The 845,328-nt window shown below is 21.7% G+C and overlaps 230 protein-coding genes, 7 non-coding genes and 2 pseudogenes across 237 annotated transcripts, besides 2 other annotated features; 98 read left to right on the top strand and 141 right to left on the bottom strand.

Annotated features, from left to right (window-relative positions):
* Positions 1-488: 488 nt before the first annotated feature.
* Positions 489-1,626, bottom strand: PY17X_0952501 (PIR protein; the record flags this gene model as incomplete). The annotated part of the gene is made up of 3 exons (XM_022956718.2): positions 489-551; positions 639-1,487; positions 1,612-1,626. The coding sequence occupies 3 exons, from the start codon at positions 1,624-1,626 to the stop codon at positions 489-491; spliced, it is 927 nt and encodes a 308-aa protein (XP_022811016.1).
* A 2,861-nt stretch (positions 1,627-4,487) lies between these two features.
* PY17X_0952401 (fam-b protein) lies at positions 4,488-5,375 on the bottom strand (the record flags this gene model as incomplete). The annotated part of the gene is made up of 2 exons (XM_720308.3): positions 4,488-5,177; positions 5,307-5,375. 2 exons carry the CDS (start codon positions 5,373-5,375, stop codon positions 4,488-4,490), a joined length of 759 nt encoding a protein of 252 aa, XP_725401.3.
* Positions 5,376-7,610: 2,235 nt separating this feature from the next.
* On the bottom strand, positions 7,611-8,763 carry PY17X_0952301 (PIR protein; the record flags this gene model as incomplete). The annotated part of the gene is made up of 3 exons (XM_034637543.1): positions 7,611-7,673; positions 7,760-8,617; positions 8,749-8,763. The coding sequence occupies 3 exons, from the start codon at positions 8,761-8,763 to the stop codon at positions 7,611-7,613; spliced, it is 936 nt and encodes a 311-aa protein (XP_034493495.1).
* A 2,310-nt stretch (positions 8,764-11,073) lies between these two features.
* Positions 11,074-12,147, bottom strand: PY17X_0952201 (PIR protein; the record flags this gene model as incomplete). Its single annotated transcript, XM_022957226.2, has 3 exons — positions 11,074-11,160; positions 11,249-11,992; positions 12,133-12,147. 3 exons carry the CDS (start codon positions 12,145-12,147, stop codon positions 11,074-11,076), a joined length of 846 nt encoding a protein of 281 aa, XP_022811075.2.
* Positions 12,148-14,770: 2,623 nt separating this feature from the next.
* On the bottom strand, positions 14,771-15,955 carry PY17X_0952101 (uncharacterized protein; the record flags this gene model as incomplete). The annotated part of the gene is made up of 3 exons (XM_725510.1): positions 14,771-14,857; positions 14,946-15,815; positions 15,941-15,955. The coding sequence occupies 3 exons, from the start codon at positions 15,953-15,955 to the stop codon at positions 14,771-14,773; spliced, it is 972 nt and encodes a 323-aa protein (XP_730603.1).
* Positions 15,956-18,263: 2,308 nt separating this feature from the next.
* Positions 18,264-19,321, bottom strand: PY17X_0952001 (PIR protein; the record flags this gene model as incomplete). Its single annotated transcript, XM_022956697.1, has 3 exons — positions 18,264-18,350; positions 18,441-19,184; positions 19,307-19,321. The coding sequence occupies 3 exons, from the start codon at positions 19,319-19,321 to the stop codon at positions 18,264-18,266; spliced, it is 846 nt and encodes a 281-aa protein (XP_022811015.1).
* Positions 19,322-22,871: 3,550 nt separating this feature from the next.
* PY17X_0951901 (fam-a protein) lies at positions 22,872-24,274 on the top strand (the record flags this gene model as incomplete). Its single annotated transcript, XM_034637542.1, has 6 exons — positions 22,872-23,008; positions 23,129-23,375; positions 23,476-23,545; positions 23,666-23,775; positions 23,860-24,075; positions 24,233-24,274. The coding sequence occupies 6 exons, from the start codon at positions 22,872-22,874 to the stop codon at positions 24,272-24,274; spliced, it is 822 nt and encodes a 273-aa protein (XP_034493494.1).
* A 1,411-nt stretch (positions 24,275-25,685) lies between these two features.
* On the top strand, positions 25,686-27,158 carry PY17X_0951801 (fam-a protein; the record flags this gene model as incomplete). The annotated part of the gene is made up of 6 exons (XM_034637541.1): positions 25,686-25,816; positions 25,951-26,194; positions 26,283-26,352; positions 26,556-26,665; positions 26,746-26,934; positions 27,135-27,158. The coding sequence occupies 6 exons, from the start codon at positions 25,686-25,688 to the stop codon at positions 27,156-27,158; spliced, it is 768 nt and encodes a 255-aa protein (XP_034493493.1).
* An 847-nt stretch (positions 27,159-28,005) lies between these two features.
* On the bottom strand, positions 28,006-29,160 carry PY17X_0951701 (uncharacterized protein; the record flags this gene model as incomplete). The annotated part of the gene is made up of 3 exons (XM_724042.1): positions 28,006-28,092; positions 28,182-29,009; positions 29,146-29,160. The coding sequence occupies 3 exons, from the start codon at positions 29,158-29,160 to the stop codon at positions 28,006-28,008; spliced, it is 930 nt and encodes a 309-aa protein (XP_729135.1).
* A 2,389-nt stretch (positions 29,161-31,549) lies between these two features.
* On the bottom strand, positions 31,550-32,481 carry PY17X_0951601 (fam-b protein; the record flags this gene model as incomplete). Its single annotated transcript, XM_034637540.1, has 2 exons — positions 31,550-32,248; positions 32,413-32,481. The coding sequence occupies 2 exons, from the start codon at positions 32,479-32,481 to the stop codon at positions 31,550-31,552; spliced, it is 768 nt and encodes a 255-aa protein (XP_034493492.1).
* A 4,866-nt stretch (positions 32,482-37,347) lies between these two features.
* Positions 37,348-39,303, bottom strand: PY17X_0951501 (PIR protein; the record flags this gene model as incomplete). The annotated part of the gene is made up of 3 exons (XM_034637539.1): positions 37,348-37,851; positions 37,940-39,181; positions 39,289-39,303. The coding sequence occupies 3 exons, from the start codon at positions 39,301-39,303 to the stop codon at positions 37,348-37,350; spliced, it is 1,761 nt and encodes a 586-aa protein (XP_034493491.1).
* Positions 39,304-42,532: 3,229 nt separating this feature from the next.
* On the bottom strand, positions 42,533-43,648 carry PY17X_0951401 (PIR protein; the record flags this gene model as incomplete). Its single annotated transcript, XM_022956662.1, has 3 exons — positions 42,533-42,625; positions 42,714-43,505; positions 43,634-43,648. The coding sequence occupies 3 exons, from the start codon at positions 43,646-43,648 to the stop codon at positions 42,533-42,535; spliced, it is 900 nt and encodes a 299-aa protein (XP_022811013.1).
* Positions 43,649-45,905: 2,257 nt separating this feature from the next.
* PY17X_0951301 (uncharacterized protein) lies at positions 45,906-47,108 on the bottom strand (the record flags this gene model as incomplete). Its single annotated transcript, XM_724935.3, has 3 exons — positions 45,906-45,992; positions 46,081-46,956; positions 47,094-47,108. The coding sequence occupies 3 exons, from the start codon at positions 47,106-47,108 to the stop codon at positions 45,906-45,908; spliced, it is 978 nt and encodes a 325-aa protein (XP_730028.3).
* Positions 47,109-49,410: 2,302 nt separating this feature from the next.
* PY17X_0951201 (PIR protein) lies at positions 49,411-50,466 on the bottom strand (the record flags this gene model as incomplete). Its single annotated transcript, XM_022955292.1, has 3 exons — positions 49,411-49,500; positions 49,586-50,332; positions 50,452-50,466. 3 exons carry the CDS (start codon positions 50,464-50,466, stop codon positions 49,411-49,413), a joined length of 852 nt encoding a protein of 283 aa, XP_022813093.1.
* Positions 50,467-53,549: 3,083 nt separating this feature from the next.
* Positions 53,550-54,957, top strand: PY17X_0951101 (fam-a protein; the record flags this gene model as incomplete). The annotated part of the gene is made up of 6 exons (XM_022955294.1): positions 53,550-53,704; positions 53,844-54,090; positions 54,179-54,248; positions 54,370-54,479; positions 54,558-54,791; positions 54,934-54,957. 6 exons carry the CDS (start codon positions 53,550-53,552, stop codon positions 54,955-54,957), a joined length of 840 nt encoding a protein of 279 aa, XP_022813094.1.
* A 918-nt stretch (positions 54,958-55,875) lies between these two features.
* Positions 55,876-56,996, bottom strand: PY17X_0951001 (PIR protein; the record flags this gene model as incomplete). The annotated part of the gene is made up of 3 exons (XM_022955295.1): positions 55,876-55,941; positions 56,031-56,876; positions 56,982-56,996. The coding sequence occupies 3 exons, from the start codon at positions 56,994-56,996 to the stop codon at positions 55,876-55,878; spliced, it is 927 nt and encodes a 308-aa protein (XP_022813095.1).
* Positions 56,997-59,280: 2,284 nt separating this feature from the next.
* PY17X_0950901 (uncharacterized protein) lies at positions 59,281-60,391 on the bottom strand (the record flags this gene model as incomplete). The annotated part of the gene is made up of 3 exons (XM_719381.2): positions 59,281-59,367; positions 59,457-60,242; positions 60,377-60,391. The coding sequence occupies 3 exons, from the start codon at positions 60,389-60,391 to the stop codon at positions 59,281-59,283; spliced, it is 888 nt and encodes a 295-aa protein (XP_724474.2).
* A 2,560-nt stretch (positions 60,392-62,951) lies between these two features.
* On the bottom strand, positions 62,952-64,054 carry PY17X_0950801 (PIR protein; the record flags this gene model as incomplete). The annotated part of the gene is made up of 3 exons (XM_022957762.1): positions 62,952-63,017; positions 63,122-63,904; positions 64,040-64,054. The coding sequence occupies 3 exons, from the start codon at positions 64,052-64,054 to the stop codon at positions 62,952-62,954; spliced, it is 864 nt and encodes a 287-aa protein (XP_022810667.1).
* Positions 64,055-66,431: 2,377 nt separating this feature from the next.
* Positions 66,432-67,527, bottom strand: PY17X_0950701 (PIR protein; the record flags this gene model as incomplete). The annotated part of the gene is made up of 3 exons (XM_022957251.1): positions 66,432-66,518; positions 66,607-67,377; positions 67,513-67,527. 3 exons carry the CDS (start codon positions 67,525-67,527, stop codon positions 66,432-66,434), a joined length of 873 nt encoding a protein of 290 aa, XP_022810666.1.
* A 2,215-nt stretch (positions 67,528-69,742) lies between these two features.
* On the bottom strand, positions 69,743-70,762 carry PY17X_0950601 (PIR protein; the record flags this gene model as incomplete). Its single annotated transcript, XM_022956680.1, has 3 exons — positions 69,743-69,808; positions 69,895-70,629; positions 70,748-70,762. 3 exons carry the CDS (start codon positions 70,760-70,762, stop codon positions 69,743-69,745), a joined length of 816 nt encoding a protein of 271 aa, XP_022810665.1.
* A 2,293-nt stretch (positions 70,763-73,055) lies between these two features.
* On the bottom strand, positions 73,056-74,099 carry PY17X_0950501 (uncharacterized protein; the record flags this gene model as incomplete). Its single annotated transcript, XM_722745.1, has 3 exons — positions 73,056-73,142; positions 73,230-73,949; positions 74,085-74,099. 3 exons carry the CDS (start codon positions 74,097-74,099, stop codon positions 73,056-73,058), a joined length of 822 nt encoding a protein of 273 aa, XP_727838.1.
* Positions 74,100-76,928: 2,829 nt separating this feature from the next.
* Positions 76,929-78,005, bottom strand: PY17X_0950401 (PIR protein; the record flags this gene model as incomplete). Its single annotated transcript, XM_022955502.1, has 3 exons — positions 76,929-77,015; positions 77,102-77,884; positions 77,991-78,005. The coding sequence occupies 3 exons, from the start codon at positions 78,003-78,005 to the stop codon at positions 76,929-76,931; spliced, it is 885 nt and encodes a 294-aa protein (XP_022810664.1).
* Positions 78,006-80,839: 2,834 nt separating this feature from the next.
* PY17X_0950301 (PIR protein) lies at positions 80,840-82,020 on the bottom strand (the record flags this gene model as incomplete). Its single annotated transcript, XM_022957002.1, has 3 exons — positions 80,840-80,902; positions 81,007-81,870; positions 82,006-82,020. 3 exons carry the CDS (start codon positions 82,018-82,020, stop codon positions 80,840-80,842), a joined length of 942 nt encoding a protein of 313 aa, XP_022811172.1.
* A 3,080-nt stretch (positions 82,021-85,100) lies between these two features.
* Positions 85,101-86,288, bottom strand: PY17X_0950201 (PIR protein; the record flags this gene model as incomplete). Its single annotated transcript, XM_022955948.1, has 3 exons — positions 85,101-85,166; positions 85,256-86,134; positions 86,274-86,288. 3 exons carry the CDS (start codon positions 86,286-86,288, stop codon positions 85,101-85,103), a joined length of 960 nt encoding a protein of 319 aa, XP_022810678.1.
* A 2,351-nt stretch (positions 86,289-88,639) lies between these two features.
* PY17X_0950101 (PIR protein) lies at positions 88,640-89,813 on the bottom strand (the record flags this gene model as incomplete). Its single annotated transcript, XM_022957013.1, has 3 exons — positions 88,640-88,726; positions 88,816-89,661; positions 89,799-89,813. The coding sequence occupies 3 exons, from the start codon at positions 89,811-89,813 to the stop codon at positions 88,640-88,642; spliced, it is 948 nt and encodes a 315-aa protein (XP_022810783.1).
* A 2,329-nt stretch (positions 89,814-92,142) lies between these two features.
* On the bottom strand, positions 92,143-93,251 carry PY17X_0950001 (uncharacterized protein; the record flags this gene model as incomplete). Its single annotated transcript, XM_725865.2, has 3 exons — positions 92,143-92,229; positions 92,313-93,128; positions 93,237-93,251. The coding sequence occupies 3 exons, from the start codon at positions 93,249-93,251 to the stop codon at positions 92,143-92,145; spliced, it is 918 nt and encodes a 305-aa protein (XP_730958.2).
* A 2,809-nt stretch (positions 93,252-96,060) lies between these two features.
* Positions 96,061-97,123, bottom strand: PY17X_0949901 (uncharacterized protein; the record flags this gene model as incomplete). Its single annotated transcript, XM_718948.2, has 3 exons — positions 96,061-96,147; positions 96,237-96,989; positions 97,109-97,123. The coding sequence occupies 3 exons, from the start codon at positions 97,121-97,123 to the stop codon at positions 96,061-96,063; spliced, it is 855 nt and encodes a 284-aa protein (XP_724041.2).
* A 2,319-nt stretch (positions 97,124-99,442) lies between these two features.
* Positions 99,443-100,513, bottom strand: PY17X_0949801 (PIR protein; the record flags this gene model as incomplete). Its single annotated transcript, XM_022957026.1, has 3 exons — positions 99,443-99,529; positions 99,620-100,363; positions 100,499-100,513. The coding sequence occupies 3 exons, from the start codon at positions 100,511-100,513 to the stop codon at positions 99,443-99,445; spliced, it is 846 nt and encodes a 281-aa protein (XP_022811049.1).
* Positions 100,514-102,984: 2,471 nt separating this feature from the next.
* PY17X_0949701 (uncharacterized protein) lies at positions 102,985-104,202 on the bottom strand (the record flags this gene model as incomplete). The annotated part of the gene is made up of 3 exons (XM_722584.2): positions 102,985-103,050; positions 103,154-104,059; positions 104,185-104,202. The coding sequence occupies 3 exons, from the start codon at positions 104,200-104,202 to the stop codon at positions 102,985-102,987; spliced, it is 990 nt and encodes a 329-aa protein (XP_727677.2).
* A 2,940-nt stretch (positions 104,203-107,142) lies between these two features.
* PY17X_0949601 (PIR protein) lies at positions 107,143-108,244 on the bottom strand (the record flags this gene model as incomplete). Its single annotated transcript, XM_022957040.1, has 3 exons — positions 107,143-107,229; positions 107,318-108,097; positions 108,230-108,244. The coding sequence occupies 3 exons, from the start codon at positions 108,242-108,244 to the stop codon at positions 107,143-107,145; spliced, it is 882 nt and encodes a 293-aa protein (XP_022811050.1).
* Positions 108,245-110,600: 2,356 nt separating this feature from the next.
* On the bottom strand, positions 110,601-111,773 carry PY17X_0949501 (uncharacterized protein; the record flags this gene model as incomplete). The annotated part of the gene is made up of 3 exons (XM_721316.1): positions 110,601-110,687; positions 110,775-111,617; positions 111,759-111,773. 3 exons carry the CDS (start codon positions 111,771-111,773, stop codon positions 110,601-110,603), a joined length of 945 nt encoding a protein of 314 aa, XP_726409.1.
* Positions 111,774-114,618: 2,845 nt separating this feature from the next.
* PY17X_0949401 (PIR protein) lies at positions 114,619-115,801 on the bottom strand (the record flags this gene model as incomplete). The annotated part of the gene is made up of 3 exons (XM_022957053.1): positions 114,619-114,684; positions 114,775-115,650; positions 115,787-115,801. The coding sequence occupies 3 exons, from the start codon at positions 115,799-115,801 to the stop codon at positions 114,619-114,621; spliced, it is 957 nt and encodes a 318-aa protein (XP_022811051.1).
* A 2,352-nt stretch (positions 115,802-118,153) lies between these two features.
* PY17X_0949301 (PIR protein) lies at positions 118,154-119,273 on the bottom strand (the record flags this gene model as incomplete). Its single annotated transcript, XM_022957060.1, has 3 exons — positions 118,154-118,219; positions 118,309-119,154; positions 119,259-119,273. The coding sequence occupies 3 exons, from the start codon at positions 119,271-119,273 to the stop codon at positions 118,154-118,156; spliced, it is 927 nt and encodes a 308-aa protein (XP_022811052.1).
* A 2,312-nt stretch (positions 119,274-121,585) lies between these two features.
* On the bottom strand, positions 121,586-122,662 carry PY17X_0949201 (PIR protein; the record flags this gene model as incomplete). Its single annotated transcript, XM_022957066.1, has 3 exons — positions 121,586-121,672; positions 121,761-122,510; positions 122,648-122,662. The coding sequence occupies 3 exons, from the start codon at positions 122,660-122,662 to the stop codon at positions 121,586-121,588; spliced, it is 852 nt and encodes a 283-aa protein (XP_022811053.1).
* Positions 122,663-125,234: 2,572 nt separating this feature from the next.
* PY17X_0949101 (PIR protein) lies at positions 125,235-126,303 on the bottom strand (the record flags this gene model as incomplete). Its single annotated transcript, XM_022957068.1, has 3 exons — positions 125,235-125,300; positions 125,389-126,156; positions 126,289-126,303. 3 exons carry the CDS (start codon positions 126,301-126,303, stop codon positions 125,235-125,237), a joined length of 849 nt encoding a protein of 282 aa, XP_022811054.1.
* A 2,230-nt stretch (positions 126,304-128,533) lies between these two features.
* On the bottom strand, positions 128,534-129,566 carry PY17X_0949001 (PIR protein; the record flags this gene model as incomplete). Its single annotated transcript, XM_022957075.2, has 3 exons — positions 128,534-128,599; positions 128,685-129,431; positions 129,552-129,566. The coding sequence occupies 3 exons, from the start codon at positions 129,564-129,566 to the stop codon at positions 128,534-128,536; spliced, it is 828 nt and encodes a 275-aa protein (XP_022811055.2).
* A 2,599-nt stretch (positions 129,567-132,165) lies between these two features.
* Positions 132,166-133,273, bottom strand: PY17X_0948901 (PIR protein; the record flags this gene model as incomplete). Its single annotated transcript, XM_022957081.1, has 3 exons — positions 132,166-132,231; positions 132,321-133,121; positions 133,259-133,273. 3 exons carry the CDS (start codon positions 133,271-133,273, stop codon positions 132,166-132,168), a joined length of 882 nt encoding a protein of 293 aa, XP_022811056.1.
* A 2,501-nt stretch (positions 133,274-135,774) lies between these two features.
* Positions 135,775-136,807, bottom strand: PY17X_0948801 (uncharacterized protein; the record flags this gene model as incomplete). Its single annotated transcript, XM_724766.1, has 3 exons — positions 135,775-135,840; positions 135,925-136,674; positions 136,793-136,807. 3 exons carry the CDS (start codon positions 136,805-136,807, stop codon positions 135,775-135,777), a joined length of 831 nt encoding a protein of 276 aa, XP_729859.1.
* Positions 136,808-139,067: 2,260 nt separating this feature from the next.
* Positions 139,068-140,260, bottom strand: PY17X_0948701 (PIR protein; the record flags this gene model as incomplete). Its single annotated transcript, XM_022957089.1, has 3 exons — positions 139,068-139,154; positions 139,260-140,108; positions 140,246-140,260. 3 exons carry the CDS (start codon positions 140,258-140,260, stop codon positions 139,068-139,070), a joined length of 951 nt encoding a protein of 316 aa, XP_022811057.1.
* Positions 140,261-143,100: 2,840 nt separating this feature from the next.
* PY17X_0948601 (PIR protein) lies at positions 143,101-144,192 on the bottom strand (the record flags this gene model as incomplete). The annotated part of the gene is made up of 3 exons (XM_022957095.1): positions 143,101-143,166; positions 143,255-144,040; positions 144,178-144,192. The coding sequence occupies 3 exons, from the start codon at positions 144,190-144,192 to the stop codon at positions 143,101-143,103; spliced, it is 867 nt and encodes a 288-aa protein (XP_022811058.1).
* A 2,275-nt stretch (positions 144,193-146,467) lies between these two features.
* On the bottom strand, positions 146,468-147,486 carry PY17X_0948501 (PIR protein; the record flags this gene model as incomplete). Its single annotated transcript, XM_022956776.2, has 3 exons — positions 146,468-146,533; positions 146,617-147,351; positions 147,472-147,486. The coding sequence occupies 3 exons, from the start codon at positions 147,484-147,486 to the stop codon at positions 146,468-146,470; spliced, it is 816 nt and encodes a 271-aa protein (XP_022811026.2).
* Positions 147,487-150,042: 2,556 nt separating this feature from the next.
* On the bottom strand, positions 150,043-151,205 carry PY17X_0948401 (uncharacterized protein; the record flags this gene model as incomplete). Its single annotated transcript, XM_720585.2, has 3 exons — positions 150,043-150,108; positions 150,199-151,056; positions 151,191-151,205. The coding sequence occupies 3 exons, from the start codon at positions 151,203-151,205 to the stop codon at positions 150,043-150,045; spliced, it is 939 nt and encodes a 312-aa protein (XP_725678.2).
* A 2,492-nt stretch (positions 151,206-153,697) lies between these two features.
* Positions 153,698-154,889, bottom strand: PY17X_0948301 (PIR protein; the record flags this gene model as incomplete). Its single annotated transcript, XM_034637536.1, has 3 exons — positions 153,698-153,760; positions 153,865-154,737; positions 154,875-154,889. The coding sequence occupies 3 exons, from the start codon at positions 154,887-154,889 to the stop codon at positions 153,698-153,700; spliced, it is 951 nt and encodes a 316-aa protein (XP_034493490.1).
* Positions 154,890-157,215: 2,326 nt separating this feature from the next.
* PY17X_0948201 (uncharacterized protein) lies at positions 157,216-158,357 on the bottom strand (the record flags this gene model as incomplete). The annotated part of the gene is made up of 3 exons (XM_722517.1): positions 157,216-157,302; positions 157,392-158,237; positions 158,343-158,357. The coding sequence occupies 3 exons, from the start codon at positions 158,355-158,357 to the stop codon at positions 157,216-157,218; spliced, it is 948 nt and encodes a 315-aa protein (XP_727610.1).
* A 2,338-nt stretch (positions 158,358-160,695) lies between these two features.
* PY17X_0948101 (PIR protein) lies at positions 160,696-161,810 on the bottom strand (the record flags this gene model as incomplete). The annotated part of the gene is made up of 3 exons (XM_022958013.1): positions 160,696-160,782; positions 160,872-161,687; positions 161,796-161,810. The coding sequence occupies 3 exons, from the start codon at positions 161,808-161,810 to the stop codon at positions 160,696-160,698; spliced, it is 918 nt and encodes a 305-aa protein (XP_022811410.1).
* Positions 161,811-164,628: 2,818 nt separating this feature from the next.
* Positions 164,629-165,717, bottom strand: PY17X_0948001 (uncharacterized protein; the record flags this gene model as incomplete). The annotated part of the gene is made up of 3 exons (XM_722225.2): positions 164,629-164,694; positions 164,799-165,566; positions 165,703-165,717. 3 exons carry the CDS (start codon positions 165,715-165,717, stop codon positions 164,629-164,631), a joined length of 849 nt encoding a protein of 282 aa, XP_727318.2.
* A 2,294-nt stretch (positions 165,718-168,011) lies between these two features.
* On the bottom strand, positions 168,012-169,032 carry PY17X_0947901 (PIR protein; the record flags this gene model as incomplete). The annotated part of the gene is made up of 3 exons (XM_022958012.1): positions 168,012-168,077; positions 168,166-168,897; positions 169,018-169,032. 3 exons carry the CDS (start codon positions 169,030-169,032, stop codon positions 168,012-168,014), a joined length of 813 nt encoding a protein of 270 aa, XP_022811409.1.
* Positions 169,033-171,383: 2,351 nt separating this feature from the next.
* PY17X_0947801 (PIR protein) lies at positions 171,384-172,485 on the bottom strand (the record flags this gene model as incomplete). Its single annotated transcript, XM_022958011.1, has 3 exons — positions 171,384-171,479; positions 171,570-172,331; positions 172,471-172,485. The coding sequence occupies 3 exons, from the start codon at positions 172,483-172,485 to the stop codon at positions 171,384-171,386; spliced, it is 873 nt and encodes a 290-aa protein (XP_022811408.1).
* A 2,867-nt stretch (positions 172,486-175,352) lies between these two features.
* PY17X_0947701 (PIR protein, fragment) lies at positions 175,353-175,901 on the bottom strand (the record flags this gene model as incomplete). Its single annotated transcript, XM_022958009.2, has 1 exon — positions 175,353-175,901. The coding sequence occupies one exon, from the start codon at positions 175,899-175,901 to the stop codon at positions 175,353-175,355; it is 549 nt and encodes a 182-aa protein (XP_022811407.1).
* Positions 175,902-178,319: 2,418 nt separating this feature from the next.
* PY17X_0947601 (PIR protein) lies at positions 178,320-180,860 on the bottom strand (the record flags this gene model as incomplete). Its single annotated transcript, XM_034637535.1, has 3 exons — positions 178,320-178,433; positions 178,544-180,736; positions 180,843-180,860. The coding sequence occupies 3 exons, from the start codon at positions 180,858-180,860 to the stop codon at positions 178,320-178,322; spliced, it is 2,325 nt and encodes a 774-aa protein (XP_034493489.1).
* A 4,838-nt stretch (positions 180,861-185,698) lies between these two features.
* On the bottom strand, positions 185,699-187,858 carry PY17X_0947500 (PIR protein; the record flags this gene model as incomplete). Its single annotated transcript, XM_022956126.1, has 3 exons — positions 185,699-186,322; positions 186,411-187,736; positions 187,844-187,858. 3 exons carry the CDS (start codon positions 187,856-187,858, stop codon positions 185,699-185,701), a joined length of 1,965 nt encoding a protein of 654 aa, XP_022812304.1.
* Positions 187,859-192,037: 4,179 nt separating this feature from the next.
* PY17X_0947400 (fam-a protein) lies at positions 192,038-193,191 on the top strand (the record flags this gene model as incomplete). The annotated part of the gene is made up of 5 exons (XM_034637534.1): positions 192,038-192,048; positions 192,191-192,392; positions 192,482-192,739; positions 192,871-192,976; positions 193,079-193,191. 5 exons carry the CDS (start codon positions 192,038-192,040, stop codon positions 193,189-193,191), a joined length of 690 nt encoding a protein of 229 aa, XP_034493488.1.
* Positions 193,192-194,314: 1,123 nt separating this feature from the next.
* Positions 194,315-194,783, bottom strand: PY17X_0947300 (fam-c protein; the record flags this gene model as incomplete). The annotated part of the gene is made up of 2 exons (XM_022956124.1): positions 194,315-194,572; positions 194,703-194,783. The coding sequence occupies 2 exons, from the start codon at positions 194,781-194,783 to the stop codon at positions 194,315-194,317; spliced, it is 339 nt and encodes a 112-aa protein (XP_022812302.1).
* A 2,540-nt stretch (positions 194,784-197,323) lies between these two features.
* PY17X_0947200 (PIR protein) lies at positions 197,324-198,572 on the bottom strand (the record flags this gene model as incomplete). Its single annotated transcript, XM_022956123.1, has 3 exons — positions 197,324-197,389; positions 197,480-198,385; positions 198,519-198,572. 3 exons carry the CDS (start codon positions 198,570-198,572, stop codon positions 197,324-197,326), a joined length of 1,026 nt encoding a protein of 341 aa, XP_022812301.1.
* Positions 198,573-201,353: 2,781 nt separating this feature from the next.
* PY17X_0947100 (fam-c protein) lies at positions 201,354-202,227 on the bottom strand (the record flags this gene model as incomplete). Its single annotated transcript, XM_022956122.1, has 2 exons — positions 201,354-202,016; positions 202,147-202,227. 2 exons carry the CDS (start codon positions 202,225-202,227, stop codon positions 201,354-201,356), a joined length of 744 nt encoding a protein of 247 aa, XP_022812300.1.
* A 2,255-nt stretch (positions 202,228-204,482) lies between these two features.
* On the bottom strand, positions 204,483-205,673 carry PY17X_0947000 (PIR protein; the record flags this gene model as incomplete). The annotated part of the gene is made up of 3 exons (XM_022956121.1): positions 204,483-204,548; positions 204,655-205,530; positions 205,656-205,673. 3 exons carry the CDS (start codon positions 205,671-205,673, stop codon positions 204,483-204,485), a joined length of 960 nt encoding a protein of 319 aa, XP_022812299.1.
* A 2,789-nt stretch (positions 205,674-208,462) lies between these two features.
* PY17X_0946900 lies at positions 208,463-209,405 on the bottom strand (annotated as a pseudogene).
* Positions 208,463-209,405: a sequence feature (fam-b protein, pseudogene).
* A 1,847-nt stretch (positions 209,406-211,252) lies between these two features.
* Positions 211,253-212,410, bottom strand: PY17X_0946800 (uncharacterized protein; the record flags this gene model as incomplete). The annotated part of the gene is made up of 3 exons (XM_721498.1): positions 211,253-211,318; positions 211,404-212,273; positions 212,396-212,410. 3 exons carry the CDS (start codon positions 212,408-212,410, stop codon positions 211,253-211,255), a joined length of 951 nt encoding a protein of 316 aa, XP_726591.1.
* Positions 212,411-216,587: 4,177 nt separating this feature from the next.
* PY17X_0946700 lies at positions 216,588-217,667 on the top strand (annotated as a pseudogene).
* Positions 216,588-217,667: a sequence feature (lysophospholipase, putative, pseudogene).
* Positions 217,668-218,825: 1,158 nt separating this feature from the next.
* On the bottom strand, positions 218,826-219,303 carry PY17X_0946600 (fam-c protein; the record flags this gene model as incomplete). Its single annotated transcript, XM_718751.1, has 2 exons — positions 218,826-219,092; positions 219,223-219,303. The coding sequence occupies 2 exons, from the start codon at positions 219,301-219,303 to the stop codon at positions 218,826-218,828; spliced, it is 348 nt and encodes a 115-aa protein (XP_723844.1).
* A 7,502-nt stretch (positions 219,304-226,805) lies between these two features.
* On the top strand, positions 226,806-227,150 carry PY17X_0946500 (early transcribed membrane protein; the record flags this gene model as incomplete). Its single annotated transcript, XM_718746.1, has 1 exon — positions 226,806-227,150. One exon carries the CDS (start codon positions 226,806-226,808, stop codon positions 227,148-227,150), a length of 345 nt encoding a protein of 114 aa, XP_723839.1.
* A 1,832-nt stretch (positions 227,151-228,982) lies between these two features.
* Positions 228,983-229,624, bottom strand: PY17X_0946400 (fam-b protein; the record flags this gene model as incomplete). The annotated part of the gene is made up of 1 exon (XM_022956119.1): positions 228,983-229,624. The coding sequence occupies one exon, from the start codon at positions 229,622-229,624 to the stop codon at positions 228,983-228,985; it is 642 nt and encodes a 213-aa protein (XP_022812298.1).
* A 1,673-nt stretch (positions 229,625-231,297) lies between these two features.
* On the bottom strand, positions 231,298-231,978 carry PY17X_0946300 (acidic ribosomal protein P1; the record flags this gene model as incomplete). Its single annotated transcript, XM_722645.2, has 2 exons — positions 231,298-231,457; positions 231,779-231,978. The coding sequence occupies 2 exons, from the start codon at positions 231,976-231,978 to the stop codon at positions 231,298-231,300; spliced, it is 360 nt and encodes a 119-aa protein (XP_727738.1).
* Positions 231,979-234,569: 2,591 nt separating this feature from the next.
* PY17X_0946200 lies at positions 234,570-234,641 on the top strand. Its single transcript has one exon. It is a non-coding gene; the product is annotated as a tRNA-Gly (tRNA).
* Positions 234,642-235,174: 533 nt separating this feature from the next.
* PY17X_0946100 lies at positions 235,175-235,258 on the bottom strand. Its single transcript has one exon. It is a non-coding gene; the product is annotated as a tRNA-Leu (tRNA).
* Positions 235,259-235,911: 653 nt separating this feature from the next.
* Positions 235,912-239,955, top strand: PY17X_0946000 (uncharacterized protein; the record flags this gene model as incomplete). Its single annotated transcript, XM_722550.2, has 1 exon — positions 235,912-239,955. One exon carries the CDS (start codon positions 235,912-235,914, stop codon positions 239,953-239,955), a length of 4,044 nt encoding a protein of 1,347 aa, XP_727643.2.
* A 390-nt stretch (positions 239,956-240,345) lies between these two features.
* On the bottom strand, positions 240,346-243,908 carry PY17X_0945900 (CPW-WPC family protein; the record flags this gene model as incomplete). Its single annotated transcript, XM_022956118.1, has 13 exons — positions 240,346-240,894; positions 241,104-241,207; positions 241,356-241,385; positions 241,599-241,626; positions 241,788-241,798; positions 241,928-241,973; positions 242,097-242,127; positions 242,265-242,367; positions 242,503-242,588; positions 242,695-242,910; positions 243,040-243,064; positions 243,216-243,244; positions 243,409-243,908. 13 exons carry the CDS (start codon positions 243,906-243,908, stop codon positions 240,346-240,348), a joined length of 1,758 nt encoding a protein of 585 aa, XP_022812297.1.
* Positions 243,909-246,259: 2,351 nt separating this feature from the next.
* Positions 246,260-247,774, top strand: PY17X_0945800 (actin; the record flags this gene model as incomplete). The annotated part of the gene is made up of 1 exon (XM_722547.1): positions 246,260-247,774. One exon carries the CDS (start codon positions 246,260-246,262, stop codon positions 247,772-247,774), a length of 1,515 nt encoding a protein of 504 aa, XP_727640.1.
* A 1,912-nt stretch (positions 247,775-249,686) lies between these two features.
* PY17X_0945700 (casein kinase II beta chain, putative) lies at positions 249,687-250,418 on the top strand (the record flags this gene model as incomplete). Its single annotated transcript, XM_724686.1, has 1 exon — positions 249,687-250,418. The coding sequence occupies one exon, from the start codon at positions 249,687-249,689 to the stop codon at positions 250,416-250,418; it is 732 nt and encodes a 243-aa protein (XP_729779.1).
* Positions 250,419-253,122: 2,704 nt separating this feature from the next.
* Positions 253,123-262,227, top strand: PY17X_0945600 (uncharacterized protein; the record flags this gene model as incomplete). The annotated part of the gene is made up of 1 exon (XM_724687.3): positions 253,123-262,227. One exon carries the CDS (start codon positions 253,123-253,125, stop codon positions 262,225-262,227), a length of 9,105 nt encoding a protein of 3,034 aa, XP_729780.3.
* A 1,068-nt stretch (positions 262,228-263,295) lies between these two features.
* PY17X_0945500 (conserved Plasmodium protein, unknown function) lies at positions 263,296-263,475 on the top strand (the record flags this gene model as incomplete). Its single annotated transcript, XM_022956117.1, has 1 exon — positions 263,296-263,475. One exon carries the CDS (start codon positions 263,296-263,298, stop codon positions 263,473-263,475), a length of 180 nt encoding a protein of 59 aa, XP_022812296.1.
* Positions 263,476-263,662: 187 nt separating this feature from the next.
* On the bottom strand, positions 263,663-265,918 carry PY17X_0945400 (phenylalanine--tRNA ligase beta subunit, putative; the record flags this gene model as incomplete). Its single annotated transcript, XM_022956115.1, has 3 exons — positions 263,663-263,715; positions 263,840-263,959; positions 264,211-265,918. The coding sequence occupies 3 exons, from the start codon at positions 265,916-265,918 to the stop codon at positions 263,663-263,665; spliced, it is 1,881 nt and encodes a 626-aa protein (XP_022812295.1).
* Positions 265,919-267,837: 1,919 nt separating this feature from the next.
* Positions 267,838-269,507, bottom strand: PY17X_0945300 (syntaxin, putative; the record flags this gene model as incomplete). The annotated part of the gene is made up of 4 exons (XM_022956114.1): positions 267,838-268,614; positions 268,757-268,856; positions 269,134-269,174; positions 269,370-269,507. 4 exons carry the CDS (start codon positions 269,505-269,507, stop codon positions 267,838-267,840), a joined length of 1,056 nt encoding a protein of 351 aa, XP_022812294.1.
* Positions 269,508-270,634: 1,127 nt separating this feature from the next.
* Positions 270,635-275,293, bottom strand: PY17X_0945200 (uncharacterized protein; the record flags this gene model as incomplete). The annotated part of the gene is made up of 5 exons (XM_725160.2): positions 270,635-270,676; positions 270,785-270,901; positions 270,995-271,231; positions 271,524-271,607; positions 271,721-275,293. 5 exons carry the CDS (start codon positions 275,291-275,293, stop codon positions 270,635-270,637), a joined length of 4,053 nt encoding a protein of 1,350 aa, XP_730253.2.
* A 2,606-nt stretch (positions 275,294-277,899) lies between these two features.
* Positions 277,900-281,000, bottom strand: PY17X_0945100 (uncharacterized protein; the record flags this gene model as incomplete). The annotated part of the gene is made up of 2 exons (XM_718816.3): positions 277,900-280,795; positions 280,930-281,000. 2 exons carry the CDS (start codon positions 280,998-281,000, stop codon positions 277,900-277,902), a joined length of 2,967 nt encoding a protein of 988 aa, XP_723909.3.
* Positions 281,001-282,615: 1,615 nt separating this feature from the next.
* On the top strand, positions 282,616-284,020 carry PY17X_0945000 (thioredoxin-like mero protein, putative; the record flags this gene model as incomplete). The annotated part of the gene is made up of 2 exons (XM_718815.1): positions 282,616-283,592; positions 283,735-284,020. The coding sequence occupies 2 exons, from the start codon at positions 282,616-282,618 to the stop codon at positions 284,018-284,020; spliced, it is 1,263 nt and encodes a 420-aa protein (XP_723908.1).
* Positions 284,021-284,864: 844 nt separating this feature from the next.
* PY17X_0944900 (WD repeat-containing protein, putative) lies at positions 284,865-286,637 on the bottom strand (the record flags this gene model as incomplete). Its single annotated transcript, XM_718814.2, has 1 exon — positions 284,865-286,637. One exon carries the CDS (start codon positions 286,635-286,637, stop codon positions 284,865-284,867), a length of 1,773 nt encoding a protein of 590 aa, XP_723907.2.
* Positions 286,638-287,915: 1,278 nt separating this feature from the next.
* PY17X_0944800 (uncharacterized protein) lies at positions 287,916-289,670 on the top strand (the record flags this gene model as incomplete). The annotated part of the gene is made up of 1 exon (XM_725170.3): positions 287,916-289,670. The coding sequence occupies one exon, from the start codon at positions 287,916-287,918 to the stop codon at positions 289,668-289,670; it is 1,755 nt and encodes a 584-aa protein (XP_730263.3).
* A 411-nt stretch (positions 289,671-290,081) lies between these two features.
* On the bottom strand, positions 290,082-291,270 carry PY17X_0944700 (DNA-directed RNA polymerase III subunit RPC8, putative; the record flags this gene model as incomplete). Its single annotated transcript, XM_022956113.1, has 6 exons — positions 290,082-290,129; positions 290,228-290,277; positions 290,368-290,471; positions 290,622-290,685; positions 290,823-291,006; positions 291,160-291,270. The coding sequence occupies 6 exons, from the start codon at positions 291,268-291,270 to the stop codon at positions 290,082-290,084; spliced, it is 561 nt and encodes a 186-aa protein (XP_022812293.1).
* A 1,543-nt stretch (positions 291,271-292,813) lies between these two features.
* Positions 292,814-294,973, top strand: PY17X_0944600 (metabolite/drug transporter, putative; the record flags this gene model as incomplete). Its single annotated transcript, XM_022956112.1, has 9 exons — positions 292,814-293,225; positions 293,449-293,781; positions 293,870-293,983; positions 294,095-294,164; positions 294,256-294,318; positions 294,409-294,485; positions 294,581-294,640; positions 294,750-294,800; positions 294,900-294,973. The coding sequence occupies 9 exons, from the start codon at positions 292,814-292,816 to the stop codon at positions 294,971-294,973; spliced, it is 1,254 nt and encodes a 417-aa protein (XP_022812292.1).
* A 4,247-nt stretch (positions 294,974-299,220) lies between these two features.
* Positions 299,221-302,418, top strand: PY17X_0944500 (uncharacterized protein; the record flags this gene model as incomplete). Its single annotated transcript, XM_725659.2, has 1 exon — positions 299,221-302,418. One exon carries the CDS (start codon positions 299,221-299,223, stop codon positions 302,416-302,418), a length of 3,198 nt encoding a protein of 1,065 aa, XP_730752.2.
* A 1,702-nt stretch (positions 302,419-304,120) lies between these two features.
* On the bottom strand, positions 304,121-304,432 carry PY17X_0944400 (histone H4, putative; the record flags this gene model as incomplete). Its single annotated transcript, XM_022956109.1, has 1 exon — positions 304,121-304,432. The coding sequence occupies one exon, from the start codon at positions 304,430-304,432 to the stop codon at positions 304,121-304,123; it is 312 nt and encodes a 103-aa protein (XP_022812291.1).
* A 3,375-nt stretch (positions 304,433-307,807) lies between these two features.
* Positions 307,808-308,164, top strand: PY17X_0944300 (histone H2B, putative; the record flags this gene model as incomplete). Its single annotated transcript, XM_022956108.1, has 1 exon — positions 307,808-308,164. The coding sequence occupies one exon, from the start codon at positions 307,808-307,810 to the stop codon at positions 308,162-308,164; it is 357 nt and encodes a 118-aa protein (XP_022812290.1).
* Positions 308,165-309,411: 1,247 nt separating this feature from the next.
* Positions 309,412-312,582, bottom strand: PY17X_0944200 (WD repeat-containing protein WRAP73, putative; the record flags this gene model as incomplete). Its single annotated transcript, XM_022956107.1, has 12 exons — positions 309,412-309,450; positions 309,593-309,654; positions 309,743-309,819; positions 309,955-310,072; positions 310,242-310,350; positions 310,495-310,538; positions 310,706-310,755; positions 310,903-310,958; positions 311,139-311,219; positions 311,324-311,388; positions 311,615-311,948; positions 312,247-312,582. The coding sequence occupies 12 exons, from the start codon at positions 312,580-312,582 to the stop codon at positions 309,412-309,414; spliced, it is 1,371 nt and encodes a 456-aa protein (XP_022812289.1).
* Positions 312,583-313,507: 925 nt separating this feature from the next.
* On the bottom strand, positions 313,508-316,188 carry PY17X_0944100 (conserved Plasmodium protein, unknown function; the record flags this gene model as incomplete). The annotated part of the gene is made up of 2 exons (XM_022956106.1): positions 313,508-313,586; positions 314,141-316,188. 2 exons carry the CDS (start codon positions 316,186-316,188, stop codon positions 313,508-313,510), a joined length of 2,127 nt encoding a protein of 708 aa, XP_022812288.1.
* Positions 316,189-318,084: 1,896 nt separating this feature from the next.
* On the bottom strand, positions 318,085-319,122 carry PY17X_0944000 (40S ribosomal protein S4, putative; the record flags this gene model as incomplete). Its single annotated transcript, XM_022956105.1, has 2 exons — positions 318,085-318,867; positions 319,120-319,122. 2 exons carry the CDS (start codon positions 319,120-319,122, stop codon positions 318,085-318,087), a joined length of 786 nt encoding a protein of 261 aa, XP_022812287.1.
* Positions 319,123-321,234: 2,112 nt separating this feature from the next.
* Positions 321,235-321,979, top strand: PY17X_0943900 (centrin-4, putative; the record flags this gene model as incomplete). The annotated part of the gene is made up of 3 exons (XM_022956104.1): positions 321,235-321,547; positions 321,695-321,739; positions 321,834-321,979. The coding sequence occupies 3 exons, from the start codon at positions 321,235-321,237 to the stop codon at positions 321,977-321,979; spliced, it is 504 nt and encodes a 167-aa protein (XP_022812286.1).
* Positions 321,980-322,341: 362 nt separating this feature from the next.
* Positions 322,342-324,588, bottom strand: PY17X_0943800 (uncharacterized protein; the record flags this gene model as incomplete). The annotated part of the gene is made up of 1 exon (XM_718886.1): positions 322,342-324,588. One exon carries the CDS (start codon positions 324,586-324,588, stop codon positions 322,342-322,344), a length of 2,247 nt encoding a protein of 748 aa, XP_723979.1.
* A 2,631-nt stretch (positions 324,589-327,219) lies between these two features.
* Positions 327,220-328,743, top strand: PY17X_0943700 (uncharacterized protein; the record flags this gene model as incomplete). Its single annotated transcript, XM_718885.1, has 1 exon — positions 327,220-328,743. One exon carries the CDS (start codon positions 327,220-327,222, stop codon positions 328,741-328,743), a length of 1,524 nt encoding a protein of 507 aa, XP_723978.1.
* Positions 328,744-330,668: 1,925 nt separating this feature from the next.
* Positions 330,669-332,779, top strand: PY17X_0943600 (conserved Apicomplexan protein, unknown function; the record flags this gene model as incomplete). The annotated part of the gene is made up of 9 exons (XM_022956103.1): positions 330,669-330,699; positions 331,133-331,305; positions 331,393-331,502; positions 331,595-331,710; positions 331,828-331,870; positions 331,981-332,132; positions 332,295-332,395; positions 332,521-332,579; positions 332,737-332,779. The coding sequence occupies 9 exons, from the start codon at positions 330,669-330,671 to the stop codon at positions 332,777-332,779; spliced, it is 828 nt and encodes a 275-aa protein (XP_022812285.1).
* A 1,394-nt stretch (positions 332,780-334,173) lies between these two features.
* Positions 334,174-334,575, top strand: PY17X_0943500 (conserved Plasmodium protein, unknown function; the record flags this gene model as incomplete). The annotated part of the gene is made up of 1 exon (XM_022956102.1): positions 334,174-334,575. One exon carries the CDS (start codon positions 334,174-334,176, stop codon positions 334,573-334,575), a length of 402 nt encoding a protein of 133 aa, XP_022812284.1.
* Positions 334,576-335,064: 489 nt separating this feature from the next.
* On the bottom strand, positions 335,065-336,492 carry PY17X_0943400 (uncharacterized protein; the record flags this gene model as incomplete). The annotated part of the gene is made up of 1 exon (XM_726280.2): positions 335,065-336,492. One exon carries the CDS (start codon positions 336,490-336,492, stop codon positions 335,065-335,067), a length of 1,428 nt encoding a protein of 475 aa, XP_731373.2.
* Positions 336,493-338,071: 1,579 nt separating this feature from the next.
* Positions 338,072-339,475, top strand: PY17X_0943300 (apicoplast ribosomal protein S15 precursor, putative; the record flags this gene model as incomplete). The annotated part of the gene is made up of 4 exons (XM_022956100.1): positions 338,072-338,162; positions 338,390-338,688; positions 338,919-339,062; positions 339,197-339,475. 4 exons carry the CDS (start codon positions 338,072-338,074, stop codon positions 339,473-339,475), a joined length of 813 nt encoding a protein of 270 aa, XP_022812283.1.
* Positions 339,476-340,473: 998 nt separating this feature from the next.
* On the top strand, positions 340,474-343,047 carry PY17X_0943200 (conserved Plasmodium protein, unknown function; the record flags this gene model as incomplete). The annotated part of the gene is made up of 3 exons (XM_726278.2): positions 340,474-342,224; positions 342,783-342,854; positions 342,993-343,047. The coding sequence occupies 3 exons, from the start codon at positions 340,474-340,476 to the stop codon at positions 343,045-343,047; spliced, it is 1,878 nt and encodes a 625-aa protein (XP_731371.2).
* A 179-nt stretch (positions 343,048-343,226) lies between these two features.
* PY17X_0943100 (exonuclease, putative) lies at positions 343,227-346,048 on the bottom strand (the record flags this gene model as incomplete). Its single annotated transcript, XM_022956099.1, has 7 exons — positions 343,227-343,257; positions 343,374-343,481; positions 343,626-343,697; positions 343,790-343,869; positions 344,023-344,098; positions 344,184-345,115; positions 345,350-346,048. 7 exons carry the CDS (start codon positions 346,046-346,048, stop codon positions 343,227-343,229), a joined length of 1,998 nt encoding a protein of 665 aa, XP_022812282.1.
* An 835-nt stretch (positions 346,049-346,883) lies between these two features.
* PY17X_0943000 (conserved Plasmodium protein, unknown function) lies at positions 346,884-347,312 on the top strand (the record flags this gene model as incomplete). The annotated part of the gene is made up of 1 exon (XM_022956098.1): positions 346,884-347,312. One exon carries the CDS (start codon positions 346,884-346,886, stop codon positions 347,310-347,312), a length of 429 nt encoding a protein of 142 aa, XP_022812281.1.
* Positions 347,313-347,932: 620 nt separating this feature from the next.
* Positions 347,933-353,008, bottom strand: PY17X_0942900 (conserved Plasmodium protein, unknown function; the record flags this gene model as incomplete). The annotated part of the gene is made up of 3 exons (XM_022956097.1): positions 347,933-348,040; positions 348,284-352,130; positions 352,344-353,008. The coding sequence occupies 3 exons, from the start codon at positions 353,006-353,008 to the stop codon at positions 347,933-347,935; spliced, it is 4,620 nt and encodes a 1,539-aa protein (XP_022812280.1).
* Positions 353,009-354,212: 1,204 nt separating this feature from the next.
* On the top strand, positions 354,213-357,542 carry PY17X_0942800 (DEAD/DEAH box helicase, putative; the record flags this gene model as incomplete). The annotated part of the gene is made up of 1 exon (XM_722071.2): positions 354,213-357,542. One exon carries the CDS (start codon positions 354,213-354,215, stop codon positions 357,540-357,542), a length of 3,330 nt encoding a protein of 1,109 aa, XP_727164.2.
* A 232-nt stretch (positions 357,543-357,774) lies between these two features.
* Positions 357,775-360,609, bottom strand: PY17X_0942700 (DNA replication ATP-dependent helicase/nuclease DNA2, putative; the record flags this gene model as incomplete). The annotated part of the gene is made up of 1 exon (XM_721973.2): positions 357,775-360,609. One exon carries the CDS (start codon positions 360,607-360,609, stop codon positions 357,775-357,777), a length of 2,835 nt encoding a protein of 944 aa, XP_727066.2.
* A 1,068-nt stretch (positions 360,610-361,677) lies between these two features.
* PY17X_0942600 (protein kinase, putative) lies at positions 361,678-366,592 on the top strand (the record flags this gene model as incomplete). Its single annotated transcript, XM_022956096.1, has 8 exons — positions 361,678-365,015; positions 365,199-365,238; positions 365,444-365,770; positions 365,864-365,935; positions 366,074-366,121; positions 366,219-366,278; positions 366,373-366,462; positions 366,545-366,592. The coding sequence occupies 8 exons, from the start codon at positions 361,678-361,680 to the stop codon at positions 366,590-366,592; spliced, it is 4,023 nt and encodes a 1,340-aa protein (XP_022812279.1).
* Positions 366,593-367,071: 479 nt separating this feature from the next.
* On the top strand, positions 367,072-367,789 carry PY17X_0942500 (conserved Plasmodium protein, unknown function; the record flags this gene model as incomplete). Its single annotated transcript, XM_022956095.1, has 2 exons — positions 367,072-367,380; positions 367,592-367,789. 2 exons carry the CDS (start codon positions 367,072-367,074, stop codon positions 367,787-367,789), a joined length of 507 nt encoding a protein of 168 aa, XP_022812278.1.
* Positions 367,790-369,329: 1,540 nt separating this feature from the next.
* On the top strand, positions 369,330-370,265 carry PY17X_0942400 (U6 snRNA-associated Sm-like protein LSm4, putative; the record flags this gene model as incomplete). The annotated part of the gene is made up of 4 exons (XM_022956094.1): positions 369,330-369,335; positions 369,622-369,663; positions 369,828-370,038; positions 370,126-370,265. The coding sequence occupies 4 exons, from the start codon at positions 369,330-369,332 to the stop codon at positions 370,263-370,265; spliced, it is 399 nt and encodes a 132-aa protein (XP_022812277.1).
* A 1,796-nt stretch (positions 370,266-372,061) lies between these two features.
* On the top strand, positions 372,062-374,815 carry PY17X_0942300 (nucleic acid binding protein, putative; the record flags this gene model as incomplete). The annotated part of the gene is made up of 9 exons (XM_022956093.1): positions 372,062-372,685; positions 372,885-373,070; positions 373,193-373,283; positions 373,436-373,906; positions 374,006-374,122; positions 374,216-374,281; positions 374,371-374,448; positions 374,545-374,657; positions 374,756-374,815. The coding sequence occupies 9 exons, from the start codon at positions 372,062-372,064 to the stop codon at positions 374,813-374,815; spliced, it is 1,806 nt and encodes a 601-aa protein (XP_022812276.1).
* A 1,060-nt stretch (positions 374,816-375,875) lies between these two features.
* PY17X_0942200 (conserved protein, unknown function) lies at positions 375,876-378,919 on the top strand (the record flags this gene model as incomplete). The annotated part of the gene is made up of 8 exons (XM_022956092.1): positions 375,876-375,962; positions 376,171-376,504; positions 376,721-376,819; positions 376,912-376,967; positions 377,071-377,211; positions 377,335-377,397; positions 377,564-377,640; positions 377,794-378,919. The coding sequence occupies 8 exons, from the start codon at positions 375,876-375,878 to the stop codon at positions 378,917-378,919; spliced, it is 1,983 nt and encodes a 660-aa protein (XP_022812275.1).
* An 811-nt stretch (positions 378,920-379,730) lies between these two features.
* PY17X_0942100 (polyadenylate-binding protein-interacting protein 1, putative) lies at positions 379,731-389,354 on the bottom strand (the record flags this gene model as incomplete). Its single annotated transcript, XM_720210.3, has 1 exon — positions 379,731-389,354. The coding sequence occupies one exon, from the start codon at positions 389,352-389,354 to the stop codon at positions 379,731-379,733; it is 9,624 nt and encodes a 3,207-aa protein (XP_725303.3).
* A 4,491-nt stretch (positions 389,355-393,845) lies between these two features.
* PY17X_0942000 (uncharacterized protein) lies at positions 393,846-394,895 on the bottom strand (the record flags this gene model as incomplete). The annotated part of the gene is made up of 1 exon (XM_718895.2): positions 393,846-394,895. The coding sequence occupies one exon, from the start codon at positions 394,893-394,895 to the stop codon at positions 393,846-393,848; it is 1,050 nt and encodes a 349-aa protein (XP_723988.2).
* A 942-nt stretch (positions 394,896-395,837) lies between these two features.
* PY17X_0941900 (prefoldin, putative) lies at positions 395,838-397,057 on the bottom strand (the record flags this gene model as incomplete). The annotated part of the gene is made up of 5 exons (XM_022956091.1): positions 395,838-395,867; positions 396,035-396,089; positions 396,285-396,392; positions 396,547-396,651; positions 396,891-397,057. The coding sequence occupies 5 exons, from the start codon at positions 397,055-397,057 to the stop codon at positions 395,838-395,840; spliced, it is 465 nt and encodes a 154-aa protein (XP_022812274.1).
* Positions 397,058-397,680: 623 nt separating this feature from the next.
* Positions 397,681-400,710, bottom strand: PY17X_0941800 (conserved Plasmodium protein, unknown function; the record flags this gene model as incomplete). The annotated part of the gene is made up of 1 exon (XM_718897.2): positions 397,681-400,710. One exon carries the CDS (start codon positions 400,708-400,710, stop codon positions 397,681-397,683), a length of 3,030 nt encoding a protein of 1,009 aa, XP_723990.2.
* A 2,251-nt stretch (positions 400,711-402,961) lies between these two features.
* PY17X_0941700 (pescadillo homolog, putative) lies at positions 402,962-404,854 on the top strand (the record flags this gene model as incomplete). The annotated part of the gene is made up of 1 exon (XM_022956090.1): positions 402,962-404,854. The coding sequence occupies one exon, from the start codon at positions 402,962-402,964 to the stop codon at positions 404,852-404,854; it is 1,893 nt and encodes a 630-aa protein (XP_022812273.1).
* A 1,399-nt stretch (positions 404,855-406,253) lies between these two features.
* Positions 406,254-411,303, bottom strand: PY17X_0941600 (AP2 domain transcription factor, putative; the record flags this gene model as incomplete). The annotated part of the gene is made up of 3 exons (XM_022956089.1): positions 406,254-406,269; positions 406,420-408,470; positions 408,655-411,303. The coding sequence occupies 3 exons, from the start codon at positions 411,301-411,303 to the stop codon at positions 406,254-406,256; spliced, it is 4,716 nt and encodes a 1,571-aa protein (XP_022812272.1).
* Positions 411,304-418,980: 7,677 nt separating this feature from the next.
* On the bottom strand, positions 418,981-424,128 carry PY17X_0941500 (mechanosensitive ion channel; the record flags this gene model as incomplete). The annotated part of the gene is made up of 1 exon (XM_721292.2): positions 418,981-424,128. One exon carries the CDS (start codon positions 424,126-424,128, stop codon positions 418,981-418,983), a length of 5,148 nt encoding a protein of 1,715 aa, XP_726385.2.
* A 2,527-nt stretch (positions 424,129-426,655) lies between these two features.
* On the top strand, positions 426,656-428,287 carry PY17X_0941400 (uncharacterized protein; the record flags this gene model as incomplete). The annotated part of the gene is made up of 1 exon (XM_726265.2): positions 426,656-428,287. The coding sequence occupies one exon, from the start codon at positions 426,656-426,658 to the stop codon at positions 428,285-428,287; it is 1,632 nt and encodes a 543-aa protein (XP_731358.2).
* A 2,020-nt stretch (positions 428,288-430,307) lies between these two features.
* Positions 430,308-433,115, top strand: PY17X_0941300 (conserved Plasmodium protein, unknown function; the record flags this gene model as incomplete). The annotated part of the gene is made up of 3 exons (XM_022956087.1): positions 430,308-432,685; positions 432,883-432,919; positions 433,044-433,115. The coding sequence occupies 3 exons, from the start codon at positions 430,308-430,310 to the stop codon at positions 433,113-433,115; spliced, it is 2,487 nt and encodes an 828-aa protein (XP_022812271.1).
* Positions 433,116-433,746: 631 nt separating this feature from the next.
* On the top strand, positions 433,747-434,244 carry PY17X_0941200 (uncharacterized protein; the record flags this gene model as incomplete). Its single annotated transcript, XM_722639.1, has 1 exon — positions 433,747-434,244. The coding sequence occupies one exon, from the start codon at positions 433,747-433,749 to the stop codon at positions 434,242-434,244; it is 498 nt and encodes a 165-aa protein (XP_727732.1).
* A 2,234-nt stretch (positions 434,245-436,478) lies between these two features.
* PY17X_0941100 (uncharacterized protein) lies at positions 436,479-437,486 on the top strand (the record flags this gene model as incomplete). Its single annotated transcript, XM_720354.1, has 1 exon — positions 436,479-437,486. The coding sequence occupies one exon, from the start codon at positions 436,479-436,481 to the stop codon at positions 437,484-437,486; it is 1,008 nt and encodes a 335-aa protein (XP_725447.1).
* Positions 437,487-439,070: 1,584 nt separating this feature from the next.
* Positions 439,071-440,385, top strand: PY17X_0941000 (succinyl-CoA synthetase alpha subunit, putative; the record flags this gene model as incomplete). Its single annotated transcript, XM_022956086.1, has 3 exons — positions 439,071-439,112; positions 439,341-439,421; positions 439,519-440,385. 3 exons carry the CDS (start codon positions 439,071-439,073, stop codon positions 440,383-440,385), a joined length of 990 nt encoding a protein of 329 aa, XP_022812270.1.
* Positions 440,386-441,512: 1,127 nt separating this feature from the next.
* PY17X_0940900 (uncharacterized protein) lies at positions 441,513-442,541 on the bottom strand (the record flags this gene model as incomplete). The annotated part of the gene is made up of 1 exon (XM_720356.1): positions 441,513-442,541. One exon carries the CDS (start codon positions 442,539-442,541, stop codon positions 441,513-441,515), a length of 1,029 nt encoding a protein of 342 aa, XP_725449.1.
* A 2,424-nt stretch (positions 442,542-444,965) lies between these two features.
* PY17X_0940800 (heat shock protein DnaJ) lies at positions 444,966-446,627 on the bottom strand (the record flags this gene model as incomplete). The annotated part of the gene is made up of 1 exon (XM_722888.1): positions 444,966-446,627. The coding sequence occupies one exon, from the start codon at positions 446,625-446,627 to the stop codon at positions 444,966-444,968; it is 1,662 nt and encodes a 553-aa protein (XP_727981.1).
* A 2,150-nt stretch (positions 446,628-448,777) lies between these two features.
* On the top strand, positions 448,778-449,614 carry PY17X_0940700 (conserved Plasmodium protein, unknown function; the record flags this gene model as incomplete). Its single annotated transcript, XM_725580.1, has 2 exons — positions 448,778-448,961; positions 449,340-449,614. 2 exons carry the CDS (start codon positions 448,778-448,780, stop codon positions 449,612-449,614), a joined length of 459 nt encoding a protein of 152 aa, XP_730673.1.
* Positions 449,615-449,987: 373 nt separating this feature from the next.
* On the top strand, positions 449,988-451,343 carry PY17X_0940600 (tetratricopeptide repeat protein, putative; the record flags this gene model as incomplete). Its single annotated transcript, XM_725579.1, has 1 exon — positions 449,988-451,343. The coding sequence occupies one exon, from the start codon at positions 449,988-449,990 to the stop codon at positions 451,341-451,343; it is 1,356 nt and encodes a 451-aa protein (XP_730672.1).
* Positions 451,344-451,857: 514 nt separating this feature from the next.
* PY17X_0940500 lies at positions 451,858-451,948 on the bottom strand. Its single transcript, XR_002696569.1, has one exon. It is a non-coding gene; the product is annotated as a small nucleolar RNA snoR07 (small nucleolar RNA).
* Positions 451,949-453,151: 1,203 nt separating this feature from the next.
* PY17X_0940400 (conserved Plasmodium protein, unknown function) lies at positions 453,152-456,771 on the bottom strand (the record flags this gene model as incomplete). The annotated part of the gene is made up of 2 exons (XM_722291.2): positions 453,152-455,364; positions 455,601-456,771. The coding sequence occupies 2 exons, from the start codon at positions 456,769-456,771 to the stop codon at positions 453,152-453,154; spliced, it is 3,384 nt and encodes a 1,127-aa protein (XP_727384.2).
* Positions 456,772-457,875: 1,104 nt separating this feature from the next.
* Positions 457,876-459,598, bottom strand: PY17X_0940300 (conserved Plasmodium protein, unknown function; the record flags this gene model as incomplete). Its single annotated transcript, XM_022956084.1, has 4 exons — positions 457,876-458,150; positions 458,324-458,771; positions 458,939-459,352; positions 459,494-459,598. 4 exons carry the CDS (start codon positions 459,596-459,598, stop codon positions 457,876-457,878), a joined length of 1,242 nt encoding a protein of 413 aa, XP_022812269.1.
* Positions 459,599-460,409: 811 nt separating this feature from the next.
* On the bottom strand, positions 460,410-460,475 carry PY17X_0940200. The gene has a single exon (XR_002696568.1). It is a non-coding gene; the product is annotated as a small nucleolar RNA snR61/Z1/Z11 (small nucleolar RNA).
* Positions 460,476-460,809: 334 nt separating this feature from the next.
* On the bottom strand, positions 460,810-463,458 carry PY17X_0939900 (essential nuclear protein 1, putative; the record flags this gene model as incomplete). The annotated part of the gene is made up of 6 exons (XM_022956083.1): positions 460,810-460,853; positions 460,948-461,040; positions 461,399-461,504; positions 461,630-461,800; positions 462,139-462,510; positions 462,964-463,458. 6 exons carry the CDS (start codon positions 463,456-463,458, stop codon positions 460,810-460,812), a joined length of 1,281 nt encoding a protein of 426 aa, XP_022812268.1.
* Positions 461,192-461,287, bottom strand: PY17X_0940100. The gene has a single exon (XR_002696567.1). It is a non-coding gene; the product is annotated as a small nucleolar RNA snoR09 (small nucleolar RNA).
* Positions 461,955-462,032, bottom strand: PY17X_0940000. Its single transcript, XR_002696566.1, has one exon. It is a non-coding gene; the product is annotated as a small nucleolar RNA snoR10 (small nucleolar RNA).
* Positions 463,459-465,935: 2,477 nt separating the features above from the next.
* Positions 465,936-466,021, bottom strand: PY17X_0939800. The gene has a single exon (XR_002696565.1). It is a non-coding gene; the product is annotated as a small nucleolar RNA snoR12 (small nucleolar RNA).
* A 1,396-nt stretch (positions 466,022-467,417) lies between these two features.
* On the top strand, positions 467,418-468,221 carry PY17X_0939700 (ribosomal protein L36e; the record flags this gene model as incomplete). The annotated part of the gene is made up of 2 exons (XM_722415.1): positions 467,418-467,460; positions 467,923-468,221. 2 exons carry the CDS (start codon positions 467,418-467,420, stop codon positions 468,219-468,221), a joined length of 342 nt encoding a protein of 113 aa, XP_727508.1.
* A 671-nt stretch (positions 468,222-468,892) lies between these two features.
* On the top strand, positions 468,893-469,401 carry PY17X_0939600 (conserved Plasmodium protein, unknown function; the record flags this gene model as incomplete). The annotated part of the gene is made up of 2 exons (XM_022956082.1): positions 468,893-468,922; positions 469,186-469,401. The coding sequence occupies 2 exons, from the start codon at positions 468,893-468,895 to the stop codon at positions 469,399-469,401; spliced, it is 246 nt and encodes an 81-aa protein (XP_022812267.1).
* A 1,630-nt stretch (positions 469,402-471,031) lies between these two features.
* Positions 471,032-473,107, top strand: PY17X_0939500 (uncharacterized protein; the record flags this gene model as incomplete). The annotated part of the gene is made up of 1 exon (XM_718805.2): positions 471,032-473,107. One exon carries the CDS (start codon positions 471,032-471,034, stop codon positions 473,105-473,107), a length of 2,076 nt encoding a protein of 691 aa, XP_723898.2.
* A 1,462-nt stretch (positions 473,108-474,569) lies between these two features.
* Positions 474,570-478,521, top strand: PY17X_0939400 (pre-mRNA-processing factor 6, putative; the record flags this gene model as incomplete). The annotated part of the gene is made up of 2 exons (XM_718804.1): positions 474,570-477,735; positions 478,169-478,521. 2 exons carry the CDS (start codon positions 474,570-474,572, stop codon positions 478,519-478,521), a joined length of 3,519 nt encoding a protein of 1,172 aa, XP_723897.1.
* Positions 478,522-479,313: 792 nt separating this feature from the next.
* On the bottom strand, positions 479,314-480,416 carry PY17X_0939300 (conserved Plasmodium protein, unknown function; the record flags this gene model as incomplete). The annotated part of the gene is made up of 4 exons (XM_022956081.1): positions 479,314-479,751; positions 479,899-479,971; positions 480,132-480,198; positions 480,377-480,416. The coding sequence occupies 4 exons, from the start codon at positions 480,414-480,416 to the stop codon at positions 479,314-479,316; spliced, it is 618 nt and encodes a 205-aa protein (XP_022812266.1).
* Positions 480,417-483,651: 3,235 nt separating this feature from the next.
* On the top strand, positions 483,652-488,139 carry PY17X_0939200 (uncharacterized protein; the record flags this gene model as incomplete). The annotated part of the gene is made up of 3 exons (XM_724456.2): positions 483,652-483,922; positions 484,071-484,181; positions 484,583-488,139. 3 exons carry the CDS (start codon positions 483,652-483,654, stop codon positions 488,137-488,139), a joined length of 3,939 nt encoding a protein of 1,312 aa, XP_729549.2.
* A 2,253-nt stretch (positions 488,140-490,392) lies between these two features.
* On the top strand, positions 490,393-493,310 carry PY17X_0939100 (vacuolar protein sorting 35; the record flags this gene model as incomplete). The annotated part of the gene is made up of 2 exons (XM_724454.1): positions 490,393-490,497; positions 490,599-493,310. The coding sequence occupies 2 exons, from the start codon at positions 490,393-490,395 to the stop codon at positions 493,308-493,310; spliced, it is 2,817 nt and encodes a 938-aa protein (XP_729547.1).
* Positions 493,311-493,682: 372 nt separating this feature from the next.
* On the bottom strand, positions 493,683-494,772 carry PY17X_0939000 (mitochondrial ribosomal protein L11 precursor, putative; the record flags this gene model as incomplete). Its single annotated transcript, XM_724453.1, has 5 exons — positions 493,683-493,828; positions 494,038-494,119; positions 494,246-494,366; positions 494,469-494,568; positions 494,685-494,772. 5 exons carry the CDS (start codon positions 494,770-494,772, stop codon positions 493,683-493,685), a joined length of 537 nt encoding a protein of 178 aa, XP_729546.1.
* A 1,309-nt stretch (positions 494,773-496,081) lies between these two features.
* On the top strand, positions 496,082-497,875 carry PY17X_0938900 (actin-like protein, putative; the record flags this gene model as incomplete). The annotated part of the gene is made up of 4 exons (XM_022956079.1): positions 496,082-496,118; positions 496,358-497,292; positions 497,491-497,634; positions 497,855-497,875. The coding sequence occupies 4 exons, from the start codon at positions 496,082-496,084 to the stop codon at positions 497,873-497,875; spliced, it is 1,137 nt and encodes a 378-aa protein (XP_022812265.1).
* Positions 497,876-497,954: 79 nt separating this feature from the next.
* On the bottom strand, positions 497,955-499,493 carry PY17X_0938800 (conserved Plasmodium protein, unknown function; the record flags this gene model as incomplete). Its single annotated transcript, XM_022956078.1, has 7 exons — positions 497,955-497,999; positions 498,158-498,283; positions 498,484-498,543; positions 498,669-498,747; positions 498,982-499,116; positions 499,211-499,309; positions 499,432-499,493. 7 exons carry the CDS (start codon positions 499,491-499,493, stop codon positions 497,955-497,957), a joined length of 606 nt encoding a protein of 201 aa, XP_022812264.1.
* A 694-nt stretch (positions 499,494-500,187) lies between these two features.
* Positions 500,188-501,741, bottom strand: PY17X_0938700 (ES2 protein, putative; the record flags this gene model as incomplete). The annotated part of the gene is made up of 1 exon (XM_724451.2): positions 500,188-501,741. The coding sequence occupies one exon, from the start codon at positions 501,739-501,741 to the stop codon at positions 500,188-500,190; it is 1,554 nt and encodes a 517-aa protein (XP_729544.2).
* Positions 501,742-502,746: 1,005 nt separating this feature from the next.
* PY17X_0938600 (conserved Plasmodium protein, unknown function) lies at positions 502,747-504,360 on the top strand (the record flags this gene model as incomplete). The annotated part of the gene is made up of 1 exon (XM_724450.1): positions 502,747-504,360. The coding sequence occupies one exon, from the start codon at positions 502,747-502,749 to the stop codon at positions 504,358-504,360; it is 1,614 nt and encodes a 537-aa protein (XP_729543.1).
* Positions 504,361-504,907: 547 nt separating this feature from the next.
* Positions 504,908-505,957, bottom strand: PY17X_0938500 (uncharacterized protein; the record flags this gene model as incomplete). Its single annotated transcript, XM_724449.2, has 1 exon — positions 504,908-505,957. One exon carries the CDS (start codon positions 505,955-505,957, stop codon positions 504,908-504,910), a length of 1,050 nt encoding a protein of 349 aa, XP_729542.2.
* Positions 505,958-507,605: 1,648 nt separating this feature from the next.
* PY17X_0938400 (conserved protein, unknown function) lies at positions 507,606-509,514 on the bottom strand (the record flags this gene model as incomplete). The annotated part of the gene is made up of 2 exons (XM_022956077.1): positions 507,606-507,723; positions 507,830-509,514. 2 exons carry the CDS (start codon positions 509,512-509,514, stop codon positions 507,606-507,608), a joined length of 1,803 nt encoding a protein of 600 aa, XP_022812263.1.
* A 691-nt stretch (positions 509,515-510,205) lies between these two features.
* On the bottom strand, positions 510,206-511,093 carry PY17X_0938300 (protein transport protein BOS1, putative; the record flags this gene model as incomplete). The annotated part of the gene is made up of 1 exon (XM_022956076.1): positions 510,206-511,093. The coding sequence occupies one exon, from the start codon at positions 511,091-511,093 to the stop codon at positions 510,206-510,208; it is 888 nt and encodes a 295-aa protein (XP_022812262.1).
* Positions 511,094-512,823: 1,730 nt separating this feature from the next.
* Positions 512,824-513,387, bottom strand: PY17X_0938200 (conserved Plasmodium protein, unknown function; the record flags this gene model as incomplete). Its single annotated transcript, XM_022956075.1, has 1 exon — positions 512,824-513,387. One exon carries the CDS (start codon positions 513,385-513,387, stop codon positions 512,824-512,826), a length of 564 nt encoding a protein of 187 aa, XP_022812261.1.
* Positions 513,388-513,583: 196 nt separating this feature from the next.
* PY17X_0938100 (acylphosphatase, putative) lies at positions 513,584-514,328 on the bottom strand (the record flags this gene model as incomplete). The annotated part of the gene is made up of 2 exons (XM_022956074.1): positions 513,584-513,828; positions 514,184-514,328. The coding sequence occupies 2 exons, from the start codon at positions 514,326-514,328 to the stop codon at positions 513,584-513,586; spliced, it is 390 nt and encodes a 129-aa protein (XP_022812260.1).
* A 2,338-nt stretch (positions 514,329-516,666) lies between these two features.
* Positions 516,667-519,067, top strand: PY17X_0938000 (endonuclease/exonuclease/phosphatase family protein, putative; the record flags this gene model as incomplete). The annotated part of the gene is made up of 4 exons (XM_022956073.1): positions 516,667-518,424; positions 518,604-518,700; positions 518,824-518,912; positions 519,050-519,067. The coding sequence occupies 4 exons, from the start codon at positions 516,667-516,669 to the stop codon at positions 519,065-519,067; spliced, it is 1,962 nt and encodes a 653-aa protein (XP_022812259.1).
* Positions 519,068-519,633: 566 nt separating this feature from the next.
* PY17X_0937900 (conserved Plasmodium protein, unknown function) lies at positions 519,634-521,904 on the bottom strand (the record flags this gene model as incomplete). Its single annotated transcript, XM_718826.1, has 1 exon — positions 519,634-521,904. One exon carries the CDS (start codon positions 521,902-521,904, stop codon positions 519,634-519,636), a length of 2,271 nt encoding a protein of 756 aa, XP_723919.1.
* A 735-nt stretch (positions 521,905-522,639) lies between these two features.
* Positions 522,640-524,131, top strand: PY17X_0937800 (peptidyl-prolyl cis-trans isomerase, putative; the record flags this gene model as incomplete). Its single annotated transcript, XM_022956071.1, has 2 exons — positions 522,640-523,224; positions 523,376-524,131. 2 exons carry the CDS (start codon positions 522,640-522,642, stop codon positions 524,129-524,131), a joined length of 1,341 nt encoding a protein of 446 aa, XP_022812258.1.
* Positions 524,132-524,672: 541 nt separating this feature from the next.
* Positions 524,673-525,999, top strand: PY17X_0937700 (Josephin domain-containing protein, putative; the record flags this gene model as incomplete). Its single annotated transcript, XM_022956070.1, has 3 exons — positions 524,673-525,222; positions 525,314-525,375; positions 525,907-525,999. 3 exons carry the CDS (start codon positions 524,673-524,675, stop codon positions 525,997-525,999), a joined length of 705 nt encoding a protein of 234 aa, XP_022812257.1.
* A 371-nt stretch (positions 526,000-526,370) lies between these two features.
* Positions 526,371-527,096, top strand: PY17X_0937600 (conserved protein, unknown function; the record flags this gene model as incomplete). Its single annotated transcript, XM_022956069.1, has 4 exons — positions 526,371-526,392; positions 526,505-526,577; positions 526,705-526,794; positions 527,063-527,096. 4 exons carry the CDS (start codon positions 526,371-526,373, stop codon positions 527,094-527,096), a joined length of 219 nt encoding a protein of 72 aa, XP_022812256.1.
* Positions 527,097-528,610: 1,514 nt separating this feature from the next.
* PY17X_0937500 (conserved Plasmodium protein, unknown function) lies at positions 528,611-535,756 on the top strand (the record flags this gene model as incomplete). The annotated part of the gene is made up of 1 exon (XM_720340.3): positions 528,611-535,756. One exon carries the CDS (start codon positions 528,611-528,613, stop codon positions 535,754-535,756), a length of 7,146 nt encoding a protein of 2,381 aa, XP_725433.3.
* Positions 535,757-536,889: 1,133 nt separating this feature from the next.
* PY17X_0937400 (ubiquinone biosynthesis protein COQ4, putative) lies at positions 536,890-537,957 on the top strand (the record flags this gene model as incomplete). Its single annotated transcript, XM_721180.2, has 1 exon — positions 536,890-537,957. One exon carries the CDS (start codon positions 536,890-536,892, stop codon positions 537,955-537,957), a length of 1,068 nt encoding a protein of 355 aa, XP_726273.2.
* Positions 537,958-538,594: 637 nt separating this feature from the next.
* Positions 538,595-541,476, bottom strand: PY17X_0937300 (conserved Plasmodium protein, unknown function; the record flags this gene model as incomplete). The annotated part of the gene is made up of 2 exons (XM_022956068.2): positions 538,595-538,703; positions 538,811-541,476. The coding sequence occupies 2 exons, from the start codon at positions 541,474-541,476 to the stop codon at positions 538,595-538,597; spliced, it is 2,775 nt and encodes a 924-aa protein (XP_022812255.2).
* Positions 541,477-542,896: 1,420 nt separating this feature from the next.
* On the top strand, positions 542,897-543,472 carry PY17X_0937200 (nucleic acid binding protein, putative; the record flags this gene model as incomplete). Its single annotated transcript, XM_719823.1, has 1 exon — positions 542,897-543,472. One exon carries the CDS (start codon positions 542,897-542,899, stop codon positions 543,470-543,472), a length of 576 nt encoding a protein of 191 aa, XP_724916.1.
* Positions 543,473-544,770: 1,298 nt separating this feature from the next.
* On the top strand, positions 544,771-545,604 carry PY17X_0937100 (RNA transcription, translation and transport factor protein, putative; the record flags this gene model as incomplete). The annotated part of the gene is made up of 1 exon (XM_022956067.1): positions 544,771-545,604. One exon carries the CDS (start codon positions 544,771-544,773, stop codon positions 545,602-545,604), a length of 834 nt encoding a protein of 277 aa, XP_022812254.1.
* A 665-nt stretch (positions 545,605-546,269) lies between these two features.
* PY17X_0937000 (helicase) lies at positions 546,270-548,057 on the bottom strand (the record flags this gene model as incomplete). Its single annotated transcript, XM_720852.1, has 1 exon — positions 546,270-548,057. One exon carries the CDS (start codon positions 548,055-548,057, stop codon positions 546,270-546,272), a length of 1,788 nt encoding a protein of 595 aa, XP_725945.1.
* Positions 548,058-549,343: 1,286 nt separating this feature from the next.
* On the top strand, positions 549,344-553,102 carry PY17X_0936900 (conserved Plasmodium protein, unknown function; the record flags this gene model as incomplete). Its single annotated transcript, XM_720853.1, has 4 exons — positions 549,344-549,988; positions 550,104-550,169; positions 550,300-552,873; positions 553,037-553,102. The coding sequence occupies 4 exons, from the start codon at positions 549,344-549,346 to the stop codon at positions 553,100-553,102; spliced, it is 3,351 nt and encodes a 1,116-aa protein (XP_725946.1).
* A 799-nt stretch (positions 553,103-553,901) lies between these two features.
* On the top strand, positions 553,902-555,143 carry PY17X_0936800 (uncharacterized protein; the record flags this gene model as incomplete). Its single annotated transcript, XM_720854.2, has 1 exon — positions 553,902-555,143. The coding sequence occupies one exon, from the start codon at positions 553,902-553,904 to the stop codon at positions 555,141-555,143; it is 1,242 nt and encodes a 413-aa protein (XP_725947.2).
* A 415-nt stretch (positions 555,144-555,558) lies between these two features.
* PY17X_0936700 (conserved Plasmodium protein, unknown function) lies at positions 555,559-557,835 on the bottom strand (the record flags this gene model as incomplete). Its single annotated transcript, XM_022956066.1, has 9 exons — positions 555,559-555,614; positions 555,739-555,865; positions 556,006-556,090; positions 556,218-556,432; positions 556,611-556,810; positions 556,917-557,067; positions 557,168-557,234; positions 557,562-557,644; positions 557,731-557,835. The coding sequence occupies 9 exons, from the start codon at positions 557,833-557,835 to the stop codon at positions 555,559-555,561; spliced, it is 1,089 nt and encodes a 362-aa protein (XP_022812253.1).
* Positions 557,836-559,778: 1,943 nt separating this feature from the next.
* Positions 559,779-576,845, top strand: PY17X_0936600 (conserved Plasmodium protein, unknown function; the record flags this gene model as incomplete). The annotated part of the gene is made up of 7 exons (XM_022956065.1): positions 559,779-560,865; positions 561,043-563,469; positions 563,603-564,031; positions 564,238-564,486; positions 564,670-565,464; positions 565,595-566,341; positions 566,449-576,845. The coding sequence occupies 7 exons, from the start codon at positions 559,779-559,781 to the stop codon at positions 576,843-576,845; spliced, it is 16,131 nt and encodes a 5,376-aa protein (XP_022812252.1).
* A 399-nt stretch (positions 576,846-577,244) lies between these two features.
* PY17X_0936500 (protein tyrosine phosphatase, putative) lies at positions 577,245-577,910 on the bottom strand (the record flags this gene model as incomplete). The annotated part of the gene is made up of 1 exon (XM_720943.1): positions 577,245-577,910. The coding sequence occupies one exon, from the start codon at positions 577,908-577,910 to the stop codon at positions 577,245-577,247; it is 666 nt and encodes a 221-aa protein (XP_726036.1).
* A 4,175-nt stretch (positions 577,911-582,085) lies between these two features.
* Positions 582,086-582,646, top strand: PY17X_0936400 (conserved Plasmodium protein, unknown function; the record flags this gene model as incomplete). The annotated part of the gene is made up of 2 exons (XM_719198.2): positions 582,086-582,349; positions 582,554-582,646. 2 exons carry the CDS (start codon positions 582,086-582,088, stop codon positions 582,644-582,646), a joined length of 357 nt encoding a protein of 118 aa, XP_724291.2.
* A 1,208-nt stretch (positions 582,647-583,854) lies between these two features.
* PY17X_0936300 (uncharacterized protein) lies at positions 583,855-584,898 on the top strand (the record flags this gene model as incomplete). The annotated part of the gene is made up of 1 exon (XM_719199.1): positions 583,855-584,898. The coding sequence occupies one exon, from the start codon at positions 583,855-583,857 to the stop codon at positions 584,896-584,898; it is 1,044 nt and encodes a 347-aa protein (XP_724292.1).
* A 728-nt stretch (positions 584,899-585,626) lies between these two features.
* On the bottom strand, positions 585,627-587,288 carry PY17X_0936200 (ubiquitin-like protein Dsk2; the record flags this gene model as incomplete). The annotated part of the gene is made up of 4 exons (XM_719200.1): positions 585,627-586,390; positions 586,621-586,749; positions 586,884-586,979; positions 587,144-587,288. The coding sequence occupies 4 exons, from the start codon at positions 587,286-587,288 to the stop codon at positions 585,627-585,629; spliced, it is 1,134 nt and encodes a 377-aa protein (XP_724293.1).
* Positions 587,289-589,051: 1,763 nt separating this feature from the next.
* PY17X_0936100 (uncharacterized protein) lies at positions 589,052-591,277 on the top strand (the record flags this gene model as incomplete). The annotated part of the gene is made up of 1 exon (XM_721406.1): positions 589,052-591,277. One exon carries the CDS (start codon positions 589,052-589,054, stop codon positions 591,275-591,277), a length of 2,226 nt encoding a protein of 741 aa, XP_726499.1.
* A 1,049-nt stretch (positions 591,278-592,326) lies between these two features.
* On the top strand, positions 592,327-593,433 carry PY17X_0936000 (conserved Plasmodium protein, unknown function; the record flags this gene model as incomplete). The annotated part of the gene is made up of 1 exon (XM_721405.1): positions 592,327-593,433. The coding sequence occupies one exon, from the start codon at positions 592,327-592,329 to the stop codon at positions 593,431-593,433; it is 1,107 nt and encodes a 368-aa protein (XP_726498.1).
* An 870-nt stretch (positions 593,434-594,303) lies between these two features.
* Positions 594,304-595,365, top strand: PY17X_0935900 (glyoxalase I, putative; the record flags this gene model as incomplete). Its single annotated transcript, XM_721404.1, has 1 exon — positions 594,304-595,365. The coding sequence occupies one exon, from the start codon at positions 594,304-594,306 to the stop codon at positions 595,363-595,365; it is 1,062 nt and encodes a 353-aa protein (XP_726497.1).
* A 955-nt stretch (positions 595,366-596,320) lies between these two features.
* On the bottom strand, positions 596,321-598,423 carry PY17X_0935800 (conserved Plasmodium protein, unknown function; the record flags this gene model as incomplete). Its single annotated transcript, XM_022956063.1, has 1 exon — positions 596,321-598,423. The coding sequence occupies one exon, from the start codon at positions 598,421-598,423 to the stop codon at positions 596,321-596,323; it is 2,103 nt and encodes a 700-aa protein (XP_022812251.1).
* A 1,682-nt stretch (positions 598,424-600,105) lies between these two features.
* On the bottom strand, positions 600,106-601,692 carry PY17X_0935700 (mitogen-activated protein kinase 2, putative; the record flags this gene model as incomplete). The annotated part of the gene is made up of 1 exon (XM_721402.1): positions 600,106-601,692. One exon carries the CDS (start codon positions 601,690-601,692, stop codon positions 600,106-600,108), a length of 1,587 nt encoding a protein of 528 aa, XP_726495.1.
* A 2,715-nt stretch (positions 601,693-604,407) lies between these two features.
* On the top strand, positions 604,408-605,122 carry PY17X_0935600 (dynein light chain Tctex-type, putative; the record flags this gene model as incomplete). The annotated part of the gene is made up of 2 exons (XM_022956062.1): positions 604,408-604,905; positions 605,006-605,122. 2 exons carry the CDS (start codon positions 604,408-604,410, stop codon positions 605,120-605,122), a joined length of 615 nt encoding a protein of 204 aa, XP_022812250.1.
* Positions 605,123-606,353: 1,231 nt separating this feature from the next.
* Positions 606,354-607,648, top strand: PY17X_0935500 (rhomboid protease ROM1, putative; the record flags this gene model as incomplete). Its single annotated transcript, XM_022956061.1, has 4 exons — positions 606,354-606,420; positions 606,639-606,818; positions 606,911-607,354; positions 607,503-607,648. The coding sequence occupies 4 exons, from the start codon at positions 606,354-606,356 to the stop codon at positions 607,646-607,648; spliced, it is 837 nt and encodes a 278-aa protein (XP_022812249.1).
* Positions 607,649-608,574: 926 nt separating this feature from the next.
* Positions 608,575-611,040, bottom strand: PY17X_0935400 (GTPase-activating protein, putative; the record flags this gene model as incomplete). Its single annotated transcript, XM_022956060.1, has 11 exons — positions 608,575-608,691; positions 608,819-608,980; positions 609,111-609,180; positions 609,300-609,396; positions 609,493-609,607; positions 609,776-609,862; positions 609,965-610,046; positions 610,149-610,217; positions 610,408-610,497; positions 610,642-610,747; positions 610,917-611,040. The coding sequence occupies 11 exons, from the start codon at positions 611,038-611,040 to the stop codon at positions 608,575-608,577; spliced, it is 1,119 nt and encodes a 372-aa protein (XP_022812248.1).
* A 1,326-nt stretch (positions 611,041-612,366) lies between these two features.
* Positions 612,367-614,217, bottom strand: PY17X_0935300 (RAP protein, putative; the record flags this gene model as incomplete). The annotated part of the gene is made up of 1 exon (XM_721396.1): positions 612,367-614,217. One exon carries the CDS (start codon positions 614,215-614,217, stop codon positions 612,367-612,369), a length of 1,851 nt encoding a protein of 616 aa, XP_726489.1.
* Positions 614,218-614,828: 611 nt separating this feature from the next.
* On the top strand, positions 614,829-616,040 carry PY17X_0935200 (conserved Plasmodium protein, unknown function; the record flags this gene model as incomplete). Its single annotated transcript, XM_721395.2, has 1 exon — positions 614,829-616,040. One exon carries the CDS (start codon positions 614,829-614,831, stop codon positions 616,038-616,040), a length of 1,212 nt encoding a protein of 403 aa, XP_726488.2.
* An 802-nt stretch (positions 616,041-616,842) lies between these two features.
* PY17X_0935100 (conserved Plasmodium protein, unknown function) lies at positions 616,843-617,799 on the top strand (the record flags this gene model as incomplete). Its single annotated transcript, XM_721394.2, has 1 exon — positions 616,843-617,799. The coding sequence occupies one exon, from the start codon at positions 616,843-616,845 to the stop codon at positions 617,797-617,799; it is 957 nt and encodes a 318-aa protein (XP_726487.2).
* Positions 617,800-620,411: 2,612 nt separating this feature from the next.
* Positions 620,412-623,609, top strand: PY17X_0935000 (serine/threonine-protein kinase Prp4; the record flags this gene model as incomplete). The annotated part of the gene is made up of 9 exons (XM_725786.1): positions 620,412-620,700; positions 620,914-621,241; positions 621,363-621,591; positions 621,728-621,964; positions 622,087-622,397; positions 622,491-622,597; positions 622,741-622,964; positions 623,076-623,307; positions 623,443-623,609. 9 exons carry the CDS (start codon positions 620,412-620,414, stop codon positions 623,607-623,609), a joined length of 2,124 nt encoding a protein of 707 aa, XP_730879.1.
* A 192-nt stretch (positions 623,610-623,801) lies between these two features.
* PY17X_0934900 (glycerol-3-phosphate dehydrogenase) lies at positions 623,802-626,236 on the bottom strand (the record flags this gene model as incomplete). The annotated part of the gene is made up of 8 exons (XM_022956058.1): positions 623,802-623,972; positions 624,120-624,272; positions 624,474-624,623; positions 624,744-624,875; positions 625,019-625,189; positions 625,480-625,671; positions 625,811-625,900; positions 626,093-626,236. 8 exons carry the CDS (start codon positions 626,234-626,236, stop codon positions 623,802-623,804), a joined length of 1,203 nt encoding a protein of 400 aa, XP_022812247.1.
* A 1,318-nt stretch (positions 626,237-627,554) lies between these two features.
* Positions 627,555-634,880, top strand: PY17X_0934800 (conserved protein, unknown function; the record flags this gene model as incomplete). The annotated part of the gene is made up of 1 exon (XM_022956057.1): positions 627,555-634,880. One exon carries the CDS (start codon positions 627,555-627,557, stop codon positions 634,878-634,880), a length of 7,326 nt encoding a protein of 2,441 aa, XP_022812246.1.
* A 562-nt stretch (positions 634,881-635,442) lies between these two features.
* On the top strand, positions 635,443-636,288 carry PY17X_0934700 (conserved protein, unknown function; the record flags this gene model as incomplete). The annotated part of the gene is made up of 3 exons (XM_022956056.1): positions 635,443-635,692; positions 635,930-636,026; positions 636,192-636,288. 3 exons carry the CDS (start codon positions 635,443-635,445, stop codon positions 636,286-636,288), a joined length of 444 nt encoding a protein of 147 aa, XP_022812245.1.
* A 440-nt stretch (positions 636,289-636,728) lies between these two features.
* PY17X_0934600 (conserved protein, unknown function) lies at positions 636,729-638,857 on the bottom strand (the record flags this gene model as incomplete). Its single annotated transcript, XM_022956055.1, has 12 exons — positions 636,729-636,838; positions 636,955-637,055; positions 637,162-637,202; positions 637,296-637,317; positions 637,392-637,457; positions 637,553-637,598; positions 637,719-637,751; positions 637,861-637,938; positions 638,030-638,099; positions 638,300-638,362; positions 638,481-638,617; positions 638,722-638,857. The coding sequence occupies 12 exons, from the start codon at positions 638,855-638,857 to the stop codon at positions 636,729-636,731; spliced, it is 903 nt and encodes a 300-aa protein (XP_022812244.1).
* Positions 638,858-641,575: 2,718 nt separating this feature from the next.
* On the top strand, positions 641,576-644,815 carry PY17X_0934500 (SET domain-containing protein 7, putative; the record flags this gene model as incomplete). Its single annotated transcript, XM_022956054.1, has 7 exons — positions 641,576-641,690; positions 642,058-643,215; positions 643,385-643,540; positions 643,674-643,778; positions 643,924-644,365; positions 644,514-644,601; positions 644,756-644,815. 7 exons carry the CDS (start codon positions 641,576-641,578, stop codon positions 644,813-644,815), a joined length of 2,124 nt encoding a protein of 707 aa, XP_022812243.1.
* Positions 644,816-645,496: 681 nt separating this feature from the next.
* Positions 645,497-646,915, bottom strand: PY17X_0934400 (falcipain-like protein; the record flags this gene model as incomplete). Its single annotated transcript, XM_721807.1, has 1 exon — positions 645,497-646,915. The coding sequence occupies one exon, from the start codon at positions 646,913-646,915 to the stop codon at positions 645,497-645,499; it is 1,419 nt and encodes a 472-aa protein (XP_726900.1).
* A 1,559-nt stretch (positions 646,916-648,474) lies between these two features.
* Positions 648,475-649,735, top strand: PY17X_0934300 (AP2 domain transcription factor, putative; the record flags this gene model as incomplete). Its single annotated transcript, XM_022956053.1, has 4 exons — positions 648,475-648,770; positions 649,043-649,259; positions 649,406-649,454; positions 649,587-649,735. The coding sequence occupies 4 exons, from the start codon at positions 648,475-648,477 to the stop codon at positions 649,733-649,735; spliced, it is 711 nt and encodes a 236-aa protein (XP_022812242.1).
* A 507-nt stretch (positions 649,736-650,242) lies between these two features.
* Positions 650,243-651,031, bottom strand: PY17X_0934200 (peptidyl-prolyl cis-trans isomerase, putative; the record flags this gene model as incomplete). The annotated part of the gene is made up of 3 exons (XM_721805.1): positions 650,243-650,734; positions 650,827-650,901; positions 651,020-651,031. The coding sequence occupies 3 exons, from the start codon at positions 651,029-651,031 to the stop codon at positions 650,243-650,245; spliced, it is 579 nt and encodes a 192-aa protein (XP_726898.1).
* A 2,957-nt stretch (positions 651,032-653,988) lies between these two features.
* Positions 653,989-656,115, top strand: PY17X_0934100 (palmitoyltransferase DHHC9, putative; the record flags this gene model as incomplete). Its single annotated transcript, XM_022956052.1, has 10 exons — positions 653,989-654,055; positions 654,271-654,420; positions 654,521-654,645; positions 654,779-654,961; positions 655,117-655,153; positions 655,252-655,292; positions 655,495-655,563; positions 655,663-655,701; positions 655,785-655,848; positions 656,012-656,115. 10 exons carry the CDS (start codon positions 653,989-653,991, stop codon positions 656,113-656,115), a joined length of 879 nt encoding a protein of 292 aa, XP_022812241.1.
* Positions 656,116-657,021: 906 nt separating this feature from the next.
* PY17X_0934000 (uncharacterized protein) lies at positions 657,022-660,157 on the bottom strand (the record flags this gene model as incomplete). Its single annotated transcript, XM_724931.1, has 3 exons — positions 657,022-657,212; positions 657,448-659,904; positions 660,079-660,157. 3 exons carry the CDS (start codon positions 660,155-660,157, stop codon positions 657,022-657,024), a joined length of 2,727 nt encoding a protein of 908 aa, XP_730024.1.
* Positions 660,158-661,275: 1,118 nt separating this feature from the next.
* PY17X_0933900 (serine esterase, putative) lies at positions 661,276-665,688 on the bottom strand (the record flags this gene model as incomplete). The annotated part of the gene is made up of 1 exon (XM_724929.2): positions 661,276-665,688. The coding sequence occupies one exon, from the start codon at positions 665,686-665,688 to the stop codon at positions 661,276-661,278; it is 4,413 nt and encodes a 1,470-aa protein (XP_730022.2).
* A 1,666-nt stretch (positions 665,689-667,354) lies between these two features.
* On the bottom strand, positions 667,355-668,797 carry PY17X_0933800 (pyridoxine biosynthesis protein PDX2, putative; the record flags this gene model as incomplete). The annotated part of the gene is made up of 7 exons (XM_022956050.1): positions 667,355-667,476; positions 667,588-667,642; positions 667,839-667,952; positions 668,059-668,183; positions 668,328-668,382; positions 668,480-668,587; positions 668,696-668,797. 7 exons carry the CDS (start codon positions 668,795-668,797, stop codon positions 667,355-667,357), a joined length of 681 nt encoding a protein of 226 aa, XP_022812240.1.
* Positions 668,798-669,407: 610 nt separating this feature from the next.
* On the top strand, positions 669,408-670,717 carry PY17X_0933700 (peptidyl-prolyl cis-trans isomerase, putative; the record flags this gene model as incomplete). The annotated part of the gene is made up of 6 exons (XM_022956049.1): positions 669,408-669,485; positions 669,572-669,624; positions 669,736-669,844; positions 670,058-670,179; positions 670,365-670,405; positions 670,617-670,717. The coding sequence occupies 6 exons, from the start codon at positions 669,408-669,410 to the stop codon at positions 670,715-670,717; spliced, it is 504 nt and encodes a 167-aa protein (XP_022812239.1).
* Positions 670,718-670,930: 213 nt separating this feature from the next.
* On the bottom strand, positions 670,931-672,202 carry PY17X_0933600 (guanine nucleotide-exchange factor SEC12, putative; the record flags this gene model as incomplete). The annotated part of the gene is made up of 1 exon (XM_724925.1): positions 670,931-672,202. The coding sequence occupies one exon, from the start codon at positions 672,200-672,202 to the stop codon at positions 670,931-670,933; it is 1,272 nt and encodes a 423-aa protein (XP_730018.1).
* A 2,659-nt stretch (positions 672,203-674,861) lies between these two features.
* Positions 674,862-676,223, top strand: PY17X_0933500 (folate transporter 2, putative; the record flags this gene model as incomplete). Its single annotated transcript, XM_724924.1, has 1 exon — positions 674,862-676,223. The coding sequence occupies one exon, from the start codon at positions 674,862-674,864 to the stop codon at positions 676,221-676,223; it is 1,362 nt and encodes a 453-aa protein (XP_730017.1).
* Positions 676,224-676,890: 667 nt separating this feature from the next.
* On the bottom strand, positions 676,891-679,209 carry PY17X_0933400 (uncharacterized protein; the record flags this gene model as incomplete). Its single annotated transcript, XM_724923.2, has 1 exon — positions 676,891-679,209. The coding sequence occupies one exon, from the start codon at positions 679,207-679,209 to the stop codon at positions 676,891-676,893; it is 2,319 nt and encodes a 772-aa protein (XP_730016.2).
* A 1,371-nt stretch (positions 679,210-680,580) lies between these two features.
* PY17X_0933300 (dipeptidyl aminopeptidase 1, putative) lies at positions 680,581-682,626 on the bottom strand (the record flags this gene model as incomplete). The annotated part of the gene is made up of 1 exon (XM_720723.1): positions 680,581-682,626. The coding sequence occupies one exon, from the start codon at positions 682,624-682,626 to the stop codon at positions 680,581-680,583; it is 2,046 nt and encodes a 681-aa protein (XP_725816.1).
* A 2,793-nt stretch (positions 682,627-685,419) lies between these two features.
* Positions 685,420-688,631, bottom strand: PY17X_0933200 (ClpB protein; the record flags this gene model as incomplete). The annotated part of the gene is made up of 4 exons (XM_720722.1): positions 685,420-687,828; positions 688,042-688,130; positions 688,268-688,388; positions 688,521-688,631. The coding sequence occupies 4 exons, from the start codon at positions 688,629-688,631 to the stop codon at positions 685,420-685,422; spliced, it is 2,730 nt and encodes a 909-aa protein (XP_725815.1).
* Positions 688,632-692,129: 3,498 nt separating this feature from the next.
* Positions 692,130-693,917, bottom strand: PY17X_0933100 (conserved protein, unknown function; the record flags this gene model as incomplete). Its single annotated transcript, XM_022956048.1, has 8 exons — positions 692,130-692,239; positions 692,388-692,445; positions 692,590-692,730; positions 692,819-692,902; positions 693,029-693,110; positions 693,223-693,319; positions 693,410-693,442; positions 693,863-693,917. 8 exons carry the CDS (start codon positions 693,915-693,917, stop codon positions 692,130-692,132), a joined length of 660 nt encoding a protein of 219 aa, XP_022812238.1.
* A 906-nt stretch (positions 693,918-694,823) lies between these two features.
* PY17X_0933000 (conserved Plasmodium membrane protein, unknown function) lies at positions 694,824-698,375 on the bottom strand (the record flags this gene model as incomplete). The annotated part of the gene is made up of 5 exons (XM_022956047.1): positions 694,824-694,975; positions 695,083-695,192; positions 695,310-695,367; positions 695,607-695,645; positions 695,807-698,375. 5 exons carry the CDS (start codon positions 698,373-698,375, stop codon positions 694,824-694,826), a joined length of 2,928 nt encoding a protein of 975 aa, XP_022812237.1.
* A 1,906-nt stretch (positions 698,376-700,281) lies between these two features.
* On the top strand, positions 700,282-701,541 carry PY17X_0932900 (ubiquitin carboxyl-terminal hydrolase UCH54, putative; the record flags this gene model as incomplete). Its single annotated transcript, XM_719599.1, has 1 exon — positions 700,282-701,541. The coding sequence occupies one exon, from the start codon at positions 700,282-700,284 to the stop codon at positions 701,539-701,541; it is 1,260 nt and encodes a 419-aa protein (XP_724692.1).
* Positions 701,542-702,610: 1,069 nt separating this feature from the next.
* PY17X_0932800 (conserved Plasmodium protein, unknown function) lies at positions 702,611-707,251 on the top strand (the record flags this gene model as incomplete). The annotated part of the gene is made up of 1 exon (XM_719598.2): positions 702,611-707,251. The coding sequence occupies one exon, from the start codon at positions 702,611-702,613 to the stop codon at positions 707,249-707,251; it is 4,641 nt and encodes a 1,546-aa protein (XP_724691.2).
* A 1,318-nt stretch (positions 707,252-708,569) lies between these two features.
* PY17X_0932700 (conserved protein, unknown function) lies at positions 708,570-708,956 on the top strand (the record flags this gene model as incomplete). The annotated part of the gene is made up of 1 exon (XM_721822.2): positions 708,570-708,956. The coding sequence occupies one exon, from the start codon at positions 708,570-708,572 to the stop codon at positions 708,954-708,956; it is 387 nt and encodes a 128-aa protein (XP_726915.2).
* Positions 708,957-710,965: 2,009 nt separating this feature from the next.
* PY17X_0932600 (conserved Plasmodium protein, unknown function) lies at positions 710,966-712,000 on the top strand (the record flags this gene model as incomplete). Its single annotated transcript, XM_721823.1, has 1 exon — positions 710,966-712,000. The coding sequence occupies one exon, from the start codon at positions 710,966-710,968 to the stop codon at positions 711,998-712,000; it is 1,035 nt and encodes a 344-aa protein (XP_726916.1).
* A 250-nt stretch (positions 712,001-712,250) lies between these two features.
* On the bottom strand, positions 712,251-714,053 carry PY17X_0932500 (tyrosyl-tRNA synthetase; the record flags this gene model as incomplete). The annotated part of the gene is made up of 1 exon (XM_721824.2): positions 712,251-714,053. One exon carries the CDS (start codon positions 714,051-714,053, stop codon positions 712,251-712,253), a length of 1,803 nt encoding a protein of 600 aa, XP_726917.2.
* A 349-nt stretch (positions 714,054-714,402) lies between these two features.
* Positions 714,403-715,744, top strand: PY17X_0932400 (peptidyl-tRNA hydrolase ICT1, putative; the record flags this gene model as incomplete). The annotated part of the gene is made up of 6 exons (XM_022956045.1): positions 714,403-714,510; positions 714,604-714,680; positions 714,812-714,867; positions 715,024-715,094; positions 715,262-715,330; positions 715,664-715,744. The coding sequence occupies 6 exons, from the start codon at positions 714,403-714,405 to the stop codon at positions 715,742-715,744; spliced, it is 462 nt and encodes a 153-aa protein (XP_022812236.1).
* Positions 715,745-716,478: 734 nt separating this feature from the next.
* On the bottom strand, positions 716,479-717,325 carry PY17X_0932300 (GTP-binding nuclear protein RAN/TC4; the record flags this gene model as incomplete). The annotated part of the gene is made up of 2 exons (XM_719426.2): positions 716,479-717,005; positions 717,208-717,325. 2 exons carry the CDS (start codon positions 717,323-717,325, stop codon positions 716,479-716,481), a joined length of 645 nt encoding a protein of 214 aa, XP_724519.2.
* A 2,864-nt stretch (positions 717,326-720,189) lies between these two features.
* Positions 720,190-722,847, bottom strand: PY17X_0932200 (uncharacterized protein; the record flags this gene model as incomplete). Its single annotated transcript, XM_720553.1, has 1 exon — positions 720,190-722,847. One exon carries the CDS (start codon positions 722,845-722,847, stop codon positions 720,190-720,192), a length of 2,658 nt encoding a protein of 885 aa, XP_725646.1.
* A 1,635-nt stretch (positions 722,848-724,482) lies between these two features.
* PY17X_0932100 (conserved Plasmodium protein, unknown function) lies at positions 724,483-728,395 on the top strand (the record flags this gene model as incomplete). The annotated part of the gene is made up of 2 exons (XM_022956044.1): positions 724,483-728,017; positions 728,124-728,395. The coding sequence occupies 2 exons, from the start codon at positions 724,483-724,485 to the stop codon at positions 728,393-728,395; spliced, it is 3,807 nt and encodes a 1,268-aa protein (XP_022812235.1).
* A 938-nt stretch (positions 728,396-729,333) lies between these two features.
* Positions 729,334-729,926, top strand: PY17X_0932000 (AP-1 complex subunit sigma, putative; the record flags this gene model as incomplete). Its single annotated transcript, XM_022956043.1, has 2 exons — positions 729,334-729,515; positions 729,641-729,926. The coding sequence occupies 2 exons, from the start codon at positions 729,334-729,336 to the stop codon at positions 729,924-729,926; spliced, it is 468 nt and encodes a 155-aa protein (XP_022812234.1).
* A 627-nt stretch (positions 729,927-730,553) lies between these two features.
* On the bottom strand, positions 730,554-733,112 carry PY17X_0931900 (uncharacterized protein; the record flags this gene model as incomplete). The annotated part of the gene is made up of 1 exon (XM_720556.1): positions 730,554-733,112. The coding sequence occupies one exon, from the start codon at positions 733,110-733,112 to the stop codon at positions 730,554-730,556; it is 2,559 nt and encodes an 852-aa protein (XP_725649.1).
* Positions 733,113-734,898: 1,786 nt separating this feature from the next.
* PY17X_0931800 (insulinase) lies at positions 734,899-738,708 on the top strand (the record flags this gene model as incomplete). Its single annotated transcript, XM_719404.1, has 1 exon — positions 734,899-738,708. One exon carries the CDS (start codon positions 734,899-734,901, stop codon positions 738,706-738,708), a length of 3,810 nt encoding a protein of 1,269 aa, XP_724497.1.
* A 485-nt stretch (positions 738,709-739,193) lies between these two features.
* PY17X_0931700 (uncharacterized protein) lies at positions 739,194-740,114 on the bottom strand (the record flags this gene model as incomplete). The annotated part of the gene is made up of 1 exon (XM_719403.1): positions 739,194-740,114. The coding sequence occupies one exon, from the start codon at positions 740,112-740,114 to the stop codon at positions 739,194-739,196; it is 921 nt and encodes a 306-aa protein (XP_724496.1).
* Positions 740,115-742,807: 2,693 nt separating this feature from the next.
* Positions 742,808-744,454, top strand: PY17X_0931600 (uncharacterized protein; the record flags this gene model as incomplete). Its single annotated transcript, XM_722569.2, has 1 exon — positions 742,808-744,454. The coding sequence occupies one exon, from the start codon at positions 742,808-742,810 to the stop codon at positions 744,452-744,454; it is 1,647 nt and encodes a 548-aa protein (XP_727662.2).
* Positions 744,455-745,765: 1,311 nt separating this feature from the next.
* Positions 745,766-747,226, bottom strand: PY17X_0931500 (uncharacterized protein; the record flags this gene model as incomplete). Its single annotated transcript, XM_722570.2, has 1 exon — positions 745,766-747,226. One exon carries the CDS (start codon positions 747,224-747,226, stop codon positions 745,766-745,768), a length of 1,461 nt encoding a protein of 486 aa, XP_727663.2.
* A 1,190-nt stretch (positions 747,227-748,416) lies between these two features.
* Positions 748,417-752,790, bottom strand: PY17X_0931400 (myosin light chain B, putative; the record flags this gene model as incomplete). The annotated part of the gene is made up of 18 exons (XM_022956041.1): positions 748,417-748,447; positions 748,573-748,626; positions 748,740-748,831; positions 748,959-749,111; positions 749,270-749,317; positions 749,438-749,785; positions 749,899-750,003; positions 750,121-750,249; positions 750,384-750,438; positions 750,675-750,757; positions 750,859-750,955; positions 751,071-751,154; positions 751,325-751,458; positions 751,669-751,777; positions 751,921-752,060; positions 752,272-752,335; positions 752,462-752,493; positions 752,659-752,790. The coding sequence occupies 18 exons, from the start codon at positions 752,788-752,790 to the stop codon at positions 748,417-748,419; spliced, it is 1,890 nt and encodes a 629-aa protein (XP_022812233.1).
* Positions 752,791-754,023: 1,233 nt separating this feature from the next.
* Positions 754,024-756,054, bottom strand: PY17X_0931300 (actin-related protein 2/3 complex subunit 1, putative; the record flags this gene model as incomplete). The annotated part of the gene is made up of 7 exons (XM_022956040.1): positions 754,024-754,332; positions 754,544-754,686; positions 754,769-754,838; positions 754,916-754,973; positions 755,094-755,190; positions 755,388-755,691; positions 755,869-756,054. The coding sequence occupies 7 exons, from the start codon at positions 756,052-756,054 to the stop codon at positions 754,024-754,026; spliced, it is 1,167 nt and encodes a 388-aa protein (XP_022812232.1).
* Positions 756,055-756,611: 557 nt separating this feature from the next.
* Positions 756,612-758,150, top strand: PY17X_0931200 (conserved protein, unknown function; the record flags this gene model as incomplete). Its single annotated transcript, XM_022956039.1, has 7 exons — positions 756,612-756,950; positions 757,197-757,246; positions 757,418-757,563; positions 757,692-757,717; positions 757,789-757,842; positions 757,925-757,958; positions 758,053-758,150. The coding sequence occupies 7 exons, from the start codon at positions 756,612-756,614 to the stop codon at positions 758,148-758,150; spliced, it is 747 nt and encodes a 248-aa protein (XP_022812231.1).
* Positions 758,151-758,434: 284 nt separating this feature from the next.
* PY17X_0931100 (proteasome 26S subunit non-ATPase) lies at positions 758,435-759,391 on the bottom strand (the record flags this gene model as incomplete). The annotated part of the gene is made up of 1 exon (XM_719910.1): positions 758,435-759,391. The coding sequence occupies one exon, from the start codon at positions 759,389-759,391 to the stop codon at positions 758,435-758,437; it is 957 nt and encodes a 318-aa protein (XP_725003.1).
* Positions 759,392-760,782: 1,391 nt separating this feature from the next.
* PY17X_0931000 (tRNA m(1)G methyltransferase, putative) lies at positions 760,783-762,047 on the top strand (the record flags this gene model as incomplete). Its single annotated transcript, XM_719911.1, has 4 exons — positions 760,783-761,385; positions 761,523-761,591; positions 761,715-761,774; positions 761,901-762,047. 4 exons carry the CDS (start codon positions 760,783-760,785, stop codon positions 762,045-762,047), a joined length of 879 nt encoding a protein of 292 aa, XP_725004.1.
* A 93-nt stretch (positions 762,048-762,140) lies between these two features.
* Positions 762,141-762,613, bottom strand: PY17X_0930900 (conserved protein, unknown function; the record flags this gene model as incomplete). The annotated part of the gene is made up of 2 exons (XM_719912.1): positions 762,141-762,193; positions 762,277-762,613. The coding sequence occupies 2 exons, from the start codon at positions 762,611-762,613 to the stop codon at positions 762,141-762,143; spliced, it is 390 nt and encodes a 129-aa protein (XP_725005.1).
* Positions 762,614-764,163: 1,550 nt separating this feature from the next.
* PY17X_0930800 (uncharacterized protein) lies at positions 764,164-765,093 on the bottom strand (the record flags this gene model as incomplete). The annotated part of the gene is made up of 1 exon (XM_719913.1): positions 764,164-765,093. The coding sequence occupies one exon, from the start codon at positions 765,091-765,093 to the stop codon at positions 764,164-764,166; it is 930 nt and encodes a 309-aa protein (XP_725006.1).
* A 1,857-nt stretch (positions 765,094-766,950) lies between these two features.
* PY17X_0930700 (ubiquitin-protein ligase, putative) lies at positions 766,951-772,194 on the top strand (the record flags this gene model as incomplete). The annotated part of the gene is made up of 1 exon (XM_022956037.1): positions 766,951-772,194. The coding sequence occupies one exon, from the start codon at positions 766,951-766,953 to the stop codon at positions 772,192-772,194; it is 5,244 nt and encodes a 1,747-aa protein (XP_022812230.1).
* Positions 772,195-773,367: 1,173 nt separating this feature from the next.
* Positions 773,368-774,877, top strand: PY17X_0930600 (AP-4 complex subunit mu, putative; the record flags this gene model as incomplete). Its single annotated transcript, XM_022956036.1, has 3 exons — positions 773,368-774,261; positions 774,367-774,555; positions 774,650-774,877. 3 exons carry the CDS (start codon positions 773,368-773,370, stop codon positions 774,875-774,877), a joined length of 1,311 nt encoding a protein of 436 aa, XP_022812229.1.
* Positions 774,878-775,741: 864 nt separating this feature from the next.
* On the bottom strand, positions 775,742-778,690 carry PY17X_0930500 (uncharacterized protein; the record flags this gene model as incomplete). Its single annotated transcript, XM_721271.1, has 1 exon — positions 775,742-778,690. The coding sequence occupies one exon, from the start codon at positions 778,688-778,690 to the stop codon at positions 775,742-775,744; it is 2,949 nt and encodes a 982-aa protein (XP_726364.1).
* Positions 778,691-782,326: 3,636 nt separating this feature from the next.
* PY17X_0930400 (conserved Plasmodium protein, unknown function) lies at positions 782,327-783,316 on the top strand (the record flags this gene model as incomplete). Its single annotated transcript, XM_719737.2, has 1 exon — positions 782,327-783,316. One exon carries the CDS (start codon positions 782,327-782,329, stop codon positions 783,314-783,316), a length of 990 nt encoding a protein of 329 aa, XP_724830.2.
* A 1,750-nt stretch (positions 783,317-785,066) lies between these two features.
* Positions 785,067-789,017, top strand: PY17X_0930300 (uncharacterized protein; the record flags this gene model as incomplete). Its single annotated transcript, XM_725889.2, has 1 exon — positions 785,067-789,017. The coding sequence occupies one exon, from the start codon at positions 785,067-785,069 to the stop codon at positions 789,015-789,017; it is 3,951 nt and encodes a 1,316-aa protein (XP_730982.2).
* A 1,216-nt stretch (positions 789,018-790,233) lies between these two features.
* Positions 790,234-793,922, top strand: PY17X_0930200 (uncharacterized protein; the record flags this gene model as incomplete). Its single annotated transcript, XM_725888.2, has 6 exons — positions 790,234-792,385; positions 792,523-792,659; positions 792,836-792,896; positions 793,106-793,206; positions 793,317-793,370; positions 793,758-793,922. The coding sequence occupies 6 exons, from the start codon at positions 790,234-790,236 to the stop codon at positions 793,920-793,922; spliced, it is 2,670 nt and encodes an 889-aa protein (XP_730981.2).
* A 1,406-nt stretch (positions 793,923-795,328) lies between these two features.
* On the top strand, positions 795,329-795,976 carry PY17X_0930100 (phosphoglycerate mutase, putative; the record flags this gene model as incomplete). The annotated part of the gene is made up of 1 exon (XM_022956035.1): positions 795,329-795,976. One exon carries the CDS (start codon positions 795,329-795,331, stop codon positions 795,974-795,976), a length of 648 nt encoding a protein of 215 aa, XP_022812228.1.
* Positions 795,977-797,938: 1,962 nt separating this feature from the next.
* Positions 797,939-798,468, top strand: PY17X_0930000 (conserved Plasmodium protein, unknown function; the record flags this gene model as incomplete). The annotated part of the gene is made up of 2 exons (XM_722497.1): positions 797,939-798,103; positions 798,394-798,468. 2 exons carry the CDS (start codon positions 797,939-797,941, stop codon positions 798,466-798,468), a joined length of 240 nt encoding a protein of 79 aa, XP_727590.1.
* Positions 798,469-799,767: 1,299 nt separating this feature from the next.
* PY17X_0929900 (CorA-like Mg2+ transporter protein, putative) lies at positions 799,768-801,233 on the top strand (the record flags this gene model as incomplete). The annotated part of the gene is made up of 2 exons (XM_722499.2): positions 799,768-800,014; positions 800,152-801,233. 2 exons carry the CDS (start codon positions 799,768-799,770, stop codon positions 801,231-801,233), a joined length of 1,329 nt encoding a protein of 442 aa, XP_727592.2.
* A 953-nt stretch (positions 801,234-802,186) lies between these two features.
* Positions 802,187-804,615, top strand: PY17X_0929800 (tRNA nucleotidyltransferase mitochondrial precursor; the record flags this gene model as incomplete). Its single annotated transcript, XM_722500.2, has 2 exons — positions 802,187-804,424; positions 804,535-804,615. 2 exons carry the CDS (start codon positions 802,187-802,189, stop codon positions 804,613-804,615), a joined length of 2,319 nt encoding a protein of 772 aa, XP_727593.2.
* A 251-nt stretch (positions 804,616-804,866) lies between these two features.
* Positions 804,867-813,133, bottom strand: PY17X_0929700 (DDRGK domain-containing protein, putative; the record flags this gene model as incomplete). The annotated part of the gene is made up of 6 exons (XM_022956033.1): positions 804,867-804,929; positions 805,023-805,223; positions 805,428-805,565; positions 805,680-805,727; positions 805,831-812,869; positions 813,021-813,133. 6 exons carry the CDS (start codon positions 813,131-813,133, stop codon positions 804,867-804,869), a joined length of 7,602 nt encoding a protein of 2,533 aa, XP_022812227.1.
* An 855-nt stretch (positions 813,134-813,988) lies between these two features.
* Positions 813,989-817,114, bottom strand: PY17X_0929600 (conserved Plasmodium protein, unknown function; the record flags this gene model as incomplete). Its single annotated transcript, XM_022956032.1, has 1 exon — positions 813,989-817,114. One exon carries the CDS (start codon positions 817,112-817,114, stop codon positions 813,989-813,991), a length of 3,126 nt encoding a protein of 1,041 aa, XP_022812226.1.
* A 1,880-nt stretch (positions 817,115-818,994) lies between these two features.
* Positions 818,995-819,231, top strand: PY17X_0929500 (conserved Plasmodium protein, unknown function; the record flags this gene model as incomplete). Its single annotated transcript, XM_718651.1, has 1 exon — positions 818,995-819,231. The coding sequence occupies one exon, from the start codon at positions 818,995-818,997 to the stop codon at positions 819,229-819,231; it is 237 nt and encodes a 78-aa protein (XP_723744.1).
* Positions 819,232-819,235: 4 nt separating this feature from the next.
* Positions 819,236-819,604, top strand: PY17X_0929400 (heat shock factor-binding protein 1, putative; the record flags this gene model as incomplete). The annotated part of the gene is made up of 1 exon (XM_718652.2): positions 819,236-819,604. The coding sequence occupies one exon, from the start codon at positions 819,236-819,238 to the stop codon at positions 819,602-819,604; it is 369 nt and encodes a 122-aa protein (XP_723745.2).
* A 1,133-nt stretch (positions 819,605-820,737) lies between these two features.
* On the top strand, positions 820,738-822,298 carry PY17X_0929300 (palmitoyltransferase DHHC3, putative; the record flags this gene model as incomplete). Its single annotated transcript, XM_022956031.1, has 6 exons — positions 820,738-821,186; positions 821,346-821,463; positions 821,621-821,782; positions 821,971-822,032; positions 822,121-822,151; positions 822,248-822,298. 6 exons carry the CDS (start codon positions 820,738-820,740, stop codon positions 822,296-822,298), a joined length of 873 nt encoding a protein of 290 aa, XP_022812225.1.
* Positions 822,299-822,698: 400 nt separating this feature from the next.
* PY17X_0929200 (conserved protein, unknown function) lies at positions 822,699-827,688 on the bottom strand (the record flags this gene model as incomplete). The annotated part of the gene is made up of 3 exons (XM_022956030.1): positions 822,699-826,950; positions 827,248-827,476; positions 827,685-827,688. The coding sequence occupies 3 exons, from the start codon at positions 827,686-827,688 to the stop codon at positions 822,699-822,701; spliced, it is 4,485 nt and encodes a 1,494-aa protein (XP_022812224.1).
* Positions 827,689-828,879: 1,191 nt separating this feature from the next.
* PY17X_0929100 (conserved protein, unknown function) lies at positions 828,880-829,768 on the bottom strand (the record flags this gene model as incomplete). The annotated part of the gene is made up of 2 exons (XM_022956029.1): positions 828,880-829,143; positions 829,568-829,768. The coding sequence occupies 2 exons, from the start codon at positions 829,766-829,768 to the stop codon at positions 828,880-828,882; spliced, it is 465 nt and encodes a 154-aa protein (XP_022812223.1).
* A 563-nt stretch (positions 829,769-830,331) lies between these two features.
* Positions 830,332-834,986, bottom strand: PY17X_0929000 (tyrosine kinase-like protein, putative; the record flags this gene model as incomplete). Its single annotated transcript, XM_022956028.2, has 2 exons — positions 830,332-833,714; positions 833,894-834,986. The coding sequence occupies 2 exons, from the start codon at positions 834,984-834,986 to the stop codon at positions 830,332-830,334; spliced, it is 4,476 nt and encodes a 1,491-aa protein (XP_022812222.2).
* A 2,972-nt stretch (positions 834,987-837,958) lies between these two features.
* PY17X_0928900 (WD repeat-containing protein, putative) lies at positions 837,959-839,724 on the top strand (the record flags this gene model as incomplete). Its single annotated transcript, XM_719072.1, has 2 exons — positions 837,959-838,118; positions 838,223-839,724. 2 exons carry the CDS (start codon positions 837,959-837,961, stop codon positions 839,722-839,724), a joined length of 1,662 nt encoding a protein of 553 aa, XP_724165.1.
* A 271-nt stretch (positions 839,725-839,995) lies between these two features.
* PY17X_0928800 (uncharacterized protein) lies at positions 839,996-841,546 on the bottom strand (the record flags this gene model as incomplete). The annotated part of the gene is made up of 1 exon (XM_719071.1): positions 839,996-841,546. One exon carries the CDS (start codon positions 841,544-841,546, stop codon positions 839,996-839,998), a length of 1,551 nt encoding a protein of 516 aa, XP_724164.1.
* Positions 841,547-842,517: 971 nt separating this feature from the next.
* PY17X_0928700 (circumsporozoite-related antigen) lies at positions 842,518-843,302 on the bottom strand (the record flags this gene model as incomplete). Its single annotated transcript, XM_719622.1, has 2 exons — positions 842,518-842,906; positions 843,182-843,302. The coding sequence occupies 2 exons, from the start codon at positions 843,300-843,302 to the stop codon at positions 842,518-842,520; spliced, it is 510 nt and encodes a 169-aa protein (XP_724715.1).
* Positions 843,303-845,328: the final 2,026 nt, after the last annotated feature.

Raw genomic sequence — 845,328 nt, 5'->3', positions numbered from 1 at the left:
AACCCTGAAAACCCTGAACCCCTAAACCCTGAACCCTGAACCCTAAACCCTGAACCCTAAACCCCTGAACCCTGAACCCTGAACCCTAAACCCTAAACCCTGAACCCTAATTATGATATATCACAATATGAATTAATATACGCAATATAAACATTTTTTTTTATTCATATTAAATCGATATGAACACTAAATTATATATATTAGAAATTATGAAAAAATGTTATACAACCCCATTCATATTAGCTTATAACCCTCCTTGGTTGCATATTTGGGCTTTTGAATTTCATTTTGTGATTAAACATACGGAATGATATATATTTAATTGGTGTTCAAATTATAAAAAATTAATACAATATAATACTTAACCCTAACCCACAACATAAAAACAATATAAAAACTATGATCAAAAATTACTTCGAAATAGACAATTCCTTAAAATAAATCAATTGTCATATTCAGAATAATTTATTAATGATCAGTTTTCTTCTTTATTTTTTTATCTTTTTTCTTAAATGTTTTTGAGATCGTTTCCGAAATCCAAATAACGAATACTAATATAAAATGTTAAGAAACGTATGGGTTTTTGTTAATAATTGCACATATTTAATGAAAATATTTTTTAACTCCTTATTATTTACCTTATAAGAAATTCCTAAAAAAATTGATATTGCAGCAAATATCGACACAACTGGAATTAATTTGCTTACTATCGACGAACTTGATGATGTAACATCAGAAATTTGTCCAGGTTCTCGAGCTTCTCCAGTTCGTTCAGTAATTTGTCCAGTAATTTGTCTAGTATCTTGTGGTGTATTTGTCTCTGTAAGAGATGGAAATTTGCTATCTTTATCATCTTTACATTCATTTTTTAAATTATCATAATCATTTGATAGTTTAGAAAATATTTCTTTATATGGACTACTATCAGTAATATCAGAATCTTCATTAAGTGCTTTATATTTTTCAACAAATTGATTAGCTTTATCCGAACAGTTCTTGCAATTTGTTTTTTCATCATCAAGTTCATTATACAAGTTACATAATGATTTAAATGGATCATAAAATTTAGATATAATATTAATATTCATACTTAAATAATTTTTTTTATCTATGAGTTCCTTATAATTCTTATATTCACTGACATCTTTTATTCCCGTGATATAATTATCACGATTCACTATTTGATAATTATAAAAATCTTTTATATTGTCATGGTCTTTACTTCCGCCCAGGTTTAACATATAACTTAACCATATCAAAATGTAATCAACAATATCGATGTTTTTTTTTGCAACAGAATTAAACAAATCAGAACTCCCAAAGAACGCACGAAACAAATATAAACATACAGTACTAATTTTATCGAACTTACTATGACATTGACTACTTTGACAATAATTATTTAAAACTCCATCATCTTTAAAATCACAGCCTTTATTACTCAATGTATCGGGAAAATCCTCCCATACTTTCTTGAACTGTTTACACTAAGAAACATTTAAAAACAATTAATAAAAACGCGAATTATTAAAATAAATTTTAATGATATTTATATGTAATACAATATAAAAAAATGTAAAGGAAACTATTATTATTAAAAAATGCATATACCAATTCTTTATTCATTATAATGGGGTTTTATTTTTGATTTGCAAATTGGGTACAATCATCCTGTTTTTATATACACTCCACCAAATACGTGACGCAAATGTTTAACCCAATATATAACATCTGTCTGTAGTTAAATATGTAAGTTTTTCAATAATTAAATTAATATAGAATAATAAAATAATGTTATTATTAAAAAAAGGTTTTATTAGTGTTTATGCTAATTAGCTAAGTTACCTTAAATAGAGAATTGCTTAATAAACTTTTGATTAAATATATTATGCATTTTATACAATAAATACTATTCTTACTAACATTTGGTATAACTTTATTATAAAAATGGATATCTTTCTATAAAGAATTTAAAGTATGTTTGAACATAGAAAAGGTATATATTTATATTTTATGTTTTGATGATTGTCCTTCAAAAAATTAAATGCTGTATAAATCTAAAAAAATAAAAATTATATTATTACTATAATCCTTAAAGTATATAAATAGTCATTTTTTTAAATATATTAAATATTTACATACTTATTTCTAATACAATAAACCACTGTTTTATTAAAATTATAGTATTTTCAAATTAAGTTATTTTACTTACATCTATATGCAAATTATATAAATTTATATTGTTTTTAATGAATGTAGATAAATTCATAATTCATTTTAATAAGTTCTATAACTTTATTTTTATTCCCACATATTCCAATTTAGAAGTATTCTTTATTTAGTAATTTTATAATGTTTTCCATATTTTTCCACCGTTAAAGCGGCAATTAGCACTGAACCCGTATTTATTATGCTATTCATAAGCTTAAATAAGTTTTTATATGTAGATCGTTTTTAAAATAATACTTAGGAAATTTTAAATATATAACACATAAATAAGTATTGATGAAATTTAAGTGTAATAGAAAACTATGAGTTATTAGATTATTGTCCTTTTAGATAGGAGAGATAAGGGATGTATGCTTTTTTAAGACAAGGATATATCCATATAAGATTTACCTATTCTACACAGTTTAATTATTTCTTATATTTTCTACCATTAAAGTTTTTAATTCATGTATAAATTAAAAATATCTTAGAATTATTAATATTATTTTCCTTGGTACTGGTAGTCTAATGTTATCACATTAAAGCATACTTAAATAAATGTTATAATATTTCATTTGATCTTGTATACATACAATTTAATCTGATAACACCTTTAATAATATATATAATGAATTTATACCCATATAGTGTATCAAATAAACATAATACATATGTTCGTATTTAATACTTTATCTATTGTTATTACTATTATTATTGTTACTGCTATGTAACTATATAGTACAACGGAACAATTAATGCACTCAATAAGAATCCTTTAAATCAATGTAGAATATTTCCGTATTTTATTGTTTTAAAGTATATATTTTAGAATGTATATCATATTGTAAAACATTTTATTTAAATTATAGATTTATATTTTGTATATATAATAACCTAATAAAAATATTATTTCAAATTAATTATTACATACTTTTGCTGTATATTTTGCATTAATATATAATTGTATATATTTCCAAATTTAACATATTTCAATATTAGTAGTTGGTATAATATTTTACTATATTAGATCAATAGCGATATTCTATATATCATATTATTTATAATTATTAGAACTATAACATTATATTTAATATACTTATGTTTTTTCAATTTACTATTTATAACATATTTCCAATTTATTTATACCTCAAAATATAAAATTTACAAATTAATAGTGATTAATATGTTAGTATACCTTATGATAAATAAATTATGCCGTATAAATCAATTTCTATTAATACAAAAAGAGAATAGTAACTACAATTAAAACTTCAAAAAATATTATATAGTTCAATTTTTTATGTGTTACTAAATACGTTAGAACCATAATAATATCTATAGACAACGTTATATTGTCGATATATACCAACCTATACTTTATCACTATCTATTATATGTCCCCAATGTCCTTAATTAACAATAATAATATGCCCATATAATGCACAGCAATATTCAAAACCAATTATCTTATAATTCATATCCACCTTCACATATAATGCTATTATTACAACATATATTCCCGTAATACAATTTAAATCAAAATAATAATGACACAAATAATAACTTTTACTAAATAAAATTTCCATAAAATTAAGAAACATATTATGATGTGCATAATTCAATATACTCCCTCATTAACAAGTTTTATATAATAGACAATTATCATATACCATGATATCACTTCATATATGAAATATAAACATTTTATTTTAATCATATTAAATCGACATGAACACTCAATTGTATATATTATACTTTATGGGAATTATGGTATTGCCCCTTTCATATTAGTTTATACCCCCTTTTTGATTGCATATTTAGACGACATCCCGTAATTAAGTATACGAGGTAATAAATATTGTCAAATTATAAACAAACTAATAAAAATATAGTCCTAACCCAAAACAGAGATTACATAAAACAAAACTATAACTTATAGTACAGAACCCTGACACAAAATACGAGTTTCCCAAAATGCAACTCTAAACCTCACCATAGCTTATAATTTTATTAATAAGTGCGTTTATATTAATAAATTCAAAATCCATTAATACATAATATATATCCATGAAAATATGGACAAATGAGATTTTGACAAACACTAAACAAAGATAAATTAATTATATATTAAATTAAATGTATATAATGAAACATACAATTAAATCATATTTCATTATTCTATATAACGTAAACAAATGTAACTTTTATGCCAAAAAATATTAAATATACTATTTTTAATCATTTAAACAGGTATAATAAAACATAATAATAAAGAGTGATTATTTTGATGTTTTTGATTTTTTGGGTTTTTTATATACTTTCATGATTAATTTAATGTATTGACAAGACCTAATAAATGTTTCAAATGAAACCACGGAACATAAAACAGTAAATGCGATAGGAACGGTTCCTGATATTATTATCACCAAAGAAAGAAAAACCAACAATATTGACCTCAATTTTAATCCTTCGTACAATTCGTTTATCTTTCGTTTATTTTTATAAGTATTAACACTACTTAAATTGGGCTGTCTATATTCTCTCTCCAAGAAATTTACTTCGTTTTTCAATTGGTTATAGTCTTCACCTTCTGATACATAATTATTTTCATCTTTTTTTCTTATTCTTTTATTTTGTATCACTTTTGTTGTTATTCCACTATCCCCCATATTATCAATCTCTTTTTTTACTTCTTTTAATTCTTCTCGAATTTTATAAATTAACTTTTTAGTTCTTTTATCTAACTTATTTAAATCGGGTAATGTACTCTTGTCTTTATGATTCTTTATATATGAATTTATAGCATTTCGAATATGTATAATTTCTTCGTTATCATCATTGTACTCATTAAGTTGTTTTGTAAGACTAAAAGTTGATTCATAAAAATCATTTAAATCGAACTCCTTTTCTACATCTCCTAATATTCTATTGCTTCTAAATTTTATTATATTCCTTTCATCCCATATTTCCTGCAAAGAAATGAAATATTTATTAACATATTTCCAATTAATTTTAATTGTTTAACTTAAATGTTTTACAAATAGATACAAACACTATAATCAAATATTAATAATAAATGAAAATAATCTGTAACTTACATTTTTGGAATATTCAAAAGAACAAACAACAATTGAAAAAAGAACGTATTTTAAAATATTCACTCTCATTTTTATCTTTATTTATTAAATAATTGAAATAATAAATGTAGTTTGAAATAATGATGGTAACTTCATATTTATTCACAAAATAGTAATATTTACTACTTTTTTCTTCTTAAATTTATCAATAAATATATCTATAAAAAAACTATGCAATTTATTTCATTTATTAATTTTTTCAATTTCCAACAGAATTATGCAACCGTTGTTATATTAATTAAAAGTATTTATCGATATACATATTATTATGTTATTTTTTTCTCAAAAAATACACCATTTTTTATATTTTTATTATATATATATACAACTATTTTCCCTAAAATTTATTTTTTGAAAATTTGTTATACAAATCATTTTTTAATACAATTTATAATACATTAGCATATTTAGTGATATGGTCCTAATATTTTATGAACTTATATATTTCCATTATTCCTTACATATGAGAAACTAATAAATATCAATTAAAATAATAACATATTAGATACATATATTTTTTATATGAATAAATACAAACATATAATGAAAACATTAACAAAACATCATTCTTATTTACATTTAAATGGTTTTTTATTATAATATTTCTCCAATTCTAAATATTAATAATATTCTCCACTTTATTTTCCCATTTTTTTGTAAAAATATATTTTTTTATATATTACCATGGAACCATTTTATTTATAAATATATCTCAGAATATACAACATCAAATATATTTTTTATATTCAAATAATGTAAAATATTCATATTTCCAAGTATACCTCCTATAAATCACAATGCATATATCAAATCAGAAAATCAAATACAATTAATAAGAAATCCTTTATTTTATCCTATTCATTAAACACATATTATAGTATATTTAATAGTTAAACATTATTTTGTCTTTATTTTTATAAATATTATTTAAATATAACATAAATATAGTACATTTCCTCATATAAAAATAGGCTAAATCAACCTCAATATTCCTCACATATATTAAACCCATAATTATTTGTACTAATAACTGAAATCCAGTTTATTTAGTATTCTTTAAATTTATACACATTTTAAATTTGACTTCAAATATAAGTTAATTAAATTTATCATTCCAAAGAATCTTACTTTTATAAACAAAAAAAATAAATTAATAAATGGTGCAGGATCGATCTGAATAAGTTTGTATATATTAATAATCCCAGTTTCTTATCGACTCGATTTATAATATTTTTCATCTTTTTTTCTTACTTCCCCTTCTCCTCCAACTCATAAATACTAACATAAACACTAATGTAAAAATCACAAAAATGTATAATATTTTCCAGTGGATAAATATTTTTTAAATATTATACTAATTCCACATGATCTTATACATAATTCCTAAAATAATGGATCTTAAAATAAATATACTTTTAACGTAACTTATTTCACTTATATATATTTTCTCCAAATGCCACTTTATACTTTTATTCCATTTACCATTCGGTTCAGGTGTTACTGAGGAAGGAAATCATAATAAATTATTTTCCTCCAATTCCATTTTATTTCCCCCATTTTATTATATTATGCATTGTAAATATTTAAATCAACGTTTTCTTTTTGGATCAAATCGATACTTTGGAATAATCTTTCTATATCTATTCCAATATTCGACCGATTGACCCATAAACCATCAACACAAAATTAACAATAAAATACAAAAAGTAAATAATTCATCAGATTTACCATAAGTTATATCAACACGAAATTCAATTCTTATAATTTATAAAAATATATTTCTTTATTGCTCTTTTTCAGAGTAATCATCATCCTCATTGTTTCTTACATATTTAGACTTAATATAAATATTAAAAACTACAACTTATCTTATACATATTATTATATCTTATTTCCTATATATATTTAAAACAATTCTTTAAACTAATAAATGTTATCAAATTATAAAAAAATATTCAAAATTAAATGCAATATAACACTTAACCCGAATATGGGGTCCATAATGACAAACTCAACCCTGACCCACAACATAAAAACTGTTTAAAAATTATACAAAAAAAGTATAAAAATGTTATAACTATATATATATAACATTATATATTATTGGTTATATTATTTAATTATTATTATAGACCCAATAATTATGTTCAAAAATTATGGTAAAAAATTATTTTCAAATAGACAGTTTCTTAAAATATATTAATATTATTACTATTCCTGAAATAGTCACTATTTGAATCCCATATTAATGATCCATTTTCTTCTTTATTTTTTTAGCTTTTCTCTTAAATGTTTTTGAACTCTTTTCCGAAATCCAAATAATGAATACTAATATAAAATTTTAAAAAACATATAATTTGTTTAATGTTTGCATATATATAATGAAAATTATTTTTTAATTCCTTATTATTTACCTTATAAGCAATTCCCAAAAAAATTGGTATTGCACCAAGTATCAATAAAACTGGAATTAATTTGCTTGTTATCAACGAACTTGATGATGTAACTTCAGAACTCGGTCCAGAACTCTCTTCATAACTTTGCACACCTTTTTCTTCTGTTTTTGTCTGGGTAAGGGATGGAATATTGCTACAATCAACGTCATTACTATCATAATGATCTTTTAAATTATTATAATCATTTAATAATGTAGACAATACTTGTTTACATGAACTGTCTTCACTAATGCTAGAATTGCCATTAAGTTCATTATATTTTTTAATAAATTCATTATTATCATCCAAAGCATTCTTGCAATTTTTACTGTCATCACCAAGTTCTTTATACAAGTTACATAATGATTTAAATGCTTCATAAATTTTAGACATATTTCCAATATTAGTACTCAACAATCCCTTTCTTCCATTTATGATTTCCTTATAATTTTGATAACCTACATTATTTTTTAATGACGTACTACAATCTTGATCACCTTGTTTACAATTAGTATAATGTGTATTATTATCTATACATTTAGTGTAAAAATCATTTAGATTCTTGATTCCGTCATACGTCTTTTGATTTAGTTTATAACTTAACCATATCATAATGTATTCAACTGTACTGATATTTTTTTTATTTTCCACAAATAATTGCTCAAACAACCATAAACATCCAGCCTTAATTTTATCGAAATCAGTCGTACATTCTTTTCCCCCTGAACCTTCATTAGGACAATAATTCTTAGCATTCCCTAATTCATGAATATCATTACTTGTAGATGTGTTTAATTCATCGGGTAAATAGTTTCTCAATGTATCAAAATTTTCACACTAAGAAAACATTTAAAAAAATATAATAAAAATATATGTTAATGAAATTCTTATAAAATAAAATTTAATGAAATTTATAAATTATATAATATCGACAAATATAAGCAAATTATATTAAAAAATGCAGATACCAGGGTTTTATCCATTGCAATTTTATTTTGTTTATAATATGTAGATTATGTAACATCATATTTTATATATTTTATGCTTAATAAATGACAAAATAATTGAACATAGCATAAAATTGTCTATGATTAAACATTTTATTATCATTTTTAATATTAATTTAAAGATAATATGGAACAATATAATAACTTTACGGTAGTTAGATAAATTATCGTGTTTTGGGGATGTTTAATACATGTTTTACCATATGTGTATAGATACAATTTTACATTAATTGTTATCCTTAATAACACTCATATGAGCATTATTATAAAAATTAAAGCAACAATGTAACGAATTAAAAATACATCTCTTATACACATCCTTTAATATGGAAAATAAACAACGCCATATTTTTTGTTTAATAAACGGTACCCCAAAACTAATATACTGAAAAAATCGGAACAATTAAGAAACCCATTATTACTATAATCCTTAAAGTATATAAATAGTTATTTTTTTAAATATATTAAATACATATATACTTGTTTCTATTACTATATACCATGTTTTATTAAAATTATAGTAATTTCAAAATAAATTGTATTTTTCCCTTTTTTAATTGCATATACTTAAATTTATATTGTTTTTATTTAATATATATCCATTCCAATTATAGTTAACATTTTCAATAACTTTATTTTTATTCCTATATACTTCAATTTATAAATATTTTTTATTGTGTAATTTTATAATACATTTTCCCATCGTTTCCATTCTTTAAAACACCAATTAGCACTGAGGCCGTATTTATAAGCTTAAATAACTCTTTGAATTTAAATAGTTTTTAAAATCATACATAGTAGATATTTAATATTAATACATAAATAAGTATTGATCCAAATTTTAAAGTATAATATAAAACTATGTTTGATTAGGTTGTTATATTGCACTTTAAGAGGAGAGAGATAAGATATATTTTCTCTTTCAGTATATAAATTTATATAAATATTCATTAAATGTTCTACATAATTCATTTTATTTTATACATTTTATTGTATAGTTATCAATGTATATACATTCAAATAATTTATTAAAAATACTATATTTTATTAATTCTACAAAAAACTATGATAATATAATATGGAATAATAAAATGATATTTAATATTAATTAAATATTTAACCCTTTCTCCATTAATCCATATTTTTATAATATAAAACTACAAATTCCAAATTGGATCATTAACAAATATATAATGTATTATTATGTCTTTTCGATAATATTAATGTTTAATTATATTAATTTTCCACAAAAAACAATATTTTAATATTACTAGTAGAGCAATTTATTATATTATATGTATAGGTATATAATATTACGTTATTCTATCTATCATATTATTTATAATTATTAAAACAAAATATGATAAAAAAATTTATTAATATACATATATTTTATTTTTTAACTATTTTAAAATATAATTTATTTATACCTCAAAATTATAAAGTTCAAAATTAATAGTGATTAATCCAATAGTATACCTTTATAGTAAATAAATTAATGTATATATTAATAACTCTATTATTTGAATTTAAAACTTTATCATAAAATAAAACTATATATAATCGAAAATTAAAAGGATAGTATACATATATCTATAATTTAATTTTTTACTAATATGCATATTTTTATTGATTATTAAAAATGTTAGGTGCATAAAACATTTATAGATAATGTTGTATTATCGATTCTCGATCGATATTTTATGAACATCTATTATTACAGTTCAGTTGGATAAAATGATTTGAATCTAAATAACTATGATACAAATCATAAGTTTTGCTAAATAAAATTTTCACTAAATAAAAAAACATATTATGATATGCATAATTCAATATAGCTCTGGGTTATCAAGTTTTATATAATAATCAATTATGATAAAGCATAATATAAATTCATATATAATCAATATCTATATTAATATATGCAATATAGACATTTTATTTTAATCATATTAAATCGGCATAAACACACAATTGTATATATTATACTTTATGGGAAATTTGGTATTGATCCCTTTCATGTTAGATTATTCCCCTTTTGGTTGCATATTTTAACTTTTTAACTTCATCTTCTGATTAAATATACGTGATGATACATATATTAAATTAGTATTAAAATTATAAAAAATTAAATGCAATGTAATACTTAGCTCTAACCCGAATATGGGTTTCACAAACACAACCTTGACCCCTAACATAAAAACTATATAAAAATTATGCAAAAATTATTTCCCAATAGACAGATTCTTAACATATATTAATCAATATTAATCTTCTAATCATATATTATTGATTCATTTTCTTCTTTATATTTTTTATTTTTTCTCTTAATTTTTGTTTTTGAAATCGTTTCCGAAATCCAAATAAAGAATACTAATATAAAATTTTAATAAAGTATGTTTTGTTTGTTAACGTTTGCATATATTTAATGAAAATAATTTTTAAATTCTTTATTATATACCTTATAAGAAATTCCCAAAAGAAATCCTATTGCACCAAATATCGATAAAACTGAAATTAATTTGTTTCCTATCGACGAACTTGATGATATATCTACAGAACTTTGTACAAGAATGTGTTCTGTTCCTTTCGGTTGAGAGGACGAAATATTTTTACATTTCTCTTTTAATTTATTATAATCAGTTGATAAAGTAGTCAATAGTTGACTATAGGAACTATCATTATTAAGTTCTTTATATATTTTATCAAATTGATTATCATCGTTCAAATATTTATTGCAATTTTTATTGTCTTCATCAATTTTAGTATACATTTCACATAAAATTTTAAATAACTTATAAAGTTTAGACACTTTATCTTTAGAAATATTCATCAATTCTTTTTTTTTATTTATAGGATCAATGAAACTATTATACTTTTTGTGTTTATCTACATTTACTTTATAAAAATTATTTAGATTGGTAATGCTATCATCTTGAGTACTCTTTAGGTTTAACATATAACTTAACCATAGAATAATATATTCAACAACATTCGTATTATTTTGCACATTATACGATAACCCAGAACTCTCAAAGAATTGATTAAGCAAATAAAAAAATCCGGCATTAATTTTTCCGAAATCACTACTACATTCGCCATTATAACAATAACTATCTAAGAAATTTTTTTCTTTAAATTCATATTCTCCGTTGGTGCCCAATTCATCGGGAAAAAACTCCCATACATTATCGAACTTTTCACACTAGGAAAACATTTAAAAACAAATATTAGAAATGTATATTATTGAACATTTGATTAAAATAAAATTTAATGATATTTATATGTAATACAATATAAAAAAATGTAAAGGAAATTATTATTATTATTAAAAATTGCATATACCACTTTGGCATCCATTATAATGGGATATTATTTTTGATTTGTAAATTGAATAAAATCATGCTGTTTTTATATATACTATACCAAATATGTGATGCTAATACTATAACCCTATAAATAACAACTGTCTGTAGTTAAATATATTATAAGTTTTTCAATAATTAAATTAATATAGGATAATAAAATAGTAGTATTACTAAAATCATATTATACTTATTTTATGACAATTAGCTAAATTACCTTAAATAGAGGATCGATTAATACAGTTTTGGTTAAATATAAATATGATGCATTTTATGCAAAAAATGTTATTCTTACTAACATTTGGTATAACTTTATTATAAAAATGGATATACTTTTATAAATAATTTAAAGTATGTTTGAACATATAAAAGAAATATATTTATATTTTATGTTTTAATGATTGCCCTTCTAAAACTTAAATACTGTATAAATTAAAAAAATAAAAATTATATTATTACTATAATCCTTAAAAGTATATAAATAGTAATTTTTTTAAATATATTAAATATTTATATAGTTATTTCTAGTACTATATACCATGTTTAATTAAAATTATATTATTTTCGAATTAAGTTGCATTGTTCCCTTTTTTAATTGCATATAAATAATTTTAATATTATTTTATTTAATATAGATAACTTTACAATCTATGTTAACGAGTCCAATAACTTTATTTTTATTCTTATATAATTAAATTTAGAAATATATCTTATTATATAATTTTATAATATATTTTGCACATCTTTCTCACGGTTTAAAACGGCAATTAGCACTGTAACCATATTTATATGCTTAAATAAGACTTTTAATGCATATTTTTTTTAAAATAATACTTAGTAGATATTAATTATTAACATATAAATAACTATTGATGCGAAATTTTAAGTATAATAGAAAACTATGTTTAATTAGTTTGGTATATTTTCATTTTAGATAGGAGAGATAAGGGAAGTATGCTTTTTTAAGACAATTATGTAGCTATATAAGATTTACCTATTCTATATAGCTAATTATGTATTGTATTCCTTTAACATTAAACTTTCAGTTCATGTATACATTAAAAATAACTTAGAATTATTACTTTTTTAAATATATAGTTTGCTTTTATATTTTATAATAAACTATATTTTTAAGAAAACTATATAATTATTAATATTATTTTGCTTGGTAATGTTAGTCTAATGTTATCACATTAAGCATACTTAAATAAATGTTATAATATTTATTGGATGTTTTGTGCATATAATTTTAATCTTATTACAAGTTTAATAATATATATCAACGTATTCAAATCAAATGAATTTAATGATTTGTTCGTATTTAATACTTTATCTATTGTTATTACTATTATTATTGTTACTGCTATATCACTGTATAGTACAACGAAATAATTAATACGCTTAATAAAATACTTTAAATCAATGTATAATATTTCCTCGTTTCATAGTTTTTAAATCAAGTATTTTATAACATATATTATTTAGCAATAACAATATATTTGTGAATTTTATATATATAATAACCTAATAAAAATATTATTAGTTCAAATTAATTATTACATACTTTTTATATATACTTTTCATTAATATATAATTGTATATGCTTCCTAAATTTAACATATTTCAGTATTATTTATTGGTATAGCATTTTACTAGTTTATATGTATAAGTATATAATAATAACGCATTATATCTATGATATTATTTATAATTATTAGAATAAAATATGATATTAAATTTTATTAATATATTTATATTTTTTCTTTTAACTATTTAAAAAATAATTTATTTGTGCCTCAAAACTATAAAGTTTAAAAATTAATAGTGATTAATCTAATATTATACCTTTATAGTAAATAAATTAATGTATATAGAACGATTTCTATAATTTGAATTTAAAACATTAGCATAAAATGAAACTATATATAATCGAAAGTTAAAAGGATAATATGCCTATATCTATAATGTAATTATTTATTAATATGTACATTTTTATTTTATTACTAAAAATATTAGATACATAAAACATATTTTATAGATATCGTTGTATTGTCGATACTCGATCGATATTTTATGAATATCTATTATTACAGTTCGTTTATCAAAATATAATTTAAATTAAAAAAAATGATACAAATAATTTTTGCTAAATAAAATGTTTTATCAAACAAGGAAACATATTATGTTATGCATAATTCAATATAATTATGGCTAACAAGCTTTATATAATAAATAATTATGATATATCATAATATGAATTAATATATGCAATATAGACATTTTTTTTAATCATATTAAATCGATATGAACACTAAATTATATATATTAGAAATTATGAAAAATGTTATACACCCCCATTTATATTAACTTATCCCCATTTGGGGTTGAATATTTGGGCATAATCTCTTGATTAAACATACGAGATGATACATATATTTAATTAGTGTTCGAATTATAAAAAATTAATACAATATAATACTTAATCCTAACCCAAATATGGGTCCCGCAAGAACAACCCTGACCTACAACATAAAAACAATATAAAAACTATGATCAAAAATTACTTCGAAATAGACAGTTTCTTAAAATAAATCAATCGTCATATTCAGAATAATTTATTAATGATTCATTCTCTTCTTTACATTTTTTAGCTTTTCTCTTAATTTTTGTTTTTGAAATCGTTTCCGAAATCCAAATAACGAATACTAATATAAAACGTTAAGAAGTGTATGATTTTTTGTTAATGTTTGCATATATATAATGAAAATAATTTTTTAATTCCTTATTATTTACCTTATAAGCAATTCCCAAGAAAATTGGTATTGCACCAAATATCGATAAAACTATAAATAATTTACTTACTAGTGATAATTCTGATAATGTAACCTCAGAAAATTCTCCATACGATTGTTCAGATCCTGTTACATAATTTTTTTTAGAAGTTTGTTCAGAACATTCTGCATCAGTTTCTTTTGTATTTATCTCTGGAAGGGGGGTATCACCTTTATATTTGTTTTTTAAATTATTATAATCATTTGATAATGTAGAAAATGCTTGACAATAGCCGATATATTTAGTATTATTAGAATCATTAAGTTCTTTATGTATTTTAACAAATTCATTAGCTTTTTCCGAACATTTTGTGCAATTTGACGCGTTTTCATCAAATTCAGTATACATTTCACATAATAATTTAAATGCTTCATAAAATTTAGATACATCATTACTATCCATACCAAACACATTTTTTTTATCTATAAGATCCTTATAATCATCATAATCAGTAAATCCATTTATTTTCGTCTTATACTTATCACAATAATATATGTATGTACTATAAAAACATGTTGTATTGTCTTTTTCACTTTCCTTTAGGTTTAACATATAACTTAACCATATCAAAATGTAATCAACCATATTGATGCTATTTTTTGCAGGAGAGGAAACCACATTACAATCCTTAATGAATTCATCCAGCAAATATAAACATCCAGCACTTATTTTATTCAAATCACTTTGAGAAATATTATCACATAAATGATCTGAAAGTTCAATATCATTACAATAATTATTTGAAAATTTATTATTATCATTAAATTGATATTTTCCACTACTGTCCAATGTATCGGGAAAAGCATCCCATACATTCTTGAACCTTTTACACTATGAAAACATTTAAAAACAATTAATAAAAACGCGAATTATTAAAATAAAGTTTAATGATATTTATATGTAATACAATATAAAAAAATGTAAAGGAAACTATTATTATTAAAAAATGCATGTACCACTTCCTTATTCATTATAATGGGGTTTTATTTTTGATTTGTAAATTGAGTAGAGGCATGTTCTTTTATATGTACTGTACCAAATGTGTGACTCAAATGTTTTAACCCAATATATAACAGCTGTATGTAGTTAAATATATTATATGTTTTTCAATAATTAAATTATTATGCATAATAAAATAATATTATTAGTAAAGAAACGTTATATTTGTGTTTATGCTAATTAGCTAAGTTACCTTAAATAGAGAGTTGCTTAATACAATTTTTATTAAATATATATGTAATGAATTTTATACAAAAAATGATATTCTTACTAACATCTGGTATATATTTATTATAAAAATGGATATCCTTCTATAAAGAATTTAAAGTATTTTTGAACATAGAAAAGGAATATATTTATATCTTATGTTTTTATGATTATCCTTCAAAAACTTAAATACTGTATATATCTAAAAAATAAAAAGTTATATTATTACTATAATCCTTAAAATATATAAATAGTCATTTTTTTAAATATATTAAACTTTTATATATTTGCTTCTAATACTATATACAATGCTTTATTAAAATTATAATGTTTTCAAATTAAGTTACATGCTACATTTTCTATGAAAATTAAATAAATTTATATTGTTTTTAATGAATGTAGATAAATTCATAATCCATTTTAATGAGTTCGATAACTTTATTTTTATTCCTATATACTTCAATTTAGAAGTATATCTTATTGTGCAATTTTATAAACTATTTTATGCTTATTTTCCATTCTTTAAGACAACAATTAGCACTGAACCCGTACTTATAAGCTTAAATAAGTCTTTGAATGCATATTATTTTTAAAATAATGCTTAGTAAATATTAAATATTAGCATATAAATAAGTATTGATGGAAATTTTAAAGTATAATAGAAAAGTATGTTTAATTAAGTTATTATATTTCACTTTAAGAGGAGAGAGATAAGATATCTTTTCTCTTTTATTATTTAAATTAAGTTGAATATCCGATAAATGTTCAGCATTGTTCATTTTTATCTTATATATTATATTGTTATAGTTATCAATGCATATACATTCAAATAATTTATTAAAATTCTATATTTTATTAATTCTATGATAACGTAATGTTGTTTTAGATTAAAAAATTATTATTCAATAAAAACTAATAATATAATATGCGTTAATATGGAATAATGAAATGACATTTAACACAAATTGAGTATCCTTTTCTATATTTATCCAGTTTTTTAGAATATAAAACCACATATCTCAATTTGGAAATTTAACAAATATATATATAATTATATCATTATAATGTATTATTATGTGCCTTTTCGATAATATTAACATTTAATTATATGAAGTTTCCACAATAAAACAATATTTCAATATTAGTTATTACTAGAGCATTTTATTAAATTATATGCATAGATATATAATAATAACGCTATTCTATATATCATATTATTTATAATTATTATAACAAAATATGATATTAAATATTATTAATATATTTATATTTTTTTAACTATTTTAAATATAATATATTTCTAATTTATATATACTTCAAAACTATAAATTTTAAAAATGAATACTGATTAATCTAATGTTATACCTTTATAATAAATAAATTAATGTATATATAAGTATCTCTATTATTTAAACTTAAAACTTTAGCATAAAATGAAACTATGTATAATCGAAAGTTAAAAGGATAATATACATATATCTATAATATAATTTTTTATTAATATGTATATTTTTATTGATTATTAAAAATGTTAGATGCATAAAATGCCTTTTATAGATAACGTTGTATTGTCGATTGTCGATCGATATTTTTATGAAGATCTATTATTACAGTTCAGTTGGATAACATGCTTTAAATTAAAATAAATATGATACAAGTTATAAGTTTTATTAAATAAAATTTTCATTAAATAAAGAAACATATTATGATATAGCATAATATGAATTAATATATGTAATATAGTTATTTTACTTTAATCATATTAAATATATATTAACACTTAATTATATATATTATAATTTATGAAAAAATTTTATGTGACTCTTTTCATATTAATGGTAGTACCCCTTTTGGGGTTGCATATTTAGGCTTTACCGCGTGATTAAACATATGTGAATGGTCATATATTAAATTAGTGTTTAAATTATAAAAAATTAAATGCAATATAATACTTAGCCCTAACCCGAATATGGGTTCCACAACATAAAAACTATATAAAAATTATACAAAAATTACTTCCCAATAGACAACTTATTAACATATATTAATCATTATTAATATTCGAATCATATATTAATGAATCATTTTCTTCATTATATTTTTTATTTTTTCTCTTAAACATTGTTTTTGAGATCGTTTCCGAAATCCAAGTGACGAATACTAATATAAAAATTTTAAAAAATATATAATTTATTTATATTCACAAATTAATCAGTGATGAATATATTGTTTAATTGATTTATTATTTACCTTATATTCAATTCCCAAGAAAATTGATAATGCAACAATCATAAATGCAATTGGAATTAGTGTCCTTTTTATTACGAATCTTCGTGAATATGTTGGAAGAGTTGGAAATTGATTACATTTATTTTTTAAATTACAATAATCATTTGATAATGTATATAATAATTGATTATAGGGGCTGCCTTCACCATTATAATAATCTTCATTAAGTGCATCATATGTTTCAACAAACTTTTTAGCTTTTTCTAAATATTTATCGCAATTTTTCTTTTCTTCATTAACCCCAGTACAAATGCCACATAATAATATAAATGCATCATAAAATTTAGACATATCATTAATATCAATACTCATCAAATCTTCTTTTATATCTACAAGTTCATTATAAGTCTTATAACCAGTAACACCATCTATTGGGGTGTTATACTTCTGATCATTATTTATATATGCTTCATAAAAAAGGTCTATAGTGCCGTTTTCATTAATTTTGTTAAGGTTTAACATATACCCTAACCATATCAAAATGTAATCAACAATATTAATCTTTCTTTTTGCAACAGAAGTAAACTGGGTAAAACCCGCAAAGAACTCATCAAACAAATATAAACATCCAGCATTAATTTTATCGAAAATACCATCACATGATCCATTATCACAATAATTTTTCAATTTTTCATTAATATTTGCACTATTTCCTACAATCACTTCATAAGATAACCATTTCCTTACATTCTCGAACTTTTCACACTAAAAAAACATTTAAAAACAATTAATAAAAACGCGAATTATTAAAATAAAGTTTAATGATATTTATGTAATAAAATATCAAAAAATGTAAAGGAAATTATTATTATTAAAAAATTATATACCACTTTAACATTCATTATAATGGGATTTTATTTTTTATTTGTAAATTGAATAAACTCATGCTGTTTTATATACAATGCCCCCAATATGTGACATAAATACTTTACCCCAATATATAACAGCTGTCTGTAGTTAAAAATATATGTTTTTCAATAATTAAATTAATATAGAATAATAAAATAATGTTATTACTAAAAAACGGTTTTATTAGTGTTTATGCTAATTAGCTAAGTTACCTTAAATAGAGAATTGCTTAATACAATTTTTATTAAATATATATGTAATGAATTTTATACAAAAAATGATATTCTTACTAACATCTGGTATAACTTTATTATAAAAATATATGTCCTTCTATAAAGAATTTAAAGTATGTTTGAACATAGAAAAGGAATATATTTATATCTTATGTTTTGATGATTGTCCTTCAAAAAATTAAATGCTGTATAAATCTAAAAAAACAAAAATTATATTATTACTATAATCCTTAAAGTATATAAATAGTCATTTTTTTAAATATATTAAACTTTTATATACTTGTTTCTAATACAATAAACCACTGTTTTATTAAAATTATAGTATTTTCAAATTAAGTTATTTTACTTACATCTCTATGCAAATTATATAAATTTATATTCTTTTTAATGAATGTATATAAATTCATAATTCATTTTAATGAGTTCTATAACTTTGTTTTTATTCCTACATATTCCAATTTAGAAGTATTCTTTATTTAGTAATTTTATAATGTTTTCCATATTTTTCCACCGTTAAAGCGGTAATTAGCAATGAACCCGTATTTATAAGCTTAAATAAGTTTTTAAATGTATATTGTTTTTAAAATCATACTTAGTAAATATTAAACATATAAATAACTATTGATGCAAATTATCAAGTATAATAGAAAACTATGTGTAATTAGGTTGGTATATTTGCATTTTAGATAGGAGAGATAAGGGACGTATGCTTTTTTAAGACAAGGATGTAGCCATATAAGATTTACCTATTCTACACAGTTTAATTATTTCTTATATTTCCTACCATTAAAGTTTTTAATTCATGTATACATATTAAAATTGTTCATTTAAAATGGCTTAAATTATTTTCTAAATATGCAGTTTACCTTTATATTTTATAATAAACTATACTTAGTTCTATAATGTAAAACTATATTTTAAGGAAACTATATAATTATTAATATTATTTTCCTTAGTATTGGTAGTCTAATGTATCGCATTAAAGCATACTTAAATAAATGTTATAATATTTCATTTGATCTTGTATACATACAATTTAATATGATAACACCTTTAATAATATATAATGAATTTATATCCATATAGTGTACCAAATGAACATAATATATTAATCTAATATTATTATTGTTGTTACTAATGGTATATCACTGTATAGTACAACGGAACAATTAGTGCACTCAATAAAAATCCTTTAAATCAATGTAGAATATTTCCGTATTTTGTTGTTTTAAATTAACTATTTTGGAACATATTATTTCGCAATAACAATATATTTAAATTATATATTTGTGAATTTGTATGTATATAATAACCTAATAAAAATATTATTTCAAATTAATTATTACATACTTTTTCTGTATACTTTGCATTAATATATAATTGTATATGTTTCCCAAATTTAACATTTTTCAATATTAGTAATTGGTATAATATTTTACTATATTAGAACAATAGCGATATTCTATATATCATATTATTTATAATTATCAGAACTATAACATTATATTTAATATACTTATGTTTTTTCTTTTAACTATTTTAAAATATAATATATTTATACCTCAAAATTATAAAGTTTAAAATTAATAGTGATTAATATGTTAGTATACCTTATGATAAATAAATTAACGTATATAATGCAACTTCTATTAATACGAAAGAATAGTAGCTACAATTAAAACTTAAAAAATGTTAGAAGCATAATAATATCTATAAACAACGTTATATTGTCGATATATATCAACCTATACTTTATCACTACCTATTATATATTAGTGATATGTATAATTAATCTTAAAAACATACGTATTAATATGAAGGTATATTATATTGTAGACAATTGATACAAATGAATCATCTTATAATTCATACCCACCCTCACATATAATCCTATTATTACAACATATATTCCCGTAATATAATTTAAATCAAAATAACTTTTACTAAATAAAATTTTTCATCGAACAAAAATGCATTGCATATTATAATCTCCATAATTCAATATAGCCCCTGATTAACAAGTTTTATATAATAGACAATTGTCATATATAACCAATATTTATATATCTAATATATTATTTTAATCATTTTAATCATTTTAAATCTATATTAACACGCAATTCTATATATTATACTTTATCAAACAAATATTATCACCTATTTCATATTAATTACCTATTTCATATTAATCACCTATTTCATATTAACCACCTATTTCATATTGATCACCTATTTCATATTAACCACCTATTTCATATTAATCACACTACCCCTTTTTTCGTTGTATATTTACACATCATCTCCAGATTAAACATACACAATCATAAATATATTTAATTATAAAAAAATTAATTATAAAAAATTTAATTATAAACAAATTAATTATAAAAAATGTGATTACAATATCCCAGAACCACAAACAATCAACCATCGAACATAACCTTGACCCATAATACATGAACACCTCGACATTAAGAATATTATAATTAAAAAACAAATTAATTACATTATATATTTCTTGACTTTACAACTTTATGTTTCATTATTTTATTTCATATTTTACTTCATATTTTATTGTATTTTTTTTAACTTTTAATACTATATTTTGTTATTAAAAGGAAAATTATAATTTGCATTAATTTATAAAAAACATAGCCGTCAATATTGCTACCAATAAATAATTTTTATAAAATTAACAATTTTGCTAGAAAAATGTTTAGTAAAACTTGTACTAAAAGTGATACAAAATCACAAATGTATAATTATCACACTATTATTATGATGAGGTAAAAAATGTTGTTATTATAGTAGTATTAGTAATATAGAGAATTAAATGCATTCCTCAGATTAAATTAATTATTTTAACATAATATTTATATTACTATGCTTTTTTATTTATTAGTGTAAGCAATATGTGATTCCATACGTAATGAGCTGTTTTGTAATTTTAAATTGAGTTTGATCAATCATAAAATATGTGTATTCATAATGCTATATTTAAAAATATCAATTATATAATTAAAGTTATTTATTTTTCATATTCATTATTTATGAAAGATTCTTTTATTGATGTCGTTTTGTGGTTGAATTATTTAAATAAAAAATATATTAGACTTATAAATCTGATAAAAGCATACAAATTTGACTTTTAAATAATAATTTGTATTTTTTAAAATAAATATTTGTTTTTTATGCTTTATTTGAGAAAATTATTTGCTTCAATTTTAATTATATTTGTTCTGTTTTGAGTTAATTTTTAATTAAAAAAATACTAATATATATTTTAATAGTTTGTTTGTAAAGTCCCCGAATGAATAAGTTTTATATTCAAATTGTTTTCTTTCTTTTAATCATCCCCCTATATGTGAATAATAAAACCCTTGCAACCGAGCTTTCTCCAAAAAAAGATACAAAACACAAATCAAAAAAAAATAAAAAACGTTATACGTAAGAAAATACTACAATATATATATTACATATTTCATTATGAAAATATTAAATGTGTACGTCTTTGCAAAAATACAATACCTTTATTTTTGGACGCATTAAAAATATGTTCTTTTTTAGCTATGATAATACACAAGAAATATATGAAAAAAACAAGCACCTATTATATACCGATATCAAAGAAACTAAAAATGCATGCAAAGTTATGAAAGAAGCTTTAAGACAATTAGAATATCATGTTACAAATACAGTTGATTATGGATTATATAATATATATTATACTGACTATATGCTTTTTGATGATATAAAATATCAATATAATACAAATGTTGAAAAAAAACAATATATAGTTGATAATCCGAATAAGGTATCAATTAACGAACAACATTAAAATTTATAAACCAAATTGAAATTAAAAAATGATTATAATATATATATATATATATATTTCTCTTTATTTCCATTAGTATAATAAAATAATAAACAAGTATTGGAATCCCGATCATGCCAATTTGTTCAATGATGATAATGTTAAAAGTATACAAAACATAAATAATTACCCAAATTAACATATTATTGTTACTATTTATTCTTTCCCACATATTCAAACTCATCATATTTTAATTATATCTATGCAATTTTATAATATACTTTTAGGAAAAATTGTCCGTGTATACAATCCAAATTTAGTAATAATACAACAACGTTCCAAAACATGGCCATGGTCTCGTCAGAAATATTTTTATGCTATAGCTGCAAAATTTAAAGTAAGGAAAGCTTTCCTCTTCTATTTCGTTGTAAATCATATTATTCACAATAATTTATGCAATATATTTTTATTAATTTTGTAGATATCAGAAAACAAAATTATAATTGTCATGAGCTCAGCAAATATAAATGATAACAACTGTAAAAATAAAAGAAATTTTGAAAACATAATAGTAAAAAATGCAAATTTATTCGAAGCTAACATTGATTCTGAAGATGATATTAGAAATGGAAAATTAAAAAAAATTTTTGTTAACTTAAGTGGACACATTATTGAAAAAAAAACGGACCGTATTTATGTCACCTATTTCGAATCTATAAGCGGTATACAGATTTTAATAATAATTTATTTCAACAATTGTTAAAAAAATATGGTTTTAAATAAGTGTAAATATTTATAATTTGCAACAAATTTAAACATTTTATATATTCACCCATTTATGTTTTTTTTCTTAGGTTGGTGAACATGCTTACAGTTCCCTAAATCCATTAGTGTGAAAGCTTTATATTATTTTATATATATATTTTTCACCACCGTAATATTAGAGAATTTATGTTAATAGAACGATTTATTTTCATGAATGGTATTTATTTAAATTACCATCATAACATATTTTTTTGTTTTATGATTGTTTTTTTCTTGTGTGCTATTTGTTTATCTCTTTTAATATTAGAATGTATCTATATGTATTAATTTTTTGAATACTACAAATAGAACTGCTATAACTTATGAAGATCTTTTATTTGTCATATTCCTTTCATTTAATAATTTCACCCTTTTTTGTTTACAAACATGGACATCATCTCATTATTAAACATACGGAATGAAACATATAATTAATTAGTGTTCAAATTATAAAAAATGTAATTACAATATCCCAGAACCATAAACAATCAACCATCAATCATAAACATAATTTTCCCCCGTAAAAAATTAACACTCACCCATTAAGAATATTATAATAAAAAAACAAATGAATTACATTATATATTCTTGACTTTGCAACTTTATGTTTCATTATTTTATTTCATTTTTTATTTCATATTCTATTTCATATTCTATTTCATATTCTGTTTCATATTTTACTTCATATTTTATTTGTATTTTTTCTAATTTAATATATACTTTGTTTTATTATTAAAAGGGAAATTATAATTTGTATTCATTTATAAAAAGGCATCGTGTCAACATTACTACCAATAAATAATTTTTATGAAATTAACAATTTTGCTAGAAAACGTTTAGTAAAATTTGTATTAAAAGTGATAAAAAAATCACAGATTGTTTGATTCTCATAATATAAATTTTATCATACTACTATTATGATGAGGTAAAATATGTTGTTATTATAGTAGCATTAGTAATATAGAGAATTAAATGCATTCCTCATATTAAATTAATTATTTAATATAATATTTATAGTACTATAATCTTTTATTTATTAATATAAGTATATATGCATTTCCATACGTAACGTGATGATTTATAAATTTTAGACTAAGTTTAATCAATTATAAAAATATAAAACTTGCGTATTCATAATGCTATATATTAAAAATATCATTTATATAATATAATTAAAATTATTTATTTTTAGATATTATAATATAAGGAAATTATGGATCATAATATTTTTGATATTCATTATTTATGAAAAATTCTGTTGTTAACGTTGTTTTGTGATTGAATTAATTAAATAAAAAATATATTAAACTTATCAATCTGATAAAAGTATTCAAATTTGTTGTTTAAATAATAATTTGTATTTTTTAAACTAAATATTTGTTTTTTATACTTTATTTGAGAAAACCATTTGCTTCAATTTTAATTGTATTTGTGCTATTTTTTGAATTTTTAATTAAAAAAAATAATAATATATATTTTAATATTTTGTTTTAAAGTTCAAAAATGAATAAATTTTATATTCAAATTGTTTTTTTTCTTTTAATCATCCCCCTATATGTGAATAATAAAACCCTTGCAACTGAGCTTGTTCCAAAAAAAAATACAAAACAGAAATCAACAAAACGTTATCCTACGTAAGAAAATACAACAATATATATACTATATATTACATATTTCATTATGAAAATATTAAATGTATGTCTTTGCAAAAATGTTATAAATACAATAACTTTATTTTTGTACACATTAAAAATATGTTCATTTTTAGCTATGATAATACAAAAGAAATATATCAAAAAAACAAACACCTATTATATACCGATCCCAAAGAAACTATAAATGCGTACAAATTTATGAATGACGCTTTAAAACAGTTAGAACATCATGCTACAAGTAAAGGTTATACACGTTGTGGTGGAATTCCTTCTGAGAATATAGTTTTATATAAAAAAAAACATAAAAAGCATACAAAAATTAAAAAAATTGAATATATAGTTGATGATCCGAATAAGGTATCAATTAACGAACAACATTAAAAGTTATAAACCAAATTGAAATTAAAAAATAATTATAATATTTATTTTTCTTTACTTCCATTAGTATAATGAATTAATAAACAAGTTTTGGGATCCCGATCATAGCAAATTTGTGTATGGAAGCTCGGCTAAAAGTATACAAAACATAAATAATTAGTCGAATTAACATATTATTGTTACTATTTATTCGAAATTTCGTGATTTATTATTGTTACTATTTATTCGACATTTCGTGATTTATTATTCCTATTGTTATATGATACTATTTATTGTTTTCCATATATTCAAACTCATAATATTTTAATTATATTTATGCAATTTTATAATATGTTTTTAGGAAAAATTGCCCGTGTGTATACTCCAAATTTATTAATGATACAACAACGTTGGAAAAAACTTCCGTGGACTCGTGAGAAATATTTTTATGCTATAACTGCAAAATATAAAGTAAGCAAAACTTTCCTCTTCTATTTCGTTATAAATAATATTTTTCGTATTATTCAAATAAACTTTTATTAATTTTGTAGATATCAAAAAACAAAACTATAATTGTCATGTCTTCAGCAAATATAATTGATAACAACCGTAAAAATAAAAAATATTTTGAAAACACAATAGTAAAAAGTGCAAATTTATTCCAAGCTGAAGTTGATTCTGAAGATGAGATTAGAAATGGAAAAATAAAAAAAAGCTATGTTAACTTAAGTGGATACATTGTTGAAAAAAGAAAGAACCATATTTATGTCATCTATATCGACTCTATGAACGGTATACAGATTTTAATAATATAATAATTTATTTCAACAATTGTTAAAAAAATATGGTTTTAAATAAGTGTACATATTTATAATATATACTATAATTTGCAACAAATTTAAACATTTTATATAATCATCCATTTATGTTTTTTTCTTAGAATGATGAACATGGTTCCATTTAACAAAAATGTATTATTGGAAAAGCTTTATATTACTTTTTCCCCCATGAATAACCATATATTTTTCACCACCGTAATATTAGAAGATTTATGTTAATAAAATGACTTATTTCCATACATAATGATTGCTTTAAATTACCATCATAAAATGTTTTTTTGTTTTATGATTGTTTTTTTCTTGTCTGTTATTTGTTTATCTCTTTTAATATTATAATGCATCTATATGTATTCATTTTTTGAATACTACAAATAAAAATGTTATAACTTATGAAGATCTTTCATTTAATACTTATCACCTTTTTTTGTTTACAAACATGGACATTATCTATAAACTAAAATTTGGGGGGATATCCCATATATTTAAACGATTCTTTATTTGTAAGTGATATTTGATCTTAATACCATTTATTGTAATGGAATTAATGAGGTGATCAGAATGATTCAATGCAAATCTTACGTTATACGTAATAACTTTTTGTATTGCTATTTAAAGCATATTGCCATTGTAACACCACATTGAGAAATTATACTATTAAATAAAACATAAATGGAGAATAAAAATATTCATAACATGACCATTTTATGATATATATAATTCAATATAACCCTAAACCTTTAAAACAATTCCTTAAACTAATAAATATTATAAAATTATTCAAATTAAATGCAATATAACACTTAACCCGAATATGGGTTCTATAAACACAAACTCAACTCTGACCCACAACATAAAAACTATATAAAAATTGTGCAAAAATTATGACCAAAAATAACTTCGAAATAAACAGTTTGTTAACATATATAAATCATTATTATTATTCCTAAATTGTCACTCTCTTCGAATCATATATTAATGATTCATTCTCTTCTTTATATTTTTTAGCTTTTCTCTTAAATGTTGTTTTTGAGCTCTTTTCCGTAATACAAATAACGAACACTAATATAAAATGTTAAGAAGTGTACGATTTTTTTGTTAACGTTTGCATATATTTAATGAAAATAATTTTTAAATTTCTTATTATTTACCTTATAAAAAATTCCCAAAAAGATTGTTATTGCACTGAATATTGATAAAGCTAGAATTAATTTCTTTACTATCGAAAAGCTTGATGATGTAACATCAGAACTTTGTATGTTATATTGTGTTGTTTTTATCGATGAAAGGGATGGAAATCCATTACATTTCTTTTTAAAACTATCATAATCATTTGATAAAGTAGACCATACTTTACTATATGAACTGTCTCCACTAATGCTAGAATTTCCATTAAGTTCATTAAATTTGCCAACAATGTTATTTGCATATTCCAAATATTCCGTGCATTCTAGATTGCCTTCATTAGATTCAGTAGGCATTTTACATAATAATTTAAATGCTTCATAAAATTTAGATATATCTTCAAAATTAATGCTCAACAAATCCTTTCTTTTATTCATGATTTCCTTAAAATCATTATATCCCGTTTTTTCTTTTAATTTATTACTACAATCTTTACCATAACTTTTACAGTTAGTATAATTCTCATTATTTTCTATATGTTTAGTATACAAATTATTTAGGTTGGTTTGTTCATCGTTCTTTAGGTTTAACTTATAATTTAACCATATCATAATGTATATAATAAACGATTCAACCTGATCTTTACTTAAATCATCAAGCCTATTAGCAATATTTTTATTGAACAACCATAAGCATGCAGCATTTATTTTATCGAGCTCAGTAATGCATATGTTGTATTTTAAATTCCCATTAGGGCAGTAATCCCTAATACCTGCTATATGATGAATATCATGTTCTTCAGTAATTTTTAATTCATCGGGATAATGTTCCACTAATATACGAAACCTTTCACACTAAGAAAGCATTTATAAAAGTATAATAAAAATATATGTTAATGAAATTCTTATAAAATAAAATTTAATGAATTTTATAGATAATATGACATCGAAAAATATAAGGAAAAGAAATTTTATTAAAAAATGCAGATACCAGGTCATAATCCATTGTGATTTTATTTTGTTTATAATATGTAAATTATGTAACATACTATTGTTTTATATATTTTACGCTTAATAAATGACAAAATAATTGAAGTCTAATATAAAATCGTTTGTGTTTAAATAAATTCCTATCATTTTTAATATTAATTTAAAGGTAATTTGGAACAATATAATATTTTGATGGAACTTAAATTCCCATAAATTAAGGTTATTTTGTGCATTATAGGTTATATGTATATAAGTTTACACATAAAATTACTATCCTTAATAAAACTCATATGGACATTATTATAAAAATTAACATTGTAATGAATTTAGAATATATTTTCTTTTACATATGCTTTAACATAGAAAATAAACAACATCATATCTTTTGTTTTAATAAATGGTGTCTCAAAATGAATATACTGAAAAAATCGAAACAATTAAGAAATCCATTATTACTATAATGTTTAAAAGTATATAAATAGTCAATTTTTAAAATATATTAAATAGTTACATGATTGTTTCTTATAATATGTAATATAGTTTTTTCTAAAATTATAGTATTTTCAAATTATGTTGCATGTTCCATTTTCTATGCAAATTACATAAATTCATATTATTTTTATTTAATATAGATAAATTAAAAAGTAATTTTAATGCGTTAGATAACTTTATTTTTATTCCTACATATCCCAATTTAGAAATATACCTTATTGGCTAATTTTATTATATATTTTCCCATCTTTTCCATTCTTTAAAACAACAATTAGCACTGAACCCGTATTTATAAGCTTAAATAAGTCTTTGAATCTATATTATTTTTAAAATAATACATAGTAAATGTTAAACATTTATTATGCCTTTCTATTAATATTAAATATTAATACATAAATAAGTATTGCTGGGAGTTTTAAAGTATAATAGAAAACTATGTGTATTAGATTCTTATATTGCCCTTTAAGAGGAGAGAGATAAGATATATTTTCTCTTTTAATATATATATTTAGATAAATATTTGTTAAATGTTTCCATAGCTCATTTTTGTTTTATGTATTCTACTGCTATATTTATCGATGTATATACATTCAGATAATTTATTAAAAATTCTATACTTTATTAATTTTACGATAAAACAATGCTATTTTAGATTAAAAAAAATGATGATTCACTAAATAATGATAATATAATATGTGTTAATATGGAACAATAAAAAGGCATTTAACGTTAATTAGTCTTTAACCTTTTCTCCATTGCCCATATTTTTAAAATATAAAACTACAAATCCCAAATTGGATCTTTAACAAAATATATAACATTGATACGTTTATAATGTATTATTCTGTGTCTTTTCGATAAAATTAACATATTTCAATATTAGTTATTGGTAGAGTATTTTATTAGATGTATAGTCATATAATAATAACGCTATTCTATCTATTAAACTATAACATTATATTTTATTAATATTCTTATATTCAAATATATTAACTATTTTAAAATATAATTTATTTATACCTCAAATTTTAAAAATGAATAGTGATTAATATAATGTTCTACCTTTATGATAAGTTAAATACGGAGCAACTTCTATTAATACAAGAAGATAATAGTAACTACAATTACAACTTCAAAAAATGTTAGGAGCATAATAATATTTTATAGACAATGTTATATTGTTCAACCTCGATCAATATACCATACGTCTATATTTTATGATTATATATTATCACAGTTCAGTTTGATAAAATGATTTAGATTAAAATAAATATGATACAAGTTATAAGTTTTACTAAATAAAATTTTAGTCAAATGAAGAAACATATGTGTTATACATAATTCGATATAACCACAGATTAACAAATTCTATATAATAGGCAATTATTATATAGATAATTCAATATAACCCTAAACCTTAACATTTACAAACCCCAAATATTATCAAATTATAAAAAGTTACTCAAAATTAAATGCAATATATCACTTAACCCGAATATGGGTCCTATAAACACAAACTCAACCCTGACCCACGACATAAAAACTACATAAAAATTATGCAAAAACAGTAAAAAAGTAGTACAAAAACAATACAAAAATAGCACAAAACACATACTATACATATGTAACATTATATTTTATTGATTATCTTCAAGAATAAACACTTTCTTATATCAATCATTATTACTATTCCTGGAATAAACACTACTCTTCGAATCATATATAATGATTCATTTTCTTTACTTATTCTCTTAAATACCGTCTTTGAACTTGTTTAACAAATACAAATAATATATGCTCTCCATAGATAGATATATAATCACTTTATATAATATATATATCAATATGTAACATCAAATATATTATTTTTATTCATTTGAAAAAGTATAACAAAACATAATAATAAAGAATCCCTATCTTGATTTTTTTTTTTTTTTGTATGATTTATATTCTTTAAAACATAATTTAACATATTTACAACATTCAATAAGTATTCCAATTGAAAGAATTACATTCATAATAACAAATACAAAATAAATCAACCCGGGTACCAATAACGACAAAACAAGCAGCGTCAACACCACCCCCCTCACCATTAATTTTTTGGTCAATTTTGTTAACTCTCGCTTAGTTTTTGATTCATCTTCGATTTTTGGATCGACCTCATAATGCTCATTCCCCACGATATTTCTTTCATTTTTCAATTGTTTAAAGTCTTCTTCTTCTTCTTCTTCTTCTGATACAGGATTATTTTGTATCGGTTCTATTGCTAATTTATTATTCCTTATATTATCAAGCTCTTTTTTTGTTTCTTCTATTTCTTTTTGAAGTTCATCAATTAACTTTTTAGTTTTTTTATCTAAACTATTTAAATCGGGTAATGTATTATTTTCTTTATGCTTCTTTACATGTGAATCTATAATATTTTGAAGATATTTTATTTCTTCGTCATCATCATTGTCGTCATTAAATTGATTTGCAAGACTCAAAGTTGATTGATAAAATTCATTTAAGTCGAATTGATTGTCTGCATCTGCTAATATCCTATTATTTCTAAAATTTGTTATATTCCTTTCATGATATATGTTTCTCTCATTTACAAGGTATAATTCCTGCAAAGAAATGAACTATTTATTAACATGTGTGTAATTAATTTTAATTAACTTAAATGTTTTACCAATACATCAAACAATAATATAAGGTTAATGCAAAACAATAAATACGAAAACTATAATGAAATATTATTAATAATATAAGAAGATAGTGTGTAACTTACATTTTTGACATATTCAAAAAAACAAATAAAAATTGAAAAAAGAACAAATTTTAAAATACTGACTCTCATTTTTAGCTTTATTTATTAAATAAATGAATATATCTATAAAAAACATGGAATATATTTCATTTATTAACTTTTTCCACTTTCTATAAAATTTATAATTGTTATAATCAATTTCGTTATATTCATTAAAACCATTCATTGATATAAATATTAACCTTTCTATAAAAGATACACAATTTTTAATATAATTTATAATGCATTAGTACATTTAGTGATACGGCTCTAATATATTGTGAACCTTTATATGACAAACTAATAAATATCAATTCAAATAATAAAATATCACATACATATATATTTTATATATTAATACACACAAATGCTTTCTTATTTGTTATACTCCAATTTTTAATTTTATTTAATAATATTCTCCATTTTACTTACCACTTTTTTGTAAAAATATTTTTTTCATAGATTCCTATATAATCATTCTGTTTATAAATATATCTCATAATATACATCATCAAATAACAAAAATAATACACATGGAACCAGTTTATTTTTATCCCAAATCGAAAAATGAAATATACTTAATCATATTTATTTAACAGATTCTAAGACACCTTTCCCATTTAAACAATATTGTGACTTTTATAATCAAAGACAAACAAATATTATAATTCCATCATATAGAAAAATTATTTTTTATTATGAAATATGAAACAAACTCTTGACATGTACCATATATATATTATAGACAAATTTACTATTTATATTCTTTAAATTTGACTTCAAATATAACTTAATTAAAATTATCACTTTGGATAATTTAGTTTTCTTTTATAAACAAAAAAAATCAAAAAAAAAAATAAATTAATAAATGGTACAGGGTCGGCCTCCATAACTTTCCGTATATTTAATAGTGATTTTTCCCCCGTGAATGGGGTTTATAACAGATGTTTTCATTTTTTTCACATCAACTGATTTTATAATTATTGCATCACTATTTCTCTCCATTTTCAGCTCGGTTAAAAATGAATACACACTTTCATTACAAAACCCCGTTATAGTTGAAGGGAAATCCTTCATATCAAATGATGCCATTTATTTTCTTTCACCGTTTAATCAAATACGAAAAAAGCACAAAATTTTAATATAATTCCAAAATCCCTTAAAATAAAACCAGATGAAACACAATCATTTCCGTTTACAACATTATTAAACACCATACATATGATTCGATATCCAACATCAAAACAACAATTTAAATCAAAAAAACATAAATCCCTATTCCGAATTCGCCGAAAACATTTTAATTACAAACCATACTCATAATATGATAAATATCAATATATCCCAAAGAAATTCAATTATTAAAAGAAAAATAATTTTATACTGATTTAAAATATGTAACCAGTCTATACAAATAAACATTTTAAAGAAGTTTATTATGACGAGTTTTAAAAAATTCATCCAAAAAATCCATTGTATCAATTTTCTCCCCAAATAAATCCACAAGGTGTTAATTATCACCAGTTTAATCAATTAGGTGATAATATACAAACACCATCTGGATATTCATTTAATTTTAAATATAATGCATCATTGCAAAAAGTTAAAAAGTATATCCATCATTTCTTTATTTTCACCATTATATGAACATCACTTCTTTATTTTTATCATTATATGAACATCACTTCCTTATTTTCACCATTATATGAACATCACTTCTTTATTTTCACCATTATACGAACATCATTTCTTTATTTTACCCCTTTACAAACCCAAATTTCCATTCACCATAACAATATTTATGTACATTTATATAAACTTTATTCAAAATCTAAGAAATTAATCATAAACAACGAAGATGTGTGCAATTTTCCAACATTATTCATTTCTTCCACTATTTAATGATACAATAACATAGTTACTTTCCTATTTCATTTTAATGATCCTAATTTTTTGCTTGTTTACTTCCCCATTATTAATTAATATCCTTATTCAAATAAGATAACACTATATTTGGAAGAATACATTTCAATTCCAATTTCTTTCGTAATTTTGTTTAATTTTGTTTTAATTTATTGACCACTATTATAATAATAATCAAACTTCAATAACCATTACATACATTTTTATAATATTATTTTACACACTTACCACCATTTGAAATCAAAAATAGAAAAGTATATATCTACAAAATGATCAAAATTTAATTATTGACTTTATATTTTTCTCATTTCACAAACATATTATCACACCTATAACATTTAAACACTATATCACCTTTATTTTTACATATCTCAATCAGAGTAAAAAATACAACAAATAATTTAAATACAAAATCCCATCATATACCAAATATATTGATTAATTCCCTCCTTTTTTAATCAAAATATACAGAAATTTGAATTATAATTATATTATAATTTTCTTTATAGATATTACACCACTATATTTATAATAATGAACAAAATATATCTGACTTATTTAAAATTTATATACCTTTTAAATTGGGACCCATAAATCTGCAACATTAAACCGGGACCCTGGACATTTTTTAATTACCAAAAAAATTAAATATTCCTATCTTAATATTATTTATTGGATTTGATTTTGTATTTTATTGTTATAATAAACTCTTATAATTACATTAATTCGCTTTATACATTTATTATATTATACCTTTTTTACTTATGCGAAAATGATTTAACAAAAGCATTATATTGTTGCCTTTTTATTGCCAATAAATGTATTAACCCCAGGATCCAATAATTATGTTGAAGCAAGCCCAGAAATTATAAACAAAATAAAAAAATGCTAAGTCGTTTATTAAAAATAACAAAGCTGCAGTTATATCTACTTTATTTCAACATTAGCACTAACATTTGGTGTAATCCGTTATCAAAAGAATGAAATTACTAAAAAATAATATCCAACAGTGAAACAAAACACTCAACTGTTCCACCGAACACACAATATCATATAATAAAAGTACATCATCAACAATAAAAAGTGATACCAAACCATCACCATATAATTATACCGAAACATAGTACCCACCAATATCACATTGTAGTTACTGATTCATATTATATATTTTCATGATATATTATGAGAATAAACCAAAAATTCAAGTATATCACACACTCTGTAAAAATTAATTGATATAATTGATATAGTTAAACAAATGTCAATAATTCGAGACATTTAAGTATCTTTATGTTATAAATCTCCCTTTTTTGTAACATTTTATTTTAATTTGTATATCCCATATATATTGTAATCATATATTGGATTTATTAAAATGTGTCAATATTTTATATTGCAATTCAAAACTTATATATATCCGCATCCTTCCTTTATAATGATTTAATTCCGATACACCATTGAAAAACCTTTTTGTTTTCCGATATTCCCCCATTTGTTACCATAAAAAACATATTCCTCATGTAATACTTATATGTCCTGTTACTTGTGTCATTTATAATAAAAATAACCCCTGATTTATTCATTATTCCCAGTAGCATCACGACTTATTGTTTATTCCCAATGGTATCACGACTGATTGTTTATTCCAAATAGTATCATGACATATTTTTATTTGTAAGTGATGTTTGATCTTAATACCATTATTGTAATGGAATTAATGAAGTGATCAGAATGATTCAATACAAATGTTACATTATATGTAATCATTTTTTATATTGTTATTTAAAACATATAATACCAATGTATTTTATGCATATATATACACATTATAATAAACCAACTAAAACATTTTTGCTTTAAAAAAAAATTATATACATTCATAGAAAAAATAAAATATAACATAAATGTAGAATGAAAATAAGCAATTTCTTTAAATAAAAATATTCATAAAATGAACATATTATGATATATATAATTCAATATAACCATGAGCCCTGATCCCTGATCCCTGATCCCTAAACCTTTATTCCAATCTGAAATTGATTCTGAAGATGATATTAAAAGTGGAAAATTAAAAAAAATCTTTGTTAACTCAAGTGGATACATTGTTGAAAAAATAAACAAATATGTTTATATCGACTATGTAACCGGTATACATATTTTAATAACTTAAAATTTTATTCCACATTTTGTTTTGTTATTTCTTTATCCTATTTTACATTTATATAAATGTAAATATTTCCAATATATGCTATTCATCCACACAAAACTATAATATTTTCTTTTATATATTTATACATTATTGTTTTTTGTTCACAGATTACTATTAATACCCCTATTATTGGAAATTTATTAACTGAAATAATTCACTCACCACAAATACAAAATATTATGAGATTATGCATCATATTTTCCATGGAATAAATGTACATTTATCATAATGTTTTTTATCATCTTAATGTTGTAATACATTATTAATAAAATAAATATCCTTTCATATATCCTGTCTATTTAAATTATTGCCATAACCACATTTTTTAATATACTTTGTTTCTGTACTATTTCTCTTATTTTCATTATTTTTATACAACACCCCATCGTTATTATCAACCTTATAAATTATTAACTATATCAATCAAAATCCTCTAACTCATCTATTAATGATTTATTTTATCTTTCTTTTTTTTCTCTTAAATTTTATCTTTGGAACTCTTTCGAATTCCAAATGATGAATACTAATATATTTTTAGAGTTATAAAAAAGGAAGTTATAATTGAAATCAAATAAATCAGTCATACAACACTGTTTTATATAGATTAATAAAATACATATATTTATATTATAATATTACAAAAAATACATTTTTTAATTGTCTATATAAGCCAAATTACTTATATTAATATGCAGTTTAATTATTATTTTTAATACTTATATTGAATTTTAAAGTCAGATTCAAAGAATCTGAACCCAAAACAAAAACTATAATTATATTTATTATTCTAAAGAATCGCCTTTTCTTTTATAAAGATAAAAAATAAACAACAAAAATAAAATTATAAATGGTACAGGATCGGCCTTCATAAGTTTATATATATTTAATAATGGATATTTTCCCCAATAAGTGGAATTTATAAAATCCTTAGTCTGTTTTTTTTTAGATGAATTTATAATTATTTCCACTTTTTTCTTTCGATCATTTGAGTTTATAAACTGTTTATCCTGTTTTTTGGGAGTAGATGAATTTATAAATTGTTTATCCTGTTTTTTGGGAGTAGATGAATTTATAAATTGTTTATCCTGTTTTTTTGGAGTAGATGAATTGGTAAGCTTTTTATCCTGTTTGTTTTGACTAGATAAATTTATAGTTATTTTCATTTGTTTTTTTCGATCAGTTGGGTTTATAACTTCTTCTGTTGTTTCATTTGTATCAAACATATTTATAGCCTTTTTCATCTTTTTTTTTTTCTTTGATTTCTTTCTCCATCCAAATGGCAAATACTAACATAAAATTATGAAAAACATATAATATTTTATAGTGAGGAAATATTTTAAAAATTGTATACTTCACAATTTTCTTTTTATTTACCTTGTACATAATAGCTAAAGCAATGGGTATTAAAATAATTAAAATTGAAAATCCCATGTTCTTGTATACGTTGAATGGATTATCACCCATTTCGGTTGTTCCATCTCTTGCTACATTGGATACTGGAATTTCGTGTTCAGTCGCTGATCTTGACAATGTTATTTGAGATGCTTCGCAACCCTTTTGATCAGAATCTCCTTTTTCAGATAGACTTTCTTGAGATGATGGTGGATTACTCCCTTGGTCTTTTTCCTCAGATATACAATTATTTGGTGCATAAGTTTCTATTGCTTTTTTAAGTTCTTTATTCACATGATTAATCGTGTTACCAGCAAAATTTTTTAATTTACCGTAAAAATCTTCTAACGTTGGGAACACATTTTCATATAAGCTATTTCCAATATTAGTAAACATTTTACTAAAAAATAAACTATAAAATTCAAATGCACTTTTTAAATCTATATTTCTCGAGGTATCTTTCCCTTTCTCTAAATCCTTTTGTGTCTTCACTTCATTGAACGCCACACCTATAACTTTCGATGAACTTTTTGCTTCTTTACCTAATTCCTCACAAGTTTTTATTCCTGCTATCTCTATAATTTCTGGAAAATTTTTTTTGGTATCATTATCTTTTTTAAATTTCTCATAAGCATTTTTTAAAGTCACCAATACATTACAATAATATTCATCTTCAAAAAATTTTTTTTTTTTTAAAACAAGTTGTATGTATAGTTTTATCCAATCATTAACAAATTTTGAAAAATTGGAGCAATTTGAAGGATCGGTGGTATGTTTAGTAATTGCATTACACAACTCATTAAGTAACCCATAAAGTTTACGCATTCTATGAATTTCAAGATTCATTAGTTTGCGGTTTTTATTGATTTTATCATGATATAGTTGATACTTTTTACTATTTCGTATAAACGTGACATGAAAATCTCCTACGCTTCCGTAGCTCCCTTTTTTAATTAGTTTCATTTTATTACTTAACCATAGCATAACATACGTGATATATTCGTTATTTTTATTTTCATATTCTATATTTTTATTCAAAACGGATAATTTATGAAGTAACATTATAGTAACAGCGTTAACTACTTCACCGATAGTATTACATTCTCTTTTCCATGGTTTCTTGTTAGTTCGACAATAATAATTGTATTTATTAGAAGTTTTATGATCCTTCTCGAAATCAAAACCATCAGGCAAAATTTGATCAACAAATTTAAATGCTTCACACTAAGAAAATATTATAAAAATTAATGAAATATTATGAAATTTAAGTTAATTTATAAACAATGCAAAAACAACAAAATAAAATTCATTTTATTAAAAAATGTATATACCACATGGGAACTCATTATGCTGGATTTTATTTTTAATCTGTAAAAAAATTGTCATAATATTATTGTGTACATAAGGAATGTATTATAATAAAATATGTTATCCGGTTAATGGTCTTCTATATAATTAATATATATATTTAAAGAGGTTCTATTAGTTTTAATACTAAATTAACATGCTATAATAATAGTATTAAAAAGGTATTTAATTTTTATTTATGACAATCACTAAATTTCCTTAAGAGGTTATTTGTTTAACATTTTTATCATATCTATATATAATACATTTTATACGTAATACAACTTTTTTAAATAATATCTTGAATAACTATATTCCACAAATTCATGGAATCTCGTAAAAAAAATAGATTAAATTTGTTTCATATAATAATATATTTATATTATAGGTTTACACATGAAAATAAATATATATTCGCTACTTTTTTAATAAGGAAGTTTCAAAAGTTATTTTAATTTATTTTATTATTTGAATGTCAAATATTTATATATGTTATTATTCTATATTGGATGTTGCATTTTTTAATATCATATCTAATAATATAAAACAAATTACTTATTTAGATTACAATATTTATAGAATAGGTTAACACTACTACTTTTCTAAATATATTATATGTAGTTCGTATTTATAATATATAATAACTTTATTTATACTAAAATGTGCTTTATTAAATAATTTTAGATGTATCTTTTTAAAACTTGGATAATATAAAAACTAATTTTAATTTACAAAAGAATCTATATGAAATTCTTTTCATGTAGTTTACTTAAATTTTATAGGTTTATAATTTTAACATTTGCTTTTTATTTAGTGGCGATAATAAATTTTTAGAAACATTATGTGAATTTCCCATGATAGTGCACATTTCTACTTATAATATAAACATATTATATACTACATATTTTATAATAAACCATTTAGTTCAATATAGAAAAACTATATTTTTAAGAAAACTATAGAATCATTAATAAAATTCATATTATTTTTTTGATGTTGTTAATTCTAATATTATCCCATTAAACAAATACTTAATTAAAGGCTATAATATTCATTTGATATTTTGTGCATACAATTTTAATCTTATCTCCCGTATAATAATATATATGACTACTGTATATCCATGTGATAGAATTAAATAAACATAATACATTAATCTAATATTAGTATTGTTGTTACTAATGATATATCACTGTTTACTACAATGAAATAATTAATGCACTCAAGAGGAATAATTTAAACCAATTAATAATTTTCATTGTTTCAGTGTTTTAAAATATAACATTTTAAAAAATGTATTATCTCGTAAAAACATTATATTTAAAATATATATTTATAAGTTTCTGTATATATAATAATCTAATATAAATATTATTAGTTCAAAAAAAATAATTACTATCTATTTTTTCGATATATTTTATATTAATATTTAATTATATGAATTTTTCACAATATAACAATATTTCAATATTAGTTATTGTAAAATATTTTATTATTTTATATGTATGTCATATAATAACAACGATATTCTATCTATCATATTATTTATAATTATTAGAACAAAATATGATATTAACTATTTTAAATGTAATATATTTTATACATTTCATAATTCATATATCCTTAAAACTATGGAGTTTAAAATGTAATGGCGACTAATATAATAGTATACCTTTATAGTAAATAAATTAATGGGTAGAAAACTATTTCTATAATTTAAATTTAAAACTTTAGCATAAAATGAAACTATATATAATAAAAAATTAAGATAATATACATATATCTATATTTATTTTTTTATTAATATGCATATTTTTATTGATTATTAAAAATGTTAGATGCATAAAATCCCTTTTGTAGATAACGTTGTATTGTCGATTCTCGATCGACATTTTATGAATATATATTACTACAGTTCGGTTGTTAAAACACAATTTAAATCTAAATAAATATGACACAAATAATAAGTTTTACTAAATAAATATTTTCACAAAATATAGAAATGCATTATATATTATGATGTCCACAATTCAATATAACTCTTGATTAACAAGTCTTATATAATAAGCAATTATGATATAGGATAATATGAATTCATATATATTCAATATCTATATTAATATATACAATATAAATATTTTACTTTACCCATATTATATCTCTATAAACACTCAATTATATATGTTATAACTCATGAAAAAAATGTTACACAACCTCTTTCACATTAATGACTATGCTCCTTTGGGTGGTGCATATTGGGGCATATTTTGATATTAAACATACAAGTATAGTATATATATTTAATCACCATTTATAGATAAATAAATGATCACATTATAAACAGATTAATAAAAATATAACCCTAACCCAAAGCATAAATTTCATAGAACAAAACTATAACTTATAATACAGAACCCTGACCCAAAATATGAGTTCTCCAAAATGCAACTCTAAACCTCAGCATAGCTTATAATTTTATTAATAAGTGCGTTTAAATTATTCCATTCAAATTCATTCTTCCATAACTCCATTTATCATTCGGTTCAGGTGTTACTGAGGAAGGAAATAATTTATTATGATTTCCTTCCAATTCCATTCCATCTCCCCCAGTTTCTTATATTATGCATTGTTAATATTTAAATCAACGTTTTCTTTTAGGATCAAATCGATACTTTGGAATAATCTTTCTACATCTATTTCAATATTCAACCGATTGACCCATAAACCATTAACACAAAATTAACAATAAAATACAAAAATGCATAATATAGTTCAACACATTTACCATTGAGTTGTATTAACACAAATCCAATTCTTATAATTTATCAAAATATATTTCTTTATTGCTCCTTTTCATCCTCATTTTTTCTTACATATTTAGACTTAATATAAATATTAAAAACTACAGCTTATTCTATACATATTTTTAATAACTTTTTTACTATATATATATTTAAAACAAACCTTTAAACTAATAAATATTATCAAATTATAAAAAATTAAGTAAAATACAATACTTAATCCCAATATGGGTCCCACAACATAAAAACTATATAAAAATTATGCAAAAACTGTACAAACATATAACATTATATTTAACTGGTTATATTATTTAATTATTCTTATAAACCACAAAATTATGGTCAAAATTACTTATTTCAAAATAGACAAATTCTTAAAATATATCAACCATTATTACTATTCATGGAATAATCACTGCTCTTCGAATCATATATCAATGGTCCATTCCTTCTTCATTTTTTTTAGTTTTTTCCTTAAATATTGCTTTTTAAATCGATTCCGAAATCCAGATAACGAATACTAATATAAAATGTTAAGAAACGTATGATTTGTTTATTACTGTTTCTATATATATAATGAAATTTTTTTTTTAATTTCTTATTATTACCTTATAATAAATTCCTATAAAAACTATTATTATACCAAAAATCAATAAAAGTATATAAAAATTGTTTTCTATCAAGAAAATTAATGATGAAAATCCATATATTGGCATATAAATCTTTGTTTTTATCGATGGCAAGGATGAACTATTGTTATTTTTCTTTTTTAAATTATCATAATCATTTGATAAAGTATATAAAATATATAATATTTTACGATATAAACCATTTTTAGTAATATTAGAATCACTGATAACTCCTTCATAGTTTTTAACAAACCCATTTGCAGCTTTCTCACATTGATCGCAATTTGGGACGTGTCCAGCATCGGTAACATGCATATTACATAATGATGTTAATGCATCATATAATTTAGATATAATGCTCTTATCCATACTTAAAAAATAATCATTTCTATCTATAAGATCCTTATAATTTTTATAAGCAGTAACACCTTCTATACCCTTTTTATAGCTCTCGTCACTGTTTATATATTTATTATAAAATTCATTTATACTTTTTTCTCCATTTATGGTTTTGTTTAACGTATAACTTAACCATATCATAATGTATTCAACAATATTGATGTTACTTTTTGCATTAGATTTAAAATTATCAGAATCCTTAAAGAATTCATCAAACAAAAATAAACATCCAGCATTAATTTTTCCGAGATTACTATTACAACTATCATTAGTACAATACTTATCGAAATTTTTTCCACTATTAAAATAATGGCTTCCTCCTGTGTCCAAATGATCGGAAATCGAGGTCCTTACAGTATAGAGCAATTGACACTAAGAAAAAATTTAAAAACATTATTATAAATGTGCATTATTGAAAATTTTATTAAAGTTTAATGATATTTATATATAATACAATATCAAAAAATGTAAAGGAAAACATTATTAAAAAATCCATATACCATATACCTATCCATTGTGATGAAATTTTATTTTTGATTTATAAATTGAGTAAAAGCATGATGTTTTATATACACTGCATCAAATATGTGACATAAATACTTTAACCCTATATATAACAACTGTCTGTAGTTAAATATATTAAAAGTTTTTCAGTAATTAATATAAAATAATATTATTACTAAAGAAATGATGCATTCCTGGTTTATGATAATTAGCTAATTCACCTTAAATACAGGGTTGTTTAATACATTTTTTATAATATGTATATAAATTTATACATAAAATTATTATTCTTAATACCTTTCGGTATAATTCTATCACAAACTTATAGTAGCATTGTAATGAGTTTAAAATATATTTTCTTATACATATGCCTTAATAAAGAAAATAAACAATATCATATTTTTTGTTTTAATAAATGGCATCCAAAAACTAATATACTGCACAAATCGGAATAATTGAGAAATATATTATTGCTATAATCCTTAAAAGCATATAAATATTATTTAATAAGATTGATTAAATTTTTATATACTTGTTTCTTATAAAATATAATATATTTTCTCAAAAATTATAGTATTTTCAAATTAATTTATGTTACTTCTCTATGCAAATTATATAAATTGATATTATTTTTAATAAATATAGATAAATTAAAAAAAAATTTTAATGCATTAAATAATTTTTTTTATTCGTATATACTTCAACTTATATGTATACCTTATTGGGAAATTTATATTTTATTTTACGCATAATTTCCATTCTTTAAAACAATTAGCACTTAACCCATACTTAGTATGCTATTTATAATCTTAAATACGTCTTTGAAAGCATATCGTTTTTAAAATAATGCTGAGTAAATATATAACACATAAATAACTATTGATGGAATTTTAAAGTATAATAAAAAAATATTTGTAAATAGGTTATTATGTTGCCCTTTAAGAGGAGAAAGATAAGATATATTTTCTCTTTTAATATATAAATTTATGTAAATATTCGCTAAATTTTATGAATTGTCCATTTTTATCTTATATATTCTACTACTATAGTTATCAGTGTATACGCATTCAAATAAATTGTTAAAAATTCTATATTTTATTAATTATATGGTAAAATAATGATAATATAAAACGCGTTAATATGGAATTTAACATGAATTGAGTCTTTAGCATTTTCTTTATTTATCCAGTTTTTTATAATATAAAACCACATATCCCAAATTGGACCTTTAACAAATGTATAAAAATGATACCTTTATAATGTATTATGTGTCTTTTTGATAAAATTAATATTTAATTGTATAAAGTTCCCGCAATAAAACAACATTTCAATATTAATTATTGGTATTTTATTAGATTATATGTATAGTCATATAATAATAACACATTTTATCTATCACATTTATAATTATTAGAACTATAACATTAAATTTTATTAATATACTTATGCTTTTTCAAATAACTACTTATAATATATTCCCAATTTATATATACCTCAAAATATAAAGTTTAAAAATTAATAGTGATTAATCTATTATTATACCTTATGATAAATAAATTATGGCATATAAATCAATTTCTATTAATACAAATGTAAAATACAAAAGAATAGTAGCTACAATTAAAACTTAAAAAATATTAGAAGCATAATAATATCTATAAACAACGTTATATTGTCGATATATATCAACCTATACTTTATCACTATCTATTATATATCCCCTCCTTAATTAACAATAACAATATGCCCATATAATGCACAACTATTCAAAATCATCTTATAATTCCTACCCATCCTCACATATAATGTTATTATTACAACATATATTCCCGTAATATAATTTAAATCAAAATAACTTTTACTAAATAAAATCTTTCATCAAACAAACAAATCCATTGTATATTATAATCTCCATAATTCAATATAGCCCTGATTAACAAGTTTTATATAATAGACAATTATCATATACCATAATATCACCATTTTATGATATATATAATTCAATATAACCCTAAACCATGGAACATTGGAAACCCTTTATCAACATTTACAAACCCCAAATATTATCAAATTATAAAAAGTTACTCAAAATTAAATGCAATATAACACTTAACCCAAATATGGGTTCTATAAACACAAACTCAACCCCGACCCACAACATAAAAACTATATAAAAATTGTGCAAAAATTACTTCCTAATAGACAGTTTCCTAAAATATATAAATCATTATTATTGTTCCTAAATTGTCACTCTCTTCGAATCATATATTAATGGTTCATTCTCTTCTTTATATTTTTTAGCTTTTCTCTTAAATGTTGTTTTTGAGATCGTTTCCGTAATATAAATAACGAACACTAATGTAAAATGTTAAGAAGTGTACGATTTTTTTGTTAACGTTTGCATATATTTAATGAAAATAATTTTTAAATTCTTATTATTTACCTTATAAAAAATTCCCAAAAAGATTGTCATTGCACTGAATATTGATAAAGCTAGAATTAATTTTTTTACTATCGACAAGCTTGATGATGTAACACCAGAATTTTGTACAGAATCATGTTCAGAATGATCTTCATAACTTTGTACGTGATTTTGTTTTATTTTTATCGTTGGAATCGATGGAATACCCATACAACTATTATCATCATAGTCCTTTTTAAAACTATCATAATCAGTTGATAAAGTAGACCATATTTGACTATATGAACTGTTTCTAGTAGCACTAGAATTTTCATTAAGTTTTTTAAATTTGCCAACAATGTCATTTGCATATCCCAAATATTTCGAGCATTCTAGAGTTTTTTCATTAAATTCATCATGCATTTTACATAATAATTTAAATGCTTCAAAAAATTTAGATATATCTTCAAAATGAATGTTCAACAAATCCATATTTTTAACTATGATTTCCTTAAAATTATTATATCCCGTTTTTTTTTTTAATTTATTACTACAATCATCATCACCATTTGTACAATTAGTATAATTCTCATTTTTTTCTATATTAGTATAAAAATCATTTAGGTTGGTTCCTTCATCTTTCTTTAGGTTTAACTTATAATTTAACCATATCATAATGTATATAATAAACGATTCAACCTGGTCATTACTTAAATCATCAATCCCTTTAGCAATATTTTCATTGAGTAACCATAAGCATACAGCATTTATTTTATCGAGTTCAGTCTTACATTCTGTTTCCCCTGATTCTTCATCACGGCAGTATCTAGCAACATTCGTTATATTATCAAAATTACTTCCATCACCAATCTTTGATTCATCAGGATAATGTTGAATTACTACATTAAATTTTTCACACTAAGAAAGAATTTATAAAAGTATAATAAAAATATATGTTAATGAAACTCTTATAAAATAAAATTTAATGAATTTTATAGATAATATGACATCGAAAAATATAAGGAAAAGCAAATTTTATTAAAAAATGCATATACCAGGGGGTAATCCATTGTGATTTTATTTTGTTTATAATATGTAAATTATGTAACATAATATTGTTTTATATATTTTACGCTTAATAAATGACAAAATAATTGAAGTCTAATATAAAATCGTTTGTGTTTAAATAAATTCCTATCATTTTTAATATTAATTTAAAGGTAATTTGGAACAATATAATAGTTTTATGGAACTTAAATTCCCATAAATTAAGGTTATTTTCTGCATTATAGGTTATATGTATATATGTTTACACATAAAATTACTATCCTTAATAAAACTCATATGGACATTATTATAAAAATTAACATTGTAGTGAATTTATAATATATTTTCTTTTACATATGCTTTAACATAGAAAATAAACAACATCATATCTTTTGTTTTAATAAATGGTGTCTCAAAATGAATATACTGAAAAAATCGAAACAATTAAGAAATCCATTATTACTATAATGTTTAAAAGTATATAAATAGTCATTTTTTAAAATATATTAAATATTTACATTATTGTTTCTTATAATATATAATATAGTTTTTTCTAAAATTATAGTATCTTCAAATTAAGTTACATGCTCCATTTTCTATGAAAATTACATAAATTTATATTGTTTTTAATGAATAAAGATAAATTCATAATCCATTTTAATGAGTCCAATAACTTGATTTTTATTCCTACATATTCCAATTTAGAAATATACCTTATTAGATAATTTTATTATATATTTTCCCATCTTTTCCATTCTTTAAAACAACAATTAGCACTGAGCCCGTATTTATAAGCTTAAATAAGTCTTTGAATCTATATTATTTTTAAAATAATACATAGTAAATGTTAAAAATTTATTATGCCTTTCTATTAATATTAAACATTAAAATATAAATAAGTATTGATGGGAGTTTTAAAGTATAATAGAAAAATATGTGTATTAGGTTGTTATATTGCCCTTTAAGAGGAGAGAGATAAGATATATTTGCTCTTTTAATATATATATTTAGATAAATATTTGTTAAATGTTTTCATAGCTCATTTTTGTTTTATGTATTCTACTGCTATATTTATCGATGTATATACATTCAGATAATTTATTAAAAATTCTATACTTTATTAATTTTACGATAAAACAATGCTATTTTAGATTAAAAAAAATGATGATTCACTAAATAATGATAATATAATATGTGTTAATATGGAACAATAAAAAGGCATTTAACGTTAATTAGTCTTTAACCTTTTCTCCATTGCCCATATTTTTAAAATATAAAACTACAAATCCCAAATTGGATCTTTAACAAAATATATAACATTGATACGTTTATAATGTATTATTCTGTGTCTTTTCGATAAAATTAATATATAATTATATGAAGATTTTACAATATAACAATATTTCAATATTAGTTATTGGTAGAGTATTTGATTAGATGTATAGTCATATAATAACAACGCTATTCTATCTATCAAATTATAACATTATATTTTATTAATATTCTTATATTCAAATATATTAACTATTTTAAAATATCATTTATTTATACCTCAAAATATTAAGTTTAAAAATTAATAGTGATTAATATAATGTTCTACCTTTATGATAAGCTAAAGCGTACAAATCAACTTCTATTAATACAAGAAGATAATATTAACTGCAATTACAACTTCAAAAAATGTTAGGAGCATAATAATATTTTATAGACAATGTTATATTGTTCAACCTCGATCAATATACCATACGTCTATATTTTATGATTATATATTATCACAGTTCAGTTTGATAAAATGATTTAGATTAAAATAAATATGATACAAATAAATATGATACAAATAATATGTTTTACCAAATAAAATGTTTCATCAAATAAAAAACATGTTGTGTTATACATAATTTGATATAACCATAGATTAAACAAATTTATATAATAGACAAATATGATGTAGCATAATATGAATTCACATATAATCAATATCTATATTAATATATACAATATAGACATTTTTTTTAATTATATTAAATCAGAATGAACACTTATTATACTTTATGAAAAAATGTAATGTGACCCTTTTCATATTAATGGAAGTACCCTTTGCGGTTGCATATTTGGACTTCTCATTATTAAACATACAGAATGAAACATATATTTAATTAGTATTCAAATTATAAAAAATTAAATGCAATATAATACTTAACCCTAAACATGGGTTCCACAACATAAAAACTATATAACAATTATGCAAAATTATTTCCAAATAAACAGCTTCTTAGCATATATCAATCATTATTACTATTCCTGAAATAGTCATTACTCTTCGAATCATATATCAATTAACCATTTTCTTCTTAATGATTTTAGCTTTCTTCTTAAACGTTTTTTAACTTTTTTCCGAAATCCAAATAACGAATACTAATATAAAATGTTAAGAAGTAAATGATTTTTTTGTTAATGTTTGCATATATATAATGTTTTTTTTTATTTCCTTATTATTTACCTTATAAGAAACTCCCAATAAAATTGATGCTGCAACAAATATAATTGCAATTTTAATTAGTGTATTTTTTGTTACTGAACTTCGTGGACAAGCTACAAGTGATGAGACATAACCACACTTAACACTATTATATTTCTCTTTAAATTTATCATAATCATTTGATAAATTATACCATAGTCGTGAATAAGAACTTCCTTTAGAAATATCCAAAGTATTTTTAACTTTTTCACATTTTTCAAAAAATTCTCCAACATTTTCTAAACATGGCATGCATTTGTTGTTTGCATCAACTTCAATATACATTTTACATAATGATTTAAATGGATCATAAAAATTAGATATATCTTTAATATTCATATTCATCGATTTTATTTTATTTTTTATAACATCATCATTAATCTTATTACTACCACTATTAGTAGCTATATGCTCATTATATTTACTATTTTTTATTATATTTTCAGTATAAAAATCGTACAATTTGGTCGTTCCATTTTGTGTTTTTTGATTTAGTTTATAACTTAACCATAAAATAGCATATTCAGCAAGTTTATCATTCTCTAATTTTTCATGATTATCAATACCATTAAATAAAGTTACCAATGCTATAAAAGTAGAAATAACTTTTTTGACATCAGTATCACAGTTATTATCAGGGCAATAATCCTTAGAATAACCAATAGAATTATATCCTCCCGGGATTTTCGGATCATTAACAAAATTATCAATCGCACCAATTATATCACACTACGAATATATTTTACGAATTAAACAAAAAATGTATTAATATAAATGTTACTAAAATTAAAATTAATATAATTTGTAGGAATGCAACATACGAATAATATAATAAAAAATATATATACCACTTTATAAGACATAATGAAATTCTGTTATAATTTGGAGATTATGCGGGGTGATGTTGTTTATATATATTGCATAGAATATATGGTATATTTACTCATGATATTTACATATCAATTATCTTTCATTAGACATATTATTCTTAATTTTAACTTCATATAAAATAATAATATATTAATATTACTAAAATATTATACTCATTTTATGGCACTTAGCTAAATTACCTTAGATAGAAGGTTGCTTATACACTTTTGCCATATATATGATGCATTTTATACAAAAAAACAATTCTTACTAACATTTGGTATAACTATATTATAAAAATGGATATACTTTTATAATGAATCTAAAAAATGTATACTATACATATGCTTTAATACAGAACACAAACAACGTCCTAAAACTTAAATACTGCACACATATAAAAAATTAAGAAAGCTATTATTAGAATCCTTAAAGTATATAAATAGTCATTTTTTAAAATATATTAAATATTTACATGATTGTTTCTTATAATATATAATATGCTTTTTTCTAAAATTATAGCATTCTCAAATTTAGTTACATGCACCGTTTTCTATGCATATTATATAAATTTATATTATTTGTATTTAATATAGATAAATTAAAAAATAATTTTAATGCGTTAAATAACTTTATTTTTATTCTTACACATTCCGTTTTATAAATATAATATATTGGGTAATTTTATAATATATTTCCCCATCTTTTCCATTCTTTAAAACAACAATTAGCACTGAACCCGTATTTATAAGCCTAAATAAGTCTTTGAATGTAAATTTATTTTAAAATAATACTTAGTAAATATTAAATATATAACATATAAATACCTACTGATGAATTTTAAAGTATAATAGAAAACTATATATATTAGGTTTTTATATTACCCTTTAGTAGGAGAGAGATAAGATATATTTTCTCTTTTAATATATAAATTTATGTAAATATTCGTACATTTTATGGATTGTCCATTTTTATCTTATATATTATATTTTTATAGTTATTAATGCATATACATTCAAATAATTTATTGAAAATTCTATATTTTATTAATTCTATGATAACATACTGTTGTTTGTAATTAAATACGATTCACTAAACATTGATAGTATAATATCCATTAATATGGAATAATAAAATGACATTTAACATGAATTGAGTCTTTAACCTTTTCTCCATTCCTCATATTTTTAGAATATAAAACCATATATCCCAAAGTGGATCTTTAACAAAATATATAACATTGATACCTTTATAATGCATTATTATGTCTTTTCGATAATATTAATGTTTAATTATATGAAGGTTTCACAATGAAATAACATTTCAATATTAGTTTATATGTATAAGCATATAATAATAACGCATTTTGTCTATCATATTATTTATAATAACTAGAACTATAACATTAAATTTTATTAATATACTTATATTTTTTCAATTTACCATTTATAATATATTTCCAATTTATATATACACCATATCATTAAAACTTACAAATTAATAGTGATTAATCTACTATTATACCTTTATGAAAATAAATTAAAGCGTACAAATAAACTTCTATTAATACAAGAAGAGAATAGTAACTACAATTAAAACTTCAAAAATGTTAGAAGCATACTAATATCTATAGACAACGTTATATTACCGATATATATCAACCTATATTTTATCACTATCTATTATATGTCCACAATGTCATTAATTAACACTAACAATATGCTCATATAATGCACGGGAATATTCAAAATTATAACTTTTACTAAATAAATCTGTTCACCAAACAAAGAAATGCACTGTATATTATAATGTGGATAATTCAATATAGCCCCTGATTAACAAGTTTCATATAATAGACAATTATCATATACCATAATATCACTTCATATATAACCAATATTTATATATCTAATATACTATTTTAATAATTTTAATCATTTTAAATCTATATATTATACTTTATCAAAAATATATTATCACATATTTCATATTAATCACACTATCCCTTTTTTCCTTCTATATTTACACATCATCTCCAGATTAAACATACAAAATCATAAATATATTTAATTATACAAATTTAGTCATAATATATTTAATTATAAAAAATGTAATTACAATATCCCAGAACCATAAACATAACCTTGATCCATAATACATGAACACCTCGACATCAAGAATATTATAATTAAAAAACAAATTAATTACATTATATATTTCTTGACTTTACAACTTTATGTTTCATTATTTTATTTCATATTTTATTTCATACTTTATTTGTATCTTTTTTAAATTTACATATTCACTGTTTTACTATTAAAAGGGAATTTATAATTTGTATTCAATTATAAAAAGGTATGGTTGTCAACATTGCTACCAATAAATAATTTTTATAAAATTAACAATTTTGCTCCAAAAATTTTATTTAGTAAAATTTTTACTAAAAGTGATAAAAAAAAACACAGATTGTTTGATTCTCATAATATAAATTTTATCATACTACTATTATGATGAGGCGAAAAATGTTGTTATTATAATAGTATTAGTAATATTAGAATTAACTGCATTCCTCATATTAAATTAATTGTTTAATATAATATTTATAGTACTATGATCTTTTATTTATTAATGTAAGTATATGTACTTCCATACGTAATGAACTGTTCTATAAATTTTAAATTGAGTTTGATCAATTATAAAATTTGTGTATTAATAATGCTATATATTAAAAATATCACTTATATAATTAAAGTTATTTATTTTTAGATATTATGATATTGTGAATCATTACATTTCTGATATTCATTATTTATGAAAGATTCTGTTATTAATGTTGTTTTGTGGTTGAATTATTTAAATAAAACATATATTAAACTTATCAATCTGATAAAAGTACCCAAATTTGTTGTTTAAATAATAATTTGTATTTTTTAAAATAAATATTTGTTTTTTATGCTTTATTGGAAAAAATGATTAGCTTCAATTTTAATTATACTTGTACATATTTACGAGTTGTTAATTTTTAATTAAAAAAATACTAGTATATATTTTAATATTTTGTTTGTAAAGTTCCAAAATGAATAAGTTTTATATTCAAATTTTTTTTTTTCTTTTAACCATCTCCCTATGTGTAAATAATAAAACCCTTGCAACGGAGCTTTCTCCAAAAACATATACAAAATACAAATCAAAAAAATTTACAATATTCAAATCAAAAAAATCATATCCTGCGTAAGAAAATACAACAATATATATAATATATATTATATATTTCATTATGAAAATATTAAATGTATGTCTTTGCAACAATGTTATAATATAAATACAATAACTTTATTTTTGTACACATTAAAAATATGGTCATTTTTAGCAAAGATATTACAGAAGAAATATATCAAAAAAACAAGCACCTATTATATACCGATCCCGAAGAAACTATAAACGCGTGCAGATTTATGACAGAAGCTTTAACACATTTAGAACATCATGCTACAAGTAAAGATGATTATGTATTATATGGTAGAAATTCTGTTTACTATATGTTTTTTTATAAAAAAAAACATCGAGGTCATACAAATGTTAAAAAAATTGAATATATAGTTGATGATCCGAATATGGTATCAATTAACGAACACCATTAAAAGTTATAAACCAAATTCAAATTAAAAAATTATTATAATATTTATTTCTCTTTACTTCCATTAGTATAATGGATTAATAAACAGGTTTTGGAATCCCGACAGTAGCAATTTTTTGTATACAGGCTCGGTTAAAAGTATACAAAACATAAATAATTACCCAAATTAACATATTATTTTTACTATTTATTCTTTCTCACATCTTCAAAATCATCATATTTTAATTATATATATGCAATTTTATAATATGTTTTTTAGGAAAATTTGTCCGCGTGTACAGTCGAAATTTAGTAATAATACAACAACGTTGCAAAAAATGGCCGTGGTCTCGTGAAAAATATTTTTATGCTTTAGCTGCAAAATTTAAAGTAAGCAAAAGGTTCTTTCTATTTCGTTATAAATCGTAATTCTCATATTATTCAAATACACTTTTATTAATTTTGTAGACATCAGAAAACAAAACTATGATTGCCATGGCTTCAGCAAATATAATTGATCACAACCGTAAAAATAAAAAATATTTTGAAAACAAAATAATAGAAAATGCAAATTTATTCCAAGCTGAAATTGATTCTGAAGATGATATTAGAAATGGAAAATTAATAAAAATGTTTGTTAACTTAAATGGATACATTGTTGAAAAAAAAAACAAATATATTGAAATCACCTATGTCAACTCTGTAAACGGTATACAGATTTTAATAAATAATAATTTATTTCAACCATTGTTAAAAAATATGGTTTTAAATAAGTGTACATATTTATAATTTGCAAAAAATATAAACATTTTATATAATCATCCATTTATCTTTTTTTTCTTAGAATGATGAACATGATTCCATTTAACAAAAAAATATTATTGGAAAACCTTTAGATTGTTTCCCCCCTCATAAATAAACATATATTTAAATATATTTTTCAGTACCATATATTAGAGAATTTATGTTAATAAAAATGTTTATTTCCATGAATGGTATTTATTTAAATTACCATCATAACATATTTTTTGGTTTTATGATTGTTTTGTTCTTGTCTGTTATTTGTTTATGTCTTTTAATATTATAATACATCTATATGTATTAATTTTTTGAATAATACAAATAAAACTGTTATAACTTATGAAGATCTTTCATTTAATAATTATCACCCTTTTTTGTTTACAAACATGGACATCATCTATAGGCTAAAATTTGGGGGGGTATCCCATATATTTAAACGATTTTTTATTTGTAAGTGATATTTGATTTTAATATTATTTATAGTAATGAAATTAATGAAGTGATCAGATTATTCAATACAAATGTTACATTATGTGTAATATTTTTTTATATTGCTATTTAAACCATATAATACCAATATATTTTATACAAATATATGTGAACATTATAATAAACTAACTAAAACAGTGTTTTCTTTAAAAAAAAATCATATACATTCATAGAAAAAATAAAATATAACATAAATGTAGAATGAAAATAAGCAGTTTCGTTAAATAAAAATATTCATAACATGACCATTTTATGATATATATAATTCAATATAACCCTAAACCTTTAAAACAATTCCTTAAACTAATAAATATTATAAAATTATTCAAATTAAATACAATATAATACTTAACCCTAATTCACAACATAAAAACTATATAAAAATTGTGCAAAAATTACTTCCCAATAGATAGTTTCTTAAAATATATTAATCATTATTACTATTCCTGAAATAGTATTACTCTTTGAATCACATATTAATGATCAGTTTTCTTCTTTATTTTTTTAGCCTTTCTCTTAAATATTGTTTTTGAGCTCTTTTCCGTAATACAAATAACGAACACTAATATAAAATGTTAAGAAGTGTACGATTTTTTTGTTAACGTTTGCATATATTTAATGAAAATAATTTTTAAATTTCTTATTATTTACCTTAAAAAAAATTCCCAAAAAGATTGATATTGCACTGAATATTAATAAAGCTAGAATTAATTTTTTTACTATCGACAAACTTGATGATGTAACATAACAAATCTCTTCAGAACTTAGAATATCACTTTCTTCTGCTTCTGTCGGGGTAAGGGATGGAATTTTGTTACAACCATTGTCATTACTATCACAAGAACTTTTAAAATTAATATAATCAATTGATAATGTAGACAATACTTGTTTATATGAACCGTCTTCATTAATTGTAGAATCGTCATTAAGTTCTTTATATTTTTTAACAAAATTTTTAGCATTTCCTAAAGATTCCTCAGATATTGTGCTGTTTGCATTAAGTTCAGTGTACATGTTACATAATGATTTAAATGCATCATAAATTTTAGATATATTTTTAATATTAATATTAAACATTTTCTTTCTTTTATCTATGATCTCCTTATAATTTGAATATCCTGTATTACTATTTAATAAATTACTACAATTTACACCGCCTTGTTTACAATTAATATAATGCCTATTATTTTCTATATATTTATTGTAAAAATCATTTAGATCCTTGGCTTCGTCATACGTCTTTTGATTTAGTTTATAACTTAACCATATGATAATGTATTCAACTGTACTGATATTTTTGTTATTTTTCACAAACAATTGCTCAAACAACCATAAACATCCAGCCTTAATTTTATCGATATCTGTCTTACATTCTGCTTCCTCTGATTCTACATTAGAGCAGTAATACTTAATGTTCTCTAAATTATGAATATCATTACTTGTAGATGTGTTTGATTCATCGGGTAAATATTTTCTCAATGTATCAAACTGTTCACACTAAGAAAACATTTAAAAAAGTATAATAAAAATATATGTTAATGAAATTTATAGATTATATAATATCAACAAATACAAGCAAATTTTCTTAAAAAAATTATATACCAGTTTATAATCCATTGTAATTTTATTTTGTTTATAATATGTGGATTATGTAACATCATATTATTTTTATATTTTACGCTTAATAAATGACAAAATAATTAAACTATAATGTAATATTATATGTGGTTAAGCATGTTATTATCATTTTTAACATTAATTTAAAGATAATATGGAACAATATAATAACTTTACGTTAGTTAGATAAATTATCGTGTTTTGGGGATGTTTAATACATGTTTTACCATATGTGTATAGATACAATTTTACATAAATTGTTATCCTTAATAACACTCATATGAGCATTATTATAAAAATTAAAGAAACAATGTAACGAATTAAAAATACATCTCTTATACACATACTTTAATATAGAAAACAAACAACGCCATATCTTTTGTTTTAATATACTGCAAAAATAGAAACAATTAAGAAACCCATTATTACTATAATCCTTAAAGTATATAAATAGTTATTTTTTAAAATATATTAAATACGTATATACTTGTTTCTAATACTATATACCATGTTTTATTAAAATTATAGTATTTTCAAAATAAATTGCATATACTTAAATTTATATTGTTTTTATTTAATATATATCCATTCCAATTATAGTTAACATTTTCAATAACTTTATTTTTATTCTTACACATTCCGTTTTAGAAATATACTTTATTGGGTAATTTTATAATATATTTTGTCATCCTTTCCTTAAAACAAATATTAGCACTGAACCCATATTTATAAGCTTAAATAAGTCTTTGAATGCATATTATTTTTAAAATAATGCTTAGTAAATATTAAACAAATATACCTACTGATGATATTTTAAAGTATAATATAAAACTATGTTTGATTATGTCATTATTTTACCCTATAATAGGAGAGAGATAAGATATATTAGCTCTTTAATATATATATATTTATATAAATATTATTTATGTGCTCTACATTGTTCATTCTTATCTTATATATTTTATTGTTATAATTATCAATGGATATACATTAAAATAATTCGTTAAATTTTCTATATTTTATTAATTCTATAGTAAAACAACAACAATATAATATGCGTTAATATGAATAATTAAATGATATTTAACATGAATTGAATCTTTAATCCTTTCATCATTGATTCATATTTTTATAATGTAAAATTACAAATTAAAATTGGATATTTAACAAAATATATAAATTGATACCTTTATAATGTATTATTATTTGCCTTCTCTATAAAATTAATATCAGTATTTAATTATATGAAGGTTTCACAATATAACAATATTTCAATATTAGTTATTGAATAATATTTTACCAGTTTATATGTATAGGCATATAACATTAACGTTATTCTATCTATCATATTATTTATAATTATTAGAACAAAATATGATAAAAAAAATTATTAATATACTTATATTTTATTTTTTAACTATTTTAAAATATAATTTATTTATACCTCAAAACTATAAAGTTCAAAATTAATAGTGATTAATCTAATAGTATACCTTTATAGTAAATAAATTAATGTATATATAAGTATCTCTATTATTTGAATTTAAAATATTAACATAAAATAATACTATACATAATTGTTATTTTAAAGGATAGTATACATATATCTATAATTTATTTTTTTATTAATATCCACATTTTTATTGATTATTAAAAATGTTAAATGCATAAAATGCCTTTTATAGATAACGTTGTATTGTCGAATACCGATCGACATTTTATGAATATATATTATTACAGTTCAGTTGGATAAAATGATTTGCATCTAAATAAATGTGATACAAATCATAATTTTTGCTAAATAAATTTTTCATCAAATAAAGAAACATATTATGATATGCATAATTACATATAGCTTTGGGTTATCAAGGCTTATATAATAGGCAATTGTGATAAAGCATAATATAAATTCATATACATTCAACATCTATATTAATATATACAATATAGATATTTTGTTTTAATCATATTAAATCGGCATGAACACTCAATTATATATGTTATAATTCATGAAAAAATGTTATGTACCCCTTTCATATTAATGGAAGTATCCCTTTTGGTTGGATATTTGGATTTTTTATTTCATCTTGTGATTAAACATACGGAATGAAACATATATTTAATTAGTGTTTAATTATAAAAAATGAATACAATATAATACTTAATCCTAAACCGAATATGGGTTCCACAACATAAAAACAATATAAAAACTATGATAAAAAATTACTCCCCAACAGACAGCTTCTTAACATATATTAATCATTATTAATCTTCGAATCATATATTAATGATTCATTCTCTTCTTTATATTTTTTATTTTTTCTCTTAATTTTTGTTTTTGAAATCGTTTCCGAAATCCAAATAACGAATACTAATATAAAATGTTAAAAAACGTACGATTTATTTGTTAACTTTTGCATATATTTAATGCAAATAGTTTTTAAATTCCTTATTATTTACCTTATAAGAAATTCCTAAAAGAAATGCTATTGCACCAAATATCGATAAAACTGTAAATAATTTGTTTCCTATCGACGAACTTAATGATGATTGTGCAGAAATGTCTGTTGCTATCTCTGAAGGAGATGAAATATTACCAGATTTACCTTCTTTACATTTCTCTTTTAATTTATTATAATCAGTTGATAAAGCAGATAATATTTTACTATAGGAACTATCATTAGTAATACTAGAATCTTCATTAAGTTCTTTATATTTTTTAAAAAATTCATTATCATCATCCAAATAGTTCTTGCATTTTTTATCTCCTTCCTTAAATCCATAATACATGCTACATAATGATTTAAATGGAACATAAAATTTAGACATATTTTTAATATTCATATTCTTGATATTTTTTTTATCTAAAAGATCCTTATAACTAGTATACTCCGTAAAACCTGCTATAGAATTTGTATACTTTTGATTATTTTTTATATCTGTATTATAAAAAAATTCTAGACTGTTGTTTGCTTCATTTTCTTTTAGGTTTAACATATAACTTAACCATATCATAATGTAATAAAAAATATCGTTTTTACTTTTTTCATCAAAGTTAAACGAATTAGAATCTCCAAAAAATCCACTAAGCAAATAAAAAAATCCAGCACTAATTTTTTCGAAATCACTATCACAACTATTACTACCACAATAACTATCTAAGAAATTTCCTTCTTTAATTTGATACTTTTTATCACTGGTCAATTCATCGGAAAAAAACTCCCATAGATTCTCGAACTTTTCAGACTAGGAAAAGATTTAAAAACATTTATTAGAAATGTATATTATTGAACATTTGATTAAAATGATATTTAATGATATATATATAATACATTATCAAAAAATGTAAAGGAAAATATTATTATTAACAAATCATATACCACTTTCTTATTCATTATAATGGAATCTTATTTTTGATTTCTAAATTGAATAAAATAATCCTGCTTTATATACACTGTCCCCAATATGTGACGCAAATACTTTAACCCTATATATAAAAACTGTCTGTAGTTAAGTATATTATATGTTTTTCAATAATTAAATTAATATAGAATAATAAATAATATTATTACTAAAAGAACGTTTTATTTCTTTTTGTGACAATTATTTAAATTACCTTAAATAGAGGGTTGCTTAATACATTTTTGATTAAATATAGATATGATGGATTTTATACAAAAAATTATATTCTTACTAACATCTGGTATAGCTTTATTATAAAAATGGATATACTTTTATAAATAATTTAAAGTATGTTTGAACATAGAAAAGGAATATATTTATATTTTATGTTTTAATGGTCGCCCTTCTAAAACTTAAATACTGTATATATCTAAAAAATAAAAAGTTATATTATTACTATAATCCCCAAAAGTATATAAATAGTAATTTTTTAAAATATATTAAATTTGTATATACTTTTTCTTATAATATATAATATATTTTTTCTAAAATTATAACATTTATAAAATAAGTTGCATTGTTCCTTTTTTAATTGCATATACATAATTCTAATATTATTTTTATTTAATATATATGCGTCCAATTATATTTTAACATTTTCAATAACTTTATTTTTATTCTTATATAATTAAATTTAGAAATATATCTTATTATATAATTTTATAATATATTTTGCACATCTTTCTCACGGTTTAAAACGACAATTAGCACTGAAACCGTATTTATAAGCTTAAATAAGACTGTTAATGCATATTGTTTTTATAATCATACTTATTAAATATATGACACATAAATTAGTATTGATACAAATTTTAAATTATAATAGAAAACTATATGTATTAGATTGGTATATTGCACTTTGAGGGGAGAGATAAGGGAAGTATGTTTTTTTAAGACAAGAATGTAGTCATATAAGATTTATTTATTCTACATATTTTAATTATATTTTCTACCTTTAAAACTTTCAATTAATGTACATAATAAAATTAATCATTAATAATGACTTAGAATTATTTTCTAAATATATAATTTGCTTTTATATTTTATAATAAACTATATTTTTAAGTAAACTATAGAATTATTAATATTATTTTGCTTGGTAATGTTAATTCTAATATTATCGCATGAATACATACTTAAATAAATGTTATAATATTTCATTTGATGTTTTGTGCATATAATTTTAATCTTATTACAAGTTTAATAATATATATCAACGTATTCGAATCAAATAAATTTAATGATTTGTTCGTATTTAATACGTTTATCTATTTTTATTGCTATTATTATGTTTACTGTTATATCACTGTATAGTACAATAATATAATTAATTCACTCAGGAGGAATACTTTAATCCAATTAGTATTTTTCCTTGTTTCATTGTTTTAAATTATAGTATTTATAACATATTATTTAGCAATAACAATATATTTGTGAATTTTATATATACAATAACCTAATAAAAATATTATTAATTCAAATTAAATTAATTATTACATACCATTATACTTTGCATTAATATGTAATTGTATATGTTTCACAAATTTAACATATTTCAGTTTTAGTCATTTATACAATATTATATATATATTATAACAATAACGTTAATTTTATATATCAGGTTGTTTATAAGTATTATGACAAACTATAACATTAAATTTTATTATATACTTATATTTTATTTTTTAACTATTTTAAAATATAATTATTTATACCTCAAAACTATAAAGTTTACAAATTAATAGTGATTAATCTACTATTATACCTTTATTATAAATAAATTAAAGCGTATGAAGCAACTTCTATTAATACAAGAAGATAATATTAACTACAATTACAACTTCAAAAAATGTTAGAAACATAACAATAATTTATAGATTATGTTATATTGTCGATTCTTGATCGATATTCCATGCATCTATATTTTATGATTATCTATTACTGTTCAGTTGGATAACATGATTTAAATTAAAATAAATATGATACAAATAATAAGTTTTACTAAATAAAATTTTCATCAAATAAGAAACATTGCGTTATGAAATATTCGATATAATCACTGATTAACAAATTTTATATAATAGACAATTATGATGTTGAATAATACGAATTAATATATGCAATATAGACATTTTTTTTTAATCATATTAAATCCATATGAACACTCAATTATATATATTATAACTTATAAAATATGTTATGTAACCCCTTCCACATTAATGGTTATATCCACTTTTTGGTTGCATATTTAGACTTTATATGTGATTAAACATACGGAATGATACATATATTAAATTAGTATTTAAGTTATAAAAAATTAAATGCAATGTAATACTTAGCCCTAACCCGAATATGGGTTCCAGAAACACAACCCTAACCCACAACATAAAAACAATATAAAAACTATGATCAAAAATTATTCCCCAATAGACAGTTTCTTAAAATACATCAATCTGCATACTCGGAATAATTTATTAATGATCAGTTTCTTCTTTATTTTTTTACCATTTCTCTTAAATGTTGTTTTTGAGATCGTTTCCGAAATCCAAATAACGAATACTAATATAAAAATTTTAAGAAAAGTTTGATTTTTTTGTTAATTTTTCCATATATTTAATGAAAATAATATTTAAATGTAATATTTTTAATTCCTTATTATTTACCTTATAAGCAATTCCCAAGAAAATTGGTATTGCAACTAATATCGATAAAATTGGAATTAATTTGCTTGCTATCGACGAACTTGATGTAACTTCAGAAAAATGTTCAGAAATTATTGTTTCTATATCTGGAGTGGATGGGAAATTTTTACATTCTTTTTTTAATTTATCATAATCAATTAATAAATTAATCAATACAAGAGAATAGGGGTTATCGCCAGTAATTATACAATCTATTATAATTTTTTTATATGTTTCAACAAATTGAATAGCTTTTTTGGAATATTCCTCGCAATTTGAGCTATTTGTATCAAGCTCATTATATATGTCACATAATGTATTAAATGCATCATATAATTTAGATATAATGCTCATATCCATATTTAAAATATAATAACTTATATATATAAGATCCTTATAACTATTATGACTACTAATATAATCTAGATTTTTAGTATACTTATTACCACCTTCTATATATGTATTATAAAAAATCTCTATACTGTCGTTTTCTTGAGTTTTGGTAAGGTTTAACATATAACTTAACCATATCAAAATGTATTCAACAATATAGATGTTATTTTTTGCAACATACTCAAACGCAGAAACATCCTCAAAGAATGTATCAAAAAAATATAAACATCCAGCATTAATTTTTTCGAAATCACTATCACAACTACCACCAGTACAATACTTTTTGAAATGTGTATCATCTTTAAATTGATACATTTTCTTATCGTCCAATTGATCAGGAAACCATTTCCTTACATCCTGGAACTTTTTACACTAAGAAAACATTTAAAAATAATTAATAAAAAGTGTATTATTGAAAATTTTATTAAAATAAAGTTTAATGATATTTATATATGGTCAATATCAAAAAACGTAAAGGAAATTATTATTATTAAAAAATGCATATACCACGTCCTTATCCATAGTGATGGGATTTTATTTGTAAATTGAGTAGAATCATGCTATTTATATACAATGCATCAAATATGAGACGCAAATACTTTAACCCTATATATGACAATTATCTGTAATTAAATATATTATAAGTTTTTCAATAATTAAATTAATATAGAATAATATAATAATATTATCACTAAAAAAACATTTTATTCCTTTTTATGATAATTAGCTAAATTAACTTAAATAGAGGGTTTCTTACACACTTTGCCATGTGTATATATGATGCATTTTATACAAAAAATGCTATTCTTACTAACATTTGGTATAACTTTATTATAAAAATGGATATACTTTTATAATGAATTTAAAAAATATATACATATGCTTTAATATAGAACATAAATGACGTCATAAAACTTAAATAATGCATAAATATATAAATTTAAGAAAGTTATTATTATTACAATCCTTAAAGTATATAAATAATTATTTAATAAGATAGACTAAATATTTATATACTTGTTTCTTATAATATATAATACAGTCTTTTCTAAAATAACACTTACAAAATAAGTTGAATTGTTCCATTTTCTATGCAAAATACATAATTTTATATTGTTTTTAATGAATGTAGATAAATTAAAAAATAATTTTAATGCGTTAAATAACTTTATTTTTATTCCAATATATTTCAATTTCTAAGTATCCCTTATTGGGTAATTTTATAATATATTTTACGCATAATTTCCAAGGCTTAAAACGACAATTAGCACTGAACCCGTATTTATAATCTTAAATAAGACTTTAAGTTCATATTGTTTTTAAAATAATACTTAGTAGAAATTAAATATTAGCACATAAATAACTATTATGTAAATTTTAAAGTATAATAGAAAACTATGTTTGATTATGACATTATTTTACCCTTTAATAGGAGAGAGATAAGATATATTAGTTCTTTAATATATATATTTATATAAATATTCGCTAAATATTATACATAATTTTATCTTATATATTCTACTGTTATAGTTAATGTATATCGTTCAAATAATTTATTAAAAATTCTATATTTTATTAATTCTATGGTAAAACAGCGACAATATAATATGCGTTAATATGGAATAATCAAATGGTATTTAACATGAATTGAGTCTTTAACACTTTCTCCATTGATTCATATTTTTAGAATATTAAACCACATATCTCAAATTGAATCTTTAACAGATATATAGCATTGATACCTTTATAATGTATTATTATGTGTCTTTTCGATAAAATTAATATTTAATTATATGAAGTTTCCACAATAAAATAATATTTTAATATTAATTATTGGTATAGTATTTTGTTATATTATATATATAGGTGTATAATAACGCTATTCTATCTTTCATATTATTTATAATTATCAGAACAAACTATAACATTAAATTTTATTAATATACTTATATTTTGTCTTTTAACTATTTTAAATGTAATATATGTATACCTCAAAATATAAAATTTAAAAATGAATAGTGATTAATCTAATATTATACCTTTTGGAAATAAATTAAGGAGTATAAAGCGATTTTTATTAATACTAATTAATTTTGATACAAATGTAAAATACAAAAAGAGAATAGTAACTACAATTAAAACTTCAAAAAATGTTAGAATCATAACAATCTTTTATAGGTATTGTTGTGTTGTTGAACCTCGATCGATATTTTATGAATCTATATTTTATGACTACCTATTATATATTGGTAAATGTTTAATTAACAATATAAATATACCCATTAACCTGAAGGTATATTATAATGTAGATGAATAATCAAAATGAATTTTATTATAATTCATACCCAACTTCATATATAATGTTATTATTAAAGTTATATTGGCGTAATATAATTTAATTTAATTTAATTTAATTGTAGCACAAATTATAAGTTTCACTAAATAAAATTTTCATCAAATGAAGAAACATATTATGTTATACATAATTCAATATAACCACATATTAACAAGTTTTATATAATAAATAATTATGATATAGAATAATATGAATTGATATATGCAACATAGACATTTTATTTTAATCATATTAAATCGATATGAACACTCAATTATATATATTATATCTTATGAACAAATGTTATACAACCCCATTTATATTAGCTTATATCCATTTGGGGTTGAATATTTGGGAATCATCTCTTGATTAAACATACGGGATGATACATATATTTAATTACTGTTTAAATTATAAAAAATTAAATAAAGATGTAATACTTAGCCCTAACCCGAATATGGGTTCCACAACATAAAACTATATAAAAATTATGCAAAAATTATTTATTTCTCAATAGACAGCTTCTTAACATATATTAATCATTATTAATCTTCGAATTATATATTAATGAATCATTTTCTTCATTATATTTTTTATTTTTTCTCTTAATTTTTGTTTTTGAAATCGTTTCCGAAATCCAAATAATGAATACTAATATAAAATGTTAAGAAGCATACGTTTTCTTTGTTAATGTTTGCATATATATAATAATTATTTTTTTTAATTCCTTATTATTTACCTTATAAGAAATTCCTAAAAAAATTGCTATTGCAACTAATATCGATAAAATTGGAATTAATTTGCTTGCTATCGACGAACTTGATGTAGCTTCAGAAATTATGTTTTCTATATTTGGAATGGGTGGGAAAATATCACAATTTTTTTTTAAATTTTCATAATCAGTTAATAAATTAATCAATACATAAAAATAGCGGGGATTTTCACCATTGTTATGATCTATGATAATTGTTTTATATGTTTCAACAAATTGACTAGCTTTTCCCGAACATTGCGTGCAATTTGAGTAGTTTGTATCAAGCTCATTATATATGTCACATAATGTATTAAATGCATCATATAATTTAGATACAATGCTCATATCCATACTTAAAAAATAATAATTTGTATTTATAAGATCCTTATAATCATTATAACCACTAATATATTTTATATTAGTAGTATACTTATTACCATGCTCTATATATGTTTTATAAAAAGAGCCTATACTGTCGTTTTCTTCAGTTTTGGTAAGGTTTAACATATAAATTAACCATATCATAATGTATTGAACAATATAGATGTTTCCTTTTGCATCATTTTGAAACGTAGTCTCATCCTTAAAGAATGTATCAAAAAAATATAAACACCCAGCATTAATTTTGTCGAGATCAGTATCACAACTACCACCAGTACAATACCTTTTGAAATGTGTATCATCTTTAAATTGATACATTTTCTTATCGTCCAATTGATCAGGAAACCATTTCCTTACATCCTGGAACTTTTTACACTAAGAAAACATTTAAAAATAATTAATAAAAAGTATATTATTGAAAATTTTATTAAAATAAAGTTTAATGATATTTATATATGGTCAATATCAAAAAATGTAAAGAAAATTATTATTATTAAAAAATGTATATACCACGTCCTTATCCATAGTGATGGGATTTTATTTTTGATTTGTAAATTGAGTATGATCATTCTATTTTATATACACTGCATCAAATATGAGACGCAAATACTTTAACCCTATATATAACTGTCTGTAGTTAAATATACTATAAGTTTTTCAATAATAAAATAGTAGTATAACTAAAATCATATTATACTTATTTTATGGCGATTAGCTAAATTACCTTAAATAGAGGGTTGTTTAATACACTTTTGATTAAATATATATATGATGCATTTTATACAAGAAATGGATTCTTACTAACATTTTGTATAACTATATTATAAAAATGAATATACATTTATAATGAATTTAAAGTATGTTTGAACATAGAAAAGAAATATATTTATATTTTATGTTTTAATGAATGTCCTTCAAAAATTTAAATACTGTATAAATCTAAAAAATAAAAATTATATTATTACTATAATCCTTAAAATATATTAACTTTTATATATTTGCTTCTAATACTATATACAATGCTTTATTAAAATTAAAGTATTTTCGAATTAAGTTACATGCTACATTTTCAATGAAAATTACATAAATTTATATTGTTTTTAATGAATGTAGATAAATTCAAAATTCATTTTAATGTGCTCAATAACTTTATTTTTATTCTAATATACCTTATTGGATAATTTTATAATATATTTTCCCATCTTTTCCATTCTTTAAAACAACAATTAGCACTGAATCCGTACTTATAAGCTTAAATAAGTCTTTGAATGCATATTATTTTTAAAATAATGCTTAGTAAATATTAAAAAATAAATAAGTATTGATGCATATTTTAAAGTATAATAGAAAACTATGTTTAATTAGGTTGTTATATTACATTTAAGAGGAGAGAGATAAGATATATTGCTATTTTAATATATAAATTTAGATAAATATTCATTAAATGTTTTGCACTCCTCATTCTTATATTATATATTTATTGTTATGGTTATCAATGTATATACATTCAAATAATTTATTAAGAATTCTATATTTTATTAATTCTACAAAAAATAATAATATAATACGCGTTAATATTGAATAATAAAATGATATTTAATATTAATTAAGTATTTAACAACTTCTCCATTAATCCATATTTTTAGAATATAAAACTACAAATTACAAATTGAATCATTAACAAATATATAATGTATTATTATGTCTTTTCGATAAAATTAATATTAAATTATATGAAATTTCCACAATAAAATAATATTTAATATAAGTTATTCGTAGAGTATTTTGTTATATTATATATATAGGCGTATAATAATAACGCTATTCTATCTTTCATATTATTTATAACTATTAGAACAAAATATAACATTAAATTTTATTAATATACTTATATTTTGTCTTTTAACTACTTTAAATATGTATTTCCAATTTATTTATACCTCAAAATTATAAAGTTTATAAATTAATAATGATTAATCTATTATTATACCTTATGATAAATAAATTAAAGCGTATAAAACTTCTATTATTACTAATTAGTTTTAATACAAATGTAAAATGCAAAAAATAATAGTAACTACAATTAAAACTTCAAAAAATGTTAGAAGCATAATAATATTTTATAGACAATGTTATATTGTCGATTCTCGATCGGTATTTATGAATCTATATTTTATGTTTATCTATTATTACAGTTCAGTTGGATAACATGATTTAAATCAAAATAAATATGATACAACTCATATGTTTTACTAAATAAAATGTTTCATAAAATAAAAAAACATATTATGATATGCATAATTCAATATAGCTTTGGGTTATCAAGGCTTATGTAATAGGCAATTATGATATAGATAATATGAATTAATACATGCAATATAGATATTTTATTTTAATCATATTAAATCGACATGAACACTCAATTATATATATTATAACTTATAAAATATGTTATGTAACCCCTTCCACATTAATGGCTATATCCACTTTTGGTTGCATATTTGGACTTTTGAACTTCTTATTGAAATTAAACATACGGAATGATACATATATTGAATTAGTGTTCAAATTATAAAAAATGAATACAATGTAATATTTAACCCTGACCCGAATGTGGGTTCCACAACATCAAAATTATGCAAAAATTATGATAAAAATTTATATATTTCCAAATAGACAGTTTCTTAAAATAAATCAATCGTCATATTCAGAATAATTTATTAATGAACCATTTTCTTCTTTATTTTTTTAGCATTTCTCTTAAATGTTGTTTTTGAGATCGTTTCCGAAATCCAAATAACGAATACTAGTATAAAATATTAAGAAACGTACATTTTTTGTTAATTTTTCATATATATAATGAAAATAATTTTTAATTTCCTTATTATTTACCTTATAAGAAACTCCCAATAAAATTGATGCTGCAACAAATATAATTCCAATTATAATTAGTATATTTTTTGTTACTGAACTTCGTGGACAAGCTATAAGTGATGAGACATTCTTACATTTAACAAGATTATTATAATTACTTTCAAAAATTTTATAATCATTTGATAAACTAGACAATAGTTGTAAATAAGAACTTCCTTTATTAATATCTAAAGCATTTTTAAGTTTTTCATATTTTTCAAACAATTCTCTAGCATTTTCTAAACATTTATTGCATTGGTAGTCTTCTGCACTAATTTCATTATACATGTTACATAATGATTTAAATGCATCATAAAAATTAGATATATCTTTAATATCAATATTCATCGATTCTATTTTTTTATCTATAATATTCTTATTAATCTTATTACCAGTAGATGTATTTTCCTCATATTTACTATTTGTTTTTATATGTTTGGTATAAAACTCGTTTAATGTAGTGGTTCCATTTTGTGCTTTTTGATTTGGTATATAACTTAACCATAAAATAGCATACTCAGCAAGTTTATCACTCTCTAAATTTTCATCCTCAAACATTTTTAGTAATGATATAAAAGTAGAAATAACTTTGTTGTCATCAGTATCACATTTTTTATCAGGGCAATACAAATTAAAAAAACTCTCATAAATATCTTGTTTCGAGTTGTTTGGATCACCAAAAACATAAATATCAGCCGCATTAATTAGATCACACTACGAATATATTTTACGAATTAAACAAAAAATGTATTAATATAAATGCTACTAAAATTAAAATTAATATAATTAATAGGAATGCAACATACGAATAATATAAGAACATGATATATACCAATCCCTTAGACATTATAATGAAATTCTGTTATAATTTGGAGATTGTGAGGGATGATGTTATTTATATATATTGCATAGAATATATGTTATATTTACTTAAGCTCTTTACATAGCAATTATCTTTCGTTAGACATATTCTTAATTTTAACTTCATATAAAATAATAATACATTAGTATTACTAAAATCATATTATACTTATTTTATGACATTTAGCTAAACTATCTTAAATAGAGGGTTGCATAATACATTTTATACAAAAAATACTATTCTTATTAACATTTGGTATAACTTTATTATAAAAATTAATATACTTTTATAATGAATTTAAAAAATATATACTTATACATATGGTTTAATATAGAACATAAACAACGTCATAAAACTCAAATACTGCACAAATATAACAAATTAAGAAAGTTATTATTAGAATCCTTAAAGTATATACTTGTTTCTTATAATATATAATATAGCTTTTTCTAAAATTATAGCATTTTCAAATTAAGTTACATGTTCCATTTTCTATGCAAATCAAATAATTTATATTATTTTTATTTAATATATATAAATTAAAAAATAATATTAATGCGTTAAATAACTTTATTTTTATTCCCATATACTTCAATTTGTAAGTATGCCTTATTGGGTAATTTTATAATATATTTTACGCATAATTTCCACTCTCTAAAACAACAATTAGTACTGAACCAGTATTTATAAGCTTAAATAAGCCTTTGAATGTATATTATTTTTAAAATAATACATAGTTAATATTAAATATATAACATAAATAAGTATTGTTGCAAATTTTAAAGTATAATAGAAAACAATGTTTAATTAGGTTGTTATATTACCTTTAAGAGGAGAGAGATAAGATATATTGCTATTTTAATATATAAATTAAATTGAATATTCACTAAATATTTTGCACTGTTTATTCTTATCTTATATATTTTATTGTTATAATTATCAATGGATATACATTAAAATAATTCGTTAAATTTTCTATATTTTATTAATTCTATGGTAAAATGATGATAATATAATATGCGTTAATATGGAATAATAAGTGACATTTAATATTAACTGAGTATTTAACCTTTTCTTTATTTATCCAGTTTTTTATAATATAAAACCAAATATCCCAATTTGGATCTTTAACAAATATATGACATTGATACCTTTATAATCTTCTATTATGTGTCTTTTCGATAATATTAATGTTTAATTATATTAATTTTACACAAAAAACAATATTTCAATATTAGTTACTAGTAGAATAATTTATTATATTATATTTATAGGGGTATAATAATAATGTTATTCTATATATTATATTATTTATAATTATTAGAACAAAATATGATATGAAAATTTATTAATATAGTTATATTTTATTTTTTAACTATTTTAAATATAATATATTTCTAATTTATATATACTTCAAAATCTTTAAAATTCAAAATCAATAGTGGTTAATTTAATATTATATATTTATAGTAAATAAATTAATGTATAAAGAACTATTCCTATTATTTGAATTTAAAACTTTAGCATAAAATGAAACTATATATAATCGAAAATTAAAAGGATAGTATACATATATCTATAATGTAATTATTTATTAATATGCATATTTTTATTGATTATTAAAAATGTTAGATACATAAAATGCCTTTTATAGATAATGTTGTATCGTCGATTCTCGATCGATATTTATGAATATCTATTATTACATTTCAGTTGGATAACATGATTTAAATTAAAATAAATATGATACAAGTTATAAGTTTTACTAAATAAAATAAAGAAACATATTATTATATGCATAATTGAATATAGCTCTGAGTTATCAAGGCTTATATAATAGGCAATTATGATATTGCATAACGCAACTTCATATATAGTCAATATATATATTAATATATGCAATATAGACATTTTATTTTAACCATATAAAATTGGCATGAACACATAATTGTATATATTATACTTTATGAGAAATATGGTATTGGCCCCTTTCATATTAGATTATTCTCCTTTTGTTTGCATATTTTGACTTTTGAACTTAATCTTGTGATTAAACATACGGAAATGGTAAATATATTTAATTAGTGTTTAAATTATAAAAAATTAAATATATAATACTTAGCCCTAACCCGAATGTGAGTCCCACAAACACAACCCTGACCCACAACATAAAACAACATAAAAATTATGATCAAAATTACTTCCAAATAGACGGTTTCTTAAAATATGTAAATCATTATTAAAATTTATGGGATAATCATTCTCTTCGAATCATATATTAATGATTCATTCTCTTCTTTATATTTTTTATTTTTTCTCTTAAATATTGTTTTTGAGCTCGTTTCCGAAATCCAAATAATGAATACTAATATAAAATTTTAAGAATATTATGATTTTTTTGTTAACGTTTCATATATTTAATGAAATTAGTTTTTAAATTCCTTATTATTACCTTATAAGAAAATCTCCAAAAAATTGTTATTGCAATAAATATAAATGCAATTGAAATTAGTGAATATGTTAGATGGGATGGAAAATTATTACATTTACTTTTTAAATTATCATAATCATTTAATAAAGTAGACAATATTTGATTATATGAATTGTTTCTAGAAATACTAGGATCATTCTTAAGTTCTTCATATTTTTTAAAAAATTTATTATCACCTTCGAAATATTTCTTGCAATTTTTATTTTCGTCATCAAATTCAATATACATTTCACATAATAATTTAAATGCATCATAAAATTTAGATACATCTTCAAATTTAATATTCAAAAAATCTTTTTTTTTATCTATAAGGTCCTTATAACTGCTATAAGCATCAACACCGCCTATAATATTAGTATACTTATCATTATTTATATTTGTGGTATAAAAATAGTTTAGACTCTCGCTTCCTTCATTTTTCTTTAGGCTTAAAATATAACTTAACCATATCAAAATGTATTCAACAAGATCGATGTTGCTTTTTGCAACAGACTCAAACACAGAAGAATTCTTAAAGAATCCATCAAGCAAATATAAAAATCCAGCATCAATTTTTTCAAGCTCATTAACACAATTTTGATTACTACAATACTGTTTGAAATCATTATCATTTTTAATTTGATAGCTTTGGTTACTTGGTTCATATGTAAAATTTGTCCAAACATTCTTGAACCTTTCACACTAAGAAAACGTTTAAAAAGTATAATAAAAATATACGCTAATGAAACTCTTATAAAATAAAGTTTAATGATATTTATATATAATACAATATCAAAAAATGTAAAGTAAATTAATATTATTAAAAAATTCATATACCACTTGCTTATTCATTGTGATAGAATTCTACTTTTAATTTGTAAATTGACCCCAATTATGCTGCTTTTATATACGATGCATCAAATATGTGACGCAAATACTCTAACCCTATAAATAACAACTGTCTGTAGTTAAATGTATTATAAGCTTTTCAATAATTAAATTAATATAGAATAATAAAATAATATTATTACTAAATAAAAGTTACATTACTTTTTATAACAATTAGCTAAATTACCTTAAATATAGGGTTGCTTAATACATTTTAAATTAAATATAGATATGATGCATTTTATACAAAAAAGGCTATTCTTACTAAAATATGGTATAACTTTATTATAAAAATGGATATGCTTTTATAAAGAATTTAAAGTATGTTTGAACAAAGGAAAGAAATATATTTATATCTTATGTTTTAATAATCGCCCTTCTAAAACTTAAATACTGTATAAATTTAAAAAATTAAAAATTTTATTATTATTATAATCCTTAAAAGCATATAAATAGTTATTTAATGAAATAAATTAAATTTTTATATACTTTTTCTTATAATATATAATATTGTTTTTTCTAAAATTATAACATATACAAAATAAGTTGCATTGTTCCCTTTTTTAATCGCATATATATAATTTTATTATTATTTTTATTTAATATAGATAAATTAAAAAGTAATTTTAATGCGTTAGATAACTTTATTTTCATTCCTATATACTTCAATTTATAAATACTCTTTATTGGGCAATTTTATAATACATTTTGCCATCTGTTTCATTCTTTAAAACGACAATTAGCACTGAAACCGTATTTATAAGCTTAAATAAGTCTTTGAATGTATATTACTTTTAAAATAATACTTATTAAATATTAAATATATAACACATAAATACGTATTGATGAAAATTTTTAAGTATAATATAAAAGTATGTGTATTAGGTTGGTATATTGCACTTTGAGAGGAGAGATAAGGGAAGTATGTTTTTTTAAGACAACGATGTAGCCGTATAGGATTTACTTATTCTACATAGTTTAATTATGTTTTATATTTTTTACCATTAAAACTTTCAGTTCATGTATACATTAAACATAACTTAGAACTATTATTTTTCTAAATATATAGCTTGATTTTATATTTTATATTTTATAATAAACTATATTTAGTTCTATGATGAAAAACTATAAAATTATTAATATTGTTTTTCTTGGTAATGTTAATTCTAATAATAGCACATTAAAAAAAATACTAAGTCAAAATTGTATGATTTCATTTGATGTTTTGTGGATATAATTTTAATTTTATCGCTCGTTTAATAATATATATAATTAATTTATAGCCATATAAGTGTATCAAATAAGCATAATATATTTGTTCGTATTTAATACGTTTATCTATCGTTATTACTATTATTATTGTACAGCTATATCAATGTAAGTATAACGGAATAATTAATGCGCTTAATAAAAATACTTTAAATCAATGTATAATATTTCTTCGCTCACAGTTTTTAAATTAAGTATTTTAGAAGATATATTATTTCGCAATAACAATATATTTAAATTATATATTTATGAATTTGTATATAATAACCTAATAAAAATATTATTTGTTCAAATTAATTATTACATACTTCTTCTATATAATTTGCATTAATATATAATTGTATATGTTTCCAAATTTGACATATCTCAACTATAGACAGTTATACAATATTATACATATATTAGAACAATAACGATATTCTATTTACCATATCATTTATAATTATTAGAACAAACTATAACATAATATTTTATTAATGTACTTATATTTTATTTTTTAACTATTTTAAAATATAATTTATTTATACCATAAAACTATAAAACTTAAAATTTAATAGTGACTAATCTAATGTTATACCTTTATAGTAAATAAATTAATGTATATAGAACTATTTATATCAATATAAATTAAAACATTAACATAAATGCAAAGTTTTGAAATGAAAAAAGTGGGTATTACATATATTTATAATTTATAAATTTATTATGCATATATCTATAGTGTATTTTTTATTTATTATTAAAAATCTTAGATGCATAATAAAATTTTATAGACAATGTTGTATTGTCGATTCTCGATCAATATTACATGCATCTATATTTTATAATTATCTATTATATATTAGTAATATGCTTAATTAACATAGAAAACACACATATTAATCCGAGTATATATTATAATGTAGATGAATATTCCAAATGAATCGAATTATAATTTATATTCTGATATATAAAATTATTATACTGTCTGGTTATAAAAATACGATTTGAATCAAAATAAATATGGTACAAATCATAAGTTTTACTAATAAAATTTTCATAAAATAAAGAAACATATTATGACATGCATAATTCAGTATAGCTCTGGATTATCAAGACTTATATAATAGGAAATTAGGATATTGCATAATACGACTTCATGTATAGCCAATATCTATATTAATATATACAATATAGATATTTTATTTAATCATTTTAAATCAATATGAACACTCAATTATATATACTGTAATTTATGAAAAAATGTTATGTGCCCTCTTTCATATTGAAGGTGATACTCCTTTTTTTGGTTACATATTTAAACTTCATCTCGTTATTAAACATACGGAATGGTACATATATTTAATTAGTTTTCAAATTATAAAAAATTAAATACAATATAATACTTAGCCCTGACCCACAAGATAAAAATTATATAAAAATTATGCAAAAATTATGACCAAAAATTATTTCTAAATAGACAATTTCTTAAAATATATAAATCATTATTAATATTTCTGAAATAGTCACTCTTCGAATAATATATTATTGATTCATTCTCTTCTTTATACTTTTTATTTTTTCTCTTATATATTGTTTTTGAGCTCGTTTCCGAAATCCAAATAACGAATACTAATATAAAATATTAAAAAACGTATAATTTTGTTAATTTTTGCATATATATAATGAAAATACATTTTTAATTCCTTATTATTTACCTTATAAGAAATTCCTAAAAAAAATCCTATTGCACCAAATATCGATAAAACTGTAAACAATCTGTTTCCTATCGACAAACTTGATGATGTGTCTCCAGATTTTAGTGCAGAAATGTCTGCTGTTATCTCTGGAAGAAGTGCAATATTGGTACTTATATTTTTTAAATTATCGTAATCAGTTAATAAAGCAGACAATATTTGTTTATATGAATTGCCATCAGTTTTATTAGAATATCCTTTAAGTTCTTGATATTTTTTAACAAATTCATTCGCATTATCTGACAAATTTTTGACATCTGTATTCGCTGCTTTATTAGAATACATACTACATATTAATTTGGATGCATCATAAAAATTAGACATATCGTTAATATTAATATTCAACAAATCTTTTTTTTTATCTATGAATTCACCAAGACCTGAAAATTTATAGGCATCATTTATAAATTGTTTATATTTACCACTATCAATTACATGTTTATTATAAAATTCGTTGATTTTGGTGGTTTTATGCTCTGAGTTTTGATTTAATTTGTAACTTAACCATAAAATAATATATAGAAAAAATGGCTTAATATCATTTACGTGATCACCTTTCTTTGGATATTTAGTAAAATATTGTTGAAGTAACCATAAAAATCCAATCGTAATTTTATCGATTTCAGTATTGCAGTTATTATCAGGGCAGTACTTTTCGTAATTTGTAATTCTGTCAAGTTCAATTTCTCCCTTTTTATTTAATTCATCGGGTAAATGCTTCCTCAAAAAATCAAAGTTTGAACACTAAGAAACCATTTAAAAAAATAATAAAAATATGTATTAAGAAAATGTTATTAAAATAAAACTTAATGAAGTCTATAGGAAATATAATATCAAAAGGTGTACATACTAGACTATCATCCATTATGATGGAATATAATTTATAATCCTAGGTTAAGGGGATATCATATTATTTTTATATATATATACTAAAATAGGTAATACAATTATTTAATCCTATATACAGGAATTATTTGTAGATAAAAATGTTTTTATTATTATTAATTTCAATTTAAAATTAATGTGGAATAATAATATTATTACTAAAAGAATATTATATTTTTGTTTATTGGTAGTTAGATAAATTCCCTTATTTGGGGTATTATTTAATACATGTTTTATCATATATATATATAATACAATTCTGGATAAATTATTATCCTTAATAACATTCATGTGAGAATTACTATAAAAATTAAAGTAACATTGTAATGAATTTAAAATATATCTTCTTATACATATGCTTTAATATAGAAAATAAACGTCATTTCTTTTGTTTTAATGATTGCCCTTCTAAAAATTAAATACTGTATAAATCTAAAAAATTAAAATTATATTATTACTATAATCCTTAAAAGTATATAAATAGTAATTTTTTAAAATATATTAAATTTTTATATACTTGTTTTTTATAATATATAATGTAGTTTTTTCTAAAATTATAGTATTTTAAGGTTAAGTTATATGCTCCACTTTTTATGCAAATTATATAATTTTAATATTATTTTTATTTAATATATATCCATTCCAATTATATTTAACATTTTCAATAACTTTATTTTTATTCCTACATATTCCAATTTATAAATATTCCTTATTGGGTAGTTTTATAATATATTTTGCACATATTCCCCACGGTTTAAAACGAGAATTAGCATTGGACCCGTATTTATAAGCTTATATAAGTATTTTAATTCATATTGTTTTTAAAATAATACTTAGTAAATATTAAATATATAACACATAAATACGTACTGATGAAGATTTTTAAGTATAGAAAATTATGTGTATTAGGTTGGTATATTGCACTTTGAGAGGAGAGATAAGGGAAGTATGATTTTTTAAGACAAGGATGTAGCAATATAAAATTTATTTATATTTTATATTTTCTACCATTAAAACTTTCAATTAATGTATACATTAAACATAACTTAGAATTATTACTTTTCTAAATATTAATTTCCTTTTATATTTGATAATAAACTATATTTAGTTTTATGATGAAAAACAATATTTTTAAGAAGACTAAAATTATTAATATTATTTTCTTGACAGTGTTAATTCTAATATTATCGCATTAAAGCATATTTAAATGAATTTTATAATATTTCATTTTATCTTGTATGCATACAATTTTATTCTTATTACAAGTTTAATAATATATATAATTAATATATATCAACATATTCGAATCAAATGAATTTAATGATTTGTTCGTATTTAATACTTTATTTATTGTTATTATTATTATTATTGTTACTGCTAGATCACTGTATAGTACAACGGAATAATTAATGCCCTTAATATAAATACTTTAAATCAATGTATGATATGTCCATGATTCATTATTTAAAGTATAACATTTTGTAACATATATACTACCTCGTAAAACGATATAATTATAATACATATTATTAATTTATATATGATAACCTAATAAAAATGATATTAGTCCAAATTAAATTAATTGTTATTTGCCTTTTCGATAAAATTAATATTAGTATTTAATTATATGAAGTTTCCACAATAAAACAATATTTCAATATTAGTTATTAGTAGCGAATTTTATTAAATTGTATGCATATATATATAATAATAACGCTATTCTATCTATCATATTATTTATAATTATTACAACAAAATATGATATTAAATATTATTAATATAATTATATTTTTTTAACTATTTTAAATATAATATATTTCTAATTTATATATACTTCAAAACTATAAAGTTTAAAAATGGATATTGATTAAGCTAATAGTATACCTTTATAGTAAATAAATTAATGTATATATAAGTATCTCTATTATTTGAATTTAAAATCTTAATATAAATATAAAGAAAATGATATTATATATAATCGAAAGTTAAAAGGATAATATACATATATCTATAATATAATTTTTTATTAACATGTATACTTTTATGTATTACTAAAAATATTAGATGCATAAAACATATTTTATAGGCATTCTTGTACTGTCGAATCTCGATCGATATCCCATGCATCTATATTTTATGACTACCTATTATATATTGATAATTTGTTTAATTAACAATAAAAATATTTCCATTAACCTGTAGGTATATTATAATGTAGACAATTGTTCCAAATGAATTTAATTATAATTTATACTCTGATATATAATATTATTATACTGTTCGATTATCAAAATATGATTTAAATTAAAACAAATGATACAAATAATAAGTTTTACTAAATAAAATGTTTTATCAATAAAGAAACATATTGTGTTATGCACAATTCAATATAAATCGGGGTTAAAAAGCTTTATATAATAAATAATTATCATATATCATAATATGAATTAATATATCCAATATAGACATTTTTTTAATCATATTAAATCGATATGAACACTAAATTATATATATTATAAATTATGAAAAAATGTTATGTAACCCTTTTTTGGTTGCATATTTGAACTTTTAACTTCATTTTCGATTAAACATATAGAGATGGTACATATAATTAATTAGTGTTCAAATTATAAAAAATTAAATAAATATATAATAATTAATCCTAACCCGAATATGTGTTCCACGAAGACAACCCTAACCCACAACATAAAAACAATATAAAAACTATGATCATAAATTACTTCAAATAGACAGTTTCTTAAAATATATTAATCGTCATATTCAGAATAATTTATTAATGATCCATTTTCTTCTTTATTTTTTTAGCTTTTCTCTTAAATGTTTTTGAGATCGTTTCCGAAATCCAAATAATGAATACTAATATAAAATGTTAAGAAACGTATTATTTTTTTGTTAACGTTTACATATATATAATTAAAATAATATTTAAATGTAATATTTTTTAATTCCTTATTATTCACCTTATAAGAAATTCCCAAAAAAATTGAGATTGCAACAAATATCGATACAACTGGAATTAATTTGCTTACTATCGACGAACTTGATGATCTAATATCATAATTTTGTGCAGAATTAGTTGCAGATTTTTGTTCAAATTTTTGTTCAGAAGTTTCTTCAGGAATTTTTATAGTATCTTTCGGTGTGTTTATCTCTGGAAGTGTTGGAAACTTGCTTCCTTGAGCATCTTTACATATATTTTTTAAATTATCATAATCATTAGATAGTGTAGACAATAATTTATAATATGGACGACCTTTAGTAATATCAGAATAGTTATTAAGTTCTTTATATTCTTCAAAAAATTGATTAGCTTTATCCGAAATTTTTTTGCAATTTGACGTGTTTCCACCAAATGTAGAATACATTTCACATAATGATTTAAATGCTTTATAAAAATTAGATATAATATTATTATTCATATCCAACAAATCCTTTTTTTGATCTATGATTTTCTTATAACAATTATAAGCACTAACACCATATATTGTATTTGTATAATGCGTATTTTTTTCTATATGCTTAGTATAGAAGTCGTTTAATTTATTGATTCCGTTTTCTTTTAGGCTTAACATATAACTTAACCATATAATAATGTAATAAACAACATCGATATTATTTTTTGAATTATCTTTAAACGCATTATGATCCCCAAATAATGCATTAAACAAATGTAAACATGCAGAATTAATTTGTTCGAGATTATTATCACAACTATTATTATTACAATACTTTTTGAAATGTTGACCATCATATAAAAAATTATAATTTCCATCATCTTTCAATTCATCGGGAAAATAAGTTCGTACAGATTTGAACTGTTGACACTAAGAAAAGATTTAAAAACAAATATTAGAAATGTATATTATTGAAAATTTTATTAAAATAAAGTTTAATCATATATATATAATACAATATCAAAAAATGTAAAGGAAATTATTATTATTAAAAAATGTACATACAATATTTTTATTCATCGTGATGGAATTTTATTTTTGATTTGTAAATTTAATAAAATCATGCTGTTTTATATACACTGCTCCCAATATGTGACGCAAATAATTTAACCCTATAAATAACAGCTGTCTGTAGTTAAATATATTATAAGTTTTTCAATAATTAAATTAATATAAAATAATAATACAGTAGTATTACTAAAATCATATTATACTTATTTTATGACAATTAGATAAATTACCTTAAATAGAGGATTGATTAATACTGTTTTGATTAAATATAGATATGATGCATTTTGTACAAAAAATGGCATTCTTACTAACATCTGGGATCATTTTACTATAAAAATGGATATACTTTTATTATGAATTTAAAAAATATATACTTATATATATGGTTTACCATATGAAAGAACCAACGCCATATCTTTTGTTTTAATAAATGGTGCCCCAAAAACAATATACTGCAAAAATCGAAACAATTAAGGAACCCATCATTACTATAATCCTTAAAGTATATAAATATATATTTTCTAATATATTTTAAATATTTATATACTTGTTTCTTATAATATATAATATAGACTTTTCTAAAATTATAACATTCATAAAATAAGTTGCATTGTTCACTTTTTTAATTGCATATACATAAATTTATATTGTTTTTATTTAATACAGATAAATTCATAGTACATTTTAATGATTACTATAACTTGATTTTTATTCTTATATACTTCAATTTAAAAATATGCCTTATTGGGTAATTTTATAATATATTTTGCCGTCCTTTCCATTCTTTAAAACAACAATTAGCAATGAACCCGTGTTTATTATGCTATTTAAATGTGAATTGTTTTTAAAATAATACATAGTAAATGTTAAGCATATAAATAACTATTGGTGACGTTTTAAAGTATAATAGAAAAATATGTTTAATTGGGTTGTTATATTACCCTTTAAGAAGAGAAAGATAAGATATATTTGCTCTTTTAATATTTAAATTTATATAAATATTTGTTAAATGTTCTGAATTGTTCATTTTTACCTTATATATTTTATTATTATAGTTATCAATGTATATACATTCAAATATTTTATTAAAAATTATATACTTTATTAATTCTGTGATAAAACAATGTTGTTTGTTATTAAAGATGGTTCATTAAATAATGATAATATAATATGCGTTCATATGGAATAATAAAATGAAATTTAACATTAAATGATCCTTTAACCCTTTCTCCATTGATCCAGTTTTTTATAATATAAAACCACATATTCCGAATTGGATCTTTAACAATAATATAAAATTGATATCTTTATAATGTATTATTATATTTCATTGATTTTTTATTCAACAACACAACTTTTAATTATAGGAAATATCCACTTTTATATTTTTTTTACTGAATATGCATAAAAAACAATTATATTTTGCAATGTATGATAGAGACGTAGAGGGTCACTGTTTATATTTTTTAAAAATATTATTATGAATTTTTTCAATAATAAATTATTTTATAAAATATATTTTTTTTATTCATTCATTATATTATTAATTATTTTATTCTTATAATTTTAGAGAAATATTATAATGGAAATCAAATGAATTGATTAAACAACATCGTTTTATATAGATTATTAAAATACATATATTTATATTATAATATTACACATATATATTTTTTGATGATACTTATGAGTTTATTTACCTATAATAATAATAAACGAATTTACTTATTTGTTATTTTTAATATTTATATTGAATTTTAAAGTCAGAATCATAAACATCTGAGCTTTGGTTATTTAACAAAAAATATAAGACATTAATTAAATTTATAATTCTAAAGAATTGTGATTTCTTTATAAACAAAAAAAATTAAAAAAAAAAAAAAAAAAATTAATAAATGGTACAGGATCGCCTTGCATAAGTTGGTACATATTTAACAATGGAGATTTTTCCACAAACGGAATTTATTGATTTTTTAGTCTGTTTTTTTTGATTAGATGAATTTATAATTATTTGCATTTTATTTTTTTCCATCAGTTGAGTTTATAACCTCTTTCATGTTTTTTTTTTCTTCAATCCCTTTCTCCATCCAAATGGCAAATACTAAAATAAAAATAGTAAAAATATATAATATTTGATAGTGAAGAAATATTTTAAAAATTGTATACTTCATAACTTTCTTTTTATTTACCTTGTACATAATTCATAAAATAATGTGTGTAAAATAAATATACCTTTGACGTAACTTTACTTCTCTCCCTTATATATATTTTCTCCAAATACCACTTTATACTTTTATTTCATTCAATCCATTCCTACATCACTTACTTCATTTATCATTATGTTCAGTTGTCACTGAGGGAGGAAATCATAATAATTATTTTCTTCCAATTCCCTCTCTCCTTAATTTCTCATATTAAATGCTGTAATTATTTAAATCAACCTTTTCTTCTAGGACCAAATCGATGCTTTGGAATCATCTTTTTATATCGATTCCAATATTCGATAAATTCCCCCATAAACCAATAACTCCAAATTAGCAATAAAATACAAAAAGACATAGTTAAACACATTTACCATTAATTTATATTAACAAAAAATAAAATTCTTATTTGCCAAAATATATTATTTTATTCATTCCTTTTCATATTCATTTTCATCCTTATTTTTTCTCTTACATATTTAGACCTAATATGAATCTTAATAATTATAACCTATCCTATACATATTTTTAATAATTTATTTCCTATATATATTTAAAACAATTCTTTAAACTAATAGATGTTATCAAATTATAAAAAAATATTCAAAATTAAATGCAATATGACACTTAACCCTGACCCACAACATAAAAATTGTTTAAAAATTATACAAAAACAGTATAAAAATGTTATAAATATATATATATAACAATATATATATTGATTATATTATTTAATTATTATTATAGACCCAATAATTATGTTCAAAAATTATGGTAAAAAAATATTTATTTTAAACTAGACAATTTCTTAACATATATCAATCATTATTACTATTCCTGAGATAGCCATTACTCTTCAAATCTTATATTAATTATCCATTTTCTTATTTATTTTTTTAGCTTTTCTCTTAAATGTTGTTTTTGAGATCGTTTCCGAAATCCAAATAACGAATACTAATATAAAACATTAAGAAGCGTATGATTTTTTTGTCAACGTTTGCATATATATAATGAAAATAATTCTTTAATTCCTTATTATTTACCTTATAAAAAATTCCCAAGAATATTGGTATTGCAACAATTATCGATAAAACTGGAATTAATTTGCTTGTTATCGACGAACTTGATGATGGAACTTCAGAAATTTGCTCAAAACCCTGTCCATTCTGTTCAAATATTTTTCCAGAACTTTGTACACCATTTTCTTTTATGTTTATCGGTGAAAGGTGTGGCATATTGCTACAATCAACATTATTCATACTACAATAATTTTTAAAATTATGATAATCATTTGATAATGTAGACAATACTTGATAATAGGGACTATCTTTAGTAATATTAGAATTTTTGTTAAATTCATCATATGTTTTAACAAATTCTTTAGCATTTTCTAAACATTTCTCACAGTTTGACTCTCCTGCACGAAGTTCAGTATACATGTTACATAATGATTTAAATGCATCATAAAATTTAGACATATCCCCCAAATTAATACTCAGCAATTCCTTTTTTTTATCTATGATTTCCTTATAATTTGTGTATCCTGTTGTTTTTTGTAATTTGTCACTACAATTTTTACCACCATTATCACAATTAGTATAATACGTATTATTTTCTATATAATTAGTATAAAAGTCATTCAAATTGTTGATTTTTTGATCATTTTTTAGGTTTAACATATAACTTAACCATATAATAATGTATTCAGCCATGTTGATATCATTTTTATTTTTCAAAATCAATTGCTCAAACAACCATAGACATGCAGCATTTATCTTATCGAGCTCAGTCTTACATTCTGTTCCCTTTGATTCTCCATTAGAGCAATAATTCATAAAATTCCCTAAACTTTTAAAATCTAAATTTGTAGACTTGTTTAATTCATCGGGTAAATATTTTCTCAATGTATCAAACCTCATGCACTAAGAAAACATTTTAAAAAAGTATAATAAAAATATATGTTAATGAAACTGTTATAAAATCAAATTTAATAAAATTTATAAGTAATATAACATCGAAAAATATAAGGAAAAGCAAATTTTATTAAAAATTTTTATATACCATGGTATAATCCATTGTAATTTTATCTTGTTTATAATATGTAGATTATGTAACATCATATTATTTTATATTTTTTACGCTTAATAAATGACAAAATAATTGAACTATAATATAAAAATATCTGTAATTGATCCTGTTATTATCATTTTTAATATTAATTTAAAGATAATATGGAACAATATATAATTTATTGTAGTTAGATAATTGCCTTATTTTGCGGGGTGTTTAATACATTTTTTATCATATGTATATATAATACAATTTTACATAAATTGATTTCCTTAATAACATGTATATGAGCATTATTATAAAAATTAAGCAACATTTTAAGGAATTAAAAATATATCGTCTTATACATATTTTTTAATTTAAAAAATAAACAACGTCACATCTTTTGTTTTAATAAATGGTACCCCAAAACTAATATACTGAAAAAATCGAAACAATTAAGAAACCCATTATTACTATAATCCTTAAAAGTATATAAATAGTTATTTAATAGGATAGATTAATTTTTTATGTGCTTGTTTCTTATAACATATAATACAGACTTTTCTAGAATTATAACATTTACAAAATAAGTTGCATTGTTCACTTTTTTAATTGCATATACATAAATTTGTATTGTTTTTATTTAATATATATTCATTCGAATTATATTTAACATTTTCAATAATTTTATTTTTATTCCTACATATTTCATTTTAGAAATATACTTTATTGGGTAATTTTATGATATATTTTGCCATCCTTTCCATTCTTTAAAATAACAATTAGCAATGAACCCATACTTATTATGCTATTTAAAATCTTATATAAGTATTTAAATGTAAATTGTTTTTAAAATAATAAATAGTAAATATTAAACATTTACTATGCCTTTCTTTTAATATTAATTATATAACATATAAATAAGTATTGATGCAATTTTAAAGTATAATATAAAACTAGGTTTGATTAGGTTGTCATATTGACCTTTAAGAGAAGAGAGATAAGATATATTTTCTTTTTTAATATATAAATTTAGATAAATATTTGCTAACAGTTCTACATTGTTCATTTTTATCTTATATGTTTTATTGTTATAGTTATTAATGTATATACAATCAAATAATTTATTAAAAAATCTATATTTTATTAATTCTATGATAATGTAATGTTGTTTTAAATTAAAAAATTATTATTCAATAAAAACTAATAATATAATACGCGTTGATATGGAGTAATAAAATGTCATTTAACATGAATTGAGACTTTATCCTTTTCTCTATTATCCAGTTTTTAAAAATATAAAACTACATAGCTCAATTTGGGTCTTTAACAAATATATAAAATTGATACCTTTATAATGTATTATGTGTCTTTTCAATAATATTAATGTTTATTATATGAAGGTTTCACAATAAAATAATATTTCAATATTAATTATTGATATTTTACTAAATTATATGTATAGTCATAATAATTACGCATTTTATCTATCATATTATTTATAATTATTATAACAAAATATGACATTCAATTTTATTAATATACTATATTTAATTTTTTAACTATTTTAAATATAATATATTTCCAAATTATATATACTTCAAAACCATGAATTTAAAAATTTATTGTATAACGAACTTATTGTTATATCCTATGATAAATAAACTAAAGCGCATAAAGCAACTTCTATTATTACTAATTTTAATACAAATGTAAAATGCAAAAAGAGAATAACAACTACAATTAAAATTTCAAAATATGTTAGAAGCATAACAATCTTTTATAGATAATGTTGCGTTGTCGATTCTCGATCGATATTTATGAATATATATTTTATGAATATCTATTATTACAGTTCAATTGGAGTAATATAATTTAAATCAAAATAATAGTGACGCTGCTTATAAGTTTTACTAAATAAAATTTTCATAAAATAAAGAAACATATTATGATATACATAATTCAATATAGTTATGGGTTATCAAGGCTTATATAATAGGCAATTATGATATTCCATAATACAACTTCATATATAGTCAATATTTATATTGTATATATTATACTTTATGGAAAATATGGTATTGGCCCCTTTAATATTAGATTATTCCCCTTTTGGTTGTATATTTTGACTTTTGAACTTCATATTGTGATTAAACATACAGAAATGGTACATTTTAATTAGTGTTCAAATTATAAAAAATTAAATGCAATATAATACTTAGCCCTAACCCGAATATGGGTTCCACAACATAAAAACTATATAAAAATTGTGCAAAAATTGGGACCCAAAATTACTTATTTTCAAATAGACAGTTTCCTAAAATATATAAATCATTATTACATTCCTGAAATAGTACTATTCTTCGAATCATATATTAATGATTCATTCTCTTCTTTATATTTTTTATTTTTTCTCTTAAATATTGTTTTAGAGCTCTTTTCCGTAATACAAATAACGAACACTAATATAAAATGTTAAGAAGTGTACTATTTTTTTGTTAACGTTTGCATATATTTACTGAAAATAATTTTTAAATTTCTTATTATTTACCTTAAAAAAAATTCCCAAAAAGATTGTTATTGCACTGAATATTGATAAAGCTAGAATTAATTTTTTTACTATCGAGAAGCTTGATGTACCATCACAACTCTCTTCAGAACTTTGCATACCATTTTCTTCTGTTTCTGTCGATATAAGGGATGGAATTTTGCTACAACCATTGTCATTACTATCACAATATTCTTTTAAATTAATATAATCATATGATAATCTATACAATACTTGATAATAAGGACTACCTTCATCAATATCAGAAACATTATTAAGTTCATTATATTTTTTAACAAATTCACTAGCATTTTCTAAAGATTTATTAGATATTGTGTTGTCTGCATTAAGTTCAGTATACACGTTACATAATAGTTTAAATGCATCATATATTTTAGACATATTTTTAATATTAGTACTCAACATGTTATTTCTTTTATCTATGATATCCTTATAATTTGTATATCCCGTATTCTCATTTAATTGGGTACTACAATTTCCACTATCATTATTACAATTAGTATAATGCGTATTATTTTCTATACAGTTAGTGTAAAAATCATTTAGATCCTTGGCTTCGTCATACTTCTTTTGATTTAGTTTATAACTTAACCATACGATAATGTATTCAACTATACTGATATTACTTTTTTTATTTTTCACAAACAATTGCTCAAACAACCATAAACATCCAGCCTTAATTTTATCGATATCAGTCTTACATTCTGTTTTCCCTGATTCTCCATTAGGGCAGTAATACTTAATATTCTCATTTTGATTAAAATTGACTGATTCATGTTTTTCTAATTCATCGGGTAAATAGTTTCTCAATGTATCAAACTGTTCACACTAAGAAAGAATTTATAAAAGTATAATAAAAATATATGTTAATGAAATTCTTATAAAATAAAATTTAATGAAATTTATAGATTATATAATATCGACAAATACAAGGAAAAGCAAATTTTATTAAAAAATGTAGATACCAGGATTTTATCCATTGCAATTTTATTTTGTTTATAATATGTAGATTATGTAACATCATATTATTTTATATTTTTTACGCTTAATAAATGACAAAATAATTGAACATAGCATAAAATTTTCTATGGTTAAATATTTTATTATCATTTTTAATATTAATTTAAAGATAATATGGAACAATATAATAATTTTACGGTAGTTAGATAAATTATCGTGTGTTTGGGTATGTTTAATACATGTTTTTCCATATGTATATAGATACAATTTTACATTAATTGTTATCCTTAATAACACTCATATGAGCATTATTATAAAAATTAAAGCAACAATGTAACGAATTAGAAATATATCTTCTTATACACATGCTTTAATATGGAAAATAAACAACGTCATATCTTTTGTTTAATAAACAGTACCCCAAAACTAATATACTGAAAAAATCGAAACAATTAAGAAACCCATTATTACTATAATCCTTAAAGTATGTAAATAGTTATTTTTTAAAATATATTAAATATGTATATACTTGTTTCTAATACTATATACCATGTTTTATTAAAATTATAGTATTTTCAAAATAAATTGCATATACTTAAATTTACATTGTTTTTATTTAATATATATCCATTCCAATTATAGTTAACATTTCCAATAACTTTATTTTTATTCTTACACATTCCGTTTTAGAAATATACTTTATTGGGTAATTTTATAATATATTCTGTCATCCTTTCCATTTTTTAAAACACCAATTAACACTGAAACCATACTTATGAGCTTAAATAAGTCTTTGAATACATATTATTTTTAAAATAATGCTTAGTAAATATTAAACATATATACCTACTGATGATATTTTAAAGTATAATATAAAACTATGTTTAATTAGGTTCTTATATTGCACTTTAATAGGAGAGAGATAAGATATATTAGCTCTTTAATATATATATTTCGCTAAATATTATACATAATTTTATCTTATATATTCTACTGTTATAGTTAATGTATATCGTTCAAATAATTTATTAAAAATTCTATATTTTATGAATTCTATGGTAAAACAACGACAATTTAATATGCGTTAATATGGAATAATAAAATGATATTTAACATGAATTGAACCTTTAACCCTTTTATCATTGATTCATATTTTTATAATATAAAACTACAAATTCAAATTGTATATTTAACAAAAAATATAAATTGATACCTTTATAATGGGTTATTATTTGCCTTCTCTATAAAATTAATACTAATGTTTAATTATATGAAGGTTTCACAATATAACAATATTTCAATATTAGTTATTGAATAATATTTTACCAGTTTATATGTATAGGTATATAATATTACGTTATTCTATTTATCATATTATTTATAATTATTAAAACAAAATATGATAAAAAATTTATTAATATACATATATTTTATTTTTTAACTATTTTAAAATATAATTTATTTATACCTCAAAACTATAAAGTTCAAAGTTAATAGTGATTAATCTAATATTATACCTTTATAGTAAATAAATTAATGTATATATTAATATCTCTATTATTTAAATTTAAAACATTAGGATAAAATGATACTATACATAATTTTTATTTTAAAGGATAGTATACATATATCTATAATTTATTTTTTTATTAATATGCATATTTTTATTGATTATTAAAAACGTTAGATGCATAAAATGCCTTTTATAGATAACGTTGTATTCTCGATTCTCGATCGATATTTTATGAATATATATTATTATAGTTCAGTTGGATAAAATAATTTGAATCTAAATAAATATTATACAAGATATAAGTTTTACTAAATAAAATTATCATCAAATAAAGAAACATATTATGATATGCATAATTCCATATAGCTTTGGGTTATCAAGGCATATATAATAGGCAATTGTGATAAAGCATAATATAAATTCATATATAACCAACATCTATATTAATATATGCAATATAGACATTTTATTTTAATCATATTAAATCGGAATAAACACACAATTGTATATATTATATTTTATGGGAAATATGCTATTGATACCTTTCATGTTAGATTATTCCCCTTTTGGTTGCATATTTTGACTTTTTAACTTCATCTTTTGATTAAACATACGGAATGATACATATATTAAATTAGTGTTTAAATTATAAAAAATTAAATAAAGATATAACACTTAGCCCTAACCCCGAATGTGGATTCCACAAACACAACCCTGACCCCTAACATAAAAACTATATAAAAATTATGCAAAAATTACTTCCCAATAGACAATTTCTTAAAATATATCAACCATTATTACTATTCCTGAAATAGTCACTCTCTTCGAATCATATATTAATGATTTATTCTCTTTTTTATATTTTTTATTTTTTCTCTTAATTTTTGTTTTTGAAATCGTTTCCGAAATCCAAATAATGAATACTAATAAAATTTTAAAAAACGTATAATTTGTTAATGTTTGCATATATATAATGAAAATAATTTTTAAATTCCTTATTATTTACCTTATATGAAATTCCTAAAAAAAATGCTATTGCACCAAATATCGATAAAACTGTAAATAATCTGGTTGTTATCGACGAACTTGATGATGTATCTTCAGAAATTTGTACAGTTTTTTGTGCAGAAATTTTTGTTTTTTCTATCGTTGGAAGAGGTGAAGATTTGGAACATTGAGTATTATTATATTTATTCTTAAAATTATCATAATCTTTTGATAAAGTAGACAATAGTTGATTATAGGAATTGTTTCCAGTAATACTATGATCTTTATTAAGTTCATCATATTTTTTAACAAATTTATTAGCTTTTTCCGAACTCTTTGAGCAATATGATGTTTTATCATCAAATTCATTATACATTTCACATAATAATTTAAATGCTTCATAAAAATTAGATATAATCTTTTTATCCATATCCAAAAAATATTTTTTTTTATCTATAAGATCCTTATAATTTTTATACTCTGTAACATCAGGTATAGAATTTTTATACTTATCATTATTTATAGTTGTTTCATAAAAAAATATTGGATTGGTCTTATTTCCTACTTGATTCTTTAGGTTTAACATATAAGTTAACCATATCATAATGTACTCAACAATATTGATGTTACTATTTGCAACAGACTTAAACAATTCAGAAGTCCCAAATATTTTATTAAAAAGATATAAACATCCACCATTAATTTTTTCGAAATCAGTATCACAACTATTACTACCACAATAACCATCTAAGAAGTTTTCTGTTTGAAATTGATAGTTATTACTACTGTCCAATTTATCAGGAAATTTATCCCATAGATTCTCGAACTTTTCACACTAGGAAAACATTTAAAAACATTTATTAGATATGTATATTATTGAACATTTGATTAAAATAAAGTTTAATGATATTTATATGTAATACAATATCAAAAATGCATATACCACTTCTTTATTCATTATAATGGAATTTTATTTTTGATTTGTAAATTGAGTAAAATAATGCTGTTTTATATACACTCCCCCCAATATGTGACACAAATACTTTGGTCCTATATATAACAACTGTCTGTAGTTAAATATATTATAAGTTTTTCAATAATTAAATTAATATAAGATAATAACACAGTACTATTACTAAAATCATATTATACATATTTTATGGAAATTATCTAAATTACCTTAAATAGAGGGTTGTTTAATACATTTTAGTTAAATATAAATACGATGCATTTTATAAAAAAAATGCTATTCTTACTAACATCTGGTAAAACTCTGTTATAAAATATATATATACTTTTATAAATAATTTAATGTATGTTTAAACATAGAAAAGGAATATATTTATATTTTATGTTTTAATGATTGTTCTTCTAAAACTTAAATATTGTATATATCTAAAAAATAAAAAGTTATATTATTGATATAATCCTTAAAAGTATATAAATAATAATTTTCTAAAATATACCAAATTTTTATATACTTGTTTCTTATAATATATAATATAGTTTTTCTAAAATGATATTATTTTCGAATTAAGTTGCATCGTTCCCTTTTTTAATTGCATATACATAATTTTAATATTATTTTTATTTAATATATATCAATTCCAATTATATTTAACATTTTCAATAACTTTATTTTTATTCCTATATAATTAAATTTAGAAATATACCTTATTATATAATTTTATAATATATTTTGCACATCTTTCTCACGGTTTAAAACGACAATTAGCACTGAAACCGTATTTATAAGCTTAAATAGATATTTTAATGCATATTATTTTTAAAATAATACTTAGTAGATATTAATTATTAACATATAAATAACTATTGATGTAAATTATAAAGTATAATAAAAAATATGTGTATTTATGTTGATATATTTGCATTTTAGATAGGAGAGATAAGGGAAGTATGCTTTTTTAAGACAATTATGTAGCCATATAAGATTTACCTATTCTATATAGCTAATTATGTATTGTATTCTTTTAACATTAAAGCTTTAAATTATGTATATATATTAAAATTATTCATTAAAAATGGCTTATAATTATTTTCTAAATATATAGTTTGCTTTTATATTTTATAATAAACTATATTTATTTTGATTATGAAAAACGATAAAATTATTAATATTAACTTTCTTGGTAGTATTAATTCTAATATTACCACATTAAAAAATATTAAGTCAAAATTGTAATATTTCATATGACCTTTTATACGTATATTATAATATTATCAAATGTTTAAGAATATGTATAATGAATTTATATCCATGTAGTGTATCAAATAAACATAATATATTTGTTCATATTTAATACTATATTTATTGTTATTACTATTATTATTGTTACTGCTATATCGCTGTATAGTGCAACGTAATAATTAATGCGCTTAATAAAAATACTTTAAATCAATTAGTAATTTTCTTTGTTTCATAGTTTTTAAATTAAATAATTTAGAACATATTGTTTCGTAATAACAATATATTTAAATTATAAATTTAAAGTTTTTATATATTAATAACCTAATAAAAATATTATTAGTTCAAATTAAATTAATTATTACATACTTTTTCTATATACTTTGCATTAATATATAATTGTATATGTTTCCTAAATTTAACATATTTCAGTATTATTTATTGGTATAACATTTTACTAGTTTATATGTATAGGTATATAATAATAACGCATTATATCTATCATATTATTTATAATTATTAGAATAAAATATGATATGAAATTTTATTAATATTCTTATATTCAAATATATTAACTATTTTAAAATATAATTTAGTTATACCTCAAAACTATAAAGTTTAAAATTAATAGTGATTAATCTATTATTATGCCTTTATGATAAGTAAATTAAAGCGCATAAAACTTCTATTAATACTAGTTAATTTTAATACAAATGTAAAATACAAAAAGAGAATAGTAAAACAATTAAAACTTAAAAAATATTGTATATATAGTGCAATTATTATATATTATTAAAAATGATAGGTGAATAAAACATCTTTTATAGATATCGTTGTGTTATCGAACCTCGATCGATATTTTATGAATCTATATTTTAACTACCTATTATATATTGGTAATATGTTTAATTAACAATAAAATATATTCATTAACCTGAAGTTATATTATAACATAGATGAATAATCAAAATTAATTTTATTATAATTCATACCCAACTTCATATATAATGTTATTATTAAAGTTATGTTGGCGTAATATAATTTAAACTAAAATAAATATGATACAAATAATAATTTTTACTAAATAAAATTTCCATCAAATAAAGAAACATTGCGTTATGAATTATTCGATATAATCGAAGATTAATAAATTTTACATAATAGACAATTATGATGTTGAATAATATGAATTAATATATGCAATATAGACATTTTATTTTAATCATATAAAATCGATGTGAACACTCAATTATATATATTATACTTTATGAAAAAATGTGATGTAGCCCTTTTCATATTAATGGAAATGCTCCTTTGGGAGTACATAATTTTAACTTCATCTCAAAATTAAACATACGGGATGATACATATATTTAATTAGTGTTCGAATTATAAAAAATTAAATAAAGATATAACACTTAGCCCTAACCCCCAATATGGGTCCCACAACATAAACACTATATAAAAATTATGCAAAAATTACTCCTCAATAGACACTTTCTTAAAATATATAAATCATTATTACTATTCGTGAAATATCCACTACTCTTCGTATCATATATTAATGATTCATTCTTTTCTTTATATTTTTTAATTTTTCTCTTAATTTTTGTTTTTGAAATCGTTTCCGAATTCCAAATAACGAATACTAATATAAAATGTTAAGAAGCGTATTATTTTTTTGTTAACGTTTACATATATATAATGTAAATAATTTTTTAATTCTTTATTATTTACCTTATAAGCAATACCCAAGAAAATTGATACTGAAGCAAATATAAATGCAATTGAAATTGCAATTGCAATTACTGTATTTTTTATTATTGAACTTCGTGGACAAGCTACAAGTGAGACATTCTTACATTTATCATTATATTTCTCTTTAAATTTTTTATAATCATTTGATAAACTAGACAATAGTTGATAATAAGAACTTCCTTTATTAATATCTAAAGCATTTTTAAGTTTTTCATATTTTTCAAACAATTCTCCAGCATTTTCTAAACATTTATTGCATTCGTAGTCATTTGCATCAATTTCACTAGACATGCTACATAATGATTTAAATGGATCATAAAAATTAGATATATCTTTAATATCAATATTCATCGATTTTATTTTTTTTTCTATAACATCCTTTTTAATCTTACTATTACTATCAGCATTTATTTTCTGATTATAACAACTATTTGTTTTTATATTTTTATCATAAAAATCTTCTAATTTGGTCGTTTCATTTTCTTTTTTTTGATTTAGTTTATAACTTAACCATAAAATAGCATATTCCACAAGTTTATCACCCTCTAAATTTTCATTATTATTATCATTAAGTAATTTTAGCAATGCTATAAAACCAGAGCTAAGTTTTTGGTCATCACTATTACAGCCATTATTAGAGAAAGCTACTGTTAACAATTGCGTAGAATTATATTCTCCTGGGTTGTTCGGATCATCAACAACATATTTATCCGCCACATTAATTATATCACACTACGAATATATTTTACGAATTAAACAAAAAATGTATTAATATAAATATTACTAAAATTAAAATCAATATAATTTATAGTAATACAACATACGAATAATATAAGAAAAAGGATATATACCACTTTAGAATTCATTATAATGAAATTCTGTTATAATTTGGAGATTATGCGGGGTGATGTTATTTATATATGTTGTGTTTACTTAAGTTCTTTACATAGCAGTTATCTTTCGTTAGACATATTATTCTTAATTTTAACTTCATATAAAATAATAATACATTAGTATTACTAAAATATTATACTTATTTTATGACATTTAGCTAAACTATCTTAAATAGAGGCTTGCTTATACACTTTGTCATATGTATATATGATGCATTTTATACAAAAATACTATTCTTACTAACATTTGGTATAACTTTATTATAAAAATTAATATACTTTTATAATGAATTTAAAAAATATATACTTATACACATGCTTTAATATAGAACACAAACAACGTCATAAAACTCAAATACTACACAAATATAAAAAATTAATAAATCTATTATTACTTAATCCTTAAAAGAATATAAATAATAACTTTTAAAAAAATATTAAATACTTATATACTTGTTTCTTATAATATATATTATAGTTTTTTCTAAAATAATAGCATTTTCAAATTTAGCTACATGCTCCATTTTCTATGCAAATTACATAAATTTATATTATTTGTATTTAATATAGATAAATTAAAAAATAATTTTAATGCGTTAAATAACTTGATTTTTGTTCCTACATATTCCAATTTAGATGTATTTTCTATTGGGTAATTTTATAATATTTTTTACGCATAGTTTCCACTCTCTAAAATAACAATTAGCACTGAACCTTTATTTATTAAGCTATTTATAAGCTTAAATAAATCTTTGGATATAGATTATTTTTAAAATAATACTTAGTAAATATTAAACATATATACCTACTGATGATATTTTAAAGTATAATAGAAAACTATGTTTAATTAAGTTATTATATTTCACTTTAAGAGGAGAGAGATAAGATATATTTGCCATTTTAATATATATATTTAGATAAATATTTGCTAAATGTTTTACATAGTTCATTTTTATCTTATATATTTTATTTGTTTAGTTATCAATGTATATTTATTCAGATAATTTATTAAATTATATATTTTATTAATTCTATGGCAAAACAATGCTGTTTATGATTAAAGATTATTCATTAAACAGTGATAATATAATATGAATTAACATGTAATAATAAAGTGACATTTAGCATTAATTTAGCCTATACCATTTCCTCTATTCATCCAGTTTTTTAAAAATATAAAACTACATAGCTCAATTTGTGTCTTTAACAAATATATAAAATCGATACCTTTATAATGTATTATGTGTCTTTTCGATAATATTAATGTTTAATTATATGAAGTTTCCACAATAAAACAATATTTCAATATTAATTATTGATATTTTACTAAATTATATGCATATATATATAGTAATAACGCTATTCTATATATCATATTATTTATAATTATTATAACAAAATATGATATTAAATACTATTAATATAATTATATATTTTTAATTAGCTAATAATATAATATATTTCTAATTTATATATACTTCAAAATTATAAAGCTTAAAATTAATAGTGATTAATATAATGTTATACCTTTATAATAAATAAATTAAATCGTATGAACCAACTTCTATTAATACAAAGAAGATAATAGTAACTACAATTAAAAATTAAAAAAATCTTAGATGCATAATAATATTTTATAGATAATGTTGTATTGTCGATTCTCGATCGATATTTATGAATCTATATTTTATGATTATCTATTATGCATTAGTAGTGTACTTAATTAACATTAAAAATATAATCATTAATATGAATCGAATTATAATAATACCCAATCTCATATATAATGCTATTATTACATTTCAATTGGCATAGTATAATTTAAATTAATTGTAGCACAATTTATAAGTTTCACTAAATAAAGAAACATATTATGATATGCATAATTCAATATAACCAAATATTAACTTTTATATAGGCAATTATAATATATCATAATATGAATTAATATATGTAATATAGTTATTTTACTTTAATCATATTAAATCGGCATGAACACTCAATAATATATATTGTAACTTATGAACAAATGTGATGTAGTCTTTTTCATATTAATGGCAATGCTCCTTTGGAAGTACATATTTTTAACTTCATCTCGAAATTAAACATACGGGATGATACATATATTAAATTAGTGTTTAAATTGTAAAAAATTAAATGCAATATAATACTTAGCCCTAACCCGAATATGGGTTCCACAACATAAAAACTATATAAAAATTATACAAAAATTACTTCCCAATAGACAACTTATTAACATATATTAATCATTATTAATATTCGAATCATATATTAATGAATCATTTTCTTCATTATATTTTTTATTTTTTCTCTTAAACATTGTTTTTGAGATCGTTTCCGAAATCCAAGTGACGAATACTAATATAAAAATTTTAAAAAATGTATAATTTATTTATATTCACAAATTAATCAGTGATGAATATATTGTTTAATTGATTTATTATTTACCTTATATTCAATTCCCAAGAAAATTGATAATGCAACAAGCATAAATGCAATTGGAATTAGTGTCCTTTTTATTACGAATCTTCGTGAATATGTTGGAAGAGTTGGAAATTGATTACATTTATTTTTTAAATTACAATAATCATTTGATAATGTAGATAATAATTGATTATAGGGACTATCTTTACCATTATTATAATTTTCATTAAGCTCATCATATTTTTTAGCAAAATCATTAGCTATTTCCGAAAAACTATAGCAATTTAGGCCTTCTTCATTAACCTTAATATATATATAACATAATAATACAAATGCATCATAAAATTTAGACATATCTTTAACATAAATACTAATAAAATCTTCTTTTTTATCTATAAGATCCTTATAACTATTATAAGCAGTAACATTACCTATTTTATTGTTATACTTCTTATCAGTATTTATATATGCTTTATAAAAAGGCTCTATACTGGCACTTTCTTCATTTTTGGTAAGGTTTAACATATAACTTAACCATATCAAAATGTAATCAACAATATTGGTGTTTCCTTTTGCAACAGAATTAAACAATTGAGAACTCCCAAATAACGCATCAAACAAATATAAACATCCAGCATTAATTTTTTCGAAAGAATCTTCACATAATCCTTTATCACAATATTTTTTCAAATTTTCATCAATATTTGTATTATTTCCTTCAATCAATTCATGTGGTAACCATTCCCTTACATTCTTGAACTTTTCACACTAAGAAATCATTTAAAAACAATTAATAAAAAGTGTATTATTGAAAATTTTATTAAAATAAAGTTTAATGATATTTATATATGGTCAATATCAAAAAATATAAAGGAAATTATTATTATTAAAAAATGGATATACCACTTCCTTATTCATTATAATGGGGTTTTATTTTTGATTTGTAAATTAAGTAGAATCATGCTGTTTTATATACACAGCCCTCAATATGCGACGCAAATACTTTAACCCTATATATATAAAACTGTCTGTAATTAAATTAATATAGAATAATAAAATAATATCATTACTAAAAAAAGGTTTTATTCCTTTTTATGATAATTAGCTAAATTACCTTAAATAGAGGGTTGTTTAATACATTTTTGATTAAATATATATATGATGCATTTTATACAATAAATGCATTCTTACTAACATCTTGTATAACTATGTTATAAAAATGAATATACATTTATAATGAATTTAAAGTATGTTTGAACATAGAAAAGGAATATATTTATATCCTATTTTTTAATGATTGCCCTTTAAAACTTAAATACTATATATCTAAAAAATAAAAATTATATTATTACTATAATCCTTAAAGCATATAAATAGTCTTTTTTAAAAATATATTAAATACTATATACTTGTTTCTAATAATATATAATATAGTCTTTTCTAAAATTATAATATTTACAAAGTTGTATTGTTCCATTTTCTATCCCCAATACATAAATTTATATTGTTTTTAATGAATGTAGATAAATTAAAAAATAATTTTAATGCGTTAAATAACTTTATTTTTATTTCCATACACTTCAATTTGTAAGTATGCCTTATTGAGTAATTTTATAATATATTTACGCATAATTTCCAAGGTTTAAAACGACAATTAGCACTGAACCCGTATTTATAAGCTTAAATAAGCCCTTAAGTTCATATTGTTTTTAAAATCATACTTAGTAGATATTAAATATTAACACATAAATAAGTATTGATGCTAATTTTTAAGTATAATAGAAAACTATGTTTGATTATGTCATTGTTTTACCCTTTAATAGGAGAGAGATAAGATATATTAGCTCTTTAATATATATATATTTATATAAATATTCGCTAAATGTTATACATAATTTTATCTTATATATTCTACTGCTATAGTTAATGTATATCGTTCAAATAATTTATTAAAAATTCTATATTATATTAATTCTACAAAAAACAATTATAATATAATACGAGTTAATATGAATAATCAAATGGTATTTAACATGAATTGAGTCTTTAACCATTTCACTATTGATTCATATTTTTAGAATATAAAATCACATGTCCCTAATTGGATCTTTAACAAAATATATAACACCGATACCTTTATAATGTATTATTATGTGTCTTTTCGATCAAATTGATATTTAATTATATGAATTTTCCACAATAAAATAATATTTAATATAAGTTATTCGTAGAGTATTTTGTTATATTATATATATAGGCGTATAATAATAACGCTATTATATCTTTCATATTATTTATAACAATTAGAACAAAATATAACATTAAATTTTATTAATATACTTATATTTTATTTTTTTAATTATTTTAAAATATAATTTATTTATACCTCAAAGTTATAAAATTTAAAAATTAATAGTTATTAATCTATTATTATACCATTATGATAAATAATTTAAAGCTTATAAAACAGCTTCTATATTACTAATTAATTTTAATACAAATGTAAAGGAAATACAAAAAGGGAATAGTAACTACAATTAAAACTTAAAAAATATTGTATATAGTTCAATTTTTTATGTATTACAAAAAATGTTAGAAGCATAATAATATTTTATAGATTATGTTACATTGTCGATTCTTGATCGAAACTCTATGCATCTATATTTTATGACTACCTATTATATATTGGTAATATGTTTAATTAACAATAAAAATATACTCATTAACATGAAGTTATATTATAATGTAGACAGTTGTTCCAAATGAATCATCTTATAATAATACCCAACCTCATATATAATGCTATTATTACAGTTCGGTTATCAAAATATGATTTAAATTAAAACAAATGATACAAATAATAAGTTTACTAAATAAAATTTTAATAAAATGAAGAAACATATTATGTTATACATAATTCAATATAACCACATATTAGCAACTTTTATATAATAAATAATTATGATATATCATAATATGAATTCATATATAATAAATATCTATATTAATATATACAATATAGACATTTTTTAATCATATTAAATCGATATGAACACTAAATTATATATATTATAACTTATGAAAAAATGTTATGTGACCCTTTTCATATTAATGACAATACCCCTTTTTTGGTTGCATATTTAGGCTTCAGCTCGATATTAAAAATGCAGAATGGTACATATATTTAATTAGTGTTCAAACTATAAAAAATTAATACAATATAATACTTAACCCTAACCTAAACGTGGGTCCCACAACATAAAAACTATATAAAAATTATGCAAAAATTACTTCGGAATAGATAGTTTCTTAAAATATATTAATCATTATTACTATTCCTGAAATAGTCACTACTCTTCGAATAACATATTAATAGTCCATTTTCTTCTTTATTTTTTTAGTTTTTCTCTTATTTGTTGTTTTTTAGATCGTTTCCGAAATCCAAATAACGAATACTAATATAAATGTTAAGAAATGTATTATTTTGTTGTTAACTTTTCCATATATTTAATGAAAATAATTTATAAATATTATATTTGTAAATTCCTTATTATTTACCTTATATGAAATTCCAAAAAAGACTGCTATTGCACCAAATATCGATAAAAATATAATTATTTTGTTTATTAGTGACGATCCTGATAATTCAGTATTAGAACTAAAAGTTATTTTTACAATATTTGATTGTTCTGTTTCACTCGAGGATTCAATTGTTTCAGTTACTTTAGGATCTGATATACCACCATTTCCAGCTGTTTTAGTTGCTTTAGTATCTGATATCTCACCATTTCCAGTTGTTTTTTTTGTTGGTAATGAAGGGAAATTTGTTGTTTTACTATAGTAATCAGTACCTTTTCCAAAATTAGTATAATACCTGGATAAAACAAGTAATATTTTATTGTATGGGCTGCCTTCATTATTATTATTATCATTAAGGAGTTCTTTATATTCATTAACAAAATTATTAGCATGTTGTAAAACATTGTTACTACTTTTTTTTATATCACTATTCATATTACATAATAATTTAAGTAATTCATAAAATTTAGGCATATGACTAATATTAATATCCATATATCCCTTTATTCCATCCATGACTTCCTTATTATATCTTTCTTGATAATTAATTTTATGGTCAGTGTACATCGTGTTTTTTTCTATATGCTTAGAATAAAAATCTTTTAATGTGTTGATATTATTTGGTGGTTTTAGGTTTAATATATAACCTAACCATATCATAATACATGTAGCATCATCCATAAGAGTATTATTATCAACTGAAAAATCAGATGTACTGAAAATGTTATTAATTAACCATAAACATCCAGCATTAATCTTATCGATATCACTGTCACAATTATTATTAGGACAATATTTCTTAAATGATCCAGTACTAAAATTATAATTTATAGAATCTTTTAAACCATCGGGAAAAAACTTCCAAAAAGTAGCAAAGTCTCCACACTAAGAAACAATTTTTAAAAATCAAATAAAGATGTCTATTAAAATGAACTTATTATTAATTTATAGATAATATAATATCAAAAATCTGTAATAACAAACATTTTTATTCAAGAAATTATATGTACCACTTTACTAATCGCCATATTGGAAATTTGTTTTTGAAGTATAAATTAACATCATATTAATTTCATATATATTCCATCAAACTAGGGGACGTAAAATTGGATTCTTTGTATAAAAATTATCTGTATTTAACCACATTTTATTTTTATATTAATTTAAAAATAATGTAAAGTAATAATACAATAGTAACATCATAGTAAATTAATAAATAATTTATATAAATTAGCTAAACTTCCTTAAATTGGAGATATTTAATACATTTTGTTCATATGTATAACATTATTTATGCTTAAATTTATGATTATTAATAATATCCATTATAAAAACTTAAATAATTTTGTAATGAGTTTAAAGTACATCTCCTTATATTTATGTCTCAATATAGAAAAATTCAAATTTGTTTCTCATGTTTTAATAAATATATTTATGTCTCTGAACCTGTAAATATGTAAAAATTAATAAATATATTATTACTATAATTTTTAAAAGTATATAAATAAATATTTTATAATATATTAAATTCTTATATACCTGTTTCTAATACTATATACCATATTTTATTAAAATTATAGTATTTTCAAATTAAGTTATGTTACTTATATCTCTATGCAAATTATATAAATTTATATTGTTTTTAATGAATGTAGATAAATTTACAATTCATTTTAATGATTTCTATAACTTTATTTTTATTCCTATATACTTCAATTTAGAAATATTCTTTATTGAGTAATTTTATAATACACTTTGCATATTTTTTCACTGTTAAAACGACAATTAGCGCTGAACCCGTATTTATAAGCTTAAATATGTTTTTATATGTAGATTGTTTTTAAAATAATACATAGTAAATATTAAATATATAACATATAAATAAATATTGATGCAAATTTTAAAGTATAATAGAAAAATATGTTTAATTGGGTTGTTATATTACCCTTTAAGAAGAGAAAGATAAGATATATTTACTCTTTTAATATTTAAATTTATATAAATATTTGTTAAATGTTCTGAATTGTTCATTTTTACCTTATATATTTTATTATTATAGTTATCAATGTATATACATTCAAATATTTTATTAAAAATTATATACTTTATTAATTCTGTGATAAAACAATGTTGTTTGTTATTAAAGATGGTTCATTAAATAATGATAATATAATATGCGTTCATATGGAATAATAAAATGAAATTTAACATTAAATGATCCTTTAATACTTTCTCCATTGATTCAGTTTTTTATAATATAAAACCACATATTCCGAATTGGATCTTTAACAATAATATAAAATTGATATCTTTATAATGCATTATTATATGTCATTGATTTTTTATTTCAATAACACAACTTTTAATATAGGAAATATCCACTTTTATATTTTTTTTACTGAATATGCATAAAAAACAATTATATTTTGCAATGTATGATAGAGACGTAGAGGGTCACTGTTTATATTTTTTAAAAATATTATTATGAATTTTTTCAATAATAAATTATTTTATAAAATATATTTTTTTTATTCATTCATTATATTATTAATTATTTTATTCTTATAATTTTAGAGAAATATTATAATGGAAATAAAATGAATTGATTAAACAACATCGTTTTATATAGATTATTAAAATACATATATTTATATTATAATATTACACATATATATTTTTTGATGATACTTATGAGTTTATTTACCTATAATAATAAACGAATTTACTTATTTGTTATTTTTAATATTTATATTGAATTTTAAAGTCAGAATCATAAACATCTGAGCTTTGGTTATTTAAGAAAAAATATAAGACATTAATTAAATTTATAATTCTAAAGAATTGTGATTTCTTTATAAACAAAAAAAATTAAAAAAAAAAAAAAAAAATTAATAAATGGTACAGGATCGCCTTGCATAAGTTGGTACATATTTAACAATGGAGATTTTTCCACAAACGGAATTTATTGATTTTTTAGTCTGTTTTTTTTGATTAGATGAATTTATAATTATTTGCATTTTATTTTTTTCCATTAGTTGAGTTTATAACCTCTTTCATGTTTTTTTTTCTTCAATCCCTTTCTCCATCCAAATGGCAAATACTAAAATAAAAATAGTAAAAATATATAATATTTGATAGTGAAGAAATGTTTTAAAAATTGTATACTTCATAACTTTCTTTTTATTTACCTTGTACATAATTCATAAAATAATGTGTGTAAAATAAATATACCTTTAACGTAACTTATTTCACTATATATATTTTCTCCAAATACCACTTTATACTTTTATTCCATTCAAATCCATTCCTACATCACTTACTTCATCTATCATTTTGTTCCGTTGTCACTGAGGAAGGAAATCATAATAATTATTTTCTTCCAATTCACTCCCTCCTTAATTTCTCATATTAAATGCTGTAATTATTTAAATCAACCTTTTCTTCTAGGACCAAATCGATGCTTTGGAATCATCTTTTTATATCGATTCCAATATTCGATAAATTCCCCCATAAACCAATAACCCCAAATTAACAATAAAATACAAAAAGACTTAGTTAAACACATTTACCATTAAGTTATATTAACAAAAAATCAAATTCTTATTTGCCAAAATATATTATTTTATTCATTCCTTTTCATATTCATCTTTATTCTCATTTTTTCTTACATATTTAGACTTAATATAAATATTAAAAATTACAACTTATCCCTTACATATTTTAATAATTTATTTCCTATAAATATTTAAAACAATTCCTTAAACTAATAAATATTATCAAATTATTAAAAATTAAATGCAATATAATACTTAACCCTAACCCCAATATTGGTTCCGCAGACACAACCCTGACCCACAACATAAAACAACATAAAAATTATGATAAAAATTACTTCCAATAGACAGTTTCTTAAAATATATAAATCATTATTACTATTCCTGAAATATTCACTCTCTTAGAATCATATATTAATGATTCATTCTCTTCTTTATATTTTTTATTTTTTCTCTTAAATATTGTTTTTGAGCTCGTTTCCGAATTCCAAATAACGAATACTAATATAAAATATTAAGAAATACACGATTTTTTGTTAACATTTGGATATATATAATGAAAATAATTTTTTAATTCCTTATTATTTACCTTATAAGAAATTCCTAAAAAAATTGCTATTGCAACTAATATCGATAAAATTGGAATTAATTTGCTTGCTATCGACGAACTTGATATAACTTCAGAAACATGTTCAGAAATTATGTTTGTTATATATGGAATGGATGGGAAATCTTCACATTTTTTTTTTAATTTATCATAATCTTTTAATAAAGTAAGAAATACATGGAAATAGGGTTTATCTTCAGTAACGTCATGATCTATGATATGTTTTTTATATTTTTCAACAAATTGACCAGCCTTTTCCGAATATTTCTCGCAATTTGAGTCGTTTGTATCAACCCCATTATATATGTCACATAATATGTTAAATGCATCATATAATTTAGATATATTGTTCATATCAATACTTAAAAAATATTTATTTTCATCTATAAGATCCTTATAACCTTTATAACCATCAATATATTTCATATTATTAGTATATTTAGCATTATCCTTTATGTATGTATCATAAAAAAGTTCTATACTGTTGTTTTCTTGAGTTTTGGTAAGGTTTAACATATAACTTAACCATATCAAAATGTATTCAATAACATAGATGTTTCCTTTTGCAGCCGTTTCAAACGCAGAATCATCCTTAAAGAATGTATCAAAAAAATATAAACATCCAGCATTAATTTTTTTGAGATCATTATCACAACTATCATCAGTACAGTACTCTTTGAAATATTCATTATTTATAAATCTATAGCTTCCATTACTCGAATCATATTCTAAATTCGCCGTTACATTCTTGAACTGTTGACACTAAGAAAACATTTAAAAACAATTAATAAAAACATGTACTATTGAAAATTTTATTAAAATATTGATGATATTTATATATGGTCAATATCAAAAAATATAAAGGAAACTATTATTATTAAAAAATGCATATACTATATCGGCATCCATTATGATGAGATTTCATTTTATATTTGTAAATTGAGTAGAATCATGTTATTTTATATACGATGCACCAAATATGAGACGCAAATACTTTAACCCTATATATAACTGTCTGTAGTTAAATATACTATAAGTTTTTCAATAATTAAATTAATATAGAATAATATAATAATATTATCAATAAAGAAACGTTTTATTCCTTTTTATGATAATTATCTAAATTACCTTAAATAGAGGTTTGTTTAATACATTTTTTATTAAATATATATATGATGCATTTTATACAAGAAATGCATTCTTATTAACATCTTGTATAACTATGTTATAAAAATGAATATACATTTATAATGAATTTAAAGGATGTTTGAACATAGAAAAGGAATATATTTATATCCTATTTTTTAATGATCACCCTTCTAAAACTTAAATACTGTATAAATTTAAAAAATATAAATTATATTATTACTATAATCCTTAAAAGCATATAAATAGTCTTTTTTTAAAATATATTAAATATTATATACTTGTTTCTAATAATATATAATATAGTCTTTTCTAAAATTATAATATTTACAAAGTTGTATTGTTCCATTTTCTATGCCCAATAAATAAATTTATATTGTTTATAATGAATGTAGATAAATTAAAAAATAATTTTAATGCGTTAAATAACTTTATTTTTATTCCCATATACTTCAATTTGTAAGTATCCCTTATTGTGTAATTTTATAATATATTTTACGCATCATTTCCAAGGTTTAAAACGACAATTAACACTGAACCCGTATTTATAAGCTTAAATAAATCTTTGGGTGTAGATTGTTTTTAAAATCATACTTAATAAATATTAAATATTAACACAAATAATTATTGATGAAATTTTTAAGTATAATAGAAAACTATATGTATTAGGTTTTTATATTGCCCTTTAGTAGGAGAGAGATAAGATATATTTTCTCTTTTAATATATAAATTAAATTGAATATTCGTTAAATATTTTACATACTTAATTTTATCTTATATATTCTACTGCCATAGTTATCAATGTATATCATTCAAATAATTTATTAAAAATTCTATATTTTATTAATTCTACGATAAAACAATGATAATATGATACGCGTTAATATGGAATAATCAAATGACATTTAACATAAATTGAGTCTTTAACCCTTTCACCATTGATTCATATTTTTAGAATATAAAACCAAATATCCAAAATTAAATCTTTAACAAATATATAAAAATGGTACATTTATAATGTATTATTATTTATCTTTTCGATAATATTAATGTTTAATTATATGAAGATTCATAATAAAACATTATTTCAATATTAGTTATTGGTAATTTACTAGATTATATGTATAGGCATATAATAATAACGCATTATATCTATAATATTATTTATAATTATTGAACAAAATATGATATGAAAATTTATTAATATACTTATATTTTTTCAATTAAATACTCATAATATAATTATTTATATCACAAAGTTATAAAGCTTAAAATTAATAGTGATTGATCTAATATTATACCTTTATGGTAAATAAATTAATGTATATATAAGTATCTCTATTATTTGAATTTAAAACTTTAGCATAAAATTAAACTATATAAAATCAAAAATTAAAAGGATAGTATACATATATTTATAATGTAATTTTTTATTAATATACATATTTTTATTGATTATTAAAAATATTAGAAACATCATAATATTTTATAGACTATGTTACATTATCGATTCTCGATCGATATTCCATGCATCTATATTTTATGAATATATATTATTGCAGTTCATTTGCATAACATGATTTAAATTAAAATCAATATGACAAAAGTTATAAGTTTTACTAAATAAAATGTTTCATCAATCAAAGAAATGTATTGTATATTATGATATAAATAATTCAATATAACTCTGGGTTAACACATCTTATTTAATGAAACTTATTATATAGCCAATATCTATATTAATATATACAATATAGACATTTTATTTTAATCATTTAAAATCGATATGAACACTCAATTATATATATTATAACTTATGAAAAAATGGGATGTGCCCTTTTTCATATTAATGGCAGTATCCCTTTTTTGGTTGCACATTTAGACTTCAGCTCTGGATTAAGAATACGGAATGACACATATATTTAATTAGTGTTTAAGTTATAAAAAATTAAATACAATGTAATACTTAGCCCTAACCCGAATATGGGTTCCACAACATAAAAACTATATAAAAATTATTCACATATTTTGATCAAAAATTATTTTTAAATAGATAGATTCTTAGATATATCAACCATTATTACTATTCCTGAAATAGTCACTCTCTTCGAATCATATATTAATGATTTATTCTCTTCTTTATATTTTTTATTTTTTCTCTTAATTTTTGTTTTTGAACTCGTTTCCGAAATCCAAATAACGAATACTAATATAAAAACGGTAAATGAATTATTTTTTTGTTAACGTTTGCATATATATAATGAAAATAATTTTTAATTTCCTTATTATTTACCTTATAAGAAATTCCTAAAAAAAATGCTATTGCACCAAATATTGACAAAACTATAAATAATTTGCTTGTTATCGATGAACTTGATGATGCATCTTCAGAAATATGAGTATAAATTTGTCCGGTTTGTCCAGAATATTGTTCAATAGTTTCTACAAAATTTGCTGTTTTTTCTATCGTTGGGAAGGATGAAGAATTGGAGCATTTAATATCATTACATTTCTTTTTAAAATTATCATAATCATTTGATAAATTAACCAAAATTTGACGACATGAACTGTTTTTGGTAATATTAGAATCTTCCATAAGTTTTTTATATTTCCCAACAAATTCATTAGCTTTATTTAAATAATGCTCGCAATTTGGATTATCTTCATTAATTTCAACATACATATTACATAATGTACTAAATGCATCATAAAATTTAGATATAATTTTCATATCCATATTTATCAAATCAATTTTTTTATCTATAAGATTCTTATAACTATTATACTCCGTAACACCTTTTATAGACCTTTTATACTCATTATTATTTATATATGTCTCATAAAAATATTGTAGATGGGTCTTATTTTCTACTTGTTTCTTTAGGTTTAACATATAACTTAACCATATTATAATGTATTCAACAATATTGATGTTATTATGATAATTAAACGCAGAAGCATCCTTAAAAAATGCATCAAGCAAATATAAACATCCAGCATTAATTTTTTCGAGCTCATTAACACACCTATTACCACTACAATACCCTTTTAAATTATTTTCAATAATAAGTTTATAATTTCCATTATTGTCCAATTGATCGGAAATCGATTTCCTTATAGCAAAAAAATTTCTACACTAAGAAAACATTTAAAAAAGTATAATGTAAATATATTTTAATGAAACTCTTATAAAATAAAGTTTAATCATATATATAATATAATATCAAAAAATGTAAAGTAAATTATTATTATTATTATTATTAAAAAATGCATATACCACTCTCTTATCCATTGTGATGAAATTTCATTTTATATTTGTAAATTGAGTAGAATCATGCTATTTTATATACGATGCACCAAATACGTGATGCAAATACTTTAACCCTATATATGACAATTGTCTGTAATTAAATATATTATAAGTTTTTCAATAATTAAATTAATATAGAATAATAAAATAATATTATTACTAAAATCATATTATACTTATTTTATGGAATTAGCTAAATTACCTTAAATATAGGGATGCTTAATACAGTTTTGGTTAAATATAAATATGATGCATTTTATACAAAAAATGACTATTATTAATAAAATATGGTATAACTTTATTATAAAAATGGATATACTTTTATAAATAATTTAAAGTATATTTGAACATAGAAAAGGTATATATTTATATTTTATGTTTTAATGATTATCTTTCAAAAACTTAAATACTGTATAAATCTAAAAAATTAAAAATTATATTATTACTATAATCCTTAAAAGTATATAAATAGTTATTTTTTAAGATATATTAAATTTTTATATATTTGTTTCTTATGATATATACCAATATTTTATTAAAATTATAACATTTATAAAATAAGTTGCATTGTTCGCTTTTTAATTGCATATACATAATTTTAATATTGTTTTTATTTAATATATATAAATTAAAAAATGATTTTAATGCATTAAATAGATTTATTTTTATTCCTATGTATTTCAATTTATAAATATACCTTATTAGGTAATTTTATAATATATTTTGCACATCTTTCTCACGGTTTAAAACGACAATTAGCACTGAAACCGTATTTATAAGCTTAAATAAGTATTTTAATGCATATTATTTTTAAAATAATACTTAGTAGATATTAATTATTAACATATAAATAACTATTGATCAAATTTTAAAGTATAATAGAAAACTATGTGTAATTAGGTTGGTATATTTGCATTTTAGATAGGAGAGATAAGGGAAGTATGCTTTTTTAAGACAATTATGTAGCCATATAAGATTTACCTATTCTACATAGCTAATTATGTCTTGTATTTCTTTAACATTAAACTTTCAGTTCATGTATACATTAAAATAACTTAGAATTATTACTTTTTTAAATATATAGTTTGCTTTTATATTTTAATAAATAATATTTTACTGCATGTTTTATAATAAACTATATTTAGTTTTATTATGAAAAACTATAAAATTATTAATATTAATTTTCTTGGTAGTGTTAATTCTAATATTATAGCATTAAATCTTACTTAAATAAGTGTTATAATATTTCAATTGATGTTTTGTGCATATAATTTTAATCTTATTACAAGTTTAATAATATATATCAACTTATTCGAATCAGATGAATTTAATGATTTTTTCGTATTTAATACTTTATCTATTGTTATTACTATTATTATTACTGCTATATCACTGTATAGTACAACGTAATAATTAATGCACTTAATAATAATACTTTAAACCAATGTATGATATTCCTGCGTTTCATAATTTTTAAATCAAGTATTTTAAAACATTTATATTATTTCATAAAACATTATATTTAAATTATATAGCTGTGAATTTGTATATATATATAGTAACATAATAAAAATACTATTAATTCAAATTAAATTAATTACATAATTTTTATTTATACTTTGCATTAATATATAATTGTATATGCTTCCTAAATTTAACATATTTCAGTATTATTTATTGGTATAGCATTTTACTAGTTTATATGTATAAGTATATAATAATAACACATTATATCTATGATATTATTTATAATTATTAGAACAAAATATTATATGAACTTTTATTAATATACTTATGTTATTTCTTTTAACTATTTTAAAATACAATTTATTTATACCTCAAAACTATAAAGTTTATAAATTAATAATGGTTAATCTAAGATTATACCTTTATAGTAAATAAATTAATGTATATATAAGTATCTCTATTATTTGAATTTAAAATATTAACATAAAATAATACTATACATAATTGTTATTTTAAAGGATAGTATACATATATCTATAATTTAATTTTTTATTAATATGCATATTTTTATTGATTATTAAAAATGTTATATGCATAAAATGCATTTTATAGATAACGTTGTATTGTCGATTCCGATCGATATTTTCATGAACATCTGTTATTACAGTTCAGTTGGATATCATTATTTGAATCAAAATAAATATGATACAAATCATAAGTTTTACTAAATAAAATTTTTCATCAAATAAAGAAATATATTATGATATGCATAATTCAATATAACTCTGGGTTAACAAGTCTTATATAATAAATAATTATGATATATCATAATATGAATTAATATATGTAATATAGATATTTTATTTTAATCATATAAAATCGGCATGAACACTCAATTATATGTATTATAACTTATGAAAAAATGTTATGTGACCCTTTTCATATTAATGGAATTACTCATTGGGGGCGCATATTTGGGCTTCACCTTGTGATTAAACGTACGGGATGGTACATATATTAAATTAGTGTTCAAATTATAAAAAATTAAATGCAATATAATGCTTAGCCCTAACCCAATATGGGTCCCACAAACACAAACTCACCCCTGACCCACAACATAAAAACTGTTTAAAAATTATACAAAAACAGTATAAAAGTATTATAACTATACATATATAACATTATATATATTGGTTATATTATTTAATTATTCTTATATACCCAATAATTATGTTCAAAAATTATGATAAAAAATTATTTATTTTCAAATAGACAATTTCTTAACATATATCAATCATTATTACTATTCCTGAAATAATCGCTAATCTTCGAATCATATATTAATGAACCATTTTCTTCTTTATTTTTTTAGCTTTTCTCTTAAATGTTGTTTTTGAGATCGTTTCCGAAATCCAAATAACGAATACTAATATAAAAATGGTAAACATATTATATATTTTTTGATAATCGCATATAAGTAATCACGAAAATAATTTATAAATTCCTTATTATTTACCTTATAAAAAATTCCTAAGAATATTGGTATTGCAACAATTATCGATAAAACTGGAATTAATTTGTTTGTTACCGACGAACTTGATGGTGTAACTTCAGAACTCATTTCAAAACTCAGTTCAGAACTCGGTTCAGAAATGTGCACACCATTTTCTTTTGTTTTTATATCTGGAAGTTTCGGAATATCGCTACAATCAATATTACTATTACCACAATATTTTTTAAAACCGTTATAATCATTTGATAATGTAGACAATACTTGATAATAGGGGCTATCTTTATTATAAGCATCATTATTATTAAGCAGATTTTTATATTTTTCAATAAATTCTTTAGCATTTTCTAAATATTCCTTATTTGTTGTGTCGTTTGCATCAAGTTCAGTATACATGTTACATAATGGTTTAAACGCATCATAAAATTTAGGTATATACTCAAAATTAGTACTCAACAATTCCTTTCTTTTATCTATGATTTCTTTATAATTTTTATATCCTGTATTATCTTTTAATGACTTACTACAATCTTTACCACCTTGTTTACAATTAGTATAATGCGTATTATTTTCTATATATTTAGCATAAAAATCATTTAAATTGGTAATTCCTTCATACGTCTTTTGATTTAGTTTATAACTTAACCATATGATAATGTATTCAACTGTACTGATATTTTTTTTATTTTTTACAAACAATTGCTCAAACAACCATAAACATCCAGCCTTAATTTTATCGAAATCAGTCTTACATTCTTTAGTGTTTCCTGAACTTCCATTAGGGCAGTAATCCCTAATATCCCCATTATTATGAAAATCGTTTTTTGTAGATGCGTTTAATTCATCGGGTAAAAAGCTTCTCAATGTATCAAACCTTTTACACTAAGAAAACATTTAAAAAAGTATAATAAAAATATATATTAATGAAATTCTTATAAAATAAAATTTAATGAATTTTATAGCTTATATAATATCAACAAATACAAGGAAAAGCAAATTTTATTAAAAATACATATACCAGGACATTATCCATTGTAATTTTATTTTGGTTATAATATGTAGATTATGTAACATCATAATATTTAATATTTTTTACGCTTAATAAATGACAAAATAATTGAACTCTAATATAAAATTATCTGTAATTGAACATGTTATTATCATTTTTAATATTAATTTAAAGATAATATGAAACAATATAATAACTTTATAGTAGTTAGATAAATTATCTTGTTTTCGCGGGTGTTTAATACATGTTTTACCATATGTATATAAATACAGTTTTACATAAATTACTATCCTTAATAACATTCACATGACCATTATTATAAAAATTAAAACAACGTCGTAACGAATTAAAAATATATCTTCTTATACATATTCTTTAATATAGAAAATAAACGTCATATCTTTTGTTTTAATAAGTGGTACCCCAAAACGAATATACTGAGAAAATCGAAACAATTAAGAAACCCATTATTACTATAATCCTTAAAGTATATAAATAGTTATTTAATAAGATAGATTAATTTTTTATATACTTGTTTCTTATAACATATAATACAGACTTTTCTAAAATTATAACATTTACAAAATAAGTTGCATTGTTCAGTTTTTTAATTGCATATACATAAAATTGTATTGTTTTTATTTAATATAGATAAATTCATAATCCATTTTAATGAATCATATAACTATTTTTATTCCTATATACTTCAGTTTAGAAATATGCTTTATTGGGTAATTTTATGATATATTTTGCCATCCTTTCCATTCTTTAAAACAACAATTAGCAATGAACCCATACTTATTATGCTATTTAAAATCTTATATAAGTATTTAAATGTAAATTGTTTTTAAAATAATAAATAGTAAATATTAAACATTTACTATGCCTTTCTTTTAATATTAATTATATAACATATAAATAAGTATTGGTGCAATTTTAAAGTATAATATAAAACTAGGTTTGATTAGGTTGTCATATTGACCTTTAAGAGGAGAGAGATAAGATATATTTTCTCTTTTAATATATAAATTTAGATAAATATTTGTTAAATGCTTTACATAGTTCATTTTTACCTTATATATTTTATTTGTTTAATTATTAATGTATATACATTCAAATAATTTATTAAAAAATCTATATTTTATTAATTCTATGATAACGTAATGTTGTTTTAAATTAAAAAATTATTATTCAATAAAAACTAATAATATAATACGCGTTAATATGGAGTAATAAAATGTCATTTAACATAAATTGAGACTTTATCCTTTTCTCTATTATCCAGTTTTTAAAAATATAAAACTACATAGCTCAATTTGGGTCTTTAACAAATATATAAAATTGATACCTTTATAATGTATTATGTGTCTTTTCGATAATATTAATGTTTAATTATATGAAGTTTCCACAATAAAACAATATTTCAATATTAATTATTGATATTTTACTAAATTATATGTATAGTCATAATAATTACGCATTTTATCTATCATATTATTTATAATTATTAGAACAAAATATGACATTCAATTTTATTAATATACTATATTTAATTTTTTAACTATTTTAAATATAATATATTTCCAAATTATATATACCTCAAAACTATGAATTTAAAAATTTATTGTATAATGAACCTATTGTTATATCCTATGATAAATAAACTAAAGCGCATAAAGCAACTTCTATTATTACTAATTTTAATACAAATGTAAAATGCAAAAAGAGAATAACAACTACAATTAAAATTTCAAAATATGTTAGAAGCACAACAATCTTTTATAGATAATGTTGCGTTGTCGATTCTCGATCGATATTTATGAATATATATTTTATGAATATCTATTATTACAGTTCAATTGGAGTAATATAATTTAAATCAAAATAATAGTGACACTGCTTATAAGTTTTACTAAATAAAATTTTCATAAAATAAAGAAACATATTATGATATACATAATTCAATATAGTTATGGGTTATCAAGATTTATATAATAGGCAATTATGGTATTCCATAATAAGACTTCATATACAGTCAATATTTATATTGTATATATTATACTTTATGGAAAATATGGTATTGGCCCCTTTCATATTAGATTATTCCCCTTTTGGTTGTATATTTTGACTTTTGAACCTCATATTGTGATTAAAGATATAGAAATGGTACATTTTAATTAGTGTTCAAATTATAAAAAATTAAATGCAATATAATACTTAGCCCTAACCCCAATATGGGTTCCACAACATAAAAACTATATAAAAATTATGCAAAAATTACTTCCCAATAAACAGCTTCTTAACATATATCAACCTTTATTACTATTCCTGGAATAATCAATACTCTTCAAATAATATATTAATGATCCATTTTCTTTATTTTTTTAGCTTTTCTCTTAAATATTGTTTTTGAGCTCTTTTCCGTAATACAAATAACGAACACTAATATAAAATGTTAAGAAGTGTACGATTTTTTTGTTAATGTTTGCATATATTTAATGAAAATAATTTTTAAATTTCTTATTATTTACCTTAAAAAAAATTCCAAAAAAGATTGATATTGCACTGAATATTAATAAAGCTAGAATTAATTTTTTTACTATCGAGAAGCTTGGTGTATCATAACAAATCTTTTCAGAACTTTCCATACCATTTTCTTCTGTTTCTGACGATGTAAGGGGTGGAATATTGTTACAATCAATGCTATTACTATCACAATACTGTTTTAAATTAATATAATCATTTGATAATGTAGACAATACTTGGTAATATGCGTCATCTTCAGTATTATCAGAATTGTCATTAAGTTCATTATATTTTTTAACAAATTTACTAGCATTTTCTAAATATGTCTTATTTTCTGTGTTGCTTCCACCAAGTTCAGTATACACGTTACATAATAATTTAAATGCATCATAAATTTTAGACATATTTTTAATATTAGTACTCAACAAATTCTTTCTTACATCTATGATTTTCTTATAATTTGGATATCCCATATTATCTTGTAATTGCTTACTACAATCTCCACTATCATTATTACAACTAGTATAATGCGTGTTATTTTCTATATATTTATTGTAAAAATCATTTAGATTATTGATTTCGTCATACTTCTTTTGATTTAGTTTATAACTTAACCATATGATAATGTATTCAACTATACTGATATTTCTTTTTTTATTTATCACAAACAATTGCTCAAACAACCATAAACATCCAGCCTTAATTTGATCGAGATCTGTCTTACATTCTGTTTCCTTTGATTCTCCATTAGAGCAGTAATACTTAATATTCTCATTTTGATTAAAATTGACTGGTTTATGTTTTTCTAATTCATCGGGTAAATAGTTTCTCAATGTATCAAACTGTTTACACTAAGAAAACATTTAAAAAAGTATAATAAAAATATATGTTGATGAATTTATAGGCAATATAATATCAACAAATACAAGCAAATTTTATTAAAAAATGCAGATACCAGGGTTTTATCCATTGCAATTTTATTTTGTTTATAATATGTAGATTATGTAACATCATATTATTTTATATTTTTTACGCTTAATAAATGACAAAATAATTGAACATAGCATAAAATTGTCTATGTTTAAACATTTTATTATCATTTTTAATATTAATTTAAAGATAATATGGAACAATATATAATTTATTGTAGTTAGATAATTGCCTTATTTTTGGGGGTGTTTAATACATGTTTTACTATATGTATATAGATACAATTTTACATTAATTTTTATCCTTAATAACACTCATACGAACATTATTATAAAAACTAAAGCAACAATGTAACGAATTAAAAATACATCTCTTATACACATGCTTTAATATGGAAAATAAACAACGCCATATCTTTTGTTTTAATATACTGCAAAAATCGAAACAATTAAGAAACCCATTATTACTATAATCCTTAAAGTATATAAATAGTTACTTTTTTAAATATATTAAATACGTATATACCATGTTTTATTCAAATTATTGTATTTTCAAAATAAATTGCATTTTCCCCTTTTTTAATTGCATATACTTAAATTTATATTGTTTTTATTTAATATATATTCATTCCAATTATAGTTAACATTTTCAATAACTTTATTTTTATTCTTACACATTCCGTTTTAGAAATATACTTTATTGGGTAATTTTATAATATATTTTGTCATCCTTTCCTTAAAACAAATATTAGCACTGAACCCATACTTATAAGCTTAAATAAGTCTTTAAATACATATTATTTTTAAAATAATGCTTAGTGAATATTAAACATATATACCTACTGATGATATTTTAAAGTATAATATAAAACTATGTTTAATTAGGTTCTTATATTGCACTTTAATAGGAGAGAGATAAGATATATTAGCTCTTTAATATATATATTTGTATAAACGTTCGGTAAATATTCTACATACTTAATTTATCTTATATATTATATTGTTATAGTTATCAATGTATATCATTCAAATCATTTATTAAAAATTCAATATTTTATGAATTCTATGGTAAAACAATTATAATATAATATGGAATAATAAAATGATATTTAACATAATTGAGTCTTTAACAGTTTCTTTATTTATCTATTTTTTTTGAATATAAAACCACATATTCAAAATTGAACCTTTAACAAAAACATAACATTAATACCCTTATAGTGTATTATTATTTGCCTTCTCTATAAAATTAATATCAGTATTTAATTATATGAAGGTTTCGCAATATAACAATATTTCAATATTAGTTATTGAATAATATTTTACCAGTTTATATGTATAGATATATAACATTAACGTTATTCTATTTATCATATTATTTATAATTATTAAAACAAAATATGATAAAAAATTTATTAATATACATATATTTTATTTTTTAACTATTTTAAAATATAATTTATTTATACCTCAAAACTATATAGTTCAAAATTAATAGTGATTAATCCAATAGTATACCTTTATAGTAAATAAATTAATGTATATATTAATAACTCTATTATTTGAATTTAAAACTTTATCATAAAATAAAACTATATATAATCGAAAATTAAAAGGATAGTATACATATATCTATAATTTAATTTTTTACTAATATGCATATTTTTATTGATTATTAAAAATGTTAGGTACATAAAACATCTTTTATAGATAATGTTGTATTGTCGAACCTCGATCGATATTTTATGAATATCTATTATTACAGTTCAGTTGGATAAAATGATTTGAATCTAAATAACTATGATACAAATCATAAGTTTTTCTAAATAAAATTTTCACTAAATAAAAAAACATATTATGATATGCATAATTCAATATAATCCCTGATTAACAAGTTTAATGTAATAGTCAATTATGATATTCCATAATATGAATTCATATATAATCAACATCTATATTAATATATTCAATATAGACATTTTATTTTAATCATATTAAATCGGCATAAACACACAATGTATATATTATACTTTATGGGAAATATGGTATGTGACCTCTTTCATGTTAGATTATTCCCCTTTTGGTTGCATATTTTGACTTTTTAAATTCATCTTCTGATAAAATATACGTGATGATACATATATTAAATTAGTATTTAAATTATAAAAAATTAAATGCAATGTAATACTTAGCCCTAACCCGAATGTGAGTTCCACATATATATCCTCAATCTTGACCCACAACATAAAAACTATATAAAAATTATCCAAAAATTACTTCGAAATAGACAGTTTTTTAACATATATAAATCATTATTATTATTCCTAAATTGTCACTCTCTTTGAATCATATATTAACGATTCATTTTCTTCTTTATATTTTTTATTTTTTCTCTTATATATTGTTTTTGAGCTCGCTTCCGAAATCCAAATAGCGAATACTAATATAAAATTTTAATAAAGTATGTTTTGTTTGTTAAAGTTTGCATATATTTAATGAAAATAATTTTTAAATTCTTTATTATATACCTTATAAGAAATTCCCAAAAGAAATCCTATTGCACCAAATATCGATAAAACTGAAATTAATTTGTTTCCTATCGACGAACTTGATGATGTATCTTCAGAACTTTGCATTGTTTCTTTCGGTTGAAAAGACGAAATTTGTTTACATTCATTTTTTAATTTATTATAATTAGTTGATAAAGTAGACAATAGTTGATTATAGTAACTATTTCCATTATCAGTATCACTATCAGTAAGGAGTTTTCGATATTCATCAAAAAATTCATTATCATCGTTCAAATAGTTATTGCATTTTTTCTTGTCTTCATCAATTTTAGTATACATTTCACATAAAATTTTAAATAAATTATAAAGTTTAGACACTTTATCATTAGAAATATTCATCAATTCTTTTTTTTTATTTATAACCTCAATGAAACTATTATACTTTTGATGATTTTCTATATATAATTTATAAAAATAATTTAGATTGGTAATGGTATTATCTTGAGTATTCTTTAGGTTTAACATATAACTTAACCATAGAATAATATAATCAACAACATTTATATTATTTTGCACATTATGCGATGACCCAGAATTCCAAAAGAATTGATTAAGCAAAAAATAAAATCCGGCATTAATTTTATCGAGATTACCTTCACATTTATTATTATTACAATAACCATCTAAGAAATTTTGTTCTTTAAATTCATATTCTCCTTCATCCAATATATCGGAAAAAAACTCCCATATACTCTTAAACTTTTCACACTAAGAAAACATTTAAAAACAATTATTAGAAATGTATATTATTGAGAATTTTATTAAAATAAAGTTTAATGATATTTAAATATAATACAATATCAAAAAATGTAAAGGAAATTGTTATTATTAAAAAATGCATATACCACGTCTTTATCCATTGTGATGAAATCTCATTTTATATTTGTAAATTGAGTAGAATCATGCTATTTTATATACGATGTCCCCAATATGTGACGCTAATACTTTAACCCTATATATAGAAACTGTCTGTAGTTAAATATATTATAAATTTTTAATAATTAAATTATTATACACAATAAAATAATATTATTAGTAAAGAAACGTTCTATTTCTATTTATCATAATTAGCTAAATTACCTTAAATAGAGAGTTGCTTAATACATTTTAGTTAAATATATATATAATGAATTTTATACAAAAAATACTGTTTTTACTAGAATATGGTATAACTTTATTATAAAAATGGATATACTTTTATAAAGAATTTAAAGTATCTTTAAACATAGGAAAATAATATATTTATATCTTCTATTTTAATGATTTCAATTCTAAAACTTAAATACTGTATAAATCTAAAAAATAAATAGTTCTATTATTACTATAATCCATAAAAGTATATAAATAGTAATTTTTTAAAATATAATAAATATTTATATAGTTATTTCTAATACTATATACCATGTTTAATTAAAATTATATTATTTTCGAATTAAGTTGCATTGTTCCCTTTTTTAATTGCATATAAATAAGTTTAATATTATTTTATTAATATATATAACTTTACAATCTATGTTAATGAGTCCAATAACTTTATTTTTATTCTTATATAATTAAATTTAGAAATATACTTTATTAGATAATTTTATAATATATTTTGCACATCTTTCTCACGGTTTAAAACGACAATTAGCACTGAAATCGTATTTATATGCTTAAATAAGACTTTTAATGCATATTGTTTTTAAAATGATACTTAGTAAATATTAATACATAAATAACTATTGATGCAAACTTTAAAGTATAATATAAAACTATGCGTAATTAAATTGTTGTATTTACATTTTAGATAGGAGAGATAAGGGAATTATACTTTTTTAAGACAAGAATATAGCCATATTAAATTTACCTATTCTATATAGTTAATTATGTATTGTATTCCTTTAACATTAAAGCTTTCAATTCGTGTATACATTAAAAATGCCTTATAATTATTTTCTAAATATACAGTTTGCTTTTATATTTTATAATAAACTATATTTTTAAGAAAAATATATAATTATTAATATTAACTTTCTTGGTAGTGTTAATTCTAATATTATAGCATTAAATCTTACTTAAATAAGTGTTATAATATTTCATTTGATGTTTTGTGCATATAATTTTAATCTTATTACATTTTTAATAATATATATCAACTTATTCGAATCAGATGAATTTAATGATTTTTTCGTATTTAATATTTTATCTATTGTTATTACTATTATTATTATTGCTATGTCGCTGTATAGTTCAACGGAATAATTAATGCGCTTAATCAAAATACTTTAAATCAATTAGTAATTTTTTTGTTTCATTGTTTTAAAGTATAACATTTAGAACATATTATTTCGTAATAACAACATATTTAAATTATAAATTTAGAGTTTTTATATATATAATAACCTAATAAAAATATTATTAATTCAAATTAAATTAATTATTACATACCATTATACTTTGCATTAATATGTAATTGTATATGTTTCACAAAATTAACATATTTCAGTTTTAGTCATTTATACAATATTATATATATTAGAACAATAACGTTAATTTTATATACCAAGTTGTTTATAAGCATTATATCAAACTATAACATTAAATTTTATTATATACTTATATTTTATTTTTTAACTATTTTAAAATATAATTATTTATACCTCAAAATTATAAAGTTTACAAATTAATAGTGATTAATATATTGTTATACCTTTATGATAAATTGAAGCGTATAAATAAACTTCTATTAATACAAATGTAAAATACAAGAGAATAGTAACTACAATTAAAACTTAAAAAATGTTAGAAGCGTAATAATATTTTATAGACAATGTTATATTGTCGATTCTCGTCGATATTCCAGGCATCTATATTTTATGAATATCTATTATTACAGTTATGTTGACGTAATATAATTTAAACTAAAATAAATATGATACAAATAATAACTTTTACTAAATAAAATGTTTTATCAAATAAAGAAACATTGCGTTATGAAAAATTCGATATAACCGCAGATTAACAAATTTTATATAATAGACAATTATGATGTTGAATAATACGAATTAATATATGCAATATAGACATTTTTTTTAATCATATTAAATCCATATGAACACTTAATTATATATATTATAACTTATAAAATATGTTATGTAACCCCTTCCACATTAATGGTTATATCCACTTTTTGGTTGCATATTTGGACTTTATATGTGATGAAACATACGGAATGATACATATATTTAATTAATGTTTAAATTATAAAAAATTAAATAAAGATATAATACTTAGCTCTAACCCGAATATGGGTTCCATAAACATAACCCTGACCCTATAACTTAAAAACAATATAAAAACTATGATCAAAAATTACTCCCCAATAGACAGTTTCTTAAAATACATCAATCTGCATACTCGGAATAATTTATTAATGATCCATTTTCTTCTTTATTTTTTTAGCTTTTCTCTTAAATGTTGTTTTTGACCTCGTTTCCGAAATCCAAATAACGAATACTAATATAAAATGAAGAAATATATGATTTTGTTTGTTATTGTTTGCATATATATAATGAAAATAATTTTTTAATTCCTTATTATTTACCTTATAAGCAATTCCCAAGAAAATTGGTATTGCAACTAATATCGATAAAATTGGAATTAATTTGCTTGTTATCGAACTTGATGTAGCTTCAGAAACATGTTCAGAAATTATTTTTTTTATATCTGGAGTGGATGGAAATTTTTTACATTTTTTTTTTAAATTGTCATAATCAGTTAATAAATTAATCAATACATAAAAATAGCGGATATTTTCACCAATGTTATGATCTATGATAATTTTTTTATATGTTTCAACAAATTGATTAGCCTTTTCTAAACTATTATCGCAATTTGAGCTTTCTGCATCAAACTCAATATATATGTCACATAATGTACTAAATGCATCATATAATTTAGATATAATGCTCATATCCATACTTAAAATATAATTATTTCTATCTATAAGATCCTTATAATTTTTATAAGCAGTAACATCATCTATATTCTTATTATACTTCTTACCACCATTTATATATTTATTATAAAAACTCGTTCTATTGTCAGCTTCATTACTTTCGATCAGGCTTAACACATAACTTAACCATATCAAAATGTATTGAACAATATAGATGTTTCCTTTTGCAGCATCTTCAAACGCAGACTTATCCTTAAACAATGTATCAAAAATATGTAAAAACCTAGCATTAATTTTACCTGCATTATCATCACATTCTACATCATTACAGTAATCATTATCATTTGTAAATTGATAGATTATACCATCGTCCGAATTGGAAATCACGTTCCTTAAAGGAAGTAACGTTTGACACTAAGAAAGCAGTTAAAAACAATTAATAAAAACAAGAATTATTAAAAATTTTATTAAAATAAAGTTTAATGATATTTATATGTAATATAAAAAAATGTAAAGGAAACTATTATTATTAAAAAATGCATATACCACTTCCTTATTCATTATAATGGGGGGTTATTTTTGATTTGTAAATTGAGTAGAAGCATGTTCTTTTATATGTACTGTACCAAATATGTGACGCAAATGTTTTAACCCTATATATAACAGCTGTATGTAGTTAAATATATTATATGTTTTTCAATAATTAAATTAATATGGAATAATAAAATAACGTTATTACTAAAGAAATGTTGTATTTGTGTTTATGCTAATTAGCTAAGTTACCTTAAATAGAGAGTTGCTTAATACAATTTTTATTAAATATATATGTAATGAATTTTATACAAAAAATGATATTCTTACTAACATCTGGTATATCTTTATTATAAAAATGGATATCCTTCTATAAAGAATTTAAAGTATGTTTGAACATAGAAAAGGAATATATTTATATCTTATGTTTTAATGATTTCAATTCTAAAACTTAAATACTGTATAAATCTAAAAAAATAAAAATTATATTATTACTATAATCCTTAAAATATATTAAACTTTTATATATTTGCTTCTAATACTATATACAATGCTTTATTAAAATTATAATGTTTTCAAATTAAGTTATGTTACTTACATCTCTATGCAAATTATATAAATTTATATTGTTCTTAATGAATGTAGATAAATTCATAATCCATTTTAATGAGTTCGATAACTTTATTTTTATTCCTATATACTTCAATTTAGAAGTATATCTTATTGGGCAATTTTATAATATATTTTGCCATATTTTCCATTCTTTAAAACAATTTGCACTGAACCCGTATTTATAAGCTTAAATAAATCTTTGAATGCATATTATTTTTAAAATAATACTTAGTAGATATTAAACATATAAAAAATTAATAAGTATTAATGCAAATTTTAAAGTATAATAGAAAAATATGTTTAATTAGGTTGTTATATTGCCTTTAAGAGGAGAGAGATAAGATATATTGCTCTTTTAATATATAAATTTAGATAAATATTCATTAAATGTTCTACATAATTCATTTTTATCTTATATATTTTATTTGTTTAGTTATCAATGTATATACATTCAAATAATTTATTAAAAATTCTATATTTTATTAATTTTACAAAAAACAATAATAATATAATACGCGTTAATATTGAATAATAAAATGATATTTAATATTAATTAAGTATTTAACTATTTCTCCATTAATCCATATTTTTAGAATATAAAACTACAAATTCCAAATTGAATAATTAACAAATATATAATGTATTATTATGTCTTTTAGATAAAATTAATATTAAATTATATGAAAGTTTCACAATAAAACAATATTTTAATATTAACTATTGGTAATTTCTAGATTATATGTATAGGCATATAATAATGCATCATATCTATAATATTAAACTATATTGATATACTTATATTTATTTTTTAACTATTTTAAAATATAATATATTTATACCTCAAAAATTAAAAATTAATAGTGATTAATATAATGTTCTACCTTTATGATAAGTTAAAGCGTACAAATTAACTTCTATTAATACAAGAAGATAATAATAAATACAATTAAAAATTAAAAAAATCTTAGAAGCATAATAATATTTTATAGATAATGTTGTATTGTCGATTCTCGATCGATATTTATGAATCTATATTTTATGAATATCTATTATATATTGGTAATATGCTTAATTAACATTAAAAATATAATCATTAATATGAATCGAGTTATAATTATACTTTAATAATAAAATTATTATATTGTTCGGTTATAAAAATAAGATTTAAATTAAAATAAATATGATGCAAATAATAAGTTTTACTAAATAAAATTATCATTAAATAAAGAAACATATTATGATATGCATAATTCAATATAACCACATATTAACTTTTATATAGACAATTATGATATAACATAATATGAATTAATATATAGTCAATATATATATTATAACTTATGAAAAAATGTTATACAACCCCATTTATATTAGCTTATCCCCATTTTGTGTTGAATATTTGAGCATCATCTCTTGATTAAACATACGGGATGATACATATATTAAATTAGTGTTTAAGTTATAAAAAATTAAATGCAATGTAATACTTAGCCCTAACCCGGATATGGGTTCCACAACATAAAAACTATATAAACATTATGCAAAAATTATTTCGAAATAGACAATTTCTTAAAATATATAAATCATTGTTACTATTCCTGAAATAGCCACTACTCTTCGAATAATATATTAATGATCAGTTTCTTCTTTATTTTTTTAGCATTTCTCTTAAATGTTGTTTTTGAGATCGTTTCCGAAATCCAAATAACGAATACTAATATAAAATGTTAAGAAGCGTACGGTTGTTCATTAATGTTTACATATATATAATATATTTTTTTTAATTCCTTATTATTTACCTTATAAGAAACTCCCAATAAAATTGATGTTGTAACAAATATAATTGCAATTGTAATTAGTATATTTTTTGTTACTGAACTTCGTGGACAAGCTACAAGTGGTGAGATATGACTACATTTAGCACTATATTTATGTTCAAAAATTTGATAATCTATTGATAAACTAGACCATAGTTTAGAATATAAATATCCTTTAGTAATATCAAAAGAATTTTTAAGTTTTTCATATTTTTCAAAAAATTCTCCAGCACTTTCTAAACATGTCTTGCACTGAGTATTTTTTTCTGGACCAAATTCACTATACATGTTAAATAATGATTTAAATGGATCATAAAAATTAGATATATCTTTAATATTCATATTCATCGATTTTATTTTTTTTTCTATAACACCCTTATTAATATTTTTACTAGTATCAGAAGTTATATGTTTATCATAACAACTATTTGCTTCTATATAATCAGTATAAAACTCGTTTGATATGATCGTTTCATCTTCTTTTTTTTGATTTAGTTTATAACTTAACCATAAAATAGCGTATTCAACAAGTTTTTCACTATCTATATTTTCATCATTAATATCATTAAACATATTTAGTAACATTATAAAACCAGAGATAATCTTTTCTTCATCACTACTACAGTTACAATCAGAGAAAAACATATTTAATGTATTCCCAGAAATATTTGTTCCCGAGTTGTTCGGATCATCAACAAAATATGTATCGATCGTATTAATTGATTCCCACTACGAATATATTTTGCGAATTAAACAAAAGAATGTATTAATATAAATGTTACTAAAACGAAAATTAATATAATTTGTAGGATTGCAACATACGAATAATATAAGAAAAAAGATATATACCACTTTATAAGACATTATAATGAAATTCTGTTATAATTTGGAGATTATGCGGGGTGATGTTATTTATATATATTCTATAAAATATATGTTATATTTACTTAATCTCTTTACGTAGCACTTATCTTTCGTTAGACATATTATTCTTAATTTTAACTTCATATAAAATAATAGTACATTAGTATTACTAAAATATTATACTTATTTTATGACATTTATCTAAAATATCTTAAATAGAGGGTTGCTTACACACTTTTCCATATGTATATATGATGCATTTTATACAAAAAATATTATTCTTACTAACATTTGGTATAATTTTATTATAAAATTAATATACCTTTATAATGAATTTAAAAAATATATACTTATACATATGTTTTAATATCCAAGATAAATGACGTCATAAAACTTAAATAATGCACAAATATAAAAAGTTAAAAAAGTTATTATTATTACAATCCTTAAAGTATATAAATAATTATTTAATAAGATAGACTAAATACTTATACACTTGTTTCTAATACTATATACCATGTTTTATTAAAATTATAGTATTTATAAAGTTGTATTGTTCCATTTTCTATGCAAAATACATAAATTTATATTGTTTTTAATGAATGTAGATAAATTAAAAAATAATTTTAATGCGTTAAATAACTTTATTTTTATTCCAATATACCTTATTGGATAATTTTATAATATATTTTACGCATAATTTCCACGGTTTAAAACGACAATTAGCACTGAACCCGTATTTATAACCTTAAATAAGTCTTTGAGTTCATATTGTTTTTAAAATCATACTTAGTATATACTAAATATTAACATATAAATAACTATTATGTAAATTTTAAAGTATAATAGAAAACTATGTTTGATTATGTCATTATTTTACCCTTTAATAGGAGAGAGATAAGATATATTAGCCTTTAATATATATATTTATATAAATATTTGCTAAATATTATACATAATTTTATCTTATATATTCTATTGTTATAGTTAATGTATATCATTCAAATAATTTATTAAAAATTCTATATTTTATTAATTCTATGATACAGTAATGTTGTTTTGAATTATAAAATGATTATTCACTAAACACTAATGTGAATAATAAAATACCATTTAACATGAATTGGGTCTTTAACCATTTCACCATTGATTCATATTTTTAGAATATTAAACCACATATCCCAAATTGGATCTTTAACAAATATATAAAAATGATACATTTATAATGTATTATTATGTGTCTTTTTGATAAAATTAATATTTAATTATATGAAATTTCCACAATAAAACAATATTTTAATATTAATTATTGGTATAGTATTTTATTATATTATATATATAGATGTATAATAATAACTCTATTCTATCTTTCATATTATTTACATTTGTTAAAACAAAATATAACATTAAATTTTATTAATATACTTATATTTTGTCTTTTAACTACTTTAAATATAATTTATATATATTTCAAAACTATAAAGCTTAAAAATTAATAGTGATTAATCTAATATTATACCTTTATAGTAAATAAATTAATGTATATATAACTATTTCTATCAACATTAATTAAAACTTTAACATAAAATGATACTATATATAATCGAAGGTTAAAAGGATAGTATGCCTATATCTATAATGTAATCTTTATTATTATACATATTTTTATTATATTATTAAAAATGGTAGATGTATAAAACATTTTTTATAGACATTGTTGTATTGTCGAACCTCGATTAATATTTTTTGAATCTATATTTTATTATTATCTATTATGCATTGAGAATATGTTTAATTAATGTTAAAAACACACATATTAATGTGAAGGTATATTATAATGTAGATGAATATTCAAAATGAATTTTATTATAATTCATATCCAACTTCATATATAATATTATTATACTGTTCGGTTATCAAAATACGGTTTAAATTAAAACAAATGATACAAATAATAAGTTTTACTAAATAAAGTGTTTTATCAAATAAAGAAACATATTGTGTTATGCATAATTCAATATAGCTTTGGGTTATCAAGCTTTATATAATAAATAATTATGACATATCATAATATGAATTAATATATGCAATATAGACATTTTTTTTTAATCATATAAAATCGATATGAACACCCAATTATATATATTATAACTTATGAAAAAATGTTATGTGGTCCTTTTCATATTATATTATGCCCTTTGGGGTTGCATATTTTAACTTTTGAACTTTATTTCCTGATTAAACATATAGGGATGATGCATATATTTAATTAGTGTTTAAATTATAAAAAATTAATACAATGTAATACTTAATCTTATCCCGAATATGGGGTTCACAAACACAACCCTGACCCACAACATAAAAACTGTTTAAAAATTATACAAAAACATTATAAAATTATTATAACTATACATATATAACATTATATATTATTGATTATATTTAATTATTATTATAGACCAAATAATTATGTTCAAAAATTATGGTAAACAATTATTTATTTTCAAATAGGCAGTTTCTTAAAATATATCAACCATTATTAATATTCCTGAAATAGTCACTACTCTTCGAATCATATATTAATGATCCATTCTCTTCATTATTTTTTTAGCTTTTCTCTTATTTGTTGTTTTTGAAATCGTTTCCGAAATCCAAATAACGAATACTAATGTAAAAATGGTAAACATATTAATATTTTTTGATAATCGTATATAAGTAATCATGTAAATAATTTATAAATTCCTTATTATTTACCTTATAAGAAATTCCTAAAAGAAATCCTATTATACCAATTATCGATAAAACTGGAATTAATTTGTTTGTTATCGACGAACTTGATGTAGCTTCAAATTTTTGTCCAGAATCTTGTACACTATTTTCTTTTATTTTTATCGGTGAAAGGGATTGAATATCGTTACAATCAACGTTACTACTATTACAAAATTCTTTAAAATTATTATAATCGTTTGACAATGTAGACAATACTTGATAATAAGGACTATCTTCAGTAATATCAGAAACCTCATTAAGTTCATTGTATTTTTCAACAAATTTGTTAGCATTTTCTAAATAGCTCTTATCTGTTGTGTCGTTTGCATTAAGTTCAGTGTACATGTTACATAATGGTTTAAATGCAGCATAAAATTTAGAAATATTTTCAATATTAATAGTCATCAAATTTTTTTTTTTATTTATAAGTTCAATATAACTTTTACACCCCGTAAAATCAACTGTAGACTTTTTATACTCTTCGCCTTTATTTATATATTCATCATAAAATGTATTTACATTGTTGATGTTATTATCATTTTTTAGGTTTAGCATATAACTTAACCATATGATAATGTAATCAGCAATATTGATATCACTTTTTTTATTTTTCACAAATAATTGGTCAAGCAACCATAAACATCCAGCATTTATTTTATCGAGATCAGTATTGCATTTCTGATTAGGGCAATAATTCTTAATATTCCCATTTTGATGAAAATCGTGTGTTGTAGATTTTCCTAATTCATCGGGGTAAAATGCCCTTAAAGTACTAAACCTTGTACACTAAGAAAACAATTAAAAAAGTATAATAAAAATATATATTAATGAAATTCTTATAAAGTAAAATTTAATGATTTTTATAGCCAATATATTATCGACAAATACAAGGAAAATCAAATTTTATTAATAAATACAGATACCAAAACAATGTCCATTGTAATATTATTTTGTTTATAATATGTATATTATGTAGCATCATATTATTTTATATGTTTTACGCTTAATAAATGACAAAATAATTGAACTTTAATATAAAATTATATGTGGTTAATCATGTTATTATCATTTTTAATATCAATTTAAATATAATATAGAACAATATATATGTTTATGGTAATTAGGTAAATTGCCTTATTTTGGGGGTTGTTTAATACATTTTATATCATATGTATATATAATACAATTTTGCATAAATTATTATTCTTAATACCTCTCCGTATAATTTTATAATAATTATAAATATATCATCTTATATATATGCTTTAATATAGAAAATAAACAACGTCATATCTTTTGTTTTAATAAGTGGTGCCCCCAAAGTAATATACTGCACAAATCGAAACAATTAAGAAATACATTATTACTATAACCCCTAAAAGTATATAAATAGTTGTATTTTTAAATATGCTAAATACTTATATACTTTTTTCTTATAATATATATATAGTTTTTTCTAAAATTATAACATTTACAAAATAAGTTGCATTGATCCCTTTTTTAATTGCACATATATAATATTATTATTATTTTTATTTAATATATATGAATTCTAATTATGTTTAACATTTTCAATAACTTTATTTTAATTCCTACATACTTCAATTTAGAAGTATACCTTATCGGATAATTTACAATATATTTTACGCATCTTTTCCACTGTTAAAACAATTAGAACTGAAACCATATTTATAAGCTTAAATAAGTCTTTGAATGCATATTATTTTTAAAATAATACTTAGTAAATATTAACAAATAAATAAGTATTGATGCAAATTTTAAAGTATAATAGAAAACTATGTTTAATTAGGTTATTATATTTCACTTTAAGAGGAGAGAGATAAGATATATTTTCTCTTTTAATATATAAATTTATATAAATATTCGTTAAATTTTCTAGATTTTCATTTTTATCTTATATATTTTATTTTTATAATTATCAATTTATATACAATCAGATAATTTATTAAAAATTCTATAATTTATTAATTTGATGAAAAAACAATACTATTTTGAATTATAAAATATGATTCATTAAACAATGATAATATAATATGGAATAATAAAATGACATTTATCGTGAATTCAGGCTTTAGCCTTTCTTTATATAACCAGTTTTTTAGAATATAAAACCACATATCCAAAATTGGATCTTTAACAAATATATAATCATTGATATCTTTATAATGTATTATTTGTCTTTTCGAAAAAAATAATATTTAATTATATTAAGTTTTCACAATAAAATAATATTTAATATAAGTTATTCATAGAGTATTTTGTTAGATTATATATATAGGCGTATAATAATAACGCTATTCTATCTTTCATATTATTTATAATTATCAGAACAAACTATAACATTAAATTTTATTAATATACTTATATTTTGTCTTTTAAATACTTTTAATATATATTTCCAATTTGTATATACTTCAAATTTACAAGTTTAAAAATTAATAATGACTAATCTGTTATTATATCTTTATGATAAATAAATTAAAACATATAAAGCATCTTCTATTAATACTAATTAATTTTAATAAAAATCTAAAGGAAGCACAAAAAAATAATAGTAACTACAATTAATAATTAAAAAATATTGTATATATAGTGTATTTTTTATGTATTATTAAAAATGTTAGAAGCATAATAATATTTTATAGACAATGCTATATTGTCGATTCTCGATCGATATTCTATGCATCTATATTTTATAAATATCTATTATATATTAGTAGTGTGTTTAATTAATCTTAAAACCAACGTATTAACATGAATATATATTGTAATGTAGATGAATATTCAAAATGAACCATCTTATAATTAATACCTAACCTCATATATAATCCTATTATTAAAGTTATGTTGACGTAATGTAATTTAAAACAAATATGATACAAATTATAAGCTTTACTAAATAAAATATTTCATCAAATAAAGAAACATATTATGATATGCATAATTCAATGTATCTCTGGGTTATCAAGGCTTATATAATAGGAAATTATGATGTTTCATAATACAACTTCATATATAGTCAATGTCTATATTAATATATGCAATATAGACATTTTTTTTAATCATATTAAATCGGAATGAACCCTCAATTATATATATTGTAATTTATGAAAAAATGTTATGTGGTCCCTTTCATATTGATGGCAGTACCCCTTTTTTGGTTGCATATTTAGGCTTCAGCTCTATATTAAAAATGCAGGATGGTACATATATTAAATTAGTGTTTAAATTATAAAAAATTAAGTAAAATACAATACTTAGCCCTAACCCGAATATGGGTCCCACAACATAAAAACTATATAAAAATTATGCAAAAATTACTTCGAAATAGACAATTTCTTAAAATATATCAACCATTATTACTATTCCTGGAATAACCAATACTCTTTGAATAATATATTAATGATCAGTTTCTTCTTTATTTTTTTAGCATTTCTCTTAAATGTTGTTTTTGAGATCGTTTCCGAAATCCAAATAACGAATACTAATGTAAAATGTTAAGAAGCGTACGGTTGTTCGTTAATGTTTGCATATATATAATATTTTTTTTTAATTCCTTATTATTTACCTTATAAGAAACTCCCAATAAAATTGATGCTGCAACAAATATAATTGCAATTGTAATTAGTATATTTTTTGTTACTGAACTTCGTGGACAAGCTACAAGTGGTGAGACATTCCTACATTTAACACTATATTTTTTTTCATAATTTTTATAATCATTTGATAAACTAGACAATAGTTGATAATAAGAACTTCCTTTATTAATATCTAAAGCATTTTTAAGTTTTTCATATTTTTCAAACAATTCTCTAGCATTTTCTAAACATGTCTTGCATTCAGTATTTTCTTCTGGATCAAATTCACTATACATGTCACATAATGATTTAAATGCATCATAAAAATTAGATATATCTTTAATATCTATATTCATCGATATTATTTGTTTTTTTATAACATCCTTTTTAATCTTATCATCATTTTTAACACCTATATTCTCATTATAACAACGATTTGTTTCTATATGTTTGGTATAAAATTCGCTTAATGTAGTGGTTCCATTTTGTGTTTTTTGATTTAGTTTATAACTTAACCATAAAATAGCGTATTCAGCAAGTTTATCACTATCTAAATTCTCACTACTAACAATACCATTAAATAAAGATAGCAATGTTATAAACTCAGAGGTAAGTTTTGGGTCATCATTGCTACAGTTATTATAAGAGAATAATCTATTTAATAAACTTCCAGAAGTATGTTCTCCCGTTATTGTCGAGTCATCAACAAAATAATTATCAATCTCATTAATTATACCAAACTACGAATATATTTTGCGAATTAAACAAAAAATGTATTAACATAAATGTTACTATAATTAAAATTAATATAATTTATAAGAATGCAACATACGAATAATATAAGAACACGATATATACCAATTCCTTAGACATTATAATGAAATTCTGTTATAATTTGGAAACTATGTGGGATAATATTATTTATATATATTGTATAAAATATATGTTATATTTACTTAAGCTCTTTATGTATCAGTTATCTTTCGTTAGACATATTATTCTTAATTTTAACTTCATATAAAATAATAATAAATTAGTATTACTAAAATTATATTATACTTATTTTATGACATTTAGCTAAACTATCTTAAATAGAGGGTTGCATAATACATTTTATACAAAAAATACTATTCTTACTAACATTTGGTATAAATTTATTATAAAAATGGATATATTTTTATAATGAATTTAAAAAATATATACTTATACATATGCTTTAATATAGAATACAAACAACGTCATAAAACTCAAATACTGCACAAATATAAAAAATTAAGAAAGTTATTATTATTAGAATCCTTAAAGTATATACTTATTTCTTATAATATATATTATAGTTTTTTCTAAAATAATAGCATTTTCAAATTTAGTTACATGCTCCACTTTCTATGCAAAATATATAAATTTATATTATTTTTATTTAATATAGATAAATTAAAAAATAATTTTAATGCGTTAAATAATTTTATTTTATTCCTACATATTCTAATTGAGAAGTATTCTCTATTGGGTAATTTTATAATATTTTTTCCCATCTTTTCCACTCTCTAAAACACCAATTAGCACTGAACCCGTACTTATCAATATATTTATAAGATTAAATAAATCTTTGAATGTAGATTGATTTTAAAATAATACATAGTAAATATTAAATATTACACATAAATAAGTATTGACGAAAATTTTAAAGTATAATAGAAAACTATGTTTAATTAGGTTGTTATATTCCACTTTAAGAGAAGAGAGATAAGATATATTTATTCTTTTAATATATAAATTAAATATTCGCTAAATGTTTTGCACTGCTCATTTTTATCTTACATATTTATTGATATAGTTATCAATGTATGTACATTCAAATAATTTATTAAAAATTCTATATTTTATTAATTATATGGTAACGTAATGTTTTAGATTAAAAAATGAGTATTCAATAAAAACTAATAATATAATAAGAATTAATATGGAATAATAAATTGACATTTAACATGAATTGAGTCTTTATCATTTTATCCATGAATCCAAATTTTTATAATATAAAACTACAATTTCTAAATTGAATCTTTAACAAAAATATAATCATTGATATCTTTATAATGTATTATTTGTCTTTTCGAAAAAAATAATATTTAATTATATTAAGTTTTCACAACATAACAATATTTCAATATTAGTTATTGGTAGACCATTTTACTAGTTTATATGTATAGGCGTATAATATTAACGTTATTCTATCTATCATATTATTTATAATTATTATAACAAAATATAATTCGAAATTTTATTAATATACTTATATTCTATTTTTTAAATCTTTTAAAATATTATTTATTTATACCTCAAAATATAAAGTTTAAAAATTAATAGTGATTAATATATTATTATACCTTATGGCAATAAATTAAAACGTATAAAACAACTTTTATTATTACTAATTTTAATCAAATGTAAAATATAAAAAGATAATAGTAACTACAATTAAAACTTAAAAAAATATTATATATAGTTCAATTTTTTATGTATTACTAAAAATGTAGAAGAATAATAATATTTTATAGATAACGTTGTATTGTCGAATATCGATCGATATTCCATGCATCCATATTTTATGAATATCTATTATTATAGCTCAGTTGGATAACATGATTTAAATCAAAATAAATATGATACAAGTTATAAATTTTATTAAATAAAATTTTCATTAAATAAAAAAACATATTATGATATGCATAATTCAATATGCCTATGGGTTAACAAGTCTTATACAATGACGGTTATTATATAGAAAATATATATATTAATATATGCAATATAGAAATTTTATTTTAATCATATTGAATCGGCATGAACACTCAATTATATATATTATAACTTATAAAATATGTTACGCAATTCATTACATATTAGCTTATTCCCCTTTTTGGTTGCATATTTGGGCTTTCGAACTTTATCTTGTGATTAAACATACGAAATGATACATATATTTAATTCGTGTTCAAATTATAAAAATTAAAGATATATTACTTAACCCTAACCCGAATATGGGTTCACAAACACAACCCTGACCCACAATATAAAAATTATATAAAATTATGTAAAAATTACTTCCAAATAGACAATTTCTTAAAATATATTAATGATTCACTCTCTTCTTTATATTTTTTAGTTTTTCTCTTAATTTTTGCTTTTGAAATCGTTTCCGAAATCCAAACAACGAATACTAATATAAAATATTAAGAAACATATGATTTTTTTGTTAACGTTTGGATATATTTAATGAAAATAATATTTAAAACGCTATATTTTTTAACTCTTTATTATTTACCTTATAAGAAATTCCTAAAAAAAATGCTATTGCACCAAATATCGATAAAACTGTAAATAATTTGTTTCCTATCGATGAGCTTGATGATACATCTTGAGAAATTTGTTCTAATCTTTGTAAAGGTTGTTCAGGATTTTGTTTAGAATTTTCTACACAATTTTTGGGTTTTTCTATCGCTTGGAAGGATAAATTGGAACATTTAACATCACTATGTTTCTTTTTAAAATCATCATAATCATTTGATAAAGTACACAATAGTTTATTACGGGAACTGTCATTAGTAATACTAGAATCTCCATTAAGTTCATTATATTTTTTAACAAATTCATCAGCATAATTCAAACATTTATCACAATTTGGTTTCGTTTCGTTAAATGCATTATACATGTTACATAATGATTTAAATGGAGCATAAAATTTAGACAATTTTTCATTAGTAATATTCATCAAATCATTTTTTTTATATATAAGATCATCATAATTACAACCATCAACACCATCTATAGTATTTTTATACTTATCTTGATTTTTTATATATATTTCATAAAAATTTTTTAGAATGTTTCCTTTTTTATCCTTTAGGTTTAACATATGACTTAACCATATGATAATGTATTCAACAGCATTGATATAATTTTTTGCATTATCCTTAAACACACCAGAACTTCCAAAGAATTTATTAAACAAAAATAAACATCCAGCATTAATTTTATCGAGAGGATGATCATGATCACATTTATCTTTAAAACAATAACTATTTAAAAAATTACCATCTTTAAATTCATGATATTCATTAGCCTTGGTCAATGTATCGGGAAAACCCTCCCATACACTCAGAAAGCTTTCACACTAAGAAAACATTTAAAAACAGTTATTAGAAATGTATATTATTGAACATTTTATTAAAATAAAGTTTAATGATATTTAAATATAATACAATATCAAAACATGTAAAGGAAATTATTATTATTAACAAATGTATATACCACTTGCTTATTCATTATGATGGAGTTTTATTTTTGATTTGTAAATTTAGTAAAATCATGCTGTTTTATATACACTGCTCCCAATATGTGACGCAAATAATTTAACCCTATAAACAACAGCTGTCTGTAGTTAAATATATTATAAGTTTTTCAATAATTAAATTAATATAAAATAATAATACATTAGTATTACTAAAATCATATTATACTTATTTTATGACAATTAGATAAATTACCTTAAATAGAGGATTGATTAATACTGTTTTGATTAAATATAGATATGATGCATTTTATGCAAAAAATTTTATTCTTACTAACATATGGTATAACTTTATTATAAAAATAGATATACTTTTATAAAGAATTTAAAGTATGTTTGAACATATGAAAGGAATATATTATATCTTCTGTTTTAATGATTGCCCTTCTAAAACTTAAATACTATATATAACTAAAAAATAAAAAGTTATATTATTACTATAATCCTTAAAAGTATATAAATAGTTATTTTTTAAGATATATTAAATTTTTATATATTTGTTTCTTATGATATATACCAATATTTTATTAAAATTATAACATTTATAAAATAAGTTGCATTGTTCTCTTTTTAATTGCATATACGTAATTTTAATGTTGTTTTTATTTAATATATATAAATTAAAAAATGATTTTAATGCATTAAATAGCTTTATTTTTATTCCTATATATTTCAATTTATAAATATACCTTATTAGGTAATTTTATAATATATTTTGCACATCTTTCTCACGGTTTAAAACGACAATTAGCACTGAAACCGTATTTATAAGCTTAAATAAGACTGTTAATGTATATTGTTTTTATAATCATACTTATTAAATATTAAATATATGACACATAAATTAGTATTGATACAAATTTTAAATTATAATAGAAAACTATATGTATTAGATTGGTATATTGCACTTTGAGGGGAGAGATAAGGGAAGTATGTTTTTTTAAGACAAGGATGTAGTCATATAAGATTTATTTATTCTACATATTTTAATTATATTTTCTACCTTTAAAACTTTCAATTAATGTACATATTAAATTTAATCATTAATAATGACTTAGAATTATTTTCTAAATATATAATTTACTTTTATATTTTATAATAAACTATATTTAGTTTTATGATGAAAAACTATATTTTTAAGTAAACTATAGAATTATTAATATTATTTTGCTTGATAATGTTAGTTTTAATATTATCACATTAAAGACATACTTAGTTGAAGGCTATTATATTTCATATGATGTTTTCTGCATAAAATTTTATTCTTATTAAAAGTTTAATAATATATATAATTAATATATACCAACGTATTCAAATCAAATGAATTTAATGATATGTTCGTATTTAATACTTTATTGTTATTACTATTATTATTGTTACTGCTATTTCACTGTATAGTACAACGGAATAATTAATGCGCTTAATCAAAATACTTTAAATCAATTAGTAATTTTTTTGTTTCATTGTTTTAAAGTATAGTATTTAGAACATATTATTTCGTAATAACAATATATTTAAATTATAAATTTAGAGTTTTTATATACATAATAACCTAATAAAAATATTATTAATTCAAATTAAATTAATTATTACATACTTTTTATATATACTATTCATTAATATATAATTGTATATGCTTCCCAAGTTTAACATACTTCAGTATTATTAATTGGTATAATATCTTACTAGTTTATATGTATAAGTATATAATAATAAAGATATTATATCTATCAAATTATTTACAATTATTATAACAAACTATAATATTAAATTTTATTAATATATTTATATTTTTTCTTTTAACTATTTTAAAATATAATTTATTTATACCTTAAAATATAAAATTTAAAAATTAATAATGATTAATCTATTATAATACCTTTATGATAAATAAATTAATGTATACAGAATTATTTCTATAATTTGAATTTAAAGCTTTAGCATAAAATGAAACTATATATAATCGAAAGTTAAAAGGATAGTATGTCTATATCTATAATGTAGTTATTAATATGTATATTTTTATTGTATTACTAAAAATGTTAGATACATAAAAAATCTTTTATAGATATCGTTGTGTTGTTGAATCTCGATCGATATTTTATACATCTATATTTTATGACTACCTATTATATATTGGTAAGTGTTTAATTAACAATATAAATATACCCATTAACCTGAAGGTATATTATAATGTAGGAAACCGTTTCAAATGAATCAAATTATAATTATACTCCAATATATAAAATTATTATACTGTTCGTTTATAAAAATACGATTTGAATCAAAATAAATATGATACAAATAATAAGTTTTGCTAAATAAAATGTTTTATCAAATAAAGAAATACATTGTGTTATGTATAATTCAATATAGTTATTATTATCAAGTCTTATATAATAAATAATTATGATATATCATAATATGAATTAATATATGCAATATAGGCATTTTATTTTAATCGTATTAAATCCATATGAACACTCAATTATATATATTATAACTTATAAAATATGTTATGTAACCCCTTCCACATTAATGGTTATATCCACTTTTTGGTTGCATATTTAGATTTTATATGTGATTAAACATACGGGATGATACATATATTTAATTAGTGTTCGAATTATAAAAAATAAAATAAAGGTGTAATACTTAGCCCTAACCCGAATATGGGTTCCATAAACATAACCCTGACCCTATAACTTAAAAACAATATAAAAACTATGATCAAAAATTACTCCCCAATAGACAGTTTCTTAAAATACATCAATCTGCATACTCGGAATAATTTATTAATGATCCATTTTCTTCTTTATTTTTTTAGATTTTCTCTTAAATGTTGTTTTTGACCTCGTTTCCGAAATCCAAATAACGAATACTAATATAAAATGAAGAAATATATGATTTTGTTTGTTATTGTTTGCATATATGTAATGAAAATAATTTTTTAATTCCTTATTATTTACCTTATAAGCAATTCCCAAGAAAATTGGTATTGCAACTAATATCGATAAAATTGGAATTAATTTGCTTGCTATCGACGAACTTGATGATGCAACTTCACAAACATGTTGTTCAGAAATTATTTTTGTTATATCTGGAATGGGTGGGAAAATATCACAATTTTTTTTTAAATTGTCATAATCAGTTAATAAATTAATCAATACATAAAAATAGCGGATATTTTCACCAATGTTATGATCTATGATAATTTTTTTATATGTTTCAACAAATTGATTAGCTTTTTCTAAACTATTATCGCAATTTGAGTTTTCTCCATTAACCCCAATACAAATGTCACATAATGTACTAAATGCATCATATAATTTAGATATAATGTTCTTATCCATACTTAAAATATAATTATTTCTATCTATAAGATCCTTATAACCTTTATACCCAACAATATAATCTATATTATTAGTATACTTACCACCGGCATTTATATATGTATTATAAAAATGCTTTCTATTGTCATCTTGATTACTTTCGATCAGGCTTAACACATAACTTAACCATATCAAAATGTATTGAACAATATAGATGTTTCCCTTTGCCTCCGTTTCAAACGCAGACTTATTCTTAAAGAATTCATCAAAAATATATAAACATCTAGCATTAACTTTATCGGTATCATTATCACAATTTCCATTAGTACAGTGATTTTTGAAATCTACATCATCTGTAAATCGATAGCTTACAACATTGTCCGAATTGGTAATCACGTTCCTTAAAGGAGCGAACGTTTTACACTAAGAAAACAGTTAAAAACAATTAATAAAAACGCGAATTATTAAAAGTTTTATTAAAATAAAGTTTAATGATATTTATATGTAATGCAATATCAAAAAATGTAAAGGAAACTATTATTATTAAAAAATGCATATACCACACTATCATTCATTATAATGGGATTTTATTTTTGATTTGTAAATTGAATAAAACCATGCTGTTTTATATACACTGCATCAAATATGTGACGCAAATACTTTGGCCCTATATATAACAACTGTCTGTAGTTAAATATATTATAAGTTTTTCAATAATTAAATTAATATAGAGTAATAATATAATATTATTACTAAAGGAACGTTTTATTTCTTTTTGTGACAATTAGCTAAATTACCTTAAATAGAGGGTTTTTTAATACACTTTTGACTAAATATATGATGCATTTTATACAAAAAGACTATTATTAATAAAATATGGTATAACTTTATTATAAAAATGGATATCTTTCTATAAAGAATTTAAAGTGTTTTTGAACATAGAAAATGAATATATTTATATATTATGTTTTAATGATTGTCCTTCAAAAACTTAAATACTGTATAAATATAAAAAATTAAAAATTATATTATTACTATAATCCTTAAAATATATAAATAGTCATTTCTTAAAACATATTAAATAATTATACACTTGTTTCTAATACTATATATCATGTTTTATTAAAATTATAGTATTTTCAAATTAAGTTGCATTGTTTCCTTTCTATGCAATTATATAAATTTATATTGTTTTTAATGAATGTAGATAAATTCAAAATTTATTTTAATGTGCTCAATAACTTTATTTTTATTCCTATATACTTCAATTTAGAAGTATATCTTATTCGGCAATTTAATAATATATTTTGTCATATTTTCCATTCTTTAAAACAATTTGCACTGAACCCGTACCTATAAGCTTAAATAAGTCTTTGAATGCATATTATTTTTAAAATATTGCTTAGTAAATATTAACATATGAATAAGTATTATTAATATTTTAAAGTATAATAGAAAACTATGTTTAATTAGGTTGTTATATTACCTTAAGAGGAGAGAGATAAGATATATTGCTATTTTAATATATAAATTTAGATAAATACTCATTAAATGTTCTACATAATTCATTTTATCTTATATATTTTATTTGTTTAGTTATCAATGTATATACATTCAAATAATTTGTTAAAAATACTATATTTTATTAAATCTACAAAAAACAATAATAATATAATACGCATTAATATTGAATAATAAAATGATATTTAATATTAATTAAGTATTTAACTCTTTTTTCATTAATCCATATTTTTAGAATATAAAACTACAAATTCCAAATTGAATAATTAACAAATATATAATGTATTATTATGTCTTTTCGATAAAATTAATATTAAATTATATGAAGGTTTCACAATAAAACAATATTTCAATATTAGTTATTGGTAGAATATTTTATATTTTATATTTATAGGCATATAATAATGCATCATAACTATAATATTAAACTTTATTAATATACTTATATTCTATTTAACTATTATAAAATATAATATATTTATACCTAAAAATATAAAATATAAAATTTAAAAATTAATAGTGATTAATATAATGTTCTACCTTTATGATAAGTTAAATATGGAGCAACTTCTATTAATACAAGAAGATAATAGTAACTACAATTACAACTTCAAAAAATGTTAGAAGCATAACAATAATTTATAGATTATGTTATATTGTCGATTCTCGATCGAAACTCTATACATCTATATGTTATGAAAATCTATTATACATTAGTAGTGTACTTAATTAACATTAAAAATATAATCATTAATATGAATCGAGTTATAATTATATTCTGATAATAAAATTATTATACTGTTCGGTTATAAAAATACGATTTAAATAAAAATCAATATGTCACAAATAATAAGTTTTACTAAATAACATTTTCATTAAATAAAGAAACATATTATGATATGCATAATTCAATATAACCACATATTAACTTTTATATAGGCAATTATGATATAGCATAATATGAATTAATATATGTAATATAGTTATTTTACTTTAATCATATTAAATATATATTGACACTCAATTATATATATTATAACTTATGACCAAATATGATGTAACCATTTTCATATTAATAGCAATGCTCCTTTGGGAGTACATATTTTTAACTTCATCTAGAAATTAAACATACGGGATGATACATATATTAAATTAGTGTTTAAGTTATAAAAAACTAAATGCAATATAATACTTAGCCCTAACCCCAATATGGGTTCCACAACATAAAAACTATATAAAAATTATACAAAAATTATTTCCAAATAGACAGTTTCTTAAAATACATCAATCATCATATTCAGAATAATTTATTAATGATCAGTTTCTTCTTTACTTTTTTAGATTTTCTCTTAATTTTTGTTTTTGAAATCGTTTCCGAAATCCAAATAACGAATACTAATATAAAATGTTAAGAAGCGTACGGTTGTTCGTCAATGTTTACATATATATAATATTTTTTTTAATTCCTTATTATTTACCTTATAAGAAACTCCCAATAAAATTGATGATGCAACAAATATAATTGCAATTATAATTAGTGTATTTTTTGTTACTGAACTTCGTAGACAAGATACAAGTGGTGGGCCATTAATACATGCTAAACTATTATAACTATTTTCAAAATTTTTATAATCTTTTGATAAACTTAACCATAGTTGTAAATAAGAACTTCCTTTAGTAATATCAAAAACATTTTTAACTTTTTCACATTTTTCAAAAAATTCTCCAGCATTTTCTAAACATTTATTGCATTCAGTATCTGTTTTTGCACTAATTTCAATATACATGTTACATAATGATTTAAATGCATCATAAAAATTAGATATATCTTTAATATCAATATCCATCGATCTTATTTTATTTTCTATAAAATCCATATTAATATTATCATTATTATTATTATATATTTTATCCTTATAAAAATCATTTGTTTCTATATGTTTAGTATAAAAATCGTTTAATGTGGTGGTTCCATTTTCTTTTTTTTGATTTAGTTTATAACTTAACCATAAAATAGCGTATTCAAAAATTTTATCACTTTCTAAACTTTCAAGATTATTTAGTAACGTTATAAAACCAGAGATAATCTTTTCTTCATCACTACTACAGTTACTACCAGGGCAATACGTACTTAAAAAACTTCCAGAAATATCTTCTCTCGGGTTGTTCAGATCATCAAAAAAATATTTATCAATATCATTAATTATACCACACTACGAATATATTTTGCAAATTAAACAAAAGAATGTATTAATATAAATATTACTAAAATGAAAATTAATATAATTTATAGGAATACAACATACGAATAATATAAGAAAAAAGATATATACCTCATTATAAGACATAATGAAATTCTGTTATAGTTTGGAGATTATGCGGGGTAATGTTATTTATATGTATTGTATAAAATATATGGTATATTTACTTAATCTCTTTACGTATCAGTTATCTTTCGTTAGACATATTATTCTTAATTTTAACTTCATATAAAATAATAATACATTAGTATTACTAAAATCATATTATACTTATTTTATGACATTTGGATAAACTATCTTAAATAGAGGGGTGCTTATACACTTTGCCATATGTATATATGATGCATTTTATGCAAAAAATACTATTCTTACTAACATTTGGTATAACTTTATTATAAAAATGGATATACTTTTATAATGAATTTAAAAAATATATACATATGCTTTAATATCGAAGATAAATGACGTCATAAAACTTAAATAATGCACAAATATATAAATTTAAGAAAGTTATTATTATTACAATCCTTAAAGCATATAAATAGTCTTTTTTAAAAATATATTAAATACTATATACTTGTTCCTAATAATATATAGTATAGTCTTTTCTAAAATTGTAATATTTACAAAGTTGTATTGTTCCATTTTATATCCCCAATACATTAATTATATTGTTTTTAATTAATGTAGATAAATTAAAAAACAATTTTAATGTGTTAAATAACTTTATTTTTATTCCCATATACCTTATTGGATAATTTTATAATATATTTTACGCATAATTTCCACGGTTTAAAACGACAATTAGCACTGAACCCGTATTTATAACCTTAAATAAGTCTTTAAGTTCATATTGTTTTTAAAATCATACTTAGTAGATATTAAATATTAACATATAACTAACTATTATGTACATTTTAAAGTATAATAGAAAACTATGCGTAATTATGTTGGTTTATTATCCTTTAATAGGAGAGAGATAAGATATATTAGCTCTTTAATATATATATTTATATAAATATTTCCTAAATACTATGCATTGTTCATTCTTATCTTATATATTTATTGTTATAGTTATCAATGTATATCCATTCAAGTAATTTATTAAACATTCTATATTTTATTAATTCTACGATAAAACAATCCTGTTTGTGATTAAATACGATTCATTAAACAATAATAAAATAACATTTAACATAAATTGAGTTTTTAACATTTTCCCCATTGATTCATATTTTTAGAATATTAAACCACATATCCCAAATTGAATCTTTAACATATATATAGCATTGATACCTTTATAATGTATTGTTATGTGTCTTTTCGATAAAATTAATATTTAATTATATGAAGTTTCCACAATAAAATAATATTTAATATAAGTTGTTCGTAGAGTATTTTGTTAAATTATATATATATAGGCGTATAATAATAACGTTATTCTATCTTTCATATTATTTATAATTATCAGAACAAACTATAACATTAAATTTTATTAATATACTTATATTTTGTCTTTTAACTATTTTAAATGTAATATATGTATACCTCAAAATATAAAATTTAAAAATGAATAGCGATTATTCTAATATTATACCTTTATAGTAAATAAATTAATGTATATAGAACTATCTCTATTATTTGAATTTAAAACTTTAGCATAAAATTATATTATATATAATCGAAAGTTAAAAGGATAGTATGCCTATATATATAATGTAATTATTTATTAATGTACATATTTTTATTGTATTATTAAAAATGTTAGATGCATAACATGCCTGTTATAGATAATGTTGTATTGTCGAACCTCGATTTATATTATATGAATATCTATTATATATTGGTAATATGTTTAATTAATATTAAAAATATACTCATTAGCCTGAAGGTATATTATAATGTAGATGAATATTCAAAATGAATTTTATTATAATTCATATCCAACTTCATATATAATATTATTATACTATTCGGTTATCAAAATACGATTTAAATTAAAACAAATGATACAAATAATAAGTTTTACTAAATAAAGTGTTTTATCAAATAAAGAAACATATTGTGTTATGCATAATTCAATATAGCTATGATTATCAAGCTTTATATAATAAACAATTATGACATATCATAATATGAATTAATATATGCAATATAGACATTTTTTTATTCATATTAAATCGATATGAGTACTAAATTATATATATTATAACTTATGAAAAAATGTTATGTGGTCCTTTTCATATTAGATTATGCCCTTTGGGGTGCATATTTTAACTTTTGAACTTTATTTCCTGATTAAACATATACGGATGATGCATATATTTAATTAGTGTTTAAATTATAAAAAATTAATACAATATAATACTTAATCCTATCCCGAATATGGGTTCCGCAACATAAAAACTATATAAAAATTATGCAAAAACAGTATAAAATTATTATAACTATACATATATAATATTACATATTATTGATTATATTATTTAATTATTCTTATAGACCCAATAATTATGTTCAAAAATTATGGTGAAAAATTATTTATTTTCAAATAGACAATTTCTTAACATATATCAATCATTATTACTATTCCGGAAATAATCACTAATCTTCGAATCTTATGTTAATCATCCATTTTTTTCTTTATTTTTTTAATTTTTCTCTTAAATGTTGTTTTTGAGCTCGTTTCCGAAAGCCAAATAACGAATACTAATATAAAAATGGTAAACATATTATATATTTTTTGATAATCGCATATAAGTAATCATGTAAATTATTTATAAATTCCTTATTATTTACCTTATAAGCAATTCCCAAGAATATTGGTATTGCAACAATTATCGATAAAACTGGAATTAATTTGTTTGTTACCGACGAACTTGATGGTGTAACTTTAGAACTTAGTTCATAACTCGTTTCAGAACTCGGTTCAGAAATTTGTGTTGTTTTTATATCTGAAAGTAGCGGAATATCGCTACAATTGGCATTAATTCTAATACAATATTTTTTAAAATTATTATAATCATTTGATAATGTAGACAATACTTGACAATAGACGCTATCTTTAGTATTATTATGATCGTTGTTAAGGTTTTCGTATTTTTTAACAAATTCATTAGCATTTTTTAAATATTTCTTATCTTTTCTGTCGCTTGCACTAATTTCAGTATACATGATACATAATGATTTAAATGCATCATACAATTTAGGCACATACTCAAAATTAACATTCAACAATTCCTTTTTTGTATCTATGATTCCCTTATAATTTGTATATCCCGTTATTCCTTTTAATAAACTACTACAACTTGCACCATTATTATCACAATTAATATAATATGGATTATTTTTTATATGTTTAGTATAAAAATCATTTAAATTGTTGATTCCATCATACTTCTTTTGATTTAATTTATAACTTAACCATATAATAATGTATTCAAGAATATTGATATTTTTTTTATTTTTCACAAACAATTGCTCAAACAACCATATACATCCACCATTTATTTTATCGAGATCAGTCATACATTCTGTTTTCCCTGATTCTCTATTAGAGCAATAATTCTTAATGTTCCCTAAAGTATTAATATCACTAGTTGTACCTTTGCTTAAGTCATCGGGTAAAAAGGTTCTCAATGTATCAAACCTTTTACACTAAGAAAACATTTAAAAAGGTATAATAAAAATATATGTTAACGAAACTCTTATAAAATAAAATTTAATGAATTTTATAATATAACATCGAAAAATATAAGGAAAAGCAAATTTTATTAAAAAAAATTATATACCAGGGTATAATCCATTGTAATTTTATTTTGTTTATAATATGTAGATTATGTAATATCATATTATTTTACATATTTTACGCTTAATAAATGACAAAATAATTGAACCATAATATATAATTGTCTGTGGTTAAACATGTTATTATTATTCGTAATATCAATTTAAATATAATATAGAACAATATATATGTTTATGGTAGTTATATAAATTGCCTTATTTTGGGGGTTGTTTAATACATTTTTTATCATATGTATATATAATACAATTTTGCATAAATTGTTATTCTTAATACCTTCCGGTATAATACTATCATAAAATTAGAGTGATATTGTAATGGGTTTAAAATATTTCTTCTTATACATGTTCTTTAATATAGAAAATAAACGTCATATCTTTTGTTTTAATAAGTGGTGCCCCAAAAGTAATCTACTGCACAAATCGAAACAATTAAGAAATCCATTATTACTATAACCCCTAAAACTATATAAATAATTGTATTTTTAAATATGTTAAATACTTATATATTTGTTTCTTATAATATATATATATATATATATATATATATATATAGTTTTTTCTAAAATTATAACATTTACAAAATAAGTTGTATTTTTCCCTTTTTTAATTGCATATCTATAATTTTATTATTATTTTTATTTAATATATATGCATTCCAATTATGTTTAACATTTTCAATAACTTTATTTTTATTCCTATATACTTCAATTTATAAATATTCCTTATTGGATAATTTTATAATATATTTACGCATAATTTCCACGCTTTAAAACGACAATTAGCACTGAACCCATATTATAAGCTTAAATAATTCTTTGAATGTAGATTGTTTTTAAAATAATACATAGTAAATATTAAACATATATACCTACTGATGATATTTTAAAGTATAATAGAAAACGATGTTTAATTAGGCTGTTATATTACTATTTGGTAGGAGAGAGATAAGATATATTTATTCTTTTAATATATAAATTTAGATAAATATTCGTTAAATGTTCTGCACTACTCATTATTATCTTATATATTTTATTGTTATTGTTATCAATGGATATACATAAAAATAATTTATTAAAAGTTCTATATTTTATTAATTTATATGGTAAAATAATGCTATTTAAGATTAAAAAATGATGATTCATTAAACAATGATAATATAATATGTATTATTGAAATGGCATTTGAGATTAATTGAGTCTTTAACCCTTTATTTATCCAGTTTTTTATAATATAAAACTACAAATCCCCAATTGGATCTTTAACAAAATATATAACATTGATACCTTTATAATGTATTATTATTTATCTTTTCGATAATATTAATGTTTAATTATATGAAGGTTTCACAATAAAACATTATTTCAATATTAGTTATTAGTAGACCATTTTACTAGTTTATATTTATAGGCATATAATGATAACGCTAATTTTATATACCAAATTGTTTAAAGTATTATAACTATAACATAAAATTTTATTATATACTTATATTTTATTTTTTAACTATTTAAAAATATAATTTATTTATACTTCAAAACAATAAAGTTTAAAAATTAATAGTGATTAATCTGTTATAATACCTTTATGATAAATAAATTAATGTATATAGAACTATCCCTATTATTTGAATTTAAAACTTTAGCATAAAATTATAATATATATAATCGAAAGATAAAAGGATAATATGCCTATATCTATAATGTAATTATTTATTAATATGCATATTTTTATTTTATTACTAAAAATGTTAGATACATATTAATATTTTATAGACAATGTTATATTGTCGAATCTCGATCGGTATTTTATGAATCTATATTTTATGATTATCTATTATATATTAGTACTGTGCTTATTAATGTCCAAAACACATATATTAATCCGAATATATATTGTAATGTGGACAAATATTTCAAACGAATATAATTCATACCATCATACATAATAATATTATACAGTTCGTTTATCAAAATATAATTTAAATTAAAAAAAATGATACAAATAATTTTTGCTAAATAAAATGTTTTATCAAACAAAGAAACATATTATGTTATGCATAATTCAATATAATTATGGTTAACAAGCTTTATATAATAAATAATTATGATATATCATAATATGAATTAATATATGCAATATAGACATTTTTTTTAATCATATTAAATCGATATGAACACTAAATTATATATATTAGAAATTATGAAAAAATGTTATACAACCCCATTCATATTAGCTTATACCCCTCCTTGGTTGCATATTTGGGCTTTTGAATTTCATTTTGCGATTAAACATATGAGATGGTACATATATTTAATTAGTGTTCAAATTATAAAAAATTAATACAATATAATACTTAATCCTAACCCCAATATGGGTTCCGCAACATAAAAACTATATAAAAATTATGCAAAAATTACTTCGAAATAGACAATTTCTTAAAATAAATCAATCGTCATATTCAGAATAATTTATTAATGATCAGTTTTCTTCTTTATTTTTTTAGCTTTTCTCTTAAATGTTTTTGAGATCGTTTCCGAAATCCAAATAACGAATACTAATATAAAATGTTAAGAAGCGTATTATTTTTTTGTTAACGTTTACATATATATAATTAAAATAATATTTAAATGTAATATTATTTAATTCCTTATTATTCACCTTATAAGAAATTCCAAAAAAAATTGATATTGCAGCAAATACCGATACAACTGGAATTAATTTACTTACTATCAACGAACTTGATGACGTAATATCAGAATTATGTATATGTGCAGAATTTTGTTCAGAAGTTTCTTCAGAACTTTTTACAGTTTGTTCAGTATGTTTTATAGTATCTTGTGTGCTTATCTCTGGAAGGGGTGTAAAATTGCTATCTTTACTACCTTTACATTCATTTATTAAATTATTATAATCAGCTGATAATATAGACAATATTTTTTTATATGGAATGTTATCAGTGTTATTATAATCTTTGTAAAGTTGTTCATATTGTTTAACAAATTTATCAGATTTTTCCGAACATTTTTTGCAATTTGTCGTCCTTCCATCAAATGCAGAATACATTTCACATAATGATTTAAATGCTTTATAAAAATTAGATATAATATTATTATCTATATCCATACTCAACAAATCATTTTTTTTATCTATGATTTCCTTATAACAATTATAATCACGAACACTTTGTATATTTTTATTATAATGCGTATTTTTTTCTATATGCTCAGTATAAAAGTCGTTTAATTTATTGATTCCGTTTTCTTTTTTTAGGCTTAACATATAACTTAACCATATAATAATGTAATAAACAACATCTGTGTTTTTTTTTGCATTATTTGTAAACGAATTCAAATCCCCAAAGAATGCATTAAACAATTTTAAACATGCAGAATTTATTTTTTCGAGGTTATTATTACAAATATTATTATTACAATACTCTTTGAAATGTTGACCATTAGATAAAAAATAATAGTTTCCATCACTTGTCAATTCATCGGAAAAATATGTCTGTACAGAACTGAACCATTGACACTAAGAAAACATTTAAAAACAATTAATAAAAACGCGAATTATTACAAATTTTATTAAAATAAAGTTTAATGATATTTATATGTAATACAATATCATAAAATGTAAAGGAAATTATTATTATTAAAAAATGTATATACCACTTTCTTATTCATTATAATGGAGTTTTATTTTTGATTTGTAAATTGAGTAAAATCTTGTTGTTTTTATATACTCTACACCAATATGTGACGAAAATGCTCTAATCCTATGTATAACAACTGTCTGTAGTTAAATATATTATATGATTTCCAATATTTAAATTAATATAAAATAATAATACATTTGTATTACTAAAATCATATTATACTTATTTTATGACAATTACCTTAAATAGAGGGTTGCTTAATACATTTTTGATTAAATATAGATATGATGCATTTTATACAAAAAATGTCATTCTTGTTAACATCTGGTATAATTTTATTATAAAAATGGATATACTTTTATTATGAATTTAAAAAATATATACTTATATATATGGTTTACCGTATGAAAGAAAAAACGCCATATATTGTGTTTTAATAAATGGTACCCCAAAACCAATATACTGCAAAAATCGAAACAATTAAGGAACCCATCATTACTATAATCCTTAAAGTATATAAATATATTTTTTCTAATATATTTTAAATATTTATATCTTGTTTCTTATAATATATAATATAGACTTTTCTTAACTTATAACATTTATAAAATAAGTTGCATTGTTCACTTTTTTAATTGCATATACATAAATTTATATTGTTTTTATTTAATATAGATAAATTCATAATCCATTTTAATGAATCATATTACTTTATTTTTATCCTATATACTTCAATTTAAAAATATGCCTTATTGGGTAATTTTATAATATATTTTGCGCATCAGTTCCACGGTTTATAAAATTAGCACTGAACCCCTATTTACTAAGCTATTTATAAGTTTAAATAAGTCTTTAAATGCAGATTATTATTAAAATCATACTTAGTAAATATTAAACATATAAATAACTATTGGTGACGTTTTAAGTATAATAGAAAACTATGTATATTACTCTTTGGTGGGAAGAGATAAGATATATTTCCTTTTTTAATATATAAATTTAGATAAATATTCGTTAAATGTTCTACAATGTTCATTTTTATCTTATATATTTTATTGTTATAGTTATCAATGTATATACATTCAAATAATTTATTAATAATTCTACGATAAAAAATGTTAATTCAGATTATAAAATGATAATTCATTAAACAATGATAATATAATATGGAATAATAAAAAGACATTTAACACTTTCTTCATTGATCCAGTTTTTTAAAATATAAAACTATATATCCCAAATTGAATTTTTAACAAATATATAAAAATGATGTCTTTACAATATATTATTATGTGTCTTTTCGATAATATTAATATTTAATTATATGAATGTTTCACAATAAAATAATATTTCAATATTAATTATTGGTAGAGTATTTTGCTAGTTTATATGTATAGGCATATAATAATAACGCATTATATCTATAATATTATTTATAATTATTAGAACAAAATATGATATGAAAATTTATTAATATAGTTATATTTTATTTTTTTAAAATTTTAAATGTAATATATTTATACATAAAAACTATAAAGCTTAAAAATTAATAGTAATTAATCTAATATTATACCTTTATAGTAAATAAATTAATGTATATAGAACGATTTATATTATTTGAATTTAAAATTTTAGCATAAAATGATACTATACATAATTGTTATTTTAAAGGATAGTATACATATATCTATAATTTAATTTTTTATTAATATGCATATTTTTATTGATTATTAAAAATGTTAGGTGCATAAAATGCCTTTTATAGATAACGTTGTATTATCGAATATCGATCGATATTTTATGTATATCTATTATTACAGTTAGTTATCAAAATCATATTTAAATTAAAACAAATGATACAAATAATAAGTTTATTAAATAAAGAAATATATTATGACATGCATAATTCAATATAGCTCTAGGTTAACAAGTCTTATATAATAAATAATTATGATATATCATAATATGAATTAATATATGCAATATAGACATTTTTTTTAATCATATTAAATCCATATGAACACTCAATTATATATATTATAACTTATGAAAAAATGTTATGTGGCCATTTTCACATTAATGACAGTACCCCTTCTGTAGTTGCATATTTAGGCTTCAGCTCGAGATTAAACATACAAGGATGGTACATATATTTAATTAGTGTTCAAATTATAAAAAATTAAATGCAATATAATACTTAGCCCTAACCCGAATATGGGTTCCACAACATAAAAACTATATAAAAATTGTGCAAAAATTGTGACCCAAAATTACTTATTTTCAAATAGACAGTTTCCTAAAATATATAAATCATTATTACATTCCTGAAATAGTACTACTCTTCGAATCATATATTAATGATTCATTCTCTTCTTTATATTTTTTATTTTTTCTCTTAAATATTGTTTTAGAGCTCTTTTCCGTAATACAAATAACGAACACTAATATAAAATGTTAAGAAGTGTACGATTTTTTTGTTAACGTTTGCATATATTTAATGAAAATAATTTTTAAATTTCTTATTATTTACCTTAAAAAAAATTCCCAAAAAGATTGTTATTGCACTGAATATTGATAAAGCTAGAATTAATTTTTTTACTATCGAGAAGCTTGATGTACCATCACAACTCTCTTCAGAACTTTGCATACCATTTTCTTCTGTTTCTGTCGGTATAAGGGATGGAATTTTGTTACAATCAACGGTATTACTATCACAATAATGTTTTAAATTAATATAATCATTTGATAATGTAGACAATACTTGATAATAGGCGTCATCTTCAGTATTATCAGAATCGTCATTAAGTTCATTATATTTTTTAACAAATTTACTAGCATTTTCTAAATATGTCTTATTTTCTGTGTTGCTTCCACCAAGTTCAGTATATATGTTACATAATAGTTTAAATGCATCATAAATTTTAGACATATTTCCGATATTAGTACTCAACAATTTCTTTTTTCCATCTATGATTTCCTTATAATTTGTATATCCCGTATTATCTTGTAATGACGTACTACAATCTTGACCACTTTGTTTACAATTAGTATAATGCCTATTATTTTCTATACTTGTTTTGTAAAAATCATTTAGGTCCTTGATTCCGTCATACGTCTTTTGATTTAGTTTATAACTTAACCATATGATAATATATCCGACATTATTGATATTACTTTTTTTATTTTTCAGAAACAATTGCTCAAACAACCATAAGCATCCAGCATTTATTTTATCGAGATCAGTCTTACATTCTGTATCCTCTGACTCTTCATTAGAGCAGTAATCCTTAATATCCTGATTTTGATTAAAATCGACTGATTCATAGTTTTCTAAGTCATCGGGTAAATAGTTTCTCAATGTATCAAATTGTTCACACTAAGAAAACATTTTAAAAAGTATAATAAAAATATATGTTAATGAAATTTATAGATTATATAATATCGACAAATACAAGCAAATTTTATTAAAAAATGCAGATACCAGGGTTTTATCCATTGTAATTTTATTTTGTTTATAATATGTAGATTATGTAACATCATATTATTTTATATTTTTTACGCTTAATAAATGACAAAATAATTGAATATAGCATAAAATTGTCTATGGTTAAACACTTTATTATCATTTTTAATATTAATTTAAAGATAATATGGAACAATATAATAACTTTACGATAGTTAGATAAATTATCGTGTTTTGGGAATGTTTAATACATGTTTTACCATATGTGTATAGATACAATTTTACATAAATTGTTATCCTTAATAACACACATGAGCATTATTATAAAAATTAAAGCAACAATGTAACGAATTAAAAATACATCTCTTATACACATGCTTTAATATGGAAAATAAGCAACGCCATATCTTTTGTTTTAATATACTGCAAAAATCGAAAGAATTAAGAAACCCATTATTGCTATAATCCTTAAAGTATATAAATAGTTACTTTTTTAAATATATTAAATACGTATATACCATGTTTTATTCAAATTATTGTATTTTCAAAATAAATTGCATTTTCCCCTTTTTTAATTGCATATACTTAAATTTATATTGTTTTTATTTAATATATATCCATTCCAATTATAGTTAACATTTTCAATAACTTTATTTTTATTCTTACACATTCCGTTTTAGAAATATACTTTATTGGGTAATTTTATAATATATTTTGTCATCCTTTCCTTAAAACAAATATTAGCACTGAACCCATACTTATAAGCTTAAATAAGTCTTTAAATACATATTATTTTTAAAATAATGCTTAGTGAATATTAAACATATATACCTACTGATGATATTTTAAAGTATAATATAAAACTATGTTTAATTAGGTTCTTATATTGCACTTTAATAGGAGAGAGATAAGATATATTAGCTCTTTAATATATATATTTATATAAATATTTGCTAAATATTACACATAATTTTATCTTATATATTCTACTGTTATAGTTAATGTATATCATTCAAATAATTTATTAAAAATTCTATATTTTATGAATTCTATGGTAAAACAACGACAATATAATATGCGTTAATATGGAATAATAAAATGATATTTAACATAATTGATTCTTTAACAGTTTTTTTATTTATCTATTTTTTTTGAATATAAAACCCCATATTCAAAATTGAACCTTTAACAAAAACATAACATTAATACCATTATAATGTATTATTATTTGCCTTCTCTATAAAATTAATATCAGTATTTAATTATAAGAAGGTTTCACAATATATCAATATTTCAATATTAGTTATTGAATAATATTTTGCCAGTTTATATGTATAGGTATATAATGTTAATGTTATTCTATCTATCATATTATTTATAATTATTATAATAAAATATGATAAAAAATTTATTAATATACTTATATTTTATTTTTTAACAATTCTAAATGTAATATATTTATACTTAAAAACTATAAAGATTAAAAATCAAAGTGACTAATATAATATTATACCTTTATGGTAAATAAATTAATGTATATATAAGTATCTCTATTGTTTGAATTTAAAACATTAGCATAAAATGATACTATACATAATTGTTATTTTAAAGGATAGTATACATATATCTATAATTTAATTTTTTATTAATATGCATATTTTTATTGATTACTAAAAATGTTAGAACCATAACAATCTTTTATAGACTATGTTACGTTGTCGATTCTCGATCGATATTTATGAATCTATATTTTATGTTTATCTATTATTAAAGTTCAGTTGTATAACATGATTTAAATTAAAATAAATATGATACAAGTTATAAGTTTTACTAAATAAAATTTTCATAAAATAAAGAAACATATGATTATATTCATAATTGAATATAGATTTGGGTTATCAAGGTTTATATAATAGGCAATTGTGATAAAGCATAATATAAATTAATATATAATCAATATCTATATTAATATATGCAATATAGACATTTTATTTTAATCATATTAAATCGGTATAAACACACAATTGTATATATTATACTTTATGGGGAATATGGTATGTGACCTCTTTCATATTATATTATTCCCCTTATGGTTGTATATTTGGACTTTTGAACTTCTTATTGAAATTAAACATACGGAATGATACATATATTTAATTAGTGTTCGAATTATAAAAAATTAAATGCAATGTAATACATAGCCCTAACCCGAACGTGGGTTCCACAAACATAACTTCAACCCCCACAACATAAAAACTATATAAAAATTATTCACATATTTTGATCAAAAATTATTTTTAAATAGATAGATTCTTAGATATATCAACCATTATTACTATTCCTGAAATAGTCAATCTCTTTGAATCATATTTTATTGATTCATTTTCTTCTTTATATTTTTTATTTTTTCTCTTAATTTTTGTTTTTGAAATCGTTTCCGAAATCCAAATAACGAATACTAATATAAAATGTTAAGAAACATATGATTTTTTTGTTAATGTTTGCATATATATAATGAAAATAATTTTAAAATTCTTTATTATTTACCTTGTAAGAAATTCCTAAAAGAAATGCTATTACACCAAATATCGATAAAACTGTAAATAATTTGTTTGTTACCGATGAACTTGATGATGTATCTTCAGAACTTTGTATAATTTGTTGTGCAGAATTTTCTGTTTTTTCTATCGGTGGAAGAGGTGAAGATTTGAAATGATTACTATTGTTATATTTATTCTTAAAATTATCATAATCTTTTGATAAAGTAGACAATAGTTCTTTATAGTAATTATTATTAGTAATAACAGAATCTTGATTCATTTCTTTATATTTATTAATAAATTTATTAGCATTTTTCGAACAGTTTGAGCAATATGGTGTTCTATCATCAAATTCAACATACATTTCACATAATAATTTAAATGCTTCATAAAATTTAGATATAATATTTTTATCCATATCCAAAAAATATGTTTTTTTATCTATAAGCTCCTTATAATTGCTATACTCTGTAACACCATTTATAGAATTTTTATACCTATTATTATTTATAGTTGTTTTATAAAAAAATTGTAGATTGTTATCATTTCCTGTTTGTTCCTTTAGGTTTAACATATAACTTAACCATATCAAAATGTAATCAACAATATTGATGTTACTATTTGCAACAGACTTAAAAAATTCAGAACTCCCAAATATTTGCTTAAAAAGATATAAACATCCACCATCAATTCTTTCGAAATCACTTTCACACTTATTACGATCACAATAACTATCTAAAAAATTTTTTTCTTTAAATTGATAGTTATTACCACTGTCCAATTCATCAGGAAATTTTTCCCATATACTCCTAAACTTTTCACACTAAGAAAACATTTAAAAACAAATATTATAAATGTATATTATTGAACATTTGATTAAAATAAATTTTAATGATATTTATATGTAATACAATATCAAAAATGCATATACCACTTCTTTATTCATTATAATGGAATTTTATTTTTGATTTGTAAATTGAGTAAAATAATGCTGTTTTATATACACTCCCCCCAATATGTGACGCTAATACTTTGGCCCTATATATAACAACTGTCTGTAGTTAAATATATTATAAGTTTTTCAATAATTAAATTAATATAGAATAATAAAATGATATTATTACTAAAGGAACGTTTTATTTCTTTTTGTGACAATTATTTAAATTACCTTAAATAGAGGGTTGCTTAATACATTTTAGTTAAATATAAATACGATGCATTTTATAAAAAAAATGCTATTCTTACTAGCATCTGGTAAAACTTTGTTATAAAAATATATATACTTTTATAAATAATTTAAAGTATGTTTAAACATAGAAAAGGAATATATTTATATTTTATGTTTTAATGATTGTTCTTCTAAAACTTAAATACTGCATGAATATAAAAAATAAAATGTTCTATTATTACTATAATCCTTAAAAGTATATAAATAGTAATTTTTTTAAATATATTAAATTTTTATATACTTGTTTCTTATAATATATAATATAGTTTTATCTAAAATTATAACATTTACAAAATAAGTTGCATTGTTCCCTTTTTTAATTGCATATAAATAATTTTAATATTATTTTATTTAATATAGATAACTTTACAATCTATGTTAATGAGTACAATAACTTTATTTTTATTCTTATATAATTAAATTTAGAAATATACCTTATTATATAATTTTATAATATATTTTGCACATCTTTCTCACGGTTTAAAACGACAATTAGCACTGGTCCCGTATTTATAAGCTTAAATAAGTATTTTAATGCATATTATTTTTAAAATCATACTTAGTATATATTAAATATTAAAATATAAATAAGTGTTGATGCAAATTTAAATTATAATAGAAAACTATGTGTAATTAGGTTGGTATATTTTAAATTTAGATAGGAGAGATAAGGGAAGTATGCTTTTATAAGACAATTATGTAGCCATATAAGATTTACCTACTCTATATAACTAATTATGTCTTGTATTCCTTTGACATTAAAGCTTTAAATTATGTATATATATTAAAATTATTCATTAAAAATAACTTATAATTATTTTCTAAATATATAGTTTGTTTTTATATTTTATAATAAACTATATTTAGTTCTATGATGAAAAACTATAAAATTATTAATATTATTTTTCTTGGTATTGTTAATTCTAATATTAGCACATTAACAAAATACTGTTAGAATTGTATTATTTCATTTGATGTTTTGTGCATACAATTTTAATTTTATCATACCTTTAATAATATATATAATTAATTTATAGCCATATAACTGCATCAAATAAACATAATATATTTGTCCATATTTAATACTTTATCTATTGTTATTACTATTATTAGTGTTAATGCTATATCACTGTATAGTACAACGAAATAATTAATTCACTCAAGAAGAATACTTTAATCAAATTATTATTTTTCCTTGTTTCATAGTTTTTAAATTAAGCATTCTAGAACATATATTATTTCGCAATAGCAATATATTTAATTATATATTTGTGAATTTGTATATATATAATAACCTAATACAAATATTATTAGTTCAAATTAATTATTACATACTTTTCATATATACTTTTTATTAATATATAATTGTATATGCTTCCTAAATTTAACATATTTCAGTATTATTTATTGGTATAGCATTTTACTAGTTTATATGTATAAGTATATAATAATAACGCATTATATCTATGGTATTATTTATAATTATTAGAATAAAATATGATATTAAATTTTATTAATATATTTATATTTTTTCTTTTAACTATTTTAAATATAATATATTTCTAATTCATATATACTTCAAAACTATAAAGCTTAAAATAAATAGTGATTAATCTAATATTATACCTTTATAGTAAATAAATTAATGTATATAGAACGATTTCTATAATTTGAATTTAAAACATTAGCATAAAATGAAACTATATATACTCAAAAGTTAAAAGGATAATATGCCTACATCTATAATGTAATTATTTATTAATATGTACATTTTTATTTTATTACTAAAAATATTAGATATATAAAACATATTTTATAGATATCGTTGTATTGTCGATTTTATATCGATATGTATGAATCTATATTTTATAATTATCTATTATATATTAGTACTGTGCTTATTAATATCCAAAACACATATATTAATTCGAATATATATTGTAATGTGGACAAATATTTCAAACGAATATAATTATAATTCATACCATCATATATAATAATATTATACAGTTCGTTTATCAAAATATAATTTAAATTAAAAAAAATGATACAAATAATTTTTTCTAAATAAAATGTTTTATCAAACAAAGAAACATATTATGTTATGCATAATTCAATATAATTATGATTAACAAGCTTTATATAATAAATAATTATGATATATCATAATATGAATTAATATATGCAATATAGACATTTTTTTTAATCATATTAAATCGATATGAACACTAAATTATATATATTATAAATTATGAAAAAATGTTATACAACCCCATTCATATTAGCTTATACCCCTCCTTGGTTGCATATTTAAACTTCATCTCGTGATTAAACATATGGGATGGTACATATATTTAATTAGTATTCAAATTATAAAAAATTAAATGCGATATAATACTTAGCTCTAATCCCAATATGGGTTCCACAACATAAAAACTATATAAAAATTATGCAAAAATTACTTCGAAATAGACAATTTCTTAAAATAAATCAATCGTCATATTCAGAATAATTTATTAATGATCAGTTTTCTTCTTTATTTTTTTAGCTTTTCTCTTAATTTTTGTTTTTGAAATCGTTTCCGAAATCCAAATAACGAATACTAATATAAAATGTTAAGAAGCATACGTTTTCTTTGTTAATGTTTGCATATATATAATGAAAATAATATATAAATATTATATTTTTAAATTCCTTATTATTTACCTTATAAGCAATTCCCAAGAAAATTGGTATTGCAACTAATATCAATAAAATTGGAATTAATTTGCTTGCTATCGAACTTGATGTAGCTTCAGAAATTATTTTTTTTATATCTGGAGTGGATGGGAATTTTTCACATTTTTTTTTTAAATTGTCATAATCAGTTAATAAATTAATCAATACATAAAAATAGCGGATATCTTCACCAATGTTATGATCTATGATAATTTTTTTATATGTTTCAACAAATTGATTAACTTTTTCAGAAGATTTCTCACAATTTGAGTCGTTTGTATCAAACTCAATATATATGTCACATAATGTACTAAATGCATCATATAATTTAGATATAATGCTCATATCCATACTCAAAATATAATTATTTTTATCTATAAGATCCTTATAACCATTATAACCAACAATATAATCTATATTATTATTATTATACTTATCACCTTCATTTATATATTTATTATAAAAACTCGATCTATTGCCAGCTTCATTACTTTCGATCAGGCTTAACACATAACTTAACCATATCAAAATGTATTGAACAATATAGATGTTTCCTTTTGGATCCTTTTCAAACGTAGACTTATCCTTAAAGAATTCATCAAAAATATGTAAACATCTAGCATTAACTTTATCGGTATCATCAACACAATTTCCATTAGTACAGTGATCTTTGAAATCTACATCATCTGTAAATTGATAGGTTACACCCTTGTCCGAATTGGAAATCACGTTCCTTAAAGGAGCGAACGTTTTACACTAAGAAAGCAGTTAAAAACAATTAATAAAACGCGAATTATTAAAAGTTTTATTAAAATAACGTTTAATGATATTTATATGTAATACAATATCAAAAAATGTAAAGGAAATTATTATTATTAAAAAATGCATATACCACTTCCGTATCCATAGTGATGGGATTTTATTTTTGATTTGTAAATTGAGTAGAATCATGCTATTTTATATACACTGCATCAAATATGAGACGCAAATACTTTAACCCTATATATAACTGTCTGTAGTTAAATATATTATAACTTTTTAATAATGAAATTAATATAGAACAATAAAATAATATTATTACAAAGAAACGTTTTATTTCTGTTTATGATAATTAGATAAATTACCTTAAATAGAGTGTTGCTTAATACATTTTTGATTAAATATAGATATGATGCATTTTATACAAGAAATTCATTCTTACTAACATTTTGTATAACTATATTATAAAAATGAATATACATTTATAATGAATTTAAAGTATGTTTGAACATAGAAAAGGAATATATTTATATCCTATTTTTTAATGATTACCCTTCTAAAACTTAAATACTGTGTAAATCTAAAAAATAAAAATTATATTATTACTATAATCCTTAAAATATATTAAATTTTTATATATTTGCTTCTAATACTATATACAATGCTTTATTAAAATTAAGGTATTTTCGAATTAAGTTACATCTACATTGTCTATGAAAATTAAATAATTTTATATTGTTTTTAATGAATGTAGATAATTCATAATCCATTTTAATGAACCCGATAACTTTATTTTTATTCCTATATACTTCAATTTAGAAGTATATCTTATTGGGCAAGTTTATAATATATTTTGCCATATTTTCCATTCTTTAAAACAATTTGCACTGAACTCGTACTTATAAGCTTAAATAATTCTTTGAATGCATGTTATTTTTAAAATAATGCTCAGTAAATATTAAAAATATATATCTACTGATGATATTTTAAAGTATGATAGAAAACTGTATTTAACTAGGTTGTTATATTACCTTTAAGAGGAGAGAGATAAGATATATTGCTATTTTAATATATTAATTTAAATAAATATTTTCTAAATGTTTTGCATAGTTCATTTTTATCTTATATATTTTATTGTTATAGTTATCAATGTATATACAATCAAATAATTTATTAAAAATACTATATTATATTAATTCTACAAAAAACAATAATAATATAATATTGAATAATAAAATGATATTTAATATTAATTAAATATTTAACAATTTCTCCATTAATCCATATTTTTAGAATATACAACTACAATTTCCAAATTGAATAATTAACAAATATATAATGTATTATTATGTCTTTTCGATCAAATTAATATTTAATTTATAAAGGTTTCACAATAAAACAATATTTTAATATTAACTATTTCTAATTTCTAGATTATATGTATAGGCATATAATAATGCATCATATCTATAATATTAAACTTTATTAATATACTTATATTTTATTTTTTAACTATTTTAAAATATAATATATTTATACCTCAAAATATAAAGTTTAAAAATTAATAGTAATTAATATAATTCTACCTTTATGATAAATTAAAACGTATGAAGGAACTTCTATTAATACAAGAAAATAATAGTAACTACAATTACAACTTCAAAAAATGTTAGAAGCATAACAATAATTTATAGATTATGTTATATTGTCGATTTTCGATCGATATTACATGTATCTATATTTTATGATTATCTATTATACATTAGTAGTGTGTTTAATTAACATTAAAAATATAATCATTAATATGAAGGTATATTGTAATGTAGATGAATATTCAAAACTAATCGAATTATAATATATACCTCATATATAATAATATTATACTGTTCGGTTATAAAAATACGATTTAAATTAAAATCAATATGTCACAAATAATACGTTTTTCTAAATAAAATTTTCATTAAATAAAGAAACATATTATGATATGCATAATTAAATATAGCCACATATTAACTTTTATATAGGCAATTATGATGTAGCATAATATGAATTAATATATGTAATATAGTTATTTTACTTTAATCATATTAAATCGACACAAACACACAATTGTATATATTATACTTTATGGGAAATATGGTATGTACCCCCTTTCATATTAGATTATTCCCCTTTTAGTTGCATATTTGAACTTTTGATTTCATCTTGTGATTAAACATATAGGATAGCACATATATTTAATTAGTATTCAAATTGTAAAAAATTAAATGCAATATAATACTTAGCCCTAACCCGAATATGGGTTCCACAAAATAAAAACTATATAAAAATTATGCAAAAATTACTTCGAAATATACAATTTCTTAAAATATATCAACCATTATTATTATTCTTGAAATAATCATTACTATTCGAATAATATATTAATGATCATTTTCTTCTTTATTTTTTTAGCATTTCTCTTAAATGTTGTTTTTGAGATCGTTTCCGAAATCCAAATAACGAATACTAATATAAAAAATTAAAAAAATGTACGATATTTTTGTTAAAATTTGCATATATAATGAAAATAATTTTAAATTTCCTTATTATTTACCTTATAAGAAACTCCCAATAAAATTGATGCTGCAACAAATATAATTGCAATTGTAATTATTATATTTTTTGTTACTGAACTTCGTGGACAAGCTACAAATGGTGAGACATAATTACATTTATCACTATATTTACTTTCGAAAATTTTATAATCATTTGATAAACTAGACAATAGTTTATAATAAGAACTTCCTTTATTAATATCTAAAGCATTTTTAAGTCTTTCATATTTTTCAACCAATTCTCCAGCAGTTTCTAAACATGTCTTGCATTCATTATTTTCTTCTGGATCAAATTCACTATACATGTTACATAATGATTTAAATGCATCATAAAAATTAGATATATCTTTAATATCTATATTCATCGATCTTATTTGTTTTTCTATAATATTCTTATTAATCTTATTATCAGTAGATATATTATCCTTATATTGACTATTTTCTTCTATATAGAAACTATAAAAATTGTTTAATGTGGTGGTTTCACTTTCTGTTTTTTGATTTAGTCTATAACTTAACCATAAAATAGCGTATTCAACAAGTATATCACCATCTATAGTATCATCATCAAGCGTATTTAGTAACATTATAAAACCAGAGATAATCTTTTCGTCATCACTACTACAGTTACTATTAGGGCAATAATAATTTAATAAATCCACATCAAAAATTTCTCCCGAGTTGTTCGGATCATGATCAAAAGATTTATCGACCAAATTAATTGATTCACACTACGAATATATTTTACGAATTAAACAAAAAAATGTATTAATATAAATGTTACTAAAATTAAAATTAATATAATTTATAGGAATACAACATACGAATAATATAAGAAAAATGATATATACCACTTTAGAAGACATTATAATGAAATTCTGTTATAATTTGGAGATTATGCGGGGTGATGTTATTTATATATGTTGTATTTACTTAAGCTCTTTATGTAGCAGTTATCTTTCGTTAGACATATTATTCTTAATTTTAATTTCATATAAAATAATAATACATTAGTATTACTAAAATCATATTATACTTATTTTATGACATTTAGCTAAATTAACTTAAATAGAGGGTTGCTTACACATTTTGCCATATGTATATATGATGCATTTTATACAAACAATACAATTCTTACTAACATTTGGTATAACTTTATTATAAAAATGGATATACTTTTATAATGAATTTAAAAAATATATACTTATACATATGTTTTAATATCGAAGATAAATGACGTCATAAAACTTAAATAATGCACAAATATATAAATTTAAGAAAGTTATTATTATTAAAATCCTCAAAGTATATAAATAGTAATTTAATAATATAGACTAAATACTTATATACCTGTTTCTTATAATATATAATACAGTCTTTTCTAAAATAACACTTACAAAATAAGTTGAATTGTTCAGTTTCTATGCAAAATACATAAATTTATATTGTTTTTAATGAATGTAGATAAATTAAAAAATAATTTTAATGAGTCCGATAACTTTATTTTTATTCCTACATATTCCAATTTATAATTATACCATTTGGATAATTTTATAATATATTTTACGCATAATTTCCACGGTTTAAAACGACAATTAGCACTGAACCCGTATTTATAATCTTAAATAAGTCTTTAAATGCCTATCGTTTTTAAAAGCATACTTAGTAGATATTAAATATTAACACATAAATAACTATTATGTAAATTTTAAAGTATGATAGAAAACTATGTTTGATTATATCATTATTTTACCCTTTAATAGGAGAGAGATAAGATATATTGCCTTTAATATATATATTTATATAAACATTTGCTAAATATTATACATAATTTTATCTTATATATTCTACTGTTATAGTTAATGTATATCATTCAAATAATTTATTAAAAATTCTATATTTTATTAATTCTATGGGAAACAGCGACAATATAATATGCATTAATATGGAATAATCAAATGACATTTAACATGAATTGAGTCTTTAACCATTTCACCATTGATTCATATTTTTAAAATATAAAACCACATATCCCAAATTGGATCTTTAACAAATATATAGCAGTGATACCTTTATAATGTATTATTATGTGTCTTTTCGATCAAATTAATATTTAATTGTATTCAGTTTCCACAATAAAACAATATTTTAATATTAATTATTGGTATAGTATTTTATTATTTTATATGTATAAGCATATAATAATAACATTGTTTTGTCATATTATTTACATTTGTTAAAACAAAATATAACATTAAATTTTATTAATATAATTATATTTTGTCTTTTAACTACTTTAAATATATATTTCCAATTTGTATATACTTCAAAATATAAAATTTAAAAATTAATAGTGATTAATCAAATATTATATCTTTATAGTAAATAAATTAATGTATATAGAACGATTTCTATTAATATTAATTAAAAATTGAACATAAAATGATACTATATATAATCGAAAGTTAAAAGGATAATATACATATATCTATAATTTAATTTTTATGTATTACTAAAAATGTTAGATGCATAAAACATCTTTTATAGGTATTGTTGTTGAACCTCGATCGATATTTTATGAATCTATATTTTATGACTACCTGTTATATATTGGTAATATGTTTAATTAATCTTAAAAACATACATATTAATATGAAGATATATTATAATGTAGGCAATTGTTCCAAATGAATCATCTTATAATAATACCCAACCTCATATATAATGCTATTATTACATTTCAATTGGCATAGTATAATTTAAATTAATTGTAGCACAAATTATAAGTTTCACTAAATAAAATTTTAATCAAATGAAGAAACATATTATGTTATACATAATTCAATATAACCACATATTAACAAGTTTTATATAATAAATAATTATGATATATCATAATATGAATTAATATACACAATATAGACATTTTATTTTAATCAAATTAAATCGACATGAACACTCAATTATATGTATTATAACTTATGAATAAATGTAATGTAGCCTTTTTCATATTAATGGCAATGCTCCTTTGGGAGTACATATTTTTAATTTCATCTCTTGATTAAGAATACGGGATGGTATATATATTAAATTAGTGTTTAAATTATAAAAAATTAAATGAGATATAATACTTAGCCCTAACCCGAATATGGGTTCCAAAACATAAAAACTATATAAAAATTATGCAAAAATTATTTATTTCCCAATAAACAGCTTCTTAACATATATTATTTGTCATTTTCTTCTTTATTTTTTTTATTCTTTCTCTTAAACATTGCTTTTGAGATCGTTTCCGAAATCCAAGTAACGAATACTAATATAAAAATTTAAAAAAATGTATAATTTATTTATATTCACAAATTAATCAGTGCTGAATATATTGTTTAATTGACTTATTATTTACCTTATATGCAATTCCCAAGAAAATTGATACGGCAACAAATATAAATGCAATTGGAATTAGTGTCCTTTTTATTAAAAATTTTCGTGAATATGTTGGAAGTAATGGAAAGTTGCTAGATTGAGCATCATTACATACATTTTTAAAATTATAATAATCATTTGATAATGTAGATAATAATTGATTATAGGGGGTGTCTTTACCATTATTATAATCTTCATTAAGTTCATCATATTTTTCAACAAACTTTTTAGCATATTTCAAATAATTCTTGCAATCTGGCTGTTTTGCATCAAATATATTATACATATTACATAATTCATTAAATGCATGATAAAATTTAGACATATCTTTAATACCAATACTCATCAAATTTTGTTTTTTATTTATAAGATCCTTATAACTACTATAATCAGTAACACCATCTATTTTCTTATTATACTTCTCATCATTATTTATATATTGATTATAAAAATCATTTAGATTGATGATTCCCTCATGTGATTTTAGGCTTAATATATAACTTAACCATATGATAATGTACTCAACAATATTGATATTATTTTTTGAATTAATATTAAACGCGTCAGAAGTCCCAAAGAGTTCATTAAACAAATGTAAAAACACAGCATTAATTTTATCGAGATCACTACCACATATTTTATTATTACAATATTCTTTGAAAAGGACATCACTTATAAATTTATAAATTCTACTATTCGGTTCATATATAAAATTCGTCCTTACATAAACGAACTTACGCCACTAAAAAAACATTTAAAAAAAATGATTAGAAATGTGCATTACTGAAAATATTATTAAAATAAAGTTTAATGATATTTATATATAATACGATATCAAAAAGTGTAAAGGAAAACATTTTTATTAAAAAAAATGTATATACCATATGTTCACTCATTATAATCAGGTTTTATTTTTGGTTTGTAAATTGAGTAGAAGCATGTTCTTTTATATGTACTGCACCAAATATGTGACGCAAATACTTTAACCCAATATATATCAGCTGTCTGTAGTTAAATATTTTATATGTTTTTCAATAATTAAATTAATATAGAATAATAAAATAATGTTATTACTAAAGAAACGTTCTATTTGTATTTATGCTAATTAACTAAGTTACCTTAAATAGAGAGTTGCTTAATACAATTTTTATTATATATATATGCAATAAATTTTATACAAAAAATGATATTCTTACTAACATCTGGTATATCTTTATTATAAAAATGGATATCCTCCTATAAAGAATTTAAAGTATTTTTTAACATAAAAAAGGAATATATTTATATCTTATGTTTTGATGATTGTCCTTCAAAAAATTAAATGCTGTATAAATCTAAAAGAATAAAAATTATATTATTACTATAATCCTTAAAATATATAAATAGTCTATTTTTTAAATATATTAAATATTTAAATACTTGTTTCTAATATTATATATCACTGTTTTATTAAAATTATAATATTTTCAAATTAAGTTATTTTACTTACATCTATATGCAAATTATATAAATTTATATTGTTTTTAATGAATGTATATAAATTCACAATTCATTTTAATCAGTTCTATAACTTTATTTTTATTCCTACATATTCCAATTTAGAAGTATTCTTTATTTAGTAATTTTATAACGTTTTCTATATTTTTCCACCGTTAAAGCGGCAATTAGCACTGAACCCGTATTTATAAGCTTAAATAAGTCTTTTAATGCATGTTTTTTTAAAATTATACTTAATAGATATTAAATATTAATATATAAATAACTATTGACGAAAATTTTTAAGTATATATAAAACTATGTTTAATTATGTTGTTATATTGCCCTTTTAGATGAGAGAGATAAGATATATTTTCTCTTTTAATATATATATTTAGATAAATATTCGTTAAATCTTTTACATTGTTCATTTTTATCTTATATGTTTTATGGTTATTGTTATCAATGTATATACATTCAAATAATTTATTAAAAATTCTATATTTTATTAATTCTATGATAAAGAAATGCTATTTTAGATTAAAAAAATGACATTTCATTAAACACTTATAATAGAATATGCGTTAATATAGAATTATAAAAAGACATTAACACTAATTGAGTCTTTAGTTTTTTCTCCATTTATCCAAGTTTTTAAAATATAAAACCATATATCCCCAATTGAATCTTTAACAAAATATATAACATTGATACCTATGTAATGTATTATTATGTGTCTTTTCGATAAAATTAATATTTAATTATATGAAGTTTCCACAATAAAGAAATATTTTAATATTGGTTATTAGTAGAATATTTTACTAGTTTATATATATAGGCGTATAATAATAATGCTATTCTATCTTCCATATTATTTATAATTATTAGAACACAATATGATATGAAATTTAATTAATATACTTATATTTTTTCTTTTAACTATTTAAAATATAATTTATTTATACCTAAAAACTATAAAGTTTAAAAATTATAGTTAATAATTTAATATTATACCTTTATAGAAAATAAATTAATGTATATAAAGCAAATTTTATTAATACTAATTAATTTTAATACAAATATAAAGGGAATACAAAAAGATAATAGTATCTACAATTAAAACTTAAAAAATATTATATATAGTGTGATTTTTGTTGTATTACAAAAAATGTTAGATGCATAACAATCTTTTATAGACTATGTTATATTGTCGATTCTCGATCGATATTCATGAATTTATTTTTTATGATTATCTATTATATATTATTAGTGTGTTTAATTAACATTAAAAATATAATCATTAATATGAAGGTATATTATAATGTAGGTAATTGTTCCAAATAAACCGAATTATAATTTATACCATGATATATAATAATATTATACAGTTCGGATATCAAAATAAAATTTAAATTAAAATAATTGTGATACAAATTAGAAGTTTTCCTAAATAAAATATTTTATCATATAAAGAAACATATTGTTTTATTCATGATTCAATATAGCTCTGGGTTAACAAATCTTATATAATAGATAATAATGGTTCTTATGTATATTAGCCAAAAATAGTAATAAAATATATATGAACTAATTAGACATAAGTATTATAGCTTATAAATATGTTATGCGATCCCTTTCATATTTGCGTATGCCCCTTGTTTGTTGAATATTTGTAACTTTTGAACTTCATCTCGTGATTAAACATACGAGATTGTACATATATTTAATTAGTGTTCAAATTATAAAAAATTAAATGTAATATAATACTTAATCCTAACCCGAATATGGGTCCTACAAACACAATCCTGACCCACAACATAAAAACTATATAAAAATTATGCAAAAATTATGATCAAAAATTGCCTATTTCCAAATGGACAGCTTCTTAAAATATATCAATCATTATTAATCTTCGAATAATATATTAATGATCAGTTCTCTTCTTTATTTATATTCACAAATCACTCATTGCTGAATATATTTTTTAATTGACTTATTATTTACCTTATAAGAAATTCATAAAAAAATTTCTATTGCAATAAATATTGATAAAACTATAAATAATTTGTTTGCTATCGACGAACTTGATGAAATAACTTCAGAAGTTTGTGTTTTTTCTATCGTTGGGAAGGATGAAAGCTTGGAACAATTAACACTACTGCATTTTTTTTAAAATTATTATAATCAGTTGATTAAGTAAACAATACTTGATAACATGGACTATCTTCAGTAATATTGGGATCTTTGTTAAGTTCTTCATATTTTTCAACAAATTATTTAGATTTTTTTAAATAATTTTTGCAATCTGTATTTTCTTTTTTATACTCACTATACATATTACATAAATATTAGATATAATTCTCATATCCATATTAATCAAATCTTTTTTTTTATTTATAATATCCTTATAATCAGTAGCATCTTTTATAGCCTTATTATACTTTTCATCACTATTTATAAATGTACTATAAAAATATTTTAGATTGTTGGTTCCATCATTATTCTTTAGGCTTAACATACATCCTACCAACATCAGAATGTATCCAACATACTCCTTATTGTTATTTTTAAAATTCATTATGTTTCCAGGAATTTTGTATGCTTCAATAAATAAATGCATACACAGAGGGTTAAGTTCATCAAAAATCCTGTTACATTTATATTTTTTTGATTCTCTACCAAAAGGGGAATACCAAATGTAAGGTTCATTTTTCGAACGTATTGTATCCAAATAAAATTTGTCTTTATTAAAAAGATGATCAACATTTTGAAATATCATACAGTAAGAAAATTTATTAAAATAAAGTTTAATAATAATATACAGGCAATATATCATATAAAATTTAAGGTGATCGTTTTTATTTAAAAATAATGTATTTACCACTTAGACATTGTAATGAAATTTTGTTTTTAATCTGCATATTAAATGACATCGTATCATTTTTATATAAAACCTATATACTATACCAAAATAAGTTATACAATTACGTGTCTTTCTATATAAAATTTTTAGTTAATCATATTGTTAATCTTAAATTAGTATATAATATAGTAGTGTATGGGGAATAACATATTTATTTTTATGATAGTTTAGATAAATCTTCTAAATTTTCATTCTTTTGAAAAGCTTTGATCATATGCATAATATCATTACACATATCTATATAATCTCGGAATAATAATGTATATCATTGTATTTGTAGGTTTACATATGGGGACAAGATGTATTATATATTAGTTTTAATAAAGTGATTCCAACCTTATATGACTGTAAATATATAAAAAAATAAAAATGTATTATATCTCATTATTCAATATAATTTATTGATATTCGTTATTATTTTGTAAGGAATATTATATCTTTTAGTATTAGCTCTAGTAAATATGACATACATTTTATTTAAATTATAATACTTAAATATTAACTTAGTGTTATTTATTTTTCTAAATATATTACACATGGTTTTATATCTGTTTAATTTATCCATATTAATTAAAAGCATTTTTCATAATGTGCAATAAGTTTGTTTTCACCCTAATATTCCTTTATACACAAATACATTTAATGAATAATTTCGAGTGGGGTATTTTATGTATCTTTACAGAATTTAAAAAAACAAATAATATTCAGTTAGACTAATCGAGGTGATTATAAACTTAATAAACCACAGTATATAATTTCGATTTGTAATAATAGTTTGTATATTATACTTTCCATTATTTTAACCATTAACAAATAAGAAAACTTATTATAGTCTATAAAATGAAGTTGTTTTCATATATTTTTCTTAAACCAATTATTTCTTAATTTTAGAATTTATTCATACATTAGTTTAATAATCAATTCATTTGGAAAGCAATATAACATGGTTTTACTTTTTCTTTTGTAATTTTCTGACAATGACCTAAGTAAATATTATATATTGGATATTTTCTAACAAAATTATATTTAATAATAGGAAAATGTTCATTCAAAGGAAACTATATAATTGCTAATAGAATTAATAATACATGATTTGATAGTGTTAATACTAATATCATCACATTAAAGCTTAAATAAATGTTGCAATATTTCATGTGATATTTATGCACACAATTTTGATTTTGTCACCCGTTTAATAATATATATAATGGATTTACACCCATATAGGTATATCAAATAAACATAATGCATTTGTCCGTATTTAATAATATATTCATCTAATATTGTTGTTGTTTTGGTTATAGCATTGTATACTACTGTGGCATAATTAATGCACTCAATATAATTAATTTAAATAAATGCAGAATATTTTCATGATTCGTGTATGTATAATAGAAAAAATATAATACTCAAACATATTAATTGGAATATAATTTTCCCATAGTATTTGCATTATTATATAATTATATTATTTTCTTGAAGTAAATAATATTTTTATGTTTAGTCAATAACACAATATTTTATATGTACATATATTCGAATAATAACCCTAATTCTCTATACCCAATTTTTTAATTTTTATAAAAATTATTAAAAACAAAATACATTAAGAAATTTTATTAATATACTTATATATTTCATTTTATTTAATTTAAAATATGATATATTTCATAGTTATATATATAACAACAAACCTTAAATGTTGATACGTTATATAATATTAAAATTTTATGCCAAATAAACAAATAATATAAAACAACTTATATTCATGTAAATTAAAATTTAAAAGAAGCATAAAATATTTAAATACAAAAAAATGAGCATTATTTATATTAAATTTTAAAAAAGTTATTATACATACACTATAATGTATTTTTGATATGAATACATGTATTAAGTATAATAACAAATTCCACATTAGTAATATCATTTGCATAAAATATTCATGTTGTGTTTTAATCATATTTAAATTGTAAGGACAAATCAAATATGAGTATTATATTTTATGAAATATGTTTCCTTTATGGGAATCTATAATATTAATATTCATTTCCTGTTTGTGTTAAAATATTCTTCACATAGATGCTTCAAATTTTGGAATATGACATGTATATTTTTTATTTTTTATAATGTATTACTATATATATTTAAACTGTGTTTTCTATTATAATCGAATTTAGAAAACTTTCATAGACAAATAAATATTATCACATTATAAAAAATTAAATAAAAATATAACTCAAAACCCTGCCATATAATTTTCCTCTATATGTTTCTATATACTTAATAATATCATTATCTTATCACCTCAATTTATAATTATCCCATTGGTTATTTTCGATGAATGCATTTCAACTTTTCGGTATTATTTTCATCACACATTTTTCTGATCTTTTTCATTTTTTTTTTTTTTTTCTCCTTTTTTCTCCGCCCAAATCCTAAACACTAACATAAAAATAGTAAAAATATATAGTTATTTGTCTTTTATGTATACATAAAATATGTAGTAATACATATTTTTTAATTTTCTATTTAATAATTTTTTATCTATTTACCTTATACATAACTGCTAACATAACGAGTATTGCAATAACTATAAATGAATATAAAATTAATTTGCTTTCTTTAAATAAATTTACTGGAAATCCTTTTTCAAATATGCCATTTTGTACCTTGATTTCAGATATGTCTCTTTGTACGTTGATTTCCGAAGGAATTTGCCCAATTTCTTGATAATATGTTATATTGATAGAATCCTTTGAGGAATCTTTAGGAGCTAGAATTGGTGTTAATTGTTCAGTTGCAATTATTTGTCCTTTACTTTCAGTTTCACTTATTTTGCCTTTATCTTCAAGATTTGTTTCGTGGATTCCACCTTCAGAATTTATTTCTTGGCTTCTACTTTCAGGTTCTTTTTCTTGGCTTACACCTCCAGGATTTGTTTCGTGGCTTCCACCTTCATGTTGTTTTCCATGGTTTTCATCAGTTTTTTTGTCAATAGATTCTGTCGATGAAGATAAGGGCATTTCTGATGGGCTATCAGATGGAGGTAAATCATCTTCCGAATCTTCTAGTTGAATGCTATTATCAACTGATGGTAATGTAACAGTTACTTTATTTGATTGAGTAATTAAATCATTAGCAACATTATTAAATACAGAATAACCCTTTGTTAAGCTAGTTGATGCACTTTCATATAAACGATTTCCATATTTAGTAAGGTTTTTATAAAAAGATGAAACATGCAGTTTATAGAAATCATATAAAACATTCGTTTGTGTGATTTTTTTTATAGTTTCATAGCTCGTCAATGAGTTTTCTTGTTTATATGCAGGTTGTGTCAGATTCTCTATATTTTGTGCCCCTGGCTGTGATAGTGTCTGTGATTCTGACTGTGATACTGTCTGTGGTACTGGCTGTGATATTGTTTGTGATTTTATATGTGATCCTAGCTGGGGTTCTGGTCCTGGCTCTTGCCCCAGCTGTGATTCTATCTGTAGTTGTGATTCTAACTGTGTTGGTGATTCTGTCTGTGGTTGTGATTCTGTCTGTGGTTGTGGTTCTGGGTGTGTTGGTGGTTCTGGATGTGTTGATGATTCTGTCTGTGTTGGTGATTCTGGCCGTGGTTGTGGTAATGGTGGTGATTCTGAATGTGGTTGTGGTTGTGGTTGTGGTTGTGGTTGTGGTTGTGGTTGTGGTTGCGATTCTGGTGATGGTGGTGGTTGTGGCTGTAATTTCGGTTCTAATTGAGGTAGTTCTTGAGATAGTGCTTGATCTTTTGTTTTCGGTGACAAAATTTCTTTTGTTGTTTCTATAGAAATTCCTTGAAATTTTCCATTATTTTCTGGTTCATTTCCTGAAATTTTTGATGCACCTTCTGAAACTGATTGTTCCTCTCTTTGGATTGATCTTTGATCCACTGTATTTTGTAGTTTGGTGGGTTCTACAATATTCTTCTCTTCGGTTTTATGATCTTTTTGCTCCTCTTGAGTGTTGTTTTCCTCCGGAATTTCGGATATATCCTCATCTTCCAATTGATCATTTGGATCATCGAAGTCAAATATGTTTAAATTGTCCGTAGAATGTGAATCTTTTTCATTCATTTTTGTAAGTTCTAGAAGACGTTTTTCTATCTTATTTTTTTTATCAGTATCATTCTCAATAGCCAAAGTTCTAAAGTCGTCATATATTTTTTTTAATTTGTCCAATAGATGTAGCTGTGAATCATGTTTAGAAAAGGCCTTGTAAATTTTTCTATATTGATTAAGACACTTGACAGAATACGTATAAATTTTCTTATGTTTTTCATTATTATTATTATAATATGAAATTATATTGCATATATGTTTAAGTAACGTATACAATTCATTCATATACCTAAGATTAGTATCTTTCACACCTCTTACATCATTTAAAATATCCCATTGTCTAAAATTCCCCATAGATGTCTCTAAATATTTTTCATAAGCCGAACTTAAAGTAATTTTATTGACGTCGGCATTTTTTCTGTTTTTAGCTATCTTAAATAAATTATGAGCTAACCACATCATAAAATGTTCATAATAACCGCTTTCTTGATTGTAAAAATTTGTAAACAAATACATGCTCAAGGCACCAATACTTTCAGCCCTATTTGAGCATGGTTTATTATTGGGGCAATATTCACGATATTCTGGCGAGTTGTTAATTTTTGTTTGTATCCCAGTACTACCACTCAAAATTTTATCAGCTTCAAGAAATAACTCACACTAAGAAAATTATATATAAATTAATAAAAATATGTATTCATACAAAATTTGTTGAATAAAATTTAATGTTATTTGTAGACAAATCAAACACAATAAAATTACTTACCACTGTTTCGTCGTCCATTGTAATGAAATTTTGTTCTTTATATGTAGATTGACATCATATTGTTTTTATATAAAATATATATCCTGTAAATGATTCTCCTATATCACATTTATAGTATTAAACCCATTGAAAATTTTAATAATAATTTAAAATTAATATGGAATAATAATACAATAATATTAATAGAGCAATGTTATATTTACTTTTATTATCATTTACTAAATTGTCTTAAATTATGGTTGATTTAATACATATTTAACCATATGTATATATAATACAATTTATGCATAAAATCAATATTACTAATAATATTATACATAATCAATTTTATTATAAAATATTAAGGAATTTTATAATGAATTTAAAAAATATATACATAAACATATGCTTTAATATAGAACATAAACAACGTCCTAAAACTTAAATACTGTATAAATCAAAAAATTAAGAAAGTTGTTATTAAAATCCTTAAAAATATATAAATTTTCATTTTTTAAAATATATTAAATTTTTATATACTTGTTTCTAATATTATATATCACTGTTTTATTAAAATTATAGTATTTTCAAATTAAGCTGCTACATGTTCTATCCAAATTACATAATTTTAATAGTATTTTTATTTAATATAGATAAATCCATAATCCATTTTAATGAGTCCGACAACTTTATTTTTATTACTATATACTTCAATTTAGAATTATACTTTATTGGATAATTTTACAACCAATTTTGCGTACCATGTCCACTGTTAAAACAACAATTAGCACTAAACCCGTTTTATTAAACTATTTATAAGTTTAAATAAGCCTTTGAACGTAAATAGTTTTAAAATAATAATTAGTAAATATTAAATATATAAAATATAAATAACTATTGATGCTAATTTTAAAGTATAATAGAAAACTATGCATAATTAGATTGTTATATTTACATTTTAAATAGGAGAGATCAGATAAGCGTGTTTTTTAAGATAAAACTGTTGTCATATAAGATTTACCTATCCTACATAGTTTAATTATGTTTTATATTTTTTACCATTAAAATTTTCAACTCATGTATACATTAAAAATAACTTATAATTATTTTATAAATATATAGTTTGCTTTTATATTTTATAATAAACTATATTTAGTTCTATGATGAAAAACTATAGAATTATTAATATTATTTTGCATGGTAGCGTTAATTCTAATATTGCAACATTAAAAAAACACCAAGCCAAAATTATAACATTTCATTTGATTTTTTGTGCATATAATTTTAATCTTATTACAAGTTTAATAGTATATATTAACGTATTTGAATCATATTAATTTAATGATTTTTTCGTATTTAATACTTGATCTATTGTTATTACTATTATGATGTTGTTTGTATATCATTGTATAGTACAACGAAACAATTAGTGCACTCAATAAAAATCCTTTAAATCAATGTACAATATTTCATAGTTTCATAGTTTTTAAATAAAATATTTTAAAATATATATTATTTCGCAATAACAATATATTTAAATTATAAATTTAGAGTTTTTATATATACAATAACCTAATAAAAATATTATTAGTTCAAATTAATTATTACATGCTTTTTCTGTATATTTTGCATTAATATATAATTGTATATACTTCCCAAATTTAACTTATTTCAGTCTTAGTCATGGATACAATATTATATATATATTAGAACAATAACGACATCCTATCTATCATATTATTTATAATTATTAGAAAAATTGTTAGAACAAAATATGATATGAAATTTATTAATATACTTATTTTTTTCTTTTAGCAATTTTAAAATATAATTTATTTATACCTCAAAACTATAAAGTTTAAAAATTAATAATGATTAATCTAATATTATACCTTTATAATAAATAAATTAATGTATATAGAACAATTTTTATAATTTGAATTTAAAACATTAGGATAAAATGGTACTATATATAATCGAAAATTAAAAGGATAGTATACATATATATATATAATGTAATTTTTATGTATTACTAAAAATGTTAGATGCATAAAACATCTTTTATAGACAACATTGTGATATCGATTCTCTGTCTATATTATATGAATCTATATTTTATGACTATCTATTATATATTGATAAGATGTTTAATTAGCAATAAAAATATACCCATTAACATGAAGGTATATTATAATGTAGACAATTGTTTCAAATGAATATAATTATAATTTGTATTCATTTATAAAAAAACATGGGCGTCAATATTACTACCAATAAATAATTTTTATAAAATTAACTGCACTTCTCAGATTAAATTAATTATTTTAATATTTAAAAATATAATAGATATGTTTTATATAAAAAACTATCCATTATCAAAGAAATTTTGTAAAGCAAATGGAAAAAAATATATATTTTTATATTATTTTCTTACTTTTATATTTTTATTTTAAATGATTGATTTTCTATCAGATAAAAACAGCATTGTTTTTTTCTATTATATATAAATGTAAGTATATATGTAATTCCATACGTAACGGGATGTCTTATAAATTTTAATTTGAGTTTAGTCAATTATAAAAATATAAAACTAGCGTATTCATAATGTTATATATTAAAAATATCATATATATAGTATAACTAAAATTATTTATTTTTAGACATTATAATATTAATGATATTTTTTATATTCATTATTGATGAAAACTTCTGTTATTGATGTCGTTTTGTAATTGAATTAATTAAATAAAAAATATATTAAACTTATAAATATGATAAAAATATGCATATTACCGTTTAAATAAATTGTTTTTGTACTTTATTGGAGAAAATCATTAGCTTCAATTTTAATTATACTTGTCCAGATTTTCAAGTTGTTAACTTTTAACTAAAAAAATGCTAATATATATTTTAATATTTTGTTTGTAAAGTTCCAAAATGAATAAGTTTTATATTCAAATTGTTTTGTTTCTTTTAACCATCTCCATATATATGAACAATAAAACCCTTGCAATTGAACTTGGTCCAGGAGAAGATGCAACACCCGAATCAACATATCATTATCTTACGTAAGACAATACAACAATATATATATATTACATATTTCGTTATGAAAATATTAAATATACGCCAGTACAACAATGTTATAATATAAATACAATAACTTTTGTACGCATAAAAAATGTCCATTTTGATCAATGATAGTCCAGAAGAAATATATGAAAAAAACAAGCACTTATTATGTACCAATTCAGAAGAAATTATACAAGCAGGTGAAGTTGTGAACGAAGCTGTATCACAATTAGAATATCATGCTATAAGTATGGATGGTTATGAATTTTTTAATAACAATCCTAATAGTAGTATGCCTTTTTATAACAAAAAACACCAAGACTATATAAATATTGAAAAAATTCATTTTAAAGTTGATGATCCCGATGATGTATAAATTAACAAACAATATTAAAGTTGTATACCAAATTAAAATTAAATAATTATTATAATTTATATACATATATTTCTCTTTGTTTCCATTAGTATAATGAAGTAATAAACATGTTATGGGATCCCGATTATGCCATTTTTTTCAATACTGACTTTGTTAAAAGTATACAAAACATAAATAATTAGTCACATCAACATATTATTGTTACTATTTATTCGATATTTCGTGATTTATTATTGTCATTGTTATATGATACTATTTATTGTTTCCCATGTCTTCAAACTTATAATATTTTAATTTACATAATGCAAAATTATTATTTTTTTTTAAAGTTACCCGTGTGTACAATCCAAATCTAGTAATGATACAACAACGTTACAAAAAAAAATTCGGACGCCGTCAAAGATATTTTTATGCTTTAGCTACAAAGGTTGAAGTAAGGAAAACTTTCCTTTTCTATTTCGTTATAAATCATATTTTTCGTATTATTCAAATACACTTTTATTAATTTTGTAGATATCAGAAAACAAAACTATAGTAGTCATGAGTTCAGCAAATATAAATGAGCACAACCCTTCCAATAAAGAATATAAAAACGAAATTGTAAAAAGCGCAAATTTATTCAAAATTGACATTGATTCTGAAGAAGATATTAGAAAAGGAAAATTAAAAAAAACGTTTGCTAATTTAATTGGATATCTCATTGAAAAAAGAGACAGATATATTCATATCATCTATGTTGGCTCTGTAAGCGATATACAAATTTTAATAATATAATAATTTATTTCAACAATTGTTAAAAAATATTGTTTTAAATAAATGTGCATATTTATAATGTATAATATAATTTGCAAAAAATTAAACATTTTATATATTCATCCATTTATTTTTTTTTTCTTAGATTGAAAGACATAGTTACGGTTTCCTAAAAGCATTATTGGAAAAGCTTTATATATAAACATATATTTCATATATATTTTTCAGAACCGTAATATTAGAAGATTTATGTTAATAAAACGATGTATTCTCATGAATGGCATTTATTTATTGTTTCTATTGCTTTCATTTTTCTTATAAAACTCAAAATTTTAATTAAAAAATAGTTATTTTCAAATAATGAATACTAATATAAAATGCCAAGAAACCTATGATTTTTTCGTTACTAAATAATTTTATAAACTAATATATTTTTAGAGTTATAGAAAAGGAAGTTATAATTGAAATCAAATGAATCAGTCATACAATACTGTTTTATATATATTAATAAAATACATATATTTATATTATAACGTTACACAAAATATATTTTTTAATTGTCTATATAAGCCAAATTACTTATATTAATATGCAGTTTAATTATTATTTTTAATACTTATATTGAATTTTAAGGTCGATCCAAAGAATCTGAACCCAAAACTATTAATTATATTTATTATTCTAAAGAATCACCTTTTCTTTTATAAACATAAAAAATAAATAACAAAAATAAAATAATAAATGGTACAGGATCGGCCTTCATAAGTTTATATATATTTAATAATGGATATTTTTCCCAATAAATGGAATTTATAAAATGTTTAGCCTGTTTTTTTTGAGTAGATAAATCTATAAACTTTTTATCCTGTTTTTTTTGAGTAGATAAATCTATAAACTTTTTATCCTGTTTTTTTTGAGTAGATGAATTTATAAACTTTTTATCATGTTTTTTTTGAGTAGATGAACTTATAAATTGTTTATTCTGTTTTTTTGGAGTGGATGAATTTATAAATTGTTTATCCTGTTTTTTTGGAGTGCATGAATTGGTAAGCTTTTTATCCTGTTTTTTTGGAGTAGATGAATTTATAAACTGTTTATCCTGTTTTTTTGGAGTAGATGAATTTATAAACTTTTTACCCTGTTTGTTTTGAGTAGATAAATTTATAATTATTTGCATTTGTTTTTTTCGATCAGTTGGGTTTATAACACTTTCTGTCGTTTCATTTGTACCAAACATATTTATAGCCTTTTTCATCTTTTTTTTTTTCTTCGATTTCTTTCTCCATCCAAATGGCAAATACTAACATAAAATTATGAAAAATATATAATATTTTATAGTGAGGAAATATTTTAAAAATTGTATACTTCACAATTTTCTTTTTATTTACCTTGTACATAATAACTAAAGCAATGGGTATTAAAAGAATTAGAATTGAAATTCCCATTTTCTTGTATACGTTGAGTGGATTATCACCTATTTCTGTTGTTCCACCTCCTGCTACTTCGGATACTGCATTTTCTGGTTTCGTCACTTGTCTTGACACTGGGTTTTGAGAGCTTCCTTGATCCCTTTGATCCAAATTTCCTTTTTCAGATGTGCCCATAGATAATTGCGATGTGGCAATTTGTTCCTTAGGACCTGATAGTGATGACGGTTCAGATGGATCAGATGAGTCAGATGGATTTTCTTGAGATGATGATGGTTCACCTCCTGTTTCTTTTTTCTCAGGCATACAATTATCTAATATAGGAGTTTCTATTGTTTTTTTAAGTTGTTCATTCATATAACTAATCGTGATATCAGCATAATTTTTTAATCTACCGTAAAAATTTTTTAACGTTGGAAATACATTTTCATATAAGTTATCTCTAATATTAGTAAACATAATACTAAAAAATGAACTATAAATTTCAAATGCATTTTTAAAATCTATATGTCTCGAGGTATCTTTGCCTTTCTCTAAATCATTTTGTGTCTTCACTTCATTGAACTCCACTTTTAGAACTTTCGATGAACTTGTTGCTTCTTTACCTAATTCCTCACAAGTTTTTATTTTTTCTATCTCTATAATTTCTGGAAAATTTTTTTTGGTATCATTATCTTTTTTAAATTTCTCATAAGCATTTTTTAAAGTCACCAATACATTACAATAATATTCATCTTCAAAAAATTTTTTTTTTTTTAAAACAAGTTGTATGTATAGTTTTATCCAATCATTAACAAATTTTGAAAAATTGGAGCAATTTAAAGGATCGGTGGTATGTTTAGTAATTGCATTACACAGCTCATTAAGTAACTCATAAAGTTTACGCATTTCATTAATTTTAATTCTCATTATCTTTTTTTTACTATTGATATTATTAATATATTTGTTATAACGTGTATTATCGTCTATAAATGTGACATAAAAATCTCCCACGCTTCCGTAGCTCCCTTTTTTAATTAGTTTCATTTTATTACTTAACCATAGCATAATATACGTGATATATTCGTTATTTTCATTTTCAGATTCTTTATAATATTTTCCATTGAATAAGTTATTAAGTAATAATAAAGTAGTACCGTTAACTGCTTGAGCGATAGTTTGACATTCTCCTTTCTCTTTTTTCTTGTTATTTTGACAATAAGTATTATATTTTTGATTAGAGTCATGATCCTTCTCGAAAAGAAAATTATCAGGCAAATATTCCTCAACTTCTTTAAATGCATCACACTAAGAAAATATTATAAAAATTAATGAAATATTATGAAATTTAAGTTAACTTATAAACAATGCAAAAATAATAAAATAAAATTCATTTTATTAAAAAATGTGTATACCACATTGCGCGTCATTATGCTGGATTTTATTTTTAATCTGTAAAAAAGTTGTCATAATACTATTTTGTACATAAGGAATGTATTGTAATAAAATAAGTTGTCCGGTTAATGGTCTTCTATATAATTAATATATATATATTTAAAGATATTCTATTAGTTTTAATACTAAATTAACATGTTATAATAATAGTATTAAAAAGGTATTTAATTTTTATTTATGACAATCACTAAATTTCCTTAAGCGGTTATTTGTTTAATATTTTTATATCTATATATAATACATTTTACACGTAATATAAATTTTTTAAATAATATCTTGAATAACTATAATGCACAAATTCATGGAATGTCATAAAAAAAATAGATTAAATTTGTTTCATATAATAATATATTTATATTATAGGTTTACACATGAAAATAAATATATATTCTCTACCTTTTTAATAAAGAAGTTTCAAAACTTATGTTAATATAAATATATAAAGAATTATAAATATATTATTACTATAACTGTTAAAAGATATTTTAATTTATTTTATTATTTGAATGTCAAATATTTATATATGTTATTATTCCATATTGGATGTTTCATTTTTTAATATCATATCTAATAATATAAAACAAATTACTTATTTATAGAATAGGATAGCACTAGTATTTTTCTAAATAAATTATACGTAGTTTGTATTTATAATATAATTAATATATATATATATATATATTATAAAGCCATTTTATAATATGTAATAACTTTATTTATACACAAATATGCTTTATTAAATAATTTTAGATGTATCTTTTTAAAACTTGGATAATATAAAACTAATTTTAATTTATAAAAGAATCTATATGAAATTCCTTTCATGTAGTTTACTTAAATTTTATAGGTTTATAATTTTAACATTTGCTTTTTATTTAGTGACGATAATAAACTTTTAGAAACAATATAACCGATTTTCCCATTATAGTGCACATTTCTACTTATAACCTAAACATATTATATACTACATATTTTATAATAAAAAATTTGATTCAATATAGAAAAACCATATTTTTAAGAAAACTATAGAATCATTAATAAAATTAATATTATTTTTTGGTGTTGTTAATTCTAATATTATCGTATTAAAAAAATACTTAGTTAAAGGTTATAATATTCATTTGATGTTTTGTGCATACAATTTTAATCTTATCTCCCGTTTAATAATATATATGACTACTGTATATCCATGGGATAGAATTAAATAAGCATAATATGTTAATCTAATATTATTATTGTTGTTACTAATGATATATCACTGTTTACTACAATGAAATAATTAATGCACTCAAGAGGAATAATTTAAAACAATTAAGAATTTTCCTTGTTTCAATGTTTTAAAGTATAACATTTTAAAAAATATATATTATCTCGTAAAAACATTATATTTAAAATATATATTTATAAGTTTGTGCATATATAATAATCTAATATAAATATTATTAGTTCAAAGAAAATTAATTATTATATATTTTTTCTACATAATTTATATTAATATTTAATTATATGAAGTTTTTACAATAAAAAAATATTTCAATATTAGTTATTGTAAATTATTTTACTATTTTATATGTATATATATATAATAACAACTTTAGTTCTATTTATCATATTATTTATAATTATAAGAAAAATTATTAGAACAATTATTAGAACAATTGTTAGAACAATTATTAGAATAATTATTAGTACAATTATTAGTACAATTATTAGAACAATTATTAGTACAATTATTAGTACAATAATTAGTACAAAATATGATATGAAATTTTATTAATATACTTATCTTTTAACTATTTTAAAATATAATTTATTTATACCTCAAAACTATAAAATTTAAAAATTAACAGCGATTAATCTATTATTATACCTTATGATAAATAAATTAAAGCATATAAAACAATTTCTACTATTACTAATTAATTTTAATAAAAATGTAAAGGAAATGCAAAAAGAGAATAGTAACTACAATTAAAACTTTAAAAAACGTTAGAACCATAATAATATTACATAGACGATGCTTTGCTGTCGATTCTTGATCTATATTTTATGATTATCTATTATAGATTGCAATATGTTTAATTAATCTTAAAAATATACCCATTAACCTGAAGGTATATTATATTGTAGATGAATGTTCAAAATGAATATAATTATATGTTATAACCTCACATATAAGATTACTATATAGTTTGGTTGGAATTTTATAATTTAAATAAAAATAATAGTGACATAAATTATAAGATTTACTAAATAAAGAAACATATTGTATTATACATAATTCAATATAGTTACAGATTAACAAGTTTTATATAATAGGCAATTATGATATAGCATAATATGAATTCATATATAGTCAATATCTATATTAATATATACAATATAAATATTTTACTTTAACCATATTATATCGATATAAACATTCAATTATATATGTTATAGCTTATGAAAAAATGTTATACAACACCTTTCATATTAATGGTTATGTTCCTTTGGGGGTGCATATTTGGACTTATTTTCGATATTAAACATACAGATATAGTATATGTATTTAATCAACATTTATAGACAAATAAATATGATCAAATTATAAACAAATTAATAAAAATATATCCCTAACCCAAAACATAGATTCCATAGAACAAAACTATAATCCACAGTACAGAACCATGATCCAAAATACGAATTCCCCAAAACGCATCTCTAAACTTGAAGCCTAATCCCAAACAAAACCAAAAAAGTAATGCATAGAGAAAAATCATTTATTAATCATTTTATTTATTATTTTGTATCTAATTATCTTCATTCTTAATTAACAACATTCCTCAGACGTAATTTAATGTATTTTATATAATGCAAATATATTTTTAAGAAGTTTATTTTTTGTATATTTTATATAACGTACATTTTTATGAAAAAATATAACATAACGTTTTTAGGGTTTATAAGATATCAGAAAATATTAAATAATAAAATGTATTAACACATTTGTTTTTTTGTCTTCACGATTTAAAATATTACGAAAGGTTACCCTTAAACACACTATATTATATACATTTTGAGGATATTTAAAAATATAAATTCAGTTTGTTTTCTTCTATTTTGGATAGTTTTTATTTTATTAATTTATGCTAAATATAGAGTATATATTGACTCAATTGTGATCATGATTTAAATTATAAACACATAAAATGAAAAAATTCACTTTTTAAATGTTTATAAAGTTTACAGTTAAAATTTTATCATAATTTTTAGCAATATGCTATTAATTGTGTACTTGCTATAATTAAAAAATTATATTAATAATAATATATATAGCCTTTTTTATTTATGCCAACTTAAATATACTTGTTATTATATCGAAAATAAAAACACATTTTTTGGTTGTTTTTTTTCATTGCTTTTATAAATTAATATGCTATGCATATTGATTTGCTCATTATTATATTTTAAGTAAAATAATTATATAAGTCATTATTTATAAATAAAAAAATAATATATAGCAATTATATATTTTAAATATATATATTTTCTTATATCATATTTTAATTACCGAAATTATGAAAATTAAATCGAACCAAAAATGTATTACCGAAAAACAAACAGTATATAATAATTTGTATTAATATTATTGTCAATTGCAATTTCATCTGGTTGCATGAAATGCTCGAAAAAACTTCGAAATAAGATAAAGAACTATAATTATACATTTTCTCCATTTCTTATAATTTGTTTACGGTTTGTTATATTATTATAATGACATGTAATTCTCTTAATATTATTTGATAGTAATGTAATATGTATAGAGAGTTTGTATATATAAATTTGTGTAAAACCATAATATGATTTAGTATAGTGTATTTGTTTGTGTTAATAATATATATATTTGAAAACTAAAATTTTAATTATATGTGTATGGGGATATATATTTTTTATGCAAAAAAACAAAGACATTTAATATTAAAAATGCCTTATTAAAAGGAAAAGTAATATTTATACATAATTTTAGTTGTGTCAGATAATTATATTACATAATATTGGTAATGAAATAAATTGAATTGAATAATCCTGAATTAAGAAATACAAATGTGATTTAGATGGTGATCCTAAGAAAGATTGTCTCTGTAATAAAAATGGCTTACTTTTAAAAACATATGGGTGGCTAGTTAAAAATGCTATAGAAATTATATTGTTAATACATGGATTCAAATCTCATACTCAATTAACTTTTATGAAAATAAATTTAAAAATGCCAAATCACGATGAAGGCTTAGTAGTTGACACTGATGATTACTATATTTATATAGTTGGATTGAAAATTTTAATCAAAATGGCTATTCAGTATATGCACTAAATTTGCAAGGACATGGTGAATCACAATCATTTGGAAATTTAAGAAGCAATTTTGATTGCTATAATGATCTAGTTGACGATGTAATACAATATATGAATCAAATTCAAGATGAAATCTCAAATGATAATCAAACGGGTTATGAATTTCATAATATAGTAGCAACTAAAAAAAAAGGCTTCCTATGTATATTATTGAGTATTCGATGGGAGGAAATATTGCTTTATGAATATTACAATTATTAAAGAAAGAAAAAGAAGATAACATTAATGCTAGAGAGGAAAATGATAATAATATGGTAGAATATATTGTTAATGATATGGATAATTCTAATTATCATGCTATAGAAGATATGAATAATACGCATTTAATTGTCAATTCTAATGATTATGGTTCCAATAGTTCATGTGCTAGTACCTCTGATACGGCAAATGCTAGTACTAGTGATAAAGATGAAGGGTGCTATAATTATTTAGATATATTAAAGGTTGCGTATCTTTATTTGGTATGATTATATTTAAAACAATATGGAATACTGGAAATAATTCATTTAAGTATTTTTGTTTACCTATAATAAACTTTATGTCTCGTATCGCACTTCATGTACTAATTCCCCCAAAACTTCATTATAAAAAGTCCGAATATTTTGCTAAAATATATAAACATGATAAATTTCTAAATGATAAAGGAAGAAAATTTAAATGTATTTCTGAGCTTATAAAAGCAACGATCACATTGAATTGTAATATTAATTATATGTCAAAAGACATTCCTTTATTATTTGTGCATTCAGCATAAGATAGTATTTGTTCTTATAAAGGGACTGTTTTGTTTTATAATAAAGCAAATGTTAAGAAAAAAGAATTACATAGTGTTGATGGTATGAACCATTCTACACCGAAAAAGCCAGAAAATAAAGATATTTTAAAAAAAATATTGAATGAATTTCTAATTTAAAAAGGAATGATAAAGATGAAATAGAAAATGGAAAAGAAATTTAAATATAAAATGTCTGTTAATAATGTTTATATTAATTATTGCTTTGTTTTTTTATAAAGATAAATATAACTTTTTCGATTAATTTTTTAAGTCAAAACAAAAAAAGATAATAATAAATATATTATATCCTTTTGCATTATATATATGTTTTTTGTTATTTCAAATTTTTTTTTTAAGTTAAATTTGTATATAGTGATTTTAGATGCTATTTGAAGCTATATATATAATGTGCAGTTATATATAATATTAATTTGTGAATTAATACGAATTAAAATTAATTATTAATAACTTTACTTATAATTAGCTTTTATTTTCTTATAATTAATAAATGATTAATTAAAATAACAATAATTTACATTTATTATTTGTTGTTTCTTTATATATAAGGCAATTTTAAGGCCAAAAAAACGAAGAAAAAAATTTAGTATTAGAATATAATTTGAAAAATAAAATGTTGTTGAAACACTTTAAATTGGATAAGTATTATTACATAAACTTGTGGAAAAACATAATTTAGATCTGTATACATTTTTTTTTATACAATAATATTGCTTATTGAATGTATGTATTTCATAAGGAAAATAGACAACCGGTTTCTTAAATTAACAATAGAATATTTTTAAAATTAATAATATTACTATTTTGTATATGTAATATAGATTTATTTATAATGTATTTAGGTTATTCTGATCGTGTAAATGTTATTTCATTTACTGTGTTTGATACAAATATATTTTGTAAAATGATCAATATTAAAGCAAACATAAAAATAAGTTATAAGACATAATATACGTTAAAAATCAACAATTATCTATTTTATAAATATGCATATAAAATATAAACATATGTATATAATATAAAGTTATACGTACACAAATAATAAATACTATGATTATAGAAAATGGATCAATCTTATTTCAACTATTAATTATTTTCGGAACATTCTTTTACAAGTTATATACAATAATGCAAATAAGTCAAAAGATTTTCCATATAAATATATGCGTCTTCTATTAACAATTTATAATAAATAAATTGTATTTATTTTAACATTTATATAATCACCCATAAACTTGAAATATTATTCACTTAATACATAAGTGTATAACCCCGTATCATCTTCAACTTCACAACATAAACCACAACAAAGTGGAACGTATTTGGGAGCGTCCTTATCGTAATTTCTGTAATACTCAATACAATCATCTTTATCATCAATAGAATCTTTATTATTGTTATTATTTAATTGAATTTTGCTTTTAGTTTCTGTACCATTTTTTTTGTTACTTCTCTTTATTTTTTTAATAGCCCGAGTGATTCTACTTCTTAATCCAGATTCCTTAGACCGATTATACAAGAGAATAAATATAATAATGTATATATGCGATAATATATACATCACAACATGTAAATAACCACTATTATATAATTTTCTAAACATTAGTTTATATTTTGTTTTGACAACTTACTTTCTGCTCAGAGCAATGTATGGATACAGTCAAAAGGACATACAATACGATACAAACTAAACTAAATATCCTTTTATTCATTTTATTATTAATAAAAAGTGTTTATTGAAGGAATACGCTTTAAATAATATATATTTTTTATTCTTTTTCAGTTTCTTTTTATCTATTATTGTTGTAAAACAATAATTCTATTATTTAATATTAGATTATTAGAAATATATTCTTATACAATTTGCTTAATTTTAATTTATATAAACAATTTATTTCATATTTATGAAAGTAAATTATAATAAAGTTATATATTACTTCTATTTTAAAGGATCCACAAATTTATAATTTTCCAATTATAAGTGAACAAAATTTAGTACATTATTTTTACTTTAATATAAATAATAAAAACAAATAATAAAATAAATAATAACAATAAATAAATAATATAATTTATTTTAAATGCATAAAAATATATATAACTATTTCTTCTAAATACTAAAAATGTATATGTATTCTGAATACTATTTGCTTGTTTGTCCCACTATATTAAATATAACAAAATTATTTTTAATATTTAAAATATAAATAAATTAATGCACTAATTTATATCCGTATACCATCATATAAATATATAATAACTTCTATCGCCAGAGATATAAACATGCAATTGCGTAAATTTTTATATTTATGTTTTTTTTCTAATAACAACCTATTTTCGTAAAGATAACATTATTTTAATTATAAACAAATAAGTTTATGTAACAAATTCAATCTAAAATATATTTTTTGCATATTTTTATATAAATAAGTCTTTATTATAATTTAAAGGCTCATTTAATAACATGTTATATAGTTTATAAACTTATATTTTCCTATTGTAATTTGTCTACATGGAAATTAATATATATTAATTATAGTAATAAAATACTAGATACATATATATTGTAAATCAATATATGCAAATATATGAAAAACAATTAACAAAAGTTGTTGTTTGGATCTAAATGTATTTTTATTTTTATAATTTTCAAACGTTTAATATTATTTAATAATATTCTATATTTTATTTTTTTTCGTTTTTTAAAATATATGGCTTCCATAAATATATTTGTAATCATTTTATTTATATAATATACAATGTGAAATATATTATTTCTATTAAAATCATATAACATATTCATGTTTTCAAGTATATCTCGTATAAATCACAACGAATAATACATATGAAACCAGAAAGTCAAATACACATAATAGTCAAATGCTTTATTTTTTCGTATTCATTAAACACATATTATAGTACCTATAATAGTCAATCACTATATTGTCTTTATTTTTATAAATATTATTTAAATAAAACATAAATATATTACATTATTTATCATAGAACATTTCCCAATATAAAAAATGTATTCTATATTTTTTATAAAAATAGGGTAAATATACCTTAACATGGCTCCTATGTATTAAATCCTAATTATTTATACTAATAAATGGAATGGGATATATTTATTATTGTTTGAATTTTATATTGTCTTTTAAATACGGAGCCATATATTTTTAATACTAAAATAAAAGTTAATTAGATTAATAGTTCTAAAGAATTGTCCTTTCTTTATAAACAAAAAAAATTAACAAACAAAATAAATTAATAAATGGTACAAGATCGGCTTGTATAAGTTTGTATATGTTTAATAATCCCATTTTCTCATCGACTCAATTTACTATATTTTACATGTTTTTTTCTTACTTCCATTTCTACCCCAACTAATAAACACTAACGTAAAAACCACCAAAATGTATAATATTTTCCAGTGGACAAATATTTTTTAAATGTTATACTAATTCATAAAATAATGGCTATTAAAATAAATATACATTTAACATAACTTACCTTCTCCTCTTCAAATATATTTCCTCCAAATAACACTTTATGCTTATATTCCATTCAAATTCATTCCTCCATTACCATTCGGTTCAGGTGGTACTAAGGAAGAAATCATAATAAATCCGTTTTTTGCAATTCTACTCCTCCTATTTTCTCATATTAAACATTGTAATTATTTAAATCAACGTTTTCTTCTAGGACGAAATCGACACTTTGGAATCATCTTTCTATATCGATTCCAATATTCGATCAATTGCCCCATAAACCATTAACCGAAAATTAACAATAAAATGCAAAAAGACATATCCTAACACATTTACCATTAAGTTATATTACGACGAAACCAAATTCTTATAATTTATCAAAATATATTTCTTTATTGTTCCTTTTCATAGTAATCTTCATCATCATTTTTTCTTACATATTTAGACTTAATGTAAATCATAAAATCCCCACCTCATCCTATACATATTTTTAATAACTTGTTTACTTTATATATTTAAAACAATTCCTTAAACTAATAAATTTTATAAAATTATTCAAAATTAAATACAATAGAATACTTACCCTAGCCCGAATATAGGTTCCACAAACACAATCTTAACCCAAAACATAAAAATTATGCAAAAATTTTGATCAAAAATTACTTTCAAATAGACAGTTTCTTAACATGCATCAATCGTTATTACTATTTCTGAAATAGTCACTACTCTTCGAATCATATATTAATGATCCATTCTCCTCTTTATTTTTTTATATTTTTTCTTAAATATTGTTTTTGAGATCGTTTCCGAAATCCAAATAACGAATACTAATATAAAAATTTAAAAAAATGTATAATTTACTTATATTCCCAAAATACTCAATGCTGAATATATTTTTTAATTGTCTTGTTATTTACCTTATATGTAATTCCTAACAAAATTAATGTTGCAACTAATATAAATGGAATTGGAATTAGTTTGTTTATTACCAATGAACTATATATTGTCGTTTCAGGATCTGATAATTTAATTTCAGAATCTGATACTTTAGCTTCAGAACCTGGTATTTTGGTTTCAGAAATTGCTTTTGATGTTTCACTCGAGGAGTCATCTATTTGTGTTCCTTTAGGACTTGATTCAGAAACCTGTGCTTTTTTTTCCTTTTGAAGTTCTGGAAATTGATTCCTTATATATTCAACATTTAATATACTTTTTATATAATTATAATCGTTTGATACAGCAGGTAGTACTCGTTTAAATAAATTACCGCTAGTTTCATTAAAAAGAGTATTATAATTTTTAGCAAAATTATTAACATATTTTAAATATTCCTCGCTATTAGTCCTCGACTTTGAAAGCTCATTATACATTTTACACATATTATTAAATGCATCATAAAATTTAGACATAATTTTAATATCAATATCCATCAATTCCATATTTTTATTTATAATGTCAATATAAGTTTTATATTCCGTAGGATTTTCTATGGACTTTTTATACCTATCGACATTTTTCATATGTTTATTATAAAAATCCATTAATTTATCGATTCCGTTTTCTGTTTTTTGATTTAACTTATAACTTAACCACCCTAAAATGTATGTAACAATATATATATTGTCATTTGCATTATTCGAAAAATCTGTACTATCATTATATAATTGATTAAATAACCATAAACACCCAGCACAAATCTTATTGATATCCTCATTGCAGTTCCTATTAGGGCAGTAGCTATTGAGCGATCCACCTTTAAAATTATATTCTCCAGAATTCAATTCATCAGGAAAAATTGCCCTCAAAGTAGTAAGCTTATCACACTAAGAAGCCATTTAAAAAAATAAAAATAAATATTAATGGTATTTTTATAATGTCAATTTTACTATTAATTTATGAGTAATATAACATCAATAAATGTAAGAAGATGCAAATTTTATTAAAATGTGTATATACTATATCGTTTCGCCTTTTAAAAAAATAATCTTCTTCTTTCAATTGATTTCCCATGATAGTCCTTTTTATATAAAATATATAATCTGCCTCAAAATAGGTGATACAAGCATTTGAGTTTTATATATCAATTATTTGTAGTTAAACATGATATTATTATTCTTAATTTCAATTTAAATTAATATGGAATAATAATATAATATTATTACCAAAATAATATCATATTTTTGTTTATGGTAATTAGATAAATTACCTTATTTTGGGAATTGCTTAAACATTTTTTATCATATGTATATATAATACAATTTTGTATAAATTGTTTTCCTTAATAACATTCATATGAGCATTATTATAAAAATTAAAGTAATATTGTAATGAATTTAGAATATATCTTATATATATGCTTTAATATAGAACACAAACAACATCATATCTGTGTTTTAATAAATGGTGCTCCAAAACTAATATACTGAAAAATCGAATCAATTAAGAAATCCATTATTACTATAATCCTTAAAATCATATAAATAATCAATTTTTAAAATATATTAAATATTTATATACTTGTTTCTTATAATATATAATATATTTTTTTCTAAAATTAGAATATTTTCAAATTAAATTGCATTTTCCATTTTATATGCAAATTACATAAATATGTATTGTTTTTATTTAATATAAATAAATTCATAATCCATTTTAATGAGTTTTATAATTTTATTTTTATTCCACATATTCCAATTTAGAAGTATTCTTTATTGGGTAATTTTATAATACATTTTGCCATATTTTACATTCTTTAAAACAACAATTAGCACTGAACCCGTATTTATAAGCTTAAACAAGTCTTTGAATGTAGATTGTTTTTAAAATAATACTTAGTAAATATTAAACATATATACCCACTGATGATATTTTAAAGTATAATAGAAAACAATGCGTACTTAGGTTGTTATGTTGCCCTTTAAGAGAAGAGAGATAAGATACATTTGCTCTTTTAATATATAAATTTCGTTAAATATTCATAAATGTTCATTTTTATCTTATATATTTTATAGTTATCAATGTATATACAATCAAATAATTTATTAAAAATTCTATATTTTATTAATTCTATGATAAAGTAATGTTGTTTTGGATTATAAAATGATTATTCACTAAACACTAATGTGAATAATGAAATACCATTTAACCTGAATTGACTCTTTAGCCTTTTTCCCATTGATCCAGATTTTTATAATATAAAACCACAAATCCCAAATTGGATCTTTAACAAAATGCATAACATTGATACCTTTATAATGTATTATTATGTGTCTTTTCGATAAAATTAATATGTAATTGTATATGTTTCCTAAATTTAACATATTTCAGTATTATTTATTGGTATAGCATTTTACTAGTTTATATGTATAAGTATATAATAATAACGCATTATATCTATGATATTATTTATAATTATTAGAACAAAATATGATATGAAATTTTATTAACATATATTTTATTTTTTAAATCTTTTAAAATATAATTTATTTATACCTCAAAACTATAAAGTTTAAAATTAATAGTGATTAATTTAATATTATACCTTTATTGGAAATAAATTAATGTATAAAGAACTATTTCTATTATTTGAATTTAATACTTTAGCATAAAATGATACTATATATGATCAAAAATTAAAAGGATAGTATACATATATCTATAATTTATTTTTTTATTAATATGCATATTTTTATTGATTATTAAAAATGTTAGATGTATAAAACATTTTGTATAGATAACGTTGTATTATCGATTTTCGATCGATACTCATGCATCTATATTTTATGAATATCTATTATTACAGTTCAATTGGCATAATATAATTTAAATCAAAATAATTGTACACAAGTTAGAAGTTTTAATAAATAAAATTTTAATCAAATGAAGAAACATATTGCGTTATGCATAATTCAATATAAATCTGAGTTAGCAAGGCTTATATAATGAAAATTATTATATAGAAATATCTATATTAATATATGCAATATAGACATTTTACTTAACCATATTAAATATATATTAACATTCAATTATATATATTATAACTTATGAAAAAATGTTATACACCCCCTTTCATATTAATGGCAATACCCACTTATTGGTTACATATTTAGACTTTAGCTAGAGATTAAACATATGGGTATAGTATATACATTTAATCACCATTTATAGATAAATAAATATGATCAAATTATAAACAAATTAATAAAAATATAATCCTAATTCAAAACATTGGTTCCATAGAACAAAACTATAACATATGATACAGAACCATGGCCCAAAATATAGGTTCCCCAAAACACAACCCTGATCCATTTCATATATATATCACCATCTATTATTGACTCAATTAAATAAATTTAATACATCTATGAAATTGTTTATAGTATTATTCTATTAATAAACTTCAAAAAATGAAATTTCGTCAAATTTTACTTTCATTATACAAAATATAAACATATGTATAAATATAAAAATATATGCATACAAATAATAAATACTATGATTGTCGAAAATGGGTCAATTTTATTTCAATTATTAATTATTTTCGGAATGTTCTTTCATGAATTATATAATATAAATAAGTATAAACGGAAAAATTCATATAAATATATAATAAAAATATATTACATTTATTTTAATAATTATATAATAAAAATATAAACTTAAAATATGAGGCTGTATATGTAGAAAAAATCAGCATAATTCATTCGTATACAGGCGTCACATGTCAAACATTGTAGTTTAAGTGATAATTAGAAAGAATTCTTTTGTTCGCTTTCTAGTTCGATATCACTTGAATACAATTATTATATGAAAATAATTCTCTTGGTTTTCTATTTGATGATAATTTTCCAATTCTTCTTTTAAACGTAAAAAAAACTCTAAATGTTCTGGATCTTTTACAGGGATTTCATGCAGCATGTTTTTCACCACCAATGTTACCTTAGGAATAGAACTATTATTATTTGAAGATTCTTTTTCTAATTCTTCTTTTACACGTAATAAAGGCCATAACAGTTCTGGTTTTTTTGCAAGTATGATACTCAATTTTTTTTGCATCTTCAATTCTTTCTTAGGAATAGATTTATTTTTATTTGAAAGCCTTTTTTCTAATTTTCCTTTTAATTGTAATAAAACCTCTAAAAGATTTGGATCTGTTGCAGGAATGGCATGCTGAAATTTTCCCAAACACACTGTTACCATAGGAAGAGCATTGTTATTTGAAGATGTGCCAGCTGTTTGATTACATGAATGAGTTAAGGGTACTTTTGTTCTTTTATTTTTTTTATTTCTTTTAAATATATTAAAACAATTAAATCCACTATCACCTTCATCATCTTTAGAATTGTTATTCATTAATTGTGTTTCGCGTTTAGATTCTATATCATATTCTTCGTTACTTATGTTTGTTTCTTTAGTCCCACGAACACTTTTATTTCCTAAATCAGATACCTTAGATTGATAACACAATAGAATAAATATAATAATGTATATATGCGGTAATATATACGTCACAACATGTAAATAACCATTATTATATAACTTTCTAAACATTAGTTTATATTTTATTTTGACAACTTACGTTCTGTTCAGAGCAATATATTGACACAGCCAAAAGGGTATATAAGGTGATACAAACTAAACTAAATATCCTTTTATTCATTTTTTTATTAATAAAAAGTGTTTCCTTGAGGCAGTACGGTTTAAATAATATATATGTTTTATTCTTTTTCAGTTTTTTGTTTATCTATTGTTATTGTAAAACAATAATTCTATTGTTTAATATTACAAATTGTTTAATTTTAATTTATATAAGCAAATTATTTGATATTTATAAAATTATATATTGCTTCTATTTTAAATCATTCACAAATTTATGATCATGTAATTATAAGTTAACAAAATTTAATATTATATTTTTACTTTAATATAAATAATAACAATAAATAAATAATATAATTGAATTTAAATGGATAGAAAAATATATATAAATATATGTTCTAAATACATAAAAATTTATCTACTTGTTCTGAATAGTTTTTGTTTATTTGAACCATTATATTTAATATAACAAAATTATTTTTAATACTTAAAATATAAATAGACTAATGCACTAATTTACATGCATATATCATCATATAAATATATAATAACAGCTATCATCAGAGGTTTAAACATGCAATTGCTAAAATTTTTATATTTATAATTTTTTTCAAATAACAACTCATTTTCTCAAAGATTGCATTATTTTAATTATAAACAAATAAGTTTATGTAACAAATTCAACCTAAAATATTTTTTTTTCATATTTTTATATAAATAAGTCTTTAGTATAATTTAAAGGCTCATTTAATAACATATTTGATACTTTAAACTTACATTATTATATTGTTTGTCTACATGCAAATTAATATATATTAATTATGGTTAGAAGATATTAGATACATATATATTTTATATGTGAATAAATACAAATCTATAATGAAAACATTAACAAAGAATCGTTGTCGTTTAAACGGTTTCTAATTTATTATATTTTATTGTTATATTCCTCCAATTTTAAATATTACTTAATAATATTCTATATTTTATTTACACTTTTTTGTAAAAATATTTTGTTTTCATAGATTGATATGTAATAATTTTATTTATATAATATATCTATGAATATACAACATCAAATATATTATTTCTATTAAAATAATATAAAATATTAATATTTTTAAATGTAATTCAAAAAACAATCAATTACAATATAAAATCACAAAAATAATACATATAAAACCAATATATTTTCATCTAAAATCGAAAAATTAAATATAATTAATTCTATTAACTATTATTTTCATCATATTCATTTAACAAATGTTAAGACACTTTTGTATTTAAAAATTACAATATTTTGATTTTTATAAATAATAATTAAAGACAAATAAATATTATAATTCAGTTATAATATAGAATTTCATAATATATAAAATTTATTTTATGTTTTATTATAAAATAAGAAACAAACTCTTGACATGCATCATATATACACAATACTTCTTTATATTAATAGACAAATTTACTATTTATTATTATTTAAATTTATATATTTTTTAAAATTGATTTCAAATATAAGTTAATTAAATTTATCATATAAATAATCGCTTTTTCTTTTATAAACAAAAAAATCAACAAAGAAAATAAATTAATAAGTATATAGGATCAGCCTGCATAAGTTTGTATATATTTAATAATCCCATTTTCTCATCAACGCAATTTACAACTTTTTTCATCGTTCTTCCTTAATGCCCCTCCTTCTCTTCCAGTTTTTCATATTATGCATCGTAATTATTTAAATCAGCGTTCTCTTCTAGGACAAAGTCGATACTTTGGAATCATCTTTCTATATCGATTTAAATATTTGATCAATTGACCTATAAACCAATAATCCCAAATTAACAATAAAATACAAAAAATACATAATTCAAAATATTTACCGTTAAGTTATATTAACACAAAATGCAATTCTTATAATTTTTCAAAATATATTTCTGTATTGTTCCTTTTCATAGTAATCTTCATCATCATTTTTTCTTACATATTTAGACTTAATGTAAATCTTAAAATCTCCAACTTATTCTATACATATTTTTAATAATTAGTTTCCTATAGACATTTAAAACAATTCCTTAAGTTAATAAATATTATCAAATTATTAAAAATTAAATACAATATAATGCTTAACCCTAACACGAATATAGGTTCTATAAACATAACATCACCCCTGATCCGCAACATAAAAACTATATAAAATTATACAAAAATTACTTATTTATAAGTAGACAGTTTCTTAAAATATGTTAATCATTATTACTATTCCTGAAATAGCGACTACTCTTCGAATCATATGTTAATAGTCCATTTTCTTCTTTATTTTTTTAGCTTTTCTCTTAAATGTTGTTTTTGAGATCGTTTCCGAAATCCAAATAACGAATACTAATATAAAATGTTAAGAAATGTATGATTTTTTTGTTAACGTTTAGATATATATAATGAAAATAATATTCTAAAACGCTATATTTTTTAACTCATTATTATTTACCTTATAAGAAATTCCTAAAAAAATTGCTATTGCACCAAATATCGATAAAACTGGAATTATTTTGTTTACTAGTGACGATCCTGATAATGTAGTATTAGAAATTGTGGTTATCATTTCAATATCTGATTTACCCGTTTCATTCGAAGATTCAGTTGTTTTAATTTCTTTAGAATCTCCTACATTAACATTTTTTGATGTTTTTTCTGTTGGTAATGAAGGGCGTTTTATTGATATATCATTATAATGTCTGCCTGCTTCAATATTATTATAATAATTGGATAAAACAAGTAATACTTTACTGAATGTACTGTTTTCAATATTAGTATCATCATTAAAAAGTTCTTTATATTTATTAACAAATTTATCAGCATGTTCTGAAATTTGACTACTATTTTTATTCGTATAACCAGTATTCATCTTACATAATAATTTAAGTAATTCATAAAATTTAGACATATCATTAATATTAATATCCATATATTCCTTTGTTTCGTCTATAATTTTCTTATAATTGTTATATTTTTGATCATTAATTTTATTCTTAGAGTACTCCTCGTTATTTTGTATATGGTTAGAATAAAAATCGTTTAATGTGTTGATTTCATCATGGGACTTTAGGCTTAATATATAACCTAACCATATCATAATACATACTATTTCATCCTTATAAGTATTAGAATCAAATGCAGAACCATAATCACCGAACATATCATTAAATAACCGTAAGCAGCCAGCATTAATCTTATTAACATCACTTTCACAATTATTATTATTATTATGGCAGTATTCATTAAAAAATGTACTTTTAAAATCATATTCTTTAGATTCTTTCAATTCATCGCGAAAAAACCTCCAAAAAGTATCAAACTTTCCACACTAAGATAAAATTTAAAAAAATCAAATAAAAGCGTCTATTAAAATGGATGTATTATTAATTTATATATAATGCAATATCAAAAATGCGTAATAACAAACTTTTATATCAAAGAAATTGTATGTACCATTTTACTAATCGCCATATTGGAAATTTATTTTTGAACTATAAGCTAAGTATGTCATATTAATTTCATATATACTGGATTAAAATAAGGGACATAAACTTGGATAGCCTATATAACAATTATCTATTGTTAAACACATTTTATTTTTAGTATTATTTAAAATTAATGTAAAGTAATAATACAATACTAACACCATAGTAAGTTTATATATAATTTATCAAAATTATCTAAACTGCCTTAAATTGGAAATATTAATATATTGGGGCCATATGTATAGTATAATTTATACTTAAATTTATGATTATTAATAATATTCATTATAAAAATTCAAGTAATTTTGTAATGAGTTAAAAATACATCCCCTTATATGTATGTCTCAATATAGAGGAATACAAATTTGTTTCTCATACTTTAATAAATAGGTATATACCCTTGAACCTATAAACGTTTGAAAATAAATAAATATATTATTAATATAATCCTTAAAGTATATAAATAGATATTTTCTAATATATATTAAATATTTATATACTTGTTTCTAATACTATATACCACTATTTTATTAAAATTATAGTATTTTCAAATTAAGTCGTAATGTTCCTTTTTTAATTGCATATACATAAATTTATATTGTTTTTAATGAATGTAGATAAATTGAAAAAAAAATTAATGCGTTAAATAACTTTATTTTTATTCGTATATACTTCAATTTAGATGTATACTTTATTGGGTAATTTTATAATATATTTTGCCATATTTTACATTCTTTAAAACAACAATTAGCACTGAACCCATACTTATTATGATATTTATAAGCTTAAATAAGTCTTTAAATGTAGATTCATTTTAAAATAATACTTAGTTAATATTAAATATATAACACATAAATAAATATTAATGCAAATTTTAAAGTATAATAGAAAACTATGTTTAATTAGGTTGTTATATTACTCTTTAAGAGGAGAGAGATAAGATATATTTTCTTTTTCAGTATATAAATTTATATAAACATTCGCTAAATGTTCTAAATTGTTCATTTTTATCTTATATATTCTATTGTTATAGTTATTAATATATATATATATATATTCAAATAATTTATTAAAAGTTCTATATTTTATTAATTCTATGATAAAGTAATGTTGTTTTAAATTAAAAAATGATTATTCAATAAACACTAATAATATAATACGCGTTAATATGGAATAATAAAAAGAAATTTAACGTTAATTAAATCTTTATCCTTTTCTTTGTTTATTCAGTTTTTTAGAATATAAAACTACAAATGTCAAACTGGATCTTTAACAAAATATATAACATTGAAACCTTTATAATGTATTATTATGTGTCTTTTCTATCAAATTAATATTTAATTATATGAAGGTTTCATAATATAACAATATTTCAACATTAGTTATTATTATAACATTTTACTAGTTTATATGTATAGGCGTATAATAATAACTCTAGTTTTATCTATCATATTATTTATAATTATCAGTACAAAATATTATATGAAATTTTATTAATATACTTATATTTTATTTTTTAACAATTTCAAAATATAATTTATATATACTTCAAAACTACGAAGTTTAAAAATTAATAGTGATTGATCTATTATTATATCTTTATGGGAAATAAATAAAAGCTTATAAAACTATTTCAATTAATACTAATTAATTTTAATAAAAATATAAAGTAATGAAATAAAAATCCAAATATTATATATTGTTAAAATTTAATATTATATGTATATTTATAGTGTATTTTCTATGTATTACTAAATATGTTAGATGCATAATAATATTTTATAGACATTGTTGTGTTGTCGATTCTTGATCTATATTTTATGACTATATATTATATATTGGTGACATGTTTAATTAATCTTAAAAACACACATATTAATCCGAATATATATTGTAATGTAGATGAATATTAAAAATGAATATTAAAAATGAATTTTATTATAATTTATACCAAACTTCATATATAATGCTGTTATTACAGTTCAGTTGCTATAATACAATTTAAATTTAAATGAATATGAATATGATACAAATTATAAGTTTTTCTAAATAATATTTTCATCAAATAAAGAAACATATTGTGTTATGCATAATTCTATATAACCATAGATTACAAATTTTATATAATAGGCAATTATGGTATATCATAATATGAATTCATATATATTAACACTCAATCGTATATATTATACTTTATGGAAAAAATGTTATGTGACCCTTTTCATATTAATGGCTATCCCTTTTGTGGTTGCATATTTAGACTTCATCTCGAGATTAAAAATATAGGGATGATATATTTAATCAACATTTATAGAGGAATAAATATGATCAAAATTTAAACAAGTTAATAAAAATACAGTTCTACCCCAAAACATAGATTCCATAGAACCAAAATATAACCCATAGTGCAGATCCCTAAATCCTATATATACCTTATAATCTTATTAATATATGTTTAAATTAAGTTTATTTAAAATAATTACAAATATTAACTAAAAATTAGTAAATTAAAAATCCATTAATATATAATATATATGCATGGAAATAAGGACACATGAATTTTTGACAAACACTAACAAAGATAAATTAATTATATATTAAAACAAATATATATAATAATAGAAAAAACAATTAAATCAAATTTTAGTATTCTACAAAATATAAAAAGTGTAACCTTTATGTCATAAAATATTAAATATATTATTTTTAATCATTTAAACACGAATAATAAAACATAATAATAAAGAGTGATTATCTTGATTTTTTGGGTGTTTTTTATAGATTTAAGCTAAATTTAACGTGTTTCCACCATTTCTTAGTTATTTCAGCTGAAATCAGTCCAACTAAAATCATAAATGGTATGAATAGCTTTTCTGATATTTTCGCCATCGAACAAGCTCCAATAAACAACAGTATCCTTTTCAATAATTGGTTGATCCATTTTTTCTTATCCTGATTAGTTTTTAATTCCTTATATTTTTCACATGATGTAACTTCATTATATTCATCTTTAAAATTATCTTCAGTCTCCAAAATATTTTCAGAATTTTCCAATTGTTTAAAGTCTTCATGTTCTGATACAGAAATATTTTCATCTTTTTTTATTATTATTTTATCTTGTATTGGTTTTATTGCTAATTCACCATTCCTTTTACTATCAAGCTCTTTCTTACTTCTTCTAATTATGTTCGAAGTTCATCAATTAACTTTTTCGTTTTCTTATATACATTATTTAAATCGAGTAATATATTATTTTCTGCATGTTTCTTTATATATGAATTTATAGCATTTCGAATATATATAATTTCTTCGTTATCATCATAGTAGCCATTAAGTTGATTTGCAAGACTCAAAGTTGATTGATAAAAATCATTTAAATTGAATTTATTGTCTACATCTGCTAATATCCTATTAATTCTAAATTTTATTATATTCCTTTCAAGACATATACTTCTCTCGCTTACAAGATATAATTCCTGCAAAGAAATGAAATATTTATTAACATATATATAATTAATTTTAACTGTTCCTTTAACTTAAGTGTTTTACCAACACATGAAACAATAATATAAAATTAATGTAAAAGGAATAGATACAAAAACTATAATGAAATATTATTAATAATAAAAGAAAATAATGTGTAACTTACATTTTTGGCATATTCAAAAAAACATATAATAATTTAAGAAAAAACATATTTTAAAATACTGATTCTCATTTTTAGCTTTATTTATTAAATAAGTGAAATAATATATGTAGTTTGAAATAATGATACCTTCATATTTATTCAAAAAATATTCATATTTATTAGTTTTTTGCTCTAAATTTATGAGTATATATATACTATGAAATTTATTTCATTTATTAATTTTTTTTCATTTTCTATAGAATTAATTTATGTAACTGTTGTAATAAACTTCGCTATGTTCATTAAAAGTATTTATGGATATAAATATTATATTATTTCTTTTTTCAAAAAATAATAATTTTTCCATAAAATGTAATTTTCCCATAAAATATATTTTTTGGGAATTTGTTATACAAATAGTCTTTTGATATAATACATTGATATGTTTAATGATACAATTATAATATTTTATAAACTTATATTTTTCTATTATTGTTTACATACGAAAAAATTAATAAATATCAATTTAAATAATAAAATATTATTAGATACATATATATATTTTATATATGAATAAATACAAACATATAATGAAAACATTAACAAAGCATCGTTGTTATTTACATTTAAATGGTTTATTATTTATTATACTTCTCCAATTTTAAATATTACTTAATAACATTCTATATTTTATTTACCACTTTTTTGTAAAAATATTTTGTTTTCATATATTGGTATGTAATAATCTTATTTATAATATATCTATGAATATACAACATCAGATATATTATTTCTATTAAAATAATATAAAATATTAATATTTTTAAATGTAATTCAAAAAACAATCAATTACAATATAAAATCACAAAAATAATACATATAGAACCAATATATTTTATCTCAGGTCGAAAAATTAAATATACTTAATTCTATTAGCTATTATTTCCATCATATTCATTTAATAAATGTTAAGACATTTTTTGTATTTAAAAAATATAATATTTTGACCTTTATAAATAATAATTAAAGAAAAAGAAGTATTATAATTCAGTATAATAGATAATTTATTTTATGTTTTTTTATAAAATAAGAAACAAGTCTTGATCTGTATCATATATATACAATGCTTCTTTATATTAATAGACAAATTTACTATTTGGTATTATTTAAATCCGAATTCAAATATAAGTTAATTAAATTTATCATTCCAAAGATTTGTCTTTTCTTTTATAAACAAAAAAATCAACAAACAAAATAAATTAATAAATGGTACAGGATTGCCCTGTATAAGTTTGTATATATTTAATAGTCCCATTTTCTCATCAACGCAATTTACGACTTTTTTTATCGTTTTTCCTTACTTTTCATTATTCTTTCCCAGTTTTTCATATTATGCATCGTAATTATTTAAATCAGCATTCTCTTCTAGGATCAAGTCGATTCCAATATTTGATAAATTTCCCCATAAACCATTAATCGCAAATTAACAATAAAATACAAAAATTCATAGTATAGTTCAACACATTTACCATTAAGTTATATTAACAAGAAATTCAATTCTTATATTTTGTCAAAATATATTTCTTTATTGTTCCTTTTCATAGTAATCTTCATCTTCATTTTTTCTTACATATTTAGAATTAATGTAAGTCTTAAAAAGTACAACTTATCCTATACATATTTAAAACAATTCCTTAAACTAATAAATATTATAAAATTATTCAAAATTAAATGCAATATAACACTTAATCCTAACCCAAATATGTGTCCCGTAGACACAATCCTGAGCCTCGACATGAAACACCATAAAAATTATGCAAAAATTATGATAAAAATTACTTCCAAATAGATAGTTTATTAACATATATTAATCATCGTTACTATTCCTGAAATAGTCACTACTCTTTGAATCATATATTAATAGTTCATTTCCTTCTTTATTTTTTTAGCTTTTCTCTTAAATGTTGTTTTTGAGATCGTTTCCGAAATCCAAATAACGAATACTAATAGAAAATGTTAAGAAGCGTACAGTTGTTCGTTAATGTTTACATATATATAATGTTTTTTTTTTAATTCCTTATTATTTACCTTATAAGAAACTCCCAATAAAATTGCTATTGCACCAAATATCGATAAAACTGTAACTAATTTATTTACTAGCGATGAGCCTGACAATGTAATGTTAGAACTTAGGTTTGTCATTTCAGTGTCTAATTTATCTGATTCACTCGATGTTTCAGTTGTTTTAATTTCTTTAGGAACTTCTTGATTAACTTTTTGGGCTCTTTTTTCTGTTGGTAATTGAGGAAGATCTATTGATATACTACGAAGAGCTTTGCTTTTTTCAAAATTATTATAATAATTGGATAAAACAAGTAATACTTTACTGTATGAACTGTCGTGAATATTATTATTATCATTAAGGAGTTCTTCATACTCTTCAACAAATTTATTAGAATATTTTGAAAAATCGCTATTATTTTGTTTCGTATAAGCAGTATTCATATTACATAACAATTTAAGTAATTCATCAAATTTAGCCATATGACTAATATTAATATTCATATATTCCTCTATTTCATCTATGATCTTCTTATGACTTTCATAACCTGAATTACCAGCGTCATGCTTAGTGTATTCTTCGTTATTTTTTATATGACTAGAATAAAAATCTTTTAATGTGGTGATATTTTCAGGTGGCTTTAGGCTTAATTTATAACTTAACCATATCATAATAAACACAGTCACCTCCTTATAAACATCATGATAATGTGAAATACCAGATACACCGAAAAATTGGTTAAATAACCATAAACATCCAGCGTTAGCTATATCAGTATCAGTACCGCAATTTTTATTTGGACAATATTTCTTAAATATTCCTCTTTCAAAATCATATTGTTTCGAATCTTTCAATTCATCTCGAAAAATCTTCCTTAAAGTATCAAACTGATTGCACTATGAAACAATTTTAAACAAATTTAATAAAATGTCATTAAAATTAAGTTTATTAGTGATATATAGATAATAAAATATCAAACAATGCAATAAATTAAATATTGTTAAAAAAATAAATATACCAAACGATCAGCCATTATAATGGAATTTCATTTTTAATTTGTAGGTTAATCTGCATCATGTTATTTTTATATAAAATATATATATTGACAACATATATTCTGTAGATGAGTCCCATATATCACATTGATCGTATTAAACACATTGTTATTTTAATAATAATTTATAATTAATATGGAATAATAATACAATAACATTACTAAAGGAATATTATATTTACTTTATTGACATTTGCTAATTTGCCTTAAATTATGGTCGGTTTAATACATATTTGATCATATGTATATATAATACAATTTATGCATAAAATTATTAATAATAACATTCTACATAATTATATTATCAATTTTTAAGGAAATTTATAATGAATTTAAAAAATATATAATTATATATATATTTTAATATAAAACATAAACAACGTCATATCTTTTATTATAATAAACAGTGTCCTAAAACTTAAATATTGCACAAATATAAAAAATTAAGAAAGTTATTATTATTAAAATTCTTAAAAGTATATAAATAATCATTCTTTTAAATATATTAAATACTTATATACTTGTTTCTTATAATATATAATATAATTTATTCTAAAATTATAATACTTGCAAATTAAGTTGTGTTACTTACATCTTTATACAAATTACATAAATTTAATATTATTTTTATTTAATATAGATAAATTCATAATCCATTTTAATGAATCCGATAACATTATTTTTATTCCTATATATTTCAATTTATAAATATACCTTATTGGGCAATTTTATAATATATTTTACGCATCATTTCCAAGGTTTAAAACAATTAGCACTGAACCTGTATCTATTAAGCTATTTATAAGCTTAAATAAGTCTTTAAATGCATTTTTTTTAAAATAATACTTAGTAAATATTAAATATTAACACATAAATAACTATTGATGCAAATTTAAAGTATAATAAAAAACTATGTTTAATTAGGCTGTTATATTGTCCTTTAAGAGGAGAGAGATAAGGTATATTTGCTCTTTTAATATATAAATTTAGATAAATATTTGCTAAATGTTCTAAATTGTTATTTTTATCTTATATATTCTATTGTTGTAGTTATCAATGTATATACATTCAAGTAATTTATTAAAAATTCTATATTTTATTAATTCTACAATAAAACAATGCTAATTTATATTATAAAATGATGATTCATTAAACAATGGTAATATAATATAGAATAATAAAAGACACTCAACGTTAATTGAGTTTTTAACCTTTTCTCTATTTATACAACTTTTTAGAATATAAAACCACATATCCCAAATTGGATCTTTAACAAACATATAACATTGATACATTTATAATGTATTATTATATGTTATTGATTTGTTATTTCAACAATATGACTGTTGATTATAGGAAGTACCCACTTTTATACTTTTTTTACTGAATATTTATAGAAAATAATTGTATACAACATATAACAAGGACTTAGGGGGCATTGATACATTTTTTAAAAATATTATTATGAATTTTTTCAATAATAAATTATTTTATAAAATATATATTTTTTAGTCATTCATTATATTAGTAATTACTGTTATTCTTATAATTATAGAAAAATATTACAATGGAAACCAAATGAATCGATTAAACATCGTCGTTTTATATAGATTATTAAAATATATATATTTATATTATAATATTACACATAAATATACTTTTTAATTATACTTATGAGTTTATTTACCTATAATAATGATAAACAAGTTTGCTTATTTTCATTTTTAATAGTTATATTGAGTTTTAAAGTTAGATTCATTGAATCTGAACCAAAAAATAAAAGTTGTTAATTATATTTATTATTCGAAACAATCGTCTTTTCTTTATAAACAAAAAATTAACAAAGAAAATAAATTAATAAATGGTACAGGATCGAGCTACATAAGTTTGTATATATTTAATAATGGAGATTTCCCCCATAAACGGAATTTATAGATTTTTTAGTCTGTTTTTTTTGAGTAGATGAATTTATAATTATTTGAATTTGTTTTTTACCATCAGCTGAGTTTATAACTGTCTTTTTCGTTTTATTTACACCAAACAAATTTAGAACCTTTCTCATGTTTTTTTTTCAATTCCTTTCTCTATCCAAACGACAAATATTAAGATAAAACTATGAAAAATATATAATACTTTATATTGAGGAAATATTCTTAAAAAAATATATTTAATAATTTTATTTCTATTTATGTTATACATACTTAACAAAATAATGGATATTAAAAGAACTATAATTGAAATTCCAATTTGTATTCTTTGAGTATATATATATCACCTATTCCTGTTGTTTCATTTCCTTTTACTTCGGTTTCAGAATTTTATGGTTTAATTACAGGATTTATCATTGATATTTGAGGTTCTCTTTGACCGTTTTTTTGATTACAATTTTCTTTTTCAGATAAATCCTGAGGGAATTACAGTGTGCTAGTTTGTTCCATATAACTTGGTAGTGAGGTATGTGATGTTTCTGATGAAGTTCAAGGTGTATGTTTTTGATGCTTTTTTGAGTCATTAGGTGTGGGTAATTCATCCCATGTGTCTTCTAATCCAAATTTATTATCTCCTGAATTATCAGAGGTATCTACTTTTTAGAACCGCTACTTATATGATATATAATGACTTTTAAAAAACTACTAGATTCTTTGAAAGCATTTTTTATATTAGGTAATGTTGTATTATATAAATTGTGAATATGTTTAGTTGCACCTATAAATATATTCTTAATCATTTCAAACGAAATGACAGCACTATTTAATTATTCCATGTTTTTTAATGTGGCCCTAAAAATGGATGCTCCAATATCAAACGGTGTCCTTGGTGTACTTTGAGTTCCTTTTGCTCCTGGAAAATCATCTTTATCTCTTGAACATTTCCTGATTCACCAATTGATTCACATCCTGAACCTACTTGATCACCTTGCAAAACATCTTATCCATCACCTGAACCACCTAACACTGAGACCTTATATAGATTTTGAGAATGTTTAAAAATAGAGATTCAATTTTTTTTGTTCTTTTATGTTTAATCGTTTTTATTTTGTTAATTTATGCTAAATATAATAGTATATATATTGACTCAATTGTGATATAATCTAAATTATAAACACATAAAATGAAGAAATTAACTTTTTAAATGTTTATAAAGTTTACAGTTAAAATTTTATCATAATTTTTAGCAATATGCTATTAATTGTGTACTTGCTATAATTAAAAAATTATATTAATAATAATATATATATAGTTTTTTTTATTTAAACCAACTTAAATATATTTGTTATTATATCGAAATAAAAAAAAAATTTGGGTTGTCGTTTTGTTTCGTTGCCTTTATAAATCAATATGCTATGCATATTGATTTGCTCATTATTATCTTTTAAGTAAAGGTATTATATAAGTCATTATTTATTAATAACAAAATAATATATAGCAATTATATATTTTAAATATATATTTTTTCTTAGATCAAATTTGAACTATCGAAATTACGAAAATTAAATAAAAGAAAAAATTAATTACCGAGAAACAAACATATAATAATTTGTATTAATCTTATTATATCAATTGCAATTTTATCTGGTTGCATGAAATTCTCGAAAAAACTTCGAAAATAAGATAAAGAACTATAATTATACATTTTTTTCTGTTTCTTATAATTTGTTTACGATTTGTTATATTATTATAATATACATGCAATCTATTAATATTATTTGATACTGATGTAATGTGTATGTAAAATTTCCATATATAAATTTGTGTAAAACCATAATATGATTTAGTATAGTGTATTTGTTTGTGTTAATAATATATATATTTGAAAACTAAAATTTTAATTATATGTGTATGGAGATATATATATTTTATGCAAAAAAACAAAGACATTTAATATTAAAAATGCCTTATTAAAAGGAAAAGTAATATGTATATATATTTTTAGTTGTCATATATTATTATATTCCATAATATTGGTGATGGAATAAATTGAATTGAATAACCCTGAATTAAGAAATACAAAATGTAATTTAGATGGTGATCCTAAGACAGGTCGATTCTGTAATAAAAATGGTTTACTTTTAAAAACATATGGGTGGCTTGTTAAAAATGGTATCGGAATTATATTGCTAATACATGGATTAAAATCTAATACTCGACTAACTTTTATGAGAAAAAATTTAAAAATGCAAAATAACAATAAAGGTTTAGTAGTAGACAATAATAATTACTATATTTATAAAGATAGTTGGATTGAAAATTTTAATCAAAATGGTTATCCAGTATATGCACTAGATTTGCAGGGGCATGGCGAATCATAAGGATGGGAAAATATAAAAGGCGATTTTAGTTGTTTTGATGATCTAGTTGATGATGTAATACATTATATGAATCAAATTCAAGATGAAATCTCAAATGACAATCAAAATGATGATGAATCTCATGATATAGTAACAAATAAAAAAGAAAAACTTCCTATGTATATTATTGGGCATTCGTTGGGAGGAGGTATTGCTTTAAGAATATTACAATTATTAGGGAAAGGAAAAGAAGATAACATTAATGCTGGAGAGGCAAATAACTATAAAAAATGTAACATCATGTTAGACAATTCTACTAATATTAATGAAGTTGACAAAGATATGTATGATATCAATAATTCTAATGATTATGATTTCGATAATTCATGTTCTAGTATCTCTTCTACGACAAATACTATTGCTAGTGTTAGTGATAAAGATCAAGAATACTATAATTATTTAGATAAATTAAATATTAAAGGTTGCATATCTTTATCTGGTATGATGAGATTTAAAACTATATGGAATGCTAGAGACGATTCAATTGAGCGTTTTTATTTACCTGTAGTAAACTTCATATCTCGCGTAGCGCCTAATTTACGAATTCCGTCAGGATTCTGTTATAAAGGCCCCCAATATGTTGTTAATATATTTGATTATATTTTTCGAATTAACAGTGGAATCAAATTTAAATGTATTTCTGAGCTTATAAAAGCAATGATCACATTAAATTGTAATATTAATTATATGCCAACAGATGTTCCTTTATTATTTGTACATTCAATAGATGATAATGTTTGTTATTATAAAGGGACTGTTTCGTTTTATAATCAAGCAAATGTTAGTAAAAAAAATTTACATATTGTCGAAGGTATGAATCATTTTACAACGACAAAACCAGGAAATGAAGACATTTTAAAAATATTATTGAATGGATTTCTAATTTAAGAAAGGATGATGACGATAAAATAAATGATAAAATAGAGATGAAAAAGAAGATGAAACAGAAGATGAAATATATTATGAACTAGATGATGAACTAGATGATGAAATAGAAGATGAAATATAAAATTTCCCTTAATAATATTTATATTAATTATTGTTTTGTTTTTTTATAAACATAAATGTAACTTTTTCTATTAATTTTTTAAGTCAAAACAAGAAAAGATAATAATAAATATATTATATCCTTTTGCATTATATATATGTTCTTTGTTATTTCAAATTTTTTTTTTAAGTTAAATTTGTATATAATGATTTTAGATGCTATTTGAAGCTATATATATAATGTGCAGTTATATATAATATTAATTTGTGAATTAATGCAAATTAAAATTAATTATTAATAACTTTAATTATAATTAATAAAAGATTATTTAAAATAATAATCATTTACATTCATTATTTCATGTTTCTTTATATGTAAAGCGGTCTTAAGGACAAAAAAACAACGAAAAAAATTTAGTATTAGAATATAATTTGAAAAATAAAATGTTGTTGAAACACTTTAAATTGGATAAGTATTATTACATAAATTTGTGGAAAAACATAATTTAGATCTGTATACATTTTTTTTTATACAATAATATTGCTTATTGAATGTATGTATTTCATAAGGAAAATAGACAGCTGGTTTCTTAAATTAACAATATAATATTTTTAAAACTTATAATATTACTGCTTTGTATATGTAATATAGGTTCATTTATAATATATTTAGATTAATTTGGTCGTGTAGAAGTTATTCCATTCACTATGTTTGATACAAATATATTTTGTAAAATGATCAATAATAAAACAAACAAAAAAAACAAGTTATAAGACAGAATATACATTAAAAATGCACAATTATGTATTTTATAAATATGCATATAAAATATAAACATATGTATATAATATAAAATTATACGTATACAAATAATAAATACTATGATTATAGCAAATAGATCAATCTTATTTCAACTATTAATTATTTTCGGAACATTCTTTCACAAATTATATACAATAATGCAAATAAGTCAAAATATTTTCCACGTACGTAAATATATAAGCCGTCTATTAACAATTTATAATAAAAAAATTGTATTTATTTTAACATTTATATAATCAACCAAAACAACCACAGCATTTGTCTGATTCTTTATCGCTGCCATAATTTTCTTCATAATTTTCTTCATAATCTTCACTATATTTTTGATAATTTTTATAATAATCATCATCATCATCATCATCATCATCATCTTTATCACCAATAGGATCGTTATTATTGTTATTATTTAATTGGGTTTCGCTTTTAGATTCTGTACCATTTTTTTTGTTACTTCTCTTTATTTTTTTGATAGCCCGAGTGATTCTATTTCTTAATCCAGATTCCTTAGATCGATCATACAAGAGAATAAATATAATAATGTATATATGTGGTAATATATACGTCAGAACATGTAAATAACCACTATTGCATAATTTTATAAACACTAGTTTATATTTTGTTTTGACAACTTACTTTCTGTTCAGAACACTGTATAGATACAGCCAAAAAGAGGTACAAGACGATACAAACTAAACTAAATATCCTTTTATTCATTTTCTTATTAATAAAAAGTGTTTCCTTAAAGCAGTACGATTTAAATAATATATAGGTTTTATTCTTTTTCAGTTTTTTGTTTATCTATTATTATTGTAAAACAATAATGCTATTGTTTAATATTACAAATTGTTTAATTTTAATTTATATAAGCAAATTATTTGATATTTATAAAATTATATATTGCTTCTATTTTAAATCATTCACAAATTTATGATCATGTAATTATAAGTTAACAAAATTTAATATTATATTTTTACTTTAATATAAATAATAAAAATAAATAATATAATTTATTTTAAATGCATAAAAATATATATAACAATTTGATCTAAATACATAAAAATGTATATATTTGTTCTATGCATTTTTTATTTATTTGAACCATTATATTTAATATAAAAAAATTATTTTTAATATTTGAAATATAAATAAATCAATGCACTAATTTATATCTATATATCATCATACAAATATATAATAATTGGTATCACCAGAGACATAAACATACAATTGCGAAAAATTTTATATTTATATTTTTTTCTAATAACAACCCATTTTCGTAAAAAATATATTACCTTAATTATAAACAAATAAGTTTATGTAACAAATTCAATCTAAAATATATTTTTTGCATATTTTTATATAAATAAGTCTTTAGTATAACCCAAAGGTTCATTTAATAATATGTTTGATACTTTATAAACTTATATTTTTCTATTGTTGCATGTCTACATCTAAATTCATATATATTAATCATGGTAATAACATATTATATACATATATATTATAAATCAATATATGCAAATATATGAAAAACAATTAATAAAAATTGTTGTTTTCATCTAAATGCATTTTTATTTTTATACTTCTCAAATGTTTAATAATATTCTATATTTTATTTTTTTCCGTTTTTTAAAATATATGGCCTCCATAAATATAAATGTAATCATTTTATTTATATAATATACAATTCGAAATATATTATTTATATTAAAATAATATAACCTATTTATGTTTTCAAGTATACCTCGTATAAATCATAACGAATAATATATATGAAACCAGAAATGCAGTACATTTAATAAGAAATGCTTTATTTTGTCGTATTCATTAAACATATTATAGTACCTTTAATGGTTAAGTATTATATTGCCTTTATTTTTATAAATATTATTTAAATAAAATATAAATATAGCACATTAGCTATAGAACATTTTATCATATAGAAAATGTATTCTATATTTTTTTTTAAAATAGGGTAAATGAGCCTTAATATGATTCCCACATATTAAAGTCCTAATTATTTATACTAATAAATGAAATGGAATTTATTTATTATTGTTTGAATTTTATATTGTCTTTTAAATACGGAGCCATATATTAACACTAAAATAAAAGTTAATTAAATTTATCATTCCAAAGGGTTGCCTTTTCTTTTATAAACAAGAAAAATTAACGAAAAAATAAATTAATAAATGGTATATGGTCAGCCTACATAAGTTTGTACATATTTAATAATGAAGACTTTTCTCTATAAATGGAATTTATAGATTTTTTAGTCTATTTTTTTTGAGTAGTTGAATTTATAATTATTTGAATTTGTTTTTCTCCATTAATTGAATTTATAACTTTCTTTTCAGTTTTCTTTCCAGAAAATAAATTTAACATTTTTCATCTTTTTTTCTCTTCGATTTTTTCCACATCCATAATATAAATACTAACATAAGAATAATAAAAATATATAGCTATTTTCTTTTTTATCCATATACAAAATTTGTGTAATACATATTTTTTAATTTTCTGTTTAGTAGTTTTATTTTTATTTGCCTTATATATAGTAGCTAAAGTAATGGGTATTGCAATAACTATAACTGAAAATACAATTGATTTTTGTTCATTAAATATATCTCCTGAAGATACTATTTCCATATATCTTCTTTTACATTGATTGTAGAAGGGTGGTGTTCAGTTCCTTGATCAGATACTATATTGTTGGAACCGACTATGGGTTATTAGGTTTTACTTTTTTGGTCTTCATTTTGTGTTATGTCTCGATTTTTTGGGGATGTAACGATTGTATCAGTGATTGTGAAGATATGGTGTTTTTGGTGAATCATTAGGGAATTGCTGAACATTTACTGGAGCTTTTGATTTAGGGCTATTGTCATTTGATGGAGATGTATCATTTTTTTTATTTTGTTAAATAATTATATCCCTAACAAAATTATTAAATATAGAATAACCACATTCTAAACCAGTTAATACTGTATCATATACATCATTGCCCCAATTAGTATGGGTTTTATAAAAATATGAAAAATCCGGTTTAAAAAAATTAACTATAAATTTCATGGAGTCTATAATGCTTATTATACTTGATCGTTCCACCAATGAATCTTTTTCTGTAGTATCTTGGGTTATCTGTTCATTTGGTGAATTTTTTTGTGATTTATCTGAACTTTGGCTATTTTCTAAAGTTTGTTCTGGTTTTGTTGTGGTTCTTTTTGTGGCTGTCGTGGTGATTGTTGTACCTATTCTAATTCACTTCAGGAATTTTTTGTTTATTATTTATCTCACCATTTTTATTTCCTTATTTAACACCCTGAGTTTATGTTTTTTCATTCGTATCTTTTTGTGAATCTGATGTTTCCAAATTGGATGTAGAATGTTCATTTATTTTGTCTATCTCTGGAAGCTTGGGAGGCGCATTATTTTGGGGATTATTTTTATAATAATCATTTATAAAATCATTATAAACATTCTTCAACATATAATATACATCAAGATATAAATTATAACTGGTGTCAATATCGGCATGATTACTAAATTGTTTAAACTTTTCAGCGTAACTTTTAACAGATTGGTAATACCTCGTGGAATCTTCTAAGTGATAAATATTATCATCATTATTAGAATTTTTTTACATATTTCTTTAAGTATGTAACAAATATTACTCATAAGATCAGTATCAATTTCTTTATTAAACAAATCCATTTTATGTTCACCATATTTTTTATCTTCTTCGTACCAATCACCCTTTACTATATGATTATTAAAAAAATCATTTAAACCAATGGATTTTCTATTCTGTTTATTTGATATTTGTTATAATTTATAGCATGTCCACAACAAACCGTAATTTACATTATGGTCTTTCTGATCTCCATGCTCCTCATCAGATTCAACGTTACCAAATAATTGCGATAATAAATATACAAATGAAGCGCTAACTTTATCAATATCAGAATTACATTTTCCATATTCTTCTCCTTTTTTAGGGCAATAATATGTGTATAATAAATCTTTACTATCAAGTTGCTTTACATTGTTATCTTCATCTGGTAATTGTTTATATAAACTATTAAACATTTCACACTAAAAATTAATTTTTTTAAAATTATAAAAATATATATTAATGATAATTTTATTAAAATACAATTTATTAGTAATTTATAAGAAAATTAACATAATAAAATATATATACCACATGAGCAGACATAATGGAATTTTATTTGGCATTTATAAGTATGTTATGTTATTTTTATTGTAAGACTAATATGATAACCCACAATAGATGACACAGGCACTTGGGATTTATATACAACTATTGTATGTTGTTAAATTAATATTTAAATTATAATATTTACAAAATAAGTTAGATTATTCCATTTTATAAATAGGTTATATATAATGGATACAGATTTTTTATTTATCTATGTTGTTAAAAAACAATTTAAAGTGTGTAATAACTTTATTTACATCCAAACATTTCTCTACCCATAAACTTTATTTATTAATATTTTATAGGCATAATTTATATACCCTTATATAAGTTTAAAAACTTATAGAGCACATAATATAAACTATTCAATATAATTAAATTTTAAACAAATCATGATATATAAAGAAGTTTTAAAAAAGTATTTAATATATATTATTCTTTTTCACCCATATTAGCTGTTTAATATATAAATAAATCACAAATCTTATTTAAAATTATAAAATAGACTAAACCTAATTATTATTATTCCATTTACTTTTAAATTAGTAATTTTATAATATTAACATAACTTTTGGTTAGTTGGTAATTATAAATTTTAAAAACAATATAACACGGGTTACTATTTTAGGTTCATATTTATATGTATTACCTAAAATGTATTATGTATTGAATATTTTATAATATCATATTAGTTTATAATGTAAAAATATTATTTTTAACGAGAATTACGGAATTATTAATATTAGTTTGCTTGGTAGCGTTCATTCTAATATTAGACATTAAAAAAACACTAAGCCAATATTGTAATATTTCATTTGATATTTTCTGCATACAATTTTAGTATTATCATATCTTTGAGAATATATAAGACTACTGTCCATCTATTCGAATCAAATACAATAATATATTAATCTAATATTATTATTGTTGTTATTAATGGTATATCACTGTATACTATATCATGGCAATAATGCATTTAATAGTACTTTAAATCAATGTATAAAGCTTCTATATTTCACTTCTTTAAAGTATTACATTTTAGAATATATATATTATTTCGTAATAACACTATATTTAAATTATAAATTTATAAGTTCGTATATATATAATAGCCTAATATAAATATTATTAGTTCAAAGAAAATTTATTATTATTTGCCTTCTCGATAAAATTAATATTTAATTATATGAAGGTTTAGCAATAAAACAATATTTCAATATTAGTTATTAGATTATATCTATAGGTGTATAATAACGCTATTCTATCTGTCATATTACTTATAATTATTAGAATAAAATGTGATATGGAATTTTATTAATATATTTATATTTTTTCTTTTAACTATTTTAAATATAATATATTTATACCTCAAATCTTTAAATTTTAAAAATTAATAATGATTAATATATTATTATACCTTTATAGTAAATAAATTAATGTGTAGAGAACTATCTCTGTTATTTGAATTTAATATTTTAGCATAAAATGATATTATATATAATCGAAAAATAAAAGGATTGTATACATATATTTATAATGCAATTTTTTATTAATATGCATATTTATATTGATTATTAAAAATTTAGATGCATAAAATGCCTTTTATAGATACCGTTGTATTATCGATTCTCGGTCGATATTTTATAAATTTATATTTTATGAATATCTATTATTACATTTCAGTTGGATAACACGATTTAAATAAAAATAAACATGATACAAGTTATAAGTTTTACTAAATAAAATTATCATAAAATAAAGAAACATATTATGATATGCATAATTAAATATAGCTCTGGGTTAACAAACCTTATATAATAGATAATAAGGGTTATTATGTACAGTTAGCCAAAAATTAGCAATAAAATATATAATGCGAAGTTATAATATTGCTACATTTAATATATATGAACGAATTAAACATAAGTATTATAACTTATAAACTATCTTACGTGTTCATTTTCATATTAATGACAATGCCCCTTTTTTGGTTGCATGATTGGACTTTTGAACTTCATCTCGAGATTAAGAATGCGGAAATAATACATATATTTAATCACCATTTATAAACAAATAAATATGATCAAATTATTAACAAATTAATAAAAATATGTCCCTAATCCAAAACATTGATTTCATAGAACAAAACTATAACATATAGTGCAGAACCATGGCCCCAAATACGGATTCCCCAAAACGCAACTCTAAGCCTACCCTATATATTTTCAATGCTTTTTCGTTCCACACCAATCAATATTACACTTTTTTGCAAAACAAATAAGATGTATGCAAAACAATATATCGTTAAAAATGTTTTTATTGTCTAATAAATTACAATCAATTATTCACTATTTTCAAATATTCATTATTTAATGTGAAAACTATATAATATCATATTTATAAAAATAAAAATAATTTATGTATCTGTGGTGAAAATAATAATTATATTGCCACCAGCTTTTATATTTTTGGTGTAAGTGATAAATATTTATTGATGTTAAATTAATTTGTAAAAATAAACAGGTTTTTATAATTGTTTTAATACAATTCATAAGAATCAATAACGTTCATTATTTTATTATATATGTATATAATAATCTTGAGTATACAATCAAATTATTAAATACTAAAAAATTATCCAAAACAAAATCAGGGTACATACTCGAACAAAAAAACTGAATCATAAATCCGAAATTACAAATATGCGCATAGATTATAATGCATTCATATTTATTTAATATAGTAATGGCAGCAATTTGCTAAAAGTATTGTATTTATTTATATATTAATTGTGTATATATTTTCTTATTTGTTAGTTTATTACTAGCTTTTCTTTATATTATTTACGTAGGATTAACCCATTTTTACATATTATTATAAAGTACTTCCCCATATTAATCTTATAAAATTATTAAACATACCATACTATATATATATAAACGATAATAACATTAGTATTATTTAAAAATAACCACAAAACTTTAACTATTATAATTCATTGATTTTATTATTTGTTTAACGTTTTATACGAACTATGTCATTATAACAATGTTATTTTATTATATTAATCATTTATTATCGCTATAAATTCCATGAGAGATATTTATGAATTAAATGCTTTCAAAACAAATGATACTAAATTGAAATATTTACAAAAATTTTAATATCATGTATATTATATGTACATTTATATATAATATTTAGTTAGCTAGCTATAAATTATTTTTTTAGTAACAAGTGTAAATGTAATATTTTAAAACAACACCTTATTAAATTTATATTTTCTTATTTAATGCAGAACAATTCTAACAACAATAATTTATAGAGAATATTTAATTATTACTATATATTTATCATGCAGTTTTTTATATACACTGTTGTTTTTTTTAATTATTTTTATCTTTAAAGTTTTATACTGTTACCAAAAAAATATTCAATATTCACTAACTATATAATTTTAATATTTATTAGCTTTAAAATAGTATAAAATTATCTTGATAAAAATTATTATAAAAAACTTATAAAGGTTAGCAATTAATAAAGCAATATAATATCATTTAGCATGTAATTCAAAGATAAGTGAAAATGTTATTAATAATGTGCAACCAGATTCAATCAATATAATAAAATATAAAGCCGTTAAGAAAACAAATAATAAAAAAACTAAAAAACCACAAATGTTGTATTATGGATATATTTCTATATCACAGCTTCACAAAACAAATATATTTTTATTTAAGTTTATAATTAAAAAAATTTATATAGTATAAATACCATAATTTTTTTTATATTTTAAAAAACATTTTTTTTATTTTTTAAAAAACATTTTTTTAATTACTAAAAACCTTAAATATTGCTATCTTAATATTATTTATTCCATTTTATTTTTTATCTTATTGCTATAATAAATTCTTATAATTGCATTAATTCGCTTTATATATTTATTATATATTTTTCCTATTATTAATATTATTATAATCTTTTTACTTATACGAAAATGAAATTAGCAAAAGCATTATATTTTGTTGCCTTTTTATTGGCCATAAAAGTGTTAACCCCAGGATCTAATAATTATGTTGAAGCTAACCCCCCAAATTCAGATAAAGTAGCCAATGGTGGTGATCGTACACTTATTAAAAAAATTAAAGATAACAAGGTTGCATTTATATCAACAATAGCCGCAACAGTAGCACTAGCAATTGCTACTACACTTGGTGTAATGCATTATAAAAAGAATGCTAAAGAAAACGATTCCGATGATGATATAAAAATAATACCCTTAAGTTACCCACATAAAGACCCAGGCAAACCAATTAATTATGAAGGTAACCCATTCGCATAGGAGCCAATACAAATCCATAAATACCATAAAATAATGGAAAACCATCACCATATGATATTACTCCAGGCTCATATCGCTATAAATTACGTGATTTGTAGTTTCTGATGGATATTGTATACTTGCATATCATATTATGACAGTAAACCAAAAATTCAAGTATATCCCATACGCTGTAAAAATTAACTGATATAATTAATATAATTAAACAAATCAATAAGATGCCAATAATTCGAGATATTTAAATATCCTTATGTATAAATTTGCCTTTTTTATAACATTTTTTTTAATTCTTATGTGTCATATATAATAATATATTTGATTTATTAAAAAGTGCCAATATTTGCGATTCAATTCCAAAATATATGTATTTACGTTTTCACAATAAAATTATTTAACACCAAAGTCACATTGAAAAAACATTTCATTTTCTGTTTTTTTCCTTTTATTAGCATAAATTCTTTTTGTATTTTAAGCGTACTTTCATATTATTAATATTAAAAAATATATTGTGCATATAATATGTATATGTGCTGTTTTTTGTGTTCTTTATAGTAAAAATAAACCATGATAGATACTTTTATCTGTAAGTTATATTTGATCGGAATATAATTTATAGTAATTAAATTAATGAAATTATTAGAAGCATTCAATCAAATGTTACATTATATGTAATAATTTTTTTATATTGTTATTTAAAACATATAATACCAATATATTTTATGCACATATAATGAACATTATAATAAACTAACTAAAATTGTGTTTGCGTTAAGAACCAGGATTGATATGTACTAATAGAAAAATTAAATAAAATATAACATAAATATAAACCATATAAGATAATATTTATTTATTTTATTTTGCTACTGCTGTAGAATGACGTTGGGAAAATATAAATATTAAATTAAACATATATGTAGAATAAAAATAAGAAGTTTCGCTAAATAAAAATATTTATAAAATAAAATAAAAGTATTGTATACTATGTTTTTTGATATATATAATTCAATATTATCCTAAATTATGATTAACGCATCTTATATAATAAGCATTTGTAATATTACACATTAATTATTAGTATTATTATTATATATGAATAGCCAATATATAATATTAAAATATAAAATAACAAAATTTTATTTTAAACATATTTAATATTTAAGTTATATGAACATACCATATGCACGTTATAATTTATGAAAGATCGCTTTTATACACGATTTTTTCATATTAATGTTTATCACTCTTTTATTTCAAATTTAAACTTAGCTTCTAGGATAAAAAATATGGCGTAGTACATTTTTTTCTAGTAAATTATTACTTATATATATTTAAAAAAATACTACTCCAGTAAGCATTACCAAACTTTAAAAAACACAATAAAAACAAAATAAATAGTTCAAAACATGAAACCAAGCCTATATAGATAGGTATTGAATATGTTTATAATCCTATTGATAGATATATTTAAAATTATTTTTTTAAAGAAATATAAAATATAATTATACAAAGTTAGAAATTCCTTAAAATGGATAAATTAAAATTTGCATTAAATAAACAATTGTATATACATAAAAATATATGGAAATCATCTCGTAAAAATGCCAAGACAAATCCATTATATATTTAAATAATTTTATAACAAATAATTGTAACAAAACAAATTATCTAAAGCATACTTTTTTGTTTTATAAAATATAAACAGGTGCAGTTTCGATGCCATAAATATCCAAATATTTTACTTTTGTATTATCTGGAAGAATTGCTATTAAATTTTACAAATATTATTTTTAATTATTTAAACAAATATAATAAAACATAATAAAGAATGACTATTTTATCATGCGTGATTTTTTTTTGAATAACTTTCTGAGTTTCCATAGCTTCTTAATGGTGTATTTCGCTTTCGGTAATAATAAAATAACCAATGGTATTGCTAACCCTCCTGAAAATAAACACATTAATGTAACTGCAAATAGTAATACATGATTCTTCATGAAATCTTTGTACGTTTCATTAAAGCTTGAATCACACTTGACTACAGCATAACTACTTCCTGAAATAACTTCATTATATTTATTTCCAAAGTAATTATTATCTACATTCAAGATATTTTCACTATGTTTCAGTTCTTTTAAATCTTCAATTCTCGATACAAGGAGATGAATATCCTTTTTTATTATCCTTTTATCTACATTTGATTCCACTGATAGTTCATATTCCCCATTATCATCGTTTCCTTTTTTCGATATTTCTAATTTGCTCGCAATTTCATTAATGCATTCTTTCACTTCATTTTCTATATCTTTTAATTCTGATAATATATCAATATATTTAGAATCCTTTGGGCTCAATTTTATAGTTTTATTAGTATATATTTTTTCTTCTTCACCACAATTGCCCCCATCATGCTTATCTAAAATGCTCAAAGTAGAATCATAAAAATCATTTATGCTGAAATTAGTTTCTTGCATATGTTAGAACCTATTATTTCTAAAATTTATTGAATTTTTTTGAGAATTATATTCTTCTCTTATATCGTATTAATACTTCAAAGAAATAAAATTTATATTACCATGGTTTAATATATTTACATAACATTAAGCTTATAGTTTCTTACATTTAACGTAAATCTTTTATAAATACATATAATAATAATAATAATAATAATAACAATATTAGTAATAATAATACTCATAATAATATTAGTAATAATACATAAATAATAATAATAACAATAATAATAATACTAATAATAATACTAATAATAGTAATAATAATAATAGTAATAATAGTAATAATAATAATAATAGTAATAATAATAATAATAGTAATAATAGTAATAATAGTAATAATAATAATAGTAATAATAATAGTAATAATAATAATATAGAGGTTATGTAAAATTAGCATATAAATGAAGAAAATAACATGTGCTCAATTAGCCAAAGGAAATAGCTTAGATTTTTAGCATATCCCAAAGAACCGATAATAATTCACAACATTATTTAAAATATCGGATGTGGTAATTTTTAACTTGATTTATTTATTTATTAAATAAATTTATTGTATATAGGATGCAAATATGCCTTGATATTCATTCTCAAAATAACTATATTTATTATTTTGTATATTATAAGATTTATGAATATATTAATATACATATAAGGTGCTATTATATTCATTCAAAATAAAATAATATTACAATTTATATTTTAATCATCATTTGAATTCACCACATAAAAAGCTATACTAAAACGACTTCAGCATGCGCTATATATATATATATAATATAGATATATAGATATGTTATTTACTTATCATATATCTTTCCTTAAAATTAAATATACACAACTACATATAAATGCACGTTTTAATATTTATAAGCACTTTTATAAGATAAAAATTGTATTTCGTCACTTTCAGTAGTATATAAACAGTTTGTTGTTATTTATCATCCATTTTTTTGTGACCATTTAATTAGGAATAAAAAGTATATTTTTTCTAACGATGTATTATTTTTTGATGACATTTAATGTTTTACTTTAATAAATGTGATATATATTTCTATATTTTTGCTATTTTATTACGGAGCGTATTATTGTTCTAAAAAAACGGGATAGACGTATGAAATCATTTTTCATCCTCATAAGTTACACACAGTTTTCGATATATTAACTTATAATAAACAATTTGTATTTTTTTATAACTTACTATTACATTTGAATATAAAAAAACGTCAAATGCAATAAAACATTACCATTGTTTATTTATTATAAAAAATTTTAACATATGCTTATAGCACACATATAATCTTTTCGTTTTTTTCAATATTTTAATTATACATAAAAATAATATGCATAATGTAAAAGTTTTGTCGCGTTTTACTTTACAATAATGATAATATATTTTTTTTTACTTCCTCAAAGTTTTAAAAAATTAATATAATAAAAAAAATTATATAATATATATGTAATTACATTTACATAAAATATGCAAATGGACATACTTTCTTTTCTATTTATAAAAATGTGGAAGAAAAAATACATACTGTTATTATTACATAATAAATACATTAAGAGCCTTTCTTCTACAAACTTAGAGTCCTATTTTCCTAAATCCTTTCCTATTATATTTTGTAATAAGTCTAACCGAATAATGAAAAACCTAAATCATCTTCTTCTTCTTCCTCTTCTACTTTCTCTTCTTTTTTAGAGTCCTTTTTGCCATCATCAGCATTTTCAGTGGCAACTTGTGCTGCAGCTGCTGGAGCACCTCCACCAACACTTAAGTTGCTTAATAATCCTCTGCAAAAAATAAGAATATCATATATAAATTTATATTAAAACGGATACATATGTATACAAAATTATGTAATATGTCACACGGAAATAATGCTCTATTCCTTTACGATATAATTATAATATATGCACAATACATAATATGCTCAATATATTACATCCAAGGGATATACATATATTAAGCTTCTAATTATAATATATAATACACATGCAAATACATATACTCCATAATACTTCAAGAGCAATGAAACCTTCGTTATATACATATACATTCATAAATAATCACTATATATATAATTTTCTTTTCCCCTATATTCTTCTACTTACTCAATATCTTTTCCTTTTAATGCCTTTTCAAAAAGCATTGGTAAGTATGGTAAAACTGTATTGTTTGATTTTTTAATAAGCTTTACAATATTTTCATTAGTTATGCTCATTTTTTCTTCATGTAATATTAAGGCTGCGTAGGTACATAAAAGTTCCTGTTTTTCGCATTCAGGTAATTCTGCTACTGGGATGGCTGCCATTTTCTGCTGTTTATATAATTAAATTTTTGGAAAATAATAATATTTTGAAATTCAATGAAATATATTTAATTAAAAAAAATTTATGTTGTAATAATTACATATGCTCTATAATTGTAAATATTTATAATTTTTTTTTTTAAAAAAAATTACATTATATAAAAAAATTTAAAACTTATTTTTTATATATGCATATAATGATTATTATATATAATATTCCTCTTAAAGATATAATACCATATTTATGAAGAAATAAAAATAATGCATTTTAATGTACATATATATATTAAATTAATACGCTTTATATAAAAAATAAATAAAATAAAATAAAAAGTACGCGTTGCATAAATATTATATTAGTGTATCAAAGAGGTTATATTTTTCAAGTGCTATACTATGTTATTATGTAAGCAATTACATAAATATAGATACATCGCCGATTAACCCAAGCAATATATTATTCAAAATGTTTGGAAATATTTTTGGAGTTTTAGTTAAACATTAATATTATTATATTAAGTCATATAAAACAATTATAGATAATATCACGCATATATGTTAATAATTAATATACTAATTATCAAAGCCTTATCCCAATATATTTCAGGTTTATATTAAAAAATATGTCATCATTTTTTTATTTTATATATTAACCTAATTTCCTATTTTTTTTTTTTTTTGCATTTTTATTTATTTTTACGAATAAAATGAATAATATAAAAACATTATAATACAAATTACAAAAAAATATGTAAAATAAATTGAATAATTTTGTTAGATGTTTTTTTAACTGGTACAAATGAATTATTTATGTTTTTATTAAAAAGTGTCATTAATAATTTAACATAAAACGAATAAAATAATTAGGAACCATACATACATTTTTTGTTCGCAAATTTTATATTTTGCATATTGTATTTAACATTATATTATATATTAATTATAATGCGCTATAAACTGATATAACTAATTATGAGGCTTTTAATATCCATAAAACTGTTTATTAAAATTCAAAAATAACACAACTCGTAATGTCTCTTGTAAACTTCAACGTTATTTTAAACATATTGGATAATTAAAATGTGTTGGTATTCATATATGTATCGCATATCAGATTAAATCGCGTATTAGTTTTGTATATTATTGCTAAATAAATTACTATAACTATTTTTCTTATTTGTTTCCATATATCATATTTATTACAACAAAATAACAGCCATATGCAAACATATTTAAACCTTTACAAGGAAAGCACATCGTGCTAATTAGTTATATTTTCTTATACCGACTATTAAGCTTACACATAAAGCTAAAAATAAAAACCATAATTTCTATTTTATGGCAACTATTCGAGTTTTATAATAAATTGAAATCAAATAAAATTATAATTAAATGATTATAATACATCGTTGCCTATTGAAATAGTTTTTCACTAGTCTAACTTATAAAAATATATATATAGCAATACTAAGTTATTATTACTTAATTTTTTGATATGCTACATATGAAGGATAAATCTAATTTATAATTTTTTTTTCGTAATATTTTGTATATATTAATACAACATTAATGATTAATGCATTTTTTGGGAAAATAAAAATAATACGAGACGTATAAAATATTAATTGCATATTTTCCCTTTTTTTAAGAATAAATATTTCATAATGCCTATATTATAAAATTTTAATACCATAAGTTTCCATCCTTTAATTTATTATAACCCATATATCATACTATTCATATATTTTACCTTTGATTTACATATGTGATTTGAATTAACGAAAATATGATATAAAAAATATATATATTACAAAGTTTATGTATTATTCTCAACCCTTTATTCATATCATCCTTTTCAAATTGTCTATTTTAATGATTTTATTAATTTGCTAAAAAAAATTCACACCTTTGTTTATAATATGGATATGTGCAACATCACAGAAATGTATTTTTATTTCTAGAAAAATATAATTCATAATATAAAAATTCTTAATATTTTTATTATATATCATTCAAATATAATAATTGTAATATTGACTTTTTAATATACTCTTATATTTTTTTAGCTTTATTAAAATACATACTCATTTATCAAAGGAGGTATACCACATGTGTGTATACATGCAATATGTACTTGTGATTAGTTTCAAATAACATTTAATTTTATAATTAATATGTAAATCATTTATGTAAATACAGTGGATATAATTAAAGTTATATCAAAACTATTACAACTAAAAAATTAAGAAATTAAGAAATTAAGAAATATTCCAATGAAACAACTTTTTCTTGTTTTAATATTTAATATATTTCTAAATAACAGAAATATATTTTTTATGAGTATAACTAATAACAAAAAATATTCTTCTTTGAATATACAGTTTTTCTAAATACATGGAATATTATTAAATACAAATATAGGATGATATTATACATCATTAATTAAACTGTTTACAAATATGTATGCTTAAGAGTTTAGAAATATTATATTTTGTTGCAAATATTAAAAATTTTGTACCTATATAATAAAAATTAACCCCGTTATATTTATATATATATACTTATGATAAAATCACTAATATTTAGTAATTGTAGCGTCAATAGTCTAACGGCCATGATACCTGCCTTCCAAGCAGGTGACCCGGGTTCGACTCCCGGTTGACGCAAATAAAAATATAATTTTTTCTTTATGTTTTTTTTCCATTTCATTTTTTTATTAACACATGAATGAATTATTAATTTATACAAAATAACGAAATCAAAAAAAAATTCAAAAGGTTAAAGTTTATTATATTTTCTACATATCACTAAAAACCCATTTTATAAAGTACTCTAAGAAATTTATCAGTTACCATGCATATCGGCATAATATTTCCCTTGTATGTATTATTGTTATATCATGGGTAAACATTTCACATAATATTCGACATGGGATATAGCCTACTACCTTTAAAATAATATTATGCACATATAATGAATGTTAATAAACGTAATATGCATATAATTTTATTACTTGTTAATAAATGTATAAATCGAAATAAACTTTACTATCATTTTTTTTACAAATATAAAATAGTCATAATATTATTATCATTATTTTTAAACATAAAATAACATATTACTCATTGTTCATAATTACTATTTATAATATGTTTTAATTATATATATAGAAAATTAAAAGATTTTAATTTATTTAAAATGCACGAAATGGGGTTCGAACCCATGCGAACTTACGTTCATCAGATCTTGAGTCTGACGCTTTAGACCACTCAGCCATCCGTGCTTAGTTTAGTATTACATGCTTTAAAATTATTAATAAAATTATTTTAATCTATACAATAAAGATATTTTCATATATATATAATATTATATATTTATTATTTTTTAAAATGATTACATTTTTATTTTTTATTATATTTCTCCATTATATATATTTTTTGTTCTTTTTCCCATTCACCATTAAAATAAACCCATTTTAAATTATTTTTGTTAGTTTTTTTTGTTATGTTTCTATAATAATTTGTAACCCTGTAATGCATACCATTTTTCAGTATTATCCATCTTTATTTTTAGTATTCTTATTATTTTTTGTTTTTTTCAAAGTGAAAAATATTTTTTAAATTATTTAATTTCGTAAATTTAGCAATATTTTGAGCTTTATTTTTAAGATGCCTATACGTAGAAATACAATAAATAACTGACCCATATATGCATATATATACATGGGAATGTATCACTTTTCATTTTATATTAATTAATATTTCAATTATATTTGACTATCAAAGTAAAGTGTGAAAATGATACAATATATTAAATTACTTCAGTAAGCACACATCTGTGTATTTATCCCCCGTCTCCACCAAAAATATTATACACTTTCTTTTGGATAGCTTTAATGCTACATTTATTTTAATTTTTTTATAATAAAACGAAAATATGCCTAATATAACTCTACTAAAATGTATGCTTGTTTTCTTGCTATTAAATAATTATTTCATAAATCATTTTAATTGTGCCAATTGTAAAAACTTGAATACTTTATGCATACACAATACGAGTCTTAGAAAAACGGTAGAAGTAAAAAGAAAAGAAGCAACGAAAAATCAAGTAAAAAAAGCAGAAGTAAATAAATCAGATAAATTAAATGTTCAATGTAGTCCCCCACAAAACATATATTTATCTGATCGATCAGAAGATAAATATTATCTTAATAAAAACAAAAACAAGACTCAGATAATTCATTTTGGTAATGCCCTTCATGAAAAATATGAAAACTTACCAATAGCAAATAATAATTATAATGAAATAATTATATCTAAATATAATACAAAGAATAAAGAAAATGCAGAGAAAGATCTATACACAAAGCACATAAACAAAAGACGCCACATTAATGGAAATCCGATAAATTTTAAAGTTTTAACAAGTTTATATAAATGGATTAACTCAAAAAATTTACGCAAACATATACAATTAAAAACTACAAAATTAGATAAGAAATCACCCCTTTATATGAGCATATATAGCAATTATGGTCTTACAAAACCCAAATTACTTTTTATTAATTACTTATCAACAAAATATAAGAATAATGGGAAAAATAAATACGTGAAAAAGTATCTTAGAAAATATGAAGAATTGTATGAAAAATATACACCTGAATTAGATGAACAAAATGATACCGATGTAATATCACAAAATAACCGAGAACCCATGTCGAATTATTCCATTGATGATTTTTTAATACAAAATAAAAACAAAAATTATAAAGTAACATTAGTCTATGATTATATATCAAACTTACATAACAATGAATATCAAAATGTTGAAAGTGTAAATAATTTTATAAAAAATAATGAATTATTTGATATAAATGAATGGAAAAAAAATAATAAACCATATTTAATATATAAATATAAATACAAATATAAAAATCCAATAAATAAACAAATCCAGTTTTATGAATATGATTATTGTATTCCTAAATTAATAACATATGAAGAAGATATATCTACTGAACCCAAATTTGTATCACCTAATCTTAATTATACAAAATGTTATAATAATTCACCTATAAATTTTTTAACAACTAGTGGATTTAGTAGTCGTAATATTGATACATTTGGTAAAGATCGAAATAAAATATATTCATTTAATACTCCAACAGATGTTAAAAGAAATATATACTTTAACGATTTGATCAAAATATCCTCTTCTTACAACCAACACTTTTTTCACAATCTTAACTTTTTATTAAATTTGTACACACTACAAATACTTATAAGGGACAAAACTGCTATAGAAACAGATTATATAATTGACAAATTTGATCAGCTAAAGGATAAACTAATACAATTAAATACTCACAATTCCCTCAAACACAATAATAATAATAATAATAATAATAATAATACCGAACCATCTTCACAAAAATATGAAAAAGGGAATTCTCAGGATAGTGATTCATTTATAAATTCTCATTCTAAAACAGACCAAGCTACTTCTCAAAATTCTGATTGCCATTATGAGGATGTAAATTCCCCACAAACTTCTGTCAACTTTGAAGATAATATTAAAATTAATGGGGAAATTTCCTCTGATGAAAATTTTGAAAAAAATGAAAATACAAAGAACGAGATTAATGATAATTACGACAATGAACTGGATAGAGAAATATCACGTCATCTTACTCATAAAAAAAGCTTATTTGACGATAAAATTCAAATTTTTAAAAATAAATATAATGAAAATATTTTAGAAGATACGGATTTTATTAAATTATGGAAATATGATCAAAATGGAGAAATAATTGAAGCACTTAATCAAGTACCTGTACCAAAAATCTATCTAAATATTGATGCCCCCAAATATTGTTTATGGAAAATTTTACAAAATTCTGGAAAAAATGCATATAGTGAAATCCCAACACCTAATAGAAAATTAGAAGCATGGAGGCAACAAGTAAATTTAAAATCTTTTTATAAACAAAACTTTGACACAAGTATAAGTTTAAGAAATATTTCAAAAGAAGAGTTATCTAATTTCAAAATGAAAATAGTAGAGTCAACAAATCAGAGTGAAAAACACCATTCTGATCAATCCACTCAAATAAATTATCAGGAGCACGGAAAAGATAATCCTCAAGATGTTGACAAGGATAATCCAAACTTTACCAATGATATTAACAATGAAAAAACACATAAAAAGAATTCTGAATCCGACATTTTCCAAACAGATAAAATAACATCTAATGTGTCAACTGATGAAAAAGGAGAAACACAATATGATGTTAAGGGAAATAATTTAGATACTGAAACCAATGATGAACAATCAAAAGTAAATAAATTGAAAGAAAAACATAAAAAGGCATTTTATACTCTTGTTGTAAGGGATGGAATAATTGACGAAATATTATCCGATGATATAAGCATTTTAAAAAAGTTAAATCAAGAACTTAAAGAAAAAAATGAGTTGAATAAAGAAAAAAGTAACGATTTAAATGCCACAGAACAACGTGGAAATGAACAAATTGGTCCAAATGGTGAAAAAAGAACAACGTCAAAAATATTCGTAGGTAGTTTTTTTAATATAAAAGACCCAGAAGTCGAATATTTGATAAATAAAGAATTATATTTCATACCAGAACACACAAACTGGTATAAAAAAAATACTCAGCCATTTGTTCGAGGTCAAATCGGAAAACAATCTAGAAAATTTGATAATGATTACCCAATTTATGATTATAGAAAAAGTGATTTTGGTATGGCTAAATTTTCTGCATTAAACTTAGCCTCAATTAAAGATTGCGCAGTTCTTTATCTAGATAAAGATGTAGATTTGAGCGATAAATTTTTTCATATTATATTTATATCCACTTCAAAAAATGAAGATGAAAATTTGAAAAACGATCAATCTTATGTAGTTTATGAAAATATTCCAACTGATAAACAATCACCGAATTTGGAAAAAAAACAAACATCTGATGAAATATATAATGAAGATGAGGATCATGAAACTATCGATAATATACTTCAAAATGATCAAACCAACAATTCAAATGTAGAAATAAATCATCAAGATGATAAAGAAAATGAATCAAACTCTATCACAAATAATATTCAAAAAAATAATAATTACAAAAAAAACGAAATAACAAATTCTACACATAACCCAGTAACAAACCCGCGATTAGTCCTATATATTAAAGAAAATAGCAAAATAAATATTCACGAATCACATATATCATTAAATAATAATAATGGAGGTATGGTTAATGCCTTTTCAAGAATATATTTAGAACAAAATTCGAAGGTTAATCATATTTTATCGCAAGAATTAGGGAAAAATGTATGGTATTTTCATAATGTTTCTGTACAAAATGGAATAAATTCAAATTATAAATTTGTTGATATACTTTTGGGTAGTTTATCATCACGTGTTAATTTACAAATTGAAGGAAATCAGGGATGTAAGCAACAAAGCTATGGTTTATCTTTGTTAGAAGGTAAACAAAATATAAGTCAATATGAAATGTTTCATCATGAGCACCCTTCTATGCAAACAGATCAATTATTTAAATCTCTGGTTTCGGATACAGCACATTCAGTTTGGAGGAGTAGAGGAAGAATTGAAAGAAATGCAATAAAAGCTAAATTAAACACATTGTGTAGATCGGTTTTATTAAACCTCGGTGCTAGTGCTGTAGCTATACCAACATTAGAAATTATACCAAGTGATATAGAAGAAGCTAATCATGGAGCAACTATAAGTGATTTAGAGGAGGAACCAATTTTCTCATTAATGTCAAGAGGAATCGATACAAAGATTGCAAGACAAATTATGATGAAAGCTTTTGTAAATGAGATTCTTGAACATGTACCTGATGAAAATCTTAAAAATAAAGTTTATCAGAAAATCTTCAAATTTTCTCAAAAGTACAAAGATGAATCAAAAAAAATATTACGTATGACTAATCTATAATTATCTTATGATAAAATTATATATTCTATACAGCACATTGATGCCTATATACCTTTAAAAAAGTTGAACCCAAAATATTCGTATAAATATATATTATCGCCATACACATATGTAAATGTGTATTCCTTTTTCTTCCTAGAATATATTTTTTCTTATTTTTTAATATATTTTATTTTGTTTGCTTTATTTTTGTTTTTCTTATTTTTTAATATATTATATTTTGTTTATTACACTATATTATTTTTTTGAGTTTATAAATTTATTAGCCTTAAATGTTTTTAACTCTCATAATATTAATTAAAAAAAATTAATAACTTCCAAAAAATGTAGAAAATATTTTTTCAAACTTCATCTACATATGCACTTATATGAATACCAATTAAAAAAGAACTATTCTAAGGTGATCCATTTTTTGTTTGATATATCAGCTCCCTTGAGGATTTTTTCTATTGTACTTGGATCAATAGAAAGATCGTGCTCTGTTTGTGGAATATCTTCTTTTTCTAAATTTCGAAATTGAGCTTCACAGACTTCTTCAAAACTATACTTTTGTTCAAGAGTTAATGATAATAATTTTTGAGGTCCTTTACATGGCCCTTTATATTTCTCATTTGGATGGCACCCTCCTTTATATTCCCCTTCATTTATGTATTCAAAATTTATAGGGCATTTAAAATAATCTCTTTCTGAATTTTCAGCGCATAACCATTTTACATTACATTTTTTACTAAACATTTCTTTTTCTTTAGCATTCATATAATCAAAATGAGTTATTATTGGGCAGTTTATAAGTGGGGTATATTCCTCTGGCGCTTTACACATACCAGAGTTCATTAAATTTACCCATCCCCTTGGACATGCATATATATCATATCCGGATGTGCATTCTTTTTTACATGGCCATCCAATTCCATATTTAGACGAAAATTCTGCTCTTTGCTATATTTTTTTTTTCGTAAAAAAATGAAAAAAAATAAGGTGAAATAAATTAATTCAGCTTCGTACGCAATAAATATATATATATATGCTCAATACGAACTGATATGTATCGACTACAATTTAAAGATATACATTAGGAAGACACATGAATTATTATAATCATTCTACGAAAATTTAATTTCTTCTTTCTCTTTTTTTGTATTATTTACTTGATAAGTCATGTGACTAATTATTTCTGCATCTTCTTCTGAAATCAATCCTTTAAATTCTTCGGCAATATTGCAAATATCTTTGTCAGCATTATAAGACCATCCTGTCGTTAATGTTTGTAATTAAATATATAAAAATTCATAAAACATGTGTATACGTTATTAGCAATAAATAAAATTGAAAAATAACACATAATAAAAATAAATAATTTATCCCATTTAATTATTTTTCCATTAGTATAAAACTTTAACCTTTTGGACAAACTATTGAGTAATCCTTTTCTGCAAATAAAATTTAAAAATAGCCATAAATACATATTGAAAAATAATACTGTCCAATCGGATTATTTTTCGATTTTTGCTAATTTTTTTATTATGTCGATTTCAAATTTGCGTTTTTTAAATATTGAGACATTAATTATACCACTAACTATTATATATATATTATCAAGGCAATATATAATGTGTACACTTTCTTTTTTCTAATAAGCTTACCACAGGATTGTTCTTTACATGGCCATACCTAACCAATTCATTCAATAATTAGCACAAGAGCAAAAAATACATTGTTGCAATCATTAATATATTTGATAATTTTGTTTTCTTATTATAGTTTCTATTTTTTTGCATATTTAATATGGTTTTAACACTCATTATTAGTTACATATTATTTTTTTATAGTACCACTTTACATGCTAATAAAAAAATAAGGCAAAAATTAATTAAATAGAATAAATAAAATAGTGCAAAATATATATTATTTTCATTTTATTATATTTTTATTTCATTTATATTTTCGTGTATTTCCAATATATCAACATTACCAGAAGAAAATTCCTCCTTTTCATTTTGTGTGAAAGCATCAAAATCCTAAAAATATAAATTTCATTTTAAATCGTTAGAAATATATCCTCATACATATCATATTACATTTCAATTAGATTCATATATCTACATCACAAAAAATGTAAGAATGAACCACCAGTGTCTTACCACACTTTTACTACATCCTCCAGCATAATTCCTTCAAAAAAAATATATGTATATTATATAATAAAAAATATTTATCCAAACATGGAAAAAAATATAATAACGCCAATTATTCCCAATATTGACGTTACTATATTTGTATTAATAAATATTTTTTAAATATATGCATACTCTGGCGCTTCGCATTTTCCAGAATATATCCAATTTTCGGGACACTTTTTTGAGTAATCTCTTTCATCGTTACCACATGATTCATTAAGACATGACCAGGAAACTATAAAAAATTATACATATGTGTATCTATTTTTTATCATTTTAATTATTCGAATTTTTGTTTAACCCTTTTTAATTTGTATGTAATCTATATTCTTATTTTTTAACAAAACATATACATATAAATTAATATCACCATTACAGTCCCTTGCTATCACACTTTTTTCCTTTGCCGTTTTGGGTTCGAAAGTCATAATATGGGAACATGGTCCAGAATAATTTCTTTTAAAAATACAATTATTAGAGAAAAAAAATATATATATTCCTAGTAACTATTAAATTATTTTATGTAATATAAGCTATGTATTTTTTCTACTATTTCATATACTTAGGTGACATGCATTGGGTTTCTGATATTTGTTCCCAAACAGAAGGGCATATTTTTGAATAATCCCGCAAACATATTTTATCATGCATTATTTTTTTAGATATCCATTTTCTTTCTTCCAAATCATCAAGTAATAATTTTTCCAGAGTAACTGGAATTTTTATATCTATCAAATCGTTGCTTAAATTTGAGGGTGTCTTTGTTTCCTCATAATGGCTAAAAGCATTTTCAAAAAAAATAAATTCATACATATAGCATATACATGTCTCAGTAACTTATAATCACATTTATGATACACATATTAATTTGTTTGTTTATTTTTCTTTGATTTTTTTTCTGAATAACCTTTCCAAGTTGTCTTTTATCATGGCTAATAATTATTTAAATAGCAATGTCAATATATATAAATGGGAAAATATAATAAAATAAAAAGAATCCATATAAATATATTGTTTACAAACAAACATGCGAATTTATATCTGTATAATTTTTATTTTTGTATTTTATATATTTAAAAATACCTCCCAATTCGTATCCCATATCTATCTCTCTTTAAAGGTGTAGCAACAAATTCGAAAAAAATGCGACAAAATAAATACGACAAAATAAATACAACAAAATAAATACATTATAGGTAAATTATTAAATGGATACATAGTTGTGTAGATTTACTAAATAAAGACTAAAATTAAATACATTTTTAGAATAAATTACCGTGAATCTTCATCTTTAGTTTCTTCAGGAAGATCTTCTGCAGTTATATGCATAGCTTGTGGTAATGTTTTTTTTTGGCGTTTTTTCTTTTTTTCCTCATCTTCGATATCTTTTGTTTTTTTTGAAATACTAGCTACATTTTTAATGTTACCAATTTTTTTTTCATTCTCAATTTTTTCTTTTATTGTATTTTCATCTATTTCTTCAACGTCAGGTAAATTCAACCTTTTGGTAGTTCCATATATTATATTTGTCCCTTCACTAAATTTTTTTATTTTTCCATTTTTTTTAACAACAGTATAAGAATTAACCGTTCCATTTTTAGGCAATTCCCATATATGATTATAATTCACATCCACAAGTTTGATTGGTCTTCCTTTGTTATCTAATTGATAAACTCCACTTTCAACATTTGGATATTTTTTTTTTAAAGAAATCTTTAACCCTATAATTTTTTTAAAAATACATAAAGCTAAAAATATAATCACAATTTTTTTCATTATTCTTACTATTTTTTTGTTTTGTCACTTGCAACAACAAGGAGACATACACTTAATTAGAAAAATTTATGAGTAGCTAATTGAGAGATTGTACACATATATTATATATAAATGTTAGAACCCTTTTCGACGAATTATAAATACATTTTATTTCAAATTTACAAACTTTTCAAAATCTTTGTCTAAATATAAACAAAAAGTGTTTCTATACAAACGCCTATGCACAAAACAAGTATAAGAAATTTGCATGGAGAAAAATATATGTTTCAACAAACTTATTTTATATATCTTGAATATATCGGAAAAAATACCAAGATACAATTAAAAAATTATATTTATGATTTATTATAAATAACAATTTTCTTAAAAAAAATACAAAAAAACATATAGAAAATTATTTTATGTTTAAACATGATAATTGTGTCTTATTATATTTTTTCAGTTTTCTTTATTTTTTTTACAGATAGTTTATACATTTAAGTATGTTTTATCTATACTATAATTATGTTGTCTCTTATTATATATGTATGTACACACTCGCATATTTAAGTACATTTATTTGTGCATTTTTTTATACTTTTACAATTTTGCTTTTATTTTATCTTACATAAATTTTTTTCAATTTTTTTTTCCATAAAATTTTAAAGAATTTTACAATATATCAAGCTACTAATATGACACATTTATTTTGTTAATTCTTGAACATGCTGCATTTTTATAACAACATTTCATAGTTCATTCAAATTTTTTTCATGTTTTAATGACACTAAAATTGAAAAATAAATAAGCAAAACCAATATAGCTAATTCATTTTTTGTTAAATTACAACGATGGCAATGAACAGAAATGGAAAATAAAACAAAGTTTCATCCTTTTATGTATCTGCAATGTAAATATATCAAGCCGATCTTTAATACACACGCATTTAAAACCTATTAAAGATCCTATTGGATATTTTCCACATTTTAAAGTATACAACACAAACCAAAACAAAATTAGCACTCCTATATAATCGGGTATACAACGAAAAATAAAAGTTATGCACAACTTTTTTATAATTTATGTGTTAATATTTTAAAATTATAGATTATTGTCCTTTTTTTTTTGATATAGCAACATTTCAACTTAGTATACAATTATTAGTATCCTTACAATTCTTAATACCTTATGTAAATTTATATACTTACACATAAATACAAGGCATATTGTTGAACTAAAAAAAATATTTATTCCTTTAATTTATTTCTATACAAAAAATAAGAAAATAAAAAATTTTAAGTCAAAAAAATATGACTATATCTTTCGATGATTAACCTTATTAAAATATTTTCAAAATACATTATAAATAAAAAATATATATTAATCTTCTAATAAATGGGTGTATATAAATAATATATTATGAAGTATGCATACTATATATATATATATATAAAATATACCTCTCTTAAAATTGAGAAAATTTATAGCTTAATAAAAATACCATTATCATTTACTTTTAGTATATATTTTTTTCCTTTACATTTTTATTAATATATATAAATATATTATTTTTTTCTTTTTCCATATAAGTATGCTTAATTGTTTATAATAAAATTAATAAGCAGCTATATAAGATTTGTAACATTGATGATGGTTTATTTTTAATGTATTTTTATAAAGAAATCCATGTTTTCCCATCATCTCATCTAAACAAATTTTTTAAATTCTCAAAAGAAGTAACAAAAGTAAATATGATTGATATAAATATATTATCTTAAATTTTTTTGTCAAATGCTAATTAATGATAAATAGTTAAATTCATATATGTATGAATGAAGATTCAGTAATATAAGAAATATAGTAACAGTATTATTATATCCGATAAAAATATACTAATTCAGACACATACAATATATAATTTTTATTTTGTACTGTTTTATTATTTATCTATATACATAAATAAGTAACATCAAACTAATAAGCTCTTGAATTTATTATATTGTCTGCATGTGTATCAATTACATCCATCAAATCTTGTAGCAAATTTTTATAACATATTTCCTTAGTTTATAATAGAAATCATAATGAAAAACGATTAAAATAGTATAAAAAAATATACAACTCTCTATATAACTTGTAGCATACCATATATATATGTGCACATGGTAATACACGATGATGCATATGCTTTTATTTATAAAATGTTAAAAATAAAACATATATTCAAAAAATGTGCTGTATATCTTGGTAATATATATTTTTAATGGAATTATTTTAAGAAGAAATAAATAAAGCATATATAGTTAGCCAGAAATAAAAAAGAAATTTATATGTCCCATCCTAATTTTGTAATAAGTAAAACTTCATGAAAAATGTACCAAAACATACAAACAATAATTCTGGATATCAATGATGGGGAAATGAGGGCAGGATATTCTGGAGAATGCTCCCCCAGATATAAATCGAATCTAATTTTAGGATTACCTGTAGGTCATAATGCAACATTAAAACATACTATATTCCCATTATTTCCAGATGTAAAAAGAGATAATGTCGATTTATTATATGGAATGAAATATATATATAGTGATAATAATAATAGTAAATATGATATAAATTTTGAAGCTATGGAAAAGTTATTTGAAGATATATCAGGAAGTAAAGCATTAGATGTAAATTTTCAAGATCATCCTATTTTATTAACAGAACCTAATAAAATAGATTCTAAGTATAGAGAAAAATTTACAGAATTAATGTTTGAATCATATAATGTATATCAAATGTTTTTATCCAAAAGAAGTGTTCTAGCTTGCTATGGATGTGCACGAACATCGGGACTTGTTTTAAGTGTAGAAAAAAATTGTACAAATTTATGTGGAATGCAAGATGGATATATATTTCAAAAACATATAGAAGAAGTTCCAATAGGAGGTGAATTGCTTGATAGAATATATTTTGCATATTTAGAAAATATTAAAAATATTCAAATATACCCTTCATTCTGTATTGATAAAAGTACTAATACTGAAAAAAAAATCAATGAAATTAAAATTTTGAAATGCCCATTAGTTACTAAACCTTATTATTTATGGGGTTCTCTTCATGTAGTTAGCAAAATAAAAGAAGCACTATTCAATGACAATCAAAATGTCAATGATAAAAAAATAAAATCAAATGACCCAACTAATACTAATACCGCTAATATTATCAACAACGATAATAATAATAATGACGATGTGTATACACTCCCGGATGGAAATATAATAGATAAAAGAACTAGTAATGAAATGAAACTTATATTCCCATATATTTTTTTCAGAAAAAAATATAACCAAAATACTATAACAAAAATTAATGGGGATTCCTCATTAAATAATATGGATTTTAATGCATTTTATGATTCTTTAAAATCTTTAAAACTTCCAATTATATATAAATATAATTATAAAATAAATAATAATAATTCTATAATTGAAAAAATACCTGATAATACAGTGGATAAAACATCAAATTTATGCTATTCTGATGTAATAGAAAACTATTTTGAAATTTTTGATGGCTTACAAGATTTTATTAAAAAGGGAATTTTATCATTTATATCTTCAAATATAACTCTTGATGAGGTTCTTAATTTTTTGATTGTAACTGGAGAATCTACAATGTTCCATAATTTTGTCGGATTACTAAAATCATATATTCCATATATAGATACAATAAAAGGAAAGGCTACAAAACTTATTTATAGTAAAGGTGCAGATAGAAAATACAACACTTTTATAGGGGCATCTATTTTATCATCTTTGGGATCTTTTCCACAATTTTGTATGACCAAAAGTGAATATGAGGAACATGGGGCCAAAAATATTATCGAAAAAAAATGTGTTTAACCGTTATGAAATATTTTAAAAAATAAATTTAAGAAATTAATTACATTCCCGCTAAAATTAGTGCAAGCACACATTTATACAAATATTTGCATTGCACACAAAATAAATCAGCATTTATCGATTGACACACCTACATCAAATATTTTTTATATTTCATTTCTTTTTAATTCAAATTTTTTTTTTTTTATCTTTCTATATATGCATGTATTTGAATTTTTCGTTCACCTTATTTTTTTTTTTTTTTTTTTTAATTCACTTTTTTAATATTTTTTGTTTTTATTCAATTTATTAAAACAAATTAGTACTTTACGCCATACTATTTTAATTTATTTTATAAAAAAAATACAAAAAAATCACAACTTCGTACTAATCAAGTTTCATTAAATTATTACTGTCACCATCTTTTATCGTTATTATTATAATAATAAAATAAATACTTAGAGATATTCATCTTAATAATGTCCTGGTTGTAATAATATTATACCGTATTTAGGAAAAATGAAAGACAGAAAACAGTGTTAATGCAATTAAAATATAAAAAGTTGAATCATATTATATTTTAATACCATTATAATTTTTTACCATACTGTGTATTATATCATAATTTAGTAAAATATCTTTATTTATTTAATATAATATACACATTTTACAATAATAGCTAGTTCCTTTTACCTCCAAAATAAATATAAGAACATATTAAAATGCAAAACATAAATATGTATACTCTTATGAAAACATGTATTAATGTAGACTATCAAATATGAAATACGTATGTAATATACACATCCATATTCCTATAAATAAATTTACATGTTTTAGGTTTAAGTAAATCCAAGCTTCTCTATTATTAATTTTTTATTAATAGCCACAATGCCCAACAAAAATGAATGATAAAATGAATGATAAAATGAATGATAAAATGAATAATAAAATGAATGATAAAATAAATGATAAAATAAACGATAAAATAAATGAAAAAATGAATAAATAAAATAAAGTATAACAGTTTAATTTTTTAACATATCAATAATTTTTATAAAAAACGTTATATTTACAATATAAAAAAATATATGCATATAAAATTTTTTTTTAACGATATACGCAGAAATATAAAAAAAAAAATTACATTCCTTAGTAATCACTACAAAGGGATTTTTAATTATATATATTTTCCTCATTAAAATAATAAAATTTTATATCCTTATTTACATTTTTAATTCATTTATTTACTCATTCATTTTTTATTTTTCTAATATCATTGTTAAAAAAAAAGGGGTTAATAAAATGGAATTCATTATCACTACTTAATGTTTAATATAATATGATAGATATGTCAAAAAAAAATATAAGCATTCCCGCTTCACCCCACAAAAATCATTTACATTTTATAACATGATTATAAATATGTATTAGTCTCATAGATATACAATTATTTTGCTTATCTATATTCATATATTTTGCATTATTCTTATTTTTTTTTTTTTTTATAATGTATTACAAAATGTATTTTCTGCCCTTTATATTTTAAAGGATAAGAAAAAAAAAATAACTGCGCCAAGCTGTTATTGTATATAGCCTATAAATAAATATATATATAAATATATATATATATTCGATAATATTTACACTCTTTTAAAATTATAAAAGCATACCCAAATTAAGCTAAGTGTTAAAGCATTGTAAATCATCTTTAAAATAAAAAAATCAGTTTTATCGAAGCATATAAAAATATAAGGGAACAAAACATATATCAAACAATTAATTAAAAATCCAAAACAGTTGGACATTTTCAATTTTTTTTTGTAGAAATATACGCTAGATTTTACACATATACATATATATATATGTATGCACTTTTATATACTTGTAGAGAAAAGTAATCATAATAATATATAAAAACTTAAAAAGCAAAATGAATATTAGTGACTCAAACAAAGATGGGAAGGATTCAAAATCTGATAAAAGTACATCATGGGTAAAATGGTTTAATAGTAGAGTTATAAGTAATTTTTTGGTTGTAGTAGATAATGAATATATAGAAGATTCTTTTAATTTATATGGACTTAAAAATGAAATACCAAATTTTAATCATTTATTATCTATCATTACAGGAGATGCTCCTGATGATGAACATGCAAAAAATTCTTTAGAAAAAGATGCAATATGCTTATATTCTTTAATACATGCAAGATTTATTACAACCCCAAAAGGACTATCTTTAATGAAGGATAAATATATTAAAGGAGATTTTGGCCATTGCTCAAGAGTTAGTTGCGCTCAACATAATGTACTTCCAATTGGTTTATTTGATCAAGTTAAAATTGCTAAAGTTCATGTTTATTGTCCTTTATGTCAAGAAATATATAAAATACATGATGATAAAATATACTTAGATGGTGCATTTTTTGGGACATCATTTCCTCATATTTTTTTACAAACATATCCATATTATTCTACATTAAAAACACCTTCATATTGCACATCAAAAATATTTGGATTTAGTGTTTATCATAATTATACACGAACAGAATATAAAATTGCCAAAGGTGAATTTGGAAAAATATCGAAAGATAACTTCCTTAAAAAAAATCCGAAATATTTAAAAAAATTAAAAAAGGAAGAACTTCAAATTAAAGATGCTTAGAAAATATTAAGTTATTTTTATATATAATATTTTGTGTTTCATATTTTGCACACAAAAATTAGTATTTTTTTTCTAATATTATTTACATAAAAAAAATATATATATGTATATAGCATTGCTAATACATTATTTGATTACACTTTAAAATAAATAATGTCTAAACATGCCTAATGTGCATATATCATTTTTTTCTAAAATATACATATTAAGTAAATTCATTGTTTATTTTATTATGTAATTATCTATTTTTTCGATATATTGTATAAATAGTTGAATGAGGTCATTCAGCTATTTGTAAATAATTACTTTTTATATTGTTTAAAGTGTTTATGATGTTTTAATGGCATTATATTTATTATACATATATGTTTGCATATTTATATGGTTACATAAAACCAAACAATTTTTCAAAATATATATTTTGTAATACAATTAGGATAAAAAAAAGATAGAAAAAAAAACAAATAATACACACATTTCCCCCCTATAATAAAAAACCCCATACACTTATTTAGATTTCTACAATATATCTTATCATAACATTTACTTTTTCTCATTAACTTTGTTTATCAACTAACATTATTATATTTATAAAAATATATTATCATTATTATTCTTAGTTCTAATGTATATGCTTTTTAATTTAATAATATGAGAATTATAAAAAAAACAAATTCTAGGGGGGAAATTAAAGTGGATTCGCATAATCCTTAAACGAAATATTCTCATAACATAAAACCATGGTAAAAGCCATTGATTATTCTTATAAAAATATTAAGAAATATATTAACTTAATCATTATGTCTGTACATTTATATATATATAACTGCATATATATGATAAGCATTTTTTCTACATAAAAATTGTGGTTTCTCGTTATTGTATTTGAGAATAATATACCCCTTTTATTCCTTTTCATAAAATATCTTATTACTAAAGTTCAGAAAAATTATATATTTTTTAATTTTAAAATAAAAGCATAACAAATTATATGTATAGGCTAACGCAAAAAAAATAATCTTTAACATATGTATTAAAAAAATAATAAGACTTATATTTATTTTAAGTGATGAGTATATATAATCATAATTATAATCAATTTTAACTGTCCCTATTTAAACAAATAAAATCACCGTAGTTGAGTATAGGATAGAACATTTGTTCATTCTCTTACTGCTCACAAAAAATATAAATATAGAACAAATACATATATAAAAATATATCTACACACATATATATACATGTATGAACATAAAACATATGTACACAATATAAATGAACTTGAGTGGAAAATTAATGTCATAAGAATATTGTATATGTATTTTGGCAAATAATATTAATTATTTAAATTGGAGTATAAAAATCATCCCAAAATAAACTAAAAATACACACATTAATAAGATTAGTTAAAAAAATATATATTGTTAAATAAATACCTAGAATTAAAAAGGGGTCATATATATCCCTAATATATACAATATAAAATATAAAAACGTATGAAGCGAGTTACGAAATTGTACTACTTTTTTATCCCCTCGTTTCCTGTTAACATTAAATAAACATGACAAAAAAAAGAAAATAATCATAAAAAATATTGCAGAATTTACACTTTTAATCTTTTTATATATATTATTTATTTTGCAAATAAAATAATAAAAAACGCTTTTACCAAACCTAATATAACATGAAAATTGTTATGAGAAATAATGTATAAAAAAGGAAAATACAATTCAAAAATCGTAAACCTTAAAAAAAGGTATATAAATATTCACCATATTAATAAGCAATTCATAAAATGTAAAAGAACAGTGTATGCGCAATTATGAACAAATTATTACCTAGTTTATTTATCTACAAACGTATGCCCACAATTTCAACTATACAATGTGTTATATGTATAATAAATATTTGTATACAATATATACTTATTAATATAATACAATATATATATATATATACATAATTAATATATTTTTAGTGCATATAAATGTACTTATTTAATTCGTAAAAATATTGCTAATTAAACCCCAATATTGTATACATATACTAAGGACATAAATTCCTCTACGGTTTTATTCACATGCATTAAAAAAATATAACTTAAGTATATTTTTTCTGTATATCCCCAAAAAAAAAAATGTGGTCAAAAAAAATATTATATATATATAATTAATTTTATAGGAAAAAAACATTCCCAATAAAATTAAAAAAAATTCTCAATTTTTTTAATATTATTTTCCTTTTTGGTGATATTCATATATAGTTAATGAATATAACATAACACCAATTTATAATCCTGCGTTTACTTTATATGTAAAGTTTTCATAAAATCATAATAACTACGCAGTTATAATAAGTTAAAAAGGGAAAATGAAAAGAAAAAAAATATATTTTTCTATATGTGTGTGCATATATATTGTATATATATATTTATAATCATAAACAAAATAAGGCAAAAAAAAATACCAAAAAAAAATAATAAAAAATAAAATAAATAAATAACCTCCAAAAAAATAGAAAACAATCCAAACAAGCCAAACATACCAAACATACCAAACTTAGCAATCACAGCTGAAATTAAAAAAATAACAAACACACCAAATCGTGTAAACGCAAAAAATACCACATAACAAAACACAGTCAAATACCCATATATATTGTTCATACCATATTGAGGTAATTACAATAAAACATGTGCTAAAAAATGAATAACAATTTTAACATTAATCTTCAGATCGAGGATGGAATCACCAATAAATATGAAGCCGAAGTAAATGGCTATTTTGCTAAATTGTACACAGGGGAAATAACAGTCAACACAATGATAGATATCATGAAAAATCTATCATGCTCCCCTAAAGGATCGAAAAATAACGATATTTATAAATCGATGCTATTAATCTTATTTAATGAGTGCAAATTCTTTCCTAAATATCCAGTAGAAGAATTAGATATAACTGCACAATTGTTTGGAAAATTAATTAAGCACAATTTATTAATATCATATGGTAATACTTTATCTGTTGTATTAAAATGTATTTTAGAAGCTTTAAAAAAAGGATCTGATTCTAAAGTTTTTAATTTTGGGATAACAGCATTAGAGCAATTTGAAGACTCTTTAATATGTTACCCTGCCTTTTTATCTTCCTTAATTCCATTACCTACTTTAAGGCAATATAATCCGCAATATATAATCCATTGCAATGAATTATTAAACACACTTCCAGAACAGTTTAGAACTCTTCCATATATAGATGCTTCTACAATACTTAAGATAAAACACATCTCTGAAATTAGTTCTTACAATAATATTTCGAACACAAATATATCCCATATACCTAACAATGAAATTAAAAAAATATCTGTAACAAATGTAAATAATTTAAAGAATATCAACAATTTAGTTCCACATTTATCTACCATAGATGTTCCAAATCAAACTACTACTAATTTTATTACCCATAATAATCTTAGTGATAATAATATCGAAAATAGTGTCAATAATAATATAATTTCTGAACCCCACAATGATAACAATAATGTTAACACTATTAATAACTCAAATCGAACAGCTAGCTACATAAGTAATAATAATCAAACTCAATTTACCAATCTTATGAATAATATTTTGAACCAAAACAATACTACTACTACTACTAATAACAATAACAACCTTAATAATGATAATATGCTATTATATATTAACAATATTCTACCAAACCTCTCAAATATAACAGATAAAAATACTATACCATCAAATATAAATAATTTACAAGCCATTAATAGAAATAATCCAATATATAAAAATAAAAACGCCAATATTAATTTAAATGCTATATCAGCCATTAATAATATTAACAATCTTAATAGTGCATATAATATTAACTTATTAGACAATAATCCCTCTTCTAATATATTATCACCAAACTCAAATAGAGTCTATCAAAATAAAGGTTTTATTAATACAAACGAACCAACACATATTAATAGGAACATAAATCTAGTAACAAATAATATGACACACAATAAAAATTTGAATTCTACAAACCTCCTAAATAATACTAATCAAATTAAAATAGATATAAATATGCCTAATGGTGGAGATACCTCTCAAAATATTCCCACAAATTCAAATATCATACGAACAGATAATAATAAAAATGAAAATAATTATACAAGTAATATTCCTCATTCTAATAATAAAGATAATGCTGAACAAACAAATGGATGCATAGAAATATTTTATAATCAAGTTCAATTAAAATTACCTTCGAATTTAAATTCAAAAAATATTAGTGGATTTGGGTTAGGTCAAATCGAATGCTTATTGGATAATACACATATATCAAAAAGTATTATTATTCCTTCTTCTGTAATTGTAGGAGAAATATTTAGTATATTCAATACTTTATGTTTACTTAATATCGATGAAAAAATAAAAATATTAAAAGATGTTATGCAACCCGAATATTATAGTTGGCTAGCTTTTTATATCGTAAAATCCAGAGTTTCAAAAGAAGTCAATTTACATAATGTTTTTTTAGAATTCATTGATAAACTAAGTTATCCTATGCTTATAGAAACTATTATTAATATGACTTATGATTATATACTCATTTTATTTAAATATATAAATGAATTAAAAGAAGTTAGTGCATTTAGAACTGTACTCAAAAATTTAGGTTCATGGTTAGGATTTATAACATTAGGTAGAAATAAACCGTTAAAATCAAAAATATTAGATTTAAAATTAGTTTTATTTGAAGCTTATGATAAAGATTGTTTAGTATGTATATTACCAATGGTATGTAAAATATTAGAATCTATTAAATTATCCAAAAATTTTAAACCGCCAAATCCATGGACTACAACTATGTTATGTCTATTAACAGAAATACATGAATTACCAAATGCTAAAACATATATTATATTTGAAGTTGAAGTTTTATTTAAAAATCTATCATTAGATATACAAGATTATCAAAATAAAACGGTTCTATTAAGTAGAAGAACTCCACAATATAATCAAAAAAACGATTTTAATATAACCGATCAAAACAACACAAATTCTCCTATTTTACAAACAAATATAGATATTAAATCACATCCAATAAAAGCAAATATCACAAATTTTATTTCAACTAATGATAATAATACAAACAATGTGAATAATAATTACTACAATTATAACAATATCACAAATTGGAATAACCCGAATTCAAGTATTGAATCTAATAATATTTCTGAAAATGCACTATTAGAAGAATTTGAAAATCTTACTAAAAAAAATAACCAAAACAATAGAATCATAAATCAAGACAAATCTGATTATATAAATAAAAATAATAATCAACAATTATTAAATTTAAAAAATATAATATCTCATTGGAATGAATATAATGCAAATAAAAATAATCCTTTACAAAATGATCAAATTTTAGTTTCTTCATTTCCTCCTCCAGATATTAAATCAAATAATTCAAATACTTTTAATAAGGTATTTGCTAATATTTCTAAAGCATATAATTCAATAAATGATCAAACATTAAATAAAATTGATCCCAATATTATTAATAATTATAATATTTTAAATTCATCTATAAATGGAAATATATCGAATATGTCTAATGATCATAATAAAATTAATAATAGTAAATTTTTTCAAAATTTATGTAATGCTACAATTATATCTCCATCTATAGCTTTGTTTCAAATACAACCAAATTTAAAAAAAGTAGTTCCAATAGCAGTTGATCGATCAATTAAAGAAATCATATCCGCAGTTTTAGAAAGATCAGTAGCTATATCATGTATTACTACTCGAGAAATTATATCTAAAGATTTTTGTTTAGAAAAAGATCAAAATATAATTCGAAAAGCATCACATATCATGACAGCATCATTAGCTGCATCACTTGCATTAGCTACATGTAAAGAACCATTAAGAATATCATTAACTCAAAATTTACGAGAATTATTACAACCTACTAGTACAAAAGATTGTAATGATCAAGTTTTAATAGAACAAGTTGTGCAAGTTCTTAGTGCAGATAATTTAGAATTAGGATGTAATTTAATTGAGCAAGCAGTTATTGAAAAAGCAATAACAGATATTAACGAAGCTTTAGCTCCAACTCTTTTAGCAAAACATATAACAAATGAAAATAATAAAAAATTAAATGATTCTGTTAATATTATAAACAGTAAAAAAATGCAAATCGAATTTGCCGAAATTTTAAATTTAGGAACCCCTATAACAAATAATCAATTACAAATTTATAAAGATTTTATAAATATGAACCCATTAAAAAAATTATATTCTTCTCCTAAATCATTAACATTAATTTATAAAAATTCAGATGAAATAAATCCAATAAATACACAACAAAATGATCAACAATCATCTATTATTACTAATGAAAATACAAAAAATGATATGACAATTCCTAATTTAGGAACAAACTTAAATATAGATTATAATAATATAAATAATAATCTAGAATTAAATCAAAATGAAAATAATATAAAAATTACACAACAAAATAAATCTATTAATACATCAGCGATATCATCTAATCATAATTTAAATAAAGTTTTAAAAAAATTAGAACTCGCAACTAATCAATTAAAAGAAACAATTAAAGATATACTCATGTTACCACCAATATTATTTAATATTAATAAAAAAAAAATTATTGGTAATATTAATAAAATTAGTTTATATATTTTATATAGTTTATCAGTTGATAATAATCTATTTAATTTAATTAAATCTATCCCTGAAATAGCTTCATTAACTCATCATAAAAATGAAACTATTATTTCATATACAAATAGAATATGTAAATTTCTTTTTGAAATTGCATTACATAATTATAATAAATCTCAACAAGAATCAAAATTAAATGATATGACTGGAATATATATGGAAGTATTTTTATGTATATTAGAAAAATTAAAAATTAAGTGTCCTATTGCAAAAGACCATATATCAACTTGTGTAATCAAAACTACGATAAGTCTACTAAATGCCCCCATTAATAATAACACAAATAGTGCCAGTAGCAATGGTGGCAATAGCAATAGTGGCAGTAATGAGGAAGGCAATGCTCATAATATTAAGGACCCCGAAAAAAATAACTCTCTTAATTCGGAAAATTCAAAAAATTCAGTAAATTCGGTTAATTCAGTAAATTCGGAAAATTCGGAAAACCCAGAAAATGCGCCCAATCAAAAACCGAGTGAATCAAACAGAGATAATAATAAAACTAGCAATAATTATGAACAGTTTTATAAATCCAATGCGAATATTATAGCGGGCTTAATTAGATATAACCTAATTGATATCGATCAATATAAAACATTTTTAGAAAATCAACTAGCCAATAAAATTAATAACAATAATGCAATAAAATTTATTATTTTTTTGCTAAAAAATATTTTAATTGACTTTCACATATATAGATATAACTATTTTAAAAATATTTTTGATCATCTTAATAATATAATAATAATTAACTCTAAAGAAAATAATACTAACCAACCCTCAAAAACTAACAAAGACACTAAAATAGATAATACCATTGATCTTAATGCAAACATATTTTATAATAACCCTGATAAACCAATTGATATAATCTCAGCAATTAATGAATTAACTAAAGAGGCTAAGCACATTCAAGAAAAAACTAATTCTGTAATCTTTTCAGATTATTTTGACATATATGATGAATTTTCAAAAACAGATGATGAAACAGAAAAAGAAGATCCAGAACCAACTGACAACTCAACTGAAAACCCTAATCAAGTTATTACCAAATTGAAACCAGAAAAAGTTGAAAAGGCTGAAAAAGTTGAAAAGGTTGAAAAGGTTGAAAAAGTTGAAACTAATTCAAATGACCCTGAGATAGAATCCCAATTAAACTCCGAAGTTTCCCCTAAACATGAAGAAACAAAATTAGAAACTAAAAATAAAAAAAACAAAAAAAATAAGGAAGAAAAAAAGGAAGAAAAGAAGGAAGAAAAGAAGGAAGAAAAGAAGGATGATAGTACAACTATTGCAAAAACAGAATCAAATGAAATCTCCTTATCTCCCTCAAAATCTAAAGATATTCCAAACAAAAAAAACACTGAAAATATAACAGAAAAAAATGAATCAAATACTGAAAAAATTATAACTGATGAAAATACTATTAATAAAATCGAAAAAAATAAAGAACATATCAATGATAAAAATGGAGATATAAAAAAAAATGAAAAAAAAAATTATAAAAAATATCTACAAATTTTAATGAACCCACAAAACTTAACAACATTAACACAAATTATCGATTTCTGTCTAAATAAAGATTGGAATATAATACAAACAAAAAAATATAATGATGGAATTAGAGATAAAGGTGTTGGGGGAGTTAGAATCGTTCCTAAACCACAAAAAGTACCAAAACAACAACAGCATATTATTAGTTCTATTTTTATGGAATGGGTTAAATTAAGTAACATCAAAAATGTTGATAATCCAAATCAAATTTATGTTAAATTTTTTCAAAAAATATCAAGTCAAGGTTTATTGCAAATAAATAATTCAGATAATTTTTTTACGACATGTATTTATAAGGCTATAGAAAAAGCAGAATTATATCTTGACCCATATTCTGAAAATTTTGAATGTTTTCAAAATGAAGAATCAAAAGAATTATTTACACATGTTTCTACAAATTTAACTAATTCAAATTATATGAAAGAGAATGATGATACAAAAGGAATACAATCTGAAACTGAATTAGCTTCAGATCTTTTATCTAAACAAGATCCTCAAAATGAAAATTTAAAACGAGAATACGATGAAAACGAATCAAATGTTGATAAAAAAAATCAAAAAAAAACAAACCTTATTGAAGAAGAAACAGAAAATGCTAACCATTCTAAGGAAAAAGATAAAAAAAAAAAAAAAAAAAAAAATGAATATACAGATCCAAAATCTAAACCAACCGAAGAAACTGAAATGGACAAAAATAAAGATCAATATAAAGAAAAACAAAACAACGAAACTAACAAATATTGCGAAGATTCAGAAGATAATCTCACAGATGCTGTATCTACTAATTTAACTTTTAATTCTAACATCTCAAATTATGAATTCTCTTTTTCTGATGATGATAATTTTCATTATTTTGTAAACAATAGTGATCGAAATAGTAGTAATACAAATAAAATGAAAAATAAAAAAAAAGATACTCTTAATTTTGTATACTCATCTATAAACAAATCAATGACTAATGATTCAACTTTAAATTCAGATAAAGATCTTGAAAAAAATAAATTATATTCTGATGTACTTAAAGAAAATTGTAATATTACTGATCAGAATAAAGACAAAAATGATGGAAACAATACAACGAAAATAACAAAAAATGAATCAAATAATACTAATTTAGAAAAAGAAAATAATGTAAAATCAGAATCAAATAACCCAAATAATATAAATGATAAAATAGAACCACAAATTGATAATGATACAAAAAAAGATTTAGAAAAACATACACAAATTACAAACATATTAGATACATCATCTATTGATGCACTAGCCAAAATGATAGTATCAATGATGAAACTAGTAGATTCACAAAAAATTACACCATATTTATTATTACAAAAAGTAATGAATATATTTTGCAGAATATTAGTATATGAATGTAGAAAAAAAAAAAACAAATTTAATCAAAGACCATATTTTCGATTATTTTTATCTATTTTAATTGAAATAAATAAAAATGAAAAAAATATTGAATCATATAATAAATGTATATTAGCATTAGGATATTATTTACGTATATTAAATCCATTAAGAGTTCCAATGTTTGTTTTTGCTTGGGTCGAATTAATAAGTCATAAATTATTTTTACCAAAAATATTACAAACATCAAAAGGCTGGCATATATATAATAAATTAATAATATATCTATTTGAATTTTTATATGGATTTCTAAAAAATTCATATTTAACACAACCAATTAAATTATTATATAAAGCAACACTAAGAATATTATTATTATTACTTCATGATTTTCCAGAATTTTTGTGTGTATATAGTTTTTCATTTTGTAATTCAATATCTTTAAATTGTATGCAATTAAGAAACATAATTTTATCTGCTTTGCCACGAAATACAAAATTACCAAATCCATTTAACCCAAATTTAAAAATTAATTTATTACCTGAAATTAAAACTCCACCAGTAATATTAAATAATTTCACATTTATACTTATTGATTATAAAATTAAAAAAAATGTTGATGAATATTTTATAAATAAAAATTTGAATCATTTAAAAAAAATACACAAAAAAATTATGATCAAAAATAAAGTTAAATCATTTTATTTAAAATCAAAATATAATATACCTCTTCTAAATGCTTTAGTTTTATATATTGGTATGTCATTACCACCAGAAATATTATCTTTTCAAAAAAATACTGAAATGCATCAACATCCAGCTTTAGAAATTATCTTATATTTAATTTATAAATTAGATATGGAAGGAAAATATTATTTATTAGCATCAATCACTAACCATTTAAGATATCCAAATTCACATACTCATTTTTTTTCTTCTCTATTATTATGGATATTTAATATATCAAAAACAGAAGCTATCAAAGAACAAATTACAGGAATATTGTTAGAAAGACTTATAGTTAATAAGCCACATCCATGGGGATTATTAGTAACATTTATGCAACTTATAAAAAATCCAATTTTTAATTTTTGGAATTGTTCATTTGTTCGTGTTTCTCCAGAAATTGAAACTCTTTTTAACACAATAGCTAGCTCATGTATGTCAAATAAAACACAACCCTCCACTCCCCACAATTCTAATAATAGTCCAAATCATGCAAATCACCTAAACAGTGCAAGCCACCTAAACAGTGCAAGCCACCTAAACAGTGCAAGCCGCCTAAACAGTGCAAGCCGCCTAAACAGTCCAAACAGCATGCCTAACCAACCAAATGATTCCAACACATCTGCATATCAATATAATCTTAACAATGAAAATATTCCTAATAACGAATTTAATAAATATCTCTCAAATATTTCGAATTCCATACAAAATAACAAACAACCAATTTTAGATGAAAATAAAGATAAAATAAAAGAATTTTATAATAATATAAATATGAATCAATTATTGCAAAATTCTAACGAGAAAAATAATATTAATAATACTGATTTAATTAGGCAAATTCTAAATTCAGAAAATGTTAATTTAAAAAATTATACTACAACTAATGGGCCTACTATTACTCCTCATGTTAAATTCACTAACCAATATGATACCAATTCACACCCAAATGACATAACAAATAATATAAAACAAAAACAAAATGTTATTAATAATTTACACACATATAATATAAATTCGAATAATAACAATAGTAGCAATAACAATAACAATCACATTTTGAATGCTTCGTTTTATAGAGATATTGGAAATTTGAGTGGAATAAAAACAAATAATAATTCACAAAACAATATCGAATTATCACAAAATAATCTATTCATTAATAACCCCTACTATTTTCAGGATAAAAATATTATGTTAGATTCACATTTACAAAATAATATTAATCAAATTAAAAGAAATCCAAGATTAAATAACTCACAAATACATGAAAATAATGAAAATGATTCAAATAATATTCAAAAACATTTTAATTTCGAAATAAATAATAAATTAACAGATCAAAATAATAGAGATTTTTTCAATTCAAATCATTTTTATGACTCAAAACCTGATTACTATAACTAATCAACTCATACAAACTCTTCTTAGAATGTAATATATATGTACATGTATATATATTATTATTATTATTATTTTATTTTTTTTTTTTTTTTTTTTTACTTACACATGTATGTATGCACATACATATATTACAATTTTATACCATTTTAAAATTAGTCTTATTCATCATCGAAGAAAAATTTATTATCCTTTGCATACATACATACATACATATATATATATATATATACATATATATATACATGCATTTATTTTACTATTTTTTTACAATTTATAATTGTATTTTTAAAATAGCAGTTTTGTAATTTTTTTCAAATTCATATTTTTTTTTTCCCATTTTTTTGTTAAACTTTTAAAACACAACAATAGTATCGATAGTACTAGTAGTATATAATTATAAAATGCGTTTATTTATTTTTTCTACATTTCTACAATTTTTCTACAATTTTCCTACAATTTTAAAATACCACATATAAACCTCAATACACACATCCATTCCGTTTTAATAAAAAAAAAAATATATATTTCCGAAATAACGCTAGGAGGAAAATAAAATTCCCCTGATTTTTACTATCATTTTAATGTTTTCATTATTCTATATCTTTAATAATATACATGAAATGTAATTTTTATGTGTGCAAAAATATTTCAAGTTTATTATTAAGCAAAAAATTTACAAAAATATATACACATATGAGAAATATGAATCCCGCTTTGTCTATCCATACGCATGCCGTATCGCTGCTTAATGTCTTTCATTAAATCATCGAAATAAAATTAAGCAAAATTAAGCAAAATTAAGTAAAATTAAGTAAAATAAAATAAAATCAAATAAATAATTACAGTATATTCCCAATTATATACAAACTAGCTTATTTCAAAATATGCAAGCTTGTTTATCTGATATATGATCAATCATAGACTTGCCAATAAATATACATATATTAATCACCCCAGTTTTGAAGCATTATTTTGTTACTATTATTGTTATTATTACTTTATTTTTTTTATTATTTTTTATTTTATTTTTTTTTTTTTTTGTCACCATTCTCATTTCTCCAATCCTTTCAAATGGAAGAAAACAGCTTCGAATTTAAAAAGGTAGAAAAAATAAATTTAGATTCCTATGAAATTCCAAAATATTTCGAAGAAATCTTATCAGAATTTGTAGCTAAATTATTACAATCTCATCCAGATAATGTATATAAATTTGCTTTTAATTATTTTGATCAAAAATCAAAGAATCTGTAAAAATAAGAAAATACTATAACCCTATACTCATCTTCTCAAAATAATCCTACACTCATCTTCTCAAAATAATCCTATACTCATCTTCTCAAAATAATCCTATACTCATCTTCTCAAAATAATCCTACACTCATATCTTTTCAAAATAATCCATAACATGGGAAATGCTTTATATATTATTGGTTCCGAGTTAAATAAACAAAACGTTAAGAAGTGCATCCAAATTTATCTCAATTGCGGATACTAAAAAAAAGGGAGATTAAATGTGTGATGTATAACAAGCTCTACATTTTAAATGGATATAATTTTTTTCAACAAAATAAAATACAAATATAAGAGACGATATTCATTTTTTTTAATCAATAACCTGGAATATTTATAGAAAAATTTTCCAAAACATTAGGATGTATTACTCCCATAATTCCAAAAATCAAATTCTGAGGTCGCAAAACTATGTTAACAACACGCTCGTCAAGGAATGAAGGATCTTAAAAAAAAAAAAAAAAAAAAAAAAAAAAAATTATAAAGTTAATATTTTAAAAAACGGAAACTAGTAACACAGCTAGCTAATTCGTCATATGATGCCACATTGCAAAATAAACAAAATAACTCCAAGAAAAGGTTGAGAATAATACAATCATTCATATGTATGCATGTATGCATGTATGTATGCATGCATCCATTGTACATATTTTTCGCGCTAAAATGGCCTTATGTAAATATCTCAACCAATTTTACCATTTATTGAAACCAAGTCATAGTATACATCAGATCGAATTTCAACTTTTTCCTTTCGTTTTTCCTCGATTTTATAGTGACTAAATAACTGAAAATCTTTCAAAATTGATTCTAAAACCCCATGAATTTCTTCTAACCCAGCTGTTACCTTATCAGCAAAAATTATAGATAAGTTTCTTTTATTAAATGCATTCGTATCCGTTTTATTATTCATAGTATATGATATATCCCCAATCTCAAAAAAACGTAATGGTAATTCTCTATGTTTATTTGCTGCCACAAATTTTAACAAATTTACAATTAGAGATGTTCTAACAATTTCATATTCAGATGTTTTAGAGTTCATTATTTGTACAGGAGGATATAAAGGATTATAATTATTTACAAGTTTATCATCAAATGATGTATCATAATTTATATGTTTCCTAAGCATCCAATCATAATTTTCCTTTAAAGATAATAAAGCGTTTGTTATCACCTCCGTATAACTACATTCTGTCATTGAATTTCTAAACATATCAGAGACCGTATTTAATAAATGCTTTTTAGATATTTCTATAGGTTCATATTTAATATTATCATAACCATATGCTATTGCTATATCTTCAACAATATCACAAGCATGCATAATATCTGATCTATAAAATGGAACATTCACCTCAAATGTAGTATTATCTAATACATCAGTTACAGAAATCATCATTTTTTTTAATAATTTTTTTACATCATCTATAGTTATATCTTTTATTCCAGATAATTTACGAACATATTCTATATCACATGTTAATTTTTTATTTTTAAAATTTGGATATAAATATCTATTTCCTTTTTCAAGCTCATGATGTTCATTATATAATACTAAAATAGAATGGATTGTATATTTAGGTTGAGAATATTCTGATAACATAGAACAAATAATGTTTAAACTTATTTCTAATTTATTTAAATCAATACCTGTACATTCAATAAATATATTTTTTGTATCTAATGTAATTTTTGTATGATCACAATTTATTATTGGAGGTAATGATAAAATATTATTTTTTGAATCTACTATTATTGGATATTTATCAAAATCTTTCAAAATTTTTAAATAAGGTTTTAAATTTATATTATCTTCATAAAAATTAAATAAATCACATCCATTTAAATTTCTATTTTCATTTAATGGAATAAAATTTATATTTTTTTTTTCTTCAAATTTATATTTAACTGGGAATTTTATTTTATCATAATCATGTATACCAATAGCTAATACTGTTCTCTTTTTACCAATATTGTGATGTAATTTTTCTTGTAATTCTATAATATTATTATAAATTTGATCATTCATTTTTATGTTTTTTAAAACACATGATACAACATATCCTCGTTTATTGTCTACAGATGCATCTACTTCTAACACATGTTTCTCATTTACCTTATTAATTTCACAATTATTATCATTTCCAATATCTTTAATTATATTATATTTTATATCTTCATTAATTCCTATGAAATTCTTTAAAGCTCTACATAATCCTTCAACACATACTAAATCATATCTATTTGCAGGCACTTCAATTTTGTAAATTTTTTTTCCATTTTTTATTTCAACATCATCAATTTCTAACCCAAACTCAAAACAAATATTTTTCAATTCTTCCTCGTTTAGCTTCTTCCCTAACTTTTCTATTAAATCTTCTTCATGCGCAGAAATGGTTGGCATTTTGGATACACTAGTTTGGTATTAAATTTGTTCGCACTTTTTTCTGTTTTTTTTCTGTTTTTTTTCTGCTTTTTCCATGCAATGCAGATATAATTACATACAAAATCATAAAGCATACATTAACTCGCTAAAATATTCAACTGCTCAAATTGAGAATATTCATATCTATCATTTAATATAAATATATTATAATAATAACTTATAAAAGCAGCAAAACAAAATTTACAATACTTTTCAATAAGCCAAACAAAAATATCTATCATTAAAAATTTTATTTTGTATCCTTATCGATTAAATATAATTCTTTTTTTTACCATCCATAAATTAATAATAATTTCTTTTCTTTTTTCAATAAAAAAAAAAAAAAAAAAAAATATATCCCATATTATCAAATTTATATATACATTTAAATATGCACAAATATTTGTATACAATTTCTTCAATTTTATTTACCTTTTTTTCAATTACCCATATTTTATTTTTTATGTAATAATAATATTGTGGAATCCCACAAAAATTAACTACAATTATTCAGAATGCACATTGCAAGGTTTCAATCTACTTCTCTTAAATTAATTTATTTTATTCTAACATAATTATTTTTTTTTAAATAAATACATCCTTAATTTTGAAAAATTATTAATTATATAATATAGTACAGTACAGTATAGTATACCATTTCCTCATTCACAGCAAAAAATACATATGCCCCAAAATATTCACGGGCATATAGCTTTCACAATTTATTTCGTATATTATTTAGGTTTTATTTATAAATTTTTTTATTTATTTTCAGTTTTATATTCCTTCTAATATGATAAAATTATGACTAAATCAAAATGTGAAAATAACAAAATGGAAACCAAACTGGCAAACAAATGGCAACGCTCTTCTCTGGTGTAGAATCTCATATTTATTAATTCCTTTTTTATATCATATATTACTAAAATATAAATAGTTAAACATGTTTTTAATATATCCACGAAATTATTTTTATCAAATATCCTATTATTTATATATTCATATCCATGCATTAATAAATATCCACATAATTTGGATGTACATGATATTTCCTCCCTTTTAAAGAGTTGAATATAAAAAAAGGAAAAGCCAAAAAAAAAAAAAAAAAAAAAAATATACGTCATTATATAGTAAGAGTTAAAATGCCAGTCATTATATAGTAAGAGTTAAAATGCCAGTCTATTATATAATCAAAATTAAATTTGTTTAAAATGACATAACATGTTTGTATATATAAAGACACGGATTGTTAAAAAACGGAAACGAAATAAAAAAAAAAATATTTAAAGTGATTAAGAGATTGCATTTCGAATAGTAAAATGTTAAAAGGAAAATTATTATAATGAATAAAAACTATTTGCAAAATAAAAAAATAAATTATGAATAAAAAATATTTGCAAAATAAAGGAAATATGTCTAACTGGATTCCCAGATATACCATAAAAATAAGTGATTATAAAATATGTAAAAATATTTTCTAAAAAAAAAAAAAAAAAGAAATCCGAAGATAGCTTTCTCAGTATACATAAATACGACATCCACAACATTAAATCTTCAATTCAAAAAAAAATTATAAAAATAACGCTTAGTAGAAACTATCGTATTTATTAACATATTTTCATACGAATTACAAATATTTTGTAAACTATCATTCTATACAAATATATATTTCATCTTCAAATGATGGGAATATAAAAAAAATAAAATAGAATGATTCTGAATCACCAGCATTCTTTTTGTTCCCTATTTTTCTATGTGAAAATATGGTTACTCTTAATTAACATAGATGTGTATTATTGATTTTAAAGATGATTTAAAACAAATAGTAACCCCAATATATTAATGTGTATATACATTTGAATGGTTCTATAAAAATTTAAGCATTCATTTATTCTATTTTATATAATCTTAAAAGTTACCAAAATGATTATTACCAAAATTATTAAAATAATAAAAAGATAACTAATACATCGAATACTTGTAGAATATCTATTTCTAGTAATTTCAATTTCACGACCAGACATCATAATATTATCATGAGTGGTAACCATTTGAGAATCTATATTATCAATAGTTTCACCTTGAATATTTACTTGATCAAATAACTCTTTATATAATTCTTGAATATTTATTATATCACCATGTAATTTTTTTATTTCTTTATTTTTTTGATTTAATATCTCATGTTCAATATCTGTAGTATTTATCGATACAAATTGTTTATCATTATAATATTCATTTTTTTCATTTTCTAAATATTCTTCATTATTTTGTAATAAATGTTCATTTATATCATTTTTATTATCTCCTGAAAATATATTATTTTTATATTTTTTATTATTATAATTTTTTTTTTTACTAAACCCAGTTTCTAAATTTTCATGTTCAAAATTTGGTCCGTTTTTATAAAATGTATCACTATCTTCATTTTCATAAAAATTATAATCATAAATATTAACATCTAATTTATCTCTATTTGAATCATAATTAAAATTAGATTTTCGCGAAAAGTTGTTATATCCATCATATTCTTCATTTCTATATCTCCTATTATTTTTATTAGACATATCATTTATTGCTGTTTTATTTATATAATTTTTTGATGCCTTTTGAAAATTATCAACTGCTTTCATATATGAGGCAGACAGCTTCTGCATAACTAGCTTTATACGAATCTGTTACAATTTTTATAAAACAATCAAGTATATTTCAAAACAAATAAATTAACAAACAAAATAAATGCTCTAAAATTGTATTATACAAATAGCCATGCACATACATACACTATATTTATCAAAAATTGTCTACAAAATATACCTTCTCATTTTGCGGAAGACTTTCTATATTTCTAGAGTACTTTTTCAATTTCTGTTGTATTTCTTCTATTTTTATTTTACCATTTTGCACCAATTCTTGCCTAAACGAAAAAAAAAATTCATACCTCATTATTTTTTCTATATCATTAATTATTAAATAAAAATGTTAACTAAATACATACACTCCATGGTATTATATTCATTGCAATTTTTAATTATATACAAATATATTGTATTATTTAAATATGCCATAATACTTTATATTGTAATATTACTCCTTATAGGAAGCAAGAGAATGCAACATATGTATGTATTATGTAGCCATAAAATAACATGTGTACTGATCGTTCATACGTTTTTCCCTTTTTATATACTTACACTTTCTCCGAGTTTTCTATAGAACACTCTTCATCACTATTCTGAAATGGATAATTAAAAAAAATTATAAAATATATTTTTCCACAAAAAAATAGATATATGCATATATTTTTTTCTAATACAATCTTTCAGCAATTTTAGCATAAAATGGAACTTTTAACATTTATGAAAATTATCACAAAAAAAATGAACAAAGCTACAAACGAACGAAGCTATGAACGAACTATATTTCTTACTATTCTTGAAATTTTGGAAGTATAAGATTGTATAACTCCTATTGCATTTTGAATTTCGTCATTAAATTCATAATTGTTGTAACCACTTCTCTGGGGCATTTGGTTACCAGTTTTTTTCCGCGTGTTGGAATATGACATGTTTTAAAAAAATGTCAGAATTTTTAAATCGGAAAAAGGAATTTGTTAGAAGAAAAATAAGCCAAACTATAATCAACCAAAGTAATAATAAATAAATATAGTTCCCAAAATTATCATAAAAAATAATACTTAAAAATAAAATATATAATAACAATAATAAAATTCTTATATAACAATAATTTGCAGATAATGCCGTATACCATAATATATATATAATATAGATATATGCATATAATATATATCTAGGAACATTTTTCGGGATGCAAATTATATAAAAAAAAACTATTTTCCATTTAAAATTTTTTATACATATAGGCAAAAAAAAATATAAAAAAATAAAAAAAATTCATTAGTACATTTATTTTTTGAAGAAAGGTCTTTGTAATTTATTTCTTCTTTTGTAGTTGCCATAATTCGATAGTACATATTGTTATACAAATTAGGCCTATTTATGGCCCATACTTGAATTTATTTAATTTTTTCATTATTATTTTCAATATTCTTAGTTATCAATAATATAGTATAAATTTTAAGCGACCAAATTTTGGCATATGTAAAGGAAAAAGAAAAAATAAATTATAAAAAAATAAATTATAAAAAAATAATGTTTATAAAATTTTAAGCTAATTTGACAATTTAAAAAACATGGGCAAAAATTTGAAAAATTGTTTAAATATATAGAGATTTGTATATATCAAATATCTGCATGATTGTGTATAAATATGTAACATAAACATTCCTATCCACATAATCAGAGAATATTCATACAATCACATGCAAAATAATACTTAAAATTTCATATATTTATCAGAACTTAGAATATCGAACAAAAAAAATATATATATATATATATAATTATTATTATATAATAAAAATATACAGCTATAATGTAGTAAAAAATATATACTAGTAAAATATTAGCAACAATAAAATATATTAACATGTCACAAATTAATGATACAATAAGTTAAAAGACAATCTATTTTTTCTTGCATATTAATAAAACAAAAATTAAAAAAAAAAAATGTACATATATATATTAGCTTTATTTATACTGTAAGCTTATAATGTGAAAAATTAATATTGCATGGTCATAAAAAAAAAAAAAATAGCTAATATTTTCCAAATTAACCTCTCCTTCTTTCCTTACTATTGGAAGATTTTACATTCTATAGAAAATAAAACGCACACACATATATGTATTTTATTTATGTAAAATATATACAATAAAGGATGTACATACATATACATACATATCTAGCTTATTGCTTTCTTACCTTTTTATTTAATTCCATGATAGCATCGACAATCAGTCGACACCTATATTCAATATTTTCCAGTGGGGTAGTTGCATACTTGAAAAAATTGTAGGTCTCAGCCCAATAATATGGTGTCTACATAAAAAAAATACAAACAAATGTGTCTCACACATAAAATAAAATATAAAAATTTCGCATTGTTTTTTCGCATTTTTTTTCGCAACTAACCAAAATATGAATACTCTTTGTTTGAACCACACCCTCCTGATACAATAGCCATAGCAATATTTTATTTTCTCTTTCGAAATAAAGAATCTCTTCTTCAGATACCTTCTCGGGCACATCATTTGTTCCCCCAGTTGTATTGACCGACTCGGGTTGAATATAAACATTTTCGTAACGAAAATTTGGAGGCAGTTCCAATTTGTCAATTGTGTCAACGCCATTAGAAAGTTGCTTTTCGACCTAAGATTGGTACATGTGAAAGAAATAAAACAAATAAATTATTTATATGCATGGTGAAATATAAACCTCCCAAAAAAAATGAGTCAAGAATAATAAAACAAATAAATTATTTATATGCACGATCAAATATAAACATGAAAAAAAAATGAATCAAGAATAATAAAACAAATAAATTATTTATATGCATGGTGAAATATAAACCTCCCCCAAAAAATGAGTCAAGAATAATAAAACAAATAAATTATTTATATGCACGATCAAATATAAACATGAAAAAAAAATTCAATCTTACATAATTTGCTATCATATCGTTTTCTTCCTGTATAATCTGTTTCTGTAAATCGGAGTTTCGAATTTTCTCAAACAATCTTATACCCTAAGGAACAAATAAACCATTCAAAAATATAATAAAAATAACAATATGACGAATTCATAAATGGAAGTATTCACGTACAATATGTGATAATAAAGCGACAAACATAAACTTACCCCTTTTACTTGATCATATTTCCTAAAGAAAACCTTCAAATAACTTTTTATATCTTCCATAGATTTTTTTGAATTGAGAAAATATTTCTCATATATATAATCAAGGTTATCACATCCATGAATTATTAAGGCACTCATTAATTTATTAAATTCAGCTTTATTCCATTTTGCAAATCCTTGTTTTAATAATTTCTGCTTCTCTATTTTTATTTCTTCAATATCAATAGTTGATATATCATCATTTATATCTTTTTTCACTTTTTTATTTTTATTTTTTTTATTATTATTATTAGCAGTTCCTACATCTCCATTAGAATTAGGAACTAAATTTTTTTTAATAAAATTTATCATATATTCATAACAATTTTTCACATTTTTTTCCCTAAATTTTATCATATTTAATTTTTTTTTCGTCTCTAGCAATTTAATAATTTTATTTTTATAAAATTCATTGTCCATATCTTTACTTCCACTATTTTTAGAATCATTGTTTCGGGTTTCACTACTTCCCACATTACTTTTACTATATATGTTTACAATACCATTAAACTCACCTGACTTTTTATAACCTTCATTTCCATCCTCATCAATATCCTTAGATACATCCTTCTCTTCAATACTATCACCAATATTAGAATCATTCAGAATATTTGGATTTATAAGATTAATCAGATTATATATATTTTTTGCATGATGTGTTAAAAATTCATGTATATTAATTATTTTTTCAAAATCTTCTTTTTCAGTTTGTGATTCAATAATTTCTTTAATTTTTTGTTGATTTATATGATAATTATTCCATTTTTCTTCAATTTTTTCTAATTCATCTAATTTTTCATTATTAAAAAATTGAAAATCATGACCTCCTCTTGCTTCTGCTTTCCATCCATAAAGTATTGCTTTTTTTTTATTCGTTTTTGTACATGCTGTATTCATAACTTTCCATTTACTTTTTCGTTCTCCTAAATCTAAAAATATCATATGTTTTTTATTATTTTTTAAAAATTTTTTAATAGTACTTGATTTATTTAATTTTTTTTTTTTTTTTTTTTTTTTTTTTTTCTTCTTTTTTAAATTTTCATCTACTATTCCATCTTCCCCAATCTGATTATCTAAATTATTTCCATCTCCACCTTCTGATTCATTTTCATCTTCTTCATCATCATCATCTTCATCGTCATCCTCATCACTTCCATCTTCATCACTTGAATTATCTGATTCTTCTTTTTCCAAATTGTTATACATATTTAATCCACCATCCAAAGATATATTAGTTAAATCAAAAATATTTTCAAGATTTTTTAATTTTTTTTCAATCTCAATAGTTCTTTTTTCAGCATCAGCTAAAATTATATCAATATCTTCATCAGAAATTGAAGATATATCTTGTGTTTTGTAAACTTCTGGAGCTCCAAAATTTAATATATCATGTAATTCTTGTTTATTATTTTCTTTATTATTTAAATTTAATTTACCTTTTTGTATAATTAAAGAATCTAATTTTAATTTTTTTGCAGCTCTTTCAACTATCTTTTCTTCTACTGAATTTTGAGTAACAAATCTATAAACAATAACTCGTTTTTTTTGACCTATTCGATGTGCTCTATCCATTGCTTGTATATCCATTTGTGGATTATAATCTGAATCAAATAATATAACTATATCAGCCGTTGTTAAATTTATTCCAATACCTCCTGCTCTAGTTGATAATAAAAAAATAAAATATTTACTATTTGGTTCATTAAATTTATTAATTCTTATTTGTCTTTCATCTCCAACAGTTGAACCATCAATTCTTAAATATTCATATTTTTTCCATCTACAATAATCATCAATAATATCTAATAATCTTGTCATTTGGGAAAATAATAAAACTCTCGAATTTTCTTTTTTTAATCTAGGTAATAATTTATCTAATAATGACATTTTTCCAGATGTTTCAATAAGATGATTCCCTTCAATATATGGTGGTTCTTCTATTCCATCAAATAAATATGGATGATTACAACATTTCCTTAATTGCATCAAAATATTTAACATTTGATTTTTACTACCTGTCATAGCATTAATAACATCTATATTTTTACTCAATATATCTGAATATAATTTTTTTTGTAATTTTGACATACCAACAAATATATATATTTCTCTTTTAGGAGGCAAAGATTGTTCTACTTCTACTTTTAATCTCCTAAGCATAAATGGTTTCAATATTGTATGCAATTGTGTTATTATCTCACTCTGTTTATTATCATTAGTACTTATTTTTGATATATTAAATAAATTATCAAATTCTTCGGAATTATCAAATATTTTTGGCATTAAAAAATTTAATAATGACCATAATTCTTTTAAATTGTTATGTAAAGGTGTTCCTGTAATTAATAATCTATTTTCTGATTTTAAAAAACGCACAGATGAACTTAAAACACTTTTATCATTTTTGATTCTATGTGCTTCATCGATAACTAAAAAAAACCAATCTATATCATATAAAGCACTTTTATCTTTTATAACTATTTCATAAGTTGTTAATAATACATCATAATCTGAATGTAAAACTGTTTTATTCAATTCTTTTCGTTGTTCTTTACTTCCATAATATTTAAATGGTTTCATTTCACTACACCATTTTTTTATTTCTTCATACCAATTATCCAAAGTTGATCTTGGACATATTATTATATTTTTTCTTTTTATATTTTTATTAAATCTTAAATAACATAACAAACTTATTGTTTGTAATGTTTTTCCTAACCCCATCTCATCTGCTAAAATACCATTTATTTTATGTCTATACAATTGATATAACCAATTTAGACCTTCAATTTGATATGGTTTCATAGTTCCACTAATATTTTGAGGTTGTTTTATAATAAATGTATCATCATCATCATCTGCTTCTTTTAATAATACATAATCTTCTTCTTTTTCTGTCATTGCACATCTTCTATTTTTATCTTTTTTATTTTGTAAATTAATTTGGACTCTTTGCCCCGATAACTTTTCTGTATATCTTTTTGTCTCTGCTAATAATTGTTCTAATTTTTCTTGTAAATAATTTACTTTTTCCTCGCTCATTTCTTCGCTGATTTCGTTTTCACCTTTACCATTTTCATTTTCCACTTTTTCATTTTCATTTTCCCCATTTTCATTTTCATTTTCCCCATTTTCATTTTCATTTTCCCCATTTTCATTTTCCACTTTTTCCACTTTTTCATTTTCATTTATTTTTCTCCTTTTTAATTCGTTGCCATCTATTTCATTATAGCATTGCTTCTCTTTGTTTAACTCGAATTTTTCGTCATTGCTATTCCAATTATTAGACTCTAAAAAATTTATACTATTATTTATATTATTATTTTTATTTTCGTTATTCAAATTTTCTATGCTTACGTTTTTATCGTTCGAAGAAAATTCATTTTGACAATTATATGAGGCGACTCCATGTTCATCATTTATATTATTTTCATCATTTATATTATTTTTCACACAATTTAATCTCTCTCTTTCCTCATTTTCTTCCCCATCATTATTATTGCCTTTAAAATAATCTCTTACATTTCTAAACATTTTGGAGTATAGACACAAACAAATTTACACAAATTTACATAAATTTACATAAATTTACACAAATTTATATAAATTATCATAAGTATATTGTTAATAAACAAAGATTGTAAAAATCAATATGCACACACATTCATATAAATATTCTTATTTTTTAAATATATAAATATATATCCTTTTTTTATTATTCGTTATTTATAATTAATCAATTATTTTTTAATACTATTTTATTTTGTTGTTATTCTGTATGCTTATTTTTGAATTTAAAAATAATTATATTTTGGAAATTCAGGAAAATTTGCATACACAAATATGTACATATAAAAGCATATAATATATATATATAACATTCATACATACAAACAGTTTGGTTTTTCACATTTTTAATAATAAATATTTTCATATAAAAAAAAAGTTATTACAACAACCACATTGCTTTATTGATTTTATACATTTTTTATAAAATAAGCAAAATACTATATTTAATCTTTTTGTCCTTTTTTTTTTTTTTTAATTTCATATAAATTAAAAAAATAAAAAAGTTTAATATCAATCTTAAAACATAAAAACAAATTTATTTTATAATTCCAAAAATTTTACAACAGAAATACACATTTATATATGACTTATTCGATTTAATTTGAATCTTATAAATTGTGAAATAACAAGCTAAATAATTCGAGTACGTATATAATATTATTTTTTTTTTTATATTTTTTTTTTTTTTTTTTTTTTTTATGTCCCTAATTATAAATATATAATGTGCATATATATAATATACAAAAAAATGTATTTTCAATATATATGCATTTAAATGTAGTAAAAATATTTTATATATATATTTACAAATAACATTTGCATATATTTTTCACTGTTATAAAATATAAATTTATTTTATTTTTTATTTAATATAATATATTAAAATGTATGTATATTTTGTAATATCTACGTATTTTTTTTTTTAGTATTATATTTTCCCTTAATTTATCAAAACTAATAAATATGCATACAAATAATGTATTCATATACTATTTGCATATAAAATTCTGATATATAAATATATATATGCTTAAATATTTTTCTAAAAATATATTTTAAAAAAAACAAAAAGAATACGAAAATGGTACATATAAATTATACACATATAATAACCACATATTATATATTATATTATATTGTATTGTATTAATTATATATTTTTTTTTTAGTACATTTTTAAGAACATATATATAGAATAAGCTATGGTACTTGATATAAAAATTATGCATATTTTTACTCAACTATTTATTCACATAATTTTTTTAATATTTAAAAAAAATATATAACTATATACATATTATACATATTGTATACATTGTATATATATACGCACTTTCAAAAGGCCATAAACAAATTTAATATTTTTATAGAAAATAAAAAAACATTCATCCCCCCACTTTTTTTTGTGTTTTGTTTTTCATTTTTCCCATATATTAACCATTATTCATTTTAGGAAATATTTAAGAAAAAAAAACAAAAAAAACAAAAAAAAAACAAAAAAAAAACACTAATTTTATTTTTTATTTTTTATTTATTAAAAAAAAAAAATTATATAGAATAAAATATTAACTATTATATATATCCCTTTTTACATACAAAACAATATTAGTTTGTTCAAATAAAACCCATCCTATCTTATAATTTTTTTCGCTCATAAATATATACATGTACATATAATCTATCTAACATTTATATAATGTATCGATTTATCCACAAACAATTAACCAATATAAAAATATAATATGTTAATACTTCCCATATCTCTATGTGTATATAATTATTTATTTTATTCCATTTAAATATTTTTATCAAGTTGTATGTTTCTCTTTTTCGCTTCATTCTGTTCATTTCAAAATTGGGCAAAATATATTCATGCAAGGTTTCCCAAAATAAAAAAAAATAAAAAAAAATAAGAAAAAATAAGGAAAAAATGTAGAAAAAAATGTAGAAAAAAATGTAGGAAAAAATCGTCTCCCAAATGTGCCAATATACTTTATCTTATATACACACAAAAATTGCAAACTATTTTAAAATGAATAAATAAAATAACTGGTTTTTCATTTATTTATAAATATAACAAAATTTCATACTCTTTCCTATTCCTCGTAAAAATAAAGACATACAAAATTTAAATCATATTCATTTTATTCTCTAAAAAGGAACACAAAATAAATTATGTATATATAAATATATTTTATTTCATATCTATATTTATAATAACCAATAATCATAATTCCAATATTATTACTTTACATACACAATATCAGATCCTCATTTTTTTTTTTTTTTTTTTAAAAAATAACTTATAAAAATATTTTGATTTAAATAATTCATTTTGTTTTTTTACTAAATTTACGAATTAATTTGAAAAAATAAAAATAAATCAACACTTTTTTAAAATATACGAATTAATCTCCAAATGTGGAAGTCATATCAAGTATATAGATACACAAAAAAATAACAAATTTCACAAGTATGCCATGCATATATATGTAATATATATACATACATACTACATATGCAATATACGTAATATACTATGTGGATGTGCACACTGTTTCCATATTGTGTCAATTCTTCCCACCATTTCGTGAATCATCATTTAAAAAATTATTATAATATTGCATATAATACTTTTTATATTCATTGTTCATATTTTCTGACCCCATTTTAATATAATTCAAGGTAATGTTTTTATTTGTTGCTATATCAATAATTTGAAAAAAATATTTTCTAGATATAGGATCTGTTTTCAAATTAAATAAACGAAATATTTTATTTAACAACAAACCAATTTGATTAACAGATAAACCATAATTAATCATGCTATTATATATTTTAAAATATTTAAAAAAAAAAAAATAATTTTTTATTAATGATTCTTTATTTTCATATCTTAATTTTTCTAATAAAATAGATTCTTGGATTATTTCAGATATTATTATTAAAAGACATGTTTCCCAAAATTTTATATCATTCCATAAAACATGTTCATATAAAAATCGATATAAATAAACTTTCTGTTTTTCATCAGTTTTTTTCACAGATTCTGTTTCTACATTCATTTTAACTCTCTCACGCATTTCAATTCCTGTTTCATTTTTATTCTCTTCAAATATATTTATCATATTTTTACAATCCTTATTTTTTACTTCATCTTCTTTTTTAATATTATTTTCATCTATATCACTATCCAAATTTATTTTTATATTTTCAAAAGTAGAATCATTTTTATCATTACTATGACTTATTTTATTACTTTTTTCAAATGTATATTTTTTCAGTAAAATGTTAATATTTATATTTTCATTTACATCTACTTCAAGATATAAATTTTCAGATGCTACTAAAATATACATTGCTGACCAATAATCGAAATATTCATTACATGCATCTAAAAATAATAAAATAACTTTTGTAAATATAACCATCGATTTTCTGTTGCTAACTTTCTTCTCCTTCACACCCTTTTCTGAACCAGCTATTCCTGAACCAGCTATTCCTGAACCAGTTATTCCTGAACCAGCTATTCCTGAATCACCTCTTTCTGAACCACCTCTTTCTGAACCACCTCTTTCTGAACCACCTATTTCTGAACCACCTCTTTCTGAACCACCTATTTCTGGGCCACCCTCTTTAATGAACCGCATCAGACATTCGCAAAATATAAGTCGATTGTTGTATGAATTAAAAAATGGGCCAATATTAAACTCAGATAATACATCAAAATTAGATGCAAAAATATTCTTCAAATAAAAAATAAAAAACAATCTTATATTTTTTAAGGAGTTAGAACTATTTGTTAAATCATAATTAGAATTACATAAATAATCGTCATCATATTTATTATTATTTCTCATAGAATCTCCATTTTTATTACTCAACTGAAATATTTTTTTTATATTTAAATAATTGGCTTCTTTTTCCATATCAATGTCACTATTAGTTTCATGATTCATTTTGCTATTTTGTATATCTCTCTCCTCACCACTCATCTTTTGATCTTCCCCACCACTCATCTTTTGATCTTCCCCACCACTCATCTTTTGATTTTCCCCACCACTCATCTTTTGATCTTCCCCACCACTCATCTTTTGATCTTCCCCACCACTCATCTTTTGATCTTCCCCACCACTCATCTTTTGATCTTCCCCACCACTCATCTTTTGATCTTCCTCACCACTCATCTTTTGATCTTCCCCACCACTCATCTTTTGATCTTCCTCATCGCTTATCTCTTTATTTTCTTCACCACTCATCTCTTGACTAGCTTTACGATTTTCTTGACTGACCTTTTCTGCCAATTCATCACCTTTTCTATTTTTCTTAAAAAATATTATATCATTAAATATACCAGTTGAAATAACACTCGAACTATTTTCATGTTCTTCTTTAAATTTATCAGAATATGCATTATCTGAATCATAAGATTTTCCAGATCCAAGCACAGTACATCCATCTTCTATAACCCACTTTTTATATGTATTCACATTAAAAAAAGATAATAAAATATTACTATATTTATTTTTAGAAGATATATTAGAAGTATTATCATCTATATCATTATATGATAAACTTGTTTTATAATCTTTTCGAGAAAAATGATTTATTTCATCTACGAAATCTATTAACATTGGCCATGAAACAACGTTATTATAAAAAATTAATTGTTCATTTTGTTTTTTATTTAAATTTTTTTTTTTTAAACAATATTCTTCAATCTCTTTATATGGATCAATATCTTTAAAAATGTCAATACAAAGATTAACATCATATTGTACATTTCTAATATATGACATTAAAAAAATTAAATATTTCATAACATTATCTTTTAAACATGCAATACGTTTATAATCCATAGATTCAAGAGAATATAAAATATTTTTTAATCTTTTTTCTTTTTTTTCTTGTATATTATTAATATTATTAATTGCATGTTTATATTCTTCTTCTCTTTTTTTAGCTATTAAATATTGTTTGATACAATTATTTGATAATTCAATTCTTTTTATAGGATCATAATAAAAACTATTATGAAAAATGTTTATAGAATTAATTAATGATCCATATGAATATGCACATCTTTCTATATATTTTAAGCTTTCATTTTTTGCTTCTTCATCTATTTTATTATTTTCAATACCATCTAATTTTATATAATTAAATACATTTTTATGATTTGTTAATGTTGAATTTAATGTATTATTTATTATTTCGATCTCTACATAATTAACAAATTCTTTTATTTGATCACATCTTCTTTCTATGTTTTTTTTTATTCCAATGATTCCATTTTTTATACCACTAGATTCATTATCAAACTCTTTAAATATATTACACAAATTACTTAAATTATGTTCATATTCTTTTTCAATTCTTATCATTTCCTGAAATAATTTTTTCAAATTCTCAAAACATCTACGCCCCTCGTCTACTCGATCCAGTGCCTTTACCCAATCGTCCATGCTACAAAAAATAAAAAATAAAAAATAAAAAATAAAAAAATAAAAAAATAAACTGACAAAATGAAATGCCAAAATAAACTGACAAAATGAAATGCAAAATGAATGCCAAAATGAAATACAAAATGAGTAACGTACAATGCCTTTTCAAAGTTGTTTAATTTAGGCTCTTGAAAATCAGCATTATCTTCCTTTTTTGATTCTCCCATTTTTCTACATTTGACCAAGTTCGATAAAACAATAATATTCAATATTTATATAAACTAGCCAAAGAAAATAAGATATCCCCAAATCTATAAATTATATTTTGTCTTTAAATCAACTACACAAAAAATGTTCAAAAAAAATACATTATAAATATTTAAGTATAGTAGCTATATATTTAGCACTTTAAAAATAATGCAAAAATAAACATGTTCAACATGTTCAGTGCAGTCTTTATCATTTCCTCTAGTCAATGCATAACCCAATTATGTAGTTAAATATTTATATATACATATACATATATACACGTTTGCACAAATTTATATCCTTTTTTACATTTCTTAAAAAAATATTCCTTGTTAACCTTCAAGGAATACATGAAACTAAATCAACAGTTTGACGTTTTTCAAAATATATCCATTGAAATAGGGTTGTAAAAAAAAAAAAAAAAAAAAAAAAAAATATTTTATAAATAAATCAAGGTTCTTAAATTATTTCCTAGAATCGTAATAATTTCAAAATGGAAAAAAATATCATAAATTTTTTTTATTTTTCCAACAAAGATAATGTTATATCTAATATATAAAATACCTAACAATCATTTATCACTATAACTTAACATTTTTTTTTAACGAAATTTATTTTTTCATAATTTACATATATTTTTTATTATCCATATTTTATATTACAAAAATATAAATTCAATTTGTTTTATTCATTTTCCATTATTAGTTTTTATATATAACTTTATATTTTTTTATATTTATATAATACCAAATGTGTAAATTTTATAAAATAAGTTTAGCCTATTTAAAAAACACAAGTGTAGAATAACCAAATAAAATTATTATTCTTCTACGAACCTAAACAAAACCTTTCTATCAATTTTCTCTTATTCCCCCCCAAAAAAAAAATACGATTTTTATAAAATATCATACCCATGGTTTATTTTTTATGGAAAATATTTCCATACATACATTTATTTTAATATATAATTATTTATGTGCATATAATAACCCTATTTAAAATACAAGCGCCACATAATTATTTTATATTATATACATATTTCTTTCTTTCTTTCTTTCTTTTTTTTTTTTTTTTTTTTTATTAATACATAATTTTTTTTTTATTTCACTTATATTTTTTATTGATCTTATGCCCTTTTTTTTATTATATTATTTTTTCACATATATAAATAATAACAATAACAATAGTAATAGCAATAGTAATAGTTATATGCATACATACCGAATGACCATAATATACCATTTTTAAAGAATACATTTTTACATAATTATTTGTTATACCTATTTTTTTTATTTAAAAATTACGATATAAAAGTTCACCCTTCATGCTCTATGCCATTTTTTATGTATGATCAAATAACCATATATACGCATTGATGCTATTTTTTTTAATTTAAGTTATTACATTTGCTATCGATTTTTAATACTTTGTTTTTCCAATCTTAAAACATATTCTATTTTATGAATGGAAAAAAAATACTTATCAAACGATAGCTTATAATAGAACAACAAAATACAGACCAAATATAATTCAAACATATAAAACTGAAAAAAAAAAAAAAAAAAAAAAAAAACTAGCCAAATTTTTGTAAAAATGGCCAAGCTATATCTTCTTTTTTTATTTGCTATCCATTTATGTAGCTCTTTTATTAGATCATCAATATTAGAATCAATCAAACATAATCTTCAAATTGTTAATAATCAAAATTTTAACACAGTAATAAATAAATTCAGAAATGAAAAAGTTTTTTTTATATTATTTTTTAAAAATTCAAATAAAGATATAAAAAATGTTATAAAAAATTATGACCATGTTGCAGAAAAATTTAAAGGAATAATAACATTGTGTGCAATAGACTGTGATTCAAATTCTCGATTATGTGAAGATGAATTATCCTTATATGTACCAGAATATAAAAGTAGCAATACACATCATCTTTTAGTATATCCAATAAATCCAATGCCTAAATTTGAATTTAAAGATGAAATAAATGAAGCAAATGTAAAAAAATATACTTATCTTATACCATCAAAAATTGATATAATTAAAGAAACCAAAGATTATAATATTTTTCTTTCAAAACATGAAAATATGCCCAAAGTTTTAATTTTCAGTAATAAAAAAAAACCTAATTATGTTCTTAATGCTTTGAGTAATAGTTTTAATAAAAAATTATTGTTTTGTTATATTAATAATGAACTTGATGAATTAGTCAAAAAATATAACATTAAAACATTTCCATCTATAATTATGTTAAAAAAAAATAAAGTAGTAGATACATATAAAGGAAAAAACAATTTTATAAATATGTTTGATTGGTTAAATATACATTCAGAAACTTTTGTTATGGGTGGTGGATTTGATATATCACCAGGAAAAACTAACTATAAACCATGGAAATTTGAAGCCGTACCAAAATTTACAAAACTATCACATGGTGATATATGTTTTAAACAAACAGACAAAGGTTTGTGTGTTATATATTTGAAAGAAGGAGACAAATTAGATAAATCTGAAGAAGAAATGCTCATTACCTTAAAAGAAAAATTCAAACCACAGATGAGTGGACGGTACTAATACTAACCAATCTTTAGATATAATCCACACTTATATATTTAACTAAATATAATTCATTCATTTTCATTCATTTTCATTTTTTTCATTTTTTTCATTTTTTTCATTTATTTTCATTTTTTTCTCCTTTTCTCGCAGCGGTGTAAATTTCCGATATATGTGGATTGATATAGCTACTGAAACAAACTTTCGATCACTTTTCGAATTAAAAAAATATCCATCTGTTGTTGTTTTTAATCCACATAAAAGAATTAGATATGCAAAAATCAATGATGATTTAATAGCTACAAAAGAACATATAGAAAAATTATTAGAAAAAATATCAGGAGGTGATGCTAAATTTACTATGTTAAAAGGACAAACACTACCTGAATTTGTTCTCAATGAAAATGAGGATACTTCACCTGGAAAAGACGAATTATAAAATAGCTAGCTAGCTAGCCAACTTTTTTTTTTTTATAACACACACATGTGTGTGTACACAAAGTACATATTACATATATATATATATATATATATCCCATTTATGTAATTTATAAGTTTCCAATTTTATATGTATATTTATGTACATATTATTGCACCATTCAACAACCTTTCACCGTAAATTATGAATATAATCACCTTTGTGTCTTTTCTCAATAATTTTTTTTTCATATTTATATTCTTATTTTTAATGACTTGTTCATATTTTTATGTTATATACTTTAAAAAGATTACGTTGGGTATTTTTACGAAAGATAAACCACCTATACTACTTCAATTAACTAATAACTTCAAAAATTCCATTAATGTACCAATCTAATTAAATAATATAATTTATTCAATATAGCCCTAAAGTTTTTCTATATTATTTATCTTTTTATTTTATTCACGATACTAATGAAATTAGTAAAGCTTTTATTGCATAAATTCAAAGAAACGACAGAAAAATAAAAGGTCACAAACATTTAGGATATATAAAATGATGTTAAAAAAAATTAACACACAAAAACAAAAAAAAATATTGAAAAATCCTAAATAAACACAGCTATATTGAAAAATCCTAAATAAACACAGCTATATTGAAAAATCCTAAATAAACATAGCTATATTGAAAAATCCTAAATAAACATAGCTATATTGAAAATAGTATAATAACCAAAAAAAAAAAAAAAAAAATAATTCAATTATGAAAAACAAATATCGTTTTCTATATCAAAAATATAAGTATATTAAAATAAATTTCTATTTAAATGTATTAAATGGTGTGTATTGTTCCTAACCTTTGTTTATTGTTTCATAACATAATCTTGAACATCCCAACATTTAACAGTCTGATCCCAAGAAGTTGATAAAATAAAATTGTTAGTCCATTCCATTGATGAAACTCGACTTTTATGATTTAACATAGATAAATTGGGGTATGTTATTTTTATTTTTTTTTGATTATTATTAAATCCATAAACTTGATTTGAAAAAAAATCAGAATTAAAAATATTATTATTTGTCTTTATAGATGAAATCATACTATTTCTATTATTATCATATAATACATTTAGATAATTTTTTTCTACCATTTTGTTATTTGTATTAAAAATATTACTTTTGTATATAATAGTTGGATTAATAGATGAACCGCTATTTAATTTATTTTCAGATTTTATATTTTTTTTTCCTGATTTTATATTACTATTACTATTACTATTTGTTTCCTCGGTTTTATTTTCACTTTTTAAATTTCGATTTCTTGATAATTTATTAAAACCATCTGGTTTGTTTTTTACAGAATTAAATAATTCATGTTTTGAAATAACAGGCACATATTGATCACTATTTATTTTTACATCTGATCCTATTCCCTTTTTATTCATTTTTTCATTTCCTATAATTTTATTAGTACTTATATTATAGTTACTACTTTTATTCATCAATTTTATTGACTCTGATATTTTCTTATTATCATCTTCAGATATAATACAACTTGAACCCTTATTAGACACTTTTATTTTATTTAATTCTAAAAAATTTTTACTAGGTTTTCGAATTTTAGATGCATCGCTTTTTACACTTAATATTCTATTAGTATTATCCAAAACAGATGCACTACAACTTAATGAAGCAGCATATTTATTTGTATAAGAAAAGCTTTTATTACATTTCCACAATTTTATACATCCATTATCTGAAGAAGAACAAAAAAAATTCACATATTTTTTAGAAAATGCTAAAGAACGTATAGGTGATGTATGCCCAACATATATTTCAACAGGATTATTTTTTTCAAGACATCTAATATCAAATTTTTTTATCAAACAATCTGATCCTCCTGTATATATATAGTTATTACAATTATATATAGTATTAATTGAATATTTTGAATGTAAATTTTCATTTATATATATAGGATTATTTTGTTGCCTAGAATCTATAAATAATACTTTTCCTTTATATGTACTAAAAATATGAAATTTAAAATATTCATTATATGTACAAAAATTTTGACAATCTTCTTTTATTTCTTCATATTTATAAATATTTTTTTTACTATTTATATCTAATAAACATATACAACCATCTTTACTTCCATAACTTATTTTATCATCATCAAAATAATTAATACAAAATATAGATGCACAATTTGATGAATACACTTCTATATTTTTTTTTTCTCCTATATTTTTTTTTACATTCTTTTTTTCAATTCGCTCTTCTTCTATTTGTTTCATATTTATTAAATATATATTATCATTATCATTAGTAGTTCCTACACATAAATTTTTATCTTTAGAATTATAGCTAGAACATAATATTGAATTATACAAATTTATATTTTTAATTCTATTTTTATAATCTAAACTCCAAATACAAACTGTATTATCATGGGAAGTCGTAACAAATCTGTTTTTCTCAATTAAATGAATCCCTTCAACTGAGTTTGTATGTCCTTTAAAACTCCATACCGGTTTTACATTATATTCTAGCTTTTTGTCCTCAAATAAATTTTCATTATTTTTTATTTCGAACATATAGTCATCACTCGATACCCAATTCCTGATCCCCATTTTTTGTCCTTACTAACCAAAACAAAAAATGCTGGAAAATTCAGAAAAATGTTGGAAATATCGGAAAAAACCCAGTAAGATATACCTCTTTAGCTGCAAATATTTTCCCTGCCCAAATGAATCTATCTATATTATTCGACCCTAATTTAAAGGGAGAAATATATTAAACTATAATTTTGTAAAATATTAAATTTTATCTATAATATGTACATGCATATATTTGAAGGGATAAAAATTGCATATTTTATTTTTCTCTTTATAAATATATAAATTTTTATACTCTCATTTGTATACAATATTTAATTCATTTTATTCATATTTTTATTCCTCATTTTCAATTTATTTAATATAATAAAAAAAAATATATTTTTATATAATTTACGAAACTATATACTATACTTTTATTTATTTTCATGAATAAGACACACAAAAAAAAATAATATACACATATTTTTTTTCTCTCAATGTAGACATAAATATATAAGGACTTCCCTCGAATAATATTATACTCTCACATTTATATATTATTATAATTTATATTTTAAATTAAATAACTATTTGTGTGTATACATCTGGAATTATTTTTCTCCAATTTAGAAAATCTATCAAATATTTTTACTTCCTACATTTTTACTTCCTACATTTTTACTTCCTACATTTTTACTTCCTACATTTTTACTTCCTACATTTTTACTTCCTACATTTTTATTTCCTACATTTTTATTTCCTACATTTTTATTTCCTACATTTTTATTTCCTACATTTTTGTACATCTACGATTCATGGATTTTATTTAGCCTATAATTTCTCCATACATCGTAAAAAAAAAAAAAGCACACCATTTATTCTTTATTATATGTCTATGTATATATAAATTATTGAAACTTAAAATTTGCATTTTTTAATTATAAAAATAATAAATCGAAATGAATATTAATTTTCTCTTTTTTATCATGCACCTTTTTGTCTTTGTTTTTTTTCCATTTCAAACTTAAATAATCATTATTTTTATATACTTATCTTTCGAATTTTTATTCCTATTCCAACTTTTTTAAATACATTTGCATGAATAAATATATTTATGTGTCCTATTTTGGCTTTATTCTACATTTCTGATTGAGCTGAAAAGTAGGCAAACTTATTATAGACACACGAATAGGTAGGCATACAAATAGGTAGGCATACAAATATATAGTCGTCGAAGTAGACAGGCATATAGCCAAAATAAACCCAATTCAAAACAGCCACTCTCGCAAACCAAAATTATGATTAAGCGAAATGGAAAATAATCTAGCGATATCTTTGAACAACGCTAAGGATTATCTAAAAAAGAAAAACGAAAATGGACAATCTGTATATGAACATATTTGTGATTTAATTAATTATATAATTTTAGAAAAACCAGATAAATGTTATGACAATTTTGAAATAATATCAACACAAGTAAAAGAAAATAAAAAACATATTTATAAAAATAATAATGGAAACTCAAAAAACATATTAAAAGAAATCGATCAAACTAATTCTACATTAGATAATTATATATTAAATAATTATATAAAACAAAAAAATGAATGGATGCAAAAAATAAAAAAAATAATTGAGGAACTAAAATACACAGAAAAATATAATGAAGAAAATATTAAGCCAATAAAATTACCATTTTCAATAAATTTATTTCATCAAATAGAATTAATAAAATGGGCTGGTTATCAAATAAATACTAATCTAATATTTTATATTGAAAATTCTATAAAAAATATTTTAAAAAAAAATAAAAATTCATTAATATCTTTAAACTTTTGGGGGATCCTAAAAGGAATAAATAATGATTATTATATTTTAGAAGGACAACTTAAAAATTATAAAAAATCTTTATCTACTTTTAATAAAAAAAAAAAAAAAAAAAACAGCCAAAGTTCAGCAAGCTCAACAAGCTCGAAAAGCTCGAAAAGTTCGGAAAATTCAAAAAATTCAAAAAATTCAAAAAATTCACCTGACTCAGTCAGCTCAAATGAATCAACAAGTTCAAATTCAAATTTGTCTACTACACCAAACACTTCAGAAAGTTATAATAGTGATGAACAAAAAAGCCAAAATAAATCAGAAAAAAGTCATATTAATACAAATAATGTAAAATCTTTATACACAAAAGAAGAATATCAAAATTTTAACAAAAAAATAAATAAATATGTCTATTGGGTTTCAATTAATGGTACTAATAAATGGGTTTTGTTAAAACCAACTACTCCTGAGTATATAGAAAAAACAAACAAAATTAATAAAATGTTAACTGGAAATATTAATCATATTATTACATCTTTTCCAAATATTCAAATAAAAGAAAAACATTACTTAAGAGCTCTTATCTCAATAATTTCATCTTATACATGTATATCCCCAAAAAATTATTTTATTTTTAAAACAGAAGAAAATTCAGAAAAAAATGAACAAACAGATGATGAAGAAAATGAAAGTAATAAAGAAAATACCCAATCTAGTGTTGTCAGTGATGAATCAGAAAAAAGTGAAAATGATGATAATAATTCTGATCCTATTATAAATTATAAATTTAAATATGATATAAATTTATTATCAAATATCACAAATTGGGTATATTCTAGATATCATTTTTTACCAAATGGACATATCGTATATCCAAAAATTAAATCAAAAAAAGAAAAAGATGATAAAAATTATAAACAAATTATAAATCTAATTAAACAAACACCCCCTTTAAAAATACTTAGAAAAATTAAGGCACAAAAAAATAACCAAACAAATATATATACATGGAAAATTAAACATCTTAATCATGGTTATTCATATGGAATAAATAATAACCACTATGATATAATTATAATTTATAATTTTGTATTTTATGGTGCTTTTACAATATATTGTAATAAACAACATTTTAATTTTTATATTGGAACTGGTATTAGGTCAAAACATGCTTTTATCCACACTTATCAACCAGACAAAATATATTCAGATAATAGTGAATTATCCGAACAAGACCAAATAGAATAAAATTATTATTAAAACTGTATACATACATATATATATGTATATTTTTACAACTTGTTAGAACTATTATCATACATGACTCTACCATTTGTTCTACTAATATCTCACCTTCTTCTACAACCTTTCATTTTATGTTCATACTCACATATATATATATATATATATATACATATATTTTTATTACTTTAAAATTATTTTATTTATCCTTATTTTGCACACTATTATATAAAATAATTTTTTTTTTTTTTTTTTTTTCCAAAGTTTAAAATGTTGTCATATATAAATGAAATTCACGGAAAAACTTGTCATCAAATTAATGATATTTAAAATAAGAAAAAAGTGTATATATACATATCTGATTAAATTTAAACAAAAAATTAAATCTTCATAAATTTTAGTCCTCAAAAATAAAGACTAATTCCACCACTTCACAAGCCCTAACCCATCTTGTTGCACACTCCCCTAAAAAATGGCAAAATGTGGCAATATGGCAATATGGAAAAATGACAATGGCAGCAAATTGCTACAGTTGCACACAAAATTAATTCCCTTAAACTTACTGTTATTGACATAGACGGTATTGATTCATCTTCGTTAAGCTCGTTAGGGTCTAATATAAAAAAAATAAGTAATATTTGGAAAACATATCCAAATAAAATAAAGAAAATAGGTATGCTTTATAATGATTTTTATTATATACCACTAAAATATGTCTCTAAAATTCTTATTCTTATTGGTTCATTTTTTGTATAAAAACATTTAATACCCTCGTATGTCCAATACCATTCATTTTTCTCATCATCACTGAAAATATTTTTTAAAAATTAAGATAAATAAAAATAACAAAATAATCTAATGCAACTGAAACATCAGGAATTCAAAGCCAAATTATAATTCCTTTATAATTAAAAAAAAAAAAAAAAAATTATTTAAAAAAATAGCTAGCTAGCTTACAATTCCTTTGGTTCCTTTAAATATGCCCGATTAACTCTTATATTTTCGAAAAAGCCCAAACTAACTGTATGGATAAAAATATAAATAACAACAGTCCAAATATGGTAACAAATGAATGAACAAATGAATAGCATTACATGCTTATATTTGTCTTATTTTAAAAAAAATTAAAAAAAAAAAAAAAAAAAAATTAATTGTAACCTATGATACCATTGTGATCTGAAGATTTTACATAACCTTCTATAATTTCGTTTTCATATGGGTGGAAAAAAACTAAACGAAAAATCACATTTAGTCTGATTGTTCCACATCCTTTTAATATTTCTTTATTTTTTATTTCCAATATATCATATAACCCAACACACAATCCAGCATTTTGCACCACCTGTTAAAAATAACAAATTAAAAAATAACAAATTAAAAAATCAACAAATTAAACAAAAGTATACACACGAATATAGTGTTATATATACGTGCTATATACATGTGCGTATAATTTTTTTTATCGTTTATGTAGTATGCAAGCAAAATGTTATACCTTATCTACATATTTTGTTCTTAATAAAAATTCTATAATATTTTTTATTTCATTATCATTAAAATGAGCTTCAATGCTTATAACGTCTTCTATACGAACAAGAGAAAACATTCTATATGACGGGAAAAAGAATATATGTAGATATATACATGTGCAAAGATGAATATATTTTTATTTTTTTTTAATTTATATTCTATTTATAAATGGTTATATATGTAATATCCCTAACACATATTACACAATCGAATTCTTACATAAAAGGAAAGGGGCTATAAAGAAGAATGAAAAAAAACAACTATTCTACAAAAATAAAATTAATCTGAACATTTTAAAATTATATCTTTTCGATTTTTATCACATTATTTGGATTATCACTTTTTAAATATCTATTTTGTTATACATATTTCATTTTTTTTTTTTAATTCATTTTTTTTTATATTTATTTTAAACAATAAAAATTCACATTCACACGCTAAAATTGTTTTTATTGTAATTTTTAGATATTTTTTTTCCCCCCAAATTATTCATATTGCATATGTAAAGAGAGCGACGTATAATTTTATATCTACAAGCGACGGTTAGTGATTCACTGTGTTTGTTTCTCTTTTGTGCATATTTATATATAAAGAAAATGATTATTTTATCAATGTTTTCTATTTAGTTTTGTTATTATTTTTATACATTTTTTCATGATTTTTATAACTTAAAATATTTTATCTTTTAAAATTATTTTGTATACTTTTAATAAAAGCATGCTTTCAATTTTTAGGAAATATAATATATTACATTCCCTTAAACAAATTCATATATAAAATATAGCTAATGTATTTATAATAATTCGTATTTCCTACTGTTACTATTTTGGCTACATTTTTCTTATTTTGTTATTTATCATAAAAATTATATTTTTTTTTAATTTCATTCCTTATATATATATTTTATCAAATTTTTTTTTTACTAATTTTTACTTATAAAAAGTAACAACGATATATTTGATTAACCCTAGCTTCAAAAAAATGATACGGTAATTATACTATAGTGTATAAAAAAGAGAAAACTTATAATTTTATATGTGTATTCATGTTTTATTAACAAAATGAAAATATCTCATATTTCCGTTTATCCCTTATTTATTATAAATTTGGTGTATCTATCCCTTACACATATATCTACATACTTTAATATATACAACATACTTTTTATTGTTATTGGGATTGTAATTAGTATAATTGTATTTGTTTTTTCCTTCAAATATATCTTTAGTACTATACACACACATATTCATATTACATTCATACACACATATATATATATATATATATCATCTTATTATTGTCTTAAATTATATTTTCCACTCTTTTTAGACCAAAGGAAGTGAGCGATTTGTCATAATTTTTGAACAGTTGAAGAAAATTTTCTTTCTTTTTTATAAATTTGTTAATTTTTTGAAGACGTATTTAAACATACACGTGTAACATAAGAGATAAGCAACGTTGTTTTTAAATTATTATTATTTGTTCATGCTATTACTATTTTTGATTTTTTTTTAAATAGAATAGCATAGCTTTATTTTACCAAATTTTTGAATAAGCAAAAAATAACAAAAAATAACAAAAAATAACAAAAAGTAACCAATATAAATAATGAGTTAAAAATGAAAAAATGGATGGAGGAACAAAAATGGCACATAAATATTATATTGATGTTTTTTCATCATTTTTTTGACCGGATTAACTATTCAATGAGGAATACCTTTTTACATGACCACTATATATTTTTAAAATTTAAAAAAAATAAAATAATTGGTTTGTTATCAATAATTAATTCATCGGTATGTTTAGTTATATCCCCTTTAATTGGATATTATTGTGATAAACATAAAAAAAACAGACTTAAAATTTTACGATTTATATCTATATCATATCTACTAGTTAATATTATACATTATATGTTCATTCGAACAAATAACTTAAATTTAATAATTCTTATAACTGCGATTTCAAAAATGTTGCAAGAATCTTCCCATGTAATAACCGAGTCCATTTTTATAGAAAGCATAGAAAAGGGTAAAAATAATTCACACCAATTTATAAGATATTATATTATTTTCATATAATTTTATTTATTTTTTCCAAAATTACATGTACAGTCATATTATTTACATAAATTTTCGATACTCTACCAATTATCTACTGTTTTATATTAACCTGGTCATATATTTTAGAATGTTTACATTAACAAATCATACAAATATGTAAATATTCATTCCATATTTTATTCCATGTACAGGCAAAAAGAGTATAATTTTTACCTACCAAAAACTCATTAGCACAGTTGCAACAATGCTAGGACCATTTTTTTGTCTGATTTTATTTTATTTGTATAACGATAAATGGAATATTACAAATATTTTTATCATATTTCAATTTTCTATATTAACAATTCTTCCCCAAACAATTATAAGTTTTTTATGGAAAAATAATACTGTTAATACATTACCAAAATCAGAAGAAATAAGTTTGATAGCCAAACAAAATGAAAAACCCAATTTATTGTGGTTAAAATCAAATCACGTCCCTTATATTGTTTTTGTATCACATATTATTACTTTGGCAGGGGCAGGTATTATTTTGCATTAAAAATCTATCCATGTATGTGTGCATGAATATTTTGTCACATTTTTTTTTATATTTCTCTATTTTCATTACAGGAATGACGTTTAAATACTTTTCATTATTTTTAAAATCCGAATATAAAGTATCCCCCATTTTAATGTGTGTTCTCAATATTCTCATTCCCCTTCTCTTAACATTTTTTACTTATCGTAAGTTTAAATTATATCACAATTTGTATATACACTATAAAACATTATTTTATTATCCTATTCATATCGTTATTTGTCACATTCCTACATTATTTTTTCTCCCATTTTTAGTTTCCCAAAAATTATCAAAATCATTAGGGCGAGCACAAGTTTCTCTATTTTTCACAACTATTGGTTTTATGTAATTATTTCAAAAAAAAAAAAAAAATAATTCACTATTCATAAATTATAATATTTTATTATGCCCATCCATATATTTTTATTTTAATCAGATTGCTTTGTTCTTTACTACATATACAAAATTATCAAGATGTTCTCAAAGTTCATGTTTTTAGGTAATTACACATGTTATTTTATTTTTCTTTTCTAAGTATATAATAAAATATTATTCACGATCATTATTAATATTATTTTTATATTTATAGGAGCGTATTTCAAAATTGTACAAATTCAATCGATAAAAGTATTCTCTACGATTTTATAGATACTAATAGGCATACAGGTTTGTTTAATAGACTAGACTATTCAACTTTTTATTAGTTTTATTTTATAATATTTATATGTATATCTTTATTTTTATTTTTCAATTTTTTATAGGAAGATGGATGGGTATACAAAGCTTATATTACTTAGTATGGTCTATTAGTGCATATTTCGGTAAAATATATATATAACTAAATTTATACTATATTTCATATTTACCATTTTGTTTATTATTTTTATTTTTATTAAACATTTTATCAATCATATCATTTTTAACTTTCAGGAGGTTGGTTATCCGATATATCTTCATACAGAAACACATTTAAAATAACGAGTAATAATTTTGATCTCAATTTTATACTGCCTTAATTATTTCACCAATTTTATCATAATTTTTTATCCATTATATATATATTTTTTTTTTACATTTCAGCATATTTCTATTTGTTATCACTAATAATATATTCCCCACTTTTATGGCTTGTCCCAATTAAGGAAACAGGATAAAATAATCGAACAGAAATGAAACAGAGCATCACATTTTTACCCGAAACAAAAACATCACATTTTTACTCGAAACAAACAAGCAAATTAAGATATGTCGCGACCACAAAATTAAGCTAAAATTTATTTCTTCAAAAAATCATGATCTTTATTTATTCATAAAACTTGTTTGATAATATGAAGATGGTTATACACTTTAATTTGTTTTATATAGTTTATTAAACAAATATACACACATTTATATATGCATGTGTACAAATTTTTATTGTCATAATGAAAAAATATATGCTGATATCTAAAGCATTCATATATTTAAATATCCTTTTTTTTTTAATTTCTCTATATTCACAAATAATTAACATTTAAAGTTCATAATATTTAATACTATGCACTTCCTATTTTAAATTTTTTAATTTTAAATTTTACATTTTTTTTTTTTTTTTCACATTTTTTTTCACCTTTTTTTTCACATTTTTTTTCACATTTTTTTCACCTTTTTTTATTTCTTATTATGTCTACTAGTTTTTTTCCATATTTATTACTCAATTTTTTAATGGCTAATTATTTTTAATTTTTTTTATTCTTTCTATTCCATTATTTTTTATAAAAAACATACAATACATTTTTATATCTGAACAAATTTAATTGTTTTGTTTTTTAAAAACAAAAATTATGATATAAAAAATGAAATATCAAATCTCAAAAAAAAGAAAATAATATATTTTATACAAGAGACATTTTGCAACACCACTATCTCTACAACCACAACCATAACCATAACCATAACCATAACCATAACCTTTAATTGACAAAATAATAACCTAATAATAATAAATACCCTAATAATAATAATAATAATAGCAGAAAACACTACCCATTTTGTGTGTGATATGAATTGTTTTATTCTAAAAATATTTATACCCATAAAATAAATGAACAAAAGCTATAAAGAATATATTAAATATATTTTCATTTAATAGTACTTTTTTATTTTAAATTATTTTTTTAAAACAATATGATATTAACCTATTCGCACACAAAATATACTCATTTTATCACGGTCTTATTATATCACCATTATAATTATAATCATATATCTATGAATAAATATTATATTTATATATAACAAAATGGTAAATGCATAAATAATACTAGTATTAGAATTATTTTTTATATATTTTACTGTTTTTTTCTCTTTTAAATTTAATACTATTATATAAATTATTATTTATAGCTAAATTTAATATTTATAAAAATTATGAACAAGCAATATTTTTTAGGTGTCTATAACCAAAAATATAGACATGTTCATATTTTTTTTTATCAAAATCGAAAAATATTAATTTATCGCTGTTTCTTTTTTTTTTCTATGCGTCATTTTGGTGATCGCCATTTTTTCATTCTATTTTTGTGCGTTTTTATTTTATTACATAAATGGGAATACAATTTATGCTATATATAGTCAAAATACAACTATAATTTTTTTATTAATTTTGCTGTCAATTTTGCTGTCAATTTTGCTATCAATTTTGCTATCAATTTTTTTATCAATTTTTTTATTAATTTTTTTATTAATTTTTTTATTAATTTTTCTTATTGTTTCATATTGTTTCATATTGTTTCATATTGTTTCATATTGTTTCCTTTTTTTTTTTTAATTCTAGTTTTCGTTAAATGTGAAATAAATCATTCTTATCCTTAAACTTATATACATCAAATTATAAAGTACCTGACTGGTCATTTATTTTTAATATATTATGGTAGCATTTTTTTTTAAGTGCAAAATGGGGAAATGCTATCATGCCCCCTGCACAAATAACTTTCGAAAAAAAAAAAAAAAAATAGGATCAAAGTAAAATTTTCAAAGCACACCTTTGGAATTTTTGTTTCTTTTAAATTTAAAATAAATAATTCCCAGAATTTTAAAAAATTAATATAAATAATAGTAATAAAATTATTTGTGAAAATAGGTGCAGTCAATTTTTCTTTACATGTCTATAATTATACACATTTTTTTTATTTCCTATTTATCATTTTATGTTTTTCATTTTGTTTTTCATTCTGTTTTTCATTCTGTTTTCCATTTGGTTTTCCATTTTGTTTTTCATTATCACCACATAATTTAGTCGTGTCTACAGAATAGATGCCAATTAAAAAAATATAACTTAATCAAAAATTAATACAAAACTATATTTCCATTTGCGTTTTTATCTAAGTATTTTATATGTACACCCTAGCAGCTCAATTATATGCATATGATTCTTTAGTACATAAATATATAATGTTTCCATGTGTGCAATGATAAATATTCTATTTATAGTTTTATTTTTATATTTTTATATTTTTATATTTTTTTATTTTTATATTTTTAAATTTATGTTACCCATTTTAATCTTTAATTTTTTTTTATAATTCATAAATATTTCCCCTCCACCTAAATGTTTTAATGTTACTATTTCAAAATCATGGATATTTACAATATCATTGTCACATTTATTTATTCCATCTAAGAATATAAATAATATATGTAACATGCACATAAATATATATAATTTATATTAATTTTATTACTATTATTTTTATCATATAATAATGTCTATTTTTTTAATAAACATCTTGTATATATATATTTCATATTATTTGAGCTTTATTTTATGCATTTTTGTCTATTCATCATTTCTATAATTTATAAAATATACTTAGTATTGTATATCAAAATTATAAATAAATACACAGATAGAATATATCTTTGCATAAACCCTTTTTTTTCTTCTTCTTTTTTCTTCTTCTTTTTTCTTCTTTTTTTTTCTTCTTTTTTTTTCTTCTTTTTTCTTCTTTTTTTTTCTTTTTTTTTTTATCTCTTATACAAATCTAGAAACACTTTTCACATATTCTTTTATTTTCATTTTGTTAATAAAAATTAATTATATTTGTATTTTCATAATATATGCACATGATTATATTCCTACATTAGTTCATCTTTTACATAATTATATTTTAATACAAATTTTTTTTGTGTTATATTTTAAATCTTAAGACAGTTCATAACTTCATATATATTTATTTATTTTATAATTTTTTTAATTGATAAAATTATAATATTTAAATGCAACCATGTTATGTCTACCCTTTCTAAAGTTTATTCTATCCATTTCCCCATCTTTCATTTTTATACTCTATACTAATATAATTTATACATAATATTTTTTTTTTTTTTTTTTTCACAAATATGTATACATATTTAATTGCGCGCTTGGATAAAGCATAAACTATATGATTCGGTAGAATAACTTTTTTTTTTTTTTTTTTTTTTTTTTAAAATACTATTTTAATATATTCATAAATAATTAATTTTTTTAATTTTATTACATTCTTTATTAAATAAATATTTTTTTATACATCACTATTTGCCTGAACACATTCATACGAAATAGATAAATCATATATCCATACATTGTCACATTTATTCTTTTTCTATTTTAATATTCCATCTATGTTTTTAAAATATCTTTGTGAAAATTCTCCAAAAAAAAATGTAGACATAAAATTAGTGTATATATATACATAATACATATATGCGTATAATCATTAGACAGGCTTTAAAATATATGTATATGTTTTAATAATTATATTACATGATTAGTTAAGCAGTTTTATCTCCCTTTTAAATAGCTTTCCTTTAACTTTTGTACCCATTTTGTATGCATACATATAATCGCAATACATATATTTTTATCTAAAAAATTTGATATTTGTCTTATTATCATTTATGCATACATATATACATGTTTCCAATCTTAATAAATATAATCTTTAAATTTATATTTTAAGAAAAAGATAGTTAAAAAAAAAAAAAAAAAAAAAATGCTTTTTATAAATATTAGATCATTTAAAAAAAAGGGTATCCATAAAACCCCATGTCTATATGTACATGCACATTTGTTTTGATAATTCTCTACATCTTTAATTTTTTTATAAATAAATATGAGATAAATTATAATGTTATTACCAAAAATAACAAAGAAAACCCTTCTCAGTGTCTGAAAAGTATGCATACACATGTACATGTACATGTACATGTATATATATATATCTATTAAAGATTGTATCATACAAAGTTGGAATAATTGCATAACACCAAAGCGTTAGAACTATTTCATACTTGCGCAATATAAAAATAAAAAATATATTTGTTTGCAAAAATTATTTTGCAATATATAGTGTATCGGTTATACATTTTAATAAATAAAATGCTGAATCATATTGGAAAAAAAAAAAAAAAAATAAAAAAACTGATTAATGAAAAAATAGAAGATTATTATATAATAAAAGGTTTCTTACCAATATGTGAAGAATTCTTATTAAAAAATTATAAGCATTTGTTTGACGATGTTATAAATAAGTATGAAGAAAAAACAAACAGCCAGCATGGCAATAAAAATGGCAATAAAAATGGTGATATAAATTGTAGTAAAGATTGTGATAAAAATTGTGATAAAAATTGTGGTAAAAATTGTGGTAAAAGTGGCAAAGATGATGCACATCAATTTTGTACAAAAAAAGAGGAAACGATTCAAGCCAAACAATTTAAAAATACTAACATTATTGCACCTTCAAAAAAAAGAAAAAAAAATTATGAATCAGACAGGCAATATGATGCTATAAATCAATATAAAAAAAAAAGACAAAAATATAATTCTAACAAATTTAATCTATATGAATGTTATGTAAAAATAACCAAAAAATCTTTAAAAGAATTTGACTTACCATTTGATCGAGCTGTTTTATTAAATGCTATTGATAAACAAAATAACACTAAAAAAATTATAAAAATTATAAATAAAAAAAAAGCATTAATTGCATTTGGAGAAACATGGACAAATATGATAGAATATATTTTTTCAATTAGTCAACATAAAAATTTAATGAAAATATATGATATATATGATGATGGAAAAAATTTTTATTTAATTATGGAAAAGTTAAGAGGAAAAGAATTATTTTCATTCTTAATTTATAAAAAACAAATAAAGGAAAATGTATGTAAATATATTTTAATGCAAATATTACAAGCTGTTAATTATTTACATTATCACAATATTATACATAGAGATATAAAACCCGAAAATTTAATGTTTCGAAATAAAAAAAGAAAAGATAAAAATTATGAATATAATTATGAGCTAGTACTAATAGATTATGACACTTGCCAATTTATAAAACCTCAGACAATTTCTAATTCACTTCCAGCCCTACCAAATGCAGGCATAAAAAGTGGCGGCCTAACGAGTGGTGGCCTAGCGAATGGCGGGGTAGCGAATTCCGGAGCAAGCAAGCCAAGGCATATTAAGCTAGTCGGGACATATGGATATATAGCGCCTGAAATTATAAAAGGGTTAAACTATTCGATAACATCCGATATATGGTCTATAGGAATAATTCTGTACATATTGATTACAGGTATTACACCACTTCCCATGTGTTTTATGGTTAATTATAGGAATACAAAAGAGATATTAATGAAAAAAGAAAAAAAAGGAATAAATTTTAGTTTATTATCTTTTAATAATTATCCGTTAGCCAAAGATTTATGCCAACAATTTTTACAATTTGATCCAAAAAAAAGAATCCAAAATATAAATATTGCTTCTTATCATCCATGGTTAAGATTTTATAATATGTCTAAAAATATATACATGACTAATTCATATAGAAATAATGATTCACATAACACATTGTCTTTTTATTCTAACAAAGATAGATGCAATAACGTTACACATTCGATCTCTGATGCTGTTTCTCATTCCGTTATTAACAAAGAAAATAAATACAGCATGCCTCTTAAACATATAATGCCAGTGCATTATCATAAAGCTTTTAATTTGAATCATAATAATAAATCCGAATCACCAAACAATTTTTTCATTTATAGTAATATAGAAAAATTAGGTACCTTAAAAAATAAAAAAGATAACAAACAATCAGAAATATATACATATGAACCTATAAATCAACTAATTTATAATAATAAAATAATAAAACCAGAAATGTATAATTATAATTTAAATAATTCTACACATGTATCAAATATTGTAAAAGATTTTTATCCAAACATGATTCAAGAAAAAAATAAAAATATATTATTACATAATCTACATTTCAAAATTCAAAAAAATAATACATATATAAATAAATATAGTTTTAAACAAAACTATTCTAATAATATTTATGATAAAAATTCAAATGGATATAAACATTTTATACATTTATTTCAAAATATTATAGAAAAAAAAAAAAATAATTTATATAATTTTTCATCTATAAATTTAAATAATAATTCAATACCACTTACATATACAGGCTATAAAAATCATATATGTATACATCCCTTTTCTGATTCTTATATAAATAATTCTCAACAATTTATTAATAATTATATTACCAACCCTAATTTATATAATTCAAATATATCTCAACCTCAAAATCGATCACCAAATTTAACCACTTCTTTATATTCAATTGGCTATAAAAGCGGCTCAAGCCAAAAAGTGAATCAAGCAGAAGCAGAAGATGCAGGAGATGTAGAAGAAACAGAAGATGTAGAAGAAGCAGAAGATGTAGAAGAAGCAGACGATGCAGAAGATGTAGAAGATGTAGAAGTAGATGGCGAACCAAGAGACAGACTATATCGCAACACGAACAGATTGGGCAATTTCCAAGCAACCAACAAATATAACGATATAATTAAAAATTCAGAAAATGAGTCTGACATTTTGTATGTACCCAAAATAAATCAACAATATATGGAAGATATATATACAAACGTAAATTTCCAAAATGACAATAATTCAGTTACAATACCATATAATATTACAGATCAAAATTTTTGTCATATATTTTATTCTAGATATCCTCAAAATAATAATGATATATTTAATAACACAAATGAAGAAGATAAAAAAATATTTTGTCCAATACATAATTATATAACTAATAATTATGATAATTTATATAATCCACCAATAAATAAATTTAATTCTTCTTCTATATATTCTAATAATACAAATAACTTATTTTATTTTAATAATAAATATAATAATTTTTATAAAAATGTGTTAAACAATATTTATTTATCTTCATCAAACGATGTAAATTGTTTCAATAAAATAAATAATTATAATAATGATATTATGAATAAAAATAATCTTATTTTAGACACCTTATTAACAAACAATGAACCATTTAATTATCTTCATCTCCAAAAAAATAATAATATTTATCCATATCAAGATATTTCAAATAACAATTATTCTTGTATATATACACAAAATAAATTAACAAAATATATTAATAATCATCCTTCATATATTATTAACACAATACATACTAATCAAATATCATCACAAAAATTAAACACCTTAAATAAGTCAGCAAATAAAAACCCTTAAAAAAAAAAAAAAAAAATAAAAAAATAACGGAAATTTAAAATGGATAATTCGTATATACATATCTTATACTTTAAAAAAAACAATTACTATTTTACTTTTTATTATCAAGAATGTTAAATCAAGTCTTATCAAATATTTTTTTTTCTTTTCTATACTACTGATATATGAAAAGGAATATATTTTAATCAAATCCAATTTTGTACAATTTTGTACAATTTGTACTATTTGTACTATTTGTACTATTTGTACTATTTGTACTATTTGTACTATTTTGTACAATTTTGTACTATTTGTACTATTTGTACTATTTTGTACTATTTTTTTTTTTTTTTTTTTTTTTTTTTTTACACACAAACACATAAAAAATGAATATAATCAAAATTTACAACTAATTTATGTACATACACATATATACACACATATATACACACATATATACATACAATATATACATACAATATATACACATATATATAGATCATCATCTATGCAGTTTTAAATGCTAACAGAAGGTATGTCATTTAAAACAATGTTATTTTATTTTTTTCCCATTTTTTTTTGTCATTTACTCTATATTTTCCTTTTAATTATTATTTGTTTTATTTTATTTTTATAATCTTCCTCATTTTTTTTATTTAAAACCCTTTATACATTCATCTTTTGTATATTTTGTTTATCTCCTATATATATACACTCCCTTTTAAATTAGCCACATTTTTACAATCTTTTGGAAATATTTCTTATTTTTTCTTATTTGTTCAACCAACTATGCTTCAATTCAAAAATTATTTTCCCCACCATTTTTTCCTCCATTTTTTCTCTCCATTTTATATACCCCTCTTCATAATACGCCACAAAAAAAAAAGAAATAAAAGGAATACCCCCCCCCTTTCCATTGCCTCAATCGCTGTATGACCAATGTTTACAAAACCAAAACAAAAATACGTACCATACCTTGCACACAAACAAAATTGCATTTTCACTAAAATGGAAAAAAATATACTAATTTATACACCCCTTTACATAAATTAATAAAATAATTTATTTACATACACATTTTCATATATTTAAAGACAAATTCAACCTAACAATACACAAAAACCTTTCCATGTTAATTCAATAATTAATTTTATTGGGACTTAAAAATATCCAAAACATGATAATATATTCCTTTTGAATATTTATTATAAAATTACAAATTTAACTACTACATTTCAAAGTTGAAAAAAACAATTTGTTTAAAAAAGTTATTATATATAAAAAAAAAAAAAAAAAAAAAAAAATATACACACACATACATACATAAGGGAATAATATATAATGGCTTCTAGTGAAGCCTAAAAAAAAAAAATTATATTATTTTCATAAAAAAATGTAAAATATAACTTTATTATAATATAATGTGGATAAAAAAAAAAAAAAACTAAAACAAAAAAAGAAAAATGATTTTTTCCTTTTTTTTTCTTTTTTTTCTTTTATTCCTTTTCATTATATTCGCTTTATTTAAATTCAAGTATTTAATGATATAACAAATAAGTATTTTTTTTATATCAATTAATAATACCAATATAACATGTCTTATTCAATACTACATTATATATATAAAAACATTAAAAAAATGTTATATATACATAATAAATATATTTTTTTTTTAATCTTGTTATTATTAATGGGATATTTGGGAATATATTTTTTATTATATTTAACCACCAAAACCATATAAAGTTCTTCCTTGTCTTTTTAATGAATAAACAATATCCATAGCTGTGACTGTTTTTCTTTTAGCATGTTCTGTATACATAATAGAATCTTTAATTACATTTTCTAAGAAAACTTTTAATACACCTCTAATTTCTTCATATATCAAACCAGAGATACGTTTAACACCACCTCTTCTTGCTAAACGTCTTATAGCTGGTTTTGTTATTCCTTGAATATTATCTCTTAATATTTTTCTATGTCTCTTTGCTCCTCCCTTTCCCAAACCTTTTCCTCCTTTTCCTCGTCCTGACATTTTCGCTTAATATATAATTAAAAGTTAAAATAAAAGGAAAATTTTAATTTAAAAAAAAAAAAAAATATAATAATATTGAATAATAACACGAAAATTATTGTTATATTTTTTATTTTGGTATTTTATATTAATTTTGTATACATATATATATTTTTTTTTTTCAATTTTTTCGACAAATTATTTTTTTTGGAAAAAATAAATTTAATATTTTAATTTATTTTTTTTCTTTTTAATTTAAATTTTTATTTCATTTTTTTTTTTTTTTTTTTTTTTTTTCATCAGAGTGCAAATAAATATTTTTTTTTAGTGGGTTATCCTTTTTTTTTTTTTTTTTTGATTGAGTTTTGAGTCGATTTTATTTTAAATGGCTTTATATATATACATGTAGCAATTTATTATTTATGTATCTTCGTGTATTTATAATATGTACATAATTATCGTGAGTCTAATATAATATAGTTACGTTTATATATATATTTTTCCGTGCTTTTAAAAAAAAAAAAAAATATTATTTTTTTTTTCCTATTTGAAGGGAGCATATTAATAAAAATGCAATTTGCGATTTTTATTAAACATTGCAAATCAAGGACCCCCTGAATGTATATTGCCAAAAAAAAAAAAAATATTTATAATCATATATATATGGTGTGTTTTTTTTTTATTCCGTATGCATTTATGCGAATTTATGCATTATCATCACTTTTTTGAAAATTCCGAAATAATTAAAAAAAAAAAAAATAATAATCAGATATATATATATTTAATACTATGTATATCCGTTTTTTTTTTTGTAAAATGATCATAACAATTTACACATTCTTTAATAAAATACATCATCCATTTATTTGCTAATCATATAATTCTATGTGCATAATATAAATATTTATCATCCATGCCAATATATTATACTCACTATTAGCGAATATATTAGTGAATATATTAGTGAATATGTTGGTGAATATGTTGGTGAATATGTTGGTGAATATATTAGTGAATATATTAGTGTAATAAATTGCACATTGCTATATTCATATTATATAAAATATATTAATTTTTACTTTATAATTAATTTAATAATATGCACTGGTTTCTCTTATTTCACTACCTTTTTTCTCAAAAAAATTATTTATCTATTATATTCACATGTCTTTTAACGTAGCTTTTTTTGCATAATTTATTGTAAAATTATCAATTTTATTTTTCCCATTTAAATAAAAATATGCAAAGGTATCATACTAAAAGGAAATAACATAAATAAACTATCATTTAAAACATTTGCACACACACAAAAAAAAAACTTTTAATTTATTAGAAAATGAGATTGCGAAACAATGACGAACTAATTCATTTGTATGTTTTACTAAAATTGTTATCACATATATACAAACGTTATCACATATATACAAACGTTATCACATATATACAAACGTTATCATATGTATACAAACACGGTTTTATAATCATAAGTTTTCCATAATATTATGTACAAATTATGGCTGTTCTCATTTTTTTATTACATTTGGCTAGTTAAAAAAAAATAGTCAGTATTATATTATGGCTATAATTAGCATTATATCTTATTTTTCTACAAAATTAATTCAACATTTATCAAAAAAAGCTAGTTGATATACAATATGTTTCCTTTTCGAAAATTATAATACCCTTTTATAAATTCCATACCTTTATACCATGCCTTTATACCATACCTTTAGACACTTTGCTTTTATTTAACTATTATTTTGCAATATTTACAATAGTGAAACAAATAAATGGCTAATAATGCAAATTGAACAATATAGGAAAATACACATATATATACATATATATATGTATACACTTTGAGTTTTAATTATTTCGTTTTTTTTAAAGGTCATACAAATATACATTAAATTTATAACTAAAGTATTTTCTTTCAACCTTAAAAATGTTTAAAACGATTTTTTTATACAAGTCAATCCCTATGTGTTTTTTGAAAAAAGAAACAAAAAAAATTTATATCATCCTATCTAATTACTATTTTCATTAAAAAACCAAAGTCTAATTGTTAAAATTACAAATGTGTGTGTGTGTATTTTTTGAGAATACAAAATGAAATAATCCATATTTACCACTTATCCAAAAAAGAATAATAATTTCGAAAATGAGTATTAAAAAAAAAATGAACTAATGATAAAGCATGCATATACATTTTTCACCTTTTTAAAATTCTTATAATTAAACATCCACTAAAATATCACTTGATAATTAATAATATCATAATTGCCAAAGTTTTTTTTAATGATTATATTTCACTCTTAACTATACATAACTTACTACGAATAAAATTATTATACAAGTTTTTTTTTTTTTTTTTTTTTTTTTATCACATATTAATTGTTCATTATCATATCAATCCTTTTTTACGATCACACACCTCATAAAAGTTTAACGCATCTATCTTTTACTTATTTTTAAAAATAATAAATACCGAAATTCCCGAAAAATAAATAAAAAAATCAATGATATATTTTCAATATGCAACATAAATTATTATATCAGTGTGTAAAATGTATATCTAAATTTATTGACTCGTATAAAAACAAAAAGTGATATAAAAAACGATATAAAAAATAAATATAATACGTTATCTGAGTTTGAGTTTCAAGGGGTGTTTGCAATATACACTTTGAATTTTTTTTGTTACGCTGTATTCATTTGAACAAAAAACTCATTGCCGAAATAAATAATGAAATAAATAAGAAAAATATAATGAAAAATATAATGCATACGTATATACACGCAATATAATCATTGACATTTTTCTCGTCCATAACAAATTTCAGCATATAATTACATGCACACAAAAAATGGATATTGCATAAAATAATTCAGAAATATTTATTTGCCAATATGCATTCACATTTTTTAATAGTATTATCAAAAAAAAAAAAATATATATAGCGAAAATATGCAGCGACCAATTTTTTTTTCTGCATGTGCATACAAAAATATCGTTAAAAAAAAAAAAAAAAAAAAAAAGAGCATAATAATATTAACGTATTTTCTATGTGTACATATAAAATGAATTAAAAATTCGTATTTTTTTTTTTTTTTTTGCAAACATTATGCACATAACATAATATTAATGCATTGCAAAAAAAAAAAAAAAAAAAAAAAAAAAAAAACATAAAATAAATAAACAAAATATACGATAAAAATATATTTTAAAAATAAAATATAATATTTTAAGGATTTTTATATTACAGAAATATATTATATTATTTTTTAAATAAGTAATTTCTTTACGTAAAATTTTTATTCACTTTTTTTATTTCTTTTATAACATATTTTTCTTTTTTTTACAAATAACTCTTTATCTCATTAAATTATATCAAAATGGTATCCAAAAAGCCAGCTAAAGAAAAAAAAGCAACCAATGGTGCTGCTGATGGAAAGAAAAAAAGAAAAAAGTCAAGATATGACAGCTATGGACTTTACATATTTAAAGTTTTGAAACAAGTCCACCCAGACACTGGTATTTCAAGAAAATCCATGAACATCATGAATTCTTTCCTTGTTGATACTTTCGAAAAAATCGCAACTGAAGCATCAAGATTATGTAAATATACAAAAAGAGATACATTATCATCCCGTGAAATCCAAACAGCTATAAGATTAGTATTACCAGGAGAATTAGCAAAACACGCCGTATCTGAAGGAACCAAAGCTGTTACAAAATTTACCTCCAAATAAATTTTGTTAAACAGATTTACATAACCATATTTAGGAAAAAAAAAAAAAAACAAAAACACACACACAAAAAAAAAAAATGACACGGAAAACACCTGAACATGTTAATGTATTACATTAACACGTACATGTATGACAAAAAGAATTATATAAAAAGAGAAAAAAAAGTGAAATCACATTAACAAAAGAAATGAAAGATTAGTAATATTTTCCACACTGAAGAAATGTTTAAAAAAATAAGAAAATAATAATAAATTTAAAAGAAATAAAAATATTGTTTATCATATTTATATGGTAATAATATATATTTTTTTTATTTTTATAATTTTATTTTCTTTCATTTTTTTATACATAATATATAAGGTAAATCACTTTATATCAGCATATCTCATATATATGTATTATGAACTGTTATTTATATAATGAACTATAACATATGCTATAAAATTAAATATATATAAAAAGAAAAAAAAAAAACAACATAATTACAATCAATATATTTATATATATAATATTTATATTATGATGCGCTAATGTTTATATGACAAGAATTACAAAAATATACAATTATTTTAGTGTTTAATAAAAAAATTCAAATGTTTTGTTTTCTATATTTTAAAACATTAAAAAAATATATATATGTTAAAATTAAATGTATTCTTATATACATTTAACTATTACATTTACATTGCTTCTATATACATATTTGTATATATGGCACAATGATATTCTAATAGTATTTTTTTGAAGGCTTCACTAGAAGCCATTATATATATTTCTCTTCTGTATCTATGTGTGTACAATTTTTTTTTTTTTTTTTTAAGCTTTATCATATTATTAACTTTTTTTATAAATTTTGTTTAAGGAATATAAATTTTTCACATATTACAATGATCATTTAAAAAATCAATAAATCTTTTTGGTTATTTTCCAATGATAATATTCATTTTATTATTAATTGGACAGAATATTTCTTTGACATTTTTGTCTCATTTTAACATGTTATATATGGTTTATTTTTTTACAAAAATTAAAAACCTTTAACATAATCACAGTTAATCAATTTGATTGTTTTTCACCATCGTATTAAAAAGTTCACAATAAGTGAAAATCATTTTATTTTCGTAAAAAAAAAGAAAAAAAAAAGAAAAAAAAAAGTAATTATATTTTAATCTAAATAATACAAATATTTGTTATATATTAGTTGACTAAAATACTTAAAAATTAGTATATTTTATTTTGCCTTATTTTTATGACTTTCTTTTGTTATGAAATAAAGCCAATTGGGTCTGCAAAGAAAATCAATAAATGGTTATCAAAAATCCTTGTGTTTACAATTAATTGACATTAAAACTAAGGAATAAACTAACGTATATATATATATATATATATATATGTATAGTCTCTTTATTTTTCACTTTTTATATTTACTTGGCTTTTTGCTAAAAGGGCAGTACCATCAAAATTCATTTGAGCTTCTTTACATATAAACCCTATCAATAGTAAATACACACAAAAATTGAAAATAAAAAAAAAAAAAATAATATTTTATTTTTAAAACAGAATATTATTTTTGTATACCATTTGGCATTTGAATAACTGTACTATCATTAGGCATCCACACAAATAAGTAAGGTGTATTTGTTGTGATTAAAAGCCTACGAAATTGTTAACAATATTATTATGTTAATATAAAAAAATATAAAAGCTACATGTATGTATGTATATATATATATATATATATATATATACATTAACCAGCTTCACGAAATAAATAAATAATTCGTTTTAACCTTGGTTTGTATAATATACTGTCCCAACGTATGTTCATTATTTTTTTTTGGTGTTGTAATATAACTATGCAAGAAAAGTTTTCAGAATAATAAATCCTTACAACATTATTGTAGTTTTCTGAAAAAGTATATAATTTTTTCACTCAATTTTAATTTCTATCTCTTTATTTTATATTTATAATTTTACTATAACACAAGCAAGTCCATAACTATAAGCCATAACTATAATCCATAATGATGAGTCATAATTATATGCCCGTGTTTATATTTAGCTAGCTTAGTCATACCGCTTACAATGGCTAGATAGCATCCGCATATGCTGACACATAAAAATGATATCCCGATTTTTGTTGTCATATCAGTCTTTATATTTTTTGTAGTATCATTTATTTTTGTCTATGAAAAAATATAAATAACATTAATTCATTCTTAATCTTAGATATGTACTAACAAAACTATCACATATTTGTCTTATACTAATGAGGTAAATAAAATGAAATAAAATGAAATAAAATAAAATGAGCTTAGTTTTTCACTTACTGTTTCACTTTTTAATTTATACTCTCCATGTATTCCTTCTGATACTGTTTTTTTTGATTACATTGGTATTAAAAAAAAAACAAAAAAATGGTCTATTTATCAAATATATAAATAATTTTTTTTTATATTTTTATATTTTTTTATTTTTTTATTTTTTTTTTTTTTTTTTTTTGCTTAGTGTTTCCTTTTGTCTATTTTTTATTGGATATACTGTTAGTGTAAAAAGAAAAATTGTCATCCCCTTCTTTATCATAATTTGTGCTATTCATACAAAAAAAATATATTTATACAATCAATATTATCAACTATTAAAGTATAACCATATAATTTCCGATCTATAAATATTTTTATATGTAGTATTGTAAGGAATGTATTTTTATTTTTTAAAAGATATATAAATTTAATTACTTTGATAATACAAAATTGGGTATATTTTTTTTAGAGATATTTTCTTTATATATTTTCTGTAAATGTGTAAAGTAGAAAAAATGTATATATTTTTTAGTCATTTTTAGTCATTTTTAATCATTTTTAATCATTTTTAGTCATTTTTAGCCATTTTTAGCCATTTTTAGCTTAAACATTCCATTAAATATTATATGAATATATACTAATTTGCTTAGTTCACAAACAAATTGTCATACTAGCTTTTCATCCATGGTAACTGTATCCTCTAATAATAAATTTTTTACTTCTTTTAAATTTTCGGAACTTAAAACTTTGACCTAAAAAAGAAGATAATCTCATGCCTATATATTGCCTATATTTTATTGGCTATTTTTTATTGGCTCTAATTTATTGGCTTCATTTGTTTTCCCCTTTTCCTTACTTGTTCATTTTCCATTCCAAGAAACAAAAAATTCTTATGGCTACTTTTCGACAATACGTTTATGCCTATTTTTTTAAGACAAAGAAAATATAATGGGATTGTTTTAATTTCACACAAATATTATGTTAATAAACAATTAGATATGTATATATATCAAAAATGTTGCACTAAAATAAACATGGTTGTGTCTCATGATAAGTTCATATCCATTTACGAATCCGCAATAAATAAATACATAAATACATAAATAAATACATACATGTATGCACTTATTTTCTTAAATTTGTTTACATGGTAATTGCGATAAATAACTATAGACATATAATAATTCCCCATCTATTTTATACATGTGCAGTAATTTAGCTTTTTCACTATGAATTATAATATTATCCGTTTTGGAAAAAAAAATACAATTAGGCTCGTAATTAATACATTGTATAGTGTTTATAAATATACAATTGGGAAATGATATCAAACAAATTTTATTTTTCTTATTATTTTCAGTTATGCATGCAAATATAGTTTCATCATCATTTAAACAATAGTTTTTTTTTTTCAATTTTGCATCTTTAATATTTAGTAAGCACATTTCTTCCTTATTTCCGTCATATATGCTTATATATTTCTGTACATAAAAAAAATAACCATTTACATTTTTTTTATGTGCATATTAAAAATATATTCATATTTGTATAGACATATATTTATTTATGCATAACCGAAAAATGGTTCAGCACAAATAAGACCAACCAAATACCACTACCCAAAACTATTAAACCATAATTATCAGATATTTTAAAAATATGAAGAAATTGTTCTCGAAAAATCACACACATACATAATATCATATGCACATGCATAATATTATATGCACATACATAATATAATATGCACATGAATATATAATGTTTTTTTTTTATTACTTGTTCATATTTTAAAACACATATATAGTTATATTTGTTAATAAAAAAAGAGTGTGTATACTTTTGGAAATAATCTTCAATTTTATAAATAACATCATCATCATAAAATGAGTAGACAACAATACATCCTTTATCTTTCATTAAAACTAAAAAATGAACATTGTCATTTGAGAACTCTATATAATCAATTTTGTAACTAGTTACATAAATCTTGTTTATGTTCAAATTTTCAATTTCCATTAAAAATATTTTATTATCAACAACATATAATAAGAAAAGGCCATTTTTTGAAAAAAAACATAAATTACAATATTCAACTTTAGCTAATTTCATCATTATAGAATTGAACTAACAAAAAGGAACAATGAATAACAAATATTGCTACTAAACATTATATCAATTACAATAAAAATATTATGGCTGTTTTGGTAATATAAATATGTTTTTTTTTTTTTTTTTGTCCCTTTTTTACATTAACATGTTCAGATTGTTTGCTACAATATTTTGTTTAATATATGATTTTATTTATGCCAATTTTTTTCCATATAGTGAGACATGTGAAAAATAGCACAAAAAAAAACTATATAATTACATTTCACATTAGTATAATTTTTGTTTTTGATTTTATCAAATTTTATATATTTCATTATTAATGTAAATCAAGTATAATTTAAAAACATATTTCTAATAAAAGTATCTCAAAGAAAAAAAATAATGCTTACACATTAGAACATATATACACAAATATATACATATATATATTATGCACATAATGTGAGGATATTGTTGTGAATAATGACAGAAAAATGAAAAAAATCGAAAGACGGAATAATATATATCCATAAAATAAATAAACAATGACATAATATAAATAAAAGAAAAAATAATATAAAAATTCCCCATTTTCATACATAATAATACTAAAAAATAATATTTCATTACCTTTATTTATTTTATTTCTTTTTAAATAATAAAATTGCACAAATCATAAATATGCAAGACATGAGCATTTTATATATATTTGCTATTCTATGTCTTTACATATTCAACTATATGTATGCTTATTCTTATAAGGTTTAAAATAAAAAATAAAAAATTCATTAATATATACATACATATGTGCAATTTGACTAGTACCCATCTTATTTATACATACAAGAATATGCTTGGATTAGTTTTCTCCAAAAAATGTAAAAATGTTTTTTTGAAAGTACAAACTTCCTTGACAAAATACTAAAAAAAGAAAATTGTGTGAAAAAAATTATTCACCTACTGTGGATGGGCAACTATTTTTCGAATTGGAAAAGAAATCATGTTCCATTTTGTGTATCTTGTACTTGCTAAAAGGGAAGGGAAAATGAAGTGAAAATGAAGTGAACAAAATATGGAAAAAACGAATGAATGTGGAAAAAACGAATGAATGTGGAAAAAACGAATGAATGTGGAAAAAACGAATGAATGTGGAAAAAACGAATGAATGTGGAAAAAACGAATGAATGTGGAAAAAACGAATGAATGTGGAAAAAACGAATGAATGTGGAAAAAACGAATGAATGTGGAAAAAACGAATGAATGTGGAAAAAACGAATGAATGTGGAAAAAACGAATGAATGTGGAAAAAACGAATGAATGTGGAAAAAACGAATGAATGTGGAAAAAACGAATGAATGTGGAAAAAACGAATGAATGTGGAAAAAACGAATGAATGTGGAAAAAACGAATGAATGTGGAAAAAACGAATGAATGTGGAAAAAACGAATGAATGTGGAAAAAACGAATGAATGTGGAAAAAACGAATGAATGTGGAAAAAACGAATGAATGTGGAAAAAACGAATCAAAGAGACCCATGACGACACGTGCATAAGATTCACATAAATTTTCGATGATACTTACTTGGGGAAAAGGTGTCTAAATACATTACATATTATTACAATTATACAAACAATAAATGCAATAATAAGGATTAAATCATTAAAACCATTTATTTTTATATCTAAAATAATATCCCCAGTAGAAAGGACATAATTTTTATTTCTTACTATATGATAAGTACGCTGGACAAAATTTACATTTTCAACAAAAGATACTAAAAGTATATTTCCATGATCGTTAAAATGTTTCAAATATGAACATCCTACTGTTTCATCATTTCGATGTTTCAAATTAAAATATTGTGTAAAAAGACTTGCAAATTGTCTAGTTCTAATAGTATAACACGCTATATTTCCAAAATAATCTTTACTTGAATTTTCGACTAAATCAATAACTTTTCTTGTATATACATATTTACTACTATCCCCATAACGAGACAAATCATCTATTTTTATTGACCATATTTTATTTCGAGTACTAACATATACAGCTCTTGAATCTCTATTTTGTGATGTTGATATATAAATATGATTTTCATATTCATTATCTTTATTTTCATTTGGTATAGTAGATATACATTCACATCTAACAAGGTGATGTGCTGTACAACGATATATATTTAGTATTTTATCATTATTATTATTATTTGATATATAATAAAATTGTATATGATTATTCATACCAATAAAAAGAACAAAATCTAATACATTATCTAATTTAAAAAATGAATATAATTTATAATCTTGTAATATTACTAAATAATTTATTTTATCATAATAATAAGCTGTATACGTATTTATAGAACTTATATTTTTTATTTTTTTTTTTTTTAATTTATCTATAATATTTTCTTTAGATACTTTTATTTCATAAACATTTTCTAAATTACCAAAACAATTATAAAGTTCTCCTTCACTAATTAATATACGATTACATTCTTCATAATTTATTTTTATATATTCTTCATTTGTATGTTTCCAAATTAAAAAATTATTATTTTCATGTACATTATATGATTGTTCATTAGTTAAAAATTTGTTATGTTGATCAATTTCTTCATCTGTATAATCAAAAATATTTTTTCCTAATAAATTTTTTTCACTATCATTATTTCCACCACCAAATATATTATGTATGCTATATTTATCATTTTTTTCATTTTTATCTTTATCATTTTCTAAACCCATACTTAATAAAAGTGTTTTTTTTAAATTACAATTTGTTGTTTTCACATAAATATAATATAAAATATTTTTTACATCCAAATTAATATTTGAAACATTTTTTAAATGTGTTTTAATTTTTTCAATTAATTCGTAACCACTTTTAGTTATAAGTTTATTATTTACTATAGATAATCTATTGTATTCTGCATCTTTTAAAAAGCTCATTCTAATTTGATTATCATTATATATTGAAGGAAAACATAATAATTTTTCAGATATAAATTTATCACCACCAATTTCACATATAGAACCTCTTTCTACAGTGGTATTAGTATGATCATTATCTTCATCATCTGAATCATCATCTTCTTGAAATTCTTCATCTATCAAATCTGGATTCTTATTATCATCTTCTATAGAATGACCATTCCCCCAATCTGGTAATACTTTTACAGAAAATTTTTCATATTTAATAGATTTATTTTTATTACTACTTTTATTTCTCATAAAAATATTAAGACCTGACTCACTATAAAATATATCAGAGATTTTACATATTATTCCTTTTTTGCTATTTTTTAAAATAACTAAATTACCGTCATTATATTTAAACTGAAATTTTATGTTTGCAGGAGGTTGATATTTAAAATAACTTATAATATTTGTATAACTTTTATAAAAATATATTTCACTATCTACATTTATTTTTCCTATTTCTGATGATACTATATCAGGTGTATAATAATTTTTATCTATATATATGTATTGAAAATCTTCATTATCATTTTGATTTGGATTATCATCATATACAACAGTTGCTATTTTATTATTATCCCAAAATGAATATATAACATTAGGTAAAAATATTGCAATAAATGCACTTATATTTATTAATTTTTTCATTATTAACTTTTATTTTAAATTGTAAAACAGCTTTTTTTTTTTTTTTTTTTTTTTTTTTTTTAAATTCCATAGATTTATTAATAAAAATGTGTGTGCAAATCATTCAAAATAAATGTTCATATTTTTTTTTTTTTTTTTTTTTTTTATAAATTGTCTGAAAATTTATATTATATTTTTCAAAAAATAAACAAACGAAAAAATAATAATAATATAATACATACACATATATGTATCCCTTTTTATTCTTATTTTGAAAATTTCGCTTTTTTTTTATATCACTAAAAATATCAAAATTTTAAGACGTTTTATTTAAAACTAAAATAGCCATATATATAATAATTCGTCTAAAATAAAATTAAATAAATCAAAATAAAGAAAATGTAATTATGTATTTTATTTACCCTTCTCTTCTTTCTTTAAAATATAATACAAACTTGTTTGATAAGTTAAAAAAAAAAAAAAAAAAAAAAAAAAAAAAAATATTATTTTCCCTAAGATTTTATATAAATAATAATGGGAAAAAGATCGAGCATATATAGTATAGATATATAATTATTATTAAAAATTAAAAATAAAAATTAATTTGTGTTATTGTAACATTACTACTGCTATGTTATTATAACATTACTACTGCTATGTTATTATATTATTTTTTCAACTTTTTAAACTTTTCAATTTTTTAATTTTTTATTTTTTATTTTTTAATTTTTAATTTTTCAACTTTCCAACCTTTTTGCGCTTCCCCACGCTAAGCCTAAAAATTTTATGCGTATGTGGCTAGCCAATGAAGTGAGTAAATACATAAAATACATAATGCTGCTTTATCATTTTTGCAAAATCAAAATTATGCATATGTAATGTATATTATATGATTTGTATTATACGTATTTGTATGTATTTTATTTATATTTATACGTATTTGTATGTATTTTATTTATATGTTAATTGCGTATTATAACTTTTATACGCAGCAATTTCAAATTTATTGTTAATGCAATAGCTAATATTAATTTTTTAATTATTTTATGCCAAACTTATGCTAAGCATATAACAATGGCCGAAGTACAAATTATATATTTTTCAAATGAAAAGAAAATTGGAAACAAGAGACATGCGCCATTATTACTATCGCCTCTTATCATTATTACTATCGCCCCTTATCATTATTACTATCACCTCTTATTATTACTATCACTTCTTAGTATTACTATTACCATTTTATATGCGGTGTGATACCATAAAAATTAATAATTAAGATCAACAAAATATATGCATACTATGCAATTACTATATTTTATATGCACACACAAATATTTGGCCTTAATATTTTTTTACTGAATTTTAGGCAACCTTTTCAGCCATTGTGATATTTAAAAATATTGGAAATATAAAATTATTTATAATACTATATAAATATAAAATTTATAACAGTTACAGCGCATTAAGTTTTTTTTTTTTTTTACATATAAGTAATATATATATACATTTTTATTTTTTTAATCTTTGCCTGCTCGCTCTTATACAAGATATACGATAAGGCATATAAAGGAGCAAAAAATAATAAAATATAATGTAAGCGAAATGAAAAATGAAAAAAAATATTCACATTCTAATTTCATTAAATCTTAAAAGCTTTATGGGAGGTCTCTCAAATTCGTCTCTTTTTTGGCGTCAAAGGAATATTCATCAGTCATATCAAAGGGCATATATTTTAACATCTCAATATTTTTTATTTTTTATTTTTTTTTCGATTTTTTTTTATTTTTTTTCCACACCTTATGGGTGAACCAAATATTGCAGAACAATCTAAACGAGTATACATATTAGTGTACCCCCCCTCTTTTCTTCTCATTTGTGAATGTCAAATTATGATAAAGTTTTTATATATTTTATAATTTAATTATTTTGTGCTTTTAATCGATTTCTTCTTTCTTCAATAATATCTAATTTAATACCCTTTTCTCTTGGCAAACTGATATATGGTTTTGTATTATCTCCAATAACAAATATATTGCTTAATCTTGTAGCAAATACTTTACCTCTACTATCTTTTACATGAATAATATCATATGTTCCTATATTTTTGTCAATAGATAAAATAGTTCCTACTCTTCCAACACTATGTCCAGCAGTAACCATAACCATATTACCAACTTGAAATTTTAAATGTTCCAAAACTTTTCCTGATTCTAAATCTAATCTTATAGTATCATTAACTTTTACTTCAGGATGTATATATGGTATACTTCGACCATCATGAGTAATGGCAATTGATAATTTTCCTTTTCTTAAAATTATTTTTTTTATTTTACATAATTTATATTTGCTTTCTTCATTTGTAATTCTATGAGGAACAAATCTACCTTTTACATCATATAATAATCGAAAAAATTCGTTAGATTTAGTAATATGAATAACATCCATTAGTCCTACTGGGAATGTACAATCTGTTCTTGTTTTGTTATCAACTTTTACAATCTTTTGAATCAAAATCATTTTTACTTCATCAAAAGTTAAAGCATATTTCAAGCGATTTCTTAAGAGAATAACTAAAGGTATACTTTCGAGCAATTTGTGAGGCCCACTACTTGTTTTAGGAGCATATTGGCCATCCATTTTGTTAAGCATCCAGTGGGATGGGGCGTTAACCCTCTTCATGTGCTTTTTTATTCCTTTACCCTACAAGGTTAACCAAAAAGTGAGAAATTGTGTCATGCACAGCTAATCATGTACAGCTAATCACGTACGCATGAACATGATAAGGATATAATAATTTTTTTTTTTTTTTTTTTTTTTTTTTTTTTTCATAATTAATCATTGTAAATAAACCCACAATACATGCAATACATACAATACATACAATACATTATGTTTCTACATATTATTTTTTCCATTTTTTCTTTTTCTTTTTCTTTTTCTTTTTTATATTACCATTTTTCACGAATATTTTCAAATAAGATAGTGTTTTGGGAAATTCTTTAAATATATATATTTTTTCGAAATAAAAAAAAGTTGTTAAAACTTCTTAACAATTTGTGTTTTATATAATAAAAATAAATAATAAATTTAAAAAAAAAATTATTTATTTGGAAACGATAAAAAAAAATTAAAACTATATACCTCTTTTTAATTTAAATATATATATATCAAAGTATTCTCACTCTATATATTTATTATTTATAATAATCCAAATATAAAACTTTTTATTGTTCATATATAAAAAATTATTACCCTTACTGGCACTACTATGTATGTATATATTATGTGATACTTTTTTATGCGTATATATATATTCTCTTATTTTTTTTCGCACTAAATTATATATTTATTATTATTTTGTACATTTCCCCACCATAATATAGTAATGATATAGTAGTGATATTAATAGGATATTTATTTTTTGTTGGCGCCCTATTATAATATAATATACGCAATGTTATATAAAATTTTTATTTTTATTTTTATTTTTATTTTTATTTTCATTTTCATGTTTTCTGAAAATATATAGGCATAAGTATGTTAATATATATATAATATTTATTTATGTAAAATATAAGAAATTTTATTTAAGCATATAGAGGAATGGAAGCTATACCACTTACGCCACCTCTATTGCCAATAAAAATTAAAACAAATAAATAAACAAATTAAATATATATATAAAATGTTATATAATAAATATATATGTATTACTACATTTTAATGCTTATTTTTTTGAATTAAAAGAAAAATTTATCACAATTTTATTCTTTTATTTTAAAATGTTTATAATGTCAAAATTAGCCAAATTAACCAAATTAACAAAATTACCCAAATTAACAAAATTACCCAAATTAACAAAATTATCCAAATTAGCCAATTCAAATATTTATTCCCCTCCTAAATGAGCAAGGGGTCATAAAAAAAAAAAAAAACAAAGGGCAAAAAATGTTAACTAAAAATCTAAAATAAAAATACAAGATAAATAATAACAATGATATAAACATTTTTTGTTTTTTTTAGAATTTTATATTTTTTAATATAAAAGATAATACTTTAAATTGAAGAGATATATATTTTTTTTTTTTTTTTTCATACCATTTGGTAGCTTATTAATATAGCAAAATAAAGTAAAAAACACATGTAATAATATGTTGTATATAAATTATATTTTCGAATAATCTAAACTAAAATATTGTTAAAATTATTCCAATAAAATAAATAACAAATAAAAATTACATTTTTAAGGGTGTATGTATAATGTATATTTTTTTCCCTTTTGGAAAATTGGGTGTAAAATAAAGTCCTCACAAAATAATGCATATATTAAAAATGTTGCAAAATATTACAATTTTTTGTCAAACTTGCTACTTATTTTATGTTAAAATAAAATATTTTGTTTGGTTGCCTCCAAAAAATATTGAGTATAAAAAGGTGTTATTTTTTTGGTATGTTCTTGTTATTTTATTAGGTTACAAATTTATCATTTTTAAGTCTAAATTGTTATACGGTTTTATAGATATATATTACATTACTCTTAATTTAAAATGACTTATTTTTAATTTATGCAAAAGTAAAATTTTTCTTATAATATTTACACATTTTTATAATAAATTGTGCAAATATTCTTTACCTATTTTTATTATCCTAAATAACTTTCCCTTTTTTTTTAATTTCAAATAAAACTGTTTACTCGAAAGGTGTATCCAAGCAAAGGGGCACACACATTATACATTTTGCACTTAATTTTACACTTAATTTTATATATTTTACACTTAATATTTTTACATTTTTTATATTTTCACTTAATTTTATACATTTTTTGCCACGTTTAAACAAAAAAGCGCATATAATTAATTATGCATACTGAATATTTTCTCCTTTTATAAATTAAAAAAAAAACGAGACACATTCTCACCATATTTAGTTATAATTATTTCGTATCATTTTTTTTCTTTGTTATAAATATTATTTGGAATTATTTTTAAATCACGATTTTATATTAATTTTGTTAAGTGATATGTATCATAAGTTAAAAAAAAGACAAAAACAAACTTAAAAATTATGATGGAATTTGAACAGAAAATAGAAACAGAAACAAATGAAGATATTGAAAAAGAAATATATGAATGCTTCTCATTATTTGATACAAATAAATGTGGTTATATCGATATTAGAGAATTTTATTTTGCTCTAAAATCTCTTGGTTTAAATTTTAAAAAAGAAAAAGTAAAAAAATTATTTTTAGAAATAAAAAATAATCTTCATGATAAATTAACATTTGATGAATTTTTTGACATTGCATCAAAACATATAAATACCAGATATAATGATGAAGAAGCAAATAGCATGTTCTCTTTGTTTGATCCTTATGATACAGGTATTATACATGCTTAGATATACATATCTCCTACCGTATCTCCTACCGTATTTCATACCGTATCTCCTACCGTATTTCATACCGTATTTCCCACCGTATTTCCTACCGTATTCCTCACCATACATCTCACCCTTTTTAAATGTTTAGGGAAAATTACTTTGGCTTCCTTAAAGGAAGTTTGTAAAGAGATAGGTATAAATAACAAATTAAAAAAAACAATATAGTTAGATAATATAAATATATATGAATATAACTAGTTGGTAATGTATTAATATTTTATCTATAGGGGAAGAAATTGAAGAATCTGAGCTAATACGGATGATAGAATATGCTGATAAAAATAATGATAAAGCTATTGATAAAAATGAATTTAAAAACGTTCTTTTTACTAAATGGAAAAATGAACAATTAAGTGATTTGGATTCCGATTAAAAATGCAAATTTTAAAAATTGAGAAAACGAAACATGCGCTAGTTGAATTAGTCATTGTGAAGGAGGAGAAAAAAAAAAATAAAAAAATAAAAAATAAAAAATAAAAATAAAAAATAAAAATAAAAAAATAAATGAACGAATGAATGAAAAGAAACAAAATCGTGCGCTATGCAACAGTTCGTGGACTGACGAAAACATCAAAGTGGTGCCCCGGTAGTGCCAAAATGTTACCAAAGTGGCGCCAAAATGTTACCAAATAGTGCCAAAGTAATACCAAATAGTGCTAGCGCCGTGCCAAAACATTACCAAACAGTGCTAGCGCCGTGCCAAAATTTTACGAGATAATAAATGGGGGCTTGCACTTATTCATGCAAATAGTAACTTATTGTCGAGGCGTTTTCAATGCTCATAACTATACTATCTACTTCAAAAGATTGGTGATAATTTTCATCGAACAATTTAGCATAAAAATTTATTTGTGATCCGGTTTCTTTTCCATATGCATCATAATTAGTAGCAAAAACAACAGTATGAGAATTTTGTAAAAATATATAACCATCTTCTGTTATATGCAAATCTTCTTCATTTGATGTGGCCAATTTTGCTATTACTTCATTTTGAGGATATTTGTTTTTTAAAGTATTTAACATATTTTTATGAACATAAAAATAATTTAATAATGTAGAAACTGGACCAACACGTTGATTCGGTTTTTCCAAACTTAACCACTCATCAAACATCCATTTTTTTCCATTTTTTTCTAATTTATATATAGATTTTTTATTATTAGAAAGATATATATAGTTGCTTTCTTCATTTTTTTCATTTTTATGAGTAATGTATGAAATATATTGAAACAATTCACTATTTTCTTTTTTTTTTTTGTAAATATTATAACATTGATATGATTTATTTAATTGGTTTATAACACATTTATTAACATAATTTTTATTTTTATCATTACATGTTACATATATTATGACCTCAATATCTGTACTATTATATTTGTCTATTGCTAATCCAAATGGTTCTGGTAAACTTATTTTTATATTTCCATTTTTTAAATATATATAAATTAAATTGTTTAATGGATATGATAATAAATGTACACCTTTTCCAGATTTATAATCAAAAGCTATATAATTTTTTATCCCATCAAATATAATATTACCACTATAATTATCACTATATGCTTCTAAATTATTTAAACTACTAACATAATTTTTTTGAGAATCATAATAGCATACATCATCAAAAATTTTATTTTCTTTTGGGCATGTACTTGATGATATTACATTAGGAGATGTTGAAAAATTATTATCTATTTTTTTAATTGGAATTTTTTTTATTTCATTATTATTTTTTGATATTGATTTAACATTTCGAAGATCTATACTTCCTTTATTTATTGTACAATTAAATTGATTTGACCATAATACTTCTAACATATATTTTTCATCTTCTATATTTTCTTTATTTTCATTATTTTCATAATTTTCTTTATTAGGAATATTTAAATATTTGGGTTTATTATTTTTTAATTGCTTCATCCATAATTTCTGTTCTTTTGGATCTTTACGACTATCCATAGATATAAATATATCATATACACTAAAATACATAGGGTTAATATCAGAACTATACATATCTATAATATTATATATTTCAAATTCTTTATTATTGCTTGTATTTATATTTATTAAATAAACACAATTTTCTGATGAGGGTTTATCTTCTAATATTTTTTTTGTATTCACAATTAAATAATCATTAAAATGATTTGTCATTGGATTTAAAATCATTTTAGAACTTAATCCTAATATCTTTTCATTTTTATTTGCAAAAGAATAAATATTTATACCTTTTATATTATTATTTTTTTTTTCTTTTCTATCAATTATAACTTGATAAATATTTTCTGCATTTTCAGCTATATATAAACGATCTTCAATAATACTAATTGAGTTAACAACGAATAAATTTTTTCCATTTAATTTTTCAATTACATCTATTACATCAATAGAACCTGTATTATTATCATATTTTACATGAGCAATAAAATATTTTTCTTTGATTGTACATATAATAAAAAATTGATTTTCAATAATATCAGATATTATTCCTGTATAATACATTTGATCATTATTAAATATTTTATCATATTTTTCATCATTTACATTTACCAAAAAAAATTTTTTTTTTTCATTATCAAATTTATATATATCTACATCTACTATAACTAATAATAATCCATTATTAGCAGCCATTCCTGTTATATAAAATTTATCATTAAAAGTTATTGGTCCTAAATTTATATTATTTTTATATAAATTTAAAGAATTTTGAAATTCTTGTTTTATATAATATATTGTTTTTTTATTTTGTTGAATATTATTATCAATTGTAATATATGGTATACAATATATTGGGAAATTTATTAAATATTCTGTTTCTAATTTGATTGATTCTCCATCATTTATAACACGAATACTAGAGATGTTATTTAATTGTTCTGTTAAAATTAATTTTCCAGAATGCTGTATATTATATTTACATCTACCAATATTGGCAATGTAAGCCAATGCCAACACAATCAGATAAAGCATCATTTTGAATCAAAATTTTATGATCTCTATTAAGTATAAAAAATTATAAAATATGTCTGAAAATATCTTGACTTTTATTTATTTTGTCCTTCCTTTTTATACACACTATTATAAATGTCTTCTCAAATTATATCCTTGTATTACTATATTAAACAAACTGTGTATTCAACTAGCTAAAACCACAAATAAATGATGAAAAATGATGAAAAATGATGAAAAATCAATTCTATATATATTGCCTGCACAGAAATAGAATCAAGTTAGCCACTTAAAAAAAAACATAAAACTGGAAATAATCACTACCACATAGCATGTACTGTATATCATTACATATACCATTACATATGCACACGTACACGTTTTTATTTGCTCATTCGCTATGGCTTCTATAAAATCTAAACACGTTTCGGTTAGAAAAAAAAAAAATTGTTTCTTAATTAAAAAAAATAAAACAATGGCAATGAAAATGAGCACTTTATTTTATTCACTCTCTTCGCCTTTTATTATATATGTAATTTTTATTTTTTGGAATTTCTTCAAAACAATAAAACGGCTTTAAACAGCTTTTAATTTTCTACCCTAATCAAAAATTCCATTATTATTTCATCATTTATATATGTATTTACATTAATTTTTTTTTTTTTTTTTTTTTAGCAAATAAAAAAATCAAATTGATATTAATTAGGAGAAAAAAAAAAAAAATTGTAGAACTATAAAAATCGGAAAAATGTGAGAAAAAAGTATAAATATGAAAAAAGAATGAAAAGTAAAAAAATAGAAAATTATTTTTTATTAAGGCTATCTATTATTTTTATTTAATTAACAAAAGCAATATGCACATAATTTTTTTCTCTACATTTTTTCCCGTTATTTTTATTTAATGCCGTTTCAAATTATGCAACAGATTTTTAGAGCTTGAATAAAATTTATTACCATTTTATTTAGGCTGTATATTGCCATAAATAAAGCAAACCAAAGTAAGCAAAATAAACCAAAATAAATTGTTACAAAATAAACCAAAATAAATTGTTACAAAATATACCAAAATAAATTGTTACAAACCCAAATATTACAATTTATAACCTAATATATTTTTCCCCTTTTTTTAGAAAATATATTTAGTGTTAATTAGTTTCTATTTTTACAAACAACCTTACAACGACAATCTCGAATAGAAAAATGTGAAAAAAAATGTGAAAAAAATGTGAAAAAGTGTGAAAAAAAAACACCTAATAAACAAGTTTAAATAAGCTAATTATTAATTCTTATACAACTTTAATAATGCAAATCATAATCAAATTTTTTTTTTTATGATCCCCCAAAATGGGAAAACTTTTGTATAGCCACAATACTCTTTACGCACAAATCAACTATATAAATTGTTTACACTTTATTTTTTTTTTGTTGAAAAAAATATATGTTATTTCAAACACATATTTATAATATACAATTATCTAAACAATCTTTATATGTTCATTTGTTCTTTTCTTTTTAACACCAAATAAATTTCACAAAAAAAAAAAGTAGAAATTCTTTATATTTTAGTAATATAATAATATTTAACTATATAAGCTATTTTTGTATGTGTACAAATAGACATATAAAACGGGAAATGGATGAAAATGGATGGAAATGTATAAAAATGGATGGAAATGTATAAAAATGGATGGAAATGTATAATGTATACATGTGCAAGTGTATAATTTGCAAATGCATAAAAGTGAAACATTTTATTCTTCCTATAAATATATGGCACCAAACAAAACCTCAATATTATATTTTTACTATGAATAAATATAATTCTTCATTTTTTCACAAAACTTAACAAATGAAATATTACATATTTACATAAATAATATTGTATGGTTTAAAAATATAAATGATTATCATCATTATTGGAAATGTTGTTTTTTATGAAATTAAATTATAAATTATTTTAATAAAAATATATTTAAACAATTATATATTATTAAATCTGCCATAAATTAAAAATAAAATTGTTGGAAAAAATACATTTAATAAATATAGCAACAAAATAATTATTGAAAAAGTAGTGGAGAGAAAAATGTATTTTACCAAGCCTTCAAATAATAACGTGTTATAATTTTTGCCTATATAATGTAAAATTTTTTTATGGATAAAGCTTAAAAAGGTTGAGAATAAAACTACAAATAAAACTAACAAAAAAGGAAATATATGTCACACATATTTTAAAAGAAGGGAAAAAAGAACAAATTAATGGACTGAAAAAACTAAAAGAAATTTTTTTGTATATTTTTATTAAAATAATTAAAAAATATTATGCTCTTTGTACTTAAAAATATAAGGTAACAAAAATTTTATATTATTTTTATTAATTATAAGAAAAATATATTTAAAAAATAAATACATATATTTCTATTTTGGGACGAAAAAAAACTATTAAGATTAAAAATTTAATGGCTTATTAAAATGTACCCATAAATTATTTATACATATTAACAATCATGCACACATAAAATGAACTAAAAAATCACCAATAAACAAAATACCATACCACCATTTTTATGTCATCCGTTTCGTATACACATGCACATGCACATATACATACTATCATTATTGTCATTTCTGTTTTCTTTTTGGTAGATTGAACCAATGATGAAACATGGAAAAGGCGAGGATGTATTCAAATATATTGAAAAAACAAATGAGAAGAATCTCTATCGAATAAACAAAGGACTTGTTCCTGGTATGAATGTAGAAGGGAACATGTATGTAAATGAGAAATTAAAATTATTAATAGATGAAGAAATAAAAATGTATCAATTAAATAAATCCTCTACATTTCTCCCTGCTGTAATACAAATAGCTAATGTATCGACTCTTCCCGGAATTGTTAAAGCTTCTATTGCATTACCCGATGTACATGCGGGTTATGGATTTTCAATTGGCAATGTTGCAGCATTTGATATGAATAATGAAAAAGCTGTTATATCTCCAGGTGGGGTAGGGTTTGATATAAATTGCGGAGTAAGATTAATTCGAACAAATTTATTTTATAATGATATTAAAGATAAACAAGAAGAATTGGCTCAGCTACTTTTTAATCATATACCAGTAGGTGTTGGATCTCAAGGATTTATTTTATGTAATCAAAATAATTTAGATGATGCATTATCTTTAGGTATGGATTGGTCAGTTAAAGAAGGATATTCATGGATAGAAGATAAACTAAATTGTGAAGACAATGGTAGAAGCTTATATGCTAATAGTGATTATGTATCTGTTCGAGCTAAAAAAAGAGGAATTACACAAATGGGCACATTAGGTGCTGGAAATCATTATGCAGAAATACAAATCGTTGATGAAATTTATGATAAAAAAAGTGCTAAATTAATGGGAATTGAAAAAAAAAATCAAGTATGTATTATGATTCATTCAGGTAGTAGAGGATTGGGACATCAAATTGCTACTGATGCCTTAATAGAAATGGAAAAAGTTATGAGCAAATATAAAATAAATGTAATAGATAAACAATTAGCTTGCACACCTATTCATTCACCTGAAGGACAAAATTATCTAAAAGCAATGGGAGCTGCTTGTAATTTTGCATGGATTAACAGATCTTCTATGACATTTTTAGCTAGACAGGCATTTTCAAAAGTATTTAATCAATCACCTGATGATTTAGATATGCATGTAATATATGATGTTTCACATAATATAGCAAAAATTGAAGAACATTTTATTAATGGTAAGGTACAAAATCTACTTGTGCATAGAAAAGGATCAACTAGAGCATTCCCACCATTTCATCCATTAGTACCTTTAGATTATCAATATTGTGGTCAGCCAATATTAATAGGTGGTACAATGGGAACATATTCATATGTATTAACAGGAACTGAAAAAGCTATGGAAAACACATTTGGATCCACATGTCATGGGGCAGGACGAGCTTTAAGTAGAAATAAAAGTAGAAATTCATTATCATATTCTGATGTATTAAGTAACTTAAAGGAAAAAAATATATCAATACGAGTTGCTTCACCAAAATTAATTATGGAAGAGGCACCAGAATCTTATAAAAATGTTTCAGAGGTAGTTCAAACATGTCATGATTCAGGAATATCTAATAAGGCCTTTCGTCTCAGACCCGTTGCAGTCATAAAGGGATGATATATAATTTTAAATTATGCATTTACAGGGTAGGTAATTAATCCGCTTCCTCCTAATCATAACCCGTTTTTTCTTTTTAATTGGAATTACAACTTTATTTTGTTTTTTTTTTAAACCATGATTCACATATCTGCATAACCATAAGAAGGGGGTACATACACATCACGTCCACATATTTGACCATGCACTTCAATATTTTGAATTTGTTTAATTTTTATAATTAAAGAAGAAGAATTAAATATAGCTATGTTGTTCATATATATGCAAAAAATATACACTTTTTGCGAGTATACAAGTAAACACACACCACATATATGTAATATGGAGTGTCTTTAATTAAACTATCATATGTGAGTGAGTATATATTCGCGCATTTATCAAAAATTGTATTATATTCTTTAAACCTTTTTCCATTTTTAATGAAATTATTTACGTCCTTTTGAAGGTATCCATATATATATTTTTTGATTTTTTTTTTTGTGAATATAATGTTTATATTTTGTTAATATATTTTTGCATAGCGTGGGTACCCATATTTTTTCAAAACCTTTCACAGATATATCACGTCAATTATACACATAAATACGTAAAATTTATCAACAATATAAAACATGCCTATTTTTTAATTAAAATTTTATTCTTTTTCCTTTCAAAAAAATAACATACTCTTATATAAGAAATTAATTTATACTATTTTTTATTAAAAAAATAAAAACTAGCTTTTATATATAAAATAAGCTATAGGTAGCCAAAAAAATGTGTGTTTTTTTCGTTTTTTTTTCGTTTTTTTTTTTTTTATGTTTTTCACAATTAGGGAACAATATTTTTTCCACTCTGTCTATTTACCCAGGTTTTAAAGTTGAACTACAAATATTCCAAGTTACATTTACCAATTGATATTATATTGTATCACTTTTGATTTTTTTTTCAAGTCATGTGAACGTTTTATTCGTTATACACATGCTTATAACTAACTTACAAATAGCGATTATATATATTCGCATAAATAATTTTTTTTTTTTTTTGGTTAGTGTCTGGCTAACTTTTTTATTAACAGCAATAATAAAAGCTATAAAAGGAATGTATATTAAATTTAAAAAAATACAATAATAAATACTGTGTAATATTATTTTCCAGATTTTGGAATATAGAGAAAACATAAAATTGGATACATAAATTTAAATGTAAATGTAAGTATATATATAATACACGTATTATTCATATTAATAAACTATAATATGATATATTTTCCACAAACGACATATATACTTCAATATATTGTGATATAAATTTGTGAACAAATATAATAAAATATCACATGTTATTTGAAATTTATTATTCTTAATGATAAAATACAAATTAACAAAATTCAGGATTGAACAAAAATTAAGTATATAAATTTAAATTATATTTATTCATGTATTATTATATATACGTGTATGTATATTTAAAAAAAAAAAAAATTAAAAATAATTGAGTCACAATCAATATTATTTATATTGCATACTATTATATACATTTATGCAAAGAATAGAAAAATTAAAAATGCAAAATTAATAAAAAACAAAAAATAATATATAACTAAGAAGTAAATTTTATATAACAAAATAATTACAAAGAAAAAGATAAATTATAGCATAATGTACAAAATTCTATCTGTCGCAAGCAGGAAAAAAAAAATAGTTGATTAGCCATAATGTATACAATCGTATTAAATATATATGGGCGTATGCATGGTGAATTGTTTTATGTATCATATTAATAATAATAATAATCATAATAATAATCATATATTATAATATACGTTTTATTATACATTTTCATACTTGTTGAATTTATTTACTTTATATACATGTGAATATCAAAATATTAATTAAAAAAAAGAAAAGGAAATCGAATCTCCAAAAAATTTATATAAATCAAAAATGAACTGGAAAAAGGCTTTAAGTTTAGCAGGTAAAAATAACACTTTTATATAGAAAATTGTATATATATATATATGCATATTATATATCGATGTTTGGCTTTCTTTCATTTTACACGTTAAACAATAATATTCACTCCCCTTATATAATAATATGTATATTGCATTTTGTTTAACTCATCAAGATGCCGGTTCACTATATAGAATCGCGCAATCGTACAAGCCTATAATATATAAAGTGTAAAAATAAGATGGAGTGTGAATAACAAATAAAAAATAATGAAACTGTGAAATATAACTTCTTTGTTATAACATTTTAAATTGTTTTTATTTAATTTGTTGTATATATCGAAACTTTTATGAGTGTAATAAATGTAAATATTGCTTTATTAAGGTGTTTTTTATTGGTTCATTATTTGGTAATGTATTTTATTTTTTTTAATCATTTTATATCAATTTATACAGGCGGAGCAGCAGCAGTTGTTGCCTTGACGTATATGCTAATGAAAGACGATGATAATGATGATGAAAATGATACCACCCAAAAAAAAAATAAATCAGGAAAAGATTCTAATAGAATAATGAAAGGAGATTCGGTAGGTGTATTGATTCATGAACATACACTATTTCGTAGATGTGTTTATTTTATATATAAAGAATGAATTATGGTATATACACATATTTACATCCATAAATAATTTCTCTTTCCCTTCATCCCTTTTTAGATGACAAGAGAAGATTTACTTCAGTTATTAAATGAAATGCTTAAACTGCAAACAGATATGAAAAATATCGTAAAAATTTTAATTCAAGTTGCAAAGGATAACAACTATGAGTAAGAATGCTTACGCATATACCTCCGTGTGGTTATTATTTTTATTACTGTTTATTCTCTTTATATTTTTATCTTTTCATTCCATTTCGTAGCTTTATGACGGTTTATAATGAAGCAAAAAAACATAATACAATAGACCCATTAGGAAAATATCAAATTGAAATGCCTGAGTTTGACAAGGTTGTCGAAAGCTATCACAGTGACCCAGGTAAAAATATTGGCTAGTCGAATATACTAATTTAATCAATTTATTTGTATAAATATTTATAATAATTTAATGTATATGCTCAATCTTTATCGTCACTATTTATGTTCCTTTTTATAGAGGTTAAAGAGGCGGTTTCTAAACTTATGACATCCCAAGAAAAGTAATAAACAATACATATATGAGCATGTACATTATGACATCACGATAATTTGTTGTGGCTATTCTAACTATTATATACATATTTATTTTATTATTATTATTATTTTTTAGTTACTATTCAAACATCAGTGATTCAGCAATATTGAGTGTCGACAAAATTATCGAAATACACCATTTTATGTTAAATGAGTTATATAAGATCGATCCAGAATTTAAAAAAATTCCCAATACAAATGAATTAGATCCAAAACTTATAGCATTAGGTAAATTAGCGTTTTTTTTTTTTTTTTTTTTTCTCTGTTGTGATAAATATTTACATCGGCTATTATTATGCAATTTTTTATCAAATGCATATATAATATATATTCTATATATCCTATATTATAATAATTTTCTTTTACCTTTCGTTTGCTTTTCTATTACAGTTATTCAATCTATAATTAGTGCAAGAGTAGAGGACGAATTCAATTTAACATCAGAAGATGTAGAGGCCTCTATTGCAAATCAACAATATGCATTAACATCAGTTAGTCAAAATGAACACATATTTATATTCACTTTGTTATAAAATGACAATTTAATATGCTATCTATATACTCTTCTAACCATTCTATCGTTGTACATTTTTTTTTTCTTTTCACAACTTTATAGAATATGGAATTTGCAAGAATCAATATACAGATGCAAACTGTTATGAACAAGTTTATGGGGTAAGCACATTTGAAATATATATGATAAATAAATAGTTTTATAATATTTTTTGGTAAATATTAGCTAACATAATATGCACATTTTTGTGTATAATGAATAAATTATATTTAATTTAATTTAATTTCATTTTTTTTTTTTTTTTTTTTTTTTATTTAGTGACCATTTTAAATTTATGTGTGATAGGGAAGGAGGCTATTAATAACAACTGAAATACAACATACATTTATTTTTGTTTTAACTAAATTCAAAATATAATTTAAATAAAAATATATATACGCAGATATTTATATAATATAGGTAATAGTGTGTAGTTATTTATTGCTACTTTTACTTATCAGAAATAAAATATAATACCTTATTATTTTTTTCATTTGTTCCCATTTTAAAAGAGAAAGGTCTTCAAGGTTATTATATTTGAATGCAAAGAAATATATAATATGTATTATCTTGTTTATCGAAATGGATTTAATGTATAAAAATGCATAAATACAGATAGATGTATTATCTGTACACACATATATACATGCATGTGTGTGTTTGTAATACCTTTTGTATTTATATGTATTATCATATATTCCTTTTAAATGGCTGCTTACTAAATTTCAAGTTTTAATTATAATTTTTATTTATTTATCTCATTTTTATTATGTTTCGATATATATATATATAATATTTAAATTTAAAACAACGGAACTATTACTTTCTCTTATTGTGTGTTTTTTTTTATTTTTTTTAAAAAAAACTTAACAAAATTTTAATTAGAATAAAAAAAATATTTTTATATGTATAGTAGAAACTCCTTATATATTTTTTAAATAAGCCCTAACGAAAATTACAATCAAAAAAGGTTTTATTGTAAAAGCTTGCATTGTTCCAATATATGCAATGGTATATAGGCTATTGTATATGCATTTTTTTAATATTTTTCATTTACATGCTCTTAAAGATCCATGCAATTTATAATATAATAATATAATAATATAATAATATAATTTTCATGGGTAAAGGGGGTTACTTATACAAGTTTTTTTAAATATAGCAGAAATGCCGACTGTTCTATAATTTAATTGTCTTTTTTTTTCCGAAAATTGGGTGATATATGGATGTGCATAAAAATATTAACAGTCATATAAAAATGACAATAAGCACAAAATAATATGAACAGTCATAAAAAATGACAAAAAATTACATAAAAAATGGCATAAAAAATGCCGTAATAAATGATATAAAAAATGACGTAATAAATGACGTAAAAGTGAGCAAACATAATAAACTACTTAACATAATATACACCTTTTTATTAATATTAAAATAAATTGTTTAATTCATTTAACGTTTTTAATTACTATATTTATGCATTTGCATGTCTAATTTTGTCATTTAATAAATAAATACATATACGATTATATACTGATTTATGAATATATTGGACGAATAGTACACCTTCAATGATATAAACATACAGAAAGCACAAAAATATTAATTTTTATATTTTCCCCAATTCACAAAATATTTAACAAGCTTGGATAGATATAATCTGAAGTATACAAATTCAAATAAAACCAAAATTTTATTCCTTTTGTATTTAAAAAAATGGCTAATATAAATATTGATAAACGAACACTTGTATTGATATTTGGATTGGTGGGATCAATTTTGGGATTCATAATTGGAATTTTATTTGACCCAGCTAGTTATATGGTGGGGTATTATATATTTATAACTATTGCTGTAGTGGCTTATACTATAATTGTTTATATATACCATAATAATTCAAGAGATTATATTTTTTCATATGGAATATCTACAATATGGATGTTTGTAATATATATATTGGTCAATATTATAGCAACCACCACACATACAACTTCGGCTTGCAGACACAATACGAATAGTTGCGGTTTATTTATTACGTATTCTATATTTGGTTTTATATCAGCATTTTTGTTTTTAGCTGCATCATATTTTTCATTTAAAATAACTTATCGTTGGTAATAATTTTGAAGATGAAGAAGATTTTTTTTTTATATTTATTTGAAATAAATATTATTCATTATTTTATACAAAACGTATACATATTTTTACTATTTTTTATTAGAAAACTTTATGATTTATTCCTTATAAAATTGCAACGTTCGAAAATTTAATAATAGTATAAAATTGTGTTTTTTTTTTTTTTTTTAAGATTTACATTTTACATATAGTTGATTATGAATAAAACAAAATGGAAAGGGGGAAAGAAAGACATGCATATATTTCTTACTTTTGGAAGTAGAAATCGTAAAACTTTAAAAAAATAAGAAACAAAATGGAAAGAGATAAAATAATGGAAAAGGTGAACGTGTGTAAATGCATGTATATATAATATTATGCCTTTTTTTCAAAAAAAAAAACATTGTTATTATATTTTCTAATGCTTTGCAACATGCATATAAAGGGAATGGTAATATAAATTAAGTGATATTTTTATTTCTAATTCACATTTTAATTAACAAATTTGTTTGATTGATCAGCTACTCTATGAGCTGATGTTTTAGCATCCATAAATAATTCATCTGCTTGTTCAATATGTTTAATATCAATAATAGATTGGCCTTCTAAACTAGCTATAATTCTAGATGGTTCTAATAATAGCATAGCAAATCGTAAAGATGATTGAATGCCAATTTTTGCTAAATAATTCATTCCTTCTTCACTAATATTAATTTTTTCTGTATGTGCTCTTAATGCTAATATTTGGACAATCTCTTTTAATGTATATGGAAATGTTTTTATAATAATTATTCTATCTAATAAATCTACTGGTATACCATGAGGTTCAATATTATCTGTTCCTTTTACAGTACATATGCCTCTATTTGTAGCCATAATAACTATAGGAGCTAATGGTGATTCAATTGCTCTATTTAAATAAGAAAAACATTCTATGTCTAACATATGAGCTTCATCTATATATAAAACTCCTGGAATAATTTCTGCCATTCCCATTTCAAGAAATTTATTTACTGTTTTATTTATTTCAACTCTTAATTTTTCAGTTATTTCAGTTTTTTTTGGTCTTAAATATGAATTTAATACTGATGCTAAATCTTCACCAACTGTTGGATTAGCATTTGCTAAATCTATATCATGTAAAGAAATTTGTTGAACAACTTCTTTTTTTTTATGAACCTCACCTTTAGGTAATGAAACATATTCATCAAATTCGATATCATATTCTTTAGAATACGTATTACATCTACCTAATCTTTTTACATGTCCTGTATTTACTTCAATATATATAACATCACCAATTTTTATTTTTTCTCTAACAATTTGTTCATGTATTTTAGGTGCTAATCTCAAAGATTTAGTTCCTTTAACTGTTTTTAATGTTATTATAATAGCATTAATTTGTTTTGCTTTATTTTGAGAATATAAACATTCATTTTCTTCAACAATCATATCAATAACTTCTCCTTCATATACTAATTTTTCTTCTTTTATTTTTATATGTATACTTTTTCTAAATGCTTCTAATATAACTTCGGTTTTTTTTATTTCATTACTATACACTTCGGATCCAGATAAAAAAACAAATGGCATTTTTTTATTTATTTCTCTACTTATACCTATTGCTAATGCACTTTTACCGCTTCCACTCGGACCCGCTAATAATATACATTTACCTGCTAGCTTTTTATTTTTTATTAAATCAACAAGAAATAATGCTGCTTCTCTAGCTTTATATTGTCCTATTAAACCACATGTATTATCAAAAAACATTGAATATTTTTCATCACTTAAATTTATTTCATCTTCATGCATATAAATGTTTGTATTTACGCCTAACCCTTTTATATGACTGTGAATATTTACTCTCTCTTTTTTCCCATCATTTGATATATTTATATTAGACAAATTTATTTCCATTTTTTTATGCCAAATGTATTATATTCCACAAGGTTTTCAAAACTGTTTTTTTTTTTTTTTTTTTTTTTTTTTTTAAAATAACCACAAATACGGAAAAGAAAAAAATGCCAAAATGAGTTATATGCACACAGAAATGTTAATTAAGCATGCATGTGAATTATTAGTCATAGATAGAAATATAAAGCTGCAGAAAATATTTTCTCCAGTTTTGCTTTTATAAACCATGTTCATGTGTATTTACCATAAAATGTTGTAATTTTCTTGTAAACATTATTTATACATATCTTCATAATACTTCTTTGATTATTGCAAACTCAAATTGTTAATTGTAAAAAATATGTGTTCATCTTTTTCTTTATTATTATTATCTCTTCTTCTCTTATTCGCAAGAATGAAAACTGTTAGATATGTACCCCCCTTTTAATTATTTATTTAAAGTATAAAAAATGTCTAATTAAATATAATAAGTTTTTATTTTTGAACCAAATGATCTTCATTTATTTAGTATATTTTACAGTTTTACATTTTACAATTTTTAGAATGCTTCAAAACCAATACATTATATGATTTCGATTTTTAGTCATATATATTTTTAATGTGATGTATGGGTAGTTCAAAAAAAACTCGTTTAAAGCTGGCTTTATAGATTGAACAAATATATATGCTCATATATATTACTAGCAAATATTTATTATTATATACATTACTAGCAAATGTATATGCTTATATACATTACTAGCAAATATCTATAAACAAAAATTTTATCTTGGTATTGCAAAGCTTTTCCAAAAAATAATATATGAAAAATGGTAAAAATGTTAAAAATATAAAAATATAAAAATGGTAAAATGTTAAAAAATATTAGTGTAAGTGCAGCAGTATAATGGCATTACTTTTTTGCTTTCCATGAAATTATAGAATAATGCCAAACTGACTTATTGCTTGTATTTATAGTTACCAAATATAAAAAAAATATAAAAAAATATAAAAAATATAAAAAATATATTAAAAATATATTAAAAAAATATAAAAAAAATATAAAAAAAAACAACGGATGGTAAATATAAAATAATTAGTTCATTTAACATTCGTTTTACTAAACAGTTATATGCTATTATGCAAAACGTATTGGAAAAAAAAAATAAAAAAAATAAAAAAATAAAAAATAAAAAATAAAAAATAAAAAAAGTGTATATATTTTTGGCATATGTTCACACATAATACATTCAATTATATTTTCTCCTCTTTTTCTTGTTTTTTCCTGCTCTTTCCTACCTTTTATGATATGTATTAAATATGCCAAAATATTTTATATACTTCCATTTTTGAGAATAGTTTGTTCTATCTTTTAAATATTCCCAATAAATATATACATTATAAAGGGACATAAAAATCAAGCCATTTATTTAATCTTCCAAAAAAAAAAAAAAAAAAAAAAAATGGATAATAAAGTGTGTATTATAATGAGAGAATAATATATAGTAAAATGTTATAACCATTAATATTACTTTGTTTTTATTTTAGCTTATTTATTATTTTATATTTTTATTAACTATTATTATGAATAAAACAAAATTAAATGAGAATAATAAAACTATCTTTAAGCTTTCTATTATTACTATGCCAATTATTCATTTTTAAAATAGATCTTTTAAATGGATTTCATACTGGTAAAGTTTAAAGAGTCACTCAAATATATCTACATTATTTTTTATTTCGTACATATTTATTTGTTTCAAAATTAATTGACTAATTATTTGATGCATACTAGCTTGTTTTGTTGGAACTATTTTTCATATCTTCCTAAGACTTAAAAAATTAATTTTGTTTTTCATTTCACATTCGAGTGTTATACTAAACATTTATACATATAAATATACATGAACACATTTAATAGGAAATGGGAAAAAATATTTTTATTATAATTATGGACAATTTATAAATTTACCAAATTTTTCAATCCACAATAAAAATATATACAAAGGAAAATATATATATCATGGAAAACGTTCAGAAATATTGAAAGCAAATGAAAATGTATCACCATCACCCGTTAAGGATAATACAACTAATAATAATATGATTGGAAAAAAAGAAAAACAAAAATCTGAAATTAATAATATTTTAAAAGAAAGTGAAAATGTGACTATGGGTCGTTCCTTTTCCTTTAACATGGATATGTTATCTATCAAGCCGGTAGAAAAATAAGGATGTATTATTGTTGTGAGTGTATGTAGTGTGAGTGTATGTAGTGTGAGTGTATGTAGTGTGAGTGTATGTAGTGTGAGTGTATGTAGTGTGAGTGTATGTAGTGTGAGTGTATGTAGTGTGAGTGTATGTAGTGTGAATGTTGGGCTGTGTTAATATTGGGCCACCCGAAGGACAATAAAATATAATATCTATATTTGTTTACATACACTTTTCAGGAACTGTTAAAAGAACTCATTACTCAAAAATACAGGAAAATGTTTGAGAGACATGATAAAGATTGTGGAAGTAGCGAAATACAAATCATAATTTTAACATTTAAAATTTATTTCTTAACTGAACATATGAAAAAAAATAAAAAAGTAAATATCTACAATTTTTTTTTTTTTTTTTTTTTTTTCAAATTTTTATCTCATATGTATATTCCTAAGTATAATTAATTTGTTTGAAAAAATAATACGATGATATGTATGTATACTTTTTTTATGACTGTTAGGATTTTGCATGTTTGAGAGGGCTTTTCAAATGTGTTAGCAAACGAAGAAAACTACTTGTATATTTGGGACGAAAAAACAGAGAATTGTTTAATAAAATTACAGACTATTTTAAAATAAAAAAACCTTTATTACCTAGAACAGCAGAATATTATTCTAAAGATTTAAAATATATACATTTTAACAATACAAAAAGATTTAAAAATAATAGTGAAAAAAAGAAAAAAGATAAAACGAAAAATAAAAAAGTTCAAACGGATAAAATTATATTTGGAAATTAACTAATTTTTATAATATTCAAATAATTTTAATATTCGTCTAATTATTTATTTACAAAATTCACAAACATTTCCAATAATCATATTTTGCTACATAAGCCTTTAAACCAATATAAACTTAAAACAAATATTTTAAGTTTCATCATTTTTTTTGTTTTTACCAAGTTTTTATTATTTTCTCCATCATTTTTTTTACTATGCTTAATGTGTATTTTTACTCTTTTTATTTTTCAAAAAAATAAATTTCTACACGTATATTTCTACACATTTATACATATATTTCTACATATATTTCTACATATATTTATACATATATTTATACATATATTTATACATATATTTCTACATATATTTTTCTACATATATATTATTATTATTTTTTTTTTTTTTTTGCCACACCGTATTCACTTTGACAATTTTGAGCATCCAACTCTTTTCGTTGTTAATTTGTTCCAAACTTAGAAAATTATCATAAGCATTGATTTATTTTACTTTTATTTTTTGCTTATTTTACTTTTATTTTTTGCTTATTTTACTTTTATTTTTTCTTATTTCACTTATATTTTTTCTTATTTCACTTATATTTTTTCTTATTTCACTTTTATTTTTTTATTCCACTGTTGCAAAAGCTAGTATGCTCCAAAATAGTTAACACGCTAAAGATATATTATAAAAAATGTTTAACATAAATAAATTAATGTTGATACCTGATAAATATTCCACGTATTTTGTTTATCATAGTTGGCATATATAGTTATAATTGACTTATTGTTTTTTTTTTTTTTAAATTAAAATTTTTCCTTTTTAAATAATATTCTATTATTTTTTTTTTTAATTTTCATATGAAAACTCATTTTATTTAACCTATTTTATATTCCAAGATGACATAATATTTATGTATTTTTTTTTTTTTATTTAATTTGAATTTTATAAATATGTAAAATTTTTGTGTATTTTTATTTTCCTTCTTTTTTCACTTTAGTGTTTGATAATATGACAAAATGAAATGGTTCAATATTAAAAATGTAGAAGCAATAATTTTAAAGCTAATAGTCATTATTTTATATATTTTTTTAAGTAATGAAAAAATAAATTGTAAGAGAATAGGAACTCTATCCAACTCTAAGCATAATTTCAAAAACCTGTTTAATATATATAGTGTAATAAGCAAAGATGTTGATATAAAAAATAAAAATAAATATATCCAAACAGCCAAAGATGGAATAAATATATATGAAAAGGATAATAAAAAATCGAGGGTATATTTTTTGCCTTTAATTTTGCAAAAATATGAAAAAGATCAAAATGGCCAAGCCAAAAACGAAGGCAAAAACGAAGGCAAAACCAATACACCCATGGATAATGAAAAAGAAAATATAAATAATAAAACTGTTGAAAAAAATGATGAAAATCAGACAAAAAATACTGAATATACAACTAGCCAGATTAACCAATCTAATAAACAAACCGCATTTGAATATCTGGAAAATAATTTAATAAATGTAAAAAACGAAATAAAAAAAATAACATCATATATAAACGATTCCGACTTTTTAATAGTTCCAATAAATTATAATGATATATTAAATGAACATATATTTGATATTAAATCATTTAATAATTTTGTAAATTCCATAGATACAATATTTATTTTAAATAAACAGCCAAAAAATAATAATTATAATGTCATATTTTTAATACACAATTATGATAATAAAAATGGTAATGAGGAAAAAATTGAAATTATGAAAATATTTAGAATGTTTTTAAAAAATCATTGGAAAGAAAAATATGAAATATATATTAAAGATTTTTTTTTTTTTCAAAATAATAATATAATTGATATAGACAAAATAGAAAAAAGTATAACCCCAGAAATTGTACATATAATAAAACGTGATAAAAAAAATAGTAGTCTTATTGATATTAAAAATTTAAAAGAAGATAACCATTTTTTTAAAACTTATAATCCTAATGTACTTAGAAATATATCAAAAAAAAACTATTTTTTTTATAATTTTTTTTCAAATTTAAAACATGATATATTACAAGAATATTTAAAAATATCTAATAATCTTAAATTAGATATTTCATCACTCAAAAATATTGAAAAATTAGACATTAAAAAATATATGGATAAAATTGAAGAGTTATTAAACATGTTTGAAACATTTCAAATAAATAAAAATCTCATAAATAATTCAACTAATTTTACTCAACTTAAAAAAAAACAATATTATTATTTACTTGGAATAATTTTAACTGATTTATTAGAAAGATATGAATATAATTTAGAACAAATTAAAAATTATTTATATCAAATTTATAAAGAAAATATTAAAAAAATTAAAATAACTTCCAATATAATATATGATTTAAAAAGAGAAATTGATTTAATTGATAATTTATTTGAATACTACAATTCTAAAATAACATTTTTACACTATTTTAAAAATAAAGCTAATAATTTTGAAAATAATGCTAATAATTTTGAAAATAAAGCTAATTGTATATACAAATATAACAAACTTAAGCTTTTACAATTATTAAATGAAACAACAAGTGATATTGTTAATTATTATATTTCTAAAGGTTTATATGTTCGTGATTATTATTTTAATTCATTAATATTTTCAAAGAAATTTACATTCCTTAATTATTTACTCGAATATATTACTAGACATTTCAAAAATAAAATTAACATTAATTTTAATTATCTCTCCCCAAATGCTTTTGGATTCTCATCATACAAGTAAGACACCTCTTCATATACTACCCATACATATACATATACATATAGATAATATATACTCTTTCATATTTTTGTTCAATATATAAATTCACTATTCAAGTTGTGTGTATATGTGAGCTATTAAAAAAAAATATACACATGTGGTAAAATTGGCTAGCTGGCTAGCTATTATTACTGAGGCCTTTCTACGATAAAAAATATTTAATATCTTCATTGGGAATTTAATTATCTACTAATTAACTAAGCTATCTATGGTCTCCTATTTTGTTTTGTTTACTTCCAAATAAATGCTTTACCACATTAAAAATTTTATTTCAAAATAGTGAAAAATTATTAAAGAGCTTACATTCGAACATACATATATAATTATGTATGTACTTTTTGTGGGCTTTGTTTAATAGTAACATTTATCAAACACAAATTTAACATAAAAAAAGAGAAGGGAAAATAAACACAAAATAAAGAATAAAAAAAATGCACACAACATACATATGTGCATGCATAGTATGAAAATAAATAAATATATATATATACATACATACATGTATTTTTTTTTAGGGACGACATATCAATATCACCAAAAAAGGATGTTATGATTACTTCAAGCGAAATAAATCAAGTCGAAAAAATGTAAGTTAAAAAAAAGGCATGTCAATTTTTATGCACAATATATACACTAGTTTGTCTGTCTACTAATAATTATTCATGGTTTTTCATTTTTTATTTTTTATTTTTCCTTTTTATTTTATTTTATTTTATTTTTTGTAGAAATATTCCTGCGAGCCCTTACTCCAAAATGCTATTGTCGTTGGAAAAAAAATAGCTCGACAAATTATTTGCATTTTCTTTATTTGATTGGATAATTTTTATGTTATATTATTTTAACTATATAAACATTATATCCCATTTTTTTATTTGCAACATTTATATTTTTTTAAATTTTTTAAATAAAATAAACCACCTTTTCATTTTATTAAAAATTCTGTCACATTTTTTGTATTCCTAGTATCGGTGCTCTCGACCATTTAATTCTCTAAAATACAAAAAGAAAAAAATATCATAATTGGTATGTAAAATTATTTAAATTTTTCTATATAAAAAGGGAATTCTTTTGCTATTTAAACAATTGTATACTATATATTTGTATACCTTAACTTATATTTAAGCCTCGATATTTTTTTGCTTTTTTCACTAATAATTTTATTTATCATATTGCAATTTATGAATGGCAAATGAACTATATATTCCCAAGTCTCTCTGCAAATATTAAAATTAACAAAAGTAAAAAAAATTAAAAATTTATCTTATCATATATATAATTCCGATCATATTAAAAAAAAAATATAAAGATCATCATTTTTCTATTCAAAGATATCCATTTAATTGTTTTTAATTAATTACTTTTTTCCATTTGGGTCGATTTTAACATTATCTGGAAAAAAAGATTTGACTTCATCTTCTGCATAAACATTTCTGAAAAAGACCAAAAAGGAATAAGAATAAAATGAAAATATTCATATAAATAGTGCATTATTATATCTTTGTTCACTCGATTTTTGACTTACTTATATGGATCTGGAAGGAGGTTTTTGTCCTTTTGTGGAAGTACACTAATTAGATGTGTGTATGCTGAATATGGTTTCCCCTAAAAAGTGGGAAAAATGAAAAAAAATGGAAAAAAAAATGAGAAAAAAATGGAAAAAATGGAAAAAATTGAAAAAATTGAAAAAAATGAGGAAAAATGAAAAAATATGTGCATACACCGGTTTAACGGGACCATTTTATGAATCATTGTTACCTTTTCAAAAAAAAAGTCTGATTTTTCAAAACTTAACAAATCGCTACATAGTGGGGCATAGTGATATGGGTATTCCCTTTATAAGCAAAATAAAAGTAAAAATAGTGATAGAAATAAAAAATAACATATAGTTTGTTTAAATTTTTTTTCTTTTTCCTTACCAATGCCAACTTGCACATCCAAAATGATAATAATGTAAATTCCAGAATAAACCCTCGATGTATTTTTTTACAATTTGTTGTATTTCCTTAGAATCACTAACCCCAAATTTATGAAAATAATAATAAGATTTATATTTTTTCTCATCAGTAAATTCTGGAATATTTTCATTAATTCCTCTTTTTTTAAAATATTGAAACTCTTGGCCACTTAATATTTTTAAAACTATTTTTAATCGCTCTATATGTACTTTATCTTTGTATGTTATATAATTAGAATATTTATAGATATAAAAAATATAAGAATTAAAAATTTCATTCATAGAACCCTCATTTATATCTATATTTGGTATATGTGGTAAAAAGTCATTACCAACAAGAAACGATAAAAATACAATATCATCTACTACTCTATTTATACTAAAAATTATATTTTTTTCTTTTTTTAATTTATTTATATATGTAGCTATTTGTGTCTTTATTGAACTTCTAAGTTTATATATATCTAATATTTCAAAATCATAACTATTTAATTCATCATAATGTAAATAATAATCATGTGTGTATTTATGTGTTTTATTAAAACAGTTATTTAGTGATTCATTATTTGCCATATTTTTATTTTCCTCAGATTTATCTATTTCTTTTGATTCGCTGTTTATTGTGATATTTTTTGATTCGCTGTTTATTGTAACCTCTCTTTCACTACTATCAACTTCACCTGAATCTGACTCACTATTAACATTAAATTCAGACTGCATCTTTTCAATATTATCTACCACATTGTTATGTATAGAATCATTAGTTAGCTTAAATTTGTCTCTCAAAATAAAAATGTTATTTAAATGGGTAACCAAAGATAACATAATTAAATCTGCATCCAATCCATAGATGCAATGGTTCCAGTTTTTGAAGCTGCTGTCGTTCTTGCATTTCTACATTAGCATGGTGAAAAAAATGGAAAAAAATGAGAAAAAAATGAGAAAAAAATGAGAAAAAAATGGAAAAAAATGGAAAAAAAATGGAAAAAGATGGAAAAAAAAATGAGAAAAAGATGGAAAAAGATGGAAAAAAAAATGAGAAAAAGATGGAAAAAGATGGAAAAAAAAATGTGCTAAAATATAACACACATGTGAGCATACATATTTTTACAATTTCTTATAAAGTACCTCTCTAATAAACTTCAAAATTTTATGTTCCCCTTCGCCTGGTACATCAGAACCAGAATATATAATATCAAAATTAAAGACTTTTTTTTTTTTTAAAATTTTGAACCATTTATTTAGGGATAAATTTATCTTATACATAAAATCTGTCCCAGTAGTTATACAATTGGGATTAAATAAATTTGTAGTTTTTGAATTATCATTAATTTTAAATAAACTTAAAAACCTTCTTTTTCGTTGTTGATTCATTTTAGCTTTTGGTGAAACACCATCAACACCAATATACACTAATTTTTGGGGTTTTATCAAATAAAATAAATTTTTTAAATAATGTAAAATATTAGAAAATAATTCATGTTCATCATGTATAGGTAATGCATCTTTATTAGCATGGGTACAATGATGAATAACACCATTCATATCAATATAAAAAATATCAACTTTTTTTTTCTCTCCTTCATTAATTAATTCTTCTCTAACAGTTGGATAATAAGAAGTTAGCCATTTATACATTCTTGGTATTCCATATAATTTATTATATTCTTTATTTTTTTCTTTTCTATTTGGAAATTTGCTCTTTTTTATATTTAATATATCCATATTCCCAGTAATAGGCTTAATATAATACATGTTTTTTATCCCACATACTGAATATATCATTTCATTAATTAGCCATATTATAAGTCCTATAAATAAGATCATTCTTTCTGTTCATACTTTAACGTGTTATTACCTTTTTTAATTCACACATTTTTAAACAACTAGCTATTCCAAAAAATTATAAAAAAAAAAAAAAATAAAATAATAATAATAAAATGTACAAAATTAAACCATCAAAATAAATTTCTTAATCTCTTTTTCCATTTGATTGATTATTTAAATTAAAAAATGAAATTTATTTTTTTTAAATCAATCTCTAAATATGTTTGAAATAACATCATGATCATTTGTATGGTCAAATAGAATATTTTCGACCAGTTTCCTTTTCATATACAATTCTCAAATTTTGGGGAAAATATAAACATAATTTATTATATATATTTTATAATTAGAACAAAGAGACTAAAATTTATATCAAGTTAATACATGTTTAAGGACCATATAAAATAAGTTGCTAATTCACATTATTTTTCAAAAAAAAAAAAAAAAAAAAAAAACGCACACTAAAAAAATTGAGAAAATATGATAAAATAAATGAAAATTCGAAATATAATGCATAATACTATAATAATTATACATGAAAAAAAATTTTATATAAAGGCTTTAATGAGATAATATAGAAAGCATATTAAATAATCTTATATTGTGTGTTTCTTTTTTTTTTTAACGTGATTTTCAATAAGAGTATTATCAATATTTCTTTTCTGTGAAATTGTTATTAGATTATTTTATTTGTTTTACACTTAATAATGTAGAATAATTAAATGATATTAAAAAAAAAAATTTTCTTATTTTCTTATTTCTTATTTTTTTTTCTTATTTTTTTTCTTCTTCCCAACAAAAATAAAACAAGTCTCTTTTTGTATCATATCATCAAATGAAATCAGCGGGAAAAAATTTATGCAAATATTTCTGCAGAAAATGTAATAACTATATTTTTTATAATGAGGCATGTGAATTAATATTTAAAAAGATATACCCACAATATAACAAAATATACTATAATAAAAATGAGCTAAACAAAAAGGCTACTACTACTACTACTACTAATAATAATAATAATAATAACAATAATAATAATAATAAAGGAAATAATAAAGGAAATAATGACACACTTGAGACAGAAAATTTAAAACTCTATGATAATTTATATCGACAAATTTATAGTAATGGATTATGTGGTGTAAATAAACAAAGAAACGATTTTCTAAAAAAAGATAATGTTTATAATATGCTTGATTTTCTTAACAATGGAGGAATTAAATGCACAAAATGTAACAAAGATAATATGTGGTATATGAAATGATGATCAACCTTTTGATATATACTCAATATTATATGAACATAAATAAGACAAATTAATAAAAAAAATTATTTTTTATATGTATGCACATAATATAACCATAATATAATTACATTTTTTTTTCCTTTTTTATCCTATAATATAATCTCAAAAAAATTGTTAAATTTCAAACGAATATTATTTATTGTAATTATTAGTTATTAATAAAAATAGAAAAAGGAAAATAACAAAAACATGCCCCATTAAGGAGAAATATCGAACAAAAAAAATGACATAAAATAAATAGTAACATAAAATAAATAGTAACATAAAATAAATAGTAACATAAAATAAATAGTAACATAAAATAAATAATAACACAAAATAAATAATAACACAAAATAAATAGCAACATAACCAACAATATTAAGTAATAAATTGTTGTAAAACTAAGAAAAATAATGATATAACAAATGCGGATAAAAACATATTTTTAAAAATATTCTCATATTTATACGCATACAATTTTCTACATGTACACGATATTAATTATCCTTGCCAAGTAATAAATAATGTCATTTCAAAAATGAAAAGAAAAAATGTTAAAGAATATAAAGGACTGGAATAATAGCAGACTTGCCAATTTAATTATTCGTATCCTTTAAATTTTGTATGCTTAGAAGTATTTTTTTTTTTTCAACATCGAACATTTTTTCCTCCTCAATTTTTTTTATACATATTTGGACAAACTCCTGCAAAAAAAATGTAAAGAAAACAAGGGAAACATAGATATAGCAAATTATTCATAAATATCTACAAGCATAAATTTTTATATAAATATATTTATATAAACAAAATTGTGTATGTATGCTTATAATCCGGTCTAGAGAATTATACACATTATATAAAAATAAATTTTAAAACCTCTTGAAAATTTCAGAATAAAACTGTTTTTTTTTTTTTTTTTTTTTTATTTTTTTTTGTGAAGAGCTCACCTTTATTATTCCTCGGGTAAAATCATCGAGAATATATATATTGCTTATCAGGGAATATGTATCAATTATTAAATAAATATAATTAAAAGAAGTAAGTATTTTTTTAACAATTAAATTGTATTGATGTATTATATTTTCTACTTGAACAAAATTAATATCTTTAGTTTCGTTTATTTGTATTTTTTGATTTAAGAAAATAAAAAAGCTATATATTAATTTTATTATATCAATAATTTCGATCTTATATTTTTTATTAGCATTACTTATATATATTTTATTATTTTCATTCGTTTCATCAAAATAGTTTTTTTTTTTATCAAGAATATATGAAGTATAATAAATTATTTTTTCCATTAATTTATTTAAAAACTCGTTTGACAAACTTATTCTTTCATTTTTAAAATTTAAAAAAATATCTTTTCTTAAAATATGTCCTACGTCATTTTCCACTACCTTAGCCACATTATTATTATTATTATTATTATTATTATTATTATTATTAGAATTTTCTAAACTTGCGTTGACACCATTTCCTTCTATTGTAGACGTATCATTTACTTCAGAATTTTTCAACTTGGGTGAATTTTTTTCTTTTATTTCAAACAAATTTTCAGTTTCGACAATATATAATGAGCTAGCTATATTTAAAAAGTCATTAAATTTTTTATTTTGCTCCAAATCGCCTGTACGTTCAGAATTATTTTCACTTTTATCATACAAAAAAATAGTGTCCTTTATCGACTTTTTATTTACATGTGCCAAGGAATGTAATAAATAGGAAATTTCCTTTAATGTAAATACATCGATAATACCTACACAATTATGAATAGCTTCATACAAAAATTGAAACCCGATTTTTATCTTCTTTATAAATGTGTTTACATATATACTTATTGTCATAGTATCCAATGAAGTTTTAAAATATGATGAATTTTTCTGCAAAAAATTTAAATCCTGATTATATTCATCATGTTCGCTAGTACTATTTTTTATGCCACTTTTTATACCACTTTTTATTTTTTTCACATTATCTGAAGTAGCATTTTCGCTTTTTAGGTTCCCATTTTGTAAGTACAATTTAATGTGCAAAGAAAAATATATAGAAAATAAATAAAAAAATCTTAAATAATGTTTTTTTTTGACTACATTTTTATTAAGTGCAGTCATAGCCCACATTGCGGATCCTAAATTCTCATATTTAATTTCATTTATTGAGATGTTAATATTTTTCAATAGTTCATTATATTCTACCAAAATTTCATTATTATTTTCCCCGTTTTCATTGGGTATACTATTATATCCCTCCTCGATATTAACATCGTTACTTCGAATAGAAGAGATATCATCTTCTTTATCCAGGAGAAAGCCTATATTTGCTTTTTTGTATACATAAGTTGGAAATTTAACAATATTTAGGAAAGCATCAAATTTATTAAATATATTTTTATGTATATATTTAAATCGTGCCAGTAAATAAATTAATTGACAAATATTTGAAGATTTCCATTTTAAGAATGAGTCTTCAATAATATAACATAATGTTTCCAACATTTTATTAACATGTTCAGAAATAAATTCTAAATTATTATTTAGACTAATATAATTTAATAGTCCTTGTAAAAAATGTATAATATCATTTGAAGTAAAATAATTAAATCGTGTTATATTAATATATTTTAATGATATAAAAAATATTCTCTCTAATTTATTTTTATTAATTAAATAATAATTTCTTCCTAAATAATTTATAAATATTGATAATTGTTTTGGCATAATTACATTATGCAATTCTATATTTTTATTATTTTTAAAAAAAGTTCGTGTTTCTTTATCATATAATTCTTCTATCCCTTTTGCATTTATTATATATATATCATTAGTTGCTATATAGCTTGGATATTTTGTATTATTTGTAATAGAATCATTTCCATAAATATTCTCAAACCGTTTTATCGATTTTTCAATACTATCTTTAACATTTTCTATTAATTTTCTTTTCATATTTGAATTATATAATTTTGTAAATTTACTTAATGCCAGTACATCTAAACATACATCTGATTTGGTAGATTCTTTTCCTGTTTGGAGAGAATCAAGTGTGTGCATTTCTTGTTCGGTATCCTTTTGATTATCATTTTTATATTCAGCACTGTTATTTATTCTCTCAAAATTGTCATCCTTTTCATAAGTGTCATCCTTTTCATAATTGTCATCATTTCTATCTGAAATATCAGGTATGGAATCTTCGCTCTCTAAATATTTTTCTACATTATCATTTTTTTTTTCAGAATAAAATTTTTTAAATTGAAATATGCTAATATTTTTATTTAACCATTCATACAAGTATTTATTTTTTAGGTCTAATTTAATTAAAGAAACTAAGGAACTTTTTAAACAATTATAAACAAATATAAGTTCATTTTTATATTTCATTGTTATTTCGTCTCTTATTTGTATTTTATCTATTTTTTTATTATCAGTATAAAGTATATTGGTATTATCAGTATTTTCCATATCTATAGGAATATCATTTTGATTATTTATTATAAAAACAAAATAATCTACATATTTCATTAATACATCATTACATACTATAATAAATTTCCCTAAAATTTTAGTATCTAACATGTTATAGTTATTATGATAATTCATGTTCATAATATTTTGATTTTTTAATGGATAGAATATTTTAGAAATACATTTAATTAATTTATACATTTTACTTAATGTTTTAACTTGAAAGATGTCTTTATTTTGGCTATATGTATTTATATTATTTTTTTTAGAATATATATTTTTTAGATTCTCAAAATTAAATAATTTTGTTAATATATTATTTTCTAAAATTATATGAATAATTTTGTTTAATAATAATATACCACTATTTAACATTAATGTTTGTGATTCAAATATTATGAATGGTATATATACATAATATTTTTCTTTTAAATATTTTAGATTTTTACATAATTTTATATAAATATAATTAAATATCTCAAATATATTTATTACATCTTTTTTATTTAGTTTAAATTTGTTCATAAAAATTACCATTTTTTCATTTATATATTTGTCTTTTGTTTCTTGATTCTTTTTATTTGATGTGTTGTCTCTCTCTATGTTTTCTTTCATTTTTATTATCTCATTTTGTTCATTTTTTAAGTTTAAAAATAAATCTGCATTATCTATCACATTAATATGTTTACTATCATCATTGTTAAATGTGCTAATTTTTGAATCATTAGTTGCAATATATTTGTCATTATTTTCTTTTTTGTAATAATTCAAATGGTTTTCAATAATTATATTAATATATAATAATTTTGTAATACTCCATATAGCCCATAATGCTTCATCTATTGAAACATTATTTTTTATTTTATTTAAATTTTTAATAATTTTTGAAAAAAATAATTTAAAATTATTAAGTATCAATATAATTGAATCTGTATATTTAACACTATGAATAACATTTTCAGAATTATTAGAAGTTTTAACTACTTTTAATAAAATTATTGTTATAGCCCATAAAATAGATGTTATTTCATATGAACAAAATTTATCTATATTATCTATTAATATTTTTAAACATTTATTTATTACATCATGTTCAATTTTTATTTCATTTAATGTTTCAGATTTATTTGAAATATTATTATTTCTTATTATTATCTTATCATTTGTTAGTTTTATTTTTAAATGGTTTTTATTTAAGCTTATTGATAATTTATGTAACCATTGTTCTATACACATATAATTAAATGCATTATTATTTATAGCATTAAAAAAATTTGAGAAGTTTTTTTCTTTCCATGATTTATAAATATAGTCTTGTAAGGCTAGCGATCTGTTAAGAAAAAAAAAATAAAATATAAAGTCTCAAGTGTTAATAATACTTCGAACTGACAAATCAGATATATTCACACACATATGCTATCCAAATTATATGTAAAAATGTAAAAATGTAAAAATGTAAAAATATAAAAATGTAAAAATGTAAAAATGAAAAAATGTAAAAATGTAAAAATGTAAAAATGTATAAAGGTGTGTAACATTTTACCTATTCTCGTATTGGTTTATTAAAAATTTTTTCATATTTATATTTTGTATATCAACAACATTTAGATTATCTGTTTTCCCTTTAGTATATTTGGTTCCATTTAATTTATAAGTTTTATTTTTTTTGTTTAAATTAATATATATCTTTCCTTGAACCATTTCATTGTTCTTTCCAGAAAATACATTTTTATTATCTTTCACACTCTCAATAGTTTCTTTTTTTTTATCATTTTTTAAGTCAGCCTCTTTATCAACATCTTTATCAACATCTTTGTCAACATCTTTATCAACATCTTTATCAACATCTTTATCAACACCTTTAGTAGACATCATTTCTTTTTCTCTCGATTTGTCAAAAAATTTTAAAACGAAAATACCATTATGTATCGATTTTTTATTTTTTTGTCTTTTGTATAATGAGAAATTACTATAATTATTTTTAAGCCTATCAAATATGTAACTGTTTATTAATTTTACATTTTTCTTATAATTATTATTAATAAAGAATGGACTTATTTTTCTCATATAATAATTTTGATTGCAACCATTTTTATTTTCTTGTAAATATAGTTTATTTTTTATTTTTTCAAATTTTAATGAACAAATCCATTTTATATTACTTAGTATAAATAAAAAAAAAATAAAAAAAATCTGAAAAATTATCATTTTATGTTGCTTTATTTATTTATTTCCATTATTCTGTACAAAACTTAGAAAGCATGAACAAACCTATACACAGTTGGATGCATTCACTATACAGACATTTTATTTCATCTTTATATTTCGCTAGTCATATTTATGCTGTTATGTATTTTTGCTAATTATACTTTTTCTGTTTTCTTTTTTCTGTTTTCTTTTTTCTGTTCTCTGCTTTTTTTTCTTCTTCATTCAAACTTTTTCTAGTATAGCTATAAAATCCAAATACTCGAAACGACAAAAAAGTGACAAATTTGGCAAAGCTAACAAACTGGGGAATTAACAAACTGGGAAATTAACAAATTGGGAAATATAAAGAGATGGAAAATATAAAGATGGAAAATATAAAGATGGAAAATATAAAGATGGAAATATAAGGAGATGGAAGTAGCTCATAGGGCAAGCACGAACCAATCTGATAACACTAAACTGACGAAAAAAAATGAAATATTTTTATAAGTTTGTTCTTAATTAAAAATAAATAAATATATCAAAAATATAATACATATATGCAATTATACATTCGTATCTACATGGGTACATGACGTTATATTGTGTTATTTGAAATGTTTATATATGTATATTATATATGTATATTATATATTATGCTATATATTATGCTATATATTATGCTATATATTTAATATACATTTTTATATATTATGTATATATTTGTATAATCGAGATAAACTGAGAAAAAATAATTACTCCATAGTTGTTCACTAAACATTGTAAAGAAATTAATAAAAAAAATAATAAAAAAATAATAAAAAAATAATAAAAAAATAATAAAAAAATAATAAAAAAATAATATAAAAATGAAAAAAATCTGTTTTTTTTAAATATAGATACATTTATAGAAAGGAGAAAAAATGACATATATATGTATGTAATTCCATAAAATATAAATTATTTTTTTCAAAAAATGGATATTTATGGAGTTTGAAAATATTAGAAAAATTCCTCAACTTTTTTCTCCTTTTTTTTTAAAAAAAATGCACAAAATATAATGTTTGTGTTCTCTATCTACACTACACCATTTTAACATTTCAAACAAATAAATGAGAGTATACATAATTTATATTCCCATTTATTTGAAATAAAATTTTGAACATGAAGTAAAAGTCTACCGTCGAAATTTTGTCAAATAAGGAAATAAACAAAAAGTTGAAAAATGAAAGAAAAATTAATAACAGTATGGAGACAAAACATTATGTTGAAGCGTCCAGTCAAGTTTATTTTGCATTTGAAGGAAAATAGATACATTCGAACCCGTAGGCAATCAAATGTGATTCTAAGCAACGATAATGCAAGTGTGGAAAATAATGGAAGTGTGGAGAGTAATAGAAATGGTGAACAAAATATATACAAAGAAATGACCAAAAGGCTATATAAAAAATATAACTATTATGAAATTGGAAGCAACCCAAATAACATTAACAAAAATTGTAAACAAAATTATTCTTATATAAACGAATTAAATATCCATAAAATGTTATTATTAGGATTAAAAAAATTAAATATTGCAAAACTTAATGATATGCAAATTAACACTTTTCTAACTATTCAACAAGGGAAAGATGTCCTTTTAAATTATCCTGATGGGTCAGGAAAAACGTTAGCTTATATTTTGCCAATTTTAAATAATATTTATTTTATTCATGATTATTTAGAAAAAATAATTTTAGACTATCACGAAAATAGTTCAATTTCACAAAATTATAAATCAAATAATAAATTTAACATATATGAAAAAATGGGAAAATATTTGCTTAATTATTCTTATTATAAAAATAATGCCATTTTAGAAGACAACACTATTCAAGTACATAAAAAAATGAATAAAAAAGAAAATTATAATTTTAATTTAGTTCCAAAAAATTTTGAAAATAATCTACTAAATCAAAATGATGATAATAGTTGTAAATTTTCCAAAAAATATGGTAGACATTCCAAAAAAAATAATTCCCAAAAAAACGAACCTATTTTGAATCAAATAAATTGTCAAAATGTAGATTTAAATAATATTAGTATTATGAACAAATTAATTGAAATCATAAAAATAAATAATATCAATTTAAGCAATTTGAATAGTCTTGAAAAAAATAAAAGTGAGTTACAAATATTGAATAGTATCTTAAAAAGTGGAAAATTAGAAAAAAAAAATAACGTAATTTCGCCAAACAATGTAAATTCGCCAAACGATGTAAATATATATGAACAAACTTATAGATATCTAATTCAAAACCCATTGCAAATGAACAAAACTGTAATCATAATTACAATAAATAAAGACAACATTACTCAAATTATTAGTTTTATAAAAAAAATTGACATATTAAATAGAATAAATATTCAAACATTAAATGATATTCCATTTGTAGACATAGAAAAAAATATCGAAAAGGAAAAAATAAATGATAATACATTAGAACCCAAAAATAACGACAATACATTAGAACCCAAAAATAACGATAATACATTAGAACCCAAAAATAACGACAATACATTAGAACCCAAAAATAACGATAATAATTATAACCAATTTAATGTTGGTAATTTACAAGTTGAAAATATAAATTATCTTAATAATCCAGTTTTATGTAATAAAGAAATAATGTGGTTAGTTTCAGATATTTTAATAACAACCCCAGATATATTTCTTAATTCATATAAAAATAATGGATTCAAAAAAAATTCAAAAGAAACTATAATTCCATCTATTATAATTTTTGATGAAGTAGATATGCTTTTCCAAAATAATGCTTATAGAAATACAATAATGAATATTTTTCAAATTATAAAAAAAAGACCAGAAATATATAACCCACATATAAATATAAGTGAACAAAATATTGAAAATATAAATAAAGAAATAGACAAAATTTTATTAAATAATTCTAAAGACAAAAAAAATGAATTAAAAATTGATACAAATATTAGCCAAAATAATACTTTAAAAAATAATGAACAATCTTTTATTCAACTTATTTTTATATCATCTACTTTACCATCTGTTGGGCATACTACAGTTGGAAGTATGCTGAATGAAAGATTTAGTAATCTGGTTGATATAGTAAGTTGTTTAAATTATAAAATTCCTAAAAATATACAAACACAATGGATAGAATTAAATAAAGAAAAAATAATTAATTTATATTTATTCAATACACAAGATAAAAATAATAAAATCGAACAAAACTTACAAGATTTATCTTTATCAAATAAAATAAACCAACTAGAAAATTATTCATTTGAACATAGACTCGATATTTTAATTTATATTTTAAAAAAATATCATGAGCTAACAATGGAACATATCAAAAATGGACAAAAAGTAAAAGAAAAAAATTTAAACAAATTTGAGTTAATATATAAATTCCCAATTTATAAAACAATTATATTTGTAAATAACATAAAAGATTGTTTTAAAATATATAATTTTTTAAAAAAACATAATTGGCCTGTATATATTTTTCACAAAAATTTATCTATAAATTCTAGAATACAAAGCTTACATAATTTTTCAAATGCAACCATTGGAATATTAATAACTACTGATTTGTTAAGTAGAGGAATTGACACAAAAAATGTTGATCATATAATTAATTTTCATTTTCCAAGTGATGTTATTACATATATCCATAGGCTTAGCAAAATAAATCGTTTAAACTCTGACATAAAAAATTTAAAATTAAAAAAAAATAACATTACATCATCTCAAGACAGATTATTTTTAGTGACTAATTTGATTTCATCCACAAATATACAATTAGCTAATTCAATAAAAAATTTTGATAATAATAATATAAGTTTGTTATCATTATTTTCTAGAAAAAAATCTTTTAAAATGAAAAATAAAAGAAAAGATTCTGAAACAGATGCAAACAAAAAATACATAGATGTTGATTCAATTCAAAATATTGAATTAGACATTAATGATACGAAATTTAATCAAATGCTTCAAATTATTCCTAATGAAAAGGATAAAAAAAGTAAAACCTCAACTATCTTTCCATCAACAAACCAACAAAATAATATTTCAAAATGTGAAAAAAACGATTATTGTCATAAAATTGAAACATATTCAAATTCGTCTACTACAGATACTACAACATCATCATATTCTATTGATTCGAAAAATCAACAGATTCAAGCTCCTTTTACAATGTTCTCTCTAAATCAAGATGAATACAAAAGTGATGACGAAAGTGATGAGGAATGTTTCGAAAAAAATGATGCTAACTCAAAATATAATATCTATCAGAATATAATATCTGATGTCAAACGGCCATATAAAGAAAGCCATAATTTTAGTAACAAATATTCTGAGAGAAAAAATAATAAATTTCCTTCATGGGACAATGTTCAATTTGATCATCAAAAATATGTGATTGAACGATTTAAAAATAAAGAATGTCATTTGATGGGCCAGGTAAAAAGAGGAAAACTTATTTTGAACAATTTCGAAAGTAACAATAATGACGATGAGTTGTTGTTTTAAATTGGAAACCTCATTTGGCCCCATCTTCATCCCAATCTTTAGCCCAATCTTTAGCCCAATCTTTAGCCCAATCTTTAGCCCAATCTTTAGCCCAATTTTTAGCCCAATTTGTGGTGTTATTTGTTTTTCCACTTTTGCTCTACCCATACACCCCTTGTTTTAAATATTTTTTTTGTGTTAAAAGCGTGTATAATATAACCACTTAAAAAAAAAAAATTTGTAAAGATGTATATTAGAATGTACATAAATCGATCATTGATTCTACATCTATAAGTTCATTGACAAGATATACTTTTCCATAATTTAAAACAGTTTCATATAATTCATTTAAAACATCATCATTGGAAATAGTGTTTGAATTTCCAACAATAACTACATGTCTTTTAGCTCTAGTAATAGCTACATTCAATCTTCTATAGTCTTTTAGAAATCCTATATTTTTAAAATAATTTGAACAAACTAATGAAAAAATAACAATTTCTTTTTCTCTTCCTTGAAATGAATCAACTGTAGATATTTCTATTTTTTTATATTCATTAATATAATTTTTATTATTAAAAAAATTATCATAAAATATATTTTTTAAAATATTCATTTGTTTAGAATAAGGTGTTATAATACATATATCATTTCCACATATATTATCTATTTGAATCATAAATTCTATTAATTTATAAATAAAATAAGCTTCTCCAATATTACCTCTAGATTTATTATTTAAATTTATAATCTCATCAACATTTATTTTTACAATATTATTTAATTCTTCATCATTTAATTTGCATAGTTTATCTTCTTCGCTATCTTTATCAATAACATTATATTTATCACTATTTTCAATCTGTCTTTTTATTTTTACTGCATCTATTGCCTCTAAATTGTCTTCTCTTTTTTCTGATTCATTCCTGCTTCCTATCCCTTGTTTGTTGTCCTCGCTCTTCACATCAGTTTTGTCACCCTTCACAATAGTTTTACCATTTTTTTTTTCGCTAGTTTTTGTCTGGCAACCTTTCTTTTCCTTTATTTCAAAATTGATCATGTCCTCATTTTTGGTGTCGTCTAAAAATTCATCAAAACCATCTGTCTCTATCCAAGTAATAGGATAGTACTCATACTTTTTTATTTCAACTTCTGAATTTATTTCATTTTGTTCTTCACATGAATTATCAATAGAGTTGGAATTTTTTCCGTTTTTTCCATTTTTTTGATTTTTTTTACTTTTTTGATTTTTTTTGTTTTTCGCCCCTTGTTCATATTCACCATTTTTCAATTGCTTATTTTTATTTCCTATGATACCATCAACTTTGATATTTTTGCATGACTCGTGTGAATTTAATTTATTTTCATAAAAAATGTTATTTGACCAAATTAAAATGTTATGATTCATTCTATATTGTATATTTAACAAAAATGATATATTTTCTTTATATTTATTTACCAAACGTTCGAACATTGTAATATTTAATTTATTATGATTTTTATTATATTTAATTAATGGAGATAATTGTTTGTGATCGCCAAATAAAAATACATTTTTTTTTGCCAAAGAAATTGGTATATAACATAAGGGTTCAGTACATTGACAACATTCATCTATACAAACAACATCAAATAAAAAATTTGACATTTTGACAAACTTATTTAATTCATAATTTGAACTACTAGAACATGTTGAAAATACAACATTATTTTTTTCTATTAATTCTTTAAAAAATATATTTTTTTTTTTTTTTTTACTTTTATTTAATATTTTTATTTCATATTTTAAGTTGATTATACTTCTTTTATCAAAATTTCCTTTTTCACTTTTTTTTTTTTTTTTTAATTTTAAAATTTCGGATTTTAACTTTTCAATATCATTATCTATATCTTCACACATTTTATAACTATCACATTCTTTTATTTTTTCATCATAACTATAGTTCCATAATGTTTTTTTAATTTTACTTTTTAACCCTATACGAAAAACATTTTTTATTTTCATCTGTACACATTTTTCTAGTATATTATCTACTGACACATTACTAGGCCCAGTTATTAATATTTTACAATTTTTATTTTTTAATAATTGAAATATAATTTCACATAAAACGGTTGTTTTTCCAGTTCCTGGTGGCCCATGTATACAAAAAATATTATCAGAATATAAACAATGGTATACTGCCTTTTTTTGACTTAAATTTAAATTGGGATTTCCCCAACTTGTTTTATTACACTTGTAAATGTAGTCTGCCAAACTTTTATCTGCCAAACTTTTATCTGCCAAACTTTTATCTAAAGTGTTTTTATCTGAAGTGCTTTTATCTGACACGCGACTAAGCAATGGAGTGGAATTTGGCTGATTAGTTTCATCCTCTTGGTTGTACTCAGAAAAAAGAGACAATATTTTTTTTAGAAAAGGGTTTTGAGTTGGAATTTGATCTAAAAATAGAATTTTTAATATTTCATTTGGATTTTCTAACGATTTTTTGATTAATTGAATAGCTTGAATTTGTCTATTTGTTGATATTTCACTATTAATTAAACAAATATCAAAATAAGATTTTTCAGATAACATATAAGGATTTGAAACATTAAGTTCTTTACATAACATATCTATATTTTTTATTAAAATATTTATTTTATTTTTTTTTATTTTATTAACTGTACATGTATATATGCCTATATTATCACCCATTGTTACACTATTATTCACATTTTTACCATTTTTACAATTTTGATCGTTATTAATTTTATATTTTTTTCTTTTTTTTGAAAAATGTATTACACTTCCTTTACTAAATAAATTATGATTAAAATTTTCTAAATTGTCATCATCGCTTAAATCATTAGTGTCTATATTTTTTTTTTTTTTTACTAATTTTAAAATATAAGAATTATTATTCCCTCCATAATGTTTCATAACATTTTTAATTGTTAAATTATTTAATAAAATTCCTTTTTCAACTAATTCTTCTTTATTTAAATGTTCATAACATAGTTCGATTTCTTTATTTTCATAAATATTTTCCAATTTAATTAACTTTTCAAAATAGTTCAAAATCTTTGTTTTATTCAATTCCCCCATTATAAGTCGTCTATTATTATTTTTTTTTTTTTTTTTTTTTTTAAATCATAAAACAACCTTTATATCAAAACACACAAATAAAAACTGTGAAAGTGTTCTAAAAAAATGAAAGATATAAATAATTGGATAAAATAAAATTGTTATAGAAAAAAAAATACACAAAAAAAATTAAAATATTTATTCACAACTTCAAATCCTTTCCATTTTGAGGTAAGTTTGTCAAAATATTGGCGGAAGTGTATGTATCAAAAAGGGAGGTATACTTTACCCTTGATTATGTTTATTACATTTGATTATTACATTTGATTATTACATTTGATTATTATATTTTTTATTTCATTTTTTATTTCATTTTTTATTATGTTTTATATTTCATTTTTTATTTCATTTTTTATTGTTTTATATTTTTTTTTTTACATTTTCCATCACTTTTCGTTACTCCAATTTTAAAACGCCGGTAACGCTCATCTCAAGCAGAGAGGTAGAAATAGAAAAAATAAAATAACAAAAAAAAAAAAAAAAATAAAACAAAACAAAACTGAATAAAATATAAAAAACGTAGCTATTATATACACAAAGGGAAGTATCAATCAAAACTATACATATACATATGGTATCTATATTTATGCATAAATATGTTTGTGAACAAGATTTCTGCAACTTGGCACTAGAATAATGCAAAAGATATTAAGGAGAATTAAATAAAATTGAAAATAAACAAAAGGATAGAAATATTAAAATAAAAGGGCTAAAATAGAAAAGTTGAGAAGAAAGAATATCGCCAAACTTTCATGGTTGGTATTCAAAAATAAAAAATTAAATAATTACATACATTCGAATAGTAATAAATGTGCAAAATATATAAACTATAAAAATGTTTATTTTATTTAATTTAATTTTATTTTATTTTATAATTATAAATATTGTATGTATGTATGTAGTATTATGTATGCATGTATGAATGCGTTTCGTTTGATTTTTAGCAAAGTGTATATTTTTGTTATTTTTTTTTCTCTTAAATGATTTAAAATAATGTTATATACTAAATTATAATTATAGAAATATATAATGGGAAATGGTAATTCAGTTCAAGCAAAAAAATATATAAAATTTGAAAAATATTATTATGTTGGTGATTTGAATGTAGATAATTTACCACATGGGAGGGGGTTAATATTATATGAAAATGGAGATTCATTTTTTGGACATTTTATAAATGGTAAAAAACATGGGAAAGGAATATATATCAATAAAAATTTAACAAAATATATTTCAAAATGGAAATATGATAATATTTCAAATAAAGTTAAAGTTAAACAATTTGACAATGATACTGTTTATTTATTTTATTATAAAAATGGTCTAATTGATCATTGTAAGATTTATGACTATATTTCAAATAAGAAAAAAAAAAAAAAAAAAAAAAAAAAAAAAAAAAAAAATGATACAATACTAGAAGACACTAAAATACAAAATTGTAAAGAAAAATCTTTTGTTAATAAAAAAGACGAAATTATTGATAAGGACTTTGAAAAAGATGATAGTGATAAAGTAGATAATTTTTCAAATAAAATAAATCTTGAACAATCTCAAAATAACATGTTAAAATATAAAAAAAAAAAAAAAAAATTTGATAAAATGAACTATTTAAATGATTCCATATTTTATTCATCATGTGAATCTATTTCTAAATCAATAGGTTCAGATTATATTTCAGATTTTGAAAAAAAAGAAAAACAAATAAATAAACAAGAAGAAGACAAGTTTAAAAAAACGAACGAAAATTATATGAATCATAGCGAAAACACTAATTCATCATCTAACTTTGAAAATAACAAAATAATGAACATATCTGACGAAAGTATTATTCTAAGGCTAAATAATTTAATAAACAATAATACAGATTTAAAAATAGAAAATTATGAAATGTGGAATAAAGAACAAGTAGCACAGTGGCTTACTATGTGTAAGGTTCCTATGAAATGGGCTTTAACTGTTTATAAAAATAATATTAATGGTCAAAAATTAAATAACCTAAACTTATATTTTATAAGAAATAAACTTGGAATATTATCATATGGACAATCTATCAAATTTTTACAACTTATAAAAAACCTGCGCGTTACGGCTTACAACACAAGGCTTGCTAATACGTTGAACTTAGAAGAGTATGAAATTTACCTAAAAAAAAAAATGGAGAAAAAAAAAATGAAAAAAAAAAAAATGAAAGAAAAAAAAATGGAAAAAAAAAAAATGGAAAAAAAAAAAATGGAAAAAAAAATGAACGAAATGAACGAAATGAACGAAAAGAAAGACGGCGCAGATACAGCGACAACAAGTAGCCAAGCAGAAGACTTTCAGAAAAATAAAAAAAAAATAATGAGTAATCAGACTAAATCAATGATAGACCAAAAAAATGATGACAATAAATCGTTTTCAGATAAAATAAAAAATGGATTCTTCAAAGGAAATACAAATATAAAAAATTTACAAAATTTACAAAATTTAGTAATAAATTCAATATGGAATAAAAGTAAAGATGAATTTAAAATTCCAATTAATGAAAATAATATTCCTATGAAAATTGAAAAAGGAAAGGAATTAAATACTAATGACCAAAGTACAGGAAAAAAAAAAAAAAAATTAAAAAAAAATAAATATATTAATCATGTTCAAAAAAATATATCTATGTTAAAAAAATTACATAATACATCTAATGAATCACAATCAAGTAATGAATCCATCACACAAACATTATCTACATCTTCAGAATCATCTTTTACAAATATACATTCTGATTTGTCCTCGAAAATCTTATTTCACGACAAACGGGAATACACATCTATTGAATCAAATGAAGAAAAGAACCCAAATAACCCGAACCTTTCTCTTAGTATAAATTCTAAAAATGAAACTAACTCATTAAATGGTTCAAATCCAACAAAATTGCTACCAAAACAGCCCTGCTCGCTAGCTTCAGAAAATATGGCAGAAAATATGTCAGAAAAATTGTCAGAAAATATGGCAGAAAATATGGCAGAAAAATTGTCAGCATCATCATCATCATCATCATCAGCATCAGCGTCAGCGTCAGCATCGTCATCATCAGAAACTTCTTCGTTTTGCTCCGAACATAGCGAGTTAACCAACTTTCATAATAATAACAAAATAATAAAATATAGCAACAATATATATATCAATAGCAGTTTGGCATTTTCATACATATATAGCTTTATAATACCACCAGAAGATTTAACATTTTTGTATCAAATACAAAATTATTATATTAGAGATGTAGAAAATGATTTGAATCGAAACGATCAAGTAGATTTTTGTGATAGTTTTAACTTTTACAAAAATTTTGAAATTATTAAAAATAGAAAAATAAACCCTGATGATAGAATGTGCTCATATTCATCACATCATTCTAAATTCGAACAAAATAAAAATAAAAATGATTTTAACTATAACGATTGTAAAAATGAAAGAGAAAAAACAAAACCCCAAAAAATGAAAAGTAGAATATTTAGAGGCAGATATATGGGTAAAGATGTAGCTATAAAAGTTTTAGTTGGAAATATAAAAAATTTTACAAAATTTCATAAAGTATTATATAATTTATATATTTTAAGACATACTAATATAGCATTAATAATGGGTGTTTCGATTAGTTATCCTTTTGTTTTTATAATATATGAATATATAAAAAATTTATGTCTATTTTCTTATTTGCATTGTATAAAATATAAACATATTTATGTAAGCAAGCTATTAAAATATTATCAAAAAAAATTGAATAGCCAAAATTCTCAACAAAAAAATAATACAATTTTTAGTGATAGAAAATATTTATCAAATGATGATAATGGAAAAAATAAAATCACTAAAAAAAACAATTTAAAAGATGAACAGATTTATTCTCCATCAACGTCAATTAAATCTTTAGACACTAATTCATCTAATATGAATAATAAAAAACTAAAAAATAAAAATTCTAATGAGAAACGATATATAAACAAAATAGATTCCATGTTCAGAAATAAAAATAATATATTGTGTGGTAATTATTATTATTTATTTAGAAAAAAGAAAAATAATATGTCTATATCAAACGAACATAAAGATAGTGATCGAACAAGTTTCACAAATGAGTCACAAAAATTATTAACAAATAAAATATACAAAAAAAAAATAAATAAAAAATTGAACTTTAAAGCTAAAATCAAAATAAATCGTCCATATTCCTTCCCACCACTTCAAGAAGATTTTAATTTTTATTTAGAAAAAAAAAAAAAAAAAAAAAAAATTTTATTTAGTTATCTAAAAACGCATTCCTATTTTAAATCGAAGAAATGTGACACCAGAAAAAATAAGTTGTCTGATCACCAAATGATGAAAATTATCATGTAAAAAAAAAAAAAAAAAAAAAAAAAAAAAAAATAATAATAATAATAATAATAATAATAATAATGACAATAATAATGGCAATAATAATGACAATAATAATGACAATAATAATGGCAATAATAAATTACTGCCCTTTCCTATAACACGCACACTCACAATTACATTCTTTTCATTTCCATCAGAGACATCACCCTAGCTTGCTCTTATTTGGAAAAACAAAAGGTATTATATTTGTGTATTAACTATTTCATTTCTTTATTACATATACATAAAATGTGGATATGTGCACACTAAAATTATATAAAACCTTATACATTTTTTTTCTCATTTTTTTTCTCATTTTTTTCTCATTTTTTTTCTCATTTTTTTCTCATTTTTTTTCTCATTTTATTTGTACATGTGTATATAACCTTATTAATACAATAAGATACGGTGGTTAAATTTAAAACCAACTAACATTTTACTTGACGAATCTCTAAATGCAAAGATATCAGATTTTGGAATTAAAGAAATAGAAGAATGTCTTGATATAAATATTGATTATTCTTATATAGTTTTTCCAAATAATGTAATAAAATTTAATAATAATCATTTCAAAAATAAAATAAAAAAAATAAAAATTGTGAATAAGGGTTCAGAAGATATGCTTCATGTATTTAGTTCCAAGAATCATATTTATAAATATAATACACGAAAAATAGATGTGTCTTCAAATAACCATGATTCATCTGTTTCTTTTTGGACAGCTCCTGAAGTAAACAAAAAAAACTAATGCATAAATATATTATACCCCTTATTTATTTACTATAAAATTAACCTATTTTTAATATATTTATTTTATTTATAGATATTAAAGAGGAAACAAAATCCAAGTTTATATTCAGATGTATATGCTTATGGTGTTATATTATGGGAACTTGTAAGGCTAAATAGGATATCAATTAAATATTAAAAAATAAAAAAGATAAAAAAATGAACAAATTAAACAAGCGTTATCATGCTAAATATGTAATGAGCAAATATAATTCCAAAAAATATTTTTATTTATTTTTTTCAGATGACAAATAGTGTTCCTTTTAATTATCGTTTTAAATCTCATCTTTTGGTATAAACATATGTGAATTCTTATGAAAAATATAAATAAAAATTTATATACATTTCATATTTATCCATAATATCGATTTATTATTATTTTATTATAGGCTTCAGTTGGATATGCCAAAGAAACATTACCCTTTCAAAATATTCCACCTTTTATTAAAGTATTATAAAAAAATATCAATATAAACTAAAACCCCATTTATTTATATCCAAAAATGTTGCAATTTTTTTTTTTTTTTTTTTTTTTTTTTTTAGAATTTAATAAAGAGTTGTGTTAATAGGAACAAATATAAAAGACCTACATTTGATAGAATTTTGATTGAACTTTCAATGATATACGAAAAGGTATAACTTATAAATAAACGGTGTTTTCACCTTTTCATTGTTTTGATTGTTTTGATTGTTTTGATTTTCCCCCTCTTTTCAGATTAACCCTAAGGAAGAGGACGCTTTGATGTCTTTTATGGATGGATAGCAAATGTGTTATAACAAAAGTTAAATAAATTTTACTAAACAAACTAAATTATTAATTGATATACAAATACCTATTGGAATTTGTTTTTTTTTTGTGTTAATTTTATTTGATTTTTTTGAGGTTTTGAAATTAATAATTCATCCCTTATTATATACCAATATTCTCCATTTTTCCTAATTTTTGTGTAAGTACACTTAAACTACAATAACATATATATTTATGTTTTGTGTGTACCTCTTTAATTAGTAGTATACTTATATTTAACATTATTATATACGAAAAATATATAACAAAATTAAGTTTTGATTTTTTTTTTTTTTTTAAATTATTTTTTCTCCAAACACAACGAATATACAACATAAACAAAATATACATATATATATTATGCATATTTTCCCTTTTTTTTTCATATATATAAAAAAAAAAGACAATTATATATTTATAAAAATATAATTTTTTTTAGCTATTTTTAAGAAAAAATGTCTAACTTTTATGAAAATGATGATGATGTTCTTCAAATGATACAACAAATAAAAAAAATTACTAATGAGTCAAAAAGAAAATTTGAACATGAAATAGATTATTTAGTTAAAGATACAAAAAATTGTTTAATTAGTAGTGTTAATCAAGAAAAGAATGCTATAAAACATACAGCAGAGGAAAAATTAAATAAATATCGTGAAAATATTTTAAAACAGGAAAAAAATATTAAAGAAAAACATAGAATATATCAAAAATTGAAAACTGAATTAGCTGAAGTAGCAAACAATTACAAAAATAAAATTAAGGTTATTTATTTAATTATATTAAATATTTAATTACATATAGTGTCCATTTATATACATTTCCTTATATATAATTTACACACCAATATGCTTATACATTTGTATTTTAAGATAAACTTTTTTTTTTTTTTCACTTTTTTTTTTTACTTTTTTTTTTTCACTTTTTTTTTTTTTCACTTTTTTTTTTTCACTTTTTTTTTTCTTGACTTTTAAGGACTTCTATAAGGAAACAGAAAACATCATAAATGTTTATGAATCTGAAAAAAAAGAATTAGAGACATTAGAAGATAGAGAGTGGAAAGAATTAAATAGTCAATCAATTGAAATTCTAAACAAAACCAAATCTAAAATATATGCCAATAAAGAAGAAACTAATGAAAAACTTAGAAAGGTTTTAAAGTCAATACTTTAATATTAGTGTTTTTTTTTTTTCGATTTATTTAATTTTATTTGTTCTTCGTCTATCCGTTTATTCAATTATGCAATTATGCAATTATTCAATTATTTTATATTTTATATTTTATATATTATGCCACATTTTTTATATTAAAAATTTTGCTTAATTGTGAAATGATCTTTTAAATTATAAGTTCCTTAATAAATATATATATATATATTTATCTTAAAAATTATCCCAATAATACTACACTTATTGACATATCTCAATGTATATGCCAAAATATATTTCTTTATACATATATAAAAATATATCAAGTACATTGTTAAGAGAAAATACCTTATCCATCATATCTTTATTTTACTTTTTTCCGATCATTATTTTATATTCCTAATTTGTAAAATGGTTACAATATATCAAAAAATATAGTAAAAAAAATTATATACAATATATGCACATGATTAAATATTATTTAACATAAGGCAAACAATGAATTTGTTCTCCAAACAAATAAAATATTTAATTTATTTTATTCCTAATTTATTTATTTTATTATTTATTTTTTTTACATATGGAAAATAAAAGTTATATGAAAAGAAGCCATTTAAATTATACACGCGTATAATATATTATTTATTATGTACCTTAACATATTTAATTATATAGTAAAAAAGGGATGTTATATTTCTTTCTTTTCATGGTCTATAAACTGTAGCTAAATGTTTCTATCTATTTTAATTTCAAATTATTTTTTAATATATTTTCTTTTTTTTTATCTTTAGATTTTATATATACATATATATTATTCAACCTGCATTATATATATATGTACAATTTTTCTCTTACTACCATTTTTATCTTTCCTTTATGCTTTTTTTTTTATTTATTTTATACAATTTTAATAGTTAACAACGAAATTTACATATACAGAATGTAATTAAAACATAAATAGTTAGTTCAATTACAAATTTAATTGTATTATTTTATATTCAATATTTTTTGGTGTTAAGAGCGTGAAAAAGTAGCTTAATTAAAAAAAAAAGTTAAAATATGTAATACACATTTTTATGTGTTCATATTTTATTTATGTTTTGTATATGTACTACATTAATTATTAAAAGCTTTTAAATGGAAAAATTTACACATTGATAACTGTTTGTAGTTATATAATATTAAATATGTATCATATTGTTAAAAAAGTAAGAAAATAATTTATACTTATTATTATAGACATATTATAATATATGAACTTGAGTTAGTATATCTATATGCAACTATTCAAATATTAGACATTGTCAAGAAAAAAAAATATATTGAAAACATGTAAGATTACATTTGTTTGATTTTTTTTTTTATTATTCCATGCCTTATATACTTATGCTAATATAATGATGCTTATCAACATCAAAAATATATTCATATGTTTTATTATATATTTTACCACTAAAATAATATAAATATATCTTAACATTTCATTATTTAATATTAATTTTTTTTTGTTTTCTTTTTTATTACAGAAAATATCCCAAAACAATTAATATTAAAAATAAGGACTATGGTGGTAAGAACTTGCACACTTTATGGGAAATATTTCCATATACTATATATCAAAAAAATAATATGTACATATAAAATGAAAATTATTTAATAAAAATAATGAGAATATTACGCATTAGTGTTGTATTTTTTAAGATAATTATAATATATATATTGTTCTATATAAAAAAAGGAAAATAAAAAGCCCCAATATGTTCATAGTATTTATATGATTAATAATATCCCATTATATAGCCATTTCTCAATAATTTTTTTTTTTTTTCTTTTTTTTTTCATTTTTTTTCCCTTAGTTTCCTTTAACTTTGTTAAAATGCTCTCAAAATCAACCAGTGGTAATATATAAGAATAAAACAAATTATCACAACATTGATTTTTTAATTGTCTAACATTATTTACATTTCTTTGAATATGCTATTATTTTAATAGCCAACTAGCCATTTTATTATTTTTTTTAAGTTAAAATTTTTTTTTGTTATAAATTTTATGACTTGTTCAGATGGTTGAGCTAAAGAATGGAGAAACTTATAGTGGCTTTTTAGTATTTTGTGATCGATTTATGAATTTACATATGAAAAATATAATATGTACATCAAAAGATGGAGATAAATTTTGGAAAATATCTGAGTGCTATGTTAGAGGAAGTAGTGTGAAATATATTCGAGTACAAGACCAAGCTATAGAAAACGCCATTGAGGAAACGGCTGAGCGTAATAAAAAATAATTAATATTTGAATAAAATAAAAAGTTTATAAGACATTATTATTTATATTTTTTATTTTTTTTTGTATTTATAGAAAAATCAAGAAATGCCGGAAGAGGTCGAGGTGGTGTAAGAGGAAGTGGACGCAATAGAGGTCGAGGATTTGGCAGGGGAACAGACAAAAGAGGTGGAAGAGGTGGAAATATAAGAGCAGCTGGGCGAGGAGGATATTAAAATTAAGATTTTTTTCATGTATATATAAATGGGATGTATCGATCAACTTCTTTCTTTCTTTCTTTTTTTTTTTTTTTTTTTTAATTTTATATATTTTTTTATTGTTTCCTATAACACCATATATATTTATTAAAATACGTGGTTATTTATTTAACACCATTTGCTAATTATTGTTGTTATATAATAATGCAAAATAATGTATAAAAATATCTCTATATATACATTATAAATATATTTATTTGTATATATATTGATATTAATTCTATATTGGTTAATTTGGCACTACATTCTGATTATCCTTATATATAATTTTCTTTAATATTTTATTTATTTTTAAATAATAAAAACTATTATATCTTATTTAATAAATATCATTAAAAATACACATTTCAATTTGAATAAATAAACCTTTTATTTTACTGCAATTTATGTTGTAACAAAAAAAAGAAAAAAGAAAAAAGAAAAAAATAATATACTTATAATGCGCATGTACAATTCGAGAGTTATAGTATATGTTATATGTCCTTGCATAATGAAAATGTATAATATATATTTATGTGTGAATTGGAAAGGAATGTATATGTAACGATATTATATATAAATAAGACTGAATTTTGTTACAAACTTTTATTGAGTGTATTTTTAAGGCATTTCTTTTTTATTTTCAAAATTATTTTATTAATATTATTAATATATATATATGATAGTTTTGTTTTTAGTCTATATATTTATTTATAGAATATGGTATTCCTTGAGGGGGATAGAAATTTTGATAAGGGTCCCCAAATATATAATAATTAAACTGAAAAGATTATCATAATTTTGAATTGATTTCAAAAAAATTAAGAATAAAAATAATAAATTAGAATATTTAAGATAGCCAAAAAATAACATAATCTTTGTTAAATTAGCATATATATTTATATTTTGTGTCTTAAATATATATAGCTAAATGTATGTTTCATTTCCCTTTTTCTCCCAAATCAATAATTGAACAAAAAAATGAACAAAATAGAAAATAAAAAATAAAAAAAATAAAAGTAGAAAAATAGCAAAATAACAAAATAAATAGCAAAATCGTGCTTATTTATTTTTGCTAATTTTTATTATTTTTTTGTTTGTTTGTTTTCCATATTATGTGAAAAATTCAACCCTCAAGTACTAATTTACACAAAAAGTGTACTTAAGAAGATTGAGAAAAAATTAATAAAATAGTAACTTTTATTATGAAAAGAAAACAGAAAACAAAAATAAAGAAATAATTATTATTTTTTTCAAAATAATAAACATTGAAATAGTAAAATAAAAATGTCAATTTAATAAAAACGACGGAGATACGACTATACTGGTTTTATGGTGTATTCTTATTCACAAAAAAAAATGTATATATATATATATATATATATATATATTAATAATATACCAAAATAAAAACCATTAGGAATCCTTGGATAGCCCTATATATAATAATACAAAAATTGTTCGCATTTTTTTTGTTTAGTGTGATATGTACATTATAAAGCCCAAGTTACTATATGTTTATTAATAAATGAAATATAGAGTCATATATATTAATAATAGCATACATAAATAATAAACTAGCAAATTTGTGAAGCAATGTAACAAGGAATTAAGCTTTTTCTTTACTCTTATAAATATTTTTTTCAAAATAAATTTGAAACTAACAATGTACATGCATGGATAACTAACAATATATATATATATACATACATATATACATATTTATATATATGCATACATATTTATATACATGTTTCACCAACTGAATAATAAATATGGCTATGTCAAATTGTAAAAATATAGAGGAAAACAATATCAGTTTTAATAAGGACAACGAAGATGAAATGGATAATGATTTTTTTAAAAAAAAAAAAAAAGAAAGTGATAACTCAAAATTTGACAATAATAATAAAAATATAAATTTATTTATTAATGAACAAGATAAGGAAGTTTATTGTTCAGAATCAAATGGAAACACCGATATGTGTATTAATAGTTATAATCTAGAATACACAAATGAATTAACATCATGCTATAAAACTTCCGAAAATAATACATTTTTAATCAATAACCAAGAAAGAGAAAATACACATTTAGAAATGGAAAAAAACAATATTAATGACATAAACAATTTAAATATATATAAAAATGAATTAGATAATAGGATTAAAAGAAAAAATAATCCTCTAAAACAAAATAAAGAAAATAAAAAAATTAAAAAAAATTTTAACAATGAAATAAGACCTATATTAAATGATTCAAATATTCAAAATAACTCTGGTTTTGTGTATGATATAAATAAAACTAATAATACTACTATATCAGATACAAAATGTGATAATTTCAATGAAAGCATAAAAAAAGATGTTATCGAAAATAAAGCAATTTTAGTAGAGGAGGTATATAATAGCATACTGTCTTATTAAATTCGCATATTTCACAAATTAATATTAAAGCTGTACATTTCTTTATCACTTTTTATCACTTTTTATCACTTTTTTTTATCACTTTTTTATCACTTTTTTATCACTTTTTATCACTTTTTTATCACTTTTTTATCCCCTTTTTTATCCCCTTTTTTATCACTTTTTTATGAAGGCCCTGAAGGACTACCCCAGAATATTCGTAACGAGACTGCCATTTGAAGTAAACAAAAAAGACCTTGAAAAATATTTTTCAAAATATGGTAAAATTATAGATATATACGTTTCGAAAAACCTATCAAACAATAAAAATAAGGGATTCGGATTTGTTTCTTTTGAGAATCAAATTTCTATGGACAAAGTAAGTTGCACTCCTCATTATTCATATTTTTTTACATTATTTTATATTTTTCTATAATTTTTTCCATAAAAGCAGAAATATATATACATATATATATATATGTGTGTGTGTGCATTGCTTAGGCACTCAGTGAAAAACTACATATCATTTGTGGGAAAGAAATAGTTGTTGATATTGCATCAATGAGGGATTCAAAATCTAAACATTTTTTTTGTAAGACATGAATATTCGCAACCAATTCATATATATACATATGTAGTTCCTTTATTCCCCATTTCTACATTCTCTCATTTCTAAGTTAAAAATTGTTTTTCATTTTTTTTTTTTTTTTTTTTTTTTTTTCTCTCAAAATATATGCCCCTTAGATCATCCATCTGACCATTATTTGTCAAAGGGTTCAAAAAATGAAAAAAAATATACAAAAAAAATTCAAAATAATAATACAAATTTTAATCCATATCTAAATATACAAAATAATATTAACACAAGAGATATTTCACAAAATATGAGAAATGATTTTTTCATGAACAATTATTATAATATATACTCTAACAATAATGATAATACATCAATTAATTTATTAAATCATAAACCTATTTTTAAAAATAATAATATTCCAATTCCATATTTTCCACCATTTGGATATAATACTGACCCAAAATATTTAAATCAATTGCCATATTCAAATTTCACAGATTATGCTACTCCTGATTATTACTGGAATCATACACAACCATATAATTGGAATAACTCATATTTAAATAATGAAAATATTTATAATTCGAAAAATATGGAATATCCCTACTATTTTTCCAATCCTCAATATATAAATCAAGGTAAAGATGAAAAAAATTATAATAATATCAGACTGTTATATATATATATATATATTTTTTTTTTTTATTGGTTTTGATAATTACACCTATTTTTATTAGGCGCCACTATTTTGAAAAACAAAATGACTAACCAAAATACAATGTTTGAACAAACTAAATTAACATATCCTACTAATATGCCAACATATAGAGGGTACAGAAATAATCATCCATCATGTAAGTAAAAAATAAATTATCATTTTTATCATTGTTATTATTATTTTGACTATTTTTTAATTTCTTCATATTTATATTTTTGACTATCTATAGTTATTCGTAAGCCTGGTGGCGAAGAATGGAACAAACGGGCATATAAATTATTTGTCACAAAATTAAGTAAATAAATAAAAAGATTATATATACATACATATATATACATTATTCTCATTCCTCATATTTCCACATTTTTTCTCCTTTACCTTCAGATAGTATAACTACTATTGAGACCCTTCGAAATTATTTCGAAAGTTATGGAGAAATCATAGATATATATATGCCAAATGGTTATTTGAAAAAAAAAAAAAAAAAAAAAAAATAAAATAAAATAATCCCATTTTGTGTGTATTTACTGTTTTATTTATTGATATATTATTTTTTAGACGTATCTACGAACAAGCCCCGAGGGATAGCTTTCGTTACATTCCTAGACAGTGAATGTGTTAAGAAAATATTGTCAAATAAAAATTATAAACATATTATTGATGGAAAAGAAGTAAATATAATTTATCTTTTTTTTGTATTGTTCGACAATTTTTTCTATTTCATATATTATTAATATATTGTCGTTATTCATTTTTTTATTTAAAATAGGTAGTTGTTGATTTAGCAGATCCAGAAACAAAAAGCAAAAAAAATTTATGTTACTCTTGAAGTTTATTATATATAATTAAAATTCTTTTCAAATATTTGAAGTAAAAATATAGTTTTTATTTAACCTTTTTTTCATATAATTTTTATTCTTTTTTGTTTTTATTTTATTTCATAAATCTATAATTAATATAATAGAATTTGTTACTATTTATTTCAACACATTTATGTGTCCTATAATTCATACCATATACATCTTTTATATATCATTTACACATATAAAAGCTGTATCTCTATGAATATATATTTATTATATGGTCAAAATTTTATTTTATTTATTTTAGCTACATATATTTCTCATCTTTTCCGTTTTTTTACATTTGCTCTATGCAAAATTTCTATTTTATCATGATAATATAAAATATTTTTTATGTTTAAAATATTTTTTTATTAAATTCGAAGAGTTCGAAAAAGTTCGAAAAAGTTCGAAAAAATTCGAAAAACTATTTTTTTTATTTTAACTTTTTTTATTGATTCTAATTTATCACTTTTTTATTTACATTTTTCTTGTTTTTTATTTATTATAATTTCACATTGTTTTCCAATTTTAACATATTTTATGTACATACCTTTGTGTATACTTTTCCACAATCTTCGCACAAAAATAAATTTTATCATTATAGAACTACCGCCCTTAAACCAACATTTTTTAAAACTAAAATCATTTACAAAAAAAAAAACTGTATACTACCTTTGAGTCTTTACACCCTTATATTAAATACCAAAATATGGCGATATTTTTAGGGTATTAAACTATATATATATAATATGTATGTATATATATATATAATATGTATAAATAGAAATAGGCCTTTTTTTTACTCTAAACCAAATAAATATGCCAATTCTTAGTAATATAAATACTACTATCCAATGGATAATATAATAAAAATAGTCATAAATTAAATATTAAAATTAAGGTGGTATATATAATATATTTTAATAGTAATGAATATACAAGCTTGTTGCTTTAATGTAAAATAGGAATCAAGTTGTGTAATAACATAATAGTATTATATCATCAAATATTGTTTTCTTTATTTCCTTAAAAACTTCCTTTAAAATGGATAAAACTAAAATTGAAGCCCTATTTATATATGATGAAGATATAGAGAAGATTGATAAAACAGTTACTGATGAGGATCTACAGGTACAAAACACACATAAAATACTTGTCAATAAATATGCACATGTATGTATATTTTACTCATTTATTAAACAAAAATCATGGAAATAATTATCCAATATATATATATTTAAAGAGAGTTCTTAAATTCACACACTCATTTACAAAATGAAAAGTGACTGTGATATGGTTCCACTTATTCATCCTTTTTTTTACTTAATACATATCATAGGCAGAAAAGGTGCTATACTATTATCCTAACGAAACACATGATATGTCAAAAGTAGCACATGCTAGTGCAATGGAAGGAATATCAGTATTTATAAAACAGTTCAGCAAATCTCATTTAGATCATATAATAACTACCACAAATTTAATGGTTATAGAAAAATGGTATAAGCGTGTGTTTATTACCATAGTTGCAAAAAATACATGTAAAAATAATAATATGGAAAATTTAGTATGTAAATTATTACATCACATTTTAAAAAACTTCATTTCGATATTTACTTTGCTACATGGTCATATACGTAGCTTTCTGAAATACAAGAAATATAGAACTTCGGGTAAAAAACATATTAAATATGTATATGTATATATATATATATATATATATGTCAAAATGCTGCAAATTGTTTAAATTATTTAAAGAGTGAAACATAAGATGTACAATTCCATACCTTCCTCTCCAATAATAATATAAACATTTATAATTTGTTACTCATACAAACATAGAATATATAAACTAATATTTTTCTTTTTTTTCATGGTTTGTCTATCAGAAAATATAAATAAAAAAAAATTATTGCAAAACATTTTAGACGATTATGTCTTTACATACATAAACGCCATTAACAATGAGACATTGAGTATATACAATGGTAAGAAAATTCTACATGCTTTAATTCGATCATATATATAACTAAATATGTGATAACACTTTATATATGTTTCTTTAAACACACTTTTTTAGAACTTCAAAGTTTTTATATGTTCCCTGTTGAAAATCATATTTACATTACTGTTCAGGTAAATTTTGTTTTTAGCTAGCTATTCAATAAAAAAAAAAATGCACACACACACGAATACACATATATGTACATATTTTTTTTTCAATCACTCATTATTATAGAATTTAATTTCATCATTAGTACTTACGCATAAGCGAATAAAACATGGAGCCTTATTTTATGAAGGATATTTTATTTATTCAAGTTTACCATTAGAAGAAATAAAAGTTATTTACAACTATTTGGTTTCCTATAACGGAATTGTTAGATATATATAAATATACTTTCTATGTGTGCAACTACCAAATATATTTTTTCATACAAACATTAAAAATGAGAATATATATTATATACATTAATTATGTTTTTTTCTTTATTTATTTAAGGTCAACAATTTAAAGTTAAACCAATCCCCCTTTAAAAAAATTGCATCATCTGCTGCTACCAACGTAATTTACAATTTTATGTATTATAATTTATTCATATTATTCTCTTATTTTTTAGCTTAATATACCCGGATTAACTGAAAGTTTTATATTTTTCTTATTACATTTTTTTTAATTTTTTTAAATTTTTTAAAATTTTTTTTAATTTTTTTTCTTGGGCTTATACTAGACAAACGGGGGGCTATCAAGCTTTGGACGATGCAACTCAGTAGAAGATCAAAATGGATTTCTCCTAGGAATTAAAAAGTAAGAAAAAATTAAAGTGTTAATTTTTATAAATTTATTTGCTACCCAGCATATACCATTTTATATACGAAAATAAATACATATATTTATTTTGGAAAATAGTTGAAATAATATACACATATATGTGCTCTTACTTAATCAATATGAATACAGATCGTCCGTATTTATGCCAGTTATAACATTAGCAAAAAAAAAAAAATACAAACTAGTTGCATTTATATTTAAGGGAATATTAATAATTTTATTAATCAAAGGTAGCATAATAAAGGATGAAGATTTTGATATTATAATAGATATACAAAATAAATGGAAAAATGAAAATAAAAGTAATATATTTAATTTAAATAGATTAAATGATCAGTTACAATTACAATTTAAAAAATATATTAATAGAGATGATGCTATTAAATATTTTTATTACAATAAAATTAACAATTCTGTAAAAGCATCAAATAATAATAAAAAATTTACTCCAGAAGAATTACTTTTAGTATCCCATGTTCATCATTTATTTGACACATTTGAAACGAAACAAAATAAATTCAAATCAAATAAGATTAAAAAATCAAAAAGCGAGGAAATAGAAAAAGTGTCAGAGACAGAAAACAAAAACAAGGAAACTGAATTATTCATTGCTCAAAATAGTGACGACAAAAATGATAATGGCCTTGATGAAAATGCAAAAACAATCGAGGCAAGTCAAAAATCAGAATCGGGAACAAACCCAAAGGATTCACCCAAAGAAAAAGATGGACTAACTGAACCGGCTAAGAATAATAAATCTGAAAAGACTGAAAAGACTGAAAAGTCTGAAAGTAATTGGGAAAAAGCAACAAATTTATTAGAAAATAAAATAAAAAATTCCAATATTATAAACACAAAAACAGAAGCAGAAACAGAAAAAAATACTCAGCCAGTTACAAATAGTTCTATATCTATTATAGAAAAAGAAGAAGCCCCAAATAATCTTAAAACTAATGAAACAATAACCGAAAATTCTCAAAATAATAATACTATACAAAATAAAAAATGTGAAAAAAAAAAAATAAAACTTGTCTTTAACCCTGAATTAAATAAAAAAATATTTGATGATGTTAATTATGATCTAAAAATTAAAAAATATTTTTTTAAGGAAGCAAATTCTCCATGGCTATTTGGGAAAAGAGAAATGAAAAGAGAGATTTTTATGTTTCTTGATGATAACAAAATGTCTCTTACAAAAGCACAAAATTGTGCCGATCAGATAATGAATAGTAATTTTTCTAACATATATATTTGAATTATATTTCTACATATTCAATCTGATTAATAATTCATTCTTAATCATAATAAAAGAAAAAAAATACGACTACTCTAGTTCACATACTCTTATTATGTTGCAATTTTTTTCTTGTTTCTTTTTTACACGTCACACAACTGTGCAGGTATATCCTTTATTTATGTTTATTATTTTTTCCCTTTTTTTTTTTTCTTTTTTTTTTTCTTTTTTTTTGCTTTTTCAACATTCGTACACAAATTATACCAACCCACTAGAGACGCACATGGTGCGACATTTCGTGCACTTTATTTGTTTTGAAATATTTTATAAAAATTCCATACAAGGAATATAAATCATACATGTGTATATATTACATATATGTATAAATTTCTTTTATTGAATAAAAAGCAATTTTAAATGTTGGAGAACAAAATAATTTTGAAGAAAACTTGATGATATTTTTAAATATACAAATATTTGCATGCCCATATATGAGCGAATTGTATGCATCTAAAAATGAGAAATTATGAAAATGTGGAGATGCAAATAAAATAATGTTGTGGAATCACAATGGATATGTACACATTTATTTAAATAATAGAAAAATGAAGAAAACAAAATGAAGAGGGCAAAATGAGGAAGGCAAAATGGGGAGGGCAAAATGACGAGGGCAAAATGACGAGGGCAAAATGACGAGGGCAAAATGACGAGGGCAAAATGAGGAAGGCAAAATGAAGAGGCCAAAATGAAGAGGCCAAAATGAAGAGGCCAAAATGGGGATGAGGAAATTGAATAGGATCGATAAAAAAGCGAAATATTTATTCGCTATTTCTTATACAACATTTTTGATTTCATTCAATGCATCTACATCATAAAGAATATGATCAGTATCATGTTGTTCAACTGCTTTTATAAAATTTTTGGCTATAAATGGCAACAATGGATAATCTTCTTTTGTATATTCATAACTATTTTCATCATTTTCTAAAAAGAAAGATTTCCAACACGATTTAAAAGATACTAAATCTATTTTATTTGCCAAAGCTGTTGTAACTAGCCAATTAAAATAACTTTCACTTCTTTCTAAATATTTATTACATGCATATTTTTTTAAAGTTAATTTTAAAATGGTATTCTGAAGTTTTTCATTATATTTTGAAGGAATATTTAATTCTTCAAATTTTTTTGTTAATTCATCCCATTCACTTATATTTGTAGATAATTCCATTATTTCTTTAATTTTAGGAAGATAATCTTCAACATATGAATAATCATTTTGTCCATTTTCATTTGCATTAGAAATATCATTTGACATTTTATTATTTTCATTTGCTTTATTCGAATCTTTATTGTTTTGGTTTTGGGTTTGGTTTTGATGTTCATTAATTTTATTTACATCTACACCCCCTCGAAATGACGAATCTTGTCCCGAACCACTAGATGTGTTATTATTTTGATTCTTTTTCAAATTAAAAACTCTTGAAAAAAAATTGCCTTCATTTTTGTTTTCTTTATTCGTAAACATTGAACTCAAATTGCTAAAAATGCCATTATTATTGTTATTATTATTATTGTTATTATTATTGTTATTATTATTGTTATTGTTGTCATTTCCCATATATGCTTGATTTTTATATGACATATTATTTTTTGATGTATTTTCATAATAATTGCCACCAGGATTATTATTATTATTATTATTACTATCAGTATTAAATGGTCCGGTTCCATCACCAAAATGGGTACCAGTATTTTGTCCGAATTTTATATCATCCCCCATCATTTTAGAAGATGTATTTTTATTCTTCATAATATTCATTGTCATTTTTTTCATATTTTTATTTGGATCCATATTTTTCATTCCAGTATTTCCCATGCCTCTCATATTCATTTGATTGTTCATTCCATATGGCATATTATTATTATTTCCCATTCCTCCATTAGCATTATTATTATTATTATTCATGGCATAGTTGGAATTTCTAAGCAAATTATTTCGCATGTTATTCAAACTACTATTCATTTTATTTTCATGATAATTATTTGAATTATTATTAGAAAAAATTCGATTATTTTGATCAATTGTTTCTTTTAATATTTTATCATGTAATACACTTAAAGTTGTTGGACCCTCTAATTTATGAGCAAATTTTTTATTCCATTTTTCATTTCTATTATCTATAACATCTTTAATTAAACATCTAACACGGAATAATATACTTTCATCATTTACAATTTCATTTAATTTATTATATAAATTTTTCACTTCTTCTTGATTTGATTTTTCATGTGTATCTAATATTTCACCAACTGTATTTAAAAACATACATAATGCTTCTAAATGTAGATTGCCTTCATTAGTATCATTTTTTTGAGAAATATAATTATCTCTTTTTTCTAATAATTGGTTAATACATACAAAAACAATAGGTATAGAAATAATTCCAGATTTAACCAATTCTCCAACAAATAACATATTTCCTCTTACTTTATTTTTATGCATTTGCTCAAATTCAAATTTTTCATCATCATTTAAATGACTAGGAAATTCTATAGGTTTTAAATTATTTTCAAAACTATCTTGACATTGATTTATCAAAATTTTTTTAAATTGAACTACTGATCCATCTTCTAATTTCATACTATGAAAATGTATATTTAATTTTTTACATAATTGTACATACATTTGTACAAAATGATGTTGAGTTACTGCTTTTTCAAAAACCAATTTCATTAGCCCAATTATTTCTTCAAGTTTTGATATATCTACTAATATTATTTGTTCATATAATAAATCAAATTTTTCAAATGTTAATTTATTTAAAATACCTCTTAATTTTCTCATTAGACATGTATATTTATCAGCTTTTAATTGACTTTGTTTTACTAGCCAACTATTTTCTGATATTGTTGGTTTAGAATTATTACTACTACCATTTTGTTGTCCTGTATTATTATTTCTCCATGCATCTGGTGATTCTACTGCTCTTGTAGAATCAAAAAATCCTTTTAATTTATCACCATCTCCTTTTCTCCATTCAAAACTATTACCTTGCCCATTTTTTCCTCCATGATTATTTCCACTATTATTATTTATATTCAAATTATTAGGATCATTATTATTACCATCCATATAATTCATATTATTATTATTTATACTATTTAAATGCATATTATTTTGCATATTTTTAGAAAAAGCATATCTCCACCCATCATCTCCACCTTTCGCATTATTCGAATTTTGATTGTTTTGCATATTTTTTTCATAATTATTATTATTTCCTCCTATATTATTATTATTAGAATTGTTTCCAACATTATTTCCAGAATTATGAATATTGTATTGATTCATTTGAGAATTATTTATATTATTTCCATGACTATATCCTGAATTGTTATATCTTTTATTGTTATATGTATTAGGAACTTTTCCATCATTCATATAAATATTGCTAATATTAGAATTGTTATTATTATTATTATTATCTTCATTTGAATTTATATTATTGTGCATATAATTATTTCCTTTATAATGTGCATCTGATGTATTATCTTTGGATAAAACGAAATTAAAATTTTCACCTCTTAAGCTCCAATTATGACCTAAATATATTTCTAATAAATCAATTTTTGTAAACCTTTTTTCTGTTTGCCATTTTTCGATTTTTTTTTGTTTTTCTTTTTGTTTTGGATCTAACACATTTTCATAATTTTTACTATCTTCACCCTTTTGACAATTTTGACAATTTTCATCCTTTTCATCCTTTTCATCATTTCTTTCTTCTGATTCTACATTTTTATTATCACTTTTTTCCTTATTTTCTACGTCCTTTTCATCATCATTTTTTTTAGATTTTTCACAATTTAATTCTTCTGTTTTTTCTTTTTCTTTATTATTCAACTTATTATTTTCTATGTCCTTTTCATCATCATTAGTCTTAGCGCTAATTTCATCTTTTCCCATTTTTTTTTTTCCATCTTCGTTAACATTCATAGTTATTTTATCATCACCAATATTTATTTTATTTTGTGATACATCTTTTGAGGCAAGTTTGTTTTGTTTTATTTCTTTTTCTTCAATTTCAATTTTATTAATTTTATTTTTAGTACCATCAAGTTCTTCAGTTGCTATATTTTCTGCATCTTTATTAGATGCACTCATTATTTCTTTTTCTCCGTTCTCTAGCTCATTAACAGTTTCTATATCACCACCTTTATTATTGCTATCGGTTTCTTTATTCTTTTTCTCCTCAATTTCTTTATTTGTTTTCTCTTCAATTTCTTTATTTTTTTTCTCTTCAATTTCTTCTCTTTCTACATTCTTAATTTCATCTTCTCTTTTTATTTCATCTTTATCATCTTCTTTTGTTAATTCTTCTTCGTTTATTTCACTTTTATTATCATAAGTTGCATTATCAGTTTGTTCCTGTTTCATATGACTATTATCATCGATTCTTCTTAATACTTTACCATTTTTGTTGACATTACTTCCCTTTTTGTCAGTTTGATCTGGCTTGTTATTATTATTACCAGTCGATTCTTTTGAATCTTTTTTAGGTCGACGTTTTGCCATTTCAGCAAAAGATATTTTTCCATTCCATAAGCTTCCTTTATAATTATTAGATCCCGTTTTATTATTATTATTATTATTATTATTATTATTATTTTCAGTAGATGTATTTGTATTGGAATTATTTTCTCCTTCTGCTGGATATTTATAACTACTTTTTGCTTGATTAAATATATTACTTTTTTTTCCTTTTGCATTATCATCTAAATTATTTATTTGACTATTAATTTGTATTTCATCTTTTCCAATTTCTTTATTTTTATTTACATTGCTATTAACATTATTAGATTCATTTTTTTTCACTAAATCTTTGTTATCTGCATTTTCCTCATCTACATAATTTTTGTCATTTATATTAGCAGTTTGTTTTATTTCATCTTTTGTAATTTCTTCAGTTTCTTTTTTTTGATTCATATTATTATCACTAGTATGTGTATTAGTTTTTTTGTTTTTTTCAACATCTTTCTTATCTTCATTTTCATTATCTTCCATTCCTCTATTATGACCACTACTACTATTTCTAGCAGAAGCAGATGAAACATTTGGAACTATTTTTTCTCCAATTTGTTTTATTTCAACATTTTTTATTTTTAATTTTTCTCTTTGTCTATGTGAATAGCTATTATTATTTCCACTTAAATTGTTTGAAATATTTTTTTTATCGTTATAGTCTATTTTTTTATTACCATTACTGGTTACACCAATACTGTTGCTATTGACATTGCTACTACTATTAATATTGGCATTGCTACTACTATTAATATTGGCATTGCTACTACTATTAATATTGCTATTAATATTGCTATTACTATTGCTATTACTATTTTTGTTTTTATTATCAACACCCTTTGGTCTGTTAGAATCCTTATTTCGAGCTTCTTCGTTAATGTAATTTTTATTACCAGAATAGTTTCCAATTGTTTTTCCTTTTATTTTATCATCAGCTCCACCACTCTTTTTCACTCCTTTATTATTACTATCATAACGTTGGTTAGTGTTGGTTGTACTACTTAATAGATGTGATTCTTTTTTTGCATCTTCTTTTATTTCAGCATTTTTTTTAGATTCTTTATTTGTGGATAATAATGGTGTTTCATTTTCTTCATTTATTTGTGGTACTTCTCCATGAAACCCTTTTCCATATCCAGCTCCTTTGTTATAATTTCGACTATTACTATAATTATGATTTGTATCTCCTGTATTTCCATTTTTTACAGAAGATGAAGATGATGGTGCTGGGTTAGTATTATCTGGTTGTGGAGTTGATACATTTATCTTTTCATTTTTTTTTTTATTATTAGGATTCATTTTAGCTATTTTTACCCATGATGAAAATTCCATATTCTTTTTATCACCATTCTTTACATTCTTTATATTATTATATCCTACTTTATTATTTGCATTATATCCAGTTGTATTATTTTCTTCATTACTTGGATTGGTATTAGAATTTTTATTTCCAGCTTCATTAGTTTGGTTATTATTTATTTCTGCATTGTTACTACTATTGATTTTGTTTTCTTTTGTATGTTTATCTTCTTCAGGTTTTCCTTTTTTATCATTTGTTTTATAACCTAATTTCTCTGTTTTATTACCTCCTTCATCATATCTAGTATTACTACCTCTTCTATCAGAACCTGTGTTATACTTACTATTCGAATAACTTCCATGTTTGGTTGTACTATTATTGGTTCTTGAATTAATGTTGTTAGATGTGTTGCTATTATTTGCACCATATCCTTTTTTAACCCAATTATCACCTTGTTTTCCATATCTACCACTGTTATTATTATTGTTGTTATTTGTATTATCCTTTCCTGCATCTTTTTTAGATGTATTGGTTCCACTTTTATCGTCAACAATTTTGTTGCTTCCATAATTTCTACCACTTTTATAATCCTCTTTATTGTTACTAGTGGTAACAACATTTTGATTTGCTATAGTATTACTATGTCCTTTACTATTTTTATCATTTGAGCTATTTAAATAATAATTGTTTTTTCCCTTATAATTTCCATATTGGAAATTCTCTTTGTTATTATTCGTTTTTGTATTGTTACTTTCGTTTAAATCAGATACCACTTCCTTTGTTGCATCTCCAGATACTCCTGCCTCTTTAGTATTATCATTAGATGTATTAACATTATTAGTAGTATTTCCAATTGTAGATGTAATAGAACCTCCTCCACCAGTAGTAGAAGTATTTACACCATTTCTATTATAAAAATTATTACCACCTGTTATATTATTTGATTCTTCTTTTCCTCCTTTATTATTATATGAACCCTTTGAAGTAGCTGAATTATTTTTCATTGTATTACTTCCATTATAATTATAGTTAGTATTAAAATTATCAGTTGTATTATTTATCAAATTGTATCTACTATTATTTTTTTTATTATTTTCATGTTTCATTCCATAATTATAATTATTTAATACCTCATTTCCATTTCCCATATTATTTTTCATTGTATTTTTATTTTCTTTATAATTATTATTATATTGCTTATTGTTTGTACTACCACTAGTTGTATTGTTATTATTATTTGTTCCAACATTTTCAGTGTTATTATTATTCATTCCTCCAGTTCTATCATTATAAACATTTTGTCTTTTTTGTTGTTTGCTAATATTTCCAGTAGCATTCATTCCCCCTATACTCCCAACTCCAACAAGCCCTACCATTCCATTACCCATATTCCCTACATTTCCCATAGGAACATGATTACCTATATTATGTATATTATTTATATTAGGGTTATTTAATAAAAGCCCATGATTCATATGTATGCCATTTATATGCATTGGATTATTTATATTATCTATATGATGATGAGGAATAGGAACATTAACTCCTGGATTTATGATGGAAGGGTTTAGGCCTATAACATTTCCAGTAGTATTTAAACTACCATTATTATTATTATTACCATTAGAAGGAGAATTGTTATTTCCACTATTATTATTTGTATTATTATTTGCATTATTAGATGTATTGTTAGAATTAGTAGATGTACTACCATCTGTATTTATTCGCATAACACCAGGTTGCATAGTATTATATGCAGAATTGAAAACATATCCTGCTCCTCCAATATTAGCAGAAATTAATGGATTCATATTATTATTATTTGAATTTATATCATAATTATTCTCATTAATATTATTAGGGCCATGTAAATTAACATTGTTACCAAAATGATTAAACATATTATTTCTTCTGTTTGTTTGCCCCATATGATTATATGGTAATTTCATTGGAACATTATCAGCACTATTTAAAAAATGAGGATCTATGTGATGATGACTAGCCATATTTATTGGTCCACCCGTAGCTAAAGGTCCTGCACCGGGTAAACCACAAGATATAAAATTATATGGATTCATATTTAAGTTTGCATTTTTTTGAACATTAATTGAATTATTACCAAAATGATTATAAACTGGAGGTTGTGGAAAAGGTAGGTCATGATGTATATCCCCATTATTTGTACCAGCCACCCCTCCACCTCCATATGGTATTGGAGTAAAAATTGTTTGATGGCTAGATAAACCATTTGGATGATTATTAATTAAATATGGAGGATTCAAATAAAAATTATGATGATGTGGATGATGATGCATCATTGAATTATTACCTGGGAAATTTTGATGTGCATTATTATTATTACTATTATTGTTACTTGTGCTATGTATATCTGAATTATCAAATCCATTAGAATTTTCTGAATTGTTCATAAAATTATTAGACCTTAAATTTTTTCCTCCTTCTAACATATTATGATTTAAATATGTTGAATCTATGGGCCCTGTTCCTCCTAAATTTTTATTACCTAGACCAGTTGTATTATTATTACTATTATCTTCTGTATTAATACCATGAATATTGTTATTATTATTGTTATTATTTACTTTGGAATTGTTTCCAGATATAGAAGTTAGATGATTATTATTATTTTTGTCAGTAAATTTTTCATTTCCATCTACACCATTAAATTGTGCTCCAAGGGGTGTATTTGTATTTCCAGCATTTGTATTATTTTTATTAACAACAGAATTCGAACCTACAATACCCCCAGTTTTATTATTATATCCATTTAAATTCGAATCAATAATTGTACTAGAATTATTATTACTAGAATTTTGAATTCCTAATAAATTACTACCTGTTGTATCATTATTTATATTTGTCATATTATCTATTAATGGAGTTTGAATCATAATATTATTATTATTCCCTAACCCATTCATATTTAACAAATTAACATTTTGCATATTACCAAAAGAGTTATTTGAAATATCATGATAATAATTACCCCACATTAAATTATTAAATTGTAAATTACCTTGAACAGATTTAGTAGATGGTACAAATTCAGGTGCATCAGCATTTAATGAACTTCCAGAAATTGTACTACTACTGTTTGTGTTACTAATCAAAGATTTTGTGTTCGATTTTTTTGTTTCAATATTATCATTACCATTTACATTTTTATTTGTTTTTTTTACATTTGAATCCCCATTTTTGTTATTATTTTCTTTTTTTTTTATCTTATCATTATTATTATTATTATTATTATTATCATTACTACTATTGTTTTTGTCTTTATCCTTTTCATTATTATCATCTTTATTATCATTTCCATCAGGATCCGTTCCATTACCACCCCCATTACTATTACCTGTATTGTTATTATTTCCTGGTCTATTCCCAGAACCTCCTTTGTTATTATTATTATTATTCCCTGAACTATTACCATAACTATTTTTATTATCGCTTTTATTATTATCGCTCTTATTATTATCGCTCTTATTACTATCATTCTTATTACTATCGTTCTTATTACTATCATCGTTTTCCGCAGCATTATTATTACTACTAGCGCAATTGCTTATTTTACCATGAACAGTGGAGTCGTTAATTTTTGTATTCTCACTAATTTGAGTTATTTTCGATTCTTGAGTAATATGACTATTATTATTATTTACATGATCACATTTTTCATCACTTATTTCAATTTTATTATAATCATTACAAGACTTAGAAAATATATGGGAAGGATTGGCAACACTAGATGGGTTTTTTACAGTATCTTGACTGTAACCCATTTCAGATATGATTTCACTATTACTACTACAATTATTATTATTATTATCATTATTAACAGTAATAATTGGTAAGGTTTCATTTACATTGGAAATATTAGATGTATCCTGAATCTTAAAAGTTGAGTTATTAACAGAATCATTATTTTTAATAAAATTATTATGATTACCTTGTGAATTATTAACATGTTCAGATTTTTTCAAATCACCAATGTTATTACTTCTGTTACTATTAATAGTAGCATTATCATTACTGCTATTATTGTTATCACTACCCTTTTCAAAGTCCACTACACCATTTTTACCTGACAATGACATGTTCATTATAGTATCATTTTCCTTCTTTTCAAATTTATTTAAAGCCTCATTTTTATTTGTATTATCATCATAATTGTTATTACTATTGCTACTATCATTCCCTATCGTATTATTAACCTCTTTAGCTTGAAAATTATAACCCATGCATTTGGTACTGTTACTCGATTTTTCGAACTGTCCATTTTGCATGTTATTATAATTAACATTGCTAGCTAAATTGCTTTTTATTGAATTTGGAATGGTTGATGAATTGTTGTTATTATTATTATTTTCATTATTATTAGCTTGCACTTTAGATTCACAAATATTATTAATATTATAATTGTTTGCGCTCTTTTTTCTATTATCCTCTTCTTCTTTATTATATGTTTCTTTAAAACAAACCTTATTATTTAAAATAGTTTTTTCTTTACATTCCGAAGAGCTATAGGATGATGCGATATTTAAAAGTGTGTTTAACATTTTGCTCCACAAATTATTATAACTATATTATCCTTTACAATTGCTTATATATAATATACGTATATATATATATATCTAATTTACCCAATTATATATATATATATATGGGGGTCAAATAAATTTGCATACGTATATATTTACTCTAAGCGTATTATAATTATCCTTTTTTTTTTTATAAAATAACAAAAATTAAAAATGAATATATACACATATATTTATATATGTGTGAAAATAACAAAAAAAAGAAAAAAAAAAATGAAATTTAAGCAAACTGGAATAAATAAAATTACATGAGTATTATATAATTATTTCTTTTAATTTTGTCAAGTGATGTTGTTAAGCTTAATTTATTCACAATCTCGCTTTCTCATTGCTTTTGATTTATTTTTTTTTTTTTCTTTTTCTGTTTTTTTATTTATTTTCTTGAAATAAATATTCTTTTATAAAATTGTATTTCACATATAATTATATATTTATTTAACTATTTTATTTTCTACAAATAACAGATAAAAAATGTTGCATACATATATTATATATATACATTGAATATATAAATTTGCACATATATTCATATACATATATATAATAATAATAATACATATTTTTATATACGTTTACATATACGTATATATTTATTAATTCTTAATAATGGAATAAAATGGAGAAAAATCAAAATTTTTTAATTACTCATAACATGTAAAAAATACAAATTATTAATCTAAATATTATGATAATACAAATAAATAACTTAATGTAAAATGTATAAGTTTGTACAAAAATATTAATAAGATGGCTTTATATTTTTAAATTTAAAATTATTCACAATAATTAAAAAATAAAAAGGAAAAAAATTTCGAAGTATGCAAAGATAAATCATATATATTTATACAAGGAAAAAATGTCGTAATTATTATAATATAAAATGAAGTCCCAATATATCTAACTTTATTATTATTTTATATTCCTTTTATTCTCAAAGCTTATTATTATATTTCCAACTGATATCGATACAATAAAAAATTATTACTCATAAAATGTTAAAAAAAAAAAAAAAAAGGGGGAAAATATGTTATATAAATATGTAAGTAAGCCTATGGATATAATAGCATGTATACATAAAACTTATTAAGCCCACGTTATATATATATATATGTAAAATGCATAAATAAAATATATTATGATTGAAAATAATGTTTCATAATTTAATACAACCATAAAACTGTTATGTATTTATTATAGGAAAATAATTTAACACTTTAAAATTTGGTAATATAAAAATATTTAAAATAGAGAATGCACATACATAAAAATACAATACATCTATAATTGTATAAATATAAAAAGTTAATACACATTTAATGTATGTAATTTTTGCATACATATAAAATCACGATTTCCAATGAAAAAAAAAAACTAAAAATAATAATTTATTAAATAAAAACTGCTTGTTTATATATATAGAATTATTTGCTATACATTAATATACATATGCATAATGTATACAATCTTATATAGGCTTATATATATATATATACACCTTTTTAATCTAAAGTATGGTCATTAATGTATATTTAGTTGTAGTGAATAATATATGCGCATATATGTATAATGTACTCTTCTTTTTATATATACTTCCAAAATTTATTTACGATAAATATAAACATATATGGATATAATAAAATGTTACAAATATAGTGTGTGCATATAAATATTTATAGATATAGATGAATAAATATTAAATGGGAAAACATGATTTGACATGTATGATATTTCATAAAATGATATACATTTTTATATAATCATCAAATATAATAATAAAATTATATACATCTATTTATAGTTTTCTTCATGTACGGTTATGAATAGGAATCCTAAAACGTGATATTTTAAGCACATATGTATGTATATATATATGTATATATAAATATATATACGTATTAATACGCACGCATATAATTGTATTATAATGCTATAAATAGTAGCATACTTGCATATATACAAATATAATAAAGTTAATAATTAAAAATAATAAATACTCTATTTATTAATTCGCACACAAATTAATTTAGATCTACATAAATATGTAGTAAATGAATATATAATTAAAATGAAATGAACGAAATGAACGAAATGAACGAAATAAATGAAATGAAATGAAATGAAATGAAAATTGTAAAGAATCTACTTTTTCATTTATTTTTCTTTTCTTACTATAATACGTTTCTCCTTAAAGTTAAAATATATAAGCATGTAGTAACCCAAGTATATGTTTTTTTTTTGTGATGTTACATATAAACTTAGGAATACTTGCAAATATATATATAAGAATGCAATTTCATTAATGTAACCATAAAGCATGTATACTTGTTCTGTTTATCTTTTATGTATAAATCAATATATATTCATATACATGCATAATCTATATTACATATATATATATATAAATATATATACATACATATGCATATAAATATACACAAGTATATAGTCTATGTAGCTGTTTACGCACTAATAATTTTTATGTTGAAATATTGTGATAATATTTTATAAAAATACATATAATTTGTTACAGTCTATACATGTATAATATATATATTTATATATATATTAGAAATGCAAAAAATATATATGTATAAATTTTATAAAATACATATTCTTTTTTCGTCATCTTCCGTTTATTGGCTCCTTGGTATATTTCAAAATTCTCTATAAAAAATTGGAAAATCTTTCCTCCTTTTTATAATAAATTGTATTCATCTTTATATTTTCGATTTTGTTCTTTTTTTAAGTATTTTATATAGAGAGAGTTAAATCAATGAACATATATATATATATGTATGTATATATATAATATTATATATAAGCATATATATATGAATAAAAAAAACATATAAATATATATATGAATATTTGATTATTAACCATTTTACATATTTTATTAAATATATAAAAGTAAATTATTATAAAAAAATATATTTTTTCTTTATGTTTTTATTTATTATATATAAAAATATATTCATATACTTTTACTTAATTTTGTAATATACAAACGCGTGTATAAATGTTACAGGTATACACGTAAATAAGTACAATAATTAAATATAAGAAAAAATGCATGTAAAGAAAGTATTAAATATTTATATATATATATAATAATATATATAATAATATGTATATATTAAATTTTTTGTGCACAAAATTTTTAAGTAAAAAATATTTCTTATTTGACCTTTTTACGTTATTTTTTATAAGCATAATATGTACGTATATTTTTAAGATATATATAATTCATAATATGCTTTAATAAATTCATATACACAAAAAGCTACAGTGATAAATATATACATGCATACTATATATTATATATTCACTAAGCTCTCAAAAAAAGTTACATAATAATATTAAAAATTTGTAGGAATACTTTATATACACAAAAAAAATATATATATATATATTACATTATATATATATCTATATGCAAACATTTCAATATTTATATTTTTTTTATGTACTCTTTATATAATACCGTTTTAGTCACGTTTTTATTAAAAAATTGTTTTTAAAATATATCACTAACTTTTTGTGTATGTTATTTTAAAATATTTCCTTTAAATTAAAAAGGCTATGCATAAATGTACTTTTACATAATTGCATAATTTATGATTGTTTATTTTTTAATCTTAATTTATTTCTTATTATGTCATTTTAATGAGATTAAAAATCATATCCATAAAGGTTTAATTTATATACAATATCACCCAAATACAAAATTAAATACGTATAGTAAAATTCTCAATGATAAGGTAGTAACACTTATAGAGTATCCATGAATTACAACAGTTCCCGTGCCACGCTCTATATATTTTCATTATTTGGTATAATTAAGCTAATATTATATTTTAAAAAAGAAATATCTTTTAACAATATACAAATTAATTTATTTTTCATATAAATTTAAACTATGTATATATATAATATATATATGTAATATATATATATAATCAAAATAGTTATACAATTTACATCATTTTTATAAATAAATACCTACAGCTATCATACGAATATAAAAATAATTTCTTAAGAATTGTAAACAAAAAGTTATATCTTAATATTATTACAAAACGATGTAATATATTTATTTATATTGTGTATGTACACATAAATTAATTTATTGATTGGTTTATTTATATTATTGGTATTACAAAAAAAAACAATGAAACAGAAAACATTAACATAAGAATTCACATGAATTCAAATATATTATAAAAAATGCTTATGAGCATGTAAGACAACAACAAAAATGTGCATTAGTATATGAAATGTACATTAATATATGAAATGTACATTAATATATGAAATGTACATTAATATATGAAATGTACATATCTCTACAGATAATGCATTCTTTTATAATCTTTAAAAATAATATCATCGAAAGTCATATAATTAAACAAAATGATTTTTTATTAAAAATTATGTAATAAAATATTTTTATTTTTCTTCATAATCTGCTATTCCACCTTCTGTTATAGCAAATACAGCCTCGCCTTCAGGCAAAACTGGAGAATCATAAATTTTGCAAATTCGACTTTCACCTCGACCTTTTCTTAAATACAATCTTGTTTGGCTTGCGTGTGCAATTATATTTCCACCAATTGGAATTTTTTCGTGCCCTCCAAACATACTCATGGCATCAACTTTTGCAACAACTTGATTAGTTATTATTACTGCAACCCCATATATATCAGCTATTCGTTGTAGCCCTCTTAAAAACCTGCATAAATGTGATTGCCTATTAGCAAGTTCTCCTCTTCCTGTATATTCTGATCTGTATAAAGCGGTTGCTGAATCCACTATTAATAAAGCAAATCTTGTATCTGCCATCATTGCACTTGCATCTATTAATAATTCTGTTTGATGATCACAATTATATGCTTTAGCATATGCTATATTATTTAAACAATCTGTTGGGTGCAAACCATACCTTTTAGCTATAGCTACAATACGTTCAGGTCTAAATGTTCCTTCTGTATCAATCCATAAACATTTACCCTCACCTCCAGACTGTTCAATTGGTAATTGACATGTTATAGCCAATGTATGGCAAAGCTGACTTTTTCCAGTACGAAACTCTCCAAATAATTCAGTAATCCCACCAGTTTCGATTCCTCCTTTTAATAAAGCATCTAACTGTTTTGATCCAGTTGTAAACTTTATTAAATTTTGTCGAGCATCATGGTAGTCTATTGCATTGCAAAAACCAGAATTACATAATTCTTTACATGCCTTTTTTAATTTTTCTGCCTTTTGTTCACTTATACCTTTAATGGAACATAATGTACGCATAGGGGCATATGCTACACATTCGACAGTTTGCAAACCGCCTTCTTTAAGTAATTCTAAATCTCTTTTAACAAATCCTTTTGCAAGTAATTGTTCTATTTTCAATGGCCCCGTATATAAATGTTCATCGACGTCTTCTGTAGTACTATTGTCACATGTTTGTGAAATTGTATCTTCTTTTGCATTAGCTGATTTCATTGCAGGCATATTTAAAAATTAAAAAAAAATAAAACAATATAATAACAATTTTTTCAATTTGTATGCTTGAATAGCAAAAAATACTTACACAAAGTTAAAAAATGAATGTATTTTTGTAGATTTGTGGGTCTTTATTTTTGTTGTTTTATGGTATTCTCTGCATTTTTATTTTTATCTTTAAAAATCGAAGAATTTAATTATTACGTGTATGATATTTATATTCATAAAACTATATGCCCACTTTTATAATAAACAAATATTTATTTTTAATTCTCACCTAAATATATAATTTTAAATAAATAAGAAATAATTAAAATAAAAAAAAACCATTAACACACTAATATATATATTCAAAGCTTATGGTCAAATAATTAAAATAATAAATAATATATTTTATATTGGAAAAAAATAATTTTTCCTTTATTTTCATTATACTTTTTTATTGCCATGAAATAAAAAAAAAAACAAATTATTATTATTTTATATATTTTATATATTTTTTTATTATGTAAAATAAAATAGCTACACATTTACACTTTTTATTAAAAAAATAATGACTTGTTCATATATTTTAAGCTATTTTAGGGGGCAAAAAAAAAAATATTAATAATAATTTAACAAAACATTTTTTAGTTTATTTTGTCATAACTTTAAAAGCATGTTTAAAAAAATAAAAAGCTTTATATAAAATTAAAATACTGTATTCTGAAATATATCTAATAATATATTGTTTATATATTTTACAATATTTTTCTTTTTAATATAAGCCTAAGCATTCACAAACTTACAGACATATTTAATCAACTATATTAAAAAAATAACCATGCTTTGGTATAAAAAAATATATATATATATATTGAGGAAAGGTGACGGATAAATCCATAAAACATAAAATTTATTGTCATCAAAATTTATTTTCAAGAACGTCTTCTTACCAACCATTCACGCCAAATTTGAAATTGCCCTCATTAACTGTAAAAAGTAACATAAAAAAAATAAAATCAATGTTAAGATTATATATCAAGTAAAAACAAACAAATTATTGTATCAGTTATTGGTGTATATTCTTAATAAATTTAATCGAATATATACGAGTTTTATGAAAAAATAAATATAATTTTATTCATAATATTAATTACTATTTGTATGTGGGCCTTAATCTTAGCTATTTCCTTATTCCAATATGTTAATTTTCTATACAAGGAAAAGAGTTGTAATATAAATGTCAAACATATGCACCTTATATAATACCCCAGTTTTATAAAAGCTATTACACACATATCTTGGGATAGTTAACACATTTTAATATAAGTGACATACACATATAGATGGGCCAATATAAAAACAAATATGCATCAATAGAATGTATGTATCGCTTTTTATTATTACTCCTCATAAAGATTTATTTTTTTTTTTAAAAAAACTATGGCACTTTCAAGACTCATCTCTAAGTAAAATTCGTAGCCTATCTGGATAAAAATCTTATTTTTATCGAGTCTGTTGAAAAAAAATATATATATATATATATATGTATGATTCACGCTAGAATAATAATATATTGGTTATATATTATGTATGTGTATATGTGTGTGCATCATTAAATACACCAGAATAAAAACAACACAAAGGGCTCATTTTAGTTAGTACTTACATGTCTGCATACACGTAACTATCACATCCTAGCTCTGTGAGTGTTTCGATCTCTTTTTGATCTTTCATGTCGATGAGTAATTTCAAATTTGCCACTAAAATTTCCCTATAAATTAGTAATATTATAAATCAGTTATTTTAAAAAAAATATATAAGATAATTTTTATAAAATATTATAATTCATTTAATAAAATTAGTATCTTTGTATAATTTAATCGTAATTCCATTCATTATTCAAAAAATGGGTATTACAAACTCTCTTAAAGTATTTTTCTTTTTATAAATGCATACAAATGGTAGAGAAAAATTATCTCCTATGCATTAGTATGTATATTTTTTACTAACATATCAAAAATGTCTTGCAATATTTCATCCCTCTTTTTCTGTCGCTCTCTAAGGTGTTCATGTAATACATCATCAATAAAACTTTCACTTTTCAGAATAATTTTTTGAAAATCTTCATTAGTTTGCTCATTTATAGCTGCATTCCCTAAAGCGTCATATAAATTCATTTTTTATTATTTTTACTTTAAATTTGAACTAATAAAAAACATATTTTTTGAAACCACAAAAAAAAACAGTAATTGCCTAATTTATAATTAAAATTCTAATTTGTTTTGTAGATAATATATTTTGTTGTATTTGGCTAGGTGTGGACGTTACAATAAAATTTTATATATTTATTATTTATTTCGATAAATAATATCATTAAATAGAAATATGATTAATTTAATTATATTTTCCCTTTACAATCGAACAATTTTATTCATTATTTTATTATAATCCCTTATTTTGAAAAAATACATATTAAAAAAATCAGCTAAAATTTGGTGTAATTATATCCCGAAATATTTATTACATAAAAAAAAAATACGAAAAAATTAAAAAAGACCATTTAAAATATACCATATGAAAATAAACAATGAAGATATAAATAAAAGCGCCAAGAACAGTAAGTATAAAGAAAATTAAGTAAAATCATACGAATATATATATTTTTTAATTATGAAAAAAGGCATTTTTGCCACGAAAAAAAAAAAATAAATATTAATAAAATTGGAATTGTAAAAATAAGTTATACCTTTCTTTACAATTTCCACAAAATATAATATTTTTTTTTTTTGGAGAGGAAAACTTAATTTTCCAGCCATTCAAACAGCACGAAAAGTATCTTCTCATATACTTCATTTTGCGCACCAAAAGTTTTCAAGTTATTTTTAATAGCTATGATTTTGTTCTTATATATAGAACAATTTTTCTTTATAATATCATAATTGTTTTTTGTATCTTGTAGAGTGTGAACATTTTTAACAGCATTTTGAAATTTTAATAATTCTTGAAATCGATGTTTTTTTTCGAAAATTAAAACCTTTAATACAACATCAAATATATTATATTGTTGATTTAAATTTTGTATACAAGATTCTTGTTCCTGTATTTGGTTTATTAAATTTTCATAAGATTGTGTAATTTGGTCAAAATGAGTATATAAATTTTGTCTTTTTTTTTTCTTCGTTTTAATATTTTTTTTTATCATTGAAATTTCATGTTGTATTTTAAAAGAAACATTAACACCATTTTCAAAATTTTTTTGAAAAAGTTCTTTTTTATCATCAAGATCATTTCTTTTATTTAATGCTAGTTTTATATTTGCTAAAATACTGTTTTGTTTTTTTTTAATATTTTCTATAAATTCATTTTTGTGTTGTATTTGTTTTTTCAAATATATAATATCTTTATTTTCTTCATATTGTTTTATTATTTCTTGGAGTTTTTTTTTTTCACGAATTTTATTTTCAAAAATAAGAATTTGATTTTCATAATCTAATAAATTTTGTTGGTATTTGTCTTTGTCATTTTTTAATTTAAATATATCATTTTTTAATTTATTTTGAATATTTTTATATTTTTCTTTTTTGATATTTGCATTCTCATTCCATTTTAATATATCATTATTTATTTTGTTTACTTTTTCAAGCATATCATTATTTTTACATTCAAATCGTTCTAGTTGTAATCGAATATGTATAATATTTTTATTTATTTTTTTAACTGAATTTTGCAAATTGTTAAAATTTTCTTCAAGTTCACATTTTTTTTGTCCTAAAATTAAGTATAAATCATTTCCTTTTAATATTTCTTCATTAATTTGGTTATTTTCATTTTGTATTTTGATCATTTCTGATTGTTTTAAAAACCAATCTTTTTCTAACATTCTACTTTTTTTTAATATTTCACTAATTTCTTTATTCAATTTTTGTATTTTAATTTCAAGAGTTATTGGTACTGTACTATTGAACCCACTTCCCTGAAAATTATTCCCGTCTAAATTTTTTTTATTCATTTTTTTATCTAATTCTTCATTTAATCTGTCTACTTCTGTTTGTTTATTTTCAATTATATAATGATTTTTTTTAATAACATACTCATATTGTGTTAGTAAATTATTTTTTTCAGTGAACTCTTTATTCAGTTTATTTCTTTTGTTTTGCATATTTTCAATTTTTGTATTTTCCAAAATTTGTTGTATTTTTATTCGAATAATTAAATTTTTATAATTTACAATTTCATTTTCTTTTTTAATAATATCTTCCTTAACATTTTTTATATCATTTTTTGTTTTAGAACAAAAATGGCTAGTTTTGATTTTTTCTGTGTACATAGAAATAATGTTGTCTACTTCTTTATTAATATTATTTTTCATTTCTTTTATTTTATTTTCATTATTTTGGATATTTTTATTTATATTTTTAATTTTTTCATTTAAATTTTCACATTTTTTTTGTTCATTTTGTATATCAATTTTTATTTTATCATTAAAACTGGAAATATCTTCTACACATTTGTTTAATTCTTTTTTATTTTTTTCAATTTTATGGATTTTTTTTTTTAATATTTTTAACTCGATAAGCAAATTTTCTCTTTTCTCTTTTTCTACATTATTTTCCTTTTTCACTTGTTCATTATTTTTTTCTAATTCTAAAACATTTATTTTTAACATATTTAACTTTTTATGAATTTCGTCAATTATTTCATCTCTTTTCTTCATATTATTTATTGAATCATTTAACATTTTTATAATATTATTTTTATTTTTTTGTATAATTTCACGTTCTCTTTTTTCATCATTAATTAAAACTTGTAAATTTTTTAATTCTGTTTCGCTATTTTTTTGAAGATCTTTTTTAATATTAATACATGTTTGTATTTCATTTATTTCATGATTCATTTTGTTAATTATATTTTCCCGTTTATTTATTTTTATTTCTTTTATTTTATCTCTCCCTTCTTGAGATAAAATAACATTTTCATTTACTTTAGTTTTATCATAGATATTTTCATAATATTTCTTCAAATTATTTAATTCCAAAAGATTGTTATTAAATTTGTTGTATATTTCAGCATAATAATTTATTTCTTTTTTTAAAGACATCATCTCATTATTATATTCTATGTTCACTTTTTTGTTTTCATTTATTTTTTTGGTTTTGTCTGATTTTATATTTTTTATAGAATTTATTAATTCCTTTTCTCTTTTTTCTAAATCATCATTTTCTTTATTTATTCGAAATAATTCCAATCCTAAATTATTAACATTTTCTTCAAGTTTATTTTTTTCGTATATTTTTATCCTTAGTTTTTCATCTAACAATTTTCTTTTTTTAACTAGTTGATTATATAGTATATCTTTTAGTTTGCTGAGTCTACTATTATTTAAAATATTTTTTTCTTTCCCTTTTAAATTGGTATATGTTTCTGATATATTTTCGTTATTTTCAACCCACTCTGTTTTAGATGAGCTACTATTTATAGTATCTTCAAGTTTATCTATACTTTCTCTTTTTGTTATTTTTTCATATCTCTCATCCTTCAATGATTCTATATTTATATATTGTGTTTTTTCATAATTATACTCTTCATTTTTATTACTCTCAATATTTATATCACCCTCATTTGTATATATAGTTGCATATTTTTCCTTGTTATTTTCTTTCATATTATAAATGTCTACATTTAATTTTTCTTTTTTTTTTAACATTTTTTTTGGATTTTTATTTTCTTTATCTACAACTTTAATTGTTTTGTCGCATTCATTTTTTGATTCATTATATTTTTTTTCTTTTTCGATTTTTTTATCTATATTTATATCATATATATTTTCCATATTTTTTCTTATCGACAAATTATATTTTGAAAATTTAATATATAGACAAAAAATTATGAATTTCTCTCTTTTTTTTTATCACATTAGTATCATTTTTTTTACACAAAAATATTAAATAAAGTGTATAAAAAAGACATACAATTTAAATCAAGTAAAAAATAAATATACTAAATTTTTATATTTATAAAATTATATCATATCTTTATAGAAATATATATCACATAATCAAAATGGTTATAATAACACACAAAATGAGAAATATCTCAATTTTATTTTTGTTTCTTATATTATAGGAATAAATTACTAAAAAATATATATATATATAAAAATTCATAATTGCATATTAAATATTTTTACATATATATTTTCCCTTGAAAATAATTTAGACAAAAAAAAGAAATAAAGAGAGAGAGAGAAAAAAAAAAAACTGATATACGGGAAATATACATAGCATCACATTTTGAGAAAATATTTAGTTTCACTTAAAAAATCAAAGAAATAAAGAGAGAGAGAAAAAAAGTTTCTTTATAAATTATACAGATTTATCATAGATATATTATATAATGTATAGATTAATATATAATATAAATAATTAAAATTCACACTTAAATTTATTTATTAATTTAGTTTATTTTTAGTAGACATGCAAAATATATACATATATATACCCGTGGTCTATCTCATAATCTTTTTGATTTTATCATAATAATTTAAAAACATATATGATTAATTATATAAAAATTAGCTAATTTTTTATACTAAATTAAGGATAAATATTTTCCATAAGTACCACATTAATATTATTTTTTTTATTCCTCATTTTTTATTCGTTCGAGAATGAAAAAAAAAAATCCGATAAAACAAATTGTATCTTTTCATTATTCTCATATTTTTTGTAACCAAATATGTATATTAGATAGTTTTAAAAAGGAGGTTATGTATATTTATGTGTGTGAATCGAAGTTTTCAGAAAAAATAAAAAAATAGAAAGCTCAATTAGTATACTATACAAATATAAGGATATGTATAAATATATTACCACACTTGCTTTCTAACTAAAATTTGCATATTCTTACAACCTGTTATATCTCATAAGTTTTGGGGATAAAAGTATGTCAGTAAATAACGCATTAAATAACGCATTAAATAACGCATTAAATAATGCATTAAATAAATAAATAAATATATATATATATGTATATGCCGAACAAATCTTTGGTAAATAATATATTTAGTTCTCAATTTATGTTTAATACATTATTTACCCTAAAAGCTAAAACTTGCGTAAGGTGGCAGTCAAAATTCGCAAAAAATTCGTAAAAAAATTAATACTATCAAATAATAGCAATTTCGATATAACAAACTTTTTTGTGCTTTCATTTTTTGCGCTCTCATTTTTTGCATAACAACATCATTAAATGGCGCTTAACGAACAAAATAATTTTTCAAAATACAAATATGCTTTACTGGTTGTGTTAATTTATTTATTTTAATATTTTTTATTATATTTTTTATTATATTTTTTGTTATATTTTTTTATTTATTTGTTTATTTCGCAAACATTCGTGTAGTTTTCAACATTTTAAGATTTTTTTCAACGTAGCCACAAAAATATTGGCAAGCATTCATTTTGGATATTATATTTTTTTTTAATTTTATTATATTATTATTTTACCCATGTTACGACTTTTTTATTCTTACTCTTATATTTTTTTTTTTTTTTTTTTTTTTCAAATATTACTAATTTTGAAAGGGAATTAACTTAAAAAATAAATTATTTAATAAATTTATTTTACTTATTAAACAATTTAAAATACATTCATATTCAAATATAGGAAAGGAATAATAAAGTGATAAAATATAATATATTATTTATACTGATATAATTAAATATATATGTATATGTATATATATATATAAATATTTAATTATATCTATGGGCCTATGAGAAATGTTAGGCTGACGATATAGCCTACCAATTGGGATACTATATATAATAATAATAAATTCGAAAAAATATATTTATATGTACACCTATATATGGGGCTTATATAAAACAACAACATCCTATACAATACTATACAATTAAATAATTGATATATAAATAAAAGTCTATCAACCCAACTGTACATATATTTGTTTGAGTATTTGCTGCAAGCTCGATGTATTTTAGGATACATATCACATCTAACTAATGAAATAATTTTGAAACTTGTTATATTAAAAATTTAATTTCTGAAAATATCCCAAAATGCATATTCATAAATTAAAAGCTAAGATAAAAAAGAAACATCAGGAAAAATACCTGACAAAAAAAAAAATACAAAAAAAACTATTTTTAAATGAATCCGAATTTCGAAGACTTTGCATATTTAAAGGTATATATCCAAAAGATTATAAAGATATACCATTAAAATTCAGAAATAAATTTTATAAAAATAAAGTATATTATACAAGAAATGATTATAAAAAATTAAGTAATGAAAAAATTATACAAGATTTTCGAAAAATAAAAACTAGTTTAAAAAGATATAAAAAATATAAAATAACATTAGAAGATAATGAAAGATGTAAAAATATTATTAAAAATTTTCCAAAATATAAATTAGATCATATAATTAAAGAAAGATTTCCTATATTAGTATATGCAGTTGAACAGTTGAATGATGCATTAACTGCTATAATTGCTTATTCATTTTTACCATCAAATGAAAATATAGGGATTAAAAATAATTTAATTAATCAAAGTATAATATTAAGAAATCAGTTTCATTATTATGCTTATAAAACAAATAAAATTAAAAAAGGTTTTATAAGTGTAAAAGGGTATTATTTACAAGCAGAAATTTTACAAAAAAAAATTACTTGGCTCATACCTCATATATTTACTCCATATTTTGATAAATCTATTGATTTTAAAATCATAACAAATTTTATAGAATATTATGTAACTCTTCTAAGATTTATTCTTTATAAATTATATAGATTGGATGGTATGTCTTATCCCCCTAAAGAATATAAAGACCTTAAAAATGAAAAACTAAACCACTTATCTTTTGATAAAAATTATATCACAAAAGAGCTTTCCAATGAATTAGAAACTAAAGAGTCTACAGAAGATAATATAATCGAAGAAAATGAAAAAAAAACGAAAAATGGTAAGACAGAAAACTGTGAAAAAAATGATCAAGAAAATGAAAAAAAAACGAAAAATGATAAGACAAAAAATTGTGAAAAAAATGATCAAAAAAATGATCAAAAAAATGATCAAAAAAATGATCAAAAAAATGATCAAAAAAATGAAATGAAACAAATAGAACATGATATCATTAACAATGATAATACTAAAAGTGTCAAAAATCTTTTTAAAAATCATATTTTTTATATACATAGTAATATGCCTTTTGATGTTTTGTCAATCATTATCTTATCATGTGGTGGAACCATTTGCTGGAACTCTTTATATTCTCCATATAAATATGATGATAAAAGTATAACACATGAAATATTAGAAGTCAGTGAAGAAAATAAAAATACTCAAGATTCTAATAAAATAAACAATATAAATGAATACACATATAAAAGAAGTTTTATACAACCACAATATATATTTGATTGCTTAAATTCAAACATGATATTATCTTGTGAAGATTATAATATTAACAAAACACTACCTGTACATTTATCACCTTTTATTGATGATGATAATTATAAAGATTTAGTAAAAAAAGATGAGTATACTATAAATAAAATGTTAAGTGAAGATCCACAATATAACAAGAGTATTCAAAAAAATAAAACTAACTCAGAAAATAAATACAATAATTATAATGACAATGAAAATGATATGTCAGAAGATGAATATAATAACGCTATTCGACAAAAATTGCGAAATGATGCATTAAATAATCAAATGGAGGCAGAAAACGAAAATAATTATAATCCTCAAAATGATCTAAAACAAGAAAATGATTTATTAAATGTACAAAAAATAAATAATCAAGAAAACATAAAACGAAATAAACTTGCTTTGAGCAAAAAGAAGAGAAAATTATATAATAAAATTGAACAAGCAGAAAACAGACAAAAATTAACTATAGAAAAATTTATAAAAAAAAGCAAAAATAAAAAAAAGCAAAAATAAAAAAAGCAAAATAAAAAAAAGCAAAAATAAAAAAAAACAAAAATAAAAAATCGTCAAAGTAATTACAAATATAATTGTTTAGCTGCAATAAAAAAAAAAAAAGCTAGCTACTCAACTAGCCAATTACAAAAAAAAATATTTTCTAATTTTTTTTTCATTGTACAACCCACTATTGTGTAGGTGTAAGGATCATTTATTGATATTTATAAAAATGTAATAAAATATTGCTATTTTCTATATTAAAAATAGTCTGATTTGTGATATAATCAAAACAATGCGCGGAGAATAACTGTTCCAATTTTCCATTAAACATGCATATATATATTTGTTTATTTACATGTAATAGTTTCACATATTCTACAGTGATAAAGCGCAGTAGTCTTTTCACTTAAAATCTTTTGTTTTATATGTTCATTATCTTATATTCATTTATTTATTATTTTATTTTATTTTATTTTTTTTTATTTTTTTTTATTTTTTTTTTCATTTATTCTATAAATTTGGTACCCTTTTTAATTAACCACACCAATGTGTTAAAATAACAAAATTAAAAAAATAAAATCATATATACAATATTTCTTAAATTATTTCTTAAATTATTTCTTAAATTATTTCTTAAATTATTTCTTAAGTTATTTCTTAAGTTATTTCTTAAATTATTTCTTAAGTTGTTTCTTCAAATAAGTAAACTTATTCACACATAATAACAAATGTGTTTATAACTTTTTTAAGCTTAAATAAGAGAAACATAATTTAAGTTAAAATTATAATTCACTCTCAAAAAAGCAATACATTATTAGACTGATAAGCTATTATGTCATGATAAATTTATTAAAATATAATTACAAATATATTAGTTTATTTTTTAATGCTGGCATTAGTAAATAAATACAAATGCTTTAAAGCGATAAGTAAAATTAGGACAAAATACGCAAACAAACGCATAAGAAAAATAAATAAATATATAAAAATAGAGAACAAAAGACAGAACATCGCATGACAATAACATGAATAAAGATAATATAAAAGACAAAATATAACGCCAAATGAGTATGCCACAATATAAATGTGTATATACTCCTTTTATTTATAAATATATTCATATAATACTCAATACATACAATAATTTCACTTAGCGGATAAATAAATATATATACATGTATTATATTATTTTTTAAATTTAAGTCATGATTAAAAACAAAAAATAACACAACTTTTATAATCTCCGTTTTTAACTAATATTTAGAATATTAATTCTAACAAATTAACAACTGATATTTAGTAAAATCAACTTTTATTACTTGATTCAAAATAGTTTCAATCTTTTTTTCACTGAAAACGCTTTAATATGATAATATTGCAATATCCCAGATACAAAAAATAAATTTCTTTACAATCATTATTCATCATATCCCCTAAAAAAAAAAAAAAAAAATTTATATTATAAATTATGCATATATTTATTTATTCGATTTATGAATATATTTTTGAACATTGGCAAAGCCTCTATAAAATTATTCACCACATGAAAATTAATAAATGAAAATTAAAATTTTCTAGCATACTTATTCGAGAATCCTAATGAGTTTGATAAAATCCTAGAAGCATTTAATGATTGTTTGGTATCCATCATATTATTATTATTATTATTATACGAATTCATAATTAACGAATTAGAAGGATAGTTTATTGAATTTTTTGATGGACTATTATGATTATTTCCATTATTTTCTACACTTAAACTTGATCTAATTAAATCAATTGTATTAAAAGCATCATCATTTTTATCGTTATCAATAAAAAAATTTATATTATCACTATCTACTCTTAAATAATTATCTCGATCTAACATATTATCAACGCCATTATTCCCTTTATTATTAATATCCATATGATTTAATTTATTCATTTTTTTTTCACTATCACCTATTAACCCTTTTCCCATAGAATTAGTTAATTTACTATTCATCAAACATGTAGTTTCATCATCTTCATCATCATTTGAATATAACAAATCCTCATCATTTATTTTTCCATCTTTAGTATAACAAATAGAATCATCGCTATTTGAATTTTTTCCTCCTTTAATATTAATACTTTTTCCATTACTTTTTGATAAATTATTTGAAACAAGACTATTTTTTTTCTTTCCTTTTTTAGCATCTGCATTTTTTAAATCAGTATGATGTTTATATTCTTTTTCCCATTCAGTTCTTTTTAATATTGATAATTTTCTTGCCTCATTATAACCATATTTGCTTACACTAAAACTTGTAAATAATCTTTTATTATTAGCTATTTGAAAATAAGCATTCCATTTACCTACACCTCTTGGAGATTTTGAAAAATATACTCCTTTTACTTTATCATCATTTGGATTTACGCCAGCTGGCATTTCATATTTTAATTTTCCATTTGCATAATTTGCATTACTTACAGAAGAAACTATAGTGGATGATTGTTTTAAAACTTTGCCACCTTTATTATTATAACTTCCATTATTATTGGCAAAATTATTATTATTATTATTATTGCCTGAAGATGCATTTTTATTCATATCTAATCTTCTAGTTTTATAACTATTTCCAGTTTCTCCTTCACCATTAATATTTTCTGATCTACCTCCACCTATACTCATAATAAGATCATTGTTATCGTTATTACTTAAAGATAGTTCAGATCCATCAACACTTATTTTCGAATTATAATCAGTATTATAATCATAATTATTATTTTTTTTAGCACTATAATTATATCTATATCCCATACTATTTAAATTGTTCGAGTTGTTATTATTATTATTATTATTTCCATTATTATTGTTTATAATGTTACCATGTTGTAATGAATTTTCAAGAAGATTACTCGAATTATTTGTGCTCATAATAAAATCATACAAAGCATTTGAACTTATATATTCTGAACCATTTTTAAATCCTGACAACTCATTATTTCCTTTTTTATTTAAACTTTCTTGTGATAAATTTAATAACTCTTTATAACTCTTCACATTATTTAAAGCATTATTTTTGTATGAACTATTTTTTCGAGAATTGTAACCATGCCCACCATTATTATTATTATTATTATTATCATTCATTCCTATATCATTAATATCTTTTTTCCTTAAAAAGTCTTTACCACTATTATTAATATTGTCACCATTATTCATATTGTTATTTCCGTTTTTGTTATTATATCCATTATCTTTTTTATTTTCCATAAAATTTAATTTAAGTTTCTTTAAAACGTTACTATTACGTAATAAGTAATTCAAATCATTGTAAGAATTATTATTATCATTGTTAATGTTATTTCCCTTAGTTGAAGGATATAAAGAATCTTGTTTTCTTTTTTTCGATAACATATTTTGAATAATGTTTGACAAAAAGCTATAATTATTTTCATTTCCATTTGTTTCACCTTGATCTTTATCAAACTTCACATAATTATCTCTCTCGTTATAATTACCATCTTCCGTGAATCGACACTCATCCATATACTTGTTTAAATCAGTGTTTCTATCATATTCTGTTTTATGCTTATTTTCAAAATATCCTTTTATATCCTTCATATCTATATCTTCGTTTGTTCTATCATGATGATGATCTTTTTCCTGTAAGAAAATGAAAGAAGTGTATATATATGTATAATTTCGTGTATGTACACAGCGAAAGAAGAACAAGAGCTATTGAAATAACCCCGGTTCTCTATCACAATCTATCACAATCTATCTCAATCTATATATATATATATATTTATTCATTCATGCATGCATGTGATCATATAATGGAACATACCTCTAAACTACCAGACGTGTTTAACCGAGAGTAGAAAGATTTTAAAATGTTGAGGTCAATTGGGTTTATATCCGTGTCTTTTGGACGCATTTTCTCATTTTTGCACATATTTGCATACTCAGATAAAAGCATTTTAAAATGTTTAATGGTATTTATATTATTGTTTCCATTATGATTATTGAGATCAGTCGCGCCAGTTGAATAGCTACATGCACTATACATATTATCACTATCCTTTGAATTCATCTTATTAAAATTTTTATATTTTTCAACTACTTTTTCAGCTTCTTGTATATAATTATTATTATAATCATTAAAAGAGTTATAATCAATACTAACATTTAATTTGTTTAAAATATTTTGATTTGAATAATTATTTTTTTTTGTTTTGGAAATTAAAACATTAGAAGATGAATTATAATTGTTATTTGTATTGCTTAAGCCAGAATGTCCATTTCTGTTATTATGTTGATGGTTATTTAATAATACATTTTTATTATTTGCATTATTATTGTTTAAATAATTATATAAAAGGTTGTTAGCATAATTTGTTGGTAAAGACTCACCACAACCATAGTTATTCAAATTGTCATGATTACATCCACAACTGTTTCTAACACCACCATAATTATTATCACTATTATGATTGCAATGTAATAAGTCTTTTCCTTTTTTAAAATCATCAAATCCATGAGTAGTATCATTAAAATTGTGTATATTATTTTTATATCCACTGTTGTATAAAGATAAAATAGTGGATGATTTTTCATCTGTATTATTTTGGCTATTCAAATAATAGGATGTACTAAAATATGGATTTCTTAATGCCAATTCATGCATTTCATCAACAATTTCTTTTGTTAATTTTTTTTCAACTTCTTCTATTATTCGTTTATGCAATTCAGTCTTATCAAGTACTGTATTTGTAGTACTACTAGTATTATTAGTGTTATAATTCTTATCTGATGATATATCTTCCTTATTTTGTAACATTTTAAAATGCTTTATTATTTCTAATTCTTCAATACACTCTATTAGAGAATACATAAATATGCTTTTTATAGAACATATTTTAATGTTAGAAAAACAGCATAAATATATTTCTAAATTATTAGGTTCAACATTATTTAATATGTTAATAAAATGATATTCAAATGATTTATTAGTTTCACTCCAAGCTGTAATTAATCTTTTTAAAATTCTCAAGTAGCTTAAGCATATTACTTTGACTTTTTTTATGTATTCATTTTTATTTATCGATTCTTTCATACTAATATTATTATCAACGAAACATCGATGATGGTCACAATTTATATGATCTCGATGGTTGTTATTGCAATGGATTTTATTATTCACATTTCCATTGTAATTATTTATATCATTGCATGGCATATTATTATTACTAGTATTATTATTATTATTATATCCCATCATTGAATATGTATATTTATCTATTAAATCTTTTCTCTCATCATTATAAGATTTTCTTAATGGAAAATTTAATCCATTATCATTATTATCATTATTTTTTATATTCAATATATTATCCATTAATGCAAGTGCTTTATTTTGATTTATTGATCCATTTTCTGCATTTGTTTTTTTTGACATGATTCCTTTTATTAAATATTCTTTTAATTTTATGTTATTTTCATTATCATCATTATTTACATTATCTATATCATCATTTCCCATATTATTTCCAGATTCCTTTTCTTGAAATACAAATTTTTCATATTTATCTTTTTTTTTATCATATCCACAATCTTCATTAGGATTTGCATAAGTTTCATCAAAATTCTCTTTAGAATTTTCTTCATAACGTAATTTTTTTAAATAAACCATTCTATCGTCATGTTCACAAATATTATCGTTACTATTATTATTACTACTTTCGTTATTATGAATATCACTATGATCACTGTTTTCGCTAGTATTAGCACTATTTGTAGTGTTATTAATAATATCATTAACAACTTTTCCATTTCCAATTGGATTGTTAATGTTTTTACTATTATTCACATTTTCATTAAAATGCGATTTTTTATTAATTCTTGATTTCATATATATATTTTTTTCATCAGGGACATATATAGATCCGTTTTCGTCATCTTCTTCTGTTCCTTCTTTTAATTGTTCATTATCAATATTTTTTTTAATATTTAAATAATATTTATCATCATTATCATCATTATTGAAATTATCTTTGTTTTCATTATTTTGTCTTTTTTCAAGCGTTTCCATTTTTATTGATTCAAAACTAGCACTATCATTAATGCTATCATATTTTCTATTTAACACTTTTGTGATGTCTTTATTTGTATGTTCTTCATTATTACATTCATCGCTTTCAGTTATTTGTTTAAAGTTTTCATCATCATTTGAAAGTGTAACTGCCTTTGCAATATTATTAAATGATCTACCATTAACACTTTCTATACTCTCAATATTAATAAGATGTGGAGTTGTTGTTCTACTAATTGGATAGTTATTATTTTGTTGGTCTGAATATTTTACATAATTATCAATTTTACTTAAGGATTCCTCAGTATATGTAATTTTCTCATAATTTGTATTTTCGCTTTTTTCTTTCTCATCCGCTTGGATTAATTTTTTATTGGTATTAGAACTAGACCTTAATGTAAACATTGTTATTAAGTTAAATTCGGAGATAAATATAAATAAATGAATAAATAAATAAATGAATAAATGAATGAATAAATGAATAAATACATAAATACATATAATAAATACTATATATATATGCCATAAATATTGTGCACACGCACACACACAATTTGTTCTATATTCACATACAAAATATGCAATATAAGAAAACGTATGAGAATACACAATAAAGTAAAACGCTTATTAAAAAAAACCTGAGTACAAATAGAAATTTATAATATTATGCAACTCTAGGTATACACTTAAAAAATAATATTCATTAAAACAATACAAGTATGTATACATATATATGCATATTATAACGTCTATTTTTTTCTACATAAGCATATATATATATATATACGTATATATATATATATATATGTTATTAATAATTATATCTTTATAAAAGTATACGCGTGTATACACAATGTATACAATAATATATTTTTTATAAAGTCTATGTTTTAAAAATAAAATAAATAAATAATAAATAAATAAATAAAAATATATAAATATATAAATATATAAATAAATATATAAATATATATATATTATGCATGCACATGCTTACATAATTATTTCCAAGCATTAAAAAAATGACTATATATATGCATATATAAAAATATTTAAAAAATATATATATATATATATGTTCTTAATTTGCATATTATAAATAAATAAAAATACATATAACCAATTTTAAAATATTATAGCTTGAAAAAAAAATACATATTTTTTTTTTTTTCTTAAATAGCTAAAAAATATAAAACAAAAAAAAAAAAAAAAAAAATATATTAACATATAATAATACGACAACAATAACGAGGGTTATATAATAAAATTGACATACATATAATAATATATATGAAAATGCCTAAAATTAAAAATACAATAAAAATATGTATAAAAATTATGACAATTATATAAAAAATAAAAATACTTGTATGTATATATTTATTATAGAATTTTACAACTGTGCATACATAAGGCTTATATGCAACAATTTAGTTTGTTCTACAACACTCTTAAAAAATTACCAATTGATCAATTATAACAATTAAAATAATGCCATGCATTTACATATAAATCTTTTATTTGCATAAGCATGCGCATATAAATGTATTTGTATATATCTATATATCGACACACATTTCATTACATGCGCATACATATTTTGTATTTTAATAATTGCGGAACAAAGTATTATAATACATATAAATAATATATATACAAGTAAATTAAATAAAGTCAAACTAAAAATGATAGGTTTAACTTCATTATAGTTTATACACATTTAATGTATATATTTAAATCACATTTTTTCTCACTATAATTATAAACTTATTATACAAAATTTTCATTTATTTGTCATGTGATTTTTAATTGAATACAAAAAAATACATATATACACCGTATATATATCTAATATTTTACTACTCTTTAATAATATACTTTAAAAAAATGTAAGATTCGGTTTATAATATTACATCATTATGAATGTATATAGATAGTATAATAAATAGTATATATATAATATGTGTTTTTTTGTAGATATAATAATATTATATAGATTTGTAGAGCAAGAAACCTATTACTATTATTATCTATATTAGCAAAAGAATAATAAAATATATATATGACTTAAAAAATATGACAAAATGTAAAGAATAAATTATAAAACATAAATGCCATAAAGATTAGGAGAGTATATATATAAATATATATATATACATACATATATATATTATATATATAATATATATAGAGTAAATTGTATTCATATGCCAACAAAAATAAAAAATAAAAAATAAAAAATAACTTTACATTATATTATTATCGATTTTTCATGTATTTATTAATAAATATGGCATAAATATTATTATGTATATTATTAATAAATATTTTTTTTACTACAATATACAACTTTATTTTATTTTCTTAAATTATGTGCATACGTATATTATATTAAACACATCCTCACAACAAAAATATTATTGTAGAAAAAAAATATATTATCTTTGTATAACTATTTGATACTAAAAAAAAAAAAATAATAATTGAAAAAACATGTAAAATATGTTATATAGATAGATACATAGAGAAATACTTATTTTAAAAAATGTAAATAAAAAATAAAAAAAATAAAATAAAAATAATACATGTAGTTATGCATTGCGTGATAAGAAAGGGATATGTATAATGCATTTAATTATTTACATGTAAAATAAAAATATGCAATTTTCTATTTTTTATCTATTTTATTATGTAACTAAATCATAAAATGCACAATTATAAAAATAAAAAAGCGTATAGTATGTACATAATAACATCAAAATTATTATCTCATCGGTATCCAATTTCAAAAAAAACAAAAAGTTTATTTACATGTAAATTAATAAAATTTCAGATAAAAATTATAAATAAAATAACATTATTTATACATGTATGTTTCTATACTACATATAATTATTCATCCATATACATAGATAAAATATGTATCCGTAAGCATATTTTATATTATAAATAATAGCATATCACTTTAATAAAAATATATTTTAGGGATACCTTATTTTATAATGTGACATATGCATACATAACAGTATGTAGAGAAGTAGTATATATAATATTATTTTTTTTTTTTATATAATGCTCAATATGAAGATAAAAAATACAATCACCATAAAAAAAAATCACATAATATAAGAGCAAAAATATAACATTTTTCTTTATTATTAAAAAAGTATAATAATAATAATAATAATATTCAACACTTTTGGCAAAGATAAAAAAATACTAAATAATTATATTTTATGTGTTTTATATATTATTATAAAATGTTATATATCGGTTTTTATGAAAAATTGTCGTTGTTTACCATTCCATATATAATTTATTACATATGCATTTATTTACATATAATGAGTAAATATATATGCTACACCAAACAAAATACTATATATAATATGTTTACAAAATATGTTTGAAAGAACAAAAACATACATACATATAAAATAACTGATATAAATTGTAAAAAATAAGGAATATAAAATTATATCAAATTTTAATCAAAAAGTAACATAAAAATATATAGAAGTAATATAAATATATCGTAAAATAATATTTATTATGTTTTTCCGTTTTTCGATGGGGTTGGGTATATTTGTATAGCATGTTTATTTTTTATTTACCATAAAAAGGAAATAATTGTTCAATCATATGCATGTTCCTTTTCCACATGTGGAGAAATGTATATTTATAGTGTTAATATATGCAAATATATAATTGTATATTTATATATATTAGTCTGTATGTAAATATTAAATATGTATATATATATATATGTTGTAAACAATATAATACGTATTTTATAATATGAATGCTATATTATCAACATAAAAAAATAACATAAAAAAAAATAATAAATGTTATCATTTAAATTTACAACAATCGAAAAAAAATATGTTCATTTAATTTTTCTACAACCGAATGTTATGTAAAAAAAATTGCGCATTCTATATTTTTTTTTGTTCTATTTTTTTTCATAAACAAAATATTAAAAAGATTCCTTATTCCGTGTGCATGTAATAATATTCACATACAAATATGAATATTGCAAAAATATATTTTTTATAAAAATATTACAAATGTATGAATAAAGAAAAATTGTATAAATTTTGCATGCAGCAGGATGTTATAATAATTGTCAATGTGTGTTTTCATGCACCAAAAAAACACATGTTTTTATGCAGTTATGTTGAAAAAAAATTATGTTAAAAGCATAAAAAAAAAAAAGTATTCATAAAAATAAAATGCATTTGCTAAAAAATAGATAGCTTTATGCTATATCATGGCATAAATATGTAGCATGTGGAAATTTTATATTCTTTATGTTTTAAATAATATACACATACACAACACCATATATGTTTTGTATATCAAGATATAAAATTTCTTATGAAATAGGTGCACGTTATTTTTTTTAATATGAAAAATAATTTATGAAAAAGAATAAAACAACATTTAAAATAATATAGTTTTTTTTGAATACATATATATCACTATGTATTTACACATTTTTGTAGGAAACATGCAAAAAAACAAAACTGCAAAAATTATCTTTTAAAACATATATAAATGCATATGATATAGTTATTGCATATATTTTAACTGCAAAATAATTATTTAACTACCATATGAATACTGCTCTTTATAAAAATATTAAAAAAATTATAGAATTATATATCATAAAAAAAATACAATATAGTATACACATGTATTATGCATATTTATATTAATAAAATAGCATCTTCAGTATTTCATATGCTGCATACTCAAATTTAATGTTATCATATAATATGCATTTTAGTTATTGCATAAATTTAATACTTCTACAGACATATGCATATATAATAATGTGTATGCATTTATATATTTTAAAGAAATACGTTTTTTTATTGCAATTCTACTCTCTTTTGATTATCCTTTTATGTTTATATTTTATGCACAAAAAAATACAAATAGGAAAAATATTAAAATGTAAAATAAATCTGTATTCACATAAATATGCATACGAATGTGGTTAGACGGGTAGAACAAACTGCAACCACATAAACATAAATAATTGCAACCACATAAAAATAAATAATTGCAACCACACAAACATAAATAATTGCAACCACATAAACATAAATAACTGCAACTATTTAAATGGAATAATAAAAACGTAAAAACATTATAGGTTAGAAAATATTAAAAGTAATAAAAGCATAAAATAATGAAGTTTTTATCGTATTTTCAAAAGTTCTTTTTTTTATTTTTTATATTTTTTTTATTTTTTATACAAAGCAAAGGGACGAACATACATAATAAATTAAAACTTATATAAAACACAACTTTAGCATATATGTTTCTATCTCATATTTTATTAGTATTTCCTTGAAAAATACTAATAAAGCTAAATAACAATGTGCACAAATGTGTATAATATATATAATTATGTTAAAACCACAGATATATTTTAATATTTACAACTACTAAGGAACATATAAAGTGTTATGCAAATATACTTGAAACAATTTTCGTAAAAATTATATTAAAAAATAAACAATATTTATATAATAATAACTAAAATAAAAAAAAATTAACTAATATCACTAATGGTACTTTATTGTAAATGGGATATAAATTTATTATATGTAAACTACAAAACTGTAGGAATTATATACAAAACAAAAACAAATAAAAAAGTACTAATAACAATTTATAACAATAAACAATATTAAGATTATGTCAAATAAAACTTTAAATCCTTTACAATGGTTACTGTATATAAATTCCTTTGTATTGATTTTATACTATTTTTTTTTTTTATAATTATATTGATTCTAATATATATAAAAAAAATAACAAATAAATTTATAGGATTTAAAGAATATTATATAAGTATGGTTCGAATATATATGTAAAATAATTTTTATTTTATTATAATTAAAGATGTAAATCTAAAAGGTTGATATAAATCGGAAACAACATTTTTTTTCAAATAGACTAAATAATGTTCTATAAATAAAATTAAAAAAAAAAACTATAAATATGTGGGTAATAAAAGCGTGTAAAAATTATATTTTTTTTTATTTATATTTGTTTATTTTCTTTTTTTTTTTTATATAGTAGAATTCTTTTTATTGCAATATAATATTTTCGACATTTTTTTTTATTTTCAAATGTGTGCATATATTTTTCAACAACATCAGTTTTATTCTGTGTGTAAAAAAATATTCACATAGACGCACATGCTAAGATATGTATATAAAATTATAAAAATGCTATAAATATGAAAATAAATAAAAGTGAAAAACACATTATAATGGCAATATATAATATATATTAAAAAATATTTTGATAAAATTTGTTATTTTTTTATAATATTAAATGTTGCATGTGTTTATATATGTGATTGGAGAATTTTATTTTTATAACGTCATTTTTTTTGGTTCATTATTTGAAATTCACAATTATATATATATTCTTTTACTATTGGTGTGCAAAATATATTATTATTTTTCTATTTTTTTTTACGCCTATTATATATATATTCTTATTTTTGTCAAACAGTTTGCATAAATATTATACTTAAAACCTTTTGTGTTAATATATAATAGTTTGGACATTTTGTATTTTTCTTATTTGAGAATTTTTTTTTTTTTTAATTTTTCAATGATATTTTGAAATAAAAAAGTAAAAAAATACATAATAAACGAAAAAATAAAAATAGTGAAATATAGTTGTAATGTTATTTACAAAAAAATTAATTACAAAATAACGTAATTTTCAAACGACCTTTTCGAGATATTTATATGCTTTTAATTTTTTTTTTTTTTTTTTAAGTTATAAATCTATATTTCAAATATTTTTCAATTTTCACAATTGTTAAATAAATATGTAATTATTTTTTATCATAATAAGAAATAATATATTTTTCTCCAATATAATCATTATTATAATTTTCTACTAAATATATAATTCTTTTTAATTATAGTAAAAATTAAATTATTATAATAAATAAAATTTTTGTAGAACCGTTGATTTCGATTACCCAAAATAAATATGTGTGTAAATATGCGTATATGTAAAAATTCGAAATTTTATAATTTATATAATAACCGATTTAATGTAATAATTCGAAATTTCATAAGCATGATAAAAATAAAATGCACTATTTATTTATATCTTTTGTCTAATTATTCGAAACCAATAAAATATTCGCTTACTTTTAATAAAGTTAATTTACACAATTTGTCTAAATTATTAACTTTTATGAAAAAAAAAAAAAAAAAGGTAATACACCAAAAAAGGAACATATATATGTTATTTCACATTTTATAAAATATTAAAGAAAAAGCAAAAAACGAAAAATATGCTTTTAAGGGTATACATACATTTTAATGTTATATATTCTCATTACAAATATATCTTTCTGTTTTTATACATGCAGAAATATATATATATATTTATATATATTTATATATATTTATAAAAATAAAATAGTAATATATTTATTCTACGCTATATTATATATGTGCAACATCTTCCCAATTAAAATAGCCATAGCAATGTGGTAGTTGACCGTATTTTAAAAGTTTAGAATATTATAGAAAATAAAAATTAAAAAAAAATTGGTCCATAAATTAAGGGGATTATGAAAAAAATAAAATTATAAAATAATAAAAAATAATTTCACTTTAGACGAATAAAGTAAAACTAGATAGACAATTAACAAATTAGTTAATCATAAATAAAATCCACATATCTGTAATTAATTATTGTAAGAATATGAGAATAATAATTTGAAGTCACTGATAAAATGAGAAAAAGCATGTGTAAGCATGTATATTTGTAATTAAAATAGGACTGAAAATAATTTAAAAATAAACACAATTTTCATAAGATTTTCAAATAAAATAAAAAATGAAATTACAAACGAATTCAAAAATTAGACATATGTGTACATATTATTTAATTCAAACAAAGGCGGAAAGTTAAACACTATTGAAATAACTTTTTTTTTTTTTTACGCCACTGAAAATCTTTTATTTTGAGAATTAAAAATTTGAATTCATTCACATATATACATGCCCATATATTTTGGAGATTATCTTATTTGTTTTTTTTATTAATACTATATTTGGTCGTGTATTTTTTAATTTGTTTATCATTGTTTTCTTCAATATTTCTGTAATGAAGATTAGAAAAGTGTTTAACACATTCAAAGCTATCATAACCAGAAGAACTATCATAAGATAAATAATTATTATCATTACAATTTATTTGTTCTGTATATTCTTCACCATATTGACTCTTTGGCCCCATTCCTCCAAAATAGTTATTATCTCTATTGTTTCCATTATTGTCTATATAACCATTATTAAATTTGTCATATTCATTTATATAACATCCTTGTGTAATGCCACCAAATTTATTACATGTAGTAAATGGTTTTTGTGTGCATTCATTTTCGTTTAGCCCATTAAATTTAATTTTATTTTTTTCTTCAATATTACAATATTCTCCATTTTTTAAATTCGAGCATTTATCCACATCATTTTGTCTACCATCTATAACGTTATCTAATTCTGTTATCCTATCACGATCTTTGTTATTATTATTATTCCCCATATTTTCCAAACAATCGGTTTGTGCATTTTTTAATTTCATTTCCTGAGATGAACAATTTACGCAACTTGTCTTCATATTAAGTTCAGCATTTGTGTCACAAATTTTCTTCGCACTATCAATTAAATTTGCGTTTTTATATTTTTCTGTATACATATTAAAATTACCATAATATGTCGAATAGTTATTTGGGAAGTTATTCATTGGAGTTTTAACAAATCTATTCGAATTAACAAAATATTCATTTCTTAAATCCTGATTAATTTTTCTAAAATTTTGAATTGTTTTTCTATACACCAACCCATTTTCATTTTTATTCAAGGAAGATATATCCATATTGTTATTTTCATTCAAAGTTATATTATTATTTTGGCTGTTCATATATATGGACATATTATCATCACAAATAGGATATACATTTCTATTATTGTTATAAAAAAATGTATTATTATTATTGTACATATTTTCATATTTTTCTTTTTCTCTAAATAAATTATTATCATATATATCATCATCATCATCATTGTCCTTTCCAAAGGAAGATGATAAAAACATTCGGCTATGTTTAGCTTCTGAAGCAAATACTGCTTGTTTTGAATCTTTTGGAGGGGAAGTGTAATAATTACCTTGTTTATTTCTAGAATTGTTTATATTGCTATTAGTATTGTTATTATTGCTATTATTAGTTATAACATTTAAAGGAGCAGTAAAACCAACTTTTTGTGTTGGTAATCTATAGGATATACTTAATAATCTTAATTGTAGTATTATAAAATCATATATATCTGTTCTTAATTCAAATACTTTTCTCCAATTTCCCCATCCTTCTACACATTTAATCCAAAAACTTATTTCATAAAAATGACCAGGTTGCAATGAATATCCAAAATATAAATTTTTGGTTTTACAAAAATCACTAGGTCTACTATCAACTAAAAATTGTAAACTTTTTCTTAATTCTTTTAATACTAATAATGGTGTATTAATATCTACTTTAAATGATATATCTATATATGCATTTTTTGATCTACTTTCATTATATATTTTTGCATTACTTAATTTGGAATTTTCATATATAACAATTTTTCCTGTTGTTGTTTCAAATTCAGTAGTATATGTTTTTATTTTTTTAATATACATTGCTTCACCTCCATCTAATCTTATTCTATCTCCTATATTATATGGATTAGAAAAAGCTATAAATATAACTGATGTTATAAAGCTTGTATACATATAACTTAATATAACTGTTACGGCTGTTATAAAAGCTGCCCCTGTAACAATAATTGTATCAGCTGAAACACCAAATATAAATAACAACACAACAGATGCTAAAAAAGACATTAATATTGACATTAATCTTCTAACTAATTTTAATATACTTTCTTTTCCCTTTAAACTTTTTATAAATTTTTTTCTACATGCTATTGCTCTTTTTATTGCAGTTCTAAACATAATTATATCAATTTTTCCATGACCAGATAAATCAAATTCTTTCATAAATTCATCTGTTTCATCTGGCTTTAAAAATACTTCAATCATTTCTTTTGTTATAAATTCATTTCCATTTATATTTAATTGCATAGGACTTTTAAAATTAGAAACAAATGGATCATCTATTTCTAGTGATATATCTTTTTTTATTTTACTAAATCTTTCTTTTTTATTTTTTCTTAAACATAAACAATTTGAAAAACGAGTTTTTTTATTTTCTTTTAATCTTTTAGCATTTCCTATATCACTCCTTTCTAATATATTCAAATCATCATTTAACAAACGAGAATTATAAATATATGTATTTTTATTTATTGAGCCTCTTAATTGTCTACTACTTTTTACCAAATCATTTCCATTAACATTTTTTTTTAAAATAGGCATTTTCTGAGACATTACATTATTTTTATTAATATCTCCTACCCCCCCAACTGCAAAACTATTATTCTCTTTTTCCAAATTATATAAATTATTTTCCATTGTGTTTTTATCTTGGGAATTATTATTTTCCTTTAGAAATAAGGAAGAACCAAATTTCTTATCTTTATTAAACATCAATTCATTTTGTTCATGTTCTTTATCATTTTCCAATATATCAATGTTTAAAAAATTGTCTTTCGATTGAGAATAATATTTTCTATCTTCATCCGTTTCATTTATTCCTATTTCACAATTGTGCAACGAATCAGATGTACATTTTTTTTTTAAAACATCATCAATAGTATAATCTTTTATCTGAACAGTTATACTTTTATAATTTTCTATATTTGGATAATAACCCTCTTCATCTTTTGTTATTTCATCTACACCAAATTTATCACTTATTTTTATACTTTCATCTCCTGATATATTCTTTCCACTATTACTATTATTATACTCTTCATTTACAGATGCTTCGTTAGATATATCTCCTTTTTTATTTGCTTCCATATTTTGTATATATGATAAAGACGGAGTAATACAAATATTAAATTTTGTTCCTTCAACAGTTATGCTTTCTTTAGATTTTTCTCCTTTTTCTTCTACTTTAAGTTGCATTTTATCTGGATAATTTAATTCTCGTGAATCTATTTTTTTGTCTTTATATTTTTCTGATTGTCCAAAAGTTTTTAACGTACCAATTACATCATTTTTATTATTTACTTCAGTTTCTTTATCATCTTTTGAATATTTATATAAATGTTCATATTTTGTTGGATTTTCCCTTAATCTATTTTTCTTTCCTCTTGAATCTTTTTCTAATATTTCCGATGGCTTTATTACCCCATCATCACCAATCAAATTATTTTTTTCTACAGATTTTTCATTTCCCCTTTCAATATCACCATTTTTATTTGTGCTAATACTTTTATTTCTTTTTTGTTTTCCTCTTGTTTTATTTTTTCCCCCAGACTTTCTATCATTTTCATTTCTATCATTTCTATCATTTCTATCATTTCCATTTCTATCATTTCTATCATTTCCATTTCTATCATTTTCATTTCTCTCATATACATCTTCATCATCTCTCAATTTACTACTTTTAATATTTTTATCAGTTCTCCTATTTTCGGTTCTTTTATTTTCCCTTGTTTCGAAATTGTCCTTATTATATGTATTCCCTAACGGTGCATCTTGATCAATGTCATTAAAAATATTTTCCAAGTTAATTTTTTTTTGAGTCCTACTATCAGAATCAACTTTGTGATTATTTAAACCGTCTCTATTTTGATATGGAAATGAACCTTGTAATTTTACTCGAGTATGATCCTTATTTATTTTTATACTTTGAATGTTCCTATTTGATGACATTGCTTCAAAAGATACAATATTCATTGGTGATTCTGTAAATGCATATGTGTCATTTTTTTCTTGATAATACATTTTTAAAGACATAATAATTTGGCGAAATAATATATCAGATCCATTTTTAATTGATTCTTTATTAGTTAGGGATATACTATTATTTAATAAGAAAAGTATAGGATGTGTATTAACAACATAATGACAAGCTAGCCAATTTTTAATAGATGAAGATTCTGATTTTGCAATATTTTTAGGTTCAAAAATAGATGGTAATAATAATTTCATAGCATTATGTTTATTTTTATTTAATGATATTTTACAACATGTACAATTTCTAGGTAAATTTTTAAATAATAATAATTCTGCTTTATCTTGAATAAATTGTTTACTCATATCATTTGTTTCTAACTGTCTTATTACTTTTTCATCTTGATATAATTCATGTCCAAACAGAGATCGAATATTTTCTTGTTTGTCAGCTATAAACATAAACCATTCAATATTAAATCGACGCAATATACCATATTTTCTTAAATATCTTTCTAATAAATCATGAGCATTCATCAAAAAACCGAGTTCAAATGTAAAGGATATTATAGATAAAAATAATGAACGGGCAGCAAATACTATATATAATAATAATGGAAATGTTATATACCAATGTATTGTACTTAAAAACATAAAAGGGTTATCAATATCTTTATATCCAAAAATTCGTAATATATAATAATTTCCATTTTCGTTTGTTCCACTTTTTAATATCATATTACTACGCCAATATATTATTTGAATAGCTGACCAAAATAAATAAACGATTTCTGGATCAACTGTATTATAAAAAGCGGAACATAATGCACTAGGCTGTAATAATTTTTCTATAATTACTTTTTGAATAATAGCATGAATTATCATAATTATTGAAAAAGATGCTATATTAACAAATAATATAATAAAACAAGAATATATACTACCAAATATAAAATCTCTATTATATTTTGGGTCTAATATCTGATCAGTTATATTAGGTTCAGATAAAGAACTTAAACTTATACACACTATAACCAAATTCATTATAAAATGCATAAGAAACCATATCCATGGTGACAAGTTAGGAAATATAATTGTGAATATCTTAAATAATATATCTCCAAATGTTTCACTTTCTGTTTCATCATCTTCTTCCTCTTCTTCTTGAATAAATTGAGGATTATATGATGATTTTTGAATATATAAATTTAGTGCGTTTATCCTATCTTGCCTATTCATATATGATCTCGACATATCCATCATTATTGATTGCGGATACTTTGTCTTCGAAGCACTTTTAAAGTTTTCATCTTTCATTTCGTTCATTTTGTTCTACTTTTTTTTTATCATAACAGAAAAAAAATATATGCACATAATTCGTTTATTTACCTTTTCCTTGTATATTATTTTAACATTTTTTTTCTTTTTTGTGGGAAGGATTTAAATCGCTTATCCTTCGCCAATTAGGCACTGTAATGGCATACACTTATTCATATATATAATATGTACATATACATACATACATACATACATACATACATACATACATACATACATACATATATTTGCTTCTCTTATTTATTTTTTCGTGAGAATATAATACATATATCTATTACATATATGAGCATGCACAAACATTTATGTCTATTTTCACACCGTTTTTCCTCACATATAAGCTCTCTATTTTTTGAGTAAATATATATATGCGTCTTTAATTAGTATAATATTTTTTTTAAAACGTTAACAAAAATTAAATTTCCCCCCTTTCACTCTAAAAAAAATTAGACAATTATTTTCTCTATCATAAGAGATATGCTTTTCTCTTATAAGTAATAAAAACATAATGACAATATTTTAATAGTATTCCTATTGAATGCTTGATATTAAGCTAAAATTATATGCATTACTAATAGCCCATCCCTTTGGGATTCAGACGCACATAATGCAAAACACGGGAATATATTAAATATACACGAAATTAAGAAGTTTATCTAGGCATATATATATACACACACACATATATATATAAATAAATATAAATGTAAATGTATATTTGCCACAATTATGCTTCACCCTTAGGAGAAAAGTAACATAATGCGGCTGCCATAATATACCCCCCTTTATGTCTTCATATTCCCCATTAATATGCATATAATAATATATATATTATAAATATTTATAAAATTAAATTCGTATTATACATGCATAATATAAAAAGTGTAAGATTTCATCAAATGTTACGTATTAATTTTGAAAATTAATACCACAAAAGCAAAAAATATAATTATTTTTTTTAATAAAAATATATATAGCTATAGAGAAATAGCCAATACAGTAAAATAGTTAATTAAAAAAAATGTCTAAACAAACGGTTTAACAAATGATTTTAGCAAAAATATATTCGTTTCACATAATATATAAGCATTCGTAATTTCATATTGGTATATTGGGTATCTTCCTCACCAACAAAAAAACAAACAAACAAAAACAATTAAATGCTTATATAATGCATATATTTATTTTCATTTTAAAATATTCAAATTATAAGAAATAATTCCTTAAAAAAAATATATCACCACTTATAAAGTGTAGAAAAGTAAAACAAGAAAGAATAAAATGTAAAATAAAAACAAAAAAAAATACACAAAAATATTACATAAAAATGTAAGACACTGTTACACATATTTTTATAAGCTGTTCATAAATTTAGCTCTTACCAAAAAAAAAAAAAAAAAAAAAAAAAAAAAAAAAAATTTTAAATTAAAGCGTGTACAACAGCCGTATTTTCTTATAAACCCTCTTAATCATTTTAAAAAATTACAGTTAAATCATTTTTTTCATTTTCTCCCTACAAAACAAAAACTGAATAAATTTAAATTCTTAAATAACATACCTTTATAAATACCGTAATATTCGTATTATCTTTTTCTTTTTTATGAACCATTATTATTTTTGTACCCTTATAAATAATTTTAAGAAACCTACATATTTTATCCCGCACATATTATACATAAATAACTTTATATACTTGTCTAGTTTATCATAAAGGGTTAAAATATAATATATAAATTGTAGAAAAGGAACAAAAAAAAATTAAAAAAACATCAATCAAATTCCTTTTTTTCTTTCTTAAAATTATCCACAATATAACAATATCATGCTAATACATTTTTTTTTTACCACCTTCAATATACCAAATATACACTAAAATTTATTAGCAGAATAAGAAAAAAAAAAAAAAAAAAAAAAATTTAATAGGAATGATATTTTTTAGTATATGTTTATTTTTTAACTTATAATTAGCGCATATATATATGTGAAAATAATTTTTTTTTTTATCAATAATGTTATTATAATTAAAAAAAATTATATAATATAATATAATGTTTGTTTTTTTGCATATATTTAATATACAACTTCATGTTTAGCTTTAAGATAACAAAATTATAATATAGTAATAATAATTGTAAATAATAGCAATAATAATAATAATAATTCGTATAAAAAATTTTCAAAGTACAAAATAATATTCGCGGTTAAATTATTCATTTTTAAAGGAATAAATAAATTGGAAAAAAGTATTTTTAGGAATTGTAATTCCATAAAAAGATATATACAGATAGCAAATAAATATAGAAGTCCGAATTTCATAGCCAGAAAAAACACAATTCCAGCGTCGCAAAAATAGTACAAAATAATGAAATGTATTATTATGAAAAAATTTATATATCATTTTAAAAAAATATAGATAAACAGATAAATACGCATATAATAAGTAGATTAATTTATCTATATATACGGATATATATTTCACATATCTCAATTAATAAGAGATAAAGGTATATAAAATATAATGGAGGCAGATGATAACAAAGATATAGAGGGACCATTGAACGATTCAAGTTCGTTCGATAAAAAAAACCCTTCCGAAGAAAATAATGTCGAAAGCTTTAAAAAAAAGATGAAGGCTATGATGAAGCCCCCTTCTAAAAAAAAGAGGAAAATCAACGAAAGCTCAAATTCACGGAAAGAAAATAATGATGGCGAACAAGGTCAGAACAATTTGAATGAAAGTGAAAATGAAAATGAAAACATGAATGAAAATGAAAACATGAATGAAAATGAAAATATGAATGATAGTAACAAAATCAGAAAAAAAAGGAAAAGGAGTATCAAATTGAAAAAGTTAAATAACGATGACGATAAAAGTGACCAAAGCAATACTGATGAGGATAATGAGCATAATGAGGATAATGAGCATAATGCGGATAATGCGGATAATGAGCATAATGAACAGAATAAAAGTAGCGTTCAGACTAAGGATGACATTTTTGGAGATGACGATGAAAGTATTGAAGAAGAAGATAATGGAAATCACATGTTACAGAAAAATGATAAGTCGAAAAAAAAAAAAAAAAAATCATCAAAAAAAAACACATTAATATACAGTGAAGCCGAAGAAGGAGAAGATGAAAGTGACGATTCTGATGATTTTGACGATTTTGAAAATGAAGATTTAATTAATGACAATGATAATAATAATAATATAACAAAAAATAAATCAAATAAAAGAATGCGTAATGAACTTGGTATTGTTGAATATGATGCAGAGAATGGTGATGATACTATAGATATGAATAAAATGGAAGAAAAAAAAAAAAAAACCCATTTTGATGAAATATTAGAAAATTTAAAATCGAAACGAAAAAAAGTTCAAAAAATATCTGAAGATGATGGATTACAATATTGTGAAAATGTTTTAAATCAAATGATTTTAATGCATGAACAAGATATACAAAATGTAAAAGAAAAAAAACCTGCAACAGCTAAACTTCAAATAATTGATGAAGTTTGTAAAATATTAACAAAACCTAAATGGAAACCATTTTTTATGAAATTAAATATATATAATGTTTTAGCTTTATGGTTAATGCCATTGCCAAAAAATACTCTTCCAAATTTTACTATAAGAACAAATTTATTAAAAGTCATACAACAATTACCAATAACAATTAAATCATTAAGGGGTAGCCAATTGGGAAAAATAATGACATTTTTGCATACTCATAAAGATGAAACAGATGAAAATAAAAAAATTATTAGAAATATTCTACAAAATTGGATGGGCCCAATTATAGGAATAAATGCAAATTATAAACAATTCGCAAAAGAAAGACAAAAACGAATACTTGAAAATCCTGAATATCATAAAAAAATACTTGAAAAAGCCAAAACACTAATACCTGATTCTATATCTATAGAAAAAGAAGAAGAACAAAATGAATTAAAAAGACATGCTTCTATACCTTATAACAGTGAATGTTCATTTTTAATTAATGTTCCTTCTTCTATACCCGATATTAATAAAAAAGTTTTACCAAAAAGCAGAATTAAAAAAATGGCTGATAATATGAGATTATTAAAACGAGTAACAAAATCACAAAAAGTTTCAATTGAAGGAAAGGGAGTAGCAGCTGCACCCTAATTTTTTTTTTTTTTTTAGCTCTAACAAATAGTAAATAAAATGGGCTGAAAATTAATTATATAATAAAATTCCAATTTGATAGTTTAATGGTGATAAAATACTACAGAAAATTTAAAATCCTTTACAACTGGTTATGTGCGAATATACCCACGATTAGTCATAATAATAATTTAATATCTTTACTATATATATTACATTAGTGCTTATTATATTGCTTTGTTATTACTACATTATGCCATTTTATTTTTATTTTTTAAATTTAATATTTTTTTTTGTTTAAACACATCATTAGATATATAGTGCATATCTTCAAAATGCTGTGTATTCTATAATGGAGCAATAAAATTCTTTTATGGATTTTTAAAAATATAAGATTATATAAATAAATATTTTATCACAAAATATTATTATTTTTATAATTCTTAGTTTTGTAATCATTTTATTCATTATATTATATTTATTATTTGTATTTTTTAAATTTATCCTTTGAAAATATTTATATGATAAACTACCTAATAACCATATTCCAGTGTAATATATTTTTTTAATAAACATGTAGAATTAATTTACATTTTATAGAAAGAATATAGAAATGGTTTATTTGCGTAGTTTTTCGACTTTTTGGTCCTTTTTATTTTTTGTGTGTACATGTGTGCAAGTATGTATATACATACATATTTTTACCGTAATGCCGTTTATCCGTTGCTAATAAAATATTATAACAAAATAGCGTAATTTCGCATTTTTTTTTAAATAATTATTTCATATTTAGTAAATTTTCATGTATGGTATGTTTGAGGATCTTATAATACACTGATCAAATTTTGTAGGAAATTAAAAAATTCGACAAACAAATTATAATAGTTAAATTTTTATACAACAAAAGACATATCTATATATTGGTCATAACATATCTACATTTTCGCGTGGCGCACACACATGTTACTATATTTTTTCTACATCCATTATATTTTTATGACGTTTAGAAATTTATAAACATGCATTCAAAATAATTATATCGTTACATTTTTATGTGCACTTGTTGTGCATTATATAAATATGTGCCAAAAATATTTATGTATACAACGTATCAGCAAAATCGTTAAAACATAATAATAATATAAGGACTCCTAAAAATATCTTTTCAAATTAACTTCTTTTTTAAAAACCATCTTTAAGATTTATTTTTAAAATCGCTCATTATATATTATTTGCAAAGACATATACATACATATATATATATACATACGAAAGTCTTTATATATCTATATTTTATATTTTTTGTGGTGCTGTTGTTTAAGAACAATTATATAAATGCTTAAACAATATAATATTTTCACTCCGTTGAAAGTTTAACTTTTTTTAAGCTCATACATTTCTCTATATAGTGATTTATATGTACTTATTTGAATTCAATAATAATTTGAAGTAATATATATTTATACATTTTTTAATTAATTAATTTTATTGAATATTTATATGTTTACTTTTTTTGTCTAAATATTATATTATTCCAAAGTGTATACACACAGGAAAACAAAATAGTAGAACAGATTAATATTCGTTTATTTGTTTTTAAATTATTTCCAATACTATTTCATTTATTTATATTATAATAAAGTAGACATATATGCATTTATAGATAGTTGCATATATTTCTACATACATAGCTATGCGAATAATTAAAAAAGAGAAAAAAAGCTAGCTATCAAAAAAAAAAATAAATAAAAAAATAAAACAAATAAAATAAAAAAAAAAACAAATAAAATAAAAAAAAAACAAATAAAATAAAAAAAAACAAACAATTAGAGGTTACCATTTCGTAAAATAGTAAACTCTGATTAATGCAAACTAAAAATTAAAAAGACTTGTAAATTTTTTATAACTGCATATGTATGTATTACAAATGTACAAATTTTTACCACAATAATAAATTTTTTTATATACAAAAATAAAAATATACGAATTAAAAAGCCTAAATAAAACAACGATATCTATAAAAATAACAAGGAAAGCAAAAATGAAAAATCGTCTAATAAAAGATAATGTAGAAAATAGTGAAGTGTGTAATACAAAAAAAAAAACTAAGGACCAAATAGTTATAGACTATGTGTATAAAAATATTTTTAACAAAAATATATTTCTTAACATTTTTAAAAGAAATAATTATAATGGAATAGAAAAAAACAAAACCATAACAAAAAAAGACACAAGTAATATAGATATTGAGAAAAGAAAAGAAGAAATAGAAAATTATAAAAAAGAAAAAAATGATAATGAAGAATATTTATTATTTTTAAGTTATGTGTATAATGATTTAATATCCTTTATAGAAAATGATAAAGAATATCATCTTAAAAATTCAGAGTTCTTAGATATTGAAGATTTAATTATAGACATATGTGGAAATATATGTCACAAAAGTTTCAATAATATAAAAAAAATATTTACCAAATCGCTAACAGATCAAGATAATGTTTATAATGATATGAATGATAAATGTATAGATGATGAAATAAACGAAAATAAAAATTTTAATGAGCCTTCTTTTTTTTTTATACCACCAATGGAATTTATTGTTTCACATATTTATAAATTAAATTCGAATTTGAATAATAATTATTTGTGTAAAGAAAGAGAAGATATGCAGACATTCATAAAAAATAATGATTATGATAAAAAATGTAATATACTAAATGATATATTAAATAATGAACCACCACTAAAGACTAAAGAAGATGAAATACAAAATGAGTTTGAAAATGAAACTAATAAAAAAAAAAAAAATAGTATGTATATATATCTTAATAGAATAAATGATAAATTTGTTTCAAATTCTAGTCAAGATGAAAAATCAAAATTTTCTTTAGAAAAAGAAATCAAAATAAATGACCATAAAATTAATGATTCAATATTTTACTATCCATATAAAGAAATAAATGAAAGCTCTGATTATACACATGATAGTGATGGCTATAACAGTAGTAGTCAAGATGAATTAATTTCCGAAAGTATAAATAGCTTAGAAACATTAAATGAGCAAATTTCCAATAAAGAATCTAGACATGATACATCTCAAAATGGAATAAACATATCGCATGAACAAAGTGAAAACGAAATACTCAATGTGTCTAACTTCAAAGAAAATAAACTAATTTCTAACATTTCCATGAATGAAAGAAGTTTATATAAAGAGAATAACGAAAGTGAAACGAATAGCAAACATGTAGATAATTTAAATAACTATCACTCATTAAAAGGTTATGATTCTAACAGCATATTCTCAAAAAGTTTCAATGTTGCTAATGCTGGCAATGCTGACAATGTTGATAATGGTGATGATGATGATGATAATGGTGATGATGATAATGGTGATGATGATAATGATGATGATGATAATGGTGATGATGATAATGGTGGTGATGATAATGGTGGTGATGATAATGGCGATGATGATAATGGTGATGATGATAATGGTGATGATGATAATGGTGATGATGATAAAATAAATATAGATCATAGTATACATAAAAGAAATGAGCCAGAATTACCAGAAGATTTTATTATATCCTATAGATACCAAGAATCTGAGCACAAAGACATAGATACTTACAAGTGCAGCAATAAAGAGGAAAATAAAAATGGTTGTCAAGAAGAAAGGGATCCAGTCTATACCAATCGAGATGATGATGATGATAATGATGATAATGATGGTGATGATGATAATGGTGATAATGGCAATGATAATAATGACAATGATAATAATGACAATGATAATAATGACAATGATAATAATGACAATGAAAATGATAACAATTCAATAACAAATGAAGAAATAAAAAGAGTTGCAAATATACCAAATAGTATAAACCCTACTGAAACTCAAAATGTTTTAGGTACTTATGAAAATAATAATATAATGACAAACATTGAATTAGCAAAAATAAATTCGAATAAAATGATAAAATATACAAATTATGATGATCCTCAAATTAATAATGTGGGCATAGATTATGAAGAAAGAGACAACACCATAAAAGATAACATTATAATTAACAGTGATGATAAAATAAAAATGTGTGAATATGATAAACAATCTTTTGAAAACAAACAATTAATAATTAAACACAATGAATATTATGAAAAATTAAATAAAATGTTAATAAATAAAAAAGAAAAAATATATAAAGAACAAAAAGAATATACAAAAAATAATAACTTACATGATGATTATTATTATTTTAAATATGTAAATACTTATGAAGATAATTTAAATCCATATTGTTATACTAAGATATTGAAAAAAGCAAATATACAAATAACTCGATCCCCATTTCCACAATTTTTAAGGGATATACAAATATACAACATTCCCACGAAAAAAATCAGACTAAAAAAGTATACACATACATGCATACATCTCCAAATGCACATCCATGTTTATAAGTTGACTTCTTTGCTTATGCTTCAATGTGAAATATAAACGTATTTATCGAGTCATATATTCACATATTCACATGTTTATATATTCATATATTCACATATTTACATATTCATATATTCACATATTTACATATTCATATTTTTTTTCGCAGAACAAATATTACCTTAAAGACCGAAAATGTAGGAGTGGTAATATCTTTAAAACACATTTAGAAGATTCTTTTGTTTGTCTCCATTTATTGTATGCATGTTTCTCGATTTTAGACAAAAAAAATATGCACGGCATTTCTCTATTTTTCTTTTTTCATTATAGGAGAGTAAAACCGCAAATAGCGGAAGCAAGCGAAATAAAATGAAAAAGAATAAGAAAAAGGAAACAAAATAAAATAAAAATTAACATATAAAAAAGAATGAATTATCTAGGTATACATTATTATAAAATAAAAATAGTTTATGCTTAAATTATATATACAAAACATGGATAAAAATATATAATCTTTCTAATATATTTCCCAATTTTCAGATTATTTCACTGTTCTATATTTTATGATATTTCTTATTTATTTTGTAATATATCTTGTTTTTTTTTTTTATGAAAATCAAAAAAAGTTGCATTTTTTTTTCATATTAAAAAAATAAAAAAAATTATTCAATCCATTAACACTGGAAATATATTTTTTTTGTGTTTATAGATTTCTCTTTTATATAATTTGTGCCACTGTTTTTATAGAATTTTATTGCTTTAATTTTTTTCTAAATTTTTTAAAAAAATAAAAATGATCATAACAAAATTCTGCATTTTTCCCATAAATAAAAATTATAAACTATATTTTTAGAAGATATATTTTTAGAAGATATATTTTTAGAAAATATACTTTTATATAATATATTGTGATCAAATATTGTTTAAGCAAAAGCCCACGAAGGGAAAATATCAAGTGCAAACTGCACAAAATAAAACCTGTAAGTTCGTACTATATACATATACATGTTACACTTGGGTATGTATAAATAAAATGAGAGTAATAATTCAAAGAGTGAAGGGTGTAGTATTAAGTGTTAACAAAGAACAAGGGAAGGGAAGCGAAAACGAATTAGAAGTTTTTAGTAAAATAAAAGAAGGGTTAATTTGTTTTATTGGAATTCATAAAAATGATACATGGAATGATGCATTATATATAATTAGAAAATGCTTAGGATTAAGATTATGGTCATGTGATAATAAAACATGGGATAAAAGTGTGAAAGATATGGATTATGAATTATTGCTTGTTTCACAATTTACTCTTTTTGCAAATACCAAAAAGGGCAACAAACCAGACTTTCATTTGGCTAAAGAACCAAACGATGCTTTAATTATGTTCAATAAAATTGTGAATGAATTTATAAAGGAATATAAAAAAGATAAAATTAAAACAGGAAAATTTGGATGTTACATGCATATTGAGGCGATTAATGATGGTCCTGTTTCAATTATTATTGACAGTCATGATGTTAATTTAGATCGTAGTTAGCCCCCTAAAAACAAAATGACCAAAATGAACATAATAAAATTAGCACTATTTCACACTTGGCAAATGCAAAATAAAAAAACGAATATTATAATTATATAAAAAGAAATATTAATTCTATTTCTTTTCCTAGCCAAATGTATAATACCAAAATGTCTTAGTGTGATTAGTCTATGTTAAACCTTGAATTCATTTTTTCTGGTATGTATATCAATAATTAATTTTTTCATTGTTCATATAAATATTCTATGAATAATGACATACACACACAAAAAAAATAAAAAACTTAATAAAATAAAATAACCCAAAATGGGTAACATCATCCTATGTAATATTCTATATGTATACAGATGATAATAATGATAATAACAATAATAATGATGGTGTAATAAGTAAAAATATATAACTAGCTAATATTGTTGATAAACACATTAGCAGATTACGAACATAATATTATAAAGGAAAAAATAGAATAAAATAAAATGTCATTAATTATATAGAAAGCTATATATATGTTATACCAGTATATCCAAGCAAATATATTTTACTATGTATTAAATTGCATACATGCTTATGTATAATATACTTGCACATGTGTGTGTATATTTTTTTGTAACATAAATATTATTGTTTATTAAATTTATATAAAAAAATATATAATTATTCATAATTTTTTTATCATTGAATATTTTCTTTCATTTATGCTTGCATATGGACATATATACAACCTTATTTGAAAAACATGGCAATTTTAATTTGTAAAATATTTAGAAAAGCAACCAAAGGAAAATTAATAAAATATAAATAGTATATTTTCCTTTATCACTTCCGAATATATATATTATTATTTATATGGGGTTAAAAAAAATGTAAGTTCCCCATTATATATAAATTTTGATGGACTTAAATTATCTTTAATTCATATATACACATTAATTTAAAAATATCTATATTTTCTTTTCTTTCATGAAAGATTATTTTACCATTTTCTTATCCTTCGTTTTATTAATATCTTTTGTACAAATTTATAAAATTGGTAATAATTTAAATTGTAAATAAAAATAGCAAAAAGGAAAATTGACATGTCATAATAATCAAATAGCTACAAACCTAGGACAAATAAAATGCATTTTTTTCACTATTTTTTAAATTAACATAGTCTTATTTAGCTTTCAATATAGTTTGTTTTATATTGACTTTGATAGTTCATAAGTTTTTACTAAACATATATAAATGACATTTACAAATAGAAGGCAAAATAGCGGGTGCAGATAAAGCTACATTATATAAATATATTATATTATTCTTAACTGTGCTTTACGACAAAAAAAAAAATATAAATACTAAGCCATAGTAATATATTAGTCTTATTGTGCTATTATTATTTTATTTTTATTTAAAAAAAAAAAAAAAATTATCCTACTCCATATATATACCTTATTTGAAATAGTATACATAAAAAAAATAAAACACCCATATTATATATATATTATATATGTATATATATATGTATATATTTTTTGGCATAGGCAATAATTTAATTTGTATATACTTACATTATATATATTATAAATTATATATGCTAAGAATACTTAAGATAATTTTCATGTGGATCCATAATATATATCAAATTGGGATAGTGTTTTTTTTTTTTTTTTTTTTTTTTTTCTTTTTTAATAAACATATATCTTAATATATTTTTATAATTGTTTTATTATCATATACTACGTAAATATAAGATAAAACAAAAAGCATACATCCATATAAATATGTATGGATTATGGATTTCTCATAAGAACCAATTATTTTATTACTTATTAAAAATTTTGCTTTTTATTTTCTCTATATAGTTTTTAAAATTCAAGAAAAAAACATCAGTAGTCAAGTAAAAAACAACAGTAAGAAGATTATACTTATTTTATAGTACTAATATATATATGTTTAGAAATTATTTATATCCTATGCATATTTTTTAATTAACCAAAAATTTCTATTTTTTTTTTACAATCTGTTTCCATTACTTTTGGAAAGTACATATTTGAATATGTTTACATGGATTAAATTAAAAAAAATACACAATTTTTAACATTTGATATAAACAAAAATTTAAGCTCGTTTTATTAGTGCTTTGAAAATAGTTCGATATATATATTAATCTAAATATATATCTGTGTTATTATTTTCCCTTTTTTGGTAACATTTTAACTAAATATATTTTGATATAAAATAAAGAAATAATGACTACAAACCAAATAAACAAACGAATATACATACCTAAATTTTATGCGGATGCCAATATTCATAAGCCTAAAGAATATTATGATTATGACAATTTAGAACTGCAATGGAATAAGCCTAATCGATATGAAATTTTAAAAAAAGTTGGAAGAGGAAAATATAGTGAAGTATTTAATGGATATGATACTGAATATAATAGACTATGTGCAATAAAAGTATTAAAACCTGTAAAAAAAAAAAAAATAAAAAGAGAAATAAAAATATTACAAAATTTACATGGTGGACCAAATATTATAAAACTACTAGATATAGTAAAAGACCCAGTAACAAAAACACCATCTTTAATTTTTGAATATATCAATAATATAGATTTTAAAACATTATATCCTAAATTTACAGATAAAGATATACGTTATTATATATATCAAATTTTGAAGGCTCTTGATTATTGTCATAGTCAAGGTATAATGCATAGAGATGTTAAACCTCACAATATTATGATAGATCATGAAAATAAACAAATTAGATTAATAGATTGGGGACTTGCTGAATTTTATCATCCTGGTCAAGAATATAATGTTAGAGTAGCTAGTAGATATTATAAAGGACCAGAGCTTTTAATAGATTTACAATTATATGATTATTCTTTAGATATATGGAGTCTTGGATGTATGTTAGCTGGAATGATTTTTAAAAAAGAACCATTTTTTTGTGGACATGATAATTATGATCAATTAGTTAAAATAGCTAAAGTTTTAGGTACAGAAGATTTACATGCATATTTAAAAAAATATAATATTAAATTAAAACCACATTATTTAAGTATATTAGGAGAATATGAAAGAAAACCATGGTCTCATTTTTTAAATCAATCAAATATGGATATAGCCAAAGATGAAGTTATTGATCTTATAGATAAAATGCTTATTTATGATCACGCAAAAAGAATAGCCCCTAAAGAGGCTATGGAACATCCATATTTCAAGGATGTACGTGAAGAGTCATAAATTCAGCAATTAATTTAAAACTATTTATATTTCACACAAATGTACTACTACATGTTATATATATATATATATATATATATTGTCTTTTACTTGAACCCCTTATGTTTAGGATACAACACATTTTTTACATAGAACGCTCTAAGGATATATATCTCATTTTACCAATATGTGTATCCACATTTGTGTAAATTAGTATATATAAAATAAATTAAATATTGTTTATTTATATTCCCATTCACACGTTTATTTTTATGCGTATATTTGGATATATTAAAATATATGCACTGTAACTATTCCCTTTGGGGATACAAACATATTATGATTTTATTTTTTTTTTTTTTTTTTATTCCTCATTTTTATCCATAAACTTATTTAATTAAACAATACTACACATATATAGCATATATTATAGCTACACATTACATGTGTACATATGCTTATTTTTTCTAAGCAATTCCTCTTTTTTATTTCAATTATTGTTAAGTTGAGCGGGAATATATATATATATATATAATACTATATATATAATGCATATATACTTAATGCATATATACTTAATGCATATATACTTAATGCATATATATATAATGCATATATACTTAATGCATATATACTTAATGCATATATACTTAATGCATATATACATAATGCATATATATATAATGCATACATTTATTATCATTATTGTATCCAGAAAAAATCAGGCATAGCGACTTGTCTTTCCTCTAATCATAATAGTTGTATATACACACGCACACACATAAATAAATATATATACATATATATATACACGTTTATATATAAGCTTTCTGTTTTGTCTATTGTTTATTTAAATTTCTAAAAACAGCCAATTTTATTAAAAAAAATTATTTTTATAATTATAGATAGTATATCCATTAAAATATAGCAAAAGGCTATAACTAGCCATTTCAATAGTTATTAAAGTGAAATTTTAATGATTTTTTAAGAATATTCAAAAAATATTAAATAAAAAAAAAATAATTAAATATGACAGATTAAACCGTTTGTATACAATAAATATTATAATGTGTAGTTTATACAAGTGTATTTTTATTTATTATCACTTTTTTTTATATGTAAAAATATTAATTTTATACAAGACTTGAATAATAAGAAAATTGGTAAAATATTTAAAAGCTTTTTATTTTTTTCAAATGTATATATAATATTTGAATGAAATAAAAAAATAGATATTCATAATATAAACATATCATTATATCTTGGTGAGATACTTATTTTCCAACTTTAATAAATCATAGAGATATTTATTTTAAAATTAATATGCACATATATTTATATGGGAACTCACATACACGCATATAATAATTTATAAGTTAACTTTTACTATGAAAAAAAAAAAAAAAAATATATATGCCTAGATCATTTTGCAATATTTTTTCATTTCCATGTTTTGATACTTAGTCAAATCTTTATTTGAATTTTTTTTTTTATTTATAAGTTATTTATTGTTTTCCATGCTATTTTTAATTTTTTTATATGTGAAGTGAAAAACACACAGTAATTAAAAATGCTCTTATCCCTTTTTCCCATAAAGTTAAATAAATGAAATATTCTAATATCAAAAATTTGTGTTTCCCTTTAAAGGTAATCAAAATATGTATACACTATTTTTCATAATTTTTAAATAAAAGTTAAAAAAAGTTTCACACAATAGTAGTTATATTATGAAAAAATATTTGACCAACTAATGTTGTATGCACACACAATATATCATTATGCAAAATATTTTCCACGGCCACAAAAAAAAATATATACATACATACACATACACATGCACATACAATATTTCACTTTTTTGTAAACACTTCACAGGGACGAAATTATTCTGCTACCAGCAAAGTGTTTATTGATAAAAACACAACAGTAATATGTCAAGGCCTTACAGGGAAACAAGTATGATTTTTACATGTAAAATTGATGCTTTTGACTTGTACTACTCTTTAATTTTATTATTAACATAATAACTAAATAATATTTTTCACTTTTTCAGGGTAGTTTTCACACAACAGAGGCACTAAAATATGGAACGAAAATGGTTGGTGGTGTGAACCCATCAAAAAAAGGAAGTACATGGGCAAGTATTGATAATAAATACACATTACCTGTTTTTGGGTCTGTTCTTGAAGCTAAAGAAAAAACAAACTGCTATGCATCAGTTATTTATGTACCACATCAACATGCTAAAAATGCAATTATCGAATCTATTGAATCTGAAATACCATTAATTGTTTGTATAACAGAAGGTATATGCCAACATGATATGTTAGAAGTAAAGGCATGTTTAAATATGTCAAAAAAAAGCCGATTAATAGGTCCTAATTGTCCAGGAATTATAAAACCAGGCGAATCGAAAATTGGAATTTTACCATCACATATTCATAAAAAAGGTTGTGTAGGAATTGTAAGTAGAAGTGGTACATTAACATATGAAGGAGTAAATCAAACAACAAAAGTTGGTTTAGGTCAATCTACTTGCATAGGTATAGGGGGAGACCCATTTCATGGTACAAATTTTATTGACTGTCTTAAATTATTTTTAGAAGATGATGAAACAAAATGCATATTATTAATTGGAGAAATTGGAGGTAATGCAGAAGAACAAGTAGCTGAATGGTTAATAGAAAATAATGTTGATGATCCAGAAAAAAAAAAAAAAAAAAAAAACATATTTGCATTTATAGCTGGTAAATGTGCACCTCCAGGAAAGCGTATGGGTCATGCTGGCGCATTGATTAGTGGAGGTAAAGGAACAGCTGATGGAAAAATTGAAGCTTTAAGAAATGCAGGTGTTCATGTTGTTATTAATCCTACTAAAATAGGCGAAGAAATATATAATGTCATGAAGGATATAATATAAATTGTCCAAAATAAAATAAAGTAAAAATCGAGGTGTACCTTTGCATATGCATAATGGGTCCCTTTCACCATTTCTACATTTCAAAAGATATAGAAATATTTTAATTCCTTTTTAAAGTTATTGTAATATTTTATATTACACCTACATATTATTTTAAGGGGGAAAATAATAAAATGAACAAAATCTATCAATCACTATTCCATATAACAACTTTTATAGTTCATTTTTATTTGACCTAAATAGTTATGTTAGGATTAGTCCTTACATTAATATATAAGCACATATAAGTCAATGAAAATATGCAATGTGCTGTTTTTTTTTATTAGTTCTTATTTTTTTTATTGTTTATTTTATCTTTTTCTTTTTAAGTTTCAAATGTACAATATTATTATTTTCCTTATGGTATACTTAATAACATATCCAATTTTAATTTGTGTAAAATATTTGAAATCATTTTTTTTTTTATAAAGGATTACCATTTTTTATGCACACACATGAAATATTTTCAGACTAATTTGGAATCAATTTATAATTCGTTAATTCTCGTAAATAAAGAAAAGTTAAAGTTGTAATCAGATTGAGGACGAAATAACATTAACAAAATATATGTTACGTCTTTATGATTATATATATATGCGTATAAGTTTTGTGCATTATTGACGTTGAAGTAGAGTTTAGAATTTTTATATATGAAAATTCGAAAGGACAGTGATGAAAAAAAAATATATACTTATCCATCTATTATATATATATATACATATGTATACGTAAATATAAAGGAAAATGACACGATATGTAAATGCATATATACATATATGCGCATATGGATAATATAAATGTCAATAGTTTGCAACTAAACAAGAATATAAGCTCGATCTCTTTACAAAAATATTTGAGTTTTACTTCTTTTCTGTAGGATCGATAGTTATCACCTTTTAAAAAATTTAATTAATTTTTTTAAATATTTCTTCGAAATTTATCAATAATGTTGATTTAAAAACAACTGACCGTAAAATAAAAAAAAAAAAAATTTCAAACATATATATTTCCATATATATATGACCGTGCATGTACATAATATCCTATGTGTACATTTACACAAAATACACACACACATATACAGTTATTTATAATTCATCGGTGATGTTTTGTTTGTCTGATCCATCGGAAGATTCATCATCGCTATCTTTATCATCAGATAAATCATTATCAAGGTTTAAGCTATCATCACCCATTCTATGTTTTGATGATGGTAATACAACATTTTTACCAATATCTAATTTAAAATCTTGAGGATATCTAATAACATCACCATAATCAGTTAAAGATGTTACTGCAAATTTTAATGCCTTTTCATTCCATAAATCAAAAGTAATTGGTTTTCCTTCAAAAATATTATCTTTGACATCATTTAAACCTACAGAAGCAGCATCATTAGTTGGGTCAAAATATACTTTAACAATTTCGTCTCTGTCTATAAATCCATCTCTATTTGCATCAAAGAAGTTAAAATCATCTAATGCTAATTCATCATCTTTTTTCATATTTATATCATCAGATCTTGTTTCTTTAAATTCTTCAATTGATATTTTTCCATCTTTATTTGTATCATGGTGTTCTAAAATTTCATTAATTTCTAATTCTTTTAAATCGTTATCTTTCATTGGATCTATTAACAATCCAACTTCATTTATATTTAATTTATTATCTTTATCTTTATCAACAATTTGAAATCTTTTTAATAAACCATCTGCATGTTTTTCAACTTCTTTTGGATCTAAATTTTGGGAAAATGCATCATTTAATTCAGGTAATGAAATAAAACCATCTTTATCTGAATCTATTTGTTTCATTTCAATTTGTACTTGTTTTAAAAATACCTCATTTTTAACATATTCAAACCATGAAGTTATTTCATCATCACTAAGTACTTTATCTTGGTTCTTGTCAATTACACCAAACAATTTTGTTAATCTATCTTTTACTTCATCACCAGTTAATCCAAAAATATCATTTATTTGAACATCACTTAAAGTACTTAAATCTTCAAGCCCTTTCATATCTGTATATTTCATTGGATTATCCATTGCCTTTGCATAGTTGGTTAATAGGTAAAGCAACGATAGTACTGATAAACTATACTTGTATCCCTTCATTTTTATAACAATTTTTTTTTTTTTTTTTTTTAAAAATCAATTATAACTTTATCCTTTTATTAGATATTTTAATTTAGTTGAATTGTGTTACCTTTCAAAAAAAAAATAACAAGAAAAAATGTAAAATTAATATAGAAATGAGATTAAGCGAATTACTTTCTTATTATTATCAATATTATCGTAATTGCATATATATATACAGTTTTAAGTTATTATGTACTAAGTTTTTTTTTATTTACCTTAATTTTTTGGGGTTTGTTAATTACGGTGAAGCAAAATAGGTGAAAAAATAAGATAATGGTGAAATTACGTAAAGTTTTTTTTTTCGTTTATTTTTAATAAGTAATAATAATATTATTACATTTATTTAATATCCCTATTGCAATAGTATTATTATATGTGCATTCTCAATTTTTTTTTTTTTTTAATTTGTCAAAACATAAATTTATTCTTTGTATGATAAAATAATTGTGTAAATGCATAAACATCAAAACGAATAATACGAGAACTTAAGCACATCATCATATGCAGTGATTTTTTTATTTATTTATTTATATGTAGTAGGGAACGTTACGGTAATAATTAACATGAACGTGAAACAAAGGCAAGCTCCTATAAAAATTAATTTATAAAAAAAATTAAAAAGCTCATTTTCAATCGTATTTTTCTTAGCATATTGTGCATGCTTAATTTTACGATTTATTTGTTTATGTGCATCCAATCCAGTTTTATAAAAATGATAAATTTTACAGTATAAGCAAATCTTAAATACACCCTATTATAATTATAAATGGTATCATATTATATTACATAATAAGTACCAGCCCATATATGAATAAGAAAATACCTAGTGCATTACCTAAATAAATAAACAAATTATTACAAATAAGGAATAATTATATATTTTTTTTTCTTTTGGGTATTCCCTCTTCCCTATTAAATTTCAAAGTATTTAGGATTTCTGTATGACAATAATGATATTTTGTTTTTATTTTCATTTATACCAAACAAATTAGCACAAACACATTTAAATAAGTGCTATACACTTAAGAAATATATTATACATTATATTAGTTTTTACAGTGAAAAATGCTCTATAATCTTTAACACATGTGTTTAATATTTGTTGTTTGGTTAGTTGCTTTTACTTTACACAATGTTTGCTTGCATGTTAAATTATGTTCTTATAATACGATTCAAACGAAATTTATAAATCCATTTACATACTATATAAATGTATAGAATTTATTCTCATTTTCCCATCAAAACATAAAGTTTAACACATTCTAATGTGCTATATTATATTCAAAAAAACATATTTATTGTAAATCGTAATTAAGCATATAAAATATTTCAAATACTTTTCATTTGTTATGTACAATAAATAAATAAAATATAAAAATAAGTTTAAAAAAAATATTTAAAAGTAGGATAAATTTATATTGCTTATAGAATGTGGAATAGTAAAATATATATATATTCTTATTTAGTCCTATTTTTTCTATTATTTTTATAAGAAATATATATGTTATAAAAACTATGTTATTTTATAATTACTATTTATATATACCATAAATACTACAAATGTTAATTCGGTCTCATATGTGTGTGAACACACATAAATATAGGAAGTAAATAAAAAATATGAACAAAAAAAAAACTAGCTACATTATGTATATACAGCTAGTTACATTGTGCATATAAATTAGCTCCATTATACATATAAAGCTAGTTTTAATGTGTATATACAGCTAGCTTTGTATTTTTTTTTTTTCATTTCAAATCATCTTTTTACTCGTATTATATATTTTAAGTTATTCTGATGATAATAACAATAAATTTAACAAATAAAAACTTGTCACATAAATTTAAAGATTTAATAGAATAATAAAAAAAATATTCCATCAGTGATGCATTTAATCATCACATATATCAATATAGAATTGTCCTTAGGATGGCAGTTAATACTATTGTTGTAAGGAAAATCCTCACGACTGTGTGTATCATATAATCACACACATAACTCATATAAAAAAAATAAATAAAAATATTATAATAAACAATGGTACTCTATATTGGTGGGTTAAAATCGGAAGTGTCTCCATTTGTATGTGTGCACACATGTATGTATGAATTTATATATGAAAGTGTACAAACAATAATGATACTATAATATAAAAAAATCTTCACATACAATTGTATCGAAGGAAAAAGTTTTTGTATATGTTTTAACTAAAAATGTGTGCTTGTAAAAGCGTGTGCGTGTTCGTAAACAAATGTGTAAAATATTGGCATACAAAATCGCCAAACATTTAACAACAATTAAAAAAAAAATATTAAATATATATAAAAATAAGATAAATATGATAAAGTCAAACACCGCATGTGTGTATGGATAACTAATACATACGAGTTATTGTTTCTTTATAATTCATCATAATATGAGCTTTTCAAAAAATTCAATCCCTTTTTGATGTTTTGATTAATTGACAAACCTCCACTAACTACATTATCGACAAAATTGAGAACATTATTGTAATTAACTTCTCCATCAAATACCCTAAATCTTTGTCTTTTGGGTCTGAATGCAACTAAAATTAAGCAATTCGGATGTTTGCATTCATTTGTTAATCCAAAAGAATCAAGAATATGTGGTTGGTTAAAAATGTTAATATACAAAATTTTCAAAGGATCATTTGAGAATTTTGTTGCTACTTTTTTGATATCTTCATCAAGGCTTTTATAATTTTGATTTAATAGTTTTAATATAAAAAAACAAATTTGTGAATCTTTTTCATTACAATGACCCGAATCATATTTTTTTTTGGTTAATTCTTGATATGAGGTAATATGACCATATAAATTATTTTTTAATCTATGTTGTGCAACAATGTGACTTAGTTTTAATGATAAAATGTTAAAATCAACAGTTTTTAAATGTGTTAAATCTCCTTCCAAAGTATCTATATCTTCAATAAGTAATATTGATGGTGTTTTTATATTTCTTTTTTTAAATATTTTCATAATAGTATAATTAGTATCATATACAATTCCTATATTTAATCTTTTTTCAAATTCCATGGATAAAACTTTAAGCATAATAATGTTATCTTTATGTGATATAAAAAATAAAACTTTAGGTATATCTGCACTTTTTGTTAAAAATTTATCGAGATTTTTTTTATTTTTAATTTCTGTAAATGAATATGGAATATTATTATTTATAAAATTCTTAACATTATCTTCAGTTTTACTACTATATAATGTTTCATATGTTTTATTTTTTTTAATTAATATTATATGCGGTAATGACCTTACTTTATATTTTTTACATAATGCTTTCTCTTCATCACAATTTATAACTGCAAAATTTATATACCCATCATATTTTTTTGATAACTTTAAATATATTTTTTTAAATGATATACATTCCGAACTAGAAGAGGAATAAAAATTTATAAGTAATGAATAATTTATATCATCAATTATTGAATTGGAATTTTTACTATTTATTTTTAATACTTCATTTTTATATATATCTTCATAATATTCTTCTTCAAATGGATGGCGACCACCATATCTTGGTCCTGAATTATTATATCCTTTATTTCCTCCTGAACTAAATTTGAAATGAAAATTACCTCCTGAATTTCCACCTCGACCTCCACTAGCAAATTGTCTAAATATCTCATTTACAACATCCTGATCAAAAGGAAATCCATTTCCAAATCCACCTGGCCCACCTCCTGGACCTCCTGGTCCTCCTCCAAACCCTTGAGATGCTTCAGCATAATTTTCTCCATACATATCATACATTTTCCTTTTTTCAGGATCAGATAATGTCTCATATGCATTTGCAATTTCTATAAAATCTTTTTCCTTATCTGGGGCTATATCAGGATGGTATTCCTTAGCTAGTTTTCTATAAGCTTTTGAAATATCTTCTTTTGTTGCATTTCGTTTTAATCCTAATCTTTTATAATAATCTACTCCCTCAGCACATGTCAAAAAAAATGACAATAATAACCAAATAATAGAATTTAAATTTGTTATTCTTTTCCTTTTCTTTTCATTTGTTGCATTCATTATATTCCCCTTTAAAATGAATAAATGTTTTTCGTGGTGTATTCAAGATCATATATAAGCAAACTTGCGCGCGCATGTATGCACATATATATTATTTTTTTGTTTATATACGTATTTACTAGAAATATATTCGTAAGTATTCTCACGTATATATTTTTTTTTAGTAATCTAATTAAGAGACCTTTTCTTATCCACTTCCCTCAATTTTTCGGAAAAACATATAGTTTATATGGACATTATAATTATATATAAATATATTACTTAATTATGTTATTTATTTATTTTTTATTTTTTTTTTCTGTACCCCTGTTTACAATCTCGCTTAATTGCTAAACTGTAAAAAATTCAATAACGGTTTTTCTGTGTTTTCTTTTATTAATTTTTTTGAATTTATACATTTAAATGTTTATGATATAATATCTTTTTTTTTTTTTTTTTTTTTTTTTATTTATATTTATTATTTTTCACAATGCATATAGTAAAATTATAGTATATGATTTGCTAAAATATCATAACATAGTATATATATTATTCTTTTTGTACCTAATAGAATAAATTATTTTTTATTTTTTTTAATATAAACATTGTCATTTCGCCTTGCACACATAATATAAAAATATAAAGAATGCCCCAATATGTATAATTTTGTGAATGAATAAATGAAATATTAAACTGGATTGGTAATATTACTTTTAAAATGATAATAGCAATTTATTTTGGGGGACCAAATAAGAAATTCAAGTTTAAAAAGGACCTATTTTTTTTTTTTTTTTTAAATTATATATATATATATATATACATACCTTTTTCCATATAGAAAAACCTTTAAGCAATAAATACTATATTATATACCTTAAAGTTAAAAAGATCGGGAAAATAAGAAAAAAAAAAAACTTATAGTTTTATTTTACTGACATTTGCTTTCATATTACCATTCCCTTATATACTATATTTTATGTAATATAAATATATTATAATTATTTTACATATAGAAATAAAAATCAAAAAAAGCAAAAAAAAAATCATTATGATTGTTAGGTTTATATAAATATATCAGCAAATATGTTTATCTTGAATTCTCATAGATTTTATTATATGATCTCAATTATTTATAAATTAACAAATGAATAAATCTATATAAGGGCTTGTCTTAATTTTATGAAATATTCATATTATTTTTCTCTTTTATTAAATAAAACTATCTTATTAATTTTTGACAAGTTTTTTTTTTTTTTATTAATATATGAATGATGTGTGAAATTTTAACATCCTTTTATATGAATAAATAAATAATGAGTATACAAAATATTATCCTTCATATTATATAAAACATGATTATCATAAATGAAATATATTTCAACAACACTAATAAAATTGAGGATAAAAAAAATGTTATATAAAATAAACTACATCAAATGTTTTAATCAAATTATAATATTTAATTGTCTACGAAATAATAAGCAATGTTATGTTCATAAAAAAAAAAAAAATAATTTCTTATATATATATATATATATACAGGGATATACCAACATATTTTTTAAGCATAAATACTATATAAAAAAATTATATATTTTTTGTTAGATCTGATAAATGCTTAAGGTTGTATCCATATAGTTAATTATAATATTTTAAACAGTTTAAGGGAAATGGTAAAATTAATAATTCCCCAAAAAGTTGCAGTACTACACATTGTGCGTTATGTTGATTGCAACACGTCCGCATAATTTATTAAGTATAGAGAAACGTCACATAACTACATGCATACATACATACATATATATATATATATATATATATATATATATATATATATATACATATACATATTGACTAACGTTTTAAACAAAAATTTCCAAACACTTATGGATAGGACGCAGGATATTTATTAAAACATTATTTTCTTATTTATTATAATTTTTTTAGCTAATATGTTGGCTTTACATTATCAAAAATGAGTTATGAAAATACATTTGCTCATTTATATTAACACATTTTATTAATATTTTTATTTATATTAATTAATTGAATTTCTTAACATATCTTATGTATTGTTATACGAATATGTCAAATGACAGATCATATGCCTATATATACTTATTTAGTTTAAAAAAATCTCTTAAAAAAATATAAAATAAAATAAAATAATAATGGGAAATACTAATTCACAAAATGACCATAATAACAAAAGTTTAATGTTACTTAATGATAATTATCCTCATATATTTCCAAAAATAGATGAAACTAACTATACAAAAAATGTTATAGACACACAAATTGTAACTTATAATGATATTGAGATTGTTAAAAAAGCTAACATAATAGAAAATACAGGTATATACAAAAAAATTAAATTTAAATTAATAAAAAATATATAATAACAGTACTACGCTTATTATTTTGACTAATGTTAAATAGTGTATCATATATGCATAAATTTTTATTTCCTAATATTATATAAATGTGTCCAAATATACATGTCCAACTATACATGTCCAACTATGCATGTCCAACTATGCATGTCCAACTATGCATGTCCAACTATGCATGTCCAACTATGCATGTCCAACTATGCATGTCCAACTATGCATGTCCAACTATGCATATCCAAACATATTCATACCTATTTAAAACACCTCATAAAACCCCTAAAAATAATATAATTTTTTTTTTTTTTTTTTTTTTTTTTTTTTCATCACTCTCCTTTTATAGAAAATGAATATAATAAATTACGTAAAAAAATCATTGATGATTTAATTAAAGAAAACGAAATATACATAAATAGCCAAAAGGAAACATTAAATAAATTCAAAGATCCAAATTTAAAAATTACAGAAAATAATAATGAATGTTTTTATGATGAAGATAAAATATATAATTGCCTTAAAAATATGAATCAATCTACATCCAATTTTGTTAATTTGTATAGCCGATGTTGTAGATATTTGAGAAACTATGAAAGTTGTGTTCAAAAAATACAAATTTAAACAAATTTTTATATTTTTTTTTAACTATTTTTCCTTAAATTTTTTGTTTTTAAATATTATATTATCTTATTACAACTAAATTAAATAGTGCATATTTTTTTTTGTGTATTATTTTATACATATCCATAATAGGCACAAACATAAAATGCTTTATCATCATTTGTATTCATAAGTAAATTAAAACATTCTAAAAAATAAATAAATTTTATAAAATTTAAATAAAATATAATTTTCGCTACATTAGCTATCTAATTTAAATAGCTTATATCCATTTTTTATTTTACCCTTTAATTTGTAGCTATATATATAAACATATACATACATAAACATATACATACATATGCAGCATATCTATTCACCATTTTAAGAAAAAATGGAAGAAGATTTTAACATTGATGAGAATTATATTAAACAATTATCAGAAAAATATAAAAATGTTGAACATCCTTTATTTATGGATGAACTTCCAACAAATATCGAAGAAAATGAAGATTTGTTAGCATTGTACAATTTAATAATAACTGATGAAAATGAATTAAGTTTAGCCAAAAATTATAAAGAGGTAGGTAATGACTATTTTAAAGATGGGGCTAAATATTTTGAAGATGCCATAATAAGTTATACTAAAGGTATTGATGTATTGGAAAATTATCTTAAAAAAAGGGAAGCAGATCAATTAAAAAATAAAAAAATAATGAATAAAAGTAAAAACGATTCACAAAATGGTTCTAGTAAGCCAAACGATTCAGCTAGCTATAAAAAAAAACACGAAATTGGTGGCAATAATAATGGAAACGAGCAAAATGAAACCGAACAAAATGGAAACGAGCAAAATGAAACCGAACAAAATGGAAAAGAAAAAAATGAAACCGAACAAAATGGAAACGTTGATGGCACTTCTCTAAATCTAAATAGTCCGAAAGAAGAAGATATTATATGCATAAAAGATATAAACAATTTACTTTCAGATTTATACTGTAATAGGGGTATTACTCATTATAAAAAAAAAAAATACATAAAATGCTTAGATGATTGTAAAAAGGCATTTTCATTTAATAATAAAAAATACAAAAGTGTTTATTACAGTATTTTGTGTTCATATTACATAGGTATATATAATGATGCATATGAATATATAAAATCTTTTGATGAATTATTACAAGATGAAGATATAAAAAATAATGTAAATTTAAAAGATTATTTAAATATAAAAAAGGAAGTCACACAAAAATATGAACAATTTTTAGAAAGAAAAAAAAAAAATGAACAGGAAAGAAAAATTATGGCTAAAAATGAAAAAAAAAAAATCAATGTTATTCAAGATATATTAAAAAAAAGAAATATACAACTTGTTGAAAATTTATACAATGATAATAATAATATTGTTCCTGTGTTTTATTTAGATGAATATATGTATATACATTTTACTGTTTTTCTAATATATATAGAAAATAATATTATTGAAACTATTTTAGATTTTGCAGAAAATCAATGTATAATGGATTATTATAGTTTTATTAAAAAAAATCAAAATACAGATATACTTTATTGTTATATTGAATTTCCAGATGATAAATATTATATGATAAAAAATGATTCATATATTTGTGATGTAATTAATAATATTAAATTATTTTCAAAAATTATGGCAATCCATATTATTGAAAATGAAGAAGCAAATCGTTTTTTCAAATCCAATAGAAATGTTGTTTTTTTACCATCACCATAAAATTGTTAAAAGGGAAAGAAACACACACATACACACACGTTTGCTTTTAATATTATTATCTATACATTTTTTTTTTTTTGATATATTCAAAATTATATTTATTTTTACACATTTCACAATTTAATTGTGGAAAATAATTAGACTTTTTTATTTGTCAAATCACAAATACATATACAACCTTTGTGCTTTGTGAATGATACACTATTTTTTTGTAATCAATTTTTGTAATAAATTTTTGTAATCAATTTTCGTAATCAATTTTTGTATATTATAATTCATTATTATTTATCAAATTCGTATATATTTATATTTTTTTTGTTACCAAATATATATATGCACATAACTTATGGAACCACCACCTCTTAGGAAATATTATCATCTTAAAACTTTTTTAAAAAAAAAAATCAAATTATAATTGGAGATAAATACACATATATGTAATGTATGTATGGATCCTTCATACAATTCCTTTTCGCTTTTTTTTAAACCAAAATATTATTTTTTTTTAAAGAAAATGTAATTCTTATCAGTTCCAGCGATTTTCTACATTAAAGTTTGACTTTCATTCAGTCCGCCCATCGCTCAAAAGTTATTCATCATTTAAAGAATTATTTTCACAAAAAAATATATTTTGGTTTAAAAAAAAACGAAAAAATTATATATCCCCAAATTTATGCTTTTTTATGTTCCTCAAATATTATTAACATTTAAAAGGGATACAAAATTAATACATTATTTATCATATTGTTTTTATTCATTTATTAAAAAATTAAACTAATATTTAAGTAAAATGTTAAAGAGGTTAAAATTTAAATAAGATAATACAATTATTTCTTTCGAAATATATTATAAATAAAAATAGTTAAAAAATATACTAATATTAATTATTATATTATTTTTAAATTTATAAATATATTTATATTATTTTTTAAGAATCAAAATAATTAAAAAAAAAAAAAAAATATATATATATAACTGAAATACATTATTAATTATTTTTATCTTATTAATATGTTTATTTTATGAACAAAAGGATTTTTTTATTTTTTAGCTAGTCAAAAAAAAAAAAAAAAAAAAAAAAAAAAATGTAATACAGTAGAATTGTAATAGAGAATAAAGGGGCTAACTTTTGTTACTACCCCCCAAAAAAAAATATATGTATAATGTATTTATATATATATATATATTTTTTAATTTTTATTTTTTCATATATATTTACGCTAAAGGAATACAAATTGTTTAATATATATCATATTCTCGAATAATTAATTTGAAATTTAGTATGTAGTATTACATGCACGTTCATACAATTCTGTATTTGGATATGCATAAATATGTGCACAAATTAAGAGTTAGTATAAAATAAGAATGTATTCACTACTCAAAAAATATTTTTTTATTTGCATATATATACCACATAACATAAATAAGTTAAAAAATTATTAAATACCAATCAGGTGATATATTTACACTTATTTTTCGTTTTATTAAATACTTGGTCAAGTTCCATATTGTTTTTTTTGAAATGAAACAAAAAATATATACTTTAGACACATCCCATAAATGTATAATGTTTGAGAAGCTATTCTATCATGCGCATAGATATGTAAGTCTATGCTAATATACATATAATTATGATAAAAATAATTTTAGTTCTAAAACAAAACAAAAAAAAAAAAAAAAAAAAAATAGCATAATAGTACAACAACAGAGTAACAAGATTATAATTTATATTTTCCATTATGAAAAAAAATATGATAACGTGCATATATTTATAGGCACATTCATATACATGCTTAATGATATGTTCATGAGGAACATTTCGATACAATAGTACCCAATGAAAAAGAAGGTGTGTATATGTCACTTTGCTTATATTTCAATAAAATTTTTGAATTTAAGACTTTATCCTTTATAGTTCTTTGAACTACATTAAATGTATCATACAAACCTTTGAGTTTTTCTTTAATTATATTTGTATCAATAGGATTTGGTATATTGGTTATATTAATAGTTTTTTTTTTATTATGTTCTAATAGCTGTTTAGAGTACTTAGATATAATACGTTGAAATCGTGTATCATATTCTGATTGTATTTCTTTTAATAAATTTTTATATTTTAAATTTATATTTTCATAAGATAACAATATTTTTTGTCTTATGTATCTAAAATAATCTATTATTTGTATATGTATATATCTTTTATTATATTGCATTAATGTATAAGCCTTTATTAAATACTTAGCTGATAAATTTTCCAAGTTATCTCCTTTTTTTAATATATCTAAAAATTCAGGATCATAATAATTATATTTTACTTTTTTTATTGGATATGGGGAATCAATGTTATTTTTAAAAAAACTATTACTTTTTATATCATAAGATGTATTGGTGGTTATTCTCTTTTTGCTTTTACTGCCTGAACATGGTTTATCTATGTAATGATTTGGACTTAATTTATTTTTATTTATATCTTCACCATCATTATTTGAAAGAGTTTCATTACTTGGTTCATCCTTTCCTATTATGTTCACAATTTCTGAACATTCCTTTGTTTCTGAAATGTTATTATTTAAGTATATTTGTTTATTTCGAATGTTACATTCTTCATCATTTTTATTTTGACACGATTCCTGCAAATTTATTATATTACTTTTTTCATTTTCTTTATTAACATATTTTATTTCTTCATCTAATACTTCATTTTTAGTTCTTATATTTTGGCTGTATCCTTTATTCCTCTTCTTATATTTACTTAAGCTTTGTATACATTCAGTAAGTTTTTCGTGTTTTTCATCATAATTTAGCAATGTTTTTATTATTTCAGCAGGTGATTTTATCGGATTACATTGTGTGTTATTAAAATCATTTTTTCTTTTGTTTTTTTTTGAGGTTTCTTTATTGTCACATTCAATTATTTCTTCTTTGAAAAGCCCACAACTTTTTATATTGTCATTATTATTTTCGCATATATCATTATTTTTGTTGGCAAGATCTATTTGCTCACATTTCTCACTTTCGATACTTTTATAATTATCCGATTTGATTTCATGTTCACAATTTGTATCATAAATAATACTATCACATTTTTGTGTACTATTTTCACTAAACAAATTAAAACCGTTAGTATTATTGTTATTATATACTTCTGAATTTGAACCTCTTTTAAGTACTAACTTTTCTATAGAATTATCTTTTATTTGACTTGGACTTTTAACATAATTAAAATTTTCTTCTTTACATTCATTTTGAATTTGTTCATTATCATCCTTTAACTTATATTCACTATTATAATTATCGAAATTTTCTCTATTACTTTCATATATACATATCTCTTCATTATTTTCATTGTCTCCTTGTTTTATAATAAAATCTTTGGATGTTGCGTAACTAATTTTAAGCATTTCTGTATCACTTTCATCATTATTCTCGAAAATATTTGATTGCTCTATTTGATCATCACTAATATTATTATCTTCTATATTTCCTTCTGATTCTGTGTATATATTTTGTTTTTCCACATCTTCAATATATTCATCACTGTATTTATCACAACTTTGGTTGCTAATACTACTTGTATCACTATCTTGAATATTTTCTTTATTTTTACAATCCATATAATTTATTGACATATTTAATGGCATTGTTTTTTTTCCCATAGATATGTTACCTTTTAATAAACATATTTCTTTTGTTGTTGCAAAACTTACTTTTCTTCGTTCAAGTTTTTCTATACAATTAAAATATATATCTTCTGCTAATATTTGATTTTGAGGATCTCCAAGAATATTACTATTTTCATTATTAATTTTGTCTACATCTGTTTGGTTTTCCTTTATATCTTCTGATGTGGGTCTTTGGTTATTCTTATCGTCATATATAACATTTTCAATAGTAGATAAATTTTTTATAATTTCAAAAATGTTATCTTTAATAGATTCTGTATTAAATCTTATTGATATTTCTACATTCTCAAGCATCTTATCTTCAAACTGTTTTCTGATCCTGTTGGAAATTACACCTGTTTAGAATAACCGAAAAAAAAATAGCGAAAAAAAATAGCGAAAAAAAATAGCGAAAAAAATAGCGAAAAAAATAGCGAAAAAAAATAGCGAAAAAAAATAGCGAAAAAAAAATAGCAAAAAAAATAGCAAAAAAAAATAGCGAAAAAAAATAGCAAAAAAAAATAGCAAAAAAAAATAGCGAAAAAAAATAAAACAATTTAAAGCACGAGGCAACAAACTACACGCTTCTTACCTAAAGCATCAGCTTTCTTAAACTGAAAAATGATTGTTTTCGAATTGGGGTCTGTTTTTATTTTTACTCTATCATATGACAATACTATAAGTAACTGATTTTGTGTATTATAAAAATAGACATAAAAAAAATTTAATAATAAATTTCCTTTATACCCTTTTGCTGATAAAATAATTTTGTCGTTTTGATCGGTTTCTACATCAGAAATTGTGTTAAAAGTGCTAAGAAAAAGATTATTATTATTAACATAAATATATGATGATTCTTTTAAAGTATCGATATTTATATTATTTTCTTTTGTTATAGTTAAATAATAAGTTATTTTTTTATTTATTAAATTGTTTATATTGTCTAAAATAGATTCATTTGTATTCCCTAAAATGCGCTTTTGCATAACCTTAAATAAAGATAATATTTTTTTTTTAATTTCGATATCTGGAATTAATTCAAACTGATTTATAATATTTTCAATATGATCAGGTATTATAATTGTATTTGATAAATTCAAACAAGTTTCTTTTCCAATTGTTTCAACTAAATTAATATGATTTATGGATCTAAAAATAAAAAGTAAAACATCAAATCCGATTTCGATTATTTTTATTCTTGAACATCCTATTTGTGTAGAATTTGAACTTAAATTTTGATTTTTTAAATTATTAATACTTTGATTCATTAATGATAAATGATAAGATAATATATGCAATAATGATGTGTAAAAAATAGCTAGCTCTTTGTCATAATTTTTCCATATATCCATTATATTTATATTATTATTTAAATCCAAAATAAAAAAAAAAAAAGTTCTTTCAAATAACAAAAATGAATCCTTTAAAAAATATGTCTCATTTAAAAATACATTTAAAATAATATTTAAATTTCTAAAAAACTGTTCATTTATTTCTTCTTTAATATTTATACATTTATTTATACAATATCGAATAAAATACATGCATTCATCAGATAGTAGTATTAAATGGTTATTCAAAGATTTTATACATATATTTATTATTCTATCTATTACTTTATAATTATAAGTAAAATTAGATTCTATATCTATTTCTATCAAATCATGCAAAAACATAGACAACGATAATTCACCTTCTTCTTCAGCTTCATTTAGTTCCTGGATTATGTTTTTGTTATATTCCTCTATATCTATATCATTCATTTTGAAACATTACAAATAATAAGCTTATATATATATATTAAGTTTCGATGTATACCCTTTTCTTTTTTTTAAATTTATTTAATTTCAAAAGTGTGTTACAATCTATGAGTTCATATATGACATGTCTATCTACTCACTTGAATTGTTAACTTTTTTATTAAATAATATATTTAAAAAAAAAATGTAGTAATAATAAATATAGCCAGAATAATAATAAAATAACAATGATATAAAATCAAAATTATGTATAACAAAATATATCAAATTGCCAATTAGAAAGTGGAAAAATGTTTTACACCATTTCTATATATGTATATATATATAACGAAACAAAATAAAAATTAAAAAAAAATTTATTATGAATTATTGTTACAAAAAAAAAAGCGACTTCATTTCATCGTCACTCTATTATTTTTTTTTTTTTCCTTCTAATTTTTACTTTTAGTAATTTTCTTATTTTGACTTAATTTTTTTTTTCCACAACTTTTAGACAAATCATTAGTTTTCCAACGTTCCATAAATTATATGCGCAAATTTTTACCAACAATGGTATATTAATTGTATGAATAATATTATACTAGTTTTTTTTTTTTTTTTTTTTTTTTTTTTTTTAATTCATAAATACAAAAGTACACTACGTAATTAAGCTACTTCCACATACGTATTTTATGCGATAATTATAATAATATGGGAAAAAATAATGAAAATAAAATAATGAAAATAAAAATAATGAAAATAAATAATGGATAAATTTATCATTTAAATTTTTGGGTATATAATCATAATTTTTAAATCTACTAAATTTAGGCAAAAAAAGAAAATAGACATACATATATATATATTGTGTAATAGAACTATTTTTATTTTTTAGCTTCATAGATCATAGTTATATTTTTAATATATTTAAAGAAAATATTCTACATCACTTTTTGTTAATAAGATTTGAAACAACATGATAACTGTTTCACTAATTATTTTCCATATAATTTTAGTAACCTTTTTGGAAACATACAAAAAAAATAAATATGTATTTTGTACTATACATGTGACATATAGTAAATAATACTCTTCTTACACACACACACTTTTTTTTTTTTTTTTATTTCACTTTTTTTTTTTTTTTTTAATTTTTTTTTTCTTTTTTTTTTCATGTTTCCCAAATAAATTTCTTTCCTTTACAGCTCTGATGTAAGATTGAATAACAATTGCTGCATAATTATGTTTATCTTCTTTTTTTTTAATTATTTTATCTCTTTTTTCTGCTAGATCTTTTAAATAATTATTTTCATCTTGTTCTATCTCTTTTCTTTTTATAATACCGTCTAATTCATCTTCTTGAACTTTGCTTTTTTGAAGCTCAGTATGATAGTATCCAATTTCTAAGGAAATAAACAAAAAAGTATCCAAAGTAAAAAACTGATAAATTCAATGCATCCATATATGGATAAAACAATATTAACAAGGTTTAGTAAACCAATTGAATAGATAAAAAAAAAAAAAAAAAAAAAAAAAAGTTGAAATATAGTTTTATGAACAATGTGATGTAGAATACCTGCATCTATTTTCCTAATTTCAGAATCTAATGAATCTATATAATTTTGTATATCTAATTCTAATAAATTATTTTTTTTTACTAAACTAACTTCTAAATCTTGATATGTTTTAATTTGATTTTCATATAAATTTTTGGTTTTTTCAAATATAGTATTAATTGTTTCTAATTCTTCTGGTATATTATTTACAGGTAAAGTATTTAATAATTCTTTTATTTTTTCATCAGACATTTTTTTTAATTTTTGAATTTCATCTTCTTTATTTATTAAAATAGATTCTAAGTTTTTTATATCATTATAACTTTTATTTCGAATTGTTTCTAATTCATGATTTAATCGTTTTTCTTCATCTCGCATATTATCTTCTTCTTTTTTTAACTCCTCTAAAATGTTTAATCTATCATATTTTTCTTTAGCCGTTGTTTGAAATTTTAGTAAAAATGTTCCCTATAGATGTGTAAGAACCGGACATAATTATGTATCTAGCAGTACGTGTATTTTACTATTTTTACTATTATTACTATTATTTTTTTATTATTTTTTTTATTTTATTTTTTTTTTTTTCGAACAAATCGGTATTCTCAATTTCGTTACAACCGCTTAACCTGTCTTACCTTTAAATCTTTGATAATATGACGAAACTTGAAAAAATCATGATTTTCTTTATCATTTAGTGGTTTTAAAACCTTTACTAAATTATTATTTCCTTTAAATATTTTACATAAAGTAGATGAATATTTTTTTATTTTTTCAATCAACTCTTTATTTTCTTTATAATTCGAAATTTGTTCACCCTCACTGCTGTCACTGTCACTGTCACTGTCACTGTCACCGCCACTACCATCTTGATTTTCATCTTGATTTTGATTTTGATTTTGATTTTGATTTTCTTTTTCTTTTTCTTTTTCTTTTCCTTTTGATAAATCAGTGTGTTCATATAATTTATTTAATTGTATGATATTCTTAAAATATCGTAAAAATTCTTCCGAAGTTATATTCAAGTCAACTTCGTTTATTTTTTCTAAAACCTACGTTTTTATCATCAAACATAAAATAATTTTTTTATTATTTTTATAGTCACACCACGTAGACATATATTTATGATATTTTTTGGATAAATATGTCCATTTTTTTGCATTTTTTTGCATTTTTTGTGATTTTTTTCTCACCTCTTCATTTATAAGAGATAAATTTTTTATTTTTTTTTCAAAAATCTCTATAACATTGTATAAATTATGTGCTTCCGTACCAATGAACTTATCGGGGTTTATCATTTTTCTCTACTTTTTTATATTGTCTTTTATTTTTTCTATATTTTTCAATTTAGCTTTTATTCAAAAATAAAAAAAAAATATATCATTGTTCTTATAATATTTACAAATTTAATATTAGCATAATAACTTTTTATATAAACATTTCCTAATAATCCCCAAAAAAAAAATATGAGAAAAAAAGGAAAATACAAATATCAAGGATATATACACATGTAGTGCACACATAACACCAAATATATCATGACTCTTTAATTTTTTTTTTTTTTTTTTAAATCATAAAATATAGATTACTAAAAATTATTATTCTCTATTATATAGATAATATGTTCAGTGACCCCATATCCCTATTTATATATTTTAGCTTAAAATAACAAATCAATATATTTATTGCACTTTATTTTTATATATAAAAAAAATTTTATTTTTCGATTTTTTATTTTAAATCAGTTGATAACAAAAACATTTTTAAAAAAGGTATGCCAAATATATATAAAAGAAGAAAAATGTAAAAAAAAATGTAAAAAAAAATGTAAAAAAAAATGTAAAAAAAAATGTAAAAAAAAAATGTAAAAGAAAAATATATAAGGATAGTGTTTTACAAAATTTTAATTATGTTAATGTTTTCCCCCTAAAAAGTAAAATAAAGAAAAAAAAAAATTATAATTATATCATAATTATATTATAATTATATATTTATTTATTTATCAAAAAAAATACATCCACATGTTTGCATTAGCTTAGATATACTACAATCAAATATCACACAAATATATATATCTACATATTTTATAAATATATAATTAAAAATATTAAATCAGTTAAACAATTTGTCTTCATTATTATCAGAAGCAGAACTGATTATGTTTCATCATTTTAATATTTTTAATATATCTATTATGCGTGTATAGTATGCAATCCAATTATCACGATTTTTAAATACTAGCAATAGTTTACTATCTCAATATATTTATTATAAAATTGAGCATTTATAATATTTTTCAAAATGTTTTACCTTCACATAAATAAAACTAAGAGGGAGAAGCACAAATATATATATATATTTATTTATATATATATTTATTTATATATATATTTATTTATATATATTTATTTACATCCTTTGCAACACCTTCATGGGCTTTTTAAAACAAAAAAAAAAAAAATTTAATTAATTTTAGGAATAACCCCCTATTATAATATATAATTTATGTCTACACATTATTTATTCCAGCATCCATACTTAAATTGCTAATTTCTGTAAAAATGATAAAAAATGATAAAAAATGATAAAATAAAATCAAAATTAGTGAATATTTTTTATTCAAAAATGTGGATATATGAATTATTACGATTAATAAAGTATGCGGGTGAATATATATGCTTTAATATTTCACTAGTTATTTGATGGTGGTTTTTTTTTTTTAATAATATTTTTAATTTTGCTATCTGCTCATCATTTACTAAGCCTGTTGGAAATAAAAACAAAAATGTCCATGTATTATCCATGCATGTATGTGTGCAAAAATAATAACAGTTGGTATTCACAGTTTGAAATTTACAAATCGTTTTCGCGTAAATTTATTATAATATATTATTTATTTTATATCAGATAGGGATAACTGGTTAAAAAAGTTATCTTCAAAATTAGCAAATTTTTCAGATGCCAAGCGTACGATTTCATCATTTAAAATAAATAAATATTATATACAACCACTTTTATGTGACTATTTCGTATAACACTTAAATAATACAAAAAATACAAAAAAAACGTCAAAATTATTTCCTATAAATAGTTCATACCTCTATAATTCTGAATTAGGGTTAATAATGATTTGTGCCAACTTATTGTTAATGGGTTAGGATAATTTTCAAATGTTAGAAAATAATTAATTGATTTTTCAATAAACTATAAAAAAAAAAAAAAAAAAAAAAAAAAATATATATATATATATATATACATTTTAGAAATAGCTTAAATAAAGGTAAACACAAATTGTGTTAGTGTTACATTTCGCATTTTTGAATACTTACTTCTTTAGAAAAAGCATATTTTTTATTAAAAAAAATAGTTAAAATATATGAAATATGAGAATTCCATTGAAACTTAAAAATATCATTAAGACAACAAGTTACAATATTTATTGATATACTCATTTTTTGAATAACACTTCCAAATATCACAATTTGTTTTTTAGTAGAATCCTGTAAATAAATATATAAAACAAAAGCATGACATGACAGATAATAATACACACACAAAAAAATGTTATCATATATTATACAAAATTGCACTATATATATATATATATATATATATATATATATATATATAGCTATATAGCTATATTTGCGGTAATTGCTAATTTTAATCAGTTTGGGGCAGTACTATTGTCTTCATTTTTTTTATTTAGACAAGGACTAATCATCATATAAAATTTATTCCGCATTTTTATTTGCACACAAACAAAATATGTAGAGAATATATTTCATTCCCTCTAATATATGTACATAAAAATTTACATTATAATAATTTTTCTTACTTTTAACAAAACTGGATATAAAAGACCTTTAAACCATGCTTTTGATTTATATAAAGATTTGATTAATGCTTTATATAAAAAACCATCAAGCTTTTTGTTTAATTCAATATTTTCTAATATTATTGGTAATAAAATATTTTTATAATATATACATACATCTTTTTCTTTTAGACCAGATGAAAATAATTTTGTTACTTCAAAAGTTGCTTGTGTTGTCCATTTTTTTGGAGTTGTTAATAAAAGTAATTCATACCATTTGGGTGATTTTACTAATATTGTAAGGGCTTGATGTAATTTTCCTTTTTTATAAATTGCTAAATGTTCCCCTACAACTTTATAACATTTTTCAACCATTGTATCTATCTTCGTTTTCTATAATAAAAAAAAAAAAAAAAAAAAAAAAAAAAATTAATACAATGCAATTTAACCACTAATAAATAAACATATACATATATATATATACACACCATCAGATTCATACACACACAATAAGATTATATTGTGCACAAATTTGTACTGCCTAAACTGTTTATAATTTTAAAACATTTTAAGCCCTGATTTTTGCCCCAATGTTATTTTAAGCAATTTTATTTTTATTTATTTTTATGTATTTTTATTTATCGCCCCCATTATTTTGCACTTTTAAAAAATAGTAGGTGCGATAAACAAAAAAAACAATAATAAATAATCGAGACAATGTTGTACATATATGAGAATATTGTATTCTCTCATATGCACACAAAATAATATACATTGAAAATAAAACTGCTCGAAGAGGGAGAAATATATTTTACAATAAATTATTTATACAATTTTTATTATTACCTGTTCAGGAGACTTATCAAAGTCAGTCAGTTTATTATTTGAATTGTCTAGAATATTTCCTTCCCCCTTATAACCATTTTTATTGATTTTGATGTTTAGATCTTCTATTATGTCATTTGGTTCTTCATAATTATTATTCATATAATTTTGATTTAAATTTATTTCATTATCATCATATAAATTTGTATCATCTATAACTTCATCTTCTATATCATCATTAAACTCTAAAAATTTATCTTCTTGAGAATTGATAAAATCAATTAGATCATCATCATCATAATCTGAATAATCATTTTCATTTGTTATATTTGCTAATTTAATAATTTTATTTAATGTGTTTTTTTTTTTATGTTTTTCTGTTATTTTTTTTGTTAATTTTTTGTTTTTTATTTTTTGTTTTTTTAATATTCCATTTTTTGAGACTACAACATTTTTTAAATTCTCTTCAAATGTCCCAGCATGCTTTTGTTTTTTTCTTACTTTAATCTTCGCCATTTTATTTATATATTTATTTTTTTTTTTTATATATTTATTTTTTTTTTTTATATATTTATTTATTTTTTATTTTTATTAATACATAAAATATAATAGTCAAATTGCGGGATATTTTTTAAATTTATTAATAAAATTAAAAGCTGCTATAAAACTAATTGTTTGTGGCAGCTTGGGAATATTATTATTTACATATATACGCAAATGTAGAATTTATGTTTTAATATTTTCACAGAAAAATTAAACGAATGGAATAAAACATTATATATTGTATGTACATAAACAAGTTAAATGCAAATATAAATAATATTTTCCCTTACATAAAAAATTTTATATATTCATATTATTCTTTAAAAAAATATTATTTATATACATAAATAAAATAAAGAAAAGTATAATAATAATTATTATCACAAGGTACATACAAATACAAAAAAAAAATTAAATAAATATATTATATATTTTAAATAAAATATTGCAATGCGCAATTAATTAGTTTTATTTTTTCGCCTTTTTCAAATAAATCAATTTAAAAAACAGCATATTTATTATAGGGGCTACATAAAAATTGCACTTAAATTTACAACTACGTTATGAAAAAATAATAAATAAACGCTAATTATTATTTTATATTATTATTATATTATTATTATAATATTATTATTAATAAAAAGCGTTTTTTATATTTTTATAGTGTACATTTAAAGGGTATAGTTACAAAAAAAAATATATATAAATAATAATATATTGTATATAATATGGAAAAAACAAATTGCTTGCTTTAATGTGCGACATATTTAGGATTATATCTTATAAACATATAATGGTACATTAAAAAACTTTATAAAAAATAATTTTGTAGAAACAATTATCAAAAAAATTTATTTATTTATTTTGAAAAATATATTATTTGGTTTGAAAAATATATTATTTATTTTGAAAAATATATTATTTATTTTGAAAAATAATTATTTATTTTGAAAAAAATATTATTTATTTTGAAAAAAATATTATATATTTTGAAAAAAATATTATATATTTTAAGCATATTATAGCTATTTTAAGCATACTATACAATTTTAAGAATACTTTGTTATTTTAAAAATACTTTAGTTATTTTTATGGTTTTTTGTTAAATCCATTTTAAGTAACATGCATTAATTTGTTAGCTTCCTATATTCACATATATTTTTTTTTTTTTTTTTTTTTTTTTTTTTTTTTTTATTTCCATTTTGGCTAGCCCAAACAACAATAGTGATATAGTTGTATAATTGGTCAATCCGGTGCTTAAAATTATTTGTAAATAAAATTAAACCATTTTATTTTATTTGACAAAACTTATTAATTTCATAAAGGTTAAAAATAACTGTGTAATAAAAAATATGTCATCATGAAATATTAGTGATTAAAACTTGGTGTATTCTTTTAAATATTGCTGTTAATAATGTTTATTCCTTAGGCTATTTTTCCCCAATTTTTTCACAATTTTTTCACAATTTTTTCACAATTATTCTATAATTATTCTACTATTTTTCCACAATTTTTTCACAATTATTCTACAATTTTTCCACAATTTGTTCACAAATATTCTACAATTATTCCACAATTTTTCCACAATTTTTCCACAATTTTTCCACAATTTTTCCACAATTTTTCCACAATTTTTCCACAATTTTTCCACAATTTTTCCACAATTTTTCCACAATTTTTCCACAATTTTTCCACAATTTTTCCACAATTTTTCCACAATTTTTCCACAATTTTTCCACAATTTTTCCACAATTTTTCCACAATTTTTCCACAATTTTTCCACAATTTTTCCACAATTTTTCCACAATTTTTCCACAATTTTTCCACGATTTCCCATTTTGGTCAAATACGTATCTTTGCAATTTAATACATAAAATTGAAAAAATATATATACGTATTTTATTTACTATGCGTATAAGTAAAAAATATAAGAAAAATTGTACAGGATACCAAACAGAAATTGCTATTATTTTTTTTGTTTCCCTTCTTACTATTAAAGTTGACATATAAATAAGTAAATTGTTTTATATGTTTTTAAAAAAACCAAAAGAATGACCTAATGTTGTAATTCCCACTTTTTATGAATAAAATGCTTTTCAATTGCTCTTAAAAATGTGTTCATATATTTCCTCACCCCCCAAATAATAATCAATATAAATTGAATAAAAGTTTGCTTATTACCAATTTTATGTTGTTAATTATATAAAAAAAGAAAAGTTTATCATTATCTTATTCTCTATATATTTTGTTCTTTCTTAAGGAAAACCACCAAAATGAAAATAAAAAAAAATTAAGACCTTTTATTAGATTAGCATAAATATTATATAAATAGATATTCAATTATATCACCCACCCACACACACGGATATGTTTAATTTTCCATGAAATGTAGTATTTTTGTTTAAACATTTAGTTATTTTTTCCTACTTTATTTTTTTTATTAATATTATTTTCTCAGATTATATATATAGTATCATCAGCTATATTTTTATATCAGACATATGCTTGTCAATAATTTTAAAGTTCATCATAGAAAATAAAATTAATAATAAATTAAAAAAAATTAAAAAACCATTTAATTTTTTTTATATTTCGTTTAAAAAATTTAAGGATATATACATATATGTGGTGATATATGTTGTGATGTATGTGGTGATGTATGTTGTGATATAGTGGCGTGTGTGAGTTGATTTTTATGAAATTGAATATTTAAATAATAATTTACCAAATATTCAATAACAAATTAATCATAAACACTTTTTTTATATACGAGTAATATACATAACTTATAATACAACTATAAAATATATATAGTTTACATATATAATACATAGGATATATAACTAATTAAGTATTTTGCAAACTCATATATAATATATATTTTAAGTATTAGCCAATTTTTCATATATTTTTTAAATATAGAGCTACAATATTATATTATTATAATACAATATTTACCCATTTTGCTCTTTTATATTATAATTTAAAAAATTGTTAAATATGATAAAAACAAATTTAGGAAAAAATTCAATTATGAATTATTATTTGAAAGTAAGGAAAATGTTTTCTACATTATAAATTTTTTTATTCACAAAATTTGTTTAATATTTTATAAAAAATAATATATAATTGTATAAAAAATAATATATAATTGTATAAAAAAAAATATTATAAATATTTAATTTCATTACTAACAAATTGCAAGTATTATTTTACAAAAAAAAAAAAAAAGCTTATATGAATAATAAATAAATGTTATAGCTATTAAGTAAAAAGGGGACATACATTAATAACCACTGATAACACTAATATACAACTATAAAATAATAATAATAAAAATAATATAATATATTTATTTGTAGTTAATATATATCATTATTATGCATACTTTCGAGAAACATAAAAGTGTAGTAGTAGCGCTAATAAAAACTTAAGGGCATATACTAAATAAATAGTGTATATAAATAAACCCATAAAATAATGATAAAATATAATGATAATAAAATATAATGATAATAAATATAATAATAATAATAATGATATTATTATATACGTATTATGCATTTCCTTATTATTAGAAAAAGCCCCTTAAGGTCGTAAAATTTATATATTTATATTTTTTCCCACTATATTTTGTCATTTTTTTTTAAGTGAAATATATACAATAAAAGATTATTTTTTATAAGGGGAAAAGGCTAAATATACTCATTTGTATAAGTATTTTTTTTGCTATTGGTATTAAAAAAAAAAAAAATAAAAAATAAAAAATTTGGATAATATTAAAAAATTATAATTTAACAAATTACATATATATAATATTTATATGTATAAATAATAATATTTAATTATACTCTTCGTAAAAGAGTCAATTATCAATTTATTGAATTTAAAAGTAAAATTTATAACATTTTTTTTTTATCTTAATTAATAAAATGGGAAGAAAATCAACAATAAAACCTTCAACTGGAATAGCAGGTTAGTTTTATTTATATAAAAAATTATAGATTATTATATTCGTATATATTATGTTTATAAATGGAAAATAATTCTATTTTATATCTAACCAATATACATATTTTATGTTACAATGTAGCTTCCCTTTAAGTACATAAATATATTTATTCTTATATATCAACCATATGTATGCAAACGTGTATGTATATTATATATATGTATGTATACATGCATATACATACACGTTTGCATACATATTTAACGCATTTGCATATATGCAACACCCCATTTATATGACATGATAAATACTAATATAATTTACAATTGTTTTGCACGGAGATATAAATTAAATATCACAATATCATACATATCGTAAATATATTATACTATTGTTTGAACATCTACATGCATATATTATGAGATGATTGCAATATATACACATATCCAATATACATGTGTTTATTTTTTTTTTTTTTAATTCAGTTGGTTTTAATAGCGGACATATAGTTACTAAAAGGAGTGTTAAGAAAAGTATAAAAAAAAAATCAGTACCAAAAAACAAAGATTTAATAAATGATGTTGTTAGAGAAATAGCCGGATTTAGTCCTTATGAAAAAAGATTAATTGAATTAATAAAAGTAGGAACATCAGCAGCAACTAAAAGAAGTTTGAAATATGCTAAGAAAAAATTAGGCACACATAAAAGAGGAAAAGCAAAAAGAGAAGAAATTCAAAAAATTGTTATGATGCAAAGAAGAAAAGCCGCAACCGATAAACACTAAAATTGGGAAAGGAAGAAAAAATAATATTATTTATATAGTATTGTTACTACTTATATAGTTTTTCATTACTTATATAGTTTTTCATTACTTATATAGTTTTTCATTACTTATATAGCATTGTTATGATGGTGATTACGAGTTATTTTTCCTCATCTTTTTAAATCGTATATAAATTAAAAATTAGCTGCAAAATGGACCCATTCTATTATATATACAAATTTTTTTCAATATTGTTAAATTCGTTATTCTTATTACATTGATATGTACATTTTTGTACTATAAAAAAAATTCATAATATTTTTCTTAAATTTTATTTTTTTTCCTTTTTATATACTTAAAAACTATTTCACGTTAATTATATTTATTACACACATGTTTTTTCAACTATATAAATTATATAAGAAATAACATAATTTAAAAGAAAATATTTAAATGTAAATTTAATTCTACTAATCACGATAATAAAAATAAAACCAACTAAAATTAAACAAATTATATATAGAATAACAAAATATAATATATAATTATTTATTTTGTATATATTTTTTAGTATTTTTTTTAGTATTTTTTTTAATATTTTCATAACAAGCACGTTGTTATTATTATTATTATTATTATTAGCGTTGTTTGAAAAGCTATAAAATTTTTTTTTTCAAGATTTTGTGATAAAAATGAAAAAAGCTCTTTGGGAAAATGGTGTAGTAATGCCTTATAAAGCATACAACGAAATTTGCATTATTATTACTCTTAAAATTTGTATTATATTTTCATTTATTTTTTATTGTTCTCAATAAAAAATTCATCTTCTCTGTATATCGAGCTATAAGAAATATATATATTTTAAAAGCTTGGGATACATATATATAATATATGAATATATGTATATTTCTTAAAATACATCATTTTGCATGTTTAAATTGGTAAAATATATTATATATGTTTTTTTATTCTCATTATATTTTAGAAAATATCCTTTGGTGCATTAGGAATAATTTATTTTCTTTACTTAAAACGGTATTTGATTCAAGAGTGGGATATTTATCAGACAAAAAAAAGGGAACGAGATGTTAATACAAATAAAGTTCAATTTTCTGAAGACAACGAAAATATAAAATTCATTTTGGATGAAGAAAAAAATAAGACATACAGAAGGAAACTCGATTACAATAAAAGGGAATGAATAAAACTTTTTCCATATGTTAATATATTTATTTAAAAAGAATGAATGAAACATATTTTCTTCATTATCTATACTGAAATTTAGTAATAATCAAGATACAGTAATTATACAAATAGGACATTTTTTTTTTTTACATTCATTAATATATGTAAAAAGACTCTCTATAAATAATAATTTTTATTATTTCTCATAAATTTAAAATATTTTAATCTGTTTTTGTTTTTTTTCTTTTTCTTTTTACCGTTTTTTTTGTGTGTAATGATAATAACTTTATTTTAAAAGTTACAATTTATTTAGTACAGCTTTTTTAGTCAACATACACCCCAAAAGAAACGAAATAAAAAAAATTAAAATAATATTAATTTGTACATGTTGAAAAATGAAAATATATTTATTTTAAAGATTTTATTTAAGGAAATTATCATTTATGTCTTTTAAAATTAGTATGTTTGAGGGGGAGGGTATAAATTTTATTATTAAAAAATACGGATTTAAATTTTGATCAATACTATTTATTTAAATTTTGATGAATACTATTTATTTAAATTCCATTGTTTTGTTAATGTCTAATTGTCATGTTCAGCTATTTCCCTGTTTATTCATTATTTTGATCATGTTAATAACAATCGTTAGCCAATTGTTGACATAAAAAACATACAACGAACTATTTTTAACTGTTATACGTATAGTAAATAGCATATAATTTTCTTTGTGATTTCCACTTTATACATGCGCTTATTCCCATATAATAATATAATAATATATGAATTTTATGCGTTTTTGTTATTTTTGTTATTTTTGTTATTTTTGCTATTTTTGTTATTTTTGTTATTTTTGTTATTTTTGCTATTTTTGTTATTTTTGTTATTTTTGTTATTTTTGCTATTTTTGCTATTTTTGTTATTTTTGCTATTTTTGTTATTTTTGCTATTTTTGTTATTTTTTGTCTTTTGATATACCACCTTTTATTGCCACACCATATATATAACTTCTCAAGTTTGATAAAATAAAAATTTGTATACGTCTTTTATACACTTTGCATTTTTTCATATAATAAAAAATATTACACACGTGCTAGCCATATATATGTATTGTAAAATAATAAGAAATAGATGAAAAGAGAAAGGAATACCAAAGGATAAATAAAAAATAATAAGCCCCAAATAATAAATAAATAACCAAACAATCAAACACCAAAATAAATAAGTAGCAAAACACAATTTCAAAATGAAAGAACAGAATATTACTATTTTTTTATAAATAATTTTATATTGTGTGTGCATAAAAAAATATTCTTGGTGTATGCATGTACATATTTTTTTTTGTAATTTTGTCAAAAAAATTATTAACGTTAATAATATTTTTATCAAATTTTTTATTATTTATTATTAATATTCGAATTATTAGTGTAAATATTTGTGTAATTAACAATTTTATTGTCTTTATTTTATTGAGTGTGAATATATTTCTATTTAATACACATTTTGTTATTTCCGTATAATGCTCTCTTTCACGGAAAAAAACATGTATTTGGAAAATAAAAATAAAAAACAAAAATTTGTAAAATACCAAAATATACTGGATAAAAATAGAGAAAAAAAAAATTATTATATAAAAGATAACAAGCTAAATGGAAACCAATACAACAACCAAGGACAATGAAAAACTTTTACGGTTTTCACATGGTGTGATATTAGAAGAAGGACGAAATATAGTAAATGTAGATAATAATAAATATTTAAGGAAATATAAATGGTGGGAAGGATTTACAAAACCAAAAGATGCCTTTAATCCTCAAAAAACAAAAGGATTTTTAATTTTAAAATTACATTTACATGAATATTTAAATAAAATATCATCTGTTCGATCTAATAACGATGATGAATTAATGTATCCTTATTTAAAAATATTATTAAACAATGTGGAAGTTTATAGGTCACGAATTTTGGATAATAATATAAACACATGGGATGAAGAATTGTATCTGGAAATTCATTATATTAAGGGTAAAGTAGAAATACAATTATATGATATGGATGAGACAGATGAAATAGTTGAAGATGAATATATTGGCAGTGCACTAATTGATTTAACATATTTAAAAGTATCAAAAGAATATGATATGACCATAAAATATATAAACCAAACTGCAACAATAATAAATACACATACTTATAAAAAGGACATATCAAATAATACTAATATAAATAAAGAAAATGAAAAAGTTATTTCCAAAAAAAATGATGAACAAAATTATAATACACTCGAAAAAAATAGTTTTAGTAATAATAACATTAAAAGTTTGAAAAAAACATACAAAGAGCCTAATGAATATAGTGTTCGTATAATTGCAAAATTAATAAATAAAACAAAATACAATGTTTTTAGTTATATATTAAATTCTATGTCATCATTAAATTATAGATGTATAGATAAAACCAGAGGAATATTAGATGCTGAGTTAAATGTAAATAAGTTGTATGAAGAATTAAAAGTTATTAAATTTAATGCAGATACAATTTGGATACCATTTTATTCTATAATATGCAATTTTACTTCTTGGAAAACACCTGTATATTCAGTATTTTTTGTTATATTTTTTCTACTATCTTTTATATTTTCCAAATTATTTATCTCATTTTTTTTATTAGTTTTAAGTTTAATACTTTTTATTTTAGTATCGATTGTTAGAGAAAGTTATAAGTTAAGAAGGGAAAAAAATAATAAAGTCATAAAAGACCATGCCCAAAAAAGAAACAAATATAATTTTATGCACATTTTGAAACAAAAACAAACTAATCAAGCTAAATTATTAAATAAAAAAAATGGAAACTTGAGTACCTGTGATAGTATATCGAGTGGAAGTATAAATAGTGACAATTATAATAGTGAAAATTATAATAGTGATAGTTCTATTAGTGATAATGAAAGTTGTAGTAGCTCAAGCAATAATAGTATTGATAGTAATGAAGAAAATGGAAGTATTAAAAGTTTTTTTATGGAAAATAGAAACAATGAAGATTCTGGTGAGGGTTTATTAGATTCTAAAAGTTATACTGAATCAAATGAATTGAATAAAAATATGCGAATTAATAATGTAGGAGAAAATGAAAAAGATAAAGAAAAATATAAATTAGATACAACCAAAAATAAAAACAAAAATATAGATTCTAATAATGTAGACAAAAATAATAATAACAACCTTTGTAGTGAAGAAAGTAGTGATGATACATATGATTCTGTGAGTAGTTTATCTAGATATATGGATGATGATAATGAAGATAATTATGATAAGAAAAAAAGATGCAATAATGATAATGATAATAATACAAATAAACATTCAGAAAATAATTTACAAATTATTAAAACATTTATTTCTAATCTTATTGATGATGATATTATAAATAATATAAAATATTTTCATTATATGGTTCATCGTTTTTCTATATGGTCAAATACATTTTATTATATTTTAAGAAAATTTGGTTATTTCCTTATTATTATTACATTACTATTTTCATGTCTCAATATTTATTTTTATTCATTTGTTTCAAGATGTTTAAGATCTATAAGTTGTTTTGTTGGGTTTGTTTTGTTGACATATAATTTTAAACCAACTCATGTTGTATATAAATTTTTTTTATGCATCTATGAGTACTATATATTGAAAATACGCCGAAGAAATGTTGACATATTTACCATTTAAATATGCTGTGAAAATATTTTTATTTATTTTTCCAATACAAACTATTTTGCATATTTTATTTGAAAATATTATTTATATAATTACATGATGTTAGATAAGTTGCCTAATGAACAGTAACCTATGAATTTGTGCTTACATGGGCGGATGCTTACATGGGCAGATGCTTAAATAAGGAGCATTTGCCCATTTTAAACATTTTTTGGGGGAACGAAGAATAATGTTCAGAGGCGAATTTGCTTCGTTCATGGAAAATTTATTTCGGTCATTTTAATTTACAATCTTATTGCAATATATTTGGAACGAATAAATATTAGAAGGTGGTTATATATAAACATTTTCATATATTATATAATTCATAATGTATTTTAGGTTCATTTTGATAAGCTTTCTTATTATGTAGAAAAGGGTTTTGCATTATGATCAATAATTTATATTCGAAAAATAGAAATAATTATTTCATATAATATAGTTAAATGAAAAAAAGAAAGTCAATTAGATACACATTGTAAAATATATATGAGTTATATGTAAAGACAATAATACATTGTTAATAACATTGGAATGTTTCAAATAACAATTTTTGGATAGATAAAAAAAGTATAATTGATATTTATATAATATTTAAATATAAAAACTTATAAAATTAAAAAAATATATATATTCTCAATTAAATATCCATGTGCCTATGGAGAATGATGAATACATAAATTTGGTAAAAAAAAAAAATTACAATTTTTATATCACAAAAAATTATATACGTGAAAAAAAAAAAAAAATAATTTTTTTTTGATGAATATTTTGTAAATAAAAGCTTTATGTTAACAAAAAAATTGATTTAGTATGATATATATAAGAAGTTTTTTTTTTTTTTTTTATGTTATATTATTTTATAAAAAAAATAATTATATATGTACTAATTTTAAAAGTATAGTTAGGAGTATAGTATAAGAAGATTAAAATTAAAGGATTTTTTTTTTTTTTTTTTATCATACAAATTAATAAATATGTTCAATAGTATAACTATTAAGTGAGTTGGAACCAATTATTTTTATTTAGGATATAAGGAAGAAACAGAATTATAGAAAAAAAAAAAAAAAAAAAAAAAAAAAGTTAGAATAAAAGGGAAGTTATTATTTAATATGAATGATTCTCTCAAAAAATAATTATAAAGACAGAAATGGCTATACACAATTAACAAGAACAAAAAGAAAAAGTTAAACTAATAAATTTGTTCCGCAACCTTGAGGATATATATACATACATGCATACATAATTTTATACATTTTTGTACATTTTTATTTTTAACTCCATCAAAAACGCACTCATTACAATCTCTGATTTTTTTTTATGTTTCCCTATCTAACAAACGGTGAGGTGCTCATATAAAAATGATTTACATTCCATCGCCCCCTTCCGAGCAATAGCTACATGTTTTTTTTACTAGCATAAATAGATCGAAAATATGAAGAGCATAAAAAACGGAATGTATAATTTTAATACATCAAAAGAGGACCCATTTGGAAAAGCACCAGCTGGATATGTGGCTGGGAAGGGAAGAGGAGTAACAGGTTTTTCCGGAGGTGTTAGTAGAGATGATATTACAGAAGATAGAGATAAAAATGATTATTCCGACTTTAACTATGATGAATTTCATGGTTATTCAGAATCATTATTTAAAGATACTGAATATGATGAAGAAGATAAAGAAGCTGATGATATTTATGAATCTATTGATTCTCGTATAGATGTGAGAAGAAAAAGTAGAAGAGAAAATAAATTAAAAGAAGAAATTTTAAAAATGAGAGCACAAAAACCAACTATACAAGAACAATTTAGTGATTTAAAAAAAAATCTAGCTAATGTTACATTAGAAGAATGGGAATCAATACCAAATGTTTTAAATTATTCTCGACAAAAACAAAAAAAAATGCCAAAAAATTATTTACCAGCTCCAGATAGTCTTATTATGAATAAATTAAATGAATCAAATTCACATCTAAATTATTCTGCATCTTCAGAAAATAATAATGGTCTTAAAACGCCTCTAGGAATCAAAACCCCTCTTGGAATCAAAACTCCTTTAGGTCTCTATACACCTATAGGTTTAGGTTTCCAAACTCCTTTTCTAAGAAATTCAAAAAATTCAATAAATACAGGTATTGATACACCCTTATTTGGAAAAAATAATAAAAGTGGTTCAATTAACAGTGGAATAAATACACCATTTACTCTCTCTGGGTATGCAACACCATTTGCAATCTCTGGATATACAACACCTTTAAATGCTTCAAATATTAGTGGATATAATACACCAATAGCAAATGGAGGAATTAATAATGGAAGTAATGGAAATATGTTATCTTTAAATGATTTAGGCGAAGCTAGAGGCACTGTACTTTCTGTAAAATTAGATGAACTTATTGATAATGTAGAAGGACAAACTGTTATTGATCCTAAAGGGTATCTAACAAATTTAAATGCAAAAAATTTAACTAATGATTCTGATATAGCAGATATTAACAAAGCAAGATCATTGCTAAAATCTGTTATAAATACAAATAGAAAACATGGTCCTGGATGGATTGCAGCTGCAAGAGTTGAAGAGCTAGCTCAAAGAAAAGATAAAGCAAAAGAAATAATTATGAAAGGTTGTATTGAATGTTCTAAAAATGAAGATGTATGGTTAGAGGCTGTGAGATTAGAAGATAAATTAAGTGAATCTAAAATAATATTAACAAAAGCAATAAAAAATATTCCTACATCTGTTAAATTATGGTTAGAAGCATATAAAAAAGAAAAAAATGTTCAAGATAAAAGAAAAGTTTTACGAAAAGCAATTGAATGTATTCCTAATTCAGTAGTTTTGTGGAAAGAAGCAATTTCTCTTGAAAATGAAAATAATGCATATATTTTACTAAAACGAGCTGTAGAATGTATACCTCAATGTATAGAGATGTGGATTGCATTAGCAAGATTATGTAAATATAGTGAAGCACAAAAAGTTTTAAATGAAGCTAGAAAACAGATTCCAACAAGTGCAGAAATATGGATCAATGCATCTAAATTAGAAGAGAAACAAGGTAATATTAATATGGTTGATGTTATTATAAAGAGATGTATAGAAAATTTATCTCAAAAAAATGTAATACATGAAAGAGATAAATGGATCAAATTTGCTGAAGAATGTGAAAAATCTGATTTTTTGCATACATGTCAAAGTATTATTAAAAATACTATGAATATTGGTGTTGAAAATTTAAATAAAAAAAGAATTTATAAACAAGATGCACAAAATTGTATAAATAATAAATCATTACATACAGCTAGATGTATATATAATGAAGCTTTAAAAATTTTTAAAACAAAAAAATCTTTATGGTTAGATTTAGCTAATTTAGAATTAACACATGGTAATCAAACAAATGTAGATGATGTTTTACAACGAGCTGTTAAAAATTGTCCACATTCTAGTGTTCTATGGTTAATGTATGCAAAACAAAAATGGTTAAATAATGAAATAGATGCAGCTAGAAAAATATTAGCAGAATCATTTATGCATAATCAAAATACAGAAGTAATATCATTAGCAGCTGTTAAATTAGAAAGAGAAAATAATGAATTTGAAAGAGCTAGAATACTTTTAAAAAAATCAAGAGTACAATGTAATACTCCAAAAATATGGATGCAATCTGTACAATTAGAAAGATTATTAGGAAATTATAAAGATGCAAAAGAGCTAATTTATGAAGGTTTAAAAATTCATAAGAAATTTGATAAATTATATATGATAGCAGGACAAATCGAATTGGAAATGGCTAATTTAAAAGAAAAAAATGTTGAAGATAATAAAGAAAACCATCTTAATAATGCTTATGATAAAGCACAACAAATATATCAACAAGGTTTGAAATATTGTCCAGAATCTATTAATTTGTGGTTATGTGCTATTGATTTACAAATTACTAAAAAAAGCTATACATCTGCTAGAGCATTAGTAGAAAAAGCAAAAATAAAAATTAAAAACATACATTCATTAAGTGTAAATACCAAAGTGTTAAAAAATAAAGAAATTATAGAAAGTAATGAACAATATATACATGATGAAGAAATAGGAAATAATTTAAATCACACAAAAAATGATGATAACAATAATGATAATATATCAAATAGTAAAAATGAATTAGAAAATAAAAATATTAATGTAAATGCATCTGTAAAAGTTATTGAAAATTATGATCTACTTTGGTTAAAACTTATTGAAATAGAATTGTTATGTAATAACATAAATATAAATCCTATAATTTCAGAAGCTTTAAAAGAATGTCCAACTTCTGGAATATTGTGGTCAAAAGCTATAGAATTAGAAAATAAAAATTTACAAAATAGTAAATCTGTTACAGCTTTTAATAATTGTGGAAATAATTCTTATGTTATTTTAATTGTCGCTATTATATTTTGGAATAATTATAAAATAGGTAAATCAAGAAAATGGTTTTACAGAGCTATTACTTTAAACCCTTCTTTTGGTGATGGGTGGGCTACATTTTTAGCCTTCGAAATTGATCAAGAAAATGAAATTAACCAAAAGGATATAATTAACAAATGCATAAAGGCGGAACCCAACCGAGGTAATGCCCGCTGCGTTTACTACTTGGAAATTTTTACACCGTTCATATTGTATACACCGTTCATATTTTATACACTGTTCATATTTTTCTACAATGTTCATATTTTTCTACACCATCCATATTTTCTACATTGTTCATACATTTTCTACACTGTTCATACATTTTCTACACTGTTCATACATTTTCTACACTGTCCATATTTTTCTACACCGTTCATATTTTCTACACTGTTCATATTTTTCTATACCGTTCATATTTTCTACACCATTCATATTTTTTCTACACTGCTCATATTTTTTCTACACGGTTCATATTTTATACACTGTTCATATTTTTCTACACCGTTCATATTTTTCTACACCGTTCATATTTTTCTACACCGTTCATATTTTCTATACTGCTCATAATTTTTCCGTTTTTACTTTCGATGCAGGATATATGTGGAACAAAATTACAAAACGAATAGAAAACTGGAGACTGAATTACCCACAAAAAATGTACAGATATATTAAAGAGCGTTTTCCTCATGTTTTAAACAAACCAATTTCTGACACCATATGGAAAATTATCAATGACGAAAATGTTACTTTACCTACTATAAAAACGGAAGATAGTTCCAAAACTGCTGAAAATTCAGAACCGATTCAAAAGTCAGACGAAAATACAACATTAGATCAACCAAATGATGAGGATGCTACATTAGATAATTCAAAGAATAATAAAAGAAAAGAAACAAATTCGAAAAATACCGAAACAGCGAAAAAAAATAAAAAAACAAAAAATTAACAATTCAAGTATTTTTTTTTATTGCATAATTTATGATAATGAAATATCAAATAAACATTATCAGTTATTGACATATATACTAATTTTGCTTTTCCAATATACATTCATTAAAATTTTTTTGTTTTATTAAAAAAAGTTACAAATTATTTTGAATATAAAAAAATTATGCACATGTACATATATGTTTGCTACTTATGTATACAATTTTTTATTTTGTTATTTCATTTTTCTTACTTTTGTATGCTTTATTTTTTTAAATGGCTACAAAGTGTAATAACTTGTTATTATTGTTTTTTGATTAATTTTTAAAATATTCAAATAAAATACACATAAACCCAAAAATGTAAACAAATATGCACATTTTTATTTATTATCACAAATGCAATGATAGGTGTGTGTGTGTAGTTATTACAAAAAAAGCGAATTTCGCTAAAATTATTAATTTTTTTGAAAACAAATAATCATATATTAAAAAAAAAGGCGAAAAAAAAATTATAAATAAAAAAATATAAATAAAAAAATTATAAATAAAAAAAATATATAAAAATTTCATATAACATTTTTTGTTTGTGGAAAAAATATCAAATATTGAAAAAGGACATTGATTTTTTTTTTTTTACCACAACTCATTTGTGAAAAGAAAATATTTCGACCTAATTATGTACAAAAAAAAATATGCATGTCTGAGTGAATGCTTAATTTTATAAAATGTGGAAAATATATTATTCTACTGTTGTGTTATTCCAAGGTTAATTTATTCTTGTATCTTTTTATTTCTTATTTTATATACTATTACATTTTTTTCCATTTTTTTTTGTTCTTTGATTTATTCATCATGAAGTTGTTATTATTATTGGCCACTTTTTTTTTATTATAAAAGTTATTATTACCTAAGTGGTTATTCATTTTATGTTTCTCTTTATTTATTTCTTTGTGCTTTGATTTAAAATCGTTACAATTTTTATTACTATTTTTATTATCACTATTTGTGTGACTATTATGATTGTCTTCCTTTTCATTTGGAGAGTTTTGGGGATAATTTTCACAAAATGCACTTATTATACAATTATTTTTTTTCACAAAAATAGAATACTTAAGATTTTCATCTTTATTATTTTTTAATTCTTCATCTTTGTCATTATCATTAGTACTTATTTTTTTTGCACAATTATTGTACATATTTTCCCACCACATTTTGTCGTGTTCTTCATTTTGTTCTTTATATCCCAGCTTTTAAAAAAAGAAAAAAAAAAAAAAAAGAGTCAAAATTAATAAGTAAAAATAATGGATAATACTATAACTAATTTTATTAACAAAATTATAAGCTATATCTACATTCAAGTGTTTATATATATATGCATATACATTTTTAATTACCCCATGTTCTCCATATTTTTTGATTTTCATAATATTAACATCCCCATTCTCGTTTTTCCCTAACCCTTTGCCTCTATAAAAAAAAAAAGAAGAAAAAAAAAAGTATATACATATGAAATATCGTTTGATTATTTCACAAAATAAAAAGACAAACTTTATCATAAAGTTTTAATTGGCTAAGTCTTATAATTTTTTTCTTTTTTTTTGTTGTATATAAATATGTATGTACTTACTTTTCCCATCCAAATTTTTGAAGAATGTACGACCCGAATTTTGACTCCACGGGTTTGGATTGATTTTCTATAAAACAAAAGAATGATGTTATAAATATGTGGTTGCATATGCATATTTTTTTTTCCTTTTTTGGAAAATAAGTAGAAAGACAACGATATAGATATATGTATAAATTATTAAAAAAAAAAAAAAAAAATTGTGTATTTTTGCACACAAACATTTTAGTTGTTCTTTTTATACTTACGAATATCGCATAATAATTTTTCATAATATTTTTTTGACATTTTTTGTCGAAATTATTTTCGACTTAATAAAATAAGTAGTTTCCTAAAATCTTGGAACTATATGTATATATTTTTTTTATCTTAGATTTGGGTTATTTATATTTTAATAATTTTTCAAAATAGTATGTGAAAATAATTAAAAAATATTTCTTATTTTTATCAAATTTATGGTTATGCATCCACTTCAACAAAATATACAACCATTCCCTTTTCTGTGCTTTTTATGATAACATTCATATTTATAATTTTAAATAAAATCTAAAAATTAAGAAAATACTGAAATTAAGAAAAATACTGAAAACTTAAGAAAATATTGAAAAGCTTTGGGTGAATTATAAGGCATTTTAAGTATTATTTTTTTAATTTTTTTGTTTTTTTTTTATTTTGTCAACTTATACAAATAGAACTATCTTTATAAAATGATGATATAATACAAATTTGTGATCATTTGAAGTTTTAAACGAATACTGAATTTTCCAACAATTTATTATTACTCTTTATTTATACATTTTTTTTTGCTTTCTATAATCATATATAAAATAACCAATTTCTTTATTAATAAAAAATATGACTTGTTCATATTTTTATTGTTATATATAAAATTCAAATTTATTTTATATTAACATATTTAAAAAAAAAAAAAAAAAAAAAAAAAAAAAAATTGATAATATATATAAATACGTTTTGATAGCAGAATAAACAAAAAAACAACTTTTTATGGTCTGTTTTTTTTTGTTCTTTTTCTGTATAATTTAATATAAAAAAAAATACTATAAGAATGTGAAATAATATATTCAGGTATATATTTATTACTATATTACTACTATATTACTACTATATATTACTACTATATTACTACTATATATTACTATATATTATTGGCCTGTATTTGAACTCCTTTTGTATGTCTGTGTTTATAATAAAGTTATACTTAATGATGATTTATTAATTTTTAAAAAAAATATAAAATAAGGAAAATGAAGAAAAAAAAAAAAAAAAAAAAAAAAGAGTTAATCTTCAGATTATATATTACCATTATAATATACTCTTAAATGCTATAATTTTATGTACTTTTAAAATATAAAACATTTTTACACTATATAAAAAAAATGTATATAACTATCCCTTGACATTCCTTTATATATAAATACCTATTTATGATAAAAAAATTTATTTTGTTTTTATTTCTTTATTATAAACATAATAATTTTATAATAAACTGGGTCCACCCCCAAAAAAAAAAAAAAATATTAAAAATATTAAAAATATTAAAAACATTAAAAACATTCAAAATATTAAAAACATTCAAAATATATACTTTTAATTTTCCTATTAAAAATACCACATACTTATCCTATTATTATAAAAGGAATAATTTGGTCACAATAATTATTTACTGATATGTGTATATATACTTACTATACATATTTTTATATTTTTAAATACATAGTATATATTTTATTTCATGCTTTCCTTTTTATATGTATGTATGTATGTATATATATTTAAAGGGGAATTTTAAAGCACGTATGAATTGCTAAAAAATTTCCTATACATAATAAATTATAATATAAAATATAATAGCATATATGGAATAATAAATTATAATATAACGGTGATATATATATATATATACCCAGTTAAGAAAATCAAATAATTTTAGTAACATCACATTGAATTTAAAATAAATTGGTAGAAAAAAAATATATAACAAATATTTATCATCAATAAATAATATAATAAAATAAAATGCCAATTTTGGATATATAAAAACGTTATTTAAAAAATAAAATATATATTTATTATAATATATTTGTACCACATAATATTGTGAAACCTTTATTTATATATTTTACATTTTATATTTATCATATATATATTCTTATACTACCTTTTAATCTTTTATATTAAAAATTAAAAGAAAGTTGAGAACAAAGAAAAATAATATATAAAATTTATGTTAATTAAAAATAAATAAAAAAACAACACAAATATATTGTCATCAGAGTTTCGGAAAGAGATACAAAAAAAAAAAATACTTAATAATAAATTATAAAAAATAACAAGCCCTGAATACAATAATTTTAAATACATAAAATTGTTAGTTTCACATTAATTTATACATCAACGATCACGTTTTCTTTACTATTCTTATTAAGTTTTTTACAATTAAAAAAAATATAACATATAATAAATTATTGTAAAATACTTGCAAAAGAAGAGCTTAATTATTAGCAAGTTATTTCCAACTCACCCCAAAAAAAAAAAAAAAAAAAAAAAAAAGAGCCTAAATTTATAAAATATTTATTTATTGCTAAAAAATGGATGTTATAAAAAGGAATTAATTCTTACGAAATATTAGATGTGGAGAGATTTTCAAATTTCTTTTTATTATTTTCTATTTTCCTTAATATTACATTTATTTTAATATATGTAAACGAATTGGAGCTGGAAATATTCGAATAGAACCCCAAAAGGAATAACACAAGTTTTAATAACTTTGAAAATAATTAACTAGTTAATATATATCTATTCTGTATGTATTTGCCTATATAATAAATAATACCAACTAGCCATTTTCAAGATATATTCTTCCCTTTTTCAATGTGATGGATCTTATAAAAAAACAAATGAAATGAACGAATTATATATTGTAGTGGAAAATAATTAAAGATATTTATAATAAATAAAACTATAAGGACATAGAAACTTCATTTAAGCACATTATAGAAACTTCGTTTAAGGATATTATATCAATTTGATTAGGAACAATAGTAACAGTTACTCATGTGTGTATACTTTTGCAAAAAATAAAAGAATGTTTTTATATAATAGGGAAAATATATTAATAAGTTATTTAAACACAAAATTCAATAAATTATATATTTATATGTAATGTTATAAAAAATAATAAAAATTGTGGAAAATTATTTTTTTTTTTTTTAAATATCATATTTATATAAATTAAAATATATGTAATTTATTAAAGAGACCGAACAAGTTAAAACAATCAAATATACAAATTCGATAATTAATCTTATAATTAATTTTTAACATACATTCATTTTTTTTATAATAATCGCTAGCTAAAGATATATAATTGTTATTATATTTTAATTAAAAATAATAAAAAATAATAAAATATATTATAAATATTGCAAAATATTGCAAAATATTACAAAATATTGCAAAATAAATAAGCTTGAACCAAATTTCGTAAAATAAAAATACAAAAATGAGCACCATGGTTGAAAGTAAAATGGGAATGCAAGGGGAAAATGATAATCAATGTAACAGTAATAATGATCTAAATAAAGAGAGTACTAAAAATGATGTTAATATAAATGAGAATAACACAAATATAAACCCTGATAATGATAATAATAATAATGCAAACAAAGCCAATACAAATAATGATAACAATGATGATGAAAAGAAAGAAAAAGAGGAAAATAAAAGTAGTAACCGATGGGCTGATATGTGTGAAGATTTTGATTCACCATTAGGTATAATTTTTTATTACATATTTTTTTTGTAGTATAAAAATGTGTACATAATTTTGAAAAGATCGTTATATCCTCAATATAATATACATACATATACATACATATTTATGTTACATCTTGTGAACAATTGTTTATTTATCCTTTATAGTTGACACCTATAATGATGATAATGCCATGAAAAATAAAACGCTGGATAATAATTATAGCAATGGTGACGTTAATAATCCCAAGCCAAATTATTTTATTCCTTCGAAAAATGGTAATTTTTTTATTATTACTGTTATTTTTAAACTTAAAAAAAATAGCTAATATATGAAGAAAAATCGCCAATTTTTATTTTATGTGTGCATTAAAATGGTCTATATTTTATCTACCTATTTTGTACATGCTGACAATTTTTATTACAACCATTTCAGCTGTAATATAGCTATTTTGTTTTTTTTTTCACATTTCCTACATTTTTATGACTTGTTCATAATTTCTGCATTTTTACGACCTGTTCACAATTTCTCACTTTTATGACTTGTTCATAATTTCTCATTTTTATCGCTTCACAATTTCTCACTTTTATGACTTGTTCATAATTTCTGCATTTTTATCGCTTCACAATTTCTCATTTTGGGCGCGTTTACACACATTTTTTTCTTCACCCTGTCGCAGATATGAATAACTACTCAAATATCTACGAAATATACGTCCGAAATCTTCACATAGATATCACAAAAGAAGAGATCTACACTATGTTCGAAGGATACCGAATAAAAAGAATTAATATTTTGAACAAAAAAGGGAAAACAGCAGCAGCTTATATCGAATTTGACAACGCAGAAGATATGAACAGGTCATTGGAATTAAATGGAAAAATGCTTTATTCAGGAAATAATACATTTGAACATGGTACAATTTCAGTTATAATTAACAAGGATAAAACAAAAGCTTTTAATTTAAATCAAAAACAAAATAAATTTAAGAAAACGACAAATAGAAATAACAATTTTGGTAATGTGAGACAAGGCAATAATATTATGAACAATTATAATAATAATAATAACAATGCAAATAATAATGGTAATAATAATATGAACGGTAATAATATGTTTTCGTTAAATAACAATTCATTTTTTAACGATAACAATAATAATAATAATATGAGAATGGGAATGAAAGGAGGAAATGATAATTTGAATTCAAGTTTTAGTTACAATAATATGAAATCAAATTACATGAATAATCAACAAGGGATAAATAATATGAACCAGTCAAATAACAACATGCACAGTCAGAACGATAACAAAAATTCGAATTCTAATTTTGCCTTTAAAAATATGAATTATCAAAATAAAAATGCAAATGCAAATGTAAATGCGAATGCGAATGCGAATGCAAATGCGAATGCTGATAACACAACTGCTACACCTGAACAACGAAAAAAATTAGTTTTAAAAAAAAGAACAGTTCCTTTGGATCAAAATAGCTATATTGCCAATCCGAACATTTTTGGGGAAGCAAAACCCGTTGATACTAACCCAGATAAAATTATAAGTGAGAGTATATCAAAAGAAAAAGATAACAATAGTGGAGATGAAAATAATAATAGTAATGAACTAAAAATTGAAAATCAAGAAGAAGAAGAATCTGGAATGAAAATGAACAATGAAAATAGAAAAGGGATGATAAGATCTAATTCGAATAAAAATGTTTTTAATTATAAAAAAAATAATAATTTAAATAAAAATTCTAATTATAATAATTTAAATAAAAACAATGGAAATAGTAATAATGGAAAAAATAGTAGTGCTTCAAAAAAAAATATATTTATGTCAAATAAAAATAATTCAGGAAATAATACTAATATTAATATGAAAAATAATATGAACAATTTAGATAATTCTACAAATCTTAGTGGAAATATAAATTCGATCGGATCTGATACTAATATGAAAAGAATGAATATGAATAAAGGCTTTAAAAATTTAGATATAAATAATAATGCACATGAAAATAAAGGATACAATTCGAATGTTGATGCAGAAGCAAATCTAAAATCGAGCTATAACAAAAGTTTAAACTATATGAACAGTTATAATGATAGCAATGGTAATAGCAATGGTAATAGCAATGGTAATAATAGCAAAAATGCGTTTTCTACATTGCGAAACAATTTAAAGTCAGATAAAAAAAATGAAGACGGATTACATCTAACCAAATCAAAAGATTTAAATATTATTAAAAAAGATGATAAAGCTAATATAAAAAATATAATTATGAAAAACATAAAACGTGAAGATGGAAACAATAAAAATAGTTCTAACATAAGAAACCATTCAATAATTTCAAGTGCATATAAAAATAGTAGTAGTAATAATGAAGATGGACAAAATAATATGAAATTTTCCAAAAATTATAATAAATTTGGTTCAGATAATGAAACAATAAATAAAGATAATCATAATTTAAGAAAGGGTAATGAAAATAATTCGAAAAAAAATGAAGATGGTTTTGAAAACATGAATAGAAATATAATAAAAGGGTCAGGAGATGGAAATAATTACAATAAAAATTCAAATTCTTATAATTATAATATCGAAAATTTATATGATAATTCTTTAAAATATGTAAAAAATTCGAATAATTCAAATAAAGCAAAAAAACTAACTTCGGTTAAAACAGTTAAGGTTATCACAACAGAAAAAAAAAATGAAGAAGAACATAATAAAGTATTTGATTCTAAAGATAAAAATAAAGATGATATAAATAATGATATAGGAAATGGTAATAGTAATTATGGTAATAATAATGAATCCAATTCTAATAATAAATATTATGAACATGATAATAAAAAAATAGATAATAATTATGATGATTCATATAGAAGTAATAATGATAATTATACATATGAAAGTGAAAGTTCAGAAAATGCTAAAGATATTACTAGTAAAAATTTGAAATCAACATTATTGCAAAATAAGACAAAAAAAAAAACAAAAAAAAAAATTAATAACAATGATAAAGAAGAAAATAGTAATAGCAATAATAATAATAATAATAATAATAATAGCAATGTAGGTGATGAAAATAATACACAAAAAAATGCAAAAACTCAAAAAATTGATATTTTAATTAAGCCAAATTTGAAAAAAGGAGAAAATATTTGGGAAGCCCGAACAAACTTATTAGGAGAACACAATGAAAATAATAATATCATAGATAATGATAAACATTCTTGTTCACATTCTAGAAGAAGTCGTTCCCATTCAAATAAACTAAGCAGAGCGAGTAGCAAACGTCGCGATTCAAGTGTTAGGAGAAGAGATAGATACAGTAGGAAATATGATAGAAGAGAAAATAGAAGAGATGAAAAAAAATCTGACCGAAAAGATGAAAGACGACACAGTAGAAGAGATCGAAGTAGAAGAGGTGAAAGCAGAAGAGGCGAAAGTAGAAGAGGTGAAAGCCGAAGAAGTGAAAGAAAAGATGATAAAAAAGATGATAGAGATGATAGAGATGGCAGAGATGAAAGAGATGATGAAAGCAGAATGGGCGAAAGCAGAAGAGGTGAAAGTCGAAGAGGTGAAAGCCGAAGAGGAGATAGAGATGAACATAGAAGAAATTATGAAAAAAGAAGTAGCAGAAGTAATAATTATGAAAAAAGAAGAAGTAGTAAATATGAATCAGTAGATAAAAAAACTTATGATAGTAAAGAATATAATTCATCAGATGATAAAAAAAAACATCGAGATTCTAATGATAAAATAAGTTATAAAGAAACATATGATAGATTAAGTTATAATGAAAATTATGAAAAAAATGGAAAAGATAATAACTATAGAGATAGTTATCATAGAAATAATAATTATATAGATTATGAAAAAATGGATAATAAATATTTTTCTAATAATTATAATTCTATTAGACATAAAAATTATAATAATGGAAATAAACATCATAATTTTCATTCTAAAATTAATAATTATAGTTATTCAAATAATTATAAATCTTCAAATTATTATAATAATAAATATCCATCAAAAAACAGTTCATATTATAAAAGTACAAAAGGTCAATTAAAAATAAATGAAAAAGAAAAATCAGAATCTAAATCTGAAATTCAAGTTATTCCTAAAAAAGCTATTGTTTCAACTGTTAAAACAAATAATGTTTCGATAAAAAAAAATCGATATGAATGTTTGGATGATGGTGATGAAAGCGATAAATAAATTTTCAGAATATGTAACCCCTTTTTTACAAACCCATCTATATATGTATAATGTATACATGTGATATGTGTGTACTGCATACATGTGGTGTGTGCAAATGTAATCACATTTTAGCTAGCTTTAAAAAAAAATGAATATTTTTTATTTCAAAAATTTATGAGAGTTCTTGTGTATATTTATTCTATTTTTATCATGAAAACGAATTTTATCAACCATTATCTTGTATACCACTTCGATGTGTGCTATTGTGCTGTTTTACCACTTTCTGTATACAATATGGTAATCTATAATATCGATACATTCACATATGTATGCATTCACATGTGTATATAAAGTATGCATACGTGATTATATATTATTTGTGTGTGTATGCGTTATTTTCGCACAATTTAAATAAATATGGCATTTTCCATTTCTCATTAATATATATCTTGTATATAATAATTAATACGTGGCGTAAATATATTCGCTACTCATGTACCACATATATCTTTCGTTTTTCATTCATTCATTCATTATTTATTCATTTTATATTTTTTTTTTTAACGTACATATTTTTATGTTAACCATAATACCACAAATCAAGAAAAAAAAAAAAATCTTTAACTTTATTATTATGTTTATAAATATTATTATTTATTGTTCTTTATAAATAATTTTAACTAACATTCTGATAAATCATATATAATTATTTTCCCATTTTTTTATTGTCTATTTATTATCTTATTAATATTAAATAGCGCACAACTTTTTTTATAATTTTGCATAAATATGGCATAATTCGACAGGGCAATGTAAAATACAAAATGAACGATGAAAATGTAAGATAAAAGTGTAAGATAAAAATGTAAGATAAAAATGTAAGATAAAAAATTCAAAATGAACGATAAAAATGACTCGTTGAGAAATTGTGTGTGTGACATATCTTTGGTTCCTTTTTTATACAATAAAAATTTAAGAATTAAATTTTACATTTTTTTTGTTAAGTGTGAGTATAAATATAATCACTTTTTATGTATCCACACTAAACATGGCTAAAATTGGCAATGATATTGTATTGTATTATGTTATATTATATTGTATTGCATTGCATTGTATCATGTTACATTGTATTATGTTACATTTTTACTTGCTTATTTACTAACATATAGGCAGTAAACTATGCAACATGTATTATAGTGCCAAAATAAATGGCATGGTAATAATAACAATAATATAGTGTTAAAAATGCTGCCAAAAAAATACAATTTGGTAAATGCGAGCGCATATATACTTGAAATATTTATGAAATAAACTGTGCCTTTTGGTGATTTCCAAGCACAAAATGATGAAAATGGCAAATGAAAATGGCAAATGAAAATACCAAATAAAAACACCAAATAAATGATAAATGAATGCATTTAAACAAAGTTGACTGCATAGTTTTTTTTTTTTTTTTTTTTTTTTCCCATGTACATACATTTTTTCGGACTTAAATTTTTAACATTTTTTTATGAACGAAAATATGTTTATTCTCAAACATTACACATTTGTGCAGTTAAACTAAAAAATTATAATTAGGTAGTAAAATTTATTTACGATTTTCATATTTTTGTAAAAAAAAAAAAAAATGTGAGTTATTAAAAATGCTTATTGTTAAAAAAAAGGACTATCATTAGTTAGAAAATTGCAATAAAAATAAAGAAAAAAAAAAAAAAAAGAAAAAAGAAAAAAAAAAAGAAAAGAAAAGAAAAAAAAAAGAAAAGAAAAAAAAAAACGAGATGGCTTGCCCTTTTTTTGCAAGAAATATTAAGAATTAGAAATATTTTTTTTCCATTTTTTTTCCCATTTTTTTCGTTTTGAACGTAAAAAGTGGCATCAGCACTTTCGGATTCCAAACACATGTTTATATGCCCAAAAAAGTTTTAATGATTCATCAAAAATATGTTTGAGAATCGTCTATTCTTTTAGTATGCATATTTAATTCCCCATTGAGATGTGTACTTAATATAACATTCATCTTTACCTTGCTTATATTGCTTTATTTTACCTTGCTTATATTGCTTCATTTTATATTGCTTCATTTCACCTTGTTTTAAATAACGAATCATAATTACACAATAGCATTTTCACACGAATTAAATTACTCAAATAGATGGTAAGCCTTTAAAGTAGGGCTTATACAGAAAAGTTTAGTAACGAATTTGTGTTTATTTTTCAGAAACATACCCATTTTTTACACACATTTATAACTGATAACCAAAATAAGCAAACATGAATTCATATAAAGAATCTAATCATGTAGTAGACCAAAAACGATTATTGGATGAATGCATTTTCGTTGTTAAGGAGCAAAGTTTTTTTATGAAACAAGCTCTGGTAAGCTAGCCATCATTTTCGCCACTGTCCACTTTCGCCATTTCATCATTTTCATCATCTCATCATTTCATCGTTTCCACATTTCATCGTTTCACTTTTAGGATAATGGCTCCCTACGAGATACTCTAAAGCATGCATCCAACATGCTGTGCGAATTAAAAACGACAGAATTGTCTCCGAAATATTATTATGAATTGTACATGTTAATATTTAATGAGTTGCAACATTTAGATAGTTTTATAAATGATAAAAAAAAACATAAAAAAAAATTTATTGATATATATGAAAGTGTGCAGCATGCAGGAAACATAATACCTCGTTTATATTTGTTGATAATTGTTGGAAGAAATTACATAAAAAATAAAGATATAAAAGCAAAATATATTTTAAAAGATATGACAGAATTATGTAAAGGTATACAGCATCCATTAAAAGGATTATTTTTGAGATATTTTTTGATACAGATGTGTAAAGATAGAATACCAGATACAGGAAGTGAATATGAAGAATCAGGAGGAGGAAATATTAATGATGCATTTGAATTTTTATTAACAAATTTTTATGAATGTTTAAAATTATGGAATAGAATGAATGATAAAATAATACCAGTTAGTGGAAATACATCTAATATAGATGATAATGTTTTAAAAAATAATAAAATTCAAATTTCTAAAGAAAAAATGGATGTTAAAATGTTAGTTGGTTCTATATTAGTTCGAATGTCACAATTAGAAGGAATGACAAAACAATATTATATAGAAAAATGTTTACCAAAATTATTATTATATTTATCTAATATTAATGATTCAAGAATCCAACAATATATATTTGAATCTATTGTTCAGGTATTTAGTGATGAATGTCATTTATATAGTTTAGAAATATTATTAGATTCTATTTTAAAATTAAATAATTCTGTTGATTATAAAAATATACTCATTACATTATTAAAAAGGTTAAGATCTTTTATTGAACATAATAAATCTGATTTCCCAAAAGAAATTGATATATTTAATTTGTTTTATAACCATCTTGTTATATATGCTGATAGAACTATAGAACAATGTAGAAACGAATCTGATGGTTTTAATAATGTACAAAATAACTTAATAAATATTAATGATAAAGTTTGTAATTTAAATAAAAATAACGAAGATATAGATGTGTCTCAAAATGTAACTAGACTTAATGATCAAAATATTCAAAAAAATTCTATTATTGTAAATGATAATAATAATAATAATAAAAATGTTAAAAAAAACAAAGAAGAAACTGTTCAAATTATAATAAAAATGCTTCAAGTTTTATATGAATTTATTTTTTTATGTATATGTATGTATGATAGTACAAGAATTAATGGATTATTCGAATTAGCATATAAAATAGTATCAAATGTTAATATAAATGATGATGAAATTTCTGAACAAGTCATAAATATTATTGTTTTACCATTTAACCATTTAGGAATTAATGCACTAAAAGCTAAAAATATTAAAAATTTATTAAATAGTATAAATGATAAATATAAAAAAAAATTAAGTTTAAATATTATTGATGCTATTATAGAATGTAAAAATAAAGAAATCATATATCAAAATGTTGAAGAAATGTTAAAATTTATTTCATGCATTTTTTATGATGATATTATATCGACCCCAAAAAAAAATATTAATAAAAAGGATCCGTTTAATTTTGAAAATAATTCAATTATATATACATCAGAAAAGATATCAAAATTTTTTCATATCATTACAAACACAAATGATATAGATCAAAAATATAACACATCTATGTTATTTTATAATTATATATATGATAGTATATATTTCAGTCAATTACTTCCTAGTATCATATTTACTTTTTTAAATTTGGTCACAAAAATAATAGATATTGGAACATCTATTCCAGAAAATAATGAAAATATAAATTTATTAGATTCTGAATCAAATAAAAAACGTGAAGACACATATTATGATACATATCTTAATAATTATACAAATAAAGATGTTAACACAAATTCTAATTTTTATCTACAAGAAACCGAAATTTTAAGTGAAGATAAAATTAATCAATATAATAAATATGCAAAAAATATTTTCAAATTTATACATACTAATTTATTAACTATTTCAAATGATATACCAATTTTAGCATTTAAAATATTTTTACTTACATCTATAGTAGTAAATAAATATGATAAATTTATAAATGATTATTCTTTTATATCTTTTGATAATATTGAAGATATCTGTTTAGAATTTATTACACAAGCTTTAATAATTTATGAAGAATGTATAAATTTATCTTCTCAACAATTTGAATCTATTATATGGGCTATTGGTATATTAACATCACATATTAATTTATTAGATAATGAAAATTATAATAATATAGCTCTAAAATTATGTCAACATGCTAATAAATTATTAAAAAAAAAAGATCAATGTATTGGACTCTTAATGTGTTCTCATTTATATTGGGAAAATAAAAAATATAGAAATAGTAAAAAAACTTATGAATGCTTACAAAAAGCTTTAAAAGCTGCAGAAATTGCTATACAATCAAACAGTGATAATATATTTTTATTTGTTTATACTTTAAAAAAATATATATATTATTATGAATTATCAAATATAGAAATTACTGAAAACAGTATTAATTATCTCATTAGCATATGTCAAGAGTATTATTCTGATATTTCTAAAGATAGCTCAATTAATCAAGAATATTTACAAATTTGTAAGGACATACAAACTAAGAAACAAACTAATCAAAATCTTTTTGAGAATGTTAATGTTTATTTGCCTAGTTAATAAATAATCACAAAGTTATAATGGATTTGTTTTCTTCACTATATCTAATAATCCACATTTTTTTTTTTTTTTTTTTTTTTTTTTTTCATTTTGTATATAAATTTCAATGAACTTTCATTTTTTCAAATAAGGAATAAATGTTTTTCCTGAATATATAATGGTATAGAAATGACAGATGCCAATTTTCTTTTCATTTTTTTACTTGACTTGTGCATGCTAATAAGTTAATACATTCATCCTAATGCTTTAGCTAGCTCATATATTTTGTCTGATTAATAACCTACCAGGGTCGTGCTTTCGAATAAAAAATTCGAAGCGTTGTGATAGACAATTCGAAGCGTCGCGATAGACAATTTGAAAAGCATAAGATATTTATTTCTTTGACCTTTTCTGAAATTTATTTTTTGTTCTAATTTCCTTTTTAATATTATCTAATTGATTAACATCAACAAAATATTTTTTATTTTCTTCATCATTCAGTTCTCGACACACTTTTATTCCCATGCTTTGACATGTACCTAAAAGTAAATATAGAAATAAAAAATATTAAATATGACCATATCAATATTTATCTATATTGACAATACACACTTCAGGCTAAGATATATCAGATATTTGTTAGGATGTAAATGTGAATAAATTTGACACTATTCTGTTCATTTTGTTCATTTTGTTCATTTTTTTTCATTTTTTTCCCATTTTTTTTTCATTTTTTTTCACTTTTTACCGATTATGTATTTGCATATACTTTTAATTGACATATTGATCAGAGGGGGATCCATGCGCTTGCACTTCGCGATGTGGAAAACCTGCACATGATAAAATAGGCAACGAAATGGAAAAAAGCAAAAAAAAACAAAATAAATAATATTAAAAAAAAACAAAATAAATAATAATAATAATAAAAATGTGTAATTATGACGAAATGAGCATACTTCTGATAAAGTTATAGCGCCAACAATTTTGTGTTTTGGAGCATAACTAAAAATAGGAACCCTTGCACATCTTCTGATAAACCATACAACTGTTGGGGTTCTCAAATAAAATCGATATGTTCTATAATGGCAAATAAAAATATATAATATGTATTATAAAAATGAAATATAAATAGAATACTATTATATTAACAAAATTTTACACACTTTCACATATTCGTACCGGTCATTAAGTGGTTCTAGTGTAACTTGAATTGGAACATTCTTTGATATGCTTTTTGTTCTTTCATTAAACTCTTTAAAAAATGTCATCATATTTATACCTATAAACATTTCATAAGTGTACATATAAACATTTCATAAGTGTACATATAAACATCTCATAAGTGTACATATAAACATTTTAATTTCTCATATTTATTCATGTGTGCAACTTTACCTAACGGTCCGAGGGTTTGTCCTATACTCGCACTTGGCTTAGGAGAGCCTGCCAAGACGATTAAATTAAAACGTCCTATTCTTGACATTTTATAGTTACTATATTTAATTAATATAAAAAAAAAAAATGAAATTATGAATTATATATTGACTTGAATATGTAAAATATAATAGAACTCACAAGTTGGGAATTCTATTTTTTTTTTTTAAAACTTACAATTTTAAAGCTTTTTAGGATAAACATTTTTTTTTTTTTTTTTTCATTGTGAATGCTCGAAATATTTCTAACTATATATATATGTATTTTTTTTAAAATGATATATTTCTACATAGTCAAAATGATAAGTTATGTTATAAAATAATACTCACCACAAAAACGAAACAGGAAAATGCATATACAATTATATATACATATTGTATATATATTTATATTTTTTTTATTTTAACCAAACTTTTATGATTTATTTTGTTGGCATATTTATGAATGTACATTCTCTTATACTTATTTTTATTCCCTTTATCAGTAAATAAATAATATATATTAAAAACAATTTTTTAAATCACGCCAATTTTAATAAAAGTTTGGTAACTTTTATATTCCTACTTGATAATTTAATGTGTGCATTTTCATAATCACCATTTAATTATTATAGATTTTTTTTTTTTTTTTTCCAGACCATTTATTATTCTATTATTTTATTATTCTATTATTTTACTATATTTTACTATATTTTACTATATTTTATAATTCATATTTTTATTCCTGGAAATGTGAAACAATTGTAAAGAAATTCTTAACTTTCGAACAATACGGTTTATTGGGGTCATGTGAGAAACGGGTAATGCCTTTTTCCCATACCATTTAGGAAAAATAGGAAAAATTGTAAAGGCAATAAAAATAGTGAACATAGCAAAAATAGTGAACATAGTAAAAATAGTGAACGTAGCAAAAATAGTGAACGTAGCAAAAACTGCGTAAAACACAAAGGGCAACCAAATAACATGTGTGTATGCCCTCTTGTTTTCACGGGGACAAATTTTCCATAACTTTCCAAATGCATATATGAAGCATGTATTACTAATAATATTAATTTTGATAATATTTCATTATTTTTTTATTGATTTATTTATAGCTTATTGATTTATTTACAATCTTTCTCTTTATTATTTTCCTTTCTTTGAGTTTAAAATTATTGGCCATTTGGGGTGTTTATTTTTTCATACCATTTATCTTTTCCTAATTTTTGACTTTTTTATTGGTTAACAATCTAAAAAAAAGAAAAAAATGCAAAACTGAGAAATAAAAAAAAAAAAAAATATATATACACATATACACCAAAATAGTCTTACTCAGACAAACATAATATTAAATAACTAAACATACATAACCTTATACGAATGGATAATAACACAATTATAATTGACAATGGCTCAGGTAATAAAATTATTGCATGTGCAGGCAAATAAGTTAATTTATTAATTTATAAAAAAAAAATACCTTACTGTTCAGAAAAAAAAGTTACATACAAAAATACCTTACTGTTCAGAAAAAAAAGTTACATACAAATTAATACCATCCCAAAATACCTTACTGTTCAGAAAAAAAAGTTACATCCAAATTAGTATCGTATCAACCTCAATTTCACTATTTTTTTTTAATTTTTCAATATATAGGCTATATGAAAGTAGGATTAAACACAAATACTTTACCGACAATAGTATTCCCCACAGTAGTTGGAAATTCGAAAAATAAAGATGTAAGTCAAACATATGTAGGAGACGAAGCATTTTTTCGTGAAAGAGAGTTATCAATATATAGGCCATTCGACCATGGGCATATATCTGATTGGGATTTGGCAAATAACATATGGGATTATGCAATAAATTGTGTCGATCCAAATAAAAGTGTAAAAAGTGTATTATTAACTGAGCCACCATTATGTTCTATATCTCATAGAAAAAATATGGGAGAAATATTTTTTGAAAATTTTGGGTTTGAAAATATAAATATTTCTGTATCTGGCTTGATGTCTATATATGCAGCAGGTTTAACCACAGGTTTAGTTTTGGATATTGGAGAAGGAGTTACACAATGTATACCAATTTTTGATGGATATATAGAAAAGAATTCAGTTATTCGTTCTGATTTTGGGGGGGAAGAATTAACTATGTTTATGCAAAAATTAATTTGTGATATAGGCTATAATATGACAACAAGAAAATCATATGAATATGTAAAAATTATGAAAGAAACATTATGTTTTTGTTCATTAAACCCACCAAAAGATCAATTAAGAGAAGATTTGACAACGACATATACATTACCTGATGGTGATGTTTTAAGAGATGGATATAATACTATAGAAATTTCACATGAACGATTTTATGTTCCTGAAGCTTTATTTAACCCACTTTTATGTCATAGAGATAATTTAAGTATTTCTGATATTGTATGTAAATCTATTTTATCGTGTCCTATTGAAAATCGGAAAACTTTAAGTAGTTACATTATTTTATCGGGAGGATGTTCTCTTTTTCCAAATTTAGCTGAACGATTAGAACGTGAAATCAAAAATAATTCACCTGAAAATGCCAGATCTGCAGTAAAGGTAATTTTTAAATGAACAAACTTTGTCTCCACTTTATGCAAACACCTTATGCAACCACCTTATGCCACCACTTTATGCAACCACCTTATGCAACCACCTTATGCAACCACCTTATGCAACCACCTTATGCAACCACCTTATGCAACCACCTTATGCCACCATTTTATGCCACCATTTTGTCTCCATTTTTAAAATTAGGTACATGCTCACGAAAATAGAGGGATTATGGCCTGGTGTGGTGCCCAAGTATTTTCACAACCCGAATTGAGAGATGCTCAAAGGGGAGTGTGGATATCAAAAGATGAATATGAAGAAATAGGGGACAACATATTTTTGATAAAAGTAAGAAAAATAAGAAAAATAAGAAAATAAGAAAAATAAGAAAAATATGAAAAATATGAAAAGTATGAAAAGTATGAAAAATATGAAAAAAAAAAAAAACAAGTACAGCATGGGCAACATTGGGTAATGTCCTTTCCTGAAATCTCCATTCTATTTGTATGTATTTTTTTTTTGCTTTTCAATCATATTGGCTTTCTTTATTTTAATACTTTTTTTATAGGCAACTCTAAAGCTAACCTAGTTCAATTTATTTTTCCCATTTTTCGATTTTTCGATTTTTCCATTATTTGCTATTTCATTATAGCACCCATGAAGAGTTTCTATTTTTTATCGTCCCGTTTAACTTTATTTATTATTTTTTCTTGCTATAAAAATCAAAAAAAATGCAATTTTTCGAAAATAAGTCTGAGATATAAATTTATTCACTTAAAAAAAAAAGACAAATAATTATGTACATATTTTATTTTAATTATGTACATATTTTATTTTAATTATGTACATATTTTATTTTAATTATATTTACTTGATTTTTTATTATATTTTCTATTTTATAATTATAGACTCCTTTTTGTGCCTTTGTTGAAATTAAATGATGCAAATTTTTTGCAACGTTATGAATTTTAATATCTTTTATTTTATTATCATACATCTAAAAAATGAGGAAAATAATATTTATTGACTAATCACATAAAATTATGTTATTTCTATAATGTTATAGATTTGACATTTTTTTTTTTTTTTTTTTTTTATTCATAGTGTTATTATATAAATATTCAATTTTTATATATTTTTGTGAATGTATTCATTTCGAATTTATCATAAATTAATCTCAAAACTTTTTTATCATACCAATTGTTTTATCCTTTTCTCTTCGATTTCGTATAGCATTTTATTTTTTTGATCTTTTACCTATATTTAAAAAGAAAGTAAAATATAAAAAAAAAAGATAAATCAAATAACTACACATACTTCAATTGTCTTTCATTAAAAATATAAATATTTGAATATATTTGCACTAGCTTGATTATTCTCACGTATCTATCGATCTCAATGATATTTTCTTTCCACTTATAATAATTGTGAATGTATTTCCTCGAGTAGAATCCACGAAATCTGTGTTCATATAAAAGGGGCGAAAAAATCAGAAAACATCAGAAAATATCAGAAAATTTCAGAAAATTTCAGAAAAAATGACAATTTTTTTTCCTATATACTTAAAAGAGTCAAAATATGCTTATCACGTTTTTTCCACATTTTTCCATTTTTTTCCATTTTTTTTCCATTTTTTTCCATTTTTTTTTCCATTTTTTTTCCATTTTTTTTCCATTTTTTTCCATTTTTTATTACATTTTTTGTATTTTGGTGGCGTTGTCTGATAAGTACATGTTACGTTGGTCGTCTAACTTTTCTCGTTTTAATTTTTTTAGTAAATATTTGCATCTTAAAATTTCTATGTTATTTCTTATATTATTTAAAAGATGTCTAACATGATAAAAAGAATATTGAACAACTATCGTTACAAATATATACATATATGTATTACTTTTTCGAGGGAAAATAATAAAAAAAAAATTACCTATAAATTATGTTTGTTTTTCTAACTAAGAATCCTCTAAAACATTTTTGTATCACAAGTGCAGCTAGGCGCTCTTTTTCCGAATTTTTCTTTTTTTCTCTATCAAAAATTAATATTTTTTTCAACTATTTCAACTTTTTTCAACTTTTTCCAACTATTTCAATTTTTCATCTTTTTCAACTTTTTCCAACAGGAAAAACGTGCGGTTTTCTAGTTGTAACCTTAAGAGGGCCTTATAGTCATGTGATATATTTCGATAGTCCATTAATTTTATTAGATCCATAATTTTAAGGAGTTATATATTGAGGTATACATATATATGTATGTATATGCGTTTTTTATTTCTTTAAAGCCAGAAATATTTATTTGAGAAAATTAAAAGACAACTAAAAAATTGTCCTTTTACATTGCAGCTAGCTAAAATAAATTCTACCAATTTGAAATCATCATTTAAGGCTTAAAAAAAATGAAATATATATCCAAGTATGTATAGAAAAAATATATACATAAATATAGGATACAAATTAAAAAGTGCCTATCAATATTATTTAATGTAGGCAGTTAATCGTTTCATAAAAATATAATTTTCAATTTATTAAAAACAAAAAAAAAAAATCAAAAAATAACAATGCGTGAAAAAAAATTGCTTGTCTCATTTTGTAAAGCAAATAGTTTTGCAAAAATGAATAAAATTTTTGAAATCATTAACAAAAAAAATGAAAAAAAAAAAAAAAAAAAGAGAACTCCAACATTTTTAATAATAAACATAACATAAAATTATTTATAAAATTCATGTGAAAATAATAATATAACTAGGTAATTATCTTTGAATTTTTTTTTCAACATCCTCAGTATATTTAAAATTCCCATAATAGATAACAAAATATAGTCTTATATATATGTATCAAAAGATAATTTGAAATATATCCAATAATTTAGTATGTGTATATTTTTATGCATATCCCATATATATAACTTTATTTTTTTCGTAAAATTTGTGATGCTAAAGATGATTTTTGGCTTAACTCATTTAATCTCTTTTGGCTTTTTCTTGAAAGAACATAACTTCTAAATGAAGTGGTTGACATACGAGAGCTTGTATTACATGTCTTTTTAATTAACATATTAAATCTTTTTTTTTTTAATATTTCTTTATTATTATATTTTACATCTCTTAAACTATTTTGTAATTTCTCAGCAGCTATTTCTCTATTATTTAATTTTTGTAAAGTAAATTCATTTTTTAAATAATTATCTATATCACAATTTGATGATTCTTCATTTAAATTTGGATAATCAATTTGATTTTCTTCGCCATTTTCTTCTTCGCCACCATTTTCTAACAATATTGGAGTGTTCATAATTTTCCCCCATGTAATAATTGGGCTCTTATCTAAACCTTTTCCAGCTTCTATTATTGGAGTCTTGACATATTTATATCCATTTTTTTCTTGTAATAAATTAAAAACACCTTTGCTAATCATTTCTTCTTCTTTATTTTCACGATCTCTATTTAATAATTTCATTTGTTTAATTTCTTCACATTGATTTATTTGATTTTTAATATCTTCATTATATTCATCCGAAAATCTGGTATTTTTATAAGCTATTATATTTTTATTTTTACCTTGCCTGTTCAGAATATTTTCACTCGATTTATAGCCATACGAACTTTTCATAGGATATAATTCATTTTCTGATTTATTCATATGAAGCATATCACATTTTATTCCCTTTTTTGTACATTCTTCAATATAATCCATTTTCATATTATATTCATTTCTTTTAATTATAGAATACATATTTTTTTCTATATTTTTATTTTTCATATTTTTTAATAAATATTCAAAAGATTTATTATCTTCTGATGTATATAATTTTTGAAAATCACTTAATTTCATGTTTAAATTTATTTTATGTTTTTTACCATTTGGAAGGATAACTAATTTATATTTTGAATTTTTATCATTTTTTTTTTTTTTTTTTCCTTCAATACAACTTAATATATTATTTTTATTACAACTTTGTAAATCATGTGACAAATTTGTTTTATATTTATCCATAAATTCATAAATGCTGTTGTTATCTTCATTAATAAATGTATTTGGAGAAGGGGGACACAAACTATTACTCTTATTATCTATGTCATTATATTCTTTATTATTAAATTCATAATTGGTTATCATTCCCCTTTCATTTTTCAAATTATATAAATCTGGAAAAAATGTCTTTTCTATCAAATGTTCTAAAACTTCTAAGTAATCTTCTTCCATTAATACAATATTATTATTTTGATTTTTGAAATAGCTAGCATCGTATTCTACTATTTCGTTATTTTCAAATAAAATAATTTTTTCATTTTCATTTTCATCATTCTCTTTTTTCTCTTTTTTTTTGGAACGTATAATTTTTAAATTTTTATCATCTTTCAATAATATTTTATTTTCATTTTTCCTATCTTTTTCTACATCATTTTCTTTATCATTTAGACTTTTATTATCATCCAAATAAGTTACATCCCTATTTTCCATAGTATGAAATTTTATTTATTTCATTTAAATTTTCACAAAAATCCATATTATTTTATAATTAGTCTGTTCACATTTCAATTGGTGTGAAATATAACATTCCTTGAAAACATGTACAAGTTTTTCACATAAATTATCCACGAGATGGTTTAAAATATTCAAGGATGATTTTATATTTTAAGTATTATTCTACATATGTATAAACATGTATATGTTTTTTGAGGGTATATGTGCTACTTATATTTATATCTTCAATTACATTTCATATAAAGTAGGACAAACTAGCCAATAATAATTTAACACAAACTTCAAAAAGAAATCATAAATTATTTGATAAGGCTTTTTTTCACTGGAATTTTTTGTTACGCTGTTTTCATTTACTTTGATTTCGTATATAATATATATATATATTATATATATTATATATATATACAAATCACACTATCCCATTTTTTAATCATAAAGGATAACAAAATATAATGCTACATAATTATTTATGTTTTCTCCTTATTTTATTTATGATATATATATTTTTTTTATTAACAGTAAGAAATAATAATGAAAAAATATTTCATGTTAATAATTTAGGCTTAAAAAAAAAAAAAAAAAAAAAAAAAAAAAAAATTATATGCATATTAAAAATTTCGTCCTTACATGTACATAATATAAAACAACGGATTTGTCGTATAATAAAATAACTTGTTTGCATAATTTTTGAGACTTGATACAATTTTTTTAAAATTGAAACAAATTATGAAAAAATGGGAAAAAGAAAGATATAATATGTATAATTTATGAAATATGCAAATTTATAATTACGCAAAATGTACATTCTTTTTTCTATTATTGTTCATATAAATCGCTAGTTATATAATCAAGAAAAAAAGGAGAATTATGTAATAAGTAAATAAATAATTATCAGTATAAATATTTAAATTTTCAGAAATAATAATCATTATTTAATTAAATAATTTTTATATTTTTTTCATATTTATTTTAAATAAAATAATGAAATGTAGCGGAAAAGTGGGTTATTTTTTGAATTTGAAAAAAGAATATGGAGACAGGGCTGAAGTGCTGATGAAAAAATTAGAAGAAGGGAAAACAGTCCAAGCTGCATTTATAAATGATTTCATAAAAATAGATTATATTAATATATTCAAAGTTTTATTGTATATGATAAAAGATAAAAAAGTGAAAACAAGTTTTGGTGGTTTATTTGTCGATGAAAAATATGCTAATTTATTAACCTATTCTGATACTTCAAAAAATAATAATATATCATATGAAATAATAACACGAAATAACTGCAAACATAACGAAGATTCTGACTCTATAGATTTTGTTCCTCAACTGAATTGTGACGACATTGTGGAATATAACACTAAAGATGATAATGCAAAAAGCGAGTTATATGAAAAAACTGAATCAAATGGGGATTATAAAAAAATAACAATAAGTAAATCAGAGCTACTAAATATAGATGGTATTATAAAATATGATGGAATGATTGAAAACGTAGAGAAATTAGCATATTATTTAAATCCGTGCTCATTTTTATCTGCTTATTTTTTAGACGTAAAAAAAAATGAAAATGTATTAGATATGTGTGCAGCCCCAGGAGGGAAATCTCTTATTATTGCAAATAAATTATTTGGTTTTGACATTTCACCTTTAGATCGAATTAATAACATCAAGATTTTAGATGATAAATATATTGAAATAAATTGTTGTATGAATGTTTTAAATTATTACAAAGTAAATAGGAAAGGCTGTCTAGTTATTAACGAATATAATAAAGGAAGATATGAAAGATTAAAACAAGTATTATATAAACATTTACCAAATGATTTAATAAAATCAGGTAATTTACATATAACTAACTATAATGGACTTCAGTTAAATTCATTTATTAGATTTCAAAAATTTCATAAAATATTATTGGATGTTCCATGTTCTACTGATGAACATTTAATAAAAAAAGGGACAAATGATATAAATAAATGGACTTTTAATTCTATTAAAAATAATTCTAATATTCAATATGATTTACTTGTTAATTCATTTCATTTACTTCATAAAAATGGAGTTATAATTTATTCAACATGTGCATTATCTCACTATGAAAATGATTATAATATTGAAAAATTTATTAAAAAATTTAAAAAGGAAGTTCAAATTTTAGATTTTTTAGAGGATGAATACGAACGAGTTTACAAAGAGGAAATCATGCATAACCACACCATCGAAAATGATACTCATATGTCTTGCCATTGTAAAATGGGAACACCTGAACCCTGCACAGGTCATAATAATGCCAATGTTTCATGCACAGATCATAATAATGCCAATGTTTCATGCACAGGTCATAACAATTCCAACATTTCCTGTACAAATCATAACAATCCCAACATTTCCTGTACAAATCATAACAATTCCAACATTTCCTGCACAAATCATAACAATCCCAATAGTTCCTGCACAAATGCAAAGAATTTTTCTGAATTTAAAAAAAATACAAACTTTTTAAAATTTTTCGAAAAAACAAAATATGGTTATATTTCTCTTCCTGACAAATCCCCTTTTGGAATTTTATACATTTGCAAAATTAAAAAAATATAAATATTTCCCATTTCATTTCTCTAATAAATGTGTGGGTGTATATATATACTTTTTCATGTGATAGTTTCTTTAATAAAAGTGACTTGTTTTGTTTTGTATTGTTTTTTTTCGAACTAACTAATTTTAATCTATAAATTTTTAAACGTCGCTTAAGGCGAGCTTGTAATTGTTTGCATATAAATACGTACAGAAAAAAAAAAGTATAATAAAATATTAAAAGAAATAAAATGAATGTTATAAAGAAAATAATAAATTGCACACAACTACGTATATGACTAAAGGCTTCTTCTCGAATCGGGTATGGAAGTCAGTTTAGCGTTTTAATTATGTACATATATAATATATCAATTTTTTACCTAGTTTAAGTGAAAAATTGTGATGTCATAATATAGGAATAAATTTGAGTCTGGGATATGAGGCCAATTTATGAACGTATATAATTTAAAAATAAAAAATAAACGATAGAAAAAAAAAAAAAAAAAAAAAAAGTTTAATAAATTCATTATTTATGTTAATATATGAATTAGAATATTTATAAAATAGTTAGTCATTTTTTAGATGAGGAATATTTTAATATGGCTGTATTTGCATTAATAATAAATGCAATAAGTGAAATGCTTTTGTCATATGAAGATTCTGAAAGATATGAAAAATGTGATGATAATCTTAAAAAATAATATTTAAGTTTATTATCATATTTACTATTTAATAAATATTTAATAGTAGTTTCAAAAATAAAATTAACAGGTATTTGACAAGTTATTAAGCTTTGTATTTTTGTTACACATTCTTTTATTTTAACTTGTGTTGGATTTACAAAAACAAAATTACATAATTCATTTATATAAGTATGAGCTACTGATATAGAATGATGAGGTTTATCTGAATTTGAATAAACGGTCATTTCTAATGCCATAATACATTTTCTTAAATTTCTTCCATGTATATTAATTAATGTTTTAAAAAAATTTGTTGAATTATAACTTGATGATACATTTTCATTATCACATATATTTTTTAACACTGTAAATATTTCTTCTTCAGTTGGTAATGGTACTCTAATACATATACATCTACTTTTAAGTGGTTCAATAATTTTTGATAAATGTTCTAGATGTAATATAACTCTAGCATTTCTTATATATGTTTCTAGGGTTCTTCTTAATCCGGCTTGTGCTCCTTCACTTAAAAATTCTGCATCTTTAAAAACAAATATTCTATACATTGGTTTTTTTGAAAAAAAAGATGCACTAGATTTATAACTACATAATTCTTTAATTATATTTTGTACTATAATTTTATCTTTTGTTCCTAATTCAAAACATTGTAATTCTAAATGATAATTGCTTTGTATTACATTTATATTTATCTTATTTTCTGTATTAGTTATATTTTCTGGCCGACGAATTATTTTTTCATCTTTAAAAATTTCTTTTATTAGACAGTCAATTCTTGTACTCTTACCCCCACCTGGTGATCCATAAAATATTATATGAGGCAAATCATTATGCACACTTAATTTTTTTAAACGTGTTGTTATATCTTTGTGAATATTTAATTCGTCAAGGCTTCTCGGTGCATATTTTTCTAACCACATTCTTGATATCTCAAAATGTAGAAATAATATTACAGAAAAGGTACTTATTGATGATAAAATAAAATAATTAAATATCGTTAGCAAAAAAAATACTTCCACATGTGTGTGTGCTAATTTCGACTTAATGTATACACATAAAACTAAATGAATATAAAAATATAAAAATATAATGAATATGATAAATATAATGAATATAATGCTAACTTATAAAATTAAATTATAAAAAGTATCAAGCCCAATATAAATAAAATAATCCCAACATACAAGACCTTAATTAATCAAATTCTCTAGCGTTTTGTTATATCTATCTAATATATCTTAAACATTAAAAAAGTGTATTTTTTATTATGATTGAACGAAACGATAGATAAATAATTAAATACACACCTTTGGAAGTCAAGCTGGCCCTTTATTTGTGTATCACTATTGCTGCTATTACTCTATTACTGCTATTACTGCTATTACTGCTATTACTGCTATTATTATTTTATTTTTTTATTTTTTATTTTTTTTTATTTTTTTTATTTTTCCCTATCGAGGATAAAAGGATGTATATAATAAATTTTGTAAAAAATAAAGGCTTACATATTTACGATTGTGTATATTATGTTTTTTTTTTTTTTTTATATTATCGAAAAATATATTGATATTAAATTTGTTTAAAAAAAAAAAAAAACCTCTTTATAATTGGGGTTTATATATAGGGAGGTATGGAATGGGACAGTGTGTTTATTTCTCCATATTTGATATGTATATATTATTTTTACTATTTTAGAAGATAATTAAATTTTTTTAATTGCAAACCGATTAGAGAGACTGTAAAATATAATAAATGAAGAATAAAAAAATATATACACATATATATACATCCATATGTGCATATGGTTTTAGCATAAGCTTATTTCACATTTATTAATAAATTCGCTACATGATTGAGATAAAAAAATAAAATGTACACTTTTTTTTTTTTTTTTTTTTTTTTTTTTTTTTTATTAATTCTTTAAAATGTGTTATAAAAATATATTTTTACACAATGTTATTTTTATATAATATCATTTTTATTTTTTATTTTTATTTTTTATTTTTTATTTTCACACTAAGATAGCTAAAATATGATGTAATACTAAAAGGTAATAATAAGTCCTTGCATATGACAAAATATATATAAATAATAAAGACGTGATTAAAACTAATTTGTGGAAAAAAAATAATAAATTATCAAATGGTAACATAAAATATGCTTCCTTTTTATCCATAAGCAAAATGACAAAAAAAATAAAGGAGAAAAATAAGGGATAAAATAAGGGATAAAAAAAGGGATAAAAAAAGGGATAAAATAAGGGATAAAAATAAGGGATAAAATAAAGGAGAAAAATACGGGATAAAATTCGATTGTTTAAAGCAAAACCATTGTTCATGTACAAATTCGAATATAAACATTTGCATGAACTGCGATACAGTCACATGTGCCATTCCCATTGTCATTGTCATTGTCATTGTCATGATAGTAATAGTGCAGTGACAGTAATAGTAGTGATAGTAGTGATAGTAATAGTAGTGATAGTAATAGTAGTGATAGTAATAGTAGTGATAGCAGTGACAGTAGTGATAGCGCTTGCTTGTGTGTAAATGAGGAAGTGAATTTTTTTTAGAAATTTAATTTCTCAGCTATATTTTTATTTTTTTCATGTTCTCTTTTCATTTCTTTTATTCTGTCTTTTATAATTTGATCCCTCTCGTCGGGCACGCAATCCAGTCGGCGGTAGCTAAAAGGTGGAAAAAATAAAAATAATATAGAATATAGTATTTGCCCAATTTTATACAAAACATTATATATGTTGATAAAATAAAATAAAAGCGAGACTAAATTACCTAATATCATCCGAAAGGTCTATAAGCAACTTAGCATATTTATCAGATTGATCTGAATCATGCTTAATATAATTTGATTTTATAATAAATTTTTTAAATATATTTTTTGCTTCATGTATATTTTTATTTTTCCAATTTATATAAATTTGTTTTAAATATTTTGATTTTATAGATTTAAAAATATGATTATTTTCATCTACAATTTGTATAATTTGTTCTAAAGATTTATTTATTAAATTTATCGAAAGTTGTGAAATTAATTTATTAAAACATTCTCTTTTTAAATTTATATAGTTATTTATAAAATCTTTATATATCATATATTTATCTTCATCAGATAAAAATATTTTTTTATAATTTTTGTTATTTAATATATCTTCTGAAATTAAACCAGCTTCCTCAAACTTTTTATCTTTTAAATTTTGATGCTTATGAAAATATTCTAAACTTCTTTCAATGTCTGGATATTTTATTTGTTCATGCAAAAGGGTAGTAAATAAATTTTTATCATTTTTGCAATTTTTATCATTTTTGCAATTTTTATCATTTTTGCAATTTTTACCGCTCTTACCGCTTTTACCGCTTTCCCAATTTTGGCCATGGGTCTCAAATTGGGCACTATTACGTTTCTTATTTATTTGACTTTTATTACGTTTTCGAGATTCTAATATTTTTTTACTAATAGTATCAAAAAGTATATTTTTTTTTTCATTAGAAATTAATTCATATTTTTTATTTTTAACTAAAGTATTTTTAATTTTAAACCATACACCTGTATTTTCTGTTTGTAAAAAATCCCATAAATCTTTTTCAAATTCTTCTTCTAATTTAGTTTCTTTTTTTTTTATTAATTTTTCTAAATAGTTATCTAATAATTTATTTCTTGTATTTTTCCATTTGGTACTATAATTTCCTTCATATTCTTTTTTCCCCTTGAGCAAATTTATTACCTCATCTTTATTATTATATATGTTATCTATTTTATTACTATATATATTATCTAATTTATTTTCCAACGTTTTTAACAAATTTTGAAAGTTTTGAATTAACATTTTGAGTTGGTCATTTTTGTCTTGTCTGATTTCTTTTATTAATTTGTAAAAATAATCTTTTCTTAAATCTTTGGGTACTTTTAAAAATCTATTATCATATAATATATTTCCTAAAACATTTTCATATTTACAAAATTCATTTATTTTTTTTTCAATTAGCAAAGATTTATAATCTTTTATTATTTTTTCCATTTCTTCATCTTCTTTATTTATATATTCACTATTTTCTTTTTGTTCATAATTATTATTATTTTCTACATCATCATTTAAATTTTCTTCGTTAATTAATTCTGATATCTTTTTGGGACATTTCCATGTTTTTTCGTTAGTTCTTTTATTAAAATAAAATTTATAATTCTTATTAGTTTCTATAATAAACCACCCCTTGCTCTTTTCTACATATTCCCAACTTTCTGGGACCCCTACAATTTGCTCTTGAATTTCCTTTGGTATCTTTTTATCGCCATCGTCATCGTACTTATCATACTTATCAGCATCATCATTGTTCTTTACTTCGTTTGCTTTTCCCTCATTTTCTTTTCCCTCATTTTCTTTTCCCTCATTTTCTTTTCCCTCATTTTCTTTTCCCTCTATTTTTGTATCACTGCTGCTAATATTGACCCCCGTTTCCATTTGCAAACATACTAAGCCCTTTCCTTATAATAATTTTTTTTTTTTTTTTTTTTTTTTTTTACTTTACATTTTCCCAAAATATCTTTCAGTTTGCATATAAAACTGGCTATTTTTTTTTTTCGAAGATTGAAAAAATCGTAATACTCAAATTTAAATAATTATATATTCTTTTGTTTTATACTTATTTTTTAATCATTTTTTTGTGCCGTTTGATATGAAAAAAAAAAAAAAAAAAAAAAAAAAAAAAAGAGGGATGTAGTGGATAGATATATTTCGGGCTTAGTATATAAAGCCAAGAGACTAAGGTGATAAATTTTTATTATCATAAATAAAGTTTGGTTATAAATTTTATATATGAAAAAATTTTACTGAAAAAAAGGAAAAGGTTTGGCAAGCTATGCCACTATCATAAAAAAAACAAAAAAATAAAAAAATAAAAAAATGAAATAAAATAAAAAAATGAAACAGTACAAAACAGTACAAAATAACGTTGCAAGTTGGACAGTGATATGAAAGGTGCCATCACAATTGCAAAATAATCATAACTGAGAAACAAACATAATATTTTCCACTTAAAAAAAGAGTATTAATTATAATGTATTACTGGAAAATATAAAAAAAACATAAAAGTGTGATAAACGTGTGGTAAACGTGTGATAAACGTGTGGTAAACGTGTGATAAACGTGTGCATTATCGCTTGAAATAAGAATATAAAACATAAAAAAAAATCGAGGATAAAATAATTCCAACAATTACAATAATTAAGTTTTGTTTATCTGTTTTTTTTATAGTACTAATTAAAGATGAAGATAATCCAATATAATTATACATATCAATAACTTTTTTTCGAACCCCTTTTAAAAATTTATTTTGTTTTCTTAACATATCTAAGGTATTAAGACCCTGAACATGAAATATATTTAAATTATTTTCAACGTCTTTCAAAATTTCTCTTTCTTTATTTAAATAGCTAATTGTATTATCATCATTTTCGAATTTTTTTTTTTTTTTATTATGTGAATATCCTAAATTTCCATTGCTATTATTATTTCTTATTTGCTCTTGTTTTCTTAAATTTGTTTTATATATATTGTCCAAAGTTTTTATATAAGCATTTGCTTCGCTATTTAATGTTTCAATTCTTTTTTCCCAAATTATATTTTTGCTATTCAAAATTTCTCTGTTATTAATATTTATAAATTCAAAAGTATTTTTTAAGGTTTCTACATTTACATAAAAAGAATTTGTTAATGCATTTATTTTATTTAATGTTATATTATTTGGTGTTGTATTATTGCTAGGTAGTATATTATTATTCTTATTGTACATGTTATTGTAATTATTATATGAACTGTTCATATTTTCTTGCTTATCATTACTACTAATAATTAAATTATATGAATAAAATAAATTATAATTTTTTTCTAATTCTTTTCTAATTTTTATTATTTTACTATATATATTATTTAAATTCGACTCTTTTATTTCTTTATCATCATTTCCTTGGTTATTTATCAAATCTGTCTCTCCTATATCATCCCCCAAAAATGGTTCATATTTATACCTCATTTTTTCCATTAATTGTGTGCATTTATACTAATTTCATTTCAATGCTAATTTAATCATCTATTTTTTCTTATATCCTTATATATATATATATATATATATATATATATATATATATTCAGGGAGATATATTTATTTCATTTATATTCTTCTTCTACTTTCTGTATTTATTAGTTTGTATCCACATAGCCGTCTTAGTCTTATCCTTGTTCTATGTTTTAACATAATTTTTATGAACAAAATTAAAAATGTTCATAATATGTTAATTTTTTTTTTTTATATAATTTATTAACAATTTGGAACATTTCAAAAATAACTTGAGTAATATATTTTAGTATTTTACAAATTACTAATTCAAAAAAAATGCAAATAGTATAAAATTAAACACAACAAAACCCCTAAATAAATTTAAACGAAATATTGTACTAAATAAACCATAATGCTAAACAGATTTTTATATCATAATAAATACAGGCAATGTAATATAGCATAATATAACATAAAAACATATATACATGAGAAGGAGCGAAATTATGACGTTAACTTGGCGCTACTCTCGAATGAAAAAAAAAAAAAAAAATAATAAATAAATATATATATATATATGTATATATATTATATACGCATATAATATTATATATCATAATAATTTTTAAAATTCCCAAAAAGCATTTGAAATAAACTATGACAGAGATATATTAAAAAAGAGTAACACCCAAATGTTAACAAACAATTTCCATAAACATATATTTAAAGGGACGCAAAATACGCATATATAAATTGTGCAAAAATATATATATATATATATATATATATATATGTAATATTTCACATTTCAATGTTATATATAATCCAAAATATTATGACCTGTACATGTAATAATTGCATACTGAATAAATATCCTGACCCCCAAGTATTTTCACAATTCCAACACAAAATAGCTTAAAAAATTGAAGAAGAAAAACTTATTTTATATCACATGTGTGCAAAATAGTAAGAATAAAAATTAAATGAACAAATATATATAAGCACATATGAAAATTCATATAGTAGCTAATAAATATGTCCTAATTGAGGTAAATTATATCAAAACAAAATAAAAAAAATAAATATATCAATTTTTAAAATAAAACTGTTAATAAAGTTACAAAATATTAAACATAGACGACTTAAATATTTTATATAATTCCTCTTTCTCGTATTAATACATTTTTTCTTTGTTTTTTAAAAAAATCTACATTAACATTTCAACCTACCAAAAGTTTTTTTTTATATTTAATTTTAACACTAGTACATATTTTGTATGAACATGTTATTTGGTAAAAAAAAAAAAAAAAAAAAAAAGAGAAAAAAAAAGAGAAAAAAAAAAGAGAAAAACAAAAGAGAAAAAAAAAAGAGAAAAACAAAAGAGAAAAACAAAAGAGAAAAACAAAAGAGAAAAAGGGAAACGTCCTTATTAGTTTATTTAATGTAAAACTTGATAAATGGTCACATAACAAATTTTTTAAAATATTTTAGACAGGAAAATAAATATATAATATGTTCATTTTATTATTAAAAATAAAAGAAAAATATGATAATAATTTCTTAATTTTGTAATTAATGATATATATTCCTTGTTACATTGGAAAAAAAAAAAAAGTAAAATTTAATCTTATAAAACAATGTATATATAAGCCACTTTTTTTATAAAGAAAAATGTTAAAATAAAAGATTTAATTTTTTTTTTTTTTTTTTTTATTTCACCAAATGTTTCCATTACTTGCTATGTTAAGATCTATATTTAAAAAAATATATTTAAACATATCATAATTTATATATAAATTATTAATATCAATTGAAGAGAATTTATTTTCCGTTTTTTTTTTATCAAGATAATCTTCAAAATATATATTTTTTTCTATATTTTCTTTAAAATATTTATTATTAGTAAAATATAAAATCATATTTATAATATCTTCAATATTTATGTTAATATTAAAATGGTGTAAAGTTTTTTGAATTTTCTGAATGTTTATTAGATTTTCCAAATTTTTATTATAATATATAATTTCATCATAGTTATCTATTTTTTTAAAACTGATTTTTTTTTTTATTTTATGTTTCATTTCTTCTTCTAACATTTTATCATCACTTATTTTGTTATCAATCTTAAGAATATAATTCCATATATATTCTATTTTATTATCTATAATATCTTTAAGTTCGTTATCATCACATTTTTCATAAATTGTCTTAATTTTACCACCCCGTTTTCTTAACGTTTTTTCCAAGTTTTCAACGTTAGACTTTTTTTTTTTTTTCATTTTGTTTCAAAAATAAGCATAGGTTAACCAAGCTTACCAAAAGTGTTCTAAGCACAAAACGGAAACGGAAACTATATACCCACTTTTGTTAATGCCCACTTTTGCTATATACCTACTTTGCTACATGCCCACTTTTGCCACAGTTATTATGTCTACAACTAAATTATGGCAATGCAAAATAAAAAGGTAAAACTTATTATCTCTTTATATAAAAATTATTAGTTGAATATGTATCAATAGTTTTTTCATCTGTTATTAAACACTTATCAATTCGTGATAAAGGGCTACCTTTATTTGTCAAAAAAATTTTGAATCTATCTAATAATTCTTTATTTTCACTTTCGGCAGTTCCTATTACTGTATTTTTATTGGTATTTTGTACATACCCTTTTATATTTAACATATCAGCTTCTAGTTTTGTATATTTTCTAAAAAATACACCTAAAAAAAAATATAATTATTTTTCATATTATTTTTATGTGTGCATATATATTAAAAATAAATATATAATATACATTTTTAAAAACATGGATAGTTAGAAATAAATTATATAAAAAAAAAATTAATCTTTTGATCATAATATATTTCTAATTAAATATTTTTTTATTTAAAAGAGAAAATAAAATATTGATATAATATGGGCATTGTCTATATTCCTCTTTTCGAATTTCTACACTATTTCTACACTATTTCTACACTATTTCTATACTATTTCTATACTATTTCTATACTATTTATTTATTTTTTATTTTTTTTATTTTTTTTATTATTTTTTTATTTTTTATTTTTTTCAAACCTTGAACCTTTCCGAAAACTTCAAAATCAAACTTATATATCATTTTACTATAGCTAGTAAATTTTTTTCTTGAATAATTATTGTTTGTTAAATATTTAATCTTTGGAAATAAAAATAAAAAACTGGATAACAAATATATTCGCATATCCACTATTTGTGTGGCAATAAATTTGACTTAAAATTGGATACAAAATGGGAAGTATCAAATTGAAAGTCATATAAATAAATATGATATATATATATAATCAAGTAGACTAATTTGTTCCCATAAAAAATATAAAATAATTTATTCTATTTTATTTTATTTGCCAATACATTTTGATATTCTCTATATATACACAACCTTCATAACCATTGTTATTTTGCCATTTCATCATTTTATTTTTTTTCACATTTTTTATTTTATTTTTTTCCACATTTTTTATTTATAAATTTATGGTTAAATTATAAATTTGGTGTGACATTCAAGCTGATGCCGATAAGTTACGAAGTTTTTTTTTTAAATTATATAAATGTTAAAAATGTTTATTTTTTTGCATATACCTTTAAATAGACCGTTTCAGAAAAAAAAAATAAAAAATATAAAAAATAAAATGTATAATATAAAATTAAAATAGGTAATATAATATATAACTATTTGACACTAATAATTAAATAAAAATCATTTTTATGATAATAAACAATTAAACAAGTTTACTTTTTTAAGTCACAATATTTTTTAAATTTTATTTATTTGGTTATTCCTTCTTTTCCAAAGTTATACAAAATAATATATATTTTTACTTACCACTCATATACACATGAATCGCATATTTATATGTAGATTATTTTATCTCATTTTCAATACATATCAAATAGGCATACTATAATATATAGTATGTTTTTTTGTTTTTTTTTTGTTTTTTTTTTGTTTTTTTTTTGTTTTTTTTTAATATAAATTAATTAGGGTTAAAATTTTGAATATGCTTAGTATTTTTTTTTTTTTGAAAACAGAAATAAAATATATGTAACAGGTATATGAGTTTGACTTGTTTCCCTCCTTTTTTGTTATTTTTGCTATTTTTGCTATTTTTTCTATCTTTCTATTTTTGTTATTTTTGCTATTTTTGCTAAAAAGGTGTTTTAAAAATGTAGGTAAAGTTATACATTTTGGTAGCTCCCTTGCTCTATTAACAAATCTTTATATATACATGTATATACATGCTAGTATATACATGCTAGTATACACATGCTAGTATACACATGCTAGTATACACACACATAAATACATGCATAACATATAAATATGGAAAATATAAAATATGTTATTTATTAAATTATAAGATGAAAATTCTACACATATTTTCTTTACAAGTATTTATATTATATGTAGAAAAGACAATAAATTCAAAATATTCTAAAAAAAAAAAAAAAAAAAAAAATATATTAATACGGTACATATAAATAACCTTTTAATATCACTATAAAATTCGTTATCCTTAAAACCAGACAAATATATTCTCTTTTGTTAAATTCACACTTTTAATATGTATTAGTTGGTAAAAAATAAAATAAAGTGAAAAAAAGTGAAAATATGCAAACCCAGACTTGTTTTACTTTGTTTTGCTTTATTTTATTTTGTTTTTATTTTATTTTTATTTTTATTTTTTCATTATGAATTGTAACATGTATAAATAAATATACAATTCTACATGTGTGAAATGTTTTATTTTCGTAATTAAAAATTAGACAATATTTACCTTTCTATTTTTATAAAAAAAAAACAAAGCAAAAGCAAAATGAAACAGTCATAAACAATTAAAGGTGGGTGTTATCATAAATGAAAAAATAATTTTTTTACACGTATTTAAATATCGGGATTTTTTTATTTTAAAATAAAACTCAAATTATTATTTTCACATGATGTGGTTTTCAATATCATATATTTCTTTTTTTAAATTTCTTATTCATTTTTTTACAACATGCTTGGAACATTGTATTTTATATATTTTTTTATTCAGTATAATTTATTTATTTTCACTGCTTATGTTTTAAAATGATTTTATCATTTTTTTTATAATTTTATTTTTATATCTTTGCTCTTGTTTCTTGCTTAAACAAATAAATAATAAACATAATATATGTATATATATGTGTGTATATATATGTGTATATATATATGTGTATACATACATAATGCAATTTTATTTTAACTTTTTGTAAATAGCGGAATAGAATTAATCTGCATTTCTTTAAGCCTTATAATTGTGAGCACATTTTATGCGAAAATTTTGAAAAATTTGTGAAAAATTGTGAAAAATTTTGAAAAATTTGTAAAAGTTTTGTAGACTTTAAACAGAATAAAAGCAAACCCTCCTTTTGATATGGTTACATAAATAGGGAAGTGGAAAAAAAAGAAAAAAAAAAAAAGGCCCAAAAAAGAGGCAAAAAAAGAGGCAAAAAAGAGGAAAATTTACAGTGTATGTTTTGATAATTGGAAAAATATGAAAGATAACCAAAACGAAAATAATGATCAAGTTGAAAATGAAAAAAATAAAATAATTTTCAATATGAAAGAAAAAAATAATACAAACATTTTTAGTTGCATTCCAAACAATTGTAAAAATGTAAGTTTGCAAAATAGTGTCGTAAAAAAATTTCCATTAAATAAATATAGAAGTAGAAGTGAATCACATGGACATATAAAAAGTAATAGAATTTTTATGGATAGTATAAAAGAAAGAAATGAAAACAATTATGATAAAAATGAAAAAAAAGAATCTTTAATAAATAAAAAATATCAAAAAAATGAAATTGAAAATGTGTCCATTTTTGATACTAAAGGAAATATTAAATATAATAATAAAGATAAAATATGTATTCGAAATAATGAAAAAAAAAAAAAAAAAAATGATAGAAAAACTGTAATGGGTTATAATTATTTTACAAATAGACAGCAATTAATTAGTAGCGAAAATATAAACATTATAAAAAATGTCCCAATAAGTATTTATGTTGGAACATGGAATTGTGAATATTCAGATTTTACAAAAGGATATGAATATGAAAAAAAAAGATATACAACAAATTATTTAAATGAAAATAATAAAGATACATTATATTCAATGAAACTAGATGATAGATATACTATGAGATCTATAACTCCGCTAATTTATATTGACCCAACTATAAAAAGGAATAAAAATAATGATAGTGAATATTGTGACGATCTTGCCAATTTCAAGTTGGCCAATAAAAATGGGGAAAAAAATGGGGAAAAAAATGGTAAAAAAAGTAGCGATTATTGCATATATACACCAAATAAACAAGTATATCCTAAAAAGAATATGTCAAACACAGCAAACATATCTGTTGACAATTCGAATAAAAGAAAAACAATAGGAATAGAAACAAGTATTAAAAATTGTAATAAAATATCTGGAAAAAAAATAAATAATTTACAAAATTATAATTCACAAGAAACTGAAATATTTTCATATTGGATATCACCATATTATGATATATATGTCATATGTTTACAAGAATCAATTTCAGATAGTATAATTGAATGTTTATCTATGTATTTAAAAGAGATAAATCAAGAAACATATGAATATTTACCATTAGCAGATTATAAATTATCAGGATATGGAGATGGAGCATTTTTGCAAATGAAATCAACAACGATAGCTGCTTGGGTAAGAAAATCTAAACTTCATCCAAAAGGACCAGTTAAATTATGTGCATCTAAAACTATAGCTTTTAATAAATTAAATAACAGTAAAGGATGTGTATCTATATTATTAAATATATATAATCAATTTATTTTATTTATTGGATGTCATATGCCTGCTAAAGATCAAGAATTACGACAAAAATCAAGAGAATTTATTTTATCAAAATTAAGTGAATATTTTAGTAATAAAGCAACATCAAATTTTAAGGATGTTTTTCATCATGTCATATGGATGGGTGATTTTAACTTTAGAGTCCATGGAATACAAATAGAAAAAGTTGTTCATTATCTAAAAACAAACAATTTAAAAGAATTGCTAAAATATGATGAAGCAAATTCACCCTATTCATATGATTTATCGATAAGTTTTCAAGAGCAACAAATCAATTTCTTACCAACATATAAAAAAAATGGGAATAGACCAATAATTGATAGAAGTGATTCAAATTGGGTAGAAAAGGAATACAAATTGATTCATAACATTAAATGGTATAAGGGAGGAAAACAGGAGCCCCGCATTCCCTCTGTATGTGTTAAAAAATTCATCACCATTTATCAACATTTTTATCACCATTTTTATCACCATTTTCAACATTTTCAACATTTTTCACCATTTTCAACATTTTCAACATTTTTCACCATTTTCAACATTTTCACCATTTTTCACCATTTTCACCATTTTTCACCATTTTTCACCATTTTTAGTGGACAGATCGGGTATTTAAATGGTCCTGTGATAAAACTCAAAACTGTTTGACATTCGTCCCGAATACTTACATTTCCCCAATACCCAAAGAAAAATGTAACCAACAAAAATACCGCTATCTACATAAATACGCAATTTAAACCTTTTTTTTTTCAATATTTTACACCATTTTTCAATATTTACACCATTTTTCAATATTTACACCACTTTACCTTAAAGGCATACTGATGTGCAGCGACCACAGCCCCGTTTCGTGTTGTTTTCAAATGTATAAAATGTCAAATGAAGAGGATATTCCTTCGACAAAAGTAATAATTAATCTAAAAAAAAGAAAAAAAAAACAAATAGACAAATCTGAAATCACCAAACGTATCTAAACATATCTTCTATGCAAAATTTTCATTCATATATATTCACAAAATCTTAATTTTGTATCCTTTTTCAGAGCATTTGGAAATTTTAATTATTCACAAGTTTTTACTTTTGCATCCTTTTTCAACATCAAGAAGCTCCATGTTCCGTTCCCCTTTGTTAAATTTCTCTATTTTTATTATTTTTTTTTTTTTTTTTTTTTGGGGACTTTTTGTATATATTATTAATTTTTATATTTTCATGACATACACATATATGTATATAAAAATAAACCCGAAAAAAAAATTGATTAAACAAATGTTAAACAATGTGTTAATTCATGCATATACCAAAAGGGGTAATGAATTAAAAAATATTCAAATAAAAATGATGATCATGGCGATCGTGATAGCAATGAAAATCGTGATAGCAATGACGCAGACGGAGTTTCATAAAATTGCTACACATAATAAAAAGACGAAATTATATAAAATGGTGATGATATTGTTATAAATTTATTATCATTTTGAATGAGGGAAATAACATATTCCACTTTTTTTCTCTTCCAACTTTGGCAGATTTGCTTTCCCTTTTTCTCTTCCAACTTTGGCAGATTTGCTTTCCCTTTTTCTCTTCCAACTTTGGCAAATTTGCTTTCCTTTTTCCTCTTCTTTATCATCAGCCAATTCGATTGCGCGTGTCTGCAAGAATTAAATAAAGAGATCCATTTGCCGTAATCATAAATAAATGAAGAGATGTTTGGGTCGACATTTCTTTAAAATTTTTATCATGATTAACAAAATTATATTCGTATTTATGTATAGACATGACATAGTGAAGTTTGCTGATATTTTGTATATTATTTTTTTTTAATAATTTATTTAATAAGGAATTAAAAATATTGAATATGTTAGAACTATTTATTAAGCCATTATTTAAAATGATTTTTTGTATTTCATTTTTATTTTGTTTTTCTTTAAGATATATTTTAGATTTATTTTTAAATTTTATTTTTATATCTAAATGTATTTTGCCTATATATTCAACTAAATAATTAATAAAATCATCAAAAAAATTTTCTTTTTTTTTTTCAACCCATTTTGAGTTTATTACATTCCTTGGTTCAGTTTTGCTTTTATTATAATCCATAATTTTTAACAAAGATTCTTTTTCCAAAAATATTTCATCATTTATAAAGTACTGTCCTTGGTGTGTTCGTAAAAAATTCAAAATTTTTTCAACTTTTTCACCATTCTCAATTTTTACACCATTCTCAATTTTTACACCATTCTCAATTTTTACACCATTCTCAATTTTTTCAAATTTTTCAATTTTTTCAATTTTGTCACCATTCCCAATTTTTACACCATTATGACTACTCGATACCCCACTTGAATGAACTTGTTTGCGACTTTTAGTTTGTTCGTCACTATTTCTTTCCTCTCTTTTAATTTTGGAAAATTCAAATAAACTATCATCACTAGTGTCAGACAAATTTTTATTTATATAAAACGTTTTATTATTTATATGATGTATGTTTCCTTTTTTTTCATAATCCATACTATTTAAATTATTATTTTTTTGTGTATTACGATTTGAGTGTCTTTGTGTATAATATATATCATCTCTGATATTTGGGTAATTATTTAATTTATTATTTTTTTTATTTATAGTTTTGTTTTTTTCTAACCAAATAAATAAATTATTATATATGAAATCTACATTTAATTCGTAATAAAAATTATTTAATTTTTTATTTTGTGAAAAAAATAAATTTGTATTTTTATTAATTTCATTTTCTATATTATATTTAAAAGATGATGTTAAACTATTAGATAAATTATTTGTACTAAAAATATCTTTATATATATCTGTAACAGTATTCAATTGATTTAACATATTTATGTTTTCATTGTTATTAATAGATGCCATGTTTAAATAGTTTTCTTCACAAATATTATTATTTAGTGATATATCATCGCTATTTCCTTTATATGTTGTTTCATGATATTCAAGATGTATTGGATAAATTTTTGCATCTTTATTTTTTAAAAAAGTGGCACTTAATTTGTTTAGAAATTTGTCATTCTTACCATCGCTGAAATTGTCATCATCATTCTCATCTGCATTATCACCATCGCTGGCATGGCCATATGTAGCTATTAGATCTACTGGATACGTATTCGATTCCGAAAAAAAAGCTTTATATGTTTCTCTCATTTTATATTTTATATTATACATTTTGTAATTTTCCAAATCTTCGTTGTTGTTTTCATTTACCTTGTTCACCTTTTCATGGATATTACTTTTTTCGAAATTTTCATATTTTTCAATTTTTTCAATTTTTTCGAAATTTTTATCATCTTGGTTATGAGTGTATTTATTTTTGTCGGCAATTTTTACAGAATCGTTTTTTAAATCAATTACAATCACATTTGAAAGCCCATTTTGATCTTTATATAAATTTGTATGTGTTATTAAGCTTAATTTTGTTAAATCATTAATACATAAATATAAATAATTATTGTCCATATATATTTTATTATGATATTTTGAATAACAATTAATTAGAATTTGTTTATATTTCTTACAAATATTATTTATATAATTGCTTGTAAAAAAAGTAGATAAATAGACGTTTTTCAAAAGATATGAAATTTTATTTTTGATAACATTTTTATATATATATTCTGAATTTATGGAATCTTTATTATTTTCTGTGAAATTTGTTAAAATAATTTGACTATTAACTAAATTATTATTTAATATTTTTACAAAATTATTCAAGTTTTTGTTTTTACGAAAATATTTTAAGTAACATATTTCTTCATTTCCATTTTCTTTTTCTGATTTTGAATAATTTATAAGATCATTAAGATTTATTGTTTCAACTGTTGTATATATTAGTCCCGTGTTATTTACATTTTTTTCATTATTAATGAAATGCATTGCTTATATTTCCAAAAAAATACTTAACAAACATTAAGTTTGCATAAAAAAAACAACACAAAATGATAGTTTCTATTTTTTAGGAATTTGATGGGCACATATAACAATGTGGAACAATCTTAGGGCTCGTTAATTGGGGCTTCTCTGCTTATTTTGGCTACTCTGTTTATTTGGGCTATGCTTATTTATATATTTTCTTATTTTTTATTTTTTATTTTTTTATTTTTTATTCCCTTATTTTTTATTTCCTTATTTTTTGCAACAAATTTGGAAACATTTATGCACATATTGGATGTAAGGCTTCGGCTTAATTTGCATATCCTCTTGTGCATCCCCCCCTAATCTTACCCATTTTTATTTTTTATTTTTTTTATACATTTTACACATTAGCCATTTTATTGAAAACGCATTTCTATCTCATTTTATTGAAAACGCATTTCTATCTTATTTTATTTTTATACATACCATGCGTTTATCCACTACTACGTTATTACATTATATTTTCTATTTTTTTTTTGATTTTTTTTTTTTTTTCGATTTTTTTTTTTTTGCTTAATTTTCCTAATTTTCATTCATTAAAATGGTGACATAGAAATATATATATAATAAAAATGTTAGTCCGATTTTCTTGATTTTTTCCACTTTGATTTTATAATTTTTTTTTATTATATATATTTTTTGATATATCTAGCCAAAGCGAAAATAAAAATATTTAATAGTAATTTTAACATTGAAATGACTATAAACACATCAGAAAATGTTTACAAATTTGTGAAAGATTGTATAAAAATAAAAGAAAAAATCGAATGTATAAATAAAATAAAAAAAGACCAAAACCAAAAAGATGAAAAAAATGAATTTATAAAAGAGATACAAAATAAAACTTCAAATAAATTATCAAAATATAATGTAGACTATTCAAAATTTGAAAATTGTATAAAAGAAATCGAAGCAGAAGAAGAGGAAGAAGAAAAAGAAAATAGAAATATTGAAGAAAAAAAAAAAAAAATCTTAAATAATCGAAATCCATGTTCTCATGATCATTCAAAAGAAAGACAATTATATGAAAAAAAATCAACAGAAAAAATAAAAGCATCAAATATTTTTAATGAACATGGAAAAATAGCATTTAATGAAAAAAATTATAAACTTGCTTGTCTTTATTTTAGAAAAGGGTTAATACAATTAGATTATAGTTTTCCTGAAAATAAAGAAGAGCAAGATAAACAAAATGATTTGGAAATAAAACTTCATCTCAATATGGCTCTAACATATTTAAATATGTCTGACTATTATAATTGCATTAACGAATGTTCTATGGTAAAATTAAATATGTGGAAAAACCTGATGTTAATATGTGCATACACATGCATGCATACTTGCCTGTACATCTCCTATTGCTTTGTTATTACTACTCGATACAAATTTACAGCCTGGTCTTGTGCTTTATTTTGTTTTTTTTTTATTACAGGTTCTAAATCTAGACAAAAATAATGTAAAAGCATTTTACAGAAAGGGCCAAGCTTATATGAGTCTGGATTTATATAGCAAAGCAAAAGAAGAATTTAAAAAAGTTGAAAAGATCGAACCAAACGATAAAAATATAAAGAAATCTTTATTAGAATTAGAAAGAAAAATATTGATTTATGATAAAAAAAAAAAATTATTATGTTCTAAAATGTTTGCATCAAATAAAAATAGTTATGATAAAAATAAAAAAGAAATTTCTACAAATATTTGTGATACACACATTGATAAAAATAAAAACAATTTTGGAGAAAAGGATAATATTGGAAACCAAACTAAAAATAATAATAATTACAATAACCTTAACGATTTTCCTAAACATAAAATAATAATGAATAAAAATAATACAATCGAAAAAATAAATAAAGACAGAAATTTAAACATAAAAAATATATCAAATAAAACCACTGATAATAATTCATATAATCATAAGGATCAAGACTATTTATTCATGTTAAATAATTCCAAATTTTTTGGAAAAAAAAAAGAATTTTTTTTAATAAACGATATATTTATATATCTTTTTATTTGTTTTATATTATTACTATTATTGTATATATTAACTTTTATTGTTATTTTTTATAAACATGCCTCAATGATTATATTATTATCATCATTGTTAATATTATCTTTTATTTGTATATGTATATATATCTACAATAAAAATGTATATATTAATATAACACATAAGAAAACATAATTTGGATTTTTAGCTATATATATATATATATCCGATTTTGATATATGGGCATATGAATGTATATTAGTTTAATATAAGTTTTTTTAGAAAATTGCAAAATAAAAAAGAAAATACATAATAAAGTTTGTTAAAATTAATATGTTTACAATTTATTGGCGATTCTTTATTATATACATAAAATTATTTTTGTTATTTTGCAAAATTTAGGAAATTATTATCTTCCTATTTATTATTGAAGCAGGTATTTCATAATCAAGCAAGGGAATAAATAAAAAAATATAAAAAAAATATTAAAAAAATAAAAAAAAAAAAAAAAAAATGCACATGTATAATACCATGTTTAGTTACATATACAACGTGTTATTAATTTTTGAAAATACAAAACCTATGATAAGTTTAACACATTTGAGTTGTTCCAATTAAATAAAAGAAACACCATGATCACACTTTAGCATTCAAAAAAGTAGTAAATTCATATTATCATAAAAAAAAAAAAAAAATTTATAAAGTTTGTATTTTTTTTTTTTTTTTAATCATCAAAATGTGTTATTATAAAATACATAAAATTGAAACGGAAAATGGACCAATAAATGTATACTTTGAAAAACAAAGTAAATTATATTGCTTACTTCATACTACTAATAATATATTACAAGCACATATATATTCTCCTCAAGATTTTCGAGAATTTGAAAACAACTTTGATTACACAAAACTAAATAGTAACATATCAGACAATGATAATAATATAAATGAAAACAAAAATAATAAAAAATCTAGTGACCTAAATATAAAAGACAAGTTGAACTATGAAAATATTTTTTCCTATTTTAAAAGAGGAATTAATTATTTTGGAAATTTTAATATTGACGTTTTTTATTTTTTTGTAAGTAAACATAATATTGAATTACATTGGGTTGACAATAAAGAAATATATAAAAAATTAAATCAAAATAATAATTGTCTTTCACTATTTAGTGATAGTGTTTTAAATGATCATAAATTAATTGCTTTTGTAATAAATATGGTTAAAATAAATTTTTTAAATATTTATAATCATAGACATTTTTACACAATAAGAAAAATTTCAGGTATACAACTATTCATTATTTTATATTTATTTACATGTAATTTTTTATAATATTTAAAATAAATTAGACTATTTATTTTGTTACCTTATAGGCATGTGGTTTGTCTTGGATTCCTCGCGCAGTAAGCCCATTCTCTTGCCTACTAGCCAGGATGTAAATATCGAAAAAAATGATAAAATAAAAAAATAATAAAATAAAAAAATAAAAAAATGCATACTATATATATACACTCGTGTGACATTATATTTGCACACAAATAAAATACCAATATAATACTTATTATCTCAAATTCCAGCATACACCATTTTTACTACAATAATAGTCGACATAAAAATATTTATTTTTTTAATTTTAACATGTTTCTCATTCCTTTTTACATACCAAAATATGCATTAAAAAAATATGTACATATGTATGTATTTATTTATTTATTTTTCCTCCCCCTTTTTATACCAATGTTTTAAATTAAAATACATTTATACAATTAAGAAGAGCTTATATACAACTTTATTTACAATAATATATTTTCTACCACGCTTTTATATTCTTAAATTTCGTCTCTTAACTAAAAATTCTCCACCATGTATTATATTTTGTGTTAATTAAATTTGGACGTATAAATTATATATGCATCCTTACACATTTTAATTTTTATTTTCCTTTTTTCCTTCAAATATTTTTCAGATGAACAAACATTTAATTAATATAGTAAAAGATAATAATTTCACTAAACATGATAATTATATTATACAAGTTTTTAAAAATTATGAGAAATAACACCAAAAATATTATTTTTAAAAATTATGCATGCGCAAAACTTTTTTTTTAATAAAAAAAAAAACATTTTTAATGCTAGCGCTTTGAAATGCTTATAATACGTACATATAAATATATATGCATATTATATATTTCATCTTTTTTTTTTTGTTTTTTTTTTTTTTTGGAGTTATTGATTTATAAATTTTCCTTTTAACTATTTTACTTAATATTTTTTATAAAACACAATAATTATTATATATTCAATACAATATATTTTTAGCTATAAAATATTAATATCTCAAATTAATAATAATAATATATAGAGAAAAAAAAATAAAAAAGAGTTATAAAATTAGTAATGCTTATTGGAATTTGAAGAAACAACAAAAATGAGTGATAAATCCAGGCGAAGTAAAAATATTTGCTATGTATATGCATTTTGGAGATTGAGAATTGTATATGTATATATAATTTTACAAAAGGACAATAAATGCTATATTCTTATGCTTTTTTAAATTTATAGGCTTTCTCTTAGGAATTATTATAATACTAATATTTTGTTCATTTGCAACATTCGAGCCGTATAGATACATGTGGTAAGAAATAGTACATTTTAACATTAACCAGAAAAACTATAATTTACATAGATATAACATTATATGTGCATTTTTATGATTAAGTACAATATTTCCAAAAAATATATATATTTTTTTTTTATTTCAGGATATTCCTAAGCATATGCGTATCTGTGATGCTAATAATTGACATAATGTTTTTTGGCCCTGATAAATTTATATATGATCCTTTTTATTCGTAATTAAATACTACAAAATAAAATATACAACAATATAAATATGCATACCCATATATACCTATGCTACACTTATGCATGGATTATGAACTTGGAGATAAAACTTTGCATTTTTTATAGAATATTTATTAAAGCATATATATTATATATAGAGAGTTTACTATGTAAAGACTTATTGTGTCTCATACTATTTTATGTATTTATTAATATATCCAACCCATGCTATTTGTAATGTTATACCTTTTTTTTTTTTTTTTTTTTTTTTTGAAGGAATTGGGAGAAGACGCATATAAAAGACTTATAAATACATAATAATCATTTTTACATTATTGTATATATAAATTATCGATATACCCCATTTTATATTTTTAAAGAATTTATATTACTATTTTGTTTATAGTGTTTCTTTTCAAGAATTTTTTTCCGACTTTTATTTTATACATTAATTTTTTTGTTATATATTCATTATTATTTTTATTTTTTTTTATGTTATTATTTTAATATATAGTTGCAAATATGTTTGTTAACAATTATAATAAATAAATAAAATTAATATAAAATAAAATAAAGTATATAATATTACATTGGGATAAGGGGAGTACAAAAAATACATTGTGTAAAACCTTTTTAATAAGCTATGGAGAATTAAATAGGACATAGCAAGCTGAAATCATGCAATATAAAATTTATAAAATTAATAAAATTACTTATTTTTTAATTATTTATTTTATTATATATTTTTAAAATATTATGAACATGTAATAAGAAAAATAAAAAAATAGCGTTAAATGAAAAAAAATATACAAAAAATACGGAAAAGCTATGTACTTTTTTTTACCTTTTTTTTTTTTAATAATAATATAGTATTAAAATTCATAATATTTTAATGATAAACTACTATTTATTATGACTATGTTATAAATTAAGTAAAAAAAAAAAAAAAAAAAATATGACCAATTAATAATTTAAAAAAATAATATATAAAAGTGTGTATGCTAATGTATTTAAAAAAAAAATATACATATATTTTCTCCCATTCCTTTTTATTATATGTATTTTTCTTTATATTTTTCTTTTATTTTTCTTTTATTTTTCTTTATATTTTTATTAAATATTTTATTTTGTTTTGATTTTATTATGTATTTCAATTTTTAATGGCATCAAAAGGAAATATTAAGAATTTTTAAAGTTAATTTTAATTCCCCAAAAAAGGAATACATGCATGCTATAAAAATATTATATGCATATATTCCACACTTACATGGTGAAATACCACAAATATATCATTAAAAAAAAATCATAAAATAAAGCATATAAATCATTATTATATATTGACTCGAATATTCTTACCGTATTGTTATTAAGCTATGCATATATTGCTATACTTTGAAGTATAAAGCAACGTAAATATATAGATGGTAAATGCCATGTAATTTATTCAATAATTTTACATATACCCATATTATATTTATTTGGATATTTTCATATATATGTATATATGTACATCATTTGATTAAGATTTCTTTTTAATATACATAATACATAGATACAATGTATTCATGTTGAATACATAGTGTTATTTTTAGTATTTTTTATTTTTTTAATATTTATGCATCATTTTAGTTCATAAAACGGATGTGTAAACTTGTATAACAATTGCATAATTTAAAAATTTTGTATATAGTATTCGTTTTATTTATTTGAATTTTTATTCTGTTATTAGATTTTCGTTTACCTTTATTTTGTGTTCAATTTCTTATACAATTCCATTTTTTTTGTTATTCTTTTTATACTCATGTGTATTTTTTCTTATAAATAATGTTCAACGACGATATAAAAAATATTTATATAAAAAATCACATCAAGAAAATATATATTGTAAAAAGACACAATGAAAATATCAATACCGAAGAAAAGAAGAGCAGTGTTCTTTACAAAAAATTTGATGATTTTATATCTATCCTAGTAAACATAAGAAAACATGACAATCTTTTAAAAAAAATAAAAGCCAATATAAATGATTCAGAATCTTCTAAAATATTATTGGATTATCTAGATTTTTATCTCAACAACTTTGGTTATAAATTCCATTCCTTTATTATAGAATATAAAAATGATTCTTCAAATGGTGACATAAATAATTGTTATGCTATAAGTAAATTATGTAAAACTGACATTGAAAAAATTGTAAAAAATTCGTATTCTCGAGTTTTGTATAAATATGATAGCATAAAATATTTATTGTATTATATAAAAAAGCATACATTATCGTTCGAAAATGTTAATCTCAATTTTATGAAATTATTAAGCAAATATTTGTATGTTTCATTAAACCCATTGAACTTGCTTATTTTTGTATATTTAAAGATTTATAAAAATGGAACGAAAAATAGTAAGGAATTTTTAGAAGACAATGCGAAACAACATAATGACACAAACATAATTCAAGAGAATAATACAAATGGGGACAATTCATTAGTTGAAAAAAAAGATATACATCAAATAAATAATAATTTAAACGGAACAAACAATTATATCGAAGATAGTGATTTTTTTTGTAACGAATTATTTTCCTATATGTGTTCATATGGAGAATACATTATAAAACGTACAATAATAAGTTGTTACAGTGAAATATATAATAATCATAAACATGTAAAAGGAAAATTAAAAGTATATAAATGGACAAAAAATTATATTGAAAATTATATAATAGGTAAATTATGTTCACATTATTATTTTCTAAATGGTCAAGTTAATAATGGTATTAATAAATATATTTACAATGCATATGCAAATAATTTAAATGAATATATTAAGAAGTATGAAATATTTACAGAATTTAGTAGTGGTTTTAAAAATATTAATATGTCAAATAGAAAGTTTTCATATATATATGAATTAATTTTATTTTTATATTTTTCAAAAAAATGCTTATATCATTTAAATGATAATATTAATTTTGTCTATCAACTATCTCTTTATGTTTTATATAAATCCATAAAAATGATTATTACGTATTTATATTTTAATTTGCCAGAATATATGTGTCATTATTTTTTGAATATCTATGTAATGTTTTTTAAAAAAAAAAAGGGAAATATGTCATATATAATGAAAAAAATGAAAAAAAATTACAGAAACATTATGATCCATGTTAATAAGCAAAATAAGTCATATATCAGAGCAAAACTGTGTAATTCATTCCTAAAAAATCGAACTATCAATGGTAATATTGTCACCAACTTTAGCAATGATAAAAATAATGATGATGAAGAGATTGGACAAAAGGACACAAACGAAAATGAAAATGAAAATGAAAATAAAAATAAAAATAACAAAAGATTGGAAGTTATCAGGAGTAAACTCCAAAGTTCTGAAAATAAAAGAATAAAAAAAGCATTAAGTCTTACATATTTTGATATAAATAATTATGATAAAAGAAAAGACAAAATAGAGGGATATCAATTAAATAAATTCTTAAAATTCCATTCACATGGATCTATTATACAACTGAAATATAACAATGAAGAACAACTTCGAAAAAAGGAGAAAGAAAAGAAAAAAAATATTTCCCCAAAAAATGAACAAGAAGAAAATAGAATTATCACAGAAATTGACAAATTAGATATAAAAACAAAAAATCAAATAAATGGATTGATATATCCAAATAAGTTTGAAATTATAAAAAGATATTCATTATTATATAATATCTATTACAACAAAAATTATGGCACAATTAATAATTCGCTAAAAAATATTTCTTTAAATGTAAATCATAAGGGAGATGAGGAAAAAAAAAATGAGAATAAGAACAAAGACACAAATGATTCAGCAAATAATAAAGGTGTTGTATACAAAAATAAATGTAATATATCTTCTAAAAATAAAAATATTCGTAACCCCAAAGTAGCAAATACTGTTTTTAAATCGATTTTTGGAAACATTTTTAAGCAAAATGAATATTTTATATGTAATATAAATATGGATAATATATCCTATGAAAATGGTCAAGATAAATTAGATACTTGTGTAGATGAAAATCAAAAAAATAATAAAAATGAAGATACACAAAAATTACAAAAACAGCTTGATGATCCTGTTAATACCGATTTAAATGATTCCGAAATTATTTTAAATGAAAAAGAAAACATGGACATTTCTTTTCCAAATCATGTAACTCAATTTAATGATCAATTAGACGAAAACCAACTAAAAGAGCAAATTGATAATGAACATGTCGTAATAAATGAGAACCATAACGTAGAAAAAGAAAATGAATTAGGAGATCAAGTGATAAAAGAGGACAGTGCGCAGGATGAGCTGAAAAAAGAGGGCAGTGCACAGGATGAGCTCAAAAAAGAGGGCAGTGCGCAGGATGAGCTAAAAAAAGATGTTGTAGAGGATCCTATTTTAATCGACAGTGCTGTGAAAGAAGATCCAATAAAGACGCAAGCAAATACGACATGCCTCAATAACAATGAAAATATTATAAATGAAAGTATTATAAATGAAAATATTATAAATGATAATATTATAAATGATAATAGTTGCAAAAAGGAGATTGGAAAAGAAAGCAGTGATCATATTGTAAATCAAAATAATGAAGAAAAACATTTAAAAAGAGTTGCAAAGAAAAGTATTTATTACATGAGTGAAACGAGCAGTTCTGATGATTCGACAGATGATGAAGATTATGTTATTGGAAAGAAGAAATCGAAAAAAAAAAAAAGCAAACGGAAAAAGAAAGATAAAAAAAATGGATCTAAATCAGCCCAAAAGGGAAAAAAGAAATCATCTGAATCCGAAAAAGGAAAAGAAAAGGAAGATGAAACAAATAATAGAAGGAGCAAAAGATTAATGAGCACCTCAAAATGTGTCTATAATACTTCTGATACTTCAAAAGAAGCGAATCTAAATAATTCTAATACAAATTCAAAAATGGATGAATCTACAATAAAAGTACATGATAAAAAAGAGAAGGATGTTAAAGAAACAGACAAATGTGTGAAGAAAACAAACGAAGTAAAAGAATCGAATGAAAATGATCAAGAATTAAAAGAGGAAGAAAAAATAGATAATAACGAAAAAGTGAATCAAAACAAATTTGAAACTAGTAATAAAAATAGTGATATAAATGATGAAGAAAATAATAAAGATGATAAAATAAAAAATGTAATAGAATTTGATAGCATTATTAGTCATGATAATAATGATATAGAAAGTAGTAATAAAAATGTTATAGATAGTACAAATATAGAAGAAGATAATGATGAAAAAGGTGAAACAAAAGACTCTGAAAAAAATACGAAGGAAAATATTGATGGAGATGAAAAAAATACGAAGGAAAATATTGATGGAGATGAAAAAAATACGAAGGAAAATATTGATGGAGATGAAAAAAATACGAAGGAAAATATTGATGGAGATGAAAAAAATACGAAGGAAAATATTGATGGAGATGAAAAAAATACAAAGGAAAATATTGATGGAGATGAAAAAAATACAAAGGAAAATATTGATGAAGATGAGAAAAATACAAAGGAAAATATTGATGAAGATGAGAAAAATACAAATTCGCTTAAAATAAAAAATAGTAAAAATTTAATATTCGATTTGTCACTTAGTGATAGTGAACATGACATCCTATTGGTAGATACAAGAAGTAATAAAAAGAAAGATCAAAATTTTTATGAAATAAAAGAAACAAATATTTCAATATCAGATGATGAAAATGTTAATAACAATAAAAATTCTTCAATAAAAATAAACGATTCTTTAGTTGTTAATAAAAATAAAATTAAAAATTGTGACGATGATGATAATAATGATATAGATATGAAAAGACGAAAAACAGAATATATACGATTACAAGGTGATTATGATCTAATAAATGAAAAAAATATAGAAATATATAAAGAAAATAAAGAACAAGAAAAGCCGTTTTTAGATACATGTGAAGCATATTTAAATGAAAAAGTAGAAGATAATAAAAAAATACAAGTACAAACTAATGTAAAATTTATTGTTATATATTTATTTGATCATTTTATTGTAGGAGCTATTAATTTAATAAATCCATATAATATTGCTGAAAAGGAAAGATATAACCATTTTACACAAATTCAATCAAATATTAATGATATAAATTATACACAAATATTTAAATACAATTCTAATAGTAATCATAGTAGTGATACAATTTTTACAAATTTTGAAGTTCAAGGAACTTTAAAAAAAAATACAGAAATACATTTATTAAGTATAAAAAATGAAAAACGAGTACTAACTATTTTAACAAAACATGGTAAAGGCATAAATGGTTGTATATATAAATGTTTAGTGAATGGGAAATTAATGGCTTGTAAAATTCAAAAAAAATTATATCTCGCCAAAAAAGAAATATACTTTTCTTATATATTAAAAGCAAGGCGATCTAATAAATTGATCAAGTATGCAAAGCATGGAGGCAAGCATGATGGCGGTAAAAATATTTTTTATGAAATTCTTAAGGAGCACGACAGTAGATATATATTTCCTGACGAATTGCATTACAAGGCAGTTGATCTTCAAAAAGGAAATAGTAAATATACAAAACTTTTACAATCTTATTACAGAACTAATAATAATGAAGTTAGTGATATCGAAGTTGGAAATTCTCTGTTACTTATGAATACGTTCAAAAATGTGAAAACGGTAAACGATATTATAAATTATTTTATAAAAAAAAATTATAATTCTATAAATGAAGAATTTATTTTATTTATTGTATATCAAATGGTAATCGCTGTGTTACAATTGCATCTATTAGATGTTGTACATGGAGATATTAAAATAGATAATATTTTAGTATCAAAAGGTGATAACCAAAAAAGTGATGAAAAAGACAATGAAGAAAATGAGTCTAACGATAGCAAGTTTAAGGAAATGAATTATATGAGAAATAAAACAGGGCTAAAAAAAGAAACACCTTATTCAGATAAATGTGATTCTAGAAGTAGTTATAATAATGAAGGAAAAATTAAAAAAAAAAAAAATAAATCTACCGAATATTCTCAAATAAATGCAGAAAAAATAATTGATTGTTTTTTAAATTCCGAATTAAATAAAGATAGTGATAAATCTTTTTTAAAAAAAAAATTTCCTGTAAATTTATTTTTAGTAGATATTGGACGAGGGATTGATATGAAAAATTTTAAAAAATATCTTTTTTATGGTGATAAATATTGTGATTGTTATAATTTTTTAACAGATTCAATATTTACTTATCATATTGATTTTATAGGAATAGCTCAAGTAGCTAGCTGTTTATTATTTTATAAACATATAGGAAATACAAAATATAAATATGAAAATAAAATAGAAGATAAAACAACTATATCTGTTAACAATTTTGATATAACATATATGACACATAATTCACATTTTCTCAAAACTAACATTAATAGAAATAATGATCATGCAACAAAAATTAGTAAAAATAGATATAAAGAATTAGAAAATTTTATAAAAATAAAAGAAAAAATGTATAGAGAAAATGACCAATTAAATGATAAAAATAAATCAAACACATTACTACATAACAATTTTAAATACGATACTATTTCGGGAACTAAACTTCGAGAAAAAAATGACATTTCTAATAGTGCTATTAAAAGAAAGAGAAGTCCTAATGATAATGAAAATATTGCTAATAAAAAAATAAATTGTGAAAATGGAAATTGCAAAGACAACGATTTAAAAAAAAAAGACCAAAATAATGTAGAAAATTTGGATGATATTTATTTCATGGATTATTTTAGAATTTTTCCAATAAATAAAAAAATAAATGAAAAAATTAACAACTATTTTAATCAAATTAAAAAACAAGGAGATAACTATTTTGTAGAAAAAGATGAAAAAAAAATAAAAAGTTTTTATGTAAAATTATTATTAAGTAAAAAAAAATATGCACATTTTTGGGAAATTTTTTTTCATGTATTATTAAATTTTTGTAATGTATATGAATTGGATAATATAAAATATAATTCTAATGACATTAATTCAATAAATGAAGAACTTGACATAATTTCTAACAAAAAAATTATTAACAAAGAAAATAATTATTATTTTGATTTTGAAAAAAAAAACTGGAATGAAATTGACTGTAAAAAGGACAAATCATATGATACTTTTAATCATGATAAAAATAAAAAATATGAAAATTCAACTAGCGATAATATTTTAATTTCTCAAGATAATGAAAATATCAAAAATAAACTTAATAAAAATACAAAGTTATTTAATTTAAATACAAAAAAAAATAACAATGTAATTGATATATGTACTAAAGACACTACCTCAAATAATGAAAATAGTGATGTGAAATCTTCTTTATGCAATATAATAAATAATATAGGAGACGAAAATAAAACTAAGAACAATACAAAGGGTGACACATATAGTGATAAAGCATCGAACAGTTCAAAAAATGATAAATTGGATGAGCGAAATAAAAAACCAAGCGACCAAAATGGCATAAATAATGACAACAATAATAATGGTAACAATAATAGTAGCAGTAATAATAAGTACTTTTTTATACAGAATTCCATTTCGAATCTTAAAGTAATAAAAAAAACTGTTCATAACAATGTTGAAAAAAATAATACAATAAACAAGGCTCAAAATAAAGTATACAATTCTACTGATAAAGACACCGCAAATAATAAAAGGAAATTTTATTTTTTTGAAAATGAACAAAATAAAAGGAAATGTAGAAAATTAAATAATAAGAAACTATACAATAACCAAAGTGATAATAATGATACTAAAAAAACGACAAGATATATTAACAAACTTTTAAAAAAAAAAGCTATAATTACACTTATAACCATAAAAAATGCTATTGAAAACATATTTGAAAACACAGACTCTCAAGATATTTTGCATAATGAACTTGATTTCATATCCACTATTATCTAAACTAGCCATTTAAAAGAAAGAAGATAAACAAATTATAATATTGTCGAAAATTATGGAATTGTTAAACTTAAAGCTATTTTGATAGCTTTGATGGGAAAAATAAATAAATACTCAATATCATTTTTCTATAAGACTTCTTTTTTTTTTTTTTAGGGAGAGAAAGCAATTATTTACAATTGAAGTTACATACACATTTTTTTTTTTTTTTTTTTTTTTTATGTTTATTTTTTTTCCGACACTTTTAATTCATATATTTTTCCATTTTCTCTTGCACACATTTTTTATAATATGATTTTTTTTGCTTTCTCTCCCTTAAATTATATACATAGAATATTTATATATTTTTTTTTTTCAATTTAATATAATCACACTTAATGTATTCTCATGCAGTATTTTCTCGTTCGGAATATTGTGATTGTGTTTATTATTATTATTATTATTATTTTATTTTTTTTTTTTACTTATATTTTTTGTTAAATTTATTCGAATATGCCTTATGATGTAAATCTACAAAATCCAGTTATGTTTAGTACATATATGGATTGTTCCTTTTGTATTTTTTTTTCGTTTTTTTTTTTTTGCTATATATATGAATATGTAGTACTGTAGTAAAAAAAAAGCAAAAAAAAGCAAAAAAAGCAAAAAAAGCAAAAAAAAATCATAGAAATATAATTAAACTTTATTTTTTATTTAAAACTAATTATTATAGAATTAAGTATATATTAAAATAGTTAATAATATTTATAACGATAATTTTTTTTGGTGGAATATTTAGGGGAAATGTTACAAATTTAATTTAAAAATAAAAACGATACAAAAAAGGACTGCCCATATGTATGAACATCGGAAATATTATATATTCGATCCTTTTATTGGATCAAAATTATGTGAAAAATAATTTGCTTATATAAATGTGCTAATATATGTATATGCATAATTTATTTGTGAGTCCTTTTGAGGGGTTATATATATGCCTGTTTTTTTTGTAAAGTTCATACATGATATTTTATTATATTTTTCGAATTATTGTTACCTATTTGATCAGATATACAAATATGCATACTTATATTTTTGTTTCTTTTTGTAAAAACAAATCGTTTTAGTTTTATGTCATTTATTCAAAGTGTAGTAAAATGAGCAACTTTGCAAAAATATTCCAATCAAATTGGATAGATCTAAATAAGTTGGGAAAGCTTGAAATATTTTTAAAAACAATATTAGGAATTTATAAAGCACCAAATAGGACACATTTATTAGCACATGCAGCAGATATATCATCTTTTTATGCAGTTAAAAATATTTATGAATATATGAAAAATGATGATGAAGGAAAAGAGATATTAAAAAATAAACCATTATTAATAAGACAAGATATCCAATTTAATGAATTAAAAAAATTGCCTAAAAATACTTTGGGTTATAAATATATGGAATTTTTAGAAACATATAAACTTCATGCACATGATAGAGAAGTAGCTCATTTTTTTGATAATATTAATTATTCATATATATTAACAAGATATAGACAAATACATGATATAGGCCATGTAGTTTATAATTTAAATATATCAATTGAATCAGAAGCTGCATTAAAGATGATTGAATTAATACATACAAAATTGCCTATAACATTACTAGCTATTTTAGTAGCACCTTTTATGTCACCTTTATATCGGTTTCAATACATATTTAAAGATAAAATTCCTCCAAATTTTCTTAATCCCAATTTTGATTATACATATAAAGATGATTATAATTATATAGATGAATTATCATTAAAACAATATGTATATAATTTAACAGAATATTTTCATATTGATAAAATAAATAATAATTTATTTTTTCAAAAATTATATAAATATTATTTTGACAATTTAAATAATTCTAATCATATTCGAGGTACTATTATTTATGGATATAATAATGAAAATAATAATGATATAATTTTTGATGATATAAATAATGAATATATTTTTTTAAAGAATCCGGAAAAAAATTATTTTCTTTTTAAATATAAACCTAGACAAACATTATTAAATCAATTATATCCTTGGGCATATATGGCTGGAATGGCTGCAAAAAAACCTCTTCATTCTATTCATATTGAAAATTGGCTAGACAAAGATATTGATATTTTTAGAAAAACATATAACATAATTCCCCTTCCTGACCACTTGAATTTAATGTCTGGTATTAACTAACCCCACAGAAAACCATAAAAAATTAAGAAAACTTGGAAATAAAAAATTAAGAAAACTTGGAAATAAAAAATTAAGAAAACTTGGAAATAAAAAATTAAGAAAATTTGGAAATAAAAAATAAGAAAATTTGGAAATAAAAAATAAGAAAATTTGGAAATAAAAAATAAGAAAATTTGGAAATAAAAAATAAGAAAATTCAAAATATCATAAAAATGAAATTCATGGTAAATAATACATAGAATTATTTTATTCCCAGTTTTACTTAACAAACAATAATCTATATATTTTTTTTTGTTTTTATTAAGGAAAATCATACAAATATATTTAATTTGGGTATATCCTGATATTTTTGTAATAACAGAATATCCTATCCTCTAATTTAGTATACACATTGTGTACATACACACATGTATACGTAATAGTTTTATGTTTTGTTCTAATTATAATATTTTATTTATAAATAAAGACATTAATTAAAATGCAACAAAAAAAATTAAAAAAATTTTAAAAAAAATTAAAAAATAAAAAAAAATATTCAAAAAAATTTAAAAACATATTTAATATTATTTTTTTTTTTTTGCAAACTTAAAAGCATAAATTGCTTAATAATTAATGTTCAAATATTTTATCAAAATTTTCAAGGGTTTACATTTCTTTTATTCAACTTAATTGTTGAAAATAGTTTATTCTTCATTTTGTTAATTTCAGCATGTTCCTGTTTTATATTCATTCTTTTTTTCAATCGTCTAAAAATTAAATAAATTGAAAAATTTAAGGATATAAAAATATGTGTATACATATATGTGTGAGATGAAACAAATATAATAAAAGATATTGTTTTAAAATATTTTACCTGATTGATTTTTTTGATTGATATTTCCCCCTTACTATAGATCCAGTTCTCAAATGCTTTTGATAATTATTATACAAAATGTACATATGTATATTATTATATTTGTCTATATTTTTTATGTCATTTTTATTTTTATGTATTATATTATATATACTCTCAGGAAGGGACATAATATATCCTCTTTTACTATATAAATAATTTTGAATAAAAAATTTAATATCACCAATATTTTTATTAAAATTTAATAAATTATTTAAAAAATCGATCAATTTATTTTTTGTATTTAAAAATACATTTCTTTCAACAATAAATGTTATATTTGTATATTCTTTATTTTTAAAACTTTTTTTATATAACTTTTTTTCCATAATATAATGTAACGAAGCAGATATAAAATTATGTCCATATTTTTCATAAATATGTTTTGCTTCCTCTAAATGTTTATCACTTTCTATATTAGCACTTGTAATTTCATAGATCAAAAAATTTAAGAAATTATTTTTTATATTTCTCATTGAGGGTAACTCATAATTTGTAAAATTAAAAACATTATCTAATATTTTATATTCTTTATGATCTTTTTTTTTGTTATAAAATAAAATGGAATATATCTTTTCGGTGGTAAAGGCTGAGACCTCTTTTTCTAAAGCATTACAAAATTTATTTGCACTGTCATTATTTGCACTGTCATTATTTGCACTGTCATTATTTACACTGCCATTATTTACACTGCCATTTGCCCTGCCATAATTTCCAGAAATGTTTCCGTTTCGACATATTTCGTTAGCATCATTAATATAAGCGCGGTCCTTTCTAGTTGCTTCATCTTTATTTTTATTTTTTTTTACAAACCCGTCAATTAATAAATCTATATAAGAGCTGATATTTTCTGGAAAATTATAATGTATAAAAAGATTAGCATTAATCTGATTAAATTTTTTAATATTTCGATCATCAGTAATTAAAATATAATTATTATTTTTATTAAAATTGCTAATAATATTATTTTTTAAATTATTTTTATATGTATTAGATATAAATATACAGGGCATATAAGAATTAATATAACTATAAAAAGAGTATATGTCGTTTTTGTTATAATATATTACAATTTTTTTATCTTTATTTATATTTAACATATAAAATAAAACTAAAAATTTTTTATCATCATTATAAGGTATATTTACACTCATGTGTGTGCAATTATTTTTTTTATAACTATTTAAATTAAAATAATGAAATCGATTTATTTCATTAATTGGTATATCTTGTTTTTTGTGATTTGTTTGATCTTGACTTATATTATTAATAAATGAATATTCAATTAATGATTGTGTTTCATAATTTATTCCATATTTTATGTTTTTTAAATAATGTTTTATTTCTTTTATTACCCATTCATCATGAGCTTTGTTCAATAACATGATTTGTAAATTTTTATAAGATTTATCATTTTCATGATTTTTTTTGTAAATTTTTAAAATATTTTTTAATAAATTTGATTTTTTATTTTTATAAATTTCATATATATCATCTATAACTATAAAATTAACATATTCTATTAATATGCTTAAATCATAATCATCTTTAAAATTTTCTAAATTTATTAAAACCATATTATATAAAAAAATATTATTTGACATATTACTAATACTTTCTTCATTTGAAATTATATATGTTAATATATTTACATTTTTAAAATTCATTATGGTTTCATACATTTCAGATATTTTGTTTTCTGAGCATCCTACCAAAAGAACTTTATTTTCTTTATCTATTTTGTCACACTTCGTATCGCCTTTATTATCGCCTTTATTATCGCCTTTATTATCGCCTTTATTATCGCCTTTATTATCGCCTTTATTATCGCCTTTATTATCACATTTATTATCGCCTTTATTATCGCCTTTATTATCGCCTTTATTATCGCCTTTATTATCACACTTCGTATCACCTTTATTATCACCTTTATTAGTCTGTTTGATATTATCATCCATATTTTTATTCAAATATTTTTTTTGAATTTCTATACTATTTGAATATTTACTTTTATTTACATTTTCTTCTATCCCCATTTTCCTTTTGTCTATTTTACCAACTTCCCCTTTAACACTTGTATTAATATTGGGATAAATCGAATTAACCTTAACAGATTTATCAGCACATATTTTATAAAAGGAATAAAGAATATATGATAACATTGAATCGGAATATAATATATTAACAAAAATATTATTATACTTAAAAAATTCAATTAATAAATATTGATATGTATATATATAGAATATATTATTTTTATTTAATATTTCTCTTATATAATCATTTTTTATATTATTTGTTTCAATAATTTCTGTCTTGTCATAAAATTTTACTTTTTCTTTATCTTTAAAATTTATTTTATTCAAATATATATTTTTTTCAAAACTTTGCTTCCTTTTTTTTATATTTTCTTCTTGATATTTTCCCTCTACAAAATCGTTCGAATTTTTTTTTTTTTTATTTAAAGATATAATAAATTTTTTTTTATCTCGTTTATTATATTTTCCAATTATTCCACTAAAGTTGTACCATTGTATTCCAAAAATATTATTCTCAATTTTCTGATCATTTTGAAAAACTCTCTTTAATTTATCATTTCCTAAATACCATATTCTTCTATTTAGCATATTATATAAATTTAAATAAAAGGAAAAAAAAAAATATAAAAATAATATGTATTATATATTTTTAAGGAAATTTTTTATTTTAAAATGAGTTATCAATATATATACTCCATATATGCATATGTCTCTGTGTTTTGTTTAAAATCTTTCCTTTTGTTTTATAAGCCATCTCTATAAGCATATTGTACTAACACCTTTTATTTTACAGTTTTGAATTATATTTTTATATTTCTTTCTTATCATAAATTGTAATAGTGTGTATTGTATAGGTGGCTCCTACATAAGCATGTATGGGCTGTTCTGTATATTTTCGACTTGTTTAACTTTACCATATATAGAAAAATAAAACAATAGCAATAGTAATAGCGATGTAATAGCGATAGTAATAGCAATAGTAATATCGATAGTAATAGCGATAGTAATAGCGATAATAATATGGGTCAAACTATCACAGTATGCCTATTCTAATAATTTTCCATACTCTTTTTATCAAATGCGATATATATATATATCTGGGGCCTAAACATGAAACTCTCTATTTTTTTAAATAACATCCTCTAAAATATATTTATAACTTTTTTATTTATTTCAAAAATTGAGCATATAAAGGACAGTAAACTAAAAAAAAAAAAACAAATTTAAAATAAAGCAAATTTAAAATATAGCCAATTTTAAATAAAACAAAGCATGTGTAAGAATAATAAAATAACAACAAATAAATTCAAAACAAATGAAAGCTATTTGATCCTTGCATTTTCTATGATTGCAGTGAACTATAAAATTCATATCAAAAAAAATAAATCTATAAGAAATTTCCCAAATTGTGAATTACATACATATATTTTTTATTTATCATTTATTCACTTGTTTTTACATTAATATATTTATGTATGCATTAAAATGTTTGTGCAACGCCATATATAAAAAAATTCCTAGTTTTTGCGTAAAAAAAATTGTTAAGGCATTTATTTTTTTTTGTATTTATTTCAAAAAGAGGATTAATTATGTAATAATATAATATTTATATAAAAAAAATATTTAAGAATTGAATGTTTATTATTAGTATATGTAGAATATATACATTATATGAATGTGCATCCGCCAGTTTGATCTTTACGTCAATAAATAAAAATGATTGTAGTTTTAATATATTTAAGCACATAATTATTTTCCCACTTTTTAAAAGCTAAAATTAAAAAAAAAAAAAAAATTTTAAGATAAACCAAGGAAATCGATATAGATATATTATTGTGACTGAACACATTGCTCGAAATAAATATATGGATTGAATATTCCTTTGGACTGAAGATGATATATATTTTCTCAGGCATATAAATTTATTCCCATATTTATACATATATACACACACACTTAAAAATTATAAAAAACATAAGTAAAATATTCACAACGGTATAAAAAAAAAATGTCTGGCACATTCACAAACTTAAATATCGAGAGCGGTTATTTTAATGATGAATTAAAAGAAGAAAATAACGAGGCCAATTTTATGCATACAAATATTAGTATGTTAATAAGAGCATATAAAAGAGATAGAAATAAACTAACCATTTGGAATAAAAAATTAAATCTTATTAAAATAGTTGGATTTGTATTAAGTATTGAAGAAAAAAAAGAATTTATAATTTATACAATTGATGATACTACAGGATATATAAAAGCAAAATATCTTTTAACATATTCTTTTAATTCCTCACATGAAAAAAAAAATGATATAAAAATAAATGATATAATACAAATATTTGGGGTTTGCAATACTATTAGTATAAATGAGGATTTAAGTATATCCATAAGTTCTATTAATAAATTGAATTCATTCAATTATTTATGTCACCATCATTTGTTAGTATTTCATAATTATTTAAAATATTTAGAAGATAAAAAAAATATAAAAGAAGACGAAAAAGTACAATATGACGAAGATGAAAATAGCAACACACAAAATAATGCCAACCCATTCTTTAACTCATTTTTCTATTAAAAAAATGAATATTGTACCTTCCTTTTTTTTTTTTTTTACTTTTTTACATTTTTGATTGATTTCAAATGGTGGTAATTATATGTAGCAACATTTTTGTAAATTATATAGAATTTTCGTTCTTACCCTCATTATATTTTTTAAATTTATAGGCACATAAAATGGGGTAGGACACTTATTTGTAGTACTTTTCTTACATATATATTATAATGGCGATATTTATAAACTAATTTTTTTTTTTTTTATTTCACTGCCTATATATTTATATATGTTTTTTTTTTTTTTTTTTTTTTTTGCTATATACTGTTTTATTCTATCCCTTTCATTTATTTTCTCTGCCCAGCCTTTTCAATCGTTTTTTGTTCACCAAATATAAATTATTATATTTTTATGTTTTTTTTAATTAAAATATTTATAAAATATTATATTATTTTCATAAAAAAATAACACACCACTTTAATAAATTTTTATTTCTATCCACAAATTTATAATTACCTTATTTAAGTATAAAAATATTTCATATATTTATAATGTTGTTATTACACCTGATAGCTCTTTTTAAATTTGTTTACAATTAAAATTTTTATATATTCCATAATACAAATATTAACAATTTACGAAGGTATAATAATTTTGTTTATGCAAAATTTATCATCACTAGAGCTATAATATATTACATGCATATTATATGTTAATACCTAACACATAGGATATGTCATATTATTTCCTTAAAATTCTATGAATTTACTTGATATAATAATTTAAAAATTAAAAAAATTAAAAAAATTAAAAAAAAAAATTTATTTAAAAATTTATAGCTAGTGACACGCCATTTACCGCTTTATTTTTTTTATATTATTTTTTTTTTTTTTGAAACATTTCATGCTTTTTAAAAAGTATACACAATTTTATCGAGAATAAAGAAAATTCGCCTTATATAAATACTATATTTTGAGTTATTTAAGAGAAAAAATGCATATCTTAATACTGTTATAATAAAAAATATTTTTTAGTGCAAATAAACTTGAATGTTTATATATATTATAGTATAGTATAAACATTGTGTACATATTGACTCGCCAATATATTTTCCTACAACTCGATTTGTACATAATTTCCATATGTACTATATCTTAGTCCGAATACAAGTTGTATAGTACAAGCCTTTCGATACATATAACAAAATACATTAACAGATATTTATTGAATAAAGAATTTCTTTGGATATCAATCTTAACCACTTTATATTTTTAGAAATTTATTCCGATCAAATATTTCATAGATTTTTTATTTTAAAGAAAATGAATTCATTGAAAAGAAAGCTCGTGTTACTTGGGTATGAATCGTATGATATCGAAAAAGACGATTTTTATTGCATGATTTTAAAAATCGAAGAAGAAAAAATTAGATTATATAAACCCAAAGAAAGGGAAAAACTTAATTACACAAAAGAAAAAAACTATATTGAACATATATTAAAATATTTAAAAAAATTAAATATAAATATAACAAATATTAATAAAACAAATATTAATGAAATAGAAATAAAAAAATATATTTTAAACAATTTAACTACGTTAGCATTACTTGATGAATATAAAGATTTGACATGTTTTGACGATGATACCGAGAATGATGAATATAAAAATATTCAATCGAATGATGAGCAAGCTAAATATATAGAAGGAAATATTTCTGATCAAACTATTACTAATTTTTTTGAATTAAATTACATGAACATTTGTGAAAAAGAAGAATTTGAAAAAAATAAAGACAAACTAATAATATTGATTGATACAATTAATGACATATTTAAAAAGCATGATATACCATTGTTAAAAAAGGATGAAATAATTAAAAATAACGAAATATACAATGTTATATCTGCTCTACATTTATTAAAGGAAAAATTAAAAACTAAAGAAAAAATACAAAATGAAAATTATGAAAATTTATTCAATTTTAATATTAATGTTAATAATAAAGAAATGGCTGATTTTGTTTATATTTTACGATATATATTTAATGAAAAACTAAGAGATAGAAAAACACATATCAAAAATATTCTGAACGAAACGCAAATCCTGACCTATAATCCTATAATAGACATAAAACAGGGAAAGGTTGGGAGGTAATGTTTAGTAATTAAATTAAGGAGGGATTAGCCACGTCTGAAATATGATCAATGAACATTCGAACATATATCCTTGTGCATATATTCAAATCGGAATATTTACACACACACATGTTTATCTCGATCTATATACATTCTCTAAGCATGCTAATATATTTGCATAAATTAAATTTTTGCATGAAAATACCATTTTTTAAAGCGTATTTTTCTTTTTTCTTTTTTAAATTGCTTTATTTTTGTATCCTCAACACATTTGTTTCGTTTGAAAAAAATAACAATAAAATTAAAAAAAATGTATAAATTAGTTAGGAATAATCGTAAAAAAAAAAAAAAAAAAAAAAAAAAAATAATAATAGTGCCAATATTGTGCATGTTTCACGTAAAAATTAAGAATTAAAAAAATGAAACTGCAAAGAATGGGCAATTTAAAAAATTAAAAAGAAAAAAAATAATAATTTTAAAATGACACATAAAACAATTCAAAATCAGTCGACAAAATCATTTATACATATAGTTACACACGAGAAAAACATTTAAACGGTTTTACCCATAAATGGTGTATTATTAAAAAGGTGAAAATTTCAAAGTTTATTTTTAGTTGTTTATCATTAGATATGTTTTTTTCGTTACACTTAATTGCACATAATGTCTATTCCATGAAATACTTCATATTTCTGGGAGCACTTCAACATTTTCTATATAATCAGGTAGATATTTTTGAACAGCTTTATATTTCTTTATATGCTCTTCAAATGTAAGAATTTCTGGTTGGTTTGTGTATATATATCTATTTGAAGTATTCCTTAAATGGAAAGGTACATCAAAGCTATATTCATTACATATTTTTTTTGCATTTTTTTCAACAACATATATATAGTTACTTTTTGAGGATTTACATAAAACAATAACAGCATATATTAGAGCTGTTTGACATTCAGGCATTCCTATAGCTTTACATGCATAATGTGTATTAACACAAACTGATAAAACTTTATGATTTGCAATTCCAATATCTTCAGATGCTATTCTTATTAATCTTCTACATATATATAATGGGTCCTCTCCATTTTTTAATGATTTTGTCAAATATAATATTGCTGCCTTTACATTTCCTGCTCTTATACTTTTATGTAAACCTGATATAAAATTATAATGATCTAATTTATTATCATTACATGGAAAATTTTGTAAAAAGTTTTTAATATTATTTATTTGTATAATTTTTTTGTTCGGTTCAGCATTAGATCCTTCACTGAAATATTCATTATATCTTTTTACTTTCACTTGTTTTATCATTGTATCATTTTTTTTTTCTATCCCATCTTTATTTTCCTGTTTTTCTTTTTCTTGTTTTTCCTTTTCTTTCATTTCTTCTAATCTCATATGTTGTATAGCAAAGTCAATAATATTTATGGCCACTCTTGCATCCCCAGAAGAATGGCTGATTATAACATTTAATGCATTATCTTCAATTTCGATATTTAATTTATTTATTATTCTTTTAATGATTAAAGCTAATTCAATTTTATCATATGGACTCAAATATAAATATAAACATCTAGAACTTAATGAAGCATTTAATATATTCATAGGGTTATACAAACAAGTAGCTAAAAGATAAAAATAGCCTTTTTTTAAAACTAATAATAAATGTTCTTGTTGTGGCTTATTTAATCTATTTATATCTTTTATGCATAAGATCATTCGTCTTTTAGACAATTTATAATTTATTATAGATTGATCATATATTCGTCGTATTTCAGTATTGAAATTATTTAAATGAAATAAAGTTATAAATAAATTATGAGTTTTATTCTTTATTACATTTATAAGAGATGATTTACCAGAACCTGGTGGGCCACATAAAATTAAATTAAAATTTAAATCTTCATCTAATATTTTTGTTAATAATGGATTTCTTTTACTTCTTATCTCATTTATATAATCTTCTTTATAAATTGGTTGATATAGTTTATGTAATGGCAAACTATTGGGGTTTGTGTTATTTGGATTTTCATCTTGCTCTTTTTCATTTATTGCATTACTATTTGAATTATTTAAATCTGACGCTTCTTTTGATTTCACCTTTAATTTAAACAAGTCCTTTCCTCTATCCTTTTCATTTTTTGATTGATCATCAAAATTTTTTAGGGTTCCTTTATTGAATTCTTTACCTTCATTTGTATTATTATAGTCTGTTCTATTTCCATCGTGGGTATCTACATCATCTATATCATTTAAGTTGTCTTCATATCCATCATATTTTTCTTTTTTTATTTTCAATATATTTCCATCTTCCTTTTTTGTAAAATTAGTCATATTGTTTTTATTTACATCATGTTCTTTTTCATCTTCTTTTTTTATTCCAATTGCCTTTTTAAAAATCCCAAATTTATCCAAAGTGTTTTGAGCCTTTATAAGATTTTTTTTCACAAAAGGCGATTTTCTCTTCATTGTTTAAAAAAAAAAACTTTGTTCATATATCCGGAAGGTTTGGCTAGCTAAACACCATTATTTGTGGAATGGGGATGTATAAGCTTTGAAGTTAGCTCATTACAGGGATGAAGGAATAAAACAAATTGCATGTGTATATGCGTATATTCAAGTATATGTATATAAAAAAAATGGAGCCAAATTTTTCACTGATAAGTGTTAAAATAGTGATATGAGCTGAGAAAATAGAAATAACAAATGTGGAGGGAGATAATTCTAATGATGTATTTAAAATATGATTTAAACAATTAAATGTATTTTTATCTACATTTATATGACTATATTATAAAATTATTATTGTCACTATTATTATATATATATATATATATATATATATATATATTTTTTTTTATCAATTCTATTGTGGTGTAACTATTATTTTCATTTACATATAAAAAAACAAAGTAAACAAAATAATAAAATACAAAAATGATAAAATAAATACCTGCACCTTTTATTATTACTCTTCGTATTATATGTAATTAAACATTATTTCTTTTTAGTACAATTATTACACTGCTACGGTTTTATAATTTTTTTTTTCTCATAAAACTTATATGGAAATTAAGAGAAAAAAATAATACTAATAAAATAAATCGAAGAACAAAAAAAATAAAAAGGGGAAAAACGAAAAAAAAATAAAAAATAAACAAAATAAACAAAATAAAAAAAACATAAAAGAAAAGAAAAAAGGAAGAATTATTTATGTATATATATAGCAAATGCTCATATCTTGTCTCAATTAAAGCGTCCCGTTTTTTCTTTTTTTATTATAAAATGAGAGAAACGTATTATCAATTATCCACAAAATGTATACTATAGGAATATTTATATTTTTTTTCTCTTTTTTCCGTTGTTAAATAAATAAATAGGGTAAAATGGTAAATTAATTAATCCTCTTTGTACTTTATTTTTGTCATTGTCATTTTATTTTTTATATAATTAAATTGTCTTTATTATACTTTCTTCTACCTTTCCGTATTCTCCTGTCCATCCAATTTTTTCTCTCCTTCTCATATTCAACTCTCTTCTTAATCATAATTCTTGTTTATTCATAAAGCTACAATAAGAAGCTTTTTGGTCAATATATAATCATATATTTGTAATATTTTTTATTGTGTCTGTAACAATTTTCGCACATATATATATGTGCACTTTTGTACACCTATGTACATATACTTTGTACATATTATTTGTACACATATTTTGTACATTTAATTTTCCATTTATTATTTCCTGATACTAAAATGAGCAACACTATTCATGAGGAAAATATATGTCATGTGCTTTTTCCAAAATGCATGGAAAACCATTTAGAGCTGTTGAACAATAGAGAAAATTCAGACAATGACGAAAAATTAAATTCGTTAAATTTTATTCATGAAAAATTAATAGATTTTTTTAACAAATGTAATGATGACGAAAAAAAAAGGTTTTGTGTTTTTTTTCATCACTATTTATTTCGTTCATTAAATATGTGGATTAATGACGAATTTGATGAATGTAGGATATTTGCTCTTAACATATATTTTTTAATTGAGACTAATTTGAACGATATTTTGTTAAATGAAATTTTATTTAAAAACATTGAAAACGATAAAAATAATTTTCTTCTAATTTGTGTAAATAGACTAAAAGAAGATGAAAACCAAAAAATCGTTGAAGAGAAAGAAGAAATACGATTAAAAATTTTACAATTTTTAAAACTAATTATTAACAGATATAAAAATTACCAAACAAATAAAGATATGCTTAATATTTATATTTACATTCAGGACATTTTAATTGCATTAAGTCTTTTAATTAACGACCCTTTTCCTCTTATAAAAAAAACTTCCTTTGAAATTTTATCGGAGCTTAATTTTGAAGAACCTCAAAAAGAACTTGTTCCAGTAATTAATATAATACATCATTGTTCATACACATGTGTATATTTATTACTTTGTTTTTTTTACTTATTTCGTTTTTCACACAAATAAAAATATTTGCTTTATTACATGTTTATAGTTGTATAGAAATATTTTAAAAAAATCGCTAACTAACTTATCAGTTAGGAATCATGAAATTCAGGAGGTAATAATTCACATAAAAAAAGAAACTATAGAATAGTGTTATAATAAAATTATAATTTAGATAACATAATTTTGAATATATAGACATAGACACTTATCTGTTTTTTTCATTTTTCTTTACCTTATCTTAGTTAGCCCTAAAATGTATAAAAAGGTTTATGTCCTTTGAATGCAACAGGGATATTCTTAATGAAACGACAAAATGTTTAAAAAAAGTTTTTTTAAAAAAATATGTAAATGTTTTATTTGAGGTTGCAGATTGTATTGAAGTATGGAATTTAAAAATAAAAAATTTAAATAATATTGAAATAGCAAAATTGATATTTATCATTTTATTATGTATGAATTCAAATATTTCTTTATCCTTAAATGAAAGGTGTTATGAGGTTTTAGTTTCAATATCTAAAGCAAAGAACTTACCAATTTTAGAAGGCAATGCAAAAGAAGATATAGATAATTATTTAAATAATTTAAAATATAATTTAAGAAATGAAAAAGATGAAGGATGTGAATATATTAACAGTACTAATAATGATTATGACAATAAAAAAATTAAAAAAAAATATGTATATTATGATGACACAAATGTAGACATATATGAATATTATTTTCAGAGTATAAATAAGTTTAGTCATATATTATTCACATCAAACATATTAAATACAACTTTAAATAATTTTTTTATTAATATTAAAAAAGAACTTTTTTACGAAATTATGAACAATGTAAAAAATTCTTGGACAGATAAAGAAGATTTATTTGCTAATATAATAAATACATTCTTATTATATACATATTATGATATTTCATATTTTATTAAAAATATTATATTATTTATTTACAAATCACTAGTACATTTTAAATGCATAGATTATCCTACAACCCCGTTACTAATAAATGATATATTAATGTTATTAGCCCAAGACAAAAAACCAAATTTAGAAAAATATTATTATGAATTTGATTCTTTTTTATATATAGCAAAATTTATCTATCTCATTATAACATGTGGATATTTAATGTCTGTACATGATCTTGTTTTTGAGATGGCAAAAATATTATTAGGAGAAAATAACAAAAATGCAGTTTTAAAATTCTTACAAAAATTTAATAAGGAATCAATATCAGAGGCTAAACATTTGGAGGGGACACACAATAATAAAACATTCATGCAAAATGAATTTATATTTCAAAATGAAAATTTTCACAAATACCTACAAAAAGTATATCATATGACCTTTGAAAAAAAAAATGAAATTATAATAGAGGAAAGAAATAACGAGGAATCTTCTGTTTATTTTAAAAGAGATTTTAATTCCGATCAAGCTCATCAATCGTTTGAAGAAAAGAAAGAGGTTGATTCTGAAAATGATATAGATCGATATAATACAAATACAGCCATTCAAGGATATACCAATCATAGTAATGCTGGTGGAAATACAGGAAATGAATTAAATGAGGAAAAAAGAGGAAATGAAAATAATAAATATGAGGAAGATATAATAGTAGACACTTCAGATATTTGGCTTAATGATTATTGCGAAAATGAAGTAACAATGGTATATGGAAATAAAAAAATTATATTGATGATGTTGTCACAACTTTTATGTGGACATTATATAAAATCATATACCACCTCAAGCAAATTAAATGATGAATGCATAAATTTAATTTTATTTTTAATTAATGAAAATATAAATTATGAAAATTTAGACACTTTTCCATATATTTTAATAACACTAAAACTGTTATTGCATATTATTAAAAAGGAGTGTAAACAATATAGTAAAATAATATTTCATTTTTTAATAATTTTACAATCAAATGATCAGAATATTTCACATAAAGAAATAAATAAAATAATTGAAAAAATTGAATATTATAATGAGACAAATAGAACACATTTTTATAATGAAGAATATATATTTTTTATACAAAATATAAAAAATATAATAGACTTTAATAATTTTAATAATTTCAAATATGTTATAGATTTTTTAAATACATTAATTTGTAATATTACTGAAAATGTTGTCATAGAATATTCATCTCATTTAATTGACTTTTTTACCTTAATAATTAATCATGAATTATTACCACCCTTGATGAAATCAGAATTTTTATTATTTTTAAATTTATTCTGTTCTAAAGATATATTCCCTAATTTCTTCTCAAATAATTCAGAATATTTAATTAAAAACATATTACTACCATTATGTAAATGGAAAAGCGGATTAAACGAAGCTTGTATAAGAAAAGGTGCATTATATTGTATTAGGGCATTATTCAATAAGTACAAAAAAATACACCAAACTGATATTTTTAAAAACAGTATTTTAATAGAATCTTTAATAAGGGTATTAAAATCCAATATTGATGATACATGGAATAATGAAAATAGAGAAATATGTATATCTATATTTTCCCAATTTTCTGAAAATATTAATAATAATAATATCTTACTTGATTTATTAAATAGTTTAATCAAGTTGTTAGATGATTCAAATAAAATCATTCGCAAGTCTTCCGCTTTAGCTATATATACACTTATTCAAAATAAGTTTTTAATATTATCTGATGATCTATGTAAAAATATTTTCCCTATTTTCTTATTACATATGGATGATGATTCTTCAAGTATTAGTGAAATAATATATAACATTCTTTCTATTGGGAAAAAAATTAACCCCCAAGTTTTATTAAAGGTACTTTTTTTTTTTTTTTTCATTTTTATTGCATTTTTCATTATGCGTCTTTTATTATATACCTACACACTTGGATCCAATTAATCAAAAAAATATTATACTCCTAATTTATATTCGCATAATTAAAACTACATTAATATAATGACATTTTCCAATTTAACAGGAACTAGAGCATACACAGGAGAGTACACCTCATGCCAAGAAATTCAAACAACAGTTAATGAAGTGAAACATTATTTCAGAATGTAATCAAATTTAACCATGTGTCTCTTTCTCTCTTTATGTATATTTTTTTATAAATACGCGAATGAGAACCCCAGACACAATTTTTCATATTTCTCCTTTCCTTTTGTATTGAATCATCACATAGGCAATATTCATATTCAAAAAATTCATTGAATAATATGTATATACTTTTCTACATGTAATGACTGAGTCTTTTATATTTTGTTTTTTTCATATCCTTAATAATAATAAACTTGATGATACTTTTTCCAATTAATATTGTAAAACAATTCAACAAAATATATTAAGACCCTTGTAAATTTTGTCGTTTTCTAAATTAATAAAATAAAATTATAAAAAAAATTAATAATACGACCATTTCCTATATGCGAAAATGATAAGCCCACTGTGTTATATAACTTATTTATGCTTTTTCCAGTAAACAAATAGGCAGAAATATATTATATAAATTAAAATGGCATAAAATAAAAAATTTATAAAAATAAACGATTAAAATATTAAAGGGCTCAAAGCTTAAAAATATGAGGGTTAAAAATAAAATAATAATAAAAAAAAGAAAAGTAGCATTGGAAATGACAATTTGTTCCAAAAGAGAACAAGTCGAAAAAGGAAAAAATAATAAAATAATAAAATAAATATATAATAATGATTAGTTGATTATATGAGACATACGTATAATAAGGAAACACTTAATTAAAAATGCCACTATAAGAAATATAAAATATTCAGCAAAATCAATGAAAACAACTTAAGTGAAATGTTGTATAAAAAAATAAATGACAATGGAGAATTTCAAAAATAAATGCAAAAAAAAAATACCAAAATGTGAAAGTAACCAAAATGAAATAACTGACACAATTCAACTTTATCGAAATAAACTTGTCCAACCTAACTATATAAAACTATTAATTATTCCTGATGAAAATTTATTAAATTTTGTAGAAAATTTCATTGAATTAATATTTAATGAATATTCCTATATAAATACAATTAACAAAATGAAAATAAAAAAAAAATGTATTATTATAAATATATTAGAAGCTCAAAAAAAGTTTTATGAGTCTAATATGACTGAAAACCCCATTTTTAATTATAACATATCTGATGAGAAAGTAGATAATATATTTAATATGTGTAATGGAGAAAAAATAGATTTTAATTTATTTCATGAAGCAAGAAGAATAATACAAATAGTCAAAGATAAATACACAACTTATGATAATTATGAAAATTATATTTTTGGTAATGATTTAGTCACAAAAGAAGAATTTAAAAATTATATATTTAAATATTTACAAGATAATAATGTTAAGAATAAAGTTAAAGTTGAGTTCAAAGAAAATTTAATATCAGCAATACAAATTTTTAAAAAAGACAATAAATACATTTTACAATTGCAATGCCAAAATATTAAAAAAAAGATGATGTATTTTTTGTGTAACCATGAAATAGCTACACATTTATTAAGAATGATAAATCATGACAATAACAATTTAATCCAATGGAATATAAATCCATGTCATGTTACTGAAGAAGGTTTAGCTGTTATTAATTCTATGTATTCATTAAAACAAAAAAATAATTTTTTAATATATCCTGCTTTAAAATACTTAACTGTCTGTTTAGGAAAATTTTATAACTTTTCGAAACTTTATATATTTTTAAATAATATTATAAAAGACACAGATAAATGTTTTAAAATTTGTGCCCGTGCTAAAAGAGGATTAAGAGACACATCTTTCCCTGGTAGTGTATATCATGATCAATTATATTTTATTGGCTCTTATAGTATATTAAAATGGTATAAAAATATAGATTTTCAGTTATTATATTCTGGAAACATTGGTCTAAAATCTTTAGCCAATATTTCAAAATATGTTAATGTAAAAAATAATATGCTACCGAAATTTTTATCAAACCAAACAGAATTAAATGCTTATTTAGAATTTTTGGAGAATTTATCTTGCATAAACGGGATAACACCTGAAACATGCAATTTTATCACGATTGAAAAAAATAATTAATAATTAGTTCATATTTTATTCGTTGCATTTTGTTACACACAAATAAATGTATATATTTATCGGATATTGCTAATAAAATTTTAATCATATTTTATTCGAAATTTGGATATTTATCACAAATTGTCGAAAGGTATATGTATCTACCCACAAGTATTTATAAATACAGATATATATATTATTAATATTTTAAATTGTGATAATTAATAATAATAAAAAATGTTTGCTCATTATTTTTTGTCTTTTGCATATTGAAATGATATTTATTTATATACAAACTATCTAAAAAATATTAATATACAGCGCAGCAAATGATGCAAACATTTATTTCACAAAAATTATCGTACGAGGGAAATAAAACGATATTGAAAAGCTGTTGACATATTTTTTTACTTTTTCAACTATTTATATTCTAATATTAATTGTTTTTTCCTTTCCCATTTCCATTGTATGTAAAAAATTCGATGCTTTCATCTGAAAATATATGATAATTTATAAGGACACGAAAAGAGATCCATTAATTTATAAAGGAATATACATTTTTGAAAATACATATATATGCTTATATTAACACAGTATGTATATGGTATATTTTTACTTAAATTATATTCCACCGCTTTTATTTGATTTCCATCTTTTAGTGGTATTTCTTTTTTTGCTTTATTAATTATGTATATTGTATCTTTTATATATTTATAGATCAAATCTAGTTTTTTAAGTATTTCCTAAAATAGAACAAATATATATATATTATTGCATTTAAGTACTCATATAATTAATAATATATATTCACTACTATCTCGAAATTTTTATTATCATTCTTTAATTTTTGTTATTTGTGTATTATATATATTTTTTTTCTAACATCCTCTAAGTTGTTAAAATCGACAGTATCTATGAAATAAGGATCTTCGATTATGTCTTGGGCTTTATTTTTCTTTTCAGAATTACTTCAAAATAATAGGAAAAGACAATAAATTTCATATGATTATTAATTTGTATAAGCAAAGTATTTACATATGTACGAATACATATTTTTAGTAAAAATAAATTAATATATTTTCTTTTATTTCATACACATCATCTTTTTTAATGTTATAATGTCGTAATTCAGGTAAAAACGAAGAAAATCGACTTAAAAAATTGTCGATACACGAAATTATTTTGTACAACAATAAGGCATCTTTATTATGCTCATTTATGTTTTCTTTTAATTCTTCTTTTATTTCCTTTTCATTATTTATAATTCTTTCAGATTCTTCTTGGAGTTTCTTATATTGTGTTTCCTTATTCTGTATGTATGAATTTGTAAAAGGAAATATACATAAGGTTGTTAATTTTATATATTTCCCCCAAATTAATGAATGTATATATATATATATATATATATATGCATGGAAATGTGCACACGAATATAAACTCCTGATGCCAGCAGCAATAAAAATTTCATTATCAAAAAAAATTATTTACCATTAAAATTAAATTGTTTTTTTCCTCTAATTCTTTAATTTTTTCCTTTATTATATTTATTTTTGCATTTAATTTTTCCTTTTTCTTTTTTATGAATTTCCTAGAACTGAATATAGTCTCCAATCTGTCAAACATATCTAATTGAACAAGCTCAGATGGATTATCTTTGAATTGGTCTAGAAAGCTAAGACTTTTTTCCCCTATAAATTTTTTTTTACATATATTTATAAATGATATTAAAAAAAATCATTGAAAATTTATTAGTAATTTGCTGTACTCTCTTTATATTTATTTTTATTTCTTTACTTTCTAAGGTTTCGTATCTGGCTTTTTTAATTCGTTCGTGCATGTCTCCAATATTCAATTTAAATTTTTTAATTTGTAAATCATATAGCTTGATTTTATTTTCCTTGTTTTTTATTTTTTCTTCTAAAATGATTTGCCTGTCATAATTATCCTAAATTTTAATTATGGTTGTGTATGTCTGTATTTTTATCAATTCCATTAAAAAAAATTTTTAGAGTAATAATTTTTTTGGAACAATTTATTTTTATTACTTTCATTGCTTGCTTATATTCTTTTATTAATTTTTCTTTATTAGCATTGTATCCTTTTTCCTTAAAACTGTTTTTTTAAATGTGTATAGAATATGAAATATTATTATATAAAATTTAAAGGCATATTATTTGTTAAGAGAATGTTGTATATGGTAATACATTCCATTGAATCAAGTGTTATAAACAACGGTGAAATAAAAAATATTGCTAAGCAATTTTATCTTTCTGTATATATATTTATGGCTGTCTATAATATGCATGCATATATGAATATAAAAAACACAACACCATATTGTTCATAAAAACCAAATAGACATTTTATTTTAGTAATATAGGACCCATTATTATGATTTCGATATCTATAAATAGCATATGTAAATATAATTTTTTTAACCTAAAATAATTTTCCTTTTCGTTGAATATTTGTTTAATTTCCGCACATTTTCTACTTAAATCTTTATTTTTACATTTTAAATCCTAATAAAAGTAAACTTGGGACTCAAAGTATAAATACAGTACATAAGAAATTACATATAGATATATTTATATATAATATTGTTTACCCTTAAATTCAATTTCTTTTTTGTTATTAAGGGTATATCGAGATTTTTATTAATTGATGCTGACGTTTCAGCATTATCATTACATTGTCCCTTAATATTTTCCATTTTATTTTTTCTTCCTTATATTCACAATATTTTTAAGGAATATATAACAAATTAATAATAAGCAAATTTATATAAATACATAATTGAAATAAAGATATGTGTATTTTTTTTATACCAAAGTATTATTATTTTTACCATACACAATTAATTAATAAGCCGTATTTTCATTATAAAAAAGGAGGAAAGAAAAATAAAGAAAGGAATTTCTTATATCTCTTATAATTCTATATTCCATACATATCTTGAGTTCCCAACTCTCATGGAGACCTTATTTTTTTTATGTGTGCATGAAATATTTTTGCGTATTCTCATATTAGTGGAAATATATCAAAATTTTTAATAATTTAAAAAGTATAAAATAAATAAAAGAGTATAAATTAAGAGAGTGTGAAATAAGGAATATAGATCGAGGAAAAGAAAGTTCTCATTTAAAATAAAAAAATATTTTTAAGGTCAACGACAAGCCCGTTTATTGGACCTATGCAAAATGGTGCATATAACATTGAACTTTTTTTGTAAAGATGTGTGTATAGAGATGAGGAAGAAAAAACATGGTAGAGAAAATATAATAAAATGCATGTAATTATATTCAATTGAAATTATAATGAAGATCTATATTTAATATTGTTAAAAATATTAATCAATAATAATTTATTATTATAAAAAATTATTGGTGCTAACATATTAAAATGCTTATATAGGTATTTCTGTAGGTCTATTTTGTTGCTGCCTTATGTCTTGTTTGATATAAAATATTTATGTAACTATATCATTGCAATGATATTGTTTTTATTATCATAAGAAATACTTGTAATTTTATATATATATTTTTACCTTATAATATAAATTACATAAAAACAATACATTATTAATTGGAATACAAACTATTTTATACCAACTTTTTTAAAATGATTTTATCGAAAATTTTTTAGTATTATATAATTACATATTTATTAACTTTTTTTCATTTTAGACTTATGCGCATGAATATGTATATTTACACATATATGTATGCATGGCTTAGTCATAGTATTGTCACAAAAAATGTGAAGGATCAATGTTAAGTAGTTATTTGTAAAACATTATTTTTCCCCTTTTTTTTGAACGGTGGTATTGTTTTGTTTCATTAATTATTTTTGTTAACTACATATATAGTTATAATTTTGTTCTTTCCTCATATTTACTACATAAATTTAAATATATGATTAGAAATATAATTATTTAATTACAAAAATATAAAAATACTTTTAAAAAAATGTTCTCAAATAATAAAAGAATAATCATTTGTGAGCTATTATTTTTTTTCGCTTATTTTCTAAAAAATGGTAATAAATACTTGCTGTCTTAATAATATTCGATTGATAAATTATGGAAATATTCTAAGATTTTACGAAAACATATGTCTGCACAACTCACCTAGTGCAATAATCCATAACAAAATATACATATAAAATCATATACATGTATCGATTAATTTACTTCGTTTTATTCTTCGCCTTATTTATCAGGTGCTCAATGTAGCGATATATTTCCAAGGAGTCTGTTTTTAAAAAGGGTAATAACGAAGAGAAAAGGTTTAATTGAATAAGTTAATATTAACACAAAATTAAGAAAAAGACACCATTATTACACTATAAGATCATGATGTTATGAACCCATAAATAAAGCACCAATTCTTGTTTTCCTATAGAACCACCCTTCCAATCTAGTGCATATTTTTAAAGATACCAAAGGTGAGGGAATTCAATATATATATGTGTTACTATTTGTTAAATTCAACTTATTCTCACATCTTAGTTTTCTTGTATCTACTACATGAAATGCCACTGTTTTGTTCATTCATTTTTCTTATTTATTGAACCCGCTAATATTTCAATTGATGTCTTATTTTTCTATCACTACTTTTATATTCTGATTATACTACAGATGATCAACAAGAAAGTATGACGATACAAAAATATTCTTACGATGGCTTTTTGAATTTGCATAATGAACTGCTAAACTCAAATATGAGTATAACCCAAGAAATAAAAGCAAATAACATGTTAGATGCTATTGAGCATCTTGATGAATATCGTATTCACAATGATAATATATACGAGGTGTTTACAAACTCGTGTTCATCTTTTGTAGAAAAAATATATACAGAAAATTTTTTAGGAATAAATAAGTCATTGATGTTACTTAATGAACTATTAATAAAAGAAGTAAAATATTTATTATTACATAAAAATGAATTAATATCAGAAAAAAATCAAATAGATGAGGAAAATTTTAAAAGAGACTTAGTTGATAAGTTATATGATGAATTTTTACAACACGAAAAATCTGAAAAAGATCAAAATATATTACTTTATTTTAATAAAATTAACATGGCATATAAATTAAGGACATTTCTAGATTTATATTCTGCTTACACACCAGAAGCTCACGAAATAATATTGAGTTTAATACAAATAGATGCATCTAAAATCACTATAAATTATATTGCAATTTTAAACAATTTCGAAAATATATTAAAATCAAGCGATCCATATATATTATTAAAGGACTATTTTACTGGAGATGAAAGTATTATAAATATGTCCTTAAGAACATATTGGACCTGTCTAAAAAATTTATATTTATATTTTATATCATATAATTCTCACATTTTACAAATATTAGGAGACGATTTTAAAAATCGAATTTTTAAATATTTAGATAATGTTATATGTAAGAAAGAAAGAAGAATTATAAATAATGATGAATCAAATTATTTTCTTAATATATATAATTTTTTTGATGCATTTTCATCTCTTATTATATCAAAAGTTTATAATTCTAAAGTTATTATTTTAAATGAAAATGGCATTCTTATATCTATACTTATGAATACCTTGCCAGATAGATTAATTCAATTAGTATCAAATAAATATTATTCTGGTACTTTAATTCCTCATAGATTATTTTTAGATTTTACTTACCTTTCAGTTCATAATAAATTCTCTATTTTAAATTCGTTGAAAAATTTTGGAATAACATCTATAAGTATGAACAATACCTTATTTCTTCCATTTGACACTAATTACACTTTGTCTAGCGAAAATACTTTTTATTTATATTTTTCATTATATACTCAGTTTCATTTGTTAATTTATATATATATATATATATATATATATTTAATTCCTTTTTTAATATATTCACTATTAATCTTTTCATTAGCCAATGTCCTATACAATCCTTCAGAAATCACGATAACTTCTGTAACTTCAAAGGAAAATGAAACAATAAAAAAATCTATAAAGGAGGAAATATTAAACAATCCCAAAAAAACAAATAGTGATAAAGACAACCCTAGTTTAAATCATTATAAAAATATTGGCGATATTATTAAAGAATATGATGGAACTAATTTAGTAACTGAATATCATATATATAGGTTAATGTTAGATGTAGCTAAAGGAAATTTGAAAAATTTAAGTTTATTATTTTCTATAGAAATCATAAATTATATTGATGATCATTGTGAAGATGTATATATGGAAGACGACGAGTTAAATAATTATTCATCGAATGATAATGGAGGAAGCGATAGTTCCAAAGATAAAAACAAAGAAGAAGAAGCAGAAGAAGAAAAAAAAGAAAAAAAAAAAGAAGCAGAAATAGAAAAGAATATGGAGCATATATTGGAAAATGATATATCATATTATAATGATATAGATTTTCAATTTCATCATTTAAAAGAAAAAAAAGATGAATATAAAGATGTGTTGTATGATAAACCCATAGAATACGCTTCAAATAGTTATCTAAACAATAGTGAGGAATTAAAAATGTTATATCAATCTCTATCGAAAACTGAAGAAAATAAAACTGATACTTTTAGTAAACAGATTGAAACAGATGGAAATAGTAATGGAAATGTTAATCGAAATATTAATGAAAATAGTAATGGAAATGTTAATCGAAATATTAATGAAAATAGTAATGGAAATGTTAATCGAAATATTAATGGAAACATTAATGAAAATAGTAATGGAAATGTTAATCGAAATAGTAATGGAAATAGTAATGGAAATTCTAATCGAAATAGTAATGGAAATGTTAATCGAAATAATGGTGAATATATTGAGCCTATAGTAATAATAACCAAACGAACCCCCAAAGGTAAATCCAAATACATATCAAATAATCCCCAAAATATAAACGATTACACTAATTTAGAAGTAAAAAACACTACACAAAAAACAAAAGAACAAGCATCTAGTGACTATAATGATAATTCATCATTTCCTTCTGAATTATCTTTCTTAAATAATGAGAGTGCCTATAAACATATGGACTTGAATCAAAATGAAATACCAAATTACTTTTCAAATATAATAAAAAGAAATTATGAAAAATCTTGTTCAATCAATCAATGTGGGCTTAAGGTTGATGCACCATCAGATTATTCCGAAAATGTAATTGACCATTACACGTCTCCAACAGAAATGAATTTTAGTGAAAAATCACATATAAAAAAAATTCCAGAAACTGAAAAAAAAAACGAAAAAAAACAAAATGTAGATAAAAATAAAGACCAAAATATGGAAACTGAACAAAGTATGCAGTTTAATGACTCCGATATAGTAGTAGATACCGATAGCGATGTGGAAAATAAATTAAAAGGGCTATATGAATTTCCGATAAGCCCCTTTCAAAATATTAAGGGGAATAATAGCAATAATCCCAGTATGGATAGTATAGACACAAAAAATACCACCTTAAATTCTAATTCTACTACTAATAGCACTAGTGATGATACATATTTTGAAAAAAATGTGAGGGAAATGTTAAACAGTGCAGTGTTTCTAAAAGATATATGTAAAAAAAAGAAAAAAATTTTAAACATAGAAAAATTAAGAAGTATTGAAGAATTAAAATATGATTTATTAAGAACAAAGTATGGTATATTATATAAGAATTTATTATTTTTAAACGAAAAGAATTTAAAAAAAATATTTGAATCTACCTTTTTTGATTCAGATCAAATGAAAGATTCTATTATTAGAATTATGTCTGCATATGAAATAGGAAATTTAAAAAATATTTTAAAAGTTAATATGAATGATTTAAATGAATATTTTTATCAATCAAAAAATATATTTAAAAATAAAAAAAAGGTTTTATCATTTTTTAGTTTAAATACTAATCAAAATGTTATAAATAAAATAGAGACAAAATTATATTCTGTATTTACAATAGTATGGTTGCATTATACAAATTATTTAAGAAAAATATTAGATATATTTTCACAAAATGAATTAAATATTCTATCAAATATGTATTATACACTTATGGTAACTAATGAGGATAATCATCATCTAAGTCTTCTAAATTATTTCGGGTTTACAGATGTTTTTATTATGTATATATTATTTGTAGGATTAAAGAAAAATATCCATTATATAAATCAAAATAAGTCTTATACCATTCAAAATAAACAACTTAGAAATATAGACCCTATACAAATATCACGTGGGTATGATGGATATTATTATATATTTAAAAATATGGTTGCTACAAAAATTTTGGACTCAAGCCAAGGGATTAAGTATAAGATCAATGCTGGATTCACTCTGAATTTTTATACTGTTAAGAATATAGGTAATCCTTTCACATATATAAAATGGGTTTTCAATACATCTACAGCACTGTATATTATGAAAGAAATGCACACATATATATACTTCATTGATGCATGAATCTCATTGATAATTTTTCTTCTTTTTTCTTGCAGATAAATACAATTCTGAAAGTATGATAAAAATCAAATTTGAATTAAGCAATGATAGAAAAATATCTGTATCGAAAAAAATTTTATATGCAATACTAGACCCTATAAAATATGAAGAATTCACATATAACAAAAAAGACAGTAATATAATTGAAAGATATCCATCTCTTGTAATATATAGAAAACATATTGGAGATACTATTAATGATATATCATCTTTAATTACTGTTATCATATGTGGAAAATTATATAAATTGAATGAGGTCAAAGCATGTATAGAAACAAAAAATGTTTTTCCGCTCTTTACCAAAAAAATAAATTCGATTATTCATAATTTTTATAACAATAGCATTAGTTTTAAAAGCACTGCTTTTATTTTAAACAAAGACTCTTATAATATTTTCAGCAATTTTTATCATAATCCAAAAATACGTAATAAATAAATTTTAAAAATAAAAATAAAAGTTGAATAAGGTGTAGAATTATTAGATTTATATTTATTGTGGGTTAGAAATTTAATATTTTGTAAATGTTTAATTTTCTCACGACTTCATTGTGATACTATATTCGCTTCATTCTATTACTATTTTATCATTTTATTTTATTATTCATTATTTTATCTTTTTTCACGGCAAAAGTTATGGATACCCTGATTCAGCATCTAAAAGGAATGACACAAGAGATAAAAAAACTGTCTAGCGAAAACCAAATAAGATATAATTTTTCCTTTGTTTACAATTTGATAAAGGTGTATATACTAAGTGGAACTACTCCTAACAATGAAACAAAGGATTATTTATTTTCGTTAGAGGAAATTATTTTTAAATACAAAATATATAGCCAAAAAATAGCCACTTCCATTGTTAATTTAAGTAGAAAATACCCAGGTATATAAAAATTATAAAAAAAAAATTTTATTTACATAGATGTACATGTACTGTTTTATCTGTAATATAATTATCACATTTTCCAAGTATATATTTATACCACATTTTATTGGAGTCATTTTCAACAAAATTAACTACTATGATATGAACTTAATTTTTTTTTACACACATTTCTCTCCTCAGGCAACCAAAAATTTATAAAGACCATAAACACAATTTCCCTAATTTTGTATAGAATAAAGATAGAGGAACTTTCATCACATGTTGGTAATAATGAATATCCTGCGTTTCAGAATGAAATATTGATCCTCGATTTAATGGATATAATAAATATAGTTGTATTTTTTAACAAGGTATTAAATAAAATTATAAAAACGGATGAACTGGAAAGATTAGTAGATAAAGACAATATAATAAAAATTCATATAGATGAAATAATAATAATAGTTGAGAAAATATTCAATAAATGTGAAAATTACTTTTATGATATAATAGACAATAATATAAGAAATGCTATAATAAATATCTTATTAAAAAAAATGAAACTTACATTTATTTATTATAAATATTTTTTTGATAATAATATTGAAGAATTATCTTTAAAATTTATTAATAATTTAAAACAAAAAAAATCATTTATTATGTTTTACGAACCAAATAATTATTATTATCCAATTGAAATTTCTTATGGTAAAATAAAAGATTTTGAACAAATATTTTTTTTAGATTTAATTGAATATAATTATTCTAATAATAAGACTTTTCACAATAAATATTCAATAGAAAACAAAAAAAAAGAACCTAAACAAATTTTGTTAAAATTAATTAAAACTACTAAAAGTATATCTTTATTATATCATGTATTTAACATTCCTAAAGAATATAATGATAATCTATTTGATATAATCTTTGATATTGTCAAACAATCTTCTGTCTATAACACATTTGTTCAGAAAAGTAGACTATGGGGTCACAATGGTAAGATATATGTGTAAACACTGTTTTACGAAATAATATCGTATATACATGCATTTTGCATATATACTACATCTTTCCTATATATACATGCTTAACTTTTATTCTCCCCTTTTTAAACCCCCCTTTGAAGTCCCTATAGAAACGCATTTTAAACTTTATTTTGCAAATTTCCGAAAATTAATTAGGTACTATATAGAAAGTAACAAAATAGACAAATTAATAAATTCCATGCTAAACTATAACGAATCTGATGTAAATATAGAGCGTTCTAGAGAAGAGGATGAAAAAATAAAGAAAGACAAAAAAAATGATCTATATAGTTGCATAAAGGAACAATGGTTATATAAATACAATTTAAAAAATATGAAAATATATCTGCCAAATATTAAATTAAGAATTAATTTGGATCCACAAGATATAAAAAAGTGTGTTAATAAAAATTCTAGTTATTCTCATTTAGGAAAGCTAACTGATATTATGTTAAATATATTAGTTTATGAATTACATAATATTTTTAATGCGCAAAAAAAAATGAATTTGGTATTTTCGACTATGGATATAGAAATGCAGGATATTAGCAGTAAATTGTTATTTAAAATAAATAATATATTAAATATTAAACAAAAAATATCCCTTTTTTATTATTCAAAAAATGCTCTAATGCATTTTACTGAAATATTAAGTTATCATTATAAAGAAAACATAACATTATACTCAGAAAATTCACAAAATGGGTATGATATGCATTCTTTTAAATCTCAAAAAAGAAGAGAAAATAGGCATAAACAAATTGTAATACTTAAGAAGGGGAATACATTCAGAGTATACGAACAAAATCCTATTTTCCAAAATGGTGTATATAGTTTGCAGAACGAGGGTAAGACACAAAAAATGGGAATACATTGTTTGCATACCTAATAAAATAAATATCTCACCATCACATTTCTTATATTATCCACATGTATATCACGTTTTTTTATTTAGCTTACTTTCTGATGCACCACGAAAAGGTAATGAATATAAAGGATTATCTTGAGTCTTTAGAAAAAACATACTCAGAAACACAAATGTCAGCTATCGAAGATATACATTTAGTTATAGTAAATAACATAAACGATCAAACAGATATTAATAGTATTCATAAAATGATTGAAGATTTAATAAAACATAAAGATGTTGGATCTCTAAAAACTAATATATTAGAAAATTTGATTGATTTAAATATATTAAATAATAGAAATAATAGGATTCGAAATAATTATTTGAATATATTACATTTAGAAATATTTTCTTTATTTTCTTTTGGCCCATATCATAATATATATAATTTATTAGACGACTTATTTTTATATGATAATAAATTATTAAACTGGTTCAAAGGATGGATAATATTAAATAATAATATAAATTATAATGATCATAATAATTTTAATCAATTATTATTTATATCTTCTCTAAGATATATGATAAAAACATTGAATATGAAAATTAGTAAAAAAACATTAACAAAAAAATACTTCAAATATATACCTAAATTATACGACAAAAAAAGGGCCAGAAATATAAACTTAAACTTTGAAGAAATTAAACCAAATTCAATTTTAAAAAATGAAAATGATTACAAAAAAGAAAATTATAATAGTGGTACGGATAAAATTTTTTTAAATCGTGTCAAAGAATATAGAATTAATTCTAAACTTCGAGATAAAATTTTAGAAGAAATAGACAAATACAAATTTTCGATATCATTAGACCATTATAAACAAGATTATTATTTTTTATCTTTAGTAGGTTTAGGTTATTCATATATTAACAAATTTAGTGAATTAAAATTAGGTCTATATAAACCTGTTAATATTATATTAAACAAATTGTATAATATATTTTATGTTACTGAATTAATAGAAACTGTAAATGTATTTGTAAATGTGATTGTAAATATTTATAAAATCATATTTTATAATAATAGTAAATATATAATTGAAAATGGAAAAATAAAATTAAGTAAAGAAAAAAAAGAAGAATTAGCTAAATTTATCTTATTAGAAGAAAATATAAACATTGAGTGTCTACATAATCACATTCACAAAGGTCATAATTTTTTTACTCATGATAATTCTGATGATACAAATTATTCATTATCTAATAATGAACATTATTTAAATTATGTAATAAAAAATGTATGTGATTTTTTCTATTCTGTTTTTAATTGTTTTCATGATAATGCTTGTTTTTCAAAAAATGAAAAATATGCTAAAAATATTATAAATATATACCTCAAAAAAACTGGATTCCAAAAAAATATGATATGGTTGATGCCATTTTTATCAAATCATTTTAAAAGTTCATTAGTTATATTATATATAGAACCAAATGATACAATTACTTTATATAAATATCAAGATAATACTCCTACAGAATTTAGCATACAAATACTAGTACACAATGGCAAAATGTCTTTAATACTTCCTACCTATTTTATATACACAAATATAATATATATGACTACTACAATATTTGTAGAAAATGAAAGACATATTAGAAGTGTTTCAAATATTAATACTAATAATAATGACTCCACTGATATAATTAATAGTAATATGGAACCGTTGTACAGAACAATACAAGAGTGCAAATTAATAAGTGATGAATCTATAATAAACACACAAAAGGCAAATCATTACTACAATACTTACTTTGATATTATCGAATATAAATTAAATGCACTAGTTTCTAATAAAATTGGGCTATATAACTTCCTAATATCTATAAGAGAAGATATATTAAATTTTAAATATTTTATGTTTTATAAAAATTTAATACGATTTTTAAGATTGATGGATATACTTCTAGAAGTTCTAAGTTCAAATATGCAAATATATTCTGACTTTATATATTTTCAAGATATATTAAACACACCCAGTAGTTTAATAGAAAGTTCTATTAATAATATAATAACATTTTTAGAAAAAGAAAAGTTTGACATTTTCACCAAAAGTCAAAAACAAAAATATTATGATATATTATTAGAATATTATAATAATTATTATTATAAAACCGGAGTATATTTAAAATTACTTGATTTTATTTTGAATAATATTAAAACGGATTTAAAAATGAATCCAGATTTTGTTATTATTGATCCGAATAATAAGCATGAACAAAATACTAAACAAAGAAAAATTTATATGCTCAAAAATTTTGAAGATTTAATTATTTGTGAACATATAAAAATTGTATATAATATTATGAAATATGTAGAAATCTACATAGACAATATAATTAATAATGTTATACATAAGACAGAAAAAGAAAATAATGAAAAACCCTCATTAAATAAAAAAAAAATATTACGAGAATGTTGCTTAAAATATGATTACAATGAATTAGGAGCAACAGAATTAACAAAAAAGTATTTTTCTGAATTGGAAAGAAAATTCATAAAAATTTTGAATTATTCCGAAAGTTTACAAAAATTATCGAATGAAGAATTGGATTACGAAGAATGGTATTCTATTGCATCTAAGTTACAATTAGAACAATTTAAAAATAATGAGCTAATATATTTTAAAATTTTGAATCAAAATATTTTTTGGAAAGATGGAGCTAAAAAATGCACCTCAGAATATCTAAAAAGGTTGAAAGCGAAGGGATTATACATAGATCCAAAAACTGTGAAACTGATGAAAAACCCTAAATTAGTCTTTTCTGAATATAAAGATACTATTTACAAGTCGAAAATTATCAGAAAGGGAACAAATTATGATTCAATGAGCAATACAATCGATGGAAACATCAATTCTTTTAGTTTAAAAGTGATAAACAATAAACATTATGCCATTTCCTATTTATGGGAATTTATAAATATTGAGATTTGTATTAATGGAAGTAATAGCAATTTTGAAGATATAAAATATAAATTAAAAAATAATAATAATTTGTTAAAATATATGAAAATATTAACCGAAGAAGATATATATAATTTATTCATTGCAATAATAACATTTCATAGACTTATTGAATCAATAGATGAAAAAACTTTTAATAAATATAAAAGTTACAGAATTAGTAATATGATATTTAATGAATTAATAGATAGAGGTATATATATAGCTGGTGATTCGTTAATATCAAGAGAATATGTAGAATCCATATTTGTTTATAATTTATGGAAACAAAATATAAAATATGTTAAGGTTAGTAATGTATTAATTAAACCACCAATTCCTGTGAAATATGCAAATTATTATTCCTCGTCTATAATATTTAAAACACTCCGTTTTGTTTATTCAAAGCCTAAATTTAAAATAAAATTAATAAATATGATATCTTATATTATATATAATATTTTCGAATTAGACACTGTTAAAAAATATATAATTAATACAATTTCTTCTGAAGGAATATTAAGAGGTGGATTTGATATTATAAGACAGATTCTATTCAAATTAAATATAGGTATTGATGGAATTATTACTATGTATACTGCAATTTTTATAAATATGTATTATATTGTTGAAAATTGTTATATACAAGATATAATTGAGAATATAGATTATAGACGCATGTTTTCAAATTTATTTTTTTTATTACATAATTCAATAGAAGAATGCTATATTAAAATATTATTAAACTTAATCTTCGATAATTCAAATCTTTTAAAATTTATAAATAAACATGATATAAAAGTAAAAGACATTATTTTAAAGTTTAAAAGAATTTTTTTACTTAACTTTGGAATTTATATAAATTTTTTTCAACACCTATATGATAATATTGAGGCGAAATTCATAACATATATAAAATATTATGTTACCAAAATTCTAAATGATTTATTGCCAATTAACATTAATACTATTGAAAAAAATTTTCATACTGAAAAAGAAAATGTCAATTTACTTGAATTTGTTCCATTTCATGATGAAGAAAATCTTCTACTTATTTATACAAACATTATTACTCTTGTAAAATATGAGCCTTTTATTCAAAAATTCAAAACAAAGGCAATTAATAAGCATAAAGAGCTTTTTTCGAAATTTAAACAAATAGAAGTATCGAAAACTGCTCTTATTGATATTATGTATAAAAAAGCAAATGAAATTGCTAATTCTAAAAAAAATAATTTTTTTAAAAGACATATTAAGGATATTCCCAATCAAAATAAAGATATAAAATCGACTGATTCCCAAAGTGGTTTACTTTCTACTATAACGACTTCTAGAAAGGATAAACAAGATAAATCTGTCAAACTACCAAAATTGGAATCTTCACTGTCTTCCGATAGAAATCAAAATGCAAAAGAAATAGAAATATATAACATTATCCAAACAGATACATATAGAACATTGAGCTGCTTAGAAAAAATGTTTATATATGCCTTTGATATTTATAATAATTATGATTTATCAAAACATAAGACAAAAATGTGTAGTTCTTTGCATACCTATGATTGGGTAAAAGGAATACATAGAGTTATAATAAAAAAATTAAATAACATTGCACATAGTGTATATGGATATACTCATTATCTCCAATTGTTTATAAAACTTAATGAAGTCATATGTAAAGTAAATTTTAAAATTAATATGCATGGAAATGTAAAAAAAAATAAATATATATATTTTTTAACTAAAAGAAAATATAAAAATTCAATAGTAAGTTATAATATATTTAGAAGACATAATCAATTATGTTTTTTACTTATTAAACATAGAACCGAAAATGATAAAAATATCCATATATGTTATGATGCAGAAATTATACCATTTTACAAAAATAATAATATATCCAAATATTTTAATGATTCTTTTACAAATATAAATAAACTAAAAAACAAAAGTAAAATACATGAACATGCAGAAACTAATGAAAATGATAATATAAATAGAAATGAAAATTATAAATATCCATTTAACTTGATTGATAAAAACAACACTCCCCCAAAACATAAAATCGGTGCCCTTGTACAAGAAAATATGCATTCAAAAATGGATAAACAAAAAAGAGGTAAAAAAAAGAAAGGCTATATTTCAAAAATAAATAATCAGGAATATAATTATCCTAAAAGAGAAAGTGATTATGAAGAGGATAAAAATATATCACGAAGAAGTTTGCATCCTCGTGGAACTAAACCTAAGAGAATAATTGTTAATAAAATTAAAAGATGGAGAGAAAATGTTAACAATAAAAGTGAAAAAAAAATACTAAGTAATACTTTTAAAATTGTCAAAAAACCTTTAAAATATATGGGTAGAAAACCAGAGAAAAAAAAATTAAAAAAAAATGAAAAAGACATAGGTTTAAACAACGAATATGATAATATAGAAAAAATTAACAATGCCTTAAAACATTTCAATGATAAAAAAATTATTAACCAATTGTTAGAATTTGAATATTTTCATTCTAATAAATGGTCATCAAACATATTTAATTTAACTATTGATACAATGGATGGGGATAATGAAAATATTAAACTTATTTTAGAGGTTGGAAATTATAATATTAAAATTTCATATCAAGTATATATTAATAGTTATAATAATAAAGAGTCTTTTCATGAATTAAATAGTTTTATTAATAAAAATAACATAAGAAGTGCCATAACAAAAAAATTAAAGAAATACTCAAAATTAAATTATATTATTAAAAATATATTTATTCTTAATAAAAATATTAAAAATGTGTCTTATGAAAAAATAAATACAGATTTTAAATCGGATATTAACAATTTTGATGGAAAAAATATAATTAAAAAATTATATTCAAAAGATAATCAAATATATCAAGGAAATATAAAAGAACAACCAAACAAGCATAACACGGGAAAAGACAAAATTGAAACGAACCCTCAAGTTTTAGAGATACTAAAATTTTCATGGTATAAAAACAAATACGAAAGAAGCACATGCACGCTATTAGTAGTCAATGCAATTAACCCCCTCATATTAAAAGGGGATTATAGTCATGACACTTGTAATACAAATGAAAATATTGAAAACGTGATGAAATTCATTGAAAATACAGAAGTTAAAGCCGAAAGTAATTATGGTCAGAAATTTCACAATCTCAACGACCCAGGGGGAATAAATGAAGATGATGATAATGAAAGCATTCAAAGTAAAGATGATAGCGAAGAAAGTGAAAACGAGAGCGATAGTAACAGCGAAGAAAGTGAAAACGAGAGCGATAGTAACAGCGAAGAAAGTGAAAACGAGAGTGATAGTGACAGCGAAAAAAGTGAAAACAAAAGTGACAGTGGCAACGAAGAAAGTGAAAACAAAAGTGATAGTGGCAACGAAGAAAGTGAAAACAAAAGTGATAGTGGCAACGAAGAAAGTGGAAATGATAGTGGCAATGAAAGTGATATCGACAGCGAAACCGAGAATTCTGGTGTACACAAAATGAAGTCGGGAATGTACGTAAAATATAAACGACATAAAAAACCCAAAGTACAAAAAACTAAAAGAAATCCTCGGGAAGAAAACTATTTTTCAAACTATGAAAAATATTTTAATAAAATATACACATTAAGTGAAGAAGAAGTTTTTTTTATAAAAAGAAGAATGGACAAACAGACAGCAATGGTAAAATATAGGCTTATATTATTATCTATAATAATAATTAAAAGCAATAATTTAAATACATTTAAAAAAATGAATAATATTAGTAATGAATATTTAAGGGATAAATATAAAACATATAAAAACATTGAATATAACCAAAATTATTTATTCAATAAAAAATATGTCTATATTGAAAATAAACATTATATAATAAAAAAAAAGTTGGAATGTTTAATGGAGTTAGAATTTTATAAAATTTTAAAAACATCCTTAGAAAAAAATAATATTTTACAACAATTTCTAAATGATTTAACTGTTGAAGTTTCAGATATAAACAAATATTTTTATAAACATAATTATACAAGTAATTCGAATATCCATTCTTCTAGCTTTTACTTAGATCAATTAGAAAATATAAAATTTTTATGTCCTATTTTATATGAGTTAAAAAACAAAGAAATAATTGATTTGAAAAATACTTCTAAAATTGATAGTTCAATAAAATTAACTGAGAACGAAAAAAAAAATCAATTAATTGAATGTGAAAAAAATGTTGGTTTTTTTGGAAGTAATATTTCTTTTTTCGGTAAGCCCTTAGATGACTTTATAGGAAAACGTCCTATTCAAAACATTGCAATGTTTTCTTATGAATGTGAAAAATCTGTTTTTAATGGAAAAAATTTAAGCGAATTAGATAATTATCATAAAAATTTTTGTATAAATACTATTCAAAATGAACTAAAAAACGATGATAAACAATTTGGTAATATTAACACTGATTGGGGAGATATGTTATTTAATGCATTTTCTTCAAAAAAAAATAATAATAATGCAGGTTATAATTATAATGAAATAAAATGCTTTGGATTTGCAGACAAAGACGAGCTAAAAAAATATGAGAAAAAAAAAGAAGCAAAATGCCAAATCGATATTTTAAATAAAACAGTTAATGTTTTACAAAATCTTATTGATAAATATTATATAATAAAAAAAGACGGTATACATAATGGAAATGCATATAATGTATATGTATTATATAAAAATATATATACTGTTATGTTATACAAATTAATGTATGAAGCACGATCATTTAATCCATTACGTATACAACAGAGATTAAATCCAGTAGGAAATAACTATACTAAATTATTATATAAAAAAAATAAATCTTCTAATTTTGCAAAGCGAATTTTTGAAAAAACGAGTACCTTATATTTAGAAATTGAATTAATATATAATGAGCATGATTTTTTAAGAAATGTCCATTTTCCTAGTGAATCAGTGGATATACTTATGCACAACCATAAGCCATTTACCGAAGATGCATATGGATATGGACTATCAGAAAACCCTAATAAAATACTTAATGAAGGTGAAGAAAATACAAAATTATATTTTTTTTTTGTTCTTTCTTTATTAGGACATTATCCAGAAGTGCAAAAATATATTTTGCAAGCTTCTGAAAATGTGGATATGATTTACAACTTGTTAGATATAAATCTTGATGACATACAAAAAAATAAAAATATAGGAAATCAAAAAAAAATTCCTAAATACGATCATTTAAGAAATGCACAATCAGAGCAAAATATTGATTTCCGTGATCAAAGTGAATCAAAAGAAAAAATACAGAAACAAACTAGTAGAGGAAAAAGTTTTTTTTCGAGTCCATATACAGCTGCGTATAATTATTTATTCCCCGAAGGAAGTGATCAAGGGAAAGAGGATGATAAAAAAGATGGGGATAAAAAAAAACGAGAAAAACCTAAAATAGAGGATTTTGTTTGGATGGGGAAAGATCAAATAGACGACATTAAAAAATTAATAGTAGAACATAAATTAGTGGATATATTTATAAAAGGAAAAAATTTAATAAATTTTAAAAGTTTTTTACAAAATGATAATTATTTGGAAACATTTAAAAATTCTTTAGAAAATGAATTAAAAAAAAAAGATTTTTGTCACCATTTTATTAAAACAACTCCACCATTTAGTTTCAATAATTATAATGTTCATCATTTATTATTGTTTGCATTTTATTATGGATTTTCTGATATTATAAGAATAAGGAGACCATATATAAATTTAGAATATAGTATAAACAGAACAATTGATAAAAATGAATATATATATTCATATAGAACTCAAAATTACATTCATTTTAATTTAGAACCAGAAAAAAGAGTTTTACTAAATAAAATATATGAACAAATTGCAAAGTTTACTTATAAATCGGCTTTACAACATATATATAATAATAAAAATAGACAGATTTTATTTGAATTTAATAAAGCCCAAAATGAACAATTAATAGATATTATAAATACTAGTATCAGCAAAAAAGACAATATAAATATATACACTAAAAATAACATAAAAGAAATTACAAATGTTATTAAAATATTTGTTGAAAATTATATTTTAATTTTAAATAATTATCCATCTAATTTTGGTCTTAGTAAGCATTCTTCTTTATATGATAATTTTGTTAAAAATATTAAAAAGTTATTTTTTTCATTTAACCAGCAAAATAATATAATATATATTATTACTCAAAGAGATATTTATTATAATAAACAAGTAATTAAAAATAAAAAATATAAAGAAAATATTATTAATATTATTAAACGACTTTTAGATTTTGTATTATTAGCATCTGCAAGACCATATGATACCAATTCTAATATTAAGAATGATACATGTTTAAATGAAAAATTGTATATAGGGAAAAAAAATGCTATTAATATTTCTAATGTTATTTCAGATATTACTTCTGATATTAGTCCTAATTTACCCAACCCTTCCACTATTAACCCATCTTCAAACATAGACACTGCAACTACTAGCAGTGTAAATTTTAGGTATATAAAAAATCCGAACGAACAGCAATACAGCTTTTCTGAAGATCCAAGAAAAAAAAAAAAAAAAATCGTAAGCAAAGCAAGCCTAAATAGTAGTGTAAAAGAAAGTAATACCAATAGTAGAGGTAAAAGTCTCAAATGTTTCGTATTGGTAAATTATTTATATCGAAAAGTTCATAATATATACTCAGGTTTAGTGGATAAAGCTATTTCTTATACATTTACTTACGGATTTGATTTGTTCGTAAAAAATAGTATATATCTTTATGACCAAAAAAAAAGTCTGGTATATAAATATATAATTTATTATGTTAAAATGTATGTTATTCAAACTTTAGATATGATATTTTTAGTTGTACGTGATTCAGAACTTAATGTTTCCTTAACAAATATAGACTCAATTAAACATAGTATATTCGATATGTGCTTATTTAATATTCAGAATTTATCGGTTCTATCAAAAAATATATTAAATATTATAAGTGAAGAGAAAATAGAACATATTCTATCAGATTTAATTACAATTATACATATAAATTATACAGGAAATTCAAGATTTATTGAAAATTTAATTAAAAATATTAATCTAGCTTTATCAAAAAACATAGCATTAAAAAAAATGTTTGGAGATTTTATTTCATATCTTTCTATTTCGTCTATACAAACATTTGAATTGTTTTTTCATTCGAAATATAAACAAAAATTAATTAATATTATTATTACATTTCTTAATAAAATATCAAAAACAATATCAAATATATTAGAAGAATCTTTTTTCCAGTCTTATATTTGCACAAATATAATTAGATTAGGGGAATCATTTATAAGTGAATTTAATGAAGAAAATACTGTCTATCGATTTTTAATGGATATTGGAGACATTAATTATATGGATATTATTATTTCTTATGCATATAAATATTTTCCAAAAATAGTAAATGACTTTATGCAAGATTAATATTTTCGAAAAAAAAAAACATAAAAGTTTTCTTTTTAATTATTTTTTTGGCGATAAATTTTCTTCTCTTTGAAGAGTTTGAATAGATAATATATCCCCATTTTTATAACTCATTTATTCATAATTTGTTTGCATTTTTATATTGTAATTTTTTTTTTGTATGAATTAAATTTTAAATTAGTTGCAATATATTATATACATGTACACTCACACTTATGGTATTTATAATATATGTGTGAATATAAATATACATATATAATTGTTAGTTTACAAAAATTACATAAATGTATTTAATTATATAATAATTAAACACATGGCATGCAGTAACACGCTCCCACATATATGTAATTACGAAACGCTATAATTTTAATAAATTTATTACGAGAAAAAAAAAAAAACTCACATGAAATGGCATTTTCTCAAACAATTTTTTTTTTTTTTTTTTTTTTTATACGTTTTTAAAAATTGCAATTGTCTTTTATTAATTGCACCCTTTCTTCTATCACGTATAAAAACAATAGCATCAATAGGATCCATACCAAATTCAATAAGAACAACAGAAGCTAATACAGGAGCTCTACCTAATCCTGCAACACAATGCACTGCAACTGAACAATTGTTTTTAATTACAGTATTTACTATATCAAGCCAACTATTAACTATATCAGCAGTCGGGGCGTCTCCATCCGGAAATATTAATTCATGCACATTTATACCGGCTTTTTTTATTTCCTCATCATCATATGTTCTTTCACAAGTTCGCACTAAATCTGTTACATTATAATTTCTCATTTCTTTTATATATAATGGTAATAAATCATTAGTAGGGGCATCTAAAATTAAAATTTTTATTTTCCCATGTTCAATCCTAGTGGGGTGATTTAAAACCGGATTCAAATAATCTATATTAAAATTCATATTTCCATAATATTGTTCGATTTCAAAATATTTTTTGTTCACATAGTTAACATACATATCACAATTACACACATTGTTTCCGGCATCTTCCTGGTTGACTCTGCATTGAGGGTTGTGTAATAATCCACTATTAAAACAGGTAGCCATTTTGCGAAAATTAAAAAAATATATATATAAAAATTAAGATTGCTTATATATTATTTTTATCTTCTTGTAGTTATAGTGCAAAATATGCATGAATTTGTATCTATTGTACGTATGTCAATGAAATGGGTATACACATAAATTTAGAAGCCTATACGCACATTACAGTGATCCACTTATGGAATCCAAATAATCTGTATCAGTAGAGATATTTCTTAAATACTAATATATTCAAGTTAGATTCCTCCATATATTCGCCAAGTAAAACTAATATATATATATAGCTAGATAGTGGGCTAATGTAAAAAAAATATAAGATAATTGGGAAACATTGATAAAAATAAAGAGGTAGTCAAAATAAATGGACATAAGTAAATGCTCTTAAAAATGAATCCAATATAAATTATAATAAAACGGGAATATATAGATTAAATAAAAATGAAAGCAATTTTCAGAAAAAAAAACATGTTTTATTTTTTGATGGATCCTTGAAATGACATAAACAATCATATAAACAAATACATATAAATCGATGACCATATAATATGGAATAATTATTATTACTAATTAAAGTATATCAAATATTTACATAAGTATATATATGTATATATATACGTGTGCGATCTTAATTACTTGCCTGCTTATATATACTTTTGAAAATAATGTATGTATATATGTAATACAAAGTTATATTTTTATGTATCTAACATACATATGTATATTTCGAAATAATATGATGATTAATGTATATAGAAAAAACAAATAAAATACAAGCACGCGTATATGTGAATATATTATACATAAATAATATGTATTTAAATATGTTTAATAAAAATACAGGCGAATAATTATACATATATATAAGCAGGCCAAAATATTAATAATGTAGATTTATCCAAATTTTTTATACACTAAAAATATATATATAAATGTAATGCACAATAATCGTATAATTACTATGTATAACTTTTTAGCTACATTCCCTTTTCAAAATTTTTTTCATAATAGATTAATAATTGTAGATTTTACAATACTATGAAGAATACACTAATCATTGTAAAAATATAAATACTACCATTAAATTAACAACTACACATATGTGCATATATACAGTACTATTATGCATATTTTAATATTATGTATAATTTATTATGCATTTATCTATATATTGTTTCATGCAAATATGTAGAAGGGAATACTTAAAACTATGTAGATTCGTGGTGGCATAAATATGTACTTAATATATTAAATGAATTTTAAGGTAGAATTATAAATTAATATATAAATATTAAAATATTTACTTATATATAAACAATGCAAATAAATATTCAATAATTTGTATATAAATAATTAAATATGTATATATATATATGTGTTTTAAATATGTAATTATAATTTTACTACTCCTAAAAGCAGTGCGGTTTTGCACACGCACTGTAAATATAAATAGTTCACATTTCCGCAAATAATAAAATGGTTTTATACTTCTTCTAAATTTATTTTTTCATATGATACATATAAAATGTAATTCGCTTGTTTATAAATGAATGAATATATATATTGTTTATTCTGCAAATGATATTTATATTATTTCAAATTGTTTCTCAATCTACATGTATATATATTAATATTCTTTTGATATTTTAAAAATATGTTTATTTTAAAAAATTATGATAATAATATAATAGCTCTAATATGTTTAAATCTAAATTTTTATAATAATATTTGTGGTATAATTTATTAACATGAAAAAAATATGCTTCAATAACTCTTATTAAATAGTATGTATATAAGTTCGTTTTTTGGAGTTTGCCTTGCAATTACTTCAATATATATGTATAGGATGTATCAAATTAATCTATGTGTTCAACATTAATAGATATTTTCATATAATTCATTCTCTTATTTATAATTTACAAAATTGTATTAATGTGTGTTTGTTTTCCTTTTGTTTTATGTATGTTGCATTTATTACTTATTCAATTTGTGCTCATATAAATAATTTGTATAATTTGCTCATTATCATACTCCAATGAGTTAATAAATATGTATAGAGATATATTATGTATTATATAAATTCAATTAATGACTGGTTTACAGATGGTGATGCAGCTAACGTATGGATTCATAATATGATAAAATATATTATACTAACTTCATATCTTCTATAATAAAAGTTTAATGGATTCAAAATTTAACATGCTTTTTATTGTTATGCATATACTTCGTTATAGCTTGTCCTGTTTTATCATATTTTATATTTTCACAAAAAAAATCCTTTTATTTTTTTATCCTTTTTAGTATTATGGCATATCTCTTAACACACTTCTTTTAAATATATTTCTTTCCAATTTTAGAAAACAAAATCTGAATTCTCTTTGTGCATAAAAATGTTTTTATAGTATTCCTTGTTTCCATTTAATTTATTTAGAAACGGATCTGAAGCAGCTGAAATTTAAGTCTTCGGAAAATCTAAATATGATTTTATGCATATTAGGTAATATGAGTATTATATATATTATGGTGGATTGAATAAAAATTTTCTTGGGTATTTATTAAGGAATGTGCAAGAAGGGGGACTTATATATTTATTAATATGGGTATCCAATAAAAATATATATATATTATATTAAACTTGAATAAGTATAAATAGTTATATAATAAATTGTGTGCTAATATTATTAATATATAAATATATTTTTTGTTGACTGTATTACTGTTTTATGTTTTTTTGAAACCTTTTATTTTTTGGGGTATTTACTATCGAAAGAATGATGATACATGACTTTCTTTCTTTTCTTTTTGTTTTTTTTCATAATTTGTATTCAAAGCAATGGTATATTATTTTTCTGATTTTAATACTTTTTCATTTAAATAAATTATGAGATATTGTTATCTAAATATATGTTAATAAATATAAATGTATACTTATAGCCTATTCGTTTGCATTGAAAAAAAATCGAAAATTGCGTATGAATATCGATGATTTATATTTTTTCTTTCAAGAATTATTTATATGTATAGTTAACTTCAAATTCGTAATATTTTGATTTCTTATTTTATAAAATTTTAAAGTTTGATATGTATATACTTTAATATATATATATTTGATATGATATATTATTTATATAAGATAGTTATATTATATATTATTTGTATATTATTTGAAATTATAATATTAGTATATTATTATCTATGCTATATATATTATTTGTATTGTATAATTTATTATTTTTATTTTTGAATGCAAAAATAGATATAGTTTGTTTTAAATAGCAAGTAATTATTGTTTTTTTAATATAATGTATTTAAAAAAAATTATTATATTAAAGAAAAAAATATATAAATAATTAATATATATATTTTTTTAATGTTATATACATATTGCGCAATAATTTTTTTATTATAATGAACTTATTTTTTTATAATGTGCCCAGAATTTAAATAAAAAAAAATATATATATAATATATATATATATTATATATATATATATAAATATATACAATATATAAATATATATATATATATATATATTAAAATTTTTTTTTGGTAATATTGAACAATTTATGTACTATCTACAAGTATAAGGATGTTTTTTAAATTATGTTATATATTAATATTTAAGAAAACATATATACTATTGATAAAAATTCATCTTTTATATGTTATCGATATATAATGAAGGTAGTGTAATTCCAAAATTAAACATTAAAAAAAAATATTTTATACATCATAATTTATATGCTGCACAATTAATATTATATAAAAATGAAAAATTTAAGCAAAACGCATGGTCAACTCAAATAAACATAATGCATATAAAATTATACTTTTGAAAGTAAACAAAATAGAAAATTATTAATATATTTATAAGCATAATAAAATTATCTTACTTTCTTTTATATATTGCTTATTATTTTATGAACTTTCGAGTATAGTGGAACAAAATTATATAATTCTCCATTTTTATTTAACTATATGGGATTTCTCGTTTTCTTTATATCAACAATTGTTTATATACAAATACAATTTGCATAAATATAAACACATATTAATTGCACTTATATTAGCTAAATAAAAATAGTATACTTTCCTTTATAACTGTAGACAAAATAAAACAATAAAAAAATTAAAACATTTGAATAAATAGTGAATTAAATGAAAAAATAAAAAAAAAATGAGTATTTTCAAATTTAACATCCCTATTAAAAATACGTTTCTCTTATCAAAGAGTACAATATGCTCCTTAAAATTGTCTCACATTTATAATAAAAAAAATAATTTTGTAAAATATGGTCAATTAAAATATGATTGTAATGATAACTTAGCCGTAACTAGAGACAATGAGGCTTTAAAATATTTAAACTTCCTGAATAACAATTTTTTTTTATCCAACTTAAACAAAAGCGAACAGAATTATGTCGTCAAACAAAAATATCAGGTTTAATACTATACAATTATAATTACATATATGCATCATTTATATATGTGTTTGTGTGGTATGTAGTAATGGTGCAAAATATATAGTAAACATATTATTATTCAATTTATGAATATGTTGACAATTGTTATATACTGTATATATATTATGTTATTTGAAATGTGTTGTATAAAATCGTCGCTTCCTTTTTCTTTTATGCCACAGGATATATTGAGATTTAAAAATAAAAAAACAAAGTTAGCTTTGAGAAGAAAAAGAAAAAGGATGGGTGAGCGTGTTAGTTTGAGATATCGATGACATAATTACGTGGTTAAATAATGTCATATTTAAACATTTTTCAATTAAAACACATTATTACAATTACTATTTGATTTTTTTTAGTTATATTTTTAATTCAATTGTTTCGTTTTTAATATTCAAATATATTATTTTGTTTAATTTTTTTTATTAAATAGTGTGTATAAATATGTATAGTATATGCATGTCTACAATCTCATAAAGATCTGTTATATTAAGATATATATGATCATATACACACATATGCACATTGCATATCCATGTTTAGGTTGCATTTTTACTAACTTCCCATATTATTATTACAACTTTTTAAATTCTTCTAAAGAATCATCAAATGCTTAAGCCATACGAGGCTATGTTACAATGAATGTATTCAATATATATATGTTTTTCTTTTTATTTTTTAATACAACTACATTATTTATGTAAAAAATTAACACCTTAACAGCCATTAAAAAAAATGTATACACTTAAACATCTATCATGAAATAATTATCCCTATTATTATTCGATTTTGTATTGCTTTCTTCGGTTGGTAAAAGAAAAAACATATGAATATCTATAAATACGCATAAATGCTATGCTTTCATTGGTTACTAATAATGGAAAAGGGGTTTCCTGAGTTGTATATGAATATAAGTTTATTAATTTCACATAATAAAAATATGTTTATTAAATGTAATTATTCTTTTTTGTATCATTTTCTCCGCTCCATTTTATCGGTACATATTGTTTAGTATAACGCATTATTTATTAAAACAATTTAACATTAAAAAAAAAATTCGTCCTTACAATTATTCACACTTTTGCACATATTTATTAGATTTTTTAAGCATGCACAATTGTGTAATACACTTTATTAAAATATTTTTTTTTTTCCTTAAAAAAAATTATATGTACAAAAGTAAAAAAAAAACAAAGATGCATTAATAATTAGTCAATATATATATTTATCAGTTATTTATGTTTTATTGTGTTTTTTAGAAAAATTATTGCATATACGAAATTTTATTCAGCAAGTTTAGTAGAGCAAGTAAATATAATTTGATAACTATGTGAGGAAATAAGGAAAAAAAAATATATACAGAAGAAAGAAATAGATATAGCCGATTTAACGTGCAACTTTGCATATATTCATTATTTTTGAAAATTGAAGCACATAATACAAACATATACTACATATTATTTACATAAATAGTGAGATAAAAATGATGGGCGTAGGAAAATCACAAAAGGGGAAATTTTCGTTTTTTAAGAAAGGCCTCAAGGAAGGGTCAGGTCTTTACAACTTTTTAAATGGGTTATTTTGTGTTAGTGGAATATATATATTTTTTTTAATTTTTGGATATTATCAAGAAAAAATTCCAACTTTAGGAAAAGGAAAGGATAAATTTTATTACAACATATTTTTAATATGCATTTTATGCTTATCAAATAGTTTGGGTAGTTTATTATCTATATTTACTAAAAGCATGCTAAATAATGAAAAATTTTTACGAAGTATGAAAAAGAATATTGATAAATATTTCATAACACAAATAATGCTAATATCTATTACTTATTCTATAGCAATGATAGCCACAAATTATTCATTACGTCATGTAAATTTCCCAACTCAAGTTCTTGTAAAATCGGGTAAAATGATACCAATAATAGTTGGAGGTTATTTATTTTTTGGAAAAAAGTATCCATATTATGATTATATATCTGTATTTTTAATTACAACTTCATTAATCATATTTAATTTATTAAAGACAAACACCACAAAAGAAATGCATCAAACAACATTTGGAATTTTACTTTTATGCATATCACTAGTATGTGATGGATTAACAGGACCAAGACAAGATAAATTATTGAGTAAATATAATGTTAACTCATTTAATTTAATGTTTTATGTTAATATTTTTGCATTTTTTTTTAACTTAGTTGCTTCATTATTAATTGAAGGTGCAAAACCATATGCATTTTTAGCTAAATATCCAAGCTCTTATTATTATATATTAGGATTTTCAATAAGTGGAACTTTAGGTCAATTCTTTATATTTTATTCTCTTAAAGTATATGGTAGTTTATATACTAGTTTATTTACAACACTTAGAAAAGCTTTAAGCACAGTTGTTTCAGTATACTTGTTTGGTCACGTTTTGAAACCTTTGCAATGGATTTGCATTATTGTTATATTTTCAACACTTATTATACAAAACTATTTGAAGAAAAACACCAAAAAACATCATAAAAAAAATATGTAAGTTCCGAAAAAATGTATAACAGTACTGCATAAAAAGTTGGAGAATTCTTTTGTATTCATATCCTTTAAATTTTTTCTCTCTTACCAACTTTATATTGCACATTTTTTTTTTTACGACTTTTATTTCTCGTTTTTTTTCCATTTCGTTTCGTACTTTTTTATTACATTATATTGCATTATATTATATTTTTTATGTTTGTGTTCAACTTCATAAAACATTTTCTAGTTTCAATGGTGAAACATGCCAACGAAAATATATCCCATAAATAGTATGTTATTACGACTGTTGTGTCCATATATGAAAATTTAGATAAAATTAATATATTTTTTTTAAAGTTTATATATACAAAAATGAAAAAAAAATTGGGTAAAAGGTGGTGCAAATAAAAATTTACACTATTATACATGATACAATGCAATATTAAATAGCAATCGAAAATTTGCATCTCTATATAAAAGATGATGAAAAATATATACGTTAAAATAGGAAAAACACATGAAATTATTGATTTATTTTCTAATTATTTGAACAAATTCAAAAGTGGCCTCATATAAAGCATGTATATATAAATTTGTATATAAGTTATAATTTGTCTATATTCTACCCCAAAACATAATATAAATAATACCCATAAGCAACTTTTTTTCTTTTCCGCATATATGCATGAAGTGGGTATCAACTTTCTTTACACAATATAAAATAATGGATTTTAATATTACTCATACAAATCAGTTAAATCCCCTTTCTAAAAGGCGTGTAACTGCAGAATTAACATCTCCTCCAGTTTCTTGCAAAGCTTGGATATTTGCATCATTGTCAATAAATCCCATTTCTTGAAGACTTACCAATTGAGAGGCATATCTTTCTTCAGGTGGCCTATTATCAGTTACATTTGGTGTATTCAAATTTAAATTTTGAGCTAAATTTCCAAAATTAAAATTTCCTAAATTAGGGTTTCCTCTCATAACTTGTTGAAAAGTTTGTAATAATTCAGGAGATTGAAAAAGGGAATTAAGATTATTGGCATTATTGCCATTAGAACTATTTAAGCCACCATTTGGATTGGCATTTGCAAAATTACTTAAATTACTTAATAAATCTTCCATTCTTAAACCTCCTGGATTATTATTGTTGTTATTATTATTATTATTATTTTGATTATTGTTTAGTGCACTTTCTATTTGTAAACCTGCTTGTAATACTTCAGGTCTCATAAATTCTCTCAACAAGTTTGGATTATCCAACATAGGTTGCATAAGAGGGCTTTGAGAAAACGTATTTCTTAATAATGGGTTATTTGATATTAAGTTTGTAAGCATTTCCGGATTGTTACTAAGTTCATTCATTAATGATCTAGCTAATGGGTTATTTAATAAAGAACTTATACTTTCTCTATTAAATTCACCATTTCCATTTGGATTTAACATGCTTGCTAAATTTCCATAATTGAAATTTCCATCTCCAACTCCTTGTCCAAAGCTATTCATATCAACTGCGATTCGAAAAAAAAAATTTTCAATTGTAGAAACAGAACCACATAAACTTATACGAGTGTTTACACGTATATAAATGATTTACATATTTAAAAATGAAATGAGAAAAAAAATGGAAAATTTCCAAACAGCATACAAGCATATTTATATACATTAGTATATCAAAGGTGTATATAAAATATGCTTGATACAATTCATAAGCGCATTAAAAGTATGTATAATTTTATACCTCCTGCTCCTCTTTGCATCAACATTTGTACCAAGGGATTGTCATTAAAATTGTTTAAGTTTTCATTTATACCTTGGTTTTGATCTGTTGCTGAATTGCTTTCCTTATTATTTTCTTTTTCGGCTTCAGCTAAAAAAAGTTATAAATTTATGCATGTATAAATATTAGTGCACATATAAATCGTTTTCTTAATTTTTATTTCATGTAGTATATCTTAAAAAATATTTTTTGCTAGGGTTGTATTTTTTCATTTTTATGCTTACAGTCCTTTGCTGGAACAGAACTACGAACTAAGTGCATTACATTTCCATCAGCTACACCATATAAAGTTAATGGTTCTTTGTCTTTTAATATTTTCCCTTAAAAAGAAAAAAAAAATACAAATAAATATATATGAAGCTCAATATTGTAAGCATTCTGCATTTATTGGCATTCCAGCACATTGACTAAATGAATGAGAATTATTAACAACACACATTATATTAATATTTCCAATATTATTGATATTTTATTTAATATAAACCTTTAAATATAATTCTCTGAGACTCAACGGGTATATCTACATGTTCAGCACATTTTTGTTTTAATTCCATGACCGTTATTGTCGGTTCAATTGATATTGTAAACTCTTTACCTCCAGTAACTTTAAATGAAACATTAATAGTCATTTTTATTTCTTTTAATTAAAATTATTTTAAAGTTTATTTAATTTTTCAGTAACAAATTTTGTACAATTTTATGCATATATACATGCGAATATTTACAATTTATTTTTGAATATAAACATTTATTTGTTAAAATAAACAAGCTATTTTCTTCAAAATATGTTTACTATTTTATATTACTTTAAGTTAAATTTAATAAATATTTTATAAAAAAAATTATATATTTTTTATCTTTTTATAATATTTTTCGTAATTATCAAAATATAGAATATTATAATTATCATTAAATGTTTTTTTCTGGTGTGCTATTTTATGTAGTAAAGATTCGTATTAAATATTATTATTATTATTATTTATTTTTTTATACGTACAAAATGGAAATATATATATAATATACATATATATATGTATGACGGGAAAAATGCAATATGCGAAATATATTATACAAATTGTAAATGTATATAATTTTAATCAATATAATATATACGAACGAATAGTATCTATATATGGAAGTATATGTATATGTTATAATTACAATAACCGTTTTACTTTGTATTGATAAGTAAATTAATATATACTTAGATATGTACTACTATTAGTATTGTCAGTATTATTATATATATATATGTGTCATTCTATTTTAATAGGTGTTTTTAATTACCTAACATTTAACATATTTTTTTTTTCGAAAAAGGATGTAAATATATAGTAAATTATTTCGTAATTTTATAAATTGTTTTTAAATAATATTATAACTAAAACAGGAAATAATTATAACACATTCCTTTAACTATTGTATACATTTTTTTGTTCTTTTTAAATAGGAAATCAAAATAAATTTAATGTATTATATGTGCATATATATATATATAATGATAATGGCATACATCTAGAAGCATTATAAAGCCAACAAAATTCATTAATTTGTTTGATTTATTCAAAAAATTAAGAAACATGGATAATTAGGTATTTTCACATATTGAAATCAATTGGGATTAAACTCTTATTTTTTGATACACATTAATAGTGTAGAATTAGTATGTAGTATCCCACCCCCAAAATATATCACATCAAACAAAATAAAACGAATATAACTTCATAATTTATGATTGTAGATAAATAATAAGCAATATATTTTTCCTTCTTTTTATATTAAAAATATGCTACTTAACCAGAATAAATTATTCTACTAATTGAATCTATGGATTGAAAAAAAAACACTTCTTTTAAAAAAGGGGAAAATAACAATCACTTAATATGATGTTCTATTATTATTATTATTATATTTCATGATACTATTGTGAATGATGGTTTAATAAAAATAATTTTAACCGAGCCAATGCAGCATATTAGAATAATGCATTTCAATGTGTAGACCCATTAAAAAAGATATATGATAAATATAAAATTAGCAAACTATTTCAAATCGTTAAATTAATATAACAAAAATGATATGTCTATACTACACAAAATTTAAATTTTGTAAATAAATGATAAGAAATTAACTTGAAATTCGCTTTTTGAGAGAAAAATAAAATCGTTCCTTTTTTGTATTTTGAAAAAATAAAGAAAATCTTAAAAAGAAAAAAAGGTTAGAAGAGGGGATAACCCACATATTTGCAACTTTTATTTATATATTTTTTTCTTCTCCGCAATAATATCATTATATGGATTTATCCTAATTTACATGTTTATTCCTTTTATTATAATTTTCCTTAGTTATTTTATTCATATATATCATCCTAAAATCCAACACAAGCTTCGAGATGAGTAGTATCCTAAAAATATTAAAAGTTGCACATATAGGAGAAAAAAGACATTTTACATATATAACAAAGGTCAAATTAATTAACAAAAAAAATACGGAAATTATAGTTTTACACCCAATTTTTAAAGACAAAAAAAGCAGTTCTAAAACTTTCAATGAAATAATTTATGATGCTCAGGAAGCTTTGGGATTAGCTCGATCAGCGGGGTTCAAAATATCCCATGGAATTTCTATGCCATCAGGGGGTTGGGATTATCTATCATCACCCTCTAACATATGCAATAATAATAATAATACAGTAGAAGATGAAAATAATTTATCTTTTCAAAAAATAATACATACATATAAAACTGGAAATGATCAGGATGATATGAAAGAACATGGTGTATCAACTGATGTTTGCTATAAACAATTTGAAAACTATGATAATACAAAGGAGAATGATAAAAAAAATAATAAATTAGTTAATAATAATGTAGACTCAAAAAATATTAACAATAACATGAATAAAACTCATGATAATAACAAACCAAATGAAAATATTTATGGGGATATGATACATCCAAAATATGAAGACGTAGAACGTAAAATTGCTGAATCTATTTTAATTAAAGTTAATCGAATAGACAACAAATTTTATTTCAATAAAGGAAAAATAAATGAAATTTCTAAATATTATCTTAAAAATCCAACACCTTACATATTTATCAATACAATATTATCACCTGAACAATTTCAGAATTTAGATTTTCTATTTAATAGTATATTAAAAAGTTATCATGATGAATTAAAATTAAATAATAAGAAACATATGGAAACAAATTATTTGTCATCTTCAAGATTATTAGAATGCAATTTCGATAATGAATTTTCTGATAATATGAATGATAGTAATGACATTACTATTAATCGTTCCACTTATTTTGACATGTATAATAATTATGTAGATGTGGAAGATGTGGGAGATGTAGAAGAAGATTCAGAAAAAGTGGAATTGATTGAGGATGAAGAAGTAGAGAATTCAGAAGACATAGAAGAGACCTACTCATACGAATCGAGTATTGAAATTGATAAAAAAAACCCAAAAAAACATATACCACTATATGTAGAAATTTTTGACCGATATAGCATCATTTTATACATTTTAAAAAGTAGAGCAAAAAGTAACTTAAGTAAATTACAACTGGAACTAGCTCGAGCCAATTTTATTTTTAACACATATTCTGATAACAATAGATCAAGAATTAAATATATAAAGTATATTGAGAACAATGTTTTAGGTAAATCTTTTATTGATCAGGAAGATAAATATGATAAACAAAATATATTTGATATAGATAATAAAAAAAAAAGTATAAAAATGGATTATGAATATTTAGGGTATAATTGCAGTTTTATAAAAAGTACAGAAACATATAAAGAATATGAAAAAAGAATAATTAATAACATTTATAATAAATTAAAAAAAGAATTAATAAAATGTAAAAATAATAATAATTTACAAAACAATTCAAGGAAACATAAAGCTTTAATTGCAATAGTAGGCTATACAAATGTTGGAAAAACAAAATTAATAAATTGTTTAACAAATTCAAATTTAAAAGCTAAAAATTTACTCTTTCAAACTTTAGATAATTCATATAAAAGTTTAAATATAGCTAATAGTCATTCTACTATATTTATTGACTCAGTTGGTTTTATCCAAAATGTTCCATATTCGTTATACGAATCATTTATGATATCATTAGAAGCCATCAAAAATGCTGATATTATTATTCATGTAATTGATGTTACTCATCCATATAAAGACGAACAAAAAAAGTGTGTATTAGACACTTTAGTAAAAATAGGAATAACAAATGAATTTATAAAAAATAATATTGTAGAAGTGTGGAATAAAATAGACAAATTATCACAAGATCAATTATATAATTTATATAAAAATAAACCAGTAAATGTTTTACCCATTTCTTCGAAACATGGAACAAATTGTGATGTTCTTATAAATATAATACAAAATTTAGCGAATAAAATAAAAAATGTTCAAGTATTAACTCTTTCCTTTCCAACTAGTCAGGCAAAGGAAAGAATTGATTTTCTCATGAAAAAATTTAAGGTTGTTCCGGGTTCAATTTCGTATTCTTCTGATGGAAACACTACTTATATTAAGTTAGTTGAAAACCCAAACAACTTGAAGAAATATTACGAGAAATTTAAAAAATAAACTAGTTCGATATAATGTTTGTAAATATGCCTTTATGGATTCATATCGTTTCACTCAATGTATCAAGTCCATCTGCATGTTAATATTGCGGGAGGGGATGTTCAAAATAAAATAATATAATAATAAAATAATATAATAACAGATTAATATAATAACAGATTAATATAACAACAGATTAATATAATAACAAATTAATATAACAGATTAATAAAAGTGTTCAATCCCATTTTGAGGATATGCCAAAAGACTGACGAGAAAATTTGATAGTGATAATTCAATACTCCCACTGAATATATAATAGTATTCCTACAAATTTGGGAAGTTTTAAATATTTCCATTCTTTAACTGCACAAAATGTAAAAATATGCTACACCTGCATATAATATATTATCCATATTATCATGTGAAAAAAAAACAAATAAAAACTCGTTCAATTTAATGGCAGTATACCATGTTTCGTAAAACTTCACCATCATAATTTATGATTTTACTTTGATTGTACATTATATTTACTTTTTTTTATTAAATAAAAAATATTCCATATAAAACGAAGAAATAATGTGAAAAGAAAATCAGCACAATTCTTCGTATTATTAATATTTTATTTTTTGTGTAACAATATTTTATAATCATATTTTTATATAAACGACCCAAAAAAATATAACATTTTTTTTGGAGAAATAACTCTTATTTGCACCTTTAATTTTTTTTCTTTAAATATTCCATTGTTCTACATAAGAATAAATGAATAATACGCAACATATAAATATATGCGTTGCTATAAAAAAATTACAAAAAAATAAAAATAAAAAGTTAAAATAATCAAAAAATATTGAACCTTTACTATGGTGAATTTTTCAATTAAGTAAGTTCCAAAAATTATACCACTCTTTTTATCTAACTGAAAGAAGAAAAAAAAAATTGCTATTTTATTTTCCTTTCACTCTACGTAAAAATAGCATATAAAATACTTATTATGCGCATACAAATTCAGATTGCTATATATTATTTTCCAATTTTAATGTCTGTAATATATTTATAAAAAAAATATGTACAATGAAAATGCTGAAGAGAAAAATGTCACATATTTTCACGAAAATCGAAATAATTTCTCCAATTTAACAGGGAATGAACAATTGGATAAAAGGATTGAATATTTGTGGAATTTGGCATTATCGAGTGTTTATGAAAATGCAAAATTATCAATGAAATATGTTAGTTTAATTAAAAAAATTACTAAAAGCGCATTGAATTTTGATAATATATGTTGCCATCACTGCAATTTAATATATATTCCATTTTACAATTGTGAAGTCAAACAAGTGGGCAATAAAAACATAATCCTATACCAATGCCGACTTTGTAACAGCAAAAAAAAAATAAATACATTAAATTTGTCTAAAAATGATAAAAATAATTTAAACGAATTTCCAACTCAATCCAAAAAACATATGGTTCCCCAGGAAAGAATCGGATTTTTCTTAATCAATGAAATTGAAGAAAATGCAATAAATCACAAAACAAATTCAATTATTTCGAATGTCGAAGATCAAGAATGTGAAGATAATCCTATCGAAAATTTAACCGTGGATCAGGACGATAATGATTTAAATAATGAAATAATTGACAAACAAATTTATAATAAGATTACAGAACATAATAATACAGAAATAACTAAAGATAGCAATATTGATATTACTGTTTCAAATGATTGCAAACCTAATGTTATTGAAAATGAAAATTTAAATAACCAAGATATTGCTTATGATGATATTAGCAATTTATTTACAATTGATTATGGAGGAAATAATGTCTCAAACGAAAAAGGCAGCACTTTTTTCGCTAATATCTGTAAAAGCGATGAAAAGGTATCGAACAATATCCAAATTAATAATACCATTAAAAATGTGAATGAATTAGAGGGAAATAATAATGCTACAAATAAAATGCAAGAAAATATACAACATTCTAGTAATAATAACATTACCAAAACTAATGAACTACATAACATTAAAAAAAATAATAATTCGAAGAATTTTAATAATCCAAATAAGTCTAATAAAAAATCAAATATTCCGAATAATGTTATAAATGATAACCCATTAATTTTTAATAAGCCCAAAAAAAAAAGGAAAACTATTTTAGACATACTATAAATTTCTTATATTCAATTCAGCTGTTCTCATTAAAAGAAGCATGCAATTGATAAATTCTAAGTTTTTCTTTTTTTTTCGTCTTTTTTTGTATGTTATATATTTTTTATCCTATTTGATATAATTTTTAAATATTTGTTTCATTATTATCCACGCCCCCAAAATAGTATAATAAAGTTTATAATTTAAATAGTTCAATCTATTAAATTTCTTTTGTTTTTTTAAAAAATTTATTTGTAATTCATACTTTTATAATAAAATAACATGTTTTAAGTAAAACCTTTAAAATATAATTTTACAATGATTATTTATTTCGTTTATTTTATTTACTTTGGTTTACATTAGAGGTTTTACCATGTGTAAAATTTAACTCCTTAATAAATTTTTTTATTTTAAGAAATATAAAAAAATAATATATAGCATATTTAAAAAAGTGAAAATGAAGTGATATAATTTATATTAATTTTATTCAAGAGGACGTAAAAATATTTAGATTTGCTAGCCCCACTTCGCATTAGTGATGTTATTGCTGTTGTAATGCTTAATTTTGAAATATTTTTTAATTATACATATATATAATATGTGTATAATATGTGCTCATAAATTTCCCTTTTCTTGCTTTTATTCTTATTTTTTGTGAATATACTAATTTTCGTAAAATTTTTTATGCAAATAAATATAGAGTAAAAAACCATGTTTATTTTTCCCGCTTTAAATGTAGAAAATTAAAGCATCTCTCCATTAATATATATATATATATATACATAAAATATCGCCAATCTACTTTATACTTTATTTTGTAATTTTTTTTCAATATATTTAAAAGTAACATTAATTTATCCCATAGGAATAAATATAAAAATTAGCATCAAAATGGAAGACAAAAAAGGATTAATACTAGGAAAAAAGTATAACGTGACATGGCAACAAACTATGTTACGCATTAATAACCCCAAAGAAACTGTAGAGTTTTATGAAAAAAATTTTGGCATGATAAATATTCACACATATCATTTTAATGAATATAATTTTTCTTTATATTTTATGATAACACCTCCATATGATGAAGATGAAAGAAAAAAACTCCCAAAACCTAATACAAAAGAATCAGAAGAATATTTATGGAACTTAAATACTGTATGTTTAGAACTAACACATAATCATAATAGTAATGAAACCTTAAGTAATGGAAATAATGAAAATGATAAAGGGTTTGGTCATATTGCATTTAATTGTGAAAATGTAACTGAATTTTGCGATTACCTTTTTAAAAAAAAAAATGTGAAATTTCATAAATTACCGCATGAGACAAAAATGAAAACTATTGGATTTGCATTAGATCCAAATAATTACTGGATAGAAATAGTAAAACGTTCAAGTGAAGTAAAATGGAAAAATAATAAAAATATTACCAATTTTTCTCAGACTATGATAAGAGTTAAAGATCCAAAGAAAAGTCTATATTTTTATATACATATATTAGGTATGAAATTAATATATACAAAACATACAGATTATTCATTATATTTCTTAAAATCAAGCTACGATAATAATGATAATAACTCATTAAATTACCAAAATTCAGAAAACAGTGACTACAATTTTGATTTATTGAAAAATTCATTTCAATCAAATGAAAATTATGAGAATTTTAAAAGTTCATGGGAACCAGTTTTAGAATTAACTCATAATCATGGGACAGAAAATGATGAAAATTTTGCATATCATAATGGGAATACAGAACCAAGAGGGTTTGGTCATATAGGATTTTTAGTGGACGATTTACAAAGTTATTGCAAAGAATTAGAGAGTTTAAATATTCCTTTTAAAAAAAAAATTAACGAAGGTTTGATGAACAATATTGCTTTTATTTATGATCCTGATAACTATTTAATTGAACTTGTACAAAGAGGCACATCATTTGATCCAAAGTAGTGTGAATAAAAGAATCAAATTTGGAAAAAATATTAGGAACAATTTAAAAGGATATATAAAAACACTCATATATTTTCTTTTGGTGTTTTTACCATCTGATGAATAGAATATATCAGTGTATGTCATTTATGCCAAAGCGATTGATATTTATCGCTGTTTTATTTTCTATTAGCATTGTTCCAGGAATAGCACAATGATAAAGCAAGAAACATATTACACATTTGTATATAGAAAATATATACATTCTTGCATGCATCCTGGACAAATTTAAATAAATTCATATTATGAGATATACGAATAAATTATATTTTCATTTATTTATTTTTTTTTTTTCAAAAATGTAAAAAGTTGAATCACGATGAAGAACATGAAATTTTTCATCCTATTTAAAAACAAACAAATGAAATTAATAAAAACAAATAAATAATAATAAAATATTATTCATGCATGCTTAACGATATGCTTACAATATATCTATTTTCATAACACGATTATAATATCGTTAAGTATACTGAAAAAAAAGACAAATATAAAAAAAATTAAATTGATATAAAAAAATAGGCAATGAAATGGATTGGAAACATGAAAAAAAAAAACGAAACAACATGATTTGTATTCACTATTTAATTAAGGCAATGTTTAAAAAATACACTAAGAATTGAAAATAAAATTATACAGTATATATAAATTAAATTGTAGTATTTAATGTATATTTAGCTACTTACCTTTTTTTTCGTATATGTAAAATATATAAGACATGTAAGCATATATTCATGTATATCTAAACATTACATATACATTTTTACGTGTAACATAAAATAATTGATTACAATATTATAATATATGAAGAGTATACAACTGTATATGTGATAATATAGGGGGAATATATGCAATTAATTTGAACTGCTTATGTAATGTATTAACATATATTCATATGGATTTGCATATATACATATCAATTTATTGGGATTTTATCACGTAAAATATTATACATATCATGTGTATGTAAAGGAGAATGGAAAGAAGGTAACTTAATTTGAGTATTTGTATCAGGATAGGATGTCATCCCTATACTGTAAAAATTGAAATAATTTTTATATAAAAATAGATAAAAGAAAAAGAATATCGAAAATGCTGAAAAAAAATATGCAACAAATATTTCATTTGTTGTATGAAAATATTTAGCTGTGTAATAACTTGTATATAAGAAAAAGCAAATAAGTATATAATAATAATACATAATACATCTTAATAATAATATACATAATTTTCTATTATATCTAAAATGAAAATATTCGGAATTTATTTTTTGATGCTTGATAGTGTATTGAATTGCTTTAATTTCAAGTGATATGATAAATAATAACGTTGTAAATAATATAACGTGATCTGAATAGTCAAATATGTGCATATAATCTTCTTCTTTAAAATAACGAAGCTCATAAATTATATATTGAATTATCGATGGAATGAAATATAAAATAAATAAACGATACATTATTATAAAAAAATATATACAAAATCTTCGGCAATGAACAAGAGTTATGGGGAATGGGGAAAAAAAGACGTGAATACAGCCAATAAATATTATTAAGTATAAAAATATTCCATTATAATAATATCTCAATATGTTACTTATTATTTTGCTATAAGTATAGCATGGTGTGTGTAAAAAATCATCAAGAAAAAAATATAAAGGGATATTTTTTAAATTCTTTAAATATTTTCTTTTACACATATTTAATCCTTTTAAATTTTCTATGACTTTCATTTTTTTTCTCAAATTATTCATAAAAATATTATATTTACTAAAATTTCTCATATTTTCAATTTTAACATATAGATCATAATATTCTTCATAAGTTAGATGATCGCTTATGTAATCCTTTGGATTTTTTTCTACTTTTAAATTGCTTGTGTTTTGGGAATAATTAGTTATAATATTTTGGTCTTTACAAACACCAAGATACATTTCGTGTAATATATTTACTAGTTCCTTTTCATTAAAATATTTATGTATATGCTTAATTAATAGTGTTATATCATTTATATTACCATTTTGTATATTCTTAAAGCTATTTTCATTATGTTTGCTAGTATTTTGAATCCCATTTTTTTTTTCTTCATCATGACTCACCTTATTATCATACCTATTATTATTACCTTCCCGTGTTATGACTCTAAAATTATGGTTTCGACAAATATCATTAAGATAAATATAAAACAATGATTCTACATTAATATAAGATTTTTTATACGAATCATTTCCATTTTGCAACAAATAATTATAGTAAGAATATTTAGCAATTTCTTCATTTTTGTAATAATTGAAATTGTTTTGTTTTATTAGCTCACTATGTACAATACCTACATCACCATGTTTTTCATTATACATAAAAGCATTTTTAATTTCGTTATAAATAAATGTATAAATTTTATATATATACATTTTATAACTTAAAATTATGTTATATGGGTTGTCGATTTGAGAAAATGTGTATTTTTCTTTATTTAAGCATATAAATAACTTAATATTTTTATTTTTTGCTACTTTTTTTGTCTTTTTTATCTCACTTTTATTACTTTTTTCTCTAGTAAAATAATATTTAAAATTTATATTTGAAAGATAATTATCATCATTGTTATCTATTAATTTATTCGTATTTTCATAAAAAATATTTTTTTTATTTACACCTGTATAACTTGTGTAATTAGTGCTATACACACACGATGACACATTTTGGATGTCCTGCATAAGTTCATATAAATGTTTTTCCTTAACTTGAACTAATTTAAACGAAAAATTAAAAGAGCCAATCAACAATACAAAAAAATATAACACAAACAAAAATAATTGAAACAAAAATATATTCTTAGTACTGATGATTATTCCATCTGTGTTCCTTTCATTATTATTATTATTATCATCATCGTCCCCTTTCTTTTCCCCTTTTTCATTTTCTCCATTCTTATTTATATCACATTTCTTATTTTCTTTATTTGTGGAATTTCTATCAACAATGTTTTTACTATTAATGGATTTTTCATTAATATCCATATTGCTAATATGAGATAATATATATACTTATTAATTTAAATGATGTGAAAAAAAAAAAATTTTAAACAATAATAACGCAAAATTGATATTCTATTACTTTTTTATTTTTATTAATTCGATTAATGGCCTTAAATACTAAGTTACAAATTCAATATAACTTTTATACCATCATTTTATATTATCTCCTTTCTAATACACTACCGTTTTTCTTTTTTTTCCCTTTTTCCTCATAAAGAGAAAATCACAAAAACGAAAAATGAAAGCAAAAAAATTGAAGAAAAAAAAGCTCAATTACTTTTATTGGTGTGAATATAAGTACGCATACAATGCACATAAATGTGCACGTATATATATTATTCATTTTGCATATAGATATAATGCATGATGGCGTTAAATAAATATAAGAACATATATTTTCTTAATACCCCCAATTTGTACAATAATACACTTTTATAAGTATCCCAAATATTTTATAATGGGGAAGAAAATATTATAAATTTGAGAAAAATGAAAAAAAAAAATGAAAATAGTCAAAAAAAATTATATAGTAAAAATATGGGTATGCTCAAAGAAACAATAATCCGATCGATATGGGTAAAATGGCACACATTATTTTATTACTTCAATTCCATCATTTATAGGATTAATTTTTGTAATATATTAATTTAATAAGATTTTAATTTTCTATTATTGTTTTTTTCTTTTTTCTTGATAACTTTTTTTATTGTTTATACACGATTTTATAGTGCACACTATTATTTATGATACTTAAATAATTTTATAGAATAAGATAAAATATTATCATCACAAGAATAATAAAACAAAAAAATATTAATGTTATTATGGGCGCATATTTACTCTTCGATTCGGGACACAAATCACTGTATGTTGTTTGTCCCCTGATTGAATTATTTTATTCGTTATATATCCCAATTTCATTATGCGAAAATAAAATGATTGAAATTGAACCTTTAATGAGACACACTCACATTACGATTGAAACACCACAAATAAATACATGTATTTATATATTGACCAAATTATCGGAATTACTTAAATATAATGTGTAAAATGTGTTAATAATATGATTGATGGAATTAATAATGAATTGGGAATATGAGCATTCGTAGAATATTAAAAAATTATATAAATGAAAAAGCATTTCTCAATAATTAAAAAAAAATTTTAATGAAAGAAAAGTGTGGAAAAATAATAAAAATTTATATGCGTTTAGACATACATATAACGTGGAAAAAACTGTGTTTCTCCCATTTCATAAAATGCGTGTTTGTGCAACTAATGAGGCGTAAAAAATACCCCCTTTAATTTGTTTGAGTTTCTGAACAGATTTAACATTATAAAATAAAAGTTAATTAAAAATTAAGAATAATTGAATGTAGCATAACTTGGTCTAGAAATGGGGGAAACTTTCAAAATAGTTCATCCTTTTAACATTATATAAGTTGAATTACATATAGAAAAGCCATAAATTACAGAAACACAATGTTGAAATTCAAAAAATGCGCAAAAAAAGTATACGATTTGGCAATATATACTAATGTAGTATTACAGTTAGAATTGTTTTACATCCATTTGCAAGCAGTTGTGTAAAGGCCTAGTTCGATGTTTTATTGATAGCAAGCTCAGTTTATTGGGACCTTTCTCGACGAAACATATATATATTAACTACTAGGTTCCTCATTGTTATAGAAATTACTTTCGTGTATAGTAAATGCAGAAGGTATAACTAATTCAGGATGAAAGGATTGCACTTCTTTTAAAAATATATATCTCAATTGTGTTTCAGATAAAATCATCCAATCATCAAAAGGAAGAATAATTTTTTTTGTTGAGAAATTTTCTAAATTTTTTTTTCTAACATCTTTTAGATAAGGATGATCTAAAGCTTGGTCAATTGTGATTCTTTTATTTGGATTAAATTTTAACATTGATTCTAATAAATTGATTCCATCATCTGAAATAGATGGGTATTTTTGCTTTAGATTTATAGGTTTTCTGTGCGGGAACAATTTAATATATTTTATAACTTCAGGTTTTTTAATATTTTTAAGATCATCTTCTGTAGGTGTACCTATGATATTAAAAATAATATTTAATTGGTCTCTATTACTTTTCTCATGTACTTTTTTTGAATTACGGTCTGGAGATAGTGGAAAACAAGAAGATCCTGGAAATAAAGGAAATCTATTAGTGGGATCATTAATATGGCTTTGTAACATATTTAATAGTTCTGCAAAAATACAACCAGTAGACCATATATCTATAGATTTAGTATAATTTTCTTGTAACAATATTAATTCAGGGGCTCTATACCATCTAGTAACTACATGGCTAGTTAATTGTTTTTTTAAATTTTTATTATGTGGTCCTGGTTCTTCATTTTCTTCTAAATCATTTACTATATTAACATCTTTTTCACTATTTATCGTTCTAGCTAAACCAAAATCACATACTTTAACAGAACAATCTTGGTTTAATAAACAGTTAGCTGGTTTTAAATCTCTATGGATAATACCTGATTCGTGAATAAATTTTTCACCTAATAATAAATTATATAATATAGTTTTTATATGTTCTTCTGTCAAAAATATTGGGGTTTTAAATAATTTTTTTAAATCTGAATCAGCTATTTCTAATACTATATATAATTCATCAAATTTTAATAAATCTTCAGGTATTATTAAATCATATAATCTTATAATATAATCACTTTTTAGCCTATTCAAAATTGTTATTTCTCTTAATATTCTTTTACAATCAATTAAATCTTCAAACATTCGATTTACCTTTTTTATTGCAACATTTTTTTCTGTATTTTTATCATAAGCTAAATATACATACCCATACGACCCTCTTCCTATTAAATGCTTAATTATGTAATTATCTGGTACACGCACATTTTTTATAATAGCTTCTTTTATATTTATTTTTTCATCTTTTCCTTTCTCATCATTTATTTTGCTAGTTTTATTGTTACTATTATTTTTGTTTTTCTCGTTATTATTGGTTTTTTTTGTCTCGGATGCGTTGTATTCCTTTTCGTCAGACTTTTTATTAATATTGTCGTTATTTTTTATATTTTCTTTTGTGTTCTCATTTATGTATTCCCCATTTTTATCTTCTTCATTGCTATCTATATATGTGCTATCATCATTTTGCATGCTTAAACATTCTGAAGCATTGTTTTTTTTTTTTGTATTTTTTTCCTCTCTTTCAATTCCAGAGCATTCTTTTTTTTTTTTCAACATTTTGAAAAAAAATTTACATTTATACGTAAAAAAGGAGAATGTGCGTATCTATTTATTTCTTCAATGTATATAATATTATTCAGGTAAATATATATTATATGACCGTATGCGAAAACGCTAAAAACAATAAACGGGCAAAAAATATATGGATTGACAAAATCGTTATTTTAGCTATTAAAATTATATCCTCTCTTTTTGAATACATATTATTACTATTATTTATGGATCGATTTAGTATTTCCATATATGCATTTTTTTTCATGCTTTTTATACCGCAAGAATGCATACATTCATAATATACATATTTATGAAATTATTGTGTGTAATTAATAAATATATGATAAAAATAGAGAATTTTTTTATTTTCAAATATTCCATAAAAAAAAAAGCAATTAAATATAGCGCGCAATATGTTTATTAACAAAGTGAAATTGCTTAATATAGTATCTATAAGTTTCTACATAAGACAAGTATATTTGAGATTATAGCGAGGATCATAATAATATATAAGTATAGATAATTGAATATGATGCATTTTTATATGAAAATCAATACATATATTATTAAAAAATTAAAATAAATAAGAAAACAAAGTTTACGCAATCGAAACACAGAAAAATTGGGAGACTATAAATCTATTTGCTATAAGTTTATGATATAAGCATTCTTCATAAATCCTTCAAAATGTTAGCTCCTTTTTTCATAATAACTATGTACACATATTTGTATACCTATTTTTATAATATACTACAGATATATCTACATTCTTTCTTGATATACACACATGACTTTTTCTTTATTTGTGTAGTAAATTATAAAGTTCTATAAATTTTATATCCCTCATTTTGTCGCTATTATCAGTATTTCCCGATTAAATAATGTGTCTATTGTTTGTTATCATAAAAAAGGGAACAAATTTAGAAAATTTAATTAAATAAATAGTATTTAAATGCAGAATTGGGGGCTCAATGAAAATACAATATAATATTTTCATTCATATTCCTTATTTTAAATTACATTAGCGAAATATGTAGAATGGAATATAAAAATTTTGACAGTATTCATATAGCATGATGTCTAGTAGACACAAAATTAAAAGTTCATCAGGTTTAGACGTAAAAAAATATACATTTGTGTAATATTGGTCAAAGCTTTTATTTTTTGTGAAATATAATACCATTTATGGCTGTAGATTAATTGTTTCCCATATTGATTTAGGTTTATTTGTTTTATATATTAATTATTATAATGATCATTAACCCGAGTACTTGCTTTTAGGTTGTTTAATTTAACTTTCTAATACTAAAGCAAGTAAATTATTTATTTTTTTTATTTATCTTTTATGAAATACTTTTTATTTTTTTGTTATCTTTACGGTAACATTATTGTGTGAACAATCAAATTAAAAAATATAATTAACATAATAGTAAATTATTAGTAATACAATATAAATAGAAATAAAAATGTAGTATACAATAATAATTATAATGATAACATATTCAATAAAATAAAGATATGATATATTTATTACACCGTAATTTGTACTTCTAAGAAACGAGAAAATAGCAATGTTTGGAACAAAGAGACAATTATAATTATAATTTTTATGTAAATATAACTATCATAATTAATTGGCTTAATAGTGTTTAAATACTCTTTTTATTACTCATTTCTATATCTTTTAATTTTCGATTTTTATAATTTAATCTTTGATTTAAAAAATTTCTTTCAAATCTTATTTCACTTTAAATGTATCAAGAAGTATATAATTAAAAAATTTTACATACATATATAATATGTATATGTAGAGAGATATATAATATGCGCATTTATTTATTGGCCTAAAACTTTATTTTCTATGGTGATTCTGTTTATTCAACATAAAAAATATATCCATTCCTAGTATTTGTTACTTTTTTTTATGGGTTCAGAAAGAATGTATTCCTATAACATGCACTCATGGTATAAAATATTTTCCCATAACATTTCTTCATTATTTATTTTTTTATTTTTTACTTTTATACAATGTAAAAATTTTAATTTATTTACAATTATGTAAAATTTTTAATTTGAAAAAAAAGGATAAAGATGAATTATTTTGTCTTTATATGATTGTTCATTATAAGACAATAGCAAGATTCATATTTCCCTTCATTTCATATTTATATATATACATATGCATACATTTTTCCACTCTCACAAGCTCTAAGGATAATGAAAAAAAATATAAATTTTTCATAAAAGGAAAAAATAAATATTTTTCTTTAAAAAATCGTAACATTTTTTATAAGGAGAATATTTAAATCATTATATAAATATATTTTAGCAGTAGTAAGTTTATATGTGTGCAAACAAATTATAGTTAATAAATAAATATTTCTTTTATAAATTAATTATTCAGATATTGTAATTAGACACAGTGCGATTATATCATCACATATATATTCATACGTATGTATATATATCCAAGGAGTGTATTTACTACCTATCAATCTTGCATATACGTACACGAATATAATAACTCACTTGACACCTACGATGTATGTTTCCCCTTTGACTTAGACATAAGAGAAATATAAATTTAAAGGGGAAAACTATCCAGAAATTAAGAAAATAAACAAAATAATAGGTCGGCCACTTAGCACACCGATAAACTAGCAAATAGGCAACGAAAAATTCCGTGTATGGGATTTTTATATAATAACAAGTTATAATATGATGGAAGGGATCAAAAAAACTACGCCATCAAATCTGGATATTAATGAGAATGAACAAAATAATAAAGATGAAAACAAAGTAGATATGAATGGGTTTTGTTTTTTTGTAAACACATGCGAAGAAAAATTAAACGAGTTTTTGGAAAATTATTTTTGTAATAAAACACATGAAGAATTAAAATATACTGAAGAAAATCAAGGAGCCAACAAATGTATTAATAACTATAGTGAAAAAAATAATAATAATGCAGAAAATAATGATAGTTATATTTCAAGTCATAACGTCAGTAGTAACACTATTGACAATGGAGACAATAGTGATAATGATTCTTCAAATGAAAATGAAAAAAATTATGAAAAAAAAATTATTAAAAGTAATTATGACAGGATTGCCATAAATTTGGTTGATACAGTGGAGCAATTTATGGAACCTTATGTAAATGAGAGATACAAAATTATTGTTCACGCTATTATTGGTGAAAATAAAAAACAAGGGGTAAAAAAATGCAAAAAGATATAAAAGAAATTGTCTTATTTTTTCTATAGCACAAAATTTTAACATTAATTTTCTTTTTCGTTTTTTTTTAATCTTATAGATACATATCGCGTCCAAATCGCTTTGGAATGTCGAAACGGATAATTATATTTCCGCAAAATATGTTAACGATTTTATTTTTGTTACTGTTATGGTTTTCCTTTTGTATAACGAGTAAATTACAGAATAAATGAACAAACAACCATATACATATATGCGTTATAATTAACTTAAATTTTACTTCCCTTATAGGAATATAATTTTGTTCGATGATTTTATATTTTTTTTTTTTATTATTTTTTACTTTTCTTTTACTTTTTTTTATAATATATATTATAAAAAAAATTGTATAAAGTGAAACCATATAACCATTATTTTTTGTATGTAGTGATCATAAAAAAAACAACAAATTTATTATTTATTAATACTGCTAAAATATATTTATTTATTATGTATAACACCCCTATCATCATATTTCATCCTTAAACAAAATATATGTAGTTAATGCTTATTATTAAAACATAAACAATTGCAGCATTAAAAATAAAAGATTAATTCATCATTAATAATATCGAGCAACAATGTCTGACAAGGGTGAAAAAAAAATTTACATGCGTCAATTATTTGTTTATTTTTTTTATTTTTATTTTAATTCTTTTTATTTATTTAATAGTCTTTTTCCCAATTAACCATAAAATAATAAATCTTCATAAAAAATTTATTATATATGTATATTATAAATTTAAATGAGATTGGGATTAATTAAGCAAGCTTCCGAAAATTTTATACAATTAGCCATTTCACACACATAATAGTATATTTTGATATATGCATATAATTTTGTAGATTACTTAAATCAAGGTTCTTTTTTTTTTCTTTTTGTGTCCTGGTTTGTTTATATTTTCATTTGTACTTAATTATATTATATATACTAATAATATTATCATTTTGTTCCCATTTCATTCTTTATTCATTTTTTTAATTAATATTATTTGTACGAGAGTTTGATTATACTAATTATGCATTGTATAACATCTCTGTTTTTTTATTTACACATTTTATATTAATATATATATATTCGTTGTGAATATAATTAGGAAAATAATATATACACACAATTATTACACATATATAGTATATATTTGCCACATATACCCTTTGAGTTTGAACTTATTTTTTAAATTTCATACATTTCGAGGGTACTTTATATATATGTTAATGCATTTTATAATTATTTTTTCATAATATATTTTTTTTTGTGTATATTATATATGATTAATTTGTGAATTCTTAATTAATTTATATTTTTTTTATTTTAATTTATAATTATTACCGAGTGTTTCTTCCTTTTTCATTGTTATTTAAATAAAAAAGAAGTAATTATTGATAAAAAAAATTAATAACAGAAAATGAGTAACATCCATACATTAGCAGAGTATAGGGATGTGGATGGCGAGAATCTCCCATTCAATAGAAGTATAAAAAAGAATTATAAAAATAATAAAATGCATAAAAAAATATACAATATAAATTTCTTAATTGTCTTTCAATATAATTAATTTTGTCCATAAAACTTAACGTTTCTGTCTCATACTTTTTTAATTCGAATATGCACACCCATATACATAAGTACATGCTTATATATATATATATGTCGATTTATCTATGTTCACCTTTTATTTTTATTTTGTAAGCACCAGGGTATTATGCGTCGCAGAGTAGTTTTATTCAAAGATCAAAACCTATTGACGTGGTTAACTTGATTTTCCCCCATTTTACATGGAAAAGTTTTGTCATAGCTGTTTCCATAATACAGATTATCGTTTTTATAATATCTCTTAGTATAAATCCTGGAGAATTTTTAACTCCTTCTGGTATGAATTGCATTGTATATTTGTTTACACACAAACAAATTCATTGCTTTTGTATCCATATGATATATTTATCATTTTTACTCCCCTTATAGGCAGCACATTAATAACACTAGGAGCAAATGTTGGATCAAAAATAAAAAATGGAGAAATACATAGATTAATATTGCCTATATTTTTGCATGCAAATATATTTCACACATTTTTTAATGTGTTTTTTCAATTAAGAATGGGATTTACTCTTGAAAAAAATTATGGAATATTACAAGTTGCGATTTTATATTTTGTATCGGGGATATATGGAAATATACTATCATCATCTGTTACATATTGTACAATAAAAGTGGGTGCAAGTACATCAGGCATGGGGTTATTAGGAATAGTAGCATCCGAACTAATGTTGTTATGGCATATTATTAGACATAGAGAAAGAGTAGTATTTAATATCTTGTTTTTTACGTTAATTTCCATTTTATATTATTTTACCTTTAATGGATCAAATATAGATCATGTTGGTCATTTAGGAGGTCTTTTATCTGGTAAATTTAGAAACACAAAAAATCATGAAAGTCTTTTCACCAATCATGTTTTTGTACATATATATGTGGTGATGTCATTGTTACTTTTGTTTTATATCATAATTAATTTGTTTTTTTTATTGTCATAATTTTTTTTTCCCATTATCAGGTATATCTATTGGAATGCTTTATAATGAGAAGATGGAAAACAAACCAACATGGTATAATAATGTAAAGATTGCTTCTTATGTATGTTTAGTGCTGCTAGCTATAATCCCAACTGTTGTTTTGTTTGCTGTTCCTCGTACATGCTAGAAAGTTATAGTAAATATGCTTTGTTCCAAAAAAATATATATATATGCCCATTTTGGCATATATATAATATAAAACATATTTATTCCGCACATAATAAGCGACCATTTACACACCTATGTGATTAATAGATTCAAAATCCATACAATAAAAATTTAATGAATTATAATAATATTAAAAACATATGCTCATTCTTTAATTTGCTCCTTTAATTTTTTATAACCATTTTTTAATTTCTAATAATGATAACAATAGTAACAATTTTTTAAGTTATTATATTTATTTACCATAGTTTTTTCATTCATTCTCTTTTTCTTGTATTTTTGTATTGCCCTTTTTTGTTAAATTTTAAATATACAGAAAAAAACAACTTTTTTTTTTTTTTTTTTAATTTGAATATATGCATAATTATAAATCTATTTGTGGGCACATATAATTTAATTAATAATTTTGAAAACTTAAAACAATATTTAAACACTAAGCGTCATATGTCTTTATTTTTTAACATGTTTTCTATGAGTTATGTGTTTCTATGAGTTATGTGTTTCTATGAGTTATGTGTTTCTATGAGTTATGTTTTCTTTTGTGTTGGTGTTTTAAAAATATATATGTCAAAGTCAATAATAGACAATCCAGTTTATTAAACTAGACTCAACGATACATTTAAAAAAATATTAAAGCTAAAAAATTATTTAAAAATATTAAATAATTTCATTTTTACAAAATAAGTTGATTTTATTAAGAATGCTATTTAAAAATTAAATAATCATCGAATATTTGTTTTTTCCATTGTCACATCGAGATATTTTTTCATTAAACAAACGAAAATATTTATAACTTAAAAAATTATAATATAAAAAAAATAAAACGACAAAAAAAAACAAATAAAAATCGGTACAAACATATATACATAGGAATAAATATGAATTTTAAGGGACAGTTCTCTTAATAATATCATCAGCTTTCATCCTTAATTTTTTGATTTTTTTTTTTTTTAATGACCCTATTTCCTTGAAAGCGGTATGCATTAATTTATCAGATTCCACCTGCACAAAATATTTCAAAAAAAAATAAAAATAGTTTGTGTTTTTACAACTAATTAATCAGTTAGTGTAACTGGAGAAAATATTTATATATGTTATCCATGCTTTTTCATTATTTGCATATTCTTACCATATTTTTAGTAGATTCTTTGAATAAATATAAGATGGATTCTAATGAATTTGATTTAATTAACTTTTCTTGGTTCATTTTAAATAGAGCTAAAACAATTCGGAAAAGTATTTTATCACCCTCATAGAATAGGCAATCCCAAATTCGTAAGGTGGTTGTAATCTAAAAAAGGGATTCACATTTAATTATATATAACAAAAATGACATTACATAGGTATATATATATGCACACAGCTGCTTAATATTATTATATTATAATTTTTTATTTTCATTTTCATTTTCAAATGCTAACCGGAAAGGCTGTGCAAAATAAGCACAAGAGCCACTCAGAGCATATCCAAGATACATCAACATCAAATTCTCTGTGATAAGAAATAAAATTATAAAAATGAAGTAATATTTATATATATCTAATTAATTATATTTTTCTCGATATAGAAAATCATTTAAAACAACACTAATATGTGAATATATGACATACTTCATATGCATGTAGATATTCGGAAATTTTATTTTAATTAATTCTTCTATAACAATAATATCTCTTCGTAATCCTCTCATTTCATGATTATAATAATCTAAGCGGAAATAAAAAATATATATATATATATATATATATAAATATAATAACTGTATGGATATATATGTGTCGATATATCTCTCTATATACTAACCACTAATGTTTATTTTTTTGTGTGAATAATCTGAATCAATTAATTGGACAATAGACCAAAATGCTAGTTCTTCTTTTAAAAATAATAAAGTAATAGCCGCGATAAAATTCATACTCTGAAATTGATAGGAACAAATTATAATTTTATAAAATCAAAAAAATAAATAAAAAACTAAAGGGATTATTATAATTACATATGTGTACATAGGTTACCATATTTCAATTATACATAACTACAAATCATATAAAAACAATAAATTATGCAGATACTCAAATATAATAACCTGGCAATAATTAATTTTGGGCTTATATATGGCAAATGCCCGTAACACATTCCTCAGTTTAGTTAGCCCTTGAGCATTTAATTGATACTGCGAATAAACAAAATACATATACATTTCATGGAAATAGATATATTATAAATAATTAGAAAAATATATATTTTTATAAAACTAATTCAAAAATATCCATACATTTTTATTATGTGGAAAAGTCCGAAGCATGTCCAATTCAATCTGGCTAAGAACTTTCGGTTCGATTTCACTATTTAAGCATCTATAAAAAGGATAAAATATTATGAAAATTTATATAATGTTTGCACATAGTCATTCATATATCCAAATAAAACATATTTTCATTATTTTTTTTTAATATTACCTTTCGTATATTGTTGGGTACTTTGTATATAAAACCACACTACCCAAAAGGTAAGGCCATATATTCATTCTATATGCACAACAAAAATATGATATAAAATATATTGGTGATAATCGTAAAAATGTTACGAACATAAAAAAGTGCATAAAATAAAATTTAATGTCTATAGATGTATATTTTGGTCAATATTTATATCTGTATAATCTATTTTTGTTTAATATTGACATTTTTTTTTCTAAATTAAGTTGGTTAAGTATACCTAAATTTATCGGGGATCCCTTTTCGAATTAGTTTTTTTAGATAGTAATTTTTTTTTATATCTCTCTTAACTGTAAAATATTGTTGCCATCTGCACAAGAAATTAATGATTAACATTTTTATAAATAATATATATTCTCTAAAATAAATCCTCATACACATACATATGCGAAAATATGTATATATAGGTATGTAATATATTTTTTGACGTTTTATATATAAAAAAGTGTAGTACTTTTTTTCAATTTTCCTCTTTCTCTTTTCTAGTGCTTCCTTATCAATATCTTCCACAGAAATTGCTTCTCTACTTTTCTCAAATCCATAATGATCATATTCATCATCTGAAAATATAATTATAAATATAAATGATGGTACCATATATTTTTCTATTTCATCTAAACATGTATAAAAATGTATAAACCGTGTTTAAACGCTTCCAACCAAATTATGGCGTTGTATACAACTATAACATAATGCATTTTTTTAATTTTTTTTTGTTTAATATTATACCACTAATGGAAGCTAAACATTTATTTGATTCAGGGTTTTCATTCGAAAAAGTGTTATCTGAATCAAAATTATGGTTCTTATTTAATTTAATCTTGTTTTTTTCTTTGAAGAAATTTATTCTCATTTTTTAAAAATTACACTCCTTTAAAAATCATTTTCAACATGTTAAAACCTTTATACATGTTATTATGTTTTATATAGTTATATATATTTTTTAATAATATATATACTTTCTTACATATTTATATGTTATAAGAAAATTTCATATAAAATATGTTTTATATCTATGAAAGTGCCTATAAAGATTTATACACCTAATCACAATGCCATATTTATTATAATATATTTAATTAATAGTCCACCAAAGGAAATTATACTTTTAAAATTAACACTACTGTTTTTTTCGGGATTTTTCTATAGCAATAATGATATACCATTTGAAACGTATTGTTTAAAAAAATTCTTATAAAACATATTCTAAAAGTAATTTTTTGTTAACAATTTTATTATTACAAAAAAGTTAAAATAAACTAAATATACTATTTATTTATTACTTAAATTCTTTACCCATTCTTATACAATTAATACATGTATATAATATATAAATTAATGCAATTTTCAGAGAACATTCCCATTTCGATTTTTACTGCATAATTCACCCTCTCGTTTGATATTAATTGAATATCCATATAAAACATATTTGTGCATTCGTTGAATACTTTACATAATTATGAAAGGTACTAATATAATGTTTTGTAAGTATTATAAAATTAATAAGTATGTATTTTAAACATTGAAAGGCTAAAAACAAAAAAACACATAATTTGTTATTTTCCGTTAGTAATAATATAAAAGGAAAAAACCACGAAAATAGGTATAATGTTATAAAAAAAAGTATTATTCCTTTTTTCTTTTAAGTATATGTTACATATACAAGGAGGTGGAATGAATAATGTACATGTATATATAGATATATATATTTATATATGTATAAGATAGACCTATTCTTATATCCATTTATATTTATTCCACTAAAGCCTGTAATATTTTAGAACAATTCAACAGAATTAGCTACTTATACTTATTAGTAAATAAACATTAACGCAGTTTCGATGATATATTTTTTAAAATAATATTTATAAATATTCTATGTGAACAAAAAATCAAATAATAAATTATACAAAAGTAAAGAAATTTTGAATTCGTAATAATAATAAAATGAACTTATAAATTGAAAAAAATAAAGGCTTACACACATGTGTAAGTATGGAATATGCCACTAAAATAAAATACAAACATTGAAAAATAGGTACATTAAATATATGGATTTTCAACTTGAGAATAGTAACTGATTAGTTGATACAGCTTTGGACGGAAATTAATATTGTCCTCTCAGTTAGATATACCCAAAAACTGTTTCCTTATTTTTCCATTAATATGCTTATTATTTTTAATATTGCATCTCTGATACAGGTGTGTAGTTATAAAAATAGTTTGATATATGGACGTTTTTGTTTTTTTTATGATACCAATTAATATAAGGGAGACTCCACCCTTCAAATTGGTCATCAAAATTTCTTCGATCTCTTAAAGAATAATATCTATTCATACGTATATATTCAAATCTTGTTCTTCTTGCTTTCATTCTTGAAAATTGATAATAATGTATTTTAGCTATTTTATAATTCATAGATTTAATAATATCTAATTGTAATAACTTTTCTGAAGTTAAATCAATTGTTTTAACATAATAATGATGATAAGAAAAACATAACCATACAAGTCTTTTATCTTTTTCTAATATGTCGAATATTATTCCGCTTTTATATACATTTTTAATATGTGGAATTCGAAGTTTTTTTAAATGCCATGATACTTTTTCATTAAATTTTCTTTCCTTTATTTTTTTTTCTCCAACATCTAATATATATATATTTTTTAATATTTTTTTTACATATTTCGGTAAACTATCATAAAAATTTCTTTTTTTATATCTTAAATAGCTCCTTATTATACAAATATTTGTGTGCATATTTTTATTTTCTTTTGTTTTATTTAGTAATAAATTTATGTCAGTCTCATTTTTTAAATCATTACAAAGTTTTAAAAGCAGTTTATAAATAACAAACCAGTTTATATAATCTTCTCCAAGAATAAAATAAGAATATATAAGTTTCGTGCAATCTACACTAGTTAAATCCAACTTTATTTTTACTTCATGTGGAATTTTTTCTACATTTTTATCACTGTCCATATTATTTTCGTCATTTTCACCATTTTCATCATTTTCTTCCACATCCAGCACGTCATATAACTCATCATTCATCTTATTCAATAACATATAATCCATTCTAGACAACAGGCTCAGGTAAAACAACGAATTAACCAAAAGGTCTTTATTTAAGTTATTTTTTTTTTTAATAGATTCTATAATTTTATCAACTATAATATGATTTTTATATTTTTGATTATATAAAGTTTTTAAAATAAGAAGTATTTCTTCGTTATTATCTATAAGTTTATCTTCATCAGGATTTATTTCATAACAATTATTTAATATATCGAATAAAATCAAAAATAGTTCATCATTCATAACCTTTACATGATTATATACTTCAAAAATTGTAAAAATTAAATTTTTATTATCATAATTTTTTTTTAATTTTTTCAATAATATAATTAACTTTTCACTTAATAAAGATAAAATATGAAAGTCAACTATTTTTTTATAAAACATTGCCATGATATACACTAATACATTTTTTATTTCATTTTCAATATCATGCATTGGTCTACCAATGCTACTTATGTTGCAATTATTCTCTTTGATATATTTTATGGCATTATCTATATTATCAACTTTACTAACTGATTCCCCATTTATATCATTTTCTTTTTCTGATTCCAAACAAATGTGTAAGTAATAATCCATTTTGTTTGTTTTTATATATTTGTTTATTATATCGCACAAACTTTTTTCACATTTAAAAACCTTATTCCATATATTACTTAATTCATATATGTTATTTTTATCACTACATCTTGTTATGCTTAAATCAATTAAATTTGAACTAATTCCGTATTCTTTTTGAATGTATTCTGTTATTTTTTCATTATCGTTTATATTCATTATACATTTTTTCTGTTCTTCAATATCGTCATGCTTCCTTACGTTACTAAACCCTCTTTTGAAAACGTACTGATGCAATATTTTCCCATTGTTTATGAATTTTTTAAAAATTATTTTATCATTTTTTTGGGACCATCTTTTAAATATCACACTTGTGTATGATACTATCATTGTAATCTACAATACTTAAAATAGGGCATCTCATTATCAATTCAAATGTGTGATTATATTTGACATTCATAACGTTATTTTTTACATTATAAATTATTTTTCATGAAACGGGTGATATTTGTATACTTGTTCATATGTTATATCTTTTTCTAATATCGTTATTTATTTTTTTAATTTTTATTTATTTATATCACTCTTTACTGTACATTAACTTGTTAAGCACTTTCTGTAATTCATTATTCGTATATAAGTTTATTTTTATTTCGTTTTAATTTAATGTTACATACTTTAGTTTGCAAAATTGTTTATTTTTTTTATATATTTTTTTTATTTCGTTTTATAGTCTTGGTTTATAATCTTTCTATGTATGAATTTTTTTTTGACCGTAAATTTTTTAAATATAAAATTTTTTTTTTTTCATAAACTATTTTTTTAATCTTTACGTATGTAGATATATACAAATCGCATATTCTCTAGTACAATTTTTTATCGAATTTATTACATTTTTTATAATTTGAAACAATTACACGAATTTTCATTGAATTTCGTGAAATTACGGATATATATTTGCATACACATGCTAATACATAAATCTCTATATATTAATATATATGAGCATAACTTCCATGGAATTTGATCAAACGCAAATTCGACAGCCCTCCGAGAAAATCAATAGTGTGGATTATATTGATAATAATGAGAATAAGAGTGACTTCAATTTGGAGAAGGAAATACATAATATCCTAGTTGTGTTTGGAATGGTCACAGAAATTATACTTTCAGATAACCACCTCTTAGAATATGTAAGCTTCAATGACATATATAAAATATTGCTTTGTATATTTAGAGCTCGTTACGAGGATATATTAAATGGTCTACAAAAAAACACTGTGAAAAATGACGAAAAATATAAAGAGGGGAAAATAGAGAACGAAACCCCAAAAGGGGATGAAAGAGATTTACCACAATATAATGATTCACATAAAAAAAAAATTGAAAATATAAACAAATCTAAAAATAATAAAGTTAATGATATATATGGAGACAATGAATTAGCAAAAGAAATAAAATTAAAATTTTCTCAAATGTTTTATGGTTCACCTGACAAAAAAACAAATGGCAATAGTAATAACAAAAATATTATGCGATTAATACCTATGAATAGTTTAAATTATATTAAATATGCAATAACAGGTTGTATATATTTACATGGGAAAATATCAACCCGAAAATTGTCATTGAGACATATATTAAATAGCCTTGATTTTAATCTCTATATATTAAATAATTACATGAATACAGAAAATAGCTTAACAGCAAATAGTGATTTAAAAACATTAGCTTTTATTATTAATCAATACCAACCTATTGTTAAGGAAAATATTTATAATGAGAAAGAAGAAAGTCTAAAAATGGAAAAAGCTAGTTTATGTGCATCATCTTTTAATATATCAAATAATATATTTAAATACTCTTTATTATTTGAATTAATATTTATAACTAGATCACCATTTATTATTAACAAATTTATATATTCAGTTTTCAATGACATGCTATGTATACCAAATATAAATAATAAATATAATGATATTGTTATTGTTATATCATGTATTTTATTTGTTAACCATTTCTTTTATCATCTTAATCATCACCATAAAATGGCTTCTCCATATTTTAAGTTAATTAAAAAGATGTATATGTCTCAAGTTGAAAAAATTATTAATATTTTTATACTTTTAAATCCAACTACCTATGCATCAGAAATGAAAAATGTTATTTCTTTGGTCAAAGAAATTGCCAACTTATATTCTATTACCTATTGACAAGCACTTATTCCGAATTAATACACACACATATGTCTATCCCCCATTTGAATGAGGCGATATATAACTACCACTAATGCTTATCATTCTTTATTCACTATGAATTCGTTTTTTTTTTGTTTACCTTTGTGTACTTATTCACTCTTACTATTATCCATTATTTTTAGTTTAGCTGTTAAGTATTAGTTTTCCGCATATACTTAAGAATGCCTAATTTGTTTATTTTATTATTTATCAACATATTATTTTGTTACTATTTTTTTTTATTGTGTTTTATTTTTATTTTGTTTTATTTACATTCCTACTTTGCAGTGGTAATAAATTAGACAAAATTAATACACACTTAAGTCACTTATAAAATTAAAAATATTTTGAATTCTTTTCGAATTATTACTCTTACGATTGTTATTGTAGTTTTTTCCTATATAACTATTATTATCTTCACTAAAATTTTATGGGCTTGTTTCTTTATTTCCTTTTATGGATTTTTTTGTTTTGAAAACTCTTTTTAGATATATCTCTTTATAAATTTATCTTTATTTTCTCAGTGCATGCACATAAGCATATTCGCAAAAACTATTATATATTTTTTTTTCATACCCCATAGGATAAGGATATGCAAAAATATAAATAGAAGAAGACAAACAGGGTAATAAATATTATTCAAAATTTTAATAATTTTAATAACTATTGGTATATCAGATGTCCTTCCGCTTTTATTTGTTTTCTTGTATATTTATATCCATATATATACACATGTATATTATGCTTTTTTAACCGCACTTCTTAATAAATTATTTTGATGCATGTTTTTCCAAAAAATATGAAAAATTCGAGTTGTAATAAAAATAAGAAAACTAATGAAAGGCAAAAAGTTTTAGATTTTCCAAATGATCCAAATGAGTTTGAGAAAAGTAGTGATTCAGATAAAGAGATATCGGTTGTTAATAGAACGATAAAATCTAAAATATTTATGTCACTAGATAAAGATATTAAAAATAATAACAAAAATAGCACAAGTAAAAATAAATATGGAAATAATTCCCCAAAATTAATACAAGGGAGTATACAAAAGGCAAAGAAAATTGATGAAGCAGAATTTACAGAAAAGAATAAGACATTACCATCATCAAATAAATTATCATCTTCTCTTTATTTGGCAAAAAAAAGTGAAAAGTCTTTTATACCTAAAAAGAATACTATTATTAACGAATCTGGAATATTAGATACTATAAAAAAATCAGATGATAATTGCTTAGAATCAAAATGTAATATTTATGAGACAAAATCTATTGGGATAAAAAAAGAAACATATAGACATAAAAATAATGGAGAGTTAGAGTATAGTGAAAATAATGCACATCACAAACTTGATAACTCAATAAGCCAATCTAAAATAGATGAATACAACAATGGATCTGATGAGCATTTTACAGAAAATTATTCTTACAACAATTTAACAGAAAATAATAACAGTTACTATTATCCCCTAAAAGATTATAAAATATCTCATCAATCAAATGATAATAATTACATTTATAGTATAAATAAAAATTGCGTATTAAAAAATGAACCAAATAATGATACTAATAGCGAAGTTATCAAATATGGGAAATTTGAACTCGATGAAATAAATAAAGAATTAGAAAAAATTATTGAAGAAGAAAATGATATACACGAAAAATTAATATATCTCACTAATAAAGAACTTGATATAACTTTAAAAGTTAAACAAAAAAATAATGAGAAAAACTTGTAGAAAAGGGACACCCAAAAAGGAACACTATAAATAATATATCAGTAATTTTATTACTCCAAAGTATAAAAGCAATGCACACAAAAGACGAACGAAAAAAGGAATGACCAATAAGGAATAAATAAGTGCATGTGGATATGAAAAGAAAACATAATACGGGGAAAATAACAACTCCCGTATGAGGATTGCTATAAAAATGATACCTCTATTTTAATTATTTTGATTTATTATCATTATTATTATTTTAATGTTGTAAATACGGCTAAAATGTCAATATTCGATTTCTACGTCATGTAAAAATAGCTAGCTATTATGTAGAGAAATTTTTTTGAGCAAAATGGTAGTAAGTGTAAATTTTTGTTGTAATTTGTATTTTATGAATTATTGGGGAGTTAATGTTTTAAAGGGTTTATATTTGTATATATACACTCATTATACTTACTAATTATGAAAATATGATATAAAAGAACTATGTATATGGGATACGCTATGATGTATGCTCATAAATATGCGTGTATAGGAAGATCATAAAGTCTTTTATTTTGACAAATATAGATATAGGATATTTGTTTATCATACCTAAAAGGCTTATTAATATGTTATTTCTTTATTATTTTATATTCTGTGAAAATATACCCATTTTACTCTTAAATTATGTTCATATAAAAAACTATTACAAGAGTACCATATACTAATTCATACCAATAAATTTGTATTGAAAAAAAAAAATAATTAGACGAATAAATAGTTGTTTTTTTTTGTTACTTTATTTTTCTTCGTTTTTTTTTTTTTATTTACTCAAAACTTTTTTACTCATAAGAACCAAACACATTTTATTTTAGTTATTTTTTCAATACATATTTTGTCAACTAACTTTTCACTTTTTTTAAGTAATATTATTTTCAAATTGATAAAAATATATACAAAAAATAAAAAAAATTTATGAAAATATGAAAAATGAATTCCATTATGTGCATATTAAAAGGTAATTATATGTATACGCAATTTACTTTTATTTCATGTATACAAAATTTAACTTGTTTACTAAATAAAAAAGTAATAATAAATTTATTAATTATATATATATATGTTAATAGTCATGCGCTTTAAATATACGATTGGATGATACAATTATGCAAAAATATAAATATATATACAAATCGCATTACAAAAAATATATGGGAATTATAAATTATTCAAATGAATATATATTTACATATAATACATCCAAATTATGCTATATGCTCGCAATTTTTTATTTTTATCTTTTTAATTTTATATTTATTAAAAACAAAAAGTGTATTTTTTTAAGAATAACATATTATAATAAAATAACATTACTACAGAGCATAAAATAGGAAATAAAAAACAGAGAAATGAGGAAATTGTCAAAATATATGGGTTTATAGCGAACAATGATATCATATTTTTTAAGACACTCATTAATAAACAGAAAGTGAAATATTTTACTCATTATGATTTAATTAAAGACCAACAATACTAATTAATTACATATTAAACATAAAATAATAATAATCGAGTTAAAAGAGTCATAGATAGATATAATATATTGTATTTTTTTTCCTTTTTAATTTTTTTATAATATGCATATGTATGTAATTCTGCGAACACCCATACATGCATACATACTTGTGTAATTATTTTCATTGAAATATCCCAAATTTAGTTACATTTAAAATTTATATATTAAGGATAAAAGATGATAAACTAAAGCCACTCCTTTCTTTTTTTTTGAACGAGTAATTTTAAAACCGTTGGGAATATAATTATATATATACATGCATGTAGAGATACTGCTTCGTAGTTGTATATGTACATGCTCCCATATATATACATGTAAAGACGTGTTTATATAAAGAATATTTATATTTTGTATATATGTCTTTTGCATTATTATACCCTTTATGATTTTTGTTATATATATATATATATATATATATATATATATTGATAATACATTCCTATCTATACATTTTTCATATGTTATACATGTTTATGAAGCACATTTGATATATTTTTTTATAAAAATAAAGTCATTGTCGTTGTTTTTATTATCTAAGTTATTACAAAATTGTAGATAAATTATTGGGGATAAAATTATAAAATAAAATACATAAGTATACTCATACTTATGTATATATTATTTTTATATTGAAGAAGATCAGCACTAAAGTAAGGTATTCGTTTTTTATTACACCTTAAGATGCATTTGAAAATATGCAAATATTTGTGAAACATATGAAAAGATAAAAACGAAAACGATTACCCATTCCGTGTGCTTACTCAGGTAGCCACAAATATATTCATCATCATTTTTCAGAAATTGGGCATATTGCATGTATGAATGAGTTTACATATTTATATATCCCAGGAAATTTTATATATTATTTATACGCAATACACCTTTATATAAACAATCATACATTAGCATCCTCATTTATACGTGAATCCAACAAAATATATCTTTACATGTACAATTATAAATATTTTTTTCTTTCCTTAATTCATATTGAATATAAAGTAGATGACAAAATTGGCGACTATATATTGCAAAACAAATTAAATAATAATAAAAGTTAGCAAAATAAAAAAACATGCCTAAAGATAAACGCGGAAGAATATTTTTTAATTCACACGGATCAGATAATGAAAGGGATAATTCTAAGCGCTCAAAAAGTGGCCACAAATCTAACTATTCAGAGATAAGTCCCCATAATGGTTCAAATAAAAAAAAAAATTATGAAAAAGAAAAAAGTAAAGATAAATTAAAAAATGATAATACGAAAACTTCTAAAGAAAATATAAACTCATTTAGTTCTCCTAATTCTACTAGTAGCATTTCGGATTTGAACAACCTTGATTTCGATTTATCCAATGGATCATGTAAGTTTATTCTATTCGATCAAATCCTTTACTTCTCCCATTTCATCAATATTATATTTACATTTTCTTTAATAATATACATATTTTTCAACTTTGAGAGAGATGCATGTAAAATATGCTTGTTTGTGCCACTATTTTTCTGCTATTATTTCATTATGAACAATTTATTTCGACACTTAATAAATCTAATATATATATGATTTTTTTTTATAGCTTCGAATAGTGAAAATGAATTTAAAATTCTTAAGGAAAAAGAAAATGAAGACAAATTTTTAGAAGAAAGACGCAAGAAAAGAGAAGCAATAAAAGAAAGACTGAAAAATATGATGAGCGAAAATAATGACAACAATAAAGAAACTGATGTTAGCACAAATAAACAACATACTGTTTCAAATAATAATGATAAAGAAAATGAAATTAGTATTAATTCAAATGCAAAAATAAATGAAAAATGTGAGAACACTTTCACAACTTGCAAAAAAAATGATATGTCAGAAAGTTTAAGTGAAATGCCATCTATGCTAGATGATATTGAACAAAAGTATGTTTTACTTTAAATTTAATGAACGCAAATTTGTTATAAATAAGAATATACATTTATGCATACTATAAATGGTTATATATATATTTTTTTTTTTTTTGTGTTTTTTTTCTTATTTTAGTGAAGCAGCTTGTATATTTGCTCCCAACAATGAAGTTATCGAAGAGACATGCTCTTCTTTATCTTCTGATCATGAAATAATTGATGACAAAGTTCCTAATGAAAAAAATGAAACAATGAAAGAATCTAATGATTTATATACTGATTTAAAAAAAAAAATTAATGAAGAAAAAATAAAAATTCGAAATTTTATAATTAAGCAAAAGGAATTACATGAAAGAAATAAAATGGTAGATAAATTTTCATAATTTTTTTATAAATAATATTTATGTATTTGTGATGATCTTTCCATTTATTCTATGTGTTACACACTTTTTCATATTATATGAATTCATTTATTTTCGAATTTTGTTTTAATTTTCACAGAATGGTGACGATCCTGCATATATTAATAAGAGAAAAGAAAACAGTGAAATGAATAATAATGAAAGTATAGGCTTTCAAGAGCAAGAAGATGACATTGACAACGAAGATGTCGATATGTTTTCCAGTGAACAAACAAATAAAAAGAGAGCAATCGAAAATATCAGAATAACCGATTATTATTCTGCAAACAATGCAAATTTATCCGATAATTGGAATGACTCCGAAGGGTATTACAAGGTATGTATTGAAATTTCTTCTCTCTCTATATATGTGTGTATATACATGCAATTATGCATTTGTTGTACAAGTATGAATAACCAAGCTTCATTATATATACATTTGTGTTACCTTCTTTTTAGGCCATTGTCGGAGAAGTTATCGATAATAGATATAGTGTTGTATGTGAATTAGTCGGGAAAGGTGTTTTTTCAAATGTTTTAAAATGTTATGACATGACAAATAAAATGCATGTAGCTATTAAAGTTATTCGAGACAATCATATGATGCATAAAGCTGCAGAAAAAGAAATATTTATTTTGAAAAAATTAAATGATTACGATAAAGATAATAAAAAACATATTATTCGCTTATTAAGAAGTGTAAAATATAAAAATCATTTGTGTTTAATTTTTGAATGGATGTGGGGAAATTTACGAATAGCCCTTAAAAAGTACATATAAGAAAATATTAAAAAATATATTATATTAGCATATTTTACATATTAATTTTTCTAATTATATATTTTTTTATCTTTTTTTTTTAGATATGGTAATGGACATGGACTAAATGCGACCGCTGTACATTGTTACACCAAACAATTGTTCATAGCCCTAAGGCATATGCGTAAATGCAGAATAATGCACGCAGATTGTAAGTTAAAAATCCAAAATATATAATTTTCAATATAAAATAATTATAATGTTTATATTATACCCCTAATACATTTTTATACTTATGTATGTACATATTATGTATATTTATTTTATTTTATTCTCACTACCCAATTTTTGCAGTAAAACCAGATAATATACTTATCAATGAAAAATTTAATGCTTTAAAAGTATGTGATCTCGGAAGTGCAAGTGATATATCAGAAAATGAAATAACCTCATACTTAGTTAGCAGATTTTATAGAGCTCCCGAAATTATATTAGGTTTTCGATATGATAGCCAAATTGATGTATGGTCTGCAGCAGCTACTGTTTTTGAATTAGCCACTGGAAAAATATTATTTCCTGTAAGACACACATTAAAAAATAATATAAAAAAATATAACATAATGAATACAAAAAATGTATCCATTTTTTCACAGGTTCTCAAACAGTCTTTATTTTATTATTTTTTTTAGGGTAAATCAAATAACCATATGATAAAATTGATGATGGAATATAAAGGAAAGTTTTCCCACAAAATGATTAAAGGTGGTCAATTTTATTCACAACATTTTAATGAAAATTTAGATTTTATTTATGTTGATAGAGATCACTATACTAAAAAAGAAGTAGTAAGAATTATATCTGATTTGAGGCCTACCAAAAATATAACTTGTGATCTTTTGGAGCACCAATATTGGTTGAAAGGTTATTATAATTTTTATATATGGAAAAGAAAAATCATATACATTATTCATTTATAATTATAAAATAGTGATAATGTAATATTGAATTAATAGCGAAAAAGTATGCACATGCTCAATACTTTATTTTTTTTTTCAGGAAATAGTCCAAAAATGCAATTTTTAAAAAAAAAAATAAAGCAATTAGGAGACTTATTAGAAAAATGTTTGATGCTAGATCCTTCCAAAAGATATACACCAGATCAAGCATTGCAACATCCATATTTAAGAGAGTCAATACATTACTCAAAAATGCAAAATGATTGATATGAATTCCCCCAAAAAATAATAAAAAATCTTTTTTATTGTATCATTTATAATAATATGTGTGTTGATGTCCATTGTATATATATATATTTTCATGCTCACTTCGCTTTTGTTTATACAAACCTTCTTTTTTTTTTTTAATAAAATGAATTAATAATTTATACTATTATTTATTCTACTTTTTTTTAACATTTATTTTCTATATTTAATATGTCTTAATTTTTTCGTTGAAAGAACACTAGTAATACTAGACGGATTTTTATATCCAAATGCTATTTCGTAAATTATACTGAATAATGGAAATTCGCTTTTTAAATCACGATTCTCCAGAATTTTATATATCTCCTTTGATGTGTATACTCCCTATTGTAATAAATATTTTATTATATAAAATGAGGGAAATATAAAAATAAAAAACGTTATAAATATTTATGTAACGTATTATTTCACACTTATGACATTTTTATATATATCATATTTCAATTTTTTTTTCTTTTTTCGCAAAAATACCTGAAGTTTTTGCCCATTTAATAATTCCGATTCAATTTTATCCCATGAGTCTTGGCCATTTCTAAAGGCAAATTCGGTTGCACATTTTACGTTTCGACCTCCTAAACAGGTCGCTATAACATCGGCTACACCACAGCTATCTAAAAAGGTTTCCTTAAAATTGTGAAATAAAAAAATGAATGAAAAAACGTTATAAAAGTTGCTCCATTGGATAATTTATGCATATATATGACTGCTTCATTTTCATTCATATGTGATTAGGATGATAACATTTATATACATTTACATTATGATTATATTAAATTTGGCATTTTATTTATATTTTCTTTTTTCAGTTTTTCATCAATTGCTTACATCTAGAACATTTGGAAAAAATAATTTTGCAAACTTTTTCATTTCCTCCAAACCAATTCTAATAATAGCAGATTTGGTATTATAACTTTTTTTGAATGCCTCTGAAAATCCTACTCCTAAAGCAACAACATTTTTTAATGCTCCGCACATCTTGACATAAAATTTTTTATAAAATTGTAAAATAAATTATATATTTATTATAACAAAATTTGTGTGTTAGGGGATGTATCTTCATGTATATTACATTTATATATGGAATATAGTATTTACCTCGACACCCGATTTGTCCTGTATGCAATTTATTTTAAAATAATTTCGGTCAAATAATTCTCTCCATATTTCTGCAGTTTCTAAATTTTCGAAACCTATTGTAGCTTCGCTAAAACTTTCTGTAGATAATTCCTAGAAAGTAAGAAAAATATAATTCAATCATTCTTTTAGTATAAACTTTATAATATCATATCTGCCAGATTGGAAATAGATATAATTATATATTTATAGTGTTTTTATTTATATTTAAAAAATTGTTTAATACTATAATTTACCGAAGCAATGTTTGACCCAGATAAAACAGAGCATTCAATATTTAGCATGTTTTCTATTATATTTGACAATAACATAGGTTTATAGTCACATATTTTTATTCCTTTCATTAAACTTATAGCCTTTGCGGTGCTTTTAAGATTTTTATTTTTCAAAATTTCGCTTAACGTTGTCTAAAAATAGGAAAATTATAAAAAAGTAGAATCATATCTAAAAACCTATGTTTATAAAAATGGAATACATTTCAATATAATGAAAAATATGATAGCATGATATGATAGAAAAATATGAAATTGTATAAATTATAAAAATATATTGAAATTTTTTACGCATTAAAATGTTAAATATTCGATAGTTATTTATATATTTAAAGAGAGAATCATATGAATAAGCATATGTGATTCACAAATAGAAATAACAAATTTGTTGTAGAATAATATATATTTTTTTTAACTTAAATTACTTCTAAATATTGGTGAGGAACAACAAAAACAAGTAAATCTGCATCTTCAATAACTTTATCGATATCAGGAATAGCCACAATATTATTTGGTAATTTCATCCCTTTCATATATTTTACATTTTCTTTTGTCTTATTTATTATATCACTTAACTTTTCGTTGTCTATAATTTCTTCATTGACATACATTCGTACCTAAGCACAATGCACAGTAAGAGATAAAAAAAAAAAAAAAAATAAAACCAATATTTATAGTGTCTATATTTATGTAATAGTATTTAGTTGAAAACTAAGAGTATATACATATATATATTTTTTTTTTCCCCATTTTTACAATTGGGTGGAAAATGTTCGATCTTTGAGTATTTTCAGATATAATTTTCGAAATGACTGTACCCCAACTTCCGCTACCTATAATAGATACCTTAAGTATGCATAAGAAAAAGGAATTGTTAAAGGGAAAAAACAGATAAATGCATATATATACAAACATATTTCAACGCGATTTATTCATACATAAGAAATTTCATTGTGAATACATGGATTTTTTAACATATGAAATTAAAATGTATAAAATTTGTTACATATAACAGATGAACAAAATATAATATTTTACTTTCAATGGTCCATTGTGCTTAACAGTTGGGGATATAACATTTTTATTTATAGGATTTACTGAACTACCAGAATAGCACAGAACTACATTAATAAAAATGATTGAGTAAAAAATATATCTTATAACCATTTTTTTATAAAACATAACTATATGAGTTGTTGCATATATAATAATTACGTATTTCTCTTATTTTATTTGTTTTATATATTAACTATCAGTATATATATATTTTACACTAATTACAATGCATTAACATAATGTACAATTTTTGTGGAACATTTTTTCCTTTTGCTATTTTATAAATTGTATATTTTTATAAAGATCAATAATATTATTGCATATGCAAAAAGATATTTATAAGTGTTGAGATGAAACAAATAAATTAAAAAAAATGTGCAACATGTTCAATCTGTTTATTTGATATACCTACATTTATAAAAGAGACATAAAATCCTATAATTAATTAGAATAATTCGTTACGTTAAAATTTATAATATATTTATCCATTGAAATTATTGTTAAATTAAAGAGAACAAATTATGTATATATTATTGATTTCAAAAAATATAGAGAATGTGAACAGATAACTGAAAGGTGTGACAATTTTTTCGTATTTATTATTTATTTTACATACTTTATTGTTATTTTATTTTTTGTGTCATATTTTCCTTTTGTAGCTTGTATTTTTGTGAAAATTATCCTCAATTGCCATTATGTGTGCTTTTAATAATATATCTTTAAGTATACATAATTTTGTATAGTGTACAGATTTGTACTAATTTATGATATATTTTTATTACCATCGTTTATATTATATTATGTAAAAAATATATGTATGTTTTTAATCGCTTTGCATTGGACTCTTGATATATTTTTTTTTCCTTTTTTACTTATGATTTATTATTATTTTTTTAATGATATTGGAAAATATTTTTTTTGTATATTTTTTTTGTATATTTTTTTGTATATTTTTTTGTATATTTTTTTCGTATTTTTTTTCGTATTTTTTTTTATATTAATACAAGTGTGTGGTATTTCAAAGTTTTATTTCTTTGGGATGCAAAAAAAGAAGACAATAAATAAAAACGAGTACAAAAATGAAACAAAAGATGAAACAGAGTGATTAAAATAAATTCACAGAATATTGCAAATATATATTTTTTTGTTTTCCTTTTAATTATATTGTTAATCACTTGTCTTTAATTTTTTAATACATACATATAATAATATTTTATTCCGTTTTTAGTTTCTAAATTTTCATGATAATTTTATTAAAATTTGAATAATTCGAATGGATATACATGTTAAAAAAAAATAATAAACTAAGCTTATTTTGTAAAAAATGTTTTTGTCTTTTAAATTTTTTGAAACGGGTAAACAAAAAAAAGTATAAAAGTAATAAAATAAAGGGGGAAAATAAAGCAGAGATACATAAAGAAGCATTACAAAGTGTACAAACAGGATGCAAGAAAAAAATGATAATGAATCAGAAAGTAGTAAAAGCTCTGAAAGCTGTGAAAATAGCAGCTATGAAATTATAAACGAGGAATTGCAAAAACCCAAAGTTAAGGATGATAATATTTTTAATTTAGAAAATAAAAAAAGTAATATTAATTATGATAATGATTTAAATAATAGTGAAGAAAAAATAGAAAAAAATATAACATTGTCAGATAGTTCTATTGCAAGTTCTTCCAAAAGTTCCATACCAGAATCAGAGGAAAATGAATCATTTTCAGTTTATTCTCAGGATTCGTCAAATTCAAGTAAAGAAAATATGCCTAATGAAAATGATAAAACAGAATATGAATATATGAAGAAAAGTATAAGTAAAGAAAGTTTCGAATCGAATGAAGACAAATCTCATGTTTCAAAATTAAGTGTTGAAAAATCAGATTCTTCAAATATAAGTAAAATTAAATCATCTTCCTCAAAAGTAAGTGAATCGAACAAATCTATTGAATCAAAATGTGTGCCACCATTTAGGTTAGAGGATGTTAAATCAATGCAATCTGAATCAAGTATAAATGAATCCAACATAAGAAATTCAAATATCACTGAAATGTTAAAAGATGAAGAAAATTGGGTTAAAAAAGAAAATTGTATAATGCATGAAACAGAAGCAATGGATAAAAACAGTGAATATAATTTAAGTGATAGTTTTAATGTCTCTTTTAAAAGTGAAAATACAGAAAAATTATTCAAATTGGTAAATAATTTATACGAAAATACTCAAAGTGATAATGGATCATCATCAAATTATTCAATAAATTCTTCAATGTCAAATATTTCTAATATTAATAAAGAAGGAAGTTTAGTAAATTTATTTATAGAAAAAATAAAACTAAATAATACTTTAAATAATTTTAATAAATATAAAAATGCATTTTGCGTATCTTATTTTGTATATGAAGATCCTATGGAAATATTCAGTTTATATCAGGGTATCAATTGGTTACCAGAATTAAAAAACAGGTGCACTTCATTAACCCAGATAGAATATATATCATCAAAAAATATTAAAAAAAATCGCTCATCTGCTTATGCTAATTTTTGTCAATCTATAAACTTAATAAATAGAAAAAATGAATATTTAAATATGGAAGATGATAATATTTGTTATGTCTTTATTTCATTAGTTGGGGCAAATTTAGACAATTTTCAAAAGTTACATTATAATAAAATGTCTACTAAAAATATTCCTTTAAAAGGAGATAAACAAAATATTATGAAAAATGAAAAAAACAGTTATATTACTAATAAATTTGATAATTTTAAAAGGGGAACTAACTTAATGAAAAATATTGAATTTGAAATAGATAACAATTCAAATAAGCTAGATGAAACAAAAGAAAACTGGGTTCAAAATGATATTCCAGAATTTAACTCAGAAATCATGAATGAATATAAAAAGGAAATTAGAAAAGTAGACTTAATGGAAAATGGCAAAATAATTATAGAAAAAAAATATGAAGATTATCTACAAATTTTATGCTCTACTATAATTCCAATAAACTTACTAGATACAAAATTTATAAATAAAAAAAATAAAATATATGATAATTATAATATGTATCCTCATTATGTTATTAGAATTATATTAAACAACTATTTGGATTCATTTAAAAAAAATGAAAAAGTAAATTTGTTTCATCTTATCAATAAATATAAAAATGAGTTTACTCCAATTGGTAGAATTCAGCTCATTGCTAATATTAGGAATGAATACTATACACCTGATAATTGTGATTTATTTGATGCATCTAATTTGAATAACATGAGAGATAAAAATGGGCATAAATTAATAAATAAAATATTGAAATATATAAGAATATATAAAATAAATGAAGATAACCAAGAAAATAAAAATAACATGTATCAAAATATAAATAATCTTTATTGTGCAGTAGAAGAATATATAAAAAAAGAAAAACAATTCTTTAATCAACCTATTTCATACATAAAAGAAAATCTTAATAAATTTTACGATGATAAAAAATACACAATGATGGAAAAAAAAATGGTTCGATGCATATTATCAATGTTAGAAGTGTCGGGGAAAAAAGGAAAGTATAACAAATATAATAATCGCGACGGAAAAAATCGCAAACATTTTCGACCAAATGAAATAATTTGTTCCCATATAATAATTTATGTCCATTCTTTGTCAAATATAACAATAAAATTGAGCACGTTGAAGGATTTCATTTCTGGGAACAATTTTTACTTATTAATATTTTGGAACGAAGAAATAATAGAAGAAAACAATATTGATAAATTAAAATTTAGAAATTCAAGAATTTTAAAATTAAATTCTGAAGATCAAATTGGAGTGGATTCAGTTTGTCTAGATCAGGAATACAAGGGTTTTGACAAACAGGCAACTCGAGATTATTCTAATATATACAGAAATAGTAACATAGTAAATATAAATTTGGCTTTTAATGGTTATATAATATTGCCATATAATCACAATTTGAAATATCCTGAAATAAATATTATACTATTTCACAATGACATACCTATATTAGATTTACCCGAAAATATTAAACTTAATAATTTATTTTTAAATAATGGGAATCAGATAAATAGGTCTCTTAAAATATATACACCTTATAATGAGCAGAATAAAAAATATTTTGCTATGGATAATTTTTGCCCACAAATTAAATTGTCTTTTTATACCCATCCAAATAATACCAATTTATGTAGTTCATCGAAATACAAATCATTATATAAAAATACAATGAATTGTGACATAAACGATAACACATATGCTTCTTATTCTGCTCCTAAATTTAATAAAAATGGACAAATTTATATATTTTTTGATGATATTATTGATAATTATGCCGCTAATTATATTTTTAAAAATGATTCTATATTGAAAACTGGGAAAGATAGTTTCTTTATACCTATTATTCATGAAACCAAAAAAGCAACCATTTTGTGCCCCCCAAATAAAAATTCGATAGAAAAAAAAAAACAGATAGTTCAATTTTCGAAACAAAAAACAAAAGAATATAGTAACAGAATTAATGATAAAGATTATTTAAATATAGTAAAACGAAATGACATACATAATTTTTATGAGCGTAATGGAGACATACATATGTATGATCAAGACAACTATAACAAATATGTGCGTTCAATAAAAAATAATATTATAGATTTCGTAATAGCAGAAGGAGAGGGGTTACAAGGTGGAGAAATAAATGAGTGGCTTTCATTCTATGTATATACAAAAAATCATAAAAAGAATAATGTTTATAGTGGAGAAAATCTTAAAATCCGATTACAAGTAGAACCTGTTGGACATCTAAAATCAGAATACGAAATAGATAAATATAAAAATAACGAATTTGATAAATATATTGATAATCAAAATAATTCAGAGAACATAAATTGTTATAAATGCAAAAATAAATTAGCTGGAGTTGATCATTTTTGCTATAAATCATTTAATGAGATAAACGAAACTATTGAGTATAATGTTGAAGATTTAAAAAATGGTATTTATAAAATTTTATATAAAATAAGTAAAACTGGAACAAAGAAGTTACATATATATTGTGATGGAATAAATATTATCGGATCTCCTTTTGATATTAAAATATTTCATTCAAAATCTCATTCGAAATTTACTAAAATATTAGGAACAGGAGCTACACGATGCTTAGCTACTCCATTACTCGATTTGGAAACACATTTTGTGAATAATGATAATTTGGAATATAATGAATTAAATGACCATGATCTTAATTTAAGTCATAAAAAGAATGCAAAAGTTGACCATAATATATTGCAACTAAAATTATTTGATCAAAAGATATCAGAAATGGAAGCAAAAAATTCAGAATCTCCAAAAAAACGATCAGTTTCCCCGAATTTAAAAGAAACCAATGTGAATGACGAAAAAGAGAAACACAAAAAGACAATCGTAAATGATGAAGAAAATGAGGAAAAGAAAAAAGAAAAAGTTAATGAGAAAACTGAACGAACTAATGATGAACATAATGATGAAAAATTTTACGAAATTACTGTTATTAATAAAGAGGCATTTCCAAACCCTGATATTAATAAAAAAAATGAAGAAAAGGATGAAACCAAATTGTCTTATCTTTCTGAACATGGTAATATGGTGAAAAATAATGAAAATATAATGATGAATAATAATATTATAAATATAAATACAGCAAATAAAGAAAAATATAAAAATTTGATGAAAAAAATGGAAATTGTGAACTCTTTTACTATAATCTTAAGTGACATCTATGGACAAAGAATACGAATCGGTAACGATAATGTTAAAGTAGTTGGTAAAAAAGGGGCTCATATTAAAAATGTTATTGACAATAATGATGGAAGTTATAAAATAGAATATGTAAGTTATTTTAAGGGAGAAAATGAAGAAACGTATATGAACACAAATAGCAATGTAAAAACAACTGAAGATATTAATGGTAGTTCTTCATTTGAAAATAAATATCGAAAAATACAAAATATAAACCCAGAAAATGTTATAGAATTTTATAATGAATATTTATTTCAAGAAAAAAAATATTATGATAATATCATAATAAAGGAGTTTGAAAATCAGTTTAATAATATCCCCATATATTGTCAAATACATATATATGTAAATGAGGTAGAAATATTTGGTTCACCAATTAAACCCATATTTATGAACATTCATAATATAATTCAGTTTTATAATTTATATGATCAATTTACTTACTCTGGTTTATTACTCAAAAATTTCGAATATTTATTACGAACAAATAATTACAAAAAATGCATGAACATGCTATCTAAATTTTATGGAAACTTTTTGGATGAATACAAATTGGGTTCAAACAATAGAAATTGCGATGTGCACATGAATAATTTTTTTCCTCTCAAACATCAACAAAATCAGAATACAATGTTTTCCTATGAAAATATAGGAAATGAATCATTCTTTTTTAAAATACCATTGAATATTTTAGATTTTAAAAAGAATGGATTAATAAATGATGGTTTATTAACAGGAAAACCGATCTGGAATTTGGAGGCAAATAAGTGTAAAGAGGAATTATGTGAAAATATAGAAAAATTCAAAAAAGTAGACAATGATATCTATAATATGAAAAATGGAAAATTATGGGGAGATAAATATAATGACAATATTAGCACAGAAACTGAGTCATATTTCATAAATGAGTGGCTATATATGTATTTGCAGAAAATGGAATTAGACAAAGTCGATAAAAAACAAAGCTTTAGCCTGAACTTGGCATATTCATTAAGCAATATCATATTGCATCATTTAGTTTATATGAAAAAATATAAATATTTTATAAATTGCAAGTTATATGAACATGATCTAATCCAAAATAATATATTAGACCAATTTAAAAAATTACTAGAAGAAGAATATAATAAAATGTTTGCTTATCAAACTAGTAATATTATAAATTATTGCAAACAAATAGGAAATGTGAAATTTAAAAGTCTTGAAGAATTAATAAAAGTATATAAAAATATATCATATGAATTAAAAAAATTAAATAAAACTGATTTAGCAAATGATTTTGATAAATGTTGTGAGAATATGTGTGAAGAGTTGTATTTAAAAAATATCGAAGCAAATTTAAAAAGAAAAGAAATAATGTTAAATAAATATGAAGATATAATCAATGAAAAAATAGAAAAAATAAATAAAATCAAATCAGAGCTAGAGAAATATAAAGAAATAAATAATAATAGTACGAATGTTGAAAAAGTATTAAATATATGCAATGTAAAAGTTAATAAAGCAATTCAAACTTACGATTATTTGTCTTATAAAAATGGATTTTTAAATGGTCTAATAAAATCTAGAGAAGAAAATGAAAATAATAAAAGTGACAATGCTAATTACAAACAGGGTTATTCGAAAAGCTTGGAAAAAAATATTTCAACTATGGTGAGAGAACATTGGAAAAATTCATCCCCTTATGACAAGTTCACTTCTATTAAAAATGTATTAAAGAGCTGCCCAAGACTAAAAACAACTTTGGAAGAAACATTTAACTATTATAGTTGTAGTAATAATAAAAAAAATAATAAAATGAAAGATTTTCAAATTAAAAAAATCCAAGAAATAAAAATTATAGAAAATTTAGACAATTTAAAAAAAATTGAATTAAATGAAGATAATGTACTTGTACAAAATGAACTATTAAATACTTCATATTTAACATATAATGCATACATATTATTAATAGCTGATCTTAATTGTAGTAAATATTTTATAAAAGACGTAGACAATGTTTTATGGTTATTTGAAAAATTTTCAGTACAACATAATAGTTATAAAAATTTAAATAATCCATATAAATTAATGCGAGTTATCCCAAAGTATTTATTTATTCCATTAATTAGAGAATTGGCTTATTTAAATATGTTATATATTATTTCTGAATTTGTTATAATAAATGATGAAGATCAAGATATATATTTAAAAATTAACCACCCATCTAGACTATCATCATTTTATCATTTTATTAAACATTCATTTATCGATTTTTATGAAAACTTAAGTTCTCAACAAAATTTCCAAAATTTTAAAGAAGACCTTATAGAACCATATGATCAACAAGATGTAAAAAATCAAAATGAAAAAAATGATACTGCACAAATACATATAAATCTTCACGAGTTTGAAACATATTTTAATAATGAATTACCATTAGTTGTTAAGCATAAAAATTTTGAAAAAACATTCCCGTTACTTTTTGAATATTATGCAAAATTTTCGATTTCTAGGGATTCGAAAAAAGAACCTAATTCTTCTCAAAATGATGTTCATTCATCGAAAAACACATCTACTAACCATAATAAAAATAATAACGATAATAGTATCAATACCAATGATCAAATCAACATGCAAACAAAAGATAATTCAGAAAATAATAATAAATTTGTCTCAGTTGCTATGTTTATACGATTTTTACGAGAATTTGGTATAATTCCTCATTTTTTTAGCAATAATGTTGCAATAAAAATTTTAAACTCTTTTATGAAAGACAAAAAAAAATTAGATTATAATGATTTTTCTCATGCTATTATTTTATCTATTTGTGAATGCGTTAAAAAAAATATCCTTGCTCAATATAATATGCTGAAAATGAATAAACAGCTTGACTCAAAAATTGAGACTGAAAAAATTTTTAATCAAAATTATATTTCCTATGAAACAAAGGAGTTGGTTTATCTTTTTGGATTATCCGATCTTCGCATTGTAAAATCGAAGATAAATTCTTGAATATATTTACACACATTTTTTTAATTTATTTATATCATATATTATAGATTTTTTTTCATGTATATATATGTACCTATATATGCATATGCATGTATGTACAATTTTTTTTTGTATTTTTTTTATCCTTTTCCCAATACAACATTTTTTTATATGAATAAGTGCTACATAGCGAAAATTATTTTTGCTTCGTTTTAATGAAATGCTATGTGTAGTATTTTTTTTTCTTATTCCCCCTTTTGAAAAAAATTATCTCCATTTTGCTAAAATATTTTTCACACAATATATATTAACATGCCCTTCAGGTGAACATATATTTTTTTTAAATTAATATATATAATATATTTATGAAGGTATTACGGATTTATAATTGCTATCCTTTCTCCATTCGGGATGCGAAAATATTCCTACAAAACGATAACTACATTCTTAAAAACAAAGCAAAGGCGTTACATGGAATAAAATAAAAAAAAATAGTACTCATGGGTAATAATAGTAATAGTAGTAATTAATTGGAATAATATTAATAATAATAATAATATAAAATAGTAGTACTTAAAAAATAATGGGTGTTGTGAAACTTATAATTGAACAGAATAATGTAAAGCGTTTAAACCAGTATAACAGTGTGCTTGACTTTTTACTGTCATTATACAAGCTTACTAGTTTTAAGTATAGCTTACCAAATTTCCAAATAAATAATAATACCCTCAAAAAAAATGCTGATAATATTTTCATAAATCGAACTAATGAATATTTAAAAAAATTATTCGAATCGATTTCTACGTTATATTGGAAAGGCAGAAAATGGAAAGGTATTGAAAAATTAAAAAAATAAAAAAATAAAATAAACTAAATAAAACTAAATAAAGCTAAATAAAACTAAATGAGTCAAATTCGGATAATCTACATAAGAAAAGCTTTAATCATACAAATGATCATCACAATGAATTAATGTTACTCTCAATGTAGACCTAATACACGTCTCATAGAAAGCGGAATACACTTATTGTACAAACATTTGCCATATTTTTAATAAATAATTTTTATAGGTACATATTGGCCAAGTAAATGGAAGTGGTACCATCGACATGGGTACTGGGCAACACGTAAAAAACTTCTCTCTTTTGACAAATATAGGCCATACCGGTAATTATATAAACAAAACCATAGTAAAAACAGTAGAAAATCATATAAAAATAATTTAATTCAAACCATAAAATAATAATGTATCTAATCATAAATTTGTGTGTGAACAAAAAATGGTTTAAAAATACTAGCATTTTTTGATGTTATAATTTTCTTCTTTTGTAGATATCATGAAGTTAAGGGGTATGGAAAAAAAAAACTAAAAGATTGGCAAGATTTTTCGTATTATAGGCCATTAAAGCAAGCAACAAAATTTTGGTGAGCCATGATGTGGTTATATTAAATAGACTTATATATTATTCAAGTTGCATCTCATAATATTTTAATAATGAACATTTTTTTAATTTTACAATTTGTATACGCCGTTTGTGTGTGTATTATTATAAAATTCTTTTATACATATATGCATTCATACATGTATATATATCTTTTAGCATCATTTTTTGTATAATTAAAAAAAAACCAACCCAATTTTATTAGTTGAAAAAAAAAATTATAATTTTTATTTTAAAAGCACAAGCAAAGAAGCATTTTCCCCTTTTTCGAAAATTATAAACAATTAAAAAAAAAATAAAAGACTGGTTATATATTTTCATATTGTATATACTTCTTGAGCTAAAAATAAACAAATAAACATATTAATGTGTCCTTAAATCGATATAATAAGCTGTTATTTTCCTTTTTCTTATCTATTATTTTTTTTTATTGGCTTGTTGCAAATCCATTTATTAAATTCGATGGGGATATTCCTTCTCTCAATTTTAAAATGACTCTATCAGGATTTTTAACTCTAGATTGTCTAGGAATAATAACTTTAAAAAAAAATCATATAGGCAATTAAAACATTTTATTCATAGTAATAAATATAACATTATCTTTTAATTTGTTTGTATTTTGTTATTTCCAATATTGTTAATTTATATTGTACCATTTACATGACCATATGACCCAGTTTTTACATCTGCTAAATCGGAGACTACAGGTAAATCCGTTAGCATAGTTAATATTGATCCACATATCCATCGATTTCTGTTTTAAAATTAAGAAAATTTACATTTATAACTTTTTCTATTCATCATTTATCAATTAAATTTTATATAAACATATACAATTATCTATCTATTTATAAATAAACCTATCCGATGTCGTTTCCCTTTGTAGCAATATTAAGGTAGCCTATAATGTGGGTGTGTGAAAAAAAATAAAATAAATCATATGTACATGCAAAGTAAAGAAAATCACGTTTTATCCAGCTAAGAATAATAATACCATTGGAGTTCCAAGCTTTTTCCTGTAATAAAAAATATGCATATGTATATACTGCAAATATATATTCACATAAGTTCACATATTTATTTATATTACATTAGCTGCTTGTTTTCAATCCTTGAGGCAAGTGATTTTAGCCTTCCCAGAGACTTTATTGCTAATCTGAGGTGCCAAAGGACAAATAAAATCAACACAATCAATCTAAATAAACAATAAATATTCGAATTAATAAATATGTGTATGTATATGTTTATTACCGTCCGCCTGCCAATACCCTTGCCGTTAAGCTAGTTATTTCCTTCGCTGTGGTCACAAATTCATCGGGTACGAAAATGAATAAGCAGAAAATGAATATGCGTATATATATTTGTGGATAAATATTTATTATTAGACAAAGTTATATTTACGAATTTATTCTTTAACCATTATGATAAACTTCTTTTATGTCTTCAAGAGCTATATATATGATTTTAAAATACAGAAAAAAAATAATTGTGCACATTCAAAAAGCGGAAAATAATTTGAAGATAATATATTTATAATGAAATAAATCTATTCCACTTACCATCGAACGTACATAACATTTGTTCTTGCAAATTTTTAATTGATTTACATGCATTTACATCAGGTAAATTTTCTATACCTATAATATATTTTATTTTAACCCACAAAAACTACCTATATATATGTTTTACATAGTATATATGTAATATAATATTTAAAGAGCATTTAACCTAATGTTTCTAAGGTTTTTTTGCTTTTATTAGATAGAGTAATAATGTCTTGAAGCCATGGTGGTATTTCCTAAACATTTATAAAGGAAATGGGAAATAAAATAAATGATAATATAACAACAAAAATATAAATAAAATTTTTAAACAATTTTTGAAACATTCTAAGTAAGAGAATTAAATAACATCCCCCCCCAATAATATAGTTAATGATAATATTACATAAATTATATGCATATGTTTTGTATATATTTATTTAAATGAAAATATTACGTAATACATTTCATTTTTGAAATAATAATTATCAGATCCTTGATCAGGGTATTTCATTTTATTCTATAAAAAATATAATTGAATTAAAATAAATTTATTTTTGTCATTGTTTAATTGTTGCTATATCTGTTATCATAATTTAACTTTTTATAACTATTTAAATAATTAATTAATCGTATACTATATCATCCATCAGCTCTTTAGCATCTTCGTTCATTTCAGATTGCATAACATTATCTACATTCTCATCAGGAATATTATACCGATATTTCCTCAATCCTAAATTTAGTTTTTTTTTGGATGGTAAATCTACTGGGCCTATAAAAGACACCCCAATAATATATTGTATGCTTATCCTTAAATAAAATAATAAATAAAATTTTACTCCAATATAGGAATTTCTATTTTTGTTTTTTTCATACCGTTAGGTATATTTCCTGTGGCCAACGTTGCAAAAACAACAGAGCTTTTAATTGAGCCCAATGATTCACTAAATAAATATGGCTCTATTATTAAATAGTAGAAAAAAAAATTAATAATTTTTATAGTAAGATTCATTTTTAAATAATTGAAAAAATATTACTCTTCCTTAACATTTATTATTTATTGTGTCTACATGTATGTGTATCGATTACATATATGTAAAATTATTTTATAAGAATAATTTATGAGAATTTGTATTTATTTAATAAAATTGATTTGGTCAAACAATTATCGTTGTATAAGTATATGCATGTGCTTTATTTTATTTATTATTATATTTTTTAATATATATAAAATGTGTACATACCAAGCAACGGATTTAATTAATATAGTATATGTATATATATACAAGGTATTATAATGCTAGTTACTCTTGAAAAATATGTTAATATATTTATTTAAAAAAAATAACAACATATACTATATTTTCCACGGTGTTACATTTGGATACATTTCAGATATTAAAATAAAGGAGAACAAAAAATTAAAAAAATAATTAAGAAATGAAAATGATATTTATGTGTAAATAGCCCTTTGGTATGTATAACATATTATGCATAAATTACAAATTCCTTTAAACCTTTATTTAATATATCATATGAGAAGGAAAATATTTTATGACTATTAAAAAATAAAATGGAAAACTTTACACAATTGCAACGATACCAACAAATTAACCCTTTTAATATAAAGCATACGTTGAATATTTTGTGTCTATAATTATATTTAATGAAAAATTTCTTAAATGCAAAATAAATTACCTTATTTAGGAATAATATGTAAGATTTGCAAAAAACATGTACATGGTATATATATATATATATCAATTCTTTCCTTTTTTGGTATGATAATACTATTAATTACTATGATTAAAAATCATCATTCAAAGAATAATAAAAAGCCAAGGATGTTGTATTATCAAAATTGCCACATATTTAATATCACAAGAATTAAAAAAAAAGGTTTTTAAGAAACAAAAATTTACTTAGACACCATACTAAGAAACATATATATTTTTTATAAAATTCTTATCTGCACATTTATACATTTAGTGATATTCAATGTACAAGTTTCTCCAGAAATATATTTAACTTATATACGAATATTTAAAATGTGCAATTTTATTTTTTGTGCTTTGGGAATATATAAAAAATCCTAATTCGTCGAATTTTTACAACTTGCCTATATAGTCTCCATGAAAAATGTGTAATAAAATAAGAGTTGCATAACTAAGAGTAAAAATCATTAGAATTAAAAAAAAAAAATTTGTTTTGTTATTTTAAAACATGTGTAGTAAATATATATTATGTTTTTTAATCGTATTCCTCTCATATCTAAGTATATTACATGATATTATATAATATCAAAAAAATGAAAAAATAAGTAATCATACAGTTTTATACGCTGCACCAAAGTATTTGAGAAATAAAAAAAATATAAAATTAAGGAATGCAATGTAATATTTGTAGGAATCAAGGGTTATATATATATTTATTCATTCAATGTTTTCTATATCATAAAATGGATATATTTAAATATAATGTGACTTTATTGAGAATGTTATTTATGTATATTTTTTTTATTATATATATTTTTAGCTATATTATTAAATTTAAGTGTTTTTTTGACAATAAAAAATAATAGTAATAAATTGTTAGGATATATATAGTTGTGTGTAAAGTGTTTTTATTTATTAATGTGCACAAGTTTTTATAAAATTTGTAAAAAAAATTATATTAAAAATATAGATAAACTGCATAAAAAATTAATATCTGCATATATTATGTTTTTGCGAATACATATATAATGCTATGTTAGCGTAGATAACATAATTATATATAAAAGTTATACAAATGTGTATACATATATAAATTTAATGAAAAATACAATTTGTTATCTTAAGTATGAAATATAATTTATTCATGCATTTTTTTTTGTGTGTTTTTTTCGTTTGCCTGCACATGGACAATATGTGTTCATTATTATACATGTAATAATTATTCCTATTAATAATTTGTTTGTTTAATTGTCCTTGACATATTTATATAAGATTTATTTTATTTTATATATTTTTTATTATTTTTTTTGTCGCCTTATCTCCCTATTTGTCCTAATTTTATACTCAAAGAAAGTATTAACTAATAATTGTATATATCCATGCACATATACATAGATAGCTGCATATATACATAACTGCTTATATTATCAATAATATCTTAAATGTTTTAGATTATTATTATAAATTCATTTATTTTTTTCGAAAGGGTTGTTGAATGTATTAATAAAATTGTTATAGATAATTTATATTCACTGTTTTCCAAAAATTTACACATAAAAATTTAATTACAATAATTAGAGGACAGCTTTATGTGTAAGCATTTATATATATGTTGGAATAATATAAATAACATTATAATATATTTGTAATTATTGCTTTGTATTTTTTTTATATTTTATTATGATTTTTATATAGGAATATGAAATTATGAGCATTTTAAAATCGTGTAGTGAGTTTCTAACCGTTTCGTAAGATTAAATACGTTTTTATAGGTGCGAATTATTTTGGATAATATATTTTTTTTTTTTTCCGTTGTGTCCACTTCTCCATATATTCACGATCAAATGCACACACTTACGAAATGACGCTTCAATGAATTTCATTTTTCATAAACAATAAGCTAGTTTATTCAAACGCATGCATATATTATATATTATATATGTATGTATATATGTACATATGAGTGGCGAATAATAACAGAACACGAAAGAATACGTATAATACAATAAATAAATATGGAAACAATTCTCAGAAAACTTAGAAGATCTAATAAAAAAGAGGAGAAAATCGAAGAAATAGACGCAATTGATGAAGAGAGCTGGGCCCAAGCTAAAACCCTAGATTTGGAAGGTAATCTTTTTATTTTTTTATATATGCTATTAATTAATCAATAAATATGGTTATTCATTTATCGTCTTATCCATCATGCACCCTTTTTGCATTTTTATTTTTATGATATGAAAATAAAAAATTCTTGAACTTATTATGTGTCTAGTTATATACTTATTTGTCTTTCATTATGCATTATATTATCCCTCAAAAAAAAAATATATTAAAAAAAGCATAATAGTATTTTTATAATATGTAATTGATTATGATTAGCTTCCTTTATTTGCCTAATCCATCAACGTTGATTTATTATTCCACGTCTATCCAAGCTTATATATGGTCATTATTGAAAATATTTGTTTGATTTTTTTAATTTCCTTATTTTTAGACGATTCTTATAATTACAAATCTAATACAAAATATAAAAAAAATAATAATAAAATCGAAAAACGTGAAGATATAACAGAAGACATATATTTAGAAAATGATGAATTAGAAAACTCAAGTAATAATATAAACGAAAATTATTATATAAATTCCATTTCATTATTGAATGAGTATTTACATAATGTTAGTACAGATATAGCTAAGGAATATTATATAAAAAAAGGAAAAAAATATTATAATAAATATCATAATGGTAATACAAGTAGAGCAGAATATGCTCAAAAAATTTTCGAGAAATGTGCATGTGAAACAAAAGAATATTCTGAAGTAGACAATGAAATAAATATGCTTGAAGAAGCATCCATTGAAAGGATAAAAATAAAAAAAAAAAATAAAAAACATCAACAAGTCGAAGAAGTATTAGAAGAGGATGAAGATATTGACGAGGGTGAAGATTACGAAATTGAAGACTATGAAATCGAAGAAGAAGTAGAAAATACTGATTATAAATATATAGATGATACAATAGATTTATATGATAAAGAAAACGATGAAATATTTGAGCAAAACCAAACAAATAATAACAATAATGAAAACGTGTTAGAAAATAAAGAAGAAATAGTAAATGAGGCAGAAGAAGATGAAAAATATGTTGAAGAAAAATTAGAAATATATACTAATGAACAAATAGATAATGAAGTAGAAATTGCACAAATCAAAGGAAAAGGTAGATGTATGTTTACAAGAAAAGAATTAAATCCTGGTAATATAATATTTATTGAAAAACCTTTATTAATTATAATTCCAAGCCTAAATGAAACATTATGGGAAATTTTAAATAATTTAAATAATGAACAACCTTTTGAATTGCCACTTAGATGGCATTATGCTGCATTGTGCACCATAACAATGCTTAATGATGATGATTTTAATGCATGTATTGATAAATGGATACCGGAACCTGATAAAGATCCGGATGCTGATGTTTTCAATGTTTTAGATAAAGTGTGTGAAATTAAAACTACTAAAAATGGGGGAAAGTATTATTATTATAAAAATAAATTAATAGACCCCAATATTTACGACCGAATAATACAAGTATGGCATTACAATGCCTTTGGTCATCACACAGATTCTGAGGGTCTTGTTCTATATAACCGTAAGGAGAAAATGAAAAATATTTGCAAACATATATATATATGTAGTGGGAAATGATTAAAAAATGAGAACAAATTAATAAACACTAATGTAATGGATATATACATATTGACATAGTATATAACTATATTCGATAATGCATTATATAATTCCAATTTTTTTTTTTGAAGGTATTTCCATGCTTGCCCATAGTTGTAATTCAACTGCTTGCTGGCATTATGGAGAAAATGATAGTTTTGTTTTACGAGCAAGAGTAAAATTAAATGTAGGGGATGAACTTACAATATCATATCTCGGGGATGACGATTTATATAAATCATCTAATAGTAAGACTAAAAAATAGATCGATATTTTACAAAAAAATATGTAGAATAGGAAAATAAAAGTTGTATAATGCATTCCATTTTATCTTTGTAATTCTAATTTTACAAAATGATAATACTGTTCATATTTTTATAGTCAGGAGAGAAAAACTCACCAACTGGTTATTTGTTTGCATGTGCAATCGATGTTCCAACCCTGTAGATTACTCAAGAGGATTTAAATGCGCAACTTGTGGAATAGGTAAAAAGAGCACAGTAAAATGAATTTTGTTTACATTTTTTTGTTCTCATGTATATCAAATTTTTTATGTGCAAATAATTATATAACTAAATATTTATATTCAATGTTATTATACAAAAAAAATTCTTTGATAATTTGTTTTTAGGAACATTTTTTATAAAAAGTGAATATAATTGTGAAACACCAATAATAACAAAATGTAACATTTGTTTATCAGAAATATCTGAAAATACAGCTTTAGAATATATCGAATATGAAAATAGTTATATTGAAAGACTTGAAGAAACAAATAAAAATGATTTAGCAGATGCACTATCTGTATATATACAAGCTGAAAAAATATTTACTCAACATTGGGTAATGTATCAATTATATACAATTTTATTTGAAGGATATCGAGACTCTTGTGAATGGGGGAAAGCTATATATTATCAAATGCAGAGAATTCGATATGCTATCGAGGTAATACCTAGAGCCAATTATGTATTAGCTTGGCTATACGAAGAATTAGGTGAAGTTCATGCTAATTCAATCAATACTGACATATTAACGACAGAGGATGATTATAAAATTACCTATGAAGAAAAGTAATATACTATCCAATTAAAATGATTTTCTATATATTGCATTTGTGAAATATACACATACATGCTTATATTCATAATTTTTATGTATAATATTTATAATATAAATTTTTAAAAATAATATCATGAATATATGTTATTTTCTTTATAGAAAAAGGATTTGCTCATTTTTTTTAAGATCAATACATTTATTAGAAATATTATGTGGATATTCTCACGATTACCTAAAGGATTCATTGGTAAGAAACAAAAAGGAACCTTTATAAAAATAAAACATTCTTATATAATATTTATGTTTTCCTTTAAAAACTTGTGTTACATCTATATAAGCATCATGCTGAAAACAATACATTCTTTTATATTTTCAATATTTTTTGGTTGTTTCCCTCTTAGAACAAATACTACAGAATTGAAGGATTAACTGCTACAGACGCATTGCAAACAGATGAATAATTGCATAAATATATTAATATATATTTTTCTAAAACTTTCTTATAATATATAAATACATATGCATTTATATATATCATTGGAATCAGCCTTTTATAATGCCAAATTTGTTTTATTTTTATATTTTTTTTTTATAATATAAAAGAAAAAACTTCTTATATTTTGATGAATTATCTATAACTTTGAATTTTTTAGAAATTTGTTAATTAAAATAATACAAATTATTCTTATTTTTATCATATCAAATATTATTATGATTTCTTCATATAGACAATATATTTACCATATTATGTTAATATACTTAAACATTGAACGTTGAAAGGTATTATATATTTTTCTTATACTTCACGTAGTGTTTTTCTACTAGTTTTAGTTTATTATTAATTATGAATTATCAAAATCACAGCAAAAAATAAATATATATGCATTACTAAAATTAGTTTATCTTTTATTTTAATATCATATATAGTATGATGCATATCTAAAATATATTTATATGAAATCGGTACTTTATATAATAAGTTATATTGTTTACCTATTACGATAATCAATGCAATGAAGTGTCATATGCATATTAAAAATGGACTTGTTATTCGTCCATAAAGTGCAACCACATATATATATATATATTTGAATGTGGATAGCGGTGCATATTCTTTTCCCTATCGGTACATAATATTATGTTTATTCAATTATAGGAGCATAACCTTGTACTAATACACAGTTTCTGAGTGTTCCTAATTCGTTAGTCTTAAGTCTCATGTAACCATGTTCTCCCCAGAATTCACCCCAAGAGTTTCTAATTATATAATAATATTCTTTAACATATTTTTGAAGATGTATATCATATACATCTTCAACACCATATCCAATAAGCATAACTGCATGGTTTGCATAACTTGTACATTCTCCATCGAATATACCACCACTGTAAGATTCAAAATCATCAGCTACACCTACAGCTATTGTGATTGGACCTAAATATTGAATAGCTTCTTTATAATTATTGAATGGTACTAATGCAAATTTTGAAATTGTGTATTTTTCTTGACACTTGTTAATTTCGCATAATTCTGGAAGATTACTTACATATGGATAATATTTATCTTCACATAAACCATTCATATCTATAAGATCTTCAAAAGCATATGGAAGGATACCTCCATCACATCCAAAATTATTTTGTGCACAATCAACTAATTGTTGTTCACTTAAAGAAACCTTTTGATTTTTTCTAATAGCATATTGGGCTGCGACAACACCCGCTGTAGCAAATGCCCAACATGAAGCACACTTTTGTTGATCTTTAATGTCTATAATAGCATTATGGTCTCTCCAATCAAAACTTGTATAGTTAATTTGATCGGTTGGAGACTTGTACTTGTTAATTGCAATAGTATAGGGAATTAAATGACGAAGATCAATCTGATGATTTTCTTTTAGTTTATTATTTAAATATTTCATTTTAAATTCTTCATGACGCATGTCACTAAATGCATTAATACCTTTTGTATACAAATGATTTTCTTTATTATGTTTTTCAATTTTTTTTAATTTTTCAGAAAAGATATAAAATCTCTCTTGCATTTCTTCAGCTGAACTATATTCTTTGTTATATTTTTTCATGAAACTATAAAAAAGGTTCACAGATTCTAAATTGTTCATAATAGATTGCATATCATGTAAATTTGCTGTGAATTTTTTGTTGTCGGTATTTTTATTAAATAATACATTTTTTTCGTTATTGTCCTTATTATTTTTATTATCTTTAACGACAACGCTATTATTTTCATTCTTTTCATTCTTTTCACTTTCTACTATAAGTTCTTCAATTTTAGATCCCATAAATTTCTTTACTGCCTTGCTTTTTAATAAGTAATTTATTAAATAGTCATCATTCGAATAATTTTCAACATTTCCATTATTAAAAGATGATTTATTTGTTTTATTAAAATATATGACAGTAAAACCAAACATACTTAAAACGATAGCCAGGGTAACTATAAGCATTTTATTCTTTCTTCGTAACTGTACATTTTGTATACCCTTATCAACAAATATTTCCTCCTCGGGTCTAATATGATGGCTAGAATGGTAATTCATTATGTATTATGTTTCTATGCTAATTTTTTTTTTTTGCAATATATTATGATGAATTAAATTTATTATATAAATATAAAACTTCACATTAATTAAAAAACATTAATTTAATTAATTTATAATGTATATAACCACATTATGATTTAATTAAAGATTCTTAATTAATTTACATGGAAAATATATTTATAGTATATAATATAAATTTATTTTCCTTAAGATAAAGGATAAATGTATTACCAATTGTTATTTTTTAGTAAAAAATATTTTAAAAAGCGTAGTATATGTATATATACATATATCAATAATTGTTCCTATAAAAAAATATTATATCTTTAATTTTCACTTTTAAATTATTCAGTGGTAAAAGGGTAAAATATAAAAAAATAAAAAAATAACATACACTTTAATGCATGGTGCTAGAAAATTTGTGCATCATAATTAAAAAGGTTTCCGGTTATTTGACAATGTTATCTTATAAATATAAATTGCTTATTGGGGTTATATATATACCAAAAAATGATAAAAGGATCTACAAAACATCGATAAATATTTTTAGTTTTTTTATGCCTTAATGGGCATATGCTTCTATTGACTATTATTTATGCATATATAAAAAGTGATCATATAAAATTAGCAGAAATAAATATAGAAACTCCCCAAAAATAACAAATCCATAATATTTATATATTATTTTATTTATAGTGCTTTAGAAAATTTATCTTTTTTTATAATAACACCCCAAAAATTATGAGCTTATTATTAATATAGTAGGTACCATTTTTATAAATTTGATATATATGAACATTATATTGAAAAAAAGGAAACCTTTTATTCTTGTAGATGTAATTATTTCAATATAATAATCATATTATTAAAAATATATATATATTTCGAGTATGTTCCATTAATTTTATAAAATTTTTATATTTAAAGGGAAATAAAAAATCGAAAATTCACTTATTAGTAGAAAAGATCTATTTATTATATTAAAAAGGGATATTATGTGCAGGGAATACAATGTAGGTAGGGTATGCGTATATAATATATGTTGGAAACTTTTAATATTTAAACATTTTAACGTATATTTTACATATAATTTTCTCATTATAATAAATTTTATAATAAAGGATATTAAAATTCGATTAAAAAATGAACAATTGTTTCCTAATATCATAAGTAATTTAACACATTGAAAAACATTTACTCTTATCTATTATGAGAAAATAAAGGAATATATAAATATGAAAATTATATTTAAAAGATTAAACTAATATAATCTTATAAAAGAAATAAATATATATGTGTATTTTTTTGGTATTTTAACGGCTTGTGTATAATAATCTAGCATAAATGTTATAATGGAGGATGCTATTTTTATAAGGCCAAAAAATTTACTAAAAAATGTAAAGAACTATTCATATGTGAATATATAATATGCAAATATCTATTGACTTTACTGATATATTACATTGCCTATAAGGCATAACATATATATTTTTTTTTATTATTCGTATATTTTTTATGTGAATATATTTATTATATTATAAACATTTGTTAAAATTATGAATAAATGTAATTCAATATTTTCTTTAAAAAGCGAATTCCTCGATAAACATTTTTTTTGTTTATTTTGGAAGAATAATTTTCATACCAGTCCAATATGTAAAAATCGAAAAAGTTCAACATTTTTAATAAATTTTAATAAAAAAAATATAGCGGTGTGTGAGCAAAATGAAAAGAATAATGATAATGCTGAAAACACCGCATTAAGCGAAGAAATAAAAAGGGAAACAAATTCCATTCAACATGTTTTTAAATGGGGAATAGGAAATAAATTTCGCTCGGACCCAGAAAATAGGTTATTATTTAATACGATTAATTATTTTATGTTAAATATGTGCATATAAGCAAATGAAAGATAAGCATAATAATAGACAATTTAAATTATGTGCTAATAAATAGAGAAAAATAATTTAAGAAAATATTATACCATTCTATATAATCATGCTTAATTTATCGTCGCTTAACATTATATGTATATATTATTTATAGAGTGTAACCAAATTTCCACTTATAAACATTTAAAAATATATACATATTTATTTTTGTAACTCTGCAATTTCAAATCAGGTTTCATCCTGTTCATCTTCTTCGTCCAAAAGAAGTGACAATTAAAAAAAGCTACTTTGATTCAACTAATGAAAACATAAAGTATGAAGATTTAAATGAGCAATGGGAAGTATTTTGGTTTGAAAATAACAAATTAAATGCCAAACCATTTCCAATTAAAAAATATGGAATAGAAGCGGCCAAAAAGGAAGCATTTAAATTTTATGAGACGCTACAAGTAAAGACTTATTATATTTCTTTGCTTATAAAAAGAGAATAATATATTTGTTTTATTTTTCATTTTGAATTAAAATTTTGTTGTCTTTTTATTTTTTGGGAAAATTAAATATAATAACGAAATTTATTCCTTTTTTTTAATTTTAGTCACAAAATCGTATAAACCCCAAACCGAAACATGAATCAGGGGTAGAAGGTAGTCAAATATAGCTATTTAAAAAAAAAAAAAAAAAAAAAAGTATTCACATATATGGAATATTCATCACGATGCAGTTATATATATGTATGTAGGTATACACTCATATTTATATTTTTTTAAAACATTCAGGAGTTTATTACGACGTTGTAACTAATTGTTGGATTGCCTTATATCGATCAAATAAATTTCCCGTGTGTAAATCCTTTTCAGCTGAATATCACGGATTTGAAACGGCCAAACAAATGGCAATAGATCGTGTTAATAAATGTAAAAGATAATATTGGAAAAAATAATTTAAGCATAATAATTATTATTACTATTATTGTTATAAAATACCCAGTTCGTCATAATTATTTATAGTTATGGAAAATAGTTGTAATTGTTAATAAAAGAATTATTATTTTATTTTTTTTGCGAACTAGCGAAAATTTTAAATGAATAAATAAACTAAAACTAAGAGCAAGACAAAAAATATACACATAATGTATTCCAATTTGTATAAATATGCAAACATTCCTAACTATTTATGGTTAAGAGCTCTTTTATTTATTATTTTTAATAATTAATACTCCTATAAAAGGATTATCATTTTCTTTTTTCCTTTCCATTTTTTTATGTTTTTTAATTAAGTTTCACAATATTTATATCTAAAATAAGGGATATTCCTTTATTTATATAATTTTTTTGTTTTCGCACATGTAAAACTTATTTGATAAAAAAAAATTATTTAAATAAAACACAATATTACACGTAAAAGGAATTTTTATTTATTGTTATAAAAGAAATTACAATACACCCGATTTTGTTACTAGGACTCTACTTAATGGTTTACCCGAATCAGTACCAACTGCTTCGATTTGAACTAACTTTTCAATACCTTCAATTACTTCTCCAAAAACAACATGCCTTCCATCAAGCCATGGTGTGGGTACAAATAAAATAAAAAATTGACTTCCATTAGTATTTCTTCCTGCATTTGCCATTGATAACATTCCTCTTTTTGTGTGTTTTAATGTAAAGTTTTCATCTTCAAATCTACTTCCATAAATACTTAAACCACCAGTTCCATTAAAATTTGTTATATCACCACCTTGTGCCATAAAATTTGGTATAATACGATGGAAAATCGAGTTTGTATAATTTAACATTTTATCATTAACTACAGTTCCTTTGCAAATACTTACAAAGTTTTCGACTGTCTTTGGAGCAACCTTTCCATATAATCCAAAAACTATTCTTCCTATTGGCTTGTCATTTATGCTTATATCAAAATATGCCTATTAATTTTTTAATTAATAAAAATATAAACTTAAATGATTTCAGGAAGTATTACATGAAATTGACTTATATATATTTTTTACATTCATACCTTGTGTGTTATTTCAGGTGTCTCTGCATTGATATAAGTTTGGAACAAAGCCAGTATAAATAAGACTGTTGCAATCTAAGAAATAAGTGTGCATATATATGTGTGTTTTTGTAGATATAAGCATACATAAAAATAGATAAATATAAACTTATAATATATTTATATTATTATAATGTAGTTCATTATTTCTTACTAGTTTATTCATCTTGAAATATTAATATTATTATATATATATTAAATATTTTATTTAATTTGTGAAAAAATCCAAGATTTTAAAAAAATAACATAAGTTATTACTTTTATTGAAACTATATATATAATATATTTTTTATTTTTTAATTTATTTATCTACTAAAACGAAATCAAAATGTAGTACCGAAATAGTACTAAAATTTTTTTATAAATATTTTTAATATTTATACGCCCCAATAAATTACTACTTGCACTAAAAATAAACTTAAGGATACATATGTGTATATTCTATAACCATATTAGGAATAATTACTTATTTTTATGTTTATATGTGTTTACCCAGCTTTTAACTGTTTGTAAATTTCACGTACCAAAATATTTTAGAATTATATTAAATAATTTGGAGATATATGTTACTTTTAAGAGTACATAATAGTTCATTCATTAAATAAAGGGAGTTGTTATTAATTTACTTATTTTTGAAATCATTTTAGCAATATAATTATTGTCACCTTTTTAGTGATATAATTATTGTCACCTTTTTAGTGATATAATGCAAATCTTATATCCACATTCGTGGGGGAAATATAATTTTAAAATAATATAAAGTAAAATACGATAAAACAAGAGGAATTCGGGATTACAATTTTATTATAAATGTTACCTTGTTGAGCTATTGTGGATTTTAATAAAAGAAGCTCTAAATGTGTTTTATAATTCGATGTGATAAATATTAAATACCAAAAATGTATTTAAGTCTTTTTAAAATATTTGTTTTAATTGAAAAAATGCATGTAAATTTCATAAAATAATAAATCTGTATATGCATGATAGCTATATAACCCCATAAATAAAATAACAATAATACCCATACCTTCACACATATACTAATTTTTTATTTAATTTAAAAACACACATATATATTTGTTCTAATTGTTAAAATGTAGAACTTATTACAAACATTAAAAATCTAAAATATAATATATTTCCCTATGTGTAAACGATTTTTCATAATTCTTTAACTTTGCATTTTTGTTAAGCAATCAAAAAAATATATATATAATGACATAAAATTTTGCACTTATGCAAAAATTTTAATATATGTTATTAGTTTATTGGCTTATAAGTAAGTGCGCATATTTATGTTCAAGTTTGTTGAATGATTTTTTTTTTAGTATTCTCCAATTTTATTTTTTAATGGCATTTATTTGACCCTTTATTATTTTTACTATATCAACAAGAATGATAAACCATATAATGAATTATATATTTCTTCTATAATTTTAATTCGTGTTTTATATTATTATTATTTAATTCATTTGAATTTTGTAGCATTTCCTTCGTTTCTTTTTAAGATATTGGAAGTTTGTGTAATTCCATATATTTATTAACGCTTTGGTAATTTTTACACATCGTTTTGTCTGCTACTTTTAAAAACGTTGCTATATATATATGGATGCACATAATTACAATAACTAATTTTTATAATTTTGTTAAAATTAATTTTTTTTTTAAATAATTATAATACCACCTCTTTTAAATAGCAAAACAAATAGGCTTATATGTTTACAATGATTTTTACTAATGCAACATCCACTAAAAAAACGTGTTAATTTCGCTTTAGCTTAATAATAAACAACTTAAAAATATAACATTAATTACTAAATTTCGATAGAAACTTTAATAATATTTACCCAAACACACCGATAAAATATAAGACAATGAAAAAAAACGTGGCAAACATTTCAAGACAGGTGAAATTATTAAATAAATATTATAAGACCGCGACAAATGAAACTTCTTATAAAAATATTCCATAAAAAAAATCTACATAAATATAATGCTTTTTAATTTATTTATTCTATAAAATTATGTAACCCGTTTTGAATTAAAACATATCACACATAAAATAAAATATAATACCTTAACCGATCAAAAATTAAACATTTTTATGTGTTTAAATGCGTTTTTTTTATATAAAAGCATTTTTTATGGGAATGATGTTAATTTCTTATAACTTCCATAGTTGTATAAGCATTAATTTAAAAACCTCATAGCTATAAACCGGAAAAGCATAACCCCATTAATATGAAATGGCTAAATATATCTTAATAATATTTCAAAACATAATTTTTGAAAGATATACAGATTAAAAAAAAATGTTTGTATTAATTATACATGTAATCATTTTAGAAAATTTAATATGTGTTTTTATTAAATGAAATAATAATTTATGTGTATGTATAATGTGTGATTAAAAAATTATTCCATGCACATTTTGAGAGCATTTATAATTTTGTACTAAATAAAAAGATGACATTAAATAAACACATTAATTTTTTCTTATATTAAATAGTTACATTTATTTAATAAAAATATAAAATAATTTTCTAATATGTTAAAAAATAATACACTAATGCATTATGTATAAAACATGGATGGTATTTTGGAAAATTAAATATTTTATATTTTTTTTTTTTAATTTTAAGTGTATATATAAATAATATATTTTATGATATTTACACCTAAATATATATTCAAATTATTGTTACTGTTATCATTATTATTGCTATCATTATTATTGGTATTAGTGTTTTTGTTTTATTTTATATTTTTTTGAAATATATAATGTGCTAAATTAAACAAATGCTTTAAAGCCATTCTATCTCATTTATATAGAAGTTTTTTTTATGCTATTTATTAAATTATGTATGCACATAGCTTATTGTGAATAATAAAATATCTAATGCATACCTAAATACAATATAAAATAACTAAAAAAAAAATATTGTTGTAAACATAATAAAGTGTTTAACCCAATATAATTTCCTTGGTGCAATGGCCCTTTAAACATTTATATCAAATATTTTCCTATAGTTTACTACTACTATATTATTGCCATTGCTTTTTTACTATATTTTTTTTTAGATATTCACTTTAAACTATTCTACATATATTTAAATATTCCACATGAATAATTATTTCTCTTTTATTATTGTAACATCTCTTAGTGTTTTTCTTTATATATGCTATCTATGTAAGTAATCGTTATATTATATATTTCTAAATAGTTTTTGCTTATTCATTTTGCTTTACCATTTTTCTGTCTATATTATTTCATTTATTTTATATACTTCGTTAAATGGAAACGCATGGTGTTGTATTTATAAAAGACATATCAATATTAAAAAAGTTACATATATTATTACAAGGAAATATTGCTAATCTTGTATTTTATTAACTTTTTCATAGATTGTTTGCAAAATGATCATTTAAATAACTACAGTAAATTTCTTAGAATATTCTTAGCACTAATAAGTGCTCCACTTTTTGTTCTCTATTATTGGGCGTTCGTAAAATGTTCTGCGTGTAATCCAGGATATGTTGATGACATATGGGAAAGTAAACTTATCTCGAAATATATGTTTACATAAATATATAGCTGAAATGCATATTTTTTTTGACACTCATATTTAATATTCATATTTTATTACATAAACAGTAAATGCGGAAGAAAATAATATACAAATAGAAAACCGAAAAATAAGAAATTATACACCCAATAAATATACAATATGCGATAAATGTAATTATTTAGTTAGACCCGAGAGAGCTCACCATTGCAGGGTTAGTATATCTAGATATATCTATACTATATTTATTATATATTTATACGTGTATATATATTTACATTACTTAGTTTCGAACGAAACTATATATCAAAATATATTAACATATTATTCTCTATATTTGTTTCTAGACATGCCAACGGTGCGTATTAAAGATGGATCACCATTGTCCATGGATAGGGACGTGCGTTGGAGAAAAAAATCTAAAATTTTTTTTTCTTTTCTTAATATATGGATTATTTATATCATTATTTGTTAATATAACCATCATGCCACAATTTGTAAAATCTATTTATGAAACTGATGAAGCTAAGGTAAAAATTGTTTGATCATTATAAAATCGAGCGTTGATTTTTTTATATATATCAATTAGGACTTTTTATTATATTTTTTTACTGTTTTTTATGTAACATATTTTCAATATCAAATACTGCTTATATTATTGTATTTTTACTTTTTTTTTCATCAGGAATCATACAAGATGCATCATGCAGCGATTTTTATTAGTAAGTATAAGACTTTCCTCTATATATGTATATCTGTATACATGTTTAACAATTGTACGCCTATACACATATAATTCCTATTAATAAACATTTTTTAGGTGTATCTGCTACCACAACGCTAGCGTTAGCTCTAATTTTTGTAATACTAAAACAAATTTAAGCACAAACATATAATCATAATTAGTCATTTAATATTTATTTGTTGGTGTATGTCTTGTGATGCAATGTTTTATCAACATGTATTATTTATATTTTTAATTATATTATTATTAATCATATTATTATTAATTATATTATTATTAATCATATTATTAATTTATATTTATTTTTATGTTTTATAGATGGTTTTTCGGTACATATATTTTATATCGCATAACATCACAACCATTGAGTCTTCTTATGCTGATAAGGTATGTAGAAACCTGAAACCAATAGCAGAATAAATAAAATAATTATAAATTATCCAAGCATGAAATATTAATAATTTTTATATATAACATTTTTTCCAGAATCCCTATGACATTGGCACTTATAGCAACTGGAAAGAAGTACTACACCTAATTCAATAAAAATACATATTTTAATATAATAAAACTAATTTTATAAAGATATATATTTTTTTTCATGAAAGGTGTTTGGAAATTTTCAATGGAAATGGTTTTTCCCGTTCAATCCGGACAATTTGTACATAACAAGTAATTTATATAAAATCCATTTACAAGAAAAATTATGCTTTTCATGTAATAAATAAAGTGCTATATAACTCGCTTTTATCTCCTCTCTCTATATATATATATTTTGCCTATACATTTTCTTCACCCCCACACATTAATATATATATTTTTTATTAACACAAAGATTATTTGTACCCCCTAAACGACATATATATGAACATTAATAATATTGATATCAATGACACACTTTTATCTAATCACAATTTTAATTTGAAAGAAGACGATTGATTTTCGTTTTTGAAATATAGATCAAGCACGATCCATATATAATATGTGTGTGTGTGTGCATATTTGTATTATTGCCAATTTGTTCTACTTTCTTTGTGTGCAATTTTATTAAAGTTTTTGAATTATATGAATTCAAAGAATATATATTATTGCCATTTTATTAGAGTTAGATGAAATAGTTATAATTTTACCAACATTTATAAATCTGTATATATATGTATACATACTTTTTTTGTATTTATTTACCATGGTGTGCTTAATATATATATTATATGGTTGCACAGGTAGCTATTTTTTTTTTTTTTTACCTAAATGTAGCTAAACAAATTTCGTTTTAACCTTTACATATTTCATTTAATAAATCGTTAACAAAAATTGCCCTAAAAACTGTACATATATATTATCTCGAAATCAATATAATATGATAAAATCCCCTACATGAATATACGATATTTATGAAAAGTTGTTTTTTTATTATATTTATTTATAACTAATTTATTAAAAAGTCAAAATTTTTACAATTTACAACATAAATTTAGAGTAAATTTTAAAAACTAAATCTCTCAAAAAACAAAAAAAATAAAGCAGATAATAATAAACATAAAAATAATGTAAACAAATTATTAAAAACGTATTAAAAAAAAAATGAACATTAATTTAATGTATACTTCGAATGGAACAAATAGACAATGATTCCATCAAAATTAAGCAAATAAGTCAATAAAAATGTTAAATGTGATATATAAACGCTTAAAAACCAAATATATATATATACATATTTATATATATATGTGTGTAGACAAGTGGGTACATAAATGTACTTTTTAGTATATATACAAAACATAACTTATCCAAAAGTACCATTTTACATGTATTTTACTATTTATTTTTTTTAATAAACTAACTTCATAAATCATCAAAAATGGCTTTCTCAACATCATCTTCTCCTTTGTCTTTTTCATTATGATCAAAATCATTTATATTTTTTATTTCCTCGTTAATATAATCAGTACCAAGAGCCCTCTTTTCTATTTCATGTGTTAATACGTTGTGTGAGCTTGACGAAACTAATTCTAACAATTTTTGCAATGATTTATCTGTAAAAATCAATTAAATAATAGTAACATTATGAATCATATATTATTATGAAAATCAAACAAACGCAAATATGTATATAAGTTCATATCAAATGATAAAATGAAATTCGAAAATATTGCATATGCAAATATGCATATTTTGCAATATTTGAAATCCCGTATAATACCTACAAAAAAACCACATATGCACACAAAAAAATATACAAAGAAATAATTCATCGCATTTTAGCATTACCAACTGCGGCATTTTTAGGATTACACACTTCTTTAATTGCTTCGTTTTCGCTCTCTAATAAGTAACTTAGATTATAAAGACGATATAGAATTTCTTTTCCTTTAGTATTTAATACATTTAGTTTCAAAAGGTTCAAATTTGCGGCATTAGTTGATTGTGGATCTGTGCAATTAAATAAAATATCTGTTAAATTTAAGAGAGTACAAACTGATATGACTTTAGATAGTGTTTTCTTTTTATCTTTATTGTCAGAATAATTGAAATAAGAGTTAATTCTTTGAGCAGTAGCTGCATAATATCCACTCATATGTGCCTTAACTAAATTTCCTAATGAACCAACAATGGATGAACTTGGAGTTTTATTGTTTTCATGATTAAATGGTATTGTTGAAATGTTTCCACTTGTTCTCATAAGTTTAGTACAATAATTAAATACTTTTGATTTTTTCATTTTTTCTAAAGATTTACTATGTTCTTCATTTTTACTATATTTTTTGTCTATTGTTAATAATTCATCGATTAAACCTAAAAATGCATGATCATTATTATCTTCAAACCCTAAAGCATTTTGATAATATTTCCATTGTTGCATTAATATGGATGCACCTGAGCATAAAACATTTAGTTCGACATTATTTTCAAAATCATCTATAGAACCGTATTCATCAGCAGATAACCAACCGCTAAACATAATAGCAAGTCGTTGCGATAATTCTCTGGGTGTTATACTTATAATCAAATCACTAACTGGACATTGATTTCCGTTTGTCTCTTTAATAATTGGTGGGAATTTTGCATATGAAACACCTATTTTTTTTAATATTTTGATTTTTATTTCTTTAAATGATTCACTTAATGCTGATTTATTAATATTCATAGATTCATAAAATTGTGAATAATTATCATAAGACAATTCAGTTAATATTTTAAACATTTCTGATAATATTTTATCACATGTTTCAAGTGAAATCAACTCTAATCTTGGACCAAGAGAATGGACATTCATTTTTAATCTTTTTAAAGCACTATGATATATTTTAGAAATATTTTCACGATTTCGCATACTACTAATTTCACTCAATCCTTTTTTAGAAACATCCATAATTTCGAATATTGCTCTTTCTGCTAATGATAAATATACATATTTGTTTTTTAATAAGTTATAATTATGAGGATCGGTAATGCTATTCATTCCTTTATCCATAATATCACTATGATTTTCATTTATATGATTTTTAAGATTTTGCCCATAATTATATAACATATTTGAGAAACCTTGTGGAGCGTCTTTAAATGAAAAATTTGTACTAGACGATCCTTTATGACCTCCATAATTATTTCCAAAAACGGGTGCAGATGGATTTCCAAAAACAGGTGCAGATGGATTTCCAAAAACGGGTGCAGATGGATTTCCAAAAACGGGTCTAGAACCATTTCCAAAAACAGGTTTTCTTAAATTCGAATATCCTGAACTAGATGAACTTGTCGTATCGCTAAATTGACTTCTATCTGAACTTGAACTTGTCGTATCGCTAAATTGATTGATATCTGAACTTGAGCTTGTCGTATCGCTAAATTGATTGCTATCTGAACTAGAACTGCTGTGTGAATATACATCACTGTAATCCTTATTATTATTGTTTATGTTGATTTGGTCCCCTTCTGCACTGTGCTCACCCTCTTCTTCACCACTATGCCCATTTTCATGTTGTATATGTTCAGTATTGTTTACATTTTCAGGTTGTACATGTTCAGTATTATTTACATATTCAGGTTGTACATGTTCGGTATTATTTACATATTCAGGTTGTACATGTTCGGTATTATTTACATGTTCAGGTTGTACATGTTCAGTATTGTTTATATTTTCATGTTGTACATGTTCGGTATTATTTACATGTTCAGGTTGTACATGTTCGGTATTATTTACATGTTCAGGTTGTACATGTTCGGTATTATTTACATGTTCAGGTTGTACATGTTCAGTATTGTTTATATTTTCATGTTGTACATGTTCGGTATTATTTACATGTTCAGGTTGTACATGTTCGGTATTATTTACATGTTCAGGTTGTACATTCTCAGTATTGTTTACATTTTCAGTTGTAACATTTTGATGGGTCATATCATTATGATTTGATTCTTGAACATCTGAATTATTGGTTTGGTTCGAAGGATTATGTTCTGGAATATTGTCAGTATTATTATTATTGTTATTGTTACCCTCGTTTTCGTTATTTATTTGTTGAGAAACCTGTTCAGATTGACCTTCACCATGTTCTTCATGGCTTTTTAATTCTTCAGTATTATTTGGATGATGTTCAGAAATATTTACTGCATTTTGTTGTCCATGTTCTGTATTGGTAGCATTACCAGCGTGATGCACATTTTGATTAGAATCCTCTTCTACTTTTCCATCTTTGTTAACAAAGGAAAATCCCCAAATATCATCATTATCTAAAAATGAAAATTAGCAATTTTTAAAATTATGAATAAATGAAGTTAATAGGAATACGCCTCGTTTTTCTTCCAAACGTATTAGAATGTACACACACATGTATATTCGCCTATCTATTATTATATATACTAGATATATTTAAAACATATTATTGGGAATATAGTTTTATTTACCTTGGAATGATTTTGCGGTATGAACAAATGTAGAGAGCACTATGAAAATGCATGCATAAAATAACCTTAGGCCAGACATTTTATTATATATTTTAGAATGAAAGCATTTTATTTTTTTTTGTTTCGAAAATATATATTCATATATAGTTAATAAAACAAATTGGTTTATATTTCTAAATACTAATGATAATACATAAAATAATATAAAATAAAATAAAAAAGTGTTGTAAAAACAAAAAAAAATAAAAACAAAGAATACTGATAACCAAAGAAAAAGAAAAAGAAAAAAAACTTACACACTTCTAGAAAAGACAAAATTGTACATAATGCTATAAAAATTTTTATTTATAATATATTTTTTTTGGCTGTATGCATTTTACTAGTTAAATGCATTTCTTGGTGCACTAAAGTGCATGGTTCATACCTTCACATAATACCGTTACAACATGTACACTAAATTACGATAGCTAAAAATTGTATACATATTATAGTTATAAATTTAACAATAATTCACAAAAATACTAAATATTTAAACCATTTTTTGGTAGTATATCATGCATTGCCAAATGGCACACAAAAGATGACATAGATATAATATTATATATATACATATACATATATTTGGTATAAAAATCCAGGAAATATTTTATGTAAGGATATCATGCCCTGTTGTTAACTTACGCAATAATATTTATTATCAATGATATGCGAATGCCTATAAGGGCAACAAAAAAAAATACCCATATGGAAAAAATCAAAGAAATTATTTAAAAATAATAGTGTTGTTAAATATTTAAATTTTATCATCATACATGCATTAAAAAATAAGCTAATTTTAAAAAAAAGTAATGAAAATTTAATACAAATTTTATTAGCAATTATTCAAATGAAATCAAAAAAGACAAAAAAAAAAAAGAAATTTTGTATATGCATACTAAAATTAAGCATATATATTTTTTTATTAGTAATAATATGTATAAGGAATAAATCCAATAAAATTATAATAATATACACTTATTATGTACTCATTTTATCTATACGAACAAATACATATTAATTTATACAAAAAAATATAATAATAATACAAAAATAACATTACAATATATATATATTCATATGCATGCATACCCCTGTATCCATAGTTGTTGATATTGGAAAGGGGTGTAAAAAAATATACATACTGAAAAATTTAAATTATTAAACAATCAAATGCTCAATAAAGTGTTTTATGATAGTTGATTCTTCTGAACATATTCTTGGATGTGCAATAATTTGGACATGGGCGTTTGAATATAATGGCATAGAAATACAATATCGTTGTATTGGTAACTCATTTAAACAATAAAACAAAACTTCATAATAAATTAGTTCAGGATTTTTATAAAATTTTTCAATTAACCCATCATTTGATATTGAATAAATATGATATAATATTTGCTTATATTTTTTTTTGTCATTTTTTGTAATACCTTTAAGTAAATTATTTTTTTTTGTCTTCTTTTTTATTATCTTATTTGCATTATCGTTACTATCGTTATTATTATTCCATTCAGTATTTCTATGAGACCATTCAGTATTTTCCACATCATCCAATTCAGTTTTATGAGCTTTATTATTTTCAGCTATATTCGGTGATATATATTTGTTAAATGCTATGTTAGGATTATTTTCGTTTCCTTCACAATTATCATCAGAAGATGTATGAAAAAATTCACTTATATAATTATATTCTTCAATATGATCATTATTACTATGGAATATTGGATCTGTGCTTTTATTATTTTCTTCAAACATTGTTTTATCATCCAAATTCAATTTATCACTTTGATTCTCACTAATAGATATATTATTATCTTCAAAATTGGTACTGTTTTTTAATGGTTTAATTTCATCACAGATATCTAATATGTTATTATTACTATTACTATTACTACTATTAGCGTTGTCATTATTTTTTGAATAATTTAAAAAATTATAATTTTTTATTATATTAATAGTATTTTGAAGAAACATTTTACCAGTTTTACTTTTTTTTCCAATTTGTTCATTTTCTTTTTTCAAATTATTGTCTAAAGTTTTTATATCGTACATTATTTTTTCTTTTAAGCATTGGAAAAATAATTTTTCAAAATATTTATAATTTTCCACTTTTTCTTTCTTTTTGTTATCATCTTCAGAATTATTATTATCATTATTTCCATTCTCTTCACAATTGTTATTATTATCTTCAATGTTGTCACTGATTGTGTCACTATTTTTAGGTTCATTATTACTGTATGATTCTTCATTTTTTTTATTATCTCTATTATTATAAATTTTATCATTAATATTATTAGAGTAACTTATATTTTCATTTTCTGAATTTCTATAATCCATATCTGTATTCAAATCATTATTCAAAAGTTCCCTTTTTTCCGCTTCCCCTATATAATTACAATTCGTAGTTTTGGAAATGGTTTTATATGAATTTAATTCACCTTCTTTAGTTTGTTCATTTGGTAATTCACTATTTTCCATGTTTTCACAATTATTAGACATATTTATAGGCTTTTTATAAAAATCTTTTATTATATAGTCTTCATTTTCACTGCGTGTATAAGAATTATTAATATTTTTTTTTTTTTTTATCATATTAATAAAATCGTTTTCCTCATTATTATTATATGAAAAAACATTTTCTAATGAAATTGATTTAATAGAGGATAAGCTCCTATCCTTTTCAATTGAAGAATTTTCATTTTTATCCTTTTTTTTATTATAATTAAATTGGATCAATTCGACACTATTGTCTATACTATACTTAGCTTTGTTATTATTATCATTATTATTATCATTATTATTATCATTATTATTATCATTATTATTGTCATTATTATTATCATTTTCTTTTGTAGACGACGTTATTTTGTCTTCATGTATACTTTTTTTGCATGCTGAATTTGAGTAGCTAGCTGGCATATTTTTGATCGTTTTATTACCATTTTCATAGTTTTCATAGTTTTCATAATCATCCATATAAATACTCAATTTTTTTTGGGCGGGATATGCTAAAAATTTAGTCGATGATATAATAGTTTGTAGCATTTTATATAAAAATTGATTTTGATTTTTTCTTTTATTAAATAAATAATTTGGATTATTTACATTTTGATAAAAATTAAAAAATAATAATTTTTTTTCGCGCATATATAAATGAACAATTGAAAAAATATTTATTGGAACATCTGACAAATTTTTGGCTTTATTCATTATATATAATATAAGTTCATTATTAAATAGTGTATAAGGCAAAATTAAAGATGTCCTAATACCTACTAGCCAATCTGAATGTGTATTTCCATAAAATATTATATTTTCAAATTTTTTTAAAATATTTATACTTTCAAGATTTGATATCTTTAACAAAGCACTAGTTTTATTATTTAAATCATCAACTGTATGTGACCCTAAATATGATGATATAGTTCTAACGAATGGAATATTTTCATGAACCCCTATATGTGGGCATGCAAAAGTTACAAAATTAATTAATTTTTTATTTTTAAAGATTTTTTTTCTATATAAATTAGTTAAATTATATCTATTTAATACTCCTCCTAATGAATGTCCTACCATAGATATATTTATATTATCATTGTTTATAGTTTTAAATAAAAATTTTAATTCAGCAGATAATCTTTCAGTTCCAACATCAACACCTTCAAATGTGTGTCCTTGATTACTATATGTTACATATAAAAAAATAGGTGGATATTTTTTTAGTAAAGGATTAATTATATTTTGAAAATCCCATACGCTTGCAGTTAAACCATGTTGGAATATAAAATAATGGGGGTTTAGAAATTTCATATTATATTTCTTTTTACATTCTATACAATGACAAGCCATTTTGTTAAAAAAACAATAACATTTAGAGCATTGTTTTACATCTTCAATCAATTTAATATTATTATATAGGCGTAAAGGGAACGGTTTTTTTTTCTTAGTTTCTGCAATATAATAAAATTCTTTAATATAATTTAAATTATTTTTATATTTATAATATATTCTTTTATTATAATTATTTTTTATATCCTTTTCTTCTTTGTCTATCATATCTTCATCTATATCCTCAGAATAAATATTTCGATCAGTAGTATTATTAAAATAGTTTTCGGAATCAAATATATCAGTATCAATTGTTTTTTCATTGTCTTCTAAATCTTCTGTATCATTTTGTGTACTACTATTGTTATCATTATTTGTTTTTAATATGGAACAAATAGATTTACTCCTTTTTGTTATTCTTTTATCACACTGTAGATATTTATAACTATTATTATCTTCTATATCGCTTAAATAATATTGAAAATCATTTATGTGTCTTTTTTCATTTAACTGTTTTATATTTATTGTATTAAAAGCCTTATTATTATTCCAATTAAAGTTTTTATTTTTATGCATTTTTTTGTTATCCATTTTTAACATGTCGGATTTGCCATTACTATTATGTGATAATAATATCGATTTTGTACAATTTTTATATTCGCACATATTTTCATTATCCCGATTTGTACGTTTATAAATTTGTCTATAGTCATATTTATTGTCATTACTATTGCTCATTTTATCATATAAAATATTGTGTTTTTCTTTTTTTTGTCTATTTTTATTATATAACTTTTTATTTTTCGTTGTATTATATATTAGGCTCATTTTTCGCTCTTTATTCAGCAAATTTTCATCACAAGATTTTTTAAAGTTGCTTAAATTTTGTTTATTGTAAAATAAATCATCATCATTATATAAATATTTTTTATTATTATTATTATTAGAATTAGAATTATGATAGTTAAATAGTTTTTCCCTGATATGTAAATAATTACCATAATAGTTACACATGTTGTCATCATTTATGTCTTTGTTACTTTTGTCTGTATTGCTGCTATATCCTATGCTTGACAAATCTGAGCTTGATATATCATCGCATGCTTTGTATTTATTTATATTATTTTTATTGTTATTTTTACGATTTTTACAAAACTTTTTAAATAAATATTTTTCTTCTTTTATTGTATTATTTATTTTAATATTCTGTAATACATTACTTTCCGATTGTGATAACATAAATCGTGCAAATTCATATGGGACACTAATAAAAGTACTCGTATCGAAATAAGATTTTTCATCATTAATTAAATCATATACATACCCAATTTTTTTTTCTTTATATATTTCCTTTTCTAAAATTTCATCTAACAAATTTAAAGAGCAAGCCCAACAAAAATTATTTATCCATTCTTTTTTTACAAACGCTTCATCATTTTTTAATGAGTTTAAATTATCTTCTATATTATTATTTGGTGTATTTTTTTTATTTTTATATTCTTTTAACTTGTTCAAATTTAGCATACTATTATCATTTTTTATGCCTCTATTAAATAAATCAATCATACTAGTATTATCATTATAATTTGTAAACAAATTTGTAAATATATTTTTATTACTGTTAAAAAAAAATGCACATTTTTCAGCCTCCTTTTCATCATTTATGGTATCATGTATCCCAAACAAATTTCCATCTCTCAAAAAAATAGATTCACTTCGGTAATTTTTATATTTTTCTTTCATTTCATCTTGATATTTTTATTTTATATGATTTGTTTTATGAATTTCACTTTCTACATTTAATAAATACAAACTTATTACTTGTTAATTTTTTAAGTAAATTTTTATATTAAAAAAAAAAATATATATATATTCCATCTGTACTAATTAAAATATCTATACATAATCTGCCAAAAAATATTCAATTCCACAAATGGATATTTGTTTTATTTTTATGAACACCAATCATATATTTCATTTAAATTAATCTCAAATTTTTGAAATTAAAACAGAATGTTACAAAAAAAAAAAAAAAAAACGAAAAGGAAAAGGAATAAAAACACATATAGAGTTTCCAATTTTTATTTGTTTAAAAATTTAGAATTGTCTTATAAGCTTGTATTTTAACTGTTGTTATATGTATATATTTGTATAAAAAATATAATTTTTTAAATAAAAAAAGTTTATATTATGTAATTTAAAACTAAATATATTCATATATTTGTGCTAAACACGTGTATATTTTGTAATATAAATATAACACACAAGCAAATATAACCCATTTATTTTAAGGCCATATTACAAATAACAAAATAAATAAATTTAAAGAAATATAAAAGCGACTTAATTTATAAAAAAATTATGGTGTGTATTTAACGACAGTTTTTTAAAAAATATATATATTTACTATACAATTCCACCTTGTGTTATGGGCAAGTGATATAACAAATTTTTGTGGTTTTAAACATATATATGAAAAATGGTAATTATTTTTATTTATATATTTCATTCATCCATTCATTCCTTTCTTTTTTTTGTTATTAGAAAAAAATGTACATAAACATTTATATATAATATATTTATGTACTTTATATGTAAATATTGCTTTATTTTATTATAACCAAAAAATTAAAAAATAATTTCAATAAATTTATACTGTCTTCTAAAAAATTAATGATTATATATATATTTATTTATTTATTTATTTGCTTGCTTGCTTATATTTATATAATCCATTATGCACGATATTTAAATGTGGAAGATATGATAATTACTACAATAGAAGGGAAATAAATATCACTTTTTCAATTTTCCATATATGATTATTTTTTAAATTTTATATCTTAAAAATTATCAATTAAATTTATGCTTAAATTGAGTTAAAAAATATAATAATATAGTATGTAATAAATAATACGACAAATAACATGCATATAAAAATATATGAAAATGTATAAACGGGTAATTTCAAAATATAGATTGATGGAATAAGAAAAATAAAATATGAAATATAACCAATATATAATTTTAAATATAAATATCATAAAACTAATACTAATACCCTAATTATTATATATAGTTATTGCTTTTGTTTTTACACACCGCACATAAATGCATAAATGTAGCATGTAAAAAATCACAAAAAACGCGTTTATAAAATTCTTTGTTATATTATATATATATGTATATATATATATATATTCAAATCCTCATTAATTGACTAATATTAAAACGACGATTATGATTATGATTATTATTATGATTATGATCATGATTATGATCATGTTTTTGTTTAAATAAATGTGAAAATGTTATAATATTAGTGTAATTCCAAAAACTTTTAAAGGATAAAAATTTTAAATTAAGTATACACATACACAAACATATTGATTCCCGTTTAAAACAAAATTTATGCTTCTCCTGAATTCTTTATATGTTTTTTAACCTTTTCAAGAAAATACTCATGAAAACATGTATATGGCATTAATTCTGGGTGAAAAACGGTTCCCATACAATTGTCTTGTTCCACCGCTGCGTGAAAAGTAAAAAAAAATGCGGCATACATATATATTTAGATACATTTTAAATCACACAAAAAAGGAGAGTAATCCTATGAGTAGATAAGCATGTATAATCTAATACCTCCTATGATATTCTTTCCAAATGATTCATGTGAAAATGTTGCAATTGTTACAACCTGTAAAATGATGTTTTTGAAAATAAAAAATGACAATTTATATCCACATATTTAATTATCAATTCACTGATTTATATATTAATATAAGCCTCCATTTATATTTTTAATAAGCATATTGAACATTTTTAATAAACATATTTAACATTTTATATGATTTATTTAACATTTTTATATGATTATTTTTATTCAAAACTACCTTGTCTGATGATATTGTTTTTATAAATGGTGCCCTTATACAGGGTGCTCTAATATTTTTTTTAAAAATAGGATCTTGAGATTTTATATCTAATGAGCAAATAAAGCTATCATTCTGCAAAGATAACAAAATATAAGCATAATATATATGAATGTATTTGTGTGTGTCTTAAATGAGAATAAGTAATAAACAAACTTTTGATAACAATTTAAAATTTAACCTGCGATCCATAATAATTTCGTGTAATTTCTATATCCAACCCTCCCAAGGAAAATTCATTTCCATATTCATTTTCAATATTATCATCCTTGGTTTTTTCCACTTTTTCTGATAGTAAAATACACCCTATACATAAATAAAAAGAATAAATATAGTAATATATTAACAACAATTGCAATAATATACAAACTAATATGTGAAGAAATTATTGAATTATATTATCCAATATTTATTTACAAATATATTTATAATTTGATTTTGTTTACTTACCAGCACAAGTACCCCACACAGGTTTTTTTTTAACATGGATATAATTTTTCAAGGCCTATAAAAATTATTTTTAAATATAATAAAAACATGTGTATATCAATCTTTTTCATTTTATGTTTATATATATATATTATATATTTATTTGTGCATACGTTATATAAGGAGTCACTATCGTATGACATGCATTTTCTCAATGTTGTTGATTCTCCTCCAGGTATCACTATTCCATCGCATTCCCTTAAATCAGTTTTATTCCTAACCTTTAGAGTTATTAAAAAAAAGTAAAATATAAAAAATATTACATATTTATATATAGTACTAAAAATATGTTAATATTCATCCCTGTAATACGAAAACATATATGATACCTCTATAACTTTAAGTGATGGATTTTGTAACTGAAGAAAATGATTTATATGTGATTGGAAATTTCCTTGTAGAGATAAAACACCTATAGTTATTTTTTCCATTTCTAATTCCTCTTCTATATATAGATTAAAAATATAATGTAATTGTGTTATGTATTCCCTTTTCTAGTTTGTTCAGAATATGTATTATTCTAATCGTTTAGGTACTAATTGTATATGTAAAAAAATTATGGATTAAATTTTTTTGTAATGATTTACCAAAAAATAAATCAATATAAAAATTGGGTTGAAAAATAATGCTATATGTAATATGAGAAAAAAACTGTTTATATACAATTATTTTTCCTTAGAAAATCGTTAAATAAAATATAAAACAAGTATACACCCATATATATATATATATATATAATATATATATGTTAATTTTTTTATGCTCTCCATACTTTGAAAGTATAAATGTAAAAACAAAAAAACGAAAAATATTTTATAAGCTTACAAAAAAAAAAATAATGAAATTTTCTCCTAAAAATTAAGCTAAAAAAGTATATTAATTTAAAATACTAGTTGATAAAAGATAAATGGATGGAATATCAAAAGGATTAATAATGAAAAAAACTGTACAAAAACATAAATATAATAAAAACCCACAAATGCATATTTATATGAAAAAACCATAACAATTCTTCACATAAAAATTTACAATTTGTAAAAAATGTCTATAAGTTTGCATACAAATTATGGCGATATAAAAATTGAACTTTTTTGTCACGAAGTCCCCAAAACTTGCAAAGTAAAAAAAGGAATACACACACATTGTTTCAATCTATATTTATTTATTATGTATACTACCAAATAAACAATGCATTTTTTTTTTAGAATTTTTTAGCCTTATGTGCCTCTGGGTATTATGATAATACAAAATTTCACAGGTATACATATTGCGAACAAAATATTTTGGCATATGCATATGCTAAGGACAAATATAGAAAACTAGCCAATTATTCTCATAATTTTTTATTTATGTATTTTTTTTTATATAGGAACATAAAAGGTTTCGCCATACAAGGAGGGGACCCAACTAATACGGGAAAAGGTGGAGAAAGCATTTATGGAAAATATTTTGATGACGAATTTGATTCAACATTAAAGGTAAGAAAAAGAATAACTAAACATAATTCTATATATACATATAAATAAATTATTGTCTACTAAAATCGATTGATTTATTATCCACTATCTATATTTATGATTATAATATATTTTTATGTGGTAAATAATTATGGGAATTTTATTTTATACTCCTTTTGTACATATAGAATATACGCTTGGTATGTTACATTATTTAATAAAATGTTTTTATAGCATGATAAAAGAGGAATTGTATCCATGGCAAATAAGGGTAAACCCAATACAAATGGATCTCAATTTTTTATAACTTATTCGAGACAACCACACCTTAATGGCGTTTATCCAGTTTTTGCAAAGTAACATGATAAATAAATAAATAAAAGAATCAACATAAACGATGAAATGTGACAAAAATATATGAAATAAATAATTTAAATGATATATGCATGTATATGTATGTGCGCACATTTTTTGAAAAATAATATGGCTATATAATAAACATTTTTTATTAAAAAAATAAAAACAATGCTATATTTTTTAGAGTAATAGACGGTATGGATGTATTATCTACCCTTGAAAATGGTATAGTTTATTAAATGGAAAATATAAGAGTATATGCAAATATATATACACACATGCGAATTATTAAGAATACTAAAAAAACAAAACAAATTTATTTTTATTATCATTGTTATTTCTTTATCTCATACATAAATAATAAAATTATTATGTATTCATTTAATTCATCTTTTTTTTTTCATCCTTTTTATATTCCTCTCTAATATCTTTTCAGAACCAGTAGAAGAAAAAAACAGACCAATAAAGGATATCATAATTGAATCTGTAACAATACATGCAAATCCGATTGCAGAAGATGAATTTCTTTCCTTGTAAATGCTTATAAAATTTCACATGTTTTAATTTTTTTTTTTTTTTGTATAAACTTTCAAACTTGTGAAAAAATAATGTATTTCGAATATATTAATAAAATAGTATCGGGATAATCCTCTAGGATGTAGAATTTAGAACTTGGACAAATTATCATGTATATATATTTTCTATAAAAAAAAACATATGCCCCCATACTATTTTTAAATTTGTGTAATGTTATAATTCATCGGTAGTATGATTCTTTGGCTTAATAGTTGTATTATTATTTTTTTTTTTTGTTCCAAAGTTTGAAAAATCTCTGATTAAGTTGTTCATTCGTATATCATATCCAGCATTAAAACAATCCAACAAAATAAGAGTTAATATAAGTATTATTATCATGGTTATAGATATTTTCCATATTTTTCTTAAATATCGAAAACTAAATGAATTGATGTGAGTACAGCTAATACTATAATCTGCACCCGCTGATAATAAATAATTATCATTTTTAATAAAACACATGGCCGTTATTGGTAATTCATGTTTTTTATAATGTGCTAAAAGTGAATATTTATAATTATATATTTTTAATGCTCCAGTACTAAAACCTAAAGCTATATATTTTTCATCTTTACTTATAGCTATATTACAACAAGGTCGATCATCTAACCATACAAATTTATATTTTTCACATGTAAATTTTTCTTTTTTATCATTATAATATATATTCCATATAATTAGATAACTATTTCCTCTAGACGTATATGCTGTTGTTAATAATTTATATGTAAATTCATCTGAATTATTTATATTTTTTAAAAATTTACAACATCTAAAATTAAGTTTTTCATTATTATTTTTTGGATTTTTCATTTGTTCTGTATGTAAATTAACAAAACTATTAGTGTCCCAAATTTTTAATGAATTATCAGATGAACATGTACATATTATTTTTTCATCTTTAGATATATCACAATCTTTAATACAATCTTCATGACCTTTATAATCACCTAAATGTTCTATAGCTTTTTTGGGATCAATATATAAATCATTAATTATTAATTTATGTTTATTATTATTAGTGAATGTAAGTTTCCATAATTTTACTATTTTGTCTTCACCCCCTGTTAATATTAAATTACTATTTGATGAGAATCTAACAACTGTTTGTCTTGCATTTTTTTTACAAACATCTGTAATAAAGTTTAATAAAATATTAGGACCACTTTCTTCATTTATTTGAAATATTATACATTCATTTCGTACAGATCCTAACCATATATTATATTTATCTACAAATATTATCCCATCAACAACTCCATTTTGTTCAGTTGTAGACCATATTTGTTGTAATTGTTTTTCTTTTTCATCAAAAGTATTAATATCTAATATATCTTCAATTCCATAATTTTTACCTCCTCCTCCTCCAGAGGTTACAACATATTTTTCGTTTGAACCGATTCCATAAATTGGATAGTTCAGATATGACACCTTTACTTCGTCCATCAGATTTTATACTTTATGTTATGAGTTATTCTCTATTTTGTAAAATAAACTTTTTTTTTTTTTCACAAAATACTTATATATAACTATTTATTTATACACTTTATTTTTTGATAACTATATTTCCTAATTCTGCGTCTATTTCTTTTATTATTTTAGTACTACTATATACCCTTGGTAGATAATATAAACCCTTATGTGTGTACATATGCATATATAATCTTTCTCAAATAAAAACTTGAGATTTTATGAATATTTTATTATATATCCACTTATTATAATATGAAAAAAAAATGCATATTAATCAATGGTTTTATTTTCTCATAAAAAAATAGTCAACATAATTATCCGCTCTATATATAGTATAAGAACTAAATTTTTATTTTATAGAAAATATAAAACTAGGACATTTATACAATGGTGTATATAAATATAAATGTAGATAAAGCATAAAAATAATGAAATAAAAAAGTAAACATATATACAGAATTGCCAAACTATATAAATTATACTATAAATTTTCAAATGGTTAGCATATTATATGTATAAATGTTAGTGTGCATAAAAAACAAAAAAAGTATAACATATATTAATGTATATAGTTGTGCGCCATATATTTTGTAAATATAAAAAAGGAAAAAGGCGAATATATAATGGAATAGTAAACTTGCAAAGGCTAACAACAAATTAGTTTATACAAGATCAAACAAAGAAAGAAACAAACAAAAATAGGAAAAAAATATGTAAATTTAACCTTTTTGTATTTATATATTTTCCTGAAATTAGGCGTATATACTTGTTATCTCTTATATTAATTTATCTTTTTGATTATTTACGCTTTTATTTTATTTTTTTATCATTTTGCTACTATTTTCTTATTTTTTATTTATTTTTTATTCTTAAATTATTTATTTATATAATTTTTATTTATATATATTTTTTTTTTGCCATAATATTGTGAATATATCAAATATATTATGAAAAAAAAAAAAATGTATACGATTAAAGGTGTCATACATATAGTATAGACCTGTGTATATATTTCCTTACTTGTATGTATTTATAAATAAAATATAATATACGGATCATGTAATGCTTGAAAAATAAATACATTTCAATTATGTTTTAAAAATCATTTTTTTTTTTTTTTTTTCCTAAATGAAGTATAACAAATATATGCATTTATATTTTATATCAAACTTATTTTAATGTGAATAGTCACATATAAATACATAAAGAGTGTGTTATACATGCTCTTTTTGCATTTTTTTTGTTAAATTTGTTCTTTTACCTTTTTCTTTTACCCTGTTCTTTTACCCTTTTCCTTTACCCTGTTCTTTTATCATTTTCTTTTACTTTTTAACATAATAATGGAAAATTAAAAAGATATTATTATCTAAATAGGATAATTTTTTTTAAAATATTAAAAAATATTAGTGATAAAATAAATACTAAATTGTTCCTCTTATGTGCATACATGAACCTAGTATAAATCAAAGACTACATATTTTCACAAATGGAAAAATGGATTCCAACATTTCCATCTTATGTTTTTCGTTATAAATAGCTACAGCATATACATACATACATACATACATTTATACATACCCCAATAGCAGCATACTATTACATTTTTATACATCTTTCTGACATATACACGTTTGTTTTCAATATTTTTCTACACATTTATTAGAATAAATTTTGTATATATTTTATGAAACATTGTTTTTTTTTTGAATTCAAAAAATGACAATACTAGGAAAATAAAAAAAAAAAAGGAAAAATCAAAGAATTGTTTTGTTATAATTTTTTTTAATATATATTATATATATATATGGAAATTAATTATTTTATTTCCTTTTTTTTGTAATTCATCAAATTTAAATATATCAATGATTTAACATTGTGTTCATATATTTTGTATACGAATTAAATTTTGTAATTTATATAATGATGTCTTTATGTATTTCGTTATATATGCACGAACACATATATAACAATAATAAAGTAAAATACGATTGTTGTCATATATTGTTTTACCATATTGCCGCTGCAGCATAAATTATTTTTATTTATCATATTATTTATATAATTGTTTTTTTTTTTTTTTTTTTTTTTTCTGCCACCCTGTACATGCACGTGCATATATATATAACACTTCATTGGTTGCCCACAAAAAAAAAAGAAAAAAATAGACATTATTTTATGGACATAAAAACTATACATTTTTAGATACAATATATTAAAACATAATAGTGAACTTGATTATTATTATTAGTGCCAATATTGCAAAAAATATATATTATAATAAAACTTATGTACACCCAAACATAGGTACAAATAGTGAAATACCATCAAATTAAAAATAACGCTGAAAAGGGAAGAAGGTAAACTTTTATATAGCTAGTAGTAAAGATATATATAAAAAATTCAGAAAATAGCAACTATTTCCATAGAGGCATAAAAAATATATATATGTAATACAATATCCGAATATGTGTGCATACATGAGTCTGCACCCTAGTTCATACATTGTTGATGTACCCACATTGTTGTGCAAAAAATACATTGGATATTTTTAAAATTTCTTTTTATAGAGAAAGAAGAACACAAATAGACGCACATACGAATAGTTACATACTTAAATAATTTCAACTTTATAATGATTGAGAAATCGAATAACATATATCTTAGTATCGATCCGATTGTCGAACGAATTAAAAAAAATGGAGAAGAATTACCTTTGATAAATTCTGAAAAAAAAGGTATAGATTATACCCAGATAGTTGTTTATTTAGTTGGATTGTCAGATGGATTAACACATTTAGCATCTTTGGCTATATATTATTTATTTAAAGACCATTATAGATTAACACCATATCAAGTATCATTAATATTAATGTACCCATATTTACCTTTTATATTAAAACCTATTATTGCACTAATAACTGATTCGATATCTATATTTGGCATGAGAAGAAAACCGTATTTATTTTTGTTTAGTTTATTTCAATCATTAAATTTTTTATCATTAGCACTTATTGATCTATCATTAATACAGGCAACATTGGTATTATTTTTTATATCACTATGTGCATCTTTTTGTACAACAGTTGCAGAAGCTTTAGTTGTTGAAAGTTCTATAGGAAAAACATATTCACAAGGTACAAATAAAGTAACAGAATTTATAGCATCAAAAGCTGTAGGTAGTTTATCTGTTGCATATTTTTCAGGATATTTTTTAGAAAAAGTATCAAGAGAATATATATTTATGGCTACCTCTATATTTCCTTTAATTATATCTATATCTTGTTTATTTCTAAAAGAAAAAGAATATGCAACACGTAAAAATATATTCAAACAAATGACAGATTTAATTAAGTTTATTAATACACCAGTTTTTATAGGCCCATTTTTATATATATTTGTATATATGTCTGGTCCAGATTATGATGATGCATTTTTTTTCTTTTGTACAAATAAGTTAGGTTTCCGACCTTCTTTTATGGGCACATTAAGATTAACATATGGTATAGCATCATTAATTGGTATAATCGTTTATAGAGTCTTTTTAAAAAATTCAAGTTTAAGGAATACACTTATTTTTACAACTTTAGTATCTTTCCCTATATATATATCACCAATAATATTAACAGAAAAAATTAATAAATATTTTGGAATTTCTAATGAATTGTTTGTATTAAGTGGTGGGTTTTTAATTGAAGCCATTACAGAAATACAGTTACTACCTCTATTTATTTTAACAGCTAATATTTGTCAAGAAGGATTAGAAGCTAGTGTTTTTGCTACTATATTAAGTGTTAAAAATTTAGGCTCTCTCACAAAAAAGGGAACATCTTCTCTTCTCACTTATTTAATGAAAATAGATACTTATAATTTTGATAATTTAAGTATGTATATATTAACATGTGGGTTGTTTCTTTTACTCTCTCTTTCGTTGGTTCCTTTGCTACCTTCTGAGGATCAAATTGAAAGTTTAAAAAATAAAAAAATGCAAAAATGAGTGGCAAACCCAAAATATTGATCATTGAATATGGCAAAAAAAGTAAAATAATAAAATAATAAAATAATAAAAAAATAAAATAATAAAATAAATGAAAATGTAAGTATTAATAATAATGATGACAAAGAGTCATGGAGTAAAATGTGCGCAAAAAAAAGTGCTCCTATTTTTTTACAAAAATTCCAATATTAGCGACAATATTGATCATCACGTACTAAGGCACGTGAAAAGGATGGGAATAGGAATGCAGTTAAATATGTTTGTACAGCTGCATGTTGTGAAGTGCACATGTACATTTTTTGTGTATGCATATATTACAAGTTTTAGTTTATTTCCATGTATTTTTTATTGTTTAATTGTTTCTTTTATATTTTATATTCTTTATTCTTTAATATATAATTTATTGTAATTTAAGTTTCAAATTAATTTGTATTGACATATTTCAGAAACGGTGCTTTATGAATCGAATTTCTCTACACCTATTGTTATTATCATTTTGCCAATTCATAGTTTGGCTATTTTTTTTTTCTTTATTTTTTTTACTAGAATTTTAAAATGTTTATTTAATAATTTTTAAAAAGAAAAAAAAATTAAATTAAAGAAAAACATAATGCAAATGAAAAAAATTGTAAGTATAGACATATATGTATATCATTCAAAGTTCGTTTCATATAAACCGTTTAATTTTGTAGAGACGAAAACCCCATATATCTGATGTAAATACTTCTTCAAAATATTTCAAATTTTGTATTTTGGGGACTTCTATTTTTCTAGCATAATCAAATCCCTTTATTCTGTCATTTGTTACGTTATAATAAGACAATTTATATAATATGCTGTTTGCCATAAATGGTGTTGCATTAGAACCTAATGGATGAGAATCATCATGATAATAATATAATAAAGGTGAAATAAAATTATATTTTTTATTAACAATTTTTAATATCCATAAAAATTTATTTAAATCATCAGATGAATTTTTAGAATATCCTCCATAAGATATTAATAAATAATCTGGATCAAATTTTTGTAATTCTTCATATCCATTTTTTTCATTACTACTTAAAATTAAACCTATATTTGCAATTTGATCATTATTCCATGTATTATTATCAACATATGTAATTCTATTACTCATAGCATTTAATTGATATCCATAATCCCACCAAGCTATTATTTTGGAATCATTTTCTGTATTCTCTTTAATCCACTTATACATCTGTCTTATATCATCATTTATATATCTTCCACCTTCGTTATTTCGGCTATAAAATGTTATATTAGATTCTGAGTAAGCTATTGAAGCACACCATGTAGAATGCAATATTATTAATACTCCCAAAAAAAATAACAAAACTGTTATACACAAAATGGTTGTTATTCTTATTAATTTGAATTTATTTTCTGATATTTCATTGAGTTTTTTTTTTTCCTTTATTTTGTTTTTAATAACATTGATACAGTTGCCTGTCTTATATGTATTGCTTCCTACTGCATCTGTATCTGCATTGGGATTTTCATTTTCATTTTTATTTTCATTTTCATTCTCACTCAATTGCTCGTTTTTTATATTATGTTTAATTGAATCATTAGTAGTACTACATCTATCTTCGGTTTTCTTATCATTCTCACAAAATAAATTATTCTCGTTTCCACCCGAGTCAGCCAATTTAACTTCCCTTGATTTATTAGCAAACTCAATGAGAGCACTTATAATAGATGATAAACCGATTGAACTCAATATTGAAACAAACGGAGAAAATATTAAAAGAAGTCTAACCATAAGAGAGGAAAAATACATACATAAAGTTGTAAATATTCCTAAAAAAAATAATTCTATATTTGCATTTTTTTTAAAACATTCATATAATCCAATAGGTAGGAAAAATAAAACTAGATGTATATCAAAATAATAAGAGCCCCAAGTAGTTGGCTGATGTTCAGAAATAGATGCAACAATAGGATTATGTTTAGATGCATATGTTGGATCTAATAAGGTTCTTGATCGATGATTCCATGATAACTTATCGGTAAAAATTAAAAACTTAAATATTAAAAAACAAATAATAAAACAAATTTTTATAAATATATTTTTAATCTTCTCTTGATCTAAATTAAAAATATTGGTTATCAAATTACAAAAAAGTAATAAATTTGAAATCAAATATATTCCATGCATAGCTAAATGTTCTATACTTGTAAAAATCGATTTATTAATACATGGTATATTTAGAAATAAAATTGTAGTCAGTATATAATATACATTATAAATAATACAATGTTTTATATTATATTTTTTTAAAATTATTATAGCTAACATAAATAAACTAATTGAATTTATAATAAATATATATGCTCCCCATGATAAGCCCATACAATATGTAGATAAGCTACATAAAACCACTGAAAAAAGTGTTCCTTCTTTTAAGCATTTTATCCAATTATATACACATAATATTAATAAAAATATAGATATTGATTCATTATCATATGATCCAGCAACTGTTCGAGATATATGTGATGGTGAGACTGATACAAATAAGGCTGCTATCAATGCAGCACCACTACTACTACATCCTTTCTTATTATATATTTCTTTAGTTAAATAATATGTTAATATACAAGTAAAAACGCTAAATATTGGTCCTATATATATACATATAATTTTTATATCTATCAAAAATCCCATTGAGTAACATATTTTATGTATCAAATATGTTGTTATCATTAAGCCTGGAAATAATGTCTGTCCTGTAGCTCTTCCTAAAGGAAACCAAGACATATCATCGAAATAATTCCAAAAACTATAAAACCCATTTTCTTTTAAATAATTTGACAATTTATAATTAAAATAAGGATCATACTCATGTATTATTGATTCATTTCTTATGACTGAAAATAAACGAATTATAAAACTTAAAACCACAATCAATAACAAAATTAATACTTCAAATATATGATTTATTCGTTTATTATTTTTCATCATCTGTAAGGAATAAAACATAATTGAAAAAAAATGACACAACTCATTTTGCATAAACTTGTGAATCTATATATACGATTGTATGCTCAAGCTATATTACACAATAAATAAAGAGTGAATTATGCAATACAAATTTTTTTATCCAATTATTATATAATTACCTTTTACCATGGAAATAAAACAAAGGGAAAAAATATGCAAGTTAAAAAAACAGATAAACTATTGTTTGAATCATCATTTTCGTTGTTGATCCTAATATTTTATTACTAGCCATTTTATAGAACTTTAGGAATTGTATATGTTATATTAATATTTTTATAAAAACAAATATATATATTTTACATAAAAAAAAATTATTTTAATTAAGAATAAATTGTGTTTATATTTCATTGGAATACACCATAAATGTTGTTAACCAAACTTTTCAATTCTAATAATTTTGACTATACAGATAAAAGCATTAAACATGATGGTGTAAATATCACATCATAATATTAATTAAAAAAAATTGAGAATAGAAAATGTGCTATTTCTTTTACACACTATATTTTATGGATTATTTCTTAATTTATTTTGAAATATAATAATGCATGTATAAATAAAATTTGGAATTGCCCATAATGGAAAAAAAAAAATTTATTGCTGCAAATATTTTCCTATCTATATATAAATGGGACAGTTTTTCGATTACTCAAATTATAGATACATTTTTATTTCTTGAGTAATGATATAATGCCCTTATATGTGTACATATATATTTTTTTTAACATTTTCATTTTTTTTTCAAAATATTACATTTTTTCATAATTCATTAAAAGTGATATTAAAAAATATATAGCGAATATATATAACATTTTTCATATATATATTTTTATTAGCCTTTGCTTTTACCACTTTAGAGTGAATAATTACTAATGCAAGGATGTTGACATATTATTTTCTATTGCTCTTATAGAGCATACCATATATATAGATAATCATGCTATATGTTTCAATATTTTTGTATTCATATAAATTTCATTAAAAATATTCAGAATTCTATATATGATAATTTATATACATATAATACTTGTTATGGTATTTATGTCCCTATAAATGTATACCATCTAATAAAACTTTTTTTTTTTTTTTTTTTACTTCCTTATTATTCATAAAGTAAAATATAGTTTGTAAATACAGTTTGTAAATACAGTTTGTAAATACAATTTGCATGTAAACTACTATGCGCGGATTAAAAAAAATTTATTAAAGCAAAATTTAAAAGGATTAATAGTATTATATATATATATGTGCATGTAGTCTTCCACATTTTCATGCAACCATATACTCGTTTAAATTATAAAAAAAAAAACAGATAAAATTATATAAATAAATTTAATGGTTTTTCATTTTTTCTAAAAGTACTTTACCAGCACCACGTGTGAAATCTGGGTCAATATAAATAGCATGGTTTTCAATAGCAACATGATTTACTCCTCTTATCATTTTAAAGTATCCTTCTTTACCCCAACCATTTCCCCAACTGTTTCTGCAAATCCAATATTTGTAAAGTTTTCCATCTATAGTTTCTTCTCCCCATCCTAAGATAACAATAGCATGGTTTACTTTTTCCCATCCAGTTATATTATAAACATAACCATTATCTTTATGAACATCTACAGTACATTTTTTAGCATGTGGGAAACCTTTATCATAGTAAACACCATCAACATAGTTATAAAAATTGGGGGTTACTTCAATAGATCCTACAACTGGACCATTTCTATATATTTCATTCATTATTATTTTTTCTCCATCACATTGGTTACATCCATAGCATCCACCAACATAATTATATTCTTTGATATACCATCTATTTGGATCACCGGAATCTATTACATTATTATTATTATCTTTTGTATCATTTCCTGCTAATGCTGAAGCAATGGTTTCTCTAAATGAGGGTTTAATATCTTTAGGAACACTTTCTGTTTTATTTATTGAACCAGCTTCTATCATCGATAAAGGTATACCTTTATTTACTGGATATGGGCAGGTAGATTGTTTAGCAGTATATGGGAATTCTGAATTTAGAGGTATACCATGTAATTTTGCCATTTTAGAAACTAAAAATGGATATCCACCATGACAGCCTTGATCATAAAATGAACATGATAAAACGGTTTGTAATGATAAAGCATCGTCAAAATCGTTAGCATATTTGGTTTCAAGAAGTTTTGTTAAACCTATTTCAATTCTTCTTTTAATTACATACATTTGAGATGCAATATAACATGAACCACATGTTAATTGATCTATTACTTCATATTCTCTTACATTATTGTTAAATGGATCACCCCATGTGAAATTTTTGGGCATTTCATTTAATTCTAATTCAGTATGTTTCGATTTTTTTATTTCTTCATATGCATTTAAATCTAATTCATTTGTATCTACATTAGAATTACCCAATTCTATCATATTTGGAGAAACTGGACTATCTGGGTCTACGTCGCTTCTTTCATTATCTATATTTTCATTTGGGTTACATGGGCATGCATATTTTTGATTTTGAACCTTAAGCATATATTCTGGTAATGGTTTTTTCTTTCCATCATGCTTCATTTTATGCCAATACATTTCAGAATTTTTATTCAATTTAACTTTATTAGCTTTAATATAAGTTTTAGGTTCATATGAATCAAAATCGGTTATTTGATTAGATGTGCATGTTTTATTTTCAGTGATCACAGGCTCTTTTTTGCCACTAATGGATCTATTTAATATGATTTTATAATTATTAGAGTCATTAATAGTATCGTATTTTTCAGCATAAAAACAGCCATGTAATTGTTCGTTATTTTTATTCATTATATCTATCCATCCAAATCTTGTTTTATCATAACTAGTAGAATAACATATTGTTTCTCCATTGGAATCGGTGATATCTTCATCGCTAGGTTCGGGACATTTTCCAGTTGGTTCATAATGCATAAATGCGGTATATGTTTCATTATCTATTCTTATTTCAAAACCTTGGTCAAATATAGTTGTCCATGTACCTATTTTTTTCCTTCTTTTTTCATCATATACTGCTAAAACGTTCCAATTTTTTCTGTGTTCATTACCAGTTATATCATGAACATCACCATATTTAACAAAATCATTTGATAAAACCACATTTAATTCTGAATCAAATGGATAATGGTTGTCAATTAGGTATTTTTTGTAATCCTCTATTTTTACATTATATTGATTGCTATTAGGTTGGGTCGAACCACAAGTAAGCAATTCAGGTGATGTTTTAGTTTTATATAATTTCCATTTACCAAGCAAATCCTTAATTTCTACATGCACTGGCAAATCAGCGGAAACATAACTTACATATAAAATATGTAAAGAAACTAATAATAAACTAATAAACTTACTTATTTTTTTCATTTTTATTCTTTTTATGCTAATTATTATCACAGATCTTTTTTTTTATGGATATTGTTTTGAATTCTGGGGTTAATTATATACAATTAATTTTTTTTTTTAATTATATGTTTTTATTATTTATATTGTAAAAAAATAATATTACAAAAGATAATAAATAATACGGTTTTTCTTCTACAAAAAATATCTAAAATATATTACGGTAAATATTAAAAAAAAAAACAACAGAAAATTAAAATCTATAACTAATTTTCCCTTAATTTCTATATATAATGTACTATGCAAGGTTATAAATTACCAAAAATATTTTACAATATGCATATTAATATTTTTAATTTACAATTTCATTTCCATTTAATTCATAATAAAAAGTGCATATCATCAAACAAATAAGCAGTGGTATATAAAAGGGTCGGTATTATATAAAATATAATAATAGATATAAATAAGGAAATATAGTTTCCTTAAATATAAGGTATTATTCATATTTTTTAAATATTCATATGCTATATTTAATTTTTATTTCTATCATTCCAATATCAAAATTTTTACATTATTTTTTAATCCTACTGAAAAATTTATAGGTGATACTTTGTTCCCCATATTATTAAAAGCAAATAACAAATTTAGCAATTTGTTAAAAAACGAATATACTCATCGCATGCAAAAATTATATACATATTATAACATGTAAAATAAAATAAAAGGAAATCAAACAAGCATAGTATTTATGTATAGGTAAAAAATATATAAAACAAAAGGATTAAATATTATTTACTCGATAATATTACTATGATTATATGTAAATATTAAAAATACGAAATGGTATGTATATATATGTATATGCATTTATACGTGATGATATTACATAAACATAAATTGATGTAGATCTTATAATATACCAATTTAAATTACGAAAACACGATTTTAACACATTTTATTTATATATATTATGTTTAAATGGGCTGCTATTTTATATTTGTGTGAAAAAATAATAACAAAGAAATAAAACGAACAAATAAAATAAGGAATTTTTTATTAACACTTTTGGCTAGCTACATATGGAAATATTTTTTTTTTTATTAATTTAGCTCGTTTTTTTTAAAGCTATTTTTTTATTTTAAATTACACATAATATTTATTTATAAAATAATTATAAAATTTTATTTTGTGTGTATAAAGGTTTAAAATAACAATATTAAGATAAATACAATTAATTTATTTAAATTCCTTTATATGATGTTATGTTATATGTATATACTTTTTGAAAATATAAAATAACCAAAATAATAAAAGGGCTCATAATTTTATATTAATACATGTGCAAGTTTTATGCCAAAAAATTTCCGTCTCGCAATAAAAAAAAATAAACAATATATATTCCCATATAATTAATTTTCGTGGTCATCAAAATCATTTAATTTTATTATATTTTGAAAAACGGAGTTATCTGTGTCATGTCTTTTATTTGTATTTTTCATGCATGTTGCATGGGTATGCATATTTTCCAGTTGCTTCATAATCCATAAATGGTGGTATATGTTTCATTGTTCATTCTTATTTCAAAATCTTGGTCAAATATAATTGTCCACATACCAATTTTTTTCTTTTGTTTTCATTATATATTGCAAAGTTTCCCCAATTTGTTTGGTGTCTATAATCAGCTATATCATGAACATTACCATATTTAACAAAATAAATTAAGAAGATATTTAATTCGGAATGATATACATGTTTCAATTAGGTGTTTTTTATTTTTTTTTCTGCTTTATATTTATTACTAATATGCTGTACCCAAACCGCAAATATGTAATCCTAGTGTTTTAATTTTATTTGATTTTTATTTCTTCAAGTGGACAAATTAGTGAACCCTATATGCAAAAAAAATTATAATAAATAAACTTATTTAGTTTTTCATTTTTCAATATCTTTTATGTTACTATATTATTATCACACACTTTTTTATAGATATTGCTATGAATTTCGTATTTAATAATATACACTTATTGTTATTTTTTAAAATGTGGTTCTTATTATGCTTGCTATAGAAATATATGATTGTAAAAACGAAGTCGTATTGTTTCTACATTCAAAATAAGAAATATGTTATGGTAGATAATACAAAATAGTAAACTAAGCATATACATATATATATATATTTAACATAGTCATTTTTGATTTGGAGAGTATTTTCTAATTTCTCTCCCATTTATATGTCTAAATAATTTTCATAAACATTCTACAAATAAAAATTTAGCAGTAAACAATTTAAAGGTTCAAACAAACTAAAATATTATATGTACCTTAACAGTTCCAAAAAATTATAGCTTTTATGTAAGACACCGTTTTTCAATCATTACACCGATTTGCTATCATATAATTATTTTGTAAATTATATGTAGAGTTATTTAAAAAAAAAATAAAAAACGTTAGTTTATGATTGCTCTCATTTGCTAACCTCCATACAATCGCTAGTTACATTCGTAAAATATTTTTTCAAAGAATTAAAATGAAATAAAACATTTAATTATAAAAAGTTTGACAATGTGAATTATAGTATGTATACCAAAAATTTATTATGCATATGCACATATATACATACATATATATAACATTTAAAAATATTGATTGAAACAAAAAATTGCATATCTTGCAAATATATATGAAAAAATATAATTAAAAAAAGAAAGATAAACTACACAACGATAAGCAAATAATAAGAGATAAACATATATATACATTCAACATAACGTGCTTATTTAATTATAGGAATATTCTATACGAAATTTTTTTTTTTTATGATAATGAAAGGTTAATAACAATGTTATTGATTGTTTTGTTGTAATCAACATATACATCCATATCATCAATTAATTCTTTTTCTAGATACATAACAGCAAATTTGGTCATGATAACACTTTCAATAAATATAAGTGTGGGTCTAGCTCCTAATTCTGGATCATATGATTGATCAATAATATAATCTATAGCTCTATCTGAGACATCAATGCTAATATTTTTTTCTTCTAAACGTTTTTCTAATTTTTTAAATCGTAATTTAACAATTTTATGTAGATTTTTTTTGCTTAATGGTTCGAAAATACCGATTTTATCAATTCTGTTAACAAATTCAGGTTTGAAAACTTTTTTACATTTTTTAATTAATTGGATTCTAAGATCTTCAAATAATCTTTTATATTCTTGTGTGTTTGAATTATCAGCATCAAAGAAAAATTGTTTTTTAAATAAATCAGCACCTAAGTTAGATGTCATAATAATAATAGTATTTGAAAAATCGATATTTCTTCTATGATTATCATTAATATAACCATCACCTAAAATTTGTAATAAAACTTTAAATACATCTGGATGTGCTTTTTCTAATTCATCAAATAAAACAACAGAATGAGGTCTTTCTCTAACAGCTTCTGTTAACTGACCAGAATCACTAAAACCAACATAACCTGGTGGACTACCAGTAATTTTAGATACTGAATGTGCTTCTGTAAATTCTGACATATTAACACGAATTAAATTATTTTTTGAATTAAATAATTCAATAGCTAATGTTTTGGCTAATTCTGTTTTACCAACACCAGTAGGTCCCAAAAATAGAAAAGTACCAATAGGCTTTTCTGGATCTTTCATACCAGTTGCAGCTTTAACTACAGCATCACTTAAAGATTTAATAATATCTTCATTACCTATAATTGATTGTGATAAACTATTATATAATTTTAATGCACCTTTTGATGATTCAAATGATAATGAACCCAAAGGCATACCAGAATCTCTTAAATAAATATATGATACATGTTCTTGATAAAGTGAATCTACATTCATAGCATTATGTGTTTTTTCTTCAACATATGCTACAGTATTTTTATATATTTCTACAAATTGTTTTTGAGCTTCATTTAAGCTTTCTTGTAATTCAGTAGGAGGTTCTTGACCTGCATTAATATAATTTTGTGCTATATCTTTTAATTCATTTAATTTTTTTTCAACTTCTTTTTTTCTTTTTAATCTTTCTCCTGTTGTAACATATTCTTCATAATATTTTTTTAATTCTTCTTTTTTTAATTCAAATTCTTCAACTAAAGAACTATATTTTTTTTTGGAAACTTTATCAACATCTCTTTCTAAAGTACTTATTTCATATGCTAATCTTTCTATATATCTTTCAGTTAAATCGATGACTCTTGGTTTTCCCGATAATTGAACTTGTAAAAAGGAACATGCTTTATTTAATAAATCAATAGCTTTATCTGGTAAAAATCTATCTTTTATAAATTTATCAGAAACTTTTACAGCAGCAACTAAAGCTTTATCAGTAATGTTTATACCATAAAATTTTTCATATTTACTTTTTAATGATCTTAAAATTTTGATTGCTGTTTCAACAGATGGAGGTTCAACAATAACTTTTTCAAATCTTCTTTCAAAAGCTGAGCAACTTTCAATATATTTTCTATATTCAGTAACAGTTGTTGCACCGATTAATTTTATTTCACCTTTTGATAAAACTGGTTTTAATAAATTTGCTGCATCTACACCACCTTCGGCTTTACCAGCACCTAATAATAAATGAATTTCATCAACAAATAATATTATCTTATTCTTTTTATTTTTTAATTCTTTAATTATATTTTTCATTCTATTTTCAAATTCTCCTCTATATGATGTTCCAGCTGTGAATTTACGAAAATTTAAACTTATAATTGTATATCCTAATAATTCTTTAGGAACATCACCTTTTTCAATTCTATATGCAAGACCCTCAACAATAGTAGTTTTACCAGTACCAGGTTGACCAACTAATACTGGACTATTTTTATTATATCTTAATAATGATTCAATAATTGCTCTTATTTCTTCATCTCTTCCATATATTCCTTGTAATTTACCACTTCTAACTTTTTCGTTTAAATTTGAACCAAATTGTTCAATATTTAATCCAGTTGTTTTCTTTTCTTTAGTTTTTGTTGCCTTTTCAAATTTATTTTTTAAAATTTCTTTAATTGAATCTTCTGTCAAATATATCTCACCAAATATTTCACTTACAAGTTCGTCACTCATTAAACCATATAATATATGCTCTATATCAACTTTGGGGCTTTTGTATTTTTTTGCGATAGCTTTAGCTTCTGCTAATACTTCATTGGTTGCTTCAGAATTTATAACAATTGTCTTGTTGTCAAGGGGCTACAAATGATAGAAGGAAATAATAAAAGGGAATAATAAAGGGAATAATAAATAGGGAAGGGAATAATAAAAGGGAATAATAAAAGGGAAAGAGAAAAGTAATATAAACAACAGTGGGCCCAAGCATGGCTTCACTCAAATGCACACATAATTTTACGCAGTTTCATGCAGTTTCATGCAGTTTCATGCAGTTTCATGCAGTTTTGTAAATACCGCCCCGGCTCTGGTTTGCTCTAATGCAGCGTCAGTATATTCCTTCAAGTTTCCCAAGTCGATATTATTTGATTTAAATAAATTTAGTCCTAAAATAAGCAAGCAAATAAATAAGTAAATATGTATGTAAATAAATGTATGTGTTGGACAGAATCAAGGCCACAACTGGCTAGCTACACATCACAAACTATCACTAATATATAAATAGAAGAACAAATAAAATTACCATATTCGCTCTTTATTATAGACTTCAAAATGTGCACAGGTTTTAATTGGTTATGGCCATATCGTTTTGCAATATTTCGTCCCGAATTTAAAGTGTTTATAGTTCGATTCAAGAAATTCTCCTAAAAAAAAAAAAATTAGTAAATTTGACAGTATCGGGGAAATTGCTAAATAATATAATCAAAAGGAGATTTGTTAAATTTGAAAAAAAAAAAAAAATCCACAAGTTTGTAAATATATTTTTTTTATTTTACCTGAATATTATTATTATTATTATTAGAGGCGAAAACTGTTATATCAACCTTGAGCACAGACAATAACAACACGATGACAAATAAATAATTTTTAACAATGTTCTGTACCATTTCCACTAATTTTATAGTAAAAAAATATATAATTTTATCGTCATTCAAATATAGAAATATCCAAAAATATATTTATCTACACCAAAACATTAAAATAAATACACATACTGGTGCATATGTATTATACTTGTATGTATGTATATATATATATAATATTGAATTTATAAATGTATTTAAGAATACGGAATAATAAAAAAACTATAAGGGCGTAATAAAATGTAGTTGCAAAATTATAATAAATAAAAAACAATCCAATATAAGTAAATTCACAGAAAATAAAAAAATAATATATATATATATTTATATATTTATATATATATTTATATCTAATTAGTGTTAATTACATAAACATACATATATGCATACATTCCTGTCTGTCTTATAGTATGTAAAACGACCCTATAGTAGTTCAAAAAAATAAATATATATTATTTATATCATCTTGCGTTCTATGTATAAGGGTATATATATATATATAATTGAATCAATTTTGTTAAATAAATTTATTAAGCTACTATACTTTTACATTTGTTTGTTTGTCTGAACACATGAAATTATATTTTAAAAGTAGTGTCTTAATTTTTGTGCATATAGTATGTTATATAAAAAATGTGTCTGATCAACTAAATAGGTCGGTTTCTTTTATTTAAGTGTCTATAATATATTTCAAAATTGTGAATTTAAATTACGGTGTATATATATGTACATGTATATAAATATATATGTATTATTCTCCTTGCAAATTTATAGAAAATCAAAATATATATAAAAATGAAAATGTATAAAATTACAAAAAAAAAAAAAAATTATGTAACATTAAAAATACACAATATGTTTACATATATGTACAATTTATTCTGTAAAAAATTATAATATCAAGCAAATGCATTAAGAGCAATTGCATATTAATACTAAAAAGGTAACATTTAAAAATGTCGATATATATACGTTTCTGACGTTCTAAACTATAAAATGATTACAGATATTTATATCTACACAATAATATATAAGGGCACATAAAATCGATTGGGTTATATAATATGGTTGCTATACTTATTGTATATCATCACACAATCTCAGGCATTTAAGTTTTACATAAAGAGATAATGAAAATTATATGAAACATGCAATAGTAGTAATAAATAAATAAATAAATAATGTAAATGTAGAAAATTTTATTGCAAAAATGTGACTTATGTGTATATATATATGTATATAATATATATCATGTATATTAACAACAAATATGTACGATCACATATATATATAACGAATTTATTAATAATTATTAGGAAAAATTAGTTTAATAATATAAAATTATAACATTAAAAAAAAATGTAATAATAATTTAAATTAAATATATATAGAAAAACAATGTTAATAAATCTTGATATATAAATAAAACAAAATTTTATTATAAATTGCTAAAATGAATCAATGAATTTATGTATATATCAAAAATCATTAAATTTAGAATTTTATTTATTTTTTATTTTTTTTGATTATAGTTTAATAATAAAATTGCCACACGCATTGTATAATTTTTTAGGAGCCTTCAAATAAATAGCGAAAAAAAAAAAAAAAAACTAAGTTCTATTTTTATAAAAAAAAAACCTTTTTTTTTGTTAGTATTTTTTTTCGAAATCAAGCATCTTATTCTATTTATATATAGTATACAAAAGCACTTGCTAAATAATATATATAATTTTAAATTATAATGGATATAAAATAATAAAGTGAATTAAAATTTATAAAAAAAAATAATATTTATTTTAATACATATAAAATATTAGTTATATAGTACCAAATCCATAACCAAATAAATATGAAATAATAACTTATTATAAATAAAAAAAAAAGTACATGAAGAATAAATTTGTTTATATAATTTCATCGATTGTTATATTATTTAGATAAAAATGAATCTAAAAATAATAAATAAATTAAACCAATATAATAAAATTAAACCTTTTTTGTCATAATTCATATATTAAATATTTAAAGAGCCAACATAAATGCAACCGTTTTTTTTTTAAATGTATATTTTATAGTTTGATATTCATATACAAAGGCAATTAAATAAAAATATATTATTAATATTTTGTTTCTCATTAAAACGAAACTCTACCTCCTTCTTCTTCTTCTTCTTATTATTATTATTGTATTTTTCTCAACCTGTTTTAAAGTACTATTTCAAAGTATTTGTTGTATATATACAATAGTACAAATTATTTTATAATTTTTAAAGCACACCCATGATCTATTTAATAATATATCTCGGTAGAACTCTTTTTACCATTTTTTATTAAAATTAGTTGTATGGTGTATTAATAAATATATATTTTAAAAAATAAATAACCTTTATCATAATATTCATTTATAATTTTATATTTAATAAAAAAAAAATATTAGGTAAAGAATTGCAACGTTTTAATTTATAAACCCTACTATATTAAATTTACATGTTTTGTTTAGAGGGGTACACAAATAATATAATAATAAACAAAATTAAAATTTGAGATGTAACATCATGAAAATATTCATTTAAATAATCGATGTGTTATCTTTTTTATTCTACTTTTAAAATTTAGGTATTTATAATTAAAAAAAAAAATATATATATAATATTCACAAAATTAAGTCACCTCACTTACCTTATTTGTGATAATAACATTACACCTCATAATAATTATTGTACTTTTCGTTATATATATTTATTTTATTTATTCTGTTTTTTATTCATTTATTCACCTATTTTAATAAGCCCCCTACATTTTTTTTAGCTCGAATAGTATAACCATTCCCCAACATACTTTTAGCAATAATTAAAATAATAAAGGAAATATAAAACTGTTATAATTCTACATATATTTATCTAATACTTTGAAATAGTAAAATAAATCTTTCTTTCTCAAATTTATTATATTAATAGTTAACCATCTAGCTAAATGTAAAAAAAAAAAAAAAAAAAAAAATTAAACATTTTTAAATTATACAACATTATAATAATTATAATTTTTACTTTTAAAATATGTATTCATTAAAAATAAAAAGAAATCAAATGTATATATTAGCAAGCTTTAATATTTTCTCTATATTATACTATACATTTTTCTAAATTATTATAAGTCGAAAAAATCTATTGTAATTAGTTTGTTTTGTGTTTTTAAAAAATGGTAGTGTGGAGTCACACATTTAGTTATATAATACTCAAAAAATATTTTTATTAATTCATTCATAAAACATAATTTAATTTAGATATAATCAAAATATATATATATATATATATATAATAGATGAAACGAAGCAACATAAATATAGCACTAGTATAAAACGTGTGCATATATATATATATATATAGATATATATAATTTATTTCCCATGTTCAAATTTATCATTTAACTATTAAATGATTTATTATTTGGGGAGGGTCCTTATAATAGTATTTTCACACAATAAAACCTAAATTTTTTTTTCATTTGTTATAAGATAATTTGTTTAATCCTCATAACGTTTTTTAAACTCTTCTATAACATTGCACGGTTCTGTCGCTTTTACCGTTGATGGGTGTGTATTATCTACACATTTTACACATATTTTTAGGGCACCTGAATGAATATTATAAAACATGTATCGATATATTACAGCTATATAGCTAATATATAACAACTAAAAGAAAAAATTGTATATACACAGTTAGCCATTTACAATTTTATATTTTTACACTATGTAATTAATAAAATATATATATATAACCTCCTAGTTCTTGTGCGCCCGCAGCAGTATTAAGCTTGCATCTTGAATAAGGATATACCTAATTTAAAGGAATATAAAAACATGTATTATAGAACTTTTATCTTTCCATTTATATGCAAATTTATGAAGACATAAAATTGCTGAAAAATAATATAATGTAGAAAAATAGGAAAAACGCTTTAATTTTTTTTATTTTTCTTACATGGCATTCTTTAACAATAAATGGGTCAGTATAACCTATTCCTTCTAATTTGATGTTTCTCTTTCCGTCAGCTTCTATAGATGATACGTATGATACATAGCATCGAACGAATGTTGCATCCTCAGGGATCTTCAAAACAATCTATTAAAAATGATAGAGGGGGCATATATGTGAATTTGCGTGAATATTACATTGTACACATATGCTTATTCAACATTTAAGCACTTACTTCGCTTTCAAAATCAAGAGCGTAAGAATTAGACAAATAATCCCCTTTGACCAAAGGAGAGTTATAGTTTGATTTTTCCATTGACTATAAAAATGTGCAAAAATAGGGAATATGTTATGTTTAAATATATATATATGTTCACATGTATATTGAAGGGGTCACATTTTAGGTTAAATAATGATATAATATTGTATTATGCTTTTTTCATACCATTTTTACATCCTGATTATCAAATATTGCTGTACAGAAAAAAAATATTTCTCCATTTTCTATTTCAGGTAAACTAATCCCTCTATAAAATCCCCAACATACATGATTTGTTTGAATATATTAAAAATTATAAAATTAATTAAATATACTTATATGTATTAAGAAATAGACATATTAAATGAGCTAATTATTACCTCAATTCAGACAAATATAAGATGACTTTCGTCGCAGGTATTTTTTCTTTTTTATCAGCAGATTTGTGCTCATTTAATTTTATTTTATCAGATTTATCTAAATAGAAGAAACAAAATTAATGAATTAAAATAATGAAATAATGTTATATATCATATAAATTGAAGTTCAGGATATTTTAATATTTACTATCATTATTTGAATAGTGAGATCCCTTATTAGCTAAAAATTAGTTTGAAAAGAAAAAAGGTTATTGCATGAACATATAAAAAATGTATTTATTTGGTATTTTATAGACATATAATGGATCATGGTTGTATACCATTCAGAATAATAAAAAAAAACACATACATTGTAATTAAACTAATGTAATGACAAAGTATATAAAACACAGCTGCATTTTTAACTTATTATGATATATAGTTGGGAAATGAATTTCAAAACAAATGCAATTTTCATAAAATATATTTTACAAAATATCGTTTTATGTTGTACATAATTTGTATGTATATATATATCATTCATTCTATCGTTCCAAGTAAAAATATAAGCACAAACTTATGGGGAGTTGTAAGAACACATACGCATGTATATGTGCATGTACATGTTTTCATATTGTCACTGTTAAATTATTTTGTTTACTTCCTCCTTGGCGAAGTCCCATGAACTGTCCTCCATAATTTTTATTATACGACATTTTTTAAATGTGTTAATGATATATATGTATATATTGTGGGAAACTTTGTTAAAATTAGCATATATTTTTTAATGATATAAAATCGAATTTAATAGTCCCAACATGGGTGAAAAATATACCAAGCATAAAGTGTAAAACAAAACACACACACAAAAAAAAAATTATTAGTATATATCGAAACTATTTTGGTGTTTTAATTTTTCATATACATTTTTTTAGTATATAAAATTGAAATATTATTTCATGTTCATAAAATATTATATTTTATTCACACATTTTATATATTTATAATGTGCATATATTAAACTGGAATATACATCCCCTATTTTCCTGACACTGACATGTGTTTGTTTATTTTGCTCACTTTTTTTAATATATTGTTAAAATATTAACTAGCTACTTTTTTTTTTTTTTTTTTTTTTAGTGTTTTTATTTGTATAATTGTTGTAAAAAAAAGACAGAAAGGCTATATTTTTTTTATTTTCCTTATTTAATTTTTTTTTTTTTTTTTTCACTTGTACGCTAGTTCACTGTTATTAAATTAAAAATATTTGTCAAAAAAATACTAAAACAAAAATATTTTTTAAAGGCTTTTTTAGGTACATAAAAATTAATTTTAATACTATTCTTATATATTATTACTATATGTATATAAGATAGTTTATGGTAATTTATTAAATATGTAAGTTTATATACTTACATATATACATGCATAATATATTTGGTGTTTTCAAATAAATAATAAAAAAAGAGGATTAAAAATATTACAATATTATTTTTAATATTTAATATAAAAAATAAATAGGAACCAAATGAAAAAAATATATTGAATTGAAAAATATTGAAACAACAAAATAATAAAAAAAATGAAATAACGACTACAAAATATGTGAGGTAATTTTTATTTTAAAGAAGCGGCTGTGTTATGTCGGTATTATTCGTATTTACGTATTTGGAATTTGGTTTTGTCTTCCAATATATGGTAAATATTAGTAGAAAAATAAGGGAAATCACTAATATGACAAAAACAAATAATATGTATAATCCGTTCAAATATTCTGTTAAAAAGAGAGATAAAAAAAAAAAAAAAAAATCAATGTTATAGAATAAAAATAATTGTAATACTTCTTTATACATATTTTGGATATTTATCTTTTTTTGTAACCTTTATTAATCAAGAAATAGCCAAAAATATAATTATTTACACTAACAATAAGCATTGAAACTAATTCAAATATTGCAAAAGCTGCGGTGATATCCTCATTTTTTTTTACGCTGAATATAAAAAAAGGAAATGGATGCACATATATATACATATACATATGCATATACATTTTTACTATATGATATTACAACAAATGTATAAGAAATAATTTTTTTTTTGATACATACCATAAATGGGTTGGTATTTGTGAAATAATAACAGTAGGAATGATAGACTCACTTATACCTGTTAAAGTAACCAATAATAATATAAGGGATAAAAATGTTTCTCTATGCAAAATTTATAATTAAATTGGCACTTAAAATAGCTCCTTAAAATAGCTCCTTAAAATAGCTTCTTAAAATATATTAGTGCCAAATATTAGTATAATCAAACATATATATATTTTGAAAATGTGTTGTGTAAGACAGTCTGTCTTTTTCTCTCTTATATCAATTATAAACATTTTCACCATTGCTACATACCTATTAGGTTAAAGGAGATAAATGCTATCACTTCCGAACCTGTAAAAATATATGCAGGATGAAATGTATAATTATGTTACATACAAATCTGTAAATTTGTTTTCTTTTTATTGGGTGATGAACAAACTGGTATAGTATGGTAAGCATATATATTGTCATTTATTCGAGGGTAATAGAAATGAAAACTTTGTGGTACTTACGTAAATTAAAGATACAACAATATATAGTCCCAGATATTGCAATTAAAATGAAAAAAGAAGAACATAGGAGAAGAAATAAAAATGATCCGATGTTGTCAATTATATATCCAGAAAATGGTATAGCTATTAGTGATACAAATGTCATAATTATTGTATATATATTTGATATATATATATTAATATTAAACACAAATAAATATATGTAAAAAAAGTAATTAACAAATATATGCATAATTGATAACAAGAATGCATATATAAATATAAAGAAAAAGAAATAAAAAGTAAATGATGAAAAAATTGTTTTAATATTTTGAAAAATTATAAAATTATTTTGAATATTTTTTATTTCTTTATCTCTTTTTATAAATAATGGAGAATTATAATTTTTATAAGATAAATCATAGTTGTCATAATCTATATATTTATCATCTTCATTATGATTAGGAACTAAAAATTTATTTTTTTTTTCTTCTATTTCTCCTTCTGTTATATTTATTGTTTTTTCAAATTCATCTTCTATAATTGGCTGTTTAGATTTTATATTCGTAATAAAGTCATTGGAACTTTTATTTGAATTATCATTAGTGTTTAAATTTGTTTCGACGTTTACATTCAAACTATTTTTATTCAAACTATTTTTATTCAAACTATTTTTATTTTCAACATCCTCAATTTTATCTTTTATACTACTGTCATTAAATAAGTGAATATCATTTAAGTTTTCACAATTTGAATAACCATTACCTTTATTAATAGAATTATTTATCGAAGAAATTGGAATTTTATTATCCTCGATGTCTGGAATAACATTATTACTGCTGTTAGATTTGTTTATTACTATTTTGTCAGTCTCTTCTTTTTCTATGTTTGTTAAATTTTCCATCTCCTCAAACAAATCTTTATTAATAGTTTCTATATGAATTTTATAAGGCTTAATAGTATGGCTGTGTTTTTTTTTTCTATTATAACTTGGGGTAATATTAGGGTTTTCAACATCTTTAAATATAGATTTGTCATTTTCATTATATTGAGCATTTTTTGTATTATAAGTTGTTGTTATTTTAAAATTTTTATCTTTAATTTCTATAATATTTAACTTATTTTCTTTATTTTTATTTTTAAGGAAAAAATCATAAAATATAGATTTTTCTATATTGATATATGCCGAAAATGTAATATCAACATTTGGATCTTTACACATATCTATTTGTGCAATTATATTATCTATATTTTTATCTGTTGAATATAAATAATATGTTTTATTAATATAAAAACATATATATTTATAATTATAAAAAATAGTACTCAAATTAACCCATAATTTTTTTTGACTTGACCATTTATAAGAAAATACAAAAATAATAAATAACCCAAACATATCAATAAATGAAAACATAAGAATATAATCACTAATATTTATATTCATATTATTATTTGACATAATATAATTCAATGAGTGAGCCATTATTTTAAATATACTATTCATTAATATTAATAATGATGTTATAATACCAATGTTTAAATAAAATATACAATATAATATATTTTTTTGATATATTTTGATATATGCACTACACACAGAACTAATTATAATAAATAAATAAAATAAATAAAAATATTTTGTATTATATATATCATCATTTATTTGTTTTTCATCCATATTGTTATAAAAACAAGTCTTATTCATTTTGTTATTATAATATGGTAGATTAGCATAATCTTCAATAAAGTTGGGTGTAAAATTATTCTTTAAATTAACATGGAAAAATAAATTTATTTCTTTTCTCTTAAATTCATAATAATTCTTTTTTTGTAAAACATGTTCACTATTTATTATGTTCATATGTTTGTAATTGTGACCATTCTTATTTATTACATTTTTGTTGCTAATTTGTATACGGTTTAAGATTAAAAAAATTATACAATGTGATATCAAATTAATAATATACAAGCTACTTAATATATATTTTTTTTTATTTAAATCAAAGAATAAAATAAATACATATGTCACTAAAGAGCTAATATATATTAATGTCAACACATTACTATATAAGTATATTGAATGGTTGCTAATTTTGTTATTTTGACCATTTTGACCATTTTGACCATTTTCATCATTTTCGCCATTTTGACCATTTTCGCCATTTTGACCATTTTCATCATTTTCGCCATTTTCATCATTTTCGCCATTTTCGCCATTTTCATCATTTTCGCCATTTCCACCATTTCCATCTTTATAATTCTGTCTAACCATATCACCACTATCCATATCGAACTTATCTTCTAATATGTTCAAATATTTATCAGAATAATTGTAATTTTTATTTGGGTATCTTGTAACATTGTTATTATTTTTCTGTTTGTAAAATTTATTAGTTTTATTGTTATTTATATCGATTTTTACATTATGATCATTACTATCTTTTCCATATGAATTTGTAAGCATAAACAAAAAGGGAAATACATTTTTAAATATATGTGTTGAGCATGAAAAAAAAAATACACATATTAACAATATGACTTTATTTTTTGTTGAAAAATATGAGCTTTTAATTTTATACTCGGACATTTTATTCGAATCTAGAGGTTTATTATTTTACTTTTTTTTTTTTTTTTTTATAACAATTTAAACATAAAAATTTAGGTAAAAGCCACAGTAGAATACATTATATGTAGAGAAGATAAAATATAAATGTTAAAAAAAATGAGAAAAAAAAATGAGAAAAAAAAAAAATTGTGAGGAAAAAGCAACTATTTATGTGTCATACTGTTATAATTACACATATTAAAAAAAAAGTTTGTAATTAATAAAATATAAATATATATATATATGCACATAGTCAAAATAAAAAAAATATTTTTTTTATAAGTTTAAGCATGTTTACCATAGACATTAACCCTATTTATCATTTTTTTTTTTTTAATTGCTAGTTAAAATTTATTTCGTAAGTACTATTTTTTTCGTTTATATCTAATAGCCAAAAAGGGGAAAACATACCAAATAAATAAAAGAAAAGTATTCCAAATAAATGAAAAGAAAAGCACACCGAATAAATGACAAGCCTAATGTTCGAACTTAGTTTGGCAATATTAAAAACAAAGTAATAAAATAAATCGTAATTTTCGAACAATTTTATTTTTACATTAATTTATTTGTTCTTTTCTGTATTATCATATGGTCCCATCATAAACAATTCTCTTTATTTTTTTAAATAATTTGATTCACTTATATGTTACAGCTGTTTTAACTCATTATCTTAAAAATATAAATACATACACAATGGAATATAGAATATAACATAGTATATGCTGTATCATAAACAAACCCATAATTTTAGAAATAAAAATTAATTAAACTAGTAAAATGAGTCACCTTTATTTTTATAACCAAACATGTACATATATATAGGGTTTTCAATTTCAGTGCCAGATTGGGAAAATGGGACAAATTTATTAAACCCTCAGCATTTCAACATCTCAACATTTTAGCATCTCAACATTTTAGCATCTCAACATTTTCAGCCTTTCTCTACATATATGCTACATGTGTATATTTATTTACATCCTCTTAAGGAGTTCCACTTGAATATATAGCAATAATAGTGTATGAGATATAATGATTTAATTTTTTTGTTACCCAATAATGGGATGTGTGTATTTATATGTAATAATATTTATGTGTAAAAAGAATGTCATATTATTTTTGGCTAGTTGAGATATTTTTAATTATTTATTTAAAATAAATAATTCCATTTAAGGTTATAAATTTGATTTGTATAATGATTGAACAATATTTTTGATAAACTCAAAAAGAACAAATAAATGATTAGAAAAAATGTAGCACACTTATTGGTACCTTTTCCTTCACACACTTATAAAATATAATATATATATTTGGCTAATTTTATATTTTTATTAGTGTTATTATTATTATTTTTTTTTTTTTTTTTTTTTTTAAATTGGCAATGATAAGGTAAAATTTCATCAAGTTTTATGCTCACTTTATTTTGTGCCTACTATTTTTATACATTTTTATGGATTTTATTTTTTACTATTTTATTTTTTACTATTTTATTTTTTACTATTTTTACTATTTTATTTTTTACTATTTTTATTTTTACTATTTTTATTTTTTTTATTGTTTCACTTTGTGTTTAATACCCCCCTCATTATCTAGTACACATTTTAAACACCATTAATTTTTGTTTTATTTTTTTCCTTTAAGCATATATTAATTTTAGTAAATTTAAACGATAGATAACATATTTTATATACATCCCTGTTTTAATTTCATGATTTAAAAAATTACTTGAGTGAAATATTTCCCAAATTGTCCTAGCACATTAATTTGATACAGTATTTTTTTCAACTCGACTCACTATTTTTTTTTTTTTTTTAAAAGAAACTAAGAATATACTACTATACCCTTATTTATATAATAACTAATTTTATATTTTTCCAATTTTTAAAGAAAAATGCAAAGTGAAAATGATAGCATTGGGGAATGGTGCTTAATTGAGAGTAATCCCTGCATATTTTATGAGATGTTAAAACAGATGGGAGCAAAAAATTTATCAGCAGAAGATGTATATGATTTAGATCATTTTGATAATTATATAAATAATAAAGATGAAATAAAAATTGAACATATATTAAGCATACAAGAATACAGAAGTGAAAAAGAAAAAGAAGCAGGTTTAAAGTCAAAAATGGAAACAGAACCATATAATAGTGACATAGATTTAGAAGATAAATATAATAAGCTTTTAAATAATTTTTCTCATGTATTTGGAATAATATTTTTATTTAATATTGGAAAAAGTTATGATCGAAAAAAATATAAAGAACATAATATTCCTGAAAATTTATTTTTTGCTAAACAAGTCATTCCGAATGCATGTGCAACACAAGCTATATTATCTATTATATTTAATAAAAATATAAAATTAAATGAAAATATAGAAAATATAAAAACGTTTAGTATAAATTTTGATAGTACTATGAAAGGGTTAACATTATCTAATTGTAATTTTTTACGAAATATTCATAATTCTTTTAAAACGCCAGTATATATAGAAAATGATGATTTATATCATAACAAAAAAAAAGAATCAAATTCTTTTCATTTTGTATCATATATTGAATTTGAAAAAAATGTATATTTATTAGATGGGTTACAAGAAGGCCCAATATTAATTACTGATAAAAATGATGATGAAAAAAAAGAAATAGAAAATAACTGGATAAATATAGCACGAAATCATATAAAAAAAGATATAAACATTATGAGCAATAGTGAAGATGATACAGAAAATCGATTTAATATTTTGGCAATAATAAAAGATAAGGAATGTATAATTAATGAATATATAAATATACATAGAATATTTAAACAAAGAATAAGTGTTAAACTAATAAGTTTAGGAGAAAATATAGAATTCGATGATGAAATAAATGAAGATGATTATTATTTTTCTAATAAAATACCTAGTATTGATCAACTTACATCTAATATTGAAAAATTACATAATATTTTAAAAAAATCATCTAATGAAATTAATTTTTTAGAAAATCTTTTGACTAAAGAAATAGAACTTAAAGCTTCTTGGGATAAAGAACGAACTTTTAAATTTTATAATTTTTACCCTTTCATAATATCTTCAATCGATTTAATGGCTAAACATAAAATCTTGAAACCGTCTTACGAAAAAGAAAAACAAAAACGAAATAATTGAAGAAAATTGAATCTCATGAATTCTTAAATATATAACATTCCATATATTATGGACATGTCTAAATTTATAATCTAACAACATTTATGACAAAATATTCAGAAGCAAAATGAATGAAAATAGTACTACATCTTTTCCTCTTTTTCTCTTTTTTTTGATATTTTTTTGATATTTTTTTGGTCTCCCTCCTTTATTAATTATATATAAATCGGGTATTATAAACATTTATTTTGTTATAATTAACAGTAATTTTCTTCTATTTTTGTGTCTACACATATGTGTACTTTTTTTAATCCACATGTAAAGCCTATGCAATAGTAATGATAATGGCAATGGCAATGACAATGACAATAATAATGATAATGACAATAATTTAACTATATTGCATATATATATTCGTGAAAAATTATCCATATATTAAAGATGAACTCTTATTTCACAAACTCGATAAAGGCCCCACCGTGACATTAAACCGGTCAAAATATATACTTTAAAAAAATAAAAATTAAAAATTAAAAATAAAAATAAAAATAAAAATAAAAATAAAAATAAAAATAAAATTAAAAATAAAAATAAAAATAAAATTTTTTTTTTTTTTGATTTTTTTTTTTTGATTTTTTTTTTTTGATTTTTTTTTTTAAAAAGTACATGCTTGGTAATGTTCCTTGAATTCTTTTGTCTATATGTACTTTTCTAAAGTCAAATCATATCAACCTGAAAAGAAGAATATTGGCTTGTGTGTATTTAATTCGTATTCCCATTGAATATGCATCTATGCATGTGTATGCATCTATGTATGTGTATGCATCTATGTATATGTATATTTTTTGAGGAGAAAAAAAGGAATATACACCTTAGGTTTTTCCATTATTTATTTTCCTTTAAATATATATAATTGAAGATGAAAAGGAATTAAAATTATTTACGAAATTCTATAAACAATAGGAATAAATAATTAACCTTAAATAATATTAATGAACTCTTCATAAATATTAAATCGGACTTTTACATAGACATATAACAAAATCATATAAAGGGAAAATAAAAAAAAAAAAAAAAAAAAAAAAAAAAAATGGATGAAAATATTATTATAGATATTAAAAAAAACAAAAAAAAAAAAAAATATATTGATAATGATATAGATAAGAAAAAATTATATTACATTAGTTTTATTTGTGAAGAAGATGATATAAATTTTTTTTGTAATTTTTCTGAGAAACATGAGGAAGATGTTATAGGAACAGAACCCATTTCCAATTTAAAAAAAAATAAAAATAATTCAAGTGGTGAAATAAATTTAAACATCGATAAAAAAGACAATACATCTAACATTCTTAATAAAATATATTTCCAAAAATCATATTTAGATAATCTTATAGAAAATGAAAAAATCAAAAATGATATTAATTCTCAATCTTTTTGTTCTTACATATATAGTAAATTTTTTTTAAATTTTTGTAAAATTTTATATAATTGTCATTATGAAAATAAAGAAAATTATAATTTTAAAAATAAGTTTGGAATGGAAATATATTTTTTTACTAAAAATAACAAAAAAATACAAAAGTGTAAAATCAATAATTGTGGTAATTGTTATGATACAAATAAATGTTCATGCTGTCTAGAAATCGGAAACAAAAATATAAATAGTCAATATCAAATTTGTGAATCTAAATTTAACAAAATAAATAACAATTTTGTTTTGTCTCCTTATATTGCATATACACCATTGGAAAATTCTGTACTCGAATATTATATGCCTAACAAGAAAATATCTAATTTTAATTTTTTAGTAAAAAATGAATCAAATATTGAAAAAGATAAAAATAAAAATATTTACGAAAATTTTAACATATGTGACATTTTTTTAAATACGGAAAAAAACTGTGATGTCAAACAGAAAAAAAAATCTTGTGAAATTGGAAAATCCTCGAAAAAGAAAAGCGGCTTTTATGTACCAAAAAAGGGCGAGCAAATTTACCTTAAAAGGAGCATAGATGCCAATAAAATAGTAAAAAATAAAAATCGAAAAGAGAGCAAGGCAACCAAACCAAACGACACAATGGCCAAACCACATGACTCTTCTTTTCTCTTAGACAATTATACGTCGAGTGACGAAAATTACGTTTCTTTTTCAAATTTTTTACCAAATAATAATAAAATTTTTGTGAAAAATAAAAACAAATTCAAAGATACAAATCTGAAAGATAATTGTTTATTAGAAGAAAATGACGGAATGGCCATTTTTTCTCATATAATGAACTTGTGCAAGCAAAATAAAATATTTTCGTTTAAAAAAAATAAATGTCCAGAAAATTGGAAAAAAAAAAAAAAATCAACAAAAAAAAAAACCAGGTTGGAAAATGATAATTGTAAATTTTATGAAATCGGTTCTGAAAAGATTAGTGAAAAGTCATACAAAAAAAATGAATTTGAAAATAAGAACCCAAATTTATTATCACATTATCATAAAAAAAGAAGTTTCAGTACATACTCTTTAGATAATTATAAAGAAAATGGAACAATATCTCCAAAAAATAAAATGTATAAAAATGTGATCTATAAAAATAACATTGAATTAAATATACAACAAAATATTATGAACACGAAAAATATAAAAATATATAAAGACCTAAAATTAGAAAGAGAAAAAAAAATCCAAAAAGAAGGTCACGAAATGGATATGCATTATTATGAACATTTTTTGAAAATGAAAAAAAAAAATGAACAAAATTTTCTCAAAAATCAAATTTTAAACGGTTTAAAAAATCAAACTAAATATGATCCATCTCATTTAGAAGACATTATTAACAAAAAAATGATTCATATGAGAAGTGTAAAATTAAATAGAAAGGAATATGTTCCTAATTTAAATTTATATAAACATGATAAAATAAAACAAGCTCAATGTAATTTAAATTGTGTAGACACCATATCTGATAAAACTAAAAGTCATGTTGTTATTTCATTAAAACTGTCTACTATTATTTCTCATAAATTTTGTTCTTTATATATATGCGAAAAATATGAGGCAATAATAGAACATTATAAATATCATTACATATATATAGATTTTTATTTAACTTATATTTATTTAAAAGCTTTGATAAAATTAAAGAAATATAATGATTGCTTAAAATATATTTTTGATATTAATCGCCAACAATTGAATCCATTAAATAAATGTATTCTTTATTTTTTTTTGGGTAAATGCTATGAAAAGTTATATAAATATAAGTTAAGCACATCAGAATATTCTAAGGTAATTATTCATGGTGTTAGTATAAATAAAAATAAACATAATGTGTTTCCAAATATATTAATAGAAGAAAAAAAAAAATATAAAAATTATAGTTTTGAAATTTATCCATTTTTACTTATTTGTCTAGATAAATTAATAGGTACATATCAATTAAATAATTATGAAGAAAATAATTTGTTAAAATATTTTAAAAATAATTATATTATTTACAATCTTATAAATTTTTATACAGCCAAAATAAAAAATAAAATTAACATAAAATATGATGAAATTAATAATTGCATGAATACAAAAAATGAAATAAATTTTAATGAATATATTATGTCTTATCAAGATATGTCTACAAAAATGAAAAATATAAATATCATAAACCAAAATATATCCAATTTTAAAAATCCATATCGAATTAATATGGCACCAAGTCGACCAAACAACCAAGAAAATAAAAGTAGCGATAACGGTAATAATATAGGAGATCAAAATTATTTCCAATTTTTTAATATAAAAAATGTTACAAATAGTAGGATGCGGACACATACTAACAGTAGCACTCATAGTTGTGTGGGAGAAAAAAGAAATTATTGGGAAAAAAATAGCGATATTACAAATAATTACAACGAACATACGTGGGAAGAAAAAAAGAAACAAAAAAGCAAATTTCCACACAATAATAATATTTTCGACGTTTCGTATGAACAAGTCAGAAAAATTAAGAAGAAAAAAAAAAAAAAAAACAATGAGCTAGCTAAAAATATATATGTTAATTTGAGCAACATTTCATATGTTGCTAAAAATGACAGTGATTATTTTGACTATAAAGAAATAATAGATAATAACGAATATAGTTGTTTATATGGTGAAAATAATGCAAGCAAAAATATTATAAAAAAACTTATTTTAGTTTTCGATAAAATTATATCAAAAAATTATGCACACCATCATTTAGACATAAATTATGATGATCTGTTTTTTTATATCCTACATGGATTTTTTCAAATATATTGTAAAAATATATTAAATTCAATTGAAAATTTTGCACATACAAATTTTTTAAATCAAAATATTTATAATTTTATAAGAAAGGTAGGTCTACAACTTAAATTAGTTAATGTATATATCGAAACTCCATATGTAATAAAAAAAAATAAAATTATTGATCAAACTAATATATTTTATAAAAATCAGAATAAATGTAATTTATATAAATATAAAAATGTTTTACATATGGATACAATCACATTGGAAGATCTCATATGCATAAATACATTCTGTTTAAAAAAACATTATTTTGTTAATTCATATTATATTAGTAAATATATATTAAAAAAAGAAAAAGCATATGATAATGAGGAGGTTATTATATTATATATAACTTCTCTTATAAATATACCAGACATAATTATAAGTAAGAAAAATAAAATAAAAGAATTATTACTTTTATTTCATAAGAAAATTAATCATATTAAAAAAACAAATAAATCATATTATTTTAACCCATCCAATTATATATATATATGTGATTACTTAGATTATTTTATATATGGAATAATTTATTTTTTAAAAAACAATTTTAGAAGATCTTCTAAATATTTTAATAAATGTATAAGCATAAAAAAGAATTTTTATTTATGCTATATTTATTTGCTTAAAATAGCTTTAACAAATAATACATTAACTGGTCAGAATAAAAAGTTAATTTTTTTTACATGTTTTAAATTAAGAGCTTATAATATTGAACCTTATTTAATCTATTTTGGTCATACTATAAAAAAAATATACCAAGATATAAACAATAATAAAAAATATAATAACAAAAATATAACCATTAGTAATGATAAGAATAATGAAATAAAATTACATTTGGCTATTCGTCATTTGGAAGAAAATTTTTCTAAAGCAATAAATTTAGACAATGATAATATTTTTTTATATAATGAATTATTTGTTTATTCTTTTTTAAAAAAAGATTTTTCTCAATGTGAAACTATTATGAATAAATATTTTCATCCTGAAAATTTGTATTATAAATCATCAAAAATTATATTTTCGGCATCTTTTATATTATATAATTCAAGTATTTACAATTATATTTGTACAAAAAAAATGACTATGTCAGAAAAATATTTAATAAAAATTTTAAATACCAATCCATTTGATATCAAATCAATAAATTTGCTAACACATATTTTGTTTACAAAAAAAGACATATATTGGATACATTTTTTTGATTATTCAATATATTTAGAAAATATTTTATATTTAAAAAAAATTATTTCTTATAAATCATATATGTGTGATACATTTTTTAACAAGCTTAAACAAATCCAAGATATTCATTGTTTTATAGCTTACTATAAAATATTAAAAAATGTTAAACAATTTTACAAATTTTTTAAAAATTATATTAAAACACGATCTTTTATGCACATCCACAAATTTAATAACAAATAGCATGTGGCTTTATTCTCTCGCTAGATATTCCATGTGCTAAGTAGTGAAATGTGTATGCATATGCATGTGTATGTATTTTTTTTAATTTATGATATGGCCTAACTCTACATTTGGCACAATTTTTGCATATCCATGTAAGTGTTGGCAATACATATAGCAGAACACTTATTCTTATAAAGATTGTAATATGTTCATTTTTTAAACATAGATATTCAATTTACAAAATATATATATATACATACGTATGTATATTACATACATTTTTAAATAGGAAAGGGTTTTGTGAAGGTTAAAAGGGGGGCAGGTTTATTTTTTTTCATATAGCCTTTTCGTGGGAAATAATAATTAAAATGTATAATACATAGGAACTTAAATTTATTTTTTTATAAAATATGGCATGAAAAATAATTCTAAAACGTCTCATTTTATTAACCGAAAAATGCTGGAAAAATGGAATAAATTGTGTTATTTTTCGTTAATTTTTGAAGCTTAATTAGGGTCATATATAATTAGTAAACACGCCTGCATATATATTATGCATTATGCATATACATACATACATACATATATATACATACATATACAATGGGTAAACAGGCATACTTTTTTATGAACAAAAACGAAATATGATCGATGCGATATGATAATAATAATAAAATAATAATGATGATAATAATGATGATAATAATGATGATAATAATAATAAAATAATAATGATAATGATGATGATGATGATGACGATATTTTATAAATGTATATTTCCAAATTATGTATAAATAAATAGTATATTGTTATTAGCACAAAATTAAGCCCCCAATTTTTTTACCGTCCCAACTAACTTTATGTATGTATGTATGTAATATTTTATAGGATAATTTATTTGCCTATTTTATTAATACACTATATATTTTTCGAAAAAAAAAATGCAAAATAAATAATTCGTTTTTTACATAATTAGTATTAAAAAAAATATGCTAATTTAAGTTTTTTCGTTATTATTATTTGCATAATATTATTCTTAATAAATTCCGAATAAACAAAAAATAAGCAAATAAAAATTAAGCTAATAAAAATTAAGCAAATAAAAAATTAAGCAAATAAAAAATAAAGCAAACATTATAGCTAACAAATATATAAATTTACAATTATCCACACTTGTTTTATTTTATTTTATTTTATTATTATTATATAGATAACATTTTTATGCCATTTATAATTAAATTATAATTTGAATAGCTAAAACAATATATTTTTTCCTTTTTTTTCCTTTTTTTTCCTTTTTTTTCCTTTTTTTTCCTTTTTTTTTTTTATATAAAAAATGATTTGCTTTATAGTTAAATTATTAATTTTTATAGCCGCTTATATAGTACCTAGTGGGATGGCATTTCATGGGATGAAGAATAAAAGATATGATATGGTAGAATATTATTTAAAATATATTTATTTTTTTATTATATTTGAACATCTAATAACACCAACATTCGGAAGGTTTATTTCAGGAATAAATTGTTTTATTTGGGGAATAATACATTTATCACTTTATGTTGTTTTAATTATTCCAAAATTTAATTATTTAAATAATATTTATGAAAAAGTAGCTAAAATAAATGGTGATAATAATATTAGCTTTTATTTCAATAATTATGTTATTTCCCCTTTAAATATGAAAGCTAATGCAATTATAAAAAAGTTAAAGACATTATAAAATAAGCATAAATATATATATATATACCATCATATGTAGATATACAAATAAACCATTATATTGTATGTGCACATGTATATCTCTGTTTTTGTGTGTTGATTTTTTGGTTGGTTTGACGTTTACTTATTCATAAATAAAAGGAAGGCCCCATGTAAACTTTTCCAGAATTTTTTTTTTTTTTTCAAAATAAAATTTGATGATATCTAAATAAACATAAATATTCAGACGAATATAAATTGATATAATAGAAAAAAGATGGATAAAAAAAAAAAAAAAAAAAAGAAGAAATTATAATTTCATAGGATGAGAAAATATATCAGTTATGAAGAACATAAAAAGGGAAAAGCCAATAAATTACTTACATTATCAAAAACAAATTTAAAAAAATGTTATTAATATTATCAATATTATCAATATTATCAATATTATCAATATATTTTAACACGGATATGTATATATACTGATTAATGAATACATTTGTGATTTACAAAAAGGGCACATTATGAAACAAAAAAAAAGAATGTATATATATATTAGTAGAATAATACAATGTAATAATTTATATATTGTCACATACCATTCCATACATATTTATCTACATTTTGATTTATTATGTGTATATATTTATTGTATTTTTTTTTTTTAAAAACATAAAAAAATGTTATTTATATCCCCATATTTTTATTTTACCCTCATTTTTCAAAATATTACCGTATATATACACAATTTTTTATTTTTCTGAGAAAACTTCTAATTCTAGTAAACAAATTAAGATTGTAACTTAGTTTATAACTTATTCATTCTTGAAACGGAGAATAATATGTACATGTATGTACATGTATGTATATGCATGGAAAAGATCACCCAAGTAAAAGGAGAAAAGTGTGAAAAATAATTCCTGATTAAATGGTGGCTATATTGCAATAGACATAAAAATTGGGACTCTCAAATAATTTTTAACATTACATTTGCAAACTATTAATAAAAGTACTATTACCATCTTTTTCGATATCATTTCCTTTGTTTTTAATAAAATTAAAACTAATCATTTTTCACATTTATTATAAAATGGGTATATGTATGCATGTGTGTGTATACCCTTTTGGAGCTAGTTGTATGGCAGATTTAAAAATAATAGATATAACGTTGTAGATATATAGTCATGTATAGTATTGGAAGTAAATTATGTAAGATTTATAATTTATGAATTTTTGTATACATGCAGAATGGTGCATACACATTTATATGCAAATCATATATATAGAAAATTGTTATGCAAAATAAAGAAGATTAAAAATATAATAATATTTTGCCTATGTATAATATATATATGTGCGTATATATTATTTTTTCTCTTCTAACGTGAACAACATAAAATGTTTTCAGATTTTTATGTGTCTATTCAATGGATGCAAAAAAAAAAAAAAAAATTATTTATCTGAACTAGCTACAAGTCTGTATTATTATTTTTTGTATTTATGTAGGAAAAAAATACCACTTAAAAAATACCACTTGTAAGAAACAGGTTATTTGTGTTGAATTTCGATTGCAATATTTTTTTTTCCGATTTTTCCACTTTTTTAATGTTAATAATTTTTAGGCAAAATGAAGATTATATTTTATCAGAAAAAAACAACTCTCTAAATGTGTGTATAGTATATATGTCTTGCTAATAACATATGGATATGATATTTATGCATGTATGTAGAGAAATTATTAAAGAAAAGGAACATAAAAATATAAAAATAAAAAATATAAAAATATAAAAATCTAAAAATAAATCATACCATATTTTTACTTTTCTATTTATGATATTTTCATGGGTATAGTAACACAAATATACCAAGCCATCTTGACATCATCCAAAAGTTCCCCAAAAGAGCAAGGAATCAGCAAGCAAACGATACAACCGCTATATATATATATATGTGCACTATATAAAGAAAAGCTGCAAAACATGATATATATAATACCTTTTTAAAATATAGATAATTATAATAATTAAAAATATGCATAAAACAAACAAAAGAACCAATGCTAGCTTTAACGATTCAAAGGCACAACTATCTGACCTTAATTATAAATTTGAAGAAAATGGTGACATAAAAATGTTTGAAAAAAATTCAGAGAATAATAATAAACACACTCACAATATTCCTACCAGAAATGATAACAATAACAAACTTCCCCACTTTGAACGTGATAAACTTCCCCACTTTGAACATGATAAAAATAGTTCAAATTTGAATCGATCTCATAATTCGAGTGAGTTAAATAAAATGAAAAAATATAAAAATAAAAATCATAAAACATTAAACCCTAATTATATGGATATAAATAATATAGACTTAGAATCATATATGATTAAAGGGAAAAAAAAAAAAAAAATTTTGAATAACAATATAATAAAAAATTCCAATATAGAATTAAATAATAAATTAAACCCAGCATTAACATTAGTAGCATCTAAAGCAGTCAATGGTTTATTAGATGGGGTTCATAAACATATGCAAGGTCCTTTTTCTTTGAGTACAGATCCTAATGGGAATTCTCCTTTAGCTCCACAAATTTTAACTCCAAATTTATATCCCAATATTCCTAACCCTTTTAATTTAAATAATGGAATGCCTCAACCTACTGCTTCCCCAATATCTATTCCCGTTTCTTCACCACAACCTTCTTCATCACAAAATGTGCCTCAATCTATACCAACACAATCACAAGTGGTTTCTAATAATCCTCAAAATAATATAGTTTCTACATCTGGGCAAGGAAATACATCTCCTAACATTCCAATGCCTGTTACTCAATTAACTTATCAACAATCTGATAATATTCCAAATCTTATGTCTGCAAATCAAATAGCTCAAAACCCTGCTTTTAATATTCACCCTACTGCAACTAATCTCCGAGATAATCCTGGAAATGTAAATTATAATGAGGTAGTAACTATAACTATTGGAATAGTTATTTGTCTTTTTCTTTTTTGTTTTATTTTTGGATGTTTAACAAAAATGTGCAAACCGGCCAAAAGGAGAAGATGACATATCATTAAAAAGTGAAAAAAAAAAAAAAAAAAAAAAAAAAATTATTTTTTGAAAAAATTATGCGCCTCCCAGGGTTTGTATATGTGTGCATATTTAAAGGGAGGGAAAAGGAAGAGAAGGAAGAAAAGGCAGAGAAAAAGAAAAATTGCAAAATTGCAAAATTACGAAAGGTGCAAAATTTCGAAAGGTGCAAAGCGCGGATTAACAAGTAGTGGCAATATATACCCCCCTCCTTTCTTTATCCAATTTAATCGTTGTTTAGAGTTTCTTTTTTATCGTATTTGGCTATTATAGAATATGATGATTTTTTTCCAAGTCGAAGAAGTGCATAATAATTATTATCATTTTTTGTTTTTAAGAAATCCATAATATTTAATATATATTTTGGATCTGTTATTAATTTTGTATTTATATAGATGCAATTTTGATTTATCTTTTCTTTCGCTTGTTTATTTGTCATAGCAATTTGAAAAGATTTCAAGATGTCTGTAATATTAATTTTATTTTGTTTTATTAAATTTATATTAATTTGATTATATGGTAATATTTTTAACTCTTGTAAATTTTCAATCTCATTAAACTTATTATTTTTAATTATTTTATTTATTTTGTGAATTTTATTAACAAGACTTTTTCCATAAATTGTGTTTGTGATATGGTCTGCCATTTTTTTTTTAGCAGAATTTATTATATCATCATAGCGCGAAGCAATGCCATTCTTCTCGTTTTCATTTTTTAGCTCTTCATTTTTTAGCTCTTCATTTTTTAGCTCTTCATTTTTTAGCTCTTCATTTTTTAGCTCTTCATTTTTTAGCTCTTCATTTTTTAGCACTTCATTTTTTAGCTCTTCATTTTTTAGCACTTCATTTTTTAGCTCTTCATCTAGATTTATGTTTAAGTTAGTTAACATGTCTATATATGATTGCACCTTTTGATCTTCTACATTTCGAAAAAAGTTCCAAAAAAGATAAGGAGATGTATATTCCGTATCAATCCATATTGGTAGCTTTTTATTTTCGTGAAACAAAGATTTACTAAATTTAATATTATTTTTATATAATAACAAATTTGTTGTTAAACCATATAATTGTTTATTATAAATATTTTGACAAAATTCAATTCCTGATTGTATATTACCCCATTGATCAGACCCACCAATTTGTATATAAGTATTATATTTCTTAAATAGATATAAAAAATCATAAGCTTGTAAAGATATATAATTTAAATCTTTTAATGTTAATTTTTTATTTTGATATTTTTTTATTACACTCTCTTTTCTAAGTAATTTATTAATTCCAAAATGTCCACCATGTTTTAAAAAATCAATTATATTCATTTTGTCATACCATATATTATTTTTTAAGATTCGCAAACTTCCTTTCCCACTGCATTTATATATTAATTTATCTTTTGATAGCAAATCACTTTTTCTACAAATTTCTTGAAACGATATTTTATTTAAATTTATTCCACACAATTTTTTCATTGGTAAATCTTTTTCATTTATATAATCTTTATTATCATTGTTAAGAATAAAATCAATTATACTCTTTTTTATATTTTTTTCATTTTCACAAATTTCATCATTTAATGTTTCTTTTCTTTCATTTAGTTGGAAAGAAGGGTCACCAATTTTGGTTGTGCTATTACCAAGTAATATAATAACATCAGTTTTATAGTTTCTTAATATTTCCAATGTCTTTAATTGCACTAAACTTCCTATATGTAGATATTTACAATTTAAGTCGATGCCAAGATATACTGATTTTTTGTTCTCGTTTTCATTTTCATTATCATATAATATTTGATCTACATTTTTTAAATCACTGATATAATTAATTAATTTTCTTTCATATAATTTTTTTAAAGCATTCGATTTTATTTTATATTCACATATCTTTTCTTTCACAATACTTTTATTTATATTTTGGCTATTTGTATGACTACACTTAATAATAGAACTTCTTTTGTAGCATTGTATTCCCACATTTTTCTCAAATAACAATATTCCCAACCCTAATATTAATAATTTGGTTATTTTCATCATACATTTCTCCCATCTTATTTTTTAATCATCTAATAATACATATGTTAGTTGTACATTCTCATTCGTTATTGTTTTGTTTTGCTCTGCTTTGTTTTTTTTTTTTTTTTTTTTTGCCTTTTTTTTTTTTTTTTTTTGGGCTCCCCCCCCATATGTTTATCCGTCACCTTTTTTTCGGTTGGATATTTTTTATTTAATTTTTTTCGAGCGAAAATTGTTTATAGAATTATGTGAATTTTTTCCCCATTTGTTTCAATTTTTTCGCTTTAAATTTCTAAACTCCCATAAAAATTTTAAGGATATATAATTGTAAAAATATTAAGTACAAATGAATTATTTTTTTTTTTAAATAATGCTTAAATTTAGCATAAAAAAATTATTATCTTTTCAAATTCCCCTAAACCAAATTCAAAAAACTACAACACGTTCATCAGGGCCAGGAGGGCAAAGTGTCAATAAGGTTATACACACTAAATAATTTTGAATAGCTCATAAAAATAAGAATAATTAAATATGTATTTTATAAATTTATTTGTATTTTTTTGATTTAAAGGCTGAAACAAAAGTGCAACTTCGTTTTAATGTTGATAAGGCAGAATGGATTCCACCTAATGTTAAAAATAATTTGAAGTAAAACATATTTTATATATGCATACATATACAAACCCTGAAAATTACATTGTTTTTTTCAAACTAACAACATGGTTGTACATGCATTTTGAGACCAACGTATTTTTCAATTATTTATTTATAACCTTTAGGAAAATCTTTAAAAATAAACTGAGCAAAACTAATGATCTTATTATAGAATGTGAAGGTTTGAATTATATAATTTTAAAGAAACAAATAAAAAAAAAAAATATAATAACTTGAGGGAAAATTTTTTATGTTTCCACACTGATGATATATTTTTAAGTTCCTATTCACAATATATACCAACTCATTCCGTTTATAATTTTTTTTTTTAAAATAGAAACATCTTCCCAAATGTCTAACTATAAAATATGTTTTGATAAATTAACAAAAATTCTTGAAGAAGCAGAGGTAGACATTTAAACATTTTAATAAAATGAAAAAAATATATATTTTAAATAACCTTTTTCTCTATATATATGTAAAGATATATACCTATATTTATTGTATGTGCTTTATTATACCATATGTTCCTTATATTCATATATAACATATTTTTATTTTTAATTATATTTTAGAATTATAAAGAAAAAGTAAAATATGCCAACGTTAAAGAGTTTATTCATTTGATTAAAACAGACGATCAGGTAGTTTGAAAGTTGTCATAATTATTTGAAAATGTACATAATTATTTGAAAAATGTGCATAATTATTTGAAAATGTACATAATTATTTGAAAAATGTGCATAATTATTTGAAAAATGTACATAATTATTTGAAAGTTGTACATAATTATTTGAAAGTTGTACATAATTATTTGAAAGTTGTACATAATTATTTGAAAATACACACACACATTTCTACATATATATGACCAGTCAGCTATTTTATTCAAACTATTTTATTTGTATACTATAATCTATGTACTTGTATTTATCACCAAATTTAATAAATGCATTTTTTCGAATGAATTGGTACAGATAAAAAAATACAAAGATAAACTAATTAATCAGAAAAAAAAAAAAAGAGAAAAAAAATTTAATAAACGAGATTATGATTGAAGTTATTTTTTATAACCTTTTAATGATAAGTCGAAAAAAAATATATAAGTTTGTTTTTTTTTTCAGTTTTAAAAATATGTGCTTAATTGTATAATAATTTAAAGCGTTTACGCATATATACATACTTACACACATATTTTGTGTTTTTTTTTGATTTACTTTAACAAATTGTTTAATTTTTTTTAATCTATAAAAATAACTTAAATAATTAGTTAAAAATTATTTAAAATAAAAACTATTTAAAATAAAAATTATTTAAAATATACACGCGCGCATATATACTGAAACTTTGAAAAGGGTTGCATAAAAAACTATATAATTGAGCAATGGATTTATAGTAGAATTGTAATATAAAGTTTGTATATATAAATAAAAAAATATAATATGTATGCTTATATATTTAAATTATCTTGACAAGGTGTATTATATAATTCTGAATTTTCTTTGCTGCTTTTATTTATTATAAGCTCGCATTGATGTTACATATATATATATATAAATTAGAAACTAAATAAATAAACATAAATATATAAGTTCACTGTATTTATATAATTGAGTACAATTAAATTTATGTACAATGTTGTAAGGCGTGTAATCTGATTTGTATTTTATTATGCCTTGTTTTTCCTGTTCATTTGGTTTGCTTGTTTATTTATTTATTTCCTTATATATATATTTTTCCCATTTATCAGTACATAATTTATTTTTTTTATCTTGTCACTTTAATAATTTATTTAATTTTCAATATCTTCTTCATCGATAGCTACTGCTGCAGCTTGTTCTAATTCTTTCTCAGCTTCTCGTACAATATTTAGATCTATTTGGAATTCAGGTGCTTTAGCATGTTCTCCGACAAAAACAAGATTTGGTTGATTTGATAATCTTCTAGCTAGCCATAAGAATGGTTTTTCAAAATTATAGTTTGATCTAGCTGATAAATCATAATATTGTAAATTTCTTTTTCTATGGAATTGAATTTGTCTTGACTTTACTTGCCTATCTTTAACATCAACTTTATTTCCAACCAAAACCATAGGGATAGTTTCACACACTCTTGTTATATCTCTATACCAATTAGGGACATTTTTATAAGTAATACGTGATGATACATCAAACATAATTATTGCACAATCACTTTTTATATAATATCCATCTCTTAATCCTCCAAATTTTTCTTGACCTGCTGTATCCCATACGTTAAATTGAGTTTTTCCAAAATTTGTCTGAAATTTTAAAGGATGTACTTCCACCCCAAGAGTTGCTATAGAACGAAAAAAAAAAAAAAATAAAATAAAATAAAATAATAAAATAAAAAATAAAAAATAAAATAAAAAATAAAATAAAAAAATAAAAAGGTGTGCAGGAAAAATAATATTTAATTGGTATGCCAATATGAAGGTTGCACACAGAATTGCACTTTTTTATATTGTTGCTTATTTTTTTTTTTGGATTTCTTGGCTTACGAATATATTTCTTCTCAAATTCTCCTGTTAAATGTCTCTTGACAAAAGTGGTTTTTCCAACACCACCATCACCAACTAAAATAAGTTTATATTGTGGAATAAATTCTTGATTATCCATTTTGATAATACCTAAATAAGTGGGTTGAAAAAAAATGTATGTACATGAGCATATATTACATGTACATGCATGTAATTTTTGGACCATATAGCCATTTTATGAATTTAAAAAAAAAAAAAAAAAAATTGAAATAAAAACATAATGAATATAAATATGTTTACATAGATCATATAATGTTTGTTTTAGGATTTGCTTATTTCAAATATGCATATCCTTGCACGCATTAAATAAAAGTATGGATATTTTATATTTAAACGATATAGATATATATAGAATAGTTAATAAATTTCACAAAGGTTTCCCAAATCAATGTATAAAATATATTATACTTTACTTTTAACTTTAAGAAAATGTGCAAATTTCAAAGAAATTGAAATGACAGATTAACTGAGAGTGTAAATAATCAGATTAAAAATGTTGTTATATATGTACATAAATATGTATAAATATTTTAGTTGGTATATTCATACGTATCACACTATTGTATTACAACCATACACATATAAATATATATATAACTATGTATGTTATATTTTAAATATGATTAATTCACAAAAAATATATATATATACATGATATATAACTAATCATACAATATTCAAGTAATATAGTAAATAAGCTGTATAGTGATAATGAAAAAACTGATAATATATATAAATAAATAGTAAATATATATGTATATGTAAAACATATGATTATTTTTTTGTTTTTTTTTGTTTTTTTTTTGTTTTTTTTTTTGTTTTTTTTTGCTTTTTTTTGCTTTTTTTTGCTTTTTTTTGCTTACTTTGTTATATTGTATAATATCTTAAGGATATATGTTTAAATACTTAACAAATTTATTTTATTTTCAAAGTTTATTTTTATTTTATCTTAGATAAGAATAAAAAAAAGAGAGAAAAAGAAAATAAAAAAAAAAAATAAATAAAAAATATATGGGGAATATAATATTTGTAAAAAATATATAATAAATATAACACTAAATTAAGGATTAAATATATATACGAGTGGGATAAGAATAAAATATTGGAGCAATGTATAGCTAAAAAACATATATATATATAATTACATATATATATATAATTACTATATATGTTATAAATTAAGAAGAAAAAAAAAAAAGGAAAAAAAAAATATGACTGGATTTATTTAAAAAAAAAAAACATGTAAATATATAAGCAATAATTTATTATATAATATATTTGTAAATTCTGTAGTACATATATTTTCTTATTTTTTTTATTGCAAATTTTATTTATATTTATAAAAGGCTCCTTATAATAATAATAATAATATTTATGCATATGTTAAAACCTCTATGCATATATAATAATATATATAATATATATATATATATATATAATATAATTAATATGTGGGATCAAAAGTTTGTAAATATAATTTATATTGGGGTACTACTTATATATAGCCAATACTAACTTATAGCCAAATATTATATACCCCTCTTCTTTAAAAAGCCCAATAAAAATATATTGCTATATTATATGTATATATGTATATGTATGTATATGTATATATATGTATATTATATGCATACACGTGTAAATAAATAGGTTGTATCCATTTATTTTTATACATACATATATATATGCAAACAAGGGAAATAAATAGTAACGTGAAATAGTGAAAGCACAAAATGAACAAAAAAATATGTAATAAATAAAGATTTTTAAACGTACATTATTTAAGTGTATTATATATATGTATGTATGTATGTATCCTATACTTAATAATTTTTAAAAAGAATATTTTGTGAAAAAAAAAAAATGCGAACCCATTTTACTACACCATACATTCTTATTATCAGCTCTGTTAATATTTTCTTTTTATTATTCCTTTTTACTATTCCTTTTTACTATTCCTTTTTATTATTCCTTTTTATTATTCCTTTTTATTTTTGCTTTTTATTTTTGCTTTTTATTTTTTTTTAATTTTATTTTGTATCATGACCATTTTTCACAAAATGGGGGAGTATTCCTATACGCATAAAATGAAGTATAATATAAAATCATAGACGGACAAATCTTTTGATGATACTCCAATTTATTATCACATTTTTTCAGTATCTAAGTTTTATTATTTTTATCTTTGAATTTTAATTCAAAATATATATTGGCTAAAAATGTTACGAAAAAGTGTGAATTGTATACACATACAAAATAATGTGGTAAAATAATGTAGCAAATTTTATCAACTCTTGGAGAATCAACTTATATAAGCTCTCCAACCCTTTATCTATTATTGTTTCTGTACAATATCCAATTTATGATATTCTTTAAAATGTTTTATATATTGTAAAAATACATGTTTGTATATCCCCAATTGAGATTTCCCATTTTAAAGAGAGTTAAACGAGTGTCAAAAATTGAAAAATTAAAAACGTTTACTTAAAAAATTAATTTAATATTGTTAAGTTTTGCCAGTATAATTATCCATATTGTATACACTTTTTAATAAAAAAAAGAATGGTGCAAAAAAATGAATGTTGCAAAAAAAAAGAATGTAAAATGGTATATTAGTTATCTCCAATTTAAATGTGTGGGTGTGGGTGTTGGTGTGGACATGCATTAATATTAATATCTAAATTTTTTTCGAAAAATTAATTTTATTATCTTTTTCTTTAATTTATAAAACCCTTTTAAAGGGAACCAACCAAATGCCAATATTTCACACAAAGTGGGAGGTAATATCATATAAAATTATGTTTCATAAAAAAGTAAAGTATGAAATAGTATAATGTTTGTATTGCCAACTTTCGAATGGCTATTTCAATTCGAACAAATAAAGCCTATGCATGCGTATGTTATGTACATGTGCATGTGCCGCATGACAATCTGGGTACCTGGCTAGCATCTTTCAAAAATTTTGTACAACTGGTTGAGGGAAGTTAATTCGATTATATATCCGTTGGTTGAAAATATGTTCGGTATTTTCATAGAGTTATTTAATTGAATCATAGGAAAAAAATATTGTTCAAAAACCAAGTTAATATTTTTCGAAACTGGTAAATGCTTATTAACATCTATAACTGTTTCGTCTCCAAGTATACTATCAAAATTGATATCATAATTTTGTTCATTTTCATTGTCATTTTCATTGTCATTTTTATTATTTTTCGAGTTTTTTTCTTTTTTTTGATTAAGTAGCATCTCAACTTGACGCTCTTTTATCATTTTTAATTCATCATGATATGTCCATTCAGTATCAGATGTTAATGTGATTTTTGAATAAAAGTTAGCTAACAAATAACATATTCCATTTATACAATTAATTTCATTTTCATAATCTATTTGAATAGCTAATCGTAAAAATAATAATGGTAAAAATTCTTGCCCTGGAAAATATTCACCACAACATGCTGGAAAAGTAACAATATGCCCATCTTCGATTACAATAGAAAAATAATCAGCATACATTTCTTCATAAGAATAAAATACTTGTTCTAATTCGTTACATACTATTTCTATATTTTTATTTGCATAATTAGGATTCTCAAAAAAACCAGAATAAGAATTATTTAAACCAACTAATAAAAGATCATATAAAGGAATAGGCGGATCAAATTTAAATGGTGGAATTTTTCCTATTCTATTAAGTATCGATTGATATATAATTTCTTTTATAATTAATGGCATTTTTATCATTAATAATTTTTCTTTATATTGTATCAAACTATGCATATTATCAACAGGACCAACATATATAGAATTTTTTAAACACTCTGTTAATTCTTTTTTTTCTTTTTCTTCACATATTTTTCTTAATTTTTTAATACTAGTAATTTCATCACACTCAGATGGAAGCTTTCTATCATAGCATATGTTACTAATGTGTTTATCCTGACTAACATTATATAAAGCAGGTTTAGGTGCTTCTAATTGAAACGTTTCATATTCATTATCCTCAAATAAAGTTATCTCTTTTTTATTATCATCACTTTTTTTAACAAAATAATTTGTTAATGTTATTTGTTTATAATCTGTTCTTACTCTTTTTGTGTCTATTGCTTTTTTTACTCCACTTTTATTATCGCTTCCTCTTTGTCCATCTATATGACTGTTGCTATGACTGTTGCTATAACCGTTGCTATAACCGGTGCTATAACCGTTGCTACCAGTTTGCTTCTCCTTTTTTATGTCTATCTTTCCAGTATTTAAATCGAATTTGGTTTGCAACAAATTAACTGTCGGGGCATTATAACTTCTCATATTATTTATGTTTTTTAAAACTTGTTCAATTTTTTTAGATATCAATGTAGCAATTTCATCTTGATATAAAAAATGAACTTCTTTTTTAGTTGGATGCACATTAATATCAACAATATCATATTTTAGTCGAAGAGCTAAATATACCCATGGATAATTTCCTTTTCCCAAAAAATTGTTATATTGATTTTCACAAGCTCTTTTTAATATATTTGATTCTACTAATCGATCATTAATAAAAAATATATATGAACTTTTTTTAGAATTATAAGATGGTCCACTTATTAATCCATAACATTTAAAAAAAGTTGGAATCTTTTCATTTACAAAAATTGGAATCAGTTCTTTTGAAACACTTCTACCATATATTTTTTGTATAATTGTTTTTGTATTATTAAGATATTTTTCATAATTTTTATCTAACTCTTTTTCTTCCTCTAATATTTTTCGTTCAAATTCGCAATATCCTTTTTCATTCGTTTTTATTAAATTATTTTGGTCATTTTGGTCATTTTCTTGGCAATTTTGTTCATTTTCTTGGCCAGTTTCTCCAGTCTGCAACCCAGAAATAACATCATTAAAATTTTCTTTTCTTTTATTTTTGATCAGATAAATTCCTCCTATCCCCCCAATTCCTTTACCAGCATTATACGTGCTCAGATCAACCACATTGCTAAGCCATTTTTTACATGTAAATGTAACATGGGGATAATGAATTGAATATTTTTGTAAAACATCTAAACATTTATTATATTCATCATTGTGATTTAAAGTTTTTAATCTTGTTTTCATGTTATAAAATAAATCATCAAATCGAATTATTGTTCCATCTTTTCCTGAACAAGCAGTTGGTTCCTTTTGTGTGGGTTTACCATCTTTATATGAACATGTATAACAAGATGAAGATTTTCTTTTTTTTGTAGTAATTGTTAAATAAGAAACATGCGAAATTGAAGCTAATGCTTCACCTCTAAATCCAAAAGTTTTGATACTTCTTATATCTTTATGACTACTAATTTTACTTGTTGTAAATCTTTCACATACTATATATAAATCATCTTTATGTATACCATCTCCATCATCTATAATTTGAACAGATTTTAGCCCACCTTTATTTAATTGCACACTTATATTTGTTGAATTTGCATCTAAACTATTTTCAACTAATTCTTTTAATGCATTACATGGTCTAATTATAACTTCTCCTGCTGCTATCCTATTAATATCTTCTTTGCAAAGTTTTATTATTCGTCTTTCATTTTCCTCACTATTAATTTTATTATCTTTTATATCGCTCATTTTGTGAAAAACAACATTTGGAAAATAATTATTTTAACCAATTATATCGGTTGCTTCGTTACTCTCATCCGCGCCCAACCTTATGACCCAACGAGCTAACTAAAAAAATGAAAAAGTGAAAAATGAAAAAGTGAAAAAATGAAAAAGTGAAAAATGTAAAAATGAAAAAGTGAAAAATGAAAAAGTGAAAAGTGAAAAATGAAAAAATGAAAAAGTGAAAAATGTAAAAAGCGATGTAACTGATTGCAAAAATTATATGATAAAACTTGTAGAGAATATATATTGTCCCTTTTTTTGAATAACATACTTCCTCTCATCAAATGCAAGTTTTACAATTTGATGCGAAATGGGAAATCAAGTATGTACTTAGACATGAACTTTCTATATTTTTATATAAAACATTTATACTTGTATAGTATGTATACTGTTTAAATGAGAAAAGGAAGAATTTTTTTTTATTTTCATATTCACTATTTCATGTGTTTTTTACAATATTTTTGTTTATTTTCACAAATTCATACTCATTATGTTCGAAAAAATATATCTTGTTCATAATATTTTCTATAAATAGTATCATTATTTTTTATTCCACACCTGCACATTATATGTGTATCATATCACTTTTTCTCTCGCTCCCTATATAATACATGTATTTAAAAAATATATATTAAAATTTAAAAAGTGAAAAAAAAAGAGATGAATTTTGTTAAAAAAATATAAACATCCAAAATTGCTACTTTTATTTTTTTATTTTTTTTTTTTATTTTTACATAAATACACATTAAAAAATGGATATACATAATATCCATACATAAAGTTAGTATGTATTTTTTTTTTCAGTATGCAAAAATTTGCATAAGAAGTTATTATAATATTTTTTTTTAGTATGGAAATATTTTTAGTTAAATTCGTTTGATTTTATTATTTGTATGTATTATATATATATAATATATTTATGCATATATTAATGTGTAATGATGAGCATATAAACACATTAAAAGTTAACCATATAATGTGGTATAAATTCTGAAAATATTTGATTTTTTTTTTGTTAATTTTTATCCAATTCGATTTTTATAAAATTTTCGTCTACGCTTATTTTTTTGTATATGCAAAAGATTGATATGATTCATTTTTTTGTAGATTTTTTGCACATTTTTTGTATAGATATATATGGATACAATGCTTGTGTGTGTGTGTTGTCTGCTCTTTGTGATAATAAACTGTATAGGAAATATATAATTTAGGAAAGCAACACAGGCACACATATATTTGGTATGATATTTATTTTATCATAATGTTTTTTTTTCGTCTTTTATTCATGCAGTTATTTATACCGCTATTTTTAATTATACGTTTAAACAAAATAAAAACAAGATAGGTCAAGTGGCTTTCTTCAAGGTTGTATTTTTTTTTTTTATAATTTTTTTGCCAATAATAAATTTATTAAAATATAATAACATAATAATCAACCTGTCTGTACAGGTAAAACTAATTTGAATATATGCAGGTCATATATTTTACAATTTGGATTTTATTTTTTTTTAACATTTGGCTAGATTGTTCATAAAAAAACGAACTATAGCATGACTTGTGAATAATAATTTGAGAAAAAAAAAAAAACGCCATTGCATAATGTCAAGTGCAAAAAGTAAATTCGAAATTACTAGGAACAGATCATGTAATAACATAAAGGAGAATTTAGTATGCTCTTCAAATATTTTAAAGAATTACAAAAATCTGTTAGCAAGTGAAACTCAAGTAAATACAAACCAAAAGAATTATCATAGTGATGTTGAAAAAAAAGAAAATAAAATAAATTTTGGAAAATATTATAATCCCTGTATTCCTGGTGATTATATTAGTAGAACAAAAATAAATAATTACAGTGAGACAGATATATATGACATTTCAAGGAATAATGAAAAAGTACCAATAAATAAATTTCAAGAAAATGATGTACAAGAGGAATTCTCAAATACCATGTTTTATGATAAAATTATGAGAAATCATAAATCTTATAATACAGCTATACATAACATTCAGAATAATTTTCAAACTAATAAATTGAAAACTGTATTAAATTCGATTAAGTTTGAAGATAGTTCTAATATTACTATACCCCCATATATAAAAAAATCTCCTTTGTATATTTTATATCCTGAGTTACAGCATCGTGCACACAGTGATAAGATCGTAAAATATAAATCAGAAGAAAAGGAAAAGGAAAAGGAAAAAGAAAAGGAAAAAGAAAAGGAAAAAGAAAAAGAAAAAGAAAAAGAAGTGGGTGATAAAAATAATCAGAGCGAAAAAAATGATGAAGAAAAAAGGTCTCTTTCTAAAGATCCTATAATTGGAATAAAAGAAAAATTACTTTTCGATGTTGAGGAACGAAAAAGTATACATAATTACTTGAAAAGTAATTTAAGTAATAATAATATTATCAGAAATAAAATGTTAGATTATTTTGAAGCAGAAAAAAATGGAAATATGATAGAAATTGGTAATCCAAACAAGGTTAATATAATTAATATGCATGAAAAAAATAATAATTTTGAAAATGCAATTTTAAATTCATATAAAAATATACATGTATCAAATAATATGAATAATAAAACTGAAAATGAATTAAAGACTTTAAAAATACTAAAAGAACAAAAAATGCTTATTATAAATAAAAATGAAAAAGGAGAAAATGTTATTATTAACCAAGATGATATACGTGATAAATATCAAAGAAGACGGATTAATTTACTCAAAGATCTTACTACAAAAGATTTGTTAAATCATGAAAATAAAACAGGAATAATAAATAATGAGAAAGGTGTGGCTCAAATATCTATTATTGATACTTCTAACAAAAAAGCGGTATTAAAAAATTTTAGAATTAAAAATAATAAGGAAATAATGAATGATGAGGATGAAAAAAAAAAAAAAAATATTTTGAAATTTATAAAAAAAAAAAAAAATGTTAAAGATGTACAAGTACAAACCAATAAAGATGATTTTGAAAATAAAAATAAAAAAAACGATTCTGATAATGTTGATTCAGATGTAGAACGCATTATTGATATTTTTAATAAAAAAGGCTTACTCAGAAAAAAAGAAAACAATGCAAATAGCGACCCAAATAGAGACCCAAATAGCAACCCAAATAAAAATACTAAAAAACTGAAGCCATTTATAAAAGATAGTATGAATAATTTGGAAAAAAGAAATGTGAATTGCCAAGTGCGTAAAGACAGTTCTACATCTAACGACAAATTAAAAAATAATAATAAAACAGATAGTCAAAAAATAATATATAATATTTCTTATAAAAATATTAATGAATCAAATAATAGTAATACAAGTACAGATGATAGTGATCGAGATAGCCAAACATGTAGTGAAAATGATTCTGCTAATTTTTCAAATGAAAGTCATAATGAAAATGTTCAGAAAGATGTAGAAGAAAAAAAAATCGATATGGTTCAAAATATAATTAATTATAAAAAGTCTTTACAATTAGGAATACCATATAATGTAATAAATAAAATTCCAAACGGGATGAGCAAAATTCCAAACGGGATGAGCAAAATTCCAAACGGGATGAGCAAAATTCCAAACGGGATGAACAAATTTCCAAACGGGATGAGCAAAATTCCAAACGGGATGAACAAATTTCCAAACGGGATAAATGATGTTAATAATTTTTTTTTTAAAATAGCAAACAAATTTGAAAAAAGTTCCCATTTATTACCATATTTCCATAAAAATATTATATTCAAATATAAGAATTCTATGAAGAGTGAACATATGGGAAAAGAATATTGTGAAAAAAATGGATCAAATTTTGTTAATCATTTATTAAAAAATGAAAAGGCAAAACAGGCATATCCTTTTTCTACTATGAAACAAAAAATGCCTATATTTTTTAAGCCTATAAACAAATCTGTTATTTTGGAAAATAATGATAATAATATTTTAGAGGAACCAAATATTAAAAATGAAAAACTAACCAATCATGTTAATAGTCCTAATAAAAATCAAGAAACAGAAGATAAGTCTAAAATTATAAATAATCTTTTGCTAAATAAATTATATATATATAAAAAGATGAAACTGGAAAAAGAAAACCGCTTTAAAAACACTTTTACAAGTTTGTTAAAAAATAAAAATATTATAAAATGTAAGATACAAAATAGTTTAAACGAATTCAAAGACATACAATATGGTGGCTATACTAGCAACGATAGTAGTGATAGTAGTGATAGTAGTGATAATAGTGATAGTGGTGATAATAGTGATAGTAATGATAGTAATAATTTGTTTAGAATAAATAAGTTTGTGAATAAAAAAAATCAAAAATATCAAAAATATCAAAAAAATATGAATACTTTCTCAAATTTTAATATGTCTATAAACAATTTACAAAAAGAAAACAATGTTCATGATTATTCAAAAAATAAAAAACATACATCTAATCAAATTTTATCATTTAATCGAAATAAATTAAAAAAAGATTCAATCGAACAATTGGGTTCTAATTTATCTATTGTAGATGCAGAAGATGGTACTTCGGATGAATCCTGTTCGACTTTGAAAAAAGAAAAACAAAGAATGGAACGACTTCGATCTATTTCTTATAAAAACAGATTAAATAAGTTGCTTATGTTAAAAAAAAATATTCATATATTTAAAGAAAATAGTAAAAATATTAGCTTATCAGAAAGTGTGCATAAAGAATTTGAAAATGAAAAACAAAATGAAAAACAAAATGAAAAAGAGAAAAATGGCAAAAATTTTACTCTAAAATGTAGTACTGAAAAAGAAGCAAAAAAAAATGGAGAACATATCGAATTGCGGAAAAATGACGATGATAACAGAGTTAGAATAAAAGTTAATTTGAAGTCGGCAACAAATAAAGATGAAAAGGAAAGGGAAAAGGAAAGGGAAAGGGAAAGGGAAAAGGAGAAGGAAAAGGAGAAGGAGAAGGAAAGTGAAAAGGAAAGTGAAAGTGAAAGTGAAAAGGCGAAGGAAAAAAACATTAGATGTGCAACCCATGAAAAAGCTAAAATGCGCAATTTATTTGAAAAGGCAAAAATAAATACAATTAACTATACAGATACTGAAATAGAAATAAAGAACAAAAATTCGAGAAAATTATTTACCCCCAAAATTTATAATAGTATAATTTTTAATTCGTTTTTATACATTAATCATGTAATATTGTGAACATATCTCATTAATTTTGTAATTTCTAATTCATTTATTTTTATTCTTATTTTTCATAGGAACATATCTCAAAAAAAAAGATGGGTCGGGAGGTGGAAACTATTTAAAAATAAAACCCCCGAGTTTGAGAAATCCAAAACAGGTTGAAAAAGATGAGAAAAAGGGGGAGGAAAAAGATGAGAAAAAAGGGGAAGAAATAAATGGTAAAAAAGGGGAGGAAAAAAATGAAAAACGTGAAAAAAATGAAAAATGTGATGGTATTTGCCAACTTGCGAGTCTAGAGAAGATTGACCCGAATAAGTGGATTCAAAAGATTTTTGGAGATATTTGATTTTCATCCTTTTTATTTTATTCGACTAATATGATTCTGAATAATTAAACATGGGTTTTATAAATGTATATGATCTTCCAAAGAAATTATCATATTCTTTAAAAAGCGAACAAAAAAAGGAATATACTTATGCTTGAAACATGTACATATACACATGTATATATATTATATATATAATGCGAATTTTTCTTTGATTTTTTTTCAAATTATTTAATTCATTAATTTTTAGGTTCAACGCATTTGATAAATAAATAAATAAATAAATAAATAATTTTTTTGTGTGTTTGCTTATGATTTTTTTTGATTTTTTTTTAATTTTTTTTAATTTTTTTGGTTGATTTTGTCTATACCATATAATAAGTTTTAATTATTTAAACAAACAAGCCAAAGAGAGTATATGTGAAAGTTGTAACATAAAAAAAGGTTTATTTTTTAAAATGTATGCAGTACATATACACATTTGTTAACATTTTGTTATTGTCATGTTGGGGGGCTGATAGTAGGCCTACACATACTTTTAGAATAAAAATGTAAAAAAAATAGAAAAAAAAAATAGAAAAAAAAAAAAAAATAATAATAGAAAAAATGATGGCAAAATGATAGAAAATAGTGCCCTTAAATACACTCTTATACTTATTTACAGAATAAATGGGCATAAAAATTTGAATAAAACTAAGAAGTATATTATTTTTTATTTAGTATGTGCAAAAAAAAAAAAAATAAAATAAAAATAAAATGAAAAAATAAAATGCAAAAATAAAAGAATTTTTTATAACATATTTAAGGATGATAAATATATTTATTTTTTTATTTTTATTATTCCTAATTTTTTAATGTACCTTTTGCAAATAAAAAAAGAAAAGTAAATTTTGGAGGGTACATATTTATTTTGTACATATTCTATATATTTTTATGTTTCTTTATTTATTCACAAAATTATGATACATTTTGTTTTATTAATAAGCCGTCAAGGCAAAACGAGGCTTGCAAAATGGTATATGCCCTTATCTCAAAAAGAAAAAGCAAAAATAATCAGAGAAACTTCTCAAATAACATTAAACAGAACCCCTAAGTTATGTAATTTTGTGGAATGGAAAGAATACAAACTCGTATTTAAAAGGTGTTTATTATATATATCACGAATAGACTAAAAAGGACACTTTTTCATTTTTTTTTCATTTTTTTTTCATTTTTTTTTTCATTTTTTTTTTTTTCATTTTTTTCTTTTTTTTCTCTTTTATGCAGATATGCTAGTCTCTTTTTTATTCTATGCATTGATAAAAGTGACAACGAATTAATAACCCTTGAAATTATACATCATTATGTTGAAGTTTTAGATAAATATTTTGGAAATGTTTGTGAATTAGATCTAATATTTAATTTTCATAAAGCTTATTATTTACTTGATGAAATATTAGTATCTGGAGAGTTACAAGAGAGTAGTAAAAAAAATATACTTCGTGTTGTAACATCACAAGATTCATTAATGGAAGACAATAAAAGTAATAAAAAATTAGGATCAATAATATAACTTTAAATTGTTTATAAGCTCAGTTATGTCTTCTACATATCCTTTTTTGTTTTTTTTTTTATTACTTCTTACCTTTTTATACAAACATGTGATATTAACATGTGATAATAACATGGTCATTTTTTTATTTTATCCATTTTAATTAATTATATATTTTTTTTTTTTTTGTGTATAAGCATACATGTGTAAAACTAATAAAAAAATTCGAATTTTTTTCAATATATTTCGAACAAATAACCTAATAAATATATTTACCAAATTATAAATATAACCTCTAGATAAATTACCATCAGTTTATCTTTCCACATTCATGATTCTCTTTCATTTTTTATTTTCGTTTTTTTAACTTTGTGGTTGACAGCATTCAAAATGAGTCAACAATAGAGTTCGTAAAATCACGCCAGAAAATGCAGAAAATGCAGAAAATGCAGAAAAATGCAGAAAAATGCAGAAAAATGCAGAAAAATGCAGAAAAATGCAGAAAAAATGATGAGCAGAATGATGATCAGAATGATGGGCAGAATGATGGGCAGAATGATGGGCAGAATGACGAATAACCCTGCACATGCTCATGTATTGCGAGGGGGAATAAAACAAAGTGGGAAAAAAAAAAATAAAAAAAAAAAATTATATTTTATGTGCCTCCTTTAGAGTGCTATCATCATGTTCTTCAACATTTTCAGCGTTGGCACTTGCACTGTCATTGATATTGTTTGCTTCTGCTTTGTTTACCGATTCTGAGTGTGCATCTGCTTTGTCTACCGATTCTGGGTGTGCATCTGCTTTGTCTACCGATTCTGGGTATGCATCTGCTTTGTCTACCGATTCTGAGTGTGCATCTGTTTTTTTTTCGTAATGATATGCATATCTAGCTGTTAGTAAAAGCAATTCATTTAATTTTGTTAAAAGAGAACGAGGATCTTCTAAAATTCCAGCGGCTATACATGCATTATCATATAACTGTTCAACTAACAATTTTGCAACTTCTTCGTTTGTATTTTTTAAATGATATATAGAAATAATAATAGTGTGTGTAGGGTTTATTTCTAATGTGGCAGGTAAATTTTGTAACATATTATCATTCATATCTGAATTTTTCATAGTGGCTTTCATGACTCTACGCAATGTTGGAGAAAGAAAGCCCGTGACTACTGCAGGAGATAAAGATAAACGTTCAGAAAATTTTACATCAGAACATTTTGGTCCTAATACTTGTTTGATATATTTTTCTAATTCAATTTTCTGATCTTGTGTAAATGGTATTTTGTTCATATTATTTTTCCCATCACTATTTTGATCATCACCATTTTTACCATCGCTATTTTTACCATCACTATTTTCATTGCTTAAGATAATTTCGTCAAGATCTTCTTTTTGAGACGAATCAATAGAAACAAATTTTGAATCATTATAAGATTGTAGATTCATAAGAACAAATTCGTCTATTTCTTCAAATAACAATAATACATCTACTTGTTTATTTTTAAAAGATTCCATATATGGAGATGATAAAGCTATATTTATATCATTTGCAGAAAAATAATAAATATTTTTTTGTGTATTTTTAAAATTCTTTACATATTCATTAAGAGATATATATTTTTTTAAATTAACAGAATAGAATCTTAATAAATTTAACATAACATTTTTATACATGTTTTTTGTAGAATCTTCTAATATTCCTTCTTTTAAGTTATAACTAAAATTTTTGTAGAATTTTAAATATTTATCTTCATTAATACTAGCTTCTTTTTCTAATGTTTTTATAATTTTAGTAACAATAATACGAGATAATTTATTCATTAATGCTGTATCTTGCATTGATTCACGACTTATATTTAATGGCATATCTTCACAATCTATTATACCCTTTACGAAATGTAACCATTTAGGGATAATGTTATCAGCACATTTTTTTACTAGAACCTTTTTACAATATAATGATACATCTATATCATAATTTTGTTGAAAAAGTCGTGATGGTGCTTCTTCAGGAATATAAAATACACTCTTTATTGACATTGGTGCATCTGTTTTGTACATAAGTTTATATAAATAGCTTTTATTTTCATCACTATAACTTTTATTTTTGTTTAAAAAATTAAAAAACTTTTTGTGCTCCTCTTCTGATACTTCATCTTTACACCAAAGCGGCTTTTGGCTATTTATTAGAATTTCCTGAACCTGTTCAGATTCGCCAGCATTGTCAGCATTGGCAGTGTTGGCAGCATTGTCAACATTGTCGCCATTTACAGCATTGTCAGCACTTGCAGCATTGTCAGCACTTGCAGATTCGAGGGGCGCCTGCTTCTTATTCAAGATGTATACGGGGAAATTGATAAATGAAGAGAACTTTTCTACAATAGTCTGAATCTTATTTATATTCGAAAATTCTGAACAAGCTTCTTTGAGATGGCAAACTATTTTCGTCCCTCTTTTTATACTATTATCTTCAGTTATTGTGAATTTTCCATTTCCATCTGATTTCCAATGATAACCTATCGAACCCTCTTCATGAGATTTAGTGAATACTTCTACAGAATCTGAAACAACAAATGTAGAATAGAACCCAACACCAAATTGACCAATAATATCAGTTGTTTGTGAATTTTGATTGGATTCTCCTTTTTCTTTTAAAGCATTAATAAAATTTTGGGATCCACTTTTTGCAATAGTTCCTAAATTTTCTATTACTTCTGTTTTATTCATACCTATTCCATTATCTTCAATTATAAATAACTTATCTTTATCATTTGTCGAAATTTTAATATAAAATGGTTGTTCTTTATCCTCTATGATATTTCCTTCTGTTTTATTATTAGGATCTACATCTTTTATAGATGCAGTTTGTGTGAATCGAAGCTTTTCAATAGCATCTGAGGAATTGCTTATAAGTTCTCTTATAAAAACTTCTTTATCTGTATATAAAGAGTGAGCAACTATTTGTAGTAATTTTTTTGTTTCTGCTTTAAATTCATAATTTTCACATGTACTAAATAATCGTTTATATTCCAAGTTATATTCATCCTTCTTTTTTCCATTCCATATATTTTTATTAAGAACACATTTTGTATTCATACATCTTACAAACTGAAGATTCCCAATTTTATTTCGTCCATTATTTTCTAAAACTGATGACCCTTTAATTAATTGTAAAGATTTCTTTGACAATTTTGACAAGCTCATTTTATTTCCAAAAAGAAAAAAAAAAAAAAAAAAAAAAATACTAAATGGTGATTCTTTATTATTTACACAATCTTAAAAATATTGTAAATCCAAATATCCTATATATAAAATTTTGTGTTAATTTTGGAGAATATTTTTTACTATATACATAAAAATATCTTTTGAATATTTATTATTTTTTAAAAAAGTGAAAAACCATATAATTTTCAAATAACTATATTTTTTGAATTTTTTTAAGGTAGCTATTTCAAATGTTAATCCAACAAAATATTTATATTTCCAACTTTTTTAAAATGATATATAAAACAATTTTGTTTTTATATTAACAGAAATAAAAAATATATCAATACTTTTATGTTTATGTAAAATATAATATTTTCATATATTTTTATTTTTTTATTTTTTTTTAAGAATGTATATATATTGGTGTTATTACTATGGATACAGTCCCTTAATTGTAGGAGAAAGTAAATGATGTCGATTTTTTTTTTTTTTTTTTTTTTTTTTTGTATTTTATCTATATGACCATAAAATAAATTGCTTATATTATTATATTGTATTTTCGAAAAATGGAGAAATAAATAATATCATAATTGTGTCATAATTGTTTATTTTAGCACATTTATAAAATTGTGCATTTTAACCAAAAAAAATTTATATTTTATTTTTTAATACCACCATTCTGGATTCTTTTAAAAAAATGAAAAAATGACAGAATAAAATTTAGGTGTAATATATATACATACGTACATACTTTCACACCCCTTTTCTTTTATTCTTTTTTTTCAAACTCAAAAAAATATTCTCTAAAACATGTGCAACTTATATTTTATAAGACCATATTTACATGACCATGTTCATGCAGTTTTAACACCTTAAAAAATGCAACAATTAATTAGTTTCCCTTTAAAAAAGTATGCATATATATATGTATATGTACATATATATGTATATGTATATATATATGTATATCGTATTATTGTACATTTTGGTTGGTTGGTCAAAAAACAAATACCTATCCCTTTACATAATGTGTATATAAAACATACAATCGCTTGCTAATGTCAAATTAATTCCTGACCTAATCATAATTAGAAAATAAAATAGCTATATTTAAAATTGAGAAAAAAAAATATTTTTTTTTTATTAAGTTATATACTGGGTATTATGTGTGTGGGGATACAATTAGAAGGCAACATGTATATAGATATTTCCAAAATAAAAAAAATAAAATAAAAATAATAAAATAAAATAAAAAAAATAAAATAAAAAATGGGACTAAACAATACCTTATTTGTTTGACTTTTACAATTATTTCCTTAACCTTTTAGTCTCATTTTTTATTTTTTATTTTTTATTTTTATTTTTTTATTTTTATTTTTATTTTTTATTTTTTTTTTTTTTCCTACACGCAATAAAAACGTTAGCATACTGTTCGAATATTTTTTAGCGAACAGGCAAATACTTGTGCGTACAAAAAATAAATAATAAATAAAAACATTTTTAAAAAATAAATCAGGAAATATTTGTATTTAACGAAATTCTTATTAGCAAATTGAAATTTTAATTTTTTTGATGAGAATTATAAGATAATATAATACATGTTTGTTTGTTTTCCATTTTGTACGTTTACGCCTGCACAAAGGTATGTTTAGCTAGTCAAAAAAAAAAAAAAAAAAATACCAACAATAATAGTAGCGTAGCACTAGCAGTAGCGGCAACAATAATAATAGCGTGGGAGAGGCAAGCGCGCGAAGTGTAAAGATCGATTTATAGGTAAAAAAAGATGGTACACGATTATGTAAGAATAAATAAAATTGAGTTGGAACATGGGTTATGTGTTGAAGAGTATTACTCAAAAAGGTCAGGATTAAGAATAATATTAAATAAAATAAATAGTCCGAAAATATATGGATATTTTACATTATTGACAGAAGCAGAAAATGATGAAGGATTACCACATACATTAGAACACTTAATATTTTTAGGAAGTAATCTATATCCATATAAAGGTTTATTAGATGCTTTAGCATATAAATGTTTATCAGAAGGAACAAATGCATGGACCAGTATTGATCATACATGTTATACAATTGAAACTGTAGGTATTGAAGGGTTTACTAATATTTTGCCAATATATTTAGATTTTATTTTAAACCCAACACTTGAAGATAATATGTTTTTATCAGAAATTCATCATTTTTCTGAAGAAGGTCATAATGGTGTTGTTTATTCAGAAATGAAATCGATTGAAAATGATTGTGATAATATTGTAGAAAGAACATTATTAAATAATTTATATCCAAATAAAAAAAGTGGATATCGATTTGAAACTGGTGGTACTTTAGATGGTTTGCGTAAAACAAATAATAATAGAGTAAAAGAATATTTAAAAAAATTTTATAAATTTAATAATTTTGCATCTATTATTTTTGGAAATTTTGATAATGATACAATCTTAAATATAATTTATGAATTTGAAACATATCATTTAAATTTACATCCTGAACAAGCAAGGCAAAATGATAATTCTTTAAATTTAGAAAATAAAAATTGTGATAAAAATAATACTAATAAAATAAATGATATAGATATATTTCTTAGAGATATTCAAAATATAAATAGACCATGGAATAATAAAGAAAATGTTGAAAAACAAAATAAATCAAATATTGTAAAAAAATATTATCCATGTAATAATTTGAATAATGGTCAAGTTAGTGTAGCATGGAGAGGATGTAATTGGAATGATTTTAAAACAAAGCTAGCTCTTAATTTGTTTGGAAATTATTTAACAGATTTAACAACTTCCCCAATTAGTAAAAAATTATTAGAAGATAAAGAGAATACATTTTGTAGTAGTCTAGATTTTTCTATTGAAGATTTGAAAGAGAATTATTTTGTGATCGATATTTATGATGTTGTTCATAAGTTTAAGGAATGCAAACATGATGAAAAAAGAGACCAAGTTGAAACGGATGGAAATAACTCTAAAATGGAAATAGTAGGAGAAATAACAAGGAAATGTATTAAAGAAGTATATGATAATCCGTTAAATATGAATAGATTAAAAAATATAATAATTAGATCTTATTTGCAACATTTAAAAGATTTAGAAACTATTCCACAATATTTGCTAATTGAATTAATTATAAAATATTTTATTTATGGTAGAAATGTAACAGATTTAGAAAATTCATTGAATCTGAAAAATATATATTTAGAATTATTGGAAGAACCAGAATTATATTGGAAAAATTTAATACAAATTTATTTTTTAAATAATAATTATGTAGAAGTAAGATGTTATCCTAGTTATAAAAAAGCAAAAGAAATCGAACGTTTTGAAAAGGAATTAATAAAGAAAGAGCAAGACAAATATGGAATAGATAAGTTAAATGAAATGGTAAAACAAATAAACGAAATAAAAGAAGGTATTAAAAAAAAGCCACCTCAAGATGCTTTAAATATTGTAGATTTTTCGAAAGCAAAAAATGTAGTAATTGATGGGATCACCGTATTCAGAAATTTTGAGTCCATCCAAAGGGAAGGCAAACAAGGCGAACAAGGCGAAGCAGGACAAAGCGAAGCAGGACAAAGCGAAGCAGGACAAAATGACGCCGGACAAATTCTGAGCCAAATTGATGGGAGCATGCAAAAAGTGGCATTTCCGGTGCAGCTAAGTCAAATAGAATCCAATTTTGTTTCTCTAAATTTGTTAATTAATTGTAACAATATTGATAATGAATTAAAAAAATACTTGCCTTTATTTAGCTATTTAATTTTTGAAACAGATGTAGAAGTAAATAATGAAATTATAAAATGTGAAAATTTTTTAGAAGAATTAATAAAATATAGTATTAGTTATGATAGTAATTATAGTTTAGGAGGGAATGCAAAAGGGTTTAAATCAGGATGTTTAGGAAATTTATTATGTATTCAAATTGTTGGGTTAGTAGAAAATTATGAAAAATTATTTGATTTATTATTTTTATCAATATTTAAAATAAACTTATCATTAGAAAGATTAGAAATTATTCTAAAATCAGAATATCAGAATCTGTTACAAAAAAAAACACAACCCAAAACTTTGATTTTAAATATAGAATATTTTTTAAGATATTTACAAAATAGTAATGCTGGAATTATTTCTATTGGGCAACAAGAATTAATTTTACAAACCATAAAAGATAAAAATAATTTAGAAGATTTATTATCAAAATTGAATACATTGAAAAATCAATTATTTAAAATAACCAATTTTGTATTAACTATAGATGCAAACTTTTTTAAAATTGACAATATCTTCTCATGGTATAATAAATGGTTTACAGATGTAGACAAGACACAATCTCTCGCCAATTTTGTAAATCCCGCCAATTTTGTAAAATTCCCATATATTGATATTTTTGACTTTGGAAAAAATCAAGAAAGCCTTGCAAAAAATTCGAGTTCGAAATATTTGGCTCCCCAAGCTCACCGCCCCAGTCTTTCCGAATCGGCCAAGTCTGAAAAAGGTGAAAAAGGTGAAAAAGGTGGCGAAAATGACAAATTGGCCAACTTTGCCAAGTTTGAAAAAGGTAAGGGTGACGTGCGGGCAAGCTCGAAAAGCAAAAAATATGTCTCCCTCGGAACGTGCGTGCATCAAAGTTTATTCAAATATTTAAACATAGAATTTGAAAAAGAAAATAAAGATTATAAAAAAAATGTAGTAAATGATAAAGTATACAATGCAATAATGTGTGGAATAAAAAGTACAGATGTTTCATATTTAAATTTAACAGTAAAAACAGAATCAGGATATACATCTGATGAATATCCATGTTTACTTATTTTAAGAGAATTTTTTTCAATGACAGAAGGACCATTATATAATATAATTCGAGGAGGTGGATATGCTTATGAATGTGGGTTAAATTATAATCCAATATTAGGTGAGCTAACATTACGTATCTATAGATCTAGTGATATTATAAATGCATTAATAGAAGCTTTAAAAATATTAGAATATTATTGCCAATATGAAATGAAAGAAAATGAATTACATCTAGCCAAAAATAGTGCTTACTATACAATATTTAATAATCAGGAAATTAGCTCAGATAGAGCCTCACAAACTGTTTATTTAAGTTTAAAAAATTTAGATTTAAATTTTTATGAACATTTATTGGTAGATATAGAATCTGTTACAACTAGCCAACTTTTAAAAATATGTAAAAAATATATCAGTAAAATTGTTAATTTTAAAATAGATAAAAATAATGCAATTGATGGATCAACTTTATCAATTATTACATCAGAAGAAAAAGTAGAATCAATCAAATCAAATTTAAAAGATAAAATAAATTTAGGAATTATTAATAAATTATCTATTTCACAACTTTTTCATTTATTACAAACTTATGATATTAATTCAGCTCTTCATTATTCTCCAAATTTATATGACTCTATAGACAATCAATTTAAAGAAAATATTCAAAGTGATGAAAATTATTCAAATTCAGAAAATTGTTCTCAATCATCTTATTCTTCTTCTCAATCAGACTCCTCATTTTGCTGTGATGACGATTCTTACCCCGGACATTCTGATGCATAGGCTGTTTAACTCTGCATTGTCATTATTACTTATTGTTATAATTTATTATTTTTTATTATCATTATTATTTTTTATTATTTTTTGTGCCCCCATTTCATCAACCGCCATAACTTGGCCAATAAGCTGACTGGCGAATGGCCAATAAGCGGACTGGCGAATGGCTAGCTAACTGACCAATAAGCTGCCTGCCGAACTGACCAATAAGTGGCAGAGTTTTAAATGTTGAATGGTTGAGTCTTATAAAGTCGCCAAAAAATTAACAAAATGAAAATAAAATGGAAAAAAATAAATCACGTAAATGAAAATATTCATATACAAGGATGTCTATATGTATAGATAAAGGAAACAACAACAAATTAAAAGAATAAACATTGAGAAATATAGGTTTCCTAGTTGGTTAATTTGATAAGATAATGAAAAAACAAATAATAAAAGCTTTTAGAATAACAAATATGTACATCTAATAATAATTTAAGTTTATCATTTTATGGTAATATTGCATCTAAGTCTCGACAATGACGTATTTCTATATCTACATATTCATATGGTAATTTAATATTTTTTTTTCTAAATTTTGAAAATATAGAATCAGAATAAGGATCATATTGTGCAAGTGTTGAATTTTTATTATTTCCAAGTTTTAATTTTAGATATGAATACCATTCATGTGCTTTAACTTCATTACCACCTCTATACATAGTTATCCATGCACAATTAATATGAGCATTTTTTGATCCCATTACATCTGTATATATATCATCTCCAACATGTAACCATTCTTCTGATTTTATATTTATATTTTGTTTTTTTTTTAATATATTACGTGCAATATTAAATATATCTGCTTTAGGTTTTTCACAATTATAATCCATAGATCTTATAACAAACGAAAATATTTCGTTTAAAAATTCGATTTCATTTACATCTGAATCACCATTAGTTATAGCTCCTAATATGTATCCTCTTTTTTTTAATTCTCTTAAATATTCTAAAGTACCTGAACTAATAAATAAATGGACATCATTTTTTTTCTTTTTCCACACTTTTTGCATTGCGTTTGTAAATTCTTCTTCATCATAATTTGATTGGTTAGCTAAATGTTTTAATGCATCATTTCGAATTTGTGCTAATATTTGAATACTAGTATTATCCATATATATTTTTTTTTCTAACAATTCTACTAATATTTTTGTCATAGATAATTCATATTTTTTTAAAAAATAATCATATGTCCTTTTATAATTTCTTTTCATATATTCATTACATTCTTTATCTGCATAATTAAGTAATGCATTTATATTCCATAAAGTATCATCAAGATCAAAAGTTATTAATTTTATATTTTCAAAATTTTTTTTTTTTCCTTTATCACTTATATGATAGCATAATATGTTGTTACTATCCATTTTGAACTACCAACTCACCAAAAAAAATATAAAAAAATATAAAAAAAAAAAAAACAAAAAAAAAATGCCAAATAAGGAAACTATACTAAGTTTAATATACTTCGAATATTTATATAATCGTAAATATTTATTCCGATTATTATTATTACTATTGTTATTATTGTTATTATTATTTTATATGATTGTCTGTTTATATAAAATCTACCAAATGTGATCAAAATTAATTTATATTTAGTCCGTATTTAAATGTTTTAATTTAAAAAAAGCAAATTTATACTTGAATAAAAGCTTAATGTTAAACTATACATATATGATTGTGTGTATAATATATGTATTCCCATATATTTAAATTTACACATTAATGACAAAGACATAATATATCAATTTATATGTTATATATGCTATATAATAATATATGCGTATATTTCTTTATTCTAATAATAATAAAAGGGGAACATATAGAATTCCCTTTTTTCTCATTTTTGATTAAAAATATAAAAATTATGTTTTAATGATAAATGTGTTTATTTTATAATTTTATTTTGTAAATAAATATTCCATCCCTTAAAGAAATGGAAAATGTTAAAGCAAAAAATGGTATTTTTTTTTTTTTTAAATTTAAAATGTTAAATAAAATGATAAGCCCAAATGTTAAATAAAATAATAAATCAAATGTTAAATAAAATGATAAGTCAAATGTTAAATAAAATAATAAATCAAATGCTAAATAAAATAATAAATCAAATGCTAAATCAAATGTTAAATATTATTTATCGAATGAAAAAAAATAAATAAAAAATAGCACATAGTGAGAAAAAAATTATAATAATGCTAATATAGCGAAGTATGCTGATATTTAATATATGTGGATAAATAATATTTGATCCTAAATAAAAACAAAGCAACTAAAATTATGTATTATGTATCCTAAACATCACCTGGAAAAACTAAGCGCAACATACACTCTTTAATATAAGCATGTACATAAACAATAAACAATATGTACATATTATTAATGCATACATTATTGCATGTACATATTATTATATGCATACATTATTACGTGTACATAATATTATGCATACATTATTACATGTACATATTATATGCTATGTTTATAGCGCGTATGTTGCGCACACACAAATTCACCAAAAAATGTGAATATAAAAAAGTGAATGTATTATTTTAAATGCTAGAAAAAAAATATTTTCCTGATATTATATATATTACATTTTATAAAAATTCAAACTTTTAATAATTATTTTTTTTTACAAAATTGAGCTCTTTCAACAATTCAGCATATAGTCATATATATATACCAGTTCAGCTAATAACAGTAGGGGCATTAAATAAATGATAAATACATAGTTATACACTTTTAGCACAAAAAATGTACATTGAAATGAATCTATATATTCATAAAATTTAAATATTATTGTCCATCCTTATATTTACCTATACTAGTATTCATATATAAAACATTGTTAATTCTTCCTAAATTATATACTAACTATTTTATTTGAGAAAATAATATGCACTGTTCATATATTTTTATTCGAAATAAATTTTAGTGAGTCATTTTACATAATCAATTTCACGTTTGTACTTAATGAATGGTACCTAGGCAAATACCAATTTTCGTTTTTAATTTTCGACAAATAGCTAAAAATATATTTACCTTTTCAATGGTATATATTTATTCACATTATAATTAACCAGTCATGTTCTAAAAAATAAAATATAATAAAATATAATAAAATAAAATAAAGTAAAATAAATATTACAACACGAAGAAAATTATTTACATACATAATATATTATAACCAAAGCTGTTTAAGGTATTTTTTATTTTTTTCAAAATTTCTCAATGGAAAAATTATCACGATTTGTTAATCAGCCTAAAAAAGCTGAAAAAAAAATGAAAAAAACTGAAAAAAACTGAAAAAATGGAAAACGCTGAAAAATGAAAAAAGCCGAAAAAAATAAAAGGTTATATAAATTTATATTCTATATTTATCATACACTGTTTTATGAATAAAAACGAATGAACAAACTTAAATACCCAAAGCACGGGTAATAAAAATAATCTCGCCTTAAAAAAATAATAGCATATATACTATTATCGTAATAAAACATAATTCAATATACATATATATAAATGACGTATATTAATCCTAATTAATTAATAATTAATTAATGCAATTTTTGAGTTTGAAATACTAAAATATAGGATTTTCCTGTATATATATATATATTTTTTTTTTTTTTTTTTTTGGGTATAATAAAAATAAATATTGTTAATGTTGTATTTAAATTTGTTTATATAAATATTCTGAACAATTCATAATTTTTTTTTTCCCTATTTATTTTATATATATTATATTTGAAATTATGAAGGGGAAAATGCTATGTTTTATTATTAATGTTATTAAACATCCTTAATTTATAAAGGGTTTACATGAGTTTGGGTTTGAAGCATAAATATGCATATTTCTCATAATACATAGTATACATTATTATTTATTCTATTTTTTTTTTTGAAATTGAGTATATCCATATATATATGTATATATCCATATATATGTATATATATATATAACTAATTTAAGAATACTCTTTTGTATATTTACCAGCATATTGGTTTTGTTCGTTTCACATCCCCCTCCCCCCATCCATAATATTTTGTATGCAAAATGAAAAGTTTGTACATTTTATTCGAATGTTCAGCTGGGTATTTCTTACTTAAAGTTGAAGAGTGGGAGCAAATAGGAAATAATGAAAATCTTGAAAAAAAAATATTGAATCCAGATATATTCCATCAAATTGTTAAATTTTGTGCATTTATACCTTTTGAAATAGCAGAAACAGCATTAGATAATTTACTTAATATTAATGAAGGAAAAGCAACATCATTTTTATTGAATTTTTTAGAACAGAATTTGCCAAATAATAAAAGTCAATATGAATTAGGAGTAGCTGATCTTAACTTAGGCAAATTTTTATCTAACATTGGTTTTAACATAGTACATAATAATAATATATTAGAATTATTTCGAGCTTGTAGATTATTTTATTTAAAAAAAATTAAAAATTATATAAACAATGCTGATATAGATATTAAAAATTTTAATATCGGTTTAGGGCATAGTTATTCAAGATCTAAATTAAAATTAGATCCGAGAAAACAAGACAAATCTATTATTAACAGTATAGGAACTATTGAATCTTTAGACAAAAATATAAATGTTTTTAGTATGAGGGTTATAGAATGGTATAGTTGGCATTTTCCAGAGTTAAGAAAAATTGTAACTGATGTTTGTATGTATTGCAAATTAGTTATTTTAATTCAAATAAAAGAAAATTTTGATTTTGAAAATAATAAAGATAAAATTAATGAAATAACACAAAATGAAGAAATGACAGAAAATATAGAAAAAGTAGCTAATTTATCAATAGGTCAAGAATTAGCAGAAGAAGATTTAAACAACATTATAAATTTTGCAAATGAAGTTATTAATTTATCAAACACTAGAAATGTATTATGGAATTATTTAGATAAAAAACTTGATATTGTTTCACCAAATCTTAAAGAATTATTAGGTAATACATTAAGTGCAAGATTAATAAGCCATGCTGGATCGCTAGTAAATCTAGCCAAATGCCCATCAAGTAGTATTCAAATTTTTGGTTCTGAAAAAGCATTGTTCAATTCATTAAAAGGAAATAAAAAAACACCAAAATTCGGAATATTATATAACTCTTCTTATATATCTAAAACCCCTACAGCATTAAAAGGTCGAATGTCTCGATACTTATCATGTAAAAGTGCTATGGCTGCACGAATCGATTCTTTTTCTGACTATCCTACTAATTCATATGGTATTGCATTTAAAAAACAATTAGAACATAAAATATTGCACATGATCAAGGGTGTTAAACTTTCGAAAAATATAGATTATATTAATGAAGCAGAAAAAATATATAAAAACCAAAATGGAATTAGTAATGTTGAGGATGCTGATGATGATGAGGAGAAGAAAAGATTGAAGAAGGCCAAGAAAGAGGAAAAAAAAAGAAGAAAGCTCGAAAAAAAAATGAAAAAAGAGAAAGAAAAAGCTGAAAAGGAGAGTGAGCAAAACCAAGGCGAGAAACAGGAGAGTGAGCAAAACCAAGGCGAGAAACAGGAGAGTGAGCAAAACCAAGGCGAGAAACAGGAGAGTGAGCAAAAGGAAAGTGAAGAAAACCAAGGCGAGAAAAAGGAGAGTGAGCAAAACCAAGACGAAAAAAAGGAGAGTGAGGATAACCACGACGAGAAACAGAATGAGGGAGATGATGAATGAATGCCAACAATTGAAGAGTGAATAAATACATAATTCGCTAGCTAAGATAATACTCTCTGAAAATGTCAAACTCGCTATATTTTTTAAAATTTAATATTTAATATTTATTTTGGCACATGTTTTAACGGTATCACTTTTTTTAAGTAACTATTTCAAACATTTAAATTTTATGTATTCCTATTATATGTATTTTTATTTAATATTCTGTATTTTATGTATTCCTATTATATGTATTTTTATTTAATATTCTTTATTTAATATTCTTTATTTAATATTCTTTATTTAATATTCTTTATTTAATATTCTTTATTTTATGTATTCTTTATTTTTTATATCACATCCTCTTTAGAGGGTATGTACATATTTGTTGCTTTACTTTTTTATAACTCTAAAAAAACATTTTAACTTCCCACAATTTTAACTTCCCACAATTTTAACTTCCCACAATTTTAACTTCCCACAATTTTAACTTCCCACAATTTTAACTTCCCACAATTTTAGTTATATTTGCACATTTAAGTTGTGGACAAAATGTTAAAAATTAAAAATTCAGTATGCCATTTCGACATGCTATAATATTTTCGAGTTTATTTGAGAATAATAATATATTAATTTTTTTGTCAAAAGTTTAAAACAATTCCTATTAATGATATTTGGAATTTTTATTGGGGGATATTATTCGGGTCTAACCCTTTTTATTAACCTTTGATGTTAGTTTTAAATTTATAAATAAAAATATGAATAAAATAAGTAGGAAAAATGGAACAATACATGATATATCCATAAACTAAACGGTTTTCCATAAATTTTTAAATACACAAAAAAAGAAGAAATCAAAAAAAAAAAGGGGAGGGGTGAATTGCTTATGATATCAAATGTACCCCATATATATGTATGGATACACACAAGTGCGCATTAAAAAAAAAACAAACAAATATACACACAAAAATCCATAAATATATATGAACATGCATGCGTTTTATATATATAGCATTAACATGTTATAAATAAATCTACAAAAAAAGAAAAAAAGTGATAACTCATATTTATCAAATATGTGCACACATTTTGTACTATCTTATGTAAACTGTTAAATTGAATTCAAAATTCTATTAACATTGAACATACAATGTCATTAGTATATGTGTATAACAATCTTTTAGCTATATTTGCACTAAAAATAAATATCATTAAACGATAAAAAAAAAAAAAAAAAATATGAACTGTGCATAATATAAGTAATATTTTAAATGATATTCTTCATTTTTTCTTAACATTTTTTTTTTTTTTTTTTTTTTTCCACCGTTTTTTCTACTCATATAAAGCCAAATAGTAATCATAGGATACCCAATGCAATTTATTTCTGCACAAGTCAGAATTTTTATGCTTCAATTTTTCGAGGATGAATTTCATATGTTTTGGATTTATATAATAAACAGTTTCACCATTTGCCATACTTTTAATAATTTCCTTTTCTTCTAAACATGCAACAATATCATAAGTTTCGATGCTTGTAATTTCAGACAATTCTTGAATAGATAATTTTTCATAATTTATTAAAACTTTTAATAATGTTTCATACCAATAAGCCATATAGGATGCTGCGCCTAAATCTGAAAGAGGTCTTTCTGGAGTGCCTGTTCTTTTTTCAGTTTGTGATAAAAAATAGCTAAAATTAATAAGAAATTTTCCATATCCTTTTTTTTGATGTTGAGGTAATGTTAATATACATGACACATTATTTTTGGAATATTTTTCTTTTGAAAAATATCCAGTTATATGATATCCATATTCATCAAACTCAGTTATAACATAAAATAGAAATAAATTAACTCTATGTTTTAATGTTTTATGATCAAGGAAAAGTTTTGATAAAAAACATAAATTTTCACAATATATTCGAAAATAATTTCCATCTATTTCAAAAATTGATATTTTTTCATTTCGATAAATTTCATTTCCAGGAGGATGTCGTATTTCACATATTTCTGTATGTCTAACTAATTCAACATTTTCTTTAAAAAAAGATAAACAGAATTCACATATATATAAAATATCAATATTTTGATATTCTTTTGGATAAGGCGAAAAATACCATGTATCAATTAAATATTTTCCAAATTTTATTTGATTTATAGTTTTAAGTTTTGTATTTTCTTCATGTTCTCTTAAATATTCTTTATCTATTCCAGCATGCTCATGATCAGAATCATAATTATCTTCAGTATTTTTTATTATTGGATATTCATCATTTGGTTCATTATTTAATAATCGTAAATTTTCATGTGAAATCCAACAATCTAAACGTCTATCAAATTTTTCCCAATGTACATAATAATCATAATCGCTTTCTTTCATTATATTATTGTTTGGATTTTCGTTACCTATCTTATTTAATATATCATTTTTGTTTACATTTAATGGAAAAATTAAATTGATATCATTTAAACTTTTATTTTTCGGTCTAGCATAAACAATAGAACATTGTCTCCACACTTTATTTAGAGGATACAGTCCCCACAAAACTTGTTTTACTGGTAAAGCATTTGGAAATAATAAAGCATATGTATCATTAAATTTTGATGATGATGCTATAGATTTTCCTGTATTCCTATGTTTGGTATTATTTCCTTTTGTACTTTTATTATGACCACTTATATTTACATTATTAGTTGATCCTTTTTCTTTAGTAACATGATTTCCAGATTTGGCTCCTTTATTTATTCCACCACTTTTATTAACATGTAAATTATCATTTTTGCTCCCCCCCATTGTGAGCCCATTGTCATGAAGAGGGGCCTAGCACATATACATGCATATACATATATATATATGTATATGTATATATGTATATTTATACAATTTTGAAATTTTTTTTTCTTTAATTAGCAATTTTATGATATATCATATAAACAAAATTTTTAATTGTTAACTAAAAAAAATATAATTTATAAGCCATTCGTTTATGTTAAACTTGCGATTCAATAGCCAAAGGTATAATTAAAAGCCATGGGAAGGAAGGAAAAAAAAAATAAAAAAAATAAAAAAAAATAAAATAAAAAAATAAAACAAAATAAAACAAAATAAAGCAAAATAAAGCAAAATAAAGCAAAATAAAACAAAATAAAACAAAATAAATATACCTTTAATGCTTATTTTTTATTTTATTTTATTTCAGCATCTTTCATTTTAATACTAAAGGAAGAAACAAACGCATTTCATTTTCTTTAATTTTTATCCACAAATAGTGGAATTGATAGTAAGGGCTTTTCACCATTATATAAATACGCGATTTCGGGATAACATAATATCATCATAATTTTTTTTCATTTTAAAGATATATATAAAATTGTAATATATTTTTATTATACATTTTCTATGACATATATATATATTTTTTAATTATTTTTACTATTAATAAATAAGTATCAAAATTTATATCCTTTTACATTCTGATTATATACAATATATGTTAATAATTTTTTACAACCTCATATTTATCGAAAACCCATATACAATTGTGTGCAAAAATAAATATGGAATATTATTTACTCTCTTTCTAATATTCTATAATGTAAATAAAATACAAACTAGTACTTTTTTATTTTGTAAACATTTATAGTTATATTATTTTTGTTCATCAAAAAAAAAAACTAATGAAACATAAATTAGTCAAATAAAATTGTCATTACAATTGTTATGGTGTGTAGCATTAACAAAAAAAAAAAAACAAAACAAAAAAACAAAAAAACAAAAAAAAAACAAAACAAAACAAAACAAATTACACAAAAACAATAACAACGTTTATATCTATTTATCTATGATGTATACATGACTTCTTTGGGTAGTTGCTTTTCCAATTAAATTTTATGATTTACTAATTTTTTGTATGTCTTATAATATACGCTTTTTATCTTTTGCTAATAATTAATCTGACATTTTATATTCATTGTAGTTTCATCTTAAATCTGTTGGTCTTTTCCATATATCCACCTAAAAAAAAAAAAAAAAAAAATGAAAAAATGACCAAAACAATGTAACTATATTCTCTTGATTCGAAATAAAGTTAAGCACACATAAATATAATATATATACAGTCCCCCTCTTTTTATTATTACTTTTTCAGTATATCCGCATAGGAAATGTTGGCTTCGTTCAACAAGTTTATCTCTCTACAAACGGAATAAAATGTACAACGATTTGGGACACGTAAATTTGTACACGTTTTTTTTCATGCATATTTATTTTTTCATATTTATCTTTTCATATTATCCTTTTCAGTTACTTTTGTAAATAGTCTATTTCTTGGTCACTCAAATGATCACCAAAATATTTTAGTATGGGCATAAACAAATCCTTATGCATATATCCGGTTTTCTATTAATTTAAGATTGAAAAAAAAAAAAAAAAAAAAAAAAAATATATGTATATGTATATATGTATATGTATATATTCACAATTTCACATGCTTTACACCAATTTGAACCCACACAATTAAGCATACCTTAACGTCCCAAATTTCAAAAAAAGTTATCATATTTTTTAAAGCTTCTTCTTCATTTATAATAAATGGCTTAATAAAAGTTACAAACTCATTTGCACCTATTGATCCCATTTCTTTTAATTCCTCCATTTTATTACGTGTTAATACGATATTCTAAAAAAAAAAAAAAAAATAAAATAACTTATATTTATGTGTACAAAATAACTTATATTTGTGTACAAAAATGACTTATATTTATGTGTAGACATATTTATTTTTTTCTAAAATTAGAATTTTTTTTTTTTTTTTTTTTTTTTTTTTTTTGATGTTACCGATTTGTACATAATGTCTAAACAATCCTCAAACTTTAATTTATCGATCTAATAAAAAAAAAAATTAAACATTTCATATTTTAAAAAAGAGAAATATATACAAGTATGTTTTATTAGTTTTATTAATTTTATTCATTTATTAGTTTTATCAATTTTACTATCTCTTACATTTTTATCCTTTATAAGTTGTTGTATTTTTTCTATTTTCTCCAACTCTACATTTACATCTATATTATTTTTTGGTTCATTTTCATTAGTAGAATTATTTTCTTTTGGTATTATTTCCGTTTCAGATTTATTTATATTTTTCGTCTCATTTATTTGATTTGCCAAGTTTGAAATTTTATTAACATCTTCTTTGTGTTTATTTTTATTATCTTCATTCATATGCTTCGTTAAAAATTCTTTATGATTCTTTAATTTTCCTTTAAACACATTATTTGATAAAAATAATTTATCATTGCCACTCTTCAATTCTTTATTACTTTCGAGAATCTTTTTAACCAGTTCGTTGTACTATTAAAAAAGGTAGGAATAAAAAATCAAAAATGAATAAAATAAAAGCGAACAATATCTAAACGAACTGTATCTAAACGAACTGTATCTAACGAAATGAAGTGAACACTTACCTTCTTTTTGTCTTTGATAAAATCAGGCTTATACTTATTATTGTTATCATTGTCATATATAATTTTTTCCATGGTCACCATCATTTGATGGTAAAATTCCAAAATCTAAATGAATAATAAAATGTGAAAAAAAAAAAAAAAAAAAAATATGATTTTAAATATAAACTTAATATAAAAACTTAAGATATTTCAAAAAAAAAAATATATATATATATATATTACTTTGATTATCATATTATTATTTTTTGTTAGTTCCTTTTTATATGAATATATTTCATTTTGAGCTTCTTTCTTTTCTTTTGTTTCATTTTTCAATTCTTGTAGTTTTAGATTCAATTCTTCATTTAAATACTGTTAAAAGGGTATACATTTATATATACATATGTATATAGTTATATGAAAATGCAACTATTTTTTATTTGAAATTTTTTATTTGAAATTTTTTATTTGAAAATTTTTATTAATATATCGTGTCTATGTCTTACATTTATATGATGTTCACAATAGCATATGCTCATTTCGAGCTCCTTAATTTTTTTTCTGCAAAAGTAGAAAATAAAGAAGTAAAATAAAGAAGTAAATAAAGAAGTAAAATGAAGAAGAAAATATGGAAATAAAATATGGAAAAAAATATGGAAATAAAGAGAAGCCAAATTGTACATATTTCCAAATTGTGCACAAACTCATGTAAACCATCTCTATATCATTCGAACGCATCTAAAATAAACAACAATTTTTTTCACTTTTTCTGAAAATATGGATATATTAAGATTTACATGTTTAGCATTTCAGTTGCAATGGATAAGTCTGTTTGTGTTTTGGCGGATTTGATTGCATCCATTAAAATGATTTTGTCTCCCTAAAAATGAATATATAAATAATTTATATTTGGAAAAAAAAGTTCGAAAATATTTAACTGTTTAATTATTCAATTTTTTTATATATTTGTGTCTCCATTACCCCAATTTGTTCACAACATGAGACGATATTTTCCAGGGCCATTTTATATTCAAGAAATGAATATTTCAACATTTTCATCTTCATTTGGTTTTTTTTGCTGAAAATAAACAAATAAAAATATAAAAATATATAAGAGACACGAAACAATTGTTTATGTAGTTCTGGCAATGTTCCACTTATTTCATGTGCATATATAACTATTCTATAACAACCTTTGGCGGTAATAGGAATTGCAAATCTTCGTCATATCTTCATTTTTTTTTTTTTCAACGACAAACTTATTTCGATTTAGTTTGCTAAACAGGAAACGAATTAGAAGGAAATAAAATTACAATAATAATACTATAACAAATCGAGGTGTCATAATGCCAAATATAAAGAGCAAACATACGAAGATACAACATATAAACAAACAAAATGAATATTCCACTTTTGTGCATATATTTTTTTCATAATTATTTTTTACGTTTGCTCCATTATCTTTTCTATAACATTGTTTTGAGTGTCTATAATATCTTTCTTTTCTTTAATTCTAGATTGATATTTTTTTATCAGACGAAGAATATCATGTATGTCTTCTTTGTTGTAAAAGGCTCCTGCCTGTAAATAAATAATTTTTTTTTACAATTTTTGCATGAACAAGTCAGAAAAAATAATCATGTGATAAAAAAATAAAGCAATTACAATATGAACAAAATAGTTGCATAGTTTATTTTGGATTTAACCAGAATAATTAAATATATGCATATGCATATGCATATACATATATATACATATGATAATCATGAAAAGTGTGAAAACAAATAATACCTTAATAAGTTCAAGGTCAATCTTGATGTCCATTCTTTCCTTAAGATTGTCATACTCCTTTTTAAGGGATTCATATTTATTTTTATAAATTACATCATTATCTTTTGCTCTGAAAATATGAAAGTTATAAAATATATCATAACAATCTATTTTAGTATATATAATATTTTTTACTCATTTGTTTAACTATACAAATGCTCCATGTATTTAAAATTATACCACTTTCATAAATAAAATGAAATAAAAATTTACCCAAGGCTATTCGATTTTTCATTTGAGCAATATATTCCTAATGGTTTTGTAATTTTTTCAATGTCGGTTGTGTGTATTTTACTTTTTAAAGAATTTAAATAATCGGCATCATTTACAATTTGGGTTATTTTGTCAAATTCCTATCATTTAAAAAGAAAAAAAATATAACTTTATTAATTTATGTTACCATTTTTATTATTATATATTTTCTTATTTTTATATCCAATTTTATCTTTTTCAATAGGCCTAATATTATAACACTATTATGTGAATATATATATACTAATTAAAAACAATGCCAGCAAAATATTATGGAAGCATATATTATTCTATATTTTTTTTATATAAGACCTTTTCTTTTTTTGTATGTTGAATTTTGTTCCCTTCTTTGAATAAAACACAATCATTTTTTATCCTATAGGTTGATCATTTAAAAAATTTTATAAAAATGTTTTAACTTCTTGTATGCATACATTAAAAAGAAACCAAATTAAAAATGACGCACATATCTGCATATCTATATATATATCTATATTATTACATCTTATAGTTTATTGGTTGAGTTGCTCTATCCTGATTATAGGTGAATAAAACGGGAAGCAATATGTGCAAAAGCTTATCATAAAACGGGCACTAATTTTACATTAATATATAAGAGAAAATAAAAAATGTAGTAGGTGGGGATACACAAAAATATGTATATACACATGAACGATTTTTTATTGTTTTATTTCCTACTAATAAAAAGATTGCTTCGGTATTGACATCATTGTAAAAAGACACTGCGTTATTTCGGAAAAGGGACGTAGTTTTTTTTTCATTATAATTTTTAATTTTATTGTTTTGGGGGGTATATAAATTTTGTATCATACTCCCCTTTAATGTTTCCATATTTATAGATTTTGTTTCGTCATATATATATATGTATATGATCTGTTCGATAATATCACAATCTCATTTATTTTTGGTTTTAAAATTTGTATATAAATATAATACCATTATTCGTACACATTTAAAATATATATACAAAAAATGCCAGAATACATATTAAGATTATATATAGTGCAATCTACATAGTGGTTAATATTTATTTGGTGTAGACATAATAATTATTTTGTTGATAATTAAAAATAATATGGAATATAGTGGACATGGAGAAATATATTTTGAAAAATTAATGAGTATTATATTGTCACATTTAAAAATTCATACATAATAGTGATAAAAACAGTTTAAAAAATATAAAATAAATGTGGTAATATTATAAATATAATATATATACGATTAACATAAAATGTATAGTTATTTATTTGTTTGGGAATTACACAGCGGAAATATTTAAATTATATTTTGTTTTTTTTTAGAATGCTATACCTGCACACATTTGTTTGTCAAAAATATGCGCACAATCTTGGGAATAACATTTTTTTTATGTGAAAATATTAAATTTTATTTTCCATTAAAAATATTTACATTAATTGTTCTAAGAACTTTTATATATTATTCACATTACTATTATTTTACTATTTCATTATTTTTTTTTCAATGAATTGTATTATATTGTCTGTTGTTACAATTTTTTTTTTCAAATATTTTACCGATTTAAATGCACATATAATATTTTTTGTGGTATAATTTACAGCTATATACATTAATAATATTTTTTTTTATTTCAAAGTCAGGTTAAAATTAAAATGGTCCATTATTTTTTTTTTGAATTATTCTGTGTAACAAAGTTAATACTTCACATGTATGTATGTATATATACATGCATTATAAGTATGTATGAAGAATGCATATTTCTCATTTCTCAAATTAAGTAACAGTTTGTGCTTTATCGAATATTTTGTAATATTTTTTATGATAAAAAAAATATGACCATGCAAGGTTACTATTTACAATTCTACACAATTATATTGTGTTTCATAAATACAAAAATATGCACGAATTTAATACCTCTTCTTTTATATTTAGGTGTAGGTTTATATGAGACAAAAAAAAGAGAATAACAAAGAGCGAATTTCATTTATTTTTAAGAATTTTAGAAATATTAATGATGTTCTTAATTCTTACTTGTTCATATAAATAAATCTTAGCTAGCCATTATAAATTATAATTCCAAATAACAACATTAAAATCGCCTGACACTGTTGCAAACTTTCCACTTTTCATATCTTCACATGTCTCCAACATAGACAGTTGTAAAATGCTATTAGAATGTGCAACAATTTCTCCAATAATTTCATTACCATTCAGTTCATTACATGTCTTTTCTATATCCTTAATGCTTTTTTTATCATAAAAAAAGTCCACACTTAAATTTTTAATAATAAACTCGGGGAGTACAACTCGAGAAATAATCCATTCGTTATTTATACATTCTATAATAATTGGAAACACCTCATAGCCATACTGAAAAAAAAAAAAATATATGCCAAATAACTATATTTCTAACATTTATTTTTTAAGATATAAATAATACCACTGTTGGAGTTGTTTTATAATGCTTTTATTTATAAAGACATATATAATAAATGTGTGATTTTCATAAATTTATAAAAATAAAATATGTAAATATATATACAAAAGTTTATTTTATGCTTTTTTATTTTTGGTTTCATACGACTAATAATCTTTCATTATCCAAGAACAAACATTTTTGTAGTGTCTGACCAACCCACGTAACGGATTGAATATTAGTTGGGGATTTTAAAAAATCCGAAATTATTATTTTTTGCTTTTTACAGCTATTATCAAAACTGCTAGCTAAAAAAAAAAAATATATAGCTATAAATTTTATTTTATTTTATTTTATTTATATATTTTTTTTTTTTAAATTATTTGATACCAATTATTGCTACTTTTTCATTTGATAAAGAAAACGAACTGTGGCATAAAATATATCCTGTACATTCAATCTGCTCTAAGTGAATTGTAATAAATATATTTTTTAAAGATGAATTAATAAAGAAAAAGAAAAAAAAAAATATTTAACCTTATTTATTATGTCATTATTTTTAAAATTTCTTTCTGCGATACATTCCTCAAATTTTCTATACAATATAAAAAAGGGGCGCACACAAACATGTATAGTGTACTTATTTTGTTTCGGAAGATAAATACGCAAATATGATAAACAAATTATTAAAAAATTAATTGAACATTAAACTTACTTTAAATTTTCGTTATTATGAATTTCTTCATCCACAATATTTGGTGTGTATATTAATAATGATGTTGAATCCAAAGAGCTAGTAGACAATATGTAACCTTTGAAAATGGAAGGAAATTTTACGATTATCTCATTTTTTATTTAAATTTTTTCAGTTTTTTGCGTGATGATAATTTGGTAATGTCAAAATGGAACGGTGAAAAAATGGAATAAAAAATGGAATAAAAAATGGGAATACAAAATGGAATAAAAAATGGAATAAAAAATGGGAATACAAATGGAATAAAAAGAATACCAGACGAGCTCCAATCTAAGAATAGAATACTCCCAGTATGATTTTCAACTTTTTTTATAACCCATTTTTGTTTTTCTTTTAATGAACAAATAAATATAGCCCCAGATGAAAAGCCAATTGCGAATGTGTTGGCATGTGGGTGCCAACAAATGCATGTTGGTAATTCTTCTGTTGGTATATTAACATTAGTACATTCCCATTTTTCTTTTTGATTTTTTTTAAATATGATACATTTCATGTCAATAGTAACTACAAGCAATTCATTTTTTGCTGACCATTCAAGCCCTATAATTTTATTTCTACTCTGTATTATGATTGAGTAAATTTATATTTATTTAAAATAATGCATAAATGTATATGTATATATATGTAGCATACTGTAATACAAAAGTATTCTAATTTTTTTATTGGTGAAAGAAAAAAGAATATCAATGTTTTAAATATTTTTTTTCACATCTTTTATTTAATTTATTCAACTTACACCGGTATATAGAATATCAAAATAAATAATTTCGGTATTAATTATTTTATATAGAACTATGTTGTTTTTTACATTAACAACAGCTATTAACATTTCCTTTTTATTAGGTGACAATTTTATTGGTATATTATATTCTTCATCGGGAATGGAATATTTTATACAATTACATTTTAAATATTCAATCATTATTTTGTAAAATTATTTCGTTATATTTTATTTTTTTGTTCTTAATGTGAAATTGTGCATATGTGTGTGCATGAATATATATCAATATTTTATGTGAATATATTATACTTATTTTTTTATTGTGTTAATTAAAAAAATATATATAATAAATAATGTGTAGTTATATAACCAGTGTATATACATATAACAAAAAATTCCAAAAGTTTATTACTTATATTTTTTTCTTGACTATTCATTTTATATTTATATCACATGTTTATGGAGTATGCCAATTTGAATGGCTACATGGACACATCAAAAGGGATACTGTATGATAAGACCATTTAGAAATAAAAGAAAGGAGTATAAAAACAGAAAAAAAAATTAATTATTTAAAAAAAAAATAAAATGAGAAAGACAAAATGGTAGGATAATGTCGAAATTTAAACGAACAAAAATAATAAACGATAAATGATAAATAATAAATGATAAATAAATAAATACACATGCATATTCATTGCAAATATTTGGCTAAATATTGATTATATATTTTTTTGTTTCAAATTTCACGCCAAAAAATGACTGTCCTTTTTTTTTATGCATGCCTTCTTAAAGCGATTGTTTTATTTGCATGTTATGTGCACTGTAACTATAATATAAAAATTCGAAAGCTGATATTTGAATCGAAAACAGAGCAATGTAAAAAAGAGATAGAATTATTTGGAGAAAAAGATATGTTCATAATTAAAGATAGTAGCAACACTTATTTGCAAATTCAAGATAATAATACAATTATAAGCAATTTAAATGTTTATGGAACTATACATACTAATGATTTTTTATTTTATCAAACAAATCAATGGAAATTATATCATATTGATACCTTTGATAAAAAAGATAATAAATGGATCCCATCGGTACTTAATTTCCTTTTCTACAATTATAAAAAATGAGAAAATTTTTATCAAAATAAATCTATATGACCATTCCAAACCATAAGAGAAAAGACCATATTGTGTTATATATCTATACATATCTATACATATTTAATATATCTATACATATTTATACATATTTAATTATCTATACATATTTATACATATTTAATTATCTATACATATTTATACATATCTTATAATTGTTATTATCTTCATTTTTAAAAGGACGTGAGTACTTGTGGGAATTCTCCCGACACATTTCTTGGAGGCCCATGGTACTTGAAAAGGCGTGAAAATCGTGAAAAATTGTGAAAAATCGTGAAAAATCGTGAAAAAATTATATTTTATTTTATCTTATTTTATCTTATATTGTCTTATTTTATTTTATCTTATTTTATCTTATTTTATCTTATTTTATCTTATATTGTCTTATCTTATTTATGAAGCAAATTCGGACCAATTGAAGCTTACATTAAAATTACGAACATACCGAAACACACGAAATTAAAAATCAAAATGAGGATTCATTTTTTTGATACCTGGGATGGTGACTCTCTATTTTTACAAGTTGACGATAAAATTATTTGGACAGGTGTGTAAAAAAAATATATGTACATGTATTCCTAAATTGTGCAAAATAGTGAATATTTTATTATTAATTTTATTAATTTTTTTTTTTTTTTTTTTTTTTTTTTTTTTTTTTTTTTTACTTTTCAACAGAGTCTCATAAATCCAATGATACAACGGTACTACCCTAAATAATTTATTTCAAATCAATATTTCAGAAATATATTTAAATAAAATATTTTATTTGTAGTCAACCAATTTGGGGATAGATGTATGCGGGGAAAATGCCCCTGATAGATTATCAGTACTAAAAAAAAAAAAAAATAATTTCTCATAATATATACATATACCCATCCCTCATTTTATTTATCTATTTTTTTTTTTAGGTTTCTGTTGATTCTGAATTTGAGCATTCTGCAGGTATATAAAATAGAATAATAGAATAATAGAATAATAGAAATTCCGTATATATTATATGATATAAAATTATTACTTCTTTCTTAATGTTATATAGATTCTACGAACATATTATTAGGAAACACTTTAAAAAAAACAACTAATTCATGTATAACGTCATGGGGAATAGATGATTTTATTATCTATTATAAATGAAGTTGAAGGGCTTTCCTTTTTTCGTTATGATTCGATTTGAAAAATAATAATAATAAGTTAAAAAAGTTAAAAAATGGAGGGAAACAAAAAAATCAAAACTATATTACTGAATAAATATGGTGAAACAAATTAAATAAACTACGAAACGTATCGCAAATGAATTTTCCATTCCCCTCTAAGGATGCCCATACATATACATATGCATATACATATGTATGCATTTTTGCTAATTTTTTATGTAATGCTTATTGTTTACATTCCAAAGCAATAACATTTTCCATAGATTATAACTGACTAAGAATTGCATCATAAGTTAACCCATCTGCATTTTTTTTATGGATATTTACACCTGCATTTATTAAAAATTTAATTATTTCCATTTTACCAGAATAAGCAGCTATATGCAATACTGAATCTCCAAAAGAATCTTCTTCATTTATATTTGCACCAGCTTTTATTAAAAATTTAACAATATCTAGAAATCCTCTATCACATGCATAATGTAATGGTGTTAATCCGTCTCTGTTTTTTTCATTTATTAAATTTGGATGTGCTTTGATTGTTTTTTTAATTAGTGACATATTCTTTGAAACAATATAATTACATAATATATCAGATAAACTATCTTCCGAGCTTTTTGGAATTGAATGATTGCTACCAAAAAATCGATCTGTCAAAGGTTTCATTTTGCTTATATTTTTTTTTAAATCTATTTGAAAATTAGCATCTGTATTTAAATTTTCGACACCTTTTGGAAATAATTCATTATAATATTTTACATATAAATATTTACAAACCTTTTTACTAACCCCATAACAATTTTTCCAAGCATTCATTTGCTCTATCTTAACCATTTCATCATTAGAACTTAATGAAAATTTGCTATCATTTTTTATATCTCCTGATATTATTTGTTTGTATAATCCATATAAATATATCCATTGCTCGAATTTTAATTTGCCTTGAATTATTTTAACATCATTACATGCTTGAGCAAATTTTTCTTCTAATTCTTTATCACTCATATTTATTATTACATTTTTATTAATTTTGGGAATTTTTAATAATCTATATTTTCTATATAATATTATCCCTTCTTTAATTAGCCACTCTTTTATATTTTTCAATTTTTTTACAATTTCACCATCATTCTCTCTATTATATTTATTCAATGCATATATTATAGCTATTATTGAGGCAATGTTGAAAAAGTAAAATGATTTACGTACTGGAAGAAGCATTTTTCTTTTAAATGTATTACTCAAAGGTGATCAGATCAAATAAATTATTTGTCTTTAGCTAGCCAGCTAGCTATAAATAATAAAAAAAAAAAAAAAAAAAAGGCGAAAGCTGTTTTAATATTATGGTAGTGTTTTATTTTGGAGGAAAATAAAATTTGTGAATGTATTATCTGGTGATTTGGAACATTCCTGTATATATAACACGTCTTATGTATTTACTTAAAATAGGTATAGTATAAATTTGTAAGGAATGTTAAATAAATATTATAATCTTTACTTGAAATATATGTGTGCATTCAAAGGTTTATATGAATTTGGAAAATACATAATCATATATTAACAGTTTTCCTCATGAATTTGTTAAAATTGATTAAGATATATAAGAAAGGGAAAAACAGAAAATGAAACCAAAACAGGTGTAAAAACAAAACCAAACAAACGAAAGAAAAAAAGAAAAAAAGAAAAAAAAGAAAAAAAAGAAAAAAAAGAAAAAAAATATATATTTTAGAAACATTCAATACTTATAAATGCGTATGCTAAGTAGTAAAAAATAAAAATATATAAAAAACGCCTTTTTTTATTTTTATATTTTTCTAAAAATTAAGTCAATAATCACCTTCATCGTGATGATATTTATGTTTTATATTTTATTATTATTGTATGTATTGTATATGTATGTATTGTATATGTATGTATATGTATATGTATGTATATGTATAAATATGTATATTTTTTTTTTTTTTATTTAAATTGCGGGAAAGCGGAAATTCTTTTTTCCGTTTAGACCTGTTTTATTATAGATATACGATTAGCAAAAAAATAAAAAATATAAAGAAACAATAAAATAATAAATAATGTTAGTTAAGACATTCAAAATGTATAGTCACTACTTTTCCAACTTATGCACCAACTTTCTCTTTTTCTTTTTATATATATAACCAAAATGATAGCATGGGTTTTATGTTACAATATTTTCCACTATTATAATTAAGAGATATAACAAATATTTAAATAAAATGTGCATATTAATATAGTATGTATAACCAAGATAAGCAAATTAATATATTATGACAATTTATCATCGCATTTGATTTGCCTCCTTTCTGCATTTATATGTACGCTGTTTTTTTTTTTTTTTTTTTTTTACGTATTTTTTTATGTATTTTTTTACGTATTTTTTTACGTATTTTATAATTAATATTACATTCTATTCATTTTAATTAGCTACGCCAATTTTGTCATAATTTTTAATATATTAATGCATGTTTAAAATATAACAAAAAAAATAAAAAACAAAAAGGAAAAGAGAGTATAGAAGGAAAATACGAAAACTTCACTAATTGGTATATATTTTAAGCTAACCCATTGTACATATAAAAATCGAGTAAAAAATGAAACCAGATGAAAACGAAATAAACGACTTTTTTTGTAACCTTTCTAATGTAATAGACGAAAATGATGTTAATAAAATTGTGAAAAAGAAAAAAACAAAGATGGAAAAAAAAAAGGAAAAAAGAGAAATTCTAAAAGAAAAACGTAAAAAAAATAGACCAGAAGAAAAGAAAAAAAAAAAACATAAAAAAAGAATTGAATTGTTAAAAATATTAGAGGGCTTAAATGAGGAAGAACAAATAACATTTTTAAAAGAAAGAAAATTATTACAAAAAAAAAAAAAAGAAGAAAAAAAAAAATTTTTAGAAAAATCTTATAATGAAGGATATAAAATATGTTTTAACTGTAGCTTTTTAAATTTTATGGGAGAAAAAGAAATGTCAAGTTTAGCTAAACAAATTTTTCTTTCTTATCATTATATGATTAAAAATAAAGTTCCTATACAATTTCATTTTTCCCATTTAAAAAATGATGATTTTTTATTTTTACAATTACAACAAAAATATTCTTTAAATACATGGAAAGTTCATATAAATGCACAAAATTATTGGGAAATTTTTGAAAAAAATAAAATTGTGGTTCTATCTCCTGATGCAACAGAAGTATGTGATATAACTATTGATTGCACATAAACACTTTGAAAACCGATTCATATGTTTGTATAATGTATATACTTACGTTGTATCGTTTCATATATAGATTGTATGTATGAAATATAATTCTATTATTTTTTTCATAGGAACTAACCGAATTAAACAAAGACGAAGTGTATATAATATCTGCACTTGTTGACCGAAGCATTTCCAAGGTTAATATAATGCATCTACAATATTTCATATATGATATATACTTATCATAAAAAATTGGTCTTGTTTCATGATTTTTCTTTTCTTTTTCTTTTTCATTCTTTTTCCTTATTTTTTTAACGCAGAATTTATCTTTTTATCAAGCTTCTTTGCAAAATGTAGTAACGAAAAAATTGCCTTTAGAGGTAAGGGAAAAAATATGCACACATGTATTTTCATAATTTGGCAATATATTTTCACAATTTGGCAATATATTCTCACAATTTGTGCATCTACCCTTATGTTACTCCTCTTTTTATTTCTATGTGTAGAAATATATCAAGAAGAAAAAAAGCAACGTTCTCAATGTCAATACTGTAGTAGAAATTCTAATAACTTATCTACAACTCAAAGATTGGAAAAAGGTTTTTGAAAAGTGTTTGCCACAAAAAAAAGTTTTATGTTTTTTTGACGAATAGTTAAACAGGTTGAACAAAATTGGTTAATTAATTGATGGGGATAAATAGAAACAAACAGGTATGAAAAAAAAAGTGAAAAAAAGTGAAAAAAAATTAAAAACAACAGCTACATTCAAAAGGGCAGTCTTTTGTGTACCCTCCACGTCCTATATAAAGAAAAAAAAAATATCACAAAATTGGATTATAATATATTATAGATATATATATGTATATATAAAAAAAAACATACCCATATTAAGCTCCTCCATTGAATATATAGGAAGACCATCTGGTGTGTGCAATCGATTTGAATTTTTTTTTGATTCATATGTTTCTTTTTTCTTTTTAATTTTAGAAGATGTCCCTTTTTTTTCTGAATTATTTTTTTTAATTTTTCCAGTTTCATTAATTTTTACATTTTTATCTTTAACTTTGATGTTATTGAAAATATCATCGATGTTTGACTTTGCTTCTGATATTTCTTTTTGTATTTTTTCATTTTTTTTTTTAATTTTATTTTTTTTTTTTTTCTTCCCCCCTTCGCATTCTGTCAAGGGTTTTGAATGATTGTCATCTTCATTACTCATTTTTTTATTAATATATTATTTATTTTGTTAAAACAAAATTATATACATATATAAAACAACTTATACAAACAATTTGTTTTAATTTTTTCTCTGATTATATATATTTATCGTTTATTTATTCTTTTTTTGTTGTTGCCGTTTTTAATATTGTCGGGAAAAATATAAGTTAGAGGATAAGCCCAATGGGTACTACATACTAAAATGGCAGTTATGCACTTAAAAAATTATTTGCTATTTTAAGATTTTATGTTTATAATTTGAAACTAAAAAATGTTTTGCGTCAGTTCTTAAGAGATGCTAGCCATTCGGTTTGGCCATGGATTTTGATATTTCATTTATCTTTTTATAATTCTACAATTTTTAAAAAAATTTATAATTTTACAATTTTTACAATTTTTACAATTTTTACAATTTTTATAATTTTTTAAATTTTACAATTTTTATAATTTTTTAAATTTTACAATTTTTACAATTTTACAATTTTACAATTTTTACAATTTTTATAATTTTACAATTTTACAATTTTTTATAAACGTTTTGGTCTTTGTTAAGATATAAAAAATAAAGAATGAACATAAAATGAAAAAAAAAAAAAAAAATTATCATGCACAATTGGGGAAGTATAAGATAAAAAAAAAAACAATTATATATGTGATAAACATATACATATGTAGAACTTTATCCAACTTAACGACACTTGCATATCTGAATTAAAAGCATAGATGCTGCCAGCTTGGAACTGTACAGTCGGTTCTCGAAGTTCTTATTTTATTAAATTTTATTCCCCCAATTTGGGCATTGGTATGTATGTATGCATGCCTGTAGATGCGAAAATGCAACACAAATAAACATAAAAAGTAAAATAAATAAAAAATAAGTAAACTCAGATAATTCGCAAATAGATAAATATCGTTGTTATTTTAGTATGTGTGCATATATGTTATGCAAACATTTTTTTTCACCAAATTTGCTATTTCTGTGATATATTAATATGTATTTCACATTGTATCCGTATTTGTGCTTCGAATTGTTCATATATACATGTATATATGTATATATATATGTATATATTATCCTTATAATTTTAAAATGATAACTAGTAAAACGTATGGGTTCTAACATGCCAGATCTTCTGTCAAATGAGCATAAACTTTGGTATTTCATATCTGGATCATATTTTTTGGATTTAAATTTCACAGAACCCTAACAGTTGGTCTACAAAAAAATGAATGAAATATATTCACTTTCCTTCATCTATTGGCATGTTGGTATTTTCCCATATCTTACACTTGATACCTTTTTATTATTGATTTATTCGTTTTCATGCACCAAATATCACTATTTATGCTAATGTCTTTTATAATAATGATTTTATAAATAAGACAAATATATACAAAAAAAAAATAATGATAATATTAAAGACTCTCTCTCTATATATATATGTAAATTTAATTTTAGTGGTTTAAATGTGGCCAAGTCCAAAATAGGTATATGCACAGGTATATACTGTATTAATAATATTCTTTATTTATAATATGTGCAATATATTTTTACTCTTTAGTATTATCATCATCACCATCACCATGATTTTCTACTTTAGTTGTATCTTCATTTTCATTATTATTTTTTTGACTATTTTTCATTTCTCTTTCTTTATTCCATCGTTCTATCTTTTCTCTTCTTTCCAAACTATTTTCTCTTTTCGGATATTTATGGCTTCTTTGGTTATCATCATCCTGACCATTACTACTTTGACTTCTATGTCTACGTCTTGATGAATTATAATTATTTCCATATTTATCACGTTTGTTTTTATCTCTATTATTTCTGTCTCTATATCGATCATACCGATGGTCACCATCAGAATCGTCTCTTGATTTTTTATTTTTTTTATACATTGGAAATTTTTTATACATACGTTTATGTAATCTTCTTTTAACAGTTCTTGGTACATGTTTGATATGCATAAAATTACAATACCCTCCACGTCTACATTGCCCATCAACAAATTGTCTACATCTTGCTTCCCTAAAATCTGTAACTGGTGTATATTCTATTTGTAATGGTTTTCCTGCATAAAATCTTCCGTTTAACTCTTTAACAGCTTTTTCTGCATAATCTTCATGAGTATATTTAATATAAACATTTCCAATAATATGATCTCCAATATTATCACAAACAACCATATCTTCAATTTCACCATATTTCATTAATTCATCAAAAACTTCTTCATAAAATTCTTCAAAATGATCAGCTGCTTGATCTAATACTTCATCATCAACCATTTGACCTTCTGCAATTGCAACAGCCATTGGTGGATTATCATACATATGTCTTATTACTAATGTTTGAGCACTATTTGGTTTATAATGACTTCTACTACATTGATCTCCATGACGACAAGCTCCAATTTTCCAAAAAAATGGACAATTTACTCTATCCTCTTCAGTTCCAATTATACGAGCTAAATGCTCTGCCATTTTTTTTTTTTTTTTCGAAAAATCAAAAAAATGGCTAGTTTATCACTAATTTATTCTGAACGTAAATGTAAATTATTGCATGTTCATGCAAAATGTTACAAAAACGTGTGTGTATATACAAATATATGCGTTAAAATGATTGAATATATGTATATTTATAAATATTGTAATATCGTAATTATAGTAATAAATTATATTATGTAATATTTTTTTTTTTTGTTGTGTCCGTATTTTAGCTAGTTATTAGTATGTGCAGGTTAAAAAAGAATATAATAGACAAAATGTATTAATGGGTATATAAAAGTTTATGCAAATTTAATTATTGTGAATTTTTTGTATTCATATTTATATATTCCCTAATAAATGTAAGAATATAAGTTTTACATAAAATATGCAAATGATATGCACTTTTCAAATTTTTATTTTATTCTTTTTAAATTATATGTTTTATGTGACAAAAATGAGCAGGCAAAATACATATATGTAGTATATGTATGCATATGTACATGTAAATTATACACGTAAGAGTGAGACTCTACATAACAAAAACTCGCATGTGGTTTGTGAAATAAAAAAAGGAAACTTGAAAAGTATCCTAAATCAATGGCATAAAAATTAGAAATATATGCAAATAAAATATAAAATGTATAATATCACAATTGTAGCCAAGTTAATTAACGTATCTTAAATGCAAACTATGATCACTACAAAATATATCAATTTTGATATTTCCTCTGGTATGAATTTCTTATATTTGATTCTTCATATTGTCATAAAACTACAATGATTTATTTTGATAAAATAAGAAATAATGTATTTTTTGATTATTTAAGAAAAAATTAATATATTATAACATAAAAAATTTCCCTTTAAAAAAAAAAGAGGAAATAAAAATTTCATATTTTTTTTCTTTAAGGAATAATACTTAAAAATTAAATTTATAAAAACTTGGAAAAAACTTAAAAAAAAATTATAAATAGTGATATGATTGCAAACCCTAGATTAAAACCTAGTTCTATTCCCTCTTTTTCATTTTTTTTCAATTTTTATTATACCACATAAGTATCATTTTGTAGTATATATATAATGCATATAAATATTTATATACTTAATATTTTTTTGTTACTATTTTTTATTTTAAAATTATAATTTTTATAGAATAATATGCAAAAAAAAAGAAAGAAAAAAAGAAAGAAACGTTTTTATAATATATTGAAAATCATGTTAAATAAAATAACACTTTATATATAATAAATTCATTGATCTCATTATGTTTTTAGCATGATGATAAAATATATTGTGTAATATATTATTTTGATTAGTTTATGCCTTTTTACTTAATTACATATATTTTGTGCATGTAATAATAAATATAATTTGATTTTTTTAAATTAAAAAAATCATATTAACATTTTTTAAAGAATATAGTAGGGAAATCATTAAAATAAATAGATATAAACAATTTATTTTTTCAACATATAAAAGTGTATATATTAAATTTACACGCACACTTTAATATTGTATAGGCGATGCTGTGTTTGAAATAAGTTCCCATAATTGTTTTTTGCCCTTTTTTTCTCCCTCATTTTGCCCTTTTTTCTCCCTCATTTTGCCCTTTTTTCTCCCTCATTTTGCCCTTTTTTCCCCTCATTTTTCCCCTCATTTTTCCCCTCATTTTTCCCTCTCATTTTTTATTAATCAGACAAAATAAAAAACCAATTTTAACATCGAGAAATATATGTAGCAATTATTCATGCATATATATATTTCGCCATTTCGCCATTTCGCCATTTCGCCGTTTTATGTGCCAATTTTATGCATAATCTTTGCTTTGTTTGGGTCCCCCAAAAATAAAATATGTTTGATGGAGAAAGCAAAAATAGAAGAATTAATTTGAGCGGGAAAAAAAATGTTATACTTAATAAAAACACATTTATTGAAAAGGCTCGAAAAGAAAAAGAAATAAATTTAGCATATAATAAAAGAAAAAATGCTTTCAAAGTTATAAGTACTTATGTCCAATATAAAGAAAATGTATCAAAACGACAAAATGAAATTTATACCAATCTATTAAAAAGAGTTAATGATGTGATATTGTTAGAAAAGATTGTTTCACCAACGATATATACCCAAGCTTTAGAAATTTGTTTATATGAATTTTCCTTCCAATCATGTTTTATATATTCAAAATGGAGATGTTATAATTATTATAAATGTATGAATTTTGAAGGAATATATGATCCTATAAAAATTTTGTTAGACATAATAAAACTGCATAATAAATTGAGCTTACTGAAAAATGTTAACTATAAAAGTAGCGATTTATTAAATTCAGAAATATATGAACAAAATTTGAGACCAAAAAAATCTAACATAAACTTGTTGACAGAATCGGGTGATAATAATAATCAAGAGAAAAATGTAAATGTTGAAAAAAACAAAATGTATTATAGACACAATAAAGAAATAGATATTTTGGTGAATCATTTAGATATTTTGATTGGAAATTATTATACATATAATTTAAATATATATTATGAATATTATAAAGATGATAAAATAAATAAAAAATCCCAATTTTCAATGACAAAAAATAGTATGAAAAGAACTATTCAACAAGTTTCAAATTCTGAACAAATAAATGAGAATCAATTAAATATTCGAACTAGCCAAAATAGTGATAATTTTATAAGAGTACAAGAGTATATACATTGTCATATAGATGTATATGAAAGTAATATGATACATATTTATTATTTATATAATTTTATTTTAAATAATCAATTTATTGAAGAATTAGGAAATAGAATGGTAAATGCTTCTAACAATTTTAAAAATGTTGGTAAAGAAAAAATAGTAGAATCAATTAAAAAAATATCTAACTATATAATTTTAACAATAGATGGATTAATTACAATCATTAAACATGTTCTAATATTTTGGAATAAGGATATAGAACTCCCATTATTTTGTGAATCTAAAACTAAACTACTAGTATATGTATGCGATCTAATATATATTTATTTTTATATTTTAAAAATACAAGGAAATAAATTAAACAGTAACTATGTAAATGATTTAAAAAATAAAATAAATATATTATTAGATTTTGTATTGTTATATATAGCTCGAACAAATACATGTTACAATTATTACTATATTTTTATATCACTATTTAAATATAACATTTTTGAATTATTTGCATCTAAAATAGATGTGAAAGATGAATTAGTAAAGTTTAAAAAACTCTTAATATTAGTAATGAAAAAATTTTTAATAATAGACACAAATATAATGAAGAATATTGTTTATAATTTTGAAAATCATATTATACGAATCTATTCAAAAAAAAGTATAATATATAACCAAGAAACATATGATAAAAAAAATATTTCAGGAATTAATATATTTAAAAATGTTCTTTTATTTATTTATACAAATAAAGAAATAATGAATGATAATATAATAGATTTATTATTAGAGATATACATGTTTTTGCCATTTGGTCATCATCCATATATATATACTGTTTCAGATTATGATGCATTAAAAAAAGAAAATGAAAATCGATCCGATATTTTATCTACGGATAATTATACCCAGAACCAATCAAAAAATGATATAAAATTTTTAGATGTAAAAACAAACAAAGAAAATGAACCAATATTACATTTTCTACAAAATAAAGAAAAAAAAGTAGATAAAATAGGTTTAGGATATTTTTATAATAAGAATATAATAGAATCATTAATAGATATATGCAAAAGATATTGTTTTATGAAATTAGACAGTTTATTATTTTTGTTGATTCCATTTAGAAGTATACATATAGATGTATTTAAAATGTATAGGAACTATTATGATTATATTAAAAATATAAAAAATGATAAAAATAGAGAAAATTATGTTAAAATATATGGAGATATTTATGATAATAAAAAGAATTCTATACCAATTGATGGAATCAATTTTATTCAATATTCTAAAGAAAATATAAAAACAGAAAAAAATAATGCATCTAACATCTTTAATAATAATTTTGTAAATATAAGAACTAACATTAATAATAAAAATATATATAACATTACAAATTCGAATATAGAATCTATTACACAAAATAAAGTTTCTAATTTTGAAAATAACAGTTTTCAGTATTATGATAAAGATTATTTTTTTTCTCCTAACAATTTAGTAGAATTACAAAAAAAAAAAGATATCATAAATAACAAAATATTAATAAAAATAAAAAAAATATTAGTACAAAATAATATACATATATATTTAATAAAAAAAATATATTTATCATGGATGAAAAATAAAAAAAATGGAAAAACAGATAATGATTTTTTGAAAAATTTATATGACTTTCCATATTTTGATAATAATAAAATGGTGATATATTTAACTTCTTTTTGTATTCTTTTTTATTATTATATTATCACAAATATGTATAATAAATTAATTGATATAAATAATTTTAAATATAGCAAAACATTTATGCTAACCCCACCATTTAAACAAATTTGTAAATTATTAATATTGTCTCTTTGGATCATTTTAAAGAAAACGATAAATACAATAAGTATCGAATTAGAAAATATGTATATCAACCAAGATTTGAAACAAATAGAAGAATTAACGGATGATCTATCATATGATGATATATATAATGATGAAGATGAACAATATGAGAATGAATGTGAAAAAAAGGAACAAAATGAGATAGATTATGTTGATAAAATAGATGTTAGTGAAACTGAGACGTTGCACCGAGATTTTATAACAAATATATCTTATTTTAGTGCACTAAATGATCAAATAAAAATAGAACATACCCAAGTAGAAAATGAAACAATCAAAAGTTATGATAATGTAAATAATAGACAAACGGATTCTATCCAATGTTTAAATTGTAATATTGAAAGTATTTTAAAATGGTTCACCGATTTAGAGATAAACAGTTTGCCATTTGACGAAAATATCACATATTGCAACAGTTGCAAAACCGACAAAAATACCAATTTAGACACATTTTGTGAAAAAAAAGTGAATAACGAAACGGCGAGCAACTTAATAAATGGCATACATAGCAGTGAACAAAATTTAATGGGAAATTCGCCAAAAAGCAAATTATATAATATAAATTGTAATCGAAATAAAAAAGAGTCAACATATACACATACCATGATAAATTATTATTTATATAATAGTGAAAAAAGAGGAATCAATTATATATTACCAAAAATAATTAAAAAAATATATGAAATAAATAAATATTTAGAATTATTTAATGACGATTTTTTTGTAATCAAAGATACATATAACTTGTTAAAAAATCGATTTAATATAATTAATGAAAGTAATAATATAAATTATAATAATAATAATAATTATGATGAAGATTTGTCATTATTTTTAGAAAAAAATGATATATATATAAATAAAAATATAAAATATGTAACTATATTAGCTAATTATTTATTAAGACGTTGCCCATATACCCTACCTTTCCAAGATCGTTTATTAATTTTTTATAATCTTCGAAATAAAAGTAAAGAATCAATACGTGATGATACAAGATATAATCTTTTAGAACGAAAATATAATTATATAAGACGAACAAATATATTTGAAGATGGGTTTATAACTCTAAATAATTTAAGTTCAGTAAATTTAAGACAAAATATAAGAATTGCTTTTAAAGATCAAAATGGAAATGATGAAACTGGAATAGATGGTGGTGGATTATTTAAAGAATTTATATTACTTTTGTGTCGAGAAATTTTTCATAATAAATTTATTTTATTTCAATATGCACAAAATAATACATTATTTCCTAAACAATATAAAAAAAATGATAATCTAATTTTATATGAATTTTCTGGAAAAATTGTAGGAAAAGCTATATATGAAAGAATACTAATAGAATCAGTATTTAACACTTTATTTTTAAATTTATTATTATATAATGAAATAAATATAAATGATATATATTTTTTTGATAAAGAGCTTTTTAATAGTTTATTATATATTCAAAATACAGATGATGTTGAAAATTTAGCATTAACATTTTGTGTATATGAAAATAAAAATCCGGATTTTTTGAATCTATCACAATATAATGAAATTAAAAATTATTTTATTAATTTAACTAAAAATAGTAAAAATTATGATAATATAAATAGTCAAAATGGATTTAATAATTCACTTTCATTTTTTCATGATAATCAAAATTTATATAATAATAATGTTAACACATTTTTTAATATAATTGACAATTTAGATGTACTAATAAATACAATCGATCAAAATATATCAACGATTTCTAGAAACGAAGTTTATTTGAATTCTATTCCATTTCGGGGATCTAGAAGTAGTGGTTCTATAAATGAAAATCAAAACATGTTACAGAATAATACTCTCATTTCATCGATTTCGGGTGGATACATAAATACGATGGCCAACAGAGTGGGAGAAGCGGACGAAGCGAAAGAAGTGGACGAAGCGGACGAAGCGAAAGAAGTGGACGAAGTGGACGAATTTGATTGCATCGATTTAATACCAAATGGAAGAAATATAAATGTTAATAATGAAAATAAAGAATTATATATAAAGTTATATATAGATTATAAATATAATAAATTAATACAAAAAAAAACCCAGCATTTTTTAAAAGGGTTATCACAATTAATACCTGTAAAATGGCTTAAACTGTTTAGTGCCCATGAATTAAAAATATTAATATCAGGTAATGATAAATGTTTTGATGTGAATGATTTACGAAATAATGTAACATATAGTGGTGGATATAATGAAAATAGTAAAACTATTATAAATTTATTTGAAATATTAAATAATTTTACTCCAAATGAAAAAAGTTTATTTCTTATATTTGTAACAAGCTGTTCAAGATCACCATTATTAGGATTTAAAGAATTGTATCCGAAATTTTGTATAGCTAGAGTACCAGATAATACAAGACTACCAACTTCTTCAACATGCGTTAATTTATTAAAATTACCTGACTATGAAACAAAAGAAATACTTTACCAAAATTTAATAACAGCAATTAATGGAACACAAGGATTTGATTTAAGCTAATATATTTTTTTTTTTTTTTTTTTGTTAAATTCAAATTTATCTATATCCTTAACTTATTCATTATCCGTATCAAATTTATTATACACATAATTTTTTTTTTTTTTTTTTTACATTTTTTATTAATATATATATAATTTTGTTTATGGTAACATTTTAAAAACTTTTTTACTCAATTATTTTTTCCCGTTATAAATAAATTTAACTATTTTCTAAAAAAACTGAAAAGGAAGGAATATATCCAGGTGTAGAGCTAGCTAATGAGGGTGGGGAAAAAAACTCTGCGAAAATACGTCAATTTGTATCAAGCCAAGCAAGGCTAAGCCAACCTAATATAAGCTAGGCTAAGCTAGGCTAGGCTAAGCCAAGCTATGCTAATATATGCCAAGCCAATTGCATGTGCTCATTGTAAAGTCCCTTTTAAGTAATGCATTGTTGCCTTGATTTGAATGCAAAAAAAAAAAAAAGCAAATTTTATAATTTATGTACAAAATGACAGATATAAATTGTGTAAAAATGTTTATTTTGCTCTACCTTATTTGTTCCCATTTTATGCATACTTACTCGATACGTTTAATTTAAGGAAATTAAAAATCGATCTGAAATATTTTTTCAGTCAACTTTATATATCGCAGTGCTTTCTATTTCCACCTTTGCCGACATTTAAAATTTTTTTTTTTTTTTTTTTTTTTTTAAATTTTTTTTTATTTTGTGTTATTTTTTATGGTGTTATTTTTTGTGTTATTTTTTATGGTGTTTTTTTTTTTAATTTCCTAAAAAAAGTGATACAGTTAAACGAGATTGACCTGGCCGCTAATTTGGGGAATTTATCCTTTACAGATGAGGTGGGGGAGTACCAAAAGGCTGAAAATTACAAGCATTGGAAAATAGTGACAAAATTGCAAGCATTGGCAAATAGGAAAATTACAAGCATTGGAAAATAGTGACAAAATTGCAAGCATTGGCAATAGTGACAAAATTGCAAGCATTGGCAATAGTGACAAAATTGCAAGCATTGGCAATAGTGACAAAATTACAAGCATTGGCAATAGTGACAAAATTGCAAGCATTGGCAATAGTGACAAAATTACAAGCATTGGCAATAGTGACAAAATTGCAAGCATTGGCAATAGTGAAAAATTACATAATAGTGAAAACATTGGCAATAGTGACAAAATGGTGATCTCCCAGTTTTACATCCTTTCGCCAAGAGGAGATACAATAATAAATCGAGATTTCCGAGGCGATGTTTTAAAAGGGAGTGCTGAAATATTTTTTAGAAAAGTTAAGCTACATAAAGGAGATCCACCACCTTTATTTTATTTAAATGGAATAAATTTTTGCTTCTTGAAAAATAATAATTTATATTTTGTATTAACATCATTATTTAATATTTCACCAAGTTATTTAGTAGAATTATTATATAGATTATTAAAAATATTTAAAGATTTTTGTGGACAGTTAACTGAAGAAATTATAAGAACAAATTTTATTTTAATTTATGAAATAATAGATGAAGTTATAGATTATGGATACTTACAAAATAGTAATACAGAATATATAAGATATTTAATACATAATGAAATTAATAATATAAATAATTCTAATACAAAATTTCCAAATTTAACTAAATTTTCGATTAAACATTCAAACACATTACCTTCGAATGCTTCACAAAAACCTATACAAGCTGATAATAAAAAAAATGAAATATTTATAGATATTATTGAAAAAATAAATTTAATTATGAATAAAAAAGGAGAAATTATATATTCTTATATTGATGGGGTTATACAAATTAAGTCATATTTACTTGGAAATCCATATATAAAAATAGCACTAAATGATGATCTATATATTAAAAATATTCATAAAGATAATACAAATAACATAATTATAGATGATTGTAATTTTAACCACCTAGTTAATACTTCTAATTTTGAAACGGATCGAATTTTATCTTTATACCAACCAGATGGCGAATGTGTTCTTATGAATTATCGAATAAACAACAATTTCAAGGCTCCCTTTCATCTATTTGCAAATGTTCTCTACAACCCTAACCACACGGTATTCTTAATGCACCCCCGATATACCCGATATACCCGATGCACCGATACACACTCGATATACCGCTACACATTTGCAACTACATGTGCTTCCCCTCCTTTATAGGTTGAACTATTTATACGAATCAAATTGGATATTCCGTCCCGATATTCGTGCACTAATGTTCTCGTAAATTGCAATTTATGCAAGCATATATCAAGTGTACATTTAGACCCAAATATAAATTCGGATCTCTTTTCTGCTCATTACATACCCAATGAAAATAAATTATTATGGACAATAAAAAAATTCAAGGTAGCTTTAATTTATCCATATATAATACATCATGATATATATTTATTTACTCACTTTTCATTTTGAAATAAATATTTTTTTTTTTACATTTCAGGGTGAAACAGAATATACTATACGTTCTAAAATAACCTTAAATCAAAATTATAAATTTATGAGACGAGATTTTGGGCCTATACATATTATGTTTGAAATTCCTATGTTTAATTTATCAAAACTCAGAATAAAATATTTAAAAATAATAGAAAATTATAAATCAAGTAATACACATCGGTGGGTTAGATATATTACGCAATCTTCTTCATATGTTTATCGGTTTACATAATAGTAAGAAAAAAAAATAAAAAAATAATAAAAAAAATCAAGACCCCTTTTGTAAGTATATCCCCTGGATTTGTTTTAACCTGTTATTACTACTACTATCGTTATGGTTCCTTTTATCAAAATTTTCAGTTTTTTTTCAGTTTTTTTTCAGTTTTTTTTAGCTTTTTTTTTTTTTTTTTTTTTTTTCCTACTATTATATAACAAAAAAAACTGTCCACCCATGATCTAAAATATATTTTAATTATAAAATAGTAGAGAATTTGTGGATATACAAATTATAAATATATACCGAAATAAATATAAATATGCATTTATGACATTATCTACATAATAAATATATTTTTTTTGGTGGGCCAACTTATATTTCACAAGTTTGCATAAAAATATGCAGTTAAATGTGGAACTATTCCAAAAAAAGGGAAAAAAAAAAACAAAATAATACATAAAAAAATAACAAAATTACTATTTATATCATAAAATATGCTTAAATTTGTTTACACATATTTTTTATCCATGTATACTAAATACAGATATACAAACACATCTATATATAAATATGGGGTTGCTTCTATATCAACTTGTTTTTAAAAAAATAAAATAAAATAAAATAAAAATAATTATCCTAAGGGATTATATAAAAAATTATTTCATGAAATGTACATATAAATATGGATGTTTAAATTTATCCGTTTTGAACAAATATAATAAAATTGTTGTTATAAAATCGGCGATTCATAATAATTTGGTATTTTCCCCGGAAATATAATATAATAGCAATGTTTATCTAAAAACAACATCTTATTTAAGTGATTCACTAACGATTCTACTTAAACAGAGACATATGCATATGTCTATATAGTATCAATTATCTTATGTTAAAATTAGAAATTTTTTCATCCTTTTTGTTTCTATCGCCAATATTTTGAGTAATAGGAGAATCATCATTTCCAGTTTTGTCATTACTTCCGCTATCACTTCCACTATTATTATTTCCGCTATCACTTCCATTATTATTATCGCCCTTTTGAGGTGCATTTTTTTGTGCACTTTCTGAATCACCCATTTGGGTTCTAACATTTTTGGGATCATCTACTTCTCCAGATTTTTCTTCCATAGATGTGGATAAATTCATTTTATAGGGATTTGCTTTAACAAACTTTTCGTAGTTTGATTTGATAGGATATGGTCTTTCTCCAACACATTTAACAATATCGTGATAAGATATTGTTTCTTTTTCATATAATAAATTAGCAAGGTTATGTACATGTTTTTCATTTTTTTTTAAAATAGCTTTAACTCGATTATATTGTGATTCTATTAAACTTCTAGCTTCATTATCAATTAGATGTGCTAAACATTCTGAATGAGGTCGATAAAAAGCATATTCGCCACTACCATTATTTCCACCATTTTGTTGAAACGAAACTAAACCGATTTCTTTATTCATTCCATATTGAGATACATATGAATAAGCTAGCTGAGTAACTTTATTTAGATCATCAATTGCTCCTGTTGTTATTTTTCCGATAAATAATTCTTCTGCTGCACGACCACCTAATATAACTGCAATTTTATCATGTATGGCTTCTTTCGAAAATAACATAATTTCTTCACTTAGGTGTTGAGAATATCCTAATGCACCATTACTTCTAGGTATTATCGACACTTTTAAAACGGGATCAGCGAATTCTAAAAACCATCCAATAAGAGCATGACCCGTTTCATGATATGATATAGTTTTTTTTTCTAACGGAGATATAAGTGAAGTTGATTTTGCTAACCCACCTAATACTCTTTCAATAGCTAATTCAAAATCCTTTATTTGAACCCCTTGTATATGTGATCGTCTTGCACATTGTATTGCACCTTCATTTACAACGTTTGCAATATCTGCACCGACAAATCCCGGTGTTAACGATGCTAATATATAACTTATATTTTTAATATCTAAAGAATCATGTAATTTTAAATTTTTTAAATGAACTTGAAATATTTCTGATCTTTCATTAATATCAGGTTTGTTTATATTAACAATTCTATCAAATCTTCCGGGTCTTGTAATAGCAGGATCTAAAATATCGATTCTATTTGTTCCTGCTAAAACAACTACTTGATCATTAGATGTATGGAACCCATCCATTTCTACAAGCATCTGATTTAAAGTATTTTCTCTTTCATCATTTCCTCCACCTGCAAAACCTCCCTTTGATCTTTTCCTTCCAACAGCATCTATTTCATCTATAAAAATAATAGATGGTGCATGTTTTCTTGCTTGAGCAAACAATTCTCGAACTCTCGATGGTCCTATTCCTACAAACACTTCAATAAAATCACTTCCACTGATATTAAAAAAAGGAACATTAGCTTCTCCAGCAACAGCTTTTGCTAATAATGTTTTTCCGGTTCCCGGTGCACCACATAATAATGCACCTTTTGGTATTTTTGCACCTAATACTTGATATTTTGCTGGGTTTTTCAAAAAATCAACAAATTCCATAATTTCTTCTTTTGCTTGTTTCATTCCAGCAACACTTGAAAATTTAATATCAGTTTTATAATTATTTTTATTAATCGGATTTATTTTATTAAATTTAAATAGTTTATCCATACCACTGTTTGCTACATTTTTTAAGGTTATTTTTTGGAATATAAAAATTAAAAACAGAAAAAAAAGTATACTAGGAATATAAGATTTTATTTCTCCTATAATATTACCCTCATTTACATATTGTACTTCTATAATTTCATCAAGTTTTATATTCATTTCTTTTTGTATTAATTCAACTTTTCTCTCAAAAGAGTCACTATTTCCTACCCTAAAACTAACATATTTAAGATGATATTTATTAATACCATGTGAATTTAAATATGCTTTTACATAATCTTTATTTATTATTTTTATTTTATCTACATATCCTTTAGATAAATAGTTGTAAAAAAAATCATTTTGTGTTATTTCATTATATAAGCTATTTGAATCGACAAATAGTAGAAAACATAATAATAATAAAATAAATAAATAAAAAAAATTATTATCAAATTTTTTTGGTTTTTCTTCTTCTTGTTGGACATTATTTATATTCCCATTACAATTTTTGTTTGAATTATTTTTTTCAAATCTTTCAAACCCTTTAGGAATTTTAGATAAATATATTTTTACAATATCTTTAAGTAACGTTTCTACAAAATTGGATTCTTTCCCTTTCCCATCAATTTCTGTTTTCATATTTACAAGACCATTTGGATGGCCTACATCACTGTTTATATTGTTGTCAGGAATTTTATCATTATTATTGTCATAAATTTTATTATTGTTATTGTCATAAATTTTATTTATTTTGTTATACGCTTCAAATGACTTTTTTAAAAATTTATTTATTGTTTCGTTGCTTTTTTTTAAATGTTTTACTTTTTCATTATTTTTTTGTATATAATCCATCTTGTGTGTACAACACAATTTTGCATATCTATTAAATAAATTAGAAACATTTTTCACAAATTCGCTATTATTTTTTAAATGTTTATTATTTCGAATTAAATCTAAAAAATAATTCAAGGAAAATATGTCTTGTTCATATTTTTTTTTATCACATGTTATTGTTATTCCATCATTTTTATTTTGGCTTATTTTATTAAAATTTGGTGTATATACTAATGAATTTATACATCTTTTTCCATCATTGTTAATAGTAAACAATTCATTTTTTTTTTCTCGAAACCCTTCAAATCGGTAACTTTGTAATATATTTTTAAGATATTTTTTTTCCTTCAATAGGAATTGTCCATTTTTTTCAACAATGTGAGATCTGTACATTTTTATATGCACACTTTATTCTACTATTATAAATAATAACCTTTTTTTACTAGTGTAATATAACACCTTTAGCAATACCCCCTTCTATTATTTCTTACTACTTAATTATATCCAAATGTCCACTCTCAAATTTTGTTATAATATTTGTTCGAATTATATTCAATGTAGCTATTTTTTTTTTTTTTTTTTTTGTAGCTAGCTATTATGGATGGTATTAAAGAGAGAGGATATATTACAGCATGTTTCCCTATTTATATATTCATATATAATGTAAAAAAGAAGACATAAAAAAGGACTGATATATATATGTAAAGAATCGATGTTCGATTTTTAGCAAACATATTTTAACAAATGTTTGCATATCATGTTGATGAAACACGTCTTTTTCACAAATTAATACATTTTTTTATATCTTTATGCATACGTATATTTGCATGCACAAGTCATGTATTTTTATTTTTATTTTTGTTTTTGTTCTATACAGGTAATATGAAAATGTGAACTTACACTTGCATAAAAATATTAAAAAAATAAACAAAAATAATATAAATACAAAAGCTTTACTATAAATATATGAAAGAACAAAATGATGAATACTGAATATAAAAGCAAAGTAAAAAAAATTAACATAAATTTGTTAACATGAACATATAAGCACATCGAATTATAAATATATGAATGTATCATAACAAAATCATTAGAAATATAAATCATTTCAATAATATTTACTTTTCTTTTTTGTTTTTCTTGAGACTTGAAAATATGAATATATATTAAAATGCTAAGTAAGCAAACTATTATATTTTTTTCGAAAAAAAGAAAATGAAATATATATCCTTACATATGTATAGTATACCTACAAATACATAAATAGGGTTTAACCCTTGTTAATTAAAAAAAAAAAAAATACTATGAATAGGAATTAAAAAAATATATACTCATAATATTTATAAAAAAATATATAATATAAAAATAAAATAAAATAAAAATAAATACAAAATTAATTTAAAAAAATATGCATATAAAAATAAAATATAAATTTTATCTTGTGAAAACAGCCAATAATTCAAAGGAAATTTTTTTACATTAAGTGAGTCGATTTATGTAGAAATTAAAATGACATTGCGTGTATGCGCTATATTCAAAACAAATTGTAATAAATAAATAAATATATATACATATATTTTCAACATTATTATTCGGTTTTTATAATTCTATTATTTGTTGTTTTTTCGGTTTTGATAATTCTATTATTTGTTGTTTTTTCGGTTTTGATAATTCTATTATTTGTTGTTTTTCGTTTTTGCTTTTTCTTTTTTTCATTCCTTAATTTTTAATTAGTATTTAATTTTGGGGGGGAATATTTTTTTCAAGCATAAGGTGGAAAAAATCTCCACTTAAAATTTAATTGTACTATTAAATATTATTCGGCTTATTTTGATATACATTTTTTTTAAACATTAACAAATTTGTTATCAACATATATAGATAGATAGATTGATGCATATATTTACATACACATATTTATTATTAACTTGATCAGGAATATATTTCTTATATTTTATTAAAAAGATGGGAACACACCTGTATATAATAAAATGTGTATATTTTGAGTAAAATGTGTATATTTTGAATAAAAGGATTGTCAACAATATTGTCAACATTTTTATTTTTTTAGTCTTTATAAATAAAAATGGAAAATTGTATTTTTCCAATATATCCAACTGCACATTTTAAACTATCTTCTATTTGAGATTTTTTATATTATTTGACTTAATGCTATATATGCACATTTAATTTTTTTTTTTTTTTTTCACTATAAAATTAATACATATAGTATAACTCTTAAAAATATAAAATAGTTTTGTCATTTTGAGAGAAGAAAAAGTTATATGCTCTTTTATTTGTATTTAAAAGGAAATGTTAAGAAAATAGTAAAATATAAAATATTCCCAATCTTGGAATAATAAATAAATATACTCATGTAATTAGAAAGAGAATATATAAGTAGCCAAAATTATGTTATTTTTTTTTATTAAAAAATATAAATATTTCGTTTATTTTAGAATGATATTTATCTTTGTAAATGTATTAATAAAAATAATATGCAATTATTTTTTATATCTAATATGTTTTATTTAAATTCTTAACTGCACATTTTTAAATAATTAATAATTTAAAAAAAAAAAAATGAGGTAATGCATAATTATATTTAAAAACATTACAATAATAAATGTTAAAAAAACAATTTACAAATTAATAACTTTGGTGCAGATAAATATTTTTGTGTTATTTTGTTAATTCTGCAAAAGTGATGTCATTTCAAATTATATGCATATTTTTTTTTCCAAATTATTATATAATATCAAAGAAAAATATGCAACATAGTTATATATTTGCATGTGTATTTATGCAACTGAAAAATATATAAGAACTAATCTAATAGCATAATTTTTTTACAAATTAAAAAAATAAAATAATTTTTATTAAAGTGTGTTATTTTCCGGAATTCTAAAAATACTGGAAACGGTTTCAAGCCAAATGCAAAAAAGAAATGTGATATTTTTTTTTTTACTTTTTTTTACTTTTTTTTACTTTTTTTTACTTTTTTTTACTTTTTTTACTTTTTTTACTTTTGTTTTTAATTTATTATTAATTTACCAGAGCGAGGAGAAACATAAATACAAACATAAATATGAAATATAAATATGAAATATCAAATATGAAATATGAAATATATTTATTTTACTTTTTTTATTTAAAAATAAAAAGAATAAAAATAAAATATTTTTTAAGGCATCTCATGATATTTTTTTCTTTTTATTATTTACCAAAACGTTTTACTTTAATTTTGTGTTCATCTGTAAGTTTTATTTTTTTTTATTTTTTTTTTTTTTGTGTGTTATAAATTTTCTTAGATTAATTTTTGAATGTGCAATTTTAAGATCGAAATAAAAAAAAAAAAAAAAAAAAAAAAAAAAACGAAGAAAAAGCTAAATAGTAATTAACATTTTGTTAAATGATACGATATTATTTGTATTAGGAAATATACAAACTAAATGCTCGTAAAATTAATAAATAATAAAAAGAATAAGAAGATTATTTTTATATCTTTTTCTCCATTTTATTTTCGCCAATATTATGTATATCCTCATAATTGGCTTTTAGGGTGGCAAATCAAATAATTCAAAATTTCCTTAATCAATTTTGTTTATATACACATATAATTTTTGCCATATTTTTTTTTATATCCTATAAAAATATCTATATATACAAACACACATATCCACATTTCATAGAATATTAATTTTTTTTTGTTGTTTTATTATTCCTTAATTACCTCTTTTTAATTTTTTAATATAAACACTACACTTCAATATATTGTCTTTGGTTAAATTATTAATTGCTCATTTTAAAAACAGACTACTTTCAAAAGAACCGAAAAAAGAACAAAAAAGAACCGGAAAAGAACAAAAAAAGAACCGGAAAAAAAACAAAAAAAGAACCGGAAAAAAAACAAAAAAAGAACCGGAAAAAAAACAAAAAAAGAACCGAAAAAAAAACAAAAAAAGAACCGAAAAAAAAACAAAAAAAAACAAAAAAAAACAAAAAAGGTACATTTCTTTTCTCATAAACATGAATGCTAACCTTGAAATAAATGAAACCCTTGAAATTAATAATATTAACAATGTGATAAATCCTAATTGTATATTTTCTAATTTCCAAAATGAAACCAATAATTATGGTGGATGGGATGGTATAATATATGTTAATGAAAAACAATATGATAGAATTTTAAAAAGGCGAATGAATAAAATAAAACAAGAAATGGAAAAAAAAAAAAAAATTAGTGTCTATATTAATATCCAAAAAAAAACTCCCTCTCAAAATAATACAATAATTACTAATGGTCATAATTATGCAACTATTGAAAATATAAATAATATTTATAAAAGTGCAAAAATTGTAAATTCAAACATTCATAATAATATGAACAGATTTATAACTAATAATGAGCATTATAATAATTCATTCTATGGGTTTGATAGAAATCATAATTATGCACAAGCTTATGAAAATATAAAATACCCTTATATGAAAAATTCAAAAAATAATGACAAAAAAAATAATGAACATAATAATGATACAAATAATACATATCTAAACAATTATAATATCATGTATAATTCTAATATAAATTCATCAGATGATAATAAAAAATATATTAACATATATGATGTAAAACCAGGAAACACTTTAAATAATGTTGAACTACAAAATGGACAGATTCTTAATAATTATAATGAAACATATCATGAAATGGGAAATCTAACAAAATATAATAGCCTATCAAATCTTTCGAAGATTAGAAACGTTCCAAATATCGTTACACTGGATGATGCAGAAAATGGGCAAAATGGGCAAAATGGGCAAAATGAAGAAAATGAGCAAAATGGGCAAAATGGGCAAAATGGGCAAAACGGGCAAAATGGACAAAATGTTAGCAGAAATACAAATAAAATGGATAAACTTATTATTATGAAAAATAATCCAAATATGATGCATGTAGATAATTTTTCTGGATCTTTGAATATAAGCTATCCTTATTCTCCCTATGAGGAATGAATATATTTTTAATTTAAAAAAATAAAACAATTATTGCAAAATCGGTACATATGTATGTATATGCATGTACATATTTGAAAGAGATTATCTTAATTCCTTTACTAATTTATTTGTATATATTACAATAAATTTTCGATGCTTATTATTTCCATTCTTTTCTTTATTATGCCGTAGTTTAATTTTATTATATTGTCATATCAAAAAGATTGAAGAAAAATAAATAAGCATTTCCCAATATTTGAACCCATTTTTATATTATAATTCCTCTTGTTTTCTCATTCTTAATTATAATTAGCAGTTTTATTTTACCATTATATTCCGCACTATCTTAATTAATAGAAACAAATCAATCGAGTATCATTTATTTTATTATATATTGAATGTACTCGCCAAAAGTGTATAATTTCAAAGTGCTTATAACAAAGCCAAGCAAGAAACAGATAATAAAAAAAAAAAAAAAAAAAAAAAAAAAAAAAAAAATATTCTATGTATAAGCATACATATATTTTTACAGAGAAGAAGTACATAAATTTAACTTTTATTTTATTTTATTTTAATAAATAGAATAAAATTTCAAACACAACCATAGGCCTTAAAAATAATTTGTAAATTTGTTGCCTTTTTTATTCTGTCTTTTATCGCGTTTATCACGTTTATTTTATCGCTTATTTTATCGCTTATTTTATCGCTTATTTTATCGCTTATTTTATCGTTTATTTTATCGTTTATTTTATCTTTTATTTTATCGCGTTACTTTTCTTCCAATCAGCATTTTAAAACATTATTTAAGAATTTTTCAAATTTTTATTTTTTAAAATAGCAATTTTTGCTTTATAAGATATTTCCATCAACATATGTATATATGGTTGTTTTAAAAAATTCTATACTTATTTTAATTTGTTCGATTTTATATTTTTTTTGTATATACTATTTTTGTTTCCTTATTAATTTGGAAAATTGGTGGCCTTAATAATAACGAACAAAATTGCAAAAATGGGATAATATAGTAGTCAAAATGGGATAATATAGTAGTCAAAATGGGATAAAATGTGATAAAATGTGATGGAATGGGATAAAATGTGATGGAATGGGATAAATAATTTTTTGCATCCCCAACAATATTACATACATTTATAATAGATATACCAAATTTAAGATTTAAAAAAATACATTTTATTTTCCATATTTTTTTTACGCACATGTTTAGCATATCTCTATAAGCATTTCCCATATATGGCATATACTCTATTCCCTCATTGTAACGAAGGAAAAAAAAAAAAAAAAAAAAAAAAAAAAAAAAAAAAATATGAATCTCTATCAAATTTGTATATCAAATGAGATAGTACATTATATTTATCAATTTTGTCGTCAACATATTAAGTAAAATAGAAAAATTTTTCAAAAATTATGGATCATAAGGATTTAGTATATAAAAAAAATATTATGATGATATATAATGTACAATTAATTTTTTTTTTTAAATATTTTTTTATATCCAAAAATAATGATTTAAAATATATACATACTGAATAAATAATTTTGTAATTTATTTAACCTCACCTAACTATTTATTATTACATGATAATATATTTGATATTATCATAGTTCCAAATTTATTACTACTATCTTTGTTAAAGCTTATATACATATCTTTTATTTTTTTTATATCTAAAAGCATTATATATCTACTTTGATAATAATAACAATAAAATAACAATAAAATAAAAATAATAGATAAAAAAAACAAAAAATGAACAAAGACATATTTACATATGAGAACATTTTTAAAAACACAAACATAAATAAAATACAAGATAAACGAAAAAAATCACAAAATGTATCAAACACACAAACTGTATCAAGCACACAAACTGTATCAAACGCACAAACTGTATCAAACGCACAAACTGTATCAAACGCACAAACTGTATCAAGCACACAAAATGAAATAGATATAAAATCGGATAGGAACATAATAAATAATGTGGAAAAAGAATCAGAAAATTCGAAGAATATTAATAATAAAATTTTTGAAGAAAATGAAAAAAAAATAAAAATGAAAAAAGATATATATACTCTTTTTGATGATAAAAATGAAATAAATAATAAAGAAACTAACCCTTTTAACTTTTATTATACTAATGAAAATGCAAACAGTTCTCAATGTTTACCTACTTATAATATAAGTGCAGAAAAAGACGAAGCAATAGATGCAATAAAAAGTGTAGAGGATACTGAATTGGCTAGAAATGAGCATAATCTAGTAAAAAATGAACCCGATTTAAGCAAATTTAACCAGCCACGAAATGGCAACCCACAATTAGATGCGAAAAAACAAACAGAAGAAACTGCGTCTGACAATTTTATGTGCTTCTGTTTTGGAAGATGTGGGACATTTTTTTACACACAAGGCAGTTCTATAGCATATGACCAACTTATAAATATAATCGATAAAAAAGTGACAAAAAAAGTGGAAAAAAAAGTGGAAAAAGGCGAAATGAACAAACAGAACGAAATGAATGAATATATATATGCGTTGAAATCATTTCCAGGTCCTTTTTCTCGAAGGAATAGTAAAATAGATGAAAAAATAAAAAAGTATTTAAATAAATTTATAAATATAAAGAAAGAAAAATATAAAAATAATATTTTTGAGGATACACAAAAAAATAGTATATACAACCATTTATTAAATATAATTGAAAATGATAATTTGTTGGAGTTTAATTTGAAACAATTAAATGTTAATAAAAATTATGAACATAATAAAAATGAACAAAATAATATCGTAATGAAACTGTTAAAAAATTATAAAAATAATTCTAACAATAAAAATAATATGAAAGAGATATATTCTGAATGGGAAGAAACTGATAATTCTTCTTCTGATTGTTCAGAAATAGAATCAAATAAAAAATATAATAAAGAAATGCGTGAATTTAGAATTTCAAGCAAAGATTATAATAACAAAACCCAATTTAATAATAAAACCCAATTTAATAATAAAACACAATTTAATAATAAAACACAATATAATAACAAAAACCAATTTAATAATAAAACCCAATTTAATAACAATGATAAGCCTAAATGTGTAATAAATAGTTTTAACGAAATATATAAAGATGATAATGAAGAAAATTTTTTTCAAATAGTATATGGAAAAGATTTAAAATATGGATTCATATATAATAAAAAATATTATTTTTCAGATTTAATAAATAAAAAATTTATATATAACATATTTAAATTACAAAATAATGAACGAATAACAACGGATGATATATATTTAGAATATTTTAGTTTGTGTATATATAATAGTAAAAAGGCTACAAAATTATGTTTAAAAAATAATTTATATAAATATTTTTTTTTAATTCTAAAAAAATATAATAAAAAAAAATATAATAAAATGCTAGATAAATATATAAAACATATAAGTGTATCATTTAATAATGAATTAGATGTAAAAAGTTGTATGCAAAATATTTACAAAATATATAATTATAATATATATGATGATGTATTGGTTCAATCATTTATTTTTTTTATTTGTTTATTAAATAAAAAATCTATTTTTTTTAAAAATAAAAATATTATTATAAATCATTGGTATGTATTCTATACATTAATACTTCACAATTTTATATTTCAGTTTTCTGAAAATGAAATTGATTATTGTGATTATAAGGAAGATATTATCAAATTTTTTCAATATCTGATTGACTTGTTAATATATAATAATAGACATATTGAATCTCAATTTCTTTATTTAATTATTTCTGGAAATCCATGCATCTATCAAAATAAAACATCGTACATTTCAGATACTAACTTACACACGGGTTCATATAAAAATGGTGATGCTCTCAAAGTATCAAATGTGGTTGGCAAAACGGACGATATTGACGGCATTGGCAAAGCGGACGATATTGACGGAATTGACGAAGTGGGAGGACAAAATGGGGCCTCGTCTGAACCCAAAATAGAATCACTAATCCGACATCTACCAAAAATTTCATTTGATGTATATACTTTTCAAGTTTGTGATATTTTTGAATATTTATACAGATTCAAAGAAGAAAGTTTTTTTTATGATGATTTAATTATTTATAAAATATATTATGCATCTATATTATTAGAATTTGGATTACTAGAACAAGCCAAACAATATATAGATATTTTATATTATTATATAGATGTAATAAAAAGTAATAAAAAAAATGAAAATATTAATTATATATTATATTTATATGAAACATTAGTAAATCAGTTGAATTATATTTCTCCACATAAATTATCTACTAATCAAAATCTTCAAAATGAAAATTATATAAATTTATATTCGAATCAAAATAATTACAATGTACATAATTATAAAATTGTTTCAAAAAACGATAATATAAAAAATTCTAAAATTTTAACAGAAACACAAAATCAAATAAATAAAAATAATAACAATATACATATTCTTCATCCCGAATCTAATTTACAAAATTCGATACATATAATTGAAAATGCATCTGAGAAATTGGAAACTGTTCAAAATAATCCTTTTCTGAAAAATGAAAATTATCAAACAAATAAAGAACAAATACAAAATTATGATGATTCTAATTATCAAAATAATATAGATAATACATTAATTCCAGAAACCGGTTATTATAATTTACATACAAATGAGCCTGTACATAATTATATGGAATACCAAACTGTCGAACAAAATGCTGCCCAGCCAATGCACACCCACAACACCCACAACGCCCACAACGCCCACAACATCTACAACAGTAGCTATAACAATGATGACTACAATAATGACTACAACAATAATGGTATGATTAACAATGCCATGATTGACAATGCCATGATTGGCAATGCCATGATTAACAATGCCATGCTTAACGACAATGTGACCCATAATCAACCAGATGAAATTTCTAACATATTTCCAAACACACATATAATAATGTCTACCCAAGAAAATAGAATTGATTATAAAACAAATTATTCAAATAACATTTCTGGCGACTCTATACCACAAATTAAATACGGAGAATATAATAATATGATGCAATACAATTATTATGAATCAAATTCGGGCAAATATATTTCCCCAAATTATAATGTAAATAAAATGAACGATTTCTACAGTTATAACAACAACCCTTCCCATGTAGACCCACAAAATATTAACTACTACTATAACAATAATAATAATAGTAACACTTATTCTGACGAAAATTGTCAGAAAATGAAAATAAATGACGTACCAACTAGCGTATCAGCTGACGTACCAACTAGCGAGCCAACTAGCGTACCAGCTGACGTACCAAATAGCGAGCCAAATCGTAATGATGCGAATCAGACTAATGTAGACTTGATAAATATGGGTAAAAGTTTTATATCTGGTTTTTTCTCAAATATCAAAGAGAAAATAAAAATAGTTGATACAGGAAAAGAAGAAACAGAAAAAGAAGATGAAAATATATTTTATTATGATTATAAAAAAAAAAGATGGAGAGAAAAGGGTGTCACATCTGATGAAGAAAAAGAACGTGAAGAAACAAAATTAAAAAACAAAATGGAAATGTCAAAAATAACACCCCCTCTTGTATCAAATGCATATAATAACACAAACCCTAAAAAACCTTTGGATATGAAAGATGTAAGAAGTAGATATGTCGACTATTTTAATTAATATATCACTAGTTTGTTATAAGTATGTTAGATACATTTGATGCATTGCCGCAGAAATGTGTATCCAGACCCTATACCCAGTATACACACTTTTTGAAATAAGCTATTTTTAACGCTTATCCGAAATATATTAATATAATCTTGAATTTCTTTACAAAATTTGCAAAAATTAATATTTTTCAAAATTACTTATTTTAAAAATAAATACAATCAATTTTTTTTTTTTTTTTTTAATTGAACTTAAAAATAAAGTTCCACCCATTGAATTTCATACTTGTTAAGAAGTTGCTTGATTTGACGATTTGACAATTTGACAATTTGATTCGAAATTTTGTACCTATACTATTTTAACTTGTTTTTTAATGTTTTTATTTGTTTAGTGTTTTTTTTTTTTTTTTTTTTTTTTTTTTTCAATCTATTTTCTTTATATTAAAAATTCAATGTATACATGTATTATGGTATCCATATAATATGATACTCACATTTTTATAATAAAAAAAAAAAATGGTAAAATTTGATTATGTATAATAAATAGGGAAATATAAGAAATTTCCCAGTTATTTTAAAAAATATAAGTTATAAAATATATATATAACAATAAAATAATTCGAAAAAAATATTGCTTTATTATACAAATAATTTGAGAATATACATTAATTATTATATATATGTTATACAATTATTTTAAGTGATTTTTATGTATAGCCTTAAAAAAAAAAAAAAAAAAAAAAGCAGGTTAATTTGATATCTACATATGTTTGTAGTATGCATATATAATAGTTTTTTTTATTATATATATATATTTTTTCTTAATCTTGTTAACTCTTAAATATTAATTTTTATATAACAAAATTAGAATAAAAAAAAAAAAAAAAAAAAAAAGTAAAATTTTTTTAAAACAATTATCACACTTTGGGGGAAATAAATAAATAATAAATTAAATAAAAAAAAAATATAATTTGCAGAATAATATATATGTATAATTAAAGTATTAAAAATATAGAAAATATAGAAATACAAATTGTATAAATATCTATTAAGATATTTTACTTTTATAATGAAACACTTGGAAATGTATTATAATAATGTTTTTTTTAGATCTTTTTGCAAAGGTTAAAATAATTTAAAAAAAAAAGCACACACAATTTATCTTTTGTTTTTATATCCACTAAAAGAACGAAATTGGAATAAAAGTATAAGTTGTAAAATAGGGAACTATGGCGAAAAAAAAGAAACAAATACATTTAAATATAATAGATTTTCAAAAATATTATCAAAAAGATGATTTAATAATACAACCAACACCAGTTAATAATACTATAGAAGAAAAAAAAAAAAAAAATTTTGAAAAAAATGAATATGTACAGAATATTGAATGGAGAACTACAGAAAGTACAGATAAAAAAATAAACAACAAAATAAATGATGATAATAATTTATTTAAAAATAATATAAATGATAAAAATAATTTTAAAAAAAGCGATAGTACTATAACATTAGGGTCGAGGGGAAAAAACAAACTGACTGACGCGAAAGAAGAAGATGTAGATTTTGCCAATCTTAGAAATAAAAAAAAAGAAGAAGATGTAGATTTTGCCAATCTTAGAAATAAAAAAAAAGAAGAAGATGTAGATTTTGCCAATCTTAGAAACAAAAAAAAAGAAGAAGATGTTGATTTTGCCAATCTTAGAAACAAAAAAAAAGAAGAAGATGTTGATTTTGGCAATCTTAGAAACAACAAAAAAGAAGAGGATGCAGATTTTGCCAATCTTAGAAATAAAAAAAAAGAAGAAGATGTTGATTTTGGCAATCTTAGAAATAAAAAAAAAGAAGAGGATGCAGATTTTGCCAATCTTAGAAACAAAAAAAAGGAAGAAGATGTTGACTTTGCCAATCTTAGAAACAAAAAAAAGGAAGAAGATGTAGATTTTTCCAATCTTAGAAACAAAAAAAAAGAAGATGTTGATTTTGCCAATCTTAGAAATAAAAAAAAAGAAGAAGATGTTGATTTTGCCAATCTTAGAAATAAAAAAAAAGAAGAGGATGCAGATTTTGCCAATCTTAGAAACAAAAAAAAGGAAGAAGATGTTGACTTTGCCAATCTTAGAAACAAAAAAAAGGAAGAAGATGTTGACTTTGCCAATCTTAGAAACAAAAAAAAAGAAGAAGATGTAGATTTTTCTAATTTAAGAAACAAAAAAAAAGAAGAGGATGTCGATTTTGGCAATCTTAGAAACAAAAAAAATGATACTGAAATAAAAATTGAAAAACCATATCATCTAAGAAGATTAGAAGAATTAAGAATACAAAAACAATTGAAAAGGCAAGAAACAGAGATTTCGCAAAATGGGAAACTAGAGGAAAAGATCAAGACGGATGAAAAAAAAGAGGATGAAAAAAAAGTGGAAGAAATAAAAGTGGAAGAAAAAAAAGAGGAAGAAAAAAAAGAGGAAGAAATAAAAGTGGAAGAAATAAAAGTGGAAGAAAAAAAAGAGGATGAAAAAAAAGAGGAAGAAATAAAAGTGGAAGAAAAAAAAGAGGAAGAAATAAAAGTGGAAGAAATAAAAGTGGAAGAAAAAAAAGAGGATGAAAAAAAAGAGGAAGAAAAAAGAGATGACATAAAAGAGGGCGAAAAAAGAGATGACATAAAAGAGGGCGAAATAAAACCAAAGGAAAGCGCAAAAGCAGCGGTCGTAGCTGAAAAAAATGAAATAGATGGTAATAATGAAAAAAAAATGGAAGAGACTCCAAAAAAAAAATACGTACCTAAAAGAGTAATAATGTATCAAGAAGAATTGAAAAAAAAAGAAGAAGAATTAAAAAAAAAAGAAGAAGAAAGAAAAAAAAAATTGGAAGAACAAAAAAAACTAAGAGAATTATCTAAACAAATTAAAAGCCAAACGAGTGATGGATCAAATGTGTTCATACCCTCTGCTAAATTATTACACTTAGAGAGTTTAAAGGAAGATAAAAAGGAAACAAAAATAGAAATAAAAAAAGATTCTAAAAGTGTTATTACTACTCCTGGAAGTAAAAAAGATGCAACAATCTTAAACAAACACAAAAGTGGCGAAAAAAATGTAAAAAATATATTTTTAGAAATAGCTGAAAAAACTGAAAATGCTAAAATTGTAGAAAAAATGGATATAGAAGAAATTGCAAAAAAAAAAAGAGAAGAATTATATAAAAAACAATTAGAAAAAATCACTAAAATCAATGAAGAAAATACTAAATATAATAATATATATAAGCATGATATAAATATTATTAAGTCATTTTATAATCAGATTAAAGATAAAATTTTACAAAACGATTTATTTACTGAAGATGATACTGTTAACATTTGTGCTATTCTGAAAACAGATGAATGTAATACTATATACATGTGTGTTCATATATACACTCTTAACTTTTGTTTTTATTAAAATGATTATTTTACTCCTAAATATATACTAGTTCATTGAAAATCTTTAAAAACATATATTTTTTAAACTTTTCGTTTTTAGGTAACTATTTGGAAAGTCATGTTCCTTTTTACGTGGCTATATCTGTTTTCATTTTAAGCCTCCCACAAAAATTGGAAGATGATATATATATAAAAAGAGCTAGTCACTTGAAAAATCTACTTTTTTATCTAAAACAAGTAATAAATCCCTAAACATAAATATATAAAAATATATAAATATATAAAAATATACCCTTTGTCCAAAAAAATCCATACATATTTTAGGCTATGCATTTTTTTGTCATATTATTTAATTTTTTTTTTTTTTTATTCCATGTTCATAATTTTTATCTTCCTTTTTTTATTTACTACAGAATAGCAAAATTGAAAATCACGACGATTATATATTAAATGACATAATCAAATTATGTGATGGTAAGAGGGGGAAATGTGTGCATATGTGTACATACTAAATGTATATATGGACATATGAAAATATGTTTTCCATATATCAAGCTAGCGATTTGTTTTTTTATGTAGCTATTTCGCTATTTCGCTATTTTTTTTTTATTTCGCTATTTTTTTTTATTTCGCTATTTTTTTTTATTTCACATTTTTTTTAATTTCGCTACTTTTCTTTTTAGAATTAAAATACCCACACTTATCAGATGAAACAACATTATTGGAAGCAATTTTTGATTGCTTATTATTTTGTGGAATCATTTCAAAGGATGCATTTATAAAAGTAAAAAAAAAAAAAACAATTAAATTGTGTCCTATCTAAAAAATTAATGATATTGTAAATGCACACAATTGAGGTATTTATAATATTCTATTATTATTTTTTTTTTTTAGTGGTTTATGGATGACAATTTAGACTCAGAATTAAAAAGCAGAGCCATGTTACAGGTAAAATATATATATGTAGATATATTGCTATGTGAAAATAAATAATAAAATAGTACATGTATTTTTTTATAATAAAAAATTGCTTCCTTTAAATTGATATTTTATTTAAAAAAAAAAAATAAAATGTATTTAAGGGAAGATAAAATAATAGTAAATAAAAAATTGGCATATAAATAGATTTTTATCAGTAAAAAATTAAACATGAATAAATGATTAAAAAAGAAAGGCATATGCTGACAAAATAAAATATAACAATGAAAATAAATTCATTGAATATATATATATATATATATACATGTGTATGATTCCGAATCAACCCATATATTTTATACTAATGTAATTATTTATATACACATTATCTATTTTATTATTGTTCCACCTTCACAGCTAATATACTGGAGCAATTGGCTAAAAGATGAAATGAATGAAGAAGAATATGTAGAAGAAGATCCAGAAGAACAGATAGAAGAAAAAACTGTTGAAGAAGATGATATTGAAAAGAATGTACCCAAGAACTTTATTTTTAGAAAAATTAAAAAAAAATTTCTTTAAGTTTTAATATATATGTGTATGTATTATTTTTTTCAAATTATTTTTCCAATTTCGATAATTTTGTTCCCACTTTTTTTTTTAACTTTTTAAAAAACTTTAATTAGTCATTTTGAAATTAATTATTTTTATAATAAATTGTAAACTATATATAATTTTTTTTTTTCTAAAACCCTAATTTACAAACCCTGCAAATTGTACATGATAATAATGTTATATATTTGTAGCATTCAATTATTTATTTATTTATTTATTTTGCATATATAGCATTAATCCTATATTGTTCCAAAAAATATGCAGTGGTGTTTTATTCCCTTTCACCTGCATACATGGAGAAAAGTTATTTAAGCACCCACTAAAAAATAAAAAGGTACATATTATAGCCCGTATTATTGATGTTCCAGCAAATATATCATATATATATTATATATATATATATATATATATACATACATACATACAAATGGTATTAAGACTATATTTATGCACATAAATATATCTATACTATTTTTCATAGCACTAATTAAAAAACCATATGCATATATTATTAAGAGAAATTTGATAACATCTCCATATATGATGCAGCACATAGTGATAAATGCAAATTATTTGACTAAAAATATATAATGATAATATAGTACACGCATATAAAAAATAGTTTATAAAATTATTAAAAAACGTCACATTTATTATAAAAATATAAATGCATATTTATTTATCCACAATTATATATAGTTATACTAATTTATTAAAATATAACCTTAAATTTTAACATACATTTTAAAGTGTATTTCTTTGGCATTTGAATTGTATTCATATAAATAATTTTTTATAAACAATCGAAATTATAAAAATATATAAATTTGTAAAAAATATTTAATTATAAAAAATATATTATTATAAAAAATATATAAGTTTATAAAATATATTTATATACTATATAAAGAAAAAAATGACGACATATACTTTAGTTCTTCTAAGGCACGGTATGAATTAAAATAGCGAAAAAATTATATTAATACTATAAAAAAATAAATTATTATTAAGTTCAATTTATTCTATTGATTTATCATTTTTTATTTTTTAAGGTGAAAGCACATGGAACCAAGAAAACAAATTCACCGGTTGGACTGACGTTCCCTTAAGCGAAAAGGGAGAACAAGAAGCCATGTAAAAAAAAAAAAAAAAAAAAAAATAAAATATATGTATATATATGTATATATATATATATTATGCACCTTATAGATGATAAACTCCCTTTTTTAATAAAATGGAGGATGTATATTTTATGCCTTTTTTATTTATCTCTTTTTAACCAACTACCTATCTATAATTTTGTGGATATTTCACTAACTATATTTTCTCTCTTTTGTATGTGTGTGTGTATTTATTTGTTGATGTTATTTTAAATGTTTCATAGATCCGCTGGAAATTATTTGAAGGAAAAGGATTTTAAATTTGATGTCGTTTTTACATCTGTATTAAAAAGAGCTATTACAACAACATGGCATGTTTTGAAATCTGGTGATCTTTTACATGTACCAGTCATAAAAACATGGAGATTAAATGAAAGACACTATGGTTCATTACAAGGTTTAAACAAATCTGAAACTGCTAAAAAATATGGAGAAGAACAAGTTAAAATATGGAGAAGATCTTATGATATCCCCCCTCCAAAATTGGATAAAGAAGATAATAGATGGCCAGGACATAATGCAGTATATAAAAATGTACCTAAAGGAGTATTACCATTTACTGAATGTTTAAAAGATACAGTTGAAAGAGTTTTACCATTTTGGTTTGATACTATTGCACCAGCTATATTAGCAAACAAAAAAGTCCTTGTAACTGCACATGGAAATAGTTTAAGAGGATTAGTTAAACACTTAGATAATTTAAGTGAGGCTGATGTATTGGAACTTAATATTCCAACAGGAGTACCATTAGTATATGAATTAGACGAAAACTTAAAACCAATTAAACACTACTATTTATTAGATAGTGAAGAATTAAAGAAGAAAATGGATGAAGTAGCTAACCAAGGAAAGGCAAAATAAATAAAAGAACATTCATATCTCACAAGGAAAATATGCTTTCTATATATACATTGAATCCACATGGTATTTTTTGTAACATCACCAAAATTATAAAAACAAAATTATGCATTTTAAACCAAAATGACAAGAAAATTAAGAAATATACATTTTAATTAATATGCTGACATTTTCTCATATGAATATATATATATATATATATCTTTCATGCGCACTAAAAATAATATTTAGTTTTATTAAAATATGTATATGTGGAATTATATATATATAGTGTAAATTATAAATATATTGTGACATGTTACATATTTAAAATTAAAATATAATATTTTATCCATTTAAGTTTGTGAAAAAAAAAAAAAAAAAAAAAAAAAAAAACATGCATGAGTATTTGTAACATATTAAACTAAATACTTTTAAGTTATTAATGACAAGTGTGGACAATTAATAATGTTGTTTTCTGTAATTTGTATGCTACGAAGTTATAAGCTTCAAATAAGTATGCATATAACAAAAAAAAAAAAAAAAAATAGCGAAATAGGCATGTCGGGTATAGATATCTATATGTAAAACTTATGCGGATTTATGTCAGTGTATTAAACATTAAAAGAAATTATAGAAATGTTTTATATGTTTTTTTGTGTTTATTCATCTCATGTGTTATTTAAGACCGGTCTATTAATATTTTTTATTGTCGTATAGCAAAAATAAAATAAAAATTATTTCCCATTATTTAAATATAGCTATATAATGGCTATTTGTTCATATAAAAAAAAATAGAAAAAAAAAAAAAAAAAAAAAAAAAAAAGTAAAATAAAATAAAATAAAATATAATATAATAAAATAAAATAAAATAAAAACAAAAATAAAGATAAAGGTAAAGATGATATTATATGCATTATTAAATTGAGATATACAAACAGCAGTAATAGCTTTTTATTATAACTTTAAGGGACAGTATAATAGTAACTTATACGCCATCATTTTAAATCATATAAATATGCATGTTATATACTACATATTATATACTACTTATTATATACCACATATTATATACCACATGTTATATATATTTATTTTTTTAAGCTTTTACAACGTCATTTTAGTAATTCGAATTATTTATATACATTAATAATTTTCCTTGCAACTTACCACAAACTTATTTTTTTTTTATAAATGTGAGGTTTGTCTTCATGTGTGCAAAAATATATATATATATAAATGAGCCAAAAAATTAATATAAATATAATGTTAAAAATATATTATATACATTATTTTATGCTTTATTTCATTTTACGTATAAATATATAATTATTATATAATTTATATTATATATTTATTATTGCGCATGTTATATGCAATAAATAATACAAATTTATATGAACAATTCAGAAGAAAAAAAAAAAGTACAATATGATTATTAATAAAATTAATAGGAAAACCAATGAAAAAAAAAATGAAAAGGGAACTATATAAAAATTATGCGTAATTTTATGGTATAAAGTATTATATATTTTATATATTTTTTTTTACATATTAGCACTATTCCTACGAGCAAGTATAAATTATTTGATAGATTTATTAATTAAAAAAATTGTTAATACGCATAATTTATTATTGATAAAATATGCATATAATATTATATATACTATATATATTATATACATATTTTATATATGTTCATATTATTACTATACACTAATGCATATTCCCCCGCATTTAATTTCACCAATTTGAAATGTAGATATAAGTGAAAAATTATTACAAGAGTAGGATTATTTTCAGCATATTTGTTTGTTCAAATTTTAAGCAGAATGATACTATAAATATCAAAAAAAAAAAAAAAAAAAAAAAAAAAAACTGCAACATTTTTTAACGCATATAGCATATTTTTTAACTTGAAGAAGAAACCATATAAAACAAAAGCCAAAAAGCAATACAATAATTCTATCCAAAGTTGTTAAAATAATGTCTACGTTTAAAAGAGCTATCACGTACTATTTCGTCATAGTATCACTATTTCCTGCAACCTTTTTGGGAATTATTGGCTTGATGTTATTATATGATTCCGATTCGTTAGAGCTACATGGTCATAAAAGTGAAAAAGCCATTCCATCCTTTATTTGTGCTGGGGTAAGAGATAAATATTTTATAAAATGAAATTTTCATCATGACACTTTTTTTGTGAAACAAGGATTTCATTTATTGTTAATATTTTATAAAGGTGATTTTCGATCATGTACATGTATGTTTTTATATATATAGGATGCACACAGAATGACGTTTATATTTTTTTTTCTTCTTTTTTTTTTATTTATTTTTTATTTTTTTCCTCTTTTTTTTTTATTTATTTTTTATTTTTTTCCTCTTTTTTTTTTATTTATTTTTTATTTTTTTCTTCTTTTTTCTTTGCAACTTTGTAGATATACTTTTTCATAGTAATCATCAGTAGTATTGTGCTAATCAGAAATAATAAAAAGCCAGCAGATTCAAAATAAAGCATTTAATCTTATATTTCAAAATTTATTTGCATTTATTAACAAGTTTTTTTAGTATTTTTATACACAAGCTTATATGAAGAACTATTTGCATATGCGTATGTATGTATGCATGTATGTATTTCTTATGGGGATTCAACTATATCATTAATTCAGTGTTCTAATCATTATCATACTAAAATATATTAAAAGCTATATTTGAGGATGAAATAATGAAGCCTCATGATAATATATTTGGTGCATATACACATTTATAAAATAAATAGAATTTGATTGTTTTTGTCTGAAGCGCTTCCCCCCCTCAACTAACTAACAATTAATTACAGTGTAAACAAATTAAATAATAGTAGCAATAATAATAGTAATAATAGTAGCAATAATAATAGTAATAATAGTAGCAATAATAATAGTAATAATAGTAGCAATAATAGTAACAATAATAGTAACAATAATAGTAGCAATAATAATACGTGGTTGCTTACTAATTTATTCGTTTGCACCTTTTTTTAATTAAATGAAATAAAAATGAAAATATAAAGATATTGTTCCCCTTAAGCAAATATACCTGGCCCTTTTCTACATCCATATTACTAAAGTGAAAGACTTATTTATTTTATCTTATTTTATTTATCTTATTTTATCTTATTATACATTTATTTGATTATTTTGATAATTTAAAATTATCAATGTGTGTTCGTTTTTTTTGTAGTAATTTTTTGAATTTTTCCCATTTGTTGTTTTCCCTATTTTTATTTTTTTAACTATGGATTCACAAACTCATACCTACCGTCATATGCATATAATATATATGATGCATTCATATATATAAATTAGATAATTTTTTGGCTATAATAAAATATAAAAATTTAATAATATTTTATGGAATATTAATTAATGCTCTTTTCATTATCTGTTAAAATGTGGAGAATATAATTCCACAGATTATTGAAAATGTTTTAATTAAAAAAAAAAATACAACCAATTTGAGATAATTAAAAATATATAGAGAATAGAATTAATTTATTACTATATTGTGGATGTATATATATTTTAGTTAAAAAAAACGAATTAAGATATAAAAAAAGATGTTTATTATTAAAATTGTAATTATATAATATTACTATAAAATTATTTGTATATTTAGTACAAAATTATAATTTTTTTTTTTTTTTTTTTGAGTTTGTTGATATTCGTATTTAAAATAATATGGTCATATAAAACATGCAAAAAATGTTAACATGAATTCGATAAATTTTTATTATAAAATATATTATTGTGTTATATATAATAAAAATAATAATGTTTAGATGGTTAAATATAAATAAATGTATGAGTAAAATTATTCATCCATATGTTTTAAGACCAAACAATTGTATACACACAAAATGGCTATTTAAATTCACTACACTAAAAAATGAAAATAAAATATTTCCAAAAAAAAATCTGAATAACAATATATTAATGCAAAATATAAAAGTAGCTGATGATGGAAATGCTATTTGTGAACAATTATTATTTTCCAAATATGATCTACCTTATGTTTTGAGTAAGTAAAATATATAAAAGTAGTAAATTTAATGAATATATATTCATTGACATTTTTCAAAGTAGTACATGTATGTATATGTATTTATGTGTTTTTTTTTTTTTTTTTTTTTTTTTTTTTTTCTTGGCCTCTTGTAGAAATTCCAGTTAGCGATCTTCGATTAATTGATACCGGAAATAATAACCACAACCCAACAATTTTAATACGAAAAGATGTGATACTACTTAGAACCGGATTCATTAGTTGCATCATTCGATATAATGAAATTTGGCTATTTGATGGCACCAATTCTGTGGTAATAAATGCAAAGGACTTAATCAGTAGAAACTTAAAAAAAAATAATAACAACACATCCAAGAATTGCAATAACAGAATAGTTGAAAGCTTATGTAACAAAAGTGGTACAGATAATGGACAGAAAAATGTGAAACAAACTGATGGTTGCGAAAAAGAAGACGTGAAACAGATTAATAGTTACGAAAAAGAAGAGCTGAATTATTTAAATGTAATAAATAACTTTTATAGATATAATAAAGGGAAAGCTTATTTTGAGTTCCTATGTCTAGATATATGTATGCAACTATCAATTAAAGAATATGAAAATGATTTAGAAGGAATAAATTATAAAATTCGTGATATTATATTATTACAAAGAAAAGAAGAGAATAATGAATTAAATATGTTAACAAATAAACTGTTAAGAGATATGATGAAAATAAAAAATAATTTACAAAAATTGTCAAATTTATTAAATGCATTACGTACTAATATTGAAAAAATTTTAAATAATGAACATGATATGAAAAATATGTATTTAACTTATTTAAATAAAAATAAATGTAATAATTTAAAAGATTGTAGTGATTTGGAAATATTACTAGAAACACATTTACAATTAACAGATGAATTATATGGGCAATTAGAAAATGTAGAAGAAAAAATAACACATTATGAAGAATTGATGAGATTGAATTTGGATTATAATAGAAATAAATTTATTTTATTAAATGCTAAAATATCTTTTTCGACTCTTTTATTTTCTATATCATCCGTTGTTACAAGTTTATTTGGAATGAATTTAAAAAATTTTGTTGAAGATAGTAATTATGCTTTTATTAGTGTTTCTATTTTTGTTTCTGTATGGTCCATAATTGGAATTTATGTCACCAAAAATATAAATACTCTTTTGAAATTTTTTGATCGCTACAATTTTAGGTAGCGCATCTAAATGGGGTTCATATATCACTCTGAACCCACATCTGTCTGTGCATGTAAAATTTTAACCATTAACCATTTTTAACCATTTTAGCCAGTTTTAACCATTAACCATTTTTAAACTTAATCACTTTCTTTAATTTTTATGTCAAATTATAATCATTAAGCTCAAAAAAAAAAAAAAAAAATTACTCAAATTTTAACAAAATGTGTATATCACCAATTATGCCATTTGTACACTCATTATAGTTTTATAACTATTGTATCATAGTTTAATATAAATATATTTTCACAATTATATATCAAAGCACAATATGAATTGTTCCTTGAAATGTTATTTTATTTTTTATATATTTTTTAATATAAAACTACTTGAATTTTACTAAAAACATGTTTTTTTTATTTACAAAATTGTACATTATCTAAATTAAATAAATAATATTATTAATACATCTCAAACATCCTCGAATAGGTAACATTTATGTTCCTCTTTAATTCGCTATAATATGCATATCTCATATATCATATATCATATATTTTTTTTTTTTTTTTTTTTTTTTTTTGATATTTATACAATGACATGGTGTATTATGGAATATAACTCAGAACATTGTTTATTTACTATTTGATTTAAAAAAAAAAAAAAAAAAAATTGTTCTATCATTTTTTAGCATATTTAATGATCTTCCCCCAATTTTATTGAATTTAAGAAAAGGTATTTTATGCATATTTATTTATAACATATTTGGTATGTAAGATCTCGAATATAAAAGAAGAATATGATAATAGGAAAATATATAGAAGCTTTTTATACACAGTATTTTTATCATTCCCAAATTATTATATACATATATGTAGAGACATATTTAAAATAAATATCTGTATATGGAATTATAGAAATAATAAACTCAATTTTTATAAATCTTCGTCTGAATTTTTTTGCAAGCTTTTCTGTGAATGAACTTTTTTTCTGTTTTTATTTTATATATTATTTTAATAATTATTATAATATGTCATAAAAATAAAGGAAATGCTTTATCAAAATTTGAAAGGGTTTTAGATAAATTACAGATGCTTATTAGGGTTAAGAGAACTTATAATATTTTTAAAAAAAACAGCTTTTTAAATTATACAAAAAAAGTATTTTATATAAGCCCTAAAACTATTAATAATAAAAACATAAATTTGAATATAACTAAATTGAAAAAGTGGAATAATTTTAACGGAAAATATAATAAACAATTTAAAATATTTACAACATATAATAAAATGGGAGATGAAAAAATGGGAGATGAAAAAATGGGAGATGAAAAAATGATATATGATAAAGAATACATGTCTTACTTAAAAAAATATATTATTAATGAAAAAGATCTTGAACAATCTGAAACTGGAAACTTAATTTATCAGAAAGAAGATGATAATAAAAATGATGAACAAAATAACACAAATAATAATAATAATAATATTTATGATTTTGAAAAAATGATAGATAAAGCTATAACACATAGAGAACTAGAATTATTTGAATTTTTAATTAAAATAAATGAAACATATAAATTAAATACTACACTTAGAGTTGTTGGAGGATGGGTAAGAGATAAATTTTTAAATATTTCAAATGATGATATAGATGTAACTGTTGATAATATGAAGGGTTCTGATTTTTGTAATTATATAAAAGAATATATTAAAGATAAAGAAAATAAAAATTTTAATTTTGGTATAATAAAAATAAATTGTGATCAATCAAAACATTTAGAAACATCAAGTTTTAATTTATTTAATTTTCAAGTTGATATTGTAAATTTAAGAAATGAAAAATACACAGAAGAAAGTAGAATACCAGAAATTTCGATTGGAACTGTTGAAGAAGATGCATTAAGACGAGATTTTACTATTAATTCTTTATTTTATAATTTAAAAAATAAAAAAATTGAAGATTATACAAAAAATGGTATATTTCATTTAAGAAATAAAATAATATCTACCCCATTGAACCCATTAACTACATTTCTTGATGATCCTTTAAGAATAATTAGATGCATACGATTTTGTGGATATTTTGATTTTAATTTAAATAAATCGATTTTTGATGTTTTAAAAAATGAAGATATAAAAAAATCTTTTAATAAAAAAATATCAAAAAGTAGATTAGCATCAGAAATAATCAAAATATTTTCTCATAAATGTAAAAATATTGTTCTCTCTTTAACATTGTTAAATTATAGTAACTATTCTAAGGAAATTTTTAAATTGCCAACAGATTATTTTGTTCAAAATGATGAAATATTTGAAAAAATGAAAAAAAAAAAAAATCATAAAATAGACAATCATTCCTATTATGATACTAATGAAATGGTAAATAAAAGAGTTCATCTTTTTGAAGATTCAAAAGAGGTACATCAAAATGTGGAAAAATCTATTAGTGAATATATAAATGATGAAGATAACAATAGAACCTATCTTAATAAAAATGGTGATAGAAATGGTGAAAATGCGAAAAGCCAAAATGACGATAAAAATGACGATAAAAATGACGATAAAAATATAGAAAATGATTGGCTTTTTGAGGGATTAAATTATGTAAAATTTTTTAAAGATGTTGAAAAAAGTGAATTATTAAAACAAATATTTTATGATTTAAATTATAAGGAAAATATAAATTATATACATATGTGTTTATTTTTATTACCATTAAAAAATTATTATATATATATAAAGAAAAATATAAAAACAGAATATGTAATTGAATATATTATTAGAGAATCTTTAAAATTCCCTTTAAAATATTCAAAATTTTGTGTAAATATATATGAAGGTTTTACATATTTATACAAATTATACAAAAATATAAATGTTTTGGAATTATTAAAAGATGATAATGATAAAAAAACAGATCTAAATATAAAAGGGGATGTTGTGATATTTTTAAAAAATGTTGGAGATAAATGGGATTTGTTAATTTTAATATTTTATATATTTCATAAGTATAATGAATTAAATAAAAATTTTATTAACATTATAACTAATGATATTTATTTATCTGACTTTGTTATCAAATTGTATCAATATATTTTAAAAAATGATATTCAAAAATCTTATAACATTAAACCCTTTTTAAAATGGCCAAACATTAAACATCATTTTCCCAACATAAATCCAAATCGAATTAATGAAATCTATGAAAAAATTGTAAAAATCAAAATTAAATAATATTAATTTCGTTAGACAAATATATACACATCTGTGTCTTTTCATTTATTTCCTATTTTTTTTTTTTTTTTTTTTTTTTTTTTTTTTAGATTCAGTTTACTTGTATTCATGGAGAAAAGGAAGAAGAGTGCATTGAGTTTTTAAAGAATCATTTTAACAACCCAGAATAATTTATCCCAAATCGTATGTCCCACCGATTCACCATTCGGAAGTTCCTCTATACTTCCACACGTTTAGATGCACATGCTTCGAACCCACATGCTTCTTTCGCCCATTTCGAACCCACATGCTTCTTTCGCCCACTTCGAACACACATGCTTCTTTCGCCCACTTCGAACCCACATGCTTCTTTCACCCATTTCGAACCCACATGCTTCTTTCACCCATTTCGAACCCACATGCTTGTTTCCCCACTTCCCAATCACAACATATCCGTTTTGGCAATAATAATTTTTTCTTCCTCTTCTTTTAATTTCTTCATGTCCTGAAATGAAAGCATAATACATATTATGTGGATATAAATATTATTATAAAAAAATAGATAATTTTATCAATAAAAAAAACAAACTAATCTAACCGCTTCATTAATACTTAGTGATATAATTTTGTTGCAAATGTTCACAAAATCTTCATGGGTATCAACTTCTCCATTTGTTTGAATTTCCAAACATAATTTATTAATTTCATCTTGTGATAAATAAATATAATTCCCTTTTTCATCCAGAACCCCATTTATCATATCTAACGTCTCTAACTCCTCTAGTTTTTCTCTTATATCCTACAAAAGTATAAATAGAAAATCAAAGAATAGAAAATCAAAGAATAGAAAATCAAAGAATAGAAAATCAAAGAATAGAAAATCAAAGAATAAAAAATGTGTAATAATAATAATGCTAATAATTAATCTAAAGAAATTATAATATTTTTTTTTTTTTTTTTTTTTTTTTGAATTTTTATGAACTTGTTTTTATTTGAAATTTACCTCAGTTGTTGTCTGGAATTTAACAGATAATTCAGCTATATTTACATACTTTTTTAATTTAATAAAATTCAAAAAACATGATAAAAGAACATCTGATGATAGCCAATCCTCTTCGTATTTCTTCGATATTATATGAGACTAAATAAAAATATAATAAAATAAGGGATATTAAAAAAAAAAAGTTACAATATTATATATATGAAAATATATTTATGAATATATTTGAAGGGTTTATATAAAATATCTATTAACCTTCCACTTTTTAAGATTTTCAGATTCGTCATTTTTTTTCTTCTCAAACTAATATAAAAAAAATATACATAGAATTATTTTCTTATCAAATCTATGATATATATACAAACATATAGATACATAATAAATTGTATAGATATATTTATATTACATTCAGAATATCCGTATTTGTACTATGTTTTGTGTATTCGTATGGTTTCGTTTTTGTTCTTATATCTACATTTCCTTGATCATATATTATTCTGGAATTTTGTGATGACATTTCTAATGTATCATTATTATTATCATTATTATTATCATTATTATTGTTTGTATTTCTTGTAGCTCCTTGTATGCTATTGGTTGAATTTTCTGGCGTATTTTCTAGACTTTTTTTTTGTTTTTTTCTAATTTCATTTAGTTCTATAAATTCATTCTTTAAATTATTTTGAAATTGAATTAATTCCTGTTCTTTCTTTTCTTTTTGTAATTTATATTTTTCTTTAAGATGTTTAAAATCATATATTTTGAGTTGTTGTGAATTTTCTCTTGTACTTTTATTTGTTTGACTGCTTATATTATTTTTAGAATCATCTAATGTGCTTAAATTTATATTTTCATCTACAAAATATTCTTTTAGTTTTTTTATCTGTTTTGAACTTTTTCCAGATGATTCTATTATATTTGGATCATTTAAACTGTTTATGTTTTCTAATTCAGAATTTTTTTTTTCATTTAAAATATTGTCTGAATTATTCATAATATTCAAATTTCTTGAATCGTCTTCACATCCACTATTTTCTGACTGTGTATCATTTAAATCATTTATTGTAAGTTCATTATTACTTCCCTTTGGACTTTTTTCGTTTCCATATTTATAAGAACTTGTGAAAAAAGAATTTTCCTTTCTGACTTGTTCACTCACAACTTCTTTTGAGTCATTAATGTGAACATCTTGTTTTCCATTGGTACCACTTGACATTTTTTCTGAACCGTTAATATGAGGATTCATTTTCACTTCTTTATCAATCGAATTTGTGTTCAAGTCACTAATATACGAACCTTTCTTTAAGTTTCTTTCCCTTAATGTATTTTTCGAGCCTTTTACGTAGCAATCCCTTTTTGTATCACTTTCGCTTACTATTTTTTCTGACTTGTTAAGATGAGAATCGATCTCCAAGCCTTTTTCATTTACCATTTTTTCTGACTCGTTAATATTAGAATCGATTTTCAAGCCTTTTTCATTTACCATTTTTTCTGACTCGTTAATATTAGAATCGATCTCCAAGCCTTTTTCATTTACCATTTTTCCTGACTTGTTAATATGAGAATCGATTTCTAAACCTTTTTTGTTTAATGTTTTTTCTGACTTTTTAATATGAGAATCGATTTCTAAACCTTTTTTGTTTAATGTCTTTTCTGAATTGTTAATACGAGAATTGATTTTCAAGCCTTTTTCATTTACCATTTTTTCTGACTTACTAATATGTGAATCGATTTTCAAGCCCTTTTTGCTTAATGTCTTTTCTGACTCGTTAATATTAGAATCGATTTTCAAGCCCTTTTCACTTAGTATTTTTTCTGAATTGTTAATACGAGAATTGATTTTCAAGCCCTTTTCATTTACCATTTTTCCTGACTTGTTAAGATGAGAATCGATTTCCAATCCTTTTTCATTTAGCATTTTTCCTGATTTGTTAATATGAGAATCGATTTCTAAATCTTTTTTGTTTAATGTATTTTCTGAATTGTTAATGCGAGAATTTATTTTCAAGCCCTCTTCATTTAGTATTTTTTCTGACTTATTAATATGAGAATCGATTTCCAAGCCTTTTTCATTTACCATTTTTCCTGACTTGTTAAGATGAGAATTTATTTCAATGCCCCCTTCATTTAGTATCTTTTCTGGATTGCTAATGTGAGAATCCATTTCCAAATCTTTTTCATTTACCATTTTTCCTGACTTGTTAAGATGAGAATCGATTTCTAAACCTTTTTTGTTTAATGTCTTTTCTGAATTGTTAATACGAGAATTGATTTTCAAGCCTTTTTCATTTACCATTTTTTCTGACTCGTTAATATTAGAATCGATCTCCAACCCTTTTTCATTTACCATTTTTCCTGATTTGTTAAGATGAGAATCGATCTCTAAGCCTTTTTCATTTAGCATTTTTTCTGACTTGTTAATACGAGAATTGATTTTCAAGCCCTTTTCACTTAATATTTTTTCTGATTTGTTAATGTGAGAATTTATTTCAATGCCCCTTTCATTTGGTATTTTTTCTGACTTGTTAAGATGAGAATCGATCGCCAAGCCTTTTTCACTTAGTATTTTTCCTGACTTGTTAAGATGAGAATCGATCGCCAAGCCTTTTTCACTTAGTATTTTTCCTGACTTGTTAAGATGAGAATCGATTTCCAAGCCCTTTTCACTTAGCATTTTTTCTGAATTGTTAATATGAGAATTTATTTCAATGCCCCCTTCATTTAGTATCTTTTCTGGATTGCTAATGTGAGAATCCATTTCCAAATCTTTTTCATTTACCATTTTTCCTGACTTGTTAAGATGAGAATCGATTTCCAAGCCTTTTTCATTTACCATTTTTCCTGACTTGTTAAGATGAGAATCGATTTCCAAGCCCTTTTTGTTTAATGTCTTTTCTGACTTGCTAATATTAGAATCGATTTTCAAGCCTTTTTCACTTAGCATTTTTTCTGAATTGTTAATACGAGAATTGATTTTCAAGCCCTTTTCACTTAATATTTTTTCTGAACCGTTAATATGAGAAGCCATTTCCAAATCTTTTTGGTTTAATGTCTTTTCTGACTTGTTAATATGAGAATCGATCTCCAAATCTTTTTTGTTTAGTGCTTTTTCTGAATTGTTAATACGAGAATTGATTTTCAAACCCTTTTTGCTTAATGTATTTTCTGAATTGTTAATATTGGAATCGATTTCCAAGCCCTTTTTGTTTAATGTCTTTTCTGACTTGCTAATATTAGAATCGATTTTCAAGCCTTTTTCACTTAGCATTTTTTCTGACTCGTTAAGATGAGAATCGCTCTCCAAGCCTTTTTCATTTACCATTTTTCCTGATTTGTTAAGATGAGAATCGATCTCAAAGTCTTTTTTGTTCAATGTCTTTTCTGAATTATTAATGCGAGAATTTATTTTCAAACCCTCTTCATTTAGTATTTTTTCTGACTTGTTAATATGAGAATCGATCTCCAAATCTTTTTTGTTTAGTGCTTTTTCTGAATTGTTAATACGAGAATTGATTTTCAAACCCTTTTTGCTTAATGTATTTTCTGAATTGTTAAGATGAGAATCGATTTCCAATCCTTTTTCATTTAGCATTTTTCCTGATTTGTTAAGATGAGAATCAATCTCCAAGCCTTTTTCATTTACAATTTTTCCTGACTTGTTAAGATGAGAATCGCTCTCCAAGTCTTTTTCATTTACCGTTTTTCCTGACTTGCTAATATGAGAATTGATTTCCAAGCCCTTTTTGTTTAATGTCTTTTCTGACTTGCTAATATTAGAATCGATTTCCAATCCTTTTTCATTTAGCATTTTTCCTGACTTGTTAAGATGAGAATCGATTTCCAAGTCTTTTTCATTTACCATTTTTCCTGACTTGTTAAGATGAGAATCAATCTCCAAGTCTTTTTCATTTACCATTTTTCCTGACTTGTTAAGATGAGAATCGCTCTCCAAGTCTTTTTCATTTACCATTTTTCCTGACTTGTTAAGATGAGAATCGATCTCTAAGCCTTTTTCATTTAGCATTTTTTCTGGATTGTTAATGTGAGAATTGATTTCAAAGCCCCCTTCACTTAGTATTTTTTCTGACTTATTAATGTGAGAATCGATTTCAATGTCTTTTTTGTTTAGTGCTTTTTCTGACTTGTCAATACGAGAATTGATTTTCAAGTCCTTTTTACTTAATGTCTTTTCTGAACCGTTAATATAAGAAGCCATTCGTGACATTTTTTTAATTGAAGTATATTCTGAATCGTTAACGTGTAAATTTGTCTTTGATTCCTCTTCTCTCATTGAATATTCAGAATCTTTAAAATATGAACCCAATTTTGATGCTTCCTTACTTGAACTATTTTCTGAACCATTAATGTAAGTATCACTATTTGATTCCTTATTGTTTGAATGGTCTCCAGAGTTTGTTATGCAGATATTTGCCCTTGAATTTCTTTTATTTGAATCATCAATGTTGGAATTTAACTTTTCGTTCCTTTCAAGTGACAATTTTTCTGAACTGTTAATGTATAAATTTGTTTTTTTTTCCTTTTCAGATGAATTATCTGCTGAATTATTTGCTGACTTCTGTTCATTTTCATGATCATAATCACAATAAATGTTTATAATAGAACCATTTTTATTTGGATCCTTTGATTGTGTTATAATGGTTGGATTCTGTTTGTTTTGAATATTTTCTGATATAGATTTTTTTGAGACTTTTAAGACTAACTCATTTTCTGTTTTTGTTGCATTATCAATACTTCTTTGTTCGCTTATACTATTAGATACCTTTTCATTATTTATTGTATTTTCCATTTTACTAGAAATATGTTCATTTGCTAGTTCTGTTTTTTTATAATTGCTATTATTTGATATATTTATGCTTTCTTTTGCATTTATACAATTGATAACATCATTTTCACTTTTTTTATTTTTCCTTATTTCTCGAACTTCGCTTTGAGCTATATTTTCAATATCCTTAATATATTCGTTATTTATTTTTCTGTTCATTGAATATTCAATTTGTTCATTACTTAATCTATGTATGTTTTTATTCTCTGCATCTTCATTTTCTGCATCTGTATTCTCTGCATTTGTATTTTTTACATCTTTAATTTTTACATCTGTATTTTCTGTGTCTTTATTTTTTGCTTCTTTATTTTTTACATCTATATTTTTTGATTCTATATTTTTTACATCTTCATTTTCTGCATCTATATTTTCTGCATCCTTATTTTTTACATCCTTATTTTTTACATCCTTATTTTTTACATCTTTATTTTCTGCTTCTTTATTTTTTACATCTATATTTTCTGATTCTTTATTTTTTACATATGTATTTTCTGCATCTCTATTTTTTACATCTGTATCCTCTGCATCTTCATTTTCTGCATCTATATTTTCTGCATCTTTATTTTTTACATCTGTATTTTCTGTATCTTTATTTTCTGCTTCTTTATTTTTTACATCTATATTTTTTGATTCTTTATTTTTTACATGTGTATTTTCTGCGTCTTTATTTTTTACATATGTGTTTTCGGCATCTACATTTTTTGACTCTTTATTTTTTACATGTGTGTTTTCTGCATCTATATTTTTTACATTTATATTTTCTGATTCTTTATTTTTTACATCTGTATTCTCTGCATCTTCATTTTCTGCATCTCTATTTTTTACATCTGTATTCTCTGCATCTTCATTTTCTGCATCTATATTTTCTGCTTCTTTATTTTTTACATCCTTATTTTTTACATCTTTATTTTCTGCTTCTTTATTTTTTACATTTATATTTTCTGATTCTTTATTTTTTACATCTGTATTTTCTGATTCTTTATTTTTTACATCTGTATTTTCTGATTCTATATTTTTTGATTCTTTATTTTTTACATCTTTATTTTTTACATCTTTATTTTCTACTTCTTTATTTTCTACTTCTTTATTTTCCGCTTCTTCATTTTCCGCTTTTGCTGTCAAGTAGTTCAACTTTTCATGATATGTTTTGTCAGTGTCAGTTATCTCTAAGGAAAGTGATTTCTTGTCTTTATCATTATCAGCATCGATGGTATCATTCGAAGTATTGGCAATACTAGCATTACTGTTGTCTTTTAATTTATGGATTGAATATTTAAAATTTTCTGTGTTTTTTATTTCCTCATTTTGGCTTTCTTTTACCTTAACATTTTTTTTATTTCCATTAAATAATCCATATATTAAACCAATAAATGAACTTTCTTTTGTTGACTTTTTAAATTTACTAAGTTTATCCCCTAAGTTTTGCTTTGATTTTTCTTTTTCTTCATTATGATTTTCATCATTTTTTATTTTTTCGTTTTGTTCAGATTTTTCTAAATGGTCTATTTTATTATCATCCATATTATATGCAGTTTTGTCTGCACTTCTAGTTTCGATAATTTTGTCTGGTTTTTCTGATTTTTCCAATTTTTCTGACTTTTCTGCTTTTTCCAATTTTTCCAATTTTTCTAATTTTTCTAATTTTTCTAATTTTTCTGACTTTTCTGACTTTTCTGGTTTTTCTGATTTTTCCAATTTTTCTGATTTTTCCAATTTTTCTGATTTTTCTAATTTTTCCGACTTTTCTGCTTTTTCTGATTTTTCTAATTTTTCTGACTTTTCTGATTTTTCTAATTTTTCTAATTTTTCTGACTTTTCTAATAATTGATTCGAACCCGAATTATTGTCTTTTTCCACAGCATTTTGTATATTGTTCTCATTCAGATTCTTCTCATAATTTTGAACCTGATTAATAGAATTATGAATCGAGTTGTATTTGATCTCATTATCGTAATTAGATGCCAAGTTTGATGTTTTTAAATCATGACAAATATTATCATGTTTTATATTGTTTATAGATTCTTTATTTTTATCAGGTTCTTTTATGATAGAATATTTTTTTATAGTTGAATTATCGTTAAATGTGTTTATAACATTTATAGGATTAATTAATTTTGTATTTATATAATTGTTTGTATTATCTTTATCTGTAATATTATTTGATCTATTAAAAACTTTATTTGATTCATCAATGTGTTTAGATTCATAATTTGTTGAATTAAAAATATTATTTATATCATTAATATTAAATTTTTTTTCTTTTTCTAAAAGTTTTTTTAGTTCTATATCTATAATACCTAAATAATCTTTGATATCATTTAATTCTTCATTTATTTTAAGATATTTTTTTATTTTTATATTTTCGCTGTTATAACATGTATCACAATTACTTGATTCTGTATATAAAGTTATTTCGCTTACATCATCTATAGAATCTCCTTCATAACTATATTTATAATTACCATCCCATATATTTTTAGATATTTCTTTTAAATCGAATTTTTCCAATGATCCGATTTCTCTTCCATACATAAAAAGTTCATCATCACTTAAAGAATTTTCTGTGTTTTTAAAATTTTTCTTTGGAGATGTTTTTATATATCTAATATAGATTGAAACGAATCAATATATTTATGCAGATGTAGATGCAGATGTAGGTGCAGATGTAGGTGCAGATGTAAATGCAGATGTAGATGCAGATGTAGATGCAGATCCATTTGGTTCTATGGAAAAAGTCAGACTCAATGAATTACCTTATAAAATATATCGAGATAATAGCCACAAATATATTAAAAATTATAAAAAAATAGCCAAAACTTTCAAATTTTGTATTTAAAAAATTAAAATGTTTTAAAGGATTCTCCATTTTGAGGTTTTTCCTTAAACCGTATTACACAAAACGCAAATACATTCGCGTAGATGCAAATACCTAAACATATATTCACATATAATGTTAAAAATATATTGATTGGAAATGTAATAGCATTTCTCATTTATATTTTGGCTAAATTATTATTTTTTTTTTTTTGAAAAAAATGATTATTCTAGACCCCAACAAGATTAGCATAACATGTGGGAAATATATGTGATAATAAAAAAAAAAAAAAAAAAAAAAAAAAAAAATTATAAATATAAATGTAAATATAAATATAAACATGAATTTATAAACAATTATGAACTAATAAATAGTTATTCTAAATATGTTTAAGATAATAAATATTAAAATAGCCATTTTTTTTATGTCTCATTTTATATATATAGGAAACTATATTATAATGTATATATCGTGTGTGTCTTTTTTTTCTTTTTTATTTAACATGGAGAAATAAAAGCTCATATCCATATAATATATAAATTAATAATTTTTTTTTATTAATTTTTAAAAACAGTTGAATATATTTTCATTTCTTTATTTTTCCAAGTTATTGTTTTTATCCTATTTTAATTAAACCATTGTTATGTATATATTTATATGCAAATACGCATACATATAGCTATTCATTTTAAAAAAAAAAAAAATTATTTTAAATATAATTATACTATATTAAATAAAAACAAAAAATATGAGAATATTATTTTTTTAAAGGATATACTTGAAATATGATAGAAACAAACAAATCATGTATTATTTAGGAGATACAAAGAAAACAGAAAGTTCAAAAAAAAAAAAAAAATAGAAATAAGTTGTGAAATAAAATAGTAAAAGATATATATGACAATTTTATAGATGTATTTTTCTTATGGTTCTTTTCTTAAGATAATTAGAAACTTCTATTAAATCATTATTGTCATTTTTCATATAGTTGACTGTATATATTGGTTTTCTTTTTTTTCTATTTATTTGATTTGATGTATATAATTTTTTTTTTAATAAATTATTTTCTGGGTTGAAATGTTGTTTATACTGTTTATACAAGCTAATTTTATTTTTACAATTTATGTTTTTATATTTAATATTTAGTTGATTTTCCTTTACATCTACTATATTCTTTTTATATATATTTTGTATATTATATTTATTCATATTAATTTTTGTTTCTTTGTCTATTTTATTATTTTTACAATAATTTTGAGGAATTAAATTCGAATTGTGAATTATTTTTTTATTTTGTAACATTTTTTTAAACTCGATTTTGGAATCTTTTTTTTTATTCAAATTAATAATAATTTTATTTATTTTGTCTTCGTTTGGAATAGATAAGATTTGTAAGTTGATTTCACCAATTTGATAAATAGCATCGTTCATTTTTTTTTTCATTTCTTCTATACTTCCTTCTATATTGGTAACTTTTCCTAATAAAGCTTCATCTATTGTAGTTGAGATTTCTTTTACTTTATGATTAATATGATTCGAAATATTAAGTTCAATTTGATCTAAAAGATTATTAAACTCAAATTTATTGTTTGTTTCCATTTTTATAATATTACTGTTGATGTCTTTTAATGCAATAGTGTTAGTTTCCAGAGAGTTTGACACATTTTGTTGAAATGGTAATAAACTATTTTTTATATGATCAATTATATCTGTTTTATTTATTTGTAATTTATTAAAAGATTTAAATTCGTTATACATTGTATTAGATATACTAGTATGAAGGTTCTCTGATAATTTTTGAATCTGTTCATCTATATTTTTTTTAACATAATAAATTATATTTTTTTCTATTTTTTCATCTTGCATTTTTGTAGAATCTTTTAAAGATGTATCAAAAAATTGAAAAGTATTTTTTTCTATTTCTTTTGCAAAAAGTGATAATTTTAATTCAGTTTCTTTAATAACTTGTTCGGTAATTTCTTTAATGTTATCATTTTTATGATTTAATTTATTTTCATTTATAATCGAAAAATTTTCATCAAATTTATTTTCCAATGTTTGTAGATGTATTTTTAATTCTTCAATTATATTTTTGTTATTAATTTTCTCCATTATAGTATTCAAATTATTTTTTATATCTTCTATATCATTTTTATTTTCATCTTGATTTGGATTTTCTTTGGCATTAATTATTACCCTTTTGATATCCTCAATAGTGTTCATATTATACATTTCATACATTTTTTTTAAATTTTTTTGTATATTTTGTTCATTAATATTATAATCGATATTTTTTTCCATGACAATAATATTATTTTTTATTTCTTCCCCTAAATTAAGACCTAAATTTTTAGACATAATTTTAGTATTTTTTTCAATATTATCACTTAAATATTCATTTATATTTCTACTTAAAATAGATATATATTTTTTGAGTTCTTTACTTATATTTTCATTTATTTGGTCATTTAAAAATTCGATTTTTTTTTCTAATTCTTTATTTATATTTTCATTTACGTTAATATCTATTTTTTTTTCTACAATATCTATTTTTCTTTTTAATTCGTTATTTACATTTTTATATAAATTATTTTCCATATTGTTACTAATATTTTCTAATACATTTTCATTTATTTTATTATATAATTCTTCTATATTATTTTTTATTTTGCTATTTATATTTTCGCTTAAAGTGTTATTTAATATGTCTACATTTTTTTTTATTTCATCATTCATATTTGTGTTCATATTCTCATTAATATTTTTATATGCTATATCAATATTTTTTTTTATTTCAAGATTTATACTTTCATTTATTTTATCAGAAATGTTGTTATTATTATTATCAGTTTCAATACAAGATAAGTTTTTTTTTTCCAAGATTCCAATTAAATTATTTTCAAGAAAATCCATAATATGTTTTTCAATTTTATTTTGCACATTTTTATCTATATTAGATGTGAAACAGCTATTTGCACTGTTTCGTATAATTCCAGGAACCCCTTTACAAATAAAATTTTTGACTCTTAAAAGTTCACTTTGTTTATTATCATTATCTTTCCTATGATTTAATTTTTGTGTTATTTCATTATTAGAATGTTTTACACCTTTTTTTGGGGATACATCACTTATTGTTTCAGTAAATGCCATTTGTTTATTTGCTAATATTGTGTCTTTATTAATTTTATAAGCATTTGAATTGTGTTCTCCATCGTTTTCTCCATCGTTTTTTCTACCGCTTTTTCTACCATTTTCTTGGCTTACATCTAGCCCCTTTTCAAAGGCTCGAACATTTTTGGTAGTATTATATTCTTTATATAATACTGTATTGTTATTTACAATACTGTCATTATATACATAACTGTTATTCAAATATTGTGTATTTTTATATGTACTTGCATTTAGATTATATATTTTTTTATTTTCATTTTTATTTTTATTTTTATTTTCATTTTCTAGAATACTATTTGAATGCTTCTCTCCAAACATATTATGATCATTTTTTCCAAAACTAAATTCATTTTTTTTTTTCACATTAACATTTGCTATGTTAAAAAAATCATCGAAATCTTCTTTATTTATTTTTACATCAGATTGATAACAAATTGTTTTATTTTCATAATTTTCATAATTTCTACAATACAATGTTTCATTATTTTTATTTTTTTTTTTGAACGGTTCTATTTTGTATTTATTACTAGGTCGAGATTCTTCATTATTAACATTTTGTTTCCCAGAATTAATTAATTTATTTGAATGTTTTTTTGATAATTTATCTCTAAAATATCCTGATACTAATAGACTTGTATTCATTTTTTTATTTTCATCTAAGCTTCTGTTTAAATCAATGGTACTACAGGTTCTCAAACTTTGATTACAATCTCTTTTCATTGATTCACAAAATAAATTTCTATTTCCATTTTCATATAAAAATTTATTACTTTTTTTTAATAGTTCAATATCATCATTTACTTGTTTACTTAAGGCTCCTCCGTGTGTATGATTTTCTTTTACTTCTTTTTCGATCCACATGGTGTATATATTTTCTCTTTTCCTCTTTTTCTCTCTCTTTTTCTCTCTCTTTTTATCTCTTTTTCTCTCTCTGTTTATCTCTTATTTTCTACCTGTATTATCAGATAAATGTGAGTATAGGCATAAATTTTGTTATTCTATTTACTACTTTATTAATATATTAAAATAAAAATTCAATGTGTATGTTATATTTTTTTTATAAAAATAGAATGTTTATGAGCATTTTAAATAAACAACTAATGAGTTGATATTTATAGAATTGATAAAATAATACACAAATAGTAAAATGTTTATTTAAAAAAATTACAAAAAATAAATAAATCTATTGTGTAATAAGACAAATTGACATGAAAAAAAAAAAAAAAAAAAAAAATTAAATTACTAAAAAGGGGTGCATAGTATATATATTGTTAAATTTTTTATACAAAAAAAATTAATTAAAAAAAAGTTAAGAAACATACAAATATATTTATGTATGTATGTATGTATATACTATTTCGAATAAAACGACAACAAAAAGTTGCATTCGAATGGTATAGAATGTAAAAAAATGACAAAAAAAATTAATATAAAAAATGTAATCGATAAAATTATGTGATTACATTTTTTCTAAAAAAATATTTTAAAAATGAACAAAATGAATAGCTAACTAATTCTTATTGACAAATATGTGTAGATGGAATTGGAAAATAATTAAATGGCAAATGAAAATAGATAAAAAAAATTAAACATTTTTTACGATCTTTTTTAAAATAATATATGTAATAATAAAACAGTTATTTGTAATTAAATGAGGCAACAAAAATAAAAAAATAATAACAAGACAGATAGGATACTTTTTTGTATTATTCCAAAAATATTGCAGTTTTTTATGATTATTTTTTATGCTTATTTTGTATGCCGCTTTTAATTCTCTTTTCATGGAAAATCCACAATATAGCATATTTATTTAGAAAAAAAAAAAAGTGTGTATATACATTTTCTTATTTTCATATATTAATATATACATGTTGTTTTCCCTAATTATAAATATGCTTTGTATATTTTATGCTAGTGCATATATATAAGATAATTTATATGTCTTAATTATTTAAATAATTACCACGCTATATATAATAAATAAATAGAATAAAAATTTACAACAAAAAAAAAAAAGTGCATAAATTGACCCAAACTTATTCTTAGAAATCTTGATAAAAAAAAGAACAAAATCACAATTTCGTTTTCACAATCCTTTATTATCATTTTAAAAAATGTACATTATCATTTTAAAAAGTATACATTATCATTTTATCTTCTTTTCGAAAAATATATAACACTTTTTAATGTAAACATGATATGAAAATAATTCCTTTTCATTTTTCATAAATTCTTTATTGGCTTAATTTTTTCTCTTTTTTTTTTTTTTTTTTTTTTCAGTATTTATTTTTACATTTATATTTCTCTCATTTCTTATTAAAACCATAAATAGAATAATAATTTTTTTTTTATCAATAAATAAATATTAACAAAAATATAAAAAAGGAATGTAAATATTTATTATTTTTTTACGCATTTATAAAGAGAGACATATTTTATTTTTATAACATTTTTACACGTTTAAGTTTTTTTATTTGCATCCCTGTGTTCCTATTTTCAAATATAAATACTTATCGTATATTGTTGCAAAAATCGTGGGAAATGCGAATAAAAATGTAAAGATAAAAAAGTAAAAATAAGAACATAAAAATAAGAGCATAAAAATAAGAGCGTAAAAATAAGAGCGTAAAAATATAAAAAGTGAATAGTAACGATATAATTGTAATAAAAGTATTACATATAGGTAATAGTCTGATTAACATTAAATTATAAAAAATTCGAAAAAAATAAAAAACTAAGTTATGAGCATATTATCAACGAAAAACAAAGACGATTGTATTTTTTGCCGAGTTACTGGAACAGTGTTATTTGGGGGTGTATCATTTTATTCATTTTTAAAATTTTTACAAGCAAAAAAAAAAACAGGTGATAAATATTTTTTTGGATTTATGTTTGCATGTTTTGGAATTTTATCAATATATAGAGCAAGCACACCAGCAAAAAGTATTATACAAAAAACAAAAAAGGAAGAAATTTAAAACTATGGCTAATAATAATGAAAATATGAATTTTAAGGACATTATAAATAGTAGGGAAAATCAAATAAATACAAACATAATTAATGAAAATATGAATAACTATTGTAATTCATATAATCTTAATCAAAATTCAGTTAATATATGTAAAGGAAACACCGAGTTATATAATCAAGGCCTAAACAGTAATGCCAATATGAACACTACTTCAAGAAAAGATAATGTAGAAATATATGTTGAAAATATGCTTAGTGAATTAAAAAATAAAATGCAAAACCTATCGAATAATTTATTAAGCAAAGTTGATAATATGGAGAAATCGTTAGAAAGCCTCGAAAATATCATGTCTACTTTTTCAAATAAAACCGAATTATAACGATTGTACTCATGTGACTATATTATATAACTATTTATAGTATATACTATATTGTGTATATATATAACTGTATTGTGTATATACCACATTCCTTGCGCAAGTATATACCCTTTGTTACCCTCTTTACTTTTTAAAATATGTTTAATTATGCTGATAACCATTTTTATAACATTAAATTGAAATGCATAATTTTTATATTTTTTTTGATTTTTTAACGTAAAAAAAATAAAATAAGTGAAATGCTTATGATATTTTCCTTAATTTTAATTTCCTTCTTTGGCCAGTAATTTTTTATGTGCAAAATGGTATGAATAAAAAAGTAGCATTTTAAAATGATATTAAAAAAGGAATATAATTTTATTTTATGAATTGGAAATATTTGAATGCCAATGTGTAATTTTTTCATTTTTTCATTTTTTCACTTTTTCATTTTTTCACTTTTTAATTTTTTCACCTTTTCACTTTATTTTTTCCATTTATCACCTTTTCCTTAATTCCCCTTCTTTTTTATTTTTATTTTTATTTTCCCTTTTTTGTGAAAAAATTCCAGTTTAATTAATTTCGGAGTAGGTGTGTGTGTGCGTTTTTTTTAATTTAATAATTTTGACAATTCCCCAACAGTTTACACATTTTTTATTTGTATTGATTTTTTTTTTTAATTATAATGTTATTCTTTTCTTTCAATTTTAAACAATAAAAATGCAAACTAAATGTATTTAAAATACATTGCTATTATAATTCGTTTTATTTATTAATATCTACACATATTATATATACTTTATAAATGTTATTTTCAAATTTTTAATAAATATTTGCCTTTTTGTGCAACTTTCTGTTGTTACAAAAAATAAAAAAAATGAAAATGACAACAAATCAAAATATAAAGAAGAAATGGAAAGCATAATATTTGGACAGAAAAAATAAAAACGAAAAAAAGACAACATACATTCAATAATTATTTCATTATGATTATTATTACATACTTTTTTTCAACCCATATTTAGTGTGTAATTTAGAGATTTGCATTTTGTAAAATTCATGAATTATTTCCAAGTCATAAAAATTATTTTTTCTTTTATTCTGTCAAACAATTAAGCATATCATATATTATAATTATTTTTTTAGTTGGAATTATGAATAAGAAAATAGTTGTCTTTAGAGATGATACAAAATCAAAAGAAGCGGATGAATTTGTACGAAAAAATGGGTTTACTTTACCCTTTCAAATATTTCAAATATTGTCTTTTCTGATATTTATAGTTATAATTACATTCATTATTTGTATTTCTGCATTTAATACCAATCCAATATTTATAACATTTTATATACTCTTTGGAATTCTAACTATTACTATTCTTGTATTATCTTATATTGTAACATCGATCAATCCTATAGATCCTCTGTCTTTTAAGTATATTAATAGAATAGCAAATGAAGAAGAAATTAAAGGATTATATGAATGTGATATTTGTGGATTTGTAGAGCCTCAGAGTAAACATTGTAAAGTTTGCAATAAATGTGTTTCTGTTTTTGACCATCATTGTATGTGGGTTAATAATTGCATAGGAAAAAAAAATTACAAGTAAATATTAAAATAAATATATTTTAACAAATATACATTTTTATTTCATGCGAAATATACTCAATATTATTTATCTCCATTAAAAAAAAAAATATAAATTACGTTTAATTCGATTTTTTATAGCTATTTTTAATATACATAAAATTTATTAACGTTCAGGTATTTTGTATCCCTACTACTAGCCTTAACAATTTTTCATTGTTTCGTATTTCTCTTCTGTGGGGTTACTTTTTTCATGTCTTTGAAACATGATATTATAAAGGATCGATGGAATAGCGTAAAACAAAATGGGGAAAAAAATATATATACATATGTATATGTGTGCATAAATGAAAATAACCATTCACGCTGATTTTGAAATTTGTTGTGTTAGCTAGAATTTTTAATACTTATGACTCACCATACGTTATTTTTTATTTTATTTGTTTTTTTAGTTTTACGGAGCTTACAACGACGCATTATTCTACACACTGATATGTGCACTCTTTGTGTTAAATGGAATAATTTTTATTCTAGTCATACAACTCTTTGGGTTGCACATTTATTTGATTTCAAAAAAAATGACAACATATGAATATATAATTAACCGATCTAACGTACGAATAAAACTGAATATTAATTTATGTGCATATGCATTATATATACACACATGTGTGTGCGCTTGAAATGTCATTTAAGTGGTTATTTTACGGCATATAAGCTCGCCATTTAGATGGCTAGCTGTTTATTTTTTTTTTTTTTATTATTTTTTTTTTTATTATTTTTTTTTTTTTTTTTTTTTTAGTCAGAAGACAAGGAAAAGATGGGAATTAAAACATTTTTCGAATGGATTATTATAGATAAAAAGTACACTATATATATAGCGAATTTAAACGTATATTCTTTCCCTAACTTGTCTTACATTGCATTTATTTTTATTTTTTACTTTCTTTAGGAGATTGAAAAAGAATGTTAGCCAAAGCGAAGTATAAAAAAAAAAAAAAAAAAATATAGCTATATATACATAATTTATGCGTATGCATATATTGTATACATGGTACTAATTTAAAATTAAATTTTAGCAGGATATAGAAAACCCCAAAGTGGAAACTGAAATGTCTATAAAATATTAATAAAAAAAAAGTTATTAAACAAATAAAAACGAAATATGATCAATAATATATATGGAGCATCCATCAAAAATATTTTTATAAATGCATACACAAGTTGTGTGAAAATGGGATATATATATTACATAATAGCAACTTTAAATATTCCATCATAATTTATGTAAACACAAAAAATTAAAAAAACGGATAATTATATAACCGTTTATATAACGCAAGATTTAATAAATATATTTTATTTATATATATTTATCATATAACTTTAATGCGCAATCCCTCATTAAGCAGTTGGGAAATGTATACCATTACATTTTGGTCGTCTGTTTTGCCCTTGAAAATTATTTTATTTGGAAAATTTACATAAAATTCAAAGATAATTAAAATTATATAAAAGTATAAACAAAAACTAATTAAATCCTTGTAACTGTAAATCGTTTGCTTGTTTTATTATATCATTTCCATATTTTTCTTCTTTTATTTTTGATTCAATAAAACTCAATCGTTTTGTTAGATTATCTAGTACAGTTGACATTGTATCATTTTTTGTGCTTATAACTTCATTTTGTAGCTTCAATTTTTTATTTTCTTCTATAAGAGCATTATTAATAGAAGAATTTGCATCAATTGGAACATTACTATCGATTGAGTTTTTTTTTTGTTTTTTTAATTGCAAAATTTCATCTTTTAACTCATCTGTATATTCTTTATACAATTTTGTTTGTTCATTTATTTGATTTTGTAAAGACTTAATAATATTAACGTTTTTGATATTAATTTCTCTTTCTTTTTCTGTTACTTCCATTAAATGTTTGTTAACATTTTCTAGGTCAAGTATTTTATCTAAAAATTTTGTTTGTTCTTCATTTTTTAGATGATTATTTTCTTTAACTAATTTATCATATTTTTCTTGGAAATTAGATAGTTCATTTTTAATTTCAGTAATATTAAGATTAAGTTGTTCATTTTTTGTAACTAATTCAGTATTGACACTATTCATATGTTGAATTGATTGTTCTTTATCATTTTGCTCTTTTACAATATCTTCTAACATTTCATTATTTTTATTTTTTGTTTCATTTAATAACTCATCAAAATGAATTTGCATTTCTTTAATTTGTGTTTCATATTGATTTTTTATTTGTGATATTTTTTCTTCATTTGAATTAGTAAAATTTTCTAGCTGTTCTTTAATATGTTTATTTTCAGTTATTGCATGTTCATAATTTTTTAACAAATCATTTTTTTCATTATCAAAAGCTTCTTTTTTTTTCAAAAAATCTTCATTTAATTCTTGAATTTTTTTAGTAACTAAAACTTCAGTTTGATTTTCAAGCATTTTAATCATATCTTCATATTCATTTATTTTTTGGATATTTTCTTCACATTTTTCAGTTAGCTGTTTATTTGATACATTAGCCTTTTCTAATAGATCATTATATTCTTTTTTTTTTTCTTCATATTCTTCATTTATTTCATTATATTGTTGTATATAGATATTTACTTTTTCTTTCGATTCTTTTTTAATTCTATCAATTTCTTCTTGTAATAAATCTGCAAATTGTTCACGAATTTGATCTGATTCTTTTGCACCATTTTCTTTAATATGTTCAATTTCTTTTTCTAATTTCAATTTTTCATCATTTAATATATTTATTTTTTTATTATATATATCTTCATTATTTTTTAAATTGTCTTCTAAGTTTTTATTTTGATTTAAAATATTTTCTCTTTCATCATTTAGTATTGATATGTTATGTTCTAAATCGATTTTTTCTTTATTTATAATTTCTATTTCCATTTTTAATTTTTCAATTTTATCAGTTAATATTTGTATTTCACTTTCTTTTTTTGATCCAAGATCATATGATTCTTTTCTTTGTTCAATTAGTTTATTTTCCATCTCATTGCGTCGAATTTCCAACTGTTGTTCATATTCATTACGTTGAATTTCCAATTTTTGTTCATATTCATTGCGTTGTGTTTCTAGCATTTCTTGAGCTAATGTTTGTTCTGCATTTATTTTTTCTTTCAGATTATTTATTTCAACATTGTATATATTTTCGAGTTCTTTTTTCATATCATCAATGTGCTTATTTTTTTCATCGGCTAGTTTTAGTTCAACATTTTCTATTTCTTGAATTTTATTTTTTTTCATTTCTTCTTTCAAATATTCAATTTCATTGTTTTTGATTAACTCATATTCTTTTTTTATATTTTCAATATGTTTATTTTGTTCTTCTATAAAATGGTTTTTCATATTTTCAAAATTATTTTGTAATAATTTTTCATTTTCTTCTTTAAATTTTTCCATTTCTTTGAATTTTTTTTGTTCGATATCATTTTTGAAACTTTCAATTTCATTATTTTTTTCAATAATTAAATTATTTATAAAATCATTTTTATTTTTTTCAAGATTTTCTTTATATTTTTCAAATTTAGAATTAAAATTTTGTTCTGCATTTTGTTTGGTTTTTTCAATTTCTTCTTTTATTTGATATTTATATTTCATTTCGGTTTCTTTAATTTGTGTTTCATATTTTTCCTCTAATTTTTCCTTCATTTTGTTTATCTCATTTTCTAGATTATTATTTATAAAAGATTCTTTTTCCATTTCCAAATTTTCCATATTTATTTTTTGTGTTTTTTCAAAATCTTGTTTTAATTCTTCGATTTTTTCTTTGGTTTTTAATTCGATTTTTTGAATTTCATCTTTTAACATTTGTTCTTGATTTTTAAAAGTTTCTATATTTTTCTTATTATTTATTTGTTCGATTTTTAATAATTCTTCTTTTTTCATTATCAATTCTTTGTATTGTTTTTCCTTTTCTTTAAATTCGGCATATTTTAGTTTTCTTTTTTCTTCTAATTTATTGATAGTGGTTAAAAACACATTTTCTCTATTTTTATATATATTAATAATTTCATCATTTTTCATTTTTAATTTTTTTAAAACATTAAAAGAATTAGTAAATGCTTCTAATTCTTCTTTAATCTTTTTGTTTTTTATATTTATGACATATAATAAATTATTAATTTCATTTTCTTTATCCTTATCAATATTAATTTGATGTGTTTCTTCACGAATAGTATCATTTTTATCTTCTACATCTTCATTTTTCTTTTTTAATTGACATATTTTATTACATAAAATTTCCATAGAACCCGTTTTTTCTTCCAATAAAGAAGTAATTCGTTTTGATTCATTTTTTATAATAGTATCTATGTTATTTTTGTTGTCATCTTGTAACTTAATTTTTATCATATCTAAAATATTTTGAACTAATTTATCACTTTCTGCATCTATGATATTATTTTTATTAATTGTATTAGAATCATTCAAAATTATAGGGTTTTCGTCCATAGCTATAATATTTGATGTGCTTTCCACAGACACCCCTTTATCTAAATTAAACATAGAAAAGCTATTTACATGTTCATTAGATTTTTCCATTTTTTCAAATTCTTCCATTTTTTCCACTTTTTCCATTTTCTCCATTTTTTCCATTTTCTCCATTTTTTCCACTTTTTCCATTTTCCCCCCTTTTTCTGGAATTTCATTACTAACATTTGTGTTAGAATCATTATTTATATTATCAAATAAAAAGGGGCTAGTAACTTTATGTATTGTTAGTTTATCAGTTGATATATTACTTGATTCATTAAATAACTGATGTGTATTTCTACGATTTATTTTTTCTATAACTTTTGGAGAGATATTTAATATATCGTTTTCTCTACCAATATTCATATAATTATTACCAATAGTATTAAATTTTCGAATTTCATTATTTTCAACATTATTATATTCTAATTGAGGATTAAAAACGGATCTAACAACCGTTGTACTATTTCTTTTATTTATATGATTAGAAATTGGGTTATTAAATTCGAAATTGTCCATAGAAATTCTTTTAATTTCTTTATTTTTATTTTCTAAATTTTCAATTACACCTTTAGAATTAATTTTAGGAGATATATTATCATAATTTATATTATTTTTGATATTTATTTCTGTCGGTAATTGTGCAGGGTTGTTAAATTGGGGTATATTTGGATGTATTCCTTTCGATTTATTTATTTCATAATTTGGGACTCTATTTATTTCATAATTGGGGGTTCTACTTGCTTCTATTTCAGTCACTTCATTTACCTTTGCTGGTATCAGTGTTTGATTTTCAGAAAATAGTAAATTATTATTATTATCATCATTTTTTGAATCATACTTATTTTTGTTAATTTCATTCAAATTAAATAAATTATCTTTTGACAAACTTGTTCGTTCTTTATCATTTATATGATTCGATTCGAACGGTATATTATTTTTATTACCATCTAAAACATTATCAGAAATTTTATTCAGATTGTTAGTGAATTCTTCTTCCTTAAATATATCTCCATCATGTCTTTTTTCATTTTGCTTATTAATATTTGGTTCGACTTCTCTACTCTCTTTATTTTCTTCATTTTCACTTTTAGGAATAAACGTATTAAATGCAAACAATTCCTTTTTGTTATCATTCGGAATATTTTTATTCTTATCAATATTTGACGACCCCATATATGGTGATATAATTCCACCCTGAACTATTGTGTTTTTTTTATTTATTGTTTTAAGCCCAGGAATTTCAGCATACATCGTTCTTGCGCTTCTAGTTTTGCTAAAAGTGAAAAGAATGAAAAAGTTAAGAGGATGAAACGGTTAAGAGGATGAAACGGTTAAGAGAATGAAAAAATGAAAAGAATGCATAGTGAACAGTTTAAAGAATGCATAGCGAACAGTTTAAAGAATGCATAGTGAACAGTTTAAAGAATGCATAGTGAACAGTTTAAAGAATGCATAGTGAACAGCTTAATGAATGCATAGTGAACAGTTTAAAGAATGCATAGTGAACAGCTTAATGAATGCCAGATGCACATATAGAGAGAAAGGAAAATGTGAAAATTTGTTTATATACTTTTGTTGAATTAATGAACGATATCCACTGCTAGCATTTTGTAAAGCACTCATTTGAGGAGGGGGAGCAATTTTTTCTTCTGTTTCAATTTTATCTTCTTCTCCTTTTACTACCCATCTTTTTAATTCCTTATTATAATAAAATTTGTTTTCCTCTCCTAAATGAGCAACAGTGGGCTTTGGTTCTCCGTCATCATTTTTCTTCGATTTTATGAAGTTCCAAAACGAGCCTGAACAGTTAATAAATTAATGGGACATGTATATAAAGCGGTAAAGGAAATGTTGGTTTCGATTGGGGATTTGCAAACTAATTTCATGGAGTTGCCTTTTTCCCAAAGTTATTTCGATTTAAGGCATCAATTCCATGACTAGACTATTATACATATACACAATTTTTATACAATTTTTTATGCATTCTTTTCTTTTTTTGTTTTTTACTCATTATGGTGTCTCTCCAATTGCCCACAGCATAGAGTTTTGCCCTTTTTAATGATCTTAAAATTTAAAGGTTAATCAAAAAAGGAACAAAGGGCAAATCAAAGTAAACATGTATTATAAAACATGTTAAAAAATATTTTTCCCCCTTTTGTATATTAAAAAAAATATATTATAAGAAAAAATATTTTTTTAAAAGTTCCTAAAAGAATATCTTAAAATCTATCAAAATAAGTAATATTCAAAACTATTGTCAAATAAATATCAGTTTATATAAACGTATTTATTTCTATTCGTATTATTCCCTTTTTTATCCAAAAAAAAAAAAGATAAAATTCAATTATTTCATAATTATGTGGCTAAGAAAATGAAAAAAATACAAAAAAATAATATCATACAAATGAAATATTCCTTACCAGTATTCTATAATTTTAAAAATATACATAAGTTAATATATGTGAAAACGGAATAATATAAAGACTAGCATATTATATTTTTTTTAGGTATATATTTTTATACGTGCATTTTTTTTTTTTGCAAACCCATCACTGGAAAAAAAATAAAAATAAGTCATCAAAACAAAGATATTGGAAAAAAAAAAAAAAAAATTAAATTATGATTATAAAATAATTAAAAGAATATATATTATATGTTTTATTTAATTAAATTATTTATATATCAGTATATTTTAAGTTTCAAAAATATGACTTAAATTTTTGTTAATACACATACATAATTATATATTTTTTCTCATATAATAAATTAAGATTATATCATGTCCCATTCCTTAATGTAATATATAACACAAATTGGAAATTGTACTATAATAGTGATATATTTTTAAACAATATTTTTTTTAAAAGTTGATCTTAAAATGTTATGATAATAAATAAAACAATACATAGTACACAATTGTTGTAAAAGGGGGGAGTTGTTTAACTGTAATAATGCAGGGAAAGCAAAGATAAAAAATGAAATAAATAATAAAAACGAAATAAATAGCAAAAACGAAATAAATAGCAAAAACGAAATAAATAGCAAAAACGAAATAAATGAAAAAACGAAATAAGTGAAAAAACGAAATAAGTGAAAAAACGAAATAAGTGAAAAAACGAAATAAATGAAACGGCAAAATATTAAACATTGGTAAAAAGAAGAGTAGCTTATTATATCTCTTTTCTTCTTTTTCTGTCCCCTTTTAAAAATAGTAATATTTAAAAAAATTAAAAATATTTTTTATATGCATGGGCATAATTGATAATGAATATCCATTTTTATCTTGCTCGTAATAACGAACCCAATATAAAAAATTTTGATTACATCTTTTTATTGTCCATAATTCATCACGTAAAACAGTGCTCTTGGTTATTTTGAATTTTTCATATCCAACCATAGGTTTTATGTTTTCCAAAACTCTGTCTTCTTTGCATTCATTCATTGCTAAGACCTCAATATTTTGTATCTTCGGTTAAGGAGAAAAATGTAAGGAAATTATGAGTAGTGATACGTAATAAGAGTAATGCGCAGTGATACGTAGTGACAGACTTTTATTTGACATGTTAATGGTTAGAAAAATAAAAAATGCATAAGGGCGAGTATTATTATTAAACTATTATCTTAAATAGCAATATTATTTTATATGCACATTTATTTGATTATTTTTTACTAAAAGGGACTTTATTTCATATGCAATAAAACTCAACAATAAATTTATTCCATATAGACATATATAATATTTATACACACAAATAAATAACTATAAATTATGCCAAAACAAACATGAAAGGTTATAGGCATATGTTCATAATCAATTATAAACAACAAAATGAAGAAAAGGACAATATAATAATATTTTCCAACTAAGCTTTTTATTTTCCTTATTTTACCTTATATATAGCTTGGCGAAATAATGCTGATTTAATTTGTTTTATGATTTGGTCAATTTTTTCTTGGAAATTAATTATATGCTCATAATTTTTTAAAAATTCAGGACAAAAATCCACATTAAAAAATTCATTTGGGTAATTAATATTTCCCCCATTTTCTTTCATCCAAGTTTTATCTCTAAAACATGGGAATTTATACATATTTGTATATTTTTAAATATTAGGAAAAAAAAAAAAAAAAAAAAAAAATAATAAATTTTTATAACTCATTATTTAAATATGTTTATATAATCAAATGAATTGTAAATGTTAGGTTACTAAAAAAAGTGAAAAAAAAAAAATTAATAAAAAAAAATTTAAAGAAAATAAATGAATAAATCACTAACAAAAAAGAAAAAAATATATCTTTCTATATTATAACAACTAAAATACGGGAAAATGCTACATGTATGTGTTATATTGTAAACGTTATATATAGGCACATATCATATAGCATATTTGCCGCCATTGCGACGCACACATGTATTAATAAATATTATTAATTATTCAAAATAGGGGAATGTGATCATCACATTTATATATTTTGTTTATACTTTTTATATAGTAATTTTTTCAAGATTATATAAACATATAGGAATATAATATGTTGGTTGATTTTGTAAAATATGAAAAATTCGCGGATTAATTCGTATATAGTTTTTTTTGAGTAAATTTTTTTTTGGGCCAATAAATAATAAACGAATAAGCAAATCATTTGATGATATTTACTTTTCGTTGTAAAAATTAATATTTACAAAAAATGGATACAAAGGAAAATGAACCCTTTGTGTTGTAGCTAATGAATTTTTGTAATGGGATATTTTATTCATAACCTTATCTTCAGAAAATACAAGTAATGATAATATATTGTTCGGTAAACTATAAGAATATGTATTATTTTTATAGAGTATATAATTATTTGAAAATATACAATTTTCACTATTACATACAACTTTGATATTATATTCAAAATAATAATAATAAAAATTTTCCATAACCTTATTATCATAACATGTTGGTTTATTTAAAGTTTTCATTTGTACTTCTAATAAGAAGAGACAATGTTTTCTACTTATACATTCATATAAAATATTTGAAATTGATTTTTTGAGGATTTTTTCTATAAATTCATTTCTTCTACCAATATAATCTGAAATCCATATTTTTTTTTTAATAACACCATTTTCATTATTTATACATTCTTTTGATTGATTAGATTTTAGTAAAAAAATGGTGTGTGCATTTTTTATATTATCATGATGTACTGCTATTTCAAAAAAAAAGTTTTTTTGTAAATTAACACAAGTTAAACCATTTTTTAAGTCATTTTCCAAACCATTTTTTAAGTCATTTTCCAAACCATTTTTTAAGTCATTTCCCAAACCATTTTCCAAACCATTTCCCAATCCATCTTTTAAACCACCTTTTAAACCATTTTCGGGGTTGGACCATTTTCCTCTTAAAATATATTTCTTTTCATCTTCATAAATAGGTATATTTAATTTTTTAAAATCAAAAATATTAAATTCGTATAAAATATCTAAAAAAGTTATGTCTGAGATAATTTTATTTTCACCAATTACCATTTCAAATATATGACTATTAAACCATGAAAATGTATTAGAATCAAAAGTATATTTATTTTTTTCAAAATTAATATAATTTAATAAATTTGATACATATACAATATTATTATGTTTTATATTCATCATTATTGGTGATGGTGTTTTTTCAGGCAAACCATTACCACTTTCTTTTTTAAAAATATTATGATTCTTTGAAAAAAAAAAACTTTCCTTTTCTTGATTATATCCACTATTTTCATTAAGATTATTATTATTATTTTCATTTCCGAATTTTATAAGATTAGTATATTTTGTATTGTTGTTTTCTTTTTTCTTTGTTGGTGTGTTATATTTGTGTGTTACTGTTATTTTTTCATTATTAGAAGATAAATCTATTCTCATTATTTTTTTTTTATTACTTATACATGTATCTTTTAAGTTTTCATTATTTCCTTGTATATTAAAAATCATTTTAGGAGTATTATCTCTGCAATTTCTTTTCAATGACCATTTATTTGATGCTAATTTTTTTGGAATATTTTTTTCTTCTTGTATATGATGAATATTATATAAGCATGTTAAATGGTCGTAATTGTTAATACATGAAATATTATTGCTGGCATCGCTACTCTCAGTTTTTTCTTTTTTATTTTCTTCATGATTTAAATTATTATTAAAAAATAAATTTGAGTTATTACTTTTATGATCACAATTTCGATCTTCACAATTTCGATCTTCATAATTTCTACCTTCACAATTTCGATCTTCATAATTTCTACCTTCACAATTTCGATCTTCATAATTTCTACCTTCACAATTTCGATCTTCATAATTTCTACCTTCACAATTTCGATCTTCATAATTTCTATCATATTTATTAACAATTGGGGTTTTATTCATAATTCCTTCATGATTACAACTGTTAGTACATCCATTAACATTTTGAGAATCATTTTTTATATTTATAGAATTACCACATTTTCTCGAAGAAACCATATTTCTTCTTTGATAATTATGATCATAACTAGATGTACCACTATTATTCTCATTTTTTATTGGAGACAAATTAAATAATATATTTGGCGTTACATTTTCAGGAACATTATGATGAATATATAAATTTTCATTATTTTTTTTTGATGTTTTAAAAATATAATTTTGATCTTGAGGTATAAAACAATTAGATATATTATTGCTATATTTATTTTTCGTTATATTAATTTCTCCTTTTATATTTACAACATTATTACTAAGACATTTCATAGGCATATTTATTTTTTCGATTTTTTTTTCGATTTTTTTTTCCAAGCATATATTATTGTTCATATATTGCTTATCTTTTTCCTCATAATTGTCAACAAAATTAAGGTTATAAAATTTGTCATTGTATTTATTATAATTATGTAAATTTCCACTAACATGAGTTTTTCCAATCTTTGCAACCATATTTTTATTAAATTCATTTTTTAATATTAAATTGTTATTTGAATAATTCAGGGTATTATTTTTTAGACAATCATGAATAAATTTAAGAAAATAACAATTCATTAAATTAAATGAAAATGAATTAAAAATATAATTTTTATTAAACATATCTCCATATAATTTATCAAAATATACATCCCTTATATTTGTTAAATTATTAATAGTATTATATTTAAAATATATATAATTATATGAACTTGTATTATTAAATATAGTTGTATTATTTATATCATTATAATTAGTAACTATTTTTTGTATGTCTTTAATTTTCTGAACATTTTCTGAAAAAAAAAATTTGTACATATTTTTATTTAAATTATAAATTCGTGTATTTCCAAATATTGAATTAACAAAATTAAGAAAAAGTTGATTTATACTATTATAATTTATTTCTTTAATTTGTTTAATATAATTATTATAATTTTTAATTTTTCTTTGATAATCTATATTTGTTTTATTTTCATTTTTATATATTGTAGTATCAATAGTGTGTGTATTTTTTTTTTTCTGTTGTTTTTTTTCTGCATCTTTTTCATCCCAATCATTAATAATCGAATTATTATATGATTCTCTTTCATATTCATCAAAATATATATTTACATTATTAATTTTTTTCATATAAAATTCTTGTTTTTTTACAAAAAAATCACATTCTTTTTGTATTTCCAATAATATTAAATTTACTAATTTTGATGAAGGTCGACTTTTTATATTTGGATTCAAACACAAAAAAGATAATTTTGTTAATTTCTCAACTAAAAAATCTGGAAAATTAACACTATAATCTAAAATTGAATAAATAGATTTATAATCATTTATATTTATATGATTAATTAAGTAGTCAAATACGTTATCATCATTATCATTTTTATCTCTATGACAATATATTGGGCATTTTCCGTTTTGAGCATAAATACAACTATAATTTTTTCCTACATGTATAGCTGGTGATTTAGATACTAACATTTCTAATATTAATGCTCCAAAGGAGTATATTTCTGTCTGTTCATTTATTTCATGGGTTGATATATAGTATGGGTCAGCATACCCAGGCGTGCCTATACAAAAGATGGAGGGAATACAAAAGATGGGGGAAATACAACAAATGGAGGGAATACAAAAGATGGGGATGTAAGAACTATAGTGAATTGCTAATTTGTGTAATGATTTAAAGAAAAATTTATATGCATTAAAAAATATAAGACAAAATTTCGACAATTTTTCTATTTCTACTTACCACCAGTTAAATTAAAAATGTTATTATTATTTATGTAAATAAAAGAGAGGCCAAAATCACCTAATTTGGCATTAAATTTTTCATCGATCAAAATGTTGGCTGATTTTAAGTCTCTGTGATATACTATTGGAGAGGATGTGTGTAAATAGCAAAGCACATTTATAATTTGTACTAATATATTTATTCTGGTACTAAAAGATAGAAAAAGTGGTGGTTGATTTTCAGATAAATTAGAGGGTTTTGTATAATTATTTAAGGAATTTATATATTTATTCTTTGGAATATTATTATAATTATTTAATTTAATATTTGATAAATTATTAAAATCATTATTTTCTTTATTTTTTGAATTATAAAAATAATAATGATTAAATAAAAGTGTTCTTAAATCTCCTAAACTCACATATTCATAAATTAAATAAAAATAATTTGTATTCATAGCATAACCTAATAATGATAAAATATTATTGTGTCTATATCTGCTCATAATTATTAGTTCATTTTCAAATCCATTATTTTCATTTTTTTTTAAAACCTTAATAGCTACATTAATGCAACTTTTTAATATTCCTCTATATACTATTCCATTTCCTCCTTTAGCTATTTTATTTTCTTCAGAAAAATTATTAGTTGCTTGAACAACATCATTATAATCATATCGATTTGATAATATTTGTAATGGTATATGAATCGATTCATCACAATTTTCTTCAGTATATGATATTCCCTTTTTGTAAAGAGTATCAGATTTATATTTTGTGTCCAAATCTATGTTATTTATTTGATTTTCTTCATCATCTATATTTAATACATATTTATCGTGTGTGTCACATGTTTCTATATATATAATTTTTTTTTTATTATTATTTGCATTTATATTTTCGATTATATTACCAACTTTATTATTATCATGGCTAGCCATGGTAATATTTTTTGTTCCATTATTCACATTTTCTAGCTTTTTATTTTGATAACCTTTTGGTAAATTAAACCTCAAATATTCTTGTTTTTTTTGTTCGATTTTTTTTTTAAATACATTTATTACCCCCTTTTCAACATTAGTCTCTTTTATGGGATAATATTTATTGTTCATTTTAGGAAAATCGGATAAAATAATAAAATTGGAAAGAAAAAAATATTGTCAAAAATACAGTGGAATAAACACTTTTAAACAAAAAAAAAAAATAAAAGTAAAATATAAACGAATACAAGAGTATTACTAGTAGTAGTATCAATACATCCTAATATTTAGAAATAAGATGAAACATTACCAAAAAGTATATATTATCTCTTTAAAACGAAATAAAATATTATAAGTGTATAAACAAAAACAAAATAATAATGAAAATAATGAGGGTTATAAAAGTTTGGAAAAAGTACAAAGATTAACACGAATAAAAGTGTATACAACTTATGGACACAATTAATACTATAAACATAATTGAATATATACATACATAAGGAAATATACAATGTATGTACTGTGAAAAAAAAAAAAAATATATAAAGTTTCAAATTTAGTAAGACAATTAATATCTTAAAAAATACATTTTATTCGTTCTTATTATAATTTAAGAACGTCTATTAATTAGCAAGTCATTTGTGTATCTCTCTCATTATAAATTAAAAAACCCCATTAATTAGCAATTTATAAATGTATCATAATCCTAAATATTTATATGTTATCAATACAAATATATATTCTTTAAAGTGTGTGTAAAAAAAAATAAAAAAAAAAAACAACTTATGAATATATGTATGTATATATATGAATTAGGAAAATGTCCTCCTTTTTAAGGGGGGGAGGAAAAATATTATTAATATACAATATTATATTTAATTTTATCTTATTTTATTTATATTTATTTCTTTTCTTCTTTTTTCTTTTTTTGGTTTAACACCAATTCTAAAAAGCCAATTACTTTCACGTATGTTAATAACCAAGTTCATTTTCCTAATTTAACAATTTTCATTCATTGTTTTTTTAAACTAGTAATTGTGTAATAATTTATTATTTTATTTTTTTTTTAATAAGAATTTTTCTTTATTTGTATTACTCCTATTCCCTCAAACAATTGTTCTTTTTAACTTTTTTTTTGAGGAGATTTATTTTTGTATTTTTTTTTTTTTATTTGACTTATTACCCTAAAGAAGAATTGTATTATGTATTTTTCTGCCCAATAAGTTGATGCCTGATACTTATATTTTTTAATCATCTTTAAAAAAAAATAATAATAAATATTAAAATACGAGTTTTTTTTAAATCAAAAAAGCATACATTTGCACATTTATGTGCAGTGTATGCTTATTAATACACAAGTCTGGATACTTAAAGCACGTTTGTATATATATGCATACATGTGTATATAAAAAAAAAAAAATACAAATAACTTTATCTTAAAAATTTTTAATGTAAAATTATGTTCAAAAATATTAAAAGATAAAATATCGAACAAACTTAGCGCAAAGGACATACATATAATGTATTATAATCAAAATAAAATAATCGAAGATATATTAATACGATTTATAAGATGAAAAAAAAAAAAAAAACAATGAAATATATAATTAAGAATAATTATATGACTAAAACATAACTTATTTATACTTATATACACTTTTACACAATATTAAACTGATATGATATATTCACAAGAATAAATATGCTAATAATATGTGCATATATTTTGTATTTTTTTTTATAATAATAAATTGAGAACATTTAATATGCCCTTTTAAAAAACTAGGTTTTTTTTTAATATATATACATTTGAAAAAAATAGTTATAAACATTTTTTTTTTATTATTCCCAATGTTTTATATCTCTAGACAAGAAAATGTTTAAATATTATTCGAGTCTCATTTATATAATGAATATTAAAGGACCTTTTTGTTCTTATTTAAAAAACACAAGAAAAAATCTATACACACATTCTATCTAAAAGAGAATATTGATATTTGCAACTAAAAGAAAACCCTAGTGCGATTACAAAATATATAAAAATATATTATATATATGTAAAACACCGCATACTTGTGTATTTAAAAAAAATTAATGATAAAAATGTGTTTATAACTCTTGGAAATTTTATTTTGGTATTAAAGGAATTGTTATATTTTTTGTATATATTACATTTAAATATTAATTGAACAAACTTAATTGAAATATATATCATTTATGTATAAGGTTGCAAAAAATGTGATTTTTAATAAAAATATGTGTGTGCGTGTAAAAAAAAAAAAAATATATATGTATATATACATACTAATAAATGACAAATTAAGTAGCATATAAACTTAGATATATTTGTATTCTTACTATATTGAAAAACCCTTTCTCTATATAGAACTAATTTAAGTATTCTTATACAAAAAAAAATCTAAATTTTTCAATATTATATAGTATATGAAATTTTAATATTTGGAGTTAAGGAAGTGGTGCAATATAACTAATTTGTTAATCGTTTTTTTTTTTTTTTTTTTTTTTTTTTACAAAAAGGGTATGTGAAAATAATGTCTTCCTTATATTAACTTTAATTTATGTCTTTTATATACAAATTAAAATTCAAATAAATATAATTAATCATATTTTTAAAGACTTTATTTTATATATACATGTTCAGCTTAATGTTTATGTTAATTCATATCCATACACACAATCCTTATAATTTTCAAGTTGATCTTCAACTGATAAGAATTAATTCTAATAATAACTTGTTTAAAAATTAGCGATAAATAATTATTTTAAAAATAATTAAATTTTGTCTTAAACTAGCTATAATGATAAGACAATATAAAAAAAGTAAAAAAAAATAATAATTAGTGAGGAATATCCTTTTGCAATTAAAATAAACGACGTGAATTGTAGTCAATTATTCATAGTGTTTAAATAAAAGTTTTTAGCAATTTATTCTAAGGACATTGCATATATATATATGTGCACGGGATATGGCTATATCTTAACATATAAAAAATAAAATAAAAAATAAATCGAGAAAATTACCTACCCAGGAATAGCTCTTATTGTTTACTAAGTTATCTATACAATATTAAACATTTTTCTCAATGAATATTAATGTAAAAACATTTAATACATGTTTTGATAACATAAACTTGAATTTAGCGAATTTAAAAAACAAAAATTTAAAAAATGGGCCTGATTTTTCCTTTTTCTATGAATATGCGCATGATAAGACAATTCTTTCTCTTTCCATAGATGAAAGCGGTAAGAAATAAAAAGTTGTATCATTTATTTCAACATAATATCTTTACTTACTTATTTATTTATTTATTTTTTTTTTTTTTATTTTATTTTTATTATTATTATAGGAACCTATATGGCTACAGGAAGTGCTGACCACTCCATACGAATACACAACCTAAAAAAATTGTCAACTGAAAAAGAACTTTATCATAAAAAATGCGGTCATTTTGATTGGGTAAATAAAGTATTTTTTACAAAAAGGAATGAAATTCTTTCGGGTGGATTAGATGGAAAAATGTGTTTATGGAATACCACATATGCATGCAAAGCTCCAAAAATAAATAAAATTATGAATTGTTCAGAATATATAGAACAAGAAAAAAAAGTTAAAGAAGTAAAATTTAAAGCATCTAGTAATACAATTACATGTAAAGAAATATACGCACACCATTCAACAATTAGTGATATGAAATTTAATAAACAAAGCGAAAAATGTATTACTAGTAGTTATGATAAAACATTAAAAATTTTTGATATAAAAAAATTTCGTGAACTATCCATATATAAAGGTAGCCATTCATATCCAATAACTAGCTTTTTGTGGTTGCAAGATAAAATTATATCTGCTGATAAAAATGGTACTATATGTGTTTTTGATGTAGAAACTTCACAAGAAATTTTAAACGCCCCAAATACCCACACTGGTAATGTAGGTGCTTTAAACTATTTTTATTTATATAAGAACGGATGTGAAAATATTAATGTCCCTGTTATGTCTGATAAATATGAAGTGTCTGATAAATCTGAAATGTTTGATGCAGATAAAAATGAATCACATCCACTAGAAAGTGAAGATAAATATAACAAACAAATTTTGAATAAAAGTGAACAAAAAAGAGAAAGATTATGGAAAGAAAAAAATGTCAATACTATAAATTCAGATAATTTATTTTATAATAATAATAATAATAATCATTTAGATTTAAACGATGATAAAATTCCTTTAATAATAACAGGAGGACAACGAGATGGTGTAATCAAAATTAGAGATTTTCGAATTTTCCATAAATATGTTAGTTGCAAAAAAATACATACAGCTAGCATTAATTGTATTATAACATATAATTTAAAAAATCGAACTTATATTATTTCATGTTCAGCTGATGGTTATTGCTATCAATTTGAAATTCAAGGAATATGTTCTAGTTTGAATAATTATTTAAAAAAGGTATATATCAATGAACCTATATTGTCAGCAAAATATGTTGGGAATCATTTAATTTTAGTTGGAACAGCTTTTGGAAATTTATTTCTATTAAATTTTTCTGATTGCTCAAAAAATGAATTAACAAAACAAGCCAAACAAATTTTAAATGCAAGTAATGAATTAAATACAGATAATAATTTTCATGTAATTGAAAAAAACAATAATCAATATAAAAAAACAAATGATGATATATTATGGGGTTTTGGAGGCTGTAAAAAAGGAGGAATTAATTGTATAGAATGTATTTATATATATAATTCCAAAAATATAAATCCAAATGAAGTAGAAATTTGCAATATTATAATAGGTGGAGATGATGGTATTCCCTGTTTATTATCTATTCCGAATTCATTTATTTGATCCATAAAAACATAATAAAACATGTCTATGTCAAAATGTGGGCACACATATATATATATATATATGCATACATGTGTATTTTTGTATATAAATAAGTGATATATTCCATATCTTCTCATTTGATTTTCATTTTATTTATGAATATTTGGATATATAAAATTTTGAAAAATATATCAACCAATATAATGATATTAACAAAAAATTAAAAATTTTTGCATAAAATAAAAGTATGAAATATGTGTAAATATAAAAATGTAATTAAATATTTTTATTATTTAGGAACTTTATTAAACTGATAAAATTTCTTTTGCAATTTTTCAGTTTCTTCTTGTCTTACGTGAAATAAATTTGATAATTTTGATATATTAAAATGATCGCTAACTAAACATTGTTTATTTAGAGGTTTATAAAAATCTTTTAAACATAAAAAACATGATGTAGGAAAATTATAATAATTCACTGAAGGCAATAAATGTGTTTTCTTATATATTTCGTAAACATGATAACTTGTAGTAACTCGCCTTTTTAATTTTAAATATAATTTTTCAAAAAATGAACTTATTTTGTTCACAAAGAAGTGATGTGTATAAAAACTGTTTATGTTATTTGAATATTTTGCATCGTGTATATGTTTATTTTTATTTTTTACGTTTCCTTCTCTTTTTATCACATTCTCCATATATTCATTGGAATCCATCAAGGTATATTCATTCTCTATCAATACAGAAAGATATTGATTTATTTCTTTTAATGTTTCATCTTTTGGCTGTTCGTAAATAAAACTTTTTTCTTTATTCATTAGTTCATAATCTTTTTCAATAAATTTAAATAATGTCAAGGAGTTTAATGGGAATTGATATAATGATAAAGCTTCTTTTTGACTTTTTATAAAATTTGAATCTATTTCACTTATATTATTATTTTGTAGTGTGTCATTTTTTTTATTGCAAATTTTATTAATATAAAGATTGCGTGTTTGACCTTTCTTTAAACTTTCATCCTTTATGAACATTGTAAAATAAAAAAACAAATTAAAGGATCTAAAAAGAAGTAAATTAATCAAATTATTTGTATCTATGTTTGAATTAATTTGTTTGCAAGTAATATAATCATTACAAAGACAGGAATTTTCAGAGATATATTTTTTATTATATGATTTTCTTTTAAAAATATTATATAATATATTTAAAAATATAGAATGGTTATAATTATTTGCTTTGTTTTTTTCTATGCTTTCTAATATATTTTCATGTAATTTTTTTTTTATTTGTTCATCACTACTTATAAACCTTCTTAAAGAAACAACAAAAGGTTTATATTTTTGTAAAAAATGAGAATATCTCAAAAAATTTTCTTTTTTATTTAAAAAATTTTGTATATACACATAGCTAATGTTATGTTTTTTTAAGATTATTCCTATTTCATCATAATCATAATTATTTTGAAAATATCTATTAACTTTTAGTAACATTTTTTTTAAAAAATTTACATTATCTAAATCATGTTTTATAAAAATTAAATCACCACTATTTAAACTTATATCTATTTCATAATCTGTTGTATACCCCCATGATTTTCCATAAAAATAGTTCAATGCTTCATCATCATTTTCCTTAAAATTTGTATCCTGTTTATATCGATCTGTGCTAACTGGTTCATCATTTTTTATTATGTTACTTTTATGAAATGTTTTTAAAAATATACTTTTGTTTAATTTTTCATCTTCTTTAATATGTTTAATTCTATTTAGTTCGGTGAATAATAAAATACCAAATGGTGATCCAAATATAAAAGCCTTCAATAATAAAGAGTTATTCGACATATTTCATACATTTATTTTTTCAATACAAAAAAAAAAAAAAAAAAATTATTATTATTTCATATTTTCTACAAAATATATAAAAGGGTAAATACCCCCTATATATGAATCCGCAATTATTTACTAGCTAATGTATTTATTTGCTAGCTAATTTATTTTGTTTATTTTTATTGTTTGTGGTCATAACATAGTTGTGTATATATTTTTTTTAATTTTTTTAATTTGATCGCTTTTTAAAAAAACACATTCATTCCTCAAGCATTAACATTGTTCATATGTTTTTTATTAAAAATACGAAACTTATAAAAGGAACACAAATTTATACATATTATTATGTATGTACACAATAATATGTGTATTTATACTACTTTTTTCGGATGAATACAACCGTTTTTATTCTCATAAAGTTAGAGATATATAATATTTTAAAAAAAGCTGGGTTTTATTTTATTGGCTTTTATTTTATTGGCTTTTATTTCATTGGCTTTTATTTCATTGGCTTTTATTTCATTGGCTTTTACTTCATTGGCCTTGACTTCATTGGCCTTTATTTTATTGATTTTTAATTTTTAATTTTTAAAAATAATATTTTGACTCCATTAATACAGAAAGTTTAATTCATCGCATGACCTTAGTAAAGGGGTAACGCTTACATCTTACATACACATTGCACAATAAAAAGATGTGCATATAATTACAATAACTATGGATCATGAAATAATAAAAAAAAAAATTAACAAGTAGAACAAAGGCATGTATTATGCCATGGGATAATAAAAAAAAAAAAAAAAAAACTTATAATATAAATTCAATTATTTTCATAGTATATTTCTAAGAAAAGAACATAATATATAATCGTTCAGAACATTTTATATTATGTTTATAATTCTAATGAAATTTTTAAAAATTTATATTATTCGGAAATTCAATTTATTTAGAGTCGAAACTTTTTATGATACTAAAATCCAATTACTTCAGTTTTGAACATTTGGGGTGTTAGATGGTGCAGGCACTCCATCTTTTAACATACTTTCTCTGAACTTAGAAGCAACTGCTTCCATTTCTTCGGGTGAAAAACCTAAGGGTGATTCCTCATTCATTGGAAAGGAAGAGTCTCGAGCCATTGCAGATCCTCCCTTTTTTGATTTGCCAATTTGAAATGGGCGTCTTCCCTTTTCAGTATTGTACATAACTAATCCAGCACCTCCAAGTAATATTGCTGATACAACACTTAATGCTGTGGCAAGAGCTACGTTTATTTTTCTTAAAGATTTTTTATTTTTTGTCAATTTAACAATTTCTTCTTCTTTCCTAACCATGTCGCTAATTAAGTCTTGTACATTAATTACGGGTTCTCCGTGTTCTAAACAAATTATTAAAAAGTGAGTAAATAATAAATAAATAATAAATAAATAATAAATAAATAAGCAGGTAAATAAATGTGTTTAGTGGGCTATAAACAAGTAATGGATGAACGAAGAGATTAATGTGAGCATGTAATAATAAGCATCTCCCCCCTCTTTTTGTTTTTTAAAATATTAAATACAAGTTTAGTATTATACATTACGTATAACTCAAAAGTATAAACATGTATATATGGATACTTAAATTAGTATATATTACTTTAAATCAACTTACTCTTAATAACATTTTGGGAGCCATATTTGCCATTTTTACCATACTTGTTTTTTCCATAAGCATCATTAACAAGGCAAAGAGAAAAGATAATAAAAATAATTGAAGCTATATTGATTTTCATTTTCAAGAAAAGTTTAAGATTAAAATAAAGATATATACTTTGAAGAAAATCTTAAATTATATGCTTATATTGGATTATAATTGAATTAATAAAATAAATTTTTAATTATTATTGAATTAATAATATTTTATTAAAAATTTAAATTCTAGAAAAATATAAATATTATTTTCATACAAAATTAATAATAAAAATTAAAATTTATAAAAGATTATAAAAATATTTTTTTAATATTTTTTTCTATATAGAGATAATAATCTATGCTATAAATTTATCCAATAAAATAATTATTTTTTAAATCTCGCTAACTATATTAAAATATAATTTTTTTAGAAAATATAGTGCCATATGTGCACTATAATATATCATATATGATTTAATTACGCATATATAATTATATCTTGTATTAATTTTATACTTGTGGTTTTAGGTTATAGCGATTTATAAATAAATAGCTTAAACGGCTAAGTTTTAATAAACATTTTTTTTTCGAATTTATTATAACCCATATTTGTATACATATAAAATGCGCTTGTTAATATATACTAACCACGAATAAATATTTTGAAATACAACAATTTTTTTTAAGTTATTTAACCATTCTTCGTACAAAAAAAATATAGCTGGTTATTATTTTGATGTATTTTTCTTATGAATTATTTGTTATTCATGTACTAATTATTTTTTTATATATTAAAAAACAATAGATGCATGCATAGAGGTATACACAGAAAAGTGGCAATATATTATATTAGCTGTTATTTCATGTTCGAATCATATTATATATTTGTTTTCATTAAAATTGTACTAATATATATATATATAACTATTAACAATATAATTATATATGACCATTATAACTATTACTTAGCTTCGTAATCATATTTTTATATATTTATATTCGCTATTATATATGTGAAATTCTAAAGAGCGAATAATATTATTATATTCTTAATTTTTATATTAGGCTATGAACAGGAAGGACCAACATAAAAATAATTTATGATTTTTATTTTTATGTGGATTATTTCATTTTAATAATGAAATTAAAAATGACTTTTTTCTTTAAATAAAAAGGATATATATTTATATTTTTGTTCACATTTATAAACATTTTTTTATTAAGTTTTATTTTGTTAAACATTTCCTTCTTTTCAAAGTATACTATAAAAGATGGTTGTAGAAAATTATTAATATGCATGAAACATAATTGGGCAAAAATTATATTTATCTTTTTATAAAAAAAAATATTGAAAACAAAATAATCGTTAATAGGAAAATGTATATATGCCTAACATCTTTAAATATATTTTGTATTAAACTGTTCAAAAAATAATCTAAAAAATGTGTACCAAAATAAATATTATTGACAACATGGTCATACAAAATGAAGTTTTAAAACTTTTATTATTGTTTGCATTGGAATTATAAATAATTGAATTTTATTACTCGGGTTTGTGACCATATGCAATATCACTTATTATCTGTATTATTAATAAGTAAAAATTGTATGTCCATTAAATTTTATGATAATATATATAATTCATACATATATATATATATATGGGGTATGAAATAAGAACGCATAAAATATTATAAGGTATTATTTTTAATAATGTGTTGCAATATTTTCGAAGTAAAATATGTCTTTTATATTTTTTAATTATGCTAAAAAAAAAATTTATATGAAAATATAATGAGAAAAAATACATATATTTTCAGAAAAGGCAAAATAAAAATTAACTCATAGAAAACTTAATACATGTATGTTGTATATTGCATATCCAAATGTGTAGCAAAATCGTAAATATAATAAAAGTCAAACAAAAAAATATATATTAATCTATACATAACTATATTTAAAACTAACTATAAAGATATAGTGACAAAATGGCTGTTGTATCATATATGAATTATGAAAAAAATGGTTATTTTTAAATTTTAAAAATCATTTTATTTATATTAAATGTTTTGTGCTACATTTTTGAAGTATGGGTAATGAGAAATATTAAAAAATCTTAACATATAA

The sequence above is a fragment of the Plasmodium yoelii genome, assembly GCF_900002385.2.
Source record: "Plasmodium yoelii strain 17X genome assembly, chromosome: 9".
Classification (NCBI taxonomy): Eukaryota; Apicomplexa; class Aconoidasida; order Haemosporida; family Plasmodiidae; genus Plasmodium; species Plasmodium yoelii.
The sequence above is the reverse complement of the archived record's forward strand: the minus strand, read 5'-3'. Positions and strand labels throughout refer to the sequence as shown.